Here is a 1,153,433-nt window from a genome sequence, read left to right on the forward strand (position 1 = left end):
TTTAGAAAGCACATTGTGTCAGGAATCAAGAATCCTGCTCCCAGGCTTCCTCTAGCTAGTTGGTCCCAATGTAACCACCAGTGAACTCTCTGGGCCTTGGTTTCTTCATTCTTCATCAGGTAAAAAGAGACTTTCCCATGACTTCTGCGATTTCTTCTAGCCAAATAGTCAACCCATCTACCTGTTATGCAACAGGGATGAAATTCAGGTGAGACCTTGCTTTCAGAATGCCACATAATCAATCTTTAGGCATGCCTTGGAGATCTTGCAGGTTCGGTTCCAGACCATTTCAATAAGGTGAATATTGCAATAAAGCTAGTCAAATAAGTGTTTTTGTTGTTTTTATTTTTATTCATTCATTCATTCATTCATGAGAGAGAGAGAGAGAGAGAGGCAGAGACACAGGCAGAGGGAGAAGCAGGCTCCATGCCGGGAGCCTGATGCGGGACTCAATCCCGGGACCCCAGGATCACACCTTGGGCCAAAGGCAGGTGCTAAACCATTGAGCCATCCAGGGACCCCCAAATAAATGTTTTTGTATCCCAGAACATTTAAAAATTATGTTTACACTATAATGTACTCTATTAAGTGTGTAATAGCATTGTGTCTAAAAAAAAATGTGTATACCTTTTTTGTTTATAAGATTTATTTATTTATTTATTTATTTATTTATTTATTTATTTGAGAGAGAGAGAGAAAGCATGAGTGAGGGGAGGAGCAGAGGGAGAAGGAGGGAGAATTTTAAGCAGGCTCCATGCCAAGCACAGAGCCCAACGTGGGGCTCGATCTCATGACCCTGAGATCATGACCAGAGCCAAAATCAAAGTCAGAGACACAACTGACTGAGCCACCCAGGTACCCCAACAATGTGTATACCTTTTTAAAAAAAGATTTTATTTATTTATTCATGAGAAACACACACAGAGAGAGAGAGAGAGAGAGAGAGAGAGAGAGAGGCAGAGACACACACAGGCAGAGGGAGAAGCAGTCTCCATGCAAGGAACTCGATGTGGGACTGGATCCCAGGATCCCGGGATCACGCCCTGAGCCAAAGGCAGACGCTCAACCACTGAGCCACCCAGGCGTCCCAACAATGTGTATACCTTAATGAAACAATACTTTATGGCCAAAAAAGGCTAACCATCATGAGAGCTTTCAGCAAGTTATAATCTTTTTGCTGGTGGAGGGTTAATGGCTGCTGACTGATCAGGGTGCTGGTTGCTGAGGATTGGGGTGATTGTAATCATTTCTTTTTTGTTTTATGTAAACTCTGTGTCCAAAGTGGATCTCATGACCCTGAGATCAAGAGTCACGTGCTCTACCAACTGAGCAGCCAGGCAGGAACCCTTTCTTGTGGTAATTTCTTAAAATAAGACAACAATGAATTTTTCCACATTAACTGACTCTTCCTTTCACGAATGATTTCTTTGTAGCATGTGAAGCTGTTTGATAGCATTTTACCTATGGTAGAACTATCGAAATTGAAATCAATCCTCTCAAACCCTGCTGCTGCTTTATTAACTAAGTTTATGTAAAATTCTAAATCTCTTATTGTCATTTCAACAGTCTTCATAACCTCTTCACCAGGAGTAGATTCCCTCCCTAGAAACCACTTTGCTCATCCATAAGAAGCAGCTCTTCATCTGTTCAAATTTTATCACGATGTTCTAGCAATTGAGCCAATTATCAAGATTGTTCTAGCAATCTTTAGGCTCCACTTCTAATTCTAGTTTTCTTGCTCTTTCTACCACATCTGCACTTACTTCCTCCACTGAAGTTAAACTCCTCAATGTCATCCATGAGGCCTGGAATCACTTCTTCCAAACTCCTTTTCATATTGATAGTTTTACCTCTTCTCATGAATCACAAATTTTCTTAATGGCATCTAACATGATGAATTCTTTCCAGACAGTTTTCAACTGACTGCCCAGATCCATCAGAGGAATCACTATATCCATGGCAGCTTTGGTTTTACAAAATATATTTCTTAAATAATTAACACTTGAAAGTTGGGGTGTCTGATTCAATCATCAAGCAAGAGAATCTTGATGTTGGGGTTGTTAAGTTCGAGCCCCATGTTGGGTGTAGAGATTATTTAAAAATAAAATCTGTTTTAAAAAATGCATACATATATACACATTTGAAAGTCAAAATTCCTCCTTAATCCCTGGGCTGCAGAGTGGATATAATATTAGCAGGCATGAGAACAAAATTCTTCTCATTGTCCATCTTCATCAGAACTCTTGGGTGACCAGGCACATTGTCAATGAGCAGTGGTATTTTGTGGAACGCTTCATGAATTTGCGTGTCATCCTCACGCAGGGGCCATGCTAATCTTCTCTGTATCGTCCCAATTTTAGTACACGTGCTGCTGAAGCAAGCACAGCAGTGATATTTTGAAAGGAATCTTTTTTTTTTTTTTCCTGAGCAGTAGATGTCAACAGTGGGCATAAAATATTCAGCAAACCATGTTGTAAACATATTGTGCTGTCATCTAGGCTCTGTTGCTCCATTTATGGAGCACGGGCTGAGTAGATTTAGCATAACTCCTCGGGGCCCTAGGATTTTTAGAATGGTAAATGAGCATTGGTGTCAACTAAGTCACCAGTTGTATTAGCCCCTAATGAGAGAGTCAGCCTATCCTGTGTAGCTTTGAAGCAAGACATTGACTTCTCCTCTCCAGCTATGAAAGTCCTAGATGGCATCTTCTTCCAGTATAAAGCTGTTTCATCGACACTGAAAATCTGTTGGTTCAGTGTAGGCACTTTCATGAATTATCTTAGCTAAACCTTCGAAATAACTTGCTGCCACTTCTCCATCAGGCACCCACTGCTTCACCTTGCACTGTTATTGTTATAGAGATGGCTTATTTCCTTAAATCTCATGTACCAAGCTCTGCTAGCCTCAGACTTTTCTTCTGCAGTGTCCTCACTTTTCTCAGCCTTCATACAACTGAAGAGAGAAGAGCCTTGCTCTGGATTCGGCTTTGACTTAAGGGAATGTCATGGCTAGTTTGGTCTTATAGTCAACCATTAAAATTTTCTCCATATCAGCAATAGGCTATTTAACTTTCTTATCAATCACATTGTTCACTGGAGTGGCATTTTTCATTTCCTTTAAGAACCTTTCCTTTGCATTCATAACTTGGCTATTTAGCACAAGCAGCCTATCTTTTGGCCTATCTCAGCTTTTGACGTGTCTTTCTCACTAAGCTTATTTATTTCCAGCTTTTGATTTAAAGTGATTTAAACATGTGACTCTTCCTTTCCCTTGAACACTAAGAGGCCATCAGAGGGTTATTAATTGGCCTCATTTCAATATTGTTGTGTCTCAGGGAAGAGAGAGGCAGGAGAGATAGAGAGAGAGAGATGGGGTATAACCCATCAGGAGACACACACATTTGTCACTTATGTTCATGGTCTTCCAGGGGTGTGGTTCACACTGTCCCAAAACAATTTTAATAGCAACATCGAAAGTCACTGATCAGAGATCACCATAACAAATTCAATAAATAATGAAAAAGTTTCAAATATTGGGAGACTTACCAAAATGTGACACAGGGACACAGAGTAAGCAAATGCTGTTGGAAAAAAGGCCCCCAAAGATTTGCTCAACACAAGCTTGCCACCAGCCTTCAATCTGCAAAAAAACAAAGTATTCACAAAGTGCAATAAAGCACAGTGCAATAAAATGAGGTGTGCCTATATGCAATTTGGGATTGGTTTGGTTATTTAGACAAAAGTCTCTTTCTTGTTTAAGGTAATTAGATTCTTCCCAATTCTAACATGAAGATATGTATTTTTACCTATAGCATTGAGCAATTTCAGCATATACTCCTAATGCTAAGATATAGACCCAAAACATTTCAGGACAGGACTAGTAAATAAGGAATGTATTTGGTTTTCTAAAACTCACGACAACAAAAATTAATTCATAGAGTAGTTGAGCCTCAGTTGGTTTACGAGTCAGAAGAGAGTAAGACTTCTGAAAAGATCTGGCTGTTATTCAGGAACAGCTGCAAAGTCACCTGCCTGCTTTTGTGGGAAAGATACCAGTGATTCTGGCTTACATAAACGGAGGGAGGAAGATGATAGGCAAGTAGAAATGTTCCTTTGAAAGGAAGTTGAATATTTCTCTGTTCACCTTAATGTTGTTTACTTCAAAGATAATCTCCAATTTAGTGTTAACACTAGATTCTCTCAAGAGTAAAAAGTGAACCTGGGATATCTCTATTTGGGATAACGCTACTAAAGTACACAATAGAAAACCCTGGAGAAAAACAGTATAAAGTTCGGGCTACAATCCCCTCTTATTACACAGTGAAATTTCCTTCCAAAATACCCTCAGCTCAGTTCTAATGGAATACAACATAATAGAGTTTTGTTACCTTAGGGTATTATCTACACCATTCTATGCTTCTTTGACAGTTAGCTTTCTTGATTCAATAAAGGAGAAGAAAATTGCTCCAATTTAAGGAAAATCTATTAACTTGTTTGGTTCTCTAAGGTACTATTCTTCAGTACGTTGAAGCACTAGCTAACAAAATAGCATCATAGAAATCAAAAAGCTCTGACCAGGTAGAGCTTGGAGTATATATTGCTAAATTAGGGGAAAGACTGTATGTCTGTATGCCTTAACCCTCTTCCTCAAAGTCCACGTGGAGTGATTTGTGAAGTAGAGAAATGACACACGTGTATTTTGCTTTGGCCTGTCATATAAAATACTGTCCTACGAAGCCCCTACAATACGCCAGGTACTGGGCAAGGTCTCTTGATGTACATCTGCCTTGTTTATCCTTATAGCCAATTTCAAAGACAGTGGTTACACTTATGTTTTAGTTGCGGAAACTGTTTTCAAGAAGGGTTGAGCAGCTGTCTCAAATCACACACCTGTCAAAATGAAAGCCTAATGATTCACATCCAAGATTGTCTGGATTTAAAGTCCTAGAATTTTATTATAACACTACAGATATTATTAATTAACTCCTTATCTGAATCAAGGCTTTGTCATCAGAAAGCCACAAGGTAGCATAAAATTCATTTATTCACACCAGGACTCCAGAAGAACTAGACAGTAGAATGGCAAATACTGCTAGGAGATGAGAAGAGGTTGGAGGATCTAAAATATTGGGTTCAGTTGTGAGCAGCTCTGAGCATCAAGGGAGGAGTAGGAAATTCAAAGGCAGACCACTAACTACACCTTGTCTTCCCAGAAGCAGACTGGACCATCAGCAGCAGCTGCTGGTACAAAGAGAAAGGTCAATGAGCGCAGAACTGCCAAGGGAAGGCTGAGACAGGCCCAGGAGAGAGGACCTGGTTCCAAAGGGAAAACTAGGTCACAGCATAATACTTTTCCAGGATCCCCGCCCACTGGGAATGCCTTAGTGAATGTACCTGGACGAGTATGACAGTCAGATGACTCCTCTGAAAACTGAGCTGATTAACCCCTTCATGTGATGGGAGAAACATTTTAGCTCATCAACTCTTCAGTGTATAAGTAATAATTAATGGTCAAAACAATCAGTTAAATGGAAGTGGGAAAGCTGCTCAACCTGAAAACATCTCTGATGAATGATAGGCACTCTGGACTTTAAACTTCTAACATTCATCCATTCAGTCACCAAACTGACCAACAAATGTTCATTTTACAAAACACTAAGTGCTGTGTATACCCTGAGAAAATCAGAACTAAATCCATTAAATTTTCAATAGTCATACACCACCACACCGTGTGCTGTTGCTAGATCCTTAGGAGTCATGATGATTATTCACTCTTTTCTTTCCATACATCTCTCTACAATCTCTTTAAATATTTTCTCAAAGAGATGTTTCATTTCCTTAGCCTCAATTATCAACCCTATGATAATGATTCAAATACCTATTATCTCCAGTCCTACTTCTTCTCATCTCCTTGCCCTTATTCTCAAAGATAACACATATTTTATTTAGCAAATTCTCCAGTTTCTAAAAACTGTTATTTCTAAAATGAATTTATCTTTCCCCATGTACCTAACACCACCCCCATACGTTCTTTCACCCTTGGAATTTCTGATCTATGTTAAAAGAGCCACTCTCCTCACCCTTTCTCTCCATGTCTCAGTTATGAAGTCCTCTCTATGCCAGTCAGTTAGCAAGTTTTCTCAGTCTTTTCTGTAAGACCTCTCTGGTACCTGGCCCTTTTCCTCCATTCCCATTACTACCCTCCTGGTCTGGGTTCTTATCCTGTCATTTCTTACTTCCTTTCACCAGTTCCAAAATCCTAGCTTAAGCCTCAACTCTTCCATAAGGCTTTTGGACCATTTCAATCTTCATTGATCCCTGCCACTCTGAAGTTCCTACAGCATTTATTCTACCTCACAGCATTTGTTCTAGTTTATGATTGCCTCCTCAGTGAGTATGTCATCCCATCCCACCACACTTCCAACCATCACAATGCCTGGTCCAGCCTGAGTACAGAGCAGATGCTCAAAAAATACTTGAGTAATGATTAACATGTGGGCACTGCTATAAACTGAATCTGGCCCCCCTCTAATTCATATGGTGAAGCCCTAATGCCCAACCTAACTATCTGAAGACAAGATCTTTAAAAATGAATTTAGGGTAAATGAAGTCAAAATGGCGATGCCCTAATCTGGTAGGACTATGGCCTTAGAAGAAGCCGATGACAGATTTCTCCTTCTGTCTTTCTCTCTCTCTCTCTGCCACATGAGGACACGGCAAAAAGGTGGCCATCTGGAAGCCAGAAAGAGAGCTCTCACCAGAGCCCAACCACACTGGCATCCTGATCTTGGACTTGCCAACCCCCAGATTTGTGAGAAAATAAATATCTATCTTTCAAGCCTCCTAGTCTACAGTATTTCACTATGGCAGCCTGTGGGTGTAACCAGTACTTAATCCTTTTATGATTGAGGTTTCATCCTCGCGAAAGCAAAGAACTACCATACAAAAAGAAGGGCTACCTGTGAGGTACCAACTGAGAGGATGATCATAATTAATGAAGCTTCTAAAGAAAGTGTCTCTGGTCAGCTTCCTATCCTTACACCATCCATTCAGCCATGAAGTATGGATGAGCTAAGACAGAGAAGCCTTGGTTAGCTCTGTCTTATGTTGTCTTTCTTAGAAGCAGAACAGAAGAAATCTAAAAACCACAGAAGACAAGCAACAGGAGGTCCAAAGCCATATATTTTTGTTATAATTGAGATAATATACTTTTGATAAATTCTGTTGCTGGTGCAGAGCCTAATCTTTTTTAAATCATTCTCAGTAGGAAAGTCCAAAGAAGATCTAATGATCACAGATTAAGCTCTCTGAAGAAAAATTTTAAATCAGGATAATATAGAGCAGGGCAGGGATCATAAAATTGAATGCTTTCAGGGACCAGGCAGGTACTACATAGGAGCAGGCTGTGTGCCCGGGGACTGGAGCGGATTGAGGATCCGTGCTCTGTCCAAAGTGTACCGACAGTACTCAGCTCCAGCTGACTGCTGCCTTGGAGAAAATTAGCTTTGTGTTGTCAGATTTTCCAGTTTTTTCAAGAGAAACTAGAAATGTGTGTATATACAGTAGGTGTGTAAAATCAGCTAATTAGAAAAAAAAAATCACCGTTCAGTCCAAAAAAAGGAAAGAAAAAAGAAAGTCAGTGAGCTATTTCTCTGAGTTATTCCATAGAGAAGTCAACTTAAAGGAACCTGAGGAAGGCAGCCTGGGTGGCTCAGCGGTTTAGCGCCACCTTCGGTCCAGGGCGTGATCCTGGAGTCCCAAGATGGGGTCCCACATCAGGCTCCCTGCATGGAGCCTGCTTCTCCATCCCTCTGTGTCTCTATGAATAAATAAATAAAATCTTAAAAAAAAAAAAAAAAGGGAACTTGAGGAGCAGATCACTTGAGCATCTTTTTCAAACTACATTCACTTCTCCTCTCCTCCTCACACCTGAGGGCACATGTAATTAGGCAGAGAACAGCCAGTATTGGAACAGGGCTTCTTTACCTTCAAGGAGCATAGAAGAAAAACCTAGGTATCTTGTTACAATGCAGATTCCCAAACAGCAGGTCCTGGGGTGGAGTCTGAGTTTACATTTTGAATTGGCTCCCAGGTGTTGTGATGCTGTTTGTTCACTCTTTGAGTAGCAAGACTTTACAGTAGATTTTTCTAGCTTTTTCTGACCACGACCTAAAATTAAAAAAAAAAAAAATTACTTGACAACCTAGAACAAATACCTAAAATAAACATGTAATTGAAAGGGAAACAAGAGTCATTATAAGGGGTACAGCTGGTATTTTTTTTATCTGATTCCAATGTTTTATTTTATCCTATTGCATTGTATTTTATCGCTTTAAATGCTGCTTGTGACTCATTAAATAGATTTTATAACCCACTAACAGGCTATGACATAAATTTGAGAAACGCTTCTATTTCATTTTTATTCAAACCCCTTCCTATACATTTTTTAAATGTATCTTTCCTTCTCTTCAAAGACCAGAATAAGAAGACAAAAATCTGTAAAGGCTGCTTAAGGAATGTAGGTCAGCACAATGATAGTAGGAGGTAACAGAGGTTGAACACTTACTATTTACCAGGAGTATGGTTAAGCCCATGTGCTCCAGGACCACACTGCATAGCCACCTACAAGCTGCAAAATCTTAGGCACGTTACTTAACCACTCTGTGCAGAGTTTCCACATATGTAAAAAGGAGATCACAATTACACAAATATCTCATGAAGCTTTTGTGATGATTACTGTATATTGACAGCTCTACCCAGCAGGTATCAGAGAAGCATTTGCCAATGCCATCCTTATTACTAAGTACTTCACAGAAGTTCTTTCACTACAAAAAAAAAGTTCTATCACTTAGTTTTCCAGTAATCCTAAGGAATAGCAGAACAGAACTGTTAGGTGGGCCAGTTTACAGCCATTCCCACCTATTTCATTGTTGACCGAATTCCCACTTGCTCAGGGCATCCATCCCTCTCAGGTGACTAAGGAGTGAATCCTAGTCAGTAAGGCGATCACAATAAACCCTCTCCACATGCCAGAGACGGGTTAAAAAAGATCATGTGAATGAAGTCTGCCAATGAACCACAAGGCAACCAGGAAATATTTCCTCTCCCTTAAAAGAAAACAGAAGGAAAAAACATTGTATCTTCTTCCACTGAATGTTGTTATGTGTAGATGTGAGGCCAGAAATGGCAGCAATGCATTCAGTGACCATGATGGTAGCCTGTAGAGAACAAAGTGAAAGGGATGCTCCTGTTTACACGTGAGCATGGTTACCATCCCCATTATGGAAGAGGAAGGTGAGGGATAAAACAGGTGTAGGAAGTTCTCAAAAATCACTCAGCAAATTGTCTATTCGTTTTCCACCATGCTACAACAGCCCATTTTGAAGAACATCATCATTTTTTTAAACACCCTGAAGACAAGACTTGATAGATACGTAAAGCATTTCTAGAATCAGCTGTCCATCTCAAGATCTTTACGGTCAGTTAACATGGTCATTTGCTGGGGGTAGGTCAGCTGTGATCCTGTTAATGTGTACAGCATCGATTTATTTATTTTATGCCATACACTGCCACCTTGTACGTGTTTATTACTTTGTGACTATGCTCTTCTTACTACGTGCCTATAGATTAGTTTCTCTCTAACTAGGCTGTCAATTCCAAAATTATTCTGATAAACAACTTGAAGCCAAGGTGTTATTGACTAATAATAGATTAACACATCCCCGTTTCTAGATTGTCTGTGCTTTTAACAAGCATCTTCCCTAAAAGAATTTAAATACTTTGAATTTCAGAGATTCTAGCGGGGACCTAAGACATAGTAGGGGGGAAAGGTGACCACTTTGATCCCTAAAAATAACACCCCTTAGGGAGCTGCTTGACCTCTGAGTCTTACATTTTCCTTCTAAAACCTAGCAGGAATAATAGACTCCATGGCAATACTCTCCTCTCTTGTTATTCCATTGAACATGGGAATACCTAAATTAAAAAGTACATCATACACAGGCATGATGTTTAAAATATACTAAGTCATTCTACAAAGTCACAATGACCTCTTTGGTTTTTTGAATCAATACTTGGATTCTAAAAAACACACTCTTACTTCACATTTTAATATCTCTGAAACTGGTTAGTATCTTCCTATCTTTGTTGGCTAAGCAGGGATCATGATGCACTTGCCACTGACTATGCACAAACCTGTAGTTATTTCTGGTGGCAGCACAAAAACTCTAAGCACACGTCATTTTTGGACCAGTTGAGTTGTAGCTCTTGTCCAGAAGCCTTCTGATAACACCTTTGGATAAGATGAAAAAAGCAATGGCTTCAAAACTTATAAATAGGGTTAGAATTTTGGGGAGGTGGGGTGGGGATGTATAATAACCATAGTAAAGCTGTCTTTTACAAATGCTGCATTAACATCCAATATCCATAGGCATTGATAAATGTGACTCAAAAGTAAATCTGAAGAGCTGGACTCCAAGGAAAATTTCAGAATACCTTAAATTATTATTTGGTTTCTACTTTTCTTTTTTTATATACAAGAGTAAAGTACTGGCGCACCCGGGTGGTGCAGTCAGTTAAGCAACCAATTCCTGTTTTCAGCTCAGGTCATGATCTCAGGGTCCTAAGATCCAGCCCCTTGTAGAGCTCCTCCATGCTCAGCACAGAGTCTGAGTTTCTCTCTCCCTCTCCCTCTGCCCCTGACCTCCCCACATTGCTCTTTGTCTCTCTAAAATTAAAAAAAAAAAAATTAAAGAGTAAAGTACCACAAAAATTTATATCTAAGTCTAAAAGAACTCTTTCAAATATCAAACATAGGGATGCCTGGATGGCTCAGTGGATGAGAGTCTGTCTGCCTTTGGCTCAGGTCATGATCCCAAGGTCCTAGGATCGAGTCCTACATCAGGTTCCCTGTCGGGAGCCTACTTCTCTCTCTGCCTATGTCTCTGCTTCTCTCTCTGTGTCTCTCATCAATAAATAAATAAAATATTTAATAAAAAAAAAAAACATCAAAAGTAGATCTCGAAGTCATGAGTTCAAGTCCCATGTTAGGGGTAGCGCTTACTTAATTTTTTTTAAAAAGGCTAATTAAAAAAAACACAAATATCAAAAATAAGCAATAATTCTAAGTAATAAAATGAATTATGTCATACTTTAATTGGCATCATTTTTTTAATTTAAGGGTCACATTTATTTTTTCCATGTAAATATCTGCATATTCCATGACCATTTATTAAAAAAAAAAAACTATACAGTATCGAATTACCTTAGTGTCTTTGTAAACAAACAAACAAAAAATCAATTAATGTTTTGAATGTGGGTCTATTTCTGAACTCTTAATCTTGTCCATTGACCTAGATGTCTACAGCTATTTGTTTTTTAGTTTTTATTTTATTTTATTATTATTATTTTAAAATGATTTTATTTATTTATTCATGAAAGACAGAGAGAGAGGCAGAGACACAGGCAGAGGGAGAAGCAGGCTCCATGCAGGGAGCCCAATGTGGGATTTGATCCCAGGTCTCCAGGATCATGCCCTGAGCTGAAGGCATGCGCTAAACCACTGAGCTACCCAGGGTTCCCCTAGTTCTTATTTTTATCACCCAGTGCCTATCATGACAAGTGCACTCCTTAATCCTCATCACCTATTTCACCCATTCCCCCACCTATCATATTTTTCTTCCTTAATGATACCTAAAATAATGGTGCATCGTCAACTCAAAGACATCTTGAAGTGTATGAATATGATGTTATTCACAAAAGAGCTAACAGGGTCAGAAAAGCTAAACAACTTAAACACACACACACACACACACACACACACACACACACACACACACAGAGTTTCCACAGGACTAGAAGACAGGTCTTTTCTATGCACTGCAATATTTTGCCTCTCTTTTGATGAATATCTGGGCATGAACTAGTTTTCTAAGTCTCCTTCTAATCCAAAAATTCCATTCGGAGACAGTATTTGCCACCCATTGACTGTTATGTATATTGTTTCTCTAAGACATAGTGCATATGAAATGGAAAATGACACAGCAGGGGTACTGTTTTCTCTTAATGTAAATCACTGCAAAGGAAGAACTGGATTGTCCAGATTGTAGGCAGGAACTGCGGTCTGTGAGACACAGATTGTATATGTTAGAGAAAAAGCCACATTGAGCACACGTGCTCCGTCTGCTGTGACACGTAGGCTCCATCGGGGCCTATCGGCCCCTGGAGAAAGTTGTGTGCTTTTGCTAGGCTGACGTGCAAAACACACAGTGCAAAATGTTCTGATGATCTGATGATTATGTTTCAGAGTTTAAGTTCAGTGATCAATTGTGTGAAGGAAAGATCAAAATCTTTCAAGATTTTAAAATGTGAAAGTGCCTAAAGGGAATTCTAGTGTGATCCCACAGTGTTTGTTAGCTCAGATACTTACAAGCTCCTGCTGGTCTTGCAAGTAAACATTTCTCTGAAAGAAAAAATATCCTGCAGGAAAAGTTGGAAACAATATTAAGAGCTCCTGGACTGTGTGATGGTGCTGAAGTATTTGGAGTTTAAGAAACGGGCCTAGCAAAAAAAAAAAAAAAAAAAAGAAAGAAAGAAAAGAAATGGTCCTAGCAAAGATTATATTTCATAGTCTACATTCAGAATGCAATGCTTTAAATTAAAAACAATAAATCTTTCTAAACTCCAATTTTCTGCCAATAATGATTTGGAGACTGAAGCACAGATCATTCAACTGAACAGATCTATAAAAGGGAAAGGACAAACAAAATCCAAGAGAATTCTTCTTGCCATGAAGCTTTTGAGAGGAGTCTGCCAAAAAGACAGTTTATGATTATACGAACTTAGAGAAGCAGGGAGGGCTTTAGGAGGCGGGCGCAGGGACAAGGGAAAGCCTGATGTACTACAAAAAGATCCACTCCCAATCAGACCAATGACATTAAAGTCCTTATCCTAATTTGATTTTACCTTCTTTAAAGCAAGTCATGAATTACTTAAACTAATTTAGGGCTAGATTTTTTTTTTTTTTTTTTTTTTTTTTTTTGGTCCACTGTCATTGCCAACAGCTAGTTAAATTTAGAGATTTTTTTTTTTAAGACTTTAGTTTTAAGTAATGTCTATATTCATTGTGGGGCCGGAGCCCACAACTCCAGAACCAATAGTCACACGCTCCACTGACTAAGCCAGGCTAGTGCCCCAAATTTAGAGATTTCTAGTTGGTAATTTACTCAAAATAATATTTTGCCAGTCCTCAATAATAAAGTGTTTAGTGGAATCTCTAATAGCTTTAAACAGGAATTATTTTTTGTGTGAATCTAAAATATTCAGACCCTGTACCAAAATGTCAACTGAAGTTTTTTCATTTCCCTTCCTTCAAATAAAGTAATTTGGTACCTTCCCCCTGATAAGTAAATTTAAAAAAAAAAAAAGATAAAATAAAATAATCCAGGCCCTATGTTCAAGAAGAGGAAAAAATAATCATCAGCCAAAATGCTTCTAAATTATTGTCAGTATTTGTTTGCAATCTGCCTGCTTCCTCTTAAGGAAATGTTATATAAATAATCAGGAGCATATCTCAGTTGTTCTGGGAGATTATGTATGTCAGAGTTAAAAGAAGAAAATCTTGAGAAATATCTTTTTTATAAGGTTGTCAAAAAAGGTTTTCTGGGGGGCACCTGGCTGGCTCAGTAGGTAGAGCACAGTACTCTGGACCTCAGGGTCATGGGGTTGAGCCCCACATTAGGTGTAGAGATTATTTAAAAGTAAAAAAAAAAAAAAAGTCAAGGGATTTTCTTGTATTTTTCTTTCCTATTATGATAGAAGGCTTTTAGAAAACTTAGTTTAAAATAATGACATAGGGCAGCCCGGGTGGTGCAGCGGTTTAGCACCTCCTGCAGCCCAGGGCGTGATCCTGGAGACCCTGGATCTCTGCATGGAGCCTGCTTCTCCCTCTGCCTGTGTCTCTGCCTCTCTGTGTCTCTATGAATAAATAAATAAAATCTTTTATAAAATAATGAATATAAAATTTGATCATGGACAAAACCTTTTCCAAATCAGTTTCCTTTTTTCTTTATTATCCACACAACCTGAAATTTCATTGTAGAATGCTTCCCAAAACATTCAGTTTTGCTCTGCTTTCCATCTCAATTATTTTCAGAGAAGCCAGCCTGGAAATTTTGAACATTCCTCAGACATTTTCAAACAAATTAATATCTGTGTTTCATACAGACCAGTTTTCAACAGGGGTGATTTTGCATCTCCCCTACCCCTGCCAAACTCCAGGTGATATTTGGCAATGTCTGGATACAGTTTGGGTGGTCATAACCTGGGGAGAGGCAGATGTGCTATGGGCACCTAGTGAGTAGAAGTCAGGGAGGCTGCTGGCCATCCTACAATACAGCACAGCCTCTATAACAAAGAATTATCCCATCCAAAATGTTCACAGGGCTGAGGCTGAGCAGCCCTGAAACAGACATATCTTTGTTTCTCTTTATTTAAAGGATGTGACGTGGCACAGGTCCCTTGGGGTGTAATTCAGTGCACAGAGAGAGAAAACAATTTGACACACACCCTATCTGCTAGGTGCACTGCTGGCATTCTAGACTATTCCACCATAAATTCCTGCTTGGACTTCTCCAACAGCCTCCCACTGGCCTCCGGTTTCTATGTCTGCTCCTTCTAGTCCATTCTCTCCTGGAGCAGCCAGAGTGGCTTACTGACAGGTGGTTCCCCTTGATATCGACCACGTTACAGTCAGTATTACCTGAGACCCTGCAGAGTCCACCTTCTGTCTCGCTCTCCTGCCTAAGCCACACTTGCCTTTTAGTAGCTCATTTTGCTCTCAGCCTTCCAGGTTTGCACCCTTTATTCCTTCTTATCTTTCAGGTCTCATCTCAGTTCCAGGAAGCCTTCTTTAATCCACCTGCACCAGATGAGCTCAATCTGCTAGAAACCCTCACAGCTCCCTGTACTTTTTCTCTTGATACTCTTTATAATTTGCAGTATTTGCTTGTGTACATTTTTTTAAAAATATCATCTACCTATGCCAGTTGACCATAATTTGGTGAGTACAGAGTCACTACCTCATTTGCTTGTTGTTACCTGGCCAAGGCCCAGCCCACTACCTGACACAGGAGCTCAATTAATGTCATTGAATGAATAAATCCCAGGTTTTGCTTTCTAGGGTGGTTGGGTGACACAACTGATGAGGTTGGAATAAATGTCTCCTGTGTTTACCAATAGACCAATATAATACTCGCTATGGAAGGGGAAACACTGAGAGACATAGTTTACAAGGCAAAAGTTTAGTTCCAGTTTAAACTGTTTTGCAAGATAGAAGAAGAATACGAGGCTTGGAGACAGAGGTGACTTGGGAGAGAAGAGAACTGTGACCTCAAAAATATAACTAGAAGCAATATGCTCAGGAGACACAGAAATTCTCTCTCCATTGTGGGAATTAACTGCTAGTTTTTAGAAGAGTGACAGTAATGATTTTGAAGTTGTTTCCTGTACTGTAACCCTTTATTGTTAACACGAATTCCAATTCCAATAAAGTCTTTGTGCTCCTGACCTTGTATGAGTGATGCTTTGTGAAATGGGAGTAATCCAGGCTGTGTCCAATGCTAGGAACAGGATGGGGAAAAAGACATCGGAGATGGGCGGAACCTGAGATCTCAAGAGAGAACAGCAAATTGGAAAAGAAGGAAGAGAAATGTAAATAAGCCCCTCAAGGATTACTGAAAATACTGAGATAGATGCTGAGTTTCTTCCTCCATATTTATAAAAGGGGCTTGAGTTGATCTTCTGTCAGTATCAGAGGTCTAGTTGCTCCTGAGCAGGCGACACCAGGACACTGTGTCTGGATTACATAACAATGTGGAATGAAGAAAGACTGGGTTAAACTAGACGATATCTAAGGTCTCTTTTTTGAACATTTCCCCTCTTTATTCTAACGTAATTACAGGCTGCAGCATAAATCTGAGAAAAACTGCCTTCAATGTTAATATCTGAATACGTGTGCATTTCCTCTGGCAGGTCCAAGTATTATTTCTTTTGTTCCTTTAACACTCATCTGACAAACAGGCAAATGAAAATCATACTTAACCTTTATTCTGAAGTTCCCAGAAAGGTTTACAACTTCCTAACTAAAAGTCACCGAGTGACTCATTATGGCAAGAAATGGGAAAAAGAGTTGCAACGTCTTCATATCTAGCATTTAAATAGGACTCTTAGCTAACACACACATTCCAATTTGTTTTTTAAATGCTTTCATGTATGAATTCACTAAGTCTTATCAACTCTACAAGGTAGGTACTATTGTCATCCCCATTTCACAGAACAAATTTGCGACACAGAGAAGTTAAGCAACCTACTCAAAGCCACACAGCTACGAAGTGGTGAGTTAAGATTAGAACCTAGGCAGTCAACCTCTGGAGGCTACACTTAACCAATGCATACTCATGCCTCAATTTGTTTCAGTTCATACTGACTGGCTTTTGAAAGTGGTACAGTGCTAGGTGACACACAGGATGCCACCTCAGTTAATGCCACCTCTGTCCTTCATTTGTTCAATCCGGAGACACATCCTCGAATTCTTTTACATCCCACATCTAATTTATTAGGAAGCTTACCTGGCTCTGCCTTCAGAATATATCCAGATTGCAACTGCTTCTCCTCCTCTTCACTACTACTGACTGCCCTAGTCTACCTAAGTCGCTGGGACCCCCTTGGTAAATTTCTGTGCTGACCTCCCAAATGTTTCCTCTGATTCCAGCCTTGCCCTCTAGTAAGCTACCCCCAACATGACAGCCAGTGATCTCACTTCACTCACTTTACTCTGAGTGATCTCAAAAGTGAGCTCAAATCACTTCTCTGCTCAAACTCAATTAATGGATCCCCATTTAATTCATGGTGAAAGCCAAAATTGTTACGGTGGCGTACGAGGCTCCCTCCAGACTCTCTGGATCTCCTCTCTCATCATGGTGACTTCATCCCCCACGCACCCACCCAACAGATCTGTCTGGCCACACTTCCCTTGATCCTTGCTCTTCCTTTCCTTTTATATTCCACACAGGCTCTCTGCCTTAGGGCTTGTGCCCTGGCCAGTCCCTCTGCCTGGAATTCTACATGGTCACTCGCCTCATTTTCCAAAAGTCTTTACTCAAATGAGAGGTAAAACCCCGTTTAAAATTATAAACAGCCTCTCCCGTCCTGCTGAATCCCATCTCTCTCTCTGAATATTTTCCCATGTAGGAGTTTTCCCACGGGACCTAACACTCTCTAATATAATATATAATTTACTATTTATTTGTTGTACATGCTGTTGGTCTGTCTTCTCCACTGGAATGTAAGCTTACCAGCACTAAATGTACTTTAAATACCATACAGATTTGTTGATGAAACAAATTTGATGATGAGTGAATGAAAAAGTGGCCCTGGTTAGTAACCCCGAGGAATACACGTAGCTCTTTTTTAAAGTCAGGAAGTTGTCCATGGAAGTATGTGAAATGTATTACGATTGGGGACATCAGTTTTTTGGCACGTAGATGCAAGTGTTTAAAATTTTAGGAAGCTAAATTTTCCTTCCCATGAATCACCAACATCAAAACATAAATTGAAAAGCAATGAATATTATGACTTTAACTGTAGAATTCCTCATGCCAGAATAATGCCCACACATCCTTTTTCCAATGGCTTTAGAAACCCCCCAAAAGGAACAAAAACAGTAATATACAGACAAATCTTGTTTTCAGAACTCTTCATCCTCCTGTCTCCTCAGCACATTCTTGATAATCTTCTCCCAGAGAATCATCCCACCAAAGCCTTATATCCTTGGGATAACGCACAGAAGTGCATTCAGGTGAGTGGTAGGAAGGACTCTTCCCGCAGGCATCCCAAGTCCTCTATGCTGGCCATGGACATCATCCGCACCAAAAGTCTGGCTCGGGACAATCTGGATCAGGATTCCTGGGACCTTCACTATTCCTACTCAGTTAGAACCCCTGGGCGTTTGTATTTTAGCTGGTTTCTGGTATGTTTCTTAAATCCCTCTGGTGTTTAAGAACCACTGTCTTACTCTAGACTTTTCCTGATCTTTCTCCCAGGTTCAAATGTGCCCTTCCCAACTCTCACTTCCTTGTGCCTGATTCCCTGCCAAGGCTAATCTTCTGAGAGATGTTTAGGCAATAATTATGGATAATATTTTAATGTAATTCCCAAGAGCCCCTCTCCATAATTGCATTCAAAACCTTTCCACAAAATTGAAAACTCCCTAACTTGGTATCCAATGCCAGAGACTGTCCTCTTGCAGCCTCATCGAGGAAAGGATTTGTGTGACAACCTTTCTCCCACTCAAGGCAATTCTTGTTCTTTAATGAGGTTGAGAGGAAAGGTGCTTCTCTATGTAAGAAATATTTCTTCTTCCCAATGTCTTCTCATTAAGTTATGTACTTTGAAGTAAGAAACATGTTCTTGTACATCCTGTTTATGTTTTATTTGGCCACCTACCAGGTGGATTGAGGCAAAACTAGGAGAGCCTTAGTTAGAGTGGCATAAATTAATTTTGATCTTGATCCTTAAATATTTGCTGGGTTATATCAAATACTGACATAGACAGGTACTTCTGATGTTTATTAGAATAAAGTGATTCTGAGAATTCCAACAGTCTTATTTATATACCATTCCACTAAATCGTAGGTGTTTTTAAAGCAAGGTTCCAACATAAATATAATTAATTCTCATTATTCAGGGTAGTTATGTTCTATAAAGTTGCCATAAACACTGAATTAGTGAACAGTGAAGCATCGCTCCTAGGGAAAATAAAAAGCTAGGTTCCTGCAAGCCTTTGGTCACAATACTTTTGTCAACTGATCAATACATTACTATTTATGTATTTTTCTGTTTAAAGATAACTTATTTAATAATGTCATGGCCACTCACACTATAACTAATGCCTCCTTGATAGATAATACAGAAGACACATCACAGTCTCCTTGCACTTAGGACTAGCACTTCAGTACTATGCTTGGGAGCCATTTTAAACAGTGAAATAAAACAAAAACAAAACAACAACAACAAAAAACAGCACAAAAATGAGGAAAACGTGGCACCAAATAAACCATGAAAAGGGCATTTTATACTATGAGAGCTAAAATAAGAAGACATAAAAAGTCACCTGTTTGACTACAGTTAGAAACATGCTCTTAAGGTAACTCAAATTTTCACATACCCATGTCTGCAAATGACCATGGGAGTGCCATAAGTATTTATTTTAAGATTATAAATAAATTGTAGGAGTAGGCAAATTCAAAAATATGGAATCCACGAATAATAAGAATTGACTGTATTTCAAGAATAAAACTAATAATAATATAGCTGCCAAGGACATTTTTTACTTACCTAGTTCTTAAAACAACCAAAACTTACAGATGAAGAAATTGGGATTTAGTGAGATCATTAATTTTCTCAAGATCACTGCACTCTATCAAAGCAGGATTCAAGAATTCAAGATTTTAATTTAAGACCGCGCAGCTGGCTGGCTCAGTTGGTGGAGCATGCAACTCTTGATCTCAGGGTTGTGAGTTTGAGCCCCACATTGGATGTAGAGATTACTTTAAACATAAGTAAAAATTTAAAAATAATAATAAAACAAAGAAATAATTTAAAAAAAATATTTACTTTAAGACAACTTAAGTATTCCAAGACATGAAACTAAAAAAAAAAACAAAGGAAAGAAAGTGAGGTGCCTGGATGGCTCAGTTGGTTAAATGTCTGCCTTTGGCTCAGGTCATGATCCTAGGGTCCTGGGATAGAGCCCAGAGTAGGCTCCATGCTCAGTGGGGATTTGCTTGAGGATTCTCTCTCTCTTCCTCTCCCTATGCCCCTCTCCCCACTCGCATATGCTCTCTCTAAAATACATAAATCTTTTAAAAATAAATAAATAGGGATGCCTGGGTGGCTCAGCAGTTGAGTGCCTGCCTTCAGCCCAAGGCATGATCCTGGAGACCCAGGATTGAGTCCCACATTGGGCTCCCCACAGGGACTACTTCTCTGCCTATGTCTTTGCCTCTCTCTCTCTCTCTCTCTCTCTCATGAATAAATAAAAAAATTTTTAAAAATCAAATAAAAATAAATAAGTGGGATATGATTTAAGTTTGTATTTGCCAAACTATTCTAAATTAGAGTGGTAACACTTTTCTGAGGTTATTTGAAGGATCATTGTAATCATAGCAGAACATAAGCTTACAATTTAACATTTTTACTGGATCAAAATATCAGATAACATAGAATATTGTTAGTGAAATAGCAAATTAAAAGTCTCACTAATTCTTCTCTGTCACTCCCACAGCACTTTGCACCAATCTGTTGTACCATGTACCACATGGTACCATAATTATATGCTTACATGTCTTACTGTCCCACCACAAGAGGAGTACCTCAATGTCTAGGGTGCCATGTTACTCACTTTTGCACTGTCTAGTATAATGCTTGACTCATAGGAAGTACTCAGTGAAAGCTGAATGACTTTGTAAATGAATGGCTGAATGACTAAATGGGGTTTTTCTATCATTATATATGAGATCTCAAAGAGTGAGAGTGGGTTGATTGTTTCTAATTTGTACTCTGGTCATACATTTAACACATATTTCTCAAGCACTGTTATGTGCCAGCCACTGTATTAGGCAAGAAGTAAAAGTCATATGAAAATTAATATTTTAAAATCTTTAGTGGAGAAGAGGACTCTACCTAAATAAACACATAAATGATTTCAAATAGTAAATAGTGTAATGGGGGTAAAAAACCTAACAAGGTCATGTGGGCCGAGTGACTGGATTGGGGCAAAGGGGCTCCCTGAGTGGGGGACATGTGAACTAAGACCTGAATGGTGGTGAAGAATCTGACATGAGAAAGCAGAGGACCCACTGCCTCAGCCCAGAAGTAACAGGTCTCACCTATGCTTACATTTCATGGCTAGTACTGGACACATGGCCTCAAGTGACTAGAAACAGGCTGCATAGTAATAGAGTCTCCTTCATGCCCAAGAACAAAGGGAAGACAGTGGTGATGGTGAACCAGCAATGTCTACCCAGTGGTTCAGAAGAAAGAGAATGAATAAACAATGACTTTGCAGTCTGAAAATACAATCAATATTTAGTACTTAGTATGGCTTAAAAAATAAGAGGAAAAAATGGTCGTCAGAGAGATCAGCAAGTCATTGCCCATTAAAGGAACCAGAAAGGCTGGTGCATGGCTGGGCCATAATGACGGAAAAGCAGCATGGTAGGACATGAGGAGCAGCTAGAGGATAGAAAGTACAATGTGGGCCAAGCCAGGCAGTATGGATTTTCCTCTAAAAGCATCGGCATGCCTTTCTGAGGTTTGAAAAAGGGGAGACAGGTAACCTGACTTAAATTTTTAAAGTATCTCTTTGGCTGTTGTGTGCAGAATAGATTCCAAGGGGGGAAACATAAAGATGGGAAGAGAGTCAGGAGGTTCTGCACTAGTCCAGATGACAGAGGGTGGTCCCTAGGTCCCTTTGATACCCTGGACAGAGGGTATCAAAGAGGATGAAAGGTAGTTAATGTGAAACAGATAGAACTTTGTGGTAAACTGGATGTTAGCAGGTAGATACAGACAGTACTGGCCACTTGTTTTGCTTTCCATCCTTATTTTCATCCATAAACTTAAAGATGCCAGGATATATGCAATACTATGCTCTCCATTGCAAAAGTTTTATGATTTGGGGACGCCTGAGTGGCTCAGTTGGTTAAGCGTCTGCCTGCACAGATCATGACCCCAGGGTCCTGGGCTTGAAGTCCTGTATCCAGCTCCCTGCTCAGCGGGGGGAGTCTGCTTCTCCCTCTCCCTTTGCCCCTTCCACTGCTCATGCTCTCTCTCAAATCAATAAATAAAATCGTTTTAAAAGTTTTATGAATTGTTTTAAATAAAATAAATGAGACATGATGAGGTAGTGGCAAACAATTTTAAGTTGAAAAGTCAAATAGTTGCTAGTCTTGGCCAAGCCAACTGTTACCTTTAAAAAATACAGCATATTCTTGAGTTTGGATTCTAAAATACACCTTGTGATTCAGAGTACACAAATGCAGAGTATGAGTTTGTATTGAAAGTTATCTAGAAATTAGTTTATGATCATCTCCTAATGGTAGTCCAACTATCAGAGTAGCAATTAAATTTTATAAATCTCTGCATTCATTGTCAATGCCAATTATATGCTACAAATGCAATTTCCTCACTCACTACCATCACTGGTGGCTTTGTAATTACATTTAAAGAGCAACGCTCCCAACCTTATTTTTAGAAATGTTAACTGCAGTCTTCTAGCCTTTTACATTTTGTATAAAAACACAGGTTATTTTTACGTGACGTTTTTTAAATGTTCAAAGCTTTCAGTGAATGGAGATGTAGGCAAAAATGAAACATAAGCATTAGCTATTGAGATATATTGAGGTTTGCATTTGTGTTACATCCTAGGCAAAATGAGGTGCAATAGAACTGGCTATTTGCCATAGGAACCACAAATATACCAGACTAGACTGAAGTAGAGCTATTGAAATATCTATTTTGTTGTGCAATGTGACTGGACATGTGTAATATGCAAATGAATCTGAGTAATGTCTTCCATGAGGTTGAGCACCAGCACAAAGCAATGGTGTGATCACAAGACAATGCTCACAATAAGTGGCTGTTTGCGATATTTTACCTTTTTTTTCATATTTTAAACAAGGACTCCTCCAGTTCTAGATCTATCTATACACATTTTTCTGATACATATTATGCACAATTTGCAGAAACAACTCCAGAAACATAGAGAAGGTCCGAGACTAAATCCAGAGATGTGCTAACCTGTCTTGCTCTTTGCTTTTGTGAGACGTGGCTGATTCTTCAAGTGACAGGAATCATTCCATTAAGGGGACAACATATTACTGCCCTAGTTGCCTGGCTGGTACTGGTGAGACTAGATTGCTTTCACTAAGACTCTCTATGGGAGAAACTCTTTTTTTTTGTGGGGGGGGGGGGGGGCGGTATAGTGAGGATCTAAAGGGATTTACCAAGATAAAAGATACAGTGGAGAGAGAAATAGAATGCCAACAATGAAGAGGAAAAAAATTAGGGAAAGGGGACATTCCAAGTTTGGAGGATTTCTTTTTTCTTTTTGGTTCTTTTGAGAAATGATTTTGCAACTTTGGGGTAAGGGGGATCTTATATCTTCCTCTTTTTTAGATTTGGAATGTGTCTGTCTGTGACGTAAGGACTTACTATAAATGCGTACATCTATTTCTCCTCTTTTTTGTTAAGAAAATTGTCATTAAACGTGCTGCTGCTGCTGCTCCCTTATTTTGCACCAAGTAAATGTTTAAATATTTTAAAATAAACATGTTTCAGCTGACTGCTGGATGAGATTCATTACAGCCAGGAGGAACTCAGTGGAACTGTTCAAGGAGATCTGGTTAATATCCCTATGATTTATCCTTGTGGTGGAAATTGCACTAATATTTACACGAAGGGCATGGTTTGGGGGCAATGGCAAGGCCCGATTGAAGTGGGAATTTGCACAGTCAATGCCCACTAATGAAAATAGCTACAGTTCAGTGCTCTTTCCAAAAGCATAATTAGGCCCTTCAAATGACATGTTATTTTCACATTTTTACTCTTACACTGCAAACTTTTTCTTGCCATCCAGTGTCTGCATTGAGATTATTACTTTGCAAAAATAATTAACCAAAATAATACTAAGCCACTAGGTAACTTCTAAAACATGTATCTTGGTTTTTCTTTTGTAAGCTTTACCAATAGGAAAATCATATTTTCTTGGTATATGTGTGTGTGTGTGTGTGTATGAGTTATCTGTACAGTGTCTGAGTAACATTGTAGAACTGCATTTCTTGGTATTCTAAACACTTGAATGACTTCCACGTGGGTGGAAGAGAAATGACAGACCAAAAATTATACTGAAAATACAGTGGTGCGAAGATCCTTGTGGGTGTCCTCATCTAAAATGATGAGTGATCAGTGGGAAATCTCTGACACTGGTTTCTAGGTTTCTACTTTTTCTTTGTTCTTGCTCTCCCAAGTTCAAACTTCTCTAATTTATTTGGGAAGCAGAACATCCTGGAAGTCAAGCTATTCTTCACATCACATGATAAAATACAGATATATTTATTCCAATCCAAAAAACGGATTTAGTACCAAAAAACTTATGTATTGTATCTACATCTAGATACAGACAACTACATAAATATATAAATATTTATTTTATGTATTTTTCAAGATTATTCAGTGTTGGTGTTGTAAGTCACACTCTCTGGATCTTATATTTATAAATAAAACAAAGCTGCTTCCTGGCTTCCAGTTAGGGCTGTTTCCATCTTTTCCTGTTGGTATTTGTTTGCTACTTATTTGCTTACTTTGGTCCTAACAGATAAGATGCAAATGCTGATGTCTTAAGAAAAATTCGTGAGAGAAGAAAATCCAAAATTTCAAAAAGATTCTGTTTATTTGAAGTTTTTCTGAGAGCTGAGAAAATTCCATTATTTGATTTTAGCAGTGAAGACAGTGATCCAACTCAGAGTTCAGCAATAATGGATCAGAGCATAGCTTGAGAACTGTTCTCCTAATTTTAAGTTGAACACCCACTACAATATCTAATTGCCGCTCAGAAGATAGAAAGTGGGTATTATTATAGGCCACGGTTAACTGGAAGGCAGCTTCCTTTACAAAAAATTCTTCATTGAGCTCTATGTGTCTGGCTCTGGCTGAAGCCCTTTGCACATATTAATATTTTTAGTCTTCAAAACTCTAAGAAGCAAATAATATAATTTGTTCATTTATTGATACTTTTATGCCAGGTACTACTCTATGCCCTGGAGATAGAACATGAACAAAACAAAGTCCCTGCTCTTCTACAGGGGTACAACTCTGTCTACGTTTAAATCTCTATCCACTTTTATGAGTTCTGTGACCTTGGGCAGATTACATAACTTCTCTGTGCTCCAGCCTCTTTATCTGTAAAGTGTAGATGATAACAGTTCCCACTTTAGGAGGTTGATATAAAGTGATATGATATGATACTAATGAGTTAATAGTTATAAAGCTCTTGGAACAGTGCCTGGCAGATAGTCAGCGTTATGTTGTGCATGTTCTTGTCAGGATCATTGTCCTGGTAAAGTGCTTCCTCTTTGTTAGTCACTTTTTTAAACATGCAATTCATACATGTAGTGGTAATAAATGATATGAAGAAGAATGTGGTAAGAGAAATAGACTAAAAACAGATGTGGGGGGTTCATTTTATACAGGTGGATGGAAGAAGCCTCACTGTGACATTTCAACAGATACCCAACAGAGGTGAGACATGCTATCATGGGGACAGCGTAGGGAAGGAGTGGTCTGGGTGCAGGAAAGTGCAGGTACAAAGAACAGAGCCAGGAGTGTGTATCCTGGGTTCAAGAACAGCAGGGAAGCCAACACAATGGAGAAAAAGAGTGTGATGGGAGATGAGGAAAGAAAGAGCAAGAATCATATTGTCACCAGCAAGACCTCTGTGCTCAGGACTAACTATCAATTTTACTTCTTAGAAACTAATGAATTTCTGGAACAGTAAAAGAAACAAACACCACCTGGCCTAGGCAAATTAGAGCTTGACCACCAGGGCGATGCTTGAGAAGCTAAACAATAAAGTGCCTGGCAGTTACCTCAACTTTATTATAATTTTAAGATCCCTGCCCTGGGAGAGGCGTAAGCTTCATTAACATAACATACAGTGCGTGTAGAGGCAGGTTGTCTGAAGTGCACATGCGCAAAACCTCTGCCCGCCTTTTCATTGCAATGACAAAACTCTCCCTCTGAATATTCACCACAAACCCCAAGTAAAAAGAACCCCTTTATCCCTGCTCAGGAAGTCACGGCTTTGGAAACTATTCCCCATGATCTCCTTATTTGCTTCAAATAAAGTTGCCTTTGTGTAACAACTCCATCTAGTGTAGTTCATATCTGCAGCTCACGAAGAAGCAAGCTCCCAGTAGATTCATCGCAGTATCAGGAAGATCCTTGTATGAGAACCTTCTGTTTTAATCAGAGCTGAATAAAGCTATAAGCCTTAGAACAGACCCCCAATAAGTTGTACCCATCCGGCAGCCCAGGTGGCTCAGCGGTTTAGCTCCGCCTTCAGCCCAGGACGTGATCCTGGAGACCTGGGATGGAGTCCCACATCGGGCTCCCTGCATGGAGCCTGCTTCTCCCTCTGCCTCTCTCTCTCATTCTCTCTCTGTGTGTATGTGTCTCTCATGAATAAATAAATAAAATTTTTAAAAAAAAAAAGTTGTACTCATCTTCCTGACCCAGGTTTTAAATAACTAGGTGAAATAGAGCAAGATGTTTTTATCTGTTTTTCTCTTTCTCGTCCTCTCTCATGTATCCTGAGCAGTGGAACAGTATCAGGCATAGAGCATTCTCTCAAAAAATACCTGAGTGACTAAAGGGAGAAATTCTGTTCTAAAGTATAAAATGGAAGCCAACACAACAGCTTTGTTAATGATTGAGGCAGTTGTTAGATGCTGCTTTGGGTTTGTCAACCAAGCACACCTGCTAATATTGAACCCAGTGTTAGGCAGAAGGAAGCAGTAATCACTGCAGTCAATTGGCAGGGCCAAAGCAGCCTGAGAAAGACATGATGGCAGAGAGAAGAGAGAGCCTGCTTTCTGTTGGCTGTCACTCCCAGGGAGTGAAGTGCCATGCCTGGTTTTCTGTCCCACACTTATCAACCGGATAAGTCAATCCATCTTCCCAGGAGCAGAGTATCCAGAGACAGAGAGAAGCTAGGAATGTATTTAGGAATTACTCCCTCCATACGGAAACCCAGAGGAGAAACAGTACTGAGTGAGATAGGCACACATTCCAGGATCTGGAGCAGGGTAGGACGTTCTCTGATTTACATTCTAGTTCTCTGATTTACATTCTATCCGCCCCTCCTCCAGCTCAGTGCTCCGGGGGAAACAAGACTGGATGGTAGGGAGGGCCTCTGAGAGCTCACGTGGGGTGAGGTCTGGACATTTCCCTTTCTTGACTCTGGTAACTACCCAGCTCTGAGACAGCACACTGTTCCCTTTTGACTTCCCTCAAACCTGTCCTTACCTTTGTAACTTGCTCCTTTACTAAACTCTTCAAATTACCTACTTTGGGTATGCCCTCTGTTTCCTGCCTTGGTCCTGATATAGAAATACTGTGGCCTTGGCTGCTTTGTGGGAAAAAGATTATACGGAGGTGCAGAGGTGAAGTGAGAGGAGGAGGAGGAAAGTTTAAAAGCAGACCAGTAGGGAGTGGGTTGTGACAGTTCAGGGAGATGGTGGTAGTGTGCACCCGGGTGCCAACAACAGAGGTAGTGAGAGGTGGCTGGAGTCAGGATTTAATGTGAAGGCAGAGCCAACAGAACTTGCTGATGCACTGGATATGGGACGTAACAGAAAAAAAGTGTCAGAAAAGACTCTTCATTTTACAACTGTGGAACAGAATGGTGCTGTTTAGAGGCCTGACAGGGAGAGAACTGGCTGTGGTGTTTTCAGAGGTGGGAGGATATCCTCTAAGAATTTGCAAGATTGCATTAGCAAGTTTTTTCCTATTGGTATTTTCATCTCAAAACTGTAATTCCTAGAGCCTGTCCTGTGGCCTTCTGTGGCTTCTCCAGTTATCTCTGTTGCAGATTTTTCAGCCATAGGGAATGAATATTAACCCATTTTAATGAAAAAAGCAAACCTGTAATTATGTCAATGCAGCCTTTTTAAGAAAAAGAGAAAGGAAGTATTTTAAACCAAATTGCCAATAGTTGTTGCAATTGCAAAACTCTTGATACCTACTGGTCCACACACTAAAACCCTAAGTTTCTGAGCACTGAATCTTCACACTGGACCCACGGGCCATAGATACTTCTGACAACTAATGTCTTCATATGCTGAGCAAATATTTATAATATATTCAGCAATATATTAATAATAATGTAGGTACACATGTTATGTGTGCATGTGATGAAAATGAAACTGGAAACATATGAACCAAATTGCTAGGACTATACACAACTTTTTATTTTCTCTTTGTACTTGTCCACATTTAGAGTTTTCTAAAAATAATCAGGTATTAGCTTAAGAAACCTTTTCTATTTTGATATTGAATCTTTATACAGGGCTTTACCTGACCATCTGTCTAAAATAGTTATATGTTTGTCCCATCCAGCTTCCACACAAATGCACACACAGACTGCTTTACTTTTCTTCAGAGCGTATATCACAACCTAAAATGATATTATTTGCTTATTGTTCAATTCCATCAATAAAATTTAAGCTGAGAAGTCTTTGCCTACCTCTTTCACTTCCTCAGTACCCAGAGCAGTGTGTGGCACTTAAGACGATGATCGATAAATGTTTGTCAATTCACAGACACACACACACACACACACACACACACACACACATTTATTTAAAGGTATTTTGCAGCAGCGATTGTCATGGTGATTCTAAAAAAATCTACACCACTTGTAGGAGTATAAATTGATATAAAGTTTCTGAAGATATTTTACCACATATTAGAAAAAGAAACCTAAGAGAAATCATGACCTCCATTCAGAAACTCTACTTGTAGGGCTTAACAGGAGATTCAGACAAACATGTATTTATAAAAGTGTCTTTGTAGCATTTATATAACAGAAAAATAAGGAGGCATAGTTAAATATATTATGAAAAACCCATAAAATAATAAATCATTATAGCAATTAAATTGCTATAGACAGAGGTATATCTACTATTATTAAAGTTTAAGACCAGGTAACAAAGTAACATGTTCAGCATAATTCCTTAGACATGGGAAAACTTGGGGAACTCTAGAATATTAATTGTGGTTATTTCTGGATCCGGAGACTGTAGATGTTGCAGTTTCTTCTGCGTGCTTATCTACACATATTTAAATGTCTATAAAAAACTCATGAAATTAAGTGTTGTTTTCATTTTTCAATAGTGTTAAAAATCACAAGCAATCCAAAATGGATTTCCTAAGGACTCAGAACTATAGCATAGCTCCAAGTGGAAAAAGTAAAATTCGCAAATGAACTAGAATCGTAATAATTTCTGAATATTTTCTCTACTTGTTGCCCATTTTTCCCAAGTGGAACAACATGTATCTGGGCTCTTGTAGAGATACCACCGTCTGCCAACAGAAATTATTATTGGGAATAATAATTAGGTTGACAATGAAAACCCTGGAGGGTACACAGGAGCCACAATTCACCGTTATTCTTGAGTACAATCTACAGAGGATGGAACCAAGTGGCGAGGTCCTCTTTCAAATTCAAATGGAATAAATAATAAGCACCACTACCTGTCCTGGACCCACTGACCTAAGCTCTGAGGAAACAGTATATGTGACCACACTGCTCACCAGAGACTATATTTACTGATGAAGCTGAGAAATTTTGCATTGGAAAGCCATTTGGGGTGCGTTCACACATAAGATGGCATTAGAGGTGAAGAGTGGCGTTGTGGACGGTACAGGTTACTTCCTTCTGCGCCGCCAGTTGCAAAAATGGGATCTGAAGGTTGATATCAGTCCTGAAGACATGTAAACACTTCGAGTGCTTAAAAACACAAGTTTAAAATTTTACTTCGTGCTTTTTAGGCAGGACTTTTCACATATTGCATTCAAGGCTCCTGCTGTTTTTGACCCTTGTATCTGACCTATTCTCGGATCCCTACTTGAAAGGTGATTGGCACTTATCAAACAAAAATTCCCGAGAACACTGCTAGTTCAGGACCAATATGCCATTAAATTTTAATAATGGTAACTTCCTGCAATTCTCAGGAAGTGGCCACTAGATAGGATTTCCTCCTAGGCCTCTTTCTTAAAGCTTTGTCCTGGGGCCCTTTATCTGCCAAGGGTGAAAACAAAGAAACAAAGAGCAGCAAGCCAGTGTTAAGGGAAACCAAGAAACAAAGCCTAGTTAGGGGCTGTGGTGCTGGGAGAGCAGGTGTAGGTCAGTTTCTGCAGGACTTAAGCTGCCGGGATATCAAACTCTGGCTTTATCCTGAAGATAATCAGGAGTCCTGGATGGAGAGACAGAATACAAATTTAAATGCAGCCTCTAAATTTCAGAACCCGAATCCATTGATAAGAGTCCATTTTAAAGAAGAATCTTCAGGCTTGGGGCATGAGATCATGCCTGTCAAACAATTTCTGTCCATCTCCAAATTAGTAATGGGTGACTTGGCACCCTGGCTGATGAGCTGGCAAGAAAGGAGCTATCGTGTGTCATACCGGGGACCTCCACAGACACCCAGGGCAATGTGATTTGTCACTTAAAGGAGGAGACAGCCTAAGAGTGCCCCATCCTCTGCCTGCTGAGTCATCCTACTCTGGTAGTTATTTAAACAGAAGCCTCCAGCAGAGGCACGATCAACACTCCACTCAGACAATGGCCAGACCTCCAGAAGTCATGTCTAGCTTAGATTGCAGCAAGTGCAATTTTCACAGTTTCTGTCCTCTTTTCCCAATATTGTCACACTGGGGATCTGACTTCTGGCTCTTTTTCTCCAAACTGGCCTACCCAGCCAGTCCTCCTATGAGACTTGGGCCCCAGAGGCCACCGACTCCTTGTTGAGTTTTCCCACGGTCTCTCCGACTTGACTTCCTTGGCTTTCTTCTAGATCAACAAACACTGGTTGAGCATCTGTTGTGGGTTAGGGACTGAGCTATACAGGTAAGGGGTGACGAAAAAACAATTAAGACACATTCCTCGCCTTTTAGGAGCTCACAGTCCAGGGGAAGAGGCAGTCCGGGCGACCACAATATATGAAGGGACGCCTCTAAGACAGGTGAGTACAAACAAAACGGTGTTTTGGACCTTAATTTTAGGGGGGACCACTACTCTTCCCTCAAAGCCACGGCCCTCTCCGTGTGGCTAGGTGGGAGGAATTCAAGGGCTGCGGAAGGGTGGAGGATTCAGAAGGGCACTCCCACCTGCCTGCCGGACGTTGCCCCGTTTGACCTGGGCCGAGCGGCTGCTGTCTGGCCCTGAGCGCCGCCCGTGGTTCTCTTCCCGGCCCATCCTCTAGGTGCTCTCGTCAGTGTGTCAGATGAGGACTCCCTCACATTTGGCTGTCATCTGTCAGCCACAACTGTCCCGTCCGGAGGAGCTGGCTTCGGCCGCTCCATTAAGGATACCATTTGACATCACATGTGCTGCAGGTGCTGCTGATGAAAGTGCTAAAGGAGCTGGACGTGACTGACGTCGGTGGGAAGGACGAGGCTGTGTGCGCGCATGCAGCTGTGCTGTCCAAATGCTGTTCTTACCTCCCAATGGAAAGGTATTGTAAATAAAGTGAAAGGGCACCAGCTTATTTTAAACGCCAAGTATGAGCTAGGAGCTGTTCTTGGCACTATGTAAAAGCTTTATTTAGTTCTCACAGTAATACTGTCCTTATGCTAGAGTCCCACTGTATAGACTAAGGAAATTATGGTTCAGAGAGGTTAAGGTCACACAGCTGTGCAATTTTTGGTTCAGCCTGAATGTGAACACAGGTCTATGTGATTCTGAATTTTGTGTTCAACTGGAATGGTTCACTGAGCAGCTGTAGAATAGTAACATGGCAATAGCATTTTTTTTAAAAGACTTTATCTGTTTATTTATTTTAGAGAGACAGAGAGGGTACATGAGCAGGTGGGAGGAGGAGAGGGAAAGGGAGAGCGAGAATCCCAAGCCGACTCTTCGCTGAGGTTGGAGCCCAATGTGGGGCTCGATCTCATGACCCTGAGATCATGACCTGGTCCAAAACTGAGGTGGTCACTTAACCGACTGCACCACCCAGGCACCCCCATGGCAGTAAGATTTCTGATTCCTGTCTGATTTTCAACCTTCCAAGTGTGATATAAATACAGGACGTATAGCATGAGTTTCTGAATATTTGTTTTGAAACACAAAACCAGAAGAATTGGAGTAGAAGGAAGCAACAAATATATAATAAAACCAAGTTTATCAGATGAAAATATGGATAAAAATGTTTACATTCCCAGAACTGTAAATATTGAAAAATAAAAGACACACTGAGAAAATATGTCTGTTTTTATGACTTGTTGATATCCAGGGGGTTTTTCCTTAAGCCTCAAAACAATTTACAGCATTGCCAGCAGCATTCAGTACATTCAGAACAGGATCATTTCACCCACAGCTGATCGAGGGCCATGCTTGGGACAGCACCAGAAGAGCCTTCCAGCAGACAGGCCAGGGAGGAAGCCAGGGTCAGTGAGTGAAGAGGAGAGCAGAGCCATTTAAAGCAACACCGTTTATGTAAGTGTGATCTAATTGCTTCCACTGGAAATGGGTCAGATTTGAGTCGAGAGAACCTGGGGCCTTTATGACCCCAGTGAAATCAGATTATAGCTTTTCTTCCAATCTCCTTGGAGAATATGGCCCTTGATGAAAGAATGATGCTCGGATTCATTTCAATCTGCCGTGTTTCCCAGTCTCTTCTTGCCTCCTCGGAGTTGATTCGCATTTTTTTTTCTTTTCTGATGAAACACATTAAACTAAACAGGATATGTCATATGACAGACTGTGATAAATTTACTATTGGGAATAGGGGAAAAGTATGGGATAAAGAAATAGGTCTTTTTTGTCTCTCACGGCCATGATTCAGTTCTGACTCAAAAGGAAGTGTGCCACCTACTGAATCACGGAAACCACTTCCTGTAGCTGTTTGGTTTATTCTGGAGGGGCATTAGGCCAAGTACTGCCCTGCCCTGACCCTGACTGGCTCTTCAGAGCCAAAGCGTTCACAACTTGAGGTGGTTTGGCCTCAGACTCTGAGAACATTACATATTAAATTACAAGTGTTTCGTTTCCTAGCAAGGAGTCTTTAGCAACATAAAAACGAACATGTGTTATTTGCAAACTGAGTGTCTCCTTACTCAACCTGAATATCCTTACTTTTTCATAAGGTATGTATTCCAGATGACCACTCTCAAGATCTGAATTCATGGTGCTTCTGTTTTTCCTGAGGGCAGTTTGGGCAGTCTGTAGGGTGGCATTAACCAGATGTGGTTTCAAGCGTACCCTTTCATTAGTGAAGCAATACTAAACTTGTATTCATTCATGCAATGTATTTTTTGGAGCACGTGCTTACTGCTGTGTCCTGTACAAGGGAAGGGTAGAGGATAAAGTGGCAAACAAGACATATGGCTCCTGACCTCATGGTACTTATGACCTGCACTATATGGAAATTATGTTCTCTCTAGACTCCAAGATCGTCATTGAACACAATTAAAAGGAACATCAACTAAAGGAAAACTTGTTTCCTCTTTGCCCACAGGACATTTTTGACACCAGATGTGTGGGTTTCTCTACACCAAGGAATTCTTCAATGCTCAGCAACCACTGACTATCCTACAATTTAACTCAACTCTGACAGTAATTGGCCAGGATTCGCACACGCCCTGGGTATAAGGGCTCAGTCCAACAAGATTGCACTTTAGATGCCAATCGTAAGACCCAGGTTGTCACCTGCACTTCTGATCAACTGAATATAAACTGAGTTTTTCCACCATCTCCTCTTGGGGTTTGAAAATTAGCCAGAATGGCTCACAGAATTCAGAAAAATACCTCACTGACATTTACCAGTTTATTATAAAGGATACAACTCAGGAAAAGCCAGATGGAAGAGATACATATGGGAAGGTGTGGGTGGAGGGGGTGTGCAGCTCCCATGCCCTCCCTGGATGTGCCACCCTCCTGGCACCTAGATGTCTTCACTGACATGGAAGCTCCCTTGGACTCCATAACTTAGGGGTTTTATGGAGAGTCCACTGTGTAGACATGATTGACTAAATCATTGGCCACTGGTGAATAAGTTATTATTCCAGCCTCTTTCCTACCTGGAGGTCAAAGGGTGAAAATGAATGTTCCAACCCTTAAATCACATGATTGGATCCTCTGGCAATCAGCCTCCACCTTCCAAGAGTCATCTCATTAGCATAAACAGGTATGGTTGAAAAGGGCTTATTATGAATAACAAAAGATGCTTCTGTCACCTTATTCCTCAAGGAATTCCAAGGGTTTCAGTTTTAGAGGCTCTGTGCCAGGAACCAGGGAGGAAGACCAAAATATATATTTATTATACCACGTTCATGCAGCCCCAGCATCTAGCCCTGGGCCTTGCATAAAGAAGCTCCTCAACACTTGAGTAGATACACAAAAGAAAAAACAAAAGATAGAAAGACAAAAAGATGGAAAGAAGGAAGGAGATAGCAAAGGGAGGGAGGAAAAGAAGTCATCTCACAGTCATTTCTTACTGTATTTGCAGATGAAGACGAAAATATCCAGTCATTTGTTTTCTTCCATAGTGTCAATTCCAAATAGACTATAGATTTGTGCTCCTATGTGCATCTGGAGAGTCTGTAGTGCTTCAGGAGACAAATGGGCTCCTCATCAGGGAGGTTATAGTACCAAGAAGGTCCGTTCTGAGGCCAGGTAAACATTAGAAGTCCTGAGAACCCTCTCTGAGAGTAACAGGCTCTTTGTTATCTCCTCAGGATAGGCCAGAATCCTGAACCATAGATAATCTATTATTCTCCTGGGGGTCCATGCCCAAAAGATGTGTCAAAGAATGGCTGCAAAACTGTGTAACACTAAGCACCCATCTGATAGAAGAGTCCTGAGAATTCAGTGAGACAAAGGGCGCCTGCGTGGCTTAGTCAGTGAAGCATCTGACTCTTAATTGCAGCACAGGTCTTGATCTCAGGATGGTAAGTTCCAGCCCCATGTTGGACTCCATGCTGGGCGTAGAGCCTACTTAAAAGAAAAAAAAATTAAATGAGACAATGTCTAGTTGTCTAGAATAGTCCTTGGCACACAGGAGGCTCCTTGTAAATAGAAGCTATCACTACTACAACTTCTCTTAATCTTATTACCATTACTCCTTCTACTACTGTTGCCTAGGTTATATCCATTAAAGCCAGCAGTTTTTCCATTAGTCTGACCAATGGCTTGATGTTTAATGATGGAATTCTATGATTCGGTGTAAGCCTCTCTAAACCCATGCTTTCCTTTCAACAATGGTAAAAAAAAAAAAAAAAAAAAAAAAAAAAAGGTTTTTTTAAGTTTTAAAAAACTGCTAAGTAGGGAGCTGGACAAGGGACCTGATCCCAAGACCCAGGGATCATGACCTGAGCCAAAGGCAGACGCTTAACTGACTGAGCCACCCAGGTGTCCCCTGACAATGGTAAAGATTTTAAATTGACCTCCAGTTGAAACTCCCTGTCAAGAAGAGATTGTCTTATTTACTGATGTCCAATTTATGAGAGCAACAGCTTTTCCCAAACGTAAGATTATATAACATTGAATGTTTTAAGAAGTTATATGTAACCCAAATATAACTAGCATTATAAGATAAATAGAGGCATATTACGAATTATAAGTATTTGAGCAAAAATTGAATCAAATTGGGCAGCCCCAGACCAGAATTGGTCAAGAGAGGGCTCTACCCACAAGAGCTAAGGGAAAGATTTTTCTAGAAAAGAGGAGGAAGAAAAGCAAGAAAATTATTTGATTGTCTAGAGCTTAAGGGCTTGCCTTATTTGGGAAAGCCTAACTGACTGTGATTGGTTGTCTTTGTTTCAATTTCTTAACCTTGAGGCCTTACAGGCTTAGGTTTTGGTTTGCTTTTGTAGGCACCCAAGGCATTAGAACCACCCCCGGCTAAAGCCTTCTTCTGTTAATTAAATGCTAGGTTGTTTGGCCCCTACCCTAAGGCTACTCTCTACACATTTGACGTATGGGAGGAAGAAGAAAAAAAAAGAAAAAGAAGGGAAATAGAAAGAGATACAAAGGAAAAAAAAAAATCCCCACCAGAAATACTGAAGAGAGATGGAGGTTTTTGAAGTTTCCCTAAGTACTGCTGAGGTATTTGTTTTGGTATCTCACACCACAAAGATAAGTAATATCTTGTTCAAATCTTGACCAGTTTCCCTCAGAGTTCCCCTTTCCATAGGAATCCAACATCTCCCTTCAGAGATTCTTCTTTACTTGGATGTCACTCTTTTACATTGTTTCCTCCAAATAATTCCAGAGTCTGCCACCAGTTTAACCTCCCCTGAGCTTCCCTAGTTCCTTCACCTATCACATCATTTGGCTCAACAAAAGATGGGAAGTGAGACCCTAAGCAAAGTTTTTAAAATCAAGGCATTATAAAAAGCTGTTTAGCCAAGAATCATGATAACAATTACAGGCAAACAGACAAATTAGGTCACAAGTCTCAGAAGCCCAACATTATTTTATTTTATTTTTTCAATTTTTTTAAGATCTTATTTATTTATTCATAGAGACACAGAGAGAGAGAGAGGCAGAGACACAGGCAGAGGGAGAAGCAGGCTCCATGCAGAGAGCCCGATGTGGGACTCGATCCAGGGTCTCCAGGATCACACCCGGGGCTGAAGGCGGCGCTAAACCGCTGCACCACTGGGGCTGCCCCCAACATTATTTTAAATCCTCATCTCCACGTGCAGTTTTGTTACCATTTTGGGTTGTTCCTTGATCCATCCCAAGTAGCTATAATAGTACCTGGCAAAAATATTTGCTGAATAAATAAATTAGCTTAAGAGTTTACATTGCAAATAAAATCAAATACCATTAGATTATCCTTCCTACTTTTTGCTCTTAAATAGTCTGTGTGAGGGGCACCTAGGTGGCTCAGTGCTTGAGCATCTGCCTTTGGCTCAGGTCGTAGTCCTGGGGCCCTGAGATCGAGTCCCACATCAGGCTTCCCATGGGACCCTGCTTCTCCCTCTTCCTACGTTTCTGCCTCTCTCTCTGTGTCTCTCATGAATAAATAAAATATTCTAAAGAAATATTCTGTGTGAAACAAATAGTCACACATATATCCATATGAAAGAATATAATTTCCTGTCATTAATTTTTTATTATGTCACTTAAGGTCAAATGTCACAAAAAATCACATTGAACTCTTGACCAATCTATCTATTTTTTCCATTGGAATATTGGCCCAACTAAGAAATAACATCAAGGAAAAATTATTTGTTGGCAGAAAAAATCCTCTCTAAATTCTTGTGTGTTTTGTTTTGATTTTTCCTTAGTGACTAGAGGTCAGTTTCAATCCACTGAAGCACAGATTCCAAATTTTCAATCTGGTTTTCTTGAGTACTGACAGAGTGCCAAGAATGAGGCAATGACACAAAATCACTACCAAGACACACACACACGAGTCCAGGGCATGTTCTGGTGACTTGCAAGCTTCTTTCTCTCTAAAGTATATCCTCAAATTCGTACTTTTTAACTTGAAATGGATCTACTCCCTGTCTCCCAAGCAAATTCTTATGGATTTTTTGTCTAATACATTGGTCAAGGTATTCCAAACCTTGGTATCTAAGAGATATCATAATAGAATCATCTACTGACCAAAAATTACGTATCTTCTACTTATCCTTTCTTGTTTCCTTTTAAAACTTGAATTTTAGGGACGCCTGGGTGGCTCAGCGGTTGAGCATCTGCCTTCGGCTCGGGATGTGGTCCTGGAGTTCCGGGATCGAGTCTCACATTGGGCTCCCTGCATGGGAGCCTGCTTCTCCCTCTGCCTCTCTCTGTCTCTCATGAATAAATAAATAAAGTCTTTTAAAAAATTGAATTTTAATATGTTTAGGTGTGGGTCAATGACTATATACATTATTATTGAAAAAACAATTTCGTTTTAGCCTAGTAATAAAAAAAAAAAAAAAACCCTAAATGTTATTTGGCAGCCCCCAAAGAATCACATGTTTAATGTAGTGGAGGGACAGTGCCCTAAAAGAAAGGGTGGCATTCTGGACAGCCAAAAGAACAAACGTCCACTACAAGTAATATGAGCACCAGGTTTGGATGCAATCCATCTCTCCTACGAGACTGGTGGCAATTCACTTAATCTGAGCCCCAGTTTTTTCAGCTATGACCAGAGATATCAACACCCAACTACTTATTTTGTGAATCCCTTCACTAAAATTAACTGTTATCTGTTGTTCTGTGATTCTATAAATCTCAGAATAATCTTTTCCTGTTATAGCCAAGTTGTCTATCATGGTCACAGATATTCACCTGGTTATTTTGGCTTCTCTAATCCTGCTGGTGAAAACACCTCCAAGGGAGCTTTTGGTCAGGAGCTGACAATGGCATTTAAGGTCACCTGTGCTTTTGATAAAGGAGAATTTGAAAGGAGACCAATAATACATATATATTTTTTTTCACTTGGACCCACTAACTTCCCTGATAAGGATATTTAATTCATATTTCTTAAGTCCTAATTAATGCCAAGCCCCTTTTATGCATTATGTCATTTAATTCTTACAGTAATACTTTCAGATAGGTTATCAGCTAGGGTGTTTGACTCTAAGTTAAAGGGAATAAAAAAAGCACAAATCTCCAACCAACTAAAACAAGGGGACTTGTTCGCTCCCATAACTGGCAGTCTAAAGAGAAAGCTGCTTCAGGATTGGTTGAGGAATCTAGTGGCTTCATACTGTTACCAGGTTCCTAGGTGCAATCTCTGTCCTTACGTCCAGCATTGCTTTCCTCCTAAACACCCATTTCCCTCGGTAGCATGGCCATCAGTAGGAAACTTGCTTCCTTACTGATATCTAGCAAAGGTAAGAGAGTGCCCCACAAACAATGAAAAAAGTGAAAGAATTGCCTTCTCTTCCTTATGATCTACCTTCAGTCTGATGCTTATCTTTTAAATAACAGCTATAAGAAGTAGAGTTGGGAGGAGGAGAAATACTATGGTATGATTAACTCATCTCATAATCCAGAGGATTATGATTATCTTGATTGATTTGGATGAATTATAATTTACGCCTGATGCTGGGGCAATTCTCCGTACTACAATGCCTACCACATAGTGCAAAAAGAATAGGTCAAATTGGGAGAGCCAACTATAATGTGCACTATAGGTAAATATTGCTAATTCCCAATTTACAGATGAGAAAACTGACACACAGGGGAGAAAGGTTAAGTTAATTTGCCGAAGTTGATAACTGAATGTCAACAGTCTCTCTCCATTCTAATAGTCAGTTATTCTCCTGCATTTCTTTCTCTCTTTTTTAAAAGATTTTATTTTATTTTTTTAAAAGATTTTATCCATTTATTCATGAGAGACACAGAGAGAAAGAGGCAGAGACACAGGCAGAGGGAGAAGCAGGCTCCATGTAGGGAGCCCGACACGGGACTCAATCTGGGGTCACCAGGATCATGCCCCGGGCTGAAGGCAGCGCTAAACCACTGAACCACCCGGGCTGCCCAAAAGATTTTATTTTTAAGTAATCTCTACACCCAACATGGGGCTCGAATTCACAACCCTGAAATCAAGAGCACATGCTCCACTGACTGAGCCGGCCAGGCACCCCTCTTGCATGCACTTCTTGAAAGCTTAAGATGTATACAAGGAATTCCAAGAATAGGAGAAAGGGCATAAAGGAAAGACCACAGGACTAGGCATCAAGAGATTAGTTTCCAGTCTTGACTCTCCCATTTACTAGCTGTGTGACTTCTGTGAGAATGAGAATAATAAAACCTACTTACTGGAGTAGTAGCAATACTCAAAGAGGAACCCTGAAGAAGAGTGGCGTCATTTAGGAGCTTACTTGAAATGGAAATTCTTCATCTCACCCCTGACTCACTTAATCAGAAGGGGGGGGGGGGGAGGCAGCAATAAATACTTTAATAAGCATTCCAACTATTTCTGATGCTTGCTAAAATTTGAGAACCACGGGTCTAACACATTGCCTGGTGCAAACTTTATATGTTCTTATGTCCTAAAGACAATGAACATGTTGACTTCTATCTCTAAGAGCTTATAAGCTAGGGAAACAAAGAAAAAGTTCCATATTAAATTCTTTAATAGAGGACCATACTGAGTGATAAATGATCGAATACAAGCTTAATGTGCTTTAAAAGCTTTTTAGGGATTGAATTTATTTCTAACAAGGGGAATCTCAGAAGGCTTTATAGATAAGAAATAAAAAGGGATAAAATACCTATAAACTATAAAGTAATGCAGATAATTAAACTTCCAGGGGTTACTGCAAAGTTGTATCTAGAAAGTTAACTTAAAATATATCAATACAGGGGTATCTGAGTGGCTCAGTTGGTTAAGTGTCCAACTCTTGATCCTGGCTCAGGTCTATATCTCAGGATCGTGAGTTCGAGCTCCGAATTAAAAAAATATATATATAATTTCAACACTAACAGATTAGATATCTCATATTGAATGGGAATAAAAACCCATCAGAAGTCAGAAGAGGCAGGTTTTAGTACTGAAATTACATTTACTAGCTGCCCCTCAATGTCCAAGTTCATAAAAAAAAAAAGAGAGGTTGGTCTGGAACCCTGGTTCTTAATCAGGGGAAAGTAAGGTGGGCCCAAGGCATGTGTAGATTTAAAGCTTCCATAAGGGAGTGTGGGTACAGCCTGGTTAAATAGCACTGGACTAAATTGTTTGTCTCTAATCTCTGGCTGTAGATTACTAAAAGTAAAGTTAAAACATCAAGGAAACATGTAATTATTATTTAAAATCTGCAAGCCCATCTCTGCTTCTTTTTCTTTCTTTCTTTCTTTCTTTTTTTTTTTTTTTTTTTTTTTGCTTAACATCTCTGAAAGTGCTCCAGTACCTGAACACCCAATTAATCAAAGGGAAACATCTGTAATATGTAGCAACTAAAATATCACCTTCCCTGTGTGGATCACAAAGTCCTTGGCAATCACTTCCATACCAGACTAGTGAGTATTGTTGTTCTCATTTTCCAGATGGATAAACAGAGGATAAAGGCCTTGTTCAGTGTCACACATTTCTGTCACCAACTGAGACACAATGGATGTCAGTCTTCTCATTCCTTCAACAATAACGAGCTTTCAAACTCTTACAGTCAACAAGAACTTTTGGAAAGATTACACTGGCTGAAAGGCATAAACATGGACGACATCCACAAATAGAAGGAAATTAACTTGAAGCTGAGTGTCCGACTTCACTGACTCTCTGGTAGAGACAAAAGAAAAGTTTTAACAAAAAAGAGTCTGAAAGAAAATAAATTATATATAGCTGATTATTGAGTATTATTTTTACACAGTAAAACAAGTGAAAATTACTCTTCTTTAAGTAGTGATTCCTATCTCTTAACTGAGTCATACATTCATTCAATAAATACTTATTGATTGCCTTTTATGTGCCAAGTCCTCATTTCTGTACTGTGAGCAGATAATAATAGTAATAACAATAACAGCTACTGTAGCAGGGACCAGTATATTTTTTTTTAAATCCTCTTTTTTTTAAAGGTATTTTTATATATTTATTTATGATAGTCACAGAGAGAGAGAGAGAGAGAGAGAGAGAGAGAGAGGCAGAGACACAGGCAGAGGGAGAAACAGGCTCCATGCACCGGGAGCCCGACGTGGGATTCGATCCCGAGTCTCCAGGATCGCGCCCTGGGACAAAGGCAGGCGCTAAGCCGCTGCGCCACCCAGGGATCCCAGGGACCAGTATATTAATAAATAATAACTGTTGAATAAAATGCCAAAGCTCAATATGCACAAGCCTTCTCTTTGGGGCTACCTCCATTTGACTATATACAGCTAATCTGCTCTGAAATTCTCCAGCTCTGGGAAGAAGTGCTTTCCAGCTGTTGTTGAACCTGCCTCTTGTGGATGCATCCACCAATGAGCATGGACTTATACTCATTGTCCTTGGAAAGGCAACCAGAACTGAGAGCATTATGACTTCTTCACCATGATTTTTAAATTAGTAGAACCAGTTCTTCTAATTTCTTTCTTGGTTTCCTACAACTCAAATACAGAAAGAGATTGGAAAATAAATGCTGTCTTAATACTGCTTTAACACAAAACAAGTATTCTTTCAACTGTGCTTGCAATGGAACAAAACACAAGCATATGTGAGATTAATTTTCAGTGGTCAATTCATCACATATAGGATTTATAAGAGTAAGTGCTTTGCGGGGCTCTACAAAACATCCCTTCATCTTTCTAAATGCCCATGTACTCACACTAATGGTGCTCTCAGATGTTAGGAAATCTTTTGAGACAGAAGTAGGAGGGGATGGGGGGGGAGGGGATAGAGTGATGCAATATTTCTGAGTGTCATGTGATTTCACAATTTGTTTTTCAATCTGCTTGGACTTCCAAAAAGAAAGACTCTCATATCAACAAGCACATAAACTGAAGCTTAAAACACTAAAAACAAAACCATAGAGTCTCAAACATATGACATATATATATGTCATATTTATTTGATGGGATGCTCCTGAGAAATGTGAATTTTTCTCTGACAGGTTTACCAACTTGCTTCATCTGAACACATGAACCATAAACAATACCTAATGAGAAAACTTTCTGTCTTCTTCAAGGTCAAAGTTGGAACAAGTGTAGGGAATTCAGTTTTCCTTACTCGACAATATTCATCATTCTTGTGCTCAGTATGCTCATGAAAAATGCAAGCCTCTTATAGTTAGCACAAAGACACAGCAAATTTTCAGGGATAAAATATAAACTGATGAAACTGGTAGGATGTAAAAATACAGTTATTAACCTCTTACATTCCTAGATTTAAAGTTGAAACTCTATGTTTGTCGTTGTGAAGAGTCAGTCAATGTAACTGTAAACAAGAAAAGCAATCCTTGTTTTCCCATTCTACTAATTTAAGCACCTATGACAACTTTTGCTGTTACTTAGCCCTTAACCTACTCATGCTTTCCAAGTTTCTGTGTCTTTTTCCACTATCTGCTGAGGATTTTAGGTACAGTACAGATAGCTCAGTGATAATAGGTAAGTGAGGAGGAAGGAAAAAAATATCAAGTTCCAAAGTGGCATTATGAATAGCAGCAATAAAACATAATTGTCTGGAAAGGACAGCCTTGGAGGCAGGTGGGTCAAATAAAATATGCCCTTGGTTTGGACTCTGGAGATGCTTTGACTTTCTCTATTAAGCATTTATTTGGTAAATAATAACCAGTTAGCTTTTCTGTGACTCTTGATTTTTAAAAAAGGTTAAAAGCAAATGAAAACATGACTTTGTGTGTTTATTTATTTTTGTAACCTCTACACCCAACGTGCAGCTTGCACCCACGACCCCAAGATCAAGTCACATGCTCTTCCAACTGAGCCAGCCAGGTGCCCTAACGTGAGTTTATTTTTTAAAGGAAATTTAGCAATTAAATATAAAGTGGCATGAATAGATTATACGGCAATATAATGCAAATTGTTTTGTTGCCAGATCCAGAAGCCTGAGACAATCTTCACATAATTGCAGAGTCTCACTGTGTAATTCTTCCAATATTTTTGGATTTTTTTCACCTTTACTATCCCACATCGTATTTTTTTTTTTAAGATTTTTAATTTATTTATTCATGAGAGACACAGAGAGAAAGAGGCAGAGATACAGGCAGAGGGAGAAGCAGGCTCCATGCAGGGAACCCGACGTGGGACTCGATCCTGTGACTCCAGGATCACACCCTGTGCTGAAGGCGGTACTAAACCGCTGAGCCACCCAGGGATCCCCCCCACATCGTATTAATGGGTACCAACACATTTATTTCATTCAAGTCCTAGCCAACTTTTCCATATAGATTAAGAATTATTCTCCCATACAGCTGTGGCCTCATCACAGCATTTTAAGTCCTATGCATTTAACATTTCTGTATAGAAAAAGAATACACCACGCTAGAATTGTGATGATATGATGAATCACATGTCAGTAGCGAGTTATTATATAAAGTTGAAGCTTGTTAGAGCAGAAATGGTACTAAAAATAAAATCTCCCCCCCCCATAAACTCTTCTAATTCCCAAGGCCATCATTTTTAAATAAATCTTGCATATATTTCTTCCATATCTTGCTAGTTTGAGAGCATTAACATTTGCAAAGTGTGCAATTCATTACCAGGTAGTAATTCAAGCAAAGGAAGAAATCTGGCTGGATCAGTGATGTGTCAGCAAGGCCTGAATCACGGGAGGTTGGTCTCTGGTGTATCCTCTTGGTCCAAAAAGTAGGAGGTGGTGGTCCACTGAGCCAGGAATTGCCTGGCAGTATCAACATCCTGGCTGTTGCTCAGGGTAGGTTGCATTTTTTGGCTTTTGCTCCTGAACCAAAAGTTCAAGTGTGAAAACCGGGACTGAAGCCTCTTCTCGGCTGGAACCAGGACACCCCCAGTTCAGCCAGAAGTTAGTTTGAGGGTGTAGTGGCCCAGCATTCCAGGAGTGGCACATGTCAGCAAGACGTGTGCCAGGGCCATGTCCCAACTGCAGAGCAGGACTTGCCACACATCCTTCACTTCATGAATATACTGCATTTCTGGGCGTCTGGGCAGAGACACTGTTGGGACAGAATCAAGATGTGACTTCGTGCTGAGTCTATTATCTCAGCCGGGGTAGGCATGGATCTGAGAAGAGTCAGGCTGTGGCCTCTAGATTGCAGACCTCCTTCCTTCCCCACAGTGCACGGGATCCTTTATCCTTTATGCTTTGCTTCATGTCCCTGAAGAGTAAAGAGCTCATGTTTCCCCCTTGTTCCTTTTGCATCACCAAATGCTTCCACAAGAGTGGTCTCCAAAGCTGACTGCATTAGAAGGAAGAAACACCTTCGGACCTGTGCTTCTGACACAATGTGTCCCTTGTGGACCTTTCTCTAAACACCCGCAAACATATATGTTAAGTGTTCCCAAGAGTTTGCGCCTTCTGGAGGTTTGTTTTGTTTTTACAAAAATGGGGCAGCCTGGGTGGCTCATCAGTTTAGCGCTGCCTTCAGCCCAGGTCCTGATCCTGGAGACCCGGGATCGAGTCCCGCGTTGGGCTCCCTGCATGGAGCCTCTTTTCCCTCTGCCTGTGTCTCTGCCATTCTCTCTGTGTCTCTCATTAATAAACAAATAAAATCTAAAAAAAAAAAAAAAAAAAGGTCTCTCGATGTTCTCTTTATCTGCTGAAAATGTGTGTGTACCTGGCAGTTGGAGGGGGTGTAGATGAATGTGCCTTTCTCTTCTCCCTCCCAGCCTCGCTCCATGAGCTGACTCTGTGTGACCTCATGACGGAGAGAGCTTTCTGGTGTGACATCTGGGGCCTGGGCCATGCTGCAGAGGCATAGCCACCGACACAGAGAACATCTGGTTTTCAGGTACAAGTCACACGGCCAAGACTCAGGTGCTGGTGTTTCAGAGCCTCACCCAGTCCGGGAGCAGATGGATTTTAACCAGCTAGTAGGAAATATATGAGTGAGTTTGCAATATATGATTTAGCTGAAAATGTCAGTGATTTGAATACAATGAAATTGGTATGAAACTTGCCAGTGGCTACAATTTGTGGTTCACTTCTGTGCTGCTTTTAGCACAAGAAGCAAGTATGATGATATATGTGCGAAACGGCAGCCTCATCAGCTGTTAACTTACACATAGACACAAAATACAGTGCTTTTCACACCTCCTAATTGCTTCTCTGTTAAGGAAAGTATAACTGCAAACTCTGAAAGTATAGTATCCCCTTACGTGATCGTCTCATTTCATTATCAGGTAACATATGATGAATATTGTTGAGAAGTGACTAAAAGACACATACGTACAGGGAAGTTAGGGTTAAGGCACCACTCTCACAGAAGACATAGACTTTCTGTTCACACTCATTTATCTCTGTACAGAAATGTGTTACTATTTTGAGATAATGACTGATGTTTTTCTTTCCTGCATTTCTCCTTTGCCCACATCAATCTGTAGGTTAGTGGAAGGGAATGCCTTGGAGTAGGAAGGTTATAGACTAAAGTAAAGTACTGGGTAACTTTTTGGAAGGCTAAAGTAAATAGAATTGCCTTGAAAGGCAAATACTTGTACGAGAAGAAAGGATGTTTTAAACTTCTTAAGACTTAGAGCCTGGGAGCAGCCCTGGTGGTGCAGCAGTTTAGCACTGCCTGCAGCCCGGGGCCTGATCCTAGAGACCGGGGATCGAGTCCCACGTTGGGCTCCCTGTGTGGATGCTGCTTCTCCCTCTGCCTGTGTCTCTGCCTCTCTCTCTCTCTCTTTCTAAGAATAAATAAATACAAAATCTTAAAAAAAAAAGGGGGGGGGGCCTGAAGGAACCAGAACCCCAGAGTTTCTCTTTTAAGCCACAGAATGGGTAAAACATCTGGTGTTTCTCCAGCTGGAAGAAGGGAGAGATCCAAAGGGAGAACTGGTCAGTCTATGTGCTGCCCCTGAGTGGGGGCAATAGAAACCCCATAGGGCTTAGGAAGAGTAGAGGTGGAGACTGTGGAGAGTATTGCCTCCATTCTCAGGAGGAGCTGGGTACATGGACCTGAAGGGAGCCTCCCCCGCACAACCCCCCACGTAGAGAAGGACAGTGCCCACAGTTCTGACCCCACAGTTCTCAACAGGAGAGCTGGGGTAGCAGAGAATAGCCAGGGAACCCAAAGCCTGGGGTAGGATAAGGAGTATAGAGAACGTCGGAGCATGACATCTACAGATTATGAACCGTGAGCAGCAGCAGCAGAGGCCAGCAGGGCCAAGCAGCCTGGGCTCTACCTCGAGGCCCACAGGGATGGAGGATGACAGAGACAACATGTGCCACTCTGACCTGACGTCAGGGTGATACGTATGCCCCACTCTCTATCTCCCTTTGCTAGCTCATTGCTAAAAGGGAGAAGGGAAAAGACAGAGAAAGAGCAATTCTATATTAAGTGAGAATTACAAAAATAATAATAATAATTAATAATAATAATAACAACATGAGTTTTTAATTAGCAAAATGCAGTTTTTCATGGGCAGTGGAAACAGGGCCCTTGAGCCAGACTAAGATCAGAGATGGAGAAACAGAGCTACATACGGGCATATCTGAGCCCATGTCCGAATTTTGATGCCTGCTATCTATACACAGACGTACAGGCACGACTGAACAAGCATTTGTATCTGCCTTTTTTATAACATCATAGACCCTGGAGGCAAATAGACCTGGGCTTGAATCTTGTCCTATTATCCACTTTAATAGCTGGATGACTTGGAACAAATTTCTTGATCCAAGATTTTGCTTCAGTGAATAAGGAATAATAGTGTCTTGTAGGCTTGTTCTAAGGATTAAATGAGATACAAAGGTTACCCTAAGACCTGGCATACGGTAAGCCATTAATAAATGCTATTTACCATGATCATGGTAACACTAATAATTATTATGCATGTGTTTATCTTGACTAGGAGTCTGAACTTTTGCTTGGCAAGACTTCATTACCTGTTGTACATAAAGCATAGCACATCGAGCTACTAAGACTATAAACACATCAAGGCTAAGGGGACATTCATATATAGGTCTTCAATGGCAGTATTTGAGGTTAACCCCCTTTTATGTATTTATGTTTATTTAATTTTCCGTTTGTTCTATATGCCTCTAGATTTGGAGAAATCTGAAGTAAAATTCCTTTTGAGCCAAGATGGAAGTCTAAACTTTAGATTTAGAGGGAACATCTACTCCCCAGCCCCCCGCCCCCTTTCCCCTTCATTCTGGCATAAGTTTGGTGGCCAAAGGTTTACATTTGGTTTCCTCTTTGCCAAGCTCATCAGAGGCACAGCACCCTTAAGCCTCACCCTGACACCCACTAACGAGCATTACCTTGTGCATAACATCCGGACTCTCCTCTAGAAGATTCAACCTTGTAGAGGTTTTATTAACGCAATAGCCCTTCTATAACTATATTTCAATATATGTAATGTGGTAGCAGTATCTTCAATATCTCTGGGGCTTCCTTCTGATCTGAGAGATTTCACTAGACAAAGTATCCAAGATGCCTCACCACACCTCTGGCCTAAGCATCCTCCCTCTCTTATTCAAGGGTGAGTGGGCAATCCTAATTCTACCCAGTAAAGCTATCAAAGTGCAAAGCCTGCAGAAAACCCTGTCCCCAGTAATAAAGCAACACACGTAATAAAACAGCACAGTCATCTAGGGGCTACTGGCCCATGCTGAATTGGGCAGAAGAGGCAGAATGAAGTCTTTGCTGGTTTTTTGGGTGGCCTCAAATAAAGCATCGAATCTCCTGACTCCGTTAACTTATCTTTAAGAGGGGGATAATGATACTGTGCCAGTTCACCTCAAAGGAGTATTATCTAAAGCTAGAGATTACACTGTTGAAGAACCAAGACTACGCACGTGCTGTGATTTTCACTAGCCAGCACTGGTTTTATTCATATGGTGAGTCTGTTTCCTGTCACTATTACCTATATTAATACAAACAGTGGATAACAGCATTTTCACCTTGAGTCCCTAGATTTTTTTTTTTTTAATTTAGTCACACAGAGAGAGAGAGAGAGAGAGAGAGAGAGAGGCAGAGACACAGGCGGAGGGAGAAGCAGGATCCACACAGGGAGCCCGACGTGGGATTCGATCCCGGTTCTCCAGGATCGCGCCCTGGGCCAAAGGCAGGCGCTAAACCGCTGCGCCACCCAGGGATCCCGAGTCCCTAGATTTTTTAAGACAGACCCATCATTCACTCACTTTGGTCCCTGAGTCTTTTTCCTAGATCCTGCAACAAACCATTACCCTTAGAGAGTAGGTTCTATCCTACCAAGTGTGCAGTTTAGAGGCATAGGCTTTGGCCAGATAAAAGCTTGCCAATGCAAGTTGGCCAGATGTCAGCTGAATTAGGCCTCCCCTCACCCACAGATGTTTTACTTCATCTAATTATATTGTGGAAAAGTTGTACATACATCAACATTTGGCAAATACTCGATTAGCAGAACTGTGGTTTCTTATAATTATTAATAAGAACAAATGTCCCTTGGCATATGAACATATTATCAGATATCCAGAAGTTCCTGTATTCTTCAGAACTCAACTAGAAATGTTGATGACTCATTCTCCAGTCACACTTAGAAAAACATATGTTGTGTACATTTGTAGAATAAACACATACAAAGTTGCAAACTGTCACTTTTAACTCTAAAGGCAACTCACTGACATTTGAAACAGCATGAAATATTGTTTTTTGCCTAGTATTCAAGTTTCCTAGGGGTCCATGGACTTGCTAGGAGACTTAAAAGCAAGCCCTGGTCTACTGGGATGAGTGCCAGCTTTTGGCTTAAGTCTGGCTGTGGAAAATCCCAGAGTAGATCTAGGAATATTCTGATTTGGGATGGGTGTTGAGATCATCACCACCATCACCCTTCTGTGTAGATCCAACCCTTGTGTATTCTTCCTTTCTCAGAGAGGACACTTTGGGAAGGCCTTCATATTAATGCAGGCCTCACTGACTTCAGATCTGGGAGATAAGAAGACTGAGTGGAGTCCACATGTGGCCTTATAGTGTACCCAGCAATATCATTTCATGGGGGTATATTCAAAGAACAGAGTATAATCGAGGACAGTCATAGTAAGACCTAGAATTCCTCTCCTGACTTTGTGTCCGAAGTACATTACAAACTCCTTCAAGTGGGGGTCCACGGCCATTTCGTTATGCATTTTGTGGGCTATACATTCAGAGATTCTAGGAAAAGTGGGTTCTGTAATTATTCAAATCACAATCTTTCGTTTTTAAAGATTTTATTTATTTATTCATAAAGGACACAGAGTGAGAGGCAGAGACATAGGCAGAGGGAGAAGCAGGCTCCCCACAGGGAGTTAATTAAATTAATAAAACGTTAATTTATTAATAAATTAATAAATAATTAAAACCTCTACAAGGTTTTTTTTTTTTTTTTTTCTTTCAGGAGTTCAGCTTTTTATTGAGCAGCTTATAAAAGTTTAGTCAAAGAGACCAAAGCCCATGTCATCATCAGACTCCTCAGATTCTTCTTTCTTGGCTTCCACTTTTTTCTCCTCAGCTGGGGCAGCAGCGGTGGAAGGAGCAGGACCTCCCGCTGGCGCAGCGCCAGCTGCTGGGGCAGGTCCACCAGCTCCTACATTGCAGATGAGGCTCCCAATGTTCACGTTGGCCAGGGCCTTTGCAAACAAACCCGGCCAGAAAGGCTCAACATTCACACCCGCTGCTTTAATGAGGGCATTGATCTTATCCTCCGTGACCGTCACCTCGTCGTCGTGCAGGATGAGGGCCGAGTAGATGCAGGCGAGCTCCGAGACGGAGGCCATGGCGAGGGCGCGTGCTGAGCGCGGTGCTAGTCGCCGGCTGAAGTGAGGGCCTCACCCCAACGCAGCCTTAGCTTCCTCGGAAGGACCGAGCAGATGGGGATTCCCTCAATCCCAGAATCCAGGGATCATGACCTGAGCCAAAGGCTCAATCAAAAAGCCACTCAGGTGCCCCAAATCACAATTTGAATTAGGGCAAGGAGTCATGTTTATTTTTTGGAAATAAACTTTTTGGAAGTAAACTGTGTCATTTTTCTGTGTCAGTCTGATTAAGAAGGAATATACTTTATATTCATCGACTTTTCTCAGTAAACTGCATACAAAGAGTGGTTCATATATTATAAAAACTGCCACCTCTTGGCACCCAAGTGTATTTCCACAATTATGTTAATGAATCTTTATCAGATACTTGCTCCCCACCCCTTTTTTTGGCCATTTTATTGTGAAACTTATTGTGGTCTCCAAAATTGTAGGCTATTGGTCTTAAATATTGACAGGAGTTCAGGAAATGGTACCCTGAAATAGGACACTGTGGCATAATCAATTTGAGAAACAGCACAAGTAGGAAGGACTCTCCTACCCTCCCCTAAGGCAGGTCATAAAACCCTTATGTGAGGGGTGACCTTCTCATCCCCGGAGGAATAAGGATGCATCCTTATTTCCAAGATGTTGAGAGGAATCTGAATAAACAGCTCTTGCTGTTTCCCTCAATTTGTGTGGTAACACAAACCCTTCTGAGCCTATCACATTTCCCCATGACCTTCCACCTTTTGTCACATCTATCCTAAAAATCACTAGGGTCTAAGTAACACCATCATGTCTTCATTTCCTTAGGAGGGCTCCCAAGTCACATGAAACCTCTAATAAATGAATATGATTTTTCTCTTCTTTGTTACTCTTTTGTTACACAAACCCCAGCTGAGAACTTAGAAGTGTAAAGGAAAAAGTTATTTTTCCTCCTTACATCAGCAGAGTAGTTAAGGAGGTAATGAGTTGTCAACAGTAGCCAAGAACAGGGTAATTTCTAGAGGAGGAGAACAGTAGTCACACTGTGTGAAGTATTAATTCTCAAAAAGAAAAAGAGCAGAGGTGTGGTACCACTGTCAGAAGTAACCCCTTCCATCTCAGTAGTCTCCCAACAGGTGGTATTATGCATCAGAATTGGCCCCATGGGGATCCCTGGGTGGCGCAGCAGTTTGGTGCCTGCCTTTGGCCCAGGGCGTGACCCTGGAGATCCGGGATCGAATCCCGCGTCGGGCTCCTGGTGCATGGAGCCTGCTTCTCCTCCCTCTGCCTGTGTCTCTGCCTCTCTCTCTCTCTGTGACTATCATAAATAAAATAAAATAAAATTCTTTAAAAAAAAAAAAAAAAAAGAATTGGCCCCATGGTGTTTATTGTTTCTCTTAGGTACATGAGACCAATATATGTGGGGGTTTTGGAGCATTATAGCCAGAAAGTTTTTAATAATTAAGTAATAAATAAGCCTTAATGAAGCTTTGTATCATCATATTCCTAAACACAATGGCAGAGGTTTTCATGTACTTGTTAGGTTTAATCTTTCTGTATTCAACTTTTAAAGATGCATACTTTTTAACAGGAAAAGAACTTCAAAGTCTGTTACTCTGTGGACTATCATAGATCTCTAAGTCAGAGAACTATCTATTAGGAAATGTCCTCCTCTCCAACCCCATGTTCATGGGTAATCCCCTGCTAAGTTTTAGCATGGTAAAATAAGGAAGCCATTTGTGGTGTATGTGTTGTTTTAGATATAGTTGACATATAGTGTTACATTAATTTCAGGTGTACAGCATAATGATTCTATATTTGTTGATACCTGCCTTTTCATTGACTTCCACTTAGAATTGGTGAAGCACAGACGTACTTCGCAAAAGCTTTCTAAACAAGTAAATAAACTCATTTCTTTATTCGGCAAATACAATTGACTATACTCATTGCTGAATTCTTTCCAGTACCAACATACTCATCGAAATAGACTAGAACAGTCCCATCCTGAATAGTCTTTGATAAAATAGACACTTACAGCATATCATAAGGAAAAGAGAGCGGGTGTTGGAATCCAGATCTACCTCTACCAACTCCTAGATATCAGGTTCTGGGTAAAATATCTATAATTCACCACCTGTCTATAAAATGAAGGGTGTAGAAATGAGGCAGACAGTGATATGATTAAGATCTTTGGGAGTTGCAGTTGGACAGGCCTGCATTCTAATCCAATTCTATTCTGCTGCTTGTTAGTTGAGTATCCTTGGGCAAGTTACTTAAACTTCTTATATCTAAATTTCCTTATAACACCACCTCACCTCATGAAGTTGTTACAAAAGTTAAAAGGATAGCAACAGTGCTTCCTCAGTTCAGTGTCTGGTTCTTAACAATATTCAGTGACTCTGGTTTTTAAAAAGAAATCCTGAAAGAACTTTTGGGATCATGAGGCATAAACCTCTTCATTTTTTTATATGAAAAATGGAGGCCCAGACATTACAGATCATGTCCAAGGTCACTGAACCCACAGGCGTGTGATGCATAGTCCCAAAGCTTTTATGAGTTCTCTCATCTGGTGAGAGTACTATCTCTCTGTGACCTAATCTCCTATTTACTAAATATATGGACTATTAAACTAGGTGATCAAGTTACTGTCCATGTAAAAATGCCAGTAATTACACCGCTGTTTGTTGAGGCCCTTCTATGTTCAGGGCACGCTGCCAGGTATCGTGGGTGTCATAATGGGCTTATGAGAATCTGTGTCTGGTCTCAAGAGGGTTTACAGTTGAGTTGGAGACATTTATGAGACTTGTAAACTATGGGGATAGCTACATGACTTGGCCAAAGTTGACGTGTCCTAAGAATGGGCCATGAATGTATGTCACAAGGTCCTACAGACAGTGAGATCCACCTGGGTGTCAATGGTGGCTTCATAGAGAAAATGGGACTTTACCTGTGCATTAAGATTAAGCTGGATTAGAACACACAAAGAGGAGAGGGCAGGGTGTGATGTTCCTTGCAACAGCCTGTATAAAAGTAGTGAGGTAGAAAAGAACACCTTTAAGTACGGGGCACTCACCGAAAAGCACTTGCTCACTCATTTCTTATATGGACCTTAGTCCTCTCAGCGTGTTCTGTTTTCACAAGTAGCAGTGGGTGTTTTCCCAAGTGTGCATGTGTGTGTACTTATGTTCACACATGAGTCTGAACTCCTGACTTTAAATACTGGCCAGGAAAACACCAAGGACTTGTGACTCTCCAAAGTTCAACCCCCAGAAAAGGAGAGGTCATCTTTGAGCTCACTTGCTCTTGACTCTCACTCCAATCTATCAGCTCATTCTGGCTCCTCTACCTCCCCCTTCTCTTTATTTCCACTGCTAGCCACCAGCCCCGGTATCAGCCTTCATTACCCACTGCACTACATGCCCCCATGCATTCCCCACACAGCGGTCTTCTAGCAATGCAAATCATATCAGGGAACCCCCTGCTGAAAACCTTTCAACGACTCCCAATTTTACTGAGCATATAATCCAAACTGTAATGGCCTTCAAGGCTCCCCAGGATATGGTTTCCTTACCACTCTGACCTCACATCATGTTACCCATTTCCTTAGTCACTTGCAGTTCCTTGAACCAGCCAAGGTGCTTCCCAGCTGAAGGTCTATGGGCTTGCTGTGCCCTCTGCTTGAAACACTCCTCCCCCCTCTCCCCACTTCCTGCTACCTTCTTTCCTTTCAAACTTCAGCTGAAATGTTACCTACTCAAGAGAGGCTTTCTTTGATCTGACTCTGTAAACAAATTCTCTCTGCTAGTCTCTAAGATTGTGCTTTAGGATTTTTCCTTTCCAGTACTTATCAATTTCTTAAGAATTTTTATTTTTAGTTTTTTTAAAGATTTTATTTATTTATTCATGAGAGAGACACACACAGAGAGGCAGAGACACAGGCAGAGGGAGAAGCAGGCTCCATGCAGGGAGCCCGATGCGGGACTCGATCCCGGGCCTCCAGGATCAAGCCCTGGGCTGAAGGCAGGTGCTAAACCGCTGAGCCACCCAGGGATCCCCAATTTCTTAAGAATTTTTAATACTTAGTGAATTTGTCTGTTGTTTGACTTACTAAATGTTTGTTTTCCCTACCAGGGCATAACCTCTATGATCAGGTCTTGTCCACCTTGTTCACTTTTCAGTCTCCAGAATCTAATAGTGAAAATTTCAGAGATTAGTGGATGAATTTATAAAAGGAAATGAATGGAAAATCATTATAGCAAATGTCTCACAGAATGCAGCTGCTTTAGTGATGGCATCACTCTCAATTCTGTAAATGGGAGACTACAGGTGTTTACAGCACTTGGAGGGTAATTCTAAAAGAAATATTCCATTATTGCAAGAGATTGACTGTTACCTCGAATGAGGAGGAGACTCAGAGCTGCTTGGAGAGATTGTTGGGAGACTGGTCACTAACATCCATCCATAGCTAAGCTCAATGGGTTTATACCTGGAAAGTAACACATTTCTGTCTCCAAAATCTAATGAATGACTACATGGCAAGGGAACTGCTCTATAATTTAAAGGGCAAATGTTATATTCTGTCTAGTGACTGCTATCCTATTCTCAAGTTTTTCCCACTGAGGACAGAAGGAAAGGGCTCTTGCCTGGCTATTCTACATCACTTACCACTTTTCTGGACAACTGGTGATCATAAGCATTCCCTTGATTTCAACTTCCCTTATTTCTCTCCCAGCTTTCCTCTCGTAGTCAAAGACCATTAAATACTCGCCCAGAAGTTTTACAATCTTACCCAAGGATCTTGCCCAAGGTCATTGAACCAATGTACCAATAACATATATTCCCAAACCTTTTATTAGTGCTGTGATCTGGACAAAACAATACATCTTTGTGACCTAACCAATCAATCAAGTTCAATAACAGTGACAAGATACAAGATTTCATTTACTGAGGGATTTTTTCAAATGTGCGTAGCATTATGCTAAACCTTTTATAGGCATCATCTCTTCTAATCCTGCCTACAAGCCCATGAAACAGTAATTATAATCTCCATTTCACAGAGGAGGAAACTGAGGCCTAGTGAGGCTAAGAAACTTGCCCAAGCTCACACTTGTAAAGTGAACTTCAGTTTCAAACTCAACTTTGAACCTATAAGTGCCAAAGCAGTTTCAATATGGATCAGCTAATAAAGCAAATCAGAACCAAGCACATTTTTTTAACATCAAATGATATACACATTTAGTTAAGTTTTAAAGTATTTTATTATACAGAAATATTTTGACCTGTCCTTTTGTTAAAGGGTTGCACATAAGTATGTTTCTAGTTACAAATAGTTTGAGTATATTAGATTCCATCTCTGGTCCATAGAACTCATTTTTGCTTTCCTGGCCCCTCAGCATCTATTTTCAGGTTTCCTTATTTTATTTGATTGGTAGCTTTTCCCTTCTTATAAGAAACTGGGCAGCAATGCTTCTCTGTAACCTTGGTGGGTCAGTGCAACCTCTAATTAACTTCAGTCTCCTTCTCTGCAAGAAAAGCTGTCAAAATACAACTCTTGAATGTCTTGCATCACCACACACATACACACACACACACACACACAGACACACACACACAGACACACACACACAGGAATAAAGAAGGATGCAATTCTCCCAAAGAAGCAGAACGACTGGCAACAGCTGGCACAACTTCTATAGACTCAGTCTGACTCTGTCTTGGAAATCAGCCTCAAATTCAGAACTACCCCACCCAGACCAGGACTATCTCACTAACTAGCTACACTTACTGACAATACCTGCCTTCGCCTTTCAGCAAAGATGTAAGCATTACCATTAATATTTTGTAAGACTGACAAAGTATCATTTGTACCTCAGGACAACCTGCTATTAGTGAAGGCACAAGGCCCACAAAGACATGGCTCCCCTGTCCTTTGGTAACCCATATCAAAATATTATCAAATATGTTTGCAGTTTTTTGAATAATTTACGTGTTAGAAAAGGTGACTGGACACAATCACAAAAACCTGGAGATTTGTTTTGTCTTGTTGCTAAAACAAGGGGCAAATCAGAACAGTTAATACAGCTTTCCCCCCAGTTACCCAGCATTCAAAGCTACCACTGTGGTCACATTTATAATCATGTGTGTGACAATTTGATGCATAATTTTCAACACATGTTTCATTAATTCATTCTTCCTGTGCTTCATTTAAAATACTGGAAACTATAAAAAGATCTGCGTGTCACTCCCCTGCCAGGAAAAAAGAAAGAAAAGAAAAGAAGAAATGAAAAATCTCACAAACAAGAAAGAAAAAAAGAGGGACCCCTGGGTGGCTCAGCGGTTGAGCATCTGCTGTTTGCCCAGGGCAGGATCCCAGAGTCCCGGGATCGAGTCCCGCATCGGGCTACCTGCATGGAGCCTGCTTCTCCCTCTGCCTGTGTCTCTGCCTCTCTGTGTCTCTCATGAATATATAAACAAAATCTTAAAAAAAAAAAAAAAAAAAAAGCCTCACAAACACGAAAAAAAAAAAAGAAAAGCCTGGCAAACACAAAAAAGAAAAAAAAGCCTCTCGCCAGCGCATTTCCCCGCAGTCAGCCGGCAGTCACCAAGAATCACTCACAGTCAACCTGCAGGCAGCCCCGCAGTCTTCCTGCAGTCTCCCCCCCCCCCCCCCCGCCCCTCCACAGTCTCCCCGCAGTCACCCCCCCCGCAGTCTCCCCGCAGTCCCCCCTGCAGTCACCCCGCAGTCTCCCCACAGTCAACCCCGCAGTTTCCCCCGCAGCCCCCCCCTGCAGTCCCCCCCGCAGTCTCCCCAGTCACCCCCCCAGTCTCCCCGCAGCCCCCCCGCAGTCCCCCCCCGCAGTCACCCCCCAGTCTTCCCGCAGTCCCCCCCCCGCAGTCCCCCCCCCCGTCTTCCCGCAGTCCCCCCCCCCCGCAGTCTCCCCGCAGTCCCCCCGCAGTCCCCCCCCCGCAGTCACCCCCCAGTCTTCCCGCAGTCCCCCCCCCGCAGTCCCCCCCCCGTCTTCCCGCAGTCCCCCCCCCGCAGTCTCCCCGCAGTCCCCCCGCAGTCCCCCTCCCGCAGTCTCCCCCGCAGTCACCCCCAGTCTCCCCCCCCGTCACCCCCGCAGTCCCCCCCGCAGTCTCCCCCACCCCCGTCTTCCCGCAGTCCCCCCCCGCAGTCTCCCCCGCAGTCACCCCCAGTCTCCCCGCAGTCCCCCCGCAGTCACCCCCCGTCTTCCCGCAGTCCCCCCCGCAGTCTCCCCGCAGTCCCCCCCGCAGTCACCCCCCGTCTTCCCGCAGTCCCCCCCGCAGTCACCCCCCGTCTTCCCGCAGTCACCCCGCAGTCTCCCCCGCAGCACCCCCCGCAGTCCCCCGCAGTCACCCCGCAGTCTCCCCGCAGTCCCCCCCGCAGTCCCCCGCAGTCCCCCCCGCAGTCACCCCCCGCAGTCACCCCCGCAGTCCCCCGCAGTCTCCCCCGCAGTCCCCCCCGCAGTCCCCCGCAGTCCCCCGCAGTCTCCCCCGCAGTCTCCCCCACCCCCGTCTTCCCGCAGTCCCCCCCCCGCAGTCTCCCCCGCAGCACCCCCCGCAGTCCCCCGCAGTCACCCCGCAGTCTCCCCGCAGTCCCCCGCAGTCCCCCCCCGCAGTCCCCCCCCGCAGTCCCCCCCGCAGTCCCCCGCAGTCCCCCCCGCAGTCCCCCGCAGTCCCCCCCGCAGTCTCCCCCACCCCCGTCTTCCCGCAGTCCCCCCCCGCAGTCTCCCCCGCAGTCACCCCCAGTCTCCCCGCAGTCCCCCCGCAGTCACCCCCCCGTCTTCCCGCAGTCCCCCCCGCAGTCTCCCCGCAGTCCCCCCCGCAGTCACCCCCCCGTCTTCCCGCAGTCCCCCCCGCAGTCACCCCCCGTCTTCCCGCAGTCACCCCGCAGTCTCTCCCGCAGCACCCCCCGCAGTCCCCCGCAGTCACCCCCAGTCTCCCCGCAGTCCCCCCGCAGTCACCCCCCCGTCTTCCCGCAGTCCCCCCCGCAGTCTCCCCGCAGTCCCCCCCGCAGTCACCCCCCCGTCTTCCCGCAGTCCCCCCCGCAGTCACCCCCCGTCTTCCCGCAGTCACCCCGCAGTCTCCCCGCAGTCCCCCCCGCAGTCCCCCGCAGTCCCCCCCGCAGTCACCCCCCGCAGTCACCCCCGCAGTCCCCCGCAGTCCCCCGCAGTCCCCCCCGCAGTCCCCCGCAGTCCCCCCCGCAGTCCCCCCCGCAGTCCCCCGCAGTCCCCCGCAGTCTCCCCCGCAGTCCCCCGGCGGCACGGCTCCGGCGAGCACTCGCAGGCCCGGGAGCGCCCGCGGGGCCAGGGGCGGGGGAGCCGCGGCTGCGGGCGCGGGCAGAGCTTCCAGGAAGCCGCGGGCTCGGCTGACTTCGCGGCGGCGGGTCGGGTCGGGTCGGGCCGGGTCGGGGCCGCCTCGGCCGGCACGTAGCGCCCGGCGTGACTCAGCGCCGAGTCACGGCTCCGGCCGCCGCCGGGGCTGCCCCGTCCGCCCTCCCCGCCCCGCTCCCCCCCACCCCCGGGCCCGCCTGCGCGCCAGCAGCCCCGCCGCCGGCGGCCGAGCGGGAAGGAGCGGCCCCTGGACGCGCCTTGAATCCCGACGGGGGGCGGGAGGGGGCGGGGGGGGGGCGGCGACGGGCCGGCTGGCCTCGGGCGCTCCCTGGCCCCACTAATCAAACGCTTCCATCAGAGGCTTGTTGGGACAGATCCCTAACGTCGTCCTTCCACGGTGACTTAGAGATGACCTCCGCTCGGGCTTTGCTTCTGTCGTCCCAGGCCTGCATCTTATTTTTATTCCCCGTTTTCTTAGGTTATCTTTTCAATATGCTTGGTGACTTGTCTTGGCACAAACCCACAAGTGCAGTGACGCAAATCAGGTTGGAACTTGGCACGATGCGCGGGCTTGAGTGACTTACTGTAAAACCGGGGAACACTTCATAAAGGCGTTGGCATCTGCCACCGCAGTTGCTGGTTGGATGCCAGGCTCATTTTCAGGCTGTCACTACCCTTTGAAAGGTCCTGGGACAGGCTGTTAGAATGCAGATTCTCGAGCAGTCATCCTAACTTCTTCCTCTCCCGGACTCCACGTGGAGAACAATGGTACAGCGCGACTTCTGCAGCTGCAGCCTGTGCCCACTTGCCTGGAGAGGGACTGGGGCCACGTGGCCACGGTGCAGGTTCTCAGACCCCACTCCAAACTACAGCCTCAGAATGCCTGTGGGGAGGCCCAGAAATAGAGCCTATTAAGCAGTCCACAGAGTCGCCTGCCTACACTTAAAAGTTCCAAAACTACTAGCCAGAGGAGGACCCTGTGACACATTACCCTGTGAAGACACCAAGAAACATTCTCATAATGCACAGCACTTTGTCCTAAGATTGATTTTGAAGTTCTGATACTGGGCAACCCTATTTCTAAAACTGGTTTTATATGCAATATTGTTTAACGTATGTTAATAGAGACAGGTTTTTTTTTCTTTTTTTAAATTAGACATTTGGCTACAAAATAAAATGTAGTACCTACACAGTTTTATTTCAGGCCGGTTACTTCCTAAACCTGCTTTGCACCAGAATTATCCACAGAGACTTTAAACACCAATTCCCGGACCAGACCTCACACCTAAAGAGACACTATCTCTGAAGGCAATACCTAAGAACAGACCATTTGGAAAGCCCTGAAAGTTAGTCTCTGGACCAAGTGATCACGCTTCCCAAGTACAAGAGAAACTTCATTAACTTCAAGATAATTGGCCTGTGCTGCTCCCTTATGGTGCCCATTCATCTCTGTTCACACTGTTTCCTTTTGAAATCTCAACTTAAAAAATAAAATGAAAAGTGACCACATAAGATATCAACTTGGTATTATATTGATAAATGTATATCTCTAGAAAGCAAACTTGAAATCTAAAACTTTTTTTTTTTGAGGGGGGCTGTGGGAGAGGTTGGAGATTAGAGAATAATCTGGGAGGGAGTTTATTTTGAAAATTTTCCTATTCTAACCTGGGATATTTTATTTGTTTACTCATGGTCTTTTCATCTCACTGGGTAAGTTTCCCCATTTTATCCCTGTTAGCATTGTGGCAAAAAGCCTAGATGTGACACATCTCTGACAAGCACCTCCCGTTGCTGACCCTCTTACATATAGCCTTGCTTCTCCAAGTGCGGCCTTTGGGCCAGCAGCATGGACATCACCTGGAAACTTGTAAGAAATGCAGACTCTCAGGCGCCACCAGAACTACCATAACCGAATCAACAGGTTAGCAAGATCTCCAAGTGATTTGTGTGTATAATAAAATGTTGCAAGTACCAGTTTGTAGTAATGGTAACAATCTAAGACTGATGGTTAAAAACGAGGAAGTAAGAGGTGAGGGTGAATTAGTTTCCTGGGGCTGCCTTAGCAGAGTGCCACAAACTGGGTGGCTTAGAACAACAGAAATGTGTTCCTCCACAGTTCTGGAGGCCAGCAGCCCAAAGTCAAGGTATCCATAGAGACATGTTCTACCTATGGTACTGGATAAGACAAAATTCATCATGAAATTAGTCTGACCATAAAAGTAAGCCCTAAAATAAAGAAAAAAGTAATTATAGCTAAAACTAGGACCACATTGACAGGCAAACGGAAAATCTCTTAGGATCAGGGCAAGAAAATGAAGGGAATCCTTCCAACGTCAGGGAAAGATAAGAGTAGGACCAGAGGGGCAGCTCTGAGATAGGCTCCTGACGGTTCGTAGTGGGCATCTGTTCTGCTGGCCCAGGATTCTTTCTCCCTCTTTCCCTTAGTTAAGAAAGCTCTCATCATCCTCCCTAACATTTCAGTGCAGGACATCCCGCACTTTCTCTTCCCCCTTCCTCCCAAGGGTGAAACACGTGACTCTTTAATATCTGTCCTGCACATCTCAATCTGGTTGAGTCCCAAAAAGGCAGAAAGCGGCTGAAGCAGAGTCATTTCAGTCCTCGTGCTTGAAGACACTGAACAGATGTGGCAGTCTGTCCACTGAGAATAGCTAGTAACCCTAGCTGCTGTGCTCCCCAAGTCCCAGTTGTTTAACTTCTTTTGTTCTCAGAGTGACCCAGTGTCTTTCCAAGTGTTTTTAATTTGTTTTAAAGCTTAATATGTTTCATGTTTATTTTTAACTTGCTATTTTAGACTATGTCTTGTTATTGTAATTTATTGTTAATTATCTTAATGGGGCCAAGAGTTTGCCCCAGTTGGTTTCTATTGCTTACAATAAATGAGCCTAACTGTTATGAAATTATTGCTGGGGAGAGCACATATTGCCCACAGCCACCCCACTAAAACAATCTGAATGTTGTCTGCATCCATAACAAATACAACTCTTGAAATATAACAAAGATCTTTTCAGGGTTTTTTTTTTCCCCAATTGATTTTACCAGCTCTCATTTATTGCCCTATATTTCAAGCTGAGTCATTCTTCCCTTCTGAACCACCCAAATTGCCAGGGGGCGCAAAAGAGAGAATCACTCTTGTTATGCTGCTTGTAGACACCAATAATCTTCTTTATGTTGCCTCCAATTCCTCATTGTGGTTTTCATGATATTTGCAATATTAAGGAGATTAAAGAAAAGTACTCCAAAGTTTCTAATTAGAGCTATTTTACCAGGGGGCTAGTTGGCAAAAAGAGTCTCTATTATGCCAGACTAAATGTGATCTTTCCTTTTCAAGCAAATATTAGCCTAAGGCCTTCATACTGGCCAAGGCTAAGAGATGTTTTTTTGAACTCTACTGATAAAATTTAATTTGATCAAGATACATCATCTTATCAAAATCCATACTCCTTATTCTCCTCTGTCCCCCTTCACATTAATTTCCTTAATTTTATCTCATGCCAGTAGTAGTATGGTGGGTACGGTTTCATTTGGCTGGAGTAGGGAGCATATAAGGAAGAGTAAACACAACAAAGTAGCTGTTTTGAAGCTATAGTGAATCATGAATGTCATAGTGAGGTCTTTGTACTTAAATGTAACTTTTTTTTTTTTTTTTTTGTAAGTTTACTTACTTGAGAAGGGTTCATGGGCACCCAGGCAGATTCCTGGCTAAGCAAGGAGCCTGACCGGGGGCTCCATCCCATGACCATGAGATCATGATCTGAGCCAAAATCGAGTCAGACACTTAACTGACTGAGTCACCTAGGTACCCCTTATATGTAATTCTCTACTGGTTTTTAAAAAAGATTCTATTTATCTGAAAGAGAGAGAACAGGCATGAGCAGGGGGAGAGGTAGAAGGAGAAGCACACTCGCTGCTGGGCTGGGAGCCCAAGGCAGAGTCCAGGCCAGGATGCTGGGATCACAACCTGAGCTGAAGGCAGATGCTTAACTGACTGAGCCACCCAGGCACCCCTCTTTGATGTTTGTGGGTTTTTTTTAAGATTGATCTATTTGAGGGGATCCCTGGGTGGATCAGCGGTTTAGCGCCTGCCTTTGGCCCAGGGCACGATCCTGGAGTCTCCGGATCGAGTCCACGTCGGGCTCCTGGCATGGGGCCTGCTTCTCCCTCTGCCTGTCTCTCTCTCTCTCTCTCATGAATAAATAAATAAACCTTAAAAAAAAAAAAAAAAGGTTGATCTATTTGAGAGAGAGAGAGTGCAAGCGCACTCACCCACATGACCCTGGGGAAGAGGGTGGGGAAGGGGTAGAGGGAGAGGCAGATAGTCCTAAGCAGACTCCACACCTTCAGGGCTCAGTTTCACAAACCTGAGATCAGAACTTGAGCCAAAACCAAAAGTCTGACACTCAACCAACTGCACCACCCAGGTGCCCCTCTTAAAGAGTTTTTGATCGAGATAAGAAGTAACATTATCGAGGACATATTGTGTGCCTGGAAGTATATTGCCATTGATTTCCTGTATCTTTCGTAGGTAAAGATTTAGCTCTCTGATACCACATATGACTTTAAATAAAATATTTAAGTCTCAGAAGATTTTTTTTTTTAAAGATTTATTTACTTGAGAGAGAAAGAGCGCAAGCAGGGGGAGGAGCAAAGGGAGAGGGAGAAGTAGACTCCTCTCTGAGCAGGGAGTAGGACATAGGGCTCGACCCAGGCACCCTGAGATCATGACTTGAGCCAAGGGCAGACACTTAACCGACTAAGCCACCCCGGAGACCAGAAGACTTCTTAAAAAATCAGTGACAGACAATATAAGTATCTACTTTGTTAGAAGGGCACACATGCTCCTTGCCATTCTCCTCACTTTTTTCTCTTTGTATCTGTTAAATCCTGTCATCTGTATCTTTCCTTTTTTACCTTATTGAGACTGATAACATTTATATATCCCAACTATTCTGGGGTTTGTCTAAGATTTAACACTGATAAAAAATAAACATTGGCATTACTAAGACTATATGAATATTTTTCATGGCAGAGAATGTAGTATAGTTATGATTACATGTCTCCAGGCCCACTAAACCGCTGGGCCACCAGGGCTGCCGCTTATTAGGACTTTCTAAACATTTTTTTTTTGTTCTGGGACACCTGGGTGGCTCAATAGTTGAGCCTTTGGCTCAGGGCGTGAGATCCTCGGGTCTGGGGATCGAGTCCCAAATTGGGCTCTCTGTGAGGAGCCTGCTTCTCCCTCTGCCCATGTCTCTGTCTCTCTGTTTCTCATAAATAAGTAAAATCTTAAAAAAAAATTTTTCTGTTCCCTGAATTATTTGTATTTTCTTATGCCATGATTATATGTATTTCCTGATGCATTTATTTTATTTTGCAGGTTTTTCAAATGTCTAGGGATCTTGGTTGTGTTTTATATTTAGAAAGGGGCATCAGTTTAGGATACATATGCTTCTGGGTAAATTCCAGAATAATTTTATTTTAGGACATCAACAACCCATTGTGCTACTAGGTTGCCATAGGTTGATTCCCCCAGTGTTTTCAGTGACTCTGGATGAAAATCTTGTGTTTTTGTTTTGAATTGGGGCAAAAAGCTAATTATCAGATGTTTTGAACTAGGGGGCCAGGAGGAGGGAAAGGGGAGAACATGGTCCCCTGTAGCTCAGTATTCTCTCTAGAACCTTTAATTTACATGGGTGTGTTCATTTCACTTCTCACATTACCATTTCTTAATCTCTCAGTTTCTGAGAATAGATGTTATCTAGGTACTACAATTAGGCAGCTTTCTGCATTTTGCTAGAACGGTGTCAAAAAGTACAGATCCCGGGATCCCTGGGTGGCGCAGCGGTTTGGCGCCTGCCTTTGGCCCTATCGAATCCCACGTCGGGCTCCCGGTGCATGGAGCCTGCTTCTCCCTCTGCCTATGTCTCTGCCTCTCTCTCTCTCTCTCTCTCTCTCTCTGTGACTATCATAAAAAAAAAAAAAAAAATTCAGATCCCTGGATTCTACTGAGGGATCCTGATTCAGCACCTCTAGGATGGGTCTAAATATCTGTATTTCCTTTTCTAATACCTTCCCTGGCTCATGTACACAACCAGTATGGGGCACCACCAAGAAGTTACCAGTGACATGGGGAAGAAGTAACTTTACAAGACAAAGCAGAGATAGGAGCCTCATGACTTGGCAAATGCCTGGATATGGGGAGAAGAAAGAGGATGGAATAAACAAGAACTAGGTTTTAACCCTGAGTGACTCCAAAAATGATAGTGAAATTAGCATAAAAAGAAAACTGATAAAGAGTACTTCCTTCTTGATTTCTTCTTCCAGATACTGTACTAAATGCCAACTCTATAAATATTACTAAAGAGCTCCTTATGTAGAAAAATTACCAGTAAGAATGTTAGAGTACAATAAAATAATAAATAAATAGATATATAAATACATTCTTAGACTGGAGAACTAGTATTAATATGCACAAGCTAAACAATCTATCCACTTTTGACCATTTATGAAGGTATTAAAAAATATGCATAGAAAAAACATGCATAGAGCATTCCAAAGCCAAATGTGAGTTACTACTAGCAGAGAATTCCTGGTCTTTCAGACAAGTGTCTTAATTTTCCAAGTGTAAAAGAGCAAAATTCAAATATACAATACCTCTTATGCTTAACATATCTGAAGACAAAAGTGGAGAAAAAAATGCCTCGCAATAACATGTACAACTCTTTGTACAGTTTATATTCTTACTAAAATATTGCTGTTCACACAGTTCAATTTCTATGAATAGTACAAGCCTGATGACTCATTTGGTACATTTAGAGTCTAATGAGGACTTTTATTTTTTAATTTTTATTTATGATAGTTACACATAGAGAGAGAGAGAGAGAGAGAGAGAGAGAGAGGCAGAGACGCAGGCAGAGGGAGAACCAGGCTCCATGCACCAGGAGCCTGACGTGGGACTCAATCCCGGGTCTCCAGGATCACGCCCTGCGCCAAAGGCAGGCGCTAAACCGCTGCACCACCCAGGGATCCCTAATGAGGACTTTTAAATCTGCAATACCTGTGATGACCAATACTACCTCCTTCACATTAAGACACCTATTTGGGAGGGAAATAGTTCTATGAAAACACTGACTTTTTCTTTCTTAAAATTAAGGTATAATTTATATACAGTAATTTTTAGACTTTTTAGTGCAAAATTCTGTAAATTTTGACACTTAAGTCATATAACCACAATCAGATAAAATAATTTAATCACTCCTCAAATTCCCTTCATACTCATTTGAAGTCAGAGCCTAATCTTCCCCAAACCTCTGGCAATGACTGATCGGTTTCCTTTCTATTTATTTTTCCCTCTTTCAGATTGCCATATAAATGTTATCAGGGAGTATGTAGCCTTTTGAATTTGGCTTTTTTCATTTAGCGTAATGCATATAAGATTTATCTATTTTCCTATCATAAATAAATAAAAAAATTAAAAAAAAACTATCAAATAAATTTAAAAAATTAAAAAAAAAAGATTTATCTATTTTCTTGCATGTATCATGAGTTTCTTCCTTTTCATTGCTCATAATATTCTATTGTATGGATGTACCACAGTTAATTTTCCCAATTACTGATGTTTAATCATTTACTAGTAACTTTATTTTGTAGAGGATGGGTTCATGACTATTAAATTATGCTATTTATCAAGAAGGAAAATTTAGATAAATTCCCTTTTGCCTTGAAATTCCTTAGTATTCAACTATATAATAGGTATACCTATTTCAAAAACTGTATTTTTTATATAACTGAAAAAAGTAGGTATCTATTCTATCTGTATTTGTTGGCATGCATTTGAACCAAGTGTTATAATTTGAAGGTTTTTTTTTACCTAGAGTGGGAATAACAGCATATACTATTAATATTGCTGATAACACCAGATAATGTTTTGCTTAAACTTCTGAAGGTAAATGCTATATGAATGCCCTAAACAACCAAGATCGCTGAAATGGCTCACTTCCCATTGCAACCTTCTTAAACTTTTAGCTCATGGAGGCAACAGGTGGGTTAGCAAATAGCTAACAGAAGGACAACTGTTGTCCTTCAGGATCAGTGCCAATGGAAAAAAGTGACCTGAAATACAGATCTCAGGCCTGACAAGATGAAAATCTAATGCCACAGCTGTTGTCTCTCACAACTGTCACTCATCATGGTTTTTTTTTTTTTTAATGTTTTTTATTTGAAGTATAATTGACATATACCATTATATTAATTTCAGGGGTACAGCATAATGATCCAATATTTATGTATCTTTTAAGATGATCACTACAATAAGTCTAGTTACCATAATTATGTAAGTTTTTTTTTCTTATGATGAAAACTTGCTGGATCTTTTCAGCATTTTTCAAATATGCAACACATTATGGACTATAGTCACCATGCTGTGCATTACATCCCCATGACTTATTTATAACTGGAAGTTGATAACTCATCATCCCCTGGGATGATGAACCCATTTTGTTCATACCCTTCCAATCTGTTTTCTGTATGAAGTTTGTTTTGGTTTTCTGCTTTTTTATGTTCCAGATATAGGTGAAATCATAATGTACAGGTCTTTGTTCGACTTATTTCACTTAGCATGATACATTCAAGGTCCATCCATGTTGTAACAAATGGCTAAATTTCACTTTTTTAATGACAGTATTCCACTGTATATATGTATACCACATCCTCTTTTTCCATTAATCCACTGAAACACAATGAGGTTGTTTCTATATATGACTATATTTCTTTGGATAAATACCCAGAATTGGAATTACTCAATCATATGGTAGTTCTACTTTTAGTATTTCAAGGAACCTCCATATTGTATTCCATAATGACTGCAACAATTTACATTTCCATCAAGAGTTCACAAAGGTTCCTGTTTTTTTACATCCTTGCCAACACTTGTTATTTCTTGTCTTTTCAATAAAAGCCATTCTGACAGGTGTAATGTGTAGCTTATTATGGTTTGGATTTGCATTTCCCTGATGCTAAGTGCTGCTGAGCATCTTCATACGCCTGTCTAGCCATCTCTATGTCTTCTTCGAAAAATGTCTACTCAGATCCTCTACCCATTTTTTAATTAGACTGTTTGTTTTTCGGTAATTGAGTTGTTGGGACTTCTTTATATACTTTTGATATTAGCCCTGTATCAGATATGATCGCACTTATCTTTTCTCGCTTAGTAGATACCCTTTTCACTTTGTTAATAGTTCCCCTTGCTATGCAGAAGCTTTATAGTTTGATGTAGTTCCATTTATTTATTTTTGCTTTTGTTGCTTTTGCCTTTGGATTTAGGTCCCAAAAATCATCACCAAGACCAATGTCAAGGAGCTAATGCCCTGTTTTCATCTAAGAGTCTCATAGTTTCAGGTCTCACGTTTAAGTCTTTAATCCATTTTAATTGACCTCATATGCATGGGTTTATTTTGGGGCTCTTCATTCTGTTCCATTGATTCATGTGTCTGTTTTAATGCTAAAACCATCCTGTTTCAATTACTACAGCTTTATAACATAATTTGCAATCAGGGTGCATGATGCTTCTTTGTTATTTTTTAAGATTGCTTTGGCTATTTGTGATCTTTTGTTTGCATATACAAATTTAGAAATTAGGAATTTTTTTACTAGTTCTGTGAAAAATATTGTTGGTATTTTAATTTTATTTTTTAAAATATTTTATTTGAGAGACCGAGAATACAAGTAGTAGGAGAACAGAGAGAGAGGAAGAAGCAGGCTCTCTGCTGAGCAGGAAGCCCAATGCAGGGCTCTGTCCCAGGACCTTGAGATCATGACCTGAGCCAAAGGCAAACACACTTAACCAACTGAGCCACCCAGGTGCCCAATGTTGTTGGTATTTTGATAGGGATTTCATTTAATCTGCAGATTGCTTTGAGTAATATGGACATCTTAACAATATTATTCCTTCCAATCCATGAGCATGGAGTATGTTCCCATTTATTTGTGTCCTCTAATTTCTTTCATTAATGTCTCAGTATTCAGTGTACAGGTCTTTTGCCTCCTTGGTTAAATTTATTTCTAGGTATTTTATTCTTTTTTAATGCAATTATAAATGGGGTTATTTTCTTAATTTCTTTTATAGTTTGTTGTTAGTATATAAAAAATGCAATAGGTTTTTTATATTGATTTTGTACCCTGAAGCTTACTGAATTTATTTATTAGTTTTAACTAGAGTTTTGGTGGAGTCTATAGGGTTTTTAATATGTAAAATCATGTTGTTCATGAATAGTGATGGTTTTAATTTTTCCTTTCCAGTATGGATGTCTTTTATTTCTTTTCTTGCCAAATCACTCTGGTCAGGACTTCCAGCACCATGATGAATAAAAGTCGTCATGGTACACATCCTTGTCTTGTTCCTAATCATAAAAGAAAGCTTTAGGGGCACGTGGGTGGCTCAGTTGGTTAAGTTGGTTAATTCCAGTGACTGGAATTAAAGAGGGCACTTGATGTAATGAGCACTGGGTTTTATATGAATTGATGAATCATTAAACTCTACCTGTGAAACTAATAATACACTGAATGTTAATTGATTAAATTTAAAATTTTTTTAAAAAGCTTTTAGTTTTTCACTATTGAGTAAAACCACAGTGTAAGCCGTGGTCTTTTTTTTTTTTTCCTTTTTAATTTTTTTTTTAATTTATCTTTGATAGTCACACAGAGAGAGAGAGAGAGAGAGAGAGAGAGAGAGAGGCAGAGACACAGGCAGAGGGAGAAGCAGGCTCCATGCAGGGAGCCCGACATGGGATTCGATAGTGGGTCTCCAGGATTGCGCCCTGGGCCAAAGGCAGGCACCAAACCACTGCGCCACCCAGGGATCCCTAAGCTGTGGTCTTGTCGTATACGGCCTTTACTGTGTTGAGGTATATTCTATCTATACCTCTTTGTTAACAATGTTTTCTTTTTAATCTAAAAGTGTGTTGAATTTTGTCATCTACTTTTTTGCATCTATTGAGAAGATAATTTTACTCCTTCACATCTTTAATGTGGTGTATCACAGTGTTTGATTTGCAGATTATGAACCATCCTAGCATCCCTGGAATAAATCCCACTCGATCATGGTGAATGATTCTTTTTAATGTATTGTTGCATTCAGTTTGCTTGTATTGTGTTGGGGATTTTTTCAATTGTGTTCATCAGGTGCACTGGTATATTTCCGTTTTTGTAACTTCTTTGACTGGTTTTAGCATGAGGGTAATGCTGGTTTTGTAAAATAATTGTATTCCTTCTTCAGGTTTTTGGAAGAGTTTGAGAATTGGTATTAAAATCTTTGAGTATCTAGCAGAATTCATGAGTAAAGCTGTCTCATCGGGGACTTTTGCTTGATGGCTGATTCAATCTTATGGCTGTTTTCTAATTCTTCTTTGTCCCTTTCTTACTATCTTCTGTGTATCTGCTATCGGTTTTTGCTTTGTGGTTACCATGAGGCTCACATGTAACAGCCTATTTGTATAACCATATATTTTAAAATGATACCAAGCTGAGTCTGAACACATTTTAAAACTGCATTTTTTACTGCGTGCACCCCCAATTTTATGTATACAATCTTTTTATTTCGTATATCCCTTAAGTAATTATTGTGGTTACGGTTATTTTTTACTATTTTCTTTTAACCTTCATACTAGCTTTATAAATGATTAATCTAGTATCTTTTCAATATATTTGCCTTTATCAGTGAGATTTTTACTTTCATACTTTTCTTGTTGCAGATTAGTACCCTATCCTTTCAGCTTAAAGAATTCCCTTTAACATTTCTATTAAGGCTTGTTTACTGGTGATGAACTCCTTTAGCTTTTGTTTGTCTGAAAAACTCTTTATCTCTCTTTCAGTTCTAAATGATAACCTTGCTGGGTAAGGTATTCTTGGTTGGAATTTATTCCTTTATGCCACTCCCTTTGGGCCTAAAAAGTATCTAGTGAGAAATTTGCTGACAGCCTTAAGGGGAGAGAAGGGATTCCCTTGTATACAACAAGTTATTTTTCTCTTACTGCTTTTAATCACTCATCATGTTTTAATTTCATAGTTTTGATTTAGTCTTTTCTAAATACAGCACTGGATAAATACAGAACAAGATAACAAGAGTCCCCAGCAAAGAAGCCAGATTGGTATTAGCACCACCCCCCTTTTCACCACCTCCCCAGCCCCTTGGGTTTTATTTTTTTGTGATGATGGCTTCTCTAGGACACTACTTTATGTTCAGGAAGGCCAGAGCTTCTGCACTAGCTCATAAGCTTAACAAAAATCATTGAGTTTTGATTTCATGGTGACTTCTTAAGCTTTCTTATCATGCTAACCAGGATGCTTTCACCAGACATACTGAATTGTAACACATAGTGCAGTTGAGTCTAAAGAAAAATATCGGGTTTTTCAATGGTGTGCCCTAAGACACTCACCCTTTTCTAAGATTTTTAATTTAAAAAACTATTTTCAGCCATGAGTTACATTCTTTTTCTTATGAAGCCATCTTTTAACCCTCTCCATCTATTCATGTTCTCTCTCAAAAATAAATAACATCTTTGAAAACATAAACCCTCTACTGAATTATATATAATAAAATACACCCATTCTAAGTGTACAATCTTAACAAATGTATACTTAGTGCATATTCCAACACTACAAGATATAGAGCACCCTGCCCCAACCAAAGCCTCCCTAATTTTTCAGTCCATTCTCCCTCCACTCAACCTCAGGCAACTGATCTGCCTTCTATCATGATAGATTGTTGTACTTTTTCAAGAATATTCTATAAAGAGTGTATTCTTTTGGGGTCTGGCTTTTTTTACTTAATGTAAACTTTTTGAGGTTCATCAGTGTTATATGTATTTATAATTAGTTCTCCCCCTTGCCCCTGCTCCATACTATTCCATTTTTTGGATACAACACCATCTGTTTATCCATTTGCTTGTTGACGGACATTTGCATAGTATCCAGTTAGGGGTTGTTATGAGTAAAGCTGCCATGGATAATTGTGAATAGGTTTTTGTGCACTATTCATTTCTCCTGGGAAAATATCTAAAAGCAAATGCCTAGGTTGTATGGTTAGCTTTCAAAAAATTACAAGCTACATTCCAGAATGGTTGTATCATCTTCAATTCCCACTAGTAATACATCTGACCCTTGAATAATACGGGGAGTTAAAAGCTCCAACCCCCAATGCAGTTGAAAATCTGATTATAACCTTTGGCTCCCCCTCCAAAACTTTACTAGTAACCTATGGTCTACCAGAATCCTTACCAATAACATAGTCAATTAATACCTATTTTTATATATATTATATACTGAATTCTTACAATAAACTAGAGAAAAGAAACTATTAAGAAAATCATAAGGAAGAGAAACTATATTTATAATACTATACTATACTTACTGAAAAAAAATCCACGAGTGGACTCACATAGTTCAAATCTATGCTGTTCAAGGGTCCACTGTATAATACATTCATTGGGAATAAGTGCTACAGAGAAGTTTAAAAAAAAAAAATGGCAAGTAGGTGTTATGTTGCTACTTAAGAAGATAATAAGAAAAGGTTTCCTAGAAAAGAAAACATTTGAGCCGAAGTCTGAAGGAAGTAAAGGAAAATCCCGTGAGAATATCTAGGGGAACAGAATTCAGAAGGCAAAAAGAATAGCACAGGCAAAAGGGTGTTCCTTGGTGTGTCTGAAGAATATCAAAGAGGCCAAGGTATCTGCAATTGAGTGAGAGAGGGAAAATAGGAAAAGAGGTCACTCATATAGGGCCTTGGAGGCCAATGAACTTTGGAATGAATGAAATGGGAAGTCACTGAAGGATTTTGAGCATTAAAGGGACACAATTTGGGGATCCCTGGGTGGCTCAGTGGTTCAGCACCTGCCTTTGGCCCAGGGCGTGATCCTGGAGACCCAGGATCAAGTCTCACATCGGGCTCCTTGCATGGAGCCTGCTTCTCCCTCTGCCTGTGTCTCTGCCTCTCTCTATCATGAATAAATAAATTAAAAATCTTAAAAAAAAATAAAATAAAGGGACACAATTTATCTTATCTTTTAGAATTATCACTTTGATGTGGAAATAAACTGTAGGAAGCAATCATGAAAGTAGGTAGACCAGTTAGGATGTTACTATAATTGCCCAGATGGAAGACTAGATTAGTATTATAGTAGTAAAGCTGGAGAAAAGTGATGGCATTCTGGACCTACTCTAAAGGTAGAGCTGGCAATATTCTCAATGGATTGAAAGTGTCGTGACAAAAGAGGAGTCAAATCAAATTAGGTCAATCTAATTCTAAATCCTTATTTCCTTTAAGTACAGGAAAAAGAAGAAAAAGGGAGAAAAAAATGCAGTTTGTGTGGTTAAAAAAATAGTAAGACACTAAGTTGAAACTCATGGTCAGTGGATGCCAAACTATTTCAGCCACCCCAAAATATCTTCAATCTAAACAGCTCAATGTGTCTGTGTGAAAAAATTTAGCATTATGGAGAAAATGTAATACACAGATTATAATGCCAATTTATGAACACTTTAGAATTTGGGGCATATAAAAATACTTCTCTCAAGGTCTGGAAAACAATAGTAAAGTAAAACAAAAATCACAGCAATCCTATGAGATATGAGACGAACAACTATTCATCCTACTATTCCATAGGTTATAAACTTTAAGTCCAGATAAATATATGGCCCCTTTGGGCCAAATCTAATGCACTGGAGACTAAGATCAGTCTGCTGGTTCTAAGTCTGACTGAGATGAACTTTTTGATCGATTGCTGACGCCTACTCAGGACTGTCAATCTCTTCTGCCTATTTTCATTAAATACCTATACCTATACCTTCAATACCCAAGCTATACATCTGGAAACACCAATAGATGGCTAAAATATCCTACAAGGTGTTAGCAGATTTCACAGGGCCCACCAAATGAAAGCTCAACAAAGCATAAAGAACTTAGAAGAACCAATTTCTAAGAAAACTTGATTATCTTTATCAGCTACTCTAAGTATTTTGAAACATCTAATGCTGCTATAGCTGTGTAGACTTCCTTTCTGTATATTTTTTCAATAGCAAAATCTGTTCAAATATATGCGTATATTGCAGGTAGAGGGTTGAAAGAGATGGTTTCCAAATTTACAAAGAAAGAATATAAACACATTTAAACAAGGCGGGTTTTGGGAACTGTAGTTTTTACTTCTCTGATTCTAACCAAATGATAATTACATTTCCCCTAAAATAAAAAAGAGAGGGCTATAGACTTTAACTCTAGCAAAGCATTTGGGTTGTGTGGATTCTTTTATTACACTGTAAATATTTTGCATATGTCTAGAGCAAGCACCAGTAAAGAGGCCATATTGGTAACTCATCACTCTTAAACACAACAGCTGTGTGTATTTGGAAAGATTAAGAACTAGATTGTTCAGTAATTCTGGGAGCCTGTTTACCAAGCCCTAAGACGGCTAGCAAGACTCTTATTGTTTACTTGATATGACGTACTTGTTTTTCATTAAATATTAAATATTTAACACTTCATGGTTTAAAATTTTAAACAGAAAGCATTCTCCCTAATTTTGAGGAGAATTAAAGGAGAACTATTTCTAAGGCTGTAATTTTAATTCTTTAGAGTGACCAATAACATCCCACATACAATTTGATGCTTGATCATCTTTTTTTAATCAATGATGACTCATTACATCTATACACACACATATTTTAGTATTAAAATTTATTTTCTTGATTATTCCCTGTAATTGTTCAGGAGGTACTATTTCTGTTTTATAGACAAAGTTATAAATATTCAAGTATCGTGCACAAGCTACAAATCACATGAGAGTAGAATAAGTAGCAGAACATGATTAATTTTGTATTTACAGATCAGTGAGCCCCAAGCATCTTTGTTTCTGGGCTGTTTTTCTGGTGAGATGTTTGCTGTGTTTCCTGATGGAGAGACTCCAAATGCACATTTTATACTAATATAAGTTGAAGGCAGAATAAATTGTTAGTGAGAATGATCACCTCTTCCAAATAAAATCCAAGATTCAAAAACAAACATAATTAAGATTCATATAATTCTGGAACATCAGGATAGAGGAAACTGATAAAATAATAAACAAAGTAAAGTTTGTTAGTGACTTTTCTGATTTCTGTGGTTCACTGTATATCATGTTTATTTTGCTAAACAACTTTGGAAAACTTACTAACTAGCAGAAAAATGTAAATTATAGATCTGACTCATTGAAGTAACATAAATTAACATTATCCATGTAGTAAATTTTAATAAAACCCATTTTAAATTGGAACAGATAAGCCCATTTGGAAACTGCTGTCAATTATTCAACCAACAAGGACACTGAACATCTATTTTTAGTCCATCAGTGGTCTAGGCTGACGAAGAGATATGAGAGAGAAAATGAAATGTTCTTTGCTTTCAAAGGACTTATAATCTAGTTCTTAGTGACAATTTTGTTTCACATTGGTAGATAAAAGCTTTAGGTGTACCTTGATATTCTTTTTTTTATAATAAATTTATTTTTATTGGTGTTCAATTTTCCAACATACCCAATAACACCCAGTGCTTAAGAGAACTAAAATCTGTCAGAATCACATGGTATGTACGATACCATGTACATACTGAAAATGTTTCCTGTAAACCGTGTCTTTATTGTGTTCAGTGAATGAAGATTCTATATACCTGTTTGAAACACCACAATGTGGAAGAAGCCTTGACCAATTAGGTGACCTCTGAGAACTCTTCACCTTCAGAAAAGAAAAATAATACTGGTTTTGCCTCCTGGTGCTGGCAAGAAACACATGAGATAATGAATATGCAAGTGCACATCGAAGATTTCCAAAGTATCAAAGAGCCAAGCATTTAAATGAAGCAATTAAGCTTTAGGAAAGAACTTAAAATTTATTTCTTTAAAAAATAAAATTTGAGTATTTATTCAACCTTGTTGGACATTGTGTGCCCAATCATCTCTCCTATTTTCTACCCAGTCTAAACTTCTTTCTCGGGATCCCTGGGTGGCGCAGCGGTTTGGCGCCTGCCTTTGGCCCAGGGCGCGATCCTGGAGACCCGAGATCGAATCCCACATCAGGCTCCCGGTGCATGGAGCCTGCTTCTCCCTCCGCCTGTGTCTCTGCCTCTCTCTCTCTCTCTGTGACTATCATAAATAAAAAAAATAAAAAAATAAAAAAAATTAAAAAAAAATAAATAAATAAACTTCTTTCTCTTGATTTTTTTTTTTTTTTTTTAAGATTTTATTTTTAAGGGCAGCCCGGGTGGCTCAGTGGTTTAGCACTGTCTTCAGCTCAGGGCCTGATCCTGGAGACCCGGGATCGAGTCCCACGTCGGGCTCCCTGTGTGGAGCCTGCTTCTCGCTCTGCCTGTGTCTCTGCCTCTCTCTCTCTCTCTCTCTCTCTGTGTCTCTCATGAATAAATAAATAAAAATCTTTAAAATAAAAAAAAAAGAAAAACAGTTAAAAAGAAAAAAGATTTTATTTTTAAGTAATCTCTACACTCAATGGGGGGCTCAAACTCACAAGTCACTTGCTCCACCGACTGAGCCAGCCAGGTGCCCATCTCTTGATGTTCTTTAGAAGGAAGAATGTCAATCATTTTTCTGGTGTCAAGTTTTTGATAATAATTACCTAAAGACTATTATTAGTCTATTAGATGTCTTGTACATAATTCCTTTTTTTTTTTAAGATTTTATTTACTTATTCATTTTAGAGAGAGAGAGAGCAAATAAGGGCAGGAGAGGCAGAGGGAGAGGGAGAGAATCTCAAGCAGACTCTGCACTCGCAGAGCCCCAGGAGGGGCTCTATCTCATAACCCTGAGACCACACCTGAGCAGAAATCAAGAGTCTAACACCTAACTGACTAGGCCATCCAGGAACCTCAGATTTCTTGTATGTAACTTTGACTCAAGGTCATTATACTAAGTATCAACAGTACTTCAATAATTATTTATTGAAGGTAAATAAAATTCAATTCAAATTCAAGGTACAATTTTCTGTGCCAGACATAGAAAGAAACCCAAAAATGTAAATATAATGGGGCACCTGAGAGGTTCAGTCAGTTAAGCATCTGGCTTCAGCTCAGGTCATGATCTCAGGGTCCTGGGATAGAGCCCCACATTGGGCTCCCTACTCAGTGGGGAGCCTGCTTCTCCTTCTCCTGCTGCCATTCCTTTGTTTGTGCTCTCTGGCTTGCACTCTCTCTGTCATATAAATAATTAAATCTTGAAAAAAGAAAACAACCATAAGTATTAACCTAGATTTCATGTCTCGCTGCTTACTATTTAGAATAATTTCATAAATTCTATAAAGTTGCATTTGTATTGTTGAGATGTACCTGAAAGTGCAACTAAACTATACTTTCATCATTGATAACAGAATGTGATCTGTAAGGAAAATAGTTTTGAGTTTGCTCATTGTTTATATGCCATGAAAAAGCAATTTACTAAACATAGAGAAAAGTATTTTGGTGAAAATAGATATAAAAATAAAGTAGCCTGCATTAGTGAAATTATCTACTGAAGTCAAAATATGGGGAATAATTCAGTTTTAGGACCTTGAAGATGGGAGAATAGCTTTTTCTGATTCAGTTTAAAAATTGCATAATATAAAAGTTAATAACAATTGCGTAAAATTATGAGAGCCAAACAGGAATATCCATGGTTTTGCGTAAATATGTTCAACCGTCACCATTTTAAAAGATAAATGTCTTCAGATATTTCGTATACCTAATACCCATAGCTTTAGAGTGCTTGCTGTAATAGCTAAAATAATGACAAATGAGGATTAGACTTCTAAGTAAAAATAAAGGGCAAAATACTTATATTCATGTTTTCTTCCTTTCTATCATCTCATCAAAATGAGAGATAAGCTGTTTAAAAAGAACAAACTCATAAGAACGAAGAGAGCAAAAGAGAATACAATAAAGTTTTAGAAAGTAAACAGCAGACACAGGAGTATTAACTACCTATTAAACTTTAGAAAGCAACTGTGGGAAAAGTCAAGAAACTAATTTACAGTTCAGATTTCCTAACGCCTCCAAATTTTTGGCAATGGGTACTTTTGGACTGTGAGGCTATCAGCAGGAGAGTGAGGGGAAAGTGTTTATAGAGTATAATTAGACACCTCCCCAGAGCTCTTCCCCTAATCTGAATGATGGATCTATTATGCAGGTAGATAGATAATGGCAGGTTTATTCTAGAGAACGTCTTTGACAACAGGGTACTAGGCAAAATCAAAGCTAGGGGGGTAAAAAACAGTGGAATTCAAGTGACCTTTGACTTATGGAATTCTAAGAACAACTATTTTGTCTTCCTGCACTTGGTTCCTGTAATGCCTGCTTCCAACCTCTACTCCTTAGGCCTAGTAATGGCGAAGTCACCTCTAGGGAGTGTGATTCTAGAAAATCTAAAAATCCTGACACCAGGGTTCTTTCAATGAAACAGACCACCCAAAACACCAACCAAGACCAAAGTCCCCCATCAACATACTACGCCTAGAGGTACCCAGAGCTCCCCATAGCTGTCTAATCCCTCCACTCTTAGAAAACCAAACGTCATTGGGTATCTGAGGAGAGCCTCTGTGTGAACGACAAAGACAGAAACAAGGAGATAGAAGCCAACACTGAAGAGATGAACATAGGGGAGGGGAGAAAACAGAAATGCTATCTTTCATATCCCAAAGAGATGAGAGAGTATACTGTATCCACAGCATGAGAACAGCATGATTATCATGTATCTAAAGAGAACAAAAAAAGAGCTCCTAAAAATTCAAAATATGAGAGCAGACATTTTTTTGAAAAAAATAATAAAAGGGCTGAAATATAGTTGAGGGGTGCCTGGGTGGCTCAGTGAAGCACCTGACTCTTGGATTCAGCTGGAACAGCGTCAGGCTCCACTATCAGCATAGTCTGCTTGAGATTCTCTCTCTCTCTCTCTGCACCTCCCCCTTCTTGTGCACACATGCTCTCTAAAATAAACAAACACATCTTTAAAAAAAATAGTTGAGGGGCAGCCCTCATGCCCCGGCAGTTTAACGCCGCCTTCACCCAGGGCGTGATCCTGTCTGGGATCAAGTCCCATGTCAGGCTCCCTGGAGGGGCCTGCTTCTTCCTCTGCCTGTGTCTCTGCCTCTCTCTGTGTGTCTCTCATGAATAAATAAATAAAATCTTAAAAATAAAAAAATAATTGAGGATATGTCTCTGTCACAGAGATCCCTCTTTCAGTAGAGCAAAAAAGACAATGAGAGGATAACAAGACAGAAGATTTAGAAATCAGAGGACTAAAGGAACAGTCCAGGAGGCCCCATCTGAGTAACTGTAGAAAGGGAGACAAGAGGAAATGGATAAAAGAAAATTATCAAATAAGTAAATCAAGAACATTTTGCATTGAAAGATATGAGTTTCCAAATTAAAAGGGACTAAAAAGTACCCAGAGCAAAGGTTTCTGAATATTTCAGTGTTTTTTTTGGGGGGGGGGGGGGGGACAGAGGGAAGGGTACTTTTGGGCCATATTTCTGGGTAATATGTTTATACTGCTTCTTGATTTTGCAGAATTAGGCATTATTTGACCTCCTAACATGGAAGATGTGGATTTAGTATTGTTTTGCCACTACTCCTTCCTATCTATCACTCTTCTCATCCTCACATCCACATCCTATAATTATATTGTAGTTTTGTTTAAATCATATTCAATATTTACATTGTTGTGACAACGTAAAACTGTTCACAGCTGAGCCATGTAGTATTTTATCATTTTTCTTTCCTGTATAACCTTCTCTTTTTCTTATTCTTTGTTTCTTTACTTGCAAAATAAGGAAGTTCATGGTTTGACCCATTTCAGATAGAGTCAACATTGTCTTTAAGAAACAGTCCCCTCCTCCAATCTGCTGTGCTTGCTTCTGAGTTACCCTCATTCTCAGGCAAACCCTTCGAGCAAGCAGGCTCTAAGCACCTCCAAACTGGCAGTGCAGAAAAACCTCAGCAGATAAAGGGGATCTTTTTCTCAACAACTCTACTAAGAGAATCAATCTCTTGCTCAAGAGGATGTGCTACTCTTCCTGTTCTCCTGAGTCACCACTTTAGCTAGGGGTGGAGTCAAGTTTTATCTGAGTCTCAGGGATTGAGAATAAGGCAGTCTCAGCAAACAAAACAGGCTGAGAAAAATTTTAATGCATTTTACATCTTCTTCTGTAATTATATAACATAGTTTGAACTCAAAAAGTCCTAGAATTTTATAGGCTGGAAAGGACAAGAGTAAGTGATACCTCTGGGCTGAGGAAACATTATACAAATCAAGTTTTCAAGTTTAAAATTGTCCAGGGAATAATAGCATTATGATTTTAGATTAATTCAGAGATTTTGTACTGATATTCAAGTAGCAGAAATTAATAAAGTTAAGACAAAAATGAATTTGTGGCATCTTTTAATTTCACAAATACGTTTTATTCTTGTTTTTAAGTAGGCTCCATGCTTAGCATGAGTCAGACACTCAACCAACTGAGCCACCCAGGGGCCCCACAAATATGTATTTATTCCATTCAACTGATCTTTTAAATGTAGGATTTAATATAATTTTTGATGAGTACTATGACCTCCAGAACCTATTAAGTGAGGCAACCAGTGACTATATGAATTAGTATTTATACTACTCTACCCACTGTGTGAGATTTTAGCCAAACAATTTTGGTTTCTTTTTTTTCTTTTCTTTCTTTTCTTTTTTTTTTTTTTCCCCCCTTTTAGGAGCAGAGGGAGAGAGAATCTTAAGCAGGTTCCATGCCCGTGTGCCAGAGCCCAACCCAGGCTCACTCTCAGGACCCTGAGAGAGGATGACCTGAGCTGAAATCAAGGGTCCAACACTCAACCAACAGAGCCATCCAGTTTACCCACAATTTTGGTCATGCCTAAGGAGGCAAGGCAATCATTTTACATAGCCTCTTAATAGTGCTTTCCACCAATCTTTAGCGTCACTGTATTTATATTTTTTTATGATTCTTTCACTAATCTCTTTGCAGTGTGGCCATATTTATATCTAAGCTTACAAGTAAATATGTTCATTATGCATTTATTTATCAGTGTTAGAGGACTATAATCATCACTTTTAGTTTATGACAATATGACCTTGCCATTTGCAAATAATGATAATGACAAGAGTTAACAGTAAGTCTCACAAAACCCCTACGAGTTAGACACTATCATTATTCCCAGTACAGTGATGAGGAGACTGAAAAAGAAGACAGAAACTTACTGAAGGCAATACTACTAGATGGTAAGAGCCCAGCTGGTCTAAACCCAAAGCCTACACCAGGTAATAAACCATAAGACAGGATCGGCAAGGTTGTGACAGGCTGCCTACTTTCAATAATACCTGAAAAAGACAGACACCAAGCTGCATTTTGTAGGGCATACATACAAGCCAAGAGGCCTCTAATTTGACAGAAAGGGTCATATGGTGGTGTTTGTAAGTCGAAGAAACTACTCCTGGAGTCCATCTGCTTAGAACTCTAAGTACAGAAATGGTAAAAAAAGAAGTTGGTACGGAACGGAGCCCCCCGTGGAGAACACTTCTTACAATTCCAGAGAAAGAGAATGTTGTATTAGTGTGCTAGCCCTCATTCTCTCCTGCTATCCCACCTTCCCTCCCAAACTTTACTCTTTAAAAATTTTTCTTAAAATATTTTATCATCATATGCAAAAGGTACAGAACATCATGTACAAATGATTCAACTTCTAACATTTTGCCCTACTAGCTAATTTTGTTTTTTTTAAATTGTGTAACAGCTTAAATAGTATATAGAACATACCTGTATGACTTAAAGAATAATAAAACGAATACTTATATACTGTCCAGCAAACCTGAAAAATAAAGCATTACTCCTTAACAGCCATCTGTGTTTTTGCCTCTCTAATGTTGAGAGTTTGAATACAGAGTTCTAAGCTGAAATAATTTTACCTCAGAATTTTGAAGGCACTGTTCCATTCCTGTTTGGATTCCAGTGTTGCTGTTCAGACATCTAATGCCATTCTGCTTCTCTAGTCTTTGTGTGTTAAACCTGCTTTTCACCCTCTACAATCAGAGGCTCTTTGCCCCAGTGTTTTGAAATCTTACAATGATGTATCTTGTTGTGGGTTTATTTTTATCCATGTGTTGAATACTCTCTGAGCCTTTTCAATCTGGAAATTCCTTAACTTCTGCTCTATGAAATACTATTATATTACTTTTTTGCTGTTTGTCTACACTCCCTACTCTTCCTTGAATTTTGGATATGATGGGCTGGTGTCTTAACTTTCTTTTATTTTCTCTTATTTTTTATCTCTTTGCCTTTATGCTCAACTTTTGGGAGATTTTCTTAATTCTAAATTTAGGCCCTTCTAATATCTATTATGTTTACAATTTTCAGTGGCTCCTGTGAGATAGTATATTGATCTCTCCACCTCTGGTCCTTGGCAGAGAACTGCTTAGGAAATTGAGAAGAACACCAGGAGCATCCTTTATTCTAATGAGGTGGCTCCAAGTGGGCTCCTGGATGGGAGTTGGTCACCAGAAAAACTAAGCTATGATTATAAGCTTGACATTTTCAGCCCTACTCCCACTTTTCTAGAGATGAGAAGGAAACTAGAAATGCAGTTAATAATTGATGTTTACATGAGGAAGCCTCCATAAAATCCCAATAATATGGTGGGATATGTGTCTAGGCTGATGAATACATCCATACCAGAAGGTGACATACTGCAAAATTCCACAGGGACAGAAGCTCTTGCCCTCAAAACTGTCCCAGACCTCCCTCTATGTTATCTCTTCGTCTGGCTCTTCATCTGTATCCTTAACCTGGGGGGGGGGGGGGGGGAGGCATGGGAACTTCCGATTTATAGCCAAATCTGACAAAAGTTGTGGGTACCTTGGGGACCCACTATTTGTGCTTAGCAGCTGAAGTGGGGAGCAGTCCTGTGGGGCTGACCCCTTACCTGCCGAGTCTAATACTATCTCAAGGTAGATGATGTCAGAATGGAGTCAAGTTGCAGGGCACCCAGCTGGTGTCATGGAAAATTATGTGGTTTGGGGGAAAATCTGTATACATCTCATGACCAGAAATGTCAGAAATGACACAGAAGTGCTCTGTGTGAGTAGTAAAGGAGAAAGGCTTTGGAGGGGAAACCTGGGTGGTTTTTCTTATGCAGTTCCATTTTCCTGTCCTTTTAATAAAGCATTTTATTTTTCCTTTACCTTTACAGCTGCGCGATCTTATCACTCTGAATATATAAAATAACCTTAAAATTTCTTTTCTCCTCTTCACATGGTCTGTTTTCTTGAAATGCTTTTTTCTGTCTGTTTTACGTTTTTTTGATATTCCTCAACATTGCAACAGTGATCCCTGGCTGCTCGATCTCATTTAAGAATGAGGCATTCAGCAGATGCTTGGAGTTCCATGTGCGTGCGTGGGGCTTACCGACCGCAGCATACCTCAAGGTGTTTTGGGTTAAACCATTTCCCTCATCAAATCCTGGTATCTGTGCCTATGGGTGCTTGTGAGAAAGCTGGAAGATTCCCCAGGAGAGATTCTTTCTTTATCCTTCCTTGCCAGTAAAACCTGATTGCTAATGTTTCAGAGCCAGGAGGCTGGAGGAGGAACAGCGGTATCTCCATAGTCAGTATGTCAACATTTCATTTAACTGGTTCAGTTTTTATTGTGATAGTCAGCTCTGCCCTCAACTGTGCCCTGAGACCTGTAGTCCAGAAACACTGGGTACCCTCTCTGGGGAACAGACCTCCAGTGCCCTGCTGAAGGAGAAAAATGCCAACCCCCTAGCTATAGGAGTCTCTAATTCTTCAACATCGAGTCAATCCTCCTTTTTTAGCTCCACCTTTATTCCCACTTCCAAAATTATCAGATACTGCCCTGCTGAGCTGTTTGTGGGTTTTGAGGTATAGACTGGGTTACTTTTTATACTTTCTCATAATGTCATTTTAGAGTAGGAAGCTTCTCAAATTCTGGTAAATCCATCTAGTTTCAGATTCCTAGTTAGACTTCCCATTCTTTTGTTCTTGTTAACAAACCTTTATTTTTGCTCTTGATGTTTGACAAGTTTAGGAATGGATTTCATTTATCTTGCTTGGAACTCCTTACATCCCTGAATGTGAAGATTTGTATCTTTTACAGTCCCAGCATATATTCAGCTACACTTAAATATATATATTTATATATTTAATTTATGTGTTATATATATTAAATATAAATATTTATATCTTCTACCCGCAGTTTTTTTTTTTTTTCTACCAGCAGTTTTAATGTACATATCACTTTGCAGAATTCTGGAAAATTACTTTAATCATCTAGCCTACTAATTCACTCTTCAGCTGTGTTTATAAACTGCTTTTAAATTATATGTAGAGTTTCTAACTCTAATTATTATATATCTTATTTCTAGAATTTCTATTTAGTTTTTTAAGCATATTAAACATGCTGATATCCTATTAAACATGTCATATATCCCATGACCTATAATTTCAATGGCCTTTGATTTTTGTTGTGATGATGATACTGTTTTCTTGTTTTTGTTTTTCCTACTAGTAGTGGATTGTTTTGTTCTAGGTTTTGAGATTTTTCATTCTGTATTCCTGTTCCTTGGAAATTTATTTGTGAGAACTCTCTGAGACCTGGATTTAAAACACCTACATTTTCTTCTATCCATTCTACCCAGGAACACTCCCAACCTAGGACCACATTAATGGAAATGTTTAGTTTGGGCATTTTGAGCCATACACAGAGTATCAATTCTAACCCTAAACTCAGGTTGACAGCTAGCTTGAGGTTAAATATTATCAAGATTTCCTACCCTCATCCAGAGTTAATGCAAAGGGAGCCAAGTTTCTTTCTTATTTCCTTTTTTTTCTTAGTTATCGGATTGGGAGATTTTTACTGTTGTCGAGTGAGGGTCTTAAGAATTTCTATACCAGGGCAGCCCTGGTGGCTCGGCAGTTTAGTGCCACCTTCGGCCCGGGGTGTGATCCTGGAGACCTGGGATGGAGTCCCATGTCAGCCTCCCTGCATGGAGCCTGCTTCTCCCTCTGCCTGTGTCTCTGCCTCTCTCTCTCTCTCTCTCTCTTTCTGTGTATCTCTCATGAATGAATGAATGAATCAATCAATCAATCAATCTTTTTTTTTTTTAAAAGAATTTCTATACCAAATGGATCCTCAAGTTTATCTTTTATCACTTATATTAAGTCACTAAATCTAAAGCTGTACGGACCCTCTAGAATTCGATCATGGTCTGCCATGCACTTCTTCCCAGGGTTGAGAAAATTTACTAATGCCTTGTTCTGCGACATGGCCCTCTTCCATAGTTCACGTTTTCGTGAATCAGATCATGAGTTGTAAGGAAACCGGAGATGATCTCTAACTTTAACAGGCTTATCTCAAAATGACACATAAAACATCTAAATACATAAAGAAGTTACATTAAAATTTAAATGTATGACTATTTATTAAGCATAAAGGAGAGAAAGATGCTGCTGACTGGTGGGAAAGGAAGCCTATGGCACAAGGTGAACATACACAGGCAACTATGGCAGTGTACCCAGCCTGACTGTCCTCATTTACCCCTCAGCTGCACGCTGACGAAACATTCACTCCCCGTTTGGCAGCTGGAACATTTTTAGCAGCCGTGGAGTCCAGACATGCACACATTTAGCTCCTCAATGCTGCTCCTGATTGACAGTCCCTAAAATGGAAATCTCTGGAAATTTGGTCATTTAGAGTCTAATGTTTCATCAGAAAGAATTAAAAAGCAAAGTGTATTGTTCCTTTTCCCAGCCAATGTTATTCAACTGCATTCCTCTACCTTACAGCATTAAAATTGCATGGTGCTAAGCATGGATTTTTCCACCAAATGAGGAAATCCTAACTCTAATGTTAGTTGCTTTTTCAATGACCCCCAAGTGGTAAGGAACAGAATCACCATCTTTGGAGGCATTAGACTGTAGTTAGCTGCTACAGAAAACAACCTAATAGAAGAGTTGGACTTATTAGATGAAAAGGGGGCATTAATTTTTTGTTTTTCTTTTTTTTGTTTGATACAACTTAGCGGAGGAACACAAATTTGTAGGTGTGATCTCCTGGCCATGTGCCTGACACATCACATACTTGACAAAATCACCCAAATTCTCTTCCTATTCCCCTTCCCTAGCACACTTTTCTGTCTCCATCTTCAATTCATGTGTGTCTGTGTGTGTATAACTTGATATTGTGTACAAGTATCGTTTACATGCAAACGCAAAAGGCCAACTGTAAGAAACACATGGAGAAAAGTAAGAGTTCTACTAGAAATCAAATGTAATGTAAAAAGCAGGAACCTTCAAAATACCAACATTTAAGAAGATAAAAGGAGAAGAGCATTCCATGGACATTTCATATTCTACCCTTAAGGTTGGGGGAAGGCTCTAGAAAATAGGATCTGAAATAAATGCGGTTTTCCAGCAAGTGCTTACAAAACGCTGTGACTTTATAGCATAAAAAAAAAAAGAAAGAAAAAATTCTGCATTTCAGTTCTAATTAGTCACATGTCCCAAGCTTTCTTCCTTTCCCTGTATAAAATGGTGATAATTTTAATAATCCCAGAATCACTAGAGTAAACATATTTAAAATGAAAAGTATTATTATTATTACCATTAAGCTCAGTTTCCTTTGATATAAAACCAATGAGTTTTAAACTAGTGACTTTGACGAAAATTTTGGCTACTCTACAAGAAAATCATCTACAAATGTTGGGGGTGATGTGCCAGTATACCTAAACAAAGAACTTTTGGAGCGCCTGGGTGGCTCAATGATTTAAGCATCTGCCTTAAGCTCAGGTTATGATTTCAGAGTGTTGGGATCAAGCCCCGCATTGGGCTCCCTGGTTGGCTGGGCAGGGTAGGGCCGATGGGTGGGGGGGCGTTGCTTCTCCCTCTGCCCCTTCCCCCCTCCCATGTTCTTTCTCACTCACTCTCTCTCAAATAAATTTTTAAAAAATTGTTAAAAAATACAATAAAGAATAAAGATTTTTTTCCCCATTTTTCAGGTAATTTTATAGGAGATGTATAGATGGAAATAAACAGTTTAATGCCTATCTAAAAATGTGATAGAATACTACGAATATTGGGTTTTGGTCTACCTCCAATTCATAGTTCAAGTAATTAATAGTCGAAATGAAAATATCTTGTATATTTCTAATTAAAGGTGATAATTGCTTAACAAATGTGTTCTGAATAATTTCTTCATTGCCAGTTCAGCACATGCAACATTCTGTATGTGTTGCTTGTGTTTGCATGCTGCTATCAGTGATGCTTGCTCCAAGGCCACAGCCAAGCATTTATTATCTCCCAGGCATGTACAGAGACTACAATCTGAAGGTCATGCATATCTGTGCAATGACAAAAAATTTTGTGATTTCATGCGTAATTTACAAGCATGAAATGGAACTTTAATGCATTATGTAATATTTTGGAGGTTTAAAATGTTGCTATTTCTGTTAGCACTTGTTATTGGGGATGTTGTATTAAGTTTCAAAATAGCTCAGTTTGAGTTATCTTCAAGACAAACACACTTTGTCCTTCAACAATGAAAACAACCCAATGTCATTATAATTAAATATTGCTATGTTTATAATACTTTTTATGTTAATCATGTGCTGGCCAGCTGATAGTCAACTGGCTGGTATATCAGTATCGGGACGCCAAGAACAAAATTTCATAAAGCCTTTACCTCTCAATGAAAACAATGTTTTTTTTTAATCAATTAAGAATGGATGGGGGAGTAGAATTTAAACATCAGGAACTTGTAATTCAAATCAATCTTTTTTTTTTGTAATTCAAATAAATCTTATCTTTAGTTCTTTCCTCTGAGGTATAAAATTATCATTAATAACCATTATTGTTGATACTAAGGAAGACTGCATCTTGGCAGTCGTCTTGTTTATAAACTAGATTCCAGATTCACATATCCTATGTCCAATATTCTCAACTATAACCCAAAAAGCTGTCTAAAAACGGTTAAACAAAAAGGTTTTAACAGGTCAAGTTCTATGTGCCTTCCAGTGGATACAGAGGTGTGTTTTGTCAGTGGTATGCTAGAGCTGGCCCAGCCTGATTCATGAGAGCCAACTATGAGCAAGTCTTTGCAACTCCACTTTCAATAATGTCATATTAGTAGTTCAAAATCAGCTATGGTAGGAGTATTTGTATCACAGAAATAGGAATACACTGTGAGTCAGGTCTTTTTACCCTGAAGAGCCAGCCATTAAACCTTTACTAGCACATCACTATTTGGGGAAGCAGGGGAGGAAAGGAAAATGGATTGTAGAAAGGCAATGGAATTTTAGTTGCTAGTCAGATTAGAATTGGAAAATATTACTCAACATGTTGTGTATCTGAAGAGTATTTTCATCTTTCGTGAGATCAATTAGTTTTGGAAATTGGAAGCAGCCTACTAGGAATTTTAAGTTATGGGAAGTCCTGAGGAATCTAGTGTAATTATAAAAGGGATATATAATACAATCAAATGAATATCTAATCAAGTACCTTAGTTCTAGTCTGCTCCAGGTTATTCCAATTTGAAACAAAAAGAGTCTTCCCTAGAACCTCAGCCAAACTTGACAGGAAGGCTTAAAAGACTTTCAAATGTAGTGTTTAAGTTGGTGTACTCTGGAAAGTAAATGCACATACATAGGAAGGGACCAGTTTATTATGTCATTTATATAATAATTATATTTGCTTTGTACAGCCAATTTAAGCCAGTTTCTACTTCAGAGCAAAGGAAACAAAGTTCTAAGATGTTTTAATTTGACCCAATTGAGTTCCACAGTGAACTTTACAAAGAAAAACTCATTGTTATTATAGCTCACCTTCGATATGTAACTTAATGATGTACAAAATATAGAACCAGTTATTTTGATTATATGAATCTATAGGGCATCCTACTTATAATTATTTACAAGTAATAAACATATGTATATTCAAATATGTGAAGCATTATGATATCCTATTCTCGGAACTAACATTTTGTTATTAATCAATATGCCACATTGCCTTTCTTGGATTATTTTTTCTCCATGTACTCTATATATCACACTATATACCTTTCTCACTGTTCTTATACTATCTATATTCGTCCACTGCAATGTGGAGGCCTATGAAGGCAAGTGTCTATCTCTGATTGGCACATGACAGATAATGAATCTTTGCTGAATAAACTAATGAATTGATTGGTACAGTAGATCCAAGGACTGAACGTTTTCAGGATTCTACTCGAAATTTCACAGTTACCATTAAAATCAGAAACAGAGACAAGTGGATCCCTGGGTGGCTCAGTGGTTTAGCGCCTGCATTCGGCCCAGGGCATGACCCTGGAGTCCCGGGATCAAGTCCCGCATCGGGCTCCCTGCATGGAGCCTGCTTCTCCCTCTGCTTATGTCTCTGCCTCTCTCTTTCTGTGTCTCTCATGAATAAATAAATAAAATCTTAAAAAAAAAAAAAAACAGGATGCACTAACGATTAAAATCAGAAAGAGAGACGATGCACATACAAAACTGGCATAAAAAACGTTACTCATTTGTACCTAGTTTAATAACCATTAAAAGTGTGTTTCAGATATTATAACCTACTATAAATAATTAAGAAAATACTTTGCTAGTAGTTTAGCTAATAAGAAATGGTAACTTCCCTCAAAGTCAAATGAGGTTGCCATTAAATAACCTGATTTTAAGGAGTAAACTCAGTCATTGCTAAAAACCCCAGAGAAGCCGCTTCTCAACAGTGCAATGAAATAAGATGGTTTTCCTTCCCCATTTTGGAGATCCACATGCTTAATAAGAATTTCTTTTAAAATATATTTATTTTTTATGTATTTTAAAAAAGATTTTTACTTATTTATTCATGAGAGAGACAGAGAGAGAGAGACAGACACAGGCAGAGGGAGAGGCAGGCTCCCTGCAGGGAGCCTGATGCAGGACTCAATCAGGAATCTCCAGGATCACAACCTGCAGATGCTCAACTGCTGAGCCACCCAGGTGTCCCTTAAAATATATATATTATTATTTGTTATATTATATATATATTATATATATTATTATTATTTGTTTACATATATATTTAAGATTTTATTTATTTGTTCATAGAGAGACAGAGAGAGAGAGAGAGAGAGAGAGGCAGAGACACAGGCAGAGGGAGAAGCAGGCTCCATGGAGGGAGCCTGACGTGGGACTCAATCCCAGGCCTCCAGGATCACACACCCCAGGCTGCAGACGGCGCTAAACCACTGCATCACCCATGGGAGCTGCCCTAAAATACATTTTTTAAAGGTTTCATTTATTATTTACTTGAGAGAAAGAGGAAATCATTTTTATTTCCATTTATTTATTTTAAAGATTTATTTATTTTCAAGAGAGAGAAAGAGAGGGAGAGGGAGACCTGGGGGATGGGGAGAGGGGGAGAGAGAGAGAATCCGGATCAGACTCCCTGCTGAGCACAAAGCCCAATGTGGGGCTCAATTCCAGGACCCTGAGATTGTGACCTCAGCCAAGATCATTACTTGAGACGAAATCAGAAGTCTGATGCCCTACTGACTGAGCCACCCAGGCAACCCAAGAAATCATCATAGATCCACTATAGAAACAAGAGAAAAATCAGTACCTATTTAACAGATATGGGTTGGACAGTAGGAAGAGTCAACTCAGATGAATTCAATTATCCAGATTTACAGTATATGGTTTTAAAAACCATTAAAAAATAGTCTGGGTTTTTCATTTGGCTTCAATTATATAAAGACAGTAGTAGTAACTAACGCTATACTTCTCTTTTTCATATTTTTTAAAAATTGAGTTATTGGGGAAGGGGCAGGAAATTGGTGAATTATTAACAAAAAGTCTTTGATAGTCTGATAGTGAGTTCCTTGGAGGGCAATGGCTTTGTCATCCATAACATCTAGCATGAATCTGAGATCATAATCAGTTCTCAATAAATATTTATGGAATGAACATTGCATAACTGATTTAATAAATGAAACATCTTTGCAACTAAGGCTATAAGCTTTGAATTCAGAGTTAGACCAGGTATTTTGGTCCCTCAAATTCATTTTCTTCCTTGATCTCACTTTATTCTTTGTTAGCTGAGAGAAGTTCAAAATCTTGAACCAACAAAGGAAATAGAAATGTACAAAATGGTATTTTTAATACATGAGTCCATGTGACCTGTAAGAAGAGTCCAAACTCAATTGGCTGAAAAGTTTTCTGTGGGCAAAGCATTTTCCCAAGGTCAGAAGAGTTCAAAGAACACAGCAAACTTTCAGGAACATGCCAGTGAATTTTGTAAAAGTTGTTTTTGTGTGTGCAAAGACACAAGGTTTGGCTGGTCATTCTGGTCTCCAGATGGTCACAGGATGCAGCCAGTAATGACCATGGAACATCCTGAAACAGATTATTAGTTTAATCGAGCAACATAGTCTCATTTGTCTGCTAGTAAGAGAGAATTTGTTTAAAATGTTGGACTGTTCTCTATCATCCCTATTACCATCCCAGACTGAGTGACTATTGTTTTTCAGCTGAATTACTGTAGTGACTTTCTAACTAGTTTCCTCTTTAATAATCCTGCTTGCCTAAAATCTATTTACACTGAAGATCATTTTAAGACCTAATCTGGATCTTGCCACTTCCAGGCTTACATAAATTCTTGGCTTTCTGTGGTAGTTAGGATACAATGTAAACATTTTTACTATAGCCAAGGTCCTGCCTGATTAAGACTTTAACTTCTTCATGGTGCCTGGGTGGCTCAGGTGGTTAAGCATCTGCCTTCAGCTCAGGTCATGATCCCGGGGACCCCGGGGACCCTGGGATCGAGCCCTACATTGGGCTTTCTGCTCAGCAGGGGTCCTGCTTCTCCCTCTCCCTCTGCTGCTTCTTCTGCTTGTGTTCTCTCACTCTCTCTCAAATAATAAAATATTTTTAAAACTTTTTCAATTGTCTTTTATGACATTGCCCCTCTAACTTACTGCTCCAGCCACACTGAGCCCTTGTGGTCACTCAAAAGCCCCACGTTCCTTTATCTTACTTAGGGCTTTCTTCCCCCGTGCTCTTTCCTCTTCCTGCAACATGCTTCTCCTTCACAATGCAGTACTACACATACACATACTATCCTAGATATCTCTTTAAGGGTTAGGAGGCAGCCGTCAGTGGTTACTTTTTCTAGGCCCGGCTGGTAATGCTTCCTGACAGAGGCAATTCTCAAATTTGAAGATGGGTTATTATTCCTAGGCAGACAAGACAGCAGTGTAATCTCAACAGAGGGAAGACAACAGATTAAAAAAAGAAACAGAGTGAGAGGCAAGAAACCATTTGGCATAGAAACAGCAGTGATATTTGTTAAAATAAGGTGAAGAGACTGAGGATGAAGTTTTGGGAGAAAGGATATCTGCTTATGACATGTTGAGCTTGAGTGAGCTGGGGCTGCAAGATGGAGATAGTGAAGAGGCAACCGCTATCTGGTGAAGAATATAGGCTACGTACATATATAAAAGGCAGGGAAGGATATACAGATCTAGGGAGTTCTGCACACATACTGTCTCCTAGGAAAATACTGTAGAGTAATAAAAAAAAAAAAAAAGAAATGCCAACATTTAAATAGGAGGCACTCGTAAAGAAGATAAAGGAGTGGTCACAGAAATGTTCTGGCAACAAGGGAACGTGACAGTGAAGAAGGAAGTGTTCACAGCAGAAACATAAGAGCTAATTTCGGTAAGGTGAGAACTCAAAGGACCAAGGGATTTGGAAACAGGAAAAGTCTTTGATGAGTTTTATCAGAGACATGCGAGAAACTGAGCTAAAAGGAAAGAAGCCAGACTGAAGAGAAATGGGACATAAAGAAAAGCAAGCAGATTGATGCCCATTCTTTTCTGGAACGACAGCAGAGGTAGAGAAACAGGGTAGCCTGCTATGAAGGGAGGGTGGAGTTGAGGAAAGGTATTTCATTTATATTTTTTACAGTAGTGAGATAAAATCTGTTTTGTTGGGGGAAGAAGGATGATACTGAAGCGTAGGGTTTTTTTTTAAGGACAGAATCCATGAAACAAATTATTACCAGGGGGAATAAGGGACCTACTTCTGAACCAAAAAAAGTAACTTTCAGTGAAGAGGCAAAGTCTTGAGATAAGAAAAATGAGTCATCAGCTGGTTAAACATCTGTTTACTCCAATTCTCTGGGAGACATGGTCACTGCTGAGAGGCCAGAAGATGTGAAAACTTAATCTTAAGTCACTCTACTGATATATCTTATGGTGCGAAACCATGGTGGTTTCATATGTCAAGGGTTCCTAGTTAGGACTTGCTCCACACATAAAATACTCAAGGCTGTGGCATTTCTGCAGTTATGTGCACATGGCCTGGTCTAGGCTCTCCTGGACCAGAAATAAGGGTGCAAGACTAGAGGAGGAGGCTTGAAAGTCAAGCATGTGAAAGCAGCTGGGACAGCAGGTGAGATCCTCTCCATGATAGATGGATTCTTCTCTGATGTCGGCCTTGACACTGCCTTCTCTCTGCCATTGGAGTGCATTTTAGGAATCACTAGAATTCTGGGTGCTACCTGGTAATGCTTGACTGTACCTCACATTTGAATTCTTAAACATTTTCAAATAACTGTTTAATTTTGAAAAGATGAGAACTTTTAGTGGAGGGGTGATATACAGAATTTAATCATTAAACAGCCATGCCATCTCTATAGTTCTCACTGGAAACAACAGGTTTTAAAAAATATATACCCAATGTATTTAGCATACATTTGATATACACATTTGGTTTAAATTAATAGATTATAACTGTACAGGGGCGTCTGGGTGGCTCAGTGGTTGAATGTCTGCCTTTGGCTCAGGTTGTGATCCCAGGGTCCTAGGATCAAGTCCTGCATCAGGCTCCTGGCGGGGAGCCTGTTTCTCCCTCTGCCTTTGTCTCTGCCTGTGTATCTCTCATGAATAAATAAAATCTTTTTTAAAAAATTACAGCTGTACATGATTCCTTACCTGATGTATCTGTAAACTTATATGTTTATCTCCTACTTCTAAGTACTCAAACTTTCTTCAGTGTAACAGAACTTCTTAAATCTCACTTTTTCTCATTTTGCCTTTTTTCCTCTTGCCTCTTTCTGCCTTTGCCTGTATTATCCAGCTGAGTTAACAGTGTTCTGGACACAAAGTAAGCACTGGATAAATATGTGCTGATTGACCCAAATCCCAAAGCAAGATGCTTCAGTCATGGGGTCAAATCAGGAAAATGATGTTGCCAATTTAAACCTGTCTTCCTGGTAGCTTGAAGCCACCCACTCTTGGCTAAACTGTGTGTGTGAGCAAAATGCCTTGCAGCATTGCTCACAGCAGCTGCGCTATCACTGCTAGGAGTGTAGGCGGGAGAATTTACTAAAGTTCAGAAGTCTCTAGCAGTGGTTTTGTCTCCAGCTGCTAATCTTAATTATACTGTCAACCTAAAGGCATCATAGGCGCATACCATTTCTTTTCTTTACAGTAGCTTCATCACAGAAACAAAAATTCCTGGGATGAGGCCAACGGGTTAAAGCTATGACAACAGGATAAGCTGGTCAAGGCAACTATATTTAAACATCTATTTTTTATAGTCCATTAAGTAGAATTTTTTAGGTGTTTCTATCATAAATAGTAAGCTGAGGGCTTTCCCTTTCTATGTATTTCTGGCAAAGTCATGGTATGTGTTACTTAGCAGTATTGAATATTTAACAAATTGTTTAAACTTAAATGTTATCGATTCTTCCTAGAAAGCTATTATTTCATTTCGTGTATAGTTTTTAAAACTTTGCCTGTGTTTCATGTGCAAACTTTAAACTTTTTTTTTTCAAACTGCACAGGGCTTTTTAAAACCAATATTTAGAAAACTAGAATTTTAAATAAGAATGTGTCTAGAACACAATGGTACACAAGACATACTAGATTCTTGCCCACATAGAGTTCATCTATCAGTGGGGAAGATTTTTTTTTTTTTCTGAGCAGGGAGCCCAATGTGGGGCTCCATCCCAGAATCCTGGGATCATGACCTGAGCTGAAGGCTCAGCTCAGAAGCTGAGCCACCCAGGTGCCCCACAGGGAAGATATTTAAGAAAAACAAGTAAAGAGATCCCTGGGTGGCGCAGCGGTTTGGCGCCTGTCTTTGGCCCAGGGCGCGATCCTGGAGACCCGGGATCAAATCCCACATCGGGCTCCCGGTGCATGGAGCCTGCTTCTCCCTCTGCCTGTGTCTCTGCCTCTCTCTCTCTCTCTCTCACTGTGTGCCTATCATAAAAAAATAAAAATAAAAAAATAAAAAAGAAAAACAAGTAAAATGACAAATATACAATTTTAGGCGGGGAAAAGCATTACGAAGAAGAAAACTGTGTGAGGACAGAGTGATGGGGCAGGAGTGGGAGGTGCCAAGGGGATGTCAGAGATCAGAATGAAGCAAAGGGCTGAGCCATGAAAAGGCCTGGGGAAGCCGACTCAACCTGAGGGAAAGCAGGTGCTCAGTCCCTAAAATGGGAATGCACAGTGCACGATGTGTTTCCAGAACACTGAGAAGAGCCAGGGTACTTGGTGCTAAGTAAATGTGGGAGAAGCTGCTGGCAGGCAAGTTAGGATAATGTTGGGTCTTTTAAATACTAGTGAGAATTCTGGATTTCATTCTACATGTTTAAGTGGGGAGTTGAATTAGTCAGCTCAGGCTTCCTTAGCAAAATACTATAGACTGTGTGGCTTTAACAACAGAAATGCAGCTTCTCGGTTCTGAGGCTGGAAGTTTTAAGTCAGGGTGCCAATGTGGCCAGTTTCTGGTGAGGATTCTCCTCCTGGCTTGCAGCCAGTCACCTTCTCACTACATCGTCACAGAGCATTTCATCAATTTGTGCTTGCAAAGGGGAAAGAGCAAGAGAGCCTGTGCAAGGGCAAGCAAGTTCTGGTATCTTTTTCCAGCTTTGAGAATATAATTGACATATGGTACTGTGTGAGTTTTTAAGGTATACAACATAATTTGATATACTTATATACTGCAAAATTATTACCAAAATAGGGTTAACACCCCCATTAGTTCATATAATTACCATTTGTATGTGTGTGATGAGAACATTTAAGATCTACCCTCATAGTAATTTTCAAATACATAATAGTGTTGTTAACTATAGCCTCTATGCTATACATTAGGTCCCCAGAGTTTACTTATCTTCTAATTAGTAGCTTGTACCCTTTGACTGACATCTTCCCTTTTTTCAGACCCCCAGCCCCTGACAACTACCATTCTACTCTTTCTATCCATTCAGCTTTTTTAGATTCCACATATTAATGAGATCATACAATATTTGTCTTTCTTTGTCTGGCTTATCTCACTTAGCATGGTGCCCTCAAGGTCCATCCATGCTGCTGCAAATGGCAGGATTTCCTTCCTTCTCATGGCTGAATAATATTTCAAAGTGCATGTGTCTCTGTGTATGTGTGCATGCGCACATACACATACCACATCTTCTTTGTCCAATCATCCATAGACAGACACTTATATAAGACACTATCTTCTCTCCATTGAGTATTCTTGGTTCTCCTGTAAAATATCTGTTGACTATATATGCAAGGGTTTATTTCTGAGTTCTTGATCCTGATACATTGGTCTATGCATCTATTTTTTGGATAGTACTGTATTGTTTTGATTATTATAGCTTTCTAGTATACTTTGGAATGAGAAAGTATGATGCCTCTAGCTTTGTTCTTTCTCAGGATTGCTTTGGCTTTTTGGGGTCTTTTGTGGTTTCATAGGGATTTTAGAATTTTCCATTTCTGTGAAAAATGCCATTGAAATTTTGATAGGGATTGCGTTAAATCTATAGACGGCTTCAGGTAGTATGGAAACTTTTACAATATCCAATCCATGAACACAGGATAGCTTTCCATTTGTTTGTGTCCTCTTCAATTTCTTTTATTAAAGTCTTAAGGGTTTTTAGTGTACAGATCCTTCACCCCATAGGTTAAACTTTTCCCTAATTATTTTATTATTTTTGATGCTATTTTAAATAGAATCGTTTTATTTCTTTTCCAGGCATTTTGTTGTTAATGGTATCTCTTTTTATAAAAATACTAATCACATCAGATCATGGCCCTATCCTTAGGACTTCATTTAACCTTAACTACTGCTCAGAGGCCCATCTTCAAATATAGCCATACAAGATTTTAAAACTTCAACACAAATTTTGGTGGGGGGGGGGAGGGTCACATTCAGTTCATAAGAGAAATTATATGGTCTCACTTAAATTTTTTAAACATTACTGTGGCTGCTGTGTGCTGAATAGACCATATGGGGAAAGAGTGAAAACAGAGAAATTAGTTGTAAGTCTAAGGCAGTGGTCCAGAAAAGAGAAGATAAAGGCCCTGATGAAGGGGAAATTAGGGTGATATGTGGATTCAGATCAAATTTTGAAAGCAAAGCTGTAAGGAAGGACTTGCTGGATGTGGGTCTATAAATGATGAGAGAAAGTAAGGAAGAAAAGAGCACTATGTTAGGTCTGAGCAAACAGGGAGGCTGAAGCATCATAAACTAATGAAGATAGGACTCAGGGAGGAAAGGTGGAAAAATCAAGAATTATATTTTGGACATGTTAAGAGTCAGATACCTATCAGATAGCTAGCTATTTGGTGCTTTGGAGTAAACAATTCTATGAATATTCAATTTGAGGAATGTTGATTGATAACCACCTTTCATAAAAGCATCTATTTCAAGGTTACTTACTACTTAGTTATAAACACGTGAAATAATACTACTGAATTAGACAATACAGTAGTATATAGGGTAAGTCACAGAATCACTGGGAGAGCTGAAGAACCAAAAGTTAGCCTAAGAAACCAAGGAAATCTTCCCAAAACACCCAAACCAGAACTAGCTCTGAGAAAAAAACAAAAACAAAAAAACAAAAACAAAAAAACACTAAATACATTTTAGGATGATATTGTCCCCAGCTAGGCTTGAACCACCATCATTTAAGTTTCCATACTGTCTGGAGATCCGCAAGCCTCCCGGTGGCCCATTGATTATACTGAACTCCTTCTTTAATGGAGAGTGCAATTATTTGGGGATAATGATTATTATTATTATTATTAATTGATTATTCTGTATTTGTATTTGCTCACCATATTTCTGCCAGAATTACACTCATATTCTCTATATGAAGTATTACACAATGCAACTTTTTAAAGATTTACTTATTTAAGGGAGAGAGAGAGAGAGCACGCAGGATGGGAGAGGCAGAAGGAGAGGAAGAGTCCCAAGCAGACTCTGCACTGAGCACATAGCCTAAGGTGGAGCTCAATCTCACAACCCTACAATCATGACCTCAGCCGAGACTACGAGTCAGATGCTTAACTGACTGCACCATCCAGGCACCCCAACACAACATAACTTCTGGTCCAGAAATTTTTTTATGGTGAAGAAAATGGATTCATGTTTATGGAATCACTGGCTTTACCATATACTTCCATTATCCCGTGGCATCTGACCTTACAAAATTTTTGAATGTTAGTTTGGAGACAACACTCCATGAAGTGGGGTGCTAATCTAAGATATGGTATGTGCTCTGAACCATCATAGTTCTGAAACCATTTATGGTACTGAAAATTCCACAGCCAGAATGTGTGAATCTGGTAAGCAAAGGGCAGAACTGGGAGTAATACCTCAAACAAATTCAACTATGCCTCACACAAAAATTCTGCATCCTACTCCAGTCCTTTTAGGCTTCACTGCTATAGGGGGCTCTCAGTAGGCAAGGGAGGGCTTCCACAGGGCATCAAGTGAAGACTAGTTTAATTGAATTGGAAGTTGGGATGGCCACTTCTACATTTTCAATTCCGAAACCACAGATAAATACTCAAAAAGAGGATTATGGGGATCCCTGGGTGGCGCAGCGGTTTGGCGCCTGCCTTTGGCCCAGGGTGCGATCCTGGAGACCCGGGATCGAATCCCATATCAGGCTCCCGGTGCATGGAGCCTGCTTCTCCCTCCGCCTGTGTCTCTGCCTCTCTCTCTCTCTGTGACTATCATAAATAAATAAAAATTAAAAAAAAACAACAACAACAACAACAAAAAAAAGAGGATTATGGTATGACAGGAATGATTGATGCTAGCTGTAATGGGGAAATAGTGTTCTTATTACACAATGAGATAAAAAAAAAAAGAAGTATTAATGGAAATCCAATGGTCTCCTGAGGTACTCATAATACTGCCATTTCCAGTGTTAAAGGTTGAAGGAAATCCAAAACAACACAATATAGGAAATATGGGCAAGGGGTCAGCTTTCTCAGGGATAAAGGTATAGGCAACCCTTGGCTGAGGACAAAAGAAAGGTGAAATTAATGGAGGAGGCAAGTCAAACAACACAAATATAGCACAAAGATGAGTTGCAAAAATATGAACTGTAGCATCTATCCATATTTTCTTTCCATGTATATTTATATATTCTATCAAGTTTTCCTATATTTTCCTCTATTTCTCCAATGATTTATATAGGGTATTTTAGTAGTGGTTAACTTTTAAATATTAGTGCATAGTTCATAGAATATTGAGACAAGACCATGGAACAACTCCAGGAGAATTGGACATCTTCCAGAAAGCCTGGATTGCAATCTGGAAAAGACTTCAGCCCATTCCCTTTATATGGGGAAGAATAGTTACTTTACGTTAAGAGCAAGTGTTATTTGTCTGGAACTTTAAGTATGAAGAGAAGCTTGTAAGTTGATGTTGATCTGCCAAAGGCTTGGCTTATAGTGGACATCTGTGATTCATTCTGGCTACATAGCAATCAAGCCCCTTTCTATATTTGGGAATTCTCCACTTAGAAGTCTTAATGTGGGGCAGAGAGCCTATTGTTAAAGAGACTGAGAACACTAGGTACTTAGCAGCTTGCCTTGAAGACAGAACAATTTCATCAGACTTATGTTCAGAGCTAAACTTTTGACCGAGGAGTTAGTGATGCAAGAAACCAAGAACAGGAGTCGTGTGTGTGTGTGTGTGTGTGTGTGTGTGTGTGTGTGTGTGAGAGAGAGAGAGAGAGAGAGAGAGAGAGACAGACAGACCAACCGACCAACTGCCCAATACAGTGACAGCAATTAGTTCCTTGTGAAAACCAAGGCTGACTTAGTTTGGAGCTTTTCCTTTGGATTCTTAGCCTGAAATTGGACTCTCCAGCCCTCCCAGTATGTTTGTAAACTATCCAATATCCTTGTAAAAAAAAAACTCCTTTTCTGTTTAGCTAGAATTGTTAGAAATCAAGAACCCCACCTAATACACCAATATTTTGCCAATGCTGTGAATCCTTTTTTTAAAAATACTTTTTGGGGCACCTGGGTGGCTCAGTTGGTTAAGCCTCTGCCTTCGGCTCAGGTCATGTTCCCGAGATCCTGGGATTGAGCCCCATGTCTGGCTCTCTGCTCAGATGAAAGCCTGCTTCTCCCTCTCCCTCTGCTTCTTCTCCTTGCTCACGTGAGTGCATGCGCTCTCTCTCTCTCTCTCTCTCTCTCTCATAAATAAATAAAATCTTTAAAAATTAAATAAATAAAACACTGAAAATAACATATGCCTTCATTGATACTTTTAGGAGCACCAGGCTGACAATCATCAAGTTGAGATAAAATATATACTGTAGAACAAAACCTCTGATTTCGATAAAAGGTTCAGCAAAGGGAATATAGTCAATGGTATTGTAACTGTTGTATGGTGACAGATGGCAGCTACACTTGTGGGGAGCATAGCATAAGGTATAGACTTACCAAGTCACTATGTTGTACACCTGAAACTAATATAACATTATGTGTCAACTACCATTTAAAAAGCCCCATCGATTCAAATGAAATAGGAAAAACAACTATCTAAATCAATGTAAAATAGGGCAGCCCGGGTGGCTCAGCGGTATAACGCCTGCCTTCAGCTCAGGGCGTGATCCTGGAGTCCCGGGATCGAGTCCCACATCAGGCTCCCTGCGTGGAGCCTCCTTCTCCCTCTGCCTATGTCTCTGCCTCTCTCTGTGTCTCTCATAAATAAATAAAATCTTTAAATAATAAATCCATGTAAAATACAGTTTTTAAAGCAATGAAGTTTTATAATTTCCAAGCATGTAGAGTAAGTAACTATATCTAAGCCAACAAAGCATTACTAGAAATGCTATTAAGAAAAAAAAAACCTACTAGAAATTACTAGAAATTTGCCAAGCTGGATTTATGGAGTACCTGATTATACACTCAAGTTTTGCTGGAACAGATCTACATCATTCAGGATTTTTTGTTTCAAATAACAGAAACTCAATTCAACTGGCTTAAATTTTAAAAAGGGAATGTGTTGGCACAAAAGACTGAAAGATCCAGTTAGTCTGGCTTTAGGCATTGCTAGATGTAGGGGCCCAAAAAGCACCAAGACCCAATCTACCTCTCTCCATTTAAAAAAAAATAAATAGGGGATCCCTGGGTGGCGCAGCAGTTTAGCGCCTGCCTTTGGCCCAGGGCGCGATCCTGGAGACCCGGGATCGAATCCCACATCGGGCTCCTGGTGCATGGAGCCTGCTTCTCCCTCCACCTGTGTCTCTGCCTCTCTCTCTCTCTCTCTGTGACTATCATAAGTAAATAAAAAAAATAAAAAAATAAATATATATTATATATATACATAATATATATTTATTTATTTGAGACCGAGAGAGTGAGAGAGAGAGAACACAAGTGGGGCGAGGGGCAAAAGGAGAAACAGACTCCCTGCTGAGCAGGAAGTCCAATGCAGGGCTTGATCCAGGACTCCAGAATCACAACCAAGCCAAAAGCAAACGCTTAATTGACTGAACCACCCAGGCACCCTACCTTTCTCCATTCTTGGCTATACTTTCCTCTGTACTGGTTCTATTCTCAGGCAAGCCCTCCCCTACTGCTAGCAAGACGGCTGCCAGAATTTCTGGGCCTACACCATGTCTTTCAGCAATCCTGTCAAAAAAAGAATTGTACCCACCAGTTTCTAAAAAACTATTAGGACTGGGGGCCCCTGAATGGCTCAGTTGGGTAAGTGTCTGACTCTTGATCTCAGCTCAGTCCTTAATCTCAGGGTCAAGAGTGCAAACCCTACATTGGGCTCCATGCTGCGTGTAGTCTACTTTAAAAAACAAAACAAGAGCAAACAAACAAAAACCCTGTGAGGACTGATTCAGATTTGCCTAGCATGACCCATGTGCCATTCTTGGCCAAGAATATGAAAGACTGAATATCTCTATCAGAACTACATTCTCACTGCTGGAGCCTGAGTTTGACTTCAAACCCCAGAGAAGTGGAAAAGAGTAGGCTCAACAAAGAACATTGGCAGGCTGTTAACAAAATGAGGAGTGGGGAACTGGTCAGAAAGAAATAACAGCCATTTTTCCAGAAGACCTTGAATTCTCAGCACCACGTGGAGGAACATCAAGCTCCTCGTAGACACCACTGACTTACCCAATTTTGACTTGCACACTGCTTGTGTCAGTATGTTTTCTTTCTCATTTGGCAATGCATTCTTTGCCAGGAAGTGTTAAAATTCTTCCTTGATTTAAAATTTGCTTCCTTGGATTTTAAAAACATGAATCTGTCTATGTTCTGCTCTCTGGAGTACAACATTTGCCCCTTCCTACTTAAAAATGATGCTCTTTCAAGTATTTGAGGTCGGATATCATGCAAAGCATGCCTTCCATCCAGGATTCTGGTTTCCTCAGCCATTTGTCAAATGACACGTTTTCCACGACCTTCACTGTCTTGGACGCTTCCTCAAGACATTTTCTCACTTATCTTTGTTTTTTGTTTTTTCTTTACTAGGGTATCATAAAAATATGTTTCTATAAAAGAATGTTGGGGGGGTAGTAAATAAAATAAGGAAATATGATTGTACCATGTAATATAGCCTATCATTTTGTTAACTGTGACAATTTTTTTTTTTTAGATTTGTTTACTCATTTTAGAGAGAGAGAGAATGGGGGTGGGGCAGAGGGAGAGGGAGAGAAGCAAATTCCCCACTGAGCAAGGAGCCCGACATGAGGTTCGATTCCATGACCCCAAGATCACAACTCAAGACAAAACCAAGAGTCAGATGCTTAACCAACTAAGCCACCTGGGCGCCCCAACCATGACCCTTCTTTCTGTAAGCGGTCCAATTTGGTCAGAATACCAATCCTTGGATAGGGAGGTAATTGGATGCAGTAAGCCACTTTATACTTTTTCCTGAATAGAGTGACCACAGACTGCACTGCCTAGGATAGTCCCAAATTATATGCCTTTTGGGCTAGTGTAATTATTAATGGTGTCCCTTTCAAAATCTCATTTGGCCACCCTTCTCTTGAACTACTACCTGTGGTACAGGACAGGTATACTAAGCTGTGAACTACTTGAGAGACTGTTTTATTTGACTTTGTATTCTGAGAACGTTACTCAGTTCTAGGGACATAGCAGATACTTAATACACACTTACTGAATAAGGGGATGAATAAATCCTGTCATTTTGTTTTAAGCTTAAGCACAAAACTTTGCATTTGTTATTTAAAAGTACACCTATAGGGGCACCTGGGTGACTCAGTCCATCAAGCATCTGCCTTCAGCTCAGGTGGTGATCCCAGAATCCGGGTATCAAGCCCTACATTGGGCTCTCTCTCACCAGGGAGCCTGCTTCTTTCTCCCTCTCCCTCTGCCTGCCACTCCCCCCTGCTTCTGCTTGCTCACTCTCTGTCAAATAAATAAATAAATAAATAAATAAATAAATAAATAAATATCTTTTTTTTTACAGTTTTTAAAAAAAAAATATATATATATATATTTAAGGTATACCTATAACTGGCAGTAACATTTAAGTGCTTAAAATAGCTCTCTATGGGGCACTTGGGTGGCTCGGTCTGTTAAGTGTAGGACTCTTGACTTCAGCTCATGATCTCAGAGCCGTAAGATCGAGTCCCACGTAGGGATCTGTGCTGGGTGTGGAGCCTGCCTGAGATTCTCTCTCTCCTTCAGCCTCTGTTCCTCTCCTTTCTTCCACCCCACTCTCTCTTTCTTAATAAAACATATATATATATTTAAATAGCTCTTCATGTATTTTCCAAAGTAGCCTTAATATTTCATAGATAATGCCACAGTGAATAGCCAAATAAGTGAAATTTAACTGTAAAAATGTCATAGAGCATCCACATGAATACAGTTTTATAGATGGTAAATATTAAATAAATATTGGTAGAATAAAGATTTTTAAAATAATTATAAATGTTGTATTATGATGATAAAGCAGATACCGAATAAAGTACATTAAATAGATTTGATCTCAGATATTAATGAGCTTAGCTTTATACAGACAGTGCAAGTATATAATCAGCAAAATGTTGGTTAAATAAAATGCTTAAAGAAAGTAGCAATCTTAAATCAAGAACTGCCACGCATAAAAATGACAGACTACTAAACTCAATCCACTCTTTTTTGCAAAGGAGAAAACTTGGATCATGATAGACTTTTTGTTCAGGACTGCATGGTTAATTATCAGCAGAAAGATAATGAACACAGGTCTTAAGGCAGAAAGTGCAGTTATTTTTCTGTGTTACTGGAGTTAATCAGAAAAACGTGTTAATAATCTTTGTTATTTTGCTTTTAAAGAAGAAAAGTTGGTCACCTGATGGATATATTTCAGTGACTTTATTTTCCTTAACAGCTACAAGAGTATCCTAAAATATAAAGGGATCCCATTCCAATCATGAGGTTTCCATGTTAAGAGTTGTAGAGGGAAAGTACACCGAGAGAGCTGTATGTAGGGTGCCAGATGATTTATCACCCAACCTGAAACATTTTTGAGAGACAGGGTTCTATTAATAATGATGCTGGAACAACAGGAGTAAACCAGGATTGTCCTGGGCAAACCAGGATTTATTGTCACCGTACACAACTGTGTACTTGTTGTGTAATTTGTTTTCTTTTTTTTTTTTAAAGATTTTATTTATTTATTTATTCATGACAGACACACAGAGAGGGAAAGAGAGGCAGAGACACACACAGGCAGAGGGAGAAGGAGAAGCAGGCTCCATGCAGGGAGCCCGACGCGGGACTCGATCCTGGGTCTCCAGGATCTAGCCCTGGGCTGAAGGCGGCACTAAACCGCTGAGCCACCCAGGCTGCCCCTGTAATTTGTTTTCTATTAAGAAACTGTGGACAAGCATTCTGATCATGGAGGTTGAAGGTAGAGACTTTGTTGTATTTGTTGCATTCAGGATGTACCTTAAATAATGAGTTACAGGATTTGGATTCAGTCCAAACAAACTGCACATCGAGAATGAACCCATCCAAAAATTACACATCCGCTATATCATTTGGGAGCATCAGGGTTAGTAACTGTAACATGAATCAGGTTTCAAATAGGTTGGGAAAAGTACAAGTTGTTTTGAGACACCTCAAACCCTCTCTAATCCCATTACTAATCATGAAAGCAATGCAAATGTTTTTGTTTTCTTCTTGACTTGGGTCACATTCCATTGTGGGATGATGTAAGAGTTTTAACCAAGCATAGAGTAGTAATGAGCAATTTGAGAGATCCAGTTCAAAACCTTGCCTTTGGTCACACATAACTAGCACTTAGAATCTAAGAACACAGTACCATTTGACTTGCAAAGTTAATTGTACACCTGTTTACTTTTGGCATATTTTTTAAGAGGTTAAACTGGAAAAGCAAAGAGTAGGTTATGGTCCACTTGTCCAAGAAAAAGTCGTAAGCACATGAGTCTTCTAGTATTTTTCCTATTACATTGAAATATGGAAGTTTGGCCACCATAGCTGTCCTGTGCAAACAGCTGACACCTCTTGACCTTTGCTTATTTATGGCCAGTAGTTTTCAGCTTGGCAACACATTAGAATTACTTGGAAGGTTTTTTAGAAATCCTAATGCACAGATCATACCTCAGATCAATTAAATTATCATCTCTGGTGGTGGAACCCAGGCATTGGTATTTTTTAAGCACTACAAAGATAATTCTGATGTGCAGGCATCGTTGAGAACCACCAATAAAGACTCAACTCCATCCTCGGCTCTGGAATCATCTATGGACAAGAGGAGTTCTAGTTCAGTGCTCTCAGAAGTCAAAATCAAGTTACAAAGCCAGGATGACTTACTAGTTTTCCAATAACTGATCTTCTAGAGGTGCGGGCCAAAGTAAGAAAAAAAGAAGAAGAATTAGCATCGGACTTAGATAGGGATTTGTTGTTTAGCTCAAGCCCCATGTCAGGCTTGAATTCAAAATACAGAAATCAAGACCTGAGCTGAGGTCAAGAGTCTGCTGCTTAATTGACTGAGCCACCCAGGCACCCCAGATAGGGTTTATTTTTAAACCTGTATTGGGGGGACGCCTGGGTGGCTCAGCAGTTGAGTGTCTGCCTTTGGCTCAGGGCCTGATCCCGGAATCCCGGGATGGAGTCCCACATCAGGCTCCCTGCATGAAGCCTGCTTCTCCCTCTGCCTGAGTCTCTGCCTCTCTCTCTTTCATGAATAAATAAAAACTCTTATAAAAAAATAAAAAATAAAAAATAAACCTGTATTGGGTACTTAGCTTTATGGCCTTGGGCATTTTATTCTAAGCCTCATCTTGTTCATCTGTAAAATGGACCAACCTATTGTTGAGCTGCTACTCTTGCTTTCTTTGTTATCGAAACCAAACCTTCTTTTCCATTGACCCTAGCTTTGGAAGCTTCTATTTTTAGAAGTATCTACAGTCCTATCTGGATTACCTTATATTCTGAGTGTGGATGCCTTCTTATTGACTATAATCTTTACTTGACACCAGCCCCATGTTGGTGTTATGCTACCCACTGATAGGCTGTCCTGATCTTATTTTTCTATGCACCTATACTATGTCCTGCCCCTTCTAGATTTCTTGTTTTCCTGCCTCTGCCACCTGACTGTTGGCACATTCCAGAACTTCTTCCTGCACATCACTGCTAGCTGTCACCAGTAAGTACACATATTGGGCACCAAGTTCCATCAGCCTGACTAGACTTCCTCTTAGTACCTCTAATTGGCTATCACCCCAAATTCTATCTCAACCAGAGGGAATGTTCATTAAACCAATATCTGTAAGACATTTACCAAATCCAAGCACTTTGATTCTGCACTCATACGCTTTTTAAAGAGTAGTGGAGGAAGATTGAAAACTAAAGGTATTAGAAAAGGGACAAGTCTAGGCCTTGACGATCCCTATATCCTCTTTTCTCATCAGAGCTTAATACTTTTATATTAATTTTTGTCACAAAATAGGGTCACTGTTAAAGTTTCTTTCTTTTTTCATTTAGGGGGCAGGGATGGCAAGGAAAATGATTATGGGCTAATATAAATTATGTTGAATCCTCATGTTCTGCTCCACATATTGGATTTGGATTATTAATTTGTTTTTATAATTTTTCCAAGTTCATTCTCTACTCATTGGCATAGTGCAAGTACATACTAATTCTATTTTGGGTTCATCTCTGTGAATCTAAAGTAACTCCAGGGCAGCCCAAGTGGCTCAGCAGTTTAGTGCCGCCCTCAGCCCAGGGCCTGATCCTGGAGAGCCAGGATCGAGTCCACGTCGTGCTCCCTGCATGGAGCCTGCTTCTCCTTCTGCCTGTCTCTCTGCCCCACCCCAACCCCCGCTCTCTCTCTGTCTCTCATGAATAAATAAATAAAATCTTTAAAAATTAAAAAAATAAAGTGAACTCCATACTTAGAAACAATTTTGTATGCTGAATGAATACGGTATCTTCCGACTCTAAAATCCAATCTGGCTTCATCTGTCAATTTCTATAAGAAAAAAAAAAAAGGGATCCCTGGGTGGTGCAGCGGTTTGGCACCTGCCTTTGGCCCAGGGCACGATCTTGAAGACCCGGGATCGAATCCCACATCGGGCTCCCGGTGCATGGAGCCTGCTTCTCCCTCTGCCTGTGTCTCTGCCTCTCTCTCTCATTCTCTCTGCGTGACTATCATAAATAAATAAAAATTTAAAAAAGAAAAGAAAAGAAAAAAAAAAACCTTACAGGGAAGCCTGGGTGGCTCAGCGGTTGAGCGTCTGCCTTCAGCTTGGGTCATGATCCTGGGGTCCTGGGATTGAGTCCCACATCAGGCTCCCCTTGGGGAGCCTGCTCCTTCCTCTGCTTGTGTTCTGCCTCTCTCTGTGTCTCTCATGAATAAAGAAATAAATCTAAAAAACAAAACAAAACAAAAAAAACCCCAACCTTACAGGTATGTGAGCAAACAAATCTCAAAAGAGAAGAAATTGGGTAGCCTTTCTAGCAATCCACATTATGGAGCAATCAGTGAGGATGTTATGTAAAACTGCCCTTGTGAATGTGGCTCATCAGTCCTGATTCCCTTCTGTGCCTTTCTAACGATTTTTTGGTTTTCTGTGGCTGCCAGCAACCTTCTATTATCTACAAGAGGAATGAAAATGGTTGATTCTACCAGAGGCAATTGAGAAGTTACATATGGCCCCATAGGAGTGATGGAGGAGGAGGAGGAGGAGGAGGAGGAGGAGGAGGAGGAGGAGTTGGTGGTAGTGGTGATGGTGATGGTAAAGATGAAAATGAAGACTGTCGCTGTTTTAGCACTTTATAGAATTCAGAAGTAAATTGCTGCCTTCTGACCAGTCTACTTATGACCAGTTAACCTTGAATTGCCTACTGGCTTTGTGGTGATGAGCACCAGCTTAGAAAAATTACAAGGGAGAAAAAAGGTTGGGCCTAATAAATCTGTCTCCGCTATTATGGATCTAGTCTCCCTGTGCTGGTTTCCTAGGGTGCCCTCTGCTGGGCTCCAACCAGGTCTGCTGATTCTGGGCAATAGCCCATGAAACCCATACCTCAACTCTCATTAAGAACTTACCATTTTATGTCTTATGTTATCAGAATCCCAGTACTTCTTTTCCAAGCTGACAATTAATCTAGGTAAATTAACCTAGATCAGTGAGTAAATACATATTATTGTATAAATGAGGGGGAAAAAACAATGTTCCTCCCAGATCACTTAAGTGTATGTTTTCACAGTGACTTTACAGAGATAACTGCTTTACTCAGTGTCTAATTCATTGGTAACTAATGCTGGGAATGGAGGCCAAGCATATGGGGAAGGCTATGTTCTGGGAAATCAAAGGGGAAAATATTTTCCAACAGTCAGAACCTTATGGCTTCCCTCAAATTAAACTGTGTGGGCAGCTGTCTCCTCTAGCTATCTATATGGTCATAACTCCCACAGAGGTCATTTTCATTCTGCCAGCAGGAAAAGAATGAACAACATTGTTTACCCTTAAGTTTTTATGAAGAATGCTTTATGCTCTTTGGAGGGTATTATCTAAATCCTGGTAACAAATATGTGGCACTGTTGAGTGGATTAGTCTGTTCATAAAGATGTCTATAGAGTATACATTCATTGGCATGACCTCTATTGCCCTATGTACTTTCTTGTCTACAGAAATCAGTTGGGCAATCCCTGTCTGTAAGCACATTTCCCAAGAACTGGTTAGAGCCAGTCTTCATAAGAGGAACCTCTTATGAAACCAGCTCCAGAGGATATTTACTTTGTTGAAATTCTACTGAAAGATACACTTACTTGAAAATAAAAACGTTTTCCTTTGGCTCCCACCTAGCCCCTTGAAAACCAGAGACCCTTGGGGCTCAGTAAGAATTAGAGAGGGAAGATGACAGCTGGGACTACTCTGCATTTTTCTATAAGCTTTCTCACTGTTTAGGCTGATCTTTGAAAATACCAACTTGTTGAACATATGTGTTCTAAGATCAGCTAAATTAATAAAATATTTTCGAGGTAAATATGTGCCCCAAATTGGGAATTGGGAACATGGCACAAATTTTTTGAAGGCTCACCTTTGTTCTTAAAATTTAAAGTGGGGTTTTTTATCTTTCTCTGTAACATACCCATGTTTAAGACAAAAATATTTTAGGCTGTTTTCCAGTTATTAATTCTTCAGTTAAATGAATGTTTCAGTTAAGAAGCAATACCTTTATCTTATGGCTGCTGATATAAAATGGTATCTCCAGGGATGTATGTACTCAAATTTGAAAAACACAGGCTCATAGGTTTTTTTTTTTTTTTAATTTTATTTATTTATTTATTTATGATAGTCACAGAGAGAGAGAGAGAGGCAGAGACACAGGCAGAGGGAGAAGCAGGCTCCATGCACCGGGAGCCCGATGTGGGATTCGATCCCGGGTCTCCAGGATCGCGCCCTGGGCCAAAGGCAGGCGCCAAACCGCTGCGCCACCCAGGGATCCCCAACACAGGCTCATAGGAACAGAGAGGGAGAGGATCTAGTCTAAGAAGAATGTGTATTAATGATCAGTCAGTCAGTCATTAAGAAGGATTAGCCCAAGTTTGTCGTGGATGACTTTCACAGGGCAACAGTGGCATTTGATGATAAGATCTAGTGCATAGTTGTAATGAGAAAGGGATGTCAGGAGTATCTGGACAGCACTGAAGTTGAATAGAAAATAAACTCAAAATAGAGAGTCATCAAGATGGATACGGAAGAGGCAGAAATGTGACTGAACTAATGCAGATTTCCTGGGTTCCTTAAAGACCTACTGTTATTGCAGATGCACTTAGAAAATACCATGGCAAAGAACATTCTGCATGTTAATTTTTTCAGGATAATATCGTCTCCTTCCTTTCTGAAATTTGAAAGGGAATATCCTTTTAACGTTCAAAGTGGTATATATTTTTATCACTAGGTTTTATTATTTGCAATGTTTATTCCAGAAGTTAGACTATGTGTTACCTGAAATACATGGCATGTTTTCCAAAAGAAAGGGTCTTATAACAGTGAGTTTTTCCTGCCCACTTCCAAAGTACATTTGATACACAAGGTATCTGGAATGGGTAAGGGCCATAAGTGCCTGACAATCTGCATTTTTGTTGTTTTTGTTAATGCATTTGATGCAAATGATCTAAACAATACTGTGAGAAATTCTATTATAAGAGGTTGAAGACTCTTGTGGTTAGAGCAGGAGACTGAGGACAATGGCTGAAAGCTCGGAGCTGGGTTACCAGGGAATGTGTATATACATATTAAGGGGGCTGTTAGCCCACAGTTCTCCTTCTCTACCACCTGATAACTCATCACACTTCCAACAAGAATAGTTACTTTGGCAATTATGCCAGAACTGATGGAACCATGGAAGGACACCGGACCTAAGCCAGACCAACTAGCTATTTTAACTTGGGAGTTTGCAACTGGGGACAGAGGTGCATATGCAGAGGTGCATATTTGAAATGAAGAGATTTTTCAGGGGCTCCAGAGAACCAGTCATGTCAAGAGAATGTACAGGCAGAGGGCCCACATGCACAGAAAAAGAATGAAGAACACAGAGAAGAGAGGAGGATCTGTGTGTTGGGGGTACGGAGGAAGAGCCAGGAAAATAAAAGAGGGAGGGAGAAGTAGCAACCAGAGGGAGAGAATTTTCTTGGAACCTGTCAATGTGCTGCTATGGATGCCGGTCCTTCCTGTGATCTAAACTGTGTTTCGTGTCAGATATTTCTTGTGTCCTTCCAATAAATTCCTGTTTTCCACTTAAGCTAATTTGAATGTGTTTCTAAGTGAGAAGACAACGAAGATGTGGGGAAAAGAAAGGACATAATGAGATGTATCTTATTCTCTCTACAATCTCCTGCTTCCTATCTCCATCCGTTCTCTCTTCCCTTCCTCTTCCTCTAACTCCTTGATCCATCAGATGCTCTCCCTTTTCTATTTTTAACATAACTTTAACTACCCTTCTAAAGAGGAAAAGGATTCCCTTTTTTCCACCTCTGCTCCTGTCCAAGTCTTGATGATTTCTGTCCTAAATAGAGATGGCCAGCACACTGAGGCACACAGCAGAGGGCATTCCTAAGGACCACTTGGGCACAGACAGGAAAATAACTACTGAAACTAAATACAATACATGGAGTGTATTTATTTAAAGTGGTCCATCTGTTACGCATACTAAATTTTAAGCAGCAGCTTCAAGCTGGCTTGACAGTATTTACATGTAACATAAAAATGCTTATTACTCTCTTTGAAATTAATTTTATGTAATGTTTGATTTGAAGAAACACTTCTCTGGTTGGATCAGCTTCAGTTGGACTCTAACCTGACCTTTAAAAATTAGGTACTCTTCATTGAACTGGGAAAGCATTGCAGATGAGGAATAAAGGTCTAGATGTGTCATGAACTTAAAATAATAGACCATACATAAGAGTTATGCCTTTCTAGCCTCAAAGTTCTCACTGCGCTATGAGGTCTCAGCAAAAAGTGCTCCTCCAACTTAGGTTTGGGTTATTTTTATGAAGCCCTGGACTGAGTCGTTGTAAGCTCACCTGACCAAGGCACACTATGTACAGGCCTTAAAAGGAAGTGGACTCATTTCCCCTCCCTGTTACTGTGTAACAGGAGAGATGTAGCTTACTATGACATGGCAGAGAAAACAACTTCGATTCTCCCTCCGCTCTGCTGCTCGCTGGCTGGCTAGAGGAATCAGAGTCATCACCATTTCACTAGGTCTAGATTCTCTCACTTTTATAAAATGTGAAATCCTTTATTCAAAGCCATATAAAGGAGAAGACTTAGTAGACTTGTGGCCTAAGTGCTCTAAAAACAAAAACAGTAGTAAAATACAGTAAATTTCCTTTAGAATCCATAGCCGATTTCATAGGAAAGTAAGGGAAATTTCCAGGATTCAGAAGGAAGCTAAGTCCATCCACTGTTCTCTATGCCCCCTGCATGCCCCTGTCAAGCTTCCACCATCATTCACCGTGGACCAATGTAAAAGGCCTTGTCTCCCCAACAACTTGCCCCTTGAAACCATTCTCTTCCTAAGTGCAGCCAGAGGGGGGAAAGATTTTAAAATACAAAGACAATTAACTTCCCTGTTCCGGTCTCTTCTACGCCATTATTAGGATAAAGCCCAAAATCTTATCATGGAACCCTGTCTAACTCTATAGCCTGTTTCCAGCTATACCTGCTTTCTCTGGGTCTCTGAACAAAGAAATTCCTCTGCTGCACACATACCTCACTGTGCTTTGCCTCTGCCTCAGCTTTCTCTTAGCTAATTCCAACTCCTCCTTCAGGGCTTTGCTTAGTGGCACTTCATGTAAAGATGTTCCCTGATGCCTCCAAACCAAGACAGTCTCCCTTGATTGTACTCTATCAGTGTTCTGTACATCTTCCTAGTATTTGTCACAATTCCAACTATACCAGGATTTATTGTTTCATATAGGTCTCTCCTTTTTTAAGGAGAGTTTAAGTTCCATGAAGGGAGGGACTATCTATCTTGTTCTCTGTGACTGTATCTATCTTGTTTCCTACGTTTGTGTAACATTCTATAAATATCGTGTTATAGTCGACCTGATCTAATCTAATCTCTGTACCAAGCATGGTATCTTCCATGGGTGACTGAAAATATATTGAGTGAATGATCTATGTGTACATGAGGCTAGAATCAATACTAATTTCTCTCCACCTCACCCCTTATAGTCTGCCCACTACCTTGTAAGGTAAGAAATTCTTTACAGTAAACATTTTAAGAGTTAACAGTAGCCTGTTACAAGATTTTTTTTTTTGAGCCTTTCTTATGACACATATATAAAGGAGTTTTACACCATAGTCCCTGACAAACTTTTATCACTCTCTTGCATTTTGAAGTAAATATACTTCATGTACTTCTAATTGTTACAAAGGATCTATTATTTTAAACTCTTATTTTTTAATATTATGACTATCAGTGGAAATATAAGTAAATTTAACTATTTAGGTTTTTCTCTGGTCAGTGGTTGTGATTAATAAAATTGACTTTATGCCTGAAGTGTTTGGTTATAACTGAAATATTTAATTTTTGCATTATTAGCAAATCACATGTATGTGAACAGTTCCCCAATTTAGCCTAGCCTGATTTACTAAGGATTTCCTGTGCCTATAATCCTCTTATTTTATCAAGTTACATATAAAATTTGAGATCTTTAAAAATGGACACAGTGAAAGAAACAACTGTATACTAACAAGAAATTTCTGAATGTCTGTAAAGTTAGCTTGGGACAAAATAAGCCATTCTCATGTTTAGCAATTCTAATTAATGCAAAATATATTATTCAACATATAAATAACCCGTTTTCTCAGTGTAACAGTTTTATTTTTTCTTTATGAAAGTAGAATCAAGTAACCTGTGTTGTATAAAGTATACATGCTACGCCATGTTCTTTAAGTTGTTCAAAGCTAAGTATTCATGGAGATTGTTTCATGACCAATTATTGGCCTACAAATTAGCATTAGCGACTAGATGAATGCAGAATTTTTTAATGCACATATAATAATCTTAGGTCAGCAAGGGCCAGGCACTGGCTAAAAGCTTTTTTATCAATTATTTCATCTTACTCTCAAACTAACCATCTGCAACGCACTGCGTCATTTCATTACATTATCCTCATTTCCTAAAGCTTATACAGACCAGGTAACTTTCTCAAAGACACACACATTCATATGTGAGGGTCACAAAGCAAATTCAAGTTCATTTGATTCCACGGCCCCACTTTTAATCACTCAGCTCTAGTGCTCACATAGAAAATTCCTGCAATGTCTCATCTTCAGGTACACAGGATTCATAACCATGATAGTTTTAATTTTAGTTTTATATTTGTTAGGATGACATTGCTTGTGCCAGGCCTGGGAGGACCCAGGTGTCCTGATTCTCATCCCAATGTTTTCCCCAGTATCCATACTATGTTATTTCCAATTATACAGCTCATTCACATAAATTTTACTTGTGACATAAACTAAAGCAGTATTACTGGGCTCTTTATTAAAAGAAGGAAATATGGGGACTCCTGGGTGGCTCAGCGGTTGAGCATCTGTCTTCGGCTCAGGGCGTGATCTGGGTCTGGGATTGAGTCCTGGGGTCAGACCCCCTGCCTGGAACCTGCTTCTCCCTCTGCCTGTGTCTCACTCTCTCTCTCTCTCTCTCTCTGTGTCTCTCATGAATAAATAAAACCTTTAAAAATAAATAAATAAATAAATAAAATAAAACCTCCTCCTCAGAACTTTAGACCAACCATGATATCAAGCACTCTCTTCATCTTTTTTTCCCCTCTTACTCTAACCTGAGAACTGCTAGCAAGAATCACATAGAAATTGTACCCTAATTCATTATGCCCAACTTTTCTTATCTTTTATTGCACACAGTAAAAGAGAAAAACTAATTATAATGTAGCATCGAGAGGGTAAATCCTGTTTCAGATTTTATTTTTTAATCTAAAAAGTTAACATTCTTCTCTACAATTACAACAAACAAAAAGATAAATATCTCGCCACCTGGCATTTCCAAAGATCTATGGACAAAATGTTTCTTCAGATTTACATATCATGGGGCATCTGGGTGGCACAGTTGGTTTAGCATCCAACTCCTGGTTTCGGCTCAGGAAGTGATCAGGGTCCTGAGATGGAATCCCACATAGGGCTGTGGGCTCTGCTTGCAACCCTCTCTTCTCCCTCTGCCCCTCCACTTGGAGGGTGCTCTCTCTCTCAAATAAATATTTTTTAAAAAGATTTACACATCATAAGTAAATGATGTTACTTTAGCAATATCAGCAAATCTCATCCAACCTACAAATTTTTAAAAGATCACTATAGGCACTGTTTCTTGTTAGGAACCCTAGTTATACCTACGTACACCTCCGAAAACCCTTTAACAACCAACCAACCAAGTTTGGTGGTGGAATAAGCATAATATCTGGAGTACTTTTTAAGATTTTGATAACTTAGAAAAGTATGAGGAATTTTTTTTCTTAGGCTATTTTATTTCATGAAGAACAACCCAAAACTTTCAACTGTTCCACAGAGACCTCATTTACAATTCCTCAAGAATCTCTTCTGTCCTTCTCTGAATCTCTCTAGATTCCCTAGGGGCTATTTTATGGATTATTAGAATAGTCTCCTCAGTGCTGAGATTTTTAAGACCTATTATCTCACATTTACACATTCATTCAACAACTATATACTATGATCAACACCAGTGATAGATAAAAAGCAGTGTCCAGCTCTAGCACAGACTAGATGACTGTTCACCAGGTCATTTGTTCTTCTTCCTAGGAACACAGCTAGACTACTTTTCCCAACCTTTCTAGGTGTGGCCATGTGTTTGAGCCCAATGGCTTATGGGCATAAGTCATGTGTGACAGTAGCAGGCCCAGCCCATAACACTTCCTTCCCTTTTTTCAAAGTAAACATGTATTGAAACCAACTAAGCCACCAGATAGAACTTGAGACCACGTCTCGTGCTCAGGGTAGTCACCTGACAATTAGAAAGGTCTCTTTTGGACTTCTTTGGGGGCCAGAAATAAACCTCTACTGCATTTAGCTACTTAGATGTAGGAGCTTATCTCCTACAATAGCTAGTAGTGCCCTAATTAATAGATTGCAGTAAAAATCAAATAGAAACTATATTTAATATATACAGTACAGTGCTTTGATAATGGTAAAATATGCTATCACCCAAGCTCAGAGGATGGCTCGGAAGTCAAGCATACAGGAGGTGACATCTAAACTGAATTTTGAAGGCTAAGTGTCAGGCAAACTAAACAGGGAAAGAGTATTCAAGGCAGAATTGCATGTATAAAAGCCCTCAAGTAGGAAAGAGTAATTTCAAATGATTGGAAGATGTTTGGGAAAGGCTCACTTTTTTTTTTTTTTTTATTTGTTCATAAGAGACACAGAGACAGAGACACAGGCAGAGGGAGAAGAAGGCTCCCTGTGGGGGTCCTGATGAGGGACTCGATCCCAAGACCCCAGGATCATGACCTGAGCCAAAGGCAGATGCTCAACCACTGAGCCACCCAGGCGTCCCAGGGAAGGGCTCACTTTAAAGAGAGTGTTGGAGATACGAGCATAGAGAGGTAGAGAGGAGCAAATTAATGAAGGAGGAATAGACATCTGACAGGCAAAGAACAGGTGGGCAGAAGCCATTCTGGGCAGGAAAGCAGAATGTACGAAGCACAGAATTATTAACGAGCATGGTGATCTCTGGAAGTTAAACACAAAATAGCAGAAAAATGTGGGAAGATAAGAAAGGAGTAGAAGGTAAGACCCTTGTTCTCCTTAACCTTGAGTCTAAAGACAATATAACAGTAAGGAGTCTTAAGCAGGGAAGTGATGGAACATATTTTCACTTTACAAATACTCCTCTGCCTATAAGTCATGTGGAAAACAGATTAGGTTTTATGCAGTTTTTTAACCTAACAGTACTGGGGTTTTTTCCCTACCAAAAATGTTATTGCAATGAGTTTTCCCATTGAATTCTACCTTAATATTTGACAAGAGGAAACAGTTTTAATGCTTATGGATTATCATAATCCATGTACTGGATTAGGAAAGACTGGAAGCAAAGGGACACGCCAGGAGGCGCTCAGTTGTCCAGGACACTGATGATGAAAGTCTGTGCTAGAGTGGAATAAGAGGAGAGAAAGAAGATGGCAAGAATTTGAGAAATGGATTAAATAACGTAAAGAGTAGAGTTAGGTAGAAGAAACGCCAAAAATGACTTGAGTTATGTTGGGTGAATAGGGAAATGGTAATGCTAGTCCCCCAAGAGGGGCAAGATGTAGAAGAAAAATTGGGAGGAAGAGAAAATTTGGTTTTGGGAATGCTGATCCTGAGGTGACCAAGGCACATCCAAGTGGAAACTGTGAGCCTTTGTTTGCAAAGAAATACAGGCTCTGGTTGGCAAAGATTAGAAAAGTGGGTATAGGGACACCTGAGTGGTTCAGCAGTTGAGGTCTGCCTGCAGCTCAGAGCATGATTCTAGGGTCCTGGGATCGAGTCCTGCATCAGGCTCCCTGCAAGGGGCCTGCTTCTCCCTCTGCCTATTTCTCTGCCTCTGTCTTTCATGAATGGAAAAATCTAAGAAGAGAAGAGAAAAGTAGGGATAAATTGTGGAGAATCATCAGTGTATCAGGGTCCCAGCAGAAGCATGAATGAAAGCAACAGGATTCCCTGAGCTAGGCTCCATGCTGAGTGCAATCTTCGCTTGAGATTCTCTCCCTCTGACCCTCCCCACCATGCCCACTTGCTCTCTCTCTGAAATAAGTAACTTTTAAAACAAAAATAAAAATTTTAAAAAGGGACTAAAGCAGAAGGAGGAAAGCTACTTTTGAGGAAGGCCCTAAGTCCAGAACGGTACAATCACAGCATGTACTCAAACATGTTAAATGCTGTAACAATAAGGCCCAGATGCTGCCATACTTGCTGATACACAAGTCTTTGGAGAACTCTTGAGGAAAAGTTTAGTGGAATGGGGGCAAGAATGAAAGCCAGAGTATGGTGAAGAAGAGGAAGGCACAGATGTGAAACCATCAAAAGTCTCCTTTTTAGAAATTTTGCAAGATGGCTAGAGACTGAAAGAAATGTAGGATAGAGGAAAGAGTCTCTTAGGACAAAGATTTGAAAATATCCATAAGGACTGGGGATGGTTGCAAAGAAGGGAAAGGCACTAAAGATGAAAAAGCCTAGAGAGAATAATGACAGTTATGCTGGTGGTGGACATGGCATGGCCCAGAGACATATCAAATCACTATGTTGTACACCAGAAACTAATGAAACATCGTATGTTAACTACACTTCAAAAAGAAACTCAATCAATCCCAAGGATTGGGGAAAGCCCGGGGAAAAGGGGCAAACTCTTAAATGATGGATGAGGTACAAAGGAAGCCTCTTTTTCCCTTGTTCAGAATCACTGTGGCAGGTTCTGGTACTTTGGCTCTGAAATGAAACCATTTCTAACTGAGGGTTCCACAGAGAAAGTCCCTTCTGTACTAACTTTGAAACCAACAGGATCACTAGTATAAAAAGAGGGGAAACACCAGAGATGTAAACACAACAGAGATTTAAGGACTGACTTACTGGGTACATCTGATTCATCTGAAAACCGACACAATTTTAGACCATCTGTGGATACATGTTTCCTACTTCTCAACTAGTTCTTTTTTTTTTTTAATTTTTATTTATTTATGATAGTCACAGAGAGAGAGAGAGAGGCAGAGGCACAGGCGGAGGGAGAAGCAGGCTCCATGCACCGGGAGCCTGATGTGGGATTCGATCCCGGGTCTCCAGGATCGCGCCCTGGGCCAAAGGCAGGCACCAAACCGCTGCGCCACCCAGGGATCCCTCAACTAGTTCTCTTATGAACTTCACTATAACTCATGATTTAAATAAAATATTTTTTTATTTCAAGGCCACTAACTTTGTGTCATTTCAGTCAAGTCAATAAAAAAAAATTTTTTTTTTCTAGTTTGTCTCTACTTGCCTATTTAAAACAGGTTACCTGCTACTTATCTGCGTTGTTCAAGTACACAGTTAATAGGATGGCATTCTTCTAGTTATAAGTACTTCCTAGACAGAGAGGTGACAAGGGATGTAGAGTCAGAAAATATAAATTGGAATCCCAGGTTTATCTTACACTAAATGTAAATAGGTTCATTATTTGCATCATAGCAATAATAAATTTCCTTATTGGACTATTGTGAGATATCTGTGGAAAAAGATCTCTATAGGGCCCCTAAGTGGCTCAGTGGTTGAGCATCTGCCTTTGGCTCAGGTTATGATCCAAGGTCCTGGGATCAAGTCTCGCATCAGGTTTCCCACGGGCAGCCCACTTCTCCCTCTGCCTATGTCTCTGCCTCTCTCATGAATAAATAAATAAAATCTTTTTAAAAATCTCTACAAATGCAGAATTTACAGTTCTAAAGAAAAATGTGTTAACACCCTTAATGAATAACCTCATTTCTACAGATAATCTATATTTCATTTGGTAAATCACAAAAATCAACCAGCAAAGTTATAAAACAACTTCCTTTGAAGTTCCCCCAAGATATTACTGATTTTTTTAAGATTATTTATTCATGAGAAACACAGAGAGAAAGGCAGAGACATACACAGAGGGAGAAGCAGGCTCCTCGAGAGGAGCCCGATGTGGGATTCGATCCCAGGACTCTGGGATCACGCTCTGGGCCAAAGGCAGCCGTTCAACCACTGAGCCACCCAGGTGTCCCGGTATTTGTGATTTCTGAGAACACAAGGAAAGTAGGATTTGGACAAATAGCCTCTATCCTTCAGAGTAAAATACTGAAGTAAGGATTTAAAGCATAAAAATTTAAAAAACAGATACACTTATCCAAAGAAATTAAGCATCTTTGTGGCTTGGCATTTTATATTCTTATTTTTTTTACATAAACAAAAATTTAACTTCCAGATTGCCTTTATTCCTTAGTGCCCATATAAACTCAATAATTGACCCTACTGTATCTGCTGTCCTAGAGCTCATTTAAGCTTTGATCTTTAAAAGTGTATATACTTATAATCTTTTATTATCATCTTATTACGTTTCTTCTTTCACTACCTGGAATCTGTTTTTATTTTCTCACACAGCAAGGCAATATCTGTGTCATAAGTAATTTGATATGTATTATAGATCCTTAATAAACACCTTTTGATCAATTTTATTTGCTGTTAGAAATGTTCACATTTATGACTCAAATATTGATTCTGATTATCATAAAATTAGAACAGTACACAGGGCACGTCGCCAGGTTTCTATGTTAGAGACAATCTTTTCTTAAACTTTAGATAGGCTCATACTGATACACACTCCCAATATTGGGCTTTCCTACCACTTATTCTAGGATGTATTTATTCATTTTTAACATAGATTTTCACCTATTCTAAGAATTTCCTCAAGTTGCCTAAGAAAATATTTGATTTTTATTAAAGCAATAATTAGTGTCCATCACCTTTTCTAATCCATATTACACATCATAGTCATATTCATATTCTTGAATTGGCCTGTTAAATCTTTTCCAAAAGGGTTTCTCATATACTGGATTTTTTTTCCCAACCTATTATCAGTATTTTGCTCTTTTTGATTTGCCCTTAATACATGCTGTATGCTGTTTCTATAGTATTTTTTTTGAGAAGCTGTAGCATTAAGGACTTTTTTTTTCTAGTAATCTCCACACCCAACGTGGGGCTCAAACTCACAACCCTGAGGTCAAGAGTTGCACACTCTTCCAACTAAGCTAGCCAGACATCCTTAAAGTAAGGATTTTTGATGAGAGGGTAGGCTCTTAATTTTTATAAGAATTAGAATCCATTCTAAGGCCTGAGGATACATGAAGACCATAAGCCCTATGTTCATCAGCTTTGTTTGAAGTGTTAGCACTCTACATGAGCAGATAGATCCCAAGAGAAAACTCTTCTTTAGAATCACTTAACCAGGGCAGCCCGGGTGGCTCAGTGGTTTAACGCCGCCTTCAGCCCAGGGCCAGATCCTGGATATTCGGGATTGAGTCCCACATCGGGCTCCCTGCATGGAGCCTGCTTCTCCCTCAGCCTGTATTTCTGCATCTCTCTCTCACTGTGTATCTGTCATGAATAAATAAATAAAACCTTAAAAAAAAAAAGAATCACTTAACCATTTACTATTTTTGTTTTCTTTTGTTTTTGTTTGTTTTATTCAGTGCTATGCCTTTGACTACACCTGGAGATTCTTTGGATAAGTCCAAATCACACTAGACTTCCCATATTTTGAATTTCTTTATAAGAACCACTGCTATTTAACCGTTTCATCTATTAACCATTTTACCCTTGGCTCTCACATAATCCGCTTTGAAATTCATTTACACTTTTTTGGTGTTTCCCACGATTTCCAGCCCACTGCTTTGTATGTATAGTCAAGAGCACATAAGGCATTTAACTGCGTTTTCCTACCCATTAGTCCAAGCCTGAGCTTTACTACTACTTGAATGTGGTCAGACTACGACAAGGTACAGTGCCTGAATACCAATTCATGAGGCAGCAGGAAGATGGCCTATAGTAGTCAGAATCATCAGCACTGCTAGGTACAATGCACAGACTCCCAAAATCCCAGTGGCTTAATATAACAAAGATATATATTTCTCCCTTGCACTCTGGTCTGATACATATCTAGCAGTTTCTACCATCTTGTCATTATACATTGTACATGCCTCCAACAAGGAAGGTGAGAGAGAATCAGATGGGTGGGGCATCTTAAGGAGCCAGGCCTGGAAGTGACTAAGTGCCTCTGCCCTCATCCTATGTCCACAGCTAATTACATGGCCCAGATGTGTCGGGGAGGCTGGGGAATGTGAAAAGTATATAGACATTTGTTAAGCACTATCGTCTCTGGTCATCTAGTCTGTTGGGGTTTTTTTTTAAGATTTTATTTATTCATTTGAGAGAGAAAGAGAGAGAGAGCGTGCACAAGCAGGGGGAGAGGCAGACACAGAGGGAGAAACAGACCCCTGGCTGAGCTGGGAGTCCATCATGGGGCTTGATCCCAGGACCTGGAGATCATCAACTGAGCCAGAGGCAGATGCTTAACCATCTGAGCCACCCCAGGCATTGGTCATCTGGTCATCTTTCTTTTTAGAGTAAAATTGAGAAAACCTTTAGCACCTTTCTCACTGTCATTCCTTTAAGGCTGAGAAGCATTCAGAAAATTCTCTTGCCATCTCAGTGCGTTCCCTGAGCAACTGTGTGGGAAGTAACAGAGGCACAGTAATGTGGGGATACAATCACAAGTTCATGACAATGTAGATTCCAACTGAGGCCTTACATTTTAGGGCTCCTTCAGGTTGTGTTGCGATTTCACTAGGATAGCAAAGGCTTGGAATAGAATCCTCTATTTCAGGCTACTTGTCAGCTTTTCACGTATCCCAGATCGTAACTGCCAGGTTCAGTTGCCACTGAATGTATGCTGCAGGTTTGATAATCTCTCACTCTAGAGGTCAAAAGAGCTGCTTTGACTCAGCCCTGGGAAAGTAGTAATTAAACACTGGTTGTGATTCACTTAATATGGCAGGGGTAGGGTGCTTTTCTTCAGTGACCCAGGGTGAGAACAAACCAGACAGGTTCAAACATCCAACCAAAAAATTTTTCCAGGCCTCTGCATTCCTCAGAAGGAAAAACAGACATTGAATGCACTGCTGTGAAACAGGTATCCTAGGAATAGCCTAGAATAGCAATTTATCTATGCCTCACTGCAGCCTATTCCCCAATGTATGTATGGTGAGAAAACTGAACAAGACAAATCAGCCTACCTGCAATTTTGCTTCATGGGGAAATTTAAATAATTTAAAGTTAACTGATTGGATTTTCAGTTTAATTGACACTCACTCTGTTACAGTCCAGCACAGTCGGCATCTTCCTGTGCAATAACTCTCCCAAAAGTAATCAGTCATAGTGCTACCTTTCATTCACAGCAGGTATCTCCGAGGAGCTCCAGTACCAGAACTCTGTTTGATGGGTAGAAATACAGCCCTTTAATGTACTCAGTGCAGTGAGAAACAATCTCAACATAACCATGATGATGGGTGACTGTTTCAGGACACTGTGCTATGGCTGCAATGGCCTATCATAGGCTACTACTCATCAATAGATTTTTCTGGCTCAGAGTGATCTAATAAATAGTGGTAGATGGAGTTGTGAGTGCCCTTGGAGAACTGTCTAATCCCACAACCTGTGGAAATGCTCTCTTTACATTGATGGCTCGGCCTTTCTCAGAGACAGAAAATGAACATGACAGGGAAACTGACAGAAGAGAAACAAGCTGCAGAATTTAGAAGCTGTCCTCCTGTCTGCACTGTTCAAGAGCTGAATTATAGTCCAAGCCAGAGTAATTCCTTGCTCTTGCCAGGCAAACTCACTACTTTTGTTCACAGTGGAAATCAGAACCCTGCCCAGATTAGCTAACTCGGTAAGGGACAGGCCCTACCAGCCTCCACAAATCATTTTTTGCTTTCTCACTCTATCAGTCTGCTCGGGTTGCCATAACAAATACCATATAGACTGGTCAGTTTAGAGCATGCATTTATTTTGTCACTAGAATCACCTGTCACATGAATCATTTTGTTCTAGAAGCTGGAGGTCTGAGATCAAGGTGCCGGTACAATCAGGTTTTTGGTGAGGATCCTCTTCCTGGCTTGCAGATGGCTGCCTTCAGGCTGTGTCCTCATATATGAGAGATAACGAGCAAGCTCTCCCCGTGTTGATTCTCATAAGGGTATCAAATCTTACCTCATTTAAGTGCCCCACCTCATGATCTCATCTCAGCCTAATTACTCCACAAACTCCCATCTCCAAAGAGCATCACATTGGGAGTTAGGGCTTCAACGGGAATTTTGGGTAAGATATAATTTAGCCTATAGCACTAAAATATGAATAGGAGGATTCTACTAGTTTCTTCATGGATCTCCCTGTTCCTCACTAGATCCTATGATCTATTCTCAACAGAAGCTTTTGAAAAATAGAAATCAGGGCAGCCAGGGTGGCTCAGCGCTACTTCAACCCAGGGCGTGATCCTGGAGTCCTGGGATGGAGTCCCACGTTGGGCTCCCTGCATGGAGCCTGCTGCCCCCTCGCCTGTCTCTGTGTCTCTCATGAATAAATAAATAAAATCTTTTAAAAAATGAAAAATAGAAATCATATAATGTCCTTCCCTGTTCAAAATCCTCTAATGACCTCCCGTCACACTGAAACTATTCCATGGACTCTCCATTATGATCCAGACCCCTCTCTTCTAGTTCCTTCTTTGTTGACTTCACTCCTGCCATAACCAAGTCTCTCACTTTTCCTCAAGCACATCATGTTCATTTCTCCTTCAGGAACTTTGCAGTTGCTGTGTCATTGGTCAGAAGCATGCTGTTTCCAGATCTTTGAATGGCTTGTTCTCAGTCTTCATTTTCACCTCCTCAGATGTCACCTTCTTGAGGCACTCCACTTTCCTTGATTCTCTCGAACTGTATGTTCTGGTTAATTTAAGTACCATATCTTCAAAGGATTTCATTTATGAAAGTTCACCTTGTTTCTCTTTATAGTCTCAGTAATTAGAGCAGTGCCTGGCATATAGTAGGCAGTAAATTAGCACTTATCATAAAAAATAGGGGATCCCTGGGTGGCTCAGTGGTTTAGCTCCTGCCTTCGGCCCAGGGCATGATCCTGGAGTCCTGGGATTGAGTCCCACCTCCGGCTCCCCGCATGGAGCCTGCTTCTCCCTCTGCCTGTGTCTCTGCCTGTCTCTCATGAATAAATAAAATCCTTAAAAAATAAAATGACACAGATGCCAACAACTTCCACATATATATTGTCATCCTAATGGTCTCTTGATTTCCAGCCCCCTATACCTAACTGCCTCCTTGGTGTCCTACCTTGACAATTTCATAGACATCTCAAATTAAAAGTTTTCAAAATTGATTATCTACTCCTTGAAGTCTAGGTCTTCTCCCATGTTCCTCTTCACATAGGGATTCCAGCAAAAACTGGGAGTCATCTTTAGTTTTTCCCTCCTCTCCTCCCTGTATCCAGTCAATAACCTGACCATCTCTTTGCTCCATCTCTACCACTGTCCCTCTTGTTCAAAATGCCACCATTTCTTGCTAGGAGCACAGCAATGGTCTTTCCACTTTCATTCTTGGCACCTCCTCCACTTGTGTATTTTCTAAGCAAAGCCAGAGTGATTTGGGGTATTTTTTTTTTAAGATTTTATTTATTCATCAGACACACAGAGAGAGAGACAGAGAGGCAGAGACACAGGCAGAGGGAGAAGAAGGCTCCTTGCAGGGAGCCCGATGAGGGACTCAATCCTGGGTCTCCAGGATCATGCCCTGGGCTGAAGGCAGAGCTAAACTGAGCCACCCGGGCTGCCCTGGGTATTTATTTTAATGGTAACAGCTAGGGGTGTCTGGGTGGCTCAGTCAGTTGAGCATCCAACTTTTCATTTTGGCTCAGGTCATGATCTCGGGGTTGTGAGATTGAGCCCCACTGGGCATAAAGCCTATTTGAGATGTTCTCTCTCCCTCTGCCCCACCCCACTCCCAACCAAGCACATATTCTCTATCTAAAACAAAACAAAAACCCCAGCAAGTTAATATGCTACCATGTGCTACTCTGTTGGCACTTGAAGACAAAACAAACCATTTAGTCTTCCTGAAGGTCCAAAATGCAAATCTGTTCACATTACTACTTTCTATAATAAAAAACCTTAAAAATCTGTTCTCATTAACCTCAGAATAAAAGCCAGGGTCCTAACCTGGCCACAAGGTGTGTGATACGGCCGGGTCTACTTCTTCCTCTCAGTTCTGACTGCAATGGCCTCACTTCCCTCTGAAGCGGCCCCCTGCTTCTCCCCTTTAATGTTCACACACCATCTTCCCTGCGTGGAAAGCTGTTTCTTCCACTCTCGTCCCAAGTAATTTCTGCTTCTTCCAGGCCTCAACTGAAATGTGGCCCCTCAGTGATGCCTCCTGTGAAAACCGAATCAAAACGGAGTCCCTCCTGTCAAATTCTCTTCATAGCACCTACATCTGGTTTTAACCTAATTGGTAATTAGATTTATCTTTAACAGCCCAATGGTTGGGCTTCTGCCATTAGACTGGAAACTCTGGGAATTCAAAAGTCATGGTATGTTTTTTGAACTGCCACACCTTCAAAGGCTGAGCTGAGGACCAGGTACATAGTGAGCATTCGGGAAGTATTTATTACTATAACCAAAAGAAGTAGAACACTCTCCCTCACCCCCAAAAGTACCCAAGACCTTTTATCTCTGGCCTCATAAGTGGCCTAAAACAAAATGCATCAACAGGTTACTATACTATATGGCATGCCAAGTGACTGAGAAAAGGAAGTAGTGCCTTAACCATGGCTTTCACTGAAATTGTTTAGTTTTCTGTTCAAGAACAAAAGTTTTCTGTAAATAGTATGAAAGAATTATGTTTTCTGGTAAGCAACTTGCTTACATTTGGTAATTATCTGTCTTCAATTGTTAATTGTTAAGGCATACTTTTAAATCTATTTTTTTATAATCAACCGCCAATTTACTAATCGAAGTGTTGGGATTTCATTATCAAAATGAAATTCTGCTACACAAAAGTGTAAAGACACATGTTCTATCCAGTGATTCAGTTATTTGCTAAAATTACTTTGTCATATTTAACATAAGACTCGACATCAATATTTTTTTGTTGTAGTTTTATTTAAGTAATCTCTATACCGAACATGAGGTTCTAACCCACGACCCAAAGATGAAGAGTCACATGCTCTTGTGTGTGATCTGGCCAGGGACCTCACTGAACACAGATTTTTAAAGCCCCAAATACTATATTGTTTTCACAATAACAATTATTATTATTATTAACCACAAAAGGCTGCACCCCTAAATCCAGGTGTTTTTAATGAAAATACAAAGGATGAAGTAGCCAATCATAATAGGAGACTATTTTGAGAGCAAGCTGAAGCAATTGTTATAACTGATTAAATCAGGTTGAGGGTCAAAAACCAATATATCTTGGCGACAGCCTGGGTAGCTCAGCAGTTTAGCGCCGCCGTCAGTCTGGGGTGTGCTCCTGGAGACCCGGCATCAAGTCCCACATCCGGCTCCCTACATGGAGCCTGCTTCTACCTCTGCCTATGTCTCTGCCTCTCTCTCTCTGTGTCTCTCATGAGTAAATAAATAAAATCTTTAAAAAAAGAAAAAAAGTTAAAAACAAGATATCTCAAAGTTGACAATCGAGATGGCCCATGGACTAAGAACGATTTTATGTGTTTAAATGGTTGAAAAGTAACCAATAGAAAATATTTCATGATGTCTAAAAACTGAACTAAATACAAAGTTCACACTACCATGCTCACCATTGACATAGTGACTGTCTGGGTTACTTTCACACTGATGGCAGAGTTCGGTAACTCCAAGAGACTTCTCAAAATTTTGACTGTAATATATTTAACATCGAGAACTGTATATCTACATGGATAGAGCCGAAAAGTGTCACAAAACAATATTCACACTACTACAAAGTGCTCTACTGTGTTCTGCTCGTTTCTATTTCATTTAAACCATATTTATAATGTTATTTCTGATTCTGACCCACCCATTCATGATTGCTACTCACAGTTTGAAAAAATTAATTTGGATTTATTTTCTCAATCCTGGTTACATAACAAATCACTTAGGAAACTCTCGAAAAAACACCAGGCTCCACTCCAGACCAGTCAAATCAAAATCTCTGGGCACCTGGGTATTACTCTTCAAAAACAGCAAGCAAACAAACGGCTGCTCCAGTTGATCTTACTGAGCAGCCTGGGCTGAGGACTAATCTCCTTGCTATTTAAAGCAGGGGTCTTCAGAGCAGTAGCACCCAAGTTTGTTAGAAATGTAGAATCTCAGGCCCCAACCCAGACCCACTGAATCAGATTCTATTTAACAAGAGCCCCGGGTAATTTACAAGCCTGTTAAAGTATGAGAAGCACAGATCTCAACCAAGAAACGGTTTGATTCAGCATCGGGTTATGCTCTCCTCTTTGGGAAAGGCAAGTTAACATACCTGCCTCCAGTGAGTACTGAATTGGACCTGCGAGGGCAGCATGTGACATGGCAAAAATAAAGAGAAAAGCTGTTTGATGTGCGGGGCATCTGATCTGTAGGAGGCATCCCACTCCACTTCCAGGGGAGTGGAGCTGGAATCCAAGACCATAACAGGAGTGACTTTGATGTACCAAACCCAACTAGACATCTAAGCGGGGTCCAAGCTGATTGCAAGCCTGCCCTCCCCTGCTCCTGCTGCCACAGTCAAACCCATAACACAGCTTTCTCTAATCCAACCTTTGCACCTGGGCCAGAACCAGACTGGCTTCTAGGAATCTGAGTATGGACTCCGCTACTGTCCATTAGATCAGAAACATCCGTGTTTCAGACAACAAAGTTCTCTGGTGCATTTCATCCCAGTGAGATCAAAGGCGGAATTTTGGAGTTTCCTCCAGTTGCTGAACGTGAGGCTTCCCAGGGACACAGTGAGTCACAGAGGAGCCAGGGAGGGGTGAGGTCTCCAGCAACCTACACAAACGCCTTGGCAACTGGAACCTTGGACGGAAAGTTTTCCCTCTGTCATTTCCTCAGGCCTCTTCTACAGTTTAAACTATTTGTGTTCTCACAGCATTTCCAAATGCTGGTTTTACCCTTCACTGACCTGAGCAACTCAGTTTGGCGCTGTTAACTTTGTAAGTGCAGGAAAGAGACCACAACATTTAGATTTGGCTTTCTCTTTTTTGGGGGGCGGGGGTGGGGAGGATGTAAAGCACAGGTACTAGATTTAGAAGAGTGTATTGACAGAAATTTAATCAAATAACACGAGGTCTAGACATGAGTATCAGAAATCATCTCTCTTTCTTCACAGCTCCTTTCCAAAACAAATACAAACAATAAGAAAACAAACCAAAAACAGACCTAATTTAAGTTGACCACATGTTAACCTCTCTGGAGAAGCTTTCACAACTTCTCTTGGATGTTATTGCTCCCAGGCCCCCTGGTGAGAGAGAACTCTTCGTAAGGCAGTGGCTCTCCCAGTGTGGTACCAGGAGAATCCACTTCACCTGAGAACTGGATAGAAATGCTTATTGTTGGGCCTCACCCTCAACCAAACATATTAAATCAGAAGCTCTAGGGCTGGAACTCAGCCGTCCAGGTGAAATTTGAATCTGAAATTTGACCTGTATTTAAGGGAATAGCTAAATTCACACCAGCTATAACTTAAACTGGTCTCAAAGACATGTTGACCAAGTTGAGGAAAACAGAGTTCTAACCCACACTATCTTTAAAAAAAAAAAAAAAAAAAAAAAAAGTTAGTTTATGAAATAGGATTCTGAGCATAGACAGATTAGATTGACTTTTTATGGCCACCACAGCACTTTTTCAATAAGTGCTTAAAAATTTATATAAAACATCACCAAGCCTCGTTAATCCTCAGTTACCTTCTGGGTAGGTCATCGTTTGTTGATGTACTCCAATGGACATGAATCTGTCAAAAGGAAGAGGACACATTGCTCTCCTTTTGCTGTCGAATCATAGCTTCCAGTCAATAAACTAGATTAATTAATATCTACATGGAAAGAATTAAAATGCTTGCAAACAAGGTGAAGTTGACTTACCAGCAAGAACAAACCTGTTCCCACAACTAGGTGCTTTAAAAGCTAAAAGACAAGTTAACATGCATACAAACACAAAGACACATGGAGTGTCTAACATGTTTGCCCAATGAACCATCTACCATAGTTGAGCAGGGATTTCTGAACAAAGTGCAGAATGAAAGTCACTGCCCAATCCTCTCAGACAGCTGTAGTTCCTAGCCCAAGACCAACATCTATAAAGGCTCGAAGTAGAAGTATCTGAAGATCACACTAATGTATATTAAAAATTGCTAAATAACAACAAAGGGATTAGAGGCAAATGACTTTTTTCATTTACAAAAGTTAAAAAGGAAAACGGGTAAATTTGGGGTAATATTTTAAAACAACCCACATGGCTTATTGGAAAAGCAGAAAAAGAAAATTCCAGGTGGAGAGAATTTCTTTCTTCTTGAAATTTACGTATCATGCATTTATTCATTAGTTAGTCTGTTACTTGTTGTTACTTCTCTCCTCCTCTTCACACTTTGAGCTCTCCTTGCCTAAAGGGATGGAAAGGCATCACTGGTGAGGAGTATTCGGACTTATAATTATCGATCACCAAGGAAACACAGAAGTTTTGGTTATTTACAAGCTATGTGATCTTGAACGAATTCTTTAAGCTCTCAAGAGCCTAGTATCATTTCTGCAAAAAAATTATAATAGCTTTGCAAACTAAGTATCAACATGCCAAATGTCTTTATCTTAGATATCCTTTCATTTCAAAATGTCCAAGGAAAAACTATTCCCCTATCCAACAAAGTCTCTCTCTTTTTTAATCAGGGTTTACCAGCCATGTTATTCCTATTAATCAAGCTAATCACATTTATTATCTTTATAATCTAACAATTTCAAAGAACATCACAGAACTGTCACCTGTCCCTTCGTAACATTTCCGTTACCCTTCCTTCCCCTTGTCTCATCCTTTTGTGTCAGGACTACTACAATAGTTTGATACGTCATTTTCTGGCTTTCAGCCGTCTTTCTTTTTTATAAATATTTTTATTTTATTCATTCATGAGAGACAGAGAGAGAGAGAAAGAGAGAGAGAGAGAGGCAGAGACACAGGCAGACAGAGAAGCAGGCTCCATGCAGGGAGCCCGATGTGGGACTCGATTCCGAGTCTCCAGGATCACGCTAAAGGCAGAAGCTCAACCACTGATCAACCCAGGCATCCCTCAGCTGTCTTTTTCTAGTGAGTCTTAGAGGGTAGTGGATTATTAGACAACCTTCTGGACTATACTGCAGGAGTTTGACTTCTAGGCTCTACTCTTTCATAGTTAAAAGAACACAGGCACCTTATTTCAACACAAATAACTCTGATTTTTTTCACCTGAAGAACAGATATCATAAAATTATCTTTTAAATTAAATGATACAACCTGTATTCCAGAGCAAGTACTATATGTTATTCTTTTATTCACTAACCAATTAATCTTACTAAGTCAGCTTCGATCATGTCATTGCCCACTTAGAAAAACCTTAATAGCTTCCCACTGCCAATAAGTTAGATTCTAGGCTCAGTCAGTACAACAGGTAACTCTTGATCTCAGGGTTATAAATTCAAATCCCACATTGGATGTAGGAACTGCCTAAAAATAAAATCTTAAAAAAAAATTAGATACTAGAGCAGAATATTCATAAATGGCTGATAATTTTATTGGAACAAGTATTCTAGTATTCCTTAAAGTAATGAATGCCTTTAAGTCAAGGAACCATGTTGACTAACACAGAAAGGAAAGCTTATATTTGGATGCCAATACAGGGGAGAAAAATACCTATTGATTTACCTATTTCATAAGTAGTACCTTATAATCCAACTTGGAGGACCCATTTCTTATAGGTGCTGTGTCAATCTTCTCCCCTAATCCACCATTGCTTCAACTTCTGAATGTCTCAATTCTCAACACCAAGGCTGGATCCTGGAGACCCAGGATTGAGTCCCACATCGGGCTCCCTGCATGGAGCCTGCTTCTCCCTCTGCCTGTGTCTCTGCCTCTCTCTCTCGCGCGCGCGCGCGCGCTCCCTCTCTCTCTCTCTCTCTCTGCCTCTCATGAATGAGTAAATAAAATCTTAAAAAAAAAAAATGTTTACGGGGGGCGGGGGGGAGTGTTTATAGTAGGAGAAAACAAATACACAATACCCTGTTAAATAAAATTTAAATTTTAAAATGTAGCCAAATGACCCCTCTTAAGATCTAGAGTATTCAAACCAATTTTACCCCTAAGTGTTTGAGTTAGGCCCAATAAAATGTATCTATCTAACTATACACACACACACACACACATATATATTTGTCTCTATATTTCTATAGCTATGTATCTGCAAATTAAGCAAGCAAATGACACATTGGGTGGAGGCTGGAGTTAAGTTAGTTTATGACATCTGATAATGAACAGTAAACTGATAATGTGTTTGGCAACTTGAAATTCTTCTAAAAGGCAAATCCATTACACAACTAAAAATTGGAAAATTGGGGGGAAGAGCTGATACTTTACCTCCAAAATAAACTTTGAAGTTATTCAAAATAAAACTAAATGTCTTTGAATAAATGTTGAAATAGTGGGAAGGACTGCAGCGATTTTAAAATAATGTCCTGGAGGGTTCACAGAAATGTAGGTATGCAGAAAACCTACATCTCAGTTTTACAGCAATAAAATACAGGATGAGGTTCAAAACAGATTAGCTTAGACTTAGACTTTCCCAGAAAGTGGAACGAATTTACTTCTTGTAAAAAAGAAAGTGAATAATATCCTTGCCACACTCTGATGAAATAAAAATATTATGAGGAACAGAGAAAAACTGTTTCAAATGTTCACTTACGGGCAGGTTGAACACATGTCCTGTTTTGCACTAAGCAGTCCAGGCTTATTCGCTGTGCCCCTCTTTAGATCTTAGAAGTGTCTTGGCTTAGGTAAATTTTAGCTTCACCTCATATAAACAAAAGTAGATCAACATTTAACATGTTGGCTGAATAAAAGGCTTATTTGCCTAATTTGCAAAAGTAGAGCTCTAACTACAACTACCTGCTTCAGAAGGAAACTAAGGTAAATTTCTCAATAGGTGTTGCTTCTAGGATGTGAGGGCTCCCAACTTGGCTTTCCGTATTATGGCAATAATTCTTGTGTGGATTTGTAAATTCCAGTGTCTGGTAGGAACTATTATTCAGTTCTTTCCATTTGATAAACCACCTGTACAAGGCAGATGAGAAGGGCATGGACTGCTGGGAAGTGAAGCTAGAAAGAAGTCTCCTTGAGGTAGGGATTAAGGAGAGTATATTAATCTCACACAAGTTTCCTTTACAAATTCTAGAAAGATCAATATATTTATAGGTTGCAAGACAAGTGTAAAGATTAATTAAACCCTTAGGTCAATTTTCCTGATCTAATTCCCCAATTTTCCATACAAATGTCTCAGTCCTTTAACTTTAAGATCTTTCCCATTCACAAACTGTCTAGGAAAGCAGGAGATACTTCTAGGTTACAGGGAGAGGTCTTACAGGGAGCCAGAAGAGTCTAATATTGCATTAAATATTGCCAGCTTGCATATACTGGAGGGACCTATTCAGGGCTCTTTAGACAGATGTCTCTCCCGAGATAGCTCTAGTTTGTGCCAAGTCCTTTCTGCTTCATGAAATAACTTTTAAAAACTATGAAAATGGACAATAAAGATCGGACTTTTTTTAAAATTTTTTTAAACTTTTTTTTTTAGCTTTGGTTTCAAGCTAATTTAGGGTAACACCATCCTTACTTTCTCTCAAACTTCACAAACCCTTTAATGAATAATGTACCTGATTACAGGAGATGACATGTAAGAACATTCTCTGCAAAGTTACACAAACAGGAGGTGTTATAATGGTTAAAATTTCACATGTCTGCATCCTCCAGATTCCTTAGGGTGGTTGGCCTCACGACTGTACAATGCTGAGAGCTGAATTGAAACTACATCAGTAGAGGTGCTGTTTACCATCCCGTTCTCCTTGTAAGTGGGTAGGAGGTGTGGCAAATGCTGTCGCAAGGCTAGTGTGTTTACTTCTCCCTCCTCAAACTTGTTTTGGCAGTCGGGTGAGGTAGCCAACTTCTTCTGAAGACAGTACAATGGGGGAAGGGTTTGGTCCAGAGTAAACACTTGTCCTTTTGACCTGGCTTTTCTCCATCTTTGCACAGCATTTTCACATTGACTAGGGGTATACTTGTCTTTTCTTATTTGAGTTCAATATTTATGCTTCAAAGATTCTGAACATCTGGCTTCTGAAGTCCAGAGAGGCAAATGAAAGGAAAATCAAAAGGAGGATAAAAAAAGGGGGGAAAGAGAGAGGGAGAGAGAAATGAAGGTGGAACAGAAAGAAAGAGAAAAGCAAGAGAATAGAGAGGAAGAGATTGAGGTGGAAATTTCTAACGGGTAAAGACCCTTTTTGTTTTGGGTTTCTGTTTCCTCTTCTGTAACAGGGATAATCAACTAAATACCTTTTAGGTAAGCTGGGAGGAGTCTATAAGATAAAGCATACAAAGGACAGGAGGCAGTGCCTGGCATATTGCTGGCGACCAAGAATTATTGTGTTATTATAGCACAATTGATAGTGGAAGGAATAATTTGTCAAAGTCACCTTTGCATCAATCTATCTTTAGCCAAAGGTAATCTTTTTTTTTTTTTTTTTTTTTTTTTTTTTTTAGAAACCATAATCCCTACCCTTCCTGAAATGTATGGCACAGGTGACCGGATCCTTGCCTTTGGTCACCATCCTTGGTGCCCATGATCCCAGTCTAAAGGGAGTATGTATAGATCTGCTTTGTATGGACTCTAATTAGGAACCCATGACTCGTGTGTGTGTGGCCATAGGTCTTTTAACACCCTTGGCTTATGTTTCAATAAAAATGACATGATTCATCAAATAACTCAGGGCCTTTTGCAATGGAAATAATTAGAAAGTAGTCATAGATGCCTCATGGGTTGCGCCTGAGCTCACTGAAGAGTCATGCCCTGAGTCCCAAGAGTTATTTGGTGCCAAGCCTGAACAGCTGCCACCTGGGTTCTAGAGTCAGCTGGTTTGACTTTGGATGGTTTAAGAGGCAATAGAAAAAGATAGATCATAAAAGGCCCTCCGAAATCCTTTTCAATTATAGGTGTGGTATTTTCAAAATTACCCTGTTTTCAGTGAGCTCAGCTCCACCCAGAGGAGAGAAGTCTGTCTGTAGCCAGCCAAAGAGAAATGACTTTGTTAAAGCTCTGCATATAAAAATACAGAAGGAAGGTGGGGAAGGAAGCGGAGGCCTCTATCTTTACCTTCCGGTCTAGTGTTTATATGAAGCAGGAAATCATCTAGTTATAAGCTCAGCCAGCAAACTCCAAGAAATGTTTCTAAGGCATATCAGGTCTTGCCTTATGGCGAATCTGAGACATCCACTGTGGTCTCTTGAATTCCTGCTCCTACCCCAGCGGAGAGAGACTCTATGCTTCATTTCGTTATAATCTTAAGTCACAATCTAACAACTGAAACAGATTCAAGTGGTATTCGGGGGCATTCTGTCAGGGAAATGAATCAGCAATTGAGAATATAATTTTCATATAACCAAATACTTGAAAACACACCATGTGCCAGGAGGTCGAGAAACACCGATTAACTTTTTTTGTACTGTCTTTTGGAAGTCCTTGGGTATTGGATAGATCCATTCTTGCACAGCTCTTGCATGAGGGAACAGCTGTACTGCCACAAGACTATTATAGAAGAGAATAAATCAGAGAAAGCTGGAACTGAAAATGACATCCAAAATTATCTAGTTCAGTGGTTCCTGTTGCTAGCTGTATGTTAGAATCACCTGAGGAATTATACATGCTACCATTGGCAAGCCCTACTCTCCAGAAATTCTAATTACTCTGGGTTGAATTCTAGGCTCAAATAATCTGGTTATCAAAGAAAAGGATACATGTATTAATAAATGCATAATTAAACACTAATTGATGCATTAATAAACAATTTTCTAGAAAGTTGGAAACAAAAGCAAACATTTAGAGACATGGTCTGGATTTGCTCCTTTTGGTGTTCTGAGCACCCAATTTCCAACGTGTTGGGGGGTGGTCTCCACACCACCAATTATCTGGGGACATCAGCTGGGTGTCTTACAATTCGTTGTGTTTTTTTTTTGTTTTTTTTTTGTTTTTTTTTAAGATCTTATTTATTCATTCATGAGAGACACAGAGAGGCAGAGAGAGAAGCAGGCTCCATGCAGGGAGATCCAAGTGAGACTCGATCTCAGGACCCCAGGATCACACCCTGAGCCGAAGGCAGTTGCTCAACTACTGAGCCACCCAGGTGTCCTGCTATCTTAGTTTAGCTCAGTTTTGACACTGTACCAGAAGTACGGTCAGATTCCACAGACCAAGGATTCAGTTCCACAGGCCCATGTCTCTCTCCCACCCCACTTCCGACACCAGTAGCAAGCCCACAGAGTTACCTGTGCTTCAGACCAACCAGCTGTAAAACAGAGGTTCCCAAAACCCCCTCCTTTCTAGGGTTCAATTAACTGGGTAGAGTGGCTCACAGAACTCAGCGAAACGTTTTACTTACTACAAAAGGATCCATCTCAGGAATGGCCAGATAGAAGAGATGCAAAGAGCATGGTGGGGGGAAGAGCGGAGAGCTCCCATGCCCTCTCCGACTCTCCAACTGTTCACCAATCTGAAAGCTCTCTGAACCCCCTCCTTTCAGGATTTCTATAGGGACTTCCCTATGATAGGGTTGGACTAAATCACAGGCCTTTGGCCACTCACTCAACACCCCCAAGCCCTCTCTCCTCCCCGGAGGCTCAGGGGTGGAACTGAAAAATGCCAACCCTCGCATCACGTGATCCCTTCTCCTAGCAACTGGCCCCCATCTTTAGGTGTGGTCAAAAAGTCACCTCATTAACATAACAGGAGACACCTTTGTGGCTTTTATCACATAGGAAATTGCGAGGATTTTAGGAGCTCTGTGCCAGAAACTGGAAGACCAAATAGGTATTTCTGATTAAAAATCACAACATCACACTGTTACACCTTACTTTGGTGAATCGTACATGCAACAACAACAACAACAAAAGTAAAAATTGAGTACCAGCTGCAAGACAAACTCTGAAAATGCCATTAAAGAAATTAATGGTGATTTTAAACTATATCCCCCCCAGGAGCCGGGCTGGCCCAGTCAGTAGAGCCTGCAACTCTTGATATCAGGGTTGTAAATTCATGGCCCATGTTGCGTGTAGAGATTACTTGAAAATAAAACCTTTAAAATAAATAAATAAGGGTGCCTGGGTGGCTCAGCGGTTTAGCGCCTGCCTTCCACCCAGGGTGTGACCCTGGAGTCCTGGGATCAAGGCCCACATCAGGCACCCCACATGGAGCCTGCTTCTCCCTCTGCCTTGTCTCTGCCTCTCTCTCTCTGTCTCTCATGAATAAATAAAATCTTTTTAAAAAATTAATAAGTAAAAAATAAAATATGCTCCCCAATTTTTTTATATTCTTACCTTCAAGAAGTAGAGATTTCTGCAGTGGGCAGTGTCATAGCCAATGAGGCTTTTGCGAGACACAATGCTAAACGGGGTAGAGCTAATTTCCCTCCTCGTGAGTGTGGGCTGGATTTAGTGACTAGCTTCTAACCAATAAAATGAAGCAGAAGCTGTTGTGTGACTTCAGAGACCAAGTCGTAAAAAGGCACTGTTGCCCTTTCTCTCTCTTCACTTGCTCTAGGGAAAACAGCTGACGTACCATGAGGACTCTCAGCCGCCTGTGAAGCCCACATCGTGATGAACTGAGGCCTTCTGCCACTAGCAATCTCAGTGAGCCATCTAGGAAGTGGATCCTCTAGATCTGGTCAAGCAATCAGATGACTTCTCAGGAGGTGGCAGCCTTGGCTAACGCCTTCCCGGCAACCTGAGATCCCTTAATCTGGAAGCTCCCAGCGAAAACCCTCCTCAATTCCTGATCCTCAGAAATTGTGTGAGGTAATATGTGTCGCTTTAAGATGGGAAGCTTTTGTACAATACAGCAACAGATAAACTAATACAGTATTACCTGATCCCTGGCTTCCATAAGTGTGCATCCAGCTGAAGAAGGTTACAGCTCTGAAAACATAATGAACTAGGAAAGGCCCTGGATGTTCTAACATATGAAGAGGATTGATGTGTAGTGAACTCCAAAGGATGTTACCGGATGTGGGAAACAAAGGCAGAAGAAAAAATTATTTAATTTCCTTACTATACCTACATACAGCCCATTGACAAGTCCTTGAAACGGGCATAGTGATGATATTCCTCTAGGGCCTCCACTGCTTCAGTGTTGATGCTTTGCTAAAGGCAACGTTAGCCCAACCCCCAGGACCCTGTAAGTCTACTATAACATATACAAATTCCCCTTTATCTCCGACCCCCAAGATACATATCAGCAGTCATCCCCCAAGTATATGACTCACCAAATATATCTGAAGGGTCTCATGACTGAGTTTTTACTAAACAGTATTGCCTAACAATAGCCAGCTCTTTCAAGGATCCTGGAAACCTTGTTTCCAAAATACCCAGGAGGCTTACACTGGCCCTAAACTCCTAATGGGCCACCCCTCATGACCCCAGGGCAGCTCTTTCTGCCCAGGGCTCCTGTCCCGTGCTTCAGTAAAATCACCTTTTTGCACCAAAGACCTCTCAAGAATTCTTTCTTGGCCATTGGCTTCAAATGCTAACATCTTTCCTACATCAAAATCCACATCATGATCTTTGTGCCTGAGTGCACTGAAGCTAAGCAATTCGGAGCCTGTGTAGCGGTACAAATTACACAATAGTATGGAGTTAGGGAGCAAGCCCGACAGACATTGGGTAGAATATGTTTCGAGAATCCTCCTCAAAGTTGTGCAATATCTGAGGAAGGCAGCGCTGGAACTAGTACATCAACCTCGATCTTTAAGTAGCTTATTGAGATTGCATGTAACAAGCTATTAAAACAAAGTTAATCAGTCAGATTAATAAAAAAAATTCGGGTAGGGTAGTTGATTAATCATTGTGGAAGCTTACTTTCCCGGGCGTTAATTCTAACTCAATTCTTGCCATTGTTTATTGCCGTATATCGTGTTTTTCTTAAACTACCAGCATTATGCCTTTAATCTCCATTTCTATGAAATGACTCCACTACTGCCAAAGTTGATTGGACTAGAGGTTGACGACCGGATTCAAACTGGAACCTGAGATACGTTTGTGGGAATTAAGAATTGAGACTTGGAGGTGCCTGGGTGGTTCAGTCATTTAAGCATCTGCCTTCAGCGCAGGTCATGATCCCAAGGATAGAGCCCCACATCCGCATCAGGCTGTTGCTCAGCGGGGAGCCTGCTTCTCCCTCTCCCTCTGCCTGCAGCTCCCCCTGTTTGTGCGCTTGCTCTCCTGCTTTCTTTCTGTCAAATTAATAAAATAAAAATCTTAAAAAAAAAAAAAAGAATTGAGACTAGGTTAAGGTACTCTCTTACATGGAGAGTGTGTATGTTGGTATATGTTCTCAACCCAGGAAGCACAGAACCTAGTCTGGAGAAAGAGAAAGAAACAGAAATAAAGAGAGTTCTATAGTATAACCTGTAACTTTATAATAAATTGTCAATTTCCCTCTATCACTGTAACTGGTTACAAGTGGGTTTTTTCTGCAACTGAAAGATTCCAGCTATAATACTTTTCATATTTTACAGTTTAGACTATAACGTTAAAAATGATTTGAACTTTGTCTACTGCATATTGCAAAAAGGTCCTAATGGCAAAGCGTCTTTTCTTTTGCACTTTAAATGCTTTTCTTTTTTCTAAATTGAAAAATTTCCCAAGGAAATGGTACAAGTAAAAGAATTTATAAACAACATCTGTCGAGCTCATGTTATTGGCTATTTGTGTAAAAATTTGTCTTATTACTCACACAAGGTTTTTTTCTTTTTCCCCTCCCCCCTTTGGAAAAGAATAATCTATGGTTTCCTGTAAGTAGAAGAACCAGGGAATTTTTTTTTTTTTAATTCTGATCTAAATTGTTTCTTCCCTTTTAATTATAATACCTACTATTGCCCCATTCAGCCAAGAAAAATCTGACCTGGTGTGAAGTTTTAGAATAATTTTGATTTGAGCCACCCAGGTGGCTCAGTGGTTTAGCGCTGCCTTCAGCCCAGGGCCTGATCCTGGAGACCTGGAATCGAGTCCCACGTCAGGCTCCCTGCATGGAGCCTGCTTCTCCCTCTGCCTTTGTCTCTGCCTCTCTCTGTCTCTCGTGAATAAATAAAATCTATTTTTTTTAAAAAAAGAATAATTTTGATTTAAAAAAGAGTTTCAATAGCAACAATAGGTCAATTTAAGTCAGAAGGACCATCATACTCCCATAAGTCATTGAAGAGATAAAAAGAGGTTGGTATGATAAACTTCAAAAGGTGTTCGAAAAACCATTAACATGCACTTTAAAAAAATGTATCATTATCATAATTAAGTCAAATAGGAACATTTTTATTTTACTGTATATAATTAATTGGATGGATACCAACAAAGACTTAAGAAATGCAGTAATACCTCCCTCTATTTCTTTTTTCCAACAGTATTTGGATGATTTTGAATTTCAGAAGAACAGTGAGGTCTTTTCATCATGATCTTTTTTTCTTTTGTTTCTGGGGAAGAAAAATATCTGGTTTAGTAGTGACGTCTAGTGTAAGAGATTGTTTTTCAGAATATTTCAACTCATCTTTGGGGCATTGACCTCAGGTCTGAAAATTGCAAGATGTTTCCTCATGCAGCTTGTTCTTTGGAGGACTCTTTCATAACTCTGGTATCTACCCCTAGGCTGTCTGTTCTGGCACAGGGGATTTATCTTTTTATCTCAGGGAATTTTTAAGGATTGTAAACATGTATGAGAGTATCAAAATTACTGTGTTAGTTTTCTGAAAAACTGTAAGTTCTTATTTTAGCTTCTATCTTTTCCAGAATTCTCCTCATAGCCATTTTTACTGGTTCTCACACTTTGTATTTATGGGTCCTTATGGTAGCTGGTGTTGACTCTGTTTGCTTATTTCTCCCTCATTTTTTATTCCCTATACATGTTGAAGGGACCAACAAGATCTGAAGCAAGGGTATTAGTTTTGAAAGCATTTGATTCCTACCTAGAACCTAAGGTAGAGTGTGGGAAGAGTTGCCATGAAGAAATATACTGGGTTTGTGGGAGGAATAGCTGTGGGTGAGTTAAAATGATAATGCCAGAAAGGTAAGACAGAAGGGGCAACTGGGGTGCCCAGGATGGGTGGAATGGGAAGAGCCATGTGTACATGAAAACATGCCCTAGATAAGGTTTGGTCATCTAAGAGGGTGTGACTGTGGGAGAGGCGGTTGTGTCCTTCTGCATCTGCTCCTTTATGGCGCACAGCTCAACACATTTCCTAGACAGGGCCATCTGACTGAGTTCTGGACAACGAACTTCTAGTTCTGGTCACAACATACTCCATGAAAGCTTCCACTCTCTCTTTCCCAGGCCACCTGCTAAGAATGAAGGATTCTGAGGGTCTAAAAGATGAGGCTACCACAAGACAGAAGGAGCCATGACTCCTGAGTCATTGCTTGGAGGAGAGTTAAACTGGACTTTGCATAACAAGAAATACAATTATGTTAAGCCCCTGAAAGTTGGTGTTTGTTTATTACAATAGCTAGACGAATTATCCTCATATGGTATCTCTTTGATTCTGATGTGGGGTTTGATATTGTCACAGTAAGTAAATTAAAAAAATAAATAAGAAGAAAATATTACCCAGAGAAGGATATTGGGAAGGGGGGTGAAAGGCAGGAGAAAACAGATGGCATGGGGCACAGAGAGCCTCCTGAGATAGAAAACATTTTAGAACTGGGCAGGACACCTCTAAATGGGCCTCCGTTTCTATAAAAGTAAACTAACATATTTTGACAACTATAATTAAAAGAATATATATATTATGCAACTGTAAATAAATGAAGTGCAATAAATTAAGTTTACTTGAAAATATTAAGAAAAGTCAGAGATCAAGTTCTTAAATATATAAAAGATTTTCAAAATGAGGTATGCTACATGTATTTCAAAATACCAGGGGGAGAAATTGAGGCTGAAAGCCCTGACTTGCTGAGTGGAAGGTGCTGTGAGGAAGGGCACTGTGTGTGGAGAATGTCTGGACTGTGTGCAATTAAATATGAAGCATGCTGGGCCTGGGAGTCAGAGAAAGTGGCAAGAGAGAATGAGTTTTTCCCTTTGCTCTTTAGGACTTAAATATAGTGACTTAAAAGTCAGTTTCTATGCAACAAAAGAAATATTTAGTGATCAGATCTGGAACAGTTATTTGAAATTTCCAAACAGCTGAAGGGTAAAAATTTAAAGCTGAAATTTCCTTTGAAATATAGCAGAGGTTTTTTTTTTTTTTTTTTCTAAAATGTGGAATAAATCCAAAAGTCTGAAATAATACCCCTAATGTTCATTCTTCAGGGAATAATTCATTTGTGACCATCAAATATATGTTATTATCTTTAAAATATGCTAACATTGTGGCACCCATTGATTGGGATAAAAGCTCTCCTTTGTTCCTTCTATAAACTGCCAGTGACAGACCTTTCCTGCGACTTGGGGCTTCCTTTATTCCGCCTTCTTTTCCAAGCCCAAATTAGAGATTTCCTTAAGCTGGGAGGGAGTTATGAATAGAGAGTCCACAAGTTCTAGTACCCACAGCTCCAGTGGTCCTGAGGCTCATGGTGGCCATGGGAATCAATCATTGTTGTCACCTAATATCATCTGTGAGGCATATTATAAAAGCACATCAAAGAGCATCAGTCATTTCCACCAGAAACAGCGCCTGAAGTTCTCACTGAGAATCTGACCAGCCAGGGGTGGGGGATAATAAGCTGGAGGAAACACAGAGGACTTTAGGGCAGTGAAAATACTCCGTATGATTTTATAATGATGAATTATATCATTTTTTAAAAAGATTTTTATTTTTTTTATTCATGAGACACACACAGAGAGCAAGAGAGAGGCAGAGACACAGGCAGAGGAAGAAGCAGGCTCCATGCAGGGAGCCGGATGTGGGACTCCATCCAGGGTCTCCAGGGTCACGCCCTGGGCTGAAGGCGGCGCTAAACCGCTGAGCCACCCAGGCTGCCCGAATTATGTCATTATAGGTTTGTCCAAACCCACAGAATTTATACCACCAAGAGTAAACCCTAAGGTAACTTTGAACATTGGCTTATTATGATGCGTGAATGCAGGTTCATCCATTGTAAAAAGTGTATGTACCATTCTGGTGAGTGATGTTGATAATAGTGTATGTTAATGGTATTGTTGATAATAATAAGGCTATGCGCATGTGGAGGCAGAGGGTATGTTGGAAATCTCTACTTTTCTCTGTTTTGTTGTAAACCTGCCCTAAAAAAAAAAAAATCTTGTAAAAAAAACAAAAAACAAAAAACCTCACCAGCTATAATTGTTTCACTAGAAGCTGACTGAGCAAAAAAAAAAAAAAAGGTGTCTTAAACACCACCTGTGCTAAATTCAGGGCTTAAATAATTTCCACTAAAGTGTACAATTTTTTCTAATTTCAAAGATAACAAGTGTTCTTTGTAGAAAACTTGAAAAATACAGAAAAGCCAAAGAAGAAATTGAGACTCTCTGAACACTATTAATGACTTATGTACATGTATGTGTTTGTGTGATGTGTGTGAAGATGTGTATAAATACATATTTATATAATAAATAATTATAATATATATGCTGTATATTTATATGCATATGGTGTACAAATATATGCTTTTCATTTTTTAAAAACATTTTATTTATTTATTTGAGAGGGATAATGAGAGTGCATGAGCAGGAGGGAGGGCAGAGGGAGGGGGAGAAGCAGACTTCCTGATGAGCAGGGAGCCAGATGTAGGGCTCCATCCCAGAACCCTGGATCATGACCTGAGGTGAAGTTAGACGCTTAACTGACTGAACCCCCCAGGTGCCTACTTTCAAAATTTATATTACATATTTACGTATATAAAATATGTAGAATTTTATTATACATATTTTAGCTATCAAGTGTGGGTTGTATTACAAAAGTTATCTTGGGGCACCTGGGTGGTTCAGCTGGTTAAGCATCTGCCTTCAGTTGAGGTCGTGGTCTCTGGGTCCTGGGATGCGCCGCGTTGAGCTCCTTGCTTGGAGAGGGGATCTGCCTCTCTCTCTGCCCCTCCACTCCTCCCACCTTGCCCCCCCCCCCATGCTCTTTCTCTCTCTCTCTCTCTCTCTCTCTCTTTCAAATAAATAAATAAAATCTTTTTTAAAAGTTGTCTGATTTATTCATTAACATTTTTTTAAGTAGGCTCCACATCCAATGTGGAGTTTGAACTCACCACCCTGAGATCAAGAGTTGCATGTTCTACTGACTGAGCCAGTCAGGTGCCCTTATTCATTAATATTTTTAACACACTCTAAAAATATTCTCTCTCAAATGACTTCACAAGAACTTTCTTCGTACATTCATTTCACTCTCCAAAAAATGTGTACCATAGAAGAGCGTATATACTGTGTAAACTTCTAATCTTACCACTGTTACAGTTTTTTAAAAAGTAGGTTCCACGCCCAACATGGGACTTGAACTCATGACCCTAGGATCAAGAGGCGTATGCTGTACCAACTGAGCTAGTCAGGCACCTCATATTTTTCTTAAAAACAAATATATTGTCATCTTTGAAATGAAGCATTAGAGTTATAAGGTGGATCTGTGAACTATCACCCATCAGCATCATCCAAAGGAGGCTTATTAAATCTTTTATCATGTGTATTTTTGCAGGTCATGAGCGCACATACTGCCATGGGGCATCATTGTAGAAGCCATGTTTTTAAAAGTCCACCTATTTGGAAATGAATTTAAGAGTTTGGGCCATCCTCTATTACTCCTTTACAGTCAGGAAGGGTCAGTTACTGCCTTAGGGGAATGAGTGGTCTCTCTGTTTTTCTCACAATGAAAATGATAAACCATTTTAATGGTTTCCTATTTCACTGGAAACCTTGGCACTCTCAAAATCTATTTATAAAGAAGGCTCTCATAAGTCACTTGTAAGTATGTGATGACATGCTGAGCTTAATTTTTACTTTGCCTTGAAGCAGGCAGAGTGTGAGCAAGTCCCCTTTCTGCTTTATGTGACACAGTTTAGTCCTAAAACAGAAAGCAACTATTGTTTATTCCAAGAGCCATACAGAGCCTTGAGTTCTACAGATTATTCCACATGACAACCGAAACCAAGTTGATGAAATGCATGAAATTTATTATATTTCCAACTGGTACTTTCTACTCTGAAGGTCTAAGTCTTCAAGCAACCATGCTTAGAAGGTGTAGATGTGAAGACAAATACAAATCACTGAAATTAAAAGGCTTGTCATTTTTAGAGAGTTTCTAATTTGTGGCCACAGTGTTATTTATTACAATCTAAATCCTGTGAAGAATGGTTGTTCTCCAAGAAGAACAAAACTTTTCAAATAGATTAAATTGGAAAATGAAGAAATTTTTTAATTCCAAATGGACAACTTTGTATTCTAGAGATAGTAGTTGAGCAAAATACAAAATCCACTGAACTTTGCCTATAGATTTCTATGAATTAGATGAGGTAGAAGCATATAATCTTAAGTATAGTACCAGTAAACCAAGAAAAGTATGTAATTACATGTGTTTTGTTAATAGAAAATATAAGCTGCTCACCGTGTGGCAACGAAGCAGCATCTGAGTTTACTTATATGGAATCATAGGATGCTAAATCTAATGGGGTTTTAGAAAATGTTGGATTTTTTGCAAAGGAAGTTTTACAGAGTTTTACATTTTCCAATTTTTAGTGAATCTTTGTGTTCCAAATTTCTCAAGTCTTTTAAAGTGCTTGCCTCTTTTATTCCTTGATTTCTATATTTGTATGACAAAAGAAATCCAATTCATCTTTTTTTTTTTTTTTTTTTTTTTTTTTTTTTTTTTTTTAGTGGGGAAGGGGCAGAGGGAGAGGAAGAAAGAAAGAGAATCTTAGGCTCCACACCCAGCAGGGAGCCCAAGCTGGGGCTCCTCACACAACCCTAAGATCATGACGTGAGCCAAAATCTAGTCAGATACAACAGACTGAGGCATCCAGGTGCCCCAATTCATCTGTTTTTAAGGCATATTCAATTCCTACTTTATTTCAGAAAACTCCATCTACTTAAATAAGTAGACCTTTCAAAAACTAATGACTTCCCTCCTCCCCTGACTAGACTTCATTTTTTTTTTCTTAGAGAGAGAGAGCAAGCAGAGATTTGGTGGGGGCAGAGGGAGAGGAAGAGAGAAACTTAAGCAGGCCCCTCTGCAGCACTCAATCTTGCAGCCCAGAGGTCATGACCTGAGCCGAAATCAAGAGTCAGAGGCTTCACTGACTCAGCTACCCAGTGGCCCATAAAACTCATTCACTTTATTTGCTCTTAATATTGTCTATTATGAAAATCTAGCATATGTTCTATACATTTTTTTTTTTTAGTTGCAGAGTCCGGAACTGGTCATATTTATTTGTGTAAGCTCCTCTGTTTCCAATCCAGGAAAGTAGTTTCCTTTATAGGGTTTCCCAGCTAGCAGCAGAAGGAGCCTACCAGTCTGAATGTCAAAGGGAACTGATTACTGCGCAAATAAAATAAATTATCCTGGAACCTACCAGGGATAATTGTTCGAACTTGTTACGTCGTTAACCACTAACAACTACTTCGGGCTTCCTACAGTTTTCAGGTTTTGTGTTTATTACAAAGAGGGAGAGGAAGTCCGGGGAGGATGAGGGAAAAAGAACGAAACACAAAATCCTCCGGAGTGAGGAGGGGAGGGTAAAAGGTCATGCCAACTTGTTTCTGGCCCCTATCTTTTTTTTTTTTTTTTAAGATTTTATGTATTTATTCATGAGACACAGAGAGAGAGAGAGACGGGCGAAGTCACAGGCAGAGAGGGGAGCAGGTTCTCTTCAGGGAGCCTGACGTGGGTCTCGACCCCAGGTCTCCAGGATCAGGCCCTGGGCCACCCAGGCTACCCCGGCCCCTATTTTATAGCAAAATAATTCACTCACGTGCAAACTTTTCCATGCTTTCGCCACAAATGCAAACTGCACTGAGAAACTTGAGTGAGGAGGGGTCTTTCTAGCTCCTCCATGTGGAAAATGTATTTGCTCTGTTGGTAAAAATCCTAGAAGGCAGAAAGCAGAACTGCTCTCTATTTCCTCCGAGGGCATGGACAGCACTGGGATTTATTAAGGGAACTTCTGATAACCAAGTATGGAAGATGTAATAATCCGTATTTCAACACCTGACGGGAGGAGGCTGGGGTGGCTCAGTGGTTTGGCGCCTGCCTTCTGCCCGGGGTGTGATCCTGGAGACCCGGGATCCAGTCCCATATGGGGCTCCCTGTGCTTCTCCATGTCTGTGTGTCTCTAGTAAATAAATAAAGTCTTTAGAAAAAAAACAAACAAACCACACACACACACTTGACAGGAAAGAATCGTGTGAAGAAAAAATTATCTAGTCTCTTCACCTACAAGGTGGAAAGAATGTGCGTACAAAACAACCCCGTGAGGGGAGAACACACCGAGCGTTTGGGTACCTGACTGACGTCCTGACCGGGCTCAGCCCTCGGAAGCGGCCTGCGCGGTTCTGGAACGTTCCAGGCGCCGTCGGCCAGGTGCAGGCGCCGCCTGGGGGCGGGGCTGCCGCGTGCCCAGGAGAGATTCCGGTTCCTCGCGAGATCTGGAGGCTCAGCGCCGAGAGCTCAAGCTGCGGGAGGGCCTTGGTGTGCCTGCGTCTCTAACTGCGCCCCCCCCCCCCCCCTCCGCTCAGGTGGCGGGGTCCAGCGGCCGCCGCAACACCTCTGGGTTAAGGAGCAGCTAGAACATGTTAGAGATGCTATCGATCTTAAACAAACTCTGGAGTAGGATAACAACACAAAAAGAAACACATTTTTCGTCGATCTCCGTGCTGCGTCCAGCTGTGCATGGCCTCTGCTCCATGCGTGCCTTTGCACGGCCGGCCTCCAGCAGCTAAGCCATCATCAGACGCCGACAGGCCCTGAGGAGGCCTGATGGGGAGGCCTGATGGAACAGCCATCTTTGGTTTTTCTTTCTTTTTTTTTTTTTAAATTATTTATTCATGACAGAGAGAGAGAGAGAGAGAGAGGCAGGCTCCGTGTATAGGGAGCCCGACGTGGGACTCGATTCCGAGTCTCTAGGATCACACCCAGGGCCGGAGGCGGTGCTAAGCCACTGAGCCACCGGGGCTGCTCACCATCTTAGTTTTCTTTTTTTTTTAGATTTTATTTTATTATTCATGAGAGAGACAGAGACAGAGAGAGAGAGGGGCAGGCTCCATGCAGGGAGCCTGAGGTGGGACTCGATCCCAGGACTCCAGGATCACGCCCCGGGTTGAAGGCAGGCACCACACCGCTAAGCCCCCCAGGGACCCCGCATCTTCGTTTTCTGGATGGCGCTTTTTATCTTTTGATGAGCAGACACATGCACTTCCTCTTATAAGCTTATCTTTAATAAGCATTCCTTATTTTGTAATCAGATTTTCCCAGAGTAAACAAAAACAAACAAAAAAAAAGTGAAATACTGTCTTTAAACGTTTGATTTTAGTGTGAGTTAAAAAAAATTTTTTTTTTAATTATTCATGAGAGGCTGACACATGGGCAGAGGGAGACGCAGGCTCCCCACAATGAGCCTGATGCAGGGACTCCAGCCCAGAGCTCTGCCATCGCCACTTGAGCCAAAGGCAGAAGCTCAAGCACTGAGCCACCCAGGGGCCTCTTTAATGTAACTTTTAAAGAAATTCTTTCTTCCGGATCCCTGGGTGGCTCAGTCGGGTAAGGGTCTGCCTTTGGCTCAGGTCATGATCTCAGGGTCCTGGGATTGAGCCCTGCATCGGGCTCCCTGTTCAGTGGGGAGCCTGCTTCTCCCTCTCCCTCTCCCCTCAGTTTGTGCGGTCACTCTCTCACGTTGGCTCACGCTAACAAATAAATAAAATCTTTTAAAAAAATAATTATTTCTTGTATTCTTTCCTTGAATGAGGAAAGGGGGAAAGGGTAAATAAAACAAAAAGGGTAAAGATCTGAAACATTCAGTATGATGTGTAGCAGTCTTACATAGTAAGACAAAGAGATTTTGTAGGATTAAGCAAATGTGTTCTTTCTTTCTTGCAAAATATTCTATACTGTTGTAGTTTATAGTATTTTAAAATACCTGGACTGAAGATAAAGTCAAATAGAATCTGTTCATCTGTTTAGTTACCTTCCATTCTGGCAATTCTGTTGTTTATGCTATAGCATAAACTGGCAAATTGTGATTTGGAGCAATTTATCAAAATTCTCTTTTTTTTTTCTGACTTTGAAATGTTTATTCCTTTAAAAATGTTACTTTTTCAGATTTTTTTTTTGTCCTTTACCAGAAAAATTCTACTCACAGTTCAGTCTTTATCTTGAAAATTGGCAAAAAGCAATGACTTTTGATTCGCAATCATTTGGGCTGTCCTGAGAAATCACATGGTGGCTGGATATGAAGTCTTGACTCTTATCAATAATTAATTCCTGACAGCATGGAATAGAGGCGTTGCTGTGTTATGGAGATGATAGTGTGTTCTTCTGAATCTTGGACACTTACAATTAATCTGGTAGACATTGATTTCCTAGCTTCAGAGTACAATTAATCTTATTATCTTGGTTCACTAAGATTAGAAATTACATGTTATCTATGTTTGAGTGTTACAATGCAGACTGTTATTTCAAATGTATTTAGTACAGGCATAATGAATCAACCATGAATGACACAGTACACACTTCTTTGACTTCCTACTGTGGAACCAGATAAGTATGAGAGAGATTGCAAATTATAACCCTTAGTTACAAAATACTCATGCATATGTAATTTTCTACACAAAACCCTTATGACTAATAGGTCATGGATAACAATGAGATATGAAGAGTAAATATTACCTCTTGTCTGTTTACTCTCAATTTGGCCTCCCTTCTGCCCCTACCAAGGAATCCTTTAAAAAAATCCTACTTCATAACTTTTTATATAGGCTATTGCCAAATGAAATTAAGTTTTCCAGAGGACCTCAGTGGTTTTCAAGACTCGTTAGATAACTAGGCAGCGGAATGAATTAGTAGTTATAATTCAACAAATTACAGCTTTGAAAATGAAAGCTGTTGGTAACATGAAGATGATATGGCATCTAAGTTGTTCAATAACTGCTATCCATTTGGATTTTTAAAAGCAAAACATCTCTACTTAAATATATAAAAGATCAAGAAAAATTATGCTCTCAGGATAAAAATGATTTTTTTAAACAAATGTATCTATTGGGCATCAGTTTTGTTCCAGGCATTGTGTGAGGTGCTTTAGATACCAAAACAAGTAAGATGAGTTCCCACTCTTCATGAGCTTACAATCTACTGTGGGTTTCTCAAATGAGGGTCTGCAGATGGCATTAGGGATTCTGTGAAGGGTTACTAAGATTTCAGAAGAGATTGAAAAACTTTTTAAAAATTGTCTGAACTTCCTTCTCTATCAATGCCAGCAGTTGCAGTGAATTACAGTGATTAAGAAGCCCTGTTAGCAAATTTTTAAAAATAAAATAATAAAACTTTTATTTTATTGGGTAACAACACTTAACAGATTTACCCTTTTAACAAAATTTTAAGTGTACAGGGCAGCTAAACCTGGCTCAGCAGTTTAGCACTGTCTTCAGCCCAGGGTGTGATCCTGAAGACCCGGAATCGAGTCCCATTTAGGGCTCCCTGCATGGAGTCTGCTTCTCCCTCTGCCTGTGTCTCTGCTTCTCTCTCTCTCTCTCTCTCTTTCTCTCTCTCTCTCTCTCTCTGTGTCTTTCATGAATAAATAAATAAAATCTTTAAAAACATTATTAAGTGTACAGTATTGTTTACTATAGGTACAATATTGTACAGCAGATCTCTAGATCTTATTCATCTTGCTTAATTAAACTTTATGACTATTGGTTAGTAACTCTCAATTTCATCCTTCCCTTAGCCCTAGAAAACCACCATTCTATTCTTTGATTCTATGATTTTGACTGTTTTAGATGGCTTCTATAAGTTGAATCATGCAGTATTTGTCTTTCTGTCACTAGCTTATTTCACTTATCAAAAGAGTGAAAAGGCAACCTACAGAATGGGAGAAAATATTTACAAACCATATATTTGAGAAGAGGTTAATCTCCAAAATATAAGGAACTCCTGCAACTCAATAGCAAAAAAACCAATGATGAAATTATGAAAGGGACAGAGGACTTGAATAGGAGTCATTTCTTGAATGGAGGCATTTCTCCAAAGAAGACATACAAATAGTCAATAGACATATGTAAAAATGATCAAATCACTAGTTACAAGAAAATATGCAAATCAAAATCACAAGATATCATCTCACCTGTCAAGATTGCCATGATAAAACATCAAAAACAACAACAACAGAAGACCAGTGTTGGTGAGGATGTGAAGAAATCGGAAACTTTACACACCATTGGTGGGAATACAAAACAGCACTGCCACAATGGCAAACAGTATAGAGGTTCCTCAAGAAAAAAAATAAATAAATAAAAATAGAACTCTCATATGATCCTGCAATCTCACTTCTTGGTATTTATCCAAAAGAACTGTAGTCAGTATCTTGAAGTTATTCCATGTTTGTTGCAGTATATTCATAATAGCCAAGATATGGAAACAGCCCAAAGGTCCATCTTTGGATGAACAGCTAAGGAACATGTGGTATATATATACAATGGAATACTATTCAGCCTTTTAAAAAAGAAGGAAGTTTTGCAATATGTGACCAAATGGATGAAACTGGAAGGTAAAGATAACCTTTTAAAATAAGAAACAGGGGATCCCTGGGTGGCGCAGCGGTTTGGCGCCTGCCTTTGGCCCAGGGCGCGATCCTGGAGACCCAGGATCGAATCCCACATCGGGCTCCCGGTGCATGGAGCCTGCTTCTCCCTCTGCCTGTGTCTCTGCCTCTCTCTCTCTCTCTGTGACTATCATAAATAAAAAAAAAAATTTAAAAAAATAAAATAAGAAACAGGGGATCCCTGGGTGACTTGGCGGTTTGGCGCCTGCCTTTGGCCCAGGGCATGATCCTGGGGTCCTGGGATTGAGTCCGGCATTGGGCTCCCGGCATGGAGCCTGCTTCTCCCTCCTCCTGTGTCTCTGCCTTTCTCTCTCTCTCTCTCTCTCTGTGTCTATCATAAATAAATAAATAAATAAATAAATAAATAAATAAATCTTTAAAAAAATAAATAAATAAATAAAATAAGGAACAAACCGCTTACTACATGATACCTGTGCATTATTTGATGGAATAATCCAGAAAGGAACTATAATGCCTCTGACAGCTCTTGAGCACCTTTCTAATCTGTTTTACTGTTCTCATCTACTCTTTCTAGTATTTTATTAAATGATTACTACTTCTGGGGCACCTGGGTTGCTCAGCCAGTTAAGTGTCTCTCTTGATTTTGGCTCAGGTCATGATCTCAGGGTCATGAAATTAAATCCTGCATTGGGCTCCATGCTGAATATGGAGTCTACTTAAGATTCTCTCTCTCCCTCCCTCCCTCTCTCTCTCACATGCACACTCTCCCTCTCGCTCTCCCTCTCACTCTCATTCTCCCTCTACCCCTCCCTCACCCCATCCCCTCTCACATACTTTCTCTAAAATAAATAAATAAATACTACTTCCCCCCTGTAATGTGGCAAGTCTTAAAAAAATGATTTTGATGGATATAGAGTAAGGATATATATTATGGGGCAGGATGCTGGACAGTTACATATACTTCATTAATCAGCTTTTCAAAATCTTTTGAAATCATGCCTTGTAAACTGTAATGGAAATTGTTATTATCAATATTTCCTTGCTTTTCTTGCTCTGACTTCCCAGAATTGTTTCTTTCGATCTCTCTCTCAGACATATATACATATATATATACCTTTACCTTTAAAATAACTATAATCATAGTCATAAACCCAAAATAAGTGACATTTAAATGATTTGCATTGTCTCTTCCCTTCATTAATGTTATGAAAAAATATCAGCTCATCCTTATATATTTTAAAAGGTCAAATTTGTGACCTTGCTTATAAACTCCTAAAGACAAAAAGTATGGTTTATGCTGCTTAATTTAAAATCTTTTCATTTTATTTTTATTTATTTATTTGAGAGAGAGAAAGAGAGAAAATAGAGAGAAAGCGCAAGCAGGTAGAAAGAGAAGCCCCATTGAGTGGGGAGTGCAGTGTGGGGCTCAATCCCAGGACCCTGGGATCATGAACTGAATTGAGGTCAGACACTTAATTGACTGAGCCACCCAGGTGCCCCTGAAATCTTCTATCTATTAGAAAGCAGTGATTATCTGTTTTCTCACAGGACTAAAATACTATTTCAGTTCTGTGAGTGCTAACAATTTACTTGAGCTGAGTCATTTTTAGGGACTTCAGCTCTAACATTGGTGCTCATGGGATAGTCAAAGCTACTAGACTCAGCTGTTAAGTCCCCAGCAAGGCCAGACTGGGAATTAAATTGGAAGCATCCTATAGTACTCCCAAGAACCATGGTAATAGTACTTGATAACTGCATCCCATTGTCATAGATGATGGGAAACAGGGCTATTCTCCATTTGCTTCTTATCCTGCAACTATGTAATCTACTTAAGTAAAAGATGTTTATTGGCTGTAAATCAATGATACTGAAGCATTAGTGAACATCATGATTGCTTTAAATATATTCCTTGTTAGACTCTTTTATCTCCAGTGTAGTAAATTCCCAATTAAGGGGGTTGCCAAACTTGTCAAAGTGATTTGAACAGTTACAGACAGCAGTAAAAAGGAATGTTTGCTTTTTCCCCCCCTCAGGAATATTGTGCATATATTCACAAGTATGTGCCAGCTAGCATGTGTTATAATTATAATAAAGTATCTGGAGTTTCCTAGATTTTTGTAAAGTTGAGTTTAGTTTTCTACTATGGTATTGAAATTATTTTTATGAGATTAAAAATTTGGGTAGGTGAGGAACACCTGGCTGGCTCGTTTGGAAGACCATGCAATCCTTGATCTCAAGGTCATGAGTTCAAGCCTCATGTTGGGTATCTATCTATCTATCTATCTATCTATCTATCTAGATATCTATATATATATATACCCTAAAAACAATTTTGGTAGATGAGATATATTAGATAAAAATAACATTAGTGTACCAACTACATTTTATCAGTAAGAATATCACTCATCTGTCTCACTTATTCTATTAGTCAAAAAGACTAGGAGAGATTCAAGATAATAGAAGAGTTCCTAGATTTAGTAACTTGGTTCATTCTTTAAATACCACTTATAGACAATGTGGTTCTTTTACTTACATCCTACCAGAGAAGCACTGAGGAGACTAGGCCCATGCCATCAGCAATTAAAAGGCCATAGAAACATAGGGATGCCCTGTTGTTTTCTCTGTTCCTACCAAGATCAGGCTGTCTAGAGGAAATCTACTCTGGCATTCAGCTGCTATGAGAAGGTTAACATCACTTAACTTATCTGATTGAGACCTACCCTCAAACAGATCTATCCAGAGGCCTTAAGGCTAAACTCAAGTAGCATCTTAAGTGTTGGTAAACACAAGGTAAAATTGCTTGGGAACTATGTTCCTGAAGAGCATTTTCTTTTTCCAGTCATACCCCAATCATGTGTTTCAACTTCTCTGATCAGATTTGGGAGACATGGAAATATTGATTAAACCCTAAGACACCACAGGGGCACCTGGCTGGCTGAGGTTGATGAAGCATGAGGCTCTTGATCTTGGAATTGTGAGTTTGAGCCCGACATTGGGTCTAGAGATTACTTAAAAAAAAATAATGTCTTAAAACAAAACAAAACCCAAGATACTCCAATAAATTGAACATGGACTCAAAGTACCAGAGTGAAATTCTTTCTGTGTTTTGCACACTAAGATTTTCATTTATTTGTTCTCCTGTCTTGGTAGGAATTTCAGTAGCAACACCACCACTCCATACTCAATTGCATGCCTGTCAGCACTTGTGTCTAGATTAGGAAAATCTCTCTCTCTCTTTCTAAAAAATAAAATTTGAAAAAAAAAAAACTAAAAAACAAATTTTAAAATCACAAAAACATGGAAGTAGAGCCATTACCCAAGGAAATGTTAGCTACCTACCGGGAGAATACAGAAAATATGGAGATAAGAAATATAGGGTTTCTGTTTGGGGTGGTGAAAAAAGTTTTGAAAATAGAGGGGATAGCTGCCGGGCATTATAAATTTAATCAAGGTGATTGAATTTAAAAATCACATTTAAAAATAGTTAAAATGGAAATTTTGTGTTAACATATATTTTACAATTAAAAAAACCCCAGTAGGGGTTTTTTTTTAGCCCCGGTGGTTCAGCAGTTTAGTGCTGCCTTCAGCCCGGGGTGCGATCCTGGAGACCCCGGATTGAGTCCCATGTCAGGCTCCCTGCATAGAGCCTGCTTCTCCCTCTGCCTGTGTCTCTGTCTCTGTCTCTCTCTCTCTCTCTGTGTCTCTCATGAATAAATAAAATCTTAAAAAACAAAAACAAAAACAAAACAATAGGGATGCCTGGGTGGCTCAGTGGTTGAGAGTCTGCCTTCGGCTCAGGGCATGGTCCCAGACTCCTGGGATGGAGTCCTACATCAGGCTCCCTGCATGGAGCCTGCTTCTCCCTTGGCCTATGTCTCTGCCTCTCTCTCTCTCTGTGTCTCTCATGAATAAATAAATATTTTAAAAATGTAAAAAAATAAAAACCCCAATAATCTAATACACCAAATACTATTGAATTGCACACTTTAAGTGGGTGAGTTGTATGGAATGTGAATCATATTAAATAAAGCTCCTTTAAAAATATCATGAAGAAAAAGAGGTCCAAACCCCCTGAAAGATAAAGACCACAATGTTTTATAGTCCCAGCCTTTTAGTTTTCACTTTGAGGAATTTGATTTGATTTGCCTCTTTCTACATAGTACTATACTTCTCTGGCAAGTGTCCCATTTTACTCTACATTGGGAGGAAACAGGATGGCAAAATATTGCTGCTGTTGGAATAGGAAGCTTATTTATTTTAGCACTGTGGCTTCTAGAAATCTTGTTTTTTTTCCTTCCAATATTTAAAAGAATCATGCTGAACACTAGCAGGTGGTCCTTTTGATTCCTTATCAAGATGGCATTTTGGACAGCACTAGAAATCCAGTCACCCAAAGGAGAAAAGGTATCCCCGATTTGTTGTGTGTTGGGCCAGATTTTCCCCAGATTCTGACAACATGTAGAAATGAAAGTAGCTATTGGCAATTGCCTTTGTTAGAGAATCCCTTATTGGTGAGGTTATAGTCCTTTTAGGAACTTTGAAAATAGTGGTCACAAGACTGAATTTATCTTAAGTGACAAATAAGAATCTAGTTATCTGGGGAAAATATTACAGTGATAGGACTTCTGGATTCCATACAAGGAAAGCTCACATTTCAATAATCATGACCTAAGCCCCCAATTCATTAAAATCTATGAACAATTTTAATATGTTTACCAATTTTACATTTTTCCTCTTACATTTTACATATTGTAACCAATTTCATCCATTGCTTCTACCCTATAATGAAACAGACTATGTATGTTTGTATGAGCAATGTATGTAGAATCAGTGAGACAATTAACTTATTTGTCACTTAAGATAAATGCAATCTTGTTACCACTATTTCTAAAGTTCCTAAAAAGGATTAAAACTTCACCAAGGATGGAGCCTTGTTATGCTATTTGATTTTGCAGTGCAGCTTTTGTTTTCTACCTACAATGACAATATACCCATGAACACTCAATATAAGAGGGAGGAGATAGGAGAGGGGGAAGACTAATAGAAGAGTCATTTAATAATTTATTAAGATAAATAATGCCACTCAGGCTTTATAAAGAATAAAGCCATCCTTAACAGTGACTATAGGGCACTGTGATGTTTTATGGCTTTAAAGGAAATTATTAACAAAACAAAATTTTCTTTTAGATAATTATTTCTTAATTTTTTTCTTGAGAAATCACTGATTTTCTCAAAAATACTGAAGAATTCAAAAACAGAAGGTCACAAAGGCTTCCTTAGGACAAATGTGTTCTGTTCCTAATGATTTTTCTGGAACCATAGTCAATGAAATCATCATGAACACAACAGTGTTTGTTCTGAGATAGACTTTCTGATTTTTCATTCTGAGACAAAGACTGAAAAATAGAAACCAAGAAATATTTCTCCTAAACAAACTACACTGTTTGAATGCTTCTTGTCTTAGCTGTGCTTGAAGTGCTTGATGTAGTGGTTATTTTTAACTGGGAACAGAACATTTATTTTGGAAAATGTTCAGATCCCTAATTTCATAATGAGCAGAAATACATACTTTCTATGAAAGACTATGCAAACTGCAGTGTCCCCATCAACATATAGGTGAAGAATCTTCAACAGACAATGAATTTTATGTTTTTTAGGAATGAAAATCCTCTAGAAGCTGTGAAGTCTTAAATCTGGATGACCTGTATCAATACCGGAAGAAACAGAGGGCTTGACCTCATCTAGATATAGTGCATTTCTTTGCTCATACACATTTCCACGTAAATAATGAGCTTGCATGATGTCATGGATTCTATTGTTTTTATTGATTTTTATTACTTTTATTAAACAATGTTAGCCAGGTCAGATGATTAAAAAACAATGAATATTCTTGGAATATGTGTGAACTATTAACTGATATAAACTGATCCCATCTTTCATCATAGTAGTGAATTTTCAGGTTGCACACAGGTAAGTAGTTCTTATTCCAAAAAAAAAAAAAAAACAATCACCTTGGGGTTAATCATCCAGTACAGTTCACAGGTTCCTATTATATAGCTGTGTGTATAAAAGTTACAGAGTTTAAAAAAAAAGTTACAGAGTTTAGCACAAAGCCATTACAAACAGGAAAGCATCATTCTAATTGTTACTGAAGCACTAGAGGTGGGTGTCGGCAATGGGTATCCTCCTGAGTTCTACGATCTGAGAGTCAGTCAAGGTGCCTCCCTCCTGGCTGCCTTGACCAGATTCATTGTCACTCACACTGAGACCAGCACCTGTAAGAGAAGAAGAATATATATACAATTTTAAGGATTTTATTTATTTATTCATGAGAGACACAGAGAGAGAGGCAGAGACACAGGCAGAGGGAGAGAGGAAAAAGAATCAACACAAAATTCCCAATCATTAGTGCAGTGAATTAAGAATCAAGTTACATCAAGTTGACAAACGGTTATTTCTATTATACTGGTATATAGTGAGCTATACATTTCGAATACATATTATCATTTTTTTTTAAAGTAGGCTCTACACCCAAAGTGGGGCGTTTACTCACCATCCTGAGATCAAGAGTTGCACGCTCTACTGACTGAGTTGGCCAGGTGCTCCTTGACTAAATATTATTAAACCTAACAATTATAAGCCTGTATTAAAATTCCTTTTGGTAGTTTTTTAAGTAAAAAGTGATTTCTAAAGACACAAGTCTAGGTTCTCAACCTTTTCTGTTTCCACATGGTTGACATGTGTAACTTACTCCCAAGAACTGCATTTCTCCACTGGGAGCTTATTAAAAAAAAACCAAAAACACAACGAGTAGTTTTCAGCAGGAGGGTAGGGTTTATAGTTAGAAAACCAGACCTCTAACCCCACGTGTACTGAACCTCATGGGTCCTTCCGCTGAGACCCAGTGTGGGCAGTGATCTGAGAAGAAAGACATGTATTGACAACACATGCTGTCATATCAGCGCCCAGAAGACACTGGCTCTGAACGACTGAGATCTGATCCCAAGATAAAAATAATTGTGTAACACGGTACCAAAACAGATCCATACACAAATCCCACAAGGCTAGCTGTTAATTACAGATAGCGCCCAGAATCTCTGTTTTGAGGAACTTCCACTATTCACCACTCTTTTTACAACTCAGAATAATTCAGACAATTTAACACTGTGTCAGAGTAATGCCTCGTTCTTTTCTTCTCTAATGTGCAGAGGACCACGAACTCATGTCCTCTTTCTCTTTCTCACGCTTGTGCGCGCGCACACACACACACACACACACATACACAGAATGGGGATGTGGTCACGGGGTGTGCTGCTGGGTTGAATCACAAGAGACTACGGCTCCCACTCCTCCCCCTCCGCTGGGCACTAGACTCTACAAACAAGAAGGAGAGTGAAAACCCAGTTGCTGGGTGGCTGTGACTTCCCTTTCTGTTTGAGATATAGGAAAGACAGTTCTGGAGATTCGGTAGGTGTGGGAAGATGGTGAATTAGGTTCTTAACTTATTTGGGGATGGAAGCAGGAAGCATCCCCCCCCCCCCACACACACACACACTGCCTTTTTGCAGCTGAGCCCTCCCTCTTCTGGGTTTGTCTTCTCCAATGTCTCAGCAAAAGGCTGCTGTTGGAACCCCACCTCCACTCTTTGCTTCTGGAACACTGCAGTTGCCCATCTCATCCTCGGATTTGTTGGCTCCTTCCAGAGAGCTCTTGTGCTTCTTCCTGAATCTTTTCCTTCCGATCACCACTGGAGACCTTGTCTTCAGCCCTGCTTCAAGGCCCACACCATCCGCTTGACCCCTGCTTGCTCATTAGCTTGACATCTCACTACTATTTCCACCTCTGTCCAACATGCTCTTACCCCCCCACCTCCTTAATTTGGCTGCCTCCATTCTTTCTGTCACTATCAATTCAGCTGTCACCACTGCCATCCACAGAAACATGATGATTTTCTTTCATCATGTCTGATTCCCTCATTGCATCACGTCCCTCATATCTTTCTATCTTCTAGTTCATAGGACCGTGCTCTGCACACTGTGGGTGTTCAATAAATGTTTGCTGAATGTATTAATTACCCATGCTCTGCATTCTAGTTCTTACCAATGTCTCTTTCAGCCTTTTTGCCCGTTCTGTTCCTCTGATCCATTCCACATTCCACTGCCCTCTCCTTCTCAGGAACAATCAGTTTCTATCGCCAACTGCATCAAGTCTGGCATTGGCTTTCAGGATACTTCCTAATCTGGCTCTACCCTATTAAATAGATTTCAGCCTGTACCTGTTGGAAAGCTTTCTCAAAGTGATCAGATCTCCTGTCTGTCCTGCACATGCCACATTAATTCCAGCCTGAGGGTCTTTTCCTTCTGTCCATTCACCAAAGCCCATTTTCACACCCTCCTGCAGATAGTTCTTTTACCTTCTTTCAAAACAAGGAGGTGAGGGATACAGTATTTGAAAAGAAAAATCCTAGTTTATACCAGAATCACATCCCCTTTATTCTCTTAAACTTTCCTGGTTTGGATAATAAATTATATGGTATCCCCCAGATAATGTATGTAAGTCACAGAGCAAAACGTGTGACAAACACCCATGAACTCTTTCCTCTGGTTAAGAACTAGAATGTTCCCAATGACAATATTTTGACAAAAACACAGATCTGGACCTACCCTCTGTTTGCTCCTGTTTTTACCTAGCCGTCTTGAATCATTTATGGTTTTTGGTTGATAACATTTGAGTCTGCTGCTATGCTTTAAAAGGGCCAAAGGCCCATGCTTCTTCTCTGCCCAGGGAACAGGGGAGCTGTCCCACTTGGAAGAAACTCAGTAGCTTAGGAAGACACTGGCCACTATATAAGGAGAAGGTAACTGGGACCCCGAGGCCCATAGCAGCTTAATTTAGGTGAGGAGGAACAAAAGGGCTACATAACAAAGTTGCCCAATATGGGATCAACTACAGAGAAGCAGAGAGGGCACCACGATTACCATCAGGGCAGAGTGGGGCTTAATGAATGAACTAGTATCAGCTCCCAATGACTCTGCCTGCCGGCTCCAAATCTCATTAGCAATACGGAAGTGTTTGCCCACCATCTTGACAAAGCACACTAGAGTGTTCTGTAGTGGAAGCCTACTGAGCAGACAGTGAGGAACACAGGAACTAGAAGTAATACTTTATATTCATCTAGTGCCTCTCCTTTGTTCGATATTTCAACACGCTTTAGTTAGGAAAGGGATGATTATTAGTCTTGTTTCATAGATGCAGGGATCGCCTGGGGATCAAAGGTGTTCAGTGAGTTTCTAGGTCACACAGCAGGGAAGTCACAGAATGCAGATATCCAATGGTCTTTCAACCTCAAATGTAAGGTGTTTTCTTCTATACCACACTGCCTCTTGTGGTGGCAGTTCTTACTGTGTTGCTTCCTTGTCCTCTAGGCTTTGAGTATGCAACCTCATCTATAGAATACATTGCTTACCTTCTTGGCTCACCCCCAATGCCATTCCTACCTCACTTATAGCCATGGTGCAACGAACACCCAGGTGTTCTAGAATACATGATGAACATTTCAAATAGTTTTTAAGCATAATAAGCTGAGCCCAACAAATAATATATACAATGTGCTACTGAACTTCAAATCTGTCAGATAGTGATAGATTCTTCACGTTAACAATCTCTAAACTCCATGAAAATTTATAAGCTAATTATAATAACTCTTATTTGCTAAATGAAGAAACTGAAACCTTGAGTCCCTTGCTGAAAATCACACAGATAGTACATTACAGAACTAGGATGCCAAGGCAGGGCTCTCTGATCCCACGGCCCATTCCTATTTTCTACAGATTTTTCAAATGTGACAGTGATACAAAGGTCATTCTCCTTCAACCTTTTTCTGAAGGAAAAAAAAAATCTTTCAAAATTTTGCTCCTCCGCTTTGATGCCCATTTAACTTTATTTAGCACACTGGTCTCCAGAAGTTTTTGAAGTTAAATAAGTCATTGTGGTTTTATGTGATCTATCTGAAAGAGAAATTTATTAATGAGTTCTTAGAGGAATTTGAGTATTTAGGCCTTGATTCTGAATGTTTTCATTTCTATTCAAGGACTTGTCATTTATTTTCTTCTGACTGAAAAAGAAATCATTTGAAGTTTCCAATAAAGAAATGTTTACCATGACATTTATGTCCTTGGCCTGAGGTAAAACCAGGAAGCTAAGGGATGAAGGCTGATAGGGAATCAGATTAGTCTTTCTGGAAGAGGCCTTCTGTGAAGGAAATCTTGTTTCTAAGCTCAATACACTCCAAACTTGACATATTCTAGAATCTTGTCAGCTTTGGATCAACATAAAAATCTGGCCACTGAGCTGGCTGTCCCACCTCAAAATCTAATACTATACAATGCTTCTGGTCAGTGCCTCTGAATTCCTTTATAAAGTGTCTGAAGCAATGGGATTCCTTTAACTTGTGGTACATGAAGGTTTTTCAAAGGGTCCAGGGTGGCGTGAGAAGGACAGCTTAAAGAAAATGTACTCCTAGATCTTTAACTTCTATGTGCACTTAAATAAATAAATAAACTTTTTTTTTTTTAAGTAATCTCTATATCCAATGTGGGGGTTGAACTCATGAGCTTGAGATCAAGAGCTGCATGTTCCTCCAGTTGAGCCAGCTAAGCACTCCCATGTGCACTCTTCTGAAGAGTTTTTGATAATTATTTGTAAGAACACTTAATATATTATTTTATTATTTTTAAAGATTCTATGTATGTATATGTTCATTTATTTTTAAAAGATTGCATTTATTTATTCATGAGAGACACAGAAAGAGAGGCAGAGACATAGGCAGAGAGAGAAACAGGCTCCATGCAGGGAGCCCGATGCGGGACTCAACCCCAGGACCCTGGATCACGTCCTGACCTGAAGGCAGAAAAGCCCATAAGCTTGTGAGAGAAAAGTCTGCTCCTATAATTTAAAAATGAAATGAATATGTGGTAGTGGGTCAGTTAGGTGTCTGACTCTCAATGTCAGCTCAGGTCATGATCTCAAGATTTTGGAATCAAGCCCTGAGTCAGGCTCTATGCTGAGCTCAGTGTCTGCTTTAGATTCTTTTTCTCCCTCTCCCTCTGACCCTTCCTCTGCACTCTCTCTCTCTCAAATACATAAATAAATATCTAAAAGAAAAAAAGGAATAACAGTGTGTATCAAATTGCTATGGTACTTAGATTGCTCTGAATTAGTTTAAAACAATAATGTGAAATTTTCATTTTTAAACACTAAAATCTATAGTACAATGGAAATCACATTATTTGAAACTATTTAAACTTATGATGAAAATCCTTAGATGTTTATTAAATATATGCAAAGGGTTACATAGTTTTCCAAAGTTGTTTAAGAGTTTACATGAAAAGACCTGGAAGACCCACTGTTCCCCGTACTAGACTTGGAGTGCCCATGGTTAAAGTGGACTGGTAATAGATCAAGGTTTGCAAACCCAAATGTTTGGGTCGGCCAGCATAAACCAGTGACACAGGTCTGGTGAGCACTGGACAAATCAAAGAGCTCATGTGCTGTCTAAAGGGATGGCCATTACTCAATTCCAATCAAGAGATTTTAAGATTGCCTAGATTTTAAGCACTTTGTTGCTAGAATTTTATTTTTTAAAGAAATTCTGGGATTTTATGGGCTATCTCTCTTTTTTTTTTTTTTTTAAGTAATCTGTACACCCAGTGTGGGGCCCTAACTCACAAGTCCAAGATCAAGTGTCACATGATCCACTACTGAGACTGCGAGATACCCTGGGATATCTCTGAATTTTAAAATTTGGGCTTAAAAAATGTTAAAATGCCATGACAATCAAACAAAACCCTCTGCTGGGCCAAATCTAGGCCTACGTGTCAACTCTAAATTCAGCTGTAAATGGAATGGCACGTAGACTTGCTCCTTTGATTTGCCCATATCCTATGATGAAGTGTCTTGGGGGTGGTGCTTGATTATTATAGTACCTTTTCTAAAAATAGAGGGAACCAATGCTAGAGACTCTTATTTCGGTCTTTTAAAGTATTTATTTCCTAACGAGTTTAGTGAGTTCCAAGGAATGCTAAACTCATCTATAAGTAAGCAAGTCATTCCATACATTCCTGAACTAGATGCATTTAATACTTGTGATATATATAGGACCCACATCTAATTTAATTATGCTGCAAGAATTCATTTTATGTTTCCAGTGTCACAACATCAACTTTGTAGTGCTGGGGACATAATTGTCCCTGAGAATTACTAGTAATCTGAAAGACCCATTTTAGTCCTGCTAGTGAACATTTTAGACAGCTGTTCATTCCCTCCTTCATGAAACTTCTCTCTTTACTTCTTTCTCACTATGCTGCAGTTTCCTCTGTGGGATCCTCTTCTATTCACTCATCTTTTTTTTTTTTTAAATTTATGTTCCAGAGAGAGTGAGAGCAAGACAGCTAGCGTGGAGTGCAAGGGTGGGGGGATGGGAGTGGAGGAGATAGAGAATCTCAAGCAGACTGCACTGAGTACAGAGCCCAACACCAGGCTTGTCTCACGACCCTGACATCATGACCTGAGCTGAAATCAACTGACACTTAACTGACACTTAAGGACACTTTACCAACTGAGCCACCCAGGTTGCCCCTATTCACTCTTTAGAGATATTATTCAGGATGCTCTTCTCATTGCCCTTCCTTTGTCTCCTCTCCCTTCCTCTTCTCTTCCCTTTTCTTCTCTCTCTCCTTCACTCTCCCAAGATCAAACTTGTCTATTCCCACAGTGTTGAATGTAGTCTCTACATGGATACATGTCAAATACCTCCAGCCTGCACCCTCAGCTAAGATCCTTCAACCCTGAATAATTAAGACCCCCAGGACTAATAACCAATACTTCCAAATCTGAACTCATCAGTTTCCCCCTAAAACAAATGAATACATGCTCCTTACACAATTCCTCAGCCACCAAAGTGAGAAGCAGGAGTCTTTGGGGACTGTCCTCTCAATGTTCCCTCAGTCTTCCTCTTGTGTTCATCCTCTCTTTCTCATTTCCACTCCCCAGATCTGAGGCCCAAATCTCATTCCCTTGGACAATTATAATAATCTCCCAGCCTTTCTGGTTTTGCTTCTAAATTTATTCCTCATACTTTTGTAAGAGTTATTTTGCCTCAAAAACCAGTGGGAACATGCCATTCCTCTCCTCAAAAACCTCCATGGCTCACTAGGTTCTATAAAAATCCCACTCCTTAGCATGGCTTCTGAATAGCATTTTAATGTTATGTAAAATACCAGCAAGTGTTCTGCTCCCACAAAATGAATCTATTACTAAATGTGTTCCGGAAACACCAGGTTAAATTAAGTGAAGTGGGTTTCTTTACTCTAGGACTTTTCAGAGCTGCTAAATGCTAATGTGAATTGTGAATCCTTGCAATTTCCCAAATATACTCAGTCAGAGGATCCTCCCATTGAGGATGACTATAAATATCTCAAGGAGGTTGTTCACTAAAACCCAGTTGGGGGACTACAGTAAGTCAGTAACAATGCAGGTAAATTACCTTGTGGGCCTTTCTCCTGCTGCCTGGCTTGCACTCCCCTTCCACCCCAGCCACGCTACAGGGTTGCTTCTCCCCAAGTACCTGTAGGCCACGCACCTGTAAGGCCTGGACTTCAGCTGATCCTACTCCCTCAGTCTGCAATGCCTTTTGTCCACTCTCTACCTATTTAAAACCACATATTTTTCAAGAATCAACTGAGAGAGTTCAAAAAAATTTCCTTGATCTTTTGAATAATTAGTAACTTGTTTCACTACTTACTTACTCTTCTTTATGTCATGTTTGTGTGACTGTCTATTCCACCAAGCAAACTCTAAATTTCATTTTTTCATTCATTCATTCATTCATTCATTCATTCATTCATTTTCCAATGATATCTACAAAAGTTTTACCAAGTGCCAAGCACTATTCTTTTTTTTTCTTTTCTCTTTTTTTAAAAAAAAATTAAATAATAATAAATAAACAAATTAAGGGTCACAGAGGTGTCCCACCTGGCCACTCTGGAACCAGGCACTATTCTTAATATAGGGTATATACAGTAAAATGCACTTTGAATAATTATCTTAATAGGTTCATCTGAGTAAGGACATATCTTCTTGCTTGTACATCTAGAAATGAAAAGTTCACTGAAATTTTTTTTAAATATATATTTTTAAAATTTACTCATTCATGAGAGACACAGAGAGAGAGAGAGAGAAAGAGAGAGGCAGAGACACAGGCAGAGGGAGAAGCAGGCTCCATGCAGGGAGCCCAATGTGGGATTTGATCCCGGGTCTACAAGATAATGCCCTGGGCTGAGGGTGGCACTAAACCACTGAGCCACCCGGGCTGCCCTGTAATTTTTATAACAGTGGCAGTTTGAGGTTTTTCTGAGGGAAAGAATAAAAGAGAAAAAACTGTAGGGGTGCCTGGCAGATTCAGTTGGTAGAGCACGCAATTTTTGATCTCAGTGTTATAAGTTTTAGCCCCACATTCAGGAGTAGTTTAGTTAATAAAAAAAAAAATTAAGAAAACATCCTGCATATTTGATTTGAGAACAACCATCCATTAGGGTCACAGGTTGAGTGGGGTTGAACATGTAGGAGGAACCAATGAAATATGATACATGATGGTGCTTGGAAAGCAGTAGAACTATATGTGGCCCATTATCTTGCCTTTGACATTGCCTTTGACATTTTTTGCTTCAGAGACACTCCCGGTGTCTTTGGCAGGTCAGAGGCAAAATTCTCTGGGTGAGATCCCCACCAGATTGTCTTTACAATATTAAATTTGTCTCAGTGGTATCTTGGTGTTATATCAGGATTCCAGGGCAGAGATATTTACATTTAGTCAGAATATGCCTTTTTCTTAAGAGCAAATTGTAAATTATTTTTAGGTTGTGTTATATTTGGTGCCAAGAACAAAATATCCTAAAGTTTGCTGGGATTAGGAATGGGTCATGAGAATCAGGATGTGCTAAGGGGTGACTGACTGTACTTCTGCAATTTCATGGGAAGAAGATACAAGTTGTAGCACAGCAAGAGTGCCTATTTCTAATGTGGTTTGTGGGTTCATACATACCAGGATTTTTTTTCATACATACCAGTTTTTAATGCAAATATCAAGTCATCAAACTCCTGGGACTCTTCATCGGCTATTAGTGACCCTTGGCCATATCCTCCGGAGGAAGGGAACGTGGCGCCATTCTGTGGACTTGGCTTCAAGTCAGGGCTGGCCTGACTGGCTTGCTGGAAGGATCCTCTCTCCCAGTCAGGGGGCACCTTTTTGGGGGAGAGTAGTGGGAAAAGGAAACCATAATATCAATACATACATATTTACTCTGATATTTAATTTAGCTCCACATTCTCATTACAGCCAAGCGAAGGGACTGCTGAACTGTTTAGAGATCTATCTTTAATTTTACCTTTGGTCCTTAGAGAGAACCCAATTTGGTGATCCTAAACAATTTCTCTATTAGAATTACTTATAGGGGCACTTCGCTGGCTCAGTAGTTGAGTGTCTGCCTTTGGCTCAGGTCCTCCCCAGGTCTTGGGATCAAGTCCCACATCAGGTTCCCCGCAGGGAGCCTGCTTCTCCCTCTGCTTGTGCCTCTACCTTTCCCTCTGTCTCTCATGAATAAATAAAATCTTAAAAAAAAATTACTTATAGATCTCTATGCTGTTATGCGTTGAAAGAAAATTATTTTTTTAACCCAAACAACATGTTTTATGTTTTTGTAGGATGTATAAAAAGAAAACTGCTAAGAATTTAAGAACTGGAGGGGAGGGATGGGGCGTGGTGGACAAAAGAGGGGAAGGGGAGTGAAATTTCCAGTTATAATGTATTCACATAATCCTTGGATCAAATGATTAAAAAGATAGTTCTCACCTGAAATGATTAAATATATCCACATCCCTCAAGATCACTGATAACCAATCCCTTAATCTTTCCTTTCCTCATGCCTTCCCTTCTCTGCAGGGCTTCCTAGAATGTCTCTGACAGTCCTTCATCGACAGCTGGATCAAGGCCAATTTTAAGCCTCTGAGGAATGTCGAGCACACTTAAGGGTTTGGCATCATGCAACACCCCCCACACACATTCAAGTGGTGGCTCAGACGCAGGAATTAAACTGTCACAGCTGCTCCCTCCCAACAGAAGGTATTCTGAGAGACTGCAGGGATGCCTTGTATTGAGAAAAGTGACCTGAGGACTGTAGAGATCATGTGAGAGAAGATTAAACCTTAAAATATTTCAGTAAAAAGCTGAACATCTAGACCAGCACTGCACAACAGAGCTTTCTATGACAACACAAATATTTAAATCTGCGTTCTCCATTATGGCAGCTACCGAACCCATGTGGCTATTGAGCACTTGAATGTGGCCAGGGTGAGTGATGAACTGAATTTTTAATGCTCTTTAATTTTACTGAGTTTGAATTTAAGTAACCACACATGGCTAATGGCTATTGTTTTGTATAGCTCAGATGTAGACAAATGCTACATTGGGTACACAATCAAAAGGACAAAAAAAATTTTTTTTAAGTCTCATTCCAAAAAGATCTATTTCTATTGGTATCAAATATGATGTGAAAAAAGTTCCATTTTAAGAACTTTGGGGATATAGAAATGGTGTTATATTTCCAAGCATTTAAGGGTACTAAAAACTAAATTCTTAAATATTGTACTTGACTTGTGATCACTTAACCTTAATTTTAACCTGACATGAATAAAACTCCTTTCTACATTAATATGGAAGACAAAAAATAATCACTGAGCAGATAGATTATCTCTCTACCCACCTACCTCTTTACCTACTTATCTATCTATAAGCCATTAACTTACAGACAGATGCACTTTAGCTGCCTGCCATTTTTCAGGATGCAAACACAAGTACTATTCCCTTTGGCTCCTTATTTTTTTATTTCTAATTTTTTTTTTTTTTTTTTTTTTTTTAGAGAGGGAAGAGGGAAGGGCAGAGGGAGAGGGGGGAGAAAGAATCTTAAGGAGGCTCTGTGCTCAGCGGGGAGCCTGATTCAGGGCTTAATCTCACCACCCTGAGATCATGACCTGAAGGGAAATCAAGAGTTGGAAACTTAACCAACTGAGCCCCTTAGGCGCCCCTCCCCTTGGCTCTTTATTTATTTATTTATTTTCGAAGATTTTATTTATTTATTATGAGAGACACACACAGAGAGAGGCAGAGACATAAGCAGAGGGACAAGCAGGCTCCATGGAGGGACCCCAATGTGGGACTGGATCCCAGGACCCCGGGATCATGCCCTGAGCCTGAAGGCACATGTTCAACCACTGAGCCATCCAGATGCCCCACCACGCCCTTGGCTCTTTAATACAGAGAGGGAATATGAGCTATGTAAGGAATGGTATAAGCAAGCACGTCTGAGGCATTAAAGAACTGGCCAGGGACCTGCATACCATCACTGACTGGACAAATGTCTTCAGGTAGGTTTTAAAATCTGAGTGGTGGTCCCGGGGCTATGGGTAGCATTGCTGACAGGTTGGTTGCAATATGATTTAGACGCTGGAAAGCAAAACGAGATGGACAGAATGCAGAGGACAATGGGAGGTGGATCTCGCAGAGGATGTCCCAGATAGATTTCCTAGTAGTGCTGCTGAAGCCTTCTTCCAAGCTTTTGTCCTAAAATATTTTCGGGTATTTAAATTAAAGGGAGTTTTAGCCTATTTTCTTTTCACTGAGTGTTTGTTGGGATCAAAGTAATGAGTTGGGATGACTGAAGAAAGAGAGCTGAGACAGTATTTTTAGGAAGAACACAGTATTTAAAAAAACCATTTCCGAAGCAGATTCAGTCACTGCCACGTTAAATTAGGAAGATTCTGAAGAAAGTGATGACAAATTTTGCACTGACTTCCCAGTACAAACTGCTGGTTAGTACAGCTCACAGGACAGGGAAGAAAAAGAATTAGATAACAGGCATGATACCAGAGTAAGCCAATCAAATACCATAGATCAGAGGCTATTGGTAGGAAAGGGGTTTGAAAGTCACATAGTGCCTTCTAACTGTCACTCTTGGTGAGGGGGGCAGGGAAAGGGGGAGAGGGAAGGGGAGGGAGGGGACAGCATGAGCAAGTGCAAGAACAAGGACGAGGGCAGGCACCTCCTCCATAGCACTGATGAGATTCTGGGTGGACTTGCTGATTTCCCCTCCAGCAGGAGGCATGCCGCTCCCCGGTGTGAAGAAGGCTGTGCTGGGGCCTGGGTGCCCATTCATTTCCACTGTGTAGCTGGCTTTCATAGGGCAACACGTCTGGTTGTGTAGAATGAAATAAACCACAAAAACATAAAGTCCCTGCAAAAGAAAATAACACGAGCTTGTTAAAGGAAGTCCGGCTTCCGCAGCTGAAAAATAAAGGTGGTTGTAATTTGTAAGCACAGTCAATTTTCTACAAGCGTTCTCCAAATTCTACCCAAAGCAGGGAATTACAGAACATATTACAAGCCGAGCAAGAGGCCCCTGTAAATTTCTGAATGTCACAAAAAAAAAAAAAAAAAAAAAAAGTGATTCGGTGTTATTTGGGGAAACTGCCCTCTCCCTAAAAAATCATATTTTTCTTGATTAGAACACAAGCGACTCTGAAATCCAGCCCTACTAAGACATGAAAACAGAACTTCAGAAGTAATATCTGATCAGCCGTGTAGCTCTTGTTTTAGAAAGCAAACCTCTTGCCTCTCAAGAAACCACTCTTTTCCTGTTGATCTCACTTATTCTCATTTTTTTTTTTTGTAGCAAAAAGGTTGAAATGAGGTACTAGTGCTCCAATCACCTTGTAGACTTCCAGAAGGGCAGCACTAATTGAGCCTTCCCATTTTGTTTAGCTCACCGACTATTTCATTTGAAAACAGAATCACTGGGTAGGGACTCAGAGGAATTCTGGGGAATTGCTTAATATTTAGCGTGCCTTATTTCTCAGCAAATGTTACAGGAGACAACAAAGCTATCTTGTGAGTGCTGAAAGATCTGCTGGCCCTTTAAATTCTTTTTCAACCCAGTCAAACTCTTGACAATTGCTCAGCTTCCGTCACTGGGAGCAACTCAAATTTTGTATTTGTGTTCCAGACATGGCCTACACTGGCTGTCCTTCATGATATCTACAAGGGGTCTACTGTATACTTCTAATGGTGCTTCTATAATGCTTGGTAATTTTGACCTTTACACTCAGCCAATAAAATAAGTTAAACTGTGGCTTTTGTATCTGTTAATCCTGGTGTTTAAGTTTTGGAAGCGAGTAAGAATAGTTATTAAAATTCTTAAATTAATCCACAGAAGTGAAAGCAAGACATTCAGCTTATTAAAAGAAGAAAACGAGTTAATGTTAACATTTTCCATAAGACAAATAAGTATCTTCATTTGGTGACGTTTGCATTCTCCCATGGTTCATGACATTTCTAGGAGTATGGAAGCAATAAAGCAAGCAATAAATATGCTTGTGGGCTTGAAATTTTTATCTGCTGGTATAAATAAAAAGGCTACTAAAATATTAAAGGCATAAGAATTACAACGAATTTTTAATGTAAAATGAAATTAAAGAACAGTCTGCGAGATGGGCATGCTAGTATGCGAGCTCTGTTGCCATTTCTAAGACTACTGCCAGAAATTAGGTCTTTCTCCCCTTTCTGCTAGAACGACTCCTTCCAGAGTTGGCATCCAATGTATATAATTAACAAATATGTTTTAAAATCAGTGGTCTGGGGGATCCCTGGATGGCACAGCGGTTTGGCGCCTGCCTTTGGCACAGGGCGCGATCCTGGAGACCCGGGATCGAGTCACACGTCGGGCTGCCGGTGTATGGAGCCTGCTTCTCCCTCTGCCTATGTCTCTGCCTCTCTCTCTCTCTCTCTCTGTGTGACTATCATAAATAAAAAAAATTAAAAATAAAAAAAATCAGTGGTCTGCTAAAAATATTTTAAAATATAATTACTCTTACCACAATATAAAATTTTAATAGAAACTTTTTTCCTTTTGAATTAGGGTTGTGTTTTTTTAACTCAACATTAATATTTTAAATTATGTAAGATCAGCGAATTAGTTTCATATGCAAACGATGATGTGAATGTTAGCAGAAACAAATCTTCCTGAAAACACACATACACATCCAAAATTTTTCTCGTACAAGTAATTTTTCACATGGGTATGACCTAATTACATTGGCCACAGCAATAGACAAAACAGGAAAAAAATTAAACTGTCAGCCTTAAAACTGTGAGAATGTCACTGATTTATTTCAGGATTTCTCTAAGTGTTACAAAGTGATAGCGTAAAAGCTAGATCAGGAAACAAAAACCATGTTTTAAAACCCATCTCAAAAGACCCATTTGTTAAAAAAGCACATTCCCTCTTGTTTGTTTTTATATCTAGCCTTTTGTGCTGCAGGAAAGGAACTGCCTGCTGAAAATAACTTGCATGCGAAAACTACATGTGTTTTCTTTTTTTTTCTTAAAAGAATATTTACATATACAGTAAATACTTGGGATCTTTCAGATGTACCTCAAGAAATATAAACACTGCTAAAATTGAAAGAAAAAAATGGTTAAATGCAGATTATGCCACATATGCCTGTGTCCAGCCAGGTCGGGCAAATATAGAAAAGAGACCTTCATAATCCAAAGTACTCAGCTGTGGAGATTTCTAAAAACAAATCCCTTTTCAAACGCTGCACGTTAAATCTCAGGCTCTCCCTAGTATGCTGGTCTGTAAAATAATTTAAGAGAGAATCTAGAATCTCAAGTATTCAATCCAATATTCTGACCACCCACTATGTGCCAGGCCAAGGACTGAAATGCAAAGAGAAAACATCTGATTCCTCCTCTCAAGCTGCTCATAAAGACAACAAGCTCTTACAAAATAACGGGTTAAATTTTTTTTTTTTAATTCTTTTAGCAGCAGGACCTATAGAATCCACCTGTTGTTCCTATTCCTTACTTAGGGAAGGCTGACCGAGGGGAATTCTTTCTGGGCATTGCTGTTTTATTTTGTTGGATCTCCTACTACAAAGATGAAAAATGCTTCCAAAGTCTTTAGTTAGATCATAGCTGGATGAACCATACCCACTATGGCCAATTTTTTTTTTAAGATTTCATTTATTTATTTATGAGAGGCACACAGAGAGAGGGAGAGACACAGGCAGAGGGAGAAGCAGGCTCCCTGTGGGGAGCCCAATGTGGGATTCAGTCCCAGGACCCCAGGATCATGACCTGAGCTGAAGGCACACAGTCAACCACTGAGCCACACAGGCGCCCCTATGGCCAATTAAAAAAAAAATTTTTTTTTTATTCAGGAATTTAAACTTATTAACAAACATTGAGTGAGACACAAATGAGTTCATAATGTCCAAAAGAGTTAATAAATGCTCTTAACATTTTCAAAGAGCAAAATAATGTGCAGGAAATTTTGGCTGCTTATCTCAATAACTTTTTTTTTTAAGATTTATTTATTTATTTGAGAGAGAGATATACAGCCTACGTGCAAGCGAAAGGAGGAGCAGAGGGTAAGAATCTCAAGCAGACTCCCTGCGGTGCTTGAGCAGAGGTGGAACTTGATCTCAGGACCCTGAGATCTTGACCTGAGTGGAAATCACTAGTCAGTCGCTTGACAGACTGAGCCACCCAGGTGCTCCTCTGCTCCTCAATAATTTCTATCAGTTCCAGGTGAAGTAGGAAAGAATCAACACTACGATTTTACATATTTGACAGAGAAGTGGAGGCAGAGAACTGAGTGAAACAGGAAGTTGATTAAGCTGCCTGCCCCTGAAGGAAGTGAAATCTGGGACTTCACACTAATTGGGAGGACTCATCTTCAATCTGAGAGTGTCTCCCTTTAAGGGCCACGATACAGCCCTCAAACAGGAGCAGTTAATCTTTGCAGGGCTTGTAAAAAGATCTCAGAGGAGAGCAGAATCCAGGTATTTAAACTATCAGTCATGCAAGCTCTCAGTCAGCAATCCTCCTGGTCCTTGTCTTTCTCAACCCATAATTCCTTCAGGTTACAAAAAAGGGGTCAAAGTCTCAAATACATTTAATGAACCCATTAGACAGCTGCCCAGGCCCATTCCTTTAATTTTAAATTGTCGCTAAATAAAGCAAAGCATTAGCTCACTAATTTTTTCATGTTCTGAATGTGATCATGCACTCACAGCAAATTGGAGCTCGTGTGACAGACTTCACACTGTATCCTCCACCAGTACACCCATCCAACAAGAGCTCTCAGCAATCCTGGGCTAAGTGTGTTGAGCAACCTGACATACTGTCTCTGCATGACCTCTCATACTTATTTCAGTTTCTGGTGAAGAGTTTTGACCAATGATACATGATAAAAATATGTAGGTGATGGTGTCTAATGTGCCATCAGTCTAGATACTAAAATGTAAAGATTATAGTGGGGCCACCACTTAAACATCTGAGGAATACAAAGCTAGAGTTCTATAGGCAATGAGGAATTGATTATACAGACACCATACATCTCACTGTATGCCACAAAAGTTGAACAACTAACTATGCTGTCAGTAGTTGGAATTAACTATGAATAAGGTATATCGTGATTCAGAGAATTTGAAAACAAAGAGATTTTGCTAATATCAAATTCCAGTGAATTAAGGCAAAAAAGAGATTAAAGGAATTAAAGAGGCTGACAGGTAAAAAAAATACTCAAAAATTGTTCACTGCTGTCCCTGAATTAAGGAATCCAGTGAATGTCACTGAAGATGAATAAAAATCCATAATGTTAATATAAGAACTGTTTCCTAAAAAAGGAAAAAAATGCAACTGAATCTGCAGCTTGAAGTATAATACCACATACCAGAGAAATTTTGATACAGGTTCCTTAATACCAAACTGTAGCCTTACTAAGTTTTACACTTTAAGATATTCGAGTAGAAAAAAAGGCCAATCTCTTAATAAGTGACAAATTTTAGACTAGCTTCAGGCTTCTTTAAATTGACTACTAGTGTTAAAAGACAATGGAATAATAATCTATTAAGTTCTGAGGGGAAAAGTTGTCCAAGAATATTATACCCAGCCAATATAGCATTTGACATTATCAAACACACACACACACAAAATGCAGGCAATGCAGAGTCCATGTATCTTCTTGGGTGAGGAAAACCCAAATTCCATGATAATAAAATATGACCAATAAAGACATGGATTTCCCATAGAGGAAAAAACAGAATATGAAGATGGCAAAAGAATCATAAAAATATCTGTATCTATGCATTTAGATATAAAACCAATATTGAAAAAAATTAGGAGAATTACAGAGGGTCAAATGAAAAAGTTAAGTCTAGACAACTTAAAAAGCATAATACTAACTAAAAAAATTCCCAACTTTGGGAGAGAGGAGGTGGGAGATCTAAATATTGATGATTCTATCATCTTTTATAGCATAGAATCAATCAATACTATAAAATTAAAATACTTAGATTATAAAAACAGTGATTCTAATTCTTTAATGTATTTATAATTTCTTTTCTTTCTTTCTCTCCCCTTCCTTCCTTCCTTCCTTCCTTCCTTCCTTCCTTCCTTCCTTCCTTCTCTTTCTTTCTTTCTTTCTCTCTCTCTCTCTCTCTCTTTCTTTCTTTCTGTTCTGTGCCCAACGTGGGACTTGAACTCACAAACCCTAGATCTAGTCGCATGGTCTTCCAATGAGCCAGCCAAGTGCGTCTAGAGTATCTTTTGTGGTATAGAATAATTTTTTGTAATTCAACAATTATTCCTCTTCCATTTTAGTTTTTCTTGGGACAAATTCAAGTAAATTGAAATTAGGTCTTGTACATTATAGCAACTCTATCTAATATGGTTACATATTTAAAATTTACTTTTAACTAGACATTCAATATTTAGTGTGTTCACTTAATGTCACTTTTATTTTTAAACAGCCAATGGTATTTAAAGAGACTTAATGACATATATATGAATATAATAGGAATGGTTTTAAAAATGATCTTTTGTATTTAATGTCTTATTTGCTCTTTTAAGTGCTCTTGATTTCCTTCTATAGAAGCGGATTTTTCTCATATCACTTTTCTTTCCCTTCAGCCTGCAGAACTTCTTTTTAGCATTTCTTGTAGTTAAGATTTGTTAGAAATAAAATCTTTCATCTGCCTGAAAATGTCTTTATTCTATTTCCATTTTAAAAAGATATTTTCATCGGATATGGAATTCTAGGTTATCAGGTTGTTCATCTGTTTGTTTGGGAGTCCCCAAATCATTACATTGTCTTTTTTTTTTTAAGATTTTATTTTTAAGTAATCTCTACAGACAACATGGGGCTCCAAGTCACAACACTGAGATCAAAAGTCACATGCTCTTCCAAGTCAGCTAGCCAAGTGCCCCAAAATATCATCACATTGTCTTTTGGTTTCCAGAATTTCTGATAATAATGTTGATTTTTGTCATTTTCTTGTATGCAATGTTCCCTTCACTTCCCCAAGTGAAGGGAACATTGATTTCCTATTTAGATTTTCAAGAGTCTGACTATGATACATGTAGGTATGATTTTCTGTGTTGAGGATTCTCTAAGCTTTTTGGATCTGTGGTTTTTACTATCACATTTGGAAAACTCCTGGCTATCATTGTTTTCATTATGATCACTTAATGTTAATGAGGATTATTTATGGGTGCAGTTTGAAGTGATTTTAAAAGCTTTTAACCTTAGGGTGCCTGGCTGGCTTAGTCAATAGAACATGTGACTTGATGTTGGGGTGCATTTGAGCCCCACATTGAGTGCAGAGATTACTTTAAAAAAAGGTTTTAATTCTTATACTTTTATTCTTTGTTCCAATTCTTTATAATAATATTTTCCTTTTTTCTCAGTAGTGATTTTTTTTCAACTAAAGCAAATTTGCCAGTATATTAAATAATGATCAATTCTATATAATGGGAACATGGACATGTGGATTTATTATTGTTTTTCTTTTCCATATTTTTAAAACCTTGAAACATAAAGATATTAAAATAATAGGAATAATATTTTGGGAACCATAGGAAAAATGTACAATTTCAAAACCTCAAGATAAATGTTAAATCTGTTATAAAATCCAGTTAAGAAATAGACAACGGAATCATACAAATGGCCCAAACAAAACTAGTCTAAGTGCACAAAACAGGATAAAGAAAATAGAGAATTGAAATCTTCATTAAAATCACAAATTTGGGATTAAAAAACAGAGTATCTTCCATTAAGCTGTACTGTCCTAGAAAGCAAGAGCCTATGTCCAGTTCACCATTGTATTTTTAATTTTGTAGCATGGACCCTGGCACACAAGAAGAGCTTAAGAAATATTTGTGGAAGAAGAGATCATGGTTTTTAAATTTCAGCAGTGGGAGAGAGTAGGATGGGGGTGGGGACAGATGTGAGTTGGATGCATGTGTTGGTTTTAGCCCTCTATTTCTCTCACCATAGGTAGTCCAGTAGTTGCTTAATAAAATTTTGTTTTGGTTTCCATTTCACATGCTACATTGCCAAGACTCTCTCATGGGAGAGCCAAGCATCCACTCCGGGCTGGGTCTCTGTTTTTCTGGGTTGGTGCGCCTCTGGGTGGCAGGCTTACTAGGTGCTGAGTGCCCAGGTGGCTTCCTGGCTGCCTCTGGCTTCTCTGCTGGGGGTGGGTTTGTATATTGCTGCTGCTGCCTCTTGTAGTTACTTCTACTCAAAGTGCTCCACAGCTCTCTGCTTTGACTCTTCCCTTGGTAGACAACCATGAGAAGTCTCTGTGATCTCTTGCTTCTGGCTTCGCATCCTCTTGGGCTGCTGACCTACTGCTGTTTTGTATCACTAGTGATTTAGCAGCAAAGGCAAGGGATTTCAAGCCAATGGCAGAACTGAAAAGATAAATCCAGTATTTGTGTACTTGTATATTTTTCTCAGGTGTGAGATAAGCAGGAGTTTCATTGTTCTTTGCTTTTTTTTTTTTAAGATTTTATTTATTTATTTATTCATGGAGACAGAGAGAGAGAGAGAGAGAGAGAGAGAGAGGCAGAGACACAGGCAGAGGAAGAAGCAGGCTCCATGCAGGGAGGTGGATGCGGGACTCAATCCCAGGACTCCAGGATCAGGCCCTGAGCCAATGTCAGGTGCTAAACTGCTGAGCCACCCACCCAGGGATCCCCTGTTCTTTGCTTCTTAACTCTTTTAGTTTTCAGTTTGTCCCTTTTGTTGATGTTCTTATTTTTTATAAGAACCCACAATCAAATGTGTGCATTAAACATATCAGAGAGAGGAAACAAGAATTTATCTTGATGGCCATCAGTTAGTCAATAAACTGAAATGCTTCGAAATCTACAGGAACAATTATTACCTGAATGTTTTTATGAATTACTTGGATAGGGTAGGCAATTACCTAGTGTTCACCATAGGTTATATCAAGTTCTAAAATTTCTTATTATTTTATGGGATACTATCTATTCAGAACCACTAGAGTCACTAGAATTTCAGTTGACTTAGCGTGTCGACTTCACACACCTAGGTCTAAAATAACAAGTTAGCAGGCTTTTACTTTCAAGGTTTGGCTTAGAAAGATGTCTGTTCTAAATTTTGTAATCTTGGGGCACCTGGGTAGCTCAGTAGTTGAGCATCTGCCTTTGGCTAAGTTTGAGTTCCTGGGGTTCTGGGATTGAGTCCCACATCAGGCTCCCCCCAGAGAGCCTGCTTCTCCCTCTGCCTATGTCTCTGTCTCTCTCTCTGTATCTCTCATGAGTAAATAAATAATATCTTTAAAAAATTAAATTTCATAATATCTAGCAATATCAAATTTATGTATTTTTAATCATATATATCTAGACCATAGATAAGATTTTTTTTTTCATGCAAAGTTTCTCTCTGCAACTTAAGGACATAATTCCTGCATGTCACTTATGGACATAAGAAACATTTGGTTAGTCTTCTTTGCGATAAATATTCATGAAACAAGGGACAGTTACTAGGTCATGTCTCAGCAATCTCATCTCTAGGTAGGATTCCTGTTCCTTCAGCCTTTTCCCTTGAACTTACTGTGGAGGTCTAGAAAACAAGGTTCATCTCTGAGATTCTCATTGTTCATCATGTTTCTGTTAAGTTTCAAAGCATGGAACATTAATCGGTCATGATATTATTTATCAGGAACCAGACTACTTCTCAAATCCCTGACCTCACCAACCTCCTGCTTTGAGAATCCCTAGATTAGAAAAATTTCAGAAGTATAAATTGAATTGGATGGTAGGATTGAGAGACAAAGACTGAAGGTGGTCATAATAATAGTGAGATGGAACTGAATAATGCAGAAGTTTGGAACCCGAGAACAATTTTTTCTGGTTTTAATAAGAACTGGTAAAGAGAACTGAGTTGGAATGAGCTTTGAATATGAAACAGATTTTTCTAATTAAAATTATAAAAATACCAACTGTACAATGATTATTTATTTAAATCATGTTGTATCTCTAAATACTTCTTAAAAATATAATTTAAAACCATTTTTGGTTTATTCTGAGAAACCTCTGCCAAAGGCACTGGAAATACCCAAAGTTTATACACTAAAATAATATTAATGATAGTAATAACAACAATAGTAACAAAATGGTTAAATTGTCTTCATGTTTTCTTGTTGGTTTTTCTACATAGAAAAGATTATTCAAAGGTTTGCTTTTTGTTTTGTCTAACAGTAAAAAGTTTACAAGATGTCCAGCAAACTATGGCCATGAATCAAACTGGCCCACTTCTATGTGTATATGTAGATCAAATCACATAATACACATTTTAAATATCCTACAATTTTATCTGTCAATTATATCTCAATAAAGCTGAAAAAAACCCCATAACAATTAAAAAAAAAAACTACTGATACACATAACAACATCAGTAGAAATCAAAATCAGTATGCTGGTTAAAAAAAATGCCAGACACAAAAGAGTACTAACTGCATGACTCTATGACACAAAATCCTAGACATACAAATTCATATACAGGGACAGAAAACAGACCAGTGGTTGCCCTGCTCTGGGAGCAGAGGGAGAGAGCTTCTACAGGGGGGTCTGGGAATCTATTGGGGTGATGGAAATTATTGTGGTTTCATGGGTGTGTAACCATCTTGTTTTTTATTTTTTATTTTATTTTATTTTCCATCTTGTTTTTTAAAAGCCTGATAACAAACTAGAGTTTTGAATTTGTTGTCTTTTAAAAAATTTTTTTTTATTTTTGAATTTGTTGTCTTAACCCATTGGACACTAATCATTTAAACCGAGGATCAGCAAACTTTCTGAAAAGAGTCACATAGTAAACATTTTAGACTTAGCAGGACATGATTTTTGTTGAAACTATCCTGAAATTTTTAATTTCATACAATTTTCACAAGTCACAAAATATTATTCTACTGTTTTCCCCCAATATTTATAAGCGTGAAACCATTCTTAACTCTACTAGTATTTTTATGTTTGTTTGTTTGTTTTAAGATTTTATTTATTTATTTGACAGAGAGAACACAAGTGGGGGAGAGGCAGGAAGAGGGAGAAGGAGAAGCAGACTCCCCGCCGAGCTGGAAGCCCGATCCAGGGCTCAACTCGGGGCTTGATCCAAGGATCCTGAGATCATGACCTGAGCGAAAGGCAGACAGATGACCGACTGAGCCACCCAGGCGCCCCTCTGCTAGTACTTTTAAACATAGGTCCTTCCAACAACCTCTAAAATGCCTTTTTGAAAAACCACACCTTAAAAATTTATCATTCAGGGATCTGTTAACCATGCTACGGATGAAGCTCAATTGTTTGGACAGTGGTAGGTGACCAAAGAATAGGGTTGATGATGAAAAGGGGAAAACTGGATGACCGAGTGCCAATAAAAACAGGAGAAGGAATAATTTCGCTGTGTAAACTAAAGATCATACATGCAGAAGTGAAAACACATAGAATTATTTCAAGTACTAGCCTGGAGACCAGGGAAGAAGGCAAGGTTAGAGGCTAAGTGGGGTGGTAAAAGCAGAAGCCATGTGGTTATATGATTATTTTAAGGAAGACACAATGAAGAGGAAAAGGCTGAGTGCTCAGGATTAAAAACAGCTGGAGGACATGAACAGGAAGAGGAACCAGTGGCATAAACAAGAACTGACCGGTCAGGCAGGTCAGAGAGGAGGACAGCCACAACTAACTATACCACGGGAAACCCAAGGAAGATTCCATTCCAGAAGAATGAGGTAGGCCACACTGTCAAGAATAGACATCAAGAAGAAGCAAAAAGAGGCACTTATTTATTTCAGGTGTAACAAATGTCTCTGGGGAAAACAGTGATGAAAGAGAGAGTCGTGAAGATAGACTGAAATATATAATATATAGTGCTGTGCAGGATAAGGTACCCTGAGGTGAGGGAATCACTTGAGTCATGAAGTGCGATCAGCTAGCTTGATAACTCTGTTAACCCTGGATGGTAGTGTTTTCTTCCTTCCACTCCACCTACTTCATTCATTATGATTCTTATTCAGAGCTAAAGACTATGTAGCATAGAGTTCAATGCCTTTAAACTGAGAACTGAAGCAGGTGTTCCATGTGAAGGTCCTGAATGAATGTTGAATACATTTTCTACAGTGAGAGAGGAATGTGGGTGTGCCTTCCTGTCAATTTTACATCTTCTCTGACACCAAGATCCTTTCTGGAGATGCCCAATTTTTGCATCCCTGACTTCCCGTCCCACAAGTTGCTGAAAGCAGATAGTCAGTGGGCTTCTAAATCTTCTATACTGCCTTTTTTTTTTTTTTTCTACAAAACCCTTTTTTCATTTGGTCCACAGTTTGGGCAAAGGTCCTGGGGTATTTAAAAAGCTGCCTAGTGGCTTCAGGGAGAGGTTTGGGCAGAAGCCCTGGCCTCAGGGGGGCTGCCAATAGGGCCCCTCAAAGGCTGCTGGGCTCCAGAGGCTCCTAGTTGTTATATTGCTTTTAAAAGGAAAAAAAGGGGATCCCTGGGTGGCTCAGCAGTTTAGCACCTGCCTTTGGCCCAGGGCCTGATCCTGGAGTCCCAGGATCAGGTCCGGCATCAGGCTCCCTGCATGGAGCCTGCTTCTCCCTCTGCCTGTGTCTCTGCCTCTCTCTCTCTCTGTCTCTCATGAATAAATAAATAAAATCTTTTTAAAAAATAAATAAAAAATAAAATAAAACACACCCTAGTAAACTTTGAAGGAATTCTTCATCACAACGTGGTTAACCAAGTATCAGATGATTTAAATAATCTTGTTTTAGGAACATTTTCAAGTGTGTCAATTTCAAAATAATGACATAGTCTGTGTAGACTTTTATAGAAATGTGGAACTCGGGCAGCCCGGGTGGCCCAGTGGTTTAGCGCCACCTTTGGCCCAGGGTGTGATCCTGGAGACCCAGGATCCAGTCCTGCATCGGGCTCCCTGCATGGAGCCTGCTTTTCCCTCTGCCTGTGTCTCTGCCTCTCTCTCTCCCTCTCTGTGTGTCTGTCATGAATAAATTAAAAAAAAAAAAAAAAAAAAAAGAAATGTGGAACTCAACACCTCATGTTTTGCTTTACTGAAATACAGGTATAAATCATGCCCCGAGGAGGCCAGGAATAGGTTTGTCATTATAATTGGCCAAACTGGCAAATTCTAGGATATCTCCAGAGCAGATAAAAATTCTTTGAGGTGAAAAAAAATAAATAAATAAAAATTCTTTGAGGTGTCACACTCCTGGAAATCTTCACATTCATAGATTTAAGATAATACAGGATCTAAAGAGAAATCAATAATAATTCCAGATATTAAGAGCCAGAATATATAGTATCAAATATGTTGTTACTGTTTTCAAATACTCTTTTCTGCTGATTAATGAGCTACTTAGTAGGGACAAATCATTTAATATCCTTTTGTTAGTAATTTTTTTTTTAAGTAGGCTCTCTGCCTAGCAAGGATCCCAATGTGGGGCTTGAATTAGCGACCCTAAGATCAAGACCTGAGCTGAGATCAAGTCTGGCACTTAACTGACTGAACCACCCAGGTGCCCCTCTGTTGTAACGTTTTAATCAGAGAAACAAAGACATTAAAATTTCTCCAGGAATGCTCCATGAAATACTTGATTTACCAACAAAACTGTGAAAAAAAGAAATCTAAGGATATTTTAATTTTGTAAAGGCAGAAATATAAAAGCAGCCCTAGTTCACTGTTAATATTTATTGCAAAGAAGGAAAAAAAAATACAGAGCAGCCAAAAAAACCTCCAAAATTTACACCAATTCTTAGAATTACACTAAGTCTCAGAAATAACCACTTTATCTTGGATATGAACTTTCTTAAAACTAAGTTTCTAGAGAGGGTTTATTTTCTCCAACCCGTTAATTATGTAAGGACACGTTTTCGTATGTAAGCATTTTTTTTTTGGAAAAAGAGCTGAAGATTGGATTTATAGTTGGGCAACTGCTAGGGTAACCTCAGATCCTGGTTTACTGGGACAACCCTGGTTTGCTTGGGATTCCTGGTTTAGTTTGTTGTCTCAGCATTTTTATTAACATCACCTTCTTTTACTCAAGTGTCGATGATAGTGCCTTACAAGGCAGTTTAGTGGGGTTAGTGAGGGCTCAGCAAGGGCCCAGCATTGTGAAAGCTATACTGTCTGACACAGCAGAGTTATTGGGTATACCTTAAACAACTCCTCAGATTCCAAACATCCTTCTTTAAAAAAAAAGGATTTTATTTGTTTATTCATGAGAGACACAGAGAGAGAGGCAGAGACATAGGCAGAGGGAGAAGCAGGCTTCTCACAGGGAGCCCAATGCGGGACTCGATCCCAGATCCTGGAATTACGCCCTGAGCCGAGGGCAGATGCTCAACCACTGAGCCACCCAGGTGTCCCCCAAACAAGCCTTCTTGACATGATGATAGTCTGAAATTTAAATTCTTTCTTGAATATCTTTGATTCATTCATTGAGTTAATACAGAAGAACTTAGTGTCCACCTAGTAGCGCACTGTGGGTTCCCCTGCAGGCAGTGACCAGACAGCCTCAGTCTTCTCTCCAAAAGTACTTCACGTTCACTCACGTGGTTCAATGTTCCAAGCTCCCCGAATTTCCTATCACTGCCTCAGGGGAAATGAGTGAAGTGGAAGATGGGTTCAGTGAAAGGCCTTGTTGAAACTTGGGGATGCTTTTCCAAATATTTTATCTTTCCTCAACAAAATAATGTTGCATAGCATGCCTTTTTGATTGTCCAATGCATGGGAAATTTGTCATTCGTACAAATAATGTAAAAGATGTAGTACTTGCTTCAAAAAACTTACAGTAGAGTTAAAAATATGAGATATGGAAATAAAATTAAGTCCTATGGCCTAAAATGCCTGCCATGATGTAGGTCCACACTCTCCAACTTCTTCCTCAACTCTGCAATACTAGGCAAGTTTCATATGTGGGCATGTATTAATGCTCTTACAAAGAAACTCAAAGATGGGGATCCCTGGCTGGCTCAGTGGTTTAGCATCTGCCTTCGGCCCAGGGCGCGATCCTGGAGTCCCGGGATCGAGTCCCGCGTCGGGCTCCTGGCGTGGATCCTGCTTCTCCCTCTGCCTGTGTCTCTGCCTCTCTCTCTCTCTCTCTCTTTCTCTGTGTGTCTCTCATGAAAAAATAAAATAAATATAAAATAAAAATAAATATAAATAAAAAATAAAATAATAAAAAAATTAAAAAATAAAATAAAAATTAAAAAAAAAAGATTTATTTATTTATGAGAGACACAGAGAGAGAGGCAGAGACACAGGAGGAGGGAGAAGCAGGGTCCATGTCGGGAGCCCGACGCAGGACTCAATCCTGGGACTCCAGGATTGCGCCCTGGGCCGGAGGCAGGCACCAAACCGCTGAGCCACCCAGGGATCCCCTAAATAAAATCTTTAAACAAAAACAAAAACAAAAACAAGGAAACTCAAAGGGAAGAAAAAAAGACTTCATGTATTTATTCCACAGCTAATTCTTAGAACACAAATTTCATACATATTATATACCAGAGTGAAAGATAAATTTTCTAGTATTTAAATACCATGATTTCAAGTCAAGAAATTATTTTCCTTTTATTTTTTAAAAAACAACCTTTTAAATAGGGTTTTTTCTTAGACCAAAATAAACACAAAAATTAGGAAAAGGTATTATATTGTTTTATATTTGGAGTCCAAGGACATTATTCATTAGCTTCTACTCTTTAAGGAAGTAGAGTGTTCAATTCTAGACTGATAACAAAAAAAATCTAAACAAGGATTTTAGTATATCCCAAAATTTAATTTTCCTTATTACTTATGACCATTCTCTTGTAGGGATTTAGAAGCTCCTGGGTGGCTCAGTTCGTTAAGCCTCCGACTCTTGATTTTGGTTCAGGCTGTGATCTCAGAGTTGGGGGATGAGGCTCCACACTCAGTGAGGAGTCTGCCTGAGATCCTCTCTTTCCCTCTCTCTCTCCCCCTTCCTCCACTCAAATGCCCAAGTGAGTGTGAGCACTCTCTCTCTCAAACAAATAAATAAATAGAATCTTAAAAAAAAAAAAAAGGATTTAAAGTCAGATATCTTGGTACTAAATCTCTAATAAGTAGTATTAATATAATAAGTATAATTATATACTAATTAGCATAATATGTAGCTGTGCTACTTGAATACTGCTATACTGAGCTATACTTTATTTATATGAACCCCAATGTTTCGTCTGTAAAATGGGAATATCAACACCAGTTACATCAATGGGTTATTAGGAAGCTCAAATAAAATAAACATAAAAAATATATTTTTAGGGGTGCCTGGGTGGCTCAGTCGGTTAAGCATCTGCCTTCGGCTTAGGTCATGATCTCAGGGTCCTGGGATCAAGCTCCACATCGGGATCCCTGCTCAGAGGGAGTCTGCTTCTTCCCCTCCCCTTGCTCTCTCTTGTGCTGTCTCCCTCTCTGAAATAAATAAATAAATAAAATCTTTAGAGATATATATATATATTTTTAAAGATAAGGTGATATTATTTTTAATTGCCAAAAGGATTTTCCATAATTGGTCTCAATCTTAACCTGGTAGATTTATTTCTTTGTATAACACATTCCTACCATTTGAGGTGGTCCACCACATGGCTGTGTTCAGAGAAATAATGTCATACTGTGAGGCCGGGCAGGATCTTCGCGGTTAAATACTTTACATGGCTAAGAACCATTTCTTTTCCAGAAGAGGTAAAGAATACAAACCAAGGTGCTGTTCTGCCTTAAGTGTGATTATAAATACAATTCTTGACTATATTTCTTAAGGCATGGGTATGGGTATCAGTTTCTTCACTGTTATGACTTATTCTTTATTGAGTCATTTCACAAAAGGGAGGGTGTTAATGCTTCAGTGGTTCCCAAAACCTTCAGAGTAGAGCATACAAATTTGTAACTTGGTTAATAAAGCATTCTGTGTGTTTGAGCCTTGCCTGTTACTACTCCCTGCCTGAGACTCCACACTCCAGGCAAATGAATCACCAGGCACTTTTAGTTCCTCCAAATGTGCTTTGGCTTCTCTCGGGTTTGCCTCCTTTTACCCTCTGCTCCTCTTCCTTGCCTAGCCTGGCTAGCTCTACCCATTAGTTAAGTACTGGCTTCCTCTGTTGACTTCTGTGGACATCCCACCAGCCCATACTGGGTTGGGTAACCCGACCCTGTCACTGCACCTGCTTTACGGCACTTGTTAGGCTCTATCCTATTAGTTTTCTAATTGGCTTCCTATATCACACTGTAGCCTGTAAATGTCCAAAAGCAAGATAATGGGATTTCTTCATTTCTATGAGCCCTGCACAGCACCCTACAAACAGCAAGTTTTTCATAAATATTTGTTGAGTGGATAAGTGAATTTATGAAGTCCAAAAAAAATGTGTACAACAAAAATCAGAGGGGCCTGAATAGATCAGTCAGTTAAGTGTCTGCCTTTGGCTCAGGTCATGATCTCAGAGTTCAGGGATCCAGCCCTGCATCGGGCCCTCTACTCAGCAAGAAGTCTGCTTCTCCCTCTCTCCCTGCCCCTTCCCTCATCATGGGTGCATGAGCATGCGCACCCTCTGTCTCTCTCTAATAAATAAAATCTTAAAAAAAAATCAAGATATCTTTATGAACAGCTTCTACATCTTAAGGGCTCTTATCTAAGATATGAGTAAAATTGTACTATCTATGCCATTTCCTCAACACATCTTCTTAGAAATTCTGGAAGACTTAAATTGGGGTACTCTCTTTGGCATCTGCTCTGTGACTCATTTCACTTAAGTATGAAGGTATGTGTTCACAAATTTTTATAGGCCAAGTTGGAACAACCACCACCACCAGTAATGGGAGGGGATGAAAGGCATGTTATGGGAAAGACAATAAATGCTGAATTCTGTGTGTGTCTAAAGCTTTGGGGAGTATATGTAAAAAAGCATGACACATTTTACTATTTGATTGGTTTAAATATAGTTTTAATTTAAGTCTATCAGGCAATAGCTATATCTAAAAAGAAAATTTTCTAAAATTAAGGAACTAAATCCCAAACCCTAAAATTTGGTTTCCTTTATGTAGTTTTGCACATAGTGGTTTGTACTTTCCCTTTAAATTTTACCACCTTTATAAGAGAATGCACATTTTACAACATTTACAACATATTGATTCCTCTTTCCTACATATTTTATGTCCATGTGTGAAATTAATAGGCTTGAGATATGGTAGTTGGATCCTCTTCATTTTATTAAATCTTTAAGATACAAACTTCAAGTCAGTGGCATACTAACTATTTACATTTCCTTTTTAATACTTGCCAAATTTTAGGGGGCTGGGTCACTGAGTTGGTTAAGCGCCTGCCTTCAGCTCAGGTCATAATCCTGGGGTCCTGGGAGGGAGCCCTGCATGGAGCTCGCTCCTCAGCGGGGAGTCTGCCTTTCCCTCTGCTCATGCGCGCGCTCTCTCTCTCTCTCTCTCACATTCTTTCTTTCTCAAATAAATAAATAAGTAAAATCTTTAAAAAAAATAGTTGCTACATTTTAAGAAAGGGGCACTCTCTCCATCCTACAAGCAGACTGACTGCCTGTGACATTGCAATTTCTAATAAAAAATAAAGACTTGGTTTTCCATTTAGTTTCTGACATGAAACTCCTAAAATCCTTGGAACTTCCTTTAGTGAGGAGAGCAATAAAATTGTCTTTTGTTATGTTAATGAGGTTACTTTTGGAAAGTACCTAAGGATGGAGACCAGTTGCCCATGGAGCCAAGCTGCCCATGGAGCCAAGCCTGTGATTACACAGTTGACCTTTCAGTCTGACCCCTGACCTCTGGGGACAAGTGCAGGGGCCAGAAGTTGAACTGATCTCCAGTAGCCAATGATGTAATCAATCACACCTATGTAATGAAGCCTTCATAAAGACTCAAAAGGATGGGGTTTAGAGTTTCTAGGTTGGTGAACACCTGGAGATGTTGGGAGAGTGGGGTGCCTGAAGAGCACACAGAAGCTCTGTGTCATCTTCCCTGCCTTGCCCAGTGCATCTCTTCTGTTTGGCTGCTCCTGAGTTATATCCTTTTACAATAACCAGTCATCTGTTTCTCTGAGTTCTGTGAGCTGCTCTAGCAAATTAACTGAAACCAAGGCAGCGGTCTTGGGAACCTCTGATTTATAGCCAGTTGGTCACAAGTACAGGTAACTACCTGGGTTATGACTGCTATCTGACTTGGGGTTGTGGAGGAGTAGTCCTGTGGGACTGAACCTCTAACTTGTGGAATCTGATGTTATCTCCAGCAGCTAGTGCTAGAATTGAGTTCAACAGCAGGCCTCCCGGTTGGCGTCCTGAGAACTCCTTGTTGGTGGTATATGGGAAACCCCCTACATACACACACACTGGAATCTGGCCTTGGAATACCACTTACTGCCAAACTGACAGTAAGTATGTGTCTTTAATAAGTTGTATGATGGGTTTAACCTCTGCACAAAAACTGATAAAATAAGTACTCTATTAAAAACATACTCTTTTTGGGGTGCCTGACTGGCTCTGTTGGTAGAGCATGCAACTCTTGATCTTGGGGTCATGAGTTCGGCCCCATGGTGGGCATAGAGCTTACTTAAAAAAATAATAACATTCTCATTTATTATAGTAGTAAATCAGACTAAGTTAGTGGGATTTCCAGAAACATAAGATGCAAAAATCAGCACATAAAAAAGGAAAGGAAATTTCTACTTCATTGCACTCCTCTATGTGCCAATCACATATCAGGAGCTCTGAAAACACTGTCATTCAAACTTTTCAACAATGCCATGAAGTATGTATTATCATCCTTTATCCTATGAGCCGTTGTTCAGAGAGGTTCAGTAACTTCCTCAAGTACACAGAGTTCTCCTTAGCAGGTTTAGAAATGTGGGTTTGAAGTGGCTGGCAGCACCGGTCTTTGTGCTTCCCTTACAGTGGAGCAGTGAGGTAGTTCAGGGAAAGGTCAAAGTCCAGGTGGGACTAGGAGGTATTTGTGGAGATAGAGAGCACCAGAAGCTATGTAGGGTGGGCTTCACATACTGAAGTCACAAGGACGGCACTGGACATGACACCTGGGATGGCACCTTCTCTCTCCTCCTCTCTACCCTGCAATTCATCTCCACCCCCCATGTCTTGGCAGTTTTCCCTCCAAAATATCTCTTGAACCTTGGATTTCCCTCCAAATCCACTGCTAAAATGCTAGTCAGACACCATGACATCACACCTTCACCAAAGCAAGAATCTCTGTATCAATTAGCTTCTACCCTTTTGCCCTCCTCTCCTGCAATAATTCTCTGTAACAGAAGATTCCACTTCACTGCTTATAATGCTTTAATGCTAACTCCTCCTCTAAGATAAAGGCTCCAGTCTTAAAATATCTTATAAGCCTCTAGAAGACCTGGATTCTACCCACTTTTCCAAGCTTTTGGCTGTCCCCCACTTGTCCCCCATTTTCCACATCCAGCTACACTATTCTAAATTCAAGTCCTCCAAGGGCTTTGCATATTAATTTTTCCAATTATCCCATGACTGTGTATTACATAGGTAGGATGGCCAGGCGCAGTCCTAAGGGCCGCTCCCTCGTGCGAGGTTCTCTGTGGCTGGAGAATGCATTAATTTCCCTCAGGACTGGCACTACTTAGCCTTCTGATCTCACTTCTTCAGCAATCTCCCAAATTAGATGACTTCCTTCTGTTTATGCTTTCATAGCACCCTATACTGTTCTTTTGTAGAACTTATCACAGGTTTTAGCAATGTTTGTGTGATTATTTCATTAAAATCTGCCTCCTGCAGTAGAAGCAGCCTCTGATTTTGTGAGCTCTGTTTGGGACCATTCCTGTTTTGTTTCCCATTTTACTCTCAGAACCTGATGTGGTGACTGACTTAAGTACTTTTGAATGAATAAGTGATGAGGCTATGTGTTGAAATCTTTGTAGAAATGACCTAAAATATGTTTTGTAAGTATATTACTGATGAAGGTAATAACAAAACGCAAATTTATTGGAAACCCCCAAGGGACTTCTAATTAAAGACACATTGATTGGGACGCCTGGGTGGCTCAGCGGTTTAGTGCTGCCTTCAGCCCAGGGCGTGATCCTGGAGTCCTGGGATGGAGTCCCACATCGGGCTGCCTGCATGAAGCCTGCTTCTCCCTCTGCCTGTGTCTCTGCCTCTCTCAATCTGTGTCTCTCATGAATAAATAAATAAAATCTTAAAAAAAAGAGACAGATTTAGAATGTAAATAGCTAAACTAAACCTAACAGTTTGTTGTACAAAGACAAAACATTCAGGAAACCAATGACAAATGGTTGTTTAGCCACTGAGAGTCAAGAATCTGTCAAGAGATTCTTCATCATGAACCAGTGACCCAGATCCTTTATTTCTTGGTGTCTTTTTCCATTTTTATTTGTATTATTATTTTTTTTAATAAATTAAAAAATATTTGAGAGAGAGAGAGAAAGAGAAAGAGAGAAAGCATGAGTGAGGAGAGGGAAAGGGAGAAGCAGACTCCCTCTTTTTTTTTTTTTTTTTTTGCAGACTCCCTCTTGAGCAGGGAGCCTAAAGTAGGGCTGGATCCCAGGACCCCGGGATCATGACCTGAGCTGAAGTCAGATACTTAGCCAACTGAGCCACCCAAGTGCCTCTCCTCTTCCATTTTTAAATTTAGAAATTTACCAATGTCCTCCAACCAAAGTAGAGGTAAAGGTACTTTATCAGATGACTTTAGCTTCATAAAAAATTCTCCTTTTAAGCTTTTTTTCCTGTTTAATTTTATAGTAACTAAAGAATTTGGGCCACTTTTTAATTTTATAATTACTTTAAATATTTTATTTATTTATTTGACAGAGAGAGAGCGTGCATGCACAAGGAAGGAGTATGGCAGGCAGAGGGAGAGGGAGAAACAGGCCCTCTGCCAATCAGGGAGCCTGACATGGGGCTCGATCGCAGGACCCTGGGATCATGACCTGAGATGATACTAAGAGTTGGAGGCTTAACTGACTTTGCCACCCAGGCAGCCCAAGACTTTAACTAATTTCTATACCTAGTATGGGGCTCAAAATTACAACCTTGAGATCAAAAGTTGCATGCTCTACCAACTGAGCCAGTCAGGCACCCCTGGACCATCTTTAGTTTCAACTTCTGACTACCACTACCACTACCATGGGTACCACTACCCATCCCACTCCAAAATCAGGGCAGCAGCAGGGTTTGTAAAAAGTACATAGATCTCTATCTGGCAATCTTGGATTCTAGTTCCAATTCTGTCATTAAATAGCTGTGAAAGCCTGGGGTCCCAATTTCTCATCTGCAAAATCAAGGCTGGAGACTGGATTATATGAGTCTTTCTAGAATTACAGTTTGATTTTTTTAAATAACTACAGAACACAACATAGTTGTAGATATTCAGTTTCCTCTTGGGTCTTATCACAAAGAAGGTTAAATTTATGAGTTTACTTTCTATAGACAAGTGGTCCATTTCCCCAGCCACACACAAATCTCATTGTAAATTAATACATCATGAATATTTGAGTAGTGAATCAGCTTTTGGAGCCTTGTCAAATCTGAGTTTTTCAGCCTACAAAGTTAAGGATCAAACTTTGATCTATGGTGTCCCCAAAGATAAATTCAGCCTCTAAAATATACTTGAAAGAAAACAAACAATACCACATCTTATACAACATTAAAATACTTGTGAATCCAATCAAGAGAAGTGATTATAGAACAGACAGGAAGGGAAATATTCTACGTGCTTTCCAAAGTGCCTTCTAAGTTAGCCTGGATCATGGCCTGCATGGCTGAGAATGGTAGTAGGGAGATTTAAAAAAGAGATCTTTAATAGTGATTTTTGCTCTTCTTGCTACATAGATCACAATTATATGTGGTGGAGAAGAAAGAGTACCTCGAGTAAATGTCAACCATAGTTGTTTATAAGGAAAGGAAATGAGTTTCGGAGCTAGTTCTAACCCATAAATACAATAGCAAAACACTCTATATATATCTGTCTAAATAATTTTGATCTTAAAACACCCACAACAGTCTGCATCAATTTCTTAGCTCAGAGAAAATTAAATATTTGAAACCCAGGCTTTTCCCATTTTAGGCTGATTACTGCTTTTTCTCATCTATGCTATAGCTTTTGGTTTTAATTATAGAAGTCTTGTTTTATTTTTCCAACATGAAAGAATCTTTGCCTCATTGTTTTTATAATAATCCTCTAGGAACTTAAGGCAACATTTCTTTCCCAGTGAATCCTGTCCTTTCTGATTTGCCTGGGACTGAACAATGGTGATGATTCAAATGCTAAGTACTGGGAACCAAGGACAGACCATTCTGGAATTAGTGTGGTCATTATCAGTTTACTGCAAATACAGCAGAATGGGCCTTCATGTTTTTACTATTTTTGCCCCAGTCTGTGTGTGTGTGTGTGTGTGTGTGTAAGGGAAGATTGGTGGTAAACAGTTATTTAAATTCGAGATACACCAGGAATGCCTGCGTACCTCAGTGGTTGAGCATCTGCCTTTGGCTCAGGTCATGATCCCAGGTTCCTGGGATCGAGTCCTGCATCAGGCAACCGTGGGGAGCCTGCTTCTCCCTCTGCCTGTGTCTCTGCCTCTCTCTATGTCTCTCATAAATAGATAAATAAAATGTTTATAAAAATAAATTTGAGATACACCAGTATAAGTAAACATATTGGAAAAGTACAATAAACCTTTCAATATTCTTAGCATTCATTCAACTATTTATTCATTCATGGGTTCATTCATTCACTCAACATATCTGAAGAGGTTTAGAACAGAGATAAAACATGTAACACCTATCTTCAAGTGGCTACAGGTCAGTGAGAGAAAAACAAAGGTGAGGATATTTTGGCATATAAATGCAGTGATAAGGAAAAAAAATATTTTGTAGATCTAAGGAAATACACCGAAAAGTGGCTGGGACTAAGCAGAGAAGAACCCTTGCAAGAGGAAGCAGGAAAGGGTAGTACGTACAAGAAGACCAAACATGTTCCTGCCAGAGTAACAGGTAGAGAAGAGCAGTGAAACTTCTGATATCAGACTGAATAAAATCTTCATGTACACTTTATTTTCAGTGTACAACTAAAGGGAATCACAGATGTTTACTTAAATGGGCCATATGGTTCCCAATGAGTACATTACAAACCCGAAATGAATCCTGTTGATTGTTCAAAATTATGATTCTGAGAAGTGTGATTAGATTTTAAACTATATTGTAGAGTGTTGCTTGAGGGGGCATGAGGAACTCTGAAGAACTGTAAAGCTGGTATACTTCTAGTGAGTTCTAGCATCAGGGTGACTTTATTTTTTTAAGATTTTATTTATTTATTTGAGAGTGAGAAAAAAAGAGAGAGAACATACACAAGTGGAGGGAGGGGTGGGAGGGCAGAGAGAGAGGGAGCAGCAGACTCCCCATTCAGCAGGGAGCCAGCTGCGGGGCTGATCCCAGGAGCCTGGGATCATGACCTGAGCTGAAGGCAGACACTTATATGACTGAGCCACCCAGGAGCCCCAGAGTGACTTTATTTTTAAAAGGGTTAACAAAGTTGTTGAGGTTGTGAATCAAGAGCATGCCAGTCTGTTGATTTCAAAAGCAACCCAGATTGGTCTTATGAAAACAGAAAAGACTTAAAATGGTTCAGGCTAAGTACTGGTGTCATCTATGAAGTTAGTTTCCTAATTTCTTACCCAGGATTATAGCCATCAATAAGATCTAGCTTTTGCTTTGTCTACTGTGTGATTACATGGATTATTTATTCGGCTGAAGAGATACTTTTCTATAGCATGAACTCTATTTTTTTTAAAGATAGATAGATTTATTTATTTATAGATAGGTTTATTTATTTATCTATTTATGAGAAAGGAAGAGGGGGGAGGGGCAGAGGGGGAGAGAGAGGGAGAGAGAAAATCCCAAGCCAATTCTCAGCTGAATGTAGAGACCTGCTCAGGGCTTGATCCCATGACCCATGAGATGATTACCTGAGCTGAAACCAACAGCTAGGTGCTCAATGGACTGAGCCACCCGGGTGCCCTGACATGAACTCTTTAGTAGTTCCTTTGGTAATAACTCAAATCTTTAATAAGATCACTATTATTTGGGGTGCCTGGGTGGTTCAGTCAGTTAAGCAACCAACTCTGGGTTTCAGCTTGGGTTGTGATCTCAGGGTCATGGGATTGAGCTCCAAGTTGGGCTCTATGTTCAGTGTGGAGTCTGCTTGGGACTCTCTCTCCCTCTGCCCCTCCCTCCTGTTCTCTCTCTCTTTCTCAAATCAATCTTTAAGACAAAAGATTACCATTAGTTAACAAGCATAAATTCTCAAATGCTTTATAGGATGCCTACAGAGTAAATTCAAGGGTTAATAACAAATAGCCCGAACTGGCAATAGGCTTCCCTACTAGTAATGGCTAATTCATCTCTGACCTGAGGGAGTTTATACAAAGAGTCAAACCACAGCACCTACAGGAAAGTACAGAGGTGTTCTTTGTGGAGGTTATGGGAAAGTCCTCTGAGGTGATCCTACGTACTACCTGGTTACTGTAATTCTGGGAACGAGTGACTATGATCTGCAAGATGGATACCTTCTGTTCTGCAAGGTTGGATGCCTGCCTTCAGATGTTAGAAAATCAAAAACTTTATGAGTATATTGCTTGTTGGCATTAACAGGCCAGGCATTTCTCCTGTTGCTTCCACACACCCTCCCTACAGAAGTGGCCCATAAATGACAGAGCCAAGTCACAGAACAAATCCTGTTTCTAGTTCAATGCCGCAAACATAGATTAGGTCATATCTTGGAATTCTTCCACCGAGAAAACTTACAAGAAGCAAAGCAACTTTTCAAAGCATAGCAAAATAAACATTTACTCCATGAGTTACTGAACTTGGCACATGGAAAATATGCACTTCCAGTAAAGTTAGTGAGTTAGCTAAGACACCGACTTCACCTTCCTGGTTGCCTGAGGCCACCAGACTGCTCTGGGAGGCTAACCTTACTTGTATTCCTAATTCCACCACTAAATCTATTATTAGAAGCAAAGCACGTAACCTTTAGCTCTTCGGCAGGACAATGCTGCTGGCTATCACCACATTTCTTAGGATAAATGTTTGATAACTAAGTATGTCCTTTTAATATAAACACTTTTGATAGTACACACTGGAAAGCTAGGAAGCATGTAAATAATTTGAAAATGTCAGTTTGGGATGAGGTGTGAAAACTTGTGAGTCATTTCAAGAGATTTCCCTAAATTGGGACTTGTGGGAGGGGAATGCAGGCATTGGAAATTTCAAATAAGAGATTTAATTCAACAAGAATTTACTGAGGACCTTGTGCCAGCCCTGTAATTAAGCTTTCCCAGCAGTATAAAAGGAGCAGGAGAGTGGGTCTTCAGGGAAATGGCTGGGGAACTGCCCCAGGTAGTGTAGGATGTGCCAAATAAGCGAAAATACAGAATACAATGTGGGGGCTGGCATCAGAAGAGATTATGGTAAACTAGGGAAGCACAGAAGGTTTTAAGGAAGTGGTATATTTAAAGCTGGATCCTTAAGAAAGGGAAGATCTGGAAAAATTTTAAAAGGGAGAACAGAATTACACATGAACATATCAGCACAGTTTAAGGCAAGAAGACGGGAATGAAATAAAATCCCTCTGTATCGTGTATGGCCATAATCTCAGTATTTGTTCTTTCCAGCCAATATACCCTAGCAATAGTACTTTCCGTGCTTTGTTGATCTGGTTACCATGAAAAGCTCTAGCACAAAATGCATTTATTCAAAATAAATTTGGAAAATTATTTAAGACCATGCAACTTTTTTCTGCTTTCTTGTTTCCTTTTTGGTTTTTTAAAAAATAAACTATCTTTACTGAGTGTTTGCTTACGCACCAAGCACCGGGGCTAAGCACTTTACAACTGTTATTTCATTAACTGGGACTTAGGTGTGGCACTTTACCTAGAACTCACACTTAAGCCTGTCTGATTCCAGGTCCTTCACTCTGTGCTGTCATTTACCAAGACTGATGTTGCCTGGGCTCTCTGAGCAATCTCTTTGGGGTTGGTTTCTTTCTTCTTTCTTTCTTGCTTTTATTTTAGATTTTATTTGTTTATTCATGAAAAAAAAAAAAAACACAGAGAGGCAGAGATACAGGCAGAGGGAGAAGCAGGCTCCTCACAAGGAGCCCAATGTGGGACTCGATCCCCTGACCTAGGATCATGCCCGGAGCCAAAGGCAGATGCTCAACCGCTGAGCCACCGAGGCATCCCTCTTCGGGGTTTTCAATGCATTCTTATGGGTCTGGTTATTCACCCTAATGATTCTAGGATGTGATGTTTCAGATTACAGCTTTGACTGTTCTTCTAACTGCATTCCTGATCTGTTCAGAGAAGCGTCATTTAGGCAAATTATATTACATGGCCCACTCCAAGTGAACAATTTCAAGACCAGTGTTTACATATCATGTTAGCAGCATGTAGTTTAAAGGATTATCTTGACAGGTCTAGGGAGCACTAGTTGTCATGTTCATCTACTTTCATAAATTTAGGAGAGGTAAGACCTGAGGGCTAAGAATACCTGAAATGGAAGGGAGAGCAAAAAGTAGCATGTGACTTCTCCTCTGACCACGCTGTAACTTTTATTCCAGATAGTTTTGTTGGCCAGGACTGAGCCCGGCCTCTCTGAGGTCTGCAACGCCCCCTGACAAAGCTGCTGAAACCCCAAGTGTCGGAGGGGCCACTTCTAGCTCTCCCTCTTCCGCTGTCTCTCCCAAACCTAGACCATGCAGTTCTAGAGGCTTTTAAACCTCACATTCGAAGTGATAGTTTTAATACTAAAAAATTAACATTGATCCTCAGAAGTTAATTATAAAAACTCACATGAACTCAAATATAAGAGAGTATTATGGAAAACTTTAGAGTCACATATTTTCGGGCAATTTTCTAAACTAAACCAATCAATCTGAAGTTTTCTTCCTGACTCTAAAATGAATACGTTGAAGTCTGTTATGAACAGATTTTTTTTTTTTAAAGAAAAGTACATTTTACCCTGATTGTTTTGTCCCACTTGCCATCTTATCAGTCCTTCATTGTGTTCACTTCAGGGGTCTGCACTAGGGCTAAACTTTCCGATCTCCACATCAAGTATCTCTGTCCTCGTTTTCCTCCTGTTACACCTGTTTTGGTAAATGATGTTAAGTTTAACTTCCTTCTGATGCAGTAATACTAGATGAGCCTAAAGTGAAAATGGAACCTTACATAATGAACCTAATACTAACCACACTTAACTGTGAGAGAAAAACAAGACAAACATGTTTAAAAATAATGTTGAGGTGCTTTTGGGTAGATGAGTTCAAAATATAATGGAAACTAAATGCAATAGGAAATTTTAGGATAAAAGCCAAAAAACAGACCAAAATACCTACTCTAATAGACCCTCACTTGTGAAACTAATAATGTAATGGAACTCACTGATGACTATTCAGAAATAATACAAACAGAAGAGTCGATTCAGGAAAAAAAAAATTAAAGAAAATTTAAATTTGTCTGCACCAAACAACTGAAAATGGACCTTCCCTTGCTATCTTCTTTTTTTTTTTTTAGAGAAAGAGTGAGAGCGAGTTGGGAGGAGGGGCTGAAAGAGTTGGGGGGAGGGGCAGAGAGAGAATATCAAGTGGGCCAATACTGGGCTGGATCTCATGACCCTGAGATCATGAGTCAGATGCTTAACCCACTCAGCCACCCAGGAGCCCTGATTGCTGGCATTTTAAAAAGGGACTTCCATTCAGTAGGTGGCATCTTTATTTTGTGAATGGTTTCCTTCGATTGCATATTGTGTAGAATTGTTGAATCACTATGTCGTACACCTGAAATTAACATAACATTGAATATCAACTATACTTCAATAAGAAATTTCCTTTTAGGATTTTATTTATTTATTTGAGAAAGAGAGAGAGACAGAGACAGAGATAGAGCATGAGCAGGGGGGAGGAGGCAGCAGGAGAAGCAGACACCTCGCTGAGCAGGGCTTGATCCCAGGACCCCCCAGATGGTGACTTGAGCTGAAGGCAGATGCTTAACCGACTGAGCCACCCAGGTGCCCTCAATAACAAAAAATTTAAATAAAAAAAGGGGGACTCCTAGGCCTTCTCTTGTTTCTCTACTCCTGGAGAGGAAGTCAACTTGGTAAAGCCCAAGTGCCTTAGCAATCCACTTTCCAGGGTCAGGCTTGGGTCATGATTCCAGGGTGGAGAAGCAGCCCTGTGTTGGGCTCCATGCTGAGCACTGAGCCTGCTGGAGGGTCTCTCTGCCCCTCCCTATCCACTCACTCTCACTCTAGCTGCCTCTGCACCCACTCTTTCTCTCTTTCTCTCAAAATAAATAAATACCATCTTTTAAAAAATGCCAATATCATGACAAGAGGCACACCTGAAACTAGCACTGTGGGACTGCCGACAGAGGATTAATGGACAGTAAGCCACGTTCAGCAAAAGAGCACAAATTAGGGGGTCGTGGGCAGGGGGCCAGAGAAGGAGAAAGACTTGGGAAGCTGGGTGAGGAGCTACAAAAGATGAACTTTAGTGTTAACTACACTGGAATTAAAAAAAAAAGATAAACTTCTGTGTATTCTATTTTGAACACATCACTAGCATGTGTCTGTCAGTGACAGCAAAAATTTTCTGACCTGCATTTTGCCAGACTACTCTCAGCCTTCGCAACAGGATTAGAAGATGCAGTTCAATAGACGTTTATGGTTTTGCACTGTTAAATAGTGCTTTCATTATTTTTACTCCCCGCCAACCCCAAAAAGGGGTATGAGGTAGTAGTGCCTCATGACCAGATCAAATGGTACTAACGAATAACAATGGTTATTTGGAAATAACCTAGAACAAAGAAACAAAGAGTGCTTTCTCCTTTTCTAGCCGTATGTGTGTGTGTGTGTGTGTGTGTGTGTGTGTGTGTATGGTTGTTGATCATTGCTTCTAAAAAGGAGATGACTTCTCTGAGAAGTAAGTCCCTGCTTACCATTAGTAAATACCACTATGAAATGTATTTACCAAAAGAATTTTATTTCCCCAGCTCTATTCTGTTCAAGAACATCAAAGGGCAGAAAGCATAAGGAAAAAATTATGACACCCCATCCATGCAGCAGAATATATATTCCACATATATGTATACACAGAGTAATTATAAATAACTTCTGCTGTCTAACTCGTTTTCTCCCTTTTGTTTTTTACTGAAAAGGCCCAGAAAGAAGAGGAGAGTAACACAAAGTCATTAACTTTGTTGCAATCTAGTCTTTCTTGTTTCAGAGCCACCACAACGTTTTTAGATTTAATTTTACTGGTAAATAAAACACTTCTAAAGTTCAATAACAAGTTAATGGTCCAAGTTTGGTTTTTTGCCCCCTTTCTCTTTAAGCCATATTGACCTTTATAGAAGCAAAAGAACAACATTTGACATTTCGCGGAAAATAAAGACACATAATTTAGCAATTTTTAACCAATCGCCACACGTTACAGCTTTAGAGTTGCTCAACTCTTTCCAGACACAAATGTCTCACAAGTATGCTTCATATTCTTTTAAAATCACAAGCAAATAAACAAAATTTTAATTAGATGAGCCTGTATCACATATTTGCCTGACGTCATCCCCTTCACTCTGGGAAAAAAAAAATCTATTAAAACAAAAGAAAGAAACATAAGACACAGATGACACTGGGCATGAAAGACTTGCTTTTGTCTCAAATCCTGTGCTGCATTTCTGAACCACAGCTCGAGAAAGCCAGAGGTGCAGGTCCCGACTTGGTGAGACAGATTTCTGCCCAAATCTCATGCCATGAGGAGGAAACACACCCATGGGCTCAGGGGCTGACATTTCTTTTGAGTTGCTCTATGTTTTCGTCTGCTTGCGTGGCCTATTCCTCCACTTGGAATAAAAATAGTCTGTTGCCTCTATCCCAGTCTTTGGCACCACTTCTATTTTTGGCAAAGATTTCCAATAGCCGGGTGGATGGATGGGCATGTTCAAGGATCATATTGGGAAGGAGCCCTGAACATTCCCATGGTCTGGTTTTTCGGCTCTTCTACTTCTGCTTTTGATGGCTTGTTCTTACTTACAGTTGAGGAACAGGAATAAATTGCCCCACACTTCCCTTTCTATGCTTCCTTTGTCTCTTCTGTCTCATTCCCTTCGGCATGGACATACCTCAGCCTGCCAAGCACAGCTGAAGAGTCTCTGGCCTATCTTCCAACCCTCATGTGCCTTTTCCCCACCTCTCAGGAATTACTGGATTTGTGTCTGCTCCGGGGCTACAGAACTGAGCAAGGGTGAGCGCAGTGCTTTGCAGTCATCCAGAACAGGCTCCGAATGGCCAGCATCTCCCTTTTCCCCTCTTGGACCAGCCATGGGTTGGAGGTCACTTGAGGGGATGGATCATCCTGAGGCCACCCGGGAAGCTGGGGCTTGTTCCAGACTATGTTCAGAAAAGGGGTCCAGGAATTCTTAAAACAACTCTGATTTTTAAAAATGTTCGGTATCAAGAATTTGTAAGACAGAGCTGAAAAGTTTCCTATCCCTGATCCACATGGACTCGGGGTGGGGGGGGGCGCTCTGGATCATTTCGAAGCTTTCAGTGTGTGCCTACTAGATAAGCCAGAGGTCCAAACCTGGCAGCTTGAACGTTGCCTGCCAACAGGTTTTGATGGGCCCTCACGGTATTTAAAGGCTGTCTTTTAATAGTCGCCAACATTAACAAATTAGGAGATTTCTCATAAAAATCTGGTTTCTGGCCTCTGTAGAAAAATCAGAAGATCTGGCTGACACTGGATCTGCTTCCTGTCTAGCAAATGCTTTAGTAGAGCCAAGAAGCTGCTGCCCCTTTAGACCGGGCATCCTGGCTCTTGACCACAGGGCCCAGCTTGGTCTGTGTTCGGGCCCCTGGAGACCCGGGAGCAGGCACCTTCTGGGGTAAGCATCCCGAGTACCTGAGGGAGAACCAGGGTAGGTGGTATACTCTTTTCAGTAGGTATTTGGCAGTGTTCGGCTCCTGCTCTTCTCTCACCTTTCCCCAACCCCTTTCTACTTGCCTCCTAATGGCCCTAGTGCTGCACAGACACGACGGGCCCAGCAAAGGCAAAACGCCACCGCTTTCTGATGTCCTTGTGTCTGGGCCTTCGGCAGCTGCTTAGGCTGGGAGGGACTTGTTAGTGAGGAAGATGCACAGCTCGCACAATCGAGCCAACTCTGTGTCAGGAAAAAGATAGAGTCATGCCAAGGGAGAGCGTTCTAAGGGCCCGGTGGGGGGCGGGGAGTGTGCAGGATTTTATTTCTCAATACGGGCCCCAAAGGGGGCTGCACAGGTGATCAATACGTGCATGGCCTGCTGTCTGATGTCAAGATGACAAGAGCTCCAGAAAACATGTCTTTGTCTCAACCTGAAACTATGGAGCCTGCGTTGAGGCCCCGGATTCAGGCCTGTTGCCAGCTCTCTGCTCATAAAATAGCAGAGGCTGCCTTCGATGACCCCGCGGCAGGAAAATCGCGGCAGGGCGAGGTGCTAAGTGGGGAACAGGGAGGCTAAAGACAACGAGGGGCGACTTTCAAAGCGCTTCGGGGCGAGGAGCAAGGCGCCCGCTGGCTGCACAGCGGGGCGCGGAAACACTCCCAGTGGCTCTTGGCTGACTGTGGGAACAGCTGCCCAGCCGGGGTTCCCGCGGCACCTGCCCCTGCCCCTGCCCCCTGCACCTGCCTGAGTCGCGGCTCCTGGGAGCGCGCACCTGCTTCCCCAACGGCTCCCCCTGGACGCTGTCTTATCTCTCCGAGCCCTTCCTGAACTGTGAAATTCACCAGGTCTCCTAAAACAGAAAAAAGCCCCCGCTGAACACTATTGGGGGGGGGTTGGGGCTTGCCCCCCTACACCCCAGGGCAGAGCTGGGTCCTGGTGAGTGGAAGTCCTGCTCTCTCAGGGGAGAAGCCGTAGCTGGTCATCTTTAGGATTAGCGACAGAGCCCTGGATCTGTGAGAATGATCAAGAAAGACAAACAATGGGGAGAACAACGGGAGACAATGGAAAACAGATGTCGAGCGGGAAAGGAGGATAAGCCATTAGAGCTGATGAAAGAGAGATGGTGATGGGAAGGGAAAGACGAGAACTGGCAGGGCTTTGGGAGGGGTGCAAACAATGCTGGTTCAGGCTCCCCCAGGCACCTGCTCCAGGCTCGAGGCATCACCTAGGCCCTCTGTGCAGTGTCCAGCGGCAGCGCCCCGGACCCCAGCGCCCGCCCTTCAGCTCAGCGGGTGGCTGGCGCTGGAGAGGCTGATGTCAGGGGCCCCGTCTCAGGACAGCTGCACTCTGGGTTACAATTTTATTCAGGGCATGTATGTATTACGTGTTTATGGTCGATTCCTTTCATGCTGCTCGGGGCTCTGTGCAGCCAGCACAGTGGGAAGGGCAGGAGCACCAACCACTAGGTTCTTGTTCCAGCAAAGAAACTCCCTGCTGTGTGGCTGTCTTTATGGCTGGAACTCAAGAGGCCAGGAGTCAAAGTCGTGGTGGTTAAGGGATCTGCAGAAGCATGATTTTTTGAGGAAGTTTTTTTGTTTTGTAAGTTCTTTAAATTGTTTTTTTAATCTTTTTTTTTTTTTTAAGATTTTATTTATTTATGAGATAGAGAGAGAGAGGCAGAGACACAGGCAGAGGGAGAAGCAGGCTCCATGCAGGGAGCCCGATATGAGACTGGATCCCAGGTCTCCAGGATCACGCCTTGGGCTGAAGGCGGCGCTAAACCGCTGAGCCACCCAGGCTGCCCTTTAAATTGTTTTAATAGATCCCATAATAATGTGTCACAAAGGCTTTGTTCCAGTCACCTCTCACCAGCCCCACCTTTACCCCAGGGCCATTTTAATGCTGTTTCCTTTTATTCTCCTGCTTAAACTTCATTCTAGCTAGACAAAGATGACCATGCTCTCTTCCATCTGGTGCCTTTGCACATCTTTTTATCTGAAGAACCTGAAAAGAATTCCCCCTCCTACAAACTCATCCAAATTTGGTGTATTCTGCAGTCCAGCTCTAGGACCACATCTTTCATGAGGCCATCTCTGGCTTTTCTAGAGTTTTTTATGTACTTCTCCAATTATTATTATTATTGCTAAGAATTACTGCAAATAATACTAGATGATAACCACCACCATCACAATAAGAGTAGCTGATATTTTCTGAGCATTCCTTCAGCTCCACATGCTTGGCCATGCTTCACATATATTATGTTATTCATTTTACTCAATCCTCCCAACAGTGCTAAGGTAGATACTTTTATTCACATTTTTCAGAAAGATAGAAACTGAGGCTTTAGAGAAATTAGGTAAGTTTCCCATGATATAAGTGATAGGGAATTCTTGTCAGTATTATCAATTTATTTATTTTTTAAAAATCTTTTTACAATTTATTTGATAGAGCTAGAGAATGAGTAGGGGGAGGGGCAGAGGGAGAGGGAGAAACAGACTCCCTGCCAAGGCGGGAGCCTGACTCAGGGCTGGATCCCAGGACCCTGAGATCATGACCTGAGCTGAAGGCAGCCGTTCAATGGACTGAGCCAACTAGGTGCCCCAGTATCATCAAGTTAGCATGCAATTATGAAGTAATCATTTGTACAGTTATTAAAATATTTAAAATGTACTGATTAGGAAAAGCGTTTTAGTAAAAGCAAAACTGGGGTTTTAAATCTAAAAGTGTGCTCTTCAGTTAATCCTGTGATTGATATTTCAGGGTCTGGCAAACTCCTGAGATGCCTGAGATGGAACAGAGAGAAGCTTGAAGTGCACCTACGAATGAAGACAGAAGAGTAATGTCTCAGAAGACCACTGGGATAGCCCCTGGGACAGGTGGTTGTTGCTGGAAATCCAGGCTTAGTTCCCTTAGTGGCCTGTTACTCTAGGCTCTTCTCACTCTCAGGCCCTCCTTTCTAATTCAAAACAGAAGAATAGCAGAATAGGACTCATGTACTGGTAAAAATTATGAAAAGAATGAATGGCAAAAGCATTGTCTCTTAAGACTTTTTGGTTTCTCACATAAAGCATTATTCAGTGTTATAAAGTTTTGTAATAGAATCATAAATTTCCAGTTAGGCAAGATGCTGATTCCATTCATTTATAGAAGAAGAAATTCCATCTTCATGATTTGGTCAAAGTCACCCAATTATTTAGTGACATTCTGTGCTTCCTAACTCCTAGTTCAAAACTTTGTTCGTGGGTTATTATGAACCATCAATACAAATCAATTCACAGGCCAATCCTTACATGTCTGTTTATGTCTGGGCTATAGAGCAATAAACTTCAAATGTATTTCTTTTGGTGAGTGTTTTTCAAAGACAATCTTACCCCAAATGAAAAGAAAAAGGAAAACTAAAAATTTTAGAAAGAAAAATTAGTCACTTGGCAAGTTAACTGCTCCACCCTAGATTCCTTCTCCGATAGACTGATAAAAATATTTTTGGTGCCCATGAATTTCCCAAGTTGTTGTAGGGAAAGGGACAAAAAAGGCAATATATGTCTTGGGAGATAGTAATCCAGAGAAGCAGGAAACAAAGGGTAGGCAGGGGTTGGTGACTGTTGTAAATGGAAGAAGGGAATTATAAGGGGTATAACTGAATACCAGTAGATTGAAGTACAGGATCTCTCAGAATTCTGTACTCAGAATGAGAGACCCTTTCCCTAGGTCTTCAGAAGAAGATAAGTATAAAGGAAAATAACTGGAATGAATCCTGCAGACAGGAGGGGTAGTAGTAGCAGGCAGGGAGGATTCTTGGAAAATTCAGAGGGATGACTGAACTAGCCTGCTTCTCTCAGCTCCACAAGGGGAGACAAGAGATAGCAACAGTGTTTTAGTGAGGATTCAGATCAGGGGTATTAGGGGCGCCTGAGTAGCTCAGTTGGTGAAGCGCCTGCCTTCAGGTCAAGTCATGATCCCAGAGTCCAGGGATCCAGCTCCACATCAGGTTCCCTATTCAGTGGGGAGTCTGCTTCTCCCTCTGCCCCTCACTCTGCTCATGCTCTCTCTCTACATCACTTTCTCTCTCAAATGAATAAATAAAATATCATTTTTAAAAAAGATTTTATTTATTTATTTATTCATGAGAGACACACAGAGAGAGGCAAGACATAGGCAGAGGGAGAGGCAGGCTCTTTGCGGGGAGCCTGATGTGGGGCTCGATCTCAGGATCCCTGGATCACGACCTGAGCCAAAGGCAATGGTTAACTGCTGAACCACCCAGGTGCCCCATTTTTAAATTTTACTTTTTTTTTTAAACAACTTTATTTTTATTTATTTATTTATGATAGGCACACAGTGAGAGAGAGAGGCAGAGACACAGGCAGAGGGAGAAGCAGGCTCCATGCACCGGGAGCCCGACGTGGGACTCGATCCCGGGTCTCCAGGATCGCACCCTGGGCCAAAGGCAGGCGCTAAACCGCTGTGCCACCCAGGGATCCCCCCAAAAAACCCTAAATTTTACTTTTTAAAGATTTTATTTACCATAAATAAAATCTTAAAAAAGATCAGGGATATCTATCTATATGATTTTGCTAATTCACACTGATTAAGGAACCCATTCAGTAATTCAAACAGAGCCATATTTCAACCAGATTTTATATTTGGTTTCTATTCACTTCTACATTAAAAATGTGTGTTCCATGCTAAAAGGGAAGAGCACGGATGAAATTAAGTATCAAAGACCAGAGAAATGTGGTTTTGTTTTGGTAGAGATGACCTTTCTATTTCTCTGACTCTACTTTTCCTAATAAAACATTTGATTTACATGGTTTAGAGGCATTAAAAAAAAAAGCGTTGTGGACTCTGTCCAGAGAATAAAGTACTAAATTACAGTGTACCAAGAGAAACCTACCAGTTGCAAAACACTGTGGCTTTTATTATTCAGACATAAATAACAACATATTGAAACATGGAGAAAAAGATAAAATGAAGATTTTACAAGCACATATTGTAAAACACACAAAATGTGAGTGATAAATATAGCAAGTCCAGAAAATTTGTAGCAACGAGGCACCCATTCTTCAAGATATCTCTTGTACTTGCAGATCACATCTATATTATGCTCTTTTAACATTTTTCTGATTATTTATTTGATAATTTATTTTTGAAGTGGAGCTCATGGGTAAAGAACAGAATGGAGAGGAGGTTCTAGTAGAGAATCTATAGTCAACTATTGTACTCAACAGTAATTTGTCAATATTCATTTACTTGTAGCATATAATTTCATTTTACTGAAGACTGCATGCACATAAAGTCATATTGGCACTTATGAGAGACATTCAAATGGGCACTTATGAGAGACAATCCAAACACTTTATCTTAGGCCAGTATGTATTTGGAAATAAAACACAATTCTCAGAAGTATCTCATAGGAATACAATATACTGAAAAGCTTCCATAGGGATGACTACTTAAACCTTGCTTCTAGCATAAATATTTCTTTTTTAAAAAAGATTTTATTTATTTATGTGAGAGAGAGAGTGTGCACATACGAGAAGAAGCGAGGGGCAGAGGGAGAAGCAGGCTCCCCACTGAGCAAGGAGCCTGATGTGGGGCTTGAACCCAGGACACTAAGATCATGACCTGAGCCAAAGGCAGCCACTTAAATGACTGAGCCACCCAGGTGCCCCAAGCATAAACATTTCTAAAAGACACTGACAAATGTAAATGTATTATTGTTAATATTACAAAAATTATTATGAATTAACTTATTACTAATGCAGTCCTGTTATGATAGAATAACAAAGTAGATTCCTCATGGGCTCAGAAGTGCCAGATCAAATTTTCATACTTGGGATGAGCACTGAAGACAGACATATCCCTTTTATCTTTACAGTGATTCTTCATGAAACCAGATAACTTAAGAGCATATCACCTGTCATTCAGTAACATTTGCAACTCTTATAAAATTTATTTAGCAAGACTATAGCCCCTCCAATTCATTGTAATAGTGCTGATTACCTCCCATGAACTATTATTTTCCCAGGCTTTGAAGGGGAAAAATATTTGAGAGCTTTTTGATGAAAGATCATAGGTATAATTATTCAATTTTAATCTGCCTGTGAATCTTCATTTAAAAAAGAAAAAATTCCTTTGAAAAGTTTCCTTTTAGCAGGTGATCAGGTCACTAATATAGCTGTAGTTATCAGATTATATACTTCTAGTAAACTCCTTTTCTGCACTATTCCATTGGAGATTCTTAACTGTTGCTAGTGCTGAAGATGGAAGTGGATATTCAATGACAAAATGACAAATCTTCAGTACAAAATGCTACAACCACATCAACCAACAAGAGGCTACATATATGCTCAAAGAGGAGAAAGAGCAGAGAAGCAAAAGGGATACAAGGACTTCTTAAGCACCAATGTCTTCCCTTCATTTTAGGAGACCCCAGGCACATTTGGGACAATTTCTGGATTGCATATAGCCAATGAATCCACAGTTCCCATTCTCTTCCTTTTGCAATTCCATCATTTCAGATGGTCCATCTAGCCCCAGTTAGTTCTAAGTTTACTATGTCTTTGTCTTCACACAAGAACAATCAATCAATTGTAGAAAAATAAAGCTAGAGACTTCAAGTGTTTTCCTAGAAAAATGTTAAGTATACTGTGCATTTGCTGTCATGTTTGGACTCGGTTGACATTCACGGAAAGGTATTGTGTGTTATAGACTTCAGAGAACAGTGGAGATCATGGGCGAGAGTATCACAGGAGGTTTGGGAAACGTTCTGTATCTGGCCTGTTTAGGTCAGTGCACATGGCTTCTGGGTCTCCTGGAACAGGCATCCTCCTATATGCCTTTTCTTAGAGCCTGGGCCATGCAATCTAGGACTCCATTTCTTCCAGTCCTGTCTCAGCCTCTAAGTGTGTCTCCTATGTACGTTTTCTTCTGTCTAATGAGGTCTATACCATATTTAAAAAGACAGACTAGGCAACTGATCTAGATTGAAGGCAGTTCAGGTGTAGCAGCAACTGGAAAGCCTGGGCTTTACAAAGTGAAGTGGACAGAGTGACAGGAAGAGAAGGCGAGGGGGATGGACATAAGGGAGTCACAGACACAACACCAACTCCACACTTCTTTTTAGAGTTTTGGGGGTAGGAGTCACTTATTTTGTTTGTTTGTTTCCATTTCTGTTGTCTCTGTGCTTACAAATGTCCTCAGCAAGCAAAAGGAACCTAACTTGCTAACTTGACTTGATGCTCAGTCACTTCTATTGAAACTGGCCTAATTAGAGAACTAGGGAAATGAAGGATGAGAACCTGTGGGAGAATATTCACTGTGGAATCCTTGGTCTTGTATGGAGCCTGCTGTAGGATGCTACTGCTCTCCAGCTCCCTCAATAATCATCTTCAATTGGGCAGCCCGGGTAGCTCTGCAGGTTAGCGCTGCCTTCAGCCCAGGGCCTGATCCTGGAGCCCCAGGATTGAGTCCCATGTCAGGCTCCCTGCATGGAGCCTGATTCTAACCTCTGCCTGTCTCTCTGCCTCTCTCTCTCTCTCTCTCTCTCTCTCTCTCTCTCTCTCTCTGTCTGTCTCTGTGGGTGGGTGTGTCTCTCATAAATAAATAAATAAATAACATATTTAAAAAAAATAATGATCTTCAACTAAGCCAACGAGGGAAGAATGCAACTTGACAATGTCCATAAGTGCTAAATTAGATGAACATTTACTGAAATACCTTCATTTTTATAAGTTAAAGATAACCAAACAATAATTCATGCTAGTTATGCTTATGTATGCATTTTAATTCATTTTACTATTTAACGTATTTTAATTTAGCAAAATTTTTGATTCAATAAGCATTTGTTGAATAGGTACTATAAGACAGCCTTCTGCTAAGGTACTGTGGGATAAGTAAACAATAAGGGTTCTATGGTCTTCCAGCCTTGCAAAGCCCAGTGGGGGAACTGATTGTAGTATACAGGATGTGTGATCTTGCCTAAGTTACTTAATTTCTGTAAGCCTCCATTTCTCCATATGTAAAATGGCAAGAATAATAGTATCTACTTTGCAGGATTGTTGTAAAAATTAATGATATAATTCCATATAATAAGCATTTAATAAATACTAGTTGTTATTGTTGATTTTTATTATAATATATATTGAGCATAGAGGCATGTGGTTTAATTATATATACACATGAATACATTTATCTAAAATTTATCTAAGGTTAATGCTCTTCAATGAACAAAGACAAGATTTGCAGTGTTATGATACTGGCTCAAACAGTAAGGATAAAAAAAAAAATATATATATATATATAATCATATCACTTTATAATAAGAGTTCCCAAGACTGACAAAGAGCCTGATGTATTGCCCCCAAATGTTCCAAAATGTTATAGAACAAAGGACAAATTATAACTAATAGATTTAATGTGTACATCATACTTACGTAGCATCTATACACTGGGGTCTTATAGCCAAATAAGATGATGGAAATGGTAGCTCAGTGAATGTGGCCTGTGACATTGTCAGGTTCTAAACTGACTAAATAATCAGCAATTAGAGAAACACAGCTAGGGATCCCTGGGTGGCGCAGCGGTTTGGCGCCTGCCTTTGGCCCAGGGCGCGATTCTAGAGACCCGGGATCGAATCCCACGTTGGGCTCCCGGTGCATGGAGCCTGCTTCTCCCTCTGCCTGTGTCTCTGCCTCTCTCTATCTCTCTGTGACTATCATAAATAAATAAAAATTAAAAAAAAAAAAAAAGAGAAACACAGCTAACTGGCTTCAAACACATGCTATGAAGATCTGGAGCTCAGGGTTTCTGTTTGTGGGAAAATAATCTTAAACCAAATGCATACGGTCACATTAGGGACAGGATAAAAGCAGTGAATGTCACTAAACATCTATTATGTGCTAGAAACTTAAAATATTTTTTGGTTGATTTCCACAGATGCCTTATAAAGTAAGTCGTAGTATCCCCATTTCAGAGAAAATAAAGAACTTGGCTAAGATCACGAAACTATAAATTTGTATTCCAAAGTATTTTAAACTATTTCATGTAATTTCTAAAGCTGTTTGCAGAGGAAATTGCATTTGCAGAAGAAAACAGTGACATAGAATTGATTTATTCTGCAGGATAGAGAGAACTTCCTGGATCCATCGATCTAAAGAGATTTTCTTTTAAACTTAAGTTTATATTTGAATTCATGCCATTTAAAACTTTTTCTCATTAGGATTTTTTTTTTTTTAAGATTCTACTTATTTATTCATGAGAGACACAGTGAGGGGCAGAGACACAGACAGAGGGAGAAGCAGGCTCCTCGCAGGGAGCCCGATGCGGGACTCGATCCTGTGACTCCAGGATCACACCCTGGGCTGCAGGCAGGGCTTAACCGCTGAGCCATCCAGGTGTCCCATTCATTAGGATTTTAGCTGGCATGTTTTTAAATCTACATTTTGAGAAGGTAGACCTATTTCCTAGAGCAGTAACCTTTTGGAACACGCAAACTTTAGTTTCTCTTTGTTGTGGATTATCTGTTTTCCTCACTGGTTTCTTTCAGTTTTGTGAAATAGGCATGAAGATCTTACTTGTTCTGTGCGCGCGCGCGCGCGCGTGTGTATGTGTGTGTGTGTGTGAGATGTACAACACATAAAGTGCACTTCATCAGCTGACCTGAAGAAGTTCCAGGTATAGGGGCACCTGGCTGGCTCAGCTGTGAGAGAAAACAACACTTGATCTCAGAGTTCTGAAATCTAGCCCCACACTGGGTATAGAGATTACTAAAAACAACACCACCAAAACCCCCCCAAAACCCAAAAAACCAAGTTCCAGGCACAGACTTCCTTCCTCATGTTCCCAGGAGCACCAGCACAGTGCATGTGTCTTTAGAGGTTATCCACTCCATATCTGATGACTTGCAGAAGCTCTAGATTCATTTATCAACATGCACTCAGGTTGTGTTAAACATTTATTAGCGATTTGTTAAAATAAATTGAGACTTTTGCTCTTGGCTCCGATGGAATTTACATCAGATTAACCCTCACTGGGTGCCACTCTACCGGTCAGAGAAAATACCTCCAGACACACACATACAATAATGAAACGACAACACGAGCAGTAACAAAGCAGCGGGTGAAAGACATCCACACAGCCAGTACTTCAGGGGCCGCGATCCTGGACAGAAGCAAAACCCAGAGAGCAGGGAGCCCTACAGCCACTGCCTTTTTTTTTCTTTCCTTTAGGGGATTTTCTGATTCAAAGAGAGTTACCTCGAGGCAGAACAGACAGTTGCAGCCTGGGACCTGCAGCAATCTGACCAGGTTGGGGACACAAAAACGTAGGGTTCAAATGTACTAGGACTTGAGGGGCCAAGATTCTGAAGCAAAAGGGAACTATAAAGGCATCTGCCACTTCCAAAGCTGCCTATAGTGTGGGATGAAAGGGTAAGAAGCTACTCGAATACAGCCGCTCCTGAGTCTGAAAAGCAAAGCAGAGCATGCAGCAGTCTCACAGCAGCGGAGCACAAGAAAACAGTCCCAGGACTGCCACGGAGGAGGAGTTCCCGTAAACACAGGACGTTTTCAGTTGAGTCACCGGGATCCCCCGAGCAAACCTGGCTTTGCCCCAAGAGGAGGGGGCAAACCATGAACAGACTGACCATCACAAAGCCTGAAAACCAGGTTCTCCTGGACCCAGGGGGGTTTTGTTTGGCCCACACCATGTTTGCTTTTGTCATTTTCGTGCTTTTAGCAGGGTCTGTACTCTCCACTTCTGCAGTCCCCACCAAACTCTACAGTCTGGCAGTAAACTCATGTCACTCACATAAAGTTACCTGCTTGGACCTGAGGCATTTGCTACAAAGTTCAAAGCAGATGAATGACTACAGTGGCTCCATGTCGTAACACAAACACTGTGACGGGAGACCTAGGGGAGCTATGGCCCCTGCATGAAGGGAATACCTAGGAGTGAGGGGATGAGATCATTCATGGGACAATGAGTGGCTTAAGAGAGGATTTAAAGGCTAAGCTTACAAATCTCCTCTCCTTGGCTTCTCATTTGTCTTTTATAGAGTTCCCGAGATAACCATTTCTTTTTGTCTATTTATTCCTTTATAGTACATAAAATGTTATGTAGTTTATAAATTATATACATATAAATTTTTAAAAAAGATTTTATTTATTTATTCATGAGAGACACACAGAGAGAGGCAGAGACACAGGCAGAGGGAGAAGCGGGCTTCTCGCTCGCTTCTCGATCCCAGGATGCCCAGATCATGACCCGAGCTGAAGGCAGACACTCAATCAATGAGCCACCTAGGTGCCCTCATATACATTTTTTTTTTTTTTTTGAGACAGAGAGTGTGAGCAGGGAGGGGCAGAGAGAGACAGAGAGAGAGAATATCTCAAGCAGGTACCACCCTGGGTGTGGAGCCGGACATGGGGCTGGATCTGAGGACCCTGAGATCTTGACTGAGCTGAAGTCAAGAGTTGGACACTTACCTGACTGAGTCACCTGAGTGCCCCACAAATTATATTTTTATACATAAATTTTAACATAATCCTTAGGAAAAAATTTAAGGCATTTTTGGATTTTACCTTCATCTGGAAAGTAGGTAACTAAAACTCAGAGGGGTCAAGTCATTCAGTAGACTAGAGGTTTCATGACACTTAACTGCATGCTCATTCCACTGCTTCCCGCAGCTCAACCTTGAATTTATATACATCTAATTATATACATATAAAAAGTATGTACAAAAAAATGTGTTGTTCCCGCCCCAATATTTGAGTAAGAGATAAGAATAAAATTTTAGACCCTGGAAAAATTATGAATTAACACTAAGGCAAAGAATCTGAATGACAAGGTAGAAAATAACCCCAAATGTTAACTGTTTGCTTTGCTCTCCCAAAACAGTTTTAACAAAACGAGGTATACGACTTGCTTACTCTAATTCTTATACGATTGCTATTTTCAAGGACCAGAGTGTGCTAGATCTTTTCACTGGTAAGGTAACGGCCTACAGAGTCCAGGACGGCTTGTGACATGGCTACTTAGTTGAAATAAAAAAAAAAAAAAAAAAAAAAAGGTTCCAAAGGGCACACAAAAATCTCTGAAATGGAAGCATTAAGGCAGGAGAAATGGAGGCACCTGTTGTTTTGCAAGGATAGAGCCAGGTGTTAAAATCTACAATCTCTACATTACTCTACAATCTCTTCATTACTAAAACTGTATTCGTGGAAGACATCCACTGGCCGATTGGACCCTGACACTTTTATTTACAGAAACTAGTACAAACAGAAGTAAAACTCCTGCCGTCTGTCCAAAGAGCCCGGCCTGGCCAATCAACCAGGTAATGAGGAGGCAATGTTAGACACTGTCACTCATTGTCAAATAGAGTTAAGAAGTTTACTACAAGAAAACACAAAGATTGTCTCACAAGCCCAGATGTTACTGAACATTGGACAGTGGCATGACCTAATCAAGACAATTTAAGTACACCTCCTTGTCTTAGCTTCTGTATATTTATTTGTAAAGTTATAGAAATGTTCTGGGATGTTTTGAAGAGCACACCAGGCATTCATTAGTCTCTGCATCTCATGCTACAAAACGAGTGTAGCTTTTTTTTTTTTTTTTTTTCCCTCACTGAACTTGACATGGCTCTGGGACAAATCAATGAGAGTCTCAACCTCCCCTGGCTTCACCATGTTTATTCCAGGGTTTTATGGGAAGATTGCTTTTCCACTCTTCATGAATAGTTCATGTGCTAGTCTCCAATGGAAACAAAGTGACATTTCTTATTACTGTTGGCTGTTGGAAAGCAATTGCAAAGGGAGTGCCTTGAAACAATTAGTCCTCTGTAACTGATTATTTAACAATGTGTATTTCCCAAGAGCTGTTTATCCTCAAAAGGAAGCAGCCAAGACTAAGTATGTACTGTATCTGAGCCGACACCTGCACTGAACCCCTCTGGATGCTAAATGGGAATTCTCACAGAAGAAAATTAAAGGAGGATTATTAATTTTCTATTCCATTTGCAGTGAACTCTATGTTTTTATGAGCAAAGAAACATGATCCATTTCATGATAACTCAAGGACTATTTGAATTTGGGAAAATTTCTTCATTAAAGAAGGCCTTAGTTTTTGGGCACCTGGGTGGCTCAGTCAGTTAAGTATCTGACTTCAGCTTGGTCATGATCTCAGGGTGCTGGGATTGAGCTTGCATGGGGCTCAGCATTGGGCTTTTTTTTTTTTTTTTTTAAGCATTGGGCTTTATGCTCAGCATGGAGGCTGCTTATCCCTCTTGCTCTCCCTCTGCCCTTCCCCCGCTGGTGCACGTGCACACTCTCGCTCATAAATAAATAAAATCTTTAAAAAAGGCTTTAGTTTTAAAACTGAAATTTGACATATAACAAGAGATATATGGAAAGCAAGGAAGAAAAGAAAGAAGGAAGAAAGAAGGAAGGAGGAGGGAAAGAAAGGGGGAAGAAAAGAAACACTATTTTTCTTTCTTTTTTTTTAAGATTTTATTTATTCATGAGAGACACAGAGAGAGATGCAGAGACACAGGCAGAGGGAGAAGCAGGCTCCCTGTGGGTTGCCTGATGCAGGACCCCATCCCAGGACTCCAGGATCATGACCTGAGCCAAAGGCAGATGCTCAACCACTGAGCCACCAGGGAGTCCCAGAAACACTATTTTTCTGTATAAAAGATGCATTATGTGTTCAAAGCACTCTAGTGGCCACCAAAATACAATAAAAAAGTAGAAGAAACTGTTTCCACCTTTGAGTTACTTACTTCCCAGCCACTTAGCTGTTTGAAGACATGGGGCTAGAAATAAAAACGATTTTAACCAGCTGATCTTAAATTTGAACATAGGCTATGTATTTTTAGCTACAAATACCATGTTGTGACTCCCTTCTCTGAAATACCGAATAGTTCAAAAACTGCCAGGGAACATCTCGAGACCAGATGCTCGTATAAACGAACACGTATAAGCCAGTTACAGAGAGACAAATAGGACTCAAACAATGTGGTCTCAAAACTCCCATCCTGAGAAGTGTCACATCCCAATACTATGTGAAGTTCGGCTCCCTTGCCAACTTATGCGTTCCAAGAATGCATTTCAGTTTTTGGAAAGGTTCTTCTATGTATATGAATCTCCTCCAAAAACTTGTTTTCCAGCATCTTCAAGAAGCTCCTGCCTGATATTCTGGTCACCCTTATATCTCTACAGGGATTCCCTACACATGTGAAAAAAATTGTTAGATTTCGCACTAGAAAGCTCTAGAAGAAAATATGAAATAAATGCTGTTATTTAAGTCTGAATCTCACTGGTTCAGGTTAAAAATAGAAAATACCTTAGAACATAATTAAGCTAGGAGTGATACGTAAAATGTTTGATGAGTGTGGCACAGACACTGACCCATCAGAATGGCTGCAGGTCTAGAACTGCAGTTAGGTTCCTGGAGGCTCCCCATCTGGCCAAGCATTAGCCTTTCGGCTGCTGGAAGCCTGGGGATGCTCCTAGCTTACGTGGCTAAGAGCCTGGGACACATGCACAGAGTTAAAGCACTAGCTGTTTCAATACCCGAGCAACTGATAGGGTTGGATCAGTGCTTACCAGGTGAGTTCAAGCCTGGTGATTACTCCCATTATCATTACACAGTTTGGCTATACCTTGGACTAAAGAGTCTAAGAAAGCTGTGATGTATAAACATTAGCACAAATCTCAGAAATAACAAACTCAATTCATTTAAAAAAATAAAGGTTATTGGATTAATGGATAATGGAATTAGAAAAATATTAAACATATTAAGTGTGGTCCCTTATGAATTTCTTGTGGACTCTACAGAGTTACATATATCATCATTTGGTTAGATGACAGATACCAAGGATATTCATAATAAACTGACACTACACAGATGAAGTATCCTTGTGGTTTGACAATAGCTGTCTTTGGCCTTTTCCAAACTCACATGAATGAACAAGAAAATTTAGAAAATATATATAGTGGACATCTGTTACAGGCCTACCTACCACTGTTGTACCTTTTTATGATAAAAGCATCCTTTCCTCTGCTGGGAACTCCATTATATGTGGTTTTTGTGAGATCAATGAGATCAATTCAATTCCTTCTACCAATGGAGTCTGCTTATGACCCAGGACTGGCCAGAGTACCTGTCACCATGTGACTGGTTTCTGCATTGTCTGTGATCCAAGGTGAGGGTAATTTAAGTCCTACATAGGATGTTCCTATTCAGGAATAAGCTCCTTTGGTACTAGAGCTAGAAAGCTGGTAGGAGGTGAGTCTTGCACCACAATAGTCAATAAGATTACTAACCAATAAAAATAATAGCAGACATATTTAGAATGATAATTTTTCTAACCTCACTTTGCATTTGTATCCATCATGCTTTATAAAGTACTTCATAAACATTTTCTTAAATGCTCAAAAGTATTAGATACTTGGTAGCTCAACTTTGAGTCTTCAGAAGGTGATCAAGAAATTCCTGATAATATTTCAAGTGATGAGGATTCCCTTTTTTAAAGCAAAAATAAACTACTGGGATTACTCACTCACTTACTTACTTACTTACTTTATTTATTTATTTATACACAATGAAATATTATGCAGTTTTAAAGAAGAATGAGATTGTGCCATTTTTGATAACATGGGTGGACCTAGAGAGTATTATGCTAAGTGAAATAAGGCAGACTGTGAAAGATAAATGCCATATGAGTTTACTTACATGTAGAATCTAAAAAAAAAAAAAAAAAGAATAAACAAAAAAAGCAGAATCAGACCTATAAATACAGAGAACAAACTGATGATTGCCAGAGGGGGGTGGTGGGGGAAGATGGGCAAAATGGATGAAGGAGAGTGGGAGATACAGCAGACTTCCTGTCACAGCAATGAAAGGCACAACATAGAGAACACAACGATAGTATAATAGTGTTGCATAGTGACAGTATCTACACTTGTCCTGAGGATAGCATAGTGTATAGAGATGGTGAATTACTATGTTGGATGCCTGGAACTAATGTAACATTGTGTGTCAACTATGCTCAGGTAAAAAAAAAAATTCCCGAGACTCTCTTTTTGGGGCACCTGGCTGGCTCAGTTGATAAAACATGAGAATTTTTTTTCTTTAAGGATTTTATTTATTTATTCATGAGAGACACAAAGACAAGGCAAAGGGAGAAGCAGGTTCCCCATAGGGAGCCTGATGTGGGACTCAATCCCAGAACTCCATGATCACATCCTGAGCCCAAGGCAGATGCTCAACCACTGAGCCACCCAGGTATCCCATCATGAGACTCTTGATCTCAGGTTGTGAGTTTGAGTCTCATGTTGGGATAGAGTTTACTGAAAAAAAATTCCCTTTTAAAAATTGCATCAAATAATAAATATTTAAAATTTCAGAATATTATAAAAAGATACCTTTCATCTGTTAGTCTTTGAGCACCTATCACATAATAATAATCTGGATAAAAAACAAGGCAGTAATTTCTTTTGAGCAAAACATAGTAGCCAAGCATAAGATATATACTTTTGTAGTTGCCTGTGTTGACAAAAGCCAGTTAAAAAAATACAAAGGCTAGTTAAAAAAAAAAAAAAAGATAATAATAACCATTAGGTCTTCATGGAACATACTTGGAAGATCTTGCTACTATATGGTCATGGAATAGTCCTATTCCATTAAAAAGGCTCAAGTTGAAGACATGAGGCAGTTTATAAACTAAGTGAACCCCAATAAATGCTAGTGGAATCATATTTTGTGTTTCTTAACAGGTATTCTTTTTAGGAATGATTCACTGAGTCCTGGTACCAGGAATGTACTAAATGTGCCAGAGTGATACAGAAACTCATTGCTTCAATAGTGCCACATAGATGGAATTGAGCTCATTACATGTGAATTTGAAATGTTTTTAGTTTTTACATACACTTAGCTTTAAGGTGCTCTAAGAAATAGACCATAATGATTTCTTTTTATATCTCCCCGTGAAATATTGCTTAATGCCCAACAGTTTTGTTTTATTAATGACAGACACACAGAGAGAGGCAGAGACATAGGCAGAGGGAGAAGCAGGCTCCCTGTGGGGGCCTGATGTGGGGCTTATCCCAGGACTGAGATCACACCCTGGGTCGAAGGCAGACGCTCAACCGCTGAGCCACCCAGGCGTCCCACCTTTTACTGCTTTTAGCTCAAGCTTTCAACATATTTTTCTCAGCAAATGTCCCTGCTTCCTGACTTTCAGAGAAAAGAGTGCATTAGATGCAAATTCCAACTTTCCACACTTCTAGCTTTAAAATGGTTTTTCCATGTTTACCTATTCTTCCCTCCTTCCCTAGCCTCAGAGAGCAAAATATCTCTCCCCTGTCCTCTATCACTTCTGTTCTTCCTGCTGTGTCCATGATCTTGCCACAGTGGAATCTTTCTTACACTTGTCAGTGTCTCCTTTGTTGTTTCTTGACACAAGAAAACAAACAAAAAATCTCCTTTGAACCAACCAGTCAAACGTTCTTCCTAAGCTATTACTTTCTCTCTATTCTCAATTAAACTCTTCAATAAAAATAACCATTCCTTATGTGTGAAATATTGTACGATTGCTTTATATTTGTTATGCTATTTAATTAAATCACATCGTAATCCTAAATAGTATTTATCCCCATTTCACAGATGAAGAAAATAGAAAGTAGAAAAAAATTTGTATCCATGACTCAGCTGAAGTCAACCAGATAGTCCAGTTGCTCTACTCTATCAGCAGTTTCCAAACTGTGGTCCATAGACCGGCTGAATCAGCATCATCTGGGGACTTGTTAGAAAAGCAAACTCTCAGATCTGCCCAGATGCACTGTATCAGAAAGTCTGGGTGTGGGGCCTCACAATCTGTGTTCCAACCAGTCATCTGTGTGACTCTGATACAAACCACTGGCTTGTCCACAAACCAGATGGGGAGCACTACACTGGACCACACTGCCCTCAGCTCTCATCCTATTTACCTTCTCTGTTACACTTGACAGAGTTAATATTGTCTTCTTTTGAAGCTTTCTTTTCTATCTGCAACTCCAAACTCTTCTAATCTGGTTCCCTTTCATTAATAATCACTTTCACTAGCCCTCTCCCAATATCTAGTTACTGAAATATTAGTAGCTTTACCACTGTCTTCCACATCTTACCAACTCACCAAGCTCAGTGCAGATTTCCTAGAACCCTCTGGATGTGATCTTCATGTTGACTAAAGTTGTTGGTGCTTGGCCATTCACCTGAGCCAGGCATTTTCTCTTTTTCTTTTCTTTTCTTTTCTTTTCTTTTCTTTTCTTTTCTTTTCTTTTCTTTTCTTTTCTTTTCTTTTCTTTCTCTTTCCTTTCTTTTCTTTTCTCCTTCCTTCCTTCCTTCCTTCCTTCCTTCCTTCCTTCCTTCCTTCCTTTCTTTCTTTCTTTCAGATTTTATTTACGTATTAACTATTTGAGAGAGAGGGATCCCTGGGTGGCGCAGCGGTTTGGCGCCTGCCTTTGGCCCAGGGCGCGATCCTGGAGACCCGGGATCGAATCCCACGTCAGGCTCCCGGTGCATGGAGCCTGCTTCTCCCTCTGCCTGTATCTCTGCCTCTCTCTCTCTGTGTGTGACTATCATAAATAAATAAAAAATTAAAAAAAAAAAACTATTTGAGAGAGTGAGCAAACACATGCGTGAGCAAGGACATGCGTGAGCAAGGGGGAGGAACAGAGAAGGAGGGAGAGGGATGGGAAAAGAATCTCAAGCAGACTCCATGCTCAGTGGGGAATCCCATCCCACAGCCCTGAGATCATGACCTGAGCTAAAATTAAGAGTAGGACCCTTAACTCACTGAGGCACTCAGGTGCCCGAAGCTGGGCATTTCTAAATAATGTTGTTCTTTCATACTCCACATTCCTACATTTTACTGGCTAACCAAGTTTCATTAATGGTTACCTTTACAATTTACAAACCTACCACCTACTCTCTATTTGCAGATATGTTGCCAGAGCGTTAGAGATTGGAATATGATAGTCGCTCACCTAACTGGAGCTGTTCCACATTTCAATACCCTCCTAAATGTTTCTAGTTATCCTTCTAACAAGTAGTACAACGTGTCACTCCTAGTCAAAATTTAGAAAATTTTGTCCCAATCCAGGGACACCTGGGTGGCTCAGCGGTTGAGCACCTACCTTCAGCCCAGGGCGTGATCTTAGAGTCCTGGGATCGAGTCCCACCTTGGGCTCCCTGCATGGAGCCTGCTTCTCCCTCTGCCTGTGTCTCTGCCTCTCTCTTTCTCTGTATCCTTCATGAATAAATAAATAAAATCTTAAAAAAAATTTAAAAACTAAAAAACTCACAAAATACAAAAAATCAGAACAAAACAAACAAAAACTCCAACTTTGATGGCTTCCCACTGCTTAAAAGCTGAAGTGTAATATCCCATCCCAAGCACAGTAACATGGCATGGAGGCCAACCTTCCCTTGTCCGCCTCTGTGCCCAGCATTACCTTCCTGACTACAAAACCTTTCTTCTTCCCACCCCCACCCCAGCTCCTTGCTAAATCTCGGCAAGATGAATCACTTTCCCTTTGTGCTGCCCGGGCTAATGCTGTTTCTCTGCCTGAAATACCCATCTCTAACCATACACTCATCACTTACTCAATCACCATTAAAGGTGTCACAAACTTACTAGCAGGTGAAATGAACGAATGCAGTCTATCATGTGTAATAAGGTCACACGCCCCATCTAAAGGGGGAAGCATCTACTTAGGACTTGAGAATTGCTGTCAAGCAAGTACTGTCATTAAAGGAAAGCCAGAAATTTGGGTTTTTATGTGAGATTTCTCAATTTTAAAAGTCTGCAACAGATAGTAAGCAATTTAAAACACTGTTCTGTGTACTGTTGTGTGTCCACCAAATAAAATACATCCGGGATCTGTCAGTGTGGATCCTGGTGTTAGTTTCACTAGGCCCTAGGGATTCAAAGGTGACCAGACAGGGTCTCTGACCTGAGCGGCTCACTTCTGGGGCTCATCTCAAATGCTAGCACAGGCAGGAGTAAACAGGCCATTCACTCAGCTCTTAAAAATGTTTTGTTTGCACCTGCCAGAGTGTATTCTTACCGGTAATCGTTTTACTGTCTTGAATCATCACATTCTTGAGGTGCAGGCCTGTCACCTTCATCCTGGTACTGGTAGTGCTAACACAATGTGCCAGCACTAGGCACTTGATTATCACTATTGTTATAAGTGAGATGTCTGTGTATGTACTTGTATCAACTTGATGCCACACTTTCAAGTTACTTTGTATTTTCGCCCTTCCTAAATCCATTTTATGATTTGATTAGGCACCCTGCTGGAAGATATGGTGTCACTGAATAAACTGTCTCCTCAAAATTAAACCGAAATAAATATGCTTTGAGTCTTATTTTAGTTGTATGCTATAATCCTAATAGGTTTTTCTACACGTGTTCCTTGTGAGATGGTGGTCAAAATAAGGACTGTTTAGAGATATCTTTGCTAAACTCAAGAAATTATTTTGGTCTGGACAGATCTTTTCACTTTGGAAAATAAGGAAAATGAGTTCATTTGTTCCATTTGTTAATTTCAGGGTGCAACTTTTTTCCATTTTAACAAAAGCACCAAAAAAGTCAGCTTTAATTTTTGCTACAGTTATATAATTTCTAGTTAGCTATCCAAGCACGCTCACAGAACTAATTTAGTCTGGGCATTGCCAGACTTAGAGGATGTCAATCATTTTTCAGTGAACCAAAACACTTTCATTTCACTAAGCAGACTTGAGAGTGGACTGCTTGAACACTGCTGTCTATTTCACTCCTCAATGGATCTAACTTCTAGATTCAGCCACCATTAAAGTATGTGCATAGGTCCTCCATGGCTACCATCTGAAAAGTTTACAAACCTCAATCTTGCTGAAAGAGAAATATGATTCTGTAGTTACTCAGATGTTATCTAAATAAAGGAGGGTAAATATTTTATGTCTTCCCTATCTGTACAATCAGCAAGTTAGAAGCCATATTTCAGTTATTAAATTTAGCTCCCCCCATCATTTTATTCTACAACGCGGCATGACATTGTATTTAAGAATTCATCTGTGTGTAGACACCTGATTCCTTGACTTTGAAACTCCATGCCCTGTGTTCGTTAGGATACACGTGTGCCATCAGTAACCAAATTGTAAGCTTACCTGCAGACTGTTGAAAATGACAAAGAGGACCAACATCCAGAAGTGTCTGTAAGCCATGTGCAGGCCTCCCCAAAGCCATGTCACAGAAATCAGGCCAAAGAGATATAAAACCAGTGGAATTTCTAGAAATAAAAAAAACAAACAAACATTTTTTTTTTGAGCTTTGGTATACTGCATAGTCACACATACACACAGATGCAAATTGGCTCTTTTTTTGTGATACTCTGTATGCCTAAGTACCCATTTTGAAAGAACAACCTTGGAAATCCCATTCTTATGCCAGCGGAGAAGGCACATTGCTGAGTCTACATTCTTTCTGTTTTGCTGGTAGGCGAGGGGGATGGGGAAGAATGAGAACTGTTCCTCTCCTAGACTACCACCTGCTGGACTGTTCAGGAAGTGCCATCAACAACTACAGAGGCGCAATCCCATTTCAACCCCAGGTAAATCCCCTTTGAAAGAGCTCTCCACCAGAAAAAGGCAGGCAGCGATGTGCTCCCGAAATTAGTGTAGTCTGACTCGAATTTTAAAGCAGAAAGGATGCAAAAAGCAGTTTGTGTGTCATGGAAAAGGATATTCTCATCTCTTTTTTACTAACAGAAAAGACACTAAACTTTATTATTATTTTTTAAGATTTTGTTTACTTATTCATGAGAGACACAGAGAGGCAGAGACATAGGCAGAGGGAGAAGCAGGCTCCCGGTGGGTAGCCTGGTGTAGGGCTCGATCCCAGGACCGTGGGATCATGACCTGAGCCAAAGGCAGACACTCAACCACTGAGCCACCCAGGTGTCCCAAGACATCAAACTTCAAAGTTAATGTTAGAGCAAAGATGAAGGGACAGGTTGGCTATTGTCAACACTAAGCTTACTCTACCCATTGTTTCTCATGCAATTTATTTCAGTAGTTTTCAGGACAGATTTCTTCGGGGCCAATGACTTCATTACGCTTTCTTTCCATTTGTCTTTGAGATGTACATTATAGAATAATAACCTTAAAAGGGGGATTTTAACATTGACATGGCAAGCTATATAAGATTTGGAAAGCGAGTCAGATCATGGCAGCTGCAAATAAATATATTTCAAGCTGTTGAAAGACATCTGAGTGGACCACACCACCGACAACTCTTAGTACAGACCTCAAGGTCCATGTATTATCAACTGCTGCCTGGAATCTACATGCACTCTGGAAATCAGAACAATTAAATAACTCCACTTTAGCAATTTAAAAATTTTATTTTGAAACAATCTCAAACTCACAGAAGAGCTGTCAGTACAGTATGACAACAAAGGTTTTTTTCTTACTGAACCACTTGAAAGTTGCCAACCGAATCCCACATCACCCTCTGAATACTGTATTTTTTAAATATATTTTTAAAGTAACACTTTCTAAATTTATCATCATTATTATTATTTAAATATTTTATTTATTTATTCATGAGAGACACAGAGAGAGAGAGAGAGAGACAGAGACACAGGCAGAGGTAGAAGCAGGCTCCATGCAGAGAGCCCTACGTGGGACTCGATCCCAGGTCTCCAGGATCACGCCCTGGGCTGAAGGCGGTGCTAAACCACTGAGCCACCTGGGCTGCCCTCATTATTATTATTATTTTTGGTAATCTCTACACCCCATATGGGGCTAGAGCTCAGAAGCCCCAGATGGAGAGTTGCACTGTCTTCTGACTGAGCCAGCCAGGTGTCCCTATACTTTATTTCTGTTTTTTTTTCTTTTTCCTGTCTAAATACTTTCTTTTTTAAGAAAAAAAAAAAAGGATTTATTTATTTATTTGAGAGAGAGGGGAGGGGCAAAGGGAGAGGGAGACTGAAACTCAAGTAGACTCCTAAGCATGTAGCCCAACATGGGGCTTGATCTCATGACCATGAGATCATGACCTGAACCAAAACCAAGAGTCGAATGGTTAACTGACTGTGCCACCCTCCTGCCAGCCCTTCCTCTCTGAATACATTAATGTATATTTTCTACGAAGATATTCTCCTAAAAAAACACAATGGGGCCATCAAATCAGGAAATTAACACTGATCTATTACTGCCATCCTCAGATCCCGTTCAAGACTTGTCCATTGTTCCCATTATCTCTTTTGTAGCAGGAAGGTCCAGCTGACATGCTTCTGCAGACTGCTTTAATCCCAAACCCTGCATCTGTGTGTCCTTGGCTTTCAAGACTGACACTTTTGAAGATTACCAGCCAGTTCTTCCGGTAGAGTGTCCTTAAATTTGAGTTCATCTGATGTTTTCCTGTGATTCAGATTATAAAGTTTGGCAGAAATCACAGAAGGGATGCTGGGTTCTTTTTATAGCATTCTGTTGGGTAGCACAAAAATTCAGTTTGTCCCATTACTCAGGCTGCTCATTCAGGTTGTTTGATTAAGGTAGTGGCTGTATACGCTCTCCCCTATGAAGTTAGTCTGTTTACCTTTGTGATTACTAAGTATTTGTGTGGATAAATACCCTTTCTCCTATCGAATGTTGGATTTACTCATTTATTTATTTTTATAATATGGACTCATAGATTCTCAATTTATTTAATGGGTTATTGTCCATTATTATTATGTCGATGCCCCAAATATCCTAAATTTGATTAATGGGAGCCCCTGCAAGACTGCTTCTGTGCCTTTTGTGATGTACTCATCATTCTGTAAGTACTTCCTTGATTTCTGGCCCGACCAGATGTTTTACACTCATCTTGTATTTTCCCTAATCCAGTTCTGGTTTCTTTTGGGGGAATATGGTATTTAGAAACCAAGATTGGGTGCTAGGTATACTATTATTGGGGTGTTTCTGCCCCTAAGCCCTCTCAGCAGACAGAGCTAGACAATATATGGAGTTACACATATGAACACACACACACACAGTTACATCTAGATGACTAGAGTACTAGAGCTTTCTAGTAACCTCAGTAGGTCATACCAATACTTTTTTTTTTTTTTTTGTACCAATACTTCTAATTTCAATCCAACACCACAGGGTTAATTCCAATTTTCTTCCTTTTAATTTTTGTAAATATCTTCTCTGTTAAGAAATCTATTTCTCATTATTCTTAGTATATATCCTGGTGCCGTCATTCCTTCCCTTGCACAGATGACCCACACCTCATACAGATGCCCCCCTCACAATGAAGGGGTTCCTACACTTGTTGCTTGAACACCTTTCTGTGGATACTAACTATGAGGGGGGCTTTAGGATGGGATTCTTTGGGAAGGAAAGGGAAGGGAAAAACACTAGAAGAAAAAGGAAGGAAAGGGAATGAGGGAGGGGAGCAGGAACAGGGAACCTAAGCATTCCTTTTTTTGAGGAGAAAAAAGCCTTTAAAAGGGCAGTATGCTGGTACCTTCCCAACTATACCCTTCATAAAAAATATAAAATGGTCTAGGTTACAGAGAAAATAAGAATAAAGAATAATAAACACAGTTTATACAGATGAATAATTCCTTTGTCATTAATGCTTTGCAGCCTGACAGGAGAGAATATATTAAAATTTATTTAAATTTTATAAAAATTTATTTTTGTTTAATGAAATCACACAATTTGATAAGGGGCCAGAGGCTCATTTTTACTTATGACAAGATACCCTAATATTTAGGAAACTTCCTATGTTTTGCTCATTAAACTTTTTAAAGATTAGATACCAAGTCTGGCAATTGCATTCTTTGTTCCCACTGCGTAAGTACAAAATTCTATTTATGGCTCTGTGCAGAGTACAAAAGGACATGCATATTTTGCATGAACAACTAGGAACCCGATTTTCAAAATTTGGCCTGCCTGTTCCTCTGAAGTGCCTAGAGCCAAACAAGTACTGTGTGCTGACAAAGCCCAGCGGGAGAGCCAAGAGAGCATACTGGGACTGACTAGAAACATCCATGGCCTATGTTTCTCTGGAACTCCACAGAAAAGTGTGGTAGCTTGGCCCCCCAGATCAGAAACTCTGCAAGAAAGAAAGTCAGTCATAAATAACTTAGTATATTGAACAACAGACCCCAGGCCGGTTTTCCAGCAGTGCAACAATGATAAGGACATGATTTCAGAAGGAAGAAACATATCCAGAGGCACATCCAGATTCTGTGGACCTGAAGTTTATAAAACTTGGAGAAGCTTCTTAAAAAATAAGAATTGCCAAAACATAAAAATTAGGTATCAAATCTTGGAAGGGGCCTATGCAACGGAGAGGCCCTAAAACTTAAACTTCATCAGCTTTATGGCTAACCACCTCTGAGGAGGTATCTTCATCCTCTTTAGGGTGTAGAGTAACTGGCCACAGGAGAAGGGCTATTGGGAATGGGGGATGGTGATGAAGTGGGAGGCGCATGTTGCTGTTTAACAGCTACTGTAAATTCCATATGGCAAACTGAAAATTAATGCTGCACTTAATGAAAATCATTTCGGTTTCATACTTCACAAGCTGACATTTCATATTTGGTGAACTAGTCATAACTTTTCTGTTGTATGTATAAGTCAATGCTTACCAAAGCAGGCATTTATAAACTGGCAATGTTAGAAACTTATGCTTAGAGGTGAATTAGTTAGAAAAAAGAATTTCAATGGTTCTAGGTATTTTTACCATAAACATTTTTGCTGCAAGCATTTTTGGGGCAAACAGTTTAGCCAAGCAACTGACTGGTCATTAAGCAATTTTGGCCTAAAAAAACAAAGAGATAACTGGTTGACGGTTGGGTTCATTTCTCCACTGACATAGTACTTCCATTTTATACAAATCTTGGCCCTCAGAATGGTCTATACACTGGCAGAGTTTTGAACCCACATTTCCCACAGAACTTTGGAACGCCTGTCAACGAACATGTGACAATATGCCAAGAACAACCAACAGTGTAGAAGGCTTTCACAACGCACTTCAAAGCTCAGTTACAAATATGCATCCTAGTATTTGGAAACCAATAACTCTGTTAATGAAAGAAGAAATTTTAGTGAAACAAGTAAAAGGGTGATGCTGAACAAGATGATGAATCAATAAACCAACAAGAGCATAATACTATGAATGAAAGACTTGGAAGACAAATTCATGCCACAAAATAAAGCCTGTTATCTGTACAGTGAATCTACACTCATTTAAATGTATGCAGAGGTGCCTGTCTGGCTTAGTTGGTAGAGCATGTAACTCTTGATGTCGGTGTCATGAGTTTAAGCCCCATGCTGGACATGGAGTCTGTTGATAGATAGATAGATAGATAAAAAAAATAAATAAATTCAAGTATTCTGTATTTCACAATAAAGTCTTTAATTTTGTTATTCATTTTTCATATTTCATTATCTCTTTTTCAATGAATCCTGTTTTATTTTTCTTGACTTTATATTTTATGGCCAAATTGCCTTCTGGTCTATTAGTTATTTGGTGAAAATGTTTGCAATGAAAATGCTTGCTATTGCATATACAGATGATGGAATATTACTCAGCCTTAAAAAGGAATGAAATACTGACATGTGCTGTAACATTGATGAATGTTTGAAAACATCATGTTAAGTAAAATGAGCCAGACACAAAAGGACAGATATTACATGACACTTATACGAGGTGCCTAGAACAGACTGAAAGGAGATGAGAGGTCACCAGGGGCTAGAAGAAATGGGGAATAGGAATTTTGTTTTTTGGACATAGAGTTTATGTTTGAGTTGATGAAAAGCTTCTGGCAATGGACAGTGGTGATGGTTGCACAACATTGTGAATGCACTTTTTGCCACTTAATTGTATACTTGAAAAGGTTGAAATGGTTAATTTTGTGTTATGTATATTTTACTACAAAAAAAAATTTTTTTTTAAAAAGGCTATGCCAAAAAAGGCAGACTTGTGTTAAGATGGAGTTTTTTGACAGGGAGAAAGAAAAAAATCAAATCCTCAAAGTACTCAATTTAGATACTTAAATTAGCAAGGAGTCATTAATGTGAAAAACAAAGTAGTGTGAAAAGGTTTTAGTAAAAGAAATTAACTTGTGGAAAGGAAAAAAATCAGCAAGTGGATGTGTCATTTAGTACAACTATCATTAAGAAGTCTACTTATGGGATTTTGTAGATTCCAGTGAGAATACATAAAATCTCTTTATTTTTTAGTGGAAAATATGATTTCAATGAATTTAATTGCCATTTTTAAAGAAAGTATGGTGCTCTATTATCTCTTCTCTTTGTAATTGCAGCCCTGACTTTATTGCTATGCACCAGTGACAACAATAATGGCTTTATTATGGAAATCACACCTCATTTACATGAGGCTGAAATTTATTCTGTGTTTACAATCTTCTAAAGTACTTGTTTTAATTTTACCTCACTGACCTTCTGATTCTAACAATTTGGATGTGCTACTAAAACAAACTCATCAATGTAAAACAAGGAACACAGCTGTGAAATAATGTGTAGATTTAAGATATTTATGAGGCTATTTCCAACAACAGGCATGCATTATTTTTAAGTGAGAAAAAAAGGTAATTGAAAAAAAGATATCAAAAGGTTTTATTTCTAAATTATGGGCCTTTACTCTGAAATTAACAGATACTTGGAGGCAGAGAAGTTTCGCTGATCTGATCCATTTCTTGGTGAGAACACATTAATTGTGTTCTTAAGCTTTTCTTAACAAGAGTTAACACTGACCCCACAATGCATGGTCACCCACCAGCGTTCTCAGCAAATAAACCTCAAGTCATAGAAGAACACAACAGGACACAGATTTCACAGAACCGCCAAATCAGCATTAGGATGCTATGGGTAGAGGAGATAAGGAATCTACAAACATTTACAACTGTAACTGGGGATAGGAGCCACAGGACTTAGGATAGGTTCCCTGTTCTCCAGATGGGCTTTTTAAGAGCTCTCAGATGTTTGTTCCAGCAGGCTAGACTATACATCTCTGCTCTCCACTCCCCACCAGGTTCTTCAGTTCCGTTCGCCATCCTTACTACATTTAAAATCTCCACAGTCACTTTCTTTCGATGAGTGATTTGGGACAATTTCCAAATGTGCACCTCCATCTCTCCTGAGCTCTGGAACTCCAGGCCTGGAGATCTCCAACACATCTCAGCTAAGTTCATCCAAAGCTGAATTTAGTATCCTTCTTCTCAGACTTTCTCTTCCTTCCGAGTACAACTAGTACCACCAGCCCCATAGATTGAACCCTATGCCTCCTTTCCCCTCAAATGCGGCACCACATGGGGAATGTGGGGGAGAAAGTATACACGTAAGGCGGTTGTCACAGAGCTTGGCACAAAGCACATGTTCAGTAAGCTTTACCTACTATCATCCTCATTCTCATTGACCATGATGACTTTGGTCAAGTTCAGGAAATAGCGCATGGCTATACACAGCCCCTTCCTGCATATTTGAAGAGTCCCAAAATCACATAAGAAAAAAACACATTGAACTTTTTTGTACCTGAATTTCCCAAACCCATTCAACTAAAGAACCCTTCTGTTGGGATCCCTGGGTGGCTCAGCGGTTTGGCGTCTGCCTTCGGCCCAGTGTGTAATCCTGGAGTCCCGGGATCAAGTCCCGCATCAGGCTCCTTGCATGGAGCCTGCTTCTCCCTCTGCCTGTCTCTCTGCCTCTCTCTCTCTGTGTCTCTCATGAATGAATAAATAAAATCTTAAAAAAAAAAAAAAGAACCCTTCCGTTTACCTGATGTAGTCTGAAGATCACGCTTGGAGGAGGGTTGCTTTCAGACTGTGGACTGATTTCCACCATATCCAAACCATCACTGAAAACTTCCTGACCGGTGGATTTAGACTGGACCTCTCAGTGTCTTCCATCCACTCCCACTCCCCTCCCCTTTTCTATTCTATTCTAGCCCTTCCCATCCCGCTTAAAAATGCTGCCAGTGAGTCTCACCAATGTCTTGTGACTCACAACTGTAAACTTCTACTCTAGAATGTAATTCAAGTAGCCTGCAGGACACCTTGGACATACAGTGGGTACAGTCAACATAACTGATAGTGAAGGCCTCCACCTACCACCTTCTGGCAGGGATTTACCCTGACCCTTACTGAGATATGAAGGAAGCCATCCTAATTTGGAAGGATCTGCACAGGTGAAAAACTGGATCTGCAGGCAGAGAAGAATGTAAATCAATACTGGCCCAGGGTCTACTTTCTAGGTGTAAAGAGGAGGAATGTGAGCAAATTTTCAGAGGAATCTCAAGGTCTGCAGAGAACCTAAACAGCAAGTGGCACTTGGTCAACAATTGACTTAGGGCTTTCCTGGACGCCAAAGGACAGTCCAGTGTCAGGCCCACTTTGAGTGTGATTTATTGGGAATGAAAAAAAAACAGTACAAGCCTAGAATTATGGTCTCGCCTTGCAAAAGCTATATATAATTTTCAATTTGCAGACTATAATTTTGAATCTAAGGAGAATAATCAAGTTAGATGAGACATACCCACATGGACCTTGCACAAACTGTTATTAGAGTGATTCCATTTGAGCCATGTCCTTCCAAGTTGCCAGATAATACCCTACTAAGGGGAGTAAAATAGGTCTGTGATACTTAAGGAAAAGGTTCAATGGTATGTTTTCTTTTTGTGAGGAAAATGTCTTGGAACTATGGGAAGAATTATCATTGGGTTCACAGCCAACATAAGTAATTTTTAACACACCTCATAAATATTTCACAAAATGACATTATGACAAGAATTTTTAGGAGATCTTTTAAACGAGCATGAGGCCAGCCAGCTAACAACTAAGGACTGGCTTAACCTAGTTTTCTAACTACATTACCAGTTACTCAGCCGTTAAAGAGTTCAAAACACTCATCTCCAGGCATGCTCAGGCACCTAACAACAATTTCCAACACACTTAGCTTTTATAATACTATGAAAATATACAATGCATCTTTCAACCTGCCTACATCTATATTTTGAATCTTGCTATATGGCCTCATAATTTTTGGAAATTAGGTTACTATGTATTTGGCCATGAATAGCCAGTTATGTTTTATAGATGGTTTGATAGGACATCACATAGCAGTCATTAGGATTTAACAGGCTCAAATTCAACGCTGAAGTCTTGAGTCAATTCTGACACAATGTCTCATAAAAATTAACACTAAAGATGTGTTCAAGAAAATATTTTTACAGTGTGTTAAGTATGTCAGTTCTAGAATTGTTTTCTGGTAGACCCTCATTCTGGATAAATGCCAGCTGACCTCACATTTATTTCCTTTAATTCGGTTCTCTGGCTATCATATTACAAAACTGTAACACAAATTTAAAATTTTATTTTATTTTTCTTTTACTATATTACTATTCTAAAAAGTCTACTTTAGTTAAATCCTTTGGATCTTCTCTGTTTCGTGCTTAATTGCGTCTTTTCTCCCTATAGCTATAAGATTATCAGGGCATTGTCTGGTCTTAGAAATAATGTAATATATTTCACAAAAGCATTAGGGATATTACTTATTCTCTGTTTATATAGCTATATCTGTAAACTGAGAAAACTAACACCAAAACCACATATAGGGCTGTTTTCAGGAATGCACAATAACAGAACATAAAGTGGTATGATGTGTGTGTTATACACAGGCTTATCATTGTTCATTGGCACAGTACCCACAGGTGTGGCTGGGAGTTTTATCCGTATGGAAGTAAACTAGTATCTTATTGTTCATTACAGCCTTGGACCAAGCCCTTACAGAGAAAAAAAGAGGGACCATTGTGTTAAGAAAGAAGGGCAATCACCAGATTGAATGACATGTGTATCATTTACAAAGGAAAAATCATTTACAAAGAAACAGTAATATCTATAGTGCCAATATTTGTGTACTAGTGATCAAAATAATTTGATCAAAGTGAATCGTACCCAATGGTATACCATTAAAATATTCTTTGCATTTTTGGCTGTCAATGTCATATGCAGACAGACCTTAAAATTTGTGAGACCTTAATTCCAGCTTTTTTTCTTTTTCTCATCTTTCATTTGGAATTTAAATCGTTAATGGTTAGACTGATTTACAGGTGTCTGATATTAGTAGCAACTGTAAGATAGATGCTACCACTTAATTTTGTCCTTGGCTTCAAGCTGTATGTTTCCACTTCTTTTTCCAAGGGGGAGAGCATTGGATAAAGAAGATGTGGATATATACAGGTGAAGAGAAGTGGGAGGTACAGGCTTTCAATTACGAGATGAGTAAGTCATGGGAATAAAAGGTACAGCACAGAGAATATAGTCAATGATACTGTAACAGTGCTGTATGGTGACAGATGGGAGCTGTGCTTGTGGTAAGCACAGCAGAATGTGTAGAGTTGCTGAATTACTATTAATTACTATACCTGAAACCACTGTAACCTTGTGTTACATACAAATAAAAAAGTTAAAAAATTAAATTTATCTTCCTCAGGGAAAGAAAACAAATGAGAGCACTGGAATTTATTTAACTCTAGGTACCACAGTTTTGGCATTAGTAGATAAGACTAATGAGCAGCCATATAGCTTTTTGGGTTACTGTGCTTCCCAAGCTCCCCAAAAGAGCCATTTTTACTATTTGAGTCCATCTTTATTTAAAAATTATTTTGATTCCATCTTTAATAGGCTAGACAGATCCTGCTACATTTTTTGTTTCTATCCATTTGTTATTATTTTTTTAAACCAGGTGGAGTTTATCCTGTTAGACTGTTTGTGAAACACATTTGTAAAAAACAATTTTTTTTCCAGGTTGGTAGAGCAGCTTTAATATAACCACAGATTGAGTGTTTATTTGCAAATACACTGACATTAAGGGGGAAACTGATGGAGAGAGAGAAACCACCACACTTCTTAGAAACTGTATAATTAAATGAGTATAAGGATCAAAAATTGTTCATTTCTATCACTTGTTAATTTATGACCACACTGACTTACACTATCTTTACAGAACTGTAAAATAGGGCTTTAAGTTGCTCTTCAGCGATTGCCTTTCCCTACAATCCAATTTTGACTTTTTTCTGGAGGTTGGTGCATCCTAATTATGAATCACATCATTTGCTTTCCTGAAGGTTATTGATAATAAATTTTATAATTTGCTTCTGTCAAATTCAATTAAAAGAAAAAGATCTGTTTAGAATATGGGCCCCGGTAAATTACTCTTTTTTTTTTTTTTTTTAAAAAGGCATGCACTGAGGTTGACTGGGATTTATTCCTAAGAAAAATAGAATTGCAGGTACGAGCATGGACTCTGGAGTCTGATTACTTGCAGGCCATTTACTAGCTGTGCGACCTTGGTAAGTCACTTCACTGCTTTGGGACACAAGTTCCTCATCTGTAAAATGAGAGTAATATTAGTATCTCCCAAATAAGGTTCTCTGTATCCAGTGAGGATATAATGGTTGAAATGCAGAACACTCAATAGTTTTATGTAAATTTTGGCTATTGCTTGTTTTTCAAGAATTATGTTTTAGCAAGTGTCAAAATGTATTAGATAAAATGTGACAGATAAGAGGATGAATCACATATGGATATTCTTTCAAATACTACACACACACACACCCTATAATAAAAGGCAGAAGATAAGTATTAGAAGAGAGAGACAAAGTTAAATAGAAACCCAGGGAAAGAGACAGTTACCCGCCTTGGTAGTATCACCAAGTCCTGTGAGAGGAGAAGGAATTTCAGCTGAGACTTGAAGCTGAGCTCTATCTGAGCATGTACATATTGACATTAAGGTAGTTGGTATCGGCAAAAGGGGCAAAAAAGGCATAGGCATAAATTAGTGTAAATTAGTCCTTTTGATTGGAATTAAAGGTCAATGAAGGTGCTTAATGAAAAGAACGTTTGTAGCACTAGGTCAGGAAGGCATCTTGTGGGCTAGGTACAGCAATACAAAATCATTTTATAGGAAAGGCAAGCCATTTAAAATTTCTGAGAAAGAGGTGTGGCCTTATCAAAACCAAGCATCATCTCATAGGAAAGTAAATCATTTGGCAAAGAGAATGCTGCAGGCCAGGGCACTGGTTAGGCAACTCCAGCTGTGGTCAAAGTGGGAAATAAGGAGAGCCTTGGGCAAGGGAAGGGCAGATGAGAGCCCCTACAAAGGAAAGAATGGGATGTACACAAAATGTTACAGACAGAGACTCTATAGTCACACCCCCAAATCAGAAAACAATGAGAAACTTGAAATTATACAGATATTAGGACTTGATCACTGAAGATTCTAATTCAGTAAGTCTACAGGGAGACTCATTAAACCATAACTTAAAAAAAAAGATGTATGTGGGATCCTTGGGTGGTGCAGCGGTTTGGCGCCTCTCTTTGGCCCAGGGCACGATCCTGGAGACCTGGGATCGAGTCCCACATCGGGCTCCCGGTGCATGGAGCCTGCTTCTCCCTCTGCCTGTGTCTCTGCCTCTCACTCTCTCTCTCTCTATCATAAAAAAAAAAAAAAAAAAAAAAAAAGATGTATGCATCTGAGGGTGGGGATTGGCAGAAGGAGAGAGAGAGAGTCTCAAGCAGACTCCCTGCTGAGCTCAGAGGCCAACATGGGGCTCCATCTCATGATCCTAGATCATGACTTGAGCCAAAAATCAAGAGTTGGACAAGCTTAACTGACTGAGCCACCCAGGGGCCTCTCATTAAACCATAATTTTCAAAGTCTGATTTCTTTTTTTAAGTAGACCTACATCCAACATGGGGCTCAAACTCACAACCCCAAGCTCAAGAGTCACATGCTCTACTGATGGAGCCATCATGTACCTTTCTGAAAGTCTGATTTTGAGGATCAGTCAGATCCGACAATTACTGACCTAAAAATCTATGACTGTGGAGTTAAGTTACATTGGCTTCAGGTTAGGAAAATCAGAAGATTAAAAGGTGCAAGAAAAGGAAGGAGGAGAAAGAATAATAGAGACATCAGAAGAGTAGGGGCAGGTGGAAGAGCAAAGATGATGAAAATGTACTTGAGGAGAAGATATTACTCTCAGGGAGAGGACAGGGAAGAAATTAGGAAGAGAAGTTGGGCTCGAGCCCAGAGATTTGAAAATTACCACTATGATAATAAAAAAGGCCAAGGCAATCCCTGGAAAAGATACATACTCCAGAGTTCTGAGTCACAAGAAGAATGAAGCATGGTCTGGGATTTAGCAGGGAAAAAAAAGTATCATAAAAACCAAGGGAGATGGGACTATTCAGTGAAGAGCAGTTACCAGTACTGATCTGTGCAGAAGAGTATAAGGATAAGGACATTAGGAGAGAAGTCAGTAGATCTGGTGTCCAGGGTTATAGGCAATGAATGAAAGAGAAAAAGCAAGATCCTGTTGAGGCTTAGCAGTCAACAGAAGGTGAAGGGTACAGGAAGTACTCTTCAAGAAGCTGGTGGGTGGGGCGCCTGGATGGCTCAGTCGGGTAAGTGTTCGACTCTTGATTTTGGCTCTGGTCATGATCTCAGGGTCATGGGATCGAGCCCTGTGTCTGCTGCACACTGGGCCTCCAGGAGCCTGCTTGAGATTCTCTGCCCCTCCCTACCTCCCCCCCAAAAAAGAAGTTGGTTGGTAAAGGAGAAAGGCAGGGAAGTAACTTGATATGGCATTATGAGTAAGCTCTTTCCAGACAGTGAAAAGTGATGCTTGTTTTTAGATGAAGAGGAAAGACGTGTGTGTGTGTGGGGGGGGGGGGGGGTGTAGAAGGGGGGGTAGAGAGAGAGAGAGGGAGAGAGAGAGAGACTAAACTGTGGAAAATTTAATGAAGCAAGTTCCAAGAAAAGGGAAGACAGATGAAGGGCACAATGGGGAGGGTTGCCTTCAGAGAAAATGAGTTTACTGCCTTACTTAAAAATGGCAGGAAAGTGGCAAAGAAGGGACACAACACAGATAAATGATCAGATAAAAATAAGGACAGCTGAGTGAGATAACATCACGTTGTTTTCATACTTTGAAGAGAGAGTGAGACTAGCATGTAATAAAGCACTAAACTTAAGCACAGTGAAATCTGTTTCAAAGATTACTTAAGAATCAATGAGAGATAATCCGAAGGATTTTTGAGAAGCAGAGGTGGCTCAGTTAGAATAAACTAGTATCCATTACAGAGCAGCACCGATTAGTTAATAAACAGGAAAGAAGTGTGTGGCATAGACTGGACTGGTGATTGGCAAATTTCTTAAGGAGGGAGCCAAGTCAGTGAAGAAATCAAAAGAGCTAGTGAGAATATTCTTGGACTATCCCATCACAGGGTCAAGGGAAGGGAGGTCACAGTGAGAATGAAGAACAAGCGGAAATAAGAAACTGGGAGAGACAGGCAGAGAGAGGTTGTGTTCAGAGAGAGATGTGGAGAGGGAAATTGTGATCCAGGAAGGAGGGCTAGCATGAGAAATGGTAGCCACAGGAAGATGAATAGGAAAAGGGAGGTATAAGCAAGAAGCATAGATTTAAAAATAGGAAAAATTGTTACCCAGGGACATAGTAACTTTATGGAAGGGAGCACAGATATTTTTGACATCCTATTAATTGGAAGGAGTGGCCTCTTGGAACTGGTTGTAAGGAAAGTGATTTTTTTTTTTATAAGGCAGGTCATTTCACTTATGATAAGGTAACTGAAAGAGCACTTTTGTGAAAGGATCAGACCAAGTTTGTTATTGCCTTCTGGCCCAATGAAACTCAAACTTCACTTTTGATATGGTGAGAGTGTACTTTTCTTCTGAAAGAAAACAACTTATAAAGATGTCATTTTCAACTTCCTGAAGTTTTTCCCAAAAAAAAAAACTTCCTTTTTTTTTTTTTTTTTTTTTTCTGGGCCCAGGCCCCACGTGAGGCTCCACACCACAACCTCGAAATTCTGACCTGAGCCAAAATCGAGTCAACGTTTAACCGACTGAACCACCCAGGAGCCCCTTGAATGTTCTTAAGTGCAAAATCCATGCTGTGAACCCTTGGAGATGGGAGGACAGCTGGGACACCAGTCTACTGAGAAGGGTGGGTGGCCTGGAGGGCCTGAGGGTGGGAACTAAGGACGTGAGAGGTGCCTGCATACCTTCCCATCCAGCGTGGTGACAGGAACTCCCCTCACACCCTTGGCCTTCAGGGTGAAGGGCTAAGGGCTGACTGGACCCCGCCGACCACAGTGATGACGCAGTGCCCCATTGTGGGTGGAACTGTGGCGCCCCAGGGTTCCACCATTGCCTGGCGCTAATCTGCGTCCACAGGCAGTTGGAGGCACTCGTGCTCCTGATCTGGCTCACAGAGCCCGAACTATCCGACTCTCACCAGTACCCCAGTGTATAAAGTGTAGGTGCTCACACAGCGGCAGGTCACAGGTGAGTGGCAGCTGCTCCCTGCTCCTCGGGCCACTATGGTTTATAATATGTAAATAGTTTATAATATGTAAACTATTAAGTATGGCATTATGATCACAGACATTATGCCAATTATACATTTTTAAAAGAAATTTATGGTGCAATTGCTAATTCCGTAGATTACCCATCCCCACTTCCTATTTCCCTAACTCTAGCAACTCCGTTTTCCTTTATTTCTGGATCCTATCTTTAACATTGTACCAGCTGATTAATGTGTGATCAAGCAAATATTTTGTAAGTATATATATGTTAAAGAACTGTGTAGGCATTGAGTCATAAGCTGGAACTCCCTCTAAATGATGAAAATGGCAATAAATAATACATGAAAAAGTTGCAAATTGAGAATGGAATTTACACCAAAGAATTTAGGATTTGGCTGACTACAGAGAGTCATGGTGTATTACAGGATCACCAAAATGACATCAAATGAGGTGGCTCCTAGAGCATAATGTTTTTGATGCCATAAATATCCCAAGATAAAACAGCCTTGAAAAATGATTTTTCTACTCTCTAGTAGAGTTTTATATACATTCTTTGGCAATGGTCTGACTACAAATTTGAGAGTGATACATTAAAAAAATCAGAAATTTTATTTTCATCAGCCAACAGCTGAATAGAAGACTTCAGTCATCTATTGATTTAAAAAAAGAAATGAATATACCCTGAGATCAAAGCATTAAACATGAATAACTGTTTTATGTAGTTTTCAAAGCGGAAGGAAGAAATGCCTCATTGGTAATTTTTCCAGGATAAAGAAGGGTGGGGGTGGGAGGAAGTCCTTTAAGAGAGTGGAGTATGCCAGGAAAATTAAAATTTAAACTTCTTATTAATTTGCAGAGAAACTGTCAAGGAAATCTATAAAAAATGCAGCCTATGTACAAAAATTATAAACAATTGGGTCAAATTGAGGAATGGCAATGGTATGCATATGTTAGTAGAAGATGCCAACTACATTGAAGGTCAAAGAGTATGCAACATACCTAAGCAAGAATGCCACTGTGATGCTCTTAGACACTGACCATATGTATGCCACACTGGCCATATCTTCTGCTAACACCCAACTGAAACCTATTCACGATGTGTAACAAGATGGAAATTAATTTCAATTCCATTCTCTCTCCTCTCTGACCACCATAACTGATGAACTCAGCAAGTGAGGGTGAATTCAGCCCCGTTGTTTAAGTCCAGATTTACCAGAGATCACAGCACTTTTAGGCTGGAGTACACAGAGAGTTTATGCAGGTAAGAGTGACATTTTCTTTTTATCCTACAGTTATTACTACTGAATGATTTTAAAGATGTGATCAGGTTTCACTTTTTAGATAGTTCAGTGTGGAGTGGAGACAGACAAGAATTGAGAATATCAGTCTCAACTGTCTAGGTATAAGTTGATGGGGAATATAGCCCAGGCACTACAGACTGAATTGTGTTCCTCCAAAAGTTGTATGTGGAAGCCCTAACCCTCAGTGTAATGGTTTTGCAGATGGGGACTTACAGGGTTATTAAGTCATGAGAGTGGAACCCTTGTGATGGGATTAGTGCACTTATAAAAGAGACAGGAGAGAACTATCTCTCTTCCATGTGAGGACACAGCAAGAAGATGACCATACAAGCTAGGAAGAGGGCTTTGTCAGGAGCTGAAGTAACCAGCCCCCAGATGTGACTCTAGAACTGTGAGGAATAAATTTCCATTGTTTAAGCTACCCAGCCTAAGGTATTTTGTTATGGCAGCCCAAGCTGACTGATATACCGGGCATAATCATGAAGAAAAAAAAGGAAGGCATATTTGAGAGATATTTAGGAAATAAACAGGACAAAGGAGCTACATATCTGACTGTATTCCATATCAGTTACACATGAAAGAGTTGTTATGCTAATAAAAATACTAACACATACTGAGTGCTTAGTGTGGTTTAGAGAGTGTACTAAACACTTTATATGAATTAACATTGAATCCTTCAAACAGCTCTATAAAGTTAATTATTATCATTATGTCTGCACTATATGAGAATAGTGAGGAAAACTAGGTGTGTTTTAGTACCATACAGAGAGGGGGCAGTCTTTCTTGGAAATTTGAAATTGAAGGAATAATTTACCAGATCAGGTCACTTCAAATTCCTTCTGGGAAATGGAGTCTAATAGTTACTTTTATGGAACTAGTGTTTTCTAGGTTTAATAATTACATGTTATTTTTCTCAATGAAACTTTATTCATTTTAAAAAGACTTTATTTGATATATAGAGAGAATCAGAGAGAGAGAGAGAGAGAGAGAGAGAGAGAGAGCATGAGTGGGGGGAGGGGCAGAGGGAGAAGCAGACTCCCTGTTGAGCAGGGAACAGGATATGGGGTTGATAGATGTGGTCTTGGTCTCGGCTCTCCGAGATCATGACCTGAGCCTAAGGCAGACACTTAACTGACTGAGCCACCCAGGTGCCACGGAACTTTTTTTCTAAAGTCATCTCTACATCCAACTTGTGGCTTGAACCTATGACTATAAGATCAAGAGTCACATTCTCTACCAACTGAGCCAGCCAGGTGCCCCTCAATGGAACTTTTTTTTTTTTTTAAAGACTCTATTTTTAGGTAATGTCTAAACTGGGCATGGGGCTTAAATTTACAACCCTGAGATCAAGAGTTGCAAGCTCTACTGACTGAACTAGTCACACGGCCCTCGATGAAACTTTTGATAACAAAATGAGAAGGGGTGAAGTACCAGTGCTAGCAGTAATGGCAGCTCTGGAGAGCATGAGAGTCACCAGTGGCTCTAATCCCAACTGTTCAAATTTAACAGCTTTAAAACTTGGACACTTTTCTAAGTCTCTCATTTCCCTGATTTTCTTGTCTGATTGCAGGAATAATAATATCTGCGTCAGCGGATTCTTGTAAAAATTGAGATAATATATATACAAAATGCTTAGCACAGTGGCTAGCATACGGTGAGCCTTAATTGTCAGTGGTGCTGAGGATAACGACTATGACCACTAGGGCATAATTCACACCTGCTACTTATATGTAGGTCAGCTCTTTACTCTTTCTTTCAACCTTATCTCATGCATGCTCATTGCTCTCTGCCCACCTAGAAAACAAATGTAAATTGAATTTAACAGTTGCATATTGAAACAGCCTCAGTAGAGCACTACCTTTGCCCTCATCAGTATCCAATGAGACTAGGTAAAAGGCAGTTCACTGAGGTAAATATATTCAGCAAACTTGAGTTCTAGCAAGACCCAGCTCTTCTACAAATTATCAGTCCTATTTTTTTCTTTGGTTATACGTGTAAATCAGAAGTTGAAACAGAAATTTAAGTTTTCTCTCAACTCTATTATTTTATTTTAAATATTTATTTGATAGAGAGCACGCGCAAACACAAGCAGGGAGAGCGGCAGAGGAAGAGGGAGAAACAGGCTCCCCACCAAGCAGGGAGCCCAATGCAGGGCTAGATCCCAGGACCCCAGGATCATGACCTAAGCTGAAGGCAGACGCTTAACTCACTGAGCCACCCAGGCACCCCCTCAACTCTATTATTTTATTTCTTACTTTTTATTTGGATGTCCTAAGCCTTAGGAAACTGATTTCTGATGTTATTGTTCTAAAAGTTTTTAAAAAATATTATCAAATCCTGCAGAAAACAAACATTCAGTGATTACACGTCATCTTTCAGGTCAAAGATTTCTAATTCAAATCTTTGAAGACTGACATCCTAGATAAAAATCTAAGCAGAGGATGAGCATCTGTAAGGTTTCTTTAAATGTTCTGAATTTTCTCTACCACTACTGGCAAAATGTGGGAAGACTGAACTGTGCTCACAAAGCTTTTTCAAGTTCAAGTGGAAGAGATTGTTCATTGTCTAGTGAGAAGCTCTGGGATTTTCCTTAGGTCCCCAGGCATTGTTTTTTTATTTTCTTTTCAGCAATGGAACTGGGAGTAGACTGCAAACAAGCAGCTTATTGCCAAGGACATGTGAAACCTGTTATATTGGTCATTCTGGATCCTATTCAAGCACATACTGTTACTAGGTAAGATTACTTTTACTTTGCTTTAGTGGAAGCATCAACTTTGCTTTGGGAAAAAAATTATATTTTTTTCCATTTTTATTTATAAACCATGTCTATTTATGCAAGCAATAAAATTTGAAGTGACAATCACATACTTGACATTTTGATGTGAGAATAATAATGCTCCTAGAACCAGAGTGTTTCGGCTATTGATTGCTACATAATAAAGCACTATAGAACCTAGTGGCTTAAGATAATTTATGATTTCTCACAGTCCTACAGTCTGGACTGGGCAGTTTTTCTGTTCTGTGTGGTGGCTACTCAGGCTGGAACCTACAAGAAGGCTTCTTCATTCACATGTCTGGAATCAGAGCTGGGATTCCTGAAACAACTTGCCAAGCATGTCTATTCACATGGCCACTCCACACTACTAGCTTGGGGTTCCTAACACCATGGTGGTCTCAGAGTAATTGGACTTCTGGTGGCTGACTTCCAAGAGAAAGGAAGCTGAAAGTGCTAGTCCTCTTAAAAGCTAGGCCCATTATGGGACAGCTTCACTCCAATCATGTTATACTAGTCTGAGCAAGTCCAGAGCCAATCCAGATTTCAAGGGAGGGGAAAAAAGACTCCACTGCTTTATGTAAGGAGTGGCACACATGCAAAGGGAGGGGAATAACGGACGGCGGCCATCTCTAGAGAATACAACACAGACTGTACCGCATTTGCCAGGAGCTCTTTCCTTTTCTTCTTCTTGTTTTTTTCTTAGATTTTATTTATTTATTTTTTGCTTTGTTTTGTGTGTGTGTGTGTGTGTGTGTGTTTTAGATTTTATTTATTTATTCATGAAAGACACAGAGGAAGAGAGGCAGAGACACAGGTGGAGGGAGAAGCAGGCTCCATGCAGGGAGCCCAACGTGGGACTCGATCTCAGGACCCCGGGATCACACCCTGAGCCAAAGGGACATGCTCAACTGCGGAGCCACCTGGGTGTCCCTCCTTTCTTCTTTTTCCTTTGGATTTCACTGAGTTTCTTGAAATTCTTTTTGAAATTTTCAAAATGTCCAGAGAGAAAAAGCCACTCAACTTTAGGGTATAAGGGATGACACATCATATATTAATTATAACAAGTTTCTAATGATTTTTCATAATTTCGATGCAATATTTATTTATTTTAAAGATTTTATTTATTTGTTCATGAGATACACACACACACACACACACACACACACACACAGAGGCAGAGACACAGGCAGAGGGGGAAGCAGGTTCCTTGCAAAGAGCCCGATGTGGGACTTGAAACCGGATCCTAGGATCATGCCCTGAGCCGAAGGCAGATGCTCAACCTCTGAGCCACCCAGGTGTCCCACATATAGTGATCACTCTAAATATGAGGAAATGGAGCCTCAGAAAAAAATAAGCATCTATCCTCGAATATGCTCCCAAGTAGAGAAGTGGTCATTATAGTATCAGAGTTTCCACACACCTCAGATTTATGCTTATCCATAGGTAGCTGGACCAAGCCACCTTTATGTTTTTATATAACATACTGAAACATATGTGTGGGATTTTATAAGAAAGAGATTTGTAATCACCTACTTCCTCTTTTTATTCAAATTAATTTTCCTTCCCTGATCCATGAATCATTCCTCACATAGGAATTGGATGATGATTCAGAAAGAACCAGTAAATTCTAATGAGCCTAAAAGGAGAGAAAAGCTTATCATTGCCAGAGATCAAAACCAAACCCTAAAATTATAGGCTTTGTTTAAAATGCTGTTTCAGACACTGAAATCTAGTTCAGGAACATACCTTTTTCCTGACTCATTCTCACTGCACACTCACCCCACTGAAGGGAGGAGGAGGCCCTGAATCTCATTAGGAGCCACTGACCTTAGAAAATGTGGTTCACAGCAGTCTGGTAGCGACAGGGCCACAGAATGCCAGGCTGTAATCACTGCCCCAGACCACACTCGGAAAAGGAAGGGGTTGACAGTGGCCATCTTTGGGAGACTTTAGCACAAGAGTGTATTTTATTTACTGGCAGCACCTTCTCTGTCTCTTCTTCCCCTTAGATTTCATTGTTTATCTGAACTCTGAAATTAAAGTCTGGCAGGAGTAAAAAAGTCACTCAAAATACAGAGGGCAAAGGGACTGGTCATAACCAAATGTAGCAGTGTTGATACAAAATTGCTCCTGTTGTCAGACACATCTAACCTGCATAAGAGTGATTAGTTTGGAGAAAAGTTCTGTAGAGATATGGAAGATTCCAGGCCTAACGAAATGATTGATGCAAGCTTTTCAGTTATTCAAAGAGGTCTGATGCTGGAATTAACTAATCACATCTGTTTACCAAACCTAAAACTCAAAGGTAAGTAAATAATCATAATCATTCCAGTTACCTAAACCTAAAACCCATCTTGGCTATAAGGAAACTACAAACTGACCCCTCCTTCTCATTGTTAAAAGTGATTTATAAACAACAACAACAACAATAAAAACCCCTTGGCAGTGTATGACCCCAAATACTCAAAATTTAAGCATATTTTGTAAGACTAGAAAACCGTGCTTTTTATAAGAAAAGGAGATTTACTTTCAGTTCTTGATTCATTATGCATCTATTTCTCATGATACTATCTATCTAAAAATGCTCATCCAGTTAAAAAAAAAGCAGGGCAAAATATAACTAAATTATAAACCATCTAGGCTGCCTTAGGAAAAAAAGGAACTGTAGAACTAAGTGGGATATGCTTGAGACTAATTAGAACTTCCCTCTCAGGTACTAAGTGTACATGGGGTGTGAAAAGTGCAGGTTTCTTAGAGGAAAGCGAAGAAGAGAATACATGTTGCCTCTGAAGCTTAGGTTTGCAGAGAGCTTAGTGGTGTGTGCTTGGATGGTGGCATCTGAACTCCGAAGCTGGGTTGGTGCCACTTACAACAACACAGAATATTAGAAGTGAAGAAAAGGTGCTCATTCTCCAGTTTTTCAAAAATACAGACATGAGAACTTTCAAAATGTGCTTAATATTTTGCTAATATACTGGCCTTTTCAGCATTCTCTCCCCACTCCTCTTGTACAATGTAGATATTTATTTCATGTGTAACTCTGTCCATTTTCTTTCAATTCTGAAAAATTCTCAACCATTACTTCTTCAAATCTTTTTCTCCATTCCCTATATTCTTTTCTTTTGGCCGCCTCTTCTCATACTTCCTTAGTTTTCATATTTTCTCTTTTCTGTATGTTACCTTGGTAAATTTCTCAATTCTAGCATCAGATTCTAATTCATTCCTCGTCACTGCTTCTCATTTAGGGCTTATCTCAAATATTAAGATTTTTTTAAAAAAGATTTTATTTATTCATTCATGAGAGACACACACACACACACAGAGAGAGAGAGGCAGAAACACAGGCAGAGGGAGAAGCAGGCTCCATGCAGGAAGCCTGACGTGTGACTCCATCCGGGGTCTCCAGGATCACACCCTGGGCTGAAGGCGGTGCTAAACTGCTGAGCCCCCGGGGCTGCCCTAATATTAAGACCTTTCAAAATTTCAAAGGGTATGTTTTTCATTACCAAGGTTTCTGAAATTATTTGATTTTCATATGTGCCTGTTTTTATATTGTTTATATCTATTTTTGTTTTTTTATGTTTAAACGTTTTGGTGGATAAATATTTCCTTATATTGGAGTCGGTTAACCTTTTTCTGTAAATGGCCAGATATTAAATATATTAGGTTTTGCAGACCACAGTCCCAGTTACAACAACATATACTTAACTCTGCACTGTGAGAGCAGTCATTGAATATATGTAAACAAATACGTTTGGCTCAGTTCCAAGAAAAATTTACTTACAAAAACAGGTCACTGCAGCTACTTCGGAAAACAGTTTGGCAGTTCCTCAAAATATTAAACATAGAACTGCCATGTGACCCAGTAATTCCACTTCTAAGTATATACTGAAGAGAAATGAAAATACAAAAACTTGCATATGAATGTCCATAGCAGTGTTCTTTATAATATCCAAAAAGGTGAAAAAAGACCCAAATGCCCATCAACTGATGAACAGACCAGCAAAATGTAATGTATCCATACAGTGGAATATTTGTCAATTAAAAAAAAAAAACAACAACGAAGTGCTGATGCACGCTATAATATACATGAACTTTGAAAACATTATGCTAAATGAAGGAAGCCAGACACAAAAGACTGCATAATCTATGATCCGATTAAAGGAAAAGTCCAGAATAGACATATCTATAGAAATAGAAAGTTGATTAATGGTTACCTAGGGCCTAGGGAAGTACAGAATGGGGACTGCCTGCTAATGGGTATGGAGTTTCTTTTTGAGGTGATGAAAATGTTCAAAAATTAGAATATGATGATTGTCACACAACTATATAAATATACTAAAGACCACTGACCTGCACAATTTGAACAGATGAACTTTGCCGAGTAAATTTTATCTCAATGAAGCTGTTAAAGAAGAATGAAATGGGGGAAAATACGTTGAGTGCCCAAGGGGCCACAGTCTGGTGACTCCTGTTCTATATCTGATAAGTGTCCTAACGTACTTATAAAGTTATTTACAGTTCATTCTATATTTAAAATCTTTTCTGGTTTAAATTCATCTTTTTGATTGCTGATTTTGAGGGCTGTTGGTTTTCCTCCAATGTTTGAAACTTTTAAACCACAACTAATCTTGAGTAGAAAGCATCTGTCTCTTTGTTTATTTTCATTGTCTGCCTACTTTTTTCTGTCTAGTGGCTTTATGGGGTGTTTTCACTCAGCTCTCCTGTTCAAAGAGAACTAGTTTGATGTCTTGGGCCTCCTGTCCCTATGGTGACATGTGGATATGACAGCTACTCAGTCTGCAAACCTGGCCCGGATACCGGATGAGATGCTTTGCCTTCCCCTTGGAATCCCGACTTCCTGTAAGTCAAAGCCAAGGCTACTGCGGCAGATGTTTTTCAGGCTCCTTTCATGCAGGTGCTGTTGCTCCAGTCTACCTGCCTTGGGTGAAATCTTTTAGGTCCTAATTCATCCCACAGCAGCTGAGCTACTCCTGTATCCACCAGCTTAAGAACGAAGAAAACATTGGGGCCATGGTTTCAGTCCAGTTTACTACTTTGGGTGTCTGCTCTATTTCTGATCCACAGAGATGTTCACTTTAACAAATATTTTCTCTTATTATAGCCTGTCTTTAACTCCTATGTAAAGGCTTTTATGGAGCAGGGCAGAGGGCAACACATGAATTTACAGTGCCATCCCAACTGGACACTTTTCAGGTCAGTGCAATGGAATTTTAGCACAAAGATTCAAAAAGAGTATCAAATGCTTCTTGGTAGGTAGATTTTCCTTCTAGAAAATCTGAATTTGAAGTGGAGCATATTCGAATGTAGTGTGATATAGCAGATTGCAAATAAAATATAAAAGATTAGGCCAGGAGTCAATGCTGAACATGTATTTTTGGGAATCATAGAATTCCAGAAAAAAATTTATAGCCCCAATGATAGTAATGTTCAAAGGGATACCTACAAAACAGATCAAGGAGATAAATCCTTTAATTTTTACTTTTGATGATATAACATTCCTCTTCTTTTTAATGCTATAGTTAGCTTAGGGATCCAAACCTATACGATTTTGTGTTGCACTTATAATTTTTTTAAAAAGATTTTATTTATTTATTCATGAAAGACACAGAGAGGCAGACACATAGGCAGAAGGAGAAGCAGGCTGCATGCAAGGAGCCTGATGCGGGACTTGATCCCAGGACCCCATGATCATGACCTGAGCCAAATGCAGATGCTCAACCACTGTGCCACCCAGGCATCCCTGCATTTATGATTATTAATTTATTCATTTGTTATATCAACTATTAACAATAGTTAATTAAAATTAACACATATTAACTCTACTCCTCTCCACTGAGCACTCTAAAAGGCCATGGTGATACAGAGATGAATAATAAATGGTCCCTGCACTCCAAGAATTCATAATTTATTAAGGAAATCAACCACACACAGCAAAGGAAGTCACCCTTTCATTCTAAGATAAGTGCTATAATGGCTGTAGGGACAAAATGCTTTAAAGGCATAGATGAGGAAATGAGCAATTCTTCTTTGGTGTGGTTCTATGAAGAGGCAATTGCAAAGGTTTTAGAGAAGAGGTAGCATGTTGGGAACTTCCAGAATTGCTATAAAAGACTGACTAGTACCTTGTTGGAAAGGGGGGTTTAGAGGAATTAAATTGTGCTTATCCAGCATACCAGCATACCATTTTTACTTAGATTATGGGTTTATTCTGGACAGCTGTGGGGAGTGAATGAAGATTATGGAAGGATAATAAGCCCCTTCCACCTCTCTCTCATCCACATTTCCCCACATTACTTAACACATGGCTTTTATCAACTAATGCTGAAGAGTTCAAAGTAGAGGTCTCCTTACATAAGCAAAGATGATAGGATCAGGTAATTTTAGGAAAGAGTAAACACATGGCATGGTCAGAATGCAGGATTGATAGTAACTAACTTGGGGATGAACAGATGGCGCAGGAGTAGGCTGTGGTGACTCCTGTATTGTCATCCAAAGAGAGCGGACTTTTCTCAGGCAATGAGTGCAAACCTGAAAGGCTGTAATGCTGAATGAGAGAATCCACTTTACATTTTTGAAATACAGATATCTGAGAAAATGAGATGGAGAAGAAAGACTATAGACTAGTGACCAATCAGCAAAAGAATATGAGTCCAAGTGTGAAATATTGACTATTAGACTGAATGTTATGGGGATGGAAGAATTAGAAATAATTTTTTTTGCTTGAAAATCTACAACAGAACAATGCTTCTATTAATATTTCATGGCAAGAGGTCTCCCTAGTTGAGAAACAAGTGCTGAAGCTTTTAGCATTATGTTTAATGCTTGAGGGCTATTATTCTCAGATAATTGGAGTATTATTATCTACTATATCCATGATGGATCATATCCAAAAGGTGATTTAGCTATGAAAAAGAATGAACTCATTAGGCTAGGACCTTATGTTATCACTATTGAAAACATGAAAACACTGGAACTTTTATATTATATGGAAAACAAATGAAATCTTACCATTTGGGGAAAGAAACAAACGTTCAAAAAAGCCTATGTATTTTATAAAATGAGTCTCAAGTTGAATAAAAGCACAGCTTTTGGATAAATTATATGTCCCATGAAAAAGTAGGATTTCTACATTGAATATTGCTTCTTTTACTGAAGAATTTAAGATTGATTATAACCTTAAATAATATTTCTGCCCACATAATGATTGCATTTTTAAATGGAAAGAAGAAAGAAGAGCTGGCTAGATCCAGCTCTCCTACAAACTACCCCACAAACTAATATCAAAAAGTCCCTTCTCTTTACATCATGAGGAAAATCTTTTCAAGTGTTCCTGATCCATTTCAAAAACTGGAAGGTTCTTTATACATTAGAGGGTCTCATTCTCTTATCCTGTGACAGTATATTGAGCAGCTAATAATGTAGTAGACACTCTTCAAGGGACTTCATAGATGGTATCTTGCTTAAACTTTCGAAAGCAGTTAAAATGTGAAAATTCCTCTCACTCATTTGGCTTTAGATCTATAAAAACTTAGAAAAGAGGAGACTTCCTCATTGGCCCAAGAGGGCTCCCCAGCCCCGGCTTGCAAGATTCTCTCCAACATCCCCACCACTCACCATTTTAGGGGGAATTTTCTCTGTGTAGGTGTGTGGTTACTGTTCCTAGTTAAGAAAATTCCTAAGAGACTCTAATCTAACAACAACAAAAAAGAATCAGACCATAAAAACCTGTGTTAAGGATGATTCAAAGGGAAAAAATGAGCTGCAGTGAAAGCCAATTTGAGCTGGAAAGACTTGCACTCTTAAGTAACCAGACATGTGTAGCCAGTTATGAAGCTGTCCGATCACATATGTTTTTAAACATCTGTCAGCACAATCAGAACTCCACATGCAAACTACAGCACTCAAGGGCGTTAGCGAGGGTTGTCTGTGATGAAGTTTCAGAAGCTGAAAGAAATGAATAGATTTCACAGGCTGAACACAGGTTGTTATTGCCTGACTTGAAGAAAGCCTGGGGAAGCAGCTCCCAAGGCTGTGAGGCATTTACTTGAACATTAATATCTTAAGGACAAAACTGGAACCAGCAATAAAACCTATGGAGCCCTGAAGAAAGGGACATTTCAGGAAGTGTCAAGAAGCAGGAGAAACTAGAGAGCCATAGTTTAATTTATGGCCTCAGAGCTGGAAGCTGAGTCTAACTTCTCTCTTTTTTTCCCTTTTCCTTTCCCTTTCCCTTTCCCTTGCCCCTTCCCTTTCCTTTCCTTCCTTTCTTCTTTTTTCTTGGTAACAATCATTCAGTGACATTTTCCCACCACTAAAAAGTTCCCATCTCCAAAGTATAAGTAGGGTTCCTTCCAAACCTGCAGCGTTTGTTCTTCCTCTGAAGACATCATCATATGCTTTCCACTGTGGCTTCACCTGGTAGGCATGGATAAACACCACGAACACCACTACCAGGCACATTGAAGGAACCAGGGCCGCGGTGAACAAAGCTGCATAGATGTTTGGGATGAAACACCTGGAAAAGACAAGAGGCGACGAGGTAACTCAGACAGCTTCAATATAAACATTTCTAAATTTGGAATGTGTTACGTCATCACTTTATACTATACTAACTCTTTGTATGGAAACGTGGGCAAAGGCAAATTTTTGGTTTGCCAGATTGGAGCTTTGTTTGAGTGGAGGCTACCCGCTTACATCTAACCCACTGCTTCACGAAGTCAGTCAGTTCCACAGAACATGTGCATCCTGAGGTGCTCAGGAAACTTTAACAGAGGTTGTGATAGAATAAATCTGAGAAGAGCATGTTTGCTTTTCCAGCTCCATCTGGTTGGCTCTAATAGACCAAGGTCTCATTGAGCGCAGCAAGGTCTCATTTCGGCATCATCAAAAAGCGAATTTGAAGATTCCTAGGGCTCTGTCGTTTCCACAATCTTGTTTTTTGAGTGAAAGACAGTTTTGTCATTTTTAAGTTATACATTTCCCCAAGAGCCATTAATTCTTTTGAAAATTACAACTTTCCATTTGGAAGTTCTGCTGTACAACTGTATCTATGATTACTGGGGTATATTTAGATCAGTGAGGTCCAAGGTAAACTCACATTATTTAAAATCCATGGAAAATGGTTTCAGAGATATAACTAGAATTTTTTACTCATCGGTCATAAAATCCTCTTGTTCTTTACATAAAGTCCTTCACAAAGAATGTCAAAATGGAGGACTATTAAATATATAAATATCTCAATATCTAAAACTGTGCTTTTGAGGTATAAAGAACACACCTCCCACAACTTATAATACTAAAATGCTTTTAGTTACAAGAAATCTTAATAGTAGGGAGTAACTCCTTTCAGATGTCTTTTTGTGACTTCTTCATTTTTAATATCTATAAACCTAGATTATAGTATACCTAAAAATAATGGATTCTGAAAGAAACTCAATGAAAGAGTAAAACTATTTAGAAGGAAACCTCAAAATCCAAAATATAGGTAATCAGGACAAACAGCCATTCTTGCAACTGGGAAAAATAGTGCCTCAATTTTAAACTTAAAAAGAGATACATTATTAAAGACCTTACTTAGGTATTAGTTCTGATTAACATGATCTGGTAAATGTATTCCTCAAGTAAACAAGACACATTTCAAGAGATATTTCAATACACATTCTGCATCTGCAAAGAGATGTCAGAATGATGAATATCCTGGCTTTTAGAATTTAATTTGGACAGCACAAAGCCTGAATCATTCCCTGTACACTCATCTGTATGCCAGAAGACCTGTATCTTCCAGGTAAAAGGCATATGATTAAATAAAACAGGCAAATGCTAATGGCTTTGATCTTGAATATATTTCTGCACTAAAAATAGTAGTCATGTTGGCTACTCATTTTCTGTACACTGGCTTTAAACAATTGTTTTCGTCTGAATTATGGATTCACTGCCAGAGTCTGGCTGAAAGTTGCTTAGACTGACATGGATACTGACAAAGGAACTCATATAGGCCTCAATGCTTTCTTTTTACCTTGAAAAATGTCACCACAATTCACCTTCTATCTGTAGAGTTACTGAATCTATTATGACTTGCTCATGGTGTCATAAACACTTCATACCAAGTGCTGTGGCAGAGGTTTGACTCTTCAACATCTACATTGTTCTGTGGCTGACCAAGTTTGGTTCTCATGTCTCTGTTTGAAGTGCTTTCCTAAAAACTTTCCTTTACTTTAGAAGACAACCCTTGAAAGCAGAACCCCAACAAATGGCACACTGTCCTGGTTAAAAAAAAATAAATGAGGCAAAGTGAACCCCTAGGAAGTTAGAAGGGACTAGGCAAGTCTGCAGTGGCTCTTGGGAAGAGAAGGTAATCCTCTAAGTTCCATACATGGCTCTTAAAAAATCTCCTTTGCAGTTCTCCCTGCTTGTACAATTACTTGGCTATGCTGGCCCATTCTTTCAGAGAAGGGGGCAGGAAAATTATCCAATTCTGAGGTGACCCGCTTTCTTCTGTTTCTTCAGAGCTTTACACTTGTACAGTCATGGCCTCTTATAAGTACTGGGCTGTTGAGAGTGCCCAAAGTTTGTCCTCCACATGGTCAACGTGGGGCCATATCATCGATGGGAGGGCCTTGGCCCACAGCATGCCTGGTCCCGTTGGCAGCACCTCCTGCCTTCTTGGCTACCTCAGAACTGCTATACCGCATGGCCCTGCCCGTGCCCACTTCTGTGTATCTGTCACTCCATGCCAGTCTTCCACCAACAAAAAATGATTTGCCTTATGTAAGTACCACCTTTGTTAGGGACTAGGGATCCAGACAACTCTTCTAAAACACTATCAAATGAGACAGATGCAAATGAGACAGGGCTAAAAGGGTATCCCACCAGTGCAGACAGTAGTCAGGGCCCCCCCGACTCTCATGACTCTGTCTATGGAAAGTAGGTGGAGCAGGCTATGTCATTCCACAACACTTTCTTTTAAATTCTCCTCCTTGAACTTTTCCTTTAAAGTTAATAGGTATTGGGATGCCTGGGGGGCTCAGTGGTTGAGTGTCTGCCTTTGGCTCAGGGCTCCCCGCATGGGGCCTGCTTCTCCCTCTCCCTCTGCCTCTCTCTCTCTGTGTCTCTCATGAATGGATAAATGAAATCTTAAAAAAAAAAAAAAAGCTAAAAAGTATTACTCTAGGTTTCTGATCAATACAGTATGGAATTTCTACTGTGTAGAATAAAACTTCTGACATACGTTTAAAAGTGCCCAAGATAAATGAAGTACAGTCTACCCTTAAAAAACAACAACAACAACAACAATAACAGTAACAACAACAAAGAACAACAACAGCACACAAGCCTCACCAACCAGAATTTCTTTCAGTCCCATCGAATAAGATATATAGTACATCCAGGTAGTATGAAGATTAGGTCACATGAATGTGATGTGTGGAGTTAGGAAACTGTGAATATTACATTAGAAATAGTTTCTCAAGAAAGGCTGGGAACAAATTCTCGGAAAAAGTGAATGTAATGTAAGAACTGAGTAAGTAGACTGAATGCTATGCACACATGAGCTGTGGAAGCAGCTGATGAGCGCTCTGGCAGCTACTGCTTCAAGAACAGATCTGGCAATTGCCAGAGAAATGAGACAAAAGCTATGTGGATTTGTTTTCTTAAAAAGGGTGAGGAAAGTGTGGCTCATATAATTACCAGCTCACCCAGCTTCAAAGTATTCTGGTGGCCCTTCTCTCTTCTGGCGTTGCACACTCTACGGGATTCTTGCAATCACATGACTAATTTTTGCTGTTCCCTTTCAGAGTTTCATGAGTGAATTTCCTTTCTTATTATAACCCACAGACAATCTAATTTATTTCAACATCTTCTCAAAACTTTATCCTTTTCTCTATTTTCAGCCAGATGAAACAAGTAGATTCTGTCTCATTAACCTCGTTGTCCCCCTTCTGGTCTACTCTTAGAGCATTCACAATGCTTTATGTCACTTTCTTTTTAAATTTTATTTTATTTATTTATTCATGAGAGACACACACAGAGAGAGGCAGAGACACAGGCAGAAGGAGAAGCAGGCTCCATGCAGGGAGCCCGATGTGGGACTCGATTCTGGGTCTCCAGGATCATACCCTGGGCTGAAGGCAGCGGCGCTAAACCACTGAGCCACCTGGGGCTGCCCGCATCACTTTCTAATTTACTGAGATTACCTCCCTTAGGTAGCACTTTATACTTATTGAAGTGTTTTCACTTACATTACCCAACTTGATGTAAAAAAAATTATGTGGGTACCATGGGATATTTCAGTTTCTTTTTTCCCATACGAAATCAGCATAAGAAGGAACTCAGAAGCAAAGGAGTCCAGGAGAGACATAAGCTCCACTCACAACTGCTAAACATACTGGGAGAGACACAGGGAACTCCTTGTGTGTGAGACTGTGATTCGAGTCCAAATAAATTAATGTGCTTATTACATTTTTAAAGATTTTATTTATTGGAGAGACAGAGACGGAGAGACAGAGATAGCAATAGAGACAGTGAGAGCACATGACTGGGTTGGAGAGGAAGAAGCAGATTCCCCACTGAGCAGGGAGCCCGATGTGGGGCTCAATCCCGGGACCCTGGGGCCATGACCTGAACCGAAGGCAGATACTTAACTGACTAAGCCACCTAGGTGTCCCTAAAGTATATTTTAAAGAACAAGCTGACCCTGGCAAACTGGAGGACTTGAAGAAATCCAGGGTAACATCTGGGTTACATAGGCAATGAAAAAAGAACTAGGTGATGAAGAGGCACTGACTGCCTGTTCCACTGAAAAATCCACATACAGGGGTGCCTAGCTGGCTCAGTCAGTGCTGCATGTGACTCTTGATGCCAGGGTCATGAGTTCAAGCCCCATGTTGGGCATGGAGCCTACTTAATTAAAAAAATAAAAATTAAAAAAAAAACCATGTATAGTTTCTGGCTCCCTAAAAACTACCGATAGCCTACTGTTGACTGGAGCCTTACTGATAACATAAATGGTTGACTAACACATTATGTGCGTTAAAATACATATGTATGTTATATGTATTCTCCATTGTACTGTTAGGATAAAGTGGGATGCCTGGGTGGCGCAGCAGTTGAGCATCTGCCTTTGGCTCAGGGTGTGACCCTGGAGTCCCAGGATCGAGTCCCACATCAGGCTTCCTGCATGGAGCCTGCTTCTCCTCTGCCTGTGTCTCTGCCTTTCTCTCCGTGTCTCTCATGAATGAATGAATTTTAAAAAATCTTTTTTTTAATTTTTTTTTTTTTTAAATTTATGATAGTCACACAGAGAGAGAGAGAGGCAGAGACACAGGCAGAGGGAGAAGCAGGCTCCATGCACCGGGAGCCCGATGTGGGACTCGATCCCGGGTCTCCAGGATCGCGCCCTGGGCCAAAGGCAGGTGCCAAACCGCTGCGCCACCCAGGGATCCCTTAAAAAATCTTAAAAAAAAAGAACAAAGTAAGGTACAGAAAAGAAAATGTTATTAAAAAATCATAAGGAAAAGAATATACATTTACAGTATGAACTGTATTTATTTTTAAAAAGCCGCATATAAGGGGACCCTCACATTTCAAATCATGTTGTTCAAGGGTCAACTCTAAATGTTTTTTTCTCAAGGCCTTCTTTGTAAGTACTTCTCCTCAATAAGACAATCATAACAGTAATGATTCGGAGGCCCACATGCCAATCTCCCCAAGGTAAATCTCCTTAAAATTTCTTTACTGATGGCACCTACATCAGCAGCTACATTTGTTGTTTCAACCAACTTTTTCTTCCTGGAAACTCCTGGTGATATGTTACTTTATCTGGGGATAAAGGAGATGGATGGCCTGTCAGTTTTATTCTAGAAATGTGCTTAATGTATGACAAATAAAAAATTGTTCGTTTATTGTAAACTGGTTTCTACTTTGTGTGAAGAGTACAGGGGTGCCTGAGTGGCACAGTCGGTTAAGCATCTGACTCTTGGCTTCGGCTCAGGTTGTGATCTCAGGGTCGTTGAGACAGACCTGGTGTCAGGCTCTGAACTTGGCGTGGAGTCTGCTTGAGATTCTCTCTCTCTCCCCCTCTCCCTCTTTTTCTCCCCCTGCTCGCTCTCGCTCTCTCAAATAAATGAATAAATCATTAAAAAAAAAGTACAATATATCTGTCTGTTGGCCCTGGGTGAAGAATACAGATGTTATTAGATAGATGCTTATCAGTTATAAACAAAATCTAGGCCAATACTTCTGATTTCAATATTCCCTTCTGTGCATGTACAATTTACTTTCTTTCCAAAGATGATATTATTTAACACACATTTTTTATTCACCTGTGAATTTATATTTGTGTGTATGTACAGATTTCCTCTCTCATCCAACATGGCCAGAGAGGTTTAGAGAAACACTTCAAGCACATTAATTTTTCCTACTGAATACATTTATGATGACATCAGAGAGAAGAGAAAAATAACAGTTTGAATTTAACTAGCTGCAAGGTAGGAAAATATGTTTATTCTTCTCTCTGTTCTCCTTTTGTAGTGCATAGAGCAGTTTTCATACCAAGCGAAATCATTCATTCATTCATTCATTCATTCATTCATTCATCTCCTCATTCACTTATTTATAAGCTCAGTGTGGAAGCCAATGCAGGGCTTGGACTCACAACCCTAAGATCCAGACCTGAGCTGAGATCAATAGTCTGATGCTTAACCAACTGAGCTATCCAGGTGCCCCTTGACTGAATTTTTAAATTGCATGTTCCTTGAAGTTTCAACTTTAAACAAAAAAACAATATTAAGATTATGTTGCAGACAAGCCCTACAAAGTGAAATTGCATATAAGGGTAATTGTATGGACTTAGAGAGGAAGGGAAGGAACAAAGTATTTTCCTGGAGTGAGTTAGATGGATAATGAAAACTGTCTTAAATATTACTGCTACTATTCCTAATTCTACCACCACTACTCCTAATACTAACAGTGATCACTTTTTATGTCTTAGGCATTTGTTATATGCATTATCACATATGAACATCTACACAATCCCACTAGCCTCACTGTATGTATGGAAAAATGACGTCTGGATTACAGAAGGGCATACTGCTAGCAGCATAAGCAGGCTCATTTATCTTCACTGCTACCCCTACAATTCTAAAATTATTTCCACAATTCCAGTAGAGACATATTAGAGCTGGTGGTAAACATGCCAGTGTCCTCCTTGAGGACAGGAAGTATAATATTTTCTTTATATTTCTTTCTCCTTAAGAAATGCTTGTTGCATAATCAGACCCTTAAAAAATGTTTATTGACGTAACTGATTTTTAGTACTTTTTAAAAATCACTCCAAAAAAATGGTAGGTACAGAAAATCCCGCATTTCATGTGCACCTGGGTCAATAATAACCCAAGCAACGTTTGAATATCTATCACATACTATGTACAGTGCTAGCCATGGAAGGGCACAGAAAGATGCCTGGGCATTGTGCTTCCCATTCAGAAGGAGAGGAGACAAGGAAGGGTTGGAGGAGCATTCAGATGCTTAAAACGAGAAGCGAGAGACTCTGTGATCCATGAAAGATGAAGAGGGGTTTTTTTTTTAAGATCATTCATTCATTCATTCATTCATTCATGAGAGACAGAGAGAAAGAGGTAGAGACATAGGCAGAGGGAGAAGCAGGCTCCTTGTGGGGGAGCCCAACAAGGGACTCAATCCCAGAACCCTAGGATCACGACCTGAGCTGAAGGCAGATGCTTAACCACTGAGCCTCCCAGGTATCCCGAGTTTTTAGCATTCTAATTTCAGGTTCTCTGAAGTCCAACTATACCTCATCATTGGCTTTTGAAATTCCATGAGAATGCCTGAGACTGTAACTCCACCCTCTCTAAGTAGCTTTAGTGGGTTTTTATGTGCAACTATAATGGCCACAATTAAAACACAGTGAGTGAGTGAGTGATAGAGAAAGAAGGAGTGAGGACACACTGTTGCTTAAAAACAATGTTCCTCTTGAAGATGGAGTAGAAGATCATGGGTTTTAGAGCTCAGGCTAGGCCAGGTTAGTGTTGCTATCTAACTTGACAGACACATTGACAACTGCCTTTGAAGAAGCCAAAGGACAAAAGAATAAGAATCAGTCTCATTTTCCAGTACTTAGAATATATCTCTATGCTTCTATTAGTTGAAAAGATTGAACAAGGAAGAACATGGACATATCAGAGCAGTATTGTTTCATATACTTCAAAAAGAGCAGATATTTAAGTTTGTCAAATATTAAATTGTCTAAAATTTTCAAGCAGATATATACATTAAAAAACCCAGCCTTTTTTTGTATCTAATTAGCTCTTGCTGAATGAGATAGTTGCCCACACCCCTAGCTCATTAAAAAGGTAAAATATATTTACATATAAATTCCAAAGATGAATAGTAGGCTCAAAATATCATAAACAAAGGTTAGAGATAGTTGATAAAAAACATTCTAAAAATCATGATTCCACAAATGACCTTGTCTTTTTCTTTTTTTCCAAGAAACTCAAGTCTGAGCAGTCTGTTCCCTGAACAACTTGGTGATTCTGTTGAAATCAGCCTATTGGACCGTGCTTGCCAACTTTGCTCCAGGTAAGTTCCAGTGAATCAAGCCCTTTCAGAATTTAATCAAAATAAGGTCAGGCTGACTTGTTATTTTTTTGCATGTACTAATGCTCTATGTTCTCATAAAATAAAATTGTTTGGTACTGGAAAATGTCATTGTCCTAGTGTGCTCAAAGCTGTCCTGCCCTTACTCACCAAACCTCTGAATGGGTGGCTAAAAAATTTTTTTTCTGACTAAGTATATCCCCTTCCTGTATCTGAAGATAGTAAAATTATACGTTTTTCTATATTGACAAAAAATAGATCTATGAGCTGAAATACAAAATTAATGTCCAAAAAAAATAGTTGTCTTTTTGTATCTCCCAACCTCTATTTTGCTTCATGACTGCACCTGTGGACAGAGAGCCTTAGAGTGTAAATTTCAGCAGGAAAGCAGCTTCAGGTGAGGCTGAGCCTTCATCACATCATAGGCAGGAGACAGTACTTTCCATCTTAGATTAATATGGTAAATGAAGTTTTTATTTTTTTGTGCTTTAAGCCTGAGATTTCAATAAACTCCAAACATTTAGGAATAGTGTAGAAGAGACTGCAGGTGGTGTGTTGTTATCATGAATATTATTTCCTCTTCCTTAAGATTTTTTAATTTATTTATTCATGAGACACACACACACAGAGAGAGAGAGAGAGAGAGAGAGAGAGAGAGAGAGAGAGAAGGCAGAGACACAGGCAGAAGGGAGAAACAGGCTCCAGGCTCCATGCAGGGAGCCTGACATGGGACTCGATCCCGGGTCTCCAGGATCAGGCCCTGGGCTGAAGGTGGTGCTAAACTGCTGAGCCACCCAGGCTGCCCTTATTTCCTTTTCCTGATGAAGGCTTGGTAGGCTTTAAGGTGTTCCTTCACCAAATACTCTTGCAATACACTTGCATATGTTTCATTAGAGCCCATGAAAAATATGAAAAGGTAGAAATGTAGGTCTATGCTGACAAGAGCGTCCCCGTGGCCACTCTAGTGATGATACAGACATTTTAAGGATCAACAAACTCTGACAAGCCATGGCAATGGTTTCTCCAAAGGGCAAGAATCACTTGGTAGAAGGCTAATCTAACTTTTATTTTATTTTTAAAAAAGATTTAATTTATTATTTAGAGAAGGGGGGGAGAATGTGTGCACGTGTGAGAACGTGAGGGGGTGTGGGAGGGGGGCAGAGGGAGAGAGAGAAGCAGACTCCTCAATGAATGTCAACCCTGAGATCATGACTGGAGCCAAAATCAGGAGTTGGATGCCTAACTGACTGAGCCACTGAGGCACCCCAATAAACCAACTTTTGGTTGAACACATTTTACTGATCAGTAGCCACATTATACTGTCCTGGAGATTTGGTTGAACACATTTTACTGATCAGTAGCCACATTATACTGTCCTGGAGATTAGGTCCACAGACTCTCCAAATTCTCACAAATGCTGCAAGAGAAAATTTCTAGAGGACTCCCTGCATAAGTGAGTGCTCAATCATACCTCCACCTTGAATTACCCATAGTCCCACTAACATGTACAGCACACTGCAAAAACTGGTATTCCTAAATGCTGATGACAAATCATTAAGACAATGTTAAGTGAACTCATTCATAGCGTTTAAAATATACTGTATTCTTCCTGTGCTATTAGTAAAATTTTAATCTTAAAATCCTGAAAACAGGGCTAACTTAACTATTGAGAAAACAAGGGAAATGTGACTAGATGAAGTGACTTATCTTGTCAAGATAAGTGGTCATTATCTTAAGTTGTATATATTGTAGTTTTGTCCTAACTCCAACACTCAGCTCTCTTGGTGAGCCCATTTCAATTCTGATATCCTGATTTTTTCCTGAACAAATATTTATGGATGTTGATCTTCAGAGTAATGGGTTAGCACATCAGAGATCATGTGCTGAGCTGAAGGCAGACGCTCAACTACTGAGCTACCCAGGTGTCCCTTGTTTAGTGTTTTTATGTGTCCTGCAAGGTAACAGTTATAGATAAAAACATAAGAAGTATAAAAGGTCCCCCTTTCCTGAAGGACCTTGGAGCAAGATAAACAAAATGCAACTAAAAGAGACTTTTATAAAATCCCATAAATGCACTGTCAACATGTGAGGGATACCTAATAACTGTTTAGAAGGGTAAGAAATATGGGCCACAATACCCAGGGAAAATGGGAGAGTTTAGGGATTAATTTCAGAAAAGGAAAGTAAAGATAGAAGCAAAGAATTTGCGGGCACCTGGGTGGCCCAGCGGTTGAGCGTCTGCCTCTGGCTCAGCATGTGATCCCAGGGTCCTGAGATCGAGTCCCACATCGGGCTCTCTGCATGGAGCCTGCTTCTCCTTCTGCTTGTGTCTCTGCCTCTCTCTGTGTCTCTAATGAATAAATAAAATCTTTTTTTTAAAAAAACAAAAAGAAGCAAAGAATCTGGAGGCCAAAATTCCATCCACTCTATGGGAAATCCCCAGTTTTGATGGGGGGAAATGACACATCTCACTCTCCTTGAAGCTTTGATATCTGAAGGATTAGATTACAGCTGTAGAAGCAACATTGAAAAGCCTCAGGTTGGAAAGCCCTAAACTAGACACCAGATTGATATAAAGTGATCTCCTTTATGATGTGTGTAAAGAAGTTTCTCAAAAGATGGTAAATGATATTGCTATTGAGGGTCTAAGTGTGTGGAAGATCAAAGTAGGTAGAGGCATCTCACTGGATTAGGGTAATATGGCCTACAAAAAAAAGAGTGTACTGTTAAGAATGAAGGCTCTGGAATCAGACTATTTAAGCCAATCGAGGTACACCTTTTATTGACATAGTGACTTGGGCCAGTATTGAGCTGATCCTTACCTCAGTTTCCTAACAAGTAAAATGGAAAGAATGAGCATCTCCCTCATAGGAGTGGAGTGAGAACTTAATGAGTTAATACATGTAAAGACCTTGGATCAAAGTCTGGCATGTTGTGGGTGCACAATAAAATATACTTCTCATTATTATTATCATCATTTATTACTAAGCCCCAAATCCTCATATGTATATACTTTCCTTTTCTGAAATTAATCCCTAAACTCTCTTAAATTAAACACACATACATGACTTAACCTGCATTTGAAGAAGATTCCAAATAGTAGAGAGATAAGTATAACATTTATCACCTTTATGTGTCAGGGAAAGTGCTTAATACTCTGAGTTCAATGATAGGAAAGGTTTTTTTAAAAAAATATTTTATTTATTTATTCATGAAACACACAGAGAGGCAGAGACACAGGCAGAGGGAGAAGCAGGCTCCTGGTGGGTAGCCTGGTGCTGGACTCGATCCCAGAACCCTGGGATCATGCCCTGAGCCAAAGGCAGATGCTCAACAACTGAGCCACCCAGGTATTTCGATAGGAAAGTTTTTTAACTGGGGTAATCAGAGAAGACCTCATGGAAGAGCTGGGGTTTGATATCAGTTTTTCCCCTTTCCAATTCCTTACTAATCAGCATGTTTAGTGATTCAGTTATGCAAATAAGAAGATCTGCCTGTGTCCACAATGGCTCTGCAAGAGGGGAAGGAGGAAAACTTTCCCTTTGCAGCTTTTCCCCATGACTCATGTGTGTTTCTGCAAGACCAGTTGTCGAAACTTGGTTCTAACTTGAAAAGTCAAGGTAATTAGGGGTCATTCAAAAGAGAGGCAAGTAATAGAGAAGGCAGTTCCGCACAACATGATGGCACCACCACAGGCTGACGAGCAGGCCTGGCCCAGAAGGGTCAGCAGCAGCACACAGAGCTGTTGGTTCAGGGGCTTCCCTAGGGATTGAACTGCTGCCTTCCCACCTGCTGTATTCCTGATCCTCAAAGCCTTCAAGGAAAAGGCAAAGGATGCAAGACGAGAAAGCCAATTCACTGATGGTTTTTCTAGAAAAGGGAGAATGTCTAGGGTCTTGGGAGCCTGCATTCTGGATGGGGTGGCTTCTGGGGGATTCGCAGTGTTAAATGCTAGAAAGCAAGCACTGTGAATGTCCTCATCAACCTTCGAGGCTCACCAGATGGATAACTGTACTTCCTTCTTTCATTTTAGAAAATGCTCTTCACAGAATTCTAGGACTAAAAGGATAGTGAAGGCCAGCCATCTGCCCTCCAGCTTTATAGGTGAAGAAACCAAGGTACAAGAACTTCTTTTTTTTATTTATTTATTTTATTTTTATTTTTATTTTTATTTTTATTTTTTTTTGTTACAAGAACTTCTGAGGCTTGCCTAGCACCTGCCTGAACTCCTAAGGAATTCTTTATTATTATTATTTTTTATGATTTATTTATTTGAGAGAGAGAGAGCACGAGAGAGAGTGTGCACAGTGGGAGGAGCAAGAGGGAAAGAATCTCAAGCAGATTCCCCAGTGAGCACTGATCGAGCCTGCACCCAATCTTTTTTTTTTAATTTACGTATTTTATTTATTTATTTATTTTATTGGAGTTCGATTTGCCAACATACAGCATAACACCCAGTGCTCATCCCGTCAAGTGCCCCACTCAGTATCCGTCACCGAGGCACCCCATCCCTCCGCCCACCTCCCCTTCCACTACCCCTAGTTCGTTTCCCAGAGTTAGGAGTCTCTCGTGTTTTGTCTCCCTCTCTGATATTTCCCACTCATTTTCTCTCCTTTCCTCCTTTATTCCCTTTCACTATTTTTTATATTCTCCAAATGAATGAGACCATGTAATGTTTGTCCTTCTCCGGTTGACTTATTTCACTCAGCATAATACCCTCCAGTTCCATCCACATCCAAGCAAATGGTGGGTATTTGTCATTTCTAATGGCTGAGTAATATTTCATTGTATACATAGACCACAGCTTCTTTATCCATTCATCTTTCGATGGGCACTGAGTCTCCTTCCACAGTTTGGCTATTGTGGACGTTGCTGCTATAAACATCGGGGTGCAGGTGTCCCGGCGTCTCACTGCATCTGTATCTTTGGGGTAAATCCCCAGTAGGCTTGCACCCAATCTTAAGACCAATGAGTTCATGACCTGAGCTGAAACCAAGAGTCAGATGTTTAACCCACTGAGCCACCCAGGTGCCCCCTAAGTCAATGCTTTAAATGAGACACAGGTAGGACTTGAGAAAAATAACCTAAAATGTTTGCAAGGGTCACATTCTGCTAAAAATCTAAAAATCCCTTTCTTAGGAAGTGTCTTCGGTGCTTTATTTTACTCTTCATATGAATTCCTAGGAGCTGGGGGACTAATGAACCAATTATAAAATAGAATGATAAACAGGCATATTTCTGAATATAATACACAATAGTCATGAGCCAGGCAGCTTGGACAATAGTTACTGTTCCCATGAAAGTTGTTTGTTTTTTTTTCCTTCCACATTTTTCCCCTTCCTTTAATGACACCACACATTAAAATTTTTGCATAATGTAAAAATTCATACAGAAGATGAAGTCCCACTTAGTTGGAGATGTAACAAAGATATGAGAAGGGCAGTGAATCCAAAGTCACATTCTGTCACTTATAAGCCCCTCTCCCACTGAGGTTCTTTCACCCCTAAAGGAAAAAAAACCCAAAAATCAAAAAAAAAAAAAAAAAAAAAAAAAGAAAAAAGAAAAAAAAAAACAAAAACTGGCTTCAGTTGAACCAGTATTTTATCATAAGGAATTTATTTTTGACAACAGGATGTTCCTGTTATTTTCAAGTCTTGCAATTTCAACAACAGGATTTCAAGGCAATGAAATGAAATGGGAACGGCAGAGTGATATTAATTTCTGAGCATAACCATGAATGTATGAGAAAAATCCAAAGAGCCTAAAACCTTCCTTAAAAAATTTAAGATTATCTCCTTCACGAACTTTCTGAATTTATTTTAATTAAAAAAAAAAAAGTCATGATCTAACATGCATTAAAGATTTTTGGCTGAGGTTCTTAACTTTTTAACTTGTAGCAAAACTTCTTAATTGTAGAGCTAAGCCATAAAAACTTCCTTTTATGATAGTTGGTTGGTTCTTTCCCTTATTTCTCTTTTTTCTTTTCAAATAAAAACTTCCATGTGCCATGAAATGGAAATAATTTTTAAAAAAGATTTTATCTATTTGAGGTAGAGAGAGAGAGTGTGTGGACTCCTGAGACAGCATAAAGGGGAGAGCTGAGAGGCAGAGGGAGAGGGAGTAACAGACTCCCCGCTGAGAAGGAAGCCTGATGTGGGGCAGGAATGGGGTTAGAGGGACTTGATCCTACGACCTAGGGTTTCTGACTGAGCTGAAGGTAGATGCTTAACTGACCAAGCTACCCAGGCACCCCTGGAAATAATTTTAAAAATATGCTTAAAATTCAAGAGTGGGATATACATATCATCTGGGATGGTATCATGTGCTTTTAAATGATAAAATCCTATCAAATGTCAAGACTGTTCTTCGTAACTCATTTGGAAGCCTGTTACTCAGGGGTGTGAAAGGGAGTTCAGAGATATCACCTCCTCTATATCACTCACTTGAAGATTCTGCTGCCTGCTATCACCAAAAACAGAGGCTAATCTAACTGGGTTTGATTATGGGTGAAAATACATCAAAACCTACTACTTACTGTCTACAACATCCTAAGTTGGAAAAGGAAGAATGATAACTTCATAAAACAGAGTGAGAGAGCCAAGTGCTTATACCTGTGGACTCTGAATCAGGTCTGGCTTTGAACCTTGGCACTATTTTAATAGCTATGTGACCATGGGCAAGTGAAATTACCTCTCTGAGCCTCAGAATCTTTACTTGTAAAATATGAATAAAATCTGTTTTTTAAATAAATGTGCTGTGAGAAATAAGATTAATTTGATTAAGGTGTTTAGCATAGTACCTAGCATGTGGTAAGAGCTCAATAAAGGGTACCCATTATAATTTACTTTAGCATGTGAAATGGTTTAATTCTTTGTTGAAACACTGTTATATTTATTCTTGTATAGAAATTATATGTGGCATTTAACTTTATAATCCTTTCGTATGATACCCTAATATTTGGTTAATGTCACTGATTTTTTGCAAAAGCAAGTTTATCCACAAAATCATCAACACCTCTAACATAGCGTCTGACACCATTTTTCAGAAGAGCAAGTACTTCCTTGAACACCCACAGCAATGACTTAAATGTGAAAGCCCTGGTCAATGGTCATTTGAAAGCAGGAAGGACATACGATCTTTAAAATACATCTGTTTAAATATCCATTTGGTTCTGCCAAGATAACCCACATATGTGCATACAAAATCCTAGATTTAAAATCACAGAAAGTTGAGGTGGGATTAAATCTTTATGTTGGGATAGAGATTACTTAACTACTCAGGGAATCTCTACAGCTGCTGTTTTGAGGTAAGAGCACACACTGTCTCAGTGGCCTCCCCTACTTTGACTAAGCTGTTATTTTCACACCAATGTTACTATACTTGGAAGATATTTTCTTTGACAGTTGAGGTAGCTTTGTTAAAGGTTCCTATCATGTAATTTCAATATCTGAATAACAGCAAAGAACATCCTCATGATGTTTTTTTTTTCCCCCTACTTTCCCTCTCAGCAAAGAGGCACTGGACCTTCCTTATGCTTCTTCATTATTTCTATAAAATATTCAAGTTTAGCTTATGTTCCTAAAAGGGTTTATTTAAAAAAATTATTTATTTGAGAGAGAGGGAGCAAGTGTGCAAAAACACATGCAAGCAGGCTCAATCTCACAAAGGCGAGACCATGACCTGAGTCAAAACCAAGAGTCAGACACTTAACTGACTGAACCACCTGGTGTTCCCTCTAAAAGGGTTTTAAGTAGCTTATAAACATACTCTATACAAACAAAAATAAAAATGAGAGAAATGAGGCAAATAAAAAACTAAGATTAAATCAGAAATGGGGTACCAAAGTGCCATTTCCTATAAATGAGTCATACATGCATCCCAATATGCAGGTGTTTCAGAGGCAAATGTGCATGCGTGCACACATATGCACACACCCACAGTAGTTCAAGAGAAGACAATGGTTTCCAATGTGGAGGAACCTGGTTACTATGTCTTACAATGGACAATGTTGTTGATCTTAAATTCACGGAAAATTCAGTATTGACTTTCACATGACTGCTATTCATTCATTCATTCATTCATTCATTCATTCATTCAGCAACAAGTATGTGCAAACTATTTGGCAGGCTCTCTGCATACATGCCTTCTGACCTGGAGAAGATTAGAGGCTAGCATAGAGGGGAGGCTCATGCCAAATCTTAATGCAATATGTTAAGTGCGATAGCACAGTCGCCTGAAGCATGGCAGGAGCTCAAAGGAAGGAGTGAGTTATTGTGTACAGGGAAGTTGGATGGGGAAATCATATTTGCCAATAAAGAAATGAGATTTGAGAAGGATGCTTCTTACTTAAATGACCTGAGAAGAAAATCATTTGCACAGTCTTGGGAAAGCCATATTCTCTTTTTTCAGACAATGGCAAAGAAAAGGCAATGCTCAAAGATTTCTCAGCTTTGCTTCCTGTTGGTTCAGGAATCATCTGGGCTCTTAAAAAGGGAAGCATGGCTTGAGATTTTCAGGAAGATAACATAATTATGATTAATCTTTGTTCCTCTGGGGCTATAAAACTTTCAAGGCTAAGGATTTGTGTACATGCCCTGATTTTTGGGGGGCAGGGACTTGAATTAATAACTGTAGAAAATTAAAACACAGGCTTGACTGGTCTTAAGATACACGGACTATGTTTTTTACCAATTTTAGAAAAAAAGGCCTGAAGTGAGAGGGAGACACATCATTTCACAAACCCTAATATAGTTTGTGTAAAGGATAATTATGGAGGAAAGCTCAAGAGAGCTGCCATGTAAGAATTTCAAAAGTGCCTCAAATAATCCAGAAATCACAGCTGCATCAGAAAGGAAGCGGTTACTGAACCAAATGCTCTCTTCTCAGGACCCTTCGACCCAGTGAAGATGTCAAGGTATGACCTGGAAGATCAAAGCTGACTGGAGGGGCTTGGGAAGTAGAGTAGAGGTATTCACTGGGCCTCAAAAAATTCCACTTTCCTTTAGTGGCCTGAAACTAAACAAAACAACTGAAGATGAGTATTCGTATTGGATAAAAGTAGCAAACTGATGAAGACTGGAGCGGCAATATTTCTGAAGGGAGAAGAGGGCTCTTGATATTGAAACTGCTTACATTTCTATCTTTTAAATGTAAATTTGTCCTTTACTGATAAATAAAAATTCTCCCTAAACTATAACTGGAATCTGACATAAACATCTTTAACTAGACACGAGTTATTTAAAACACTAAGTATAAAGCCAGACTCTCCTGAGAGCCCAGTAGCAGGATGGTTGTCAGCATGCAGTTATCTTGCAAAGAAACATGGCAAAGCCGAGCTTTTCCTATATTTCAAAGCCATCAAGAAAACAGAGTACAAAACACTATAATCCATCCCATAAATGACACACTGTGCAATTTTGGAAAGTTAGATCCTCAGAGGCATCTTTTTGAGGAGAAAGTTTCAAGAAAATAGGGTATCGGGCTGTCACACATGCTAAAATCAGATGCCTGATTCTTTGTAACTCCCTTTCTTTAATCCTCATAAAAACTCACTGCATGTTAACATTTGCATTTGCTCGGAGTTTCAAGTGGAACACTGTCTCTGGTCTTTCTTGAGATTAATTGATTTTTAATTTTTTTTTTAAAAGGAAAGCCAGAAACTTCATTTTATAGTTTAAATATAATTATTACCAAATAAACAGTACCAAGATACTGATATAATAAAGCCACTGGCAGTTCTCTGTCTATAGTTAGGCAAAATGTTTAGGACATTCTTTTATTTTTTATATGAAAGGTTTTATAAGCCACACATAAATCCAACTGCTGATGAAATCATGAAGTGAGCATCAATGTAAAAAAATCACTCATTATGAAAACAAGGATGCTGAATATAATTTTCAAAAGTCAAATACATTTAAAAAATGCATTTAATCAGTACCTCCCAGGTTATGGGTTGAAGTTCATACACTGAAGAGTCAGGTTTGGCAATACTGGGTGCCATATGGGTCCTTTTAGGATTTTTGGGTTCCGTGTCCCATACCAGGTGCTCTCTACATACTTTTACACACAATCTTTAGTTCAATTCTCATGACGACTCCATAAAACAAGCACTATTACCTCCATTATTTCATTTGTTGAATATTTACTAAGCACTTAGTAGATGCATGATACTGTTCAAGGTTCCAGGGTTAGAGCAGTGACTAATGACCACAACAAAAGTCTTTGCCCTCCTGGAGCTTATACTCTAGTGGATACTGCTTCTTTTCCTTTCCTTTTTTTTTTTTAAGGTTTTATTTATTTATTTGGAAAGAGGGAGAGAGAGAATAAGCAGGTAAAGGAACAGAGGCAGAGGGAGAGAGAATCTCAACAACCTGAGAGGATCCCCACAATTCTGAGATCATGACCTGAGCTGAAACCAAGAGTCAGACACTTACTAAGCCACCTATGTGCCCCGATACTGCTTCCTCTTAATTCTTTTAAATCCAACCTTGTCCTGAGCTAACTGATTAGAAAGAAATGTAAAAGTAAAAATTCTCTTTAGACCACAGCTGGAATCTAGCATAGATACCTGGGAGACAGAAAAATATGAACACACACACACACACACACACACACACACACACACAATATATATACTTTTTAAAAAAGATTTTATTTATTTGTTCATGAGAGACACACACAGAGAGAAAGGCAGAGACACAGGCAGAGGGAGAAGCAGGCTCCCTGCAGGGAGCCTGACATGGGACTTGATCCTGGGTCTCCAGGATCAGGCCCTGGCGGAAGGTGGCGCTAAACCGCTGGGCCACCAGGGCTGCCCTAAATATACTACATCTGATGGGTGATGAAGCCATGACAGAAGATGAAATAGGATAAGGTCATTATAAAGTGACCTTTATTGTTAATTGCTAATAATATTGCTCATATTATGTGAGAGGGTCAGAGAGACAGTCTCTCAATAAGAAGTAAAATTGAGATATGAGAGTTTTCTATGACCAAATCAGTGAACTAGACCACAGATGTCTCCATCGAACAACAAGAATAGATAGTAATATTCCAATGGTATTCTCCACATGTAATTGTCCCAAACAGATTAATGCCGGTCTAGAAATGGTAGGATATCACCCAGTGACTGCTTCACTACATTAGGAAAAAGTCCACCTTGTTTCTACACAACAATCCTCATTGTTACCACATGTACCCAATAGGGAAGGTTATTATTCTAATTCTTTATCAGCAGGATCTGGAAGGGGACATTGAGAATTTTATTACTGACCAAGGTTCCTAACTAAATATGAGTAGAAATATACTGCTTTTTTTTTTTTAAGAGTTAAATACTGTACTTGCTAACTTGCTAAAGCCCATGCCTCATATTCATTGAAAAGCTTGAATGCACAGGTGTAAGGATCTAGTTGGAGAGGGTGATAATCACATTTAATAGGTATTAATAGACTAGCAAAATATGTTCTGGCCATTGGGTGATCCTGGATTCAAACAGTTTGCTCTGGCCTTTCAGCCACGTTATTTTGCCCATTCTTTTCTTTGCTCAGGCTAGCCTGGAATTTATGCATGGAATGTTCTCCTCTCCTTCCAAACTACCTAGTAAAATGCTTCTCATCCTTTAATGCCTGGCTAAAACATCACCCTCTCCTCAAGTTTTCTTTGACCAAATCTACCCACAATGATCTTTCCTTTACCTGAATTTCCATATTACTAATGATTTGCTGATCTGTACCAATCTCTTGTTGTTTTCATGTCATATTGCTCCAAACAGAGTATAAGCTTTTCAAAAGCAGAGCTATGGTTTGCTCATTTTTGTATCCTGTTCAGTGCTGTACATAATGGCACATGATAAAGGCTAGAGAGACAAAAAAATATTTTTTCTCTTACCTTTATGGTACTGCCAGTCTCTACTTAAATAAGATTGCTAAAAGCAAAGTCAATTTATTTTTTATTTGAAAATATTGAAATAACAATATCAAAGCAAGTGCAATTCTTGTCTGGGTTAGGTCTTTCATTTTTCTGACATCTCTATTTTTACTTATCCTGCTTAGATTAAAGAGCCTTTGGCTATTTTACCTTGAGGTATGCTCCAAAACAAGCAAGAGCCTTAACAATTCTTTGTTGAATAGCTCAAAATTGAAAATGAAAAAGTTCTTTTGATAGTAACATGGAAAAAAATGCATACTAAGTGATTATTACTTAAAAAACACTTTCATTACCAGTGATAGAAAGCATTGCTATCTTCGTGTGTGAGGGAACGTCTTAAATGGTTAAGGTCTATTTTCTTTTTCTGTGTCAAATGTATGTTAAACTTCATGTACCATGAAAGCAAAACTGACTTTAAGAAGTCAAACTAAAAGATCAGGCTTCTGTTGTAAATCACTATAGACACTCTTCAGTGTGAGGTATGAGTGCAGTGTGAACACGTAACCGTCATTGACTAAGCGCTAGGTGCTCTTTTCAGCAGAAGAGCAGAGTGAGCAGAATAACTTATTTAATACCTCACAATAATTTTAAGAGGGAATTACTAGTATTATGATTCCCATTTTACAAACAGGAGGATCGAAGCACAAAGAGGTTATATAAGTTGTTCTAGGCTGAACTCAAGGAGGAAGCAGAACAACCAGATTTTGGACCCAAGCAATCAGTGTGACTCCCAAGTCCCTCCTCTAATCTCTGTACCACACTGCATTTTTAAACAAGGAGGCTCTTAGGACTGGGCACTGAGCAATGTCTCCTTACCAAACACAGCAAAATGGCTCAGTTGGTACAGCATGCGTCTCTTGATCTCAGGGTCATGAGTTAAGTCCCATGCTGAATGCAGAGCCTACTTAAAAAAAAAAAAAGCTAGGGAAAACCCCCCACAAAACTTGTGGCAAAAACTTCTAGAGCTTCAAAGAGTACCTCCATCAAGACATCTTTAAAAAAAGATTTATTAGTTTGAATCTATCATCTATCTATCTATCATCTATCTATCTATCATGTTTATATAGTGTATAAACAATACATACATACATATATATACATATATATATAAAGAATATAATAGTAATACCATAATACTAATAGGATAGAATAGAATAGAATAGAATAGAATAGAATAGAATAGAATAGAATAGACATTCCTCTGGAAGGTAAACAAACACAGCAGATATGTGTTCAGGCTATAGACAACTCTATGGTATGACAGCCAAGAACACACCATAGGTTTCCTTCTTTGATTACATCTGAAATAATGAAGTAGAGATGGAACTTTGGTGCTTCCTCTCAAAAGAATTACATGTGCATTTCCCAGATGTGGAACAGGAGACTGCTGATAAAGCAACCACACAAGGCTCAGGCTGTTGCTGAGCACACATTAATAAAAAATGCTTGGTGTTATGATTAGCTCAAACTATAGCTTGTTTGTTCTGTTAAGAAAGAAAAAAAAAAGCCAGAAAACAGGATTTCAATAAAGAGTTGGAACAAACAGTGAACCCTTTCAGCACTTAGAATCACATGTGACACCATCATGGAGACTGCTTCCTAGGGTACCTCTCATTTATGAGTTTACAAGCAATGTTTGTTAAAGCCCTGACACACATAACTTTAGAAATGCATAGAAGAGACAGGACAGATATTGTCTGCTAATGTGTAGAGTATTATTTTTTAAAGACTGCTATAGTTTCTAATACTGAAATTTTATACAGATTAAATTATCCTGATTTAGTATTTAAAGATGGCTCTCTGTGATGTGATTGGCTTAAACCCAAATGTATCATGCCAAAGCACTGCAACATTTATTTTATTTTAATATTGATGGAGGTAGACCTGTCTTGTGAGGTCCGAATGGGCAGCTCTGGCCCACATGTGATGGAAATAAAACAGTTTACTTTGTGGCTGTAAGAAATGTGTGTGTCTTTGTGTATGTGTGTGTGTGTATGTACACTAGCCGTACTGTGATAATTATGATTCATTATCATTTATGATGACTCTCAACCATATGACTACTGGATTTTTTAATTATTCAAAAAAAACCCCCAGCAAAGCACAATTTCTTCATAATGCATTAATTACTCAACTGATTGCAGAGAAGTTTAGGCAGAGCTTAGGGAGCATCTTTGAGCTGAGTGAGCATGTCTTCCTGGGCCAATGGTGTATGGACTAGAGTAATTAGATCTTAGGTAAGTCAGTAGAATCAAACTATTAGCCTCAAACTTCAAACCTCTGTGAAGTAGTTAAATAATCAGATTTCTTCATCCTAAAAACTATTTCCTGATGGAGAGCTAATTTTAATTACACCTCTGAAGTTCTCCTCAAATCGAAGGTGCTCCCTAAGGTGTTCCTGATATATAAGGAGAAAGAGAACAAAAATATTAAGCACATATTTAATTTGTATGTGTTTAATGTGTTTTCAGAGCATCATGAAAAAAATTGGAAGTCACTGAAATCTCCTGATGGTATTAAGGTATTAAGAGATTATACTAACCCACTGAAATTAATATTTCCATTAAGTTAGGCCTCTGACTTCAGAAAATTTCCGTGTTTTAAGTGGTTCTAGTACAGGTTCTGCCCTAAGAAGGTTATTTGACATTGGGCAATTCACTCAACTTAGCTGGGCCTCAATCTCATCATCACTTAAATAATGAGATGCCAACAGGAGAGGTTAGGTAGGAGATGGGCCTTTAGTTTCTTTACTAAACCTAAATTCTATCACTCATATCCATTTTGGCCTGGATTCAATATTGAATGCATTCATCAAGGTGCAATGACCACGTGCTTTTTTTCAGTATAACCTGGGATGTTAATAAACTTCATCCTCCATAATTAGTGCTAAAATAAACTTAGTTGATGATAATAATTCATGGAGACAACGGACCAGGTGACCCAAAACTGCAGATAATTGGAAATTATATCAGTATCACATTGTCATTCATCTTTTACTTGGATTAATAGCAAATATCACTTCTATTCACTGAAATCACAGTAGCTAGAAACTTGGCAGTCTGGGAGTTGGCTGTGCGGGATGACAACACCAGCATAAATATAGTATCTGTTCATAGAGCCACAAAACAGATTCCATACGCAGATAATTAAGAATTGAGTGTATATCTGAAACCAGACAAAGACCCCACCAAAAAGGAGAATTACAGACCAATATCCCTGATGAACATGGATGCAAAAATTCTCAACAAGATACTAGCCAATAGGATCCAACAACACATTAAGAAAATTATTCACCATGACCAAGTAGGATTTATCCCCGGGACACAAGGCTGGTTCAACACTCGTAAAACAATCAATGTGATTCATCATATCAGCAAGAGAAAAACCAAGAACCATATGATCCTCTCATTGGATGCAGAGAAAGCATTTGACAAAATACAGCATCCATTCCTGATCAAAACACTTCAGAGTGTTGGGATAGAGGGAAATTTCCTCGACATCTTAAAAGCCATTTACGAAAAGCCCACAGCAAATATCATTCTCAATGGGGAAGCACTGGGAGCCTTTCCCCTAAGATCAGGAACAAGACAGGGATGTCCACTCTCACCACTGCTGTTCAACATAGTTCTGGAAGTCCTCACCTCAGCAATCAGACAACAAAAAGACATTAAAGGCATTCAAATTGGCAAAGAAGAAGTCAAACTCTCCCTCTTCGCCGATGACATGATACTCTACATAGAAAACCCAAAAGCCTCCACCCCAAGATTGCTAGAACTCATACAGCAATTTGGTAGCGTGGCAGGATACAAAATCAATGCCCAGAAATCAATGGCATTTCTATACACTAACAATGAGACTGAAGAAAGAGAAATTAAGGAGTCAATCCCATTTACAATTGCACCCAAAAGCATAAGATACCTAGGAATAAACCTAACCAAAGAGGTGAAGGATCTATACCCTAAAAACTATAGAACACTTCTGAAAGAAATTGAGGAAGACACAAAGAGATGGAAAAATATTCCATGCTCATGGATTGGCAGAATTAATATTGTGAAAGTGTCAATGTTACCCAGGGCAATTTATATGTTTAATGCAATCCCTATCAAAATACCATGGACTTTCTTCAGAGAGTTAGAACAAATTATTTTAAGATTTGTGTGGAATCAGAAAAGACCCCGAATAGCCAGGGGAATTTTAAAAAAGAAAACCATAGCTGGGGGCATCACAATGCCAGATTTCAGGTTGTACTACAAAGCTGTGGTCATCAAGACAGTGTGGTACTGGCACAAAAACAGACACATAGATCAATGGAACAGAATAGAGAACCCAGAAGTGGACCCTGAAATGTATGGTCATCTAATATTCGATAAAGGAGGAAAGACTATCCATTGGAAGAAAGACAGTCTCTTCAATAAATGGTGTTGGGAAAATTGGACATCCACATGCAGAAGAATGAAACTGGACCACTCTCTTTCACCATACACAAAGATAAACTCAAAATGGATGAGAGATCTAAATGTGAGACAAGATTCCATCAAAATCCTAGAGGAGAACACAGGCAACACCCTTTTTGAACTCGGCCACAGTAACTTCTTGCAAGATACATCCACAAAGGCAAAAGAAACAAAAGCAAAAATGAACTATTGGGACTTCATCAAGATAAGAAGCTTTTGCACAGCAAAGGATACAGTCAACAAAACTAAAAGACAACCTACAGAATGGGAGAAGATATTTGCAAACAACATATTAGATAAAGGGCTAGTTTCCAAAATCTATAAAGAACTTATTAAACTCAACACCAAAGAAACAAACAATCCAATCATGAAATGGGCAAAAGACATGAAGAGAAATCTCACAGAGGAAGACATGGACATGGCCAACATGCACATGAGAAAATGCTCTGCATCACTTGCCATCAGGGAAATACAAATCAAAACCACAATGAGATACCACCTCACACCAGTCAGAATGGGGGAAATTAACAAGGCAGGAAACCACAAATGTTGGAGAGGATGCGGAGAAAAGGGAACCCTCTTACACTGTTGGTGGGAATGTGAACTGGTGCAGCCACTCTGGAACACTGTGTGGAGGTTCCTCAAAGAGTTAAAAATAGACCTGCCCTACGACCCAGCAATTGCACTGCTGGGGATTTACCCCAAAGATTCAGATGCAATGAAACGTCGGGACACCTGCACCCCGATGTTTCTATCAGCAATGGCCACAATAGCCAAACTGTGGAAGGAGCCTCGGTGTCCATCGAAAGATGAATGGATAAAGAAGATGTGGTTTATGTATACAATGGAATATTACTCAGCAATTAGAAACGACAAATACCCACCATTTGCTTCAACGTGGATGGAACTGGAGGATATTATGTTGAGTGAAATAAGTCAATCGGAGAAGGACAAGCAGTGTATGTTCTCATTCATTTGGGGAATATAAATAATAGTGAAAGGGAATATAAAGGAAGGGAGAAGAAATGTGTGGGAAATATCAGGAAGGGAGACAGAACATAAAGACTCCTAACTCGGGGAAACGAACTAGGGGTGGTGGAAGGGGGGAGGAGGGCGGGTGTTGGAGGGGAATGGGTGATGGGCACTGAGGTGGACACTTGATGGGATGAGCACTGGGTGTTTTTCTGTATGTTGGTAAATTGAACACCAATAAAAATTAAAAAAAAAAAAAAGAATTGAGTGTATATAGGAATCAGCATCAACATACACTGACTCAGCAAATATTTTAGAGCCTACGGAACTCTTGCTCCTAAGATGCAAATTTGCATAACAGGTGATTTCTGCCTTTGTGAAGCCAATACTCCTTGAACTCTTGCTCTGACTTTGAGCGGCAGGGGCCTCCACCAATCTAACAGGTGAGAAAGAACCCTATTTTAAAAGATTCCAGAGAAGGCTCTGTATTGACACAAACACTTAATGACTCCAGTTAAAATTTCCCTGTTTCTAATCCAAATGTTTTATGCATCTGCTCAAATTTCTTTTATTTGGTTTTATCTTAAGTACAGATGCAGAGAGAAAAATAGCCATTTTTAAAATAAATTGGAACATATACACACAAATAGTAAATTTTTCTTTTACTGTGACAGTAACTTAACATCTTTCATCCTTCTCAAAAGGCCTTATTTTGCATAGACAAAGCATTACATATCTACTTATTGATTTTTAAATTTCATTTTCTACCTGTTACTAATTTTTTTTAAAGATTTTATTTATTTATTCATGAGAGACAGAGAGAGAGGGGGGCAGAGACACACGCAGAGGGAGAAGCAGGCTCCATGCAGAGAGCCGCATTTGGGACTTGATGCTGGGTCCCCAGGATCACACCCTGGGCTGAAGGCGGTGCTAAACCCCTGAGCCCCCAGGCTGCCCTGTTACTCATCTTTGTAGAACACTTCTGAAGCCTTTCTAATTTGTTTTCAGTCTATTTTTTTAGGTGAAAGCCACAGCCTAGAGACAAGCATCTGATTTAAGGGTAGTAAAATTGTAAAGCATAATCATTCCTTTACCCTGTACATAGTTTTTAATGTATCTATTTCCTTGCTTTCAAAACTTTGGCACCTACTGATTCACAAACAATGCACAATACAGTCTTTTCATCTTCTGTTTGTATTCCTGCACTGTTTCCTCTTCTTCATTTGCATCTATCCACCTTGTTTCAATCTTTCAGAGCTGTGATTCTACACCTGCCCTTACTGAAATCATCCCATGATGATTCAGCACTTTCCCAGTTTCTCTACTTGAAATGGACATCTGTTGTTTGTTAGTTTCTGTGCCATTCTGTCATCACTTTCCCATGTTCTGGAATCATATCCCCCTCTTCTTACAGAGTACAGATTACATATAGTTCTGGTTAAATTAGTCAAGCAAACAGGTGACCCTAGTTGGATGGTCAGTGCTTCATCCTTTGGCCATGCTGATTGGAGATGGGAAATGACTCCAACAGTGTCTTCCCAGTATGATGGAAAAGCATATTGCTTTTCCATTGGGAAATCAGAAAGATCAGTGGCCTGGGAATTGCCATGATGGTCTCTTTTCCTGCCTCATGGAGAAAACCTGCCAGTAATGAAAGTAAAAAAGGAACTCACAGGTAAGTCATGGAGTGAGACAACTGTGATGACATCTTCTGTATTCAGAGCTGCCTGACTCCTTCAGCCGCTTTGAAGGCTTTTATATACATGAGCTATGGGTTTTCCTAGAATAGTTTGAGTTAGACTTTTGTGAAATGCAATTTTATTTTATTTTATTTTTTATTTTTTTTTTGTGAAATGCAATTTTAAATACTCCAAGAAGATGCTAGGACCTTCTAAATCCCACGAAATAACTTTCACATTGTGAACATCAGGTTCAATACATATTTGATATGGTTACATATCTCCTATATATTTGGAATGTCCATGGGCAGTAAGACAATATGAGAAAATGAACACATTGGGAATTCAGGGAGAGCTAGTGATGGCATTATACCCCAATTTAAACTGTGCTATTTGGAAGGGATCATACTGGTAGGAACATTTGAGGTATAGTTTTTTTTTTTTTTTTTTTTTTTTTTTTTTACCAAATGATAACAGAAGGGTATTCTTTCTTCAAAGAATTCAAGCAAAACTGAGTTCTATATTGATGTTAGGAGGTATATGTGACATCTCAATCCCCTACAGCTCATCTTTCATCTGTACCAAAGTTAGTTCTTAAGAGTTTTGGAGAGAATCAGGTTCCTTATGTGCATATATCTAAAATGCTTGCTGTCACTGAAATAGAAGTGAATTTATGAGATGAATCCCCAAGAGACTAGTTAATTCTTTCTAGCCACTCTGCTTGTGCAGTTGCCCATGCCAGAAATCTGAGAATTGTCCATGACTTTTTCTCCCTCTAAATCAAATCAATCACCCAGGACTGACAACTATATTTTATAAATATTTTTCAACCCATTCATTTCTTTTCATCTACAATGCCACTATCATCCACAGGTCACTATTACCTCTTGTCTGGTTTATGTAACTAAGCTTTCACCTCCACTCTCTGTATTCATCATTGATTTCCCTACAACCTCTTCCCTATTAACAATAATGATGGTTGGGGGGAGGGGGGCTTTTACAGTTCAAATATAATAAGGGTGTGTTTTCTCCTTAATCTTTCGGTGACTGCAATGTTATCAGGATCAAGTCCAAAATCCAATCCGGCCTCTGTTTATTTTATTCTGATCTGGCCTTTGTGTAGTTCCTCCAGTAATCCAGGCTTCCTTCCTCCAGTAGGATTTTCCTTCTACTCTTAACCTAACGATTGCTACTATTCTGATAGGCCTTGTTTTCAAATGTTATTTCTCAGGGACACCTCTTATGACATCATCAACTAAAAATCAAGTTCCTCCATTGTACAATTTCATAAATCCATTTAATTCCCTCTGGTGGAATTCATCTAAATGGTAGTAGCTTTTAAGGCTTATCTGTTTAAAGCCTGTAAGCTTCCCAAAGGCAATCACTGTCCTTTTCATACTCCTATTACAGTGAAGAGATCACTGATTATTTATCCACATAACTAACCTTACTCTCCCTCCCCCAAATAAAATATGACAGTATCTTTTCCCCAACACATAGTAGTACACATATTGGGACACAGTTCTCCAAGGGTCTGTTTCTGCAATGGCTTGCAAGCACAGGCACTGACAGCTTTTGTTTTCAAGAATGTAGGGAAAGCCTTGGAAGATAGAGATAGTACTTTCCTCTGGAGCAGAGGACAGAGTTATTTGCTGTCAAGTATCATAAAGATGTGTCTCTCTAGTGTGAAGATCAGAGAGATTTGCTTGCAGCCCATGATAAAAAACTAAGGTTTCCTAAGCTTGAGAATCCTCAGGTATGATGCAAGTGCACTATGTGCACAGCATCCACCCAGACTACTTTGCACTAACTCTGAGTTTTGAGGGTGTGCAAGGGGAACTTATGTGAACCTGAGTTGTCTGCTTGCCAGGTCATGAATTGCGTTGTCTTTGAGCCAGAATTCTCATTTTTGGCAGTATTCGTGCACTGTGGCAAGCCAATTAGTTAGCTAGCAAGGAGGGTAAAATTTTAGATACATCAGAGTTCTAATTTCAAGGGGGTACATCTATTATCATCATGTAATTCTTTACATTAAAAACAGCTAAAAACAAAACAAAACAAAACAAAACAAAACCCTTTTTTGCATCTGATTTCCAACCAGAGATTCTTTTTTTAAAAAGATTTTTAAAAATTTATTTACTTGAGAGAGAGAGAGAAAGAGCATGAGCAGGGGCAGGGGGAGGAAAGGGGCAGAGGGAGAGAAAGAGAAGCAGGCTCTCCACTGAGCAGGGAGCCCCACACAGGATTACAACCTGAGACTAACTGACTGAACCACCCAGATACCCCTCTGCCAGAGATTCTTAAGCCATGAATTCTTTTTTTTTTTAAGATTTTATTTATTTTTTTCATGAGAGACACAGAGAGGCAGAGACACAGGCATAGGGATAAGCAGGCTCCTCATAGGGAGCCTGATGTGAGCCTCAATCCCTGAAATCCAGGATCACACCCTGAGCCCAAAGCAGAACTTAACCACTGAGCCACCCAGGCATCCCTAAGCCTTGAATTCTTAATCTGGGGTATCAGGATGGGTTTCATGGGAACTACGAGTTCAGTATGTAAGCAGTATTGCTTTAACACAGCTCTTGAAATAAGTAATCATGCTTTATTTTTTTAAAACAAATAATTGCTTTAGTCAAATTTTTAAGAGGTCAGGAAAAAATTAATAAAAAATATTTAAAATATTAAAATATTTTTAAAATATTTAAAAATGTAAAGGTGAATGCCTTACCTCCATGTGAATATTCTAGATTTATTTGGCATATATTGGAATTAAGCTGAAAGACAAGTGATTTCTTCACTGAGTATACTTTAAATGTCAGATATCTGTGACAATCTAAAAATCCTAGTCTGTCAGCCTACTTCTTTTTGACATACTTTTGTTCTCAAGTCCTTGAGATAATATATGTGGTGTGAGGATGTAAATCTTAGCTAACAAGGGTCAGGTTGTACTAAGAGCTTTGAATGTATTAACTCAATTATTACTTAACAACATCCATATGAGGTAGGTAATATTATTATTATTAAATGTTACAGATGAGAAAACTGAAGAACAGAAAGCTTAAATCACTCATTCAAGGTCACATAAATAGTGAGTGACGAAAGAAGATTTGAAACTACAGAGGTAGGGAAGCCTGAATGACTCTGGTTGAGCGCCTGCCTTTGGCCCAGGACATGATCCTAGAGTCCCGGGATTGAGTTCCACATTGGGCTCCCTGTGTGGAGCCTGCTTCTCCCTCTGCCTCTCTCTGTGTGTGTCTCTCGTGAATAAATAAAGTCTTTTAAAAAAAGAAACTACACAGGTAGATATGTGAATTTATCTATGATCTTGATCCCCAAACTATATTGGCTTTTAATTTGATTAAAAATCCAAGATTTTTTTGGATTCTTTTTGCTGTTATATATTGGTCTTCATATATTTTTGATTTGACCTCAGTAAATTGGGCTAGTTAATAACATTAAGACAAAACAATAATAGTTTACCAACCACATTCTTGAAAATTACATTCTTAAATTTTTTTGTATTTAACATCAGAGTTAGTCAAAGCATTTCAGAAAATTAGGGTTAAGTAAAAGTTGTATATTAGATTTGAAGCATCTTGGGGAAGAAAAATATATTATTTCAAAATACAATAAATAGAACACTTCCTAAGGACATAACATGGTTAGCAAAACTCCTTAATAAGTCATTGGGAGGTCAATGTGTCTCATGAGGTGTGGGCCTTGAGAGAAAGGTGAGACCAAGGAAAAGGTGATTTGTTCTTCAAAGGAAATGAAAAAAAAAAAAGGTTCCTCTCAGGGGCAGTTCAAGAGGGAGGCAGTGAGAACTGAGCACATAAAAGGGTTGGAGGAGAGAACACAGGACAGGCTTCCTGATAGAAGGATGGGGCTGGAATAAGAAATAGTCACTAAGGAAGTTGCATATGATGAGACAATCTTTAAAAATAAGAATGCCGGGATGCCTGGGTGGCTTAACAGTTGAGCGTGTGCCTTTGGCTCAGGGCATGATCTCGGAGTCCCAGGATCGAGTACTGCATTGGGCTCCTTGCATGGAGCCTGCTTCTCCTCCCTCTGCCTATGTCTCTGCCTCTCCCTCTGTGTCTCTCGTGAATAAATAAATAAAATCTTAAAAAAAAAAAAGGATGCCAAGCAAAGTGCTTACTATTCTGTTTTATCTTCTCTTTACCATGAGTTGTCCTTGTAGAATGCGGCAAGACACAAAAATAGCAAAAAAGAATCTATGTTTCATGTCTGTGTACATAACAGACAGAAGAAAACCGTAGGAACTGCTAGATGCAGAAATCCAAAGCACAAGTGTTCATGGAGAAATGGGTGAAGACAAGATTTTCTTCACCTTTCCTCTGATGGGGAATCAAGTCAGGCTCTCAAAACCATTATATGGAAGAATGATACTGGGAAGACAGAGGATATGACAAAAGTTCTAGAAGGATCCTTTTCTAAAACAAAACTGATTAATTGATGTTAATAATCTATCATGTCACATCACTCTTCTTGAATCTCTTTTGCTGTTGAATGTTCAGAAAGCCTTGTTACAATGCTGTCATGACTGAGGAAGATTATTCCATAAATTTTGTGTTATTCAGATTTTAACACATTCAAAAGCTTATACACCAGATCTTATTGGATTGAAATACAATGTGTTTTGTATTTAAACTGACTCTGACTGTTTTCACAAGCCTCAGAAAAATGTTTGGGTAACCTCCTGGCCTACCCTGGACTTAGTCTTCCAGCTTCTTTTGGAAGATTTAGAGAAAGCAATCACTGTTTGTATGTTCTCAGGAGAACCCAACAAAATGTTAAATAAAAAGTTTAGAAATTTCTAAATGTTAATACTCATGTAAAAAATAAAGATATCACAGGACACCTGGGTGGCTTAGTGGCTGAGCGTCTGCCTTTGGCTCAGGTCATGATCCCGGGACCCCACAGGGAGCCTGTTTCTCTGCCTGTATCTCTGCCTCTCTGTTTCTCTCATGAATAAATAAATAAAATCGTTTTTTTTTTTTAAAAGATATCACAAAACTACAGTTGGTTAAGAATTTCTACACACTAAACTTTATACCCCTTATATAAAGGAATTAAAATATTTGATGATCCCAAACAAGAACAGGAATTTCAAATAAACAATGTCTTTGAATAAGGCAGCATCAGAAATATAAAATAATAGCACTAAGATTTTGAGTATCAGTCTAAAGTAAAATTGTGGAGGGGCACCTGGGTGGCTCTGTCAGTCAAGCATCTACTTTGGGCTCAGGTCATGATCCTAGGGTCTGGGGATCAAGCCCCACATCAGGCTCCCTGCTCAGCGGGGAGTCTGCTTCTCCCTCTCCCTCTGCCCCTCCCCCTTGCTCAGGTTCTCTCTCTCTCAAATAAATAAAATCTTAAAAAAAAAAAAGTAAAAATGTAGAAAATGGACTTCAAGTCAATATGGTTGATTGTACTAACATGTAAGAACCTCCCTCTGGTCCAAACAAATAAATTGCTTAAAAAATAAATAAGAGGGGCACCTGGCTGGCTTGGTTGGCAGAGCATGCGACTTTTGATCTCACTGGACATAGAGCTCACTTAAAACAAATAAACAGAAAAGCCTTCACAAGAATAATAAAAATTTAACCATATAGTCCAATTCAACATATAAAGCCACAAATCCTCATGTGTCTAAAATAAAGTCACACATTTGTTAATGTAAGGTACAGTCTTGTGGCTTGCAGAGCACATCAGAACCAGGGAAGCCTGGGTTATGTGCTCATGTGGAGATGGCAGGATTTGGCCTGCAAGTGATTAAGACTGAGTTAATGCAGAATTCCAGAGACTATCAGTGGTTGCTAACATCATGAAAGGGGGACCAGAAAAATCTTTGCTGACTGCCATGAGGAAGTGGAAAATAGTTGTTAGCCAGAGATTTGAACTCCAGCTCCTGCCCCCATGTAGATGTTGCTTCCAAATTTACATTGTTCCTATAGATTAGGAACATCAAGCTGAGAAATTAAGATAAAACAGGTCTAGAAGCTGTGAATTGTGCAGGATCCCATTAAAGGGCACAAGGAATTCCTTTATAAAATTACCTTTTTCTAGCTGGACTTTCAATAAAAAAGTTATACACCTCACAAGAAAATACATGTGTTTGTATCATTCAAGAAAAGGTAAAGACATTAAATTTTCTGTGAAGTATATATATTTTAGTTTAAAAATCATACAAACACATATAAAGTCAATATACAGAAATGTGTTGCATTTCTATACACTAATGATAAAGTAGCAGAAAGAGAAATTTAAAAAACAATCCTAGAGGCACCTGGGTAGTTCAGCTGGTTAAGTGTCTGACTCTTGATTTCGGGCCAGGTCATGATCTCAAGGTCTTGAGACTGAGCCATGCATTGGGCTCTGTGCTAGGTGAGGAGCATGTTTAAGATTTTCTCTCTCACTCTCCCTGCCCCTCTGCACCTCCTTCCTGCTTGCTCTCTTTCTCTCTCTCTCAAAATAAACCCCCAAACCAAAACCCAAACAATCCCACTACAGTTGCACCAAAAATAATAAAATACCTAGGAATAAACTTGATCAAAGAGGTGAAAGACTTGTACTCCAAAAACAATAAAACATCGATCACAGAAACAGAAGATGATACAAATAAATGGAAAGATATTCCATTCCAAACTCATGGATTGGGAGAACAAATATTGTTAAAATGTCCATACTACTCAAAGCAATCTACAGACTTAATACAATCTCTATTTAAATACCAACATCATTTTTTAAATAGAATGAGAACAAACAATCCTAAAATTTGTATGGAACCACAAAAGACCCCCAATAGCCAAAGCAAGAAAATTTCTTCAAAGCTCAAAGCAATCCCAGATTTTAAGATAAACTACAAAGCTGTAGTAATCAAAACAATATGTACTGGCACAGAAACAGACAAGGGAATAGAATACAGAGCCCAGAAATAAACCCACAGTTATATGATCAACTAATTTACAACAAAGGAGGCAAGATTATAAAATGGGAGAAACATAGTCTCTTCAATAAATCGTGCCGGCAAAACTGGGCAGCTACATGCAAAAGAAGGAAACTGATATAAAACTTTTTTATATCATACACAAAAATAAACTCAAAAAGGATTAAAGACCTAAAGATGAGACTTGAAACCATAAAATACCTAGACGAAAACTTAGGCAATAATCTCTTTGATATCAGCCTAGAAACATTTTTGTAGTTATGTCTCCTTTGGCAAGGGAAAAAGCAAAATTAAACTATTGGGATTACACCAAAACCAAAAAGCTTTTGTACAGCAAAGAAACTATCAACAAAACAAAAGGAAAAACAAAACAAAATAAACAAAACCCCAAAAACAATAAAAGAAAAAACAAAAGGACAATCCACCAGATAGAAGAAGATATTTGCAAATGATGCATGCAATAAAGAGTTAATATCCAAAATATATAAAGAATTTATACAACTCAATACCAAAAAATCCCCAAGTAATCCAATTAGAAAATGGGCAGAAGAGATGAATAGACATTTTTCCAAAGAAGACATACATATGTCCAAGAGACACATGAAAAGATGCTCAATAACTCTAATTAGCAGGGAAATGCAAATCAAAACCACAATGAGATATCACTTTACACCTGTCAGAATGGTGGGAATGCAAGCTGGTGGAGCCACTAAGAAAAACAATATAGAAGTTCCTCAAAAAAATTAAAAATAGAATTACCATTTGATTCAGTAATTCTACTACTGGATATTTACCCAAAGAAAATGAAAACATGAATTCAAAAAGATATATGCACCCGATGTTTATTGAAGCATTATTTACAATAGCCAAATTATGGAAGTAACATAAATGTACATCCATAGATGAATGGATAAAGAAGGTATGTATGTGTATCAAATACAGTGAAATATTAACCATGAAAAAGAATGAAATCTTGACATTTGCAATAATATGGATGGATCTAAATAGTATGATGCTAAGTGAAATAAGTCAGAGAAAGACAAATACATATGATGTCACTCATATGTAGAATTTAAAAAACAAAACAAACAAGGGATGCCTGGGTGGCTCAGTAGGAGTTAAGCTTCTGACTCTTGATTTCAGCTCAGGGCATGCCATCAAGCTCTGTGGCAGGCTCCATACTCAGCAGGGAGTCTGCTTAAGATTCTCTCAGTTTCCCTCTCCTTCTGCCTCTCGCCTTGCTCTCTCTCGCTCTCTCTCTCAAATAAATAAAGAAGTAAATAATAAACAAAACCAAACAAACTGAGAAAAAAAGAGATCCAAAAAAACCAGATTTTTAAATCTAGAGAACAAACTGGTGGTTGCCAGAGGGGAGGTGAATGAAATAAGTAAAGGGGATTAAGAGTATACTTATCATGATGAGCACCAAATAGTGTATAGAACTGTTGAATCTTACTGTACACCTAAAACTAACATAACACTGTATGTTACTTACATTTGAACAATAAAAAACTATACAAACTGGTAAACAAACCGTGGGTTGTTTAATCAAACCAAGGAAAAAGAAAAGCTACCCAAAAGCTTGATTTATAGAAAATACAAAATGAGTTAGAAATAACTCAAAGCTTACCAACAATTGCAATAAATAGAAATGAATTAAACCCACTAGCTAATAGGGTTATAGATTTGATTTACACAAATCCAGATATATGCCATAGGAGTTCTACCTAAAAATAATCACCCACAGAGTCTAAAGTAAAGGTTAGGAAATGCCACAGCAAAACAGAAAGTTGGGGTAGTAGTACTAATATGAAACTAAGTAGAAGGCATGGCTTATAGGCATTCATAGGGACAAAAATGTATATTACTTAGTGATAAAAGAACAATTTCTCTCAGAAGATATAATGATGTGGAACCTACACGTACCTGACAAGATGGTCTCCAATACATTAATGCAAACCCTGATATTAGGATAAAATCAACTTGTTCACAGTCATATTGTAAGATTTCATTTCTTTCAGAAACTGATAGGTCAAGTTGACAAAAACCAAAAGTGAGGAAAACAATGAAAAAATAAACCATATAATTAAGAAACCTGACCAAATAGCACATTTAATTATAACTAATTGAACAAAATAGACAAGAAAAGCTGGTTAATCATTCAAATAAATAAACTAACATTGTGTGTCAATTATGCTTCCATTAAAAAAAAGAAAGTAGAAGGAAGACTGCAATAAAGATAAAAGCCAACACTGGTGAAATAGAAATAAACAAAAATAGCACAGATAGATGATGCCAGCATCACCTCTGCATCTTCAAAGCTACCACCTTGGGCCACGTGACTAGTATCTCTTGCTTCTATTATTTACTGCAGTAGACTCTGAACTTCTCAATGTTGCTTCCGTTTACATTTGAAACTGTAACTCAGATCCTATCATTCCTCCCATCTCTCTCAGTGTAAGCCTCGGGGTGATTACACTTACCTATTTCCCTATCTTCTCTTTGCAATCCTCAGCCATCTCAGGCATGCTTTTTCTGCCTTAGGATCTTTGCACTGGCTGCTTTCTCTGCCAGAAATATTCCTTCCCAGTTATCCACATGACTAACTTCCTTGCCTCCTTAAATCTTTGCTCAAATATCATCTTCTCAGTGACATCTCTCTTATCCTTAAAAACTTCCTTTAAAATTGTAGCCCACATATCCTCTCATTCCCTACAGCACTTCTGATCCTGCTTACCCTGCCCCATTTTCCCCATAGCATCCCTTATCTTATAGTATCTCATATAATTAATTATATTGTATTTTCTGGTTTTGTTTTTGTCTCTGCCTTATAAACTCCACAAGAGTAGGGATCTAGGATCTCTTTATTTTTCACTTTTTTGTCCCCTACCCCGATCACTTAGAGCAGAGTACAGCGTACAGCAATTACTCAATGAAGCTTATTGATCACATGAATGAAGTAATAGTTTAAAAAGTTACTTCTTTGAAAAGATACTGTAATTGATAATTAAAAAGAAGTAAGGCACAAAAACAATGTTAAGGATGTAAAAAGGAATAGAACTTTAGATATAAGAAAATAATATGAAGCATTTAATGCAAAAATGCTTGAAATTCAGATGAAGTAAATTATTTTCTAGAAAAAAAAATCAAGTGACTTAAATAGAAACCATGAATAGACCAAAAACTATTAAAGAAATTAAAGTCAAGACTTATTCCATTTCTTCAGGGCAATAATGAGTGTTAAACCTTTACAAAAAAGACAACTCCACTTTATACAAACTGAATCATAAAATAGAAAGTTTTCAACCTCAGTTTTTGATGATACTATAATTTGGAAACCAAAAGACCAGAAATGTATGAAAAGAATTATTATGAACCAATCTTGCTTATGCATATGCATGGAAAGAAAATGAAATTAAATGCTAGTAACTTGAATCCAAGAGTAGACCAAAACAAAATATGGTTTATCAAAGTATTTCAGAGATGGTTTTACATAAGGATATATGTCAATAGAATCTCATCATAACAGATTAAAGGAGAAATACAGCAATTAAACAGATATGGTCTTAGTATAGGGATAAGCAAATAGAAAAGAAGGCCTACCCACATGAATTTTTATTTTAGTACATGACACATAGATAGGGGAAGAATAAATTACTCAATAGATGGTACTGAGACAATTGGTTGTCATTCACTACTCACAAAAATATATTTCAGATGAATAAAGTATCTTTTTTCTTTTTTTAATCCAAATGCCCTGCAGAATTGTCACTGGGCACCCTTGGTCTTTCTCAGTCTGACAGACACCTCTCCCTCCATGACCCATTCCACTCCTTCCCCTTGCTATAGACAGCAGTTGCTGAACATCCACATAGCTCTTATGACTCTGACTTAAGTTGTCATCCAACCTGGTCCTCTCTCTTCACCTTTTGAAACCCTAATCACTAATCACTCTTTAAAGCCAAACCCAAATATGTATATGCTCTGTACATCTTCCTCCTGTTCTCCAGTTGCAACCACTTTGAAAATGAAGTTCTTTCTTTCTTTCTTTCTTTCTTTTTTTTTTTTTTAAGATTTTATGTATGTATTCATGAGAGACAGAAAGAGAGAGAGAGAGAGAGAGAGAGAGAGAGAGGCAGAGACACAGGCAGAGGGAGAAGCAGGCTCCATGCAGGGAGCCCGATGTGGGACTCGATCCCAGGTCTCCAGGATCACGCCCTAGGCTGAAGGCAGCACTAAACCGCTGAGCCACCCAGGCTGTCTGGATAAAATATAAAATACCTAAATGGAAAAAGTAAAACGTCAAATATTTTAGAAGAGCATGTAAGAGATTATGATGTTGGGACAGATTTTTTACCCCCCTCAAGCTGGATACAAAACTCTAAGTGTTAGAGGGAAATACTGCTTAATGTGACCACAGCAACCTCATTTGATACACAGAATTCAAAAGACGGCAGACTAGAAGTTTGTATTTGCAACACATTTAATTGACAAATTGTCACTGCCATGAGAAAAGTTAAAACTTCTACAAATCAATAAGAAAATGGCAAACAATGCAGTAGGAAAATGAGCAATGATCTGCAAGAACAAGGTACCCAGTGTTGGTACAGCCATGGGGATATGCTCCTACATGTCTGGTGGGGTGTAAATTGTTACAACCACTTTCAAGAGCAGTTTTCCAATGACTACTGTTTAAGATGTGCCTACAGGAAGTCCAGCAATTTCATTTCCAGTTGCATGCTCCAGTGAAATTTTTGTACTAATACATATGCAAATATATTCACTGAACCACTTGTTTATAACAAGAAGACTTAGGGAAAAATCTACATGTGCATCTGCTGAGAGCAATAAATTGGAGAAATAAGTTCTATTATATTCATACCTATGCATATAGGAGAACAGTTGAAATAAGGAAACTAAAGGTATGTGCATCACATTGGAATAACCTCGAAGCATGTTGATTAAACAAGCAAATTGCAGATGGAAAGGTACAATTATAGAAATTAGTACTCTATGTAGTTCATGAAGGGTATAAAAACACAGGTGGAAAGCATAAACACTAAACTTCATAATACACTTGCACTGTGCCTGTGGTATATTATTTTTTTAAAAAAAGAAGGAAAAAATATCTAATGTTTTCAATCGTTGGACTTTGGCTCAGTCGTGTCTGGTGCCATGGTAAGTCTGCAACAGGTTGCACTGAAAGAGGCTGGTCCTCCATGACGGAGACGCCTTAACACTGGAGCAAGGCAAGGCATCACCAGACGATTAGGATACGTCTGATGTGTTAGGTAAGTCTGCTCACATATACAGAGGCCTTATTATGAGGAGAATAATAAGCTTATTTAGGGGCAGGACGTGGGCTGGGTCAGACAAACAAAGCAAGAAATACAAGGATACCAAAACCAACTTTAAGGATGTCAAGGTCAGCTTACAATCTTTTGGAATTACAGCCACAAGTCACTAAGCAATCAGCCAAGAAGGAATGGCGAAGCAGATCTCAGTAAATATAATTTTCTTGCACAACCAGGACTGTAATACAGGCCACCTGGGCTCTGTTTAGAACTCCAGGTTCTATGGGGTAGCTCTTCTATCTAACTTTAGGTAGATAACTAGGTATGGGGGTGAGGAGGAATAGTAGAGTTGTTCATAGTTTCAGAGACCTGAGTAGGAATCCTTCCTCACACCAAGATCCAAACAGTCTCAAAACAGATTCAGAACCAGGGATGTACAATTCTGTTCTTTACTCACAAATCTATCTTTCTACTTCTTTTTATAAGAAACCAAAGCAGAGGGAAGTTGAAATGCAGCCATTCACTGGTTTAGAGAATTCAAAACAAAACAAAATAAAACAAACAAAACACTGGACATGAGTAGCAAGTGGGTCTCTTGTGTCTTCCAGCACACGAAGACTGTTATTTAAGAAATCCTGATTGGTGGGTCGCTTGGGTGGCTCAGTCAGTTAAACATTTGACTCTTGGTTTTGGCTCAGGCCATGATCTTCAGGTCATGAGACCGAGCCCCGTGTCAGGATCTGTGCCAGGCATGGAGCCTGCCTAATACTCCCTCTCCCTGGCAGCCCGGCAGGGCTCAGTGGTTTAGTGCCACCTTCAGCTCAGGGCCTGATCCTGGAGACCCGGGATCGAGTCCCACGTCAGGCTCCCTGCATGGAGCCTGCTTCTCCCTCTGCCTGTGTCTCTGCCTCTCTCTCTCTCTCTCTCTCTCTGTCTCTTATGAATGAATAAATGAAATCTTAAAAAAAAAAAAAAAAAGATTCTCTCTCCCTCCTCTGCCTCTGCCCACCCCTCTAAAAAAAAAAATCCTGCTTTAGAAAACAAATTCCATTAATGACAAAAAAAAAGTCTGCTGCCTTTGTTAAGCTTAGAAACCAGCAAGCTCTTTAAAAAGTTCATTGTAAGATTCAGTATTTACCATAGCAACAATATTGTCAATAAATTAGACTTACTATTGTATGACAGAGGAAAAAGCAGTGTTCCTTGTTTATCTTTGCCTGCTGTTTACTTTTAGCTCTGCTGTGGGAAAGAGAACCCAAACAATGCTAAGCTTTTCCTTAATGAGATCCTGATTAGAGGGTCTGGACCAATGCATACAGCACAGTATACTAGAGCAGGAGAGCAAAATTAAAATTTTCACTTGGCCCCTCTCCTTTGAGTCACTCCATCTGCCCTCAGCACAGAGTGGAGTCTTCTCACTTTGATGACCTCCCTCTGTCCACTGGGTACCTGTTCCAACTAACCCAATAATCTTCCTGACCTCCTTTCTCATGCTGGTCCCATATCTTTCCATATTCTGGAAAGTTGGCTTTGCTTTGCTCCCAAACGAGGAAGTACACCGACCATATCTCAACTTCCCAGCATTATAAATTAACAGAATCACCAAAGGAGGCATTGTAAAGAATGTGAGATTTAATCTACGTTTTTAACCTAGGTTCTATGATGAGGCTTAGGAGCTCGAGAACTTCACTGAATTTATGCCTGCACATTTCTCGAGAGAGTGAGCTCTGAGCTTTTATTAGATTATCAAAGAGGTTAGCAACCATTACTTAGTCCATTAATTATTTTATGGTTTGGAAAATGAAGATCTGAGAGATTGTTCCTTTCCTCTAGTTAGACAGCTCATTAATGATAGAGAGAGGAATAGTTTCTAGTCTGCGAACTTTTGGTCCTACCCTCATACTAGAGCTGAGATTAACTTGTCTTTATGAAAACATTTGTTCCTACCACTAGGTTAGCCATTTTTAACTGAGGCCTTGAGTGTTCCCATCCCCCACCTGCCAGGTATTTCTGGCAAGCCCCTAAATTCCATGGCTATGCTGCCCATGAGTTCAGGAATGTTCATGTTCAAAGCGCTATTAAACTCCCCTAAGAGCTTCAACACTACACACATTCCCTCTATTAACTGAAATCCAAGGAGGCACCAATCCAAAGTGTACACTTTATACTCATAGTGTATACTTAGTTCCTTCTACTCCTCAATATCGAGCCCAGAGATTTAATCTTGAATCTTTCCATTTTCCAGGACTTGTGTTGGATTACAGGGTAAGGGAGTTATAGCAAGAGAGAAAGCAATATTATATAATAATTAAATCACAGGATTTAAAAATAGTAGTTTGATTAATATTTACAAAGCACCAGAGTGGTCAAATGATCTCTGACTGCTTTATTTTTTTAAAGGGCATTGTTTCGTGCCCTGCTCTGATAAAACACACTACATTTCATTTGCCAGTGTCACACCTATTCTGCTGCAAAGCATTTGCAAACATTTAATCTTGCTTGCAAGGCATGGAAGTTTCCTAAAGGTTAACAGAGCTGTAGTCTGTGGCTTAACGCATTGGCCTTGAAGCAGGCGCCCATCCCAGCAAGGCTGCCTGCTGGCTGTGTGACTCATACAAGTTTTATGTAGGTACTTTGTAGCTTTTCTCATTTCTAAAATGGGATTGATAATAGTAGTGTGAACTTCATAGCAGCACTCTGTAGTAAGCAGGTAATAATAATTAATATTACATGGCATTTTAGTTATCATCTCATCAATACAACATGACCAATTCTTCAACTTTGTCACCTCTACCTTGTTGAAGATTAAGTGATTTTTTTTTTGAAGATTTTATTTATTCATTTGAGAGAGAGAGAGAAGCAGGCTCACTGCTGAGCATGGAGCTCAATGTGGGGCTTGATCCTGGGACCCCGAGATCATTACCGGAGCTGAAGGCAGACGCTTAACCAACTGAGCCATGCAGGTGCCCCTTGAGGTGCTTTTCTGTGTTGAAGCTAGCCTGCCAAGCTTTTTTATGTCATATGCTTTATGTTTTAACAGTATATCCAGAGTAGGAACCAATCTCAGTGGAACACCACCACTAAAACGGCTTTGTTTAAAGGCCCTGTCCAGGCTATCAGTGGAGTTAACTGGAACACGTGCAATGCCCCACCATGGAAATGAGAATTTGGGGTTTACGTGGTTGCTGACTGGTGGGGGTCCTGGTTTGCAGGCTGCCATTCTGAACATGTAGCTAAAAGGTGGGCCAAAGAGTGCACTACTGGCTCTCTTCTGCCCAAGCAGTCTGTTGAGACATCAGCTAAAACAAACCATCTTATTTGAGAACCTACCTTTCCTTGATGTCTCTCCCAACAGAAAAAAGATTGTATGTATTCAAAAGTAATCATCTCCACTGTTGCAACTATATGTCCACAAACTACATGTCATACACTAAATCAGTTACACTACATTTTTCATTCAAACTCAATCCCAAATTCTTTCAAAGGTATTTATGCGTCCCTTTTGATAACTGGTATTAAAATGCTTCATTATCGGCTTAGGTAAGACATGGCCTCGGACCCTCCCTCATGCCCCTAGGCAAGTTTGTTTTTGCAGTATGCTGGCTCCTGATTTTGTCCTAAATGTGTGATTTTAAAGCAAGTTAGTTAAGGTATGTATGGGGGAGGAGGTGAGGAACTGTGCACAGAAAAGGAGCAAATGGACAAAGAAGACAAAAAAGGAATGCTAGAGAAAAGAGAGGGAGACTGAAGTAGAATAGAAGGGATACTGTAATTGAATGAGCAGCAGGTCTTCTACTCTGATGGATCAGGAATGGTCTCAGGCTTGCCAGGGTTGGTCAGAGAAGCTTGCTATAGGCTATCAACTTTCCTAGTCTCATAAGAGCTCAAAAAGCTGCAGTTTATAATTCAGAAGCAGCAATGGAAACTTTAAAGCCATTTATCTTGGCACAATTCCCAGGGAAATCGATGTGGAGACCCACGGGCTATGCACACCATCCTGTGCAATTTGATGCTTTTCATTTGGTAGAATTTTGTTGCCAAGGCTACTGCATCAAGTTTCTGAAATTTTAGTGGATGTAAATTGTCTCATCTGTCACTTAGCCTGGCAAGAAATTGAAAGGACATGCTTTCTACTGAAAAGAAAGTCTCAACCTCTTTAGCCTGTTATGCACAGATGCTCATGTTTGTGTCTTTGAGAAAAAAAAAAGGACTTTTTTTTTTAAAAGCCAACGAGAAAAAGTTTTAGTGGAACCTGGTTCTTCTCATTATAAAATATGCACACATCAGAGGCATTTTCTAAGGATTAGGAATTTTATTTTTTACCTTTTAGTCATTTTGCATAGCTGTTCAGTTTTTTAAAAATTTGTGTGTAACTGAGCACTGCTTTTTTGTTAAATCTCAGGAGAGAAACAAATCGGTGTTGATTTATAAAGGAAGTAAGCAAAATAATGTTCTCAAACTCTAAATGTTGGCATGGTAAGGAGGGGAGTTAACAGAGCATTAGCTTAGGCCTTATTAATCTCACTAAAATAATTTAGGGAGTACAGAGATCACTTCCCTTTCTAAAACAGGATATTATTAATGTGAACTTCCTTTCTTCAACTAGACTGAAAATGCTCAAAGCTTCACTTTCATTGCCACTCTTCTGTCTCAAAATCATCATACACTACAGAAGGCTAATAGTACAATGGAAGAAATGGCTAAGATCACCAAGAGACTAAACAGCTAAGAGAAAGTGATGGTACAGGCTTAAGTGTCTAGAGAAGAGGAATTCTCTGGCTGAATATTTGAATCAGCTGGGGAGTTTATAGAACCTACTTGTGTCTGGGTCTTTGGTCCTAGGTGCAGAAACTGGTTTTATGCATCAGTACAGCAGCTGTCTACCCTCATCCCTGGGTGATATGGTCCAAGACCCCCAGTGGGTGCCTGAAACCATGAACAGCACCAAACTCTATGTATACTCTGTTGCTGCACATACATAACTAGGACAAAGTTTAATTTACAAATTTGGCATGTAAAAGATTATAATAATAACTAAAATAGAACAATTAAAATAATATACTGTGATTAAAGTTATGTGAATGTGATCTCTCTCTTCCTTAAAATCTCTTATTGTACTCTATGCACCCTTCTTCTTGTGATGATGTGAGATGATGAAATGGCTATATGATGACATGGAGTGAGGTCATTGATGGAGGCATTGTGATCTAGGGTTAGGCTACTACTGATCTGATGATATGTCAGAAGGATGATCCTGTGCATCTGGACTAATGTGGACCATGGCAGACAGAAACCATGGGAAGAGAAACTGTGGGGGTTGGGAGGAGGGCAATCGCACTAGTTTTAAAAAGCTTTCCATTAGTGTATGTGCTTGTCTGAGGAGCCAGCAGGGTGAAGTTACCCTCTGAAGGATTATGACTTAATGCCTCTAGTTCAGAATCCTTCTCAGGTGGGAGGACACACTAGCATGGTGAAGCCCTTGGTTGGCCTCATATAGTGGGATCCCCACCTGCCCTGCTGTTGGAAAAAGGGTCTGGTGTAGAGAGCCCCTCATCCCAGGGGCACAGCTGGAAAGGGGGCTCATCCCAAGGGCACAGCTGGAAAGGGGGCTGCCCCCTTGTCCACGATACAAAGCACATTCATGGAGAACCTGGTGCTAAAGCATTTGATGACCTGCTTCTGGGTGCAGAGTTTGTACCTAAAAGAGTAGCTCCCTCACTGCAATCTTTTGAAAGTTAGTGCTACAAAAAGAGGGCAGTAAAATAAATAAATAAATAAATAAATAAATAAATAAATAAATAAATAAGCAAGCAGTGCTCAACATATACGGTTAAAAAAAAAGAATAAAATGCAAAAAAACCAAGATAAAATAAAAAATAAAATGAATGATAAAAAAGTAAAAAGCTTTCCAGGTGAGGCTGAGAGCCACTGGCCGATAATATCAAGGTATAAATTTTAATTTGCAGAGTTCTATTATGGGAAGTTACTAGCTTATACATATTATTACATTTAGGTTCCAAAAATAAACAAAGTAATATATTTAAGGCATTCTTGAAACATTCTTGGTTTTTAAAAAAAATCCCATCTCCATCAGTATAAAACACTTGTATTTTTAAAAAAGGAAATGAGGCTCTAATAGTCTTGCTCAAGGCTGCATGGGAATCACTGCTAGGACTCTGGGTCCCCAGCCTACCAAGTCACCTTTGGAGCTTGGGGGTGGCTCAGGATCCCTTTGGAATTATGAGATAGAAACTATGGGTAGGAATATGATTTGTAATTCTAAATCCGATACCAGAAGGCATTTCTAAGTATCTTTCAACTTACTATTCTGGCAACTAAGCCTGAACCAGTCCAGAAAAATAAATCCTAACTTAGAAAGATAAGGAGAGGAAACATTTAAACACTGGCTTATTAACTGTAAAACTGTAACACGTAAGTTTGTTTATAAATAAGGGTTTCTGTTTAAGCATCAATCCAATTCCTCTCTAAAATCACTAGGCCTTAAGTTTATCTGCAGGATCTTCAAATTTTTTTTATTTTATTTTATTTTATTTATTTATGATAGTCATACAGAGAGAAAGAGAGAGAGGCAGAGACACAGGCAGAGGGAGAAGCAGGCTCCATGCGCCGGGAGCCTGATGTGGGATTCGATCCCGGGTCTCCAGGATCGCGGCCTGGGCCAAAGACAGGCGCCAAACCGCTGCGCCACCCAGGGATCCCACTGCAGGATCTTCAATATGGAAAAAGAAATAATTTCAATTTTAACTCACACAAAATGGAAGTAAGACCTGAGATAATAGGGGATTTAAAAAATTATAGAAATATCCATAGGATCTCAAATTCCTTTCAGAAGTCCTAGGATTCCACACCTAAATTTAGTAATTTTTAGCTCTTTTGTCTCCTTTAAATGTCATACCTTAAAATAGCAATGCAGAAAGCTGCATGCTAAAACTATAGCTTGTAAACCTGTTGGAACAAGTTCAGTCCTCACATTAAGGGAGACTAAATTACTATATTCATCTACCCCCCAAATTCTCCCACAAGTAATCAAGCTTATCTGTGACCCCATTCTAGTTATTCATAAGTGGGATGGGACTCCATAAACCCACACAGTGGAAACATTTGAAGGATTTATGGCCTATAAATGGATGTTAGCCATTTCATGAAAACACAGGCCAAACCAACATCTTAGCTATCTGTATTTCAGCGTGATTACAAGGGTTAGTTACACAAATAAGAACCCAAATGTATCCAGGACTAAAAAAAACTGTTGGAGTCTTTCCTTTCCCTAAATGTTAAAGTACAGGGCTACTTTCTACTGAGCCTTCCCTGAATCAAATCTTTCAAAGAATTTTTTTCCTTGTCCTATTTTCATGCAGAGAGAGAGAGAGAGAGAGAGAGCGAGAGCGAGAGAGTGAGAAAGAGAGAAAAGTTTTTATGAGCCATAGAAATTTTTTGTAGCTCAACTATTCTACTCTCCCAGGTGGTAATTATAATAGTTCTTCTCATCTGGGTTCCTTGGACATTCTACAAGCAGATGAAAGTACCTAAGTGTAGTTTTAGTAGAAATATTTTGCTTAACTTGGCTATAAGATCTACTCATAAAGATCTGTTGCCACAGAGCCTGGACTGTATGATACATACAGCAGATGGCCTCTGCCTTGGTTGAATCAGGCAGATAAGGCTGGAAGAATGATGATTATGCCATTTTAACTAGTGCAAAATGGAATTGTTCTAAGGATTGTGATTACTGAATGAATCATTCCTTTCTCTTTTGGCCAATTTCAAAATATTTTGAATTGCATGCTATATCGAATGTTTGCATGATTTTAGAATCCTTGTCATTATATCCATACCTTCCATTGCCATCTTTGCTGACTGAGGAATACATTAATCATGGCGCTGACCTGACCCACTCTCATGAGGAGGCAGTCATTTGAAAAATAAACCTCACTGGCTTTTCCCTGGATATATGGTATCCTTGCCCACCTGAAGCATCTAGATCTGAATTCCCAGGGTCTGAGCTGCTCCAGGTACAGATAATAGCATGCCTTCTACCAAACACTATCCTTCTTTTATTTTACTTATTTTATTTATTTTTTTTAAATACAGGGCCATTACCAGGCAGTGACAGGGGCCCATGTGAAGTCTTGGCTATAGTATCTCAACATTTCTTTATTCCATTGTTATATCTGTTTATCTCTTTTTTAAAAAAGATTTTATTTATTTATTCATGAAAGACACACAAAGAGAGAGAGGCAGAGACCCAGGCAGAGGGAGAAGCAGGCTCCATGCAGGGAGCCTGATGTGGGACTCGATCCGGGGATTCCAGGATCACGCCCTGGGCTGAAGGCAGGCGCTAAACTGCTGAGCCACCCAGGGATTCCCCTATCTTTCTTTTAAATGAAAATTCAGAACTGCCTTGGTCTTTTCCAAAAAGCCAGGACAAGAGTGACCATGAATCTGTGCCACACAGCTACAATGATCTGGGTGTGCAACTGCACCATATTTACTTGCAGCCATCTTTTCAGGAGAGCCAGTGTGATTTATGCTTTCCTCTGTTTTGCACTTTCTTGGTAAAGATTCATATGAAAGCTGATGAAATAGGACTATTTCATACAGGAAAAGTGGAAGATAAGCAGTCTCTGACCTGGTTCTCTTGTGAGCTTAATTAGGTCTCTGATTCTTTCATGGGCACAGAAATGATTAATCTTAGCTTTAATTTCTCCACCTAATATAAATAAAGCTGAATTCATAAAACCATCTGATCTGCTTCTAGTCACTCAAATTGGATTTTATGTACTTAGTAAATACAACATTGTGAGGAAATTGAGAGCAAAATAATATCACCAAGAGAAAGATAGTAGGCTTCAGTCAGAATTCAAGTCGTATCTTATGTATTGATGAATGAAACTGACAAACTCATGCCATTTTGCATTACAGCCTTTCAAAACTATCAGCTGTGACAGCTGTAACTGACATTCTTAAAACAAGACAAAAATTACATTAGATATTTTCCTTTTGCAATTCAAAGTCCCAGCAATAATTAATGGACTTAAAATAATTGTCCTTAGGGATCCAAACCATTGATTTGTCTCTTTCTGTAGGGAAATATTTGCCTAAATTTACATTACAACTTTGAAAATATATAAACAGGATTTAAATGATAAAAGCAAATTCTCATTTACATGCTAGTAAACTGAAGATAAAGTAGCTTGAAAAAATTCAAAGTGTTATGTATTCCAAATTAAGTGACATTTAATGAAAAGATTTCTTTTATTTGAATTGTGATACAGGTAATATAAGGACTAACTTTTCCCCATAGTCAGTAGCTCTTAAATAATATCTCAGAGATTTAGATGTCAAGGCAATAGCATTCAGTAGATTTAAGAGTCCTTTAAAATGTCTCCTACTGGTTCATTCCTCTTTTCTGGTGTCTTTTCAGTGTCTCAGTTTCTGTCAAGCCCCTATGCCTTCCAACTGAAGTGCCTGCACATTCCTCAGCCCTGTAGCCTTCCTGAGTGACATGCACAGTGGCAATGGGTCTTTCACACATGCCTATCTGTCTCACTGTCTGCAAATGCCAGAATGGGTTCCAGGCGATGGCATGATGGAAAGAACACAGACTCAGTCCAGAGTCAAAGCCCTGACTCTGTCATTTTCTAATTATGTAACTTGGCACAAGTCACTAAAGGTCTTTAAGCTCTAGTCTTTACCTGAAAACTTAGGATACTGATAGCTCATCTATTTGAAAATCAAGTGGTATAATGTACATGGAAGTAGTTACCAAAATGGAAAGTCATCTACAAATGGAAGCTATCTGGCAAGTTCTTTTCTCTGTGGCCAGCTGATTAGGTCATGGAGGCCAGTAAATATGTCAGTACTAAGAAAGTTGCATAGTTTACAGGGCTGAGAATGGAACTGGACACATGTTGGATTCCTAGTCCCACTCCTTGGGATCAAGGCCAGCTTACAAAAGCACACACCCATGGCAGCCTGACAAGAATGATTACTGGAACCTGCCCAGAAATAACATAAACCGGCTAACATTACACAGATAGTAGCATCATATGCAATCTAGGGGGAAGAAATCTGCCATCCAGCCATAACTATAAGCCATAAAATAATTATAAGTTAGAAACATTAGTGTATTTTCTCTCAATTTTTCTTAAACGTCACCTATTATGATCACCTTAGGCTCAGTTATTTGAAGAGAATTTTAAAATTCCACTTGCTCAAATGACAACTATACAAGAAGTACCAAAAACTGGGGTGGGGGGAAGTGTGTGGTAGTGGGAGAAGGACAGAAAGTAGGAAATGCCTAGACAAATAAATGAAAAAATTCTGACAAGAAGAATTAGATTTCTTTCCATACATATGTAAATAGTTATACAAATTCAAAGAGTTAAAATGTAAAGAACTAAAAACATTTACCTTTTAAAGGTGATGTGCTTGGATGACAGTACTTTACCAACAAATATTTTATCTGGGTGACATCTATCACTGAGTTTTATAATTTAAAAAATAAAGCAGTTTCCTCTTTTTTTTTTTTTTTAATAAAGCAGTTTCCTAATCATCAGATTCCTGTGCAAAAAGCGGGGACCTAATGGCATCACTTTTAATCTCCCTCCAGGGAAGGAGAAGTAACCTAATTAAATTAATGGCACACCAATGCTCAAGCCACCACCTCTATTTCCATTAGCCACGGGTACAAAAGAGCAATCTTAAAGTTGGTTTCATTTTGCGCCAAAGTGTGACATATTTATCAAAGAGTTTGAGGCAAGAAGAGATAATGAAAAGTGTTCTAGCCAAGAACGGTCATCTATACCAGATCAAAGTAGACAGCAATCATAAGGGTGGATGTCAAAAAGATCTCTGCCACTTCCCTTACATTTCCTAACTCTAGGATTGCATTCATGTAGATTTTTACATACTACTTATTTATTATGATGAACCTATGTTGATAAACACAGATGCTAGTTGCCTGTCCAGCCTTTATTCCTTCCTCTTCTGGTAACAGCACTTTAGAATTTTTTTTGAGATGCATGTGATCTGGCCACAGCTGACGTCACTCTTCACTGCTCTAAGGATGGGCCGACAACCTGGGCAATTCATGCTATCTGCTCTTCCACCCATAGGGATAAGTTCAGGGCTGTCCCACTGACTCCATGAAGCTAATGAGACTTACACTTAGGACTTTTTGTGGAACTCTTATAAAGAGAAAATTGCTTTCATCTGGGTTGCTAGGCTGAAAGGATGATAGCCTGAAGCCATGAGCCATCATGTTGCCACCCTGCAGGAAGCACCTTCCAGTGGCACGATGACTAAAAGATAATTGTGACATGGGCTCCATCCCTAGATGGTGAAAGTCAGCGTGCTGTGACATCTTGAACCCTGGGATCCAGCAATGCCCGAAGCTATCATTCACAGACAATTACATCACACAATCCTTAAGGCTTATGCCATGCCAGTTTGCGTTGGGTTTCTCTCATTTGTATCAGCATGAATTCGGAGTAATATAATTTTGCTTCATAAAATGTGGGGATTTTTACTAAATTGGTATCAATGTGTTTTAGGACACACTTTTTTTTAAAGGAATCTCAACGTGACTATTTCATAAAAGATTTAAAACTCACTTATTTCTATGAATGTACAGTGCATCTTTTCTTCTAGCTGCTTTAAAGCAAATATAAGAGTGTCTACTACTTTTTAGAAGGGCAATTCACACTTACAAACCCAAAGCAAATACTATTTGAGGTCAAGATACTGAGTAACATAAATCTCAACTTTTCTTTCAACACCTCTATTGAAGAGGCTCTGCCAAAAACTTCACCCTACTAGGCTGCTATGTAAATCTCCCATATCCAGTTTACTGATGACACCTCCCATGGAATCTCTGTCCAGGTCCTGGGACAGCAGAGAGAACTGTTCGAGAAACTCCACTGGCTACCCCAGCTGTCTAAAGCTTCAATTAGCAAGTATTTAAGGACAGGAAGAGCTGGCAGGGTATGAAATTGCATCCCAGGAAGCCCACCTGGGACTTCCTGCAGGACATCAGGCTCTCAAAACAGATAAGGTCAGAAGGCAAAGGAGATAGTCCTGCAGAAAAGGTTTTCCTTTCCCTTTCAGGACCAGATTCTTTATTAGGTCTCTGTACGTTGCTTTCTTTTTCTAAGTAGATATGGAGGCCCTCAGATGTGTTTGGTAAAAACTGGGTAGGGCTGACTATGAATACTTGAATAAAATAAACTTGTTTTACACTGTCATTCAGTGTATGACATATATTTCATACTTCTGAACATGTAATCCTTATAGTGTGATTTCTATTAACAATTTAGTTATATTGACTGACAGGAAGAGGTTCTTTTCCTTCTAAGTTCATGGCTTTCACACTTCCATTTGTGCTAGAGTCCTCTGAAGAGTTGTTCGGGGTGTTGACCTTCATGGTGCACTCCAGATCTGAGGGAGTAGAATCTCCATAGGCAGAGCCTTGGAGTCAGAATTTTCAGGTGAAGCAAATAATCTGAGAACTGCACACTGAGAAACATCCTGGGAGTTAATTCACATCCAAGGGCACACATCCAACCTAATGGCCAGCAATTCACATCGCTGCGGCCATGTCCACAAATTGATGCTTTTCTCATAGAATCTTATTTATCAAGAGCCACAGAGTTAAAAATGGTATGTAATATTGCTCTGACTGGTTATAATGTCTGCAGTCACCCCCTGTATCCCTGCCACAGGAGGATAAAGTGTTCTTGACTCACTGCTGAAGTGGCAGCACAATATAAACAGCTTCAGCTTTCCTACAGGTGACAAAAGCAAGAGGCAGCTCACAGACCCCCATGGATCCACTGATATATTTTAACTTAAAAAGTTAACATATTTTTGGTGCTTATTTTCTACTCTGATTTTTACCACAGAATTACAAGAAGTACCTGATTTATTACACTGTCTTTACACTAGAACACATTCTGCCAATTGTGGTCTAAATTTAGCTCACATGGTTTGGTAGCTGGTCAACACTGCAGGAGAAAACAACATCTCTTATGAAAAACATATGTACAGTCAAAATGAAAGTTTGGCAGCAGCATGTAGAAAAAGGTTCCTCATGAGTCATATATATCCATTTTGAAAGCCACGCTTATCATAAGCCATGCTTGAAAAACATTAATTCTTATGGATTGCTGGGTGGCCCTGAATGTAAAGGGACAATAGTTTCATAAATGGTTCTCCCCCTGGAACTCCTCAAATTTTATTGTAAACACCATGAAGTTTTACAATAACACAACAGTCTTAGGGGTACCTGGCTTGCTCAGTTGGTAAAACATGTGACTCTTGATCCCAGGGTCATGAGTTCAACCCCCCACATAGGCTTTACTTAAAAAAACAATAAAATTTCTTCTTTAAAAAATAAGATGAAACATACGATAATCTTGATTAATATTAAAGTCCTCTTCTCTGTTCTTCCCTCTTTATCCCTCCCTTTGCAACCCTGTACCTTGTCTCTTTACTATCACTAGGAATAATGTCACGGACTATTTTTATTACCATACTTCCAATAACTCCTACAGTGGTTTGGCACATAAAAGGTGTTTAATACTTACTTACTGATTGAACAAAGACATGAGTAAATGAACCAAATAGCTTTCTCTGCTTTGGTCACATTATGTTTCATTCCAGTGAGCTTCACTGAGTCTGTCTATTTAAACTGGAGTGGATGAGAGTAGTCTCTTATTCTCACCATTGGCTACAAGATATCTAAAGTTCATCAACCTGGCTCTTTGGCATACTTGTGGGATTGATGTCTGCTTCCTCAACTGATGATCCTGGAGATGGAGAACATTTTTTTTTATAAAATATTGGCCAGCATGTCCCCTCCTTCCAAAGTCTGAGATTTTCTCTTCTTGAATCAATAATAAGCTTAGAGAGGGGTGCCTGGGTGGCTCGGATAAGCATCTGACTCTCAATTTTGGCTCAGGTCATGATCTCAGGGTCCTGGGATGGAGCCCTGCATCAGGCTCTCTGCCTCTCCCTCTCTTTCTGCCTTCCCCCTTACTCGTGCTCTCTCACTCTGCTCTCTCTCTCAAATAAGATCTTAAATAATAATAATAATAATAATAATAATAATAATATAATGATAATAGGCTTAAAGAAATTCAGATAGAAAAAGAGGCCAAGAAAGAGGCGTGGGTCACAAGTATGGATCCATGTATGAGTATTTGTCTCTTCATTTGTGTGTATGTGGGTGTGTGAAGTGTGCAGGAGTGGTTACTAGACAGAAACAAAGTGTGTAGGTGGTGATCTGGTAAATTATTTTTTCTTTGTTTTAAGATTTAATTTTTAAGTAATCTCTGTACCCAACGTGGGACTCAAACTTACAGCCCCAAGATCAAGAATTGCATGCTCTACCGACTGAACCAGCCAGGCACTCCCGGGATCTGGTGATTTCTGAAGAATTTCCTACCACTCGATGCCTAGAACCAAATAGAGGAATCTCTGTTGAATGAATAAACAATCTTCTGTTGTTGTAAAGGCAAAATATGGGTTGAATCAGTCAATTAAGGTAGATTAGAAATTTAAAAAGAGATGTATATTAGAGGCATCTCAATTTTAAACATTTATGAATATACTTTATCACTGATTCTATCTCAGGCAGGAAACAATTGCTTCCTGTTTTCCATTATTCCTTCAGCATCAGCTCACTCCATGACACATAGTAGGTGAGTAAAGTAATAGGGAGAAAGAAACCTACATAAATGATATAAGCAATTCTGTTTCTGCCATAAGAGTGTTTAAACAAATAGAAAGCTATTCATAGGAGAGAAAGCCTGCCTATAATGAAAATGAAGCAAGGCTTTTAGAAGGTCATGGAATTAAACCCCAAGGTGTACATAAGATTTTAACAGAGTTAGGAAAGGAAGACTGAAGGCGATTTATTAAAACAAATGGCATAAGCATATGGGTAGAGAAAGGACAGAATAAGTTGTTGCAAGGGGAATAATAACAAGCATTCCAACTAGACTGAAACAAATGAAATGTCTCACAGTTACAGACCAAGCTGAAAAGGTGTCCAGGGACAGTGAAAGTGAGGTTAAGGGAAATCAAAATTTATTTAGGAATAACTAGGAAACTGGTCACCAGGAGAATTGCAACAGCGGCAGGCAGACTAACCTGGCCCCAATTAGACAAACCTGGGGAGCCAGCAAGGTACTGAACTTGTTTTTATTTCAATATTTCAGGTCATAGATTTAAGTGCTGGTAGTGGGAATGGAAAGGAAAGGTCAAATGTGAGATGTACCATAAAGAAAGAACCAAAAAGAAGGGGATATTTTTATTAGATGTGAAGAGTGGAGGGTGGGAAACAGAGTTAAGCTATGTTTCGAAACCTGGGAAAACTCTCAGAATCGAAGGGATTATGGCTCATTTTCCAGGGAGGAAAGTGTTTTCATTTGAATGGATAGATCAGTTCACTGCTACTACTATCTATGGAATGAGACTCAAAGCTAATAAAGTAGCCTAACAAGTGGGACATCATGTCTGTAAGCAAGCACCACTTTTTTATTCCTTGCTTTACCAAATCTTGATAGAAAGAGCCTTGTGAAAGGAAAACATAGCCATGTCATAAAAGAGATAAATTGATAAAAGTGCGTATAGTGAGAAATTTAACATTTGTCATATTCTAGTTAGATGGGAAATGTTGGATACATACACAATACGCTAATATACTAATACATGTAAAGAGTCCACAAAAGTAAATATTGTGAACATGACAGCATTTTATTTTTATTTTTAAAGATTTTATTTATTTATTTGAGTGAGAGAGAGAGAGAGCGTGTCAGTACTTGCAGGGCAGAGGGGCAAAGGGGCAGAGGGAGAGGGAGAAGCAGGATCCCCCACTGAGCAGGGAGCCCAAAGTGGGGGTTGATTCCAGGATCCTGAGATCATGACTCAAGCAGAGCTGAAGGCAGACACTCAACCAGCTGAGCCACTCAGTGTCCCCATAACAGTGTTTTAAATGAATGAGGAAAAATGTGGAGTGAACTCTCCTAGGATCTGGGCAGCTGTGTTTTTTTTTTTTTTTGCCACTCATTCAGGTGCTCATGACTGACCATGGAAACCATGGGAGAAGGGCAAGGGGTCACAGAAACTATGAAGAGAGGCCAAATCTAAGAAGTCAGAAAAGAACGGGAAATGATATGTTGTTGATTACAAAACTGTTCAAGTTCAGTTTTTCTTCCTCTGAAAACGAAGTGGTAATAAAATGTAGTGAAGACTTCAACAGACATATAACAAGGAGTTAGATATTTGCCAAGTTTTCCCACCCATAAAGCTTTCAGATACAACTGTTTTTGGCCTTAAGCATTTTTATTATGAAAATAGTGAAGCAAGTTTGGATAAACACATTCAAAAGAGTCCAAAGGAAAGTAAAGGGCTTCTTATACCCCCTCCCCATCCCATTCCCTAGAGAAAACTACTGTTAGTGGTTTGATGTATATCGTTACGGATTTGTTCTAGGTATATTAACATTAGTAATATAAATAGAATTTAATAAAATATGTTGCTATCTCTTTCTAAGAAATCATTCATTATCAAATACTTAGTGATTTGCATACTATGCTGAAAATTCAAAGTTAATGTCTGGATTTTATTTTCAGGGAATTTATAGTCTAGTGGGAAACAAAGTATGTCAACTATTACAGTACAGAACTTAGTACTATTAAGAATCTGACTTTGTCTAATATTTATTAAATATTTCAAAAATTTCAGAAAATATTCAAAAATTATGATTAATATACTTTAGTTGAATAAAAGATGATTTCTAGGATACAAATATAGGCTGACACAAGATTTTTAGGTTTCTAATGTAAGTAGCATAAGAGCTAGCTAGGAATTTTCAGACGTCAAAGTCTCTTTATATAATGGAGTGACCATCACTTAAAGTGTCCATTTTTCAGTGATTTTAATATCTGACAATATCTTTCAATAAAACTTTTCATTTTGTTTTTGACCCCTCAAAAGTCTATCTGAACAGGGGAACCTGGCTGGATCAGTCGGTAGAACATGTGACTCTTGATCTCGGGTCCTGAGTTCAAGCCCCATTTTGGGTGTAGAGCTCACTAAAACAAAACACAACACAACTATCTGAATAAATGTGAACACTGATTTTTCTATTTTCAAATAGCCAATTTTGTGACTCAGAGGAAAATGAAACTTGATTTACAATCCATAACTAGGTTTGGACAGGGCAAACAAGAGTCAATGAAAAGTGCATCAAAGACCATCTGATCTCTGAGAACACGGCTGGTGTTTTAACACAGCCTTTGTATTCACTCAAGCATTTCCCCTTCTTTTAGAAGATGGACAGATGTGTGCTCATATTTAGGTGGTTCTTTTGATCTGCCTAGGAACTGTGTATGAAATTACTGCTTCTCAGAAATGCTAAAAGTGAGATCATTTTTCAATATACATGCCCATTCATTTTGTTCCTCTACTAACATCTATTTCTTAACCCAGCTAGTTTTCAGTAACTCACATTTAAAGACTATTTTGTTTGTGACCCACCACAGACACATTTTTATCAATGAGATGTCAAGATGATGACAATATTACTAGGGTGACCTTGACCTAGTCAAATCCCTTTGTTTCTGAATGCCTTAATGGAACTCAGAAAAATGAAGCAACTTGCAGTGTTCAGTGTTCTAGAAACACATGGAATATATATTTATATATTATATAAGCACATGGACTATATATTTATATATTAATATTCATATAACTGCCCTTAATTTATTGAAACATATTTAAGTGTATGTTCTTAATTTTCTGATGCTTTTATTCTCTCTCTGAGTCCAAATCCCTACCAGACTGTGAAAGAGTGTTCTGAAATCCACCCAGTTTAGTGCCACAGGCACTATAGCACAACTTAATACACACAGTACATAACTTTATTTCTTTATTCATGAGAGACACAGAGAGAGAGAGAGAAAGAGAGAGAGGCAGAGACACAGGCAGAGGGAGAAGCAGGCCCCATGCAGGGAGCCTGATGCGAGACTCAATCCTGGGACTCCAGGATCATGCCCTGAGTCAAAGGCAGATGCTCAACCGCTAAGCCACCAGGCATCCCCATAACTTAATTTCATGACATGACTGACTTGCCTCTCTTTTGCCATTATAAAATGGAAAAAGAAAACCTACATGAGATTCTTTTATTAAAATCATATTTAAAAGCTACAGCTTTCGATTTGCCTGGGTGGCTCAGTCAGTTAAGCATCTGTCTTTGGCTTGGGTCATGTTCTCGGGGTCCTGGGATCGAATGTCTCATCGGGCTCCCTGCTCAGTGGGGAGCCTGCCTCCCCCTCTCTCTCTGCCTCTGCCCCCTACTTGTGTTCTTTCTTTTCTCTCTCTGAGATAGATAAATAAATAAAATCTTAAAAAAAAAAGCCAGAAAAACCCAAAGCTACAGTTTAACAAATGAAAATCTCTATTTCCCAATTTTGGGCTCTAGCTGTTATAGACAGATATTTAATGTATGACTAAACAAGTATCAGAGGGCTAAACTTTTGGAATAAAAAATAAAATTCATTCTGAAATCTACCAGGAATATCTTATTTCATGTCAAGGGAAGTCAGCAGTAAGTCATTCTTGGGACATGCCCAAACTGAGTGATTCACTCTGTCTCATGTTAGTTCTCTCCAACGGGGCAGTAGGTACAATATGAGGACCTGTGGCCTGATGGCAATGATGGGCGAGCAAGAGCTTTATCAGATGAGTACTGACAGCTGTGGATACCACATTCACTTTCTTTATCATCTCCTTGATGAAAGGTGATTTTGCAGAGATTCTGAGAGCGGAACGTATTCTGCTTCCTTTCACCTCATATCTATATAGGGAAAAAGTCACACTTGGAGGGAACTTAGGAAAAATAGCCAACAGTCTTTGTGTTACCCTGTGATTTGCCCCTATGGGCAGCACATTTTGAAGATTCTTATGAACTGAAGTCACACACAGATGCAATAAGATTATCTGAAGATAACATCGGTATCAACTTGAGGGAAGAATCTGTGTTCGCACCCTACCACCAATACAATTTTTTTTCCAATACAATTTTTTTTTTTTTTTGCTAGAATCCTTTGAAAATGATTGTTAGGATTTGTTCACATTTACTTCTATGGAGCTACAAACTGTGCTGTGCCTGGGTCTCCCTTGTCTGAGCTCATGAGAATTGACTGTTAAATTTTTAAGAATTTTGTGAACCAGTTGTTAAAAAAATATTAAAAATGAAATTATATACACTTATAATTAAGTTAATTATATTAAAAGCAAAGTTAAAACTAACTACTTTCTTATTACTTTATTACATTTTATTATTACCCATCCATCTATTGTACCTATGTGGTGGAAATTTCATATAATGGTGTGTTAGTATGCATCTCCTTCCACCTCTGTGTTTGGTGATATCCCACTGGTAGCTTGAAACTAGCTATGGAAACTAATGAGGGCTACAAATCAGTTGTCCCATTCCCGTAAACCAGTTAAACATTTACCAACATAAGACTGGCAGGGTAGGTTCCAGGATTACAAAGAAGAATAAGACTTCGCCTTCATAGGAATTATGACCTAATGGGAAGTTGGTAAATTTCTAACTGTAAGACATCTTATCATTGATAATAGAGGTTAAAGGTATTACAGGAAAAGAAAGATAAAATTAATTTTGTTTGAGGTGTTCTGAGAAGGTCTCATAAAATAAACCTTTGAGTAGACCTTAAAAATTGAGTAAAAATTCATTTAGCAAAAAAGATTGGAAATTGTCTTCCAAAAAAGAAGAGTAAAGTATGAAATGCCTCGGCATGTTCTAGAAATGGCTAACAATTAAATATGTCTAGAACAGTGTTCCTTAGCCTTTTCCATTTAGAACTATTAACAACAAAGAATGAACAGGTAATTCTGGTGATTGTAGGTTGTAGCTTGAAAAGGCCCACTGCTTAGAGGAATTTCTTTAATTTTTATCTATTCCACTTTAAAATTCGTTGAGATTTTCCATTATCCCTCTCACATATTTTCACTTGGATAGAGTTCTGTCCTCTTTGCCTTCTTTTTTTCATCTTAACCTTTCCACTAGAAGGGGAAAGGTCTCTAAGCACATCGAACTATTTAAAGGTATGAGGGGAAATCAGTATTATCAAGGAAAACATTAGTATCCCTCACACACACTCTGCTCTGAGGATGGAAGGATCCACTAATGAGCTTTCAGGATGGAGAGGAATGAGCAGGAGCAGGATGGAGCAGGACCAAGGGGCCAGAAAAGGAAACAGAGATTAAGGGAGGAAACTTCTTGGAATGACTCTAACCACTGAAAGCCACACTACAGACATATGTTTTCTAATATTCCCTAGGATCCCAATATATTTAATGATCAGGTATCAATAGAATATGCTTGGTCCTTCTTAATTGAACTAGAGGAGGATGTACCATGAAGCTAATCAAGCTTAAGTTTCAGGGCTATTCATCTGCTCAGGCCCTTTCAAGGCCCAGGGAGTGGCCTTAGCAGTACATTCTCCTGGTCACGGGTTTCTGGAAAATTTACAAAACCAAAATATTTTAATTGCAATTAGTTAAGACCACTGTCTTTTCAATCCCAACTTCCATCTCAACACTGCCTTTTGCATTAGGTGGTATTGGAATTACTGCTAATTTGGGATGTGGCAAAGAGGGAGAACAGAGGGGGACACATTTTGCTCCAGTGTTTGGGATAGAATATATTCCAAGAGTTACATCCATTTATCACAAAATTATTGTTGGCCATCACCCATTGTATCACTTCCCTTGGTATCAGTGAAAAGGACATGCAGGGTCAGAGATCATATAGAAATGTTAAAATACCCAGCTGAGTCTAGCGACAGAAGGACAAATAAAGTTTAGAATGCATATACTCAGACGCTGGTCTGTAGAAAATGTTTCCAATTATTACTAGATCCCTGTTTTCCTTCTGTCAGAAATATAAGCAATGCATAAAATTATAAATGCTCCATATCTTTGTTTATTTTTTACAGAGTTTGTATTTTTAGAGAAGTTTTAGGTACAAGGCAAAATTGTGGGGGAAGTATAGAGATTTCTCGCAGACGCCCTGACTCCACATATGCATAGCCTCCTGCATATTCAACATCTCCCCATCAGAAAGATAACATTTGTAACAATTGATGAACTTACACAGACACATTATAATCATCCAAAGAACATAGTTTACACTACAGTTCACTCTTGGTGTTGTGCATTCTGTACATACATCTGATGTACCTACACACACATCTGATTTTACTATCCTAAAAATCCTCTGTGTTCATCCCTCTCTCCCCCTAATCCCTGGAAACCAGTTGTATTTTACTCTTTCTCTAGTTTGCATAGAATCTAGATCTGTCCCTCTAAGACCCTGTTCATGCATTCCCATTCAAATTCCATAGAGCATAATATTATGAGCCTCGTACAAAAATAATATTTCAACATATTTATCAGCTAAACTACCTTTATTTAAATAAAATAAACTTCAGGAAGATAGCCATGTCTATTCTGAGGCTTTATGACTCTGGGGTACTCTTGTAAGTACCTTATGCATGAGCTGCTATAAAGGGCTAAAAGAACACAGATTGGGGCCAATGCATTAAGGGCATTGCCTACTGTGTGTAGACGTTTGGATTTTTTTTTTTCCAGAGAATTGTTGAAGGGTTTTAAGCAGATCTTGTTTCAGAATGAACTTCAGTGATGGGATAGGGAAAGGATTAAAATGGGAAGTGAATAGTAAAACTGAGTTGGAGGCTATTCCAATAGACTTGCTTCAAGATCACAAGAACTTGAATTAGGCTTAGGAAATAGAAAATAACAGGAGAGAACAGGTTTTAAGTGTTATCAAAAGGAATAATAGCCCTGTGACTAACAGCATGTGGAAAGTAGAAATGTAAAGATGACTCCAAAATTAATAGCTTGAGCACCTAGGTGAGGATAAGGTTAGAGAATGCAGCATAAGCAGATTTTTCACAACATAAATAATAATGGAAAACAAATTATAATTGTTGGCTTAAACTTTTTTTGATACATTTTTTGGATACATTTTAAAAATACATTTTAAAATACTGTTAAATTTCTTTTTGGGTATCTTGGGACATCTTTTTCCCTTAGGAGAAGTCAATTTTTGGATTATCTGTTATATCTAGGTGATATTAGAGCAACAACTAGAATCTGAGAGCAAATTGGTCACCAAAGTTATTTATTAAATATTCACTGAGCATTTACTCTAAAACATAGATAAGCTTTAAAGTTTAAAATAAATTCTAAAAAATTATACAAAGTATGCTCTTTTAGTGTAAAATTGAATGTAGTGTATTTTAAAAGCAATTAAAAATATGTATCAATATATCAGATTTATAAAAAGAGAATCAAATTATAAAATACTGAGGGGAAAGGAACTTTAGAGGTAATTTAATTAACTTCTAATCAATGTTTGATTCTCCCAGTTGACTCTTCTGGTCTCTGTTTTTGTTATGTCAGTTCTTCACACATTTGAAGAAAGTGGAGTTCTGTTCAGTGCTATTTATTTATTTATTTATTTATTTATTTATTTATTTATAAGATTTTATTTATTTATTCATGAGAGACACACAGAGAGAAAGGCAGAGACACAGGCAGAGGGAGAAGCAGGCTCCATGCAGGGAGCCTGATGTGGAACTCGATCCTGGGTCTCCAGGATCAGACCCTGGGCTGAAGGAGGTGCCAAAGCCACCCAGGCTGCCCTGTTCAGTGTTTTAGAGACAAGGCCCTGCAGATAGGTTCCATGAACCATCTATGTGATATTCTGTGACACCCTCCTAACCATCATATCATGGTCGTTCTCCTCCTGACATGCCATTGCTTCCCAGCAATTTCTCTCTACCTTTAGAATTCAAAATGAATAGTAAGTCAATCAATGTTCTTTAGGTATACTTATTTCAGCAAGCATAAAACAACTCTACTATACCCAGTCTGTAGATTACCATTGTGTCATCAAGAAAACTATGGTAAATATGCCATAGATTACAATGTCTGTAGCATTCTCCTGATTATACTGGTATACCCCTTATAAAGGAAATTGGTCCAATATTACATATTTTCTTTAATTTTTATTTTCTTAAATATTTTACCTATTTATTTGAGAGAAAGAGAGAGAGAGTGAGCACGAGCCTGGGAGAGGGGCAGAAAGAAAGGGAGAAGCAGACTCCCATTGAGCAGGAAGCCCGACGCGGGGCTTCATTTCAGATTTCAAGAGCACAACCTTAGCTGAAGGCAGATACCCAATCAACTGAGCACCTACATGCTATCTTTTAATTTATCACCATTTTCCTTTTTTCTAAATGTTCTTAAGAATCAATTTTTTAAAAAGATTTTATTTATTCATGAGAGACACAGGGAGAGAGAGGCAGAGACATAGGCAGAGGGAGAAGCAGGCTCCATGCAGGGAGCCCGATGTGGGACTCGATCCCCAGACCCTAGGATCACGCCCTGGGCCGAAGGCAAACGCTCAACCTCTGAGCCACCTAGATATCCCCTTGAGAATCAATTTAATATTATTGGAGGTTTTTTTTAAGGACCAGGAAGATTGAGAATCCAATTTATGAAACTGAGGACAATTATCTGCTTATTTTCCATTTGTTTTCTATTACCAAACTGTCTTATATTCCGCATTCCTCAATGTTAGTTTATCAGATTCTCTCATATTTGAATATTATTCATGCAGGAAGATTAAGAACATCTAGATACTCCCATAATCAGCTCACTTCTTTGAGAGTTCAAGTCTTTTACTGGTTGCTCCCTTCTTCCCCTTCTAGAGATTCTTTCTACTTGATGGAGAAAATGAAAGCAAAATCGAATGTAATCATCTTTTCTTTTCCTAATATTAAAAGCCACCCTATAGAAGTTTTCTCCACTGTTGAGTGTATTTTAATTTGAATAACAACTTTCAATGACCCCTCCTTTCCTCTTGTTGTCATTTTATCATTTTTTAGCAAGTTTCACTTCATTTAGGTTTCCCTTTTCCTACACTAGTCATTCTTTTTCTCTGTATGTTCATACTTTCTTGCATTATGCCTGCCCTCATTCATCTGAGCTGCCCCAGAATGATAGTTCACACACCCATATTGATTCTGATGAGTTTCCCCCTCTTTAAAATTATTTTCAACCATTCCAACTGAAGTTCATTCTTTTTCTTTGTTTTTTTTTTTTTTTAATATTTATTTATTTGAGAGAGAGCATGAGCAGAGAGATGGGCAGAGGGAGATGGAGAAGCAGGCTCCTGCTGAGCAAGGAGCCCAATGTGGGGCTTGATCCCAGGACCCTGAGATCATGATCTGAGCTAAAGGAAGATGCTTAACAGATTGAGCCACTCAGACACCCCTGAAGTTCTTTCTTAAAACTTTCACTCCTCTACTACTTTCAGAGTCTCTGGTCACAAAATATTATCCAATTTTTATCTTGTTTCAAAATTGATCTTCCTAAATTTTAGTGTGCACACATATCTAATTATGTTCAGGATTTCCCTCCCTGTTTATCAAGAGCTCCATTTGGTGAGGGTTATTTTCTGTTGGATCTTATCATTTCTATTTCTAGAATAAAACAGAATTATGTCAAGCTGTTTGCCTTACTGCTTCCTCTATCTCCTGAATAACTGTCAGATATTTAAATAAAATATATCAGTTACTGTTTCAAGCAGAATAGGATTTCCAGTATGCGTGTGTGTGGAAGCAGCACTGGGTCTACAGATGAGTCACACACACTGGGTTTAACTCTGGCTGTGCTACCTGTAATCGTTCTGGATTTGCACCTCTTTGCGCCTGAATTTCCCATGGAAAAAATAAGTTACCTAATGGTTCACATGGTATTCATTCAGCTACAAAGGGCTGGAATCTCTATCAACTGCGAGGCTGGGCAGCCAGAGTTCCTCTCCTTCTGTCAGCACCCCTCCAATTGATACTAATGAGCTTTTTTTTTTGTTTTTTAAGATTTTATTTATTTATTTACTTGAGAAAGAGAGCACAGGCAAGGGGAGTGGAAGGCAGAGGGAGGGGGAGAAGCAGACTCTGCTGAGCAGGGAGCTCAAAGTGGGGCTTGATCACAGACTCTGAGGTTGTGACCTGAGCCAAAGGTAGACACCTAACAGACTGAGCCACCCAGGCACCTCAGTACTAATGATCTTTATCCATTATTTCCAAGCCTACAATTCACCAATTGAGAGAGAGCATGAGCAGAGAGATGGGCAGCAGGAGCAAGAGGGACTGTTAGGCCATGGCACTCAGAGAGGTATGGCTCTTGGGAAAGATATATTACAGAGGCAAAGAGACAGATAAAATCTGGCAGCAATGTCTTTCAGGGCTTACATTCTTTCATGTATTCCATTGTTTCAAAGCGTCAGACTACGAGGCTATGTGGGTAGATGAAAACAGCATTTCTGTCCTAAAAACCTATAGCAGAAGCATGCTATTAATTACGGTTAACTCTGCTGTGTATATAGACCTTTATATGTATGTTACTATGTAAATGAACTTTAAATTAAGCTTGATATTTACAGAGATTCCAGGGGGGCCTGGGTGGCTCAGGTCATGATTCCAGGGTCCTGAGATGACTGACAGGGCAGACAAATCTGAGAGCTGTGCCAGGACACATGAGAAAAAGTCAAGACTTGAAAAATGATTTTTTTAAAAGTGTGATTATTATAATCATAGAAGAGATAAGGTATAGTGATAAGTACTCAAAATACTTTGGTATCTCTGATTCTAGAACAATGGGAAAATAGTAAAGAAAATGTCTCAGACTAAAAAATTCAATTGAGCAGAATACAACATATCTGTGGACTTAAGGCACCACCAAGTACTAGACAAATTTAAAGAAAAAATAGCTAAACTGTATGTTCCAACCAAACTTTTACATTACAGAAAGAAAATTTTAAGATCTATAAGCATTTAAGAAGGTGAAGAATAAATTTACCTAAATGGAAAAATAATTTCAAGCTACTCTCTGAATACAAAATGCCAGATAATAATAATGTATTTCCTGAACTCTGATATGAAAAATAATATCAAGCACAAATAATAAATTATTTAGGAGCATCGAATAAAATAAACACTGCTTGCAACAGAATTAGCACAATGGAGGAAATGTTTGATAGACAAAAACACAAAGGGGAAAAAATTGAGAACATAATGCACATGTGAAAGACAGAAAGATCCAATAAGTTAATTGGTATTCAGGAAATAAAGAACTGCCCCAAATGGAAAGGAATAAAGAGGTTGGTTTTTTTTTTTTTAAGATTTTATTCATTTATTCATGAGTGACACACACAGAGAGAGAGGCAGAGACATAGACAGAGGGAGAAGCAGGCTCCATGCAGGGAGCCCGATGTGGGACTCGAACCTGCGACTCTGGGATCACACCCTGGGTTGAAGGCGGTGTTAAACCACGGAGCCACCCAGGCTACCCTAAAGAGGTTTTTAAAGATGTAAATTGAAGAAACATTTTCTGAAACTAAGGCAACAAAAAATCTTCATACTGAAAGAACACAGACTTTTCTAAGTATACAAATATATAAGAAAAGTGTAAGAAAAGATGGATAGATTCTACTACAATTAAAAGATGGAAATCACAATTTGACATATTTAACCAAATACTACAAAGGAAGATATCTTTAATAGAAACAAAGTTCTGGGGATCCCTGGGTGGCGCAGCGGTTTGGCGCCTGCCTTTGGCTCAGGGCGCGATCCTGGAGACCCGGGATCGAATCCCACGTCAGGCTCCCGGTGCATGGAGCCCGCTTCTCCCTCTGCCTGTGTCTCTGCCTCTCTCTCTCTCTCTCTGTATGACTATCATAAATAAATAATAAAAAAAAATAGAAACAAAGTTCTCATAAATCAATAATAAAAACAGAAAAACAATGAATATGGACTATTTATTTATTTTTAAAGATTTTATTTATTTGAGAGAGAAAGAGAGAGAGAGTGCTTGCACAGTGGGGGGGAGGGGCAGATGGAGAGAGAGAAGACGACTCCCCACTGAGCAGGAAGCCCACCACAGAGCTGGATCCCAGGACCCTGGGATCATGACCTGAGCCAAAGGCAGATGCTTAACTGACTGAGCCACCCAGGTGCCCCAGGATTCTGCAATTTATAAGATAGGCACAAACGGCCAATAAATATACAAAAAGTATATTCAAACTCTCTGGTCTCATGAAAGTAGTAGCAATAAAAACAATATTTCATTGCATATGTTGGTTATATGTCAACTTGACTGGGGCATGGAATGCTCAGATAGTCAAACATTATTCTGGATGTGTCTGCATAGGTGTTTTTGGATGAGACTAACACATCAATAGATAACCTGAGTAAAGTAATGTGGGTGGCCTCATCCAATCAGCTGAAGGCCTGAATAGAACAAAAAAACCTGACGCTCCCCTGAATTAAAGGGAATTCTTCCTGCCTGATGGCTTTAGAAGTGGATACTGGCTTTTTTCCTGCCTCAGACACCAACTGAAACACTGGCTGTTCCTGGGTATCAAGCCTGCTGGACTTTGGATCTATTCTCCTAGGTCTCTAGCTTGCTGACTTTCCTTGTAGACTGTGGTAATTGCTGGCCTCCATAATCTCATAAACCAATTTCTTTCTTTTTTTTTTTTCATAAACCAATTTCTTATAATAAATTTATACTCTCTAACTACCATCTATCTCTCATTTATCTATACCCTATTGGTTTTATTTCTCTGAAGAACCCTAATATATCACATTTACCTGTCAAAATCATAAAGCTCACAATCAAGACTAGCACTGGTGTTGGGAGACTGGTACTCTCAAGAAATATCATTAAGACTGTATTTTCAACCTTTCTGGATGATAGTTTTGTAATTTCAGTATCTCTAAAAGCTTCTTATCTTCAGCAATTTCATTCTAGGGAGTCTTGTGATGTGGAAATGTGACATAGCACATTTGCTGCAGATTTTTAAATATTAAAAATGGTGATAGGGAAGAACTTAAATGTCCGATTTTTTTTCACCCTTCTAAAGTATACAATTTAATGATTTTTAGTATATTCACAGTTAATGAAACTATCACCATCATCTAATTCCAGAATATTTTCAGCACCCAGAAAGAACCTCGAACTCCTTGGTAGTCATTGCCCAGAATTATCCCACAGATCCTGTACCTGTGACCTCTAATCCTTGTACCTTTAATCCATTTCTGTTTCTATTCTGGATAGAATAATAGGAGTTGCCTATTGTGGACATTAAATGACAAATGTTATGATATTCTATCTTGAGAAAGATACTGTGATGCCAGTAAAAAAATGTGGAGGTGCACTTAATTGTATGGGAAATTCTAATGATACAGTAGTAAGTGAAATAGGGAGGAGACAAACAGATAAACAGAAACTGATAAATAGAAACTATCAACAATTAGAAGTGCTAATATTGGAAAGATGGAGATATATCTAATTTTTATTTTAAAAAATTATATTTCTAAGTTTTCCATAATTTCTAAAACACTGATTAATTTTATAACATGAAAAGAAAATTATATTAAGAAAAAGAAATAGGAGGCAGATACCCTTATCCTGAGAAGTTAAGAAGCAAAAAATACAACTGAAAAATCAACTGTCAGAAAAGGCTTTTAAACCAGGAACAGCTTTCTTAAGTTGCACTAAGTATCCTGTTTGACACACTGTTTATATTTGTGGGCATTTCCTTTTTCATTAGAATTATCTTTAACAGAACTTCCTCTATAAATAACTGATTTGTTTCCTGGACTAATACACACTTGACTGTTTGTGGTTGTAGAAGCTTTTTCAGTTTTTCAAATGAGAATTTTTGAGATATTGCAAAATACCTTGTAATAAAGAACATCTGAAAATGAGGCTGACCAACTTTTTCATTTGACCCCAAAAATTTTTAAAGGAAATAAGATAAAATGCCATTTCACAAGTGTCTCTACCAATATAACTCCACCTCCTACAGTTTTACAATTATCTCTTTGCTAATGCTTTATTTCGCTTGATATTTCTAATGCCTAAGTTCTTAGCATTTTGCATTAAAAAGTCATCATTAGTCTTCCTGATTCTCCCTCTAGTTAATAAATTAGGATGAATACAGGCTGAGGTTCTCGTTGCAACACATTTCCCCCATTCTGACCTTGAGTAAATCACTTTAAATGTTCTCAACATGTTAACTGTACTGTTATTGTACTTGGAAAATTTAATTAGCACACAAAATACTTAAAATGATTCTCTGAAATGATCTGATATCACACAAAAGCCCATCTCATACATTAAAATGTAAAATTTCCTTGAAAATTGATAGGAGAATGATGTGTTAATAGAGAAATAAAAATTCAAGGGAGACAAAAGTAATAGCCCTAATATAGCCAACCGCACCTTTAAAAAAAGAAAAAGAGGAAACAAACACTCTTCAAATTATTGGAAAACATGAACAAGCAATCAGCAAATTTAATGCAAGGAGATGAACAAGCAAGTGATAAAAGAAAAATACTAAATAAAGCTATGCGAAGATATATAAATGAGACAATGTACTTAGTATAATGTTTGGTACATAATAAATGAAGCTATTAAAACATACCAATTATTAAAGAAATGAAAATTTAAAAAATATTTTTGATAAAATCTCACATTGGCAAACACTGAAAAAAACTTATGATGCCCAGAATTGGCAAGAATGTGGGCAACAGGCTCTGTTGTAATTTGGGATTTGAATGCAGAGGTACATCTATTTTAGAAAATACTTTGGTAATATATTTTAAAGTAAAAAATTATACGTGTATTTTTTAAGTGAGCCATTCCATTGCTCAAAACTCATCCTATGGAAAATATTAACACAAGTATATCAAACAAAGCTTTACAGGTATATTCATTACAACAGTGTTATTAGAAAAACAAAACAAAACAAAAGAAACTAGACATAGTCCAGAAGTCTGCCAATAGAGGGCTGGTGAAATAAAGATAATAGAACATTTTAGGCCAGAATCTGATTAATATATATGCTGATAAAAAAAACTGTCACATAAATAAAAAGTAAATTGCAAAATAGTATATATAATACCCTGCTTTTGTTGTGATTGTGTATGCATATGTGTATGAGTGTGTGCATACACACAGAAAAAAGGCAAAAAAACCCAACAAGTTATCTTTGGGTGGAAATTATAGGGGAGGTCATACATTAAAATGCCACTGTTATAACAGTAAGTACGAAGACTTGGAAAGAGGACTGCCCAGGTGGCTCAGCGGTTTAGCACCAGCCTTCAGCCCAGGGCGTGATCCTGGAGACCCAGGATTGAGTCCCATGTTGGGGTCCCTGCATGGAGCCTGCTTCTCCCTCTGCCTGTGTCTCTGCCTCTCTCTCTCTCTCTCTCATGAATGAATAAATAAAATCTTAAAAAAAAAAGACTTGGAAATATTTGTTACTGATACTAATGAAGTAATCATAAATAAAAATATTTATATGACACTACTGAGATAGTTTTAGAATAAACCTGGTTGTTTCTGAATATAGAAGAATACAGCTCCTCAACTTTCATCAAAAATGAGACTAAAGTTCTATTTTTCACAACTCACAGCCTTAGCAAAAATGACTCCTTGGAACTAAATGGATAGTTAATCATATACTTCAGATTATATTCACATGTAGATAAACTATAAAAATACCTTCCATGGAATCAATGTTCTGTCTGCCATAAAATTCATATGCTAAAACCCTACACCCCAGAGTGATGTAAAGGAGGTGGAGCCTTTAAAAAGTAATTATTGTAGATTTAGTCATGAGAGTGGGGGCCTCACTATAGGATTAATGCTCTGATAAAAATAGGAAATGCAGGATCTCTCTTTCTGTGCATGCCCCCAGAAGGCCACTCAAGAACATAAGCAGTGAGAGGGCTCTTACTAAGAACCTCACTATGCTGGCACTCTGATCTGGACTTCCAGCTTCCAGAATTATGAAAAATAAGTGTTTGTTGTTTAAGTCACCCAGTACGTGGTATTCTGTTCTATCAGGCAAAACTAAACAAGACAGTATCATAAAAGATGGAAAGCTTCAGAGGTATTTTTTTCCTTCGTTTATCACAAAAACAAAAAACTTCAACATCAGAGGCTGATAAAAGCCTCTGAGTTTCAGAAATATTAAAGACTGTATTTGTTTACAATCTTAAAGTCAAAGAAAAGGATAGAAATAATTTAAATAATAGTATCAGAATACCTAGAGGTAATAAAAGGATAAGCAATTCTTTAAGAATTTACAGGGTCAGGGCGCCTGGGTGCCTCAGTTGGTTAAGCATCTGCCTTTGGTTCAGGTCATGATCTTGGGGTCCTGGGATCCAGCTCCACGTAGGGCTCTCTGCCCAGCGGGGGAGCCTGCTTCTCCCTCTCCTCCCTGCTTGTGCTCTCTGTCTCTGCCTCTCTCTCAAATAAATAAATCAAATCTTTGAAAAAAAAAAGAATTTATAGGGTCAGTAGTATTTAGGCAGGCTTATCTGATAGGTTACATGTACTATTTCATACGAGCCACACATTCACAGACTGATAAATGAGGCTTTCACAAACTGACCCCTCCTGTGTGCCAGACACTGCACATCCATCATCTCACTCAATCCATGTCATAGTTCTATGATACAGGTTTTTATCATACCCCCTCCACAGATGGGGAACTTTAAACTCTCAGAGGGTAACCTGTGCAGAGTCAGAGAGTAAGAATATGTATGGTAGAGTCAGTATTTAATTCCATGTCTATCTACCTCCAAAGCTCCTGTTTTTTCCATGTACTCCAATTGAAGAAAATTTTACAGCTACATCTCCAGACATATTTAGTAGAGTAAGTTTGCTAAAGTATACTTTTTTTTAGGTCCCTACATTTCAGTACCTGGGTGTTCAAGAATCAAGCATATATTTACTTAATAGTTGAATGCTTGTGTACTAGAATTAAGACTCAAAAGCTGATTTTTAATATGAACAGCAAGCTTCAAGGCAGTTTAACTTGTTCTAGTTTCATACCCTGGTCTCTAGTTTCATGTAGCCTTGAAAAATAACAGCTCACATGCCCAGCACAATCTGGTAGTCACTAGGGAAGAAACCCGGGTGGCAAGAAGAATGCAGCTGTATTTCTTTCAAAGCTTCATTTCTAATGAAAGCCCCAACTTGTAAGGATCCCAGTATTTGACTTGTCTCAGAGTCTAGAGTCAGTGCAGAAATTATGCTCTTTGTTAGGGGTAAGAATTAAGGGGTGGTGGGAGGGGATTGTTTATTTAAAAAAATGGAGGGCAAGTGATTTAACTTCATGGCTGTCTAAATTAGTGGACAATGACAATTGGTACAAACAGCAAACCAAAAAGCTTATAAGAAAAGCTGGGGTGGGGAACACCTGGGTGGCTCAGCGGTTCAGCATCTGCCTTCCACTCAGGGTGTGATCCTGGGATCCGGGATCAAGTCCCATTTTGGGCTCCCTGCATGCAGTCAGCTTCTCCCTCTGCCTATGTCTCTGCCTCTCTCTTACTATGTCTCTCATGAATACATAAATAATATCTTAAAAAAGAAAAGAAAAGCTGGGGTGTGGTGCCTAGATGGAGTAGTAAGTTGGGTGTTTGACTCTTGATTTTGGCTCAGGTCATGATCTCAGGATCATGGGATCCAGCCCTGTGTTGAGCTTCATGCTCAGCCTGGAGTCTGCTTGGGACTCTCTCTCCCTCTTCTTCTGCTCCCACCTCCCCAGCACTCTCTCCCTCTCTCAAATAAATAAATAAATCTTTAGGAAAAAAAAAACCAAACAGAAAATCTGCGGTATGTGATGTCCACAGAGGTCCTGAAAAGCTCCAATATGTTCCTGGGAATTTAGAAATCCACATACATGTCTAGGGCTGTGCTTATGCTCAGGAAAGACCCAAGAAGGCCTTAAGCTCTCTAACTACTGGTTGATCTTGAGTGTCTACATAAGCAGAAGTGAAGGCTAAGGGGGAGTTGTCAACTGCCTGATGGTGTGTTGAAGTCATGTTCTAACATGTACACAGAGCCCCTTGGCAAAGAATGGGAGATTTCTTGGTTGTAGACATTTAAAGAAATATCTATCAATCATTAACCAACCACTAACAGAACATAGATCAGTGGCTACATATCACAAAGAATGTTTGTTGAATTTAGTTTTATACATTTATAGAATTAGTTTATAAAACTCAATAAACAAGAAACTACTACTATCATGAACAGAAACAACCACCTGAGGAAAAAGAATATAACTTTCAGATTTTCCATATTATAATATTTAGAATACCCAGCTTTATATAAAAATCACAAGACCTGCAAAGAAACAAGAAAGTATGACCCATATACAAGAAAATAAAAGCAAGCAATAGTTACTATCAGTGAGGAAAACTAGATGTCAAACTTACTGGATAGAGACTTTAAATCAGCTATTTAAGATATGTTCAAAATAATAAAGAAAACCATGTCTAAAGAACTGAATGAATGTATAAGAATGATGTCTCACCAACGAGAATACCAATAAAGAGAAAGAGTTGCTAAAAAAAAATTACAGAGTTAAAAAGTATAATAACTAAAATAAAAATTTCACTAAAGGGGCTCAATAGCAGTTTTGAGCAGATAGAAGAAAGAATTAGGGAATATGAAGATAAGACAGTTGAGATTATCAAATTTGAAGAACAAAAAGAAAAACAATGAAGAAAAATCAACAGAACCTCAGAGCTCTTGAGTCATCATTAAGCTTATCAACGAATGCATTTTAAGGGTCCTGGGAAAGGAAAGAAAAGGGCAGAAATAATATTTGGAGAAATAATGGCCAAAAACTTTCCAAATATGATGAAAAACAATATTTTACACATCCAAGAAGCTCAATAAATTCTAATTAGGATAAACCAGAGGGAACCATATATAGACGTGTCATAATTAAACTGCTGAAAGACAAAGAGAGACTCTTGAAAGCAGTAAGTTAAATCATATGACCCAACATTTCTATTTGTAGGTATATATCCAGAGAACTGAAAACATGTTGATACAAAAAAAACTTATACTTTTATATTGTGTGCAATTTTTGCAAAAAATGCCCAATCTCTGTCTAATTGTAGGAAAACATTAAATAAAACAGTTTGGAGACATTCTATAAAATAACTGACCAGTACTCATCAAAAAGTAAAAAAACAAGGGAAGACAGAGGAACTGTCAGATTGGAGGAGACAAAGAGGCACAATCATTGAATGACCTGTGGAATCCTGCATTGGATTTTGGAACAGAAAAAGGGCACTGCAGAGAAAACTGGTGAGATCTCAGCAAAGTCTGTCATTTAGTTAATAGTTCTTTATCACAGTTAATATCCTGCTTTGAACATTGTGCTATAGCTATGTAAGTAAGTATGTGTGTACCCAGGATGAAGGGCATATGTGAATGTTGACAATTTTTGCAACTTTTCTGTGTTTAAAATTCTTTCAAAAATAAAATGTAAGAAGAAAAAAAGATTGATATCAAAAGAATGAGTTTAGAGGAGAGCTACTACGATAGCGAAAAGATGCAAAAACATGCCATATGAGGACATATTTGAACAAATCAGAAATATTTAGCTTGGAAAAAAAAGGACTGTGATAAACTGGCTTATCAAGGCTTATCAAGTTGAGAATATGAGGTTATTTTTTCTTTCTTGTTTGTTTTTGGTACAAACTCAGCAACTAAACATTGTGCTGGAATCTAAAAGATTTCTACTGTATGTGAAAAAGCTCTGGGAGGAAGTAAGTTTTTTCTCACAGATCAGTTCAACCATAAAGTAAATGAACATTTGTCTGCAGTGATGTGAAGGTTACCCAAAGATTCCATGGGGACTGGCTTCAATGCTTCATAAAGTTCTTTTGTCCAGGTTTTGCCCGGCCTGAAAAGAGAAGGATCTAGGGACTGAGAAGCCATGAGGGATGTAACTCAATGCACCTAATAGAATTTTTCTCAGAGAGACAAAGCAGTAGTCACAAAAGCTAAGGTTGTTGCTAGGAGAGATAAAGCTAACAGAAGAGAATGAGATAAGATAACTGGAATGAGTTGTTCATCAGTACCCATTAAAAGGTCAAATAAACTGAATATCTGGAAAAAGAAGTTCAAGATACTTTGAACAGGGTTTGAATCATGTTTTTGAGGACTCTATTAAGGCAAGCTAGACATTTTCCAGCCCTTCAATACTGTGATTTTAAGACCTTGAAGGAGAGCATACTTCCAATACCTCTTTATTTTGGAGCTCTGAATGAATGGAAAAAGCTTGTCTGAAGCTGCTATCTCTACATTCATATGCTCTGTGTGTGTGTGTGCATACCCATGTGCAACAATACAGCCCACACCTGTGCAAATTTATGAAGAGATCTTGAAAATATTCCTCCTCCATAGATTTATGGCAATTTTCTCTAATCCTCAGACAATAAGTAAATATCCTCCCTATATTTATAAACATTTTTTTTCATGATTCTCTTTTTAAGTAATTTAATAAAAATAAAGACTCTCATATGATATCATACTTCCCATAGAGCTCTATTACTTCTACTTAGTTCTAATTTAGAAAACACAGATTTGTCCTCTGTATTAGCAACATTTCTCCTAATATAGCTAGCAAAATTAGATTGTTTTCAGAGGATTGGGTAATTTATAAAATGAGTAATTCAGTTCAGGATCAGGATAATCAGAAGAGATTATAATTAAGATCTGTTAAAAATATCAAGAGTAAAACATGATACTAAAAGACTAAGATACTGAAATACCAAAAAAACTAAAAAATTGCAATCAATATTAAAATTAATTAATTTATTTTTTCATTGTGAGTTAACAAATCCTTAGCTTAAATAGAAGAGAATTCACTTAGGCCTTTGCATGTAATATTTATTCTATAAGTATAAGCTGATTTTTGTTTAAGTTTGAATTCATATGAATTAGTAAGAAAGAGAAAAAAGCAAGTGTTTTGAAGCACAAACCAACCTATCATCATTATGCCAGTTTTACTGTTACCTTTATTAATGTGTCAGGGTATTGCAGCTGAAAGAAATACTGACATAAGTATAATTTCACTGTCCTCTCCTCTGGATGGCATGACTCTGACACTTTCTTAATTGTTCTATCCTTCCATAGCCACAGAGTTGTGGACCCGAATCAATGGCTTTTCATCTATTTAGGGACAATTCTCGGGACTACATTCCCTTTACTTACACCCTGGCTCTTGACTCAGTTCTATATTCTTTTTCCTCTACACTTTACACAACCAGCTTAGGGATTTCTCTTTAGCTGTTTCTTTTTCCTAATGTAGCCAGGAAGCAAATCCAAAAAAAACAGGTGAATACTTCCAAAGATACTCTATAAACTACTCAGTAGAGACTACTTCTGGGTATTCTCAATAGTATTATTTCTGGCAATCAATGGAAATCAATCAAGGCCAGATTTCCTTTACTTTGACTTAATTTTAGTTTAGATTTTTTGTTAACTTTGAGTATAGTATGATTCTTCATGGAGTCATAAGATCATCTGGCTCAGTGACAAAGAAGCAATAACAAGTCTATACTGGATTTTCTACTTAACAGACAAAAGCAAGTTTTGAATTTTATAATCTCTCTAGGACCTTTCTCCAGATCATGTTGTGTGATTTAAATGTAGATTAAAAAATCCATTAGTCATGGTAAATTAGAATTTGGTCTTTTATGTACATATAAGAACATTTTTTCTTATGAGATATGACAGTCATAAAGTATTTAAAGCATTGAGACATTCAGTATTATATGGTGACTTCCAAGTATTTTACTTTATAAAAAAAAGATTTTTAAAAAAGATTTTATTTATTTATTCACGAGAAAAAGAGAGGGGGGGCAGAGAGGGAGGGAGAGACACAGGCAGAGGGAGAAGCAGGCTCCATGCAGGGAGCCTGACGTGGGACTCGATCCCGGGTGTCCAGGATCTTCCCCGGGCCGAAGGCGGCGCTAAACCGCTGAGTCACCCGGGCTGCCCAAAGATTTTATTTTTTTATTTATTCATGGGAGACACGGCAGAGAGAAGCAGAGGCAGAGACATAGGTTCCCCGTGGGGAGCCTGATGTGGGACTCGATCCCAGGTCCGCTGGATCATATCCTGAGCCAAAGGCAGATGCTCAATCACTGAGCCGCCCAGGCTTCCCTAGATACATTTTGATAATCATATCATCATGTAAAATTTTAATATACGCATGTTACAGCATAGAGAAAGCATGAGAGTTACCTCTAATCCCTCATTTCTATATACGTCCTTGGGTTGTTAAGGCTTTCCTATTTTCAGTTCAGATATTTACATTAAAGAGTAAATAAGCTCTACATCTTTTGAAAATTTAGTAACTTTTACCATATGTTACCAGTTACTAATCACTGGTCTCTAGTCTGAATTTCAATTAATATACCTGATATAATCTTCAAATATATGTTCACAATATAATATGATTTGTACCATCATAGGATTTATGAAAGGCTCTAAGTCTAATGAGGCTTCTATGCCGTAGTATTTAATCTGAAACTAGATACTCCACAGAGTTGATATTTAAAGGAAAAAATAGGTATGTTATAGGCAGAAAAAGGGAAAGGAAATCATTTGAGACATGAAAGATATATTCAAAGGTATCAGGCACAAGAGTTCATGGAAGATATCAAATGATTTCATTACAAAGGGTAGCTGGGGAGGATGGGTGTGAGGGATGCTAAAAGAAGCTAGTTTAACAGGTTCATGTCAACTATGGATGACCTAACAATCCATGATCTTGAAGATAATGAAAAGTAACTGTTGGGTTTTAAGTATCAGAGTGATATGATCATTTCCATATTCCAGAATTTAGTGGATGAATTAAAAAAGGAAGAAATTAGAGATAGGAACACAAGTTAGGAGGCAACCCAACAGACCAAAGATGACAGAAATGAATGGAAGAGACAATGATGAAATAAGAGATGAAGATGAAAATGAGAAAGTGAATTAGAAGTTAGGCTAGAAAATAACTTGTGATTGGGACACCTCAGTGGCTCAGTGGTTGAGCGTCTGCCTTTGGCTCAGGGTGTGATCCTAGAGTCCCAGGATCGAGTCTCACATCGGGCTTCCTGCATGAAGCCTGCTTCTCCCCCTGCCTATGTCTCTGCCTCTCTCTCTCCATGTCTCTCATGAATAGATAAATAAAATATTTTTAAAAAAATATCTTGTGATTAATAGCATGTGAAGTGTAAGAAGAAAGAAGTAGAAAAACTCTTAAGTTCACAGCTTGGGTACACGGGTGGATGGTGGACCTTTCTTAGGAAATACAGGTCAAAGCACACATTTAGAGGATAAAGTTTAAACAGGCTAAATATAAGATAGCTGTGTGTCATTCTGGTAAAGATGTTTATTGGACTTCTGCATATATAAGTCCCTAAATGAACTCAACTTTTCCAAAACACATTATAATAAAATTGAAAAATCAAAGACGAGGATCTAAAAAGCAGAGAAAGAAAAGAAGCTTATAACTTACAAAGGAAGCCCCCTAATGCTATCAGTGAATTTCTCAGCTTAAACCTTGTAGGCCAGGACAGAGTGGAATGATATGTTTAAAGTGTTGGGGAAAAAAAAGTGCTAATCAACAATACCCTAGTTGGGCAAAATTATTCTTCAGAAATGAAAAAGAAAAAAGATTTCCCCACACAAATAAAAGCTGAAGGACTTCATTATCACTAGACCTTCCTTAAGAAAAAAGATGAGAGGAGTTCTTCAGGCTGAAATGAAAGGATGCTTTTGGTAGCCTGAACACATATGAAAATATACAGAGAAAGGTAACCATATAGTCAAATTCAGAATTCTCAGCACTGTATTGCCATGGTATGTCAATCACATAACTCTAGTATAAAGGTTGAAGAAAAAAGGACTGAAAATAAGTACAGCCTCATCAATTTTTAAAAGAATACACAATGTAGAAAGAGGTAAGTTGTAAAAGGAGGGGTAAAATGAAAGGGTAGAGTTTATGTGATTGAAGTTAGGTTGTTAGCATAAAATAGTTATATCTGAAAAATGTTTATGCAAGTCTCATGGTAACCACAAAACAAAAACCTATAGTAGACACACAAAAGATAAAAGAAGGGGATCAAAACATACCACTAAGGAAAACCATCAATTAATAAAAGAAGACAGCAAGGAAAGAAGACAGGAATATGGAACTACAAAACATAAAATAATAATATGGCATTAGTAAGTTTTTACATATCAATATACACTCTAAATATAAATGAACTCAGTTCTCCAACTAAAAGGCAAAGTGGCTGATGGGATAAAACAAACGAACAAGATCTAATTACATGCTGCCTACAAGAGAGTCACTTCAGCTTCAGGGACATAAATAGAGACTCAAAGTAAAAAAACGTTAAAGATAATCCCATCTGGTGGAAACCAAAAGTAAGCTGGGAGCTATACTTATATCAGACAAAACAAACTTCAACTCGAAAGGTGTAACAAGTGATAAAGAAAGCCATGATATAATAATGATAAAGGGTTAATTCATCAAGTGGGTATATAGCAATCATAAATACATCTGTGCTCAATGTCAGAGCACCCAAATATATTAAGGGAATACTAACAGATGTGAAGGGAGAAATAAACAATAGTACCATAATAGTAGCAAACTTCAATTTCTATTTTCAACAATGGATTTATCATCCAGTAAGAAAATTGATGAGGAAATGTTGGACTTGAACTATAGTTAGACTAAATGGACCTACAGATACATACAGAACATTCAATCCAAAAGTAGCTGAATATACATTCTTCTAATGGGCATGCAGAACACTCTCCAGGATAGATCATATATTAGGCTACAAAACAAGTCTTAACACATTTAAGAAGACTGAAATCATACCAAATATCTTTTCATACCAGTGGTATGAAACTCAAAATCAGTAACAGGAAGAAAACTGGAAAATTCACAAATATGTGGAAACTAAATAATATACTCCTGAACTAATAGGTAAAAGAAGAAATCAAAAGGGAAATAAAAAATATCCTGAAACAAACAAAAACAGAGACACAATGTACTAAAACATGGATTGCAGACAAAACAGTTCTAGGATGACATTTATAGTGATAAATACCTATGTTAGAAAAAAGAAATATGTCAAATTAACAACCTAACAACCTAACAAATTAACAACACCTCAAGAACTCAAGAAAAAGAAACTGAGCACACCATTAGCAGAAGAAAGGAAATAATAAAGATCACAGAATGTTGATGGGAATGAAAACTGGTGCAGCCACTATAGACAACGGTATGCGGGTTCCACAGAAAATTAAAAATAGAACTACCAAGGGTTCCAGCAATCTCACCTCTGAGTATATATCTAAAGGAAATGAAATCAGGATCTTTTTTTTTTTTTAAGGATTTTATTTATTTATTTGACAGAGAGAGAGTGAGCGAGAGTGAGCAAGTGCACACAAGCAGGGGGAGAGGCAGGAAGAGGGAGAGGGAGAAGCAGGCTCCCCACTGCACAGAGAGCCCAATGTGGGGCTCCATCCCAGGATGCTATGATCATGACCTGAGCCAAAGGGACACTTAACTGACTGAGCCACCCAATTACCCCAGGATCTTTTTTTTTTTTTTAAAGATTTATTTATTTATTTTAGAGAGAAAGAGAGAGTGCACATGCAAGCTACACGGGAGCCTGGCTTGGTGGAGTTGGATGTTTAACTGACTGAGCCACCCAGGTGCCTAACCATGCAACTCTGAATCTTGGGGTCATGAGTTCAAGCCCCATGTTGGGCATAGAGCTTACTTAAAAAAATGTATATATAAAGGAAGAAATAACACCAAACTTGAAATCCTTTCCAGCTAATAGGGGAAGAGAGATCACTTCCTACCTGAATTCATGAAATTATCATAATCTTGGTTCCAAAATTTGACAAAAACATTTTTTAAAAAGCAATCTATAAATACTGATGCATTAGAGATCTACTTAGAGAAAAATCTTAATAAAAAGAAATATTTTATTACTATGAAGTAACCACTACACAACAAATGAGCTGCTATTTCACCCAACCACAAATCCTATCATTACTGTGAGAGAAAAGGTATGTTTTTAAATGATGATATAGACACACATGATTTTACATAAATAATATAGTAATTTGTATCCTTATATTGAGATTAAAGTGAAAATAAAAATACAGAATTAAAAAAATTTTTAAAACTATAATAAATTTACATAGGGATGATTTAGGAATTCTATGTGAATGGAGGACATAAGTAACCTACAATACTTAAAAAACCCAGTCACTTTTGGTGTAATAATCCCTATCATATTAAAACCATGTAGAGGTTAATGTATTTTGCATTTCACTTACTATAATTGAGCTGATAATAAAAAATATTTTGCAAAAGCCTCAGAAGGCAAATACCTTAACAGTCAGTCGATTTGGACATTCTTGTATAATAGTTTATTTCTCTCTTTAAAAATCCCTTTAGAAGCACCCAAAGAATTCTTTTTTAATTAATATCACTTTCATCAGGTCCCATTTATCAAGGCTGGGTGGGTACACATGTAATGCTAAAACTGCTGCCAGATAAGTTCTGTCTTGCCAGGAAGCTCATGAAAGGGATGGGCAGCTGGCCACCAGTGTTTGTCTCATGGTTCCTTTGTATCTGACAGAGAATGATGTTGAACTTTCTGAAATTAGTCCTGGCTGCCCAAGACTTAAATTAATGCCAGGGCTAACAAAATGTCATAACATAATATTAAAAAGACATAATAATTCCCTTCTAAGAAGATTAGGCTTTTAGAATTTTATATGCACAAAACACATTATAATGCTATAAAGTAATCAGTATGAGGGAATCTTACTGAATCTCAATAGAAAATTACTATATATGGCACCTCAGTGTGTGTGTGTGTGTGTGTGTGTGTGTGTGTGTTACTTACCTAGTTTCCTTGGTTGAACATAGTGTGGGATATGTGTGTGTGACTGCCTGTCAGTGCAATACATTTGCATACATCAATAACAATTATTTATTACATAATAATGGACAATTATAACTGATCAGCGGCAATAATGGTATTGAAATGGCTTCTGCTTATACAGTACTTTTACTTTCAAAGATTTTTAAAACCTATTAATCAATTTCTGTCTTCATAATAATCTGTGAGATAATCAGGTAAAATTGTCTTCATAAGATTGTGAATAAGTTATTCTTTCTTACTTAGAAATGTTACTTTTTCATTACACAAAAGAACCTGATTAAACTTTATTATTAAACAAAAGAACCTGATTAAACTTTATTATTTAAAAAGTGTGTGTGTGTGTTTTTATTGATATAGGATCAATAAAGAGTCCTGATACCAGATTCAGGGGGTGCTTGTGTGGCTCAGTTGGTTAGGCGTCCAACTCCTGGTTTTGACTCAAGACATGATCGTGAGGTTGTGGGACTGAGCCCCACATTGAGCTCTGTGCTCAGTGTAGAGTCTACTTCAGATTCTCCCTCTCTCCTTCCCTCAAATAAATAAATGACATCGTAAAAAAAAAAGATACCAGATTCAGGATTAAGGCATGTATGTACATGTGTGTATAGAGATTTATTACATTTTAAGACTATTAGTGTACTTTAGTAAGAACATATAAGAAGGTCCCAGTTGACCTTGTCTCCTTCCCGTGGACTTTTGCAGACACTCTCTATTCACTCTGATACAGTCTTTCAGTATTTAAGGATATTATGGATGACAGTGACTGCCATCCACCCTGTCCCAACCTCCTCCAAAATATCAGACTCCTTAGATAACATGCTCTGTATTTTTTCAGATTCTACTCTTCATCAAAACTTCCATAGTTGCCTGATTTTACTGAGTATTCTTGTCTCAATCTAGTAAACTGAGTTATGCTATGGCACAAATTATTGTGAACTGTCTAATACCTCAACTCACCTGAGAAAATTGCATCTATCAAAGAAAATAGAAAGGCAATAGTTTCTTCCTTAAAGGGATAATTAGAGGAAGGAGAGAGTCAGTCAGTCTGGTAGGAAAGCAAAGGTCTTCCTGGTATTACTTGTTCAGTCCTACTGCTCAGTCAACTGCTTCACCATCTACCAATGATGCTGTCTGGGTACACAGAGGCTAAGAAGGCAATGAGTTCTGCCTGCATGTACTTACAGGTCACCGTGAATGAGTCCATAGATCTGTGGCATGCTCAGATGATAGATTCCTCTCAAAATCACTATGAGGAGAATCACCACAAAAGCTGGAAGGCCCCAACTCAGAAGGAAAAACAGCAGATATCGCCGCTCTGTATGTTCATCATTCATCACCAGCACATACCAGAAATTCACAGACTAAGGAAGGAAACAGAACATAAAATGAACAAGTTCTGATCTAATGGCACAGGACACAAACTCACCTGGCTTGGACAAAGAGTTATTGACTAACAAAGGGCTAGCTAGCATTACTTAATAATTATTTTTGGTTTGATTTTTCTTCATTAGTTCACATTTTCATTCCCTCATCCACCCAAGAAATTCAGGATACCTGCAAATCTTGAAACACTGAAAAATATTTATTGTACTTTTTATTTTCCTTAGTTTGCTTTGATTTATTCTCAGCTATAATCATCTGTGATTGTTCCGTGCATGTGTCTTTGAAGAAACATACAAACCTACTTCCCATGTGAACAACTTCATAATAATGAAGTGAATATAGCCCTTTGTTCCAGACTTTTTGACAATCTTAAAAAGGATTTTATTTATATATTTTAGGAAGTGTGCAGGAACACATGGAGGGAAGGGCACAGGGAGAGGGAGATAATCTCAAGCTGACTCCCCAATGAGCAAGAGCCCTACATCAGGCTGGATCTCACAACTCTGAGATCATGACCTGAGCCAAAATCAAGAGTCGGACACTAAGTGACTGAGTCAGCCAGGCTCCCCTGACAATTTTTCTTAAGGCCTTATCATATGACAGGGCTAGACTCTTTTCCAGGGAATGAGCATATAATTGTGAAGATAGCCCCATGTCAGTTCTCAGCAGGAGACATAGATGAGTAAACAGAAAATGACTCCACAGAGAAAAAAGTACTGCAATGAGGTAGGTTTTGCACGTGTTTTTATTTTTCAGTTTATATATTCTTTTTTTTCATTCATTTACCTGACTTAAATTTCAGGGACCAGTCCAAGTACAGGGGATATAGCAGGGAAAGAGGGGGGGAGTTTTTATTTACTTTTTTGTATGTTAGTTTCCAAACAAGTGGGAAAGAGGCCATTAAGGAAAATATCTATTTTATATTTATATCATGTTATATTGATTATTTCTTATTAAGATAAAAATATAAAAAAGATAAGTATTTAGAGAGTCATGGGACTAAGGGACACATTAGATAAACAGGGCAGGACAATGAAATGTTCTTATTGGTCCCAAATACCACACTTAGCTCCTAAACCTAAGCCAAATCTGGAACTTCTACATTTTGCCTTCTTCTGTTCTTTTGCCATTAGAGCACTTACGTTTAATTATCATTTAGTACAGAAACAACACTAAATGTCATATGTATTTCACACAATATGTCTTCACTAGATAAATCCCTTCTCAGGGTCACACAGTGGAAAAAGTGTGAGTAGAGATAAATTACATATATCTGCATACATACATATACATGTAATTATATGTACATCAGAGGGACAATCAGTAGCAAGTAGCAACAGTCCCATAGCTTTAGTTTCCTCAGGTATACAATGAGGTTACTATAAAGATTAAATGCAGTATAATGTATAAAGTGCTGAGCACATAGTCACCTTTGGAAAAATGTTGCCACCTCCCTTAAATCCTATCATCCTATTGGGATGTTAGACAGTGTAAAAAACAAAAGATAAATAGTTTAAGACCAAAAGTAAGCTGTGATACAATGGAAACTCTTTCTGTGTGGTAAATAAGCATGCCTAATGTTCACAGGAAGGCTTTTAGGCACTGTTTACGGAGGCTTCCGAGTAAGCCTCTATCTGGACCATATCAGCCTTGAGGGATTAATATTTATTGGGCTAAACCAGGAAAAAATAAAAATGTTTGGTTACTTAGATATTTCTGTCTCTGAATTTTGTTTCCTGTCAGCACTCCATATCTTTATGTACATCTGTATATCTGTAATTATGAAGCATGTTTTGAGTTGTTGCTTATGTAAATTTGTTCTAACTTCTTTTTCAAATCATCCAGTCCAATAGGGTTTTCCCCCTTCTTTCCATAATTACTACAGGGACACACACCCAACTAAGTGGGATCATATCAAGTGTCTGACACTGAGATCAAACTGCCTGAATGAAAATTCAGGCAAAGGAAGCATGATTAACCCATCTCCAAAATAAAAGGACTAATTATTTATTTTATTTTATTTATTTATTTTTTGAAGGTTTCATGTATTCATTCATAAGAGAGAGAGAGAGAGAGAGAGAGAGGCAGACACAGGTAGAGGGAGAAGCAGGCCCCATGCAGGAAGCCTGTAATTATTTATTTTAAATAGATGTTTGTGTGTATCCATGTAAGACAGTAACTCAGGGGTGTAGCTGGTGGAAGAATCAGAAAGGAGGGCATAGTAAATGACTGCTAAGTTGATTCATCATGATAGAGATAGGGATATTTCCAAAATGTCTGCTTTTACGAAGATGGACATTAGAATCACCCAACCTTTCAGCAACTGGCCTTTACCAGAGAATCAGATAAGACTGAGAGAAGTACAACTGTTTGTTAGATTTGTACACGCACGGTTTTCTTCTCCAAAGGGCTCAAGGCACAGTATTGATGAACAGTCATTTAAGCAAAACAAGCTTCTATAGTCACAAGCTCTTGTTGACTTAAAAAAAAAAAATCCCTTTTCTTCCCAAAAGAATCCAACCACTGAGGTGTAGTCTAAGGACAATATTTCCCATTGTATTTTTTTTCTTTTTGCTATGGAATCAGAATACTATGTAATTAAAGAATGTTTAATTATTTTTGAAATACTATATGGCCCAAATGTAAGAATCCTTTTGACTAGCTGACTTCAAGTTTTACTTGAATTTTAAGATATTTAATGTAGTATGGTAGGTACCTTTTGGGATATGTCTAGGTCATGAGTTGTCCTTCTCGGAACCCTATCTCATCCCACCCCAACATATGCACAGTGGGTTCATGACTCTGCTCCTCATCCATAGTTGATTTGGTCTGGGGTAAAAGTTTATCCCATCCTGGGCCAATCATGAATTCCTTGAAATTCTGTGACAGTCTAAACTGGTCAACTGAAAAAAGAGGACATATGAACTTTAGTGGTGGGACGGGCAAAAGCACAGTGGAGAGAAAGTGTGTTTTTAGAGAAGAACAGAAAAAGTTCTTATGGTTCTTGGGTTCAGTAAGTTCCCTTATATGCTTATTATTCATTTTATGATTTAAATGTTTGCTTAAATTAGCTTAATTTAGATTTTCTTTGTTGTTAAAGAAATTGACTGGTGTATATATTATTATTCAAAAGCAGTGGAATTAAAACCCTTAGTTACTACCATTCTCTAGACAGAGAAACCAATGGAGCGCTATTTCTTTTCCTTGTAATCATGGTTCCTTTTTGTAATCTAAGAGTATTTAAAGACCATTATGTTTGCATAATAATTTTATGTTGACAGGCACATAGCATATGTGATCTGTGTGTCTTGGTGTCTGTGTGATTATCCAGTATTGGAGATAATGAAATTTTGAGAACTCAATACAAGTTAGAGGGTGTCACTCTTGACCAAACATGATTCAAGTGAACTGAGCATGGCTTACTATTCCCTGCCCATATGAATTTTTTTCCTGCTAATGACTGACTGTGAACTGAAAATGTTAATAGTTAGGTCTCTATTTACATTTCTCTCTAAGCTTTAAAAAATTTGTCAGAATCATCTTATGGGCCATACCAAGACATCATCACTTATGTAGTCATGTTACATTTTTAGCCAAAATATTATCCTGAGGTTGCCTGAGTGATTCAGTCAGTTAAACAAGCATCTGACTCTTGATTTCAGCTTAGGTCCTGATTTCGGGGTTGTGGGATCAAGCCCTGTGTTGGGCTCTGTGCTGGGCATGAGCCTGCTTAAGGTTTCCTCTGTCCCTCCCCACTCCACCCTTCTTTCCCTCTCTAAAAAAAAAGTAAATAAATAAATAAATAAATAAATAAATAAATAAATAAATAGTAATAGGTGTAATATATTATATAGTAATATGTGTAATATATATAATATATGTGTATAATCTCCCAACTATATTAATCCAACCTGACTTGACTATACTTCAAACACACAGCATACATGTTCCTAGCATTAATGTAACGAAGGTTGAAGGCAAGCCCTAAAAGTCAAAACTATTTTCAGCTTTAATAACCAAACTAGACACTGCAAAAGAGACAACTGAATAAATGTTTTGCCTTAAAATCAGTGATGTTACCAGTCACCTTTTTAATGTCACTTGTAAACAATGCAGCATTTGAATTACCACCTTATTTCTATTAATGCTCACCAGTGAAGGATGATGTGTTTGAATTTGGACACTTAACACAATTACTGGCATTTTGAGATTATCTAAGCGACTGTAACTTGGGAGAACTTAATTAAAAGTCCATTTTAACAAATTTATTTTATTTTTTTAAAGATTTTAAAAAATTTATTTAGTTGAGAGAGAAAGGGAAAGTGCATGCATGTGAGTACAGAGACGGGCAGGGGCAGAGGGAGAGAAAAAATCTCAAGCATACTCCCTGCTGAGCGCAGAGCCCCAGTCTGTGGGGCTCGATGCCAGGACCCAGAGATCATGATCTGAGCTGAAACCAAGAGTTGGACACCTAACAAACAGAGCCACCCCCCGTGTCCCCCATTTTAACAAACTTAAAGAAAACTACTTAATGATATTTGTGAAAATTTCCTGTCATAAATACAATCTATAGAAATATAGAAAAGGAGAACTTTTAGAGGTACACACACTCAAAAGATAAACTCTCAAATAATGAATACTATAAATAATGATTTAAAAAAATTGAAAAGACATGGTGATTAGTGACTTGATTTAGGCTTTGACATGGTTTTGCATGGGTAAGCTGTATGTTTTTGGCCAATATTATTTGCTTCCTCTGGGTTTCAATTTCTTCCTCTGGTAAAGGGACAGGTTAAACTATTAGTTATTAACAATTTCCTGACTCATAGTTTGTGAGGGAATCATTGTAGAAATTACAATTCCTCAAATAGAAACACTAATTGCATGGGTGCACAGCCTATGATTTTTAGAAGTAATGCAGAGTTTACTGACCATCTGACCACACATACCTTCTCATTCAGAGATGAGGAAACAGATGCAATCAGAGAAAAGTATAGTTTTTTCATATTTTGGTTGGTTATAAAACTGGGGACTGATTACAATTTATTTCCATACAGACTCACACAAATATTGAGAATATTATTCGCATGAGAGCTTTTCTTCCTCTTTTATTTCCCCCAGCACACACTTTGTATTACAGTGAAGATGCCTTTTTTTGATAAAAGTATGGAGATTATCCTTTCTCTTTTTCTCTCCGTTTTTTGCTATCACTAAATGAGAATTTATAAAGGTTTCATCAGAATATAAATGCTCAAACATGACTGTTGACCTGTGGTAGATTTTTGTAGACCTCATAGTACTCAGTAAAATGCTTTGCATATAGTATTTATTGAGATAATGCCAAACAAACGAAGATTTACACAATTTGAGTTAACAATTTTTGTGGATTTTAACAATTTCATAATTTGGTTCAGTTAGAGTTTACTCAGTTATATGCTATCTTGCCAGAAAAGATTTTTAGGAGGCTCAACAATTTTAATTGATTTGATTGCACTCCTAGTGAAGAGGGTCAAAGTTAATTAGTGCAAATTTTAAAATGTTAAATGCAACAGTGTATGAGAGGAAGAATGGAACCAATATTTATTTACTCATTGTGTGATAAATGTAGACCCCATAATAAACTATATTTCATTTATTTGAGACAACTGTTCTCCCAACTTTTATCATAATTTTTTTTTCTTTACACACAGGAAGAAGCTGAGGATGGAAGAAGGGTATTTCTCAAAACTAGTAATTGAAGCTGTTAGAATTTAAACTGATTCTAATTAAGATGCAAATCAACCAAAATACCTAGATACAAATTAGGACAAATACAGATAGGAATAAACTAAACGATTGTGTTTTTCTAAACATATTTACTTGCGTTATTTTTTTTCTTTTTAAAATTTTATTTATTTATTTCAGGGAGCAGGGGGCTTGAGGGAAGCAGAGGGAGAAGCATGCTCCCTGCTGAGGGAGCAGGGCTCCGTCCCAGGACCCCGGCGTCATGACCTGAGCCGAAGGCAGATGCTTAACCGACTGAGCCACCCAGGCGTCCCTACTTACATTCTTATATATACATGTCTATTTATTTTTACAGTAACATTTTCAATAGTAACAGTGGCTACTATTTTCCAATGTCCACATAGGAAAAATGAAGACAGCCTTTTAAATTAATTATCTTCTTTCTTTTTTTTTTTTTTTTGACTTATTTCACTCAGCATAATACCCTCCAGTTCCATCCACATTGAAGCAAATGGTGGGTATTTGTCGTTACTAATGGCTGAGTAATCGGAGAAGGACAAACATTATATGGTCTCATTCATTTGGGGAATATAAATAATAGTGAAAGGGAATAAAGGGGAAAGGAGAAAAAATAAGTGGGAAATATCAGGAAGGGAGACAGAACATGAGAGACTCCTAACTCTGGGAAATGAATGAGGGGTGGTGGTAGGGGAGGAGGGCGGGGGGTGGGGGTGACTGTGTGGTGGGCACTGAGGGGGGCACTTGACGGGATGAGCACTGTGTGTTATTCTGTATATTGGCAAATTGAACACCAATAAAAAATAAATTTATTATTAATAAAAAATAAATTATCATAGGTTATAATTATGCTTTCATATGTTCCATTAACACAAATTCATTAGTTTACTCATATAATATATAATAAATACTAATACAATGTATATTAGTATATTTGTAAAATATAAAAGTGAAATGCTTTTGTTTTTTGTTAGTTAAAAATAGGTTGCAACCCCCCCCCCCCCCCAAATAGGTTGCTTGAACCCTTACATTTTTGGATACTAGTCCTTTAGAACATACATTTTTAAGCTGTGTGGGATAGGATTTGTATCTAGTCTATTATTCAATACTTGGCTATTAATTGTATCACCACGAACCTTGGGCTGATTTACAGTATCAAGTTTAGTCAGAGATCATGGATGCTATTAATTCTGTCATTATCATCCATTCTTAGTCACTCATTTCAGAGAAGTCTAAGAAATGTTACCACATGTCCTTGCTCCAGTTATCCCCTCTCTTTCTTAGCAACTTTTGCATGAGATAAATTACAAGGCTTTCTGAGGACTGGATAATTCAGTATTTCCTGGGTATGTCATTTTTATCTAGGTAATTACCAGTCTGTTGTCCTTAATATCTTTGATGTCACCTTCCGCCCCTTTTCCCCCCACTGCCTACCCAATTAAATCAGTGACAAAGGAAAAACATGGCTAGTTTTAGCATTTCTCTACTTGTTGCTAATCCCTGGCACTAAGTAGCCTTTTTACTAAGGAATAAAATGTGTATTTGCTTATTCATAGTCTGATTTTTACCAAAAAACTAAGACACAAGATGTAAATGGTCAAGTATAATTATAGAATGATTTCTAACTTTATTCTACCATTTAAAAAATATGTTCTTCAAGGAAGCTTTAGTTTCAAAATAAAATATTATACTGTTTCCCTCAGCATGCAATCAACAAACTGCAAGAGCAAGCTGAAGTTCATAATTGAAGCAGATTGCTATAAGATTTGGTGACAGGAAATGATCATAAAATTGGGCCAAATGATTACACAAAAAATTAAGTTTCTGTTTACCTACATTATATACTATACCTCAAATAATTTTCTTGTGATTTATTTCCTTCGTCGATTAACTCATGCTCTAGAAGTCCAACTCATCGTGTATTTCATATAAATGTTAATAGTAAAGGCATAAATTCTAGAGATTTATTCTAAGAATATTCCATAAGTAAATAAATATTCAGGATGCAAGGATGTTCAGGGAAACATTGTTTATAAGAGCAAAAATAACTGGAAGTAACTAGCATTTCATTAATAAGAGACTAGAAAAAAAATAAGAGACTAGAAAAATAAACTATGGAATAACCATATTATAGAGTGGGAAAAAAGTATATCTGTACTTGATAAATGTATATATATAAACTTGTATGTACTATATATAAGTGAATATATATACACACACTATACCTACACATAAGAACATACACATATGTACTTTTTATATATTTATAAACATTTGTATACTTGTGGAATATTTCTGGAAAGATACACAGGAAACCATTAGCAGTGTTTACCCTCGGGAATAGGGCTGAGGGTAAAGCAGAGGGTGGAGAGTGTGTGAAACAGGGAGAAACATGCATTTTTCATTTTATATTTCTCTTCAGTGTCTGATTATGTTTTATACCATTATATATGCTATTTCTAAAATGAAAGCAAGTCAAAATAGAAAAAGGAAATGAAGATAGAACAATAAAAACTAGGAAAATAGAGTAAACATATGACTAAATTCTTCAGTCTTTCTCAAAGTAGCAAGACCTGATGTCTTAAGGAAGTGGGAAATTATTTCAGTAATTTCACAGGATGATTTTACATGATGAGCAAACAGAAGGATAAGTCAAGTTCCATGGCCTCACAGGGAATAGAGTTGTTTGCTTAAAAAAATAAGCAAGATAATTTGTTACTATAGTCCCATTATGCATGGTATACCTTCTCTGTCAGAAAAAGGAGGAGGCCTAAAGACACAGAGTGAAGGTCACAAGCTGCAGATCCCACAATGAGCCACGCATGTACTTTAGTAAGAGTTAGAGGTTATTTATTTAGCTTGCTGGAACGGGATGGCTAGTTGGTGTTTGCCTCACTCTAAGTCTCTCTCCGCTATTATCAAGTAAATTCCCTTTTGGAAAAAAAAAGTGTAAATTAAATTAGAAAAGCAGAGTTTTCAATATGTTTCAAAATCTATGAAATATTAGTCACTCATATTTGCTTAACCAATAATACTGCATAAATATGATAAATATGTATGGAGTGTAGAGTCTGTGCCAGGCACAATTCCAAGCTCTTTTCATGTAAGAATTCATTTTATCTTTCCACAATCCCCAAAGACAGGTACTGTTACTATGAATTCGATTATTCAGATAAGAAAATCTAGACTTAGAAAAGTCACGTAACTTGTTTACCAATAAAATCTTCCATTAGCTAATCTGAAATACAATCCAATTTCATTATAATGTATCAAAAGTATATGACAGAAAAGTAAAAGTTTAAGATAAAGTCACTTAAGCACATTTTTTCTAAGATTGAAGATATAATACAGATCAAAATAAACAGTAATTGTTATGTTAAGCCCAGTGATTAAAAGTTAATGGTTAACTTTTTGTCATAAGCTACACACACACATACATATATTAAATTCTCTCCTATATTGTTAAAAATATGAAGTAGAGGAGCTCCTGAGTGGCTCAGTTGGTTGAGAATTTGCTTTTGGCTCAGGTCATGATCCTGGGGCCTTGGGATCAGGCCCCACATGGGGCTCTCTGCTTCATGGGGGGGCCTGCTCCTCCCTCTCCTCTGCCCCTCCCCACCCACTGGACCTCTCTCTCTCTCACCTCTCTATCAAATAAACAAATAAATCTTTTAAAAAATATGAAGTAGAATCACTAAAATGTTAATATTTTTTTCAAAAAATTTTCGCCCTAATTGACTAGCAGGATTGTATTAACAGGAGCCTAATCTTTTACATAATGTTTTAAAAATGGATTCTAGTTAAAAAAAAAAAAAGGTTTTAGTAGACTATTTTATAAATAGGAAAACACAGGTTGGTAAAGTGACAACTTCTTCCCACAAAATAACTCATTAGATGTATCCTACCTAGAATCACAAGTTATTGAATTTTCCTCTTGTGGTACACCACAAACCATGAAAAATGTGTGGTGTACCATCTGAAATACATTAAACTTCACTGGTACTTTAAATAGTTTTCCTAACCATTAGCCATAAAGAAATCTAATTAGCTTCCTAAATGTTCATCAGCCACAATTTTATTTACTTAAGACTGGAAAAAGAGATATAGAATATACCAGTCTCTATTAAGTTGGATGAAATCTTATATGCGATCCCATCTACTGCTCTCCCAAAGCAGAAAAGCATGTTTGAAAGTTGGTCATTGGGGCAGCCCGGGTGGCTCAGTGGTTTAGTGCTGCCTTCAGCCCAGGGCCTGATCCTGGAGACCTGGGATCGAGTCCCACGTCAGGCTCCCTGCATGGGGCCTGCTCCTCCCTCTGCCTGTGTCTGCTTCTCTCTCTGTCTCTCATGAATAAATACAATCTTTAAAAAAAAAAAAAAAAAAAAAAAAGAAAGTTGGTCATTTCCCCCTGCTTGAATATACTTCATTGACGGGATGCTTTTTGCCTGTAGGAACAGCCTCTTCAATTTTGACAGTTTTACTGGCTATCAAAGTTCTTAATTGAATCAAAATTTGCTTCAAAAAAATTGTTTTGCTTCTCTAATTTTTTACCCATTTATTCCATTCCTCCAAATGGACCTGTAGTCTACTCTTTCCTTCCTGGAGCAGCCCTTCCAGTATTTGTAGACAGCCATCACATCACTCTAAATTCTTTCCAGGTTAGTTATTTCCAGCAACCTCAGAGTTTCTTACAGGACTGTTTCCAACTTCTCATTGGCTGTTTAATGCTCCTGGTGAAACATGATTCATAAAAGTAGTTACAGGGTCCCAAGCTTGTCCTGAACATTTGTAGATTACAGTGTAATCACGATTCCTTCACCTGCTTCCAAGCTGTTATTTTTTTTTAAAATTTTTTATTATTTATTTATGATAGTCATACAGAGAGAGAGAGAGAGAGAGAGAGAGAGGCAGAGACATAGGCAGAGGGAGAAGCAGGCTCCATGCACCAGGAGCCCCACGTGGGATTCGATCCCGGGTCTCCAGGATCGCGCCCTGGGCCAAAGGCAGGCGCCAAACCACTGCGCCACCCAGGGATCCCCCCAAGCTGTTATTAATGTAACCTAGGTCTGTGTTGTTTTTGTAGTTACTGTTTTAAGCAATCTGGTCACACATTAAATTGCTAATAAGTTTGTGTTAAATTAATATTTCAAGTTGTTCATCCTAACCCCTATCCGATTATGTCTCTTTCACTCCAGTTTTCCATCTGTCACAGCACTTTCTCTATATTGATTCTATCTGCATCCCTAACCCAGGTAGCTCACTGTTTCAGCTGTCTTTTCAGCTCCGTATCATCTGTATACCTGATAAGACAGTTTCCTGTGTCTTCATCCGAGTCATTAATCAAAAACTGAGTAAGTCAGGGACATGGACAAAGATCATCCACATAACCCTGGGGACCTCAGTCCAAGTGGATAAATAACAACATGTACAAAGTGCACATAAGAAGTTCAGCATTGATAAACTCTTAAAAAATTTTGCTGAGAGTCTAGCAAATATTTTGATTTCAGAAAATATTAAGTTTTATGTTATATGTTTTAGATTTAACTTTACTTTTTAATTTGGGGGGATTCTGAGAACACCATAAACTTCCCATTATTAGAGCTATCTAAGACCCATGAAGTAACAATTCTATGAAGAAGGAATTATTATCACATGCAGATTAAGAAACAAAGCCTTGGAAGAGTAACTTGATTAAGGTTACAAAGATAGTGGCAAAAGCAGAATTCAAACCCAGATTCAGAGCTCTAATTGTTGCAACTACTTTTATTAACTAAGTAACTCAGTTCAGTTCTGCATACAACTATAATATCGTACCTGGGAAAATATTCCTTGCACGAGTCACTATGGTATTCTCACATGCTTTTGCTATTGCTGTACAGTGAAAACCCCACACCCTTTTATTCAACAAGAAGAAAAGAATATGCAAATGACTGAATGCATCTGTTTACATAAAATAGTTCACAAGCATACTCAAAAACACATATGAAACAACTTCTATCATGTGAAAGATTTCACAATTCTATTATGTAGAAAGCATCACCAAAGGCAGCATTTCATTTAGTTGAGCCATTTAATTGACAAGTTGGATCCAACTTTCATATTTGCTTCTTTATCAAGTAAATCAGCATAGGACAATAAGGAGAATTTGGGATTTTAGTCAGAAAAGGAAGAGTTCAAGTCTCTTCCCAACATTTACTAGTTTCTTGAAGAGTATACTAGAACTCTTCAGCTCTCACCCTGTACTTTCTCTCTTCCAAAGCAGTGGATTTACCTTTCAACTGTAAGTCAACAATTTTCTAAAGTATTTATATAGCCTGGGCCTCCATTCTGAGACTTAGTCCTGTGTATCCCACTTCTCTCACAATTCCCACTGGAGGAACTTCACACTCTGTATGTCCTAAAATTCTCATCCTCCTTCCTGCAATTTCCAGGTGTCATTATTTCAGTTCAAAGCACCACCATCCATTCAGCCACTCACACCAGAAACCTGGGGAACATTTTTGGTTCAACCATATGTATTCTTCTTAACCAATCTCTACATTCTATTGTTATACAAAGTATATTTATTTTATATTTATTTTTATACAAAGTATATTTTGTTTAAATAATACTTTTTATAAATTTATACTTTGTATAAATAATAAATATACTTTATACAAAGTATATTTATTTTATATTTATATGTATAAATATACAAAGTATATTTATTTTTATACAAAATAAAGAAATCTCAAAAGCTATATTATTCCCTTTGCTGCTTTGGCCACTCCCAGCTTCACACCACCTTGTTCTTTTGCATGGAAACAGCTTAGTTCCCATGCCAACTCTTCTGTCACCAATTCACTACAAACAGGGAGATATTTCCAAAATACAAATGTTATCATGTGATTTAATTCTATTACCTCCCCTAGAAAAAAGTTCATATTCCTTATTGGGCTTGTGGGTCCACATCACAAGCCTCATCTCCTACCACTCCCTTATTTCTGCCCCTACTATGTTTCTTCTCATTTCCCCAAATTCACTATACATTCTTTATTTTCTTTAAGATTTATTTTATTAATAAATTATTAACTAATTATTTCATTTATTTGAGAGAGAGAGAGAGAGAGAGGGAGAGAGGGCACAAGAGTGAGCAAGCATGAGCAGAGGGAGAAGGAGAAGTAGACTTCCTGCTGAGCAAGAAGCCGGATGCGGGGCTTGATCCCAGGGCCCTGAGATCATGACGTGAGCCAAAGGCAGATGCCTAACCAACTGAGCCACTCAGGCGTTTCTAATGTTGTTTGGATTATAAAGTTTTCTTTCCCCTGATCTCCTGGGAATGTGGTAATGGATATATGGAATCATTTCCATTTCAGCATAAAGAATAGCAGGTAGGAAGACTCTCCATGCAGAGTCACTGGAAAGTAGAAGGAGTGGGGAGGAGGAAATGAAATACCAACCTGAATGAGCATCCAGCTAAACTGGCAAAGATACAGATAATGTGTGACAGCAGCCACGGCCGAACAGCTTTCATCCGTGAGCTGGGGACTTGCATATGCGGACACCAGAAACGCAACCTGTAAGAAACAAATACCTGTATTTTAAAATCATGTTAAAATTAATCAAGAATATTAAGAAAACAAGCTGTTTTCTTATCAGAACCTAGGATTCAATGACTCAAAGGGAAAATAGTTGATCTGTTGCTCAAACTGCGATGGTGAGCAGTCATTCAAAAAATGGCAATGCATAGATTCTTATATTTATTTTCTCTATTCCACTTATTTGAATATAGTTGATGTAATGTTATATTAGTTTCAAGTGTACAACTTGGTGTTTTGATGAATTTATACCTGCTGTGTTCACCACAAGTGTAGCTACTGTCATCTGTAGATACTCAATAAATACTTGTTGAATAAATGAATAAATAAATGAGGTGAAACACTCTTGGGGGTTCTACCATTTTGTATTTTTTATATGTGCTTACTGTGGTAAGTTTTGTTATGACAAGTGGAGATGGGAAGGGACAATTTGAAGCAATTAGTATACCATAACTTCTTAAGGAATAAACTCCCTTTTTAGGGCCAAGCCTTTTTGATTTTATATTTTACATTTTAATAAGCTATTCCTATGCCTGGAATATACAAATGTTCCATAAATGATTGTTTAAAGAAAGAATGATCGATTCCAAAAAGACAGACTGGTGTTGCAAGAAGAAAACTAGCTGACTTAGGCTTCAAAACCTCACTTCTGAGAAGGAAACACAAATACTTTTAAGTCTGTTTGAATTTTTTAAAAAATAAATAATGTGCTCAAAACCAAATTAGAACAATAGAACTAAGTGCTATTTCTATTCTCAAATGAAATATGCCTCCCCAATTCCTTTGTTCCAAAGGTTGTGTCATTAAATCTCCTTGAAAATGTCTACCCAATGGTGGCCCTATGGTAGTAGCATCACTGTGGTGAATTTGTCAGGATCTGGGTTGAGGCCTTACATGCTCCCAACGTCTCCACTTTGCAGGGCAAGACTCACCGTCACCAGACTACTTAGTCAATTAAAGAAGAAACCAAAACGCTAATTAAAAAATTTACAATGATATATATCTCATGCCATGCTGAAGTGACTTTTCCCTCTTGGAAATTATTTGAGTGCTTACTGTACCAGGTATAAAAGAAAAAAAAACCCTTTTCCCTTTTTTTTTTTTTTTAAGCTATAGACACTAAACTCAGTTTACCCTTATGGGACTAATTTCTTCATCAGTAGTAGGAAGAAGATGAAAAAGATATGTTCTAACACCCTTATCACCCCAGGATTCCAGGATTATTTTTTATTTTTATTTTAAAAATTTATTTATTTATTCATGAGAGACACAGAGAGGCAGAAACATAGGCAGAAGAAAAGGCAGGCACCTCACAGGGATCCCAATATGAGACTCTATCCCCCGACTGGGGATCATGTCCTGAGCTGAAGGCAGACGTTGAACCGCTGAGCCACCCAGGCGTCCCCCAGGATTATTGTTTAAATGAGAAGCATTCTTGACTCAACTTTTTGTTTATTTAGCTCTGGATTTGGAGCATTTTAACACAACAGTATTTTTTTTTTAAAGAGCAGATGGTAGAAATTTATGTCTCACTATTTCCTAATAGTCTGGTACAAATGAGTTCCCTGAAAAAATAAAGTCAACAAATTTGCCTTTCTAGGACATATCATAAGCAGCTTTTCAGTTACTAAAGCTTATTTTGAAAACATGCGTAGATTTTCCTAGATTTTATCTGCTAACTTCTGAATTGTAATATATTATAGATCATAATTTTACTCTTCCTAAATTCCACAAATATTCACTGAGCACTTTCACTAAAACACTAACATTGAATACTAAGCACCAAAATTGCCTTAAAAGCTGTTGGATGCACAAACTGAGAGATTCAGCCAAAAAAAATTTTTTTAAAACTTTTTATATCCTTTCTTTCTTCAAAGTGGGGTCTATTTCTCTAAAGATTTTATATGTGTACCTAAAATAAATTTGAGCCTAATTCATATTCTATAATATGGGTTGTGTCTAAGTTTATTTGATGGTTTTGTTCTAATCAACCTGAACAGTTTGCTATGTAAAACAATGGTGTAATCCAAACCGTAATTGAATATACTTAGTTTTAACCATTCTATGAAACTATTTATAAACGGTATGCTAATTTGAATAATTGTTATTACCTTAAGAAATTCTTTTCTTTGAAAGAAATTAGTACAGGTTATTGTTTAAACTGCATTTACTCTCAGAATAGTTTTGATACCCCAAACTCTCTTCTTAATGTATGACTTCTTCACATTTCATTATGTTTTAATTTCCTTATCTAAGTCGTAAAAATACTAGTTACAAATCTACTTTTGTTAACTATGAACATTCTTCCAGAATGTTCTTTAAATTATGAGAAATACTTCTATCTGTATGGGAGGAGATTAGTCAACAGGAGAAGGCTGACCTGTCACAATGCACACTGCTACAAAAAGGTTGAGCTAAGAATACTTGGGAGAACCAGCAATTACACGTAACTAGGCTTATCTAAAATTAAATTAAATTGGATTGTAATACAAATTAAATGGCAAAGTAAAATAAAATGCCATTTCCTGCATATTTAGCACACATATCTTTAAGGCATATAACCTCAGAAGAAATGAACTTTTACCACGTTCTTTCACTCAAACTCACAGAGATGACCAGAAAAAAGGTTATCTTCACAGTCTATGGATGCATTAAACACCCCATGAACAGGAAAAAGTTTTTTTTTCAGAGGTTCTCAGTCACTCATGTATTGCTTCATTCAGTAAGTAGATGAGTACCTACTACCTACAAAGCATTATGCTGTGTATGTGAGATGGAAAATATGGTGGCATGGCAGCAAGGTGCACATCTTCCCTTATTTTTTTGTATAACCCACATGTTAATGATGTGAAGTCGTTGTTATTACACCAATTTTTTTCAATTCTTTTTTTAAAAAAAGATCTTATTTATTTATTTTAGAAAGAGAGAGAGCATGCACATGCAGGGGAAGGGGCAGAGGAAAAGAAAGAGAGAGAGAGAGAGGGAGAGAGAGAAAAACTCTCAAGCAGACCCTGTGCTGAGCATAGGGCCTGACATAGGGCTCCATCTCACAACTCTGAGATGATGATCTGAGCTGAAATCAAGAGTTGGACACTTAACAGAAAGAGCCACTCAGGTGCCCCTCTCAATCCTTTTTATTCAATGGTTTATAACCCACCACAGGTTCATAATGACAATAGAACTCAATGCCAACAGAAAATATAATACTATTCTTAATTCTATACTTGTACAACATATATATCTCTTAATTAAAGAGAAAAAAATAGCTCCACAGAGAGTATCTGATCTATTTTGTTAGTGACTTATAAAATTCTTTGCTGCTTCTGGTTGATGAGAGCTCTACTGTACTTATGTATTGTTTTCACTTTAAATATAGAGATGTGTCTTTGTTTGCTTGGGCTAAATAATAACCAATAATAAAAATAAATTCTCCTGTAAATATCAATTCTCCGTACCCCTCCCCCTGTTTACTATGGATATTTTAACTCCTACCTATGAAATGCACTTCTCTATACTCTCCACCTCATCCAAAAACTACTCAGTTTTTACAAGACCAGTTCAAATTCCACCCACCTGAGATCATGATAAGCTACTAGACCTTTCTATTTTTTAAAGTGGGAAACCACTTGTTATTGAGCATTTGTAATGAGCCAAATGATGTCCTTTCTAATAGGAGAGTGCCTAGGAGAAGAGCCACACATAAGATGCAATAAAATGTGACAGGTGTTATCACAGGGTATGGAGTAAAATACTAGGGGAATACAGTCAACATTGATTAATTCCGCCTGTGAGAGTCAAAGAAATATTCAGAGGAGAAGAATTGTCTTGGTTTGGCCTGTAAGTCCCGTTTGCCCCACATACTTTTCCTATGCTTATCTTACACAAGACCTTTCCAAACATTTTACTCCAAGTGTACTGATTGCTATTCCTAAAACATGTTCCATCATCTCTTTGCCTTTTTCTTCTTCCTTCTCCTACCTAGAATTTGTTTCTCATCTTCTTTCCCTGCTGAAATTATGTCTATTTTTCAAGCCATGGTTGAAATGTAAACTCTATCATGGCTATATGGCTATTTTCTTTTAACCACAAACAAATTTTCCCTCCTCTGAATTTTTAAAATAGGATTTTATTAACAGAAGGGTTGGTTTTCCTATAAACTTCAATTCTCCCAACTATTAGATAAAAGCAGCCTTAATCTCTTGGAAAACTGTCAACTCCTTAGAGGCAATGATTTGATCTTCTTCTCTATTATAATTATTTTGAAATACATTTTTTTTAAAGAAAACATAGCAAGTACTCATTATCTTGTACAGATCCTATCATGGGTTTGAGCATATCATTTTTAAAACAGCTTTACTGAAGTATGATTGACAGACAACAAATGGTACATGTTTAAAGTGTGTATGGTTTAACAAGTTTTGACATATATACACCTGTGAAACTATCATCACAATCAAGATAATTAACATATACATTCTTCCCAAAAGTTTCCTCATGACCTTCATAGTACCTCTCTAGTAGTATTTTAATTATGTATTCTTTCACCTATTGATGGATATTTGGGTTGCTTCCAGTTTTTTATTTTTACAAATAAAGTAGCTATGAATGCATGAGTCGTTGTATGGACATATGCTTTCTATTTCTCTTGAATAAATGTCTAGGAGGGGAATAGCTAGATCCTATGACAAGTGTGCATTTAATATTCTTAGGATTTGATACATTATTTTCCAAAATGTTGTAACATTTTCCGCTCTTACCAGCAATATATAAGTGTCCAGCTGCTCCACATTCTCACTAAAACTGGTTCTAGTTAGTCAAAAAAAATTTTAGCCTTTCTTATCTAATAGGTATGTGTTGTTCCTCATTGTGGTTTAAATATGTATTTTCCTAATCAGTAATGATGTTGATAATTTTTTCATGTGTCTAACTGCAATCCGTATCTCTTCTTTGAAGAAATGCCTGTTTAGCTCTTTTGCCTTTTATTTATTTATTTTTTAGGATTTTATTTATTCATTCATGAGAAACACACAGAGACATAGGCAGAGGGAGAAGCAGGCCCCTCACAAGGAGCCTGATGTGGGACTCAATGTGGGACTTGACCCCTGAACTAGGGATCATGTCCTGAGCCAAAGGCAGACGCTCAACTGCTGAGCCACCCAGGCATCCCTCTTTTGCCTATTTTTAAAATTCGGTTGTATTCTTACTATTTAGTTTTAGGAGTTCTTTTTATATTCATGATACAAGTCTTTCCTCAGATATTTGATTTGCAAATATTTCCTTCTATTCTGTGGCTTGTTTTCAAAAATTCTCTTAATAATGTAATTGGAAGAACAAAAGTTTTTTTTTTTTTTTTTTTTTTTAAGATTTATTTATTCAGAGAGAGAGGGGGGTGGGCAGAGACACAGAGGGAGAAGCAGGCTCCATGCAGGAAGCCTGACGTGGGACTCGATCCCAGGTCTCCAGGATCATGCCCTAGGCTGCAGGCGGCACTAAACCGCTGCGCCACCGGGGCTGCCCAAGAACAAAAGTTTTTAGCATTGGTGAAACCCAATTGTTCATTGAACCATACTTTTTGACCTATAAGCTATAAAGCTTATACTTCTGACATCATAGCTAAGGAAACTTTGCCTAACACAAATTCACATCGGTTTTTCCCATATATTTTTCTAGAAGTTTTATAATTCTAAGTTTTAAAATTAGGTCTTTGATCAATTTTGAGTTATTTTGAATATAATGCAAAGCATGGTCCAAAGCTTTTTTGTTTTGCATGTGGATATCCAACCTTCTGGTATAATTTTTTCTGAAACACTATCCTTTCTCTACTGAATTACCTTTATATTTTTGCCTATATATGTGGGAGTCTGCTTCTGGACTCTCTAATCTGTTCCACCAATCAATTTGTCTGTGTTTACACCAATACCACTTCATCTTGATGACGGTAGCTATAATTCTTGAAAATAGGTAGCTTTAGAATGTAACTTGTTCTTCTTTGTCAAAGAAATTTTGGTTATTCCAAGTCATCCGAATTGCCATATGAATTTTTGAACTAGAGAGTAGACTTTTACAAAAATAAAAGCCTGCTCAGTTTTGATTGGAATTGTGTTTACTTGAGACCTGTCACATTAACAGTTCAACTCTTCCATCTTGTGAACACTGGGTACATTTCCATGAAAGCAGGTTTTCTTTCATTTCTATCAGGAGTGTTTTGCAATTGTCCATGTACAGGTCCTTACATATATTTTTAAAAGATTCATCTCTAAGTAAGTATTTGAGAATTGTAATTGCTATTTCATTAAAGTTTAATTTCTGATATTCACTGCTAGCATATAGAAATACAATTGATTTTTGTATATTGATCTTCCATCCTGCAAACTTACAGAATACACTTGCTAGTTTGAGTAGCTCTTTTGTAGAAAACATCATTATTTTCTACATAAAGGATTAATGTCATCTCTGCATAAATGGAATTTTGCTTACTTTTCTAATAATAATGGCTTTAATTTATTTTTCTTGCTTAACCGTACTTGTTGGCAATGGATATAAAGTATACACACACATACAATATTGAAAAGAGGTGGCAAACATGAATACCCATGCTTTTTTTCTGATCTCAGGGTAAAAACATTCGGTTTTTCACCATTAAGTATTTCTTTGGGCTGAATTGTGCCCCCCTCAAATTCATACGTTAAAGTCCTAACCTCCAGTAACTCAGAATATAATTGTATATGAAAATGAGGTCATTAAAGACATAATTAAATTAAAATGAAGTCTTTAGGTTGGGCTGTCATCCAATATGACTAGTTTCCTTATAAGAGGAGAAAATACACGCAAGCACATGTACAGAAGAAAGACCAAGTGTATACAAAGGGAGAAGACAGACATCTGTACAGCAAGGAGGGAGGCCTCAATATGAAATCCACCCTGTCAACACCTAGATCTCAGATTTCTAGTTTTTAGGACTGCAAGGAAATAAGTGTCTTATTTAAGCTATCTAGTCTGTGGTATTTTGTTATGGATGCCCTAGCAAATTAATACAAGTAGGAGGCTAGTTATAGAATTTTTTTTATAGATGCCATTTTAGAGATAGAGGAAACACCCCTCTATCCCTACTTGATTGGGAGTTTTTACCAGCAATAGATATTGAATTTTGGCAAACACTATTTTGCTATTGAAATCACAAAAACGTTTATTCCAGTTTTGTTTGTTAATATGATGCATTGATTTGATTAATATTCAAATATTAAACCAACTTTGCATTACTAGGATAGTTATCACTTTGTTGTGATGTACTGTCCTTCTGATTTGCTAAAACTATATTAAGAATGTCTGCATCAATGCTCATGAGGAACACTGATTAGTACTTGTCTTGTAATGTCCTTGTCTCATTTTGTTTTTGTTTTTGTTTTTTTTAAATTTATTTATGATAGTCACACAGAGAGAGAGAGAGGCAGAGACACAGGCAGAGGGAGAAGCAGGCTCCATGCACTGGGAGCCCGACATGGGATTCGATTCCGGGTCTCCAGGATCACGCCCTAGGCCAAAGGCAGGCGTTAAACCGCTGCGCCACCCAGGATCCCCCTTGTCTCATTTTGGTATCAGGGTAATGTTAGTTTTAGGGAGTTGGGAATATTTCCTCTTTTTCAGTTTTCCCAAAAAACTTGTATAGAATTCATAATTTTTCTTCCTTAAATTTTTGATAAAATTCATCAATAAAACCCACATTAGGACAATAGTTTTCTCAGTGGCAAAATTTTTCAATATAAATTCAATTTCTTTAATACATATTAGAGCTATTCAGAAAACCTCCTTCTCCTTGAATGAGTTTCGGTAATATGTGTCTTTTTAAGTAATTTTCTATTTAACCAAAATTGGAAAATCTGTTGGTATACACAATATTCCCTTACTATCCTTTTAAGATCTTTAGAATCTGTAGTGATGCCACTTTTCTGTTTTGATATTGGTAATTCAGATCTTTTTTTTTTTTTTCTTGATCATTCTGAAAGATTGGTCCCATTATCGATCTTCTTAAAGAACTGGCTCTTGGTCTCACTGATTTTTCTCTATTGTTTTGCCATTTTCTATCTCAGTGATTTCTGCCCTGTTCTTTATTATTCATTTCTTCTATGTATTTTTAATTTAAAAATTATTTTTCTTTTTATGTGGTCATATTTTGAAACCTTACTTCTTTTTCTAACATAGGCGGTTTAGTTCTATAGACTTTCTCCTAATATTGCTTTAGCAAGATCCTTCAAATTTGGATATATTGTTACATTTTTATTCAGTTCAAAATACTTTGAAACTTCCTTATTGATTTCTTTCTGACCTATGGATTATTTGTAAGTGTGCCAGTTAGTTTCCAAGTGTTTGAGGATGTTCCAGTGATCTTCTGTTGATTTCTAGTTTAATTCCATTGTGGTCAGAGGACATACTCTCTATAACTTTAGTCATTGTGAATTTACTAGCCTATGTTTTGTGTGTACTTTATAAAAATGTGTACTCTACTATTGTTGGTTTGAGTGTTTTATAAATCTCAATAGGTCAGGTTGGATGATAACCTTTTAAAATATTCTATATTTTAAAATTGTTCTCCCAACTGTTCTTTTTAAAAATCTCTATCAATTTTTGAAACACAGGTCTTTAAATTCCCAACTATAATTGTGTATTTGTCAGGTATTCCTTGTAGTTTGATAAATTTTTGCATGATATAAAAATATATGTATATAATTTACAAAAAAAGTAGTTGATGAAAAAGTATATTTTAAAGCCTCCATGCCTAGCATAGAGCCCAATGTGGGGCTTGGACTCAGAACTCTGAGATCAAGACCTGAGCTAAGATCAAGTGTCAGATGTTTAACTGACTGAGCTACCCAGGTGGCCCTGCATAGTATATTTGGTATATTTGGAAGCTTAGTTATTAAGTACCTGAATATTAAGGGTAATTATATCCTCTCAATAAACTGACCCCTTTGATGTTATGGAATGGTCTTTTTTTTCTCTGGTATCACCTTGCTCTAAAATCTACTTTGTTGTTTAAATAGAGTCAATCCAATTTTTTCCCATCTTTTTACTTTCAACCTATAGCTGTTTTTATATTTGAAGTTTTGAAGTGTGTTTCTTGTAGGCAGTGTATAATTGTGCCTTGCTTTTTTATTAAATTTGAAAATCTCCTTCTAAATTGCATGTAATCTGATTTTGTGTGCTGAAGTTTAAGTCCAGCATCGTGCTGTTCAATTTTCATTTGTTACATCTTGAGAATTACCTGGTGATAATTTCTTTCAGCTATTGTACATTTGAAAACATATTATTCAACCTTTATTCTTTTTTAAAAAATATTTACTTACTTATTTATTTATTTATTTATTTATTTAAAGAGGGGAGGGGGGAGCAGATGGATATATATAGAGAGAATCTCACGCAGACTCTCTGGTGAGCACAGAACCGGACATAGGACTTTATCTCAGGACTCTGAGATCATGACCTGAGCTGAAACCAACAGTCAGATGCTCAACTGATGAGCCACCCAAGTACCCCCAACCTTTATTCTTAAAAATATTTTGGTTGACTGTTTTTTTTTTCCTCCTTTAGTACTTAAACATATTGCTCTGCTATGTTTTTTAAAAATTTTATTTATTTATTCATGAGAGACACAGAGAGAGAGGCTCTGCTATGTTTTATAGAAATAATTTTGACAAGAAATTTGCTGTAATTTTTGTTTCTTCCTCTGTATGGGTTTTTTGTTTTTTTTTTTTTTTGGTTTTAATCTTTGTTGCTTTTAAGATTTTCCTCTGTATGTTGGTTTTGTTCAATTGGATCATGATATGCTTTTGTATAGTTTCTTCATATTTCTTCTGTTTGGGGTTTATTAAGCTTCATGCATATTGTGTTTAAAGTTTTAAGAAACTTGGAAATTTTTAATCATTACTTTCTAAAATGCCTTGCCCAACCACTAAGTGTTCTTTCACCTCTCTTTCTGGCATCTCAATTGCACATATATGAAATGCTTAATTTTTTCACCACAGCTCACGGGTGCCCTGTTGATTTATTCTGACTTCCTCTTCTCTTTTTCATTTTAGAATAATTAGTACTGCTGTTTATCAAATTTACTTATTTTTCCTTCTGCTATTTCTTATCTGCTACTAATCCCAACCAGGGTACTTTTCATCTCACACTTTGCAGTTTTCATTTCTAAAATTTTGATTTAGTTTATTTTTAATACCTACCATGTTTCTGCTTAACTTTTGAATGCATAGAGTCAACCATCATAAATGTATTGATGTCGTGGTCTGCCAATTCTAACACCTGAAAAATTTCAGTATTAGTTGATTTATTGTTTTAATATCTTAATTTTGTGTCATATTTTCTTGCCTTTCATCATGTATTATAGTTTTTTATTGAATATCAAACATTGTGATTTTACCCCTGTGGGTGTTGGATATTTGTATTCCTATATTTTTGAGCTTTGTCCTAGGATGCATGTGGAAGCAGTTTGGTCTTTTTAATTCTTGCTATTAAGATGTGTTGGGCAGGGCCTAGTGCTCAGGCTGCTCATTCTAACAGGGCTGATGCAAGATCCTTCTGTGTACTCTACCCAAGTGTTTGTGGATCTTGTGGTTTTTTTAGTTTAATAGTGGGAAAAGACACTATTCTTGTCTTTGTGTAAGCACCTCCCATTATTCTCTTTTGCCTTTTAGGAGATGCTTTCTTAGACTTGGGTCATTTCCTCATACACATGGGCTAGTCAGTACTCAGCTGAACACTAAGAACCCTTTGCAACCCCTCCAGGGTTCTTTCTGTTCCAGTACTTTAGTCTGAAAACTTTAGTCACCGTGGTTTCCTCAGACTCCCATCTTGTCTCCTTAGTTCTGTGACTGCAGACTCCACTTCAGTTCCTCCTTTTTGTGCCAAAGTCTAGAAAATTCTATAAGACAGTATTCCAGGGAAATTATTAATCTCACCCTGTTTGTTCTTATACCTCAGAGATCCTTATCCTTCCACTGCCTGATGGCTAGCCTATTGAAATTATTGTTTTGTACACTGTTCCATTTTTTCATTTGTTTCAGATCTGAGGGTAAATCTGGTCCCCATTATTTCATCCTGCCTTGAAGCAGAATCTTGCAGGTATTAATACCTTTTAGATCTTGTTATTAATTTCCTATTTTCCCTGAAGCTAAAATATTTACTATTATTATGGTACTCTGTCTTGAGCGTAACTAAACAGCATTTGAATCTAAATCATCCACTTACTCTATTTTGTGAATTTTTATAGCTCTCATTTTCTAATGCACTTAGCATCTCCTGATCAGAAAAGTTTTTTTTACTCTCTTCTTCCAAAGTTAACTGATGAGTAAGCTGTTTTAAACATTTGTTTCAATGACAAAAGAAAGATATTTTAAGATTAAAAAAAACACACAAAATGCTGAGCTCTAAATTATTTCTGCTACTTGTAAATCATTAACGCCTGCAAAATCCCTTTCATTAGAAAATTGTGTATAACATTAATCCGATGCTAAAGACAAAGAGAACTTTGTATGCTGCTGATGTACTGGCCATTGCCAATGTGGCAATGCCAATGATAATGGAATTCACAAAGTATAATGACATTTCCATGACTAATGCATTCTGTGGTGACAGGCTCTCCTTTGTTTAACTTTTAATCAGCATTATCTGTGTAACTTTTAAAATTATTTGAAGAAACATTTAAAACTATTTGAAAAACTTTAACAGACTGCTAAACATAAAACATCAATTGAACTCAATGATCATAGTTAATTCCTTATGCACCAAGGTAGAACCCAGAAAAGAAAAGATAACTGTAAGGAAAGGTTATCATTTTTTTTTTTTTATTGCTCAGTAGAGACTGCCTGTAGCATGTCCCTAAAAACAAAACACTTGGAATAAGGCCATACTTAATTTCTCATATCTTTTTTTCACTACCTTGAGATTACATAGTATATTTACTATCCCTCCCCTCCCCCTGCCCGACTTCACCCTCCACCCCCCTGCCCCACCCGGGGCTAGCATCTTTTTCACTACTTCAGCCTTTAAGGGAATGTTTAAATATCAGAAATACTCTGTCAATACCAAATCTGAATTTCACTCTTACTAAAAACATTACACTCAACAGTATAACTATTTTCAGTGGAATACTTTAAATATTTTTGGATGCCCTTCCTATGGTCTCCATGTCACAGAACACAAAATCTATTATGGTTACATTCATAGCTAGCTGGCTAGCTTGCTTGCTTCCTTCCTTCTCCTACAAATCCCAACTCTCTATGTTTTATACTTACTTTGACAGTTATATAAAATGTATGGAATCCAAGACCCTTGAATACTAAATTAAATATACCTCTGAATGCCTTAGGTGTGTCAGGGAGGTATATTATGCAATGCAATAGTTTCTGGCAACTCCTGAATGTCAGAAACAGGTCTGAACAGGTTTTTATCATGATTACTTTTTTTATAGTTGCCATAGTGAAAATACAGTACCAAAATTAATCAACATTTACAGTTTTCGAAAGGCACATTCTGTATATGTCCGGTCTTTAGTATATCCTTGTCCCTGCTGCTGTAAATAACACAAGATTGGCAGAACATTAAGCATGTCGTTTTCTCATGACATCCAATAATTAAAATCCACAAACACATACCTTTAAGGAAATCAGTCACTATTACTCAGAATCAGAAGCAGATGGAGATTGGGAGTGTCCACTTAGATTGTATATGTACATAGTCAGATTAAGTTATTTTATTTATTTTTTTAAAATATTTTATTTATTTATTCATGAGAGACAGAGAGAGAAAGAGAGAGAGGCAGAGACACAGGCAGAGGGAGAAGCAGGCTCCATGCAGGGAGCCCGACCTGGGACTCTATCCCGGGTCTCCAGGATCACGCCCTGGGCTGAAAGCAGCGCTAAACTGCTGAGCCACCCAGGCTGCCCAAGTTATTTGTTTTAGTATGTTACTTCAGTCAATCAACTGTTGGTAATTATCATTTAAAAAAACCCTTATACATATCACAATTTTTGTCATAGCTCATTTTTGGTAAAGGTAGACTGCTTGGCATATCTGTCCTCACAAATAAAGACATTTTAAAAGGCCATTCTGCAAGAAACAATGGTAGAATTTGCCAAAACAAAACAAAAACAAAACAAACCAACTCAGCCCCTCTTTCAGAATTTTTTAGAGGTGTTTTATTGTGTTTTTTATTCTTCTCTTTTCTAAGTAATTTTCTTTCTGAGGAAGAGATCTTTATGAGTCATGCATTACCACCAAGACTAGTCTTTTTCATCTGGTATAGAGCCAAAAAAGCACTCATTTATTTATATCAGTAATAATAACAATAATAATAATTACCATTTAATGAATGGTTATTACATGCCAGGTACTATACTAAATGCCTTACAAGACGTTATTTCATCTTATCCCTAAATAACCCATGCAATTTAGAGATCACTGCCTCCATTTTATATTTCAGAGGAGGAAACTGAAGCTTAATAAAAGTTATAAAAAAAAAAAAAAGAAAAAGCTTAGGAAAGAAGTCCTATATTTTCCATAGGATTTTACACAATATGTGGATATCTAATATATTCTGTTATCATTAAAAATCAACTTTAACTTAAGATTTTGTTACCTTAGTATTTGCTTCAATGTAAGAAGTACTTTTAATTATTATTGATAATTATTTGATCAGTGCATTGGCATAGCTAAAATTAAATAAGCATAGCAAAAATTTGATTCACAATTAGACAAATCAAATACATTTCTATAAGCCTTTATATATTTATAAGATTTTATTCATGTATTTGAGAGAGAGAGAGAGTATAGGCAGGGGCAGAGGGAGGAGGAGAAGCTGGGGGTGGAGCCCAATCATGACCTGAGCCAAAGGCAGACTTGAGCAAAAGCATCTGCTTAATGGACTGAACCACCCAGGGGCCGCTCTATGGGCCTTTAAAGAAAAAGGCTTTTATCTTTCATTCAGGTTCTTAAGGAATAAAAAGTGAAATAAATTTCCTATAGCTATTACCATATTCTTTCTCTGTTATGTAATTCTTTGTACCATTTCTCCTTTTAGAATTATGCCACAAAACTATGTCATAATGATTATTACATAAAGGCACACATTATTCTCACAATTAGTTTCAATTCATATTTGTACTTCAAATTAAGTCAAATAGCTAAATTTTTGTTTTAATTCTAGTACAGTTAACATACAGTGTTATATTAGTTTCAGGTGTACAGTATAGTGATTCAACAGTTTTATACAATACTCAGTGTTCATCACGGTAAGTGTACTCTTTAATCCCCATCACCTATTTCACCCATTCACCCACCCACTTCTCCTCTGGCAACCACCAGTTGTTCTTTCTTGTTTGTCTTTTTTTCTTTATTCACTTGTTTTGTTTCTTAAATTCCATATATGAGTGAAATCTCATGATCTTTGTCTTTCTCTGATTCACTAGATTCATCCATATTGTTGCAAAGGGCAGGGCTCATGTCTTTTATTGAGGTATGCTTAACAGTACATTGGCTGAGATCTAGTGAGAATCTAATAAATATTTGTTGAATATTAATTATTCAACTTAAAGAAATAGCATTTATTATTTAAATTAATAATTTATTACTTATGAACAATACACTTATAAACATTTTTACGTCATTTAAATAAACATTTTGAATTTTTTTGCAGGATACCAATTCATTTGGAAATGTTTGCAAATCTGTGATTCAGTAACAAAATCTGAATTGGAGACCTTTTCATTTTATTGCTTGCACCATTAAAAGTTATTTGTTTTTGTTTTTTACATTTCTGTGTCTATTACAACCATGGCTTATAATAAAACAAATTACATTAACTTAAGAGAAATGCTCATATTTATGAGTAAATAGTGGCAAAAATAATGATCAGATTGTATTAAATTTAAAACTTCAACAAGATTGACTTTGATTATGTGAATTAATCAGAGATATATATCAGGTATAACCATTCACTACAAGACTTTACCTGGAAATTTGCTCCTATCCACTGAAGGACTTCCTATGTTCTGTGATCGATAACCTATCTGGTTACTCAAGCCCTTGACTTCCTTTTTTTTTTTTTTTTTTAATTCTCTGCAATTAGTTCTCAAATTCTATCAGCTATGCTTTTAAAATTGAATTGTCAATTGACAATTGTCAAATGTCAATTGAATATGTCAATCCCTCTTCCCTTTCCACTATTATCTCTCACATGGACTACTCCACAGAGAACCTTATGGTGTAATTACCTTAATGTGCACCAATACACTACATTTCCACTGAAGTGACTGCCACATTTTAGTGAACATATTCTCAAACATTCATGTAGAAAACATTCAATTGTTAAGATGCTGATAGGAATCATGGACTAACCATAGTACGAAGTTTGTTAGGAATCATGGACTAACCATAGTACAAAGTTTGTTTAACAATGTATTATTCTGAAAATGGTTAATCAAACATGAATAAAAGTATCTCTCCTTAGTACAAGAAACCTCACATCACAGCATTATGTACTTTACTGAGTCACTTCCAAATACTCAATGGAAACAATCCATTTTAAAATCAGAAGGTAGAGGTGGGTGAAAGCTAACGTATCTTACTATACTGCTCTAAAATACAATTCAGCTTCCTTCTGACTTATCATTCAAAATCATCTCAGAATACATGGGTGAGACTCTAAACCAAGTCCATCCATTATATGCAAGGGTACCCTATTACACAGAGTCTCTAGAGTTTCCCAGCGACAGGGAAAGTCATGTCTACTCTCTTTTCTTCACCTATGCTCATGACCAAAGTCCTCTTCTTGGTTGAGAAGACGGGAAATAAAAGGGCATAGCTGATTCCTGGCTCCTGTCCTGCCATCCTCCTAGTCACTGGGGGTCCAATTTTCCAGTCTTCCTACTACAGTGATTAGTTTAGAATACTAAAGAAAAAAAAGAAAAATTTGTCTTTGGAATAGAAGAAAATTCAGTTCATGGGCTAGGAAGTGCCTTTTACTATCTTGTTTTTTATCTTCAACATATACACAGGGCCTGGATTAAAATCTATTGAATTGAAGTCATCTGATTTATTTTTATTTCTGATTTTTAAAATATTTTATTTATTTGAAAGAGAGAGAGAACATACGAAAGAGAACAGGAGTGGAGAGTGAAGAGAGGCAGAGGGAGAGAAAGAGAAGCAGGCTCCCTCCTGAGCAGGGAGCCCCACTTGGAGCTTGATTCCAGGACTCTGGGATCATCAAGTTGTCTGATTTCTTTAAAAAGTTTTAATTTAAGTATAGCTGACATATGATTTTTTACCTGACACCAAAACTATGACTATTTTGGTGATATTTCTAGCAAAATAAAAAATGCTTATAAACAGCTTTTATATTCACTAATAGCAACAGCCTAAAGTATTAATATAGTTGGTTGTTTACCATTTTTATCACTGACTTATGTTCTTTTTAAATTATAAGTGCTTAGGAATTTTAGAACGGCATATTTTTTAGGATTGCATTTTTAAACAACATTCTAAACTTAATGCAAGCAAAATCATGTTTTAATTTTTTAAAAAGCCCATTTTCTCAGTGGTAGAATTAAGTGGACCTTTTTCCTGATGGAATTTAAAGGTCCCAAAGAGTATGTTTCAGCAACACTGTAGTGTTAAGAGTGTCAAGACTGATAACTAATTTCCAATTGTTTTTCAGTTAAATAATTCAAACTGATAAATTATGAAAAATAATTGTCCCACATCTTTTTAAATTAAAAAAGAAATGAATTATATTCCTAAGAAATAAAGTTGTTTCTCTAAAGTTTAAAAAGGTCTTTTAGGGCATCAATCACTCTGAAGGTAAAAGTGAACACTGCTTGAAGTACATTTAGATTCTGGGTCTAGTTTTCATAATATCCCCTGTATTTACTATATAATCCAGAATGAATGTTCCCTATACTTAAAACCAATCAGAGTATCGAATTTGGTTGTCCCTGTTATAATTCTCTCTTTAATATCAGGCAAATGAATTGTCATTTCAGGGTCATGTGTTTATTTTTTTTCCTTTTCCCTTCAAGTAGAACTCTAAATAAAAGACATACTGCAATCATAATTTTTTAAAAATCTCGTGCAAATGCCTGCTGCACTGATTCATAGACCAAACTGGCGTCACCCAACGTCTAAAGAAAGGCCAGAATCACATATTATTTGCACTGTGAAATAATTCAAGGACCAGCAGTTCCAATCCCATCTTTTTACCAATAAAGAAAATTTGCCCTGAGGGAAAAAGGTTATTTAATTCACTGAATAAATATTTATGATTCACTTTTAGATATCAATAATGACCCAGGCACAAACAGTATGTAGAAACAGAAGAGACTCGAAGCCTGCCCTTACAGCATTTCTATGCCAGGAAGATAAACCAGCAAATGAGCATATAACTACAAAAGGTCAACACAGTGGAGGAGAGAGTCAAACAGGGGTCTTGCAATAATTTGAATAGAGTCACCCCAATATTCATGTCTACCTGGAACCTCAGAGGTTGACTTTATTTGGCAATAAGGTCTTTGCAGATGTCATCAGTTTAGATGAGGTCACACCAGCTTAGGGTGGGCCCTGAATCCCATGACCGGTGTTCTTATAAGGACTCCACAGAAACACACACACACCAGGGAAGAGGCCATGGTGATGACAGAAGCAGAGATGGGAGCAATGCAGCCACTATCTAAGGAATGCCAAGAACTGCTGGCACCCACCAAAAATGATTCAGAAGCAAGGGAAGACTCTTCCCTAGACTCTCTGAAGGGACCACAGCTCCACCAACACCTTGATTTCAGACATTTAGCTTCTAGAACCATGAGAGAATAAATTTCTGTTGTTTTAAGTGGCCCAGTTTGTGGTACTTTGTTACAGCAGCCCCAGGCTCCATTTAGAGGGGAAGATCATGGGCAGACTCTCTGGAAAAGTGACATTTTAGTAGTCATCTTAAGGGCAAGAAAACGACAATCAGTAAATGTGAGAAAAAAAGTTTCGTAGGCCAAAGGAACATAGATAGCAGGTGCCATGGCCCCAGGATGGCAAAGAGTTCTCCAGGTTCAAGAGGCTGTATGATTTGTCCAAGATCCTAAGGCCAGGAAGTAGCAGAATGGTTCCAGGTCTTTTAATTTGAAAACCAGTGATTAAAGCCTCACATCACATCTAGCTCTCAGGACATCCTCATGACAACCAACTAACCAACCCACCCACTCATCCTTCACTGTTCTTGGTGATTAAAAGTGAAATGTGGCTAGAGGCAGGCAGTGCAGATACTGCTGACAAAGGACATTTTTATGAGTGACAGGAGAAGGCCAGTTTTGAAGAATTACTCTACGATTTCCCCTCCTACCCAAAGTGCCCTAAAGAAGCATGTGAGAACCAGCTCAATCAGTCTCTGAGTCTTGGGGACTATTTATAGCTCCTAGGAGAAGGAACAGAAAAGGCTTCCTTGACGCTGTAGCTATTGCCCATTCAAAATTACCAATAGGTAACAACTGTGACAACCTTCCTAAAATATTCACATCTGTGGCCTGATGAACAAGCTGCAAGGCTCACAGTTTTCCTACACAAATTGTGGCTATAACGTCACGGCATCCAGACAGGTTTTGTTTCTTTTGCTCACTGCCTTAAAAATCCAGATATGTCACATAGTACTTCACGTATTTGATTTTTCTTGAAAAGTAAGATGCTCTTGCATCAGTCAGTTGAATAGTGGCTTCAACCTAGAAGGGGCACACATTTCAGTTACCTGTCAGTCCCTTGAACCTCACCTTAAAGAGTTTGTCTGGCCTCTTGTAGGCATTTGGGTTTGTGAGCCTTGATCTCTATAAGGATTAACTTTACAATCTCTAACCTGACCCCACTTTATCTGTGCACGTAAAGCTTTCACTAGTCTCAAACTCAGAATGTATCGTTAACTCTGAAAAACTCCTCAGTCTTCTATAAATACCTCACATTTGTTTTTCCGCCTTTCTACTCAGTTCTACTGCTCCTTCAGTGAACAAACCAAGTTATGGCTCTTTCTCCAAATACATCTGGCCCACTATTTTTCCAGAACTAACTCTTTATTGTGTTTGCTACTTAGATTTTTCTTAACCGAATGCTGCCCCGCCTCGTTAGTTAATTATCAAGTACATATGTCTGGCCAAAGATTATCGGCCAAAGGCACTTCTTTGCTATCATCTTACTACTTAGAGCTACAATACACGAGGTTGGCTTTCATAACATGTTTCATAACATAGTAAGTGGATGGTGTCAATGAGTCATCATCAAAGAAAGGGTGGCTAGTTCATAATTCTAATTATTTTCTTTTGGATTAGCTTAGCTAGCCTTTTTGCTAAATAACAGGTAAACCCTGTTATTTCTAGAGAGTTCCTTACTCAATATGTACCAAAGAGGAGGAAAATAAAGAAAAGTTATCATTTTCTTGTATATTGCTCTAATATAAGGCTTTGTGAGAAGAAAAATTGAAATCAATGGCTAAAGTAAGACTAGATCACCCAGGCTTTCTGGGATCACAATCATCGTGGAAAATTTAAAATCAACTGCATCATTACATTTGGACTTCCAAAATCATTACAATAACATGTATGAGTTAAGCTTAGATGGTTTCTATAAATGAAATGTCAAAATACAATATTAAGTTAGCTATGGGTTTTATTTCATATGCCTTTGCATTTAGACCATCTCTATTCTGCCTAAGAGTCCATTCTGAAGTTGAATCGTTGAATCTTTAAATTCCTCAGGATACCTGTATGGCTGAGAATTTTAGTTGGATGGTGCTCTCAGTTCTATCTACAATTTCTGTATTTGCAGTTGGGGGACAGGGTTGGCAGTGACTCTTGGAGTAGAAAACATTTAGCAAGTTTTAAGTGATTTTGGATGGCTGCCTAGTAGTAGTAAAACCCAAATTAATGAGATAGAACTGATTTGAGAATCATGAGTTTGAAGCATACCAGAAGCCCCATCCATATCTACCCTCCTGCCCACTCAGTTTAACTTATTCCTGAAAGTCATTCTGACTTTTTTAAATGGCTATTTGCAATAGAAATTTTCACAAGACTGATCATTTAATATTAACCAATTTCATTTCCTTTTACCTAAGAAAATCTTTAGTGACTTTAATCCTCACAAGGGTTATAAATGATTTCCTGTCTCTTGTTGATTTAGAGCAAACATGCATCCCTAATGCATATTCTATAATATTAGAATTAGACATCATTTTGAAGTATAGTTTTGTTTTCTTTTGAGGGTGATATCTGCCTACAATATTTAAAACAGTGCTTTTATTTGGCATGAATTTATTAGGAATTCTCTAGAAACAGATTTTGTTTATACTTTGTTTTTATTTTTTTTTCTGAGGAAATGTTCAAAACTAAGAGTGCTATTTTACCAGCATTCATATTCTACTCTGGAAAGGAGGAAAAAAAGGCAAATCCCAGGAGAAAAAAATGTAGAAAGCTCTGCTGTAGTACAAACAGCTATTTCTGTGTTTCTTTCACAGAAGAATAAGAAGTTTGTGAGAACATTATGCCCATAACCACGCATTCAAATGAGAGCTTCTAAACAGCCTTCCGGTGAAGCTCTGAAATGAGGAATTGGCTGAATGTAATTCCCCTTCCCAGTGCCCCTCCTCTCTGCTGGTCCCACCTCTCCTCTCCCTGTCAGTTCTAACTAGCGCCGGTTTAAACTGGCTGGCTCCAGTGTTTGCAGCATCTTCCTCTCTTTCTCTGAGCTTTTGTTCCAGTTACAACAGGGAGCATGGCTTTTTGCTTCCACGTAGCTTGTTCAATTAACCCACAGACTGAAAAACAGCACGGTGTATCATTCACTACCTCTTCAAGGATGTAATTGCCTGAAAAGATCCCATTAACCTGAAGCAAATATAATTCCATGTTGACTATTTATTATCATACATATTTGTCTTTCACCCATTCTCCTGGTTCTGTTCAATAGCTTATACCCATTGGCTAATCATAAGTCATTCTGTGTAACTGTTCTGTTTGCTGTTTATGAAGTCCTACAGAAATATTTAAGTGCTGAATTTGAAAAGAATGCAAGGAAAGTCCATTCAAATATCCTAACTTTTTCTGTTTTTCTACTGGACAGACAAAAAGAGTAAACAGAACAGTCCTGAGTCATTCAACAAAGGAAGAACCAGAAAATGTCCCTGATGCGGTGGCATTATAATAAGCAATGTACTGCTTTTAGAATCAATTATTTTAAGTACTGAATATGTCCCTTCCTAACAGTACTTTTGAGAAGGAAAACTATTCCAAAGCAACTTTTGTTTTCAGAATATGTCATTACCAAAATTCAAACAAAATACAAGCAACTGAAAGCATAGAAATATTATATTCTGATGAAATAAAAATTAACATTAAAACAGCCACCACACCCTATATTAAGTCCAGTGTCCCTGCTTGGGTTGAGGACTAATACAGCAGCCTGTTAGGAGTGGACTTTTGGCCTCAGGCTTCCAAGTTTCTAGGCCTGTGCACGACCAGGTACGTGTGCATGCATGCACGTATGCGTGCTGTTGGGGAATAAAAGGAACAGAGAGAAGATGAAGCCAGTGGAACAGGGCCAGTGACTCTGACTCTTTCACTCAAGGCTTCAGAACACTCTTAGATGCTAATATACGCTTGACAAATCTAATAGGATTCATCAAACCAGAGCAGCCGATAGAACTGAACTTGGCTTACCAGCAGGCGTCACACACTAGAAAGTGAACTTTTGTCTGCACATGTGTTTTCTTTGGCCAGTTCAGGGCTTTTAATAATCTGAATGAGAAAGCCCTTAGGCAGGGCATGTAGTCCTTATGCCCCGTCTGTCACCATTCCACATTGCTTTATACTTGTTTTCATTCACACATTTATGGCGTGACTGGCCTATGAAGGCCTTTGAGTTTGTGATGTAACCTCAGAAGCTGAGTCCCACAACCCGGCATCTCCACTGGCCATATATAACCTAAAGCCTGACTGAAGCTCTTGACACAGGTTTCCCTCTCCATCTTAGGAATTCTGACTCAGAAGCACTGTCACTGTGGCAACAGGCTTAGCGGAGTATACAAATTCCAGTCTGTCTGTCCCCAGAGTATATGTTTACAATTAAACAGAGCATGGTACTAACCTCAGCCAACTCACCTGGGTATCATCCCTTTGCCAGAAATGGACAAACTTGGAATGAGAAAGCACATCATCAAAATCATGGATGACTCGTAAATTCTGAGTAAATGTCAAATATGCTGTGCCTTTTTAATTTATTTTGGATTCTTAGAGAAAACTAAAGAATGACACAAGTGATGTATCTTCTGTTTGTGATACATCAGATACACACACACACACACACACACACACACACACAGTGTACTCCTAAAGCAACTCATATTTTGGAGAAAAGAGAATCAAATTTATACCCAAGACCTTAAAACAGTCCACGGAGGGATGTCTGGGTGGCTCAGCGGTTGGGTATTTGCCTTTGGCTCAGGGTGTGATCCTGAGTCCCGGGATCGAGTCCCACGTAGGCCTCCCTGCATAAAACCTGCTTCTCCCTCTGCCTGTGTCTCTGCCTCTGTGTCTCTCATGAATTAATTAATAGAATCTTTAAAAAAAAAAAAAAGTCCATGGAGAGTGGAAGATTGTTACTCTGCTTACACTGTTTCTGCGAAACAAATGCAGTTCCTACGCTGTTGTGCTAGTGTGCAACAAATGCTAGGAACTATTTATAGGACCAGTTCTTAAGGAGAAAAGAAGTCAACAATGCCATTTTGAAGGCCTAAGGTAAATAAAAACACCAAGCTGTATGTATGGGAAATATGTTATTTCTGTTCTGCATGAAGAGGTGAAGTAAGGTAAGAATGACAGGATCTCCTGTCTGCATGGGGAACTCTAAAATGGCATCAATGTTGAAGGGTGAGATATATATATGTCCAATCTCTCTTAAGCTCTCTGAGAAAACATGATTTTCTGCTTTTCATGAGGCCATACAGAAATGGTCTAACTTATTGGGCTTTTTTTTTTTTAATTTTTATTTACTTATGATAGTCACACACAGAGAGAGAGAGAGAGAGGCAGAGACACAGGCAGAGGGAGAAGCAGGCTCCATGCACTGGGAGCCCGACATGGGACTCGATCCCGGGTTCCCAGGATCACGCCCTGGGCCGAAGGCAGGCGCCAAACCGCTGCGCCACCCAGGGATCCCCCTTATTGGGCTTTTTTAAGGATCACGGAAGATTCCAAGGAGAAAGTGCTTTAAAAACCTGGAAATCACTATTCAAATATTAGATATAATTATTTTAAAACCAAGTGAAAGGAAATACTACTCTACCACCTGTAGAGCACAAAATCTAAACTTCCAAGGAAAACTTGCTTATCAATTCTAAGTATTATTCCCAGATGAACTACAGTTTCCCCCTCCAAACTATTATCCTTTTTCTCCACATGTGCTTTCTTTTTAAAAACCATTTTTAAAAAATATTTATTTATTTATTTGACAGAGAGAGAGAGAGTGAGCGAGCCTGAGCAGCGGGAGCTGCAGGCAGAGGAAGAAGCATGCTTTCCGCTGAGCAGGGAGCCCACACGGGGCTTGATCCCAGGACCCTGGGATCCTGACCCAAGCTGAAAGCAGCCACTTAACTGCCTGAGCCACCCAGGCGCCCTTCCCCATGTACTTTCATAGTACTTTGTATCCTTGTCCTTTAAAGCATTTCATTCACAATAACATTAATCCATAATTCCACAAGCAGGAAGAAATTCAAATTGCATGGAAAGTAAGCAGTGAGCCTGGAATGGAATTCAGATTTCCTGACATTCTATTTAGTGTTCCATTTGTCAGGCCCTCATATTTGAATAATGAACTCAAACTAACCTAGTCATCATTGCTCAAAAATTCTTTAATCACGAGAGCAAATCAGAACAGAATGAGGTAAGTCAATGAAAACCCATTCCCTAAAACTGCTTTTAAGCGTCACTCCTCACACAGCTACTTAATTAATCAAACTCTGATCTACATCTTGTACCTCATTAAAAATGAGCCTCTTCTTTGACTACTTTGTTTTAAAACATAATCCCAAGGCTTACTCTGACAATATGTTTCCTTTATTGTCTTGATTTGACTTTGTTTTCCAATCTGAAAGATTTGATTTTCTAAAAATGACACATTGATTTATAGACAAATAAAACAGATAATCGAAAATATAGAGATAGACACAGAGATAGGGGAGTGTTTCTTCTATCAGTGTCCCAGGAATGTGCCATGAAGAATAGAGGTGAGTTCCTCTAGATATAGTTTCTGAGTTGAAAGATTGTGAAAGTGAATCCTAGAATCATCAACTATACTTCTACCAGAAGCCCATAACCCATCTCAGAACTGTAACTTTCCTCTGTGTTTAGTAATTAACCCTGCTTAATCATAGGCATTATTAACAATAAACTGGAATGTAGGCTCAAGGAAGGTAGAAGTGTTATATGACTCATACACTCACATTTTGTGCACAGAAGAGTGCCTGGCATTTAATAGATGCTCAATAAAAGATTTGTTGAGGGAAAGGGAGCGGAGAATTAAGCAGAGGCTCTGGATGGCAGAGTAGAGTCACATGATTCAGAGTAAATTACAGAATGCCCTAACAGAAGCATTTAGTGGGGAAGCTTTTAGTAAAATCATATCTCTTTTGACACTTAAACATTATTGGCCTCACTGTTATCTTTTGTTTCCAAAAAAATGTATTCTTCAATACTTATGGTAGTGTGTTAACTCAGGCAACAAAATGCAAGTTAAAATCAAGCACTTCTGGGGTGCCCGGGTGGCTCAGTGGTTGGGCATCTGCCTTTGGCTCAGGTCATGATCCTGGGATCCTGGGATCCTGGGACTGAAGCCTGCTTCTCCCTCTGCCTATGTCTCTGCTTCTCTCTTTGTCTCTCATAAATAAATAAAATCTTAAAAAAAAAAAACCCAAAAAAACAAGCAGTTCTAAGACTGAGGAAATATAGATAAGAATAGTTTCAAGTTAGTCAAAATGAATTTTTCAGAGCAATAAGTACAACTATAACTGGAATAAAAACTAGTAAATAAAAATCTGCTTTTGTCCTAATTGACATTAAAAATTACTGAATAACAACACCAATACAATTTTTAATTTTTCCCTCTTTCTCAAACAGGCTGTTTGGGACTTCCAGTTCAAGACACACAAAGGCTTCATACAGGAAAGTCTATTCTAAATACATACCAATGATGGAGTTAAAAAAAAGTGGAAGGAGTAAAGTTTACAGTACAGCCACAAATACAATCAAGCATTTTTGTGAACCAGAAATGGAACAAAAGTAGGGACTTTGTTGGGCTATGAGTTTAGAGTATCAGAGATACCAGATATTTTGGCTCCTGCAGAGTAAAAAAAGAAATGTTTCACAGGAAATGGAAACTGCAGGTGGCATGGCATGTTTTGGTGCTTCTTTACCTGAAAAAAGACCAGAACAGTTTCTGCCAAATGTTGCCCACAGTAGTGTCTTACAGAGCTGTAGGACTTAGTAAAACACCAATATAGTTGCCTGATGAGAAAAGAACCATGTCATAATTTGGCTCCAAGACTAGACTGACCATATACCCAGTATTAACTTTATTACTGTAAATCTGAGTTCCAGAATGGGGGCTCTAAATTTTAGGTGGAAGCTACTACAAAACTATTAGACACAAAGAGGTGATGAAGAAAGGAAAAGAGAGGAGAAGAAGGGAGAAAACAAAACAAAACAAAAAATCTGCCACTCAAAAGTGAGTCTGTCAAGCAATATTTCAGGACATGTGAATAAATCTAATGCAAATAAAAGGCAATCAGTAAAACCAACAAATTGAATATAAATGTACTCTAAATGAAATTAACTTCATAATCTGACAAAGGTTTTTTTTTTTTTTTAAGATTTTATTTATTCATGAGAGACACAAAGAAAGAAGCAGAGACACAGGCAGAGGGAGAAGCAGGCTCCACTCAGGAAGCCCTATGTGGGACTTGATCCCTGAACTCCAGAATCATGCCCTGTGTCAAAAGCAGAGCTTAACCACTGAGCCATTCAGGCATCCCTAACAAAGATCTTAAAAGAGTATGTTAACAATGACCGGAAATTAATGAAAACAAAGTTATCAATAAAAATAGCAAGAGGCTATATTCTGTGTATACAGTCAGAAATGAAATAAGAATCAGCAAATTCTTTTTTTTTAAAGATTTTTTAAAAAATTATTTTTTCAGAGAGAGAGAGACTGAGAGGCAGAGACACAGGCAGAGGGAGAAGCGGGCTCCATGCAGGGAGCCTGACACAGGACTCGATCCCGATTCTCCAGGATCAGACCCCGGGCTGCAGGCGGCGCTAAACAGCTGCGCCACCGGGGGTGCTCAGAATCAGCAAATTCTTATACAAACCTTGAAATTTAAAATGAGAAAAACTCACCAGGAAGGTGTAATATACAAGAAACAACAGTACCCAAAGCAAGGAACTATTATACACATCGAAACTTTTATCTATATACTAAAAGAATGATACATGATAATAATTTTTGTTAAAAAATATACAAACAATAAAAAGTGGCAAGATTCTTTTTATGATTAGAAAGAAGATAAAAATAATAACTACAGACATTGTTACTTTTTTACAATTAAATATATGTTAAAATTTATGAGTATGCAATATAATCCACAATTTCCAAATTTTCAGAGACATAGAAAAGTCTAAAGAAAACATTATCAATTAAACAGAAAATAGGGAAGGAGAAAAATGAAAAAAAAATGATGGACAGAAAAAAATAATGTAGAATTCCATCTAATACATCAGTAATCACAATAAATAGACATATTATTAATAAAGATGGGATACCTGATTTAATTAAAATGATCAAACTATTAACTGCTTACAAGAATTATATCAAAATAAAATCAGAAAAAAAAAATAAAATCAGAAAGGTTGAAAATAAAGCATGAAAAAAATAGCAGACAAATACACTAAAAATGGCAACAAGAGGATATCTTAGGATTAAAAAATCAGACAAAACATGATTTAAAAGAAAAGAGCATTAAAGGATATAAAAGAATACCTATTATAGAAAAAAACTACCAAAAATATATGAAAAATATAATGTAATCTTAAAACATATCTGGCAAAACCTGACAGAATTAAAAGGAGATAGTAAGAAATATCCAGTCAAAATAAAAGATTTAAGGAGTGCCTGGCTGGCTCAGTCAGAAGAGCCTGCGACTTTTGATCTCAGGGTTGTGAGTTTGAGCCCCATAATGGATATAGAGAGCACTTAAATAAATAGACACATGCAAACAGTTTTTTAAAAATATAAGATTTAAAACACTTCTATCAGATACTAATAGGCCACACAGATAAAAAATAGTAAGGGTAAAAAAATTTAAACAAACAGAAAGTGTGACAAGGTAAGAAAAAATACTCACAGAAATTGACTAGGAACTAGATTCCCCCTAAAATATCAACAAAATTTTTTAAAATGGTGTCATATATACTATATTTTGACCCAATATTATTAAACTAGAAATCAGCAATTAAAAAACTAGTAAAGAGATAAAAACATTTAATTTTTTCAAAACGTGCTCCCAGATTAATTCAATAAATTAAAATGGAGATCACAAAATGTTTACAAAGGACAACAAATGTACCAAAATGTATTGGAAAGCTGCTACAGTGATACTTAAAGGTAAATTTATAGATTTAATTTTATTTACTTACAAAACTCAGAAGTCATTTAATTCAAAAGCTAAATAAAAAAATAAGTAAACAAATTTAGAAGAAAAATAATAAAGAAAGGTAAACAGCTGGAAAAAATAGAGACAGTAAACAAAGCTATAAGCTTGATCTTCGAAAATGTCAATATAATAGATAAACCGTAAGAAAGGTTAATCAAGAAAAAGAGGCAGAAATAAACACCATTGGGTATGATAAAAGGAAGATTTTTAGACATACAACTGATGTCACTTTAAGAAAGTCACAGAGAAAAAAATAAAAAAATTAAAAAAAGAAAGTCAGAGATACAAAATATTCATATTAATACATATGAAAGTTATAGAAGTAGGTATAGGTTTAGATACAGATACAATGGGTGTGCATGAGAAGGAACACCACGGTTCATGCTACAAATAGAAAATAAAAAATTAATAATCTAGTAATAATTAACTAAATTTATCCATAATCTAAAATATCTAAGTCCAGAAGAAATGAAAAAAGTTGTTTGGGAGAACACTGCAGAACACAGTCAATGTCTTTTTCTGCCATTTAGAGATTCACAAAGTCTAAGGTATGAAGGAATCATCTTGGAAATTATTATAAATGCAAACTATCAAGCTTCATCACGAGAGATTCTAAAGCAAAAATTTTAGAATAACTGGTTTTTAACAAGTATTCCAGGTAACTCTGAAGAGTTGGTTCTCAAGCCACATTCTGAGAAATACTGCTTCAAGACACAAGACATTTGAACATCTACCTTTAAAAGCTCAGTCCACCTTCCTGTGGTAAATACATACCTTATGTGTGTAAAGGGGTAAAGGTAAAGACTCTGTGATACAGAGTTAAAAACAATAACAAACCATTAGAAAATCACATGCCTTTTCCTCAGGCTTTTTTTTTTCTGTTGAACATATGGACTATGAATTTCCATAAACTTCAAGAGCATAATCAATCTCTCCTCTCTATATTACAGAGCAAAACTTGCCCAAATATGTTAGAGCTGTTGTTCACCCCACTGCTATCAGTCAGAGCCCAAGGAGTGCACACATTGAAGTGAGTATTGTAGGGAGACACTAAGCCCCAGAACCACCTACCCTGAGTTAAACTCCTCACTCTAGAGAGAAGTGAAGACCTCCATCCCTACTCCGTAGCAGGTGACGGGAAGACATCCCAGGGTTGCCAGCCAGATTGGAACTACCAATGAATGATCACAGAGGATCAGACTGAGGATGCCCTTGTCTTTTCCCCCCAAAATGGCTTACTATTACACGAGTCTCCAAGAACCTAAGTACAGCCATAGGAAATGGCCAAGGGATCCCAGAATTGCAGATGAAATTTTCACCACCCAGCAGAATGAAGCCCAAATCAGCGCTATGATCAAACAGAGTTAGATTCCTCACGTATCTGTGTGGGTGGACAGGATTCATACCCTTGACATCCTAGGCAGGAAACCTAAAGAAAGTGAAAGAGGATTGGACAGCAGGGCTTTTACAGGCATCCTAAATCCGGAAGTTCTGACTTTAAGCTAAGGTTACAGGGAACTATCACAGGTTTGTGAATTGGGGGTGGGGTATACAGTCAAAGAAACCTACTTGTGATGAGAAATACAATTAAAGTGAAAAACATATTTGACAGAGGGGTACCTGGGTGGTTCAGTGGCTGAGTGTCTGCCTTGGCTGAGGTCATGATCCCGGGGTCCTGGAATTGAGTTCCACATCAGGCTTCCCGCAGGGAGCCTGCTTCTCTCTCTGCCTCTGTCTCTGCCTCTCTCTGTGTCTCTCTCATGAATAAATAAATAAATAATCTAAAAAAATATTTGACAGATAAGACAAAAGATTGGGAGGATACTAAGTAGACAGACTTGAAATAATCAAAGGTGCAATTTTGACTGTGTGTGTGTATGTGTGTGTGCCTGTGTATAAAACTCTAAAGGTGATCTTCTGAATGAATCAGCTCCACAAAGTCTTGGTTCAATGGGACCAGGAGGTTCTATCATTTAATCCTCCAACCAAGTTGATACATGGGTCCCATTATCCCCACATTAACACGAGGAAACAGTCTCAACAAAGTTAAGGAACTTCCTCAAGTTTATGCAGAACCATCATCACTTGCTTAGACAACTGCAGAATGACTTAGTATTCCTACTTTCATCCCAGCCCCACGTAGCGTCAAGATTCGTCTCAGAAGTTAGTGACTCTCTACAAAGTTAGTCAAGTGAGCCCAGCTTTCTGCACAAATTCTGTGAGTGGCTTGCCATGCCGTTTGTTGGAAGACTCTACTAGGCCCTCTCAGACCTCCCTGACTTCCTCTGCAACTGCTCCCCCGACTCCACATTCCAGACTCATGCTTTTACTGTTCCTAGTATAAACCTCAGGATAGCACCTGCTTTTTGCTTTTCCCTTTCATCAATGCTTTTCCCCAGTACATGCATGGCTTTCATCTTCATGTCCATCAGAGCTCTGCTCAAATGATATATTCTCAGAGAGCCCTTCCTTGACCTCTCCTTTATAAAGTAGCTCAGTTTTTTTTTTTGTTTTGTTTTAGTAGCTCAGTTTCTACTACTCTTTCCTTTTGCAACTGCTTTATCCCTTTTCATTGCACTTCATCCCAACCTGGTATGCACCCTTGCTCCCTGCCACCATTGCCAATAAATATAAACACCACAAGTACAGAAATTTTGTCTGGATGTTTATGGCTCTAAACAAAGTCAGGAACAGGACCTGATGTAGTATGCATTTAATAAATGAATCAATCGATGGAGCTAGGTCTCTAACCCTGATATAACAAATTTGAAAAATCATGCTTTTTAAGTAAACCAGCCGATTTCAATAGGAAGTACATTTTAAATGTTCAGTTATAATCTCGGGTAACAGAAATTTGAAACTATCTAAACATTTAACAGCTGTATTAGTTTACTACCTCTAACATGCAAGGTGTGATTATTTCTGACATGACTAATAACTCTTGTTTAATTGCATGTAATTATTATTCCAACTATGCATATCAGTTGTGTGACCAGCAACGATGAGAGTGACCTTCATGTGCCACTATGAAAATGTTCTAAGTCTGGTCATTCTCATCTGTATGTATGTATATGTATATATACCACACACCAATCTGACAGTCTCTGATGATTTTTTTTTTAAATCAGAAAACTGTTTCCAATATTTACTTTTTGTGACATTGCATTCTTTTGTGACTTAGTATCGTCAACTGCCAATAACTAAGATACACCTAGGGATCTCTACGTTTCTACCTAAAAGAAAAAAAAATGTTGACAAGAGAATCACTATTTTCAAGGCATCATTAAAAGGTTAAGAAATATATGGTATCCTATAGCCTGTGTTTTTCTAACAAATTGTCTAACAACTATCTCTTTCCACAAAATAGTACCTAAAAAAATAGGTACCAATCAAAACATTTGGAAGTGTTCTTCCTTTTTTCCTTTCTCTTTCTTTCTTTCTTTCTTTCTTTCTTTCTTTCTTTCTTTCTTTTCTTTCTTTCAACAACCAAGAAAGCCCATCTCCACTGCAAATAGAGTCTGAGACAAAAACTTTCAGCTTAGAAAGAAAATCAGAAAAGATGAATAAATAACCAGAGTTTACTGGGGAAAAGTCTTTTCAAGGCTCTGAGAAAGAGAGTTTGCAAAGAGTGCCTCCTAGTGGGTACACATACTCAATGTAGGAGTGATGAGACGGAAAAGTACCTTTTACGTAAAAACGAAATGGGATATTTGGGAAATCATACCACTAACGACAAAAATTTCACAGCCTTGCAAACTCATTTCCTAGCAAGTCACCACTTCCTTGAATTCTCTCACCTGCTAAAATGATTACACACAGATTTGTTCACGAGGAAAATAAACTAAACTGGCCAGCAATGCTTGAGAAATCCTTTCTATCAAATGGAAAATTTATAATAATTTACATGGGGAAGGAAAAGAAAACACAGTGAGTAAAAAGATAACGTTCATCGTTCTCCTTGCTGTTCCAACTTTGTCTCTCTACACCTATGGATCACTTATTTTATGACCACTAAATATTCAGTTAAATTTAAGATGTCAGGTGTCCAAATAAACTGCCAATGCTTTTCCTCTTAGTCAATATATAATAGAGGATCTTCAAGCATATGCCTGGCAAAAAATAGTTATTTCATATCTGCCCATTAACTAGGAAACGAACCTGATTATGGACTATCAGAGAAGTAGGAATGGGCAATTATTAATATATTTCTCTTAAGAAATGGGTGACTCGATTGGTTAAGAGTTTGCCTTCACCTCAGGTCATGATCTCAGGGTCCTGGGATGGAGCCTGCCATTGGGTTTTCTGCTCAGCCAGGAGCCTGCTTTTCCCTCCCTCTGCCTCCTGCTCTGCCTGCTTGTTGTCTCTCTCTCTCTCTTTCTATGTCAAATAAAGAAATACAATCTATTTTTAGAAAAAGGAAATTGTGTTGTCAATGTAATTGCATGTTTGTTGAATCATACTGCACTTTCTATAACTTGAATTTAATCGTTTATATAAAGTTTAGCACAGAAGCATTCATATAACAGTAAAGGTTATTTTTTCTTACTCTTTGGGATTTTGAAAGATTCACTAATTAGAACTGTATCACTCTTAGGAAAGCAAACATTTTTGGTCTAGTGATATTCATCAACTGGGGCAGCAAGACAGGTCCTAACCCAAGAAAAGAAATTTGTTTTATGGGAGCTACTTAAGTGTGCTGGATGACTTCTTGAATGAAGAACTAACTGATCCCTCTCCTATTATTCTCTACTCTAAATCTTCACTATCTCCTCATCAAAGGTAAAATTACAAGCTTCTCTGATACCCGGCCTTTGATGATTAGCTCTTGCTTACGAGTCCAGCCTCATCTTGCACTTCTGCCCTATTTTGCATTACACTCCAGTCATCCTAAACTGCTGTTTGATCCTCTTTCTGCATCAACACATGACACTCTGGCAGCAGTACCTGTTTTTACCAGTGCCACTCTCTCTTACCTGGACACATTCCAGGAAGTATCTCTTCTAACCCTCCTCCTTTGCTTCATCTATCAAAAGTTTACAAATCAGTGTTCAGCTTGGATGCATTCTCTCTAGTGCCCCTGTGATGAGCAAAGTGGCCCCCCTTGGAGCTCTCATGGTGCATGTTCATAAGTCTTATATCTTAGCAATATCTTTAGTACACCCTGTACTAAAATGATTTATTCAGGTTTCTTTTTTGTTTTTAATATTTTATTTATTTATTCATGAGAGACAGAGAGAGAGAGACAGAGAGAGAGAGAGAGACAGGCAGAGGGAGAAGCAGGCTCCCTGCAGGGAGCCAGATGCAGGACTCCATCCCGGGATCCTGTGATCATGCCCTGAGCTGAAGGCAGACGCCCAACCACTGAGCCACCCAGGTGTCCCTGTTTAGGTTTCTCCTTCTCAAAGTCAGGCACTGTTCAACCCCAGTGTCCAGCACCATGTGCTACCCATAGTGAACACTCTGCAAGTGTTTACTGAGTTGAATAGTTTACATTATGCAGGTTCTTATATTGCGAGAGATACTTTCTTTGACATTCAGGTTAAATTAGTAGTCTTGAAATCACAATAGTTCCTCTTTTTCATTAAATGAAGTAATTGATAAAACTGGAAGACCAAGATGATCAGGGTAATAAAAAAATTATCAGGTAAGCAAAGAAGAATTATAGTTTCCTCTCAGAAATATGGATTCACATAAATCTAGAAATAATTCTCTAATATTTAAAAAGTAAAAGGCTGGCTAACACCAACTTTTTATTTGGTTTAAAAAGCATAAACCCACACACACAACAAAATAATATTCTTTCATTTACACAAATTCATATATTAAGTACTGAGTTGTAACAATATATGCACAAAACCACCAGAACAATGAAAGGATATTACCACTTGGTCATTATAAATTTGGAAGATTGTGTAGAAATGTTCTTGGAAAATGAAGTCTACAATAAAAACATTTTTTTATAAAGTTGGCCTTCTCATTCACTATATCTGTTTGTTTTTTATTCATAGTTTGCCAAAGGACCCATCACCTGCCTCTAGCAACATATTCGTTTTGTTAGACCAACACTGAAAGTAAATATTGGCATCAATGTTTCTAATGAGAGGGTTGTACACTTGACCCTGTAGCTCAGGAAGCTGTTGCATCAAGAATCACACCATGATCTCTCCTTAAAATAGTACTGATAGGAAACATATTTCGTTGCCAAATATTTTTTAGACAAACCATATTAAAGAAAAAAGAAAAACCATATATATATATATATATATATCAGATCACAAGGGACCTAGTTACAATGCAGATCCTGGTTTACTGGTCAGGGGGGCCAGATACTCTGCATTTCTACCAAGTTTATTAATGATACTGGTGCTGTTGGTCTGCAGATCATATTCTGAGTAGTGAAGGTTTAAATACTTGGCAGTGCAGGTAAAGGAGCAATGAACTTTGCTTCAGTGGAAGGTTATCTAGGAAAGCCACTGATAGGAGGTGGCAACTGCAAAATAAAGGGACAAAGAGCTCTAGTCATAGGAAATTTCAAAAATAAAGATACACAGCTATGAAAATACATAACATGATTAAGTCACAGTAAGAAAGCACAAGTGTTAAAAGTATGGAATATGTGAAAAGAGAGCCAAGAGACAAGGTCAGAGAAGTAACCTGAGGCCAGATTGTGACTGTTCTATACATCTGTCAAGTATCATCAAGTTTAATCCACAAGCTCTGAAAAGACCCTGTAGGGATACTATACTTTGAAAAAATTATTTTAATTGAATATATTTGATATACATTCAATATACACATGTATTTGATATATATATATAAAATACAGTATAAATTGAAGGTGTATAGCATACTGATACATTTATATATTATAATATGATTGCTACTGTAGAGATATTTAGGATTTTTACCATATTATATAATTATCCTTTCTTTATAGTGATAGAGGTAATTAAGTTTTAGTCTCTTACCAAATCTGATGATTGTAAGTATGGTATTTTTGTCAACACTCATTATATTATGCATTAGCTTTTTATTTTCCTGAAGAAAAACAACTGAATGCCAATATTTTATTTATTTATTTATTTATTTATTTATTTATTTATTTATTTATGTTTTTTATTCATTCATTCATTCATGAGAGAAACAGAGAGATTGAGGTAGAGACACAGGCAGAGGGAGAGGCAGGCCTCCTGCAAGGAGCCCAATATGGGACTCAATCCCAGGTCCCTGGATCACGCCCTGAGCCAAAGGCTGACACTCAACCACTGAGCCACCCAGGTGTCCCAGAATGCCAATATTTTAGAAAAAGAATTTTGATGTTAGCATGGGAAATGGATTGGAAGAAATAAACATGACTAGGCAAAAAGTTATTTGAAATGTTTTAAACAAGAGATGTTGAAACTTTGGACTACAACAGTGACATTTAAATGAGATTAGAAAGGGGGATGCCTGGATGGCTCAGCGGTTGAGCCTCTGCCTTTGGCTCATGTCGTGATCCCAGTCTGGACAGCGAGTCCCGCATCCGGCTCTCTGCAAGGAGTCTGCTTCTCCTTCTGTCTATTTCTCTGCCACTCTCCCTGTGTCTCTCATGAATGAATAAATAAATAAATAAATATACATTTTTAAAAGGATGTTTATGTGATAAGCTCAGTAAGAAAATGGAGGCCTTGATCAATGCACCAACTAGACCTAACAGACATGCATGGAACCTTCCACCTAACAATGGTAAATGAGATGAGAAAGGAAAGTCCCTGAGAGAGATGTTATGACTCTATGTGTGGCACAGATATAAGACTGCCCACCACAATCCATTCTCTTATGTTTTTGTGGTATAGAGTTATGGCCAGGGGGTGGCTGCCCACTTAAGAAAACAAGACAGCCCTTGTAGCCAGCAGACTGAATGAAAGTGATATCCACTTAGGCCTTGCTTAAGAGTCAACTGTTGACCCTAGTTTTCCTCTATCCCCTCTCCCACTAGCTGGAACCATAACCTTGGCGGTCATATTTTGAGGAACAGAAGAGCTACTGTGATCTGAGTCTCTGAAGGGTTATGTGGACGTGAGCTGCCCGTTGACTTGGATGCTCATCTCAGACTGTTGTATAAGAAAGAACAAAATAAGGTAATGTTCACTGGCTTAAGTCTTAGTTATTATGTATTATTATGTGTCTTTTTCTAGCAGCTTAGTGTTTGCTTTTTGCCTCTAGAGGATTTAGTGGTTTAAGTAGTGTGAAGAGTAAAGAATACTAGGGGTTTCAAAATATCTAAATTTAACAGTACAAATCGCAGAGTTGACGGCATGTCCTTATTCAAATTAAAGAAAAGCAGAAGAAACTGCAGGTCTAGGGGGAAAATAATGAATTCACTTTTTGAAAGATGAAGGTTAGAGTACTTGCAGCATATCCTGTTGCAGATATCCAGCAGGTTTTTAGACAAACAGGCCTGGATCTCAGAAGAATACAAGAGTTTTGAAGAAGCCAAGTGAGGCAGGGAATGCATAGATAGGTACAGGCTGTGCGGTAGGAAAAGAAGGCTGTCGGTTACAGGAACCCTGGGGAAAAAAATCTGTAAAAGAGTAGGGTCCAACCAAAGCAGATGGGTAGGACAAATATGGGAGACAGCAAATAGACACTAGTGTCACAGTGTCTAAAAGGCAAATCTCAAAAAAAAAAAAATGTCAAGTGAAAAAATACAAAAACAAGCACTAAAGAACACACACACACCTTGGTATCATATATATAAAGGTTAAACACACACAAAAATACGACATGACACATTGCTTAGGTATACACACATATATGATAAAGGTATAAGAAACACAGGAGGGATCCCTGGGTGGCGCAGCGGTTTGGCGCCTGCCTTTGGCCCAGGGCACGATCCTGGAGACCCGGGATCGAATCCCACATCAGGCTCCCGGTGCATGGAGCCTGCTTCTTCCTCCGCCTATGTCTCTGCCTCTGTCTCTCTCTCTGTGACTATCATAAAAAAAAAAAAAAAAAAAAGAAACACAGGAGAATGTTCTATATCAAATTCTGGATAATGGGTGCATTTCTGTTTAGGCAGGGAGGAAATTACAAAGAGGAACATACAGGGAAGTTGAATCGTTGATAATGTTTCATTTATTACACTGGGAGGAAGCACAAGAGTTCTCACATTTTTAATAGTTTATATATGTTTCATAATAAAATTCTGAAACTAATTAAAATGTTAAAAAGAGTTGCACAAAGTAGAATGTGGTAAACAATATCAAAAGAAGATGTGAAATGGAGAACAATTACATTTGGCAAGTGGCAGTTTGGTAATGACATTTATTATAAGAGGGATTTTTGTAAGTGCAGAGGAACTTGGGTTAGATTTTTTATTTTTGGGGTTTTTTTGGGGGGTTAGATTTTTTTAAAACTTAAAGGAGTAAAATTCCATATTTACACTTTAAATATTAACTACACAATTTCTGTTGAATTATTCACTTTATTAAAAACTTATAATTGCTTCTAATTGTTTTATAATGAGAAAAAACAGTTTTCTGCAATAATTAGAGGAAAAGATAATAATGAGATTATAACTTCTCCAATTCATCTAACAAAACATAAATTTCTTGATTAGCTTAGCTCATTAGAGAAACTATAAAATGTTCATCATTCCCCATTTACATATTAAAATAAGTCATATCTGATAAAATTATGTAAATTCTAGGGGGCAGCTGAATTTAGAATAATGAGAAGTTAAACTGACTCAAAAGAAAAAAAGGATCTTTTTTTTTCTCTCTTTTAAAAAAAGATTTAGGGATCCCTGGGTGGCGCAGCGGTTTGGCGCCTGCCTTTGGCCCAGGGCGCGATCCTGGAGACCCGGGATCGAATCCCACATCAGGCACCCGGTGCATGGAGCCTGCTTCTCCCTCTGCCTGTGTCTCTGCCTCTCTCTCTCTCTCTCTCTGTGTGTGACTATCATAAATAAATAAAAATTAAAAAAAATAGTTTAAAAATAAAAAAATAAAAAAAAATAAAAAAAGATTTATTTATTTATTTTGGAGAAAGAGAGAAGCAGATTCCCTGCTAAGCATGGAGTGCTACTTGGGGCTCGATCTCATGACCTCGAGACCATGACCAAAGCCAAAATCAAGAGTCTGATATTTACCTTACTGAGCCACTCAGGTGCCCTAAAAAGAATCCTTTTTATTCAAGAAGCCAACAAACTATTTTCAGAAGATATTGCAAAATATTTCTCTTTCAAAATATTTATATTTATTCTATCAAGCTATTTCCTTTGTTTCAAAACTTTGAGGAAGAGGCAGGAGAGCAAGGAGAGGGGCAGAGGGAGGAGCAGATTCCTCTCTGAGCAAGGAGTCTGATGTGGGGCTCGATCCCAGGACCCTCAGATTATGACCTGGGCCAAAGGCAAATGCTTAACTGACTGAACCACCCAGGCATTCTTTATCTATTTCCTAAAGGGAACTATACTCAAAGCTTAAACTAAATCTCACCTGAATCACAGATAAATACATTCAATAATTGTAGTACATTTTAGCAAGGAAAAAGATTACTTTGAACAAGAACTTTCATTTTTCAAACTTGAGTTGTTTCTTAATCTTTGTAACAATATTGCAAACTGTTACTGTTATATACATTTTAAGGACCAAAAAATCTAGGGACAGAGACATTAAGTAACTTAGCTGATGGAAGTTATAAAAATAGTAAGTAGTGGGGCTGGATTTCAAACTCAGATATAGCTACTTTCAAAATAGGCTTTCCACTAATCTTTGTAACTACCTCTCAAATGAATTCAGTGACTCGTGGACATGTAAGATGCAAAAGATAAAATCGCTGAAAGTAGCCCAAAGATTAAAACCTAGTGATGTGGATGTCAATAAGAGAACCAGTCTCAAAAAAAAAAAAGTCTCTGGGAAAGCGATGTTTAGATTATTTTCTTTCTGGATCTTTGTCCAGTCTAGTAGACATCTCTTGTCATAAAACCACTACTGGCATTTTGAAAGTCAAGAAAGTCTTCTGGTGGATCATTAGAACCAGAGTTGATTCAAAACTCTGGGGCTATGTCCTCCAAAAATCAGCACCTTCCACGACCATTGGACTGGGCTGATCCAGCACAAAACCACACACCATCTGTGAGAGCCAGTCTCAGAAAATCCACTTACATGTTTGATTGCAATGGTTGGAAAGATAGACACTGGGATTTGCCCTACTTCAGTCAAATTTCAGCTTCTGCTATTACTGGTTGCACAACATTGAATTGAGTGTTCTATCCTCCCAATTCAGCTTCCTCATCTAAAAAACGGAGCAGTAAAACACCTAAGAGCAATGATAAAGATTAAATCAAAAAAGAAAAAGTACTACTCAGCATAGTTACTACTTTACAAATGCTTCTTTTACAAAATGATGATGATGATAAAAATGACGGAGGGTGAGGAAGAGGAAGAGGAGGAGGAGGGCAATTCCAAAGTTTAGAGATGTTCTCTGAATGTTTGCATTTTTAAGGTGATTATTAGCCAACTGCCTACTTTCTGCTTGAAAGCATGTTTCCTATAGCCAACGGGGTAATAAACAACATAAAATGAGACTCTGGCTGATTTATGCTTCTAAGGAAAGAAGTTTGTCCACTTAATTACAGAGATTGTCAGGTTTGAAATCTTTTCTTCATCAGTGTGTCAGATTCAGTGCATGGTATAAACCTTAATTATGTGAAGCAGGTTATATCTGTTCATTTTGTTTTGATTCACCGAAGTCTTGTTTACTCATTTTGAATATTCTGACTGCTAACATATGGTTGGCATAAGTCATGGTAGTTAATTATTATTCATTCTTGGTTATGGTAGCTAATTTATATTTTACAAATTTTTGATGATAATGATTTGGAAAGTCACTTTTAAATGTGAGTAACTTACTGGTATCTATTTGATTAAAGATACAGCACTATTGGGGATCCCTGGGTGGCGCAGCGGTTTAGCGCCTGTCTTTGGCCCAGGGTGCGATCCTGGAGTCCCGGGATCGAATCCCACATCGGGCTCCCGGTGCATGGAGCCTGCTTCTCCCTCTGCCTGTGTCTCTGCCTCTCTCTCTCTCTTACTGTGTGCCTATCATAAATAAATAAAATAAAAATTAAAAAAAAAGATACAGCACTATTTATATCCCCCTACTTCCAGGGAATTACCCATGGCTTTATTTATGAATGTAGCTCTTTGTGGTATTTTCCCTTCTTATTTCGGGAACCCTGAAAATGATGGGGATTTAAAACACGTTCAGTAAATGATAATTCCCAATTCCAGGAAAGTTGTGCTGAAATAAGCACTCACTGCTGATAGTATTGTGATTGCCACATCCCTTATGAAAGCAATGTGGCAGTAATGAACAGCAAGGTTTGTTCATTCTCTTTGATTTGGACAGTAAACGATCTAATAAAAACTAAATGATAATGCATCATTGTCTCTTACTGACTTAAAAAGCAATGTTAATAAGAACGATTCAAAAAATTACATCAATATACATTCTAACAAACATTTTAAAGACTATGAAAGAGCACTGAAAGTATCTGATATAACATTAAGTAAAACAGAATATATAAACAGAACATAAAATAACATACACACTGTGGTTGAAAATATATAAAACATTGATTCTTTTTTTTTTTTTAAACATTGATTCTTCACCTGGAGTGCACATGAGATCACCTGCAGAGTTTCCCAAAAATTCAAGTGCTCAGGCTCCACCACAAAGAGGACTAATCGATTTATCTGTTGGTGGTGGGATGGTTGAAAATTTACATTTCCTTTAGATTTTATTTAGTATAATGATGTTATCAATTGCAAAATGCCTTCATTTAAAAAAATACTTATTTATTTGAGAGAGTGTGTTCAAGTGGGAGGAACGGGGAGGGGCAGAGGAGAGAATCTCAAGCAGACTCCCCACTGAATGCAGGGGCCCCAGGCAGGACTCAATCTCATGACCCTGAGATCATGACCTAAGCTGAAAACCAAGAGTGGGATGCTCAACCAAATGAGCCATCCAGATGCCCTGAAAGTATCTTCATATTTTTAAATGTTTTAAATGACATCGTTATTAAAGTGCCACTGCAAATGAAAATTTATTGTATTAAATCCATGTTTTTAAAAACTGTCATTGCCTTGTTAAATATAATCATTATTTTCAATTAACTCACTGGCATGGGATTCTAGAAGAAATCCCATAAAAATATAATAAAGTGGCTCTACTAAATAGTCATTGGGAGGCCAAAGGCATAAACTACATCCAAACACCCCCTGCAAATTTCCAATTCTCCAGGCCCTGGTGCTGGTCCACACCCTAAGAAGATATTCTGGAAATGCTATGAAAAGGTCAAAAGTTTCTGCCCATACCTATCTAAACCACAACCTGTCACCCCAAATATAAGAGGATCAAAAATGTTTAAGGGCTTGAAAGTATCAACAAATAATGCTAAGTATGGCCAAACGCCTCATCATTACAGTCTAAATGTTTACACATATGAATTATGGAATGCTGGCCTGTTAGTTATGTGTATAATAATAAGTAAAATACAGCGATCTGCTCTTTTGAAGTTAATTTTGGTAATTTTTCTAAGGATGAAGCACAACCATGTAGTACATTATATAAGGGCAGAGCCTGTGACCAGGAGGCTAGGATCCTCCTCAGTGCATCCCAGTGGAAGTGGAGGAGAGTCCTCCCAACCACAGGAGAGCCAGCAGCCCCCCAGGGGAAGTGCATTGATAACAGTGGCTAATTTTAGAACTCCATGTGTATTTTTTTTTTACTTCACTCCCACCCCCTTCTCTACCAATCTCACAGTCAATGTCCACTTTTGCAGAGTGCTTTTGCGTTTCTAAAAGAGTTTAGCCTTCAGACACAATGGAAAAACAAACAAACAAGGTCATGGACCTCATCATGCTCAGTTCATGTGGTTCTTCCCCAGATTTCAGAGCAAAGGCCACAGAGATTAATATGTAATACTAAAGTCAGGGGAACTAAACAACCTCTGAATTCTTAAGCCAAACTCCATAGTCACTCAATACAACAAGCCTTAAAGTAATTATTTTAACATCAAGGTGTTTTTAAAGCAGAATACTGATTATTTTTAATTTTTATTGTCTTAAAGTGATAAATAATACCCTATAGCAAATCATTAAAAATAAGTTACCTTAAACTACATCTGAATATATTACCTTTCCTAAGATTACTTTAAGAGTGCTATTTTGACAAGTTAGTATTTTCTAGGTAATAATCCCCACACAAATTAATAATAATGAATATTAAAAAGAAAGTTTATATGCTTAAATTTCTCAAAATTAAAGAAAAAGAAAAAAATTACAAACATCACAACTTATCCAGTTTTGAGGGAAGCACACAGGCAGAGACGATAAAATCTCTGTTCACAAATGTTCCAATATTCACTTAGAGAATTCATCTCTTATGAGATCTTAAAAGTAATCAAAACATCATAATCACATGACTACTATTAATTAGAAAAGGTTTCTTGAAAAAGAGGCTGTTTTTGTTTTGTTATTGTTAATAAATAAACTTAGTTGTAGATTTAAAAGTCTGTTTAAAGATTATTAACCACTTGACCTATAAACTTAATGAAAAGGATCTGGAAGCTGCTGGTAAGTGAAAATCAATAAGAAACAGGAGAGATATTTCTTTTATTAAAGATTAATTATTAGATATAGTAATCACATTTTTACAAAAATTTTACTTACATAATTTTTAGGAATACACTTGTAATACTTATGCTTCACTGAGCATAATATCCAAATTCTTTGGTCCAGAATTAAGGCCAAGCAGTTTATCCCTACCTAATATTTGGTGACCTTAGTTAGACAAGCTAAATAAACTCTCTGGGCCTCAGGTTTATCATTTTTAAAACAGGGACAGTAAGAATAGCTCACTATAGATATGTTGTGAGGATTAAATGAGACATGAAGGGTTTAGCGCAATAGTTGGCACAATTTAAAGCCTCACTGAGGGCAGCCCAGGTGGCGCAGCGGTTTAGCACCGCCTGCAGCCTGGGGTGTGATCCTGGAGACCCGGAATCGAGTCCCACATCAGGCTCCTTGCGTGGAGCCTGCTTCTCCCTCTGCCTGGGTCTCTGCCTCTCTCTTTCTGTGTGTGTCTCTCATGAATAAATAAATAAAATCTTTAAAAAAAAATAAAGCCTCCCTGAAGGTTAGTGGTATTCAGCTAACCCTGGATCCATGAAGATAGTTCCATCCTCTACTGAACAAAGGGTTAGATTTTCACTATTAAAGTTACCATGCTAAGAGGATCTTATTACATTTTCAAACTCAGGGGCACTTGGGTGGCTCAGTGGTTGAGTGCCTGCCTTTGGCTCAAGTTATGATCCCGGGGTCCTGGGATCAAGTTCTGCATTGGGCTCCGGCAGTAAGCCTGCTTCCCTCTCTGCCTATGTCTCTGCCTCTCTGGGTCTCTCATGAATAAATAAATAAAATCTTTAAAAAAAAATCTTCAAAGCTCACACCACAGTGGCAAAACCCTATAGCATGATATTCACCTATAAAGATTCATGATGTTGAGGCATGACAAAAGTATCATGTATCATGATCTATGAACAACAGACTTTAAATATTTTCAAATAAAATAAAGATATGTGTCCTGAAAGTGCCTTTTGGTTCATTTTTCCTGTTGACACTTACATGGAACTCATCTCAGAATGAGTTTTATAGATAGGAAACTCTCTCTTTGTGATTATATATATATATATATATATATATATATATACACACACATATATATATAATATTTATATATATATAACATTTTATATTTTATTTATTGTTTTAAAATTTTATTTCTTTATTTGACAGAGAGAGAGAGAAAGAGAAAGCACATGCACACATGAGTGGGGGAAGTCAGAGATTGAGGGAGAAGCAGGCTCCCCACCCTGCTGAGCAGGGAGCCCTGATGTGGGACTCAATCCCAGGACCCTGGGATCATGATGTTAACTGAAGACAGATGCTTAACTAACTGAGCCACCGAGGCGCCCCTGTGATTATATTTTGAAAACTCCTCTGCCATGGGAAGAGATACATGAATTGTGATAAATGTGGTTTAGAAGGCACAGAACTGAACAATTCCAAATGGAGGATATCTAGGTTTCCTCATCAAATTTCAATTTCCTGCAATTGAGAAAAAATAAAATTTGAAGACACTTCTTAAAATTTTATTGTAATCCTAATCCTACTGGGGGCATTTTACAATTTCATATGTATGCTAATCAGTATTTCTAAATTTATTTTTATGCTACCATTTTTCCAAAGAAAATTTTCTCTTAGACCTAAGAACTTGGATAACTTCCACCAAAATCATAAAAATAAGAATTCTAAGTAAATGGTAAATATTGATATAACAGGATAATGTAGTAAAAAAGAGTCTACAAATTCAGGTTTATGCTTTGGATAGGAGTGAAATTCATAAGAGCACTGATTCTCTGATTACTGGTGTAATTGCTGTTCCTGGGAGAGAAGACACTTCCATTCCAAAACTGGACCTGAATAAATACAGAGATTACCTCCACCCTGCTTCAGTAATAACTGATTACTGAGAAGGCACTGGGCCTTCATTTCTGCGGTCTATGATGCACATGACTTGCCTGGGGCCCAATCATCTACCCTCAAACACAAACTCCTGGTTAAGTGTGGCACAGCATTTTTACCTTGAGTCTTTTAATCATCAGAAATACATGCGGAACACAGAACAAGATGGGGTTAAGAGAGTTGACAGGACACAAGTTTAGGCATGAGCTCTGGAGCAGAACTAGCTACTAAGTGATTTAATAGATGTTTGACCCCAGGAAAGTTACATTCTTGGTGCCTCAATGTCTTTATCTGTAAAATGGCAATAACTACTTAACTCAGAGGGTCACTGTGAGGATTAAACAAGTTAATATATATTAAAGTGAACAATGCCTAATAAACTTTTAATATATGCTTCTAACATTTATAAATATTCCAATTCTCTTCATCAAACATAGGAATGGGCTTCTTCCAATTTTAGGGTTTGCTCTGAACAATTTTTCTCATTTCATTCAATACAGAAAATAGTTTCTTCAAGACTTATTCTATTTATCTAGTCTTGTTTTTCATACAGCATAAACCTGAAAGTTATAGGGAATGAAAATGTTTCATTTGGGACATCAAAGTCCCAAATGTCTGCTATACAAAAATAAATATGGACAATACAGACTTAATTAACCTTGAGCAAAAGATAATGTTCAGTGGGGGGCCTCAAGAAAAATGCTTGGTACTGTTACTTAAAATCATAAAGGCTACTCAGGCCTCAAGTTGACTCAGATCCTCCTATTCACCTGTCTCCCTTCTTCCTTTCCTTCCCCCTTCCTTCATTATAAAATTACCTGGTATTAGCACTACAACAAGCTTGCTGGTTTTTTTTTTCCAATAGTCTTGAGAGTTTAATTATCTCTTTAAACACCTGTTACACAAAATTCTCTCTTCTCCATACACGCATCTGTTATACAAGATTCTCTCTTCTCCATAATCATAATCATAATGACAAAATTAACAGTTTTTATTTATGAAGTATTTACCATGCTTCAGGTACCTCATTAGGGCATTCATATACTTTTTTGCATTTTATGCTCATAACAATTCCTTGAGATTGGTTCAGTAAGTCAACTGCTACCATCATGCAGTTCAGAATTGACAGAGCCAAAATCTGAACCCAGGTAGACTGGAAGCACTGTACACTCAGCACTCTGACCATTATGGGGCCAATCAACAGGACACTTTGAACTGTCCTCTTATGCATAGGGGTTCTCAGCCTAAGCTACTGGAAGACACTTTTTGGAGGAGATTTGGAAGCTTTCCATTTTAATTACTTCCTGACAGGACAAGGGAAAAAAGTCTATGACATTGTTTCTGATTCCAAAAATTTAGACTCTTTTGGAGCCTCAGAAAGCTAAGAAGACTGAAGCCAAAATAAATACATAAATAAAGGGGATAGACATTATATATTTTGTGTGTAATATCAAAATCCTAATATAACATATGACAAATCTCAAAGTCAGCTTTTGAGTGATTCATTTTATATTGTTTATATTAATAAAAATTACCATGAGCAAATATAAGCTTTATTCTCTTAGGTAGACCATATATAAAATGATATTAAGAGAACAAATCCAAATAAGACCTTTTAATAGATTTTGAGTAAATAAAGATAACTGATCATGGATTCAGCACATGAGTCCTTGATGGGAATGTTTGGATTAAGAGACAAACTGGTACATCCTAATGTTTACAGACTATGAAAGAGTTCAAAAGCTAAATGTCTAGTTGTCTGAAGGAGTCATACCATTGTCAATACATGAAAGTGATATAAATTAAAAATAGAATTCTCATTATGCTACCTATCCCTTTTTCCTGAAGAACTTCACTTAAAAATAGAGCCACTCTGATTTAATAGAATTTACCTTCCTTGGTAAACACATTCAATGTGTTTAAGATGTTACAGTTCTCTACTATAGATCCTTAAAGTTTTCTAGGTTTATTTGTAGAATGGACAGAAAACACATTAATTGGAACTCTATTTTTCAATATTAAATAATATATGGCCAGTACTCAGCAAACTCTCTGACCTTGGCCACAGCACCTTCTTGCTTAAACATGTCTCTCCAAAGGCAAGGGAAACAAAAGCAAAAATGAACTACTGGGACTTTGTCAGGATAAAAAGCTTTTGCACAGCAAAGGAAACAATCAACAAAACTAAAAGTCAGCCAATGGAATGGGAGAAGATATTTGCAAATAACATATAAGATAAAGGGCTAGTATCCAAAATCTATTTAGAACTTATCAAACTCAACACCCAAAAAACCAATAAGTCCAATCAAGAAATGGGCAAAAGACATGAACAGACATTTCTCCAAAGAAGAAATGTAAATGGCTAATAGACACATGAAAAAATGCTCAATATCACTCAGCATCAGGGAAATATAAATTAAAACCATGAGATACCACGTCACACCAGTCAGAATGGCTAAAATTAACAACTCATGAAACAACAGAGGTTGGCGAGGATGCAGAGAAAGGGAAACCCTCTTATATTGTTGGTAGGAATGCAAACTGGTGCAGCTGCTCTGAAAAACAATATGGAGATTTTTCAGAAAATTAAAAATAGAACTACCCTATGACCCAGGAATTGCATTACTAGGTATTTACCCAAAAGATACAAAAATAGTGATTGGGGCACATGTACTTTAATGTTTAAAGCAGCAATGTCCACAAGAGCCAAACTAGAGAAAGAGCCCAGATTTCCATCAACAAAAGAATGGATAAAGGAGATGTGGGGTGTGTGTGTGTGTGTATGTGTGTGTGTGTGTGTGTGTATGTTTGTGTGTATAATGTAATATTACTCAGCCATCAAGAAGAATGAAATCTTGCCATTTGCAATGATATGGATAGAACTAGAGGGTATTGTGCTAAGCCAAATAAATCAGTCAGAGAAAGACAAATATAATGATTTCACTCACGTGTGGAATTTAAGAAACAAAACAGATGAACATAGGGGAAAGAAAGGAAAAATAAAACAAGATAAAAACAGAGAGAAAAGCAAACCATAACAGACTCTTATTATAGGAAACAAACAGGGTTACTGGAGGGGAGGTGGCTGGCGGATGGGGTAATTGGGTGATGGGTATTAAGGAGGGCACTTATAATGGGCACTGGGTATTATATAAAACTGATGAATCACTAAATTCTACCCCTGAAACTAATAATAGACTATATGTTAACAAAAATGAATTTAAACAAAAAGTTTTTTTAAAAGAAGTAATAGTACAAAGATAATCACTAGAATAAAGATGGAAATCTCCCTCAATGCCCAAAGAAACAATAGTGAAGGCAATAAATCACATAGTGAAAAACATGCAGTGAATGTAGCATCATATACACAGTAAATATAATAAGCATAGAGTCAAACAGGTTCAACTCATATATTAAAAAAAAAAAAAATCCAAAAGTGAGCAAAGGGGAAAAAAAGGTAAACCAAGAAAAGACTATTTTTAGTCTCTATACCCAGCATGGACCCCAACATGGGGCTTGAACTCATGATCCTGAGATCAAGACCTGAGTTGAGATCAAGAGTCAGATACTTAACCAATTGAGCCACTCAGGTATTCCAAGAAACAGACTCTATTAACATTAGAGAACACACTGATGGTTATCAGAGGGGAGGTGGGTAGGGGGATGGGTGAAAAAAGGTGATGGGGATTAAGGAGTGCATTTGTGATGAGCAGAGGGTGCTGTATAAAAGTGTTGAAACATGTACTGTACATCTGAAATGAATATTACACTGTATGGTTAACTAGCTTGAATTTAAATAAAAATCTTTAAAAAATGTATGGCTAGTACTTAGTTAATATAAGGACCATCTCATACTAGGTTAATGTCATCCTGTTTCTTATGAGTTGCAAAGTTCAAATACCTGATGAGAAGAATTGTAATAGGAATAGAGAACACTGACAAAAGAACTTGCCATCACTGCTATCAAAGAATATATTCCCAGATGTCTGAGTGGCTCAGTCGGTTAAGCATCCAACTCTTGATAAAAAATTAGATTTTTGGTCAAAAGTCAGTTTCTTGGCATTAAATATAAGAACTGTGAAAAGTATATGTGTGTGCATGTCTCTCTGTGTATATATAAACGTGTGTGTGTGTGTGTGTGTGTGTGAATACACTATACATTAACAAAATTGAATTAAAACAAAAAGTTTTATATATATAAAACAAAAAGTTTTATATATATAGAAGTATATATATGCAAGTTTGTCCTTCTATCTAAAAGTAGAGCATTCCTGTTGAGCCTTGCATAAGCTAAAATGGAGTAAAGCAAAGAGGTAGTTACCCTTTTGTAACAGTGAAATCCTCTTCAGATTTCTTTTGGTTAGTCCAAACAGCTACTAGTGTAGGTCTTTTGTAAAAGCAAAGTGGCATAAAGTGAATTTTTGAATAGCAAGGAAAACATGTATACATCTTTAAAAAGATTCTTGCAAAGAACTTGCAGATTAAAGGTACTTCTCATGATGCAATCACATGTCATAGGTGACACTTTAAAGAGGAACTTTTTCTTTACTACACTTAGAGCAAAACTCAATGGTGTATATATATGTAGGTGTCTCTGTGTGTATGTGTCTACTTCCTCAAAATTAGTTTATATACACTTATGCTATATTTAGGGAAATGGTATACAATTTAATTTTCTAGCAGAAGTGAATTCTTTCCTAAAAATTTATTCTGTTATGATTTCAAATGAGAACCTAATGATTTAATAAATGGTATTCCATATTTAACTTCCTTAGAATAAACTTCAGAGAAGTCTAAATTCATCTAGTCACTCCCAGATTGAAACCAGCCCCCATTGCGAGTACCTGTGATCCCCCAAACATTTTCAATCAGATGAGCAGTCAACAACCCTAATCACTAAAAATTTTTTGATCATATACTCAAAATACAGATATTATTTATATGTAATATATATATTTATTCTCAGAATATATAACTAAACATGAGCAAAAGTAGAAATTTTACAGGTTAAGTCTAAAAGTGAAATAAACACTATTTTTAAATAATACCATTCTCACGGTGCTTATTATCTCAAAGTAAAATACATACATAGAGTGAGGTTTTTCAATAAAAGATATTTATATGTATCTACCTTTCAAATAGTCTTCTTGGAATTACCAATATTTGTTGGTGGAATTTCTATTATAATTGCTTAAAATACCATTTATTTTTGCTCTAAGTGTAGTTAAGGAAGAGTTTATATTAGGAGTACTAGCTCTCAGCTGCCTAAGATCTGTAAATGTGGTTGTATCACATGCAGTAAGTACCTTCAATTTGTAGGCTGTAGGCCAGAATCTTTTTCAGGCACTTGATCATTTTTTGAGCACTGTTCTGGTTAAAGCTAAAAACACAATCTGTAAATCTAGGCACACATAAAATGTAATTCCTTAAATATGATGAAAGCGAATAAACAGGTAAGGACTCCACTGTCAGCTCTTAAAAGATGTGGAGTTCAGACACCTCCCTCCACAAACCTGTTGCCACATTTGATATGTGAGCATCTGGCATACAGAGTAATGTGGGTCAACCTAGAATGGAAATATTTGTAGGATTTATTTTTATTTTAAATATTTATATCTTTCAGTTTTTTGCATTTTTTTTATTTGTTTATGATAGTCAGAGAGAGATAGAGAGAGGCAGAGACACAGGCAGAGAGAGAAGCAGGCTCCATGCACTGAGAGCCCGATGTGGGATTCGATCCTGGGTCTCCAGGATCGCGCTCTGGGCCAAAGGCAGGCGCCAAACCGCTGCGCCACCCAGGGATCCCAGTTTTTTGCATTTTAAATAACTGTATTTCTTTTTAAAATTTTAAGATAAAACACATTGAACTGGTCATTGTAATAATTTCTTTCCAACCCAATAAATCATCCTGCATATTTTTGAAGTGCAAACTCCCCATTTCAAAAATGACTGGCACCAAGCCTGAAATAAAAACTTCAACCTATCTAGGAAATCCCTTCACAGATTTATCCTATTTTTTCAGTATTCCCATAAATGAATCACTCATGGTAAGTGAGCTGATTGTTATGACAGAACAAGATGCAAGGCAGGAAACTGAGACTACAATATTTTCTGGTTGGAAATACAGTCTACGCAAAAGGTTAGTAAGCCAACTATACTGAAAACTAGAGGTCAGCGACCAAATAGATGGTAAACCAGCTACCCTTACAAGCAAAGGATATGAGTGAGAATAACAAGTCAGGAACCTCAGCTAGGCAGAAATTAGAACATACAGGTCATAGGAGCTCAGAAACTAAAGGTTAAAAAAAAATCAGGCAGGCAGATGAGAACCCCAAGGCACAATGGCAAGGCTTCTGGAATGGTAACAAGGTCAAGGAGGCAGGAATCAGGAGATCCACTTTAACCAGCACAGGGGTTGGTGAAAGGACAAGGAAACAGATGTGAGGCCCAAGCAACAAAGCAATCTGATACTGAAGCAATTTTGTTATGGCCAGGAAGTTTCTTGCATGTTTCCTACTGGATCCTTTCCCAGAACTTGGCTAGTGTGATCCTGTGCATAGCAGCAGGCAAACTGGGGTGTCTGGAGTAAAGGTAAAGTAAGGAAGGGGGATCAAGGAAATATTCTCCAGAGCCTGTACCTCTGCTATGATGCTCCTAACCTCCTGCAGCACTCTGCCCCCATTCACCCTTAAAATCACACTCATGCCACCCTCTCCCTTAATCTTTTTTTATTCATCTCAACACATCACTCTCTGAATGTCTATAGCAATTATTTCATCCTCTGAGCATTTTAACACAACTGTGTACAGCCCTGTTTTTTTTATCCCCTCATTTCATTTTTTTTTCTCATTTTAGCTTCCCCAAAGAGATTCCAAATACCCAAAGAGCTTTGGATCCATGTTATACTTTGATTTTTAGTAGAGTGTTTCTCAAGTGTTTCTGAGAGCTCCTTGAATGCTACGATATCCTTCTTTACCCAAACAAATGCACAGAAGGGCAAAAGCGCACAATATTTAGTATATAATTGTGTGAGATAAGGTAACTTCCTAAGATAATTATAATAAAATTCTGCTGCTGAATTCAAAGTAAAGGTAAGCAAATAAGAAAAATGGTTTCTGTACCAAAATACAATTGGTCTAGATTTATTCACTTGTGTGAAATATGAAGAACCAGAATAGAAAACATTGGATACTACTCATTAAAGCATTGATTAGTATCCACGCATGGATGGACTACTGTAACATTCATTCATTGATTTATTGACAAACTCTATAAATACCTTCAATATCCCTGCTATCAAATAGTCAGCAGACAGTGAGGCAGGTACTAGATGAGGAGAGGGATACAGAGATGAAAAAACATCATTTCAGCCTTAGAAAAACCCAGAGAATACAAAATATTTCACGGCCACGAAGTCAAGCTGAGAAAAACTGCCCAGCCATTTGATGTTGGGCAATGGAGAACGCATAGTGATTCACCAGGCAAAGAAAGGGAAGAAGCTGTAGCTGTCAGCAGAATCCATAGCAGTAAAGATGTGAGATCACTGGAATTTGGGTGAAGGGCAAGTGGGAGATGTGAAAAAGAGAAGGGATGGAAGAGGAGACCATGGCTTGGTGTTGAAGCATCTACTGTGCTAGAGTTTAGACTTCATCTTGGAAGCACTGAGGAGCCATAGCCAATTTTTAAGTAGCAAGTTAGTAGATTTTATGTGGTTTGGTGGGAAAAAGTAAATTTACTAATTTAGATGATTATTTAATTGCAGGCTGTTACTAAGATAATATGCAAATCCAACTTAAGTGATACAGGACATTCAGGCTTATTCTTTTGTTTCTCAACTTAGCTATTTCGTTTTTTTAAAGATAGATTTTCACGCTATCTTTGAGAATAATTCAAAGCACACACACCATTAGGTTGAAACAGAAATGTCCACAGTAGCCCCATTTAATGTATTAAATAATGACATACCTAATAACTAATTTGCTGATTAACTTACACTATTTCCTAGTTATATTTTCTTCTTACCTTTGAACAAATTAAGTCCTGACCAGACACTGTGTAGGAATCATGGACCACAGCAGTATTCACTTGCCGAGGTTTGGCAAGTCTATATGCTCTTTTCTATACTACTTGAGAATATGGACTACCACTTTATTGAGTTATCCCTGTCCCAATAGATCATTAATCTATTGACTCCACCTTTTATATACTAAAAAACAGAAAGCCAAAAAAGAAAATGTACCCAGGGTACATTTTTGCTTCCTTCTCCATTTAGGGTACATTCTAATATCTTTGTAAAGTATATCTGACAAATGACACATAGTCCACAGTGTGTTCCAAACAAAATATTACTATTCCAAAATTATAGTGCAAGTTACTCAAGTATAAGAAAATACTGTTATTACTTAAACTTGTAGAGAGCTAGTATGATTGTCTCATTTGAAAGAGATAAATATTGCTCAATATTTAAAAAAATAAACTTTGGTGTGTATTGTAAAACAAACATAAGAAATTTATCTGAAATCATGCACGACATAATTTCATGGAAATATTTTGGGGTAATGACTTTCAAATGAATACAGGAAGAATGTTATTAAAAAGAACAAAGATTAGGAAATATACTGTAGCACATAATCCTGCAGTGGGGAAGGGAACAGTCACTTACGATCTAATAGGATTTTTCCATTCTTAACTTGGTTAATCTTAGGCACAAAGCAAATAAATCATTCTTGGTTTCTAAAAGTCCATGGTGATACTCAAAGGAAATTAATTCCCGTTGCTAAACATGGTTCATAAAAACATATTATTAAAGTCAGCTTGATGAAAATTCTAGATTTATTACTAGCAAATGGGATATCACTTTTCCCCTAAATTAAGGATTTTCCCATCCTTTTTCAAAGAGTTTCTAACACAAAAGTGACTTTCCAATATTGTGAAATAGGTGTTGCACGTAGTAGAATGGCAAAGGTATAGTGTTGGCATAACAGAGAGCTTGGTAAACTCAGTGTGGTTTATGGAATTTTCAAAGGCCAGTCCTTGAAAACTGAAAGCAAAGTGCTGCCTTCAGAAAAACCCAGGTACAACATCACTTTAAAATGTGAGGAGAAAAGAGACTGATTCATACTGAACGTGTGATTAAAATTCCTACCAAACAAGCCACTAGCCACTACATTGGAACTGAAATGTCCTCATCACTTAAAAAATATTTATTCTGAACCTAACTGTATAAGGAAGGCAGGAATTGCCCTCTAAGTGTTAAAAATCAAAACAGACTCTTACATGGATGAACATATTAAAATATGGAATTAAACCTGCAGAGCAAATATATAAATGGACATGAGGCACTAGTATTTCTCAATTAAAAGGTAGAGCACTGTAGCCAGGAGGCAACATATGTACCGGGGTTGAGGACAGAACAGCTATGGAAACTCTTCCTCCCAACTGAATAAACTATGTGGAAAGAGTGTGGTCTTTGGTCAATCAGAAGAGTTTGATGAAAGATCAAGGATTTCAAAATCTGTTAGAAAGTTCACAAAACAGGTATAATCTGTAAGTTTCCAGAGGTGGATGGTGAGAGAAAAGATGAGAAGTGACTAAGGAATAGAGTAGGGCTTACAGTTGATTTCTGAAAGGGAGAAATGACTTGGATAATTGATGTGTGGAAGGGAAGGAATCAGTAAAGACTGCATGACTGAAATACACCCCCATGTAAGAGTCTGTTAAAGTGATGTGGTGAGAAAAAGTACATGGCTTTAGATCAATTTCTTGGACTCCTCTTTTTCTCACACAGGCAACATCCAATCCAGCAGCAAATCCTATTGGCTTTACTTTCAAAATTCAGTGCCGACCTGAAACCTTTTCTCCTGGCTACCAACCCCCTAGTCCAAGCCATCACTATTTCTCCCCTGGACTCTAGCAAAGCTGTCTTCATTGTTTGTGTTCACTGTTCCCACCACCTACTATTCACCACAACCCATCCACCACCCAGCAGCCAAAACTTTATAATGACTTATCACGTTCAGAATGATACAAAAACTGTTTATCATAAGCAACTGGACATTACATTATCTGCCCTCTACTTCTCCATTCATACCCTCTGTTCCCTAACTTGGCTGTACTGGACTTCCTGCTGGTTTTCAAAGCAAAATCTCAGTTACCTGCAATTTCATGTAACACTGAAACTGGGCTGTGTATAGACACTGCTTAATCTTGTGTCCTCTCTTAGGAGAATTTGCTATTAGAATTGAATTACAGAAATGTATATTTGGGAATAATAACAATGGTGATTTACCTGATTATAGACAAACAACGGAGTATATAATTCAGGCATTTTCAAATTCATCTTTAAGATAAAAATAAGCATTTGTTACAGAAAGACAAACGGAAATGGCCTATTGCTGTAAGTGAATACATTCTTTCTGAAGTTCACCAATACTGCACACGTGGGAACAAACAGAAGAGAATGGTGAGAGAGAGGGAGGGAGGGAGGGAGAGAGAAAGAGAGAGAGAGAAAGAGAGAAATAGGGATAGAGATGGGTTGCAGGTGCCAAAATGTGCCAAATATACCTCATGGAGCTAGGAAAAGTGGAGGGGAGAGGGCTCTAGCCTGAGTTGCAAGGTGTGAACAACAAGAACACTAGACTCTGTGGGCATCTATCACCACAAATGACTGTCACATAGACCACGCTCTAGGGTTGTGGCTGAATAAGAAAGTCAGATTCCCAGCATCCTTGTTTTCTTTTCTAATATGTGTTTCACAGAGTGTACTTTCCCACAGAAACCATGCTATGACATGGTGAGGCTTCCTGAATTCTATCTGCACAGAATTCTATCTAATCTGTGATTTTGCTGGGACAATGCATATGTTTAGGAAGGAATATATTGACATCAGCTGAACACTAATTAAAGACCAAAGTTTTGAACTCTATACTTTATCTCTTTACTTTATATTTTACATCCTTATCATACATTTGTTTACATATTTAACTCTTTACTTTATATTTTACATCCTTATCATACATTTGTTTACATATCACAGCCATATATTGGATCAAATTATCTCTTGGAAGAAAACAAAACAGCCTAAATTCTAATTTAAAAAACTATTTGCATCCTAATCCTCTGAGTATGATCGAACTGCTAAAATCCAAAGCAACTACAAATCAGAAGCTGATAATTATGTAAGTAGTCTGAGCAAAAGTCAGATGGGTTCACACTCATTCCCAAGGGGAGAGCTCTTTGGTACAAAGGTTTGAAGGCAATAGAGGTGGGGCTAGAGATATCATACCACATGAGGAAGGTAGCTGAATTTCTCAACTTTGGTCTAGATGAATACTTGACTGTATTCACTTACTTCCACTGGTCTGAACCTGGCCAGAATCTGAAAAATATACCTTCCTATACAGGTAAGGTCAGGACTAAGGCAAATCTAACTGCCTTGAAATGTTCCCCATTTATGAATAATCATAATTTAACCTATTAAAAGTACAACTGTGCCTTTGTCTCATTTAAACCACTATGAAATCAACTGACAATCATGTTTTCTACTTGGGCCTAGTGTCCAAAAAGAATCTGTAACTAGGAACCAGGAAAGCCCCTGATTTGGAGGAAGTCTAATGCTCTTGTCCCAAAGTGACTAGACTTTGCAAACTTGAAATTATTACATCTCCTGAGGGACAAAGTAGCAAAATCTTTAAGAATGAGGGGACTTGCTGGGGGAGAAATTAACTCCTTCCCTTTCTAATACTTTCTGCAGGGGGAAAATGGTGTTTGTTGGATGGGGCTGGGGGGTGGGGATCCCTGAAAGTAAATTTCCCAAAACCTAACATTATTCTGGGTGGTGGTAATATAAGACCATTATTTTTTTCTTTGTAATTTTTTGTATGTTTTAATTCTTCTCCTTTAAAACAGGGATCACAAATGCATATGCCTATAAGGCCCAATAGCTAATATAAGTGAGTGAGGCCTGCAGGACAGGAATTGTCAAACCAGCAAGCACATACTCATGTCAAGAGGCAGCTGTTCCCTGCAGCTGGTTCATAACTGCTGCAAAGAAATGCAAGTAGTGGTGCTATCAGGTTAAAATTTTTTTTTGAAGTAAAAATCTAGATTTCTGTTTAAATTTCCTGATTTTTAAATCTTGGCAAATGATTAAAAAAAAAAAACCCTCTGTGAAGGGCCAAACAAAAGGGATTTTCAAAGGTGATTTTGCCTATAAAGTTCAAGGTACATATTTGTCTATTTATTTTGTATACAAATATCATATTCACATTAAAGTCTGAGAAGCATGGCTTTAGATCAAAGAAAAGAATGGCAGTAGTCTATATGCAGAAGTCTGGGCATCCAAGCAATGCTTTTCAGAGAACTATTAAATCCTCATCTCAGTGGAGATATTCCTGTTTAAGAGCAGACATTCTAAAGTATTACTTCCAGTTTTATCATTGAGTCTCTATCCCATGTTAACAGATTAAACAAGATTGGTGGAGTGACATCTAAAACAGGGACTAGGTGATATAACTTTACTCAAATAGTAAATAAAAGAAGTATGTGTGTTCTTCTTATATATACTGTCTATCCAATATGAAATTTGTGGTGAGAAAAAGTACATGGAATAGTCAGTCAAAGAAGAGAAAACAGAAGGATCAATCAGCACAAAGCCATACTCTCTCTCTTTTTTTCTTTTTCAAGTAGGCTCCACACTCAGCATAGAGCCCTGTTTGGAACTCAAATTCATGACCCTAAGATCAAGAACTGAGCTGAGATCACCACGTGAGCCAAAATCAAGACTCGGATGCTTAACTGACTGAGCCACCCAGGCCCCCAGCCATATCCTCTTCTAAAGAATTGATGGCATCACCCCAGGTAGAAGTTGGTGAGGTCCATTAGATGATGGAGAAGGTTAGCTGGCTCAAACCCCAACAGGCTAAAATGTAAGAAGCTCACTCTTGATACCAGACTGCTCAATGAGGTAGTTAAGATTAAGGAAGTGGCAGGGGTGTGGAAGGGATGGAGAGTAAAAATCTGGAAGGTACAGGTGGTGGGCAGAGCATGCCTGGAGAAATCTAAAAGTCCATTCAATGAAAGGAGAAACCAAAAGTATCTGCAGTGGAAAGATTAGTAGTAGGGTGCAAAGAGGATGAAATGAGGCAGAGAAACGAAAGTCTGAATTCTTTTATTAGAGAGGTGCTGAGGTCACAGCCAGCAGAGAACAGGGCCTGAAGTCAGACCCTGGGAAACAAGCAAGAATGTAGGCTCTTGGTATGGGAAGAGACAGACTAATAACAGGTTTCCAGATTCAGCCAAGTTTTCTCAACTTTGTTGCTTTTGGCCACATAGGGGATGTTTACCTATTGAAGGCCAGATAGAGTAGAGAACAAAACCTCAGACAGGTACGGAGAGTGATCTGTTCCCTAAGTAGACTCAAGGCCAGAAACAGTATCTCCAAGGTCTGGTGGTTGACCTGGGACAGAGCAGCCTATCTTCAACTGCAGGTGAAAAATACTGTGATTGATTTGCCAGTAAGTTCGCTGCCTGATGTATTTCTGCTAAAACCCGCATCCAGGAAGTTCAACTGTTTCATTTACTTTGCAAACAGGGTATGATCAGGAAACTATTTAAAGAAAGAGTTAAAAAAGAAAAAAGTTTTGCAGAAGCTAAATACTTTTTTCCATGTCATGTGTGACCTTTGAACTTTATGTTTACATAAAAAAGACAGGCAGCAGCAGAGTCTGCTCTAATCTTTAACCATAACTGATTTCCAAGAACCTGTGACACTATTCCCAGTTCCTTTGGTTTGGTTACTTTCAACTGGTTACCAGCATTTAAACTTAATCGAGCATGCTAAAAATCAGACACAATGAAAATGCTAACCTACATGAAGTTGTGAAACTTTTTATTCGGAGGGAAGTGTTTCAGCAAATCCCAAATCCCAATGATGACATGGCTGCAAAAGTGAGAAGAATAATGACTCAACGCTGACTAAGGGAATTCAACTGTGGAACTTGTCTGTTCACCAGACTTTAAAAACAAATTTCGATGACCAACTTGAAAAGCAAGAGGTAAATTAAAATATGTTAAGCACATAAAGCAATGAAATGACCACTGAGGACCCAACAAAGGTGAATTGCTGAGATCCTCCACTTCTTGGCCCAAGCTCAGTGATTAAAGTCATTGGCTACTCTTACGTTCTGATTCTAGACAGAACGTGTTATCCATTCTCTTTGTCTGCAAAGGATTTTCAGCATCAGCTAGTCAACCATGACAAAAGGAAACCAACTTGAAAGTCACACGAACACTCTGAAGTGTTCTCAGGGATTAAGGCATATGAATGTACCTAGGTGACAATGGAACTCGAAGCACTTGGAAAAGAAATGCTGCACCCACTTACACAAGAGTGTTTCTTAGGATACTTGCCAAACAATTTTGTTCACCTGAAATTCTCTGTCTTACTTTCAAGATCCTGCTGGGCCTGGAGGCAACTGGTTAAGGCAAAGGGAAAGGCAATCAACCCCAGGAAAGCCAGATTTAGGTCAATCAGCGGGGGCTGAGTAGACAGGGCAAGCCACCTTCTGACCTCCTCCATCACTACTGTTACAGGCTAAGTAAGTCACAGTGAGTCCCTGAAGCTGTGCTTCCTTATTCTATGGTGTTAAGCTACATGAGCACACCATCCTATTTACACATTCTCTAAAGGAAAGGCAAAATGGAAAAAAGTTTCTTAACCTCTTACTAAGCAAATATAAGCCAAAGAGAGCCTTAGAGACAAAAATAATAGCCTTCAAAGAAAGAATATTTGTGTGTTCAGATGAATAAAGCCAGTAAATGTAGAGGCAAGTAAATTTTCGTCATCTGGGATCTCCTAAAAAAGGAAAATAAATGTATTTCTCTCCTCCTCCCACTTTTTTCTTTTCCTGATTGCTAACTGCACATAGGTAAAAAATTATTTTCAAGCTGATCTAGTCCTGATATAATGTTAAGATAGTAGAATGCAAAATGTCCAAGTACCTTTTGGGGATACAAAAGGAAAAACTTGGCTGTCAATGAGAGTTAACATACTGAATGCTGATATTTTGTGAGGCACTGTGCTAATAAGCCTGTGGTACTTATGGACTCCTCATATAATGAATTTAATTCTAAAGCATATGAAAATTACATACATATATATGTTCATCCACACTTTACTTATTCTGAACACTTAACAGGATATTATTCAAATTTCATAGCTGATGAAACAGGTATGAAATTAATAAATAGCAAGTAAGGCTATAAAATACACATCTCCTGTTTCTGTATCAACACTGACAGTACATCATATTTATATATGATATAAATGATATATATATGATATCTCTCCTTCCATAGGTTTTCATTTGTCTGAACTCAACTTATAAAATTAACTTTTAATTTATATTATAAATGTTTATATTTATACAAAATATATATTAAATGTGCTAAACTTCATGCTGGCTCAGGGGCATTCTGGATTCAATACTATTTGTCTCAGGTAAGACATCTTCCTCTTTAAAACACAGGTACAAACGACAGAAAATGAAGGAGTCTTAATGAGAAGTAGCTATTTTGGAAGTAAATACACATAAAAGAAATCATTCTGTAAAGCTGGGACTCAAATTTCATAATCTGTCTGAACTCTAGGTCTGTGCTTCCTGGGCCTTCATAGTCTACACCCTGTGTTGGTCAGCTTGCCAACAAGATTGTACCATAAGGGGCATTTCACCCTGGCAGTCCTCTCCTTGTGCATTCAGTACTGTTTTGTGCTGGTAAGGACAAGAAGTTCTTAACAAGGATATATTTTAGGTTTTTTCTTGAGAAATCAGACTGCTTATTTTTTTCACTCACATAGGATATTTGTTTTACTATGTTAGTTTCACTTCTAATACATATATATTGAAATCATAAAGATAAAAACATAGCAGTCAAGGACCAAATACATTGAATGGTTGTCAGTTGTCTCAATTCTGAAGAATGAACCCCAATGTTTAGACACTAAGTAGCGAATAATTTGCTGTAACATCAGATTTTAAATTTTATCACTTCAGGAGAAATTTGTAAGTCCAAGAAACATAAAGGGATAAATTTCTTTCCTTAGACTTTGAAATATCTCAGAAATGTCAGATCTACTGCATTTAAATTAATTTACGGTAGTTTAAAAAAGTATATATTCCTTGGGGTGCCTGGGTAGCTCCATCACTTAATAATCTGCCTTTGGTGAAAGTCATGTTCTTGAGTCCTGAGATGGAGCCCCACTTGGAGTCCTGAGTCAAGCCCTGTGTCAGGCTCCCTGTAGCATGTAGAGCTCCCTTGGGGAGCCTGCTTCTCCCTCTTCCTTTGCCCCTGCCTCTACTCGTGTTCCCTCTGTCTCATCTATCTCAAAAACAAAATATTTTATATGAATATATATATATATTCCAACAATTTACATTTTCAACTGCAGTAAATCTACTTAGTTTGACTGATAGTCCACCATTTAGAAGCTGGCGTTCAAAGACTTATCTGCAACCCTATAGGCACTCCTGAGCCTAGATATAGGACAGCACATCTCATTCTAATAAGGGTACAAATCTATAAACAAAACAGCTTCCGGTTCAACTATTTGCATAAAATTAATAGATAAATGCAGTATTCAATTAAGGCAAAGTGTAGATACTATCTTATTGATATGTTACTCCTGCTTGCTTACCAATGCCTTACATGATCTTGGCTGTAAGCTCCATGTTATTTATACTACATCTCTCAAACTGGAGACATCATCAGCAAATTAAGTTATTTCAAATATAAGTAGCCAAAACAATGACATGCTCAGCAGCTAGTCCTTTAATGTGAAATTTTACTCTGTTACAAAGAGGCAGATGGTCTATGTATTTTACTAAACTGAGAAAAAAGAAAATAAATTTAAAAATTTAAAGACATGCTATGCCAAGGCCCTGCCTACCTCTTAACCCCATTTTCTCAGACTTCCTATCTTGTACACTAAGTGATGGTTATCCTGTCCAATCTGTTTCTCAAGCATTTCAAGCTTGTTCTAGCCTCTGGGCCTTCCTTTGCACTTTCTATTTTCTCTGCCTCGAACATTCCTGGCTCAATTTTTGCATTTCCTCTCAGTTCACATGTCATTTCCACAATGATGCCTTCTCTAACGGCAAATCCCTCCAACTGATTTTGACCATAACACTCACTACTACCTGATGTGTGTTTATTTACCCCCTTATGTCAGTGTCAAATGCTAAGGTATTTTATGCGCAGAGTAGAAACCTTGCCTTTTCCTGTTTACCACTGTGAACATGGTCACTTGGCCTTTATTGGAAACTCAATAAATACTGATTAATGTAATGAATGGAAGCATTCTGATTTAAGGACCAAATTTAGGAAACAAGACCTTGCTTCTTAATACTGACATTCCTAATTTAAATAAAATTTATCTGAAGGTGATACCTGGGTAGCTCAGCAGTTAGGCTCCGGGTGTGATCCAGGAATCCTGTGATCAAGTCCCACATCGGGCTCTCCCTCTGTGTCTCTCATGAATGAATAAATAAATAATCTTTTAAAAATTATCTTGAAGAAATTCAAGGTAAATAATAAATTAGGTTCCACAATTGTTCTTGGGAATAGATACCTGGGACCCTGCGCCCTGTCATGTGTAATGCCCATGTCTGGGTGCTATGCTAGGTACACTTAGGGAGCCCGATGCAGTCTGAGAGGTCAATGTGCCTTGCAGCGTCTGACTGATGCACTCTTAACAAAGTCGTGAAATATCAGGGAAATAAAGAATTATCTCGGGAAGGGAACCATCAAAGCTTATTAGTCTACTGAGTTTTGTCAGTTATGTCAGCCAACATACAGTGGCCCCCACTACCCTTAGAAGTCTTCAACTCACTAAGCAAAGGCAAGCTAGTTCACCAACTCATTTTATATCCTGCTGTGCTATGGGTGCAATTAAAATTACATTAAATTGTGCAGGTATTCCTGATGTTTTGTAAAGTGATCAGCAAGAGCAGATGGGGAAGGCAGGGGTATGAAAAGAATAATGAAATTGAATACAGATCTGGGAGTTTGAAGGAGGTCTGAGAATGATGAGAACCTTTGCCAAACCTTAAGCCTTAGAACATACTGCTTCTTCCTTGGGAACAGCATGTGCTACAGGGTGGGGCAAAGTGGTTTTACTGCCAGATTTTTGATGCTGTGCTCAATTTAGTTTTCATTGTTTGCAATGGGGGCTTATTTTGAGTCACATACTCTATTACTGGTAATATAGGAGAACATCTATTAATATTTTGAGTCTTCATTAGAGTTTAAGTATAAGCTATAATTTAGCTTTAGATGATCTTTTAAAAGTATACTGAATTTCTAAGTGGGATTTATTTTTACATTCAAATCCTCCTTTTTATGTCTCCTCATACCAGTTTTCAAAGCAACACTGGTGAAGGATTTAAAAAATGCATCTATACCTAAAATATTGGAAATGCATTGAGAAGTGTGAATAATAACAATCTTCATAAGAACAACTTTTTGCTACAGTAGAACTTGTGAAAAATAAACATTGAATTAGCTGATCTTTCTTAACATTGTTTATTTTTTTATTTAGAGAGAGAGACAGAGAACATGCACATGTGCATGAGCATGGGAGAGGGGCAGACGGAAAGGGAAAGAGAATCTTAAGCAGGCTGCATGCCCAGCATATAGCCCAAGTGAGGCTCCATCCCTGAGATCATGACTGACCTGAGCCAAAATCAAGAGTCTGATGCTTACCCAACTGAGCCACCCGAGTGTGCCCCTTATTAATTCTTTTTTTAAAAAATATTTTATTTATTTATTCATTAGAGCATAGAAACAGAGAGGCAGAGACACAGGCAGAGGGAGAAGCAGGCTCCTCACCAGGAGCCTGATGCGGAACTCGATCCCAGAACCCTGGGATCATGCCCTGAGCCAAAGGCAGACGCTCAACTGCTGAAACACCGAGGTGTCCCCCCTTATTATTAATTTTTGAGAATAAAACTACATATAATAGATTCAGATTCTTTTATAATATGCTTAAGGTTTAACTGATATAGATGGTTATCTTTTGTTCTGAAACTCTCATAAATACTTATATACCTACTAAACACACACACACTGAGGGATGAAATCTATCAGATTTAACAGAAAGTTCTTAAAATACAGATATTTATCTATTATTAAAGGTTTTATTTAAAAAAAAAAAAAAGGTTTTATTTTTAAGTAATCTTTACCCCCCAATGTGGAGCTTGACTCCATGACCCTAAGATCAAGAGTCGCATTTTTTACCAACTGAGCCAGTCAGGCACCACAATATAGAGGACATTTCTTTTTTTTTTTTTTAAGATATTATTTATTTATTCATGACAGACACACAGAGGCAGAGATATAGGCAGAGGGATAAGCAGACTCATTGTGGGGAGCCTGATGCGGGACTCAATCCCAGGACCCCGGGATCACGCCCTAAGCCAAAGGCAGATGCTCAACCAATGAACCACCCAGGCGCCCCTATAGAGGGCATTTCAAGGAAATGCAGGATTGTTACTTTCAAATGCTGGTAATAAAGTGTTAAGTAAATACATGCTTTTAAAATTATTATTCAATAAATTGTAAGACTTATGTAATTAGCCCATAAATTTTAGGCAAATGGCTAATGTGGATTTATGGGTTGATTATACAAGTCTTAAAACTTGATTTTAAATAGCCTAAATATATTTGGTAGCTAGCCTTCAAAATGGCCTCAATAACATCCAGATCCTACAGTAAATCAGGTGTGTAGTCCCCTCCCAGAGTGAACCAGGATTGTTCAGAGTGACAGCAGAATTTGGGAGAATAAATGGTATATGACTTCCAACATAATTCAGTTTTCATTTTGATCATGCTCATTCTCTCTCTTGTAGCATTCTTTCTGCAGGAAGCTCAACACTATGTTGAACAAACCCAGAAAAAGGCCAAAACATGAGGGTCTGAGGCCTTCTGACAATATATCAGTGAGGAATTTGGCCTTTGGCCACTGGGCATATAAGTAAGCCATCTTGGGAAGAGAATTTTTAGTGAGGTCAAGCATTGTAGCCCTCACCAACCATGTGACTGCAACATCATGAAACAACCTGGGCCAAAATCACCCAACAAAGCCACTCCTGCATTTCTGACCTTCAGAATTAAATGTCTGTCATTTAAACTGCTAAGTTGTGGTATAATTTGTTATGCAGCAATAGGTAACCAATACAAACATCCTCTTGTAATTTAGCTGCCGTCTTATCCCATGATGGCCAAAAGCCAAAGTCAACAGGTTAAGTTTTGATTGAAGATTATAGTTAGAAATAAGGTGTGTTTTGGACATTTCTTAAGGAAAGAATGAGTATGTAAGAATTACTTAGACTTAGTAGCTAATACTTTTATATCCTGGTTTGGAATTTACCTGTGCAGTATTAATGAATGGTGTTAACATACAAAAAAAAATATGTAAAAGTCTAGAAGATACAAATTCATCTTTTGTGAGAGGAAAGAGATCAGTGGTTGGGCTGGAAATGAAGGAGTGAGGTGAAGGATTACCAGAAGGTGAGAGGAAATTTTGGGAGGTGATGGGTATGTTCACAATATTGATTGTATTGATGATTTTACAGGTGTACATATGTGTCAAAACTGATCAAACTGTACACTTTAAATGTGTATATATTTTTTCAAATATGCTTCAATATAGATGTTTTAATTTTTAAAAAAATTTTAGAAGATTTATTTATTTGAGAGAGACAGAGAGAGAGAGAGAGACAAAGAAAGAGAGAGAGGAGGGGCAAAGAGAGAGAATCTTTAAGCAAACTCCCCGCTGAGTACAGAGCCTGATGTGGACTCAATCTCATGACCCATGAGATCATGACCTGAGCTGAAACCAAGAGTTGGACACTTAACCGACTGAGCCACCCAGGTGCACCAATATAGTTATTTTAAACTATCTGACTACTGTAGGGGTGTGTTAGTGGCTCAGTTGGTTAAGCATTTGCCTTTGGCTCAGGTCATGATTCCAGAGTCCCGGCATCGAGCCCTGCATTGGGCTCCCTGCTCATTGGGAAGTCCGCTTTTCCCTTTGCTCCTCACTCCACACTCACTCACTCTCTCTCTCAAATACATAAATAAAATCTTTAAAAAAAAATCTGACTCCTGTATCCACAATTTACCTAATTTTCAAATTGCCATAAATTTCAAATTGCCAGGTCTGAATGTTATTAGACTTTGTTACTTTGGGATCTAGAAAATTAAGAAACCAATAGTTTCATTACATATTATTCTATCCTTTTAACCCTGAAATGTTTCGTAAACTAATATAATCTGTGTTGGAAAATCTGAATCAGAGTACTAGTATAATCAAATCAAGGATCTTCTTAAATATTAAAATTCATTATGGGAAACATGTTGAGAAATGTAGTGAGAACTTCAAAGCACAAGAATTGAACAAATCCATCCATAACGATTTTTTAAATCCACAAAAGATTACCTGATACTTTCCTCAAAAACTTAAATTCTAGTCAACACTGTCCAGGAAAATTGACACTTTAGCTTTTAAATCCTAATGGGTAAAATTAAAGTTTCATTTTTTGCTGTGAACTCATAACTTTTCAATGCAAATAAGAAAACTATCTATTATAGATGATATAATCATATATATCATTTGCCCATGTTAAAATCAAGGTTTCCATGTTAATTAAATTAAGTAATTATTAAAGATAGCACTGCATTCCAAATTAAATATTATATAGATACATAAACAATGACAGCAGATGGGTTTATGCCATTTGCCTTCTTATATTGGCAATAACATCACATTTAACCTAAAATAGGTTAAAAGACACCGGAAAAAAAAAAAAATAAATAAAAGACACCGGAAATAGAAATCATTCTAAGATTAAGAAAAATGGTACTTTTATACAATATTCAAGTAAAGTTTTACTGACATAATTTTCATAACATATTCAGTAAAACATTTAAAATATAATATCCTATATGATATTTTATTATATTGTCACACCATAATCATCCTCTATTGTCATGAAGCTGGAGAATTCTCTCTCCAAATATATTTTCCATCTTTTAAAAAAAATAAATGGGATGCTATTATTATTTTAATTCTATCATTTACACTTTTATGATTAAAATGTTACTGCAAGTAATTGGTTTCCTTATAGTAACATGTGCATACTAATTTTCTTAATCAAATATATTTAAAATATTGCTATCACTTTTTAATTGCTGAATCCCAAACATGATTCCCTAGCTTGATAATGAAACCTAAATTGATTTTTTAAAATTATGAAATATTGAAAACATTATGAAAATGACAACATAATGCATTATTTATATATTATTTATATGTAATATAAATAATATATAAAATAATAATATATAATAATAAAAAATATAACCAGCTACTCCTCATAAGAGTAGGAAATATAAGAAATAAACATTTTTCCAAATTTTCTTCAAATTTTTGTTGTTTAAAGAAATAAAATTTTACAGGTACAGATAAATCTTATTCTTCTGTCCCTTCCTCCTAGAGGTAAAAAGTGAGTTTCCTTATATTTTAATTTCATATGCTGGAATACAGTATTGTATATTTTGTTTTAAGCAAAGAACATTAAAGGCATTCCCAGAAAGGACAATATTAGGGGATGTCAATTAAAATAACAGAGAGCTACTCTATCACCTACCAGACTGAAAAAAAATTAGAAGTCTGACAACAGACTTGACCTGGAGGACAAAAAGCAACTTATGTAACACAGATATAAGTTGGTACAATGTCTTCAGAGAATAATTTATTTATTTATTTTTTTAGTAAAATTGAAGGTATTCCTATGCTATGGCCCAGAAATTACCCTTCTAGGTATTTACCCAAGAGAAAGTGCCATACTTAAATACCTCAGGAAGCATGGAAAAGGATTGTGTTAATATATGTAACAGCCAATACTTGTACCATGCCCCCAACCATCAGGCACTGCTGAGTCCTTCCTGTGTTTATACTCTATTATGCTCATAACATACCTACCCCCTAGAAAATGTACTGCATTTTACAGATGAGTAAACTGAGGCATAGTTTATAACTTGTCAAAGTTGCATAATTGGTGGAACCACAAACACAAGCAATCCAGTTCTGGAGTCTATTAACCATTATGCTGCATGGGTCCCAGAAACACTGCATGGAAGATCGAAAGTGTGGAAAGCATCCAAGTGGCCATCAAAACAGGAAGGAACTAACAGGCCACAGTACGTTCATGCAGAGCAGAACAGCACAGCCACAAAAATGCATAAGCCAGACTGCACACAGGAGCTTGTGTACATTTCAAAAACCTAACATAGGGAGAGCAGACAAGGTGAAAGATGATTTGTACTGTTCAATACCTAAAGTTATCTTTATGATTTATTTCCTATAGCTAAAAGAGCTAAAGCAATCTCAAGCTATGTTAATGAAATTAAAGAATCAAGAGCAGAAAAAAGGGGGAGCCTTTTTTCCCCTTGGAGTTAAGAAGTGATAATACCTTGAATAATGTGCCAGTTCCAGGAATTGCAAGACTGATCAACTAGACTGGATTTTGAAGTAAGCAGCCAGAATGATGAAGGATTTTTGTAGTGGTTTAGAGTATGCATGTAAAGTCTCTCAAAGGAGGGAATAGGCTGCTTTTAAGTGTGCAAGAAAAGACAATGTTTTCCATCATCCCCCTCTTTCCTCACAGGCTTCCCATCAAATATGTGGGTACGTACTTATGATAGGGTTTATCTTTTTGACTTAGGACAATTATCTTCAAACAAAAACATTAATAAATACTTTAACAACTCTTTAACTTTATATACATGAGATAGCGTTTTCTCAAGTACATAGAAGGATGTTAAATCCCAAGTTACGCATAAAAAATATTCATAGAAAACTATATAATAGTAAAAAAATATGGCTACTTTTACCCAAACAGAAAACGTGAACAAATGATAAAAAAAAATACATTTTAATTGTTTTATACTTTAGAGTCTTAGAAGGCAGGTCTACCAAGGAATTTCCCCCTCCTACCAAAATATCAACAAAAAAGTAATCTCTAAAAGAATATACTGACTTAGGAGGAGATTTCAGCTCTGAAAGCAATGATACGTACAAGGTCATAGCATTAAGCTCTTTTTCCTCACTACCCAAATGAGCCTTCTGTGCATAATGAACAATGGAGACCTGATGTTGACATCAGTTCATCTAGACCATCAGCCTCCATACAGCAGGATTACTCTTTATAGAAAAGCAGTCAATCTAAAACAAAGATCTCTGCTGAGAAAAGACTGTTCTAATAAAGACCAAACTTTGAAAGATAAATAAGTTAAATGAGTGCTGACACACATGGCTAAAATGTTAATTTTCATGGTAACTTAATGGACATATAAGTGGGGGTATATTAAATGTTAATTACTCTTAATCTTAGCTGTTGAAAAAATGCTTTAGGTTTGGGTGTGGCAACTCCTTTTGAAAAACTTGTTGGCACTCCATAGACTTTGCTATGATTTCTTTCCAACATCGGACACACCTTGTTCAAAAGACAAATGACTCATAAGAGGCCACAATCCAAAATGTGATATTCAGCTTTCAACTTGCTAATGATACCCCAGAAGTAGCCACAGCTTACGCTGTGAGAAAAAAAAGCAGACAGGGGATTAAAAATGATAGCTTCTTTATTTCACTAGAATCAGTTGTGCAAGAATTGTAAAAATACAGTTTAAAGAGTGTCAGATAAGGTAATGAGGAGAAAGGCCACAGGCGGGTTGTGAAAATGTGCCAACGTCAATACAGGTTACTCAATATTTGTACCACTTAACAAAAATAAGCCAAGCATAGAAGGTGAAAATGGCTAGATCAAGGTAGAAAGCATACCTGAAACAAATATAACATTGTGTTTCAACTATACTTCAATAGAAAGAAGAAAGAAAGAAAGAAAGAAAGAAAGAAAGAAAGAAAGAAAGAAAGAAAGAACCCAAAGGACCTCATGGAAGAGCTGACTAAGCAAATTTGTACTACAACGATTAGAAACACCAAATGACTGACACCTGGTATTCAGTCTCTAACACCTTATGTATTATCAGTGAAAAAGGTCAATTAGGACATATTTCTTCCTCCAAAGTCCATAAGCATATTTATGTATATTTTAACATTATTTCAATTGTACACATATTTTTATTTTAAATACTGGCACCAGACACAAAAGGTTGCTATTACTTATTTATTCATTCTTTCAATACAATTTTGTGACTTCTATCATGTCATATCATAAGGATGGACTCCTTTTGTGCTCTTATGGGCTCACAGTGTGGTAATAGGCAGAAACCTACTCAAATATTTCTGTTTAACAATAAAATTATGCTATCATAGAGTTACATGGGTATCAATTTTCTCTTAAAGTTCACTCCTATTTATAGAAAAAAAAGATTTTATTGGTATCCAGTTATACTAGGATAAAAGTGATGCAACAGATCTCATGTACATTGAACTTTGATAATGTAATGATCGTTTCATGTACAAGTGATTTTTAACCGAACTCAAAGGAGAAGACAATATTCAAAATGGTGAAATTTCAGGAGCAATAATCAAGAGTTAGTGAATAGCTTTTAGTAGTTTTTGCTTTAATAATCTCCCTCAAGTCAACAGTATGTGGGCAAATGGCCACTTTATACCTGCATCTAAGGTCAAACTTGTGTTTGTTCTTTTTCCAAGTAAGTGAAAAAATTATTTCAGGAATGCTGAATTTTTAAAAATTGTGGTACAGGGATCCCTGGGTGGCGCAGCGGTTTAGCGCCTGCCTTTGGCCCAGGGCGCGATCCTGGAGACCCGGGATCGAATCCCACATCGGGCTCCCGGTGCATGGAGCCTGCTTCTCCCTCTGCCTATGTCTCTGCATCTCTCTCTCTCTCTCTGTGACTATCATAAATTTAAAAAAAAAAATTGTGATACAAAAATATTACTGTGAATTATATAAGTAAAGGAAGTTAAATGTTGGCTAATTAATGTTGTTAAATATTTATGTTAAACCGTTTAAGAGGATGACAAATAAAATGTAGTGTAGAGTTGAATTATTACAGCTACATACTAGGTTTTAGTTCATAGGTTTCCACTTTCAATATGAAAACCAGTTATTATTAAAAGTCTCACCCAAATTCTATTCCCCATCTAATATTTATTGGCCCTACATTAAGGACAAACAAAATCTAAACCTTAATTATAATTTAATAAATATGCATTGAGTGGTTTTTATTGGCTCAGCACTGTTCTACATAACGAGTGTACAGTAGTGATGGAAGTAGCCATGGTTCTCGCCTGTACGTCCATATGATCTCGTGAGGGAAATAGCAATAAATGAATAAATAACCACAACATGCCCAGTACTGTAAAGGAAAGGCAAAATTAACCAGGAGAATACTGTGTGCTGAGGATGAGGAAGGTCTCCCTAAGAACGTGACACTTAGCCTGATCCCTGACTCAAGTGAAGGGATCTGTAATGTGAAGAGTCAAGGACGATGGAAAAAACCATTCCAGAAGAGGCCACTGTACCCACAAAGGTTTCAAGACAGGGGACCCTCAGGGAACCAAGGCAAAGTCATTGTGTCTGGAGCATAGTGAGTGAGGGGCAGAGTCCTGGGGGCGAGGGCAGACTGATGAGGTCTACTGTTATAGAAGCCATAATAGTATGTGTGAACTGAATCTGAAGAGGAGTGGAAAGCCATTAAAGGGTTTCAAGAGAGGACATACATGACATTTTCAAAAAATGACACTGGCTCCTAAATATAGAGGACCAGTAGGAAGCAAGTTAAAGGTGAAGTAGGGAGACCAATTAGAAGCCAATTTCAGGAATTACATGAGGCATGTGGTGGGCTAGAAAAAAAGGTAGTGGAGGGATTTGGAAGAGGGTATGTATATGAAGCTACAGCCTAATGTGGAGGTAGGATCAACAGAACTTGCTGATAGGTTGGATACTATGGATAATGTGCAGGAAGGGATGAATAATGCTCAAGAAACTCTGGGAAAGATGGCCCCAATTATTGAGATATTGAAAAATATGGGATGAACAGGTTCTGAGGAATATTAAGCATTTTGTTTGAACATGTTAAGTTTGAGATACCTCTGAAAGATCTACAGGAGACATGAGGGGCAACAATGTATATAAGACCAGAGCTTCAAAGAGTGGTTTGTAGTGAAGACATAAATTTGCAAGTAATGAAGCAAACAAATGGTATTTAAAGCTATGGCTAATGATGAGATCATGGATGGAGAGAGTGGGGAGTAGTATATCTACAATTTCACCATGTAGAAAAATTTCCTGGGGCAATTCTGATTCAGTAGATTAGGGATGGTGACTTTAAATCTGCATTTTTTTAAAACTCTCTAGGTGGATCTCATCTTAGTACCATTCTATTTAGTACTGCTATAGCAACAGAAAGTAAGTGAGCCTAGCAGTAAGATGAGAAACTCCAGCAATTGGTAGCTGGCAAGAAGAGGGGTTTGAAGAACTGAAGCCACAGACCACCTAGGAGAAAGTGGTCCATGCAATCTACACCATCTTCAAAGGGAAACTGAAAGGTATCTATTAGGTACGACTAGCAAGGCTGTGGTAAGAGTTCCTTTGAGAAAGTTCCTATAAAAACAGGCCTCCAGACAATAGGTTGGTTCAAGTGCTCTGTGAATTTGTGCTTTGTCATTGCAAGAAGAAAACACAAACAATATCAGCAATAGGATTGTTCATGTCTTCTAAGTATGACTGTTGCTATCTTGAAATCAGGAGATGGCATCATAGGATTGGTATTGACCATGTTAGAGTTAACAAGCCCTTGGCCAACCCACCTCAGTATTACCAAGGGTAGAGAATGAGTAACACCACTACCTTTTCTTCTTTTCTTTTCTGTAGCAGGCAACTAGCCTAAGGACCCTACTTATTTATTAACTCCTTAAAACAATAGGTTAAGAAAAGGAGGCTCAGACAAATTATGAGGCAGATTCATTTCTTTTTCTCAATTTATACTGTTAGTAATTCCCTTCCTAGCACTCCATGTCTCCATACTGCTCTGTTTGGAACTGTCACAGCTGAGTCCTTAGCTGTGTCAGACAAACCAACCTCATAACTCTCCCTTTGATCACTTCTCAAAGTTCACTGCGTTTCATGTAGGCTTGTGTAAATAATGAGTGGATAGCACATTATATGCTGATGAGTTTGCTATCACCCACAAATTTGTATTTTAACAGACTTGTGGATACAAACTTGAACTTGGAAGGAATTGAGCTAGTGTTGGAATATTCCTATATTATTATGGAGGAGATATATTAAGTATGGAAAGATAATTTTAATGATCCTTAATCAACACTACACAGATTGTTATCCTTCCACCTGTAAAGTCTCCACAGTTTAAGAATTCTTTGAGTTAATCTCCTGGGAGCAAGCAGCCATTTAGAAACAATGCCAAGAGGTTTTAAATTACTTTATAAAGCTAATTTCATATTATGGGATAGCTGAAAGAAACTTTTTAAAAGATTTTATTGATTGATTGATTGATTGATTGAGAGCACATGCAAACAGGGTGGCAGGGCAGAGGGGGAGAGAGAGAATCTCCAGCAGACTCCACACTGAGTAGAGCCCGAGATCATGACCTGAGCTGAAATCAAGAGTTGGATGCTCAACTGATGGAGCCACCCAGGTACCCTTGAAAGAAATCTTGAACAAATATATCTATTAATTTGCCTTGTGAATAATCTACACAAAACTAAAGATTTTTTTAATCAAATAATAAAGTGGGAAGCAGTTCTTAAATGAAGAGTTGGAAAACAAAGACTGTCAGGTACAAGGCAATCAATACAAAAGTGTAGCAGAACCAGATATAAACCAAGACGGGGCCAGGAGGTCCATGGTAAACATTCAAACTCAGTTTTTGGGAAACACTGTGAGATTACACATACCACAACTATGGATCTACCTCATTCCCAGGATCTCAGTGTCCCTGCACTAAATTTCCCACTCCATTGAATAATAGAAATTAAAGTAGGACTAAGACGCTCTGACTGCAAGGGAAATAAAAGGAATATCATGTAAGATTTTGAGCTATCTTGGATTTTTTGCGATGGAAAAGTTTACCAGAATGCAGAACTTTCAGTGCTAATGTTAGGACAGTCAAAAGACCTGGTCTGTGCTTTGGGGCTATTGGAACAAAACAATAACATGGGGTCTACTTTTCACAAAAAGTTGAAATTGGTAGCTTGGTTTAAAAAAAATTGTCAGGTAGCATATCAGAAGGTAGAGTAATCACCAAGATAGTCTCCAAACTAGTAGTTAGACTTATAAGGCAATCAACTATCATAGCTGCCCCCCCCCCAACCCAGTATATGTGTCACTGACATTATCTTTTCACTATCTCACACAAAAACAACACTGTGGACATGTATTAGCAGCTCTTGAAGAGACCATGATATGAAACAAAAAGAATCAGAGGCAATGAGGCACAGTGGTGCTGAAACCAACATCCTGAAGTCAAGTGAGATCATTGTTCTGTAATTTAAAGCAACAGGATAATTTCATAAAACATGGAGAAAGAAATGATGAAAGAAATTAGACTAGTTGTTAGGGTAGTGCTCTCAAATGGGGGTGATTCTGACCCCCAGAAAACATCTGATTCCATCTGAAAACATTTTTCTACATACCAACCAGGGAAGTGGGGGCTAATGGCATTTAGTAAGTAAGGGCCAGGATGGTGTTAAACATCCTACAATGCACAGAATAGTCTCTCACAACAAATTTTCTGCCCCAAAATGTCAGTTGTGCTAAGGTTGAGAAATCCTAGTTTAGGGCTGTAAAACTTGTTAAAAAAATTAAAAAACACTTGGTTAATGCCAATAAAGATAACAAGGGACAGAAATGGGAAGAGAAGGAGAAAAGCAATGAGGAATAAGTAATTCTAAGGATGATGTATGAAACAGGAGCCCCACAAGAACGAGAAGGGGACTCACGTATACCACCACAGCTTCTGCTCATTATGACTTCCCACCCTGCAAATCAACACCAATAGATGCGTATAACTCTTTCCCCTCAAGAGTATGCAGTGCTAGTTACTATAACTCACCTCTTCATATCACAGTTCTGTTAAAAAAAAAAGATGAAGTGCATGTGGACACATCTGACAGTCACCAAGTGCAGGATAAGAATGATGGCCTTAATGTGAGGAGTTAGGAAAAGGGAGTGTGAGAAGGTGAAATGCCAAAGAAGTAAAAAAAAAAAAGCAGAGAAGTGGCAGTTAGAAAGAGGTGTATTCTGCACATATGCAAATAAATTTCCTGCCAGGAGTGCAAGCTAGCATTGTACCAGTACTGCTTCCAGTTAAATATGGAAACTGCAACAAAAAACCATATATCTCCAGAGTGACCAATTCATAAAAGGATCATGATTTAAAATAAAAAACATTCCAAGTACTAAATAGGGATCTGAAGATCAGCACTTCAATGTCAGATTTTATATCTATTGAAATAATAGAAAAAGAGAAAAAAAAGGCCTAAGTATTTAAGAATGAATATATACTTGCTGCCTCTCTAGTACAGCATCCTCTTCAAGGCCTGAAATATCATGCAGCTATTTTAGAAGACAGAAATAAGATAGGGCCTTCCCACTGGTTCCTGAAGACGAATGTGTAATTTTTAGTATGATATCTCTATTGCTAAAGATGTGTTAGGGTTTATCTGAAAATATTTTAGGAAGAATCACAATTCTTCACAATCATATCTTTGAACAAACAAAATCATTGCAGAGACAACTGACACTAGCAGTTTTAGGCATAGACCCGCTAAGATTATGTTCAAAGCCTGAACTTGCAAGGTCGAGATAGAATTTTTTTTCTTACTGAACCTCCAGTTTGATGAAAATATTACTGTCAAAAATATCTACCCTAATTTAAAGATCTTGAGTTATTAATAGTGTAATATATAATATTGTCACAGACACTTTTTAAAGTGAGGGTTTTTAATTTAATGATTTTGAGGACATTTATTGATGGAATTTTTAGAATTTTGAGAGCACAATAAATTTTATGTATTTATTATGTATCTGTTTATTGGTTAAAAACATCTGAGTACTTTTGGGTATTGTTCATATTCCATAAAAGATATGATCTGTATATGATACTGATCACCGTAAGATCTAGTAATTCTACTACTAGGTATTTTCCCAAAGAAAACAAAAACACTAATTTGAAAAGATATATGCACCCTCATGTTTAATGCAGCATTATTTACAATAGCCAGGATATGGAAGCAATGCAAGTATTCATAGATAGATGAATGGATTAAGATGTGGTGTACACACACATACACATATGCATGTGTGCACATGCACGCATGCGCGCACACACACACCACACACTAGAGTATTACTACGCCATAAAAAAGAATGAGATCTCACCATGTGCAACAACATAAATAGACCCCAGAGGGTATAAAGTGAAGCATGTCAGAGAAAGACAGTAACATATGATTTCACCCATGTGGAATTTCAGAAACAAAGAAAAAAAGAGACAAACAAACAAGCAAAAAAGACTTAAATACAGAGAACAAATTTGGTGGTCGCCAGAGGGAAGGTCAGTGGGGAATGGGTGAAATAGATAGAAAGGATTAAGAGCACACTTATCATGATGAGCACTAATGTACAAAATCATTGAAATGGAAAAAACAAAAAACAAAAAACAAAACAAAAAAAACCCCACAAAATCGTTGAAATCATAAACCTGGTATCATATCATTTATCAGGTATCATAAACCTGCAGCTAATATAACACTGAATGTTAATTTTACTTCAATAAGAGATTTTTTTTAAAGGCCTTCATTTTCTATATGTAAAATGCCAGCCTAGAGAGCAATTTATCATGTCTAAGCAGGTAAGTAATAAGTGCATCCAAAGGCTTGTCTGGGCACAGGTGGCACTTTCCCATCCAGAACAAAGCTTTCTTGAAAATTTTAAATAGAAAATATCACAGAGAGGAATTTTTAAAAATTTATCATGAAAAGTATATATGGGTATATGTGTAGTAAAGAGAAACTCTAAGTCTTAAGATGTAAGTTTTATTTACATCTTCATCAGTTATGAGGCAAGAGATGAGGGCTAAGTTTATTTGTCTCCATATCTATAAAATAGAGATTTCAAAAAGGTACAATACGTGATATTCAACAGAGTATTCAAAAATGTTATTGCCTATCACCGCCCACCCCACCCCCACCGCTAAAATGAATGAGAAAGACACACAAAGAAACATTGAAGAGCACTGTAAAACTGGCTTCAAAAATGAGAAAAATCTTTATTTTAAAATAATTATACTTGATAAAAATAGCAAATTAAAATGAAAAAAGACTAAATTATAATTTAAAATCTAGGAATAGCTTTCTGTTTGGAGGCAAACATATTAATGGAAAGGGTAATTGCTTAAAAACCTATGAGAAAATCTGGAATTTTCTCCCATTACATGAATTTTAGAAGTTCTTCTGATGGCTTGCTTAATCCTTAGTAAAAGATAGCTTGTATTCAAAAGTTAAAAATAAATTTGCTCCATATTTTATTCTTTGTGTCTCTTTTTTCCAATCTCTAAAATTTGCAGCAATACTATAAAAACAGCAGAGAAATATTACAAATTCTAGTATCAGTCACACACCCAATCTTCATTCTTTATTGTGAACCACTAGCCAAAGTCCACCTCTCTTCAGTTATCCAATGAGATGAATTGTATGGAAAAATACAAGATTTAAAAAAAACCCTTTCTAAGACTTTTAATGAAGGTTTGTGATCAGACAAGTCTATTAAATGGTAGCACATTTAATGAGTACCTAAATTATATTGTTAACAGCTCAATAATTAGACCCTTTGCCACACACACATATACACACACGTCAAAGTTACAGGGGCATGACTTCCGGCAACACTGGTTACAGGTGCTGGTCTTGGCTTTTTTTTGGTTCTTTCCCATTAACTTGATTAAGCCAGAAATAATGAGCAAATGTGATCCCTTCCTGGGGTGCATCATTTAATTTCTTTTCAAAAATTGCACGGGTGGCATCCAGCAGTTTCTTGGCAACGTACTTAGTAGAAACCAAGAAGTAGAAAATATTCCATCAATTATCAACTAAGGATGAGGTGCATAACAAAGTACATACATGTGACATACATATACCTATGCACATTTCTACACATTTGTGGGCACTTTTGTGGATAAAAGACACAAACATGGGTTCAAATCTTAGTCCTGCTTCATAATTATGGTTTCTTGGGCAGATTTAATTATATTCTGTGAGACTCAGATTACAGAGCTATAAAATGAAGACAATAATGGCCACTGATTGCACTACTGTGAAAATAAAATGGAGGAGAATATTTAAAATCTCTGGATCACACCAGAAGCTCAAAGAGAATATTATTACTTTTTTTTTTTTTTTAAGAGAATGGAAGTGGGGCAGGGGCAGAGAGAGAATCTTAAGCAGGCTGCATGCACATCTAGTGTGAAGCCTGATGTGGGGCTTGTTCTCACGATCCTGAGATCATGACCTGACCCCAAATCAAGAGTTGGATGCTTAGCTGACTGAGCCACTCAGAATTACCCCTCTCAGAATTATGTAAATAAATTTTTTTAAAAGCCACTTAAAAATGGCTTCTTAAAATAATTTAACTGAATTAAAACTTAAACTATATGTCACTTTGATTTGGGAAAATGAAGGGGAAAAATCAAATCAAAGTAGCACAATTAAAAAAAATTAAATTTCAAGAAACAAGGCTGAATCTTGTTTAGGGGTGTGCCTGGGTGGCTCAGTAGTTGAGCATCTACCTTCTGCTCAGGGCATGATCCAAGAGTCCTGGGTTGAGTTCTGCATCAGACTCCCGACAGGGAGCCCGCTTCTCCCTCTGCATGTCTCTGCCTCTCTCTGTGTGTTTTTCATGAATAAATAAATAAAATCTTTAAAAAAAGAAAAGAAAAGAAAAATCTTGCTTAGGGGTGGGAGAAAGGCCATTCTTCCTTTGATGAGGGAATCAGTGCTTCCATAATCAAAATATCTATATGTCACACATTTTAAAAGTAAAAGAAAACTTTTAACTTTAACAAAATATCTTAACTGTATTATTCTCCTGTCATACTTCATTTATTTATCTAAATGAAAATTGCTTGTTCTTTTCTTTTCAAATCTCCTTTCAAATTTATAGTCAATTTTGTTTACTGATACTTTTTTGGTTTTCAAAATGTGCACGCAGATTGCTCTTTATTTGCGTATATGAAGTGGGTTTACTTATGAATATAAAGGTCTATCGCTTCCGTGGAACTCAAAACAATTTTTGGAAAGACAGTCGGTGTGGGAATCCTAGGTCCTACTCCTAGAAGTGAGCTGGAGTCCCTACCCTGCTTTTGCTGGTGGATGTTCCCTTTCCTTCCTTCGGCAAGGTTTGTAGACTGGAGAACAGGAATAAAAGCCTTATTTCAAACGTGTCTGAGTCTGTGACCTTCTTTTTACAACACCTTCCCCAAGCCATTCTCCACTTAAAAGCTGAAGTGGGCTTATCCTGGGGAAAGAATTACTCACATGCAGCTGGTCAATGGCTTCTTTCCCATTTGTTCCACTTTGTCCACAGAAGGAGATTTAACAAACAAATGTGCTTAGAGTCCTTACCCTCAAGTAAACTATAATCCGTAAGTGGGAAAAAGTGTAATGTGCAACAAAAAATGGGTGACAGCTCTACCACATTTATGTAGCCAACTTCAAACTTCTGTTTTCCTTCGTCTGATAGACCTATAAATATACCCAGCACTCCTTAGATTATAATCTGGAGGAGGACATGATTTTGATAACTTTGGGGTTTGTTAGATTATTTGTCTAATCTCACACAGAATTTATACATGACTGTAAATGTAAGAGGTATTTATTAAAAGCAGATCTTGGACTCTTCATAATTACCCCCAAAGAAGTGGTAAGAAGGTGCCTAATCCACATTGAGGACTAGAGGTTCAGTAGCTCTTGGGAGTCACTATGTCTTTTAGATGTATACAAAACAGCATTCCAGTGGTGTTCAAAACCACTTATTTAGCCTTCTAATTCCATGTTAAACTCAAGTGGTAAACAATCTTTTCTTCAAGTTGTTTCCTCTCTCATGGCCACCACTGACGCAGACATCAGCTGGAATAGAGGCCTCCAAGGATTAGGCTGCGCGCGTTCTGCGTAACTTGGCAGCCACTTGTAAACTCCAAAGAGAGTAAACCAAATATCAGTGACCGATTGTGAAGCTGAATTGCTTCCTCTTTTCCAGTTTCTCACAAAACTGTTTGAATCCAGCTTCCCCTCTCCCTAACAGCAGCCACTTCTGACGGAAGTCTATTCTCTCAGACTCGCTTCTATTTAGGAGAAATTGCTTATACTGTTGTTCTCAGGCCTATTAATAACTTAGAAGAGAGGTACACATGTTGAATTTTCAACCATGACACAAATATTTTCCTGTGGTATTTTCAATGTATTTCTCTATGTTCTGAATTCTATCTTTACCCTATAAACATGAATTCAATAGTAGAGTCACAAAAGGTAATATTATGGAAAATATATACAGGATATATCACAGTTATACACCGGAGTTATAACTTCACTCTCGTGTTTTTCTGAAGTTTGTCCGTGGGGCTTATGTAAAAGACATATAAAATATACTGTTGTATTAATATTTTTATACAAGTTTAAATACATAATATGTAAAACTACAGGGCAGCCCGGGTGGCTCAGCGGTTTAGCGCCGCCTTCAGCCCAGGGCTTGAACCTGGAGACCGGGCATCGAGTCCCACATCGGGCTCCTTGCATGGAGCCTGCTTCTCCCTCTGCCTATGTCTCTGCCTCTCTCTCTCTCTGTGTGTCTCTCATGAATAAATAAATAAAATCTGTTAAAATAATATGTAAAACTACATTAATTTATGCCTTTATGGGCCTTTGATATGATCATAGCAGACTGCATTCAAAGTAACTTTGAAAAACACACTTTATACCTGATTAGCTTTCTCCTGTTTCTTCGCCTGAACTAATGACAAAGAATTCACTGGAGTCGTTTTGAGGAATTATTCTTTAAAATATGAAATAGCTTTTTATTTTAATGTGTAATGAATGCTTCACTTTTAAGGAGGTATTATCTTCTGCATTATTAAAAGACAAGAAAAACAAAACAAAAATCGGAAACCCTACAGAACCTGACGCCTTACAGAACAGACACTTCTGATTTTTGGGGGGCGGGGGGGAGGGAGTAGTGGGATAGAACTGGAACACAGAAAAAGCCATAGAACAGTGGCTTTTTCAGATGAGATTATTTAACACATTTCTAAGAAAAATGCTCATGAGACATGAAAATGTATGTGTGGTACCCAAATTCTAATCCTTGAAAAACCAGTAAGAAATTATTTCCACAAATATCAGTTCTGCTCAGGTCTGGAGACTACTCCCCGTCTCCTCTAGATCTGCCACAGAAGAAATTCTCCTTTTTCCTCAGCACCCCATAACCAGTTGAACGATCCTGAAGCCTTGCAAAATAAATAGAATATAATCCAGTATAGAGCAATCCTTTTTGCATCATTAATCCTGCCAGACACAGCCCATTCCTCTGCCTTTACTAATGTCTGTATTTTAATTATATATAGAATCTACCTGGTGAAGATATCTTTCAAGACAGCTTAAGCATTTTCATCTCCATAAAAGATTTTCTAACCCCACCCCTCATCCTGGAGAGAATTAATGATTCCCTTTCTTCTTTTTTGTTCCCATTGCAGGCTGTATACGCTGCCATCCTATACCTATAAAACTCCATGGCATTCATTTATTTACATGTTTATTCCCTTCCTAGTAGACTATCAATTGCTTGAGGATATATCTTATTTACCTTTATGTCTGTAGTTCTAGCAAAAAACCTGATATATTACATATGATACTAAATATTTGCAGAATGGAAACAATGAATAGCGGTTATATACAATGAGATAAATTGAAATTGGGCTTCTACAAAAAATTCAGAGAAGATTCTCTTCTTTTTGTTATCTAGAGAATAAGCAGATTTTTTTTCTGCAGCTCTGGTTAAGACTCAAAGAGGAGGAGGTAGACAGACTTGCCTTCATCTTACTTTCCTATATTCACACAAGAGCCTTCAATAATCAACCCTAACAAACACTTTCAAAAGAACAGCCCTTAACTTGGAGTGAAAGGTTGTTCAAGTGTGGACTGTTTTGTATAATATAGATCATTTTTTTTCTGAGGTCTCACAGGTAAGTAATGAGTAAACAGTAATGATGATCATGACCTGAGTTAAAACAGTGGCAATCCAACTATTCTGACTTCCTGAGGTTAATCTCTTAGATTTCTCCAGCCTTTATACCTCTGTGGAGGGAAGAAACAGTGTAGGCAATACTTACAAGCCTCTATTTATATAATTTAAAATGCTTATATTGCCCTATTAAAACAAATATTTATTGAACACTTCTCTAGTTCAAGAAGGCAAAGAAAATTAATACTTTTTAACTTTTTATCTGAGGGTTTCCAAGGTATTAAACCATATTCCTTAGTGCAAAGAATTCAGTTCTTAAATTTTTTTTTGTGGGGAGGGAACAAGGTTTTATGATTGTTATGTCTCATCAACTTATTTGATATTAAGCCAAGCATTATAACAAATACCTTCAGCTACTCATAAGTTAAAAGGCTTTGGGAGTGTAGTATCCAATATAACATAAACTCAGAAATAATCAGTGGTTTCGTCATAATTACAAAAATGACCTAAACATGGCAGGATTGTTCATTATGTCTAGATATATTATAGTATGTTAAGATATTTCATCTCAGCCCTAATTCCAACACACTATCAGTATGACAACCTTGTTACTTTGATCCTTATTTTAATGACCCATATTATCTACTTTGGCACTATAGACATTTATGAGCTAATTATTTATTAAAATTAGCTATTACAGTTTGTTATTATCTATCCTGAGTGTCTAGACTCAACATAATACAAAACATTATTCTTATGGAATACAGAGAGATTTAAGAAAACTTTTCTGTATACTTCAGTGGTTGTTCTCTCATCTTTACCTCCGCTTCTTCTCAATAAAAAGTTAATAAAGCTGCTTTAAGTGGCAGATCCCTGTCCTTGTACTATCGTCCACCAGTATCAGAAACCTTCACATCTGTCATCCAAGTCACTTGCAGAAACATCTCCCTGAACTCAGGAAGCAGGCTTCCAAAAGTCTGCCTCTCACTTCTAACTCCGTATCACCTGCCCCCACTCTCTCCCAATGCTGGGCCTCTGTGATCTGCTTCTGCGGGCTTCTGAAGAAAGGACAGGCTGTGGGAGTAACAAGGGTTTTCTTGAAGTTCCCAATCAGACATCAGGATGTGTTTTAACATGAAGGATAATTACAAAGTACAATTAGGATCCATAACAACTGGATTAAGAGTTGAATAGGCTTTGGTGGCTGACTTGGGATCTTAACTTCTCTCTATAACTATTTTTCTGGAAAAACTAATTCTGAATTGAGTGCACTCAAGATTTATAATACACTTTGTCTACAAGTTGTAGACCTTACAACATTACAATTCTTTAGTAATTTGAATAATCTTTTTAATTCTGATTTTTCTTTAAGGAATTGAGCTTATTTTCATGAGAAAATGGTGATAGCTTCGTTTTAAATTGCTGAAGAATTTTTTTTAGGAGCAAGCCTACAATTTCCTTGCACCTGATTGCTTTTCTCATTATTTTAACTAGTTCTTACTGAAAATATAGTATGCGCCAAAAGCTTTTTATGGGTGCTGGAAACAGCAATGAACAAGATAGGCAATTCCAGACGGAATGGAATTTCTATTCTAGGAGGTGAGAAGTAGGAAGTGAGGAAGAGGACAGAAGATAATAAATAAACAAGAGAACCCAGATACTGATTTGTGATATAAAGTAAACATAAAAAAAATAAAGTAAACATAACAGTGATGTGATATTGTGGGATGGGGGGTGCTGCTCAGGGAGGCTGTTCTAAGGTAATATGTGCTGTGAATGAAGGATGGATAGATGACTACATTTATGAATAAGTAAACACTGGTGCAGAACTTTTCAGAATTAACTGGAACCCAGAACTCAGGACAAGAAGGAGGTAGCAGTTTCAGGAACTAAAAGTGTCCACTGTGCCTGGTGCTTGGTGAATAGGTGGAGATGGTAGGTGGTGAGATCAAAGCAGGCAGGAGGAACGATCTTCATGGGTCTGCTGGACAAAGGTCAAAAATGCTTCCTTTTATAGGAAGTCAATGCAGGATTTTAGGTGAGAGAATGACTTGAGGTGATTACATCTTTGAAAGAACTACTCTTGTTCCCGAGAAGAGAACATACTATATAAAGCCAGGGCCAGACTCAAACCATGGTGAATAGTTTCGAGGCTACTGCATAAGAGAGATGGTTTACAGGAACATGGTAACAATTAGGATAAACTCTGGAAGCACTGAGATAAAACACATTTAAATCCCCAAATGCAGTTAACTATGTATATTCTATAAAAGGGAAATCCATACTGAAAAAAATTTTAAATATAAAGAAGTTGAAAATATGAACTCAGAGTTTCACACTTTCCTGCAACTTTGATTTTTGTATTCCTGAAGGGCTGAGGACATAAAATGAATTAGAGAGGGGCTCAGGGGTAAAGTCTGGGGTTGCTATGGAATTTCTCAGTTTCCACACCTAGCCCCATAAGATCTCTTACACATGCCATCTTCCACTGATGAAATTTGGCCATGAAGTGCATTTGCCTGTTGATACGTAACATGTAAATGTCTCAATTTGGCAACAACATTCGCCCTTATAACCAAAACACAGTGCCTGAAACCAAGTTCCTCCCGTCTCCAGCAGAACATAGAGCTACGTACTTGGGAGACTGGATCCAAATGGGGCTCTGCTGGACAGGTGGTTTTAGACCCTACACAACTATCAAGCCTATAGGAAAGGCTGCTTTACTTTTATAGGTATGGTTATTTTGGCCCTCTTGTTTATCATTTGGCATAGCATATGACATAAAAAAGAAGAAGAATCTTTTAGCTCAGGAACTTAAAGCTTAGCTAGGCAGATAGGCAACTAAATATAAGACATTCTGTTGGTAGAGCAAGGAGCTAAGCTCAAAGACACAACTTCCTAGAATGTACAGATGAATCTGTAAATTTAAAAACCAATTTTGTATGGGCCAGTCATTCAAAAGATGTACAAAAGGAAGCAAGGTGTCAGAGGGATAAAAACAAGACTGAAGAGAGAAGAGAGACCCCTTATTATGATTAGTATAGGAGTAAATGTTAGCTTTACCTTAATAAAGCCAGAAAAAATAGTTAATTGTGGTGATGGGTGCATAACTCTTCATGTATACAAGTCAATGAACTGTACACTTTAAATGGGTGAAATGTAGGACATATGAATTGTATCTCAACCAAACTTTTTAAAAACGTCTCCCAGAAACCATGATCTTACATTCCATGGAAGGGGAGGAATGGCACCACCAAAGAGTTTTCTGGTGTCCTCTGCAGTAGGGTGAAGAGGGAGATCAGGATTTGGAACTGACAGGTGTAGTTGATGAGGAATGGCAAAGGGGGGCAAATAACATAAAGTTTGGGGGTCTCTTATTTCTCAGGTGAAATAGAGATAATAAAAATAATACTAATTACCTCATAGTGTTGTAAGGATTACATGGAATTTATGCATATCAGTGTTTATAGTAGGTAGTACTTAGTACCACGTGTTTCATCACAGTATTTCCGCAGTTTTGAAATATAAGCCTATTTCAATTTTCAAATGTATACACAACACATGGACAAGCTTACATAATATACACACTATATATGTAAATATATATGTATTTCATGTTTTTCATAAAGGCATATATATATTTTAAAAGACATATATATGCCTATTAAACATCTATGAAAAGGCATATATATATATGAAAGTCACACACACACACACACACACACACACACACACACACACACACCTGTCTCCAGTTCTTAAGGTTTCAACAACTCAACACAAGTAATAAAGACACAAGTACCTAGAAAATACTCAAGATTAGGGGGAAAAAATCTCAATTTAAATATAAACAAAGTAGGGGCACCTGGATGGCTCAGGTGGTTAAGTGTTTGACTCTTGATTTCAGCTCAGGTCATGATCTCAGGGTCATGGGATCGAGCCTCAAGTGGAGCCCCAAGTAGGCCTCTGCATTCAGTGGGAGTCTGTTTGGGATTCTCTCTCTCTCTCCCTCTGCCTCTCCCCCCATCACACTCATGCATTTTCTCTTTCTAAAATAAGATCTTAAAAAAAAAAAAAAGAAAAAATATATATACACAAAGCAGAATTAATACGGTGTCTACAGATAATGCAGACCAGCAGAACACTTTTCTAGGACAGTACAATAGAAGGGTGGCAACAGACAAGACAGAGCTGACTGTTTCAAAAGGGTGGGGCTGAACAAAACCGTCCCCTCCCTCACAGTTGATTTAAGAAAACCTCAAGAACACAAAGCCAGGCTCTGTGCTCCAGAAGGAATTAGGAAGTGTTCAACTCAGAGCAGAATCCAAAGAGCCTCTTGAATGCTGTGCGGCAGGCAGCAGGAATCAACCTCGCTTTCCTCCTTTGCTTCCTTGTTCTCTGGGTCTTGTGTTTCAAGCTCTTTGAACACCATCTATTATCCTTTTAACAACTCCACAGGGCAGGCATTCTTATTTTTCCAAAGACTTTTTTTGGATACAGCTCAAGGATATTATTCCATTTATCCTTTTAATTCCAAAACTGGGTCTCTTCCCCCTAAACTCCATATTTGTTACTTAAAGTTCTTTAAAGCTATCATTAAATATTCATGAAAACAATTTTTCTCAGATCCTGATTTTTCCTAGTTAGGGACATCAAAAGTAGTCTTTTAAAAGTCAAGGATAGTTTATGTTTCTGAGGTTGTAATAGAAGATTCCAAACCGGTATTTTCTGGTAAAGTCTGGATTTGCCTCACAAATTTTCCTAGTAACAAAAGCCATGTTGCAAACATGATAATGTCACTGTAGCCTCATTCAGAATATTACTCACTCTTTCTGTTGCTTTGCTACTTCAGCACTTGGGAAAGTTTGAATTTCCCAGTAGTGTGACCGTGATACTATTTTTGTATCTTCAGCGTCCACTTATTTTCAATTTAGTGAGAACAGCTTATGGTTGAGCTGAATTTTGAAAGCATGCTAAAAAAAAAAAAAGCTGGATTTCTTTATTGAAGTATTAAGAGTGAAAATTTGGATAAATAAAGAAAATGTGTACTCAAGAAGAAAGCAAAAATAAAATACATCATTTCTTCTGGAATTCAATACTTGGATTAATATTCAAGTTTCCATCTCTCTGAATACCAGTATCATTTTAACCCTTCAAAGCACATAACTTGTGAATACCATAATACTTCTGGTTGCAGAAAAGACTATAAAATTATTTGATAATCACTAGCTACAAATTTACTTAACTGCAGATTCACATATAAAGTCATAAAGAAATTTGGATCGAAAAAATGGGGAAGGGGACCAACTATAGCTCTAATCTTCTAGATGTAACATGATAAGACTAAGCACACTAGCAGAGTACCACTTGCATAAAAACATTTCCATGCAATCAAAAAGTATAAATAAAAACAGGGACCAAAGAGAAATGCATTTGATCTTATTACCCGTTCATCAATTTTCTATAAAAACTCTCTTTCAGGGCAGCCCGGGTGGCTCAGTGGTTTAACACCACCTTTGGCCCAGGGAGTGATCCTAGAGACCCAGGATCGAGTCCCATTGTCAGGCTCCCTGCATGGAGCCTGCTTCTCCCTCTGCCTGTGTCTCTGCCCCTGTCTCTCTCTCTCTGTCTCTGTGTGTGTGTGTGTGTGTCTCATGAATTAATAAATAAAATCTTTTTTTTTTTAAAGCTCTCCTTCAAAAGAGGAAAATACCAATGGGGAGATGGGGAACTCTGCCCTTTTGGCCGGTGGTAGCTGGTAGCCCCAGGGTCCACCTTCCCTTCAAGCAAATCTTTATGATCAGAAGCACCTGAGCTGCTCCCCTTCCCAGGCCCACTGTCCCCTTCCTTCACTGCCAAACTTCTCTCAGGTGCAGTCTGAATCAGCCACTCCCACTTTCTTCCCCACCCCTTTCCTCCCTAACCTTTTATGTCTCATTCATCACCTCTCTCCAAGTTTCCAGTGACCTTGTTCTTGCCAAATTTGAAGACTAACCTCCCACTGATGCTCAGTCCTTCCATTTGAAACCTTTTCCCCTTCCTTGGCTTCAGAAACTTTAACTGTGCTTTAATCATCCGCATCTAATGATCCTTCTCGTTCCACATGGCACAGTGTTTTAAACATGTGAGTTTCGAAGCCAGACTGCCTCGAGTTTGCGTTTGAAGCTTTCTTCCAGCTGCCACATTTACCAATGAAGGTTAAGACAGGTAACGGAACTTAGTCTCATTTTTCCATCTGTAAAATAGGAATGATGGCAGGTCCCGGCTCATCTGGTTGTTATAACAATGAGGCAATACATATATATAACTTAGCTTGGTGCCATAAGTGACCTCAGCTTTGTTCATTCTAAACTCACAGGTTCTCTACACAACCTGTCTCAGAGAACCTATTTTACAGTGTCAAGACCTCCACATTTATGTAAGTAACACCTAAGCCACTAGCTGAAATTTGCTATAGAAATCTTCAACCCCTAAGGTTGCAAACTGCAATGTATCCTAACCTTTTCTGCCTTTTCTATTTAAGTCAAATGTAACCACCAGTTTCGCAGGCACCTTAAAAAACCATCTACCTTCTTTATGATAGAGTTAACCGCATTAATTCCTGATTTATGAGGCAGTATGCATAGTAGTTAAAGGCAAGGACTGGACCGTGGCTGCCTGTGCTCAACTGCTGGTTCTGCACTTACAGCTGTGTGACTCAGGGCAAGCAACTTACAGAATCTATGCCTTTACTGCCTCATCCATAAAACAGGAGTGATATCAGTCCCTAAATCATAATCCTTACCTCATATGATACTCAGTAAGTATTATATAGTATTTATTAAATTAAATTTGCAATGTGGTCCTTTTACTGCTTTAAAGACAGAAGTGAAATTCTAAAGTTTTCATAAAGCAAAACAGGCTGGTTTTTATTATTATTATTATTATTAGTTCTTATTTCATCCTTTGGATTCTCATTACCTCTACCATTGTCCAAGCTCACAACCCATCCCAAGCAGATAATGGTAAAAGCTGCCCTACCCAGCTTCTCTAAACTCATCTCCCTAATTCTAGCCTCTTGTCTACTTTAATCCATTTTTCATTTAATCCCTAATTGCCAGATTAATCCTTAAAAACACCCCTTTCATACTGCACCTTTTTGGACTGACTCCATCGGTGACTCCCCACGGTTCTCAGGCAATTTAAAACGGCCTCACCTGTACTCGGCGGATCTATTTCTTCATGCACAGCGGCAGGCCTCACGTAAGTGGAATTCCCCAGGTCCATTACAACCTCCGTGCTTTTATTCTCACTGTTATCCCCCTTCCTAGAATGTGCCACATTCTAAAACAACCAGGTCGATTCCATTTGCTCCATGAAGACTTTCAAACTGAGGCCCCCTGTTCACAGCTTATGGAGTTCTATATAGTACACTAGAGAAGAGATCTATGTACATACTTGGTTCTTATAACGAGGTTACTGTTTTAGACTTTTATTTACATACTTCCTGTGTGCATATCTCACCTGGAATTTCCCATTGCATAATCTCAAAACTGTGCAAATGGTAGATGAGTTCAAAGTGGTTGAGTTTATGGATGTATGATGCTCCTCACCTGTGATAAGTAAGATTTGCTCAAATTTTGATTCGTTTTGATTTCACTACTGGACAACTGAACCCAGTCATGAATGTGATATTATTTTGGCCATTAAGACACAAACAGATTAGTCAATTCAACTTAAATGCATATTCATATGTGTGTGCAGAACACTCTTCATTCTTGTTTACCAAATTAATCTCTATGTGAAGAGAAGGCACAATTAAAAACAGAATGTTTTTGTACAAAAGACAGAAATAGAAGGCTTCCATACTTAATACAATTTAAGTGGGGGCACTCTCAAGCTCTTTAGAGGAAAGAAGGAATTGGGGAGGGGCTGGCTACACTTTCTTTCTAGTGGCTTATTTTATGTCCAAAAACAACACTGAGAAATTCTTCCAACTATGAAATGCTATGAGAAAGACCGAAATAAAAGCCTAGTCTGCACTTTGAGTATAAGTTTGCTTGTCTAAGTACCTTTCCTTTTCTTAGCAACCCAGAGATTGGAGGGGCGGGGGCGGGGAGCAGGGAAGGGGAATTAAACAAGAAAAGAGCAACAGCAGAAGTCTTTCCTTCAAGAAGGCAAGACAAATGTTTGTTAGTAGTTTCAAAGACAATGGCACTTTAAATGAAAGTAAAAATTTAATTAACGGCAGTTCTTAAATACTTTTTCATAATAGGGAAAATAGGTTGACAGTGTGTGTTTAGTAATGGTAACAGCAATGGCAGGAGAGGCAGCAATAGCAACAACCAGAAATGTGCATGGGTCATAACATGGTCAACCTAACCTTCTAGCAAGCCCTGACCAGAAACCCGCCAGAGACCTACTGGGTTCAGTATCCGAATTTTAGTAGGATGCCAACACGGAAGCGTAAGAAACACTTTTTAATCTATTTACATATGCACTAACACAAAATCATAAATGTTCTACTGAACAATGACCCTTTGTGTTTCTCAAGTACCCAATCCTCAAAACAAGATCTAGTTCTGACCCTTGTACTTAAACTCTTACACACTTTCCTTTAGTAACGAAAGCAGGAATAACATAGGATACCCTGGTGACCGAGTGATTGACCAAAACTTCCAACCAGTGTTCTGATTAGTTAACCGTTTCTGTCTCGCGCTGCTTTGAGTGATAAAAACATACTTGTTAGATACATGTTTTTGGAGGACACACACACAAGGACTTTTCCGAGCTGGTGGTCTCAACAAAATAATGCAAGCAGCCCAGAGAGAAACCGGGGTCTGCGGTAGCCAGAAGGAGCCTGTATTTGAGAGTTTACACATGGCTTCTGGCTTCATGCAATGATTCTGAGTCTCAAAGATGCTAGATATTCAAAGTAAAATGACACTGGCTGTAGATTAAAGCAGAACCTGCTGACAGGAATATGTGAGCAGCATTCTCCCTGGGAAACAACAGGACATGGGAGAAAGACACCCCCAGATGTTGCAGAATAATACTGGACAAACAAGGATAGGCCGACTTCAGCTAAGTACCAAAGAACAATCTTCTGAATTTTAAGGCAATTACCTTGTCCTTTATTGAGGAGAAGGCTTAGATAGTTAAAACTCCTGCACATCCCATGGCCACCAAAAACTTAAATTTAAGTATTTAAAATTCTCAGATATTTAGTGTCTTCTGAATTCAGATAATGTACAGCCTGGCTGGCCAATTTAGTCATTTTCACATCCATTTTTTTTTTCTAGATAAATTTACCCTTCAGTTTCAAAATCTGTGCTTAAGCCATATAAACAAACAAAAAACAGAGGGAAAAAAACCCCCAAATATTTCCCTCTGTTAAGTTTACCAACCAGGGTAAATGCAGTTCTATCTTATCACCATGATTTCTATGAGAAAACTTCTGTTCTTTTTTTAGATTTGGAGAATTGCTTTTCCTAACAGAACCCCCAGAACTAAGAACCCTGAACTGCAAACTTGTTCTTTGTCCTAGCTGTTTACCAGCCTTATCAGGGCACACATGAGTTGGCAATGTGATTCTAAGATAAAAATTCCAAAGATATAATTAGACGTTTTTCCGAGAAATATCACCCAATACCATGAAAATTTGTTTACTGTTTTTCACTTCATACTTGAAGTGAGTGGTCTCACAGTTTCTTGTCCTTTAGCAATTTTCTCCTGGGTAAGTGAGAAGTATTAACTTGGCACTGAAGAAAAATACATACTTTTGAAAATAAGCAATACTGAAAATACAGATCTTATCTCAAAACTTCTACCTGTGATATTTCAATGAACATATATTTCTGTATATATATCACACTTATTAAAAGTCATCCACAGCAAAAATATAATGAGGAAAACGTTATACCCCTGAATTTAACTGAAAGTGATAAATGACAGAAAGATATATTTTAAGCTAGTGATGTACAAGCTTTCTTAGAGAAGCCTACAAGTTTACTTAGCATAATTCTGAACAAAATGGGTAAAAAAAAAAAAAACAATGGTAAGAAGCCACAAATGTACATTTGCTATGTGGCAGAAGAATAGTCTCTAGCCCAAAGAAGGGCTGTAAAAACATCTCTCAAGTTTTTTCCTGAACTCCACTTTTGCTAGACTGAAAAAAAAACATAAAAAAAAAAAAAAATCTTCTACTGCCACCTGCTGGTAATTTATAATCAATAATTCTCAAAGATGCTAGAATGACAAACTTCAGATTAAAACAGAATCTTTTGACTTTTAAAACAAGAATAATCTTTGGATTCTTGTCTATTTCCCCCATTTATGGATTACATATATTTTATAATAAATTATGGATATATGTATATATAATATAAGTATACATTTTTACATAGGTTTCTAGTAGAGAAGTAAAGCCAGAAGCACATTTTCTTGACTGTGGACTGCCCTGCTCATTGACCCTCAAAGCTCTGAAAGGAAGTCAGAGATGATCACATTTCCATTCTTTCCTTTCCCACAAAGGCCCTTCAACCTATTTAAGGTAAGCACTAAAGATTTAAAACTGAATGCTTTTGGCTGACCTGTGAGTAATCGCAACTCAAACGCTCTAGGGCCAGCTAGAGAAGTTTCATTCTCGTAGCCAAAAAATGACGAGCCAAAAGTGTGTTTTTGAAGATTTCTCAAGAGGAAACTCACACTCTAGGGATGTCAACATAACATTGATGGAGGATTTTAAATGAGAGATCCGAGGTTGGAACTGGAATACCCCCACTGGCAGGATTCCCTAACTGGAGATATAAACACGATTTTAAAATGCAGAAAGGGCGGGCCCAAGTTCCTGTAGCTAGCTTCATTTCTTTTTTTGGAGAGTCTGAGAATTTTAAAAAGCCTTTGCTAAAAGATTTTCAGGGAAATAACCATTCTCTGTAATTTAGAGGGTATTTTAAAAATCAAAGTAGATAGGTACACCATTTTGAAGAAACAGTACTTTCTCTATCAACAATATACCAATTCCTCCTACCAACATACACTATGGAAATGATTTTTTAGTTATTTCATGTCACAAGCCACACATTATAGAATATTTCATGCCACACTGCTTCATCTATTCTAAAAATAAACTGAAAAACATGGATTTAACTAACCTTCTCCTCTAAAATTAATGTTAAGTACAATGTGAATCAGAAGGCAATGTCCCAACATATAAATCCTGGGTCCTTCTTTCACATCCCTAGACATGAGCAAATTTGTCTGCTAGGACACTGAAGAGTTGTCTGTAATTCTACAGTGCTATAATTAAGACTTGTACAAATTCTGCTGCCAAAAAATCACCAGAGTGGGTGGCGAATGCAGCCAAGTAAACTCTAATTATGGAAGGCGGGTTTTCTAAGATCTTACATACAAGAAGCAAAGACAAGATCAGACAGCTAAGATAGGTTACCAAGGCAATATAAATAGCGTTGTCAAATTCAATGCAAGCCCCCTTTTGGTAACAGCTGTTACCTCCCATAGCTCATAGGTACTTTAAAAAACGCAATCTGGAATCCTCTGCTTGGAATCCAGCACTTAATTGTTCCCTCAAAAATGAAGTTATGAAATTTACACGTGCCATTTTTACTCCTGGGACAAAAAATGTCAACAGGAGTCCAGTATCTCAGGTAGGTTTCCATTTTATATTTCAGCTCCTCCACTAGTATTTTAAAAACTTCTGTTCAGACTTCAATAAAATGCTTTTAGCACTCTGAAAGACGGTATGCAAATCCTAAGTGTACAGCACAATAAATTTACATAAATTGAACATATGCATGTAACCAGCAGCACCCAATCAAGAAATAGTATTTTTTGCACTCCAGAAGGGTCCCAACTACCTTGAAAAGGGAAGATTTTGCTTTGTAAAATAAATACAAAGTTCTCTCAACAATAATATTGTATAGTGTGTTCCTACTGTCTGGATCTATAATTACAGCCTTCAAAGTGATTATGCTTTTTCTCCTTTGCTTATACAAACATCTGTGTTCACCTTTCCCTTATCAACAAACTACAAGAATTTCTCATTCAAGTCCCAACTCAGATATCATCTCCTCTATGAAGACTTCCTGGACCTTCACAGAAAAATAAATGAAGTCATCATCCACCTTCACAGGGTAGTTTGCAGATAGTCTAAGTTCACGCTCATCACATTTATATATATCTCTACTGCTCTACACCATGAGGACGTCAGGGACAGAAAGGACATCTAATCTCATCTTTTGATCTGTCTCTGTGTTTTAAAATGTAAATTTCATGCTAATGAATGACTATGTTTCTCATGTTATATTTTCCTCAATTAACACCTGAGTAATTTTTCAGAAAAGAATGTTCTACCAAATTGTATTCTTTAATATATTAAACAAAACAAAATACAGGTGACTCTTGAACCATATGATTTTGAACTATGCGGGTCCACTTACATGTGGATCTTTTTTGGTAAGTACAGTATAGTACTGTAAATGTCTTTTCCTTGTGATTTTTTTAAAAAATAATATTTTCTTTCCTCTAGCTTGCTTTAGTGTAGAAATGCAGTATTTAATATATATACACCATACAAAATACATGCTAATCAAATGTTTATGTGACCTGCAAGGCTTCCAGTTATCAGTAGATTATTAGTAGTTAAGTTTTAGGGGAGTCAAAAGTTATATGCAGATTTTTGACTACATGGGGAGTCAGTGCCCCAAATTCCATGTTCAAGGGTCAACTGTGTATTATCCAGATATTTTAAAATAGATATCATCTTAATGCTCCCCATCTAAAAGGATTTGTAACAGAGCATATTTCATTCCAACAGATTTTAAAATATGCTAATATTAATACATATAACACATTAGTAATATATTTAGCATATATGAGTTGAGAATATAATGCTTCGTGATAAGAAGCAGCTATTTTCTTGGAAGGGATGATATTAAGCTACTTCTAATTTACAAAATACACTTTTTAGGCCCTGAAATTCTCATTTCCTCTTACCACGGTCCTTCTCCATCCTGCTCTGCTACAAAACTAAACAAGCTTACTTCAACTAAGTTCAGATTCAACTTTACTTATACATGCAGTTCAAGGACCATCAAAGAAGAAACACGAACATCTTATGCAAGTTAGAAGCTCCTGAGCTCTCCTACCTGTGTACCTAAGCAGGCAGCCATCATGTGAGTCAGAAGTTTAGCTGCAAACATGGAATATCTGGCACAGAAGATATGGGAAAGAACAGCCAGGCAAAGACCTGTAGGAACAAAAAAGTCCACATGTGATTTTACAATCCATGAACAAACAGTAGTATAGCAACAATCTTTGGAACACCTGTAGTCTGCCTATACTGTCTCGCATGGTATCTCTGGAAACGATTATACTGCAATTTTAATCTACCCCATTTTACACAACATAGAAAATCTTCACAGTTGTCAACTAAGGCCAAAAGACAACTTTAATTTTCAAATAGCTACATATTCATTTCCTTAGTAAAAAGACTACCCAAATTAAGCAAATTAATAATTTCATTAAGCTTCTGGCTTTCTGTGTTTCCATTAGACAAGTTTCACTCTTTAAGAAAAGAATCAAATTCCAATCTAATTTTCTAAGAACAGGTGGCTTGGCTAAATAGAGATATTTAGGGAGGTGAATAGGATTTTTTAGGCATAAAATTGTGAATGGTACGACCAAAACTCAGGCTTGGTAATTACTCCCTTTTTATCTAGTAGGAATAGTTATGTAATTACGACAGTGGTAATTATGAATTTTATGAGTTACCTTACGCTACTGGGTGCCAAAATCAGGAACAAAATGTGTTTTTCCTCCTGAGATTACTTTTAAACTAAGCATCTACATTTCTGAGTGAAGAAAACTCTTACTTTCTTTAAAGCTACTTGAATTCACCTCTTTATGCTACTTCAACGCAATGATTAGAAACTCAGCACTAATACAAATCTTTTATCTTGCAATTCATATATATTTCTTTTAATACCATGTTTTAAATGTGGAGTGTATACATATTTTAATTTTTTAAGATTTACTTATTTCTTTTAGAGGAGAGAGAACAGAGAGGGAAAGAGGATTTCAAGAAGACTCCACACTGAGTGCAGAGCTTGACACAGAGATCGACCCTGATATCATGACCAGAGCTGAAATCAAGAGTTGGCCACTTAACCAACTGTGCCACGCAGGCACCCTGAGTAAATACACATTTTAAAAATATTTCCTGTTCTAAAATTTAAATGTGCTGCAAATGGTAACCCATTTGCTTTTTCATGTAAGCCTTTTAAAAGCCTTTTAATCCCTCTCCTCCTTAACAGTTATTTTGTCTAAGAATTATCAAAACATAGCAATTGGTATGTATATGCTACTTTGCCATGTACTTTATATGTATTACACCTCACTTATCAAAGCCTCCTTGACAACAAACAGAAAACATTGCATTTATTTAACATTTGCTTTTTCATTATCTTCTCTGAAGCTACGGAACAAACTGCATTTGGCATAAGTGGATTGGGCATTTGCAAAATGCCCACATGGGGTCTATGATTAATGTTTTTTTGCAACAATGACTCTCATAACTCCTTTTGGGAAAGGCTTTCGGTATGTTTAGATTTTAGTAAGTTAGATGAAGTTCCACACAGGAAGGGAGTCTTTGCATTAGTCAAGGCTTTTAGCCTAGAAATTTGGCCAAGAAATCTAAAGTAATCCATTTTTAGGAAGGCTGCTCTAGGGTGTTCTGGGACAGGTGTGCAGGTCTTGGGGCTGCCTCCAAAATCCACCCACACAGGTACAAAGAATATTGAGAAACTGCAGAGTCATGCCTGACTTTGTACCTTTACTTAGGTAGTATATAAATTACTAAAGCTGGGACACCTGGGTGGCTCAGTGGTTGCATGCCTGCCTTTGGGTCAGGGCATGATCCCAGAGTCCCGGGGTCGAGTCCCACATTTGGGCTCCCTGCATGCAGCCTTCTTCTCCGCTGCCTATGTCTTTGCCTCTCTCTTTCTCTCTCTGCGTCTCTCATGAATAAATAAATAAAATCCTTAAAAAATAAATAAATAAATTACTGAAGCTGATGCTGTGAACTTACCAGAACTTACACTTTCAATTTCCTGTGATGATCAAAGCTAGTTTAAACTCAAGGTTTAAGGTGTGTGTATGTGTGTGTGTGTGTGATTCAAAAGCAAGGCCTTGCAAATTTTTGTCAAAATAGGCCATGTGATCACAAATATGTGCTTTACTGTACATTTATTATGGTAGATGGTAGCAATGTGAGGCAAGGGGATTAGTGCTGGACAAAGGAGAAATATACATGAGTCAACTGCTTTTTTTTCCTAGTTCACAAGAAGAGTTTATTCAAGGCCTTCTCCCTTAACTTAGTAATTCTCCATTATAGTCACATTTCACAAGATAAATTTAGTACAGTTAAACTTGACCAGCTCAAGAATATTTAATTAAGTATATAAGCTTCAATTAAAATGCTAGCATGACACCTGGTGGCGGTCCTGGATTCAAAGGCAGTGGCAGGAAAATGGGCTAGATTCTATTAGCCTATAACTATAATGCATGATAGTTCTCTGGATGCATTTTTACTTAGGGGAAAAGGTGCTAAAAAACCTCAAGCAGTCGGTTCCCTAGCCTCAACGGGCCTTGGGAAGGATACTGAATACCTTAGATTTAAGAAATAAATATTTCAGTTTCTAATACTTCTGTTTTCTTAAAGATTTTATTTATTTATTTGACAGAGAGAGAGAGCGAGCACGCACAAGCAGGGGGAGCTGCAGACGTACTAACTTATAGAGGGAGAGGGAGAAGCAGACTCCCTGCTGAGCAAAGAGCTCCATGTGGGGCTTGATCTCAGGACCCTGGGGTCATTACCTGACCTGAAGACAGCTGCTTAATCAACTGAGCCACCCAAGCGCCCCTCTTTTATTTTCTTATCTGATATCAAATAGCTGCATTTAGCATACGTGATTTAAGTCCACAAGTCTGTTTAAGTAGCAATACATTTTTTGGTTTAAATTCCTTTAATATAAATATGTAAATCACAGGGTACAAAATGTTATAACTATAATGTTTTTTAAAAAAAATAAAGTATAGGGCAGCCCAGATGGCTCAGTGGTTTAGCGCCACCTTCGGCCCAGGGCCTGATCCTGAAGACCTCGGATTGAGTTCCACATCAGGCTCCCTGCATAAGCCTGCTTCTCCCTCTGCCTGTGTCTCCTCCTCCTCTCTCTCATGAATAAATAAATAAAATCTTTACAAAATAAATAAATAAAATAAAAATAAAGTATAAAAACTTCAGGTATTATCAGTAAAGGTGTACTCTAAAGTTTTTAAAAAATTGACTTGTTGGCAATTACGTAGAAACAACAAGCAGCTGACTGGATAATTTTCCTTTCCTTTTTTTTTTTTTTTTTTTTAAGTAGGTTCTACACCCAGCTTGGAGCCCAGTGCAGGGCCCAATCTCATGACCCTGAGATCAAGACCTGAGGTGAGATCAAGAGTCGGACACTGCCCTGACTGAACCACCCAGGTGCCCTCCCCTTTGCTTTTTTCCCCTCATATAGTGTAGGTTACAGATTCAGTTGAAAAAGAACAATTATTTCACTAACACAAATGACTTTTCTGTATCATTAGAAAGTGAAGGGGAAGATAAATCACCCTTAACAAAACAACATGGATAATCTTTGACTTAAATAAGAAAAACTCTATGGAACTGCTAGATTCTTTTGCTATCACCAAACTGGACCAAAGATCTTAACTATCCACACAACATTTAAATATTTGTATGTGTATAAACATACGTAATGTTTGCATATGAATATGCATATCCAATAAAATTATCTATTGGCATTCCTTAAGAATCGGATATGCTTTCCAAATTACCGGTTTATCCCTCTACTAACCAAATATTCATACTTTTTGCCATGAAATATCTGTAAAATGTTTGTAACTTTTGTACCTCCCTATGTATCTGTCTTCTCTACAAAAAAATCTCAACCAAACCAAATGCTCATTATATTTTATTAAATCAGTTATTAGGTTATTAGCTTCCTTTTTTTTCTATTTTCCCACCTAATGCTGTAACTGTTAAACTTTTTTTGAACTTTTTGTTGCTCCTCTCTATTGATTACCACATTTCTGTACCTCTCCTTTCAGCATGGTGCCTCTTGGTTACTGCTAAATAATAATAAGCTAAAGACAGGAAAACAAAATTGTCAGGACCTGAAAAGTTTTCTCTACTGAAAATAAGTCAATATGAATCACCTTAGAGAACACAAGGTCTGTGTTGGGTGGGGGAAGGATTTCTTCCAGAGGGATGAGGTTGCCGGGAGACCAGCCTCCAGAGAATCAGTGTTGATTCTGAAAGATTCAACAGCCACACATGGCTATCTACATTTTAATTAATTAAAATTAAATAGAATGAAAACTTCAGTTCCTCACTTGTTCCAGTCATATTTCAAAGGGTCAATAATGAGGTGTGGATAGTGGATATCATATTGGACAGGATGGAACATTTCAATCACTACAGCAAGATCTATTGGGAGAGTGCTGTATTAAACTATCCTGAGTGAAAGCAAAAAAAAAAAAAAAAAAGAGTATGCTGTATTTCAGAAAAATTCTTATTAAAAAATGCTAAAATGAGAAAGTTTGGGAGTTCAAAGCATGATACTGACTTACACAGTCACAAGAACAGCTAATTATTGGGGGATGTCAATCAATAATGTATATTCATTCATGTATTAATTTAACAGCTAGTTATTGAGAAACTACTACACATCAGTGGCTGTGCTGAGCAATGGGGACACGATGTTCAAAAAGGTAGTTGCTTGCTGCTCTACTACTGCTTGTGTCTGTATTTCTAGTCGTAGCCTCTCTCGGACACGGACTGGTTTATGAAAGGTCAGAGGATATAATTCTAGGCAAACAGATGTATGGGAAAACATTCTGGGTGGTTTTCAGGAAAGTTTTCATTGTTCTTAAAAACAGGATCCAAGTAAGTGCCTTTCCTTTGGCAGCCAAGATGCCGTCGTGTGACGCTGAAAGTTGTCGCCAGCTCAAGACCATGTAGGGGCAAGACAGAAAACAAAATCTTTGAGGACAGCAAGACAGAAAAATGAGATGGGGGTCGGGCCACTAAGGTACTGAATTAATCAACCCTGAACTAGATTTGTTTAAGAAATGGGTGTTGTCTTCTGTTACTTGCAGCCAAGTGCATCCTAAATAATACACCAACATGTACAGAGAAATCCAACATTTTTATGCTATGTCAGAATTAAAACTAAGCTCTCTGACTTACTACTCACAGTTATCTCTTCAAATGACTTTGTTTTAAAAAAATTCTTATATTTTTTCTATTTTTCATGTTCATAATTACTCTCCCCCTTGATAGAATGAAGCTGTCTTGATATACCTTCCCCATAACCATAATGGTTATTTTTTTAGGAAAATGATTACAGTGTAAACCTGATATTTTTGGAAGAATGTGACAAAAATTTTAGAAAAATCTCTTACTTTCAAAAAATAATTTGAAATGAATCGGTGGCATCTGGAAAAACTATCAGAATCTCAACTTGTAAAACACATAAAAGTCATAACTAGAAGTCTTGCAGTTTAATAAACCTTGGACAAAAGAATAAGCAAGACTCAGAGGACTTTGGATTGTACTGATTTATTTATCCTGTAAGTCTTATTATCTAGCAATTTATAGACAATTATTTTCTGTTACCTAACTGTAAAACTGACATTGTGTTGACATGTATACACTTAGTAATCTGTCAAGTACATAAAGCCATCAGCCACTTAAAAGGGAAAGCTTTAGTTTGACTATTGTGTTAAATGATTTCTCACCATAAGAAAACAAAAAAAGAACAAATGAAATAGACGTGAGGTCTGTGGTCCATCTTTAAAATCTCAGCTTAAAAGAACATAAGAGACTCAGCAAGTGCTGAGTGCAGCAAGTGCATCACATGAGACCAAGCTCACATATTGATATTAAAACTGAAATGGATTATGGAATGCTACATGGTCTTGTTCAGATCACAAGGCTGTAGGAATTGTCCTGAAAGTCAAAATCATTCTGGATCCAACCCAATTGTCTAAGTATAATATCAACAGTTACAGAAAGCAGGGTAGGCTTCTTCGACAATATCTCCAGATAGTACTGTGTACCTCAAACCATGCATAGGTTCTGTAATAATTACACTGTAAGATTATGACATTGTGGCATTATCATTTAAAGTTATTTTAAGTTGCATTTCTTTCAAGTCACTTTTGACAGTGAATTTTATAGTGTTATATCAAGTGCACAGTTATGTTTTAATTGTCCTCTCTTTTCGGGATCCCTGGGTGGCGCAGCGGTTTAGCGCCTGCCTTTGGCCCCGGGCGCGATCCTGGAGACCGGGGATCAAATCCCATATCGGGCTCCCGGTGCATGGAGCCTGCTTCTCCCTCTGTGTCTCTGCCTCTCTCTCTCTCTCTGTGTGACTATCATAAAATTAAAAAACTAAACAAAACAAAAAACCCTTAATTGTCCTCTCTTTCTATCTTTTTTGCTTCAAAGTATAACCTTTGTTTAATTTCTTGAAATTTGGTAAACTTGTTTACAATTTTAAAAGCCACAGAGATAAGGATGACGCCTGGGTGGCTCAGTGGTTGAGCGTCTGTTTGGCTCAGGGCATGATCCTGGGATCCTGGGATCAAGTCCTGTATTGGGCTGCCTGCAGGGAGCCTGCTTCCCCCTCTGGCTATGTCTCTGCCTCTCTCTGTGTCTCTCATGAATAAATAAAATCTTTAAAAAATAAAAAGCCACAGATATACCCTCATATTTCAACTTTCTATGCTGAGAAATAAATAATTAAACTTTTTGGCCTGTACGCCCATTTCACATACTTTGATCATTTTAGTTGTTCTGCTCTAGTATAGTAACCAGACCTAAAAACTAGAACTGGAATGGAGACACTGTAATCTGTTCTGATTTAAATAAAAAGATTTACTTTGTGTCTAATTGTACATTGCCACTTTTCATGAAAAGAGCTGGTCAGACTGCTTCCAAATTCAGATGGACATTTGTTGTGATCTGACATAAATTATAAAATGTGTATGTAAGGGGTGCCTGGCTGGCTTAGTCAGTAGAGCATGCAGCTCTTGGTCTTAGATTTGTGAGTTCAAGCCCCACATTGGGTGTGGAGCCTATTAAAATAAAAAATAAATAAATAAATAAATGAAATGTGTATGTAAGATACATAAAATTCTCATCTCTAGCTCCTCAGGCCTATTAGAGGGATGGACAATTATCTTCCCATGAGAGTGGAAACTGAGATACAAACACCGGACTTTATGTCTCCTACTAATCTACAGACCATGCAATGTACACTACAATATGTCATGGACGGAGGCAGAATAAACCCAGTATTTGAAATGTGACTCTAAGTTAAAAGTAATAAAGGCAGATACTGATATTTACGTGTTGATTTTGCAAAACAGATATATTCGTTAACAATTCTTCCAAGAAAATATGTTTCAATCCTACTAGTCCTCCATAGAATCAAGACATTATCTCTTTAGTTTTTAAAACTTTGTTTTGATGTTCAGTATTTAGAACAACCAAGGGATTTTTGTGAATCACAGCAGCACTTGGATTTATGTCTCTATGCAAATACATAAAATTATACCTAGATTTTACTGCAGCATTTTACCTTTTGGATTTATGTCTATGAGATTTTTATAAATATATTAGCATTGAAATAAAATATGATGTCTTTATTTGATTTTGGAACTATGTAGACCAAGTAGAATCTATCAAGCAAGAAAGGTTATCCTTATAAAAGATTCTATAAAGAATAAGAAATTACTAATTGGGTGATGGGCACTGAGGGAGGCACTTGACGGGATGAGCACTGGGTGTTATGCTATATGTTGGCAAATCAAACTCCAATAAAAATAAATAAATAAATTATTAACTTTTGCTATTGAATCTGTTAGGTTTAAAATTAAGATAAATTAAGAGAAACGTATAATCTTATAAAAAGAAATTACAGTGAAAGGATTTTAAATAACTAGGATAAAAAATAATAATTAATTACTTGTATCTACTGCCACAAAAGTTTCATAATAAAGATTATTAGAGAGGATGTTTGCACATCAAATAAAAAAAGACAAATGCAGCGATAATCACATTTACAGACAAAACATTATTAAAGCAGGATATTGGAAATGTCTGAGCTAGTACGTTTACCACCCTGTTATAATAATACAATTTAAAATCATTTATTATGGGTGGAGAAACTGAGGCATAGAGAAACTAAATAATTTGCTCCAGGTCCCACACCTAGCCACTGGCAGAACCAAGATTTGAACCCAGGCAACCTGGCTCCAGAGGTACCCTAGACACAGTTCTCTGTATAGCTCATTGTTCACAGAAGCAGCAGAGGATTGTAAAAGATGACTTAGAGCATGGAACGAGTGGGTATAGGGAGTAGAAAACCAGTTTAAGGAATTCTCAGACTCCCACCTACATAATACAGCCAATGAGAATAGTCTTATACTTCTCAAAAATTAAGGTACAGGTGAATAATTTGACAGACATTAATATAATTGGGGTTCCCTTCTTCCAGAAATGGGGCCTAGATATAGAAGGTAAGAGATAATTTATTTTTTAACACAATGGTTGAGTATATTTAGAACTCCTAGACTGTATGTTTGGTTTTTTAAATGAATATAAAAAATGCTTTGTATATCTTATCTCAGACAATCCTAACATTCTATTGGAGAACCTGCCCTCTATCTCACAACACTAACTCTATCTTTGCCTGTTATCTAGCTTCTGTTTCACGCTGTATTTTATATTTTATGAGTTGAACTGTCTCTTCCTTATTATACTTTACTATATAATTATACTGTATCCTTTATTATATCCTCGTTATTCATTATATCACTATGCAGTTGGCCTTCTATAAACATCCACTCTATGAAGTAATGAATAAGACAATGGTAAAGTTTATCTTTTCCTAGTACTGATGAATTACAGTACATTTGCAAACATGGGAAAACAGACTTTCATTCTTATAAATGTTCAAAACTATTGAGGTAAAAATGCCACAACTGACCTGAGATACATATAAATCCAGAAGAGAAAAAAGCTTCATTGTATGAAGACAAGTTGTCAGTCTGGGCATAGACCGCGTACACGGACATGTACGAACAGGCACATTCCACGTAGTCTGAAGTGTCCTCGACCACTTTGCAAAACTGACTGTCAGACGACCAGCTAGGGCAAAAACACAATGGTCACTAATGCTCTTTAATCAACACGTGAGGTACTGAGATGGCTTTTAAGGTAAAAATAACTTGGTGAACTTAAGTGTTCTTTACTCAAGCATCAAGCAGACCAATTTTCAAGGAAAAATGCTGGAGGGAACATCTTGTCCTAGACATGACACAACAGGTCCCACAAGATACCTTAAGAAGCAGCCTAAATACTCACCAAACCTGCAAAAGCATTTCTGATACCAGAGAAGCTGGTCCTCTCAACAGAGCAGTGCTAGTGCCTAATCTGAAGCAAATACACCCCAGGTTTTCATCAGAAGGCATGCCTTCCTCACATTCGAAAATTCCAAAGGATGGACAGAGCCACTACACACACCCTCTTTACCGTTCCTCATGTCACAACTCCTTGTATTTCAAATCACATAAGTTCCTTAAAAGACTTTCCACATTACTTTCTTCATCTTTTTTGTTTTTCTCTTTTGAAGCCACATATATTACATAAATGCTTTCTAGGGTTCTTTCAAATGTTTCTTCTAGAAGATCTGGCTTTTAACATAAAAACTCTGTCATGATTACAGCAAACGCCATGTCACGTGCCAAGCTTTCTGAGCATTCTTCCATGACCCCTGGTGGGGTCTCCTCCCTTTCAGTGCATCTTGAATCCTTTACTTTAAGGGCGTAAAACCTAACCCCCACTGCAGATTCAAGTCTGAAACATTCATTATGAGTTATGGATTAAGGATGGCATAGTACGGGGATCCCTGGGTGGCGCAGCGGTTTGGCGCCTGCCTTTGGCCCAGGGCGCGATCCTGGAGACCTGGGATCGAATCCCACATCAGGCTCCCGGTGCATGGAGCCTGCTTCTCCCTCTGCCTGTGTCTCTGCCTCTCTCTCTCTCTCTCTCTCTGTGACTATCATAAATAAATAAAAAATTAAAAAAAAAAAAAAGGATGGCATAGTACCTATGTATTAAGTTTAAGATCTGTCACCAGGCATGCAAAATTTCAGCTGAAAATTATTTTTCACAAAGAAAAATACTAACCAGAATTTTGCTGTTTGGGGGGACAGTTGGTTACCCAACAAAGCTGTTAAATGTATTTAGAATTTTAGTCTGTGCAGCTGAAAGTCAGAAATAAACATAACCAAGTGACTGGTTTGGAACCTCTACTCTCTGGGCAAGCAACACCTGACCTTCCGGTATTGACTGAGCTCCGGGTGATAGAACTGCTCAGAAACCTGAGGCCAGGTGAGGCCAATGAGCTTCTACAGAAGAATCATTCTGTTCTCCCATTCCTGTGCATGGCTTAATTCCAAAATGTACTCCAAGCCATATGTGGACTAGAATTATAAATCCCTGCTAATCTCTCTAAACACAGAGCATCAGAGCCAGAACCATAAGCCAGATGGAAGGGGCAAAGAAAATTTCCTTTCCTGCCAATAAATTAACCAATAACCACAGGAAGGTTATGTGATTTGAGCAGAAGTCATGCTAGGTTCAAGGGAAGCAGTAATAATAAAGAGGTAAATAGTGTGTGAAACACACATTTATGTTGTTGGGCTGCACTTGCTCCCTGCACAATGCTAGGCCACTTCCTATGCTGCTTTGTCATCTTTATGGCAGAGATTTGTTTCCACTCCACAAGTCTCACCTGAGGTCACCCTCTCTGTTCGGTACAGAAGCTGGGCTCAATGGTAATAGAACAGGGAAGGACTGCATTTTGATTTTAAAGAATTATTAAGTACCTTGCAGCAGCCTGATTCCAAAGGAGACACAGAGACGTCTGGGGAATAATCCTAGGTTCAGCGGCATAAATCCTGTAGAGGACCTCATTGTTGTCAGTCAGGGGCTGTGAACTCTGACCTTTCACACTCAAAGATAGTACCTGCAGCGCCACAACGCACAGAGAAATGGGTGATATTTTAAAATAAATGTCATGACTGAATTCTGAACTTTGATTCATATTCCTAGTTACTCTAGTCACTTGCTTAACGCCACTATTTATGTTATTAGGTTCCTTATGAATGCGGGGAGTCTGTTTTTCATTGCAAACGTTCTACCTCTATTTCAGTTCCTGAGCAGCCTTCAGCTGATGATGCTCCCTTTAACTCCATGTCTGACTTCATCAGGAGTGAGGAATATGATATGATATTAGTGAAGGCTACATTTTTACTTTCCCCACTATATATGCTTTTCTCAATAAAACGTGAAGGAAATATTTCCAACTATATATATGAGACTATACATTCTACAAATAGTCCATAAAGATGGGACATGTCTCATAATTAGCTCACCATGTGTAGTCCTTCCCACAAATCTGATCACGTAAATGCATTCTGAGGAGTGTGTCTGCTAAGGAAAAAAATCTGTTTCCAACCACAGAATTCTTTAAATGATAGATTACCTTATTTTTCAGGGCATGGAGATTGTTTCCAGTTGTAAACCACTGCTGGCTGCTATACTCTGTAAACTGGACTAATGTACATGTACTTTTTCCAGCCATTATTTCTGCATCTGGAATCTCCAATAACCTTTCTGGAACTCGGATATAGTCACCTTCTTTTCCTTCAAACTTGTGCCCATTGATTTGCTGAGGATACCAGTGAAGAGCCAGGATGGACAAATATGGGCAACTGTCAAGGATAGTTTTGCTTCTAGAAGAGAAAAGCAAAGGCTTTGCTAAAATGGCATGCATTTACCTACACATCTACTTATATTTGTTAAAATCCATGTACACAGAGGTTCTGTTCTTTATGCACAGCCATAACATTCCTAGCCCAGAGGCAGTAAAGACAATGCACTTTCAGTTCTTTTGTGGTTAACGATCATGATTTTTTGCACAGCACTTTCTGCATCCTTTGGCCTGATCCCCTTGTAATCTAAAACACGGGTTTAGGAAAGCTGTTTAATGGATATCAGATATAATCTGTGCCCATAAAATGTACTTTTTTGTGTTAGTCACATCAGCACTGGTGGAATAGTTTGAGGAAAGGGTGCACCACTAAATTGAAACCTCTGCTTTATTTAAGAATACCATAAGCTTTATATACCTAGAGCATGTTTTCATCAAGAGTTTACCTCATCTCTTTCTATCGTTAGAGCATTTTGAATCTAATCATGTGATTGGTAAGAGAAACAGCCTAGACCTGGGCTCACCCTATGACATCTCTGTTTAAACATTGTAGGCCTAAGATCCTGCGCTCAGTGAAAGTGCTTCCAAACCTCGGTATGTGTTGAAATCACTCGGAAGTATGTTTAAAAAAGATCATGCCCCAGACTTAGTCAGAAGAATCCTTGGCTGAAGAGGACGCTAGAGGTTCTACAAGTCTAATTTTTTTTTTTTTTACCATTCCGCCAAGGAACCTGATAAATCTTGTCTTGGACCCATTATGATTATGAACAATGAAGAGATACAAAAATAAATCAGATCTGAATCCTGCCTGAAGAAGTTTGGAGAATATTGGGATGTTAGGTTAAAAATTATGCATTAAATGTTAAAAGTTATATGGACCACAACAGAAAAAGAGTATGAATAATTAAATCATGGATCTAAATGATACCTTATCAAAATCCCTAACCTGGGAAATGGAGCAGAGAACTGTAAACGGAAAATCTGAGAAGAAAAGGAAAGAGGAAGGGCTTTTTCCTCTAGTTAAATCCTCTCTCTAAAAAAATCTTCCATGGGGCTCCTAGGTGGTTCAGTCGGTTGAGCTTCTGACTCTTGGTTTGTGCTCAGCTCATGACTTCAGGATCATGAGACCGAGCACCAGGTTGGGGTCCTGCTCAGCCTGAAGTGTGCTTGAGATTCCCTCCCCCAAACCCCATTCTCCCCACGTTCCTCCCTTTACTCGTGTTCATGCATGTTTTCTCTCCCTCTCAAATAAATAAATAAACAAACAAAATCTTTTAAAAAAATCTTCCATAACTTTAACTACATTTGAATCAGTGCCTTCAAATATCTATCTTTAATCCAGCCATTCACCCAGGCACTGACCTCTGTTGTCCAAGACTCCTCTCCAAACACCTCAATCTGTATTCACAACAGCTCACCGAAAACTCATCTCTTCATCATCCCATCCAGCCTCCCATATCTTCACTGGTGACATTAAGCTAAACGCTGCCACTGCAGCACCCCCTGACAGGTACAGTGTGGTTGAGACCAGTGAACCTCACCAACATGGTTGCAAACCCTCCACTCACTCTCCCTGGATCTACTGAGATTTAGCCCATCAGAGACATCCTGGATGCCAGTATCTTGGCATCTGAGACCAATCTAACACACACAGTACTCTACCTACCTCTGACACTAGTGTGCCAAATTCCTGGCCCCTCTCACTTACAAATGACTATACTCTCCCTGACACTCCTAGATCCATGCCCTTCTACCACATTCTCTTTGATCAATCCCACAATCTGCTTTACATCCTTGTTGAAGTCAGAGGGAGAACTCCACATTAATATGTAGACTGGAACCACTACAATCCAGTGACCAACCACAGCTGTGCCCTCAATGCCACTTGACAGTTTTTACTTGGCTTCCAAGTAATTGCTCTAGATGTCATCATTCTCAACATCCCTGCTCAATTCCCAAATCTTTCACTCTCAGCAGATGCTCCTGAATACTGCTTAAGATAATGTATACATAACACATACCAGCATAGTCACCAGCTTTAGAGTTTTCCGGGTTAAAACAACACAACACAACACAAAACAAAACAAAACAAAAACTAGTGTTGATCGCTCTTATTTTCTGTTTAATTTGTCACTGGATGATAATTCTTCCACTTAACGGTTTTCAAGTTACCATCCTCCCCAAGTCTGTGCCTCAATTTCAGTGCTCATCTTATCTGAACAATGATCTCCTATGCAGTCCTCCTATTCCTTGATTTATCACATTCTTAAACTTTTAACATTGCCTTCAACATGCTGCCTCTAAAATCCCAAGTCTGATTCTTTCACACACATATGAATCCTATTGTATGTTTAATCTTTAAAGGCTCATGATTTCCCCAAAGACACCACACTATTCTTGGCTGACTGCCATTGGATGTGCTGCTTCCTTTCCACAGACAACTTGGAAGGAAAGGTAAGTCTGTGGAGAGGAAACACATGGCAGTAAACATATTGATCCATTTATTTACTCTATTCACTCGTTATACTATAACCACTGAAAATCCACCACAAACCAGATACCATTCCACGCTTGAGAACATATTCGGCAACAAGGGAGAAAAGGTAACTCCTTCTGTGCATCTTACACTCTTGAATTCTCCCTATGCAGAGGGCACAAATATGGAAACCAACTTTCACAGCCGGGTGGATGGTTCGCATCTAAAATAACCTCAATATTCTAGTGATCTTGTACAAATATGGGAAAACAAAAGGAAAGGATTGGGATTATGGGGAATTATAAAGCTATGAACTATCTGGTTTCACTGAACAACACAGCTGAACATAGTTCAAGAGAGAAAAGAAAGGATATTTTTTAACCATACATACTGTAGCCTCATTGTAAACTTACTTGTAGTAAAGAAATGATCCATTTCAGAGGTTTCTGAAGACACTGGAGACATGTATTAAAGGTACTAAGTAGCCAAACTGCTAATCACTGCTCTGAGATAGACGCTTAGGACCAGTAGTGAGGATAGAGAAGGGGCCTCCAAAAAGGTTATGTAGAGCTTTTCTGATGAACACCATTAAGAAAAACCTGGGGCATCTGTGTGGCTCAGTGGTTGAGCATCTGCCTTAGGCTGGGACCATGAACCCGAAGAGTCCCACATCAGGCTCCCCGTGGGGAGATTGTTTTTCCCTCTGCTTATGTCTCTGCCTCTCTCTGTGTGTCTCTCGTGAATAAATAAAATCTTAAAAAAAGAAAACCTTGATCCTTAGGACTCACTCATCAGAGTTGAAAGAAGAGTACAGTGTAAAGGATGCTGGTTTTGTACCTTCATCTCAAGACCGACCCTGGCACTAACCTGGGATAAAAAAGTCTAGGGGCACTTTATAGCCACAGGGCTGGAAGTGGAGATTTTGTTACAAAGCAAGTGGTTACAGTCTCTTCTGACCACAAGGCATGGTGGCCAGCAAGGAATGTGGACTCAGGCAGGCCTGGGATTGAGGCCTCACCATGACTAATGGTCCGACCCTTGACAAGCTGTGTAAGGTCTCTCAGTTTCTATGTCTGCAAACAGGAATAATAAAAGCCCTGCCTTGGACCAGATGCTAAAATGATCTTTTATAAGAATAAAATATGTAGGGGATCCCTGGGTGGCACAGCGGTTTGGCGCCTGCCTTTGGCCCAGGGCGCGATCTTGGAGAACCAGGATCGAATCCCACGTCAGGCTCCGGTGCATGGAGCCTGCTTCTCCCTCTGCCTGTGTCTCTGCCTCTCTCTCTCTCTCTCTCTCTCTCTCTGTGACTATCATAAATAAAAAATAAAATAAAATGTTAAAAAAATTTAAAAAAAAAGAATAAAATATGTATAATTTTTAGTAAGGATTATGCTGAAACATATAGTCCCCAATATATTATACTATTCTACCTACATAAAAAAGGCAACTTCATATTGTTCAGTCTAATACAATGTCAAGACTAGAGCAGAGGTACAGTTAATATCAGCTCTTCTTTTATTCCTTGATTTCTCTTATAACCCTTTTATATCTGGATTGACTTATCTCTTTGAACTTCGTATGTCTTATGATCTAAGAACTAAAGTTAAAAGTTTTACATATCCGAATGTTATTTTAATTAACCTGTCAGAGTTCATAAAGGGCCCTATATAGATGATTTAAATTATTATTCCAGATTTTTAAAAAACAGTCTTCAAAATATCCCTGAATTTCAGTGTGACTTAAAAAACACTGATGACAGCATTCATCAGCAAATAAATAATAAATGCTATAAAGATTTACACACTTTTATTTTTTTTAAGATTGTACTAATTTATTTGAGAGCAAGCAAGCACAAGAGAGAAAGCAAATACAGTGGGGGAGGGGCAGAGGAAGAGGGAGAGGGAGAAGCAGACTCCCCACTGAGCAGAGACAGTTCCCGGGTTGGGGGAGCCTCATTCCCAGGACCCTGGGATCATGACCTGAGCTGAAGGCAGATGCTTAACCGACTGAGCCATCCAGGCGCCCCATATAAACACTCCTAATCAGATATGTCCCATTAAGTAATAGTAATTGCTTTCTTTTTAAAGATCTATTTACTTATTTTAGAAAGCGAGAGAGTGCCTGCTCATGCTTGGGGGTGAGAGGGGCATAAGGAGAGAATCTCAAGCAGACTACCTGCTGAGCCAGGAGCCCTCCTCCTGGAGGCAAGGCTCAATGTCAGGACTCATGAGATCACGACCTGAACCAAAACTGAGTCAGTTGCTTAAGTGACTGAGCAACCCAGGTGCCCCTCAAAATCACTGCTTTTTAAATAACCTGTATTACTCTGTGAGAAGTGGAAGGACCACTCAATTTCTTAATTTCTAACCAATTTCTATTAGCCGTTTTTATGTTAACTCAAATAGAAATTAAAAATTTTTAAGTCTTTGTACTATAGTGACTCAATTTACCTTTGGAATGCAATTTAAAACACCATATCTTCTGAAGAATATTAACACAAAGTTACAAAATTAATTATAAAATTGATAACACAATGAACATTTTATTTTTTCTTTTCCTCTTGTTTGCACTCTGTCATGAAACTCCAACCACAAAACAACTACTCAACAGGTCAACAACACAAGGAGAGCTGCTTCTAAATGGCTAAAACTGAACCATGACTCCACTGCAACAGCACATCAAAACATGTCTAAAATTTGGAGTCACCTTCCTTTTTCTCCTTAATAAAAGGATTTTTCCATACATAAAAGAATGTATTTTTTATCATCATAAGAGTAAGCAATAGATATTTTTTTAATTCTTAAAAAAAATCCTTCAAAACAAGAGGAATGTACTATTGACAGTATAAGTTCATTTTTCTTGACATAGTTACTATGCTTTCTTCAAATAATTACTTCATTTGCCCGTTAGATACAATGCATTGGGAGCCTGGGTGGCTAAGCCGGTGGAGCATCTGACTCTTGGTTTGGCTCAGGTCCTGATCTCAGGGTCGTGGGTTCCAACCCTGCATGGGGCTCTGGCTCAGAGCAGAGTCTGCTCACTGCCTCCTCGCACCACCCCCCCCTCCAGCTCTTACATGAATAAATGAATGAGGAATGAATGAATGAATTATTATCTTTAAAGGGAAAAAGATACAATGCATTGACTGTTTAATCCCTAGTTACAACATTTAAATGTCATTTTGCATTGCATAGTACTTCATACACCGTGAAGGAATACATATAAAGTATTATTATTAAAAAAACACTTACTTTTCACCAGGAGAGCCACAGGTAACATCAGTTAGCAGAGAAAAGGCAAAATTCTCAGTCACCTCAGTGAAGTGGCTGAATCCTCTGGTGTCTTTGCGCTTTGGGTTAATAAGAGCACAGAGAATCTCATAAAAAAGATTTCGATTTTCAATACTGAGCACTTGGCTTTTTCCTTCAACAGTTATCTAGAAAAAAAAATTCCAGTATGAAAAAATATCTTCAAAAATAAAACTGCTTTAATGATATGTATGGTACATGTTCCTTATTAAATTATTAAAATAAGCAAAATAAGGAGGAATCTAGGAAAAATTGGGATCAAAATTATATTTCAAATACACTTAAAAATACACTTGTACTTTAAAAAGCATAACCATTTATAAAGAAGAGTTGTGATCAGCAAAATATTTTTTATTTGATAACTAGAGAAAGCCCAAAATAGTTGCATGGTTCATTTATTTTTTTACTACAATAATTAACATCATGAATTAAAATTAATCTCACTTTTATATCTACCCCAAGAATTCTTTTTCTTTTGTTCAACAACCAAAGAAATAAGTACAAGAATATTTGCCAACAACGGAAGCAAGATTATTCTCGATTACCTGGCATTCCATGAACAGAATCCACTACCTACCACCAAATTTCTAAAACATCAAATGAAAGACTCTTTTTCTAACTAAGAGTAGTCAGCAGCTCCTGGCACTCTTGCCTTTATCTGGAAGTATGAGCCCTTCTACCTTAAAGAACTAGGTTATTTGTTGTTTGAGGGACAAGGAGAGTAAGAGGAAAACAGCCTTCATGATTTATTTTGTTTTTCCTTGCCAGAGTGTCAAGGACCACATCTTTATCGTCTGACTAAGCATGGGTGTAAAGCCATTGATTTGTTATCCCACTATTCTTCTACACCTGAGAAGTCCCTATAAATCCTTCAAAATCCAAATTAGTCACCACTTGCTCTGTGATTTATACACTGTATCCCACCTGCCAATATACATAATCATTCTCTGTGTAACTTGCACATACCTTTATTAATGAATCTCTGACAGCACTGAAATGATTTGTTTGTTGCTACTACCAGGTGAGCTCATTGAGGAAGTTCCCTATGTTCCCCATATTATTTTCAAAGCTTTGTAATTTACACAGTGCCAAGGTGATAGCTGAACTCAAGATCTAAGTTTATAAGAATATCCATCGCAAAGAAAGTAAGGAGGAATGGAGAATAATCCACAAAGAAAAGATGACAAAAATACAAGTAAATGTATTTACTTACCTGGCAGCAAGACAAAGTAAAAATTTAACAAAATAAAAATTTAACAAATAAACATTACAATGAAGAAAGCAAACAGCCCACTGACTCCTGAAACAATCAACTGAATACATTAAATGGAAAAAAAAAGCTCAGGAAATGCTCCCAGAATTCAGAAAAAATATAACAGATAAATAAAACAAATCTATAAGATACAACAAGCATATAAAAGAGCTGACAGAAGCAGAGAGAGAGAGAGAGAGAAAGAGAGAGAGAAAGCCACAGTGCCTTAATAAGCTAAAGAAATAGTCATGTCTAAAAATGCAGAGCTTGCTTTATACCCGAAAAAAGAAACACCACCAGATGCATCTGGGTGAGTTTTAAATATTATTTCAAGTGTTAAAAAAATTCTACCAGAAACTAGATAGGAAAGAAAAATTACTAACAGAAAGACAAAAATTCAGTTTGACATCAGACTTTTTTTGTAAATGAAATGCCAGAAGCCAATAAGAACATGTGCAGTTTTAAGAATTAAAGGTTGTCATCTAAGAATTCTAGAGCCATGCAAACTTTCATTCATATTCAAGGGCAACAGAAAATTCCCTTTAGTAAAGCACATAAAAAACACAACAAAAAGGCCATTTATATAACCCCCGGTTTGTCTGGGTGCTATTCTCAGCAAATTGTCCTAACTTCTCTAGTTTTCACAACAATCCTGATAGAGAGGTGCTGGTGTTACTTTGTTTCCAGGTAGGGAAAATGAGGCAGAAAGAGGCTAACTTGTCTGAGGGCATGAATATGGCGAATGGTCAAACCCAGGAGACATTTGTGACAGCTGCCCTGCTCTGACTCAAAACATTAGCTGAGTCTCAATCGCTGTCAGTGTGATTATAAAATAAACCAAATGTAAAACGTAATTCTTGAAAAAGAAGATCTATGATATAAAGAAGTATATGATGAAATATTCTGGCCGTAAAAGGCCATTTTACATAAACAACAATAAAAAGAACCCCCAGGGCAGCCCAGGTGGTTCAGCAATTTAGCGCCTCTGCCTTCATCCTGGAGACCTGGGATCGAGTCCCGCATCAGGCTCCCTGTATGGAGCCTGCTTCTCACTCTGTCTGTGTCTCTGCCTCTCTCTCTCTCTCTCTCTCTCTGTGTCTCAAATAAATAAAAAATTAAATTAAATTAAAAATTATCAAAGTTGACTTACAAAACTATAGAAAATCTGAATGAACCATGGGAAAAGGTTTTAAAACTGTCAGGAGAGAAAACAAAAAAGAACTTTGTTGGGGGAAGAGGGGTATCAAATTTTCACAGAACAAAGTATTCCTGTGCTCTTTTAATTGTTCCAGAACTCAAAATAAGAGGCAACACCCCCTGACTCATGTTTTACAAGCTTCAATGACCTGGAAACCAAATCCCAAAGAAATTAAAAATTTGCATATCAAACCCAGCGGTCTTAAAAGACCGATAATATTGTTAAAGCAACCAACAGCATTTTAAATGATTTTCATTGCACCATGCATAGTAGGAAAATGAAGGGATAGAATATTAGGTCACAGCAAAAATTTTCCAAAAGCCACAGCTAGATTTTATCCAGAAAATCTTTATAGTGAATCATTTAAAGCTGTTGTTCTTTTGGGTACAGTACTTGTTTCTTCTGTTCTGATGAGTATAACAACAATACCTAAGATTTATGAAGTTCTCCATATAAAGAAAGGCATAGCAGGGAACAGATTCTATTTTTAAAAAGTTAGAATCTGGGGAAAAATAAAACTTACAAATATGAAACAATTTCACTCAAAATACAAGACCTTAGAGAATGAAGTTGAATCTAGTATTTGGAAGCTCTATTCTATACTCTTGATTTTGAGGGTATCTTAGAAGTCTATATGTATTAGGTACACATGGGATATCTTAAAGCTTGACAAAGTACAGAGGACTCTAAGCAAATATCAGATAAACAACCAATATTTGTTTGATACAAGTATATCCCAAATACTCCATGCAAACATTTGTCATTTGTGATATACTGAAAAATGTATTGTTTACCTGAAATTCCAGGTTAACAGGGCATCCTGTGTTTTAATGTTAAAATGTTAACCTTATTATATGTGATTATCTACATTTTCAGGCCTGTTTCATTACTGTCTTATTTGCATTATTATAAATGTCTAAAATAGAATTTCTTTTTTGCATGTTAGGAACACACCAGGGCCCTCTTAATAGCTATTATTTTTTCCCAATTTTTGTTATTATAAGTAATGTTGAAATAAACATTCCGTTACACATGTATTTGTACAAATGCTTCCCACAACCATTAGTTGTCTTTTTTCTTACTTTCCCTCACCACCTAAGTTTTACTGAGATATAACTGACATATAACATTAGTTGTCTTTTGACTTTCCTTATGGTATATGCAGAGAGAAATTTTGTTTAAACTTTATATGGTCAAGTTTGATAAACTCTTTTCCTTTAAGGCTTCTGGGTTTTGTTTTATGCTTTAGAATTAACTTCTCCACTTCAAACTTATATATTACAAATGATTCATCCATGTTTTCTGCTAATACTTTTATGGTTTCATTTTTGCAATCTCTGATATGTCTGAGATTTATTTTGCAGTAGGGTTTAGGATACAAGATCCAGCTCTGTTTTTCTTTTACATGGTTAAATCACCTGTATCAGTAACATTTACAGAATAAGAATTTTTGATCCATTAATCTGAAATGTCACTTCTAGCATGTTTGAGATTTTCATATGTGCTTGCATTTATTTCTGCACTTTCTGTTCTATTCCTCTCATGTCAATCTATGCCTAAGACAGCATCACCCCCTGTTTTAATCACTGTAAGATCATAATACATTTTTCATATTTAGTGTGGTGAGATCACTGCCGTTTTCTTCTTTTTCATAAAATTTCTGCCCATTCTCACATGTTTCTTTTTCCAGGTCAACAATGGTATCATTTTGTCCAGGTTAAAAAAACAAAACAAAACAAAATAACTTACTGCTATTTTGATAGGGAATTATAGGTTAATTTACAGAAAACTGTTGACTCTATGACATGGATGGAGTCTTTCTGTTGTGGGACAAGGTATAGGTTTCTATTTATTCAAGTGTTTCATGTTGCTAAGTAGAATTTTTCAATTTTCTTTATATATTATTACATATAACATTATATAAAACATAAAATGTATAAAATGATTGAATAAGTCAGTTACTCAGTAATGACATACATATAAAAATTGAATTTGAGAAGACAATATGCCACAATATTAAAAAATATTTTAGTAACAATACATGATTTGAAAATAATCATGTTTGCTAATGGTTACTCAAAAAAATTTACATTTTTCCATAGGAGTTTCATTCATAATTCAGTTTCATTATTCATGACACTCAAAAAAACCAATTAAGAAGTACTACTTGACAATGCTAGTTAAAGAAATGTTGATTCTAGGGGGATCCCTGGGTGACTCTGTGGTTTAGCACCTGCCTTTGGCCCAAGGACATGATCCTGGAGACCCGGGATCGAGTCCCACATCGGGCTCCCTGCATGGAGCCTGCTTCTCCCTTTGCCTGTGTCTCTGCCTCTTTCTCTCTCTCTCTCTCTCTCTCTCTGTCTCACATGAATAAATAAATAAAATCTTAAAAAAGAAAAAAAAGAAATGTTGATTCTAGACCAATAATATGTAGCTCTCTTATATAACTCATTGAGGGGGAAAAAAGGAGCAGAATCTTTTTCTTCTCTAAATCATATGAATAAAGGTTATCTTTTCTAAAATGCCACTGTGTATTCTTTCCCTCTTCTTAGCCAAATCAACTTGTTACTGTCCTATGCCATTTCATCATGAGAAAATTTAACAATATTCCCCACAGTAAATTCTTATCTCTAGAACTTTCTTTGCATGAAATAGCAGTCACTTCTCTCTGTTTTACAAGCTATTTGGCAAGGCTTCCTCTTCTTGCCTGTGTACTTTATAATTTTCTTTTCTACCCTTCAGGCATCGTATTTAAAAGACAGCATAAGAAGTAAAATAGGCATGATAATCTAAAAACCCATTGTTACCATTTTAAGTATTTAAGGGTCACCATGTAAAAATACAGTATTTATAAATTCACATGTATGTATTCAATATTTTTCATTCTTATATATAAATATATTGATAAGAAATATCTTGAATAAGAAAGCCCCAAAGAAACCCCCATAAGAGTCTTTTCCTTTAATAATAATTCTTTTCAGATCTCTTCTTTTACTTACATTTTTAGGATTTTACATCTCCATTTCATTTCATCATTCACAGATGTGTAAATAAATAAATGGGTTAAAACTAAACCCAAGTTGATCTAAGTCCACACCAATCTGGTCATTCTTTATTTCTCCTTTTCTGAGGGAGTGTTCAGGGCCCAGGAGGAACAGGGAACAAGCAGAGGGTAACAGCTCCCGTTACGTGGAAGAACTATGTAACCTAGGCCAAGTCTCTCTTTTTATATACTCAAAAAACTGAGATGCAGCTTAAGAGAGACTCATCCAGTTTCTGGAGAATCAGAAAGAGCTTTTAGCTTCTGACATCTGATGCTCCTTTTCAGATGCTGGGTTGTCCTTACTGCTGCAGTAGAATACTGATCATTCTCCAAGTTTAAGACTGAAGTTTCCAGACACAGAGCAGTCACATCCATGAAAAGTAGTATCAGCTTGGTGAATTTCACTCTTATGTTCAGAAACTTAACCCTGCCATAATTTCATGACAACTGACATTATAACTGTTTTATTTTTAATTTATGAAATTTAACTAACCCGACTGCTAACGCTTGCAAGGGCTTCTTACCTTATCTATTAAATGCATCACGGCACTGAGCTGTTCTTCCGTGTTCTCCGTGGCCACTTTCAGGCTGATGCTGTGCAGTACTCTTTTAAGAATGTCACCATCCAGGGGCTGTTGTAACTGATCTGCAAGTCCCCAAAAGGACTGAGAATCCACATCAGAGACTAGAGTGATGTTAGCTGTCCCATACACTTGATCAATTCTGGCCCCACCTTTTGGGTCAAAAAGCACAATCTGGAAGCGTTTAGGAAATGGATTCAAAGACCCTGTCTCTGGTGTTAGGATGACATCCAACATGGTGTTTCTCTGGCCAGGTTCAAAGACCAAAGTCCCTTCAGTTCTCACAAAATCCTTCCCAGAAAGAGCTGGAGAGATGAGAGTACGGCCAATTGTTTCAGTGCTCCTCAACTCCTAGAAATTAAACACCACCACTGAAGTGAAACTGTAACACCTCTGATCTTGTCCTGAACAAACTCTTATTTCTTAAGCAAATCTTATTTCTCTTAAGCAAACTGATGGGCCATAACAACATTAATACTAAAACATGGGTTTTATACTTCTTCTAAGCTACTAAGATAAATTAGGGAGAAAAATATACATCATAGTGATGATGTTAGGAAAGACAGATGCCTTGCAGCATGCCGATGATGAGGATTAGGAAAGAAATGGCACTACTGCCTTGTGGAAGTTCTGGAATTGTGAACACACTTAAAAACTGTGCTTTAAACAACACATGCTGCACAACAGCAGTATGGAGGAAAGGGATATTTACATTTTCATTCTCACCTACAAATTTTGGGAAGATGGAGGAAGGAATTAAGGGAAGGAAGATGGGAGGCAGACAAAGGAGAAGAAACTGGTTTCCTGTTGGTCACACTTAAGATGTGAAAATACTCTAAAGATTAAGGTCCTGGCTATATAGACTTGTGAATTTCTTCAAACCACGGTTATTAAACGTTTTTTTTTTTTTTAAGATTTTATTATTAGAGAGAGAGAGAGTGCATAAGCAGGGGGATGGGCAAAGGGAGAAGCAGACTCTCAGCTGAGCAGGGAGCCAGACACAAGGGCTTGATCCCAGGACCCCAGGATCATGACCTGAACCGAAGGCAGTCACTTAACTGACTGAGCCACCCAGGCGCCACTAAAAGATTTTTTTTTTAAGTGAAGCATGGGAACTTAATCAAGAAAGAACAAAAGAGATTGCCTGGGTGGTGCAATAGGTTGAGCATCCAACTCTTGGTTTCAACTCAGGTTGTGATCTCCCTGTGGTGGGATTGAGGCCCGCAACAGGCTCTCTGCCGAGCACGGAGTCTGCCGGGCACTCTGTCTCACTCCCCCTCTGCCTGTCCCAATGCTCGCCCGCTCTCTCTCTATCTCTCTCTCTCTCGAATAAATAAATAAATCTTAAAAAAAGGGAAAGAACAAAAGTAATGTATATTTATTTACTACTGAGCCAACAGATACTCAACTATGCCAGGTGGAATACTGTGGATGGAGAGGTGAACACCAGAATACCTGCATTCATGGCACCTATTTTTTTTTTAAGATTTTATTTATTCATTCATGAGAGACAGAGAGAGAGAGAGAGGCAGAGACACAGGCAGAGGGAGAAGCAGCCTCCATGCAGGGAGCCTGATGTGGGACTCAATCTCGGGACTCCAGGATCACACCCTGGTCCAAGGGCGGTGCTAAACTGCTGCGCCACCCGGGCTGCCCCATGGCCCCTATTCTAGCATACAGCACGAAAGTTATAGAATTAACAATGCAATTTTACATGAGGAGGAATTTTTGAAGAAAAATAAGACTACGTAAGGCAATACAGGGTGATGAGAAGGGTACTATTTTAATACTGCTGGTCATAGAAGCTCCTGATGTGATATTTGAGCAGAGACCTTAGTGATGGAAAGAGACCATATACACCTGGGGGCAAATATTCTAGGCAGAAGGCATAGCATTACTGAAGCCCTGAGATGGAACCATCTTAGAATGTCAGAGGAAGAACCAGAAGGCCACTGTGATTAGAAGGATGAAAGATTAGAAGGATGAAAGATGTGATTAGAAGCTGACATCAGAGAGGTAGGCAGGGTCAGACCATATACATTATACAAAGGGTGGCAAGAAGACACTGGAGGATTCCTGCAGGAGAATGACACATTTTATCTTAGATTTTCATGAGTATTCTGGCTCTTGTGCTAGAGCAGGTGATGAGCATGGAGGCAGGGAGAAGAGATAGGACATTTCTCATTACTTCATGCAAACACAATGGTAGCTTGGAATAAGGCTGTATGAATGGAAGAGTGAGAAGTGCTCCAAATGGAAATATATTATGAATGTAGAGTCAGTAGGGCTTTCTGGTTAATTCCATGCTGGGTGGAGAGAAAGAGGAGAATAAGGATAGCTGTTTGCCCAAATGAATGATGGGAAACTGGGGGAAATACTGTTATGGGAGAAATCAAGAGTTTTTTAGTATACACAGCAAGCCTGAGATGCCTTTTAGACATTCAAATGAGGATATCAAGTATGAGCAATCAGATGTAAGTCCAGATCAGGGGTGGTAAAGAGGCTGGCAATAAAAACTGCAGTTCTCATTTTATATATAATATTTAAAGAAAACAGGTTTGGTGGTCTAGCCAGGGAATGAATCTTGGTGGACCCCAGTATGTATTGGTCAGGAAGACAAACACAGGCAACAGGAAGGAGCTGCCGTGAGGGAAGAGCTAAGAGTAGGAAAAAGTGGTGTTCCAGAAGCACAAAGGAGAAGGGCATGCTTCTGTAAGGAAAAAGTGACCATTTTTGGTTAAAAAAAAATGAAAAGCAGATGAAGCTAAGGGTTTTCGAGAGCATCTGCAGCACAGTGGTGGGAAACCAAACCAAACCAAAAAATCTCCCTGAAGCAAACAACACAATAGCTCATTGACCTCAGAATGCATACGGTATCCACTGGCATACTATCTAACAGAAGAAGTAAGAGCTACAAACTTCAGCATGGGTATTGCTCAGAAATGTGATGAGCAAAAGCAGCACACCATAAAACAATACAACCGGAAGAATCTCATTTGCATAGTTTCCTAAAGAGGTAAACCTATACAGCACATGGTAGGTGATAAAATCATAAATAAAAGCAAGGGAATAATTCAACATGAAATTCAGGATGGAAGTTACTGGCAAGAAGTGGAGAGGTTATCTTATAATAAAAAAGAAGAATGGTATCAGAGAAGTGTTCACCACGGCTAGTTCTATGAGTCCAGTAAAGCTGGATCTCTTTTTTTTTTTTTTTTTTTTTTTAAAGCTGGATCTCTTAAACTGGATGGTGGTCCTTTTATGACTATAAACTGCATATATACACTCAGTCCACTGTTTTCTGTTAGAATTTATTTCACAATTCAGATTTTTAAAGGAAAAGGAACAATTGAAATGTTCTTGTGTTCCAAAAATACATATTACAAAAGCAAACGAGGATTATGCAATTTAAAAGCAATGACAAGGGGCTCTTTGGTGGCTCATCCAGTTGGGCGTTTGCCTTCCACTCAGGTCATGATCTCAGGGTCCGGGATTGAGCCTCAGGTCAGGCTCCCTGTTCAGTGGGGGGCCTGCTCCTCCCTCTGCCTCTGCCCCTCCCCTGCTTATGCTTCCTCCCCTTCCCTTTCTCCCAAATAAATAAAATCTTTTAAAGAAATAAAAACTCAAAAAATAAAAGCAATGACAAAAATCAATATAGTAATATATTTCGAAAAGAACAGGCAATGGGAGAAAAAGAAAAGTCTCTTGAACTTGTGCTATAGTACATGTATATATAAATAAAAGTATTTGGATATGGCTTTCAAAGATGGCTTAGCCATAGGCCTATTTAAAGATAACTGGAATCAGTGATATTTTCACTATCTCAAATCCTTATATCTTTTAATTTTATGTCATAAACACATAGATATAAGAGAACTTATATTAAGACTGTAGTATTTATGTACTGGGAACACTGATCTGCCAAAGGGTATGTATGTTACAGCTCCTGTGTTAAGTATATCATTGTAATTTATTTAAAGTACAATGAAAATTGATATCTTTGTAATAGAATAGTTAGTCCATAATTATTTTCTCATTCCCGCCATCTACTAGAAAAGAGAATTATAGGACTTTGTCTCTAGTAATATGTCCAGCATTCAGAGAGAAAAAAATGCAGTGGCAGTGAAGGAAAAGGAAAATAAAATGATACCAGAGAGGTGAGACTTTCATTAAATTTTTAAATTAATTTTTTAGATTTTGAGGTAATTATAGATTCACATCAGTAGTAAGACATAACAGAGAGTGCTCTCCTGCACCCTTTATTCAATATCGCTCCTTGGTAACATCTTATAGAACTATAATATATCATAACCAGGATATTGACATTGATAAAGTCAATATACAGAACACTTTTATCACCACAGGGATCCTTCATGTTGATTTTTAGAGTGTTATAAAAATGCTATGACTTACATACTAGTGATAGCATGTGTTTTTCAGGGAATCATTTACGACGAATCTAGAAAGAATGTAAGTGAATCTGACAGAAATACTGGCATTTTCAGATTCTTATTTTGGCAACTTCAATCTCACTCTCCTTTGAGTACATGAACTAATTTATAATGTACCTCAGATCTCTTTATTACCTGTTCTTCATCTCCAGTCCCCCTTCTTCCACTCTACAAAGTACTGAGCATATGACGATATACTTCACAGAAGAAGAATGAAGCACATGTTTTATACCATTTCTCTTCCTATCTTCAATGCTCAAGAGAAAAAATACTAAAATCCCCCCACTATGAATCAAGATACCTCTCTTCGTGTTCATACCACTTCAAGGCTATGTAGAATGGAGTTTATTTTTAGAGTCTCATATGATAGTTTTGTCTTCTTGTTTGCCAAGCTGTGGACTGTCACAAAGACCAGCGTTTCTGCCTGGCAAGCTTCCAGACAGCTCACTATCCACAGTTCTGGTTCTAATCTCTCATCCCTGACTATGTAATTGCTACAGAAACTGACTGCACATAAATTGTACTTGTTCTACATGACTGAGCTACCCAACAGTGACACAACCAAATACATATTATGTTGCAGTTTATAAATAAAACACAACAGAAACCACCTTTGAAACCTTAATGAGTCACCAGGTTTGGAATCTTGAAATGGGAAATGGCAGCATTGACCAGAATAGTGGTTTCCAAACTGGATTTCTTCGAGTTAGAGGAGTCAAGGGAAAAAATAAAGGGGGGGACGGTGAAGGTGGCTGGAAAGGTATATGGTGCAATTTGGACCAATCCTAGGGTCTGGTCACTTAGTGTTATATAGCATTGCTTTGCAGAGTCCCTGGTTACCCATCTACTCCCTCCCTTCACCTCAAGATTGTCTAATAGGAGGGATGTGAAGAGTGGCCGTGACACCTCATGAACTCAGGGATTTAAAGAAACCTAAAGATCAATTAGTGTGTGATGTTTTGGAGAAGGAGATTTTCAACTATTTCTCATACAGAACATAACAAAGTCTCTTACTTTTTTTTAATTTTATTTTTTTAGATCTTACTTTTTGTTTCTGGTCTTCCAGAGTTACATTCTGGAAAAATGTTAACTCCCTAGAGATTTTATAAAAGAGATTTATGTAAGACACTTTGCACTGTATTGTTACCTTTCTCAAAAAAAGAAATACAAAAGACCATCACTTTAAAACATGACTTAAGTGAAATAACTGAATTGTTTCAAGGACAAAGCTTAATGTAATAATAGGGTGAATTATGATGGCATTATGAGAAAATAATGTTATCAATTATTCTTTCTCATTATGTAAGTTATAGGTAAAGAAGAAAACTTTAATGTAGGTTAATATATATTCATGCTCACCTGGGTACTGAAGTTCACAGACGTCATCAGTCCTGTCCCAGAATCTCTGGTCACCTGCAAACTGATTAAAGTGGCCTTCTTATGAACCACTGGCAGCCGAGAACCCACAGAAAAATACACGAGGCTTTGAGGTTCGTCACTCGGTAAGAATGTAATCTGTGCAAATCTGGCACTATGGTTTATTGATGCTCCAGCACTTATTTCATACAGTTCCACAAAAAAAACCATTTCAACTTGAGGTATCTGACAATTAGAAAATGAAAAAAAAGAAGGATGATTACCAATATGTTTCTATTTTTAGATAATTCTGGTATTAAGAAATAGTTGTATTTATATACATAATTATAAAAATAAATACATATCTGGAGATACATTCTGTATAATCATAGGATTAAGTTCTCATGTTAGATTACCACAGGGTTTATTTTTTAGGATTTTCCTTAAGAAACACCTTTACTCTCTCTGACTGAGCTTCTTACTAGAAAAATCAGTGTCAGGAGACAAACTATATGAACTTCAATAAGTAAAAGGATAAATAAAACATATTCATACAATGAAATGCTCTGTAGTAGCTAAAAGTTATGAACTATTTCAATATTTTTCAAAGTGGATGGACCTGAAAACATGCCAATGAGTAAAAACAATCAAGTTGCATAGTAGCACGATACAATAAATGTAAGGTTTAAAATTAGATAAAGCTTACTACAGAATGTGATGGATACATATTTATGTAAAGATTTAAATAAAATGGGTTCCCACTTATGGAATGAATAGCTCATGGGAATAAAAGGCAGAGCACAAGGAGTACAGTCAATGGTACTGTGATGGTGTTATATGGTGACAGATGGTAGCTACCCTTGTGAGCATGACATAACATATATAAATGTTGAATCATTATGTTGTACACTTGAAACTAATGTAACATTGTATGTCAACTATACTCAAAAAAATTAAAATAAATAAAATAACAATTGAAAAAATACTTATATCTCAAATTAAAAAAAACAAATGCTCCAAATATCATTGTGACAGTAGCTGGCTGGAGTTGGGTTGGGGACAGGGCAGGGTGTTGAGCTGGGGAACAACACTGGGAATAATGGGAAAAGAGAGCTTCAACTTTGTAAGGTTTTATTTTTAAAAGATTATACAGAAATATGGCCAAATATTTATAATAGTCAATTCTGTAATTTTATGTATTTTTCAAAATTTACCCAAATTCAGTATCAAATAAGTCTAAATTTAGTCTGCTGGTTATAGATTGTCATGTTTCATCCCAGTTCTTTATTAACAATCTCAAAAAAATTATTCTCTAAAGTCTGAATTCAATTTGTAACATACTGTTACTCACCTGTTTTTACTTATTTATTCTTACATAATAATCTAAAAATCTTAGCAGTACTGTGAACTTTCTGGCATAATTCAAAGAAGCTAAGCTTATACATTTTTCAACTGCTTGTGTCATTGTCTAATTTGATATAATGCATTACTTTCACCAATCAGGGGCCTTATTCATCATTTGCTTTATGATCATTTCGATAAGAATCATTATGTCATGAAACAATACAACAAACTTTAATATCATGCAAGGGTAAGTCGAATTTTAGTCAAACAGTAAATGAACTTAATTTCATTTTATTATTTGAAGAAATATATTTAGCTTCTCCATGGCACATATCATTCTTTACTTTTCCTGATCAACTCTCCGTAATATTGAAATATGGAGAGTATTCTTCTCACTTTTGAGAAACTAAATTCGGCAGATACAATGAACTAAAACACGAGGAAAGTATAGGCAACGTCTTCAGGAATTGTTATTCCCTAAAGGCCAAGTGAGCTTGAATTCACAGTAATTTAATGTAACTAAGGATGTCAGCACAGTAGATTGCAACATAGAAGCTTGCCTTTATTTTCCAGTGAAATATTTCTTCCCTTTGTGATGATGATTAGAACGTTACTTATAAAAACTCAGAGTCAAAAGAAAATGTTATAATCTCAGCAAAGAATCATCTAAAACTGGACAGCACATTGATGGGTGCCAACACATATTCAGACTAGAGACAAATGAATCTTATAACAAAATATTCCAACAATATGTCTGAATCTTATTGGGAAATCAAAACTCACAGATCATATCTGCACCTCCCTAGACTTCAACATGACTTGGAGACTTCACAAGAACCCATTTCATGTTTAACTGCCATAAGTTCCTTTCCTGGTTAGGTCAGAAGCATTCCAGGGTGAGCTTTTGCTCAACTAGTACATAATTATTTTTCACAGCCCTACATCTGCTCAGAAGCGGACAGAGTAATAATAAAATAATATCTTAAATATTTTTTTAAAATATTTGCAGCAAATTTTTAGTAATCTGTTGACTTTAAACAGATTTTGTGGGTTAAGAGTATGCCTCCTAAGTTAATTCACTATCACTTTTACACATTTTGCTAATATAAAACCATTCAATAAAGCAGCAGAGAAAGGGGAAATGGTCTGGAATTCAAAAGACAAGTTCTAATCTTGGCCAAGTAGCTGACTGAGGAAATTTACCTAAATTCTTTGTAACTTCAAAATGAAAATAGTCATTGGACATATGACAGAGTGGAAGAACTTTATGTCAAACGTTGGGAGACTGGATTGAAGCTATTAGAAACCACCATTAATCAGTGATGTCATTCTATGGATGAATGTGTTGTGTTTGCTGTGTTGCGTTGTTGGGCTGTAGTGACTCCCTCCCTAACCACTAGTGTTAATGTAGCAACTGCTCAAGCCCCTGAATTGCCTTAGGCTCCATTCCCATCCACCCTAAATAACAGTAATACAACCCTCTCTTATGAAGGGGCAACTCCCTCTAAGAACTGTCCAAGCAACTCCTCTCATTCATTACCTCATTTAATCTAACAGTGAACGCTGTTACTAACCCAATCAAACACAGAAGGCTCAGGAAGGCTAAGCAACCTGTAGCATGTCACTCAGCTAACTAGCAGAAGAGCTAAGATTTGAACTAAGACTTCTATCATCAGAGTCCAAGCTCTTACCACCACTTTCCTGAATAAGTTCAGGATCCTTGAAGCCCTTACTTTATGTAAAAATGAAGAGATGGTTCTTAGGTCAGCTGGGACCTCCAAATAATCTCTCAAAGCCTACTATGAAAGGACATGGCCATGGAACCAGTCTCATTTATATCTCTAAGTATCAGTTTATCAGACATAAAAGAAGAATTTGAAACATCATAAAGTGATGTTTCCTTCTAGTCACAAAATGTGAGGTGTTAAAATGCATATTAAAAGCTTACAATACATTTGTGAAAAATATTTTTCATTCTTCTAGGACTATAGCTTTCTTCCTTCTTTAAAAAGTTCCTCTTACTGAATGTATATTACTCTTACCTGTACTTTGCCTTTTTTTTTTTTTTTATGTATAGGTAAAGATCCTGAAAGAGAAGTTGCATTTTAATCTTATTTAAAGGGAGTGTCTACTTGCAGGAGGCAGAGGGAAAAATAAAGAGCTAATCAGAGATGGTCCTAGAGAAGCTGAAAGGAAGGGAAAAATAGGCTGGGTAGAGTTGTGGATGGGAGAAGAGACTGCTTCCTCTGAACTTGCCCTACGGGGAGGAGATACCAAAAGAAGCTCTAGATACTATCATTATGGATTAAGAGAATGTGGTGGGAAGTATGTAGGATGCTAACTGTAGGATATGCACATATCCTTTTTCCTAACTGGGGAAATGCTGCTAAACCTATATCTAAGTGGTTTCAGTTAGGTAAGAAAAAGAATTAGGTTTTACCTCTTATTTCTCTTTCTAATATAATGCTCAAATCATAGAGTTGAGTTTTCTTCTGCATTCTGAGAAGCAGCTAATTTTCAAAGCATTTTGCTCTCATTGCCTTCCCAGCTATTAACAGACAAAGTACAGGAATGCCTGGGTGGCTCAGTGGTTGAGCGTCTGCTATTGGTTCAGGTCGTGATGCCAGGGGTCCTGGGATCGAATCCCATAAGGGGCTACCCGGAGGGAGACTGCTTTTCCCCCTGTCTCTGACATTTCCACTGCATGAAAATCATTTTTATCTCTAAATACAAACTAGTCTCACCTTACTAGAACCGAGTCAGCAAAAGGCTAATAAAGACATTTATTTAAACAGCAATGTAGAACTGAATTGACTTTGATCTCAAAAGTTCTTTTTTCTTACAATTATAAGGTTGACAACAGTGTCTGAGATAGATATTTTAAGTCTAGTGAGATCCATCCAAGATTCTAATTCATCCAAAATCCTTTTTGTGATAAAATGCACAACAGAATTAATGCACAATATATAAAATAATAAATAAAATGCACAATAGAATTGTCAATAACTCCAAATATGCAACATATATTTGTTGTGTTGGAGAAAGACGATGGGAGGAATGTAAAGATGAATAAAAACCATGTTCTAATGGAGTACCAGGAGTACCTGGGTGGCTCAGTTGGTAAAGTGTCCAACTCTTGATTTTGGCTCAGATCATGACCTCAGTTTTCTGAGATAGAGTCCCACACTGGGCTCAGCACTGAGCGTGGTGCCTGCTTAAGATTCTCTCTCTCTCTCTCTCCCTCTGCCCCTCTCCTTCTCATGCTCCCTCTCTCTCTCTCTCTCACAGGAAAAAAAAAAAAAGAATTCCAACTGGAGATATAAGGGGAGGCATGATGGAGGAAGTGGCATTTTGATTAGTCCCTAAGAGAAAGTTAGAAAACATGAGGTTGTTGGGGGTTGAAGTCACAAAATCATTTGAAAAATGCCTAGAGGAGGATTTAAATGTTTTCAAGTAGAATAACATCATCAAATGTTTTGAATACTGAAATTTCAGTGCTATAGAAAAGTATTAGCAGCTAATGAAATTACTTCTCAAGAAAAGTAAAATATGCTAAAGATAGCATGTTAAATTAGAAAAAAATCAGTGGGAATTTAATATTTTAAAAATTTATTTCCTAGCTCTATCACTACCGAGGTGATCTATAGCACAGCACCTTTGCCAACCATCAACTTCTATGCCTATCTAGAGCATATATTTAGATTTCTAAAACTGTTTCTGGTGAAAGAAATCAATTCCTTGGACAATAATTGATTGGATGTCTTAAGAAAAATCAGGATGGCTATGGAACATATATGTTATTGCTATAAAGCAAAAATACTTCCAGAGAGTTTTAAAGTAATATGAAAAGACAAAAGATCACCTTAATAGGGCTTTCAGTGGCCATGCCATGGCTATTTGAGTAGGAAAAAGAAAGCTATTCAGTAAATAATTAAAATTAATTGATAGTCCTAGATGATATGATGCTAAAAAAATTAAGTCCTACGGAGAAAGACAAATACCCTATTATGTCATCACTTGTATGTGGAATCTAAAAAACAAAACAAATGAATAAACAAACAAACAAAAAACAGAAACAGACCCATAAATACAGAGAACAACCTGGTGGTTGCCAGAGAGGCAGAGGTGGGGGGATGTGCAAAATGGGTGGAGAAGTGGGAGATACAGGCTTCCAGTTATGGAATGAACAAGTCACAGGGATGAATGACACAGCCTAAGGAATATAGTCAATGATACCATAATAACATTATATCATGCTATACTTGTTATACTATATACTTGTTATACTATATACTTGTTATACTATATACTTGTTATACTATATACTATATACTTGTTATACTATATACTTGTTATACTATATACTATATACTTGTTATACTATAGCTATGATGCTATAGTATAACATATAGACTTGTTGAATCACTATGTTGTACACTTGAAACTAATGTAGTATTGTGTGTCAATAAAAAATAAAAATTTTTTAATTGAAAAAATTAGTTGAATTTGAGTCTATAATGGTACTTAAAGGAGAAAAGTTATGTTAGTGTATAAAAAGTGGTTATAATGAAAACTGTATATACAATAGTATGTACTTAATATTTTATTAATATTAATGTGAAGAAGAGTGCTAGCTAACATGATTAAGTATGCATTCATTTATTAAAGAACAAAAAACATTCTTTTTATATGTAAATAGGAAGGAGCTAACATTGTGAGTAAAATAATAATTCCTAGAAAGTTAAGAACTATACCAAGAATAAATTACTATGACCTATGAAACACATAGGAATGAAGAGGAAAACAAGTCAGAAGTGAAAGAATGCTGGTAGTTGCACGCAAGTTGAAAGATTACACAACCGCATGTTCCAGTGTCATAGAAGAGATGAGCTAAAAGAGGTGTACTAAGAACACAGATTTGTTATCTTATCTTTTACATGATGAAGCATCTAGATTGCCTTCCCAAATATAACAAGATACTAGCAAGGCAGGTGTATATTTCTAATACCTCTAGTAGGCCAGCTCCCTGTTCTAAAGTAACAGGGCAATGGTTAATGTAAAGCTGACACAGCAAAGTTCAAAGAACAAATTATATTAAAAAAAGAAAAGAACAAATCATTCTAGAGAAAACACATGGTGTTTAAAAATATAAATCAACCTATAAGGCATAAACTTGAAAAAAAATGATATAACAAGTGAAGTTCTAAGATAGATCCCAACCAGATAACCAGCAATTTTCATTTGAAATGACTTTAGACAAGAACCAAGACCCATAACCCAAACAAAGAACAAAGTAGTGACAACCAAGACTATGCAACCTTCTGAAATATGTATTATTTCTCTTTTGGAACCAATAAAATTATTTTAATTCTAGGGAGGTATGAAAATAAGTATTACTGTAACCTTAGAGAAGATCAATATAACTGGTAGAGTAATCCTCAGAAAGTTAAAAAATAAGTAGGAAAAAAAAGAAAAAAAGTAAATTTATAATGTTGTTATTTAGAATGGATTTATGCATAATTATATGTTTTGAATTAATTGTATTTGTGCCTGCTTTTTCTGCTATTTAAAGTGTCTGGCATGATTAATGAGGACACGGGATACGATAAGCGCTGGGTATTATGTAAGACTGATGAATCACTGAACTGTACCTCTGAAGCTAATAATACATTATGTTAATAAATTGAATTTTTGAATTTAAGTTTAAAAATTTTAAATATATATATATATATATATATATATATATATATATCCATGATACCACTACTAGAACTAAAAAAATAACCAGTAAATCCTTAATGCCATTAATAAATAAATAAATAAAGTATCTGGCATGGACAAAGAAAACATGGTACCTCTGAAATATCATAATATTATGGCTAGTTTCTGTATTAAATATTTGAGTTTAATAAATTAAGTAGCAAAGAAAAAATACCATTGAGTGCTCCTTAGGCATTAGATTATCACATTAAATAAAAAGGTCACACACATTACTAAATGACTTTAGCTCTGGTAAGTCATCAGTGACTAATACCACATGAATAATGCAGATTCCCATGGAGAGACAGGAGCATGCTTATCCTCCTAAGTTCCATGTGCAATATAAATGCATAGACAATTTATCTAAACACTCACCAAGCATGGCCTCAGTTCTTTTTTGGTAGATCAAAACTGAACTCTCTAACTATATATGAATAAAGAATGAGACAACTTTCATTCTATAGATGAAGTCTACAGATACAGTATGATTTGGCTAGAACTATGGGTACAATAAGAACATATGATTAAACATTCAGAGAAACCTGAGATTTTTTTTCCAGAGATATTAATCTGGCTGAAAATAACTTAAGAAATCATTCACCCAATGAGCACGTGGTACAGGAAGAGTCTTGCAAATGACAAGAAACAGAAATGGAGAAAACTGATAGGTTTTTTTTTATCATTATTGAGATATAACTGGCATATAACACTACTTTTTAACTGTGCAACTGATGAGCTTACTAAAAAATTCACAATGTAATACTTTGTAAGTCTTAAGTTTATTATCCAGAGAAGAAATTCAGATAAGATGGCTAGGCGAGACACAGAGAATCTCCATATAACCAATATGTAATTTTCAATAAAATGACTTTAAAATTACTAATTCCAAAAAAATTTAATTAGAAGTTGAAAATACAGTTCATCGTCATTTCTTACCTTCCCTGGTTTGAGCTCAATGGTGATCATGCATTTTGTTTGACCCACTGTACATGTTGTGGCCCCTGACACAGACAGAAGTTCATCCATCAAGTCCACACCATCTTTTTTGAGCATGGTGGCGGTTTTATTAAATGTGACTCGCCAAAAGATCTTGACATCTTCAAAGGCCCTAGGAACAAAGCAAAACCTATGCAAATGTGTCTAATGCAGAATGTGTCAGCACTGTGCTTAACTGTACTTCTTCACCCAAAGCACAGCACTTCCTTGACTACTGATAATGCTGAAAATAACCAATTTTCCTCATTACAGTTAAGAAATTAAGAAAAAACTAAAAAAAAAAAAAAGAAAAAAAAAAGAAATTAATTAAGGCCAGCATTAATGTGGCATTCTTTGACCACACTGAGTTCAATACTGAGTATTTCTTAAACTACTATGTATCAAGAATGTAGAAACAAGAATACTTTTCTGCCTACTATGCCTATTGTGTATCTGGAATTTGATAATAAAAATTATAGAGTACCCCTGCCTTCAAGTAAACGCTCCTCATTTGTCAAGAATTCTTCTAAACACACTGCTGCTAAAAATGGTTGTTATTATAAAAATAAAGGGCAAGAGATGACCTACATTTCCAGAGAACTTATACCCAAAATGGAAAAGATTTATATCCATGTACATGGGTGCACACCACATGCACATCTGTGATGAGCATTCAGAAGACGTGTGCTGTAGAGTATTAAGTTGCAAGCAAAATTTTGGTGCTTCAAGTTTCCCTAATATTGAACAGTTACATATGCAGCATGATCAGAGAATAGTAAATATGCTGAAGTGATGATTTATATAATCTGACATCTGTATGGTACTTCACAAAGTACAAAATACTCATGGTGGCCCTAGGTTATACTCATTATCCAAGTATGTTAAACCATAGATAAAGAACTAGAGCATCTCAACACTGACATACCAAATTTCACATGACTTTCTAATAGCATTTCCTCTTGTCTCTAGCATTTTATGAATTTAAGATACTGTATATATACACACACAGGATGTTACATCTTCTACATATATATCAACATACCTGTTTGGTTGCCTTGTGACAGTAAGATAGAGTCTGCTCTTATTAGCTCCTTCACCCAGCTCCAGTCCACTCTGGGACTCCTGGCTGAATCCTATGATTCCATTGTGAAGATCACTCCCTGGGAAGAAAAATGGAGGGTTACAATATGCTTAAGTCTTTAAAAGATCTACAGTGCTTCACTAATATCTCCAGCTCAGATAGTATAAAAGTGAGAAATTCACAAGTGAGTAGGGCAAGTTACAATTTTTAAAGATCTATACTAAAAATAGAGTGGAAGTGAAATTGTAATATCAAGGTAGCCAACTTTGAGAACATTAGGCTAGGAGAAAGAAAACATCAAATCCTATTTTCCCACAATGACATACATACTCATCTCTCTCTTATGAGACTATTTTATATTTGATAGTCCTTCACGTTTTACACACGCTTACTGTTTGAAGTTAGTATATCCTACCAGAGTACAAATGTTTTTATTTACTGCTATCTCCTCAGTATCAAAGCAGTGCCCAGCATATTATAAGTGTTTCATGAATACTGACTGAATAATGAACTCTATTTAACTGATTTACCTTCCTATAAGAGCATTTATGTTACACATTATTTGCCCTAGGGAAAAACAGAATAATCAATGAGCTCCTCCTAAGTGTTTCTTAGTAAAAGAAACATTTGAGTTACATGCACCATTACACTACCAATCATGTTTAAACTGGAACAAACCTACTGCCCACACTACACTGATCTAGTCACTCCAAATCTTTGGCAGCTCATAAATTAGCTTCCCAGACTAGAGAAATGCCAGTAAACAGTTCCTGCGGCTTCTGGTATCTTGGTGGCCCAGTTTTGCAAAGTGATCCTACAAGCAATGAGTCCAAAGCTATAAGCTTCAAAAACCACTTGCACCCATCATCTCAAAACCTGACTGCTAAGGTTCTGACAGAAACTCTGAAGTTAGGGGTCAAGATAAGGAAACAGGAAACCATCTAAGGGTCACGATGGCAGGGAGCCAGTAGTCACCAGGGCCTGCTCTGTGGGTCTGAACTTTGAGTAAATATGGAACCTATTAATTAGGGACATGCATGTGATGAACCACTTTGGCCTGGAGTCTCATGTGGGCCTTGTTGCAGCCAGAGTGCCAATCATCATCCTCACCCACTAATCACTAGGATCACTTCTTAGCTTTGCGCAGTGGCAGTATTGTAGCTAATGAGGTTTATCAGAGGCGCAATTATTGCTAACTGAAAACTATGATCACTTCTTAGCCCTGCATCAGAACCTGCCATCAACTTTTTCCTTCTGCAGCAATTGTTTCCTTGTCATTTTTGTGGGAATTTGGTCTCTCCAAACAGGTTAAAAACTTCTCACAAGCATAAGCAGTTTCTTTTCCGTGTAGTAGCATTCAGCTTCGTTCTATTGAACATAATACCTCCCTTACCACATCTATAATAATAAATTTGATGTCAATTTTCTAGTAAGATGAATCAAGATTTCTAATGTGCTAATGATCAAAACTAAAACTAAACTATTTTTTCCTGATATTATTTTGAAAGTTAGTTCTAAAATCTAAATGTGAAAAGACTATGAAGATTAGCTACAAATAAGAGGAATGGGAAAAATTAATGATGTGGTTAAGAGGGAAATACTAAATACTACGTTAAAAATCCAGGAGACCAGCAGCCCTGGTGGCGCAGCAGTTTAGTGCCGCCTGCAGCCTGGGGTGTGATCCTAGAGACCCGGGATAGAGTCCCACGTCAGGCTCCCTGCATGGAGCCTGCCTCTCCCTTTGCCTGTGTCTCTGCCTCTCTGCCTCTCTGTGTGTGTCTCTATGAATAAATAAATAAAATCTAAAAAAAAAAAAATCCAGGAGAGGAGAATACAAATAAGGAAACTTGGAGTACATTACCATGCAAATGTGCTATAGGTAAATTACATCATATGACATTAAGAGGGAAGTATGAAGTCCATCATTCGCCATCTGTGTGTCATCGATGTACCTTATGTAGGAAAGGTAAACATTAGAGTACCTACCTCATCAAGGCTCAAACTACTGACTATTTGCCTGGTGATTTAGACTTGGGGATGATATATGGGAAGGTTCTAGTATGCCACATTGGGATGATATTGGCATGCCCCATTCGTATGCATTGGTATTGGTATGCCATACTTAATGCAGTACACTTCCATTCCAATTGGCAAACAGCTGCTTTCCTGAGCGGTCAAAGAACCCTCTGCTATCACCATAACCAGGACTACAAGGTCTCCCCACAACCCAATAACAAATGGGTAATGCTCAGGATAGCAAGGAGCCTCCAGCAATCATTTTGACTGGTCTGTGCCTCTGCCAAAACAGATGCTAAACATTCTGAGTGTCATCCCCTTGTTGAATTCAAGTAACTACAATTAAATATCTATGCCCATGGAATGGGGAAGGAGATTGTTGAGTGTCAAAATAATTTTAATAGAAAAATATAGGTGGCATTTAGCTAATGTGAATCAAAATCAGTAGATAACTTGGAGAATAGAATTAGAGTTTACAATACTCAATAAACTGGAGGAAAAGGAATAAATAACAATTTTGACTGGTATAAATTTGTTGGATAATATAAACGTAATGATGCTGGGTATAAATGGAAGTTAACAATTGCAAAACTGTGATTGAATTATTACTGAATGGCTGAATAAAATGAAAATTCTAGGAGAAGGCATCAAATCCTAAAAGTAGACCATAAAGATGTTTATTCTAAAATTTTCCTCTTATAAAAGAGAAACATAAAGAGGAGACACGAAATGATTTCATCAAGTATCCCAATTAATGGTTGATCTGGGCCATAAATAAAGGCTTCATGACATTTTGTTTTCTTTCCACTACATTATTTTATCATGGTGTCATCTGAAACTTTAAAGCAGTATATAAAATTCACAAATGTTTATAAACAAAGAACAGAGCAGGGGAGCCTGGGTGGCTCAGCGGCTGAGCATCTGCCTTCAACTCAGGGCATTATCCCAGGGTCCTGGGATCGAGTCCCGCATCAGGTTCCCCACAGGGAGCCTGCTTCTCCCTTTGCCTGTGTCTCTGCCTCTCTCTGTCTCTCATGAATAAATAAATAAATAATTTTTTAAAAAAATAAATATTTTAAAAAGAGCAAAGTAGGTAAGAATCATAAGATGGCTTTGTCAATACTCTAGGGAACTGACAAGCTGAGCTAAACCATGTTAAGAAATATAGAATGGTTTCAGAGAAAAACTAAAAATTATCACTGGAATATTTTATAAGATACACAAGGAACTCTTTAAAAACTCATTGAATTTTTAAGCGATTGCAATATATACACCCAAGAGTAAAAAGTTATATAAACCAACACTGGTTCAAAGGGAGACCCAAAGAAAATGGTTTTAATCTACTCCCCAACATAAAGGAAGAATTTCCTAATAATGAGACTTAGATTTTGGGATAGAATGTTGAAAGTGGTTTGGAAATTCAGAATAAGGTTTCACAACAGGATAGGCAATCATACATTTCGATAACTAAATATTTTCCAGAGGAAGAACATGGACTTAAGCATTTTTAAGGTTTTCCCTATATTGTGAAAGTATAAATTTTATAGATTGTTTAACTGGCTCTGAGTTAAGTGACATTTACAGTGCATTAAATTCTAGCTTGGTGCCTCAGAGCAATATCATGAGTTCATGTTATGGGTCTGTGCCACAAAAAACAATGTTTTAATAAATAACTAGGAGTGATTCAAGTCATTCAGGCTCTCAAATTAAATTTAAGACAGAATAATATTATTACAGATTCTGTAGCACGAACACATTTTTACCTCCATTACTCTAGAGCTATACCTGTAATAACAACCCTGGCAAAAGCTGCAAATCCATGGTCATCCTTCCCCTTCACAATCTGTGCGCCACCTTGAGGGTCTGTGAGAAACAGGTAGAAGAATTCTTGCCCCTCAGGCTCATCATCATCCACAATATGAACCAATACTTTACGTTCTCTTTCTCCATCTACAAACGTAAGGGTAAGAGTTTGTTCTTCAAAATCTTCTTCTTCAGTTGCCCACGTTAGGTTGGAAATTCCATCGATATCATGAAAGGGCAATGCATTTGTTTCCTTTTGAGCAGATATTTCACCAAAAGTTTTAACTGTTATACTGACATTGCCAGTAGACCCACCAGTTCTTCGGATAAGAATTTCTGCAGTATTAAATGTACCATTTCCCGCCTCTTCTTCAACATAAACAATAGGTGGCCCAAGACTAAATGTCCCATGGATGGAAACATTTGCAGTCATAAGGGCCACATCAGGCTTCTCAGACAAGGTAGATGTATCAGGAATGGTGACAAGTTTCTCAGGGATGGCAGATACACCGGTGGCCTCGGTAATGATGGCAACCATTTCGGTGGGCTGTGGAACAGCTGTCATCTTGACTGTGTCAGGATACATGGTTGAGAAGTCAGTTTCTACAGGAATGAGAGCTGTGTCAACTGCTACAGCCACAGTTGTCTTAGGGAAAGAAATACCCATTCCTGCTGGGTCATCATGATCCAAAATTGTGATCAATGCTACGCTGAAATCTAGATTCAGGCGTGGCCTCCAACTGGCATCAAACCTTTGCAATGTTTTAAATTCGACTAAAGTTAGATTAACGTAAAAAATTTCTTCTTCCTCGGGAAGCTGGTCATTAATAATGATTATTTCAAAATCAACCTCAGGTTGAAATTTTTGAAAGAGTACTTCCCCATTCTGAACAGGCTCAAAGTCTTCCATGGGCTTTGCACTTCCTGCAACTGTCTGATAGGAAACTTTAACAAGATCACCATGGAACCCAAACAATCTTTGGACATATAATCTGATCATCTCTGTATCCTCTGACACCATGACATTTCTAGAACTAGGGGAAAATTGAAAGACTCCCATTGGTTCAATTTCAGCAAAGGTGAAACCTGATCTGGAAAAAAAAAAAAAACCATGAAAGAAATGATTTAAAAAAAAAAACAGAAATACTATTGTAGAGATTCATTTGTCAGATATTTAAGGTGCTTCTCATGAGAATGTCTTGCCCTTTCAAATTCCCTAAAACCCTACTACTTACTGATAAATATACAAGAACACACAAAATGTAAGAATAGAAGCTGCAATTGTAGGTGACAAGCCCTGACAAGTTGTAGCACAGTGAAAAGCTTATAGGTCTCTAGTCACTTTCTCCAGTTTATCCCAAAGAAGCTCTCTCAAGAATCTGAAATATCAGGCTCTCTCTTATGATCAGTACACAGGGAGCCAAAAAAAATCAAGATCCCTGGATGTCAGCCAGAATTTCTTATCTACCAAATAGAAATAGTTGTCTCTATTAGATGCAAAATCCTTGCTTCTTCCAGGTGACCAGTAATGGAAGTATTCTCTCACACAACTGTTGCTAAAATTTTACATATGAATTTGAAGAAACATCCATGATTCAGTGATTTATCCTTAGCTTTTCTCTATGGAGTTTTGTTGGGAATCAATAGCTATGCAAGAGAGCTAATACAGGTGGCCCATCAACAGAATTCAGGCCACAGATGTATTTTCTTTGGCTGACAGGCTTTTAAATATCTGTTTTTAGGGATCCCTGGGTGGCGCAGCGGTTTGGCGCCTGCCTTTGGCCCAGGGCGTGATCCTGGAGACCCGGGATCGAATCCCACGTCAGGCTCCCGGTGCATGGAGCCTGCTTCTCCCTCTGCCTGTATCTCTGCCTCTCTCTCTCTCTCTCTGTGACTATCATAAATAAATAAAAATTAAAAAAAAAAATAAAATCTGTTTTTAATCAGCTTTTTTAATCTTTTAGGCAGGACACACCAGAGCCCATCACTCTTTAGTGTCAAGCATCCATCACTCAGCACATAGTATAGTGGCTAAGAGCTCAGGCAGTAGACCAGTAGCCTAGGTTCAAATCACAGTCCCAATCTTATTAACTATGTGATGCTATGTCTGCTATATATCTACCAGTGAGGTTTTTTTTCTCTAATGGGACTAATAATCGTAACCATGTCATATGGGTGTTGTGAAGAGTAATAGTAAACATATATAAATGTATATACACATAAAATATATATAAGACACACGTAACAAATAAATATAAATTATATATGTACACATGAATTTTTATATATATATCTTTTATATTTTATCTATATCTATATCTATATCTATATCTATATCTATCTATATCTTAAAGGGATGTCTGGCCTAGGGTAAGTACCATAAAACTATTAACTATTGCTGTTGCTAAAGGCATTTAGATTTGTTACCCAGCAATACATTCTGTGGCCAAACATTTTTTAAATGGCATACGTATAATCTAAACCCATCCCAGGTATGAGAAAAGTAAATTGCTTTTGGCTGGGACACATTTATCTGCAAATATACTGATTTAAGTTAAACTCAGAGGAGCTACTGGTAAAGTCAGATTACTCCTGTAATGCCTATCCTTATTATTAATTGAAAATTAGGTATTTTCCAGAAAATTCTTAAAAGACAGAGTCCTTTAGTAATAGGTGACTTTGCCATCATGATTCTTACTGGAGATGTTACTCCAGACCAACACTACTGAGTGAGAGGTCAGAGAGAATGCTCTTCAAAGCAAACAGTGTGGGATGCCTTCGGCCCAGGGTGTGGTCCCAGAGTCCCGGGATTGAGTCCCACGTCGGGCTCCCTGTGTGGATCCTGCTTCTCCCTCTGCCTCTGTCTCTGCCTCTCTCTCTCTCTCTCTCTCTGTCTCTCATGAATAAATAAATAAAATCTTTAAAAAAAAAAAGCAAACAGTGGTGGTGACTCTATGAAACTTAGTCTCTCCCTCTGTGGCATCTTTGGCATGCAGGCCATGTGTTGCTCTACACTAAAACTGTTTTCGCATCTGCTTCAAGCAAAGTGATCCTTGTGTCTTCTTCTGTTTCAAGTGATAAATTCCAGATTATTCCTCAGAGACTTTGTTGGTTGAAACTCAAGTTGGTCTTACCGAAGTTGAGCCCCACCAGGGGCACTGCTCTGCACTCCTGAGAGGTGAATGACAAAGGCCTCTGGCTGACCAGGACTGGGAAATGTCCACAGTAGGACTCCTTTACTTTGTTCTCCATGGGAAAATGAAAGGCTCCCTGAAAGAGAATAGGAGAAGGGTATTATTTCTTACATTGGGATTCAACTCTTAAATATGTAGTAAAATACAGTCTTTTCCAAAATTTTATATCAGTCCAAAAAAGGTTACACATTTAAAAAGTTGGGGAGAAGGGTAAGTAAACTTAAAGAAAGGCCTCTCCATTAAAATTTCACCTTCAATTTCTATCTATTTTGCACAGTAGTGGTCACATCATCTAACATTTGCATCTCACGGACACAGAGCTCATGGTATAATTAAAAAACAAAGGAGATGAAGCCACAGCCGTTCTATTGTCAGAAATATTCAGGTGAACATGTAACTGAATACAAAGGTATATCTTTCAAATCATTGTATGGGCCAAATTAAGTTTTTAGAACTACTTTTAACAAACTCCTAGTATATCAACAGAGTAGCCTGCTTAGTGACCACTTTTTCCAAGTGACATATGAGTTTTTAATTTGACTGAATAAAGAGTCCCATTTTTACCAAGTAGACTGTGTGACTCAATCTCCTTCCTTTCTCATATAAGTTGGTTTCTGATTCAAGCATTTGTAATACCACCATTACTGCTTCTGAAATGCTCCCTTTGTTTTACTTGCCCCTCAGAGACTTTCCAGATTGAGTCCATTACCTAATCTCTGTTTCCAACTTTCGACTGGACTCTGATCACTAAAATATGGGAGCACTGTATTAGAAAACAAGCAGTTTACTACCCAGAGTAAGGATGAGCCAAGAAAATTAGCGGCCGATCACACATCTATATGTTCTACAGGGTAGATCTTAGAAAAACTACAACTCACCTAGTTTTGGGGTCATGTTGCCAACAACAATGAATTCGGGGATTTCTAATCCAGGAGCATATCCAGCCACCCAGGCAACCATGAGAGAGCCATATGTGCCTCTCCTGGAAATCACAACTTGGCTTGTTCCTGCAGTGATGTCCAGGAGTGGAAAAGCAGTAGATTCAAATCCAACCTGAGGAAAAACATGCTTAGAATATTTGTTTCTCCTTAAAGCTTCTTGTTTTCTGAAGAGTGAGTTAAAAGCCAACTTTGTTTACATAACATATTTTCTTGTTTTAAAATAGATTAATTCATTTGGGGAATATAAAAAATAGTGAAAGGGAATAAACAGGAAAGGAGAAAAAATGAGTGGGAAATGTCAGAAAGGGAGACAGAACATGAGAGACTCCTAACTCTGGGAAATGAACAAGGGGTGGTGGAAAGGGAGGTGGGCGGGGGATGAGGGTGACGGGGTGACGGGCACTGAGGGGGGCACTTGGGATGAGCAGTGGGTGTTACGCTAAATGTTGGCAAATTGAACTCCAATTAAAAAAAAAATAGATTCAATTACAAAATGACATCTGAGACTTGGAAATTTATCCCTTTTAAAAATTCTGATTATAGTTTATATCTTTTTTTATCAAAATGTAATCCTTTGAATTTATAATATCCAAAAAAGATAAATGCAATTATGGTTATACAAAAGCAAAAGATTAAAAATGGCATTTTAATATGACTTGTTTGTGGGTTTTTATAGAACCTGGTTTATCTGTAACTGAAATCTGACTTCTTTCTAAGATATAATAAAATCTTCATTTATAAAATAAGCACCAGAACTAGATTTTCTATTATGGTTCTTTTCAGCTCTTTGATTCAGTTTATTTTTTTTTTTTTTTGGAGGATCAGCAACATCCAAAGATTTTTTAAAAATAAACACCTTTTTATCTGTATCAAGTAAGATTTTGTTTTAAGGGTAAATTTCTCAGGGAACCCTGTGATTTATAAATGATTTATAGATGAAATAAGTTCTGGCTAATGAGTAAAAATAAAATTAGATTCCTGGCTTCATATTGTGACTTGCATAACTCAGTTTACCTCTTTTGGTACTAATATCTATAATTTGGGATACCATATGACTGACGGTTCTATATTAAGACTAGTATTCCCATTTCTTTTTTTAGCTTTTTTTCTTTCTTTTTTTTCTAGAAAGAGGGAGAAAAGAGGGAGAAAGGGAAAGAGGAGGGGCAGAGGGAGATGGAGAGAATCTTAAGCAGGCTCCATGTGGGGTCCTCCATGTGGGGTCAGATCCCACAACTCTGAATTCATGACCTAAGCCGAAATCAAGAGCTGAATGCTTAACCGACTGAACCACCCAGGTGCCCCTCATTTTCTCCATTTTAAATTGGAATGGAAAGTAGCAGAAAAGTGAAGATAGCTTCTGGAGTGACAGACAGGAAAAAAAAAAAAAAAGAAATATAAAAACGAAACTTCAACCTGAAACCAGTCTAGATTCCCTACTACAGTGAGGCTTCTTCTTATCAATTGTCTGAACCTTTGGCATATCTAAGATAATTCTTGATACATGGCTAGAGGCTGTTTGAAGTGTCCTAGCTACATGTCTCTCTCTCTCTCTCTTTCTCTCTCTCTCTCTCTCTCTCTCTCACACACACACACACACACACACACACACACACACACACAAATACTGGTAAGGAGTACAGAGCATCCACCAAGGAAAGGAATACATCATGACTGGACCCAATCTTTCCCTTTGCGGTGATACATGTGATCATGTGCATGGACAAAGAGTAAGGAATTTTTTGCTATCCTAAATGAACGGTTCATGTTGAAAGGAATCCTTTTTTACAATGATTTATATATGAGTGAAAAGAAGACAGCAAAACTTCAAAATATTACTAAGTTCTATTCCTCCATTCCCTCTTGAACAGATGAGATGCAGAAGAAAGAAAACTCACTATTCTTAGTTATTTTTAACGCTGATGAGTTCCATTCAGGGAGCAAAGCAAATCCATTCCCTGTGGAGAAGCAGCCCAGAAGGGAGTTTCTGAAGAGCATACCGTTAACGGTCAAAGCTCCTATTACACAAGATTCTGGCCAGACCTGGCTATCATTTACGTAGACTACACATCCACAAACTGGGCTAGGCCTGCCTTAAGCTGAAGGAGCTCCCATCTGAAAGAACATGATGCAATGTTAACTCATCATGGTCTCAAAAATACACACATTACCATGAGACAGAGACAACAGCCCTGTCTTGTTCCATTTTGACAGAATCGGCCTACAGAGGAAGTAAAGCCTCAAGTTATTCTTTGTTCTTTTGTGAACTTATGAAATGATTAGGAAGCAATCTTTCCCACATTGAACTCTGGTGGAAGATTCAAACATTTAGGGGCAATCATGTCACAGGATTTCATCACTAGCATTTATCTCCACCAACACAAACTTATCATGGTAAAAAGAGTCCCAAAAATGAAAGACAAATAATCACAATATTAATAAATGAAAAAATCTGGAATATTAACTGATGTTTTGTTCTAATTTTAATTATTTAGCATAAAATACCTCAATATTAAATATTCAATATAAACCTAAAAAAAAAAACCCTGGAGATTTTGATTCTAAGTGACCATTATTTTAAAAATTCTTATATTCAGACACCATGGGACCGATAATTTCTAAATCTTCAAAAATGAAAATGTCAAAAATTGGCAAATTATTTTCATATAATGTATTCATAATGTCTACTTTTGATATTGATTTAAGGAAATAGTAATTTTGAGAAATTTTATGTCTAAGAATCTTTTTAGTCCTTTCTGTGAAAAGCTGCCCTCTAGTGGTTCCTGGATGGTCCCACACTGAGGACCATTACCTGAGAATTGGCGGCTTTCTCAGGGACAGGAAGGACAGCGGATTTTGCTTCCTGGAGAATTTTTGGCATGCTGTAGAAACGTCCACTGACAAGCATCGCAGTCACCAGCTGCAAGGTGAAATTAGAGCCCAGGGATAGGAAGACCTATAAACAAACAATATCAATGACATTTTTAGTAGTAAAAAAATAATTTTCAGAAAAAAATACTGACATTTGATGTGAGTCATTAGCGCACTGCCTCAGGGTACTTTTGTACAGTTTCATCAATATATGCCTTTCCCCTCAGGTTATAAAAACAAATCAGCAGTATGAAGACCGTGGGGTGATGAGTGATAGAACGTAAAAACCACAAATTTGCAAATCCTCCATGTGTCCCCAAAGGCCTTGAGAATGATGAGAATCACAGAAGCAGTGTTAGTAATAGAATCATGTACCATAGGAATGAAACAGCTCACTGGGGGATAGAGTCAGGTCCTAAAATCAGCAAAACTCACTTTTTTCTTCATTGGGAGTAACTAAATACTCCAATGAGATTTACTCAAAATGGATAACGACTCAGGTAACTGATACCTTTGAATATTTTGGATAAGTAAAAATTACTAACAAAAGAGACTGCCAATTTTTTAAGTTTTCAAATCTAACTCAATAATTTAAAAATTAATGTTACCCTAACTTTTTTTGAAATTGAAAAAATATATTCCCATAGAAACATTGTTATAGATAATGGATAATCCCCCAATTTATCCCATAACCTGGATAATACTAACAACACTATACATCTTTATTAAACATAAAAATAACCATTTTTGTGGAGTCTGTTCTTCTTTTATTATTTTTAAAGATTTTATTTATTTATTCATGAGAGACACAGAGAGAGCCAGAGACTCAGGCAAAGGGAGAAGCAGGCTCCTCACAGGGAGCCCAATGTGGGACTCGATCCCGGAATCCCAGGATCACGCCCTGAGCTGAAGGCAGATGCTCAACTGCTGAGCTACCCAGGAGTCCCTCTGTTCTTCTTTTAAATATAATGTACTTAAACATACACCAAAGCCCTCCAAATGTACAAAATATGTACTGTAATAGTTTCAAATGTTTTGTAACATGAGGACAACAGGTGTTTCATTCATTCAATCAATCTTCATTTTTGCAAAGTGACATTCACTGAACATGACTCACAGATCAAGTGCTAAGGAAACAGAAATAAATCAGTGTCCTCACTTCAAATATGTGCCTTCCACATCTCCTCTAGAGCTACCCTTCGCCCATGCAGTTCACTAACTGGGCTGCTAAGGTGTGACATGTGCATAAATCAAGGGGAGGATTCTTTCCGTAGTTCCCTTTTTCCTTCATGCTCCAGATATACTGCATTGCTCTTTGAAGACTGAGCTATTAGTAAGAAGGAAAAAAATATCTGTGTAACTTTTGACTCCCCCAAAACTTAACTACTAATAGTGTACCACTGACCAGAAGCCTATAACACAGTAGATTAACACATATTTTAGAAGTTTTTTTTGTTACTGTATTCTTACAATAAAGTAAGCCAGAGAAAAGAAAATGTTATTTAAAAAATCATAAGGAAGGGAAAATACATTTATAGTGCTGTCCTGCATTTGCCAAAACAAACCCACATGTAAAAGTGAATCTGCACAGTTCAACCTGCATTACTCCAAGGTTAACTGTATACCATTCAGCTTTGAAAAGGAAATAATTAGAGGATTAGCATCCTTCAAAATGGTCCAGGTACCATTCACTACAGGACATGGTCTGAGAGTTAGGCAGATCAAGGGTTTTAGTCCATCTAGTATATACATCACATATTTTGGTTTTCCTATACACAACATGAGAATAGTTTTATACTATTCACATCACTTACTAAAGTAACAGAATAATCAGATCTTCACTGTAGCATGTCTTATAGTCAAATGAAATCTCACTATAGAATAATACAAAGCTATTCCTAGAGAAGCTAAAGGAATGTCCTCTGCTATTCATTAACAGTTTTAAATTTCTGAATGCATTCAGAGGGTAATGTTACATAGATATATATGGGAAAATGTTTCAAGGTACATAATTCAAGCACACTGCATTTTTTTAAAAACTCTAATTTGTAAATGAGACTTAATACAATCATATTCTGGTTAAATTAATCTTTTATTTCCCCAGTTTTGCAGTCTTTTATTTCCCCAGTTTTGCAATCTTTATTCCAGCCTTGAAAATTTTCATAAATAGGAAATGGAGGTTAGAAATTAATCAACAGGGTCAGGGCATTGAGTCAAAGAATACAGAGTTATAGGCATAAGTAATACATAAGAGCCTGATACCATTGAGACAAAAATATGTTATCTCTAAATGGGAATATACTTAACTCATTTATAATCTGCACATGTATCATCCAATAATTATTATGCATTTCTATGATTACATTTAAATATCTCAATAAGACTATAAGCTGATCATGAAGGAGTTTTGTTGGAATGATCAGGAGACAGAAGAAATGATACAAACCTGACTCCTCACTGGCACCATGTCCACTTTGTATCTGGCACCATCTTTGACTACCAGTTGCCTCTCTGCATTTTCAGTAACAACTGGCTGCTCCTTTTGGTCAGATGAGATTCGAAATCCAACAGCAACATCTCCAAATGTTCCAGCAAGCCGGGTTATATTAATTTGGATAAATCTACTAAGGTTTTGCCCAATAAAGATTGACTGGTAATCTGAATATAGAGCAAATACTCCATGTGGGTCATCATTTGCAGAAACAGAAAACCGTGTGATGCACTGTTCTGGATCGAGTTCTGCTCCTCCCTCTACAGAAACAAGCTGGATCACATAATCTTCTTGTATCTCAGGTGTGTCGTCTGGTAGCAAATGAACATCAAAGCTCATTTCACTCTCTCCATCAGCAATAGTGAAAAATCCTTTTGTTGAAAGAAAGTCTCCTGTAATATTGAACTCACTGCTTATTTCCCAGTAAACCTAAAATAAAAGGAAAAAAATCCAACAAAGTCACATAATTCATTATATTGAATCAAAATCCTTTATTTTTCCTCTATAATATACAAAAAATAAATTCTAATTGTCTGTCATTATATTCAAAGCCCCAAATAGTTTAGAAAGTATGGAGGAATGACATTAGCATCACAAAAGTATATGAACTCTTTCAGGCTAATGTATGCAATTTGTAGGACAATAGATTACAAAATCTCACTTCACCTACTTCTGAAATAATAGCATACTTTGAAGAGATAAAGCAAAGCAAAATTAACTTTAGAATGGCAGTTCCAGGGATGCCTGGATGGCTCAGCTATTGAGCATCTGGCTTTGGTTCAGGGCGAGCTCCCAGGTCCAGGGATGGAGTCCCACATCAGGCTCCCCATAGAGAGTGTGCTTCTCCCTCTGCCTGTATCTCTGCCTCTCTCTCTCTCTCTCTCTCTCTCTCTGTGCCTCTCATGAATAAATAAATTTTAAAAATCTTTAAAAAAAAGGCAGTTCCACAAATAACTTCAAAAGGTCCGAATACATATTTGATAGGTATCTGAACCACAGACAATACTTGAAGGTAAAAAGTGAGTAGATAATCTGATGCTTTATATTGTAATTTGTTTTTGTTTCCTTTTAACAAAAAGGGAGTATCAACAAGATTTCAAGAATTAAAAATTATTTTCCAAGAATTTTTGGGCTCCTCACCAAAAAGCTTCCACTGAGGAAGTATCAGTTAATCTACAATACAGGAAAAGGGTTAAATTCATAAAGATATTTTGTAATCCATAAAGATATATTTCTGCCAGCAAACAAATAACCTTGATCTGTCAGACAGATATCTCAATGATTTACAAAAACATTCCCAAACATTCTATGTCAATATACACGCAAATGCAACCTGCTAAAAAACAGCTGGTAAACCAATAAATCTATACTGAGAAATAAAGCCTTGAGGAAGATATTAAGCAATTTACAAAAATCATTGAGGGATTGAAGGAGGAAAAGTTAAATGTTATAGCAAACAAGGAAATACAAAATAGTTCAGTCATATACTCTTCATGATTAAGTGTGAGGAAGATCTTTTCACTCTTAAGTGTAGCTGAATCTAGAAAGAGAGGTTTGTGTTGTCTGGAGAACCCAAAGGTACTGAAATGAATCTTCTCAACCTGTCTGCAACTCATGTCACTTTCAAAACTTTTACCAGAACACATAGTTCTCTGTCCTTCACAACCACATTTGTCAGGCAAATTGTTACACTACTTAAAAATCAAATGAAACACGATACCGTAATTTCTCCAAAAATGCCCTTGACTCTTTTGACAAAGAAAGTAATAATCAGGGGCCCTTCCAGAGCCAATGGCTCTGAATAGATCTTCTCAGATAAAGACTCAGGAGCAAACTGAACAACCCCATTTGGATCACCAAACTTCTGTATCTAAAAATAGAGACAACAGAGTGAATAATGTGTATAACAACTCTAAATGAAATTACATTACCCAACACATCAACAGACGGATAAGCTGAAGAAATGAAAGAAACACAGGAATAATACTTGAATTTCATCTGCCTAGCTACCTGATTTTTCAAAAGCTTCTTTAGTACACCGACTGTCATCTAAAACAAGTAGGTTCTTATTCCCCAACGACAAAAGGAGTGTCTGGAAAACTAATTTGTAAGGTCTCAAAAGGATAATATGTCACTGCCTGAAATTGGCTTGATTTGCTTCATGTTTCCTTCACATAACCAGGGCTAATTGTTTAGTAAAACACTTGTCATTGTGAAGGTATTTTGTAGATGTGATTAATACTTACAGTCATTTGACTTTAAGTAAAAGAGATTACCCTTGATACTGTGAGTCAGCCTCAGCCAGTAAATTGAGCAAACACTAAGGTTTCCCTTAGTGAAAAGAAAAGAAATTCCAGAGAAAAAGGAATTCTGCCTCAAGATTACAATTTAGGAATCCTGCCGGAGTTTCCGGTCTGCCAGCCTATTCCCCAAAATCCAAACTCATGATCACGACTGCAAGTCTTTCCTGACCGTCCTGCTTAGTAGCCTGCACTGTGGATTTTGGACTTGTTGACCATCATACACATGTGAGCCAAGTTTTTAAAATCAAACTTTCCCTTTCTCCCTCTTCCCAAACTAGGGTATTTTCCAAACTTAAAAAAAAAGAGCACTTCTCTGCATTGTTTTCAGTAGCTCTGATACCCGGCACTTCCTACCCCTGATGGACTGAATGGTTCATTCATATCAAATAAGCTCGATTCAGATTTGACCCAACACATCACTGTGTGAATTGAACAAATACCATTCTTCTTTCCAACAATCTGACTTGTGACTGAGTTAAAACTTTTATGCACTTTCATGGCAAAGATGTCTGACGTTTAGGATGATATAACAAATAACTTCTGTCTGACAGTGTGAAAATATTCTCCAAACACCAGATTTTCACAGAGCGGAAAATAAGTATTTATCACTATATGAAAGTCCTTTGAAGAGTAATGACCAAAAATCAGGCTATATAATAAACTAACATAATAACCAGAAAGTCTGGCCCATAGGAATTATTATGACTTCATTTGGTTTTATAACTTTCAATTCATCATAAGCCCAAGGAGTTTCAACAAATGTAAAATGCATCTTCTGATAAATCCATTACTCTAAAATTTTGTGCAAAAAATTAAGTTAGACTTACTGTTATTGTAATATCTTTAGCTCTGGAGTCTAATTTAGCTTCTCCTTTCACAAGGTCAAGTTTAATAATGAAAATCTCTTCGACTTCAGTGTCTTCATGAGGATAGATTGTCAGAGTGATGGTTCTCACACCACCTTCTCCCTCTCCAAAATAGAAGGACCCACTCACTGGGTCTGCAATGTCTCTGTTCTGTGGTGGTAAGGTTTCCTGAGAATTGGGTCCTAATATCACCCAGTTCACCTGCAGGGTGTTTGTATTTTTAATAGAGGTAATCAATTTTATTTTATTTTTATCATCTATCTGTCCATCTATTTAAAATTTTTTAAAAGTAATCTCTATACCCAATGTGAGGCTCAAACTCACAACCCCAAGACCAAGAGCTGCAGGCTCTACTGACTGAGCCAGGGAGGTGCCTCAGAAATAATCAATTTTAAACAAAGAATTACTTTGTAGGATATGTAGTATTAGAAAAAAATATATATACATATATATACACATGAAAACTATTTTAAGATATTGTCAGTGAATTCCTCATCTTCTTAAAAATATGAATATTTGCAAATATAAACTACATACTTACAGGATATCAGTTTTCATGGATAAGAAACGTATGAATACATGGTAATTTGTCACCACACAGGAAAATAAAAATGTAAAAGCACATATTTTAAATATACATATATTAGAGAAATACAAACTTAAAAAATGAGTACAACACTGTCTTGCTGTATCCACAGGCTCTGTCAATCAAAAACTATTTGCGTAAGACAATAAAACCACATGAAAAATCTGCTGAGTGTGCACTTTCTTCTAAATATACTTAAATAAACTCTTAGAGCAAGATGAACATAAGTTTTTATAAATTGTTATAAGAAACAAAATTTTACAATAAATGCATTTTAAATATTTCTATAATATAAAATTATACACTTTTCATATCCACAAGGAAAGAAAACTGGGGATTTTGCTTTGCTTCTTTTATCTTTCATCAGCATCGAGGATAGCTGATCACTTCCTCTTTCTTAAAACACAGCATCCTACCTTTCATGGCCTCTGTACACCTTCCCTTTTGCCTTTACATCTCAATTTTCTTTGCTAGCTCTCCTTCCTCAGATAGTTAAATGCTGGCAGCCCAGGACTTCAGGCTGCATCTCTCACACCCCTTATCACCACTCCTTCAGCCACATAGTTTCAAATGCCTCCACATGTGTCAGCAGCTTCTGACCTCCCCACAACCCATCCTCACACATTCCCCCATGCACTCAGCCCTCCACTGGGATGTCCAGTAGCCATCTCAAATTAACAAGACCGAACAGAAATCCTGATTCTCCCCCAAGCTTCTGCAGGTCTCAGTAAAGGGCACTATAATTTACTCAGTTGCTCAACTAAAATTTTGGCAGTTATTCCTGATTCCTCTTTCCCTCGACTTCCACTAGCCCAATTTTTCCTCCAAAACATGCTCAATGTCTATTCACTTCTCCCCATCCCATTTCCACACATGTGAGCCACTGTCAGCTGTGCCTTGGATGACAGAGGGCAAGACCCTCCTAGTTGCCCCCCTGCTTCTAATCTGGCTTCTCGATATTCCATTTCCCCCACAGCAGTCATAAGTGAGCTACTTAAAATGGCAACCCAGTGACATCAACACCATTCCCCTGCTTCAAACTCTCTAATGGAATCCTATTTGCACTTAGAATGCCCTTTAATCTGGTTTGGTATTATGTGCTGCCAAAGCGAGCACTTCTTTAATCTGGTTTGGGAAAGTCTCTATGATCAAACACCTACTGACCTCTCTGACCTATCCTGTGCCCTCCCCTCCAAGTCCTCTACCACATGCAACCCTCCACACCTCAAACATGCCAGGCTTGTAGATACACATGGCTATTCTTTCTGCCAAAAGGCTCATCCCTCTAACAATTACATGACCATCTCTCAGTATCAAGCTTTCAGCTTAAATATCACAATATCACCATATAATCTAGAGTAGTCAGCAGGTCACTCAGATTGTGTCTCTCAATTGTGTCTCTCAAGTGCAGAGCACTTAAATGTCATCACATATATTTTTTTTATTTATCTGTTTATTGTTCTGAAAAATCTAAGAGAATAGAGATGAGGTCTGTCTTATTCACCAGCGTATTCTAGTGCCCAGAAGAGGATCTGGCACATGGAAAGCACTCAATAAATACTTGACCTAATGCATTTTATCAGAATTCTTCATTTCATTTCTAACTTGCTCTCAAGAGTTCCTGATAACAGCTATGCCTTATATATTTTTATGTAGTTCACAGGACTGGAGCCACTTAACACCTAATGGGTAATTAATAAATACTACTGATTGTGAATAAGTAAATGGATTTATTTGAGGAGTAAGAAAATCCAACTCCATACTCAAGCCATAAAAATTATTTTTAAAACCATGGGAAGAATAACTCTACCTGAATTTCTCCCAAGAGTCCTCCAGTCCGCTCCAGCAGCAAGGATAAAATCACTGTGGAATTGGGATTAGGAACAGAAATTTTGCTTTGGTTAAGAAATCTTACAACGCCAAAGGGAGAGTCACTCTTGGCAATCGTTATTCTGCTCACTAGGTGGCGCCCAAGGACCGCTCCGCCAGTAGCTCCAACGAGCAAAATTTCAATGGGCTCTGCAAATTCACTGCATAGCAAGGAGGAGGAATTCTGTGAGTCTAAACATATTAAAATGCTTCTAAAACCCAAATAACTAGTCATTTTCTAAATTGGTCATACATATTCAAGACACAGCATTCATACACCAAATGGTAAGAAGAGGGTGCTCAGCTAAAAAGCACAAATGATCAACTTTAATACTATATAACCTGCAATAGTTATTAGACTTTCTTCCTCTCTTTTGAATTGCTTAATGCATTAAGGAAGTGAACTGCAGGATGCTTCTACATTCTGATTAGACTCCTCAAATATAAAAGAGCAAAAGTCATTATTTCCCTCTGTATGAAAAAGTGAACATAAAATCCCAATGGTCTCCCAATTCGTTCTTTCCTACCCCAAGGACCCCCCAAAAGTTCCTCACTTGTTTCTCCGTGGGCATAGCAAATCTAAAATTCTATTATCAGTGCAAAACATAAGTAAGGATTAGAACACAGTAATCATACCCTACAGATGCCCATATTATTTTCGGCATTACTAAATAGTATTACCTTTCACTATCATCAATGATGGAGACATTTATAAAACTTAAGTTCTGCCCATGCTGAAAGGTGACTGAGCTGCCATGCAGGATATAATCAACACCGCCAGGAACTGCAGAGGAGCTCTGAGAGATGAAATCAGCAGTCACACGGCCATAAGCTCCATGCAGCCTCACCACTGGAATCATGATCATTCCAACGTCTTCTTCCACTGTAGCAGGAACACGCAATTAATTGGTATGCCGGACAAAGCAACCAGCTTTTACAAGATTCAGTCAAATTAAACACAGTGACTAAAAATAACAGTACAATGCAAGCTCTCTCTTTTTTTTTCCAGAGTTCGTTTATCACTTTAAAAAGTATTAAGTGGCACCTGGGTGGCTCAGGCAGTTAAGCATCCGACTCTTGGTTTCGACTTAGGCATGATCTCAAGGTAGTAAGATCTAGACCTGTGTCAGGCTCCCTGCTCTGTGTGGAGTCTGTTTGAGATTCTCTTTTTCCCTCTGCCCCTCCCCACCAGCTGGAGACACACACCACTCTCTCTCTCTGTCTCTCTCTCTCAAATAAATAAATCTTTTAAAAAATAGTGAAATTTTCAAGACTTATTTTTTATGAGAAATATAATTTGCCATAAGTTGAAAGTTATAGTGAGTAGTATAAGTTAGAACTCAAATAACCTATTTAATCATTAGCATAGGTATTCTTCCTCTGTGTGCTGCATACAAATAAATGATCCTTGCTTTCCAAGATAATGCTAGATGAATATGAAAAACACTTAAAATATGTGTACTCAAAGGAAAGTGTTCTGGATCGCTTTTACATTTAGTTGAAACATACAAAATGTAAATAATTGACGTTCATGTTAATTGAATCATATGAATGTTTTAAAAATCCAAATAAAAATACAATTTTATATTTTAAGTTCCTATGAAATTTATCTGAGAATCTGAAAATGTATCCTCAATGTCTAATTTCAACTTAAAAATTCTTTCCAAAAATTTATTTTCCTCTTAAGCCATGTTAACCTCTGCAAATTAAAATATCACTTAATAGTTTACATTAGCTATGCTCATATTAGACAACAGTTCATATTAGCTATGGCTAAATAATATTGAATTTAATTATAATTATAAATATGCATTGCTCCAAATCCCCCCAAAGACAATGAATCAAACAGAAATCAGTGAATAGAAAAAAAATTCTAAGTCATTTATGTATTACTTGCTATACAAAATGCAGCATGACTTTTACTAGCTGTAACTGAGGTTCACAAAAATGGTGATATCTTCCATGACTTTATTCGTAAAGTCAGTATTAATCAATTTCAAAGTGATTTCTGATGAACTTAAAAATGGCTAGAAAACCAATGAATTTGATCGAGTCAATGAAGTCAATAAACTAATTGCAGCAAGAAAAGAATATGTTTATTTTGAAAGTAATATGCCTCTGAATAAAATCTGAAAAGCAACCAGCTCTGTTACATAGAGGCATAGTTTCTGCATTCTGTTTCTGCAGGAGGAGAGGACAAAGAACAGTAGGCAGCTGCTATTAGGAACTGTCACAGGAAAGTATGAGTAGCTGCCCAGACACCACCTGCATCTGCAGTCCAGTAAAACAGTAATTTTAAAGGTGATTATTCATTAGGTAGTGAATATTCACTGATTTCTAGTCACAAAGGAAATTATTTCATAAATGAGAAAGATATTCATAAAGATGTCTGAAATATAAATATTTCAAACACCTGCACCCCGATGTTTATAGCAGCAACGTCCACAATAGCCAAACTGTGGAAGGAGCCTCGGTGTCCATCGAAAGATGAATGGATAAAGAAGATGTGGTTTATGTATACAATGGAATATTACTCAGCCATTAGAAACGACAAATACCCACCATTTGCTTCAACGTGGATGGAACTGGAGGGTATTATGCTGAGTGAAGTAAGTCAATCGGAGAAGGACAAACATTGTATGTTCTCATTCATTTGGGGAATATAAATAATAGTGAAAGGGAATATAAGAGAAGGGAGAAGAAATGTGTGGGAAATATCAGGAAGGGAGACAGAACATAAAGAACATTCCTAACTCTGGGAAACGAACTAGGGGTGATGGAAGGGGAGGAGGGCGGGGGGTGGGGGTGAATGGGTGACGGGCACTGAGGGGGGCACTTGACGGGATGAGCACTGGGTGTTATTCTGTATGTTGGTAAATTGAACACCAATAAAATATAAATTTATTATTTAAAAAAAAAGATTTATATTTCAATAAGATATTGAAATCTTAGGATTTCAATAATCCTAAGATTAAATAGTTTTTCTAAAGCCTTGTTCCTTACCATTCAATTTTGCCATACACAAGTGGGGTTCAACACTGTTCAAGGGCAACTCAAAATAGATTTTAAAAAATAAATATATAAATGCATATATAAATGTATATGAAGGTGTACATGTATGTGTATACACATGCATGCATGCACACACACAGCAAACTGATAAAATTTACACATGGGGATTCAAACTGACAGTGTCATGTTCAGGTACTTTTTTAATTCAGAAAGTAGTGGTAAATTTATAAGATTACTGAACTTACCTTCAAAGGCAGTATACTTTGGGTCAAATTCAATGATGCCCTCTGCATTATCATTTTTCATTATTATGATTCGGACAATGGAGATGTTTCCTATCTCAGGAGGTTGATCTACCTGAAGACCATTCTCTTGGATGGTAAAATCATACCCGCTTGCAAAGTCATGAAAAAATAACAATAAAAGAAAATAAAATGAGCACATAATTGCTGAGTATGAACTAAAGGGTCTTCTTGGCTCCTATAACTTAGTCCTATTAAGCATTTTAATATTTTAAAGAACTCCAACACTAAAATATACTTTTTTTCCTGAAATGATGTCTAAAATAGACTTCTGTGCTGCTCCCAATTATCACTGCCTGCATGAAACCAAAACCAATATTAAGTTATTAAACTTAGGCAATGGGAAGATAATAAGACTACAGTAAATGTTAACAGTTGCCTGAGATGGACTGTAGATTAGCTGATTACCTTAATATGAAAGCAGTGAATTTTCTAGCAGCTAGGCAAAATGAGACTATGTTACTTTCCTTTTCCAAATCAAAGGAAGGCTAGAAATTTACCAAGAAGGAAAAACTTGTTTTTTTGTCAGAATTAAACAAGTAGAAATCATTTTTTAAAAGGGTAGCACGGAGGACAAAATCTCCAAGTCCTAGTTGGTCAATAACACAGATGGTCTCTCACATTTAAGGAACTAATGACTAAATTTCACTTACCTCATTAAAATAGTCCATGATCAGCTCAAATTTTAACACACTGGATACAAGTTCAAATTCATTCCCATTGCCAGTTTTCCTTTTCTCAGCTGGCTGGGAAGATGGCAGCCATTCAGACTGAATGTGCCTAACCAAAACCAGGCAACTTTCTTTCAAAATAAGCAGAGGTCCCGCTTGGAGAAACTGGTAAGGGGACACTCCCACTATACTACAAAAACATCAGTCTGGACTTCAAGATACCCAAGAAGGCCATGTAGGGCACCTATATTGACCCGAGTGCCCCTACGCTGATAATGTATCCATCTGCGTGTGGATTCTGCTGGCGTGGTGACCAAGATGAAGATGCAGAGGACCACTGTTATCCACAGAGACTACCTCCACTACAACAAAAGCACAACCACTTTGAGAAATGCCACAAGAACATATCTGTGCACCTGTCCCCTGCGTCAGGGATGTCCAGATCAGTGACACTGCCACAGTGGGCAAGTGCTGGCCCCTGAGCAAGACTGTGAGCTTCAGTGTGCTCCTGGTCATGAAGGCTGCTGCACCAAGAAGTCCAGAAGTTCTGAGATTAGTTAGACATCTGCCCACACTCCAGAAGAAAATAAAGTTATTTTCCCAGGAAAAAAAAAATCATTCCTATTGACAGAAACAGAATCATTTCTGGGAAATTTAAGATTTGAAGTATACACAAACCTACAATATGTTTTCCACATGGAATAATATATTTTCTACCTAAATCACTCAATAAAATAGTTTAGCCTTCAAAGTTTTTTCTAACTAAAACAGATGCAATATCATTTTCATGTGCAAGAAAAATTCCTTTAAGACTTATATAAATGCAAACATTATTCTAGTTGAAGGTTTTGTATAATCTGTCAGAACAGAGGTGCTCCTGGGTGTTATGCTATATGTTGGCAAATTGAAATCCAATTAAAAAAAAAAAGAAATCCTCAGCTTTGACTCCTTAAGTCTTCTAATAAAACAATTCAATTTTGATCCTTGAAAAAAAAAACAAAACAAAACAGAGGTGCTCCTTGGGCTACTCAACTCCTGGGTATTTCAGCATGATTCAGGTGTTTCCCACCCTTGTTAATCAAGTCTGCTGCCCCTAAATCAAGGAATGAGACAGCCAGACAACCTCAATATGATTAATTCTTGATCTTCAATAAAAACATGATGCAGAGTAATAGCTGACTTTGACTCACATTTTTCTCCATTTGAAAACTGCCAAAGGGCAAGCATCCACCTCAACCCCCACAGAAGACAGCATTGCTTTCAGAGACACCAAGGAAAGAAATTTCGCACTCAGCCCTCAGGTGTAGAGATAAATGGAAGGGAAAGTAAATTCCACCACACTAGCTGACCTTTGACCTCCAAGTCCCTACCAAATTATCACAAGCCCATACCATGTTCAATTCTCTTACTAATCTGAGTGAATTCTCATAATAAAAACAACATGCTTTCAGCTTTCAAGAAAAACTGAAATTTTAGAACTTGGCAAAATTAACAGTCTTTGTCATGATTTCCCTACTACGCCCTGTCCTGCTGTCACATAAATCTGAAAAAGAGCAAGTTTCCTATACAACACATTCTCTCTCTCAGTCTATTTTTGTTTTGTTTTTCCTAATTTTCTTTTTTAACTTTACCTTCCCAGGAGTTCCACCTTTTTAATTACTAGAGAAAATTCCTCTGGGCCTTCAGGAAGACCATCATCAAGTATTGCAATGTGCACACTTTTCGCCATCTCCCTTGCTTCAAAGAGGAGCTGCCCCGCCGCAGGAATAAAATCCAAGCCTGCCTTTGCTGTTCCACTCACGGTCTCATACCAGAGTCTCACGGGGCCAAATGATCCACCTGAACGGATGACTGTGATGTTCACCTATGCAAGAAGCAGTTTTTATTTGATTTGGATATTTAATTTTTATTGTTTTTAACTAAAGATTCTAACTAAAGATTCACAACCAGGGTTATGTTTATATAGAAATTGATAAAAGCTTATAAAGCATGTGTTAAAAATAATCATGCTAGCAGCAAATCCAACAGTTTGTGAAAACTCTGTAATATGAACAAGGAAACACTTTTTAAAGATCACTCACAACCTATCTTGCTACATTAAGTCTTCATATTTAAATTAGAGCTTAATCCAGCTTTGCAAAAAAAAAAGGATCACGCACAAAATAAAGAGCAAAAATGATATTTAAGATTTTAAGCATTTTATACTCTACCCTTTGGGCTTCTTCTGATACTCGAAGTTGCTCCTGTGTAAAGGAGAATTGGCCATAGGGAAAGTCACTGGCCGCCACTGTGATATTGGCAGTACTACTGGATTCACTCAGTAATCCCCCTTCACTGATTCCAGTAAGCTGAAACTCATAAAAGCTCTTCTCCTCAGGAATATCATCATTCAAAGCCTAAGGACAAAAAGAGCCATTAATAGCAGGATCCATAACATTCAGAGACAAACACCTATGATGTCAACAGCAACAACAAACTCAGAGATACCAATTACCCCCAACCACAACCCCCCCCCCCGACACACACACACACACACACACACAACGAGGGACATAGCAGAAAGCAGTCATATTGATACCTGTATTATTACAACTGCTGCAGACTGTCCATCTCGCATTGTCAGTTTTCCTGATATTTCAGCAAATTCTCCCACAGAAGGAGGGAATACCCTCCAGTACACTGTGACTTCGCCCCAAATGGCTGAGCCACGAACGAGGCTATAATACACAAATGGATAAGCAGTACATTTTTTTGAAGTAATTTTTCCTAAATATTTTCTGTCTTTCAACAATTTTCATTATTTCAAGAACATTATGCATTATATAGCCTTATCTATCAACTATAAACCAAATGAAAGCTTTATACTTGCAGGATAGGAATATTCTACTGAGCTTTGACGATACTGGCAAAACCTAACCATTAAAAGTGTAAGGTTTAAATGGATTTAAAAAAATATTTATAAACTTTTCACTTAATACACAAGGTGCAAAATATGAAAAGCCTTATACAGTTCTCTAAAAAAAGCCTTATACAGTTCTCTAAAAAAAATTATAAACTTTTCACTTAATACACAAGGTGCAAAATATGAAAAGCCTTATACAGTTCTCTAAAAAAGCCTTATACAGTTCTCACTTCATACACATAACACTAACAGAAAACTACCAAAAAGATAAAACATTAACTCAAATTCAGTGACTTCATTGACAGTTGTACCACTTTTCATGAGAAAATTTGTATTAAACAAAATTGCCTATGATCATATTACTTTAGTTACACAATAGGCCCTAATTTTAGAGAACTTAGAATCATAAAATGTTTGATCCAGAGGATTTTCAATGGAATGATTTTGTAGCTAAGACACAAGCTTATGGAGATGAAGGAACTCTCTTATTTTACATGGTAAGTGACAGACCAAGGCCAAAAGCATCAGATCTCCTGACACTCAAGGTGTTTTCCTTGTCATGGGTTGAGCAAATCACCCAAGAAGTGGCCATGATCTACTATTAAGAGAGGTCAATACACAACTGTATGATCAATATATTTTTGTTGAAGGAACATTCCCTAAATACTCTTTAAGATCTAACTTCAAGACAAGGTCAGGATATATCTTCAATTTTTGCCAAAGTTTTTTTCTACTTTTCACAAGATGCTACCAATATATAAAATGATGATGCTTGAAAAATATGTATGTAATGAGAACAGCACACTTAATGGCACAAAAATGTTAGTGATTTAAATAAAACTTCAAAATCTACACCTAAGCAAAAAAAAAACCCAAGAAGCCCTTACCTGATGATAGCAGTACCATTATACTTTCCTGAAGGTTCTCCAATGAGGACATGCCTAGATGACGGAGCTATCCCAACTTCTCCTGATGTTCCCTTATCTCCCCGAATAATTATTGATGCGCTACCTAAGTTGGAAGTTGATATGTAACATGTATGTAGCAAACACATGTAATCACTTAGTACATGCCTGACAAAATTCTCAGCACTTCACATATACTAATCTTATGAGTTGTCATGACAATGATATAAATTAGGTACCAACATTATCTTCATTTTATCAATGAAATTATTTAAGCATACTGAGGCACTCAAGACATTGAGGCAAGTAACTTGCCCTAGATCATATTTTAATGAAAGAGGGCAGGAAAGAGTGGGTAATAATTTGACTATCACTCCCATGATAAGCAAATACTCTTCTACCATTTGCATTAATTCACTTCTACAGTAACCATTTTGCAGTTCACTGCAACTGGTTTATGTGGCAAAAGTAAGAATTTCTGGGTACTTTTTATTTTCTGACTCTACTACTTGCTTTTAAGCATTTATAAAAATGTGTCAAATATTAATGGAAAGAAAAATCACACCAAGTAATGTGGGTATTCATATTATAATTTAGCAGTAACTTGAAGAAAATCATTTCCAGAAGCTCGTATTAGGGTTTCATAAAACAAAGGATTGAATTACCATACTCTCACTTTCTTTGGCAGTGGATTAATAAAACCAACAGTGGTCTTTCATGTCCAAGTATGTCACAGTTCAAAATATATTAGTAATTTTTTATATCGATATATAATTCACCCTGAACCACGGGTATATTCTTATGATAGTTAGTCTATGTCATCAATCTTGATATTTAATGTGGTGTTGACAACTTAGCTAACTTAAGATGTATGGAAGAAGATTCTCTCACAGGTTTGCTAGAAAGTTCTCTAGATGAAAATGCAAAAAGAATAACTACCATACAGTGATTTTTTCTCTACAATTCTGACAATCTTTTGGCCATGGCATTCTGCTTTTTTGGCCACACACCCTCACGTATGACGGAGTTCTTAATGTCAAAAAAGGGGCGTGTAACAGTCATTAAGCTTTCATAGCAAAGTTGTTGGGCCATTTTTTTATGGGTATTATCGTTTGTACCACAATGAAACCACTTTAGAACCATTAATCCTTTTTATTTATTTTTTTTAAAATTTTATTTATTTATGATAGTCACAGAGAGAGAGAGAGAGAGGCAGAGACATAGGCAGAGGGAGAAGCAGGCTCCATGCACCGGGAGCCCGACATGGGATTCGATCCCGGGTCTCCAGGATCGCGCCCTAGGCCAAAGGCAGGCGCCAAACCACTGCACCACCCAGGGATCCCCCATTAATCCTTTTTATCCAGACCTAAGAAACAAATTTTCATATAGACCATAGGCAAATGAGAATTACAACACCCGTTTCTAAAATGTCAAAATACTGAAGTAATCACTTTCAGATGAAAATAGGAAGAGTAGGTTGAAAATAGGCACAATATGCTAGGTTTTAAAATAATATTTTATTATAAAAGTAATATGTGATCATTATAAGTTTGTGTAGAAAATATAGGTAATCAAAACCCACTATTTCAAGTAAATAATTCCAAACACATTTAAAACGTGCATATGACAAAAATGGGATAACTCTGAACATGTTATGAAGTCTACTGTCGACTAATTGTTTTTAAGTTTTAACTTAACTTAATTAAGGCTTTTTATACTATATCCTTTTGAATACTTATATGGTATCCTGTCATATTTAACAGGTCTCTGATTGATGGACAATTTAGGAAGCTTCCATATTTTATTTTATAAACAGTACTATAATAAACATCTTTTAAAAAAATCACACAGCTAAGTATTATAAAATTTTTGACATACAACTTTACCAATATCAGGTATTAGATTTTAGTTTTAAAATTTCTTTGGCTGTAATATATGTACAAAATGACATCTTTATGTTATAGCAAATATTTTAGTAATTTATAAAACCTAACTTTCTAACTATTGATTATTTGGTTATATTTTTTCTGAGTATCTACTTTTTAAGTTCCAAAAATGTGAATTTCTCTTACCTTTTATTGGAGATATTTCTACTTCATCAATTGATATCAACTGAATGGTGAAACGCCTGTCCTCCTCCAACATGGTATCATGAAGTGTGTGCAATACAATGGTCTTCTGAGACTCTGTCTATATCAAATGAGAGGAATAATAAGTTTTCTAGATTATGCCAAACTTTCTCATTAGTGGAATAATCCTTATGTTCATAAGCATTTTTAAAGTGTGTCTTTTTTGTACCTTAGAATTACAAGCTGCCTCTGGCACAAATTACTATATAAAAATTAACTCTGACCATAAATCTCATTTAAGTTTTTAATAGGAAAAAATTAGCATAACCTCTACATTGTCTGAAAATTGACCAGGCCCAGTGATAAAATATATGCAAGGGTTACAGAATGGGTGGAAATGGGGACACCCAGATGTCCAGCTTGGTTGACTGGTTTTGTACTCAGGACAGGAAATGTTGAGAGAGGAATAGTTTTGATGGTGGGATGGAGGCAGTGTCTGAATTAAATCTGATTTCAGACATGTAGGGGTGTGTGTGTCATTGTCCTCCAAAATGCATATGATTTCAAAAAAATTCCAGCTGTAGTAAATACCATCATATGAACTCATAAGCAATATTATGGAATAAAACAAACATAAATTCAAGTAAACCTACAGGAATCCTGATGCTGACTGTACCTCATCAAAAAGAAGTGTCCCATTCAAAGGCCTGAGATCATCTTTAGCTGACTCATCTATGGTCCACTGAAGTCGAACAGCTCCTTTTCCTCCTGGGGATCGGACAACTGTCAATGTCAGATATGAATCTGGGTCATCAGACAAAAGAGATTCATCAACCATTACCTAAAAGAAAGAAAATCCAGTTAGGTGAAAAAAAAAAAAGAGCAGGAAAAACAATCTTATTTCTATTGACAATGACTGCAACTTTTCAATTTAGAACTCTATTCATGGCATCTTATAATCATGTGGCAGAAAAAACAATGTTTCACCAAACCCCATTTCCTTCTTTGTCCTAGGTGGTCAGGTCTGCTACTTGGCATTTCCTGGGATCTCCTGCAATTAGGTGGAACATGTGACTGAACTCTGGCCAACAGAGCATGTGGGAAATTAAGTATGCTCCTCCTAACAGTCTGGCCATCAACTTTCCACAGAACATTACACATCCCTTTTTTCCTCATTTTCTGAGTGACTAGAGAGGACTCCCAGGACCTAAAGAAGACAGAACCACAAAAGGAAAGAGTCCAGTGTCTAAGATGCCAGTTGGAGAGGAGATGTCCATAAGACCTCCAACAGGAACACAGATGTAGGACTCTTGCATGAAGAAGAAATAACTCTTACAATGTTAAGGAAGTAGGATTTAGGGATTCTTTGTTAATGGCAGTCAGGCTCCCCACATAATGCAGGCCAAATGTGCCCTCCTAATTATCTACAGCTGGCCAATTTAGTAAACCCAAATTTGAAAGAGGTTTTTTTTTAACCTGCCATAAAGAGAGAAGGAAACTCAGTATGTTGATTTACCTGTACCATTTATTTTTTACACAAGATCCTTATTAAGAGATTTAGTGCAACTGAATTGCATATACTGACACTGTAAAACAAAGTCCAAACTGAGCCTATAATATCCACCTGTCATGTAAATATAAAAATATAACATAATCTTTTCCACTTTTAAGACAGACACTGAAATGCCTAATACAAAGTTGTTGTTGTTGGTTTTTTCCTGAGATTTTGTACTGGTACCCAGAGCAGAGATTTACAGCCAACTAATATTTATCAAGCTTCCATTTTATGTCAATTCTGGCATACATTTTACCTTATTTAAGCCTCACAGAAACTCGAAGAAATCTAAGGGCTAGATATATGCACATATTTGGAGAAGAGGAACCTCCTCTTGTGGTTCAGATGCTCTGACTCCACATCCAGTGCTATTCATACCACTTCTCAGAGAAGAGAAATATCAAATAAGAAGCAAAAAAAGTGAGAAAAAAGAAATCCACTATAAACTTCTAATTCATATGTAAGTCCTTTTTCTTTCCATAGATATTCCATAGATAATGACATTTGAGTTGAGGTTTCTCAAACAGATTTCTTGAGCCTCTGTTATGGTCAGTGCTTTGGTATACTTACCATATTGCCCTTGGGAGCAGCTTATTAATTTGGACAGATTTCTACCAACAATCTTTCCTCACTATTCTTCAGTTCTAAATCTAATGTTTCATTAAATAATGCTAATAAAATGTTCACTGTATACATAATACTGTGTATCTTAGATACATGGTAAAAGATAAATTCTGTATTAGAAGGGCCTTTGGCAGTAAGAAACAATATAAAAGAAGGAGCCACAAAGTGCTGAGCAACAAGCTGCTCCTGATATTATAATGAAAAAAAAAACAGTAACTGACCCCCTACTGAGTGTACATCCCAGTTGCAAGTGCTTTATGTATGTTAACTCGTTTACTCATCACTTATAAGAAATAACACAGGGATTGAGTAACCTCACTCTTACTTCTGGATCACAAGACAAATTGGAAATTTGAAGTTATCACAATAAGATATCAATTTCCAGACCAAATATGCACCAAAGTTGATGACAGTAGTTAAGATAAAATGAAGAAACAAAAATTATTTATGAGTAGCAGTATAACTCTTCATTTTCCCTGACAGTGAGAGAAGCTTCTAAACATACAGTCTAACACCTAAGAGTCCAGAAGCATGATCAAATTAAAAGTGGCAACATTATTTTAAGGTTTTCCCATTGAAGATTTGACTGAAACCCTGAACATTTTATCTAACCTCAGAAGCTAACAGAGACAAGTTATAAAAGTTAAATTACATATTTATATGGATTAAAATATTTCTTTTCACATATGCAAAGAAAAAAGCATTGTTGAGATACAACAAAATATTAATGATATCCATATCTCAAGTTAATAATATTATGGATACTTTTTACTCTTTTTTTTAAGATTTTATTTATTTATTCATGAGAGACACACATAGAGAGAGGTAGAGACACAGGCAGAGAGAGCAGCAGGCTCCATGCAGGAACCCCAACATGGGACTTGATTCTGGGACTCCAGAATCACACCCTGGGCTGAAGGCAGGCACTAAACCACTGAGCCACCCAGGATCCCCTTACTCTCTTCTTTATGCTAATAGTTTTATGTTTCCCAGACTTTCATTTTGCTGAGTAAACATTCACAGCCACTCTCTTGTGAATTTACCACTCCTTACAAACACTTCTGCTTATTCCTTCCCCAAAAGAGTCTCACTAAACTATAGCAGAAGTGTGTCCTGTCCCTCTTATGGTCTCATTCTCTTATGAAATTAAAATTTCAATAATCAAATCATTAGGCAATTATTACGGTTTATTTAAATTTTGAAGCATCTGGGAAGCCCAGCCCTAACAGGCAAGCTATAGGTTTAGCCTTGTATCCATAGAACAGTAAAGATAATTAGCATTAGAGCAAACTGTTTATTATTTAAAAATAACCTATGATGAATTACTGATTATCTATAAATGATCAAATAAAGAGACTGGTGACCTATAGAGCCAGAAAATTTGTATATGTCAGAATTACCTACATATATTTATGATTATTTCATCCTGGAATTTCCTTTGAAAGATAAAGTCTTAAAAATTATAACATAAAGTCATCATGATAATTATGGTATAGTTTTAAAATTTCATTTTATATTTAAGATGTAGAGGTCATTTAGTACTAGCCACCAAATCTGGCTGCATAAATGATTGGTTAAGCTTTTTTTCTCTCTCTGCAGTCAAACTGATAAAAATAATTGCCTTCCCTCTTGCAAGTCTTGGAAGGAGATAGCCCCGGGAAGTAAGAGGGAAGAAAGAAGATAGACAAACATTTAAGCTAGGGTGACTGTGGTGTTTTTTCAATATAAGTCAAAAGAGAGTATCAGAAGGGTGAGCAAAATAAATCCCTGCCCTCCCCCCCTCGGCTAAATGTATCCTAGGGTGTAACACTTAGATCTATTTTGGAATCTTGGCTTGTGACCAGAATGGGGGATTGGCAGCAAGACAGGCTGAGAACAGAACGTCCGGACAAAAAGTGGATCTAGCTTATGCTACCCAATAAATAAGAATTTATGGGCAGCCCGGGTGGCTCAGTGGTTTAGCGCCGCCTTCAGCCCAGGGTGTGATCCTGGAGACTCAGGATGGTGTCCCATGTTGGGCTCCCTGCATGGAGCCTGCTTCTCCCTCTGCCTGTGTCTCTGTCTCTTTCTCTCTCTGTGTCTCTCATGAATAAATAAAATCTTTAAAAATAAACAAATAAATAAATAATTTGTTCCCCTCATAAATGCTGATGTAAGAGTACTCATCACTGTCAAACAAACATACATGAAAAGATTGGCCCTTAACTCAATAGCCAACTCTAAGGACTCTTGAACAGAGAATCATTAAGTGAGCAGTAACAGTTTTTTTTTAAAAAATAAATCTTTCTTCTAAAAATTACAAAAATAATTAGTCTAGAATAAGGCATCCTCTCCCTGATACATGTAACTTACAGTCTTTTCTTCAAATCCAAATACTCCAAATGGAGAATCATTTTGTGGAATAACAACAGTTAGCACAACATCATCACCAAGCCTGCCACCTCCAGCTACCCTGATTAAGGAAATATTGAATGTCTCCATGAGTTCAAGTTCAGCATCATCAATTATGGTAATTTCGATCATTGCAGTAACCTACAAAAGAAAGAAGAAAGAAAAGAGGGAGGGAGAGAAAGAAGAAGGGAGGGAGGGAAAGAGGGAAGGACGGAGAGTAAGAAGCAACGAGGATATAATGTAATAGCAATTTTTGATCATATATAAACTTTTAGTTGACAGAAAAGTATTTTTGTCTAATTATGTTCATAATACTATTTTAAAGTTATGTAGATTACAGAGATTTTCAAAGTCAGAAATTTACAGTCTATTATTTTCAAGATAAAGGAAATTATATATGTAATAAAATATAGCATTATTTATGTATACAAAAAGCATGAAGCCTGATTCTTGAACAAAAATATTTAAAATGCCACATAGGGTGTAACAACCATTGCACAAGCATAAATCACAGAAATTACCATTGTCTTTGGCAGTTAGAATAAATCCCTTTGGTTTCAAACATCACTCTTATAATGGTAGGAAGAAAACCCAAATCTGCTGTACTTACATGTTTATGATCAGGATGTCATTCATCTGTCTGGGTCCATGTTAAACATTTTTATAACTTATAAATAAGTAAAACTTGGCCCACCTTGTGACTTCATTATTGGTCATAAAAACATTCCAGTTGTGGGGCACCTGGATGGCTTAGGTGGTTGAGCCGCTGGCTCTTGGTTTCAGTTCAGGTCATGATCTCAATGTCCTGGGATCAAGCCCCACATCAGGCTCCCTGCTCAGTGAAGAGTCTGCTTGTCTCCCTCTCCATCTGCCCCTCCCCTGCTCCTGCCCTTCCCCTTTCCCCATTCTATTAAATAAATATGTCTTTTAAAAAAATATTCTAGTTGTATCTCCACATGTAAAATCTTTCCTATATCTCAGAGGGAAATTCCAGTATTTTGACACATTTACCAGAAAATGAAGTTTTTCTACCTAAATCTACCTAAATCCTTTAATAAAAGAGCAAAGCAAGAAAACTGGATTTACACTCACAGGCAGAAACTTAAGCAAAATCAAATGTTAAATGGAAGCTTAATAAAATGTCTGCACTTTGGGATGCCTGGGTCGCTCAGTGGCTGAGCATCTGGCGTGATCCCAGGGTCCTGGGACTGAGTCCTGCATTGGGCTCCCCTCGGGAAGTCTGCTTCTCCCTCTGCCTATGTCTCTGCCTCTCTCTGTGTGTTTCTCACGAATGAATATAAATAAATCTTAAAAAATAAAATAAAATGTCTGCACCTCAAATCTATACTGTAAAATACAGAGTACCTACCCTACAGAATGTTAACTTTAAGAATGATGATGATCTTCAGGCACTGTTAAATAATGGGATTTCAACCTTATACACAAAATAAAATGTTGGTAATAAGTAAAGGTGGAAGGCTATTTTGATGAAAAATCAATGTCTTTCTACTTTTAGTGTAAAAAATCTGCATTTCCCCCCTCCTTTTAGTAGGAAATGTTTCAAAGTTCTAAATTTGTTAAAAATTCATAATCTCAAATATTAACAACATAGGAAAGTCTAGATCTGTATGGCTATTTTTCAGCAGCAACTAATAAGTTGATGCATACTGTACAAATTTGTCTTGGCAAAATCAGACTTTGTGTAGGGGGATATTGCCATTTGAGGCTATTAACATTTTCATGGTTATTCACATGCTTTTTCCATTTATTGATTTAAAATTTTATGAAAACATTTACACTTATATATTACAAAATGCCCACTTTGCAAAACTTATAACCCTTAGAGAATACTTTGGCCCAAATCTAAAATACTGTTTTTCAATTTTTCCAGTTTTAATTAGTCTCTTTTCTATCATTTTAAAAAGTCTTGTTTTTAATTATAACAAAAAGTTTTGGATATTAAAAGTAATAAATGTGCACACTTTTAGTGCAAACCATAAGTAAATAAATACCTATACTTATAAGCATTAAGAAATAAATAAAATAAATTAACCTAAAATCATAGGAATAGTGAAATTCATCAGGCACTTTTTAAAATACATTCTTAGGCACTTCTAAGTCATTAATTATCCCCCTTTAACTTCTGCTTAAAATAGAATCAGGTGGGGAAGTTCAGAAAAGGGTGGGATTCTTGCCTGTTTATGTTCTTTTCCTATGTCCGTTAACAAATTATAACATGTTAACTAATAATAATTCTGTTTGGCTTGATATATAAAGTATAATACACTATGCACATTCACTCAGTGAATATCTATAAAATGTTTGAAGTACAACCAAAAATTGTTAATATGTTTGTGATTAGCATACTTGTTTATCTGCAAATTCAAGAATCCCATGAGATGGCTTAAAGTCTTCCAGGCCAGCAGTGTCCAATGTTGCCTTCCAATAAACATTTACTGCCCCAAAGCTTCCAGCCAGCCGGACTACAGGAATCTGAAGAACATTCAGGGGCGGAGGCACTTCATAGGCAGAAATAACTCCACCAACATCCTTTAAGTAAAGAAAATAAGTTAAAATACAAGACAAAATTAACTTATGTGTCATGACTTTCTAAATTAATTATTCTTCTATTTTACCCTTCAAAGTACAAATCAATCATCAGATATAAACATGCATAATAATTTCAGAATTCCCACATTTTTTAAAAGTTTTTCAATTTATTTATTCATTTAAGTAATCTCTACACCCAGTGTTGGGCTTGACCTCACGATCTAGAAATCAAGAGTTGCACACTCTTCCAACAGAGTCAGACAGTTGCCTCTAGGACTCTTACATTTAAGTGTAATGAAAATAAACCTGCTTAATCATTTGGTCTAACAAAAAGAGAACTAAGAATTAGTCTATAAGATAAATTTTAAGACAGATATTTATAAATATCTACAAGGAAAGCCAATTATTTTGCAGAAAATATATGACATTGGCCAAATCAGCATGTAGAAGCTTCTGTATTACTATAAATATATTGAAATTTATCTCACTCTGGTAACATGAAAGTTAAAAATTCCTCTGGGATCATCATTTTCTTCAATCATTATTTCAACTATTTCTATCCCAGGCTTCCGCACACTTGGCTGTCCTGCAGAGAAGTCAGAATTCACCAGGTACACATCAGTGATGTTGACAATAAATCCTTCCTCCAACTCGGGAGCATTATCCTGGGGCGGGGGTTGGGGGGTGAACAGGAGAGAGATTATGTTCTATTTTTAAAAATACACTGAATTTGCCTTGGAAACCTGATATTTTTCAGTGAGAAATAAATGGCTGCCTACAGGAATGAAAAGCTCTTTCACACAAACAAAAAAGATTCCTTTTCATATTTTAACACATTCCCACTGACAAACTTCAGAATCTTAGGGGATATTTAAGGTTACTGGTCAGTTTTTAATTGAAGCCTAATACTTAATAGCAAGTAAAATAATTTTTAAAAATCCTTCACACAATTCTGACCATATTCTATCAATATGTTTTTTGTGTATAATACACACCCTCAAATATAGGAAAAATGGTAAATGCTACATACATCTTAAAAGTGAAAGCTTTAGACTTGTAAATCTAGACATTATTCCTATATTTTAATTAACTTATTAAAAACTGTTACTTTGTTTTGGAATAGGTAATAAAAAATTTCAAAAGACAAAAATAATACATAATGATCAAGACAGGAAACTTATGTTTTGTCCCATCCCACATGTCTTTCCCAGAATGTCCTTTCCAGAAGGTACTACTATCTATTATCACTAATAACACTATTAGTAACACTGATGTTACTATGCTGCAACGTTATCTTTGTCTAATAATATAGGACATATTTATTTTTAATATTGTTATATATAGTATTGTAATATATACAATATTTAGTTATAATATTATAAATAACAGAATTTACTACTCTCAGTGTCTTGTGAATCATTACAGATATATACACCTTTCTCCTTACATACATGAAAGAGCACTAATACCAGATCTAAAACCTCTGAAGAATATTCTTGATTTGAGTAATTGTATCATGACATGAAAATCTGCCCTATCAAACCAACAATAAAAATAATCTGATTAATTTGGGCATTTCATTCATTTGCTCAATAGTTTAATAAAACCAACCAACAAAATAGTGGATCCAATCAGACATACAATTAAATCCTGATTCAATGCTTCAGAGGTCATTCAAACAATACTCCAGTTACAATACTCACAATTTTACATTTGAGAGCAACCTTTTCAAAGATTTTTATCTTTAAGAGCATCACACTTTTCTTTCTTTCTTTTTTTTTTTAAACACATTTTTATCTCTAACAGCATTTTCCTTTATTTTACATCAGATTCACTGCAGCCTAAACTTACCGGCAAAATGGCAACTTTGACATAAGTTTCTTTTACGTTTTCTTTCATTATTATTGTTGTTTCTTGTAGCACATAATCTTCATTCTCAGTAGCTTGATTATTGACGTGCAATAAGAAATTGGGTTTAGCTATCAAATGAATGGCAATGTCCCCAAGCAGTCCTTTATTTCGAACAATTGGTAACTGAAGAATGGTGACATTCTCTGTGAGAAAGACAAGTAAACAAGTTTTTCTCTGTGTATTCGATACCACTCCAAGCATTTAAGGTGGAATGTTCTATACTACCCTAATGTATTCTCCCAAGGAGCATTTTGCGCTTTGTCCTCCTTGCCCTAAAGTTGTGCTGACAATTGCTACACATTATATCCCAGTTGTGAATCCTCATTTTGGGTTCTCTAACACACCCTCCTATGTTGCATATAACATGAGCTTTAATGAAAATGGCTGGAAGTCTTAGGAAAGTATATATGTGCAGATTGACAGTTAATTACAAATGCTAAGAAGATTCTTCGAAAATGAAAAACTATGGGGCTCCTGGGTGGCTCAGGTGGTTAAGACTCCAACTCATAATTTCGGCTCAGGTCATGATTGCAGGGTCAGGGAATCAAGCCCTGCATCTGGCTCTGCACTTAGCACGGGGTCTCTGTTCTCTGCCTCTTTCTCACAAATAAATAAAGTTCTTTAAAAAAAAAAGAAAAAGAAAAATTAAACACACAAACTCATTTAATAATCATTAGAAGAAAAATAATTTTGTTCTTATAGTGAGGGGTCTATCACAAGAATCAAAGTATTTCATGGCATCAATTTTTTAACTTAATTTTTTTCGTTTTTTAAAATTTTATTTGCCATATAAATGGGCCAAAAAATGCTTGTCAATCTTTCCCACTGGTCAATCTTTCTAATAATCTAAAATTGTGTTTTTGTTTCCAGAACACACAGCACAATTTGTGGCACTTATTAGGTGCTTCAAAATGTTTCTTGAATGAATAAGTGAACATATTTTAAGTCTCCCACTTCTCTTCCCATATATAGTCATATAAAGGCCCAGGTACATGATTATATGCCATTCTTTTCGCATCAACTATTTAAATGAAAGGTCTTTGAAAGATATGCACATTTCTGTCTGAAAATTCTAGAGGCTTCACACTGCATACTAAAGATACACATATGTTCAAATATATTTGTTCATATAAGTCAAATGGCCTTTATCTACAAAAATCTATTTATCCTACAGCTGCTTGAATAGTTATTTAGGCAAAGATTTCAGCACTAAGCTTAAGGGAAATAGGGACTGGTTACTTACACTTCACAAAAAATATATCATTCTAATTACTGCTTTGGGTTTAACAATTAATACCCTGAGTTCCAAATACTTCTTGCTGTGTTGCTTATTGTCCCTATAACTGTTGAAAATCTACCTAGAGGAATCTGGATGTAGAAAGAGAACAGGGCAGCCCAGGTGGCTCAGGGGTTAGCACCACCTTCGGCCCAGGACGTGATCCTGGGGTTCTGGGATCGAGTCCCATGTCGGGCTCCCTGCATGGAGCCTGCTTCTCCCTCTACCTGTGTCTCTGCCTCTCTATCTCTGTCTCTCATGAATAAATAAATAAAATCTTTAAAAAAAAAAAAAGAGAGAACAGATAAGTAAAGAATGAAGAGAAAGTAAAATAAAAACCTATCACCTTTACTATAATGATTAAACTATTAATGTCTCTATTATGATAACAAGGTCTCAAAAGAGTAAAGATGTTTCTTATAGCACTATTGCTGAGTGATTTATATGATCATAAAATTTAATAAACAGATAAAAAGTAAAAAGGATTGAATATGATCTGTTAAATATATATATATATATATATATATATATATATATATATATAAAGGGATTTATATTCCTAGTAAACATTACAATGAAATTACCCAGTAAAACTTACTAGACCCTGAAAAATATTTAACACTTACCTTTAGGCTCTGCTACTCTAACGAAGAGAAATTCAGTATGCCAACCCACCAAGCCATAAGGTGAGTCATTGGGCAAAGTCGTTATCACAGATTTGTTTCTTTTCTGATCAATGGTAGCACCTTTTGATGGGTCCTCAACTCCTTCTGTGGTAATTCGAATGAGTGTTACGCTCACAATCTCTGATAACTCTGGAACATCATCAGCAAGAATAGTCAGCGTGATTGTAGACAGTGCCTGGCCTTCAGAAAATGAGATCTAAAATTTTAAAGAAAGAAGATTTTATTTATTTTGTAATTATCACCGTGCATTTTCAAAAGATTAAATTTTCTTTCAGTACTGACCACAACTTATATAACAAGAGGGATTTAAGTGACACAATATGATTCTACAAATCACTCAAATGTTTTTCATATTAAAAATGGAAGATTATTAGGAAAAAGAAAAAAAGTAAACCATTATGGAAACTCAATCTGATAAAACATGCAGCTGAACTGTCACATCCTGAAGGCTGCATTCTATTAAAATATAGAGTACACGGTCTCTCTGGGAGTCTAAGTCCCAGATACCGTATTTTTAAAAAATCTGTAGAAATAAAAAAAGTTGACATACTAAGTTTAAACATTTTTCCCTACAAAAATTTTGCCAGGTTTGCTATTTCCTTTGATTTAACTCTGAATAGATGTGTAATTTAACAATGAATCAACCAAAATAGAGGTAGAGAAAGATTAAAAGAGATACAAATCAAAGCATCTCTCTCCTCCTGCTGTGCCTCTATTGTCTATAGTCAAATCCAAATTTTCTAAAAGGCATCTGAAATCCTTTCTGATAGGGCTTCTGTATGCTCTTTGAATATTATTTCCCAGCTCTCTCCATTTGCTCTATTCTCTAGCAACACGACTAAATACTGCAATCATTCAAACTAGCATTCCAGGCCCATTTTGTTGTTCATCTCTCCACCTTAAGAAGGTAGTTGATATAAACTCAAGAGCTTTATTAATAAAATCGGGGTCAGAAAATTACTACTCTTTGGCCAAATCCATTTTTTTTCATCAAGTTTTACCAGAATACAGACAAGTTCATTCAATTACATACTGTTCAACACTTTATTGTGCTAGAAAACTAAAGTTGGGTATCTAGGAAAGAGACTATAATAGCACACAAGTCTAAAATATTCACTATCTGGCCCTCTATATCGATGGTTTACTGAATCTTGAATAAAACAATTAATTCTTCCAAATATAGTCTACATTTAATATACTATTCTCCATTTAAATAGAAATCATTTTAGTCATGTTTATATAAGAAATATCATTTGTGAAAATACAATTCAGAACATACAGAACCTGATAAATACAACTTATATAGTTGTATAAATAGATTTGGTAATTTGTGTAAAGTAAATATTCAACGCAATAAAATTTGCCATAACATTTTTAAGACACTGAAGCTCTAATTTCCTTCTAAACGATACAGAAACCTAGAAATGGTGGATCATAACATTCACTTGTCGTTTTGTGAGATAATTTCATGAGAGATCTTTTAAAGGAACTCTTCAAAGAAGTATTTGGGGAAAATACATGGATAAATCTATGAAACCCGAGATGAGTCTAGAAGACCATCCATCTTCCAATTAGGAACTAAAGGTTCTTTAAACTCTTTCTTTCCATTTGCTTCTCTGACCCAATTCTGATTCCATTCTTCAACCAGTGCCCCAATTTTATACTATTTTTCAAGAGTAGATAAAGTGATCCTCTGCCCAAATCCCTTCTTGGGACTGATGCACCCATCCCCCAGGTAGTGGGAATAACAGCTTTTACATTTCTCAGTGGGAGCTGCCTTCAGCTGTAGCAAACTTTCACTCAAGGTTATGCCCTACTCAATGTGGTGTGAGGTCTAGGATGGCTAAAACAGGGATGCAAAATCTCAGCCTCCTTGCTCTAACTGGAAACAACTCCAAAGGACCAGCTCAGCTCCAGAACTTCCTCAGAGACTCAAACTCAGGTACAACTACCCAGGGATCAACATTCCCCTCTGCACATCCCTACCTTCCTTGTTTCCTTATGGTTGTGTCTCCCCAGGAATTCACCCACAATCACAGAGTCTGTCTACAGGAAACTCAACTTACATCATTCAGCAATTCTGATCTACTTTTTCATACATATGTCTACCTTACATAGATTTGTTCCCTACTGGGACACCTGGGTGGCTCAGTGGTTGAGCGTCTTTGCCTTTGGCTCAGGTTGTGATCCCAGGGCTGGGGTCCTGGGATCGAGTCCCACATCGGGCTCTCTGCTTCTTTTTTTTTTTAATTTTTTTATTTTTTTTAAATTTATTTATGATAGTCACACACACAGAGAGAGAGAGGCAGAGACATAGGCAGAGGGAGAAGCAGGCTCCATGCACCGGGAGCCCGACGTGGGATTCGATCCCAGGTCACCAGGATCGCGCCCTGGGCCAAAGGCAGGCGCCAAACCACTGCGCCACCAGGGATTCCGGGCTCTCTGCTTCTTTCTCTGCCTATGTCTCTGCCTCTCTCTGGGTCTCTCATGAAGAAGTAAATAAAATCTTAAAAAAAAAATTGTGCCCTATTTACTGCTTCCATTTTACCCAAATCTTGAAACCATATTTCCATCTCCAGTTTGATTGGTTTTATCTTTCTGAAACTGTAACACATCCATAATTTGGCCAACAAAAGGGATGATTTTTTTTACAGACAATTTTGGAATTACAGAAAAAAAGAACAATAATCACAACATTAAAACTAACATTAAATTGTATCCCTCTCTACAGTGATTAATAGGAATCCAGTGTTGACATGGTCAAACTCAAAACACTTCATCCTTGAGGTAGGGTTTGGTCCCATGCATCAATAGTAATCATAATTTAAAAGTGACTCTCCTGCAATTTTGTAAATTACATACCACTCCTGAGGTAGGAAATATATCACTAATACTTCCATCAGCTTCCCACGCTACAGTTACACGACCATATGTTCCTTTTAAGCGCTCAACATTCAAGGTTATGAGGCTATCTTGCTCCATTTCTTCTACTTGCTTATATAATGAATTCTGGAAAACACACAGGAAGTCACAAGGGATTAGATGAAATTACCTAGGTAGGTTTTTACTTCATGCTATTGTGTGTGTGCAAACTTCATAGTACTAAGCAACATGATACATTAAAACAACATGATACAAGTGAAAAATATAGTTTTATAAAACACAGCAATATACAATGACCATGTTTTAATTTGAAATACACTTTTCAATAACTAAAAGTAAATTAAAATGTTAATCATTATAGGGTTATTTTTATTTTGTCTTCTTGTTGCTCTTATTTTCAAATTTCTTCAATGAACATAATATTTTCATATTCCAAAAGCATACCTTTTGGAAAGCATCATACATAGCATCTAGAGTTCATAGAAATGAAAGGACATAGAGTCAGGAAATAAGGAAAGTCTTCTTCCCCTGTATAACTTCTGGCAACCCCTCTAGGTCTTGATTTCTACTTGTAAAATAAGCTTTTGGTCTACATGGTCTCTAAAATCCCAGTCAAATGTAAAGACATCATGAGAATCAGGGCACTCTTTCTGATCATTTACAAATGCCTCTTACCCTTAAGTTCATATCCTCTGAAATGTTCTGCAGGCTGTGCGGTTTCCATTGATGGTGTTTCATCTTTAGCCCCTGGTCTTTACAACTATTTTTCCTGCCAGAAATATCCCCTGGCCCTTTTTTCACTTAGACTCTGCAGTCTCTTTCTTCTGTTCCAGACTGATTTCTACCTCCCTGTGACTGGAACTCCTTCTCTAACATCTACAGCTTGCCAGCTGCTGAATGAGCTTTTGCTCAAAATTAATGTTCCTTCTTACAATACCCCTAGTTTATCTATCCATAGCTCCTTCTTACAATACCCCTAGTTTATCCATAAGCAATAAAGGAAGAATGTGGAGTATAAAGATTTTCAAAAATCTTTCCAGTAATAGTTTTAATTTTCTTGTCTTTTTACAATGGTAATCTGAAAAGAAATTCCTCCATGAATTTCTTAAAGCTTCTGAAAGCTTCTACATGGAATGCAAATAGTCTATTGGATGGCTATCAGATGGCAGGCAGTGTTTTACACTGCATTTTAACATATAGTTACAAATATTACATAGTTATAAAATCTTGCTCAAAGTATTCAAAGTTCCTACAGAAAATATCTTGATTTAAAAACATGCATATAGGGGTACCTGGCTGGCTCAATCAGTAGAGTAGGTGACTCAATTTGGGGTTGTAAATTCAAGTCCCACATTGGGTTTAGAGATTACTTAAAAACAAAATCTTTAAAGAAATAAAATATTCATATAATTTGTTCACAAAAAATATATGCATTTTCAAACAGAAGTATCTCTGGCTATGCCCTTTGTTGATAAGGGTTAGAAAAATAAGGATTTAATACAGCCAAAAATTATCAAGAAACTCTCTTTATCTATTAAATCTTAACTTAGAACAGGCTGTCCAGACACAAGAGGCCTGTACTGAGAAATTCTACTGAATGGACTAAAAGAACCCAGGATACTATGTATTGGAGAAGGATTAAACCACAGGGCTTTAATGTCTCTAGAATAATCTTAGAACAACTTCCAAAAGGAGAAATCTATCATAGAAATGTGCTCCCCAGCTGCCGCAGGGCTCCAAGGTGAGAAGATGAGACCATGTAGTAGGGCATGTTGATTCTTGCTCCAGGATCCCCAGCTCTGCCCTATATATTTGTGTGACCCTGAGAAAGCCATGTGAGCATTCTCTCCTCTCCCCTGCATAACGACGGGTTCTTACTAAGCATCTCCTATGTGCCAGGCACTTTTCTGGAATAAAGTTATGAATAAAGCAGTATCTCAGTCATCTCTCACAGCCTTGAATTCTAGTAAAAGAAACTGACAATAGACAAAAAAAAAAAAAAAGCCACTATAAGTTTCATTAAGAACAAGGCAGGAGAAAATAGATACAGAATGATGGTGGGGAGTTACAATTTTTAATCCGGGAGGCCCTTCTGGTAAGGCGTCATTTCAGCAGAGACCGGCAAAAAATGAGGAAACAAGTCATGTGAGGAGCTGGTGGAGACAGAGATCATTTTCCATTTTCCTAACCTTCCCCACAACAGCTCATGCCTTAGAGCTGCACTGTCCTACACAGGAGCCACTGGCCACATGTGGCTGTTGAGCACCTAAAATGTGACTGGTCTATAACTGTAAAATGCAGACAGGAGGTTGAAGATGGTATAAAGAAAAAGGATATAAATTATTCCATCAATCATTTTATGTTGGTTAATATGTTGAGTTATGTAAAATAAAACATTAACAAGAGTTTCACCTGTTTCTATTCTTTTTATGTGGCTAAAAAACTTAAAGATATGTATATGGCTCACAATATAATACTGGGCAGAGCTGCTTCAGAGGAAGCTGACCTGCCTTTACCTCCAGAGAGGGGCTAGACTGGGTAACAGGGTGATCCTACCACCCCTGCAAGCAATTGACTCAGGGCCTTAGCACATTCAAAACTCATCTCATCCCTCAAATCTGCTCTTTCTACAGGTATCCTTATGTCACTGAAAGGCAAATGTCTGCTTCCTGTAGCTCTGTGGTTTTTTGCTGAATTACTGCACTAGTTTCCTGTCTATTTCTGTCCTTGCCCACTTATAATCGAGTCTCAATTCTATCGCCAGAGAGGTTCTTTTAAAATGTGAGCCAGATGAAGTTGCTCTTCCACTCCAACCCTTTCCCTCGGGGGCTAACTTCATTACAGTATGCAGGAGCTTGTGCAGGAGCTGAGTTCACATAGTAGTCTCCCTATCCTTCCAAGGCCTGCTCTAACATTGGCCCTCACCCGGTGTCTAGGAAGTTGGGTTTAGGAGGATTCCCACTATTCCTGGGACTCATACTGGCTCCCTATGCTTGAACTGTACACACAATGGGGTTTATATTGAACACCTACTTTCTCTCTGGGAGTCTGGAATTTTGGCACGTGTCAGGCTGAGGGTGCCTGCGTGATTAGTCCCCAGTTAAGACCCCAGGCACTGAGTCTCTAATGAGCTTGGATGGCAACACATTTCACATGCTGTCACAATTCAACTCAGTGCTGGGGGAATTAAATGTGTCCTGTATAACTCCCCTGAGAGAGAGCTCTTGGAAACTTGCCCCTCATTTCCTCCACGCTTTGTCCCATAAGTCTTTTCCCTTAATGATTTTTGCTTTGTATCCTCTTCTTTGTAATAGATAAATCCTAGTATGAGTATGACTAAACCTTGAATCCTTTGAGTCCTCCTAGCAAGTCACCAAACCCGTGGTTACTACTGGGGAAGCCCATAACAGGGCCCTGGCCCTTCACCTCTTGGGCCTCATCTCTCCCTCAAACTCGGATTTCAACCACAGTGGCTTCCTTGATTCACCAAATGGAGGCCTCACTTCGGTGCCTTTCATCTTGTTCATGGCTCCCCTGCCTTGAATGTTCTTCACCTCTCTCCCCCAGGCCTTTGTTCTAATATCACTTCTTCAGCGCCTCCCTCCCTGACAGCCTATGTTTTATTTCTCTGCACACAACCTCAGTCCCCTCTAAAACACTGTCCATCTGGCCTCCCTGCCTAACATTCCTCCAGGGCACTTACTGCCATCAGATATAGTAGAGATGTCTCACATGTCTTTGTCTACTGTATGTCTCCCTTTGCCTCCTCTACAATTTGGGACAGTGAGGGTAGAGATTTTTTACTATTTTATTTTTTGATAGCATCTGAAACAGTATCTGATACATAGGAAGAGTTTGCTAAGTAATGGCTACATGAACGAATAAATTAATGAACAGATGGAGTGGCCTATTGGTTCTGGCCAGGGAGACATAAGAAGAGTTCTCTAGAGGCATCTGGGAAATCCCTTCCTTATCCCAAGTGCCACATTTGTCTCTTTCCCCAGCTGGACATGAATAAGAAAGCAGTAGCCCTAACAGTAACATCAGCTTTCAAACAACCAATGAAGAATCAGCTTTATGTTGGCAAAATGGAGAGACAGAATCTGAGTCATGGTGACACAGTAGAGTACCAACCCAACTGTGAACCCATCTTCTCTGTGGACATGTTTCTGGTGTTTAAGCCACTTTAAGTTGGGTTTTCCTTAGAGAATATTTCAGAGAAAGATGAATGATTGCTGCAGTTATAACTCTACTTAAGAAATCAAGATACAGTTGGCAAATAGGGCTAAATGATACAATATAAATGGATGACATTTTGCTTATGGGTAAAGGAATATGAAGTCTGAGCATGGAAGCTAACTTGGTAATATCTGCATAGTTCTCTTTCCTCAGGAAAAAGCACCTTCATGTGCATTATACATGTATAGTTATAAACATCTCCCTCCCTCCCTCTTTCTCTCTCTAATACACAAAGGTCAGTAGGTGAGGTATGTGAGGAAACACAGTATACAGTCTATTTGGAATCTGCTTCATAATCACCCTCTATAGTTAAGGCTAATAGTGGAGCTGAACCCCAGAACTAGGGCCAACTGGTAACATTTCAAAGTCAATCTTGTAAGAGGGATCAGTATAATAAAAAAAATTAGGGCAAGTAGACTCAGAGGTTTCAATGTGTAGGACTATAAATTATAAGATATCAATAAAGTTCACTGTAAAATGCAGAGTGAATGGGGGGTGAACGGCTCAGTCACTGAAGTGTCTGACTCTTCATTTCAGCTCAGCTCATGATCTGAAGGTTGAGAGATCAAGCCCCACATTGGGCTCCGTGCTTGGTGCGGAGTCTTCTTGAGATTCCCTCTCTTAATCCCTCTCTCTTTGCTCTTTCCCCACTCTCATGCTCTCCCTCTAAATAAATAAATAAATAAACAAATAAATAAATATAATAAATCATTTTGATTTCTAAGTGTGGGATCTTTACCTGAGCAAATCCAACGATTCCATAGGCATCATCATTAGACAAAATAGTTATTTTTACATCACCATTAATACCAATCTCTGCTCCTCCTTTGGGATTTTTAAGCTGAACTCTAAAGGATTCTTCTTCTTCTGGAACTGTATCATCAAGGATGTTTACTGCTATTATAGCTTCTCTGTTACCAGGTTCAAATATCAGTTCACCTGAACTAGCATAAGAAGTATATCAAATAAGTCGGCTGCAACAAATCTCAGGCATATACATACACATACGCATAAAACTCTTAGAACACTGATATTACACATTTGGAAAAATCATATTTCATAAATAAACTTATAATACAAACGTTCATAATACTGATTAACTTGATAAAATAGATATAAGAAATACGGTATATAACCAAATTTCTAGATTATAAATTACTCTTATATTTTGTATATTTCCAGTCATTAAATAAACACTCAGAAATTAAGTGTCATATAAAACTATGGTGAGCATAAAGAGATTCTATATAAAATGTTGAACCTACCCTGGAATAAAGTCAGACTGGCTTGAGATGTAGGCCAGCTCATATATGTATGAGTGGATGGCTCCCACTAGAGCAATTAAATTCTTGCTTGAATTAAGGGACTTTACTGTAACAGAAGTTGCATCACGAGCAGAAGGGGCTTCCAGAATGAAAGAGAATCGATTCAGCTCTGAATTCCAGCAGTAAAGAGCAGACATAGCTTGGCCAATAAGAAGGATATGGACTGTGGGAAGGACAGAAAAGACAATTACAGTAAAACATGTATGTCACTGTGCACACTTCCCATCGCAGTACCAAAACAGAATTTTTCTATACTCAAATTTCCATTTTGATTTTTGATTTCACTGATATGACCTGATTTCTGAAAATCAAAATATTACTTGAAATAACTGAATGTGTAAATAGTAATTTTTATAATGCTATGGAGTGACTAAACCAGCCTAACAGTAAACCCATAATTCACTTACTAAATAAGAAACCACTGGATAGTCAAGCCCAAGTGGATTGTGGACTCTTTGTATTCATCTCAGTACTTATTTGTTGGATAGCATAGTAGGATATTTTTAAAAGTGAAAGACAGGCATAATTCTATAACTAAATATTTCATTTTTATATTTTCCTTTCCAGCCACCATCCATATGAATTCATGATGAACATAATTATAAACAGACTACAAAAATTCTTAATTAAAAAGCTTAATCCTACATTTATATGGCATTTCTTTTTTATTTTTTTAAAAGATTTTATTTATTCATGAGAGACGCACAGAGAGAGGCAGGCTCCCTCTCTGTGGGGAGCCTGAGGCAGGACTCGATCCCTGGGACCATAACCTGAGCCAAAGGCAGATGCTCAAACACTGAGCCACCTAGGTGCCCTATATGGCATTTCTTAAGTGTTGCTACAAAGCATTCAAACTTATGATTTTAATGCATAATCTATAGAGTTTATCTTTAAAATATACTTAATTTCTCTACATTATTATTTTTTATTTTCCAATATTAATTAGAGACAGTTATTAATTCTTTTCACTTGACAAATTTTTTTAAGTAGGCTCCACATCCAGCATGAAGTCCAATGCAGGGCTTGAACTCACAACCCTGAGAAATCAAGACCTCAGCTGAGGGCAAGAATTGAATGCTTAACCAACTGAGCCACACAGGTGCCCCTTCACCTTATAAATTCTTAAAGGTGATAATTAGGCCAAAGGATATGAACAGATTTATGATCTCGGAGTACATGCTATCAATGCTTTTTGAAATGTTACTTCTTTTGAAATGAAAAAAGAGCTATTAATGATTCAATGCAATGGAAAATATTAGCAAATATGGAGGGGAAAGGGGCTTAGTACATTGTATAGGAGGGGAAATTCAGAGTCAGGGAGCTTACTACATTGTATACGCCACTAAGCAATCTTCAGACTTAAAACTAGGGAAAATGGGAAGAAACCATCTAGAAACACGCACAAATTCCAGAACCTGAAGAAACACATCAGAACATAAAAGATACCAACTAAGATGGGTTTGGTTATTAAAACAGCACACAGAACTAGAAGCCACAAACATTTTAGTGTGTAAGATTACAATGGAAGATCCATATCCCTACTCTCAAATATCAAGGATTACTCATTATGTTTATTTATGGTAATTATTTAAGTACTATTGCAGGTTAGTAAATGTTACATAAAAGGTAAAAAACAAGAAAAATGTTATTAATAAACATGCTTTTTAAAAATGACCATATATGTTTCATAAAGCTCTATAAACTAGAGATATTCAGTAAAGAGCAAATTCCTCAGCTGGATCTCAACATCTTCCAAGTTCAAATGATTCTATAGTTTCAATAAATAATCAATTAATCAATCTATAGGCTCAACTAAAATCACAAAGTGTTCTGAGCATTACTGATTATGTATCCTTATCCTTGGAGATATAACTTATTCACTTCCTCCCAATCTGATAAGTATGGGAAGGTCCCAAATAGATAAGTAGACATTCAGAGTAGGAAATGTAGGGGGCTCAAATCTGCATTTTCATATGCAGAGAGTGTTTTCTCAGAAAATAGCCTTTTGTACTGCTCCAGATCATAGAACTGGGCCAAAAGTTTATAAGGATAAAAACCTCAAGTCTCTACCCTGGGGAGCAGAATTTTAACTGGTATTAATTATAGAATTCCCTTCCAGTTAGCAAAACTATACACAAACAAAAGTATCCCAAAGGAAGGCAAATGGCTGAGATAACTTACGGAGTCAATGTACAGAGAGAGCCCAGGACCACGGGCTAGAGTGAGCATTCCTACCACTTAGAGATCTGGGAAAAGAAGAAACCAGTAACACATAGAACAGTCAGAGAGTGCACATAGAGAGTCCATGGGAAGCAGTGTCCTCAGGAGAGTGGGACTCCAGTGCAAAGAGATGAGGGACATTTTGAGAGAAGTTTAAGAATGTATCTGTTCTGGGGGATGCTGTGGAAGAGTTTGGGGAGTTGGAGGAGTGGACGGTTGGGCCTCTAGTCTATAAATTAGGGCTCATGTGGTCCAGAGCACACCCAGACCATATGGGATGAGGTGCTTTCTCCCGAGGGAACCTGGGCTTCTTATGATGACTACACAGGGATGAAGAAAGTGATGAATTCATCCAAGGATTTCCACAGATGATGATTTTCAAAGGTAATAGTTTTGGTGAAGTGGACAGTGCTGGGAAATGAAGGAGAGGGGCTGGGGTCAGTATCTTTCCAGCAGTGTTAATTACATCTCTCTTCCTTACAGAAACTTTCTGGACATCCGTTAGACCTGGTCAAATTTTCTCCATTTTCTGGGACAAGAGCACTTTAGCCTCTCAGAGCAGTTATCTGTTTGTAGCTAGTAACTTATTTGTGTAATTACATATCATGTCTCCCTTCCCTACTGCATGTTAAAACTTCTTCAGAGAAGAGGCTATAAAAGATTTTGTTTACCCTTGCTTCTTCAGGGCCCACCAATATGCCTGGTACATAAATGGCATCTTAAAAAATCTATTAAATAATGAAGGAGGGAAGGAAGAAGGGAAAGAGAAGTTTATATGTCCTTGCAGCCTTTGTCATATTCATTTTTCCTCTTCTCTTTAAAGAATTCAGTTACCACCCAATAATCTCTGTCAAGTCATTAAGCAGAATAAATATGTAATCCTCACAGTCATGGCTCCAATCTAATATTTGACATATTCAAAATAAGAAAGTCCTTGAATATTATTTAATGCATAATTTCAGCTTTCAGGGGATCTATAATAAGCCATTCTAAATAATTACTTATAATCTTTTCATACTTCTACAACCTCAAGTCACAGAAACAAAAGGAATAAAAAGACCTTACAATGGGTCCCTTAACAAGCCTCTGGCAGAATTTTTCAAAAATTCTTTTAGAAAGTGTGCCTATTCTATTTCTTTAAAAATCTTTAAAGGGAATTCTATAACTTCAATTAGCAGCCCATTCAGGCAGCACTTGTCATCCTTAAAAACATTCATTAGGAAACTATTTTGAATTATAATAAGTGACTCAAGTAGATACAGTTAGACCACTTGAAAACTTGCTGTACAAGAAAAGCAAAAATAATAAAGCCACAAAATTAAAAGACAAGTAGACACAAACTAAACAAATACATGATGAAAGATACATCATTTATTTAGTAAATCAACTGCTGAGTGAATGATAAGAAAGTCACAGAGCTATATTTCACAGGATAGCATCACAGCTTTAAGGCCTGCCAATTAAAGAGGCTGACAATTAAAGAGAAGTTATTTTCGGACAGGATGCTCAGAACAGAGACAGATACAGGACTCTGACAACGGAGTGAACCTGGAGTGGAGGCCAGATAATGTAACAGACCAGATACGAGGTGGCCAGGGTCTGGGATACCAGGCCACATGGGGTAGGGCACATGGAAATAAAGCACAATGAAACAGATAATCCATAAAAAATGAGAGATAAATAAGATATAATTCCTGGTCAGTAACTGAGGTGATTGAAGGAGACAGTGTCTAATGATTATCCTGCCTGATGCAGAAAATTGCAGCCAGGCACCTAGGAGAAAAAGGACAAGAATAGACTCCTATATTTGCACTAAATCCTCTTCTCTTCTCAATATCATTTACTTTGTAGATTTTAGCTTTTATGAGTTCAACTACCTGAATGCATCGATGTCTCCAAAATCTAAACCTCTAACTGATTTCTTCAGTGCCACGTCTCTAACCACCTGCAGAGGCTTCTATATTGACTCTTGCAGTTGCAAACTATTGCATCCAGCATGTTCTATACACCAAAGTTAGATGGAGTTATAAAACATCCCTTTGATCATTCCTTGCCTTTGAAATGCCTTCAAGGATTTCTCTACCCCAATAATGCTCAGAGTGTAGTCCCCAGACCCCTAGCGGTCATTGAGACACTTCAGGAGGGTCTGTGAAGTCAAAACTATTTTTGTAGTAATACTAAGATGTTACTTGTCTATATTATTCTCATTCTTCCATGAGTGTATGTGAGATTTTCTAGAGTCCATATGATCAATAATAATGAAGTAGAATACAGACACAGACATAAGAATCCAGATGTTGTCTATTAAGCTAGACAGTAAAGAAATTTGCAAAAACAAGAAAGTAATGCCACCCTTCTTACAAAAGTTTTGTCTTGGAAAATATGTTTTTTTAAATAAACATGGTACTTTTGTTCACATATAATGCATTCATTGCTATTATTCCCAATTGAACTAATAAGTATCTTTAAAATTTCTCGTCTTCAATTTTGAATACAATAAATATCAGTAAATAAAATCCATATGAAATCCTTAAATTTTTAAGAGGATTTTTAATTCTTAAATTTCCTATGGCAAAAATACTTGGGAATCACTGAATTATCCAATACAGTTCAAATACTGAGCCTGACATTCCACACCTTCTTGTGTAGTTGCTAGTGTGTTTCCAACCTTATCACCACTACAACCTGAGTCAAATACTCTGTCTCCACCACTCTTGTCTGCTCGTTGTGCCTGCAACATCATATATACTTCTATCTTTCTCTTTTGCTCACACCTTTCCCTCTACCCACAACATTTCCAACCAGCCTACCCAGGCCTAGCTCAAATTCCCCTCGGAGACCTCGTAGCCACTTCAATTCTACCATTCATAGAGCAAATGGGACTGGTATTCTATCTTGAATTATCTTAATATTTTTCTTGCTTCTCTAACCAGACATTAAACCTTTGAAGGCAAAAATTCTTTATAACTTTAAACAATGACTTACATATAATGTCTAATCATAAACTGTGCTGTTTCATTCATACAAAATTGCTATATCTCAATTTAAAAGTGGGAGTTTGATTCATCCAGACTCACGGCTAAGTCACTTGGTTTGGCTGCCAAGTTCCTCTGGGCATCTCAACAGGAGACACGCTGACTCACTGAGCACGCCCCCTGCTCTGTTCACACCTGCTCTGGGAGGCAGTCCCACAAGCACACTGTGCCAACTGCTGCTGCCTTCTGAGCCTTATTACCATGGGCCCACCCAAGTGATTCTTCACCAACTCTGAAATAGTCCTACGGCCTCTGGACAACATTCACCCTTTGGTTTCTCACTAATAGACTTTGTTTTGGAAACCACTGTGAATAAAAATATTGATTATGTTTCTGATGTGTGGATGAAAGTACAGAAAACCAAGAAGGAATCAGACTGGAAGGATGAGAAAGTAAACACAGAGAGCAGAGTCCTTACAATCATTTTCTGACTTTTTAAAAATACTTCAATGCAGATACATGTTAACATCTTATACATTTATATTTAAAACATATACTATATGTAATGTCACTCTTCATTTTTCTCTAGGTAAAAGAAATGTATTATCTTACTTTTATCCTTCACTAATATTTTCTGCCATATTTCCGTTATTCTAATTCTTCTCAAGCACAATGCCTATTTTAAAATTTTGAGCTTCTAGTATTTCCAGAAATACTCCTGTTAAGATCTTGATTTTACATTCTTATTAAAATACCCAGTGCCTGGCAATGTGATACTATCTCTAATTCAATATGATTAAAATTATTCTAGCTTTCTACAGTGCATTTCAGATTAGTTAGCAGTTTAACCACCCTTACCAATTCCTGAAGCTGGTGTGAAGGAGTAGATCCTATTAACAGCAGTAAAATCCAGGGACTGAAAATATCTGAAAGTTGACTGTCCTGTTTCCCAGACAAAAATATCAATAGAATTCTGATTTCCTATAATAATGGAATAAAAGTCAAATCTGAAGGCAAAAGTCATAGGGAAAAAATGACAAAATTACACAATAAAAATTATTAAAATATTAAATTTAATCTAAAAAACAAGTTTAGTAGGATATTTCTCCAAATTAATTTAGTTAAACAAAAATACAACCTAGTAGGAAAATACTTCAGAAGTCTTTTCACATTTACCAAATGAAGGATATACATGGCTGGCCACTGATTAATCATGATCTGATATTAAAGAAAAAACAGTGACATGCTGTTTTTTAGGAATGTTGAAATTTTACCTATGAAAGTTTCACTAGGCAGAAGAAAGAGAATATTTTCAAATAGTCTTATCAAAAGTTGCTGAACACTAATTATTACTACTATAGATTACTCATGGGTCCCCAAGTATAGTCACATAAATTGTGACTATCAAATATTACGGTTGGCACTTTGGATATAAGATCTTCAGAGATCTTTTCAGAGATATTTCCACTTTACATACTCATCCCCAATATTATTTTAATATAACTTTAAGGCAGTTGTTCATAATCTAAAGATTATAGACATATCTCTTAAAATGTGGGGTTTTTTTCCAAAATCCATTTGTAGCTGACAGTCAATACATTATCCATCAAGAAATGGATTAGCAAAAAATTATCCCAAGAGCTACATGTTTTCACATAGAACATATGACACAAATGCTAGATAATTTTGACAACTATGTATGCATTATCTCCTTACCTAGAAAGACAGTTTTGGCAAAAATCAAATAAATATCATCGCCTGAAGTCAAGGCCTCAACTTGTGTAGTCCCATTGATTGGCACTTCTTGAAAGTTAATAAACTCACTGCCAGACCATCTGAGTAAAAGGGAATTTGGACTAGCATTAATCTGGGAGATAGCTAAGAACACAGAGCCTCCTCTGGTGAATAAGGCTGTGCTCAGCACACCTCGGACAGGGAGTGTTTGATGTAACGTGAAGCTTTCTCCGCTCCATCTGAAGACCTGTGGGAAATGTTCAAATACAAAACCCTTTGTGATTAGGAATTTGGCACTTGTGTGAATTTATGCAAAAATCATATATTCACTCTTCCAGTCCCCTTTATTTAGTTAGAATACTTTCATAAATGAGAAAATATCAAAACTGATGCTCTCTCACTGTCTCTCCTTTTTTTATGTGGGGTGTATATGTGTGTGTGTGTGTGTGTGTAAGCACACAGAGAAATAAGTGAAAAAGAAGTTATTTGAAAATAAATCAATTTCAAATGTACATCTGGGTAGGGGTCAGTTGCAACAAGTCAAAGGGAAAGCCAAAAACAGGAGAGAAGTCACTTAAATATGAAAAATTCAGATTTGGATAAGAAACTTTCTGATGCTATAAAATCATTCCTTACCCGCTGTTTAAGCAATAGAATATAAAGAGAAATACTAAAACTCTTTAGTCCTGAAGGTGGCAATGTATACAAGGTTTTAAGGTGAATGTTCATACATCTAAAATTAAAAGAAAATCCTGAATCCACCTGGTTTCTTATACAATCTGGCCAATTGCACAAAAAATTTTCAACAATTGGGAACCTATGTGAGACTGGCAGTTAGGGACAGAGTGGCCTCTCTGCTTATGGATCTTATTAACTGATAGGGAAAGGCAAATGATAAACATATCAATAATTAAATAAATATACTATTACTCAAATGAAACAAATGCTGAAGGTAACAATTGGGATATGAGAGGTAACTGACGTTACTAGGGAAATAAAGTTACAAAGAATGACATGACAAAGTTTCTAAGGCAAAACATGTTTGTCATAAACTGAATGAAGATTGGTCCACCTAGAAGGCGGTTGATAGTGCTGAGGGAATGAAGACAGTAAGACTGGAGAGATAAAATCAGAAGGTATCTTTTATTAGACTGACCATATAATGTATCATGGGGATCATTACAGAGCAAAAGGGACAAAACTGACAATTATATCAGGACAACAGACATAATCCAGTCCTGTGCTGGGTAGATAAAGAACTAAAGTTATGCTACAAAAAAAAAAAAAATTAAAAAAAAAAATAAAGTTATGCTACTTATAGTCTATGTTAAATAACTTAGAATTTATTCTATGTATAATTAGAAATCATTGAATAGTTTTAAAATGAGGCATAACATGAAATAATTAATATTTTTAAAAGACTACTCCAGCCACTTGATGGAGAATGGATGTGAGGAGTCAGGGATGAAGTTCAAAGACGAGCTAGGAGGCAACTCCGATAGTGTGGGAGAGAAATAAATGATGGGACCTGGGCTGGGGAGGGAGAAACAGAGATGGAAAGAAATATCTGTATTCAAAACATTACTGGTAGAGATAATTAAAAACTTTAATGAATTATATGTGAATGAATAAAAATGCATAATCAAGAAAGATGTGTGTGTCAGTATTTTGTCTTGAGCACCAGCATTTTTTAGGTTGCTATTTTTTGAGAGGAAAGCAAGCTTCGCAACAAGTTTCACAGAGAAAATAGAAGTTCAGTTCAGGATATGTTAAATTTTAGATACTTAAAATACATGTAATGTGGAGATGCCAATCAGAAGTTAGATATGTAAGTCTAGAAATTAAGAGAAAAGGCTACCAAGAAAAGTGGAAGACAGTCTATAGCTGACACCTAAAGACAGAGGATTGACAGAGGTACCTGGAGTGAGTGAAAAGAAATCTGAACTAAAACTAAACCTGGAAAACTCCAAGACATCTGAGTTCAGAAAAGGGAAGAGGAAGCAGCAGTAGAGACTGGCAGGGGTGGCACAGAGAGACAGGAGGAGAATCTGTGTGGTATCTTAGAAATGAGAAGAGGTGTTTGAATTTGAGGATGAGGTGGCTATTCCATGCTAACAGGAAGCAGCCTAAGACAACCACAGTAAAACATCCAGTGAATTTCCAACCCAGTTGTCACCAGTGACCATGAGGTAAGACAAAGCAGGTAGACAATTCCTTCAAGGTGTCTAACCCCAGTGGGGAGAAAACGAAGGAAACAGAAAGTAGAAGGGGGTGAGATCAGGAGAGAAATTTCTTTTGAAGCTTGGAGATCCTGCCTTTATGCTGACTGCAATAATCTGACAGAGACACTAGTGATGCCAGGCACAGAGGGAGTAACTAAACCCTCTGATGGCCAGAGGAGCCTGGCTTTTATAGATGGAAAGCTTCCTCCATAACAGGACAGGGGAATAAGACTATGTTGCAAGAGAGTTTCTGAATTTGGTCTTCAAAGATGACTAAGGTCCTCTCTTGCAGTTTTCATTTCAACAGTCATTAGCTGAAAATGAGGAGATGAGAAGCAGGTATGGGAGTCTGAGGAGTGAGAAAATTATCAAATAGGCATTATTAGGATTAGGAAATGTAGTTCACTTGAGAAATGTGGAATTTCTCGGGTGATGGTAAGTGCCCATTTGGCAATGTTAATCATGAATTTTTAGTTATACCATCTGTCCAGTTATATGATTTTTCTCCATAATGTTTTCCAATGCCATTAAACTCAAATTAAATATTCACGCTTATTACTACACTTGCTCTGGCTCTTGATGACAATATTGAAGATTCTATTGTGTAATAATTAACTGTGACTAATATCTACATTCTACTTTATTACTTTACCACAGTCAAATTATGGGGGGGGGGGCTTTATACTAAACTTACAGACTACATCTTTGATGAGTTTCAAATATACAATTTTTTAAAATTCACTTTAAAACAATCAAACCTGAGTTAATTCGGAATCATCTCTTTGACTTGCAACAATTAAATAATCTTGATTGTCTGAACTAAAATATTTTACTTGAGAACTTTCCGAAATAATGATTGTTTGTACCTGCAAGGAAGACAAAACCAAGGGAATAAATACTTAAGAAGAATTTGACTAGGAAAGGCTCTGAATACAGTACTAGTATGAGTCACTATTTGAAGTTTAAAACTTGAAAAATCATTCTGAGAACTAGGTATGAATACGTAGGTATCATTTCAAGACAAAAATATTCCTGGACTAAGACACTCTGCTAAAATGTGTATCAACTTATAAAATTTTTTTTTCACATTAATATAAAATATATATTATCTTCCATTTAGATCAATCTTACAAATCTGATTTTTCCTTTAAATAAAGCAATCTAGGGATCCCTGGATGGCTCAGCGGTTTAGCGCCTGCCTTTGGCCCAGGGTGCAATCCTGCAGTCCCGGGATCGAGTCCCACGTCAGACTCCAGCATGGAGCCTGCTTCTCCCTCCTCCTGTGTCTCTGACTCTCTCTCTCTCTCTCTCTCTCTCTCTCTATATATATATATATATATATATATATATATATAATATATATATATATGTCTATCATAAATAAATAAGTATTTTTAAAAAATTTAAAAAAATAAAGCAATCTACAAAAAAATGAAAATATTTTTTACCAAGAATAATTTGAATCCAGGTGTGAACGTATACACACTGTGAACAGAAGGCTTTTCGTCACTTCTTTCTTCATGAGTAATCACAAAGAAAGGGGAAGGACCAATATTAAAGGCCTCACAAGTTTTAGGATTTTCTATATTTAAATCCTAGGAAATAAGAAATAGCAGTAATTCATGAGACATCCAAAATTTACATGTACATTTTATGTACTATAAAATGACTGGTGTTTACCTCAAGTGGAATAAAAATCCCTTGCCAACGATAAATAGTAGAAGACAATTTTCTTAACATTACACCATATATTGAATCTTCCAAAGTAAAGAAACACCAACCAGAAGCTGATGCATCCAAAAAACTCTGAACTATGGAAAACACAGCATCCATTCCCCCTGAAATACATAAATCATGATTTATTAATGTGTTATCCCTTCAAAACTTTATGTCGTTTATTGTTTAAACAGTGAGACAAGTGAGTTTGTTACCAGAAACAAAGATCCTTCTATGATGTGTGTGTGTGTGTCAGAGAAATTATAAGCTAGAGAACTTAAAAATAACTAAAAATAACGATTTTCTTAAAAATTGTTAAAACCCTGCTCCAAATCCACATAGGCTTTTCCAAAGTATATTTAAAATACTAAATATATATTTTAAAGGGAAATATGCTCTACATGATTTTTATTAACTTTCATAAATATGATGAAAATATAATTGAGAAATGTTTACATAATATATAGTTTTATAGAAACATGCTAAATGTTGGGTTTTAAAAAGTTACACTATCAATTTGAAACTATGCCCATCCAATGATTTCTCAGATATCAAGGATTTCTTATATATTTCTTATGTATATACACCGAAGCACACTCACCTACTTTAAATGGTTGTTAAGTTTTTAATCAACATGCTATCACAAGTATAGGTCCTAAAATTCTGTACCACATTTAAACAAAGAGAAAAACAAAAAATCCCTATCCCATAAAGAATAATTTTTAAAAAGCTTCATGTTTTATTACACCAGTTTCCTAAAGAAAGTTCTTTTAAATCTTTAGCTAATGGTGTGAACAGCAAGAACAAATGTCAAGGTTGAAATTTAGGCCCCTTATAAATCATTGATCATTTTCAGATTACCAGTTCAAGAAATCATGTAAATGCCTCATATGTACTATCCATTAGTGATTTCCTTTCCTAGAAAACCAGTATTTTCATTCCTATTTTGTCATCTTTTAAAGGTACACCACAGCTTTCGCACTGATTCTTAATGTTTTACATTCAAGTCCTGACCATCTGGCCCAATGCTTCCGTACCATAATTCAGAAAGATGGTGAATGAAAAACAAACAATGCTGACACTTAAGAATCTCCAACATGTACTCTCACAAGTACTTCTAAAAACATATGCAGATCCCAAACAATAATGAGATAACTATGAAGTAGAAATCATAGTCTTTCTTTTTTGGATCCTATCTCCTGTCTTTTAGACAATTATACCACTACTAATGATCTCTTTCTGTTCTAAATATTCGATCTCTCTCTACTTAATAGACCTTTTCCATCAGCATGTAAATATGCTCAGGTCTCTCCAAACTAAACAAATGAACAAACAAACTCCCTTGAATCCTATACCATACCACCTCCTTTGCTTGGTCCTACCTTCTCAGTCAAACCTCTTGAAATGTTTGCATACATTTGAAGATGCCATTCCTTTACCACCATTCAAAATGTTATTCATTTCTTATCCCTCTACACAAATAGCTCTTGCTATTTTATTCCTTCTCTACAATGGATATTTTTTTGGTTCTTATCTTACTGGGCTTCTACACCAGCAACTGACACAGCCACCATTCTTTCCTTTTTCAGATACTCTTCTGCTGCTATCTGCAATCCCACATTCCCTGGGTTTCTCACCAGGTCTTCTCCATATACTTTGCTATAGCTATATCCTCCTCTTCTCCTTGGTAACTCAATTTGAGCCTACTCAGCTCAATCTAGGTCCTCTTCCCTCCTCTACCTATATACCCTCTTCCCAGGTTTTCACACCAATTTCTGTAACTTTAAATACAGCATACATGCTAAAGATTTCCAAATTTATCTCTGTAACAGAGACTGGCCTTTGAGTCTGGAGAAACTTCTCAAAAGTAACTCAAATGCATAATATGTTAAATCACACATATTTTACTCCACCTCACCAAAATAATGCCTAGTTCCCATTCAGACTCCTCTTCTTACTAAAGATCATGACTCTCCCTCTAAGCACAAAAGCCAGAAATCTAGGAATCATCTCTGGTATCTCCTTCATACCCAATCCGTCACCTAAATCTAGCCAGCATATCGGCTGACCTTTTGTTTATCTCCCTTCATCCACTCTTTCCTTCTGTGCCAAGTTTCTTTCAATGGTATCAAGAATGATATCTTTGAAATGCAAATATAATCATACCATCCCACAAATACACACAGCAACTCTCCTGACAGCCTAAACCACTCAGAGACTTTCAATTAACCCTACAATAAAGACTAACATATGTAACATATTCTTCAAGTTCTTGAACTATCAGGTCTTACCTAGCTCTCCAAACTCAACACTCCTCCTTATTTCTAACCCTAATGTTCACTCTACAGTCTTCACTAATACACTCTTGTGTGCCTCTAGACTTGTGTACCTAAATAGCTTCTCACTTTCTTTCCATGTCCCTCTCACTCAAGACTTTGCAGAATCAATCCCTAATCATCATTAGGTCCTAGTTCAAACACTGATACTCCTGAGAACCATTCGCTTATGTTTTCACAACACTGAGAATTACTCCTTTAAAACATTTATTATAATTTTAAACTACACACTGGTTTTTACTTATTTGGTTTTTTTCTGTCTCCACCTATATTCTAAGCACCATGAGTTCAATATCATGTCTGGCACATGATAGGCTCTCAATAAATATCTGTGGCTATGATAAAAGAATTAGATATCTGTTCTCCATTTTCAACAGATCCATAGGATACAATTTATGGGGGGAGAATGTACATCTGATACATGCAATCTTTCTTGGTTATGGAATTTTGTTTTCACAAGAAATCAAACGTACTCATGCCAAAAGCTGTTTCAGATATTGTCTCCCATTCCACACTCACATCTAAATCGATGCCATTAGTGCGTGACACATTTAAATATACAGTCCTGTTGGCTTCTTCAATGTCTACAGAGGTGGCTCTAAAAAAATGGATTGCAGAAAGCAGAAAAAGAACATAATTTCTACATATTAAATACATACATCACACTGCTAGCATATATTTAATATACTTTTAAATTTACATAAGCCAAGGTGAGATTCATCCACAAATTTCACATGGCAGGAAAAGTAGACTCTACAGCTCAAAATATTCATTTATGAGGATTAAAAAAGCACTAGGATCTGATACTATGATCTTAAGAAAATACTCAGAGTCAGTAACTTCATACTGTATATTCTAAAAAAAATAAAGTTTTGCCATTACTAGTTTATTCTCATATAATCTAAAAACATCATAAAGAAAAAAATGAATCCAGAAATTCTTAGTTTATTACCAAAACTAGATCTACTGAAGTTTTTCTAGGAAATAAAAAACCAAATATGTGTCTGCTTCCAGAAGTATTTTCAAACTACAATCATATTAATATATGCTTGAAGATTCATTCATTTGGTTTGAGCAGCTAAATATTTTTATACTATTTCTTGCTTTTTACTATTATTGACAACACAAAACTGTGCAAGCCTTTACCTGAAAGTGTGAATTCTGAGGAAATTAGAATTCTAATAATACCATTATACAGGACATGATTAGGCTTTTTTTTTTTTTTTTTCATGATTAGGCTTTTGATGCTCCTTGTTACAAGAGGGCATAATGTTTCTCAGATCTATCTGCCAGAGCTTATTTTAAAAGTCCCCTTTGAAATAGTCAGAGATCAATTTCCCTCTCCACTTTCTTTATGTCAAAAGGTATTTCCTACCTAGCTTCAGAAGTGACAATTTCCTTATGAATAAACTGTACCTATTTGCAACTGCAGAGATACTGAATAACCCCAGAGGGGCCTGATTTTGCAAAACTGTTATCAGGGTTTGAACATGTGCCCCCAGCCTGGCACCTCCAGTTGGATTAAACAAGGTGCAAACAAAATGCTCGTCCATCTCTGGTTCAGTGTCCAATATGGCAGAAATGCGTAGGGCCTGAAAACAAAATCAAAAGATAAAGTTACTAGACTACAATATTTCTGCAACATAGATACAAGGAGATCTGCTAAACATTTTTGACAACAAAATAATGTTTTGGAAAACATGACTTCTTTTTTATTTTAATACTGATCCCTATAATATGTAATAGTTATTATGACTTTCAAGTTATCAGTTTCAAGATTTTCAACACTCTGATATATTGCACTGTCTAAAAATAAATCTCATGATTAAAAATAATATGAAGATTAAGAAAATAAATTTAGGTCTTGATTTTTGCTAATTCTTTATCTTGCCCTAGTTACATAATTGCATTAGTCTCGTTTTAATGTAGGAGTCACTGAAAAAAAAAACAGTTATAGCCATAGTAAGCACAAATTAGCAACAACTCACATGTTTATCAACAGAAAAATGGATAGACAAATAATGGTCTGTTCAATGCATTGCTACTCAGCAATAAAGAACCACCAACTACTGAGGCATGCAACCAAATAGATCAGAAAAATTATGTTGATCAAAAAAAGCCAGACACAAAAGAGTAAAAACTATATGATTTTATTTATATGAAGCTCAAGAATCAGCAAAATTGAGTCTTCAGTGACAAAAATCAGAAAGTAGTCTCCTCTGGGGAGGGCAAGGACCAGAAGGAAACTTCCAGATGATGGTTATGCTCAATATTCTAATCTGAGTAGTGATCACATGGGGGTGTGTATATATATATATATATTTTTTTTTTTTTTTAAGTCGCTGACACATGCATTTGAGATTTTGGGACTTTAATATTTATATTTCAAAATAAAAACATGAGGAAATAAAGACCATTATGTGGGTGAAAGAAAAATCTGTTTACTCCACTTTGCTCTAAATTTTAATTTCCTTAATGAACGGAAAGATCTTTAAACACATTGTGAAAAAAGTCTCTAAAGAAAAAAAATAATAAAAATATACAAAAAATTAAGTAAATAAAATTGTAAACATTTTTAAAAAGGAGAAAAAGCCTGAGAATGTAAAGCAGTGGAAAATTCATTAAACACCTTAAATTTGAATTCTTTTATATCTATATCACCATGTAGATATTTTTAAATCAAAGGTTCAAATTTCCAAGAACATGAAAAATTGGACATGCAAATAAATATGAATTCAAAAATATGTTGCAATGTACACAAACTGATCACACAGAAAGTTAATTACTGGGTAGACTCTTTTTAGATGAAATAGTTTTGTTGATTTTTTTAAAGATTTTATTTATTTATTCATGAGAGACACAAAGAGAGGGGCTGAGACATAGGCAGAGAGAGAATCAGACTCTTTGCAGGGAGTCCGATGTGGGACTCAATTCCAGAACCAAGATCACACCCTGAGCTGAAGGCAGATGCTCAACCGCTGAGCCACCACTTTATAATTATTATACTTAATATGTCGAGCTTAAAAATTATCTTAAGCTAATGCGATTAGCTACTTCAAACTTAAATTGTTTTAAAAAATAAAATAAAAAATAAATAAAATTTAGTTGCAGGAACAGAAAGTTATCAATACACAAAAAAAGGAGTTTCAGAAGGTAAATTTCTGTAAGTATAGATCACATTTATAATTAAACCTAAGGCTAGTATTTTTTTTTCCAATAAGCTATTCGTATTCACATAGGATATTTGCCTCTCACATAAGCAGGCTAAAGTAAGCAATTATATTTTGTCAAATGAAAATGTGACCAAAAGGATGACTTGCTAGGGTTTAGTGACTATAATAAATGGCTTGGAGTTTCCTTTATGTTTTAAGAATAATACAAAGTGAAGTATGCTACTTAAATAGTTAACATTTACAATAGCACTATGTACATTTTCCTTATTTGCATATTTCACTACCATATTAACAGAGCAAACTTCTCTAGCAGCACTCTCTGCAGACTATATAGCACTTGTTAACACTTTCACACAGTAATTTAATCTTTACCTGTCATCTAAGCTAAGGGTACTTTTGTTTTCTTTCTAGGACCTAGGGTGCTCCTCTAAAATTATTCATAAATGCAATTCATTCTCATTAAAGCCTCATACTATACCTTGAAGCGAACACCTTCTTCTAAGACAATGTAGCCTTTGGAAGGGGTCAGATCTTTGGACTCCACGGAGGAATTTACTTCTGTCACAATGAACTGAACTGTCACGGTTCCAAACAGTCCTTGCACAGGTTCCCGAACAATGTACAATACTGCAACACTCTCCTGTACGTAGAGAGCTGTTGGTTCTCTTAGGAAAAAGTGTTCACTGTTGTTAAATGATAGGACTCCAGAGCCATCATCATTAGCAAGGATAGTAATTAAGGCTGTTGAAATAAAAATATTAAAGCAGTAAATGAAAATAGAGTAGGTTATAAGTACTGGGAAGTATGTAGATGTTTCATCATAAACCAGGCCAATTCTTCTCTAGATCACCTTAAGCAAGGGAAATTTTAAAAGGCATCTAATAGAATTCCGTATTTACTCATGATATAAAAATAGCCAGTAATCTTGGAATAAAAGGCAGCTTCCTCCTCAACCTAGGAAGCCAGTAACATATACCTTACTCAATGCTAAAACATCAGAAGGGCCACCATTAATAACAGAAACAAGACAATGCCTGCCATTACTGCTACTATTCAGCATTGTCCTGGAGCTCTGAGCCACGTAACAGGTACAAGAGCAATGAAAACAAAGAGCTGGTACACTATTTTCTAGACAACATGACTGGCTTCTTAGAAAACCAAGAGAGGGATGCCTGGGTGGCTCAGTGGTTGAGTGTCTGCCTTCAGCTCAGGGCATGATCCTGGGGTCCCAGGATCGAGTCTCACATCAGGTTCCTGCTTGCTTCTCCCTCTGCCTCTGTCTGCCTCTCTCTGTCTCTCATGAATAAATAAATAAAATATTAAAAGAAAAAAGAAAACCAAGAGAAAGAAATTATTAAACTATTGTAAGAGTTCAAAATATAAGCTGAGTAACCTTTGAAAACCAAGAGCTTTCTATTTTTGCTACCACTAGTGATAATCTAACAATGGAAACAACTAATACTACTGAGAACTTACTAACTGCTTAAACTGTATTAATTCATTTAATCCTCACCACCCTACACGGTTGATTTTATTACTGTTTTCATCTTACAGATGGAATGACTGAAGCACAGACAGGTAATCTGTGGAACTTCACAAGCTAGAAAGTCGTAGAACTAGTGTTACTAGTGCTAGGAAGTATGCTACGGAGTATGCGTCTAAAGGTTACTATACTATCTCTATACATCAGCTGTAACTATATAAAAAATATAACAGAAAAGGGACATCACTTATAATAGTAGCAATACTTAGGAATCAAGGTAAAAAATACAGAACCTACATAAAAAAAACATATAAAGTGTTAAGGCAGGACTGTGGCAGATGCTGTGTCCCACCCATACCCCCTGCGGTACTTCCTCTTGCCCTGGCCTCTCTCTAGCTGAGGACAGCATCAGCTGATGCAGGAATAAGGCCAGAACTGCTGGAGACCGAATACTCAAGAACATCCTCAAACAGTGAGGGATAGGAGCTGGGGAATGACTAGCCCAGCTCCCTCCTTTTAGGACAATCGCCCTGAGCTCTGTTCAACTCAGTGTCCATGGACTGAGCTCCAGCTGCCCAAAGCAGTACCCTTCAAGAGCATGTCTTCTATCAGCTTTCCTCTCTCTTTCACTTCTTCCCTTCTCACTATGCCTCCAGAGATCATCTCCCAAATAAACTACTTCCATCCAAATCTTTGTCTCAGGGTTTGCTTTTTGGGGAACACAAACTAAGGCAATAAAACAAAAGAAGATCTAAATTAATGAAGAGGTATGTATCATATTTCTAAATGGAAAAACAATACTATAATGATGTTGAGTCCTTCCAAATTAACCTAAAACTTCAACCCCAACACTATCAAAACAGTGTCTTACAGAATTCAATTGGTTCATTTAAAGTTCATAATGGAAAAGACATCTGAAAGAATAGGTGAGATGATTTAGAGAAAGAAAAATAAAAAGTATTTGGCCCAAAAAAAATAATAAAATGTCTTTAAGAACTATGACAAATAAAACTGTTATTAGTACATGAACAGGCAAATAGAACAGAATAGAGTCCAGGAAAAACAGATGACACAGATAGACAGACAAAAATAAGTTTTACAATGAAAATCAATGGAAAATTGATGTCTCATTCTCTATAAAGTTTTAGGGAACTGATTATACATTTCAGAAGAAAAATCAAGTTGTAGCCTTACCTCATTTGCCACTAATGAATAAATTAGTGGTATGTTACATTATTAAATGTATATCAAAATTATGAAAATATTTTATAGCTTTTGAGTGGAAATATCCAAATAGCATTTTAAAGCATATCAGAAAATATATGATATTTTAAGTATTTTAAACAATTTTAAATAAAAGACATCATACTAAAAGATAAATGAGGGACTGGGAGAAACCACAACATTTAATAAGCAAGGGACTGACTGACTTCAGAATATAGGAGTTATCCTATAAACCAGAAAAAGTAGAAGCCACAGAAAAACACAGTAAGAGATATAAAAAGCTAATCACACAAATAAACAAATTGCCAGGATCAACCTAATAAATGAACATGGAAATGAAGAAAAAATGTACAATACAACCACATTTCTTTTATACATTAGAATTTTTTAATGTTAAAGTCCATAGAAATTTCTGTTAAGAATGTAGAGAAACAGAAATTTTATATACACATTTTGGAGTGGGAGTAACATGGAAGGTAGCTGATGTCCTTTTCACTCAACACTTTGTACTCAACAGATGATCTTGGTTCTTCACATATACAAAGATTTACATATAAGAATGTTTATTGAAACTTAATGAAAATTTGGAAATAGGGGCACCTGGGAGCCTCAGTGGTTGAGCGTCTGCCTTTGACTCAGGATGTGATCCTGGAGTTCTGGGATCGAGTCCCACAGCAGGCTCCCCATAGGGAACCTGCTTCTCCCTCTGCTTATGCTCTTTATCTCTCTGTGTGTCTCTCATGAATAAATAAATAAATTCTTTTTAAAAAAAAAAGTTTGGGAATAGTGTAAGGCTGATAAGTGGGGCATAGTTTAAGAAATTACCCACTTCCAAAGCACTTATTATTCTGAGGATTATTTTATATTTTAAAATAGAAAATTACAAGCAGGAGATCCCTGGGTGGCTCAGCGGTTTAGCGCCTGCCTTGGGCCCGGGGCGTGATCCTGGAGTCCTGGGTTCGGGTCCCGCACTGGGCTCCCTGCATGAAGCCTGCTTCTCCCTCTGCCTGTGTCTCTGCCTCTCTCTCTCCTCCCTCATGAATAAATAAATAAATAAATAAAATCTTAAAAAAAGAAAGAAAGAAAGAAAAGAAAATTACAAGCATAACATAAACAGAGAACAAGATATTATTTTCCCCTACTCATGGCGGTGGGCATGTAACCTTCGTAATTCCAAACAGAATTATATTAGGACTTCTTTAAGAATGGCTTGAGTTTGAGTGCTCCTCTTTCCTATTATGTGGAGTGTAAAAGAATGACGTGAATAATTATCTTGTGACAAGTAACATTGGCCTTATAATGAAGCCAATACTCCAAAAGGCAAGGAGAGGTGGCATGTTAAGTCCTGGTCCCACTTCATTTATAGCTGTATGTCTCTGGACCCATAGATTAAATGAGCTAATAAATAAACTACCTTTAAGTCCATTTGAATTGGGTTTTCTATGGTTTATACATAAAAGATTCTTAACCAACACATTATGCCCATTCCTATAACCCTTTACATACAACCTACTAGGTTCTACAACAACAAAAAAGAGTACACTTCCGACATACTCTGAATTTGAAACAATGGCCACTGACTCAAGAAAGTTTTGAAAGACTTAGAAATATCAATCTGTTTCATTAATATGGCAAGAAAAGTGAAAACCAGTTCTTGGGTTATTCAAAATTCTTTCTTTTTTCTACAAATCAGATTTTTTTTTCACATAAGGGCCAATAATTTAGGAATACAAAGGTTAATTAGGTTAAGGGAATCCCAAAGAACAGTCAGCCACTAACTTAAACAAGAGGTTGAAGAGTCAGTCAACACTTGGTCTTCTAAGTCCACCTGACTTATATATTACCATGGGAACTAAATTAAGTGACTTTTAAAGAGCCCTTCCAATCCCATAGTTCTGGATTTACATGAATTCTCCTCTCTTTTTTATCATCTCTAAGCAGTCAGTAGGATATCTAATAAGCAGTAAACTAGATGAATTTTCATAACAATTATGGCCCCTATACATCTTAGGTGTCAATATACTTCAGTTCTATGTGGAGATAATACAGCAATGGGATGACATCAAAACCTTGTCATTCCCTCTATTGTTAAATAGGAAACCAGAGCAGTATTCAAATTTCAAATGAAAGACATTTACAAATTAAATAAAACCTATGAAAGCTACAGAAATGATTTAATTTCTTACTACCTTACTACCAACCTACTTTTTTGTTTCATACACCACACACACACACAACCACTGTTATACTGACACAAGAATAACAAAATGTCTACCTTATAATATTTTTAATTCTAAGCACAGAAAACCATCTAGACTCCCTAATCCCTCAACATCTACTACCATATTAGGAAAACAGCATGAGTGAGAGTGAAGTGTGTATGAAAAATTATCAAATACCTATTGTTTTTTCTCCCAGCTCTAGTCCAGGAGAAGGATTTGTTAAAATCAGCTGAAATGTTTCATCTCCTTCTGGAATGTCATCATCAAGAATCATGATGTCAATATTTTTATACCTTTCTCCATCAACAAAATGAAGAATCTGGTCAAGAAAGTGAGAGTAGATAATATATTTAAATACAGTGTTCAGTTTTTATAGAATATTTGACAGGAAATACAATATGGGGTGGCAACATGAAATGAGCTATTTTAATAAAAATAAGGGATTTTTTCCCTTAATTTTTTATCTCTTTTTATTTAAATTGACATTAAGTTTAAAAATTAAAACTTGTGGAGAAGAGAAAAAGTAAGTATTTGACTAAAGAATAAAAGGCATCAGACACAAAAAAGCATTTTAAAACACTAATGGTATTTCAGTAAATTAAAACAAAGAAATAAAAGACTTAAAATTTTCAAGAAGCTCAAGAAACACTCTGGAACACTCTGATAAAATATGATGACAAATTCTTTGACACGATAACTTGTGTACGCATTTTCAAATATTGCAAAAAGATAGTGAATAAAATAGTATCAAATATTAAAACAAAATAATGGATGATTAAAATAAAATGCAGAATAATATTTAGAACTAAAAATTCAATTTACATATTTTACCAAAATAGTGAGGGAAGCTATTCCACAATGTAGAAGTCTTCTGCCCTAATTTATTATGGAATACATAATAATTTATTACTTTAGGATTAATTTATTTATACAAGACCCAAATCAGTATAATTCTCAAGGATTTCACCATTGGGGTGAAGATGTAATCCAGCCCCAGCTGTGCTTCCAAATTCTGGGCATACACAAACAAGGAAACGTGGCCAAGAGTCCCTCTGCTCCTCTGGGCTACCAATGTTACACTTTCTTTGGTTTCATTTACTTCAAACCTAAAATAAACAGAATACGTTAATCTTTTCCTTATTAGCTTTTATTCAGTAGATAAGGAATCTGACACTCAGAAAAGGACTCTCACACAGCCTTGGTCTTACCTACTATGTTGCCATTCAATTATGCCTCGAACACCATCATTGGCATCAATAATAATTTGTGCAGTCAAGCCTTCTGAATCTGAAAAGAAACAGAAGTATATTTTTAAATAAAAATGATTACAAAGAATATTATTTGACATAGAGATCACATAATTTTTCATACAGAAATATTGTCAACATCACTCAAAAGATGTTTAAGAAAATAAAGATATCAATGCTTATGCTATCTGATTAAGAAAACTTTTTGCTAACAAGAGCATTGACTTATAGAAATCTAATGAACTGAGAACAATATAAAATAGGCACCTGAGATTATGGCTTTATTTCTATTAATTTAATAAAAAGAGGAAAGGATAATAGAGATCATTGGGAGGAGTATAAAGCACAAGAAAAGAGAAAGAAATGGGAAGAGACAGGAAGTGCTGCAGAGTAAAAACAGGTATAAGAAGGAGATGCAGGAAGGGGAGGAGGGCAGGGGGTGGGGGTGAATGGGTGATGGGCACTGAGGGGGGCACTTGACGGGATGAGCACTGGGTGTTATTCTGTATGTTGGTAAACTGAATACCAATAAAAAATTAATTTATTTTAAAAATTAAAAAAAAAAAGAAGGAGATGCAGGGAGAGACAGGGATACAAGTTGGGACAGGAGGGGAAAAAGGGGAAGAGGTTAGGGAGACAGAGACTAACAGAATCAAGTAAATTTCTCTTACCCCTTTTAATCTTGTACTTTGTCTACCAAGTTTGGTATATTACCATCATTCATTATTCAGTATTGAAATATTAACCAACTCTGTTCCTGTTTAGTTTTTTAATATTTTTGGCCTTTCCCTTTTAAAACTCAGAGGCTCTACTTTACTCTTAGGATACTTACGGCAGCTGCCTAGGTGGGGATGGGATATAGGGAGAGTGTCGTTCTCTCTGAGTAAAGAGAACATTACCAAAAAAAAGAATATAAAATAAAAATCTGCCCATCAGACTAGGGGCTACAAAGCACAAGCCCAGCTCCAGCATCTCCTAGCTGTGTGGCTCCCAGCTCATTACTAAGCTTCTCAAAGCCTCAGCTCCCTCATCTGTAAAATGGGAAAGTAGAAGGAATGATGGTACTAACAAATAAAGCACTTGAAATGGGGGCATTAGAAAGCATTAAACAAAAGTTAAACTATTTAAATGACCCCTAATATGAGTATAAAGAAATACAAAATATCTGTTAGCTTTATTAGCATTAATAACTATCATCTAGTAAATGCCTCATATCAACAGCCTAGTCACTGGAGTCAAATATTTATTTTGCAAAAGAACTGAAACTTTTCAAATAATAATAATATGTTAAAAACTGGTGATTCCCTTCCATTATTTCCAAAGGAAATACTTGTCATATGGAGCCTCAAAAGTGAATAAGGAACCCTTGTTTCTTAGCTCACTCCTCTTGGCCATGATTCTCCTCCTTTAACCCAGACTAACCTGCCGCCTAATCACCCTCCACCCTGTCCAGAGCACATTCTAACCAAGGGATGGGGAAGAGGCTATCAGAGTGCTATTCATCACCACCACCTCTTGGGCTATCACACCTATAAGTTTCCACCAAATCCCTGATATTAAATGTCTAAAACGCGAACAAAAGTTTGTGTTTTAAAATAAAAATACATCTTTTTAATCTACATAAATTTAATCTGAGGTTCAAGTTTTACCTTTCAGTCTGTAATGAATTAACTGAGTCTTTTCTAAAGCATGAAAAGAAAGAGGTAAAAGGTCAAAAAAGAAGCAGAGAACATAACAAACAAACAAATGTTCTGCTTAACCTAAAGGAAAATAAAATCATCTGATACTCTGGAGATCTAATGAAAACAGCAAATGAAATTTTAAAAGGAAAAAATGCCTTCCTAAGAACTAATTCTATTTTGAAGATTACAAATTCAGTTATAGATAGTCGTAAAATTTAAAATTTAAAAAGCACCACACATTAATTAATCCTTAAATGTGTTTACAATCTCCAGTATATAAAACTGCAATAGATGACACTCTCTAAATTAAAACAAATCTAAAAGCTCACCATATTTTCTTCTATAGCTGAAATTAACAAGTATTACAGTGATCACTTTACTTTGTTTAATGTGAATAAACGAAAACAAAAACCATACCTAGTCTAGGAGGAAATGAAGTTAAAGGAGCCATGATGAGGTCCACATAAGTTAAATTCACAAGGAAATATTCTTCTAGTTCTGGTATGTCATCCTGCAAAAATTATATCCATTAAATCCCCCATTGTTATGTTCTCAAAGTAATAACCTCTCAAAAGCAGCTTTTAAAATTATCTAATAAATATATATATGCTTAAACATGCAAAACTAGAATAAAAATATTTAAAATTTTAAAAATAAACATGTATTGGCTCTGATTTTTTTCAGATTTGACACCAAAAGCAACAAAAGCAAAAATAAACAAATGGACTATATTAAAATTAAAATGATTCAGGACAGCAAAGGAAAACATCTACAAAATGAAATGGCAACCAATGGAATGGAATAAAATATTTACAAATGACATATGTAATAAAGGGTTAATATTCAAAATATATAAAGAACTCATACAACTCTGCAGCAAAAACATAACAAAACAAAACACAAGTCTGGTTTAAAAATGTAGAAAGAACTGAATAGACATTTTTTCAAGGCAGATGTATACAAGTGGTCCATACATGCATGAAAAGGTACCCAACATCACTGATCATCATGGAAATGCAAATTAAAATCAAAATGAGACATCAGCTCACATCCCTTAGAGTGACTATTATCAAGAAAGACAAGAGCTAAATATTGGTGAAGGTGTGGAGAAAAGGGAATCCTTATGCATTGTTGGTGGAAATGTAAACTGTGCAGCCACTATGCAAAACAATATGAAGGCTCCTCAAAAACTTAAAAATAGAACGACCATATAATCAGGTAATCCCATACCAGAGTATATATCCAAAGGTAATAAAAACAAGATATCAAAGAGATATCTGCACTCCCATATTAGTGGAATTATTCACAATAGCTAAGATATGGAAACAACTTAAGTGTCTATCAATGAGTAAGTGAATGAAGAAGATGTGGTATATAGAAACACAATGGATTATTCAGCCACAAGGAAGATGGAAATCCTGCCATTTGCAACAACATGGATCAATCGAAAGGGCATCGTGCTAAGTGAAATAAGCCAGAGAAAGACAGATACTGCATAGTATCATGCAGTATCAGTGGAGTCTAAAAAAAGAGAAGAAAACATTAAACTCATAGAAACAGAGAGTAAAAAAAACTGGTTGCCAGGGCCAGGGGCTGGAGGCAGGGGAAAAAAAGGAGAGGTTGGTTAAAGAATACAAACTCAGCTATAAGATAAGTAAGGTCTGAGTGTCTCATGTAAAATGTAGTGACTATATAGTTGACAACAGTGTATTATATAGTTGAAATTTGCTAAGAGAATAGAACTTAAATATTTTCATACACAAAAAAGATAAACATGTAAGGTGATTGAATATGTCAAACAGGGGGAATCCCTTTCACAATGTATGTATGTGTATATATATGTATGTATGTATATGTATATATACACACTATGTATGTATGTGTATATATATAAAATCACCACAATATACATTTTAAATATCTTATAGTTTTATATACATTTTTAGACTCTACATATAAGTGATACCATTTAGTATTTGTTAATTATGCTTCAATAAAGCTGACATTAAAAAAATAATAAAAGTATAAACTTATACCTGATTATATGATAAGTTGTTAGGTTAAACCACATAAGACTGCTAATGTATCATTTTTCCTAGACTAACATAATACGTAGACCAATTATAGAAATATACCAACCTAATATATTTTAAATATACTGGGAGCAAAAGATTTTAAATTATGTCAAAATCCAATAATTAGAATGTGGAGCAGAATATTATGGAAAAAATAACAGGCTTCACAGTTTTTGGAGACCCAACACCAAATTCTGTAATTTTAAGTGAGTTACTTCAACTTAAAGGCCTCAATTCCACCATCTTTATAATGGGGAATATAAGAGCTACTTTGGGAACTGTAAAAACGATTAAAAATAATGAGTATGGAGTGCCTGGCCTGAGAGGGTCCTTAAAAAGTGATAGATATTTGTGACGGTTAATTTTAATACACTATTACTATTAATCACTGGTGCCCATACTAGCAATGAAAAAAAGGCAGGTGCTCAAAACTTGAGGACTAGCAAAACCCATATCAATTGTGACTGGACAGCCAACAATATTTACATAAAAATCCAATGTATGTTTGTACATATGTGTGTGTTATACGTCTGTGTATGTACATATATGTATATATAAAATGTCAGTTCAGGGATCCCTGGGTGGCGCAGCGGTTTGGCGCCTGCCTTTGGCCCAGGGCGCGATCCTGGAGACCCGGGATCGAATCCCACATCAGGCTCCCGGTGCATGGAGCCTGCTTCTCCCTCCGCCTGTGTCTCTGCCCCTCTCTCTCTCTCTCTCTATGACTATCATAAATAAATAAAAATTAAAAAAAAAAAAAAAACTCAAATTAAAAAAAAAAAAAATAAAAATAAAATGTCAGTTCATACATTTTATTCATTTTATTTATGGAGATGTATTTCCTATGAAAAAATAAGAAAGTCTCTAAACTATCTTCTATAATATATACACCACAGGGAGTTACAGAATCAATGATATAAAAGGGAAGCCCCCTCAACCCCCACTGTTCCTCACTCTCACACAACAACCTCCCATCACTGACCACTGTCCCCCACCATCAACCGAGGCCTGGCTGATTTCTGTATATACAGGTCTGCAGTCTCTTACTCTCATGCTACTCAGGGAACAGAAATTGCTACAAAGAGCTAAGGAGAAAAAAACGGAAACTGGAGATCCTGTGTTCATAAAACTAGACTCTGCAAAGAAAAGAGGGTTGGCTACATATTTTCTGTTTTAAGAACTATCATATCTAAGGAATAATCCATTTATTTGTATTCCATTATATTAATATATTATATATATGAAAGAAGACTTGGTTTAAAGTTTTATTTTATCAAATCATGTGTTCCATGTCATATGCTAAATATTACCTTTTATCTTACGGCTCTAGAGTTCTCATACTATTGTATTAGGTCACTGTGCAATGGTAATCAACAAAACAAGAGTTACTAACTTCAGATGGTGGATAGTTTACACCACTTATAATTTTGTAAAAGTAAAAAGCCTCTGAGAAAATAAAATCTTTTCAAAAACAGAACCCCAAAATACATAGTAATTACAAATTTTCCTATAGCAATATTTATTCTCTTCCCTCTCCACCCCACATATCATCTCCTATCACCTCCATACATACTATTTTCATTAACCTCTTGGAAATGTACTCAAGGTAGCTGAAACACTGAGTCTCAAAACAGCATGAGGTTTCACAATACGAAAAAATCATTTAAAATGCAATTTCAATCACCAGTGATAACTTTAAGTTTGACCATAATCACATTTTATACCAACAGCCTCTAGTGAGTTTCTATCTCTAATTTAACCAGTCCTTAATAACTAAAAGGCTGACCTACATGGATTTGCTGGTCCAATGAATCCTTTGGAATAATCAAAATGCTCCCCTGGAATCTCTTAGGCCAATGTCTATCTTAAAGGTGACTGCTCTAAGGAAATTCTCTATATCATGAGATGTTTCTATAATAAAATACACAACAGCAGACCAGCCTATTCAGACAAGAACAGAAACTCCTGTGTGGTTTTTAAAAATTCACAAAAAGAAATAACCTGATTTAAAGGCACCAGAATATTCCATGAATTTCTACTTTCTTGGAAGTTATTCAGATTTAATATGATAATAGCAAAATAAAGAGTTTTACCTCAAGTATAGTAATGTTGATGGCTGCTGTCGTTTCCCCTTCTTCTAAAATCAGAAAGCCAACTACTGAGACAAAGTCAACATCTGGCTCAGCTAGGTTTCCTTCCGTTTGGTTCTTTAGACTCAACATTCCGGGAACTGTGCTATAGGTGACATTAATGGCTCCTAATTGAATCAGATGATAAAAGATCTTATAATTATTTAAACTCTTAAAATAATATCTGAGTGTTATAGCCTTTTTATTTTCCTAACATCTGCAGTAGCTTGTATTGTTGGCCCCAATTCCTTACTTCTTCCTCTACCCTTGGCCTTTGCCATGTAATGGCTCAATGATGTCCACTGTAGGCAAGGGGACATACTGCACTGCCTCTAGACTTGCAATACAGTCTGTCCCCTGTGTGGCTGTGACTTGCTTTGGCTGTTAGTACAAAGTAAAGGTGATTACATGCTAGTTCTGAGCCCAGATCTCAAGAGGTCTGGCATTCTTTTGCTTGCTTTCTTTGGCCTCCAATCATCACAAAAGAAGAATGAGAGACATGTGGAGTAGGGCAACCCTTGGCCAACCCCAACATATGGTAGTGGACCCAGAGCCAGCCTATTATTATATACTTCTGAGATTTTATGATCGTTACACAGTATTTCTGTGATGATAGGTAATTGCTTTAATCTTTCAAAAATAAAGAAGTAAGGGGTGCCTAGCTGGCTCTGTCAGAAGAGCACGTGACACCTGATTTCAGGGTTGTGGGTTTGAGCCCCACAGTACGTGTAGAGATTACTAAAAAAATAATAATAATAAATATACTTCAAAAAAAAGAAGTTATAAAGTCCTGTTCTGAATTAACAAATATTTTTTTCCTGTCTTTGATTTATTTGAGCAATGGCTTTCATCCACACAAGTAGAATATTAAAAAAGAATCTGCCTAGAAACCCCATTCACTCTAGAGTAACACAAACCTAGAGATCCGAATTCTCTGTTGATGAAAAGCTGAACTGTTATGTTAGCCTCTTGCAGCAAAACAAATCTTGATGAAAGAGCAAAATTTAAAACTCCATGTGGTTCATCACTGGCTTCTACAGTCAGGACAGCTGCATATCCTTGAGCATCAAGCAGAGCAATTCCTGCTGGTGGGACTCCTACAAACAACAGGAATCATAAGAAATCTAACAGTGATTTGGCATTAACCTCTAAATACTTAAAAGATAGATAGCCCCACTCTCTGAAACATACTGAAGTACCCATGAAGTGTTCTATTTCATTTGCTCCTTTAACAGAAATCTTCAGGTTGACAAACAGAACCTACATTTTCGTTTTCTTTTTCTAGACAGTAAATCATAAAATTTTTTCACTTGACATATTACTGTTATTATTTGCTATAATGGTCATCTGAATTACAGAAATTGAGTAGACACTGAAAAAAGTACCCAGATAATTTGCTCGAAGTGATTAGTTTTGAATTATCTATATAATTGGTCCAAATCCAAATTGGTCTGCTAATAAAAATGAATCACAGAAAGATTCTTCCTTTGGAAATTATTTTATTCTGTAAGAAAATACTTAGCAAAATCTTTAGAGGTTTTTCCTGAGTCCACAAAGAGAAGTGTTTGCATTTGGAGCTCATTTTTTTTTTAGACCTAACATTTTTATGGGATAGATAATATTTAAAGTAATACTTTTTTAAAAATAAAGTAATACTTTTTAATTAGTATGCATCTAGTTGTTAAAGATAGAGATGGCAAGTATTATTTTTTTCTAAAAAGAACAGCTATACCTGAAAAAAAAGATCAAATTGAATTTTGAATTACCTTGTGTGCTGACATCATATAGAATGACTTGGTATACTTCTTTCTCCTCAGGTACGTTGTCATCCAACAAATGCACAACGACTGTTTTATTCAAGGACCCCTATGTTGAACAGAAAGAAATTCACCCCCCTATTGGCACTGAACACAAAATATCTCCTGCTTTGATTAGATTTATAAATTGTGCATGCAAATATATTTTCATTTAAGGAAGCATCCTGTGGCTTAGAAAATAAAATAAATAAAAACTACTGATGAATGGGAAATCAGGCAAAAGTTAGATAGGGGCTAATTGTGGAGGATCTTGAATGCTGAGCTAGTGAATATAGATCTCACCCAATATGCTATGTAGCAGTATTGAAAATTTAAGACAAAGCAATACGTTGAGAGATTTCTATGGCAATGATGAACAGGGAAAATGGAAGCATGAAAAAGAAGGCTGTGTTGGAGGAAAAGCAGGTAGTAGGAGGCCAGTGTAGTTACTTAAGGCAGAAAGTTATGGGATTTAGCTTAATATCAAGGGAGTGTAAATGAGGAGGAAAAAAGAATTAAATGTATAATCCAACAAGAATTCATACTGAGTGTGTATGGGAAGGAGATGAAGATGAGAGAGTTATAATTAAATACTGCTGATTTCCTATCCAAGAAATGTTTTTATAAAGTTATTTCCTATCACCTTCTTTCAAACTATCAGAGAGCTTCTAAATGGAACCTCAAAAATACAATGTGAACAGGACATAAAAGGATACTTGTTTTTGGAGCCATATTTGCTATCATCTTGCACATAGAGTTCCAAGACAGGGAGGACTAAGAGAAGCGGACAAGCACTGTCCATCATGTTTAGAATGACAGAGGGGACACCAAAGGTGGGAGGTCAGGGGAGCAGCAAGAAAGCCTAGCTCAAATGCAAAGCTCACATTTGCTGTTGCCTTCAAGAAGATCTGCCAAGTACACAGGAAAATACAAACCCACTTTGTAAGTCTTAGAACCTCTTAGAGTACTGTTTTTTTTTCCTCTAGGTTTCTAAGCAAGCTCCCTGTCAATTTCTGTTAAACTTTGTTTTACATAATCGGAGTTTTCCCATTTCCTTCAAAATACATTGTCTTCTCTACGAATTTGTGTTAAATCTTTTCTTTGTGGTATTACCTCAGGAAAGAAGAGCTGTCCAGTAGAGTTAGCAAAATTGAGTTCTAGGTTTTTCCCAATAATTTTCCAGTTAACAGAAACATTTCCTCGACCAGGAGGTGTTCTTACCACATGGAATTGCAAAATTTCTCCTGCAAATGAAATGTACAGACTGATAAATGCTTAATAGAAAATAAGCAACATCTGAACTCAACAAAACCCAAATCCCAAACATGCAACTATTATGACACCTTTTCCAAAAACATTACAAGGCTGTTCTGTTTCAAATTTTCCAGAAGCTTCATACATGCTTATTGTTTATTAATAACATAGGGATCCCATGTTTAAGTATTTTCATTTAGATAGAACTTCAAGAAGTTCAATACGTAAAAGTTACCAAAAGCACATGCTAAAATGGGGAACACAAACTTTTATACACTCCAAAACATGCACCAGAACATAAATGTTCTGTAATTTAAAGAAATTAATAAAGTCCTTATGGTCAAAACTAGTAATAACACAAGTAAATTCTTCCTTCACTTCTCCAAAGGACACAAATTCCTTACACTGATATGCAATGTGATTTTACACAGTGCATGCATAAAAATGCTTGCAAATACCTGAAAATCACATTTCTTTAAATTGTAACTTACATATACCATCAATGATTTTGTTTTATAAAAAGAAATACAAAGGAAAATGTCAAATTTGTACATCAGCCTCTGTAACTTCACCAAAGTTAAGAGTTTTCCTTCCTGGATAATTGAGGTATTTTAGATGCTTCATAGTTTCCATTCCTGGTTTTTATCCCCACATAATACTTTGTAAAATTGAAGAAAATCATGACAATCATTTCTTTTAAATTGCTGAAAGTGGAAAGTAAGTTCCTAGGGAGCACTGCTGATGGCCACATGGCTTGCTGAAAATGCACTTAATTCAAAAGTCATATATGATAATGAAAACAAAGTACACTAATGAACTGTATTACTAAAAAAAATAATTACTTTTGGGGTACCTCGGTAGGTTGGGCTACCAACTCTTGGTTTTGGTTCAGGTCAGGATGTTGGAATCACGGGATCGAGCCCCACATCCACCTCTGCATTCAGCATGAAGTTTGCTTAGGTCTCTCTCCCCCTCCCACTACCACCCCCCTCAATCTCTCTCAAATAAATAAATAAATAAATCTTTAAAAAGAAGTTTTAAGAAAATAATTACTTTTATGAAATGATATATGAATGGTGTTTAGAGGGCTTTAAAAGAACACATCTTATTTAAATTTTGTGGCACAGACGTATAGTTAAAATCCCTGCATATTCACGGAAAATATCACTATTACTCAGTTATACAAATAAGCAAACACTTCTGACATTTTTTAAACAAGGACAGGAGAAATACGACAAAATATAAACATCTTTTTCTAATATCTTTTAAACTATAATTTTTATTTCTGAAGATAATAAAAGAACAAATATTTCTAAAATAGACTTCTTAAAATATGATGGATTAATTAATTTAGAGATTATCTTTAATTTCAGTTACTAAAAAACACACTAAAACTTTCATACTAAATTTAAGCACACATAACTTTAGTGCAATGAATTATCTGGGGAGAACAGAAAACAAGGCAAAGGATCAGAAAGATTTCCAAACCACACTTCCTCGGACACTTCAATGTATACATTTTTAAGTGTTTCAATACAAAAAAAAAATTAATCACCATTATATTAGTAGACTATGTCTTGGGATTTTTTTTAAACCATATAGGACTGTTAGTTAGGAATCAGATTGTTTCAGAGTTACTGAAAGCCTGTGTAATCAGCCATAATTGCCAGTATATCATGGAAAAACTGTGTACTTGTATAATTCATATGAATAAAACATAGATACTACTATGAAATCCTAGAGTTCCTCTATTGTACACCTTGCAGAATTTCCCATAGGGTAGCTTTGTATTAAACAAAGAGTTTATTACTGAGAGACACAAAGAGAGCTTTGGAGTAATTAAGCACTTTCACCTACAGTGAGGTCTGGTGACACAAATAAAAATATTTACACAGTCATGGTTTTTCAGATTTTTTTAAGTGACAAAACTTTAATACTTCAAGAAGAAAATAACAGAAGCTTGATCCAGTGCTAAAAATGCATTATGAACACAAATGGCAAGAAAACAAAATGTAGGTCAATAAAGATCCATGTTGATGGGGAACTATTAATCATAATAATAAAAAAATGATTGCAAGTTTTTACATGGAGATTTGGGAATAATATACCATTAAAAGGCAAAAAAAAAAAAAAATGCCATGGAGAGAAAAAAAGAAAAATTCTCCTACAAACTCTACATATAAAAGCCTCAAAGTCTAATATCACTTAGTCGACATCACCTTTAAAAATTAAACAAGTTACCATGCAAGTTACTCGCAAGGAAATATTGCAAGAAACACAATTTGAAGCAGTCCACACACACACATACACACACACAAATAAAAGATAAAGAAAGTATTCCTTGAATACAATTTTGTAAGCTGAGTCTATTACAAATCATATGAAAACTCATGAAGAGTGTGAAAATTTTCCAAACAAATATTCAAAATGGAGGTAGTGACTTTCCTCGTTAAAGCAGACTCCCAGGACCAGGTCCATTAAAATGTCTCCTGGGAAAAATTACCAGAAAGTTACCCTCTACCTAGATGAGGAGTCAAAGAACAGTCATAGAGAAAGGAAAGCTAAGAAACAAATCCTTAGTCTTTTAAATATAAAGGAAAGGACCAAAAGAATGTCCCAGAGAGAGTAGCTTATAATTTTCATATAAACATTTTCCTGTGTGCTATCCTATCTTCGAGTGTTTGCCCAGGATGAAAGCCTAAATAGGGCCCGTACCCACAGAAGAGTCTGATGACATTACCAGAAGTCCATCTTGATATAAAATCCAGAGTCCACCAAAAGTTGGTGATACATATCTTCAACTCTAAAATGGATCTGTCACATAGTATCTAGGCCTAACCTAATGCAGATTATGAAATGTAAACATAAAATGTATTTTAATAACCCTGAGTGTTTTGTCTACTTTTATTTCCCAAAACAAACCAGGAGTTTTTCTAAAAGATAAACATCAACTACACTGTAATAATAATGGAAAATTAAAACACAGGAAATGTATTTTAACAGATACATGTATACATGCTATATACATGGACCATCCAAATTAATTGCCCTCTACAATAAATAGAAGATGACTTAAACTATAGAGATATGAATACCGTACGACACAAACTATCAATAAAAACAACCAAGAAAAAATTGAGTGTTTCTAATATAGCAGGCTCTATATTTTTAAAAAGAATTGCATTTCTTGTTCCAATCTTTGCCTAAAAACATTTCAAAGTGTCTCTGAAAAAAAGGTAAATTTTTAAATCCATTGAATATGACATGATGATTACGATGCTCCAAGCTGGATGACTGAATGAAACACCTAACATGGATTTATAAAGGGCACACGTGTACATAGTTTTCAACCACAGTAAAAATCTATTGTCCCATATTTTTAAATTTGCCCATTCCATTTGAAAGAAAGTAATATTTACTACTGGGCATCTGTCCAATTGCTTTAGCATGAAAAAGAGAAACATAATTCTACAGAATCCAGTACATTGTTAAACACTAAAGCAATTTCTCCCTATGAACTGAAAATGTATTTTTGTAGAATCAGAAGTTCAGTATGGTCCACATTTTAAATCTATTCACATAAATGAAACTCCAACACTTGGTCAAAAGCAGTGTTAACATTGTTTAAGAACACAAGGCATGACTTTTTAATACTATTTGTTAGGCAGTTATCTTGAAGAATCACCATTAGGTTTTCATTAATTCACTTTGGTAAACATATATACTTGATACACATTTCTCTGTACAAGCTTGTGGTAACATAAAAAATATGCACAGATTCTGAATTCTTGAGGTTCAATATAGTGGCTTTTAAAAATTAACTTAGACTCTAGAAAAAAACTTGGGAATAAAGGCATAGGAAAGGAATAAAAATTCACCTCAGTTTTTATGTAGAAAATATGAAAAATCTAGGGAGCACACAAGCAAGCAATAAAAGCAGCTCAGTGTTTTCTTTCTAGTACCAAACTCATGCTCAAAGAGTAATATGATAATGCACACTATTTACCAATTTAGGCCATGGCCATTTATTTTAATTACTAATCCTTTTTCCTCTTTGAAAAAAAAACATATTGATATACAAATTACAAGTCCATAGATAATGCTTTTGATTATCAGCAAAATTAAGATATAAGTTTCTAGAAAGGCTTATTTGAACTTCTAAACTTTTCTTGCCACAAATCAGTAGCAAACACTTTATGGATGGGCGTTGACTTGAGGCCCCTACTTTGAGGAACACTGCTTAAAGGCCTCTACATCCTTAGGTACCTGCTTCCCACCCCAAGTTCTCCTTTAAAATCCTCTTAGAGTTACCACCGTTTCCTCCAGTCCATTTGGTAATCTGATCTCACTGGTTGCCTATGGTAGCATGAGACACAGTAATTATTTTCTTTCTGATAATTAACGAAAACACACTCTTATCTTAGTCTCTTCCCACCTCTGGCAGAGCCTTCTCTCTCTCCAAAAAGGTCTTTTTCCTTTCCCAACACCTTAGCCTTGTGTTCCATACAGCTCCATCTTTGACACCTTGCTTTTATTCCTCTAACCACAAAGACCTTATTAATTTTCCTGAGTTCAACTATTATCTCTAAAAAACCAATTTCCACCTCTAACATGAGATAGAGTCACTTGAAATATTTACCAGAAGTTCCTGCAATGTTGGGTTCTGCAGCAGATTAAGTTTCTTCTCACAAATTTTCTTATAATATGGGCTCTGGATTCAGACAATACTGGGGTTAAGTTACACTATGAATAACTGTACTACTTAATTTCTCAAAAATGCACTCTCCTTGTGGGAAAATGAGATGTATACCTTTATACCCACTTTATAGGACTGTTGTTCAAATTAAGTATAATAATGTCCAGCACACAGAAAACACTCAGTATTATTGTTGTTATTACTAACATTAATTTCTGCAGTGACTTTTTATTTGTATTACAAATAATTTTTTGAGAGTTGATGATCTGTCTTTAGAATGGATTCAGAGTAACCTGTTAGTCATTTTTACTTGCTACTGCTATGACAGCATGAGATTCTAAGCCCCTAATAAAAGGAAAGAGTGTTGGAAAAGAGCTCAGACATTTGCATTGGTAAGTTAAACTCGCAAGTTGGGAGTACAGTGAAGTAATGCACACTAAAACATATTACATTTCCAGCACAGCAACTAACGAGCTATATGATCTTGTCAAGTCACCTAATCTCTCTGCCTCTCAGTTTTCTCATCTGTAAAATAGAAGTCCAAATACATGATCCATGTTCTTGTCATTTCTTCTCTATTTATTTTTTTTTCTAAACACAGACTATAGTGAAACACAGGCTATAAATACCAGTTTTATCTCAAACAGACTTAGTCAAAGACTTTAGCAGTCATCTACACTGCTAAAATATTTGAAGCTAAAACGAGTCTATATATACAAAATCCTATGTATGACATAAAATATTAAGTAAAGATACAAGAAAATTTCTATTTCTTAAGGAAAAAAAATGGACACTTTCTAATTTTTTTCTAGTTTGGCACTTCACTTGTAAAATCTATCAACACAATACAAAAATCCAGGCTAAAATATTCTTTAATTAAAACCTACTATTTGTTTTGGATAAGGAGTCAGTGTTTCACTGTTTAATATCAATTACTACCACTAAGTACATATACACTTGTTAGGAACTGTGATAAGTGTTCATTAACTCATGTAATCCTCACTACGAAGTAAGTAATACTTGTCATTTAACAAATGAGAAAGCTGAGCCTCCCTAGCTTGACTAACTCCTAAAACTGCATCAGTGGAGGGAAACAAGCTAGAATCTGCAAGGCTCCTAAGTAGTTAAACAGACCCCTTCCCAGCTAAGCTCCAAGCATGCTAACATACACAGCTCTACAAAGTAATGAAAGGATTAAAAAACAAACACACACAACACACTGGAAACTTTAAAAGAGTAAGCAAAAAATGACCTCCATAGAAAAAAGAATGAATATGCTGAGCAAAAAAAGGAACCCACCTTCATGACCTATGACAGATCTGGAAGCCGTCTGAAAGCTAACAATTCCTGCCACGTTGTCATTGGCCAGAATGTTCACTCTCACAGTGTCAGAGCTGGGCAAAATTCTACTTCCCCCTTCAGTGTACACCAAACTAATGATGATGCTTTCATCATCCTCTGGCTCAGAATCATCTAAAATGGCTAAGATGGCAGTCTTTTTGGTTTCACCTATAAAAAAATTAATAGAATAAAAACCAAAGTAACAAAATCATCAACACAGAGAATCCACAAAGGCCCAAATATTACTTCCACTTTAAAAAGTTAGGTACAAATATGTAAATGAATATTATGAGCAATATCAGTATAACTGTAAGTAAATGTTGTATGGTAATCTATATTCCTTCACATATAAAACACTGTAAAATTTTATTAATATGAACAGATTGTAGAGAAGGACATTTTGAATTATGGAAAAATTTAAAGGGTAAAATTATTATTTTATAAACATTTTATTTATTCATGAGAGACACAGACTGAGATAGAGGCAAAGTCAGAGACAGAGAGAGAAGCAGGTTCCATGCACGGAGCCCAATACGGGGCTCCAATGCCCAGTTCATGCCCTGAGCCGAAGGCAGACGCTCAAGCGCTAAGCCACCCAGGCGTCCCTAAAGGGTAGACTTATTTCAAAGAATCGCAGTTTTATTCCTGGTCTTTTGCCTAGAACAATGGCCCAGCTAGTAAAAGTACTTCTAAAGCACCTTCTGTTGAGAAACAGATCTCTCTCTAGGTGAATGTAGTCTCTCTCTCATTCTAGCATTACTATGAATAATGTGATTCACACATTATTTCTTCAGGTAATCAAGCCAATACCTCCCTGAAAGATTAGGAACACTAAGAGAATGGTAGTCAAAATGGCAAACAGGAAAGGGATGGCAAATTCCAAGTGAAAGAACCAGCCCGAATGAGATAAGATCTTTGGAAAAAATGAGATGACAGCATCAAATACCAGTTTCCAGGATGTGGGTAAATGAGGGAAGGAGGTAAAAAGGGAATTCAAAGAAATGAGTGACAGTGACAAGGCTCAAGCAATCTACTTTTCAATTTGGTCTAGGACCCCACTAGCATATAAAGCATCAGTGAACACCCCTAAACTCAACATGGCTTCTGCAGTTCAGCCTATTATCCTCCACCTATTGCTTTGCACTTTCTGGAAAGATGATGAAAGAGTGAAATGAGAAAAGGCAGGGAAAAGGAGAAAGGGGATATGAATGCATGTTCTCTTGTGACCCTGCTGCATTTCATCAATTCACAGTATCAAGACTGCATCAAAAGATTATAGATTACCTAAGAATCTAGGTTAGCTATTAAAAATAGTCCATTTTGTGTGATGCTAAAGTTACAATTCAGGTAATACTAACTTGTATAATGGTATTACTTCATATGAAAACTTTCATTGTAGTTACTAAAGCTGCTGAAAAAGATCTAACTTCAAATTTTCATCTCCAGTCATTCTCATTAAATTTCCATTATTTTATTTGAAATAAGGAGAAATGCCACTCTCTTTCACCATACACAAAGATAAACTCAAAATGGATGAGAGATCTAAATGTGAGGCAAGATTCCATCAAAATCCTAGAGGAGAACACAGGCAACACCCTTTTTGAACTTGGCCACAGTAACTTCTTGCAAGATACATCCACAAAGGCAAAAGAAACAAAAGCAAAAATGAACTATTGGGACTTCATCAAGATAAGAAGCTTTTGCACAGCAAAGGATACAGTCAACAAAACTAAAAGACAACCTACAGAATGGGAGAAGAGATTTGCAAATGACATATCAGATAAAGGGCTAGTTTCCAAAATCTATAAAGAACTTATTAAACTCAACACCAAAGAAACAAACAATCCAATCATGAAATGGGCAAAAGACATGAAGAGAAATCTTACAGAGGAAGACATGGACATGGCCAACATGCACATGAGAAAATGCTCTGCACCACTTGCCATCAGGGAAATACAAATCAAAACCACAATGAGATACCACCTCACACCAGTGAGAATGGGGAAAATTAACAAGGCAGGAAACAACAAATGTTGGAGAGGATGCGGAGAAAAGGGAACTCTCTTGCACTGTTGGTGGGAATGTGAACTGGTGCAGCCACTCTGGAAAACTGTGTGGAGGTTCCTCAAAGAGTTAAAAATAGACCTGCCCTACGACCCAGCAATTGCACTGTTGGGGATTTACCCCAAAGATTCAGATGCAATGAAACGCCGGGATACCTGCACCCCGATGTTTCTAGCAGCAATGTCCACAATAGCCAAACTGTGGAAGGAGCCTCGGTGTCCATCGAAAGATGAATGGATAAAGAAGATGTGGTCTATGTATACAATGGAATATTACTCAGCCATTAGAAACGACAAATACCCACCATTTGCTTCGACGTGGATGGAACTGGAGGGTATTATGCTGAGTGCAGTAAGTCAATTGGAGAAGGACAAACAGTGTATGTTCTCATTCATTTGGGGAATATAAATAATAGTGAAAGGGAATATAAGGGAAGGGAGAAGAAATGTGTGGGAAATATCAGGAAGGGAGACAGAACATAAAGACTCCTAACTGGGAAACGAACTAGGGGTGGTGGAAGGGGAGGAGGGCAGGGGGTCGGGGGGAATGGGTGACGGGCACTGAGGGGGACACTTGACGGGATGAGCACTGGGTGTTTTTCTGTATGTTGGTTAATTGAAAACCAATAAAAATTAATTTATTAAAAAAAATGAAATAAGGAGAAATGTTACCAAATACCAACCTTTATCCCAACCTCCACCAAGCAGATCATATTCCATCATTACCTAAATGATTTACTAGGAAATAACCATTATAGAAATGTGACATACTATTTTTAAAATGTACTCTAAACACAATGCTTATTAGGTATTTCAAAAAGTATAGTACATATGAATCATGATCATGACCCCCAATTACTGTTTCCAAAAATAGTATACGCAAAAAAGTCAAACAAAAAAAAAGATGCAATGAATTGCTCTAAGACATGGAATCGTGAATACTCTTATTTCCTTCATTTTTTGTATATAGTGAGTATACATTTTTTTATCAGAAAAACACTATGCTAAAAACTATATGGAATCTATAATTGCCCAAATCAGGATTTAAACAATAGATAACTTTCTCCACCCAAAGATGTTTATTTGAACAAACGAAATTTCCAAACTTTCAAATATTAGATGTTTCAGCCAGTCCTGAAAAAGAATCAGTGAATCTGACCCTAATTGTCATCTCTAGGCCAAGTTATCTTTAAATATATTATTCAAAAAAATTTACAATAGCTATCCCATCCAAGCCTAAGAACGTTATTATAAATTGACCTATCCCTAGGCTTAATTTAATATGAATGAAATCATCAAAGTTCATACTATTTATGCTACTTTGCTATTTATGCAAAGTTCATACTATTTATTATGCAAATTATTTTCATTGAAGATTATCCTGTGCAAGAAGTACTGGTAACTAGGAAAATGAGTATTAACTGGGAAGCATTTTTATTTTATTTATTTATTTATTTATTTATTTATTTATTTATTTATTTATTTATGATAGTCACAGAGAGAGAGAGAGAGAGGCAGAGACACAGGCGGAGGAAGAAGCAGGCTCCATGCACCGGGAGCCTGATGTGGGATTTGATCCGGGTTCTCCAGGATCGCGCCCTGGGCCAAAGGCAGGCACCAAACCACTGCGCCACCCAGGGATCCCCTGGGAAGCATTTTTAAATGTACTAGACAAATAAGGATAAATCTTCAATGAAAATAATAAAAAAGATAAACAGTATGAACTCTGGCAATTTCTCTTAGAAAATTAGAATTTGCCTTAGAGTTGCCTCTGTTGACTTATAAGCACTGCTAGTACTATAAAGGAATAAAATCCATACATTCCTTGAAAACCTTCTCTTTTTAATAAACTAAAAAGGATACACATGAGCCTACATACGTCATGGGCCAATCATTAACAATCTAACTAACTTCTTGTTTAAACCACGTTGCACTTACATATATTAGCAAGAATCTACACAGTAAGAATGGCCATTATCAGAAAAATTAACTATGACAACTCTACTAGGGGAAACTGAAATCCGTTTAGAACCATCACTTACCTTCAGCAAAAGTCAGAATATCTCCAGCACCTATAAAATCTAAACCTTCAGTGGCAGTTCCACCAACAACACGCCATTCAACTGTCACCTGACCTAAGCTGCCCCCTGTTCTGTGGATCATGAGCTCCACTGTGGTTTGGGGCTGCTCCTGAACTTCCACATAGGAGCCATCTTCTGAGGTATTGGGACTGATACTGTAGATCACAAACACTCCAAAGGCATCACCATTTAGTGCTATGACAACTGTAGAAGTATTTGGCTGTCCTATGGTTGGTTGGTTTTTAAAATTGGCTGTGATGTTCATGAGGTGAACTTCAAGGAGAGAAATTAGAAAACTCTCATCCATCTCTGGGAAATCATCAGGAAGAATAGAAACTGTGAGATTTGCAAATTCATCACCTTCCAGCATTATGGCCCATTGCCTTGTCACAGGCTCATAGTCACTCCCAGCCACAGCCTGACCACTAAACAGAGATGCTACCCTGGTCATATTTTTCCTGTAGGTCCAGGAGTCTGAGTCATTAACCACTGGACTGATCCATGATGTCATCCAAAAACACTGAGGGCCCTCAAAAGCACTGAAAAAAGAAAACGCTGAGCATGCATGTTCTTTGAGACACAAAGTGGCACAGGCATACTGGGGTTCCTTCATTGCCGAGACATTCACCCAAGTTCTCCACAGCGGGTCAGGCACCCCTTGAATTGGCGATTCATAGTAGGACAGTAAATCTTGACCTTCCTCGACTGCAAGAGCCACTACATCAATATCAGAAGTACTGTAGAACAACAACAGCCGACCAAAGTGCCCTCCGCTAAAACATGGAGTAACAATTAAAAGACAGGTTAAGCACTCAAAGCAATCTGCGGATTACATAGAAAAGGAAATTATGGACTGCAGTTTCCACTTTTTTTAAAAGTATGTAAAGTGAAAGTACAAACACAATCATGTTCCTTAAATATATTTATCTTTCAACATTTTATTTTCTCATGTAAGGGAATCTTGCCGATTTTCAATTAAACAATAGTTATTGTTGACCAAGCTATAAAGAGGTTCTGCAAGATATGCAAATCTTGTTTCAGAATTATCAAACAGAATTAGAAAATGAATTTTCATTACCAGATTGCACTGTAACAAATAATGATAATAGCATGAGTGCACTGTAAGAAAATGCAATTACTTGCCACCAATTCCCAAGACCCCTTATTCTCTATTTCTGAAGGAGTTCAGTGAACTTTACACTGCCTCTCACACACACAGAAAAAAAAAACAAACTGAAAACCAACCACTTCATGCAGCATCTGAATATTCTTTACTTTGGAAGCTAGTTGTATTGAAGATCTAATTCAAACAAATCATAGAATAGAGCAATAACTTTCTGTGGTTACAAAGCCCAGTGATGTATAATCTATTATCTATTTCACTAATAATAGGGATGATAAACATATTGGGCTCTTCATATTGACAGGCAAAATTCAATTAACAAATTACCAAACCTATAAAGTAATTTACATTATATAACCACCACCAAACTTAAATTATTTAATTGCACAAGAGGTCATTTCCCACCACCCACAATCACCATCCCCCCACAGATGCAAGCTATTATTTCATATACCTTCGCCTAACAGTTATGTTAGCACAGGAACTTCGCTCCAGAGGCTCTTGAACACGATAAACCGACTGAACAAAGGCTACTGTACCATAAGGATTATCATTGGCAGGAATTACAATATTTGCCACTCGATCTAACCCGATAGTACCTCCACCGGAGGCATCGGTTAGTTGCACTTGGATAACCTAAAAATACAGTGAAAATTTCCTTAACAGAATCCCAGTTCTGAAATTAAAATAACAATGATGCAGGTGGAGAATCATCAAAATACAATTCATACAAGGACAAGAACAAAACATAATGTAATATGAATGGACTCAAAAGAATTCCCCCCATTACATTTATAAACCCAATATGTAACAGAATAATACATTATCGCTTTTAGTAATAAAGCACGATTATACATAACAGGCCATTTAAATTCCTTAATATTCAGTTATATAATCTTGTGAATCAATTTTAAGATCCTTGTTTATAGTCACCATTTCAATAATACATTTTTATGTCCATTCTATATGTTTTTTTATTTAGAGAAAATACCGCATGTATGTTTCATAAGTAGCTAATCTACTATGTTTCATTTCCCACATTGTTTTAAATGGAAATTCTCACAAAATTTAAACCAAAAGCCATCATATCATAACACTGCCTAAATTCAGAGAAAAGGAAAGAGAAGTGTTTTATATGTATTAACTGACATCTAATATTTCAAAACTGAAAAATGACACAGTTAGGATTCCAAAGAAATGTTATGGACCTCTATGAAAACTTGGTATTATTAAAAATAAATGCTATTAAAAGTAAATGAGACCTAGGCTTTAATAATACTTGAATTTAAAAAAAAAAAAAAAAAAAAAAAAAAAAAAAGGGATCCCTGGGTGGCGCAGCGGTTTGGCGCCTGCCTTTGGCCCAGGGCGCGATCCCGGAGACCCGGGATCGAATCCCACGTCGGGCTCCCGGTGCATGGAGCCTGCTTCTCCCTCTGCCTGTGTCTCTGCCTCTCTCTCTATCTCTCTGTGACTATCATAAATAAATAAAAATTAAAAAAAAAAAAATAATACTTGAATTTCATAATATAAAATTATCTTCAGTTAATATATGTTAGTAATGAATCAACTTTCCTATTGAGACTCTTTTTATTTGCCACCTAGCTTCTTCATCATGAAAAATAAATATCAGGAAGATATGTCTAGCTGGTATTTGTCATGTAGGAAATATTCAAAATGATCAAACAATAAATAAGTAAATGAGTAGACAATCAAAATCTAAACTTAATTAAGACTGGTTCACACTCAAGCTAAAAGGGACTCTGGATACAAACAAATTAAGAGTTTATATGAAAAGATATATTAATCACTAAACAAAAAAGTGGAAAAATACAACGTCATTGTACAAAAAATTTACATTAATGAACTGTGATATATATAAGACCTTGTAGAATATTGTTTTTGTTTATCTGTAAGAATCACTTTTACACTACCATATTTTGAAAATTCTTGCAGAAATAAATAACTTGACATTCTCTATAAATGCCACAACAGCCATCTGTTCTAGTCACTATAAGACAAGGTATGATTTACAGTGTCATTCTATACTAGCCATTCCTCTCACCTCTTCAATCTCCGGAACGTCGTCAGCCAGGACCTCTAACAACAAGGTTTGAATGGTTTCCCCAGGGGCAAAGGTCACATTACCTGAGACAACTCGCAGGTCACCAGTAGCAAGCTGTCCATTAATGGTGGCGACCCACTGAACAGTAACATTGCCGAGTGTCCCAGAATTTCGAATTATTGGCAGGTTTACCTTCACTGAGTTAAACTCAGGTTCCTCTACAATAAGTTTAGTAATCTGAAAACCTGAAGGGCAGAACAGAATTAATTTCAAATATAAAGTGAAACTGAGGCAACACAAAGCTAACTATTATCGCCTAGAGTTGATTGTTTTTTCTCCTACACAGTCTAAATATAAATAGCTAAACCCCCTCAAGTCAGAGTAGCATGCTGTGATACTAATCGTTCAGGCCTGCCAAATTTCCACACTATTACTCATTATGACAGAAACAGAAGTTACAAACTGAGAATCCCACAGTGGTCAGGCATGTATCAGTCATTAATGAAGTGGGTCTAGTGAGTTCTGTGGCTAACTGCTGGTCCACAGAGGCAACTGCTATTTTGCTCTCACGACTGATGCTATGCAGGAAGGGAGGCACAATGCTGCCAGATTTCCTGCTAGTCAAGAAAGCCCAGAAATCCAGATTTTTGTGTAAATTTATGCAAATTAATTTTTGAAAGAATTGTCAAAGATCCACAAAACACATCTAGAAGCCAGATCTGACTTACAAGCCTAAAAGTTGGTCCCTTCCGTATTTATGCTAAGATGCTGATTTATTTTTTTAACGACCACTAACCACTACTAGGGAGGGTGCTTAAATACCCTATATGTCAGTAACACCCGGTTAAAAAGGGGAACACAATCAAATTAATTCTAAGTCCCTAAAAATAAAGAAATGCATGATCTATATTGACAAGTTAAAACAAAGGCACAAACTAGTTTGGTTACCAAATAATCCATAGGGGTCATCAGAGGCCTCAATAATGATGATCGCCTCTGTTAATGCCCCTAGTTTGGCTCCTCCTGTTGTTTCATTCAGCAACTGCACAAGAAATGATTCTTCTAGTTCAGGGTAGATGTCATTAATGATATATATTGGCACAGCTTTGCTGGTTTCCCCTTCTAGCAAGACCACATCTGATGAAGCTATGCTATAATCTTCACCTATAAAAATAAAAAGCAAAATGCCGAGACTTATTCCCAAATATGATCGTTAAACATGCCATACACAAGTGGAATACTATATTAAATTCCACAGATACACTTGTAAAGCTTTTTTGAGGATATTGACTATATCGTAAACAAAAAGATTTTACCTCTCTTCCCAGAAAAAAATAGATCTGAGATCATAAAATAATGAAAACAACCTCCAGAGGGTGTTCAAGGCTATCCTTTATTTTTAGAAAGTCAGGTACGTAATTTCTACTTGTCATAACAGACATAGATGATATAGATATGATACAGATATGGCCTGAGACAAAGATACATCGCGTCATCTGTTACCACAAGATAACCTCTTATCTACAAAGAGAAACAAAATACGCACAATACTTTTTAAAAAAAGAACAGAACGGGAATTCTGACCTCACTAAAAAGATAAGTTGTACTGTTGCACAGACATACGCATGTCCGCATCATCAATGTTATAGCTGGAAACTATGGACTTTCCTAAAAATTGGATTAAAAGCTGCTACTGTATACTGCTCAGATTGGCAGTGGCTTTGTTTCTGGTCAAACGCTGGGAAGGGAAAGCAGAGAGCCTTCATATGAAGTCTAAGGGCTAATTTTCTAGAACATCGATTCATCCCCACTGTTGAACAGTCAGGCATTCCTCTAGGCTACCCATTCCACATGCACACACGTACACACACACACACAGCCCATGTAGGGACTAGGTGAGCCTGGTTTATTATCTTTTCAAGTAAACATCATATCCAGATGATTTATTTCAAAGAATGGAACATGCTATCCTATCCATTCACACTTACGTTCCTTTAAATGCACGCTAGAAAGATTCTAATTGAATAGCTCTCGGGGCAGATCTCCCTCTAGATGCTCTAACTGCACCAACAAAAAAGGCAGTCTCCTCATGTTTGCATTTGGCAATGAAATCATTTTGCTTACACAGAATAGTTAATGCTAGCCATTGCCTCTTCCACATTCTTTATAAATAAATAAACAAGCAAGATAAATGGGTTGAGAGACAAGACTGTTGCCAAGCACTGCAACCATGTGGCTGCACATTTTATCCTGCATTCCTCAGGATCATTTACACATGAATCCCTTTCAAATAACTAAAAAGTACACACAGAGAAAGCCTAACAATACTTTCCCTAGTTTCCTTTTCATTGGTCTGTGCAAATTTTAGTCATTTTAACCTTTTTTTTAAGATTTTATTTATTTATTTGAAAGAGAGAGAGAGCAGGGGCACAAGTGGGGTGGGGGGCCAGAGGGGAAGGGAGAAGTAGACTCCCCACTGAGCAGGGAGCCCAATGCTTGGGAGGTGGGAGTGTGTGGGAGGCTCTATCCCAGGACCCTGGGATCATGACCTGAGCCGAAGGCAGATGCTTAACTGACTGAGCCACCTGGCACTCCACCTGGCACTCCGGTCATTTTAACTTTAAAATTCATATACAGTTTTGCTAACATTTTTTTAAAAATTCTACAAAATCTGGGAATCCCTGGGTGGCTCAGCGGTTTAGCGCCTGCCTTTGGCCCAGGGCACGATTCTGGAGTCGCGGGATCGAGTCCGCGTCCCAGCATGGAGCCTGCTTCTCCCTCCTCCTGTGTCTCTGCCTCTCTCTCTCTCTGTCTGTCATAAATAAATAAATAAATCTTTTTAAAAAAATTCTACAAAATCTGTGTCATAAATACAAGACAAAAGCTTTATTTTTATGCCTTTAAAAAGATGCAAGAGAATTATTTTTTCTGGTTGATTTTTCTAACTACATCTGTAAGTGGCTTTGGTTAATTAAGGATATAAGTTCCCTCTAAACCACTTCACTGCTGCCTGGAGGTCTTTTCTTACCTGCAACTGCAGTTATTGGCACAGCTTTAAACTTCACAGAAACATCTGCAAATGCTCCTCCTGCTCTAGTCACGTTGATAATGGGTCCAACATGATTTTCTGCCACTCGAACAATTGGTGCTGATAGCTGAAGAGTTCCAAATGCATTATCGTTGGCAATGATGATTAGATGAGCAATAGTTTCTACCTTAGGCCCAAGACGTGGAGAATTTGGAACTGAAAGACAGAAGAAAGGCTAGTATATCAAAATTCTACCCGATGGCCAAAAGTCATCAGGAAACCTCAGCAAGATTCCATCAGCAAAATGGGAGCCTCATTTGTTGTTTCTCTCTACTATTTACATATTTAAAAAAAAAGATATGTACTGACTACTATGTACCAGCACTAATCTAGACACTGGGTTAACAAAAATCAATGAAACAAAATCCCTGCTCTCTTGTAGCTTTACATTTTAGAGAGATTTTTATTACAGAATTCTTAGCAAAGGAATAGTTATCTTACAGGAATATTTTAATAAGCATTGGAAATGTGTCAAAACTCACAGTTTATGGAGTTCCACTCAATCATCACTTTACATAATATTGCAACAGATAATGACAGTACCTACAGGACTGTGCTCTTCTAATTAATTACCAGCATGACATAAAAATTTTAAAAAACAGCATTTCAGTTGCAAAACTGAGTAGGAAAGTCATTAAGCTTCGTGCCCTCAAAGACCAGCTGCAAATCATCATACCGTAATTAAATTACTGCCTCTCTGTTTCCCTGTCCTTGCTCACAAACCCATTCCTTTTTGTCCCATCTTAGTTAAGAGTGCAGAATGCAGAGTGCAAGTCAGCCTCAATGCTACCCCAATGCTGGTACAATAAAGTGTGCTCAATACTTTCAAGGCTCTCTTCTCACTTTCCACTGATTTTGGAGACAGCAAAACTTGTTTTGAAGGCATTTAGGACCTTCTACAAACTCTCTAAATTATCTTCTAGGTTCAATTCCAACCACCACCCTTGCCAAAACAACGTAAAAATTGACCTTTTAACACAAATGAAGAACCATCAACAAATTTAATAGCAGTAAACAATTTTGAGTTGATATTTAGAGTATCTCTAACAACTGTATTATTTGGAAATATGTGATAATAAAATGTAACATTTTCTGACAATCTAAAAACAGTAACACCATTTAATTTCAGTGATAGAAACCCACAGACCATGCTAAATTATATCATAGTTAAAATAAAAAAGTATAAACCAATATAATTAAATACAACTAAATTACAAAAGAATTTGCCAGGCATTGTTCTAAGCACTTCTCTTGTGTCAAGTCATTTAATCCCTATGCCACCTCTATGGGGCAGGTAACACTGTCCACATTTCACCGATGAGTAATCAGAGGCACATAGATGGTGAAGAAGTCATAAGGTATCATGCCAGTACCTGCTAGACACAACAAGAGGCATCCTGTGAGGGTTTATGTAATCCCTTGCTCCCTATATACAATTCCTCATCAAGCCAGGTATAAAACCTTCAATTATTCAAACTGTTCATACTGTGCTCTGAGCTTACCCAGGTGCTGATCACCAGTCTTCTCACAGTGCTCTCCTCCAAGTTAATGATTATACTCAGAGTACAGTAACAGAGACCCTATCAGGTCCTACACTGATTTTGCCTATTACACTGTAGTCAACATCACACAGATTTGCATTTAATTGTTCTTTAATTATTTCACATCTATTTTATGCCTATTGTGAATTGCCCCAAATATGCTACCTGGTTCCAGGGATGTAACAAGTATAAATTACATGTCAATTGTCTCTCCTATCCCATAGCACACTGATATCCTGCATACCTTGTTATTAACAATAACTGTTAATAGTTACTGAATGTTTACCATGTGCCAGATACTGCATAAATTTTCATATACATTATTGTACTCAAGCCCCAATGTATTTCGGTATAATAGATAAGGAAACTGGGGCTGAAAAAGTTTACGACCAATAGTTTATTACAATATATTGGAAGATAAGTTATCTTACACCAACACACATAGCTCCTAGCCACTGCTATATTTGATACTCCCTTCTGGTTTTATTTTTATCTCGCTCAATAAACTGTGAGTTCTTTGAAACCAGGCTTTATTTTATAATCCTTTTGTTTATTTATTTATAATTCTTACTTAGTAAGACTAGTCACTAGATTTTATTACAATTTATTTGCTATTAGAACTGATCCTAAATCTTGTAAAGGAAAAAAACGATGGATATTATGTGAGAATTTTAACCTTGACTATAACCTGAATATTTAATGTTAATAGTTGTCTTATAAATTTCCTTCCATAATACTGATTTGCAATTACCTACATTGTGGACAAGAATGTTGCTCACTATATAGTATATCCATAAAGGTATTACAGTAAGGTGAAGAAATTTGTTTACGAGAAACCTTAGTCTATATGGCAAAACACAGTCAACAGTCAACATGTAGCTCTTGGAATCTTACTTTTAGAATATGTAATTCCAGTTTCCTTTAGAATGTTTTATTTGTCTTCTTATAAATATTGTCCTAAAGCTGATGTTAAACTGATATCGAATTAATATCACTAATATTTCTTCATCTGCTTTTTCCCTTATTCCAGGAGATCTAGATCCTTGCCTTTGTCTAAAAACAACTTTCTAAAGTTATATGTCCTCTTAGAGAGATGTGACTAATGAACAAGGTATAACACAATAACTGCTTTCAGCTCTGCAAGCATAAGGTCTGCTCTCTACCTGTAGACACCTAACTCTAAAAGCCACTGAGCCACAACCCCAGGGGAAGTGGCTGCTACTTTTCCAAAGAAGTTGCCGCACCACATCATCTGCCCAACACAGGTCACTCCCCATTCCTATTACCAACCAGTGCCTTAACTTTCAGTGACCCACAAATGTACAGGATTTCTTACTGCTACACACTTCTGTCCCCCTTCCCTCATGCAGTTGCTGTATCCATATGCTCATTGCCAAAGAGGCTCTATGGGTGAAGGAATCTTTCAGACTGGATCAAGGTGAAAGAGACTCAGGATCTTGCCACCAGGACTGGACCTGGAACCCCCAGATTGACTCTAGAATGATTTGGAAGCTACAATATATAATACAATAGTACTAGATGTCAGTTGCACCGGATTACCCAGCAGCTTTTAACAACTTAGTTTGGGAACATAAGGGGCTCTTAAAACATAATCGTATGTTTTCAGGTGTCCCACTTCCATTTGTCTTATAAACTTCTGTAAGGCAATACTTTCAAAACTGGAGCTTACTATTTTTATATAATTTTCTACTATACCAATTCTTGATTTATTTTTTCAGGATTCTTACCTCCAATAATAATAATAACACACTAATGGTTACTTACTTGGGCGATTCTGTACTTTCTCTATTAAAGTAGAGTTCAGTAGTTCAATAAACACAGACTCCGATCTTTCTGGCTCATCATCATCCAAAATTGAAATAGTTATGGTTGCCTCACTCTGATTGGCTCTGAAAAGAGCAAATCCAGAAGCTGGTATATAGTCTCTTCCTTGAGTTGCTCTGGCTATACTAGGTGGAAAATAAGGCGGTTTTTCCATATCATCCAGCGTTGTGTATGTGACTATGACTTTTCCCATGAGGCCTTTTAACCTTATCACTGACAGCGTGATATTTTGCATTGCTTCCTCAACTTTGATAGGTCTATTTTTCTCAGAAAAGATGAAGATCCCACAAGGATCATCACTAGCCAAAACTGTTAATGTGGCATTAGTATGAACTCCCAAGGAACCACTGGAGACACTGAGGATTGACACAGAGAAGGCCTTATCCAGTTCTGGATCTTCATCTGGAAGTATTTCCAATGTGATGTTGGCACTCGTCTGCCCAATCTCAAATGTGACATTGCCAGAGGTGAAGGCAAGATCGCCATCAGGATCAGAGCCTATGCTCCAAAACAAAGTCACTTGAGACAGAGCTCCACGGCTTCTTATAATCTATAAAATATTTAATAGCAAAATGTATTAAAAGAGAGATTAAAATCACTGATTTAGAGGTTTGTAAATATAGAATGATAGCAAGATATTAAATTTTTATTTTATTTTCTACTAGTTTTTCTCAAGAATATAAGATTCTTGGAGGCAAGGCCAAGTACTACCCATCTTTGAGGACCCTCAGAGTACTTAAAAAGTGATTATTGCACAAAGCTACAAATTGATTGAACATTTTTAGCTACTAACTAAACTACAGCGGTATGTTTCCTGCAATCATAAATTAGTAATGAAGCAAATGTAATTATCATATGTAAGTATACTCATGAAAATTTTTGCTTTTACTACAAAGATGGTATATTGGTATATACTTCATTGTAAGTAATAAATGAGTGATATTTTCTGAAAAGTTAGCCATGAAACTCATTTTTGAAAACAAATTATATTTTCTTTTATCTTCAATATAATATGAAAAACTCACCAAAAAACATATTTCTCCTAAAGTTCACTAAAATATACTTCAGCAATACTTTTGCCAATAATATATTAAGGGGAATAAAAATAGCTTTAAATACAAATGTTAACTTAAAATAACATCCAAGATAGGGATTTTAGAAGACTTAATCTTTTTCCCTTAATTCTTTTTTCTTTTTTTGAATAATTATCCTTTCTAAGATTGTTCAAATTACTCCACAACAACTTATTGAAAATCTGCCATTGAGTAATCTTTCATCATTATTTATACAAAATCTGAGGAGGCTGAGCAAGCTTCTAGCTCCTCCCAGTTGTTTAACAATTGAATTCAACTTAATTCCTAACTGAACAAAGCAGAGGAGGAAGTACACACACACACACACACACACACACATCATATAGAGTTGTCATTATGAACTGGTGTTCACAAATGTTTTGGATTTTATTTCCTTTTGGGTGAGAGATGAGATAGGATTGCATTTTTCTACCCATTAACATTAGGCATGGCCATGTGACTTTTGACCATGTGACTAAGTGAAAATGTGGAAATGTTATGAATCACTTCCAGAAAGAAACTCTAAGAGCCATATGCAGTTCTCCACATCCACACTTTCCCCCTCCGTGAAGACAGAAGCACCTGCTGAGATGCTACCTCTGTGATCCTTGATGCCTCAATAACTGGTGACTGTCAAGTTAGGCTCCAGAAACACATCGGTAGAAAAACAAATCTTTGTTATATTAAGCCAGTGAGCTTTAGGAGACATTTGTTTCCACAGCCTAAGTGAATTAATACAAAATCTATGTAAATTAATACTTGTATGACTCTACTATATTCCTTAAAGAGTCAGGAGTCCTCAAAATCATAAGACAAACTTATATGCAAAACTACATACAAAGACAAATGTCAAATTACTATTCAATTATTAATCTGTATTGTGTGTTCCACTAGGATCATTCCCCCTGTACCTAAAAAGGAAAAAAAAAAAAAAACATAAAGGACACCTTCATAATACAATAAAAGTTTTAAAAGAACAGAAAGTGTCTAAGACTGGAAGAAAAAATGTACTCACATTTAATATAACAGTGCTGTACCCATCTTCTGGTTCAGTTCCACTGACAAAGAGTGACTCAGGGCTAAATTCAAATATACCATGAGCATGGTCAGAGGCTGCAATTGTCACTAGTATTTGTGAAGCCACTCCTAGACTGGCTGCATGAATAAGTTCCAACAAATAGCAAGAAAATGTTAATAAGTAATTTACAAACCAAAGGAAAAGCCAAGGAACAACTTTTTGAAAAGAGTTTTACCATTCATTGAGTACATTCTAATTTGTTTTAGAAAGAAAGGCAGACACAAATGGTTGCCACACATATTCATGCTTTTATGACCTTTCTCTATTTTGGCACCATCATGATATACAAGTGCTGTATAAGCACTTGGAGATGAATAAGGAAAACTTGTTTTTCTTTTTCTGCCCTATGAAAGAGAACATTCTTCCACACAGAGTATATGAGGAAAGTCTCCCACGACCTTTGCTGACCTCAGAAGAACAGGAGCCAAAATGACTCTTACCTTCATGAAACAGCTTCCCTATGATTATTTATCAATCTGACTGAACAGATTCTTGGTTTCTAAATGTGCATGAGTTCTAGGTCTATTTTATTATCATATTATGATATTATAGATCTACCTCTCCTGGCGCCCAAACACTCCAGTCTTGTAACTAAAGAAGTGCCAATACCTACAGAAATACTGAATTTTTTTCCTAAGAAGTATATTCAACTATTATGTTGTATTAATATATACAGACAGAAAATGAACAATTCCAAAAGTAACACAGTAATTAAATACAGTAGTTACATGAGGCACTGATGAAAGTTAGGAATGAGAAGAGTGGCAACATGAGTTCTAACCTTAAAATATAAAACCTGAAATTGTGAAAAAGGAACATTTGAGGATTAGAAAAAGTTCTCCCTCCAGAAATGAGTATTCTATGCATTTTTCTCCCAATACAAAAAAAAAAGTGTTTGAGGTAAAAAGCTGAATCACGCTTGCATATGAATCAAATGCATTCTCTTTTGAGTATTCCCTCCCACTCACTGACAACTTATTCTCCCCATTTACTGCCTTTTTAATTTCTTTTTTCCTGTTTTGATTAAATGCTACATGTAAAGACTGCTGGTTCTTTCTGTAAATACAATAAGCATGATACATTTAACATAAAAATATAAATGTTCTAGGTATTCAAAGCTATGTAAAATATTTTTTAAAAATCATTTTATGACTGATATTCAAGCAAAATTTCTATTATAGTTGGAATCAAGAAACTCTATTGGGTTCATACTAAGGGAAGTCTGGGCTTTGGAGGCAGGCAAGGACTTGATTCTGGCTTGATCACTTTCTAGGTAGGTAACTATAACACAGAGTAAATATAAAGTTGCTGTTATGGTTACTGAGATAAAATATGTAAAGAACCTGCACACAGTAGGTATAAATAATTGGTTAGTATTGTTGTCTCTGAAAAGAAGAGTTAAAATGTAGACTAGTAAAGGGCCTTGGAAGAGCTGCTTACCATGCTTGTGAATAGTTGGAAGGAAGAATTCCATGTCCCCGTCACCACTACCACTGCCATCAACCCTAAAGAATTCAGTCACTTCACAAGAAGACACAGAGACACACCCACACAATACACATTGACACAATGAGAAAATGGAGAGCTCTTAAAACATATCCAGAAAAGATGAAAATGTAGTAATAGTCACCCTATGACATGCATTCTTCCACAGAAAATATATTTTTAAGTGGTAAAAGTATAACACTATTTTTGAATGTAAAAGTATAACATTAGTCAAGCTACCAATTTATTGAAAAGTCATCCATAGCATTAGGAAATACTCCAAGTAAGTTGTAATTGGTATTTCCCATTTCTGCCAACTTAACCAACTGACTTTTTTTTTTTTTTTTTTTTTTTATGATAGTCATACAGAGAGAAAGAGAGAGGCAGAGACACAGGCAGAGGGAGAAGCAGGCTCCATGCACCGGGAGCCTGATGTGGGATTCGATCCCGGGTCTCCAGGATCGCGCCCTGGGCCAAAGGCAGGCGCCAAACCGCTGCGCCACCCAGGGATCCCAACCAACTGACTTTTTTTAAAAAGATTTTTATTTATTTGAGAAACAGACAGAGAGGCAGAGGCACAGGCAGAGGGAGAAGCAGGCTCCATGCAGGGAGCCTGACGTGGGACTGGATCCCAGGTCTCTAGGATCACGTCCTTGTCTGAGGGTGGCGCTAAACCACTGAGCCACCCGGGCTGCCCAACCGTCTTTTTAAATCACATACTTAAAGCAATGTAAATTGTTTTTAACATTTTAAACATTTTAAAAATATTTGTGGTTGTGTATAATCACATGGTTAGGCCTATATGATTATGACTATAACAGAGTCACCTTACCACTCACCTCAATCAACTCAAAATTAGCGAAATGTGTCTAACATTTCCCTCCAGCCAAAGGTTCAAATTCCCACTTTATTTACCATTCTCAGAGTTGATCACCCTTTTGCTACTGACATGGCAGAAAGAACCCTAGATAAGCAGTCTACAACAATCTGTTTCAGGCTGGCTGTGAGAAATACCCACTGTAAAACCTCCAACAGGTCATTAAAACTCTTGGTACCTCAGTTTTCTCACCTAAAAAAAATGTGCTGCCTTTAACAGGACTATTCTAAAGACCAAATAAATAATGTAAAAAATAAAGCACTTGGCAATATATAAGGACTAAGACAAAGAGAAAGTGCTTCTACCTTCACTTCCAATACATCTTATACCCTACCCATTACTTTACTAACAGTTTAAAAAGAAGACAGGAAGTGTAACAATGACAATGGTGGAAGAGAAGAGGAGTAAGAGAAGCAAGTCCACATCCATGTCTATGTGCTTCTACAGTATCCTTGATTGACATACGAGTTTAAGATCTGTTCTGCTCTTCTACTCTTCCCATCAGCCAGACTGGGATACACCAGACATTATGGCCCCCCAAATCTGAAATAACCTTAGAGGACTAAGAGGCAAAATGAGTTTTAGAGAATATCCAGTGCATCCCCCATATTAGCTACAAGTCATAAGAGAGGGTAAAGTTCAACACCGATGCACTCTGAATAACATAAAACATCCAGCAGATGTCTATGTTATGTAGAGTTGGTTTTAAAGACAAAACAATATGAAATAACAGTTTTTCCCTTAACCCTCAGGTGAATTTAGCTCCTAAAAATACTGCACTTCTTAGTCCCTAGCTATGACTTGGGGAATAGAAGCCAGTGTCTAGATTCCTTTACTCCAAGCCCAACTCACTGAGGCAAAAATGAAATTCTCTGTCACTATTGTTTACTAAGAGGCTGCAAGATAGGTTTTCAAGTGAGAACTCATGCACAATACCTAACAATGTATAATCTAGAGATACAGGAAGAAGTTTCCACATAAAATACCAAGTATCACTATGACCAGAAATATTACTTCTAAAGAATACTTAATGTTCCTTATCACACAATAATGATCATTAACGTTTTCTCCATCACATTAAGTATTATTAACTACAAGTGATACAAACAACAACTTTTCAAATGTTTTATAGTGACCTCTAATTAATGAAGTCGTTTCACAAAAATATGATTTGGGGATGCAAGGACTTGTCTCTGGAGGGCAAACAAAGATGGTATTTTTACATGTCACCCTCCAAACACACCATCCAGCATATTTTTACTGCTTTATGCAGTCATCCAAGCTGTGGCCGTTGTTTAATCTTTTCCCTGGCTTGACCTCCTTTGCTTTCACCTGGGGTTTTGGGAACACAGGGAAGGGAAATTTGAGGAAATTTTCCATACAGACAAGCAAATATTTGATACTTTTGAGTCATCAGCTTACCTCCTCCCTCCAAGTTCAGTAACTCAACTTTAAAAGATTTTTCCAATTCAGGGACAGAATTATCAGTGATATTAACAGAAATGTACTTATATCTTTCTCCTGGTTGAAATTCTAAGGTTCCAGCAACACTCTGAAATACAAACAAAAGATTTATCCACTAGATTAGAATTATTCTGTGTGTTAATGTGCAAGATGAGAATGTTTTCTATGTCCCAAATTATTAAAAATACTGAAACAAAAGAACATAAGTAAAATATAAACCTGAGCCTGCATAGCTCAGTTGGGTAAGCATTTGCCTTCAGCTTGAATCATGGTCTCAGAGTCCTAAAATGAAGCCCTGCCTCAGGCTCCCTGCTCAGGGGGGTCTGCCTTTCCCTCTCCCTCTGCCCCTCCCCACCATGTGTTTTCTCTCTCTCAAATAAATAAACCAAGATAATTTAAATAAATAAAATATAAACCTGAAAACACTTAAATGGATATGAATAGTGTTCAATATAAATTCTAAATAAATATTCAACTAGGTAAAGCAGATGGATTTTTATTTCTCTTGTTTGCCTATTCAGTAAAAAAAAAAAAAGTACTTAAGGCAAATGAGAAATCTGAATAGGTGACATCCACAAATTCCTAAATTAATTCAATGAAATGTACATAACTTTTGACCAAGTATATTTAGAACTGTTCAAATTATATCACTAAGTAATATAAATACTCAATGTATAACAATGGCATTTTCACGTTTTTATTCTGAGGATCTCTCCAAATAATAATAAAGACCAGTCTATTGGGCGTTAACACTTTCTTGATTATACTTCCAACTGCAATTCATAATATAGATCTCTCATCAGAAAAGTTCACATACTATAGCAAAAACAAAAAAGTTAAGTTCAAAGTCATAAGGCCCTTTTTTCCCCCCAACTCATGAGAACATATTTTAAAGTTGTTTAAATTTTTCTAGTGTTATTAACTTGTGTGGGTAAACTATATTTCATTCTCAGTAGCTATTAATGATCTTAAAGCTAAATTGAGAAACAGAAGTACCAATTTACCTACTCACTCATTTATTTACTTTTTTCAATATTTATCAAATGCATGGTATCATGGACATGGTACCATTTTAGATGCTTGGGATTCAAAAGCAGCCAAGATAAATTTTAGCTAGATTCTATAAGGAGTGTTAACCATGTAATATAATCCAGATAGAATAATAACTGCTGTAAATGGCATACAGTTACCTCAAGAAGGAAGCAATTAACTCTGTCTAGAGGATAGTCATCAATGGAGTTAACTCTAGGAGTCATAACAACAGAAATGATATTTGACTGCCTTAGGAAACCATCTTAACTTGACCTTAGCAATATCCTACACAATGAGCCATTCCCTCTTCTAGAAGTATGTTCTTCTCTGATATTCCATATCACACTCTCAATTTTTCCTTACCTTTTTAGCTCATCCTTTTTAGTGTTCTTTGTTGATTTTAACAGTCTCCTTACAACCTCTAAAAACTTCTGTTCATCAGACTCTCTCTAGACTCTCTCTCTAGACAAGGCTACTATACACTTAGCCTTCAAATGTTATTTATTATTCTCCAGTCTCAAATTCTGTCTCCAAACTCTGATATCCAGACTTAACTCTTAATTCCTATTTCAAAGTTTTCTTATAATTTCTGTCAGGATTTTTAATTCATGATTTTTCCCTTAAAAAATCTATGCTTTATCCAATCCTCTCCACAGTACTAAGTTACACAGAAGCAAGTTACTCATGCCAGGAACTAGGGAGTCACTCTTGACACTCTTTTCTGCCTTTTCCTTAGCACTAAACAATCTTCAAATCCTGCCATTTTAACTCTGACACATTTCTTGAGCCTATCTTCTCCTTCACATCTATACCACTACCTACCTAGTTCAAGATACTAATAACACCTTTTGCCTTGTTCTACAAAATGGACTCCTTGCTGGTCTTCCTATATTTAGTGCTTGTATCTTTCAATTCTTTCTCCTCAGTTCAGACTAATGATTGTTTATAAATACATAATACCTTTCAATTACTTCTTTGTTTTTAAAACATAAGGCACAAGAGTACATGATTTCTAAGGCCTAGCAAAATCCCAGTGCCCACATATCTTATCTTTTTTTTTTTTTTTTTTTTTTTATTTATCATAGTCACACAGAGAGAGAGAGAGAGAGGCAGAGACACAGGCAGAGGGAGAAGCAGGCTCCATGCATCGGGAGCCCGATGTGGGATTCGATCCCAGGCCTCCAGGATCGCGCCCTGGGCCAAAGGCAGGCGCCAAACCGCTGCGCCACCCAGGGATCCCCCACATATCTTATCTTTTAACATGACACCTAGCTCTCCACACTCCAGAAGCACTGGTCTTCTTTCTGCTCCTCATTAGGACCATTTAACATTTTACTCATGCTATTTTACCAGTCTCTAGTAGTGCTTTCCCCCTTCATTTAGTTTACTACTTTCCTCCTCCTTAAACTTCAGCACTCTGCATAGGTATCACTTCCCTAAACAAGGCCTCCTTAACTACCTTGACTATGTCAATACCCACCTCTCTCCCAGAGTACCAATCCTGAATATGCCTACAACTGTGATTCAGTCACTAATCAGTTGTTTCACATCACTATCAAGAGCTGGAAGTAAGCACCTGGATGGTGGGGATCACCTGTACCTCAGTATATGAGAATAAGGTTAAGAACGATGATGTCTGGGGCACCTGGATGGCTCAGTAATTGAGCATCTGCCTTTGGCTCAGGTCATGATCCTGGAGTCCCAGGATCGAGTCCCACATCAGGCTCACCACAGGGAGCCTGCTTCTCCCTCTGCCTGTGTCTCTGCCTCTCTCTCTCTGTGTGTCTCTCATAAATAAATAAATGAATAAATAAAATCCTTTAAAAAAAAGAACAATGATATCTGATATTCAACTGTATCCTCTCCTGTAGATGATCTCTCCTGGCACTTCCCCTCCTTCCCACAATACATACATGCTAACACACAGCGCCTAAGAAGCCCTACTTTTGTGCTAATGCAGATCAGAGACAGCTGACCCATCATAGAGAAGTGGAGACAAATTATTTATCAAGTTTTCAGGGACAAAGCAAAGATCACAGTTCAACGTGGTGAATCCAAAGCCAGACAGGATATCCAAGTACCCTAAAACTCAACTCAGAGGTCTTCAAGGGTAGTAGCTTTCTGATAGTCATGAAAGAAGGAGGCATAGGTTTTGTTTTATTTTGGTTTTAGTTATTAAAGCAAATGGTAATCCAAGTGGAGATTGGGGCTTTCCAGACTACCTAAGAACCGGACACTATCAATATAAGAACTAAAGTATTTCTTTAAGAAAATGCAGAGAATTCTAAGCTAAGCTGTCATTCTTGTGGAATATGTTATATACCAAATTAAAGGTGTAACGTCAAGGGAAGAGAAATATATATTGCCCAAGTAAAAAAGTTTGGGAAAGAAGAAATCTGAAAAAAAAACTCTGCCAACTGGACTACAGCTAAAATTAATTGAATTCAATTAGCCGATATTTCTGAAGTTTGAGCAGAAAGGCTATACAAATTACTGGACACTGCACCATTGTGCAGGTCTTCTCAGGAAGAAGGAGAAAAACAGGGAAACTGTTATTAAACTGAAAGAAGGTGATTCTTTGGGAAAACAGAAATGTTGAAGGATATAAAATACTTCCTAAGAAGCACAGCCAAGAAGAAATTACAAGCATTTGCTTAATATGAATGAATACTGGTGATAATAAGAATAAGCAGTGATTACTGTCACTGTATATGTGCCATGTACAGTACGTGACACTTAAAATGCTGCCATCCATCCTCAGAGCAATCCTACCCAGCAGATATTGTCTCCTCTTAATGATCAGGAAATTGAGGTCAGGAAGATTTGAGTTCCCAAGGCCACACATTTAGAAGAGCAGTTTAAACCCAGTTTGGTCTGGTTCAAAATCCCAGTTTCTGTTTGCAAGCACCACACCGCTTTTCACTTGAGAAAAATATAATTAAAATGGAAAGGACATGACATATAATTTCTTCACAAATCTGGTCCCATTTGATGGACATAAATAAGAGGATTTATTTTTTTTAAAGATTTTCTTATTTATCCATGAGAGACACAGAGAAAGAGACAGAGACAGAGACACAGGCAGAGGAAGAAGCAGGCTCCCTGTGGGGAGCCTGATGTGAGACTTGATCCCAGGACCCCGGGATCACAACCTGAGCTGAAGGCAGACGCTCAACCACTGAGTCACCCAGATGCCCCAATAAGAGGATTTAAATGTGTAAGAAACCATTGTTAATATACCTGATCAAAACCTGTAACACTAAAATAAAGAATAGAAATGAAAACTATCACAAATACAAGGTGCAAGTGGAATCATCAGTATAATACTACTTAAATGTCAGGCTTCAAAGGACTGAAGTACCTTAAGTCACAGAAATGTAAAAGGTGAGAGAGCTGTCAGTGCTTATTTTCCTTGTTGAGTATGTCCTGGGACTAGTGCAAGTCCCTTCCAGGCCTCCAAGAGAAGGACAGAGTCTGACAAGGGCACACACCACTTCTAAAGGATTAAACAATTTACCTGGTAGTCCTCAGGACTGAATGCCGTCAGTGGGACTGTTCTAAATTCTGCCAACACCCTACCCAGGAGCCCCTGTGCCCGGATGACCAATAACCTCACTTCTCCATCTTCCTCCTGCACAGTGATGTGTGGAATACTGCTTGTGGGCAGGGTCATTGTGTCCTCAGGTTGAGGGGGCAGTCCTGTGGAGAACTGAAGCAAGCCTGTAGGAAACAAAGAAAGGCAGGACATTCAGGCCCCCATGATCTGTGGAAGAACATCTTTTCCATTCGAAACAATCTTGCACAATTATTTTGATCACCAGAATAAAATTTTGAGGGCTTTCATTTAGAAAAGACTTTAGTGAAGATTCAATTAACATGCTTTTGACACAGAATATGAGTTTTCAAAATGCTCAAAGTTAAAATGATAATTTTCCTTGTCTCTGCCCAAAGAATCTCATATTTGCATCTCTAAAATTCATTCTTGGACTTAGAGCAGAACATGATTAATGCCACTCTAAATATTTGCAAAATACTTAAGAAAAATTTAACTAAGAAAATCAGAGTTGAGGAGTCTCCCAAGTTTCCTACACAGACCTTTTAATAGTTGTTCTTGCTTTATTCCTACAAAAGAACTATTAATTTTCAATGTAGAAAAATGGTCTCAATTTTTTAGGACAGATATCTATAATTATTCCCCCATTAAGAAAATTATCACTTTGCAGCACAAAAAGGAATTAATATAAACAGCATTAACTCCAATTCTTGAAGCTTAATAAAACATAAATTACAAAGTACTTCAATTAGTTAGGGGTAACATATCACGATAGGATAATTTTTTAAATTAAAAAAAAATTTGAAAGCCATGAATAGGAATACTTTTTTTCATTTTAAATAATCCTGTATGTACTTCGCAAAACATATTTTTAAACTTCAGAAATTCATCTTTTTATTTTCTTTTATAAACAATGTCCCTCATAATGGCAGCTCAGAACTTCAAGAGCCTAGAAGTTAGAGGGCCTAGAACTAAGAAGTTCTATTTCAATCATTTGCAAAAAGTTCCTTAAGAAGTTTTTAACTAGACCAAGTACACTCAGAGAAGAGAGGATTATTGCAAAGGGCTTGATTACCATATGGATGATCACTAGCTTTGATGGTGATATCTGTTGTTTCCTTTTCAGGGTCTATACTTGCACCACTGGTAGGAGTTGAACCTAGCTTCCCATCTCCAGGAACTGCAGAAACCAGTGTCACACGGAAATACTCATTAAGCTCAGGAATACCATCATCAAGAACATACAGATTCAGGACCTAAAATGTAAAAATCCAAAGGCATGAAGCAATGAGGTATACAGAAATTACTTACCACTTAACAGAAGAAAATAGGACAGCCAATTAAGTTATATTTAATTGAAGTTACTACTTAACATGATCCATTAAGGAATGCCTGACATACACAGTAGCCGCATTTTAGGAAAGAGATTCACGATGGACCTTGCAATTATGGCACAAGTGATCCTTCCAAAAATTAATAATAATTCAGCCATGCTCCAAAAAATTTAAGTCAAAATTTGAAGTGAAAAAACAATTCACCCTTCTTTTACTAACTGAATTAGCATTACCACACCTACAATGTGCTAGGGTTAGAAATGGCTCCAGTCCCTAAGAGGCTCACAGTCTACTGTACGAGAGAATCTACGAAGAAAACATTTAAAATGCAATGTAAAATGCTAGTTAGCAGATTTGTTGCCTAGTTCTGATATTATAGTGTTTAATATATGGCACATATTAAAAATGTTGCAAGATTTAAAATAAATACATGTTAATAGTCATGACAGAATTATGTACAGACAAAAAAACCCAACCAACTCTACCTTCTAAAGATTTTGCAACAGATACGTTTTAAGCAAGTCCTAAGGTATTAGTTGAAATTATAAATGGGAAGGGCATTCCAAGTAAAAGAAACACTTGTAAAGGCACAGTGCATGAAAGAATAAGGCGCACAGAGGCCTGCAATTAGACCACCACGGCTGAAGCAGGAGATAAGGCTGGATAGATAATCAAGAGTCAGATCACAGGGATCTTTTACACTATCATTAAAAAAAAAAATTGACTCTTTTGCTCAGGCCCATGGTACCAGCAGGATGAGCAGATGTTGTGTTCTTCCTACAGTCAAGAAGCTCCATAGCCACTGTCGAGATCAGAAGTGCCAAGATAAACAGTACAAGAAAATCCATTTGGGCAGAGTCCTGAAGGCCAATGCTTTTAGAGGTACATCCCACTCAAAGGGAATTATGCTGGAAAAAAAGAGTTGAAGCCAAATAGCCAAACTGTGCCATCAGGAATTGGGTCAGGGTCCAGCTGATGATGAAAAAAAAAAAAAAGCACAGCCTTTGTACCCAAAAATGGTTGTTTCAATTTTATTGAGGTGTTTCAGTTTATTACAGTTTTTATTTCTGAAATAGTTTCTTCCAATTTTTATTTGATGAACAGGTATTTTTAGTGATTGCTGCTGACACCAGAAGTAAACTGTTGATTTTATTCCAGGAAAATGATGTAGTTCTGATTGCTGTATGTGATAGCAAAGGGTCACGCTGTTGGTGACATTCCTGGAGCTGGCTTTAAAATTGTCAAAGTAGCCAATGTCTCTCTTTTGGCCTTATACAAAGCCAAGAAGGAAAGACCACGATCACAAATTTTGATGATTAAAACATGACAGCAATACATTTTCATATGCTAATAAAAATCGAACCTTATTCCAAAGGCAGTGGCATGAAACTGAAGAATCATAAGCAGGAAATTGACAAAATGAGAATGTAAACAGAGTGGACAGGGCAAGAAAGGATGCTAGGAGTTGAGATAGGAGGTGACTGAACAAAAATAATGAGATTCTGAACTAATGCAGAGACAGTGGAGATGAAGAAAAATAGATTTGTTCTGGAGAGAAAAGACCCAGAACTGATGGATCTTTTTTTTTTAATGTAGTTTTTCTAGAGAGTGTGATTTAGTAGGTCTGAGGTAGAATCTGAATTCAGTTTTTATGTTCATTTTTATCAAGATTTTAAATAAAAAAAGTAATATATGGCATAGCCGATATACTGAGAGGGAAGTGTAAAAATGACACCTACTACCCAAATCATGTCATCATTTTTAAACTAAAGAGAACAATATTTAGTTTGATGATTTAAAATGTCTTGCCCCTAGGAAGCAAGCTAATAAATGCTGCTCTGAAAAGTAACACCAAAACATCAAGATGTACACTAAAAATAAAGCAGCAAATATTTTTAAGGGGTTAAAGCATACCAAAGTAATCATTCATTTTAGTGAATGAAGACCCTATCAAATTATAAATAAATGTATTTTACATAGTAACTCAGTAAACCAAAAAAGTATTTACCTTTATGTTACTACATGATATATACTCTACTTTCTGTTCTATTTTTTTCTTAAAGATTTATTTATTTATTCATGAGAGATAGACAGAGAGAGAGAGGCAGAGACACAAGCAGAAGGAGAAGCAGGATCATCACAGGGAGCCTGATATAGGACTCGATCCCAGATTCTAGGATCACACCGTGGGTTGAAGGCAGATGCCCAACCACTGAGCCACCCAGGTGTCCCTCTGTTCTATTTTTAAAGTCTTCATAACTTGCTTAATTGATTTTATAATTAATTGGTCATTTAAAAAAAACTTGAAAAAGACATTTTCAATATACTTTCCTGTACCTTAGAGAAACACACACACAGACATACCACACACTTTCCAGACTCCCTTGCAGCTAGGTTTTCAGATATGATTTAAGTATATTCAGTTAGTTGTACCCTCCAGATATCTGGAAGGCAGCAGCAAAGTGGAGGCTACCTTACTGCTGTGCATACTATAAAGCACAGACATGGAGCACTAGTGACATCTCAAGACCCTGTCATTGGCTTTGTAAGAATGAGAGGCTGGTGTATCTAGCAGTAGTCTTATAAGTCAATCCCATAGTTCAGTGTTATTATTTTTGCTCTAAAGGTCAATTATTTTTTTTAAAGAAATTAAAAATGAAATGATAGGAGGAAATATTTTAAATAAATCTTGACAAGAATATGTGTAACTATTTTCCTGATCAAAATGTGATTATTATCTCTTCCAAAATATGCATGAATCCACTTTACAACAATGGTTTCAAGTTATATTTTCATTTTATAGTTGGTAAATTTCCCAAGGGGAAAATCTGTGGGATCAGCCCTGGTTTCCAAATAGAAACATTTAAAAAAATGTTAAAACAATTTTAAAAGGACCATATAATATAATTATTACTTGATTAAAAACAAAAAAACTTTAAATCCAGAAGGGTAGTGAAAAAAATGGTATCAGATTAAATATAGTCCTTTAAATTGAATACTTTAAGCCTTATTAAAACTTGCTAGATGTTCTATTTTTCCTCATTTTACCAAAGACTAGGAAAATATTTATCATGGATCTATTTGCAACCTGCTATAGGAGAAATTTTATTATATTTAGTCTCCTTCTTCCCCAAAGTTATTGAGATTTGATCATTCCTGTTTAGTGTTAACTCTTTAAATCTATCTTCTCTCAATTTTATATTTTTCACCCAATTAACTCCTAAATCCCTTAGAAATTTTCTCAAAGATTTTATTTGCAAGCATTAAGCTATTTTACTGTTTATCACTGATGACATATAAGCTAATTATATTTTTAATGAAAAATTATACTGATGTGACTACTCTAACATGATAGATTAAAAGACTGTTTAAAATATTCGATAGAGGACACAGTCTCATCCTGATTCCACTTGCAAGAAGTGCCACTTACTTCTGGAACATCTATTCAGAAATGAAATGATGGTTCATGGAAAGTTTTGATAAAATTGGAGATGACTTGTATTTTCAAAGCAAAGAAAATTATCTCATTTTTCCATATTAAAAAATAAAGTTGAGATTACAGTTACAAGAATTTTTCAGTGGCGTATTTGAAAGCAGAGTACCATTAAGAATTCTACATTGTATCAAATATCACTTACTTCTGGAGCAAATATCACTTACTTCTGGAGCATCTATTCAGAAATGAAATGATGGTTCATGGAAAGTTTTGATAAAATTGGAGATGACTTGTATTTTCAAAGCAAAGACAATTATCTCATTTTTCCATATTAAAAAATAAAGTTGAGATTACAGTTACAAGAATTTTTCAGTGGCGTATTTGAAAGCAGAGTACCATTAAGAATTCTACATTGTATCAAATAAAAATAATAAAAAACTCACACTGACAACTCTTCAAGCCATACCATTTTTATTACACTGAGATTTAAAAAACGTAAAAAAAAACAGATAAAACTGTAATATACATCATTCAAAAATCCTGTTTTTCTTTTACATAAATAAATACAAAAACAGGGGCACCTGAGTGGTTCAGTCAATTAAGCATCTGCTTTCGACTCAGATCATCATCTTGGGGTCCTTCAATCAAGCCCCAAGTTGGGCTCCTTGCTCAGTGAGGAGTCTGCTTCTTCCTCTCCCTCTGCCTCTACCCCTACCCCGGCACACAACTCTCTAAAATAATTAAATAAAATCTTTAATAAGTACAAAAACATTTTAAACCATGATATTTACATGATGATTTAATTCTCTATAAATTGCTTAAATAGCAAGACCCTGCAAACAAATTACAGAACCAACAGATAAGGAAAAAGCCTTCCAGGAGGCTTTCAAGGAAACAAAAGGTAGGGTTTACCTCAGATCTCTGCCAAGGAAGGAATGTGATAGTTCCACTAGCATTAGCAAAATCATCAACAAGATAATTAATGCCGTCGGATTCGATCTGTGAGATGGTGTAAAACACATGCACATAATCCAGAGCTCCTCTGGTTCGCTCCACCACACATGAAATGGTGGATCCCTCCTCTGCAATCTGAAATTGAATATAAATTATTTATAAGTATATACTAATTCAAATCAGTGATAAAATTATTATGCTTTCATGGAATCCTTTTACCGTAACCTTAGTTCTTTAACTTTCTAACACTCTGAGACCTCCACAATCTTTTCTTGGTGTTTTATAGATTTTACAAAGCTACAAAATACAGAAATTACAAAAATAATTCTTATAAGCAGTTAACTGTAAATAAACTTCATTCACTGATACCATGTGTGTGCCAGCCACCGTGCTGGACACTATGGTACAAAAGATTACCAAAAAAAAAGCACAGTCTGTTCTCTGGATAAATCTAAAAAGGAAGACAAACTCAAAGTTTTATGATAAGTTGAGCATAGACAAACCAAATGGGGGGGGGGGGGAGAGCAGAAGTGAGGGGCAGAGGATAGAATATGCTACTAGGGAGAACAATCTAGGCATGGATAAAAAAGTAACAGAGTGGATTTCATGAAATAATTTTAAGGATAGCATAAAGTGATAAGTGGCGAGAGCCTTGAGAAATGTCTACTGGGGAGATAAGACTCAGGTCAACGAGGGCATTTATGTTATGCTTAATATTTTTGATAGTTTTGTCATATATACATAACATATACACACATCTGTAGGTATTTTTCACCTGGAAAATATTTTTATCTGTAACACTTAATACTTAAAAATTATATAAAGCAAGGAATTAGAAGAGCTATTTTTTTTTTTTTCTTGAGAGAGAGCAAGAGCGAGCACATGCATGAGCAGGGGAGGAGCAAAAAGTTCAAACAGGCTCCACCCCTAGTGCAAAGCCCAACATGGGATTCGATCTCATGTCCCTGAGATCATACATTAGCCAAAATCAAGTCAGATGCCTAAAGGACTGAGCCACTCAGGTGCTCCAGAAGATCTTTTAGAAAAAAGTCTTCATACTCTTAAATTCTCAGTCTTTTAAATTCAATTTTATTTTTATGTTAGTAAGCAGATATATAATTCATAGAAAAAAAGTACTGAAACTGAATGAATAAAGCTCAAAATACAAATCCTAATTTAGATAATGTCATTCTATTTTTCATATCAATCATAAGCACCTCTGTCAGCATTAGACAGAGCCACTTTGGTGCCAACTCTGGGGCTGGAAAGAACAGATTTTAAATTTATCCACAAACAGGCAATAGTCAAAACAGTTATCAATGAGCATGGAAACACCAGGAGATGTTCCAATAAATCCCGAGTTTCTCCAACCATCAGCACTTCTGCTTCGAAAAGTAATAGCAACCTTAGGTGCCCTTAGTAAACAAGACCAAGCACTCCTGGGACAATACTATAACTCTTTTATTTGCCTGCAGGTCCCTGACATGAGAAGCCCAAAATGACAGGTGGTTGTTCAGCAGAGCCTCCAGTGTGTCTCCTGGCAGACACCTCTGACCCAGGCAGAACCAGAACTTCTAATCCAGCAGAGCCTAAAGCATGAGAGTGGGAAACACAAATTCTGGCAGGTGGCCACTGGCAGTGATGGAGATAAAGCCACTCTTACTTCTACGTCTTGCCTTCTGAACCCATGTAGTCCAGGTACTGAGAACACTGAACAAGTATCAGTCACTGGAAAACACACTGGATCATGGGGGACAATACCCCCACCCTACAAGATGTGATCCTTGAGCTGGCAACTTAGCTGAGTCTTTTTTTTTTTTTTAAGATTTATCTATCTATTCATGAGAGACATGGAGAGAGAGGCAGAGACACAGGCAGAGGGAGAAGCAGGCTTCCCGCAGGGAGCCGATGTGGGGCTCGATCCTGGCACCCCAGGACCATGCCGAGCCAAAGGCAGATGCTCAACCACTGAGCCCCCCAAGGCGTCCCCTTAGCTGAGTCTTTAATATCCCAACCCATTATTGAAGCCAACTGCTTCCGAAGTGATGTGACATATAGTAAGGGCAGGAAATCTTAGGACTGTGTGCCTATTGTTATGCCTCCTTCACATAAAGGGAGTCCCTTTGAGGCAAGCTTCTGGGGGCACGCAGCAGGCATTATTTTAGCATTCAGATGATGGTCTAGCAGAACTACTAAGAACATAAACTCATCAGCTAAAGTAAGTGTTAATTCCAATAATAAGGAGTTTCTGTCCTCTCTGGAGTAAAAGCCTCACACTTAGTGCCTACTTCCATGTGCCTATTCACGTCACTCTCCCTAGAACCTCCTTGTCCCTAGTCTTGGTGATCCCAAGCCCCTGTCAGACCACTATGTCATTAGTACTGCAAATACAGATCTTCATAACTTCAGACCATTTCTCCATTCACAGAAGATGAATGGCTAAGTGGGCTGTTCATTGCTCTGCCCTCATCTTTCAGAGCATCTCCTGAACGGAGCATTAGAGTAGTGGTGGCTCACTTTTACAAGCAGCAACACATCAAGCCAGTGAGGCTTGTGTGAAAAGGCTTGATTTTTCCTCCTCCATCAGTTAGTTACAGGTTCTAAGGCAAAGAGTTGACTTTTAAATATGTCCAGTATGAAATGTCTACTAAATATCCAAGAGATGTGTCAAGGGGGCAGCTAGAGAAATGAGTCTGGAACTTTGGAGAGAGGCCATGATTGACATAAATTTGAGATGTATCAATGTAAAATGTATTTAAGGTTACATACAAATGGTATGTAAATACATCATTATATAAATGTTATTGAAAGACTAGAGGGGATGACAAAAGAAGTAACTATAGATGGAAAGAAATGGACCAAGTATAATCAGCTATGCTATAACACTGGTTTTAAAATCATAAAATTGGGGGATCCTTGGGTGGCTCAGTGGTTTAGCCCCTGCCTTCAGTCCAGGGCATGATCCTGGAGTCCCCGGATCGAGTCCCACAGCAGGCTCCCTGCACGGAGCCTGCTTCTCCCTCTGCCTGTGTTTCTGCCTCTCTCTCTCTCTCTCTCTGTCTCTTCTGAATAAAATAATAAAATCTTAAAAAATAAAATAAAATCATAAATAGTTCCCATGCAATTGATATATCAGAGAGCATAATGTAGATAACCCATAATCCATAATCTGTCATGTGGATTCACATTTGCTTATGTGATTTCATCTTCAAGAAATGGTGAACACAGAAAACTGCAGCAACCTGAAACATGCCACATGGGAACACAAACATACCTGAAACATCTACTAGCTACCTCAATCCAACACGTGTGTTGTTAGCCACACTTAATTGCATCTAATGTGACAACTTTCCCTTTGATAGCAGATAACCCTCTTCCCATGATTTCACAAGAATACACAATCTGCAATTCCTCTGACACATACTTTAAGGAAACTTAAGTTTTCTCTAGGTACACACCATACTTCTTGCAGTATTTAAGTATTAAACATCTATTGTGTAAAACTGTTTATTAGGTCCCTATCTTCCTTTTTTACATGCCACTGACCAAGTTTTTGAGTAGTGTTCTCCTAACCTATTTTTCCCTTAAGTTCTGTGTTTTCTTTATTTACTTTGGCATAGTGTAGGAATGTTTTTAGGAGCCCTTCTATCACATGATGGCAGAACTAACTGCTCTGCAGGTGGGGCCCTCCAACCCTGAGGCTGTAGAGAAGAGGAAGCAGCACAAAACCCAAGTCCTCAATAAGCATCTAATTTAATTCCTACCTTCTACCTAGGCATCTACAGCAGCATATTCACCATAGCTGCTGGTACATGAACGTGTGATGGAAAGAGTACAGCTTTAAGTTGGGGCAAACAGTCCCGAGGCGCCTGGGTGGCTCAGTCAGTTAAACGTCTGCTTTCAGCCCAAGTCTTGATCCTGGGTCCAGGGCTCAAGGCCCACGTCGGGCTCTCGGCTCAACAAGGAGAACCTGCTTCTCCCCTCAGCCTGCCATTCCCCCTGCTTGTGCTAATAGATAAATAAAATCTTAAAAAAAAAAAAAGAAAAGTCAAACAATCCTGAGCTTCTTATCACATGATTTCTTCTTAAAATGAAGATCATAATGTCTCATGGATTTTGGTGGAGATTCAACAAGTGTCTTGTATGGTACCTATAGTAATATATTAAGTACTGAACAATTGTTATATTTCTTCTCCTTAACAAATACACAGACACATACACAACTGCAAAAAATGCTACATTCCTTTTTTTTAATCAAGAAATACATATGCTTACATATTGAAAAATACAAATCCCCATCCATTTTGATTCCTATCACAATGCGAACACATTTGCTCCATTATACCACCCCAAATTTTTAACTAGAATGGACATTTTCAGTGAGTTCTGTTAATAAGCCATTAATCCCGATGTGTATATTTTTAACCTTTCCCTTTTTAGCAAGGGGCATGGCCAAAGACACACTCAGGAATCTTTATGTCTCCTTACAACTTTTCACCAAGTCAATAAGCATTATTACCATGTAGCACCCAAGACTAAGAAAGGAGCTTTTTACTTGCAGTAATCACACAGGAAAAGCTATTTAACCATGCTTTCATTTAGTAAAGCCCTAATCAAAATGTATTAGCTACTATTTTCAACTTAAAAAGAAAAAAAGAAAAACAAAGACTGTCATATCAATACAACTGTATACAAATATATGCTATACATAAGTTTAATACAAAATTTAATGAATAACTTATTTAGTAAATTAGAAACCACCAATAGGGAAAAAGCTTCAAATGCTGAAGGTCCATAGAAATCCACCTTTCATACTAAAGAATTTACAGAGAAATGACAGTGTCTGAAATTTGCTTTAAAAATTGGGGGCAGCCTGGATGGCTCAGCAGTTTAGCACCACCTTGGGCCCAGGGCCTGGTCCTGAAGACCCCGGATCAAGTCCCACGTCGGGCTCCCTGCACGGAGCCTGCTCCTTCCTCTGCCTGTGTCTCTGCCTCTCTCTCTCTCTCTCTCTCTCTCTCACTCTCTCTCTCATGAATAAATAAATAAAATCTTAAAAAAATAAATATAAATAAAAATAATTTCAGGGGATCCCTGGGTGGCTCAGCAGTTGAGTGTCTGCCTTCAGCCCAGGGCCTGATCCTGGAGTCCTGGGATCGAGTCCCTCATTGGGCTCCCTGCATGGAGCCTGCTTCTCCCTCTGCCTGCCTGCCTGTCTGTCTGTCTTTCTCTCTCTGTCTCTCATGAATAAATAAATAAATAAATCTTTAAAAATAAATAAATAAAAATAGCTTTAGCCAAAATAAAGGAGAGAAAATCAGCAAAAGGCCAATAAATTTTGAAACTTAGATGGTGGGTCACTGTGGTTCACTATTCTATTTTCTCTGGTTTTATATAGAGATATATAAAATTTTCATTTTAAAAGATTTCTTATGGACACCGGGGTGGCTCAGGGGTTTAGCGTCTGCCTTGACTCAGGGCATGATCCCAGAGTCCTGGGATCCGGTCCCACATCTGGCTTTCCACAAGAAGCCTGCCTCTCCCTCTACCTATGTCTCTGCCTCTCTCTGTGTGTCTCCCATGAATAAATAAATAAAATATTTTTTAAAAAAAATTCTAAATTCAGCTTTTTGAGTCCCATCCCATCTCCCCGCCAGAGATTCTGATTCAGAAATGGAGTGAATCCAAAAAGAAAAAAGAAAAGAAATGGAGTGAATCCTCAATCAGGAATGGTGCTCTGGAATATATATTAGATATTTCTGATTATTTTCATCACATGCAATACTTTGGGAAATACTGAACCAGATTATGGAATTATTAATACCAGAAGATAATTAAGACATAGAAAATAAAGTTAAAATATATTTTCTATTAAAATATACATCTAATTGCCTCTGGAATCATGATGAAAGCAAATGATCAGGCCAGTATATGAGAAGCATAATATCAAGAAAGAATCCTCAAAACCAATATCATTCAGTTTTTCACAAGGAACAATAGTAGCCACTACTGTTTTGAGTAAGAAATTTCCTCAATCTTCAGATCTGCAGAAGAGTAATTATAAAGGTTAACAATCAGAAAAGTTTTAGAAGCATATTTTCTCAGAAAAAATAATGCACTGAGCCATAAATTGGCTTTCTGTGTTAGCAGAGAAGATGAAAGCTAATGCCTAATAATTACACAGCCAATTAATTTTTTATTTTGTTTCACACTTGGGTAAAAATCTGTGATACCAGATTATATCAATATCACACACATGTCTAAAGGAATCTACTCACATAACATATGGCAAGCACTTAAAAAAACCACAGTCCAAGTTAAATAATACTTCATTTTTTACAAAGATCCTCTCAAAATGTCTCTAAATTTATTCATAAGCTGTGAGTTTAGAAGTATAAAATGCAATCCAAGTATTATAAAAAAATGAGACTAGCAAGCTCTATGAATCACTAAGAAAGGCAATCTCATTACTTTATAATTATCTGATATACACAACTATAGGACATACAAAAATAGTGCTAAAATAAGGTGGAGAGAAAGTAACATTAAAGATTACACAGAATAACAAAACATGGGAGGAAAACATGAGAATGTGGTTGCTATGCTACAGATCCAACAAAACTCAGTCATCTGTTCAATATAGATACCACCTGGAATCCAGAGGACTATTGGCACAGCCCCATCAGGGCTCTCAACTACATGCATTCTTTCAATTATAATTTATTAAGCACCTGCTATTTAGTAAAATATGGTGTACCTGGTTAAGATGGAGCAAATTACAAAATAATGATCAACTCTTTCAATATAGCAAGTATAGACTATGTCATATTCTCATTATTTTAGATGTGATTATGCTTTTATTTTAATCTTTGTATTATTTTACTTCATGAATCTATGAAACTGTAAAAGCATGACTCAGACAGAAGTCTTAAAGACTTCTTAAAGATGTTTAAAACAGCTCTTTTACCTTCAGCATTTCCGAAGGGATAAGAAAAAAAATTAACTTTTCAATGTCACTGCAACAACACAATGAGAAGAATCTATGGAAGTGATAGTGGTTTTTATTTCTAAAAATCGATCAGATAACTATAAAATTTAATCCCTCCAGACAATTCCAAGCCTAGCATAAACCAGCAATCCTCACATATTTCAGTTTCAGGACCCCTAAACACTCATAAAAATTACGAAAAACCCCATTTTGATGAAATCTGATGATATTTTGCTTATTTTGATGAAATCTGATTATATTTACTCTTTTACTAATGAAAATAGAAAAGAATTTAAATATTGACAAATTAACTCATTTTAAAATAGCAATAATAAACTCATTACAGGGCAGCCCTGGTGGCTCAGCGGCTCAGCGCCACCTTCAGCCCAGGGTGGGATACTGGAGACCCGGGATTGAGTCCCACATCCAGCTCCCTGCATGGAGCCTGCTTCTCCCTCTGCCTGTGTCTCTGCCTCTCTCTCTGTGTCTCTCTTGCATAAATAAATAAAATCTAAAAATAAATAAATAAATAAAAACTCATTACATGCTAACATAAGCAATGTATTTTATGTGAATAGCTATATATTCTTAAAAAAAACTAGTGACAAAGGGGCATTGTTTTACATTTCTGTAAATGTCTTTTAATGTCTAGCTTAATAGAAGACAAATTCTCATACCTCCTTTCACAATCAATTTCTCTGTTGCCACTTGTTATTTTGGTTGAAAGATATATAAAATATCCAGCTTCACAGAGATATATGTAACTGGAAAGGGAGTATTTAAATGGTCTTGGCAGATAGTTGTGGATATTCCTCCTCCACATTACACCTATTTGACAAATGGTAGTTTCTTCAAATTTAGTTGCAATATGAAATCAGACTCTAATACATTAAATCTACCTTGCACTTTGAATCACGACTTCAGTAAGCAATCAATAAATATTATTGATGATTATAGAAATATTTTATACTTCTCCTGTCTTCAAATCACACCAAGATGAAAGTAAATAAGAGTTCTATACTTGTAGTCTTAATATTTTCAGGAATGAAAATGCTATAATATTACTGACAAATTCCAATGTTGGATCTTTGAACTCAACGGTACTTTCTTATATTAACTGTCTGTATTTTATCCCTTCCAATATATTCTATTTACCTCTATTTGGGCTTGGAGAGTAACTAATCCTGTTTTCCTTTCCAGCAGTTCTAACAGTAATACAATACAATACAATACCTATTGTAGCCTACAGAACTAAGTTCTCTCTTCTGCCATTAAAGTCTTACTGATTCTGTTCAAATTCCAAGATTTCTAGAAACAGCAAAGCTACATACCTATGTGGAGATAAACCAGAACCAACATAATCTATCAGAGGAACTTGTGAGACAAGAAAAAATTGAAAACTCACAATAATGGCCCATGAAGCCAGAGAAACATTCAAAAACTATTCCCCATTTTGGACAGGTTTTTAAAACTTCTGGGGTTTGTTTTTGTTTTCTCAGCCTGGTTGTTAATGCAGCTAACTGAATCTAAATGTGTTTGTGGTTTGAACTATGAGCCCTTTCATGCCTTACTATTAAAATATAAGTTCAATGAAGATTTATTGAGTACCTAATATGTTCCATTCTAGGTGCTGGAGATACAATAATGAACAATAAAACCTTATTACACTCAGAGTTCTTTTATCTCTTTGGTGGGAAGAGATGGCCGATAAATAAGTAAACTTTTAAATAATAAAAGAAATTTAAGGGATCCCTGGGTGGCGCAGTGGTTTGGCGCCTGCCTTTGGCCCAGGGCGCGATCCTGGAGACCCGGGATTGAATCCCACATCGGGCTTCCGATGCATGGAGCCTACTTCTCCCTCTGCCTATGTCTCTGCCTCTCTCTCTCTCTCTCTGTGTGACTATCATAAATAAATAAAAATTTAAAAAAAAAAAGAAATTTAAGAGTGTATTCAGTGCTACAGAAAAAGTAAAACTAGGTGAAGGGATGGAGAACAACCAGTTGGGAGAAGGGAATGGTGGATTACTTTAAAGAAGCAAGTCTTCACTGAAGAGATGTCTTTAAAACTGAGACTTGAATGACTGACTCTGAAAATCTGGACCAAGAGTGTTCCAAATAGAGAGGCTAGAAAGCCCTGATGCCCTGAGACTGGAACTAAAACCTGCAACTCTGACTGAAACATATTGACCAAAAAGGAGTCTGACCAACATGAGGACCAAGAGGAAGCCAGAGGCACAGGCAGGTGCCAGGTAGTAAACGGAATGAAAGGGGAGGTGATTTTATACAGTACCCTAATGGTGTCACAACCTGATGGAAGTCACCTGTCTTTTTAAAAATAGAGATGATAATACTAAAAATATAGGGTTAAAGATAAAGATCAGAAGTCACAAGACATAGGTTCAAATTCCAGTTCTTCCCACTGTATCTTAGGACAAAAAAAAAAGTAAAATTAATATTTATTTAGTGCTAGTAACTGCCAGGCTTGAAAGAGGCATTTGATCCTGTCTTATTTAATTCAACTTGGGTTATTTTTTCAGGTCTCTAGGCCTCAGTTTCTAACCTTACTAAGTGGAGAGAATCATAACTAATATTTTTTGCAACTGTATTCTGGATTGTAAGGTATATAAAAAATTTAACATGTAAAATTCTTTAATGATTGAGTATTTATAAGTATTATCATTATAAATAAACATATTTCTTCTTTAAGTTATAGATTTTTATGACATTTGTCCTCCCTAGTGTAGGATATTCTTTTATTTCTGGTATAGAAAATGCCCACTATTTGAAGATCTCTTATGATTATCACCAAACCAAAGAGCTAGGAAGGGCAAGAAGACATTTCAGAGACATAGCTCCCCAATTTGAGCAAAGGCAGGATACTTTTTTCACCCTCTACTGATTCATAATTTTCTTAATTGCTTCAATTTTCAAAAATGCCCTTCTAAATCTACAAGAATCAACTTGCTAAGGGAAAGACTCTTGTTCCTTGGCATCCTTTCATGGGCATGGAGCTGCTGTCACACTTAACACCTGTGAAGTGGTGTCGGGAGATCTCACATTACTGAATAGGAAACCAAGATGATTACGAATCTTTGAAAACCTGGAAAGAACTGATAAAGACAGTAAAACAGTCTAATGAATGAAGCTGGCCAAGAAGGGTGATAAGGAAGGCATTACACCCAACATGGAAGAATGTTACAACTACTTAAGTACATTTCACATGTGAAAAAAAAAACCCTCAAAAAATCACATTTTAATAGTTTCAATTACTATTATTCATAGAAGCTTTCAATATATATTATTTCATTTATGTATACAGTATCCAAAAAGTAGCCAAAGTAAATGACATTTTGTGAAATGCATTAACTTTAAAGATAACTGCCAAAGTTTCATTTGCTATCTTGTTATTATTTCTATGCTGATTAAGCCTTTGATTCAAACCGTGAACTTGTAAGAGCAAGGACTTTATAATTTACTTTTGCAACCACTGACTCTAGCATACTTCGGGGCTTAGAGTAGATACTTGAGCATGTTTACCAAGAAATAGAAAGACCACTCCCAAACAATTCCACCTACAATGAATTTTTTAACTCCAAAATTCCCCAAGCTCATTACTTACCTCTGGTATACAAGTTCCTGTGAAACCAAACAAGCCATTGGCATTGTCACTTTTTTGTATTATTAATCTTGCTGTAGTATTCTCTTCAGAAATGCGAGCTCCTCCATACACAGAGACTAGTTTAAGAATGAATAATTCTTCTCCTTCTTCTTCATTATCATCTCTTGCAGAAATAATGAATGATTTGTTAGTTTCTCCCTGTCTGAACTCCAGATATCCAGAAACAGGGTGTAAATCACTCTTTGCTGGCATAGCATGAAGTTCATAAATTTCTTCCAAGGTCAGTTTCCGCTCATAGGACCTCACATCCTGCATCAAGCCTGTATATCTGTCATTGCCATTCATTCCTGCCCCAATTCTCAGTGTTCCAGGACCTGAAATTAGAAATGGGTCTAAATACTACAATATCCACAAGTATCCTGTCCCACATTAGAAGTGCGATTCAAAAGAGTGGTGCAATTTTGTTGAGTTTTTATTAGATAAGTAAAACATACAATAAGAATACAATCAAATAAAAGTTATTTTCTGTTATGATGAAAAATGAATTAGTAATTGCTGGGATTTAAGATATTTTGCACTAAAGGATATATTGTACATGTGTATATATATGTGTGTATATGTATACAGGTATATATGAGTGTATATTTAAATAGACATTTCTTCCAGGAAATTTAAAATTTTCCTTGTGCATCTAAAAATGGGGTGATTCAATTCAGTCACAATTTTTTAGACTTTTGTACTGCTATTCTTCAAGAACTTCAAGGCTTGATCTGTTAGAAATGCATCTTGAGTTAAATAAAAAGCTATGAGAATTTAACAAAAGTTTTAGTGGACCAAATATAACTCCTTACCCAAACAAGTAATGCAATAGATGTAGAAAAAGTAGTATTCCTTCCCAGGAAAAATATCATAGGCAAGTCTTACAGATTTTTTTCATGGTAATCACAACATGCAGCCCAATTACATTACTATATATCAATAACAGCTCTTTTTGAAAATTCACCAGTTCTTATTTCTTTACTTACTCCCTCTCCAACAACTCAAATAAGACATTTATATAAGTTGATCACCTGGCAGCTTTTAGGAAAAAATACAAGTAATATTTTTTATCAAAATCATCAACCAAGGCAGTTTTTACAAGTCACTATCCAGGTAGCTATTTTACGGTAGTCACAGGTATCCTCACATTATTATCACAATGGTCCCCGCGCATTCTCAGTGGTTCTAAGCTATTTTAGTAATAAGAGGAAAATATCTACAACAGGCAAAAATATGGATAAACATTATCAACAACACTGGGCAAAATAAGCCAGGCACTCAAGTATGCACAATGTTCAATTCCATTTACACAAAGTAAAAAACAGGAGAAGCTCATCTTATGCTCTTAGAAATGGCAATAATAGGTGGGCACGGTGGTGAGTCTGTGACTGGAGAAGAGCCTAGGGGCTTCTGGAATGCTGTTTCATGATCTGGCGGCTAGCTCCACAGGTGCTAAGACTAATGAATTTAAAGTTTTAAAAATTGATCTACCTGCACACGTATGATATGTATACTTTTATGTATTTTATAATACATAGCATATATTACATTTCATTAATAAATTTTAAATATACTTAAAATTTTTTCTTTCCAAGTTACAAATTACAAAAACAATCTAAGTTCCTTACAGTAAGCTAAATAGAGAAAAGAAACCGCCAGCTCTCACTTTCCCCAATCTTTCCCACTTTCATTCTACCAACGTGTCATCACCAAATGAATCAATGTATTCACACAATCAAAAGGTGATTAATTTAATGCTAGAGAGTGCTATACGCATAATACTTATAGTTGGAATCAGTAGTGCGTGAATGTTATTTCCTTTTGCCCATCTTTTTTTCTACTATGAACAAAAAATACAACCAGATATCCAGTGAAGGAGGTTCAGAAGGAACAGATTGGTAAACTATAATCATATATTGTGTGTTCTAACTTCTTACTAAACAAAAAATAATCACATCATAGGATGGAGGGGCTGGGAAGGAAGTGGTGATTATAATGGGATAACCAATATTTATGCTTAAATATGCACAAAAATATATTTCTCAAAGAAACAGCATGGAATCCAGCTTAAAGACAACAAAGATTATTTCTTCAAAGCTCTCCACAGATTTCACCAATTTACCTACTGGTACCCCTGTAATTGCTGGACTTTTAAAAGTAAGTTTTCTTTTTTGATTCCTCTTTCACCTTATGCCCACCACCTTTCGCTTCCAACAAAACCTCCCAAGCAGCAGTTTCCCAAATACAACATGATCTTTCACATTTCTATATCTCTGCTCTTTTTCCTATCATGCCCCCCCATCCCTCCTACCAATGGAAGGATAAATGTTCCTCCTTCGTAATCTTTTTCTTTCTTCCTACAACACACTGAAGTGATCTCTTTATATATCTCCCTTCCAGAACCTATTTTTGGCCAAGGGCAAAGGCTGCCTGATTCATTTCTGCAACACTCAGTACGGAACTTATGGTCTTGGTAGGTATAAGTTTTATTTTAAGGAATGAAACCAATACCTAAGCAGATTTTAAGACCTATTAGCTCTTTTTAAGAAATCAAAATTTTTAAAAATTCAAAATTCAGTATTCTTGCTATAAAGATGACACTCACCATCAGTAATGGCTTCTCCTTTAAGACTCTTGATTCCTCTGGGCATTGCATTTCCATCAAGGTAGAATTCAATTATACCATCATCCAGGATAATTAGAAGATGAAGCCAAACATTTTCTTCTAAATACTTCAAGACTGTTGTCTTGGCAATATATGTAGCATTGGAACCCAAAGTTTTGTAATGAAGGGAAAGTGTCACATGAGATTCATTTGTTTGAATTTTTACCCCATAGTAGATGCTTCCATTACCATCATCCTTTGCTATAACAAATCCATTTGTGTTGGCATTGGGCATTACCCAAGCTGAAAATGTAAAGTTGGCAATTGAGTTGTTCCTGGAAGGATGGTATTTTGGATTAACAGTTCCAAATGCACCCTCTAGTCCACTGAAGTACAAAGCATCTGTTCCACTGTGGTGACGCCGCATGTGTGGTTGTAAATGCACAGTGCTGGGGAAAATCCCAACCAGCAAAAAATCTATCATTGGAGGCAAACCATCAGTGAACTCACTGGACAGTATTTCCCAGCCTACTCGTACATCACCAAACACACCCTGCTGCCTCAAAATGGTAAAGTTGGTAATATAAGACATATCATCTTCTGAGAGCACATCTTCTGCAACTTCTCTCTCTAAGCACTCTGGATCCAAGATGAAAATTCCAAAGGGATCATCATTGAATGGGATCATTACTGTCACCTGGAGGTTGGTTCCTGCTAGTTGGCCTCCAGGACCTGGGGATCCACCTGTAATAAGATGATTTATAATAAATAAGAAATCAGAATTTAAAGTCCTTTATAGTATAAGGTGAAGACAAAAGGAACTTGACTAGCAAACTTCTGGTAAAATAATATATTGATCGATCAATGAACACCTGTGTCCCCATATGGTTTTCATCATGTTTTCAGGGGTATTTTGGCTCAGAATAATTTCATTATTAACCAATTAAGCCCTAAAAGAGAATATTAACTAGAGAGTTTTAATTCCTGTGCTTAAAACTAAAAGTTATGGGAAAATTGATTGTTTAAATTGTTTAAATGGCACAAAGAGCAAGCTTTAAGCTATCATGACTCTGTACCTCATAACTTCCATTAATATTTCATTGAATATATTCTACTTGGCGTGGAAAAAATCTAGTTACAAGTTTGAGGATGAATGTAAAGTCTCCATCCATAAAACTTAGCCAAACTAAGACTACAAAATGAATGTTTAAAATAACACTTCTACCAAAAAGGGTGTTTTGACATTTAAAGTTATAAAATCAAGATGCACTTACTTCTTCATTAATCGCATTTTCTATACAGCTCTAATTATTTATTTTTAAAACATTAAATTTCAGTAGTGAAATAAAAAACATGGAAAAACACAGCACCTGATATGTTTACAAGCTTTAGAATATAAAATTCATTGAATTCAGGAATTTTATCTGGAAAAGCATGGAGAATTATTGGTTTGGCTTCTTCTCCATCCATAAAGTTAACAATCCCTGAAGTTTCATAGAACTCTTGTCCAGGCTGCAAAGCAGAATCATTCTGAAACAGCTGCCAAGCCACAGAAACATTGCCAAAGTGTCCTCGATGCCTCAAAATCCTATATAACAAATTAAAGAAAATTAATTTTTATGAAAAATCTGTAAGTAGTGAATTTTACCCTAATGATAGCTTTCTGTGTTATCTCAGAAATATTTATGGTCTGTAATAAAAACCAGCCAGCCAGTCCTTGCTGAGTAACCATGATGAATCTCATAGTAAGAGACTGAGGCAGAACTTTAAATAACAAAGAGAAGCAGTCTTAAAAGTCATAGACTTCAAAGTGCAAACTGAAGGGTAAATTTCAAAACCAATCGAAAAATATTGAGATGAGAGGTGGCATAAGTTCTTCAAAAGCAAAGGACAGGGTGAAGGTAGTCACATATCATTAGAAAGAAGAGTTACAGAAGACCTCAGATAACTCAAGTCTTTCCGTCCTGAAAGATGACAGAATTTGGGGTGAAAAGGGCAGGAATGATAATTTCTGTTTACCAGCTAAAGTGTTTTTTTCTTTTTAAACAAAGGGCAACAGCATAAACAAAGCTGACCATTCATTCAGACTACCAACTCTGAAATTATCCAATTCTTAACCAACTTTAAATTTTTGAAATATTGTCAATATTTCAAGTTTATGCATACTTAAAGGTCTTATGTTACTCAATTTTGAATTTACCTTATCCAAATTTGCTTACCAAAATGCATTAGTCTTTCCTTCTTCTACTGCTTTGTCTATGGGCTCCAAAGAAAAAATGCCATTTGGGTCATCATTAGCTTCAATTATCACTGTAGCTATTCCATATTGATATACTACTGTATCACCTATATTAAAAAATAAAAATAACAAAGATGTGGTTAACTTGTTGGTAAATTCTTATTTTTAAATTATGAAAAAGTTTATAATGAAGTTCAAATTTCAGCAAGCATTTTCTCACTAAAGGTCATAAATAAAAAAGAGATGCCTGAATAAGTTTAATGTGACTGTCTTTGTGGAAATATTTATTTATTTTTTTTATTTATTTTTTTTATTTATTTATTTTTTTTTGTGGAAATATTTAATTCCAGAAGACGTACTTCATTGCAAAAGACCCATGATCCTTTTCTTAGCAATAGGAATATTACTTCAAAGTTTAATAAATCAAAAACATAGCTTTATGTCATTTCAAATTTTTGTGGAAGATTCTTTTATTTAATAAAAATAATGAAAGGATTATCCCATAACATAAAAATACTCCTATTCATATTAATTGGAATGAAAGGCTTGAGAATTTCCCTTTAAATCTAGGTAGAAAAAAAAAATCTAGGTAGCAGTATGATCTGGTCATACACAGAACAAAGCAATCTTTATGGTGCTGAACTTGCCTCCTCTACCCGAATTCCAGCCACAGTATGTCAGTACTGTTACTACCAGGACGTTAGGTCTCTTTTCATCACTTCCCTGAGATCCAAAGCTCTTTCTCTTTGCTCCTGCTGTTCCCTATGCAAGCAAAAGTCCTCATCTCTATTCAACACTTGTTAGCTTTCTTTTTTTTATATATATATAAACATTTTATTTTAATAATACTCTTTATCACTTCAATTTAAATCATTCCATTATGAAAATGTCTTAATTGAAGAGAGAATAGTTCTTCAAACTCTAAATTAAGCAGAGCTTTATCAATTAAATTTACAGCAATACAGTCTTTAGAAATACGTAATTCTTCATTTTACATAATACTTCCCCTTTAAAAATTTGTCATAGTGTGTCACAGATTTAAAATACAAGGCACCTAATGCTATGAAAGGATAATATAATTTATGTAGTGTAAGTGAAACAGATGCTTTTCAAATATTCTTTTTAAAGTCCCACTAAATTTACATGGACACACCTACATAAAATTAAACACTTGTTCTGTATTATTAATTTGCAATACTCTACAAAACTCAAAAATATAATCTGTACCTATTATAGGTAGCTTATTTTATCATTTTATCTGTTAAGAAACACTGATCTATACATTTAAATGATTTCTTGAAAACATTTTCATAATATAGTCCAGCATTTAACAAATAATATGTGAAAATAGTCTGCAGAACATTAGAATTTTATTCCTTGATTAGTTCAAATTATTTCATCAGCTGAATTCCTTGAGATTTGTAAGGCAGGTTGGTCATTACAGGGACTGTGGACTGGAACTTCCTATAACTGTAGTGATATGTACACGGCTACATAGCAAAGTACTTCATTATGAAATGAAGAAAACAGATATGAAGAAAATATATTTTAGAGTTCCAAAGAACTGAAACCGTTATTTTTTTTTAATTTTTTTATTTATTTATGATAGTCACACAGGGAGAGAGAGAGAGGCAGAGACACAGGCAGAGGGAGAAGCAGGCTCCATGCACCGGGAGCCCGATGTGGGATTCGATCCCGGGTCTCCAGGATCGCGCCCTGGGCCAAAGGCAGGCGCCAAAGCGCTGCGCCACCCAGGGATCCCGAAACCGTTATTTTTCAGACTAGGCACTGAAACATTTTCTACAAAAACGCCAGACATTGTCTCTTCGCTGCATAATGTTCCATTATCAAGCTGGACTACAGACAACAGCTAACTAGCTCCATCCTCCTGAGAAACACCGTGCATAGGAATGAGACTCTCACACTGTTCACTGTCTTCTGGAACCCTCTGAATTCGATGTTTCCTGCATATAAAGGCAAATATTCTTCTGATTCCTACCATCACAGGATCCCAATTATTATAATGGCATAAGAGTTGCAATAAAAAATGAAAAAAATACAGGGATAGCGCCTGCAAAAAATAACCAAGAAAACTGCACCTTTTGCATACACATGTCAGCTATTATGGATAGAGGTATTGTAAGGCTTAGTGCAAGTGTGCCTATCAACGATGAGGTAAGAAAGCAGCCCCACAACCACAGGAACTCTGAGAGAACTGTTCCAATAAGGCCATTAACGATAATGCACATTAATACTACTTTATTGGGAAACTCAAAGTCCTCAAATCCAGTATAATGAAGTAAAAAGAAACCTGGCCATAAGAGCAGCAGATTAAACAGACCTACAAAACCAAAGAACATTGGAATATCCAACTTATCTTCCCTACTTTTCTCTTAATCATAACAATATAGACAGCACAGAGCATGGCTCCAACGAGAGACCAAATGGAACCTATTGTATCTCTTCCAGCAGATTTTTCAGACCCTGACAAGTTTACCAGCACAACACCTCCAATGCTTAAAATTACAGCTAACAGTTTAGAAAGAGTAAATCTATCTCCACTATTACTCGGAAACACTGCAGCAAGAATTAAGGTAAAAAGTCCAGAAGTTGAGGATAAAATATTAACTATAGCAACCTGTGTGTCTGAAAGTGCTTCTTGATATGACAAATTTGCCAGAAACCACACAAAGCAAAAAAAAAAAAAAAAAAAGCTAATTTTTGCTACTTGAGTTGTAGTAAGTTTCCCCACAGTTTTGAGTAAGGATTCTTGTTCTTTCACAGTAGGATATGACATGCGAGACAACTTAGCTTCCAATGCATGGCTTGATGGAAGCTGCCGAATCTCCATGATATTACTGAACCTTACACGAGACTTTTTGGGAGTTTTTTCAGCATCAATGTTTGTGTTCTCAGGTTTTTCACTTGGAATATCATGAAATTTCACAGGAACATACAGAGGTTCACTCAAAGAACTATTCATAGTCGTATCTGTTGTGCAAGCAGCAAAGTAACCTTCAGCATCTGCAAAAAAATGCAGCATGCTTTCCTCGAAATCCTCTTGTACACTGTTGTCTCCATGGCTTCCAAATAATAAAGCCCAAAAGGTATAGAACAAACATAGGTGTTTTTGCAAAGGTGCTGAAGAATGGCTTGTCGTACTGAGTAAAAACATACGAAGTAAGTTCTGAGGATGCGACCCATGTCACATCAACGAGTAGGAGAATGACGATCCCAAGAGCCATCCGCCTGCGCTGAGTGAAACCACTGCTCTGGGAGTTCATCCGGTTCATGGTAAATACACACGCCATTTGCAGTCTTACTTTAAAGGCCTCTCTGAGATCTTCAAGGGCAGCGGCTGAAACCTCGGCAGATCGCCGTCCAAGAGGGCGTGAAGAACCCAGCGCACCTGGCCCTCCTGCCCCGCGATGGCGTCGGCCCCGCCCCCCCGCCGCCCAGCGCCACGGCCGCGGCCTCGGCCTCCCAGAGCCGTCGCGGTACCTGACGTGGCGCTGCGCCGGAGGCCCGGCCCCTGAAGCCTCGGGTCCCTCGGGGGGAGGGGGGGGGGCGCGGCTCGGACGCCACCGGCCCCACTCGGCCCGGCAGGGCGGGGAGCGGGCGAGGGGAAAGGCAACACTTGTTAGCTTTCAGGAGCAGCTCAAGCAACGCATATTCCAGGAATTCTTCTTGAATTCCAAAGTTAAGGTAAGAACATCTCCACTGTGTTCCCACAGCACTTCCTATTTTGTCATTCTGTCGTAACAATTATTGTATTTAGTACACACGCCCACATAATTTTACTGTGGATTCTTGAATAGATGCTTGTTAAAAAATTTTATGTTCTAGCAGAGTAGAGCTCCATAATTTGTACACAAAAGTTACTTTTCAAAAAGATATTTATTTATTTATTTATTTGAGAGATGGAGAGGGAGACAGGGAGAGAAAGGGCACGAGCAAGGGGAGGGACAAAGGGAGAAGCAGACACACACACACACACACACACATCCCTAAGCAGGGAGCCTGATGCAGGGCTCCATCCCAGGACACTCAGATCATGTGACCTGAGCTGAAGGCAGATGCTTAAGCGACTGAGCTACCCAGGCACCCTCACAAAAGTTATTTATGAATGTTAGCTGAACTGAAAGAAATAAAACTTTCAAAATTAGAACAGGAAAATTAGAATAGGAAATAAAATAAGAATAGAATAGGAAAATTAGAATAGAATAGGAAACACTTAAAACTAAAATTATAGAACCATAAATTATTATATGTAGCAACCCAGCATATTAAAAATAAATTATATAAATATACAACTGTACTGACTTACTTGATAAGTAGCCAATGAAAAGAGAAAAATACACAAAAAGTGACCGTAAATCATTGTATAGAAAAGGCTAACAATATAGAGTGATAAAAAAAAAACTGTATCATAAAATCTAAGAAAAATAAAAGTAATGAAATCTCACTTTGTCAGGGTTCTGCTATCATGTGCATTTGTCATGCAACATATCAGAGGTGGTACGAAAAACTCATTCTGTATCTCCACAGGGAGAACTGACAATATTTAACAAGGGCTCTGAGAATGGCCATATCCTCTGACCCAATAATTAAATCTCTGGATATATATTGTGAACAGTAAACATCAGGCACAAATATCCACTGCCAGCATGACGTCACATTGGAGTTGCCACCTCCAGCCCTCCCACCATTGATCCTCTCAGACCCTCAATGTTTTGATGTCATGAAAGAGGAGAGAAAAGTGGAAGAGAAAGAACTAGAAAGGGATGTAAAAGCACAAATTATGTCATTCAAGTCTTCATAGGTGACATCATTAGATCCTCAGTTGTCACCACGTGGAAAAACACTGGAGACAAATGCAGTGGCAGTGTACTTCAGGCTAGTCATCCAGTGACACCTTTCTCTTCTAATAACAAATATATATTTCCCCAATGATACATTTTACAAAATAAATTCCAATCCTCTCCTTGCACATTTTCCATTATCTTTATAAGAGGTTTGGGATGTTCTGATCCACTATTTTAATCACAGTGACATTTTTTTCCTGATAACAGTAAAAGCCTAGTGACATTCTGGGCTTAAAGGGATGCTTAGGATACAATAATTTTGCCCAGAAAGACACCAAAGTAATAAATGGAATCAAGAACTTATTCCTACAACAAATTGTATTAAGACCACGGCATTTCTTCATCCACTTTCTATATATGACAGCAAAACTATCTGTTTTTCATTTTTACGTCACTAAAGTTATTTTTACCTGTAGCAATTTATTTCATTTAAATTCTAGGGAAAAAAAATAATTAATTAATTAATTAATTCTAGGACAGTGACTGAATTCGTCAAAATGTTTGTTCATCTACATAAGGCCTAACTGGTTTTTCTGCAAATACAAAACTTCTTTTGTGGCCAGCATTCTACAAGGTTAAAATTTTCCTCATAAGATGACAGTTTCTATTTTTTACTTTTTTGATTTTTATACTAAGCTGTGTGAAAATGAGAAAAGAAAAACAGAAAAAAAAAAAAAAAAAAAAAAAAGAAAAACAGGAAATAGGAAGAGAGACACAACTGACGAGAGATAAAGACAAGGAAAATGGTAGAGAATTACAGCACAAACACAAATTAAATGATCTCTTTCTTCTTTCTGAAAATTTCAATCCAAAAGGTACAAGGTAAAAAAAAAAAAAGGTATAAGGTAAAGCACAAGCCAGGCATTCATACAAACGGTGGATTATTGTGGCATAACAGTGACCTAGCATAAGGTGGGAGAAAGAGGGCACCTCCACTCGAGGAAACCTTAGTGTTGGATGTTGGACTCTGAGCAGAGGGCAAAGGCATCCATCCACGTGGCGGTGGGAAGATTCTAGAGCAGTAAGCTAGAACCCTAGCGGGATAAGAAAGGCAACCTCACTGTGGCAGGAGGGTAAAAGAAGCAATGGGAAAGTGGATATGGGGGAATTGATCAAAGAAGTAAATAAATGAAAAATAAAGGGGGCTGAATTTCATACTGTCAGAGAAGGAAGGGACAAATATTGAAAGAAAGCTAGAGCAAACCCTAGGCACAGATGGAAATGCTGTTGTGAAGTAATGGTTTTCAATACACACAGTTGGACATAGAACTGCAGATGTAAACATGTACATGTATATATATGGAAATACATACATAAAAATATTCCCACTCTATGTCACCCTAAAGGCCCAGGAGGAGCGTAAGCTCAGCAACAATCAGCCCAGCGAGCACCAGATTCTGGTTTCTAAATAACATTCTTCACTAACAGGAACCAGTGCTTCTTGGAAAAATGACTAATTTCAGGGTTGTGACAGGAAAAGTATGAGTTTGGAACAGCTTGCTGTGCCAGGAAGTAAGAAAATGCTCACAGGATAATAGGGACATGTCAAAAACACAAAAAAGTCATCTCAGACAGGCTACCACTAGCCAAATCTGGGAAAATTTGACCACCAAAACAAACAGTGATAGTGAAATATAACCCGCTGCATTAAATAGAAATCCTGAGTCCACACTGATAAAGGGTGAAAGTTTGATGAGTTATAGGATTTTTACATAAAGTATCTCCCCCACAAAATATTTATTAGTTTAAAAAAGAAAAAGAAAAAAAATACAGTAGAGAAGCCTGGCAGCCACCATCTATATTGTGGTCAAAATAAACACTGCAATAAAGGGACAAAACGAAATCATGTGTCAACTGAAGAGATGGTAAGAACAGAGAATCGCTTCTCTGGAATTTGCATCAACAATACAAAACCTGAGACTATTAATAATGGGGGAATATCAAACAGACCCAAAATGGGTGATGTTCAAAAAAATAGCCTGCAATTTCCATATTATAAAGGTCATAAGGAAAGACTGAGGAACTACTCCAACTGAAGAGATTAAAGAGTCATCACAACTAAATTCAAAGCATAATTTTGCTAGAAAGGACATGATTGGGACAATTGGAGAAATCTGAATGGGATCTGAGCCAATGACCATATTAAAGTTAACTTCCTGATATTAATGATTATGCTGTGGTTATGTGAGAGAATGTCTTTGTAGAAAAATGCAGTAATGTATTCAGAGGTGATGGGATATTGTGTCTTCAATTTACTCTCAAAAGGTTCAGAAAAAAATAGTTCTTTGTACACTTAAAAGAATAAATATAAAAACAAGCTATAGCGCCTCCAATTTACTAAAAGTCGGGTCAAAGTATTCTCAGGACCCAAATACTGAGGTCCAAACACCGTGCTTCATTTATAGTACGGACAAAAAGAAAGAGTCTGTCTTTTCCCCCCTTGCAAATTATCATACATTAGGGCTGTGGCTCCAGAGAATTATCAAACAGCCCGTTGCGTTCAGCCTTCTACAGAATGCAGCTTCCCAGACAGTAAGCCCCGTACCATGCTCGAAGGGCACAGGCTTCACAATACTGATGCCCTAGGCCCTTGGGTTACTAAACAAGGCTCAAGGTAGCTTTAGCTAGAAGATTCCTATTCCTTATATAATATCATACTCTTCTCCATGCTCCATTGTGAAAAAAGATTTCAAATAATGCCACAGAGTGTACCAGGTACATGAAGATTCAACACATATATTCTTCACTCTTTCCCTCAAGAACACATTCTGCTCTTGAACAGTCACAGATGACAGTTACATACTTAATAAAAAAAAAGCACTGAAAGAATAAATCTGCCATAAAAATATCATTTATTTACCTGTTGAATTAAAGAGGATTATATAAAAGGGCTCATCCGTTTCTGGAATATTATCTTCATTAATGAATACAGATATCCTCTGCTTTCTACTTCCAACTGCAAAAACAAGGGCTTCTCCTTTTTCAATGGGAACAAAGTCTCCATCTCTTGCGGTCGCCTTCCCGTCCATGGTAGCATATTGGACAGTGCAGGCAACATCAACAGATCCATTTCTGAGAACTGTAAAGTTGGCAGTCTCACCTTCCTGAACTCTCACCACACGAGGTTCTGAAATATTGATGAAGAAGGAACATGTGAGCTTTTCTATCTACATATTTTCCTATCACTTGATGTTTCTCCCTGCCCACACAAGAAATATTCTTCATTGTGTCTTTGCTTAAAGATTGAGCTCTGGTGCCAAATCCTCCATGAAGCCTCCTCTGATTACTTCTAGTCAATCACACTCCCCTTGCCTTAATTCCTACAAAATCCATGGTCTTCAACTCCTAATTTGTCAGCAAATTAGGTGCTATCTGAAATCCTTGGTCTACTGTTTCATATGCCTCATTTCCAAATTTAGACTGTAACTTCCTTAAGAATAAGCCCAGGTACCTTATGTTTTATTTTTGCCACAGCAGTTGGCAGAAGGCTGAATACGGGACTAGTTCATTATGTACATGTTAACTGAAGGTTAAGAATATGAATCCATAAAATTCAAGAGCTCTAAAAGATTCCTACAATTGTAAAAAGGGCTTACAAAAAGGGCTTAATAAAGAATTAGACACCAGGGCACCTGGGTGGCTCAGTCAGCTAAGCATCTGCCCTCAACCCAGGGTTCTGGAGTTGAGCAATGTGTTGGGCTCCTTGCTCATTGGAGAGCCTACTTCTCCCTCTCTCTCTCTGCTGTTCCCCGTTTGTGCACACTCACTCCCTCTGTCAAATAAATGGATAAATAAAATCTTTTTTTAAAAAAAAAGAAAGAATTAGGTACCAATTAAGCTCACAAAGAAAACCAAAATAAATCACCTACAGAGACCTAACCAATGGTCACCAGAAGGGAGGTGGGTAGGGTAGTGGATGAAATAGGTGATGGGGATTAGGAGTGCACTTGTGATGAGCAACAGGTATTATATGGAAGTACCCAAACAGTATACTATACACCTAAAACTAATAAAACACTGCATGTTAACTATACTGTAATTAAAAGAAAAACTAAGAAATGTCTCAGGTGGCAAAGAGAGTTCTAAAGAAAGAATTAAAATGCAAATAGGGAAGCCTTAATTTACATATCCAAAAGAGATGAGGTATTAAGTGAGCATCTGTTAGGTATACTCAGACCCTCAACTGGCTACATTGTGTACTAGAAGAAGCTTCAAGGAAGAGTAACCTTTCTTGCACAAACACAAAAGAAATCCCTTGAAATCTGAAGGCAGAGGGAGAACAAAGCTAACAACAGTACTTGTTTTATTTTATTTTTCCTTCAGAAGACCTTTAAAAACATTTCATAAAACATCAAACAGATTGAATAATGAGCATCCACGCAAATCATGAAATTATACTTAAACAAGCTTCAATTGTGCTTTATTGAAAATGTTCAGTTAATAAAGTTATCAAGGGATGCCTGGGCTGCTCAGTTGGTTGAGCATCTGCTTCCTGGGATTGAGACCCACATCAGGGGCTCCTTTCTCAGAAGGGAGCCTGCACCTCCCACTATCTCCCTCTCCCTCTGCCTGCTGCTCCCCCTGCTTGTGTGCTCTTGCTCTCTCTGTCTCAGAAATAAATAAAACCTTAAAAATAAAATAAAATTAAAAAATAAAATTAAAAAGCCATCAAAAACATATCTACCATTTGAAAAGATGTAAACTCACTCAAAAAAGATAGCAATACCACCTGCAAAATAAATGGGGTCATCATTTCTTCTAATCCTTAGAATTGCAGTAGTTTTATTTCCTATTTTAGCTCCTCCAGTGGCATTAAGTAGAGTAATGGTAAATTCCTCCATTTCTTCTGGAATCTTGGAAAATGTTACACATGTTTTAAGTTAGGTGATTTGTACAAATAATTCTATCATATTTTCCTAAATTATTTATCTATTAATGACAGTACTAATGTTCACTGCCATTTCTGATTCAAGTAGGACTCAGACCCAAAAATACCATTTTAATATGCATATCATACAAAAAGCCACTTTATTGGGACTCATCAAAAAATTTAATGGAAATAGAGATATTTTGCCTTATATAAGCTAAAAATATAAATACTACATAGGTCACATTATTTCTGTAAAAAGATGAGATATGTTGTTTACAAGAAAAAAAAACACAGAAAAATAACTTTCTGGTGCATTTAGAAGAGGTCGTAATAGTAACAAAGCTCAGCTAGCTCTCAAAGATCTCTTAACAAACCTTACTGAAGCTTTACCCATAAAGGCCTTATTCCCATGTCCTACAAAGATGAGATTCCCCACCATTCTCTGAGCCTATAGAAATCTCTGGGTGGACACTGTTTCTCTTTCATTCTATCCACGTAAGCTGGTATTTTCTGCAGCCTAAAATGAAGAGTGTTGGGGGAGGTCTGGGTGGCTCAGTGGTTGAGAGTCTGCCTTTGGCTCAGGCTGTGATCCCGGGTCAGAGGATTGAGTCCTACATTGGGCTCCTAATGGGGAGCCTGCTGCTCCCTTTGCCTATGTCTCTACCTCTCTGTGTTTCTCATAAATAAATAAATAAAATATAAAAAAAATAAGATAAAATAAAATGGAAGTGTTGGAATTTTGTGTCTCAATGAACAAGCCTGAGGAAAAGGAGGCAGGTTTCTGTGACCGTTAAAGTATAGCTCCACTTAGAAAAGTCCATCCCTGTTGTAATTAAGTTCTTTCTCTTTATTACCAATAAGATGAGCACCACCCTGGATCCATGATCCATCTGGTGAGAATGCACCAACAGGATGCTTGGTAGATGGTACCCTTATCTTCAAAGGCTTGAAGTGCAAGTGGAGCACTTAACCTCAACTTGAATCCCTGATATTTAGCACCTACACAGTGTCACTGATAACTGTGAGTTCTAAGAGTTAAAGATGCCATCAGGGAAACCAAAAATATTTCTCTTCTGGCTTCTATTTAGACATTTTCATACCTGCATTCTTTATCATCTATTTTCATGACAAAATATATTGCCAGATGTCTAATTATTAAATAAAAAATAATTATTAAGCAATGACAACAAATAAAGAGAGTTACATAAGCAACATTTACCTCATCTGGAAGGGAATAAATGGTGATATTTTTTGAAAATTCATGATCTCCAAAGAAAATAGTCTCTTGGACAGGAAATACATCTTGTGTAAAGTCTGGACTAACCACCCATGATACACTAACATTACCAAAGGTGCCTCGATTTCTTATTACATCATAAACAGCTGTGAAAAACAAATGTACATAACATATATGAATAAATAGTTAACAATTTTAAAATGAGTAAAGAAACTGCTCAAAAAAACAAAAGTAAAAATAAGACCTCTTTTTAATAAAAGTCAATCATTTACCTAGACAGCCTCAAGGTATATAACTAAATGTAGTAACCTAGTCTTCTTTCTGTAGGTATAAAAATTTATAAAATAAATGGACTTGGTCTTTTCTATCACAGTTTGGGGTTTTAAAAATCATTCTGCACAGGGAACAAAATGGTAATTAATTAGGTACATCCATGACAAAGTTCTACAAGGATATTTGCTAAAAGCAGCTAAAGGAAGTTGCACAGTCAAAAGCAATTTTCTTACCTAAACAGACACTGCTCTAAAAATAAGCACCTTCTTATTTCAGGCCACTGCAATATTTCCCTAGCAATAATTCTCAGTTTCAAAGTCTTTCCTATTTGACTCAACTCATTCTTCAGTGTCTGAATTCTATCACATATAATTAAATTGAAATAAAAATATACCCAAAACATCAGTTGTCATCACAATACTGATGTAAGAAATAAAAATAGCAATCCTACATGATTTTTTAAAAATGCCGGTATCTATACTACATGTAATTTTTAAGGCAGATAAACAACTAAAAATAACTATTTTCTAAAGAAATAAACTAAAAGATTATTTAATTCCCCTTCAGTAAACAGTACTAGAATATAAGAAGCAGAATCAATTACCACTATAGGTATCGTCTCCTTTAGTTTCATTTATCATAACAATTAGATCATCAGAAACAAATTCTATAATCCCATGAGGATCATCATTTTTCAGAATTGTTATGTTGACAACTGTAGCACTTCCCAACTTGCTTTCCCGTTCACCATGGCTGCTAAGGACCACCCAATAGTGCTCATCCAACTAAAATGAACATGTCAAATTAGGAAAAATATAAAGTTATTTCAAAGCAAATAAAAATATATCTATTCAAGAATATTAATACTATTTTTCAGAAATATCCCACTCACTGAAAAAACAAAAGAACTGATATAATTTCTAAAAACGTTTAACGTTCTCCTCAATTCAGGGAGACATCAGATATAAAAATATATATTATCCAAAAAGGGAAAAGATAAGCCGTGATACTATACTAAAATAAGAAGACTAGACCTTACATTGATTATCTAGTCATTTAAACTGATAAAAATAAATAAAAATTAACTGAAAAAGCTACCTACGTACTGGGGTGCAAACACAATAGAGCAGTATGTGTTCCATTAATATAAAACTTAAGTTGAAAAAAAAATTAAGTTGATTTCTTTTTAAACAGTGATTTTACAGAAAAACCTCAGTTCAGACCCATATCATTAAAAGTTCCAACAGGTTACATTAGTATAAGGCTGAACATAAACAAAGCTTAAAGAAGATGAAAACTGATCATACACATTTCAGATCATTTGTTATTTCTTATGTATATTTCATATATATATGAATATATTTCATATATTTCATATGTCCTACATATGTAGGACAAACATATGTAATTCAAAGTTGAATGAATCTTACTTTGTTTTTTAAGTTTTTTTTCTTCTGCAAACATAAGTACTTCTCAATCCTTTCTTAGTCCTGTATCTCCTTGTCAATGTTCAAAATATCATATTCATAATAAACTAGATATTGTTAGCATTCCACAAAAGCACAAGAAAAAAATAAAATCCTATACCTCTGGTATCCCATCCAATCTTGTTAGCAATGTGATTACAATCTCCCGTTCTCCAGGTTTAAATTCTAGCACCCCTGTGTTTCCATAGAACTCATTGCTATCTCTCGGCTCTACTCGGTAGTGAAGAAACTGCTTAACCAGAGCTCCCCTGGATCGGGTGATGTGGAGCTCTACAGATTCCCCTTCCTTAAAAAAAAAAAAAAATCCATGAAAGTTCAAGTCCTTCAAGATTGTTCTTCTGAAGATGTGATTATAGAATGGATTGAAGTTTCTTTCATACTTACTTTTATAACATAGGGTCCTCTGGATGTAGGAGAAAATTCAAAAACTCCCCCAGGGTCATCATTTTCCAATATAATTAGGTCACGGCTAGTATATCCAGATTTTAGCACTTGATTTTCCACATTGACCCTGGAGAAGTCAGAAGGAAAAGAAAGGGACCTGCCACCTATAATCTTACTACTGAATTCTGTAGCCTTATCTACAATATTTACAACACTTCCAGATAATGAATATAAAGGTTATTAGGAGTTAAAACTTAAACTGAATGTAAGTGTATTAAAATTACCTAAGATCACAATACTTTTTACTCAAAATATTTATGGAAGAACTTTTATTTCTGAATCCATTATATTTTTCATATTTGACTGAAATCAAATATTGTCATAGTACACCAAAAATACACCAAAACTATTGTCTAACTACACCAAAAAATAAGTAATTAAAGGCTGTAAATATATTTTTATAAAGTACTAAATCTACAGATTTTTTTTACAGTTTTAGGAAAATTTAATTTGTGATATGTAGTTAGAAAATACATTTAAATAAAATCATTTTAATTTTATATGCACTTGAATTTAAAAAAAAACGGACATAAGATTATACTAACTAAATAAAAGTTGGATAACTGTATGGACTAAAGCAAACCACACTAATCAAAAATAAATGAAATTACGATTATATTTTAGAAATATTTTGTGACCTTTCATAGGATTCTATTCATCTCAATTTTAACCTCATTATCTTTTGTTATTATAAAAGAAAATATAGGACATAAACAAAAAAATGGAATAGAATGGATCTGAGATGCATGACTTGTTAAACAACTCCTATACATCTCTCAAAAGAACGTATTTAAAACAAGAATTTTTTATTATTTCTAGTTTTTATGCTCAGTGTATAATTAGAATGATCAAAGAGACTGGGACACAGAGCTCTGGGAGTATAAAAGCCAGCATACTCTTCGAGAATTCTCAATTCTGCAATCTGCTCTAAATCTTCCAAAATGTCACTTTCTGTTGAACTACAAAGTATTCATGATCAGACCTCAAAATTACAATGAAACCACAATTAATATGTAGAAAAGACAGCTCACTTCCTATGTAATACAGAATCAGAATTAGCATCCTCTGCTACTTTTGGAAATCTGACAACCAACACCTAGCATACTCATGACCACAGAAGAGACAGTTCAAATAATAGGACAGTTATTTGTTATACTGTTAATGCAGTCATGTGATTTTCATAGTAAATATACCCATATTTCATACACGCTCCCCTTACCATTAGAAAATGAAAGCACACAAAGCATGCACAGGCATCAAGCAAAATTTCTCAAGACCTGTGGTCATGCAGAACCGCAGCCTTGTCCAAAACAATGGCTTGAAAAGCAAAAGGTCGAATAACCCAAAACAAGGCATTATTTTGTCCACTTACCCAAAATACACGACAAACCTTTCTGTTTCTACCCTGTCAATACAGAAAGAAGTGTGGGAGGGGAAAAAAGGAGACAGAGACACCATTTGCCAAAATCTCACTAATACTGCTAGAAATGTGAACGAGCTTTAAAAATAAGCTAAAGAAAGCCTTTCATTTTTCCCCCCACAGGCTAGTAATGTTCACTTTATGGGAACTGTGCACACTGGATTCTTTGCTATTGACAAATGCTAGCAAGAGGTTCAGCAGTTCCCACTTAGGGAAGATGACCCCATGGCCAGCCAGCATGTCAACACCCATTGAAGACATTCCTTTCCAGGCCTGCTCCAAGGCGCTGGGGCCTGCCAAGCACTGTGCATGCTCACAAGCCACAGCAGCTGAGCAAATCTCATTCAGCTTGACTTATAATTACTTAGTAGCTTTAATGAGGTTTTTAAAAAAACAAAAATCTTCATCCTCAGATCTAAAGCCAGTTGTTCTTTGAAAAAATAAAAAACTCTAGAAGCAAAGAAATACATACCTTTCATCATTTACATAGAAATACATTTAAGAAGCCATAGATAGCATTTTATCTTTTAACTTTGACAAATATTACTTGAATAGAACTTCCTATCAGGAAATCTAAATGCTTTTCCAAATCCCCAATGTATTTCATTTTCAAATAGCCTTGAAAAACACATGACAACATGCACAACCCTAGTGCTTCATTTTTAAAGTCAAATAATACTATTTATAAATATGAAGTTATATACTACATATATGAAAATTTTTCTGAAATAAACTGGCATGGTGAAATTTTTTCTGATTTGGAGAAAACTAACCAGTAAAATATTTTTAACTGTTATGATTCTGAAAGCATAATAAACTTTAAATCCAAAGCAACTTTTATCCCTACTAAATACAGAGAATTTGCATTTGAATTTGACTTTAGAGAGTGTATAATGTACCACAATAAAGTGTTATTTTTGTTGCATTATTATATCATAACATTGTAATAACACTTACTACCATTCATTCTTTCATTTTAGTTTTGTTAAAAATTTGCAAAATTGAGATGGAGGTTTAGATAAAATATAATTTTAAATCATAGATTTTATTCTCACATTTACTTAATTAAATATGTCTTAGAACACTCAAACGTTACTTGCTCATTACTCATGCACAATTGAGATAATATAAGTAAACACTATTACTAATTGAATTAAAACATTTTAATATAAAATTGAATGAATTTCCTGTATTTGAAAAGAGTGTAACCAATAATTTCCAAAATACTCTACCCCATGATTTATACTTCCTTTTGTACTGTTTTTGTCCATAGGAGAGAAGGAAATAAACACTTAAAAATTATATTTAATTAATATAAAGGTTTATATGATCAAGTTTAAAAAATGACTGTTTAGAAAAAATATTTTTAAAATTTACTTACTATAAACTTTCGAAGGTGAAATTTAAATCATTCTTTAAACTCTTAGCCAAAGCAGAAACTGAGCTAAGAATTTTTATGAATTGCTATATCTTTGGTTTATAAATACTGTTTACTTTTTACTTTTTTTTTTTTTGACGACTGCCCATTGATTTAATGAGTACTCAAACCTAACTAAAAGGAAAAAGGATGTAAATGAAAAAACGATAATTTTCAGTTTTCATTTATATTACATTTCCCTGATGTTTAAAAATCATTTGAAATACCTTTCTTTAAGATTTAATATGACACACATATTAAAAGCATAACTCATTTAGACAGTGTGTCTGCTACATTCGGTTTTTGCTTTTTAATTTTTGTTTATATGATTTGTTGTTTTGTTTTACTTTTTATGTAAAAAGGGAAGTAGATAGAATGCGCTTATGAAAACCAACAAACTGCACAGCTGACATTTATTAGATTTGCTCCCTACATTCTATATTTTTCTTTGACATAAAAATAAAGAACAGCTAATTATCAGGGTTATAGAAGGTGTTTGCACAAAATACCTACAAAGAAAAACCTACTAGTAGAATATAGAGAGGATCAGGGGGTTCCATAAAATGATTATGTCCTCATTAATGTAGTATAATATAATGCCAGCTGAATTTATGTGTGATTTTTATTGTTTATAAAATATGAAATTTGCAAAGCCCTCCAGTCACACTAAACTTCTCTAATATATATCAACTTTAATTGAGGAAACTGTAGCTGATAAGCTTGGTTTTGATTTTTTTTTTTTAATTAACTGACATCAGTTAGAAAAAGAACTTTTTTCATTTTTGGAGATTTTCTGAATTACTGAAAAAAAATCTCTCTTTGAGAGACTGTAATATTTTCCTAATATAAATTACCCACTGAGAAATCTTAAGTAAATCCTTATTATTACTGAAAAATACCTCTTAAATTTGTATTTTTGATTCTTTGAAAAATACGTATTATTTAGTGTTCAAATTCTATGTGAAATCAAGAATTTCATTATATGAAGATTAATGCTTTCTTTTTACTCACTCAAAAAAGCTCTAGTCCTCTCCCTGTTGAAAACAAAGGAGGCAGAGCTGTCTACTTAACCTAACATTTTGGATTTGTTGCTGCCTACTCTTTTAATATAGCAACTTATTAACTATGCTTATGTTATATCTGATACCTTCCAAAAATTCTGTGTGTAATATTTCCCCAAAATGAATAGCAGGGTAAAAGCTCACTACGTTATAATACTCACAGTCTAACCAGAGCCATCAACAAAAAAACAGAAAAGTCAGAAGCCCAGAAAATGCTACCTACTTAGTTTTTTCTCTTTACTTTATGTGGAGGAAAGAATTAAAACAAAAAACAAAATTATTTCAGAGGACTCAAACATATAATATACACATGTTACTAAATAAACATAATCTAAACGGGTTATTACCTGTCTAGAGAAAGTGTTACCGTCTCATTCATTTCTGGTGTGTCATCAGCTTTGACAGTAATGTTGATTGTTGTGTCACTTTGTCCAGAAAAAAACACAACAGAGCCATTAAAGGGACCTATATCATCCAGGGTCACTGCTTTTGAATTAAAGCCAGAGGGTTTTAAACTCCAATAGACAGTAGCCTGGCCATCAGTTCCATCCCGATGTAAAGGAATGTATACCTTATAAAAAAAAAAAGAATGAAACAATTTCTTCTAAAATATATGCTAACAAATTTATGTAAGTTTTTCAGTTAGTACATGCACATGTTATATGAATATATATGTATTCTGCAGAGAAGCCAACCATTAAATGACATTAAGATACAACTGGACCTGCCTTCTCTTTAAGCATAAAAATAATTTTAGATAAAACAATTTTTATTAGTTTTTGCTAACCAAATTTATCTGTGAAACTGCCCCTACCCAAAAATATCCCTAACCTGTTATTTGTCTTAATAAAAAGAATATTTTAAAACCCAAAGAATCATGAAAAACATAGAACATGTTGGCTAAATACTAAATTTCCATTAGAGTTTCTCCGAAAAAGGAATTAATGTAATATCACAATATAAACAAAGATTAACTTTTGTAATTAAAACTAGAAAATTAGAAAAAAATCCATCCTAAAGTGATGAAGGCAAGAATAAGAATATAATAATAATATAAATAAGAATAAGAAAAAGAAATGTTTGTAACCAATACAAAAAATGCAGTAGAAACAAAATCAGATACTCAATCATAGTTCTGGGTTACCTTGGGCAAGTTACTTAACCTCTCTGACCTCAATCTCCTCAAGTGAAATGAAGCTAGGGCTTCCCTATTTTGCAAGTTTGTGGGGAGGAGTAGAGTGCCTCTCCACTGTATGAGCTAAATAAATGACAGCTATTATAATAATTCTGAAACAAATTATATTTGGTAGTTTTACCTAAGTGCAGTACATTTCAAATACATAAAATAAAAGCATCATTGAAGATAATGATAAAGTTTTTTTCAAATAAAGAATATAAATGAATACTTCATGGTAGCTATACTATTCTTTTTAAGCCCCTAAAAATGTATCTTCTTTGTTCTTTGCTTTTTAACACAACCCATTGTGAAAAATGGAAGATATTTTCCTCACTAACCATCCTATTAATTTGACTAGCAATGGCTAGTGCTAGAGAGTAGTGAGCAAAATAAGATACTTAGGGAAGACAAAAAAAATAACAGAGGGCTGAGCCCTTAAATCACCCTGAGGGAGTACGTGTAGTCTGGGCTATGGATTGGACAGAGAGAAAGATAACTGAGGGAAATTTCTACCCTTTCTGTTTCCCAGAGGGGAAGAACACAGTTTCACAGAGCCCAAAACTTTCCCTCAAAACTAATCTCCCTCAAGGGAAAAATATGAAATGGCAAACTGACAGCAGATAAAAGCAATTCACTCTCTAAATGTTTTTAGTTTTTTAGTTTTTAGAAACAACATATTAACAAAAAATACAAAAGAATCACAGCCATCTTGAAAAATAAGCTGCTCTGCCAATCTACAGAATCAAATATAAAAACAAAGGAAGCTGTGGACACTATATTTTGACGTGAGACTTTCATAACAAAAGCAATTCTCTTTTTTGATCAGAACTCCAACCCACTTTAAATCAAATCTAAGTTACGAGAATCTTAGAGAAGGTTTCAGGGATAGACCATGACACAGGTAATGGTAAAGCTGAAAGTCAGAGCCATCCCTAGATAGATGGCAGGAAAATTCAATCAGGGTAGGGGGCAGGTAGGGGTGCTACATATGTAAGTATGCTTGTGTGTGTGGGGGTGTGCATGCACACAAAAATTAACCCATATATATAATTAACCCATATATACAACCCATATATATAATTCCATATAATATAATATTCCTCAGATTTGGCATTCCACAACTTTACCACCATCACTTCCACCACCAATTATAGTACCCAAGCAGTCACCCTAGTCCTGCCTAAGACAAGCATGAGGAATACTAATAAATGGAATAGGTCAAGGATACCTGCAATACATGTGACTTAGCCAATAAAAGTGTGTGTGTGTGTGTGTGTGTGTGTGTGTGTGTGTGTATTTGGCTATCACTCTGGCAAATGTCATAGCGCTATCTAAAAGCATCCACATCAAAATACCCAATTGTGGCCATGAGCAATTAATTCTAATTTTACTCTAACAAATATGGTAAAAGATGATGAATCATATACTTATCGGTTACTTGTATCAAATGATATGTTGAAGACTTGCTGTAAATGGTGAAGCTTTTTAAGATCTGTTCATTCTGTATGTTAACTATACAAAAAAGAATAGTGTCTTTGCATTACCTCAGACCCTCATCAGGCCCCGTCAATGAGAAAAAGCCTACTTACCACTTCAGCAGCAGAATCTTCTGGTTCATGTAAAATAATGGGAAGATTGCTAATGAAGCCAATTTCTCCATTTGCAATGTCTGGAGTAACCACTAAAGAAATATTTTGGATTTCCCCAAATCTAGGACTTATAGGTGGGATTGGGGGAATTATGTTCACCAATTCCACAGTTTCCAACTATAATAAACAAACAAAAAAACACATTAAAAATGGAAAAGAACAAATTTTTAAATTAAAAAAGAGTCTTAATAGTGCAGGGCAATAAGGTAAATGTGGTAAAGGTCACAAACGTGGCAATTTCATCTCCTCTTTCATTCACCATCCTATTTCAATCTCCTGCACTGGCTTCTTGAGCTGTTTTTTGCTCTTCAGTTATTACTCCCCAGGGTTCTTTCTAAGCCTTTTATCTTATAATTTCATACCCTCTCCCTAGTAATCTCTGGATCTCTCCTTTGAATTCCAAATCTTTGTAACCAACTGCCCCTGGACATCAGAAATGTTACATAGACCTTATAGTTAGAATGTTCAAATCAGAAACCACTGTCTCTGTTCCATGTCCCCTCACCACTAACATCATCACACTGCCATCTGCTTTTCCTCTTCATCACGTATACCCAACTACCTTGACCTTAAAGCCAAACTGAGGGTACCCACATCTCATTCTTCTCTTCCACTGACCCACATCTCCAATCAATTGCCCACTCCACTTCCCTGCCAGAGGAAATTCAATATCAGAAGATCATTCAGAACTCCAAATGTAACCTAACCTATCTTTTCATTTATTGAAAAACAGCATACGTATGACACATATCTCTGTGTTTAACAAACATGACCACTAAAGCAACTTCCATGGCGTTCTCTAGGGCCTCCCTTCATCATCTCACAAGTACAAAATGCACCCACTCTTAAAGACTAGTTTCTTTCCCTCTCTCTCATGAAGATCTGGTATCTCCAGACCTTTTTATTCTATCTTTCTGAACTTCTCCAACTACTCTCCCTAAACTTAGAACTTAATCATAAATTTCACATGTTGCTTCCTTATCATCATTTTGTGCATTCCAGACTTTTACTTCCCAACAAAACCCTTGTGAGTCTGTGTCCTTCTCAGCATTTTCTCAGTTCATGATGTAGACCCAAAACTATAGCTAAGATGCAGTAAATGTTTGTCAACCCATCCCTCCAACATAAAAAAGAGCTCTACAGCAATCCTGGTATATCACAAACCTTCAACATATTATATTCTAACTTTCTAAAATTCAATTCATCAATCCATACAGTGTTCACTTGAGGAGTACAGAAACAGATAATCATTACAGGACTTAAAAAACAAAAAATATTTTAAATTGAAAAGTAACTCTGAACTTAGTAAGACATATGGATCTCCCACTCTTTAGAGTTCTCTGTTAGGCTTTGTAATGTGGAAACAATGTCCATAAGTAACCACCAGAAGAGACTTGTGATTTAAACTGATTTTCCACAAATGGACAGATCTAGTTCTTCATATCCCACACATAATGTCATATATTATGACATATTTCCACAAATGGACAGATCTAGTTCTTCATATCCCACACATAATGTCATATATTATGATAAATGATATATATTTCAGAGGGCAAAAGTAAACACCTTTTATTAAGATATTTTTAAGATTTATTTATTTGAGATAGAGATAGAGCATGAGCATGAACCGGGGGGAGGTGCAAAGGGAAAGGGAGAAGCAGGCTCTCCATTGAGCAAGGAACCCAACTCGGGGCTTGATGCCAGGACCCTCAATCATGACCTGAGCCGAAAGCAGACACTTAACCAACTGAGCCAGAGAGATGCTCCAGGAAATGCCTTTTTAAAGTCACACATTTTGCTTTAAAAATCACAAACAGGAGAGGCACCTGAGTAGCTCAGTTGGTTAGGAGTCTGACTCCTGATTTCAGCTCAGGCCATGATCTCAAGGTTGTGAGATCGAGACCTGCATCAGGCCTGGTGTTGGGTATGGAGTCTGCTTAAATTCTTTCTCTTCCTCTCCATCTGTCCCTCCCCATCCCAGTCTTTCCCCTTCTCTAACAAACAAATATTTTTAAAAGTTTAAAAACCATATACAGAAGAAAGATAGGAAAAATTCCATTATTTGGTAAGTAGCCATTTGAGTAAAAGAAAAAAAAATTAGACTGACCAATTTTGCCAAATATGGTATGCAGACCAAGTCAAGTAAAATAAAACATGTAATTCTTTAGCATACTGCATTTACTTTATAAAATAAATACAATGAAAACATAAATGGTAAAAACCACGTATCTGTCATTCTTTCTAGAGAAAATATACATACATATAAATTTCTATTTATCTTAAAAAATATCACAAGGAATAAATAAAATAGATATATTTAAATGTATATATAATACATATTTAATTTATATATGTATTTAAATGCATATATAAAATGTATATAGATATAAGGTGTGCATTGTTTGGAGGCAAAGATGTTTTTGAAATACTTGGTCATGTGTGAGGAAGCATGTGTTTGTGAATGAATACTCTGATTCCCATATATTTGCAAAGAGCTACACTGATAATACTATTTAAAACATTTAATATATTTTTACCTTAAAACTTTCTAAAAAGAAAGGAGAAAAGTAAGTCACATCTTACATTTTCAAAAAAAACTATAGAATTCTAAATCTAGGATTTTTGAAAAATACAAAGAAGATATAGAAGGCTATGAAATGAACTGATCAAAAGCAAAATGCTAATTTTCGATGGCTTGTTTCCTAGTCTCTAAGCCTTTTTGTCTGGGTTCCTTAAGCATCTGCTAAATCAAACTGCCCCATTCATAAAGAGTCGTTCTTTGCTTTCAGACGGTCTGCAACTGGGACAGCACATTAGTAAACCCCAAGCCTGCCAGAAGTTGTATCTCAGACTAATGTATTTAGCTGTGAGGGTTAGTGAAGAATGAGGAGCTCATGTCTCAGATTCTCCTTTCTTCAGTTTCATTCAACTTTCCATGCAGCATCTGATGCCTCCTATTCTTGAGTTGCTCATCCATTATGTACTGTACAAACTACACAACCTTCTAATTTCAACCAGCCTTCCAGAACCTACAGCTGTTTTGAACCTCGGGGAACTGTGTCAGTGACTAATAACGTCTTTTTTTCTAAACTGTTAAATTAACTCTCTGCACTGTAAGACCTTTTTTTTTTTAACTGAATACAGAGAGAGAAAGAATTGAGTCTGGAATTAGTGGTGCAAACACATTTCTTAATCGGCATCACCAAAATTTAGATATTACACGCTTCTTCAAGTTTCCACTTTTCAAGTATCAACAAGAATAAAATCTGTCATGTTCATATAGAATGCTGAAAATAGCTCTGCCAATACCTGATCCAGAGAAGGTCCTTAATAAGGTTTTGTTTACCAAGAGATTCTCTGCAGCTACTTAGATAGAGATATTGGTTATTTTCAAAAGACTAAAAGCTTAATAGAAAGGTTACTAATATTGGCAGAGATATGGAGGGGTCTGTATCCACAGTAAAAACTAGCCTTGAGAAAGCATGAGAAAATAATTCGGAAAGCTAAAATGGGGATAGAAAAGTTCTCCACAACTCAAAATCAATGTTACTGCATCGCCAGTCCTTAAACTCACCTCGCATCACTACAACAACTACAAGAATGCCAAGATGCCCAGGCCTCCATGAAAGCAAAAGCAACTGTAAAATCTGTGCTTCATTTCACTTGGGTTAGTAATTTGGTTCTCATATCACTTGTGCCCCATGCAAGACTGGAGACAGACAGAAGGGAGAACTGAATACTGGCGTACCTTAAACATATGTTATGAATTTAAATGTTTGTGCTCCCCCAGAATTCATGTATTGAAAATCTAATCCCCAGTGTGATGGCATCTGGAGATGGGACCATTGAGAGATAATTGGGTCATGAGGGTAGAGCCCTCACGATGAGATTAGTGCCTTATATGAAGAGAGGCCACAGGGCTTGTTTCCTGCCCCTCTCCACTATGTGAGGATGCAGCAATAAGACATCAGTCTGCAAACCAGGAAGAGGACTCTCACCAGACACTCTCCATGCCGGCACCCTGACCTAGGACTTCCCAGCCTCTGGCACTGTAAGAAATAAGCGTCTGTTGTTTAAGCCACCAGTCTATGGTATTCTTTATAGCAGCCTGAACTAAGACAATGTATATTAATGAGATTGCTCTGAATCCAGAGGACACGGACAGCAGTAAAGGCAAAAGACAGAGCTGACACCAAAAATAAAAACAAAAAGCTCCATTAAATTCTGAAACTCCTCTTGACAAGTTATTATCTCCCAGAGACTCTTGAAAATTCCTAAGTTTGGGAAATGCTACCCTAAGTGCAAACTGGTAAGATTAGTAACTTCCAATACACTTCCATGTATTGTTAGGACCAAAATCATGTGACATATTTTTTATAAGGCCAAAAGTATACCTTTTTAAAATTTTTCTAAATATATCTCCAAATGTGAATTTGGAGCATTCTATTCCCTTTAAAATTTTTGTTCAACACGGCCAGGGCCCTGGGCTGGACCACATGCTCAATTCCACTTCACAGATCCATCTGGCCCATCTGGCCACTCATCTCACAAGGGGATCCCACAAGCCACAGGGGAAGCAGATACAACTGTGTACAAGGCCATGTTCTCTTCATTCTTCAGTCCAGGAGAAATTCAGGGGTCCTCAAAGAATGGGTTATCCTCATAGACAGAAGTATGCATCACACCATAAGTTCCCCATTTTGAGGGGACACACAAAATAATAATAATAATAATAATAATAATAATAATAATAATAATAATAAAAGATGAAGAACAGAATCTCCCACTGCTAGTGACAAAGCCTTTAGAAACAATGGCAAAAGGTCTCCCTCTGGGTCCACATATTACAAAGAAGTATCCTCTATATACTGATAAATCATATATCCCCATAACAGGTCACCTACTAGACCCCCTCCCCTAGGAGTCCTCAAGAAATACACAAATGGTACCAGCATGAACAGTGGCCCAGTTGAAAACAAATTTTAAAAAAGACAAGTCTTCGAATAAAAGGGCCTACCCCACCAAGTGCTAAGCAAAGTGGGACACAGTCCTGCAGAATTCAGAACACCAAGAAGATTAAAAAAATAAATTAAAAAAAGCTTCCAGGGATAACAAGCAAGTTACCTAAAAAAGTAAATAATGTTTTTCCCCTCAAATTTCTCATTAGCAACTGTGCTATAAGACAATACCTTTCAAGTTCTAAAGAAAAAAAATATTGTTATTATTATTATTCGAGAGGGAGAGAGAGACAGAAAAGGGAGGAGGAGCAGAGGGAGAGAGAGAATCTTCACTAAGTGTGGAGCCCAACGTAGCTCTCAATCTCACGATCCTGAGATCATTACCTTAGCTGAAATCAAGAGTCAGATGCTTAATCAACTGAGCCATCCAGGCACTCTCCCAAATTATTTTAATCTAAAAATTTCTACCAAGCAAAATTATCAATGCGAGTTTGAAGTTTTGTTTTTAGCTTCTCAAAGACTCAAAAAGTTTACCTTGTAAACTCCTTTTCTGCACATGTATTTGAGGAAGATATACTACAACAAAACCAAAACACAATCCACGTAGGAAAAAGCAAGAGATCAAGAAAATTCAGGAGCTCAGTAAAAACCATCCCAAGTAGCAGGTGTGAAGTAAGTGTAGAAAGTAGTTAGTATGGCTAAACTCACCCTCCAACATATACAAAACAGCTGGAAGCTATAATGTGGTGAGGGTGGCATATAGAAAGGGAGCAGTTAGAAATACTACAGAAGCAAAAATAAGCCATAAAACAAAGTCTAGGCAAAAATATGAGACCAATTTAAATATGTATGTTTCAAAAAAATTAATGGAATATGAAATTTCATTTGACATATATTTCAGTTAGCAAAGTGTATGGTGATACAGGATGATAAACTCTTTATCAACCCATTCATACTAGGTGAATCTGTATTAAATTTATTTACATAACCAAAATTTGATAACCGCCCTTTATTGCTAATTTTCAGAATCAATCAATCAATATCAAATCCATGGAAAACAGAACCAAACTAACATAAGTTAAGTGCAGATTTTTTTTAATTTTGGCAATAAAAATAATGTTTTGGTTAATAAAATTTAAGAAATAAAAAAAGACAAAGTGGAAGAATATGTTAGGGGGCCCTAACTTCTTTTTATTAAGAAGATAAGAATCCAGAGATTCTATCAGTAGTTAATAGACAAAGAAATAGATTTTAGCATGTTATTGAAAAATATCTACACAATCTTTCACATATTGCTTCTTTATTTCTGTAATGTTTCTTCTGCAGCATCCATTATGAAAAAAACAGTATTCATCTACAAACACTATTCCTATGTCATATTTTCCCAAACCAACTCAAAAGAATGGTAGACCTCTTTCTCTCTCAATCTTCCCTCTCCTCCCCTTCCTCCATTAACAATCTGTGCTACTCCATTATGTTACCCATTATTTTCTAACCTGCATTTCAAGTTGGTGTACTTTTATCACCTGATTAAAATATTAACTTTAGTAGAACCCTGGTTTTATTTATCCTTATATGACTTAGGAGCAGAAACAGTCTCTCTTTGGACTCCCTCAACAAATTTTAGTAACCAGTGAATGGTAGATCCAAACTGTAAACGTGGACAAGATAATGGTTAGTTAACTTTCTCACACAACGTTTAACCAACATTGAAATTGTTTTAATTATTAAAGTACCTTTACTAGGAAGTGGGCCCCATTTTGAAGGAATGCATCATTTCTTATTGGTAATTTTGTAGTGACTTGGGTCTTTCGTTCTGGAAAAATCAGGTTATTTCTCCTGGACATATTTAAGATGCCATCTTTTGCTCGCAAAGGGTCCACAGCTCCAGCCGGAATATAAAGTGCAGAATAAAACATCTTCACATCTCCTTTAGTTCCTCCTTGTCTTGTGAAGCTCAGGGATAAATATCGTTCACCTGGGCTGCTTTCAATCTTCTGGTTTTCCATAGGAAAAAATGTTATTAGGCCATAAACATCATCACTATCCTGAATGTAGAACAAAAGCTGCAGATAGAAAAATAAAATATTAAAATGTAGAATTCTCACAGCTGAGAATATCAAACTGTGTAATATCTAGGCTATTCTGATTTTTACTATTGATTTACATGTCATATCTAAGGATGATCACTTTTTATATGCAACAGAGTAAAAGATGAATCAAAAACAGATTTGATAACTTTCCTAATGTATTGTTCATGGAATTTTTTTTGAAAAGTAAATCTTTTGTTTACAGAACAATCTTGAACAACAGAAACAAACGCCATTTCCAAAACCAGTGTTGTTCCTGCTTCATCAAACTAAACATAGAAGTGATTTGTGTGATCACATTCTTTGGCTCTTCTGTGACACAGAAATATGTATACAAGTAAAGCATAACAAATGATCTACCTCAGCTGGCTCGCTCACTTCTGCACCTCCTCGTATTGTATGAGGCAAAATCCGAAGTAGATAAGCTTCTGCCTCTTCTGGAAGATCATCATTAACTACAGTAAGAGGAATTGATGCCAACATCTGCCCTTGTGCAAAATGGAGAACTCCAGAACTTGGTCTGATATCTGCTGTTACCGGTGAGGGATCACTGCTATTCCGTGTCAATTCCCAGTTCACAGAAATATTCCCATGGGTGCCACCATTTCTAACCACTGTAATTTCTTCAAATCTAGAATTTTAAAGAAATATATATGGTTACATATTATACTGTGTTTCCCTTAGCTAGGCTTTTTCAATGTCAACAGGGCCATCGGATATTGGCAAAAGCAGAATCCATATAATAAAGAATGAATGGTGATTTTTAATATGAAAGGGTAGACACATAGATGTGTCCCAGGAGTCTATCATAATATAAGTTAACTTGCATATTTAAATCACTCTGAAAATAAGTAAGAAAATAGGAAACCATGGTGGAAGCTCATGAGAGTTCAGCACTATGTCCAACATCACAAATACTAAATCTTAGAATAATACATTAAAATAATTGTAGTAGAAGGTTTAAAATAAACCATACCTTGATGTTGTATCTTCATCAATTACAACTGTCCTTTCAAATAAGATACTGTTGAATGAGAGGACTCCATAAGGTTTGTCATTTGGCTTAATGGTGATTTGCACAATAGAAGGGCCTAATAGCACAGCATCTCCCTGCAAGGTATCTTTTAGTAATACAACATGAAATGACTCAGCAATCTCTGGAATGGTGTCATCAACTATTTGAAATTTTAGGTGTGATTCATGAATAAAAGGTGGAAAAACAATTGTTGTGGTCGGCTGAAGATCAATGAAGTCTAAATTTTGTTGGGCATGTGCTGTTGAATTCCCAGTTATAATAACATAACTGATTGAAACTTCATATTCATCAGATCCAATCAGATTCCCATTGTCATCTTTTCCACGAACCACTGGAATTAGGAGTATGTGGTCTTCCTCAGGGACCAAATAAACATTCTGAAGGAATCTCACGGGACTATCATTTTTCTTAATGATTATCTCAACTGAGCTCCTAGAGGTGTTGATCTCAGCTCCTCCTTCTACACTTTTCAGTTGAATCAAAAATATTTCATCATTTTCTGGTACCTGTCAAAAAATATAAACAGTAGCAAAAATATCAATAGCCAAAATATCTGCAAAGAAACCAAAGTGTACCAAGTCACTATGTTTCAGTACAAACACAGAAACAAAAAATGTTTTAACTGAAGGGAGCAGATACAGAGGCTTGTTCATATATATTTTGGATAGGGAAGGAAAAGTTCATAAAGCAATGGTATGGTCAGGTATTAAAGCAAAGGTATAATGTCTTTGAACCTGATCAATCTTTAGGTAATGCTAATGATTTGACAGTAAAGCTGGACATAAAATTTAATGGTTTTATCAAATTGGTAGTGTCAGTTATCCAGTAATAATATATAAGAACTTTTAAGAATCTGGAATGGTATTATTATAGATATATAATATCTAAAAATCTGGAAAACTACATTAAACATCACATGCAAACTGTTTTCAACCATGTGAACTATTCTTCTTTTCTCTAAATGATATCTAATTCACAAGATAATCATATCAAACCAATCATATGATTTCCAAAATATACATCATGCCTCTGGAGAACAAGCTATATAAGAGTCATTACCAGGCAAATGATGACACTGTTAAACTTTTCTTTTCCTTTTTCTTTTTCTTTTCTTTTTTTTTTTTTTTTGTAATTGTATAGAAATCCTAGGGATAGTCTTCACTATGCTGTTTATTTTTTTAAAAAGATTTTATTTATTTATTTGACAGAGAGAGAGAAGCAGGGGCAGCAACAGAGGGAGAAGCAGGTTCCCCTACGCAGGAAGCCTGTTGTGGGGCTTGATCCCAGGGCCCCAGGATCATGACCTGAGCCAAAGGCAGACACTCAACTGACTAAGTCACCTCAGCGCCACATAAATTCTATTTTATGAGTGAAAGGGAAAAAATAAATCTTTTTACCTCAGCAATATAAGAGGTAAGGCTACTTATCTAAAAAAAAAATGCCATGTTTTGATTGATGTTTTTATTGCCCAATTTTACTGAGGAATAATTCAAATATAATTGTAATATATCTAAAGTGTACACATGATGGTTTGATGCACATATACATTTTAGAATAACTGCTGAGATCCAGAGAATTAAAACATGCATCACCTCACATAGTTGATTCTTTTGGTGTGAGTGAATGCTTATGATCTACTCTCAGGAACTTTCAAGTATACAATACTGTATTATTAGCTGCAGGCACCATGCCGTACATTAGATCTCAGAGGATGATCTTTTAAGTTTCTATTTAAAATGTATAATAAATTGTTGCCTTAAATTATAACCTTTTCAAGTATTTAAAAACAAAAGGTTTTTATTAAAGAACCAGACAAAAGAGAGTTATCAATGCCACCTAATGTTTTGTTTTTTCAAGAGAAACAATTTCTAATAATGTCTTCTAATTCATTTGTTTTTCTTCCCTGGGGATTTGTTGTGATGTGTCTTTATGATTTTTTTGTAGGAAGATAGAGAGATGGTTATAAATTCCCAGCTATGTTATTATCTCTTTTTTTCTGATACTACCAAGATTATTTCATAGAAAAGTTATGTTTTCTCTCATTTAGTTCACAAGAGATATCTTTGCACATTATTGTTCAAATCCATTTTCTTCTTAATTGAGCTGTGTCATGTATCTCAATCCTTGGTAACTTCAATGAGAAATGTAAAAAACTAAAGCCTTCCCATGAATACAAACATTTAAAATATCCAAACAAAAGAATACCAATTACAGTAGAATTTTTTTTGTTTTTATAGTAAAATCATAGTAAATTATAGTAAAATCTATCCAGCATAAGGATAGGTATAGCTCTACCTCAGCTCAAAGCTGAAATCACTAACAAAAATCAATTATCAAGGTTTATAAAATGCTCAAGTCTTAGTATTAAATGTGGTTGCCAATTATATTCAGGTTCATCAGCTTTTAGATATACAGTTTAATATAAAATAAATCAGGCAAATATTTTTTTTTTATGATAGTCACAGAGAGAAAGAGAGAGAGAGAGAGAGAGAGGCAGAGACACAGGCAGAGGGAGAAGCAGGCTCCATGCACCGGGAGCCCGATGTGGGATTCGATCCCGGGTCTCCAGGATCGCGCCCTGGGCCAAAGGCAGGCGGCAAACCGCTGTGCCACCCAGGGATCCCAAATCAGGCAAATATTAACCAAATAGATTCCAAAATCACTATTTATATCTAAAGTATATACTAACTAGTTAGTACAATACACTAACTTTACATAGGACTATGTTCTTGAATAATTTCAAATACTGAATACAATTTAATACTTGACATAATGTTCTCTAACATGCCTGTACTACAGGCATGGTCCCTGTTCCACTGAAGCATTTAATATTATCTCACCTCATCATCAAGTACTGTCAAGTTATAAACTACTGTTGCTCTGCCAGGGGGAAAGGTGATGTTTCCTTTAACTGGGCTCAAATCTTCTTCAGGTGGATTTGGGCCACTCTCTACCTGCAAAGAAACACACAGTACCATCAATAAACACAAAATTTTCACAAGAGTATGAAAGCATTGCTGTGACTTCGACTAACAAAAATCTGAAGTTTACTTAAAAACCTTTTGCCAGGGCAGCTCGGGTGGCTCAGCGGTTTAGCGCCGGCTTCAGCCCGGGGCGTGATCCTGGAGACCCGGGATCGAGTCCCGCGTTGGGTTCCCTGCATGGAGCCTGCTTCGCCCTCTGCCTGTGTCTCTGCCTCTCTCTCTCTCTCTGTGTCTCTAATGAATAAGTAAATAAAATCTTAAAAAAAAAAAACCTTTTGCCGGAAGAACTATAGAAAACCGTATGTGAGTCTGCCCTTCTAGTTAACAGTCAAGGCCTATAAAATAGTTATAGATCTTACTATAATCACATTAAACTACATGGTTTCCTAGAGCTTTCTTTTTTTCTCAGCCATTATATTAAACCTGAGGGGGAAAAATATCTATCTTTTCTTAAGAGGAAGGTACTCAAAATTGGTAAATTCTCTTAGGTAATATAATCAAATGGTAGTACCACTACTGACTGTGTAACATCAGGCAAGATATTAAAAAACTCTGAGCGGCACTTTCCTCATCCTCAAAATAGGCATAGTAACAACCACTTCACAGGCTAGATGTGAAGATGCAATAAAATCATTCCTTTTGAAAAGTACTCTGTGCTTGATCCTTTTCACGTGCTAAGGCTATATATAGCAGGGAACAAGCAAGCTCCCTACCCACAAGGACCTTACATTTAATGAAAGGGAAAAATGACAAATAAATATGTATTTTTCAGATGATGATAAGTATTATGGAGAAAAAATTAAGAAGGGCATGAGGGAGACGGGGCTCTGGGAAGAGACACTGGTTTTATGTGCACTAAGAATCAGTGTAAAGCACTTAAAACAGTATATGGCAACATTAAGTGCTTAGTAAATGTTAGTTGTAATTATTTCTATAAAACAAAGGCTCAAGACTCAGGAAAATGACTCTAGACATCCATAAAATAACATTCAGAATTTGTGATTTTGTTTATCCTTTCCACAGCCAATTTTTTTCCAATTCTTCCCACATGTATTCAATGCATTTTCAAAAATATACTGCATAAGCACATATTTTTAAGTACATGAAACATTCCTTAAGGCTTCTTTGTAGAACTTGCAAGACTACCACATATTTAATTAGAGTTACAATGTTTTTCATGAATTACTCCCTTATGACATTTTATTTTTTTATAAAATTAACATAACCATTCTATGATGGAAGTCTCCACAAGCACAAGAAAAACTCTTGACATGATATCTTACTCATGTCAAATGCTGTAACATCTATGGACCTCCATGGTGAAGTGTGACTGCTCTTAACAGCATCCATTTGAGAATTTTTTTAAATGGGGAATGTAAATGGGGGAAGACTAGACATCAAATAATTTTACATAAGCCTAAGTAATCCATGGGCATTTTTAAAATTTATTCCTTGAAAAGGTTTATCATAAAGATTCTTTTAAAAAAATATTTTACTTATTTATTCATGAGAGAGGCAGAGTGAGAGGCAGAGATATAGGCAGAAGAAGAAGCAGGCTCCCCACAGGGTGCCCGATGTGGGACTCAATCCCAGGACCCTGGGATCATGCCCTGAGCCAAAGGCAGATGCTCAACCCCTGAGCCACCCAGGAGTCCCTATCATAAAGGTTCTATGAATTTTACAGGATTAACATTACTATTATTTTATGTTGTGGTTTATTACCATCCTTGTATATAAAATGATACATTGTGTTTCATGATAGTATACTGTATGTGAGCAGCAAGCAAAACATTTTTTATTAACCATAAAATTTATCAGATAATATTTACTTTTATTTCATTTTTATTAAGGGCCATGCTTATTATACAAAAGACCTTAATTTTTTAAGTTACAGCTACCTGATACAAACTCTGAAGTCTTACCATTTAAAGTAATTTCGGAGTATACTTACCTCAAAAGTCACAGTGACCATTCCATAAGTCCCTTTTTCTCTGATGAGAGTAAGAGGCACAGATTCATTTCTGCCCCTGGGCTCACTCACTGTGACTGAAAAAGGCTATTGGGAAGAGCAAAGACAATCAGGCACTCATCAACCAGAGGTAGAAGTGGTACAAACTGTTACCTTAGAAATACTGTATTTACGTAGACAAATTAATCTACATGGTATGCTAAGAATGTGGTAGCATTCCCAGCATTAATAAACTGCAGCTAATAAAAATGCTTGAAAGGTTCAAAATAATAGTGTAAAGGGAACATAAAACTAGTCGGGCAAAAGATGCAAGTTCCTGCCCTGGTTCTACCATTCATTAGCTAGCTGCTTTGCTGAAGGATCTTAAAGGTCATCTAGCTGAAAGATGAGAAATTCAAATGCTCACAAGGGCCCTGGATGTCCCAAAACCAAGTTGTGTCTCCACACCAGAGCAGCTCATTGGGACCACTCACTAGGAGCTCCACCAAAAGGCTTTGCTCTAATCCACTATGCCCTCCTCCTTGGTCCGCTTGACAATGAAAAGCAAAGAACTGCTAAAGATTTTCAAGACATGATCACTGAAGGAAAGAAGTCAGGACTTCAAATACTGAAATGTGTTTGGCTGCCTGAAACCAGGTCTAGAGAGGAAGAGGGAAGAAGCCAGGTGCATGCTAGCTAGGGCAGCAGTGACCATCTCTCCATGGTGACACCAAGTCTCAGTGTCCCTCTCCATAAACAGGGATAGGAATGCCTGTCCCAAAGACATCAAACGTAATCAGTGTTATCTTCATCATCAACATAATTATTATCCAGGCCAGGAACCAAAGTCAGCCTATTTTGCAACTAGTGTGAGCTCAACAGTTACTCTGTTTAATTTTTACCACATGGGTCAGGTGGCCAGTCTGGGCTGCCTGGAATAGTCAGGGACCTGAGACCAATGCTAGAGACCAGGATCATCCCCAGAGGCTAAAAAGTAGTATGTCAAAAGGAAGAAGAAAGGAAGGAAGCAGGGAATGAAGTAGGGAGGGAGGAAGGGAGAGCAAAAGAAAAGAAATTTTAAAAAAGAAAAGAAATGAAACCTTTAAACAAGTCAGTATGAGGTTAGGGGTAATAAGTTGGGAGTGAATATAGAAGAAAGACAGTAGGAGAAAAATTAAGCAATTAAGGGAGCCTGCTTCATAATTAACTAGTGTTTCCCTATCATTTAAATAGAAATGACTGATTAATTAATTTAATTAATTTTGTAAATGACAATATAACGGAGGTCACAAAATGTCTACTATATTGACATTATCCACATCTTTTTTAATAAAGATACTGCAATTAAAAGATCATATTTATCTACAGCCTTCCTTGTTTCAAAGATAATTTAAGGTAAGAAAATGACATATAATACAGCAATTGTAGCAGCAATCTAAATTGGAAAATAAATAAAAAGCTGGGGAGTTTCACATCATCTTTTAGTAATAATTAGTAACATGATTCAAAAAGACTCAGTATCAGGAAGGTTATTGTAGTCTAAAACTTGGTGGCAAAATCCAATTGTATCCAAGATAAATTTTGTTTTAAGAGCTGGAAACAATTTCTCTCAAGGAGGAATCTGTTTTGAGTATTTGTTTCTAAAGATAAAACTCTCTGAACATACTGGCCAGGGATACAGGAATACAATGATCAAGGAGAAAAAAATGAATTGCTGAGCAAAACTAAGGGGGATGATAAGCAGTTTCATCCTTTAAGAAATATTCATAAGTGAGAAAAGTCTCAGGGTATGGATTGACTACAGAATTTTTAAGAACTATAATATCTTCATTCTATTCAATTCTAAGTTTATTATAGGTTTTTCCAGCACTCTTCCAATAAGTTTTTCTTATCTCCCAACTTTCAGAGGAGGCTGACAAACAATATTTTAAGTGGCAGCTAAGGAAATCAAGCAAAAGGAACTATAGAATCTGCTGCAGACTTAATGTCTGTGCCCTTCCCCACACCAACCCAAAGTCATGTTCAAATCCTAGGAGGTTTGGCCTTGTGGAGATGATTAGGTCGTGATGGCAAAGTTCTCGTTCTCAGAAATGGGATTAGTGTCCTTAAGCCCCGGAGAGCTCCTCTGCCCCTCCTGTCCTATGAAAGCACAGTAAGAAGACAACATCCAGAAAGCAGGCCTTTACCAGACATAGAATCTGCCAGCACCTTTGATCTTGGACTTCTCAGCCTCCAGAACTGTGAGACAGATATTTCTGTTGTTTGTAAGCCACTAGCCTACAGAATTCTGTTACAGCAGGCGGAGTGGCTAAGACAACATCCAAGTTAGAGACCACCAAAGGAGGTAACGAATGAGTCAGGTGGAATGATCATCAGGAGATTAGGACAAGAGATGGCCAGGCTCACATAGGCCTCCTCGATCTAAAGAAATCCTAGGCAGAACAAATGAATAGTCTATAGAATGTGGGACATGGATAGAGATCGAGTGAATTTTATTTAAATACCAAATGGCAGGATGATATCAGGTAACATCATGAAAAATAACCAAAAAATTAAATAATTATCATCTAGCAACCACAGACTAATCAAATTGTAATCATACCATATTAAATGAAATAATTCCAAATGCATTGTCATTTGATAATATTGTCACAGTCACAGTCCTTGGCCATCCAAGCTTCACATTTGCTGGAGGTTTCTAAAATAAAAGCCCAAAAATAAGTTAATGAAATTAAAAATATGAGGAACAGAGAGTCTTTTTTTAAAAAGATTCATTTATTTATTTTGGAGAGAGAGAAGACTTCAGTGATTGTGCAGGGAACCTGATGTGGGACTCAATCTCATAATATCATGACCTGAGCTGAAGGCAGATGCTCAACTGCTCAACCAACTGAGCCACTCAGGCGCCCAGAGAATCATTTTAAAAGTTTCTCTCTTTATGTAATTGTTTAGAATATACATAAAAATACAAGCACACTTTTAATGCAGATTAAGAAAATATATTCAAACTAAGTTAACATGGTAAAAAAGTTCCAAATAAAAATTTTCCAAAAAGTTTTAAAAAACATTAATCACTGGCTATTAAAATATAAATCATTATAATGGATAAGTAATCACTGGCTAGTAATGACACAATTACTCTAACGTCATTACTAATGTAACAGAGAAGTAAGCAGTATGAAATTCTATTCAAATATGATTTTTTTCTTACACTACAAAAGGTCCTAAAATTTAAGATTTATTCTATAAAGCATAGAACCAAATTAAAGCTGAAATATTAAGATATTTTTTCTAGGGGATCCCTGGGTGGCTCAGCGGTTTAGCGCCTGCCTTCGGCCCAGGGCGTGATCCTGGAGTCCCAGGATCAAGACCCACATTAGGCTCCCTGCGAGCAGCCTGCTTCTCCCTCTGCCTGTGTCTCTGCCTCTCTCTGTCTCTCTCTCTATGTCTTTCATGAATAAATAAATAAAATATTTTAAAAATAATAAAAAATAAAATACATAAACTATCTTTTCTAATCAATAAGGGAAAACATTTCTATAACATTTCTATTGATATGCAACAGAACCATAAAGGAATATGCAAAAAAGTAATATATAAAAGCAAAACAGGATTATTTTTCAAGTATCATTTTCACAAAAATTTTACTTATATTGACATAATCATTTAAAAAAAATTCTCAATGCCACTCAGAAAAATTAACTAGAGCAGTGTTAGCAGACATTACCTCAACCTAATAGATCAAACCATAAAGGACAATTTAAACCTTAGGCTATTCAACCATTTTTCCCAGGGGCAGTCCAAAATGATTCTAAGGCGCAGGGACCTCCCACTTCCACGCCTGCTTTTTGTATCCCTTTCCTTTGAACTCAGAAGTCTTGGTCATTCTTTGTGCATCTGGTAGCAGAGGAGGGATAAAAGAGAAAAGGGCCGAATGGAAGACAGGTTTTCTGGAGCATCTGTCACGGCAATTCCTAAATAAGCTGAGTGGATCCAAAAACTAACTGTAGAATCTTCTAAACAAGATTGTCTGAGGAATAATAACCAGGCCGTGGAACTGCCAAAGAGGTTGTCAGTTCTGAGTTCTATGAAAACCACCTCCAGTCTCTAGATGGGCTTATCTCCAGAGAAACATATTTTTAAGCACTGCAAGGTTTCTATGAGTTACAGGTGGGTGGGAGGGGCAAGAAGGACTTACCTGTAATGTTAAGTGAAAAATAAAAGTTTCATCAGGCTCTGGTAAGTCGTCATCACACACTGCTATGTACACTGTCCTGTTTGTTTCTCCAACAGGGATAAACGCTGCAGCATATGTATCAAAAAAGTCACCAGTGTCATCTCCATACAGCTATCAAACGCAAAATATAGATAGTTCTTATAACATAGTGTTAGGACAAGCAAAACTGATACTAATTGGAGCGATCAACACAAAAAACAGTAATCATCAACTCACACTGATGTTTACAGATAGGATGTGCAAAAACAAAACAAATATTTAACAACTGATAAAAAATATCCTCAAAAAACATTATTAAAAATGATTTGAAACAAAATATATTTGCTTATGCTCTGGAAGGTAAAGAAATCATTACACAAAAAGTAATAAGTATATAGCAAAGTAAGGATGTGAATTTTTTTCCCTGCTTCTTGGTCTGAAGTGGATAACAGAAGAACTCACAAGAAAATAAATTGTAGCTAAAATGCTCCCAAAGAAGAGGTGGAAATAGCCTGCCAAAATATATCAGGAAAATCAATTATTTACCCTATGGATTTCAAAGAAATGATTTTTCCAAAACTTTCAACTGAAATTTTATTTATATTTTCCCGTAACTCAAATAAAGACCCAATTCCTTTAGCATTCCAAATTATTAGTCACCAATAAACTTTTCCTTAACATTTTAAGACCTCATTCTGTAACACAGACATAGCTAATAAGATTTTCAAGGGAACAATAATAATGAAATTATAAAGAAGCAACTTCTTGTGCAGATCTAAATGAGATTTGTTTTGCCAACCAACTCAAAATGAACTTAGCTACTAGGAAAAAAACTATGATTTAGTAAAAATAAAAAATGAAGAACATGTATAGAAAAATTATAGTCAATGTCTAGTTTATAAAAATAAAGCTTAAATACTTGAGATATCCAATCAAGGTGTTAAGAGTATTTTTAAGGAACTTGTACTCCTTAACATAGAAAATAGCAGACTTTTAGAAAAGCATTAACTATCAAGAGCCACTGAAACAAATAAAACAGAGTAATCCAACCCAAAACATGACTTAACAATCCAAAATATGAAAAAATTGATACATATTTTAACACTTTCATCAAAGTAGCATTTATAGCAGCAAATATTGGAAGCAACCTCAATGAAAAACAGGTGAAAATGATTGGGAAATGATGATGTCACCATCTAGAGAAGCTGTGAAAATGACAGGGCAACCCCTGAACATTCCTATGATACAATCAAAATTATGCATAAAAGATTACCAAGTACAATGTATACTCAAGTTCAAATGAATTCAGTAAATATATATGCACGTCATAAATTAAAAACTAAAAGCAATGCACAAAATTATAAAACTGGATTTATTTCATAGGTTGTTTTTCTTCTTTATCTCTTTTTGCAATGTTTGCGATGTGCTAATTTAACCTATTGCTTCAAAACCTACTTTTGAAAGAAAATTTTGAGTACTTTGGGCCTCAACTAGTGCAATATTCTTAGTGGTCATATGACATTACTTTCAGGTTAAACACAAATATATGCATACATAATCCATCCAATGACTAAACTGTGTGTGAGATAGCTTGATAGTTTAACAAACCATGCCTAACTTCTACTTAAGTTAATGTACTTCATTTCTCCCAAGCTCTCTGACAAAATTCATTTTTAATTTGCCATTTTTCTGCTTTTAAATATTTTATTTATTGTCCCTAAACCACTGAAATAAATATCAGATAAATAAATATCTGAGCAGAGATATTGACTTGAATTCAAATTACTCAAATTTTCTTTTACTTAGAAATACTTAGTGATACCTTTGTTTTTTATCTGTTTTAAAATAAATATATGAACATTTAAAAATAATCAGTCTATATCTTTAAATACTATTGTCAAGTACATATACTACCTTGGGGCACTGTATAAAATCTATACGAAATATAAGTGGAATAGTGTAACTGCAAATAATTTATCATAATGAAACTACTCAGAATCTCAAACAGTTAAAAAAAATTTCTGTCATTGAAACTAAAAAAATTTCATATCATCTACTTCAGTAAGAATAGAGCCACATCATTTCTTACCGATACAATCGCAGTGACATTTGCCGGCTCTCCTATTCTTTCGATGACAAGACGAATAACTGTTGTACTTGTTTCATTAACTACAAATTTTGTTTGTCCAGCAAACCTTATTTCTGTCTCTCCAAACACAAAAGGGATGAATAAAGCTGACAGGAGATTTACTAGTAAAGATGCAGAGGGCATCCCTATGAGAAAAAAAAAAAAAAAAGAGCTTTGTTCACAAAACATATCTAATATATTTTCTTTAGACTGTGTTACCTACAGGTATAAACACAGAGTGAAGAGCTAGACAGAAAGCAACTAAGACATAAATAAATCAAATATTAAGCGTCCAACTTAAATGTGTGATCAAAGAAATAAGTTAAAAATTACAATCTCTTCTGTGGTTCTTTTTTCAATTCGTAACTACTTTTTGTTCTTTAACTTACATATCAAGATAATAGTTATCAGTAGCCTTAAACATATTTATTAAATTAGCATTTAAAAATTTTTTGACCCTCTAATTTATTCTAAGAAAGACATAAAGCAGTACTTTTGGAAATGGAATTAAAGCCCATATTTCCCCCAAATAAAACTGTAAAATGCAGCTAAAGCTAAAAAATTCAAATGGGATCAATAATCCTAATGGGGCTTCTTTGTCTTTTTATTTGATGATCACACAAATATGAGAGAATTCTTAAAAGTGGTATATAAAAGCAGCTGAAGCTAAAACTTTATTAATAAATTGATTTCTTGGTTGTGTCTATCTTTTCCTGAAATTTGTCTTGACAATGTTTTTAAAAATGTTTTAGTTATTGCAAGAAATGCTAATGCTTTCAACATAAATTTCCAGGACTTAAATTTCTCCCATTTTATTAGCTAAAATTCTAATATCATTTCTTTAGAAGATGTCTATGTTGTTTTAAAAATAAGCAAATTTGGCTAAGTGTGTATTTCCTTCTTTTCCATAACTTCTATGTTTCTTTCTTAACTAGAATGTGTGTGTTTATGACTCATCAATAGTGTTCCTACTTTCAGCACTGTGTAATTCAAGTGTTTTCAAAAGCACAACAGTGCAGTGGACTCTTGAAAGCAGTGTTGTTTTGTAATGTAGATGTTCCTCTAAAAATGTGAACAATTGATCTCACGGATCATTAAGATTCCAATGGATTATGTGATCAGTCACACGAACATAACAAGTTCATGTGTTTTAAAGGAGAGTTGCATTATGCACTCTATGAGCCAAAATGCTTTCTATTAATCTTTACCTTGGTCAAGAAATAATAAAACTTTCATGTATGTGGTACTTCCACCTAGCTACACATGGCTTTATTTAGAAACCACCAAACCTTGATATATTTTAGTTTAAATGCAATTTCTCAGTCAAGTATATTCAGGCAATGCAATCTGGGATTGCTTAATGATGTCTCATGTATTTATGGCTGCAAAATGCAAAGAGAGGGATGCAGAGGTCAGATGGAGTCCAGGAAGGAGAAACAGGCCAACAGGGACAGAGATCCTGGAGGACGAAGGCATTTTGTACACCTGTGCCTTCTCTCTAAGAATGTTCACTTGCAATGGAGATAAGGGACTTGGGAGGAGAAATAAAACCGGTGTCTCTTCCCTGACATCTAAGGTAGGAACCTTAACCAAAAGAAAGTTAATAAAAAAAAAAAAAAAAAAAATGAGAGAAAGGGAAGGAAAATGGCAAAGCCTGAGGCAGGAGATTAGGAACAGCTCTGGGCCACCAAAGACAAGTGAAGATCTTCTGTGGAATTCTAAAGCCAGAATGATTTCATACCTCACTTATGACAAATAGTGGGAAAGAAATGAACTAGGCATGAAAAAGAGAATACAGAATGGAGGGGTGAGGAGGCAGTGAGCTTGGCCTTGGATGTGGAAGAAAAAGATCAACTTTGGTCTGTTGTGAATCTCAAAGAAAAATTCCTTGAATGTGACATGTGACAGAATTTTGAGAGAAATAAGAAGACACCTGAAGTGAGAAAGAGCGGAAGTGAATTACAGGTTGACAAGGGGGAATCATGAAATAGGTTCTCAAAATTTGTTCTGCGTAAGAATCAACTCAAATGTTGGTTAAAATGGTAACTCACACACTCAGAAATTCTAATCCAGGTAATTTAGGTTGAGGCCCAGGAATTTGCATTCAACAGACAGCCCTATTGATTCTAATGTAACGGATCCTTGAGATACACTTTGACATACACTGTCCTAGAGTGTAAGAGTGGGAGGAGTGTGTTCCGGAGTGGATGGCCGCTTGTGCATCTTGTGCATCTCTGATGTAATTACTGAATTTTTCAATGCAATATGCTTGGACTTACTACAGACTTCCTTATATACTTTTTTTTATATATTACTATATTATATTCTAAGATTCCATATATCCTGAAGAAGAACTGCAAAGACCTATATTACTATAGAAAGTAATCAGAATAACTAATGCAGAAGTACTGATGTTGTAGATACTTTATATAATAACAACACATTTAACCTTCACAATATCCCTGTGAAGCAGACACTAGTGGCATTAATTCCAATTATAGCTGAGGGAACTAAAGCACAGAGAGGTCAGTGAACAAAAGCGGTGCCACCTAGCTAAGGAGGTGACCAGGCAGGATTTGAAGATTCAAGTGGATCAGCAGTCCATTTGCAGACTCTACCCCATAACCACACTATACTGTCTCTTTTCCTACAAATTAGATGTCTCTATCTTAAAAAATTTGGTTTGGTGGACTGCTTATGCTACATGTTTCCAAACTATCAAATCAACCTGTCAAATATTTTAAACTCATGTACAATAACCAAAACTACCATAAAGCTGTATAATTACAAGTCTCCTAAAAGTCTTCACATTATACTATTCTAATAAACATTACATTTATTTAACAGAAACTACAGTTCTCTTGACTACTTCAAATATTTAACAGCATCTTTTAATGTCAGGACCAATGAGCTCAAACGGTGCATTCTTGCAGTTTCCCAGGCAATTAGAGCTCCAAGATCTTGTGGTTAAGTCAGTAAATTCATTTTAAATTGGTGCACATCAGTGAATTTTGAGATTATGTGAAATGAACAAACAAGCATGATTGGAAATGCCTCAAATTCTGTGACATCATTGATAATTGAATCTCCCCTGCTTTCATCTTTTCAACTTGTAAGAAAAGTTGTTGAGGCAAAGTTGGCATTCAATAGAGACTACAAGATGATGAAAAAGCTTTGAAAGTGAAGTTCCCATTAGAAGACAGACATAATTACACCAATGCCGGTTTCTTTTTTAGAGTAACTAGGTACATTTTCCTCTATCATACTAAAAATCTAGTCTTTGGAAATCCTTTTATTAAACTGAAGACAAGGCATTAGCAACTGACACAACAGATAAGTCTGTCTATTCAGGTCACTTTTCTCTTACTAGATTTAAGAAAAGTTTTACATAACCTATCAGATCACCTATTCTAAACTTCTCTATGAAATGAATTTCAAACAACATGTGTTTAAAGTTAGTTAATATTCATATTCTGTCACAATTGTAAAAGAATAATTTTAGCATTATTAAGGCATTCTGCTGCTCTGCAGTGGCATGATGTTCCAGTATTCAAACCCTCTTCTTTTCAACTATCATCTATGTTCTCCTCACACTTGCTCAGTATGAGTCAAAGGGAATGAAACCTGTTCCTACCAACAGATCTCTCATCTCTGAACAGATTTCTTATCATACTAAAACAATATGAGATATCTGTTGTTTTCTTGCTTGTTTCCTGAATTTTACTATGAAGTTTTGATAGAATCCTGATCTAGTAACAAAGTCCTCAGTTTTTAGATTCTAGTAGTTGCCTTCAGCCTATCCAACAAGTCATCTAATTCTGCAAAAAATATTTCAAAATTAAAATCAGGAATGTATTAGAATATTTCCTACAATACAAATTGGTTGCTTTCAGAAGAGCACATTAAAATGTAGTATGACGTTTGTATAGTGAGCACCTCCTACTATACATTGTGCAGCACCCTGGGCTCACCGCGGAGGATATAAACATCCATAAAATATGGTTCTTGGCTCCACGATATTCACAATGATGGGCGTATGCCTCAGATCAGACCAACCAAAGCCCAAAAGACAATTCTGAGATTCTCGCTTGGGCTAAGGATGCAGATTCCCTCTACTACTGGATTTGAGATCATTTTGATTGGGGCCAATTTCTTCCAAAGCCTGGAAATGAAGCCAACACAGTCAAAGACAGAGCCAAGAGGTGGAAAGGAGCCAAGTCTTGATAATCAAGCTCAGCTTTCTGAATCCAGCTTTACCCTGGCCTTTTCAGTCACTGAGGCAATAAATTACATTTTTTTCAGTCGCCAGCTTAGAATGAAGTTTCTGTCACTTTCAACATCAATATTTATCCATTAATCTCCAATCTGTGACACTATGAACCCATGTCGGAATATACCAAGTGGAAGATCTTTCCTCCTCCATTCCAAAATTCAACAGTCTTAATCTTTCTAAACTTTTATGAAAGGATACCATACTAGCTTTCCTGGTCCCTATCTTTCCTGCTCCCATGCAATTACTATCACTATCTATATTTTCCCTTCCTCCTCAAAACTAACATGTCTAGTAAGGAAATCCAGGACATGCAGACAAACCAAAGATGTCTTCACAATAAAACAAAGTAGGACAGGAATACACCACACTGACCCAGTGTTCTGGATAAGTTGATTCACTCTGATTGTCACAAGGAACCCCAATGCTTCTTTAAATTAGCATGGAGTTAATTCCTTTCTCTTGTTTTCTTTTTCCTGAATGCCTAGCTCTTCCTTCTCTTTGGAAATTTAGTATTCACTAACTTGAATCTCCACTTGGGTTACTTAGCACGCAACATATTAAATGTCATTTATAAAATAATATCCTCCAACACAATATGTCATACTAATCACAGAATTCTAAATTCTGGTCATCAAGGGTATTATCTTCCTCCTGTCTTGCCTCTTATTACTGGGTACCTTAGGAAAGGTAGCACATATAGCATATTCTGAGTAAATGGGAACAGCCTGCTATTTTAAGTTTCAGTAAGTCTATAGGAACAGAATAGAATAAGGAATAGAATAAAATAAATGAGAATCAGCACCAACAGATGACAATATAAAGAAAAATATACATTTAAAAAAAAAGAAAAACATATACTAAAAAGTTGATTTTGCAGTAATCAGCTTTCATACAAAACCTCTGGTCAATTTAAAAGCTAATCCTGTCAAAGCACCCGGGTGGCTGGATGGGTGAAACCTCTGACTCTTGATTTTGGCTCAGGTCCTGATCTCAGGGTTGTGAGACAGAGTCCCACCATGGACTCCATGCTAGGGGTAGAGGCTGCTTAAGATTCTCTCTCTCCCCCTCTGCTCCTTCCTCCTTCCCCCACTAAATAAATAAATAAATAAATAAATAAATAAATAAATAAATAAAGTTAACTTTGTCTTTTTAAGTTTCAGAATAAACAACTGTACAACCCCTGTGAGTGACTGGATATGGTGAAATGACAAACATTATTAGTGCAGAATTGAAGGGATGCATTGACCCTTTGTTTCAGTGTTGCCTTGTCAATGCCATAGCAAGCATCTTCCCACAGTGCGACCACCAGGTAACTGATACTGAAAATATGATCCTAATGGAGAAAGGTTTTCTAGTTTAGAATTACTTCAATTCTATTACATTTACTAACGGGCATTCTAAGGCTATAGAGTTACTCTTATGGAACAAGAGAAGTTTCATCACTCATATCATAAATTATTCAGCTTCTAAGAATTCTTGTGTTATTAATATGGGTGAGTACTACAAAAAATTGATGGTTTCCTTCTTCCATACCAAAACAGAATTTAAATTTGCAGCTTTCTTTTTTTTTAACTTTTTTTTTAAGATTTTATTTATTTATTCATGAGAGAGAGAAAGAGAGAGAGAGAGAGGCAGAGACACAGGCAGAGGGAGAAGCACCCAGGCTGCCCAAATTTGCAGCTTTCAATAAAAAGTAAGCTGATGAGGGATGCCTGGATGGCTCAGCGGTTGAGCACCTGCCTTTGACTCAGGGCATGATCCTGGGGCCCGGGATCAAGTCCCGCATGGGGATCCTCCAGGGAGCCTACTTCTCCCTCTGCCTATGTGTCTGCCTCTCTCTCATGAATAATAAAAGCTTTAAAAAAAAGTAAGCTAATGATACAAATACAGGAAAAACTAGATATTTTTAAATAAAAAAGGAGATAGTCTCTATAGTTATTGGGACTACCCATAAAGCTTATTACCATTGTTTTAAAATTTATTTAAAATTTTTAAGTAATATATTTTATTTTATTCATCTTTAACATATATACACTGGCACAATATTAAAAAGTAAGTCTCCCTCACACCAGCCTGTACCAGCCATATGCTTCTCCTACTCAGAGTCAATTACAATTATCAACTTCATCTGTCTTTCACAAGAGAGACTTATGCATATATTAAGCTGTATGTCTATAGGAGAAAATTCTTGTGACAGATTTTGTTTTCTTCTGCATACAGACTACAGGAATCAGCACATTTTCTCAAGATGATGGTTGATAGGGAAATAGATATGACAGTTTGATGTTGACATTCATGATGGAAACACATATAATTGTCTAACTACACTCCATCACCATTGTAGATCTCATTAATTAAATGACTGTGTCTACTGAGTTTTACTATACCCATCAAATCACCTTCTAGGGAAAAAGACACAAGTCTGACAACTTGCACTTTTCCTAGACCATACATTGTCAAGCCTACATTCATCAGGACTTCTTGACCTCTACACATGGAACACAAGAATCATCCTGGGATTCCCTTTTATTCTTCCCCTTTGATCTGTTTGCTTATTCCATGTTTCCTTCTTTCTTGGTTTACTTGGTTTATTCCTTTGTTTTGATGGAGAATATTTTCCAGAAACTTCCTAAGAATGGGTGTGTAGAAACAACACTTTTATATCTTGTATGTTAGAAATTATTGTATTTTAATCTTCCATTTAACACTTTCATTGGGTATAGAATCCAAAATAATTTTAATTATGAAATATTGTATGTGTTTGTTTTGTCCTCCCTCTGGAAGGTTCTTCTCTTTGTCCACAGTTTTATAAAATTTCACAGGATTGTTCTTGAAATAGATTTATTTTTGCCCATTTGTCTGAGCACTCAGTTGGCCCCCTTCAGTCTGACATTCAACTTTCACAAATGGAAAATTTCCTTATTCTTCAATGAATCCTCCCCCTTCCATTTTCACTGCTCTTTCATCCTAAAACCCCTAAAACGCTTGCTATTTGATCTTAGTATCTTGGGACTGGCCCTCTCATTTTTTAAACCTTTATGCTAATTTCCAAATCTTTGATTTTTGCCCTGAGAATTTAATTCATCATTAAATTTCCTCTACCAATTTTATTTATGCTATTGTTTTCAATTTACAAGAATTTAATGGTTTCCTATTCTTTTTCCATTCAACAAATACCTTCTTTTGTCTCTCAGAAAGTACTATTTTTTTTTTCAGTTTTCTTTTCTTTTTATAGTCCCTGTTACCTCTAAGCTGCTTTGTTATTTAATCTGGGATGGATTTTCTATATAATATTTCTACAAACATCTGGTAATTCTTGATTATCTGCATATGCTTAAAAGTAAGAGACTGAAAGGATGATTGGATATGCTGAATACATCTATCTGTTTATCTGAATATGGTTAAGAATAAAAGACCAAAATGAAAATTTGAAGTTTTAAACATATGTGGGAAAGGGCACAGAACAAATCACCTTGGCACCTGCATAGGGTGCTGGTTCCACAAAACCATTTGAGTAAACAATTGTACAGCTTGAACCAAAACTTCCAAGAAAAGTAACATGTTACTAAACACATATCAGGTAAGCAAATGCTTGAGACGTAAAATCTTTTAAATAATGTATGTTCACTCCTGATTTCTCTATTTCCAAAATATTTAAGCTTGACATTTTCCATGAGACCATACAGTCCCATGTGCTTGAGTCATCAACTAGATCACAAAAGCCATTCAAGCTGCTCATATTTGAATTACAAACGCTCATCAAGAAAACAGGAAGAACAATGTGCAGAAGCTTCAACTTTAGAGCATGTGGGGCTCCAGAAGATTATGGATTTCAATTGTGCTCTCTGTATCCTACTTTGGCAAAGCACCAAATGAAAGATTCACTACTCTAAATCCTATAAGGCAAATTCAGAAGCAATAAAATCAGTGAAGATGTGTGCACACAGATTCCAACGAAGAGTGTTAAAGGTATCTCTGTCAAGGAAAACTAAGACACTATTGCCTTTTTGCTCCTTGGAAATATAAGGATCATGTGTCTAAACAAAGATTTCTTGAACCACCATTAGATGGCACCCCTCTATCTTCAAAAACAAACATTTTCTTGAATCATGAAAAAAGGTCATAAGAATTTAAAGATAGATTTTTGCCATCTATAACTCTGTAAAAATATAATTTGCAATTCCTTATAAAATTCAAAGGCAAAAATCACAAAGGTAATTTTATTGAAATTAAAAGATCTCATTGAAAACTGCTGTAATTAGTTCTAGTCTTTCATTTCTCTGAGATTTGGTATTACCTTAAAAAAATTTCTCAGCCATTTTTTGTGTTTCTTTCTATTTGGTACCTATTTATTGAATATCATTTGTTTCCAATGAAGAATCTAAGCGCTGTCATTTCTAAAGAAATTATATGCGCTCATGGCAGGTAGGGGAAAGAACAAAGTAGACAGTTTCATGTTTCCTGTTGAAACCCAGAGGTTTCACCCAGAGAGGTCTAGAGACATGTTTTTTAGGTCAAATTGTGTCCACAAAATATTAATAAAAGAATTTTTCCAAGATTTAATATTTGAGGATGTCACATTTTAAAAATGGATTTCTAGATTATTTTGAAAATACTGAGTCCACATTTCTACATGTATCAGTCGGCCCCAGCTGAACAGCAACTGTTAAGTATAAAGAGAACCTGAACTCCAGTACCACACCAATGTCTCCTCTAACTGGGATCAAAGAGGAGAGTAAAATATTTCTTATATTCATGCCATTCAAAGGTAGGACAAATGTGTGTCCACACATATACATGCACACACTTACAGGGTGCCCCCTTGTACGATCCCAGGAATTTGATTTTTCAGGACAAAGGGAGAGCATTCCTAACAGTACTTAGTTGGGGATCCTGCAATAGGAGCTATGAAGCCTCTAGCTGGACACTGCCAGTGCCCCTTGTGGAGGCTGAGTCCCCAATCACCTCTAGTCTTTGCCATCTTCCCATCTTTACCATCAATAGACAAGTTAATCCACTTCTCTGGGCCCCAAGTTCCCTCAACTGTTAAAGGAAAATAGAAAAGCTACAGCACTAGGGTATTTGGAAATGCATGCCAGTACACCATGAAGTACCAGCTTCCTTCAATGTCCAATGGCCAAGAGACAAAGAAAGTAAGCTGGGCATCCTAGGCTGTCCTATGTGAGGCTCTCCTCCCACCCATCCCCCATCACGGTAGCAACATTAGAAAGGAGGATGTGTGAGGTAAGATGGAAACATCCAGAACCTAGGAACATTTGCAAAGTATAATGAAAAGCCACCTTGGCACTGCAAGGTCTGAGAGGAATGAGTTGCAACACTGTATTTGAAGAACAAAACGTTGGGGCTCCTGATGTTCTGGAATGTCTGCAAAACCAGAGAATCAGCTACCTCTACATACTGTAACTGGCATGGAAAGTACAAGTAGAAGAGAGACCTAGGAACTTTACCTGGTCACATCTATCATCCCAGAGAGGGAGAACAGTACTTTTCAAGAGTTAGAAAAATAAGTTTGTATTCTATCTATAATAACTTGAGGTTCCTCTTGAGAAACAAAAGTGTACAAAAAACAAAAGACAGACCAAGAGGGCCTGAAGGTGTTTCGAGGTTAAAACTACTGTCACAACTGTGCTGTAGCCCAGAATCATCTTCAGCCTTTAATACCACAATCAATCTTTTACTCATTTTTTTCAATTGAATTATACTTGGCATATTAGCTTCAGACATACAACACAGTGACTCAACAATTGCATACATTATGAAATGCTGATCACATCCTTCTCCCCTCTGACAACCACGTTTGTTCCCTATATTTACAAGTCTATTTCTTTTTGTTGTCTGTTCATTTGTTTTGTTCAAGCTAAGTAAAATCATATGGTATTTATCTTTCTCTAACTTATTTAACTTAGCATCTAGGTCAATCCATGTTGTTGTGAACAGCAAGCCTTCATCCTTTTACACAGCTAAGTAATATTCTGTGAGATATATATATATATATATATATATATATATATATATATATATATATGGCACGTCTTCACCATCCATTCATCTAACGATGGATTCCTAGGTTTCTTCCATACTTCGGCTATTGTAAATAATGTTGCAATAAACATAAATGTGTATATATCTTTTCAAGTGTTTTTATTTTCCTTGGATAAATACCCATTAGTTGAATTGCTGGATCATACAATACTTCTATTTTTTTTTAGTTTTTTAAAGAACCTCCATACTGTTTCCCATAATGGCTATACCTCCATTATGAGAATGAGCATTTCCTTTCCTCCACATTGTCACCAATACTCATTACTTTATGTCTTTTTTATATTAGCCATTCTGACTGCCATAATGTAATACGTCATGGAGCTTTTGATTTGCATTTCCCTGATGATCAGTGATGTTGAGCACCTTTTCATATATCTTTTGGCCATCTATGTGTCCTCCTTGGAAAAATGTCTATTCATTTGCTAAATGGATAATTTGGGATTTTAAATTTTTCTTTAAAATATTTTATTTATTTGGGTACCTGGGTGGCTCAGTCAGTTAAGCATCTGCCTTTTAGCTCAGGTCGTGTTTTTAGGGTGCTGGGATTGAGCCCTGCATCAGGCTCCTTGCTTTAAAAAAATTTTATCTGAGAGAGAGCATGAGCAGTGTGGAGGGGCAGAAGAAGCACACTCCCCACTGAGCAGTGAGCCTGACTGAGCCACCCCAAATTTGTTAAAGTCTTGAGCTGTATGAGCTCTTTATATATTTTGGATATTAAGCCCTTATCAGATATATCATTTCCAAATATCTTCTCATTCAATACATTGCCTTTTTGTTCTGTCGATGGTTTCCTTCACCATGCTGTGCAAAAGCTTTTCAGCCTGACATAGTCCTTTTTCTATTTTTGCTTTTGTTGCCCTTGCCTGGAGAGACAAATCCAGAAAAACATTGCTAAGGCTGATGTCCAAGAGATTACTACCTATATGTCCCACTGAGAGTTTTATGGTTCCAGGTCTTAACATTTAGGTTTTTTTTTTTTTTAAAGATTTTATTTATTTATTCATAGAGACACAGCTAGAGAGAGAGAGGCAGTGACACAGGCAGAGGGAGAAGCAGGCACCATGCAGGGAGCCTGATGTGGGACTCGATTCCGGGTCTCCAGGATCACGCCCCGGGTAGAAGGCGGCGCTAAACCGCTGCGCCACCAGGGCTGCCCAACATTTAGGTTTTTAGTCTATTTTGAATTTATTTTTGTGTATAGTATAAGCAAGTGGTCTATTTTCATTCTTTTTTTTTTTTTAACTTTATTTGTTTATTCATGAGAGGGAGAGACAGACAGACAGAGGGAGAAGCAGGCTCCATGCGGGGAGCCTGATGTGGGACTCGATCCCGAGTCTCCAGGATCACGCCCTGAGCTGAAGGCGGCGCTAAACCGCTGAGTCACCGGGGCTGCCCCATTCTTTTTTTTTTTTTTTTTTAATATTTTATTTATTTATTCAGGAGACACACATACACACACACACACAGAGAGAGAGAGAGAGAGAGGCAGAGACACAGGCAGAGGGAGAAGCAGGCTCCATGTAGGGAGCCCAATGTGGGACTCGATCCCAGGACTCTGGAATCACGCCCTGAGCCAAAGGTTGTATACGCAACCCCTGAGCCACCCAGGCATCCCTATTTTCATTCTTTTGCATGTAGCTATCCAATTTCCCCAACAAGATTTATTGAATATACTGTCTTTTCCCACTCTATAGTCTTGCCTTTTTTGTCACAGATTAATTGACCATATAAGTGTGAGTTTACTTCTGGGGTCTATATTCCATTCTATCGATCCATCTGTCTATTTCTGTGCCAGTATGATACTGTTTTGATTACTACAGCCTACAGTATATCTTGAAATCTGGGATTTTAAGCTTTGTTTCTCCAGCTTTGTTCATTCTCAAGATTGCTTTGGCTATTCAGGGTATTTTGTGGTTCAATACAGATTTCAGGATTTTTTGTTCTAGTTCTGTGAAAAGTACTATGGTATTTTGATAGAGATTACACCAAATATGTAAATTGCTTTGGGTAGTTTGAACAGTATTTATTCTTCTAATCCATGAGCTTGGTATAACTTTCCACTTATTTGTGCCATCTTTGATTTGTTTCACCTATGTCTTTATAGTTTTTGGAGTTTAGATCATTCACACCTCTTTGGTTAAATTTATTCCTAGGTATTTTATTCTTTTAATGCAACTGTAAATGAGATTTTTAAAAATTTCTCTCTGGTATTTCATTAGCAACATTTATACAGAAACACAGCATTTCTGTATATGTATTTTGTGTCCTTAAGTATTACTGAATTCACTTATTCTAATAGTTTTTTTGGTGGAGTCTTTAGGATTTTCTATATATTATGTCAACAGCAAATAGTGAATTTTACTTCTTCCTTACCAGTTTGGAGGACTTTTACATCTTTGTCTTCTCTGATGCCTATAACTAGAATTTCCAGTACTATGTTGAATAAAAGTTGTGAGAGTGGGCATGCTTGTCCTGTTTCTTTTTTTTTTTTTTCTTTTTTTTTTTGCTTGTCCTGTTTCTGATCTTAGCAGAAAAGTTTTCAGCTTTCCACCATTGAATACATTATCTGTGGGTTTATCATATACAACCTTTAGTATGTTGAGGTATGTTCTCTCTATACCCACTTTGTTGAGGGTTTTTAATCATGGATAGATGCTGAATTTCATCAAGTGCTTTTTCTACATCTATTGAGGTGATCATATGATTTTTATCTTTTATTTTGTTAATCACCCTGGTGTATCCCATTAACTAACTTGTGGCTATTGAACCATCCTTGCAACCCTAAAATAAATCTCAGTTGATTTTAGCGAATGATCCTTTTAATGTATTGTTGAATTCAGTTTGCTAATACTCAGTTGAGGACTTCTACATCTATGTTCATCCAGAATACTGGTCTGTAATGTTCTTTTTTTGTAATGACTTTGTCAGGCTTCAGTAAAATGGTAATGCTAGTCTCACAGAATGAATTTTTTTTGGAATTGTTTGAAAAGGAAAGGTATTAACTGTTCTTTATGTTTGGCAGAATTCACCTGTGAAGCCATCTGGTCCTGGAAGGATTTTTGATTACCGATTCAATTTTGTTACTAGTTATTAGTCTGTTCATATTTTCTATTTCTTCCTGATTCAATCTGGGAAGTTCATATGTTACTTAAAAAAAAATTCTTTATTTTAGAGACAGAGAGAGAGCGCACATGAGTGGGAGGGGTAGAGAGAGAGGGAGAGAGAACCTCAAGCAGACTCTGTGCCAAGCACAGAGCCCAATGCCACCCAGGTGCCCTTGGGGAAAATCATGTTTATTCATTTCTTCTAGGCTATCCAATCTGTTGGCATGTAATTTTATTGTAGTAATCTTGTAATTTTTTTTTTTGTATTTCTGTAGTGGCAGTTGTATCTTTTCCTCCTTCATTTCTGATTTTATTTGAGTCCTCGCTCTCATATACTTGATTAGTCTGGCTAAAGGTTTATCAGTTTTGTTTATCTTTTCAAAGAAGCAGCTTTTAGTCTCATTGTTCTTTATTGTTTTTTAGTCTCTATTTTATTTCCATTCTGATCTTTATCATTCCCTTCTTTGTACTAACTTTGGGCTTTGTTCTTTTTCTATACCTTTTAGGTATACATCAACCTTTTAACGACCCAGCTTTTACTAAGCCACAACTATAACTTTATATCATGATTTTTAAAGTGTTTATTATCTTCACAATGAAATGAGAAAACCACATAATACACTTTGATTAATTAAAGTCAATACTTTATTCAGATTTTCTTACTTTTTACCTAATGTCCTTTTTTCTGTTCCAGGATACCACATTCCATTTAATTATGTTTTCTTAGGCTCTTCTAGGCTGTGACAGTTTCTCAGATTTTTCTTATTCTTAATATCCTTATCAGTTTTGAAGAGTACTAGACAGGTATTTTGCAGAATGCTCTTCAACTGAGATTGGTCTGATGATTTGCTTCATAATTAGACTGAGGTTATGGGTTTTGCAGGGAGACAATGAGGCAGAGTAACATTCTCATTATATCACATAAAGGTACATACTATCAATACGACTTAGTACTTCTATCTAAGATAGTATTTGTCAGGATTCTCCCCTGCAAAGTTACTTTTCTCTCTCCACTCCTTTCCAAACCATACTCTAGAAGGAAGTCACTATGTGCAGCATACCCCCACATTTTGTTTAAATAATCACACTGATTTCCTTTAAATCAAGTAAACTCAACTTCCTTCCATCCATCTATCCACTAATTAAAAACTGTACCAACTACCAAAACATTATGTATATTTTGTATTATAAATCTATATAACATAGCAGTGGAGCCTCATCAAAAGAGGCAGGGGATACGTATGGCAGTCTAATAGAATTAATGGGATATAGACCCATTATACTATGAGTTTATGAAGAAATGTGGCCAGTTATCAATTTCAGATCCTGCTCCTCAATTTCTCTGAAGTTAATAAAATTCCTGATTATATTGTCCTGAGTTGTAGTAATGCTTATATGCCCTTCTTATTGCTCAAGGTTCTGGCAATCTCCAAGTGATGGCTGATTTTTACTGTATTTTCCTCAACTAGTTACTTGAAGCAATTGTAACATCTCCGGCAATATCACTTGCAAGCCATCTTCTAGCCACTTAAGGTCTACACTCTTCACCAGAATTCAGACTAATGAACCGGTTGGTTAATGCCAATCTTCATACTAAAGAAAATGCACTGGAGCCTATCAGCTGTGTCTTTAGAGTATGCTGCCACTTAATAGCTGGGCAACTTTAGGCAGTCATTTAACCTTGTGAGTTTACTTCCTTATCTGTACAATGAAGTACTAAGACTACTGCTTTTGGCTATTTTGACCCTGGATTTATTTATCAAGTCCACAAATTTTCTGTTTTCTAATTCCTTGATTTCTTCTTCAATCTTTATTAATTTCTGTATGCTAATTGGTTTATTATAGTATTTTTTTTAAGATTTATAAATTGAAAATTGGTTTTCATTATTCCTGCCCTAAAGCTATGGTTTTGCTCCAAGTGTAGCTTTGGCTATATCTCATAGGGTTTGATAAGCTGAGTTCTTGCTGTTAAATTCTAAAAAGTTTGTCACTGCAGATATTAGTTCTTTGTAACACAAGGATTACTTAGAAGAGTTGAGGTTTCTCCTGTTTCCAAGTAGAAAGGAGATTTTTTTAAGTACTTATTTTTGTTTGAACAAAAGGTAGGCTTCTATTTAATTTTATTCGTAACACTCCATTTTCTGGTGAACACTTTCACTGACTTTGACACAGAATTATGTGAGCTTAACAATGATACATGAAAAAAAATATTTTTTTCTTTGGTCTTACCTGAATTTTACTATGGTAAATTAGTCCTTAAAGTGACCAAGCTGGTGGGGAACCTGGGTGGCTCATTTGGTTAAGTGTCTGATTCTTGATTTCAGCTTAGGTCATGATCTCAATGTCATGAGATCAAGCCCTGTATCAGGCTCGGCACTGAGTGTGGAGCCTGCTTAAAATTCTCTCTCCCTTTCTCTCTGCCCCTAACCACACCCCACCCCACCTCCAGCCCATGCTCTCATCCTCAAAAAAAAAAAAATGGTGACCATACTGGCTAAATAAATGATGTTCACATGAAGTAGGTAAAGTGGGTAAAGTGCTTGACAATCATTTGTGGTCCAGCTGAGTAATGCCCAATCCATATTTGTAAGGTACTTATGTATCATATAATTTATTGTCACTGCAAGTAGTCATTTTCCTAATTTAAACAAAATACCGGGATCCCTGGGTGGCGCAGCGGTTTAGCACCTGCCTTTGGCCCAGGGCGCGATCCTGGAGACCTGGGATCGAATCCCACGTCGGGCTCCTGGTGCATGGAGCCTGCTTCTCCCTCTGCCTGTGTCTCTGCCTCTCTCTCTCTCTCTGTGACTATCATAAATAAATAAAAATTTAAAAAAAAAGAAGATAAAAACAAAAACAAAAAAAATAAACAAAATACCTGTTATTTTTTATTTATTTAAATATTTATTTAAGTTAGCTCTACCCCCAACGTTGGGTTTGAACTCACAATCTTGGGATCTCTCAAGAGTCAAATGCTCCTCTGATTGAACCAGCCAGGTGCTATTGAACTAAATATTTTCTAGATACTCAATTCCTTCATTAAACAATTTTTAAATTTTCCACAGGGCCTCAAAAATTGTACAAAACTCTAATATTTAAACAAAAGCCTTAATTTGAAGCCAAAATATCTAAACAACCACTACTTCCCCTCCCAAACAGGTCAAAATTTCCAAACATGAATAAAACAATCTTCATTGAATCCATTCAAAACTGTTAAGTGCCCCCCTGAAAGTGCCACTAACTTCAGAGTAGATTCATTTCAGTCTGGTTTTTTTACTAATAAAAATGTTCAAAATTTTTATCAGAACATTCAAAAATTCTATGTCAAAGTTTGAAATTTTTGAGTTCAGGGAGAACCTAGGAGTTTGTCAGTTAACAGATCATTGGAATGGGTCTGAGCTGTATAAAAGATTTTACAAGATCTTCTGATTTTTCATTTTATTTTTTTTCTTGTGATCTTTCATTATAAGTAAGGTATTTGTTAGGTTTGATTTAAATTTATCTTTACAGAGAAGCAAATACCTAATAATATATTAATTATACTATTTCTCACTTTCTTGAACATGTTTTATAGCTGTATCTGCTCTTTTCTCAAAACATTCACTCTTGGGGTGCCTGGGTGGTTCAGTCTAGTGTCTGATTCTTGGTTTTGGCTCAGGTCATGATCTCAGGGTTCTGAGCTCAAGCCCTATGTTGGGCTCCATGCCCAGCACCAAGTCTGCTTGAATTCTTTCCCTCTCCCTCCCCTTTAATCTCTCCCTCTGCTATCACACTCTCTCTCTCTCTAAAATAAATAAAATCTTTAAAAATTTTTCACTCTAAATCATCTCAGTTTTTTTTAATGTCTTACCTTAAATTTCCATTCTTTTAGGTGCTTATTTCTGTTGTTTCAAATGTAGCCCAAACTCTGTTTCACTACTATGCTGGGGAATGACAGGGTTAATTTTGTTTTAAATTTTCTTATGGCTGTGATGTAATGAAAAATATTAAATCCTTGGAATCATCAATATGTAACAAGTATGAACTAGCCCAGAACACTCATGGTACAAATATGTCACCATGACATTATTTCTCCAAATAAAATTATATCCTACTCCAAACACCATGAGTTATGCTGCAAGAAAATCCAGTTTTACCTCTTGGAGGCCCCCTATTTGCAGGCTCCAAGAATTCCAGTGGCATATGCATTCCTAAAGGATGTATGGTGTCTCCCAGTCTACAGTGATCCAGCTGCCACTGCGCCTCAGAACCCACTGCCCTATCTGAACCTGGTCCTCCTCCATCTGCCTAGGCTTGCTGTTTCAGTCTGTGTCCCTCATGCCACATTGGCCCATCTCCTGGCATAGGTCAGCACTATCTTTCAGAGAATGACCACACAACTGTCTCTATGACTTCTTTAGTGCTATCTTCAGTCCACAATGTTCCTCACAAGTTCGCTTTAACTATAGTTTAGTGCCAAGTCCTTCAAGAGCTTAGTCTTTCTGTTCATGGACACAACTTTTAAAGAGCTTAAAGGAATGTGGACCCTAGTGATGGTCTTAGCTGTGGCTGTATCTAACATTCATTCATTTGGCAACATCCGAAGAATAGCCAGTCTCTATAATATGCCAGGTATTGTCTAAGACCTAGACATGCAGCAGCAAATATGAGCAAAATCAAGATATTAAATTAGAATTTGTCTTGAATAAGGCTTTTCCTAGGTAAAGAAAAGGCAAATTTCTAGATCAGTTTTTACGTCCCAATTGTACCCGCCACAATGATATGTGAACAGTTATGGAAAATGAATTGTACATCTTTATACATTAGAAATTAATGTTTATTCTTCTTTGCTTTCACTGATATGTCAGAGTTCCCATCAATATTAACTGCCTATCTGAATGTTTATTTTTCACAATCTCCCTTCCCTCAGAATTCTTTATTCCTCCACCTCCAGTATCTCCAAAAATGCAACACCCATACTCCTCTAAGAATAATCCACCATCCATGCTTCTGACTCCATTCTTTCATGTTTAAGACTTTACTCCTATTAGTCTCTTTCTCTTCCTTCTCTCCCCCTCCCTCTCTCCAATCCTCCCTGTCTCCCAAATACAGTCCTCTTACTTACAAACAATCCCCCATCCTCAGCCTTGCTTTCATCTCAACTCTATCCATTTTTTCTAATTTTTTTCAATATCAAATTTAAAGTTTTCCTCTGAGACATCTCAGCTTTTCCTATAAAAGACTTTAAATTCCAACTTTTAAACTTTCACAGAAGTTCTTAGAAGTGTGTTCCCCAAAGCATGTTCTATGGATGCTAGGCCCAAATTTTGGCCAAACTAAAGAATTCTGTTGTGAACTATCTTTAGGAAATAAATTTGTATGGATACTATACACAGTATAGTTTATTAAATTAAACATTTATTAAATGTTCAAATTACTTAACATATTAAACTAACACCAAGAAGGCCTAAATATAGATTGACTTTATTTAATCCATCATTTTTCAAATCTGTAATAATGACAGAACAATTTTCCCCTCAATACCTATTTACATCCTACAGAACTAGACTCATATTGTCAACTACCTAGATACTTCCATGTAGCTACCCCCACAATATCTAGCAAACTATTTTGACTATAGTAGGCAATAATCTTCATTAAATAAAACCCCAATCCTACATGTTGACCTCAAGACACTTTCAACTAACTGCTACGTATGTCCATACAGATGTCCTACCAGTCCCTCAAACATGTCTCAAATCAAAACAAAATGCTACACTTCCCAACCCACCCTCTTCCTCTATTCTCTAACTCTGCATCCCTGTAGTTCAGTTCTTTTATAAATGACTTATAATATTATGTTTTGGCTTACAGCTGCATCCATCATCCAGTACACTTTGGCCTACTTAAGAAGGGATGTTATACTTCGTCTATCTTTGCATCCTCCTCTGCACCAAGCCTAGTTTTATTCCAAATCATTAAGACTTTAAAAAAAAAAAAGAATATGTATTATAGAAAATTATAAACACTGCCTGTGCTTACCCCAAAAGAAGCCAACCACAATGTAGGACATTTGACTACTTTGAGACCGCCATGTTTTATGGAATTCCAAGCTAGCCACATGGAGAACCTGCATGGAAAGAGGGACAACTGAAAGTTGTCCAGATGTGACATCACAACCTAGACATGGAAGTGACTAAGTGTTAGATGATTTCATCCTCAGTGACTCTCTGGCCACGGTTTTATGGTGGACCCCAAGCAAGAAGAGTCCAGGGAAGCCCTTTAAACCCCAGAGCTATAAGAGATCGTCACAAATTAATTTCAGCCATTAAATGTTGAAGTGGCTTATTGATGCAGCAAATACATAACTTGAACATTTCTGTTCTTGATCCTGCCATTTTAATATATACTGTTTTCCCAAATCAAATGTCACTTTAATTTTTATTTAATTATTTAAACTAATGAAGAATATGTGAATTACAGATATAAACTCTTGGAGCTCAATTAAAACCTAACAATTACACTCTTAGAGTTACATGAATATATTTTCAATCCATTATCAAAACAGATGTGTTTATTACCCAATTGTTTTTATAAAATGAAAAAGGCAGAAATATTAATCAAGAATATAGACAAATCTCTCATCATCTTTTACTTTTCCTAAGATGTTTTCCTCCTTATCTTCCATTCCTCAATTTCTTCCTTCAGCTGCAATGCATTCCTTGAAGAGAGAACCATCCTCCCTCCCACACACACGTTTTTCACATTCTTCTAAGAAATTCTCTATACCTAAAACTTACCTTTGAAGAAAATTCACAAGTGAAAAGGAACCCTTTAATAGAATTCATTGTGCATCACTACGGTATCTTTCATCTCCTGACTTTTTGCCTTAGGAGATCTGCTGTCATAAATTGAAATAAGGAAGTCTTTTTCTAATAAGGCAATGACTCCCCCAGACTTGCTTCTTTCATTATTTTGCCTTTGATGAATGTGTCCAGGACACAAAATACTTTGAAGTTATACCACCCACTGTGTCCTCACTTTCTATCACAGTAACTGTCCCTTCCTTCAATCATAAAATTTAGGCTAATCAACTGGCTTTAAAAAAAGGATATCTATATATGATTTTTCTCTATTTTTTTTACAACTCAAGAAAGATAATTTTTTTTGTTTATTCTTATTCTTCCAACTTCAAATTTTAATTTGATCCCACTTTAAATCCAGAGTTCCATTTAAGTTTAGCAAAATCCACTGAAAGGATTGAAGGTATCAGGAAGACTAAAAGTGAAAATTTTATAAGAACTGGCTTACTTGAATGTCTCTTCTAACTTGGATTTGCTTTCCCATTATCACAGCACATTTTCTCCCACTCTAAACTTCTTCCATTTCCCTAACTTCAGCTATTTCCTAACTTTAAATATTCACTGGGGGTTTAAGATATACCAGAAGAATGGTAATAGGAAAAGTGATGGAAAGGGCAGATGGTTACTTCCTTCTTCTTAGGTCACTTTCTTATGAGGCTTCCTGATGCCACATTCATCTGGTTTTCCTTCTCAATAACTAGGTACTCGGGGATCCCTGGGTGGCGCAGCGGTTTGGCGCCTGCCTTTGGCCCGGGGCGCGATCCTGGAGACCCAGGATCGAATCCCACGTCGGGCTCCCGGTGCCTGGAGCCTGCTTCTCCCTCTGTCTGTGTCTCTGCCTCTCTCTCTCTCTCTCTGTGACTATCATAAATAAATAAAAAAAAATTAAAAAAAAAAAATAACTAGGTACTCTTCAGCCTCCTTTGCTGGATTCTTGTCTTCTTCCTGACCTCTGCATGATCTGGTCTCAGATCCAGACCTCTTCTCCATCCACATGCTCTCTCACTGTGATCTTTTTCACCTCACTGTTTTATTTTTTTTCTAATTTTTTAAAATTTATTTATGATAGTCACACAGAGAGAGAGAGAGAGAGAGAGAGAGAGAGAGGCAGAGACACAAGCAGAGGGAGAAGCAGGCTCCATGCACCTGGAGCCCGACATGGGATTCAATCCCGGGACTCCAGGATCGCACCCTGGGCCAAAGGCAGGCGCCAAACCGCTGCGCCACCCAGGGATCCCCACCTCACTGTTTTAAACATAATCTTCCAAACTTGTATCTCCAGCCAAATTTCTTCCCAAATTCTAGATTCACACATCTAACAGACTGTCTGACATCTCCTGGAATTGATAATTTTTTAACCTAATTTTTACTTTGGAATACATAACACATTTACATAAATCCAAGCTTAAGCCTATGAAACAAGGTATATTTAGAGAATTCTCACTTCCATCCACCTCTTCTTTTCCTCTCCCTATAGATAACCACTTTTACTAGCCCTTGATTTATGTTGCCAATGTTTCTTTGCAAAAATAACTGCATATAGACAAACTGAAATAAAGCAACTGTATATCAAGTGACGATATAATCACACAGACAAAATAATTACTTCCAGTGACTTCAGAACATAGTATTTTGACTGACCATAGAATAAATTCTAATGACAAACATAGCTGCAAAGAAAGCTTACATACTTCATTCAGTATTCTTTTTATCAGTGGCAATATCAGTATTACTGTGTTTAAATTATATTTTTATATTGTAGAATATACATTTTGGAACCACATTTTATATGCTGTAGAATATATATTTTTAAAACTATATATGTTTATACGATAGGGCAAATAAGAAGTAATTACATATGAGAAAAGAGAAATGACAATAAAACCAAAGAAATTATGTAAAGTACATGGAAGGTTAAACTTAAACTGGAAACACCAGTACCATCTTATGACTTTTTTTCTTTGTAAAATACTTATTTCTGACTTTATCTTTTAAAAAAGGCTTAGAAGTAATGACAACTCAGTAACAATAAGCATCACTAGTGCTCAGATTTTTGTCTCTAAATACCACTTGCCAGAAAAACCAGTTTCTTATAGGATTAACTGGTATCTGGGGAGGAAAATATGCAAAATGAGCCTGTCATCTTATACCACCAAAGAAGTTATTAAAGATTAATGAGGTTACATCAATGGGACAAAGGAACATGAAAGGGCTCCTATTAGCCAAAGATTAAAATTTCTGTGCATCTAAAAGGTAATGATTGCAATTCTTTGAAACACATTGAATATATAAATCCCTATGTTTATAAGGATACTAAAATAAACACAAAAATAAATTTCACTAGTCACCACTAAAAGTAACTGGAGCATCAATGGCTTACTCTGAAATTAACATTTAAAAGGTAAGAATTAAATATTTATCTTATCTATCCTGGGTAAACTCCCTTTCAGAATAACCAAATAGCCTAGCCACTAAGGAAAAGTTCTTCCTTAAATAATTCCACCTAATGTGGAAAGAATGACAGAGTTAACAAAACACATGTTTGCGACTTCTAGTAAAATAATTTTAAAGTCATCATTTAGTGGATGGAACAATCAGATTTAAAAAATCAATTCAAATTGAATTAAGGATTTGAATATAAGACCTAAACCATAAAACTCCTAGAAGAAATTATAGAGGGGGTAGGGTTGTTGACATCAGTCTTGGCAATTATTTTTTGAATTTAACACCAAACGCAAAAGCAACAGAAGCAAAAACAAGCAAGTGAAACTATATCAAACTAAAAAAGTTTTGTAACATGAAGGAAACTGCCAACAAAATAAAAGGTAGGCAGCAGAATAAAACTATTTGCAAATACTATATTGATAAGGAGTTAATATCCAAAATATATAAAGAACTGAGGCACTCAATACCAAAAAACAATCTGACTTAAAAATTGGCAGAGGAAATGAATAGACATTTCTAGAAGAAGGCATACAAATGGCTAACAGGTACATGAAAAAGTGCTCAACATGATTAATGTCATTAGAAAAATGCAAATCAAAACCACAATCAAATATCACTTTATTCCTATTGGAAGGGCTGTAATCAAAAAGACAAAGGATACCTGTGCTCACAAAACCCTCACAAGTTGTAGATTTATAAGCAAAGTAATTATTTTAGATTTTAAGTTTTAGGGTGGTTAGCTATGACTGAAGCATATACAATTTGGGGCTACTCTTCAAGTAAGAGTGTACAAAATTAAACACAAAAATTGTTAGAGCCTGTTATGTCTCTTTGCAGCCTCTTGCTTTCAATCTTTCTGTATCCTTTTGTCTAACATGTGTCCCTTATAAACATGTAATTGATTTCTATTATTTTTGGTCCTCTCTGATAGTCTCTGTGCTCTTACTGAGGAGTTTAATTTATAGTCACGTATTATAATTAGTCTTCTATTTAGATCCTTCTCTGCCATTCTATTTGTGCTTTTTGCCCTGCTCTTATGCAGTTTTTTCTGCTCTTGCTTCCCTTCACTGTGCTTGGGACTGATGTGCTTGTTCTCTGAGAGATTTCATTTTTGCCTTATAAACCTTTAAACGTTTAGAGTTAAATATCTTCACTTTACTACTGAACAATAAAAGGATAAGTATCTTCACCTTACTACTAAACAATAAAAGGATCTTACAATATTCAAAACTGATCATCTGTCACACAAACCCCACTAACATGCTAATTTTACAATATAAGCTCTATCTTATTTTACTTAACTCTCAATATGTAACATTAGAATTATAAAATTTAATCATGAGTATTCTTTGTTTATCCAAATGTTCATTCTCGACTTCAGTCAACATTCCTTGTATCTTACACCTTCCTGGGATCATTTCCTTCTTTCTGAAGTTCATGAGATAACATGCAAATGCCACTGAAATGCTATTGACGTCTGTTACAGACAAAATAGACTCAAGGCAAAAAGCATACAAAGGCAGTACACAATAAAAAAAATGTCAACTTAGGAGACAAGCTAAAAGAGAGCTTCAAAATATATTTTTAAAAAACTGCTAGAACACCAAAGAGAAGTGAGGGACTTTAGTATTCTCTCTCCCTTTTTTCTGTACTTAATATGTCAAGTACATAAAAATTAGGAAGAATATGGAGGGCATGAACCCCACAGTTATATTAAGCTTCATCTGATGGGCATACAGAATATACCTCAATAACCAAAGAATACAATGCTATTTTGAGCACAGAGGAAAGGTTAATAAAAATTGACAACAAATTCCAAAAACTGGATAGCATCTAGTGCTTGCATTCTGAATACAATAAAATTCATTTATAAATTAACAATATCAAAAGACAAAAATAGGGCAGCCCTGGTGGCAGAGGTTTATAGAGCCGCCTGCAGCCCAGGGCGTGATCCTGGAGACCCGGGATCAGGTCCCACGTCGGGCTCCCTGCATGGAGCCTGCTTCTCCCTCTGCCTGTATCTCTGCCTCTCTCTCTCTGTGTGTCTCTATGAATAAGTAAATAAAATCTTAAAAAAATAATAATATTTTTTAAAAAGATAAAAATAAAGCAGCATCATTTGGAAACTTTTTAAAAGGCCTTAGAAAGAGGGGCTCTGGGTGGCTCAGTCAGTTAAGTACCCAACTCTTGGCTTCAGCTCAGGTCATGATCTCAGGATCCTGAAACCAAGCTCCCTGTCGCCCCGCCCTTGGCAGGGAGTCTGCTTGCCTCTCTCCCTTACCCCCTACTCCCTCTCTCCCTGTCTCTCTAATAAATAAATAAAATCTTCTTTAAAAAAATAAAGGCTTTAGAAAGGCTCATGAGTTAAAGCAACAATAATTATTACTATTATCATCATCATTATCATCAAAGCAGCAATTATTCAGCATCAAAAACTGATGATGTAAAACCTGATCAAAGAGTTTAGGGAGACTTCTCTAAGGAAGTACCTATATTAGAAAATAAAAAGATGGGGATCCCTGGGTGGCTCAGCAGTTTAGCGCCTGCCTTCAGCCCAGGGCGTGATCCTGGAGACCTGGGATCGAGTCCTGCATCAGGCTCCCAGCATGGAGCCTGCTTCTCCCTCTGCCTGTGTCTCTGCCTCTCTCTCTCTCTCTCTCTCTCTCTCTCTCTCTCTCTCTCTGTCTATCATGAACAAATAAATAAATCTTTAAAAAAATAAAAATAAAAAGACTACGAGATTAATGTGCTAAGGATCCAAAAGAATTTATATCATAAAATTAACATGTTAGTGGGGTTTGTGTGACAGATGATCAGTTTTTATTTTATCCAAAATAAAAGTAAGAAAAGAAATGTTAGGAGCTGATGCTTGAGATCTAGTAGCTTCAAGGTAAATTTAAATCCTCTTCAGGAATCTAGAGGAGGCAAAAGGAGCAAAGGAAGAGGTTAGGTTATCCTTCATATATTCTAATCATCAAAAATTTGGGTTTCATGTGTGAAAATATTAGCTAATAGCTAAAAGCTAGGCTATTCTAATTCCTCTACATGTGTTAACTTCTTTGATCCTCTGTGGAGACAGGGGAACCCTCTTGCACTGTTGGTGGGAATGTGAACTGGTGCAGCCACTCTGGAAAACTGTGTGGAAGTTCCTCAAAGAATTAAAAATAGAGCTGCCCTACCACCCAGCAATTGCACTACTGGAGATTTACCCCAAAGATACAGATGCAGTGACACAGCAGGACACCTGCACCCCAATGTTCATAGCAGCAATGTCCACAATAGCCAAACTGTGGAAAGAGCCTCAGTGTCCATCGACAGATGAATGGATAAAGAAGATGTGGTTTATGTATACAATGGAATATTCCTCAGCCATTAGAAACGACAAATACCCACCATTTGCTTCGATGTGGATGGAACTGGAGGGTATTACGCTGAGTAAAGTAAGCCAATCAGAGAAGGACATTCTATGGTTTCACTCATTCGAGGAATATAAAAAATAGTGAAAGGGATTAAAGGGGAAAGGAGAGAAAATGAGTGGGAAATATCAGAGAGGGTGATGGAACATGAGAGACACCTAACTCTGGGAAACGAACAAGGGGTAGTAGAAGGGGAGACGGGCAGGGGGATGAGGTGAATGGGTGACGGGCCTTGAGGGGCACACTGGACGGGATGAGCACTGGGTGTTATGCTATATGTTGGCAAATCAAACTCCAATAAAAAAAACTTCTTTGATCCTCATACCAACCATTTAAAATATAAGATAGGTACTATTAATATGCTCATTTTCTGATGAGGAGCCTAACATACAGATTAAACATATTTGTTAAGGGACACCTAGGTGGCTCAGTGTCTGCCTTTGGCTCATGGAATCCAGGATCCGGTCCCGCATCGGGCTCCCTGCAGGAAGCCTGCTTCTCCCTCTGCCTGTGTCTCTGCCTCTCTCTGTGTCTCTCATGAATAAATAAATAAATCTCAAATAAATACATACGTACATACATACATTTGTTAAGATTAGACCTCAAAAATCCAAAGCCAGGATACAAATCTAAGCGCTCAAGGTCCAGATCCCATGCTCTTAACTAAATACTAGATTAATATTCTCTATTAACAAAGGAATCTTGCTAGGAAAGATCTTGTAGGAAAGACAATTTTAAAAGTCACTATATCTAAACATCCTATCATATAAAAAGTCATTAAATGAAAAATGCACATCTTATTTTCTTCTATAACCAAACCCAGCCTCTTATTGGCAGCCTACTCACTACATGGTGTACTAAAGACATCAGCCCTATACTCAATGCTTAATGATGTAATAAGAATGGTCATATTATGTAGAATTTCACACTCACAGTGATTTTCCATTTTGCAAAGTAATTAGTTCTCAGCATAGATTTTATTTGTGGCTGACATGATACTTTAATAAGAGTAGAAGCAATGAAAAAAGGCAAATATGCAGCCCTAACTCTCTCCATGCTTAAATTCATCTCCTGTGTCGAAATGAGCTGGGGAGGGAGGGAAAAGGTGTTAGCTGCCTAGAAGAGTAGGGTTAAGAAGATTTATAAGATTTAGAAACATGGTGCCAATGAAATGGTTGGGATTTTAAAATGTTAAAAATCACTATAAAATCTGAATTTTGAGGTCAGTAGCTACGATAAAATGTAAAAGTAGAAATCACCAACTAAGCGTGGTTAAGAGTGCTTCAGTAAACACTGAATGAATGAATGAATGGCCAACCCCCAATATCACAGCACTCATGAATATTAGTGACAAATTAAAGAAGATGAAATAAAATCCTCTAAGCTAAAACAGCTTCTGGAAATTCTTTAATTATATTATTTCGAGGTCTCAAGTAGTACATATAGCACTGACTTACAAAAGTTAGGGCATTCTAATCACCTAAAAACAAGAACAATTTCCTGAGTTTGCTGACTTTCTCCAAGAAAGGTACTTAAATTATTATGTAAAACTGCCACTCAGGATCAAATTGGTTGTAATGGTATTCAAAGATTATCTCTAATTATTTATAACATTATTTATAATGTTCAAAAGAAGTGAAGTCTTTCTTGATTGAAGTTTGGAAATATTTTTATTATAGTGAGTTTTCCAATGTAATGCTAATTGATTTATATCAGATCTATTTATATCAGGAAATTTAAGATAAGTCAATTCATTTTAAAATTAACAATTAATATTTTTGTGAGCCATCAAAAAATAATAGATTATGATATTACCATGATTATTAATGAGTGGACAACTTTTGGTCATTAAATCGAAGACTTGAGCTTGTTCCTGTTTTTAATAAATTTTGTTGACTTCTATAATTTGTTTTAAGATTTTACTTATTTATTCATGAGAGACAGATTGAGAGAGAGAGAGAGGCAGAGACCCAGGCAGAGGGAGAAGCAGGCTCCATGCAGGAAGCCCAACATGGGACTAGATCCCAGGTCTCCAGGATCATGTCCTGGGCTGAAGGCGGCATAAACCGCTGAGCCACCTGGGTTGTCCATAATTCTTCTTTCTATCTATAAAGTAAAAGTTAATAACTTACAAGCATGTGGTTAAGATTACATGAATTAATTCATATGGATCTATGTTGCAAATCACAAGATACTAAGCAAATATATTTTTTAGTTTTTTTTCAAAAACCTTAAAATATTTTGCCTCCACCGAAATTAAACAAATTTGTTGAAATTTGTTTGTTCATATTTGTTCACTTTATAAAATACACCAGACTCTTTCAGGAAATTAGTTAAGGTTTCAGATAAACAAATGCATAAATGCACACACACACACACACACACAAACCAGAATTACCGAGATCTAATACACTATACATAAGTGAACTGGACTTGTCTTTTACTTAAAGCCCAATTCTCAATTAACTGATTTATTGAATTGCCCTCATTAACAAAACAACATTTTAAACCTTCTGTAATCTGACTTAGAAGCAAAAAATAATTTTTTTCTCATTTTGGTAGTTCAACCAATATCCTTTAGATGAATCCCTAAAGAAAACACAGAAGTCATCAGAGAATTGAGTTCAGTGTGCATCAGATAACATCCAATCATATTTCTGACATTAGCATATCCAACATAGATCAATTACTATGTCAGCCTGGAGCATAATTCCTTCTTAGGACAATCTATAGCCAGTGGTGAGGGAAAAGTCACTGGCCTAAATAAATAAATAAATAAATAAGGGAAAAAAAAAAAAGAAAAATCATTGGCTGCAAACTCTTGTTTTCTCACAATCTGATCTTGTCTTAAATGTCTTAGTTAACTGACAGAGGTCTATGCAACGTAAGTTCCAAGTGATGAACCTTCAAGCCATACCTGATTCATCTGCCCCATAATGTAACCATGAGCTTAAAAGAAGGTATAAAAGAAAAGGAAGAAGTTTCTCCTGAATGCATCCTGGCTATTGTATCCACTTTCCCAAGTGACCCAGCGATTCCACTCATAGATATAAAACCAACGGAACTGAAAACACATGTTCACACAAAAACTTATATATCAGTGTCCATAATATAATAGTCAAAAATTAGAAACAACCCAAATGTCTATCAATTGATGAATGGATAAAGGCAGTATATTCATATATTCATAAAAAGAAATATTCTTCAGCCACAAAAACAGAATGAAGTAGTGATATATGCTACAGAATGATAACTTTGTAAACACTATGGTGAGTGAAAGGCGGCAGACACAAAAGGCCACAGACTGTATGATTCCAGTCACATGAAATGTCCAGAACAGGCACATCTGCAGAGACACAGATTGGTTGCCAGGGACTTGGGGTGGGAGATGATGGGGAGGGAAAGTTACTGAGTACCTAATTTCATTTTGAGGTAATAAAAATGTTCTGCAATAGACAGTGATAACAGTTGTCCAACTCTGTAAATATATCAAATACAACCAAATTATACACTTTTAAAGTGGGGGCAACTCCTGGGTGGCTCAGCTGTTGAGCATCTGCCTCTGCTTCAGGGCCTGATCCCAGGATCCAGGATTGAGTCCCACATCTGGCTCCCTGCATGGAGCCTGCTTCTCCCTCTGCCTGTATCTCTGCCTCTCTCCCTCTCTCTCTCTCTCTCTCATGAATAAATAAAATCATAAATAAATAAATAAATAAATAAATAAATAAATAAATAAATAAAAATAAATCCAACTGACGCTGCACTTCTAGCCATCTCTTTCTCTTCTTTCAACAGCTGCAATCAAGTTGATCTAATGTGTATCTGGGACAAGACACCTGGATCACTCCTCCCTCTGCACTCTGATCCAAGCTACTCCTTGGGCTCTCCTCTCTACCTCTCTCCACTCCCTCTTCTCCACCATTCTTCAAAGTCCAGATCAAATCCCACTTTTTCCATAACACTTTCCATCTCTAGCTGACTAGTCTGCCAGAGGACAGGTAAGCCTTCTTTATTTCATTCCTGTTCATTAACACTACTGAATTTAGTTGCATAATAGACTAATGACTCTAATTATAGCTGCAGATACGGCTTTGTCTTTATATCAGAGGCTGGAAATAGAAAAGTCATGCAATTTTTTTCATATACGTTCTTAAATTATATTGATCACTTGCCAGGCTTATATCTAAAACATTTCTCGTGATCATGCCTTCTTTCAATGAAACATTCTTTGAAAAATAAGAAATATTTTATTTCCAAATAATTACATAGGAACAACTTTGCAAAAACAGTGTTGCATAAAAAAGATGAGCTAAATTGAATTACTGCCCCATGGTGGATTAAAGGATAATATCATTTCAATTATCCTAACAAAAGGATTATCAAAACATAGAGTGGTTCCTTAAGAAGAATATGGTATGTGCAAGAAGTATATTAATATTACCTAGTTATCAGAATTCATAACTAAAGAAGCTAACAAAATCTTATCTTTGATTAGCACACAAATACAAACCCTTGAATAATTTCCAGTGTGCTTCAGAGCACTTGCCCACCTGTTATAACACTTAAAATATTTTTTCTCTTTTACACAAATTCCCCACAGAATTCTTTCTTGTAGAAAGAGTGCAAAGTCAATATAAATAATTAAGAACTGCTTCTGCTCTGTTAATTTTGAGTCATCTCACTTAATTCCCTGTAGAACATATATACCCTCTGTTCACTTTGCCTACTACACGCAGAAATAAACTATTAAGAACGCCACACAATGCCTTTTTTGAAGTTGTATTTTGAAGCCATTCTATTTGAAACCATTCTGCATCTTTCAACCTGTGCCACATTTCAATAATGACTATTTAATAATTACAATCATCCCCTTATTAGCTTGGCATTTCATTTTCCTTGCCTTATGGCACCCCACAGTTGAAGGCAAGGAAAACTCTCTGTTGATTAGTTATTTAAGACCAGCAACAATAACTATGCTGGAGAGAAGGCTACTTGGAGAGGATTACATAAGAGCTGGAGCTCAACTGCCTCAGACAGAGAGCAGCAAATTATAAACCCAAGTACTTCATTGCATGTAACCAAATTGGCTAGTTGAAATGCTAATTGCCTTTCAGCAAAACTAAAGACAGACAGGGGACCCTGTGCTTCAGAGAATGAAATGCATTTTTACTCCACTTCTGCACTATTGTCTTGCTGAGAATCATTTGAAATCTATTCATAAAGGTAGCTCTTTCCCTAACCTTTAAAATGTGGGAAATTTATTTAGCCCCTACCAGCACCTCCAATGCGCTGAAGTGCCAAGATGCGAACAGATGGTTGGATTTAAGCCATGTTAAGCCCCTAATAAAGTAAGGCATGAAAGAATTCTATGTTCAAATATATAGCACAAATCAAGAAAACGTGCCTAGGAAAAGGGCATTTTGAGTAAGAAATAAGTTTCTGAATTAAAGTAATCAAATAATATGATCTTTAAAACGTTAATATTTTCAATGTAATTATATTCAAATGCACACGGAAAGAGTTATCATTGCCTATCTCAAAGAGACCCCAGCCTCCCTTTATACCTAATAATTTTTGTATTAGTTCAAAACTCATTTATGGAGAATTATTCCAACAGCCAATTTCCCCCCTTTATATGAAAAAGAGTCCATTTGAGGTTTCAGAATCCTGAATAAATGAATGAGAAATGCCCTATCAGCATCCTGCCCTCATTCTGAGGTATAGCCAGCCTTACGCCTCACTGCACCAGAAAGGGCCCCATGACCACCTGCCCAGCAGCTGGGGGAGGGACTTGGTCTGGTACATTTGAAAGTGTATAGTGTGTCACAGTGGAATCCGAAAACACAGCCTTTGTATTACCACAGCCTCCTGTGTCCCAGCTCCACCCTTCTCCTCCTCTACCACACCTCCTTCAAGGCAACAGAGCTCGGGTGCTGCGGCCTCTTGTGTGGCCTGACATCCTGACACATTGGGGAACTCTCCATACGTGCAAAGATGCCTCCTGTCCCCTGACTCCTGCCTTGTGAAGGGAAAAAAACGGGCATGCATGCATAGGGAAATCAACTTTTTGTACTATATCATGCTGAAGGAGATAGAGTCTTATTATCTTCCCTTCGCAACAGGATCATCATTTGTATAACGTTTGAGCTGCCTGGGAGTCAAAGAATACCAAGTAGAGCTTTAAATCGGAAACAGTTCGAATAAATAATTCAGCTCTCACCCTGATTCAGCAAGAGTTATGGGGGGAAAAAAAAAGACATCTTTCTGGCTGGATGGTCATCAAAATCTTTGGATAGTGGACTCCTGGGGGGGGGGGGGTTCTTTCCCCTGTACTGTTTGAATTTCCTACATGATTGTATATTATCTTTACAATCAGAAAAAAAGTTATTTCCAGGTCAGAGAGAGAGAGAAAAATATATATATTCAACTGCATGCAATGCTAAGCTGTTGGACTTTTCCCACAAAATCAGGGGAATGCCCATCCAGATCTCTCTCACCATGGTCACACTACATTTTATAATCAAATTAAGCAATCAAGATCTAAGGACCTCAATATGCTTTAAAAGCATCTGTAAATTATCTACATGAAAGAAAGTAATGACTGCACCAGTGCCTGCTTTGTGCAGATTTTTGGACCTAGGGCATAAAATAATGACTTACCAAACATAAACAGGTAACAAAGCCTGTAACAAATTCAATATATTAGCCACTTTGCTAAACTCTGGAGATACTAGATAAATATATAATATAGTCACTGGCCTCAAAGATTTAGTATCCTAACTGGGAGACCTTGAAATTTCCAGTAACAGCAGGAGAAATATTAAGAAGAGCATGAGGCAGTTTTTGGTTGAGTGTCAATATCAAGCATGTAATGACCAAGTTAATCAGTTATCATGCTTCTCACTTATTAGTTTATGGGAATATCCAGGTGACTCAAGTCATAAATGCAAAAAGAGGATGTATGACTTTAAGTCTCTCAACTCCTCTATGTTTCAGTTTCCCCAAATACGAAATAAAGGGGTTGTCTAGTTTAACTCCAAATTTCCTCCCAGTGCTTAAGGAGTGCAACAGTGTATTCACAGCCTATGACTTTCTGAACATGAAAGGATCATATAGGTAACCTAAGGCAAAATGTATTTTCCTTGTCGGTCCTCCCTGGTCATAGATCTTTCTGCCTCAGTTTTTTCATCTGCAAATCAGGATAATAGTATTTGATGATTAAATACAAAGTTACTCTTTTTAAAGAGCCTAGAATTCTACTATACAGTGAGCATTCAATAAATGTAGTACACTATTATCATTCATCGTGGGAACATGAACAAAAGGGTCTAGTCACAGCTAATTCTGTTGTGAACACTCTTTTTCTTTGGGTAGAACATGGGCAAGGACACCAGCAGTAGAAAGATATGTGAAGTACTGTGCTTAACACTAGCCTCTGCCTTACCATATTATATCTAACCATTGCTTTTATTACCATAAAAGTATTTATATTCCAAACATTTCTCACATTATCATTTTCTGACAATGAATACAACTGGCATTCGATATTTGACATGTACACAGCATAGAACTGCTGTTATTAAAATATAATCAACGTTGACTGATACATCATTTCTATTTCCGATATCAAGATTCAATGTTGTTCCCTAATTAATTTGCAACTCATTATGGATTTACATTTTAGTCTAAGATGATTTCTTAGTTGATGTTTATGGGTGATTTCAGCTTTTAATCATCACATTCAGTATACTGTAGATGCTTGGAGCCCTCAGGAAAGATCCTTGATCAGCTCTTAATAACTAGGGAACTTTTGCAAGGAGCTTAAACTTTCCATGCCTCAGTATCATTACCTGTAAATTGGGATAATACTAATCTATGTCTCATGGTAAGTGTTAAATAACCTATATAAAGGGCTTCTCAGAATTCATTAAATAACAGGCATTTAGTATGGGGTGGCTGTTACCGTCACTTAGCATGAAAATAACTTGGAGATAAGAATTTAGCCATACTTATTTTTAGTGTATACATGTTGGCTACTTCCTTTAAAACGTTATAATCTTGAGACTTACTACTTCTACCTGAAATAAGTCTTTTGGGTCACTTGGTCCAATCCCTTTATTTTGTAAATTAGGAAAAGTCAGGCATAGAAGAATGGAGGAATGTCCAAAGTCACTGTAAGTTAATTGCAAGCCAGGACTTGTATCTAACTGCATATATTTAAAAAATTTTATTATGTCACAGTTCAGGGAGTATTTGGTACTCCCTGTAGCAAATCACCCAAAAATAAATTGTTGGTGTTCACTTGTATCTCAACTAGAACATCTTTTTTTTAATTACTTGTTTTTGTTCCACCTTAAGTGTTTTGATAAACGATACACAGAGAGGAGAAAAAGCACTTTAGTAGCTTAAAGTAATAACTTCAGAAAGAATTTTTAAATAATGCCGTATTACCTAAGGTATATTTTTTTAGCTTTATCCTAATGGCTACTTTGCACTCTCAAGAGTCGGTATGAGTACTTTCTAAGAGTCCACAGCTTACATATAAACACATTACACACATTTTTAAAGGTTGTGGATTTTGTGAAATGTTAAAAGTCAGTCTAAAATAAAAGTTATAACGAGTACGTTAATACTGCACCATAAGATGAGTCCTAGCATAGTTTCTTAGTTTTAATTCTAAGAAAAAAAAAAATCAGATTCTTGAAGACGTTAAAGAATGTCTAAGGTCTTTTAAAAAGTATGTTATTCTTCAGCTCCCAGACCAATTCCAAACTCCCTGAAACCAACATTTTACTGAAAATTCTTCTACACGGTGGTTACTTTTGAACCCAAGCCTCCCTGAGTCTATTTCAACGTTCCCATTATTAGTTATCACCTATGGGGCGCTGTTCTTGGTCGGTTATCTTCCAAGTACACATTTTAAAATTAAAGCTCGGGCTGGGGTTTCAAACGAGCCGAGAAGAGAAGAAAGGCCAGTTTCCCCTCCGCTCACTCCCGTGTTGCCTTCCTGGAGAGGAGGCTGCTTCGGAAGGGGCGGCAGGCAGGACCTGGGGAGGACCTCGGGAGGACGCCGGGAGGACGCAGGCAGGGCGTGAATAGACGCGGAGAGGACCCCTGCAGGACTGGGGAGGACGGAGAGGATGTGGAGAGGTCGCCGGCAGGGCGCGGGTAGGACGCGGAGAGGACGCGGAGAGGACGCGGGGAGGACGCGCACAGGACTGGGGAGGACGCGGGGAGGACGCGGAGAGGACGCGGGGAGGACGCACACAGGACTGGGGAGGACGCGGGGAGGACGCGCACAGGACTGGGGAGGACGCGGGGAGGACGCGCACAGGACTGGGGAGGACGCGGGGAGGACGCGCACAGGACTGGGGAGGACGCGGGGAGGATGTGGAGGACGCGGGCAGGGCGCGGGGAGGACGACGCAGGACTGGGGAGGACGCGGGGAGGATGTGGAGAGGACGTGGGCAGGGCGCAGGTAGGACGCGGAGAGGATGCAGGGAGGACGTGGAGAGGACACGAGCAGGACGCGGGCAGGGAGCGGGGAGGACGAGGCAGGACGCGGGGAGGGCGCGGGGAGGACGAGGCAGGACGCGGGGAGGACGCGCACAGGACTGGGGAGGACGCGGGGAGGATGTGGAGGACGCGGGCAGGGCGCGGGGAGGACGCGGGCAGGGCGCGGGGAGGGCGAGGCAGGACGCGGGGAGGACGACGCAGGACGCGGGGAGGACGCGGGGAGGACGCGCACAGGACTGGGGAGGACGCGCACAGGACTGGGGAGGACGCGTGGAGGACGCAGGCAGGGCGCGGGGAGGACGCGGGCAGGGCGCGGCAGGGCGCGGGCAGGGCGCGGGGAGGACGCAGCAGGGTGAGGGGAGGACGCAGCAGGACGCGGCAGGGCGCGGACAGGGCGCGGGAAGGGCGCGGGGAGGGCGAGGCAGGACGCGGGCAGGGCGCGGGGAGGACGAGGCAGGACGCGGGGAGGGCGCGGGGAGGACGAGGCAGGACGCGGGCAGGGCGCGGGGAGGACGAGGCAGGACGCGGGGAGGGCGCGGGGAGGGCGAGGCAGGGCGCGGGGAGGGCGCGGGCAGAGCGCGGGGAGGGCGCGGGCAGGGCGCGGGAAGGGCGCAGAGAATATGCGGGCAGGGCGCGGGCAGGGCGCGGAGAAAGTGCGGGCAGGACGCGGGCGCCCCCCGCACGCCCCCCCCCCCCCCCGCACGGCCTCAGCCCGCGGCGCCTCCGCCTCCGCCTCCGCCCGCAGCAACAGGTGCGCGAGCGGCGCGCCACCCTCCCCGGAGCCCCGGGATGCTCGCAGCAGCACCCCCGGCCACGGCCTACCTAGCCCTGGGGACACCGACATCCGCGCGCGCCGCGGTCCCCGCCGGTCCCCTCGCACGCCGCCGTTCTGCCTCTCGCCCGCGTCCCCAGGGTTCGCCGGGGCTGCTGGCTCTGCCTCCCGCGGTCGGGTCAGGACGAGGGCTCCATTCTCCTCCCGCCCCCCCCCCCCGCATCCTCCGTCTGCTCCAATAGGACTCGCGGCTCCCCGGGCTGCGCTCACCTGACCAGCGGAGCGGGGGTGGCCGCCCAAGGCAGCGCGCCCCCGTCTGCGCAGCGGGCAGCCAGGTCTGCGCTCCGGCGTCGGGAACACCCTGCGAAGGCCACCGCGAATGGACTGTTCCGGCAGCGAGGCGCCAGGCCGACCTGCCTGCGCGCGGGGACCGGGAGCCCGGGCCGGGCCGGCGCGGCTGCGGAGGTGCGCCCCGCGCCGTGGGCTGCTGCACTCTTTGGCCGAACTTTCTAGTTTGTCCGCTTAGGCCCGAGCGCGGCACCCACCCCACCCTGCCCCCCGGCTGGCGGGCGCTCCGCCCTGGGTACGCCCCTGGGAGCAATTCCCAGGGTTCTGAGAAAGGCCATTTACGGATTCTTGTCCCGTGCTCCAGACATTTATTTTAACTTTGACAGGCGCACCCCATTGAGATGTTCAAAATGAGAATTTGCGCACGAATTGATGAAATATTAGAAACGAGGACTCTACCCTTACTTGTACTTATGAGCGGAGACTCGGGTCAACATACAGGTAAATTCCTCCCTCCTACGGTTGTTAGAAGGACAAGATGAATGAGACTGAGAGTTGCAGTGCTACTGCTGACACGTGTTAAACCCCAATAGATGTTGGCAATTATCTCCAGAGCTTAAAAAAGTAAAACCCCCGAGGTCCGCAAAGTGCAAATGCTTATCTACATCAGAGATTCTTTTTTTTTTTTTTTTTTTTAAAGCACACGCAGCATTCTTAGAAGTTGCAAACCCGGGAGGAGCTTAAAGATTAGCAATTAGCGGTCCAACACTACCTCACTGCTGATTTTATTTTATTTTTTAAGATTTTATCCATTTATTCATGAGAGACAGAGAGAGAGAGGCAGAGACACAGGCAGAGGGAGAAGCAGGCTCTTTGCAGGGAGCCTGATGTGGAACTTGATCCCGGGACTCCGGGATCACTCGCTGGGCCAAAGGCAGACGCTGAATCGCTTTGCCACCCAGGCGTCCCTCACTGCTGATTTTATGAATGAAAAAAATTAACATCAATGCTGATTAAATGGCTTAAAGTCAGAAACAGGAGTAGGTCTTATGTCTCCTAATTCCAAATACAGGGCATAAGGGTACCCTTTGTAATGAATCTCAATTGGAATAACTAGGTAGTTACTTTGAGTTGCTATAGTTACTTTGGGTCGCAAACTGCTCTCAAGCAGTACTAATTTAGCATTATTATGGACTGTTGCCGAGCATCTCATCGCACAGCTGCAACAGTCAACAAACAGTTGGGCACTAAGGCAAAGATGATTCAGACAAAAGGGTTCTGGTACAGAAACTGTAGGAATGCAAATGCTGCACTTCAAAGCATGAGAGCAGGTAGTGAGAAAAGCAACCTAAATGATCAAGGGCATTGAATAGCTTTCCTGTGATGCTCAACTACAAAGGTGGACGGGGGCTAGAAACTGTAAATCCATGGGGGCATAGTCAAAGAGTAGACACAGATGTGCTTACTATAACCTACAGTACGGAAACTGAAACATGGAGACAATTTATCATCAAGACAGTGAATCAGTTATTCATGTGGTGATAATGTGAAACAGAAAAATACAATACCAGAAAAATGTTTTCTAAACATTGATTTAAACGTGTGTTATTAATATGCCTCCAAAGATTTACAGCTTCTACATTATTCAATATTCTATATTCAACAACAGTTTTATTATATAACTCATAAAAAGGCTTTATTCCAGGCTAAATGTTACATTAATTTATGAAGACCCTGTCAAAGTCAGTGTCTATCAACCTATTCTGGCTTTATCATTGTTTCACCAGGTCCTGTGATGAAACACATTCTCCACAACTGGATTTACTGAGCATGCATTTTTACTCTGTGTAGGATACCATCTTGGGCACTGTTATGAACTGAAATGAAACCTTAAACCCACTCTCCTTCTTAAAGCTGCCTCAGGGAACTAAGTAATTCATTAACAATTTTTACTGAGTGTTTAGGGAGAAGAAGACCCTGGAAGACACTGTGGGTAAAACAGTGATCCCTACAACACAACCCTAAGTGCCCTGGCTCGTAATGTCTAGGGTGAAAGTTTAATGAGCCAAAAAAGCAGAAGATGCCAAGCAAAAGAAAAAAAAAAAAGAAAGAAAGAAACATCCCAGAAAGTGCTAGAGGTGTTCCAAGAGGAAGAGATTATGTGGAATGGTGAGAGCCTCTCCAGAGAGCTTATGATCTTTGCCTTGAAAAATAAAATACTAGGAAACAGAATAGCTGGTACTTTTAGCACAAGTATGTGATAATGTGGTGTAAATGCTATCAAATGCTGGGAAGTATTCACTGGATGCCCAACACATTTAAATCTGAATTCCTCACATGGATTAAAAGGACCACATGATTCTGCCCCCAAATTCCTCTCTAGCCTCGTCTTGTACCATTCTCCTTTTCACTGTATTCCTATCATGCTCACTTTCTTTCTGTGGCTCAAACACATCAAAATCCTTCCTTCCTGAGAACTAACTTTACCATCTACCTGACACACTGTTGATGGAGATATTCATATGGCTGGCTTCTATCATCTCCCTCATTTGAGAAGTAGCTGGACTATCCCTTCCTCACAAGCATCTGTCCTAATAACTTCTATAGGCACTCTTAGCCATTACCTTGTTGTATTTTCTTTATATCATTTATCCTAATAAATACCTTATTTGCTTATTTAGGTGCTTTTGTCTACTTGTAAGAAAAAACCCTCCATGAGGGATAGGTCCTATGTTTCATTTGCTATTCATTACCTAGTGGCTAGAATAGGCTCTCGGATATAGTGGTAGAAATACAACACATTTGGAAGAGAAGGAGGAAGGGCAGGCAGGCGCACATAATAGAATAGGGTTTCATAAAGAACCTGGAAGACTGCCATAAAACTATGGCTCCTAAAGCCTATGTCCTGGTGCTTCACAATTTTACATTGGAAAACATGACTTGATCCCATATTAAAATACAAGTACACCTATAACAGAGATATTCCACTTGCAACATTGAGAGATTTTGTTCTTCAAGTCATGCTTTGACAAGGAAAATAGAAAGGAAGTATATTCCTGGGCATGTAGACGTGGGAGGTGGCAGGTGCTGTTGAGAGAGAAGGGTGTTGAAAGGAAAGTTGAAATTTCTGAAGACAAAGGTAGCTGAGTTCCTAACTCCACCTAAATGCTGCACTGATGGAGTGTAAGTCTTTTTCCTCTATAGTAATCTCCATCAAATCACTTTTTGGGAACTCTGAATTTCACACCGTCAAAAGTAATTAGTTTGCTTAAACCCTATAAGAAAAGTACTGGTGTCATACAATTTTTCTACCTTCAATTTAGCTAGCCTTGCATACTAAGCCTTATAAATCTCCAAAGATCTTTGTAGTTCCTTGAAAAAGCTATTTCTCATAATCGACATTCTGAGTGCAAGTATCAAAGAGTAGGTATACATGAGGGAATTTAAGCAAGCTTAGGCAGTCTCCACTTTGCCTCACCTCCAAAAAAGTAGAAGGAGGATGTTTACTGCAAGAGTGTCCAAATCTGTCTGCCAGAGGTTTCTTCTGTTTAGGCCTTAGATCCCAGACAGGAAACAAATTAAGACTTGTCAGGAGCTTGCCAGACTCAGACGCCTTTTTCTCTCCACGTTCCCATCAGACCCACCCAGGCTACTAGTCCCCCATCTCTCCTCCCTTGCATACCAGTATGTAGTAAAGTTCTCAATAACATGTAGTGTTTATCATCTTAGCACTCCATGAAGGAAAAACAGAGCTTAAACCCAAGTCCTCAAAGAGCCTGGGTACATAGTAATAGCTCATGAAATATTTGTTGGACGAATGATGTGACCAGACAGATAAGTGAGGAGGAGGCCCCAGTGTCAGACCCAGTTAGAATTTGTGAGCCAAAGAGAATAATTCCTGCAACACAGGGATCAGAGAATCCATCTAATAACTAAGCATACTTGAAGCTGACATTCTGTTCCCAGGTCAGAAACACAAGTATTCTTGAACCTTTCGAGAATACAAAGCCTCCGAAAATCTGAGCGATTCTTGGAACACTCTCACACAGAGCTAATCCTTGGTGTTACCACTTAATTGAACACTACTCCAAACTGATTTTCATTTAACTCTCTCTTGCTTGCCAATACATAAAAGCCTACAGTCTCTGAGCTGCCAGACCTTGCTTTTCCTCTTTTTCAGATAATACCATAGTCCTGCTGGCTGCAATGCATATTTTAAATGAGTACCTATCTAACTAGAAGTATTGTAGACACTCTGAAAATGAACTTCCCTCCTGTAGCCTGCTTTGAATAGGGGAAAGAGATACAAAATTGTGATCACTGAAAGTACAATGTGACCAGTGCTGTCAAAGCATATAAAGATGGTTCAAAGAAGGGAGAGATGAAATTATTGGATTGCATCCAGTTAACTTTCCTCTTGTCTCTAATAGATCGGTCACACTTGCCCTGATTTGGTTCCCAGGACTTATTGTAATCCTGCCTCACAGAACAGACGGTGCTCCCAGTTAGCTCTGGACTTAACCTAGCCATGCTGTGATCAAGTCACATTGAACAGAAAACATATATAAAAATAATTTTAAACCTTTACAGCAGAGGTCAGAAACCTTTTTCAACAAAGGGCCAGACAGTAAATAATTTAGGCTTGTGAGCCATGCAATCTCTGTCACTACTACTCAACTCTGCCACTGTAGTGGGAAAGCACCCAAAGCCAATATGTAAACAGATGGGCATGGCTGTGTTCCAATTAAAACTGATTTACAAAAGCAGGCAGCGGCCAGAAATGGCTGAAGGGCCAAAGTTTGCTGACCCCTGCTCTATGTAGAAGCAAAAGTTACTTTAGTTATCAGGTTCTGTTTTGATACTTGTATTCGAAATTGATTAATTCACTCACCACTTATTGCCAGTGATATATGATGCTTTGGACATGTAAAGATGAATTGGCATGTGGTCCCAGTCCTCAAGAAGCTTTCTTTTTTTTTTTTAAGATTTTATTTATTTATTCATGAAAGACATAGAGAGAGAGGCAGAGGGAGAAGCAGGCTCCACACAGGGAGCCTGATATGGGACTTGATCCTGAACTCCCAGGATCATGCCTTGAGCCAAAGGCAGACCTTCAACCATTGAGCCACCCAGGCGTCCCTCAAGAAGCTTTCTTAGCTGACTTTGCTGTCCTGTTCCACAAGGACATATTATATATATTCTAGTCTGATTCTTTGTAATTAATCTGGACTATTCCTTGTCCTAGGTACTCGTTTTGTAATATACTGTTTCTTTTTTCTCTGCCTAGTTTCTGATCAATATTTTTTTTTAAGATTTTTGTTTGTTTATTCATGAGAGACACACACACACACACAGAGAGAGAGAGAGAGAGAGAGAGAGAGAGGCAGAGACACAGGCAGAGGGAGAAACAGGCTCCATGTGGGGATCCCAATGCAGGACTCAATCCTGGGATTCCAGGATCACGCCGGGGGCTGAAGCAAGTGCTAAACCTCTGAGCCACCCAGGGATCCCCACTGATCAATATTTTCTATGAGCTTCACAACATCTATATAATCAGATCCTGGCTAAACTCTTCTTGCTCTAATCTAAATTCTTACCTTAACAGTCTTGCCTGGAGTTCTTCATTCTCACCCTCTTTGAAAACAACAGCAACAACAAAAAAAAGGAAAGAAAAGAAAAAAAGAAGCAGCTAACAGCTATTATCAACATGTGTACCAACTGGGGCTTCTTGTTCATTTGCTTTGAACTCTGTACAGTATAATAAGTCAATGTTCTGAATCGGCCATTTTCATCTCCCCTAGAACTGGGGATTTAGCCCAAGTTGGAACCAAATAAACAAGTACCTGACTTCAAAAGAAAGCTGCCAAACACTGAGACCAGATTCTGCTCCCAGGGCTTTTTAAGAGGTAAAATGACAATATAGGACAATTATCTACCTCCATCGTCACCCCAGGGGAAAGAAGAATCACCCATGAGGAGAGGTAGGCTTTTTTCTCTCCTCCTCTCCAGAGAGGGAGGACTGGCAACTTATCCTGCTGTTGATTATCGGCTCAGGTCCGGTAGATTTGTTGATTTGCCCTGCCACTAAAAGGAAAGAGAACTAGGAAAGAAAGATGGTAAGAGAGAGAGAGAAAGAGTGCAAGTCAGCAGACTCACTCTCACCTTTGTACAAGAATGTGTACAAAGATCTCTATAGATCTCCTATAGATTGTGATAGCACAGAAGCTGCAGTACAGCATAATCCTGCCAATACCTGCCCCTAGAGATGGACAGCCTGTGCATGCAGTTAGAGGATTCCAGCAACAAGAGGCTGTATACTTCAGGTAATAACTGAAAGAAAATGCTCAAGGAAGAACTCACTTCAAGGAACCATGCAAATGGGAGGGCTCACAGAATGCACAAAATTTATCCATGTGCCTTTGAGAAAGTCAGCATGCCAGTCACACAGGGGTTAGCTCATCTGCTAGAGAATAGCCAGAGCCAAAAAAAGGGCACTATGTCCATAAGCAGTCAAAGAGATAGTTGTCCTCCTGGCCTGCCCCTCAATTCTCAGTATTAGAAGAGCTAAGCCTTGAGTGTTGAGTCCTAACCACTGGACAACCAGGGAGTCTCAGAAGAGTTAAGCCTTGAAATGAAGTAGGTAGAAAAGAGAGATAATTCTAAAATCAGAACACACACACACACACACACACACACACACACACACACACGCTCTACACATGCTCTAACCCTGCCTCTGCCCCATTTCAGGTAATGAACAGGAGGAAGCTTAGGATATGATCTGAGATTGTCATATAATGAAGTTGTGGAATCTCCCCCAAGACAGTGGAAAAGAATTACTTGACATGGAACAGACAGGGAAGAGTCTAGAGACGATAATACTTTCATGTATATGTTTGAAGTTCATGTTTAAACTCCACTGAATTAACCCCCCCGCCCCGCAGTAAACTAGTTAGATAAACATTTCTGAAAGCGTGTACTATGGATTTCAGTTACCCCAAACTTGCAAAGGGCAAAAGTCAGAATTAAACCAGAAATATAGGGAACATCCTTAGAAAATCATGAAACATGATAAAATAGTAAAAAGATCTCACTATTATCAAAAATAAACCAATTTAAATTTGTTTAACTCACTGTTTTTGGGGTTCTTTTTTTAGGATCACAGAATTTTTTTTGCCCATATGATTTCCATTAATATTCCTCAAAATGCATCATTTTTGGCAATTCTGTTCTAAAGAAGAATGAAAGCCTGGCTATGGATCTAAAATCAAAGTCAAATAAATGCCAACTGGGCAGTTAGTGGGAAGAAACTTATTTCTTTGGGTTTGAGATCCTTATGATTTGGGGCAATGCCTGCCTGTGTCATTCCCTTCAGGGATGCAGGGGTTGTGCAATTCTTGGGATCCCCCTGGAGTTGTTCCAACAATGAGGACCCCACAAAAAACATGTACCTTATTAGGGGATTGAAAAGTAGAAGGTCTTGGAAAATTGAGGGGAATAAGTCCTTCTAGCAGGTTTAAGTCTTATATCAGAAAAGAGCTTAAAGTTGGAAGCCTAAAAGAGCTGGAAGGTTTCAATTCCATGGCTCCTAAGAGGCATTTTTCACATCTTTCCTATCCTATGCAAGACTTCTATGATCAAACTTGTGCAGACTAAAAACAAAACAAAATGGATACTAAAACCCCAGAAAAGGTGACATATGTACAGTTGTGCAAGGGAGGAGCCAGGACAAACGAGAATTGCAGAAAAGGCTCACACACAGCTGCAGTGGCTGGGGAGGTGGCTCCCCATCTTCTCAAGCAAAGAGGAGTGTTTTAAACCCTGGTTTGTTCTGGTTTGGCAAGTTGGGGCCGCTGACTGCTGCTGTCCAGAAAACTATACAATAAGCCAACTGAAAGAGGCTGAACAGCTCACAGGAGTCATGGTCTCTATATTTTACTGGCTTGCCAAAGCCTTTGATTATCCTGGGTCTTTTCTAGAAACTACTTAAAAGTTACCTAGAGGTGGCCAGTTTGTCATGATGTATCATGATTGTTTTAAAATCTCTAACCTTCTGTGTCAGAGGCTTCTCTGTAAATGATTTGGTCTTTACATAGATGGAGTGTAAAAAGATTAGTTCTTCCTTAAGATTGAGGTTTTACCAAGGTAGCAGTCAACCTAGACCGTCACAAACAACAGAAGTTGAGAGGGCATTTTAAAATTTTAAACCAGGTATATGATGACAACAAAACAAGACCCGATAACAGCATCAAAACCTTTCTATCTCTTGCTTTTCGTATATGAAGTTAATATTTCACATAAAATATTTTTTGTACTTAGTTACGTCTCCTGCTTAAAAATTTCTATATTCTTGATAATTTTTTCTAAAATTAATAAATAAAAAGCAAAGAGTCAATTAAATTGCATGATTTTTATGTTCTATTATTGCGAAGTTTTTAAATCTTCATCTTCCTAGATTAAAAATGTTTTTCCTGAAGAAGTAGATTTACAGAACATATCTGAGATTTTGTAAAATTAGTAGCACAGTTTCTATTTCTAAAGGCATAGAAGAGCAAAAATGAAAGCATTTTCTTATGATTGGGTCTAGACGATGCAAAAAGATAATACAGTGTAGATAAATTGAGCAAACTTAGATAAATGTATTATTCTTTCACACTTTAGTTTCCTTATCTGCAAAATGGAAATTTTTATGATACCCACTACACAGAATTGTGTATAGGTTTAATGAGATAGTGAAGTCTGATATGTAGTAAGATTTCAGTAACTGGCTGAAAAACATTGAAATAAAATAAAAACAATTATTTCCTTCTAGCTGTATTATAGTGTAGTTGAGAAAGTTTTTCCTCTGAGCTAGCCAATCTAATACACCACAGTGGTATTTATATACAAATAAATTTACAACTTCATAAGTATGTATTTTAAAGCATTTTCCCATTAAAATTTTTAAACAATTTCTTTTCATTGCTATAATGTGACTATCTCTGTATTTAACATAACTGGATATCTTTTATACTAATAAGCAAATATATATATAATTGTTAATAGCTCTAACAAATGAATATTAAGTAATAGCTAAGTGTACATATTGCTCTGTAAAAAAGTCTCATCTCTTTACAAATTTAAAACATATATAATAGTATTTGATTATAGATATGTATTTTATTTTTATTATGGCCATGTGCAATATTTTATTACATTACTTAGCAAAGAATAAATTACATACAATTTTATGTCCTCTGGGAAGTATTTTAATTCTTTGTCTTCCCAAGTCAAAAATATTTTTTCCTCAAGAAATTTATTTCTAAAACATTCATAGAAAATGCTGACCTTTTTTAGATTAATAATGGTTTCTATTTCTTGACAAGAAACATGTCTCAGAACAGTTTTTCTCATATTTTAAAAGGAATTTCCCCATAAATCAAATGTGAATGTATATGGAATCTTTAATCCTTTAAGAACAGCTAATTAAATCTTTTTTCCCTAGTTGCCTCTGGTATAGGCCCGCTGTGTGTGGTACTTCCCATGGTTTGTCATTTTGTTTTAATGGCAGGGGAAGGAAACCCACGAAGCTCAGTAACCACACTGCATATCAAAATGTCACCATGGCAGCATTTGTCCACTTGTCAGAGTCCTTCTGAAATGACTCAGCCATTCATTTTGTTGAATCAATATTGAAGCTTTTGAGATTTATTACTTGAGGTTTGGGAGCAGGCGAGGCAAACAAATCCTTCATTCCTAACATTGAGTTCTTGTTGGGCTGAGATTATGATTTCTGTCTGCACTTTATTTATGGGGATAGATTATAAGGTTTCCACTCCTTGCATAATTATCTTGTAATAAGCCTGCATTTACAGGCCTGATAGTACAGTGGAAAAGAATTTAAAGTTTCCAGAAACACTCTGTGGGCTGTGGTAAACTTACCAAATGCTGAATTCAAATAGCTAATTCCTTAGTGGATTCCTGAGGTGTCAGGGAAGAGGGCAGGGCTGGAGAGATGTAATGCCTTTGATATAAAAATATTTATTTTTTTAAGATTTATTTATTCATGAGAGACACAGAGAGAGAGAGGCAGAGACATAGAGGGAGAAGCAGGCTCCATGCAGGTATCCTGATGCAGGACTTGATCCCAGATCCCAGGATCATGCCCTGAGCCTAACTAAGGCAGACGCTCAACCGCTGAGCTACCCAGGCATCCCGATATAAAATCTTTGATTTAAGATTCTTTAAATTATATATATATATATATATATAATTTAAAGAATCATATATATATATATATATATATCCTTTTTTTGAGAGAGAGAGATAGAGAGAGAGACAGAGAGAGAAAGCTTGAGCAGGGGGGAGTTGCAGAGGGAGAAAGAGAGAGAGAGAAGCAGACTCCACTGAGCAAGGAGCCCAACTCCAGGCTTGATCCCAAGACCCCAGGATCATGACCTCAGCCAAAGGCAGACACTTAACTGATTGAGCCACCCAGGCATCCCTGTATATCCCATCTTGAAGCATAATTAACAAGAACCAGGATAAGCATATAATCTATTAAATCTATTTAATCATGAACATTTACTGATACTTTCCCCATTCATCAGAATTCTAAAACTGGCCTGTTCTATTTAAAAGTACTGAGATTTCTTCAAAGATGGTTTTATAACCACATATGTTTCTAGTAGATTGGGTCACAAAATGAATCTGATTTGTCAATCCAAGCACTCACCGTGTGTATTTTCAGTTAGCAATGGACCAAATTCAGTGCAGAGGTCACCATCCAAAGATAAAATTACGAGAACTTTTCCTAGTTATAGATCTTTCTGACAAGATCCTGAAGTGTCATTAAAGCGTCATTGACCTGTCATGCCAAGCTAAAGTGAGATAGGGCAAGCTTCTCATCATTATTTTTCTTTTAGATCACTTCTCAGAGCTGAGGACTCTATGGTTTAACATGCCATGACCTAGACTGGTCCTATTGGGATCTGCACAGTATGCTGTAATGCAATTATCCTCAATGAGGTGAGTCAAAACCAGATAACATGATGAAGTCATCTGTGTTGGGTTATAGGATCTGCTCTCCCAGAACTGCCCCCCCCCCCATTCTACCAAGGACTTATGCACTGAGGTAATGTTTATTTTACCAATGGCTGCAAGCAAACAAAGCCATTGCGAACAAAGCTCCCACTGTCTATTTCTCACATGGATGATAAAATCAAGCCCAGTGGGAAGACAGGTTTGGCTGATGGTATGTTTGGGCATCATGCAGGGCCTTGAAAACTTTGTACAGTTAGGGGTGCCTGGTCCGCTTAATACAGACATCTCTGCCAGCAGCATAAGACTTCCATTTGGAGTGCTCTACCTTCCAAATGTCCAGTAAGTTTTACTCAAACAATTTTATGAAGCCATAGGAGTTTCAAATTACATTGAAAGGCATATAAGAATATTCTCTGTAGTTTCTGTTTACGGTTACAAAAAAGTTTTGAAGGGCACTGAGGTGGCTCAGTGGTTGAGTGTCTGCCTTCGGCGTAGGTCATGATTCTGGGGTCCTGGGATTGAGTCCCCCATCAGGTTCCCTGCTCAGCAGGTAGCCTGCTTCTCCCTCTATGTCTCTGCCTCGCTCTCTGTGTCTCTCGTGAATAAATAAATAAAATATAAAAAAAAAAATTAAAAGCTTTGGAATTAGATCATGGTTGTACAACATTGTAAATGTAATAAAGTCTATTGAATTGTGGAATTAAAATGGTTAAAGTGACAAATTTCATGTTATATTTATTTTGCCACAATTTTTAAAAAACTCATTTTGTTATACATAAAAAAAATTGAATGGCACATTTCAAATGAGTCAATTGTGTGCTATATGGATTAAGTCTCGAGAAAGTGGCTAAAAAGAAGAAAAGAGTATTCTGAAGAAAGCTTTAACGCTTTGCCTGTAGCTTGTATGTAAGTCAGGTCATATCAGAAAACTTACACTGGCATGGTCTCACCTTTCAGAAAATCAAATTTCTTTTTGAGTTTTCTTCTTTGTAGGGTTCTGAGAAAGTAAAAAGGCTTTTGAGACGATGCTTGAAAGAGTACCATGCAGACAAATACAGATTTAGCATTCCATTAGAGCAATCCCACATGGAATACTCCCAAACAAAATGGAGTTCTCTAATACTTTTTAGTTTTTCTTTTCTGCATTCTTTTCTCTTTTTATTTCTTCAAAAACCAAGGGGGTAAATTGTGAGTATTTCCTACCAGAAATGCTGAGCTGGTTAATTTCCGATAATTATAAAATCACGGGTGGTCAGTAGTTCAAAGAAAATCTTCCCCAAACAAAACCAATTATGAGCAGAGACTTGAACGGTGTCCCTTTATCCACTGCCAAAATGCAGTATCAATAGAACAGAATGTGAGAGCTGCAGCTTTGATATGAAAGGTACTGAAGGTATTCATCTTTTGGTACTTGTTCTGCCACCATATGGAATGGAATAAAAGGAAAAAGAATTATGCAGTATCAACTTGAATTATGCAATTGTAGAAAAGGAAAAGCAAATCATAACCAGATGTATCTATGCATACATTTTATTATAAAAATTTCCTTTGATATCGCCAGGCACCCAATGCACTCTACTGGTGGTGTGAAGAAATTGAAAATAATATGAAAAAAGAACTTGGACTGACATATATTATCATTCAAATAGAAAAGCATTTACAGCGGAGAACTACTATCAAAGATGTCTAAAACATCAATATTAGGCCAAACCATATGAAACTAGTATTTTCTTATGTTAAAATGGTCAACCATGGGCAAAATGGCTGAATAACAGAAATTTCATGTGATTCAACCTAATACTTAATTTTCCTCCTGATTTCAAACAGCCTGTTCTCTTCATCATCATCACTCAATGGAATTAGAGTCATTTATTTAATTTTTATTCCGTTTCAGGTAATTTATCTAATTTTAAGTTGTTTAATGTTCTTAGCCACCTCATCTGTAAACATGTGAGTCAATTAATGTTCCTTTTCTCCCCTTAATCAAGAAATTGTTTAAGTTGGATATACCAAAATTTCTCACTCATTCAAAAGAGTAGTCTTTTGAAGCCTACTCTCAGCATCAAAAGGCACTTTAAGGGAAACCCTTCCTCACTTGAGATGATAATAGGAGGAGGATGCTCTTCACCAGACCAACTCTGCTTCTATAACCCTTGTAAAAGCTGAATACCAGGGCTTCTCCCTCTGGGCACCTTTGAAGGTCCCAGGGACAGGTACCATGGGAATGTTGACAGATTGAAGCATCTCAGAGGGAAGTCCAAGGCTGGTGGAGTGGAATTGAGTAAAGCTTGATACTAACAAGTCTAGAGGCCAGAGCAAATCCTACACATGGATGATCATCCTATCTACAATCAGAAACAATGAGTCTCCTGTAGGGTCTAAAAAGAAAGCCTCATGACGGAAATAGAAGGTAAGACAAAAAAGATTAGAACCTAGATCATCTTGGGACCACCCTTGAAAGAAGAGGAGAAAAGAGGGAGGCAAGAAGAGAGGCAGAATGGAACTGACTTGAAAGACAAAAAAAAAAAAAAAAAAAACAAAACCCATGCCACTCAGGGAAGCCTGTACAATCTAGATTAAATACATAGCGCTGGAAGGTCTCCTGGGTGGCTCAGTTGGTTAAGCGACTGCCTTTCGCTCAGGTCATGGGATCTGGGATTGAGCCCCATTTGGGCTCCCTGCTCAGTGGGGAGTTTGCTTCTCCCTCTCCCTCTGATCCTCCTTCCCCTCATCTCCTACCACTTGTGCTCTCCCTCGTGGTCGCTCGCTCTCTCAAATGAATGAATTAAAAATCTTAAAATAAAAAAATATAGATAGCACTGGAAGTGGGATGAGGAAATGGATAGGCACTGCCTGTGTGCCAGAGCTCAGCAGCCAGAGTGGAATCAATATCCAAACAAATGCTTAGCCTATGCTCAGACAATGGCATTTGACTCCCCTGGCAGGGGCAGAATTTGGGTGCCATTACTGAACATTTTTCATGTTGTCAGTGATAATCTACTCCACCCAGCAATCAGAAGGGTTCTGTTTGCAGTTCACACAAAGGCAACATAACACACAATTCTGGTCAATTTGACAGGAGAATAACCATTAAACAAGTGTTCCAAATCAGAGTCAAAGGTCAGAGGCACTCTGGCATTGCCTGAGAAAGTAGTTCTTTTCCAGTGTTCCGTTATGTGACTACCCTGAGGAGGAAATACTGGAAAGGGCTCAATACCTAAGTAGCCAGTTTACTGAATTAACACAATCCTGTTCTTTCTCACCACTGACTCATTAAATGTGCACTGTTCAAGGGGTACCTGGGTGGTTCAGTTGGTTAAGTGCTCAATTCTTGGTTTTGACTCAGGTCATGATCTCAGGGTCCTGAGATCAAGCCTTGTATCAAGCCCATCAAGATCCCCACTCCCCGCAAGCTCCTCATTTAGTGGGGAGTCAGCTTAGGATTTATCTTTCTCCCTCTGCACCTTTCTACTGCTCGCTTGCTCTCAAATAAATAAACCTTAAAAACAAACAAACAAACAAAAAAAACCCCACCACACTGTTCAAAATCTTTTCTGTCCCCAGGATGAGATCTTGGGTGGGCCCCACATTTCACATTCATTTTCAATTATTAACAAATAGTCTCATTCTCAGATAGTGCAAAGCAAAGCTTAACTTTCCACTTAAGTTTTGCAAATTCTTCTCTTGCTTGGGCCTGACCCGGGTTACAAAGCCTGCAGTGAGGAAGGAAGACACAATCACTCATTTTTTCTGTCCCTCCCAACTCCTCTACTTTTCACTCTGTTCTTTAAATGGCTCATTCAGGGTTGGAAGCAGAGGAGATATATAGAGGTAAAAAAAGGTTCTTTCATGAATGAGTTCTTTGGAGACTCTCATCTATGGGGATATCTGACATGAGTTATGTTTCCCTGGGCAGGCCACTTGTAAATAACCTTCCAGTCTCTACCTTCCAGTCATCAGTTGGAGTCACCTCATCCCTCTAGACAGATCTCTTGGGTATGGTCTCAGAGACACAGAGAGAGAGGCACAGACATAACGAGAGGGAGAAGCAGGCTCCCTTCAGAAAGCCTGATGCGGGACTTGATCCCAGGACCCCGAGATCACGACCTGAGCCAAAGGCAGATGCTCAACCACTAAGCCACACAGGTGCCCCTCTTTAGACAATTTAGATCCTTCTGTTGTGTCTACAACTGACCCTTAGAACTTCGCATCTTTCCCCGGCCATAACTGACTGCTGGACAGGGTCAAACTCACCTTTTGACTTTTTCAGGATGAGTCAGCCACCTCTAACTACAGGTCAAGGTTTCCAAGTGATTCTCTACTTCTCCACCACTTTAGCCTAGAGGTGGTAGAGGGAGAAGGTACAACGACAGATCTCTTCAAAATAAATTCTCACTCTAGGCCTCAAGACCAATCTTCTAGCCTCCACTTGTATACCCTGAAGGTCAGTGATGAACCAAGAATCTCAAAGTCGGTTATCAGTCTCTTTACAAGGTAGGGAGTGGTGTGGTTAATCTTGCAGATTCTGGAACAACTATCTGAGTTCAGAACTCTCTCCACTATTGCCAACTATGTGATCGTAGACAAGATACCTAATGTCTCAGTATCTTTGAACTTTGTACTTATGTACAAAGTATTGAAATCTATAAGAAATAAAACCAACAAGGGCACCTGAGTAGCTCAGTGGTTGAGAGTCTGCATTCGGCTCAGGGCGTGATCCTGGGGCCCTGGGAATGGGTCCCACATTGGACTCCCCGCAAGAAGTCTGCTTCTCCCTCTGCCTATGTTTCTGCATCTCTCCCTGTGTCTCTCATGAATAAATAAATAAAATTCGGGGCAGCCACGGTGGCGCTGCCTGCAGCCTGGGGTGTGATCCTGGAGACCCAGGATCGAGTCCCACGTCAGACTCCCTGCATGGAGCCTGCTTCTCCCTCTGCCTGTGTCTCTGCCTCTCTCTCTGTGTCTCTATGAATAAATAAATAAAATCTAAATAAATAAATAAATAAATAAAATTCTTTTAAAAAAAGAAATGAAAGCAATAGCTACAGCCTAGGTTGTTTAAAAATTAAATATATTAAGTACCAAGGTGCCTGGTTGCCAACAATGAAGCAAACTGACAAGTGTACCTTTTGGTCTGATGCACTGAGAAGTACCCAACATCATCAATGTAGAATTCTTGCCAAAGAAAATTTAACCTGAATGTAATCATGAAGAAATAATTAAACAAATCCAAATTGAGGTACACTATGGAGAGCAACCGCAGTCCAGATTTTTCAAAAATATCAAAGTCATGTAGGACCAAAAACAGTGCAATGGGGGAGGGGAGTTTGGGAACTTTCTGGAATAAAAGAAACTAAAGAGGCGTGACAACTAAATGCAATCTGTAAACTTTAATTAAATTCTGGATCTCAAAAAAAAATAAAAATAAAAATAAAATAAATAAAAAAAATAAATTCTGGATCTCATTTTAAAGAAATAAATAAACACAAAAAGAAAACCCGGCAAAGAACAAAATCAGAACAATCTTGGGTAAATGTAGACTGAATATTAAAGAATAAGATTCTCTCAGTATTATACTTGAGGGATGGTTGTGGTTTTATAGAAGAATGTCTTTGTACTTAGGAGACATATGCCAAGGTATTTAGAGGTGAAGTGTCATATCTGTAACTTATTCTCAAATTAGTCCTTAAAATACTGTCTTACAAATATAAATAATAGTGTTATACACATCATAAATCTCTTAGAACAATACCTGGCACATAATAAACAATTCTGTAAGAGTAAATTATGGATTATTAGCACAAGTAACCAGACAATGGGAAAAAATCTCATTTAAAATTAGTATACATTTGTCAAATTGAGTTAATGTACTCAATACACTCTTCACCTACTGCTCCCCTTTTCCAATCCTAATACCTATTTTTCTTTAACTTCTCCATTCCTCCTTGCAAACCATGTCTTCCACTAATAAAGTAGTTTCCAAACTTCTACTTTTACACTGTGTTAACTAATATGGTCAGAAGGATATTTTTACAAGTTATACTTTAATCCGTAACACTTAGATTCACAATTGACTTATATTAGAAATTTTTGTGCCTTAAAACTCACACAGTAACTTGGCTTTAATAAGGCTTCACTTTACAGCACAGCTTAGTGGTTCTCAAATTTTGAAAAGTCAGGACTCCTTTAATCTCTTAAAAATTGAGGACTCAAGTTTTTAATTATGGTATAATGGCCATCAATATTTATAATATTTATTTATAATATTTAACAACTAAAACTAAGAATGATTCAAAATATGCATCTATTACTTTAAGTAAAAGTAAATCCATTTCAGGTTAACATCAATAATTTATTTTTATGAAAACCGTAGTTTCCAAAACAAAAATATTTAGTGAGATCAGTGGCATCAGTTACCATTTTACAAATTTGTCTAATGACTTATGACACGTGTATTTTTTTATAATTGTGGTAACACACATGTAACATAAAATCTACCATTTTTATCATTTTAAAGTGTACAGTTCAGTGGCATTTAGTACGTTCACAATATTATGTGATCCTCACCACCACCAGCATTTTCAACCCTCCAACAGGAAAACCTGGAGCCATTAAGCAGTCACTTCCTATTCCCCCCTCCCCCAGCCCCTGGCAACAACTAATCTGCTTTCTGTCTTTTATGAATTTGTCTATTCAGAATATTATATTACATACAAATGGAATCATACAGTATGTGGCCTTTCTTGTTTGGTTTCTTTCATTTAGCATAATGTTTTCAAGGTTCATCCATGGTGTAGCATATAGCAGCAGTTCATTTCTTTTTGTGGCTGAGTAATATTATATTCTCTGTATATACCATATCCTGTTTGAAGTATGTGCTTTTTTAAAGATTTTATTTATTTATTCATGAGAGACAGAGAGAGACAGAGAGAGAGAGACAGAGAGAGAGAGAGAGAGGCAAAGACACTGGCAGAGAGAGAAGCAGGCTCCATGCAGGGAGCCCAATGTGGGACTCCATCCTGAGTCTCCAGGGTCATGACCTGGGCTGAAAGCAGGAGCTAAACCGCTGAGCCCCCCAGGGATCACCCGAAGTGTGTGCTTATACCAGATTTTGTTTGGTATGAAGTGGCATTTCATTGTGGTTTTGATTTATATTTCCCTGATGACAAATCCTTCAGCATCTTTTCCTATGTTTTTTGACAATTCATGTATCTTCTTTGGAGGACTATCTATTCAAGTCCTTGGCCTATTTTTTCATTGAGAGTTTGTCTTGTTGTCGAGTTATGAGTTCACCATATATTCTATATGCTAGACCAGAAGTGTGATTTACAAGTATTTTCTCCTATTCTGTTGGGGTATCTTTTCACTCTCTTGATAATGTCCTTGGTGCCCCCAAATTCTTAGTTTTAATAAAGTGCAATGTATCTATCTTTCTTTTGTTGGCTATGCTTTTGTGTCATATCTTTAGAAACCATTGCCAAGTTGCAGGTCATGAAAGTTTATCATACCTATGCCTTTTTGTAAGATTTTTGTAGTTTTAGGTCTTATAATTTAGGTCTTTGATCCATATGGAGTTATTTTTGTATGTATGTAGTATGAAGTAGGGGTCCAGCTTCATTCTTTTATGTTTGGATAGTCGGTTGTCCTATCATTTGTGGAAGACGGTCTTTCTCTTTAGAATGCTCTTGTCTGGGACGCCTGGGTGACTCAGCAGTTGAGCGTCTGCTTTTGGCTCAGGACGTGATCCTGAAGTCCCAGGATAGAGTCCCACATGGGGCTTCCTGCATGGAGCCTGCTTCTCTCTCTGCCTATGTCTCTGCCCCTCTGTGTGTGTGTGTCTCTCATGAATAAATAAAATCTTAAAAAAAAAAAAAGATTGGTCTTGTCACATTGTCAAAAATCAACAGATGTATAGATTATTTTTAAGCTCTCATTTCTATTCAATTAACATAGGTCTTTCCTCATGCCAGTATCATACTGTTTTCATTAGCGTAGTTTTAGAGTAAGTTTTGAAATAGGGAAGTGTGAACTGTCCAACTTTGCCTCTCTTTTTCAAGATTGTTTTGACTAGTTGTTTGCCCTTTGTTATGTATTTCAGGACCAGCTTTTCCATTTCTACAAAAAAGTCTGTTAGGATTTTCACAGGGATTGCACTGAAATTGTAAATTGCTTTGGGGAGTACTGCCATTTTTACAGTGTTAAGTCTTCTAATCCATGAACACAGAACTGCTTTCCATTTATTGATATCCTTTCATTTCTTTCAGCATTGTTTTGTAGTGCAGTTTCCTATGAGCAAGTCTTGTGTCTCCTTGGTTAAATATGTTCTTAAGTATTTATTCTTTTTTGATACTTTTGTAATGGAATTATTTTCTAAATTTTCTTTTCAGGTGTTCACTGCTAGTGTATAGAAATATCAGAGATTTTTATGTGTTGATCTTGAATCCTGCAACTTTGCATTCTGCATTTATTAACTATAATGATAGGTAGATTCTTATATTTGCTTTGCATTCAATGTGTTTCTATATATCATTTTGGTTGAAGTATTTTAAAAAATCCAGACCCTCATAAATATTTCGTTAAGATAGAGAGGAGGATTTTCAGTGGTTTTTCAGATTATTGTGGATATTCATCTTTGATACTATATCAAGACTGAATAAGTGATAGTTTCTTAAATGTTCATTGCAATGTGGCATCTGAATCATATTAAGCATTATTTAGTCACATTGAAATCCTTTGGCCTTACACTTCGAATGGATCTTTCATCTCTGCATGATTTTATAACACTGTACATTTGGAAGATATTTGATTCTCTGAGTTATGCAGATTTTCCAAGTGTTGACACTTTTCATTTGATGATATTTTAAAAACCACTTTATTATCACCACCAATTTTATCACATAATTCTTTCAATTTTAGGAAGCCTATAGGGGCAATAAAGTTCTCTAAAATCTAATTTTTGCTTGAGATAATACTTTAATTTTTATTAATGATAGCAAATTCTTATTTTTCTTGAAGTAACTGACTTATTCTGTTCATTTTCAGGAAAATGGCTACCATATATTTAAGTCTTATTGACCATAGTTTTTCTGCCATTCTTTCTATTTAAAGTTGTGCCCTGGGACACCTGGGTGGCTCAGCGGTTGAGCTTCTGCCGTTGGCCCAGGGCATGATCCCGGGATCCGGCATCGAGTCCCACATCAGGCTCCTTGCAGGGAGCCTGCTTCTCCCTCAGCCTGTGTCTCTGCCTCCCTCTGTGTCTCTCATGAATAAATAAAATCTTTCAAAATTTTAAAAAATTAAAAAAATAATAAAAGTTGTGCCCTATGATAGCAGTGGATTATTCACCTCCCAAATCAAACAAGGGCATAAGAGTTTTTCCTCCAGCCTGACAACCATTGTATTTTAATATGCAGTAAAAGAGGTTTATGCGTATTTCCTCTTTTATCAGAAAGAATAATTTTTTAAAAAAGATTTTATTTATTTATTCATGAGACACACACACAGAGAGAGAGAGAGAGAGAGAGAGGCAGAGGGAGAAGCAAGCTCCATGCAGGGAGCCCAACGTGGGACTCGATCCCAGGTCTCCAGGATCATGATCTGGGCTGAAGGCGGCGCTAAACCACTGAGCCACCTGGGCTGCCCAGAAAGAAAAATTTTAAAAATGCAGTCAGGGGTTAAGATTAATAATCAACAAATATTCTCAAGAAAACCTTTTTTTAAAATGAGTATGTAGCATTGGACAATATGATGACTACTGATACAATTTGGTGCTACTGCCTTGATTTATGCTATGGATTTAGTATGAGTGCAAATGATAACACAGTGAGCAAGGCAAATAACTTCTTAGGATTATTGCAAAAATATTTTTGACCTTGAAGACTCTATAAAAGACTCTCAGGAATTGGCAAGACCACACTTGGACAATGTCTGGTACAGCTTTGAAATGTCAGTTTTACAGACTTTCTCAACTTCAGAAATGTTAAAAGAAGTAAATGTTACTATTCTTATAATAATCTTCTGGATGAAAATTTCCAATCCCTTAGCAATGCATTTGGGTGTTTTCATTATACACACCCAACGAGGAACAGCAGTCCCTATGTCCAGTTCTTATGAAACTAGAATTTTAATGGATATAGGGCAATATTTAGAGAAAGGCTAATATAGTTCATGGAAGGCAGGATGAGGCAGGAAGAAAAAAGAATTTACTATAAACCTTTTTGTGTATTCACATCACATTCACCTCCCAATTCTATCCCATCTAGTTGCTAAGATCAAATAAAGCAGGACTAGCATATTTTATGAGACTAGTATTATGTAACACTTTTATGGATTTTTGCCTTATGAGCAACCATAATATTTTTACACAAAGAATCATTCCTTCTCAAGCTAATGCCTTCTTTTGTATCAGTATTAATTATAAGGCCTCTATAAATTGTTTTTCACAAAGCCAAGAATAACACACAAGGAATTTTCTTTTGAGGACTGGTGTAGTAAAATATTTATCTTTCATTGAAATGAGTGAAACAATAAGATCGAGAGACCTATACAAGCCAAGCATTCGTTTACATTATGTTACACTACAGATAACCAAATCTCTAGTACAACTTTAAGGACAAGGTAGTGAGAGGGAAGCGATCGAGTTTCTGTTAACACAGAATGCTTCTCCTGCAAAATAACAGATTATATTTAGAATTGAAAAGTACTCTAAAGGAAAGTAAGTCCTTTTCAAAACAACAAATAAAAAAATGTTTCAATGTGTTTCTTCTTAACAGACTGCTCACTGATCAGCATATATCACTGCCAAACACACCATTCTGCATAGAAAGAAAGGTTTCACTATTTGCTCTATACCCCACCAAGTAAATCCAAGTGTGAAATTCTCTTTGAAGTCAGCAGGCATTTTTTGCTTCAAACAATTCAGAAGGGATTTAGAAGCCAGATAGGATTAAAGCTTGGGGAAAAAAGGGGAGGAAAAACAACCTTAACTGTAAATAGAAGAATTCCTGGTGAGGAGGGAGAAGGAAAACTTTGCTTAGATCCAGCAATTGCTGAGGTGGTAAATCTGGCTTATTCAGAATTAACAGGGGAAAAGACTCCCAAGGACAGACTCACGAATCAAAGTATACAAGAAGAAACCAGTGCAAAATATTTTCAAAGCCAAAATTGTGCAACCTCATACACTTGGGCCCTTTGAAAAAATATTTTTAGGCCAAGTATTTTTAATCCAAATCATTTGGACAAATTTGACATTCTCTCTGATTCAAGGCAACCTCCCTCTTGCCTGAGTTACTGCAGCAGTTTAACTAATTTCCCGGCTTCCACCCTAGCCATCCTAAGTGATGCTTGTCAAAGGTAGTGTTCTCCTCTGCTCAGAACCCTCCCCTCCATGGTTTCCCATCTTGCTCACGGTAAAACCCGGGTCCTGGTAATGGTCCACAAAGTCTCATCTAATTTACCTCCTTCTAACTTCATTTCCTGCTGCTCTCCCTCATTGTGCAATCTGCTTGAGCCCTGCTAGTCTTCTTGCTGTTTCTCTAATATACTAGGCATACTTCCTCTCAGGGACCTGGCAGTTGGTTGTTCCTTTTGCTTAGCAAGTCCTCCTCCCAAGTACCAACATGGCTTATACTACTTTCTTCAGGCCTATGTTAGTCTGTTGCCTTTTCTTACGCACCCCATCATCACAAACACAAATTCCCCCCACCCCAAGCCCTCCAACACAGTTTCATTTACTCATTTTATTTTTCACTCTCTTCCACCACAAGAATATAAGCTCCACGAGAGCAATGATTTGGGCTTGCTTGTTTGAGTACCATGCACATGCCCAGTGCTTAAAACAGGGCCTTAAATACAGTTGATAATTAATATTTGCCAATTCAATAGATGTAATTTCTTTCTATACTTCCTCAGAGACGCACTACTTCATTTAGGCATATACACCTCATTGTCCTATGATTCTTTATATTAAGGGCATAAAGGTTTTACTTTTGAACTTCTAGCTTGGTTTTTCAGATACTGTTGGTCAAGCGGAGACTAGAATGAAAAGACATTGTTACCTCTTCCAGTCTCCCGTTATGCTTCCCCACCCCCTAATCGTCCTGACTCCATGAGCACTCTATTGAATACCTAAACAAATCTAACCGGATGTCCACTATCTGGACTCTGTTTTGACTTACTCTCTTTCAGATAATCATCTTCTGCCCTCGCCAAATTCTATAAGCTGGGTCATTGTTTTAATATTTTCCTTTGCTGAAGTGGATTTAATTGGATTCTGTCTGACGATCCAGGTCTCTGCAGGAGAAGGCACAACAGCAAGCAGATTACAGGTTCCTGGGCATTCACCTGCACCAATTTACCTATGTGACCACAGTGACTGTAAAGTTTATGGGAAACAGAGTATTTAAGCTATAGCCTACTTGTGCTCACTTCCTCGGCACATATACTAACTTACAGTCTACCTAATTCTAAACATGTAACTACTCATTTTTATATGAACTAACTACCTGGCTAATGAATTTAAGAATAATATTTGTGAGACTAGTTTTCATCTAGTAAGGCTGTATGGACAGAGGCATTGGAATGCTTGTTTTCAAGTCATATTTAATATCCCTGAATTACTAGTATTTCTTTAAAAGATTTTATTTATTTACTCATGAGAGACACAGAGAGAGAGAGGCAGAGGGAGAAGCAGGCGCTATGCAGGGAGCCCCACGCAGGACTCGATCCTGGGTCTCAAGGATCACACCCCGGGCTGAAGTCAGCGCTAAACCGCTGAGCCACCCAGGCTGCCCACTTACTAGTATTTATAAGCAATTCTAGAGTCTTGAAGTACCCTTGGTTCTTCTTTCATCCACATTATGGCAGAACTCTGATTATGATAATCACTATGTTTTAAAATCACAGGGTGAATGGCAACTAGGGAGGTCATCTGGTTTGTCTCCAGCAGAACATATCTAAATCATGCAGTCTTTTTTTTTTTTCTCCAATGACAGAAGAGGGAAATTTTTTTTCAGGTTTCACCCATAACACAACTTTAAATTCACTAGACTTGAAGCATTTCCTTAGTGTACAACAGTTGTTTCTTTTTTTCCAGTTTTGCTTCTAGAAAGTAGACCTAGAAAGCTAGATCAAAAAAAGGATATAGGAAGGAGCAGAGAGTAAAAGAGCATGGATGAAAGAAATCTGGCAGAGGGAAATCAAGAAAAATGTAAAAAGAATTCAGTGTTCTGTTATCCTTTTGTTTTCCAAGGGACTTGATTTGCTTCTTTTCTCCAGGCACTCACTACTTGAATATAAAAGGACAGACTCAAGAGTGACTAGGAAGAGATGGATGGTGGACTATTGGTTAAATGTAGATAAAACAAGTCCAGTTATTCAATAATGAAATATGTTCAGTAATCATGTGGTAATAAAAATTCGGTCTATACAGAGAGGTCTAAGAAGAAAAGGCAGAGTCTTCTCTTTATTCCCCTGACACATCTACTTCTTTTCAACCACTGTTCAAAATCCCTTTAGTAATATTCCAGAAAGAAAAATTAAATGCATCTCCCTGCATAGATATATGAATGTATAGGGGTAGGGATGGGAGAGATATATTTAAAATTTTAGTCCAAAGGAATAACCTCATACTGTTTTTTAAAAATATTTTTATTTATTTATTAATGTGAGATAGAGAGAGGCAGAGAGAGAGAGAGAGGCAGGCTCCATACAGGGAGCCTGACGTGGGACTTGATCCTGGATCTCCAGGATCACGCCCTGGGCTTGAAGACAGGTGCCAAACCACTGAGCCACCCAGGCATCCCCAACACCATACCTCTTATATGTATGTAACTTACTTTTTCTCTTTAAAATACACTTGGGAGATTTTTCCATGTGCCTAGTCATGGAAGCTCTATGAGCAAGGAAACTGTCTTTTTAAGCACCGTGTCCCCATTGCTTTGAATACAGGGTTTGCATACACTTCTCAACTAACAAAAATTTGTTAGGTAAATGAATAAATAAATCAGAAAGTACAGATTAACTTCATTCTTTTGACGTTAAACATTAAAAGCATAGCATTACATCATTTAAATGTACAAGAAGTATCTAGTCCGCTATCGATGACCATTTAGAATATTTTCAGGTTTTGGGGGTATTACTGTAGGAACGCTTTCATTCCTGGACATATCTATTAAATTTTATACATATGTAATCTCGAAGTGAATCCAAGGTGATTACTTAACCATTTAATAGTTTAGTCAATTACATTTTTAATTTGATAGATATTGCCAAGTAACACTCCTAGCCAGTTGCATCAATTTATACTCTCATTGCAATACTGTTTTTATTCTGGAGCAAATCACAAAACCTTAAAGTTAGTAACAGAAACACACGCTCTTAGGAACTACATATTCCTTCATGTATGGCTTTCTAATGAAAACTGTGTCAGATGTGATCTCAAAAAAACTGAAAACCCTTTTGGCTTTGCTGAGCTCTGGGGACATCCTTATTCTCAAAGACAAAGTACTTGTTCCTACCAGCCAGCTTTTTGGAACTTGGCCAAAATTCATGGCTAACTGACTCCTTTGTATATTTTAATAATATAGTTCTATTACTATCTTTTTATGAAAAGTTCAATAACCGCACCTTTGGTTAAACATAAGTAACAACTCAAGAACATGCAGATATTGGAAAAATATATATTTATAGAAAGGAAACAGGTAGCAGTGCTGTAGAAATGCTTGAAATTGTATCACTCAGGCTCTCACATGGATTCCACTGCCTATTGACATTAAAATAAGAAAAGTAACCTACATGCAGAAAGAAGGTTGTATTCACATTAACATTCATGAAGGCTGAGCAGCTGAAGCCTTACATGTCAAGTAGGGAATATATCTTTTGTCTACTGATGAGAAAACGTCTCCGTGATAAATGGTTACAGACGGGTGTCACAAGGGCAACAGCACACAGAACAGCTCCAACAAACTTTAAAAAAAAAAAAAAAAAGTCTTCTCCTGCAGTTCTTTTTGTAGCATTGTGGACTCCAGTGCCTATCTCCTTAAATAAAAGAAAAACACTGCAGCGCAGAATTCCTAAACTTTGCGGAAGGCATTTTCCCAGCAAGCAAAAACAAACTCTTTGAAAGTAATTTAAAACAGAGCTAATGCATAAATATTCGTGATGCATAAATAACCCAGACGTTCTGAAAACAAGTGCTCTGCACCCTGCACCCTGCACCTGCAGCTGTTTGGGCCTAACTTGTACATCCTCATAAGATGCCAGTCACCAGTCCGCAAAGTCTGTGACGTCAACATCGGGAAACGCTGCGCACGTCACTAAAACGCCTTAACTAAAACGCCTTACGTCACTAAAACGCCTTACGTCACTTACGTAGGTTCAAACAGATGATCGTACTCCTTTAGTAAATTTGAGAAAACCAACGTACGAAGTCGTGAGTTTTGCGATTTAACAGACTGGTTTCACAGCCTTGCGACTTTCAGTTAATTTTCAAAACCAAGTGAGCTAACAGCCTGCAGAGAAGCGTCGCGTCGGTGGGGAAGAGCAAGCCTGAGGGCCCAGCTCTCCCGGGGCCGGACTCTAGGGGGCTCACTTTCCTCACCTACAAACGCAAAGACTGCCGCCACCCTACCCCGCCAGCCAGACTTCTCTCCAGTATGTGGCCTCTTCCGCACATCGAGAAGCTTCCACAGGAAGAAGAAGCACGGCGCAATTTGCCAAAACACGGATGTCAACACCGAGCTGCGCGGCTCAGTCCTCCACGCTACAGAAGCCTCCAGATGCAGAGCAGGAAGAGATGTACAACAACGCCGTCAAGCCCTTAAGAACCTCCCTCCTCCCGGCCCCCCGCGGCCGCGTATTTTCTAGACAGTCAGTCGGGCGAGGGACAAAGGCGCAGCCCGCGCGCCCCGGGGTCTCCGGGGAGCCCTCCGACTCCGCCCGCCGCGCCGCTCCCGGGGGCGGAAGGGGCGGGGCATCGGGGAGGAAACGCGGGCGGGGCCGGAAGTCGGGCCCCCGCCGGCCTCCCTGCGCCTGCGCGCCCGGCGCAGCCCGAGGCCGGGGGAGCTCCCGCCGGCTCCGGTCCTCGCCGCGCGTCCCCTCCCTCTGCCTCCTTCCCCGCCCCTCCCCACCTCCGCCCTCCTCCTCCACCGCTTCCCACCTCCGCCCACTTGACGCGATGACGCACGGCAGGTTTGCGGACGTGGCGGCGGCGCACGGCCCGGAAGGCGGAGACGTTGGCGGCGGTGGTGGCCGGGGACGCGGGACGGTCCCGGGCGGAGGCTCGGTCATGAGTCTGCCCGGGTCTGGAGCCGCGGCGGCGGACCTGGCAGCTGGCTCCCTGGTGCGTCCCCGCTGCTAACGGAGCAGGTAAAGATGGCGGCGAGAGGTCGCGGGGTGGGGGGGGCGGGAGGGTCCGGCCCCCGCTGCGCTCTCGCGGGAGATGGAGCGGAGCCTGCGGCCGCAGGTGTAGCCGCGGTGGCCGCACGGGGCTCGGCTTCCGGGGCGGGGGACGACCTTCGCGGCCCGGCCGCACCGAGGCCCCTCGTCACACTCTCGGGGAAACTGAGGCCCGGAGGAAGGACTCCTCCCACCTGCCGGATTCCCGGGTCGCCTCGTTTGGAACCTAAGCGCTTTCTTTTCCCCACACAACTTGTTGGTGCTGAATACATGGCGTGACATGAAAATCTGAGGTCATCTCAAGGAGTAGACAGAGAAATAAGGCCCCTAGGTGCATGCAATGGAGGAGGACGGGGGTGGGGGCGGGAAGTGAAGTCTCTAAAAGCTGGATTGGCCCAGACGGACGCAGCCCCTGTGATGGTATCGCGGTGCGGGGCTGCTCGCGCCCTGCGGCCCCTTTATTGCTCTCTGCTTAAGGGAAACCGAAGCGAAACACCCGGCAGCAGCCGCTGCAGATAACGAAGGTGTGTGGGAAGCCACTCTCAGTTCAGAGCGAGCTGATGAATGCTTTATTTAGCAACGTATCCATTGCGTAAGTTTTTGCGACTGCTTGGAAATCTAGGCAGCATGCAGGGTTGGTCCCCCGCCCCCCCCCCCACCAGTATTCAGAAGAGAGAGTTCGTGCATTTTATCCTACCTCTAAGAATTAAGACAGGTTGAAGAAAATCGAGCCCGATGACTTGAGTACTGTGCCCTTTGTAACCTGTGTGTGGTTGGCTTAGGTAATTACCTGCTTGCGCCGGAATCTAGCTTTTCCGCTTCGCTCGGAGGCGCAGCCAGTTTTTGGTTATTCAGAGAAAGGTACCCAGTTTGTGGGGCTCCGCTGCTTGCATTTGATTACACAGGAGCGTGAAGAGATAATGAGATGAAGTGCTAGCCTTTTAAGTATTATGTAGCAGTGCACCACGGAGAAAGTTTGATACAAATGTGTAAAATGGCTTTTGGGCATTGCTCAGTGGATTTCAGCCACTCCAAGCCAGTTTGGTATTCTAAGAACGAATAATTAGGGAGACAAAGTCTAATAAAAGGGCAGCCTACCTGTGTCAGTATAACCACGTGCAAATTGCTGTATATTAGAGGGCTCTTAAATTTTTAGAATCATAAAACCCCTCCTCTGAGAACAGGAGAACAAATATTAACCCCCTTTACCCCCAGAAAAATGTACATGACTATAAAGTTTTGCCTACGAATGCACAGGATTCACAGACATTTCCGACACTAAAAACACAAGATAGAAAACATCTGGTTAAATAAGTGGAAATAAAACTATTACCCATTTTAGGTGAAGGGGAGATACTTTTTCAACTTCTTGAAAATTAGAAATAAAGCTTTGTGAATTACGGTATAACAAGTTTATAACAAGTTTAGTCTTTAAACTTGTTAGACTTGTCGCTTAGAATTCCATGAAGGAATAGGTGTGATCAGGACTTAAACTGCTTTAGAGATGTACAGTGTTGGTAGCTTTCTTTAGTTTGGTGGCTGTGAATTTAGGAACCCCAGTTCACGGTAATAGCACCCGAGGGGGTGCGGATGGGTGAAATAGTCTACTTAATAATTAGTTATTTGTTGTCTGTGTTACCCTCATAGAAATCCGTGGGTTTTTTTTTTTTATTTTTATTTATTTATGATAGTCACAGAGAGAGAGAGAGGCAGAGACACAGGCGGAGGGAGAAGCAGGCTCCATGCACCGGGAGCCTGATGTGGGATTCGATCCCGGGTCTCCAGGATCGCGCCCTGGGCCAAAGGCAGGCGCCAAACCACTGCACCACCCAGGGATCCCGAAATCCGTGGGTTTTAAAAGCAATCCAGTGTTGCTGTAGAGCAGGATTGGTTTTCAGGGGTTGGATTCAACAATCAATGAATTCAATGAATTAAATAGTTCGTTAATTATATATGTATGTGCCTACAGACAGAATGTAATCTGTTGTCAGGCATATTACAAATTCAGACTTTTGAAGGGTGTTTGTTTTCTTTTTCACTTGGTATTTGTTTGTAGTATTTTCAACTGAACGAAGTCCTTTAAGACAGACTCCCTTTGGGCTTGCCTTCCATGACACATTGTTTTGATGCTTTCTTCCTCTTCTGAATAGCCTGTTCTATCTTCTTTGCAGGCTGATTTTCCTTCACTCACATACCAAATGTAGCAACTCTTCAAGGCTGTCTTCACCCCTTCTTATTCTATACTTTATTTAGGTAATCTCATCTATCCAACACAGCTTCAGTTTCTACCTATGCACATGAGCCAGGAAATTATATTTCTAAACATTTCTGAATTTGACTCTATAGCCCACTTGGCTATTTGGTATTCTTTGGGGCTGTATTAGAGGAATTTATGATTTATTGTTCAGCCTCCCCCCCCCCCCCAGCTTTTCTTCCAGTGTACGTAGGATATTTTAGAGAATGGCATCACCATTTACTCAGTGATGCAAATCAGAAATCTTGGCATGATCCTTAACGTCTTACCTCTCTTCAGTCTAAGTCACAGTATGAAGTCTTAAGTATTTTATGTCCAAAATGCCTTTCACTGCTTGTCTACTTCTTTCCATCTTTCAAAAACAATAATTGAAAGCAATCTAGGTCCATTCTTATGTGAACAATTAATATGAAGCTAGCACTGGGAATGTGGAATTAGTTTCTATATGTTTTTGTTACATTTGTTTTTAATGAGAACCAGTTTAGCTTGATGAAGGGGAGTGGAGAGTGCCTGTGCCAGTAAGCAAAAGGTATTCATTGATGTATGCTTTTCCCTTAAGTCAGTGCTTAGTCTTAGAGTGTCTTTTCTGAAGTAGAAATGGATGTAGTGACATAAAATTTGTTCAGTCTTTATGGACCATAAATTGAGTTGGACAAGGACTTTGATAGAGGTTGGTGAAAAGCTTCCAAGGAAGAAGAATCCTTGGTTGAGGGCAAAATTATGACCTATATGAAGGCACATACTGTACTAATTATGAATACTGAAGTAAAAAAAAATACTGAAGTCAGTGTGATGCAGGGAGGTAGGGAGGTAGTAAAAAAGATATTTCAATCCCACAAGCACTTAAAATGCAGAGCAAGCCAGGATATTCGGGCTCATTAAAGTGTTGTGTTTGTACATATAAAACATTCTTTGAGTCCATCAGAACTATAAATTGTAGTATATGATCGCAGGTTTTTAATAATACAAAAATATTTCTTTAATTTTATTCATACTCAGAATAAAGGAGCTTAGCTTTTTAACCTTAAAAAATAGCAATATACTTTTGTGAAAATGCTTATCAACCCCCATGTTTTGCAATAGTCTGTAAGAATGAATTACCTCTTCTTCCTGTCCCATTGTCTTTGCTGTCAGATGTTAATTGCAGTTTAACATCTGTAAAACTTCAACCTAAATTTTTAAATAACTAAAATCATTCTTTTTTAAAAAGAGGGGTCCTGAATATAAGATTCTTGTAACTCAGTTAAATGGATGAGGCACATTCTAAAGTTTTTTTCTGCCTTCTTTCCTCCTCAGATTTTGACATGGCAGGGAGACATCAGAATCGTAGTTTTCCTCTTCCAGGAGTTCATTCAAGTGGTCAAGTACATGCATTTGGAAATTGTACAGACAGTGATGTGTTGGAGGAGGATGCTGAAGTATATGAGCTTCGATCCAGAGGAAAAGAGAAAATCCGAAGAAGTACATCAAGAGATAGACTTGATGACATTATAGTATTAACAAAAGATATACAGGAAGGAGATACTTTAAATGCAATAGCCCTTCAGTACTGTTGTACGGTAAGTCTTCATTTGATTTTGGATAATGCCGTCCAAAATAATTTGTTCATTAGCACAAACAAATAAGTTTTGTGCTCTTTTATCTTGTTTTTCCCCTTTTTCCCATAGAAATCTGTATTATGTTGGTAGATGTTACTTTTTACATTTTTAAGTGATTACTGTAATTAAATTCTTGTTTCTGTTTTCAGTATTGAAAAACACCTAATTGTGCTATCTCTCCTCCTTACTCAAGTTGTAAGAGAATATAGAAATACATAAGGAAAAGTTTTTCTCTTCTTCAGCTTCCTGAAATGATACACTTTGGTGTGTTTCTTTTCATACCTTTTTTGTGCTATATAAAAGTAAAATAAGTACATATAAAAGGTATTTCATTCATTTTTCTGTGCTTTATAAAAGTGAAATACATATATAAGTATAAATATTTACATATATTTACACCACTTGGGGCATTGGTGATTCTGTTTTTAAAAATTGGTTTATTTTTATGTCTGTTACTCTTCAAGTTGCCTTTTTCATTTCTTAGTATATCATGGACAGCCCTTCATTGTCTTATAAGTCTAACTTATGTTTTCTGTAGCTATATAATATCACATGGTATGAACGTATCATAATTATGAAGCTGTTCTGTAACATAGTCGGGATTTTCTTCCATGTTTTGAATAGTGTGGTAAATATCATCACAGCTCTATCTTTAAAGGGTGGTACCTTTATTTTTGTGGAATAGATTCCCAAAAGTAGAATTGATAGAAGGAAAGGTATATTTTTATTTCAATAACATTAGACTCTTTAAACCCATTTTATATATGTCATGTCCATCTTGCATCCTTAGCATGAAATCTTTTCACGTGAACACATTTATATGGAAATTGTTAGAATATTTTTTCAAACATTCTTTTCTCATACTTCCAGCAGAATTTTGAAATGTACATACTGTGTATCACCTTACACATTTTAAGGGAAGCTTAAATACTTTTTAATGATTTAAAGGATATAATTTCCAGAATGTTGTCAATATTGATATTTAAAAATATGACCGTTAGAAAACTCTTTAAATGTACTTTTAAAGAAAGAATTTATTTTAGAGTACATGAGTGGGGGGAGGGGCAGAGGGAGTAGGAGAGAGAGAACCTTCCAACAGACTCCCTGCCCAGTGGGAAACCAGACAAGGGGTCAACCTCATGACTCATGAGATCCTGACCTGAGCCAAAACCAAGAGTCAGATGCTCAACCCACTGAGCCACCCAGGCACCCTATATATGCACTTTTTTAATAGCATGAAATTTTTATCATTGCTTTTTCACCTTGATTAGTATTTTTATCCTCCCCCCACAGTCTTTCATGATGTATTATATTTTTGTACTTGAAAGCCTTTTATTGGTTATCTGTCATAGTTCTCTGCAATAGAAACATATATTTATAAATGTATTTATAGAAATATATGTAAATTTAAATTGAATTTTTAAAAATCTCCTCTGGCCATGAAGTTTTGTGTATTATTTTTCTCTGAATAGAGTAATTATTGCAATTCAGGTGATCAAAACAGATATATATTTATTTAAAAATTTAATAAAAATATTTTATTGGAATGCATTTCTTGATGAGGTAATAAGAGCTAGATTGGGGGGTTGCAACTTGTTCACATATAGCAACACTATTTATTATGAGGTCTTAGTATATCTGATTTCATTTTTTAGCATAAATAACCATGTGATACATGTTTGTAGAGAAGTTACAGAATGTGCTTTAGAAAGTAAATAAGTTATAGAAAATGTTTTAGAAAGTTGATAGAAAGTAATCAAGATTTAAAATTAGGGATAAGGCTAAAATTATCAAGGTGGAGGTCCAAGAGAAGAGTGTGGTCCAATAACTTTATTAGAGAAAGACATAGGTTTTCCTTTAATGAACCTGATAAATTATCTTAGAAGAATACAAGTTTGAAATGCCATCTCAGTGATTAAAAATAGGTCATATTTCGGGATCCCTGGGTGGCGCAGTGGTTTGGCGCCTGCCTTTGGCCCAGGGCGCGATCCTGGAGACCCAGGATCGAATCCCACGTCGGGCTCCCGGTGCATGGAGCCTGCTTCTCCCTCTGCCTATGTCTCTGCCTCTCTCTTTCTCTCTGTGATTATCATAAATAAATAAAAATTAGAAATAAAATAAATTTTAAAAAATAGGTCATATTTCAAATGAGGTGAACAAGAAAAAGTATATAACTGTATGAGTATATAAAGAGAAAGGTATAGGAGAAAATAAGAACAACAGAGGAAATTTAATAGATTTCCACTCATTTTTCCAGAAATGAGTGGCATAGACTGATGGGAAGAAGCACTTTGTGTTACCTGAGGAAAAATTTGATCTGTGTAGTTAAGAACACCATTACAAGGTTTTAAAGAGTGCTGCAAAATGGTAGGGAAGCCTGCTGGCAAGTTGGGAGGGGACCCAATGAGGCGGTTAGTGGAATGATTCAAGTGAAGATTGATCAGGGCTTAGACTAAAATATGTGCAGTAAGTATAGAGAAGTTTACAAAAAATCATTTGGGGGTATTCCCAAGATGTTTTAGCTGGTTCCTCGTTTAAAATGAAGAATGAAAAGGCAGTTAGCTTACCATTAGAGAAAAGAAGGCATTATCCACAGTAGGGAAAATTGACATAACAGGGAGTTAAACAGTGCTCCCTTTTGCCAGGAGCTCAACCAGCAAAAATGGTGAACCTTACAAAAAGATTCTCACTTTATTTATTTTTTAAAGATTCTGTTTATTTGGCAGCACGTGAGCACAAGCAAGGGGAGCAGCTGGGAGACAGAGAAGCAGGCTTCCCACTGGGCAGGGAGCCTGATGCAGGGCTTGATCTCAGGTTCCTGGGTTTATGATGCGAGCTGAAGGCAGACACTTGCAACCTACTGAGCCACCCAGGCACTCCAGGATTTTTCACTTTAGAGTACTTAGTGCTGTATTCCTCTTATAAGTACTCAGTATTAGAAGTTACTAAACATAATGCCATATATGTCATAAACTTATGTCATAAAACAGTGACAAGAGGACAAAGTTCAAGGTTGGAATCCTAAATGCAACAAGGAAGTCAGTATAAAAGAAAATAACGGATATTCAGAGTGAGAACCTAGGTAGACTACTAAAAGTTGGAAGCCTGGTTTAGAAACCATCTGAAGCAGTTAATAGAATAGACAATATCAAACAAATGAACATTTAAAGAGAATGGGGTCAGACTTTGGGGTTTATCAAATGAATCTTTATTTGCTCTAAGAAAAAAAGTCTTGAGGTTGTAAATTTGAAAGCATCCTTTTTCCTTATTGTCTGATATAGTTACTCTGAATCCTCCCTCCATCCTCCTTTCACACTTACACTTCCAGGGAATTGATTTTTCCAACAGGAACTCTCATTCTTCAGGATGCCTGGGTGGCTCTGTGGTTGAGCGGCTGCCTTCTGCTCAGGGTGTGGTCCCAGGGTCCTGGGTTAGAATCCCACATCCGGCTCCTTGCGGGGAGCCTGCTTCTCCCTTTGCCTATGTCTCCGCCTCTCGGGAATAAATAAATAATCTTTAAAAAAAAGAACAACAACCCAAAAAACCAGGAACGCTCTCATTCTTCAGTGGACTTTGTGATCAGGAATCTGCAGTTGATAGTTCACCATTCATTCCCTCCTAAAAGCCCTCTTCAGCCTCCTTGATTTTGCATCTTTTTTATTTTCCTGCTAGTAATATTTAGTTATACTTAATATATTAAATATAAATACTAAATGTTAGATTTATTACAACACACTATATATCACTATTCTAAATGTTCATACATTTTAATTTATTAATCTTTGCAAAACCCTATCTGGTAGATAGTGTTATTACCGTCATTTTACATATGTAGAAATTGAATTGCAGAGAGGTTAAACAACTTGCCCCAGATCATATAGCTAGAAAGTTGTCAGAGCCATCTTTCAAACCCAGAGAGTCCGTACTTCTAACCACTGTCATATTGGTTTCTTGGCCACTCTTTTTTTCTTTTTAATTTTATTTTAAAGTAATCTCCACATCCAGCTTGGGGCTTGAACTCCTGAGTCACATGCTCTCCTGCTAAACCAGCCAGGTGCCCCTTGGCCACTCTTTCTTAATCTCTGGTATGAATTCTCTTATTCAATATATCCCTCAAATGTTGACATTTCTTAGAGATGTTTTATATGTCACCTTTTTCTCCCAGTCTTTGGTGAACTTGTCTACTTTTGTGGTTTCAATTACTATTTTTGCTGGCAGTCCATAAATCTATATTTCTACCTGAGATCATTCTTCTAAATTTCAAACATCCTGTAACTGTCTGTTGGATAGCTTCCACTTGGATATTTCAATCACCTCAAAGTCAGCATATATAAAGTCTGCGTTTATTTTCTTTTCTCCCTCCAGAGTGTTCCATATCTCAGTAAATGGCATCATCCATTGAGTTGACCAAGCCAGAAAAGTTTTATCCTAGACTCACTTTGCCTTTCTGACATCAGTCAGGTGATAAATAATCAGGGCTTAGGTTAAGCCATTGATGGAAATCATGAATGGAACTAATCACTTAAAGATGGTGGGAGAGCCTACCATTATAATTGGTAATTGAGGAGCACTCCCATGATCTCCCTCTTGACAGTGGCTGGTGGATAGGATATACACAGTTTGAAGATTATATAATATATAGAAAAAGCTTAGAAAAAAAATGATCTTGGGGGTAATTGAATAATGCACGAAAACTGAGAAGTTAGGGGAAATGTTATCAACACAAGTGAGGGAGATAAATTATAGTATCATTCCTAAGGTGCATGTTTTTTTAAACATTTTAACATCCTTGAAATTGGAATGGTGGCATCCTCATTATTTGGTGTTTTGGTTTTTTCCCCCCTAAGCAATATGTAAAATAATGGCACATCTTAGAGTTGATGGCATCTTAGTTTTGATAAAATACAGTAGTTTTAGGGTAAGTTGACATTTGCCTACACTTTTAATTGCCAGACTGGAAGAAAGAACATATTTGTAATCCTTCCTTCCTAGATGGTTTAAAACAATAGAAAGTGTGATATTTGTGCATGATATACAAAGAGAAATATCAAATGATCCCACAACCTACTTAAATACCTACCATTAGTGCTAATAATACATGGGTGATAGTAAAAAGTAAGTAGTGATTTCCTAAGACTAGTAGATCAAAAGTGGTGTAGAACTGTTATCTACAAAATCTCTCTGGTGTGATAAGACTACTACTAATTAAGCTCCACTTTTTTTTCCCTTTCAAAGTAACTTAGATAAATGACTATTGCTACCTCTATTTTGATGGAGAGTTCAGTTGAATGTTGCCTTTTTTTTTTTTTAACAGGTAGCAGATATCAAGAGGGTTAACAATCTCATCAGCGATCAAGACTTTTTTGCCCTTAGGTCTATCAAAATTCCAGTTAAAAAATTTAGTTCATTGACTGAAACACTTTATCCTCCAAAAGGAAGACAGGCTTCACGTCCTTCATCTGTTCAATATGTTCCGGAACAACAGGAAATTTTGCCACCTAATGATTCTCTTTCTTCCAGTGAGTCAGCTGATAACTTTTTAAAAGAAGTAGACCGAGACATAGAACAAATAGTAAAATGTACAGACACCAAAAAAGAGAATCTTAATGAGGTGGTATCTGCTTTAACAGCACAACAGATACGTTTTGAACCTGATAACAAAAACATTCAACGTAAGGATCCTTATTATGGAGCGGACTGGGGAATAGGGTGGTGGACAGCTGTAGTGATAATGTTGATAGTAGGTATAATAACGCCAGTATTTTATTTACTGTATTATGAAATTTTAGCTAAAGTGGATGTTAGTCACCATTCAACAATAGATTCTTCACATTTGCATTCAGGAGTGACACCTCCATCACAACAAAGAGAAATGGAAAATGGAATTGGTCCAACTAAAGGAATACCCTTTGGCCAACATGATCATAAACTATATAGTCAAGATTCTCAATCACCTGCTGCTCAACACAAGACATAGCAGTTAGCTCATAAAAATAATATTGTTAATGATCATGTGTATCTGGAGTGTGGTGAATCAGTTATATTCAATAACCACTTTAAGGGCAGAAGTTAGGGAGATTGAAGATGCTTATGTTTTTTTGCCCTTTTGGGGGAGCCATTTACAAATTGAGTATAAAATTCTTACAGTTGCTAGTTGTTGATAATGAGAGTTGTGAATCCATGTATCTGTTGTATCAATGCTTAAAGCAGAAATGGATTTAAATGTGGGTCTAGGAAGCTCTTAACTTGGAAAATGCATCATTTTTCTTATTCAAGGTTGGTTATGTTTAAGTTTTATTTTCCAAGGAATTATTTTTTGGCTTAAGTCCCCAAAATAATGTATTCTAGTTAAGAAGTTGCCCTTTGGTCACTAGAACACTGGATTGGGTCAAGACCTAAAAGTATTCTTTGTCTTTTAAAGCTCACTGCCTCTGCTTCTGTTTTTTAAGTGATTATATTTGCCACTGTTATTTGAAAGCACTTTTGTAATTCTTTAATGAAAAGTGTTATACGAATTAGCATTATTTAGGAAATAAATCCTTACATACTGTGATAAGTTGTTGCTGTGTTACATGCAGTAACATGCCTTAATTGCATTTAATGCCTTATGATAATTGCTTTACGTAAGCTAATACCATTTTTAGAATTAAAATTAAGTATTATTTCAGATGGTCCAACAGGATTCATAACATATGCTGTTGTAAGTTCGTCTCCACCTTCACTATCAAGCACAACAGTATAGGTTTATTAAAACAGATTTTCATGGGCTGCCTCAGGTCTGTTGCAGAAAATGATTAATAAGCAAAAGCAAAGGTGAAAGAGCCCTTTTGCATTAACAGTAACAAATTATTTCTTGATCCGTTAACCTGGTTTTCAAAGAGAAAATGTCCAACTTAGACCTTTTTTTCCCCTCTGAACTGTAGCATCAATTTGGGGAACAGAGGCCAGAGGTGTGTGGATCAATTGAAAGGGCTTGATAGTGCTACTTCTTAAGATTTGCTGGGGATCAGACATAGTTTGGCTAACTAAGCATCATTTGCCTACTGATTTCCATCATTTAGTTTTATAAAGTATGTGTTTTAAAAATGTTAACCAAAATGATTCATTAGAAGAAAGATTTGGTGGAGTCTGAATTGTCTGTTTTGTGTATAATAAAGTATGTATCTTAAGTTATATAATACCACCTCATTTTCTGGGCATTATTTCCTAATTTTTAATGTTTCAGGTTTTGACTAGTCATTTTATATTTGCAACTCCAATATTGATTTTTAAAAAGGGGAGGAGTGAATAAGTATGGTAAATGAGGTTTTCATGTACTTTCAGGAGGAAAGTATCATAAAAAGACAGGACAAAGAAGTCAAGCATTAAAGCCCTTGCATGTATTAGAGGACCTTAGACAATTAATGAAAAATGTTAATATAGAAGTTGTAGCAAAATCATTTTTTGAGTAACTCCTTTAATTTGGAATTTTAAAAATTATTTTAATGTGCCTTGGTATCTTGAAAAAAATGTATGATCTTTCTAATCTACGCTCAGTGTTAACTTGGTCAGTTTACATTGTATTTATTACACTTGCCGAAAAATCAAGTTTTAGGGAAGGAAAATGGATTATTTTAGGGTAGAATTTAGAACTTTGTTTACATCAAATTGATGAAAACACGGAGTCAGTAATTCCTTTTTGCTAGTGCTACTTTGAAATTGTGATAGGTCTGATTTCCAAAGTAAGTGACTTAAAGTGGTGAAGTGTACTATGTACTTGATTTAAAACCATTTCTGTCTTGCAGTGTCCTGTTCCTTGAAGGAAATTTAACATATCCTTATGACACAATCAGGCAGTTTCCCTTCTCTATATCTTTGAATTCCTTATAATTCTATATATGTCATATATATAGAATTTTAGATTTTAATCTTTAAGGGTCATTTAAAAAATTTCCTAAGCATTTAATAGTTCTAGAATAATTTAAGCTTTTAAAAACGACTCATATACATCAAAATTTATAGCAAATACAGATTACTTGGTAAAACTTAATAAGTTATTATTTGATATTGTGGGTTTTGTGTTGGAACCTTTATTTGAATTTACTTGGACACTTTACATTAGAAGGTATGTATGTTATATATATCCTAACAAATCGTTCTGTTTGGTTTGCTTAAAAAATTGGAGTTGTAAATGAAGAAAAATCTATTTTTAGGACAGATTATTATTTCTCTTAAACCTGGGTATAAATGGTTAAGATCGTTTTGAACTGTTGAATGCTGTTTAAAGTTTTTGCCATCCTACTCCTAGAAAAGTATGGGATTCGTCTTTTCAAAAGACAGATTAAAAGATTACACAGTCTGCTGGCCGTATTAGAATTAGAAGATATTAAATGAACTTTTCCAAAGGACTTTGTTTTTTAAAGCTTTTCTTTTTCTGTACTCACTTGTTCAGCAAGAATTCTTTAAATGAACCACTACTTAGTAATTAGTTCTTTTTAAGGTATCTGTTTCTAAAATTACCTATATGGGAATATGAAGGGTGTTTCAGAAATACCATGAAGCCAGGATCCAGTCAAAGCATTACAGGGTAAATGTGGAAGTTTTAGAAATCTGTATTTAAATGGTGCATTATGATGAGTATCATTCTTATTTTGAATTACAACAACGTTGCTCAGGAAATCAGTATTTTTCTTCCAAGTATGTGCATATTGCACTGTTAGATAATAGAAATATCTGAATGCTTTATTTAATTCTTTTTATGTATGCAAATACTATAAATCTTTTGTATGATGTATTTTATACAAATGCAAAATGCAATTGTAGAACATTATTAGCATGTACATCTGTAAAACTCGTTTTTAAAACTTTCTGCCCCTTATTTTTCATATTTTAAAAGATATGCAAATGTAATAAAGTTTCTATTTTATTATTCAGTCTAAAATGGAAGCTGGTGAATTTAATTGAATAAAAGCAAACATGTTTTCTTCTCTAAAAACTATTTTATGTAGAGATACTGTGTAAGGTAACTAGAATTTTCCCCTTGTCATACAGAAATAAAATCCACTGGATTATTTATAGGACACAGATGAAGACAAATTTCAGATTGATATTCTTTGGATGTTCTTCGATATCAGGGAAGACTTTATGAGGCTTGGTTCATGGCTGCTTAGCAAGTTGTGGGTGGGGCATTTAACAAAATGCTCTATATGTAAATTTTATCATGAAACAACCTTTCCACTTCAGGATACTTTTTTAAAGATTTATTTATTTATTTATTCATTTATTTATTTACTTTATTTATTTATTTATTTATTTATTTATTTATTTATTTATGATAGGCATAGAGAGAGAGGCAGAGACACAGGCAGAGGGAGAAGCAGGCTCCATGCTGGGAGCCCGATGCGGGACTCGATCCCGGGACTCCAGGATCATGCCCTGGGCCAATGGCAGGCGCCAAACTGCTGAGCCACCCAGGGATCCCAAAGATACTTTTTTAAATTACCAGCAGCAAAAGTAATTGAAAAAGTTGTTTGAAGTTTTATTTATTGGGGGAATTTGTGATGTAATCCTTTTCCCCTTAAAATTGTATTTAAACTCCTATTTTAATAAAAAGCTTTTACTAACTCCAGAGGCTTTAAGCATATTAAGGCAAAGCCATTGACACTACATTTGAATGTGGTAGGAATGGAAAGGTTAACAAGGTCCTCTAAATTTCTTTGCATTCTCTTGTATCCACTGTAAGTCTGTGATACTAATGATCACACTAATACACTGTCTGCCAAATCTCTTTATTTGTAAACACGACTTTAATCACCTAGAGTTTTCTTTTGTGGGTGGTTTATTCAAGAATATTTGGTAACTGTCATACTTACTTGCTCAATAAATAGTTATTAGGTAAAATTACTTTTCTCAAGCATATTTAAGGAGGTTCAAAATGTTTGTATAAAACAAAAGGACACAACTTTGTTTTGTAAGAATTTAATGTGTAAACAAAAATAAGCAACAAAACAATTTTGCCTGTTAATATAGCAATTTTATTTTATTTTATTTTTTTAATATAGCAATTTTAAAGACACTTCACCAACAAGTACTTTTTTATATACAGGAGGCTATCTCTGCATTAAAGTTTACCTTCTTGTGGAATAACTAACTTCACAGTCTCTGAGATTTTAAGCCAGAAAGACAAGATTCATACTGGTAAAGCAACCTTTAAATACTCCCTGTCTTCACCGTTTAGTCTACTTTAAACTTATAAAAAAGATCTTCCAAAGAGGGAAGACCCTGCACTTAAGGCAGATGGCTGGGGCCTCCTGGGAGCAAGTCCTTGCCCAAATGGGTTGTCTTACCATCTGCTGGACTAACACTGGAGGCAAAATTGAGAGCTCGGAATAAAAATACCTAGATCTTTAGTGCATTTGACCAATTCACAGGGTTATCTGCAGATTTATATTAAAGCAAATCAACAGAACCGTTGAAATCAGGTTTGTATAAATTAAATGGTATTAGACTAAAGAGGTAAGAGACTAAAACATCAATGTCTTACTTTACAATCCTAAGTGATGTAATTTGCCCATCACAACTAGAAACTTGATTTGAGTTTCTACTGTAAGTCCAGCAGATTGCTGTTTTAACATGGACTATTTATGTTTTCCATTTAAAATATTTAAAATTCCCCAGAAGCTTACTTCAACAAGTAACGCACATATGATTGATATAGCACTGAACTAACAATGGTCTTCACACCCACCTTGAATTATCTGAGGAGGTATTAAAATTGAAAGTGATGTTTTTCCTGAGAAAGTCATGTTATAAAATGGTCCAAGACAATATAAATTTTCTTCAGTCCTCCCCTCCAGAATATAAGATGGGAAAATCAGGTTATAATATATTTTGTGAGGAAAACATGTTAGTTTTCCAAAAGTTTGTTTTCAGTCACTTACAAGGCCACATCTTTTTTAGAGGGCAAGAACCAAATTAACCGATTATTTCTGTTAAGGTATCAATGAATACACATGGTAAATTTTGTTTAGTGTGTAAGCAATTTTTATAGGAAATAGTTTACAGGTGGGGAAACTAAGGCACAGAAAACTTAACCAAGCTCATTTTCAAGGTTGAGTCTAATAGTAAAGGTAGAAATAGAATCTACGGCTTTGATTCTCAAGATTAGAGGGTGACGGGTAGTATCTTCCTAAAGGGGAAAAATTATTTTCTTTATTCTTTTTGGAAAGTAATACTAATAAATCATTTAAAAATATATAATACAAATTCCACTGAAAATCTTTGGCAGTTGTGTGTCTTTGGAGGCTGGGGGTCTTAGGTATTTTCCCTGCCAAAACATAAAAAGGCAAGGGAGCCAGTTTTTAATTGAAACAAGAAAAATTAATCTTAATTTTAAAATGACCTGAGTTGCATTTTGCATTGTTATATAAATCGGCTGGATAACTAGGAGTCCTGTGAAGTTATTAACAGCAACTACACCTCACAGATTTCAAACGTGCATTCTGCAGTGAGATTTATATGACTAGCACTTTCTCTACACTTTGGTAAAATACAAAATAAGATATCTTAATTTTTCATAAGCCCAACTATTCAAAGATATCAAACTTATAGTGGGATGATTAATCAATATATGGTACTGAGTTGGCTCCAAATTCAAGTATTTGTTAATATTCATCCCAGGTTTTTGTAAGGGCTGAGATGTGAGCTGGGAAACCCATACCGTTCAGATCAGCATTTTCCTGTGTGTGTCTGTTTTTGATCACAAAACTTCCACTCTCATAAAATGTGCAATTGTTAAGAGCTCAGGTTTATGTAGTCCTAATGCAGCACAGAATGTACCATGCAAAAGTAAAAGAAAATTAGCTTCAAGTTTCTTTGTTTTTAAAGTGCTCTCTGTGCAGTATGAAGTCAACTTTCAGATGACAGAAATCCACTATGATGACTAGTAACAGTTTTACAACAGATCGAGTTCAACAAGAATAATTTGTCCAAATGTGAATACAGAGATTAAAAGATGCAAAAACTCTAGGCACATTGAAATCGAAATGATACCAAAAAAATCCATCTGAATACATAAGATGACACAGAGGTGTTGAAAAGGAATGGGACAGTATCAGAAACTAATGGGTAAGATAACCAGCATGTAAACTCTAAGTGGTTCTGAGTATTTTGACAGCAAATATTTGTCCAACAAAACAAGAACAAAAATATCAGAAATAGAAAACAAGGCTGTCCAAATGTTCAGAAGTGGTATCAGAAAGATATTTTTGGAGAAATTTCATAGCTTAGTAGGTTGCTTCATCCATGTTGTCGTCACTGTCTGCACCAAAATCATCTCCATCTTCAAAGTATGAATTAATGTAGTCATTTTCCTAAGTGAAATATATTATTCCTCAGTAAACATTAAAATGAATGAGTAGTAAGATAATTATTAAAAAATAAAAGGTAGGCGGTCCCTTCAAGTTTATCAATATCAAGTCTGGGTAATAAAACAGACCTTAAAAAGTCTCTATTTCGTGCTTAAAAAAAAACACATTAGTTTTCACTCCCATCCACCTGTGCTGCTTGCCACAAGGCCATCACCTCCTACTGTTTTTAGGCACCAACTAGTTAAGAGAAAATGCAGGAATTTCTGTTACACTTTAGAAGAATAGACACCTGGAATTCCTTCCACCTTAGTAGGATGGCACATGGGGTTTAGTTAGCTAAACCACTAAACACTCCAAACAAATGTACAGACGCTCAAGAAACATCCAATTTATGTTAACGTTCATTAAACTACACCAGAAAGGAGGTTTTCAATTAGGCCATGTAACTGAACTCGAGTACAGGGATTTTTGCTTCCTATCAAAAAACAGGCTTCCAGACACCAAATCAAACCTAGAAAATGCCATATTCCATCGAGGGCCCCACAGTTTCCTTGAGGTTAAGAGGAACTAAGCACCTGGGAACAACTTAATTATTAAGATTGGGGAAGACTTATCCATGTAAATGACTCCTTCCTGATCTTTCTGTGCTTTCTATCAAAAATTCAAAAATCCGTTTTGGATGTGGATTAGAAATTTAAAACCAACTGCAGTGTATGGGCTGTATTTGGATTTTGATTGGAATGACCTTTTTTCAGACAAAAATTCATTATCTTAGGTGTAATAATGATAGTGTGATGTTGTTAAAGAGCCCTAATTTTTTAATACACCCTGAAATATTTATGGATGAAATGATACAATGTCTAGGATTTGCTTTTTATAATAATCCAAGGTGGATGGGGAATGGAAGTGAGAGTGGATTGGGTGAATGAATGAGTGGTTGAAAGACTGGCTATAAATTGATTGTTAAAGCTGGGTGATAAAGTCTATGGTTTTTTATTTTACTCATCACTAGATTTTTATTCATCGTTGAAATCTGCCATAAAAAAATTAATCTCTACATCTCTGCTCTCTATAGCAGGAATTATGATAGAGTAAGAAATAGAGACTATTCTGAAAAGGTCATCTGGATATCAGCTTTTTTTAAGTATCTGCATGGTGGGATTTTTTAATATATACATTTATATAAATAATGCAAGATAAATTATTCAGATGTAGATTTCATTACTTTGTCTTCCCTAAACACTGTTTCTGTATCCAGTAAGTTTCCATAGCATCTCTAGGAAGATGGCGTGGTTTCTTTGGTGCCGAGAAATCCAGTAACATCTAGAAGCCTGGCTATAGCCTGGAGCTAGTGTACAGAGGAGGGGTGGCATGGCTGAGAGTTCAAATGAGATCATCTTGTAAATGAGACTGGAAGGTTACCTCACTATTCCAAATCAAGCATATACAACTTATGCTTCAGATGTGAGCACCTCCAAGTATGTTCAGTCATTCACCTTAGGTAATTTCATGATGTTAATAATCTTGATGCAGGTACAAAGTGAGAACTTCTTGAAACTGATGGCTTAAATGGTTCTTGGCTTTCATTTGAACCCTTGCTTTTTTCTTTAATTACATTATTCAAAAGACCGAAGAAAGAAAAAGTCTGCATTTCTCTCATTTTACATAGAGGTGTTACATAGATAATTTGTTCCATTTACTCTTCAAAAATAATGCTTATCAAATTCTCAATATGTCCAGTAAGTTAGTTAATATGAATTTTTCATTAATTAATTGCTAAAAAGGGCCAAGATGATTTTAAATGTACAAAGTCTTTAACTGAGCTTCCCTCTCCATCTCTCACCCAGCCTCATACCCAAAACCTATATCCTTTATTAAAGTTGAAAGGTTTTGTTTGTTTGTTTTGAATGAAATACATTTATATAAACTGTGCTTAGTACTCTGCTAAAGCCTAACATGGAATTCTGAAATTACTAGAATCCTGAGGTTTGCTATTAAGTGTTAGGGAAGATCTTAATTTCAACACAGCTTACCTCAAGCAGACTTTATAAACAGACATTCCAAAAGCCAGTCTTGTCTAGAAAACAGGCCACTACCTACTCAAAGACAATAGCATGCCACAACCCCTAAGACCAGTTGGGACAACCAAAAATGTTTCCAGATATTACCAAATATACCTTGGTTGAGAATCACTGGTTCATAGCAACAAGCTTTCAAGCATGATTTAACCATGGCTCCTTCCAATCCAAGCAACTGAGGTTTCTAATATACAAATATTTGATAAAACCACTCCACTGCTTTAAACCCTTCAAAGGCTCCTTATAGCCCGCAGGATAAAGTCCTATTGCTCAGCCTGGTATTTAAGATCCTGTATTTGTCTCTTCCGCTTCACATCTCCACATACTCCCACTTGGACTCTCTAGTCCAGCCACATTGACTTACTTACCTGGTCCACACTGTTAGGCTACACTCTCATCACCTGCAAAACTTCTCCGTGCTCTTTCCTCTATCTGCAAGTCTCTTCCCATCCATTTCTCATCTTGATCTGATTAAGTCTTCAGACTGTCTTCTGTGAGATATCTTTTTCATATCACTAAAACGGAGCTTGGTGCCCCTCTTACGTACCCCTATGGCATCCTCTACTATATTACACTATAGCATTATTCAGTGTATTGTAAGGGTCTCCTTTCTGGTATGTCTCCTCACTACACCCATATCCCTGATGAGAGAACTGTATCTATCTTGATATTCCCCTTGCCTAGTACAATTCCAAGCACACGCTTGGTGTACAATTATTACACGGTGAATGAAGAAAAATGAGGACTAATAGGTGTGTATACAGGGCAACTGAAATTTTGGCTAGGGATGCAGTCAGGGAGATTGCAGAGAGAAAAGGAAATCCAAGCAAAGAAGTCTGAAGAATACTGACATTTAAAGATTAGAAAGAGAAGAACTCAAAAGAGTTCTTCATGAAAAAGTACCAGAAATAGGAGAAAAACAAGAAGTGTTGTGTCACAAAAAGCAAGGAAAGGAACAATGTTTGCCTATGTCTTGGCATGCAGCACAATGCCTGGCATATAGTTGATGCCATAATTGCCTTAAATTGTTGAATTTAAATAAAGGAAATAATATTTTAATAATGAAGTTGTGAGCAGTGTTAAATGTTACAGAAAAGTGAAATAAGGACTAAAATTTGTCTATTGGTGAACTTGGTGGCAATAATTTCAATGGCATGTACATGGAAATCACATTAAAAAGAACTAAATGAAGGAGGGTAGGGAGGAGTGAGCAAGTGAAGCCAGCTAAGTGGCTTTCCAGGAGATACCAGGACACCTGGAAGAGAATGTGGGCAACATACTTTATAATGAAAGATGAACATATTTTAATGCATGAATGGAAGCAGTAAGTAGTAGGTAAAAACCCTGAAAATATGAAAAAAGGAAGGGATATAAGGATTATAGATCCCCCAAAGGCCAGACAATTAGCTCCAAATAAAATGAAGGCTACTTCTTCCACTGAAAACGAAGGGGGAGGAAGAAAGACATTTAGTTTGAAGGCAGATGACATGAAATTAGGGGAGTTTCTCCTATATGGCTTCATTTTCTGTATGAAGGTATTATCTACTAAGAAAGGCAGTCAAGGAGAAGGACTATGAAGAAAAGGGATGATCTAAACTGATGTAGACAAATGACTTGATAAGAGAAACAGAGAAACCAGCATGTGAGCCAGCCAACAGTGGCTAGTGAGTATTGTTTTTGTGGCATCAGTTTCTGTGACTCCTCAGAAAAGTTCAATAGGTGGTTTGGAGGGGAGACAGTGGAATTGATCAAAGGTTACCTTGTTCTCAAGGATGTGCTGAGAGGACAAGGGATGAGAGTAATGGCAAGGAAGCACTTTAAGGGTTAGCAAGGGTCTAGGCCCCTTAGGGAAGGAAATTAAGACAGGGAACTAGTAAAGAGGAAATAGAGAATCAGAGGTCTGGCAGTCTCAATCACATCAGAGTACAGGAATAAAAAAGTGAATGATCTGGAAAGAAAGTTGGAGACAATAAGATATGTTTAGTTTTAAAATGTTTAAAACTTATCTGGAAGAATAAAGAATACTCAGGAAATTCTCCCTAGAAACATTAACAAATAATCAGAAGCTTCTGTTAATTGGAACAGCAGAGTGATAGTTCAAAAATCAGGTCCCAGAAATATATCTAAATAGAAGTGGGAAATTAATAGCTGATACAGGGGAATTTCAAATCAATGAAGAAAGCAAATTATTTAATAAATGAGGTTAGCAGCTGGCTAGCCATTTGGAAATAGATAAAAATGGATCTGTACCTCTCCCTTTACACCAATGTAAATTCTAAAACAAACCACATTTAATGTAAATGAATAATAATGATTTCATAGTTATAGCAGTTTCAGGTAAAGATTCATTGTCCTGTGAGAGGCTAAAATGGAGTGAAGACAAAGTTCACTGCCATGGAGAAGAAAGGAGAAAGAAACTAGGGTTACTGCATGAGGTATCTACTAAGTCCCAAAGATGCTGTGACAAACAAAGTTACCCTGCTCAAAAATATCCTTATTTGCTCTAGCTTATTTTGAAATGCACCATGCATGTTTCTAGAAGTTAGAAATCCCAAATCCAAACTACTAAGTTCTAACTCAGTCAAATACTTGAGGTTAGATCCTAAATGTTCTCTGGCAGGGTCCATATGCACTTTGGGGCTTGAAACATGATGATATTCCAAGGATTTCCTCTTCACACCCTAAATGACTAAGTCCTTAATTACAGTAATAGCAGATTTAAATTTTTATGTAGATAAATGTTAAACTAATCTATCAATTTGTTTCCACTATCAATTATGGACTTCCACTTGGGGTTGCCTATGAACTTATTCTCACCTCCTATATTCAGTTTGGTACCATTATTTCAATGCTATAATAATTCTCTTCAACTAAGGAACTGATACCAGGGATAATAACATATCCTTCATTGCCATCGACTTGGTTTTGGTTTGTTAATTTAATTATATAGCATATATCCAATTCCTTATTAGATAATCCGTAAACTTTGTAACTTTGTTACCCACCCCAAATAAACCATTACCTCTTCTTGCTCTTCTTCATCATATTCCTCTTGTTCTGCAGCATCATCGTCCTCCTCCTCATCACCTTCTTTACTTTTCTCTTTGCTTCCTTCTTTCTCTTCATTTTCTTCATCTGATTTTTCACCATCACCTCTCTTTTCCAATTCCTGATATAAATGAACTTCATTAATTTAAATGGAAACCACTACACTTTGACCTCCCTGCTTAGCCTCAAGAAAACAGTTACCTATAACCTTATTCTAATCCTCCAGACCACTACCTAGGAAACTGTGAGTTCACTCAAGAAAGGAGGAACTCTCTGTCCTGTCATTATACTAGTATTTTCATTGATTTTGTTACTTTATAATTAGGTCTCAGGTATTGTTGGGTATCGGCTCAAAGCACAATGACTTATTTTTATGGTTTCTATCCTACCTTCTTCTAAAATGTTGAGTTGATTTAGTTTATAGAGAGAAACTTTCAGAATGCTACTTTGTTATCTTTTCAATATGAAAGGAGGAAAGAAAATATAACGGTAACATTTCAAAAATATCTACATTTTAAATATTTATTTATTTATTTATTTAGTAAGTTCTATGCCCATCCTGGGACTTGAACTCACAACCCTGATATCCAGAGTGCCATGCTCTACCAACTGAGCCTGCCAGGTGCTCCTGCTCCTATGTTTTAGTTTATAAGAGAGATAATTTTTTTAAAAAAGATTTTATTTATTTATTCATGAGAGATAAATACAGAGAGAGAGAGAGAGAGAGGCAGAGACACAGGTAGAGGGAGAAGCAGGATCCCCACAAGGAGCCCGATGTGGGACTTGATCCCTGGACCCCGGGATCACGACCTGAGAGCCAAAGGCAGACGCTCAACCACTAAGCCACCCAGGTGCCCCAAAGAGAGATCATTTAAAACAATTAATACATAATCATTTGGTGTGTATTATCCTGTTTGCAGATTATCCGTCTTTCTCTCTGTTCTCCTTCATTATTTACTTATTTCCAGGAATTTTTACTTCTTAACATATCTGGCAGATTGAAGAGAAAGAGATTAAAACTTCAATCCTTGCCAAAAACAAAACAAACAAATAACAATTAAAACCACTGTCAGGCACCTGAGTGGCTCAGTTGGTTAAGCGTCTACCTTTGGCTTAGGTCATGATCCCAGGGTTCTGGGATAGAGCGCCACAGGCTCCCTGCTCAGCCAGGAGTCTCTTCTCCCTCTCCTCTCCCTCTGCTCCCAGCCCTAGCTGTGTGCTCACTTTCTTTCTGTCTCGAATAAAATAAATAAAATCTTAAAAAAAAAATAATAAAACCACTGTCAACATTAGCACTTCCTAGCAACTCAGGAGGCAAAAGAGAGATGTTGTTAGGAAACCTTGATTGCTTGATGGCTTCCCTTATTCACTGTTGAAATCACTGCTACTTTCTCATAACACACAAATTGAACTTTACAGTTACATCTTTAAATTTCTATGACTACCAACATTTCTTTCCCTTTGATAAAAAAGGGTCTGTTTTCATTACTGTCACTATCCACTCACTAAATTGATCTATGCTTAATTTGCACAAGCGAGAGAATTCCACAAGCTTTATAGGAGGTGGATACAATAATTATTTCATATATTAATACTCATAATTAAAGCACAGGATCACTTTAGCTAAGATATGATTATTCTTAAACAATAATCAGAACGTTAGTTCATATAGCTGCAAATGCTCCATCCTATTATATTTGCTTTGTAGACTACATATAGAGAGAAAACACATTTTGTATCTGGAGTGACTACAACTTCGCGATTCCTTTATTGGCTCTTAAATATTTATTTTTAAAATCTCTTTAATTACATTCAAGCTTGAATTTAAGGAAATCAAAGGCAATAAAAACACTACATCAGATAGATTCAATTTCTAACCAAAATTCAAGTTTCACCTTTCGTACTTCACTCCACTGAGGCAGAACAAATAAAGTCAAGGTAATATAGACATAAGATGATTTATCTTCACACTGACCCATGCTGCCTTATATGAGTTATTACTACAATATACTGTGTGCAGTTTTTCTAACTGATAATCCCTTTGGGAAATTGCAAGTAAATAAAATAGTGTTTATAGATCTTCTAAAGTGTCTATAAATATATACATACACATACCCACACAGAATGATGCTACACCAATATTAACATATGGACTTTTTTCTTTTTTATTTTAATCAAATTGCAGTAAAGGGGCCTACAACCCACAAATTTTGTGTAGTTAAAAGAGAATCATAGTGCTGTATTTATTAAATACACTTTAAATGCACTGTGCAAGGTATATACTGTATCTGAAAAATCCTATTAGCTATTATTTCATAATTAACAATAAACTTATTTAACCAGTTATGGAATATGTTTTTTTTTAAACAATTAGCTTTCTTTTTTTTTTAATTTTTTAATTTATGATAGTCACACAGAGAGAGAAAGGCAGAGGGAGAAGCAGAGGGAGAAGCAGGCTCCATGCACCGGGAGCCCGACGTGGGATTCGATCCCGGGTCTCCAGGATCGCGCCCTGGGCCAAAGGCAGGCGCTAAACCGCTGCACCACTCAGGGATCCCAGAATATGTTTTCAAAATATAAAAATCATTCACTGCTCTGTAGGACTAGGAAGTCTTTATTTCCACTACTGTCACCTCAAATATTTTTAAATAAACAACAACTTTATTTGTATCACAAAGACCCAAATCAAACCCATAAAATACTTAAATCAGTTAACCATAGCAGATTTATGCAATTAAAAAAAATGATCTCAGAGCCACACATATTGTCTTATTACTTTTTTCTCTTTGCACTTAGCAACTAGTTTTGGCTTATCTACTTATTAGTCTCCATTTTCTCCTCTGTGAGATTTAACTATATACTGGCACTATCGTACAGAACAATGTGATTAACACATCATGGAAACACTTTGCAAACAGTTAATTTATAGAGAGGGAACAATTCTTCCAGTTTAAATAATAAGCAGCCACCCTGTAGAGACAGCTTCTTCTAAGTCAAGCAGATAAAAGCTCAAATATTAGTTTACTGTCTGATTATTCACACATTAATCATGAGGTTTGACTGTTCCTTCCTCTCCACCCACAGACGTTTTATTACAATAAAACTTGCAACTACTTTTGCTGAAGAAACGAACAATAACAGTCAGCAAGAAGCTAATTTTGCTCTTTAACTGAGAGAAAATAAAGCTAACTCATTTAGATTTCCAGATTTAAAAGTCCAGTTTTAACAATATGCAAAACAAAAAAGGTGTTCAAGTGTAGAAAATCGGGAAACACAATTTGTTCTGATGAGAAACCACATCAGATCAATCTACCTTATTGCACAAGTCATCTTAGCAACTTCTTTCCGGGAAGCTTTAAAAACAGTAAGACTCTGTTCAATCAATACAGGTTGGCTAGTTCTGCAACCCCATGCATCATCACTCCACCACAGTTACACCTGACTGTTATCACTATTCCTTCAATACCCTCCTGGTATTATTTTCAGACATGTTACCTCCAGCTCAAGTACTGGCCAAAAAAAGCACAAAAATAAGAGTTTCTGTTACTATACAGCTGTGCCAACTTGACCAGGCAAGTAAAAGTTTTAAAGCCTTGACCTCCTCATCTATAAGTAAGGAAAAATAATACACACCTCTCTTTTTGTTATGGAGTCCTCAGGACATAATGTATAGGAATAGCTTTCATCAAAGAGCCTGGTACATAAGTTCTCAATAAGCACTAGTTGCTATCATTATCATCATCATCACCATCAATGCAAGGTAATATATGCATAGAGAGTGGGAATAAATTGGCATAACCTCCATGGAGAGTGATCTGTCAATATTTTTCCATATTATCCAATACATATAACAACTGACCCAAGAAACCCACTTCAAGAAATCTACATATGTAAAATGTCATATTTAATATGATTTCACTATGGCACTGTTTATAATAGCAGAACCCTAGATGGAACATTATGCCCATCAATAGGATACCGGTTACTTTTACTTTTTAAAATATTTTACTTATTTATTCATGAGAGACAGAGAGAGAGGCAGAGACACAGGCAGAGGGAGAAGCAGGCTCCACGCAGGGAGCCTGACGTGGGACTTGATCCCGGGTCTCTAGAATCAGGTCCTGGGCGGAAGGCGTGCTAAACCACTGAGCCACCCAGGCTGCCCAATAGGGTACTGGTTAAATAAATTAGGGTTCATTCTTATACTGCAGCTAAAAAAGGAAAAAAAAAAGAATGAAGCAAACTCTATATAGACTAGAACCATCTCTAATTGATTATAAGTGATAAAAATGCAGAAGAGTGTAATATGCTAGCTTTTGTCATTGAAAAAGAAAGATCTGGTATTGTTATGCATAAAATATTTTTGAAAGATCAATAGGAATTGGTAATACTGATTGTCAAGAGGGGAACTGGATGGTTATGGGCAGGGATGGGAGGGTAAATTTTCAGTTTACTAACCTTTAGGATTTTTTACCTTTCTATTTTTGAAATATGGACAGCAATGAAAGTAAAAAGTAAGTTCCATAAGATGTGCTTTTTTTCTCAATAGAATGTTCTACACTTACCATGAGACAGAGAAAAAAAGCATTTAAAAAAGTACATATACATGGGACGCCTGGGTGCCTCAGCAGTTAAATGTCTGCCTCCAGCTCAGGGTGTGATCCTGGAGACCCAGGATCGAGTCCCACGTCGGGCTCCCTGCAGGGAGCCTGCTTCTCCCTCTGCCTGTGTCTCTGCCTCTCTCTCTCTCTCTCTGTGTGTGTCTCTCATGAATAAATAAATAAAACCTTTAAAAAATAATAAAAAAGAAGGATAGGATGAGGCTTCTTCATCTCCCAGCTAAGAATGTTCAAATCTGTTCAGTTGCCCTGTGTGCGGGGCTTGGCTCTGCCAAATCCACGTATTATTAAAAAGTGAGAGAAGGTGGAAAGACTGAAAAAGGCGAAAGGAGGCATGACACTTTTTCAGCTTGCTTGTGTAGCAAGAAGGAAACCTTACCTCGATTTTTTTCAACACATCTGCAGTATTAGTGAGCGAAGCGCCTTTGCCTGTATCTTTCGCCTTTTCGGATTTGGGGCCTGCTGAAGTAAAACCACTGTTAACACGTTATTTCTATAATAGCAGCTGTCTATCGTTATTTCTTTGCTTCTTTATATTCTGTGTAGCATAGTGATATGTCATAGTGGGTAGTCACAGAGTTTGCAGACTGAACTGATTTTCTTAAAGAATAACAAACCAGTATGCCTCACCAGTTCTCCATGATAAGAAGTAAACGATAATCACTTCATAGAATGTTTTCTAACACTGTAACCAGGTATCTTTTTACCAGTACTGAAAATTTGTACTGGCAAGTAATGTTATTAAGGCGTAAATACTAAAAACTTAAGTCCAGTAGAAGCACCAGGGGACCAGCGAAAGACTCTCACAAATATATCATCTTGTACTGGCTTCCTGTTCACTGATCAGCGTACTTTAACTAGGGCAATTGGACCAGGTTTGAAAAATAAAAAAAACAAGTGCCAAATAAATACACATTTGTCAATGGTTAAAGAAATGACGAAGAAGTTATACTCATGGAACATAAGCTTCATCTTTGGAATGAAGATTAAAATGGTTAAACTCAACACACCTGTTACATGGATCTGAAAACTCAAAGCAATATAAATAAAATGTTTTAATGGCTCTGGGATATTTTTAAAGCCATATTAAAAAAATAATGCATTTGAAGCTATTCTACAACTGCATGGAATGGAGAGTTATTTCACATATAGATCCTGCCAGTCAGTTACCAAGGCATTAGGATAAGCTACAAAATTGTCCCACTGTGATCAAAAAGTATTATAGTCCTTCCCCCAAATCAAACTAAATACCTAGAAATTACTTGGTAACAGAGAAAAATATGGCTAAGAAAGATGTAATTTTGTTAAAGATTAACATTTAACCTATAGAAGAAGAAATTTCTAGATTGTGGTGGATGGCCCATAAGTGACAGAATTACAATTTACTGTGTTATACCAAATTGCCCCTCATGGAGTCACTGAGCTCAGAACCCCAAACATACATGTATTTGAAGTTTTGCTCAAAAGAAAGGTGACATTTAATAATGGGTAACTTTCTCTGTTCCCCTTGAGAGTAAGGGCTATTTAATCTGAACCGTAGCACATAAACTGTAGTATCATATACAGATGCCAGAAAACATTAGCTAAGAATGTAATTTACTCACATCATGAAGTCTTTTTTTCTAAGAATCATTTGTCGAATTATTTAAATTTCGTAACACATAAGTCTGTTAAATGGCTGTTACAGAACATGGTGGGATAAATAAACTTATTAAAAACTACCGATCTCTAGGGGTGCCTGGGTAGCTCAGCAGGTTGAGCCGCTGACTCTAGATTTCAGTTCAGGGTCCTGGGACTGAGCCCTGTGTTGTCTCCAAACTCAGTGGGAAGTCTACTTCAGGATTCTTTTTCTTCCTTTGCCCCTCCCTCCCTCTTGCTCTCTCTCGCTAATAAATAAATCTTAAAAATAAAAAAAAATACAAATAAAAATAAACCCTACTTATCTCTTAAGTAAGAAAGTCAGTTGCCAAAGAGCCACTAAGCATTTTTTGCTACTTATCAATCTGGTTTTATAGAATCATGAATTCTTTTACCTATAACTGGGAGAGAAGTGTCAAATTACCAAAATTTGTTGGGACACCTGGGTGGCTCAGCAGGTTGAGTGTTCAATTCTTGGTTTTGACTCAGGTCATCATTTCAGGGTTGTGAGATAGAGCCCAGTGTTGGGCTCTGTGTTCAGTGGGGTGTCGGCTGAAATGCTCTCCCTCTCCTTCTCCTCCCCCTCTCCCAACTCATGTGGTCTCTCGCTCTCTCTAAAATAAATAAATCTTAAAAAAAAATTACCAAAATTTGTTAAAAGACTCTTTTAACCCCAAAACATTAACATGCATTTTTTTCCCACCTCAGCCAGATACAAGCATATATTTGAAATTTTTTGGTTTCTTTCAATACCGGCCAATAGCTGGTTCTTCAAGAAACAAACTTTTTTTCAGCTTTGGCTCTTTGGGTACTGTTTACTTTCATGGAAGTGGAGGTCATTTTAACAAAAGAGAAAGTATAAGCTTATCGAGAATAAAACACAAAAAATTACACAATGTACAAAAAAAAAAAGCTCAGAATGGAAACAAAGTTTTGTGGTTGTTGCTTTATTTTTTCACAAATGGAAATTCTGACACATTGGACTTTCTCCTAATTATCAATGTGTATATAAAGTTCCAGGGATGAGCAGTCAGTGAGATGTATTTGAAAACATTTATTTTTCCAAATCAGACACATTCTTTTTGGCTCTTTAGGGTCTGCTACAAATTCGTGATCCACTAGGACATGACCAGTATCATTAATGCATGTTTGTAAAAATAACATATTTGCCCAATAAAAGCCAAAGGTATAAAAGATAGGAGATAAACTATTATATCTCAACATACAATATTTTGGGGTTTTTTAATATAATATTTTATACTCAAGCAAGCTAAATACTCTTATATATAGGGCATCCCTGGTGGCTTAGTGGCTTAGCACCTGCCTTTGGCCCAGGACATGATCCTGGTGTCCTGGGATTGAGTCCCACATTGGGCTCCCTGCATGGAGCCTGTTTCTCCCTCTGCCTGTGCCTCTGCCTCTCTCTCTCTCTCTCTCTCTGTGTCTGTCATGAATAAATAAAATCTTTTAAAAAAATAATAAATAAATATTCTTATATATTATAGTTCTGAGATGAAACAAAATAAAAATATTTCCATTTTAAATAAATATGTCAGAACTTAGCGAATTATATATTTCAGATATATGCATTTTATTATATGTAAAATGTAACTCAAGCTGTTTAATAAGGGAGGGGCCTCTCTTTCAAAAGACACAAGATGAAGCAACATTTCCTAACTCATTCTATGAGGCCAACATTACCCTAATACCAAACCAGACAAATATTACAAGAAACAAAATAGAAAACTAGTACCTCTCATGAAAATATAAGTGAAAATCTTCAATAAAATATTTCCAAATCCAATCCCACAATGTATGGAAAGAATAATATGTCACAACTAAGTAGGATTTACCATAGGTATGTAAGGCTGGTTCAACCTTCCAAAATCAATTAACATAATCCACCACATTAACAGGCTAAAGGAAAAAAAAATCACATGATCCTATCAACAGATTCAGTAAAAGCATTTGACAAAATCAAACACCCATTCATGACGAAAAAAATTCTTAGTAAACAAGGAGTAGAGGGGAATTTCCTAAAGCTGATAAAGAACATCTACAGGGATGCCTGGGTGGCTCAGTGGTTGAGCATATGCCTTTGGCTCAAGTAGTGATTCCGGGGTCCAGGGACTGAGTCCCACATCAGGCTCCCCATGGGCAGCGGGCTTTTCCCTCTGCCTCTGCCTCTGCCTCTGTCTCTCTCTCTCTGTGTCTCTCATGAATATATTAAGTAAAATCTTAAAAAAAAAAAAGCTACAAAAAAATCCTATAGCTACATCATACTTAATGGTGATAAGTTTGACACTTTCCCACTAAGATTAGGAACAAGGTAAAAAAGTTCCCTAATGTCACTGCTTTCAACAGATTGAGAAGGAAGAAATAAAACTGCCTTCATTCACAGATGACATGATCATCTATGCAGAAAATCTGAAAAAATGAGCCAAAACTCTGAAAACTAATAACCAATTATAGAAGGGTTGCAGGCTACAAGGTTAATACACAATGGTCAATAGCTTTCCTGTATACCAACAATGAACAAGCAGAATTCGAAATAAAAAATCTAATACTATTTACATTAGCATGCCTCAAAATTAAATACTTAGATATAAATCTAACAAAATGTGTATACAGTCTAGAAGAAAACCACAAAACTCTGAAGAATGAAATCAAAGAACTAAATAAATGGACACCTACTGCATGTTCATGGAGAGTGAGACTCAGTATTATCAAGATGATTGTTCTTCCCAACCTCATCTATGGATTCAAAGCAAACTCAATCAAAATCCTAGTAAGTCATTTTACAATATCAACAAACTGTTCCTAATGTTTGTATGGAAAGGCAAAAGATCCAGAATAGCCAACACAATATTGAAGGAAAGAACAAAATTGGAGGACTGATATTACTGGACTTTAAAACATACTTTAGCTACAGTAATCAAGATTGTGTGGTAAAGGTGAAAGAATAAATACAGGTCAATGGAACAGAATAAAGGGCTCAGAAATAGACCCATATAAAAATAGAAAGAGAAGCAAAAGCAGTACAATGGAGAAAAGACAGTTTTTTCAACAAATGGTGTTGCATAAAATAAATCTAGGTACATCCTTATCCTTCACAAAGATGAACTCAAAATGGATCACAACCTAAATGCAAAACACAAAACTATAAAACTCTTAAAGGATAACATAGAAGAAAATCTAGATGACCTTGGGTTTGGTGATGACTTCTTAGATACACTGCCAAAGCAAGCCACAGTCTATGAAAGAAATAACTGATAAGCTAGACTTCATTAAAATTTGAAAATTCCACCCTATTAAAGATAATGTCAGGAAAATGAGAAAACAAGCCACAGACTGGGAGAAAATATTTGCAAAAGACAGATCTGATAAAGGATTCTGTGAAATAATAGAAAAAATATATATTGGTCTCTGTTTCTGGTTCCTGGCACAGAACTCCTAAAACTCTTATAATTTCCAAAGTGATAAGAACACTAGGAGCATGTTTTGTTTTAATACTTAGTCTTTGAAATTGGTTCCTGCCAGAGTTCCTAATCCCTTGGAATTTACTGGGTGATAGGAGTGCCTTTTGATCTAAGAATGGAACTCTTGGTGGGCCCCTGAATAGCTTCAGGATGGAGGTTGGTCAAAAGACAGAAAAAAACATGATTAATAGACTGTAATTTTCAGCTCCATTCCACATTCCCTGGGCAAGGGGAGAGGGACAGGAGATTGAGTTAATGAGTGATCAAATCTATATGATGAAGCCTCTATAACAATCTCCAAAGTATGGGGATTTGAAGTCTCCAGGCTGGTAAACACATCTACATACTGGGAAGGTGGTGCACCTAAGCTCCACAGAGACACAAGTTCCTGCACGGGGAACCCTTCTAGACTTTGCCCTATCTCTTCATCTGACATTTATCTATATCCTTTATCATATCCTTCATTAAATAAACTGGTAAACCGAAATGTTTCCCTGAGTTCTGTGAGCTGTTCTAGCAAATGAAATCCAAGTGGGAGGAGGAGGGTCATAGGAAATTCTGATCTGTATCCAAGTCAGACAGAAGTTGCGGGTAATGTGGGGAACCTACTACTTGAAATTGGCATCTGAAGTGGGAAGTAGTCTTATGGGGCTGAACCCTTAACTTGTGGGGTCTGCATTAATTCCAGTTGCTGCTGAAACTGAATTAAATTTTAAGACACAACTGGTGTTGCAGAGAACTGCTTGGTGCAGGGAAAAAAATTCCACACATCTGGTGTCAGAAATATTGTGAATATGGTAGTAGTATCAGAGTAAAAGGAGAAACTCGCAGCCAGAGGGGTTTATTCCTATAGACTGTTATCCAAAATTTACAAAGAATTCCTAAAACTCAACACTAAGCTCGTATACACACACACACACACACACACACACACACACACAAATATTAAAAATGGGCCAAAGACCATAACAGATATCTTGCCAAACAAGATACACAAATGGCAAGTAGGTGTACACAAAGATGCTTCACATCACATGTCACCAGGGAAACGCAAATTAAAACAGTAGTGAGCTACTACTACACACCTTTCAGAATGGCCAAAATCCAGAACAATGACAATAACAAATTCTGGCCAGGATGTATAAAAACAAGAACTCTCACTGGTTGCCAGGGGGGATGCAAAATGGCAGAGGGCCTCTAAAAGATAATTTGGTGGTTTCTTACAAAACTAAATATATTCTTACCATGCAGTCCAGCAATCATCCTCCTTGGTACTTACCCAAAGAAGTTGAAAACTTATGTCCACACAACAATAGATGTTTATATAGTAACTTTATCCATAATTGCCAAATCTTAGAAGCAATCATGATGTCCTTCAGTAGGTAAATGGATAAATAAAACTGTGGCACAGCCAGACAATGGAATTATTTACCACTAACAAAAAAAAAATGAGCTGTCTGCCATGAAGTCATGGAAGAAACTTAGATGAATATTACTAACTAAAAGAAGCCAATCAGAAAAGGCACATACTGTATGTTTCTAACTGTATGACATTTTGGAAAAGGCAAAACTATGGAGACTATAAAAAAGATCAGTGGTTGCTAAGGGTAAGGAGGAGGAAGGGATGAAAAGGCAGAGCAGAGAGAATTTTTATTTTTTAAAGATTTTATTTATTTATTCATGAGAAACAGAGACAGAGACACAGGCAGAGGGAGAGGGAGAAGCAGGCTCCACGCAGGGAGCCCGACGTGGGACCTGACCCTGGGTCTCCAGGATCAGGCCCTGGGCCGAAGGCGGTGGTAAAACGCTGAGCCACCTGGGCTGCCCACGCAGAGAATTTTTAAAGCAGTGAAAGTACCCTGTCTGATACTCAAACAGTGGCCACATGTTATTACACATTTGCCAAAAACCACAAAATGTATAATACCAAGAGTGAACCCAAAGTAAACTATGGTCTCTGTGTAAGACCATATGTAGTACGTCAAGGTAGGATCACTGATTGCAACAAACGCGCCACTCTGATGGGGGATGTTAACAGTGGGGGAGGCTATGCATGTGTGGGGGCAGGGAGTATATGGAAAATCCGTACTTATCCATCCAATGTTCTATGAATCTAAAACTGCTCTGGAAAATGAAGTATATTAAAAAGCATAACACAAAATACCAAAGAGGGGTAAAAGGGAGGGAATTTCTTCTCTTAGTTTCTAATCCCATTGCTATTAACCTCTCTGGCTACTTTCCTTTTTCTCTCTTTATTCTTTATATCCAAATTCCCCAAACACTCATTTATGCTTGCTGTCCCCTTTTCCTAAATTCCCATTTATGGTTTAACCCCTTCCAAACTGGATTCTACCCTTACGAATCCCTCTCCCCCAACCCCACTTGCATGCTCTAAATAAATAGATAGAATCTTAAAAAAATAAAAATAAAAAGCTCTCACAAGGTCAACAATGATTAACATGTCAAAATTAGTTTACATTTTCCAATCTTTATTTTACTTGACCTCACAGCAATTTTGCGTAACCTCCTTTAACACTGTTGATCACCTTTTGAAACAGACTTTACTTCTTTTTTTAAATGTAAATATTTTATTTATTTATTTGACAGAGAGAGCACAAGCAGGGGGAGAAGCAGACTTCCCACTGAGTAGGGAAACCCTATTTGGGGCCGGATCCCAGGACCCTGGGATCATGACCTGAGCTGAAGGCAGACACTTAACCAACTGAGCCACTCACGTGACCTAAAATAGTCTCTACTTCTTGCATATTTTTGCTTCTGCAACTCCACTCTCTTGGGTTCTCCTTTTCCTCTCCTCTTTCTTTCCATCTCTTTTCTTTGCTGATTGAATCTCCTCTATGAGCCTACTAGATTTTGGCACTCCTCCAAGTTTAGGCTTGGGCCCTCATTTCTTCTAATTCTCTAATTTTACCCCAGATAATCTCATCCTTCCTTCCTCATAGTTTGAATTATAGTATCTATGCTGATCACTACCATCTCCATTTTGAGGCCCACCCACCCTGTATCCAACAACATGCTCAACACTTCTATTTGTATATTTCAAAGGAACCTTAAAGATTACCTTTAAACTGCTCATGACTTACCCCTCACAAACCTGGTCTTTCTCCAACATTCTCCCACCAACCACATCCTGCCCAAGTCCTACTCATCATTCAATCTGGACTTCAATTCCATTTCCTCAAAAAAACTCCCCTGACCTCCCAATGAGGACATTGTGTTTTTGGTCAATATTTTTACTCCATTGAACGGTAAGCCCCATTAGGGCAAGGATTATTCCCACTTGGCTTACTGTTTTATTCCTCTTAGCACAGTGTCTGGCAATAGTAGTTGCTCAACAACTTTTTACTCAGTGGAATTATGAAAGAACAACACGCTGGAAACTTTCACTTTGGTATTTTACGTACAACATAAAGTTCTAATCTACCAGTTCTCAAATTTTACCAGTTATGAATGTTTTAGTTAAAAACTTAAAATATAGGGGTGCCTGGGTGGCTTAGTTGGCTGAATGTCTGCCTTCAGCTCAGGACATGATCCTAGGAGCCTGGGATCCAGCACCACATCCAGCTCCCTGCTCAGCAGGGAGCCTGCTTCTCGCTCCCTTTTTGCCATTCCCTGTCATTCTTTGGCTCTCTCTCTTTATCAGATGAATAAATAAAATCTTTTTTTAAAAAAACCTTAAAATATGGACAGTAAAACCACTAAAAGAATTTCAAATGTGCAAAATTTCAAATTGAAAAAATGTCTGCATATTTGAAAAATCTTTCTTAACACATCAAAATTCCATAATTAAAGAAAGGAAAAACAATCAAACAAAAAACAAAAATCAACAACAAAAAGATTTAATGAAATAACTAAATCCCAAACGTATCTTAAGAAAAAGCATTCAGAACACTGAGTCTAACTTCAGATTGATAATTCCATAATTAGAATTCGAGCAATAAATAACCTTTTTTAACCCAGATTATTACATTAGTCAATGTACCTTTTTTGCACTTCTTCCTTGGCATCATTTCTCTTGGGAGTCTTCTCCAATCTGCACGTACAAAAGAAAAAAAATTGTAATTTCTTCTAGGGGTTAGTGGCACTCAACATGACTAAAGAACATGACAGGGGGCACCTGTGTGGCTCAGTAAGTTAAGCAAATTTGACTTAGACTTAGGACAAGATGTCAGGGTCCTGGGATAGAGCCCTGAGTTGGGCTCCCCGCTCAGCAGGGAGTCGGCTTGTCCCTATCCCTCTGCTCCTTCCTTTGCTCGAGCTCTCTCTCTGCCCCTCTCTCCCTCAAATAAATAAATAAAATATTTTAAAAATAATAAGGGACATAACAGTGGTGCCCAATTGCACAGTAGGTTAAACATCGGACTCTTGATTTTGGCTCGGATCATGATCTGAGGTTGTGAGATTAAGCCCCAGGGCTTAAGATTCTCTCTCCCTCTGCCTCTATCCACCCCTCTCTCAAGTAAAAAGACAAATCTTTGAAAAAAATTTAAAGGACATGATAGTTGCTTCTGCAATGAAAATAAAATTTCTTAATATCTGACTGTACTGAGCCTGGAAATCAAAAGATAATAGTGATGTATTTTCTCCTATGATGAAGAAAGAGTTCATTAAAAAAAATTGGGGGGCATCTGGCTGGCTCAGCAGTAGAGCATGTGACTCTAATCCTGGGGTTGTGAGTTCAAGCCCCCTGCTGAATGCAGAGATTATTTAAAAAATAAATAAACCTAAAAACAATAACTTTGAAATGGTGCTATAAAATTTTTATAACATTCTTTTAACAGCTACATAGTATTTATTTAATTTATTTAATTTATTTTTTAAGATTTTATTTATTTATTTGAGAGGGAGAGAAAGAGAGCATACATGAGTAGAGGGAGCAGAGCAGGGAGCCTAACGTGGGGCTTGATCCCAGGAACCTGAGACCATGACCTGAGCCTAAGGCAGATGCTTAACCAACTGAACTACCCAGGCACCCCTATCTAGTCAATTTTAAATACAGAAATTTTCATAACAAGAAAAATAATCCATATAAATATATATATATATTTAAAGGTTTTATTTATTTATTCATAAGAGACACACACAGAGAGACAGAGACACAGGCAGAGGTAGAAGCAGGCTCCTCGAGGGGATCCTGATGCAGGACTCGATCCCCAGACCTTGGAATCACGCCCTGAGCCAAAGGCAGATGCTCAACTGCTGAGCCACCCAGGTGTAACATGTAAATATTTTTATATATCTAATATTTGTGTAGAGAAACCTCCAGGTTGGGAACAAATATCACAATAATTCTTAGTGGGTGTTGGGATTGCAGCTGCTTTTCCTATGCAGTATTTATTATTTGACTATGCTGTATTTTGTTTGTTTTCTATAGTTGATATGTATTTCTTACATAATAAGGCAAGTTAAAATATATGACCACAATCCCAACACATGCAAAATTAAATAATTCTAAAAATTATGCAAAAACTTTATAACTAAAAATATAAGTAGCTATGGAAAAGTAAATTCTCTCTAATAAATAATTTTGCCTGGGGGCACCTGCGTGGCTCTGTCACTTGAACCTCAGACTCCTGTCTTCAGCTTCTGAGACTGAGCCCCATGAGGAGTCTGCCTGAGATTTCCTCTCCCCCTCTCCTTCTACTCCTCCTCCTATACTCTCCCTCTTAAATAAAACTATAATTTTTTTTCCTGAATTAGCTAAATAATGCCTCTAATTTGTCATTTTCTTTCAATTTTTAAAAAATATTTACTTATTCATTTTAGAGAGAGAGAGCGAGAGAGCACACGTACGAGTGGGGGTAAGGGCAGAGGGAGAGGGATTCCCCTTAAAATGCAGAGCCCAATGCGAGGCTCAGTCCTACCCCTGAGATCATGACCTGAGCCAAAACCAAGAGTAGGATGCTCAACTGACTGAGCCCCCCAGACACCTCACTTTCTTTTCCTTTTTAAGCACAGAATTAATCAGAAAAAAGAAGCAACACGAAAATGGATTAAAAAACACTGCCTGGAAAAAAAAATAAAAATAGATCGATAGATAGATAAACAAACAAACAGCGCCTGGGGATGCCTAGGTGGCTCAGTGGTTGAGCATCTGTCTTCCATCCAGGGCATGATCCCGGAGTGCCAGGATCAAGTCTCACATTGGGTTCCCTGCATGGAGTCTGCTTCTCCCTCTGCCTGTGTCTCTCTGCCTCTCTCTCTGTGTCTCTCATGAATAAATAAATAAATAATCTAAAACAAAAACAAAAACACTGCCTGCTAATAAAGACTCAGTGTATTCTGTAGAAAACATTTCTATCTCAAGCTATTTAGCCTGAACTAGTAAATTTGGCTTTGAATATATTTCTGCTTTTATTTTTATTTATTTATTTATTTTAAAGATTTTATTTATTTATTCATCAGACATACACAGAGAGAGGCAGAGACCCAGGCAGAGGGAGAAGCAGGCTCCATGCAGGGAGCCCAACACGGGACTCGATCCCTGGACTCCAGGATCACGCCCCAGGCTGAAGGCAGGCACTAAACCGAAGAGCCACCCGGGCTGCCCTATTTCTGCTTTTATAAGTGACATAGATAATCATGAAAACGTATGTAAAGAGAATCCTTCAGGAGATTAATATTTATGATGTGGCAGCTATGAAAGAACTGAAATAGGAGATTGGAGAGTGTTCAAGGGAAACTCAAGCTTTTCAATGATCCACACTGAAAGGACCACTATAACCCATGCAAGCAATAATGCTGTAAATGCCATTTATGTTCTTACGTAAATGCAGTTTTCACAAAACACCAAAGACAGAGAAGTCAAAGGGAAGTGAGTTAAAATGAGAAGACCTGGGTTCTAGTACTACTGTTCAAGTCATCTTGATAAATCACTCCATTCCTATGGAGTTTTTTTTTTTTTTTTTTAATCTGCAAAAGGAAAGAGCTGGATGAAATCTCTCTGACCTCTTGCATCTTGCCTGTGTCTAAGGGAAATTTGTGAATGTTGAAAAAAAATCTCTTAGATATGGTTTTATTGAAAAGGCATCTTAATAAATAAAAATAGTCTATGTCTGCTTAAAAGAAAGGAAGATCGATGAGCTTGGCTTAAAATATCCTTTAACTAGACTTGTTTTCTCCTCAAAAGCTATAAAACCCCCCACAAACACAGAAGTATTACTGGTACTGTAGATTAAAATTATGATTGCAGTAAGTGGAAATGGAAAGCTCAAACGGGTTTAGCAAGTCCTGTTTTATAGAAGAGTATTCTAAAACTTCAAAAACACTTCAACTCTTCCTTGTTAAAATATAAAAATCTTTTCATCCTAGTTTTCAAAGGATATGCATTACTAATTAATTATAGGAAAAGAACCAGCCTACTTTCCTATAGCAAAAATTCCTATGGTGAAAACAGAAAAATTTCCCTAAAATATATGGAGTAAGGAGATAAACTTTAAAAATTATTTTAATATTTTCAGGGATTTTTTTAAAATATTTTATTTATTTATTCATCAGAGAGAGAGAGAGAGAGAGAAAGGCAGAGACACAGGCAGGGGGAGAAGCAGGCTCCATGGAGGGAGCCTGACATGGGACTTGATCCCAGGTCTTCGAGATCATGCCCTGGGCTGAAGGCGGCACTGAACCGCTGAGCTACCTGGGCTGCCCAATATTTTCAGTTTTATAATTACCTGGTATCCACTCCTCTTTGTACACCTTCATATATCTTTTACTATATCTTTCAATATCTATAAAAAAATAAGAAAGTGTTCATTAGAAAAGTCAAGAATAAGCCTGGATTTAAGCCATTCCATAACTAAAAACACCAGATAACATCTTTTATTTCACACACAAGGAATCTCCTATATTTGTACACATATATTTCAATAGGTGTTCCTAAACACCTATTGAAAAGTTCAATAAATATTATATGTTTAAGGAAGTGGCAAGAAGCAACTGGATATGAATAGCTGGGAGTGAGCAGAAACCTAAACCCTAATCATGTTTTTTTTTTGTTTTTTTTTTTTAAAGATTTTATTTATTTATTCATGAGAGACACAGAGAGGCAGAGACACAGGCAGAGGGAGAAGCAGGCTCCACGCAAGGAGCCCGACATGGGAGCCCGACATGGGACTCGATTCCGGGTCTCCAGGATCACACCCCGGGCTGCAGGCGGCGCTAAACCGCTGCACCACCGGGGCTGCCCCTAATCATGGTTTTTAAAATCAGATAACCTGATTCAACTCTGAGATTATTCACAAAAGTCCAAAGCCAGGTCAGTAAGTCACCTACAATAAAAGAGCAAGAAAGTCTTGTGACGCTAGCCTCCAGCTTCCATTCTTCAAATCTTGTGTAACTGGGATGTATTAACTACCTAAGTAAGGATGGAGAGCTGTATGGTCAACTTCAGTGCTTGATACACATATTAAAACACAGTTAGGCTTTTCAACGAGCTACTCTTCACAACCCATTGAGGAGAATGGAGAAAAGGGTAGGAGAAAGTAAGGTTGGTGGGGTATGAAAGAACAAGCTGCAAGCTTCTATGCCAACTACTGACAATTCTGCAGGGACCTTCTGTGCTTGCCCAAAATGGAGTGGTTCTTGTTGCTGCTTTGTTCACTTTGCCACAAGAAACTCCCTCAATGGGGGCCCAAACCCTTTCCTAGCAATGTAAGTTGGCAAGCAACACCATAGTGCCATAGCCTAAAAACATGGTTCATCATAAAATGTGGTTGAGGAGTATAGCCATGAAATAGGGAAATTAATACAAAAGATGAAAACATAAAAAGCAAGGCCCAAATATGTACTGATTTCTCTTCCGTGTTAAGAAAATGATTCCAAATAATACTAAGACCATAGTGTTAAACAAAGATAACTAAAATAAATAGTGGATCAGTAAGACCAAGAAACCAAGCTTTTCTAGGTATTTAACTATTTTGACTTCAATCTTCATCTCAAGCTATTTATTTACTTATTTTTCAAAGTTTTATTTATTTGAGACACAGAGAGCACAAGTTGGGAGGAGGGTCAGAGGGAAAGGGAGAAGTAGCCTCCCTGCCAAGCTGGGAGCCGGATGTCGGGCTCAATTCCAGGACCCCGAGACCATGACCTGAGAGTACGTACCAACCAAGCTAAAGGCAAACACTTGAGCCACTCAGGCACCACTCTCAAACCCCATTATCAAGCTTTTCATCAGTAAAAGAAGTCGATGCAAATGACAGATTTGCATTTAAAATTTTTCTCCACAACAGACTGTATATTTTGGAAAAATTTAACCTTCAGTAGTAAGCTTCTAGAAGAATAAGCAATATTGAAAATCAACTACTGAAATCCAGTTAAAAAGAGGCAAAGGATCTGAACAGACATTTCTCCAAAGATATGCATAGTAAAAAGCACATAAGATGTTCAACATCATAGCTACTTTGTAAATTCAAATCAAAATCACAACGAGATGCCACTTTATACCCAGTAGAGTGGCTATAACCAAAAAGGCATCAAAATGATTCTAGATTAGAAATACATTTCTAATAGATTCTAGCTTCCAATTCTTCTTATATTCGCATCTTCAAAATGTAATACTTTAAAAAGCTTTGATGGCTCACAGCTGTGTTGAAATGAGGATGGCCCGGCCATCTTCTTTGGTCTATAATTATAAAACATTTTCATTATTAAATTTATAATTACCAATTAACATGATCAATCCAACAAATTGTTTCATTTCTACATAACCTATTTCCTCTTGATCATCTTTGTCTTTGCCTTCAGCATTTCTCCAGTTATAAACTATATCAAATAACTTTTGGTATGTAAACATCATAAAAAAGAAAAATATGGTTACGTCATTTTGACAAACAGGATGTTCCACGTTCTTATCACAAAATATGTGATGAGGCACTTTTCAAGGACTAATTGTGTGAGGATGCCATATTTCCTTTTTATTCTTAGAGATATATTCTTTACCCACTGACTCTTGAGTTTGAGAAAATTCATCTAGAATATTGTCATCTGAAGCTCAGAGATTTCACTTACACAATCAATTTCACAATCATTGTTAGCATCCAAAGAGCTACTACTTCTACATTCATATTCTGATTTGTCTAGTGATTGTATAACATCTTCCTCTCTCAATTTTCTTCTCTTTGCCATATGGGCAGAAAATGAACAATTCTGAAATCTCAATTATATTCTATGAAAACTAAAACACAAACAAAACAACCACGAAGACAAGAGTCTCTCTAGACTTCTTTTATAGCTTCCTAAAAATTAATGTAATACTATGTGCAACACAATAGAAACACTGAAAGAAAATGTAATAGTGCTGATTTTATTTCAATACTGCACCACCCTTCAATGCAACTTCATCATTTTTCCTTTTTTTTTTTTCTTGGATATTTTAATCTTTTATCTTCCAGGATGGGGGTAATAATTCACAAGTAATGATGAAATAATATCTATACTGATGAAATAGTAAGATGTTTAAGGATGAAGGAAAAATAAGATCACTAATATTCCAGAACATATTAGATTTATAAGAGTCCAATGGGCCAATATGGTAATGTTAAGATAAAATGAGTTTTCTTTCCTTTTTTTTTTTTTTTTTTTCCATTAAAAAAAATTCTTTGGGGCAGCCCAGGTGGCTCAGCGGTTTAGCGCTGCCTTCGGCTCAGGGACTGATCCTGGAGACCTGGGATCGAGTCCCACGTCGGGCTCCCTGCGGGAAGCCTGTTTCTACCTCTCTCTCTGTGTCTCTCATGAATAAATAAGTAAAATCTTTTCTTAAAAAAGATAAATTTCATTGTAAAGAAAGCACCAATAATTTCTATAATTCTACCCAAAAACATTATAAACAAATTGTGACATCACAAGAAATATTTTTATTCTATGCCCTCAGTGCTTTGTGATCTCACTGCCCTGAGCCACTAGCCAGTTGACAATGAGGAAGCCTTGAGACCTTATTTAGTTCTTTACATTAGTCCCTAAGTCTCTCCTTTCTGATGTACATTAGTGGTAGGTGATAGGAGAAGGCTGAGGGAACGGTGATACAACATGACCGAGAATATAGCTTCCTCTGACAGTTGCATAATTTTGTTCAGTCTGGCTGATTCTTTCTCATTCATGGTGTGCACAGTACATAAACATTTTATATATGAGTATATACATAAACACACATTATATGCATATATATATATATTAACCTACAAACACACATAAATATATGTATGCTTTTTAAAAAAACTTCATTTTAACCTAGTTTTTTAAAAACATCAGAAAAGAAAAGTAAATATGAGTATTTTGAAAGAGAAGGTCTTGTTTCAATTTGGAAAAATCTACATAAACATTTTCTCTACATAGAAAAAGAAACAAAGATTCCTTGTATTTTTAAATACTTTGTGCAGTTATCAAAGATAAAGAGCCTCTTAATCCAGATACAAACCAACCATTACCACAAACCAGCAACAAAATTATGTTCCTAAAGTCCCTGTCTAAAAGACTCACAGATATATTTTCAAATATGATATACTTGTAAATTAGACCCATGATTTAATAATGACCACACTTAGTTAAGTAAATCTGTTCCATGGTCTAGAGAAAACACTAATTTTAAAAAGATTATACCCTATACTATTATTTTTTCTACTAAGAATGGATGTTTATTAATTCATTTAATCTTACTTTTTTAAATCTTTAAAACAAGAGCTTTAATTTCAATTTTGAACTCAGATAGATAAAAGCATACAACATAATCATGAAAGTAAAAAAGAATTCAGTATTTTTGAGATAAAAATGTCTTATAAAACCATTGTATCAACTTCAAGCAGCTATGTTTGATAAATTAAACGAACCTGTCTAAAATGCTTCTTATAATTACAAGCACAGATAATATTACTATATAAGACTTTCTTTTTGACTCTTAGCCAGTTCTAAGTCATTTAGAGAGAGTGAAAATGGAATGCATTTTTAATACTAATGGAATGAGAGGACACTGTATGAATTTCTCATGCTTTAATGATGTTGTTTGGGGAACTCAAGGATGATATTGATCTCTCTAATTTCAACCTTTGAGGGCAGAAACTGAAAATCAATATAGATCTGCTGTGCTAAATATCTACTCAGGAATGGGTTCTCTTCCTCTAAAACCACTTCCCACTCCCTGAGACTATAAAGCCTTCTCCAATTGTAATTTCTCTTCTCTGTCCTTGGCATAACCAATAAGTACATGCTTTATGTTTCCTATTATATCTGACATAATACAGTCAAGGCTTTTAAAAGTTTCAAACAAAATACTAAATAATCAGAGACTTACATAATGATTTATGTACAAGGATAGTAACACATATATGAGCAAAAAACCACTTTAAATCTAACATCAGAACTACTTACAATTAATAATGCTATATATATATATATATATACACACACACAGTGAAATACAACATAGCCATTAAAAATCATATTTTCTAAGAATGTTAAGGATATATGAAAATGCTAATAACATGATATTGGGTAGAAAAGAAATATAAAAGGACTGTGAATCCAATTTTATAAAAAGAAAAAAATCTAGAATATCCAATAAAATATTAATAGATCTCTACACATAAGCAATACAGGTGATTTTTACTTTTTAATATTTTTGTTTTTCACCATTTTCACCAAACATATGAAACTTCTCTTGAAAGGTAATTTTAAAAATAAAGTATAAAAAAGTTTAAAATACATTTTCTGTTAAATCAACATTAAGCATGCTTTTTCAAGGTGGTGGATAATTTCTGACTGAAGTAAATCTATCAATCAGCATTAAATGACCATGAAACATTGTTTCATCTGTATACATTCAACTACATAATCAAAGAGTCCAATACCCACCTTGTTTTTCTTCGGGTGTTTCTATATAATAAGGCATTCTTTTCATAGTTTCTCTCAACTCCTGTTTCAAGGCCAGCATGTAATCTTCACCCTCTCCTGCTTTCAGTGGCACTGGTTTATAATCCGTGTCCTTTTTAAGAGATAATTTTTTAAAATAAATTTTTTAAATATACCTTTTTGTCTATAAACAGGAAAATGTTAGTTTTATTGAAAAACTAGGGATCCCTGGGTGGTGCAGCGGTTTGGCGCCTGCCTTTGGCCCAGGGCGCGATCCTGGAGACCCGGGATCGAATCCCACGTCGGGCTCCCGGTGCATGGAGCCTGCTTCTCCCTCTGCCTGTGTCTCTGCCTCTCTCTCTATCTCTCTGTGACTATCATAAAAAAAAAAAAAAAAAAAAAAAAAAAAAAAAATTAAAAAAAAAAAGAAAAACTACATTTTACAGGCACTAAGTTTTACAATCAACTGAAAAGATGTTGAGCTTTTGTAATCTTTTTAACCTTTTAGCTTATTTCCTACTTTGCTCTGATTTTAGAGGTAGTAGGAAAGCTGTTTAATTTTCCTACTGACCACACCTATTATTTTGTTAACAGTCTGTTGACCGTGATTACACACTTTAGAAGTTAAGCCACCCAAATGAGAGCTACTGCTTTAGTTTCCTATTAACCTCAATTAGTAGCTGTGGTATTGATGGGAGTAGTAGTTTAAAAAAAAAAAAAAAAAAGATTAAAAGTAGCAGCTATTACTTAGCAAGTGGTTATGCTAACCAGGATGTCCTCAATATTCAACATCCATGATCCCATTTAAAGTATCATCAATATTTTCTCTTCAACAATAAATAAATTGTGAAGCAAAGAATCTATAAGCTCATATGACATGTAAATGACAAAGCAGGGGTTTGAATCTACATCTTCAATTTTTTTTTTTAAGACAGTAGAGAAAGAGAGAGAGAGAGCATTTGCAAGCAGGCAAGGGGCAGAGGGAGAAGAAGAGAGAACAATGGTGCTTGATCCCATGACCCTGAGATCATGACCTGAGCTGAAATCAAGAGTCACACATGCCCAAGTGACCAAGCCACTCAGGTGCCCCTCTAAGTCTTCAATTTTAAAGAATTACAAACACGCACATATATGTATATGCACATTTATTTTAAAAATATATATTTATTAAAAAGTGGGGCCTCAGGGTATGTAGTAAAGACTTTTTTTAAATAAAGATTTTTATTTATTTATTCATGAGAGACACACAGAGAGAGGCAGAGACATAGGCAGAGGGAGAAGCAGACTCCCTGTGGGGAGCCTGATACGGGACTTGATCCCAGAATCATGACCTGAGCCAAAGGCAGACGCTCAACCACTGAGCCACCCAGGTGTTTCAGTAAAGACATTTCTTAAAAAAAAAAAAGACATTTCTAGTACCAGAGCTAAATATAGGGTACATTTTCAAAATTTAACTCTGAATCTATTCATTCATTCTACAACTATTTATTAAGTGCTTACTATAAGCCAAACATGGTTAGACAATAAGAGATACTTCTTACCTTTATGGAACTTACATTCTAGGGAAGAAAAACACAAGATATAAGGAAATAGTGAGGAAATACACAGTTTCAGGTAGTGATAAGTGGCATGAAAACAATGAAGCTGGGTAGAGGAAAGAGTGACCAACTGAGTACATGAAGGTTGAAGGTAGCTAGTCTAGACAAGGTAAGCACACATGACCTCTCAGGAAGATACCTTGAGCAGAGCTCTGGATAAAATTAGGAAGCCATCATGGAAAGACGTGAAAACAGATGGTTCCAGCCAGGAAAACTAGCAGAGGAAAACATCTGAGAGAACACAGAGACCAAGATGGCTAGGGACAGAGAAGGACCGCTATAGGAAAAGTTAGAGAGACATCAGCAAGGCCATATCAAACAGAGCCAGTTTGCCAGCAGCAAGGAATTCAATTTAATTCCAAGTATAAAACAACAATAAGTATTAATATTACCAGTGTTTAGAAGTGACCTCACATATGAGAAGAGCTTATTTTAAAAGAAATCAATGTAGGGACGCCTAAAATTATTAATTTTAATAAATACAATCTTTAAAAAGAATAAAATAAATCAATGTATAAAGTGACAGTACGCCTATACATGAGATGTTTATTATTGTTTCAGGCTATACTAAATATCAGAAAGGCAAATATCAAGAGCAAAAAATAGACACTCCCTATATATGACACCTACATCCCTAGATACATTTGTTCAGGGTCCTATACTTACATAAATCTTTTTTTTATTACTTATTCTTGAGAGAGAGAGGCAGAGACACAGGCAGAGGGAGAAGCAGGCTCCCTGGTGGGGAGCCTGTAGTGGGAATCAATCCCAGGACTCTAGGATCATGACCTGAGCTGAAGGCAGACATTCAACTGCTGAGCCACCCAGGCGTCCCAGCTTACATATATCTTTTGACAAGGGATTTTTCCCTTTTGAAATAGGGGAAAGTTGGGCAGCCCAGGTGGCTCAGCGGTTTACCGCCGCCTTCAGCCCAGGCCCAACAAAGCAGTAATATATCCTCCCATATCACTTAACAGTTCCCTTCTTTCTCTTTCCTTTCCATTGTCTGTTGAAAGCATGAGGTCATTTCCAGTACAATGCTTCTCCAAATTTAAGGCACATTAAGAATGATCCAAGAATCTCGTTAAAATGCAGATTCTCATTCATCTGGCAGAGAAAACTGCCTCTAAACTTCCAAAAAAAAAAAAAGAAAGAAATAGGGGAAAGCTTCTTGGATTGAGGGATATCTGGTTATTTATGATTTTTTTCATTTTTTTATACTGCAGCATATACATACCTGGAAGTGTAAGCTTATGTTTTAAACTAAATGCAAAGTGAAAGCATTAGATTAAACATTACATCAATTAAGTTTACAGCATACTTATTTTTTTTTTTAATTTTTTTTATTTATTTATGATAGTCACAGAGAGAGAGAGAGAGGCAGAGACACAGGCGGAAGGAGAAGCAGGCCCCATGCACCGGGAGCCTGATGTGGGATTCGATCCCGGGTCTCCAGGATCGCGCCCTGGGCCAAAGGCAGGCGCCAAACCACTGCGCCACCCAGGGATCCCTACAGCATACTTATTAAATTTAAAAGCAACACTAAATGCAGTAGGAACACTTAGATTAAAAAAAAAAAAAAAGGAACACTTAGATTGTGAGAAACAACAAAATTCACACTGACTTTTTAAAAATAGAGAAAGAAGCAAAAAAAAAAAAAAAAAGGTTGAGTAGGGAATAAAAGACCAAATGGTATACTACGGAGCAAAATCAAATTCTGTTGATACAAGATGATAAGAAAATCATTAAGTGAAAGTCTGGTAGAGTAAGGTCCATTAGGGATCATTGTAAAACCTAGCCTGACTTTCAGAAATACTATTTTGATGTTGGAGTACATCAAAAATAGCAATAGAATATGCAGGAATTGAAAAAAAAATTATTTCTTAGTTTACACAGTACTGAGTAGATTTGTGAAAAGGTGTACACAGTTTTTTCTGTGTTTTAAGAAAGCACTGTTAAAATTAGAAGAGGTTCAGATAAGAATTGCAGCAGCAAATCACACTCTTTTACTTTCTTACATTTAAATATTACAATGATATCCTATATTCAGTCCTATATAGAATTTTAATTTTCTTTGAAACACGAAAAAACAAATCCTGAAAAATCCACTTTCCAATGTACTTACGGGAAATAGCGGGGGTGGTTTCAATGCTACATCAGGTAACTTGTCACCTCTGCCAAATCCAACTGCCTCAATATTAAAGGTATAAGCTGCACGTCCACGTCCTTTATTCCCAGCCATCAGAATTAGTTATACCAGAAAAGTGGGCAAATTCTGAAAGACATCATATAAAAAAGGAAACCAACATTTTAAAGCAAAATATAAAACTCTGCTCCTTAAGTAGCATGGCCAATTTAAAATACTTCTGGAAAGTAAAACTTGTAAAGAAATAAACATATGGTAGACCAATTTCTGGACCCCTCCCATCTAGTCATGCCTGGCAGGTAAAACAAGGATGGGCTCAACTACGTCATCTAAGCCCTGGGTCAACAGCTCAAAGGGTCTCCTTGGAGGTGCTGCCTGGACCACCGCACAGCCAGCTGATGCAATTCTCTCCACACCCTCCACGCCCCCCCCCCCCCCCCCCCCCCGTAATTTGGCATCAAGATCTTAGACATATGTGAAAAGTGTGGACAAGGAAAGGTCTGGCTGATGAAGACAGTCTGCCTTGGTTTTTCATTCTATTTGATGACTATCCTTAGTCCTATACACTATCTTAGTCATATACACTTGAGATTTTTCAATGATTTATTTATCCTAGAAATTGAGTGTTGGACAGTCTCCTTGAGATCCAATCCAATGTCCTTTTAGAAATGGGAATGGGCTCAAGAGGCTCTGAAGTTTGTTCAGGCAAAAACAAAACTTCTGAAGTTCAGAGAAAAACATCTGAAATAGATTAAAGGTAAGACAAGCCTGTACTCTTTTCAAACTTTGGGGACAATAGAGATGTCACATACTCAAGTTCTGCACTGAATTTCTGAATCGTCTGAAACACGATTATACTCTAGTGTGGGAACCAACTCGGCAGCATATTAACAGGGATCCCCATACCAAGGCTCTTCCACTACAAGCCTTCATTTGACTGTAGTGATGATTAGAACACATCCCCTAAATCTCTTTTCCTATTGACAATACTGGGCATCATTCAGTCCTGCAGGCCCAACAAAGCAGTAATATATCCTCCCATATCACTTAACAGTTCCCTTCTTTCTCTTTCCTTTCCATTGTCTGTTGAAAGCATGAGGTCATTTCCAGTACAATGCTTCTCCAAATTTAAGGCACATAAGAACGATCCAAGAATCTTATTAAAATGCAGATTCTCATTCATTTGGCCGAGAATCTGCATTTCTAACAAGCTCTCTGGAGCTATCGATGTCGCTGGTTGCAGTCCACAGTTTGGAAGTAGCAAGGCTGTACATTCTCTTATTTCTGAATCTGAACAACTGAATACATGAAATGTGGTTTAATACATTCATCTATTCCCTATATTTTCTAAATAGGTGGACCAGAGGCTTGCTCAAATTTGAGTTAGTTATTTTGAAACAACACTTGAAAGAGATGCTCTGTTCTTCCTACTGCATCACATTAGGATGCACACAAAAAGTCTCTCTCAGTGATGGTCTCTGGTCAGTGGTTTCGGGTACTGTCAATCCGTTTCATCTAGTATAAACTTCCCCAACAGTTTGTACCTAATGATTTTAGCAGTCATTTGTGATCAGGGTCCAGATTCGTTATTCCATTACAGATTGTAAGTTCATTCTTTCTGTATCTACTAATTGGAATTCTATCGAGATTCAATTCCCGTCACTCACTATTGAGTTACAAATGAAGCACAAGTTGTATTGGAAAGGGACTTATTTTAGAAATCAAGCTCCTTCCATCTGTCCCCAATAAAAGAGAGGAATAATCAAAAGGCTGCGTTTCATTTGCTGAGTCACTCAAGCATATACTGAGCCCACAGAAAGCAGATTTCCCAAGTATGACAACTGCTGAGCAGAAAGACACACCTTCAATCTAAGAAATGAATTGTGGGAGTCCAGTAGGCACGGTTGAGACCACTGGGCTTAATTCTAAGCTGGGATTTGCCACTAACTAAGGATTAAGAACAATTCCAGGTAACATTTCCCAAAATGCCTGATCATGAAAATTACCTGGAGAACTTGTTAAATACACCGAATCTCAAGTGATCTTCAAGTATTCAAGCCTACACCAGAATCTTTGGAGGTGGCTCTCACAAACAGTTGGGAAAACTCATCCCAAAAAGAGAGTACATCAGCTACCATCACTTGATAGAATATCCCTGGAGAAATATCAAACTCTGCTGCCTCTAAACTTCCATATTTATCAAGCACCTTTGGGTGCATAAATTGATATCATTAGTGAATATACTACCCTTGGCAGGAAAATCAATCCTAGCTCTTGAGCCACCCATTAATGATTACATGGCACTCTGGCCTCAGATTCATCTCTTTTTAGTCTGACTATTCTAAGTCAGTTCTCTTGGACCTAGAAAAGCTGACAATTTCATTTTCTTCTCTTGCAGAGCTGAGAGGTATTTCTTGGACTCTAGTAACTGTCTCATAGGGAAAGTGGCTCACAGGTGAGCCCTAAGCTTCAATCTTTGGAATCCTTTGAGTCAACCACTGCCTTGTTCTTTTTTCAACCTCCTAAGCTTCTTGAATGAAGGGCTTTTTTTAACCAACTTTCCCTATTTCCTCATTATCCAAATCTTCCTCTATTTTAGAGAGACCAATTTCACTGAGGCATTGATTCAACCAATATTGAGCATTCCAGGCACTCTGGCAGGACCCAGAAAGCATCGAATAAAACTGTGTCCCAGTCCTAAGGGCTTATATTTCAGTGCCTGAAAGAACACAAACACATAAATAAGTAAGTGTGTAACATAATAGTACATATTCTTGTTGTAGATTGAGTTGTATCCCCGCCCCCCCAAAAAATATGCTGGAACTCCTAAACCCCAGTACCTGAGAATGTGACCTTTCTTATCCAGAAACAAAGTCTTTGGGATGCCTGAGTGGCTCAGTGGTTGAGTGTCTGCCTTTGGTTCACGGGGTGACCCTGGGATCCGGGATTGAGTCCCACATCGGGCTCCTTGTGGGGAGCCTGCTTGTCCCTCTGCCTGTGTCTGCCTCTGTGTCTCTCATGAATAAATAAATAAAATCTTTAAAAAATAAAAAAATTAAGTCTTTGCAGGTACAATCACATTAAGATGAGGTCATAGTTGATCCTCAGACGGATCCATGACAGGTGTCCTTCTGAGAGGGAAATGCAGGCAGAGAGACACACACCCACACAGGGAAAGCACCATGTGAAGATGAAGGCAGAGACTACAGGGCTGCAGCTGCAAGTCAGGTACGCCCAACAGTGCCAGGGCACATACGAGCTAGGAGAGACAGCACAAATCTTCCCTCTGAGCCTCCAGAAAGAATGAACCCCACTGACACCTTGGTTTCGCCAGGATTCCAGACTTCGGGCATCCGGAACTGCGAGGGAATAAGCATCTGTTGTTTTAAGCCACCCAGTTTTTGGTAAAATGTGATAGCAGCCCTAGAAAATCATCAGTACAGCCCTGAATAAAAAAAAAAATCATGGTAAGGGGATAGAGAATGACAAAGGGATACGGTGTGGCTTTTCACACAAGGAAGGGCTTTGTGTGGAGGATAAATCTGAGTAGCATGCTGGAAGAGGCCTGTGAGCCACAGGAAGGAGGGATGAGACAGAGATGGCTACAGAGAGAAGGAAGAGCAGGTGCAGAGGAAGAAGTCACATGCTGGGAGTGTCTGAGGAACAAAAAACCCATGTCACCAGTGAGGATGAGGAGCAAGGAGAGGTGGGGCAAGGCCAGATCTTGTGGGGCTCTGCGTGAGCTGTGTAGGGGTTTGGCTTTTACCTTACTTGTGATGGGAACTACATTCACAAAGATGCTGAAATGCAAAGGCCCCAGTGATCCCCACTGGTCTCCACCGGTCAAATACACTGGCCTTTTGTCATGCTCTTAGACTTTCAAAGCACAGGGCTCACTGCTGCCTCCTCCCTTTTGTCAGTCCCTCTTTCCTAGGCTTTATTAAAACTCCAGGTTTTGGGACAGCTAGGTGGCCCAGACAGCTAAGCATCCAACTCTTGATCTTAAATTAGTTCTTGATCTCAGGGTTGTGAGTTCAAGCCCAGCGATGGGTTCCATGCTGGGTGTGGAGCCTACTTAAAAAACAAAAAACAAAAAAAGACCTTGGAAAAACAAACAAACAAAAACCCTCCAGGTTTTTCTATCCCACTGACTTTCTTTCTGGTCTACTTCTCTGCTTAAATCTCCTAAGTATGGATTTCCTTGAGGTCCAATCTTTGGTCTTCTGCTCTTTTTGGTCTTCAAAAAACACATCCACACTCAGGGTTTGATGACCTGTCCCATACTATTATCTCCAGCACTGACCTTTATCTTGAGTTTCAGTCCATGTTCTCACTATCAAAAGAATATTTTGAAAGTTCTTTAAACTTAAGATACTGAGATCATCTTCTGCATACATACACCAACTAGCTCGCCTTTTAGGTATTATGTCCCTATATTCCTACCTGCGGTATGTTCTTTCCCAGTCACCAACACTTGATGATATGAAGAAGTGCATCAGTATTGATTCCTCACTCTGTTCTACCCCTCCTATCAAATCAAACAGCTAATTCTTCCTTCCAAACGTCCCTGCAATTTCATTTCCTCTACCATACTCCAGGGTAAACCCTTCTACCTCCCTTTTGACTGACTGCAAGTTTTGTGGTATCCCTTGTTCTTTTATTTATTTTAATTCATTCTTCCACATTATTAGTCTTAAGGCATGGTTCTGATGATGCTACTCTTCTCATCTTCCCTCTTGGCTACAGAATTAAATCCAAACTCCCTACCCAAGAATTCAGGGCCCTTTTAAGACGGCTGCACCTATCCTCCTGACTCCTTCTATCATCATGTCTTGTTTACCATTCTCTCCAATCTGCTCCCTCTGTCTCCCTTCCAGACTGTATCCCCTTTCACCTTAAGATCCAGTTTAAGCCCCTCATAATCCACAACAGTCATTTCATCCCACTTTGCTCTTATAAAGGTCCTCCTGTTATAATAAATGGATTTTTTAAAATTGAGGTGTTACACCCTGCTCCTCTTTAATTCTGGAAGAAACAGAGACAATACCTCTTTTGGGAAATGGGCCTTTCCTAAAGGGAATTAGCTTCACTTATATTTTGTTTGCTTCTTTCTTTGGCTGTATTAACACTGGAGATTTTATATTTCCCCACTGTCTAGCATAGTACTCTCTACATAGCAACAGCTCTACAATTAATGTTAAGCTCTTTCTTTTTTTGTCTGTCATATGATTTCATGAGCAAATCTACCCAAATCAGTCAGCCTACTATTATTACTGTTGTTGTTGTTCTCAAACTTCCAGAACTATAAAGTTGGAGACCTGGATGTACACTGGAATCATCAGAATTTAAAAACAAAATGAAAACACAACAAAACTCAGGCTTCACCCCAGAACAACAAAATAACAAAATCACAATTTCTAGAGATAGGCTTTAGGCATTAGGACTTTTTTTTTTTTTTTTTTTTGCATTAGGACTTTTTAAAGCATTCCCAGAGATTATAACATGTAGCCCAAATTTAGAATCACTGCTTCAGATTATACTTTACAGTTTGTAAAAGAGGAAAGTGAAGCCCTGAGAGGCTAGCTGACTGCCTAAAGACACACAGGTAATTCCTAACAAAGCCAGAACTGGGTTAAAGCCTCAGGTACCTTTCCCTTGTTCATTCATCTGCATTATACTACCTGAAACACATGTTCAGGCTAGTTGAAGACTTTTTTATTCCCACAGATGCCTTTAATATTTACAAAGAAGCCAACTAGTAATAGCAAAATTGACTGAATTTAAAAGTGCAAAGTCAGAAGCATCATCTTCCATTTTGGAATGTCTCCTGAAAATTCCTATTCCGAACTGTTCTGAGATAGTGTGATGGATGTAGTTCAAGCATCCAAGAGCTGAAATGCAAAGCCTATTCTAATCAACTACAAAGACAACCTTGTGGCAGAGCCTGAGCTAATCCCTAAAATTCCTCATAGCACTAACATTTTATGACTTATGCTGTGGCCTAAATGTATTGTCTTCCACATCTCACACTGTCCCTTGCAGATACTAGCTAGGTGAATAAATGTACAAGCAGATGTAAGTAGGTATGGAAGCTGCGGGAAGGCAATGAAAGCCAGGTCACAGTATCTTTCCTGATGAATGACACCTCAATTGCCCTAATCAGAATCCGATAGTCACACTGACCTCCTCGATCCCCTCATCAATAGAAGAACTGTTAGCTGTATCTCTCTTACATGTTGCCTGTCCTTCCTTCACCTGCTTTTGTTCAGGCCTTTATCAGCTCTCACCTGGATCTCTAACACAGAACAAATATATTCCCATGGTCAGACTCCCCCTTTCAATCTACTCTTCAATCATCTTTCTAGAACATGAACCTTGATGTGTCATTCTCCTTAACTAACAAAGCTCTGAGTCTGAATTTCTGCCTCTGGCCCCCTGCACACCATACTCTACATACTCTCAACTCTGCTACACCAGCTCTTGCATGTAGCATTCCTTCTGTCTGGAATGCCTTCCTCTCATATCCACCTGAGCAAGTGCCAGCATCATTTAAGATGCTGTGCCAACGATACTTTTCTGTGACCATTTTCTCCACCCAACATGGAGGTGGGTCTCTCCTTCCCTGTTTCCCAAGTACTACACTGCTTTTATTATCCTTTTTGAAATCATGCTGTAATTGTCAGGTCTTGTCTGTTTTCCCAGTAAGCTTTTCCCATAAGCTCTCCCATTATCCATTTAACAAGTATTTATTAAGCACCCTCTGCATCAGACCATCTTCTACATACTGGGAAAACAAAGCTTCTGCTCTCATGGAGCTCATAGTCTAGCACAGGAAATGGAAAGGCCACACTGAGAACTAAGAAGGGACAGCCAGCCAGGGGGAAGTGTCATACAAGCAGAAGAATCTGTAAATATGAAGGAAGACTTTTTCACATTTTCATGCTCTACCACTAACCAGAGCCTGGCAAAAGTCCAATAAATACTGGGCACATTATTGCTGAGCTCACTGCCTAGAAAGGATACCCCTCCATTTCTCCTGCAATGGTTCCCCCCTCTTTCTAAAGGAAAAATACCCAAATTACAGAAAGCTCTGTACTTCCCCATTGAGAGCATCCTAATAAACATTGGTGTTTTAAGTCCTGCTCAAATACCACCCTTCAACAATCCTTTCCGTTTGTATCCTTATAGCATCTAGTTTTTACTTCCTCTGTGGTATAGATCCCATATTGCTTTACATTGCAAATATTTGCGCATAGATATTATCTTCCCTCAAATTCTTGAGAATCCAGATCACAACTTTTTTTTTTTTTTTTTTTTTTTTGCTCCCACCCAGTTCATCTAGTTCAGGACTTTGCATGTAAGGATAGCCCTGCACAGAGTGACTGCAGAGATTCTAACTAGATTAGGAAAATATTCAGAAAAGCTGCATCTTTAGGAGTGTAGGGGAAGACAGTACATCTCTCCTATGAAGGCTTATTAGTAGCTGCCACAATAAGGGTTTTCCTAATTATTTTGTATGATGCTATCTCATGGGTATCTTTAATTTTTTTCCGGGCTGAGGAGGGAGGTTAGTCAACTTCTCAAGGGAAATTTTGAAGCCTAACTCGGTGTTTCAGTAGCTGAAAGGTAGCTGGTTGGGGACAGGGATTTGGTGTTCAGAGTGGGGGTGATTTCTGAGGCTGGCTGGGCCACGCCCAGACATTATGCACGTTTCCTGGTCTCACGAGGTGCGACTGCCTCCACCTTTACTTAGTCGAGCCTAACAACTTCCTTTGCACTCTTTCAAGAGTGAACAAACTAACCAAAAAAAAAAAAAAAGAAAAAGAAAGAAAAAGAAAAAATGGAGGCTAGGGGGGAGGAATACAGAATCTCATTAATCTCTTTTTTTTTTTTTTGGAAGATCAGAAAAATGTTATGAACAAATCCTGTCCCCACGACACAAGGCAAAGTGCCAAGAGTTAAGGCGGCGGACCGGGTGGTGAGTCCTCAGGCAGCAAGTCTGCGGCAGGGACTCGTGCCTGAGCCACGACCTCGGAGCCACCAGATTGGGGGGGGCGGGGAATCTAGCATCAGTGAGGGAGCCTAAATCCCCTTCTAAGTAACTCGCTGCAAGCAGTCCCGGGAAGGGGAAAGGGCGGTTTTCTAAGACTTTGAAGACATTACAGGAGAAGGAAAGGTAAAGCCATCCCCCGACGCCCCTCAACCCAGAACCGCTGGAGGGGCTCGCCAGCCCGGACCTCCGCCGCCTCCTCCCCGCGCCCTCTCCATCTCCTCTCAAGCCCTCAAGGGCTCCCCCCGTTACCTGCTCACTAAGCCCCGAGCCTGGGGCAACCGGGTGCAGCCGAGGCGCCGGGCGGCAGGGAAGGGGTGCGAGCCCGGCGCGGGCGCCCGGAGGCCGGAGCCACCTCGGGAGCAGCGCGCCCCGCCCTCCACGCGGCCGCCTGGCCCGGCTCCGGCCCCGCCCCCGCCCCGCCGGCCCCGCCCCCCGCGCTGGCCCCGCCCACTGTGCGAGAGGCTTTTTAGCCCCTGGCAGGCGCCGTACCCGCCCCGCCGGCCTCGCCTGACTCTTTCGGCGCCGGCGGGGGGAGCTTCGCGGCGCGCGGTGGGCGGGAGCACCTGGCGCCTGCCCCGCAGTCAGGCCGCCCCGGGTGAGGACGCGGCCTCCGGTCGCCTCCGCTCTGCGGCAGGGCCCCCGCGTTAGCGCTGCAAGCGGCCCCGGGTGCGGGCGGGCGCTGCGGGCCGCGTCTCTGCGCCTCCCCCCGGGCTGCGGCCGACCGCCCCGCGCCGCCGCAGCGCCTGGCGCCCGCACGGCCGCACCCCTGCCCAGCATGTCCGCGCTCGAGTGGTACGCCCACAAGTCCCTGGGCGACGGCATCTTCTGGATCCAGGAGCGCTTCTACGAGTCCGGCAACCGCGCCAACATCTGGCTGGTGCGCGGTTCCGAGCAAGACGTGGTGATCGACACGGGCCTGGGGCTGCGCAGCCTCCCAGAGTACCTGTACTCCGCCGGCCTCCTGCAGGACCTCGGGGCCGGGGGGGACGCGGCGGGCCGGCCCCTGCTGGCCGTGGCCACCCACGTGCACTTCGACCACTCCGGGGGCCTCTACCAGTTCGACCGGGTGGCGGTGCATCACGCCGAGGCCGAGGCGCTGGCTCGCGGGGACAACTTTGAGACGGTGACCTGGCTGTCTGACAGCGAGGTGGTGCGAGCGCCCAGCCCCGGCTGGAGGGCCAGGCAGTTCCGGGTGCAGGCGGTGCAGCCCAGCCTCGTCCTGCAAGACGGTAAAGGGCCCTCGGGCGCGCGCTTGCTCAGGGCGGGAGGGATGCGTGCTGCAGGCCTAGGCTGGGAGGGATGCGTGCTGCAGGCCTAGGCTGGGAGGGATGCGTGCTGCAGGCCTAGGCTGGGAGGGATGCGTGCTGCAGGCCTAGGCTGGGAGGGATGCGTGCTGCAGGCCTAGGCTGGGAGGGATGCGTGCTGCAGGCCTAGGCTGGGAGGGATGCGTGCTGCAGGCCTAGGCTGGGAGGGATGCGTGCTGCAGCCCTAAGCTGGGAGGGATCCGTGCTGCAGCCCTAAGCTGGGAGGGATCCGTGCTGCAGGCCAGGAGGGATGCATGCTGCAGCCCTAGGCTGGGAGGGATGCATGCTGCAGCCCTAAACTGGGAGGGATGCTTTGCTGCAGCCCTAGGCCGGGACGGATGCATGCTGCAGCCCTAGGCTGGCTCCTTGTCACATCGCGGAAACCCCGCCACTGTCGACCCCCCAGCCAGTTTCTTCCGTCGGGTATACTGGTAACCTCACAGGGGCTTGCGACTAGGGAGGTCCCATTCTTTTCTCCGAACACCGGTCTGGTTTCCAGGAGCTTTTTCTAGCGAAAAGACTTTTAAGAAATGACTCTTGATAGAGTTCACGACATGCTCTGTGCTTTCGAGAACGGCCGACTTCACCCGCTACGTCGGTGGTCGCCGCTGGGCATGAGCAATGCCCACCTGTAGGTTCAGAAAGCCCTTGGAGAGCAGCGGTTCAGTCTGCTCGTACAGCCTCGTCTTCCACATGGGTTTCTGTCCTTGATGTCGCCGCATTAGAGAAAAGCTTGATAGCGAGCATAAAAAAGCAGAATGTGTGATTCTTACAGGATGACGATATATGGTCTGGTTTCGAGCAAGGCCTGAGAAAAATCAATAAGGAGGTTATTTCCGGTGATAGTGAAGTATGTGGTCTGATGCATGGAGAGCCTTGGGCCTTGGGCTCTGTAATAAAAGACGAGATGCGGATCGGAGAGAAACTAATGGGATAAAATGTAAGAGTAGGGCCCCAGCCCTCTCAATCCCAAGCAGGCACTTACAATTGAGGTAATTAGCCACAAGAGCAATATTTGTATATTAATTTCCTTCTTTTCTTTTTTAGAATGCTTTGTTGATTTCATTTTATCTTCACAGCACGTTTGAAGCGAGGTGGCTGATCGCTAATTAAATGGCTTGCGAGGGCAGCCCCGGTGGCCCAGTGGTTTAGTTCTGCCTTCGGCCCAGGGCCTGACCCTGGAGACCAGGGATCGAGTCCCCCGTCGGGCTCCCTGCATGGGGCCTGCTTCTCTCTCTGCCTCTCTCTCATGAATAAATAAAATCTTCAAAAAAAAAAAAAAGATTTTAAATAAATAAATAGGCTTGCCGAGAGTCCACAGAGCATGATAGTGACAAAAGCTAGGATTTGAATGAACCAAGGTGCAATGGATCAAAGCATGTATATCATAAATACTACCCCATAAACATATTATGGTAATTCTGAGTAGGATGTGAAACCCCCTTCTCACATTTTTATCTTGAAACCATTTTATTTATTTTTTTAAAGATTTTATTTATTTATTCATGAGAGACACAGAGAGAGAGGCAGAGACACAGGCAGAGGGAGAAGCAGGCTCCATGCAGGGAGCCTGACGTGGGACTTGATGGACGTGGGACTTGATCTGGGGACTCCAGGATCACACCCTGGGCGGAAGGCTGCCAAACTGCTGAGCCACCCAGGGATCCCCTCTTGAAACCATTTTAATTACCAATTTTATTAAAACGTTCCTCCAAGAGGTAGAAAAATCCTGTTGCTGCAGCACAATAAGGCTACTTTATGACTGACCAATATGACAAATAATGAAATATCTTTACAAAAATCAGTTTATTGTATAAATAAGATCTTGATCACTGGAAATATAAAAAAAAAAATAGAAAGCAAGATTCTCTCCCTCACACCACCCAAAAAGTCTTTTCATTAATATATTATATCTAAAGATTAAAAAAAAAAAGACTGGTTATGTGAGAGTCATTATCTGACAATTTGAGAGGAAAGAAAAGTACATTCACAGTATTTCTTGTATTTCTTGATAAAATTGATACTTTTTAGAGATAGGATTTTCATGCACTTGATAGTTATTCAAAGTAAATTAATTATAGCACTGAGACCAAAAAAAAGTTTGCATTAGTATTTAATATATATTAACTGGTCTGAATGAATACATTATTTCTGATTTGTTTACTTTTGCTCTTGTGCCAGCAATAGGAAATCAATTGTGAAAGAATGTTTGTTTTTTTTTTAAAGATTTTATTTATTTATTCATGATAAATAGAGAAATACACAGAGAGAGAGAGGCAGAGACACAGGCAGAGGGAGAAGCAGGCTCCATGCTTGGACTGATGTGGGACTTGATCCCACAACTCCAGGATCATGCCCTGAGCCAAAGGCAGAGGTTCAACCACTGAGCCACCCAGCCATCCCAATTGTGAAAGAATTTTAAGAATTACTACTTTATAGATGAAGAGTCCAACCAGGCCTGAATATCCCGCCTAGGTCATCCCGCCTTGGTCTCAAACTAGCCAGTTTGAGAGCTGGAACTAGAACCCAGGTTTCCTAAATTCCAGTTGATGGTGGTAGCATTATAGCATTTTGGAACTGCAAGGAGGCCTGGCAAGCTACTTGTGTGGTGCTTTACACCTCTGCAGGTGTGGGGAAAAAAAGCTTAATATTTACCAAACACCTAAAGTTGAAAATAGTGTGTTAAAATTAAAAGTTGTTTTTCATTAGAAGCAGAATGCCTCACCTCTCAAGTAGTATCTAATTTTCTCTTTTTCAGGAATATTAATTTCCTTTCTCTTCTGAATGGTGTGGTCTGCTAAAACTTGCTGTTATCATAATCCAAATGCCTTGAAGGAGATATAAAATATTTATATGAAAAACTCATACATAGTTACACACACACACATGAACAGCACACACCCAAACAACATAAAGTCATTGCTTTAGTTACAGCATAAGGAGGCTGAAGTCATTAGTTTATTACATTACAGTTAATGACTTGATGTTCACCTGTCATAAGGCAGCATAAATCTAGGCACTGTATAATAACCCAAAAGCTGACTTTGGGTTATGAGAGACAAGGAGAGATCATCATCCAGTATATCATCTTTGATGGAAAAACAACTCCCCCTACTAATAGTGAAATAGTGTCCTCCTATAAGAAGATAGATAAACCTTAGGTAAATAGAGCACCTTCTTCTTCACTGGGCACACATCTTTTTGTCTGTTTTTCACAATATTCAAGTGATATGAATTGTAGACATTTGGTCCCCTATTATATATGTTTGAACAATTTGCCCTGAGTCACCAAGATAATTACACAGTTATGACAGGTGGACTTAAATCATTTGGGGAGGTTAAAAACAAAAAATCGATTCCAGAAAGGTAGCAGATTGAAAAACACATCTATCTTGACTCCATCCCAAACCTAAGACTAGAATAAAGGGACCATTGTTTGTCTGTTTAACTATAAATCTCTATTGAATTATTTTGGACGCTGGAGAGTAAATGTGATGACTGAGTCAGCAGTTTTATCTCCTGACAGTGAGGGGAAATCAAGAGCCAATCCAGTTTGTACTGCAGGAACCTTAAAAGACCCAGGAAATAGCAGTAGCTGGTACCTTAGTGGAGGCAAAGGAACGAATACTAAAATAAGTAGAATTAGTTGAAAACCATTTAAGAAACTGTTAAAACTCTGGAATGCCCATTTGGTTAGTGTGTTCTCTGGGGAGAGTAAAGCAGAAGGAGTTTCTTGATTGAAGGATGCTGAGTACCTTTGAGCTCAGAATTCAGTATGGAAAACAGGTGAGAGAGAGAGAGAGAATGTTTCCTACTAGTTTTCAAGAAGGATGAAAGCCAGATCTTTACTCCCTAAGTAGCAAATTGGAAGAATCTTATCTGGCAAATGTATTCAGCCCTGGAGGAAAAACTAAGATGCTGATCCTTAAGTCAGTCTTTGGCTTGATGTCTCTACAGTGAAGCCTTGGTCAACTAGTCCCAATGCATGTGTTTTAAGCAGCCTTTTCATGCCCATTCTTAAACAGGCAACCAAGCATTATGAAAAATCTGAGAAAATCATCTAACATGAGATCAAATACTGAAATACACAGCATTAAGCTAGTGAGAGGGGAAGACTATCATTAGTAGCATCAGGGGATAACAGAAGCTACTGCATTCAAGATATCCAAGAGAGGGCAGCCCAGGTGGCTCAGTGGTTTAGCACCACCTTCAGCCCAGGGCCTGATCTTGGAGACCAGGGATTGAGTCCCACATCAGGCTCCCTGCATGGAACCTGCTTCTCCCACTGCCTGTGTCTCTGCCTCTCTCTTTCTCTCTCTCTCTAATGAATAAATAAATAAATCTTAAAAACAAGATATCCAAGAGATAATACGATGCTTTATTTTTTTTTAAAGATTTTATTTATTCATAGAGACAGAGAGAGAGGGGCAGAGACACAGGCAGAGGGAGAAGCAGACTCCTTAAAGGAAGCCTGACGTGGGACTCGATCCAGGGTCTCCAAAATCACACCCCAGGCTGCAGACGGCGCTAAACCGCTGCGCCACTGGGCCTGCCCAATAGGAAGCTTTAAAAATAAGCAACAGAACAGTATGTGCACACACACAACACACACACACACACACACACAAGAGCTCTTGGAATTTAAAACGACAGAAGTTTCTTTTTTTTTTTTTTTTTAAGATTTATTTATTTCAGAGAGAGAATACTTGTGACAGAGGGAGGGGCAGAGGGTGAGGGAGAGAGAGAGAAGCAGAAATTGCCCGCTGCCTGATGTGGGGCTCAACATGAGGGTTGATCTCGTGATCCTTAGATGATAATCTGAGCTGAAATCAATAGTCAGTTGCTTAACTGACTGAACCACCCAGATGCTCCTAAAATGGCAGAAGTTTCTTAGAAGAAGAACTGGAAGATAAAGTTGAAAACCTTAAAAAGAAAGAGCAGATAGGCAAAATGATGACTAGGAGATAAGCAGTAGAGGACCAGTTTGGAAAATTCAACATTGGAATAAAAGAAGCACAAGTGGAATAGAGAAAGTGGGGGAAAAGAAAGCATAACAGATTATTCATGAAAATATCCCATAATTAAGAGACATAAATTTTCAGATTGAGAGAGCCCACAGAGTGTCTAGCATGAATGAAAACACACCCAACCAAAGGCATATTATTGTAAAATTGCAGAATACTGGAATCAAACTTCCAGGAATTTTAATTTAAAAAGTCATTTATACAGGGGCACCTGAGTGGCTCTGTCGGTTAAATGTCCAACTCTTCGTTTCAGCTTAGGTCATGATTTCAGGATCCTGGGATCAAGCCTTGTGTAAGGCTCCGTGCTCAGTGGGGAGTCTGCTTGAGATTCTATCTTGTCTCTGTCACCACCTCCCACACATACTTCTCTCTCTCTCTCTCTCTCTCTCTCTCTCTCTCAAATAAATCTTAAAAGTCATCTGCACAGATCATAATGGCTTTGGAGCTAAAGAAGGAAAACTATGCCTTATTTGAATACAATTTATTTCCAGCTTAGAATTCTGCATCCATTTCACTAACAGTCATATACTCAAAAAGATTGTTTCCCACATGCTGTTGCTTAGAAAGTTACTACTATATAATATTATTTTGGGCAGCCCAGGTGGCTCAGCGGTTTAAGTGCCTGCCTTCAGCCCAGGGCGTGATCCTGGAATCCTGGGATAAAGTCCCACGTCGGGCTCCCTGCATGGAGCCTGCTTCTTCCTCTGCCTGTGTCTCTGCCTCTCTCTCTTTATGTGTGTCTATCATGAATAAATAAATAAAATCTTTAAAGAATAATAATAATTTTATCTTAGTTACTCCCTTCAAAATAAGGAAGTAAAGCAAGAGGGAGACATGAAATACAGGAAACAAGAGATTTAATACAAGAGATAGTTGGAAGGAAGCATCAGGATAATGGCAAAGATGATACTCTGAACAATGATACTCTGCCAGACATAAAGACCTCCACTTTGGAGCTGTTAAATCATTACTCTTTTGCAGGGTGAGAGGATGAGAAATACATAGTTCCAAGAGATGAAGAGTAAAAGAGCTAAAAATTCATGTATTTCGTAGTGGAAGTCAATATCATCTAAAATTTAAAAACCAAGAAATGGTAATACATGAATGAAATCAGTACAGTGTATCTAATTGGTAAATCAAGAAATGAAATATAAAAATTATTTAGAGATGGGTATATCCAGTAGAGGCAGCTACCAGAAGAAAAGTTGTTAAAAAGTGGTGGATACTTGGAGCAGGATTGGAGACAGAATGGAGCAAATAACTTTTTCTTATATTTTAAGCCCTTCTAGGATATCTTAATTGAAATATGTACATATATTTCTTTGATTAAAAATGAAGTAAAAGGTTAGGGAATACCAAGATGGGAAAGGGTATTTGAGAAGCCTAGAGAAGTTTAGTATGGCTGCAATCTGATACAACTGGGTCAGGGTGAGGGCTTGGAAAGATATTGTTCATGAATGTGTATTATATATTTATATATGGTATTTATATATATAAATACATTTCATAGGCAATTCTGATTCTTGTAAGAGCAGTCATGATGAAATTATATATGTGAGCATTATAAGCACATGGGAGGCATTTATAAAGCCACAGGGTAATGGCAGATCTGATATTTAGCCATTATGACCTTATCAACTGCTTACAATTGGTATCCATTTTGATAGGTGGGCACTTATGACTACCTTGCTAAATATCTTGAATATCACCTGGAAAGATCAGTAAGATTCCAATTAGCTACAGCTGTTTTTTGGGAGGGTTTCCCTCACTCCCCTCCTTTCTATACACTTACGAAAAAATCAATCTCCAACAACTCTATTATATTACACCAACTTAGCTATAATTTCTTTACCTTACTTGCCAACTATACATAAATGACAGTGGTTTGTGATTCCCCAGAGGCCCTTTAAATATAGAGCAACTATCTTGTAAAGGATTCTGGCCCCTTATGACTAGAATGCAGAAAAAGTTGAGTGTCTGAATCCATCTTAACATAATTACTGCGATTCAAGAAAATTCTAGAACAATCCCTGTTCTCACTCCTGGCCCCGCTGAACTGTTTTGTCACTATGGTGTTTTGTTTGTTTCTTTGTTTTTTTCTGAAAAGTTTCTACAAATTCAGTCATATGATCTTTTGTGTCTGTCTTCTTTCATGTGGAATTATGTTTTGGAGATTTGTCCGTGTTGTACCTTTTAATAATTCATTCCTTTCTCTTGCTCAGAAATAATCCATTTATGGATATAACATATTTTATCTACTCACCTGTTGAAGGAAATTTGAATCTTTCATTTATTTGAGAGAGAGAGAGAGGACTTGTGTGCATGTATGAGTACGGTGGTGGGGCAAAGGGAGAGAAAAAATCTTAAGAGGCTTCATGCCTCTTGAGCCAAAATCAATAGCTGGATGCTTAACTGCTGAGACACCCAGGCACCCTTGGTTTCAGGCTGTTATTAATAAAGCTGCCATGAACATCTGCATGTAAGTCTTGTGTGGATGCATGTTTTCATTTCCCTTGGTAGATACCTAAGAATGGAATTCCTGGATCTTATGGTAAGTGGACGTTAATTTTTTAAGAAAGTTCCTGTTTGTCAATGTAGTTATACCATTTTACATTCCCAAATGCATCCCAAACTGGATGAGTTTCTCCACATCTCTCCACATCTTTGTCAACACTTGATTTTGTCAGTCTGTTTTTATGTTAGCCAGTCTAGTGAGCAAGTAGTGATATTTCATTGTGGTTTAATTTGCATCTCCCTAATAACTAATTAATTTGAGCATATTTTCAGGTACTTATTCGCTATTCAAATATCTTCCTTGTTAAAAGGTCTATTAAAATCTCTTCTTTTAAAAAATTTTTATCTTTTGGGCAGTCCGGGTGGCTCAGCAATTTAGTGCCACGTTGGGTCCAGGGCCTGATCCTGGAGATCCAGGATTGAGTCCCACGTCAGGCTCCCTGCATGGAGCCTGCTTCTCCCTCTGCCTGTGTCTCTGCCTCTCTCTCTCTCTCTCATGAATACATAAAATCTTTTTAAAAATAAAAATAAAAAATAAAAAAAATTATCTTTGTTTTATTCTTGAGTTATAAATATTCTTTACGTATTTGGAATTCAAGTCCTTTATTAGACGTATGTTTTGCAAATATTTTCTCCCAATGTATACCTTGCTTTTTTTCTTTTTTTTTTTTTTTTAAGATTTTATTTATTTATTCATGAGAGACACAGAGAGAGGCAGAGACACAGACAGAGGGAGAAGCAGGCTTCTCACAGGAAGCCCAATGCGGGACTCCATCCCTGGACCCCAGATTCACCCCCTCAGTGAAGGCAGACTTTAGCTGCTCAGCTACCCAGGCATCTTGCCTTTTGGCTTTCTTAATGGTATATTTTTAAGCAAGAATGTTTATAACTTGGATGAGTTTAATTAGTCATTTTTCTTTATGCTTTATTTGTGTCATATCTAGCAGCTATGTCTAGCCCAAGATCACAAAGATTTTCTATTTTTTTATTTGCATTTTTTATATACCTTTTAAATTGAGATTTCCAATTTCTGCAAAAAAGGTCAAGATTTTGATTGAGATTGTATTAAACCTATAGATCTATACTTATGATTACAGTAGCCCCTAGCCATATGAGACTTACCTAAATACAAATTTGAGGTACTTAGGATTGATTAAAATTAAAATTCTAGTGCATTTGCCTTATTTCAAGTACCATTAGCCAGAGGCTAGTGGCTACCCTATTGGACAGTGTTGATACAGAATATTTCAGTAATCTCTATAGTGCAGCTATAGGAAAAATCAAATCTAAATACCATCTTAGCAATTTTGAGGCTTCCAGTTAAATGACATGGCATCCCTCTCCTTTTATTTAGGTCTTTAATTTCTCTTAATAGTGTTTTTATACTTTTTATACTTTTTCAGTGTATAGATATAAAAGACATCTTTTATTAAATCTTTTATTAAATTTTCCTCCCTAAGTATTTTATTCTTTTTGATGCTGTTGTGAATGAAATGGCTTTTAAATTCATTTTTTGATTGTTCATTGGTAATATACAGAAATACAATTGATTTTTGTATCTTATACCCCGTGACATTGTTAAATTTCTTCTTCAATCACTTTAGGTAATTTGTCTCTAAGAATCTAATTAATTAATTAATTAATTAATTTGTTTATTTTTATTGGAGTTCGGTTTGCCAACATATAGCATAACACCCAGTGCTCATCCCGTCCAGTGCCCCCCTCAGTGCCTGTCACCCAGTCACCCCATTCCCCCGCCCACTTCCCCTTCTGCTACCCCTTGTTCGTTTCCCAGAGTTAGGAGTCTCTCATGTTCTGTCTCCCTTTCTGATATTTCCCACTCATTTTCTCTCCTTTCCCCTTTATTCCCTTTCACTATTTTTTATATTCCCTGTATGAATAAACCATATAATGTTTGTCCTTCTCCGATTGACTCGCTTCACTCAGCATAACACCCTCCAGTTCCATCCACATCGAAGCAAATGGTGGGTATTCATAGTTTCTGATGGCTGAGTAATATTCCATTGTATACATAGACCACATCTTCTCTATTCATTCATCTGTCAATAGACACCGAGGTTCCTTCCACAGTTTGGCTATTGTGGACATTGCTGCTATGAACATTGGGGTGCAGGTGTCCTGCCAAGATTTCCTGCATCTGAATCTTTGGGGTAAATCCCCAGCAGTGCAATTGCTGGGTCGTAGGGCAGCTCTATTTTTAACTCTTTGAGGAACCTCCATACAGTTTTCCAGAGTGGCTGAACCAGTTCACATTCCCAAAAACAGTGCAAGAGGGTTCCCCTTTCTCCACATCCTCTCCAACATTTGTTGTTTCCTGTCTTGTTAGTTATTCACCATTCTCGAATCTATTTTAACTAAGTTGTCAAATTTGTTGACTTAAAGATATTCATAACATTCTCATATACTCCCTTTAATTTCCTTAGTGTAATAGTGATACCCTTTCTTTCATTCCTAATTTTTGAACTTTGTGTTTTCTCTAATTTTTTTCATTCAGTTACTTTGTACTTAATTTGCTCCTTTTCCTAACTTCTTAAGATTGAAACTTTAGTTAGAAACTCTGATTTTAAACAGTTAACCCTTTATAAATAAGCATTGAAAGCAATAAATTTTTCTCTAAGCACTGTGTTAGCTGCATCCCATAAATTTGGATACATTTTATTTTTATTTTCATTCAATTCAAGAGATTTTCTTTTTTTTTTTTTTTTTGAGAATTCAGGACATTTATTTTTCTGCGTGGAGATTTAACTACTGTACAACACACACACACACACACACAACACAAAACAAACTCACAAAGCAATGGTGTGTAATAGGTAGTGAGAGACACTTAAAATAAGCATATTGAAAATACCTACAAACAGGCTTTTTTTTTAGGCAACAAAATATTTTCAGTCCTTGACACCTTCTCACACTCACCTAGCACCACAGATGCAAGGACTTCCAGTAAACGTATACAATCTCATGCTTAAAACCTAAAGCATGCACTGAATAGAATTTATACATTATGATCTATTAAGTATGCAGTACATACTTCTAATATTTTATACATTAAATTACCCTGCAGCATTTTGAAATTTAACATTTATGCAAAACAACTTTTGAAAGACTTATGAAACAATTTTTCAAGGATTACCTCCAGGCTGTTTACACAGGCATTGGTTTGGTTAAGAGGGAGAATGGCAGCAGCCTCAAGGTTCATACTGAATGAAAATGGTGTCTGTGCATGTCAATCCATGTAAAAAATACATATATACATAGATGGCACAAAGATTTGTGCAGTTGGAATCACCAGTGCAAATGCATGCATTTGAGGTACTTATTTTTTCCGTGGTCAGGTATAATTATGCACAGTCATGTTCCTCAAGTGCTAAATATTTCAGACCTGATCAAATGAAAGTTGTTAAGAACTGTAAATATATTTATATAGTTAATTTCAAAGCACTATGCTTTTACTGAACATTTAACATTATATGTTTATATATTTAGTTTAATATGCTTGCCAACCAATAAATTTTTTCATTGTAAAGAGACTGACTGGTAATTATACCTGGCCAAGTGATTTAAATAGCATACTTGAAATTCTAGCAAGAATTGTAGTGAAAGAGTAAAATACTTCATTATTGCTTCATTGGACTGAGCTAGAAGGCATAGATAAACAATGCTCAATGATGACAAGTGAATACCCAGAACATCAGTGCATGCCCCAAAATGGCCTCTGCCCAATAAAAACTAAGCACTCTCCATGTTATCGATGCCATTAGCATCCACGTGGATGTCAGGCTCCCCACACAAAGATGAGGGAACAAAGCGGCTAACAGTAGGACACAAACAGCTCTTAAGCTATGGCAATTCTTGCTTCATGCGTTCCAACTGCTCCACTTGGAATATATTTGGCTGTTCAGGCATCCAATCATATATCCTATCGTAAATTAGACCATTAACTCCAAGTTCCTTCAGTTTCTTTCTGTTTTCCGGATCGTTGGTATCATCACCCCAGCAAAATATGACTAGTCCCTTAGCTTTTGCCTCCTGGATATAGGATGGGTTTCTGAGGAGGTCTTCAGTGTGTGCATTTATCCCCAGTAGGTTTTCAAATTGTGCAAAGCTCATTGCAGTGGGGGTTGTCCGAGATCTGAGGTCCATGAGTTCAGGGTAAATATCAGATTTTCCTTGAGTCAAAAATAATATGGGGTACTTGTTCTGCTTCTGCCAAACCATTGTGCAAATATCTGCATCAAATGAAGAAAACACTATTCTCCTCTTCCCAGAATTTTCTAAGACAGTTTTTAAAATTATATCCAAAAATAGATTCATGTCAAAATATGTTGATAAATTACCATCCCATATTCCATCCCTTTGTTGGCAGATCCATTTTATCTCTATGTTAAACCCTACATCTTCTGGCAAAGACTCTAAAACCATTTTAAGAGAAGGAAATGGCTGATTTTCAGAAAAAGAATTTTCTTCCTCAATCACAGATTCTTTCAGATCTTTAGATTTTAGGGCAGTCACATGAGCAAGCTTTAACAACTGGAGTTGGTCAAATGTTAATTCCTTTACTGGAATTTCAAATAATTCAACTGGATCAGCATCAAATTTCTTTTTCATTGTCAAACAACAGGTGAGATCATGATACACCACAGGCACAAAATCTTTTGAAAGATGTACATCAAATTCTACAAAGGCTGCACCATGACTAGCAGCATTTCTTAAAGAAGCAATAGTATTTTCTTGAACTTTAGCAAGCTGAGCAGTTGTAGAATTCCCTGCACCTCGATGTCCAACATCCAATGGTGTTCTTGGCTTCCAATACTTGGAAAATGAAGACTTCATGTCACAATTGTATCCTGGTAATGGCTTAATAATTATATAGTCAACTCTCACTTTGCCTATTGTTTTTCTGGAATTTCTGCTCATGATGGGAAGAGTGAGAATTCCAGCGCTCTTCCCACTCTCAGCAATGGTGGATGATAAGAGGCATGCTGTCGCTACATGTCCAGGAAGGGCATCACCCTGAACTACATGTTCACTGAGATCTTCCTCAAAAAAATCAAATATTAATTCCAGGTTATCTGGTTCCATTGTCTGTATGCTGTACTCTGTCCAACGATCGGGTTGTAAGCCATACCCACACTCTGGCTGTGAATGCCTGCATTTGAACTCATTGTCGCTTATTAAGGATATCTCTAGGCTGTTGGACATTTTGTGAAGAAAGGTGGGAGACACCCTATCATCGTCATCCTCTTCCAAGCCCTCTAGTGTCAGCTTTACTCCAAATCTAGATTTTTTTAATTTCTTCTTTGTTATTGAGACAGGAGGTTTTTCAGAATAATGCAAACGCAATCTTATTTCAGTCTGACATGTCAACCATCCAGAATCCAAAGTTTCAACACCATTGTGGATTCCAAATTGTCCATCGTCAATAATAATTTCACTTTCTAAAGGGGTTATTGATCGTGGTTGTAGATGAGTCTCCCACTTGTGAACTATGACTTGGCATGGACCACCGATAGTCTTTGGTTCTAAAAAGCACCCTTTGAAGTAGCGATACTGAACTGATACTCCTCTAGTGAGTACAATGGTTGCTTTCCATAACATGCTTTCACCTGCCTCATTTTCTGGAAGAAGAGCCACAGCATTCTGAGGACTCCAGTTTCCCAAAGCATCACAGCTTCCACATATGGCAAAAACTTCTCCTGGTAAAAGAGTTCCTCTTATTTCAAAGGTAACCTGAGAAGGTGTCATTCTGATGGATTTATTTTAGAATGTTGAGCTGCCGGGCCGCGGGGGAGGAGCGGGCACCCGCCGTCAGCGCCTCGCCAGCGCTCCCCCAGGCAGCCCGCGGTGGCGCCGAGCGGCAGCTCAAGAGATTTTCTAATCTCCTTTGGGATTTCATCCTTGATCCATAAGTTATATAGAATCGTGATGCTTTGTGCATATCTGGATATTTCCCATATTTATGTTTGTTACTAATTTCTCATTTGAGTATGTTGTAGTTAAACAACATATTTTTATGATTTTAGTCCTTTCATATTTTCTGAGACTTGCTTGATGGCCTCACTGTATACCCCAGTGAATATTCCATGTGCAGTAAAAAGAATATATGCTCTTTTAAGAAAAAGAATTTTTTTTTAAAGTTTTGTTTTTGTTTTTCTAATATACTGCCAATTTAAAAGGTGCCATATTTGACAACAGTCTTGCTCTTTTTTTTATTTTTATTTTTTAATTTATTTATGATAGTCACAGAGAGAGAGAGAGAGGCAGAGACACAGGCAGAGGGAGAAGCAGGCTCCATGCACCGGGAGCCCGACGTGGGATTCGATCCCGGGTCTCCAGGATCGCGCCCTGGGCCAAAGGCAGGCGCCAAACCGCTGCGCCACCCAGGGATCCCTAAGAAAAAGAATTTTATATATGTTACTTAGGTCAAGTTGGTTGATAGTGTTGTTCATGTTTTCTGTAGTCTTACTATTTATCTACTTATTTATTTTACAAATTATTTAGAGAGGAATATTTAAATCTCTAAGGATAATTGTTAAACTGTTTATTCTTTTTTTTTTAAGATTTTATTTATTTATTCATGAGAAACACACACACACACACACAGAGGCAGAGACACAGGCAGAGGGAGAAGCAGGCTCCATACAGGGAGCCTGATGTGGGACTCAATCCCAGGACTCCAGGATCACGCCCTGGGCTGAAGGCAAGCGCTAAACCACTGAGCCACCCAGAGATCCTCTATTCTTTTGGGGTTTTTTTATTTTTTTGTTTTTTCCCCCCTATTCTTTTGTTAAAGATATTTATTTGAGAGAGCATGTGTGAGCAGGCTCATAGGGGAGGGGCAGAGGGAAGGGAGAGAGTCCTAAACTGACTCCACACTAAGCTGTCATGGGGCTCGATCTCATGACCCTGAGATCCTGACCTTAGCCAAAATCAAGAGTCAGAGGATTAAATGACTAGGCTACCCAGGTACTCTTGAACTGTTTATTCTTATTTCAGTTCTATCAGTTTTTGCTTTGTGAATTTTAGTCTCTACTTTAGGTACAACACATTCATAATGTTTTAGTGTGTTGACAATGTATATCCTAATAAAATATACCTCTTTACTAATAGCCCTTATTTTGTCTAATATTAAAATAGCCACTCTGGATCTCTTATTAATCTTTATGTGGTATAACTTTTTCAACCTCTTTTTGTCTTTGACCTTATAGGTCCTCTCTTACAGACTGCATATGTATCTTGCTTTTTATTACTATTTTTTCAAGATGTTATTCATTTATTTGAGAGGGAGAGAGACAGTGCACACATGTGTATGGCGGGGGGGGGGGGGGGGGAGAGGGTAGGTTCCCCGCTAAGCAGAGAGCCAGATAGGGGGCTCAATCCCAGGATTCTGAGATCATGACCTGAATGGAATTCAGACACTTACTCAATGAGCCATCTAGGCGCCCCATGTCTTGCTTTTTAAATCTATTTTGATAATCTCTGCCTTTGACTGGAATGTTTATCTCATTAACATTTAATGTAATTATTGATCTAGTTGAATGTAAGTGTGCCATTTTGTTATTTGTTTTCTATGCCTTATTTCTTATCTATCCCTCTTTTCCTCTTTCATTGTTTTTTAGGTTTAACAAATTCTGATTTTTACACTGTTTTGATTCCTCTATTAACTTTTTAAAAAAGATTTTATTTATTTATTCATGAGAGACACAGAGAGAGGCAGAGATATAGACAGGGGAGAAGTAGGCTCCCCGCAAGGAGCCCAATGTGGGACTTGATCCCGGACCCCGGGATTACACCCTGAGCCGAAGGCAGATGCTCAACCACTGAGCCACCCAGGCATCCCCCCTATTAACTTTTTAACTATATGTCTTTGATTTTTTTTTCTGCGTGTATATATATTTGCACTAAAGATAACCATATGGAATTTTAAGATTATGATGATTTACTTAAATTAGTACTGATTTAAATCCAGTGAAACAGCAATTTTGCACTCATACCTCAAAGAGCAGCATTCATGAATTGTGTCGTCAAGACACTGGTACCATGGATTTCCTGAAAAATTAGTTTTGTGGTCAAATAAGTTTGAGAAATGGTACAATCATATCTCTCTTCTGTATACCTACAATGTAGATTAGCATATTAAAAAGTTGTCAGAAGCCTTGCAGGAAAAAAAAAAGCTGCTTCATTTTCCTTGAAGGAAAGGTTTCCAAAACACTTTTGACTAAAGAATCTTCCCTTTTTTTATGTATCCTAACAACCTGCAGAAATAGTGTTTCACATAACTCACTTGACAAACACTAGTCAAGCAAACAATAGAAATGAAATATGGGCAACTTATTTTTACATCATTAAGAAATACTGTATTTTTGAAATAAAATTAAGTGTCATCCTTCCCACAACCTCTTTGAAACCATCTAATGTTCTTTTATTCTTTAAGTGATTGAAGCAAGTATACAACGTGTTTATCTGTAAAATCTGTTTCCATTTGTAGGGGATGTGATCAACCTTGGTGACAGACAGCTCACTGTTATGCACATGCCTGGTCACTCCAGGGGCAGTATTTGCTTACATGACAAAGACCGAAAGATTCTCTTCAGTGGAGACGTCGTGTATGATGGATCACTGATTGACTGGCTCCCGTACAGCAGGATAAGTGACTATGTTGGAACCTGTGAACGTCTGATAGAATTAGTGGACAGAGGTCTGGTAGAGAAGGTGCTTCCTGGGCACTTCAATACCTTTGGTGCTGAAAGGCTTTTTCGATTGGCTTCTAACTATATTTCAAAAGCTGGGATATGTCACAAAGTTTCTACTTTTGCCATGCGATCTCTGGCGAGTTTAGCCTTACGTGTAACAAATTCTAGGACCTCACCCTAGTATCTATACTGATGACCTATTGTGATGAATTCTGTAAATTAATCAAATTCATTTTGTGCTGTTTAAAATGATTAATAGCATTTCAAGAAGTGCTTTATTAGAGAAAAAAAAGATTGAGAATGAGTAAGCCAAAAGTTCTTTGTTTAAATTTTTTCCTTTCTTCCAAATAAGAAATCACTTAAATAAGCTTATAATTTGCCAAGCTCTTGTCTTGTAATATTTGTCATCTTGTAATATTCCAGAAATGACACAGAAATATATGTGAAAGCAAAGAGGCATTTTGCAGTAACAGAGAAAACTGTCCTTGCCTCCCATTTGTCTTATTTTATTTCCTACGTGACCTAGAGAAAGAGGCATAAAATTTTATGTTTATACTCCAAACTTGGTATTTTGAGTATATTCTTTAAAGATAAAGGTTCTTGAGTTTAAAATACATTAGGACTTAATACAAACATATAAATTAATAGTTAGAATGACAGCTAAAATAATCCATTGTTATGGCACAGAGTTTTTATGCTTCATTTATTTATTCTTAATGTAATTATGGTGTGTATTATATGTTGTATAATTTTACTTACAGAGTACAATGAATTTTGTTTTATTGCAAAGCTTTAAATATAAATTGCAGAGTGCTTCAGTAAAAAGCTACTATATAGCGTTGTTTGTTATGTGAGTGTAATATTTTCAATCATAAAAATGAAATTCAAATGTCTGTAATCTAATTACAAATTGTCAGATTTCTCAAAAGGACACTGTCAGGCAAATTTGAAAATATACACATTGAAAATAATTTTTTATTATATCCTATTTTAATATTAACAGCTATTATAAACAAAATTTTTCTTGTTAAATAGCAGCTTCAGTATATGTATCATATTTTATAGTATCAGAAAACTATAGAGATCTACGACATCCTGATATAAATCATTCTTTTACTTACCATAACATACATGTGTACCACAGAAGGCTTTTCAGATGAATTGCAAAATATACATTAGATATTGACTTAGATTAATTGCCTTTTTTATCCTGATTCACAACACCTATTCCTGTTCAGTATTCTTTGTCTTGAATAAAAAGTCTACATTTATAAAGTTATAAGAAAGGTTAGCCCACTATTTAGTAAAATATTTTAGTTTGGTGCTCTTTATAATTTATTAAAAAGCCTTTTGGAATATTTCATAAAGGTTTTTTAAACAGGTTTTTCACTGCCTTTTTTATTATTGACATGTTCAAACCCAAACTGAGATAGCTTTGGAAACCAGATTTTTTAGTCTTAAGAAGGTTTAGGAAATTTTTATTTCTGAAAAATTAGGAAATGTTCCCACCCTCTACCCACCCAGGTTCTTTAGTCTTTTATTCATTCAACACACACACACACACACCATATGCATATACACAGTCACATAAATACATACATGCACAGTATTGTGCTAAACACTGTGGAAGTTTAAAAAGTCAAAGAGACTACATCTTAGCTGGAAGTAGAAAGTAAACAAAACATGACTAATATTATATGCAGGTTGAAGCTAATACAAATTACAGAATAGTTTCAGGGACATAAATGGAGGGATTTGGTGAAGAAAAGATTCCTGAGGGAGGGGTTTTTCAGTCAGATTTGGAAAGATGATTTGTTGGGTAGTCAGGGTAGGGGACAAGAAGAGACAAGAACAGGGATGGAAGCATTGCTGTCTGAAGTAGGCTATTCCTTGTGACAATTTAAATTTAATTTTCAGGAATCTTAGATCATCCAAACACCAAGTATTTAGCATGAGAAAGGTGGGTTTGTGATTGTATATATGAGTCAAGCTGTACTGCCACCTGCCACCAAATGAGCATTCTCATTCAAGGCAGTAGGTCTGTTTCAATTGGTAGTTAAACATCAAGAATATAGATTTGGTTCAGGGCAACTACAATCACTTAATGAGCCTTAAATATAGCCATTATTTTTATATCAGTAGCACAAAAGAAAACCAAAAGTCCTTAACCATTAACCATTTTATCATACTTTAGGACTTTTAAAAAAATCAGGGTATAGTAGGCACTAAGTTTTATTGAGAAATATTTAAACCTGATGAAGGCTTTCTTTATTTCTTGAAAGTACAATTTTTCAAAACATGGTTAATTTTATTTTTAAATTTCCAACTTTTTTTCAGTTTTTCAAGTTGGACAAAAACATAAGACTGATATTTTGCTTTTGTTTCAGTATGAATAGATTGGGGAAAGGATCTATCATTCATTTAGTGCCCATGCTATGCATTTTAAAATATGCATTATTTGGTTTAATCCTGGCCCCGTGCCAAGAAGTAATTGACCAGCCTCACACAACATAACTTTGAACAAAGCTGGTAATTGAACACAGGTCTATATGCCTCCCAAACTGTGCTCTTTCTCTTGTACCTGCACAATAACATAAAATTGGCAAAGTGTATTTTTACTTTTCCAGATGCCACATGTGCCAAGAATAAATCAAGTGATGTTAAGCATAATAATAGCATATTTTAAAAGAAGCTTTAAAAAAATATATTTTCACCCTGACAGTGACCCGTGTTATAATTTATGGTTTTGGAACTAAGAGTATGTAAGTATAATTCAAAGTTGTCAAAATGTAAGACATTTAGAAATAATTTTTATTTATATTGTTAATAACTTAATCTTTGGAAATTCATTTTCCTTACTTGGTGTTTGCTTTTAACTAAGAAGTCTAAAAAAAACAAAAACCTTGTGTGTTATCCTGATATAGTTGAATAAATGACTATGTGTAGTTCTTATATGAATAGTAATATAATTGTGACATGCAAAAATTGTCTTATAATTTTCAGATACGCATAAGTAAACATTTGTGTGATAAATATTAAAGTGGACGTTTTATTTCAATCTCTAGTTGGTATTTTTTTCTAATATTAGCAAATTCCCATTTAATTTCTAACAAGGATATTTCTTAGGTGAAGTGCAGTTTTGAAAATGTGTAATAAATAAGATATCAACTCTGTGGACAAGAATAGGGAATCCAGAAACTGAAAATGCCCATATAAACTTTTTCACATTTTTTAAAATTTAAATTCAATTTGCTAACTAACATGTAGTATACACCCAGTACTCATCCCATCAAGTGTCCCCCCTCAGTGCCTGTTACCTAGTTACCCCATCCCCCAACCACCTCCCCGGTATTTTAAATCAATGGATAAAAGATAAACTAGTATGTATCCCAATTGTTACTGTGGGAAAAAAGGCCCTCGACAACATAAAAATGAATTCCAAATGGAATAAAGACCTAAATTTGAAAAATGGAACCACATGTATATTAAAAGAAAATTTGAATCGTGATAAGACATTAGGATAAGGAAGATCTTTATATAGAAACAAAAAGCAGGATTATATCAAAGTTTAAAATGTCCTAGAATGCAGATGCCATAAAGTGAAAAAGATAAATTAGAAGAAAATAATCACAAATTGTGTAACAGCAAAAAATTTTTTTTTAAAAAGCTATAAGGAATGCCTACAAATCAATAAGAAAAAGGTCAATTACTATAAGGGAAGAAAGACCCTTCTATCCTCAGGTTCTATGGCTGGGCCCAAGGATTAAACTATAAAAAGACAAATTAATGAGAGCAAAGCATATAAGTTTTATTGGATTTTAATATTTTTACATATATGTAAAAGGCTTATATATATAAGAAATGAAAAAACCCAAAGAAGTGGATAGGATTGAGAGTTTGCATATCATTTAAACAAAGAACAATAAACTGTAGAGACTGATGAGACAGGAAAAGGGGGTTTGGGCTAGGGTTGGTAAACTGTGGAAAAATGATTAGGAAATAGACGAGGGAAAATAATGAAAGACAAGGGTTATTCTAGAAGGTTTGTTGATATAGATTAATCTTGGTGTCAGCTCCCTGTCTCCAGTGATAAGAATGTTCTCTTGTTCCCAATACCAGGGAGGGCACCTTTCTCATGGGAAATTGTATGCCCCATTTTAGAGAGAGAGGGAAAAGTCAGAGGGACCTTCCTATATCTGCCTTTTCCACTTGCCTTCACGGTCAATCAGTATGCCAAAGTGGCATATTTGGGGATGGCATGTTCTTTTCCCCTTTACTACTACCTATTACAAAAATGGGTAAATTATATGAACAGGTTAGTCACAGAAGAGGAAACACAGGACAATAAACACAGAATTATGCGGAACCTCAGCAGTAATCAGGAAAATGCATAAGTCATCAGACAGTTCACTGTAACCAGATAAGGAAAATTTGAGGACATGAAATACTGGCAAAGGTAAGGGTAAGTGGATATTTTCATGCTGTGCTGCTCAAAGTATAAAATGCTTCCAGCCACTTGGGAAGGGGGCAGTTTTGGAGTGTGATTTGGCACATTCTGATTTTGAGTTCAGAATGGGAGATTGGGCATACACCTCTGCCCCTTTCTGAAACTTAGTAAAATGACAAGAAAATCTTTTTTTTTTTTTTTTAACTGGCAAAAACTAAAGAACATGAAGAATGGCAAAGAAGACAACGGCATCAACATTCTGATCCTGAAAAGCTGATAGATGAACAAAAACTAACTTGGTAAACCCAAGAGAGCAGAATGAATGTGGAAACCAAGAAGCAATCTTAGACAACACCCCTTCGCCCCCACAAAAGGCTGATAAACTGAAAGTACCAGGCACTTCTAGGATTTGTGGTAAAGGTCTTTTTTATTTAAATTCTCTGCAATTTAGACCACCAAATCCCTTCCTAACTACACTACTAAGCAATTTCCTTGCCCTCATCTCGGGGGGTAAAATTGGAGGCTATTTCAGATTTACCACGAAGTTAAGTAATCTGTAGCTAGGAGGTAGCACTTGCATGAACACCTGCCAAGGCTTGAGAGGGGCCCAAGAAATATGTTCAGATCGTCATTTTTTTTAATTTGTAAAGATAAATTATTTTTTATTCTTTCTCTCCAAACCCCCAAATTGCATGTTTCAGGTCCCACAAAACTGTAATCTGGTCCTGACTGTAGGTTTATTATGTAGAAAAGCTAAGGCAGGATCTCTATTCAGAGGAAACTAGACATTGTTAAACTGGGGTCCTATGATGAAAAGAGAGGGATTTAGCAAAGGTTTACGTACAGTGAAAGTTTATATATTTAAAGTTCACACTCCCAGAGTCCTCTAACCTAGCTCAAAGAATGTTGGCAATTCTATCCTCCAGGCAAGAAATGGAAAGATCTTTTCTTAGAAATTTGACACCTATAGAGGTCTTAACATTGTTAAAATGTCAATTCTCCACAAATTGTCTAGCTCCAGTGAGTCCTTGTCAAAAAGAAAGGAAGAAAGAAAGAAAAAGAAGAAAGAAGAAACAAAGAAAGAGAGAGAGAGAGAAAGAAAAGAAAGAAAAGAAAGGAAGGAAGGAAGGAAGGAAGGAAGGAAGGAAGGAAGGAAGGAAGGAAGGAAGGAAGAGGAAGAAAAAGAAAGAAAGAAAGAAAAAGAAAGAAAGAAAAGAAAAAAAAGAAAAGAAAAGAAAAAAAAGAAAAGAAAAGAAAGAAGAAAGAAAAATTTGACACCTAAAAGACCTAATGATACTGAATCTGGGATCCCTAAAGAAAGAGCCCAGTGAAATCACCTTACAATGCAGTTCACAATTGTAGGGCCTCCCTTCCTTGCCTCTCTTACACATAGGCCTCTAAAATGTTCTACTCTTAAGTTTAAAAATATACACCAAAGCCAACAACTTATGGAAAAACAAAAGAATAAAGGAAAATAAATGGTAAAAAAACACTTAAAGCAGTAAGAGAATTTAACAAAATAGCAATATATGACATCAACATTAAAAACCTATAGTCTTCACCAAAGAACACATACCAGTGGCAAATAAGCAACTGAGAGGTTCTTAAATAGGTGAATAGATAAACTGTACTATATCTAGATAATGGAATATTATTCAGTACTAAAAAGAAATGAGCTATCAAGTCATGAAAAGATATGGAGGAAACAGAAATGCCTAGTACTAAGTAAAAGATACCAATCTGAAAAGACTACATGCTGTATGATTCTAACTATAATGATATTCTGGAAAAGGCAAACATTAGAGATGGTAAAAAGACCTGTGGGGGTGGGGAAGTCTGGGTGGTTCAGTTGGTTAAGCTTCTGATTCTTGACTTTGGCTCAGATCACCATGTCAGTGTCAGGAGACCAAGTCCAGTGTTGGGCTCCATGCTCAGCAGGGAGTCTGCTTGGGATTCTCTCTCTCCCTCTCCCTCTGTTTCTTCCTACTGCACTCGTTTGTGCACTCTCTCTCTCTAAAATAATAAATAAAAATTTTTTTAAAGACCTGTGGTTGCTAGGAGTTGGGGTTGGGGTTGGAGGAAGGGATAAATAGGTGGAATACATAATGATGGTTACAAGTCATTGTACAGTTGTCAAACCCATAGAATGTACATCAAGAGTAAACCCTAATGTAGGCTGTGAACTTTGGATGATTATGATAGGTCAGTGTAGACTTATTAATTGTAACAAATGTTCCATTCTGATGGGGGATGTTGATGATGAAAGAGGCTATGCATGCTGAGGCGGGGAGCCTATCGGAAATCCCTATCTTCTACTCAATTTTACTATGAACATAAAACTCCTCTAAAAAAAAAAAAGACTTTTAAAAATCTATAGTCTCTATTTATATGAACAAAAATGAATTCAAATATATAATTTATAATAATAATATGTACTTGAATATTTTTTAAATATCTAGGCATACACTTAAAATATGTAAGGAAACATATGTAAACATATATAAGAAATATATATGAATATATATTTGAATATATAGGTTCAAAACACATAGAAGGAAAACTGTTTTAAAAAAATACTATGTATTTGGATAGAAACAGTGGGAGACAATTCTCCATAGGTCTCTCATGCTTCTGTGCAGCTGACAAACAGATACACCGACTGCCTTTGCTCCACACTATCTTTTTAAAAAGATGTTTATTGGGCACATGGGTGGCTTAGTGGTTGAGCATCCGCCTTTGGCTCAGTTCACAATCTCAGGGCCCTGGGATCGAATCCCACATCTGGCTCCTTGCAGGGAGCCTGCTTCTTCCTCTGTTATGTCTCTGTGTCTCTCGTAAATAAATTTTTAAAAAGAAAAGAAAATCGATGACCATTATTAAGATATCATTTATGTACCATAAAATTTATCCTGTTAAAGTGTACAATTCAGTGGTTTTAAGTATACTCACTAAAATGTGCAACCAACACCACTATCTAACTCCAGAACATCACCCCAAAAAGAAATGTACCCACTGGCAATCTCTCTGAATTTTCTCTCCCTGCCAGGCTCAGGTAACCACTAATCTACTTTCTGTCTCCAGGGATTTGCCTTTTCTAGCCATTTCAGATAAATGAAATGACACAGCATGTGTCTTTTGAGTCTGGCTTATTTCATTCAGTATGTTTTCAGGGTTCACTCATGTAGCCTGTATCACTATTTCATTTCTTTTTATTGCCAAATAATATTTGATCATATATACCACAGTTTGATTATTCATTTATTAATTGATAGACATTTGTGCTGTTTCTACTTTTTCACTATTATTAAAAATGCTATGAACTCAAAGAAATATTTGTATGTGGCTGGGGACATGAGAGGCTAAATGGAACAGAGGGCAGCCAAGGCAGCAGAGCAGAGCACAGGTTCTTTTGATGTCACTTGTGATGAGTTGCAAGAGAAGAGTTGTCCAATCAGAAACGACACTTAATTTCCCCTGAGGTTAAATTTTTATATGGGATGTTTATCATGGGATGTTTCCGGGATTTGCCAATGCCTCATTTCCCATTATGAGTTTTAACTTAAGACACTGATCAAAATGACTAAAATATAATTCTATTGACTTTTTCTGTATTTATGAGGGGCCTGGCAGTGTGCTGCCTAGTAAAAGAAGACAACACTATATTATTAGTCATAATTTCAGTTATGTTTTTAAATGCTTCTTGCTGGGCAGCCCGGGTGGCTCTGCAGTTTAGCACCGCATTCAGCCCAGGGCGTGATCCTGGAGACCCGGGATTGAGTCCCACATTGGGCTCCCTGCATGGAGCCTGCTTCTGCCTCTGCCTGTGTCTCTGCCTTTCTCTGTGTGTGTGTGTGTCTCTCATGAATAAATAAATAAAATCTTTAATAAAAAAATGCTTCTTGCCAAAGTCTTACTTTATAATTTGAATCTAGTATTATATGGGCCAGTGGTTTCAACCTGGTATGGATATAAGACCTATCCATGGAGTTTTACATAAATAAATATAGATGTCCAGGACCTATACCAGACATACTGAATCCAGTCATTTAATATTCCTGGTATACTAGGTATATTATTTCTCAGGATTATATGTATGGTTCAATATTTTTTTTCTTTTCAAAATTATGATCATCTATTTTCTGTTTTTTATGATCATCTATTTTTATGGATCCGTTTTAACATTCACTGACCTCTGAAAATAGGTTTAATCATTGTCTTAAGGACATTTTGTCAATTTTTTGGAAATGGCTTTATTTGGTTTACATGCAATAGAAACAGCCAACTTCTTTGTTACATTTATCTTATGAGTACTCATTAGACCTTTCAAATTTGAAAATTATTAGTAATACATTAGCCATAGCCATTTTAAGTCTCTCATCTGTGAATAGTTTTGTTTTATTCTTATGGTGGCATGAAACAACAATCAGCTACAGGCCTCAGTGTGTGTATTTAACAAAGAAGGAATCATTTCAGAGCCCAATGGAAAAGGAATGTGCCAGCTACTTCAGACTATATTGACACTTCAAAGAGCAGGCCCTTGGATATAGGCGTTTCATGATATCACTTAGACGACTTTCAGAGCATACTGGGGACTAAAGTCAAGATTCTAGAACCCTTTGTTGAGAAGCAGATGGCTTCACAAGATTGCCATTTCAAGATGTAGTAAAAAAGAATTTCTTACACAGTACTGAATAAACTGATAAGGGAAATTTTTATTGTGGTTATTTGTTTAAAGTATTGTTGATATTATCTTAATGTTCTATTTTCTAGATCTATAAAGAGGCCCTTCTCTTTCCTTATTAAGCTATCTGTAGTCCACAGCAATTTAATAAACTTTTTGTAAACTGAAAATATTTTAAAAGATACCAGCTTCTCATTGACCACACCCAGCCCCAACATTCAGACACTCTTAATGATATACGTATTTTGCAAGGTACTATAGTTATTTGCATGGTTTCAGTGAGAATCTGTCCCCCTTTTTGTTAGGATGTAATTGGAAAAATCATTAATGAGGCACTACAATGTCATATTTAAGAATGGAACTCATTTAATTAGATATTATAGACCACTTTTTGGGAATTAAAACTACCCTTACTTGTTCACCCATTGCCTACTGAGTCCCTTCAGGAAAGCCGGCCTGTGCCTGTCTTGCACAGTCTCTGCTATAGAATGAAGTTTGGGTCCCCCAAAGTTTATATGTTGAAACCTAATCCCTAACATGCTGGTATTTGAGATGGAGACTTTGGGAGGTGATTAGGTCATGAGAGCAGAATCTGTATGAATGAGATTAATGGCCATACAAAAGAGCTTTCAGAGAGTTCCCTCATCCTTCTGCCTTGCAAGGACACTGTGAAAGGGTGATTGTCTATGAACCAAGAAGAAGGCCTTCACCAGACATGGAATCTGCCTTGATCTTAGAATTATCAGCCTCCAGAATTGTAATACATTACTGCTGTTTATAAGCCATCTAGTCTATAGTATTTTTGTAATGGTAACCTGGAGGAACCAAGACAGTTCCAGACTTACAAGTGATAAGAAATTTGTTTCCTGGCAGACCAGAAACATTAGGATATTTTGGATACTTCAAGAACAAGAGATTCTCCCAAATTAACAGATACTGTTTATTGAAATGCAAGTCGGAGAATTTCTCGGGTTTAGTTTCCTTGCCTTGGAAGAGTAAATAGCAGGGGATCCCTGGGTGGCTCAGCGGTTTAGCGCCTGCCTTGGGCCCAGGGTGTGATCCTGTGGTCTTGGGATCGAGTCCTACATCAGGCTCCTTGCATGGAGCCTGCTTCTCCCTCTGCCTGTGTGTCTCTGCCTCTCTCTCTCTCTCTCTCTCTCTGTTTCTCATGAATAAATAAAATCTTTTTTTTTTAAAAAAAAAGGAAGAGTAAATAACAATGCATGAAATTATTGTCTATAGACATGCAAATAAATTCTTCTGGCAGAAGGAGAATAGGGACATTTATCATAAAAAGCAAGTTTTATGTCCCTCTACAAATTCATTTCAATATTTTTGGTCTACAGATATCTCTGTTTTTTGACTTCTCCTTTTAAACAGTTGTGACATTTTCCTGGTTCTCTCATTAAAAATAATCTTTGACATATGTTCATTTTATATCTATATCGGAGCCATTATTTTAGCCATCTCTGAAAATTATCCTTTAATATGACTTATTCTCATATTGGCCTGCTTTACAACACTTTTCATATGACTAACACTGTTTTGTTTCACTTATATTATTTGCTACTCACAACAAGGTACTATAAAGCAAGTACTATTAATAGCTTGCCTCCCTCCACACCTTTGTTAGCAGCTATCTATAAACAGAGTTTACAGATAAATGAACCAGGATCAAATTCTAGGTAGTTTGGTTCTAAAACCCACACTCAACCATTATTGTATACTCCCCATAAACAGAGAAAATTTTAGTTTTGATGGTTAATTTTGAGTCTCAGTTATAAAGATTTCTCAGGATAAAGCTATAATTTGTTTCTAATTTTTATTTGGCTTCCCTTGAAGCTTGAAAATTAGGAAAAATGTGCTAGTTGTCATTACACCAATATTTACAGTGATATTGAAAAATATGGGAGAATCATAATTACAAATTTGGCATTCTTACACCACCCTCCCCCCAGTAAACATCTTATAAGTTTAATCCTATATGATCATGGCTCTGGGCCATGCTAAAAACTAGACAACAACCTAAAAATGGAGTCATTTATGCTAAGCCTCATGTCACTAAACTGAGACTTAACCTAATTACAGTTTTGGTTTTCCCAGAAAGGGAATCTTAAACCAATCAATCAGCAATTACCTGATCAGTACTTGTTAGGTTATTTCCCTGAGAAACCTCTGCCATCTGCTAAAGAAAAGTAACTTTGGAATAACTAATCTGTTTTTTTGTCTGGTATAACTTCCTTGTTCCCACTCCCTTCTGGCTATAAGTCTTTGATTTTGTACAGCTCCTCAAAACTCCTTTCTATCTGCTAGATTGGATGCTGCTTTAGTAGAATTGATTTTTGCCCAAACTCTTAAAAATTTTTAACATGCTACCCTTTATCTTTTAACAGCCATGATTAGAATGAGTCTGGGCCTTCAAGTTAGAAAGTCAAGTTCTACTGACCTTGGATAACTTGGATACTGACCTTGGATAACACTTGACCACTTCCAACTTCCACTACAATTTCTTGACTGATTACTCTGATAATGATAAAGATTCTATACTATCAACAAAGGATTATATTCAAGAAATTTCTTAGAAAAACAGCAAATATATAACACAATTTACAACTATTTACATTCCAAATGGTTAAAGTAGATTTTGGCGCTTCAAGGAAAGATCATCCAGTTAGCCAGAAAACTGCCAACCAGAATGCCTTATTTCCCAAGGTGTCCAGTTAGCTGAACTTAGACGTGGCTTTCCTTGCACTGCATGAAAGTTCCTTTCACTACTATTAAATAAAGTCCTGCTGCTACTCACCCTGGAGCATGCTATGCCACACAAGGCTTCTTTAAAATCATGTGTAAGGAAGCTATGCCACACAAGGCTTCCTTAAAATCAGGGGTACCTAGGTGGCTCAGTCAGTTAAGGGCTGCCTTTGGCTGGGGCCCTGATCTCAGGGGTCTGGGATCCAGTCCCATATCTGTTTCCCTGCTGGATGGGGAGTCTGCTTCTCCCTCTGCCCCTCACCCCTGCTTGTGTTTGCTCTCTCAAAAATAAATTAATTAATTAATTAAAAACAGAAATAAAACCATGTGAATCAGCTCAACATATGTTGATTTCTGCAGTTATCCTGCAAGTGACTGCCTATCTTTTTCATGTAATCCCAGGACTCAACAAAAATGAATTCCAAATTTGCCATTAACTCTAAAGTTTAAGTCAGATAATCACAGACCTATCCTGCAACTTAAAATCAGAACAAAATAAAACAACAACAAAAAACAATCCAGAGGTATTTGGGTGGTAGAAAAAAAAGTAGACTGATATTTTAATTTCTTTATATAGAAAACAGAGAAATAACAATTCTCAGCCTTGAGTGAACATCTGACTCATGTAGGAATGTTTAAACATATGAATGCCTGGGATGCACATAAACTAATTAAACAATATATCTGGGGATCTGTAATTTTAAAAGCCTAGATATCTCAGTGTTTAAAAGTTTCATTGGTTAATGTGATTCTTGGAAGAGGGTTAAGAACTGTTGTTAGAAATATTATTATATTTATATTTTGAATGTCAATTTAGGTAAGTTTAATTAATACATTTGTTAACCCATATTATTTCCCCTACCCTTTCCAAGATAACCTGGGTCTTTTGGATTGGAATAATCAACATATTTTTTTTTTTAATTTTTTATTTGTTCATGAGAGACACAGAGAGAGAGACAGAGACACAGGCAGAGGGAGAAGCAGGCCCCATGCAGGAAGTCCGATGTAGGACTGGATCCCTGACTCCAGGATCAGGCCCTGGGCTGAAGGCGGCGCTAAACCGCTGAGCCCCCCGGGGGCTGCCCTCAACATATTTTTAAATTTAAAAATCCTTTGCAACAAGTGACAAGTTAGTCTCTCATATTCTGGGTTTTTAAAAAGATTTATTTATTTATTTTAAAAAGATTTATTTATTTATTTATAATATTTATTTATTTCTGACATGTGCTCAGAAGTGGGGGGCAGAGGGAAAGGAGGAGAGAAGCAGACTCCCCACAGAGCACTCAGTGCAGAGCCTGATCTCACCACCCTGAAATCGTGACCTGAGCCAAAATCAAGAGTCTGAGGCTCAGTTGAGCCACCCAGTGCCCCACTCCTCTTCTGTATTTAGACGCAGTCCAAACCAGTTCTCCAATCATGCTTCAGAACTGCTAGTGAGTCATTTTGACTGGTTTGGAGGATGAAGAGCAGCCTATGTTTGATTGATGGAAGGGTAGCTGATAAATGCAACTAGAACAATCAGTTGCATTCCTCGTGATACAATCTCTCAAAATCCTTTTTTTTTTTTTAAATCTGCCATCAGCCTCTGTCTTACTGCCAAGTTCTTTTTAAACTTTATTTTTTGCTATCATCCATCCATCCGAGACAGAATAATCTCAAGACTTGGAATTTCACTTAAGAGCTTTTTCTGACAAGTACAAGAGTTAAATTCCTTTGTTTTGAACTATAGTAAAAATAGTAAATACAGTAAAGCAGTATTATTCTAGGTTCCATCAAGTCACAAATATATGGTTATTTTAGGTACCTATATGGCTTATGTTGAATAATTTTATATGTGTATGTTAAATATATGTTATTTGATGGGAACTGAGATTTTTTGTGGGAGCTAAAACCTGCAATTTTACCAACTCACTCCTGATATTCTAGGACCATTCACTCAATTTTATCTGACTTTGTTTTCTCTAGGGGACAAAGTACAATGTGAAGACCATCTAAGGTTCCAAACTGATATTAAAATATAATTTGGTCTCTTTGTTCAATTATGAAGAATTGCAAGTTGGCAATCGTAGAGTATTAAACCAAGTATAGAGCTCTTCTAAATGTGGGCCCTTCTCTGTGTGTGTGGTGTGCATGTGACTATATATATGTATACACACATGCTTTTAGGTATAAAATTGGGTTTTTAAGAAAAAAATCTCAAATATACATGATTTTACATACACACACACATACAAACACACACACAGAGCTATTCTCTTTCTTAAAAATCTTTTTTTAAAAATATTTTTGGCTAATTGCCAAATAGTGCTTTTTTAAGATTTTATTTATTCATGAGAGACACAGCAAGAAAGGCAGAGACACACACAGGCAGAGGGAGAAGCAGGCTCCATGCAGGGAGCCCGACATGGGATTCGATCCCGGGTCTCCAGGATCAAGCCCTGGGCTGAAGGCGGCACTAAACTGCTGAGCCACCCAGGGATCCCTCTTTCTTAAAAATCTTACTCCCTCCTAAAACCTGCACTGTTACTTCTTGGAAGATGATTGCATTTGAATCTCTATCGTATTCATTCAACAAATATTTACTGCTTGCAAGAATTCTGCTGTAGGCATTTCCAATGGACACAATGACTGCAGAGCTCAAAGCCATCCTATACCATAGAGGGAACTTAGAAACCAAAAAACGCATGGTGGAACAACATGACAGAAGGATCCTGGGTAACTGACACCGCGGGACCATCATATCAACTCTGGATCATGTGTGTCAGGCTTTTATATGTTAATGCTATTTTAAGCCATTAGTGGTTTGGATCTTCCTGTTACTTTTACTGAATCCAGTCCTAACTAATAACATAGACCTCTCAAATTCAACATATCTGAAGATGAACTCTGGATTTTTTTTTCTTTCAAATCTCAATAATTCCATCTATGTCCTGCTGGTTGCACAGACTGAAATCTTTTGAAAAGTGGTCCTTACCTTTGGATTAATGAAGGTTCAAGGGATCAAGGAATCTATAAACTTGAATGGAAAAAATTACATCTATCATACCACTAATATACAACTGAAATTTAGTATTTCTTTGGATTATTATTACAGGTAATCAACCACAATAGTGTTGGTAGTATCTGTGACTTAGTTACCAACAAAAATCACAGATATTTTTATATTACAGTTGTTACAGAGATCTCAAAATATCTTTAGTATTTATCATTGCTCTGAATTATAGGAACTATGAAGAAGTACATATATTTATCACAAGTTTTATTATTTTGATAATATTTCAATATAATTCACTGCCTTTGTAATCTTATGCATCACTCCATATACTTAAAACAGTATTCTGAGAGGGCAGGTCATAAGCTTCAGTGGAGAGCTAAAGATGCCTATGGCATAGAAAGGGTAAAAGTCCTTTCCTTCTGGTCAACTTTGACCTTTCAAATTATTTCACAGCCATGTGGCAGAGGGTGCTAGTTAGCACCAGTATCCATTCTTCCTATTTTCCTTAGTAATGGAACAGCAGGGTTTTGGGGTGGGGGCAGTAATAATGTTCTCACCTGAAAGACTACATTTCCCAGACATTCCTTCTAGGGAAGGGCTGGCCTTGTGACTAAATTCTAGCTAAATTTGTAAGTCAAAATGTTGTGTAGGACTTATGGAAAGGTTGCTTAAAAGATTCAACTTAGTTGAATAGAAGACATTTTTTACTTCTCCGCCTTCTTCTCTTCTCCAGTCATGAAAAAGGCCTCAGTCATCTATGCCCTTGAGAAAGAAAACTATGGTGTAACAGTGGTAAAGCAGAAAATGAGAAGGAACTTGAGTTCCTGATAACTATAGAGAGCTACCATATCACCACTGGATGGATGGCTTTCTTCTGGAATTACTTTGCATTAAAAAAATAAACACTCTAGGTATATTTCTTTTCTTAATCACCAATGAAGAACTGATATTCCTAACTGATATATGCCACTTATGACAAGTCCTATTAGCTCTGCCTTCAAAAATCTAGTTTCAGATTCAGAGTTTGAGTATTTCTTATTATCTCCACCACTATTACCCTGGCCCCAGCTCCTATCAAATGTCACCCGAATTACTGCAACAACCAGATTCTTCCTGGTTTCCCTTCTCCTCCCTTGACTCCCCACGGTATATTCCCAACAAGGATCCCAAGTGACCTTTTAAACTTCACAAGGTGGGTCATATCACTCCTCTGCCCAAAACCTTCAACAATTTTTTCCCCTCATCCCAAATAAAAGTTAAACCCTTATGATGGTCTATATAGTTTTATAAGACGTTTCCAGTCTCATCCCTTTTCCTCTCTAATCTCTTCTACACTCTACCCCAGTTCACCCAATTCTTGTCCCATTCGCCCCTTGTTGCTCTTTGGATAAGACAAACATGCTGAAGACAGGTGCTCAGTAATATATCAAATGAATAACTGAGGAAGCCAACAGAACGCTATTTCAGGCCAATCTTGAGTAGGCTAGAATTATTCAATATGTGAGCCTAATTATTCCGAATGATTGGATTCTTATGCGCAATGTTAATATTAATAACTAATCCTGAGCACTATCATTAGAATAATTTCCCTATGGGGCACCTAGATGGCTCAGTAGTTGAGTGTCTGCTTGTGGCTCAGGTCATGATCCCAGAGTCCTGGGATTGAGCCCGCACCAGACTCCCTGCAGGGAGCCTGCTTCTCCTTCTGCCTATGTCTCTGCCTCTCTCTCTGTGTCTCTCATGAAATAATAAATAAACTCTTAAAAAAAATTCCCTTAAAACACTGGTTTCAATAGTACTTTCCAGCTCAATATCACTTAATACTTATATGTTTTACTGATAGTTGAAACTAACATACAGGGAAGCTTATTACTAGACATAGAGAAACTGAAGAGTCTATTTCTTCTTATTGCTGGTTCAGAGCAAAATAGCAATGAAATTTAATTATGTATAACATAACTGTCCACTTAGTTGGTATAGTTAGATATAATTATAAAGCTACTTGCTAGTATAAGACTTGAAAACATGTTTATAGGGATCCCTGGGTGGCGCAGCGGTTTGGCGCCTGCCTTTGGCCCAGGGCGCGATCCTGGAGACCCGGGATCGAATCCCACGTCGGGCTCCCAGTGCATGGAGCCTGCTTCTCCCTCTGCCTGTGTCTCTGCCTCTCTCTCTCTGTGTGACTATCATAAATAAATTAATTAATTAAAAAAAAAAAGAAAACATGTTTATAGAAAACTTTTAATGGAGCCCAACTGGCTCAGTTGGAAAAGCATGTGACTCTGGATCTCAGGGTCATGAGTTCAAGTCCTACATGGGGTGTGGAGATTACTTAAATAAATGAAACTTAGGGGAAAAAACTGTTTTGTGCTTACATATGCATCTTTTATCATTTCCTTTAATTCTTAGTTATTTAATACTTACAAAATACCTCCTACTAAAGTAAATATTGTGATAATAAACAAATGAATACACAAAAATATTGGGAACGTGTTCTATATTATTAAGCCAGATAGATATTATGGTGAGCTATTGTAAAAAATGACATACAATGAGGAAAAGAAAGAAAAATAACTGAGTCATTGATCAAGGAATCAAGAACATATTTATATTGAGGTGATTTGTTTCCATTGAGTTATATAGGTTATTTAAAGCTTTTAAAAATGCCTGACCAGGGGTGCCTGAGTAGCTCAGTCAGTTAACCATCTGCCTTCACCTAAGGTTATGATCTCGGGGTCCTGAGATCGAGTCCCACTTTGGGCTCTCTGCTCAGCAGGAGTCTGCTTCTCTCTCTCCCTCTGCCTGCCACCCCACCTGCTTGTATACACACATTCTCTCTCTTTCTGTCAAACAAACAAACAAATAAATAAAATCGTAAAAAAAAAAAAAAAAAAAAAAAGCCTGGCCATTATGTAGACAATAAAATGGACTAATTTTTTATTTATTTATTTATTTTTTTATTGGACTAATTTTTAAATAATAAAATGATGTTTTTCTATGGCTAAAACTGCAAAAAATACAACCTTCACATATAGGCCTAGCAGTTACCAAGAGTTTGATATTTTTAATAGAAATAACACATATGTTGAGAGAATTACATAGCAAATGCCAAGGAAAACTCAGTTTGACTCTGAGCTTCTATTTCATTTCTTTTTTAGCAACATTTCAATTTACCTTCAGAGTTATAGATAAAAAGCACTGGGGAATCTGCTGTAAGAATCACCATGGAGACCACACTGTGTCCTCAGGTCACGTTAACAAGTCTCTCCAGTCTGCCAAAGATGAGTTTCCTTCATCTGGCACTGCCACAACTAGTAGACAGTGTTTATGAATTGTGTGGTTGTGAGTAACAAATACACACTCAAATTAGCATCAGTAAAGAAAGGTTTATCTAAAGGAGAAAACCGGCCATTTCAAAAACCCAGCTTTTCCTTTCATCTGGTCTCTGCTTCTCTCTGTGCTTCTGAGTTTACTTGTGGCATCTCTGCTCCCCTATAAATTGTCTTGCACTTAGTTTTGATTTGCTCTCCTTTGTAGGTCCAGCCCTGACCTTTCAGTTGAGTATTTAGCATCTTCTCATTCATTGGCTCGGTAGCTGTATCCAAAAGTTTCAAGAAAAACAATCTGATTGGTTCAGTTTAGGTCAGGTATCTCCAAGTGGACCAATAGGCTGTGGTGGGGGTAGAGATCTAATATAAGTCCTTACAGAAGCCCGGGTCAGTTAAAATACACATTATTAAAGTTTTGTGACATCCTTAGGGGACAAAGGAGTAAAGCATGCTATAGATAATATATACCCAGTTCTGCACTGAAATATGTTAAAAAATCATTCACATCTTCCATTCCCCACTGATTTTAGGAAATTAAGACAGTACATACATACATACAGAGTGTCTAAATTACCAAAAAAGTTGACAATTAATGCTGTTATATTGATCCTTCCAGTTGACTTGTTATCTGAATGATAACTCAATCAGCAAATATTTATTGATCCATTCAGTGAACTCAGCACTGCTGCACTGGGACTGGAAAAAGTGACATAACTGGTCTTTGAGGCTCGAGTTTTTCTGAAGTTATGAGATGTCCAAGTCCCCAAAGGAACCCTTTTCTATTGTTTCCCAGCTGGCTCACAGGTATACAGTTTGCACATACTTACTGTTTACCTGCTCATCACTGTACTTCAATTCTAGCCACTACTTCTCCAATCACACTCTTCTCAGAACTTGCCCCTTCAGCAGACTTCAAATAGGAGAGATATTCTATAAAATTCTCTTAGGGAAATTTTTTGGGGGAGAGGAAGAAAAAAACACATCATGTTTATTCATGTATTTATGTATGTATGTATTTACTTATATATTTATTAAGTGGTCAGCATCTAAAAAAAATCAGGAGAATCCATATAACAATTTGGTTTTTTGGTTTCTCTTCAAAAAAATCTGAAATCTGCCTTTTGGGATCTTTATCTCCATATAGCACCAATTTTTGGGTCCAAATAGTAGTCTCTCGCTTTACATGGGTCATAAGCTTCCCAGTATGTCATAGGTCTCCTACTGTTTGCTGTTTTATATGCCCCCCTGCTTTCCTCATTTTTATCTGCCTTACCCTTATAGACATTTGTGCTTGCAAGCCTTGATATTTTTTACTTAGTTCATGAGATGTACTGTATTCTCTTACCTTTTTTCAAATCTATCTCTGGAGTAATTGGAACACATCTCCACATTTGATAATATTTTGTGGCACCACGTCACAAAATAGTGAGTAAAGTCAGATAAGTCATTTCTATTTTCCTTTAATTTAGGAACAATTCTTTGCTCTCTTCCTCTGACATCTACTTCTAGAATTAAAGACCCCACTGTTTGCTAATGAGTTTATTCCAAATCTTAACAACAGTGTTCCTGATTTAACCATTGGCCATTGTAACTATTTATGCAGGAAATCTACTGGAAAAAAAAAATGCCTCCTTGTGGTTTGCCCTAATATTGCAACACATGGAATACTATGGTTCTTTCTTTAACAGTATTGCCCACAACATAACTATTTTTAAAAATGGTATTATTTGGAAAAAATATTGATTACTTGGATAGGAGCAGAAGAGATTACTGAGTTTTGCAGATCCTCTGGAGATGATCAGATTATAGAAAGTTGTATATCTTTGATCACTTTCTATTGAGGAGGCTGTTTTACATTTCAATACAGTAGAAATTAATTTATATAAAACTAATAGTAATAAAATAATTATTGTATACAGCAATGCAAATAAATTTTTTTGCCTTGTAGATGCAAAATTCATTTCTTCTTGTAGAAAAGATTACTATAAGTATTAAATTTTATTGCCCTATAGCTTATCAACCAGTTTATTATTCTCCCTCTAAAATAAATACATCTTTAAAAAAATCTTTCACACGTCTTGATTTTATATTTTTGTGGAGTAAAAAGTATTTGTTTCTTTTTGAATACCTTAGCAGTTAAATACCTGACATTTTGATTATATTTCAATAGTTCCAAATAAAAAAGAAACTCAGACAGGTTACTAAATATGTAAACTTAAATTACACAAAAACTAGAGGTAATAATCTTGAGGTAAAAAGGATATTTTGAATATAGTGACTATAGTTTTTACTTGCAGTACGTAAAGTTATCTGTGGTAAAGGAATCTCTACCAGAAGGTTTATCTGCCCTCACACTCTACCTTCCAACTTTGGCTGTGTTTTTTAATCCATAAAGAAGAAAAAGAAATTTTAGAGATGGTAAAATTAGGTAAGAAATGAAAAAAATTAGTGGAAAGTAATGAAGACTGATCTGAGGGTGCTGTTTCAGTGGTGTTTCTCTATCTGGTCTCCTTACAAGCCTAGACTCTTGAAGCTTGCGTGTTCCAAAGTGAAGCAGAGTAATCCTCTTCCACCTGGGCGACCCAGAGACTTCTCTATTTATTAGCAAAGGATGTTAATTCATTACAACCCAAACACAATAAAGTACTCTTTAACTGGACTGAAGTTTTCTCCTCTGTAGTTATCTTTCTTTAAAATTTAGGAACAGCAATTTGGTAGCTGAGGTCAGAGCTTTAAAACATTTGACAGTGTTTTTCTTCAAGAGCCATTTGTCTAGGGGAAACACAAAGAAACAAAGATATTGCCATCTAGTGGTTTAGTTGAAGAAATTCAGTAAAAAATTTTCTCAAAGTTTCCATTAATTCTTTATGTGGTGCTAAATGAAAAAGCATTAGTTTTTAGAAAGCAATGATTAATACACTTTTTGAAATTAAGGTTTCGGACTTGGCCACTCTTTTTTTTCTTTTCAGGTTATATTTCTCATTTATTAAGCTCAATAGGACATGAATTAGAACAGGCAAAGATGCTGTCATAATTGGAGCAAATATATATAAAAGACAATGTTTCACTGAAGAACTTGTTAAACAGCCTAAATCAAATCATAAAATCAAGTAATCAAATTAATAGTTCGTATCAAGCTTTTAAAAAGTACAGTTTAAAATAAATTGGTATATATTATACATGGTCTAAAGCTAGGTTCTTATACCAAAATCCTCTGCTTTTATTTAATATTCCATTATAGCAAAATTAGCTTTGGAAAGATATTCCATTAAATAAAATATTAGCATGGACTTTGATTATAAAATAAGAAATATATTTCTATAAAACTCTCCAATCCAAAAAAACTTTGACATTTAAATGTATAAGAATTATAAGTCCATCAGAATTTTTACAGTACAGATAGAAAAATCCACAGATATTATTATCTATTTTCTGTATTGGTATATTTTTTAAGTCTGTGTAAAATGAGATTGCTCTACTGTATTACAGAACTATTTAATGTCTAATACCAGTATGAGAGACTATAGTTCACAAAAACCACTCTGACTTCATCTGGCTGTTATAGGGATTTTCCCAGGTTCCCCTTATATTTTCAGATGATCAGGTACCCAGGTATCATCAAAAAGAAAGTAAAAAAATTCTGAGTATTTTGACTCCACATGTAAAGCATTTTTACACACTGGGGACCATAATGGCTTATGCCGAATTTAGCAGAGTAGAGCTCCTTTCTCATCATTGATCAAGACAGGACCTGATGGAATACATCCCAACCAGGGACAAATAAGATAAAGAATGTCTTTTCATGACATCTTCTGGAGTAGATATAAAATTCTAGAGGGGAGACAATAAACTAGAGAGAGGGACATATAGACTCATTTTATAATCCCTGTATAAAATGATAAATCATCTGTTCTGAAAATGTTCCATGGCTCTGACTGCCATGCTACCCTGGGCCAGAGTGTGAGAGGTAAGGAGAAAGAAGGCATATTACTATGCATATTCACCCTATCCTGAAGCACCGAGTCCCCTTGTTGTTGTCAAGGGTTCAGGTTACTACAGATCCTGCTGTGGTTGTTCTGGAAAATAAGAATAGATTCAAAGTTTGGAGTAAGATTTGATTTTGTCATCTAGTAAGAAGGTTGTGCGCAGGAAGAGTGTCATGTGAGCACATGGGAACCAAACTGTATGATCACACTCTGAATTCCTTGGCTAACTTTGATAAGTATGCAATCTATCTTTATATCTACCAAAAGTGAAAGAAGAAAATTAGACACTGGATTTCCTTTTGGTACATTAAGTTACTAGATAAGCCAATCAAGGCAAAATACAGTAATTCTAAACTTCAAGAGCTATTTGTAAAGTGTGCTAGTAACTAGCTTCAAAACGGACCACAGTATTTCTTTGGAGGAAATAAAACATAAGTGTCTATCAGTTTGTAGAAATGTCAACCTTTTCTCTATTTTAGAATATGTAGATCTATTTTTTACAGGGGATAATTTTTTATCTCCAAGATCTTACTATAAGGAGAGAACTTTGCCTTTTCTCTCTAAAATACTGAATTAGAATCTGTGTGATTGGGGTTCAGTTGTCTCTATTGTTAACAACTCTCCAGATCTTTCTGACATATTTAGGTTTGAGAATCATTCTTCTAGACTTTGTTAACAAAACTAGTAAGACTAAACACTTTTGATGGAAATGGTTTAAAGGCAATCAAGGGTGAAAAAGCAGAACAGCAGGTCAGATTTAATAGTCACTTAACTAGAGGACTGGCAGATGACTAAGGGGATTTCCAATTTTTAATACCATTGGCACAAGGAATGATTTTTAAGTAAGTCTTATTACCATAGGTGGCAACCAGATAAAGTCTCTGTGAAAGGGCAGAAATAACTCAAAACTTAAACACTTGTAGTAATTAATTCAGAAGTTATTTATTTTATTTTTTTAAATTTTTTAAAGATTTATTTATTTATTTATTCATTGAGAGAGAGAGAGAGAGAGGCAGTCACAGGCAGAGGGAGAAGCGGGCTCCATGCAGGGAGCCTGATGTGGGACTCAATCCGGGGTCTCCAGGATCACACCCTGGGCTGCAGGCGGCACTAAACCGCTGCGCCACCGGAGCTGCCCTATTTTTTCTTTTTTTAAGATTTTATTTATTTATTCATGAGAGACACAGAGAGAGGCAGAGACACAGGCAGAGGGAGAAGCAGGCTCCCTATGGGGAGCCCGATGCGGGATCATGACCCGAGCTGAAGGCACACACTCAACAACTGAGCCACCCAGGGGCCCAGGAGTTATTTATTGAATACCAACTACATGCTAGGTACTATGTTAGGCACTAGAATTAAAGAGAAAAAAGTTTTTCCCCTTAGGAAGCTCTTAATATAATAAAATGATTCGTAGACTTTAGTAGGAACATAAATTAGCTTGGGAACTTGTTAAGAATGCAGAGGGTCAGTATTTTGATTATGAAGAATACCAGTCTAATTTGTAAGACAGAAAATAAATCGACATTTATAATGCAAGTGCTAAGTTTCTTGTTTTTGTTTTGTGTGTGTGTGTGTGTGTGTGTGTGTGTGAGAGAGAGAGAGAGAGAGAGAGAGAGAGAGAGAGAGAGCTCTATGCAGGTTTCTATCTCATGACCTTGAGATAATGGCCTGAGCTGGAATCAAAATTTAGATGCTTAACCAACTCAGACACCCAGGTACCCTGCAAGTGGTAAGCTGTTGTTGTTGTTTTTTTTAAAGATTTTATTTATTTATTTGAGAGAGAGAATGCAAGCAGGGGGAGGAGCAGAGAGAGAGAGGGAGAGGGAGATAATCTCTATCATACTCCACGCTGAGTGCAAAGCCCAAGGTGGGGCTCAATCCCACAACCCTGAGAGCATGACCTGAGCCAAAACTAAGAGTCCGATGCTTAACCAACTGAGCCACCCAGGCACTCCTGCGAGTGGTAAGTTTTGAGAGAGATGCAGATATGTTATTTGATCACTGATGCACACCAATACTGAAAGTTAAATATCCTTGAGTTTCTGAATGAAAACTGGTACTTTCTACGTGATGAAAGGTAGGGAAGAGCATGGAAAATGGCACTGAACGGTGAGAAATGTGGTATACATGAGGCACCAAAGAAGGTTTCTTATATCTGGCTGGGATTTGGAAGTTGAGAGTGAGGCACAAGGGATATGGGAATGGAGAAGTAAACAGGGTTAGACCATGAAGAATCTTTCTTTTTTTTTTTTCTTTCTTTCATTTTAATATTACCCAGAAATAAATGGTGAATCACTGAAGTATCTGAAGTAGTGAAGTAGAGGATGACTGCTTCAGAGTTGGGTTTTAGAAAAAGCATTCTCAGAGTACCTAGTGGATGGGTTGAGTGGGAGTCAGTGGAGCAAGAAAGAATGACTGGCAGGAAAGCCAGTTAAGAGACTGTAGTGATAATTCAAGCAAGAAATGTGATATGCCTGCTTTCAGGTAGTGTTGCTGGGATGAAGAGAGAAGGGAAAGATTGTTAAAGTAATTAAATTGATGAGATAGGGAGAAAAGGTGGAGGATGGGAGGAAGAGGATAATGTGAAGTCTGACTCTGGGTTTCTGGTTTGATTCTACTCCTCTCATCTCCTTGGTAATAGTGTTTCCTCTTTTTAATTGGGAAGACTGCTCTTGCTATTATGACAAACACACTCTAACACTATAGAAGATGCTGCTCATGCTTTGCTCATGCTCCCTTAGTACCCTCCAGAAATCACCTATAGAGCCTTGGTGGATGGTTCCTGTGAAAACCCAATGCTTCTTACTTCAAGCTGTGGACTTTTCTGTGTGAGGGCTTTCCTTGGGCCCTGCAGTGTGCCTGACTTGTGCTCAAGGTAAGCCAGAAGTGTCCATGAAATAACAACCCAGGAGCAATCCTCAACCAATGAGGAATGGAGGTTGGGGTTACCTCCTCTTCCTAGTTCCTAGTACTGTGGTGGAGGATCCCCAGTAGGATTCCTTTTCTTGTCTCACTTTGTCACACCCTCTCCATGTTTCCTGGGTCATCTCCCAAATAAACTATTTGAATCCAAATCCTTGTCTCAGAGTCTACTTTGGGGGAAACCTGAATTGAGGTACTCAATTCTGACAACACAATGACACCATTTTATATATGTGCAAACTGATGTTTGGAGGGGTTAAATAAATTATCCACATCACTTAGCTGCTAAATGCTATAGCCTGGATTCAAATCCAAAGCCTGTGGTTTCAATACTATGCTATATCATCAGTTTCAAATTCTAAAGTGTAAACCAGGCACCACCAACTGTGGAGTGAAAGCCAGAGGTAGTATGTCAAGCTCTTTTAGACGACTTTGAGACCTTTGTTTTCAGATTCCAATCTTTATTATTATAAAGGCTGAGCCTGAGACTTGCCTGCTAGAATGTTTCTTCTCCCTTTCGGAGCATGGTAGTTGTGAATAATTTAGAAGTTGGGCAGGTCACTTTTGAATGAAATCAAATGTAATGACATAATGGCAGAAAGTGGTATGATAGATCAACTACTCTTTTTTTTTAAGATTTTATTTAAAATAAATGTTTTATTTAAATAAATAAATCTTTAAAAAAATTTGGGGTGTCTGGGTGGCACAGTTGGTTAAGCATTCAACTCTTGATTTTGGCTCAGGTCATGCTGTTAGGGTTGTGGGATTAAGCCCCAAGTGATGCTCCATGCTCAGCAGGGAGTCTGCTTGAAATTCTCTCCCCCTGCCCCTCCCCTTGCCTCTTTCAAATAGATAAATAAATCTTAAAAAATTGGGGTGCCTGGGTGGCTCAGTCTGTTAAATGTCTAACTCTCAATTTCAGTTAGGTCACGGTCTCAGGGTGGTGAGGATGGAGCCCTGCATGCGGTTCTGCATTCAGTGAGGAGTTTCCTTGAGATTCTCTTCCCTCTCTGTCTGCCCCTCCCCACACTTGCACTCTCTTTCTCTCTAAAATAAATACATGAGTCTTTTTTTTTTTTAAGATTTTAAGTAATCTCTACACCCAATGTGGGGTTCAAACTTACCACGAATCACCAACTCCAAAGACTGAGCCAGCCAGATGCCCCTAGATCAACTATTTTTAACCCTTTGCTCTGTGTCAGGTTTCCTGGGCACTTTTATGAATTTAATTCCTGATTGAGAATTTGAAGTGTGAGTGAGTAATGAAAGGAAAAGGGCAACTGCTACTTGAGGTCATTAAAAATAACATATCCAGAACTCAGCTGTATATAGCTTATAATTTCCTCTCCTTCCCTATAATGTAAATAACCCACATTGAAGGGAAACAGAAGAAAGAACATTAGAAATCCGAAGATCTAATCTCAATTCCTTCACGAATTAGCTATGTGCCATCAAGGAAATCACCCAACTTCTCAAAACCTTGGTTGCTGTCTATGAGAAGAAGGGTTTCAAGTAATTTGATCTGCAGGTCCCTTTCTAGTTTTAGCATTTCTGTGATTCTATTGAATCCTGAGTTAGAGTTTCTTAGATGAAGGAGAGTAAGCTTCCCATATACTAGTCCACTTTCCCACTCCTTACACATATTTCGTACTTTCCTAAGCTCATGTTTTTTTCTTTTTTTTCCTCCCATCTGGAATTATTTCTCTTCTCTTATAAAATTTTGACCCAACTTTAAAAAAATTCCTTGTCTTAATGACTGCAGAAATAATTGTGCCCTCCTCTGAATCCCTGAGCATTTATTCTCACACCACTCATTCATATGGCACTAAGCACTTATAGCACAAGAAAACTCTGCATGAGACATTACAATAGGCATAGAATATAGAATTAATTGCCACAGAGGTGGTTTGGACTATAGTTCTCAACATGTGGTGGACAAATCACATTGAGTTCTAAGACTCTATGCCTTTTTCTCTCACTGATCAGACCCACGCTGACACTCCAGGTTGAATATAATTAGTATATAAATGAACTCAAATACTCATAGGCCATAATTCACAAAATGAAGCAGTACATTTGCAATAAAATAATGAGTGAAGAGGACTATGGCAAAAAGGAGAGCTCAAGTCCCACAGAAAGGGAGCAGCAATGCCTTGGTTGTGAAGGGGTACAGCATCTGTGATACTAAATGTTGGTTTCCTTAAGGAAGCCAGAAATCAAAAGATTTTGTTCTTTGTTCATGGTTTTTAAATGTTAGCAACAAAATTAAACATTTAAGTATACCTCCTGTAGGTCTTCTTTACCTGGTAGGAGGTCCCTGGTCATCTCTTTCTCAGCCCACTACAGTCTGGCTTTTTCAGTGAGATTATTCTCCCAAAAGGTTCCTGTTACCTGGAAATACCAATAGACTTCTACAGAAAAAGACCCAGCAAAAGCTGTTCCCTTGAGCCAAAGGACCAGGAAAAGGGAAGCCTCATTAAGAGCAAACTTTTAGAAAATAACGAATTTACTGTAAAAGAAACTATGGCCCCACCCTCACTAATGCCAGCAAAGACCAGGTGGGGAGCCTATATGTCATGCAATTATAGCTTTATCTTCCTAAAGGGTGCCCTCCCTATAACAAAATTTGTTAAGATTTTCAACCATATAGTTTCCCCTACTTCCTTGGACCCCTCAAAATCATCCAACCAAAGCCAAGTTCTTTACACTCTAAGAGAGTTCCCTCATGATGTTTGAAGGAGGAAAAAAAACCCCAAAAATAAAAATGCAACTTGTTTAACTACAGGTATTTCTAGTAGTTTTTGGCTGAAAAGGATTGACATTATGAAGTGGCTGTAATGTCTCATTATTATTATTTTAAACTCATATTGATAGTATGTTATCTATACTGATCTAAATTTTGTTTTATCTCACTTAATGATATATTATTTTTTTAATAATAAATTTATTTTTTATTGGTGTTCATTTGCCAACATACAAAATAACACCCAGTGCTCATCCCGTCAAGTGCCCACCTCAGTGCCCGCCACCCAGTCACCCCCACCCCCTACCCACCTCCCCTTCCCCCACCCTTGGTTCGTTTCCCAGAGTTAGGAGTCTTCCATGTTCTGTCTCCCTTTCTGATATTTCCCACTTATTTTTTCTCCTTTCCCCTTTATTCCCTTTCACTATTATTTATATTCCCCAAATGAATGAGACCATATAATGTTTGTCCTTCTCCAATTGACTTATTTCACTCAGCATAATACCCTCCAGTTCCATACACGTCAAAGCAAATGGTGGGTATTTCTCGTTTCTAATGGCTGAGTAATATTCCATTGTATACATAAACCACATCTTCTTTATCCATTCATCTTTCGATGGACACCGAGGCTCCTTCCACAGTTCGGCTATTGTGGACATTGCTGCTAGAAACATCAGGGTGCAGGTGTCCCGGCGTTTCATTGCATCTGTATCTTTGGGGTAAATCCCCAGCAGTGCAATTGCTGGGTCGTAGGGCAGGTCTATTTTTAACCCTTTGAGGAGCCTCCACACAGTTTTTCAGAGTGGCTGCACCAGTTCACATTCCCACCAACAGTGCAAGAGGGTTCCCTTTTCTCCGCATCCTCTCCAACATTTGTGGTTTCCTGCCTTGTTAATTTTCTCCATTCTCACTGGTGTGAGGTGGTATCTCATTGTGGTTTTGATTTGTATTTCCCTGATGACAAGTCATGCGGAGCATTTTCTCATGTGCTTGTTGGCCATGTCTATGTCTTCCTCTGTGAGATTTCTGTTCATGTCTTTTGCCCATTTCATGATTGGATTGTTTCTTTGCTGTTGAGTTTAATAAGTTCTTTATAGATCTTGGAAACTAGCCCTTTATCTGATAGGTCATTTGCAAATCTCTTCTCCCATTCTGTAGGTTGTCTTTTAGTTTTGCTGACTGTATCCTTTGCTGTGCAAAAGCTTCTTATCTTGATGAAGTCCCAATAGTTCATTTTTGCTTTTGTTTCTTTTGCCTTCGTGGATGTATCTTGCAAGAAGTTACTGTGGCTGAGTTCAAAAAGGGTGTTGCCTGTGTTCTCCTCTAGGATTTTGAGGGAATCTTGTCTCACATCTAGATCTTTCATCCATTTTGAGTTTATCTTTGCGTATGGTGCAAGGGAGTGGTCTAGTTTCATTCTTCTGCATGTGGATGTCCAATTTTCCCAGCACCATTTATTAAAGAGACTGTCCTTTTTCCAGTGGATAGTCTTTCCTCCTTTGTCGAATATTAGTTGACCATAAAGTTGAGGGTCCACTTCTTGATTCTCTATTCTGTTCCATTGATCTATGTGTCTGTTTTTTGTGCCAGTACCACATTGTCTTGATGACCACAGCTTTGTAGTACAACCTGAAATCTGGCATTGTGATGCCCCCAGATATGGTTTTCTTTTTTAAAATTCCCCTGGCTATTCGGGTCTTTTCTGATTCCACACAAATCTTAAAATAATTTGTTCTAACTCTCTGAAGAAAGTCCATGGTATTTTGATAGGGATTGCATTAAACGTGTAAGTTGCCCTGGGTAATATTGACATTTTCACAATATTAATTCTTCCAATCCATGAGCATGGAATATTTTTCCATCTCTTTGTGTCTTCCTCAATTTCTTTCGGAAGTGTTCTGTAGTTCTTAGGGTATAGATCCTTTACCTCTTTGGTTAGATTTATTCCTAGGTATCTTATGCTTTGGGGTGCAATTGTAAATGGGATTGACTCCTTAATTTCTCTTTCTTCAGTCTCATTGTTAGTGTATGGAAATGCCACTGACTTCTGGGCATTGATTTTTCATCCTGCCATGCTGCCAAATTGCTGTATGAGTTCTAGCAATCTTGGGGTGGAGTCTTTTGGGTTTTCTATATAGAGTATCATGTCATTGGCAAAGAGGGAGAGTTTGACTTCTTCTTTGCCAATTTGAATGCCTTTTATGTCTTTTTGTTGTCTGATTGCTGAGGCTAGGACTTCTAGTACTATGTTGAATAGCAGTGGTAAGAGTGGACATCCCTGTCTTATTCCTGATCTTAGGGGAAAGGCTCCCAGTGCTTCCCCATTGAGAATGATATTTGCTGTGGGCTTTTCGTAGATGGCTTTTAAGATGTCGAGGAACGTTCCCTCTATCCCTACACTCTGAAGAGTTTTGATCAGGAATGGATGCTGTATTTTGTCAAATGCTTTCTCTGCATCTATTGAAAGGATCATATGGTTCTTGTTTTTTCTCTTGCTGATATGATGAATCACATTGATTGTTTTACGAGTGTTGAACCAGCCTTGCATCCCAGGGATAAATCCTACTTGGTTATGGTGAATAATCTTCTTAATGTACTGTTGGATCCTATTGGCTAGTATCTTGTTGAGAATTTTTGCATCCACATTCATCAGGGATATTGGTCTATAATGCTCCTTTTTGGTGGGGTCTTTTATGGTTTTGGAATTAAGGTGATGCTGGCCATATAGAAGGAGTTTGGAAGTACTCCATCTCTTTCTATCCTTCCAAACAGCTTTAGTAGAATAGGTATGGTTTCTTCTTTAAACGTTTGATAGAATTCCCCAGGGAAGCCATCTGGCCCTGGACTTTTGTGTCTTGGGAGGTTTTTGATGACTGCTTCAATTTCCTCCCTGGTTATTCTTAATGATATATTCAAAAAATATTACATATTAGTATCTACAGATGTCTTTTTAAAAAGATTTTATCTATCTATTCATGAGAGACGGAGAGAGGCAGAGACATAGGCAGAGAGAGAAACAGACTCCCTGCGGGGGGCCCCAATGCGAGACTCAATCTCCAGACCCCAGGATCACGACCTGAGCCAAAGGCAGAGGCCCACTGAGCCATCCAGGTGACCTCTACAGATCTATCTTAATCTTTTTAACAAGTTTATAATAATTCCATGCTATGGATGTAAGTTAATGTATTAACCTGTTTTCTGTTCATGGACAATATTTTTCCAATCTTTCTCTTTTTTTGAAAGAGAACTTTTTATTACTTTTCTGTACAGAAAATCCAATAGCATACACTTAGCCCATTTGGAAGCCTGTTTTTCAGCCTTTGCCTTCTCCAATGTGGCAATGCAAACCACTGACTTTGGACCCAGGATATTGCCTTCCCAGTGATAGTGCATCTCATCATAACTGTCTTTGTAATTGGTCCTCATATCTTCCACCAGTTTAGCCAGAGCTCTTTTGTCTTCCGAGTTAACAGTGACAGTGACAGCAGTACAGGTCTTGTTGTGAACCTGATGCCCCAGCCTGGCTTTCACCTTGACAATGCAATAGGGAACCCCCATCTTATAACATAGGGCAGGCAGGAAGTTATAACCAACTCAACAGGATCCACATCATGTGCAATTACTACCAAGGGAGCCTTCTTGTTTTCTAACAAGGTAGTGACATGCAACCAGTTTGCATCAACACTCTGTGGGGGCTGCTCAGTTCACAAAAGCAGCTCTACTATGAGCCAGCTGTGATTTGGGTTAAAAAGCTCAAATTTTACTCTTCACGGTGATTCCATGAGAAACAATCTTTTTCTTTTATAAGCTGTAATGAATAGCTTTGCACATACTTTATATACAAGTATATCTACAAAATAATTTCTGAGAAGTAGAAGTTCTAGTTCAAAGTATATTTTAATTTTGATACATATGATCTCCAAGGCTCTCCAAAAAGATTGCCCCAAATTAACTAACTAGAAACAATGATTAAGGAAGACTCTTCCTGCTATTCTCCATAGTAAGTTTGTAATTCCAAACTTAGATCTTTGTGAATCCAGCAAGTGAAGACAGGTATCTCATTACAGTTTACTTGAGCATTTTCCTTATTTTTTAAAGACGTTGAACAAGTCATATGTTTACAAGATATTTGTAGATCTTTTTATGTGATCCGTCTTATATACAGCTGATGCCTGAACAACACAGGAGTTAGGGGCACTGCCATCCCTCCCACTGCTGCACAGTTGAAAATCAACATATAACTTTCAAGTCCTCCAAAACTTAACTACTAATAATTAAGTTGACCTTCTCTTGACCAGAAGCCTTACCAACACATATTTTATATGTTCTATGTATTATATACTGTATTCTTATAATAAAATATGCTAGAGAAAAGAAAATGTTATTAAAAAACCATAATGAGGGGCACCTAGGTGCCTCAGTGGTTGAGCATCTGATTTGGCTCAGGTCATAATCCCGGGGTTCTGGGATCAAGTCCCACATCAGTCTCCTCACAGGGAGCTCTGCCTCTGCCTCTCTCTCTATGTCTCCATGGATAAATAAATATTTTTAAAAAACCATAAGGAAGAGAAAACACATTTACGGTATATACTGTATTTATTTTTAAAAACCCCCCATATAAGTGGACCCCCGCCGTTCAAACCTGTGTTATTCAAGGGTCAGCCATATTTTGGGTTCTGTTATAATATAGAAACATATTATACATTCTATATTATAATATATAACATATAATATATTAATATTATAATATGTAACATGTAATCTTTAGCTTTCTTATTGTACATAGCATTTTATAGTCTATCAAATTTTCACTTGCAGTTTATTATATAATTTAGAAATAAGTACATATTTCCTCACCCTCTCCTATGAAAGACACTGTTATGATTCTTAGTTTCTTTTATCTCCATTTACAGAATTTACCTTTACTTTAATGTTGAGATATTGACTGGTTTAAGCCCTAAACAGAACTTTTTCAATGTTTCCTTTCTCTTCTAGTCAGCAGTTCCCACATTTTGCTCTTTAGTCAAAATACTTTTTTTTCCTTTTGTTTAATAGCCTAATTTATTCTCCCTCCCTCTCGGTCTCCCTCCTCCCCCTCTTCTCTCTCTCTCTCTCTCTCTCTTTCTTTCTCTTTCTCTTCATATCTAAGCTGTTGCCACAGTAATCACTTTATATAATTAGATGCACCAATTTTAGGAGGAAGAATTTTTCAGGAATATTATGATTTTTTAAACTAAAAGAACCATTATTTCCCTCTTGCTCTTGATGTTTTCTGCCTATAGCATGTAGGTGGTAGCTAAAAATAACCCTATTAATTTTCACCTCTACATTGTATTCAGGAGCATGCTTAGTGCCTCATTACTAATGAGAATTCATCAAAAAAATACAAAACCCTTTGTTTTTGGCTGTTGTGATAAGAACACCATTTGGATTCAAAGACATCCTATGAATCTATAAACACAAATATCTAAATACAACTTGTTTGGTTTTAAGAAATGTAAAGCCAGACAAAAGAGGTTATGAGATTTTATCTTTAACCAAAGCTCACAAAAGCTGGTTACCAGACCATGGCTGGTTACTAAATATTTTGATTTGAAGAAGAGATCTGAGATTAACAAATCATTTTCAGTTTTATGCAATGCTTCATAGGAAAGCTTTCAATCCAACAAAATAATTAAAAAGGCTAGATGGCTTACTTTTTAAGTGGAAAGCAGTCTCTTAATAAGGACTTACAGATTCTACTTCATTTTCATTATATTTTTTAGCATATTTTTGTCTTGAATATTTTGCTCTTTCTAGTCAACAATATTACAGTCTACCTGTATTCACTGCCGGAAGCAGGAAATATGCATAATCCTAGACTTGAATGTGACTCACTATAAGGTTCTCAGTTCTGGGCACAAGAGTCCTCTGCTCAGAGCCTCATGCTTTGGAACCCACTCTGGCCCTACTATGCTGCATTCACATGAGATGAACAGTCCCAGACACCTCAAGAGATATATTCACCTGAAGGGCAGCAAAATATGCCTGTTTGACATAAGTATTTTGAGCTGAATGCAAGAACAATGCCATTGGAGTACACAACCCAAGCTTACTGGTGGCCAAATGGCTGCTCTTTGCCAAAGGTGAGAATGGAGCTCAGATTTTCAGGCTGGAGTATCCACGTACACCAAAGGCCCCTTCTACTGGGGGAAGAAGAAAGAAAAGGCCAGCTTAGTCTGGCTCTTCTCACATCACCAGGATTCAGTGTGGAACACCAAGAATCAGATTCTAATTTCAAACTTAGACCTCAGGTCATTATGGAGCTATATTTGTCAAAGTAGGAGGATAGAACATATTTTATTTAACATCTTATTAGCTTGATTTATAACTTTAAAATATTTTTACATAAGGTATATGAGGCTTCATTTGCCCTAGCCTCCAGAGATGTTAAGGAAGTAACTAGGTTCCTTATTTCCACTGGTTCTTTTATTCTGACTCCAGATGATTCTATTTTTCAAGCTATTTGTGAAGGGTAATTTTCAGCAACTATAGTCCTTTTTAAAGGAGAACTAGTATTCATTGATTATCTTATGTGAATACTTTATACACTTTAGCTTATTTAATCTTCCTATAAATGTAAAGTGAGTGGAATCCCTATCACAGGGATGAGGAAACTCAAGAAGTAAAGATGTTGCCCAGATTTCAAAGCTAATGAAAAAGAAATTGGCTTCATCAAGCCCTCTACTCTATTTCCTGTTATCCTTTCCCCCCAGCTCCTGACTTTTAGTGGATGCCCTTACTTTATATTTTCCTAAGGAGACTGAGACAAAGTCTGTGAAACTCCCTAAGTCATCTTCTATTTTACAGGCCTTTAATTTCTTCATCCTATTTCTCCTTCTTTGCTTAATCTTCCTTCTCTTTATTTAGATAATTCCTCATTTTTCACTCCAAGATATCTAGTCTTATCAACTTTTCCTTCTCCTCTTTCACTCCCAGCTTCAACTTATACCTCTCCACTGGCTTCTTCTCCCGAATAAAGCATTCCCTATTCTAAAAGAATTTTAAACAACTTTCTTTTACTTGTTATTTTTATTAATTCCTTAATATTATGCTTCTCTTCACAAATTTCTTTAAAGTGAAGTTAATTCTCACTGCTTCATCATCCCTTAGCCTTTTATAATCTTAGACTATTTTTCCTTAACTTTGCAAAAATTGCAATGAAAAGCCTTGTGAGAAACTAATCTTTTTGATGGATAACCAACCTAGTAAAATGCATAAAGTGAATTAATTTTAAGTACACAGATGATTTTTTAATACACTCTTGAAATCACCCTGCAGATCAAGATATAGAGCATTTTTTAACACTATCTAAAGTTCTTTTATGTTCTTTTGCAGTATATAACACCACTACCACCCCATCCCTGCCTGCCCAGAGGTAACCACTATTCTGAAAACTATAAACATTTAGTTCTGCTAGTTGTTGAACTTTATATAAATGGATTGGGTATAACATACTCATTAGCATGTATTCTTTTATATCTGAGTTATTTCCCTAAAAACAATATCCATGAATATCAATCTTATTGTCAATGTTACTATTAGTTTGGTGTGTGTGTGTGTGTGTGTGTGTGTATTTTATCACTGGTAGTATTTCTTTATATGAGTATACTTCTATTTGTTTGTCCTTTTACGTGTTAATGGAAATTTGGGCTATTTCCAGTATGGAGTTATTATGGATAAAGCTGCAACAAACATTCTTGTGAAAGTTTTTCTGGAGGAACATACCACTACCCTTGGATATATACCTAGGAGTGAAATTACTGTGTGCACAAGATAAGTGAATGTTTTAACATTAGTAGAGATAGACAATCTTACAAAGTAGATGTATCGTTTGATATTCCTATCAGCAATTTTTGAGAGTTGGTCCATATCCTTTTCCACCATTTGATATTATTAGTCTTTTAAAATTTTTTAAATTTATTTTAATATTAGCCATTTTGGTGTATTTGCGATAATATTCATTGTGGTTTTAAATTGTATTTTCCTGATAACTAATGATGTTGAACATCTTTTCATTTGCTTATTGGTCATTTAGATATCCACTTTGGCAAACTGCTTATTCGAATCTTTTATCCAACATTCTTACTGGGCTTTCAGTCTTTTTATAATTGAGTTGTAATGTTTTGTCAGATATACGTACTGTAAATGTTTTCTTCCACTCCATGGCTTGCTTGTCTTTTTAATTTCAAATGGTGTCTTTGATGAGCAGAAATTTTTAACTCTGAGGATGTCAGTTTGTCATTTTTTATTTTAATGATAAATGCTTTTTAAGTCCTGTTTAAGAAATCTTATCTGCCTCAAAGTCACGGAGATATTATCCTACATTTTTCTTTCACATAGAAGTCTATCATCCATCTCAAGTTAATTTTTGTGTTGGTAGGAGGTAGGAATCATGTTTATTCCTTTTTTGTGTGATATCTCTATTTATTGTGAGGTCTTTTTCCATTGGGGTTTTTATAATGAATCAACAGACTAGAGTAGATCTACTCTATTGATGTATTTTTCCACTTTCTCCAAAGTCATACTCTCTTAATTATTGTGATTTACTGAGTTTGAAAATCAGAAGCCTTTTCTCTAATCTTACTCCTCATTTCTATGCACTACTTGAATTTGTCTACTATTCACATTTTTCATAGGGAACATAGGCATAGGAATCAATTTGCCTTTAAAATATAGCTCCACATGGTGATGTGGGATCATATAAAAGTTTAAGAAAAACTATCTAAAACTTGGAAATTATGCCAAAGGATGGCTGTATGTTATTCTGGAATATTGCTTAATAGTTCTACCCAATGATAATTTAATTCTCTAGGAGGTTTACCTTTTTTAGTTGCTACTGATTACAGCAAAGACTGTGTAAAATGTTAACTTATAGATTCTTGCCCTCTAGAGATACAAAACATTTTTGTCTAGTAGAGAATGCAACTCCAAAGGCTATAGTTTATTTTGACTTGTAGGACATTAACTTGTATGACATTGTAATTTAGCCAACTTATTTCAGTTTCTCTTTTGTGACTGCCTAGGTATATTGGGTTTTCCTATTTTTTCTGTGAACCAGCTTTATCATCTTGCTGGTTTCCTGAGTAAAAAGTTAAATAGATCTGAGGGACGCCTGGGTGGCTCAGCCAGTTAAGTGCCCAACTCTTGATTCCGGCTCAGGTTATGATCTCAAGGTTCTGGATCAAGGTCTATGTCAAGCTCCCGGCTTGCTGATAGTCTGCTTCTCCCTCTCCTTCTGCTGCTCCTCTTGTTTGTGCTTGCTCTCTCGGTCAAATAAATAAATAAAATCTTTTTAAAAATATTGATTATTTATTTGTATAATAGTCATATATTTAAAATTTGAAAGTTATGCTTTGACAATAGTGATGAGTTTAATGTTATTCCAAGGAGTTATACAAACTGAGTGACTGTGATGCCATTACCCAGGACGGAGAATACATAAATATGTTAGAAGAAGATAATTATCTTTGTTTTGGTATATTCTTTTTCATTATGATGGAAATGCATGACACAAGTGGAAATCTAGGTTTAAAGATTGAGAGTTGAGGGTTAGTGGAAAAAACCGAGGAATTTTTGGAGTCTTCACTATGTGGTGATTGTTGAAATTTAGGAGGCGAGAATGCTTAAAAATAGCATGAAAGTATTAAGAACGTCATTCTGAATACAAACAAACAATTAGGGAGTGGATAAAGAAAAGCCATCAAAGGAAACTATGAAGGAGTAGTAAAAAGCAGCCATGAGAGCAATTTTAAGGAGTGGTCAATATGCAGATGCAACCCAGGGGACAACATGATGAGAACTGAAGAGAAGCAACTGAACTGAGCAATTAAGAAGTCTTTGGTGACCTAGTAAAAGCACTTCCAGTAGAGAGGTGAATGTAAGTCAGATTTGCTGTGGGTTGAGAGAAAATGAGATATGAGGAAATGGATGCTGTGAATATAGATTCATGTTTCAGGAAGTTTGCCTCTAAAACCTAAATCAGAACACAATGATTCACTGCTTAAAACCTGCTGATGGATTTCCATTACACTTGAAATAAAATGTATCCCTCATCATAAACTACTAGACTCTCTATGTAATTAGGACCCTACTTATCAATCCGACTTCTTGGAATGTTCTGCCCTTCTCGTCATACCTCAAACTTACTGAATTCTTTCCTTTCCAGGATTATGCCAACACCATTCCTAACACAGGGCCTTTGCTTTTGCTATTTCCTCTTTTTGGTATACTGTCCTTTCTGGCTTTTGGAAGGATTGTGAAACAGTAAGGAAGGTGTATGGGTCAGATCTTCCTTTGTGAGGAGCATCATTAGCGCCTTTCAGCTGCCATGTTTTCTGATCTACTCACACTCAGGCCACGTTTACACTGAGCTGAGTCTAGCTGACGACGGAGTACAGAACAAATACTAGAGCTCATCTATTCCTGCCTAACACAGGACTCTTCAACACAGCCATTTTTCCTCTGGGTCTCCTCATTGACTTAAAATTTTCTCACAGCCGCACTGTACCCTGAAGCTCTTCCCACCCAGTCCTCCTTCCTTCCTGCTTTTCTTTTCCAGGTTTCAGGACAGTACTGATGTTTGAAGACTCGCCTGTCTTCTGCGTACCACACCTTTATCCTTCACAGATGTTTCCTAGGCTCTTTTATGACTGATCCTGTCTTGTTATCTCCAATTCAGAGGACCTACACTGTCACAGTTCAAAAGTCACTTTATCACAGACCTTCTCAATGCTATAGTGCTCCACCCATGGTCAGCTCCTTTCTCACTGTTCTGTCTTACTTTCTTCATAGAATTTATCATTGTACCTTTTAAGTTATTAAGACGATGTTTATATGCTGATTAAAGTAATTTAGAAAAAAATAGAGAAAAAAATTAAAAAAAAAAGTAATTTAGAGACATTTCGAACATTTCACCTCAACCACTTTAGTTTCCACCTCTAAAAAGGATAACATTTTCATAAATGGACAAAGTATTATTGAAATGCCTGATGAAATAGAAATTTCTTTGTAACATCTAATTCCTATCCATATTCAAATTGTCAATGTCTCCAAAATGCCTTTTATAGCTACTTTGTCCAAACCATGCCTCAGTCCAGGACAAAGCATTCTATCTGGGTGATGTCTTTTAAGTCCCTATTAATCCACATCAATCCCTTTTTTCATGCACTGATTTGTAAGAGAATGGCCAGTTGTCCTATAGACTGCATCACTTTTTGGATTTGTCTGATTGTTTCCCCACAGTGTCTTTTTCTTTTCTTTTTTTTCTCTTTGAAAGTGATTTTTCTATCCCCTAAATTTCCTCTACATGAGAAATTAGATTTTAAGATTTAATTAAATTCAGGTTAAACATTATTGGATAAAAGATCTAAGATTGAGTACTTCCTATTGAATTACATGGGCAGACATATAATATCTGGTAATACTCCAATTGGTGATGCAAACTTAGACCATTAGATTAGATTGGTGACACCCTGTGGCAAAATTAACATTTTCTCCCTTGGGACCAGAAAATGCATGCTGTGTGTTACTTTGGAAATATATGAAGATACAGTTCTCCATCACAAATCAATGATTCTAAGATTTTTAATACCGTTTACCTTAACTCCATGCTTTTGTTTGCCTATTTACTTTGCTTAATGTAGTGTTTTGCCATAGAGAAATTTTCATTGTCATAGAGTACAGTTTGTCAATCTTTTCTTATTGTATTAGTCTTCTAGGTCTGCTATAACAAAATATCACATACTTGGTGGGTAAACAACAGGAATTTGTTTTCTAACAGTTTTGGAGGCTGGAATTCAAGAACAAGGTGCCACCTGGGTTTGTTTTTCTGGAAGCCTTTTCTTGGCATCCAGATAGCTGCCTTTTCCCTCTGTCTTCACATAGCCTTTATTCTGTGGGTGTACATCCTTTGGTGTTTCTACTTCTTATAAGGACATCACTCCTGTCAGATTAGAGCCCCTCTCTTTTTAAAAGATTTTTATATGTATTTATTCATGAGAGACACCGAGAGAGAGGCAGAGACATAGGCAGAGGGAGAAGCAGGATCCCCACAGGGAGCTCAATGCGGGACTGGATCCCAGGACCCCAGGATCACAACCTGAGCTGAAGGCAGATGCTCAACCAATGACCCACCCAGGTGTCCCTAAAGCCCCTCTCATGATTTCACTTAACCTTAATTACTTTTTTTAAAAAATATATATTTTATTCATTTATTTGAGAGAGAGATAAAGCATGAGTTGAGGCAGAGGGAGAGGGAGAAGCAGACTCCCCAAATGACAGGGAGCCTGACTCGGGGCTTTATCCCAGGATCCTTACATCATAACCTGAGTTGAAGTGAGATGCTCAACTGACAACCCAGGCACCCCAAGATTGCACATTTTAATACGAGAGAAAATCATACTTATAGAAATGGAACTTACTCCTATAATCAATATGAAAATCATGAAATGACTGAAAAGGAAGCTATAACATATGCCCTAAACATAAAGCAACAGGAAAGAAAAAATTTGATAAAATATTCTTGAAGCAGCAACTGGTGAAAAAAGAGAATAAACTCCTTTCCACTTAGAACAGGTCAAGGTCTGACTGCACAATAAACAGGTTTGTTATATGATGAAAAATAACCCCTTGTCCTCTATTTTGCAAATATTTTTCCTATTTCATTATTTGGCTTATTATTTTTTTTAAAGATTTATTTATTTGAAGGAGGGGGTAGGTAAGGGGAGAGGAAGAGTCTCAGACTCCCCACTGAGCCCAGAGCCTGATGCAAGGCTCAAGCTCACAACCCTAAGATCATGACCTGAGCTGAAATCGAGTCAGATGCTTAACTGGTTGAATCACCTGCCTTTACTTTTTTTTTTAATCTTGACATTTTTTTGTTCTTTATTGGTTTTACTATCACATTTGTTTTCATTGTGAGGGTTTTTCTTTTTAATTATGGTAAGTATATGTATATACTACATTCTTAAAATTATATTATCCTCTATGTAATCTTACATATTTATGTTCTAGTTATTTATATAAAAATAAGAGTGATAGACAATATTGGAGTACCTCTGGATTATGTGATCTGGAGGACAACTCTCAAAGTATATACAATGATCGAACTTTCTGAAATCCTTATCACATTCTCACACTTGGTTTTTGTCTTGCAAAGGAATGGAATGCTAAGTTCAAAATAATTTTCCCTTACAATTTTGAAGTTATTATTTTCTGGCATCTAATGTTTCTGATGAGAAATCTGATGCTAGTTCAATTATTACTGTTTTATAGGAGAGCAGATTGTCCCTGAAAGATTCTGAAATGTCTGATATGTAGTTTCTTTTACCATTTTAGTTTGCTCAGTACTAGGTGGGATAGGACTATCAATCTGAGAACTTGTACTGATCTTCAGTTTCCTGAAAATTTTCTTCAATTATTTGATATTTTTCTACCTCTTCTCCATTTGTTGCTGTTTCTGGAATTCCTATTAGTCATATGATGGATCTATAGGATTAATCCTCCATGTTTTTTTCAATTTTTCCATGTTTTTGTCTGAAATCTCCAAGTTCTGGAGTTTTTCAATTAAATTATCTCATCATTCTATTAAATTTTTGATTTTGTCAATCATATGTTTATTTTCAACAGTCTTTCATTATTCTCAGAATATTCCTCTCTCAAGAATATGCTCTTCTCTAAAATAGTATTTTTTGACTACCTCTTAGGAAGCTTAATATTATTAGGAATTTGTTTTGCTTCCTAAGCTGACTCTGAGCCTTCCTAGATAATGGTTTTCCTTAGTTTATTTTTCATGCTGTTGATTTTCTTTTTATCTCTGACAGTTTTTGATTCTTCATTTTTAAGAATGGGAATCTAGATAGATGTGAAGAGAGACTATACTGGGGCAGGGAATCTGAAACAATTCGAGTGCAATGGTTTCCTAAACAGCTTTTAAATTTTACATTTGGCTGTCTTCTCATTTCCATCCCCTACTGTGCCAGACAACTCTAAGCCTAGGGCCTCTCTGGGACTCTGTCAGGCAGATCAACTCTGAGGCTTTGGTCATCTGAAATTCTAAGGAGTTGAGACTTTGATGATCTGTCTCATTTGTCAACAGGCTTCCATGTCTCTTTGGATCTTTCAGATATGTTTTTTTTAAGATTTTATTTATTTATTCATGAGAGACACACAGCGAGGCAGAGACATAGGCAGAGAGAGAGGCAGGCTCCCCGCTGGGAGCCCCATGAGGGACTCCATTCCAGGACCAAAGGATCACAACCTGAGCCAAAGGCAGATGCTCAATCACTAAGCCACCCAGGTGCCCCGATCTTTCAGATATTTTTTGAAATATCTTCTCTGTTGATGTTAGCTCTCCAGATCACTTTAGTATTGGAAACTATTTCTCAACTATTGTTTTATTAAGGTTTCAGGAGCAAGACTAAACAAATACTAATGCTACTATCCTCTTAAACCACAAGTTCTATCTACTTTTGGCTCTGGTTCTGGACTTACTATTTTGATTACAATAGTAGCAAATACATTTTAATATCCTATAGAGTGATTTTTGTATTACTATTCTTTTTCACCATTTTGTAACTTATTTTTATCCAATTATCCTTGAGATGATCATTAGAATAATTTTTATTATTCAAGAAAAAATGGAGGTGCTTGGGTGTCTCAGTCTGTTAAGCATCTGCCTTTAGTTCAGGTCATGATCTCAGGGACCTAGGATCAAATCCTACACTGGGTTCCCTGCTCAGAGGGGAGTCTCTTCTCCCTCTTCCTCTGCCCCTCCCTTCGTGTGCGCATGTGACCTCTCAATAAATAAAGTCTTTAAAAAAAATAAAAAATGGAGAATTTTCATTTTGATTAAACTTACAGATAAATCTATGGATCTATGTGCATTAGTAAAATTTTGTGATTTTCTACCTACTGATCCTACAGATTTCCTTTTAAGTTTATTTGTAGGAATTTCATACTGCTATTATTTTAACTTAAATTGCTCATTGATTTTGCAAATTTTTCTGAAAATCAGCTACTTTATTGAATTATTTTTCAATTCTAATAGTCTGATACTCTTGGATTTTTCCAGGTAATCATATTATCCACACATAATGTTAATCTTAAATATCACTTCTTTTTCTTGTTTTATTACATCACTGATTATAATTTTAGAGTGTTGATAACTATTTTACTGATGTTTGTGACAGAGACGTTAATCCTCTATCTTTAGTAATAGATGATCTGACCCCAAGTTTTAGCAGAGCATACAGTTTTTCAGCTAGAGTTTTTATTCTTTTTTATTTTTTAAGATTTTATTTATCCATTCATGAGACGGAGAGAGAGAGGCAGACACACAGGCAGAGGAAAAAGCAGGCTCAATGTGCGACTTGATCCCGGATCCTAGGATCACGCCCTGAGCCAAAGGTAGATGCTCAGCTGCTGAGCCACCCAGGTGTCCCCAGCTAGAAATTTCTTTTTCCAGCCTCCCTTGTAGCAAGGAGTGGACATGTCACTAATTCTCCCAATTATGTAGAAGTGATGCATTAACTTTCCTGTCATTCCCTTAGAAAGATATCCTGTTGAAAATATTTTAACACTTAAAAATATATTTTCCCAAATTATTTGCTCACATCCTATAAAGTTCTAGTGTTGCAGTTACCAGTTTAAGAAACACTAGCATATTTGAAGTATGTTGTTCATGTTAAAAATGTACCTCCTATATCTGGTTTATTAACATATATTTTATTAGAAATGGATTTTGAGTATTTTTGAGTCCCTTTTTGGATATTTAGCTAATCTCCTTAATCCAGAATTATGATTAATTAATACAGATTTGTATTTTGAACCATCCCTTTGCATTTTAAAAATAAACTCTGGTTATAGTGAAATGTTCCTTTAAGACAATACCAAATTGATTTTGTCAACATCTAAAATTTTTGCACATAAATGTTCATAGCGAACATGAAACATGAGCTTATAAAATGGTGAGTAACATGCACTCTTTTTTTAAATTTTGTTTATTTATTCATGAGAAAGAGGGAGAGAGAGACAGAGACAGAGACACAGGCAGAGGGAGAAGCAGGCTCCATGCAGGAAGCCTGACATGGGACTCGATCCTGAGTCTCCAGGATCACGACCTGGGCCAAAAGCAGGCACTTAACTGCTAAGCCACCCGGGCATCCCAACATGTACCCTCTTATCATGGAGCATACAGTCAGTGATATTAAATGCTTTAAATGTTCTCTGTGCAAGCTTCAAAATTTAAGTTCTCCATCATACTTTGAATTTAAAGCACCAGAATTAGTTCCTTGGGAATTTTTATGAATTCAAAGTTGTTTGGTGTTTTTTTTTATTTAAGTAATCTCTACAGCCAACGTGGGGCTTGAATCCACAACCCCAAGATCAAGAGTTGCAGACTCCTGCAACTGAGCCAGCCAGGCGCCTGCTCCTCATGAATTTTTAAATCACCCAGAACTCTGAGTGGGTTGGACGCCTTTTTATTTTACAGCATGGAATTGCGGCATCATCCTATCATTCAGTCCTATCTATAGTTATCGACCTAATTCAGTTTTCTATCTTTTTTGAGTCATCTGTTTCCCTTGGAAAGTGACTATTTCATTTCAATATTAAAATTCATTGGCAGCATGAAGTCGTATAAAGTATTTTAATAATTTGTAAACCTCCCTCTTGTTATTTTTTTAAAGTAAGCTTTATGCCCAACGTAGGGCTTGAACTCACAACCCAGATATCGAGAGATGCATGCCCTACAGACTGATCCAGCCAGGTGCCCCAACCTTCCTTTTAAACTACCAAAAACTGTATTAGTGGCAATATTACCTTTCCTTTTCGAGTCAACAGTGATTTATAGAAATACTTTAAAAGGTTAGGTTTTCTAATTTTGTTTTTTTTTTGGGGGGGGTTTCCTTTAACCTTTAATTTTTAGAGTTACACCATCATACTAGTTTTACCTGTCCAAATTTAGTTCATCCTTCTAAGCCTAACACATAGGCCAAATCCTTCAAGAAGACTTTCTTCTGTCCTACTGGTTCTCTCCCTTCTTTAAACATATATATATATATGTTTATATAATAAAAATATATACCTAAACACATATATAAATATATAAACATATATATTAAATATATAAACATGTTTATACGTATAAACACATTTATATATAAACACATATAAAAACGTATATAAACATATATATGTTGAGAATATATATATATATATATATCCTTTATACATAGCCCATAGTGTTTATACATCTTCCCCCTTACCCTGCCTCAACCCCATATTCAGGTTATTTCACTCCTTTATAAGGTTTACAACTTAGTTCAGTGATTTGTGGGTTTTCACAGCAAGATCCCACCCAACGCAACAAATATTCATTGAGCGCCTGTGCATCAGGCACCGTATCAGGCACTGGGATCCGCGTTAAATGAAAGATACCATCCTGCACTTGAAGAAAGCCTAGTACGAGTGATGAACAAGTAAACAAACTAATTACCCAAATGAGCTTCAAGAACTTAGTTTGGAGCTTAAGATAACATAACGTGTATAAGCAGCTTCCGACCCTGGACAACAAAGGATGCAAGAGAACAGATCCCTTCAGGGAGGGAGAAGGGAGCTAAGGTACCCTCAAGTACCGCTTTACCGTAAGTAGCCTAATAATCCAACCCATTAGATATACAATCTATAGGCGACAGCACCTGCCTTAAAAGCACGTGGGATTGTAAGGGGGAAAAAATGCAAATTCATACCTACTAAAATCAGAATTGGGAGGACGGGACGTTTAAATCTGCGTTTTAAACAAACTCCCCATGTACTCAGGCCACCCAAGGTTTTAGAATACAGCGCAAACTCGGCAGGCCTCATTCCCCAGCCGCTCCCTCCCTTCGGCTAAGGAGGCTGGCCCCGCGGCGCGCCTCTCCTCCCTCCCTTCCTTCTCTCCCCCGGAGCGGTCCATCTCGTCGGCGGTCACCCAGCGGGAAGCAAGGCGCAGCCACCTACCGCCCAAACTACCACGCAGACACCTGGACCCTCGCTCCGCAAAGGATTCCGGGAAACCGCAACAAGCCAATCTAAAGGGCGGGAGGAGGGGCAGAAGAAGAGGGACGAGCGGCTTCTTTGATTGACGCGAAGTACGCCCAATGAGAGCAGAGGATCAGGGACGCTTCCGCCTCAATGGGCGGGCTATTAGCAACGTCAACCAATCCGACTCCGAAGCGTCTACTTTGTGGGAGGTCCTTGAGGCCGCTGAGGTCGTTGGTGTCTGTTGAACGGCTTGTGCAAGTCGTGCTGCCTTGGGCAGGGCGTTAAAGTCGTTCTCGAGGGGAACGTCTCTGTCCGAAGAGAAAATGAGTTTAGCTCTGAGGTCGGTAATGAGGAGGCCGCAATGCCCTGCATACCTCGCAGCGGGCCCCAGGGCGGGCGTGTGTGGAAGGGAGGTAGCTGGGCCGAGGCGAGCTGGAAGGGGATGCATTTTGGGATGAGGGCGACGAGCCTCGGCCAGCCTTCCTGGCTCGGATTCCTCACCCTGGGGGCCCTGGTGCTCCGCAGGTGAGGAGTCCCGTGCATTTCTGCCGAGGTAGTTAGCGTCTGTATCAGCGCGTTGGGCTTTGCACCACCGAGGAGATGGGTTTCTAGTTGCGAGGAGGGAGTGAACTATCGCGATGCTTCTTCTCGCGGTGTTTCTCCGCGAAGTCAGGCCGGGGAGCATCCCTGGGTTCAGCTCCGCCCTCCGGGTCTGCAGCCCCTGCAGCCCCTGCAGCCCCTGCAGCCCCTGCAGCCCCTGCAGCCCCTGCAGCCCCTGCAACCGTCAGACCGAGCTATAAATTTTGGAAAGAGCTTTAAACCCTCCTTGCTCTTATCCTGGGGCCCTGCTTTAAGGTATAACGGGCGACCCATATAAATGACTAATTGATTTCTCAAAAAAAAAAATTTTTTTTTTTTAGTTTTGTTTACTTTTCATTGACTTCCAATCTCTAACCCCGTCCGTTGCCCCCAGCAGCAGCAGCAGCACCTAGATGTTTTTACACGTTGCACCTTAAAAAAAAAAAAAAGGTGGTTACGCCTTTCTGAACAGGTGCGGCTTTGGGCTGGGAGATGATGGTGGCAGCCCTGCCTCGACCCCGTGGCGGGTCCTGCTGTTGACCTGGCCGTCCAGAGAAGGTGACCGCGGGGACGGGGGTCCCTGTTCGCGCGAAGTCAGGTGTCTTGTGAAAGGTTGTTCCCCCGCTCTGTTTATTACTATAGGTCTCCTGGTCATCTTCTGATCGTCTGTCTCTTGACTTTGTGGTAGGTTTTTAGAAAGCAAAACACAGGCAAATAGGTAAGGTGTTTTTATTAAATAAAATCAACTAGGCTTTACATTTCAAAGTGTTAGGAAATTGGTTTCAGACTTCTTGTACGGATGTTGCGGCACCATTCGAAATTTTGGAACACTAAGATGAGTATCTCTTAAGACATACCTGGCTCCCCCCCCCCCCCTTTTTTTTTTAAGATTTATTTATTCTTGAGAGTTAGAGAGGCAGAGACACAGGCAGAGGGAGAAGCAGGCTCCAATGCACGGAGCCCGAGGCAGGGACTCGATACCCGGACCCCAGGGTCACGCCCTGGACTGAAGGCAGGTGCTCAACCGCTGGGCCACCCAGGGATCCCCATTTCTGCCTTTTTAAATAAAATCTACTTTCAAGAAATTTCCAGGATTTAGGAGAAGCTATATCTAAATTTACAAGTGAAATTTAGAAAACCATGGACTCTTCACTATGGGGTGGGCAAGGCTTTGACTCATGGAAGAAAAATTTCATTTTTCTCTCAAATAATTCCTTTTAAGAAATTTAAAAAATATAGAAAATTAGCACAAGCATTCTTGTTTTGGCTTTTCATTTTCGTGGTATATTTAGACTTCAGTATTTCGGTTGATTTGTTAATATCAATGGAAGAAATTATAAATAAAGCCCCAAACTTAGCAATGTGTACTGTAAATCACACATTTGAACCCACAATGCCACAAACTTTGTAAGTTAATTGTTAAGTGATACGCTTTTTTTTGGTAGTAATTTTGATAACTTATAAATGCTCTCAAAAGTAAACCAAATATGCAATGATCCTCAATTATGAATTTTCCTTTGATTAGTTTAATACTATTGTAGAGTAATGTTAATAAGTAGGAGTGCTTTGGTTTTGTTGCGATTTCTGTGATGAATAATTTTTTTATTCACAGTTATTTCTTCCACATTAATATCAGAATAAATACAAAGCCAGAAGGAAAGAAAGTTAGGTTCTTTTTTTCTTATAATAACATGTAACACTTTTCAGTTTTGGAAAGTGCAGATTTATAGCAGCTTGGACTATGGATTGAGCAAGGCTTTGACTCATGGAAGAAAAATTTCATTTTTCTCTCAAATATCCTTTTTAGAAATTAAAAAAATTATTCCTTGTTTAATTTCTTTGTCGCATTTTGAAATTTTAATTATCTATAGATGTGTAGGAGAATAGAATTAAAGTAGACTGAATAGACTTTTCTTCTCATTTCATAGAAATGAGCTTGTAGTAGACAAAACAAAGAGAAAAAAAAGAAGAGAACTCTCTGAAGAACAGAAACAAGAAATTAAAGATGCTTTTGAACTATTTGACACAGACAAAGATGAAGCAATAGATTATCACGAACTAAAGGTAATAATGTACTTTAAAATGTATATTTTTCTGTTAAAATTGTTTGCATTTTCTATAGTTGGCTAAAATAACCCATCTAAAGTATTTTAACTAAACTGGTTGTGGAAATATGAAACCATTTGAGATGTTCACAGTTAAGTGCTATAATAAAATTAAATACTAGCATCTTTTTAGACTTTCCTTTTCACACTGTGAAGCGAATAGTATTTTAAATATAAAAGTATATTACTATGGTAGGGCCTTATTTTCACTCATGTAATAAAAAGATTTCAAACTATAGGATTTAAACAGTTCTTACTGTATTTTTGCCACTGCTGGTTTTTTTTTTCGTTTGTGTATGACTCATTCTTTTTTCACATTGTGAGAGTGTTCTTTTAATTTGAACACATTAGTAATACATTCTGTACATACTTTCTCTAGTGCAAACAATATAAGTGATGTCTGATGTCAACGCAGTGCTAATGGGGGAAAATGTCAACTTTAGGGCCTAGAATTATAAAGATGTGAGGGAAAATTAAAGTTTAGGGTAGTACAGATCTCACACTCAGCATGAGAAAGGCAACATTTTGGTAGCTCCATTTTTTTTTTTTTTTTAAGATTTTATTTATTTTTTCATGAGAGACACACACACACAGAGAGAGAGAGAGAGAGAGAGAGAGATAGGCAGGCAGGCATAGGGAGAGAAGCAGGCTCCATGCAGGGAGCCCGACGTGAGACTCGATCCCAGGTTCTCAGGATCACGCCCTGGGCTGAAGACGGCGCTAAACTGCTGAGACACCCGGGCTGCCCTGTCTCTTCCATTTGTTACCATTGTTATTATCTTGGCTTGGGATCTTACTTCATACCTGGATCTTCTTAAATGTTTTCTCCATTTCTGGTTCGCTCTGTATACTACCATTAGATTCACCTTTCTAAGACTCTTTCCTCCTATTATTCATTGTTCGTAAACCTTTATGGCTCCTCATTGTACACTGCATAAAGTTCAGATTCCTTTGATTTTTATTGAATACTCCCCACACTTTTACTACTACCTACTTTTCTCGTTGCTAAGGACTTGTTTCCACCTGAGCTCTTCCGGTTCAGTAAGCTGCTCTGTTCACTGTCCTTAAGCCTATATATTATGGTATCTGTTTTAATGCCAGTCATCCTTTTCTCAGTGCTCTTCTACTTTATTTCATCCATATGTCAGGGAACAAATGGAACCTTTCTGAGTAAGATTTCTTTAATCAGTATCCTGTCTCTCCTTTTTGTTAATAGTAACAAGATCTTTTTTTTCTTTAAACTCAGGGCCTGGACTATTTACTTAATAACTAATCATGTAGAGTCTCATGATAACTCTTACTTTAATTTTTTTATCTCTTCTGTTGTATACATTTTTAATATTTATGCTATACTTTTTTTCATTTTGGTAATCATTTGAGAACAAGTAATTTGTTAAAATGATTTGTACAGTAAGTCAGTCTTATATGGTGTATTTTATAAACACTTGATTGGTTTGTCATATAAAAAAGGATATGTAAGTGAAAAAATTGCTATTTCAGTAGTGGAGAAAAGCTATCACTTTGATTTTTTAAGAGACATAAAACATGCAAAAGATTTAAATGTTTTATTAATGTGCTGACATCTCTTAAGTTGTAAAAACTTATTTAAGAATTGGAAGTCACTTCTTTTGAAAGAGTGCTTTATAATTTGCTTTTCCCTTTTAATCCAAAAGGTGGCAATGAGAGCCTTGGGGTTTGATGTAAAAAAAGCTGATGTACTGAAGATTCTTAAAGATTATGACAGAGAAGCCACAGGGAAAATCACCTTTGAAGATTTTAATGAAGTTGGTGTGTATTTTAATAGTCTTTGTAATTAGCACTTGTTAGGAAATTATCTGGTTAATATTAGTTTTTTTTAATTCTCTGGGTTATGGAATTTTGTTATTGAACATTGCTGTATAATGTAGATATTATATAGGGATTTGGGGGCACTCTTTTTACTTATTTTCAAAGAAAAAAATAAGATTTACAGCTTCGCTATGGGATTTATCATTTTGTCTTTTGTTCTGAAGATTCTAATTAAGGAACTATTATGTAGCTTTTTGTGGAATGATGTCTTCCTAAGTAATGTGTTTGTATCATGTGATAAAACTAAAAAGGTGATCAAAAAATTATTTTCGTAGACTAAAACAGAAAATTTGGTATCCTTTTGTTTGGAAAATATTTCCTAAGACCATTCTGGTGTGTGATTTTTGTTGGCAGAGTGGGAGAAGAGAAAACCTATAGCATTTGGTATCTTTGGCTGAAGATGAAGTGCATGCCTTCAGGTTGACAAAGCTTATAAGGGGCTGCATATTCTGTGTGACTTGATCTCAGTGAATAAAGTCATCTGTTTAAAGTTGAGAATGGGGAGAGGATTGTAATAAAGGCATTTGGCAAACTCAAGCAGGAGAAAACATTTTAGAATAACCAACTAAGCGTAATGTGTCATGAGCTTAATATGACTGAATTTTTATATAGTTGATTTTAGTGAATTAGTTATAGCATATATCAAGCTTTTTTAGAATAGAAGATTCTGGAAGGCAAGGCCTTTGTTATTATTTAAATATATTGCATAGAATATTATACATAGAATGTACATCTATTCAGAGTTTAATTTTCTAAAGCAGTAATACTTAATATGGGTCATGATATAAGCATATCATATTGTTATTTTTAAATATTTTAAAAATTTAGAAACAAATCCAGTTACAAACCTTTTGTGTAAATATTCAGCATGAATATTGTACTGCATGAAGCAGTACAGAAAGCAAAAACAAATGGCAGTTTGGAAAAGATAGATTCATATCATTAAGTCATTGGTTTTATTTTTTTAATTTGAAAACTCAAAACCAAGGTGAGGAAGAGGAAAGTTAAAGGATAAACCTAAAAGAGAAAGGAAGAACAACACAGAATATCCCCACCTTATAAATTAGGAAATAACTGTTTAGAAAGGCAGCTCATCCCTTGGGGAGCATATTGTTGTTGTTGTTGTTGTTTTTTTCTAATCTGTAGATTTATTTACTTGAGAAAGGGGAAGGAACCATCTTTATTCTTTTAGTCTTTCATTATTGAAGTTCTTCTACAGTTAATGATCTTAGTCCAAGTTCCAACTTAGATTGTTAATTTATAGAAACAGGTATTAGGATATAGTGGCAATGATATTGTTAGGAAAGAGCTACAGTTCAGGCACATTTGATACAATGTAGTGGTTTATCATGGACATTTTAGAACCAAATTGCCTGGGTTCAGATATTGGTTTTGTATGACTTGGTCATTTTTCTTGTCTCTGACTCATTTGCAGCTATATATAGTGGGGATAGTTGTACTATCTTGTGATTTTTGGGAGGAATAAATAAGTTAATACATAAAATATGTCAAATGTTTATTAGAAGGGGTCCTAGCTATAATAGTAAGTACTATTTAGTATTTGTTATTATTACTTTAAAAAATTGTCTTTGTTTCACTTTGCTTTAGTGCCCGGAGATAATTGTGTATGTATCCACTTGAACATAAAAAGTCTTGTATTCATGTTTTTCTGATTACATTTTTTTCATAGTTGCAGGCTATTTTAGGCATTGTATCATGGTCATTAATGATTTTATGCAACATATTACAACATCTTAAGTAAATACAGTTTTAAAATGTGATTTTATTAGCAGTTGAAGCCAGAGTGCCATGCCATCTTCACCCTTTCCTTACCCTTCATTTTTCTATATTATTATTGGAGCCACCGATACTGGGTTCTTTCCAGAATAAATGACCATAGCTAAACATCTGCTCTGACTTTGAAAGATAGAACTTTTGACCAACTTAGCACACACTTTAGCTATCTTAAAGGCTACCTATTGAAAATACCAGTAGTCAAATAAAAATTTATTACTGTTTAGAAATCAAACAGCCAAGAACTGTATATTTTCTCCATTTGTTAATTACTTTTCAATGATAACTGACCACAAATGAGTGTCTATTTTATACTTTGGAACAAGTAACTCTGAACCAGAACATTTGATTCTGGTTAATACATAATTTTATCTATTACTATTGAAAGATACTGTTCCACAGCTATTTCTGGAGGAAGTCTAATATTAAACCAGAATTTTTCCACTGTTAGAAAAAAATATTAAAATATATTTAATGTAACTTAAGAATCTAGCAGCTTGAGGTTAGTGAGTAACAAAGGCGTTTTAGGAATTGCTCCTTCAAAATAAGACCAAGATAAGTTAGATGTTTGTACTCCCTCTTTTTTGGGGCACAAACTAATCATTCCATTGCCTATTTAGAATAGAATATTTATTATTGTTTTTGCTTTGCTTATTTAATAAACATTTGCTGAAGTTTTTGGTATTAGGTACTTCACTGGGTTGAGGGAGAGGAATTAAAAGTTACTAAGGTTCTTTCAAGGAGCTTACTAATTAAATGTAGGTAATAACAAACTATAATGTTCTGTGGTAAATTATAATTTTGTTTAGAGAAGGAGTTGGCAAACTACAACCCTTAGGCCAAATTCAGCTGTTGCTTCCATAGTACCTCGTCTTTTATACTGCTTTTGTGCTGTCTTGGCAGATAAAGTAGTTGAGTCAAAGACCTTAAACTCTCCACAAAACCTAAAATATTTACTATCTGGCCTTTAACCAAAAAAAAGAATTGTCATTTCCTGGTCTCGAGCAATTGAAGAAGACTTTACAGAGGAGATTTTTAATTGGGGCCTTTGGGAATGTGACTAGCATTTGATCTTGAGATTGTGGGAGCAAGTACAGAAAGACATTGCAGGCAAAGAAAACAGCAACAAAGAGCAGAATAGTAAAAGTATATAGTATGTTTGAGAAACTTCAGGTAGTCTCTTACTGTCGAAGTTAGGGAAATGAAAGATAGGATTGGGTCAAATAGGTAAAGTCTTGCATCAGATGTAGAGCTTGGACTTTATTTTTTTTAAAGGTTTATTTATTCATGAGAGACACACAGAGAAAGAGGCAGAGACCCAGGCAGAGGGAGAAGCAGGCTCCGTGCACAGAGCCCGATGCAGGACTCTATCCAGGACTCCAGGATCATGCCCTGGGCCAAAAGCATATGCTCAACCGCTGAGCCACCCAGGCGTCCCAAGCATGGACTTTAGTCAGCAGATGATCATTTTCAGTTTCTGAGGAAGAGAAGATGATATATTTTAGAAAGCTAACTGTTGAGGGTATTAAAGATGGGTTTCAGGGGAGTGAGACTGCAGACAGGAAAATAATAGACTTTTTATGCTAAGGGTGGTGAGAATGAAAAGACACACATTTAAGAGTAAAAAAGGTAGTATCCTCAGTATTCTGGTAATTAATCACTGATTAGGTTTATGGGAATCAAAATGTTCAGACTTCAAATATGGGAGACTATCTGTTAAATGTGCTGTTATCTTTTTTGGAGGTGGGGCATCAAACACTATCTTGGTGATAGTAGGAGGAGTTTGGGTTCCAAAATGTTGAGTTTAGGGATGCCTGGGTGGCTCAGGGGTTGAGCATCATCTGCCTTTGGCCAGGTGTGATCACGGGGTCCTGGGATTGAGTACCACATCGGGCTCCCTGCATAGAGCCTGCTTCTCCCTCTACCTGTGTCTCTGCCTCTCTCTGTGTGTCTCTCAGGAATAAATGAATAAATCTTTTTGTTTTTAAAGATACTTTATTTTAAAAAAAAGTTAAGTTTAAAATAACTTGTATTTTAGGATAGAAACCCCTAAAAGGCGGGGATCCCTGGGTGGCTCAGCAGTTTAGTGCCTGCCTTTAGCCCAGGGTGTGATCCTGGAGTCCCAGGATTGAGTCCCACGTTGGGCTCCCTCCAAGGAGCCTGCTTCTCCCCCTGCCGGTGTCTCTGCCTCTCTCCCTCTCTGTCTCTCATGAATAACTAAATAAAATCCTAAAAAAAAAAAAAAAAAAAACAACCTAAAAGGCAGTGAGAAATACACCTGAAGCTATATTTCTAGCAGTACTTTTAATGATTTTTGATAAACTTTTAATGTGCTATGTTTTTAAGTAATTTTTGTAATGTGTAGGTCTAACTATTTTGAGAAGTATAATTCTGGTAATACAGTTTTTTTAAAAACAATTACAAGGACAGAGATTTGTGAATTAGGTAGAACACACCTTAACTGTATGCTAGTGATTTATTTTCATTGGGGAAAAAAGTGTATTTCTTGTAATTAAATTCTACTTTGTGGAATAGGAGTAGAGCATGAAAGCATGGAAGAGAGTCACCATAAATTTATAATGTTTTAGCTGTCCAGAATGATGGGTATTTATAATTCCCAAGAAAAGTTGTATTCTAAGGCAAAGTATTGATAAAAGATTATATATACACATAAGTCTGAAGTAACTAACACAATTAAAGCACTAGTGGGATAAGAATTTATACATCTTGGAGCCCCATCTGTTCCCCACATCACCCTGTTGCTTCTTTAAGTACATTAATACTTTCAGCAAGCTGCTTTTTTGGTTCACCTGTCATGTAAATTATTTAATTGGTGAAGAAAATTTCTTAACACTTTTTTTTTCCTTGTCCTGCTTTTTTGTTGGGACTAAATTCAAAATAAGTTGAGTATGAGCCATAGAGTTAAGCATGGTATTTTATTTTGGTGTTATGGCTGTATATATGCCAACTCCTTTTTGATTGAATATTTATGAGCTTTGGTGATTTGCATACTTATAGTAATATACTTCAATTAGTTACTTGAAAGACTTTTTGGGTACAATTAATGGATAATAGAAAACTACTAAATATATATGTAGACGATTTAACATTAGCTCAAATAGGTGCTTATTCTAAAGCTTACTCAAGGGGCAGCTTTGGTGGCTCAGTGGTTTAGCGCCGCCTTCAGCCCAGGGCCTGATCCTGGAGACTCGGGATCGAGTCTCACGTCAGGGTCCCTGCATGGAGCCTACTTCTCCCTCTGCCTGTGTCTCTGCCCCCGCCCCCCTCTATCTCTCTCTCTCTCTCTCTGTGTCTCTCATGAATAAATAAATAAAATCTAAAAAAAACCAAAAAAACAAAAAATAAAGCTTACTCAACCAAATATGATGACACTGCAGCAAAACAATAATAATTTTTTGTGGGCTTGAATTGTATTCTTCCTTTTGCGTGCATTAAACATTCCAGTACTTTCCATCTACAAACACTGGTGCAAGTTTTTAATGATTCTATAAACCTCACCAAGACTGAATTATTTTTAATGGCACAGTGAAAGTCATAAATAATTTTTGTTTAGTAGTCAACTAGCATGTGGAATTGTTTCAGAGATGTTTACTTAGATATTTTCAGAATTTGATCTAGTAACTTAAAAAAATTCTACCACATATTTTTAAATTTTTGTTATTGTGAAAAAAAATTTTTTTATTGTGGCTATTGATTAAAGACTGAAAATATTGTTTAAGCTTACTATATTATTAGATATTATTACACTTAGCCTACCAAAATACATTATTACTATTGAGATCTGATATTACTCACTTTTAGTTGTCTGAGAGTTATCTTGCTGAACAAAATTGGCATAGCTTTTGGGATATCTTTCCAGACCTTTTCTTTTTCTTTTTTCAGTGGAGGGACTTTCTTACTGTAATCGTGGTCCTTTTGAAAACTAGTTTTTGTGTTTTGGAAAACCAGGATCTTTAAATCATAAAGATATCAGCGGAATTTTCATCTGATATTGTGTCTTTATCAATTTGGCAGTGCATTTTATTAATTTGTCATGATTTTTTTCCTTTAAATTGAATTTAATTTGAGAACAGTAATGTTACTATTAAGTTCAGCCATCCAACTTTTCTTATCTAATGAGTCTTAATTGTTTTGTTGGTATATCATCTCTACAACTAAGTAACAAACTCCTAGACTTTTGTGCTTACTGTCAGTGGAGCCTAGTACAATTCTTGATAATAGTAGACCTTAAATAAATATGGTATATACTCCGTTTTATTTTGCCTTTATGTGAGTTAGTTTTGCTTACTCTTGTAATAGGATGAATTGTTGATAACGTAAAGATTAAATTTTAAAATTCATATTTTAAAATTTCATATTTGTAATTTCATGTTTATCTTTTTGGTTTCTTGGGCTCTGATTTGGCAGTTTATTATCAAACTAAATGTTGAAAGATTCCTAACTTTAATTTTCATCTAATACTTAGTTGATTTAACAGATGAATGCATTTGTGATTACAGAGTGTTTTTAAATTAAAAACAATTTTTTTTAACTGTAGTGACAGACTGGATATTGGAAAGAGATCCACATGAAGAAATATTAAAGGCATTTAAACTGTTTGATGATGATGATTCAGGTAAAATAAGCTTGAGGAATTTGCGACGTGTTGCCAGAGAATTGGGTGAAAACATGAGTGATGAAGAACTTCGGGCTATGATAGAAGAATTTGATAAAGATGGTGATGGAGAAAGTAAGTTTTGGGTGAAACATATATTCCAGGTATTATTCCTGATATATGCATATAGTAAATTTTTCTAAAATCAAATGATTTTCAAGACCCATTGCAGACTGTCTGTGTTTGGTGTAAATGTCTTCTTGTAATGGGCTTTTTGCATAAACATTTCACATAATTTAATTCAGAATGATTTAAAACCAACTGTACTGTTTGTAATATGGGGTTCCAGTAATATGAGTACCAAGAAGGTACTTTTCTTCAAGGATGAAGCATCACCAAAATTTCAGATACTCAATAAACTATCAGTTTTTAATGCCTTCTTTCTTAACCTACATAACACTTCTAATCTGTAAGTTCTATTGGTTCTACTCTTTAAATGTTTTGAATCTTTTTTTGTATCTTTATTTACTGCTGCCACCCTAGTTCAGGCCCTAATTTCTTTGTAGGAATGTTATCATAGCCTCATTCATTATTTCCTTGAATGCCTGCTGGATACCGTGCCTTGTGTGCCAACTGATGCTACACAATGAAGAAGGCAGAAGTGGTTCCTCTAACTTCCTAATTGCCCTCTAAGCCTGTGGGACTCTACCCTCTAATTTAGTCTATTGCTAACTTTCTTTTCCTAAAGAACAGGTTTGATGATGTCATTACCTTCTTCAAAAGCTCAATGATTCTTCAGTGCCTACAGAGTAAATTTCAAAGCTTTCTAAGATATGTTCTGCCCTAACTATCTGGTTTTATTTTCCACTGTGGTCTTCCACTTTTCTCCTTTAACCTTCACCTCCCACACATACAGACCTTGACCAAATACAGTCTATCCTGAAAGCATTTTTTCTTCATGCTATTCCTTAATCCTCGGATGTTCTAATTGCCAATTTCTGTTTGCTAATTAATGTTCGTCTTTCTCTCTGGATCATTTCAAACTCCATCTTTTTCTCAAAAGCCTTTTCTAGTGGTCTCTGTGAATTATGAGACTTCCATTTAGAAGAACAAAGTATTTTGACACTTTTATGCAATGCCTTCTGTTGGTTACATATATGTGTATCTCTCCAGTATATTGTAAGTCTCATAAGAGCTCTATGGAATCATAGTGTGAAAGCCCTAAGGCTTTGGAATCATAGAGATCTGAATTCGAATTGAATCTCTACCACTTATGTAGTTGTTATGTAAGTTTTGTGCAAGTTTCAATGTTTCCTAAGTCTTGGCTTCCCATTTATTAAAATGAGAATGGTGATCCCTTCCAGGGTGGTTCTAAGTATTAAAGGGAGATATTGAAGGTGCTTAAATGGAAGCTTGTTTTCCATTTTTTGTATCTTAACTCATGTTTATATTCCCCTGCATTTTCTTGAACATAGTAAGTGTTCTGATGTTTATTGATTTAAAGCCCTGAGCAGGAATGTGTGTTAACAGTAGTTATATATTGATACAGTATCAACTATACATATATACATAATACATATATTACCTTGGAAATACAGGCATGCTTTAATAAGGAGGTGAGACAGTAGCGACTAGGTATTAGTTCAGGTTTGTAGATTGTCCTTTAGAATTGTGCATTATTATACTTTCTCATAGTTACATAAATATTATTTGAGCATTATAATACTTTGTAATACTAGTTCTTTAAATGGTATTGATAGATTTATTTATATTTTAAAACAAAGATGATTAAAACTTGAGGACATTTAAATGATTTCTTAAGATGTCACTCTAATATTTGGATTTAGTATCCACTCCCCTCATATTTTAAAAATTTTTGTGTCTTCCACAGTTGTTGGCTGTTGCCCTAAACTAGCTTTAAAGCAACTCCATTCTGTAAGGGTACTATCTTCAGTGGCATAGAGAATTTTGGTATGTCTAGTTCATAAATCTTTAGTAATGGCTTTTACCTGTGTCAAAAGATAGTTATTTTCTTTTCCTGTACTAGGCACATGCAAATTAGATTTTGGTTATTAGCCTCATTTGACATTAGAAGAAAATAACAATTAGGAAGCTGCCTCTTAAATTCAAATTTGATGTGAAACTGCCTAGAAAATGTGCCCATTTCTCGCATCCCTTGTTAGTCTGCTTTGTTTGCTGCTTTTGAATCTCTGAGTTCACACCTGTGCTCCATTGCTTGAAGATTTTAGTGCATCTTTAAAACATTTCTTTGGTTTTCAATGCTTGCTTTACATTAAGTGACTGTACAACTGTTGCTTGGGCATCCTCCTGTACTTCTTCAAATGATCAATAGGCAGATAACATTTTTTCTCATTTTTGCAAGTGATTGGTTACAAATAAAATACAGTAATGCATAGTCTTTTATTGTTAAGATTTGTCTTTTTTGTGTGTGGAGAGGGTGTTCTTATTATATTAAGTTCAACTAATCTAATACTTTCCAATCTGAGATGTGAGTTTCTGGGGGTGGGGTCCTCCTGAAGTATTGCATGTAGTCTAGGCGTATGCATCAAATATTGTCTGTAGACCATATGAATAATAGTATTGCCAGTGTATACAATACATATACTGCTATTTTTTATTTATATGTGTAAATGCTCTTGCAATTGATAAAAATACTTATCCAGAATTTGTAGTAGCTATTTGACATTATCTACTTTGTAAACAAGGCATACTAAGTATAACTCTTATGGCAAGTCCAGGAAATTATTGTTGAAAGGCATTTTCATATTTAGAAACAATGAGAGCTATAATCTATTTCGTCTGGCTTTGGGCTACTGCCTTATATGGATCTCCGCAGCTATATGAAAAACTGCCCATTTTATGAGAAAGCACAAGTCACATTTTATAATAACTTGTTAATTTGGATACTTTTGGCTGCAGTTTGGTTTAGATATAACCTGTTTTCTTTGTACATGTTAAACTAGTAAAGATCATAGTATTTACTGTCTTTTTTTGTAGACTTTAGTAATTCTTTTGTCTTCATGAATTTTTCACACTTTAGTATTTAGAAGCAATGAAATTTTTTAAACATTGTGTATATAGAGTAATAAATATGGTGAATGAGGAGTTAAAGGAGAGGAAGATACAATGTAAAATATAAATAGAGCTGTGGCAATGATACAGAAAGAATGAATCCCTTCCCCATTATCACTCCCAAGATATATAAAAGTAAATCTTTTTTTTTTTTTAAGATTTTATTTATTTATTCACAAGAGACACACACAGAGAGAGGCAGAGACACAGGCAGAGGGAGAAGCAGGCTCCATGCAGGGAGCCCGACCTGGGCTGAGGGTGGCGCCAAACCGCTGAGCCACCTGGGCTGCCCAAATCTTTTGAAAAAATAAAAGCAGCATTTAAAAACCCAAAGTGGGGACGCCTAGGTGGCTCAGTCCGTTAAGAATCTGCCTTCAGCTCAGGTCTTGATCCCGGGGTCCTGGAATCCAGCCCCACGTTGGGCTCCCTGCTCAGCAGAGTCAGTTTCTCCTTCTCCCTCTGCCCCTCCCCCCACTCGTGCTCTCTGTCTCTCAAAGAAATAAAATCTTTATTAAAGTATTTATTTAAAAGACAGATATACACTATGGAATGATTGATTTATGAAAATTTTGTTTTAAAAGACGGTGTAGAGGAAAATGAAGTGTTTGATTCAGTAAGTATTTTATCAGGTGCCTATTTAAAGGGAGGCATTGTGCTACATTAAATATAGAGGCTTGATATAAATATTGATAGAAAAGGTTATGAAACTAAATGTACAAAGGCATTACAGGTTTTCTTAATTGTCTGAAAGGCTCACTGGTACCTGAGGAGCTCATTTACTTTCCTTAACAACATTCTTCCTTTCAGCTTTCTACTTTTTTGGGTTTAAGTAATCTGTTTTTAGGCTGTGGAAATTATAGAATAGATTAAAATATGTTTAACTGCTACAATACTTTAAAGTGTTCATACATAAATATAACAAAAGTTAACTTTTGTGGTTTCAGGTAGATACATGAAACTTAATTTTGAAATTTGAGTATTGAAATTTTACAGATTGAGAGAAAAATGTTCTAGGTCTTTAAGGAACAAATCATGTATGCCATATTTTGAATAATTTAATCATGGCTCTGTTATGCTATTAAAATAATTTGTAGTCAAATCATTCGAGGTTACTTTATGTTGTTTTCCTTAAAAATATACTTTATTTCTTGTTTTGGTCTAGATACCTCAGTCTAGATTTACTAAGTCACAGGTTCTTAAATGAAAGTGTGTAATGATGAGATTGTTTAAACGTTTATATATTTTGTACGTTTTTATTTATTTTCTTATTAATTTGTTTTTATTGAAGTTCGATTTGCCAACATATAGTATATCACCCAGTGCTCATCTCATCAAGTGCCCTCCTCAGTGCCCATCACCCAGTTACCCCACCCCCTAGCCCATCCCCCCTTCCACAATCCTTTGTTCATTTCCCAGAGTTAGTCTCCCATGGTTTGTCTCCCTCTCTAGTTTTTCCCCCTCAGTTCCCCTCCTTTCCCTTAATATTTTTTTCTTTTTTACAGTAGGAGAGAAAGGGGCCGTAGCTTTCATAACATACTGAAACATGTGTTTAAGTGCCAAAGTTAAAGATCACTACTACAATTTGTAAGATCATTGAAAGTTTACAGGTTATATATTCTCTTCTACTCTGTCATAGTGTCTTATAGATGTTTAATATTGGAATCTTTGGATTCTGATTCATTTTCAGCTTCTGGACATCTCATTCTTCTTAACCCCTTCAAGTTTATTTTCACACTATTTTCTTTTTTTTAACTATTGCCGATGGTGTTCTCCTACCCTAGCTTTCTTTCCACTTCCTGTTAAACCAAATCCTGTTTTTATTTTAGAGCCCAAGTCAAGATTTATTCTTACATAAATTTTTCTCAGAAGTAATGATTTTTCCCATTATGATGTTTTTCAACACAGATATGTGGTTTTTAATAATAAATCATGTTTTGTGTTATACAGCAATAGTTCTCTGTTTCAGTTATGAAACATGACTTACATAATTTATTGAAACTGATTTTCTTTGTGGTTTCTGGAACCGGTATACTTTTTTCATTCTTGATGTACATATTTATCTCAACATTTTTTTATTGGTTAATTTTTTTCTAGCTTTTCCTTATGAATCTTCTCAAACACAGAGAAAAAAATGTTAATTTAATACAATGAACACCTTTCTACCTTCTACTTAGATTCAATAATTAACATTTTACTATATTTGCTTTGTCTGTAGTAGATTTCTTTTCTGGATCATTTGAAAAATGTATCATGAACTTGACCTTCCCAACATTTTAGCATGCATCTGTTAAGAATAAGGATATTATCTTTCATAATTATCATGCCATTGTTGTGCTAAGAAAACTAAAAATAATTTTATAATATCACCTAATATCTTCATTTAAATTGCAAGATACAATAGAGCAGGAACCCTGGTGTCTGTTTATTGCCAGGTAGAAACAACATAAAAGATCATCTTGTAGTTCAGTATTTTTAGATGAAGAAATTAAGACACAGAACTGTTCTGTCTCAGATCTCTGACTGGAACCCGGGTTTCTTTTTTCCTCATTACATTGTTCTTGTTATCATTATCAAAATGATCATTCATAAATTGTGCATTGTTAGGGTATGTGTTAAGTTTTGGAGGCCATGAAGTCACCTGTTTTACCAAAAAGAAACATTCTTTTTTGAACAACTCTATTAATTTGTGTGTATATGTATGTATGCATTTAAAAAATTATATTTAGGGATCCCTGGGTGGCTCAGCAGCTTAGCGCCTGCCTTCTGCCTGGAGCATGATCCTGGAATTCCAGGATCAAGTCCCATGTAGGGGTCCTTGCATGGGGCCTGCTTCTCCCTCTGCCTGTGTCTCTGCCTGTCTCTTTGTGTCTCTCATGAATAAATAAATAAATTCTTTTTAAAAAATTATATTTAATAAGATTGTTACCTATTTCTAGGTTGCTTTCTTAAATCTTGTACTATATAAACTGTAAGTTCCAACTGAATTTTATTGATGGTTTTGGTAAACTAACAGTTTGTCTTTATGAGTAATTATTTCTGCATTTATATCCATATAGTATAGTTGCTATATTACCTTGCTAATTAAGATTAAATTTGTATCTAGATACTTTGAGGTCTGGTGAGCTGGTTTCAATTTTTTTTTATTTGTTTTTGTTTTTTAAGTAGGCTTTTAAATCTATAAAAGTTCAAAAAGCAATTTGACTTTTTAAATCTAATATATTTTCCTTTAGAATTCAAATATATATGTGTGATAGATTTAAGCTTATTTATGAAGGATTTACTAAATGAACTAGTAGAATAAAGATTATAAAGAAGATTTAACCCTTTAAGAAATTAAAAATGTCAAGCTTTAAAACTATTTTTGTAAGTGTATATACCTATTATGATTATGAGGGACTTCTTTATAACTTAAATCATGTCTTTCAGTAATATTATAGAATATTAATTTATAATTGTTTGTCACATGTTACATATTTGTACTCATGAGGCTGTACTTAGTAAACATGATCAACTTCCTATCAAATAGGTAAAAGCAAAACAGTATGTCTTGGTTTATTAACAATTTTGCATAATGTAGAATTTGAAGATACTTAGTATAAAATACTAGTATTGTTCTGTGAAAAAAATTTATATTTCTGACTTACATTTTCTTTCTTACCACAGTAAATCAAGAGGAGTTCATTGCTATTATGACTGGTGACATTTAAAGAATTACAAGAATAAACACTAAGAATGTTGCAGTTCTCATCTCATATTCTATTTTTGTGCTTGGAGCCATGTTAAGAAAAAAACCCAACTTAGTTCTTTTTTTTCCAAAAGGACCAAAAATAAGTGTCTTATGTATTCATATTTTACTACTGTTAAGTTTCTTTGTATGAACAGTATTGTTAGCACTCTATTAGGTTAGCTTTGTATTTATAGTACAGCTTTTATATATATATAAAGTTTAAAAAATTGAATCATGTGTAATACATTCTCTGAAAGTTTTTTATTCGGCATCAGCAGTCACTTTTGTTTTGATGTACGCGTTACAGACTTTCATTAATAAAATGTTTATTTTAGTAGTATTTTAAAGTATGGTAAATTTTCTGTCTTATAATTACAAATATCTATAACCAGTAGTATCTTTCTTAAATCTTTTCTCTTTATACTACTATTTTCAGAAACAAAAACTGAAATACAAATAACAATAGAATAGCACATCTTTCCACTGTAACTTTAACATTTCATGTTTCAGTACAAGATGATGACTCAATTGAGGCATAATTCCTTTTTTAAGAGTCATGTCTTTCAGTTTGGAAGGAGAAAATGTGCATATAGAGCCATTTATCCTCATGTATTATGTTCTATAGCATTTCTGGTGTCTTAACATAAGTTATGACAGTTAAATCTGGATATTTCCCTCTTAAACTAATTGAGTACAGTTTGAATCATCTGGTTTCTTGACAAAGTGAAAGATTGAAATTTTGGAATTTTGATCTGTTACAATAATTATCACTCAATTAAACGTCACAATGATGAAAGTAGAAAACTAAGCCACAGAAATCATTTAAGATAGTTTTACCTGTATAAAAGAACATTCTATGATTCACCAGGAAACAGTAGAGACAGAATTTCCAGGTATTAGTGGGCTCCTCTGCCTTACAGAAATGTATGTTAGTGGGGGAAACAAATGATTATGGGAGATAGATTTGGTACCTCTGCTGATCCTTCACTAATAATCTGGTTCCTGATGGTATGGGCTCTCTGGAAGATAGTTATCTATTTCAGTGATCTTTCTTTAGATTTCTTGTTTTAAATTTAAAGTACAGTAATAATTTGAGGCACTTGAACTGTGTGCTTCTGAGAGTATTACATAAAGAATTACCCACTAGAAATTTTACAAACAAATCAGTAGGGAACAACATAACAATGATGGCATTTCAAATAGTTAAGTAGAAAGTAAGCTAATTGCTCATCATACTAAAATTTAATTTTGAATATGAAATAAGTGTCACAGTAGTAACAATATCCAGGGCAGCAAATATTCTTTGAAATTAAAAAATTTTTATCACCCTTACTGATGAATTGCCTTCTATGTCTTGATCACAAAGTATGTTGATTTCCAGGAAATTAAAGAATAAAAAAAATAAAGACTAAAACAGATACAAATAAATCTAGGTTGGGATGCCTGAGTGGTTCAGTGGTTGAGCGTTTGCCTTTGCTTCAGGTCATGATCCCGGCTGGGGTCCTAGGATCGAGTCCCACATCAGGCTCCTTGCATGGAGCCTGCTTCTCCTGTCTCTGCTTCTCTCTGTGTCTCTCATGAATAAATAAATAAAATTTTAATCAATCAATCTAGGCTTGCTTGTCTTCTGCCACTTTATTGGAATAAAAATCCAAGCTACTTTTTTCACTTAGAGAACTTCTTTATTCCTAATATATAAGTACTTACTCTTAGGGATACCAGTAATTTTGTTTCTTCTCTTTTTACTGAGGGCTAAGGGAAAAGTGCTCACCTCATTTCTTAATCTTTGTGGAAGTTTTCTCCTGCAGAAGGGTATGAATAATTTTTTTCAGTGTTAATAATCAGTATCTGTAGAGTTGAAGGGCCAGTAAAATAGCTGGTAGAGATAGCAATAATAGTGAATTTGCTTTAATAGAAGAAAGGTGGTGGTGGGTATTAGTCTTATTTATCGTTATAGTTCTATTTCATCCAATGCATTTCATGATGTAAGAAAATAATTGGTTTTGCTAAACTTGTCTAGTTTATTGTTGTTCTGGTGTCTTGGTAAGCTTTGATAGTTTAGGATTTGTCAGCTTAGATCTTTTCCTTCACCTTTGTTACGACAACAGAGCCTACTCTCTAAAGAACCTATGTGCCTTTTATGGAAGACTTTCAGATTTAGTTAATGCGCCCACATCAATTTGCCCACATTGATGGTTCTAGTCCCTGGAAGTAAATTTTCTTGGGGATTTACTAGTGATGTATTCTTAAAAGGAAAAAATTATTTACAGTGTTCTGAACACCATTGTGAAGAAAGCAAAATTTTTAAAATCATTTTAAATAAATTTAAATTATGTAATATATAAAGACATTATATAAAAGGCAAAAAAAATTTTAAGCCTCTATGTTATTGCTACCCCCCTCTGAATAATATCAATGTCAGATTTCAGATGAGAGGAGTACAAGTAGGGACGCCTGGGTTGCTCAGTGGTTGAGCAGCTGTCTTACGGCTTAGGCTGTGATCCTGGAGTCCTGGGATCAAGTCCCACATCGGGCTCCTTGCATGGAGCCTCTTCTCCTGTCTCTGCGTTTCTGTATCTCTCATGAATAAATACATCTTGAAAAAAAAAAAAGATACAACTAGATGTTTTAATAGGCTAGATGAGCAATAGGTTGATCTGATACTGGAGAAGAAAAAAATCAGAAGGGTGAACACTTAGCTAAAGCAAGTACCACGCCTAGAGCCAAGGGAATGAAAGATAGAGGTTACCAGAAATTAGAAGCATGGAGAAAAGGTCCTTTAATGCAGGGACTTAGGGACATTTGAGGAGAGAGTACTGCTAGTACTGGTGGGGAATGATAAACTGGAGATGAACCAAGTGCTGCTACTGGAATGAATTTTTGCCCTGGGAAAGTTTGACAGGAACAATAAGCAGGAAATAGCAAAATTTCTCTTCTGCCTTTGTTTCACTCTTCTAGTCCTCCCATTTGTTGGGATGCTAACAAAAAGTCAGCAAAGGAGAAATGTAGTTTGTACAGTTCTAATCCCCATATTATGCAGTTGAGCATAGACTAGTGGTTTGGAGCTATGGAAAAAAAGATAGCTTAGTAACCAGCACAATTTGCCATATGTTACATCTTTGGAACCAGGTTATTGTTTCTACCTGTTTTTCCTTTGCACTTAGATGAAAGTATAGAAAGATTTTTTTTTTTTTTTGCATGAATACTGTATGCTGTGCAGCTAAGTTTTATAAAGGAAATGTTTTTTTAAAAAATTAGGAGCATTAAGTGCTGCTGTGTACCAGGTATACACAGGTATATACATATAATCTAATAACCTTCTGGGATGGATACTGTTGGATTAACGTTTTTCTACATGCAAGAAAATCAAAAGCTCAGAGAGTTTAAGTTACTTGTTCCAGGTAACATGAATTGGAATTGGAATTTAATCGTAAGCTTTCTGACTTATGAGTCTACTCATAACCACTTGATTATACTGTCTCCTTACAGTGACTTTTATATACTATCTCAAGGTGTAAAGGATAAGACCTTTAAAAGATAATATCTAGAATTCAGAAACTCAGCAGCAAAAGCATTGATTACAGAAGCTCAGCAGCAAAAGCACTGATTAAACATCTATGCTTAATCTAGCTTGGCGTTCATTGTATTATGTTATTCCATGTGAGTTAGTATTTGTTGCCATACCTCTGGAAGCTAATAATCTTAGTCTATAGTTAGGGGGGCAACACATTGAAAAACTAGATGTTAGGGGAAAAATATATTAAATGGAAATAGAATATCAAGCACTTAATTATTGAGAAAGCACATGTTGAGTAGTGAAGACTCAAAAGACTCATTTTGAAAGTAAAATTTAGGAAAACATTTTTTTTCAATTTACCCTTGTGGAGAAGATTTTTTTTGGGGGGGGGTAATTGCTTGAATGAAGAAAAAAACTCTTAAATTCTTAGGAAATGGAAGGAAGCTTGGGTTTAGGAGTATGGTTGGTAAAAGGATGTATGGGAGGCATCAAGCTGGAAAGGAGGGTTTATGGATCTGAAGCTGATAGAAGGTAAAGCTCTTCTAGGTCTCAATGGAAGGCATTGGTCAAAGAAGGAGTCAGTAAAGGTTATTTTAGTAGTAGAAGGAAAACCGTGTTCCGGATTTGGGTTGCAAGCAGGAATTTTTGGAAATATGGCAGTCATCTGGATGACAGTTTAGGTCTTGAGGATCTTGTTAATTAAGCAGCTTAGGTTCCCCCATATTCAGTTGAAATCGGTAATTTGTTTACGTTTGCTGATTCTGTATCCAGTCACCTGTCGCCCTGTAGTTAAAGCATTCATTGAAAGCTTTATCCAAGATTGAAATATAGAACTGGTTAAATTTATATATATGAAATGAAATATAAAACTAGGGAAACTAGGGCAAACCCGGTGGCTCAGCGGTTTAGCGCCGCCTTCAGCCCGGGGCGTGATCCTGGAGTCCCAGGATGGAGTCCCACATCGGGCTCCCTGCAAGGAGCCTGCTTCTCCCTCTGCCTGGGTCTCTGCCTCTCTCTCTGTCTCTAATAAATAAATAAAATCTTAAAAAAAAAGAAAAGAAAACTAGGGAAACCAAATCTCTAGTTTACCTGAGATTATATATATATATATATATATATATATATATATATATATATATATAAAATCTTTATATATATATAAAGATTTTATTTATTCATGAGAGACACACAGAGGCAGGGACCCAGGCTGAGGGAGAAGCAGGCTCCATACAAGGAGCCCAACGTGAGACTCCATCCCGGGTCTCCAGGATCACGCCCCGGGCTGAAGGTGGCGCTAAACCACTGAGGCACCCGGGCTGCCTGATAATATATTTTTGTTAGAGTTACCTCTGTGAGGTGTACTCTAAATATTAAGTGAGCTATTAATAATATCTAATTACCTACAAAAATCCAAATTACCCTTTTCTTCAGAACTCTGGAAAACCTGTATGTCTTGTGCTAATCTGAGAATATGTAAGATTTTTTTGTTATATGATAATTTTAGGAAGATTACTGACATTTTATAGAATCAAAGATCAGCAGGGCTACTTCCATTTTATACTTAATTAAAAATATTTTAAAGTGGGTTTTTATTCTATAATGAAAGAAATAAGGATACTTAATGGAATCCCTGGAGTCCGACATTTCTACTTTTAATATGCTTGTAACATTTGTCCAACACACCACTGTGTTCTCTGAAAAGAGCGATCATTTTCACTGTATGGCATTACGATAGACTCTATATCCCCGAGGTCTTCCAAAAGGTCCATGTAAACCTGACAGCTAGGAAACGTGTACTGTTGTAGAACATAAATTCTGCTGACTTACTGATGCAGGCCTACCCCTGATCGATGGCTCTTTAGAGTAAAAATCACTCAACATACATCAGCTAAATGCTAAGTGATAAAAATATTTCCAAATCATATTCCCTATCATTGAGGACCTCCTTAAATTTAACAGCAGGTTAAAGATTTGGGGTTGGCCTACTGAGGAGCAATCTTTCATTAGAAAATACGCATTTGCTTGTCTTGAAAGTTCATGCATTTAAAGTCCCTGCCAAGCAGGTAGACTTAACCATACTTTAAGCAAGATCTACGTTTTCCTTTTTTCATTTTCCATTAAAATAAAGTGTTCAATTAAACCTGAAATAGCTGGCCCTAAACTAGACTTTCCAGGGGACCTTTTCTATACCAGTCTTGCCGGGAGATAATTGTTGTTAATCTAAGTCCTTAGGGATGGTGGGACATTATTCAACACTGGCAATAAAAACAACTCCCTTAAAGGGGGGAAAAAAAGCAAAATTTGAGTTCTAAAATCTTTCTTTATGAAGGAAAACTTCAAATCTAACAGGTTGGTTTCACTGCTATTGCATAGATTAAAATATAAAACCGGAAAATTAGAAATTAGAAAATTTCGTATCCAGTTGGTTTTGGAAAAATAGATTATGAAAATGTTTTTTGAATTGCAAAATTAAAAAATCGTTATAATTATACTTATCCTGTAGTTGGGATTATTGGACTATGGGCCGAGGTGGTATATATAGTTCTGTGATCTTAACCTGGAAATTCTGGAATTTGCAAGGCCTCTTGGGAACTCTCGAGTGTACCCAGACCCAAGTAGCTAGGATATGCTTGGGAGTAAATTCTAAACTCACATTAGTTTCTGGAGTATTCATAACCAGATAAGCAAGCCAAGTGTTAAGTCTTTTTGAAGGAAATATATGCCTGAGGTATCTCAAAGTAGAGAATTCTATAAACCTATAAATCATATACCGTTAACATTTCATCGAAATAATACTGTTAACTAATTCCATTTGGTCAAAATAAGCTTAAAAATCATAATTTCTACTAAGCTATTATGGTCACAGACATTTTAAAATTTATCTTAAACTAATCTTGATTTTTATCAGCTATTAGGGTCTTGTTTGTTCTTCTAAAAATTAATTCATGTTAAAAAAAAAAGAGGCAGATCTTTACTGAAAGTTCTTTGTTTCTATTTTATAAATTTTTTTTCATCTTTTTCCATAGAAGGATCTATAGCAAATTTCCTTAGATAAATACAATAAGATTATTAAGTTGGAAACAATAGATCACAAACCACATAGAAGGAAGAAGAGATAAATTGAAGTCAACTTCAGTTATTTGGAGGTTCATTTGAACCCTGAGATTACCTGTGGCTAATTCACACCAGAGACTTTGGACAAGACATGTTTCCATCACAGATTGCTGCCTTTTTACCATGTTTGTTCTCCCCTTCTTCCCTTGTCTCCCTGGGATTAGAGAAGTGCTAAATTAACTGAGAAGTATCTCTCATTAAAGTGGGGACAGAACCTATAGCAACCCCTCCTCATTCTTCAGCACTCCCCTCCCCTCCCCCAGGTCCCAGCACCGTAGGAAAGGGAAAATGCCAATCCCTTGCTATGTCTTAGAGTTGTTAATCTAGTTAAAATTCCTACATAGTCAAGAAACTGGATCCAGGAATCCAGACCAAGGTTAAAGATGAGTGAGGACGGAAAGATAAAAGAGAGCGTGATTTAGAATATGACTTAGAGTATCCATGTAGAAGTTTCTGAAGTGCTAGTTAATTCACATACTCTTTATTTGCCTAATGACATACTCCATATTCTATTTTCTAAAGAAAACCTAGAAACATGAAATTAAAGGAAACTATGATTGTTATATTGTGTGATGTATCCTAAAGTGTGGTTTAGGATTTTAGTGAATAAGCATCGAGGAATATACTATATCAGTAGCTGCTCAGTGGTTCCTAGGCCTCAAGGAAGCCAGAAATTTAGGAGTGCTGTGAGAGAACCAGGCAGGAGTTAAAATAATGAGTAGCAGAGAGAGACTGATGGCAAAGGACTGCTGAGTAGTTATCAGTTTGTGTGTTCAAGTGATTTATAGGCTTATAATCTGATCTTGGATGTTCTGGAGTATCCAGGATATCTAGCATGTGGGGAACAGCTAAAGAAAGACAGTATCCTCTAAATTTCTATTTTTGCCCTGGTACTGATGCTGCTTGACCTCAGTTTTCAAAAGGGCACAGAATGAAATCTGAGTTCTATACTGTTCTAAGGTGATTGTGGGTTAGTATCTACTGATGGAATTGATTGGGAATAGTTGGTTCTAGTTTCATTTTGAGACCTGTTTCATCCCTGCATCTGATGGTGCTTTAGAGCCTAAGGACCCATTTGCCTTGAATGCATTAATAGATACGGACCGATACAAGGAATCATTAGCTAGATTCACATAATCTACAAATCTTAATTTTTTTCTAAAGATTCATTTTAGAGAGAGCAAGAGAGTGTAAGTGGCAAGGAGAGAGAGAGAATCCCATGCAGAGGATTGGTAGGGGGTGGGTAGTCAATCTGAGCCAAAACCAAGAGTCAGACCCTTAACTGACTGAGCCACCTAGGTGCCCCTCTATGAATCTAATTTTTGAAGCCATTATTGTGTTGCATATTCAATTTTGTTAATCTAGTAACTAAATCTTTGTTTTGGGGTGTTCTTTTTCGGGGAAGGGGTTTTGATTCTGGTAATTATGAATTTAATTCTGGTAATTATCTACAGATTTACATGTGGAACAGATAACAGTCAAACCAGAGGCCTTCTAACCTCCATCTTTAATCAGCCAATTCTTCTCTTAAACCTTTCCTTATGCATTTTTTTCAAGAAAGAATGTACTTAATCCGTCCAAATTAGAGTAGTGGTTTGGAGAGAAAAATAGGACAAAATATATTTTCAGCCTCCACCAGGGGGACCTATTGCTGCAACTAAAAAAATAAATCTGAGGAAGAACATGCATTTCACATGTCAGTTACATGACAATAATTTTCATTTTTTTAGAAGTATACATACATTTGAAAAAATGTTATATTTCACATAGTGGTATTTCACATCTTATAATTTTTATTTTTAATTATATATTAAGATATAAAAATCGAGATATAAGTTATGAGGGTTTTTTGTTAACCTTTTTTTAGAATGACTAAAAATGAAAATATAAATTCAGTCTTTATCTGAGAATAACTTATTCAAAATATCTATAGGATAAACCTACATTAAAGCAGAGAAACTCTTTTCACAAAACACGTTTCTAAATTTTGCCAATTCAGTTTATTTTATTACCAACTACTTGCTTTTGTCTAGGGCTTAAAGGCTTACATTTTTTATGAAATGTTTTCATTCATATAGTATATGAATACTATAATGTTCATAATCACAAAATGGATAAGTTTTATAGTCACAAAATTGGAAAACCTGTATTTTTGCTTCACTTCTAGTTGTGAGGACATTCTATTTTGTGCTTTCTGATTATATATGTTTTCTTAGCATCAGTTACTATCTTATTTATTCATACTAATATCTCAATATTTCCTAATATTTTTTATTGTTCAAGTAATTCCACTTCTATATTCTGGCTGTTTTTACCTGACTCATATTACTACCTTCTTTTTAATTTTATTGATTAGAAGTAATTTACAGTAATAATTCTCAATGGTGAGTAGAGTTCACAGATTCTGTGGGGGAGATAATACTATTCCCATTTTTCAGATCAGGAAATCAAGGCCAAGAGTGATTACATTACTTGAGTAATATCTTATACTCTGCCCCAATATTTTTGCCACAATAACATAGCTTATTTTAACCATCCTATATATGGACTAACCATTGTTCTAAGCATCTTTCCTCAACCTAGACTAGTGAGCTCCTAATTTGAGCTAGTGTGCCTTCTAGTCAGACATGCTTTTCTATAAGAGAAATACCTTGCTCTAGATAATCCTTCAAATAATTTCCATTGTCCTTAGTAAATATCAACACATGGTTTTTTAGATATAGTAAGAGATGTTTTTTGTAGATACTATAATAATACACTTGGCTCCAAAAGTTGTAATAATGCCTTTGAATTCCTGCTTACACACACACACACACACACACACACACACACCATTTTTCTCTCCAAAGAAAAGTGTTAACTCTCCATTATGAAGAAAGGAATATGGCTTAAGCAAAATGAAATGAAAGTGTGTCCTAGACATATGAAAAGTTTTACTTACACTAAGAGAAATGCATGGTAAAGTGCGCTGAGATACAATTTCATCAACTCTGTTAAATGCTGGGATTTGGGGCAAGTAGATAAACCAGACATTTCTCCACTGTTGAGATTAAAAATTGGTACAACTACCATGGAGGGCAGTTGATAACATCTATCAACACTATAAATGCTAGACAACACTTGGCTCAGCAACTTCTTCTTTGAACTTTAGCCTATGGATATACTTGTACACATGTAAAATTATATTTAAGATTATTCATAGGTTTATTATAACAAAAATTGGAAGCAAATGTCCTTTGGTTGGAGGTTGATTAAATAGAATACTATACAGCTGTTAAGAAGAACAAGCAAGCTTTATACCGATATGCAAAGAGCTTCAAGCAATGTTAAATGAAAACTGCAAGGTACCAAATAGTCTTAAGTTACATATTGCATAAAAAGGGAAGAATAAGAATATATTCATTTTTCCATATACATAATCTCTTGAAGGATACACAAAGGATTAAAAAAGTGATCACCTGCTTGGAATTGGAAGCAAAAGGGGAACTGGATAGCTGAGGAACAGGTAGACATATTTTCTTTAGAACCATGAGAATATTTTACCTATTTTTAAAAGTGAGAAAGAGAATATATAAGCCAGAGCTTAAGAAGACACACTTTTGCTCCCTAAGATGACAGTAAAGGGATTTAAAAAAAAAAAAAATGGCCTACACTTGAAAGGACAAGGAACCAAAGAGGAAGAAAGAGCAAAGTTTTGGAAGCTGGAAAGCAGGTGAATGAATGGTACTGACTCAGCAGACCTAAAAAGCCAAATTCTTTGCTGATGGAAATGCTGAGAAGCTTTCACACTGCAGATTTTCCAAGAGGTTCAGGAATTGGCTTTCCCAGGTATCTCTGGAATTGAGATTGAAGGTGGGGCTATAAATAGGATTGCTTGGCAGCTTCTTTAAGAAGCAGTTAAGTCCCCAGTTGCACGACCAGGCAAATTCTCTTCTCCATTCTTCAGGTTTAGCTTCTGGAGTGGGGGGGAACAACACAACAAAAAAAAATAAACAAAACTCGCCACAAAACGCTCTGGATTGAAATGTACTGGGAAGGAGGGGAAAGGGACAGTAACTTGATGAAAACGAAGTGATTAATTGAGCATTTGTATACCAAATAACAAGACCCTCTCCCTTGCCTCTCTTTTCTGACTTGGTGTGCAGATTAACAATCCAATCTCCACTGAAGATGCTTCATTATGAAATCTGAGCAGTCACGAGAAAAGACATCTGGAGAACCCAATGAAATGACCAGCCAAAACACCCTACAGTAAATCTCATGGTTGATGAGTGCTAGCATGAACTAGGAGCTTTTAAACAACCTTTTAGTACCTCCACTTTTAAATATGAAAAAACAAGGTTGCTAAGTAACCAAGGAGAGTTTTTAATCATAAAAGATAAAGAGTATAGTAGATGTTGTGTTGCATTGCTCATTTCTGCCCTTCAAGGACTGAGGCATTCTTTCCTCCAGCTGCTGTTATGTTGAGTTGAGGGCTCACAGCTGAGTGACTGTAGAGTGTCCCTTAATCCTGGGCTTCCATCTCTTCCCCAGAGCAGACCATATCCAGTCTGGTTGAGATACAGGATTTGAGTTGTGGGCACAAAGATATGTTTCCTTTGCCTCAGGAACACCTCTGAAAGGTCATCCCAAGTCCAGAGTTTCCTATGGGATTGGCTGTTGCAAATGCATCACAGTTTAGTTTCTTAGTCACTTAAAGGTACTGCTCTTGAAGGCACTCCCCAGTTAACTATCCGCCTTTAAATCTCAGTCTCAGGAAACCCTGCTCACAACAGAATTCAAAACAAATAAATAGAAAAAAGTGGGGGGAAAAAGATTAATAACTGCAGGTAGATAAGATATTAAACCCATTAGATTAAAAAGAAAGCAAGACACCATAGAAGAAATCTGAAAAGAATATAAAAAAGCTTCTGGGAATTAAAGAAAATATATGATGGCAGACGTGAAAAGAATTGAGTACATAAGCTGGAAGATAAAGTTGAGAAAAATCTCAAAGTGGAAGAAAAAGACAAAGAGGAAAGAAAAGATGTTTTGAAGGTCATTCTAATTATCTGGCATCTGAATAAAAGTTTCAGAAGGAGAGAACAGAAGTGGGTGTCATGGGAAGGATAATGGGAAAGCAATCATCAGTAAAATAATCCAATAACGTTTCACAGAACTTAAGAACTCGTTTCAAGGTTGAGTGCTTGGCCCAATTATGTATATAGGACACCTCATAGCAAAATTTCAGAATACTGAGGAGCAAAAAGAAGATTCTATAAACTTCCAGAGAGAATAGGTAGGCCACATGAAAAGTATTATAAATCAGGATGACTTCTTACCACAGTGGAAGCTTGAAGACTGGAGATCAATAGGTTTAAAATGGTGAAGAAAAATGACTTCCTGGGTAATACTTTATACCTAGCTAAACTATTAATGAAGTGTGAAGTGGAATAAAAACATTTGCAGACCTAAAAGTTCTCAAAATATTTACCTCTTCACTTGTCTTTTCTGGAAGCTCCTGGAAGATATACTTCCCTAAAAGGAGGGAGTATAAATAATAAACATAAAAATCTGATGTCCATGAAAGAACCAGCAACACAGAAGCAAAACAGAGTCTCTGATGTGGGTTTAAGGGCAATACCAAGATGCTAGCTGTGCTCTAGGCTTGGAGAGTGGCCAGTTCAGATTGCAGCAGGTAAGAAGAGTCTGGCAGAAATTATTCAAGAAGATGAAATTACTAGAATACCTAATATGAATAAAAAATTGAAGAGATTTGACACTTTTCAGAGAATTGGGGTTTAAATAAGCAAAAGTAAAAACAAGACCATTATTAATTCCAGGGAAATGAAAATCTATGCAAGAAAAAAAGTAGTAATAATGTTCTTTATTGCTGGACTCCAAAAAAACACATCATAAAGTGCAGACATTGAATATTGATCTAACCAAAATTTATGAAATAATATTGGGAGGATGAGGGAAATGTGTGTTGTATATATGTGTATATATGCTCATACATGCATATATGGTGGAGTTAGAGAAAATAAATGTTTATCTTCTATAGGTAGAACCAGTAATGTAAGAATGGAGCATACTTTAGTATTAAGAGCATAAACTGAGTCCAGACTACCTAGGTTTGAATCATAGCTCTGCTACTTTCCAGAAGTATGATCTTGGGCAAATTACTGTGCATCAGTATTTATATGTAAGAGAAAGATCATAATAACAATATGTATCACATAGGGTTATTATGAGGATAATATAAATGTGAGCTTAGAACATCAACATACTTTATATAGTAGCTACTATATAAATATTTTCATTTTATGTTATCTGTTATGGACTGAACTGTGTGCCCCCATAAATTCATATGTTGAAGCCCTAAGCTCCAGTACTTTACATTGTGACTGTAGGTGAAGATTCAGGCACATGCCTTTAAAGAGGTAATTATGTCAAAATGAGACTCTTAGGGTGGGCCCCAATCTAATCTGACCGGTGTCTTTATAAAAAGAAGAGATTGGAGATCCCTGGGTGGCTCAGCGGTTTAGCACCTGCCTTCAGTCCAGGGCGTGATCCTGGAGTCCCAGGATCAAGTCCCACATCAGGCTTCCTGCATGGAGCCTGTTTCTCCCTCTGCCTGTGTGTCTGCCTCTCTCTATGCATCTCTCATGAATAGATAAATAAAACCTTTAGAAAAAAAAAAAAGAAGAAGAAGAAGAGATTAAGACATACAGTGACATACACAAAGGCTGCATGGGCACAGAAAAAAAGACCATGTGTGGACACAGCATTTCCTTCTCACAGATGGCACAGAGAAGGTGGATGTCTGCAAGCCAAGGAGAAATGCCTTAGGAGAAACCAAACACGCTGACACTTTGATTTTGGATCTTCTAGCTTCTAAAACTGTGAGAAAATAAATGAGTTACGTAAGCCACCCAGGCTATGATACTTTGTTATATCAGTCTTAGCAAACAAATAGATTATCATTATTGAAAGATTGGATTGAATACCATAAGATTCAATTTAAAGAGCTAAGAGTGTTTGCCTCTGGGAAGCAAGATATGACAGTAGGGAAGAGAGATTTTTGCCTTGTTGTTTTTTTAAGTGAAATCTTTGTAGAACTCATCAATTCCTTAAACTATGTATATTTATAACTTTGGTAAAAGTACAGACCAAAAAATGAAGGGCAGTGTCTGAAAAAATCAGAGTTACCTCCTGCCTTTTTTCATCTGAGTGATTAAGAACTCTCTGGAGTTCTCTTTCAAGCACTGTGGACATCTGGGGTTCTATCAAAGATGCCATCAAAGGGGGATTAATGGCACTTTGGGCACTCTTTATTAATGCCGGCTAAATTTAGTCCAGCCTCAGTACTGTCCAAATAGCTGATTAGGACTCATTGCTCCTGGGTAGGAACCTGATTTCACCAATAACTCTTTTGTAGTTGAGCCTCTTCAAAGTGAATTGTGAAGTGATACTACATAGTTCTTACAGCACTTGGTAAGAGATGTTATATATTTGTTATGGGAATAATATTTTTATATTGTATTTCCATATAGTTTCCTTTATCTGGCCTCTGTTTTGTCTCCCTGTGGCCCTTCTGACATGGAAGATATAATCAATTAGTAATAGAAAGCCAACTAGAAATGTTTAACCATGAGGAAATATTCTCACACATAAAAAGAAATCTTGAGATGGTTGATTAGTGGGTAGGGTGTCTAGTTCAATGGTTCAATGACATTATTAAGGACCAGAGTTTCCTATCCTTATTCTGAGCTGCAATTTGTATTATGTTGACTACTCTCTTCTTAGGTACAAGATAACTGACTTCACCAGTTCCAGATCTCATGCCTCAGAAACATCCAAAGGCTGTATAGGAAAAGACATCCATATTCATATCCCTCTTTAAGAAAGGAACCCTTTCCCAGAAACCCCCAGCATAATTCTCATTACATCTCAGTGACCATATTGCATAGCATGTCATTCCTAAACTAAGTAAGCCAGAGTAATGGAATTACCGGGGTTCCCTTAATCCAAATAATACTCAAGATGGAGAGAAGCTCAGGTTCCCCTGAAACACACCTCTGACCCATACTTGAATAAAGTCAGGATTATTTTACCAAGGAAGAAGAGAGGAGAAGGTAAATGTCATGGAATAGGGAAGATATGTATACTTTAGCATAGTTCTGTTGTGATAAGAAGAGGAAGTAGAAAATTCTTTCATTGGGAAGGGGAGAGAGAGAAAGGTTCTGGTTCCCTACATTGAGGTTTAAATTTAGGGAGGGTTACTGTGGAAATTAGGGTGATAGAAACACCCAAAGTCCTGGTGAAGGGACCCTTAATTCTACTTTTTCAAGATAGCCTAGGAAATCTTAAGTTTTTGGGATGCCTGAGTGGCTCTCAGTGGTTGAGCGTCTGCCTTTGGCTCAGGGTGTGATCCTAGGGTTCTGGGATCGAGTGCCGCATCAGGTTCCCCACAGGGAGCCTGCTTCTCCCTCTGCTTATGTCCCTGCCCCTCTTTGTGTGATGCCCCTCTCATGAATAAATAAATGAAATCTTTATGCCCCTCTCATGAATAAATAAATGAAATCTTAAAAAAAAAAAGAAATTCTAAGTTTTTTAGGGAATCCTGAAATTGAGATGAAGCCACAGCCAATGGGTCACTCATTGTGTAAGAGATTAGATGGGTGAAGAATGAGGCTAGGTGAAGGATCTGATATTATGTGCAAATTCCATATAATCTGAAGTTTTTGCAGAAGGTGGATTTTATGCCTAAAGACTTTGGTTAAGGCCAAAGTCTTTCGGGAAGGCATCCAAAAGGATTGACAAAACCTGCAGCACTACAGGGGAGCTCCCTTAAACTAGAGCCTGAGAATATGAAAGCTTCACCTGCCTTTACTCTTCTCAGGAAGATGAAGGGGAAAGAAGATGACTGAAGGAAGGTGAAAAACAATCCTGACAAGGACTTTGAACTTTGCATTAACTGAATATTCACAGCTCAAGATGAAGATAGACAGAATTACATTTAAGTGGCAAGTTGCTCTTGCCCAAAGGAATATGGCTCCAGAATAGGAGGTCAGTTATGAAGAATTATTATTTATCCTCAGCTCAAATAATATGAATTTTGGCTTTGCTATATTTTACTTTTTTTGGATTGTCTTCCTTTTTTCACCTTTTGGTGAAAAATTGTCGGGAAAGTGGAATATGAAATAAAAAATGTGAAGATCCTCTTGAGAAAGGGCTAATGATACGGTTACATGAACATTAATTAGGATTGCATAAAAATGATGTAAAATTAGCTGGTCACTTTAAGAAGTTAATGTGGTTAATAAGATAAACCAAATATGATGTCCTTTAACTAGTTTTTTTTAATGCACGCATTAAAATGTTTTTTTATTATGTTATGATAACCATGATTCAGTACAGAAACAAGCAACCAGGTTACATATATTTATTTTGTTTGATTATGTTTTCTTTTTACTACATATGTTGAACCAGGTGGAAAACAACAGAAAATTTTCATTTTTAAAAATAAATATAACCTGGTCAGGAATTGAATTTACATTCTAATTGCATAATAATAAATCAGGAATGTTTATGGTCTCATCTAGCACTCAGTTTAAACTCAACACATGTACAACAATAGTAAGAGATTTTTTTGGCCAGGATGTTGTAATAGCTACTCAAAATACATGAATAAATTTTAATATTCAGTTGAGAAATAACAGACATATAGAGTGTATTGAGGCACATGTATCATTTGAACAAGCGCCAGAGTTATGTAGCTAAAGATTAAAGTGTGATTTAGAGATATATTTCATGCCGTATGCACGTGCATCGCCTCCATTAGCATTAATAGAATTTATATGCACACAGAGGAGAGAACTGAAATTTGTTGAAAGGCAAAGGAGGAATGATTTTTAACTTTGCCTGTAATTCTAGAAGCATGGGACTATATTATTAAAAGCTCTCTGAAAGGCCTTAATTTAGAAACTGAGATAGAGAAGCTCGATAACAAACTACTACATGTATACTTCGTATGTATTATTAGAGAAAGTGAGCCAGGCAGGCTAAAGATTTTGTTAAAGACTGTTCTGGGATCACAGTACTGTGTGGGAAGCAATATATGCATTTTGGATATGGATTAAAATGAACAATTTTTAATCTAAGACAAAATGTAATTGGTGTTTTTGTAGCCATTAGCAAGCGCATGTGCACACACACACACACACACACACACCAGTTACTTTTATTACTTATGTTCACCTATAAGCACCTGTTCCCTACCCAGGCTTTAGGAAAATATAAATATTTTCAACCTATTGAGTATATATTTTTTTCTTGCTGTAAAGTTACCAAAAATTATTGAATCCTAAAGTCCCAGGGAAATTTTGAGTGGAATTGGAGGGAAAGGTAAATTTGTATACTTCTCCCATCTACTACTTACCTGGAAATGACTGTCATTAAACATACCCATTCCTTTACTAAGTATTAGGAAGAAATAAATTAGTTAAATAATCAGACCAAGACGGTGACAAGTGATAGACTTAACTTTCTGTGGGAATAATTGTACTTGAAAGTACAGTTTATTTTGGAAAGCCCCTTGGTAAGATATTCATTCATTCATTTGGCATATTCTTAGTGAATGTCTACTACATGCCAGTCACTTCTCTGGCTCTGCTGACCCAGCAGCAAATAAGATAGTTCCTGACCTCATGGATTTTACAAGTTAGCAATATGCTTTAAGGACTTGAAATTTTTCTGCAGTTTTTGATTGTTAATATATTTGTGGTAATCCAATCTGATAAATAGAGATTTGCACAAATATTGATGCAGATGAATTCCCATTGCATCATTATTAAATACTTAGATACTTTTGCATATGTTTTAAAATTCTCCATAATAAGAAGTGGATATTTCCAGCTAGTATAAAGGAGTACTTTTAATTGTCTTAATTTTTTTCTGTCTTTTTAAAAATTTCTGAGCATACATTGCTTTTTAAATTATAGAGTTTTTTAAGTCCCCTGTACTCTAAAGATGTCAAACTGATGAACTTCGGAGATAGGAGATGTTTGTAAAAAGCAACTCCTCACTCTTTCCCTTACTTACACAAATTGTCTTCCCCTGATTTTTGAAAGATTGCTACCGCCTGTGCTAAAATCCTAGAATCCCATAGTGGATTCTGTGTCATAAGAAGGTAGCTCAGAAATGCTTGAGGTGCTGGGTATGAGTAGAAATACTTGGGCCAGAATTGAACTTTAAGTGAGAGGAAACTGTATGAGTCTGAGTGTTTTCCTGCTTCATACTAAGAAATGTGAATTGTCAGGTGCTCAAATGCAAAATATGTCGTAATGTATTCACAAGTATTCCAATCTACTTCCAGGCAATAGAAGGATTGAAAGTCTCAGCCCCTGTGAAGTTAGGTGGACTATGTCACATGTTTTGGCTAATGAAATCTGAGCAGAAGTGCTACGTGTCAACCAGAGGTGGGAAGGGTAAGGGCCTGTCTGCTGTCTATGCTGTTCCCTTGCTGTGATGATCATGAAACTCTGTGTTAAGATGGAGTTTCTACAGCCTGGGTTTTTTAGTGACTTAGTGATAGGATTGAAATCTCCTGTGTTCCCCCTTTCATCTTTAGTGTGGGAAGAATTAAACAGGTTGTGTTAAGTTACTAAAACAACATTTTAGAAGTTAATTCTCATATCATAGTGCAATCCCATTGAACTAATGAGAAAGGTAAACAAAAATTATTATATTTAGATATCTTAACACAGATTTCCATCCACAGATCACTCACTGAATATTTTGTCTTTCAAACGAATTGTTTGATTTTTTTTAAAAAAACCCAAATGGTTATCATACTCTAATGAATCAGGAAGAGTTGAAATCTCAGACATTGAGTCATTTATACTTTCAATATCCACCCCTTCTAGGGCAAAGAATGTCTCTAGGTTTTAACTTTAGCTTTCTCTGTGGGTCATATCAGTCACAGGCAGTTCATAAGATTGTGGGAATTGTTCTGGCATGGCTGTAAGTAATAAAAATATTGATCTCTAACCCCACCCTCATTCCTGACGCACAGCTCTTGAAACCCCTGTAAATAGGGGTGCTGGGAGAATCTTTTTGTCCTAACATTTATCTTTAGCCCTAGTTTCTGACACAGAGACATTTGTAACCTCCTGAGCAATAGGAATGGTCAACACAGAACTCCTAAAGTCCTTGGAATTTCCTGGGTCATAGGAATGCCTTGTTCTAATGAGTTGACTCCAGGTAGGCTCCTGGGTGAAGGCTGGTCACCAAAAAGACCAAGTTATGATTAAAAGTTTGAGACTTTCAGCCCTACCCTTCATTCTTTGGAGATAGGAGAAAGGCTGGAAATAGGTAATATTCCATCATACCTATGTGATGAGGCCTCTATAACAACCCCTATAGTATAGGGTTCATGGAGATTCTAGATTGGTGAACACATTTCTGCTGGAAGGTGGTATGTCTTCATGGAGATTGAATCTCCTGTGCTTGAGACCTTCCTAGATCTTATCCTATGTATCTCTTTATCTGACTGTTCATCTGTATCCTTTTATCGTATCCTTTATTATATTTGTAGACCTATATGTTTCTCTGAATTCTCTGAGCTATTCTAGCAAATGATTGAATCTGAGGAGAGGGGTCATGGGAACCTCTACTTTGTAGCTAAGTTGGACTGAAGTTGTGGGCAACCTGGAAACCTACTACTTAAAATTGGCATCTAAAATTGGGGGCAGTATTGTAGGACTGACCACTTAACCTGCAGGGTCTGCACTAATTCTAGTTAGTGTCAGAATTGAATTGAATTGTAGGACACCCAGCTGGGGTCACAGAAAACTGCTTGATGTGAGGGGAAAAAAAACAAAACAAAAAAACTCCACACATCTCGTGTCAGAAGTATTGTGAGTGTGATAGCAGTGTGAGAGTAAAGGAGAAGCGCACAGAAGTGAGTTTTTCCTTACAAAGGGCCCATTACCTATAATCATATCTGCCCATAGAGGGTCAGAGAGCAGTGTGTGAGTTCTTTTGTGGCTCAGCCACAAAAGCCATCTACAAAAATAGAGCCATTGCTTTAGATGTGGGTAAAGGATCTTTGAAACCTTGACCTTGGAGAATGGAGAATGCTAGGCAAATGTATTTTTATTTGTTTATTTATTTTTATTTATGTTAAGCTAGAAGTATCTAAGTATAATTCTGTGACTCACAGTTTACCTACTACTTTGTAATCATATTGTTTTATTTCAGGTAAGTTGTGAGCAAACTGAAGGGCCTTTCTTTGTTAAATCTGCAAAGTATCCGTTATAAACAAGAGGCATGCTATTATAAAATAGATAATTTTGAAGCACTTTTCTAAGATCATACACACTTTGTTTGGTGTATATGTTTTATTGTTTTTTTCTGCAGATTGATTTTATTTTTCATCTAAATAGTCACCCCCAAAGTTCCCAAATTTATATAGACTCAGTTTTTACCCCCAGCAGAGACAAATTAGAATGGTTTAATCCTAAATACAACTTCCTAGAAAGAGAATCTGATTGGATAAGCTTTAGTGTAGTATCCAAATCTGGCCCAATTAATCATGGCCTACGGCAATGGGTTACTGACTAATACACTGGTTCCATGACTCATCTCTGGGTGGGGAAGACATACTTGCTCTCAGAAGGAGGCTGACAACCTATAACGTGTAGGCTGCAGATAGAAGTTGAAATACAGTATAGTTGGAAATCATTGCCCTAGTGTATTATTAGTACAATTAGATTAGTAGTATACCCTCAAAGGATTTAACTATTACAATCATTTCATAAAATTATTCCTTTGAGCTGTTATAGCTATTAAAATATTTCTATATGGTTTTTATTTAAATTAATAATATAAAGAGAAAACGTGATTTGGGGCATGTCATTTTCACAACCAAATCGTACTTTATAATAAAAAAATTACTTTGTATACAATCATAATATCAATGACTATATAATAACATATGGAGATGAGAATGGGTTTTGAGTAAAGTTTATAGAAATTATATGAAATAGTGATTTAAATGATTTAACTATCACTAGAAAAGATGCTTTATAAATCAAACAATATATTTCAAATTTCAAACTCAAGTAAGTAAAGAAATTGTTAAAGATTTACATTTGGGCAGTGTTTTCTGAAGTATTAGCTTTATAAGCTGCTCTTCCAAAAGGTCCTCTGCTGTATGTAAGAGACTTTTTTTTTTTTTTTAATTTTTTTTTTTTATTTATTTATGATAGTCAGAGAGAGAGAGAGACAGACAGACAGAGGCACAGGCAGAAGGAGAAGCAGGCTCCATGCACCGGGAACCCGATGTGGGATTCGATCCCGGGTCTCCAGGATCGCGCCCTGGGTCAAAGGCAGGCGCCAAACCGCTGCGCCACCCAGGGATCCCTGTATGTAAGAGACTTGCTCACTACATTCACCTCTTGGAAACTCACATTTCACATTAGAATTTCAAAAGCTGTGGTAAGTCCTGTAGGAATGAAAGTTGTTTAACTTTGTAACCCAAAATTATTTGAATATAACTTTTTTTTTCATTTAACTATATAAAAATGCTATAGAATTAGTGTTCTGAACTCAGCAAGTTATCTTATTTTGAGGGCTTCTTATCACTACCTGTTAGTTTTTATATATTCCTATAGGCAGCTGGAGTTACTATATTCTAATAATACATGTTTTAGAAAAGAATGATAATAACAATGCTAGGCAAATGTTGCCATTTGCCAGGCTCCTCAAATCCTCTTTTGGTATTCAAACAGCCCCTAATAAGGATCCACTGGGGGATCATATTGTTGATGACTGACAATTGATGGATTATCAGTTTGTGTTGGACAACTCCACAAACCACCTAAGTGAGCATATGTGATGAAGTTAGTTTTAGTCATTTTAATCTATACTTTTATATACTCTCACCTCCGTGGATACCATAACAGCAGATGTTCTTAGCTGAAGTCACTTTGAAAGAATTCAAATGATGATAAAAGAAAAAAAGATAAGACTTCACTTTACTCTTTACCAAGCAAGGTATATATTTAGTCATTTGTATATTTATCCAACTAATATTTATTGAACATTTGCTGTGTGCTGGGCACAATGTGGAAATAGGCAGTCCTACCCTTTCAGAATTGACATTTTGTCATGACAAAGAGGCTTGTTTACAATCTGATGCTAAAATATTATACTATATTCCAAGAATAAACACAGATTTCTGGGGAAGTAGGAGTTGGGGCTGGTATTAAGGAGGCTTGAGATTGTTAGTCAAACTACTGAAGGCTTAGCATAATGGTTCTCAAACTTTAGTGTGAGTGTGCATTAGAACCATCTAGAGGGTTTGTTAGAATATAAATTGCTGCTCCTCAACCCCAGAGGTCCTGATTCAGTAAGTCTAGTGTGGAGCCTGAGAATTTGCATTTTTTAACAAGTACCTAGGAAATGCTGATGCTGCTGGTCTTGGACCACATTTTGATAATCACTGACATAGGGACTGTATTAATTAACTATTGCTACTATACAAATTATCCTAAACTTAGATGACTTAAAACAATTATTATTTACTATCTTACATAGTTTCTGTGGGCTATGAAATGGGGAGTGCCTTAACTGGGTGGATTGGTCTTGAGGTCTCTCATGAGGTTGCAGTCAAGGTTAGGGCTGCAGTCATTTAAAGGCTTGACTAAGACTAGAGGATCCACTTCCTAGGTGGCTCACAGTCCAGCCCACACTTTAGGGGAACGGAATTAGCCTCCACCTTTTGGAGGGAGGAGTATTAAGAAACTTATGGATGTATTTTAAAAACTAGTATAGAGATTATACTTTAGTACTTAACTAATAATTAGTTGTTAATTAATAATAAATAATAATAAACTAATCAGTGATTAACTCTTCAAGGATGATAATATGGTAGAAGTAGAAATACTGAATGGGAATTCAATAGCCAAAATTGATTATTATTATTAAGTTTTTACTTTTTGTGATTTCAAAATATTTTGAAAATGATAGTATGACAATATTACCCATATTTTGAATATTCCTCATATTTTGACTAATCCTATTTAAATAAAGAGACGAGGATGTATTTTATGTGTGTATCTATGGAAGAATGAACTCATTTAGCTCTGAGCATAAGTTGGAACTAGTAAAGGTTAAGAGCATGAGGTCTGGCATTTGAATCCTGGCTCCATCCCTTACTAGCATATCATTCTAGGTAAGTTATTTAGCCTCTCTAGAATTCAGCTTCCTCATCTGTAAAGTGGATTTAATAACAGTACCTATTTTATAAAATTATTCTGAAGATTAAATGAGATACTAAATGTTAAAGAGTTCAGAAAGTACTTGAATATTATTGTTCTATTATTTATGAATGTTAGTGTATACATTAAAAATAGAAGAATTCAGAAGACATTAAAATGAAAAGTACACATTTAATTTAGAGCATAGCAGACTTCACTGAATGTTTGGAGAGATAAAAAAAAGTTTATATCTCAGACAGCTTTAAATTGCATTAAACACTGTTCTGTTTAAAGGAAAACAAAAAATCCAACTTGGCTATTTCTTGTAACTTTCAGTGTATTTGCTATATGGTTTCTCTTTATCCTTCTTCATTATTCCTCCATTCTTAAGGAACACCCCTTTCTCCAAATTTCTTGCATTTTTTCATGCAAAGAAATTTAGTCCTCCTTTTCTTCTTTTTCCCTCTGACCTAAATTTTTCTATCTAAATGGGTCAGCAGGATATTTTCCTAAACTAATATAATTCTTTCTCTCTCGAAGAATAATTCTTGTGTCAGCTATTTAATATATATATTTTAAATTTTGCCACTTATAGATTAATTCTTAAAATATCTATCAGCAACCATGACTACTGATTCTGCACTGTTTGTTGTAACCATGAATTGCTGAGCCTATGATCTACTCAAATAGATGGAAAGAGTGGGTCTGGTGCACACTGTGTAATGCTTGCACTGTGCCTATGCATTCTTGATAAATCCTGAGAAATGATTTCTCATGAACATTGTTTTTAATAATACCAATTTTCAGTTTGTATACCATCTCAGATAATTCTGACTAATGAAAATTTCAAAACCTCAATTTACCAGAAGGCAACTAACTAACTTCAGTTTGAAGTTTTAACGTACACTTTCCTGATTCTCTGCGAGAGGCAGGGCAGGCTGGCGGAGGAGCAGGGGCCTCACCCACCCCCACCAGCTCCAGGGGCAACTTTCCACCCCCCTGAGCACCCACGAGCTCCACCTGGGAGGTGAGCAGAGAACCGGGAGCTGCAGCGGGAAGGGCCTTCGCCTCTGACGAGGTCGGAGGCGGAGAAGGAGAAATGAAACAATCGAGGAGCCGAGGAGCCGGGCTGGGGGGGGGGCGGAGCCTCGGGCGGGAGAGCCCCCCAGATGCCGGGGCTTTAACAATTGGCCGGATTCTTCCCAGAGGGAAAGTGCACAGCGGGGAGATGGGGGGACCCAGGAGGGGGTGACGCCTCCAGTCCCGGGGTCACCAGGGGAGGAGGGCGCCGGGGTAGCTCACCCACCCCGCGGGGTCTCGGTGAAGGGCTGGAGCCGGCCCGGGACCTCGGGGAGAAGTGGGGGGGGGGGGGGGCTCGAGGTGGATGGGGCTGAGCCCTGATCCCTGGGGAGTGCTCTGGGTGGATGGGGCTGAGCCCCGATCCCTCGGGAGAGAGGTGGCCTGGAGCGGGTCTAGTGGCACAGGGCCGGGATCCCAGGGCCCACGAGGGGACACAGCCAGGATCCTATGCTCGCCCGGGGTGGGTGGAGGCGGGGAGGCGAGGCAGGGAGGACTCCCCTGCCATGGGGCAACCCCTAGCTATGCAGGTCAGCGGCCCCGCCACACCCGGAGCACCCAGGCCCCTGCGGACCGGGAGCTGCGGGAGTTACTGGGGGAGCTGACTCCAGGGATGGGGAGCTGGCCGCAGACAGTGGGGTTGTTCCTCCTGGTGTCACCGTGCCTGGGACTGAGCGGGGCACCAGGGGACAGGGGCCTCAGGGGGTCAACAGTTCCCACTGAGCCGGCACCTGGCAAGGGGGAGGGGGTATCTCCCCAGGTGCACACACCTGAGCATCAGCACAGCAGCCCCTCCCCCCAGAGACCAGCTGGAAGGACAGGGGAAGAGCAAGTTCTTGACTGAGCAGCGCTGGAACGCTCTAGGGGAAGTCGAGGGGTTTACAGTATATAGAACCAGAGGGTACCTCCCTTTTCTTTTCTCCCCTCCTTTTTCCATCACAATTCATTTTTGTATCAGACTAAAATTTTCCAATATTTTTTCTCTTTTCCCACCTTAACAACAATATTTTACCAGCTCTTCATTTTTAATTTTTTTCCTTTTCGACTTTCATATTTCTACAAGTCTTAGATATATTTTTCACTTCTCGATTCCCTTCAACATATTCAATTTAATTTTGGGAGATATATGAGATACGGGTTTTGGGGTTTTTTGTTTTTGTTTTTGTTTTCCCTGCCTTATTTTGTTGTACAATGGTGAACATTAATACCTTCTAAAACATGACCAACATGCATCCAGAACCAAATGGAATATGGTGCTGGTTCTTCTGTGAGATTATATTCTCTCTTCCTCCCCATTCTGCCCCCCTCTGTTATCTTGTTTATGTTTTGGGGTCAATGTTGGGACTTTCTTTTTTTTTTTTTTTTTTAAAGATTTTTTTTTTTAATTTTTTTTTTTTTTTTTGTATTTATTTATGATAGTCACAGAGAGATAGAAAGAGAGGCAGAGACACAGGCAGAGGGAGAAGCAGGCTCCATGCACCGGGAGCCCGACGTGGGATTCGATCCCGGGTCTCCAGGATCGCGCCCTGGGCCAAAGGCAGGCGCTAAACCGCTGCGCCACCCAGGGATCCCAATGTTGGGACTTTCTATAAGTATTGCTGTTTTATATAATTTTGGGATTGAGCATCTTCTAACATACAGAACAAAATACACTCAGAACCAAGAGGATCACTCTCTAGGACCCTCAGGTAGACAACATTCTCTCTCCACTACTACTTCTTCACCACCACCATCCCATCCCCTAGTCCTCCCCCCATTTTTTTCCTTTTTTCTCTTTTCCTCTTTACTTTTTTATTGTTTTATTTATTTATTTTTTTAAGATTCCATTTATTCATTCATGAGAGACACAGGCAGAGGGAGAAGCAGGCTCCACACAGGGAGCCTGACATGGGACTCAATCCTGGGACCCCAGGGTCATGCCCCAGGACGAAGGCAGGCACTAAACCACTGAGCCACCCAGGGATCGCCCTTTTTCTTTTATTCTTTTTTTTTTTTCTTCTTCTTTGGGATTTTTGCCTTTTATTTTTTACTACTTTGTTTTAAAATTTATTTTTCACTCTAGTGGTCCTTTTGTTTTATTTTGTTCTGATCTTCTTTTTCATTTTCTGGTCTCTGACCTCATCAGTGTCATCTAGGGTGGAATTTACTTAGGTTGTGGTTGATATTTTTGACTCAGCTCACTCACACAGCTACTCTGCACTGAGCAAAATGACTAGAAGGAAGAACTCACTACAAAAGAAGGAACCAGAAACAGTACTCTCTGCCACAGAGTTACAGAATATGGATTACAATTTGATTTCAGAAAGCCAATTCAGAAGCACAATTATAAAGCTAATGGTGGCTCTGGAAAAAAGCATAAAAGACTAGAGACTTCATTACTGCAGAATTTACATCTAATCAGACCAAAATTAAAAATAAGTTAAGTGAGGGGGATCCCTGGGTAGTGCAGCGGTTTAGCACCTGCCTTTGGCTCAGGGCGCGATCCTGGAGACCCGGGATTGAATCCCACCTCGGGCTCCCGGTGCATGGAGCCTGCTTCTCCCACTGCCTATGTCTCTGCCTCTCTCCCTCTCTCTCTCTCTCTCTCTCTCTCTCTCTCTGTGACTATCGTAAATAAATAAAAATTAAAAAAAAATAAGTTAAGTGAGATGCAATCCAAATGGGAGGTCTTAACTGCTAAGGTTAATAAGGTGAAAGAAACAGTGAGTGACATAGAAGACAAGTTGATGGTAAGGAAGGAAGCTGAAAGAAAAAAGAGAAAAACAATTAAGAGACCATGAGGAAAGGTTAAGGGAAATAAATGATACCCTGAGAAGGAAGAATCTACATATAATTGGGGTTCCAGAAGACACCAGGAGGCAGAGAGGACCACAAAGTATATTTGTACAAATCATAGCTGAGAACCTTCCTAATTTGGGGAAGGAAACAGGCATTCAGACCCAGGAGATAGAGAGCCCCCCCCCCCCGAAAATCAATAAAAAACCATTCAACACCATGATATTTAATATTGTAACTTGAAAATTCCAAAGATAAAGAGAAAATCCTTAAAGCAGCAAGAGACAAGAGATTCTTAACTTATGGGGAGAAATATCAGATTAACAGTAGACCTCTCCACAGAGACCTTGCAGGCCAGAAAGGGCTGGCAGGATATATTCAGGGTCCTAAATGAGAAGAACATGCAGCCAAGAATATTTTATCCAGGAAGGCTCTCATTCAGAATAGAAGGAGAGATAAAGAGCTTCCAAGATAGGCAGAAACTGAAAGAATATATGACCACCAAACCAGCTCTGCAATAAATATTAAGGGGGACCCTGTAAAAGAAAGGGGAAGCCCAAAGAAATAATCCACCAAAACAGGGACTGAATAGGTATTATGATGACACTAGATTCATATCTTTCAATAGTAACTCTGAATGTGAATGGGCTAAATGATCCCATCAAAAGACACAGGGTGTTGGACTGGATAAAAAACCAAGACCCATCTATTTGCTCTCTACAAGAGACTCATTTTAGACCTAAGGACACCGCCAGCCTGAAAATGAAGGGGTGGAGAACTATTTACCATTCAAATTGATGCTAAAAAGAAAGCTGGGGTAGCAATCCTCATATCAGATAAATTAAAGTTTATGCCAAAGACTGTAGTAAGAGATGAAGAGGGACACTATATCATACTTAAAGGTCTATCCCACAAGAAGACCTAATGATCATGAATATTTATCCCCCTAATGTGGGAGCTGCTAAGAATATCAATCAATTAATAACTAAAGTAAAGAGATACTTACATAATAATACACTAATAATAGGAGACTTCAACATGGCATTTTCTGCAAATGACAGATATTCTAAGCAAAATATCACCAAGGAAACAAGGGCCTGAAATGATACACTGGACCAGATGGCTTTCACAGATATATACAGAACTTTCCATCTGAAAACAACTGAATACACATTCTTCTCAAGTGCACGTGGAACTTTCTCCAGAATAGACCACATACTGGGTCACAAATCAGGTCTCAACCGATACAAAAAGATTGGGATTATCCCCTGCATATTTTCAAACCACAATGCTTTGAAACTAGAAACTCAATCACAAGAAGAAATTTGGAAGAAACTCAAACACATGGAGGTTAAAGAGCATCCTGCTAAAAGATGAAAGGGTCAACCAGTAGATTAGAGAAAAAAAAATTTTTTTTAAAGATTTTATTTATTCATTCATGATAGTCACACACAGAGAGACAGAGAGGCAGAGAAACAGGCGGAGGGAGAAGCAGGCTCCATGCAGGGAGCCCGACGTGGGACTCAATCCTGGGTCTCCAGGATCGCGCCCCAGGCCAAAGGCAGGCGCCAAACCGCTGTGCCACCCAGGGATCCCCCTTTTTTTTAAAAAAGAAGATTAGAGAAAAATTAAAAAGATTCATGGAAACTAATGAAGATACAACCATTCAAAATCTTTGGGATACAGCAAAAGCAGTCCTGAGAGGGAAATATATCACAATATAAGCCTCCCTCAAAAAACTGGAAAAAACTCAAATACACAAGCTGACCTTGCACTTAAAGGAACTGTAGAAAGAACAGCAAATAAAACCTACACCCAGCAGAAGAAGAGAGTTAATAAAGACCTGAGCAGAACTCAATGAAATAGAGACCAGAAGAACTGTAGAACAGATCAACAAAACCAGGAGTTGGTTCTTTGAAAGAATTAATAAGATAGATAAACCATTAGCTAGCCTTATTAAAAAGAAGAGAGAAAAGACTCAAATTAATAAAATCACGAATGAAAAAGGAGAGATAACAACCAATACCAAGGAAATACAAATGATTTTAAAAACATATTATGAGCAGCTATACACCAATAAATTAGGCAATCTAGAAGAAATGGACACATTTCTGGAAAACCACAAACTACCAAAACTGGAACAGGAAGAAATAGAAAACCTGAACAGGCCTATAACCAGGGAGAAAATTGAAGCAGTCATCAAAAAACTTCCAAGACACAAAAGTCCAGGGCCAGATGGCTTCCCAGGGGAATTCTATCAAACGTTTAAAGAAGAAACCACACCTATTCTACTGAAGCTGTTCCGAAAGACAGAAAGAGATGGAGTACTTACAAACTCGTTCCATGAGGCCAGCATCACTTTAATTCCAAAACCAGACAAAGACCCCACCAAAAAGGAGAATTACAGATCAATATCCCTGGTGAACACAGATGCAAAAATTCTCAACAAGATACTAGCAAATAGGATCCAACAGTACATTAAGATTATTCACTATGATCAAGTGGGATTTATCCCCGGGATGCAAGGCTAGTTCAACACTCGTAAAGCAACCAATGTGATAGATCATATCAACAAGAGAAAAAACAAGAACCATGTGATCCTCAATAGATGCAGAGAAAGCATTTGGCAAAATACAGCACCCATTTCTGATCAAAACTCTTCAGAATGTAAGGATAGAGGGAACATTCCTCAGAATCTTAAAAGCCATTTACGAAAAGCCCACAGCAAATATCATACTCAATGGGGGAAATACTGGGAGCCTTTCCCCTAAGATTAGGAACAGGGATGTCCACTCTCACCACTGCTATTCAACATAGTACTAGAAGTCTTAGCCTCAGCAATCAGACAACAAAAAGACATAAAAGGCATTCAAATTGGCAAAGAAGAAGTCAAACTCTCCCTCTTCACAGGTGACATGATACTTTATATAGAAAACCCAAAAGTCTCCATCTCAAGATTGCTAGAACTCATACAGCAATTTGGCAGTGTGGCAGGATACCAAATCAGTGCCCAGAAATCATTGGCATTTCTATACACTAACAATGAATGAGACTGAAGAAAGAGAAATTAAGGAATCAATCCCATTTACAACTGCACCCAAAAGCATAAGATACCTAGGAATAAACCTAACCAAAGAGGTAAAGGATCTATACCCTAAGAACTATAGAACACTTCTGAAAGAAATTGAGGAAGACACAAAGAGATGGAAAAAATATTCCATGCTCATGGATTGGAAGAATTAATATTGTGAAAATGTCAATGCTACCCAGAGCAATTTACACGTTCAATGCAATCCCTATCAAAATACCATGGACTTTCTTCAGAGAGTTAGAACAAATAATCTTAAGATTTGTGTCGAAGCAGAAAAGACCCTGAATAGCTGGGGGAATATTGAAAAATAAAACCAGAGCTGGAGGCATCACAATGGCAGATTTCAAGCTGTACCTCAAAGCTGTGATCATCAAGACAATGTGGTATTGGCACAAAAACAGACACATAGATCAATGGAACAGAATAGAGAACCCAGAAATGGGCCCTCAACTCTATGGTCAACTAATATTCAACAAAGCAGGAAAGACTATCCACTGGAAAAAGGACAGTCTCTTTAATAAATGGTGCTGGGAAAATTGGACAGCCACGTGCAAAAGAATGAAACTAGACCATTCTCTTACACCAGATACAAAGATAAACTCAAAATGGATGAAAGATCTAAATGTGAGACAAGAATCCACCAAAATCCTAGAGGAGAACACAGGCAACACCCTTTTTGAACTTGGCCACAGCAACTTCTTGCGAGATACATCCATGAAGGCAAAGGAAACAAAAGCAAAAATGAACTATTGGGAGTAAATCAGGATAAAAAAGCTTCTGCACAGCAAAAGAAACAGTCAACAAAACTAAAAGACAACCTACAGAATGGGAGTAGAGATTTGCAAATGACATATCAGATAAAGGGCTAGTATCCAAGATCTGTAAAGAGCTCAATACCCAAGAAACAAACAATCTAACCATGAAATGGGCAGAAGACATGAACAGAAATTTCACCAAAGAAGACATACACATGGCCAACAAGCACATGAGAAAATGTTCCGCATCACTTGCCATCAGGGAAATACAAATGCAAAGCACAATGAGATACCACCTCACACCAGTGAGAATGGCGAAAATTAACAAGACAGGAAACAACAAATTTTGGAGAGGATGTGGAAAAAGGGGAACCCTCCTGTACTGTTGGTGGGAATATGAACTGGTATAGCCACTCTGGAAAACTGTGTGGAGGGGCAGCCCGGGTAGCTCAGCAGTTTAGTGCCGCCTTCAGTCCACTGCGTGATCCTGGAGACCCAGGATGGAGTCCCACGTCGGGCTCCCTGCATGGAGCCTGCTTCTCCCTCTACCTATGTCTCTGCCTCTCTCTCTGTGTGTCTCTCATGAATAAATAAATAAATCTTAAAAAAAAAAAAAAGAAAAGCAATAGTGGAAGGGTTTGTAAGGGGAAGGAGGGGAAATGAGTGGGAAAAATTGGAGAGGGTGACAAAACACGAGAGACTTCTAACTCTGGGAAACAAAGGGTAGCAGAAGGAGAGGTGGGGGGGGGATGGGGTAACTGGGTGATGGGCACTGAGGAGGGCACTTGATGGGATGAGCACTGGGTTTTATAATATATGTTGGCAAATAGAACTTCAATTATATATACTTTCCTTAGAGGAGAAAGGTAAAAACCAGGGTTATCAGCTCTTAGATTTTGGCCCAGGATTCTGTGTCTTTAACATCAGAGATGCAGAAAAAAATGATTAATGGTCAGAATGATGGCTAAGGTGTTGTCTAGTCTTGTCATCAAAAAAGGCTTTTTGGGGATCCCTGGGTGGCTCAGCAGTTTGGCGCTTGCCTTAGGGTGGGGGCTGGTCCTGGGGTCCTGGGATCGAGTCCCACGTCGGGGTCCTGGCATGGAGGCTGCTTCTCCCAATGCCTGTGTCTCTGCCTCTCTCTCTCCTCTCTCTCTCTCTCTCTCTCTCTCTGTCTATCATGAATATATAAATTTAAAAAAGGCTTTTTAATGTTCTGTGTCCTTTACTTAATTACGTAATTACTCTTAGTTTCATCTTAAAGATCAGAATCAGAATCACTCCAGTTATTTTCATATGTACCAAATTCAAGTTGGAATCTCTTAAGGTAGAGCCCCAGAATCTGCAGTATAGCAAGTTCTCCAGTAATTCTTCTGTACTATAAAATTTGCTCTGCTTAGAAAACAGATGTCCAATAGCAAACTTGGATCTACAAAAAGAATTTTGTCATTCGTGATTAATCAAAGATTATATCAAACAATCTCCTAATTGTTCTTGCTAATTGAAATTTTATTATAATATGGTGGGTTTATTTTGTTTTAAAGACTATTTGTACCCTTAGGTAGACAGTCAGTGTGGCAATGAATATTTAATGAGTGGTTTTAATGAGATAGGTATTAGAAGAGTGGAGAGGTATAGTGTGAGAAAAAGTTAAGAACCCAGGTCTCCTTACTTCTAGTCCACTGCTGCTTGTGTTGGTTTTATCTTTCTAGGGTTGTTTTTTGCCTCTCATGCTCAGTCTTTAGTTTTAACAAAATTTAAAATTTTGTCAACAATTTTAATTTTATCTTTTTCAGGTTTTATTAGGGCTGTTTGGGGAGGGTATAGTTAGAAAAATCATTGGCTTCGAAAGCAAAGTGATTGTGTGTGTGTGTGTGTGTGTGTGTATGTGGTATAGTTAGATCATTGGACTTGAAATCAAACTTAATTGTGAATTCCACTTCTCCCACTTACTAGCTAAGTGAATGTGAGCAAATTTAATAATTCTGTGAGCATCAGCTGTTAAATGGGATAATACCTACATTATAAAGTTATTGTAAGGATGAAACAAATAGATGCTTATATTTGTTTACTTTTTTCTTAGAAAAATTCTGGCCAATATAAAAACATATTTAGATTAATTTAACTTGATTAATGGTACTTACCATTTTCAGATTATCAATTTATTTGTGTTTAATTTTTTCTAATAAGTAGTTTGAAGATGAGTAAAGGTGTTTTTCTGATTAATTGGTTCTCCTTTAAATTCACAGTATGTAATATTGATCTATCTCTTCTTTGTATGGAGAGTTATATCAAAGTTGCAAGGCACCGAGCAGACTCTTACTCAACTGTATCTTCTTGAAGCAAGTACCATGATCAATGCTTTAGGATGTGCAAGAGAGAATTTTAAGTTTTATGTCCTCAGGTGTCTTGGATTCACTAGTAGAGAGACACAAAAAGCGGATGGAAAAGTGAGTAAAAATAGAAGACTTAAATAACATTAAAAGCAACTTTAGAAGAGCTGACTGAGGCAGTAACTGAGTAATTGTCATAATACCCACCATTAGCATGAATATATGGTAATGCAATTCTCTGAATAGTCAACTTTTACATTAAAAAAAAAAAAAAAAGAAGAAAAGAAAAAAAAAACCATCTACCTGAAGCTGGTATTGGCAACCAGAATTACATTTTCCCCCCCTCCCATCTCCAAGACAACCCAGGGAAGGCAAAGGAATGCTGTCTATAGTTACTTACAATCTCTATTGTAAGTTCATGAGCATAAAACTGGACCTTATTTTTTATTTTAGAAATTATTTTTGAGAATAGCATTGAAGTATGTAGTATTTAATCTTTCTTTGTAATGATCATAATAGGCAAAGAGAAGAAGGATTAAAATGATCAAGCAGATGGAATGTTTCCTTTGTCATGCTTATGGTATTAGAGTACATGATATAAATAATTGCTTATGCTTTGATTCTAAACACCCTTTAATAAGTGAATGGGGAAGCTGGATCTGTATACCTAGACAAAGTAAAATTAAAAAATCAAAGAAAGGTTAAATGAATTAATTTAGGCACCTTATTTGAATATTTATTTTTCTCCATACTTTCCCTTGCCATCAGTAATTTTTTTATGATTTATTTTATTTGTAAATGCTCCCTACACCAATGTGTACTCACACCCCCAAGACCAAGAGTGTGTGCTCCACTGACTAAGCCAGTCACGTGCTCCTCAGCAGTGATTTTTTTTAAATTTTGTATATTTTCCTCTTTTACTTCATTTAGGTTTTGTAGGATTTGTATATGTGTGTGAGTGTTATCTATATGAACACTTCCATATTTTCTGGTTCCATTAGATGTTCCATGCACATATTGAATTTTCTCTTCTCTAGCCCTGGAATTAGCCTTTTCTCCAATAAGTCCTGGTTCCCTTTATTTATGTCTTTAGAAATCAAGATCTGAGGGCTAGATGTGTTCATTACTACTCAGGTGTCATTGCTTCTAAACCCTATTAGTGGACATAACACGGAAACACATTCTCTCTCTCTCTCTTTCCCCATCTCTCTGTATGATAAAAACTGTGGTTTATACCAATATCTCCAATTCCAATCCAACACCCCTGGATCCACTCTAGCCTTCCCCCTTTCATTATTTGTAAAATAGATGCCTGGCTTTCATTGTCCACAGTATGTTTATTTGCTCAATCCTAGAATATAGTTTCAGAATAATTTATTAATTAGTGTATAGTACTTCTGTACAGTTTCTTTTGTCTTTAGAATTAAAATATATATTAAAAATGTTTTTATCTAAAGTTACTTAGGTTAGTTTTCCTTTGTGCCCTTAAGTAGGGTTATATCATTAATTTCTAATATAGTTGGTCTCATTTGTGGCTGTTTATATCCCATTCTCGGTTTTCTGCAAGTCCTGGTTGATTTTAAATATTTGTTTGTATTTTATGTATGTGAAACAATGTCATTGTTCTAAAAATCAGAATTATATAAAAAGATATACTTAGAGATAATCCCATTTATCCATTCTACTTGCTCCTTTTCCTCCATTCCTTTCATTCTTGTTTTTTTTTTTAAGATTATATTTATTCATGAGAGACCCACACAAACATACACACACAGAGGCAGAGACACAGGCAGAGGGAGAAGCAGGCTCCATGCAGGGAGCCCAATGTGGGACTCGATCCCAGGATTCCAGGATCATGACCTGAGGCAAAGGCAGACACTCAACCACTGAGCCACCCAAGTGCCCCCCTTCCATTCTGTTCCTACTCACTACTCAATTTCAGTCATTTCTGGTGTATCCTTTCCATGTGTCTTTTTGCTAAAACTAGCAGATACATGTGTATTTCCTTATATTTCCCTTTACTTCTTCTTACATGAATGAGAGAGTGCCACAGATACTGTTTTGCATTTTGCTGCCCTTTCTTAACCATGTATCGTGGAAATCACTCCATATCAGTGCATAAGGATCTTCCTTATTCTTTTTTTATAGCTGCATAATTCTGTGTATGGATGTAGCATGGTTTATTCATCACTATTCTATTTATGGGCATTTGGATTGTTTCTAATATTTCAGAATTATAAACAATGCTGTGATGAATAACCCTATACATATGTATTTTTCTATTGTTGTAAGTGTATCTTAAGGGTAAATTCCTAGAACTGAAATAGCTGAGTCAAAAGGTAAATGCACATGCAGTTTTGTTAGATATTGTCAAATTCCCCTCCAAAAGGGTTTACCAGTAATATATGAAAGTGCTTGCCTTTCCCTAGCCTCACAACAGAATGCATTTATTAATCTGGTTGGTGCAAGCTTTAATTTTAATTCTCTTAAATTTTACTTTTGATTTGGAACTAACACTTTGAAAATTACTCTTCATTTTTCAGGATCTATTAGATGTTTATTTTGAGATCCTCTCATTGTGATTTTTTTTTCACAGTCATAAGGTTTGGTCTGTCCATTTATTGACTGTCTCTTGAAAAAATATCTTGAGTGGCCTCTTTTTCCCAGACAGTATGCTAAGACATAATACTCACCTTTAAGTTGTTTACTGACAAAGAACAGGTTAGCAAATAAATGGACAATTAATTACAAGATAGACACAGCTATGCATGGACAAGACATTCCAGTGAGGGAAGACAGAGCCAGTTATATTCTGAAATTGCAAGTAGTTTAATAAGATTGCCATATAGAATTTATGTATGTACTCATTGGATGTGGAATGAAAGAGGAACACAGAGAAATAAAGCTCAAGAAGCATGTTGAGAAGTTTAGATGTCATCTAGAAGACAAAAAAGACTTACTAAAAAGTTTTAAGAAGTATAAAAATATGATCAGGATATTTATTATGGCTATGACAATGAAGGGTTTATCCTTAAGAACTTGAGGTTTATCCCTAAAGTGTTAAACTATGTTGTATACATAGAGGTATGTGATATTGTGTTAAAGAAAGGAATAATCCCTAAGGCAAGAATTGACTGTGACTTTTTGGAGGGCAAGAACTTCTTTAAGAAAAAAATGAATCAGTCTGAATATAGTTATCAATGACACAAGGTAAAGCTAGGTATTATCTGAAAGGAAGACTTTGCCTGCTTTTGGTAGTTTAAAGTGGGTCCTTTTTTCAAAAAAGCAGCTGCTCTTGGTGTCTGGGTTTTTCCAGTAGAATCTGAATAACACTAGTCATTGTATGTATTGAAAATGCAGCCCATCTGTACCTGGAACAGTTTATGGCTTACATTAATAAGACTTTACTATTGAGATGCTTCACTAAGGTGGTGTTATAATCCCACTCTTTTCATCAACCTGATTTTACTGTTTCAGCAAGTTCTTGTCTGAGAAGATCAAGTTGCTAATAACTTTACTGTTAATTCCATAAAGTTCCTGAAAATCATTTTTTTAAAAAAGATTTATTGGTCTAGAGAGAGAGAGAGAGAGAGAGAGAGAGAGAGAGAAACGTGAACACGAATGGAGGGAGGGACAGACGGAAAGGTAGAGAGAATCTCCTGCAGACTCTGCACTGAGCTCAGAGCCTGAAGTGGGGCTCGATCTCATGACCCTGAGATCACAACCAGAGCCAAAATCAAGAGTCAGATGTTTAACCAAGTGAGCCACTCAGGTGCCCCTGAAAATCCATTTATTTATTTATTTATTTATTTATTCATTCATTTATTTATTTAAAGATTTATTTATTCATGAAAGACTCAGAGAGAGAGAGAGAGAGAGAGAGAGGCAGAGACACAGGCAGAGGGAGAAGCAGACTCCTTGCAGGGAGCCCGATGAGGGACGCAATCGCAGATCCTGGGATCAGGCTCTGAGCCGAAGGCAGATGCTCAACCGCTGAGCCACTCAGGTGCCCCCTGAAAATCCTTTTAAACCTATGTTAGACTACTCAAATTAAAGCAACATCAAACAGCTGGTTACTCTTCAAGAATTGTTTTGAAAGCCCCCTTTGCAAACTTCCCCCTTCCATGTGTACCAATTCTAAACTATAATCAAGCCCCACTTCTCACACCAAAAGATCCATCTTAAAACAAACTCCAAATCTTAAACGTATCTGATCTTTACTTTTCCTCTTCTGAAACACCAAGATTCTTGTCGTAGTAGTGACCTCACTTCCTGTGGCAAGCAATAAACTCAAGTTTGCTTTAAGAACACATTATTTTGGTGATATTTTCAGGGACTATAATACATGCAAGATTCATTTCTTATCCTTATAAGAATAAGGATTCTAGGATTTGGAATCCTAGGCCTAAATTAACAGTCCAAGAATATCTGAGTTGACTTTCTAATTTTTTGTCTCTTTTCAACCTGGCACATGACATTTACGACCAGAGAGACCTCAAGGAATGTCATTGTTCCCTACTCATAATTATTGTTTTTCAAATTAGTGAATTTGGGAATGTATAATCGGTTCAGGAAGAAGAAAGTGACCTATGTATCCTAGACAATCAGCCTACATCAACCAAGAAAGACTTTTGAAAAAAGAGCTGTATAGATTTTATGTAAATTTGGTATTTATGAGCACCAAACTTTTAGCACTGACATCTGCCTGAGAAGAAACTTCATTTACAGCAGCCACAGAAATGAAGTTCACTGTGAACTAGTTTCAGATACCATATGCTTTAACATGCAGAAGAGGAGGGGAAAAGAGGCCTTTCAAAAACAGATTTTTCTTGCTCTCACTGTGTATGATGTTGCATGACAACATTGTGACATCATAACTTACGCTATTCTATTTGCTGTTGCACCACTTTAGCACCGAGGCATGTAACAGCACCTCGGATGTGTATGGTGCTTTCCCTTCGTGGAACTTCAGGCACTTCACAGGCATTTTCTTCCTAAACCGCACAACATCTCTCAAAGGTATTGCCAAACTGGAGACAAATTTCACAGTTTAATCATGTGGAACACATTGGTAAATATAGATGTGCCTTTTAGAAAGTTGCTTCAAAGTGTATTTTGCAGCTCCCGCGACGTTTCTCAGGGTGTAAACCAGTGGTGTAATGTAAAGCTTCTGGCCCTCCCCCAGGGGAGCTGGGGGGAGAGATGTGCTGGCAGCGCGCCCTGGTGCAGGAGGAGGGAGGGGCGCTGAGGCGGGCTGACTGTTGTGTCAGCGTCCTGCCCTTTGCTTCCTCTCTTCTCCATGCAGGGGTGCCTCCTTTCCCTCCGTCTCCCTCTTTTCCTTGCAGCATCAAAAAGGCAAACTGAGTTCTAAAACTTAACTGGTAATTAAGTGTTTGGTTAGATTTTCAAGGCAGAACACAAAAGTCCATTTGATTCACAAGGCCTGTTGATTATAATCCTGGCATCTTCCTTCCTTCCTTCCTTCTTTCCTTCTTTCCTTCTTTCCTGCTTTCCTCCCTTCCTTCCTCCCTTCCTTCCTTCCTTCCTTCCTTCCTTCCTTCCTTTTCCTTCCTTCCTTCCTTCCTTTTCCTTCCTTCCTTCCTTCCTTCCTTCCATCTCTTCTTTCTTTTTCTTTCTTTCTTTCTTTCTTTCTTTCTTTCTTTCTTTCTTTCTTTCTTTCTTTTTCTTCCTCTCTTCCTCCCTTTCTTTCCCTTTCTTCTTTCTCTCTGTCTCTCCCTTTATTTTCTTTCTTTCTTTCTTTCTTTCTTTCTTTCTTTCTTTCTTTCTTTTTCTTTCTTCTTCTTTCTTTCATTTCTTTTTGCTTTCTGCCGAAGCGAGTACTATAATCTTAGCAATCCAACCAGTACTTATAATGTAGTTTTATGGGAAAACGAGTTCTTCAAAATGGGAATGTGGCAAGATTGCAGACATGTCTGTTTCTTGCTCTAATCTCTTCAAATCCAATGAAAAGGAATGTTTTTTTTTCTCAGAATATTTTTTTAAATATTTTATTTATTTATTCATTCACAAGAGACACACACAGAGAGAGGCAGAGACACAGGCAGAGGGAGAAGCAGGCTCCATGCAGGAGCCCAATGTGGACCTTGATCCCAGTACTCCAGGATCACTCCCTGGGCCGGAGGGAGGCAAGCCCAACCGCTGAGCCACCCAGGCGTCCCTCTCAGAATATTTCTGCCTCCCAAACCATACCCTTTTCCTTCCCTCCACCCCCACATCTCCTGATCCCCTAGAAAAGATCCCTCCATGTGGAGCAGAGACCTGGATGTGAATCCTAGCTGTGTCCTGTAACCACTGCATAAACCCCGAGTCATTAAAGCTCTCTGAGCCTGTCTCCCCATTTGTAATTTTTACATGCTGCCAACTCACAGGAGCGGCATGTAAGATAAAATAAAATAACGTGTACAGAAGAGCTGAAGACAAAAATGTGGCCAATGAAAAAGTATCTTCAACTGTCTGGTTTTCTGGGGATGATTTGCTCCACCCTTTTGGTTATCATCCAAACCAGGACACTTTCAGGAGTGAAAGAAGGAGCTTCAGGACAACACAGATAAACTGGGGACTGTCCCAAACAACCTAGGATGTGTGATTAGTCTCTGTAGAGAGAATTTTCAGATGGCAAATGCGTAACTGTATACATTATTGTAGACAGGGATGCCTGCCTTCTATGAATATGAATATCATTTATTGCCCACATACAAGTTGAACTTCTATCGCTTCTCTCTTATAATCACAACTCTTTGTGTAGCTTGTGTTTCCCCAAATGTGCTACATGGACAACAGGTGTTGGCCCATGAGACTATTTCAAGAGGTATACAGCAAACATTATTTTTTCTAAACTATTGAGCCAGACCTATAATTTTGGAAGTAAAACTTTTTAAATAAGTTTATTTAGACCAACATTTGGATTGATTTAAAGAAAAACAATTAAGTAAATCAAACTAAAATGAGATTACGGTTATAGGAAGGTTGACCTGGCATGACTGACATGCAGGAAGCCCTGCTTGACCGGATAAGCCAGAAGGATGAAAGATCAAGCTACTCCGTGTTGGGATAAACAGTATTATAATACATCACCTTGCATTCCAGGAAAAGTGCTTTGTGAGAATTGGAGTTAAGATACCCACTTGTGGTCCAGGTGAGGAGAATAGAAATGGAGTAATTGCAGTTGAAGATTAGGCTTGGATACGTTTTCTGGTAAGTCTTTAAGGCTTCACCATCATTTTTATACATTATTAATGTAAACTATCTATGAACAATTGACAACACTTGGCAAAATTTAATACACTGATTTTAGCTTTGTGGGGACATTTTATTCATATTTACTTTTTGAGAGACATTAGGTTGGGAAACAGTTTGCTTTGTTATTCCAGGAATAAAAACTCTTTGAACTGTTTGAACAGCTCATTTAATTCCCTGATAATCAAAAAGGTCTTTCCCCATTTCTGGTCCCAGTCTGTTCTGGAAGTGCAGGCTCCAAAGAAACAGAAAAATTGGGAGGGTGTTGCCCTTCTACCTCCCAGCATTTGTTACACAGACCACTGTCAGCAGTGGCCTCCCTAATCCTCCTCACCTCACTTTGTTTCTACCCTGTTTTCTTTTTCTTTGTAATTTCTCTCATCAGAAATGAATGCTTCTTATTCTTTCTGTTTGTTTGCTTAAAATGGAGACAATTTAGATAATGTATCAAGACACTTTAGTATGAATGATTAGAGGTCAGCCCTTAGCAATTCTTTTTCTAAAACACATAAAAATATTTGATAGATGGTCATTCACAGATATCTGTGTGCATTGGAGTTTAGGGTTTATAAAGGTTTACAAGTATTTATGTATGATTTTATGTGTATCTTCAGAGTTTTTTTTTTTTCTTGTGGAACTTTGAAAAATGAAGAGAATTAAGTTGTTTCTAAAAAGCCAAAGCAGCCTGCCATCTCTTTTTCTTTTCTGGGCTACGGTCCAATTTGCACAGCAGTTGCAAAGAAAAAGCAAACGCATCACTAGATTCAGCGAGAAATATTGTAACAGTATGTAATCTCTGTCAAGATAAAATTGCTTTGTGATTTACATTACAATAAATCCTGACCTTTAAGTGCTGCAGACTAAGCTAATCTGTGAAGTACTTTATTCCAACACTGAATCAGCGAGTGGAGCTCAACCAAATTGACTGTATTAGTCCCACCGTGTGTGGTTAAAGAGCCTATATATATCGAAGCAGATTACAGAGCATTGTTCTATGTGTACTATAATAAGTAGAATAATTGAAATATTCAATCTGTTTCATCATTGTGAAATAATAGAATTATTTTAACCTCCCTTCTGTTTGCCTATTATGGGAATTACAAGTAGCTTCATTTAAATATCATTAGGGCCTGATTTAGATCGATGAGAACAAGGAAATTCAGAATTAAGGCTAAAATACCACATGACATTTCAACCTTAATTCACTCTTTATGGCTGTTAATTATTTTCTTTTTCTCTTTTTTTTTTGGTAAAATAGTTAAGACATTGTGTTGACTTTCTTAGTACTAGCTTTGAATTTCTGGCTTTTGGTCTCCCCTAAGTCAAGTGTTAGGTTTATCAATCATTGGACAATAGAATTTTCTCAGAGATATTATGAATTTTAAAAATAAGTAGAATTTACCAACTTTGAGAGATTTTTTAGCCATTATTTTCTCAAGTATTTTTCTCTCTTCCATACTCTTGGCTTTCCCCTAGATTTTGATTATATACATATCAGACAACTTTATATCTGGAGGGTCAGTGATACCTTTTCTTCCCCCAGTTTTTTCTTTTCTCTCTGCTTCATTTTGGATAGTTGCTACTGCAGGTCTTCAAATGCACTTTTTCCCTTTTTGCAGTTCCTAATTTGCTGTTAATCATTATATATATATATATATATATATATATATATATATATATATTTTATTATTTCAGGTACTTAATTTTTCATCTCTGAAAGTTCCATTAAAAAAAAACACCTCATTTCTCTCATCACACTCGTGATTAGCTAACTCTATTATCTCTCGTGTATCCCCCCTTTTTTTTCATGTGTAGTGACTATTGCTTGGATACTGGATATTGTGCTTTTGTTTTTGAGTGCTAAATTTTTTTGGTATTTCTATAAATAGGATATTTTGTATTTTGTCTTGGCTGAGTTTTAAGCTTTATTAGGCAGATCCTGAACAGCCTTTAATCTAGGGCTAATTTGGCTCTGCAACAAAGGCAGTGTAATCTGAAGATACTTCCTCAGGTTTCCTATATACTGAGGTCTTCCCGCTCTGGTTGGTAGGGGCAGGCACAATTTCTGGTCCTGTAGGAGTGGAAATTGGCCTACTGCTTTCTGCTGCTGCTTTATTTGGTCAAAGGTACTATCTTCTCTTGCACACATCAGTGGGGGGTGTGGGAAATCCTCCACAGAGCTCTGGAAATCTCTTATCTGTGTAGCTCCCTCCTCTCTGGTACTTTGCTCTGAAAATTCTACTACCTGTCTTGGCTTCCCTGAATTTCAACTTCTGTCTCTTCAACTGAGCAAGACCACAAGGCTCCATTAGGGTTTCCTTCTCTATCTGAAAACTGGAAACTGCCCTCAGGGAGTAAGCTGGAACAATGGTAGAGCTCACACTGTGCCTTTTCTTAGGGACCACACTCCTGTGCTGCTTGTCGCTCAATGTCTAAAAATAATTCTTTCCTATATTTTTGTCAGATTTTCTCATTGTTTAAGGTGGAAGATTCTGTGTTAACTCAATCATGACCAGAAAGAGATGTCTCACATAACTAGAATTTAAAAGGTAGTTTAAGATTTTTATTTAACTATTCACTAGGTCTTGCCAATATATATTTCTGGAGACATCAAAGTAAGTGATAAGAAGGTTTTTATTTTATTTATTTTTTTTTAAAGATTTTAGTTATTTATTCATGATAGACATAGAGAGAGAGAGAGAGAGAGGCAGAGACACAGGAGGAGGGAGAAGCAGGCTCCATGCAGGGAGCCTCACACGGGACTCGATTCCGGGACTCCAGGATAGTGCCCTGGGCCAAAGGCAGGCGCCAAACCACTGAGCCATCCAGGGATTTCCATAAGAAGGTTTTTAAAACAAATTCTGGGCACAGTAAACTGTAAAAATGCTAATGATAATGTCTAACCACAATGCAACATAATGATTGATTGCAAATGATTAATGATTACAAAGCACATAGGGCACCATAGTCACTTTAGCAACTTAAAATTGGAATTTTTTTTCTTTCAGAGTTATAGACAAGATACCAGTGCTAGAGTGCTTCTTCCTAACAACAGACTTCTTCCTGATAACATGGAATTTCCTAATAAAATAGTTCTAGAGGACTCTTCTTTTGTTTCTTAGAGTGTTGCTCTGCTCTATTTTAAAGTTACACTGAGTTCAGGGGAATAGTTTCCATTTTAGTTAAGACAAACTTTTTTGTTATTTTGTGTTTTTTTATTTTAGATTTTTATAATAAATTTATAGGGTGCCTTGAGGGCAGCCCAATTTGCATCATAGGGGGCCACCTAAGAAACTCACTTGGGACAGACCACTCTGTTCTGCCTTGGAGCACTATTGCCTGGAACCAGAATTGTTCATGAGATACCCCACATTATAAATAGAGACATCCTCGGGGCACCATATCAATGTATACTGGACGGTCTTCTCATGCATTTTGAGAGGAAAATAACAGTTTTGTTTTTGTTTTTATGATAGTCACACAGAGAAAGAGAGAGAGGCAGAGACACAAGCAGAAGGAGAAGCAGGCTCCATGCACCGGGAGCCCGACGTGGGATTCGATCCCGGGTCTCCAGGATCGCGCCCTGGGCCAAAGGCAGGCGCTAAACCGCTGCGCCACCCAGGGATCCCGAAAATAACAGTTTTGATATTAGCAACATGAGAACATGTATTCCTGATGCTAAAAGGATACCTGAGCACTTACCTGAAACATTAGTATTTTTAAAGGTCAATTTCATAGTTCCAAATGATTTTAAAATTAAAATATAGTGATTTTCTAGAATTATTTGCTTTGGTGCCAAAAGAGTACAAAACTAATAGTCTGAAGGAAAGATTATATAAAAATATTGATACATTGTTATAGATAAGGTTACACACACACACACAGAGTCTTTCAGGTTGTTACGTATTTTCTTAGCAATTTTTAAAAACTGCCAACTAATGGACTGGTATAACCTGATGATTTACAAATACTCAGATTTCCTGTGACGTAATCTACAGACTACAGTATATGAATCTTCTGTGATATCAATTAAATCAACATACACCTCTAAAGCAACAATTTTATTTTTGTAGGACAAACTCTTAATCTTGGTCTGCATCACTTTCCCCCAGGGATTTGGGGGATTTGTTGTCCTCAGGTGTCAAGACATCCCTCTGGTTCCTTACACAGAAATGCTAACTCTACACTGATTGTTTAACTGTTGATGTTTTATTACCAACTATTTGATTTGGAGATTCAATAGAATATCTTATTACCCATTTTGTTTTAGATATTTGTTTGTGGATTTTTAGTTTTGTTGTCATAACTATTTTTCTGTTCTTATGACAGAATTTGAGGTGATTTAAAACTACCCCACTGTCACCACCCACCAGCATCTTCCCAGAATTTCCCTTTACCTTGACTTCTTAAAGCTTTTGTTTCTTCACCTGTTAAAGAGAATAAAATGATCTTCTAATATCCCTTCCAACTTTGAGATCTGTGACGGTATAAGATAACCCTGTTTGGACCCAAAATTGGGGAGTATATGAGGTATTGCCTAACTTCATGTTTTCAGACTCTACATGTCTAAGATTAAGTTGCTGTGTGCTATATTTTGTCCTCTGAGTCAATACTGGTCCTTCCATCCATCCATCCTAACAACAAACATTGAGCCTCTGCTATATACTAGTTTTATTTCTCCGGGTTCTTATCAGGTTTGCTTGTGCTACTTGAAGCTGTAAATAGCCACACTATAAATGTCATTTCTTAGATATATGATCACCTAAACAGACCCTATTGTGACTTGGAGGTGAAATGTGACTGTTATGGGTTTCTGTTGTTGTTGTTTAGTGGGGGGAGGAGGAGGGATAAACTATTCCAACTTTTTAACATAGAGGATTTCTTGCTTGCCACCACAATCTGAACTTAATCTGAATCTGATCTTAGCATGATCAAATCAGGACTTGAAGTTTCTCTAGGGTTTAATAATCAAAGGAAGAAAGCTAATTGACCTCACAATTTGGTTAGTAACCAGCCTCTATGAACTTGGACAAATTGAAGAATCTAGGCCTGTGACAGTTCATATTATTAGTTTATAAGCATGTGACAATTTACTGTTATCAAATAGCCTTATGTAGGCAGCTGCTTACTCTGCTCTGCTCTGAGGCAGGACAGTACTGCTACATAGTTATCAGGAGAGACTCCAGCAAATGGGGGCAGAAGACACACTCAGGGAATACAAAGGGGCATAATTTCAGACAATGCTTCATTCTTCCAGAAGAATCCTGAACTCCACAAATGTAGATTACTTACCTTTTACCACATTCCCTGAGATTGTATAATTTATATAACAAATAGTTATGGATTGCCTACTATACAGCAGTCATTTTATTAGGTGCTTTATCTTTTTATCTTGATATTTGTATTGTAATCTTTTTTTTAATTTTTAAAAAGATTTTATTTATTTTAAAGGGAGATAGAGAGTGTAAGCAGGGGAAAGAGAGAGAAGGGGGAGAGGGAGAGAGAATCCAAATCAGACTCATGCTAAGTGCAGAAACTAACATGGGGCTCGATCTCATGACCCTGAGATCATGACCTGAGCAGAAATCAAGAGTCAGATGTTCATGTCCCTGAGCCACCAGGCACCCTAATTTTTTTTCTTTTTAAAGTCATACTGTGTATGCTTAAGATAGCAAACAATACTTCAAGACTTAAAAAAAATAGCTGCCCCTGTTTTATTTCTCTTCTCTATGAATTCCTTCTCTCCAGAGGCAACTACTTTTAATTATTTTTAACTGTTTAAAAAAAGTTGCTTCCATATATCTAAATAACAGCTTTTATTGTTATTTTTGATTTGTCAGTTTTAAATATTATTTGTTGACTTTCTGCTCTAGAAAATTATGGGTTAACTCTCTTGTATCCCATGCTTTCAACACAGAAATATCTCTCCTTTCTCATCCTTTCTTATCCATGTAAAATTCTATAAGTTTTACTTAAGTCAACATTTGTTTATTATTACAAGCATATAACATTATGCATACTGAACCATATATTATATTTCATTTTCTTTCTGATATAACATGTTTTCTCTGAAATAAAAAATTTCTTTTCCATTTTTCAAAATTTTCTATGTAACTATCACTAATCCATCATCCAATTTGGTGACAGAACTGAATTCTAATACTTTGGGTGACCATTGTATTCACTATATGTTAGAAATATCTCTTCTTGAGAGCTCTGCTCTGTTCTTTTTTTTTTTTTTTTTTAGCTCTGCTCTGTTCTAATATGTACTAGTTGCTATATAGACCTGCCCCATAACTGTCATCATGAGATTTCCTTTTTTTTTTTTTGAGATTTCAATTTTAAACCTGTTACACCTTTTTACTGTGCCCTGCTTAACTCTAATGCTTTTTCTGACTTTTCTGTTCTTTTATTCTCTTTATGTTTTAGTTTGGATTTTTTCTTTCTAATGAACTATTTTCTTATTCATTAATCCTTTCCTTTGCTTGTTCAATCTGTTATTATACCCATCTACTGATTTCTTATTCTGAGTTATTTTATTTTTTAGTTCTAAATTTTTATCAGATTCTTTTTAATCTAGATAGTTCTGATGAGATTCTACATCTTACCACTGATTTTCTTGAATATTAATATAGCTGTTTTAAGTCCATATTGGTAACTATAATACCTAAACTACCTGTGGATATGTTTCTGTTTTCTTTTTTTCCCTTTGTTTTTAGTCATTTTTGTCTTCCTTTCATGCCTGGTGATTTTTGACTTGATGCTGGGCATTGTAAATTAAAGCTTATAGAGGTTCTGGATGATTTTTATCTTTTTCCAGAGAGAATTTTCTCTTCTTTATCAGGCAATGGGAGGAGGGATGGATCACCTTTATGCATTTGGAAATAGTCTATTTCCAGCCTGTTCTTGCTCCTAGAGTATTTCCTTTTGGGGGTCTTGGCTAAAAGTCTGGAAGTGTTTTTCAAGATCTCTTATCCTTCTTGGGCTTTGAACTCCAATTTTCGTCATCTTGACACTGTGGTCAACTAAATACTCTTTCTCATTTTTAGCTTATAACTGCAGATTTTTGCCTGGTTTCTTAGCTTCTAATCATGCAAATTTAAGAATCTATGAATACCTTAAGGAAAAAAAGTTCCAGGGAATGTCAAGTTTACTTCCCCATGTGGTCCCCTTTTCTTTAGGATATTGCGTCCTCAAATTTTGGAAGCCTGGCCATCCCTGAACTTGAATTTTGGTCTCCCAAACCATTGAAACTAACAACAAACTCTGGACCAAACCTTTTTGTTCAGCTTCAAAACCACACAATACAAATGAACAAATGCTCTGAGGACCATCAGTGAATATAAGATTCACTTTAGCGCATTTCTCTTTCTCTATGATCTTGGTTCTTGAAATCCTGGCTGCCTTAGTTGTTTTCAATGCCTTCAAAGAACTGTTTTGGGGTACCTACGTGGCTCAGTTGGTTAAGTGTCCAACTATTTATTTTGGCTCAGGTCATGATCTCAGGGTTGTGGGATCAAGGCCTACATTGGGCTGCACATTCAGTGGGAAGTCTGAAATTCTCTCTCCTCCTCTGCTCCCTGCCCCTGTCTCTCTCTCTCAAATAAATAAATAAATAAATAAATAAATAAATAAATAATCTTTTTAAAAAATAAAAATGAAACAAATCTGGGTGAAAAGTTTTAATAAAGATTTTATTTATTTATTTATTTATTTATTTATTTATTTATTTATGAGAAATACAGAGAAAGACAGACCCACAGGCAGAGGGAGAAGCAGACCCCCTGTGGGGAACCTGATGTGGGACTGAATCCTGGGATTCTGAGATCATGACCTAAGCTAAAGGCAGATGCTTAGCTGCTAAGTCAGCCAGGCATCTCTCACCCAGATTTTAATTTGGAAATCCTGACTTTCAGAATTTCACATTTTTTTGCATTAATTCTTTAATAATTTATCTCCTTCCATTTTAGCTTGTTTTTTTCTTTCAACAATTCCTGATATTTTGATATCGAATCTCTTAGATGGATCCTTTGATGTTTAATTTCTTTCTCTTGAGTTTCTATTTCTATGGGTTTTTTCCTTGAACTAATTCAGAGAATCTTTAATCTTATGTCTTGGGGTTTGGGGTAGGTATGGTTGCTGGTGTTCTTAGAGGCAAGTAGAGGATGGAGTTGTTCTAATGTAAACTTCCACTCATTGCCCCTGTTATCAACTTGATACCTTCCCCATACCTTGAGCTGTAATCTGTCCCTGGATTCAAAACTTCCCTAGTTTATTGTCTCCACAGAGTAAACTTCAGCCTTCTGAACAAATGGATGAGAGATTTATCTATAATTTTACTTGCAGTCCCATTGTATACCCAGTTTCAGAAATACTGGATGCTGCTAGTTCTTGAGGCTTTTCAAGCTCTGTGGCACAATTAGATTGTAGACTTAGTTTCAGCTTTTTCTGATATTTGAGACACCTTTCATCCATTTGCTTTTCAGCTTTTAATATTATCTTGTCATCTCTTGTCTCCTACATTCTTCTCTTTCATCTCATTTTTGTTGTCCTTGAGGATTTATACTTAAAATTTGTTTTTTTTTTCCTTGTGCATGTGTGTTTTTTGGTTTTGTTTTGTTTTGTTTTTATTTAATACAGAGTTTTGGGGAAGGACTAGAGAATAGGGAGAATAGGTGTGTTTAATTGTTTAATCCATTTTACTTAACAGGATGCTTTAGGTGCTTTGTATATATCATAACAAATTTCCATAGCAAGGATTAATATACATAAAGAAAATAGTGGGGTGCATGGCTCAGTCAGTTGAGTGTCGAATCTTGGTTTTGGCTGAGGTTATGATCTCAGAGTCCTGGGATTATGCTCTGCACTGGGCTCCGTGCTCAGCATGCAGACTGAGATGTGCTCTCTCCTTCCTGTCCCTCTACTCCCTCACTCTTTCTAAAAATAAACAAATAAATCTTAGGAAAAAAAAAGAAAAAAATACTAAAGGAACAAAGTAAATGATAAAATTAGAACTAAAATTCTGTCATTAAAGCCCTCATTTTGGAATGAGGTGGGGTTTTTTGTTTTTTGTATTTTTTTACTTCAAATTTTAGGTTATGGGATCCCTGGGTGGCGCAGCGGTTTGGCGCCTGCCTTTGGCCCAGGGCGCGATCCTGGAGACCCGGGATCGAATCCCACGTCAGGCTCCCGGTGCATGGAGCCTGCTTCTCCCTCTGCCTGTATCTCTCTCTCTCTCTCTCTCTCTCTCTCTCTGTGACTATCCTAAATAAATAAAAAAAATTTTTAAAAAAAATTATACTTTAAAAAAAAAAAAACAAATTTTAGGTTATATTCACAAGCATGAAGAACCCAGTTCTTTTCAAAACTAACTGATTTGTGAAATAGGAATTTTTGCAACACACCTTTGCCTTCTCTATTTAGCAGTAAATTCTTATATTCTTATCACTCTATAATGAATTATAAATTTTCAAAATCTAATGTAATTTTACTAATATAGTTTTCATTATGCTTGAAATTACTAATGCTGCATTATGGACAAATTATTTTCTAATTGAGACTTCTCTAAGTCAAGATTATTCTCTCCAATAGACTATTTCCATTTTCTTTCATAGAGAATAAAGTTTCTTGTTTAACCCTCATATTATGCTTTTACCTAAAGTCTGAAAATTTCTGTGAAGTTTCTTATTTTGTTTTTTGGGGGGCTTTCCAGAATTCCCTTTGGATCGTCTCAATATATCTTTGACCCTTAATAAAAATTTCCCCTTGTATTCACCACACAATTAATGATTTACTTTAAAAAAAATAGGAAAAAAGTAAGATCTTTTTCAGAAGATAATTTAAACATTTTGTAACAAATATAACATATATTGCTTGGAGAATTTCTGTAAGAAAATCCATTTAAAGATCATACCAGCTTCACTTTCATATTCCTACTAAAGCATGGAGAAGGCCCTGCCTATGGGGCAATTTCACATGAGGAAATGGAGTTATGATGAGCTGCTATCACTTCTAAACATTTTTGTTCCATGAGAGTTATAAAGGAACATATCTCCTTTTTGATGTTGTCACCTACTTTCAGGCAAAACCTCTTTGTCTGTGCCTCTGTTCCTTTTAAGAGGTTGGGCATTTATCTGCTAAACATTTGCAGGAAAAATATCCAGATAATCAGAGAACTGAAACCAATATGAAAGCATCTGATGTATAATATTATTCGAATTGAGAATAAAATGGGTCTCAAACTATTCCATTGGTTTCTGTATCTCTTGGAACTCTGAAACATCCACTTCATTGCCTGTTTTTGAAAGAACCAAAATTACTTTCTTTTGTTAAATTCTTAACAGATGAACTTACTTTAAAAACTTCTACTCCTTAGGAACTCTCTTTCACCCTATTAGATCAGAAACAGTTACTTGCTCTGTATTCCCTTTGAGTGACTTGTATACTCAGCTTATCTACTTTCCCTTCAAATTTGTACTTCATTTTGTGTGTGTGTTTGTGGTGACCTCTGAACTGTTCCATGGTATTTTTTCTCTCCCAACTGGATTACAGGCTCTTACATTTGACAAAGGAGTGCCATGCTGACACATAAAAATATGCTCAGTAAATGTTGTTTCTAAATATGGGAAATATATGTTTGTGTTTTAATTCTGGAGTGTGTGTTCTTTAGTGAAGAAACTGATGAGAGATTTCCCATTCCACATGGGATCCTGGGTTGTCTGCTATGGGCAAAGAAACAACAGGTGGCTCTGACATGGGAATCTTTTTAAACCAGGATATTGATATTTAGGATATTTTTTTTAGTACTCTACAGGCATACACAGACCAGAGGAAGATAAAAATTAAATAAATAAAAGGAAACAATTTTATTGGCACCTGGGTGGCTCAGGGGTTGAGCATCTGCCTTTGGCTCATGTCGTGATCCTGAGATCCTGGGATCGAGTCCCACATCGAGGTCCCCACAGGGAGCCTGCTTCTCCCTCTGCCTATGTCTCTGCCTCTCTTTGTGTGTCTCTCATGAATAAATAAATATTTTTTAAAAAAGGAAACAGTTTTAAAGTAAAGTAGTGAGGTTCTGGCTGAGTAAGTGATCAATTAGCAATTAGAGACAGATTGTAGAATTTTCCAAAACAAGTAAGCAAAGGGAAATCTAGAAAGCACAAAAGAATATATATCTAGATCTATTATAAATCATAGTGACCTCTTCTTTAACAATGGCAGTTTCCAACAGGCAACTCTGGGTCAGAATTTAAAAACTAGTGTTAGAACCAAGTAGAGAAAATAAAAGCATAAGCAAGAATAGCTTCAAACTGAGTTTCTTTCAGAACCTTTTAATGATAACAAAATAGTAGCAAAGAGGAAGAAAGGTACAAGTTGGTATTAAAATTACAAATGTTAGAAAAAAAGAATAACAAATTAATGATGCAATTTCCCCCCAATAGTAGCAGAAAAAGAGATTTAAATCATTTTGAGGAACTGACTCTCTCTGATGTTGAGATTACTTTTCTTTCTAAAAAAAGATTTTATTTATTTATTTGAGAGAGAGAGAGAGATAGCAACAGAGACTGTGAGGGAGAGCAGGACCAAGGAGGAGAGGGAGAATAAGGCTCTCTGCTGAGCAGGGAGCCCAGTGTAGGACTCGATCCCAGGACCCTGGGGTGGTGACCTGAGCTGAAGGCAGGCACTTAACCGACTGAGCCACTCAAGTGCCCCTGCTTTTCTCTTTTAATACATAACCCATGCAGAGATAGAAGTTTTTGATCCAAACTTGGGTTCTCTCTACCTTGAATTATGTCTGTCTTCCTTATATCCTTTAATTTGGTCTATTAGGAAGAAAGTTTGTATGACTCTTTGCTGACATGCATGTGAGGTCTTGCTGATATTTTAACCCAGACTGGAAGGTAAAACATCAAAGAATACAAAGAAGATGAAAAAAATGAGGAATAGCAGCTAGTAACTCAGATAATTAGAATAAGGGATGAGAGATATAGTAGAAGCAGATAATTACCAGTATCTCCCACAGAGAAGGGTCCAATACATATCTGAAGTAAGAATGACAAAAATAAATACAGTTATCAACATTGGACAAAATTGTCCCACACCAAAACAGATAATAAAATGGCTGCAATTTATCAAATGCTTTATACATGCCACATACTGTTCTAAATATTTTTGTATCTTACTTAATTTGCAAAACGCCTTTAGAAGCTAAATATTATCCTCAGTGTACCAGTGAGGAAATCAAGGCCTAGAGATGTCAAGGTCTCTTACCCAGTAGCCACTGGAGCCAAGACTGGCTTCAAGTCCATTTAAGTGTAGAGCTTAAACTCTCAGATATTGTGATGATACCTCTTCTTGAACAAAATGGGTAGATCAGGATGTCCCCAGTTTTGTTTGTAGGTTTGTTTGTTTTTGTTTTTGTTTGAACACTAAAATTGACATATAGAACATCTTTATCTGGATGTTTTATACGTCAGAGTCAACTACTAACCGGCATTAAACTGGAACTCATTGTCTTCTGTGCAAGCTTCTTCTTTCTTCTTCTTTTTCCTTATTACAGTTAATGACACTGTGCTACCCGGAAACCTGTGAAGGGTTCTGCTTTCACAGCCTACACAGCCAAAATAGTCACTAAGTCCTAGGCTTTCACCTTTATGATATCTGTGCAATTTGAATCCTCTTTCCATTCCACTGATGATGCTTTCATCAGACCCTCATTTCTTTCTCTTGTATTAGGTCAAGAATATTTTGATTTGTTTTATTGTCTTCCATCATGATCGTTTCCACCCCAAACTCAGTAATGTAGCTGGAGTCATGGCCCTGCTTAAAAACTGCTGCCCTAGAAAAAAAATCTCTTTGCTATCATGAGCAAAGTTCTCATGAGCATATAGTTCATGATCAATATGCTGATAAATCAAATTTATATCTCTAGGCCAGATTTTACTTCATAGCATCCATATTAATGTTTCCAGTTCAATAAACAATCCACCCAATGCCTTCGACTGTCTCACTCTAATACTCAGCAATCACAAATGCTCACAGTTCTACTTCCTGAATAGCTTTCCTACTTTCATTTTTCTCCAACCTAACTACCATTATTATGGTCCATTCTTTTTTTTTTTTAAGATTTTATTTATTTATTCATGAGAGACACAGAGGCAGAGGGAGAAGCAGGCTACATGAAGGGAGCCCGATGTGGGACTCAATCCCGAATCCTGGGATCAGGCCCTGAGCAAAAGGCAAGACGCTCAACCACTGAGCCACCCAGGCGTCCCAATTATGGTCCATTCTTACACTTCTGCAATACCCTGAGTCACTGAAGCAGCCATGATAGTACCCTTCTAACTAGTTGCTCTGTACCCATGGTTTCCCACTTTTAATCCATTCTCCACGTTATTTTTCATTATATGCGATACATACTTTTTAAATATTTGAATTTCTTTGAAATCGGGATAAGTCTTACAACTGATTTTATATCTGTAGTTTAATTAGTATTTGTTTTTTTAAGTAAGTCATATGTATATATAAAATGACATCTTAGAGTTGATGAAATATGATAATATTTCTGGATATGCTACTTTCTGGATATCCATCTTTCTGGATATGCTCCTTCCCAGCACAGGACCTTCAGTGATTTCCCATTTTAGGATAAAATTAAACATTCTTCTTCTTTTTCTCCTCCTCCTTCTTCTTTTTCTTTTCTCCTCCTCCTCCTCCTTCTCTTCTTCTTCTTCTTCTTCTTCTTCTTCTTCTTCTCTTCTTCTTCTTCTTCTTCTTCTTCTTCTTCTTCTTCCTCCTCCTCCTCCTCCTCCTCCTCCTCCTCCTCCTCCTCCTCTTCTTCTTCTTCTTCTTCTTCTTCTTCTTCTTCTTCTTCTTCTTCTTCTTCTTCTTCTTCCTCTTCTTCTTCTTCTTCTTCCTCTACACCTAGTGCAGAGACCAATGTGGGGCTCCAACCAGGACTCCACGATCAAGATCTAAGCCAAAATCAAGAATCAGATGCCTAACTGACTGAGCCACCCAAGTGCTCCCAAATTAAATATTCTTAACATTTCTATGAGGTCCTGCATGTCTGGCCCTTATTAACTCTAGAGCTATTTCGTGCTGATTTTCTCTTAGTCATCTATCCTTCAACCAAATATTATTTGGCAAATATTAATTGACTGACTACTTTGTGCTAGGCACTAGGATGATATATCAGTGAACCAAAAAAACAACATGCCTACTGCCCAGCTGGTGCTGACTGCATTTGAAGACTCCAGGCTTATCCTGATTTGTCATGCTATTTCTTGCCTCAGAATCCTTGGTCCCTCTCTCAGGAAGGGTCCTTCTTCCTCCTCTTACCCTTTGTCCTTCTACCTTGCTAAGCCCTAACTCTTACTCAATCTTCCATGGCTTATGTTACACAGCTCTCTCCCATAGCCATTCTGTTCAATACTCTCATGGCTCCTGCATTTCTTTTCATGGTTCTCACAGCACTTGCTTTCTTGGGATCTGTCTTCTTTTCTGGACTGTTAGGTCCATGAAGGCAGTGACCTCATCTGCCTAACTTTTGGCTTTCTCTCCAGCCCTTAGTCCAGTGCCTGGGTCACAATAGGCCTCTTTAAATATTTATCGAATGAATGAATAAACAATGGAATTTGAAACATGAATTCAATTTCAAACCATCCCGAGATACTCTGAATTTCTACCACTTTAATATGTTATTATGTTTTTAAAGATTTCTTTGTTTATTCAGGAGAGACACAGACTGAGAGAGAGGTAGAGACACAGGCAGAGGGAGAAGCAGGCTCCCCGCAGGGAGCCCAATATGGGACTTGATCCCGAATCCTGGGATCACGGCCCAAGCTGAAGGCCGGTGCCCAATCTCTGAGCCACCCAAGTGTCCCTTATATATACTATCCGTTTCAGTCTGAGATGCACAGTAGTTGATATTAAATATCATAAATATTTTTTCCTTAAAGTAGTATAATACCCTAGTCTCATTATTTTCATTACACATGAATGTACTTACAACACTCGTGCAATATTTTTTTTGTGTCTTGACAAGCTAAATCATATTCTTCCTCTGCTAGTCCTTCTCTTTGGTCTACTCTTTGTATTAAAGCTGAGCTGCCTTTTGCACCATGGATTTGCTCAATGGATTTTTTTGTTAATAAAATCTTTATTTATTTATTTAAACTTTTATTTATTTACAAAGTCACACACACAAAGAGAGAGAGAGAGAGAGAGGCAGAGACACAGGCAGAGGGAGAAGCAGGCTCCATGTACCGGGAGCCCGACGTGGGACTCGATCCCAGGTCTCCAGGATCGCGCCCTGGGCCAAAGGCAGGCGCTAAACTGCTGCGCCACCCAGGGATCCCCTGCTCAATGGATTATATTTATGAGTAGTTGTACATTTAATTCCAAGTGGTGAATTAGCCTAACACTCAAGATATAGTCTACTGTTTTGCAAACATGGGTCCAGTTATATTCCTAAGAAAGCAATTATAAAAAAGAAGCTCACTTGTGTCATCTTACTTTTAAATATAGCATGTTTTCATTGGTGTTCAAAGCAGTTTTTAACTGCTTATCTTTTCTTTGCTTTAGATATAAATTTTTCTTCAATTATATATATTCTAATTCATTATGTATGTTTCTTATAATTGCCTCTACATTTATATTAGCATAATCATCTTCAGTGTTACCAAAGAAAAATTTGAAAAAATAGTAAAAAAATAATCTTACTTCTTTGTAAGAAAAAATGTTCCACAATAAGTAAAGAACCACAACTTTAGGTTTTCTAGTTATTGAATTTTAGCTCTCCTATTTTTAGCAACATCTCCCAAATCCTTGGATGAAAAGGCTATAAAATGTGAAGTATTATTACCATAACCTATAGCAACAATCTACCTCAACATAGGTATAATCAAAAGGAAAATTCTTATAACCACATTCATATTCAAAGATCTCGTGATATAAGCCAACCCCTGTGGGGGTATTATTTTCAAACATAACAGGTTGACATTATATAATTACACACTGCTGGATATTGAAATATCAAAAAAGGAAAAAGTGCTTATAGTAGTACTCACAGCACACTATTATGAGTATTCACATTTATCCACACATCTTTAGAAAATTATTTCTAGGTATATATTATAGACTTTAGCAAAGACTCAGTGATTTATTTAATATCAATATTAGGTTTTGACATTAATGTCTTAGCAAGCATAGGGAGGTGTGATCCTAAGACTGACTTCCACTCCATAAAGGGGCCCCAATGTGTTCTCCATTGTTCTGCATTCAGTTTGTTAAATAGATATTTCATATATGTATGTGTAAGTAAATATTCAAGATCTCATGCAATTATTTTTATAATTTGCACTCCCACCTTACTTAATTTTTCCCTTTATTAACTTTTCCACTTTTGATGATAACATTCTTCTTCTCTTAAGTAAACTCTTTCTTTAGTTCCCCTTTACTATCTACTTTTCCTATATGCCTACTATAGAAGAGATTGGGATTGGACAGCAGCATTTCTGATTTCTCAGATTTCTTTCTCACTGTTCTCAGTGCCACCTTCCTCCCATTTAATCTCTGGATTGTAACTAACTTGTACCTTTCTCCCTTTCATATGTCAGGTTTCTAATATTTCGACTTCTCTTCACTTAACATAAGCTTTTTGGTCTATGTGGTGCACTGTGAAATGTAGTTTCACAAAAATTTAGGTTCCAAATACCTTCCTTCTTGGAACTTTACTTAGTCTCTCTCAAGTTAGTCAGCTTGATAGTCATATATCTCTTATTTCAACTCTGCTATGTAGGTACAATCTATTGGTGGTTTTGGATTTCTTTCCTATCTAGTCTTCTTTTCAAAAACAGGATGCATATAATTGTAGGGTGTATAATTTCATTTTTAATATTATTAGCTATTTTTTTCAAAAGTGACTTCCCATAGGGGAGTAGGATTGGAGAAGAGAAGTGAGGCAGAAAACTAGAGCATGAGACTGAGACACAAATATAATATATTTGGAGGTAGTATTAATGTGGCATACAAGAACAGTCACTATCTAAGAGAAACATACTAGTATAGCAACAAACTAGTAATACAAATAGTAGTCTAGGGAATAATATATTTCTTTCCTCAGCAACAAAAATCAACCCGTCAACCACCAATGAAATAACAGAATAGGCTGTCCCAATTAACAAGCTCAGATTTAAGTGGCTACATGCTCAATAAAAGTGAACCAGAACCCTTCATATGGTTATAAGAGGCCCAAAGGGGCCCTGGCATTTATGAAGCTAGCTTTGGTCACTGACTTTGTCCTCTCTCCTTACATCTCTTGATCTTTCTATTGGTGAAAGGCAAGAATCTAGGTTCTAGGAAGCAAGATGAAAGTCTTTTAAACACCACCTCTTCAACTCCCCTGCACCCACGCAGGAGCTGAGTAGTAACTACAACAGGTTTTCAGGAAACGTTTATGAATAGAAATGATAATCTTCCAAAGAAATTCGGTTAATCTACTTTGCTTTTAATAAATTATACCTGGAGAATTCATATTAAGGGCACCTTAAAACTTCTATAGGTGTCATCTTGAGGTGTGCAGCTAAAATCATTATTTTTCAACAGAAATAAAATTGGAAAATCTTGCTATCACATAAGTATAAATAGGCATCAAATAAAAACCAAATGCAAATACTCTGGAAATCTAGTATGACTATTCTGCTTTATCTCTCATAAAATCTGCTCTTCACACCCTTTATGGCCTCTTTGGGGTGTTGCTGTTTATGAATAAAAATATTACTTTAAAAACAAAACAAATTTCTTTGCTTTAATTAGGCAAAATGAAAGCCTTCTGCTACAATTTATATTATTAAAATTTTGACATTTTCTAATGGCATAATACAAGTTTTATTTTTAACAAAGTCTTCTATTGGAAAAGTGTTTTGAAGAGATTTCCAAGTTCTAGTGAAGCTTGAGTTTTTGTAATTATTTGATACCAAAATTATAGTGTAATAAAATAGTTTTAGTACTCCTTTTATCCATTTTAAATAGTAATTGACCTCTAGAATTATATGCACCCAGAGTAATGTTACTAGTGATTAAAATTTAAAAAGATAATAATTATTAAAAGCTTCATTCATAATAGAAATCATCATTTCTGGGCAACAGTCTTTAGGGTAAAACAGCCAAGTAGGATTTGACTATATCAAAACTATTTGAAAGGATCCTTTAATCTGGACCTTTATTTATGAACCCTACAAAATTGTTAAAAATGGCTGAACTGTATAGCTGTATTTAAGAACAACAAACTATAAAGGACATAAAATGAGTTCTAATCTCCATGTTTAGTTCCTTCTCATTAAGAAACTGGTGATAGCTCTAGACAATGTGGATAAAGGCATTTTCTCTGCTGTAAATCTAGGTTTTTCTTTCTTCCATATTTTATAGCATAAGATTTATTTCTTTTCTTGCAGCAGAACCTTTATTAAAATTTTTGAAATATACAATTACGAATTGATAAATTTACCTTAAAGTCTTTTGGAAATTTTACTTTTTCCAAAATATTTCTCACTTAATTTTCTTTCTTTCTTTTTTTTTTTTTTAAGATTTTATTTTTGGGGCAGCCCGGGTGACTCAGAGGTTTAGTGCCACCTTCAGCCCAGGGTGTGACCCTGGAAATCCAGGATTGAGTCCTATGTCAGGCTCCCTGCATAGAGCCTGCTTCTCATTCTGCCTGTGTCTCTGCCTCTCTCTGTCTCTCTGTCTCTCATGAATAAATAAATAAAATCTTTAAAAAAAAGACTTTATTTTTGAGGCGCCTGGGTGGCTCCATCAGTTAAGCATCGACTCATGGTTTTGGCTCAGGTCATGACCTCAGGGTCATGAGATCAAACCTTGCAGTGACAGCTCCATGCTCAGCAGAGAGTTTGCTTGAGATTCTCCTCTTCTTCTGCCCCTCCCCCCGTTCTCTCTCTCTCAAATAAATAAATAAATCTTTTTTAAAAGATTTTATTTTTAAGTAATCTCTATACCCACACAGTGCTCTAACTCACAGCCCCAAGATCAAACATCGCATGCTCTACCGACTGAGCCAACCAGGCGCTCCATCCTATTAAATCTAAAAGGAATGGCTATATTATGCTGCAGCTCTCTTGTCTTGTTAGCATTTTGGGCCAGTGTTCATTCTGCAAATACTTATTAAGCACCTATGATGAGTAGGCATTGTGTTAGATACTATGGATGTAATAGTCAATTAGATGCCATCCCAGCCTTAGGGATTCTTACGTGCTAGTGGAGAGTACAAATAAACAAATAGGTAATTGCCATATAATAGAGAGCGGGGGTTGGGGTAAATTGGGAATGCTATGGGAACATATCATTCTCAAAAATGGGCATATCATGTCAAAGAAGGGCATTTAGGTTAGTCATCATGGGTCAAGGTCTTTCCCAGGAGAAGAGGCAGTGAAATTAAAACCTGAAGAGCTAGATCAGATACAGAGGAAGAATGAAAAGACTCTTCCCTGATGAAATAGCCTGTACACTCTTAAAATGATTAGATTTCCTGTACATAAATACTTCTTGTACATTGGTGATGGGAATGGTGTTTTAAATTACTCCTAGCAGGGAAGAATGACTATTTGCTTTGTGCAAGTGCTAAAGTGGATACCTTCGTATGGAGACACATGAAGCTCCCTTTTCACTGTTGACTGCTCCCCTGGTAAGAGCAACTAGCTGGACTCCTTACTTGCATATAATACAATGAATGTAAACGTGCATGTTTGCCCTTGCTTGTACCTACCTAACAGCTATACTCATTAAGAAGCTGCATGAATAAAAGAATGTTTAAAAGGAATAATTACAATGTATTTGGCCACAAGTAACAACAACAAATCCAACCTAAATTGGTTAAACAGTTATGTAATTTATTTTATAGAATTGGCAAGTCAAGAGTAAGGCAGGCTTTTGTCATACAGTTCCTGGTGTCAAGTCATTGAGGATCCAGTTTCTTTCTTCTTGTGTGTTCTAGCATATGTGGCATGAGCTTCATCTTTTTCCTATTTCTCCCTTATGGTTACCATCAGGGCCATCAGAGCTATATGATTTCTTGTTCACATTGAGCAGGCTAGAGTGAGATCTGCCTCAGGTATGGAACCAAGTGGTTCACTTTAGTCTGGTGTAATTGAGGACATGTCTTGCCCTGGGCTCAAAGCAGTTTTGAGAATTACACAAATTTTCATTTGCTCCATGGATAAGTACCCTTAAAGTGGGTGCCAAATCAGGATATCCTCCCTTGAGTCGTGGAGAGGAGGCGTGGATACTTAAGAAAAATCATCTTTCTGTTAGGAAGGAGAAAGGGGCAGTGGATGTGGGATAGAAAAACAACAGTGTGTCCAACCACATTGTTTGCTGTCCCTTCATATTTGTTTAATTCAAATTTGGTCTCCTGACCAGAGAAAAAAATACTTCTATATCTTTGGGGGAAAAAGGTCATAATTCTAATGGATTCCCTTTCAACCATGTGTAGTTTGGTAATTAGGGGGAGATGAAGTAAACCTTGAGTTGCGGAGACCACTGTTTTATCTTTCCTTTCCTTTGCTTCCTGAATTGTACTTTTGAATTTCTATATTGGTTTTTGTGGTCCACGTTTACCATAGAGTAGAAAGAAATTGCAGGCATTTATTTTGCTGTAAAAGTATTTTTAGATGTTTTGTGGGCTCTGTATCAATTACTGTATAACATAGAGTTAGGAAGGAATGTGCAAAATATATTTAGCAACCTTTGATAATATTTTAAGAGCATTTGATTCTGACACATGCTATATAATTTATAGAGATGCAGGTTACATCATTATAAGGTTACATATTGGGAAATCTACAAAAAAAAAATCCTTAACAAAAATACCTTCTTGAAACACAGACTGAGGAATGTTCCCTCAAAGGAAAAATATGCAATGATTGCTCAGGTTTTTCTTTTTCTTTTCTCTTAATTTTCCTTTTGAACTTCCTACACAAGCATAGCCTTGTTGCTTCTCATCATGACAAATAGTGCCTGAACCAGAAGAAATTTATGTCAATTGAATGTTTGACCATTATTTTTTATTCAGGACTATTCTTTCCCTCTGGCTACACAGGGTGGAGTGATGTGCTTGCCAGAGGCTGGACAAACCTAAGCATATTCTCTTATGGAAGTGACAGAAAGCAACTATATATGCAAACACAAAAGGTTTCTTTTTGCAAGTTGGTTCAGGGCAACCTTTGATGAACAGAAGGGAGCATAAAATTAATAGTTTAATTACAAGAAAAATAATGATTTCCACCTAATATTTGCATAGCGACATATTTTTCAGAGTGCTTTTGTGTGTGTTATCTCACATGATGAAGTAGCTCTGTGATAAGAGAAGGATGGTGATATTATAACCATTTTATAGATTAGGAGATCAATATATATGAATATATATATATATATATATATATATATATATATATATATATATATATGTTTGTGTGTGTGTGTGTGCTCTAGTAAAACATTTTACTTTCCTCTCATTTATTTTTTTAAAGATTTTATTTATTTATTCATGAGAGACACAGAGAGAGAGGCAGAGACACAGGTAGAGGGAGAAACAGGCTCCATGCAGGGACCCCGATGTGGTACTCCATCCCAGGACCCCAGGATCACGCCCTGAGCCAAAGGCAGATGCTCAACTGCTGAGACATCCAGGCATCCCTTTTTTATTTTATTTTTTCGAAGGAAAGGGGACAAAACAAAACACAAAGAAAATAAAAGAAAAAAGAGAGTGGAACAACAACAAAACCTACTATGTTTATATTAATATTATATTAATATTCATAATGAGTAATTTCTAGAGAGTACACATTTGCTGGATTAGGAACTCTTGCAAGGTAGCAGTTGTGAATTTGTAGAAATTGAATGACTTAAGATACTTTAAAAAAATGCCCTTTCAAATACAGTATTTTCATTTTTGCTCTTCATTTTCCTGTTAGGCAGGTTTTACATTTCTGACATATGCAGTTCAATGTCCCTCATGTGCATTTCTTATACTTTTGCTTTTATCCTCTAATTCCCCCTCCTCCAAGTCTAAATCCATCCCTCTTTTGAGGGTGTTTGGGCTTCATTTATTTGTGAAGCCTCCACTCAAGGCCTGGAGACTATTAATGGGCCGTCTTACATTATTTAGAGTGTAATTGTTTAGGAAAATACATTAAGGGGAAGGATTATTGTTGGGCGTCTTTGAAATCATTTATCTCATATGCTGGTTACCCATTCCTGGGAATGCCCCCAGATACAATCTTAAGAAGTTGGTGATTGACACATAGTTGGCCTTCAATAAACAGCTATAGATAACTATCGAATTTGCTGCTGGAGTGACTTGTTGTGCGATTTCATGCTTTCTGAATACAAAACAGATTTTTGAGTAAGGTATGCTTTTTGACAGCTGCTGATAACATCTGAGAGACAATTTAATTCGTCTGCAACTAGAGCAGCAGGAAAAAAAAAAAGAGCCAACAGGCGACATCACTACTCCTGCTTATTTGATGAATATCAATAAATATGGATGAAACACCTGAAGTAGCACACAAATTCATAGTTAGCCAATTTGCCAAGTATGCAGACAATGGGTGTACTTCATGATTATGTTTGTTGAAAATAAAAAAGAGAGACACATAAATAGGGCTACTGAGAAGGAAGACTCAGTGACAGCATCGCATACTCCTCCTAAAGTATCTTTCATCTTGGGTAGTTTAAAGCATTTAAAAATGTCCTCGTGACACCCTTCTGGAACTAGTAGACGGTAAAGAAATATCCACTCCATTTAAATGAAAAAGGATGCCGAAATGGGAGTTGAAAAGTTAAGCGAACTGCTTAGTGTCTTGGTCTCTGAGACGGTGCTGTATCTATCTGTGGCAAGTATATTGTGTCATTTGCCCCTAAGCAATCTTTTTCTAGCTCTGTATAAATTATCTACCTGGCAAAAAGAAGACTGGAGCTGGGAGCAAAAATATACTTCTGTGGGTGTAATTGTATTCGTGGCCAAATAGAATTTGGATTTCTTCCATTAGCAGGAATGCCTGGTGGTAGTACTAACTTTAAAACCCTGAATTGTCAACAAACAGAAGGAGCCTAGTTGAACAGGATTAGAGAGGAAGAAATGAAGAGATGGGATAAATACACAGGCACATCCAAGGATTTAACCTGAAACTTCCTTGAGGAAGATGTATCTGTGGGAGGAATCTTTTACCCTGGGACTGGGCTCATTTCTTTCCACTTCCTCAAGTATTCTTCTTGTCCCTTTCTGCTCCTCGGTTTCCCCAGAAGTCCCACAAGTCAGAACTGGAACAACCAGGATCCAGGACAGGTTTCTTCCTGGTAAGGAGTAGCAGTATTGACAATATTCCCTCATCCTTCTGAGGAAACTGAGCATTTCCCTGAAGCACTTTGTTGGGTCATAGTTTCATCTTTTCTTTTGCTTTTCTCATGTCTTGCTTACACCACTTCCCACCACACTGGTCCTTGCTCTTGCTCTTGCTCAGATAAGCTAGGCCTGTTCTTGCCTCAGTCTTTGCATTTTGTTTCCTCTACCTGGAATGTGTTTTTTAATCAAATAATATCTTCATAGTATGCCTCCTCTGACCACTCACTGTAGATTTGATTGATTGATTTTAAAGATTTATTTGTTTGAGAGAGAGAGAGCAAGCACTTGTGCACCTGAGTCAGGGAGGGGCAGAGGGAGAAGAGAGAATCCCAAGCAGACTCCCCACTGAGTGGGAAGCTCGATGTGGGGAGGGGACCAATCCCATGACCCCTAGATCATGACCTGAGACAAAATCAAGAGTCAGAAGCTTAACCAACTGAGCCACCCAGGTGGCCCCACTCACTGTAGATTTAAAGCGACAAAGTGTTCTGTTTTGCCTAAGACTGAAGATTCTTAGGACATAGGTCTTTGAGTTTTAAAACTCAGTCTCATGCAAACTAGGATGTGTTGGCCACCCTATTTAAATGGAGCTTCTTCTATCTGGTTTCCCTTTCTTATTTTTTTCTTAGCATTCATCACCATCTAATATACCATAAATTTTACTGTCTCATTCTGTTTATTATTTGGCTTGCCTCCTCCCCCACTGCTATCTCCAAGAGGGCAAGGATTTTTTTTAATTTGTTTTTTTGTCACTGTTGTATCCCTAGTGTCAAGCATAGTTCAGAACAAGTACTCAGTGACTGTTTTTGAATGAATAAGTAACTGAATGAGTGAGAACTTTAGAAAGTATTTGTTGCATACAAAGAAACTATGTTGGGGATGTATTTCCTGAATGAATTATTTGAATCCATAAAGTCTTGATCAAATGCAGTTTGATTCTCAAAACAAATGCATTATTTCCTAATGAGTGATAAATTTCTTGGGAAATTTAAACAGTGTTTTTGTTCATAATTTAGAATCATAGAATTATTTAGTTCATTTTTAAAACACATTTTTGTAAAAATAGACTATTAGTAAAATGTAGTATTATACCTAAATATCATATAGGTGGATCATTTGTGTTGGTTTAGGACAACTGATTTTAATGTTTTGGGATGTACTTGTAGTGGAAATTGAGTTATTTTAATCCATGTGAGTCTTTTATTTGCCCCCATGAAAACTTAAGTGTACATTTGGTTAACAAACTTAACATTTCTCGTAATATCCAGTTATTACTGACTGGGTGAATAGATGGATGGCTTCAAAAGGCAAATGCACAGAAAACCAAATGAATTATAATCTCTTTTTGCTGGATAAGAAATCAGAAGTGATGAACTGCCATATATGTAGGGTGGTATTTTTAGGGGTCTGACTTATTGATCTTAGGACCTAACCTGGAAAGCCTGGCCAAGTTGTCCCATTGTTCTATTATGTGAAAGCACTTGGGTTGTCACTCACATGTCCGTTAGTGATATACTGTGGGGAAAATACTGCATCTGGGGACAGGAAACCCTGTGTCTTCATCCCTTCTCACTATTTAACTTTTTATGTGGCCTTGCACTATCACTTAGCCTCTGGGGACCTGTGCATAATAATCTGGAAATGTGGATGAAAAGGCCCACCTACTTTAGTGGGTCTACATAAGCTCAAAACAGGAGTAGAGATGCTTTGAAAATCATTAGGTGCTGTATAACAATGTAAGGTAAGATGAGGGGAGGTGAGGTGTTTCCTAGGTGCATATGTTGCCGGTGATTGAACAGCCGCTGCCTTGTGGGTCTGACTATGGTTCTTGTTTATATCTATTTTCCACTTTACAGGTGAAGAAGGTTCTCTCTCATCACTAATATTCAGAGAGTATCAGAAATGGAGCCTGTGGGGTTTTTTTTCCCCTTCAGATATAGAGTCACTTAGATGTTATTCTCAAAGTAATAATTAGAGAACCACTTTCCTAGTGGCTTCTTACCAGTTTTAATCAAGTCATTTCCATGGAAGTAGTCATTTATTGAGAGTAGGGTTTTGTTATCTTCTTTAAAGTTGTCATCAGGAGTACCTGGCTGACTCAGTCAGTGGATCATGTGACTGTTGGTTGCTAGATTGTGAGTTCAAGCTCCATGTTGGGTGTAGAGCTTACTTAAAAAAAAACAAAACAAAACAGGACAAAACAAAATAAGCCCTCCATTTTCAAACTAGATTCTATCTTAGTAAATTGGTAAATAGCTACAAAGATGCCAAACAACATAGTGGTTAAAACAGACTTTGGAGCTAGGCTGCTTATGATCAAACCCCCACTTCTGGCATTTAGCAGATATTTGGCATTGAACAACTGACTTATTCCACATATGTCTCTTCCTTACTTCATAAAGTGTATGAGAATCAAAAGAGTAAATAAGGGCAGTCTGGGTGGCTCAGCAGTTTAGCGCCGCCTTCGGCCGGGGCTGGAATCCTGGAGACCTGGGATCGAGTCCCATGTCAGGCTCCCTGCATGGAGCCTGCTTGTCCCTCTGCCTGCGTCTCTGCCTCTCACTCTGTGTGTCTCTCATGAATAAATAAATACAATCTTAAAAAAAATAAAGGAGATTGCTCTGCTCCTAAGAAACCCTCTGTTGAAGGAAAAGCTATATATAGTTTCTTGCCTGTATCTTGCTATGATAGTATTGCCTATGTTATCTTTATGTCAAGCTTGTTGACCCAAGGAAGAGCAACTAGCTCAGTGCAGCTAGCCTACAGGCTGTCCAGTGAATGGCCTATGAGGTAACTTTGCGTGAAAGTTCTGTTTCATGGGATGCCTGGGTGGCTTAGTCAGTTATGCATCTGACTTTGGCTCAGGTGGTGATCCTGGGTCCTGGGATCAAGCCCTGCATCAGGCTCCCTCAGCAGAGAGCTTGGTTCTCCCTCTCCCTCTGCCTCCCATACCCCCGCTTGTGGTCTCTCCTGAGCTCTATCTCAAATAAATAAATAAAATCTTAAAAAAAAAGTTGTGTTGAAACATAGATGATTATTTAGGCCAACTCAGATGTTCTATTTGGGTACATCCTACTGAAGATATATGGAGAAGACAAGAATTATTTTATTAGCAGCAGTAGGGCTAAGTGAGTTGAAGTAAGCAGTTGTCACTTAGAGAGTAAGCTATGAGCAAGCAGAAATCATGCATCATAAGCAGGAGGCAAAAGACATACTATAGCACAGAGTGAGATAGTTGGCTTGGTAGCTAGAGTGGAAGAAGCAGAAGTTGTAAACATATATCTATACCCATACAAGTGAGTAACAGAAGGAGATCGACAAAATCCTTCTGTTGAAGGGGTGATAGGCTATCTCCCATACGTGGTTTGAGTCTTTCAGTTTTTGAACTGTTCCAAATTCCAGAGGTCTATTCCATGATTGCTTCTGGATTTTCTGGAGATTATGTGACTGTGCATGCTCACAATAAATATTCTTATTATTTGAAGTAATCTGGACTTAGGCTCTGTTCCTTACCAGCCAAAAAATTTAAGGATCACTCCAGATACAAGTTTTCCCTTGTTTTTAATAGAAGGAAATAATAATAAACTTTAAGATCCTTAGTGGCAGGAAATATATTGCATTTTATGATTAAAAGCCTAAACTTTAAAATCGTATATAATTATACTACCTTTACTCAAAAAATGTCTTTGGATAGATAAATGAAAAATAACCATTGTTAATTTCCCCCTTTTTTGTTGAGGTATATTTCTCATCCAAAAAAAAAAAAAAGTAGAATAAAAAGTAAAATAAAATTTAATGTAAATAAAATATAAAATGAGATATTAAGTGTTCTGTTTGATGAGTTTGATAATTGAATTCACATATATAAACATCAAGATTAAAACATTTAGATTATCCCCAAAGGATCCCCATAGGGATTGTTTCTAGTCACTCTCCCAACCCTCAAGAGGTAATCACTTTCTGATATCTATCACCACAGACCACCTATTCTTGGACTTTAGATGAAAGGAATCACACAATAGATATTCTTATGTATACTATTTCATTTGTTCAACATAATGTTTTTAAGATTCATCCATGCTGTGTGTGTTTCAGAAGTCATTCCTTTTTATTACCAAATGGTATTCCATTGTATGAATATAATTTATTCTTTCTCCTGTTGATGGATATGTGGATTGTTTCCCAGTTTTTGGCTATAAATATCCCCATGTAAGGCTTTGTGTGGACATTTGTTTTAATTTCTCGAGTAAGTACATAGGGGTGAAATCACTATGACAGTATAGATAAATGTTTGCTTTTGTAAGTAACTGTCGACCTATCTTTCAAGGTAGTTGTACCATTTATACTCTTATGAGTAAGGTATAAGAATTCTAGTTGCTCTGTATCCCTTGCCAACATTTTGCATTATCATTTAAAAAAGTTTTTTGGCTATTTCAGACTGTTTGGAATGATACTGTGTTTTTTTTATTTACTTTTCTCTAAAAATTAATAATGCTAAGCACTTAAAAAAAACTTTGTTATTGACCATTTGCAAATCTTCTCTGTAGTATTTATATCTTTTGGCCATTTTTATTAGGTTATCTTCTTACTGTTTATTTACAAGAGTTTTTACATATCCTAAATCATTTTTCAGATATAAGTATTATAAATATTTTTTTCTAGCTATTGCCTTGCCATTTTCTTAATGGTGTTTTCCTGGTGAGCAGAAATTTTTAATTCTGAAACTGTGAGTTTCCTCAAAAAATTTTTAGGAAATTTTATTATATGAATCAGAGTAACCATTTTTAGGCATTTCTGATAAAAATATTTCAAAATGTTGACGGGAAATTAGCTTTCCTGAAAATGTGTGTGTGTGTGTGTGTGTGTGTGTGTATACACATTTGTGTGTGTATATATATATATATATATATTTTTTTTTTTTTCAGAAAGATCAGTGGTTTGGGATCAAGAACATGAATTGTCTATGAGAGCCTATACTTTCTGATGACTGTGAGGCTAATAAGTCAATGGTGGTTGTTAAGATCGTGGCAGTTGTTAGAAAATTAAAATTAAAATTTTAAAAAATGTATTTAATTATTTTAAAGAGAGAGCACACGCTTTTGGGGGGGGGCAGATGGAGGGAGAGAGAAAGAAGGAAAGAAACAGACTCCAGTATCATTATTGGAGCCTGTGGAAGGGTAGGGGGCCTTGATCTCATCACCCTAAGATCATGACCTGAGCTGAAATCAAGATCAGATGCTTAGGGATGCCTGGGTGGCTCAGCGGTTGAGCATCTGCCTTCTGCTCAGGTTGTGATCCCCAGGTTCAGGATCGAGTCCCACATCGGGCTCCCTGTGAGGAGCCTGCTTCTCCCTCTGCCTGTGTCTCTGCCTCTCACTCTGTGTGTCTCTCATGAATAAATAAATGAAATATTTTTTTTAAAGAGTTAGATGCTTAGCTGACTGAGTCCCCCCTCCAGGAGCCCCCCCAAATTAACTGGGTTTTCTATTTAAAATGTGGAGCACGTCAAGTCATTGCCACCTTGAAGTAAACCATTTACTTTCTCAATTAAATGACTATCTTCCAGATTTGAATTTTTACCATTGGGTTGTAAAATACCAGAGTAGTATTTATTCTACATATATATACGTGAAGAGTCTCTGACCTATTATCTTGTTACTCACTTGCAGCCACAATAATACTTAGAGATAGCCACAATAATACTTAGAGATAGCTTTAGGTATGCATCCTAAAAAATTGAAGAAGTACAGTTCTCTATTTTGGACACATCTAAAAATCAGCTTTCCTGAAGATGCCTTATTGTTTCTTTTCTTTTCTTTTCTTTTCTTTTCTTTTCTTTTCTTTTCTTTTCTTTTCTTTTCTACTACTTCTTTTTTTCAAAAAGATTGACAGATACAGATCACACAGTGGTCAAGAGCATGGAATTTGGAGCAGACTGGGTTTGAATCCCAGTTCTACCATTCACTAGCTGTGTGATCTTTTGTAAATTGCTCATACTTTATGTGTCTCAATTTATTATCTGTAAAATAGGGATAAGAGCACTAACTATCTCTTAGCATTGTGAGAGATAAATGAATTAATATACATTAAGGACTTAGTACAGTGCTTGGCACATAGCAGGTACTCTGTATTAGCTCTCGTTGCTGTGACTATTATTTTCCTCTACAAGAACTCGCAGGGGTGCCTGACTTTACCTACTAGCTTCTTAAATAATAATATTAGTGATAATAACACATCATGTATTATTTTGGCTGTTTCCACATTGCAGATACACTCTCTGATTCTAGCCTTCTTCTACTCCGAATTCTTTCTCTAGTCTCAGATGGCTGCCCATCCTTAGGCTAAGAGCAGCCTCCACACTCTTTATTTGATACCACACATGAGCATAGATGCTTCTCTTAGCATTCTACAATCTGTCAGAGACCTGGTTCTGAGTTTTATCAAAATTAACTGAAGGTTCCTGGATAACACAGGTAAGAACAATGGAGATAATAATTTGACATATATAGTAGGGAATTCTGAGTTCTGGTAAAAACAAGAACCCACAACAAAAATTACAACCCCACATTCTACTCTTTCAGTAAAACTGGGAGAGTTAGGAAGGTCTATAAACTCCAAACAAAATATAAGTTGGGGAAGAACATATGAAACCAGAACAGCATGGGATACCAAATGGTGTTGCAGGGTGGCAGGTGCTGTAGGACAGAACTGGGAGTGAGATTTTTATAGCAGAAGCAGAACACAAAATGTAATGGCAAATATTCACCCCCCAAAGGAGGGAGCCCTCCCTGAGTGAGAACTGCTGTGGGTGTTGGGGCAAGAAGAAGCAGGGAGAAGTGTGGAAAGTTGCCCTAGGAGTCATTAAAGAATATACCTGTCACAGCAACAACACAGGGCAGATCCCTTGAGCTAAGAAACTGGAAAAGCAACCATTACCTCTCTTCTCCCATCCAGTAGGTTCTTCTGATAATAGAGAAGCCAGGACAAAGAAACGTATTCAGTTATGAGTAAAAATGTAAAACTGCTACATCCACACAAAAGTGTCATTAGGAAAGAAAAGTCAGAGCTTAGCAATGGAAGAAAGGAATGCTATATGTATATAAAACAATTGCAGCTATAAAAAAATCATGAAATAGAAATAAAGGAACTTAGAGAAAAGATGGCCAGAAAATAGGAAGATGAAAATGGGAATTGACAGAGTTCAGGAAAGAAACCAAAGAAAAAGATACAATTATTTCAGAAATGCAAATTAAATTACAGAAAGCACAAGGAACATAAGGGTATGGGGAAGACAATAAGAAAAAAAGCCAAAAACACAAAAATAAAAGGGTAGTGAGAAAAATGATAGAGAAGACAAAGAAGATATACAAACATATAACAAATAAAAAACATAACAAATATAAAGAAGACCTAAGGAAACAAGCTAATAAAATTATTGTACTTTAAAGAATAAAAAAATAATTCTCTGGGTGCACCCAGCCAGCTCAGTCAGTGGAGCATACAACTCTTCATCTTGGGCTTGTGAGTTTGGGCACCAAGTTGGGCATAGAGATTACTTAAAAGTAAATAAATAAAACAACAATAACAACAACAACAATAATAATAAGTCCTCTGGATAACTAGGCAAGAAGTCCAAGTCAAATCAAGTTATATCAGACTTTTCAATAGCAATATTCAATATGTATTCAATGTTAAGAGAATGTTGTAGGGTTGAGTACTCAAGAAAAAAAGTAGGAGTCAAGAAATATACATCTAGCCAAACTCTCCTTCACATGTGGAAGTTTCTGATAAAAAATCTAAAACATTTAAGAACTTGCAGATGCATTTTTCCAACTAGGAAGCAATAACTGGTGGTAAACAATACATAGATATAGTACCAAGAATAGAGCAAATATATAGAGGGATGAAGGTGAAATAATGGTGTACAATTGTCACATGCCTTGATGATGTAAGAATGGAACACCTGAGGGAAAATGGGAGGTGAGGGGGTACAGATAGTAGAAAGTAGAATAAGCTCAATAATGCTCTGTAAGTCATAAGTGGGAAGTGAGTAATATCATTTTAAGGTGACAAATCAAGTAGTAGAATTGTAAGCATATATAAGATTCTGAAAATAAGCATTATGAAAAATAATTATTGACTTAAATTTGATGATGGAAGAAAGGAAGGTGGGGAAGAAGAGTTTAGGGGAAATAGAAAAATTATCAAACTGTTAAAATATTATATGGCTAGATGTTTTCTATGCTATTTAAGCTGTTCCAGTTTATTTATTTTTTAAAAAACATTTTATTTATTTATTCATGAGAGACAGAGAGAGAGAGAGAGAGGCAGAGACACAGGCAGAGGGAGAAGCAGGCTCCATGTAAGGAGCCAGACGTGGGACTCGATCCTGGGTCTCCAGGATCACACCCTGGGCTGCAGGCGGTGCTAAACCGCTGCACCACCATGGCTGCCCTAAGCTGTTCCAGTTTAATAAAGAAAACATAGGAATGTATGTATCCAAATTCATTTATGAAGTGAGTTTAACATGGATACCAAAACCACTTAAGTTGCATAAGACAAAAAACCCCCACAGAACAATATTACTTCTAAATATTGATGCAATGATATTCAATAAAATATAAGCAAACAGTATTCAATAATACATTAAAAAGAACACTTCATGACCAAGTAGGGGTTTACTCCAGAAAAGTGAGGATGGCTTAATACTATAATTTAAAAGAATTAAGGGAAAAAATCATATGATTATGTCTATAAATGCTGAAAAAAACATTTGAGAAAATTCAATCTCCATTTCTGCTTTATAAAAAAATAAAATGGCAATGAATAGATAAAATATATGTAGAAATGTAGAAACATATGTGCATATTTGTGTGTCATCCCCAACACAACATCTTACATGATAAGGAAGCATTTGCCTCAGGAATAAGACAATGACAACTATTTAAAATTTTGCTGGCAATGTTAACTAGCACAGTTAGATAAGAGAAGAAAATTAAAACAATAATAGGAAAGAAAAGACAATCTATGAATGAATAACTGGAAAATTGCAAGAGAATCTATTTTAAAATGATTACAAACAAAGCTCAGAAAGTTAACAGGATATGAAATTAATATACACAAATAAATAGCCTTAACAGACACAAAAAATGAGTCAAAAGATATCATCAAAAATAATATCCCATTTACAACAGCAAGAAAAAAGATGAAATACAGTACCTAGATAAAACTTAGCAAGAAATATGCAAATTGTATATGTTGTTCTATATACTTATAGAAACCAAAGTTGCTTCTCAAGTTATAGAGAAAAATAAACAAGCAAGATGTAACCCCCCCCCCAAAAAAAAACAGCCTTTCTTGTCTATTTCAGAAAAAAGACAAATATATTGGCATTTTTATTGGACTTGGTATTAAATTTGTAAGCTACGTTAGGGAATGTTTAAATTCTTAGAAGTTGAGAAGTGAAAGACCACCAACCCAATAGAAAAATAAGCCAAGGACATGAACAGAGACAGCACAGAAAGAAAAATTTCACGTGATCCTTAGACATATGAGAAGATACTCAATCTCAGTCATAATAAGTGAAAGATGGGTTAAAATGGCACCAAGGTGCATGTACCACCTATCAGATTATCAACATAGAAAAGTTTGGTAATACACTCTGTTAGTAAGCGTGTAGGAATAGGCACTTTCTTATATTACTGGGGGAAGCAGGTATAAAATGGTACAACTTCTCAGGAAGGAATTTGGCAGTATCTAACAAGAGGTGACTTGTTCCTTTTTACCCAGCAGTAGGAATCTTATGGATACATCTGTGCAAATTGTTAAAGAGGCTACCTATAGCCATGGGAAAATGCACGATATTGGCACATTTAGTCATGAGTCAAAAAAGAAGGGTCCGAAGGACTTTGTGCATCAAATGGCACAAAAATCATTAAATATTGTGGATATTGCATGTTTCTTTTCAGTATGTTAGTTTTCAGTGTACACATGCAAATATTATGGTGATACACTTCTTGTTTACATGAAATGTAGCCTCATCATTGAATCTGATGCTACCTGCAAAGTCATCTCTACGGTCCATGTAAATTTGAACACTGTAGCAGCAGTTTTGGTTTCCACACATTTGCTTCTATCAGGGGCTGGAGCACGTGCGAGCCCTTGCATTTCATCCTGAGCTATTGATGGAGAAGATGTCAAATGAAAAGAGATGACAGATAAAACTTTCCTGCCCCCTTTTTTTTTGTACCAGGTGTAAAGGATATCTTGATTATAGTATCTTGAAAAATCTGTGTCCTAAAGCAGAATAAAATTTAGTAAACTCCAACACACACACACACACACACAAATAAGATATAGGAGGATAATTGGGCAATACTGTGCAAACTCCCCGCACACGTGATCCTTTAATGGAATGGAGGTAAAGTCGTCAATGCCCTGTCCATTCCCATGTGCTTTCTAGTCTAGCTCCTGGTCGGCTTCCACGAATGAAGTTCAGCATATCCCATAGCTAAGAGCACATTCTACTCTTAATGCTCCAAGATCCTGTACTCTGAACTGTGAGGCCCAGCATGAGCAGAGACATTTTCACCATCCCAGTCTCACACTTGTCTTAGGTGGTCTCTCCTGTCCCTGGATCTTCCCACTTCCACTTCTTTCTAAGGAAACCCCAGTCTTAGAATATTTCTGGTGTGTCTTTGCTCCAAACAATCACATCAGAACATAATAGCCCAATTTGAGTGGTTTCAAAGTCTGGGTTAATCTTAATTTAAACCATGAGGGAGTTCCCTACAATCCACTGTAGTAGAAGGCTTTTCCAACCTGGCTGCGCTTCAGAAGCATGCTTGGAACTTTCTATAAATATAGATGTGAAAGCTCCATCCCCAGAGATTCCAACTCCAGTTCACTCTTATATCCTTAAAACCAATATACCAGGTATCTTTCCGATAGTTCTAAATCTTAGTTTCCACTGTTCTGTGAGAAATAATTAGATGTGTCATGCTTCATCATCCACAAGGAAAGCAAGAGTTTGCAGATATGCTGCAATGAAAATGGAAATTTAAAGGAATTTTTTGATTGAGCCCCGAATTGGGCTCCCTGCTCAGCGGGAGCTCATGTTCTCTCTTGCTATCTCTTGCTATCTCTCTATCTCTATCTCTATCTCTTGCTATCTCTCTCGTTATCTCTGCCCCCCTCTCTCTCCAAGAAAAAAAAAATCTAAAGGAAATTTTAAAGAAAAGAATCTGCAGAGGTCAAACTGAGACTTTTCCATGATCTCTGAACCTTATCTTTGGATTGCCTTATAGAGTTGCTTTGTGATACCAAGTTGTCTTTATCGCACAATATGTGGCATTTTAGACCAGTTAATCTCTAAATAGTCTACTTGTACTATAATGAATGTTTTCTTATACAGTTACATGAACTCAGTTATTTTTTTCTAGAAATCTACTCATTTCAAGTATACTTTTTTCTCTGGGGAAAAGAAGTGCCTTTTGTTAAAATCATTTTTAAGAAAAGAATATTTTTAAAAATAATTGAAGGCATAATTTCCATCATTTTTACAATTTTAATTAAGACTTCCAATATGTTACATATAGGTACACCACTGTCTCTTAACTGGCTTGTGATGTTTCTGTATTAATCCACAGACTGGGAGGTCACTAGGTGGCTCAGCAGTTTGGCGCCTGCCATCAGCCCACGGCATGATCTTGGAGTCTCAGGATCGAGTCCCACGTCAGGCTCCCTGCGTGGAGCCTGCTTCTCCCTCTGCCTACCTCTCTCTCTCTCTCTGTGTCTCTCATGAATAAATAAATAGAATCTAAAAAAAAAATAATCCACAGACTAGATTTCAAAGGGTTTATATCCCATTATTAAAAATTAAAAATTCTTTTGGAGTAAGTTAGCCAACTCTGTCCAAGAACTTGTGTGAAAGATTTGGATGGTATTGTCTCCTCATTGGTATACCTCTTTCTCACTGCCTCTGTGCCCCTCTCCTTAGTGAATTCACTCTCCCAAGATAAGCCACTTAAGGAAAGCATTTATACCCTAATAAAAAGAGCTACAGGGACGCCTGGGTAGCTCAGTGGTTGAGCTCTGTCTTTGGCTCAGGTCCTGATCACAGGGTCCTGGAACTGAGTCCTGCATTGAGCTCCCTGCAGGGAGCCTGCTTCTCCCTCTGCCTATGTCTCTGCCTCTCTCTGTGTATCTCTCATAAATAAATAAATAAAATAGAGAGAGAGAGAGAGAGAGAGAGAGAGAGAGCGAGAGCGCTACAGGACTAATTTGTTAGTAGGGGCACTTGGGTGGCTCAGTCAGTTAAGCATCTGCCTTCAGCTCAGGTCCTGATCCCAGGACCCTGGGATCGAGTCCCACATCAGGTTCCCCAGGGAGTCTGCTTCTGCCCTTCCCTCTGCTCATTCATTCTCTCTCTCTCTCAAAAATAAATAAAATCTTTTAAAAACCAGGACTAATTTGTTAGTAAAATTCTCACTCCCTCTCTCCCATCTTTTTCTTGTTTATTAGTTCATTCATTTGCTCACCATAGATACTATCATAAAGAAGAGTACTTTGTGACTAGCATCTTCCTCTATTTGCCAAGAAGATAAAAAGTGTTGAAAGAAGAGTAGCCTTTCAAACAAACACACATGCAACTTTGAATAACATTAATAAGATTCATGTTTAAAAGAAGCCTATCTTCTCTGGAATATCTTATGTTATTACTACACGGGAGATAGAACTGGGTAGATGATATCCAAATATAACTGGAACTGAGTAATCAATCCTATTTGAATTCTGTTCCTTCCTTTGATTGTTCTTAGTAATTTCATTAGTGTTTAGGTTTTTGAAAATCTCACACTTCAGAACATTTGAATTCCAAATTCTATGGTCATATGTGTAGATTTTTTTTTTTTTGGTGAAGAAATAAGTTTGTACATGATGCATAGAAATGTGAAATATAATCTCTGGGTGGCAGCATGTATTCACTAGCAAAAAGTCCTTTCTAAGTAATGCCATTTTCATTTCTCTTAAGGGATTGCTAAATTGATGGGTCAGCAATATTCCATGGTAGAGACTGGCTTGTTCACTTTGACAATTGCTCATTATATGCTTTTTGAGCAGATAATGAAATACATGATAATGCAATTAACTGGGATTATATATAATTGTGAACTAAATGCAAAAAATTTAATTTAATTTTTTTACTGCTTTGGAAACAGTTCCCAAACTTATAAAAATTACAATTAAAATAAACTTTGAGGTACAGTGAATATATTGGATAACAAGATTAATACTCATTGGAAAAATGGAATAAAACCAATCAGATAAAATTTTGCAGATATTAACGTTAAGTCCTATGATTATTAAAATAATATAAATAGTCAGAAAGTATCATATTGCCAAGACCTTATTAGCATTGTGGTTAATCCTAAATGCAATATGAGACAAAGAAAATATATTTTGACTGCTAAGGCATATAATTACAGGCTGCATTAGTTGAGGCATGGCATGATCCCCATCAAGAGAGAGACGTTTCCTGGGGCAGTGTTTGCTAGTTAGACCAAACTTGTGTTATATTCAGGTCTAGGTGTCATACTAGGAGGGATGGTGACATACGAGAATATCAAAGAGAAAGGGGGAAGGTAGAAGGTGGAAAGTCTGGAAAGTATAAGAAAACACTTGAATAATGTGAAGGTGTTTGGTTTGGAACCAAAAACAACCTGGGTACATGGCAGCAATGTTTGAATATTTGAAAGGCTGCCATGTTAGGGAAAGAGAATTTTTTGTTGTTTACTTTAGAATAATTGGTGTAAGGTATGGGGGTTAGTTATTGGAACCAGGAAAACCTTTCCAATAAGAATTAGAACTATTCAGCAAGGAACCGTTGGCTGTTAATTTCCCATCATTGAGAGCACTCACCAATTATCCAGTGTAAATGATCATCTGTCAAGGATTGCTGGATTACCAAAACCTCTAAGAGCTTTCCAGTCCTCAAGAGTTTTTACTTCTACTTTCAGATATTTAGAGACATAGAGCAAAATATTAAGATGAGTGACTGCACTTGTACTTTTGTATTTGGATTTTTGTTTGTTTTGTCCACAGTACGGCATACCCAAGTTGTTGAAGAGTCTTTTATAATTCAAGTTGCAACTATTAATAGACACTTGAAATATCATTTCAATGATATACTGTGGTCTGGAATTTAGGAAAGATTACTGATTTAAAACAAACCTCAAAATCATATATAGAAATAAAATATCTTTTAACAATAATTTGTTGAGGCATGTTTTCCCCTTGTTCTTCCCCATAGTTTCTTGTACATCTGACGCCTCACAAACACTTAATTGAAGTGACGCTCAGATTATTAACTCATGTTTATGCTTCTAGGTGTCATTTGGAGAGGCTCCAATCTTCACAAGTATATTTTCCTTTATTTGAAAAAGCGATTTCATTTTTAAATGCAAGATTTTTTTAAAGATTTTATTTATTTATTCATGAGAAACACACACAGAGAGAGAGAGAGAGAGAGAGAGAGAGAGAAAGGCAGAGACACAAGCAGAAGGAGAAGCAGGCTCCACACAGGGAGCCCGATGTGGGACTCGATCCTGGGACCCTGAGATCATGCCCTAGGCCAAAGGCAGGTACTAAACCGCTGAACCACCCAGGAATCCCCCTAAATGCAAGATTTTTATATGAATCACAATATGTATTTATCACTTAAGAAAACATTATACCTCCATTATCCTGATTTACATTTATAATTAGTATCTTATAAATTAAATAGCAAATACAGTAATGTTGCCTGGTTTATCATTTATGTTTATTGCATTTTGAAGTGTAACATTGGTTTATTTCTCATTTAATTAACATTAAAAAGTATTGGTGATTTTCTTAAACATTTTTTAATTTTTTAAAAAAAGATTTTATTTATTTATTCATGAGAGACACACAGAGAGAGGAAGAGACATAAACAGAAGGAGAAGAAGGCTCCCAATGGGGAGCCTGATGTGAGACTTAATCCCAGGACCCTGGGATCATGACCTGAGCCAAAGGCAGATGCTCAACTGCTGACCCACCCAGGTGCCCCTCTTAAACATTTTTTAAATAAAAGAGTGAAATGAAGGCAACAATAGTACTTGAATTGTTTTGTTATGTGTTATTATTGAGGGAAAAGGATCCATATTGCCTTGACAGAGAACCTAATATAGCTCTTATTTCCCCTACTAGTATGGGTATTTATTTTCAAAACAATTGAGAAATAACAGAAAATAAAGATACAACAAAAGGTTTCAGAAATTAAGTTAAAACTTTTAACAGAGGCCTTTAGGCATTTATTCTTTGACTAGGTTGTATCTTCAACAATTTATTTTCACCAGGGACGAGGGGCAAAGTTGCCCTTTATCCCACACTTTTATTTTCTATGGTAATAGGGCCTTTGGGTGAGGCCATCTATATATTCCATAAATATAAGTGTTATTGACATAAATGGAATGGAGCATATAAACTAGCATTCATTGTTGAAGATCTTATAATGTTTGTCACTCACCTAGACTTCTTGTTTACAGTCTCTGTGGACACAATTGAGGTTTCAGCATTAGTCTGACTATATGTATTTTTCTTCCTCTAAATTGTAGTCATTCCCTTGTGAATTCAGTTCTACCCCTGAGGTTACATCTTTCATTTTACATTAGCAACTCACCATTTCAAATATTTATATATTCAGGTTATCAGCTATCTAGGGAAAAATAGTGTATTGTACACTTAAATCCTTTTACTAGCTCTGATTTATTTTTTATTTTTTATTTTTTGAGGCAATCAGGAGAGGCAGCATGGCCTTCCTTTTGTAGTAGTTGGAAGAATACATTTAAAAAATCATTCTAAAGAAGAAATTTAGTCTGTAATTGATTTTACATTTTAATAAAGGTTTATAAGAAACTTCATTAAAATTATTCTTAAGAGCTCTGTGATTCAAAATGAGAAACTATGAAAAACTACATGATGAAAAGCAGCCCTCCAGTCCTTTTTCACATGCTTGGTCCTACTCTTTGCCAGGTAGTTACTGTGAGGTTTCTAAATGTGCCCTTACAGAGTTTTGTTGATGCATATACTTGCTACAAATACAGGTACTTATCATTTTTTATCATAAAGCTGTCACTATATTACACACATTATTCTGTATTTTTCTTAAAACTTAGCATTGTAGCACTCAAATCTTTTTGTGACTATATAAAGTACTTTTCCATTCTTTTTTATAGCTACGTAGTATTCCACTATGTAAATGCTGTATAAGTCACTCATTTGGTCCCCTCTTAGTGGATTTTTATACGGTTTCCAATATTTCACTATTACAGTGCATAATGACATACTTTATTTTTATACCTGTTTCACACTTCAGCAATGATATCTGTAGGATAAATCCAAATGAGATTTAAAAATTTTTTATTTTCTTTTTAAGAAACAGGTTACTAATACTTCTTAAAGATTCTACAAGACTGACGCCAACCCACTCCCCCTTTTGAAACTTGGGCATGTGGAATCAAAATTTTCTGTCCCTTTTATGAACAACTGGCCAAATACTGCACACTTTTTCCCTATTTCTGCTCTAGAGAGTATGAACCTTTCAAAACAGAACCCCTGGCTGGGCCCAACTGAGCATCTACATTCCACAACTATGTTTCTTGTTCAGAGAAATACTTTTACAAACTGGCTGTCTGCTGCTACATGTCTCTTTGAATTACCATTTCATTGTTTAAGAACAGGTCTCTTCTAAGCATGAGAGGAGGAGTTCTTTATTCTTTTACTAAATTGGTCAGCCAAAGAACAGCTTTTGGTGAATAAAAGATATTCTCATTTTAGCAAATGAAGGGGAAGTTCTATTCCCTCCAGTCCAATGCAAAATGTTGTTATTCCTTAAAAATGTTCTAAGTGCTCGAAGTGCTGGAAACTGTTCAGAACATACCACAGAACCCAGTTCCTCCCTACATTCAAAATGTTTACATTCTAAAAATGACAAGAGAGGGAAGGTTGGGAAGGTAGCTAGATCCGGAACAGATGGGCACATATGCCCTCTCTCCTAACCAAATGCAGTCCTATGGATGGCTCAACAGTTAATGTAGATTTCTCTTTACTAAGTTTTACAAGTAACTCTGCTGTGCACAGCCAAATGACTTGAAATGTGAAGATGTAATGCCTCTTTGCTGTGCCCTGCTGTTCAAATGTTCTCAGCTTTGACAATTTATCTTGCTGGAAAATGTCTTCAGAATGTCAGTCACTTTAGTTTCCATGCTTGCCATTTGCATGTTGCACACCTGCTGGTGTCTTTGGTTGTGTTCTATTGTTATTTTTCTGTGGGGATGGGGAAGGTACAATACTGCGTTTTCAGACTTGGAGTTCAATTTGTGTGCAGTTTGGAAATAATTCTTATAAGCCTAGCTATTCTTGTTAACATCAGTATCACCTATAAACAACTGTTTACTGAGTGCCGGGTGAAATTTTAGTGCTATATTAGCCACTTGGGGAGATAATTATAGGTGAATGAAAAGATAAGTCCTTTGTGCCAAAAGGATTATGTCCCACATGAGGATACACACAGATGCACAGGCACAGGGACTCACAAAGCAGTCCTCACAAGCGGTATGATCTAGGCAAACATAGGTACAGATATTCCAATGACATTTAAATCAAAATGTGTTAGTGGTCACATCTGATAAGGACTAAGAGATTGGGGGGACCATGGAGAAAAGTAATAACTCTGTGCCCTATATTCTTTTCTATTGTTTGTTTTCCTTTTCAAAGAGTGTGTAGTCACTTGTTTCAATGAATGTGCAATTACTTGTTTAATTAAAAAGAGAATTTTTAAAACAGCAATATAATAACTTTATGTAACACTTAGGATGACATAGGATATTTTTGGCTGCAAATAATAGGAAACTCATCTTACAATTATCTGAAATAATAGAGCATTTGTTACTTATTAATAGTTACTGACATTTTGCCAATCTGTTTCATTTATTTCTTTCCTCTCCTTTTTTAAAGTATATTACATCAAGCATCACATATTTTGCCTATAAACATTTCAGCATGCATTTAGCAAATATGGACATTTTTACTTAACTATAATGTCTTTATTCCATATAAAAGTCATAAAGTCATAGTAATTCCTTAAAATCATTTATACACTAATTTGTGTTCAATTTTTCCCCAACTATCTAGAGAAAAAAATAAAGGTAATTCAAATAAGGCCCAGGTACTGAACTTGGTTGTTATATTTCTTTAAGCCTATTTAGTCTTTAACTGTCTCTTTCTATTTGTTTTATTGAAGGATCTGTGTCATTTATCCTGTAGACTATCCATATTCTGGATTGGGCTGATTGCTTCCTGGCGATGCATTTAACTTGATCTTCTTCCTTATATTTCCAAACTAGACATTTAAATATAGAGACTTTAACAGATTTAGATTTACTTTTGTTTTGTTTTCCAAGAATATTACATAAGTGATACTGGATAGTTCCTAAAAGTTCAAATCAGAGCACAGATAATGTCTGGTGGTTCTACTTTTAGTGATATTATGATTCATCTGTGAATTTGGAAGCTGTCAATAGTTCCATTCTTTATAAAATTCCATGTCAACTTTTGCATAATATTTTGGCATCTACTGATGCTTGTTGCCTAGCTTCATTATCTCTTAATGGTTGTATTTATTAATTGGAATTCTTGAATAAAGAATTTTTCCTCATCAACTATTCGGTTACTCAAAATTCAGGAGAGAGAGAATACATGCTTTATACTTTCTTTTTCTAATATTTTACTTTCTCCTGTTCCTTTTTTAAGAGTTATGAATTTCTTTTTTTTTTAAAGATTTTATTTGTTTATTCATGAGAGACACAGAGAATGTGGCAGAGAAATAGGCAGAGGAAGAAGCAGGCTCCATGCAGGGAGCCCGACATGGGACTTGATCCTGGGACTCCAGGGTCACATCCTGGGCCAAAGGCAGGTGCTCAACTGCTGAGCCACCCAGGCATCCCAAGAGTGATGAAATCCACCCATCAACCATTTTCAAAAATTTTCCTTACTTCTTATTTGCACCTGTGCAACACATGCCCTTTTTTAAAGTAATCACTTGCAAGGTAAATGAAATTACCAAAATTGACTTGAACCAAACAAACCCAGTCTTTTGAGAAGAACATGGCTGACTTAATATTTGAGTGAATTGGGTGGTTTTAGTAAAGAAAAAGCAGATAAATTGCTAGTGGGTAGGCAATAACAATGCAAGGTGGAACACTACTGTCTGTCTGCATGGGATCGTTACCTGCTTGTTTTTTGATCACTAGCAAGTTAACTGAATTTACTAAAATAAACCTTACCCTTTACCTGTGTATTCTGAGTACTCTTTAGTTTCTTTGAATCTATTTTTAATGTTAACCAAATCCATTGCAATTTGTAATAGTGAATTTACCTTGTGTTACTTCCTTCTTTTTCAATGGCCTGCCATTGCTTTAAGATTCCACAGCCTGAAACCTTTCCTGGGGTTGATTTTAATACCACTGAGGTCTTGCTACCCAAGGTACCTGGTGAATATTTGAAACCTCTGTGTGAGATTGAAGCATAGAAGAACATTGGGAAGATAATTTTAGCAGAGATGGCTCAGATTTCCATAATACAGGATTTTATCCCAAGTTAGCTATATTCTATTTTTTTTAGTGGCTTATTTTGCTATAATATCCCCAAAATATTTGTGTGAATGGGACTATGTTGCAAAACAAGGCCAGAAATCTGTAGACTTCTCACTCTGAGGAAAGAACAGATTAGAGAGAAGGCACTAGAAATTGCATTTTGCTGGATCATATGTATACAATTAATGGGGGAAGAATTCACCAAAGAGAAAGGAACTTTCACTGTCATTTCATTGGCACATCCTAAGGATGAGAAATGACCTTACTAGCTGATGTTCAACCTTCATCTCACACTTAGTAAACAGAAGCTGGCGCTAGGGAGACAAATATCCATACCACAGCAGGGCCGAGGGGCATGAAGAGGGAGTGACAAAAATCCCTGGGTCCTCTTTCACTCTTTTCCACATGGCATCTCATGTGTCACTCAAAAGTGACCCAAAATCCCTGGGTCCTCTTTCACTCTTTTCCACATGGCATCTCAACTGGCAGTGTTGCACTAATGTGCCATTCATCAACAACTGGTTAGTGGAAAAAAACAAATCCTAAAAAGCCTGGATGAGTACATTTTGTTTGTATCTTTTCTATACAATATGAGGGTGATGCCTTGAATACCTAGGGTCAGATTCCTCGTTGGTTTGTTCACATATGTGAAGTCATAAGAGATCAGATTAAGGGATTGATTATGGGGCAATATGTGAGTAGGAAGAAAATTAGGTCTAACCGAAAGGAGTGTTCTATGTTGGTTTTCTGAGAGATGAGGGGAAAAAAAGTATATATATATATATATATATATATATATATATATATATATATATGATATACTTTACAGATATACTGATATATATATATATATATATATATATATATATATATAGAGAGAGAGAGAGAGAGAGAGAGAGAGAGAATTCAGAGGAAAGCCAAGATCATGTCATAATAATAGATTAGTTGCTAGAGGTTGGTGGAAAGAGTGATAAATAGGTGAAAAACAGAGGATTTGTTAGGGGATGACACTACTCTGTATGACACCAGAATGGGGGATACATGTCATTGCACATCTGTCAAAACTCATAGAATGGACAATACCAAGAGTGAAACCTCATGTAAACTCTGCACTCTGGGTGAAAATGATGTGTCACTGTAGATCCATCGATTGTAACAAATGTACCATTCTGGGGGGGACACTGATAATGGGGGAAACTTATGGAAAATACCCCTAAAAAAGAATAAATAAGAAAAAAAATCCCACTGTATGTAAAACTAATTTGAATTTAAATAAAACCAAAAAAAAAAAAAAAACCCACTGATTTCAAATTTAAATACACTAAACATTTCATTAAAATCAGAGGCCTAAACTTGAAGATTGTATTAAATGTTTTAAATACTTTAAGAAACAGGTAAGATGTACCCAGAATATTAATTACACTGAAACCATAAAAATATTTTTAAAAAAGTCTCTCTCTCCCTCTGCATGCTCGTGTGTGTGTGTGTGTGTGTGTGAGCTCTTGTGTGCTCTCTTTCTTTCTGTCTCTTTCTCTCAAATAAATAAATCTTTAAAACAATAAATTCTATTAACTTTTTTTAAAGTGGAGCTTTACCATTCTTAGGAACGCCCTAAAGATTCTAAATATGAATTTCTGCTCCTGAGATCTCAGGATTGACCTTCTCTTTTTTCCAAGAACTGATTGTTCACATTTTTAAAAATTCTATAAACTATCCTTTACCTTTCATTGCATTACTTTTTAGGTGTAAGTTAGCCAGAGTTGCATTCTATTGCTTAAAACCAAAGAATCCTAACTGTATATACGCACATACCCATTTTTTATGGCTTATTTTTTGAAAAAGCATTTGGCTTACAAATTGTAGTCACATCTTGGCCAAATGCAAGGAAGTTTTAAGGTTATTCAAAACCAGCTGAAATTTCAACACACTTTGAACATGACTTTGCAATGTTACCAAAGTGAAGTTATCTTCATTTTTCACAAACTCAAGATAGTAAGAGCATTAGGAGATATTTGTTGTATTCATAGGAAGGCATACTATTATAAACATACTGTTTATTTGTTTAGATTTTACCTACAAAATGATGATTTCATGTGGTTCAGTTTATTACATGCAGAAAGAGAGTCAATACTTTTCTTTTTATTTTTGCATTTCTGTGGTCCCAGGAGCAATATGTGTAGGTAATAGAGTAGATGAAAGAGAACTTGCAAAAATATAGGGAAAGAGGATTAGGTGACTGTAGGATTTAAGTAGGAAGAGGGCAACAATGCTTGTTGAAATAGTGAAAAGAAAGGGAAAGGTGAACTGCAAAATAGAGAGAAAGGAGATGTGTGGAAAGTTTACTGTCTGCCCGGCTCACCTGGCTTCACTCTGTACTATTATCACACTGGATGAGTCTCTGGTCTAGTTAACTCCTCCAATTATGCCCAGTTCTTATAACTTGCCTATGGATATACTGATATGTAAGATGAAACATTTTCAAGTAGGAATAAATTATACATTTTTTTCTTTTAAATAATTATCAGTCAAAATTTCAAAACCTGTTATTGATAATAATATTGTTACATTTACTCCATTTAATGAGAATCAATGATAGGCTAAGAACTCATTTAATCCTCCCAACAACACTGTGTGCTAGGTTTTACTACTCTGATTTTACAAACATGAAATCTGTAATTTAAAGAGTTTAAATAACTTTTCCAAGTCTTTCTGCTCAGTAGTAGCTGAATAGAACTGAAAACCTAATTTTTGTTTTCACCCCTACCTCTCTTACCAGCAGCTTCCCCAATAGCTTTTTTCTTGATTCTCTTTTTTTTAAAAAAAGTATTTATTTTAGAGAGGTGAAGGGGAGAGGGGCAGAAAGAGAGGGAGAGAATCTCAAGCAGACTCCACACAAAGCATGGAGCCACACGGGGATGGATGTCACAGACCCTGAGATCGTGACCTGAGCTGAAACCAAGAGTTGGCTGCTTACTCAACTGCGTCACTGGAGTGCCCTGCTCTTGATCCTCTCTTTAATTCTTTCCCCGAATGCCTCATGTGTATAGATTCCTTGCTTCTGCCTCTGTGCCCAATAGTCTCATGATCTCTGTTAATCTACAGAGTATATCTTAACTTTTCCAATGCAAGGGAAGCAGATGTCCAGGAAGCAATGCTAGAATTTTTGGAGTAAGGCAAAGAGGCTATGAATTCTCGCATTAATATTTGTTCCTGTTATATGTGTTTGTGGATTTTTCATAATCCTTATCTTTACTGTTTGAAACTGATGACCTAATTAAATGCTTACCTCTCTATTATTTGTAACTCAATGTCTGAGTTTTCTATATATTTGTTAATTGTTTTCACGTTTTACTTCAAAGTGGCGAGTAAATACATGTTTCTAATCTGTAATTCTCAACTTTTTTGTAACCTCATGAAGCCTTTTGGTAACAGGCCATCCTGGCACAAATCAAATTGTCAGATATTTATTAAATGCATGTAATAATGTGTTCACTTCTGTAATAAGTATTGTGGGGAGGTAGAAGTTATAGTTGCAAGGTAGTTAAGATTGTAAAATTAACCAAGGAAAACAATAGCAAGCAGTATAGGACATTTGCCAAAATATAAGGTGGAGATTAGGAAAAGTATTAAGAATTCACAGAAGAAAGAGGTTGCTGGGGTTTGGAGTTGCCACATGGGGAAGTGGGGTTTTAGCTAGCTCTTTAAGGAGAGCATCTGTATTGATGAAGAGGAGAGAAAACATTCCAAACCAAGGGAGCATGAGTCAAGGCAAAGAAACAGAAATGCATGAATGCCAGGTAGTAAGACTGAAGTGATACATAGAAACCTTCCTGCTTTTGTGGTTGTTGATTTAATATTTGATCTGTCCCAACAGTTATCTTTCTATGCCATGCACATTTTAGTAACTGTCCGTCACAATTCTGTTGCTTTGCAATATTTCTAACTTATTTTGTTGTTCTATGGGCTACACTCTTTGGGCTTTATTATTTTACTTCATGTAATAGTAATATTTTCTTGGTTCATAAATTGTTTCATGTGTGTATCCCAGCATTTAGCACAATACCAGGCACATGATTGGTGCCCTGTTAATGTTATTAGTGGAATGATTGATTACATATGCTATATAGGGCTTAATTAGGTTTTCAAAAAATTATTCTCTGAAGTCACCTCTTTTATATAATCGTATATATACATATAATCTGTAGGAAGGGACAGATTCATGTGTATATGTCATCATCCCAGTGATTTGTAAGAGTGGATTGAAATGTTTTCTTTTCTTCTGTGTCTGTGAAGAAGAGGGAAGGTAAGGGTAAGAAAAACATTGTCACTTCAGAGAAAATACCAGGAAGGTTCTAAGTGTGAGAAGCTTTCCAAGTGATAGGAGGATTGCTCGGCTTAGCTCCCGTTTGCTAACACTGCATTGTTGTGACAAGATCCTAGATACCATGGCAGACCTGTGGGTGGCCTCACTTGCAAGCACCTCAGAGATGTGCTCTCCTTGTAACCAAGCCATGAAATCAAATTTTGTTTGGAAACTGACTGGCTTATACTTCTCTCTGAAAGTAAGCATGTCACAGGTATTTATTTCCAGCACAACAGCTTCATCGCCATTGCTAATAAATTCTTTACACTGAGACCATCTTTACTAAGCACTGGCATGGGTAGGAAGTGCTCCTGGAGTGAAGACATTTCAAAGACATTTTAATACAGTGGCACCATGGGGAGGGCATTAATCTTTCTTGTGATTTCCTCTTATTGTAACAATGGAAAAGCTTTCTAATGTGCAAACCTCGTTAAATCAATCATCTTGGGAATTTAGATGCACAGTGTGATAAAGGCAACAACTTTCTCTACCTTAAGGCAATTTTCCATATGTTTTGGAAGTTGGGATTTAAGGAAAATAAGCTTCTTTGATGGATTTATGATTCAGCTTCAAATGTAATATTTGAATTATTCACTTTATTAGCCGAAAGAAATAGAAAGTCCTAAATAGCTAATAAAATGAGTTTCATTTTTAGATAATATTTATTGTTTACACTGCTGCTTCGGAGAGTCCTTTTATATCTGTTAAGCTGTAACTACACTGACAAAATATAATGGGAAATGTATTAATTTGGAACAAGGAACTATTTAACTGTTCTTTATTTATTTACAATCTTCTGCTATTTTTGTTAAGAATTTAGCAGCTCTTATTTGACAAAGCAATTTTATGAAGAAGATTAAGAAGTGTGAGGAAAATGCTTAAGACAAAATGTCCTATGTTAATTATACTTCAAAAAACAAAAGAAGACAAGTGTCTTAAGAGATGCAGATTTTTGTCTAGGCTTAACTTCTTCCTGTTTGTATATAGAAATGTACATTGAAAAGGAACACCAACTTCCATAATACTTTAAATTTGGACCTGTAACTACATTAGTACTGGCAGGTGGGAGTGACACAGTTGTAGGAGGCACTGTTTTAATGTTAGAATGAGACCGGCCAGAGGAAATGCACAATTAAAGCATCTGCTTTAAATTTCTGCTGCTATATTAGGGAAAGAAATGGATTCAAAACGTTAAACATGTTAAACTTTATTTGCTTTTATCAAATCCCATTATTTACTTTGCTCCTGGGGTATATCTGGACATTTCACAGCAAGACGGTTAGCATAGGAGGGTCTAAGGTTTACAGGAGCACACTGGCACCATTGTTTGTGCATCTGTATCCAAACCATCCTGCAATTAATTTAGTCAAAGTTTAGAGATTGCTGGATCTCTAGTGAGCTGTGACTGAACTATGGATATTGGTTCCAGGAATACCTAGATCTATATAGACCAAGTGGGGAACTCTTGCTCTGAACTCAAGAATTCCACAAATCAATAGCATATTGAACCAGTTTTCTCACTGCTTTCCTATAGTCCCTGGCTTGGTATTTTTGGAAATTACATTAACTCTTTCAGAGACATTTATGCTATATATGCAAGGGACAAGAGTTTTCTAATTATATCATACTGTGTTATCTAGCTCTATTTCAGTTTGAATTGCACTTATCATGTGGCACTAAGGCATTAAAACAGAGACCAAAGAATTAGCTGAAGCAAAAGAACTCTATTACTTGAAATTGATTCATGCTTAGTATTAGGAAATTTAAAATATCAAATGGTTACATTTCGAAAGTTATACACACACACACACATACTATAAACGTTTTACAGAAATGAAGTTATAGTCTGTAGTCTCAGAAAGAGTAGTACAGCACCATTTAAAAGAATCCTAATTGTATTACTTTGCATCCTGAAGGATCACTAACTCTATAATCTTTAAACATTTGTTAAACACTGGTTTCCCTCAGAAAACCAAGGTTTGATTAGGCACTACAGCCTTGGAAGAGAAGTAGAACAACACAAGTATTTACACATGGCTAGAAGCTTAAGTGACACATAGGTAAACTTACAGTATCTTCTATTTGACAACCTGTATCTCTATGGCTAGGGGAAAGTGACAACTGTGGGAATGAAATAAGCCATCAAGGTAAGTGGTTATCTAGGTTCTAACTGAACGGTGGTTGTTTTCCAAATATACTTCGTTTCATAAAGTCAATTTATATATAGGTGATATCATATGTATTTTCAAATAAGAACACCAGTATTTTCTTCCTTCTCCTCCTCTTCATCCCTTCCTGTCCATTACTACCTCCTCCATCTTCATACTTATCTGCCGTCCACAGGTTTTGAACCTAAAGATAACCCCAGTAGACTATTCAGTGGCCTTTGCGTGCCATCAACTTTTAAAAAAATTTTCCTCTGTGATGATCTATGTACCTGTGTACACAGTTAAGTGATTGCCTACAATACAGACTGTCTTTCTTTGCTGTAGTTCTCTAGGGAAGCTGGAATGAGCAGGTCCCTAATCTCTATTTACTTGCATGTTGCATAATATTTGAGATTTGAAAATGTGAACTGATGTTTACCTGGTTGCTTTCAGGCGACTGTGCAATAGAAGTTTTGGTTCTATTGAGAAAGCTTTGAGAGTGGATGAGATAAATGAGCAGAATATGTTCCTGAACACTGATACTGGGATGATAATGGAGGTAGAGAAGCAAAAAGCAGCAGTAGCCTCGGAGGCTAAAGGGATGGCTTCTCTTTTTAAGCAGTGAAAAGAGGAACCACAGAGCAAGGTCTTCACTGAGTAGAAAAGTACTCTTAAAAGTCCAATCACACACAAGGAGTTGTGTGAAGAATTTAGAAGCCAGCCAGAAGTGAAAGGAAGATGATAGGTCTTTTAGTGGAAGGCTTGGAGACAAATATCATTTTATAGTATTGGTTATTATACTATATATATAAATATATACATACATATGTATGTATATATATATATAGATTTTATATATGTATATAGTATTATAGTCTTTGTTATTATATAACAAAATGCTATACATATATACTGTTATTTTAAAATTAACTATTTTGTCCAAAAGCATGAGATAAAATACTATATAGGTACAATGGTGGTGTTATTATTGTACCCTTATGCCTTCCACCTGCTGCCAAATATGTCCTTGAAACTTTCATATATAATATAGAACATAGTTGCTTCATGCATGTAATTCTGATTTAGAATAAGAATAAAATGTGTAAGACTATGTTTCAATTTATAACAATAGAATTCCTGATTTATTTTAAGAAGAGCAGGATTTGTTAATAATGTGGTCTTATTTCCTCTCTTCCCCTCTGGTGTGAGAGCAGAGGCCTTGTTGGCACTTTGTTCTTGACTCAGTCAATCCTATTCATTCTACCCCTGTCATCACCCTGCATTGCTGTCACCTAGCTCAGCTCCACCAAAGGAGAGGCATGTCTTTATTCCCCACCCTGCTCTATTTGCACGGTCATCCTGGTATACCCAGTTCTCACTGCTGCTTGTTTACTCATACTTTTCCTAGAGACTGATGCTGGCTTTCAGGCCTTGTTTGATAAATGTTTAAAATGTTTTCCAAGATCTTCATGAGCTCAATTCGATATCAGTAACCCTTTTTTCCTTCTTTGTACCTCAATGTTTTACACACTTTATTAAGTTTTTCCATCTATTTCAAACAAAACCAATTTAGCTAGCAGAACTCTAGATGGGGGAGGGGGACCTTAAGTTTGGAGACCACCTTGTTTTTGCCATTCTTGCAAGGATCCTGCAAGTAGCATCAAGTATTAGGGCTCCAGATGGACATTCCAAACTCAGCTCTTGAGAAAATGATTCTTGCCCCTAGAATGTTAAGAAGGTGAGAGCCTTTATATTGTTGAATGACTTTGGACTGATTAGTGGAGTAGGGTGTCTAGGTAGAGTGTTTGGCAACTTTCTGGAGAATGGTAGAAGCTGGGAGGAACACAGAAGGAAACATGATAAAATTAAACCAGAAATTGGAAAAGGATTATCAAGGAGTGTTGAGGCCTGAATAAGATTGAAAAATATTTGGAATGGGATCCCTGGGTAGCTCAGCGGTTTGGCACCTAACTTTGGCCCAGGGCGTGATCGGAGACTCGGAATCAAGTCCCACATTGGGCTCCCTGTGTGGAGCCTGCTTCTCCCTCTGCCTGTGTCTCTGCCTCTCTCTCTCTGTGTCTCTCATGAATAAATAAATAAAACCTTTAAAAAAAAACTTAAGAAAAAAAAAAAAGAAAAATATTTGGAATGGATTCCCACCTGGAAGGAGCCAAGAAGGAGCACCAGGTTAGGTAGGAACTTTCGGGTAGGTGATAGGGTCAGGATACCATTCAGTGACTGCAATGGTATCTTTGTGTGGGGGAATTAAAGGTGACTAAGACCTATCCTCAAAGAGTAAATAGTGTATTTTGCACTGAGTGTGGCTTATCAAAAAGCAAAGCCAAAATCAAATAACTACAGTTGAAAATCCAGTTTAGGAGTGCCTGGGGGCAGAGCTGGTTAAGCGTCCAACTCTTGGTTTCTGCTCAGATTGTGATCTCAGGGTTGTGGGATCAAGCTCTGCCTTGGGCTCTGTGCTCAGTACCAAGTCTGCTTAGGATTTGCTCTCCCTGTCCCTCTTCTCCCCACCCCCACCCAGCTCTCTTTCTCTCCCTCTTTCTAAAAATAAAATAAATAGATCTTTAAAAAAAAAACATAAAAACTACCCCCCCCCTGCCAAAACAAAACACAGTTTAAATCCAAGTGGCCAGTCAAGAGAGAAATCTACATAAGGAGCCAAAGTTATTAACAAAAAAAACAACTTGAAAAAGATTAGGATGAGGTTATAAAAAAGATGGGCCAGGAATGATTCCAGAGCTGACATGTGGACAGCTGGTGCTATTGATTCTGTGGTGGCATTCTTGGAAGTTAAAAGCCATTCAGGAAAAACACATAGTAGGAGTTTGTGGAAGCCAGTCCATATTGCTATCTGACTTTTTTAAAAAGAAATTGTTTACTGTCTCAGAGCAGAAGAGAATAGTTAGGAATTTTAAGCTTTGGAATTTGCCAGGCAGTTAATTGGAAGGGTTTGGAGGTGGAGTGATTAAAGAGATTTGTGGACTAGATAAAATGAGGTTCTGACTTTCTAGGAGATACTAATTGCTAGGAAACAATTGTCATGATGGCGTTAAGTAATGTAGACTGTCATGGTATAAATTCTTAAATAAGTTCCAACAAGATACTACCTTTGTCTCGAGTAAAATCAACTCTCCAAAAATCATATTCAAAATAATTTGACCCTTTTCTCTGGTTATATTTCAAATTTTCAGTTCTTCCTTTACACTGTAAAGGAAGTTTGCAGCATTAACTTTTCATTTACCTTTAAAATGTAGTGGCTGTGAGAGGTTTAAAGATGTGGTACATGTGAGAAATGTATCCTCTACATTATTCATGTATCAATCATGAGCTAGAAGAAATCCTACATTCTGGATACACAGAGCTGGATAAGTATAGCAAAAATGACTGGCCAGTTCAATTTGGTGCTTGGACATCCCTGGGGCAGTGCATGAGTGAAAACCTGGAGCCTTCAATTTATTACTGCTGTGGTATTAAGGTGAATTATAGCAAATGATATCTCATGGTTTCATGCTCAATTCAAGCACAGCATGTAGATATGAATTATTTTAAATATAAATAAAAAAATATGTGGAAAATATCTAGTCTGTGTACTCATCATATCTAATGCATCTATATAATTCAGAAACAAGATTTGGGGCTGAACCTGCTAGAATTTGGCTCATATAAACTGAGTAATTCCCTGATCCCTTCTCTTATTCCTCACAATCTAAACCGCCAGTCTACACAAGGAACATGATTATATTTGAATCATAAAGCATGGCAGTCTATGTTTATCAGAAACCTTTGCAGTGAAATTGGGACTATGACGCTATCTCTTTGCTGCTGTCAAAACAAATGTGAGTTGTAGATAGATGGACAAATTGCATGTGTAAAATGCCACCTTATTAACAAGTTTTAAAATTTACTGTCTACAGACTATATCCGAAAGACATATATTGCTTGTGAAAATAATCATTGATCTTTAGAGGTAAATTTCAGTCTCTACATGTAGTGGAAATTAGTAAAGATGTCAACAGTTTAACATGGTTTTAAGTGGCAAAGGACCAACGTGGACTAATGTCTCTTTATGGCTGCTAAGAAACTCATGAGTTTTATCCATCACCTACACAGGTACACAATTAGTGTCACCCAACTTAGAATGATTCCTCTTGTATAACCAGCTGAATTCCCCTGGCTACTAGGGCTATATTTTTTGCTTGATGCAGATATCTGCCAGTTTCCTCCCAGGTGCCTGCCCTTTGTATTTTCTACAGACTTTTCATCCTCAGTGGCCACCTGGTTTATATTCCTTTTGTTTGATTCTAGCTCCCATCTTCTTAGGTTCTGAATAGTTTTGCAGAGATCAGCATATTCTATTTCTTGCTGAATGCCTCCCTTTCTGTGAGTTACATTTTGTTGTTTTTGTACTCTCATTTAATCTTTTTCTTGCCTCTTTTCTAATTAACTCCATCGTTTCCTCCTTCATTATGCTTGTAATGAGGTCACAAAGGTGTTCTGAAATTTCTGCTTTTCCCATCTGCTTCAGGGTTCCAATTAGTTTTCTTTGGAATTCTAAAGTTTTTTGCTTAGTAGAAGCTTCCAATAAGGCTAACTCTAGGATGGCCTCTTTTCCTTCATCAGTTCATATGAAAACTTTCAAGATTATTCAGGCTCTCAATGGTGTAAAAGGCATCATTTTCTTTAGCATAGAAATGGAGTTAGAGACAACAACAGTTGAGCTACACAGAAAATTTAAATATCTTTTGAAAGAGTGTGAAGTCTGTTCTTCCAGATTGCAAGTAGATGCAGGTGAGAAATTTCAGAAAGACACTTTTATCCACACTTGGACGTGAAGGGTATGTAGCTAACACAACAAAATGAATTTTAAAGGAAATTTGCAAATAATATATTTTAAGGAAAAAGTTTCTTAACTTTAGTATCTTGCTCCTGGAGCATTATTTTCATATGGAATTTTTCAGTAGACTATTGTTTAGCCATTACTATGGACTGAATTTTGCCCCCCTGAAATTCTTATGTTGAAGCCCTAACCCCTAATGTGACTTTGTTTGGAGGTAGTAAAGGTTAAATAAGGTCATAATGGTGGAGCCCTAATCTGAGGCTGGTTTACTTATAAGAAGATGAAGAGAGACCAAATGTCTCTCTTTTCTCACAAGTGCTCCGGGGAAAGGCCACTTGAGGATAAAGCAAAAAGGTAGCCCTTTGCAAGCCAGGGAAAGAGTTCTTACTAGAAACCAAACCCTGCCAGAACCTTGATCTTAGGCTTTCTAGCCTCTAGAACTGTGAGACAATACATTTCTGTTGTTTAAGCCATCCAGTCTATGGTACTTGGCTACAGCAGCCTGAGCAACTGATATACCCTTAAAAGAAATTCTTTTAGGGGGCGCTTGGGTGGCTCAGTTAGTTAAGCATCTGACTCTTGATTTCTGCTCAAGTCACCATCTCAGGGTCATGAGATTGAGCCCCTGCATAGGGCTCAGCAAGGAGTCTGCTTGAGATTCTCTCCCCCTCTGCCCCCCCCCCCAGCTCTCTCACAATAGATAAATAAATACATAAAATCTTAAAAAAAAAAAAAAAGAAATTCTTTTAAAGAGAGAAGCACTTGTATAGTTTGTAAAGCAGGACACAAAACTATGTGTAACCCAACTAATGAGAGTTTGCTCCTTGGCAAGTCACAGATAGAGACTACACCAGTGGAGTTGGGAACTATGTGCAGTGAATAAAGAGATCATGGGAAATAACTTCTAAAGTCCTGACTCCCAGAACAAGGGAGGGAGGGCCAGGGGGTTCTGTTTGTTGGGATTAGGATGAATATTCCGGAAGGAGTTCTGTCATTATATGTAGAGATGGGCAAAAGGTTGCACATGTTGTACTTAGGAAACATGCCTATATGTGTATCCATGCTTCAACTTGGGTAGAGAGTTTAACATTAGAAGGAGGTAGAGGTAACTGTTGGACACTTTATGGTCCATCTGTGCAGGTTGGGCTCTAACTGGTTTAGGCTAGCAGGAGCTCTTCCAGCTCTTTGCCTCTAAAAGAAAGGATTAGCATTCCTGTGAAGAAGCCTGGGGTCAGTGGGGGTCTTGCTGGTGACACTTATAACCTCATTAACGCTATGGGGCACAATTTCATATGCACTAAGATCTTAACTTAAAAAGTATAGAAGAAATTGAAACCCTCATACATGTTGGCGGGAATGTAAAATGGTGTAGCTACTTTGAAAACAGGCCAGCGGTTCCTCCAAATGTTAAGCATAGAGTTAGCATATAGCCCCGCAATTCTGCTCCTCAGTATGTATAGAGGAATAGAAACACACATCCACACAAAACTTTTGTCCATAAATATTCACAGTGGCATTATTTCTAATAGCCAAAAAGTAGAAAAAAACCCCAAATGTCCATTAATTGATGGATAAATAAAATATGCTATATCCAATAAATAAAATCTTTTAAAAAATATGGTATATCCACATAATGAAGTACATGCTACACCCTGGATGAGCTTTGAAAACATCATATTAAGTGAGAAGCAAGTCATAAAAGCTACAAATTGTATAAATCTATTTATATGAAATGCCCAGGATAGGCAAATCTGTAGATACAGAAAGTAGCCAATGGTTGCTAGGGCTGGGTGGTGGGCCACTGGAGGGAGTAGGAAGTGGTTGTTAATGAAAGGGTATTGGGGTTTCTGTGGGGGAGGAAGTAAATGTTCTAAAATTGATTGTGGTAATGGGTACATAACTCTGTGAACTTACTAAAAAACATGAATTGCAAATTTTAAAAGGGCAAAGTGAGCAGTATATGAATTATATGTCAATAAAGCTGTTAAAAGTATACTTACGGGGATCCCTGGGTTGCTTAGCGGTTTAGCACCTGCCTTTGGCCCAAGGTGTGATCCTGGAGACCCAGGATTGAGTCCCACTTCAGGCTCCCTGCATGGAGCCTACTTCTCCCTCTGCCTGTGTCTCTGCCTCTCTCTCTCTGTCTCTCTCTCTCTGTCTCTCATGAATAAATAAATAAAATCTTAAAAAAAAAAAGTATGGGGGATCCCTGGGTGGCGCAGTGGTTTAGGGCCTGCCTTTGGCCCAGGGCGCGATCCTGGAGGCCCGGGATCGAGTCCCACGTCGGGCTCCCGGTGCATGGAGCCTGCTTCTCCCTCTGCCTGTGTCTCTCCCTCTCTCTCTCACTGTGTGCCTATCATAAATAAATAAAAATTAAAAAAAAAAAAAAGTATGCATACAAGGATACCCCTATATTAACACATACACAGACAGAATCATACTGTAAGGAAATACACTGAAATATTAATAAAGCCCTTGTGTGTTTTAGCTGTTTTTCTACTTACTGCTTCATGCTGGTTAGTATATATATTTTAAAATTCTCTATACTGAATATCTTTTTCAGTAACCAAAAAATAAATAAATATTGCAAACAAAGTAAATGTTCTCAACTCTCATCCTCCAGGCAATGTTGTTCTCAGGGGTTTCCCAATCAATAACACTATCAGGAACAACTGCTATCCACCCAAACTCTCCTCTCTGCCTACTTACTGAGTGTTTACTATATACTAGGTTCTCTATTACACGTTACAAAGACAAGCTAAATGAAGCACATAAGCCTCTAGAGGACGGGATTTATTCACTGCTATAAAGAAAGTCCTCAATTTGGCAGATGAATGGAAAAAGAAATGAGTGAGGATATTATTTTCTCTCTTTCATGGAAGTGACAATCTAGTTGGGGCAAAAATTAAATGGGCAATGGATACAGCATGATAAGCATAGAAAGAAGGGTACTGTTTTTTGGGTAGTTTTTGTTTTTGTTTTTGTTTAGGGGGGTCGGTTTTGTTTTGTTTTTTTTTTTTTTTTTAGATGGGGCATTTAGGTGGGACGCAAAATCCCAGGATAAGCCATCTAGGACAGACTTCTTATAGGAGATGATTTCTCATCTGGAGAAAACAAATTCTAGGCGGAGAACAGCACATCTGCACCAAGATCACAGGTGGGCTCAAGTGTTGTCCATTCAAGAAGTTTTAAAAGCTATGATTAGGATTGTTTGGAGTTCTGTGAGTGCAGTTGTAATGAAAGGTGAAGTTGAAGGTACCAGAATGTACAGGTCTTAAGAGGCGCTACAAGGAGTGCTGAGACCTTTCGATTTTATCTTGAGACAATGGTGACTCATTAGAAGGGTCTGGATCACTTAAGTCCTCCGTTACTTTGGTTCTTCTCTTGGTTTTGAAGAGTCCTCTGATTAGGTTCCTTTGTTATAGCTGGTATTTACCTGGAGGCTAGGAAGGAGTAATTGGAAAGTAAAGGAAGAAATGTCACGTTGGGGTCCGTCAAGTGTTCATTTTATTGCTTTTCTGTCTCCTCCCAGCCTCACCTCTTACCCTGTTGGACAGGAAGTTAAAATCCTGGGTCAGAAAGTGAGGGAGACACTTGGGCTGGGGTTTTAGATTGGTTGAGAGGAGCAGAGAGCTGTGACTTTCTTGGAGCTTCACTGTGGAGGGATATTACTAAAGGCTGGTCCTCCTCTGAAGTGATGAGAGCATCCAGTGAGGGTTTCTTGGCCTCTCTAGATCTAGATCTTCCCTCTGTGTGTGATTTTCCTTACCCTATCAATCTACCTAGCTACCCTATTTGAGGTTTTGATATTTACAGCTTGTACCTGACAGATGATTCTTAGTTAAAATTATAATTAGTCTGAATATTTTAATTCCACCTAGTATTTTAAATTTATAATTTAAACCCTCTGTACCAGTCTCAGGAAATAATGACATTATATTTTCCATACATTTTGGCCAGTATAAATAACTTCTGGCTTTTAATCTTGTAATCTTTACATGCAATATATCATATCCCAAACCAATATTCTCTATCTCTATCTCTATCTATCTCTATCTCTATCTCTATCTCTATCTCTATCTCTATCTCTATCTCTATCTAGATCTCTATCTATATCTAGAGGTAGAAACCCTAAATTCTTTCATGTGGTAATGAGAAGATTTAGTGTGGAGAATGGATTTGAAGGAAGCTATTGCAGGGATCCTTGTGAGGGACAATTGCAACCTGAACTGACCTGATATAGTGGCAGAAACAAGGAAAATAGTTAATGTATAAACAGTAGACATGGTAATGCCAAATGATTATAATAATAGAGAGCACTTACAAGGCACTTTATTTTGTGCCATGCACTGAACTTTACCAGGATGTTCTCGTTTAGCTTATTTAAGCCCAGTAACAGACTTTGTGAGTTAGAATCCCATCACTGGTTCACATATATCTAACCTTGACTGGCAGTGTGCTTCAGCTGACCTTCTGAACAGCTTTGGTCATAATATTGATTTCCTATCAGTTCCTTTTTTTTTTTTTTAAGTTTTTATTTATTTATTTGACCCAGAGAATGAGACAGCACAAGAAGGGGGAGGGGCAGGCACAGAGAGAGGGAGAAGAACCTCCCCGCGGAGAAGGGAGCCTGGCTTGGGGCTTGATCTCAGGACCCTGAGATCATGACCTGAGCTGATGGCAGAGGCCCAACCGACTGAGCCACGTAGGTGCCCCATCCTATCAGATCCCTTAACATGCCTTATTCCTCCTTATTCAGGGCCTTTGTGAATGCTGTTCTCTATCTGGAATGTTCTACACACTCATTGCCACCTACGAACTCAAAGCAATCATTTAGTTAAAATCTACTTTCAGATCTAGCTCAAATTCTTTCTACTCAGAGAGGCCTTTCTTATCCCCAAATCTAGGTGAGATCCAATTATTTAATGATCTTATAACACTATGTATCTTTTTTTGCAGTAGTCATCTCAGTTATAAATTTATGTTTATTGGTATATTTCTTGGGCTCATTATTGTTTCATACACTAGGTTATAAATTTATGGGGATAGGAACCATATTTAGTTTTCAGTTTTATGTATTTATTTTTGATCATCATAATCTCCCCAACACTTAACATATTGCATGGCACACACCAACTATTTGATTAATATTGTTTAGACAGATCATGAATTTGGAGACTTTCACTTTTCCCTGTTAAACACTTTTGAGAATTCATCAGTTTACAATGATTTTCTCACTACACTATCTCCTTTCCCAGTACCTAGAATGACCAGGAATAGAATACCCTGAAAACTATGGCACTCAGGGTTTCTCTGGAACAATAATAGTCATCATGCTACTGTGACTTCCAGATTCCATCTGCCTCCAGGATTCATTCCTCTCCCTGTTACTAACACTGCTCCAATGAGAACAAAGGCTTTTAATTTTGTAGCTTCATGATCAAACACAGAAATGTGTGTCTGTAAGTTGACCACTATTCTAGTCAAAACCTGGAGCAGTTATTTTTGAGACAAAAGGATGGGAAATGATCAAAGGCTGGGAACTTTTAGTGGAAATAAAGGTTGGCTCATGCATTTTAAAGACATGACATTCATAATATCAGAGTGCAAGATGAAATCGCTAATGTAGAGATTGCAGTTCAAGAAGGTAGTAAAAGTTTTGGCTTCAAAGGCAGGGAAGACCAGCAACTTGATCGCTTCTCTCTGCCTGCTTGAGGGAGATTTTAAAATGAGACAGAAAAAGAGACATCTCTGAATTGAGTTTTCAAAAAGCCAAGAAATTACAAAATTGATTGTACTATAGGATTTTTATTATGTAAAAATATTCTATGTATATAAAAAGGAAATGACAAGATGAAATTGCTTGAGGTAACAAGATTATAGGTAAATTTCTTCCTTCATTTCATTTTGATTAACATTCCTATCATATGCAATATATAACATATTTTTCAAGGAGCTCCAAATCTTCTGTAAGGCTCCAAGTTATAATTACTGTATATTTACCATGTGCTAAGTTTCCTATTCTATAGTTGTAGCTATTCCCAATGGCACCCCTGATGCAATGATGTTGAAAAGGTAAAAAAAGAAGGAAAAAAAAAAGATAGAAATTGGGGCACATAGGTGGCTCAGTGGTTGAGGTCATGATCCCAGAGTCCTGGGATCAAGTCCTATATCGGGTTCCCCACAGGGAGCCTGCCTCTCCCTCTGCCTATGTCTCTGCCTGTCTCTGTGTGTCTCTCATGAATAAATAAATAAAATATTTTTTAAAAAATAGAAATTTCCTCCAGGTTCTGTACCTTGTGAGGTGGAGTTGGGATTTGAGCTCTGCTGGATCTTACTCCAAAGCTTAGTTTTGATCCATTGTCCTACTCTGTTTCGTTTTAGTCACTTGACACAGTCTCCTCAAAGACTTTCCAAATTCCCTGATACTATTGGAAGTATTTTTTCCTCTGCTGCTTTGTTACAATTAATTAATTATTTCAGTAATTATTTATTAGACATTTGCTATATGCCCATTATTGTTCTGGTTTATGGATGAACGGAGGTGAACATCATGGACAAAGTCCTTACTTGAAGCCTACTCTAGTAGAGGAAAGAAAATGAATTTAAAAATAAGAAACAAGAAAGCTATGAGATCATAGCAAGTGATATGTAGAGAATGAATGTTGGTTATCTGTTAGTGACTAATTATTGGACCCCAGAAGCTTGAACTAGTGTGAAGACCTTTCTGAGGAGGAAACATTGTAGCTGAGACCTGAACAAAAAGCATGATACCAGCAAAGGAACAAGTTTTTACAAAGGCCCAGCATGATACCTTTAAGTTATGGAAAGAGAAGATCATTGTTGCTAGAACAAAAGAGATAGAGGGCATGTGGTTGGAGAAGAAGCAGGTAGCTGGGTCATGTAAGAATTTGTAAGCCAGAGTAAGGGGAATAGATTTTAGTTTAATGGACATAGGAAATCACTGGAAGATTTCAGGTCAAAAATCTTATTCCTGTTGCTGTGAGGAAAACGGATGGTAGGGGAAAAAGTGGAGAAGCAGGAGGATGATTCAAGAGGCTGTTAAAATGTTCCCATACCCTGACACTGGAAACTGACGGTGGTTTTGTTGGAAACAGTGGTTTGCAGTCCAGGGTGTTCATCAGAATCACACTGAGAGCCTATTAAAACAAAGTTTGAGGCCCCTTCCTCTCTTTCCCTCCACCAGATGTCTGATTCAGTATTTCTGGGACAGAACCTAAGAAATATCCAACAAGTTCCCAGATGATACTGATGCTGACTCTCCAATGGACAAAGATGTTAATAATACAGATAAAAGGAGGAGGATTCAGAATATATTTTACAGTTGCAGGGGTAGAACTTGGCAGTGAATTGAATTTAGGGAGTGGAAAAAAAGAGGACTTGACCTCTAGAATTTGGGGAACTTGGGGGAGGGCTTTTTATTGAAATGAAAAGTTCTTAGGAAGGAACAATTTTTGATGAGATAGAAGTAAGAGAAGAGTCAAGATTGAATTAAATTAGGGAAAAATATGAGAACATAGTATTGTATACGTTTATATTGGATTATTTAAATGTAACTTTACATGATTAATTACAGTAATCTAAATCCTTTCACTGAGCTGGGAAGGTTGGTGCAGGAGGCATAGCTCATCTGGGCAGGTCCCAACTAAGTGTTGGGGGCTGAAATAATGGCTACAGGGAAAGAGGGTACAGTGAGGCTGTTGGAAGCCAGAGGTATGATTCAAGCATGGTTAAGTGACTGAACAAAAGTGATATCAGAAAAAAAAAAAAAAAAAAAAGGATATCAGAAATAAGTATGGAAGACTCTATGTGATATGGTTTTAGAGGCTGAGTGTCAAGACAGGACTGTGTTTCTTAATAAGTACATATGATAATAATAACAACTAACTTTTATTAAATGCATAGTGTTTGTTAGGCATTGCTAAGTGTTTTGCATAGATTATTTAACTCTTATAATACCCTTGCTAAAAACAAAAATTTAACTGATTAAATTTGAAAACTCTAATTGGCTTTATTCAACAATTGGGTTGCATCCCATCTAGAGCAAGTAGAAAGGAGCTCTGAGGATCTGTAGAAAATAGAAGGCTTTTATAGGCAGAAGGGTCAGGAGAAAGGAAATTCTGTCATAAGCAGAAGGTAGAATTATTTCAGGAAAGGTCACTTTCCTTTGGGAAAGGGAGTGGGCATGGGTCTATCAGGCAGATTTCCTCTCTAGTATTGATCAGGGAATTCTGGACTTTAGGCTTAAAATTCCAATCTTGGGAGAAATTGAAACTACAATTAGGCTAGGTTTTAAGTCCTGGTTGCTGATGTAGGGTTTAGCACAAGTCACTCCATTTTGGACCTATTGTTTCTTTTTTAAACACCGTATAGAAGGAAAACTCCTCTCCTCTATTCTTATAACACTTCTGACACCCAATGTATGGATTTTTATAAACCAAGCAATTCTCCATTTCTTGGAGGATAGCAACTGAGTGTCCTACAATTTAACCCAATTCTGACACTGACTGGACTTAGTGCAGGCCCCACAGGTTCAGGACCCAGTCCCAGAAGAGTGAGTGCTCCTGGCTTGAGATACCAATGTCACCTCCCAAATTGTCACCTGTAGTTCTGGCTGACCTGCTACAAATCAGGGGTTCCCGCAACCCCTTCTTTGGGTTTGATAATTTGCTAGAACAGTTCACAGAACTCGGGAAAGTGCTTTATTTACTGTTACTGGTTTATTACAAAAATACAACTCAGGAGGTGCCTCGGTGGCTGAGTCAGTTAAGTGTCTGCCTTCAGCTCAGGTCATGATCCAGAAGTCTGGGGAGGGAACCCTGCATCAGCTCCCTGTGCAGTGGGGAGTCGGCTTCTCCTCTGCTCCTCACCCAGCTTGCACTCACTCTCTCTCTCTCTCAAATAAATAAATAAAATCTTAAAAAAAAAAATAAAGATACAACCCAGGAACAGCCAAATGGCATAAGACAATATATGTGGCAATGTGGCAAGGTTGTGGAGCTTCAGCAACTTCTCTGTGTGGGTCACTCTCCCTGCACCTTGATGGCTTCACCAACCTGGAAGCTCTCTGAGCCCCTTTAGTCAGGGATTTTATAGAGGCTTTATTAAATAAATATAACTAATTAAATCACGGCAATTGGTGCTTTTTTTTTTTTTTTGCAATTGGTGCTTAACGTCTCTCACTCCCCCAACCCCTCTCTTTAACAGGCATGTTGGGGGGATGGGGCTGAAAGTTCCAACCTCTAATCCCATTGTTGATTCCTCTGGCAATAAACCTTCCCATTCTTAGGGGCTTTCCAAACGTCATCTCATTAACATAAACTCAGGTGTGGTTGAAAAGATTTTGTTATAAATAACAAAAGATACTCCTTTCACCTCTATCACTCTACAGCTAGCCATATCAGGATCCAGGGACAAAAACCAAATATTACAACAAAAGATATTCCTTTCATCTTTTTCAGTGAAGGACTTGTAAGGGTTTTAGGAGCTCTGGCCAGAAGCCCGGGAATGAAGACGAAAATATATTGCTTATTTTATCCCAAATTCTTATTCTATGAGGTAGGTATCATTATAATCCAATTTTATAGATGAGAAAACTGAGTTTGAGAGGATTAAGGCAGGCAGGTCCAGTCTGGGGACCCAGAGGAGGTCCCACAGGACCAGCCAAGAGGGTCCCTGGCTTTGGGTACAATAAAAATCAAAATCGAGCTGAGAGGAAGTGAGAACAGAGTTTACTGAAGATATAGAGAGTGTAGATATGGACAGAGCCTCTGGGAGACTCCGAAAGGAAAACTGAATGAGTCTTGTCTTTGTTTGGGGCCCGTGTTTTGTTTTTGCTTTTGTTTTGTTTTTAGATTTTATTTATTTATTCATGAGAGACAGAGAGAGAGAGAGGCAGGCAGAGACATAAGCAGAGGGAGAAGTAGGTTCCATGCGGGGAGCCTGATGTGGGACTTGATCCGGGGACCATGGGATCACGCCCTGAGCCGAAAGCAGATGCTCAACTGCTGAGCCAACCAGGTGTCCCAAGGGATCTGGGGTTTTTATTGAGGATTGGGATCTGGTTTGTGTGTCCTCTCAGGCCTTTAGGAACTGACCAAAACAAGGACCAGTGCTCAAGTGTCCTCCATAAGTTACTTATGCCCTGGAGGCAGGGGTCATGGTGAGTTAGTAGTCTTAGAAAATGTCCTTGACGACCCTCTCCAGTCACTCCTTATATATTATCGATTGTGCTGGAAGACTCCAAAGAAATCATTAACTCCTTGACCTTTACAAAGAGGACATATGTTATCAGTTTTATAAGGCATGTGTGTAGGGTGGAAGTGTAGGTTTAAGCAAAACTAGAACCAGGTAAAGGAGCAAAAAAAGCAGTTTTCATGGGATCTCTTTAGTTTCCCTGTAAAACTTACTGAAATGATATAGTTCGATGATGATAGAGCTGGAATTCAAAACGGGGTGCTGTTCAATTTCAGTACAGTTTAGAAGGTTTTAATCTGTACAATTTTAAAACAAACATTTTACTGGGGAGATTAAATAGCTTTTTTGCTGCCTAGTCTATAAAATGTTTGACGTCAGTCTTTAGCCAGGGACAAAGTTCCTCCGCCCACTAATGACATTACTTCTATTGAAAAATCTAATCTAGTGGCACCATGTAATTGATGGCTCCTCTTCCAGGAATGTATTTCATTGTACGTTTGAGGACTCTTTGCATGATTTGTGGCTGAATATGGTATTTTCAGCACAGAATTAGCTACAGTTTATATCACTATTTTTTAAAGTGTTAATACATTAATCATAGTATGAAAGTTAAATTTCCTTGAGAAAACTTTTTTTTTTAACTTCCTATAGATGGGAAAATCCTCACATACTGAAATGCCAGGCTCTTTATCTACCCCCGCCCCCCTTTTCCTTGTCTGATATCTTTGCTTCCTCTCCATGTGTCATAACCAAAATGCAGTTTCCTAAGAAAGCAGAAAGAACAAAGGATAGCCTAAAGACGCAGCTCCTTAAAGATAGGTGTGCCTTTATCTTCTGCACTTGCTCTGGATGCCTCCCTCTGCTTCCTACACTTCACTCCTGAACCTTGACTACTGCTACAGTCCCTGATTGTCCCCTGCATTGACAAGCAACAAAATTCCGTAGGCTTGCTTGGGGGACCAGAGAGATAGGAAAGATGTTTTCTTAACGCATTAAATTTTATGGGATTTTTTTTTCTTTTTTCTGCCCAGAGAAGCTTTTTTAGGGCTGCCCACTTGCTATTTTCCCTGGTCTCTGTATGAGGTATTCATTTAGACAACTTGAGAAACTGAGTAAAGGTGGGAATACCCATGATAGGCTCTTCCAAGGCAGAGAGATCACTTTTATAAAAGAAATAGATTACTTTGCACCGCTATGTTATAGTAAGTAGTCCCATAGTAGATATTTTTCAATTTTAAGCATTTCATCGAAACTGCTTTACAGACTGTGCTACAGAGAGCACAGATACACAGTATGCTTGATCCATCGATGGCTGGCCTTAATTTCCAGAAAGGACTTTCCGGATGCACCTTGTATTTATAATTGAAGAATACTTTCAAAATAAGACTTTAAATAAGACTATTAGTTTTTGTGCCTTGAAACAATTATGGAATGATAAACATAAAGCAGAACATCTCTTGATTGGGTATTGGTTTGAATGAAATGGAAAAGCAAGAACATCTGAGTTGGTGAAGCACACACACACAGATATAGTATGATTGGGGGCTGGGAAGGTGCTCGGCAGAAGTTCTTGTTTCTAAATATTTCTCTAACAGTATAGAGAGGTTCTCAATATGTTGCCATTAGCTATGAGGAGTCACTAATTTAAAAGTAATCTCCTGAGGGCAGGATCAAGTTGTCATTAACTATTGATATTGGAAATATTTGATACCTAATTAAGAGTTAGAGGTAATAAGAATGGGGTCTAAGATCGGTTGACCAGGAATGGAGATAAAACATTTTTACAGGGCTAGCTTTTCATGGAGATGGGCTTGAGGGAGTGAGAAGAAAACATGAGAGAAAAGCTCTGGGCATATGGAATCTCCCATTCTGAGGGAACCCGCTTGCTCTAAACCCCTGCTAACAGGGCGGTGGTGAGGATTTTAACTATACTACATGACTCAACCTTTCTTCTCTAGCCAAAACAGTTTATCTTGCTTTGGGGGGCATAGTCAGAGGGTAATGAATCTGAAATAGGGGCATCTGTCTTAGAGAGGAGCCAGTGACCTATGCCATGGTCTAATACAAGGTGAATTGGACCGATTAGACTCTCCTTTTTAGTTATTTGACCTAAACTAATGGAAAGAAGTAAGAGCTAGAGCTAGAGCTGAAAGGATGTGATGGTGTGAAGTCAGTGCCAGAGTAGACCATAATGAAACCAAAGTTTTTAGGGAGCTTACATTCTGAATAGGCAAAAGAAGGCAGTAATTATGACCACCTAGCCCAAGGGAGGCAGACATAGAGAGTAACTGCTTCTTCAAGCCCCTGGGTAATAATCTCACAGCAAACTTTCCTGCTCTTACAGTGGCCTATGCCAACCTCTCTCGTAGTCAAAGGAAGCCCACTAAAATACTGCCTGGTTAATTTTTATTTAGGATGATCTTGACAGAAAATACTGAAGTGTGTGATCACTATGTCACTAAATTTCTAGAAGAAATTTGTAGATATAAGAAGCAGATCGTGTTGTTTAGGAAGAAGGTATTAAATTTAATATGCTCACTGGTAACCTAATTTCAAAATCAGTCCATTCCTGTCTTCTCAGCCCACCTACTTCTCTGATCTAATCTTGTATGAACATAGGTTTTAAAATTCTGCATAGGTTAAAAAAATAAAAAAGAAGAATGAGGGACGCCTGGGTGGCTCAGCGGTTGAGCATTTGCCTTTGGCTCAGGGTGTGATCCTGGAGTCCTGGGATGGAATCCCACATCGGGCTCCCTGCATAGAGCCTGCTTCTCCCTCTGCCTCTCTTTCTGTGTCTCTCATGAATAAATAAATAAAATCTTTTTTTTTTTAAAGATGATTACTTTTTACCTAAAGGCATGTTAGTAAGCTTAGGAAGACAACTATGAAATCATCTATAGGACTTGATCCTATCAAATAGACTTGTGTGAAACTTCATCTAGATTTAGCCCAACACTACCCTATAATAACACTAGGGTCTACCCAAATTGAGTTTATTAAGACTTTTTTTTAGTTAATCCACTTTAAAAAGTATATCCTATAGGAAAGTTTGCTGTGGCATCATTCCTAACATTGTGGTTCCCACAAGCGATTAGCTTTACCATAGGATATGAAGAAAAAATAAGAGCAAAAGATCATGAAATGAGACCATATTGTCCAAACATGCTATGTATGCCTTGGCAAACAGAATGCATATATTAAGACAAATCACATTTAACTTGCCAGAGAACTGATCAAAGCTGGCACAGAAAAAGACTCATGTTGGACATATCAGTCAGGGAAACCTAACAGTGGTCCTTGTGAAGTAGGGAGACCATTTAATGTACCCGCCGGACTGGGACAGTTTTGAAAGTGGTATGGACACTACTATTAGTTTCTAGATCAATAGATGTAAACTAGAAGTCTTCCAGGAAACTGGATATATGGTTGTCTCATAAGGAAGCCAATTCATTGTTTCCTCTGAAAATTTTCTTCTGTCTAATGGCCAAATAACTGAAGGGTAAAAAGTGCTAAATTAAAAAAAAAAAAAAATCCAAAATCTAGGACTCTTGAAAATGCATACTGTTAAACTAATAAATGTCAACATGTTAGGGTTTTTGCCTTTAGGGCCACATTTCAAGGAAGTTTATTTAGGCTTCAAGGGGGGAACTTTACCCAATTTAAAAACAGCATCTCCCTTGCTGCTGTGAAGAATCTTGGCTGCCCAGCTCACTTGTGGTAGGCACACACCAATTCTGATGACTTTCTGGGCCAGGTCACATGCACTGGAGTTTAGTTTGAGTTTTTGTTTGTTTGTTTGTTTTAATTGAGCTAAAATTCACATAATATAAAATGTACTGTTTTAACCATTTACAATTAAGTGTCTTTTAGCATTCAGTGCTGTGCAACCATCATCATGATTTCATTATAGGACATTTTTTTATGACCCTAAGAGGAAGCCTCATACACATTAAGGAATCAGTCTACATTCCCCACTGTTCTTGGCCTCTGGCAATCAGTAAACTGTGTTCTGTCTCTATGCATTTGCCTTTTCTGGATATTTCATATAAATGAGATCACAATAGAGGCCCCTCTGTGTCTGACTTTTTTCACTTAACATCATATTTTCAAGGTCCATTCATGTAGTAGCATGTATCAATGCTTCATTATCTTCCATGGGTAAGTAATATTGCATTGTACGGATATACCATATTTTGTTTACTTTTTTTTATTAATGGACATTTGGGTGTTTCCACCTTTTGGCTATTTTGAATAATGTTGTTATGAACATTCTTACACAAGTCTTTGTTTGAACACCTGTTTTCAGTTTTGGGGGGTATACATACTTAGGAGTAGAATTGTTGGGTTATGTGGTAATTCTCTTTTAAATATTTTTGAAAAACCATGGAATTCATTTTCTGGGCAGGACAGCTCTAAGAGGTCACCCAGGACAGGGATTCGGGAGTGGCCATCTATGTATAAGACCATTTCCTTAAAAGATTAAGACCCGAAGATGTATATCACTTTTTTTAAAAGGAGATTTTATTTATTTAAGAAAGAGAGAGACTGAGAGAGACCCCGTGCGCATGGTGGGGGAGGGGCTGAGGGAGAGGGATAAGCAGACCTCCACTGAGTAGGGAGCCGCACTGGGACCAGGACCTGAGCCGAAGCCAGAGACACTGAACTGACTGAACCACCCAGGCACCCTGAATATCACTATCTAACACATAATGGGAGCATATTTGCTTAGTTATTTCTAAATTAAGCAGACTCAAGAAGGAAGCCTTAACACCCAACCCCTTACTCCATCAACTGATTTATTTATTAAATAAAATGAGGTAGGAAATTTGGCGGGAGTTTTCGGTTAAGAATTTTCTCTGCATCCAGCACTTCTCCTGATGCTACTGAGTCCATCATATTTCTTTTTTTCATTTGTTTTTATTTAAGTTCAATTTGCCAACATATAGTATAAAATACCCAGTGCTCATCCCATCAAATGCCCGTCAAGTGACCATCGAGTGTTAGGGCCTCCTCAGTGCCTGTCACCCAGTGACCCCAACCCTCCCCCCCCCCCCGTCCACTCTCCTTAGTCCATCATATTTCTTAGATTTATTTTGAATTTACCAAACTTCACAAGTTATAAAAGGAGGCATCACTGTTTTGTACTTTGTATTTGTCAAGCACCACTATCCTCCAGAGGCTGATCTTTTAATATATTCAGAACAGGTTATTCCCTTGTTTTGATAGAAAGCTGCTAATATAAAAAGAAATGGACATGTAGTATAAGCACACTGGGTTTTTCCCCCTTACTCCTTTGAAAAGTATTATTCTTATCTTTATGAAAAAAATTTTCCTATGAAATAATTTATTTACTAGAAATAAACCCTTTCTTTGCTTAAGAACAGAAGGACCACATGTCTTTGGAAAGCTAACAGATAGGAGTCTGTGTTTTTGACTATTTTACCAATATTATTTAAGAAGTTTAAACAGAGGGTTGACTAGCTTCCAAAATTAAGTTGGGAATACTGTAATATACTTTGATTTCTTTTGGATGGAGGGTGCAAGAAACAAGCTTTATCCTGAGTTTTCTTGTTTTCAACTAATGAACAGGCATGGGATATCTAGGGGAGTTACCCAGGTAATCACTATCTATTATGACTAGACAGTGGTTTCAAATTGTTTTCTAGCTTCACAAAAGCTCTAAGTCTCTGCCTTTCAGAATGTTCCCTCAACAGATTATGTGTGTGCAAAAGATGTACCCTATAGATGTGAGTACTTTTGAGCTCATATGTGATAATTTCTTTGTTTTTAAATAGCTTTGTTTTAGGAGGTAGACATATACACCTATTTATATTGTGTAATTGTATGATTGTACAATGGTCAATTGATTATATTTTCATTCTTCCTTATTCCAAGATATCAGATGGAAATATTCTCCATTTTGTCCTTTATTTTAAGAGAAATTTGACTATTTTTTGTCTTTCCCTTATTGTGGCATTTATTTTGCAAAACAAATTAACTTCCCATTTATGCTCCCAAGCAACACATCTTTATTGATTAAATAAGTCAGTTATAGTTTTGCTTTATTAAATTTCAAATGTTTTCTCTATTATAAAAGTAGCACAGACTATAAATAATAATAAAAAATTTGAGCTCATAATTAATAAAATAATCAGAGGCAATGACAATGAGAACAATGAACTAATGAGCAAAACTAGCAGAGGTAATGTTTCACATAGACTGAAAATGTGTACCACACACTGGAAACCTGGCAAAGATGTTGAAGGTTGGCACTTTGGTCAGATAACTAATTTTTATCATTTCAGAGATCCAGGCTAGTCATATTGTATATGTGTGTAGGCATTTGTGTGTGCATTTATATATACATATATATACATAATTTATATATAATTTATATAAATTTTTTTCTACAGAATTAACAGTGGAATGCTGATTGTAATTGTTAGGGCTCCCTCCCCCCCCCCCCCATTTTGTTCAAACACTGATTGCAAACCTTGAGGTCTGAACATAATACTTTGGTGTTCAATGTTGGAAAGAGGATGGTTAGTAAAGGAAAATCACCCTGAAGTACCAGACTCTTTTGACTGTCAAAGAAATAAAAATAACCAGGGAGAGAGAACAGCAGCAGAGGGGCAGCATCTGTTTCACTTTTTTAGGAACCGCATCTCATGGACCCATTCATTAAAATTCCAATGTGCCTATGCTTGCTTTCTGCAAAGCTGCGTTTTAACCCTATTAGATTTGGAGTAGAGAAAGGGAGAGAAAGAAAGAGGAAGAGCAAGAGGAGAGCGTCCTCATTATAAGTGTTTCACATCTACTACATTGGATAATATCTACTATGGGGATTGTAAACTTTCAGGCACAGTGATATATTTTTGAACATCTGAGATACTACACACTGAAAACACCATGAAATAAAAATAATCTCTTCACACTTCCCAACTGGCTGTTTATCAACTTTTTCCTTTCCCACATTTATGCATGAAGTGTCCCTTTGCAGCCAGAAACCCTGTGGTGTTTTTGGCTCTGATTTGGACAGTAACTTGCTTATTTTCAGAGTTAATGGCAAAAAGCAAAGAAAATGTAGTCCATTAGTGTGTTACGTTATGTAAAGAAAACAAGATTGCTAAATACTGCCATCCAATATACTTTCCAAGCATTTATTTAAGCCTTTTAATTTCAAATCAAGGAGCCCCAAATAATAGAGTTGGAAAAAAAGTTAAGTCTCTGCGTGTCTTACAGCGATTGACCTACTTATTTAAAGTTTCTGTAAATCCATCCTCTATCAAGCAACCTCCAAGGGGAAACACACAAATGTATATATACTTAAATAACCACAGCAAATATTGAATATTGACTTTCCTGTTTTTCTTTCCTTCCTTTCTCCCCAAGGGAACAACAGCGTGGGGTTTAATTCTCTCCATGGCTGCGTGCTTGTACGTGTATGCATTGCAAATTTAACAAGCAGTGACGATAAAAGATGAGTAAAGTGGGTTCCTGGACCAGAAGGGTGTGTGATCCAGAAACTTGTTTTGAGGTTTACCAGGTACAAATTTTTATAATGGATACTGAGTATGAATAACATCCGTCGTTTGTAGATGAGCCTGAAGCTAAATATACACTGTCAGAGGGCTGCTGAGGACATGATGGGGCTACTAAAGCAGATTTGTCCTCCTTAGTCAGGGGATGCTCCTACTAATAGGTTATTTCAGGAGCAAAGTGCAATTCTATCTTCCAGGCTGGTAGCTCCGGGGAAATGTTTTATTTTGCTCAGAACAATTAATGAAATTATTCAATGCTAGAATTAAAGGGTATCTTCTCTTTGTTTGTGTAAAAGCAAAAAAAAAAAAAAAAGATATATCCCAATGCACTAATTATATGTATAAAGGCAGTTATATACACTTATTCTTTATAGATGCATAAGAAACAGTTTAGAGAAATACACTTGTAACTGGTAACAATGCTTACCTCTTAGGAGTGGATTTGGATTGGGGTGATGATTGAGTGGGACTTTAGAGTGCTTTGTAACATTTGTGGTTTAGTGCACATGCATAAATGTGTCACTTGAGACACTGAAGATTAAAATAATTTACAGAGTTATCTTTTCTAGGTGCTTGCCCTTAAACAGACATCTAAGCTGTTCAAGATAGCCTGTTATTTTTCTACTTAAAAGTTATCTATGGAAAGCTGCATTGCTAGACATTCTAGTATTTTTTAGACTCCACGGTTAAAATTTTTTCCTTGATCTCTAAGTCAAATTAAGTGGACATAAATATCTCTAAACATTTCTTTTGATTCTATTTTCTTCTTAAAAAGTCAATATAAGTGAAAAATGCTGAGCAACATTTCATGAAACAACAGGGCATTGCTGGAAATTTCCAAGTAATGGTAGCATTCAGGACAGTTTGACTATCAGCATCCCTAATAACATGGAATTATTTCTAGAGCAAAGTGTGAGAGCAAGAGTAGGAACATCACCACATTCTGTGGCATAAAGTCTTTACTTGTAAATATCATAATCCAAAACACTAAGTTTTCCGGTGAAAAATGCAGAACCCATCAAGTCATTGACTGGAGTTTTCAGTTTCATCTGCATATGTAGCAGTTACCATCAGTTGTGGTATTTTTAAAGTAGAAGAGACAGCAGCACACTATGGTACTTACAGAATTTGGGTAAACCAACCTCCAGGCTCTTGATGCATAGCTTTTTCTTTGCTAGGTTCAGTTAGGACTGGCTCAAGCCTCCATGTGTCAGATTGGTTAGAAATACAAAATGGCATGCATTGGGGCCAACCAGTTTACATGTTTATCTAAGAATTTTAGGGGTTATGCAGACAAAAAGGAAGCCCCTCCCCAATAGCACTCAGGCATACAGATGCTCCCTGCATCAGCTTTGTGTCCCTGACTGCTATCAGTTTGCTTTTCACTGAGTTCTGCTGCTGCTGAGCCTCAGACTTTCTCCATCTGCTAGTCCATGCTGCAGCAAACATGGCTGGGGCTCACCCATGTGGTCTTTCAAAGGAAGAGGACTCTGAGTGTTCCTTAGTGGATCCTCAGTGCCCCTCTTTTTAATCACATACACAGCTCTTCCCTTCTGAGTCCCCATAGCTGGGCACAGAGTTGCTTCAGTGTCTGTCCATTGAGAATCCCACAGTCACTTGACCATCCTTCCCTCCCATTAGAAAACAGTATTATCTTTTTCCTCAGAAGTTTAGTATCTAGGCCAGGCTTTTCTTTAATCCTTTTTAGGGTTCTTTCACTTATTAGGCTATATCTGTTTCTGTTCTCTTAATTTCTTACATGGTTCTTCCTCATGCTTATTGACAACTCATTGCACCCATGATTGCCTGTTTTACCTAATTGCCTGCTTTGCACACTGTGCAGGCTTCCTGACTACTACTGCACTTTGTCCAGTGTGACACAAAAAAGTCTTTCTACTATATTAGCAAACTATTTAACAAGATAAACATCTTGAGTTTCTACTAATTTAGAATTCCAGGGATTGTGTCCCATGAAACAAATAATTACTAAGAAGAATGAGATAATGTAATATTTATGTTGCATAACCAAACTTATGAAGGGTTGACTTATATTGAAAAAGGTTTATGTATAAAAGCATAATGTAGCCACCTTCAACTTTTTTGGTTTTAAATTTTTGTCCCTATTAGTGGGGGGAAAATCCCATTTATTGCAAGCCTATTTTACACCATGATCATAACTAGTTGTGATATTAGTATGGTCGGTCACTTTATAGTCTGAGCAGATCACCAATTACTACTTTAGAAAAAACTACAATAAAAAATATGTTGGGAAGCCAAAGCCTATAATTTTGGTTCACATATTCTAACAATTTAACAATGAAATGTTCATATCATCTTAGAAACTCTAATATGACAACTGTATAATAATTGAACAAAATATATTTTTTGTAAATGATTTCTTCCAAGATACACCAATATAGTTTTATTGAGAGGATATTAGCATCAATTTAGATTGATAATATTGTTATCTCTTTTGCTGTTCGCTCTGCTTAGCTGGCTGGGTTTGCTCGCATAGCAATTAAGCCTGTCAGTTCAGAAAGCCTGATAGGATTGCCACTACCTTTAATAGCTATATTGTTTGGGCCATTGTTTTTACCTGTAGATAGAATCCTCTTGTAAGGCTTAAACATTAATCTAGTCTTCCTTTTATGTAGCCTCTAGGTCATTTTAGCTTGAATCTATACTTATAATGCTTTAGTCATGTTATAATATGCTGTGACCCTAATCTTTCTTGGAAAAACTGCTAAAACCATGAAATAAGGGGAAATGGCTATTATTAGTTGGTCATGGCATGTATTCTCCTTTTCAGATCTTTGAAATACACTTTCTAAAGTAGATCTGTGATAACTCAGGTCAGTGAGGATTGCACAGTTTGATTTAACCTCAAATACTTTTGTTAAATTTTTTTTTTATGAAATGTATTTCACTTTTGACATTAGGAAGATTGCAGCTTTGAGGAATTCATGTGGACCTTCCGCAAGCGTTTTATTTTGCTAATGAATAGAATTGATCTCTGTAATTGAAAGATAATGATACTATTTGACTATAATGACTAAATACCAAATGAAATTCTGCACAAGTAAAATCCTACACTATCCTGGATATAATGTGACTAGTTTATCTTAATTGTGAAATCACACTATATATCCTTTTGAAATTGTTTAATTATTAAAGAAAAAAAATCAGATGAAATGAGCAATGAGAAGGATGCTGAACTAGGTATCTTGTAGACATGAGTTTTAAACTGGATTCTTTGCAAAACCTTGGGCAAATCACCTAATTTTCTTGGGACTCAGTTTTTCACCCATAGATTTGGTAGAACAAGGTCATTTAAGGTCTTTTCCAGCTCTAGAATCTGAATCCCACCAAATTGATTTTTCATAGTCAGTAAGAAATCTGAACAAAGCTGAACTGTGAAATATTTGACAAGCATTAACAGGATTGAACATGTTTTAGACATTCAGTGTTCTGTAGGAGAAAAGAACAGTTAAGATCTACTTCCCCCTCCCCCCCAAAACTTGTATTTTTAAAAATTTGAAACACTGTACTATTGACAGTTACCCTAAACTGGTTTTATACTTCTTGTGGTAAGGATGGAGAGAGAATGCTTAAACATATAATTTCACAGGGCACGTTGTGCTTTATAAACACAGTGACAAGCAGTGGGTTGGGTTGGAGATCTGGGTCAGCTTGGGTGGTATATAGTCCAGACTATACTAGATTTACCCTTGATAAACAGGGTCATGAATCTTATTGAGATTTTTTCCCCCCCAGGGAGGTAGGAAAAAAAAAGGGAGACAGAAAAGCAAAAGTGCTTGCAATACCAGAGCACCTGCTTTATTAAATCTTCCCCAGGGAGGTTCATTATTAAGCTCTGAAATATAAGATCTTACTATAAATGGCAGATAGGAACCTGTACTCTCTTCATTTGTAATATGCATATTTTACTGATTTCTTATTAAAATCAAATTTACCAATCAGCTTATGCACAAAAATATACTTCTTTGTAGAATTTTATGGGTGGGTATAGCATATTAAATTGTACAGAGAATGTTCACATAATCATTAATAAAGATTCCTGCTTGAGACAAAATGATTCATTTTTATTGCCTTTGCATTTCTAGAGTCTGTGTAAGATAACTGTCTTAAAAATATCAGAGAGAAGATTTTAGAAACAGGTAAAAAGACTTGCTTAATATACCAGAAAATATCTGGCTTTATTTTTACTGAGGGATAAAAATAGTATATGCGCATATATTTTGAAATGAAAGGGTATAAATAAAAATGCAGTTGTAGAGCAGATAACCTGAATTAATAGACTGCTATTTTATCTGCTTTAGTATTCACATGAGGCTAGATTTTAGCCATTTACATTAATAAAGTTTTTGCCAGAAAACCTCTGAGTTACAATACTTGATCTCACTTAAATTTTTTTGAAAGGACAGAGTTTTTTTTTAAAGGAATAAGTATTTCACTGTCTTGTAAAGAAGAATCATATTCTCATAGTCTTTTGTCCTAAATAAACAAATTCCATTTTGTCACTCATTATTTTTTTACAGTGATGATTGAAACACTAAATAATTCAGCTTAATTTAGACAGAGGAAATTAAAAGTTTTGTTACAATTCAGAAATGTCATAGCATTCAAGGATTGTGGTAAACAGGAGGTCTATTTTATCTACACCTGAAGAAGAAATGCAAAAGGAAGCACCTTGAGTGGGGAAGAATTTGAGATTAGGAGTGTATTACTAGAAGGTCTGGTGAAATGATGGTGAACATAAAATGTTGCTCTAGGCATATAGTAAGTCCAGCAACACCATGGGTGCACCTGTAATCATGAGAAACTTTATGTTAATTTTTCTGTGATTAGTTGGCTTATCTAAAAAATGGGGACGATGGTAGAAAATATAAGGCAAAAGCATAGTAAATTTGCTTGGGAACTATATTTGAAAATTATTTTGAAATGACAAGTTTATTTTCTGTAGAAGTTTAATATTTTATTTATTTATTTTTTTTTATTTTTTATATTTTAAGTTTAATATTTTAAAGCAGATTTTTAATGTCATAACTTACTAAAGAACTCTAGAAATAGGGATGTTATTTTTGGGGGGAGGACTCTTTATGTTTAGAAAAATGCAGTATTTATAGTATGAATTGAGATAAGATCTATTCCATGAATTCAAAAGTTTCTAGAACTGATAAAAAGTAAGTCTTAAAATCTTATGAAAAAAGAGGTAATTATATACCGTAATTTAAAAAGGCAGAGAGAACAGAAAGGCTATATGTATAATTAAAATATTTTCCTATCATCGGTCACTTTCATTTTCCAAACTGACACTATTTTAAAAACATATATATATATATATATATTTGTTGTTCATGTTGTTGATGATTAACTTCATCATAGTCATCTTCCAAACTAGGAAAAAAGGCAATGATATTACAACTGTGAGACCAGAGTGCTGAGCAGGTTTGTTGAATTCTGTGCAGTAGGCTAAGGAACTAGCAAATGCCGGGGCGAAATTTCTCTTGAATATATTTCTGTTCTTCTGAGCTGGTTCTTCAGACACAGGCAATTTCAAGTCTACTTTATCCAGGAACTCTTTCTTTCTGGTTCTTGTGACCTAAATTTGACAATATTATATAGGTAATGATGAGTTGCACTTTGATTTTGTGAGGTTTGTAAATGCTATTTTATTTTAGAGTCTGAAAACAATGCGAACTTCTGTGTTTGCATAAATATTGATAGCTTGTCGGGGAAGGCAATGGAGATAAGGCCATCTTGCCTCCATTTGGCTTCTAAGTAGACTCTCTCATAATTTAAGAAAACTGCAGCTCAAACATCATTTTACACTCACAAAATATACAAGTGATCATGGTAAGATAATGAAAAAGGGTAGTTTAGAAATGTAGACAAGGAGCTGCCTTTAGAATAGCTTAAGAGATACACTAGGAGATGCTAGGGTATAAGTGACAGAGGCCTTTGAGGCTGGGGGTAGTGGTGGGAGGGAGCGAAGGAGAGAGAGGGAGGAAGGGGGAGGGAGAGAATATTAATGCTTTAAGGCTTTGATTGTCTTCTTTTACACTGTGTGTGGTTTAATACTGCTTTCTGCCTTGAGATTTAGATGGGTTGGATAAGGATAACAATTCATCTCAGTGGCCGCATAATCTTTTCAGTGTTTAGTGTCCCTGAATGCTTTATTCTGGCTCTGGGTATCTCTTTTTTCTCTTTCTTTCTTTCTTTCTTTCTTTCTTTCTTTCTTTCTTTCTTCCTGTGCCCTTCCAGACTTTTTACACTGTAGGTATGACCCCTGCCCTCTACTAGAGAGATGACAGAAAAGTAATGAGGTATTCTTGAGTGTGCTTTTGCTTATCATGATTAGAGAAGTTATTAGAAATAAGATAACAGCAGTTTACAAAAAACTGGTTTAGAGAGCAGTAGTTCTTAAGATCTCAAGATGTGATGACTGGACCAGGAAGAACAGCAGTATTACCTGGTACTTGCTAGAAATGAGAACCCCCCCTTCCCCCAGTACTGAATCAGAAACTCTGGGAGGGGCCCCAGCAATCTCTTTTAACAGTCCCTCTAGGTGATTCTTTTGTGTGCTAAAGTTTAAGAAGGAATGCCTAGAGACCGGAGCTCTTTTCACCATTCTATCACTTTCTAGCTGTTAGATCTTGGTAAATTTGCTGAACTTTTCTCAGTCGGCTTCTTGTGTCTGCAAAATGAAAGATGATCAACAATGGCCCTTCTAGCTCTAACATTCTGTGAGTCTAGTATTCTAATTACTTGGTGAAAGGGAACGTAAAAGGGAAAAACAGTGCCTAGACATCCAGCTACAGTGACAAATTTGATATTGCTGAGTTACATGCTCTCTCCACATGTTTAATGTACAGCGATCCTTCTCAATCCTCATTAGCTCTGTATCTTTCATGTAGCAGTTACTGTAAAATAAAATGAGCCTGCTAAATAACTCAAGACCAATTCAATTTCAAGTAAGTAGAATAGATTACAATGATCTTACTTTTAATTGTTGAAGATGACACAAAGCATCAATGATATTATAAAACGTAATTTAAAAGTATACAGCTTTTAGTGGAATGGCTTTCCCCAAATTCACCATAAATCGAGTGCTGAGAGTACGTAATTAAGTCTAGAAGCAATAATAGGATGACATAGTCTCCTTTTTACGTGGTATAATGTATTCAAAGTTTAGAAAGTGATAAACATATTTTTTCTTAAGGATCTGCTAAAGCACACTTTTGATAGCCTAGTGGAGATTAGTTAGTTCAAATGGCCAAAGGGCAAATCTTTTACTTCTCCTCAAAGCAGTTTTCAAACGGTAACCTGCTTTTTAATTTATGCAGAGGTATGACACATCATTTGGAAAGTTATAGCTTCTACTGAAAAATGCCAAATGTATGTCTTTATAAGTATTAGCTATGAACGTGAGTATCTGTATAATATAAATGAAGATTCAGGGCTGCTCTAAGAAATTATGAGTTCTGGATATTGAGAAATGCAGGTGTTGACATTTCATATAATTGAGTTATGTCAATGCTGTAGACAAAGTTAACCTCCTTCATCCCATTATCGTACTATTCTGAGTCATTTTTTATGTATATATTGGATGCCAGTTTTTAAAAGGCATAACAGTGATACATTTGCTTTGACTGGCTTGAAATAATTGGATAGGAGATTTGTTATGTTAAAAAGAGAAATTAGTCCACCAGACACAAGTGGCACAGGTATGATCTGGCTTTCCTTGCCTGTGTCTGTTCATAATCTCATTCAATAGAGCTGAGTACAATATACACTCGGTAGCTTTGTTTAACAGGCTCTGTCTATGTATATGCATGCTTTTTTCTTTCTACAATTGCAATTTCAATTGCTTAGTAATTGTAAGCTGTTTATGGTATCATGGAAGCGATATGAATACGACAATTTTTAATATTTTTGCTTATATTCTTCATATACATAAATCAGGCAATTATTTTTTAAAAGATGCCTGTAAATGAGAGGTCTTGGAGTAGCTTCATATAAAATTATGTAAGACCAACTTCAATTGAGGGTGACTCGTTCTCATTTTTGTAGAAAGTTATCACCTACTCTCCTTTACAACAAACGATACCAACTTATTTTCTTTTGGCTTTAGGCGGTCACTGAAATTCTTTGCATCCAAAACCTGTTGTTAAAAGATCTAAAAAGAAGACAATAAATGGTCGTGTATTCTTTTAGAGTGGCCATGACATTTGTCCAGAAGGGGGAGCTCTCAGTCCGCACGCCGCAGAGCAAAGCAGACAGTCTAGGATCTTATCTGCTGCTTGGAAATTGTCTGACAGGAAAATATCAACACAAACCATGCGATTTGCCGCTGGAGCACGCTGGACCTCATCTGCTTAAAAAGATGCACGGATATAGTCATCACAGTTCATAATTTAATAAACTGCTAAAAAAGCCACACATTTTCATTTTAGCGACTTTGGTCTCACAACTAAATTCGCATCGCTACAAAGACATTTGAATTTTGCACTAATATGTCATGAGCACTGCACCCATTGCAAATTAATGAGTCTCTGAATAGCACTGTGCATTTGTCATTTGAATTTATGCTAATGCAATGAGGTCTCCTGGTGATGCTGATAGTCCATAGCAGCTGCTCGAACCACAGAATGTACCGGCACTTTTCTTCTACTTTATATTGCTACCTCTTTTCTTGGCTTTTCTGGCCTGTCACTTAGGCGGCAATTCTGTAGCTGGTTATTGATAGGGCTGCTAATTATCTTTGACTTTACACCATTGGCCTGACCCCCAACACTGAGCAGAAGTAATGGATCAGTGTTGAGAGAATTATGTACATCATATGGTGACAGCCTCAGACCAGGAGGTCAGAAGGAGTTCATTGAGAACCAGTGGTATTTACAAAGGACGTTGGTATGGAAATTCGTAATATTTTTCAGTGATGTTGTGTAATTTATATCAATAGGTCAATCTAAGAAAGTGACTGTGACCTTTCTAATCATAATGAACGTCATATGTATTGTGTGTGCAAAAAGAGACTATGGTCATGTGGTCATTTTCAATCTCCTCTATTGCAATCTAAGAAAATAGTCATGGCAATACTTCTGGGCAATCAGGGCATTTGAGTCCTCCTTATGGTTGTACAAATTGCTTACCGGTCAAAGAAATGTGGTGACACATTTGGATCTAGTGGAGGGATTTTTGGCATATTGTGTGTGGGAGGGAGATGCACAAACAGCCATTTTCATGGGACACAAATCAATGACAAAAGGTTCTCACTGTTATCTTCTTTCGCCAAGTCTTAATTATGAAATTAAATTTTTTTTCTTAGACTAGTGTTTCCATTTGACCTGCTTCTAGAACGAAAAATGAAAGTACGCAGAATTTATTCTAATAGATTCAGGAAATTAGATTTGGTGTTTGGTAATGTCATGGAAAAATTAAGCAGAAAATTAAAATCTAAAAACAAAAGTATCCATTAGATTATGTACCTTTTGAAAATTATTACTAAATTTAAGAAATGTTCTTTTTTCTTCCCAGGGCCACAGAAAAGCATGCATACTTTTTCTTTCAAATTGAAAAAAAAAATTTTTTTTTAAAGGGACAAACAAAAAAATGTACACCCTGGTTAAAATGTAGCATTGTTAGCATTCATTTCCTCCGTTGTAAAAGAGGCTGAGATAAGTTAAGAGTCAATTCCTGAATTATCTCCAGGGATGGGTGGGGGGGAGCATTCCAAAGCAGATATGTATAATTGTTTGTTAAGTGATGTCAGGAGGTAGAGTATAGAAGAAAAAGTGACCTACTATCTCAAATAGTGCCCAAGAGCAATTAGGCTTTTTTCTTATCAAACTCATGAAAGGAAGAAGATTTTCATCCTGATTCCACTGGCTGGTAAACTGTTCAGAGCATAAGCTCCAGGAGAGGCAGACACCTCTATTTCTCTCTACCTCCAGGTACCAAGCTGAGGTTAAAAGGCCTCTCTAGGGAAGGCAAGCCTGCCCGGGAAGGCAGCGCAGAGACTACTACAGCGCCTCTGTTTTCCATCAAGGCAGGGAGACGTTTTTCACTCTTCTTGGAAAAACTTTGAAATGTAAACTGTTTCGATTGATGGCTCCTTCTGGCCTTGGCAACTCTTTTTGGTAGCTGGTGCTCTTTCTGTAATACTTGTTAAAAACGTCTCCGAAGCAAAGATGTTGTTTTTTATGTGATTTTTTTTTTTTTTTTAAGTTAGCACATGTGTGAGTGCAGACAGGCTCTCATCTTGCACGGCGGAGACTGGCAGGTGAACACCTACTCCTGTTGCCCTTATTCATTTGCAAGACTTTATAAGATTAGTCTCTTTGAAAGCTGTTTTCACTCTAAACTGTCAATCCTCTTCGAATGTGGTCCCTCTCCCTGGGAATGACTTCTCAGAACTCGCGACAGTGCTGTGGACTGAAAGCCCCTTTCATAGCCCGGAGATGCTTCAGTGAGTCTCTGCTACCTTGTCCCTGAACCTTCTAGGGCAAGGCTGCCTGGGGACAGCTTTATAAACCTAGATTCAGGGTTGCCTGGGTGGCTCAGGGGTTGAGTGTCTACCTTCAGCTCAAGTCCTGACCCCAGGGTCCTGGAATCAAGTCCTGCATCAGGCTCCCCACAGGGAGCCTGCTTCTCCCTCTGCCTATGTCTCTGCCTCTCTCTGTGTCTATCATGAATAAATAAATAAAATCTTTAAAAATAAAACAAAACTGGATACACATCGAAGGTATCCTATGTTTTAGAGCCTTAAACTACATACACAATTTCCACCACCATCCACATAATTGTAATTGTTTTATCTAGTGTTGGAAATTTCAGTTTTGGTCAGTCATCTATGAAATGACTCTGCATATGTGCTTTCTTAGATTCTTGTAACATTCTTAGACTATATCCATGTGGAAAGAACTTGGGTGGTGACATAGATCAATCTGCTTAAACCAATTGATTTAGAAAGCGAAATTGTCAAATTGCATAAACCAGTCTGAAAAATGCCCACTTTAGTCTAAACATTGACTGCTTAATATTGATCTGTTGGACTTATAATGGTTAAATGATTTCTTTATCCCGTGTTGCATCAAGTCAAGTTCATAGTTACACATTGTTATTTGTTGGGGACTTATTTTTCTTTGTCTGATCACATTGGATGCATTATACTACTCTCTGTCCTGCTGCTGTTCCTTTTCCTTTGCATGCATTGTGAAGACGGAAGCCCTGTGCCCTGTTTTTGAGCAGAGCAACCCTCTCCCCCAGTGCCTTGCACTCTGATTCTCCCACTTGCTAGATACTCTCTGGACCAGTAGCACATTCTGAAGCAGGGAAGCTGCAAATCAATAGCTTTTTGATTTGCAAGTGTTAAGACAGGCACTGATTAAGTGTTTAATCTCAAGGGCAAGAAGCCATGCTGGCTGTAGTCCTCTTCAGCCAAGTGGCTGCTCAGGTGCTCAGAGATGCTTCTTTCCTTCCATTCTCTCATGTATTTGTACACATATTACACACACACACATTTCCTCCCACATACACGCATGAATAAATGTACACATAACCTCATAGGTAGGCACACACAAGGTTAGACTGGGATCATCATACTCCGCAATTTTTAGTCTTTGAAAATTACAGATAAACAAGAAACACTTGTATAGTTATCAAAAATATTTCGTAAATGCATTTTTGAATTAATTACTGGAATACAGGTAACATCAATAGAAAACATTTCCTTCTTATGAACTGCTTATGAACTAACGTTCATTTCAGCATTCATGCACGTGTGTATTTGGTGCCTTATAATTTGCCCAAGCAGTATGTACAAGCCCTGTGTCAAGTTGCTTGCCTTCGAGATGCTTCTAATCTAGTGTGAAAATAAGATTAGAATAAATATAATACGAATAAATGTAAAAGATATAAGCAATATAAAATTGTTCTTTTGTATTAAAGTGGAAAATGTTAGGTTAATACTTTTCAGAACAGTGTTCTTGATTTCTTACATATAATTGTTATATTCTTTGCTTTTCAGAATATGTGAAAAAAATGCAAATCAGTAACCAAATGACAGGAAAGTCAGTGCAAAGTCAATGCAAAGTCAGTACTTGGCTTGCTTTTCTTTCCCACATATCCCCTTTTTCTTCTCCTTGGTCCTATTAAGGACCTCAGAGCTACACTGAGACCCTATTCCCCCTGCATGGGGAGGGGGGAGCAATGTGTAAGCCAAGTAGAAATCAAACAAAGGTTGAAACCTCTCTGTAGACCCACATAGAAGTCCTGGGGTCATTGGCCTTTTGGAAAAAGGATTCAGTTTTCAATAAATTCCTGCCCTCACAAAGCTTTCTTTCTTTTTTATAATCCTTAAATTTACTAAAGAGAATTACAGCAGTTCACTCCCAGGGAGGCCTTAATACTCTCATTTGTAAAGTAAGATAAATTTGTAAAAATATATAAGCAATTAGATGATCTCTCAAAAACCTTCTAAAGAAAAAATTCTCTTTCCAATGTTTCCAGATGATAGCGTCATGGAGTTCCCATTTTTATTTCTTTGGATCCTGGAGACTAATGCATAGTAAAAAAAACAAAAACAAAAACCAACCAAACAAAAAACCCTAAAAATATTTAAATCAAAGCATGTTTTGAGTTTTATTAAAAAGTAGCAGAAAGAAAAAAAAATCAATTCATCCTGGTAAGATTTTTATCTTAAGAATTGAACATATTTTAAAAAAAAGAATTGAACATATTAGTAAGAAGAAAAAAAATATATATGAAGGGGAAGAGAGGGAGAGAAAGTGAGAAATTTAAATAATTATTATTTTTGTGGTTAAAAACAGTTAACATGAGCTCTGCCCACTTAACAAATTTTTAATTGTACAGTAATACAGTATTATTAACCACCGGAACGTGTTGTATAGCAGATCTCTAGAGCTCATTCATCTTGCCTAAGTGAAACTACATACCAGTTGAACAACTCTCCATTTCCCCGTCCCTCAAGTCCCTGATAATCACCATTCCACTCTCTGCTTTTATTATTCAGTTTTAAAATTTATTATTATTATTATTAATTTATGATAGTCACAGAGAGAGAGAGAGAGAGGCAGACACAGGCAGAGGGAGAAGCAGGCTCCATGCACCGGGAGCCCGATGTGGGATTCGATCCCGGGTCTCCAGGATCGCGCCCTGGGCCAAAGGCAGGCGCCTAACCGCTGCGCCACCCAGGGATCCCTTATTATTCAGTTTTAACGAAGAAGGAAATCCTGCTCATGTGACATGGGTGAAACTGGAGGACATTCTGCTAAGTGAAATAAGCCCATTGCAGAAAGACAACTACTGCATACTTCCACTTACGTGAGGTACGTAAAATAGACTCATAGATGCAAAAAGTGAGGAATGTCTTAGGGACTGGAGGAGAGCAGAAGTAGAAAGAGAAGGTGTGTGTAAATCACTTCACTCAAGTGAATCTCTGGTATCATCATCCAATTTCTTTAGCTAGGTTTTCTTTTACTAAATAACTCATCTTTTCTGCTTCTTTCTGCTATAGACACTGGGATATAAAATTTTATAAGGACTCCTGAACTCCCAAGGTTCAGGATAAGCATGCATTATCCCAGTTATGTACACCATGTAGGGGGAAGGGCAAAGATATTTAAAAACTCACAAGTGCACCAATAAGAGAACAATTATTGAAATGAGGAAATTTGAGACTGTCATCTAGCATTTATTTAAGGTTGCTTGAGAGAGCTCTTAAAATCATAAATGAGAAAGGGGAATTAAAATACCGATAATATTTTTTGAACAATGTCTGCATATTATAATGATAGGGCATTTGTGGGGTTTGCTTCAATTTATGTGGGGACATAAGAGGAAATTTTTTTTACTCTTTTTTTTTTTTTTAAAAACCTCATAACAGATTAGTGCATGTGAACTAAGGCCCTATAAGGGGATGCAGCTGATCCTGAAAATCGGATCCATGGCCCTTAATTTTTGGTTAGATGACTAATAAATTTGAAATTTGCAAGCTTGCAAAGTCCAAGTCACACCCCCTGGCCTCTTGGTGTTTCCTGGAGGGCCCGATTTAAGGGTATGGTCTCTGCAGGGCAGGCAAGTAAGAAGTGCTTGCCAAGTGATTTATTTTGCTAAAATATGATAATCGGCTTAGTAGGACTTGGTAGCTTAAAAAAATCATAAACGGTATGGAAAAGATGTCTACATTTCTAAATCTTTCAAAAAAAAGCCTTCAGAAATTTTATCTGGCACTATGAAAATAGACTCCACAGAAGATTCTTTCCCTTCCTCCTCCCACTCCCCAATTTAAATCAACTAATTAAGAAAGACTGTAACTAGAAGGGAATGATTAACTCATTAACTTAATCATTGTCATACTTGTGAATATGGACTTGTACCAGAGTTAAGAGGTTAATGAATTCAAATATATTGTCAAAACTGCCTATGGTTCTCAAAGAGGAGGATTTTTATGTTCTGTAGTTTATATGCTTAGAAGTTAGAACTCGGCTGTGATAAAGTTTGACATCAAAATAGGTTACTAAAATTGTTCAGGAAACGGTGAGTAGGAGAAAAAGGATTTCTCTTTATCACCATTGTCAACATCACTGCTACCTTCAATACCACTGCTACAAATACTACCCTCATCTTCACATGGACTTTTCTTTTTTCATCTGGGTAGCTGGGAATTGACTTGGTTGGGCATAAGGCCTGTCCATACATAGGGATATTTGAGATCCCTAGACTCCTGGCGTTGGCCATATATCCTTACTGTGAATGTTTTGGAACAATGGGCTGATGGGTTAATGGCTAATGAGCCCATTATCCACTCTGTTATCCATAAAAAATAGCAGGCACTGGGTGGGCTAGTATAGTGAGTAGATCCAGTGTTTAGCAGAGCAGACACTGCTCTTCCCCTGGCAGCACTTACCCCCTCCGTAAACATTTACCCCCTGGGGAGTTGCATTCAATCCAGGATACAAATACATACTTAATCATAAATTGCACAAGAGAAGATGAGAGATTACTGCCTCATGATGGAACTTGATTTAGGTTAGGAAGCTTCTCTAAGGAAGTGGCATTTCTGTTGACACCTGTAGAGTTAGCAGGAGTGGCCAGCTGGAAGTTGGAAAGAAGAGAACTCCAGGGAAAGCTAACAGCATGAGCATGAGGAGATCATGCAGAGACTTTGCTGACATGGGATTGAGGATATTATTTTAAGAGAAACAGAGAACCATCAAAAAATTTTAAGAAGGGTTGACATGACTAGAATTTTATTGAAAGAAAATCACTATGGTTATTTGTGGAAAATGTACCAGAGGAGGGAAAATAGTAGAAACATGAGAACAGCGGTAAAGCTGAGAGAGAATGGGGCCTTGATGAGAAGGTGGAGATGGAGAGAAGGACATGGATTCAAGATGTACTTTGAATTGATTATTAGATTATGAATACTGAATACATATTGAATCGAGAGGTAGAATTGATAAATCAGATATCTGGTAAATGATGTGTATTAGGGAAGAGTTTGCAAGAAAAGTATCATTTGTCAAAGATTCCCTAGCCCACCAACCACCCACATGACTGTATGAGAAATATAATGCAACGCAGCCATGTGGCACAACTTCAGGGGGACCCTCACAACTTTTCCGTGTGCTTGGTATCCCCTGGTGTTGTGCAATGCAATGGCCCTGGGGCTGTGAAATATCGATTGTGTTTTGTTGCCTGTAAAGATTATAACATGGGATGTTAGTTGGATTGAGGGCCTCCATGTCTGGTTATGTTCTCCTGAAGGGCTGGCTGAGGACTGGAAACTACACCCTATTAGGAGATTGTGTCTGTCTCTAGGACGGGGTGGGGGGTACCATTTGCTAGTTGGTCTATCCCAGCTAGGGAACATTTAATAATTCACTGTCCAAAGTGTTGCTCTTGTATAATTTGTGTATCCTAAAGAATGATCTTCTTCTAATTAAGTACTAGTTGTAGCCCTGTTTCTATTAAGTACATGTATACCATGTACTTTCTATACATGTACTTTCTATCAAGTACATGTATACCACAAATCCACCTCTTGAAAGCATGCAAGATGATGGTAGACAGGATATTAGCAAAAATGTTGATAAACTGGAGATGAAATAGACCTCAGAGGAAAATTATCTATAGTAATAAGAAGGATCTGTCCATCAAGGTAGGAGATTTAGAATCCAAAGCTTCTGGCTCAATTTTCATATCCCAGTTACATTTACTTGAGTAGGTAAGATCTTTAAGCAAGCCACCCCTATATCATCACTGTTTGCTTTCACCTTGGAATCCTAGGTCCAGTGTTTCTAGTGTTCATTCACATGTTCACAACCAGAGATCATTGGTACCACTTACAACAGATTCTCTCCTTTGCTGATAGGATATAAGCCAATAGAGAGAAACTCAATATTTGTCCCTCTCCTTCCACCTTTCTATGTTCTCCAAGTGTAAAGGAGGTTCAAGTTTAGACATCCAAAGGCCACTGTTTCTACTCTTTTGATTTCTGAATTTGAGAGGCCACTGAGTGAAAAGCTGAGGAATTTTGATTCAATCTTTATTTAAATTTAAAATAATTAAAAAAAAATAAAAAAAATAAATTTAAAATAATTGAAATCTTCAACATCAGGTCTCAACAATCTAAAGCGGAACAGAACATCTCTTTTACCCTATAGTTGTCTATTGCTTTCTTCATTATTGCAGCAAATGTACCTCCATTAACCCATTTAACTAAGTCAGAACCTGGACATTTTTATAATGTTCTCCTTTCACATTGACAATACAATGTGAAAATGGTCAGGTATCCAAACTGCTTTGAACTTCAGATAGTTTTCCCATAAAAAATTAAAATTATCCCCAAGCTTTATAAGCCAATTTTCCTTGGTATAGATTTATTTATTCAATCAACCAAAATTTACTGAGTATCTATAATGTTCTCCTCTGTTCTTTCTCTTCTCACCCTCATCTGGTCCCTAAACTGATTTCTTGAATCCATCTGCTTTCCTCCGTGTCCATTGACTAATTAAAGCAGTTAGAATGGGGGCACGTGAATGGCTCAGTTGGTTAAGTGTCCAACTCTTGATATTAGCTCAGGTCTTGATCTTAGGATTGTGAGTTCAAGCCCTGTGTTGGGCTTCATGCTGGGTATGGAGGCTACTTTAAAAAAAAAAGGAAAGAAAAAGCAGTTAGAATGATTTTTCTTAAATGCGTTATTTGATCACTTCTTTCGTTTGCTTAAGATTCTTCGCTGACTTTTTTATTGTCTTGAAATACAATTAAAATCTATTGGCTAGTCAGACAAAGTCTTTAATAAATGACTGATGCCTCCTAGCTACCTGTTTGTCTCTTTTCATCTCGTGCCATTTCTACTTAAGTTACACTGAAATGTGAATTCTAACATATACACCTGATCTTTCATAATTCTGTGACTTTTCAAATTCCCTTCCTTCTTCCTGCCTCTCCCCTTCATCCTCAATCTTCTGGCTATCTCCAAATCATTCCTTTAGACTCAGCTCAAAAATTGTCTCTGATAAGCACTTGTATGGCCCCTGTGTCTGACTCAGGCACCCCCTTCCTGGGTTGAATTAGGAGATTTTTCTTACATTGTGTGCTTGACTCTACTGTATGATTTTATTGTATTATCTCTGTTGGTTCATCTTTTTGTGTATCTCGGTATATAGAATAGTAGCTAGAAATATGGCCATTGGAGTTATGCAGACCTCCTAATCAAATGTGTGACCAGGAAAACTTTGGTTTCTAAATCTGTTATGATGGGTTATTGATTAAAAAAGATAATGCAAGTTAAATGCATAGTTCTGCCTGGTGCATACTGCGTGTGTGTGTAACAAATATCATCTGTTGCTATTGATGGTGTTATTAGGAATAGTGTCTTTTATCCTCAGTTTCTAACTTAGTATATATCACTTAATAGATACTCAGTAAATTTTGGTTGGTTGAATAAATAGGTCTATACCAAAGAAAATTGAAGCTTGGGGATAATTTGAATTTCTTTTTTTTTTTTTTTTTAATCTGAATTTCTTATGGGAAAACTATCTGAAGTTCAAAGCAGTTTGGATACCTGACCATTTTTACATTGTATTGTCAAGGATATGAATACAGAATACTCTAGATTTCATAATTGCTACTTGATTTGCAGGGTTAGGAAACAAAAACTGTAAGTGTTCACTTAATTAAAATTGTTGGTATTACCTAGCATAATTCTAATATACACCATATAATTATGAATGATATAAAGAAGACTTCTGGGAAGCATTTTACGAGGCACATGGCATAAGGATGTTTCCACTAGATTATAGATTCCATACCCTGAATTCCTAAATTCTATACAGAGCTTGTTATTTATTCTCCTGTGTGAGTCAGCTGATATGTAGATGTTTGAAGACTGTCCTTTTTTTCCTTAACTCTATATATGTAATTAGTGATCCTTAACATATTTAATTAGATAAGATTATATTTAGAACAAATTTTTTTATCTCCAAGTATTATTCATAATAACCAATGTAACTAAGTCTTGGTTATATGTACCAATGAATCAGATTAGTTGTGTAAACAACTTTCTAAATGTTTTCTTTATGAAATTTGTAATGTGCTTTGTTATTATTGTTTGACTATTAAGTACAAATATTAGGACATAGTAAAGAATTTGAACCAAGCAACAGAGATACACTACAAACCACAGGCAGGGCTGCAAGTGTACAGAGACTCCTGCCCTGATTGGCACTGAAATTAGGCCTCTAGACTCTGAGGATTAGGAGGGACTTTAGAGACTGTGGAGTCCAACTTTCTACATAATGGATGTTTCTCTCCACGCCCCATCTCATAAGTCTTTATCTAGTGTCTCTAACATTTTCCAGTTTGTGAAAGCATGGCTTTCACTTGTGAAACTTCAAATAACTCTAGGGAGTTTTTTAGTTTTTTTTTTTTTTTTTAGCAAAACCCTATTTTCCTGTAACTTCCCATCTATTTGTCTTAATTGTTCTTTGTGAATGTATTCCGAGTATTGATTTTACTTGATGAAAAGTCCCCTAATATAATATTTTATATTAAAAATGGTTATTTTATAGAGTAGACTAGAATATTTCTACTAGAAATTCTGGAGTTTCTAAGATAAAAATCAAGATTTTCCTGATGAGAGAAAAATTAAGTATTCCAAAAGTTTTAATCACGCTTTTACTTTGGGGGAGATTTTTAATGTTTACTTATTTATTTACTCTTAGTAAAGCAAGTAATTGGCCCATTTGAGTATGAAAAGATAGGTCTCAGGTTGTGGTCTGCTAGGGAAGGCTCACTGGCTCTGGCTCTGCTTAAAAAGAGGGCTTCCAAAGAGGGAGAGGGTAATGGGCGAGTGATGGGGGGAAACCAGTAGCTATAAAGCAAGAGGGGAGAGAGTGCCATGAGATGACCAGAGGCCAGGGCCTGAAGAGAAGATATTGCCTGTGGAAAAGAACTTGTTCTGATGGATTGGCACAAGCACTTAGGAGGTAGGGATATCTGAAATACATTTTTAATTTTTTGGTTTGCATGATGCTTCCATATATTGCCTTCCATCTTCAGACACATTCCACTTAATCTATAGTTAAAAATCTATACTTTGCACAATGCCTTTTATTCACTATTGCCTTTTATTATTGGTACTTGAGGCGAGGGAGAATTGATGGAAAAGTGGACCATATTTCACCGTTGGTTGAGCAGGGAAATAATAATGTAGCAGGGAACATTGAGGATGTTTGGGGGAGAAGGTAGGTTTGAGACTGGATTTATTTATTCATCATATTGTGAGATAAGTTTAATTTCTTAAAAAATATTAAATGTAGGGGAGATTGTATACAGTTGGAAGAGTTGAGGACACTCAGGGTATTAACATAAGGTCTCACTTAAGAAATTTGAGATTTCATGGTTGCAGTGGGCTAGTCTGGATATGTCTGGTTATGTTGAGGTGTGAACTGGTGGGATTATCTGACCCCACTTTGCTGTTAATATTTTCTGTATTCTCTGAGTAGAAGCACTGCTTATATTCTGTCAATATAACCCTTGAAAAGTGGTTGGTTGTCTCTCCTATTCAGACTTGCATATATTTAAATAACATGAAAACTTATTATTTAAAGATAAGATCTAAGTATTGTACTTTCTCTTTACTCGTGGCTTCATCTCTTGCATAGTTGTAAATCGTTTGCTCAAACTGTGATCTCCCTTGGTTGGTCGTTCTAACTAAAGAAGTCCTGTGGCATAGGGGAAATACACTAACTACACTTAGAGTTGGAAGATCCTTCCTTGAATATTAGCTCCACCAATCATAACAATATGAATGCTTGGAATGTCACATATTCGGAGTCTGAATTTCCTTATCTATAGAATTCAAGTAAAAAACGACTTTTCTATCTCCTTTATAGAATTGTGGTGATTGTCAAATGCCATGAAAACATCTTATAAAACAAATACCCCATACAAATAGGAAGTGATATCATTTGAAATGTTTAATAAATATCCTTTTAAGAAATGGCGTGAGGCATAAAGGGTAATAAAAACACACTAAGGATGGTTTTGAAATCTCTTTGTTAAGAAAATAAGCAATTGAAAGAAATAGAGATAATATTTTTGACTTGTCAATGAAATCATTATTTTGCTTCTGTAACTTTGTAACTCTCTATGATTGAGTGAACCATCCAAGTGATGAGTTTTCTGTATGCTAATTCACATCTTCAATCAACTAAATTCTTCAGATAAATTGCATGTCCTTTAAAAAAATTGGTAACTATGCTATACAATTTACTGCTTTAGCAAAGTAGCTACTCAAAGTAGCTACTTTTTTTTTTTTTTCCTGGAGGGCAAGTGATCATTACCCAAAAAAGGAAAGAAAAGCCCCAAACCTCCAAGCTCAAGCAGTTTAATCTATTTCCTATTGAAATGCATAAATATACATTTCACAAGTCATATAAAAATACAGTTTTATATCATGGCCAGTTAAGGAATGAGAGACACTGAGGGAAAGAGAAAGGGAAGAGTATGAAGACAGAATCTCTCATTCATTGTATTTTGAATTCTTATATTTCTTTCTTCTACTGCCTAAGCCCTGACTTTTCTTTCCAAAGGCTTAGAAAAGCATCTTTCTCCTGCCCAATGGCTATAAAAATCCATGACTGTTGCCTGTTACCCACTATCTCTTGGCTACTCTGCTCTTGTTGTGACCCATGCCTCTGTCTCTCCCTACAGCCCACCTTTATCTGAAGGCCAAGATCCTCTTAGTGTCCCTGGTGGGAACATGGGAACCAGCGCCTCTTTAAACCATCACTCTTCTGGTGATTTAAGTCCTGTTCTTTTGCAGTGTTCATATTTCCTTCTCACACCCAATCTTAACTTCTGAAACTAACTGCTTGGGACACAGCTGGCTCTTTCCTGAGAATCTTGGAGTGAAATGTTACACATGATGTCAGGACCTCAACCATACAATTAGAATTCTAATTTGGACTTTTGTACAACTGGATGAACTTATCAGTCAAGAAAGGCATGTTGGGTAGGCAATTAATAAGGAAGTTTCCTAGGGGCTTAATGAAATGGGGTTCATGACTGGTTTCAGCTTATTGTCTTGTTCCCCCTCACCAGTCTAATTAAAGCACAGATTTGAAGGCTAAGGGGAAGAATTGAACATTATCCTGATTAATTTTCATACTGGTAAGACCTTAAGCTGATTTCTTACCTTCTCTGGGCTTTAAAGTTCATAGTAATTTGGCATGCACAGAACACCTGCTTAAATGGTGGGCCATCTTCCCCAAGAGACCAAAGCTTCTAGAAAGCCCAGTGGATGACTTTTCACATCCTATAACCTGGAGCAAACATGTGATGCTGCCAAATTGGAGGGCTTACCCTGCCTTAGTTGGACCAAAACCCCAGTGAATGCCAAGGCCCACCCAAGGGCTTACTTAGTGACTGTTGCTGACTGCCTCACCCATGCTGCTGGTATTGAAGCAAATTGTTTGGAAATGGGCCAGATTTTTCTCTGTCTCCTGGGGGACTCTAGAATTTTATAGTGCATGTTTATATTTGTGTAATCAGCACATTTTCTAATTAAGTGGGAATTAGTGTGTTTTACTAAGTATAGTTAAAATTATTGCCTTTAAACACCAAACTAGACTGTAAAATATAGCTTGCAAAATTGCATGTAATAATAACAATATATTATATAGTGCTTACTATGTGTAAACATGGTTTTAATTGCTGAACCTGTATTAATTCATTTAATTCTCATAACTCTGCTAGATTAATTTCCTTTTATTAACCTCAGTTTACATATCAGGATATTAAGGCCAAAAGAGGTTAAGTGATTTGCCTAAATTACACAAAAACTTAAGGCTATGGAAAATATCCCACGTTTATTCTTGAATGACAAAAATATTTTATAGAACTCATTGTGGACTGATGGTTACAAGTGTTTGTGTAGGAAAAGGCAAAAATCAGGAGATGGGTACCTGATTTAGGGATTCATTGAGTTAAGATTTAGTGACCAGGAGAGATTTGAAGATTCAGATGGCACTGTAGATGGTAGTATAGAAACTGTAAGAGTGCTGGAAAATTCAACATACAAAAAATATATCCTTTGGAATTTTATGGGAATAATCTATATATAGATAAAGCAGTGAGTAAAGATGGAAAATGAAATAACTTGAGGAAAGTGAGAAAGGTTAATTCAGGGAACTTGTGTGGATGGAGTACAGTCCTGATGCTGATTCATGTTTGAATTGTTCAAAGAAGGCAATTTTGATATTCAATAGAAGAATTGGTTGAAACCCTGACTAAAATAGATTGGGCTGCAATAATGACCAAAGAAAGCCTGTCTTTGGGTTCGGGGGAAAATAGGGACAAACTTAAGAAATTCATTCAAGCTGTGAGACACATGGATGGCAGTCAATAGCTGTATGCATTATGACTGGCTGTAAACATTGCACATTTAACTCATATCTCATTCTAAAGGAGTTGTCTAAGAATAGGGCAACTATCAGCTTGATGCAAAGATAACATCTTGTTTTAAAATGCCAACATTTAAAAATGTTTACAGGAATTTGATGGACTATGGTGGATACATTTTTCCTTCAGAGTTTAGTCCTCGTTTGTTTATTTATTTATTTTTAAAGATTTATTTATTTACTTGGGAGAGAGAGAGCAGTGGGAGGGGCAGAGGGAGAGAGAAAGACTCTGAAGCAGACTCTTCACAGAGCCTAGAGCCCAACATGGACTTGGTCTCTCAATCCTGAGATCATCACCTGAGCCAAAATCAAGAGTCTGATGCTCAAGTAACTGAGCTATCCAAGTGACCCAGAGCATAGTCCTCTTTTTACAAAGTTCTCTTTTTCACAATATTTGTTTGGTAATGTTATCTATACTTTTCTGAAACAAGATCCACGAATAGTCAATAATATGACCATTTCTACATAGAGGAGAAATAAATGAAAAGATTAATATTAAAATAGTATGTATTTCCATATGTAAATGTTCTGGCAAAGTGATCCTAAAAGACATAATGAAGTAATCAGATGTATACTCCCATTTGAAGAATTGCTGTGGATTTAATGATATTAATGCAAACTGACACAGTTGTGTTATACTGGCAGCCCAGACGCCATGAGTGGTGTGCACTGATGTGATTTTTCCAGAATGATGAACAACTATAAGTATGCTTTCAAACAAAATAAAATGCAATCTTCTTTCACTTTCCATAGTAGTTACATTCCTCCAGTGTTGTGGATCTGAAAACTGTGTCAAGCATACACTGTGTTTATATATAAAAGAAACTTAAGTTGTAAGCTCAAATTTTTCACCTAATTGAATATTTGGCATGATATTCTCAAGTCAAAAGAGATGCTGAATAATTTCTTATGGTGCAAGGTGTCCAGCATTTTTGGGCTCCATCCACAAAATGTTAATAGCACCCTCCATCACTGTGGCAACAAAATACTTAAATGCCTGATCCATTCTTGAGCACTCACAGTTTTTAGTCTGCAAAAGCATAAGAAATCAGACTCTGCCATCAGTAGTTTCTTAGGACGATCAGAAGACCATTGTTACTTTATCAGCCCCTTGCCTAGGCCATGTGAAGGCAGAAGAACAGATTATCCCAAGACTGAATGGCTGAAGGAAACAATGATATGTTATTTCTCATGAGTTAGTTGGTTGTTGGGCAGTTAATTCCTATGAATGTCAGTTGAGTCATGTCTCTTCAGTCATGGTGACAGTCCAAAATACCCCCATATATTTTTAAATTTTCACCTGGTAAATGTAGACTTAGTCTCCAAATCTCAGTTCGATATCAGTGTGTCTAGGAGACGTTTTCTGATTCCGTATATTAGGTTGAGTTCTCCACGTGGTACTCCCATAGCTTTCATTTCCTAACATTCATCACATTTTTAATTGCTTGGGTATTTTCACTGTCACACTATGAATTCTAGTAAGGCAAATCCTATGGTTTGTTCATCGTTGTATCCTGGTTACCTTGTCCCAATATTTAAACGAAATGTATTTTTGCATTCCATTGTATACGAAGTTGATCTGAAATTTAGTTTATGAATCAGTTGCCCAAAAAAGTGACCTAAGAGTTTTAGGAAATGTTGGTGGATTATTTAAAATGTCAGTATATCAATTTCATTTAAAAATTTTCCCTTGGAGATGAAGGGGAATGACGTTTTTGATCAATAGAGAAAAATCCATATAAATAATGTGCATTCACCCAGCAAGGAGGCATTGCATCGTTATGTTCTCCACTATTCTGCTACTGGGTGCTTAAAATCTTCTGTGGATGTAGATCCTTACCCATCTGGACTTCTAACCCCTTCCTATTCCATATTTCTTGGGCATACACTTCTGAATTTTGACTTGGTTTGAATTTTTCGTTATTTGTATGAAAGCTGTAGATATCTTTTCTTCCTAGGGATTTATCCACAGTTTTGAGTCATATTTAGTCTCATTACAGTGTGCTCATCCGGTATGCTTGGTGATTGTGCATACTCTCATGTTGTCACTCACAGCCTATATCTGATCTGCACAAATGTAAGTCTCAGACTTTCCCTACGTATCTAATCCCACGTTTTGTCCTGAACCCTGAGAGGACCCGCAGCACCCACAAAACTGAGAAATGAATCTAGAACATGATTCTTCACATTTCCACTTTTCTTCTGTGAGCTCTCTAGGCAAATGATATTGGCTTATTCACTTAGTATCCTTTAAGATACATTTTTAGGGCAGCCCTGGTGGCGCAGCGGTTTAGCGCTGCCTGCAGCCCGGGGCGTGATCCTGGAGACCCTGGATCGAGTCCCACATCGGGCTCTCTGTATGATGCCTGCTTCTCCCTCTGCCTGTGTCTCTGCCTCTCTCTCTCCATCTCTATGAATAAATAAATAAAATCTTTAAGAAAAATACATTTTTTATCACCAATCTCTGAGTCCTGTCATGGTTCTAGGATGACAATTTTGGGAAAAATCTGACTCTAGTTAGTATAAAATCCACTCCTTAATTTTCTAGGATTTAGATCACAGAGGCTTTATTGAACTATTATGTTAGCTTAACCAATGCAATCTACTTTAACTAAAATTTAAGTTCTGCCCCTAAAAAGCAGGTATAGGTTTAGATTATTTCTAGAGTCCCTAACAAATGCAGTATCAGAAAGCTGGAATTCCTCTCATATTGCTTCCTTGTGTATACTTCATTGAAAACTCCTTGGATTACTGGTTTCTCTCTGCCTCTACTTGGTGCAGTATCAATGCTTAGATAAGAAACTGGGACCTTGGAGAGTAAGGTGTGATGTGAGTAGGTAATCTTTTTATTTGTATGCTGCCTTACACATATGCTTAATCAGTCTTGTAGCTTGAATAAGTAGTAGAAGCAATGCTATGTATTTGAGCTATTTTGAGACATTGAAAACATTGTGTTTCTTTCAAAATTGGCCATGTCTTTTTGATTTTCTTCCCACTCTGAACATAAAACAGGTGCACCAGCAATAGTTGGCACAAAGTGAAAAAGTTTTTGCATTGAAGACTGATCATTTCTTGTAGTTCACTTTATCTTAGTCATCACTGTTGATTCAGAGATATTAAGTATGGTAATAACTTGAAGCCAAATTAGTCAAGATTTGGCCAGCGCTAACCAGGGTTTGCTTTTACTGTGGGAGGAACTTGCAAAAGGCAATATTGATTATGTCTGGGATATGCCAATTATAATTTGACATTCTGATTTCTGCTTTTTGTTTAACTTAGAAGCAGATTCTGCTTTGCTCTATTTGTGAAAGACAACTGGATGAGTGAAGATTACTACTTGCAATAAGACTAGCAATTTATCTGAAATCAGAGGCAGAGGACAATATCTACTTTTCCTTTTTTCTGACTCAAAATGTGTGGAGATGAGGAATATTATTGAACAATATTATCCAGGTAAAAAGTGAAACATGAAAACAGTAAGAAAGCCATGAATAATGCTAGAGATGAAAATTAAAACAAAATTTAATTAAGTACTTAGAAGATATAATATAGAGAGTGATGAAAAAAGTAAAAAGAAAAATTAGGTTGCCATGAAAAAAATAGTTGGGGACTGAATGGGTGCAGAGTGAGTTGATACATACAAAATGGGTATTTTAGAGAAATAAGTTGCCACTTTGTGATCAGTACAGTGTATAACCCACAACAGAGATTGTGTTCTAGCTGAGATAATTGCACATTAACATGTGTAACAGTATGTTAAAATGAGATTCTTCTTTTAGCTTTGGCTGAGGCATGAAGACACTACACTGGAGGCTACATCTGAGAATGAATTATGAGAGTGACCCCTTGCCTGAGAATCAGTGAGATTGCTCTGAAACTTATGTTGAGGACCAAGAAAGAAGGGAGAGATTAGGATTTTGTGAGGGGAGTTTGGGAGAGAACTCTAAGTGCTATGGTGTCACCTCTCCTCTATATAGGAGTGAGTGGAGTCTTTTGAGAGAAGTTCAGTTTCTGTGTTTTTTACAGTTAAGAAGTCTGATATCTGATTCATGCTTGAGTAACCTAAAGCAGCCTTTAAGGAAAAAGGAACAGGTCTGGAAAGTTTCTGTATATGCCTCTGTTAAGGGGGCAAAGGTTCATGAATTGTAGCCATGAGGAAAATTCAGTAAAAACACAAGCCTGAAGTCATTTAAACATGGGACTCTGCAAAAGGAGATGATTTATCAGGGTGAGAGAATCTCAGAGTAAGAGGTTAAGGGGTAGGCCACTTAGGTCGGAAGTCACAGAAGGATTAGGGGCAGCCAGTCGTGGGTGAGACACTGCCTTGGTCAAGGGAATCACTTTTGTAGGTATCTGGCCTGAAAGTCTCCTAAGAATCTGCAAAAGCACCCATGAGAGAATGATCCTGCAAGGTCTGAAGAGCATGGTGCCTTTCCATGACAGCAAAGTCATTGAGAACTTTTCTATGTCTTTTACCTCTCCTACCTACCACTGGGTATTTGAACCTGGAAGGTCAAGAAACAGCCTTATTGATTAAGGGATAAAGATAAGACGAGTGAGGGAAAGAGAGAAGAAATGAACCACATTTCATTCCTGAAGGCAGGTGGCACATCTGCTGGATGGAGAGCAGTGTAAGAGTCTTAGTTGTGAATGAAGTTTGAAGGGTTCATTCATTTGTTGGATTAAATATTGTGATGTCTTAGTGAAGGATTAAAGTGACCATAGGAATTTCTGTTACCAAGAAGAGACTAGAAAATCATGGGGACTGCTTGACTTTTAATCCAATGACAGGGATGGATTTCCTGTCGTGATCATGTTTAAAAGTTCAGAGGAAGATAGAAATCGCAGAGATAACTTTTGATTATATGCCTTGAGCACTTTTCAAAGTATTGGCTCTGGAGGAAAAAGCATAGGCACTTTCTGGAAGGAGATGTGCCTTTGAGTTAAAAGATTTTAAAAGTTTTTAAAATTTCTGATCTACCGTTTCTTAGCTGGAACCTAGAAAAATTTACATAACTTCTCTGAACCTCCTTTATAAAATGTAACTAATAATCATTTGTGAAGAGACAGTGTTAATGTTCAAGAAATACCACTTTTCTCTACCTTTTCTAGATAAAATCTCAATCTCTTTAAAAAATATACTTCATGGGATGCCTGAGTGGCTCACCAGTTGAGCATCTGCTTTTGGCTCAGGGTGTGATCCTGGGGTCCCAGGATCAAGTCCCACATCATGCTCTCTGCCCGGAGCCTGCTTCTCCCTCTGCCTGTGTCTCTGCCTCTCTCTCTGTATCTCTCAGGAATAAATAAATAAAATCTTTAATATATATATATTATATATATTATTTATATAATATATATTATATATTATATTATTATATTACAATTATAAATAAATAAATATTTATATATTTATTTAATATATATAATATATATTAATATTAATTATATTATTATTTTTGTTTATTATATTTATTTATTTATATTATATATTTATAAATATTTATGAATATTTATTATATATTAATATATAATAAATAAAATCTTTAATATATATTATATATTATAATATATTAAATAATATATATATTATTTATAATATATATATATATATTTCATGAAACTTGTGGCAGATGGTGGGGAGACAGGACTCTGCAAAAGAAGATAGTGAGTCAGGATGAGAGGATCCCAGGGTAAGAGACTAAGGGGCATGCTACTGAGGTCAGAAGTCACAGAAGGATTAGGGGCAAAAAACAACAACAACAACAACAAAAGGTCTTGTTTACGTTTATAGATATATAATTCTCTCTAGAAAACAGATTGTAAATTCCTTGAATATGAGGGACAGCAGCTATGATGAACATCGAAAAATATGATAGTCAATAAAGACAGAGTGGAGAGATCACCAACATGGGTTAATAGAGATAGTATGAGGTGGTCAAGTTCAGCAGTATGGATATAATCAGACAAACTGGATTTGATAGGATGATGGCATAACATTCAAGCACGTGGGATAGAAACTATAAGTATTTCCAGATAGAAAAATATAGCTTGTGCAAAAGTGGAAATGGGCAAAAGATAGTTAGGGGACAATGAACTGATAATTGTGATGAAACTGAGGACTTGCATAGGTTTGGGAATCCCTTTATAGGAGAAGGAAATAAACCAGTTGATAGAAGATTCTTACGAACTGAACACTTTTACTTAGCACGTATATCATGATTAAGGTGAAGACTCTGAAAGTTTGGGATGGGGAAAAATACATTGTTTGGGAAAAATTAATCAGCTTTAGTTTATAGGATGTATTAGCTAGGGAAGAGACTAAAAACAGTGAGACCATTTAACAGATTATTGCAATAGCTAATTGTGAGGATCCTGAACTCAGAAAGTCATAGCTGTGCGAATAGAAAGGGATGAAAAATAATGAGGGAAGAATTGACAGGCTTCAGAAAATATTTACATTTTCAAACATTACACAAGGAAAAGTCTCTAGGTCAGCTCTATCCAACTGCACTTTCTGATTTTTGAAATTTTCTCCACACTGTGCAATATGGCAGCCATTAGCCACATGTCACTATTGATCACTTGAAATATGGCTAGTGAGAAATTGAATTTGAAGTTTTGATGTTAATTATTTTAAATTTAAACAGCCCCATGTAGCTAATGGTTACTATATAAGTGCAGTATCTCTTCCATAACAAATTGCAGCAGCATCCACACCTGAGTGGATAAAAGGATATTTTGAGTATTGCATTGGCAGTGTTGTCTCTTAGCCAGTGATTTGAGTTTGGCACTCTTGCTGTCTTTGGCAATTAGTGCAATGAGTTGAATATTTTATTATATTTTTCTCTAACTGCCTTATGGAAATAGAAAAATGAAAATGCTATCACTAGTCTTAATAAATTTGTGTCTCATCAATTAAGTACAATTAAGACATGGGAGGAAATTATTATTTCCTCCTGAAAGTGGCAAAACTTCTGTCTCAACCTAACCTGGGGAAAAAAATAAAGATAAAATCATATATAAAAATGATAGAAATATACTGCCAAACATAATTTGGGATTTACATAATTTTATTATTAACATCCTCATCATTATTTAGCAACAACTCTTATAGATGCAGTGACATGGAACATTATCATTTACTTTTCTCACATTCCACTTCTGGTTATAATTTCAACAATATATTGTATGTGAATGCAGACATCTCTTCTATATATACTTCTCACAACACTGAAAGTTATTACTATCTTTATTTTTAGTGAAGAAAATGTGACTAATTTTTCTGTAGCTACACATCTAGTAAATGACAGATTTTGAACAGATCCGGCTGATTCCCAAATTTCCAATTTTTGGTGTAGATAAATACCGGACAAAAAGTCCTCAAGCTATCACATGCAATAATGCAATAGTCCATGTTTTAACATTTTTAACTTTGGTTATTCAGATCAGGCTTATTCTCTCAGGTTTAAAACTAAATTTAATCACATATTTGAGACATGAGAGATTTGATGATTAATTGCAAAAATACAATGGATTATCCTATTAGTAAACACTAATTAGTGTTTATTAATGAGGTAAAAATTAATTTCTTAAGACAACATATTTTCTTATAAAATGTAATAGGAAAGTATTACTTGTCAGAAATTCTATAATAGATTGAAACAGTCACTGTTCTGATTGAGACTGAGGTGTTCCTGTTCTTCAAGTTCATGAAAGGAAGTACAAGAAGCAATTGTTTTGTTCTAGTACCAACTTGTCAGCAAGGAACCACAAAACTGGTTGTACACCCTTCCTAAACAATCAGCAGCCTTGCGCTTGTATCTATGTTTCTGAAAGCCAGCCAATCACTAAACACACTGAAAGTTAGCCAGTACCTATAGGCTCACATTTTTAAAACTTGGCCAATCTCTGGACTCTGTGCTTCCTCCAAACCCAATATAAGATCAGGTTTTTGCTTTATCTGATAGACTGTATTTTGCCCTATCTTAGCCTGCAACAAATACATCTCTGTTCCAGGTATAGTAGAATGGTTCTCCTCCCTCAGTATTTTTTCCCTCTTTTACTAGGTGAGTGACGCTCTCTTAGTATCTATGACTAGATGTGTTTGGGAGGGGACAAATGACAAGAGATTATCTAAAAATTTGGGGAAAATACCTCTCCTAAGTTCTCATGTCCCTCCTGAGGAGACTCAAAGAATATATTAAAAGATAACTAAAGTGACCAGTCACAACCAGATCTCATAAACTAACAAATGTTAAATATCCTTTCTTGATCTCCTTTTTCTCTTAGTTTTCCTCCAGTACCTACTGAGAATGGGCTAACTTATATAACATCCAAGGAAATGGAAGTTCTTCCCTGACTTCAAAAATAATTTGTTAAAAATATGATTTATTTTAGTGCACTTGGATGGCTCAGTCAGTTAAGCCTCCAACTCTTGATTTCAGCTCAGGTCATGACCTCAGGGTTGTGAGATCAAGCCCATTGTGGGGTCTATGCTGGGCATGGAGCTTACTTAAGATTCTCTCTCTCCCTCTTCCTCTGCCCCTCCCCCTGCTCACACATGCACTCACACTCTGTCTCTCAAATAAACAAATCTTTTTAAAATATGATTTTTAATTTATATTTATTTATGTAATTTATATAAACAAACTTTTGGTTATTGATTGCTAAATTTCATAGGGTCATATAATTGATCTGTATTGTAATTTATGTTACAAAATATCCTTCTGCCCTTTCTAATTCCTAATGAGAGATTCTGTGCTTGATGGAGAGTACTTCCTTCATTAATAGCAATCTACTGAAGATTGCATGGGCATTGCGATTTTTCCTTCAGGGCTACAAGATTCCTGGACCTGCAAAGCTAGGATTAGAAATCTGACAACATTTTGCACAATATAATACCACGATACTATGTCCAAATTAAAATGACCAAGTTCAAATTTATCTTAAGAATGAGATTCCAAATGTGATTCCTCTGAGGGACTAGAAATGGGGCAAGTAGCATAAAATAAAGGGTATGAATTTTGACTGGAGAGTTTCTCCTTCAAGTCATGTCTTCCCATAGCATTTGTGAGTGGAGAAAGATTACTTCAATAGGATCAAGCTTTTAGGATGTATACAAGGGAGAATTAGGTAAAACAAACTGGAAACTAATACACAGCAATGTGCTGAAATCCCCATGTATTGGCTCACCAGAACCAATTATTGCATTTTCAGAATTATGTTAATTGGTTGACATCATATTGGGAAGCTTGAGCTCTGCCATGATGGAAGTTTTTAAAATGTGGAAATGGACAAAAACTATAAATCAAGGTTTCTTCTCATTCCCACCCCCACCTCTTGTGTCCTTCTGTTCAGTTATCTTTCTCTGAAGACTGTTTTTGACGCACATATCTTTATGAGCCACATAGACCCCATCATGAAAATACAATATTCCTATTTCTTTGTAGAAAAGGGATAACAGCAGACGATGTGTTTTCTGACTAAATTGAAGGGGAATTATTTACTAATTCTAAAATGAGGTTTAAAGGATGAAGTTCTGATCCAGTCTATTTCTCTTTTTCTTTTCTTTTTGTGACTACATAGAGAAATTATAGGCTCATTGTATCAGGTGTAGATCTGTTTTCATAGTGGCTACACCATCTTATAGACCCACTAACAGTATACAAGGACTCCAATTTCTCTACAACCTCATCTACATTTGTTTACTTGCTACCTTTTGTATATGTCTGTGTGTGTGTGCGATAATAGTCATCCTACAGATGTAATGTTATTTTATTGTGATTTTGATTTGCATTTCCCTAATGATTACTGATGTTGAGCACCTTTTCATACACTGTTGGCCTTTTGTATGTCCTCTTTTAAAAATGTCTATTTGAGTCTTTTGCCATTTTTTATCAGGTTATTTTTTAATTTGTTTACGTATTTTTTTGCGATTGAGTTAACTTTTTTGCTATTATTTTGGATTTTTATCCTTTACCAGATATATAGTCTGCAAATGTTTTCTTCCATTTTGTAGATGCCTTTTTCCTCAGTTGATTGTTTCTTTTACTCTGCAGAAGCTTTTTAGTTTGATGTAGTCCCCCAAATTAAAAACAGAACTACCATGTGATTTAGGAATTCCTTATGGATATATATATTCAAGATAATTGAAATCTCAAAGAGATTTCTGCACTTCAAAGCTCATTGTACCATTATTCACAATAGCGTAAATAAGGAAATAATCCAAATATCCATTAAAGAATTAATGAGTAAAGAAAATGTGGAAAATATACAATGGAATAATATTCAGCCTTAAAAAAGAAGAATTCTATCATTTGTGACAACATGGATAAATCTGGGAGACATTATGCTAAGTGAAATAAGTCAGTCAAAGGACGAATACTGCATGATTCCACTTAGAGAAGGAATATAAAATAGTCAAACTCATAGAAGCAGAGAGTAGAATGGTGATTTCCAAGGGAATGGAAATGGAGGATTCTTGTTCAAGGGGTATTAAAGTTATAGAAGATGAATGAGTTCTAGAGATCTGTTCTTCAACATATTGCCTATGGTTAAACATATGGTATTTATTTATTTATTTATTTATTTATTTATTTATTTATTTTGTTTAAAAGATTTTTTTTTATTTATTCATGATAGGCAGAGAGAGAAAGAGAAAGAGAGAGAGAGAGAGAGAGAGAGAGAGAGAGAGAGAGGCAAAGAGAGAAGTGGGCACCATGCAGGGAGCCCGACAGGGGACTAGATCCCTGGACTCCAGGATCACACCCCGGGCCAAAGGCAGGCGCCAAACCGCTGAGCCACCCAGGGATCCCCAAACATATGGTATTTAAAAATGCACTTAAAATTCATAAAGAGAATAGAGCTCATGTTAAGTGTACTCACTATAAAACAAGCACCCCCCAAACCACAACAACAACAACAACAAAGGGACAAAGGAAACTTTTGGAAGCTACGGATGGTTGTTTTTGTTTTGTTTTAAAGGTTTATTTATGACAGAGAGAGAGAGGCAGAGACATAGGCAGAGGGAGAAGTAGGCTCTCCACAGGAAGCCTGATGCAGGACTTGATCCCAGACCCTGGGATCACACCCTGAGCTGAAGGCAGACACTTAACCGCTGAGCCACCCAGGCATCCTGATGGATGGGTTTTTTACGTTGATTATGGCATCATAGGTATATACACTTGTCCAAACTCATCAAATTGTATACATCAAATATGTAGTTTTCACATTAATTATACCTCAATAAAGCTATGGAAAAAAAAGAAGTGAAAGTCTACATCTTGATTAATTCATTCTTCCCTGCCTATCTTTGAATCTTGGTGACTGTTAAAATAATGAGAAATTCTGGGTTTTTGGAAAAACAAAGGAGTCCTTTACGTCAAGTAATTTTGAAAAAATGTGACAAATTTTCATCAGAGACGGCCTCCTCTTTGTAGGCTAATCTTCTAGGAAGGACTTCTAAGACTGTACCAGCATCATCATCATAAATAAGTGTAGAACGACCATCTCTTTTGTGTCTTGTGTGATCTCTGGCAATTTTGAAGCCAGATACAGTCCAGATAGAACAACAACAAATGAGAGAAAAACATTCCTTAGTACTCTGTGGGAGGGAGTTTATGGGATTGTGATGGGCCTGGAGGGTATAGTATTGGCTGCACTTTGGAAGATTCACCTCTACTGGATCTGATTAGTTGGTGATCAGTGTTAAGCAAAGTTAAATGATGATTTGGACGAACAGGATTAGATTTCGAAGGCTCTTTTTTATTTTCCTTTTTGCTTTATGGTTGTATTCTGAGAAATTATTTGGAATTAGATCCTATTTTATATTTTAGTTTTTCTTGTTAATATAGTATACTGATTCCCATCTCTGCACATTAGAGTCACCTATGGAATTAAAAAAAAAAAAATCTTGATACCTGGCCCCTATCCCAGAACAATGAAATTTGAGAGCAGTTCAGAATCACTGCTCTGGAATGTAGACTTTTAATGGGTTCAAGATAACTAATTTAATTTTGTTTTATCATTTAAGGAGTTAATTTCTAGATTGGTTGCTTTTCTGGCTGTCACATTTTCATACGGTTCTCTTAACTTTCTTTTTTTGTATATATGAAATATTTTTGATCAGATGACACCTACTAGATAGGCTGCTGTTTTGTCCAGGACGTCAGTTCTACAGGCTGTTAATTTGATAAGCAGTTTGTGTGCTTTGTTTTCCTTGATATTAAAACAAACCTATTGAGACATCAGCACATCTGGGGGAAAACATGCCTTTAATATTTAGGTTGTTATTATTCACTTTGAATAAAAAGCTATCAAACTTGACATGTATCTTTAAAAAATAGAAATGAATCCTTAGGGGTAATAATGAATCTGATTTTGAGAAGAAAGCCAACTGGGCAGAGAGCCTTAAGCAGTTTTCCTCATTGTTATTTTATCGTAGGACACGACCTTTGAGAATATTAAAATATGACTCTTGTCTACTGACCTTATAACAGATATAGCTCCTGTTAAACATGGTTGCTTTGTTTTTTGCTTTTGTGCTGCTGGCATATACGGTGGTTTGTTGATTAATAAAAAAAATCCTCAAGACATGAGGTAAAATGAATGCCATGTTCTGGTGACTGGTATACACCAAACTAGAAGCAAATTCACATGAGAAAAGTGCTCGATAAAAATATTTCATCTAAGATATTTTCCAGCTGAGTTGCCTTCGAATTCTGTTCCCACCACATTCTCTGAATTGCACGGTGGAAAAGCTGAGACTTTTAACTTATGCTCTGCAGAGCACTGGGAACTTGGGCACAGAAACCAGGTCATTTTTTTTTATTGCTGTCTTTCTGCAAGGATTTAATTATTTTTTATATTGTTTGTATAAAGGAAGAACAACTTTAGGAAGAACTTTCTTTAACAACTGTCAACTATCCCAGTGATATATTCCCATGCCATATAACAGTGTATTTTGTTATTATTGACAAATTATAGGGATCAAGTGATAATAGCCTTTGTAGCCCCAATTTGGATTTATATGTGTTGTAAGTATAAGTATAGGAAGCCTAATATTGTTTGTAAGAAAATGTGTATTAAAAGCATATATAGCAATCAACAAAGATCAGTGTGTTTTATTGAGAGCATATTACCTAAATTTAGGCAGTTAGCAGTATTGATTATTTCATGCCAAAGATGTGTTCAGGTCTCTACAGTAAATATAGTTTCTTCCTTAAGGGTTTACTGTCAAAATTACATATTATTCAGCAGGACTATCCAGGCATGAAATGAACATGTTACTGGATTCCTCTGTGTTTATATTCTATCTTTATTTCTAATTTAGATCATGAACCATTTGGCAAGAACCATGCTTAATCCTATCGGCACTTACAGAATAGTAAGCAAAATAGATCCTTATCAGTTTCTTGAAGAATTCCAGTAGGAGAGACAAAATAAATTTACCAAAGAGATAGTGTAAGATTTAAAGAAATCTGAGGGGATTTTGAAAAATGGCTTACTTAGAAGAATATTTGTTCATGAGGTATTAATTGCCAACCAGTTGTATGAAAGGCATCCTTCTAGACCATATCCACATACATATATATGTATATAGGCATACATTTACATATACACACATGTTCTTTTTCTTTATTCCTAGGAAACTCAGAGTCAATTTGAGGAAATGAGATGGATGCAAATAACTATAAGGCAAGAGAGATTGTGATGTGTCAGGCTAAGATTTACACTTACTTCTGGTTCTGCTATCCACTAGTTATGTGACAGTAGGCAGACCATAGAGCCTTTCTGGAACTTAGTTTCCACATCTGTAATATGAGAGTATGAACTGCTTTGTCTCCAAGATCCTTTCCCTTAAATAAACATTATTAAAAAGAGGGCACATTTATATGATGTACATTTTAATGCACTGAAAACATAGTCATTCTTCAGTAAGAAATTATTATTAAAAAGCTGATAAAAATTGAGTGGGTCAGTAAGAGCTGGAGAAGGCTGGCATGTGAATCATACGTGAGTGATCAAGAGAAAATCACTACCTTGGTTTTCTTCTTTCCCCTTCCTGGAATGATCTGCTAGATGCTCCTCTGGCACTCTCCCCATCTTCCAGGTCTTTGGAGACAGGTCACTTCTGCTGGAAGCCATCCTTGACCAACCTACTCACCAAAATCTCCTTGCCCACATCTCACTATCCCATGCCTTGCTTATTTTTTCTCCTAGCTTTTATTACTCCCTACCATTGCATTTTATATTGGTTTAAATAGTTAATTATCTGCCTTTCCCAGTAGGATACAAGCTCTATTATGAGAGAAATTTTATATATGTGGTTCATTGCTGTTTCACCAGCTTCTAGGATAGTGTCTGGCACATTGAAGCCACTTTGTAGATACTTACTGACAAAGAAAGTAAACTTCCTAATGACTCTTAATTTTTGAACAATAGCCTCTCCTCTTTTTCTACAATATCTGTTTACTCTCAGAAGTATTACACTACCTAAATAGTTTACTGATTTGTAATAAGATTCATTTTTGCTTCCTTCTTTCCTTCCATCCTTTTGAGAAGTGGAAAGGAATTTTCAGCTACTTAGTAAATAATGTGGAGCCTTTATCTTGCCTAAATGTCAAACTAGAAACCTTATGCGATTGAAATTTCTCATGAGTATAGTGTTATTTACAAGCCTTATCAAAACAGATAGAAGAAACAATTCTTGCAGATTGTTTTCCATCTTATTTTTAGGACAACCTGAATATACACAAAAACTGAATATATGTATGTGTATATATTTATATTTAATATTAAAATTAGCTTTTTGAACTTATAAATTATTTGTGTCTGCTCAGGTCAGAAAAACAGATTGTACTTTTATTTTTGATTCAAAATAAAGTGTCAGAATAGTGAAAAGCTGAACGGCTAAATTTGGTTCCCTTCAGGAATCATTAGAATACTTAGATAGTCACATTGTCACTGGCTACAAAGTCGATGGGAGCAGTTGCATAGGATGAGTTAACTCTATAAGGAGAATCCTCTTGAAATTCTGTAGGTGAAAAATGGTTTTACTATTTTGAGAAAAAATGGAGTTAAATTGATTGCACCAACTTGTTTTCTCTTTAAACAGAGACTTCAGAAGTCCAAACAAAAGAAATTAATTTGTTGCTTTTATGAAGCTAAATTATAAATTTATATAGTAAAAGCTTAAATTATTTGAATGAAGTAAGAAAAAAAGAGATATAATCATAGTTTTTCATAAAACCTGTATTCTAGCATAACTGATATTGATTTATAGCTCTTATTTTTAGTTTTTTAATTTTTAAGGCTTTTTTAAAAACTTATTTTGAGAAGGGAGGAAAGAGAGAGAGTGTGTGCGTGCACAAGTGAGAGGGACAGAGGGAGATGGAGAAAGAGAGAATCACATGCAGACCTTGTGCTGAGTGTGGCTCCTAACACGGGGCTCGATCTCATGACCCTAGGATCATGACCTGAGCCGAAAAGCAAGAGTTGGATGCTTAACTGACTGTGCCACCCAGACACCCCGATAGCTTAAATTTTTATTAAATACAATCATATTTATGAGTTCTTGGTTTTTATTAATTATCACTGGTATACTAAATATGCTCCCAAATATCATAGATACAGACATAAATTTGGGTGTTTGGATTTTGATTTTGTGAACTATCATAATTATTATTATTATTTTTTGAACTATCATAATTATTTTTATTTATTTTTATTTTTTAAAATTATTTATTTATGATAGTCATACAGAGAGAGAGAGGCAGAGACAAGGCAGAGATAAAGGCAGAGGGAGAAGCAGGCTCCATGCACCGGGAGCCCGACATGGGATTCGATCCCGGGTCTCCAGGATCGCGCCCTGGGCCAAAGGCAGGCGCCAAACCGCTGCGCCACCCAGGGATCCCGAACTATCATAATTATTAAAAAAGATACCTTAAACAGATCAGAATTTCAGTTTTCATTTTGGGATGGAGGGTTGTTCCAACCTCTGATATCCTACGTATGTGTTGCCGTTCTTTGTTCAAGAAAGAAGCCATGATCAAAAACACCTTGTGTAATTTGGTTCTGTTTGCTGCTTGACCCACTATTGCTGTAACATGGCTCCTCTCAACAGAAAGCTTTGATGAACTGTGTTTGTGCTACGACCATCTGCTATTAACATGAGAGAAAATGAAGGACTCTACTTTTAAATGATATGGGCTCCTTGATATTCACAAGCACAGAAAACCCAATCAAAATATCATACTTGTTACCATCAGTATTAAGCTTGGATTTCTGTGCTTTCCAAAGCTGAGCAAAATGGGTATAAATTTAAGTACTTAGGTTTATACAACCAAAGCAATTGTGTTTGTGCAGGCAGTGGTTGTATTTGTAGCTCTGTTCATTTTAAAACTGACTCATGGCTGAATTATGAATGGGGCATTGGCCTGTAATTTACAAATGGAAAATTTTGGACTGGTGCCTCCTGCTTGTAGCAAAGGCAGATTTTATTAGTTTTGGACTTTTGGTAAGTGCACTATAGCAAGAATATTAAATAAATCATTCATTTTACTAGTTAAGAACATGGAGAATTTGTACTTGCTGTGACTGAGACCAGTACAGCTAGACTTAGCTGGGTATGGGCTGACCCTAGGTTATCATCTGGCATAGCTACAAATTCCTCTCTTACTCATATAGGCTAAATTCATTAATATTCCTTCTCATGACATATTGGAAACCACTGTTACACCTACCCTTTCAAATTCCAGAACATCATACTTTTCAAAAGTAGAGTACACAGTAGTAATTTAATACAAATCCAAGTTAGGTAAATTCATGTTTAGGGTTTATAAAAATGTATCTGCTTTATGGAAGAGTTTTAAGCAAGTAGATTATTAACCTTTTAATATCTACTTTTAAGTGTACTGTTAAGAATCTGTCTGGGTTGTGGAGCCCATAGACACATTCTAGGCAAATGGCGTAACTTCCTGGGCTGAATCAGTTTAGTCCAGTTAAAATCTTCAGTTTACTGAATGATTTGAATTGGATCACCATCCCTACTTCAGGAGCAGAGCTGGCCAGAAGTGAGGAAGGGAATGAGGCCTGCTCTTACTGTTCTCACTCTAGCATGTTGGAAGGGAGGGTCTCACATTGTGTGTTTTGAATGTCTTGTCTTCTTCCCTATGCTGGGTCTAGCTCCTTTGGCATTGTAGGAGGAGATGGGATGAGGGGAAAGGGGATGTGTCCCTTAACCAGTATTCACTTAGTTATCATTGCTTGCCTGGCTCACATATAGGGACGCCAGCATGGTGGGTATCTGCAGGTTAGCTCCTTTGAGGGCATGTGTGCAAGTTCTTCAAAGACCTCTGGGGGTTAGGGGAGCTACCTCACTCTGATTTCCTTGCTGTGTGGGTTTAGGTTTGAATGGTGGTCTCCTGTCTGGGTGGAATTCAGGTTAGAATTCAGGTTGGCTCAGGCCAACTGCTGTCTTCACTGTTCATGTGAATCACGGAAAACTGGTGTGAACTTGCCAGCTGTTCCCACCCTACTATCCACATCCCCGATTCTCATTTTTTCTCTCTTGAAACAGGTACAGAGACAGATGAGCAAGTCTGCTACCTCAAAAACTATCATATTGAGAGCTCCTTCTCCATGTAGCTTCCTCTGAACTTCACAAGTGATTCTCTTGGATCCCTCTTCATTTGTCTGGTTGGGAGAAGGCACCCTTTTCCTTTTCCCCATGGGGAGGCAAGAGAACCTTTTCTCACCATGAATTCTGAATTTCTCATAAGGCTGATGATCCTAATGACTCTTTCTTCCTCCTTTTTCCTGGCTATGGCTAATATTTATGGTGGAGGCAGTGGTAGGATGGCAATGGTTAAGTGGTACAGTCCTCTCAGCTGACTTTTAGTAAGCCTTGGGGAAGGTCTCTCTCTGAAATCATTGGTAAATCTCTTTAAAACTTGCAGGTATTAAAATTATTTTTTATTTTTTATTTTTGTTTTTAACTTTGAGCACTGTTTGCTCATTTTGAGATTGAGAAAATGAAGTCTCACTTCATGTTCAAAATTTGAAGCAACTCCTCTTAAGTAAAAAAAATTCTAATAATTCCACCATTCAAACCGGGTGGGTCAAGTAGACCAAATATTGAAACTGTATTTTCTTTGTTTCTGCCTGGAGTTGACACTTAAGCTGTAAGCAGTAATATGCTCATCCTTTGTAACATGTAAATTATGTGACTATTGAATCGGGCAAAGTTTTGATTTATTTTATACATAAAATGTGACCAATGTATGGTTTTGAAACATAAAAGTTAGGATACAGTGTTACAATGTTGTTTTAGAAACAGGTTCCCTGCAATATTTTATAGAACCAGATTCCAATGAAATAAGCATTTCAAACAGAGTAATTCCCAATATGTATGATCTTAAGGATTCTCTGGGTCCAGCTTCAAAATTAAACTGTTACTGGTATGAGTGGCAATTATTATCCACACAGTTACTCAGATATTAATTTAGAAGAAAATTTATTAGTTATACCTGCTTACATTTAGTCTTTGTCAAGTCATTTTAGGGCTCTGAATAAAAACAGAGAAGTAATTTCAAATTTCAAAGAAAATTTGATGTACTTGAATGATATTTATAAGGGCAAAATTATATGGGTATTATTTCTTATCCTTGAGTAGACTATTTAAAGAAAGCGGTAAAATATTGGGTATGTAAAGAGACAAGGAAGCTGGTTTAAGAAGGAGAAAGGTGAATCAGTGATTCACTGGCTGATGATAGAAAGAAAAGGGTAGGAGATAGAACATATAAAACAATCAATACCTGTAATCTGGGTGTGGGGGCAGGTGGGAAGGGAATAGAACTCAGGTAAACTATGAGCGCTGTGAGGGAATATATAGAAGGGTATACCTGTGGTTAAGAGGTGAGAATGTCTTCACTGATAAGAGAGGTACCAGTCTGTGATAAATCTAATGAATCACCATTATCTATAGGTATGATCACATCACATATGTGCATGTATATGTGAATGTTCCTATGTTTTATATGCTTAATCATATTATGATTACATTAAAAGAATGGAGTAACTAAATGTTTTAGTGTGCAGATTGTATTATCTTGCTTTATCAGTGTGAGAATGTGGCTCCTTGTCTTATGCTCTGTATGTAAGGGAGAGGTGACTTGGAGCCTCATCTGTTACCTGTAAACTAGGCCCTTACCTATTCCTATCTGCCAAGCAGTTTTCCTTCCTCCATCCTAGCTCTCTGGGATACTGCAATGGAGGTGATTTGGTGGTTAGCAAAGCATCACCTCATCATAACTTCCCACCTGTTACGAAAAGGCTATTCTGGTTACAAATTCAGTTCTCCTCCCCTCCACCCCACTGCTCCCAACTTCACATCATTCTGAATCTGAGATTTCTCTCTAGAAATCTCTTTTTTTGCTCCTTTATAACTCCCTAATAATGGAAAATGGTCATTTCTGACTTTTGCATCACTTGTATCAATGAAACTTACTTAGAGTTTTGTGGGATCTCTGGAGGGCAGTGGCTGGGGTGGCAGTTGGGTAGGACTAGGGTTTCATCTGCCTGGTACTGGGCTGTAGGGCTAACTTAAGGGAAAGTTTGCAGAGTTCATCCAGTGTCCAAGGGACTTTGCCTGCAGGGCCTGATCTGGGTTGGCAACAACAATGTGTAAAGTGCTCACAATGATTTCTATCAGCAGGTTGGGACATTCTGCTTTGAAGGAGGTCTGGCTAGATTCAAGTAGGAGTCTGGACAGTGCTCAGGAAGAGAGACAGATGAGAGCTGCACTGAGTCAGGGTCCTAATCCAACAGGACTGAAATGACCCCAGGAAACTAAGCACAGTCATTAGAAAAAGAGGGAAATATGGTCACTTTCTAGGGGACTGTGGTTCATGGGCATCACAGGTGTTTGGGACTTCTCTCAGGAGCCCCCACACCAAATTAGGTCTGAAAAACAAGTGTTTTCCATCTCTCCAAGCTGAGGAAGTCACACCCAAAACACTCCTAAGCTTTATTAGAACAGTCATATGACCTATAGGGGTTGAAGGTCATCAGGGCATCTCTGGGCAAAGCTCAGGAAAACAGGAACCAACTTAGCTCTTTGTTTTTGTTCTCATTTTGACCAGAGACATCTTTAGAAGGCGGAGTCTAATTGTGTGTGCACGTGTGTGTGTTCTCATTTTTTATATCTAATTGAAAAGCTAAGTTTTTAAGGTGGATTTTCTAACAACACATGTGGATTTTCTAACAACACATGTGGATTTTCTAGCAACACATACAGTATTTCCAAGAAGGCGGTTGGGATATGTGGGAAAGGTCTATGGCACAGAATCTAGCAAGAATAAGAGATTTCACTCCTTTAAGATTAGAACTAATGTTTTTAAACAAAAAGTGGGAGTGAATTCAGAAGCATCCTCTGGTCGTTTCTTTATTCTTTTTAAAGGATAGTTTATTCTTGCCTAAGCAATTAAAGAAAGTTTAGAGGTAGGGGTCTGTATTTTATTTATAGTTAATATCTACACTTTTACTCTGAGATACTCTGGTTTAGAGCTTGGAAGGAAGAGGATTTGTAATAAAAAACATACAGAAGTGAAGGCTATAAAGAATACTCATGACAAAGGCACAAGCATTTGCATTTCATGTTTGTAAATGACTCATAAAGTAATGAAACCTTTTATAGTATTTCCCCACATGAAACTGAAGTCAAAAGCTTTTAATCAGGTCTGTCCTTAAATGCATCTTCCAACAATTTCATAAGGAATTTTTGGTCTCCCCTAAAAGAGAGATGGGAGTATCTCTTTGGATTAATTGTAATGGGAGGGAAAAATTAGTTAATTCTCTCTATAGTGGATGAAAATTGGAGGTTGCTGTAAGGACAAATGCACACGAATGACATGCCAGGACTGCTCGCATAGAAACTCATGTGCTTGGGTTCAGTGTTTGGCCTCAGGCCAAAGGCTGCAACTAACAGGAAAGTGTCAGCATCTCAATATAATTGCATGTCCTGGAGCCTATTATTGCACTAATAAAAATGCTTTTCAATAAATCTGAGAAAGGAAGTGGGAAAAAAACACCAGAAAGAAAGGAATTGCCTGAAATATTTTATTATATTTAATAAAATTCTCATTAATGGAAAGAGTAGCTTTCTGCTAAATAAATGTACTTTAATTTCATTTTCTGATTAATTTGATTTGGGGGAAAAATGCAAGTACTTTTTTTTTCAGTGTACTTTCTTAAGAGAAGAGTAAAAGGCAAGTAGGCGTCCCTGTAGGCGAATGTTTTCTCAAGGAGAGGGAGAGGAAGGAGGACCAGGACACCAGAAGCCTGGGGTTTAGCTAGTAATTATGTCACTGATGTACTGAGTGACCTTGGGCAAATGATTTAACCTCTCCATCCCCATACATAAAATGTAACTGTTTCACACTTACAAAAGTCTTTGAAATAATAAGATTGTCAAAGGTATTTGACATATGTACTATTACTTATAATGAGTGCAATAAAGAGCATATGTGATCACTAACAATGATCTTAATTATGCATAGCAGTCACCTGAGTATCCTTACAGGCACTAGCCCTAGTAATGTTATATACGAATGTAATCTCTAAAGAATTTTCTATTGTGCTTCCTATAAAACAAAGAAACACAAGAGGAATAATGATAACTAAATTGTGTTGCTTACTTACTGTGGATGATGTTCTCAGGCGTAAAGGGAAGGGAAAGGAAAAGAAATTCTTTTGTATTAAGTTTCTACTAGGAGCCAGATATTTACATACGTTGTTTTCTCTTCGTGGTTAGCAAAATTCCTGGCACATAGTAGATGTCCAACAAGTATTTGTTAGGTGAGTGAATGTCTTTTGTTCCTTTTTAAAAAATTTTTTTGACATAACCTTATAAAGCAAACCTTATCTCTATGTTACAGAAGAGAATGAGGTTAAAACTAAAAATTTGACTAAGAGCACATGATAATAAATGGTAGAGCCAGAGTCAGAATTTGAACACAGATTTGTCTGACTCCCAAATGAATGTTCTTAGTAACAAGACCTTGGTGATATTTTGATTAATAGAGGTTACCAGTCCAAAAGGTTAACAGTGATTATGATGGCTTTATTGAGTACAAAAAAAGTTGACGGGATGAGATCACCTACACACTTTGGACTTCTGGGATTTGGTTAGCACCTTACATGTAAGAACTATATCTGAATGGAAGTGTGAGAGAAAGGTAGGTGCTGACTGTCTCTCCCTGGTGGCAGAGATGCTCATTAGCTGGCATGGCCTGTGTCGGATCTTGTGGTCAAAACTGAGCTGTAAGAACACTTCTCACACACAATCACGGGTATGAGGAGCTGATTGAGTGGAAGGTATAAGTCATGAAAGAAGGAAGGCTCAGGTGCATTTGTGAACTGGGAAACAGGGAAAGGATCAAAGGGGAAAGAACAGTAGTGAGTAGGATGTGGTTTGGGTAGGACCTGGCCTGAAACTGCTGCTCGTGGCTGAGCTCTCTTGTCCCAACTACTTTGGTAAATGGCCAGGGAGAAAAAAACATGTTTTGCCCATTGGTAGAAAGCTGTCTTTGCCTTGTGTGGTAGTTATTACTTATTGCCTGTCTGTTCTCAATCCACTCTTTTTTGTCCTTGCTTTGTGCTACCGGAGCTAGAACTTGTAAACATTTTTCCTTAGCTAGCTGGCATAATGTTAGCTTTGTTGGTAGAAAGAACTGGAAGGTCACTGCAGGAGAAAGGGGTTTCTCTTCATCCTTTCAGTGTATTTGTTTGTTCTTGCTCCCAGTAGTGATCACTCTCCTCCTGTTAGTTTTACTGATGCCCAGGGGTCATTTCTCAGCGAGTTTCACCAATACTCCAGAGGGTGGCTTTCTGGCTAGTTCACCAACAGCAGTAGTGGCTTCCTAAAGGATCTCACCTAGCCTTGGGGGGCAGCTTCCCAGAGAGCCTTCCTGACATTCCAGGGGATGGCTTTCTTTGTCTCTGGTGCTCCACCAGGCAGTCTGCTGCTGGCCAGCCCTGACGAGTGGTGGTCAAGCTAACTAATCAGCTACTCAAGGGCCACAGCCATACCTCCCTAATGAGTTCAACTCTTAGCTTTGGGGAGAGCCCTCTTCCAGATTTATTCTCTTGCTTAGCCCTAGAAGTAGTGACTGCTTCCTTTATCTGCTCTTATCATGTTCTTTACTATTCTCTTATCCCTTTGTAGTTAATCCTCTGGTATAAGCCAATAATTTTTTTTTTAAGCCAATAATTTTTTATATTACATTTTCTCTGTTCAAATTTCTGGGGTGGTTTCTGTTTCCCTGCTGGACTCTGATCAATACACCAACTTGCCCTCAAAAGCGGAGCTTGAGACAGAGGCCTATGTGAGAATGTACTCTTAGAGTGCTGGAGATTAAGGACAGGGGACTGAAGTGGGAAGAAGGAAGAGACAATACAACAATGTGTTATCAAGTTGGTCATGCTGATGGGCAACTGGTTTTTCAATCCCATGGCACTTTCTGAGAAACCATGTAAATATATCTCAGAACTAATGGTGGAATGAGTGGAGAAAGTTTTTTATTTTTTGGCTTCCATGCCCATTGTTCAGAGTGAAGTCCTGCCAGATTGCATTAGCTTGAAAGTGGTTGAAGCCTGCATAGAACTGGTTGCCGCAGCAGTGATTGGAACTAGTTAAAGCCAACAGAATGTGTAAACTAGTATATAGGGGTGTTAGGTATAATTACCAAAATAAATAATGAATATTTAAAAATATTTTCTCAAATGTCTTATAAAAACTTTGCTAAAATCTCAGGGTGAGAAAATTAAATCAATAGTTGAAGAATGTATGAGCTGCAACTCGGTTCCTTCCTTAAAGGTATCTAGATCCCGTAAGGGTGAGAGTGCGTGGGAGATCAGTCCTGTATAAAATAAGCATTGAGCAAGGCAATAAGCAGTATGTAGTTGATGTTAAATTATATCACTATAGAAATTTACTAGAAATTATATTACTATAGAAATTTACTAGGAGACATTGCATCTTACTGGAACAAAAGGCCAACTAGTCCAAGAAATGACATTTTTCTCTGCCAAAAGTAAGAGGTCATAGATAACTATGGCAAGGAAGAGGAGACATTGTCAGAAATTCAGGAAATAGCAAGAGATAGGTCAGCTTGGTAATGGTTAAAGAAGCAACTGAAAACGAAGGTTGGAAACCAAATGTCTCAGGATTTTGTTATTCCTGGGGCTGTGGATGTGATGAGAGAGAGAAAACTATGATGCCAAGAGAATTCTGATACCTTATGGAGGAATAGTGATACCCTCTATTCTGCTGCCCAGTTGTCCAATAGACATCTCCTAAACTCCTCCCATCCACTTTCCATTTTGATTCAGTGGGAAATGGGAGAAGTCTGTGTCTTCCTTGCTCTTCCTCCACGCCACTTGCTGACCTCAGGCAAGAACTTTCTCCCATCTTCATTATCTGAGGCCATAATATTTGTTTCTGACTGGTTTCAGCTTTCCATTTCCATTTTCTAATCTGTGAGCAAAAATTACAGAGCTTGATACTTATTTTGCAAATATCTATACTTTTTGATTTGGAAATCTTCAAACATTTTTGAACTTTTATTTCAGAAAAATATATTTTTTAAAGAGTTAGCATTTTTGAATTCCAGGAAGCTAGAAATTGATGTGAATCGTGCAGTAAGAATATGCGATTTTCTACAATATGATTGATTCTCCAAATAATATAAAGTTTAGGGGTGGAAGGAAATTGGAGACAAATTTTGAAGATGGCAATAAGAACCAACATTGACTAAGAAGTCAGGCTTTGTGTGAAAGCTTTCATTTATCTGATTTGAAATGCTACCAGAAAGGCACTATGTTAGATTTGTAGCTGATGAAACTGGCTGTGGAGGGGTGTGACTAATGTGTTCTAGGTCAGACAGACCAGCCTCTCCTGGACTCCTCTGTCCACAGTCATTTCTTCTCTAAAATCCTGTTGCACATTATATATATAGTGTGATTTTGGCCCTTCTGGTATCCAGACCTACACTGTTAAAATATGTTTAAGCTCAGCCTCTTCAGGTAGATTAAAAAAGACAAGGTGTATTTCCTGAATATTACTAGTGCCTAGTGATGTTAAAAGGATGATGACCTCTGGGTGGTATGGGAAGGAAACTCTAGAGTTGGTGGATTGACGCCAATTCTGTCACTTAACAGCTGGTGACCATAGGAAAGTCACTTAAACTTCCTGTGTCTCAGCTTCATTATTTTATAAAACGGGCATAATAGAACCCATCTGCCAGGATTTTTAGGATGATTAAACTAGGTATTGTAGTTAAGCCATTCCCAAAGTGTGTTCTTTGGAATACCAATTGCAAAAGGTACTCCTCTGGGAGGAAACTCTTTGCTTAAATTAATTTGTGAAATGTAGTGTACTGCATAAACTTTTTTTTTAAGATTTTATTTATTTATTCATGAAAGACACACACACACACAGAGAGAGAGAGAGAGAGAGAGAGAGAGAGGCAGAGGGAGAAGCAGGCTCCATGCAGGGAGTCCAACGTGGGACTCGATCCCAGGTCTCCAGGATCAGGCCCTGAGCTGAAGGCAGTGCTAAACCACTGAGCCACCTGGGCTGCCCTAAACTTTTTGAGCCACTATGAAAACTAGTGCATTCAGGAATCTGGAAAGCTCAGCAAGAAAGAAGGCTGTTTACTTTTTTTAAAGTGTTACCTTTTCAAGTGTTTCTCATATATGTCTGATCAACCATTCTTTCACTTAGCATATATTGGATAGGTAGAAGGTGCACTGAGAAACATAAATGACAGTTGGTGCTTGTGTTATGGTATGCAGATTTTAGGATTTGAGTACTAGATTGAAAGATTGTAGGATGAGAGTTTATCCAAAAATGTTAAGTTAAAAAGAAAAAAAGCAAAGTGCAGAAGATGTTCTCCTTTGGGTTTAAAGAAGGATACCTCTTACTATGTTGTACTGAAATTTTGAGAAGGATGCAATGAACTATTAGTAATAGTTTCCTCTGTGATGGTGACTATGGTACAAGGGAGTCAAATATTTGGGTATATTTACCTTTTTGTACTGTTTCCATTTTTTACTATAAGCAAGTATTACTTGACTAAAAAAATAGAGGGCCAACTAAAAAAGCACTTAAGTTTTAATGAGTTTTAATAGGTTAAAACTTTATGAAAGCTTTCATAGTGTTAAATCATTTCTGAATCCTTATTTTTATAAGAAGGAATTTTATGATCTACATTTGTTATGTGAACTTAACCAGTTTGGTAATGTAAGTGTATAACAGTCTTTTCCTTGTTATGTGCAAGCATTAAGCAAAGATGCTGTTCTTCCAGCCGGGAAGTCTTCTTCCAGATCTCTTACACTACAGGAACCATTGCTAGAGGCTTTTAGTAATATCAATCTGTGGATTTAAGTTTCCAGTGGATTCTTTAATCCAGAATCAACTAACTCTATAGTGCTACCTTTGAGAATCCCAAATAATTTGTGAAAAATTTAGTAGTTGTTTAAGATTTTGTATCTACTGGCTTAAGAAGTTGAAACTACATTCAGGCTAATAGACTCATTCAGAAAGGTCATACTGTGTGACATCTTACAGTTTCAAACCCTGAAAGTACAAAGTATTATTAAGTACACCCTAGACATCAATTTCTTACAAGGCAGAAGAGGTGGATTTGAATATGCAGTGATCGATAATATAAACAGGAAAGAAAGAAAAAGCTCCTTTTCCTATTCACAACATAAAGAAAGTAATTTGCAGTGTATTTCCAGTACATAAGGTACTTAAAGCACATTTGGCAACACTTAGCAGTAAGTGGCAAATCATCGTTATGTCTCTTGGTACCCTACACACCCTCATCCATCCGGTATTGGGGCATTAGAACAGTCCTGTGGCTACATCTGCTCTGTAGGTCTTGCCAGTCTTTCGATTTTTGAATTTTGCTTTAAATCAACTGGTCTATTTTTTTTTTTTAACTTGTTCTTTAGGCATAGATGGAAGCTACTGGTTTCATCACTAGTAGGAGAAAAAAGAAAGAGATTGCCTCTTGGTTTACCAGTATCTATCCATTCTTCCTCTGCCCAAACCTCTGGTCTGTTCTCCATTACTGATTTCCCAATGGGCTCCACCCTCTGCTCTTTAGCTAGAAAATTCACCATTTCCTAGTGGACTGGAATTTCCTGTTTGATATCCATCTAAAAATAAAATCAGAGGGAAAGAAAGGAGAGGAAGTTAAGAAAGGTCAAAAGGAATGCTCTAGGGGAAATTTCTTGTTTTTAGAAATGGCAGATTAGCATTTAAACCAATAAAGGAGAAAGCAGAATAGCAATTTCTCCAGGTACCTTTTTAGCCTTCTTTCTTCATTTCCCAATGCCCATAATTTGAGAACCAATAGGCAACAAAGTATGCTTTTACCACCCTCAAACCATCATTACCCAAGAACAATGTGCTAAAAGTATGGGTGAGGATATCGGTGATCAGCTAGAGAAAGTTTGTAGGGTTGGGAGCAATCTGCTCTTTATTCCCCACAGTTGTGGAGCATCTGTTGAACAATTACATCTCTCTACTAACATTAGGATGAATCTTGATTGGTATTTTAACATTTTAGAAAATTATAAAGCAGAGATGTGATAAAGATAACCTTTGTTGATTTGTTTTGCCATGTGTTAGGCACAATCTGGAGTCCTTTATATATAACAACTCATTTAATCATCATGTCAACCTAATGAGGTAGGTGCTATTAATATTATTTCCAACTTAGATAAGGAAAATGAGACATAAAAAGGCTACATAACTTGCCCACAATCTCACAGCTAGTGAATGATTAGGATTAGGTCTCAGGCATTCTAGTTCTAGAACTAGTCCCCTTAACTACTGTAGAGTACAACAATCTCCTGATGGATATACAGCATTACAGATGTAAGGAAATATGATTTTATATAACATAGTATTGTGTATTTCACTTGCTAGTTTTATGTGTTATATCATAAAATCTTAGAGATTTTTGAGAACTAATATTGTTAGTTGAGACAGTTAGGTGAGAACTAATAGTTCTCTAATAGTGAGTTAGTTAGGTGAGAACTAATATTGTTTGCAAAGTGCAGGTCATTTGTATGCATGAAGAGGTAGAGACAGCATCTGTTTGGATGCTTCAATTGGCTTAGGGGTCAGGACACTTTTACTATATAGGGCCAGATAGTAAATATTTTAGGTTTTGTGGGCCATATATTTCTGTTTCTTTCTCTTCCTTTTCCTCCTCTTCTTCTTCCTCCTCCTTCTCCCTCTTCCTCCTCTTCCTCCTCCTTCTTTCCTATACCTTTTTATTTTTTATTTATTTTTAAATTTTTTTCTCCGCATTTATTTGGTATTTATAATTCGCTTCTTTTTAAAAAATTTATTTTATTTAAATTCAATTAATTAACACATAGTGTACTATTAGTTTCAGAGTTCCTTCTTATACTTTTTTAAAATGCAAAAATAATTCTGAGTTTGAAGAAGTACCAACCAGATTTGGCTCTAGGTCATGATTTCCCACATAGCTTTAGAAATGAAAATGAATTTGCTTGATTGTGTGTTGAAAGGTAGGGTGAGATTTGGAGGACAGTCCATCAGACCTCTGGTTCCACTCCATTCAGACTTACTGAGACTGTCTTTGCATTGGATTAGTCCTCCTACTTCTTCCTTCATCATTACAAGGTGGTGGCACAGAACAGTTTGGTTTCCATGCTTCTTCATGTGTAAGGGATAATATGGTAGGGTAGATAAAGGCTCTGCTGATAAACACAAAGCAGAAATCCAGAGCATCACTCCGATAGGACAATGTTAGCATTATCCACATTCTAGACTGATTCTTGAAACCAGGAATTTATGACACTTATGGGCTTAGACATGAGTTGCTTGAATTCTCAGGATTGTGTGGCAAAAGAGATGGGGTTATCTGTGGGTCCAGCTCATTAGTCTGGAGTGGGTCTTGAGATTTTGCATATTGAATGAGCTCCCAGGTGATGTTGCCAGTTTCTGGTCCATGGACCACACTTTGAGTAGCAAGATTTATCTAAATCTAACCACCATAACTATTAAATAATGAGAGATTGATAGAATAAGTGTTGGGGAGATAATCACAATGCCTAAAGTTGTTTACAAGTATATTTCTGGTAACAGTTGAAAATAATGCTTGTACAATGTGTGGACTGGAATCAGGATATGAATAATAACTATTGCCAAAGTTTTATAGTAAGAGAAGTTTTTTTCATAATAGAGAGATAAAAAATTAAAGCTTACAGGCCACTCCTGGAGGGAGGCATGGGAAGGTAGATAGATGTGGGAGAGAAAGCCAAGAAGAGGGAGAAATATTTGAACCACCTTATGTGATCATGCTTTTACTGATGAACACTAGTGAAAACTGAAATGAGGAGACAGATTTTCCTGTGTAATGAGGCAGAGGTAAAATTTAAGGAAGCCAAAGTCTCAGAAGCAAAGGATACAATGTGTATAATTGCCTCGGGGATTATCAGAAATCTTGAAGGTGCAAACTTGAAGAACTGGGAAGTTCTCACAGACCAGTGAGAGCCACCCAACTTTTAACATCCATTATATGCAGTATTTTATTAATCGCTCCAGCAACTTTGTGAGTTGGATATTATTATTCTTGGTTTCAAAATGAGGAAACTGAAGCTCTAAGATATTAAAGAATCTGCCCAAGGTTTCACAGAAAGTAGAATGGGAATATGAGTCCTAACTGGACTAACTATAAAACCCATTATTATTTGATTACTCCAGTCATTTTCAAAAAATAAAAATAAAAAAAAAATAGCAAAAGTTCTCCCAAAAACCTTTTAAAATGAAATAGTAAGTGGGTCCAGTGGTGGCTTAAGAATTTTTATATGGAAGGATTTGAGGGCAATAATTTGTTTGTAGGTATGTTATGGCTGAGGTCTCGTCTTGAAGCTATGTTTACATAGCTAGGATGCTATTTTTACTTAGGTCGTATGTTTACTTGAGATAGCTCCTTTGGAGTCAGTTAAATATCCAACAATCCATTTTTCATGGTGGGACCTGAGTACATGATAGAGACAAAATTGAGCTTTTCTCTTGCTGTCTCTCAAGCATCTCTAAGGAACCTTAAAGTGAAAAACCAGTGAAGTATGTACTTCCTATTACTCCTAATTCTGTAAATGGAACTGAAATCCAGAGATTTAAAGTAAACTGTTCAGGGTAACACAACAAGTTATCAGCTGAATGACTCAGGATTATTAAACCTAAGTGCTTAGAGATCAATTTCTTCAAATTGTGTTTAAAGTACAAATAAAAATTAAGATGATTGTCTAAAGCATGGGAGTATTTTGAGGCCTGGGGAAAGTGGGATATTTTAGATTTAGCATTTGCTTTCTCGAGGGAAGCAGTATCAAATGAGGCATAATGAGATGTACTTTCAGGGTTTCTCAGGGTATTATAGTAGAGTCTTATTATTTATTTTTGTTTGTTGTATCATAATTTTGAAGGTTTGGTTAATGTTTTATCAGAACAATATTACTTTTAAATATTTGATTTTGTGTAAGTAACCATATTCTTAGTTATAACTACTACCACATACAGAGGGCAAATTTTTGCCAGCAGAATGTGTATCTGAATTTAGATTAAAATCAATGACAGGTTAAAAGGAATTCATTTTACATAAGAATGTTTTTTTTCTTTTAAAGTGTTACTTAAATTAAGTGACACATGTGTCTATGTTATTTTGATTTTATAACTGTCAATTATATTGCTGTTAATTGCCAGTAGGGCCTTGTTATAAAAGTGTCTTTTAAAAAATATTGAAGAATAAATTCATCTGAATTCAGTATTGACTCTGCCTTCTATTAGGCTTTTGGCCAAAATGTGACTCAGTAGGGTGAATACAGTAGCTGAAGCAATATAATAGCTCACCCTTGGAAATCCTTTGGAGTAAAATGGTAACCACAAGGGCAAAGGGGCATGCCTTGACAACAGTGCCTTTCATTGGCACAGACGGTCAACTAAAGGACAACACACAATGTTTCAGGCTAGATCTATAATTCTAATGGCTCAGCTATTTGGCAGGAAGCATCATATACATAAAAACTCGTGAGACTAAAATTAAAAAATATTCATGTTACCCCAAATCTTAGTTCTCTGGGTAAGAAAAATAAAAGACTAAGACTGATTACAAGGATTGGGAAAGGAAGAGAGAGAGAGAGAGAGAGAGAAAGAGGAGAAGAGTGGAGGGGAGGAGGGAAGGCTGGAGGCTGTTATAGTTGGTCTGGAATTCTGTAAGGTTATCCTTGAGTTTTGTTGCTCCTCATTTTTTCCTTATACTCATCACCAGAATAAGCAGAGTCCTGGCCTTCTACTGGTATTAAGTGAAAAATTAGATAAGTTCTCCTCTAATACTTGCTCTGAGAAACATCCTTTTTTTCATTCTTGCCTTAGGGATTCTTACTTTTCATAATTAGGAAAAAGCTGCTTATCCATTTTTCAGGTGTATTAGCAGCTATAATAAATGAGAAGACTATCTTGCCAGCAATGGGGCACTTACTTACAGAGCATAAAGATTTTTATTTGAAGCTTTCAGGTCCCAAACAGTCATATATACATTTGTGTAACTCCCTAGTGAGGAAGATAAGTATGATAAGTTGTCTAGATATGCTATACAGATAGAGAATTTAGGGATTATTCATATTTTTAATCTCTTGATTTATAGTTTCAAGTCTTCCTATTTTCTGTAGAATCAAATATGGTTCATAGGATATGAATCAAGTATCAGTTCACACAAAGTGAAATAAAAAGCCATCACTTTAAAATAATTTTTTTCTAGGTTGAAGCCTGGTTGTGTTTTATCCTTACAGTTCCAAATGCATATAGCTTTTCTTTCCATTCCATTTTATGCTGAAGGTAATCAGAATATGCCACCTCGAAATTTGCCACTTTGGCATAAGAATTATTTTGAGCTGAAGACAATTAAGAAACAGCCAATGCAGGAGGAACCCTCTCCCCTTCCTCTTTCTATCTAAAAGCAGGGCATGCATTTCCCTTTCTGAAGATAGGCTTCCCTCCTCCATCTTGTACCAGAAGGAGAACAACTCTTATCATAAGAGGCAGAAAGTTAGCACTGAGATGAGTCCTTATAAACAAACCTTACTCACATAACTCTTACCTTCCATTAGTTTCCTCTCACGTGTTTACCTTCCCACAATGTACCATCCCTAGAAGCCCAAATCCTTTTTCTTTGTCTTGTCATTTCTCCATAATTTTTTGCCCTTTGTTAAGATGGTATAGAAACCCCCAATTTTAACCACTCCTTTGAATTACTCATCACTGAATTCACCTATGTGTATGCTCATTATACATGTAAATAAACTCTTTTTTCTCTTCTTACTCTGTCTTTTCTCAATTTAATTCACAGACCTTGGCACTGTGAGGGAAAAGGAAAAGTTTCTTTCCTCTCATACAATGCCTATCTGGAAAACTCAGATTTCCATTACACAAGAAATTTTATTGCTTATGCTGGATAACTCTATGTGATCATCCTGGCCAGTATAAATTCAAGTTGTGATAAATCGGTTGCTAAATATACAGTTTTCAATTAAAAACTAAAATAAAAGCTTAATACTGTATTTGGTTAGTTCAAAGATCAAATATAGGGAAATAATATTTTTTGCTATGTTAAACTGTTTGCATACTTCCCTCTTCCCTTGCTCCAACTGAAAACCTGCCATCTTGACTACCCTTTTGAATAAGATAAATGAGAGCATTTACTGGAGAGATAGAGAGTGTGAATCTAACATGAGGAATGATGTGTGTGGGGCACCTGGGTGGCTCAGTTGGTTAAATGACTGCTTTCAGCTCAGGTTATAATCCCAGGGTCCTGGGATTGAGACCCACATTGGGCTCCCTTCTGAGCAGGGAGCCTGCTTCTCACTCTCCCTCTGCCTGCAGCTCCCCCTACTTGTGCCTTCTCTCTGTCAAACGAATTAATAAAATCTTAAAAAAAAAAAAAAAAAAAAAAGAATGATGTGTGGATTAGTAGTTTGAAGATCTGGGTTTTGTATGATTCCTTCAGACAGATCCAGGGAACTGATGGATCCAGGGTAGTATGTGGATCTGGAAATCAGGGATAAGATTTGTATCCAAGAGTAGGGTAGTGGTCATAGTAGCTGAAACATGAAGGGGGGAAACAATTCACAACCAGGGCATCTAATCAAGAAAGAGAGATAGGAAAAGGAAGAGGGAATAGACTGAGAAATCAGGAGTTCTGAGAGTGCTGAATAGTCGAGTGGCTGAATTAGAGGTAGGGTAGTCTTGGACAATCATGGAAAGAAAAAGTAGGTCTGTGGTTTGGGCCACTGTGCTGAATTAATAAAATGGGTTATAGGCTGGGGCATATGCTAGTCCTGGTCTTATGTCCTGTGTGATTTGGCCACATTACCCTTTTCATGGCCATTTGTCATTTCAGTTCAGGTTTCATGTTTTTAAAAAACAGACTACTAAGCCTCTTTATAATTTCATTCAGCTATCCTAGTTGACTTTTGATAGAAGGGCTACTTTTTCTTTTTAAATTCAACTTGATTCATTAAGGTATACTAGAAAGTTAAAGGATCTAAGCAGACAGAAATCTAGTGGGCAAATACCAGGGCTAATATTGCTTAAAGGAAGATTCATTTAATTTTTTACTGCTCAGGGCAGTATTTCCCAACTGGAAATACTTGTATACAAGTCCAGAGGAATACTTGTATACAATGAAAAGTACTCATTGAGAATATATAGAGTTCTTTAACTCAGGACTACTCAGAACCAGTATTATGCTAAGTAAGATCATGTTCAGTATGGAAACAATTTATTTTTGGAGGTCATTCCCATCTTAACACTATTAGAATCGTGTTAATTCAATCTGGGATCAAGAGAAGATAAGAAATTATTTTCCAAATAATTTTGTTCCCCTTTTCCCCTAATTATTATTCCCAGCAGAAAGCATCAGGAGGATACTTCTAAGCATTCAGTGGTAAATTACCCTGGCTTCTACTGAGGTAACCCTTACCTCAGATCACTTTGTGGAGGAGAGATTAGTCCATTCTGATTGGACATCTGCAGAACTTTGAAGGCTGTTGTAGCCAAAAAGCTCTTGGGAATTCTGACTCTTAGGGTTCCCAACTAAGGACCCACCACCTTGGGCCGACTTATTTTCTTTCTTTCTAGTTCAGTCACTGTAGATACTGGAAATTAGCACCTTACTGCAGTTACAGATTTCCTTTTCTAGTCTCCTTCAGAACGGGTCTTTGATTTTCATCCTGGTGGGTTTCATCCTGATGATTTTCTAATCCAGTAAGAGGCTGAGATAGTAAAGCAAGAATGAGAAAGAAATCAGTGTCTGTTCAAACTTGCACAGTTAGTTGACTGACAAATTGTCCTCTGCTTGGGGATTTCCTCCAGAAGGGCCAAGCCACTGTGAATTCTGAATACATTTTGCTCTGTGAAGTAACACTGTTAACAAGAACCTCCTGAAAGGTTGGTTTTTCTTCTTTGCCCCTGAGAATAACAAAGTAACACTGACTGGAGAACACTGACACTTTAGATTTAAAATATGATAAAATAAATTCTGTTTTAAACCTAATTTAGTGGAAGTCTATTGGTAAAAATTTAACCTACAAATTATAAATATGTGTTTATTGACATGTCCAAGAAAACATAATCACCTACTTCTCTTAAAAATCGCATTTATTAGTAAGAAAAAAGGGAACCTTCCAATTTCCCTTATTCTTTAAGAAGTAAAGAATACCTTTAAAACCCTCTAACAGCTTTTCTTTTATTAGTAGCTAAAAGAAATCTCAAGGAGAGGTGGATACTTTAAAAATAAAAGGAGCAACATGAAAAGGTGCTCATCTTTCTGAAACCTCTATTGTTCAGTAATGCCTAATGTTAGACATTAAAGGTTTACGTGTTCATCATCATATTTTATTGAAGTTGGTAATAATTTACTTATCTGCAATGGGTTTCTGAAAAATATTTCTCTTTCCATTAAGGATTTCATTTTCAGCATTTACTTGTCAGTTAAATCCTCACATCATTAATGTAACTTCTCATCATAGGCAAAATTGAATATTCATGCCTAGCTCAAATCACTGTTATTTTGGCCTGTTACATTTTTTTCCCCCCTGAAAGTGTAGATTGTTAACCCATCACTTTACAGCTAAGATTGTTAAATTTCCAGAGACTGCTTTGGTTTGTCAACGTAATTTGGAGTTTACATTTAGTCATTTTTCCATGGATGGTAATTTCTGCTTTTAACCTTGACCAGGTCCAAGCATGTTATTTAGCCCCTTGCTCTTTGCTACCTACTTTATTAACTTTTTGGTAATATTCTAGGTCCCAGAGCCGTGCTATTTCAACTCTTCATACAACACCTTGCCTGATTGTGTGCATGGAAAATACAATCCTTTAATGATGATCATTCTCTCAAATTATTGACCTTCACCCAAGGAATTAATTTTCTTGTCTGAAAGACAGTTGAAGGGTATTTTTAGATGGTCAAGCATAGACAAGATGGTCTCTCAAGCCCCTTATAACCGTAAGATTCTACGATTCTATTTGTTGGTTTATCTCATTTTTGGTGAATCAACCTTAACAAATACATTTTTTTAAGGTCAAGGACAACATTTTTCTTAATCTGTATTATGGCAGGATAGAGTTTATTTTCCCTGCCACCAACCTCTGCTCCCCCTCACTACCACCATACTGGTTCCATGAACATAGCCATCTGCCTTCTAAGGCAGGCCAGGTTCTAACTGAGCTAAGGTAACAGTGAGAGGCCTTTTGTAAATGTACCACAAGGGAAAAGAAGAGACAAAGACTTTTTGCATAATAACTCAGAGGACTTGTATATTCTGAGATTAGATAACCCTTGGCATTTAAAAATTCTGATTATCTTGTGGTTGCTTGATTCTAAGTCATAGTCATTGAAAGAAGGAAGCTTCTTTCATCTCCTTCAAAGGAAAAGAAAACAAAAACACCTAATCCTAAAGAACAAACAGATAAACAAAACTTTCTTAAACTGAATAAAACATTGGCAACTAGTCCAAAGTTGAATAGGAGATATGAGGGTACGCTGAGGGGTAGGAGGGTTGTTGGTGAGAAGCAAATGGATTTTAAGGAACTATAAGAACTGTCATGAAGCAGAGAGGGAAGAGATTCTGAGGATATAAGAAAGCAGAGAGGATGCAAGGTGATTGTACCTCTTTATGAAAGAGTGTGGCTAGAATGAGCTGAATATAATGTGGAAACATCTAGAACGGATGCTTTGTGGATTATAGTAGATAACTGAAGCCTGAATATACTTAGGGATTTTATGCTTGTTATTGCTTAGTTAATAATAAGATATTCTTTTGATAATGAATTGTACAGTTCTGGCTTTCTATGAGAGCATTACAAGGGGGTTACATTGTTAATATGCAACTAATATTCATTTAGGGAGTGTCTATGCTAAAATGTGTATCATATCAATGATGAATGTCAGGTTTCAGAATGTAAGCTCCTAGAAAGTAAGCATATTTCTGTGGAATATGCTGTTTATGAGACTCCGTTAATCCAATTCTCCTTTTGCATTACTCTCTTGATGGCACACATATTGTTTCAGGTCATGCTTAGCCATTTAATGGTTGACTTACTATCAGAGAGTTATTTGGGAAAGCCACAGGGCAAGAGAGAGCCTAATTAATATTAAACATCAACAATAATTTGGACTTGTTTTCATAAGTTGTCTAGTAAAGGAACATGCCAGCCCTGGGTTATCAGTATGAATTAATGGTGGCTTCTTGTACTGCTGGCCAGAATCACTATACACTGTTTAGCATACAAATTATTATGGATAATATTTTTGATACAGTAGAACTTGACTCATTCATTTCACTAATCTGCAGATCCAATAATTCTCAAACCAACCTCAGCCATCTCTCTTTACTCTTAGTGAAGTTTATTAATGGCTGTCATAAAATCTCTTATTACAAAGAATTCATTACATCTACAAAAGATGCTAGAGTACATTTATTGGTCTATTACCAAATAATCTAATAAAAAATTAAATTGCAAGTCTATTTATCAGGTAGAAAGAACAGTACACTTTTTCTGTGATATGACATCATAGCAGTTCATCCTGTCCATATGCATAGAAAGTACTTACACTGGTTAATTTGCCTTGATCTTTAATAAGCTTCTTCATTATTATGAAAATAAAACTTTAGAAGAACACTTCATGGTAGAAGAATTCCGTTACATGTAGGAATATTCAGCAAAAGTAAGAAGAATAGTAAATGTCTCAATAGGTGGAACAAATATAAGATTATTACTTGTGTGTCTATTTTTTATGATCCCCCACCCTCCATAACAATCCAATACAATTTCTTAGCAAATTTACAGTTTATATAACAGAACAGAATGAAAGAGAGTCTATAAATAAAAAACTGTAATAAATTTTCCATACAAATGATGGGTTAACTATCTGGGGGGGGAAAAAAAAAAGCAACAGGCCAGAGTAACAGTGATTTGAGCTAGGCATGAATATTCAATTCTGCCTGTGATGAGAAGTTACATTAGTGATGTGAGGATTTAACTGACAAGCAAATGCTGAAAATGAAATCCTTAATGGAAAGAGAAATATTTTTCAGAAACCCATTGCAGATAATAAGTAAATCATCACCAAATTCAATAACACATGATTACTGCATGCCATCTAATTCATTATATGCTACTTGACCTTTGGTTAAACAGTAGTATTTCTGTGTAACTAATTCAGCAATTTACAGTTTGAGTGCCTACTACGTGTAGTTTATGTATAGATATCTTAGTTAAGATTGAGAAGAAATTCAGTTTCTTTCTAGGAGCTCATCATTTTGTTTTAATCAATTGAGGGAAGTGGTAAATAAATGCAATAATATCACATTCATTCAACAAATATTTATGAAATGCCTACTGAATTTGCCCTTATTGTAACTGTGCAACAAGATGTTAAATGGGAAGGTTGACTCACATACCAGGTATGATAATATCATAAGCCAGGGAGAGGTATCACATGATTATGCATATTTTCAATGGGAGTGATAGAGAACTGGTTTAGGATTCGTGAGCCTTTTGTTTATTTTGAACATTTAAAAAGGTGGAGGGCTAAAAATTCAAGATGATTTGGTGAATGGGTTTTTTTATTTTAAGATTTTATTTATTTATTTGACAGAGAGAGAGCACAAATAGGCAGAGTGACAGGTAGAGAGAGAGGGAGGAGCAGGCTCCCCACTGAGCAGAGAGACTGATGTGAGGCTTGATTCTAGCTAGGATCCTGAGATCATGACCTGAGCTGAAGAGATGCTTAACTGACTGAGCCACCCTGGGCACCCAAGTAAATGGCATTTCTTTGGAAAAGGCTGAGGTGTGATTCCTTCTCTCTTTTTCTCCTAAACCCTGCCAGGAAGGGTGGGGAAAGTGCTTTATAAGTGTTTCCTAATTTTTTTTTTAAGATTTATTTATTTATGATAGACATAGAGAGAGAGAGAGAGAGAGAGAGAGAGGCAGTGACACAGAGGGGAATCAGACTCCATGCCGGGAGCCCGATGCGGGACTTGATCCCGGGACTCCTGGATCACGCCCTGGGCCAAAGGCAGGTGCTAAACCGCTGAGCCACCCAGGGATCCCCCAAGTGTTTCCTAATTAAAGGGACACAGTAGACTAGCCTTACTTCAATTTGGGAAAAAAATTAAAAGCCTTTGCCAGCTACATAGATGCCATGTCTAGGGATCTTGACACAGTACTTCTCTTCCATCCATCATAGCCAAAAGAACTTAGATTTTAAGAAATAGATGTGGAACTCTCAGTAGAAATGTTTTCTGGGGACTTTTTTTTGTGGTGGTGGTTGGAAACTTTTAAATAGAAATCTTGCCTAAGGGGAGCCATGGAAGCAAGTGGCAATGGAGAGTACTACCTGGAATCTGCAGTTGCAGTGTGATCAGTAGCACCTGGCCAAAAAAGGAGGTACTTCCTATGACAAGGGACTGGCATTCAGAGGGACTTGGGTGGAGAGATTCTTGAGAAGCTGTGAAAGTATCCATAAGAAAAAGAGTCAACTTGAAATAGTTATCTGTTCTAAAGAGTATGATGCCTTTTTACCTTTCTTTCTTTTATTTATTTTTTTTTTCCTTTCTTTCTTTTAAATCCTTCAACCACAGAGGGGCTAGAAGCTGTGGTTACCAAGTTGGTGGCAGTATAGAAATTCCAAGATGGGGAAGGAAAGGAAGGCAGACAAGCAAAGGCAAAGAAAGTAGGGAGGGAGGTAAGGAAGGATGGAAAGAAAAAAAAGAAGTCAACCACTCTTCCTTTCCTTAAGTAGAGGTCTTAACTGGGAAAATGAAAAATTAAGTAATTTAATTGAGACAGAAAGTGTTTATGATTGGAAGGACTTATTTTTCCAAAGGTATGTACTAAATGTTCTTTTCCATATTCCTCTCATTAAGTAGAGCTAAAATCCCTGGACATTATGTATAAAACAGACATAGACTGTGAACATTGGAGAGAAGACAGACTAGCTAGGGAACTTGGGACCCGAGGGACAGCACGGGGAGTTTCCTGGATTTTCTTTTTGCTAATAGTCTTCAGACTGAAGACTATAGAAATCAGTAATCCAGACCAATGGGTGTAGAAACAAAAACAAAGCAAAAACATACACATAACAAATTCTTGCTCTTTCTCATCAAAGGACCAGTGTAGCAGAAAATTTTAAGACCTCTTTTCTACTTATTTCTAAAATTTATATGAAAAAGCAAAGGTATATTATAGGTAAAACAGTTTTGAAAAAGAATAAAGTGGGAGGAATTATTTTACCCAATGTCAAAAATTAATATATAGCTATAATATTCAAGACTATATGCTATAGGTGGAGGGATAAGCTTCTGGACCAATACAACAGAATAGAAAGTTACAAAATAGCTCCACAAAAATTCTAAGGCTAAGTGATCTTTGACAAAGGTGCAAAAGATACTTAATAGAGGGAGGATAGTCTTTTCAACAAATGATGCTATCCATAGACCAATTGGCTATCCATAGGTAAAAATATGAACCGTGACCTAAACCTTACTTGTACAAAAATTAAGTCAAAATGGATCATAGAATTAAATGAACATAAAAACTATAATACTTTTAAATGATAAAATAGAAGATGAATTTCAAGACCTAGGGCTTAGTTAAGAGTTCCTAGGTATCACACTACTAGTACTATCCATAAAAGAAAAGCATAATAAATTGGACTTCATCAAATTTTAAAACTTTTGTTCTGTGAACGTCTCTGTTAAGAGGAAAATGTTTGCAAAACATGTCTGACATTCATATCTGAAATATGTAAAGAACTTTCAAATCTGAATAGTGAAAAAAACCACCAAAAACCAAAAAAAAAACCCCAAAAAAACCCAAACAACAACAAAAATCCCCACCAAACAAACCCCAAAACAGTTCAACCAGAAAATAGATAAAAGAATGAAGAGACATTTCATTGAAGTGATAAATGGATTAAAAATAAGTATGTGAAAAAGTATTGAACATAACCAGATAACCATATAAATAAACATAACCATAACCATATAAATTAAAACCATGATGAGATATCACCATCACTTATTAGCCCAGTAAAAAGAGAACATAATGAGAACATAAAAAGCTGTCTATGATGAAGAGAAACTGGATCTCTCATACATTCCTGTTGGGATTGTAAAATGGTGAAACCATTCTAAAACAGTTTGACAGTTTCTTGAAAAAATAGACATGGATTTACTATACAATCCAGCAATCCCAGAGAAATGAACACTCAACGTCCACACAAAAACCTGCACATGACCATTCATAGCACCCTTATCTGTTATAGTCAAAAACTGGAAACAACCAAAATGGCTCTCAATTGGTGAGTGATTAAATGAACTGGCACATCCATACTACGGAATACTGCTCAGAAATAAAAAGGAATAAATAAAACATTGATACACACAACTTGTTAGTGGATCTCAAGGACGTTATGCTGAGTGAAAAAAAGCCAATCTCAAAAGGTTACATTAAACATAATTCTTGAATTTACAAAATTATGGAGGTAGAAAGCAGATCAGTGGTTGCCAGGTGTTTGGGGTGGTGGCCGAAGGGTATAGGAGTGACATTTAAGAGGCAGTTAGGGATCTTCGTGATGATAAAATAGTTTGATATTGTGACTGCAGGGGTGATTACACAAATCTACACATGGATAAAATGATGTGGAACTACACCACACACATTGTACCAATGTCAATTTCCTGACTTCCATAGCACACTATAGATATCTAAAATGTAACTAATCATTGGAGAGATGTAGGTGAAGGATACTTGGGGCCTCTCTGCAAATTCCTGTGAATGTATAATTATTTCTAAATAAACTTAAAAATGTGCTTGTGACTTAAAGTGATTGTTACAGTTTCTGTTACCTGAAAATAAGCAGAAAAGTGAGAGGACTTCTGAATTTTTTTCCAGAGGGGAAGAATTGCTATGTTCGCTGAATAAACTTAAGGGGACTAGAGACAAGATCAAGTTGGTTGTGCGATTGCAATCCATGATGACTTCTTGCTAAATATACCCATTACCTGTTATATTCTCTTTTTTTAAAAAGTGCTTTGTTCTCTTGTTTGCTTGACATGACAACTCTCCTCATTTTACTCATGTTGCTTCTCACAAAATCTGTTTGTTTGTTTTTGTTTTTCATATTTTCCCTTTCATTCGGTAGGGACACTAACCAGGTAGTCAGTCAGTCACCCAAGTCATAAACCTTTGACTCATTAGTCTTTCAACTTCTTGCTGTCTTCATCATGCCAATTCCCTCTCTTTCCCAGATAATTAGTCACCAAGGCCTGTTGTCTTCGCTTTCTCACACTTCCCTTGTTTTTGCCTTCATTTTCTCTCATCTGAATTACTGTGACATCTCCAACATTTACTTACATACTTGCAGGTTTGTTCTCCTTAACTCTTTCTTCCCACAGCCATCCAAAGTGTTATATCTGAAATACCTTTGGCCCTGTCATATCTAGCCTAAATAGTGTTTCAGTGATTGCTCATGGCCGACGGGAAAATTTGAAGTCCCTTAACTTGTCAGCCAGGGTTCCTGATAGTCTGGTCTCTGCCCAGCTCTCCACAGCCTGACTCATATTTGTTACATAGATTCATATCTCTGTGCCATTGTTCCTGCTCCTGCCTCTGGCTTGCATGTTGTCTTTGCTTGGAATATGTATACACACCCTCTTATTATTTTCGGGACTCAAGGCTTCCAGGAAACCCTCTATCACCCTCTTAGGGTAGGTCAGGCTTCCACTTCAGTGCTCCTGAAATTGCTCTATCACTTAGAATGAGCCTATGGTCTAAGCGTAGTCCTACTTTATAAGCAGAGAAACGGATTAAATTATCTGAAGGTCGTTCAAAAAAAATTTTTTTTATGAACCCATAAGGTTGCTCGTATCATCTGGCATCTCTCATTCATCATTTGAATTTGAGAGACATTAGTTAATTGGTTCTGTGTAGGAATTACGTTAGGGATGGGAGATGCAAAACTGAGTGAGGCAAGGCTGTGGCCCTCGCTTACCTCGAAGTATATGACATGCATTTTATGTTCATGATCAGATGGGAAGAGGGCATCACTCCTTTGAATAAATTAGCAACCTGATTGTGCTATATGGGCACCTGGATGAATCCTGGAGAAGTGCTTCGTTGCTGAGACTTGCTGTGGGAGGATTAGCACTGGTGCGGAGGCTTCCTGTGGTCAGCATAGCCACACTACTTGCATCTTTCAGAATGTATAGAGCCACAGACTCTTAGAATCAGTCTGTGCCTGTTAATTCACACTTATTAGCAGTAAGATTGGCTACACAGCTAGGCATTTGGAAAACTGCTCTGTCTCAACACCACTATCCACAACATGATGAAAGAGCTTTCTGAAGAATGAGAAGGATGTATGTGATCAGTTGGTAAAGTCAAAACTTAATTTTTTTCTATTATTAAAGTATCACACTGCTGATTTTCTACCATCTTTTCTTCCTTTTCCTATCTTGATTCTACACATTACTCTGTTTTTATTGCTACTTTGGTTGTAAAGGACTAGAGAATGTTATAGTAAAATGTCGTAGGAACTACAGAAGACTCAAAGTGCTTGGTGTAATGCCTGGTCCTTTACAATCAGTGTAGAGAAACAAAAAAGGGTGTCTTTGCAATTTTGTTAGATATCAAAAGAACCCTTAGAAGACAAATTGGAGAAGCAATGCTGCCTCTCTTTTCATAATATGACAAAGAGCTAATTCAGCTTCTTTAACAGGAACTCAAATAAGCCCAACCCTTTCAAAAAGCCTTTATATTCAATGTAAAGGAAAATGTGTCTTCAAATCCTCGGAGTTCAGCTTCCACTGGTTTCAATGGGAGCTGTACATTCAGAGCCAAGGGCTAATTTTGGTCTATGTATTTCCCCAATAAGTTCTCTTGGGTGATCATTTTAGCATCAGCAAAGTGTTTCCTCTAGCTATAAGAGCCAGTGTTTAAAAGTTTAAAGTGATGCGAATAGGCCAAAATCTAAATCAATATTCTGTAGAACAAATAAAGAGAAGAGAGATTTAGGCAGCAGGCACATGGTATGTGCTCCAATTCCCTGGTAGGCAGATCAAGGAGGTTTCAACAAGAACTTAAAAATAAAGAAGCCTAGAAAACAGATGTTAACAAAACTACTCTCTCCCCCTCGCTGAGAAATGACTGGTTATGTTTTCAGATCAAGACACTGGGTCCCAGAGGGAAATACCATCGTGTCATGTCTAGTGAGATCTAAAGAGCAAAGAGGATACAGATCAATAGTAGCTTATTTATCTTCCTCAATGCCAGTGATTTGAACAGAGTTTGTACTGACTTTGTTTAGCTTTTAGGCATGTTACTTTGGTTCACGTAGTAGTTTATATGGAAATGACATGGTACGAATGCCACGTTTTCCCCTCTTCTCCACCGCCCATTCCTGCTTTCAGTTTCCTCTTAGAAGTCCCCTAACTTAATAACGTTTGTGGGGAGGACGGTTTGCCTGCTGATCTCTGGGGCTCTGAAGATTACTTATTATCTTTTACCCTTAGAGAACCTTGAATGATGCTAGCTCAAAACGGATGACTGGAAAGAAATACTGCAGTGAAAGAACATCCAAAAGCAACTTCATCACAAACCATTGATCATAACATTTGACTTCCCTAAACAATAATTTGAGATGTTACGGTGGGAAAAACAGACCACTGGAATGTGTAGGACCTTCAATATGCTTTAAAAGAGGGTTTAGTAGAAGACGGTTTGATTGCTGAGATGCCAAATGCATTTTATTATGAGAAAAATTTACTTTTTAAGAATATTCCATAATAACTGTAGCAATAATAAAAATAGATGGAACTTGTAGAGTGACTTATGTTTCAGAGCATATTTTTACATTTATGATCTCACGAACCTCTACAGCAGTTTTTAAAAGGATTCCCCAGTTTTTTTTCCCAAGATATGTTCCTAGTAGGTAAGTACAAAAGTCCAAAGATATAACTTTTATAAAGCAAAAAAAAGGGATATTCAGGGAGGAAAAACTAGGGAGGTCTGAATTACGAAGTAGCCACTCTGTGTAGCAGTGATTATATATCTATTTTGCCATAATAAAAAAATGAAAGAAAAGTACAGTGATACGACTCCAAGTTATAGAAAATATACCACGGCAATATTTCAGGAGATGGATCCTCCTTAAATAAGTAAATGTTACTGAGTCATTGAAAAGATATTATAGGTACCCCACATTCTGATTCCACCGGCTTTCCATTTTCTTCTGTGGAAACTATGAGAGTTCCCTGAATTTCTTGGCTCTATTTTGAGATACTAATATTTTACACTCAATGAACAAATGCATGTGAAAGTGCTTAAACATGGGAGTTATTTTTTATTTTATTCTAGATGTTATTTCATATTATTCTCAGAGTGTATTTCTAGTAATTTTGAAACTTTTTACTTTTGCCCTTTCACCTTCTGATTTGTGTTTGGAGTTACAGAGGCTATATATACAAAAGTGTAAAGTTCCATCCCTATCCTACAGGAGTTTATCGCCACATTAGGAAGAAGGAGCATATACAGAAGAAAAATTAAATTACAAGATAGTATATATCTCAAACAGTAAAAACTTAGTAAGGAAATCAGGAATTCTCCATGTGGGGCTGGAATAAACTATTGAAGTCTATATAGAAGTTTCTAGAAGAAACCCAGAGGAAATGGCAAAAGTACTGATGCGGGGGTGGGTGAGGGAGTAGAAGCTATAATAACAGAGCAAGGAGGAGGCAAACAGCACTGCTTAGGACACGGAGGCAATGTTTATGAACCTGTGCACAAGAGACAGAAGCGGAGTAACTTGCCGGTTGGCTTGATAGGGGAGGAAGGTTTGTGTTAAGGGGCTGGTGAAAAAACCATGGCTAAAAACAGCACACATTAAGCTATGGAGTTGGAAGAATCTTGGGCTAGATGAGCAGCTAAGGTTTCTGAGAAGGGACATGACTTGGTGAGAGCAGGATTTTAGACAAGCAAATCTGGCAGGAATGTTCAGAAAGAGTTAAGCTTAGTATTAATGAGAGCAATTAGGAGGTGGCCCTAGGAAGCCAGGCATCAGGTGATAAAGGTCAAGACTCATGCCAGCTCTGTACAAAACCCACATGTATCTGTGTTTTGGGAGCACAAAATTCCCCAGTGTTCCTTAAAAGGCCATCAATCTCAAGAGTTTTAGGCCAAATGGGATACTTAAAAATTTGTTGTAATGGGGCACCTGGGTGGCTCAGTAAGTTAGGTGTCTGCCTTCGGCTCAGGTCATGATTCCAGAGTCCTGGGATCAAGGCTCCCTGCTCAGCCAGAAGTCTGCTTATCCCTCTCCCCTCTGCTCATGCTCTCTCTAGCTATCTTTCTCCCTCTTGAATAAATAAATAAATAACATCTTTAAAAAAAAATGGCTGTAGAGATTATGAATGTATCCACACTGGTAACTAAAGAAATAGAACTGTTATGGAGTCCAACTTAACTGAAATGTAGAATTGCAGACTAGGAGTAGCAGATGCTCAATTTATATGATCCTTGAAGACTGTAAGGAAGAGTCACTACCTCATTGAGGAGGGAAAGGGTTTTTATTTCAGGGTTTTAGAGATGGATCAGACTTGCCTTGGTTGGATCTTCTTTGTTTCCCCTTAGGCCTGGCCTTTCCATGGATTAGTACAGAGTTCATATTGCCTACCTCCTAAATTCTCTCGGTGGACCACTTAACAATGAACGAAAACTTTATGTTACCTTTCTTGAGAAAACAGAGGGCAGCCCATTAGTGTCCCAGCTTACAATTTGGTTAACTAGCAGCATGTGGCTTCTTGTTCACTTTTTGGGGGCTGTTTTTTTTTTTTTTCAAGAAATTATTACAGAACAGAGGGATTTAACAGAGACTATGGCTTTTCTAAGTATCGTGAGGTCAAGTTCTACTGAACCTCGGGATTAGCAGTGGTCTGGGTTATTTTCCTTTTGGTGCTTGTTATACTCTCTGCAGCTCTATGTGGTCCTTACTGTTCCAGAATGTCTCTTTAAGTTAAGATGTTTAGGAGTTGGTAGAGTTGGCAGACGATGACATTACATGCTGTATTATTCATTGTTTGGTGACTAGACTTCATATCTGTGGTAAAAATAAACATGATGCCTCTTAGCTTACTTCAATCCATTCAGTACTCTCTTGAATGGCTTCCTGTAACTGTGTAGACTGCCTTTAAAGAATGTATGAAGAAGAAAGAGATGGAGGAGGAGGAGGAGGAGGAGGAGGAGGAGGAGAAGGGGGAGGGAAAGAGGGCAGGGGAGAGGGGGAGGGAGCTCAGCCTCAAACATGAACTATATGGCATCATTTTTTTAGAAGCAGGCTGAATGGCAACCTCAGAGAAGTGCAACATTCACCTTAGTGGCACTGTAAACATAGAGAGTTATTTTTCTTAAACAACTATAGCTTTCCTTTCCATTCTTTAGTTTGGAAGTAGTTGTTTTTATGCGTCAGTATCACAGGTAAAAAAACAGGTTGTAACTTTTCTTATTAAGATGGAGGAACCGATTTCTGGCCATGTTGGTTTCAATTTTACTTCATAAACGTACCAGTAGGTGTTGCTATGCTAGCACTAATGTGGACTCTAAAAATTAACTGGTCACTTTGTGGTGAGTGTGTCCCCAAATAATCCTAATTTGTGTATTCTTTCTCAAAGATCAAAACGCTGCTACCAAACACTGCCACCAAATACTGAAGGCTTGATGGGATTATTTTGACTGCAAAATCTGTTTTTAAATGAAGAAGATAAATTCTGCTGTGTCAATTCATAAGACTGGAAAATTATTTCATTGACTTCCCAATAGTTAAAGTATTTTGGCCTTCATAGGAAGAAGCAATAACCAATTTGTGTTAACTGGAAAAAAAGACCATTTCTTTCTTTTGCTCCTCTTAATTTCTGCACTTCATTCATAATACATTATCATCGCTGCTGTGTCCCAAATGCGCATAAAGAAGGCATGGGGGAGAGTCTCTCTGCCTGGTATAGCTTCCAGGCATAGATAACCTTTGAAACATGCTCTAGTTTGTCAGACAAGTGATTTTACACAAGACCCACAGTTTAACTCTTCACAATTTACCTCAGCATCTCAAGTATGTTTACATTGAAAAGTGTTTTCATATTCCTATGTGTAGGCAGAAACAAATGATTTCCTCATGTTAACCTCTGTAACCCTGCCTCCTATACTAATTATTAGGCAGAAACAACAGACGCTACTACTTCTGTTTTTTACTTAAATTTGCTAAGCAAAAACCAAAAACTTGAAAGAGAAAAATTTTTGCAATTTCTATATTCAAAGATGAGGTTCTTAAATTTAAAAAAAATTCTGTTAATTGATTCTCAGGCAATAAGCCAATGATTTCAGTATGTGCTCTGAGGGAAAAAAAATACAGTTCGTGCATATTATATAGCTTCTACATTTGAAGTTTCCTCAGTTGTACCAAGTATGTGAAATTGAACAGTAAAAATCTGAACTCATCAAGCTACCTTTTTCTTTTTTAATTGCTAAACACAAACACTTCAGATGAAAACTTGTACTTTGATCTGAAAACACTATTTAAAGAATGTGAATTTGTGTACACAGTGAAAGTAAAGACATTGGTTAAGGAAAGAATAAACCTCTAGAAGGAGATGAAATGTGAAGAATGAATGGGAATGTGAAGCTGTTATATTTTTGTTTTTATAGTTGCAACTATTCAATAATATGAAGCAATAACAGTTTATTGAGCCTTTAACAGGTAGAGTTGAATCACACGAGCCAAAGAGAACATGGATTTTTCTATAAATTGCTCAGTGCTCATTTTAAAATAATCTCTAATAAAACAGTGAAGTGCTTCTGTTGTAGAAATCTCTTAGCACTTTCTAAGTAGCAAAATAATAAACCATTTTGAAGACTATGGTTCAGAGCAAAGTAAATAAACTTGAACATTTTTTCTCCTGCATTTTTTATAATGAATTTCCATTGATTTTTATAGTTATATGCTTTGTGATCTGTGATCTTTCCCCCTGTGTCCTCCTCTCTCTGACTCCTTCCCTTCCTCTTCCCTTTTTTCCATCTTTCTCAGCGATGTCATTTGGGGGCAATGCTACTATGTGAGATAGCTGAGTGAGATTACACAAGGTGAAGGAAAAACACTCAAAGTTTTTCTCCCTGTAGAGTTTCATTATTGAAATGTTCTGAAGTCATGGGTGGTGAGAGTGAAAATGTAGAGATGCAGATTGGTTGGTAATCGACTCAATGTTTGTAGTAACTGGAGATGTAGCGTTCTAATCATTCTCTGAACCTTACCATGGAAGCTGGGTTTAATTCCGCTAAATGGCCCATGATACGGACCTCACTCCCCTTCAATTTGGTTTCTCCCCTCTGGCGAATTCTTAATCAGAATTTCCTACTATTTGGTAACTAAATTAAAATCTGTAAATTGTAGGCAACTGCATATAATGCAATGATATATCCATAAGCATTGAAATTGCTTGGAACATTTCATGTAATGAACATTCTAACATAATAATAACACAGTTAAGCTTTGATATGGGGAAATAATCTAGTTAGATATAGCAATAAGGCATAAAGAGTCACTTATCTTTATTTCTGAAGAAAATACTTACAAGGTAGATGCTTCTCAAGAAAGTGTTGATTTAAAAGGAGTTGGGCATGAGATTTTCACTCAAATAATAATTATATTTATGAACTGATTGCTTACTATGTGCCAAATGTTTTGCTAAGCTCTCCGTGCATCTTATTTCATTTGATCTTCACAACAATTTAATGAAGTATTACAAACTTTTTACATATCAGAAAACTGAGACTCAGAAATGTTAACTTGCCCAAGTTGACACAGCTAGCCAGTGCTGAAGCTAGGATTCAAATCCAGGTTCTCTTGACTCTAGAGTTTGGGCTCCTAATAGTATGTTACAGAAATAGAATCATAATATATTTATACATTTAGTTTTTATTAGTTTTATTTATTTTGTATGAAGTGTTTATCTTAAAATGTGATCGAATCAAAGAGATAATTGAAAGTGTGGCATATTTAACAAGTTTAAGTCAGATTTCCTGCCCTGCAGGCATTTGTAGTAGAAAGTCAAGCACTAATCTTGAAACTATGAAATAATAAGTCAATAAATGTGAAACTAGAAGATTGGAGTAGCTAGGGATAGTGGGGGAGAAGACTAGTTTCTATAGGAGGTGAGACTACGTGAATCCTGTACAAACACAGAGGTATTTAAAAGTCACCAAAATAGGTAGAAAAACATGAAAACATTACTAAAAGTCAATGAATTAAAAAAATAAAATAAAAGTCAATGAATTGCTATCAGGAAAAAGTGAGGCAAATACACTAGCTCATTTCTTAACTATGGTTTCACATTACAATACTCTAGAGTGCTCTTTAAAATTCAAAGACCTACCGGTGCCTGGATGGCTCAGTCTGTTAAGGGACCAACTCTCATTTTGGCTCAGGTTATGCTTTCAGTGTCCTGGGATAGAGCCCTGCCTGGAACCCTGCACTGGGCTCTGTGCTCAGGGGCATCTGCTTAAGGATTCTCTTCTTCTCCCTCTATCCCTCCTCCCTCTCAAATAAATAAATAAATCTTTAAAATTAAAATAAAATTCAAAGACCTAAACCCTACCCTTGACCAATTTACAAAATATTTGGTGGAGAGACTTGGGGACCTGGGCAATGGAATTTTAAAAAGCTATTTAGGGGATTCTAAGGTGCAGCCCGTGCTGAGTCACTGTATTGGTGTATTTGTGTTGGGGTCAAGTAGGGAATAAAATTGAGTGGGCACTAAATAGCCACAGAAGATGGCAGGATTCTGATCTTGGTCATGATGACATAGACACAAGGGTATAACTGAAGACTTCTGGGCAAGAAGTCAATTCAGTTCGATTCAACTAACAGAAACTGAAAACTTATTATAAAGAACTGTAGAGGACCATAAGAAGATGAACAAAATATGATCCCTGCTCTTTAAAGTTTCATATATATAGTAGGAGGTGTATTGGTGGCTGTATGAAACCATGCACATGTTAAGGCCTATGATATAAATACAGAAATGCTCTGAGATTACTTAGGAATACTCTAGTTCTGGTTGGGAATATCTGAAACTTGCAAAAAAGAAGATAACATTTGAATTTTAGTCCAAAAATAAAATGTGATTTTTGAGAGACACAAGGGGAAGAGCATTCTCAGTATAGAAAATATTGGAGCTCAGAGGCCTAGAGTTGATGTGGGTGAGGGCAGGATGGTGGGAAGTAGAAAGGAGCTGGATGAGAAGGGGAGAGGGCACAAAGAGAAGAAAGGCGGTGGGGCCAGCGTGCTGAAATGCCCACCTGCATGTCCACGCATGCCCCTGACACTCCATGTAATGAGCTCCATGTTCGTCCACAGAAGACTGCCTGTGCTGCTCATGATCAGGGTAAATGTAGCTTAAATTTTAAGCTGTAGCTGGAGGAGGAAACAGTAAGAGAAGGAGGGATCTGCCATTGTAGGATGTTAAATGTGCTGGAAGGAGTTCTGTTCAACTGGCCACGCGTTCTTGTGACTCTTAGCATTATTCTCTTCCTCCCCCTTTCTAGCTGCTGATACTCTGGCAGCCTTTCAGTTCCACCTTCCCCCTTAAGCTATTCTCTGAGCCATTTTAAGGAAGACTTAATTTGAAATTTCTTTTTATTCTATTAGCATTTTGTTTGAATATGAGTTTCAGCATTTATTAAATTTTATTAGTGTGTGAGCATGTGTGGGTCTCCATTACAATGCAAGTTTCTTGAGGGAAAAACTACTTTCCTGACATTTAATAGAATGTGGACACAGGTGTATTAAATGGTAAGTAGATTGGCTTGTCTGGACCATAGAGAATATAAAAGAATATAGTTTATAGTTCATATAGTATGTAGTCTAAAAGTACATAGTTTACATAGTATATAGATCTTTAAACCCTAATATTTTAAAATAATTTATTGTGCTCTTATACACTAAATTTATTATTCAAATTAATCATTTCCATAAACCTGTTAGGTAGACATTCCTATCTTCATTTTTTTTTTTTTTTTGCATGAGGAAATCAAGGCTTAGAGTGGCTAAGCCTCTTGTTCAGCATCATATAATTGGTTGCCTGACTTCAAAGCCTCACCCAGAACCAGTATACCATACAGCAGTGGTTCTTGGTTAGCAAGTATCAGAATCACCTGGAGGGCCCCGCTTGAGTCAATGTTATAGGGTGAGAACCAGGAATTTACTTTCTAACAAGTTTCCATGACATTGGTGCGGACCTTAGTCTGTGGACCTTATTTTGAAAACCATTACCCAGAAAGTCTGGTGTGAGATGTTGCCCAGAAATGATTTTTTTTTTTAAAGTATTCCTAGATGATACTAGTGAGAAGCTGGTAGTGAGAACCACTGCTGTTGATCATGGAAAGCCCTGAATGCTAATTGGATTTTATGATGGCCCCAGTTGACAAGTGAGAGGTGTGCATGATGGTTACGCTTTATGATTATGAGGGGAAAATAGATGTATTAGACGGGGGGGGGGGGGGGGGGGCGCACTGGAAGTGGAATCTTTCTCTCCTGTCCATCATCTTGCACACTACAGCCAGTCAGATCTTCCTAAAACATTGCTTTCCTCCAGGTATCTCTGAAAGCTCCCAATAAGCTGCTAGCCTCACCTTTTCTTTCAAAATGTGTTTTACCCTAGGGTGACCCTTCAGTTCTGGTCAACAAAGCGTTTCATGGTGCCTGAGATTAACACTGTACTTTTGCTTTTTCACTTCTCCTGGAGGATATTGATGTGCCTTCCCGCCTTGGTTCTGCTGAATCCTAGCCATTGCCTTAAGCTCTCTACTTAAGAAACAAAACAAACAAAAAACCAAAAGCACTTTAAAAACAAAAAAAGTTTTTTTGAAGATTTTATTTATTCATGAGAGACACAGAGAGAGGCAGAGACACAGGCAGAGAGAGAAGAAGGTTCCCTGTAGGGGCCCGATGTGGGACTCGATCCCAGGACCCCGGGATCACGCCCTGACCCAAAGGCAGATGCCCAACCACTGAGCCACCCAGGTGCCCCTTAAAGACAAAATTTAACACGTGGTAAAAGCAAATAGCACGGACGGACAGGCTGATAAAAAAGACTTAACTCTCTCTTGCTCCGTCAACCCCTAGACTATATCCCAGAGGAAAGAATCTTTAACGCTTTAAGTCATTTAACTCTTTATGCTGATATTTTGTGATGAAACTATTGTTCTAGGCCCTGAACATAGGATAAAGGCCTTTTACACTCCTCATTTCCCTTTTCTATACTCTCTATACAGTAATGTGATATTTAGTCAAGTCAGTTTTCATTATTATGACTGTGTGAATGTTGTTCTCTCTAGATCTAAGAAAATTGCTATTCTTATTTTTCTGAATATTTTTTCTGAAGTTTCAAATCTTCCCTTTTTCTCTTGTCATGGTTTCTTTCTAATAACTTTCACTTACTTTTCATACCCTTTATCATATCAGGTGTTTTTTTTTTTCAAGTTTATAAAATGTTTTTCTTTGTGTCCTCATGGCCCCCCCCCCTTTTTTTTTATTTTGCCATGTGGGATGGTTATTACCATACCTGCAATAAAACAGTTATCTTAGAACTTCCCTCAATACCTTCCTGGTTTGAATCAACTGATTTTTTTGGATTTACTTTATCAGCTTATATATTTTGGTTTACTCCTTCCTCTTGCTGAAGCACATTCCCAAATAACTTCCCAAGAAGGAGTGCATAAGAGGAAAATTGTATGAGTTTTTGCATGTCTGATAGTGTCTTTATACATAGACATTTAATTGTAGTTTGTAGTTTGGCAAAATTCTATAAAAATCAATATGGAAAATTATATTCCCTCAGAAATTTGAAGGCATTGCTCCATTTTCTCCCCTTCTTCTTATAGTAAAATTTTAGGATTGTCTCTTTTTAAAAAAAATATTTATTTGAGAGAGAGAGAGAGAGAGAGACTGTGAGCTATGGGAGGAACAAAGGGAAAGGAGAGAGAGAGAGAGAGAGAGAGAGAGAGAATCTTAAGCAGACACTTTGCTGAGCATGGAGCCCAACATGGGCCTCAGTCCCACAACAACTGTGAGGTCATGACTTGAGCCAGTTGGACACTTAACCAACTGAGCCAGCCAGGCACCTTGGAGAATCTCCTCTTCTTAAATAGTGTTCTGAAATATTATTACGATATCTGGTATGACTATTTCCATTTACTTATTAATATTTCTGTTCTTTTAGTAGAGTATTTGAAGGTGGAAACCCCTCTGAAAAGCTTTGGAAATTTAATACTTGTTTTTGATAATTTCTTTATCTCCATGTGTTCTGTTCTCTTTCATTTCTTAAACCTCCTAGATCACAACCTTTTATTTACATAGTTTCATATTTTCCATCTTTTTTTCTGTTTTGCTTTATCATTTCAATCTACCTATATTTTATCTTTTAACCCATCATTTCATTAGTATTTTTAATTTTCAAGTGTTATTTCTTGTTCTCTGACTCTCGCTTTTTTTTATAGCACCTTTTTTTTTAGTTCTAGTCACAACGTAATGATTAAGGGGTTTAAAAATATTTTCAGTATTTGCTTTCTTTGTGGTTATATATTTAAGCTGATTTTTTACTTCTTTCTTACACTTTGAACAATTTTTCCCCCAAATCTGATGATCTTGTTTACATTAAAAGAAAGACCAAAAAAAAAAATTGAATGCAAATTTGTATTTTTGGATGTGGCTCATAGACTTGAAGGGATTATTCTAAAGTTATTGTTCAGGGAGCTGATGCTTATGACTAGAGAAGTGCTATGTATCAGAATGTTATGGTCTTTCTCCAGGCTTATTCAGTTTTTCCAGAGGTAAAACATTCATTCTCTTTCCTATGGTGTAGAGACCAGTCACTGGTATTTTCTATATTACATGGTAAATGAGTCTAGATTTTGTGGGGGCTAATTGACCTCTTTATTAGCTGCAACCTTTTGTGAAAGCTTTCTAATCTGTGGTTTTGTCCACATTGGTTATTATTTCCCTATTCACTTAACATCTTCTATAATTTTGCTGAAACCTGATGTCTGCTGATGGATCCTCTCCAGATTCTATGGTGAGTGCCTGGGCATCACTGGAGGATCTCTCGTGGACATTCCCTCACTGTGGCTTGATCATTGTTCCTGAGTAAGTACCACTTGTTATAGGTTCATAATTTTCTATTTTATTGCTATTATTTTAGTGAAGTCCTGGGAAGAACACAGTGAATTTGTATATACAGTCCTGGTCTTAGTCCAAACTTAAGGCCCACTGAAGTACTAAATTCTTCTATAAAATCTTCCTTTCTTGGCTTCTTTATCTACTCTGATAGATCTCTCCTCAAAATTCTGTTATAATAAATCAATTCATTTATTTTGCCATTTATAATACTTTATCTTTTTCTATAGGATAATTCCAGATTTTTGAATTTATGGCTCTACTTCTTTTGAATCCCCCAGCATTGTGCTCACTTTGGCAGCACATATACTGAATCCCCTAGCACCAATACATGTATGCTGGACAAGCAGTGAATGACTTGAAAAGAATTGTTGATTAGTAGGATCCAGGAACTGAATGAGAAAAAAGGTACACATGACTTATAGTAGAAGTCCTGGTTATTTGGTAAAATATAGCAATATTAGCAAAGAGAGAAGTTGGGAAGAGACGCCAGTGAATGTAGTGTTCTTGTGTCAGAACTATTTATTTCCACAGAATCCTTGGATACCTTTTCTAATTTGATCCTGTAACTTATCCTGTTAGTCCTTCTCTAAAGCTGAGGGCAGTAATTCACTTTCACAACTTCCCTTGCAGATATGATGTACTCACGTAACTGAGGTATTTCCAATCAGACAGCCATTGGGGAGACTTTAGTTTAGAAGTCAACAGTGGGGAAAAAAGTAGGCATGTTGAGTAAGTCATTTCAGGAGAAGATGGTGGAAGACACATCTGGCCTTCCAGAGCAGCAGTAGAATGATTTCTGGTGTCCTGTCCTGGGTGCCCTAGGCTGTGTAAGTGGGGCTTTTCTGGGTGGTCCTGCAGTTTGGTTTGGGCATTGCTCCTAAGTAGCCTCCAAGCCTGACCTTTTGATGATCTTGGACACTCTATATACATTCTTTAAGACTCCTTCTATGTCCACTTGCTTCTGAGAACTCTAAATGATCAAGCAAACAAGAAGTATGTGTGTGTGAAATGAGGTATAAAAGAAGACAAAAGTAGGTCTCATAGTTTGCTTGTTTGTTTGTTTTAGATAGGCAAACGTATAACACATAATCAAGAAAAAACAGGTTTCTCACATAAAGTGGAACCAAAAGTAAGAGGACAATAGACAGGTAAGTTTAACATCAACCATAGTCAAGGAAAGGAAAGGAAACATGTAGTTTCCCATTATATAATAATACAAAAATGGAAGGAACAAGGAGTACTCATCTAATTGGTTCTGCAATAAAATGCTTTTATAAATATATCCATTGAAGCTTGAATATTTGAGAACTCTTTGGGGATTGAGCATATTACCTCTCCCACTAATTCTTGTCAGGCTAATGTTGGTAGTAAATTATGTAATTGCTTATTGACATTCCTTCATTTGTTCTCCCAACTATTTGGCAATGCATAGAAGAAACCATGTTCTGAGAAAGGGCAAATGCTTGCTCTCTGGTTACCATGAGTGAGTTGCTCAAATTAAAGCAGCCAAGGAAATAAGTTACTTCAAATGAAACTTCTGTTTTTACTGTTGTATAGGAAGGTGTGGCTAACCTATGAAGAGAGAGGGAAAGCTAAGGAAGTTAGTGTACTTGTCAGTAGGGGAATATATTAGATAGAATGTGGGGATGGGAGTATGTGTAAGGAAACTGAATTTAGGTTAGTTTTGGACATGTTGGGATTTCAAGGGCAGTTTGGCAATGAGGTATAATTGTGAATTTATTACTGAAACTTGGGTGAAATTTTGTGCCTAGAGACAGATGAGAATCATTCCTAAGAAGTGATAACTGAAAGCTGGAGAACTGATACTATTTCCAAAGGAAGAGAGTAGAGAGACACAACAGAGGACCTGCTACTGAGCATGGGAGGAAACCCCTATTAAGGACTATTAGAAGAGGGAGAACAGCCAAGAAAGACTGTGGAATAATCAGAGCTGAAGTATGAGAAGCAGAATGGCATTTCCATGCTAATCGAGGCAAATCCTAGGAGATTCTTTAAAACAGCCCAGAATGACGAAATCCTCAAGCACTTTGCTTTGTATCCCAATCCCTTTATTTCACCATACACAGGAGAGGCTCAGCAAATGTTTGTTGCATGTATAAATAAAATGGTTCAGGAATATAAGAATTGGGAAAATAGAGTAGTTATATTTTAAAATTTTAGTAGATTGGAAGGAGGGAGGCACAAGTCTTAGGGATTTAAAAAGAGAATGAGAATGAGGGCTTAGAGACAGACAAATGCTTAGACCACACATTTGAGAAATTTGGACAGAGAAAGGAATATGTAAAATAAAATTATCTGAGGAGCAGAAGAAGCTAATAAAAAGATTTTATAAATTGTAATAGACCTTTATGTGACTAAGGATATGGGGAGGAGCCAGTAAAAAGAGAGGAATTTAAAATATTACAAAGGAAGTATTAAATGAAGGAAATGCATGTATCAAAAGTCTATCAGGGAAATTATAAAAACAGAATGTTTAGGTATATCTCTTTTGATATAATGCATGAAAATGAATTGAGATTTGATTTACTTCAAGTCATAGTGCAGTATAGAACCTTAGACCATAGGATTTTGAAACTCCCAACAACACTCATCCTCTTATTTTACAGAAAAGATCTCATGAACTCTGTTTGATCTTAAAGACTGGTTTAGGTTCAAGGATTAGCAAGGATTATCCTAAAATCACTTTCTCTTTGGTTTACTAATGAATTCAACAATTTAAGATACACACAAAATCAAAGGAAAAATGAGAGGGTGCAACTTCTTTTTTTTTTTTTTTGAGGGTGCAACTTCTTGATGCATCTGTTTTATCAGCTGAGGTATAGGCTAATCTGCTGTGACAAAGTGTACCTGATACATGAATCCAGAAAAGCTGGAGGACACAATATCAACATATAGAAATTTGTTGCATTTCTATACACCAACAACGAAGCAGCCGAAAAAGAAATTAAGGAATCGATCTCATTTACAATTGCACCAAAACCCATAAGATACATAGTAATAAACCTAACCAAAGAGGTAAAAGATCTGTACTCTGAAAACTAGGTAACACTTATGAAAGAAATTGAAGATGACACAAAGAAATGGAAAAACATTCCACGTTCATGGATTGGCAGAATAAATATTGTTAAAAAGTCTTTACTACCCAAAGCAATCTACACATTGAATGCAGTACCTATCAAAATAGCACCAGCATTTTTCACAGAGCTAGAACAAACTCTCCTAAAATCTGTATGGAACCATAAAAGACTCCGAAGAACCAGACTTCTAGTTAGATTACAAAGCTGTAGTGATCAAGACGGTATGGTGCTGGCACATTAATGGACAGATAGATCAATGGAACAGTATAGAAAACTCAGAAATGGATCCATAACTCTATGGTCAACTAGTCTTCGACAAAGCAGGAAAGAATATCCAATTGAAAACAGTCTCTTCAACAAATGGTTTTGGGAAAACTGACAGCAACACTCAGAAGAATGAAACTGGACCACTTTCTTACACCAAATACAAAAATAAATTCAAAATGGTTGAAAGACCTAAATGTGAGACAAAATCCTAGAGGAGAACACAGGCAGCAACCTCCCTGATGTCAGTCATAGCAAATTCTTGCTAGACATGTCTCCTGAGGCAAGGGAAACAAAAGGAAAAATAAATTATTGGGGCTTCATCAATATAAAAAGCTTCTGCACAATGGAGGAAACAATCCACAATACTAAAGGCAACCTTTGGAATGGGAGAAGATATTTCTAAATTACCTATCTGATAAAAGGCTAGTATCCAAAATCCATAAAGAACTTATCAGGAAAAAAAAAAAAAGAACTTATCGGGGATGCCTGGGTGGCTCAGGGGTTTAACGTCAGCCTTAAAGGTGGGGTGTGATCCTGGAGTCCTGGGATTGGGTCCCGCATCGGGCTCCCTGCATGGAGCCTGCTTCTCCCTCTGCCTATGTCTCTGCCTCTCTCTCTGTGTGTCTCTCATGAATAAATAAATAAAACCTTTAAGAAAAATAAAAGAGTTTAAAGAACTTATCAAACTTAACATCCAAAAAACAAATAATCCTGTTAAAAAAGGGGCAGAAGACATGAATAAACATATTTCCAAAGAAGACATACAGATCACGAACAGACATGAAAAGGTATTCAACATCACTCATCATCAGGGAAATACAAATCAAAACTACAATGAGATACCACCTCACACCAACTGGTCCGAATGGCTAAAATCAACAATACAAGAAACGACAGATGGCGAGGGTATGGAGAAAGGGAAACCTTCTTAGACTCTTGGTGGGAATGCAAACTGGTGAAGCCACTCTGGAAAAACAGTCAAAAAGTTAAAAATAGACCTACTCTATGACCCAGCAATTGCACTACTAGGTATTTATCCAGAGGATACAAAAATACTGATCTGAAGGTTTATGTGCACCCTGATGTTTATAGCAGTGTTATCAAAAATAGCCAAACTGTGGAAAGAGCTCAAATGTCCATCAATTGATGTGATATATATATATATATATATATATATATATATATATATAATGGAATATTACTCAGGCATAAAAAAGAATGAAATTTACCATTTGCAACAATGTGGATGGAGCTAGAATGTATTATGCTAAGCAAAATATGTTGGTCAGAGAAAGACAAATATGATTTCATGCAATGTGGAATTTAAGAAATGAAATAGATGGGAGCACCTGAGTTGCTCAGTCATTTGAGTGACTGATTCTTAATTTCAGCTCAGGTCATGATCTCAGGGCCCTGGGATCGAGCCCCGAATTGGGCTCCCTGCTCAGTGAAGAGTCTGTTTGTCTCCCTCTCCTTTTACCTTTTCTCCTCCCCCTGATCACACCCCCTCTCTCTTAAAATAAACAAATCTTAAAAAAAAAAAAAGAAATGAAGCAGATAACATAGAAGGAAAAAGAAGAGAGAGGGTTGCTGAAGAGGAGGTAGTTGGGAGGATGAGTTAAATGGGTGATGGGTATTAAGGAGGGCATTTGCTGTGATGAGCACTGGGTGTTATATGTAAGTGATGAATCACTAAATTCTACTCCCCAAACTAATATTACACTATTTATTAAGTAACTAGAATTTAAATAAAAACTTGAAACTACAAAAAAAAAAAAAAAGATGTGTAGGAGTTGAAAAAAAATCCCAAAGTGTACTTGCTCTATAGAGTCTTAAGAGTGATAGCGGTTGGATATTCTCTCACAGAGAAGTGTATGGGTGAATAGTGCGGGGCTGTCCGAGCAGCTCTGTCACCCAGGGTGGCTCCAGTCATCACCATTCCACAGCCAGTGACGGGGACAGAGAGCATTCAAGGCAAACAGTCTATACGAAGGTGACTCGGAAGTTGTACTCATCCCTTCCATTCGTGTCCTGCAGGCCTAAATTTAGTCATATGACCACAGTTAGGTCTAAGAGAGGTTGGGAAAAATAGTTCATAGCTGAGTACCCATTGCTGTTACTGACTGCATCCTAGACCCAAATTCTTTAGGGTCTAGGATAAACGTTCTTCCTCATAGCATTGGGTAGGTGTTGCAGTTGGGAGAACTGAGGCAATGAAACAGACAAGCGAAATGAATACTTAATGAAACATCACAACATATTGAATAAATATGAGAGAGATTAAATACAAATTTACAGAGGCATCTATTTAAAACGACAATTCTATTTGGGTGCCTGTGTGAGTTTCTACCACGCGGCATTTTCAGCCAGTGTGTGTCTATTGTCTCTTGGCAATTAAAATTATTCAGCATCAAAATCTTAGCTCTGGGACCAGGAAAAAAGAATCTAAGAAGCATTCACTGATAGTCGGATTCCGAACAACTGTTTTCCCTTTGCTCTATTCATGCATATTTCAATCGGCATTAATGTAAAGTACCTCGTGGGCTCTCTTCTACATGAAATCCTTGTTCTCAACTTGGCAGCAATCCTGGCACTAGGTTCTAAATGGTCATTCTGGGATGGTAAATCAGCAGCCCTCAGCTGATGGGTCTAACAATGAGGAGATTGCTGGAGGCAGGTGGTGTTGTGAGGCGTAATTCTGTTGGCATTAAGTGACAATTCATATTTGCTACAGGAGCAGTAAATTGCACTGTTTTAAAACAGGAAGTCTGAGTTAAAAGCTGTGTAAAACCATTATACTGTAGCCAGCACTCCAGGCTTTTCTAATTAGGTCATTTGGAAAAAGATGACCTTTTAGTTTCTGTGCCTCTTTGCTGGGGACACATGTTTCTAATTATCATTTGTATTTTACTCCGCCAAAGCTGTTGACAAGCTGAGCTTTTTTTGTGTGCTTGCATGAGTGTGTGTGTGTGTGTGTGTGTGTGTGCGCGCGCGCGCATGTGCATCGGCGCTCACTCTATGAGTTAATAACATTTCTGTGTTCTTGCACTAGGCAAACAGAAGATGGAAACAATATGTACAGTAATTTTAATGTCAGAGCAACGAAAAATCATATGGATTTGTGTGAAGAACACACTAAAGGGCGTTTCTGTGTTTTAGGCCAACTTGACTGTAACTTTGTCTAAAATCACTGTATCAATATTTCTTCTTTTGGGGCTGGTAGGTGTGAACATACTGTGTAAGATATAAGGACGAAATGAATTTAGGTCCACACTTACTCGAAACATGACTGCTAGGCAGGCTTGAAGTTCTGTCCAGCACTGAAACCGAAAATCTCATGATGGTCTTTTAAGCTCACTTGTCCTTCTGCATACTGTTTTTGGAATTGTTTGCAAATGCAGACAAATACTATCTTCTACTGTCCACTTCTTCTTTTTTTAAAATTTATTTTTATTTTTATTCATTTATGATAGTCACACAGAGAGAGAGAGAGGCAGAGACACGGGCAGAGGGAGAAGCAGGCTCCATGCACCGGGAGCCTGACGTGGGATTCTATCCCGGGTTTCCAGGATCGTGCCCTGGGCCAAAGGCAGGCGCTAAACCGCTGCGCCACCCAGGGATCCCCTGTCCACTTCTTCTAGTAGACATTCTGAATAAAGGGACAACATGATTGTCTATAGTTCAAAAATATATTTCATGTTTTAGGAGCTAGCTGAAGAAGCCAGGCATTCTCTAATGCTGGCTTTTCCACTGACTTTCTTTTCTGTGGTGGGGAAAGTTTCTCAGTATTTTATTTGGTTCTTCATCTGAAATCATAAAATCACAAAATCTCAGAGCTGGCAAACTTCTGAGAAGTCTTCCAGCTTACGGTCTGCCTTGAGGCCTTTCTGAACTTAAACTCTCCTGGAATATAATGGTCTCCTCTTTGCTTAGCAATCTCTCAGATGGGAGTCTTGACAAGGAAGGATGGTACTATCTAAATGTTTAATATACAAATTACTCTGGCAGTTTGAGGAAAATGTATGGAAGATGATTTGAAGTTTATTATGAAATTGCTAATAATTTATTCAACTCAATTTTCTCTTAGAAGTTCTATAGTGGATAATGATGGGTCTCTAATGGAGTGGTTCCAAGTCTGGAAAGGGGGCTGGCAGTCATTGCATGACAGAGGTTGGTGACATGCTAAGGTACTGAGCTGGAGTTTTGAGCAGCACAGTCAGGGTCAGTTTCGGGTGAAAGTATCATATAGGTGAAGGGTTCCTTGGTTTGGGGCACTCTGAAGTCTACTAGTTTTCTCCTACTACTCTGGCAATCATAGAGGATTTGTTTTTCTTCTTTCAACTCTCAGTTGGGTGGAAACTATTTGCTACTGAGCTGTTGATCAATAATTAAAGTATCAATGCAAGTGATGAAAAGGAGGGCATTTGAACAGATGATGGGGTTGAAAGTTGGTGTCCAAAAGACACAGTCCAATAGCTGGTGATGGTCATATTTGTGAGATGACTGTGAGAATATACCGAACAGAGTCCAGTTACTGTAATTGACCAAGGTTCCCCAGCTGGTACACTCTGCAGTCTACTGCCATTTCACACCAGGGCCACACTTTCTAGCCAGTAATCGAGCTAGGGAGGCATATTAGGGCAGACTCTTTCCTGGGAGACACATGACGTCTCTGACAGTCAACTTAGGCTCATAGACTTAGCCTATGGCCTTGCAGAACTTCCCTTAGGCTATTGGGTGAGTGCACCCAATCTTCTTTCTCTTTTTGGCCCTGCGGGTTATGACTTACATGTGGATATCACCATTTTTCCATTTTCCTTGGCTGTCTCCTTACATTTACCTCTACTTGCCCTAATGAAATCCTTGTCTTGGTAATCTTTATGCCCTAAACACAATGAACAGTAGTAGGTAGTGGTTCTTTACAAAACTTCTTTGGAAGGCTTGGGGGGTATTAGAAGAGAACAATAATATGAAAAAGAAAGACTTACCACTGGTTCAAATCATGCTCATCACAGGAAGCATTCTTTTGACTGACTCTGCTTAGCCCTTTGCCTATTGTGACATTACTCAAGGTCATTTTATCTTAAAAGGGAGTCCTCTCAAATCAGTTCTTCCTGGAAATCTGGGACATTTGTTCCTGCCTCCTTCTTCATTTCTCATCCTAGCCAAGGAATTTAAAATGAAGTTAGCAACATACTGGTTTCCACAGAGATGCTGTTCATAAAGCCATCATTCAACTTTAGTCTGAAATTCCCTATTTCAGAATAAGACTTCAGTTTTTCTTTTGCATAAAACAAAGGCGATTAAAGTAATTTCCTTTAAACCCAAAGCACTCTCTTCCTAAAATTATATGTTGCTTTTACCTCTAGATCAGCATTTCTCAAACTTGACACTACTGATATTATGAATGTAATAATTCCTTTCTGTGGGAGATTGTCCTGTGCATTGTAAGATTTTAGCAGCATGCCAGTAGCATCACCACCCCAGTCATGACAACTCAAAATGTCTCCAGACATTGCCAAATGTGTCCTGGGGGCAGAGTCACCCCTAGTTGAGAACTGCTGCCCTAGAACAAAAGGAACAAACTGACAGCAGCTTTTAAAATAGCATTTTTCCTCTGTATGGATGACCACCTGTGCTGCATGTGGACTATAACGTTAACCAAAAAAAGTGAAGTACAAAGAAGATTGTGTGTGTGTGTGTGTGTGTGTGTGTGTGTGCGTGCATGCACACAGTCTATGATGCTGGGAAAAGTGAACTGATTTGTCATCTTACAGTGTTATTATTGACTAATGCAGAAAAAAACACCAAAAATTCTCCACTCTCTACTAAACCTGCCGCACAGCCAAAACATTGAAACATAAATAGAACTACATATTATCTACCAAGGTAATAGAAATCTACTTCCATCTTTACTTTTATTTATGCATTTATGTATTTATTTATTTTTTAAAAAGATTTATTTATTTATTTATGAATGACACACAGAGAGAGAGAGAGAGAGAGAGAGGCAGAGACACAGGCGGAGGGAGAAGCAGGGCCCATGTAGGGACCCCAACGCTGGACTCCATCCCGGGTCTTGAGGATCAGGCCCTGGGCTGAAAGCAGCGCTAAACCACTGAGTCACCTGGCTGCCTCATCTTTACTTTTATTTACAGTGAGAAACTTGCCTATATGACATAGGTATGTTGCCTTTTTGAGATAATATCTCCTGACGTGTCAAGGATGCCTGTGCTCTGTGGCCAACTTTGTGATGCTTACTATTTCTGGAAGTAGATTTTACCTGTAGGGAATGAGGGCAGAGTCTGCAGCTGATAGTGGCTGGGCATTGATTTTCTCTGGTTATGACACATCACCACTGTCTGCTGCTTTGTAAAATTCATGCCACCTAGCCTTGGCCAATGTTTCAACTTAATTGATGAAATAGTCCATTTGGTAGAATGGCTTGCTGAATCATCTGAGTTTTGGCCTTTATTTTAGTCTGACTCCAAAGGGCAAACCATTGGGGATGGCTTTTGTGGTGGATGGATAGAGGTGAAGCTCTGTCTACCTCCTTGGGTCATTGTAGGTAATATGGAATATTTTTGAAAGTGAATGAACTAAGAATTGGACAAGATATGAAGATTTTATTTGCCATATAGGCTTTTCCTGATGAATTTCATTCTTTGATTTATACATATTCCTCCTCTCCATGGGTTTTTGATCAAATCAAAGAACCAGGACATGTGCAATGTAGCAATTGCATGATGACGCAAAGCAGAATAAAACTAAACATCTGAATTAATGGTAAGCATAGAAATTACTGTCAGAATTCACAGAATTGGATTATTGTTGAGAGTAGATTTTAATATGGAGAGTGCTCCAGGAAGTTTTAACTTGGATTAGGCTTTGAAAGTTAGGCTGTTAGGATTTAGATGGGCAGAAAGAAGAGTTTCTGCAAAAAACATGGGTGTGTGCATTAGTTAAAATAATATGAGAAAGCTTGAAAAATGGAATCAGTGTGGAATACTGCTGGAGAGATGACTCTAAGAGGGAAGATTTTGGTAAGGAGCAGTGGGGACAAATTTGGACAGGTAGAATGGGAATGTTCCTGGAGCATTCAGTTTGGGATCTTTTGAGAATTTCTTGTGAACTTTCCTTCCATAGCTGCTATAGCAATAGAATCACTAAAATCTGACTCAGGTGGTCATCACTGATTTAGAAACACTGTTCATGTAAAGAGCATCCCAGGGGGAAAAAAATGTTTACTGAGAGGACAATAGGGAAATAAAAGTTGATTTGTTAAAGCTTTATTCTCTAAAAATGACAGGGTTTTGAGCAAAAGCAAAAGAAATTCCTCTTTTGTGAGTAATGTGCACAAAGAGAGGAGTGGGCAAGAACCTGAGTCAATGCTCAGGGACATTGTATGACATAGGACTATAACATGGCTCAGAGCATTCTCACAGTACCAGTGTTCAGTAATGTCTGGAGTAGAAATTGGCCCTACTTACAAGATGTAGAACTTGAATGTTGACTTTTATGAGTTACTGAACTGAAATCGTTATAAGCTGATTTTATAGATGCAAAGAATGTTAATTAGGTTGCTTCTAGAATTGCTTTTTTTTTCCAAAATTTTATTTAAATTCAATTTACAAACATATAGTATAACACCCAGTGCTCATATCATTGCTTCTAGAGTTTCAAACCAAGTTATCTTAAGTATTATTTCTCCAGAAGACTGAGAGTGAGGGTGGAGGGACAGAGGGAAAGGGAGAAGCAGACTCTCCACTGAGCAGGGAGCCTGATGAGGGACTTGATCCCAGGACCCTAGGATCATGACCTGAGCTGAAGGCAGATGCTTAGTTGACTGAGCCACCCATGTACCATATATATATATACCATATATATATAAATGGTATAAGGCAGCCCAGGTGGCTCAGCGGTTTAATGCCGCCTTCAGCCCAGGGCGTGATCCTGGAGACCTGGGATCAAGTGCCACGTCGGGCTCCCTCCATGTAGCCTGCTTCTTCCTCTGCCTGTCTCTGCCCCCCCCCCTGATAAATAAATAAAATCTTAAAAAAAATAAATATGGGGTATATACATATACCCTATATATATATGTATTTTTTAAATAGTTCATTATATTTAATGATCTCAAAGTGCAGATAATTGATTAGATTATAAAGATCAAAAGCCAAAAGCTGTGGGGTGCCTGGGTGGCTCAGTTGGTTCAACATCTGACTCTTGGTTTTGCTTAGGTTATGATCTCAGGGTCCTGGGATAAAGCCCCTTGTCAGGCTCTGTGCTCAGCAGTGAGTCTGCTTAAGATTTTCCCTCTCCCTCTGCCTCTCCCTCACATGCTCTCTCTCTCTCTCTCTCTCTCTCAAATCAATCAATCAATCTTAAAAAAAAAAATAAAGATCAAAAACTGGAAAATTTTGGACCTTGGGAAGACAACTCTGTCTATTTTTAAAATCTGTCCACCTAGGTAAAGTGAGGAATTGGGAAAGGAAAACAGAATATTAGATCTCTCTATAAACAAGTGACAGTTTAATAGTGGGTCACCCCATTGCTATCTCTGGGCACCTTATTGCCACCAACCTGAGGAATCACTTGCAAGTGAACAGTGAAGACAAGATGCCTGGTTTTTGCACAAAAATCTCTTTCTTCCCTGTGTCATTGAGAATACTAGGAGAATCATTATTTTACACACTCGAGGTGTGGCAAAGAGTATTGAATTGGAATCAGCTTACCAGGACTGCATTAAGTGGCTGGAGACTTTGGATGAGTCATGTAGATTCTCTGCATCTCAGTTTCTTTCCTCTTCTGTTCACTGAGGCTCTCAAAGTTCCTCTCAAAGGTCCCTTTTCTGCTCTAATTTCCTTGTTTCATCCCTAAACCTATGCTTCTGAAATTCTTTGATATTTTCTATTTTCTCTTAAAAATGTATGAGACTTTGCACTTGTCTGTGTATGTTTATCTTAACATAAAAATAACATTTCATTTCTTTTTCCACTAAACACTTGCTTAATTTTTTCCTGCTTTATTGGGATATACAATGTTATATAACATTGTATAAGTTTAAACTTTGTGGTGTGTTGATTTGATACACTTTTCTATTGCAAAGTGATTACTATCCTAGCATTAGTTAACACCTCCATCACGTCACATAATTACTATTTTTTTTTTTTTTTTTTTGTAGTGAGAACATTTAAGATCTTACTCTCTTAGGAGCTTTCAAGTATAAAAATAACATTTAAATTAACGAGTCCAGTGGATGCTGTGACAAGATGAGCCTTTCTTATTCGGAAGCTTCTACAATCCCCTGGTATGTAATAGTGTAACTGCCAAAGTTACTTCAGTTTGGGGATGTAGGAGATTAACCATTTTAGCTCTTCCCTGCACGTATCAATCAGAACAGGGTAGATTATACTGTAGTAAAAGTAATCTTAAGATTTCCATGGTTTGAAATAATAAAGGTTTATTTTTTTCCTCATGGCGAATAGTCACCACCAGTCAGCGAGGAATCCTCCCATTCTCCCTCAGGGCCCAGGAAGAGGAATGCTTCATCTCTGCCCTTTATGGTCTGTGTTAGGCCAGGCAGGACAATGGAGATGTGGTGAATTGTTCACCGGTTCTTATATCACTCACAGTTCATTGACTGAAACACAAGTTACAAGACCATGCCTAGCTGCAAAGAAGAAGGAGGGAATGGCTTTCTATAAAGTTCCAGAAGGCAGAGAGCCAGAAAGATTTGGCAAACAGGACTAATGCTTACCACATCAGCTAAAATCAAGAATGGAGCAGAAAGAGGTACCTAAGAGATCCAAGGGCAGTTTTGGACATGTCACCAGAAGATTACCAGCTGCCCTGGAGTCTCTTTACAAATGAACTTACACAATGAACTCATGACAAATTTGTGTTTCCCTTTACTACTCATACACTTGCCTCACACTATGTTTCTTCTAAGAATATGTGATATTTTGAACACTACAATTACATTCTAGTCCTGCTTCCCTGAGATTACCTCTAGAGACTACGTTGATTGGGAGTTCTGGGATTTTTAGATCCCCATGTCCATGCATGACAGTCTCCTGTATGACTGTCTCTCACAGCTGGTTAAGTAAGTATAGCCATTGTCTCCGGATTCTGCTGGTTTAAACTTAGAAAGGCCACCTTATCTCCAAGTTTCTAGAGGGTACCTCATTAAAAAAGAAGAAGGCATCCTCCCTCTTTTGATAATAATATTTTCCTCCCTACAGAAGGACGGAAGGACAGAGGGCCCTGAAGACAAAATCGCTTTGGAGATGGACTCTAGCCAGCCTACCTAGGGTCCTTTTCAGTGGCACTGGGTCTCAGACTTCTGGTTGTGGTATAAGAAAGTGCCATGCCAGGTTCGTACTTTTCTCTTTCCGGCCACAGATTGTCTGTTGACCATTAGAGAATATTTTTGGAGCATATTCTTTGTAATACGGTGCCAGAAAATACAGAAAATCTGAGGCAAACTGAGCCATCTCTCTGTCTCTCTGTCTCTCTCTCTCTCTCCCTGAGGCTCCTGGGATATTAAAAAATAAAGTAATGCCAAAAAAGGATCATAGAAACTGTGATGAATTTAAAGTTGTTGGATGGAATGCTTCTTTTTAAAACTCTTGCCAGTATGTCTATGAAAGTCTAGGTATAATCTCATTTGGAGATATCATCAAAAATCTAAATTTGAGTCTTGTTTTTGAATATGAAGCTTATGCCAAATGGTTCTCTTGGATTCTCCCATCCCCACTATCTCCATGATAGGTCCTCGGTAGTAAGTGTAAGACATTTTGTCTGCCCTTGAGACACTCAAAATCAATTTAGGGAGCCAGTATTAAAAATATAATACAGACAGTAATACAGGTGGGTATATAATAAAGTGCTTAGTTGGCAACAGATACCATACGTATTTTTTTAAGAGTTTAGAGAACAGAGGGATCATTGTGGGCTAGAGTAGTCAGGAGTGTTTTTATGCAAGGGTTGGGATAAAAGGACAAAAGGATTTTAGGAACAACAATAATGACAACAATATATTGACTTCCTTCTATAAATATTTATTCAATTCAAACTGTCAATGCTTTATCAGTTTCACTGGTTGGTCTATCCTCAGCTAGAAACCCTGGATCTGAGCTCTTCTGAAATCCTGTATAATTTAAGCCCTGTGTTGCTGTCTCTTTGAAGTAGGCTAATATGTGAACCAACAGCCACCAGGGATGCAGATTTGAGGGCAAACAATGGACTTTGCTCACACTTCCCTTTGAGTCCAGGAGGGAGCTAATAACTTTCCTTCCCGGTTGCGCAAAACCTAGCAGGGGATGAGCAGTATGGATGGGGGAGTTGATGCAGGCAAACCTTCTCTGGAGGGGCTTCTGAAGCTCTCTGCTCTTTGAAGCAAGTCGGGATACCGCATGTGGAGCCATCCTGAGTGTAGTGAGAACAGACCCACAAAACTTTCACACTGTAGTGGGGCTGTGAGCATCCCCCACGGCCTCCCTTTGGGACAGTGGGAGCCCAGGGCGCCCACCCCATGGAGTCACCAAGTCTGCGAGAAGTGGGAGAACCATTGCCACTCATTGAATCCTGCTCCCCTAAGTGGTGCTGACTGGAGTGTGTGTAAGGGAGGACTCATCAGACTGAACTTTCTTCCCTTCGGAGAGGTTACTTTTTTCCCCCTCTTAAAACCAAAGTTAGAATTTTTGTTTGACAATGAATTCTTAGACTCTGGTTTTAGTTAGGAATTTCCATAGGGAACAATAGAACTATAGTACATTTCTAATTTAAAACTTTGCATTGTTGATGAAGTCTTGAAAATAACAAGACTAGGCAACTCAAACATCTGTTACTTTCAATCTTTTCTCTCTCAACTTGCAGCAAGCTTGTGGCACTAGTCTTGGAATGTGGGAACTGTCTCTGATCAGTATTTTGGGGGGTTTTGGAATGCACAAGAAAATATAGATAAGATTCTGTGCTCAAAATTTATAATGCATTGCAGATTGCACTGTGGGTTTTTGAAACAACAAAAAATCATGGTGGGTTTTAAAGCAGTTTGGAGAAATAGCACAGCCCTTTGATGTAGGGTATTTAAATTAATGTTAGTCACAACATAAAGCTCAAATTTAAAATGTGTCTCCCTTCGATTACCACACATCAAACTACTTGTAATAGAGACAAAATTACATTTCTCTAGGGGGAAAGGCAATGCTATTTTGATGATCAAATGTACTGGGAACAAAGGTTCTTGTTAGCTATACTGGGTATGGTATAGGCAAGTTTCAGCCAACTTGGCTGTGGACCAGTTGTGATGGCTGAGCCGGGTGGTTTTTGCTCTCAGCAACCTCTGCTGGGGGAAGTGGGTGTGGGGTCGTCTGGTAAAGGCCAAACTCCCAGCACCCTCTGATTTGAGGCATAGAAGGCTCTAGCTGCCTGGGCCCTGGCTCCTGAGTCAAGGAGAACTGGCAGCTGACCTGTGCAGAGGCTCAGGAGTGCCTTAGAGACACGGCCTACTTTTGGTAAAGGATTCCCATCCTTTGGTAATGGAACAAATCCCTGTATGCCACTATCATTAGGATAATCGTGATGATTTTCTGGCAAAGGCTTCTTCAAATGAATGTGACGTTGAGATGCTTACGATTTAACAAAAGTGCCATTATGGCACAACCTATCAAGAAGTTATCATCTTGCTCAAAATATTAAAGGCCATTTTCATCCTCTTTTACAATTTCCTTCTGAAGTGCCTGTGTTGGGCAGCCTGCAGCCTGGCAGAGATGAGATGGTGCTGAGAGGAAATTGTGTAGGGGAACAAAGTTTTTCCCTCTACTCTCTGAGGTTTGATAGCAGGGTCCAGGAAATAAATAAAACACAAGCAGGTTAATAAGAGAAAAAAAGCTCTATTGTATTTATTCATTTTTAACATTACATAATGGGGGGAATCACAGGGAAAAATAAAAATCCTCCCCAAAATGGTGAGCTAGTGGGCATCTAGGCCACTTAACAAAGATGAATGGGCCCTTAGAATAAATAGGAGGTCTGGTAGTTTTGACAGTTTGTCAGGGGGTGGTGTCAACATCTAGTCTCTTCTGTGACCAGAATCAATCTTCCCCTGGTGAGTAAACTCCCAGGGAGGGGATTTACAATAATTGAATTCCTTTTGGAGAAACCTTTAGGCAGATAAGACAGGTTGAGACAGCCTCTCTGCATTTGCTGTTTTTGAGTATCTTTCAGTTCAAAATAAGCAATATACCAAAGTGGCATATCTCATGGGTGGTGTGTCTGAGCTTATTCCTTCAGTGCCCAGAAGGGAGCCTTGTCTGGCCATCTGCAATGACGTCATGAGCTGATTAGGCGGGAATAAAGGATGACCAGGTGAGCAGACGTGGTCTGGTGCTAGCTCTAAAGGACAGGATAAAGGGATCTTGGTGTATGAAGTCAGGTACTGCAAGAAGCTTGGAGCTAAAGGTGGCAAAGCGATTGCTTCCAAGCCTGGAAGCTTTTTTTGTTTTTTTAAAGATTTTATTTATTTATTCATGAGAGACACAGAGAGAGGCAGAGACACAGGCAGAGGGAGAAGCAGGCTCAATGTAGGGAGCCCAATGTGGGACTCGATCCGGTATCCCAGGATCATGCTCTGAGCTAAAGGCAGACGCTCAACTGCTGAGCCACCCAGGCGTCCCAAGCCTGGACAGTTTCTGATGCTTTTCTGGACTCCCCAAGTTCCCCTCTTTTCAGTGCTCTGTCTTTTGGGGAGACTTTTGGATCTTAAATAGTCAGATCTGTTTGGTTCTTCAGCTTCATGGTTGGCCCTGTGTTTTCACAATGGGCCATTTCCTCTTGGTAAGGAGAGGGTTGGTCTCCCTGGGAGCAGCAATGGAGGAGGGAATGTTCTTTTATCCCCTCCCCCACCTTGCATTCTGTAAGGTATTATTCTGACAGTTTAAAAACTAAACTGTTTTTTCTTAATTCCTAGGACCCAGAGGTATTTTTTTTTTCCTGCTTGCTTCTCTTGGGAAATAACTTCTAAAATGTGTGCATCATATTTCTAAATCAGAATTAAGACTGGATCTCTATTAGTGTGGAAATCTAGGGTCTGACTTTTGTAATTACTAGGGTGTTTTCATCTTTGCAGAAGTTGCTGCTTATCATTCTACCATGTTGGATTTTTCCTACTTGTATCCTTATGATCCACCTGCTAACTCAAACAAACATGGTGGCCTGTGAGGCTGGAGATTGCTGGGTCACTCTGACAAGAGCAGTCCTTATCTCTAATGTCGGTGTGAATTGCTTCCCACAAGAGCAGGATCTCACCCTTAGTACTCTAATTTGGTATCTTTTCTCATGAATATGAAAGGACTGTTGAAGTAGAAGTTTGTCAGACCTTAAGGAGAAAAGTGAATGGCCAGCTCTCTTCCTCTTACTTTACGAGTGAAAACAGTGGTGCGGTTGCACTGCAAATTACAACCTGAAGAACCACAAATTTAAGCAGTCTTCCCTGCAATTTCAGAAATATTTTCAAATAATTTCACTTTGAAATGTTGAATTGAGGGGTCCCTGGGTAGCTTAGTCGGTTAAGCATCTGACTCAGGTCAAGATCTCATTGGTCGTGGGGTTCCATGCTCAGTGGGAGACTGCTTGAGGTTCTTCTCTGTCCTTCCCCCACTTGTGCTTTCTTACTCTCATAAATAAATAAATAAATAAATAAATAAATAAATAAATAAATCTTTTTAAAATGTTGATTTGAAAGGTGTAGAGAAGAATGGTGTATGTATAACCTGCTTCAGAGGATAATTTCTGGTGCCCTTTCATGGTTAGGTGTCATCTTACCTGCATATGTCCTCTTTACAGGTAAGGCCTTTCTCTTGGCTTTGCTTTCACAGATATATTCACACATAAGGTTACGTTCACATAATGTACACATGTTCATACATGTACATCATATAGAATTAATGAACATGACACCCAATAAAGTTGTGTTGAATGAGTTAATAAACATGCTGTAGACAGTATGTGTGTGTAGCATGTGTGTGTGTGCACACGCAGGGCGGGTGGTCTGTTTTGCCTGTGCTCTGTAGATGCAGGCACCAGGAAGTCTTCTTCTGTCTCTCAAGTTTTCACTGTGCAGCTTCACAGATTTTCCTTTCCGGATAATTACTTTTCAAGAAGTTTGAAGAAAATTTGCACAGCAATTTTGACTTACCTGTAGGTGGAGAAAAGGATAATTTTTACACTTTACAGCAATTTTGGATTTTTCACATGTGGATAATTCTATGAGTTTTCAAAGCAAACACTTCAAAATCTCCTATTCTTTAAACTGAAGTGGTTGATAGTAATATTGTGTTTTTAGTTTGCTTTTCATAGTTATTATTACATATACACACTTATATAATAATGTAATTAACATTACTATGAATTTGTAGTTGATTAGTTTCTTCATCAGTGCATTTTTAAAAAATCTTTTTGAGATCTATATATATCTTAGGCACAAAGGAAATCCTCTTTTTCTTTTTGAAACTCTGGAAAATCCACTTATTTGCTTTTAGCACTGGAAAAAATTTTGTTATTTTTTGTTCAAGTAGGCATTTACCTTAAGTTGAGAAATAAAGCATACTCTGTGTTTTCTAAGTCTACTTTAATATCTCCTTCAACCAAGTGTGATGGAGACTGGGTTACTGTCTTCCTCACCTTATCCACTTTGTCCCAGAGTGGTTTGCAGTTAGATGGCATTGGGCCTTTTTTATGTAGGTGACAACATGTCTAGGAAATATATGATGGTGTAAAGTCCTGTGGAAGTTAGAAATTCTCTCTCTTTGAAAGTGGAATGTCCTCTACTAATTGGTAAGAATAAGTCTTATTATTATTATTATTATTTTTTTTTTTTGGTTTTTGGTTTTTGTTTTTGGTATTGAGAGAACTTCATAGGTTCTACAAACTAGCAAGAAAAAATCTCACACAGTCTGAGAAGACTGTGTTCACGAAACTTTGGCAACGGAGTGAAAACAGACCCCATTTTAGGATTCTACAGTTAGGATGTAGCTGTTTTAGTGGGCTGTTGACATCTAGAATGGTCTCCTTTTATTTCTTGGAGAAATAAATCAAATGTAAAAATATTAAGACTTTCAAGCTGTACTAATAAAGACTGAAATTTAACTTACAGTTGGTAATATTAACTCAAATCTAATTTAATAGTATGCCCAGTCTGGATATTAAGTATTATTTTAAACTATAGGGAACAAAACATGTAGTACACAGGCAAAATATTGTTGTTACATGAATGTCACGTTTGATATTCCCCTACTTCTCTCGGTTGAATTTGTACCCACGAGCTTACTGTAAGCAGCAGCATTGCATTCTTACACATTCATATGTCCCCAGATTATCTGAGACAGAGGTTGGTAAACTAGGCCTGGAGGCTCACTCTAGCCCACCACTTGCTTTGGCAAATAAAGTCTTTCTGGACACAGCCATGCCCATTTATTTAAGCCTTGTCTGTGGCTGCTTTTGTGTTATAAAGCAGTGTGGAGTATTTGTGACACATACTATGTGGTTTGCAAAGCCAAAAATAATCTGACCCTTAGAGAAAAAGTTTGCTGACCCCTAATCCAGGATATCAGTTCTCTTCTCTTTTCCTCTCTGATAGTATCACAGAAGACCTTGAATAATATAATTTACCTTCTTATGACTAACACCTCTCTTTTCAAAAGCAAAACTAAAAGTAAAACAAAGTACGAAAACAACGGTCTCCCCCCCTCCAAAAAAAAACAAAAAGAAAAAGCTCCTAGAAAATTTAAGAAGTACTGATATAAATTAAACTCATAGGATCATGAAATAAGCTCATTAAAATATTTTAATGAGCTTATATAAAATTTTGAGCTTATATAAAAATGAGCATATAAAATTTTTTTCTTTTAATAACAATTTTTTAAATTCAGCAAGTAGACACAAGTGAAAAGTAGACAAGTTAAATTAAAAAAAAAAAAGATGAGAAAGAGCAAAGACACATCCTTCACTCCGCAATAAACACAGAGCTCTATTAGTGTTTCCCCCCCAACATGCCACGGGCAGGCTGGCTTTCTGTGTGCTCCAGAGTACTCTCCGTTATAGGGCAGGGAGACCAGACAGCGTTCAGGTGTGAAGATGTCAAATCGAATATGTTCTGGCGCTGCTGAGTTCCAGGTCCTCAGTTTGGGGCCTGACTAGAGTGGGTTTAATCCTCAACGCATGCATCCTCAACGCTGATGTTAATGAAACATTCTTATCAGGCAGCATATGAGAATAAGAATACTGGTCTATGAATTAGAGGAATTAAGTTCCTTTTTTTTTTTTTTTTTTTTAAATTTTTATTTATTTATGATAGTCACAGAGAGAGAGAGAGGCAGAGACACAGGCAGAGGGAGAAGCAGGCTCCATGCACCGGGAGCCCGACGTGGGATTCGATCCCGGGTCTCGAGGATCGCGCCCTGGGCCAAAGGCAGGCGCCAAACCGCTGCGCCACCCAGGGATCCCAGGAATTAAGTTCCTATTTCAATTTTGCCATTCTCTAACTCAGGTATTGGCAAACTTCTCTGGTGAAGGTTAAGCCAGTAAACCCTTTAGGCATTGTGGACCATATTTATTTTATTTTATACAAAAGAGGAGGTGGGCTGGACTTGGCGCACAGTCCTGTGATTTGACCACCCTGCTCTCAGTGCTCCTCATGAGCCACAATCTCCCTGGGCTCCATTTTTAGGAGGCCCTAAATCAACACTTCCCAGTTTTAATATTTTTCTATCCTTTTATGTGAATCAAAGTCAATGTTATACATGGCCAAATTTTACATGAATCATTTTCTTACCACATGGCAAGTAGAGTCCGAACAATACAGGTGAAAATAGTATGTGACAAGAAAGTCAATTTTGACATTTCTTCACGTAAGATTCTCTATTACCTTGTAATACATTGATTCCAAACTTAGAAGTGTAACACCACAACTATTTGAGCTTATGCTGTTTTGTGGGTCAGAGATTTTGGAAGGGCTTGCTTGGATAGTTTTCCCTTGGGGTTTCTTTTGCGGTTTTTGTTAGATGTCAGCCAGGGCTGTGGTCATCTGTGGGTTTGACTGGGCTGGAGATCCAAGACACCTGATGCTTAATGCTGGTCAGCAGCAGCAAACTTAGCTGTTGATGAGAGCTCTTACATGTGTCCTCTTCACCAGAGATCTTGGAGTGGTCAAAATTTTTACATGGTGCTTAGCTTAATCCCACAGTGCGTTTTCCTAGAGAATGAGGTGGAAGCCTCATCATCTACAGTGACTTAGCTCCCTAAGTAAAGGTCTTAAGTTTGCCCAGATTCAAATAGAGGAGAGGTAGACCCACCCAATGTAAGAAATGTCAAAGAAGTGGGAAATATCAGAAAGGGAGACAGAACATGAGAGACTCCTAACTCTGGGAAACGAACAAGGTGTGGTAGAAAGGGAGGTGGGTGGGGGGTAGGGGTGACTGGGTGATGGGCACTGAGGGGGGCACTTGATGGGATGAGCAATGGGTGTTATGCTATATGTTGGCAAATTGAACAACAATAAAAAATTAAAAAAATAAATAAAAAGAAATGTGAAATAATCTGGAGCCATATTTAAAATCACCACACCTAGCTTTTGTGATTTTTAAGTTTATAACTCTTAATACCAAATTAGTAGGACTTTTGTACCAGCTATTATATAATTAACCGCATTTATTAAGGGCAGGATCTTCTTAGATCTCAAATGAAACTGACATGTAAATGTGTGTGTGTGTGTGTGTGTGTGTGTGTGCATCTTATCCACTCATCATCCATAAATGGACATTTGGGAGATAGATACACACACACACAGAGGAATATTATTCACCCTTAATAAAAAGGAAATTGTATCAGTGACAATATGGACAAAAATGGAGAACATTAATCTGAGTGAAATAATCTACAAAAGTAAAACTCAGGGCAGAATGGTTGTTACTAGGGGCCATAGGGTAGGGGAAATACCAAGATGCTGGTGAAAGGGCATAAACTTTCAGATATAAGATGAATAAGTTCTGGAGACCTAATGTACAGCATAGTGACTAGTTAATAATAATGTGTTGTATTCTTGAAACTTCCTAAAAATAAACCTTAAGCCTTCATCTCTCTCTCTCTCTCACATACACACACATATAAAGAAAAGAGGTAACCATGTGAGATGATGGATTTTTAAATTAGCTTCATTAATCATTTCAAAATGTAATCACCTCCAAATGTATATCTATATGAAAACACCACACTGTACATCTTAAATATGTGCAATCTTAGTCACATCTCACTAAGCTGGAAAAAATGATGAGGTTGGAGAAGTGGTGTGGGCAGGGAGTTCAGGTAGGCCTTGTCAGCCATGGGAAGGAGTTTGAATTTCACTGAGTAAAGTAAGAAGTCATTGCAGAGTTTTAAACAAAGGGGTAATATTCTCTGACTTAGATTTTCGATATCACTATGGCCCCTGTGTAAATAATAGCCTATAATTTTGAGGGGGTAGGTGGGCAAGAATGGTGGCAGAAGGCTCTAACCGGAGGCTTTTGTATGATTTTGTGCACAAGGTGTTCATAGATTGCAATAGAGTGTTAACAGTATGGGTGATTAGAAAAAGTAAAAATGGATAAGAGACTATTCCCATTTTCCAGATAAGTAAGTAAAGAGAGTTTAACCAATTTTTATATAAGTGATAAACTGATATTCAAATCTATATCTAGAAGTCAACAAATCAACTTCAGCCAAATGTCATGTTGTTTTGTCACATTTAAAATTAATGAAGTCCAATTAAATGAGATTTTACTATAATTTAGGTGGATTAGGCTAAATTAAGAGTCATTAACATGGTCCTCTTTTTAGACAATTTCTATGACCATGCCTCATTGTCTTCATGTTCAAAATATTTAAAATGTAACAAATTGGAGGAAATGTAAGTTATATCACCATCTTATTTCATGATTTTTGTGAAATGAGGAAATCTCTGCAGATATAAAACCCAGAGACTCATACACACATTCTGCATAATCCTGAGGAATGAGGCTTAATAGTCAACCTAAGAAAATTTGTTATTCTCAGTTCTAGGAATTGATACATACATGATACATTTCAGATACAGTAACGTATCTGAAATTTGTTTTTCTTTAGGTTTAGTAAGGGTGGAAGAGAGTACTGATTAGTACTTTGGAAGCAAATCTGAGAAGCACATACTTTTCCTTAAAAGGTAGTTGTTACCAGAACTATTCCTCGTGGTACCTCAAAGAGCTGGGACAAGTTCCTCTGACTGGATCTTTCTTCCTTTCCACAAGGGGTGAGAGGGGGACTCTTCAGTTCTATTCTTGCTGCAGTACTTTAAAAAATGTTTATTGGAGAAGAAATTGACTCCTTTATCATCAAGTCATGGAACCTTTTTTGTATTTTCTTCATTCTGTTTACCTCCCCTGTGATCTCTTTGAGTTACTGGCAAGGTGATTTATTTGTGGCCCTAAAATCTCTCTGTTCCTTGATTTATAGGTTATATCGTGCTTCCTCTCTTCCACACGATCAGGATCTTCAAAGTAAGCATCTTTCAAAGGAGCGACAAGCAAAATACAGCTGCAAAATCAGTAACTCCCTGTTAAGCTGCTTTGCCTGCTGTCACTGTTGACTGCTGGAGGTGGTGATCCATGTCAGTCACTAGAACGACACCTTGGCAAGACTGCAATCTGCTCCCGGAGTTTTTGTGTAGGGGAACACTTTTCAATAATGAGGTTTTCGTATATTCCCAGGATCTCACACAGTGCCTGGAACATAGTATCTACTTGGTCAATATTTATTAATATTTACTGTAGAACCATATTTTAAAGGCTTTGCTAACATGTTATAGGTAGATTCGTTGCATAATGGAGCAATGCAAGAATTTCCTCTTTCACCTTGGATAAATTTTACTAATAATACAATAAATAACTCTCAAAGCAGGCAGAGACTTTTAGTGAGACTCAATGGATTGATATAAACTTATATTTTTAAGCCATCAAACTAAGAAGAGGTTAAGACTAACGTTTACTTATTAAGATAATTTCCTAATCATTCTTATAAGAACTTAATGAGTGACAAACTGACGCTGGATATAAATTTATGATTTCCCAAAATAACATTTGATTGGTTTGAGTGATGTCTTACATCAAGTAATCATAGTTAATTTTTGCTTCTGGAGAGATTTGACTTTACCAGTCTATCATGTCATCAGATGTATTTCAAGAATGATTTCTTTGTCTGTTGATACAGAGTTAAAGAATTCCTATGGAGATTCTTGAATCTATAACTTGTATTTTTATCAGGGCAGATGGGAGAAGTTCAGAATAGTGGCAAAAAAACTACATCTTCATCTGAAATATACTGCAAACACATAAAGAATGATTTCACATCGAAAAATATTTTTAGTCATATAAATCAAGGACAAATTTAGGATTTTTCTTATATGTGAGTTATGGTGCAAAAAACAATGGGTCACTTAAGTTTAAAGAAAGGTTGATAAATGCTGAGACCTTAAGTATATTATAAATATCAGCAGTTATGACAATGAGAGGATTGGAGTTATAAATTAAACATACTATATAACAAATGTGAAATGTATTTTTCATGTTATATTTATTTTTTCTTGTTATATTTATTTCCCTAACATTTAATACCTATAATTAAGACTGTTGTTGGATTTTACCTCACAAAATCATCCAGGTTTGAAAGAAATTTCAGAGAGTAAAAAAAGGATATATATATATATATATAATATATATATATATATATATATTATATATATATATATAATGTGGGGATAAAATATTAGGTTTTATATTTCTGGATTCCTTTCTAAAGAGTGAATTTTGAGGGGCACCTGGGTAGCTCAGTGGTTGAGCATCTGCCTTCGGCCCAGGGCGTGATCCTGGAATCAAGTCCCATATTGGGTTCCCTGCATGGAGCCTGGGGTCCTGGAATCAAGTCCCATATTGGGTTCCCTGCATGGAGCCTGCTTCTCCCTCTGCCTATGTCTCTACCTCTCTGTGTCTCTCATGAATAAATAAATAAAATCTTTAAATAAAAAAAAAACAAACCCAAACCCCTAACATTAACATCACTGTCCTAGAAGGCACAATGAAAATTGGGAGTAATCTTTCTGCATAGAAAGAACTCAGGCAACATATAGGAATGGAGGCTTACCCCGGGTGAGATAAAAAATTTTCTCTGTATTATTTTCGCATTTGCTGCCAGGGCTGGTACATTGACTCTGGATCTGACTGTCTTTTGACCCAGATTCCAGTTCTTCCAGGGACCAGGCACAGCAGTTCTTTCATGGTCTTTGCCCTTCTCCATAATAGAAGTGAGTGCTTATCCTAAGAGCCACTGTTGTTTCCCAATGTAGCCTTGCGTTTGAGTTGTAAAGTTAGCCTACTGCCTGGTTCTCAAACCCTGGCTGCACCTTGGAAGCACCTGTAAGTTTTATAAATTGTTCACATCCTGGTCTCTCCTCCATAGATTCTGATTTAATTGGCCTGGGTGGGGCTCAGGCTTTGGGAATGTGGAAAGCTCCTCAGGTATTTCTAAGGTACAACTAGAATTGAGAACCTATGGTGGAGAAGGAAGAAGACAGAGATCACAATCTGAAATTCAGCCATAGTTCTTATTCTCAATTTAATGTTTTCCCATAGGTCCCCCAGAGCCTCACAAAACCCAGTGTGGCCAGTCTCTGGTGAATTCAGTGGTGGTGATCCATGGTTCCTGACTCTTTTTCTAAACTGCTTTCTGGATTCTCTTTGTCCACAATCTTTCTCAGGTAAGAAGCTCAAAAGAGAGGTCAGAGAAGGAGAAGGAATTGATGATACTTGGCATCGTATTGTAGTACGTGGTGGAATGAATTCTTTTTAAATGTTTAGTAAGTGAATTGGGAAGATTTGGAGGGTAGTGGACTGGCATATCAAAATACAATATAGCGAAATTAAAGCAAACACTTAATTTTTACCAACAGTATCACAGTAAATAGGCATCACTGTAGGATTTAGAAAGTCTTGGATTCAAGTGCTGGCTTCACCATTGCCAGCTGGGTGACTAGTACAAATGACCAATCCCCTCTCTGAAAGTTAGTTTTTTTTATCTATAACATAGGCACAGTATCCACTGTATTTCCCTTACATGGTTGTTGTGAGGCATAAATTACAGAAGTGAAATAATATTTTATATTATTAGGTGATACATAAATGTTATTACTATGGGTTGAGCTGCTTTAATACATATTTATGTGGACATATTTCATGGTTAATTTTTACAACAAGGGAATATGTCTGGGGAACAATGGTTATAAAACTGTAATGAAATCTATGTGTCAATCTATTTGGTTGGGTGGCAAGTTTATAGAATATGAAGAATTCATCTTTTGTAAACCCGATGTTTTAACCTTACATAGGATATAATTTGTTATTGGTTTTGAAAAACAAAGTTCCATATAATTTTCTCATAACTTAAGAGATTTTATTTCAATAGCTGTCGAGTACTTAGTAAACATTAAAATGAGGGGAAAAATCCCTATGGGAATAGAAATATTTGTGATTCTGATAGGTTATGGAAGAAGTCTTAGTTGGGGGACACAAACACTCAATCCATATGTGACTACCAGAAATGGAATAATAGCTAATCTCCATGTCTACCGTTTACTGAGCTGATGTTATGTACAGGGCACCATGCTAAAGCATTTTGTTAAAATTTTTTTTTTAATTTTTATTTATTTATGATAGTCACAGAGAGAGAGAGAGGCAGAGACACAGGCAGAGGGAGAAGCAGGCTCCATGCACCGGGAGCCTGACATGGGATTCGATCCCGGGTCTCCAGGATCGCGCCCTGGGCCAAAGGCAGGCGCTAAACCGCTGCACCACCCAGGGATCCCCAAGCATTTTGTTTACTTCATCTTATTTAGGCCCCTCAAATTTTTGTGTTGATTAGATTCATTATTTTATCAATTTTATTGCTGAAAAAGAAACCCAAAAAACTCCAAGGCACAGAAGGGCTGTCATTTCCCCCTTAAACCCAGTTAGTTTGACTCTATTCTCTACTTTTACAACTGAACTGTACTCTCTTCCAGTAATCACTGTTATAGAGGCTTATTGACATACTGATATGTGGAAATTGGTGGAAGGAACTTGAAATGGGAGGGATAGCTTAGAGTTCCTTTCAGAAATAGTTAACTTGACTCAGTGCATAGACTTACAGTTGATCTCTGTGAAGGGTGGGGCTGCACATACTAGTTGAAAAAACTATTCTCACCAGAAACTATGGAGGCTGGTACTAAATCAACTTGCTCAAAGTGATGGAGTGTGACATCACTGGGTCTTCAGTGAACTGCAGCTCTGAGAATACTGAAGGGCAACATTGTAGGTTCACACATGAGTATTTTTTTAAAAAATATTTTATTTATTCATGAGAGACACAGAGACATAGGCAGAGCAAGAAGCAGGCTCCCTGCAGGGAGCCCAAAGCAGGACTCGATCCCAGGATCCCAAGATCATGCCTTGAGCCAAAGGCATCGTTTCAATCACTGAGACATTCAAGCATCCCAGACATGAGCATTGGTCCCAGCTGCAGTTACAGTGGTCTCAAGTTATGGACCTTTGACATTACTCAGGTCACCAAGCAGGAGAGCCAGAACACCATGAAGACCACAGTATAATAGATTGCACTTGGTCATGAGTACGGGCAACATTCCCATAGGTGTTCCAGAGGAAATCTGTGGGGCACTTTGTATTATCAAAAGAAGACATATCCCAGTAAAACACAGATGATTCCTGTGTATGTGAGTGCATAGTACCTGTAAACTGGGGTGGCCTCAATAACAATAGGGACAAGAATGGTAATAATTAACTTATCATGAGCTCTTCCGAATGCTTTGCATATGATTATCTCAATCTCTAAAGCAGTTCAATGAGCTAGAGAGCTAGGTAATATTAATACCATCATTTTACAGATAAGCATTTTGGAGATAAATAACTTGCCAAGTTCACATAAATTAATCAATGCAGGGCAAGATTAAATAAAATCTTTCTGATTCCAGAGCCCATGCCATATATTATACTTTGTTTTCTTATTAAAAAAAAAAAAAAAACCCAGCTGAAGAGGTTGTTGTACACCTTTCGATTAGAACTACCATGAGTATTGGAGATGGTTGAATGTCAACCAGCCTATTATACCAAGCCATGAATACCAGTGTTGGATTCATTAATATAACAGGACGCAGCTGGGGCTTTTTGTTCAGTATTGCTTATAGTTCCTTCAACTGATCTATGACCTGCAGAAACTATGCTAATCATTTAGAAACAACAAGTGAAATTAATTACGCTCTAAATGCAGCTTAAGTCAGAAAAAATGCTTTGAATAAAGGGATTTTGATTGTTTGTTTGTTTTACACTAGAAAGGCCAGCATTGATCAGTGATTCTAAATCACAATCACAAACTTGTGTTGATCTTAATATCAGAAAAATGGGTCTCAAATCCTGTTGGAGGGTACCTCAATTTGAGATTTGGTTCTCGTTAGGAATATGAACAGATTCTGCTTAATTATAAAGGACAGGAATGTTCAAACATTGAGAACTATGTATCCACAAGCACTGAGAATGATTATAGGGCAAAAGGGTTTCAATGGCTTTATTAGAATACCAAGTTATAACATCAGCTGGCATAGCACACCATGTTATCATTCCCAGGCTATATGGGCCTGATTTATCAGCCTCAGAAACTATCTTCTTTGTTTCCTTTTTTTTTTTTTTTTAAGATTTTAAAAGTTTATTTATTCATGAGCAGAGAGAGAGAGAGACAGAGACACAGGCAGAGGGAGAGGCAGGCTCCATGCAGGATGGAGGATCAGGCCCTGGGCTGAAGGCAGTGCTAAACCGCTGAGCCACCTAGGCGGCCCTCTTTGTTTGTTTGTTTGTTTGTTTCTCTCTCTCTCTCTCTCTCTTTTTTAAGATTGTATTTATTTATTTGAGAGACAGAGCAAGTGAGAGAGAGTGCATAAGCAGGGTGAGGGGCAGAGGGAGAAGCAGATACCCTGCTGAGCAGGGAGCCCGATTTATAGCTCAATCCCAGGATCATGACCTGAACCAAAGGCAGACACTCAACTGACTGAGCCACACTGACACCCTAGAAATTGTCTTCTTTCATCATTGGAGTCCAGTTGACTCCTAGACACAGACCTGGCCCAACATTTTGGCCCTCAGGAAAGATCGCTCATCGTACCATTTTGTCTCTGATCTTAGGATTTAATTATCATTTAAACTTTTTCATTATTCCTATGACATGGTCCTACTCTGTCTTCTAGCTCTGGTCCATTTTCCTCTTGCTAGAGATCTGGCTTGGTAATTTGTTCAAGTTCACAGTCTTTTTTTTTCCCCCATAACTCCAATCTGTTCTAAAACTGCAACTTAGTGGCTGGGAACACACTCAAGATTCTCTGTTGCTGACTATCTTCCTGTGCAGACCCGTGACCATTTTCAGCTGCTGGATGTTGGCAGCCATGTCTATAAAGAGGCTACACGGTATTGCAGTGATTCTTAAACCTCAGCTTTCATCAAAATCACTTGAACTTTTATAATTCAGAACTCTGGGTTACACCCCCAAGAGATTCTGATTCAGTCAGGCTGCAGAGGATCCTAAATCTGCATATTTAGCAGCTTCCCTAGGTAGGACTCTGAAGGTGGGTGGAGAAAAACACTGCCCCATTGTCTGTTGCTATATGAATGTTGGCCAACACTGGACTTCTTGTTCTATCAGAGGGGTGCCTCTTTCTGAAGATTTTGTCATTTTATTCTACTCCAGTTGACATGTAGATCTCAGATGTTGCCTCCTCTTACATCCAAACACTTTCAGATGCTTCTTGTAGGAACTACTGTACATTCTGTCCTTATCCTAGCACATATATCATGTGCTAGCACATATATCATGGTTTATATTTCTCTCTTTACTTCTGTATATGAACTACTAGACTATGACATTTGAAGGAAAGGCTAATTAATATTCAGCTCTGAATCTTCACTGCCTAAGGTAGTACCAGATGCAGAGGAGGGAGATAAGAAATAGTTATTGAATGGTCAGGTCTAAATGGATCTAGATGGTGGCTGGGCCAAGTCAGTCTTACTCAACTGAGTCAGCTGGCTACTTGAAGATCTCAGTTTGGATTGCTATAGGGATGCTGATGGGAGAGAACTGAGGTTAAGGACACTCTAGCCTGATCTATCCTGTTGATTGCTAGACTATGATATGGCTTCCAATACTGGTTCTCATGTAAGGATGCACCTCAAGTATGAACACAGTACCAAGCCCATGTGGTTTCTTAAAATTCAAAATATTCAAATTTTCAGTGTGAAGTAAAACATTTTGGACATAAGGCATTTAAGTATTAGAGAAAATAGGAAGCCTTCATGTCAATTTGGGGCTGGATCTAGTGTTTTAGAGACAGTTGATGCAGAAGCAACAGTTTCCTCTTATTTTTCCCCCCTTCTCATTGGAGTTAGTGTCTGGAGTTAGTGAAACAGAATGTTCGAATCACTGCGTGCTGGTTTTGGAAAGGAGGATTTTTTTTAATGTTTTTTTTTTTTTAATTTTTATTTATTAATGATAGTCACACACACACAGAGAGAGAGAGAGAGAGAGAGGCAGAGACATAGGCAGAGGGAGAAGCAGACCCCATGCACCGGGAGCCTGACGTGGGATTCGATCCCAGGTCTCCAGGATTGCGCCCTGGGCTAAAGGCAGACGCTAAACCTCTGCGCCACCCAGGGATCCCGGACAGGAGGATTTTTGAGATGATCATGTTTACAGATGAGGAAAGTTGGTTCAAATATTTCTTCAGTGTCTGCAGTGTGCAAGGAAACAAAACAAAACTCAGACAGGAGACTATCACATGCTCAGACTCAGAGCAGGGTAGTTTTACATTTAGGCCAGATCCCAGATCTCCTGATCTCCATGACAATCCTTGCTTTGTCCAGAAATTGCCATGCTGAAGAGGAATCATGGACACCACAGTACATGCTTATTTGATTCTGTCCTATAGCCAGCTTTTCTTACTCTCCATTGGGTCTTCATGATTTCTTTTTATAATGCATTATTTTTTTCTCAAAGTCTTCTATTATTTTTGTTGTTAGCCTATTGAGTGTGTGTATTTCAGGGCTAATTATCTTATTACTTATTTAAGACACATATCTGGAATTGGCAATATGGGAATATTTAAGTGGCGCTTAAAAAGGAAATAGAGGGCAGTTGAGAATGGCCATACTTAGACCGTTAGATGTTTTTTGGCTCATGTTTTATAAGCGTAGATATTATGACTTTGTATATCTTCTCAAATATAATTAAACTATTGCCAATTCTGATGATTTCCTCTAATGGAAGAAAGCTGAGTTTTGGTTAATAAAAAATGGAGGATAGCCCAAAAATTATTAATATTTGACATTTGAATGTTTCTGTACTCATTTTTCTCCAGCAAAACTTTGCTGAGCATCTTTATAGTCAGACACTGTGCTGGGCACTGGAGATATATGTGCTCATTTGAATATAAGCATGGAAGTCAATTTAGAATTTCATCATAGAAAAAACATTAGAGGTACAATTTTATGGTTGGGGCACCTGGGTGGCTCAGTCAGTTAAGCATCCAATCCTTTTTTTTTTTTTTAATTTTATTTATGTATTCATGAGAGAGAGAGAGAGAGAGGTTGAGAGAGAGAGGCCGAGACACAGGCAGAGGGAGAAGTAGATTCCATGGAGGGAGCCTGACATGGGACTCGATCCCTAATCTCCTGGATCACGCCTTGGCCTGAAGGCAGCTCTAAACCGCTGAGCCACCTGGGCTGCCCTAGGTTACAATTTTAAACAGTAGAGAAGCTATTGAGAAGCTGTTTTTCGTCCTATATTTCATTTCTCCCAGAAGTCTACTCTTAGTGGGGACTTGACTTTTTTTCCTTAGGTTAATGTAAAATTTGCTTTCTCTCAAACTGTCCCCGGAGGAATCCTCCTGGATTAGCTGGTATCTTTGTATGCAAATTGCACAGAGAGACTTGGGATGTCAACAGAACTGTCATTATATAGATTAAATGTTAACCTCTAATGTAATTTCTGAGATATTATCTAAGTAAAGATACAACAAATGTTCTCAATACACTAGGAGGCAAATTCTGCCTTTGACAAGCCATATTGTCGGGTCAGGTGATTAAAATTGAATTACACTATTAAGGAGAAAACTCAGTAAGTATGAAGAAGATTTAATGAAGCTGAACTAGCATTCTTTTAGAATAGGAAGGAAGTCACACACAAACCAATAAATTGTATTAGATAACTCTCTTTTGCCTCTCAAAGCTAATATTTCTAAATGGTTACAGTAAGGATATAATAATATTTCTGATGCTTTTAATCATTCCAGAACTGCTGTGGATAGTCAGTTTTCTTAAAGGTGAAAGCACAGAACACCAGGAATCTCTCCACTAAATAATAAATGAAATATCTAAAATGCAAACTAATATCTAAACTCCAAAAAAAACACAGAGGACCTATATGTTGATGAAAGTTAGAGTGCAGAAGTAGAGATGTAGGAAGTATTAGTCTTACAGAGACACACACACACAATTTTTTAGGTGGTAAAGAAGAATAAGAGGTGGTTAAGCTTCATTCTAATCTACCCACTTTATGTTTTTACTGGACAGACTCAATAATAAGGTAAATCCTACAATGTCTAATGTCATGTAAGAGACATTCACCGGCTCTTCCTGCTTAAGGCATTATTCCTTTTTTTTTAAGATTTTATTTATTTATTTGACAGAGAGAGAGAGAGGGAGAGAGGGAGAGAGGAGAGAGACAGAGAGAGACAGAGAGAGAAAGAGAGAGAGAGAGAGAGAGAGAGAGATTGAGTACAAGTAGGGGGGAGTGGCAGGCTTCTTAACAAGCAGGGAGTTTGATACAGGGCTCAATCCAAGGACCCCGAAATCATGATCTGAGCTGAAGGCAGACGCTTAACTGACTGAGCCACCCAGATCCCCCATATTCCTTTCATTTTATTTGTATTAAGATGTCTTCTTCCTAAGGTCTCTGTCAAGATATAAATAGTAGGGTGACATGTAGGGCATATTGACTGTGTAGCACAGAACATTTTTTGGATTTAAGTGCTGCTCAGAATAAACGCAAAGTTATGGGGATTCTAGAAAGATGGGCAAATTTGAATGGGAACTTAAGGGTGAGGGACAATGGGAAGCTCCTATAGATGGGATATAGCCCTAAAAGAGGTAGGTAATTGTTCCGGAGAGATGGGAATGGATGGGAAGACTTGGCCAGATGAAGTTGCCAGAGAGGTTCCTCCTCCCTGGAGAGTGGCCTTTGCTGTTGAAAGTCTACCTTGGTAGTGCTGTCCCTGCACACTTTCCTACTCATATTAAGTGGCACATTTAAAATTGCAGAGCAAAATAGTTCTTCTACCTGCCTTGTGTAGCTGCTTTGAAGATTAATGAGGTAATGCTTAAAAAAGGGCTGGGGATGAAAGGTTCACTATAAATGTTTGTGTACTGTGCCAAGAAGAGCTCTCTTTTGGAGCTTGTGTTTTTAAAATAAATGTAAACATCTAGTGTTCCTGGTGCCTCCAACCTATTATTAGGGAGCTACTACATTGGCAGCTGGACAGAACATTGCTATTTGATCCTCTCTGATGTTTTTCTCACAGTTTCCCTGGGATATTCTCTGCAGGGATGAGCCATGTCAGGTTGGGTCAGTCATTTCATACACACGTAAAGTAAGAAGACCAGCACCCAATCCAGGAGCCTCAAGTATGATTACATGACACAGTCATGCTCCACACCCCAGCACCTACAAGCCCAGCAAAGCAAACACAGATACACAATGCACATGTTAGTAGATGTAGGCAGAACCTAGTTTCATATTTACATACACATATAAACATATGTTACACTCATACATATGAGTGTAATTTTGGAAACTATAAAACAGTCACTCATTGTTTGGTTTTGTTTCTAATGATGCATTCGGGTCAGGAGCAGGGACCTGGAGAGTGCTTAGGGCATCCAAGCTCCATAATCTGCCCTGGTGAGAAGAAATAGCAGCTGAGAGCCATGAGTGGTTTTTCTTATGGCTGCAGGAAGAAGTCAGGGATTCTAAGTGGGAAGATTTCCTGAGTATAATCTGTAATTTTGTTCTTGCCTTTTTTTTCTTCATGGCAGAGACATATGCTTGATCTATAATTGGGCCTTCAAAGAGTGAAACCTGAATCAAGGCACCAACTTGAATGTTATTTCATAGCATGGCCTAATGGAACAGCAATGGTATAGCTGGGAAATTGCAAAAGGAGTAACAATTTGCCAAAGAGAGTGTGATGGATAAGTAAGATCGGGACCATTTTCTTATTTTATTGGGCTACAATGAGCAGAAAAGAGGAGACTATAGTGAAGAATCATGTCTCCGTTTCTATAAAACCAGCAAACAAAGGTGTAAGTATTGTATCATAAGTGGAAAGAAACAAAGTTTCTAGATAGAATAGTTAAAAGTTAGCAAATCTCTTTCTTCTTTTCTTAGGATAGGATCTTTATTCCTTCCATTTCTCCCCCCAAATATCGGGCTTTGCATTTTAAAATACAATACCTAGAAATAATATACCAGAAAATTCTCTGGAGGGAAATTTCTATACCTGTCTTTCCTGTGTAGGATTCTAATTAATAAATACGTTTAAATATATGACTAATGATATACTATAATTCTAAGCACTTGGATTTCAGAATGGGATAATGACTTATCAGAGAATGAAAGAAGATAATGAGGGAGGTTCAACATGGTAAGCGTCTTCTAAGCCTGGGCTTGTTTGGAAGAGGGAAAGTGGATCTCTAATTCTTCCAGGAAACAAAACCAGAAGGCCAGAAGCACCTTTCCTTTTGTTCTTGCCAGTCTCCAAGCACCTCTGCTTGCCCACAGAAAGAAAGTCGACAGCACTTTGGCCTATAAACACCGGCATACCAACTGTACTAAATTTCTGCCCAGCTATTCTGGGTAAGCTAGAGGAAAAATAGCAGACTGCATAGGAGGATGCTTGGGGGCCCGCCAAGGCCATGACGTACAGGTTTCCAAACAAAGCTATGGCTGAATCAGAAAAAGCATGTCTGAGTCAGGCTCAAATACAAGGCCCCCTTGTCTCAAATTTCTCAGCTTATTTCACAGGAAGAAGAGGTAGGGATTCACAGTAACTCTTCCCCTCTCAGGTCATCCAAGAGGCTATCAAACTTCATGTTGAGGTTTCATGAAACCTAGATGTTGATGCAGGTATTCTCTGTATCATTTGCTTTTTATTTTGCTATTTGGCCATTAAACAATTCCCATACCCTCTCAATGAAACCAAAGATTCCCAATGGAGGAATAATTAAAACTGCTGGTATTTTCTTCATACTGTTTAATGTTTCAACAGTTCTAGTGACTGGCTGCAAAACAATAGCATACACACTACTGTTAGCGTGAAAGATAAAGGGACTTTGAAAAAATATTTTTCTTGTGTTAGGTTGTTTCCAGTTTTTGGACCTGATAGCTGGATGCATAGTTTATTTTTCTTTATCATATATAGATAGAATTGGTAGCAGGGTCATCTATTATATATTGAATAAAATAACAGGAAAAAAGATCACCGAATTTCACACTCACATGTATATAAATCTAGGGCCCTCTCCTTCCTCCTTCCTTTCTTCTTGCTGTGTGTATGTGTTGTGTGTGTGTGTGTGTGTGTGTGTGGTTTTTAAAAAAATATTTATTTATTTATTTATTTATTTATTTATTTATTTATTGTTATAGGAGGGATCCAGGTTACATTACATCTGTCAAAATCTCTTGGCTTTTCAGAGAAGTGGTTTTCTGTCCTAAGTAGCCAGGTAAATCTTTGGTGTGATTTAAAGAATAGATGTTTTATATACATGCATTTTAGTAGTGTATTTCTTCTTTGTCTGGGAAACATCTTTTTTTTTTGTCTGGGAAACATCTTAACCAAGACTCAGTAAGTTCAAAACTAGTAATGATGTGAATGCCCAGACTGAAATTATAGTGTTAACAATTTAAGCAGTGAAATTTTTGCATAAAGAAAAGCCATATTTTTAAAACCAATTATATTATCTTGGGCTGCCATAACAAATGCCATAGACTGGGTGACTTAAACAACAAAAAATTATTTCTCATAGTTCTGGATCCTGAGAAGTCCAAGACCAACGTACCAGCTGATTTGGTTGCTGGTGAGAGCTCTCTTCCTGGCCTCAGACAGCCACCTTCTCCCTGTGACCTCACATGGTGGAAACATAGAGATCTGTGGTGTCTCTTCTTCATTTACAAAGATACTAGTTCTATGGGATCAGAGCTATACCCATATGACTTCCTTTAATCTTAATGACTTCTGAAAGGCTCTATTTCCAATATAGATGCACGGGAACTAGTGTTTCAACATAAATATCTTGGGAAGGACACAATTCAGTCCACAGCATCATTTGTGGGTAGTGTGAAACCTTTTGATGTAAATAAGTCTCAATTCCAGAAACAGATCACTGAGGGGCCACAAAGAAGTAGAAAGCTACTTATTTTTAATATTTTCCTCTGTGGAGGAAGAGACCTAGATATAGAAAAGAATACCTCCTTTTCCTGTAGTGCCAATATGCATTTTGAGTTGAAAATATAGGATATAAAATAGTCATCATTTTAAGAACTATTTGAACTCCATATTCAATTTGATTTAAAGAAAGAGAGAGAAAGAGAAGGACGAGGAAGAGGAAGGGGGGGAAGGGAAAAAGAAGAGGGAGAGAAAAGAGAAATGTTAAGAAAAGGGGGAGAAATTAATGGACACAAAAGTGGTGTAAGAGAAGGAAGGACACTCAGGGAAGAAAATGAGAGACCCATTTAGAAGAATAGATCATGAAAGTTCATAGAAGGATCTTTCAGTGAGGGACAAGTTTGGAAGATGAAACTTTGGATGGAGGTTAGTAGAAGCTCTGGTGTCAAGTACCCAGATTCAAAATCTAGCCAGTTATTCACTGTGTGGCCTTGAGTAAATTAATCTCTCAAACCTCAGTTTCCTAGTTATAATGCTTATCTCATGATAGTGTAGTAAGGATTAAGTGAGATAGCAGTGCCTGACAAATAGTAAGGTCTCAATAAATGTGAGCTATTATTATTACTACTTGTCCTCCTTTGACTTATGCTCTGTAGCTATTGTTGATAGCTCCTGTCAACACCATGGATCACACTCAGGTTAATTTGTTCTGTGACCTGGCATCTGTTCTTCACGCTGGTTATACACTTGGGATTATCGTGCATATGATGTAATAGCAGGTATCTTGGTTTAATGTGTACTCCTCCACACAACCTATTCCCACCCCTAGATTTTAGTTATTAGAGATGGCATTCTTGATGGCAAGACTCTGTTGTATTGAGGCTCATTATAGTTGAGGCTGAGTGAAGATCTCTTAATGAATAAATATCATTTGATATATCCATTCATGTATTTAAGAAAATGATTTGGCTGTTGGATTGAAAGTGCTTTGAATTTATTTGTGTTAAACAAGACTTGGGTAAATTACAAATTTCCTCAATTGTAATTTTTTCTTTTATTAAAGTGATACTCAAGACATTTATGAAATCTGATCCACCAAGGGAATAGAAGCTCTAAATGTGTTTTTGTTTATCTTCCTTTCTTGGTTCTTTTAAATCTCAAGTTCTTGTGTTTGGTGAGAGGCAGTTCCTTCAAAGACTTCATCTTGTGACCAGAAGCAGAAAGAATCAGTGATCTGCTTTTGAGAAATTTGCAGTTCAGTTTAACAGATGAGTTTCTGGGAAGAGGGTCATGTAAGGCAGACTTGAGAGATGTCTGTTTCCAGGTCTGGTGTTCCTGAGACTGTGATCCTGATGAACATGGCCCTGCCTATGTTCTAGAATTTGTGAAAAGTGTGTAGGTGACTGGAGTCATGACAACGAAACCATGGTGTTTTAATTCACTGTCATTTTTTACTTTCTGCTCCCACTTTTACTTTTTCATATTCCCTCTTTCTTTTGGCCTTTTCATCTCCCACTCATTACTGCAAAGAATGTGACCTGTTTGGATTGTAACTTTGGTTCCGAGAAGAGACTTATAACAGAGATAGGAGAGAAGAGATATGAGAACTAACAGTAGTAAAAAGAAGGCAATGAGAGTACATATGAAATTAAAGCCAGGTTTCTGGTTACTTTCTGCTTCTATTAGGGACTGTTATGACAGACACTTTGTAATTCTATTTTACATGGTGGTCGTCTTCCTGTTTGACTTCTAAATTCTCCCCCTCTTTCTGCTATTGGCCATACTCAAGATTACAGATTCATATGCTATTACCATGTCTACATGAATAGACATACTGCAAACCTTTGTTGTCTGATATATTACAGCCAGGACCTCATCGTCTGAATCTTATCTGGAAGGGTGGCAGGATCGGGGACCTAGGGGACAAACTTTGCAAGTTTTGGGAGGGCAGGGAGGAGAGTTTGGATTACAGAGCACTAGAGTTTCCTTGAGGACTGTTTATCCTTATTATGACCATTTGCATTTCCTGCAAAGCTTCCGTTTCTCCCTTTCTGCCTTTCTCAGTTTCTCAGCCACTCTGCTGCTAGGATTGGCCTGGCTGTGGGTTTCTGGGTTGTGGTTCTGTGCCTGTGTGCTTTTTGCAAGGAGTGCCTCCCCAGACTCTACTTGGTGGCTCCACACTCAGGGATGTGGCTGGCACACTTTCTCTCCTATTAGTATCCTGTTCAATTAGTGTTGCATGACAGGCCCTGGGAGTGTCTACAGTCTCACTGGGGAGTGACAGCAGAAACCTGCTTTTTGTCGGTGACCCTACAGGGACTTCTCCATCAGGATTTGAATCTCTGGTGCACAACTCACTGCATCTCATTCTTTGCTAATTTGCATCTTAAGCGAAGCATCTTACTTTCTAGTCATCCATATTTATGATCTATCATAATACATGGGTGGCTCCTTTCAGTGCAATTTTCCAATGCCATTAGTCTCTGTATTCCAAATTAGGGCCACCCTGATAAATAGGCAAATAGTTTAGCAGATTTCAAACAGGGATTAGATAAACAGGGGTAAATAAGAATAAAATAACACTTGTAGCAAAGCCAACTTAGAAAAAGAATGCACAATTTATATCAACATCTGATCATCTTAAATGATATATTAATAGTAATAATAAAAATTGCCTTAATATTTGTATAGTATAGAAAAATATACCAAGCATTTTCATGTGTATTTTTTCATGAGTGCTCCTCTGAAACCTGTCAAGTATGGCAGAATGGGAAAACAGATGAGAGAACTATTGGAGAGATAAAAGACTTATTAAAATGTTCCAGGTTAAGCCCCTGACTCTTGATTTCAGCTCAGGTCATGATCTCAGGATCCTGAGATGGAGCCCTGTGTTGGGGCTCTGCACTTAGCTTGGAATCTATCTGCCTCCTTACCCTCTGCCACTCTCCCTCACCTCCCTACCTAGCTTGCACACACACTCTAAAATAAATAAATCTTTTTTTTAAAAAAAAGTTTCGGAGCACACCTAAAACCCTAACCTTTTGTGTCCTAGTCTTATGCTTTTGTCACTATAACAAGTTGTTTGGTAGAGTAATTTTAGATTGGTATAACATTTAGAAAATGCTGTTCAATCAAATAGTAATTGAAACTTTATGCTAGGTATTGTATTAGGTACATAATAATGAAGAAGAGCTGAACTTTCATGTTTCCCCTGTTTACTAGTTTCTGCTAACTAGTTTCTACTTAGACAGTATTTATACTCAAATTGGCCTAGGGCTTACCATCTGGATACATGATTTGGTATTGTATTTCTTTAACATTATTCCAAGATGGAACTAGCCCCCATGCTAGAGCTGGAGTTTCCATTTTCCACTAAATCAAGAGGAACTTGCATCCTAGCACATACCTTCAGTTCTTAGAATAAAAGGGACCACTTCTTCCATATATTCATAAAGATGAACCCTAAGGAAGGTTGGATGGCATCTCGGCCATCTTCATGCTTGGGACAGTTGTGACATACACTTATCATGTCAAACTTTGACATGCCTCCACCAGAAAAGTGTGGCTCTAGTGGTGAGAGAGTGAGTGAGGGAGTTTGAAGGAAGGGGGAGGGATCTAAAGAAATTATGTTTTACACTGCTCTCGAGAGAAACTGTGTGATTTGTTATTGGAAGGTTTTCCCCTACGTTGAAAAATGCATTTCTTAACTTTTTGTAATGACCGTCTGATCTCTTTCCTTTCTTGTTTAGATGATTGGTCTATAGTTCTAATACCATTTTTTAACCCCCAATTCCGTCTTGTTAGCATAAAATGTGGTTTTTCCCCTGCTCCTTTCTTATCTTTTCCAAGGTACAAATGACCTAATTACTAAAATAAATATCAGTATATTTTCTGTTCTTGTCTTTTTTGACCTCAACATAATAGCAGACAAATTACTGAGCTCTCATTTCTTGAAACTATTCTTTTCTTTGGATTCATCAGTTTCTATTCCATGAGTTTCTTCGCTCCATGTCATCATTTTTATTTCTGCTCTAAGCTCCTAAATGTGGACACTGCTAGATTCAATTCTTTATACTGTATGTACTCTCACTGGATATTTCATTTATATTCATTGAATGAATAATCATCTAGATGACAGTGATTTATAGATCAGTAGATCCTGCTATATCACTTTAGATAGATGATCTGCAACTTCCTCCAAAATACTCATATTTAAAAAGGTCCCCATATCTTAATTTTAAAAAACAAAGCCAAAAACAACAAAGTTAAAAAAAAATTGTTCTTTCCCAACCTAAACCTTTTCTTGTTCCTGTAATCCTCTGTCTTGTTTAATGTTATCACCATCTATCCCAAGTTAGAACAGAGTACTTTAACTTCTCTCTCACACTCCAACTGGAGTTACTTACTAAGACTAATCTAGTTCTTAGGTGTCTCTAAAGGCTCTCTTCATTATATTCCCAGTTTACTGTCCTGCTTTGGGCCATCATCAATTTTTCCATAGATTACTGCAATAGATTTCTAGCCACCCTACAGTTTACTCGTAACTTTTCATGTGGATATAATTGTTTCCAAGTGGGTAGTTAGAATTCTTGTAAAAATATCTTACATTTCCTGTGGTAACCAGGACAGCTCCTTATACATATAGTAGGGACTCAGTAAATATTTGTGACTTTTTAAAACCACACTTGGGCTTCATTTGTGTTAAGAATGATCAAGAAGAAAGGTGAATCTGTCCAGGAAGAATTCTGATTGAATTCCCCTCTGTCTTCAGTCCTGGAGTACCTCCTGGCATGGAATCAAACTGAGTTCAATTGAGGCAGACTTTTTCAGCGTGGTGGGGAACTGCTTGTTTACTAGGCATCTCCAATTGATAGCACTAACTTTTTGATTGTGGTATAATATTAGGCAAATATCAAGTTACATTATGGATATGCTCTACTTCTATGTAAAATCTTTGAGATGTAAATATTCATGTTTGTCAGTATTTACATATTTAAATCAAGTTGCATTATGAGTATGCAGTGCATTATGGGTATGCGATGCTTCCATGTCAGTTATAAATATGCAAATATAATCTACTTTGCACTGAGGTAAAGTGCTTTTTGGCACTACTGTTCTCAATCCCGCTCTCATACTACTTGGGTATGAACATGTGATAATAGATGGCTGCAGTGAATTTTAGGTACAGTGAATTCTTCTTTTATATGTAGATTGGGTTCTTATATGAACAAGAGGGGCAAAAATTGCATAGAATCAAAATAACACTTTAATTCCCTTCAGAAGTTGTTACATGGGAGATGGATGTGAGCTATTGTCTCATTGAATCCAAAATATCCATATTTTCCTCCTCGTGTTTAAAAAAATTGCTCTTAGTTGTGAAACAAATGACTAGCTAACTTGTTTAGAGGACACACTCACATCAAAATGCATATTGTTAAACCTCAGAATCATGTTCAGCATGATAGGATGCTCAGATTATGAAAGGCATACACGAACTATGATGACTGAGGGGCCATGGAGCTGCATCTCCCACTCCCAACATCCCAGTCTTTTTTTAAAAAAAAGATTTATCTATTTATTCATGAGAGACATGGTGGGGGGTTGGGAAACAGAGACAAACAGTGAGAAGCAGGCTCCCCATACAGAGCTCGATGCAGGGCCCAATCTAGGACCCTGGGGTCATGCCCTGAGCCAAAGGCAGATGCTCAACCCTTGAGCCACCGAGGTGTCCCTCTAACTACCCAGTCTATATGCTCTTTGAGTGGGAAGGTGAGGAGAATCGCCTGCCCCCTTTATTTTTTAAATTCTTAAATGTATATAATTAATTTTGCATAAGTTAAATGAACTTAGGCCATGATTCCATTGAACATACACTCATATGTATAGGATAAATTTTGGACATACTGATAATTTTACAAATGAAATAGTTAATGCTATCCACTGTTTGATTTGTGTTCAGAACCCTTCTAGCATCTGAAACAATTTTTAACTTTTCTTCATTAGCAGTGAATTTTAAACATAAAACATAAAATCTAAGTTTTCCCAGAAATTAAAGATCACATGGTATTTATATTATTATTATTATTATTTTTAATAAAGGGTGTGTTGCAGCTTCCCATCAGGACCTTGGTCACATTAACACAGACACATGATATTGCACTCTAAAATACTTGAGCTTCATCAGTTTTGAGAAGGTGTAACTGGGCAGCCCTGGTGGCTCAGTGGTTTAGTGCTGTCTTCAGCCCAGGGTGTGATCCTGGAGACCTGGGATGGAGTCCCACATCGGGCTCCCTGCGTGGAGCCTGCTTCTCCCTCTGCCTGTGTCTCTGCCCCTCTCTCTCTTTCTGTGTCTCTCATGAAAAAATAAATAAAATCTTAAAAAAAAAAAGGAAATCTTAAAAAAGAAAAAGAAAAGGTGTTAACTATTGAAGTTACTTTCATAGTACTACTGGCCAGTTTCTTCTGGAATGTTGTACTTTACTGTTAGGTAATAGATATATTTTGCTTCACATTTCTGCATATGTTTGAATAAGTCTGTGGACTCCTAAGGATGGAACATTCTATACTAAGGAATTGCTAGTACACAATGAGTTGTAATCATCTAACTCTAACCTCATCAAGTTTTCTTAACATAAGTGGGTGTGAGGTTCAGCAGGGTCAAAGGTAATTAATGTTTGCTAGCAGTAAGTGTGATAAATACTTGCTTGTTAAGTCAATAACATCAAGACAAAACTTGACCGTGAAGTAAGAGTGTACTATAAGTAAATTGCAAATAGCATTCATGTGACAGATAGACTAATTTGCCACTTGTTATTCCAGCAAGATTTGAAAAATTAGGTAGTTGAAGCTGTTGTGAGGAACACAATTTACTGCAGAGCTGCCCCAAGAGAAAACTTTAGGCCTCAGCTTTGCCTTTTGACTTTTGCCGAGTAGTCACCTGGCGTCTGTTTTGAAACAATCTGTGATCGTTCACACCAAAGCAATAACTGTGTAGAAAAATTAGAAACAATTAAACACGCTGCTCCTTGGTAATATAATGCTATTTGCTTAGGATCTGCAAGTACTTGCTGCAGAGTATGCTGGTATTGGCCTAAAATAAGAATATAATAGGAAAAACTGGAAGAAATGACAGCATTCCCCATTGAAATGAAATTTAATGAGGACGGTGGAGAAATGTAATTGTGTGTTCCACCTGACTCAACTTTTAATTTAACTGGGATCTGAAATATGTGTTCTAAAGTTATTGGTACTTAGTGAAATAAGTCACAGTTCTTGTTTCTACCCATTTACTTGGAGTTAAAAAAAAAAAAAGGAATTGAACTAAAGGTGGAAAAATAAAAACTTTACTGCATGGTCCATACTTTTAGATTCACATTGTCAGAGGTCTTTAAGATGAGACATTCAGAAGGTCAGTTAGGGTCGGTGCCCAGGGCAGACTCGGCCGCACGGACCCCACGCCGGGCCACTTCCGGGCAGTGGGAGCATCTTCCGGCGCCATCAGCTTCCGGGCTTTAGCCGCACACGGACTCCCTCACGTGTGGCCCGTCCGGGGGGCACTGGTGGGCTTAGGCTGACAGGACGAGGCGGGCGGAGCCCTGAGGAGAGGCCCCCGCCCCGGGGTCAGCCCGCCTCCCACAGGCCTCTGCGCGCTTCCGGCCCCCGGGCGGCGCTGTCCGGCCCGGCCCGGCCCGCCCGCGCGGTTCGCGCCTCTGCCGTGTCTCCTCAACTGGCACGTTTGAGGACCAGGCCTTGAGAGAGCAAGATGGCGGAACTGCGGTCAGGGGCTGCCGCTGCGTCTGCTTTGGCGGGAGAAGGTAGGATGGCCTGTCTGGGGAAGATGAGGCTCGACTCGATGGCCTCATGAGCGAGGCCCGGAGGACAAGAGCCCGGGAGCACTGGGAGCTTCCTGGGCAGCTCAAACCTGAGGGGGCGTGAGCCACCCTGGCGGGTCTGCCAAGGACAGTTCCAGGTGCCACTCACGGTGTTTAGGATCCGTTAGATCTGGGATGGAAACTCAAGAATTTGCGTTTCTTTGATTTTCTTTGATTTTCTTTGATTTTCTTTGATTTTCTTTTCTTTTCTTTTCTTTTCTTTTCTTTTCTTTTCTTTTCAAGATTTTATTTATTCATGAGAGACTCTGAGAGAGACTGAGGCAGACACACAGGCAGAGGGAGAAGCAGGCTCCATTCAGAGAGCCCGATGCGGGACTCGATCCCACGATCTCAGGATCATGACCTGAACCCCCGGCAGACGCTCAACCACTGAGCCACTCAGGCTGTTCCCCAAAATTTGCATTTCTAATAAGTTCCCAGGTGATGCTGCTGCTGGTCCAGGCATCACAGTTTGAGTCATACATAAAAAGGTGTTTAGAAGGATATACCTTATTTCAATAATTTTATTCTGAAAAGGGATCAAAGTGTATGTGCTGGGGGACTTTTGCTTTAGGTGTCATGTTTAATTTTTTGTTTACAGTGAGGATATAGTAATTTATTATTTGTACCAAAACATAAGTTATGGTTGATATAATAAAACCCAAAGATAAATATTGACATGATTTATTATTTCATGGATGGGGGGGGGGGGGTTCTCTTGACAGTGTAATACACTCTTGTTTAGCATTCAGATACCATGGTCTTCCCAGATGGGGGTGTTTTCAACCTTTGACATGTATTGACGAAGAAATTGACAATGTCGTGGAATATGGGGAAGTATCTCATGGTTATAAGTAGTTTTTTTTTAAAGTCTGATTTCCTATCCCAAATACTTAATTCATTCATTTATATATGTATATGTATGTATCTGCTTGGTATCTTACTTATTCACGTATGTACTTGCTTTCGGTGACTAAGCTTAATTTTTCAAAGTTAAGCTAAGTTTCATTTTCACCTGTGAATTGTTTAGACTAAGCTGTACAAAATACTGTAGTAGATTCCCAGCATGAGTAAAATAGTTCTGAAGACTCAAGAGCTCATAAAAAATTCTAAAATGTGCATAATATCCATGATAAAAACTAAACACATTTCTAGAGGAATGGGCATCTAACAGGAGAATGTTTGAACAGTTCTGGCTTTTAAGTTAAAAACACTGTCTCACAGATGCTTTTTGGTTTCTTTATATTTCTCTCAGGCTCCTCCTTCAGAGTTCCCAGTGTCACATTGTAGATAAGAAACTGAACTAGCACCAGGTAGGCCTAGGTTCAGGTCCTGACTCTGTTCCCTGCTATTTATGAGACTGATCAAGATGCTCTTCCTCTCTAGCTAAGGTGTGCATAGATCATACAGGGGTGGTGACAATAGCTCATATTTTACAAGGTAGGTCTGGGGAATCACAAGAGCCAATGTTTGTTGAATACTTAACACAATGCTTGGCACACATGGTAAAAGTGTATTGATAATTCTAAGATCAAGAGCAAGCCTCTTATCTCAGTTCACAAGAGCCAATGTTTGTAAAATACTTAACACAATGCCTGGTACACATGGTAAAAGCATATTAATAATTCTTCTAAGATCAAGAGCAAGCCTCTTCTTGCTTATCTCAGTTTCATCAATTACCCAGCCTCATCTGTATCCCGGTAAGAATCCATCCCACTCCCAGTTTGGAATGTAGGTAGAGAAAAATACATCCTCCACATATTCATTTCTCTTCTCAGGCACATATCCTTTATCGGAGTCTTAATTTTTCCTTGCCTAATTGATAATGATAATTGATAATGAGAATCCTCAAAGAATTTTGATTTAAACTCTTAACATAGTTATTTTATAAATGAATAATATATTTAAAGAGGTGAGCAAGCAGTCTTTTTTCTACTTTTTTTTTTTTTTTTTAATTTATGATAGTCACAGAGAGAGAGAGAGAGGCAGAGACATAGGCAGAGGGAGAAGCAGGCTCCATGCACCGGGAGCCCGATGTGGGATTCGATCCAGGGTCTCCAGGATCGTGCCCTGGGCCAAAGCTAGGCGCCAAACCACTGCACCACCCAGGGATCCCTTTTTTCTACTTTTTATAAATAAACTATCAGTATCAGGTACTATACTACATGATAAGAAGATTGGAAATAGGTTTGGAATTCCTATTTTTCCAAGACTGATACAGGAAATCCATTTCTAAATAACAGTAAAACAACATTAACAATTAACTTTACTCAGTGTTTGTGGTAGGCTTCATATGTGGTATCTCTTAATTGTTATGTCAACCCCATGAAGTAGGTACCACTATTATTCTGGCTTTACTTAGGAAGAAACTGAGAATAAGCTGCTGTGTGGGAGAGCCAGATTTTGACCCCAGATAATATCATTCCACTCTTAACCATTATGCTGCCCTGTCCCCAGTATGTGTGATGATACAGATATATGATTGCATATGGGTTGTACATCTTAGTACTAAGTAAAATTTCAACAGCTGTCAGAAAAATCCCTTTTCTGTTTCTCCTCTCTGTGCTTTTTGCAGTCACTGTCTGCTGTGATCAGGATAATTTCATACTCTTCTCTGCCAAACCCTACTTCTTTCATGTTTCCTGTATTCTTTGAAACATGACTCCAGATTTTCTGGTCTGGTATCTCTACAGACCAGAAAGAAAACCCAATATGGCCTGTAATTCTTGTTACCAGCTGCTCTATGCCCAAAGTCATGAACTTAAACCTGCATGCTTGTGATATTTGCTTATTTTTTGTGCATTGTCAGTTGAATAGTTGCATCTTTGTCTGCATTATAATTTTTTCAAATCCTGAGTTCAGTAAGGGGTAGGAAACAGGTTAGTTCTTGGTGTCACTCTGAAGTGGGTTGCATGCAGTAGGAGCTCAGTAAATAGTTCTGATAACTTATAAACCTAAGAGGAGTGTAAACAGAAGTGGACACTGCCTTAAGGATTTAAACCTGTGTGGGCCATCTGCATATTGTCTGTGTACAATTCCGCATACTAAGTGTTAATTTTGAGATTCCCTCTTACTCTGGAGGCATAGGAGAAATGATTAGGTTGAGAATCACAACCCTGATAATTAGCTTAGAGATTCTGAATCAGGATGTGTGCTGCAAAAAAAGTGATTTTTTTGGAGCATTTGGCCCTAAGGGGTTGGATAACCAGCTGTCTCAGATTTTATACCTGCCAACATCTGGTTCGGTCAATAGGTACTAGGAAATATAACAGAGCAGGAGGGAGTTCTAACTCTCTCCTGACCTCTAGAGAGTAGAACAAGGCCCTGATTCTCTTTTGGGAACACTTGGAAAAATACAGAATTATTTATATTGTATAACATTTGCAAAGTGCAAGCATTTTTTTTTTTTAAAGCTCTTGCTCTTAACTTTATTTGAAGTGAATTTGTATGTATCCCATTTTATTGAGCTTATTAAGGTACAGAAAGATGTAATTTCTGTGTTTTGGTACCCAAATGATAAACAGCGGACCAGAACAAATACTTAAATACTTTCAAAGTCCGTCTGTTTTGTTTTTGTTTTTTTTTCAGTTTTTATGTTATTTCGAAGACAAACACAAGAGGGGAGGAAATGGAAAAGAAATATAGTACAGTGACCAAGGGGGAAAGGTAAAAAAAAAAAAAAAAAAAGATTATTTATGTACTTCTCATCTTTTTAAATCTCAAATGTGTATTGGTTCTATAGTGGTTTAAAGATGTATTCATGGTCTATGAGATGGCCAAAGAAAACATTACTTCTTTATTCTACAACTCCTATAATCTTGCTCACTGGTATCTCCCCCTATCTGACCCCAACTGTGCTATGTAGTAGAGGAAAAAAAGCCTAACCTATAATTTTAAGCTTGTAGTGTTTGTGGTACTTCACCCTCTTCCAGTTTAATTGATCCTCTGATTATTCCACAGACCTTTTTCTTTTTTCCCTTTTCTTTTTCTCAAGGTAGCCCTTGGGTTCAGGAGAAATACCAATGATTTGAGGGCACTGGGGTATGAGAAGATGATCTTTGATCTTGTGCTGGTCTTTGCTTCAGGGTGTTACAGGTGTGTTGGTGGTGGGTGAGGATTGGCTGGTCTCTGCTGAGATGTGGTTGGTAGGTAGTATACTTAGCTGGTCTCTTGCTGTTCTCATTTACAACTAGGGTGTACTTCCTATTCTACTAAGACCGTAACTGTGATTTGTATATGTATGTATATGATTTGTATGTATTCATAAAATACATATATACACATATATGTAAAATATGTATAGAAAACACACAGTTTAGAAAATCTGGTACAATATGAAAATTCAAGCTCATCAATGCCCAAAGTTGTGGGTTTGCTTTTTAAAGTAAACCAAGTAGATGAAATTGTGTGTGTGTGTGTGTGTGTGTGTGTATGTATTCCTCTTTGGTAAGAACTTGTTTTTTTTCTGTGTTATTAGGGGGTCCTCATAGTTCTGACTTGGAGGTTTGCCAAAATAAAGTCCCACTTGCCACAAGGAAACATTGTACTTAGCTGATCTCTGTAATACTAGCTTTTGGAGACTCTTAATTCCCAATGCAGAAGATTTTGCCTAACCTTTTACAGATAGAGTCACTTAGTATGTGTAATGAAGAAGGAGAAATCAAAGAGAAAGGCAGCTACAGCTAAGCTAGATTGCTATGATGATCTATATGACATGATACATAAATATTTTTTCTTTTTTAATGTTAATATCTCTTTTCAAAAATCCCTGATGATTATACCTTGGTCAAAAGTAATGGTCTAGGAGAAATATTTTGTTTAAATGTCCGTTAAATAATAAAAACCTGAAAAAGAATAAAAAAATAAATAAGATATATGTCTGTTAGAAAATTGACAGTATACCTTCTGAGTAGACTTATTTTCAGTGAATAAAAATTCTCTAAAATTCTCTAAATATACACCCACTGGTATATCTTTGAAATGAAGCTTTTAAATTGTGCATTAATTTTAGAATTATATCTAATGATGTGAGAACTAAGAGAAAAACAATAAAAAATAGTTAAAATGCAATTTGCAAATTATCCATCTATCCTATTGCTTAAAAAATGAAAACAGTCAATTATGAACACAAACTCAAGATTCTTGACATATCCTTTTGAATTTATAGCAGTTTGGAATTATATTGTAATATAGGGGACTTGGTTTCAAATGGCCTGAAGATCTATCTTATACTAGTCTTTCAAAGATGGATATCTCCGAGTAGGAAAAGAACTTCACTTAATTTTGGAAGCATCATGGAAGATACAAAGACAACATAATACCTAAAATGATTGCCAGGCTTCAAACTTAGTTTCTTTTTGAAATTATCCAAAAGGAAGTTATATTTTTACCTGGAGATCTCCTTTAAGATTGTCATATCCTTGACAAACATAATTCCAAGATTTTTGAGATTAATAGTAAAAATAAATATTTACTGAATGTCAGCAATGAGGGAGATGTTGAAATCTAGTATGTCTTAATATTTAAAGGGAATTCTTTTTCATCATGGCAAGTTAGGCCTATTTCTTACTACTGAGAAAAATAGCAACTTTATGGGTTGAACTGGGAAAAATGCCAGTTATACACGTATGTACAACTACCTTCGGGGCATTTTACACATTTTGCATTTTCCTTCTTGTTTTTTTGGGCAGTTTCTTTCTCTTCCTTGATGTTTTCTAACCTAAAAGATTTGGATTTCTATGCCTATTATTCTTGAACAGTGGTCCTAATTTTAAAGCTATGTGAAATACTCAGCTTTATAACAGGATAGTTTCTTTGGCAAATATTCTTTTTTTCTTTTTCTCCCTACCTTTGTCCCTTATTTTTCTCTTTTTCATCATTTGTTGTTTTCTTCCCCTCTGGAATCCTCCCCCCACCACCATTAAAGGTAGTAAAATATGCATTTTATTATTTAAACATTTGTGAGTTCTGCAATTCAAAACTTGTCCAAATACTTGAGAACTTTTTTCTATGAATCAATGGAAAATAGCATATTAAAAGCACATTGTCTACCTACAGAGAGTTAAATACATTAAAAATAACTTTCAACGATCTTTTGAACACTTTATAGAGCACCATCAAATCATGTCCAAATACTCTTCTACTCTGGGGGACCATAACAATGGTAGCATTTGTTGGTGTTTTTGAATGGAGTATTGATCCAGGGTAGTGTCAAGTAGTAGAAGCAGTGAAGGAGAAGGTGAAGGCTATATGACCAGAAGCAGCAAAGTAACTTTGGAGAAGCTGGAGTTCAAGAATGCTTATTAGTGGTGTTTACTAGAGAGTGAATGAGTCCTCTTAAAAATTATTATGGTAAAACCTAATCCCTGATGTGATGACAACCAGAGATGGAGCTTTGGGAGGTGATTAAGTCATGAGAGGGAACCCTCAAGAATGGGATTAATCCCCTTATAAAAGTGACCCCAGAGAGCTCTCTCACTCCTGCCATGTGAGGGTCGAGGGAGGGGACCACAGTCAGTGTACCAGGAAATGGGTTCTCACGAGACAGTCAATCTACTGGCATCTTGATCTTCGACTTCCCAGCCTCCAGAACTGTGAGGAATAAGTTTCTGTTATTTATAAGCCATCCAGTCAATGGTATTTTGTTGTAGCAGTCTCAACAGATTAAGGCAGTATTGGAAGCAGCAGCTGAAATGGTGAGCCAACAAGGGTGTGGTAGGCAGTTGGAGTGCCTTCAACTGGTACATTATGGTGTTGTCCTCACTGAACAGTTGCAGGCAGTTGAGTATTAAAAGAGATCATGAGAGCATGAAAGGGGGGGTTATTAGTATATTAGCTTGAATTGCTCCAAGATTCTCTTTTCTACCACAATTTGTGCTACAGCTTTAAATTTAAATGTAAACGTTGGGACAGTGCTTATTGTTATAGTTTTGTTAGATTTATGAAATGTCCACAGAGTGCTTACATCTAAGCTGGCTTTATTTTATGTGTAGAGTAGTAGGTAGAAGTTGGCTTTAAGCAAATCATTGAAAATTACAGAAAATATTGCAATATGTCAAGTGATTTAAGTTGTCAGGAAGGATCAGAGATTAGTTACTGAATTTCATGTTTAGGTTTTTTTTTTTTTTTTCCAAATAATACTGGAAAGCAGAGGTTAGCTATTACTCTTACTTTAATACTTCTCTTCTTGATTGCAATTGACATTTTTATGTGGACCACAAAGCATACAAAATATAGCCATTTTTTTTCACTCTAAAAAAAAGAGTTGCATCAAAATGAAATTCAGACCATATACCTGTTTCTATTTCTTTTACATTATGATGTAGGCAGCAGAGCATCTGTACTGATTTCTTATAAAGATAGTTTTAGTAATGCCTCTTCATGCTGCTGGAATACATTTATTTAATAATTATTTTTGAAAGGTCTACTGCGTGTCGGGCATGCTGGTACATGGTGGTTGGGATACATTATTGAATAGAAAAGACAAGGATCTCTGCCCTAGAATTTACATTTCTAGCAGGGCAGATAATAGCCAAATAATAAGTATGTAAATCATAATATGTTAGAAAGTAGTAAGTGCTATGGATAAAAGAAACAGTAAAGCAGGGTCAGGATTGGGTTATTATGGTAAGTCCAGACTAGTCCTCACTGAGATGATATTGGGGGGGAAAAGCTTGAAGAAGGTAAGGAGGATAACTTCGGTAAGAATGGGGCACCTGGCTGACTCAGTCAATAGAGCCTGCAACTCTTGATCTCGGGGCCATGAGTTCAAGCCTCACATTGGGTGTGGAGACTCCAGAATGAATGAATGAATGTCCTGAAAAGAATGCCCCTGTGGAAATGTGTATTGCAGGAACAGCAGGGATCCAAGTGTTTCACCATGTCCAGCATGCCTTGTCATCTGACAGGATGGGAAATCAAGACTCTTTTCCTTCATTCGGTAAATACATAGCAAATGCCTGCTGGGCTTTGGGGGAAGATTAACATGTTTCCTGGCTTCTTAGAGCCTACAATTTGTGGGAGAAAATGTACATTAAACCCTTAAAAACATTAATTATACCTGTGAGAAGTTTTCCAAAGTATGAGGATGCCACAAAGGAATATAGTAGGAGATTTAACTTAACCTCAGCATTGATTTTCTCAAGAAAATGACTTTCTGGTAAGATGTGAAAAATGAAGAGAAGTGAGCAGGACCAATGATTGAGTATCATTTTCTGGGTAGAGGAATTAGCCTCTGCCAGAGGGGCTAAAGTGGAAAGAGGCCAGCCAGTTTATGAATTTAGAAGGCCAGTGTGACTTGAGCATGGAGAGTAGGAGAAGTAGCTTGAGTAAAAGCTGTGGCCAGATAATGCACATCCTTAGACCATATTAAAGAGTTTGGACAATATCCACAGGACCAGATGAAGCCACTCGATAAACTATGAGGGGTGCTGGCATCAGACAAAGAGCAGCTAACTGGCAATTGGTGGACCTGTATTCTCGTGCTGGCTGTGGTACTAACTTGCTGTATGACTTGAAAATGTGAACCTCTAGGCCTTAATTATTTCATGTATTCATATCTATATATCAGTATCCTTTTTAATATTCTTATCCATATCTATATCTATTTGCTAGATTACTTTGTCTTTAGAATAGTGTAATAGGTTGAATTGTGTCCCCCAAAAAGATATGTTGAAGATCATAACCAGGGCACCTAAGTGGCTCAGTGGTTGAGTATCTTGAGACTTTGGTTCAGGTTGTGATCCTGAGGTCCTGGGATTGAGTCCTTCATTGGGCTCCCCTCAGGGAGCCAGCTTCTCCCTCTGCCTATTTCTCTACCTGTCTCTGTCTCTCTCATGAATGAATAAATAAAATCTTAAAAAAGAAAGAAAATCCTAATCCCCAGTACCTCAGAATGTGACTGTATTTGGAAATAAATTCATGCAAATGTAATTGGTTAAGTTTAGGTCATACTAGAGAAGGGTGGGCTCTTAATCCAGTATGATTGATGTCCTTATATGGAGGGAGAGATTTGGAGACCTGCAAAGGGAAGATAACCATGAAAAGACAGAGGCAAGAGATGGGAGTGATGCAGCTACAGGCCAAGGAGTGCCCAGGACTGCCTGCTTGACTAATTACATCTCCAAAAACCCTGTTTCCAAATAAGGGCTGTATCACAGGTACCAGAAAGTGAGACTTGAATATCTTTTTAGAGGAAACAGTTCAACCCACTGTCCCACCTATTGTACCTGTTTTCTGAAGAATTATCTGTATTCATCATTTTGAATTTCTTCTGATCCTATTTAATCCTGTATAATTTGGTTTCTTTTCCTATCACTAATAATTAGCTGCCATGAAAAAAGTCACCAGTGATCCCAAATCCTTCAGGTAATTTTAAATACTCTTCATACTTGACCTCTAAAGGGACTTTTGAACCTGTGGGCCACTTCTCTTCACCTAAAACTTCTTTATCCCTTTGTGTCAAATCTACATTCATAATTTTCTCCTACTTATCTAGGAAGAAGTTTTTAGGAAGTTCTAATTTTTTTTTTTATGACCTGTACTCTTCCTGTGCCTCCCCTGTATTCACAGGTTTTCTGTGAGTCTTATGTACTTTTTTTGGTTTATTCATCCATCCCTATGTCTTCACTTACTGTAAGTTGATCAGTGTAAATTGATGATTTTCATATTTCCATCTTTAGCCAAGACCACTTTGACCTCCAGATTACAATGATGAAATCCCTGCTGGATATCTCTGTTTATCATATCCAGAACTGAGCTCACTATCTTTATCTCCTAACCATCCCACCTACTCTCTTCTAGTGAACAGTATCACTTCTACTCATTCATCTGAATCAGATACATGGCAGTCGGATTAGATCCCTCTGCTACTACCATTCCTCACCAACCCTTTTTATTTTTACTTTTTCATTTTCATTGCCCTGGTATTAGTTCTTGGAACATAGCTGGTCCCCCGCATTCTCAGTTTGCACTTTCTTAGTCTGCTGTCCACTTCATCATCAGAGAACCTTAAGATGTAAGTCTTCTGCTTAACACTTTGAATTTTTTATTGCTTAGAGAACAATTCCAACTCCTTAGCATGGTATCCACAATCAGCCTTCTGTCTGTAGCCTAGCCTGTTATTACCTGCCTTCCTCTAAATGAATGCCTCACTCATACCCTGAAGGCTGTACTTCTCCAAACATGACAGGTGGCTTTCACTGCACTGCTTTTACTCATCCTCATGCCTTATAATAAAAGACCCTTTGCCAGTGTGCCTAAATGAACATCCTTCATGTTTTTTTTTTTTCGAATCTAGCCTCTAGCATTATAGTTTCTATGGGTTTTCTCTGATTGTCCCCACTCAAATAATTGCCCTCTATCCTTTGAGATGTTCTATCATATCATCTATGACATTTTATGGGTTTAATGTGTATATGTCTGCTTCCTCTTCTATACTGCAAATACCTGGAGGGCCAGTACTACCTTTATTGATCTTTTTATTTTCAGGACCTAGAACAGTGCCTTCCCATAACTGGTGCTTAATGAATGCTTTTTGAAGGTAGAGCATATTTAGCTTCCAAGTACTTTATTTTTAAAAAGAGCACAGTTACTTTAGGATTTGGATTTCTTTATGTACCAAATTATTTCCCCAAATTATTAAAAAAAGGCAAATTTTTGAAGAATTTTCAGCAATGAAAAGAAATCCAGCTGAATATGAAATCACTTCATAGAGTAATAATGCAGTACTGTACATTGAGATTTTTCTGTGGTCTACATTCCAGTATATTTTGTGGTTAATCATTTTGCTTTAAAAATTCTAAATTGATCAAAAGGTAAAGTAGGAGGGAAGCTTTTTTTTTTTTTTTTTGAGAAAGTGTGTGTGTGTGTATGTGCAGGGTGGGGGGAGGGGCTGAGGGAGAGAGAGAGTGTCTTAGGAAGGGCTTGATCTCATGACCCCGAGATCATGACCTGAGCCAAAATCAAGAGTTGGAAGCTTAAAGACTGAGCCACCCAGGCACCCTGAGGGAAATTAAGCCAGCAGTGGTGGTGAACTAGTAATATTAAGTATTATCTCCAATGGAAGAGTTAGTCAACTTTTCCGTGTTGCATCCTGGCGGACAGGGAGGTAGTGACAGTAGGCAGTAAGCAATGCCTTCTGTTTAAAGAGGGCATGTCAATAAAGGTTTCCCTACAGTGAGAAAGCTGCTACCAGCTCATTTTGAATGCTTAGTGCTTTATTATGTTGTTTCTGGATAGCTTTCCTTCTTTCTTTTCCCCCTCCTTGGGCCCCTCCTCTAGGGCTCAGTAACACGGTAGAGATGCTTTTTGACAGACAAGAGATAATCTTACACTTGACTTCCAATATCAAGGCATTTTAACTGGCACACTTTATATTGAATAATTCATGGGTATTCAAGCTTTACTTCACTCTACAAAGAAAGTGCTTTCTCTTAGCAGCCACACTAGATATGAGCAGCTAATTCATTATTTAAAGAGATTAAGTATTAGCAACTGGTACTGGCTCTTCGGTGCTCTCTTTATTCCCTTTGCTCGTGTTATCCCCAGCCTCTCGGCTGCCTAGAACAGTTTTTAGATTGATTTTACCATATTTAAGTCTTTTTAAAAACAGATCTACCCCAAAACCTCACTATTTTCAGACTGCTTTGTCCTATTTTAAAAACATAAAGCAATGTCTGTTAGAACTCTGTGAATCTCTGCAGGCTCACGGGAATACATACAATTGCAACACTTTTTGCTTTCAGTTAAGAAAATGTGGCAGGTGGGAGGAATGTAAGAAATCTGAGTTTGTTCAAATTTACAGACCACTTGCTGCAATAGGCCAAGGAAGGCTTGGGCATTTTAAACAGGTGGTGAAAGTGGATGAATTCTCAACTTTCAAGTATTGTTACTCTGAAAGGAAAAGTCCCCATGGAGAACTGTCCTCTTTATATTTTCAGAGAAAAAGAGAGGAAGAAGGATTTAAAATGTCTGTTTCTCTTTTGTAGACAGATCCTCAGGTTGGATATCATTCACCATGTATTTTCACTCTTTCATTACCAGTTAAGAAGAGAGAGGAAAATTTGTCAAGAGGTTATGAGGTTTCATGTTTTGTAAACCTTTCAATGGGTAACATAACAATGTAATCAGGTCTGGAATGGTAAAATAGTGGAAACGTATACACATAGGCACATACACACATATATGAGAAGCTTCTTTTAAAAAGTGAATCTAAGGAAATATATTTTCAGGATATGAAAGAGAATATTAGATATCATGTTGCTTAAAGTAGTAATAAATGCTTTTCTTAATTTTATATGTTAGAGTTAGTCTTTTCTAGGAGTGTTTTAAAGTAGATATTCCATTAGAGTGGTAAAAATAAGTTGATGGTTTTATTTCTACTTTATTTGGCCTAAGAAAAACTGGATACCTTTAAAACTAAGGAACTTTTAAAACTTGTATAGCTTTCTTTTTTATATTTGAATTATTAAAGGATATGGATTATAAATGAACTCCCTATATCTCTAGTGTGCTTTTGAATTTTGGGTAACTTCTACTTACTGTGTAGGGAATATATTATGTGCCTATTTCATTCATTCAAAAATTTCTTGAATTGGAAAATGGGGAAGAAAATTAGAAAAGCATGTAATAGATGATCAGTAAAAAATGTATTTCTTGAATGACTACACATTAAATAAGCCCAGATCGGGTCCATCCTGTGAAAACCCTTGTTTTGAATTTGTCTGCATCAAAAACCAATTGCCCTTTTATTGTATTAAAGGCAGAGTTCTGTGCATTGACAAATAAGCAGAAGTAAGATACTATCCTCACCTCATAACCATCAATGTCTTCATTAGCCTTAGAGCCATCAGAGAACAGAGAGGTAAGACTAGGAGACTAGAGGATCACCAGAGGTGTTTCTAAAGGTGAGATTCTACAAGCTCTTTTTGTCTATATGCAAGAAGGAGCCCAAAGTGAAGATTTTTCACACAGAAATGTGCACAATGGTAAGTAGCGTTGGGTTTTGAAGTTAAAATGACCTCTGTCTAAAATATAGTTCTACCATGTAATAGCTGTTGCAACCTTGAGCAAATGGTGACATCTCCCCAAGCTGCTTTTTCTCATCTGTAAAATGAGAATTTTAATAGTACCTACCTCATAGGTGTGAGAATTAATGAGATAATGCCTGAAAATTGCTTAGCATAGTGCTGAGCACATAAGGAACATTCAATAAACCTCTTTTCAAAAAGTGTTTTTGGAAAATTAACCTGGCACTGACATAGAAATTTAATTTGCAGTTGAGGTTGTAGAAGTTTAGAAAATTGCTGCATTGTAAAAAAACAAAAAAGGGAGTTTTATGAAATGCTAATGCATTTTGTCCTAATTTAAATAGGTATTCCAGATCAGTTCTGCCAAAAAAGGAGAAAAAACATTTTTCTACTAATCTTGGACATAATTATCCATAGATAACAAAAGAGACCTGCTCAATATGATCTGGTAGCTGCTGCTTCCATTGGGGCGCTTTTACATGTGTTCATTGAAGTAAAATGTGTTTTAAAAGAAATGTAGCTCTGTTCCTTGCAATTTTTAAAAAACTTTTACAAAGTTTTTGTAACTTTTAAAGTTTCCATGAAAGTTTGGTATCATGTATTGATTCTTTTAACCATTCAACTGAGAATGAGATTGCAATTGAAGATTTTGTTTCTTGAATGGAAAAAAGGATTGGAGAATGAGGGCCCATCTATTATTATAACCTAGCTTTAAAAACTTATTTAGGAAACTGAATTGTGAGAGATTGAGACAGCCTAATTGGACACAAAATGTCTTCTCCAGGAATCAATATAAATTGTGAATCCCAGATTTTAAGGTTTATCCTTTATGTCATCCATCATATAGAATCAACATCTTTCTTCTCCTATATTTCTTCGAGACCTTTTTAAACAATGCCACTTTTTTTCTAACATATACACACATACACATTTATAAACACAAAACTTTCAGATGTAGGTAGCCACCCCCACTTACTCTGCTTTGATGGAATCTCAATAAAGAGACAAAATAAGACTAAAATATTATATATGTATAAAAAATTTATCAATCATTCTAAAACTATAAAAGTAAGCTATTTTTTTTTTCCTTTGTAAGCATGCTTACTTTAATATGGATTAAAAGTGCTGACAGCCAGTCTGGAGGACCAAATTGTATTTGGCAGTTCTCATTTGCAATTAGTGAAGGGAGACCATTCCTCAATGGTAGGGTCACCTAACGGATGCCAAGTTGAATTCCAACCACAATTACTGAATGCTGACAGTGTGCCCTTCTTGTGCCATATGCTGAGAACTAATCCTGGAAACTCAAAGAGCTAACAATCTCATCAAAGTGTTTTCAATTGGGGGCAGAACTAGAATATCTGTATTATTTGGGGGTGTGTAGCAAGTACTGTGTTGCTAATAATAGTCAAAGATCTAAAGTTTGTGAATGACATGAATTTTTCATGTATCTAAAAGGAGTCAAGGTTATTCCTCTAATGCTGTCACTTGCACTCATGCCCTCATATGTATTTGGATATGATTTTTAGAAGGGTGAGAGAGATCACAAGTAGAGACAGAGCTACACAGTAACCTCTAGTGACCAGCCATTAATGATTTATGACTAAGTTGTGGCTTGGAGTATTTTGTAGAACTTGTGAAAAATGACATTACATTTACTTTCATTGTCTTTGTAATTTTACCTATGAATACATTTCTAGTGAAAAGAAGGTGAGACCAAATAAAACACTGGTGCTTAGAGTTTAATACAATTGTCTTTTTGAGAATGTTCTTTGTATAAAAATGTTACAGCCTGTATGTTATATATAGTAATAAAAAAGAATTATATTTATTTATGAATATTCCTTAGTATTACAGAGTTGCTCAACTTATTAATGCTATTTGTTAAGTAGAATTCTAGAAACTAGAAAGTTCAAAATTTGTATTTAAGAAACATGGTTTAATATTAAAGAAAATATTAGTCATTTATTTTTCCCTATAAAAACCATTTTGACATCTTTAAAAATATGATTTAATTTTCATGTTTTATAAATATGTTTTGAATGCTGTGCTAATGAAAATAAGATATTAGTACTGTTTGGTTTATTCTTCAGATTTCTTCACTTTTATCTTTTCCTTTTTTTTTTTTTTTTTTTAAACAAGTCTAATTTTGCCACTGAATTGTATGGCTCTTGTAAGCACTATCTGACATGTGGAATACAATGGGAAGAAAGAAAGTTGGGACTCAGTTGCTTAGTGGATTTCAATTATAACTTTTCTCCAAGTGTGTGATTGTCCTATAAACACTATTGCAGCAATGCCTGAGATTCATCTAACTTTCAGTACTTGGCCAGCTACAGATCTTGCCTTTGATACTTTTAACCTGTCTATTTTCCAAGCCTTAAATTTCCTGATTTTTATTATATTTCTTTTTGGGTGTAGATTACCCACTTCTCTGGGATACTAATATTAGGGTTGAGAAATTCTTTCCAGTTATTGACCAGTTCTGTCCATTCAGAGTAAATGAGGACCCTTTCCAAATGCTCTTTGGAAATAGTTATATTTAATGCCTTATATTTGATTTATCAATCTTATTTCAATTGACTTCCTTACCGTTTAAGTTTCACATTTATGAGACACTGAATTAGCCTATATGGAGAGATTCAAGAGCAAGATATTCAATAGTAAGATATTCCAAGATTTCTACAAGGAACAGGTTTGTTTTTTTTTAAAAGTAATATGAGCCTAGGGCAGCCCCAGTGGCCCAGCAGTTTAGCGCTGCCATCAGCCCGGGGTGTGATCCTGGAGATCCGGGATTGAGTCCCACGTTGGGCTCCCTGCATGGAGCCTGCTTCTCCCTCTGTCTGTGTCTTTGCCTCTCTCTCTCTTTCTGTATCTTTCATGAATAAATAAATAAAATCTCAAAAAAAATAATAATATGAGCCTAATAGGACTGAGAAAGCTGCTGGTATCTAGAACTAAACAGACCTATAATAAAATAAAGATATATTGCTGGCCAACTTTGGTGTCAAGATTATGAGCTTTAAAAGGTAAGTATCAAGATAGACATGGTAAAACCTCAGAGATTGTGTTATAAAAGAATAAAAGAGCTAAATCAATCATCTAAATTCTTTTGGTAATTTTTAAAGTACTATACTAATTTCCTCTCTAAAGACAAAAGTAACAAGTAAACTCAGCAAATAACAGTTGGTTATAGGAATCAAGTGTCTTTAAGGTGACATCTTTTTGATTATTGATATTCTAGCTTCAGCCTATTAATATTTAGCTGATTTGGGTTTGAAAGTATCTCTTTCCCTTTAACAACTTAAAATTTTTGCCGCCTCAACTGTAGATAATTAAGAACATATGAAAACCATTTTAATTTACTATCCCACAAGTATCGTCTTTTAAGTAGAAGTTCAAACCATGGATTCTAAAACACTTGAATCAAAACAGGGCAGTGTGATGTATGCTCAGCTTTTGTCTCTAAAATCTATGCTATTACCCACTAATGCAAGTTAATGTAGATAAGTTTTGGGTATTTTATCACTGATAAGCATTGTTTAATATAATTAAAATGTCTATGAAAGCTGAGTTAGAATTACTTCAAAATTTCATAATTTTGATGGCTGTTTTTGTGTCAGTTGACCTTTATTTTTAAATTTTTATTTATTTATGATAGTCACACAGAGAGAGAGGATGAGAGAGAGTCACACAGAGAGAGAGGATGAGAGAGAGAGAGAGAGGCAGAGACATAGGCAGAGGGAGAAGCAGGCTCCATGCACCGGGAGCCCGATGTGGGATTCGATCCCAGGTTTCCAGGATCGCGCCCTGGGCCAAAGGCAGGCGCTAAACCGCTGCGCCACCCAGGGATCCTGACCTTTTTTTTAAAAAAATTAAATTGTTACCCATCTTGTCAGTAACAACATAGATATTGTAGAATGGAAGTATGCAAATTAGTTATACTGTGCTTTAGGAAGTATTACATAGATTTCTATTGTTGATTATCATCTATTTATAAGATTTCCTTTTTATATAATTACCAGGTAAAAAACAGTAACAGGCCAAAATTAAAATTTGGCCATGAATAAGTCACAAAATAAATTGTTCTGAACATGGGAAATCCAAAGTGATTCCTTCTGTGAATTTGAGATGCAACATGTAGAGAGAATTTTGTCAGACCCTAGATAGCCATGCTCCTTAAGTCCCAGGACTCAGATTATAAGAAAAGAAACACTTTGACTTCCAGAAACATTTGTGTATGGGGAATATGGCAAATGAAGGCAGATGTAAGATAAAAACCTGAAGGATTTAACCCTTGAATTCTTCTCTTTAGTTCTAGTTCCTGAGAATGACTGAATAAGTCTTGAAATTTGCCTACTTGCAAAAGCCTAAAATGTCTATCATCTATCCTTTATCTGTATATCTACCACAGAAACTTTAATTGATATTGCCATGGCATACAGTGTTTTATATAAATTCTTATGTGACTTATCCATTGAAGTATAGTTTTCTGAGAATTATGCTTAAAAAATCACCAATTTTAAAGAAAAAATGTCTTCAAAGTAGCAAATGTTTCTGGAGCTTCCTAAAAAGAACACCCAGGCTGTAATTATTTCCCATGAATTCAGAATTAGAAAATGCTTTGGCTCCTAATGCACTGAAGCTTGAAAGAGCCCCACAAGTGTTTTGCCTCCTCCCTGAGGAGTTCATAGGGTGCTGGTATGTCTACTTTTTTATACTTTAGTCTGTTTCAATCACACTTTCAATTTTTATAGCTGTCTATGAACCTACGTTTCAAATAGCTCTTAAATTGTTATTCTCTCTTTTCTACCATAATTTATACATTTTATATGACCCGAGGCTGAGAGTCTTTGCTTAATAGAATGCTCTCTAAATATTGGTTTAACTAAACTGCAAGGAAACTCTTCAGGAGCTGTTCTGTGACTACAAAAATTAAAACTATTTTCACGTGGAATGTTATGACTGGACACTTATTGAAACTTTTTATCAGGGCTCCAAGAAACAAACACATATAAGTAAGATTTGGGCCCTCTTATGATTAAATATGCAAATAGCTCACACGTTGCTTTGTTAATGTTCTTAAGAAAACATTGCTTATAGGTAATAGGGACAAAAAGGGCACAATTAGAGTTGCTGAAACTCTAGAGATCTTTCTACTTAGGTTAACATACTGTTAGGAGAGACACAGAGGTTCTGTTTTGAATTACTAAACTATAACTTTTGAATTTTGTGTAGTCAGATTCCCCAGGGTTTCCATTTAGAATTTACTAAACTACTTACAAGATTTCCTTCTGAAACTAGCAGAACTCAGCTCTGGCAGGGACCTGATAAAGTTCTAGCCCTGGGTGAGAGTAGGAAATAAAAACTCTTTGCATTCCTGTCTTCCAGAGAGGATAGATAAACAAATGTATATTCATTGTATAACTCTCTTTAAGAGGTTGGTTGGTCGCCCCTCCCCTACTGTAGTGCATTTTGAGAACCCAATATCAGCTACTAAAGTTATGCTGTACTAAATATAGAAGACCTTTAAAAAATTCAGGTGTAACTAGCATTCAAAATACTAGATTAATTTGAAATTAATTTCAGTTGCATAAGTATCTAAACAACTCTTGACCAACTGGGTTGTATCACTTCCTTTAGAGGATGCTCAAGGTTTAGGAAGGCAAACACACAGCAATATTCGTTTATTTCTATAAAATACCTTTGGCTTGAGATTATTAGCTTATATGTCCAATGCAGATAGCTGGTTGGAGAACTCAAGCTGCCAAGACATTCCTTCTTTTGTAGCATTTATTTTGTTTTAGCTTCACAGAATATAATTGTTAACAATAGAAATATCCAGAGCTAATGATATATAAAAAGATTTGTATTATATATTTATTTTTAATAAACATCAGAATTACAGATTTTCAAAGATTTTAAAAATTTACCTATTGAAGTTTTCTCTCCGTTTTTAAAATTTAAACTCCATTTAATTAACATATAGTGTATTATTATAGTTTCAGAGGTAGGATTTAGTGATTCATCAGTTGCATATAACACCTAGTGCTCATTACATCAAGTGCCCTTCTTTATGCCCATCACCCAGTGACCCCAACCTCCATTCACTTCCCCTCTAGCAGCCTTCAGTTTGTTCCCTTTAGTTTAGAGTCTTTTATGGTTTTGTCTCCCTCTCTGATTTCATCTTGCTTTATTTTTCCTTCCCTTCCTCTATGTTAATCTGTTTTGTTTCTGAAATTCCACATATGAGTAAAATCATATATTTGTCTTTTTCTGACTCACTTATTTCACTTAGCATAACCCTCTAGTTCCATCCACATCATTGCAAATGGCAAGATTTCATTTTTTTGATGGCTGAGTAATATTTCATTGTATGTATGTATGTGTGTGTGTGTGTGTCACACACACACACACACACACACACACGCACACACACACCATATCTTCTTTATCCCTTCATCTGTCAATGTACATCTGGGCTCTTTCCATAGTTTGGCTATTGTGGACGTTGCTGTTTATAATCATTGGGGTGCATGTGCCCCTTTGAATCAGTATTTTTGTATCCTTTGGGTACATACTGAGTATTGTGACTGCTGGATCATAGGGTTGTTCTATTTTTAACTTTTTGAGGAACCTCTGTACTGTGTTCTGAAGTGGAAGCACCAGCTTACATTTCCACCAACAGTGTAAGATGGTTCCCCTTTCTCCTCATCCTTGCCAACATTTCTTGTGTCCCAAGTTGTTAAATTTAGCCATTCTGACTGGTGTGAGGTGGTATCTCATTGTGGTTTTGATTTATATTTCCCTAATGGTGAGTGATGTGGAGCATTTTTTCATGTGTCTGTTGGCCATTTATATGTCCTCTTTGGAGAAATATCTGTTCATATCTTCTGCCCATTTTTTTAAACTGGATTATTTGTTTTATGGGTGTTGAGTTTGATAAATTATAGATTTTAGATACTAGCCCTTTGATAAGACATTTGCAAATATCTTCTCCCATTCTGTCAATTATCTTTTAGTTTTATCAACTGTTTCCTTTGCTGTGCAAAAAAGCTTTTTATATTGATGAAGTTCCAATAGTTCATTTGGCTTTTGTTTTACTTGCCTTTGGAGACATGTCTAGCAAGAAGTTGGTGTGGCCAAAGTCCAAGAGGTTGCTGTGTGTGTGTTCTCCTCTAGAATTTTGATGGATTCCTGTCTCACATTTAAGTCTTTGATCCATTTTGAGTTTATTTTCATGTATGGTATAAGAAAGTGGTCCTGCTTCATTCTTCTGCATGGGTCTGCCCAGTTTTCCTAACACCATTTGTTGAAGAGACTCCTTTTTGCCATTGGATATTATTTCCTGTTTTGTCAAAGATTAGTTGATTATAGGACTTAGGGTCCATTTCTGGATTCTCTCTTGTGTTCCATAGATCTATATGTCTGTTTTTGTGCCAGTACTATACTGTCTTGATGATTCCAGCTTGAAGTCCAGCATTGTGATGCCACCACCTTTGGTTTTCTTTTTCAACATTCCTTTAGCTATTTGGAGTCTTTTCTGGTTCCATACATATTTTAAGATTGTTTATTCCAGCTCTGTTAAAAATATTGATGGTATTTTGATAGGGATTACATTGTATAGATTGCTTTGGGTAGCATAGACATTTTAACAATATTTGTTCTTCCAACCCATGAGCATGGAATATTTTTCCATTTCTTTGTGTCTTCCTTGATTTCCTTCATAAACGCTCTATAGTTTTCAGAGTAGAACCTTTGCCTCTTTTCAGATCCTTTACCTTTTTGGTTAAGTTATTACTAGGTATCTTATGGTTCTCTCTCTACTTTTAAATAAAATGGCATTTCAATCATTTGGGAAAACTGTGTTCTAAAAAAAAAATTCTCTTCAGAAAGTCTTTGTTTCACTAGATTCCAACTAACACTTTGAAATTGAACTAGTAGGTTTCACACATGTACTGGATTGTGCTATTACAATTCCTTAAATTGTAGGCAGAGGTTTGGGATGGGCTCTGGGGCTGTATTTGGGAGGAGTGATCTTTATCTTGCTTTCATCCTATTGGTTTTTTGGCAGTTCCTTTCCCAGCTCCACCTGATAAAAATTTCCGGAAATGAGAAGTTTTCCTTTCCTTTTTCTTTTTTAAAACATAAAAAGTATAAGTGACACATTGTATTAATTTTAGGTATACAATAAAATGATTTGTAAACATTACAAAAAGTCTAGTTACCATTTCTCACAATACAATGTTACAAAGAAAAATCTTTTTTTTTTTCCTGTAAACTTTTAAGGTTTACTTTCTTAGAAATGTTCATATTTACCATATAATGTTATTGATCAGAGCTAGCGGCCTTGCATCCCCATGACTTAGTTATTTTGTAACTGGAAGTTTGTGCTCAGTCATTTCACCCAACCAGCCTCCCTCCCCCTGGCAACCACCAATCTGGTTTCTGTAGCTGTGAGGTTTTTTTGTTTGTTTAGAACTGTTTGTTCTATTTCTCTGAAAAATGCCACTGAAATTGATAGGGATTGCATTGAATCTCTAGTGCTTTGGGTTATATGGACATTTTTATAATACTAATTTTTCTCATCCACAAGCATTGGATATATTTCCATTTATTTGTATTATCTTTCTGTTTTTTCATCAGTGTCTTACAGTTTTCAGTGTGTACGTCTTTCATCTCCATGGTTAGATTTATTCCTAGTTATTTTATTCTTTTTGATGAAATTATAAATGGAATTGTTTTTTTAATTTCTGTTTCTGATAGCTGTTAATATATAAAAACAAAGAAATTTTGTATATTGATTTTGTACTCTGCAAATTTTGTACCTAATGAATTTGTTTTTTAGTTCTAACAGGTTTTCGTTGGGGTCTTTAGGGTTTTCTATATTTAAAACATGCTATCTGCAAAAAAAAAAAAAAAGAGTTTTATTTCTTACTTTCCAATTTGGATGCCTTTTTTTCCTGCTTAGTGTTCTGCCTAGGGCTTCCAATACTATAATGGCAGGAGTGGGTATTATCTCGCTTATGATCTTAGAGGAAAAACTTTTCAGTTTGTTGTTCAATATATTAGATTTCGGCTGCTCATGTGTGGCCTATATTATGTTGAATTACATTTCATCTATACGCACTTTGTTAAACACTTTTTATCATAAATGGATTGGAATTTTGTCAAATGCTTCTTATGCATCTATTGAGAAGATCATATGATTTTTATCCTTCATTTGTTAAGGTGTTATAACACTTTGATTGATTTGCAGATGTTCAACCATCCTTGTTTCCTGGAGTTAAATCCCACTTGATCATGGTATGTGATCCTCTTAATGCATTGTTGAATTTAGTTTGCTCATATTTTGTTGATTTTTGCATGTAAGGTTCATCAGGGATATTGGCCTGTAATTTAATTTTCTTTTCTTTTCTTTTCTTTTCTTTTCTTTTCTTTTCTTTTCTTTTCTTTTCTTTTTCTTTTTCTTTTTCTTTTTCTTTTTCTTTTTCTTTTTCTTTTTCTTTTCTTTTCTTTTCTTTCTTTTCTTCTTTCTTTCTTTTCTTTCTTTCTTTCTCTTTCTCTCTTTCTCTTTCTCTTTCTCTTTCTCTTTCTCTTTCTCTTTCTCTTTCTCTTTCCTCGTCTGGGTTTTGATACCAAGGTATGCCATCCTTGAGTTTGGAAGAATCTTCTCAATTTTTGAGAAGAACTTGGGAAGGATAGATACAGACTCTTTGTTGAATGTTTGGTACAATTCACCAGTGAAGCCTCTGGTCCTGGACTTTTGTTTGTCAGGAGTTTTTTGATTACTTGAATCATCTCCTTACTAGTAATAATTCTATTCAGATTTTCGGTTTCTTCTTGATTCAGTCTTGGAATATTGTAGGTTTTGAGGAATTTATCCAGTTCTTCTAGATTGTCCAGTTTGTTGGTGTGTAATTGTTCATGTAGTCTCTTATGATCCTTTATATTTCTTTGGTGTTAATTATAATTTCTCTCCTTTCATATCAGATTTTATTTTTTGAACCTTTTTTTTTTTTCTTAATGAGTCTAGGTAAAGTTTTGTCAATTTTGTTTATCTTTTTGAAGAATCAGCTCTTAGTTTCATTGAGCTTTTCTGTTTTTGTTTTTGTCTCTAGTAATTTGTTTCACCTCTAATCTTTATTATTTCCTTCCTTTTACTAACTTTGGGCTTTGTTATTTTTTGTTTAGTTCCTTTGAGTGTAAACTTAGATTGTTTATTTGAGGCTTTTTTGTTTCTTGAAGTAGGCCTGTGTCATTATAAATGTTCCTCTTAGAACTGCTTTTGCTGCATCCGAAGCATTTTGGACCATTGTGTTTCCGTTTTTACTTGTCCCAAGGTATGTTTTAAATTCTTCTTTGATTTGTTTATTGACTCATTGGTTGTACAGGATCTTATTGTTTAATCTCCACATATTTGTGATTTTTCTCAGTTTTCATGTTGTAATTTCTAGTTTCATACCATTTTGGTCAGAAAAAGATACTTGTTGTATTTCATTCTTCTTAAGCTTATTGATACTTATTTTATGGTCTAACATATGATCTATCCTGGAGAATGTTCCATGTGTACTTGAGAAGATTGTGTATTTTGCTGTTTCTGGATAGAATGTTCTTTATCTATCTATTAAATCTGTCTAGTCTAATACATCATTTAAGGCTGATGTTTCTTTATTTTCTACTGGATGATCTATCCATTGATATAAGTAGGGTATAAAAGTCCCCTACTATTATTACTGTTGATCTCTCTCCTTAGGTCCTTTAACATTTGCTTTATATATATAAGTACTCCTATGTTGGATGCATAGATAGTCACATTTGTTAAACCCTCTTGTTGGGTTGACTCCTTTATCATGTAATGCCTGTCCTTGTCTCTTATTACATTTTACATTTTTTTTTTGTTTTAAAGTCTATTTTGTCTGATTCAAGTATTGTTTCCCCAGCTATTCTTTGTTTTCCCATTTGCATGAAACACCTTTCTCTATCCCTTTACTTTCAATCTATGCGTGTCCTTACATCTTAGGTAAGTCTGTTATAGGCAACATATAGATGGTTTATTTATTTTTAATTTTTAAAATATTTTATTTATTTACTCATGAGAAACAGAGAGAGGAGAGAGGAGAGGCAGAGGGAGAAGCAGGCTCCATGCAGGGAGCCCGACGTGGGACTCGATCCTAGGTCTCCAGGATCACACACCGGGCTGAAGGCAGCACCAAACCTCTGAGCTACCTGGGCTGCCCTAGATGGTTTATTTTTAATCCACTGAGCTACTTTATGTGTTTTGATTAGAGAATTTAGTTCAATTATGTTTAAAGTAATTACTGATAGATATGTATTTATTGCCATTTTGTTGTTTTCTGGTTGTTTTGTAGTTTCTCTGTTCCTTTCTTCTCATTCCCTTCCTTTGTTGTTTGATGCCTTTTGTAGTATTATGTTTAGATTCCTTTTTCATTGTCTTCTGTGTATATATTATAGGTTTTTGTTTTGTGGTTACCATGAGGCTTATATATAAAAGTCCATTTTAAGCTGATAACGTTAAGTTTAAACACATTTTAAATCTGTATTTTTACTCCCACTACCCACATTTTATGTTTCTGTTATTACATTTTATATCTTTTCATTTCATGTATTCTTTGACTAAGTATTATAGTTAATAGTTATTTTTACTGCTTTTGTCTTTTAAACTTTCTACTAGTTGTCTAAGTGAGTAATTTACTTCCTTTACTTCATGTTTACCTTTACTAGTGAGATTTTTACTTTCATAGGTTTTATTACTAACTAGTGTCCTTTCTTTTCAACTTGAAGAAGTCCCTTTCAGTTTTCTTATTGGGCTAGTTTAGTAAAGACTAACCCCTTTAGTGTTTACTTGTCTAAAAAATCAATTCTGATTGATAATGTTGTTGGGTACAGTATTCTTAGTTGAAGTGTTTTTCTTTCAGCCCCTAGAATATATCATGCCACATTCTTCTGACCTACAAATTTTCTGCTCATAAAATCTGCCAGTAATCTTATTGGAGGTTCCCTTGTATGTGACAAGTTGTTTTTCTCTTATTGCTTTTTAAAATTCTCTAATTTTTGACATATTAATTATAATATGTCTTGGTGTGAGTTTTTTTTAGTTCATCTTGTTTGGAACTCTCCAGAATACCTGGATCTGCATACATATGTATTTCCTTCCTTGGATTAGGGAAATTTTTAACCATTATTTCTTCAAGTACATTTTATACTCCTTTCTCTCTCTTTTTATCCTTCTGGGACCCCCTATAATGTGAATGATGTTCTACTTGATGTTGTTCCTTAGGTCCTTTATTCTATCTTCATTTTTAAAAATTCCTTTTTTCTTTTTGCTGCTCTGTTTGGGTGAGTTCTACTGCCCTGTCTTCCAGATAACTGGTTCTTCTCTTTCATCTAGTCTTCTATTGAATCCCTCTAGCATATTTTATTTTCAGTTGTTATTTTCTTCAGCTCTGTGAATTCGTTTTGATACTTTCTTATATTTTCTGTCTCTTTTTAAGTTATCTCTGTGTTCATCCCTTTTTCTTCCAAGTTTGGCAAGTATCTTTTTGATCATTATTACTTTGAGCTTGTTATCAGATAAATTACTTATCTTCTATGTTATTGAAGTTTTTTTTTTTTTTTTCTGGAGTTTTATCTTGTTCTTTTATTTGGAATGTATTTTTATGATTTTTCATTTTGCTTAACTGTGTATTTGTTTCTATGTGTTACATATTTTTCTGATTTTTCATTTTGCTTAACTGTGTTTTTATTTCTATGTGTTAGATGAATAGCTATCTCTCTGAGTCATAAAGGGATTACCCTTTATAGCAAGATAAACCTTATTGCTTACCTTCCCTAGTTCTTGGTTGTCTCTTGAACTGTTACTTAGATTGTTTTAGGCCCATAAATCTCAGAAATTCAATCCCTCCTGGCTACTAAAGTCCAGTGCTCCAGGGGGCATGTCTCTTGTGTGGTCTGTGTATGTGTACCCTGGCTTAGAAGGTCCCAGGTGGGGGGCAAGGCCCTCACACATTGCCTTAGTGGGGTGGGGCATGGCAGCAGCACATTGGAGAGTACTAGCATGTTAGAAAATGGTGCAAAAATGGTTCCCACCAGTGCCAGCACTAGCAAAGTAGAGAGAAAATGTGAAAATGGTGCCTGCTAGTACCTCCATCTTTGTAGAGAGTCTCAGCAGGCTTTTGCCCCTCTGGCAGATGCTTTAAGATTAGCAAATGAATCTTTTTCACATATGATCTGGGTCTTTTTCAAACTTCTGCTTTTGCATTGGATCCTGAGGTTATTGAGTTTGCACAGGAGCCCTTTAAGAGCATAATCTCCATTCTCTATAGCCCATGGTTCTCCTGGATATAAGGCCCATTGGTTTTCAAAGCCAAACATTTTGGCTTTGAAACATTATCTCTCTGATATAGGTCCCAATTGTTGGGGGATGTCTTATGTGGAGTACAAATCCCTCACTCCTCAGGATGGAGTTCCATATTTGTGAGACCCTTCCTGCTGGTGGGTCACTGTGCTGGGGGTGAGCTTTTGGCAAGATGGTCTCTGACTGTCCTACCATCTTGATCTGGCCCTTATTCTTTGTTGTGGAGTAGCTGTTTAGCTACTTAGAATCTTTCCATAGATAATTGTTCCACACACACTATAAATTTGTTGTCTCCATGGGAAAAGGTGAGTTCGGGATTTTCCTATTTTGCCACCTTAAACTGCCTCATCCTTTAATTAAAATAAAGGGGGAGGACCTCTGATTTATGTTAGCACTGGGAAATTTCACTTTCTTACCACTTTTATACTCTGTGTTCTTATCCAAATCCATTCTAAATTCTTTGTGCTTTAACTGAATCCTTTTTGGTCCTCAGAAGAAACAGGGAAAAGATGCTCTGAATCACTGATAGCACAACTCTCCATGCAACTGATGACTTTTGGCTCATGGCCGATGTGCTGTGACAGAAGCAATGTGTGACTCATCAGGGACTGCTCTTGAGTCAGTGAGTGATAAGACAACTGGCTGTATCTCTAAAATACTCCTCAAGTCTGATTCTCACACTCACTGGCTTAAGAGCATAAGAATTAACAACACAAGATAGAATTTTTGTCCTCATCTCAGTCTTCAGATGACTTCATTTTCAATTCAACACCTCAAACTCAAGTTTTTCAAAGTTCAAAGCATTTGCTTCCTGATACATAAAGGTGACTTCTAAATAGTATTGCATTTACTAATGGGAGGAGAGACAGTACCACATGATGAGCGGTATGAGGAATTCCAGGAAAATCCTTCCATCAATGTTAAGTCATCAGAACCAGAAATTCCTTGGAAAGGAGCAGAGATTAGTGAAAAGAGTGTTAGAGACAGACATCCCTGGAGTTGAATTTCTGCTCTTCCACTTAATAGCTGATGGGAAAGTGGTTAGAAAAAGGTTGGAGGTAAACAGAGCTAAGGTGCTAAGGAGTGGGAAGGGGGGGCACCATGTGCCAGTGGGGAAGACCTTGAATATATATATATGTGTATATTAGGGAAAGTTGAGTAATAGGAGATTATAGAAAAGGTAAGGTGAGATAACCCCAAAAACAAATACAAAATATTTTCATGATGATAACAATAAAATATAAGATGAGAGAGAATTTCAAAGTTTACCTAGCTAAATTTGTTGGTACTCAAAAGTGCAGTTATTAGATTTATTTATTCTCTATCTTCATGTATAGTTTATCATAAATATCATATTACATATAAAATTTATGTATCTATATCTATCCACCTACCTATCTACTTACCTATCTCCTCTGAGCCTGCTATACACCAGGTTTGGTGTTAGCCAGTGGGAATACAGAAGCAAATAAGCCATGTTCTTAGTACCTTATGTTTATACCCCATTTTGTATCTTTCAGGATATTTTTGCATGTATTAGCTTATTCTGTGTCCTCAGATAATTAGTCTTGTTGGTGTATGCAGGTCATAAGAGTCTGCAGGGGAACGTTCTGAAGAGTCATGTCCTATATCTTGATCTGGCACCTTTTCATGTTACTTTGGAAAGAGTGTGGAACTGTAAAGCCTAGAGAAACATGACTGCCCCAAGTAAGGATTATTGGGGCCTGAAAGGTATAAGTTATGCAGCTTCAGGAGTGCTGAAGGAGAAGGTATCTCCATTTATCCCTTTTCTGAAATGTCCTGTGCCCTGGGAAAAGACTCCTGTTCCCTTGAGGAGTTGCCAGGATATCCGTGAGCCCATTTGCAGAATCATGTTAGCTGCATGGGCTCCCAGTGGGGGTTGTATAGATAACTCTCCTAAACAATTATGAAACCTACTCTCTTTCCAGGTGGTAAAATCAGGATCTTTTAAAGCACTTCTGTTGATAGGTTATACTATAGGAGTCAAAGGGTGAATGAGCGTTTACATTCTTAAAACAAGTGAGGTAGACAGATACTCCGGAAGGCATTTTTCCAAATGAAGGGGAAATGGAGAAACAAATTTTGAAAAAATGTCATCAGAGATATTATCCATTATCATTAAATATAGATACACAATATAGAATGCAATTAATGTTATTTTTGATTCCTGGCAGAACTTGAGACAGTGGTTTGTCTGACTGCTATAGGACATCAGTGAGTGGGACTGGGCCTCATTAGGGAGGTGAAAGGAAGAACAAAAACTGCCAACACAACAAATGGAGCCCCTTGGTGCAGACAGTTAATGCACTTTGTCATATTATACTGGGAACTGTAGATCTCCATGGTCATGATGAGGATAGAGGGAAAACAGAGCTTCCAGCTAGGATGTTTAAGGACCTAAGTGGTTGTGAGTTTATGAGAGTTCAGTTAGGAGTGACTTTGGAAAACCGCCATTAAAATTGAGTTTTACTTTAACACAAACAGGTTCAAATAAAGATTGGTGAAACCTTTACTTCAAGTGCCTTATGGAAGACTTCAGAGCAAATCAAATTTAAGTTAGCAGTGATTATTTAATTTAGTTTAAGAACTAAGAAAAGTGTATAAAGCCATATAAACTCCTCTTTAACTTCCTTCAATGGCTTCTCAGCCCTTTTAGGGAAAAACCTTACTCTGTATTATGGCCTCTTTGCTAGATCTTGGCTATCTCAGTCTTGTTTCAATTCCTTAACATGACAATCTCCTTCCAGCTTTAGAGAATTGTCTTCTCAGTCTCTTTTCAATCTATGTGCTGCATAATTTTTTCAAATTTTAGCTGAAGTGTCACCTCTTCGGGAAAACTTTATTGACTAAATTAGATCCTCCCCCTCACCTCTCCTGCTTCTTATTGTTCTTACAATTTCAAAATTTTGTTAATTTTGTTGCATATTTTACCTGTTTTTCATACCAGAGTATAAGACTCATGAAAGAAAATGCTGTGTTTGTTTTCCACACCACGGTATTTTTGGTGTCTAGTAGAGTAACTAACTGGTTAAGAGTAGACAGTGCATGTTTGATAAAGAAATGAATGAAAAGTGTCAGTTATTCATATTAAATTTAAAACATTACAAGAATATAGAGAACCTAGATTCTGAAATTTCTTTCATTGGCTATAATTAAAGCAGACATAGAGTTTGAGGAGGTGTGCTAGGCCAAAAATTGTGCTTTGTGTACATCACAGTTAATATGGTGCTAATATGCTTATTGAAATGTTTAATAAAGCTATCATCACAAAAACTCAGGAAGTTTTGTGAGCTGATTTAAAAACAACAACAAATATAATACTACTTTAGATACACAAGGTCTGTTGCAATAAATTACTTTAAGTCTAGAAAGGAACTGTGTTTACTTGCTGCAGGTGTTATATCTCAGTAGTTCAGTGGAACACTTGAGAAAATGAAGAGTAATAGTGTGTAGAAAGCACCCCATCTGGGTCCTAATTTTGCTGTATAAAGTCTTTGCTCTACATAATAAGCATTGGCAATATGGTAATGAGAGACAGGATTCTTTGCCTCGTGGAGCTTTTACGGTCTCCGTTTTTATTGGGATTTTCCTTTTAAGCCTTAATCAGTTGTCAAATTGGGCATCTTCTGAGACTGAGACATAAAATCTTTTGTGAATGCCTGTGGTCATTTCTCAGTGAATGTCTTTAAGCATTTCTAGTCTAAAAAAAAAAAATCTCTCCATATTTTTCTTCAGCGTTTGTGTTGTCATCTTGTTCTAATGCTATATGTTTAGTAACATTTTAATGGAAAGTCAACATTTAGAGAAGAAAATGAACTTTTAAAGAATGGAATTCATATTTCTAGCATTTTGTTTTAAATCGGAGAACTAGAATAACTAGTTTTGTGAAATATCTTGGGCAAAAAGATTCTGGTGCAATTTTTTGCATCAGTATGTCTCCTTTCCCCCACATTAGTGTGAAGCACCCACATTTAAAACAACCACAAAAAGAAAAGAAAAGCCACTTTATTTTTTACATTCTGAATGTGGTATATATCTGATAACTTAAACCTGTTGATACCACCACACTAAGTATGATTTTATTTTCATGCCCTGTATTTAAAAATAGAATATGCTGAACATATCATTATAAGAATCACTTATTAAAACATTTTTAAATTTCTTATAGCCTCCAGGAATTTTGAGATATGAAAGATATTTTTATTCTTTCACAATTCTTTAACAATACACTCATTTTTTTTTTGCTTTTCATGGTCATCCTTTCCACATATAACTTATATTCAGTATATTACCAATATTGCCTACAAGCATTCCTCTTTTTACTTTGTATTTGCTATTTTTAGACACCAGGTAGCCGAGTATGTTGTGTTGCCCTTAAAGTAAGAGCTCTTTTTGTTGTTGTTGTTGTTTAATTTTTGAAAGAGAGAGAGAGAGAAAGAGTGTGAATGTGCTGGAGGGGGGGATGGAAGGAGCAGAGAGATGAGGAACGAGAGAATCTCAAGCAGACTCCCTGCTATTGTGGAGCTCTTGTAGAGGCTTGATCTCAGGGCCTTGAGATCATGACTTGAGCCTAAATCAAGAGACCAGTGCTTAACCATCCGAGCCACCCAGGTGCCCCAAATAAGAGTAAAATCTTGATTGAAGGCATGAAATTCTTTTGTGCCTAAAGTATACACAATTAAAAACATGAATTTTGTTACACTAATTTTGTATCTTGGAGACCTTTATATACTTACTTTTTCTGGTAAAGTTGTATTCTGGACAGTTGAGTTTATTAGCTAGACAAATTCTATACAGGAGGTACATAACTATTTTAGTTCTCTACTTCTGTTTGCTTCGTTTTTGTTCCTAATCATTTGAGATCAAGATTAGTTCTGATCCTTTCATTCATCTCTCATGTGAATGATTCCAAATAATGTCTGAAAAAGTGGTACAGGAAATCTAATCTCCTTATTAGTCCTCCAAATTTAAGCAAATCATCTTTGTTTTGTATCTTTTTTGGATGTATAAGTAAAACTAAAAAAAAACAAAACAAAACCTTAGGACTTTTCAGCAATGTGAATATATTAAATACTACTGAACGGTACATTTAAAAATGGTTAAAATGGTAAATTTTATCTTATGTGTATTTTACTGTAATTTAAAAAAAAGAAAAAGGAAAGAAAATAAAAATAAAAAAAGAAAGGGAAGAAAACACTTAAGTTGTCATGTCATTCCACTAGAGGCAGCACTCAAAAAAAAAAAAAAAAAAAAAAGCCACTACATTCCAGAGATAAGTCAGCAGCATTGCCTCAGGAAGACAAAAATAAGGAAAAACAGAACTAATATTGAAAGTAGCATGCAAACAAGACAACCCTAATTATTTAATTATGGAATTTGGAATAATACTTTAACTACATTATTCGGAGTAACTATGAAGACAATAGCTATTATTTAACCATAGTGTCCAAAATCACATTATTATAGTATTTCAGTGATGTTGGAAGTATATAAAAAGCTGTACAATACATACAATTTTAGAGAGATAAGCAAGGACTTCTTTCTTCTACAGGTTTAATGGGAGAATAACCCAGTTCAAGTTTAAAAGGATAGAAGAAAGGTATTGGAAGAAGAAAGGGTAAAACGTTACCACTGAACATTTAATTCTTGATTCTTCTTGTTGCCAATAGGGGCATTAATGGTACAATAAGGAAGGTCTTTAAAAAAGATAAAATGATAATTAAATACAGAATTAGGAACAACATTTTAAAAAGTTTGAGTCATATCAAAATAAATTTCCCTTTCCTACAGTAAATCTTTTTTTACACTCTTAATTTTCAAGTATTTCCAGACTTACAAAACTCTTACAAAAATGTCTAGAGAGTTCCTTCACTCATTTTCACCATACATCTCACATAACTATAATACAGTTGTCAAAGCCTGGGAATTAACCCTGATCATGGCTCCTTAGTCTGTTTTAATTGGGCCATTTTCTCATACTTTTTCATTTGTGATCTTGACATCTTGGAAGAGTACTAGCCAATATTTGGTAGAGTAAATCTATTTAAAATTGAATTTGCCTGATGTTATCTCATGTTAAAGTTGATGTAATGCATTTTTGCCAAAAATAGGTAATTTTGTGTCCTCAGTGCATCATGTCAGAAGATACTCTTCAACCTTTGACAGCATTTTCCCTAGCCCAGCCCTGGTGACTTTTTTTTTTTAAAAATGGTATTTGGAAAACAAAATGTGGTGTTAGGCATGTTCATTATTATTGGGTAATCTTTCTTCTAGACACTCTTAGTGGACAGACCTAGGAAAGACGCACACGCACACAAACATAAATATATGAAAAAGATTTATGCACACATGTGTGCACATACACATGCATCATACACATTTATATCTATTTCTAGGTCTATCTGTATTAAAAACAACAGCAACAACGAGTTTATACTGATTAATCCAATTCTGATCCAAACCACCAGATCCATTCTAGCCTTCTCTTTTATCCTATTTATTAATCTTTACTCTGACAATGAGATAGCTGTCTCTGATACCATAATATATTTAATTTGCTGAATCCTAGATGACACATAAGGTAGTTTCACAATTGTTAATCTTACACTCTTATGGAAAACAAACATAACTTAGAGTACAATATTCATGTCTCTGCTCTAGCAGTATATAGTAAAAGTACTGCTTTGCACTGATGCATAGGTTAGTTATCCCAACTCCCAATAAATTTAATGCATTATTCCATATCAAATAGAAAAATTATATTTTGAGAAAGAAAAACACAGTGTGATCATTTATATGTAAAAGCAGTGAATGTGCATGAGTGGTTGGGGCTGTAGCAATACCTTTTTTTTTTTTTTAAGACTTTATTTATTTGAGAGAGAGATAAAGATAGCAAGAGAGAACATGAATGGAAGGGAGGGACAAAAGGAGAGGGAGAAGCGACTCCTTACTGAGCAGGGATCCTGACGGGCTCAATCCCAGGACCCTGCAGTCATGACCTGAGTTGAAGGCAGACATTTAACTGAGCCAGGCACTCCTGTAGCAGTATCTTTCTTTTATATTTTTTTGGTTTTTAATTTTTTCATCTAAAACAATGTATATATTAGATACCATTTTGATAAAATGTAAGCTCTCGTGGCCAAAAATAACATTTTCTTATTATTTTTTTTTATTCATGTAATTTAGAAAGATTTTACAGATTAATTTGGAGAACTGGTAGGAAGCAAGAATACAATTTATGTATTTTTTTCATTTATGTATTTTTAATGTTTTTTAAAATATGAAAGTAATAAATGTGGAGGTCGAGAAAAATTAAGGCCATCCCACCTAAAGTTTAGCATTAGCACAAGTACAGCCATCTTAGGCCCCTGTGAATAAGAGCTGAACTTTATGGGAAAAACTGCAGAGTGTCCTCAATGTCCTTGGCAGGGAATCCCATATCAGAAAGACAACAGAGCTCAGAATTGCTCTCTGTAGAGAATCTCATATCAGAAAGACAACAGAGCCCACGCCCGTGGTAGAAAGTCCCATATTAGAATGAGAACAGAGCTCAATGCCCTTAAGCCCCATAACAGAATGTAAACAGAACTTGAGAAATTTCTCCACCCTTTCTGAAAATCCCACTTTGGGGTCCAAGTCCCTGCTCCTCTGTGTCGGGTATACTTGGGCCCAAGCTCAAGCTTGCTAATAAACCCTTGTGCGCTTGCATCGGTGTTGGCTCCTTGGTGGTTTCTCGGATTCACAATCTTGGGCACAACATTTGGGGGCTTGTCTGGGATCCGAGAGACCTCCAGGACCCTATCTGGAGGGTTTCATGCGTGGTGAGTGCACTCAACTTTTTCCACCTTTTGCGCGCATATTCTCTGAGAGCTCTAAACTGTACTTTTACCTGTAGGAATTCCAATCTGTATTGGGTCGGCATTGGCTTAGGTGGACGCGCTGGTGGGCCATCGACCGGGGGTCTTGAGGAGATGTCCCTTGCCCCTGCCTGGAGGACGGGGGTCCTTATCTGTAAGGAGGGCTGGCTGCCAACCCTTTGGATTATTTTCTGTTTTGTATCTGTGGCTGCACGGGAACGTTTGTCTGTGTTACTATGTCCTTGTTAACTGTTTGTGAATTTGTCTGTATTACTGTGTCTTTGTTAATTGTCATAACTGTTTACATAAGGAGAGGGAAATTTCAAACTTACTGCATGTCAGAATGGCCAACCTTTGGTGTGGGATGGCCCCGAGAAGGAACTTTCCACCTACCTACTATCTTACAGGTTAAGGCCGTGATCTTCAGGGACAAACCGGATGGCCACCCTGACCAGGTGCCCAACATCCTGGTCTGGCAGGACATGATAGAGAATTCCCCTCCTTGGCTAAAACCATTTTTACCCCCCGAAGCTCACAACTCGGCTGAAGGTAAGGAGAGACTCTGGGTCCTCTAATGGCAGGTCTCCAGGCTGCCGCGCGCAAGCCTACCAATCTGGCCGAGGTATGGTTAGTAAGACAGGGTAAGGACAAGAGCCCAGCAGCCTTCTTAGAATACTAGGAGAGAAGAGCTTGCAGGACTTATAGTAGCAGAAAGAGTCTATAATAATAAAGAGAGTCTGGAAGAGCAACAAACCAAACAAAGTAACCGGCAGACCTGAAACCTGGCCAAAATCCTGCTGGCCACAACCATGGACGACCTACAGGAAAGACAGAGGCACCTTAAGAAGCCGGCTTCAGGGACAGGTAAGGAGGATGGCCCTGGTCCCCGTCGGGAGCGCCCTAAGCTGAACAAAAACCAATGTGCTTATTGCAAAGAAGAGGGCCACTGGGTGAAAGACTGTCTTAACAAAAGACCTGGGGCAGCCCGGGTGGCTCAGCGGTTTAGCACCGCCTTCATCCTAGGGTGTGATCCTGGAGACCCGGGATCGAGTCCCACGTCAGGCTCCCTGCATGGAGCCTGCTTCTCCCTCTGCCTGTGTCTCTGCCTCTCTCTCTCTCTGTGTCTCTCATGAATAAATAAAGAAAATCTTAAAAAAAAAAAAAAAGACCTAAGGCCCCTGCCAAGATCTTGGAGAAGGAGGACCTGGACGACTAGGGGAGTCGGGGTTTGGCACCCCTCCCCAAGCCCAGGGTAACTCTCAGAGTGGAGGGGCAGCCTGTTGAATTCCTAGTGGACCACCGGCACGACATTCGGTTTTATTACAACCCCAAGGGAAATTGGCAAAGAAGACTTCATGGGTGCAAGGGGCCACAGGCACCAAACAGTACTCATGGAATACCCGAAGAACTGGGGATCTTGGCATGGGCCGGGTATCCCACTGCTTCATGGTCATCCCTGAGTGTCCCTACCTGTTGTTAGGTCGGCATTTGCTCACCAAGATGGGGGCACAAATTTGCTTCTGCCCCAAAGGGGCAAAAATCCTAAACAAGGAGGGGCACCCTATTCAGGTGCTTGTCCTGAGTTTAGAAGACGAATATCATCTCCACCAAATGCCCTCAGCCTCAATGACTGACGTTGACCATTGGCGGTGGGAATTTCCCCAAGCGTGGGCAGAAATTCGGGGAATTGGGCTGGTCCGGCACCGACCGGCCATATACATAAAACTAAAACTGGGGCCAGACCCTGTCAGGGTCTGCCAATACCCCATGCCTACAGGAATCACACCCCACATATGGTGACTACTGGACGTGGGCATATTGAGGCCTTGTCAGTCGGCATGGAACGCTCCCTTGCTGCTGGTTCAGGAACCGCACTCTACAGGCCAACCCAGGACTTAAGGGAAGTCAACTGGTGAGTAGAGGATATGTACCCTATGGTCCCAAACCCATACACCCTCTTCTATTTAAAATATGCCTTTTTCAGCCTGCCTTTAGCACCCAAGAGCCAAGACCTCTTTGCTTTTGAATGGATGGACCGTGAAAAAGGCATCAGTGGCCAGCTCACCTGGACTCGACTACCACAAGGATTCAAAAATTCACCGACCATCTTTGATGAGGCCTTACACGAAGACTTGGGTGAGTTCCATTCCGAGCACCCACATTTGATGTCCTGTTGGAGGCGGAGGACCAGTACACATGCCTGCGAAGCACCAGGGACTTGCTACAAACCATTGTGGCTACAGGATACCGGGCCTTAGCTAAGAAAGCCCAGATCTGCAGAGCAGAGGATCCCACAGCCGCAAACTGTCCGCCAGGATGGACAGAGGCTTTTCCCACCAAACATGAAACAGCACAGACCATGACCAAGAAACTGCTGGAAGACATCTTACCAAGGTATGGTTTTCCTGTTAAGATTGGATCAGACAACGGCCCAGGATTCGTCTCTAAGGTAACAAGGGGAGTGGCACTAGTACTTGGGCAGATTGGAAATTACATTGTGCATATAGGCCCCAAAGCTCAGGCAGGACAGGCAGAGGGGATGAACAGAACATTAAAGGAGACCTTAACTAAATTAGCCCTGAAGACTGGCAGGGACTGAGTGACTCTCCTCCCCTTCGCCCTATATAGGGTGAGGAACTTCCCATGTAAGATGGGACTGACTCCCTACGAGATCATGTACAGTTTTTCTCCACCTGTTATCCCCAATTTAAAACCCGAGGTGCTTGCTGAATTTGATCACCAACTCCTTTTCTCCCTCCAAATGTTAAAACGAACCCATGAGCAAGTGTGGCCTAAGCTGAGAGCCCTCTACGAGACTGGGCCACCCCCAGGTGCCCATCGATACTGGCCGGGTGACTGGGTGTACGTGTGGAGATACCAATGCCAGACACTTCAAACTCGCTGGAAGGGACCCTACATAGTGATCCTGACCACTCCCACCACTCTCAAGGTCGACGGGATTACTCCCTGGGTCCACTACATCCACGTCCGGCCAACTGATCCACACACTGTTCTCTTTCCAGAATGGAAAGGCCAACCAGACAAGGACAATTCCCTAAGGCTAAGACTGTGCTGTTCTCACTTACCCCACTAATGTTGCTTCCCTGTTAGCCATTTAAAAATGTGCACCCAATTCAGCCTTGCTTTTAAAGTCTTTTAAGGGTTAAAAAGATGGGAGCATCTTAACTGTAGAGAGGCTTTTGCAAGAAAGGGGGGGGGGGTTATGTGTTGCCCCAAATGAGGAGTGTTGCTTCTTTACTGACCACTCAGGAATAGTCCCGGGAATCTATGGCAAAAGTCAGAAAAGGTTTGGCTAGACGTAAACGGGAGCGAGAACAGCAACAGGGTTGGTTTGAGTCATGATTTAATCATTCCCACTGGCTCACTCTGAGACTAACCTGGACCTATGATTGGGTCCTTCCTTAGATTCCTTTGAGAGGGGGAAATGTGGAGGCCGAGAAAAAATTAAGGCCATGCCACCTAAAGTTTAGCATTAGCACAAGTACAGCCATCTTAGGCCCCTGTGAATAAGAGCTGAACTTTACAGGAAAAACTGCAGAATATCCTCAATGTCCTTGGCAGGGAATCCCATATCAGAAAGACAACAGAGCCCACGCCCGTGGTAGAAAGTCCCATATTAGAATGAGAACAGAGCTCAATGCCCTTAAGCCCCATATCAGAATGTAAACAGAACTTGAGAAATTCCTCCACCCCTTCTGAAAATCCCCTAGACCAGCCTATAAAAAATCAGCCGTAACCCACTTCGGGGTCCAGGTCCCTGCTCCACTGTGTCGGGTATACTTGGACTCAAGCTCGAGCTTGCTAATAAACCCTCGTGTGCTTGCATCGGTCTCGGCTCCTTGGTGGTTTCTTGGATTCGCAATCGTGGGCAAACAATAAATGCTTATTTATATTATGGATAAAGAAAAGCAGTACAGAAGATAGTAAAAATCATTTGTTATGTTATTATCTCGAGATAAGCACTGTTAAGATCCCAGTGCATGTCCTTCTATATATGGGTATATGAATAGCTATATGTATAGTTTTTAAACCTTTTCACTTTTTATTACATTGTAAGCATTTTCTTTGTCACTAAATGTTCTTTAAAGAATACGATTTTCAGTAGTTGAATATTTTTTCAATCAAATTCCATAATTTATCTAGCTATCCTTCTAATGTTAGTGATTTAGGCAGTTCCCAATTTTTGTGCTCATGTAAAAAGAACTTCATTGAATGTCTTGACCCTGTTATAAAACATTGTATGTAGTAGATGGTGAATGAAGGGTTAGTGCAATTAAAATGTAGTAAACAAAATTTAAAAAATGGTTAGAACCTCTTAAGGTGAAAACAAATGGCAAGACTTTTGTGAATGAATGGAAGAAACTGAGGAAAGTGGAAAAGGCAAATTCACCCCAGATGGAATATACAGGAAGATTGTTCTACACTGAGAGAATGGGTGGTAAAATGTATCAGCCCTTACCACAAAGTTTCTGTGAAAGAAATTTTAGTGGGTGTATCAGTTAGTGTTTGCTGTATAACAAACCACTTCAAAATTTAGTTGCTTAAAGTTACACTTTAAAATTTTTTTTCATAATCCTGTGCATCAGTAGGATAATTTTTCTCATCTGAGTCAGTTTAGGCTTGTATTAGATAGTCTCGGATGGCCTCAGTCACATAGCTGCTTTAGAAGGGAAAGCTGGAGTATCTTCACATATGATCTCTCATCCCTTAAGGAAAGCTATCCTGGGTTTATTTACATGGTATCATAGTAATCCCTGCCTCTTTAGGAGAGTTTCTTTGAATTTCTCCCATAGTGCCTATCAATGAGTATGTAAAAATAAATCCTTAAATTGGTTAGTGTTCAGTCTGTTCATGGAATTGTTCCATTTCAGTTGTTTTAAGACTTTGGACTCTTTGGACCACCTTTTGGAATCACCTTTGGAGCTTCTTAGGGAAAAATCTGATATGTGAACTTCAGATCCAAAGGTTCTGATTCAGTAGGTTGCAGTGGGGTCTAAGGATCTAATTCAAAGTAAGTATGCTTAGGATTTTCTGATGCAGGTAGGCTAGATTTTGAGAAAATTGTTCTCGGTTATGATTCAGTTTATTACAAAGCATAAGGAAAATTCACGAAGTACATTTGGGTGAGAGATGCAACGATTTCAAAGTTGATATCCTGATTTAAAAAGAATAGGTTGTGTTCATGGTATGCTTTTGTTAAAAAATTCCTTTCCTCTTTTTCCTTCTGTTGTGGCTGGCACTTCCATAGCTGTAAAATGGGCTAGGCTGAGAAAGCCTTGAATCTTGAGAGTGGACATAGTTCAGAATTCAGTGAAAACCAGGTGTCTAAACTCAAGAGGAAGAACGAGGTCTGTTTGTTGTTTTTGGAAGTGAATATGGATTTAAAACACAAAGAAAAAAATTCCAAAATCAAAACAAACAGACATATTATAGATATAGCTACCGTTAACTGAGGGTTCCAGATATAACATACAGAAACAGGAGGGAAAGACGAGATAATGGATGGTGATCTAAGCATTAAAAATGCTAGATTAAGGTTTATAGGTAGATGTGAGGAATGCAGTTAGTAGGTTATTAGGATTAAGGGTTAGAAGATCCAATAATTTGTGGAATGTGATTCAGATAAAAGAGTTACCTAGTTCTGGAGTATTAAGGTCAGAGTAGAATTAAAAGTAAAAATGGTTCTTGGTGTTCTGATCTAGCAAATTACTGCTATAAAGCTTTTTATAGCCTCTTCTCATAGGACTAACGTCTGACTTCCATGATGAGAGAAGCATAGGAAAGAAAATCATCAGGAGAGACATTCCCTGGGGATATTTGTCTAAGTTTTGTTTTAGGTGTATGACACTAATCACACAAGATATTAAATTGTCAAATATCACCTTTTCTTCTTTAATCAATTCTCTCTACCTTCCCCTAATGTCAAGTAGGAACAGTCAATAATTTTATTTCTATTGTGGCCAGTATTGCTATTTAATATGGATTTTTTTTAATTTGGCTTATTTCAACTACTGGACCCTTCATTCCCCGAGGCCAGGAACTTTATTTATCTTATTTTCCATTGTACAACATGGTGCCTTGAACATAGGAGATATGAAACAAATGTTTTATGGATATGTGAATGAAGAGATTAGTTAATTTAAATAAGGGAACTGAAAGCTTTGGAGTCTGAGATCGCAAAAGACTCGGGGCTTAAACGGAAAGTACTCAAAATGTATGAAATATTATTTGGTTAGTCTCTTTAGTAACATACTTGTTCAAATCATTTGCACACTTTAAAACTGGATTGCCTGTCTTTTTGTTGATTTGTACATATATGTCCTGGTACAAGTCTCTTGTCAAATATGTTTTGTCAATATATTCTCTCATCCAATGACTTTTTTTTCTTCAATTTCCAGACATAAAGGAGGATATATTGTATGATTCTGAGGTGTGAAGTTTAGAAAGCAGGCAGAACTTATCTATTAGAGGTCAGGACAATGCTTACCCTTCGGTGTGTGGGGTGAGTAGCAATGACTTGGAAGATGCAATAAGAAGCTTCTATGGTGTTAAATAGTATTTTACATTTTGATCTGGAAGGAAGTTTCGAAGGCATATGGTTTTCAAAAATTAATTAAGCCGTACATTTAAGATTTATGCACTTTATGTTGTATCTCAATAAAAAGTAAAAGTGAAAAAACTAAATGCATGGAAGAGGCTTGCAAAACAACATCTACTTCTAGACGTTGTCAAAGAAGGGATGCATAAATCATTTAAGTGAAGAAAAAACACAGGCATCTGCTTTTGTTAGTGAAGAAACTGAGGAAAGTGGAAAGAACAAATTCATACCAGATGGAATATACAGGAAAGTTCTGTACTGAGAGGATGGGTGGTAACATGTATTGATCTTTACCACAGCTTCTGTGAAAGAAATTTTACTTAATCTATCAGCTTTTGCTGTGTAACAGGTCTTTTTTTTGTATGAAAAGTATTATATCTTCATGAATTTATATATTACTAGAATGAGGCAAATTTTGCACCCCTTCTATTCCTATTTTTTGTTTTTGTAGTTGAAAACATTGATAAATATTTTCACCTAAATAAGTAGGTAGAAATTTTTTTTATCGAGTTGTTACTATTTTAAGTTTTTATCAGTCATATGTCAAAAATCATATGGGGATATGTTACTAAAATTTTAATTGTCAAGTTGATAAAGGTCTCTTTCAATTTCATTATAAGCAAAGAATTAGGAATCATCTCTCTTGCAAAATAATTTATTATCTAGTTATTAGTCATGTACTTTATCAACAATATAAAGGCTTTCCCAAAGTTTTTCAAGTGACAGTCACTCCTGTTTTTCACACGAGGGCACCTTGCTTAACTCAGTATACTTAGAAAGGTTTGGTGAAATAAAGTATCATTTATTTTAATACATTTATGCCAATGCATATTTTTTGATAAAGTAGTTTTTTCTTGTAAAGTATGTTATATTTTTTTCTATCAAAACTTCAGTTGTAGACTTAACTCTTTCAGTTCATGGAAAATGTTCATCTTAAACCTAATTCGAAAGATTAGTTTCATTGTCAAATAAATCAGCCAAGGCAGGCTGTCACACAATGTCCTACTTCATTTTTAAATTTATAAAAATTGGTATTTTTTTCATGATAACTGCATCATTTGATTTCCAGAGGTGATTTTGCTGGGAAAAGCAGGGATTGAGTCTTAACATGAATTTGCCAGTGAGGTGGCTTCACCTTTAGTATTTTGGTGCCTATGTGCCCATGGTCTCTCTCTCAGAGGTAGTGTCCATAGGCAGTAAAGGGACAAGATGGAGTAGGCAATGGAAATTGCTTCACTCATGCTACCCTACTCAGAATTTATCTAAATTCAAATGATTCCAATGTGGGCCAAATTTCCTGTCTTTAATTTTACTTTTAGCCCTCAGTGGAAATAGGTATAAATATAAGGACAGATACAGAGCTATGGCATGCATATATTGTGCCTTGGTTAAAGAAGTCTTCACAGATAATCAGTATTTCAAATTGTTCCTTTGATAGGCACCAGAGAAATGTATACTTCAGTGCAGTGCACCATTGTGAGATTCTAGATGAATAAAGATGGGTATGCTTTTTCTTTTCAAAGTGGGAGAAGAGTGATTATCGAAAGACAAGTGGTAGAGGAGAATATGTTTGATTCCCGGCCTGATTTATCTAATAATAGGCTATTTGTTTCCTGTTTGAAAGTGATATATGGATATGCACAAATGTACATATGTATAACATGTATGAAAACAAAATGGCTGAAATGATTTTGTTGGCCTTTTATTTGTAGTAGCTAAATTTGGCAGATGAAAGACAAAGCTTTGTTAATTTTCCTGTTGTTTTAAATAGATGAGGAGGTGTGCATTTCCCTTTTTCTTTCTTTTTCTTCTTTCTTTCTCTTCTTTCTTCTTTCTTTCTTTCTCTTTCTCTCTTTCTTTCTTTCTTTCTTTCTTTCTTTCTTTCTTTCTTTCTTCTTTTTCATTTTTTTAAATTGGGGTTCAATTTGCCAACCTTATATTTCTTTTTTAATAATTTACCTGTCCTTTCAATTGTAAAGATTTTACACTTTTAGAGAAGTTTTAGGTTCACATCATATTTGAGAGAAAGCTACAGAGATTTCCCATGTACTTCTGCCCCACACATGCAGAGCCTCCCCCGTTATCAGCATCCCCCACCAGAGTGGTGCATTTGTTACAATTGATGAACTTATGATGATACAGCATTATCATTTATTAAGATTTTATTTATTTATTCTTGAGAGATAGAAGGAGAGACAGAGCCAAAGACACAGGTAGAGCCAGAGCCAGAGACACAGGCAGAGGGAGAAGCAGGCTCCATGCACCGGGAGCCCGACGTGGGATTCGATCCCGGGTCTCCAGGATCACGCCCTGGGCCAAAGGCAGGCGCCAAACTGCTGCGCCACCCAGGGATCCCCTTTTTTTTTTTTTTTTTAAGATTTTATTTATTTCAGCATTATCATTTAAAGTTCTTAGTTTACATTATGGTTCACTTGGTGTTGTACATTCTGTGAGTTTGGACGAATGTATGATGACATGTATCTACCATTCTAATATACAGAATATTTTCATTGCCCTAAAAGTCCTCTGTGTTTTGTCTCTTCATCCCTCCTCCCACCTCACCACCCCACAACTACTCATCTTTTTAAAGTGTTCATAGTTTTGTACCTCCTTTCAATTTTGTATATACCAGAAATTCTAGGATGCTATAATATTTCAATAGATCTGAAAGCTAAGAGAATGTCTTGCGGAGTTAAAATTAAAAATCTTGTCTTTTCTGAAAAGGTTATCTACTGTCTAGCTAGAGAATAAGGAGAATTCATAGAAATAGGATATCTTTGAAACTTAAATCAGAAAATCCAAATGGCATTGGGTATGGTACTTTGAAGAATTTAGGCTATGGAATAAAAGGGGAAAGAGCATGATGCAACTTTTGCCTTTTTTCATTTAAATTGAAACAAAGTCTTAATTCCATGTTTGACTGGGGGAAAAGGAGGAGAAGAAAGTATCAGAAGGAGATAATGAAATATTTGTATGAAAACATGGACATTAATTTAAATGTATGGTGCTGTTTTTAAAAGTGTGCTAATTTAAAAGTTATACAAGTTCATTTAAAAATTAGGAAAAGAGCATAAGGAAGAAATAGATACTTATAACTACAACATTTAGAAGTCATGTCACACCTTTTTTCAGTTATTTGTCCATGCTTATATATTTTTGTATAGTTGAAGTAGTTTTGCATATATTAATGTGGCTTGTAACACTTGTCACTTTTAATATTTTGTCGTATAACTAAAAATTCCAGAAACTTAATTGTAATGATTCTATAGTATTCCAGCGTATAGATGTATCATAATTTGAGACATTCTCTAGAAGCTGGAAAAGACAAGGAGACATATTGTCTCCTAGAGCCTCTAGAAAGGAATGAAGCTTTGCTAACACCTTGATTTTAGGTGTTAGCTCAATGAGACCTGTGTCAGAATTCTGACCTACAAATTATGCTAATAATTTTCTGTTGTTTTAACTTACTAAGTTCATGGGGATTTGTCACAGCAGCAATAGCAAACTAATACATAAAGTGCTTTCTTTGTGATTCAGTATGAGACTAGGATATTAAAACCTACCTTTATTCATAAAATTTTCCTTATCTTTCAAATTTCAAATGCTTTTTGCCAAAACACTAATTAAAATATTTACTACAATTAGGTTTTCTCAATTGACCTTAATAATATTAAACAGATGTTTATTTATTAATGTCACTTTACATTTTTCATGTACATTATTTATGATTTTCATTTTATGTACTGATCAAAATCCATTACCTTTATTACTTTAGTTGCCATTTCTGGGATTGGCTCACAGCCCTAATTTATTCCTTTGCATTTTTACTGCATGGAATTGGAGACCAATATCTCAAAAAATATAGGCTAATACTAGTTCTTTTCTCCCCCCACTGAATCAGCCCAAATTATTCGTTACGTAAATATTTCCATTTAAAAAGCCATGATAATTGGTTTGGTTCAGGGTTTTAATTTCTTTTAAAGTCTCTGTTAATAGATTTTTTTCATTCAGTAAACATTTACCCAGCACTGTAGTATGCCAGGTTTTTTGTAAAATGTTGATGATACGGTGATAAGAGACCTCTGTTTCTCCTTTTAGGGATGTCACTGTTTTATCAAGAAAAAAGTAGAGGAGTAGGATAATGGTAGGCTGGACTTGTGGTCAGTTTGCAAAAGGAACACATAGGGAGCCCCTATTATCTTTCTTCTGAACCACCGTAAAATTTTAACTGATCTGCTAGCTTCCTCCCTGATCCCACTAAAGCCCGTCTTGAGACAGAAATCAGAGTAGTTCATTTAAACCTACATCACATTATGACACTCTTCAACTCAACCCCCTCAGTGGCTTCCCAGCTCACTCGGAGCAAATGCTCAAGTTCTCGAGGTCTGTTAGGTGAGAGGCCTCACATGTTACCTCTCCTCACCATGTTGCCACAATCACAGAGCTCCAGTTGTGAAGGCATCCTTTCTAGTTCCTAACACATACTGAGCACATTCCTACCTCAGGCTTTCTGCACTTGCTGTCCTTTCAGTCTGGAGCATTCTCCATTTGAATATACAGAGGTTTGTTCCTTCACTTCCTTGGAATTACCGCGTAAATGCCTTTGTATCCTTAAGGCTTTCCCTGACCATCCTATTTAACAGCAATGACCCTCCTGATGGGAATGTCCTAGCTCCCCTAGCCTGCTTTGTTTTTCTGCCTTCCTGTGTTTTCCTTTCACTTACATGTTTTATTATTCCCTGTGGTATATTTGGTGTTTTATCTCTCTCTTCTTCCCTTCATTAGGAGGTATGCTCCAGGAGGGATTTTAGTTAATGTGATCACTATTGTATTTTCATGTGTAAAATAGTACCTGGCACATAGTAGGTGTTCATATATTTGTTGAATTAATGGTCGAATGAAGAGGATTTGATTCAAGTCTCGGGATATCAAAAGTATTTCCCTGTGCAAGATACTTGTGAAATTGGTTTTGAAAGATGAATGAGTGACCCTAAAGGGAGAAGAAAGGGGATGCTAAGCAGAAGAAAAGGCAGACAGTAAAACAAGGGCTTCCAAAGTAAAGATTCACCTCTAAATGGTTGAAGTCATTAAAGATATTCATTCAAGATATCATTCATTCATTAAAGATATCTTTAAAAAAAAGGAACTACATATATGAAATATAATAGTAAAACAAGCAACTAGATATGTATATATGTGTATCTATGTATGTATATGTATATATAAACAAGTATATATTTCGTGTATATATATATATATATATACATACACTTATTTATAATATTGGAGCAACTAAAAGCAAGTAAATTAGTCTTTGCTCTTTTTTTTTTTTAAGATTTTATTTATTTATTCATGAGAGACACAGGGAGAAGGTAGAGACATAGGCAGCAGGAGAAGCAGGCTCCTCACCGGGACCCCAATGTGGGAATCAATACTGGAACTCTGGGATCACACCCTGAGCTGAAGGCAGATGCTGAACTGCTGAGCCATCCAGGTGTCCCTAGTCTTTGCTTTTATGTACTTGACTAAAATACCAAAATGCAGAAATTACCAACATTTCTTTGCATTTAATTATATTTTAGGAGGTGTGTGGAAAGTTTTAACGGTTTTATCAGACTTTTATTTTCCTAAAAAGTCAGAAAAATAAAAAAGAAATTATTTCCCAAAGTGTGTTTACTTTTCTTTGTTAGCTTTATATTATTAAGTAATATCTGTCATTAAAGAATTTAATGTGTATAGTACTCTGGGTTGACATCTATCTTTAAAAATAAGCCACTTTATAAGAATTTGGCATTTAAAGAAGTGCATTAACTTTTTCAGGCCCCCATTTATTGCTCTGCTGGAGTAGTTCATTGATCTGCTGTATATCCTGGAGTACTATGCTGGCAAAGTGAAGAATGTCATCTGTTAAAATTCCAGAGAATATGCTGGCTTCTGTAGAAGCATAATGACTTATTAAAAACAAAACAAAACAACACAACTCTGGAGATTTTGCTAAGGGTTTTGCAAATAATCCTCAGTGCCTCTGTAAAATCTCCATATTTCTGAAATTCCTAAAAATTGAATGAAATTTCATTAACTTGATGTTGGCATTTTTTTTTAAAGACATTATTTATTTATTCATGAGAGACACAGAGAGAGAGGCTGACACATAGGCAGAGGGAGAAGCAGGCTCCACACAGGAAGCAGATGCAGGACTCGATCCTGGGACCACACCCTGAACCAAAGGCAGACCTCAACCACTGAGCCACCCAGGCGTCTCTGATGTTGGTATTTTAAAACTAGGTCTCCTGTGAAGAGCTATTCCCAAGTCACTTAAATTACAGTATCTGTACAAATACAAAAGTTGAAAATTTGGTACTAGTGCGGTATGTCTCTAGAAACAGCTAACATCAAGCAACTGTTTTTAAAACTCTGAAAACAGAATTAGCTCACAATTTGTAAGGCACTTAACGAAAAGCAGAAAGGAAGAGGATAAAGCACTGTTTACATTTTATTTTTTTCTTGGGACTCTTTTTTCTAATTCCTTGTCAAATAGTAATTTGTGTCAATAGCAAAGGGTTTGCCTGGGGGGGAATCTCTTTATGTGCTTGCCTGGCTCACTGAAAATCAAATAATGTTGAATTTATGTATCTTTAATTCAAAGATGTTTCTCATGTAACACCTGCAAATAGGGTGATGGTGTTTCTGTTCACAGCCCCAATTTTAATTTCTTCTGCTCATCCCTTCTAGAACACTGCTTAATATAACCTCCTGCTCAAGAACCAATGATGAGTCTCATTTTGAAAATCATACTTCCGGGGCACCTGGGTGGCTCAATGGTTGAGTGTCTGCCTTCAACTCAGGTTGTGATCCCGGGGTCCTGGCATCCAAGACCTTTTTCTCATTGTAACTGAAATGAAAGAAGATATATGACTTGGAATAAGCTGTCCCTCGAAAGCTCCACAGCCAGAATTGCTTCTGCTAACCTGGAGACTTTCTCCACAGCGTTGCCATAGTCTTTGAAAATGCTGCAAGTCAGAAGGATAGAGAACCCTTGAGGAGAATTATAATAGCCAATTAAAATAGTTAAGATCATTGATCAATATTATATGCCAGTCACTGTGTTAGGTGTTAATAATTTCAGTTCCTTGAAGTCTGATAACAACCAAATGAAGTAGACACCATTATAATGAATCCCCTTTCCCTTTTTATTTTTATTTTTTATTTTTTATTTTTTAAATTAATTTTTATTGGTGTTCAATTTACCAACATACAGAAAAACACCCAGTGCTCATCCCGTCAAGTGTCCACCTCAGTGCCCGTCACCCATTCCCCTCCAACACCCGCCCTCCTCCCCCCTTCCACCACCCCTAGTTCGTTTCCCCGAGTTAGGAGTCTTTATGTTCTGTCTCCCTTCCTGATATTTCCCAACATTTCTTCTCCCTTCCTTTATATTCCCTTTCACTATTATTTATATTCCCCAAATGAATGAGAACATACACTGCTTGTCCTTCTCCGATTGACTTATTTCACTCAGCATAATACCCTCCAGTTCCATCCACGTTGAAGCAAATGGTGGGTATTTGTCGTTTCTAATCGCTGAGTAATATTCCATTGTATACATAAACCACATCTTCTTTATCCATTCATCTTTCGATGGACACCGAGGCTCCTTCCACAGTTTGGCTATTGTGGCCATTGCTGATAGAAACATCGGGGTGCAGGTGTCCCGACGTTTCGTTGCATCTGAATCTTTGGGGTAAATCCCCAACAGTGCAATTGCTGGGTCGTAGGGCAGGTTTTAAATGAAGAAACTGAGATAGGGAGTAAACGACTTTTTTATGGTCATACAAACAAAGTAATAGAACTAAAATTTGAACTGAGAAGTCAAAATCATTCTGATTTCAGGCAAACTACTTTAACCACTAAGCATATTATTGCCCCTTAATAGCTAATATAAATATTTATCTCTTGTATTAGTTTACTTGGACTGCCATAGAATACCACAGACTGGATGACTTAAACAACAGAAATAAACTTTCTTACAGTTCTGGAGGGTGGAAGTTCAAGATCAAAGTGTCTGCTAGTTTGGTTTCTCCTGAGGCCTTTCTCTTTGGCTTGCAGATGGCCATCTCATTGCTGTGTCCTCACCTGGTCCTTCCTTGCTCATACATCTCTGATGTATTCTAGGTGCTCAAATTTTCTTTTCTTATAAAGAAATCGTTTGGATTAGGGACCACCTACCTTATGGTCTTCATTTAACTTACCTCTTAAAAGACCCTCTGGCCCAAATATAGCCACATACCGAGTCCTCAGAGTTAGGGCTACAACATATGAATTTTGGGAGGATACATTCAGCCCACAACACCTTTATAATCTGTGACCCCAAAAATCCATTTCTGGAATGTGTACATTAGAAAAAAATGGGCTTCAGGCAAAAATTTCAATCTTTTATCATACTTCTTTCGGTTAATAAACATCTAATGATTTTGTCAACACTAACACTTATCTCCTGTCATTTCCTATCTTTGAACATTCCCAATTCTTCGGAACTTCTCAGTTTTATCCCATTTAGGACCCTTCTCTATGTCCACCTGTTTCTGCTATTTTGCTCACTAGATCTTGTCTTAAAGAGTGGAGGTTCTGGAAGAAAAGTTGTTTGTTCATCTCATGGTTTTCTTTTGAGAATTTGCATGTACTAACTTCGTTCTCTTTTCCCATATAGTTTTCCACATGACTGGCAAAGAGAGAAGGAAGGATGTGGACTTTCTCATGTTCATAGCCTTTTTCTTACCTCAGTAGCTTTTAATTGAACTTGGTCTGAATCAAGCACTGTGAGAAAGTGTTATATCCATTCATACTCTTTTCAGTTTTACCTTAGCTTTAAGTTAGCTAAATTTATTACCCCTATTTACTAATTATTATCCATATTTACTGGTGTTTAAAGGGACTATAATAGTTACTAAGTATCACAGAGCTAGTAAATGGTAGAGCTGGAATTCACACTTTACAGATTGGTTTCTTAAGTCTGGTAATATAGAGTGGCCTGGATTTTATTATTGATAAACTTTTATCATTGTATATGATATTGCTGAGCAATTTCTCACTACTTATGGTTATGAAAAAATTGTAGAAACTTATTTAAAGGGGATTATTTTAATTATGTAAGTGTAACACTTTTATCTTCATGATTATCAGATATTATACCTTTAAGTTACAAAATGACTGTATGTTAAGAAATTCATACCTATATGTAAAAAGTCCCTCTTAGAGCCCATAGGCTGCATGCAGGTGCTAAACATAAACGGAACCCTGATAGACTTTGAGAAAAAGAATCCCATGTTCCAAGTATAAGTGGGAAAGCCAAATACTGCACTGATTCTGGCTCTGGGAAAAGTACATACTGTTATATTCCGGCACATCAGAATTTTCCAGGGATGTGCCTGGTGTCTTGGAATTAAGCCAATGTGATTTTCCTGCCATCTAAGTCTTGCTACTTTGTGGGTCTCTGTGCCATGTTCATTATGTAAATCATAGCTTCCTGTCCCTGAATTGTGAGACTTTTCTCTTTCTCTATACAAAAGGAAACACACTCACCATTTCCCAGAATCTTGCAGATATAATCATCATTTGTCCTTTTATAACTATAGGCTTTACTTTTTACAAATGTATGAAGGACAGAACTGATGAAGGGAAATTGTTCATATGCACCTATACTATTCAGTAATTATTATTTCTTTTTATTGATATTAATTTCTAAATAACAGTCCTGGAGATTGGCAGAGAGGGGAATATTTTACTTTTCTGTTGTTTTGCTTATATTTAAATTTTAGACACAGGCTTTAAAAAAAACTATGATGTGATAATCAATTTCAAGTATATTTTACTGATCCTCAAATTTAATTTGAAAAATCCTTTTAGGATTATAATTTTTTCAATCAATTTAGAAAAATCAACAAACTCAACGTCAGCAACACAGTAAAAATAGAGATTGATACTACGAAGAATCTCTGAAAACTACATACCTATGATTTTTAAAATGTCATTTAATTAGAATATAAATCTTGATTTATTTTCATTGAGACTTGAGGGTTAGTTTTTAGTGTGAAAGATTAATTGAATCTAAGTAAAGTAATGAATGCCTACCATTTTGTATAAAATTAAAAGCGCAGATGGGTTATATAGATTTAAAAAAGCATGTATCCAGTTGAAATAAAGTCTTTCAGAGAAAATATTAACATTGCCTAGATAACATAATGAAGTGATGACTTACTCTCAACTTTAGAGAGAGAGAAGAATCTTTTAAAATCAATTGATAAGGGGCAAATTCTTTAATTCTGGTCATAATAAAAGATTTTTGTTGGGATTTATATATCTTGAAAATCCTGAATCCTGTTCTCTGTAAATTTATATAATCTTACTTGTAATTACTAGTGAACCACTTCTGAAGACACAAATTTATTCCCATTATTTTTGATAATAGACATTCTGTTTTATCAACCAGTACATTTAGGAATCCAAGTTTAGGAATGCGGACATACCACAAAGTGTGGAATATGGCAGAGAAGGGAATAATATGACTGTGCTAGCAGGCTTGGAGAGCAACCAAAAAAGCCTGCAAAATGGCTGGGTGGGTCTCCAAATTCTGATTAGGAATTGCAGTGCAGATTAATGGGGACCTGGCTGAAACCAATACATTTCTTTTGAAAACTGGCATTGGATTTTATGTTGAGGGTCCCCAAGACCATCCTCAGGCTTGAGGATTGAAGGACACATAGGACTCTGAAAAGCTGTTATAATCACAGTGATGGTTTATTACAGTGAAGGGATGTAGATTAAAATCAGCAGAGTGAGAAAAGCTTGTGGGGCAGTCTGGGAAAAACCACTGGCAAGCTTCTGGGGTTCCCTTCCAGTGGAGTTGGATGGGAATGTGTTTAATGCTCCCGAAATGATGTGTGACAGAGTATGTAAAGTGTTACCAGCGAGGAAGTTCACTGAAGCTTTGATGACCAGGGTTTTTATTAGGGCTATGTCATGTAGGCGTCCTCATAACTGACCTCAGCTAGTCAGACTCCAGAGCCACCCCAGATCATACTGAAGTAAGAGTATGGCTTCAGTCGTATAAAACCATTCTTAGCATGCAGAATATTCCCAGGGGTCAGAGGTCATCTCCCAGGAGCCAGGCCAAGGGCCATTCTTAAGACAGGTTTTCCTTTGAAATGGGCAGGGTTTGAAAAGCCCAACTCTGATAAGTTAACCCTTTCCCAAACAAGTTTATAGCTACAGAATGGTAGATAAATAGGTTATTTCTCTACAATTTTATTCAAACGCATTTTCTCAAAGAAATTAGGGAAGTTGTAGGGCTCATGGTGATATGCTCTGTGGGAGAAACCATTGTTCTGAATCTTTTATTAGTGGAGAGGTTAGTAAATCATATAGAGTTCTAGAAGAAGACCCATGTAACTCAGTGTCCTTTAATAAAGGAAAGAGTACGTTGTACATTTAATCAAATATTTGTATATTTTTTCAAAGAATTCATATTTCTTTGGAAAAGCCAGAACAAGATATAGAACCCCAATAATTTCAAATATGAGTGTAATATTTTTACAGTGAGCACTGATTTATAAGTCCAACTCCCAGAGATACACATAGGTTTATCATCCAGCTATAAATGTCTGAATGCATAATGGAATACAAGGTCTAATTTCTAAAAGGTATTTGGATGATGCATTACTCATTGATAAATGCAGCTGAAGCAAAAAACAAAAAGAGTTCAAGTTTTTTTTGAAGGTTGGTCATACAATGCATTATTAAATTTAGATAAAAGGCAAAAATATTATTTAATTTGATATTATGGGAGAAAGATGGAGGAACATTTGACCATTTTTATTCGTCTGCTTCCTTGGTTTTTAACTCTCATAATCCCTTTCATCTTTGGAGCAAACACATATCTAGTGGGGACAGTGGACCCATGGTTAAGATTAGAATCAGCTTATCATGAGAAATGTGTATTATAGTCAGGATACTATTACTTTTTGCTAATAGCTCATGCTCACATTAATTGGCTCTAACATAAAATAATAGAAGCCAACCTCTTAATTTTATGCAACACTTTGGAGGTTCCTTTCTTCTGCAAAAATAATTTGTTCACTTAAATCTCAATGACAATAGACCTAACACCCTTCATTACAAGTTCAGAGTGGTTTATATGTAGATATATTTTAAGATAGCCAGATTGCTTATGTTGTTTCAAAAAACAGCAGAACTTGAGTTGACACAAAAGAATATGACTGGTTATAATTATATCATAGCTGGAAGAGAAAATGTGATAATAGTTTTTTGACAAAGAGCAGAGCAACTAAGGATAGTTGTAGATTCCACTTCATTATAGGATATAGTGATGGGAACAGGATTGCCACAATCGCTACATTTCTCCAAATAAGACTTTCATAAGAAAAAAGCAAAACTTAAGCCCAAGAAATCCTGAGCACAGAGCCCAGAGAAGGATTGTTAAATGTTAGTTTCAGGTACTGAAATAAAGATAGCCATTAATAATCTATAGAGCATTTCTTAAGGACTCCATTTTCAAAAGGCCATTTTAGTACTGCCCCGTGGTACTTGGTACTTATTAGTTCTCCTTCTTTTAGAAGTTGTTTTTCTTATCAAACTTGACAGTTTTGGATAGATGAATGACAATTTGATTGACAGCTTGACATTGCTAAATAAACTAATTCATTTTTGGAAGAAATTCAATGTCCAGTGGCTCAGAGGCTTCATATTGAGTATGTCAGAACTTTGTTCTTTTTAAATAAGTGCTTATATTTGTATGATTAACAATAATCTAGAGAGCTATAATTAGTCAAAAGAGTTTTGTGGTAACTTATTTTTTGTGACTTTCTTAAATTTGGGTATATTTAAAAATCTAGGGTCAGTTCAAACTCTATTCTTAAGTAGTGCTTTCTGAAGTAATTTTCACTGGAAGACATCCCGATTTGCTTTTTAAGGAATCCAGATTTTCAAAAGTATAAATGTACAATGATTTTATTTTTGAAATTCGAATGTAACATACAAGTCAGTTTACTTTTAAATGAAGATTTGCCTTCCCATTGGAGAAGGTAGATTGATAAATGAAATCTATTTCTTTAATGCCAGCATTCCTCTGAGTAAAGTGTAACTCCAGTACATGACATATAATTTTGCTAAAATTGCATGATCATAAAAACGGCAACATCTACCTTTTAATACTTTGAAATATAATTAACAAAACAACAACAAAAATTCAGTTAAATTTAAGACATACTTGTTGAAGTTTAACTTAGTGGAAAACACAGCATTATATCCTTTGAGTGATACCAGAAAAACTGAAATCAATGTTCCAGTACAAAGAAATTAATGATTTTACCATAACAGGTAAGCATAACAGTTATTATAAGTAGAGGCAGTGAAGGGTCCAAGAATTTTTTTTTTTTAAGATTTTTTCTACTTATTCATGAGAGACACAGAGAGAGAGGCAGAGACATAGACAGAGGGAGAAGCAGGCTCCATTCAGGGAGCCCGACTCGATTCTCGGACCCCAGGGTCATGCCCTGGGCTGAAGGTGGCGCTAAACTCTGGCTGCCCGGGTCCAAGAATTCTTATTAAAAAGAGGAAACTAGTATGAGCTCAAAGATCTGGAGACAACTCCCATCAAGGAAGCGGTAAGAAAAACTGGCCCCAAGTGAGGGATACAATTTGAACAAATGGAGGGAAGAAAACAGGAAGACTTTAGGGGAAAATTACATAAAAAAATAAGGTTGGAATAACTAAATGTCTGTAGTATCAGACATTAACACTTTGCAGGTTTGGACTTGGCTGTATTGATTAATAAAGAATTCCATAAAGCACAGTGTTTTTGTACTTTCAATTTCTGAAGAAAATCTGACTATTGTGTTTGTATTCCTCCTACATTTAGACTCTTGTTTTTCCTTTTCAATGCACTTTGACCCAAAATATTTAGATGCCTAATGATAACTCTTTATTAAGGAAGCCATATCTTAAAAGACATTTGAAGAAAATTCAAATATCTATTATCCTAAATTTTATCCTAAAAGTTCTAGAAATACTGCAACCTTGAAGAATAATGGAAGAAATGTAACAAAAGTTCTTATCAAAGGGCTCCTTTTCTAGTCCTTTTCAGGAGACTTTCAGGTGATTCAGCTTTCCTTTCTGATGCACCAACACAGCTGTTCTCAATTTCTCTACGCCACTCTATCTTCATGTCCTTGTGACATTTGTGATAGGGAACCATAAGGTATTAATTCATTTCCATATGTTACGAATAAAAAGCATTATATTCCTGCTGGTGAGTCATTTCCAGAGTACTAGTAACTGGGGTTTGAGTTCAGGGTCTGGAAACGCATTAAGCTACCCCAAGTAAACGGCTTGTTTCTTTTGCTGTTTTTTTTTTTTCTCCCCAATTCTAAATGCTGGTGGCTCCAAATAATGTGATGGATGGAAGTGAAAAAATAGATTGTTCTAGAATTTATTAAGCTGAGATGAATGAAATGAGAAGGAAGAGAGAAGGAAATAAACCATAACCAGCACTTTTAAATGTTTCCTGTGGTTGCAAACTGCCACTTTATCTACATTGCCTGTAGGAAAGAGGACAAAAGTCTCTCAAAGTGTCTGGATCTGAACTCTTGACCATTACCTAACTGTATCCTTGGGATAAGTTACATAACCTTTTTCTGTAAAATTGGAAAATCTTAGGATGTATCTCAGAGTTGTGCTGATTAGTATCTCTGAAGTATGCACTGGTAGGTACTCAGTAGGTATTTAGAGTAGTGCCTGGCTTATAGTAAGTGTTCAATAAATCCTAGAAATTATTACTCTAGGAGTAATAATCTAGTGGAGATTATTATTTCCAGTGTAGCTCAGTTGGACTTTATAATTCTAAAATATTTCAGAATTAGAATCATCACTTCCACAGATATTTTACAGAGTGCCATATCAGAGGCATTTGAATTGAACTATGTTTGTATACCTAAATGGTTTGCAGTTTATAACACAGAATTGCAGTTGGTTTATAAAATATCAACCATAAGAATATACTGTAGCAGATTACTTCAGAAGACAGAATGGACAGTGTTAGCAGACAGAGCCATGGAAAGCAGGTTGTGATCGCTTTGGGCATAGGTCATGTTTAGTAATCTGTGTGACATATAAGATTAGTAGATGAAACAAATATTTTAGTTAAAATGTTAAAGGTTAATAAAAATTAATAGTTTCAGGTTAATATAAGTTAACAGAAGAGATGTCAGAACGTCACCCATGCTACAATCAGGGACAGCACTTTAGCATCCCACAAACCTCTGTCAGCATACAATTTTGCAAATAGAGTGTGCCTTCTATGAATATTGACCTTTAAGGTAAATGCCCTATCTTACAAGAAATTACTATTTTTAAAGTATTCTTATGCAGAAATTCTAGAGCTGTTATGAATTATAAACACCATCTTTGTGCTGATAGAAAATATCTAATAACCCTTTCACTCTCTGCTTTTTTGGTGAGCATAAAGGAGATTTCTACAGTAGTCATTGTAGCAAGTGTGGATCTTAGCAAGATTCAGACCATTTGACTTTCTAATGTGGTTGTCTGAGAGGCATCTATGAATTTACTTAAGTGTTTTCTTTTCCAGTTGAATTAGGAACCATAATAAATTGTGATGGACATCTCTATAATTTAATACAGATTCTCCTTTTCTTCCTCAAGAAAGGACATACTTCTCTATTACCTTGCAGATAAGAGGCACTAATTTCTAATTCTAACCAGTGTAACATGAACAAAAGTCATGTGTGGTGCTCTTAGTCTGAGGCTGTGCGAGGTCCTGCTGACATCTCTAGACATTTTTTTGGTCTCAGGGATTGTGGAAGCAATCTCTGGGATCCTAAGGGATTGAGACAATAAACCACAAAATCAGATTAGCCTGGATTTACAGATTTTCGATTGGAGGATAGCTGTGTCAAGAGTTGCCTGGGTCTGTAGCTGGCTTAGCATAATGGAAAAAAAAACTTTTATTGTATTAAGCCACTGAAATTTTGAGCTTGTTTGTTATCACAGCATAACTTTTCATATCTTAAGTAATGTAGAGGGTGAAACAGTGCTTATTGTAGAAAACAATGACTTTTGTTTAAATATATCTTCAGTTTGGGGAAGATTGAATTACTCATATTCAGAGAAAAAATACCAAATAAGCAAAAATTTAGAATCATGATATCACTCTATCTTCATTCTCCCATTGCTTTCAAATTATTATTGCTATATGTATGGGTGAAGCATGGAAGCTGAATTCAGGAAAATAAGAGTAAATAAGAGTTTCTATTTATTATTGATTCAGTTTTTTTGGGGGGGGGGTTTGGGGAGGGGGAAGTGTTAAGATTTCACTCATAACCTGTATTTTAGATATTTTTCCTCCTTACTAAAGATTACTTTGTGTTTCTCTAGTTTGTAAAAGAAAACTACCTCAAACTCAACACACTAAAACCTAGTTACCTAAATTAAATCAAAGAGACAAAATGAAAGCGAGGCCAGGAATTACTAAATACTTGTCATCAAGGAAATTTTAGAAACCAGTGCAGAATGAGTGGTATAGGGTGTATGTGTGGAGTGGACATCTGAAAGAGGGAAGCAGGAATTATTTTGTTGGCATCACCAAAAAGTTGGTTCAAAGTGGCCAATATTTCATTTTTTCCACACAATTAATGTCTTTGTTGTTGCTGTTTTTTTGTATGTTCTCCCCAGAAGACGTGCCATATTAATATGGTAGACTTAGATTTCTTATAATGACTACTAAGTATGGTGTGGCAGATTTCATTTTCCAAAGGTAGTTGCACCAGTATATGTCCTAGCCCACATGCTTTTATTGCAATGTAACATTGATACTCTGCCACTGAGAGGTAGGTTCTATGTTCTTTCCCACTTGAGCCAGGGCCAACCTATATAACAGTCACCTCTAGCAAGAAAAGGTGGTGAAAGTAATGCAGCATGACTTGAGAAGCTAAGTCATAAAAGGCTTGTGTTTCTCTCTCAGGATGTATGACAGAGGAAGCCAAACTTGCCATGTGTAGGCAGTATGCTTGCCCTAAAGCTGCTGTAGAGACAGAGGATCTCTAACTGATTCAGCACCAGCTTTGCAAATTTCAGCCAAGGCACAAGACACATAGGTGAGTGAGCCTACAGATAACTCCAGATCTCAGTCTTAGAGCAGTACTAGTCAACCTTGATTTCACACAAAGCCCTGACAATCCTGCAGTTTGTTAGGAAGATGTATGTTATTATAGTTTTAAATCAAGTTTTTAAAAAAATATTTTTTTTTTTTTTTAAATTTTTTATTTATTTATGATAGTCACAGAGAGAGAGAGAGAGGCAGAGACACAGGCGGAGGGAGAAGCAGGCTCCATGCACCGGGAGCCTGATGTGGGATTCGATCCCGGGTCTCCAGGATCGCGCCCTGGGCCAAAGGCAGGCGCCAAACCGCTGCGCCACCCAGGGATCCCTAAAAAAATATTTTTGTTGAGATATTTTGGTTTGATATTATATTAATTATATTATTTGAGATATAATTCACATGCCATATATTTCACTATTTCAGAGCATAAAGTTCAGTGGCTTTTAGTATATTCACAAGTTTATGTAACCGTCACTGCTGTCTAATTTAATAATGTCTTATCACCGGAAAAAGAAACCCTATATCCATTAGTAGTTACTCCCCATTCTTCTCCTCTCCCTATCCTCTGGCAAACATTACTTTTTTTTCTATTTCTGTGGATTTACCTATTTTGTACATTTTACATCAATGGAATCATACAGTATGTGGCCTTTTGTGGCTTACTTCTTTAACTTAGCATAGTGGTTTTAAGGGTCATCCATGTATCAGATATCAGTATTTCACTCATTTTATGACTGAATAGTATTCCATGGTATGGATATACCACCTTTTTATTTATTTCATTTTTATTTTTTATTACTTAATGGACATTTAGGTTGTTTTAACTTTTTAGCTATTTTAATGTTAAATTGTTTGGTCATATGGGTTGTGTACGTTCAATTTTTGAGTTATGCCAACATATTTCCCAAAATGGTTATATTATTTTACATTTTCGTCAGTCATATATGAGGATTCCAATCACTCCACATCCTTACCAACAGTTGTTAATGTATGTCTTTTTGATCATAACCATTTTAGTGGGTATGAAAGAAGTCACTAGGTTCTGGGGTCATTTGTTACATAGTCATGCTAAAGGAAACATATGGTTTGAATGAAAAAAAGCTAAATTAGGAATCAGAAGACATGAGTTCAGGTACCATCTCTATAGCTTGTAACTTGACCTTTGGCCAGTCACTTGCCCTCTGGGCCTCACATTTTTCATTTACATGGTGAAACAACTTCTTTCAGTTTTCGATATGTTTTAGTACATTTTTTCTTTTCTATACCACTTAAGTCAACTTATCTAATAAACATGAATGTGAATTTGGATTATCTTTAGCATGAAGGGGAACATGGATTTATCTATAGCATAAAGGTGAGCATGGATTAATTACATTTTTTAAAGTTAATAGATACTGGTCTCATAATCAGTAATTAATTACATGTGGTATTGATTATAGAAAAGACTAATGACTGATTGATTATAGAAAAGACTATTTAATGATAAATCTGTCATATTTAAAGCCAAAGTGAATGAGAGTCTTTATCTGGGCTCTTGGGTACCTGAATAACTTGAGCTGTATAGACTGACAGACAAATTGACTATAATAGGTAAACTTAGCTAGCTTCCATTGTTTGGACCTTGTCACCCTTATTTAACCATTTATGCTTCATGGCAAATACATTGATAAAAACCTGTTGGATGAAAGTGGATTTTCTTTGCAACTTTGAAATATTGTCAAGAATTTGAAGTTATATCACAGAAAATCATTTAGTATTTTTATTGACCATTTAAAATATAAATGCATTAGAAAGAAATCCATGTCATTCAAGGAAAGTCAACTCAGTTTAAGTCCTTAAACATCGTGGTACAATATAACCTCCCTTTGATTATTCATGATTTGAAACTTAAAAGGAAGATGGGTCCAGTATATAATATAGTAACCTGGAATTTTCATCTTATTTACTTAATCTGCCTTATACCCTTTGACCTGCCTACACAACCATTCAGTTGGATTGGGTATACTTTAGAGAAAAAAAATGTCAGAAAATATTTTTTTGGTCCACATAAAAAGAAAATTTTATTTTTCTTAATTTTTTTCATGTATGACTAGCAAGTCTATAGCCTGTGTCACTGGGAAAGAACTGATGAAAAAGAAGTAAAATTGTACATGCAGTAATCTTAAAGAAATTTGATGTGTTTCTGGTTGTGAACATGAGCTTCAGGAAGATGATTTTCTGTTATATTTCTCCATAACACTTTGAACAGTACTCTACATAGAATAATTTCTTTATAAATATCTATTAAATTATAAACAATTAAACATAAAATACAAAACATTTGCCTACCCTATGTAGGTTAAGATGCAAAATATTAGTTTTGAATCTAGAGTTTTGTCAACTTAAGTCAGTAATTGTGTACTTGTTAATTGCTAATTAAAACTCTTAACTATACATATTGTTGAAATGGTTGAAAAAATATAGCATATTACAGTGGAATAGCATTCATATGAGAAGTTGCAGTCAGATGCCAAACTTCTGCTTAAAAATGTCTTTCTGGGGCATCTGAATACTCAGTCAGTTAAGCGTCTGTCTTTGGCTCATGTCTTGATCCTGAGATCCTGGGATTGAGTCCCACATCTGGCTTCCTGCTCAGTGAAGAGTCTGCTTCTCCCTCCTCCCCTTCCCCCTGCTTTTGATCTCTCTTTTATGTTCTCTCTCTCTCAAATAAAAAAAAATAAAATCTTAAAAAATTATCCTAGTGGCAAGTCTCTTTTTAGTTATCAATTCAGAGACCTGAGGTGAATCAATCTGAATCAAATCTTAAGTATGGATTTATACTTAATTTAAATGTATTTAGAATGAATAAGTAGAAACAAAAAAAAAATAAAAGGAGAGATTGGGGCTATTTCAGTTAGAGACTTGTGGCTCTTACAATATGTATGGCTTTGTTCCATTCTGGATTTGCTGAGCTACCTACCTGTAGCTAGGATGTTGGTTTTATTTTGTTGTTGTTCAGGGTTGCTCAGGTTATGTGGTGTGTTATATTGGACCTCAAAGTATGAGGAAGACTTAAAACTAACCATTGAAAATTTATCTTCTTACAACTTTAGAGAGATCCAAAATAGAATACACCTGCAGGAACATGTAACTGAATTCCATTAAGCAATCATCTGCCAATATTTGAATTTTGAGAGGATGGTATTAAATGTCTTGTTAATTTAACTATGCTTGTAACACCAACTTCTGAAATCCTGTTGAAATAATGTTAAAATAAATATGAAAAAACTCAAACTAGCATCAGAGACACATTGAAACATAAATGAAAAACAGCACACAAATCTATGTAGCTTGTTTATATCACCGTAGAGATTTAGATAAAGAAAAACAAACATAACCTTTTCAGCTGTTTCTCGCAAGGGAAAAAAGAAATGAAACATTTGATTATAATTGTTTTAATGAGCTGTGATTCAAAATGATGAAGTTGTAATGGTTTGGGTAAAAACTATTTTGTTAATGAGCTTTTATTTCTATCCATATCTATGAAATATAAAACTCTCCAAGGATAAAGTTTAGTGGTATAGCAGTATTTGCTTTCTGGAAATTAAAATATCTGATATTTATCTGCTTTATTTTCAACAAACACATTTATAAATTATTGATATTAGCATAGAACACAGAGAGTTCAAAGGATACAAATAAAACTGTGCAATGGACATAGAACATGTTTATGTTACTAGTTTTCAAACTGAACTTTAGCTATAGGGTAAACTTCTTTGCCTGATATTGGGAAGTCTCTTAGTTTTTAAAAATAATTTGTATCTATTATTTTAATTGAAGGTGTGTACAGAGTAGTCAAAAGTTGTTCCAAATGAAAACAGTAAAACCACTGTGTTCATTTAAAGTAGGGCATTATAAACTGTTACTTCTTTCGGATACCCACTGTCACTTCCTAACTAATGCATATTTCCAAAAGGAACACTCTATCTGAAGAAATACTGTGGTGAACAGATGTCTACTATCAACTGCGACTCTTTCACATGACTCAAGATAGAACAAAGCAATGTTGGAAATAACAATCTTATTATTACAAATTACAAAAGATTAAATATGGCCAACCTGTCTTCACTTTAGAATGCTTTTTTTTTTTTAAAGATTTTATTTATTTATTTGAGAGAGAGAGAGAAAGAGAGAGAGAGAAAGTAGGAGGAGACATAGAGGGGGCAGAGAGAATTGCAAGTAGACTCCCTGCTGAGCATGGAGCCTGACATGGGGCTTGATCTCAAGACCCTGAGATCATGACCTGAACTGAAATCAAGAGTCAGTTGCTTAGCCAACTGAGCTAAGGTGTCCCATCACATTAGAATTCTAAGTAGTTGTCAATGAGAAACAGAATAGAAAGATATAATTATGAAGGATTAATGTAAGAGAGTCTGTTTAGGTGATCACAAAGTTTGGTAAGGGTCATTGTCACTCTTAAGAGTACAATCCCAAACTAAAGTTAATTCTCATTAGTGAGAAAATAGCTTTGAATTTTGAACTTCTACACATTGCCAATTCATTTTAACCTCTAAATTTCAGTTGGCTGATGGCAATGTTCTTTTTTGTATCTCACATACACACACACACACACACACACACACACACACCTTTTTTTTTTATCCAGCTTTGCAGTGTGAAATGGAACAATTTGGGAAACTGTTAAGAAAAGAAAGCCAGTGCCTCAAAACTTCTTTCCTTAACCTATTTTCTTTTCCCATTGTATTTCAGCCTCAAAAATTTATGTAGACCATTGGACTCCTTATTACTATAAATGTTTAAATATTGGAAAAGTTTACTTAAAAACTTAATATATTGCCAAGAAGCAAACAGAAGAGAAAATTTTATTTTTTAATATGTACATCATGATTCACAAGTAAAAAAAATTTAAAAAATAGACTTACCTTTGCTTTAAAGGCCAGATGAGAAATAATAGCAGTAATCAGCAGCAGCAGCAGGAGCAGCTAGTGATTGTTGATTGCTTACTTTATGCATCACCCTGTTCTGAGCACTTTATATATTACCTAGTTTCATCATCACAAGAATTTTATGAATATTATATTTTAATCCTCATTTTACTGGTGAGGAGACCATGGCAACAAAGAATTAAGTAGCTTATGGGGTGCTGGGTGGCTCATTTGATTAAAAGTCTGACTCTTGGTTTTGGCTCAGATCATGATCTCAGGGTCCTAAGATCAAGCCCTGTATCAGACTCTGTGCTCAGCGCAGAGTCTGCTTGTCCTTTTCTCTCTACTCCTCCCCCTACTCTCTCTCTCACTCTAGAATAAATGAATAAAATCTTAAAAAAAAAAAAAGAATTAAGTAGCTTGCCTAAAGTCAACAACAAATGTCAAATTGGAATGTCCTAACAGAAAGAAAGATTAATTTGAGAGTGACATGGCAATTAGGCTAATGTCATAGTTTCTTTATTGAGCTGAAAATGAGCTAACAAAATGTTTCTAGTACATGTTTGCTACATAGATACCATATGCTACCCATAGATATTATGTTTGCTAGATATTAAGTTTGCTACCCATAGATATTATGTAGTATATATTTCTAAACTTTTCAAAATAATAACCATTTGTATATTCACTTAATAAATATTTATTGAGTCATTACTCTCACCTACCAGGATGTTTTAAGCACTGGGAATATGGTAGTAGATTTCCTCCTCTAACTGAGTTTATGTTCTGGCATTATCATATTATACTTATCATTCAGCAACTTGTTTCTGTCAAAATTGTGTTTTTAGGATTAATTCATGCACACATAAATTTTTCTGTATTTTCAGTTATTGTATCATTGTATAAATATACCACAACTGATCAATCTCACTACTCATAAACATTGAGATATTCATCACTTTTGTACTATTGCAAGGGTTGCATCAAAGATGCATATCTCCTTGTGTATATGTGAGAATTTTTGTGTGATATATATATTTTTGTGTTTGTCAGGGTAAGCTTTTTGTGCTGCCATAGAGAACTCCCTCCAAATCTCAGTGGCTTAACACAAAAGGAATTTGTTTCTTGCTCGTATGAAATCTGTTATGGATTCAGGTGACTCTCCGGGGCAGCTTTCCTCCATGTGTTTGGCTCAGCATTGCCTTGATTGCCTTAATCTGATGTCCCTGACACATTAACATATGCTTCCAAGATCATCTTGGCAAGACAAATAGTAGCTTAGAGGTCTTACACTCATAATTATATATCCAGTAACATGTGACATCCATTTCTGTCTCCCAGTTATTGCCCAGAACTAGCTCCACCTAAAGACACAGGTACTGAGGAGTGTAATTCTTCTATATACCCAGAAAGAGGAAAGAATAGTTTATAACCTAGCCATGAAATTGTCTTGTTATGGGGTAAACACATTCTGCATTTATAGGACTTTGGCAAATTCCTCCCCAAAGTGATGCCTTCAAGTTTACATTCCCATGAGGTGTATAAGAAAATCCCTGCTTCCTCAAAGATTCAACTGAGCTTTGACACTGTTAGACTTTGTAACTTCTAGCCAATCCGAGATCTATATTTATATCTATCTATCTATCTATCTATCGTTGTTTCATTATTTTGATTTGCACTTCCCTAGCTACTAGTGAGATTGACCAATTTCTAAGATTTATAAGTAGAAATCTGTTTATAGAGTTTGCCTTTAGGGAGGGAAGGAGTGAAATGGGAATAAGAGATGGTTATAGAGGACTTTAGGTTTTATCTGCACTGCTTTTTTTGTTTAAACTAGGACTTGAAAAAAAATACAGAAAAATTGGGTGATTTTTAAATGTAAATAAAGGTATGTTAATAGGAGCTTTATTTTTTTTTAGTCATACATTATAGAACAAGTGTAATATTAAAAAAATTGTTTAAAAGAGAGAAAGAGTGCGCGAGACCATGTGTGCTTGAGTGGGGTGGTGGGTTCGAGAGGGAGATGAGAGAGAGAATCTCAAGTAGACTCCTTGCTGAGCACAGAGGCTGACTCAGAGCTCAATCTCATGATCCTGAGATCATGACCTGAGCTGAAATTAAGAGTCAGATAGCTAAACTGACTGTGCCACCCAGGCCCCCGACATGTTTAATATTTTTAATTGTTTTTGACGTACATCTCTTACCTCCATGGTTGGTGTTGAATTTTACTCTAACTCTGGTGACAAGACATGTTACATTCCCAGTAGTAAGTGCTCTCAAGACTTGGTACCTTTGTCCAGATTCAATTTAACTGGGCTTTTTGGGTTTGGCCATTAGGAAAAAGAACATAATTGTTTTAATTCAAGTGAAAGTGAAATCGTATCTTGAGAGCCCATAAATGTGTGCTTCTCTAAGAGTAGAGTTTATCTTTCTGAAATCAGAGCTAGAGAAGGAATATTTAAAGAGAAAGAGGTTACTGTATTTGCCATCTTAAAAAAATTACATATAAGAGATTTAAAATTTGTATTGTTTGTGTAGGTAATTATTTTTAATGTCCTTTTGACTTACATGTGTATCTTTAGAAGAAAAATATAACCATTTCAGTTTCAGCATTACAGGTTAATTCTGCCCAATTAGGGCTATTTACCAGGTAAATATATTCTTTAGTCTTAATCTCGTGGTCATGGAGTTTGAAACCAAAATGTAACTCCTTCTTACTTACCCTAAAAACATTTTGTTTTAGTGATGGATTGATTTTTTGTGAAACACATTTACTGGTTGATTTTAAGAGTTTTCTTGTTTTTCAGTAAACAATAGACCCTGAATTCTAATTCAGTAGGTTTATTTTTTATTTTCCTCTGGCTTTTGTTTCTAGAGTTTCAATGTGTGTTATCCACATCTGACCGGAAAAGCAAATTTGGCTTTACATCCTAGAGTTTTAAATATTTAAAGGCACTATGTTTTGGAGTTAAGTTATTCTTTCTTTTTTTCTTATCTGTGAACATTCTCAGAGTTTAATTCTTGGCCATTTCTCTTTCCTTTTTATATACTTTCCCTGGATCAACTATGACTCATGGTTTTGACTTTCACTTCCATGTTGATGGCCCTCCTCTTCACAGAACTACTTCTATTTATAATTTGGTTAGGTTCCAAAAGGTTGGTTTAAGTCTGTTTGCAAAGTGACGCTTAAAATGAGTAACTGCTAACACCCTCTGATGGTACTAGGCAGAGCTGATTATTTTTTTCCTCTCTTCTGGCTCAAAGCTTTGTTTGAGTCATAAGAGAAACTTTTGTTCCATTTACCCCAGCGTCAGAGGTCTGTATCTTGATTGCTTTTTGGGACTTGTTCCCTTGATGGACTGCCTATTTCCTCTAACTAAACATTAAAATTTGAGATCATTTTCTTTACAAATAAACTATGCCTTTCTCCTTTATAGGCAAAATGATATCACTGAAGTCACCAGAACTCAAGGTCTGTACCCTCACCATCGTTTTAATCGCATATATTCATTTCCATCAAGTGCTAATGATTCTTTCCCTAAACTTTCTCTGAGGTTTTTATATTCTTTGCTATTATCATTATGAATACACTAGTTTCAAGACTAATAATCCTGTGCTTTGAAGATGGTAGTAGGGTACTCTCTGCTCTCCAGACCTCCAGAGCTCTTGTTTCATCCACACATTGCCACTCCTCTCATCTTCGTACAGCTTTACATGCTAGTCCGTAGCTCAGTGGTTGCTACTGATCTACAATTTATTCTTAGATAACACTGAGAATCTTCAAGATGGCATCAAATTGCACATGCTAATTGCTAAAGTTTAGTTTGTATCTTTCCAAAGGGAATCCTGCATTCCATCAAATTAAAACATTTTCTCACAGGTGCAGCCGGAACATTCTCTACTCCAAGCTTTTACTCCTAGGACTAGCCTGGATTGCCATTTCATCTTTCTTCATATAAATCTTGCTGATGCTTCAAAATCCAGCTTAAGTCTTACTGCCTCTTGAAATCCTTCTTCGACATCTCTGTTTTCAATGATCCCACAATTAAAATTTTTTTATTATAAACACAATACAGACTTAAAAATAAGATTTCAGAAGTCCAAAAAAGCTTCAAAAAATTGAAAAAAAAATACATGTAAATATCAT

General features: G+C 37.4%; 7 protein-coding genes, 1 long non-coding RNA gene, 1 other non-coding gene and 3 pseudogenes across 10 annotated transcripts; 6 read left to right on the plus strand and 6 right to left on the minus strand.

The window, feature by feature from the left end:
• Positions 1 to 2,277: 2,277 nt before the first annotated feature.
• LOC112915640 (U6 spliceosomal RNA) lies at positions 2,278 to 2,384 on the minus strand. Its single transcript, XR_003234124.1, has one exon. It is a non-coding gene; the product is annotated as a U6 spliceosomal RNA (small nuclear RNA).
• A 28,094-nt stretch (positions 2,385 to 30,478) lies between these two features.
• LOC140595297 (uncharacterized) lies at positions 30,479 to 32,332 on the plus strand. Its single transcript, XR_011996794.1, has 3 exons — positions 30,479 to 30,859; positions 31,233 to 31,351; positions 32,213 to 32,332. It is a non-coding gene; the product is annotated as an uncharacterized lncRNA (long non-coding RNA).
• A 17,432-nt stretch (positions 32,333 to 49,764) lies between these two features.
• LOC112915613 (large ribosomal subunit protein P1) lies at positions 49,765 to 50,236 on the minus strand. The gene has a single exon (XM_025993026.2). It carries the CDS (start codon positions 50,132 to 50,134, stop codon positions 49,790 to 49,792), a length of 345 nt encoding a protein of 114 aa, XP_025848811.1. The 5' UTR covers positions 50,135 to 50,236; the 3' UTR covers positions 49,765 to 49,789.
• Positions 50,237 to 157,276: 107,040 nt separating this feature from the next.
• Positions 157,277 to 686,994, minus strand: ADGRV1 (adhesion G protein-coupled receptor V1). Its single transcript, XM_025992909.2, has 90 exons — positions 686,790 to 686,994; positions 650,050 to 650,234; positions 647,943 to 648,092; positions 646,347 to 646,442; positions 643,748 to 643,852; positions 641,653 to 641,766; positions 638,753 to 639,318; positions 638,137 to 638,407; positions 637,423 to 637,752; positions 630,666 to 630,842; positions 628,247 to 628,470; positions 623,942 to 624,068; positions 623,658 to 623,843; positions 622,675 to 622,855; positions 621,780 to 621,943; positions 620,420 to 620,543; positions 618,551 to 618,817; positions 610,806 to 610,932; positions 609,957 to 610,174; positions 608,587 to 609,330; positions 605,943 to 606,316; positions 595,294 to 595,470; positions 590,687 to 590,867; positions 589,576 to 589,778; positions 584,985 to 585,114; positions 582,641 to 582,721; positions 581,138 to 581,277; positions 578,990 to 579,599; positions 575,604 to 575,819; positions 573,524 to 573,739; positions 572,576 to 572,820; positions 570,968 to 571,149; positions 569,352 to 570,163; positions 565,205 to 565,414; positions 559,069 to 559,199; positions 557,926 to 558,025; positions 557,077 to 557,256; positions 556,124 to 556,287; positions 552,373 to 552,466; positions 550,235 to 550,313; positions 549,994 to 550,132; positions 549,204 to 549,345; positions 544,576 to 544,838; positions 542,341 to 542,516; positions 541,398 to 541,522; positions 538,553 to 538,710; positions 538,321 to 538,467; positions 537,631 to 537,738; positions 534,633 to 534,897; positions 533,775 to 533,897; positions 527,662 to 527,884; positions 527,136 to 527,340; positions 522,137 to 522,283; positions 519,215 to 519,470; positions 517,253 to 517,455; positions 515,890 to 516,066; positions 515,219 to 515,401; positions 512,813 to 512,992; positions 508,958 to 509,122; positions 508,285 to 508,402; positions 506,195 to 506,318; positions 504,984 to 505,122; positions 504,616 to 504,801; positions 504,037 to 504,269; positions 501,678 to 501,826; positions 499,102 to 499,303; positions 498,362 to 498,581; positions 495,927 to 496,166; positions 494,517 to 494,666; positions 492,752 to 493,225; positions 490,247 to 490,390; positions 487,375 to 487,549; positions 486,437 to 486,572; positions 483,285 to 484,393; positions 479,445 to 479,562; positions 478,364 to 478,535; positions 470,327 to 470,569; positions 464,460 to 464,867; positions 458,383 to 458,567; positions 452,425 to 452,674; positions 451,766 to 451,905; positions 449,863 to 450,023; positions 440,902 to 441,002; positions 345,972 to 346,088; positions 332,590 to 332,768; positions 249,849 to 250,006; positions 222,149 to 222,270; positions 169,623 to 169,814; positions 166,593 to 166,770; positions 157,277 to 157,745 (listed from the first exon to the last, which is right to left on the minus strand). Exons 2-90 carry the CDS (start codon positions 650,230 to 650,232, stop codon positions 157,627 to 157,629), a joined length of 18,906 nt encoding a protein of 6,301 aa, XP_025848694.2. The 5' UTR covers positions 650,233 to 650,234; positions 686,790 to 686,994; the 3' UTR covers positions 157,277 to 157,626.
• On the plus strand, positions 480,619 to 480,769 carry LOC112915636 (U4 spliceosomal RNA; annotated as a pseudogene).
• On the plus strand, positions 591,701 to 592,272 carry LOC112915546 (small ribosomal subunit protein uS12-like; annotated as a pseudogene).
• Positions 612,594 to 618,238, minus strand: LOC112915547 (solute carrier family 35 member F5-like). The gene is given in 5 exon segments (XM_072736362.1): positions 612,594 to 612,858; positions 612,860 to 613,211; positions 613,214 to 613,859; positions 613,861 to 614,469; positions 618,203 to 618,238. Coding segments are annotated over 5 exon segments (1,806 nt in total). The 3' UTR covers positions 612,594 to 612,695.
• Positions 686,995 to 714,012: 27,018 nt separating the features above from the next.
• Positions 714,013 to 726,996, plus strand: LYSMD3 (LysM domain containing 3). Its single transcript, XM_025992911.2, has 3 exons — positions 714,013 to 714,194; positions 717,775 to 718,037; positions 723,391 to 726,996. The coding sequence occupies exons 2-3, from the start codon at positions 717,783 to 717,785 to the stop codon at positions 724,051 to 724,053; spliced, it is 918 nt and encodes a 305-aa protein (XP_025848696.1). The 5' UTR covers positions 714,013 to 714,194; positions 717,775 to 717,782; the 3' UTR covers positions 724,054 to 726,996.
• Positions 726,997 to 728,066: 1,070 nt separating this feature from the next.
• POLR3G (RNA polymerase III subunit G) lies at positions 728,067 to 770,341 on the minus strand. Of its 2 annotated transcripts, none has more exons than XM_025992913.2 (8): positions 770,190 to 770,341; positions 761,867 to 762,016; positions 758,147 to 758,276; positions 752,974 to 753,030; positions 749,286 to 749,336; positions 740,548 to 740,627; positions 735,524 to 735,670; positions 728,067 to 730,426 (listed from the first exon to the last, which is right to left on the minus strand). In XM_025992913.2, exons 2-8 carry the CDS (start codon positions 761,981 to 761,983, stop codon positions 730,340 to 730,342), a joined length of 669 nt encoding a protein of 222 aa, XP_025848698.1. In that variant the 5' UTR covers positions 761,984 to 762,016; positions 770,190 to 770,341; the 3' UTR covers positions 728,067 to 730,339. The 2 variants fall into 2 exon arrangements, with proteins under 2 accessions (XP_025848698.1, XP_025848697.1); XM_025992912.2 differs by having other exon boundaries at positions 740,548 to 740,630.
• Positions 770,342 to 770,408: 67 nt separating this feature from the next.
• Positions 770,409 to 790,554, plus strand: MBLAC2 (metallo-beta-lactamase domain containing 2). Its single transcript, XM_025992914.2, has 2 exons — positions 770,409 to 771,169; positions 787,292 to 790,554. Exons 1-2 carry the CDS (start codon positions 770,716 to 770,718, stop codon positions 787,675 to 787,677), a joined length of 840 nt encoding a protein of 279 aa, XP_025848699.1. The 5' UTR covers positions 770,409 to 770,715; the 3' UTR covers positions 787,678 to 790,554.
• Positions 781,494 to 784,587, minus strand: LOC140595437 (glycerophosphocholine phosphodiesterase GPCPD1 pseudogene; annotated as a pseudogene).
• Positions 790,555 to 833,430: 42,876 nt separating the features above from the next.
• Positions 833,431 to 852,783, plus strand: CETN3 (centrin 3). The gene is made up of 5 exons (XM_025992916.2): positions 833,431 to 833,753; positions 835,921 to 836,056; positions 837,771 to 837,885; positions 844,298 to 844,489; positions 851,111 to 852,783. The coding sequence occupies exons 1-5, from the start codon at positions 833,737 to 833,739 to the stop codon at positions 851,152 to 851,154; spliced, it is 504 nt and encodes a 167-aa protein (XP_025848701.1). The 5' UTR covers positions 833,431 to 833,736; the 3' UTR covers positions 851,155 to 852,783.
• Positions 852,784 to 1,153,433: the final 300,650 nt, after the last annotated feature.

The sequence above is a fragment of the Vulpes vulpes genome, chromosome 14 (genome assembly GCF_048418805.1).
Source record: "Vulpes vulpes isolate BD-2025 chromosome 14, VulVul3, whole genome shotgun sequence".
NCBI lineage: Eukaryota > Metazoa > Chordata > Mammalia > Carnivora > Canidae > Vulpes > Vulpes vulpes.

Coding starts and splice junctions, on each gene's coding strand:
- LOC112915613 (XM_025993026.2), bottom strand. CDS start 50,134: ATGGCCTCCGTCTCGGAGCTCGCCTGCATCTACTCGGCCCTCATCCTG.
- MBLAC2 (XM_025992914.2), top strand. CDS start 770,716: ATGTCCGCGCTCGAGTGGTACGCCCACAAGTCCCTGGGCGACGGCATC. Junction 771,170..787,291: donor CAGCCTCGTCCTGCAAGACG/GTAAAGGGCCCT, acceptor TTCCATTTGTAG/GGGATGTGATCAACCTTGGT.
- ADGRV1 (XM_025992909.2), bottom strand. CDS start 650,232: ATGCCCTCTGCATCTTTACTAGTAAATCTCCTGTCAGCTTTATTCATC. Junction 639,319..641,652: donor TGACAGTACTTGATGATGAG/GTGAGATAATAT, acceptor ATTTTTTGACAG/GTACCAGAAAATGATGAAAT. Junction 508,403..508,957: donor GGACACTTCTTTTTGATGAG/GTACAGTCAGCA, acceptor CATTTGATATAG/ACAGAGTCTCAGAAGACCAT.
- CETN3 (XM_025992916.2), top strand. Junction 837,886..844,297: donor TGAAGATTTTAATGAAGTTG/GTGTGTATTTTA, acceptor TTTTAACTGTAG/TGACAGACTGGATATTGGAA. Junction 844,490..851,110: donor TAAAGATGGTGATGGAGAAA/GTAAGTTTTGGG, acceptor TTCTTACCACAG/TAAATCAAGAGGAGTTCATT.
- POLR3G (XM_025992912.2), bottom strand. CDS start 761,983: ATGGCTGGGAATAAAGGACGTGGACGTGCAGCTTATACCTTTAATATT. Junction 740,631..749,285: donor AAGGAAGAAGTGCAAAAAAG/GTACATTGACTA, acceptor GTTTTACTTCAG/CAGGCCCCAAATCCGAAAAG. Junction 730,427..735,523: donor ATGAAGAAGAGCAAGAAGAG/GTAATGGTTTAT, acceptor TATTTCACTTAG/GAAAATGACTACATTAATTC.
- LYSMD3 (XM_025992911.2), top strand. CDS start 717,783: ATGGCAGGGAGACATCAGAATCGTAGTTTTCCTCTTCCAGGAGTTCAT. Junction 718,038..723,390: donor CCCTTCAGTACTGTTGTACG/GTAAGTCTTCAT, acceptor TTTTTTTAACAG/GTAGCAGATATCAAGAGGGT.